Consider the following 1,153,433-nt stretch of genomic DNA (forward strand, 5'->3'; position numbering starts at 1 on the left):
CTCTTCCAACCCCCGATTGGGTCAATTAGTGCCTCTCCCAGGAATTTAAAACAGGGCTTCGGAGGGCCCCGTTTATCTCAGAAGCTGTGGGGAAGCCACGGTTGTCCTCGAGTGCATGGAGTAGCTGAGAAAGACCAGGTCCAGCCAGCCACGGACAGGTGGCTGTGGTCACTGCCTACGCTCTCTCCTGACCTTCCTCCTGGTGTCTGACTGTTGGTTCTGGGCCCTCACAAGGCTCGCTGGCCTTCCCTGTTCTTGGTCTCCCGTATGAGATACTCTTTTCCACATAAACTCACTTGAGTAACTTCCAACTTTCTGAATATATTTTTCATCCAGGAGACATATAGATACACACATATAAGAGAAACAAGTATCAAGAAATAAAATTCACCCGTATTCTGGGTGTACTGTCGAGAGTCTCTGTTGTTGTTTTTTAAATGTTTGTGGCAATATAGAATTTGAAAAGCACTGAGCTAGCCTGAGTGGTTTTCTCTTATTTGTAACCAAGAGCCTCATTTGAGAAATCATGTTAACATCATTAGCGAGTAGACAGGGTGTGGGTGAGGGTATATGCTTCCTATTCGTCAGGAGCTGCCCTTAGATCTGATCCCACCAGGGGTAACAAATAATGTTAATTCCTGTGTTAACTCTGATCAATTGTTAGTGGCTCCCTTGGAGCACTGTGTGGAGCGGGATCTGAAGCTCTATCCAGACTCAGAGGGAGAGGGTGCCACGATCAATCAGGGATATTTGCCAGGCACCAGAGTGGTGGGCATGCCACTTGTTCCAGCATCTCCCAAGGGCCTGGCACAGAGCAGATGCTCATTACATATTTGTTGAATGAATAAATATTTCCCAGCCCTGATCTTCATTGTCTAACCAGGTGAACCTCCCTCTACAATGGTTCACCTGTCCCCATCTAAGTGTCACATCCTAGAATTCACTTTTTCCCAGCAGGAATTCCTAAAGGCTTTCTTCATGAAGACAGGAACTAGCACCACGTGGGCCTTCAGCTTTCTGAGTTCTGCTCCACCTTGACTGTCACCCCAGGTGCTCCCTGCCTTGGTCACCGTCATCAGCCCGGCTCCTGCTCCCGTGCTCTAGGCCTCTCGCCCTTCTCAGAGACCTCTGCTCTGCCCTGTGGCTTCTCCCCTCTTCTTGGCACTCCCAACCTGGGGCTCCTGAGTACAAATGCAATATGTGCACAGATGGGGACGAAAGTTTCTATGGGGTGAGATGTTGGCATCGACACTAATCATGGATTCAGTTCCTGAGAGCTGATAAACTGAGTAGGAAAGCCTGTAAAATGCAGTCTTTTGCAGTTTGCTGAGAAACAAATGAAGTAAGTGTGAAGGATTGTTACACATGAAGTAAGAGCAAAGGATTCCATGGGCCCAGGCACCACGTATGTTGCTTTTAAGCCCAAACAACCTCTCTTTCTATTCTCTGAGACAACTGTGTAGACAAAAGAATGTCAAGGCTCTTGGCTGGCAGTCCAGGACTGAGCTGCTGCCACTGGAATCCTACCACTGGCGGGGATAGGGCCTACTGATTGCCTGAATGCAGGAAAATGTGGCTCATTTTTCTTTAAATCACAGGCATGCTGTTCAGGATGCATACACCACGCGATTCTACCTCCCTGGAGCCCCTTCTCTCTCCCTGACCCCTATGCTCCCCTGGGTGGCATCTAGGCTGGCGTGGGGACAATGACCCAGGTTCTGCGAGGCAAGCTCTCCCATGTGGCCACTTCCACACCCTGCATGGGGCCCTCAGACACAGCAGGCATCTGCCTGGGGCAGACTGGCAGAAATTAATTGCAATTTCCCTGGCTCTGTCCTTGGTGCTTGGAGCCGTTTCCTGGAACAGAGGGGGAGGAAAATATTTCCCCCAAATACCAAGAAGAGTTATTTTGGGCATGAGAGATACAAAATATGAGAAGGACTCCTTTGGCCAACATGGAAACATTCCCCTCAGCCTAATGTCCTCAATTGCTTGAAAAAGAAAGAACCTAAAAGCATCCACTGTTTTTCTGTTGCCTTCTCCCCCTACCGAAGAGAGAAATGGTCAGCTTGGCCATTCTGTTCCCTGGACTTTAGAATGGGAACGACAATGGTTCTGCAGACTAAGGAGATTGGGTCCCTTCTCTCCCACCAGTCCCAGAAGCCTGCTGCTCACCGCAGAACTCTATAGAACAAACACAAGGGAGCTGAGAGAGGTCAATTCCGACAATGGGGCATCATGGAACCTGTGCTCCTGGGGTGGTGCTGTCAAGGGGCTGCCCTCGGCCCCACCTCCCCCGAAGACCACCTTTCCAGCAGAAAGTAGTCATCTTGTCTCTATAAGCTGCCATTCTCACATGACACCCAGGCCGCTCGTCACACTCAGGTCTACTATAACTATATTTAAGGAGTTACTTTTCCAAAGTGCCACCATCTTTAAGCTATAGAACTAGAGTGTAAAGGCGACCATACCCACAGTGAAATCTCACCCGAGCCAGGAGAGAAGGCAGGTTATAGGAGGACCTGGTAGGTCTCATCTGGGGCCCACCTGCCAGGAGTGTGTATTTGGCGATTTTGGCTGGAGAAGTGGTAATGGTGAGAAACGTGAGTAACAGACCTTTCCCATGACTTGTTGTTCTGTCTCCCCAGAGAAACCCTATTTTATACATCATGGAGACGGTCATTTGCACAGCTTTGAGAGCAGAAGTGGTGAGTCCCAGCACAATTTCTCTGGGAGATTTGGGTTCTTCCTGATTCTTATTCTCCCCACCTCTACTCCACCACAGTCCTGAGCCTGGGCCTGGGCCTTGTATGGCCCCTCCAATTCAGAGGTCAGGACTCCTGCTGGAAAAGTATGCCTGATTTCTTATTCACAGAGCAAGGCTATATCTAGTTTTCAGAAACTGAACCTGGTTTCTGTGTCCCCTGACCTTCAACTTTATCTCCCTACCCCCAAATAGGAGCAGGGTACCCTGATCTTTGGTAAAGTGTTGAAAGCAATTTGCAAAGCATCTCAACAGCGAGCTGGCGGCTCTGTCTCCTGGGGCCCTGGCTGGCTCCCTGAGCAAAGATTCCTGCCCCGTGGGCACAGGCACAGCCCAGCCCAGCCCAGCTCAGCCCAGTCCAGTTCCCGGCCCACCAACAGCTTTCCCTCTGGTTAGATAGATCACTGTGCAAAGCTATCACGGTCCAGAATCAAGCCCTCCAGCCTGCCCTTCTCCTGTCTCAGTTTCCCCAAGGGCCCGGGGTGAGGTGGGCAGCTGCGGCCTGCCAGAGCGAGCTGTAGAGAAGGAAAAAGGAGAGTGCTGGGGGCTTACCTCGAAACTGCTCCACCGCAATCGCTGCGGAGCTCCATGCCTGCTCGCCTGTCTTATAGTCTCGCAGGCACAACTTGCGCAACTGCCGGGCAGGCCTGGGCGCACCCAGAGCGCCAGCTCCCGCCCCACCCCGTGGGCAGCGCTGAGCCGGGCAGATGCGGGCTCCGGGCCTCGAGAGAGGGCTTCTGCTGTGCCAGGAGTCACGCGCACACCCTCGGGTATGCCAGCAAGTTTGGGGACCGCTGGCAGGAGCGAGAAATCCTCGAGGTCCCGACAGAAGCTCAGGCATGGCTTCGCACCGGCCTCTCGGGACGGGTGTCTGTGGGGGGGCTTCTGTCAGCTAGTTGGGGCGCGGACCGCACCCTCGCTGGCCCGTGGAGCAGATAGCAAGGCCCGCATAGCCAGCTCTGCCGGGCGCAGGGCTGCGCTACCCCCAACGGGTCTCTGCAGCCAACGCGGTGCTCAGACCCGACGGCCGTGGGCGCCTGGAGAGCCGTGAGCCCAGCGCCCCCACCTGGAATGAAAGGGTTTGCTTTCTTTCCCTCTACCCTGTTGTGGTTCGCCCGGAAGCCAGCTTCCACGGCTCAGGGCAGGTGGTCTTAGGCTGGCATGCCCTGGAGACAGCGTCCCCTGGATATGAGGAGTCTGCCCCAAGGTGCGTTCGCTTTGGAGGCCTGATACTCTGGGTGTGCAGTCCTTCCCCAATCCAGGGTTTCCTGTGTGGAAAGGACAGTGTCCCAGACAGCAATATGTTCCTCAGCCTGTGAGTTGGGTGGTATCATCCCCGGGCTTCAGGGACGAGGATACTGAGGTCCAGGGAAATTAAGTGACTTTCCTCGGAACTCCCAGCTGGTATGGAGTGGCAACCCAGGAATGCAGGGTTCCCAGGAACCCAGATGCCAACAAGTAGATCAGGCCCATTTCGATCACCACAGCAAAAAGCAGCTCTGAAAAGAACCTGTTCAGTTAAGAACCAGCCCATTATATAAGGTGGGGTGGAGGTGGCAGACTCTACAGGGGGCCAAATCCTACCACCCACTGTTTTGGTATGGCCCAAGACCATTTTTAAATAATTTTAAAAAATCAACAGAAGAAAAAGCTAAGACATGAAAAATGTAGGAAATTTACATTTTGGTATCCACAAATAAAGTTTTAAATTTTGTCCAAAGAATTGTGGGAATTTTCCTCTCTTATACTTACATGACAGCCCTGATGTTGCCCCTTGGCCTGCAAAGTCTAAAGTTACTATCTGGCCCTTTAAAAAGAAAGTTTGCCAACCCCTGAACTAGGGAATACATTGGCATTGGCCCCTCTGGGTCTTTATTCCTGCCAGTCCTGTATGGGCACGGGGACTTCCATCCGTTTCCCCCATTCCACTGGGGTCTCTCTCTCTCTCTCTCTCTCTCTCTCTCTCTCTCTCTCTCTCATTGAAGAAGCTTGTCCTGTTCTCCCTTCCAGGCAACTCCCCTCCCTCCAGCTGGCTTGGGGGACCTGTTCCACTTCCTCCCCTAGGTTGTAAGGGGAAGACGGGGGCTGGGCCACCCATTTTTAAAGTCCTGGTACCTTCACAGCGCCAGGCACACATGAGTGCCCAGGAAAAGTTTGCTGAAATGAAGTTTGCTATGCGTCACATAGCTGATTTTGGACATGTGCTATCATTGCACCAGCATTTGGGGATACCTATAGACTCAAGGCCATTGGGGGGTGTAGATTTTCAAAACTTGTGAAAACATCCCTGCGGTGCTGGTGGTGTGTAGGGGACAACGAAAGCCTGATTCACACAGGTCCTCACCAGTCACATTGCACTGGAGATCCCCTGATGTAAACATGCTCCCCAATGGCTATGTATTCATCCAGGATGGCAGGGTCTGTTTTGTTCACTGCTATGACCTCCATTCATAGCCCAGTGCCTCGCACAAAGTATTTCATTTTTAAGATATATTTTTAAGTGGAAATTTCAAACATATGGAAAAGTAGGCAATATATCCATGGTTTAGATTTAACAATTATTAGTTTTCCATATTTGCCTCATTTATTTTTTGGCTATAATATTTTAAAGCACATTACAAACACCATAACATTTTCTCTTCAGTGTGTAGCTCTAAAAAATAAGGAAGCATTTCTACATAACTGCAATATCACACAACAGTAATTCCTTAACATCACGAAAGAGCCAATTTATATATTCAAATTTCCCAAAATATCTCAAAAATGTCTTTTATAGTTGCTTTGTCTGAGCCTCGTTGTTTTGCTTCTAATTAATAACTATTTATTGAAGGAAGGAAGAAAGGAAATTGAGCTATATATCTGTGGAAGTCAGAAAATGTTAGCATTGACTATGATTTATAATTATACTGCTACCAAAAATGTGGGAAACCAACTAAATGTCCAACATAAGAAATTGGTAAGATGATTGAAAAGACATATGAAAGCGATAAGCACACATTTAAAAAAAAATCTGTTGTAAAATAATATTTAATGAGGTAGGAAAATAATGATATTTTATGAACTAAAAAGTCAGATTACAAAATGGTATGTGTTTTCAGATTATAATACATATGTTGACACACACACATTCACACCAAGATATATTGTCACTACAGGAGTGAGATTAGGAATTATTTTTAAGCTCTTTGTGCTTTTCTGCTTTTCAAAAGTGTCTGCAATGGAATTACGTGTTAAAGAGAAATCTTGTACCTCCCACGGAAATGGGGTTTTGTGTTGTTTTTCACATACAGGCGGTAGCACTCACAACAATCAAGTTTTCTTTGTCCCCAACATCTTTGTAACTTGGTTATAAGTAAGGACTTAGCTTATTTGCAGAGACCTTGGCAGCCTCGGGTTAAATGTGGCAGCATCAGTTTTTTTAGGGTCGTGGGGTGGATTTGGACCAGAGTTATTGCAAGAACATCAAGCAGTGCTTGAGACCACATTGTGGACATACATACTGCTCTCTATCCATCACCTATCTTGTTTTGCATTTGGTTGACTAATAAATTATTATTTTATTTTTAAAGAAAATATTATTGTATAATAAAATATTCTATTTTTAAGAAAATTCAGAAGGGACAAAAAGACATAAAAATTCAAGTCTCCACCCCCCTTCTCTTCCTAGATGTAATAGTTGTTACCAGTTTCTGGTGTGTTCGTCCATGGATATTCCTTTTCTAGTCTTCATATATCTATTTTCTTTAAACACACACACACACACACACACACACACACACACACACAAATGATATCATACTAGTCACACTACTGTTCCTGCCCCTTGCCTTTAATTTCTTTTTATTTTGGAAATTTTCAAATCTCCAAAATACATTTAGAAGAAAAAGCGGCATAACAAATCTCCATGCACCCATCATCCAGCTTCAGCCATTATTGAGCTCTTCTTTCACTAACTGTACCTAGAATACAATTTCTTACCAATATACATAGAGCTGTGCCAATCTTTTAAAAGTCAGCTTATTTCACTTTATGGATGCACCACAATCAATCTAACCAGATTGTTACATACATAATGTTGTAATTAGTAAGTTTAAATCTACTTATTTGAGCATTGTGTGACTACTGTGTTTCCCCGAAAATAAGACCTAGCCGGACAATCAGCTCTAATGTGTCTTTTGGAGCAAAAATTAATATAAGACCTGGTCTTATTTTACTGTAATATAAGGCCAAGTCTATAATATAATATAATATAATATAATATAATATAATATAGTATAGTATAGTATAGTATAGTATAGTATAGTATAATATAATATAATAATATAATATAATATAATATAATATAATATAATATAATATAATACAGGGTCTTATTTTACTATAATATAAGACCGGGTCTTATATTAATTTTTGCTCCAAAAGACACATTAGAGCTGATTGTCCGGCTAGGTCTTATTTTCAGGGAAACAGGATATATCTGTGGGAGAAATTCTGATAAATAGAATTGTTGAGTCAGAAGATAGGCACTTTCAAAATAGAAATATACTGCCAAATTACATTCCTTAGAGATTGCGCCAATTACATGCACAGTTGGCTACAAGTGACAGTGACTTAAGCATTAACAGTGCTTAGTTACCCAGAAGCCTGGAGGAAGGCAGGGGCAATACTTGGTGGCATCACTGAGAATCCTCCTCCTTCTGATCTTATTTTCTTCCGTTGTGTACTGTGCTTATTACCTCACAGTTGCAACATGGATGCTATCCCTTCAGTCATCATGTCCTTACACCAGTGCCCAGTAGGAAAGGCAGGGAAGAAGCAAAAGGTTGTGTCTTCTTGAAATTCTGGGTCAAGTTGAGGAAGGGAAGTCAGATTTCCCCTTATTTCTCATTGACCAGAACTGGGACATGTGCCCGCCCCTAGACCAATCACTGGCAAAAATGGAATGTGATTGCCATGACTGATTTAGACCAATCATAATCCTTCCTCTGGGGCTGGGGTAGATCAAGGTAGATGAAGCAAACTCTGTCCTTACCAGAAAGAATTGGGGTTCCGTAAGATTGGAAGAAGGTGAGAAGAAATAGCTCTTTGGTGACATTCCCCAGGAAGGATCCATGTTGGTTATGTAACGTTGTCTTTTCTTTTTCTCCTTTCCTCTCTTGTCTTTTCCTTGTCTCCTTTTCTCCTACCCCCTTTCCTTCCTCCACTTAAACAGAATAATAAAAAATAAACTAAAATTTTTAGGGTGTGTTTTCAAACTCCCATCAGGATGTGTGTAGTTACATCTGAGGAGTGTCAAAAGGTGGTCTTCACAGTCTATTCAATAAATGGTGCTGGGAAATCTGGACAGACATATGCAAAAAAATGAGGCTAGACAACCTCCTCACGCCATATACAAGAATAAATTCAAAATGGGTTAAAGACTTAAATGTAAGATCTGCAATCACAAAACTCCTAGAAGAAAATATAGGAAGTAAGCTTGCAGACATTACCCTTAGTAATATTTTTACTGATATATAGCCTTGGGCAAGGGAAGTAAGAGAAAAAATAAACATGGGATTATATCAAACTAAAAAGTTTTTTTACAACAAAGGAAATCATCAACAAAACAAAAAGGCATCCTACTGAATAGGAGAAGATATTTGTCAATGATACATCTAATAAGGGGTTAATATCCAAAATTTATATATAAAAAAAAACACCAAACCCTCATTCAACTCAACACCAAAAAAACAAACAACCTAGTTAGAAAATGGGCAGAGGACATGAAGAGACATTTTTCTCAATAGCCAACAGACATATGAAAAAATGCTCAATCTCACTAAGCATTAGAGAAATGCAAATAAAAAGCACAATGAGATACCACCTCACTCTGGTCAGAATGGCTATCATCAATAAATCAACAAACAACAAGTGCAGGCGAAGATGTGGAGAAAAGGGAACCCTTGTGCACTATTGGTGGGATTGCAGATTGGTGCAGCCACTATGGAAAACAGTATGGAGGTATCTCAAAAAACTGGAAAGGGAACTACCTTATGACCCAGCAATTCCACTCTTAGGTATCTATCCAGAGAAATCCAAAATACTAATTCGAAAAAATATATGTTTATTGCAGCGCTATTCACAATAGCCAAGACATGGAAACAACCGAAATGCACATCGGTAGACAACTGGATTAAGAAACTGTGGTACATTTATACAATGGAGTATTACACAGCCATAAAGAAGAAAGAAATCTTACCATTTGCAACAACATGGATGGACCTAGAGAACATTATGTTAAGTGAAATAAGTCAGACAGAGAAAGACAAATACCATATGATCTCACTTATATGTGTAATCTAAAGAATAGAATAAATGAGCAAACTAATCAGAAACAGTCTCAGGGATACAGAGAAAAAACTGAGGGTTGCTAGATGAGAGGGGGGTAGGGATGAGGGAGAAGGTGAGGGGATTAGAAAGCACAAATTGGTAACCACAAGATTGCCACGGGGATACAAAAGACAGTTTGGGGAATATAATCAATACATGTTGTAAAGATTTTGTAAGGTATCCGATGGACACTTGTCTTATTAGGGAGACCACTTCTGGGATGGTATAGGTGCCTGACCACTGCAGTGTATACCTGAGGCTGAAGCTGAACAATAATGAATGTCAACTATATAAATATATAGTCACAGGATGTGGAGTACAGCATAGGGAATAGAATCAATGGAATTGTAACAGCTGCATATGATGTCACAGGGTAGTAGATTGGGGGAGGGGGTATCACTTTGTGGAGGTGTAAATGTCTAACTATTACATTGTTTTGTAAACCTGTAACTAATACAAAAAATTAAAAAAAAAAAAGAACATTGGGAAAAAAAAAAGGTGATCTTCATAGCATGCTTCCTCCAGTCAACAGACACAGTCTTACAGATTCAGTGAGCATACGCCAAACTATCCCTAAAACTTAGTGGCTTAAAGCAACAACCATTTATTTAGCTCATAATTCTGTGGGACAGCAGTTTGGGCTGGGTTCAGCTGGGTGGTTCTTCTGCTAGTCTTGGTGGGGCTCCCTCATTGCACAGTCAGCTGGAGGTCAGTGGGGGCCTGTGGCCTGGCTATGTCTGGTGGGTGACTGGCTGTCAGCTGAAATGATGAGGGTAACTGGGTTAGCCCTGGTTAGTTTACCTGGTGACAGTTGCTGGGTTCCCAACTTGCAAGCCCTTTTCAAGTCTCTGCCAATGCATGTTTACTGTTTTCTCCTTGATCAAAGTAAGTCACATGGCCATGCCCAGAGTCACTGTGGGAGAAGATTATAATAAAGAGAGGCATGAACACATTAGAACCGTTACTGCAATTGGTCCATCATAGGAGAGGACACCACTCTGAACTCATGAAAAAAAACTAGTCAATAGTAAGCATCAACATAGGAGGCCAAGCTGTCAAGCAGAGAAGAACACGGGGTGACTAGACAGGGCCACAGGAGAGGGTGTCCTGCACAAGGTCCATGAGAGGGTCCTGAGAGGCCAGGTCAGCTGGCGGTGGGGTCCTCAGGGAGCAAGAGAATAAATTCTTTACAAGGTAAAGTAAAGAGGGGGGACTTTTGAAGGTTTTGACAGAAAATAAGTGCCATTCAAGAAGGGATTCACATGGTCAAATCACCATTTTGGGATATTCAACTAGCAGAGAAACATAGGGAGGATTGCAGCGAAAAACAAAACAATCAAGGAGACAAATTGTAAAAGATTGTTTTTTCACCCATTTGTTCATTCATTTCCTGAATCAAGAAGCATAGAGTGTGGGCATACTGTGTGCTGGGCTCTGTGCTAGACCCTGGAGACACAAAAAAGAAAGTTAGTCCTGGACCTCAGCGATGGTTCAGGAGCAAGAGTGAGGGGCTAGTGGAGAGACAAAGGAAGGAAGACCCAGGAGGCATTTTGAAAAAAAGAATACCTGTCTTGTTAACTGAATGGCCGACCCTAGGAGGAAAAAGCAGTCATAGTTTATGGAAAAAGTCATTCCATAAACTTCCCTGCCTAGAACTCAATGGTCGTGCTGCTGGCTAAGAGAAGACACTGGGAGGTGACTGATGTGGAAAGAAGTGAGAAGGGTGGGACTAAGATACTTGCTGTCAATATGGTTGTTTTGGGTTACACTGTCCAGCAGCTCATTGGGGCTGAAATCCAGGTGACAGACCAAGGATAGAGAAGCGGTTCCAGGCATCATCTTCCAAGACAGGAAAGATGACATCTCATGAAATCAGGCTTGTGGGGACCAGGCGGCTCAGGCCTGTGAAACACTGTGAAATGTGCAAGGTTTTGAGTAGATTAGTGTGTAGTGGAGGGTGTGAAAGAAGAGGGTGGGGATGAAGATTTGCTGGTGTGACGGTCAGAAGGAGCTGTGGGAAAGCCACATGAAATCGAGGGCAGCTTGGAGCTTAGCGGTCTACAGGAGGCTGGGGAAGGAGCCGTGGGAAGAATAGCACAAGAACAGTGACTTCCCCTCCGTTTAGTTATTTAATTGCCCAAATATTATGTTCACTGCAGAAAATTAGAAAACGCCAAGAAGCGAAACCATGAAGAAAGTCATCCCTAATCCTACCACGCTGCGATAACTGCTGGTAACGTGGTTGTGCTGCTTTGCCCAGACTTGGTAACAGCCTCTTACATCCTGGGCTGGAATGTAGCCTGGAAACTCTGAAGAAAGAAATGACAGCCAAGAGGTTAACACCAACAGGCTCACCCTCTGGGCTGCATGCTCTTCTGTCCCCTAATCTCCCCTGTTGGAGTGGAAGGACTTGGGGCACGATCCTTGGTGGAGCTGGACCCCCCCCCCCCAGGTACCTGGGGGCTGAACAGGTCTTTGGGAAGACACTGTGGAGAAGCAGCAAGAAGCCTTCAATCCCACAGTAAGGCTGAGATGTAACATCCCGAGGTTTCCAGAGTCTCCAGCCCAGTATCTGTCCATAACAGAGGTGTTTTACCAGACTGTTTGCTGGAATCACCTGTAGACGCGCCTCACCACAGGATACACCCATTTCTCCTGCAGTCAGAGGAGTAAAGAAGGTGGGCCTCGGGTTCCTAGGCCTCACGTCACCCAGGACGTGCTGTATACCCAGCACTGTACTGGATGCTGTGTGGCACCAAAGAAGTGAAAGGCACAACTCCTACTCTCGAGGAATTCATAGTCTTCCAGGAAAATGCTGGGGAACAACAAAATCACCATGGAAACATGACGGTGACATCAACTGTCTGCCAGAGAGGCTGTGTGGCATGGTGTCTCTGTGGGTTGGCCTTGGGGCCGCACTGACTGGGTTTGAATCCCCGCGGTGCCATTGATTAGTATGTGATTTTGTGTGAGTTACTCACGCTCTCTCTGCCTCAGTTTCCTTATTTGTAATGAGAGCATTACTGTACCACCTCACAGGGTTGTTGTGAGGATAATTTGGGTTATTACAAGTACAGCACTCGGTAGCCACTCGACCAATGTTAATTATTAATTAGAGCAAAGGCATTCAGAGCGCAATGCATGGTGGGGTGAGTCTGGAAGGCTCCTTGAAGAAGGTGTCTGGTCTGTGTGTGCTGAGCAGTCAGGGAAGGAAGGAGTTCAAAGGGGCCTGCTCAGCTGAGTGCAACCAGAAAAGCCACTCGTCCTGTTTTTATGTACCCGTAGGACCCGAATCCTGGCTTGTCCCATCATGGCCTGGAATGGGGCAGAGGAATGGGAAGATCTGTATACTCAGGGCTGAGGCAGGGCGGCCAAGGGCATTTCTCGGTGGCACGTTGCATAACCGGGGTTGCGGCATGGCTGCCTGCATGGCGGAGCAGCGTGACCCAGCCCCCAGGGGCTCTGCAGACCTTCCTGGGCCAGGCCTGCTCCCAGCAGCATGGTTTTCCAGCACCCAGCACCCAGCACCCAGCTCCTGCCCAGGTATGTCTCAGATTTCACTTAAAAAATATATAGTATTTTTTATTCTGACTAGACTGGTAATGAATATTTCTTGTAAAAAAAATCCGAAGAAGAAAATTTAAATTTCTTATGATGCCACTACCCTGAAATAATTAATGCTTTATTTAATATAATCACTTATTTTTTATGCACAACTTTTGTCTCTTCCTGCGTCTGCCTATGGGTGTATGTACTTTTTTTCTATCATAAATAGGGTCAAACAGTACTTACTGTTTTGCAATGTGGTATTTCCAATTGTTTCCAACTTTCTTGTCATGTTATCAAATATTCTTCCATGATGTAATTTATAATGCCGGCATTGTACGATCATGCCATTAATTATTTAACTAATCCCTACGGTTGAAAATTTAGATCATTTTCAATGACTTTTTCTTTTTCTCATAAACAATATTCTTACACATAATCTTGTAGATAAATCTGCAAATATTTATGCTTACTTCCTTCAGATCATTTCTAAAAGCATATTGAAGGCCTGGCTGCCTCTTGCAAAGGCGTCCTGGATAAGACCCCCCAGGGCCCACCTTCCTGCCTGCAAGCCTGAGAAGGCCCAGCTATACCATTTGGAGGAAGCTGGGCAGATACCCGACCAAGCACCTTGGGAAGTCCCTCAAGGTTGAAGGACAGGGGCTGCGACAGGGATTGTGGCAGCAAGTGGAGTGAGCTGACGTGCAGCCGGGAAATTTCGCTTTCCCTTGGAGAGCCAGGTAACCTGGGGAGAACTGGAGGAACCATGTAAATACCTCTCCTCGGAGGAGGTGAGTGACGTGCCTCCAAGAGGAAGAACCTAGAAAGGACAGACTCTTCGGAGCTCAAAAACCTACCTGCTTGTAGCTTTCAGGGAGCCCCGGTTTACCCACGGCGCTGCACTGTGGGCTGTCTGTCCCACCAGACGGAGTGCCCCGAGGGCAGGGCTGTGTCTGTTCATCTCGGCACCCCACACCCAGCCCAGGGACGAGTACATATTTGTTGAACTGACACAACAACCTTCACCCCAATTCACTGTCCCCGCACTTCCTCATTCTGCATTTTTAAGTCTAGGCTGCTGGCATCTTACTGCCCTCATAGTACCTGCACGATGGAGCGTCCTTTCGAGAGGCCACTTGAGCAATAAACACCAAAGGCCTTAATATATGCATCCCTTTCGACCAGTGATTTCACCTCTAGGAATAGCCTAAAGCAATCCAAGACCCCCAGGAACGGCCTGTCTCTCCCATCTGCTTCCCATAGCTTCCTTTTATGCCCCCTTCCCTCAAAGCACTTCATTCACATCCTGGGCTCTTTGGCATCCTTGCCACTGGGGCAAAGGTATTTCCTGCTCCATTACCTTGACTCTGCTTCTCCTCAAAGCACAGTCAATACACCACGTCTTCTAGCAAGCCCTCCCCGACAACCGCTGGACCTTGTTTTGACTGTATGTTTAGTTAGTTACATGCATGACTTACCTGAACCTCCAGACCATGATCTACTTGAGGGCAGGCCGGCAGTCTCTCCACCTGGCAGAAGGCAATGCAAACAACAGCGTGAGAATGTTCGGCAGCTGGGTACAGTAGGGAAAAGGGGGTCCTTTCAATCCCTCTGGACCACCCCCTGCAGCGTGAAGCTGCCTCCTTCTGTCTGCGTGACTGAATCAATTACTGCATCCGGCATGAGCTATAGAATCCCACACCCTCCGTAGGAGCAGCAGCATTTTCAACCCCATTTGTCAGAATCTCCATCTAAAATTCAGTTGAGCAAATTGTCCGGGACCCATGCGATGAGATTTCCGTCTGAGGCTCATTTCCTGAGGCAAGTTGCTACGAATTTATATTGTGATACCAGTGTGATTATTTCTAACAGAAAAGAATTTGTTTCTTCACAATGAGATCTAGTATGCAGGACATTAAATATATACAAAGAGTTCCCCTAAGTCAACTTCAGAGAAGGTTTAATGAACTGAAATTTGAATCAAAAGTGTCAGAGCCCTGAAATGGGGTTTCACGAGATAAGGAGCGGCTGCCACTACACTTCCCAAAGATTGGCAGGATGGCATCCTCTTTTCCTCATGCCCCAAAGCAGCACCTTTTTATTGACAAAACCCGAACTTTTATTGGTCGCACAGTTAATTATTGATCATAAATGTGCACGGGGAGAATGATTGAGATGTTTAAGCCACCCATGCTGTGCAGGGAGGGTGGAGGAAGTCCTCGTGCGTTGACTGCAGTCAACCCTGCAAGGTGGGTAACAACACCATTCCAATGTTGGAAATAAAGTTGAGGCTCAGAGAGATTAATTAACTGGCTCAAAGTAACCCAGCAGAACCCTGATTCTAGTCCTGGTCAGTCTGGCTGAAAAGTCAGGGCTTTCCCCTCTCCAGGGGTCCTCACCCTGGCTGGCCACCAGAGGTGCCCAGGCCTCACCCCAGACTAATAAAATCAGAATTGCTAGCCATCAGAATTGTGCCAGGCATCAGTATTTTTTAAGAGCTCCCCAGGTGTTTAATGAGCAGCCTGGTAGAGAAGGTCTGAGCTGTGCTGCGCTGCCTCTCAGCCATCACGCCGAGTGAGGCTTCTGAACTCACTGGAGGGACCTGATAGAAGGGACACAGGCTCCCACCCCACTCACCTTCGAATCGCCCGGGTGTTTTTAAGACCCAACAGCTGCCCTGGATGCTGCCACAGATGAAGTGAGGCAGAAACTCTGGGGGCCAGATATGCACATTAGCATAAATACTTTTAAAGCTGCCAGGTGATGAAGCGCAGCCAGTGTGGAGAATTAGACCCCAGAGGCTTGAACCAAATGGCCTCTCCAGGCCATGCCCTCAGGCAGCTGATGGCCTCAACCTGACTGGGGCAGAGTCCAGGTGTCTGGGGCCTGTCCTTTGCTGGCTTCTCAGCTAGCTGTGGGGAGGGAGGATGAAGGAGAAAGAGAATTACCATCCAATAATCCAGTATGCAAAGATGTCATTAAATGCTCAAAAACAATTCCTGCTCTCAAGTCAATGAAACGCTTCCCAGCAAATTCGTTAACGAATTTGCTTGACATAATCTGTCTTCAGAAAAAGCAAAGCACTTGAGTCTTTGCTTAGAAAAGTGATGAAAAAAATTGTCACGAACGAGGCTCCCTGTGGGAAAAAAAGGGGACTGGCAGACAGGGAGAAACTGAACCTTCTCGAACCTCTGTACCTCTCCGCTGTGCATCTATTATAGGCGGCCTTTGTATGCAAAGTGGAAAAGAACTGCAGAATAGTTCTATCCTGAAGGGAAACAAAAGAAGTTTAATAATGAAAGCAAGAAAGAGAGCAAGGTGGGGTGCCGGAGGGGCGAACTCTAGCCCTGGGCCAAGAAGGTTCTTAGCTTCACGTAGGAGAGAATTCAAACCTGAACCTATAGAGAGTTTAAAGTGAAAATCAGTTTATTTAGCAGAGAGTGAGTAAGAAAAGGCCACCCCACAGACAGAATGGCGGTCTCTAATCGCTAATGGAAGAGAGACCCCCTCCGCCCTTTCGGGTAGGGTTCACATGTGTATGTGGTTTTTTTCGCCATGGAAAATTTCTTGGTATGAGGAAAGGAGGGAAGAAGCAAGGTACAAGAAGAATAGGGGCAGGTTTATCTCTAACTTTTGTAAGGTACAGCCTGTGGCTAGTTGGTAAGAGGTTTAATTACAGGAATGGTCTTTACAGATGGAATCTCTGCTCAAAAGGCTGCGGATGGCCTGTTCTGTGTGATGGATTAACATCTGCCTAAGTGCTGTACCTTGGGGCACGTAGGAAGCAGGCTTGGAATCCAACCTGCTGGTTCTTTCTTTTGTACAAAAAAACAACAACAAAAAAAGTCCTCATGCCCCTTCCCTATATTATCCAGGGCAGAGAGCTCTCTGAGGAGGGCAGGCTGGGGGCTGGGGGACCCGGGCCAGCTGCTGAGGGCCCCCCAGTTCAGGGTGGAGAAGAGTCTTCTTCCTCCAGGTGACACACAGGCTCCGCGATCCCTGCAGGGTCTGACCTTGGCAGGACCTGAAAATTACCCCCCTGTCCCCCCCACACACACACACTCTGAGGCCTCCCTCCTCTTGAAGGGTCTGGGTAAGGCATTGCCACGTACTCTTTTTAGGAAAGGGTGGGAATAGCTGGGGAAATAGAATTTAAAACAAAATCTTCTCCCAACCCAGCAAATTTCTCCACAGAAGAAGAGAAGGAAAACAGTTTGCTACTGAAAGCATAATAACCCTTTTCTACAGACCAGCAGCTACGACTCACCAGGTAAGAGAAACTGACAACATCATTTGTCATGCATCGTTCATTCTACAGTCACCTGGTTATTGGGGTGGCCATCTGTGTTTGCTAATTGCCTTTATCCAAAGGAAAAACAAACTTCTCATCTCTTTAGGATAACTTGAGCAGAAGTTAGGGTCTCACCCTCCCACAGAAGCAAGGCACGGATGATTACATTTCAAAGAAATGGTTGGGGGTCCTTGAGGAAGACTCACCTGGGGTGTAAAGCTGGCCAGGGGCTTAGTTAGCGTCTGAAAAGATTGACATACATTTCAAAGAGACAGAGAAAGCACTTCCAATGACAAGTTTTCTAAGGTAAAAGCTCTAAGAAGGGAGTGGGATGGGGTGAGGGTGGGGAAGTCTCTCCCGTTATTTTCCACCACAGGGAGAATCAGTCTCTTATTTTTCATTGCGGTCGGCCCTTACAGAACTCCACTTTGGCCCTCAAGTAGTGCCTGCTGGGGAAGGGATGTGAATGTGTGGCTCCTGGGTGGGCATTTGTCCTTGATATGAGACAGTCTGAGGGGTGGAGTAGACTTAGGCTGTATTTGATCTTGCAACCTGGGTTGACGCAGGATGGATGGAGCTCCTTTAAAAGTCTCCATTGCTTGGGGAGTTTTTGAATTTGCCTAGGATGTTAGCAGTGCTGTGTGGTCACTGGAACCAGATGCCCTCACCCCTGGGTCTTCCTGTGCCCTGTGTCACACCCTTCCATCCCTCCCTCACCGCCCCCCCCCCTCGGTGTTGCTCAGCTCCCTGACAGGAGGAAGGGGTTTGGGGACCCTGACCTGGCATAGCTCCTGCCTTCCCTGGCCCTCCCCTGCACAGCTCCTGGCTTCTGCTCCACTCGAATTAGACTCTAACCCACTAGAAGCTACAGCCAATTCTGCGGAAAGTTCAAATCTTCAGGGACTTCATAAATTATCCTTTACAGCTAAGTGTTCTCCAGAAAAATAATTGGAGAGTTGGGGGTGGGGTGCAAAGCACAGCACTGCAGCTGCTGCTTCTTCCTAGACTCCTCGTGCTCATGTTGTGAACAACCCAGCAGATTGTTAGGGTCAGTGCAGGGAGAAAAGACTGGCTGAGGGGGCATTAGGTGGCCCTTGGTGGGTGTGGGGGGGGATGGTGGGGGGAGAGAGACAGTTCTGAGGCACAGGTGCTATGACAGCACTTGTTCTGTGTTTAGCAAATTCTGAGCAAGACCTTGCATTCTCAAGGCAGGCACCCATGTGTGTCTCTGAGCATGTTTTGCTATGTATCCGTGCCTGAGTGTCGCGTGCATGTGCGAGTCCTTGCATGCAGTGCAGACGGAAGAAGTTTCCATGGAGGCCAAGTCCCGCAGTTTCTTCGTCATAGGCAATGTCAGCAGAGAGCGAGGGCCTCTGTAGCTGGGATGATGTGACAGAGCCTGGCCCTCACAGAACCAAGGAGCAGGCTCCACCTGCCCCCCACATCCTCTGGGATGAACCCCTGTCCACTGTTCCTCATGCTCCCGGCACAAAACTTTGCTGCCGGTGGCTGTGAGCCACAGCTCCAAACTCTCTCATACCCCTGTGCCTTTGAACCTGCCGGTCGCTCTGCTGGAACACCCCTCTCCCTGTCCCATTTCTCCATCTGGCTAGATTCTGCTCATCCTTCAGAGAAGTCCCCTCCTGCAGGAATCCCCCACCCCTCTGACATGAGGAAGGAGCCCCTCTCCCGTGCTCCTGCCTCACTCACCCTGGACAGGCCTCTATTACAGCCCTCACCACACCCTCTTAGAATCGCGGGTTTCTTTAGCTGTCGCCCTCTCTAGACTGACAACTCCTTGAGAACAGATTGCATCTTTCATCCCTGGCTTTCTACCCCCAGCACAGTTCTGGGCAGAAAGTGTGCTTGTGAAATGAATGACTGTTGGGTCACAGCACCGCATATCTATCTGCACAGCACTTTCCACTCAGCAGGCACTTTTGCGCGCATTGTTCTCTCCATCCTCCCTGCAGCCCAATGTAGCGGGAGAGGCAGACAGGAGGACCCTGAGGTTAGACTGGCTAACAACTTGCCCACGTCGCCCAGTCACCTAAGTCCCTGCTTCCCAGCCCAGGAGCAGTCGTCACTGTGGGGTCAGGGTCACAGAGCGAAGGTGGTTGTGACTTGGGGTCAGCAGGCTGGGGTTGCGAGCGATGGAGGAGGGGTGAAGAGGGGAGAGAATAGTGTTGTAGAAAGTGGATGGAGAGGAGCGCACATGGATCTGGATTCCTGGTTCCTTTGAGATGCTCCGGGCTTGCTTCCCAACCCCTCTCCACACTCGGGCTCAGGGCTCCCCTCTACTTTTCCCAGGGCAAGTGTATTAATCAGTGTTCTCCAGAAAAACAGCACCAATAGGATACATTAAGGAATTGGCTCATGTGGTTTTAGAGGTTGACAAACCCAGAACCTACAAGGTGGGCTGGCAGGCTGGAGACCCGGAAGGGGGATGATCCTGTTCAAGTTCAAGGACGCCTGCTGGAGAATTCTGTCTCATTCAGGGAAGGACAGGTCTTTTTGTTCTATCGATGTCTTCACCTGATTAGACGAGGACCACCCACATTATAGAGGGCAATCTGTTTTACTCAAAGCCCACTCATTTAAATGTTAACCTCATCTGAAAATACCCTCACAGAAATGCCCAGCGTAAGTAAGATCTGACCAATTATCTGGGCACCGTGGCTCAGCTCAGTAGACATATAAAATTAGCCATCACAAGAAAGGATAGCAGGAATCTGTGAGGGCCTTTTCAGGATGCAGAGACGGGGAGGCAAACTGCTGAGTCCCAAACACTATTCCAACTGTCCCTGCTCCCTTTATAATGAAACAGGAGTAAAATGGGAGGATAGATGGATCAATAGGTAGATAGATGGGCAAATGGAGAGGCAGCTAGGTAGGGGAACAGGGAAAGACAGACACTAGTACTGGCAACTAGCTACTTTTGAGTCTGTATTAGACTGAAATTTTCAAAAATGCAAAACTCGAGAATGACAGAGTAGAAAGATCAACTTATGTAACTTTTAAATTTCCATCTGAGGAAAATGATACTCAGAGAAGAACAGTGACATCCTCAAGGTCCCACATGAGTCACTGCTAGAGGTTCTGTGGCCTCTCGATTGCGTGACACAGGAGTGGGTATGTATAATGTATCCACTGGATCAGACTAGGCTAAACTGCCGGGAAACAACAACTCTGAAATCTCAGGCTTTCCACCTCCCAGGCTCATCGTGTGCTCACGCAGTGTGCCCGACTCAGGGTGGCTGAGCAGCTCTGTTCCACGTCCTGTCCTGACTCCTCCACATGTGACCTCTGCGGCCCCTGAGGGAAGGAGAGAGTCTGCGTGTCAGGGCCAGTTTGCAGGGGCAGCTCTTCCATGCTCAGCTCAGAGCTGCACTTCCTGTCACTTCTGCTGTCAGCCACATGGCCCCCCACTGAGAAGAGGGCTGGCGATGTGGGATATTTAGTGAGAAATAAGTGTTTCTACCACAGGGTACTTTGCCACCTCTTTGTTGGGATCTCAGTGTTTCCTCCTTTTCTAAATCTTTGAGCTAAAGGATATCTCAGAACCCCAAAGATCTCCCTCGGGCTCTTGGAACCTCCAAGGGGTCTGACGTTACATTGCCCAGAATGCCTCCGCCTTCACTTTGAAGTGGCGCGTGTGTGTGCGTGCGCGTACACGGGGACCATTCCTTTCATCGCTTCCATTCCTTTCATCGCTTCCATCTACACAAATGAAGCCCGGGAGCAGGGTCTGCAGAAATCCTGGGTCTCCCTCTGGCTGTACGTCCTCAACTGTTTACTGCTGCTTTTGCTTAAAGCACAGCAGCATCTCCCCAGGGAAATGCCGAGTCTGAGCCCTCTCTCCGTTGTTCACTTATCATTGGGACATTGGCTTTTTGTCTTTTCAGGCTTTTAAATCATGTCCCTTCCAGATTAGAGCTTACTAACAAGTACTGATCAAACATCAGGACAATTACAAGCGCTTTATAGCTTCACATTGCTAGTCCCCCACAGATTGTTTATTTCCTGTGAGGTTGCTTCGAACAAACTGCCACCAGACAGCTGGGCTTGAACTACTTGGTTCCCCAGAGGCATTAGTCACCGAAGCACACTTTTCTAGCGGCATTGGTATTCTTTAAGTAAATCAAAATAAAGAGTTTTATTAAAATAGCCAAGAACAAGGAATTAAAAATATTAATTTGCAATAGGACATGTAGTTGGAGTTAAGATCCAGAGACATGCAAGCACCTAAGTATAAACCAGTATCTTCATTGCCAGCGCTGTTGTTCTTTATTTAGTCTGATCATCCGGGTCCTCCTTAGGCTTGGGGAGAATTGAGTCTGAATCTTTCAGCCGTCTCAGGTGTGTGCCCAATCTGCTCAGATTTGTCAAGAGTCCTGCTCGGTAGCTGTTGTCCAGCCCTGACTGCCTATGTTTAATTAAGAATCTCCTCCTGATTCCTTCCAACTTCTCAGAAGAAGGCTTTCGTTCTTCTGGGTTTGTCTCAGCCTTGCTGCCTCTTGGTCTGCAGAGAGAAAGAGTAAATAATGATAGGAAGCTGTGATGTTTCCAGAAACTTGTGACTTTTTCTGAACCAGCAGGAGCAATTTCCTCCCCTGATTCTATTTCTCAGCCTCAGCTCTTTGCTGAGTTTGTTATTACTAATCTCCATTGGAAGGTCCCTTGGCAACCAGGTCCCTGATAAGGTTAGATTGTAAGCTGGCCTCTCATGTCGCCTGACTCTGCAAAGCCCGCTGTCTTGCAGGTACAAAGCAGGCCATCCCAGAACATGGCCTTCAGTGTACTTTTAAGCAGAGGTGGCACAGAAACGCCAAGTGACTTCTATCTGAGCACCCTGTGTGGTCAGCGCGATCCCAGGGGAAGCAAAAATGGAAAAGGTGCGGAAGGAGCTTTAGTCACTTTAGGGGGAGCCCCTGGGGAGTCAGATAGGAAGCACCATGGTCCAAACGTCACTGAGCTCATTGAGTTTCACTGGGTGAGGCAAACGTCCCTGGGCTCGGACCACCTATAAGTGGGGCCGTTTCCTACAGCTGAAGTCGAGGCTGCAGGTCTACCTCTCCTGGCCGGAGTCAGGGCAGGCGTTGGTTTCTGTTCCCTCCCAGGTCACAAGTGCTCGTGCTCATGGTGGAGACACGAAAGCTGGGAGGAGAGTGTTGGAGTTCAGTGCAACCACAGCGCTGAGCCGACATGGTGAGGAAGACCCGGACATGAGGAAGGCCCACCGCTGCGCTTTACTGCGTTCTGGTGTGTGTGTGTGGGGGCGTCTTTCTGGGGGGTGTTCAGCCTGCCCAATTCCGGGTGTTTGGGAAGGAGTTGGAGAAGCCCTGGGTATGAATGGGGCTCTTCCCCTTGGTAAAGCTGAACCCAGTTGGTTAATACAGTTACCCAATGCCATTCCCATCTAAAGGGTCCAAATTATGTCTCAGTCCCATGGTCACAGCTGCACTGGGGGGAGGGGAACGAAAACTGCTCGGGGGAGGTGTGTAGATAGAAATTGTTAGCTTGCCGAAAGCCAGGCTCACTGTGAAACCTTTATTCATTACCTTATTTCTTAAGACGCACATCTTTTGCAGAGCAAGACGGTCTCATCCTGTTTGGGAACAATCAGGAGAGAGAAGCATTCAACTGGGGGCAGGTCTTGGTGTCAAGAGGGGCTGTCCTCGGAAGATGACTTATTCCCCCACATTACAGGTCACCTGGAGAGGAAAGAACCTGCCTCTCAGGCACCCACCCCACCCACCACTGGTCCCCCCACCCCCACCCCCACCCCCAGCGCAGGCAGATTTGTCTCTGGTCCAGGTTGTACTTGGGCTGCCTTTGCTTCAGGGAGGAGCTAGCTGAGCACTATGCTGTGTACTTATCGTTATAGCCTCTAGTTTCAGCCTCACCAAAGTTCTGTGAGGGAGGGTAGTATTTTTGCCCCCATTTTACAGATGATGACACTGAGGCACAGAAGGGATGAGGATTTACCTACAACGCAACAGCTGGGGGCTGACAGAGCAGAGTTCTCCCCATGTTCAAGCTTAGTCTCCCCACTATGGTGACCTGCCAAGGTTCTGACTCAGTCTACATGGTTCCATCTGTTGGCTTCCCAGTTGGGTGACTGGGGCTATTGAGAAACTTAGGCAGAGTCAACAGGGTCTGTAGAATTGTGGGGAGGTGGTGTCTTATCCTGCAAAACTGATCAATAAACAGACAAAAACAGAAAACAAGCCATCTGCATCGTAAATTGTATTATTTGGCTCGGCCTGTCATAACAGAATAACCACAGACTGGGTGGCTTACATAACAGAAATGGATATTCGCACAATTCTGGAGGCTGGAAGTCTGAGATCAAGGTGCCAGCAGGGTTGGTGTCTGGCGAGAATCACAGATGGGTGCTTTTGCCCCACGTCCTCACATTGCTTGGACTCTGTATGCGCATGTCCCTGGTGTCTCTTCCTCTTCTTGTAAGGACACAAGTCCTGTTGGATTAGGCCCCACCTTTATTACCTTATTTGACTTCAATTACTTCCTTAAAGGCCCTGTCTCCAAATACAGTCGCATTGGGGGTTGGGGCTTCAACCTCTGGGTTTTGAGGGGAGACAATTCAGTCTCAGCATAGATTATTCGAAGCTCTGTGTCCCTCCGACAGCAGCCCCCACGGCATGGGGCACAGTTCGCGGAGTCCCAGGTGTACCTTCTCTGCAGGACTTCGGGGCCGAGGCTGCTCCTGGAAGTCCTGTCAATGAGAGACCCCTGCTCCACTGAGAATTCAGTGACGGCTTTTCACGGAACATTATTACAGATGGCTGCAGTGCTCTAAAACCCAGCATTTACATGGAATTCTCACTTCAGCTGAAGCTTTACATTTATCATCTCAGCACAAGGACTAAAGCCATAGCACCCTGTCTGGTAAAAGTTTCTACCAGTATTACATTTTTCTTTCAGAGTCCTCATTGCTGTCTAAGGTTCCAGAGGGCTATGTGCTTCCCATGTGCAACACTGATTCCTCGGATCCTGGAATAGTATTTTCAATGAAAGGAATGGCTTTGCAAGAAGCCATGCAAACCTTGGTAATGTAGCTTTACACAGACACAGACACACACACACACACACACACACACACGCACACGCACACCCCCCCCCTGATGTGTAGAGTTTGCCAATTTCCACGGTGTAAATATCCCACCATAATAGACTTCAAGCTACCAATGGTTTAAAAGCTGGCTCAGAGTTCCTGAATATTTCACACTTGGTTCTCACGTGCCAGTATGAGTCTGTCCTGCAGACCACTGCTCGTCCGATCATGCTCACGGACGCCATTTAGTAGATTTTAACCTGGATTAGAGATACAATCTGAGGTCCTGATCAAAACTAGGTTGACGGGCCCCTTTTGCACTCAATCCCACAGGCTCATTGCCATTCTCAGCATCCTGTGCACCCTTGAGCACAAATCCAAGTCCCTCTAACACATACTTCTGTTAAACCTTCCTAACCTGAAAGAATCACCCATTTGTGGGAGATATCAGCCGTGCCTCTGGCCATGGGACCTCTCATCGGGAATTGTCAAAACTTACAAGGAAAAGTAAAACATCAATCAAGAGCAAGTCAGGGTCTGATTGATGGCAGGTGTCAAAGCTGCGCAAGCATGCGGTGCTTTGTCTGGAACTGGACATTTCTTTATTGTCCATTCAACAGAGGCTGTGGATGTCTCCACCAGCATCTTCTTCCTGACCTACTACTGATGACAGGGTGGTCATGTTCTCCTTGGGCCCCAAGTGACTGCCTGCACTGCATGTGTGTAAATATGACCAGGGAGCTTCCATCTCTCAGGTGGAATTGAGGAGCTCCATGGGGCAGGCCATCGAATGTTCCCAATTCCAAGTTCATGGCCAAGATGTGGCATTTCAGAGGGAAACAGAGATCTGGTAGTAGACCTTGGAGAAAACTGGGCTTGGAGGTAACATACTCCCCCAAATTAAATATAAGTGGAAATTGCAGCAAGCTTTGGCCCTGGAATGTGCTGGCTTCCAGAGAGGGATTGGTGTGGGGAGAGAGAGATGGGTCCCCTACTGCCTTCTGGGCAGTGTCCCCGCTGCTCTAGCCGGCCAGGCTTGGTGGGGAGGGAGGAAGGTGCGGTGGGGAGCGGGAGGAGGTAAAGTCCCCCCTATGCCAGGCACGTTCTCCTCCTCTCTCCCTTCCTCTGTAGTTGCTCTCCACATTATTCCTGGGTCCCGGTGAGCCAACTGAAGTGGATGTGAGAATACTAATAAGCTGATTCGAGAGGAGACTTTACCTCATGGGACCTTTGGGAAAAACCTCGGCTGGCACTTTGCTTGATAAGATAACAAGCTTCAGTGGAACGAACCCACTCCACTGCCATGTTCGTATTTTATAAGCTGAAGGTGTCAATAATCACTCCTGTAAGTGGAGTCTGCCTTTCCTCCGGCAATAGAAAGACTAAATTATAAATGGTATCCTTGGGCCCTCCTTTCTTTCTAGAGCTTCTCTGAGCTCAGGGAGGGTGGGCTCAGATGGCTTCACATGTCCACTTACCCTTGGGTCTCTGGCCAGTGTATAATGGCATTTGAAACATCAATAATGAATTATCCTTTCTCTTATACTTTTAGGATCTCTGTTTATTCATGGGCCTATTTTAAGGAATAAGTGAAATTAAAATAATTGCAATTGAACATCTACTATGTGCCAAATCCTGTGCTAAGTATTTTATAAATACTGTTTCCAAACCTAATAACAATATCATGAGATAGGAATCATAACTATCATTTTATAGACGAAGAAGTTGAGACCCAGAGAAGTTACAAATTGCCCAAGGTCAGTAACTGTTAAGATTCCAGCCTTGGTCTTTTTGCCTCTAAAGTTCACATTTCCCCACTATGTTACTATGCTATGTAAAACTTTGCATCAGTCAGCACAAAATTAGGTTGTGCTGCAGTAATGAGCGACCCCAAAATCTAAGTGGCTTATAACAACCAAGTTTTCCTTCCTCCTCACATGCGATGTGATATTCACATGCATCACAGTTGACTGGGGGCTCTGCTCCATAGTCCCCCCAAATTCCAGCTCACGATGGAACAGCCACTGGACTGTGGCCAGTCCCCGTGGTGGAGGGAGAGGGAACTCTGGAAGATCCCAAACTAGTGATTACATTCCCTGGTACTGAACTGACACACGTCGCTTCTATTCACAACTCACTGGCCAAAATATTACATGAATTTTCCAAACCACAAAGGGGAGAAAGTAGGATCCCACTGGACAGCTGAGAACAGAAAGTACATGAAGAGTAGCATTCAAACCTGCAACAAGTGTCTGGCATAGGACTTGGCACCTAAGTGCTCAATCAACCCTATTTCCTGCCCCCTCCTCTTCTTCAACTATGAACAAATTATGGTAAAATAATGTTTTTTGGACCAAGAGACAGACATAATGACAGGCCCCTCATGTTGTACCCTGTTCAATACCTTCCTTCATTGGCTTGTGGCTGGATCATAGGAGGTCGGCAGCAGTCCACATTTGGATCAGATTGTTCCAGGGTGTCTGTCATTCATCCTCAGATGCCATGTTGCAGCTGACATTCACACGCATGACTCATGACACCCTCCCATGGGCATCCCCGGTAGGCTCAGGGTTACAGGCAATCCTGCCTGGCGGCTGTAACTCCACCCTTCTTCTGTTCAGGGAGGCACATGGGAATGCAAGTGAGTGACAGGGCATTATAACAGGGATACACTGACTCTGTTCTGATTGATAAAAAGTTCATCAATCATTTGAAATCCTCAATAGCTTGTTATTGATAGTAAATTGCCTATGACACACCTTATAATTGCTCCCGACACGCTGCATGTCCGACATCCCTGTGGAGGAAGAACTGCTGTTCACGATGATGCCAGAGCAGCCAGTTGTGAAATGAAGCATTGTGCCAGTGAGCGGGTGGTTTTATCTCCTCTGTGCCAAAGAATTGATTGGGGAGAACATTTTGTCCGCACTAACTGAACTGGCTAGTGGTCTTGGTGTTGTGTAGACCCAGCCTGGGTATTAAGACTGGGAGCATAGTCTCAGAATGTTAGACTGGAAAGAATCCCCAGAGACACTTTCCATACATTCCTGTCATGTCACGGATGGGGAAACTAAGATACAGGCGGGTTAAACGATGGGCTCAGGGACACGCACCACAGTGGTTAACTATTATGTTAGGAGAAGGGCCAGTGCAGGCTCATCTTTACCCGCAGCATTTTTAACATTTTCTGTCGCTATTTCAGAATCCAGATGCTCAACGGAAGGGCACTGCATACTTTCCAAAAGTAGACAAGAATTTGAGAAACATCCTATGGTGCAAGTGTTTGTTGCTTAAACTTGCTGCTGACTCATTTGCTTGCCACCAGCATGGTCGTGGCACCCCGTCACTTACATTGGCTCTTTTCCCCAACTGGCCCCGTCCTCCCGGCTGGGCTGGGAAAGCAGTGACGCCAGCCCCGCTCGTCCTCGTTGGCTCCGAGTGGGGCTCAGAGGTGAGGTCTCTGTTGGGACACCCTTGGCACGCGGGAGGCCTCCCGTCCTCCAGCCAGAGGTGGGTCACCTGTGGTCCATGAGGTCAGACTGTTCAGGGCCAAAAAGAGATTGTGGAACAAGGAAGTCAAAGGTTTCAGGCTTCATCTTTTTGAGAAAAGACAATCAATCAACGCCTGTTAGCCATACTTAAGGTGTTGGGGGGGAAAACGTCCCATCCAAAAATCGTCCTTGGATCAGAGCCTTCCATCCTCCCACTTGACTGTGAACTGTACTTTTTCATTCACTTTGGGTTCCTGCCTCTAGAAACGTCTTTAGTTTGAGACAGGCAATTTTGTGGTGGTCCTTTTCACGTACCCCCCTTTCTCAAATCTACTTCAGAAGACAGGAAGGCTCCTTGCTTCAGGGCCTAGAAAGGAAGGAACTCAGGGCAATTCTGCATGGTCCTGGGACAGGGTCAATGGCCGAACTCTAGGTTGTCCGCGGTCACTGCCTAGCCTCGGATTTTGGCCGCTCTCCCAACCCTACAGGGCCAGATGCAGGAGGCAGCCCTTGGCATGCACAGAGAGCTCTTAGGCTCAGGGCCCAAAAGTCAGCCCTTTCCCCCAGATGGAGCACGTGGGACAGCCCCCGCCCCCCACCAGCACACCTCTTTCCTTCTCCTACCGGGTTAAGTGGCTTAGAGAAGGGTTTCGAGTTTGGTTGGGTAGGGGAGCTGAGAAGATGGAGCGGGGTGACATTCTGGGACAATTCTTCCCCTAACCCACACTAGAGAAGAGAAGGGGAGGAAAGGGACGAAAGCATGAGAGGGGTTCTGGGGCACACCGGCTACCGCCTGCTTTCCTGGTTTCGATGCACTGTAGAAAAGACATTGTAGAGAGGCTTGTGCTTTCCAGCCTTTCTTCTCGCTGGCTTTGGTACAAAGTCACAGGCATAGACAGGACACAGAGGCACAGACACACAACACACATACCACTCACCTTACGACACACTGGTCATTCCTTCTTGGCCACTAGGTTCAGATTCTGGAAAACCTTACTGGTAGAAGAATTCATTGCTGAAGAATTTAAGGCTTTAAGGGAAAGGAGAGTTAGAAGAAAGGTCAGGAATGAACTGGAGAAAACCCTCAGAACTGGTTTCCATTCAGGAAAGAACACAACCCAAGAGCACACTGAACAAAGGATCCTTTAGTACATATCATACCCACGCTGGTGGAGACGAGACCTGCTTCAGCCAAGCTAGTGAGCAATCTGGCAACGTGTATAGAGCTGGAGACGCACTCTTTCAAGGACGGACAGCCCTACTTCTTGGCTACACGCTCGAGAAACACGTTCAGGGATGTCCACTGCAGTCATTTGTGACAGTGAAAAACTGGGAACAACTTAAACGTCTTCGGTAGATGAATGGATGGATTGTGATCCATTTGTACAATTTCATGTCATTTATCAGTTAAAGTGAATGGCCTGAATCTCTACCCATCGACATCGGTAGATCTCAGAAACACCGTTAGGAGAAAACCAGCAAATTCCAGAGTAACCCCACTTACGTAAATTCAGAAACACCCAAAGCACTGCTGGTATACTTCACAAGTAATTCCTACGTGGTGAAGTATGAACACATGTAGGAGAAGACGATCCATCCATTTCAGGATCGCTGCTGCATTTTGGAGGGAAGAAAGGGGGTACAAAGGGTCTTCCCATGTCTGTAAGGTTTTATTTAAAAATAATCACGATCTGACAAAAATGCGGCACCATGTTGACATTTGCTATTTCTGGCGGTGGGTACAAAGCTTTCGTTATATTACTCCTTGTATGTTTCTGTACGTTGGAAATATTTCAAAATTGGACAAAGGAAAAGAACATTGCCATGGCATTTTGCACACATTTACGTGAGTAGTCACGGGTATGAAACTGATTTTCCATTTTCATCTTGTTCCTGAAAGAAACTTTTCAGGATTTCCCTTCCTTGTAGCTCCAATGAAATGCTTGTAAATGTGTTTTGTTGTTGTTGCAGAAACATCATCGAAAGAAGCATTTTTCTAGCCAGTTAATCTGTGCCTTCCTGATCTCAGGAGTAATTGACTTTGTCTCTCTCATCAAGATACCTGGAAAAACCGAACACCAAGCAGGGTTCACTCAACCCCTCGGCACCTTTTCCCAGCCCTTGGAGCGGACCGTCCAGAGAGCTCCCTGCCAAATGCCTGCTGCCCCCGCTGCCCAGATGGAAGGCCAGGCTCTGGTTTACTTTCTCTCTCCTTTCTTTCCCAAAGTTTCTTTACACAACCCTACTTTTTGGCCACCCAAACGTCTCCCTTTTCTATCCCAACCCTTAGATGTCTTTCTTTCTTATGCCTCCAACACAGGTTCTTAAACTTGCATGTGAATCAGACTCACCTGGAAAGCTTATCAAAACACATTGCTGGGCCCCACCTCTAGAGCTGCGGATTCAAGAGGTCTAGATGGGGCCTGGTGATGAGCTGGAATCCGTTCTCCAAAAGAAAAATAAGCACTGATTTGTAGTGTTTGCCAATTTCCATGATGTAAATATTCCCACCAGGGCTGATTTCAAGCCCCCAACCTGTCAGTAAATGTGGAGTTGGGGTGGGGCTGTGCACAGTTTGCTCCCTCGAGGGGATGTAAACCATCTCAGTACCCCCTTGGCACTGGGACCTGAGAGTGTGCATTTCTAATACTATCTCAGGTGATGCTGAAGCTGCTGGTCCAGGGACCACAACCAGTGTCCTAGAAGGAGGGTGGAGTTGGGAAGGGATTCCTGGATGGTGAGAATGACCCTGCAACCTTGACCTTAAAAATCCCACTTCCTTAAAGGCCCCAGACGGAGACCTCTTGCTCCAACAACAAAGGCAACTTTCCATCCTGGGGACTAGCATGGGCTGTGCTGTAGAGAACCCAAGCCAGCGTCCACCCTCACGTGGTGTGCTCACCCCTCTCCTGAAAGCCCCCCGTCCACAGACCACCAACCATGCTGCTCCCACCTTCTGCTCCTACCTCCCACCTTCCCAGCCCCAGGCCCTGTTTCTGAGGAGCACAGCTCAGCAGGATGGGTACCACACTAACACCTGGGTCTCTCCAAGGAAAGAACCACGTCTGAGGGCATCCCTGGCAGATCAAGGCATAGATGCTGGGAAAGAAAGAAGGGAAGGAAATGGGAAAGGAGAAATGAGAGAAGGAAAGGCTAGAAAGGGAGGGTGGAAGGGAAGAGTGTGTGGAACAGAGAGATAGGGCTCAGCAACTTCCAGGGGACTTAGGCTACCCCCCAGATTAGGCAAAAATGAAAGTACCCATGACAACTGTCTATTCCTCTACGGGTGACATAACAGCTCTCTTCAGAGAGTGCTTTGGGCTCCCACTGTCACTTCCCCAGGCCCAGCCCAGATGAGGCCACCTGTGGGAAGGACAGAGAAGGCTCCGTGGGCTCTGCTGGGATGGGAAAGACCATCTCCCGGGAGGAGACAGGAGTCACTTGTGGCAGCGTGGCCATGTACACCTGTGATATTATCAAGTGGGTATACAGGATCGTATGTCATACAGACTATCATAACTCCAGGGGTGTTTGACATTTCTATTCAAATTGTACTTTGGGGAAACCTATAGGCTTTCACTGCTGGTAATTTCTCCGATTCCTTCCTCCCAGAGCCTGGCATTCCCATCTCAGCCTGCCCCTCCCCCTGCCTGGCAGGCCCACACCTTCCCTGCACCCTCACAGCTCCCGCCCTCAAGCACAGCTGCTGGGGTCAGTCCTCACATGCCTGGGAGGTTGGCCTGGGGGGAGGGGAGCAGCTGGCAGCTGGGAGAAGGAATCCAGCACATTCCACTCATGGCGCACGTGCAGAATCCCAGGGAAGGAAGGAGAGACTAGTACAAGGACACTGCATCTGCTTGGCCCAGCGTGGAGCAGAACACCTGGCTTAGGTGCTGCTGGGGGACGTCAGGGACCTGGAGAGACTCCCCACTTTGCCGTGCACTCTCCCCCTCTCTCCCCTTCCCTTCTAGGCTTCTCTTCACGCTGTCTGTGCCACCTGCCCCTCTCCCAAACAGCCCTCACTCCTCCAACTCGCTGTGCCCCCCTCCCTCTTTCCCCTCTTACTCCTGGGTCCTCATTGACTTGCTTCAACCCTCAGTGCTGACCACAGGAGCTCGGTCTCTCAGCACACCTCCGGTCTGTTTGGGTGGGTCAGGTAGGGGGCGTGGCTGGATTCAGGCAGACGACTCATTGCCCAATGGACACACACACACAAATGCAGAAAGACACAGCCACTCACAGGCAAGCAAGCAGATCCCTCCGCAGAGCCGACACCCTTAGACTTGGAGGCGAGGCCTTTCTTTCTGTAGTGATGACCACCCCTTGTACCGACTGTGACTCGTCTCCATGCTCCTGCAAGGCCAGCATTCTCATCCCGCTTTACAGATGGGGACACGGAAGTGCCGAGGGAAGGACGTTCCTGAGGTCACACAATCCAGGGAGGACGTGAGATTTGAGTCTAGATCTCATTGTTTCTGAAGTGCAGGCTCTTTCCATTAACATCGGAAACAGGAGCCTTTTCTGAGTCATGCCCTCTCCCCGGCCCCCTTTCCTTTCCTGAGAATAGGTCCCTTGGATTTGAACCATTGCAGGGACAAAAGTGAAGGACTAGGGGCAGTCAAATGCCTGGGACATGGACCCAGAGCCTACTCTGAAAGGGGACCTAGACCCAGGAGAGCGGGCTGGGGGGCAGACACCCTCACTGGGGGAAACTGCCCTCTAGCAACATTTCCCTCCCACTTTTTGCCCTTGAGCTCTCTCTAGCGCCTCACCACCATTCCTCTGAGGCTCTGCGCCCCTCAGGACTGTCCCTCACAGAAACTCTGGTTCCGGTAGGAAGATCTGCAGGCTTTGCCCTCCTAAAACAGTGCAGCACACAAATGTCTCAGCACTCGGGAAGTGACCTGTGAATGGAGCGCTTCAGAGGTTGTGGGGTGCACTACCCCACTATGACCACATGATGCCACCCTTGAGCTGCATGCACATACCCCACCAGGACGCCGCTGAGTGCGCAGGTGGCCTAGCAAGGCCAGCTTTGCAGCTGGGTGGTCGGGAGGTCACGGTAGCCGCAGGGGAAGGAGCTCCTGCAGTTAGTCAGCCCTTCAGCCTTTGTCTGTCACCATCCTGCCTCTCCCATTGATGTCTGGCTGCGGCCAGGTGGGGGCTCCATTTACTTCAGATATCTACAGTAATTGCTCCCAGCCCTCTTTCCTGAACCCCCACAGTGAACCCCACCCCACTCAGGATCCCTCAGCACTTTTGAAATCCATGTGGGCCACACACCAGCACCAGCGGCTTCTGCAGGGGCCTTGTTTCTTGCAGGCCGAGGCGCTGGTGTAGCTTGTAACAGGTAACAGGCTTGGGGAGGCCGGACACCTCGCCCCCACCTCGGGCAGCTCAGGCCCAGCTGCCCTCCAGGGCCAGATAAGGAGGGGCGCTGGAGCCTGGCCTATCCTGGGAGGAGAGCAGGGGCCGCTTTCAGTGGTAGAAAAGGAGAGGGAGACCTGTGTGGCCATCCCTGCCCTGCCGTGGCCTTGCTGCAGTTCCAGAAGCCAATTCCAGGCTTGTCCTGGGCAGGGGAAGGCAAGATGCCTGGAGTGACATTCCCGCGAGGAGTGCCACCGGGTGGGAAAGGCAATTCCCCACAAGGAGCCCAGAGGGAGACTGTCTGCAGCTAGAGGACAGGAAGCTGGAAGCCAAGCCGCCAACACAACGCCCAGCACATCTTTAATTGAGCCACTCCTGTTTTCTTCTCACCTTGTGGACCTTCCCACTAGACACTGCACACCAGTAAATGATTAAAAGGCACAGAGAGGTGCAGCGCTTGTCCTAAAGCCACTCAGCAACTCTAAGGGAAAGTCAAGTTGATGGCTCCACTCCTTGCCCGTGGGTGTGGTGTTTGACTCACCTGGAGCCCTCGGGGTGACTCTCCTGTAGAGCAGGCCTCCCGCAGATACTTTTTGGGGTAAGGGCTTCCTGACTACTGTTGAGAGGAACAGCAAGCCCAGACCGCAAAAAGATCCAAAGGAGACAGCAGCCCTCCTTGGGCAGGAGGGTGGGTGCACCCCTCCAGGGCTGGCTTCCAGGGGCCAGGGCCTGGGGAGCGGGGAGGGGAGGAGGGAGCCCAGAGCCCCAGGAAGCAGGCAGGCAGCAGGAATCTAGTGTAACCACTCCCTCCACCCATCACACCACAATTCTTACCCGGTTCTTTTTGGTCCGGTTCTTTCTGGTCCGTTTTGGAGGGCAGGCCGGCAGAGCTGGGAGAACTGTGGTATGTGCACTCCTAGGCAAGGGGCTGTTTGAATCTGCACGTCTCCCCCCTTCGTGGTCCACAGCTCCCTGTTCTCTTTGACTTGGGAGTTTCTTAGTTTCCTGCTGTGCCTGGAGTCCAGTCAGACAGTCTGGTTTTGGGTGGGGTCTTCATGAGGCCTCTGTGCTTGCTGAGCTGGGGAGCTGGGCCCACACGGACCAGACCGCTGTCCTTGGTTCCACAGCTGAGTTGGCACTGGAGACTCTCCCAGTCCCAAAATGTCAAGAGCACCAAGAGGATGTGATTGGATGAGACTTCTGTGGACAGCGCCTTTGAACTTGGAGTCGAGGGCCCCTGGTCTGCTCTGACAATGCCCTCTGTCTGCAGCAGATGCAGTTGTTCTGGTGAAGGCAGGGCTCAAGTGCAAGGTGGGCTTAGCCTGATGAAACCTCTCCTGCTCATGTCAAATGAGCCGCTTCACAAAGGTGGCAGCTAAGCCCCCGTGCCGCAGTGGCCTCCTGCTTCCATAACGAGGCAAGGCAGCAACGCGTCCCAGAAGTCCCTGACTAGCCTGGCCCAGCTTTTACCTGCCTTACCTGGAGGACCCTCCAGAGGCCACAGCCCAGAGAAGTGAAGTAGACTGGTCAATGTGGCAGGTCTGCGGACTCGATGGCAATGCTTGCCGTCCACTGTGGAGCTCAGGATGGGATGGTTTGCCCTGTGATTTTCCTGAATGAGTCCAGCAGGCATCCGGGTCCTGCCAGAGAGAATGGGCCCTCGCTCTTCCCCAACCTCCAACACAGGCTTCTTAGCAAGGGCTGCCGAGAGACAGTGGCCCTGCTCTGTAGGCTGGTCCAGGGAAGAGACCAGAATGTGGGACCTGTAGCCGTAGCTGAGAGTGTGTGGCCACGGGGCAGGCTGCCGTGGAGAGCATAGGGCGGCACACACTCTCGGGATGTCCGTGAGGGAAATGCGTCCATGTTGACCCTACCCGGCTGGGCCTGGGCCTCACAGCAGCTCAGGACCTGAGCTTTCTCTCAGGAGGAAGAGGAGGAAGTCCATTCCTGCCCAGGGAGCAGGCCTCCCTTCCTAAATGCTTGTTCCCAGCCTGGGGAATCTGTACCTGGTGGTGACTCCAGGTGGGGGCAGCTGCATCGGGAAGATGGGCCTGCTGCCTGCTTCACGGTCTTCAGGAGGGGAGGATCACCCACAGCGGCTGCCAGGGTCCTGCTGGGGTCATCCCACCAGGATGGTTCCTTGGGATCTCATGGGACTCCATGCTCACATACCCCTCCTGCCCCTCTTTCCTGGCTGCAGCCTGGGCCAGAACCAGCATGGGGACGACATTGGGGGAAGTGCACTTGGTGGGTTTGTGCTCAGCCACACAGGCCTTGGTGCCTGGTCTCCAAGGCGGGGCTGGTGAGGGCCACCAGGGTGTAAGCTGGGCCCCTCCCCACTGGCACAGGGTCTCCCCCCCACACACACACACCCTCCAACCCCTGTGCTCTCTGTGGCATCAGCATGGCCTGCTCTGCGAAGGCTCCTCCCTCTGATGTCTGCACTCTCTGCAGCCAGCACAGCGCTGTCACTTTTCCTCACAGGCCCCACGGAGTAGGTACTGTTAACATCCTTCTTCCGGGGAGAGAGCTGAGACAACCTAGGCCACCTCCCTTCTCTTGCTTTCTCCCACTCCCTGGCCAGGGGTGTTTCTGTTGCCTTTCACTCTCAGGCCAAGTTCCAGTTCCACCTAAAAGTGGGGACTTGACTTCCCTGCACTTCAGTTTCCTCATCTCTAAGGGGGCATCACATCCGGTGTCTGGGTAAAACAGAAATATCCTGTGCTCCTGCTACCAAGTCTGCACAGCTATACACACCTGCACCCACCCACCTGTACTCACCTGCATCCACCCACCTGTACTCACCTGCACCCACCCACCTGTACCTACCTGCACCCACCCACCTGTGCTCACCTGCACCCACCCACCTGTGCTCACCTGCACCCACCCACCTGTACTCACCTGCACCCACCCACCTGTACTCACCTGCACCCACACACCTGTACTCACCTGCACCCACCAACCTGTGCTCACCTGCACCCACCCACCTGTGCTCACCTGCATCCACCCACCTGTACCCATCTGTACCCACCCACCTGTACCCACCTGCACCCTTGGACCGCTTCCCCTTCTGGTCTGTAGTGAGCAGTCCTGCTCTGATCTAAGGCCCACCCCTCCTCTGTGCCTGGATCCCACCGCTCTGGCCACCTCAGGGACAGAGGCCAGCATGCTCGCGCTCGCTCCTGAATGGTCAGTCCTCCCCTCCCATCATCCCACCCTATTAAGAACCGGGCCCTGGCCACCAAGCTAAAGGGCTCTAGCGGCTGCCCATCTTGCAAGCAAAACTCAAGTCTATTTGCTACTCCACTTGCCCCTGTCCCAGTCTCTCCTGAATCCCCTACAGTCACTTTGGTCCCCAAAACCACTCCTGTCAAGGTCACCACGATATCCATGCTGCTAAGTCCAGTAGTTGGTTCTTAAAACTCATCTCACTCAACCTGTCAGCAGCCGTGGGCACAGGTGGTCACCCTGTGCGCAGGGAAACGCCTCCTTCCCTCGCTGGGCTCCAGGCCCACAGCTCCCCATTGCCCCTCCTCCCCCTGGGCTGTGCCTTCCCTCCCTTGAGGGCTGCATCCCGAGTGCTGGCCCCCCCATCTCGCCGACCCCCCAGTGCCAGAGTGACCCTGATGCAGTCCCGGAGCCTCCTCTCCTTTCCCTCTGCTCTCAGCCCTTCGTGGTCTCATCCAAGTCAATGTGATTCGCCGTCTGCACCTCCATTTCTGGTCTGTCCCAGGTTCTACCTCTAAAAGCCTCGCTGATTCCCACATCCTGAGCCCCCTCCCCCACCAGGATTGGCCCAGCTCTTCTGATCCGGGCCCCTCACCCCTCTGGTAACAAGCTGTGTACTTTGCCGAGCTGCTCATCATCCCAACGTCCCTCCTGGGATTTGGCAAAGCATGACAAACGAGATGGCGCACAGGAAGAGGTCCTCAGCTGCCCTCTCCTGCTGCAGCTCCTGGACCAGGTTCTCAGAAATGCTTTCCTCAGGCTACTCCCTGCTGATGGGAGGGATGAGGGACCCACGTAGCATCTCTGAGGCTGGAGGTCTCTCTGTCCCCCAGCACTTCTGCCTGGCACATTGTCTGCCCTGACAGACCCCTTCATCGTCCAAGCCCAGCCCCAGACCTCTGCTTGTCCCAAGGAGGCTGCCCTCCCTCCCCCAGGATTGTCTCCTCTCCGTCTCCCAGGTGATCTTCACCATCACCCTCCCTCTTTTCCTGTCTGAACAATTCCCCACCCAGTCTCCGTCCGTTCCATCTCCTTCATGGGATTTCCCTTGGATTCCTTAACTCCGTTCCTGAATTCCTACAGTATGTTCCTCTGGACCAGTTTGCCCCCTCAATTGTTTACTTGGCAGATGTTAACTGAGGGCCTGCCACATACCAAGCCCTGTGCCAGGTACTGAGGATGCTGAGACACTGCCCTCCAGGAGCCCCTTCTTAGAAGGGAAGTGTAGACATGGCCCCCTAGACACCCCAAGCCCCTCAGACAAAACGCATCCTACACTAAGCTCATCATCCCCCCCAGGGCGCCCGATCCCCCTCCTGGGACCTCCAATGGCAAAAGCACAAACAAGGACGGGCAAGGAAGGCCTTGATGGGTGTGGAGAAGTGCCGCAGGGGTGCCCAGGAGAGGGAGACTCTTCCAGGCTGGGTGGGGGTGAGAATGGGGGCGCCTTGTGAGAGTTGCACTGGGCAAAGTGGGAGGGATTTGAACTTCTGGGACTGGGAGGCAGAGAGAAAGAATGGCAGAGCAAAGGCTCCACGTGGAAACCTGCTGGGGGTGGGGGCACTGGTTTCTAGGTGCAGGAAGGGGAGAAGTGAGAAATGGTGAGAGTCTACGGCCAAAGCTTGGCCTCTGGTGCCAGGTTGGGTTCCTCCACGGAGCAGTGAGCAACCTCTGAAGGTTTGTGAGCTGGAAAAATTTGTGAATTGACTGTAGGAGGGAGAAGCTGTGGTTGGGTAGGTGGGTGGGGGGAAGTTAGAGGCTTTGCAACAATTCTGATGAGAGTTAATGGGGGGACCTGACCTAGAAAGATGGAAAGAGGGCATGGATGCAGCAAATTTATGAGGGTATAACAGACAGGAGAGAACAGTGCATGGGGTCAGGGAGGCTGGGAGAGGGGCCCTAGAGGGGAGAACAGGGGGAAAGTGAAGCAGTGGGACCACATACAACATGCAGTCCAATTTAATAAACAGATGTGGAAGACTGACCACAGACAGGATTGCTTTCAGCTCGCATGGTGTAGGATTTGATAGTGACCATATGTGAAAGGCTGAAGGGACAGAGGGAGGCAGAAATAGAAGCTGGAGGCTGCGCACTGAGTTGAGACCAAGCAGGAGGAAGGGAGGCACCCATGTGGACACCCTCACTGGCTCCAGGCCTTGTGTGGAGGCCTCCCTGGCCCTGTCCCAGCAGGCCTGGCGGGGTGGAGGGGAGTCACCCGGCCAGCAGGGCTGGGGCTGCGGGACCTCCATTCCAGGAGGGAGCCCAGGCTGTGCAGGGCAGGTTGGACTGGGCGGTAGGCAGGATCCCCTGAGATGCAGTGTTCTGGATGCCCCCGCTCTGGAGCAGGGGAACTCAGGTAAGATCGCAGGCGAGCACCGCCCAGCAGTGGACACCTGGCACAGACAGAGCCCCTGGGTGCCAGTCCCAGCTCTGCCAATTGGCTGGGTGACCTTGAGGGTCTCACTGCCCCTCTAGCAAAGGCCAGCACTCATGCTTTTTACTTGTAAAACAGGAGAGTTTCAGACACACAAAGGAGCGTGCTAACACCTCAGTGGGCGGAACCTCCATCCTTCTCCTGGCTGCTCTGTCCAAGGGGCCACCTCAGGCCCCTCCACTTCCTCACCCCTCATTTTGAATATATCTCAAGTTCAAAGTTCTAAATGCATTTTGAACCCACGCACTTGCTCCTCCCAGTCTACTGCCCCTGCTCTATAGAAGACCCCCCCCCACCCTCACGGGCAAACTTGTACCACAGTAGCCTCCCACCTGGTCACTCTATACCCACTTGGCTCTTTGCAGCCACAATAATTAAAAAAACACGCAAATCTGCTCATGTCCCACCCCTGCTAAAAAAAAAAAAATCCTTAAATGGTTCTTACAACGCTTAAAATTAAATCCACGCGTGACCACCTGCCCCTGCCTAGCTCCCTGGGCTCCTCCAGCGTCAATCTTTCCTGACCTCCTGACACTCCAGCCATCTGGCATTCTTCCAGCTCTGGAACATACCCAGCTCACCTCGGGAACTTTGCCCTTGTTGTCCCCTCCGCCAGGAATGCCACCCTCCCCGCTCCACCTGGATTCCTCCCACTCAGCCTGCAGCAGGGGGCTTCGTTATCACCCCCTCAAAGAGACCTTCCCTGAGCACCCAAGTCAAATCCACTCTGTTAGTCTGTTGCATAGCACCCGGTACATCTTCCCAGCACTTAATCTCCTTTTGCAAATAGGTGTTTATTAGTGTGGCTTTTTTGTTTGCTTGTTTAATGGCTGCCTGTCCCCCTGGACTGTAAATCCATGAGGACAGAAATCTTGTCTGTTTTGTTAGCTGCTGTATACCCAGCAGCCATAGCTAGTGTTCACAGAAGAAAGAGAGGGAGGGAGGGAGAGAGGGAGGAAGGAGCCCATGTTTTCATGTTATCACTGTTACTACTCAGATGACCCCCCCCCCTTCCCAGAGAGCGCAGGAAGCTAGATGGTCTCTTCCACTGTGCATCTAATCTATTCCTGTGTAACAGAACTCATGTGAACATTGGGCAATTTTGCATTGTGACTTCATCACCTGCTGAATCACCTTTGATATCTCTTTCTTCACTTTAGCTTCCGCGTTCTTGATTTGTGACATGTTGTGCCTTGTAATTTTTTCCACTTAGTATTCACATTTTCCTTTTTCATGTTAAAATAGAAATATTACTTATTCAAGTTTTACTCATTAAATTACAGGGCATTCTTTTTTATCAGCTCAGTAATCATATTTTCCGGAGCTACTGTAAGTTTTTATTGTTCTCATAGTTTCATTAACTACAAATTGACACTAAATAGAGTAACAGTTGTTTAACATCTGAATCTTGTTCTTGTTCAGGAAATAATTTAGATAAAAATAACCATTGTATACCCTGAATGGTGTTGTGAATGGAGGTACCACAGTTTATAGAATTTCATTTTATTAATAACTTCAAAGTTTCCTGATTTGTTTCTTTCTGATGCTAACAGAAATCCAACCTCCCACTCCCATCCACCCATCTGAACTCGCTGTATCTGGGAACTTGGATTCCGAGGAGAGGGCCTCAACATCTGAAAGCTGCCGTAATTCCCAGGGGCCCTCCAGGACCTTACCTCAAGGAGAAAGAGCCCTTCCCAAAGGTTAGATATTTATGTTTGCAGGGAGAACTCTCCTCCCATTTAAAGTGGACACCAGGTCTGAAAGCATCACCCTCTGAACTTAGGGGGAGCGAGAAGCAACATGAATGGCACAGCGGGGAGCATACTGCACCCCAGGAGGGGTTCATGGAGTTGTGCTACTGGCCCTGCCTGGAGAGAAGGTCTGGGGCCCAGAACTGTGGGCAAGGGCACGTCCAAGGAGCTGGGAGGCGGTTCTCAGCAAGTACCAGCAGAGCTGGTCCGGAGGGAGCCTGGGGACAGCGAAGCAGAGGCTTTGGGCAGGTTTTCCAGGCCTGTCCGGGGGGCATCCTGGGGCTAGAGGAGGGAGGCCCATGCCTGCCTCACCTTCAGTCTCTGCCTGCCCTACTGTGACCTCATCCTGGGCTCCTGAGAAGTCCTCTGGGGACCAGCACAGCTTTCTGGGCTATGGCTCCTGATTCGGGGGCAGCTGCTGGGCAACAGTGTGCCAGGCCCCGGAAAGTTACCCCCAACCCCCTTCTTCCCACAGTCAAGGAATAAACCTGCCCCTGGTTTTCTCCACTAGCAGTGAGTCAGGCCCCTTGGCTCTGGCACCACCTGGAAGAATGGATGGCAAGTGGTGATCCTGACCCTGCAAAGATCGTATCCAGACTCAGGACCCAAAGCACAGGCCCTGTGAAGCCTGGAAGGAAAGCCAGCCACCACTCCTCCCTGCTCTGCTTCCTTTCCCTCCCTCCCACCTCTTCTGCTCTTTTCCTCCCTCCTTGCTTGTCTTCCCTTGGAGGATCCCTTCTCGAGGCCTCTGTCTTCCTCCTCTGTCCCCACCGTTCTCTGTCTTTCTGCCTGTTGCCCCATCCAATCTGCTTCCTGTGGAAATTTGGTTTTCCTCTTCCTGGGGCAATAAATAAAACCAAGGGAGAAAAAGGCAGGGAGAAAGGTGAAGGGGCAGGTGTGGGCCACCCAATCCCCATCCCAGGCCTACAGGGTGCAGAGACCAGGCAGTCCTGAGAAGGACGGTTGGGTGAGCAAAGCCAGCTACACCCGTCGTTGGCTGAGAGCCACAGCGTGACTGTGGATGAGGGAAAGGACACGGATTCTCCTAAACATGGGTAAGGGAAGTCTATTTGGCTTCATGAGTAATTTTGACCATGGACCTGAGGCAGAGAGGTTAAAAGCTGGTGCTGGACTTTTGCTGTCAGCCATGAGGACGAGACTTACCCTCCTGACTGGAACAACAAAACATATGAAGTGACTGTTTTCAGTCATTGGGTAACAGGCAGCATAGAACTGTGATTATTGAGAGAAAGGAAATATGTGATGTGAGGCCCACATGTACCTCAGATTTCTACCCAGGCACTTTCCAGATGGCAGACATCAGAGTCCTGGGCTGCTGAAGTGACCAAAATGTGAGAGGCAAGATAGCTGTTATGGGCCGAATTGTGTCTCCTCCCCCCACCCCAAATTCACATGTTGAAGCTCTAACCCCCAGTACCTCAGAATGTGACCGGCTGTATTTAGACATAGGCCCTTTAAAGAGGTGATTACATTAAAATAAGCCCATGCAGGTGGCTCCCTAATCCAATCTGACTGGTGTCCTTACAAGAAAAGGAAGTTTGGACACACAGACACCTTGATCTTATACTTCCAGACTCCATAACGATGAGAAATAACGGTGCTGTTAAAGCTGAACGAAGACTGTGGCTTCTCCAAGGGCTCCCATGGGTGCCTGGATGAGTGCTGGGCTACTAGACTCCACAAATGCCCAGCAGAAAAAGGCTGCGGTACAGAGTCACCATTGCAGGGCTTAGAGACAGAGTTCCATTCCAGCCAAAAGGAGGAAGACCTCAGTAAGGCCTCTGAGTATTCAGGAGTGATTTTACGCGTACTAACCATGGCTTTGAGTAAGTGCCATACTCTAAGGCCAAGAAAAAAAAAAAAAAAAACCACAGCAAAGAAGAAAACTAGCCTGCCAGGATCAAAATGACCCACTTGTAATTTAATGTCTACCCAAACTCAGCACTGTTTAAAGGAAGAAAACACAAACTAGACTCCCTATGATGTCTCTTCCATAATGTCCAACACGCAACGACAAAAAAACATTTTAAACATGAGAAGAAGCAGGATAGTATGACCCGTAATCCAGAAAAATAGACCTGCAATAGTTTATTGTAAGCCAATACAAACAGGTCCTTAAATTACAGAAATATTAGAATTAGTAGATAGGAACTTTTAAACAGCTTTCATAAATATGTATGTTTAATGAACAGACGTAGAATTTTCAGCGGAAGAATGAAAACTATAGAAAAGAACCAAATGGAAATTTAAAAACTGAAAGCTAGAAGATCTAAAGCAAAAAATTCACTGGATAAACTTAACACCAGATTGGCGTCTGCAGAAAAAAGGGTCATTGTACTTGAGAATAGATCAATAGAAATTATCCAACCCGAAGACCACAGAGAAAAATGATTTAAAAAAAAAATGAACAGACTCACTGACCCATGGGACAATATCAGGTAATTTAACATAAAAAGCGTAAGAAGGCAAGGGGGTAGAGAATTGAGCAGAAAAGAATATTTTCAGGAATAAAGGCTAAAAATTCCCCAAATTTGGTGAGAAACATCAACCGACCATCTAAGAAGCTACATATTTAAGAGCAATGCCCTGACTGGGGGCTGCGGACGAAGAGGAACTGGGCAGAAGCCAGAGAGGCGGAGAAGGCTGGTAATCTGGGGGTGGGAGACAGAGTGCAATGGACCCCAGGCAGGAAAGTGTGAGGGGAGAAAGGAAGGGGAGGGAGGAGAGGGGTTAGGGAGAGAAGAGGAGGGGCGGAAAAGGGGAAGGGGAGAAGGGGAGGGAGAGGGAGAGGGTCAGCTGTGCCAGCCTGAGTCCAAAATGGTCTCTGAGGAAGGACACAAGCGGCCATGCCGGACCACCGAGAGCAGCTTCAGGGAAATGAACCCTGCAGAGCCCACAGTTGGCTGGCGCTGAGGAGTGGTTGGGAAAGGGGAAAGCTGGAAGGCAATGAGCCATAGGCATTTTATTTTTTCAAAGTTTCCTGGTCAACAGGAAGGGATGAAGACACAGGGTCGCAGCTGAGGAGGGTGGTGGGTGAGGAGACCTGTGGTTTACAGGTTGTGGGAAGCAGGCGGCAGAGGAGGAAATATTTAAAGATAGGAGACAAAGCAAGTAAGATTTTTCAGAGTCCAGTAGGTTTGGGGCCTAAGGCCTCAGGTGAATCCCCTTGAAAATACCAACACATTTTGAGGAGACACAGAGAATGTGGTGAGTGATGCTTCACATGGTGACAAAGGAGGTTGAAGGCGCTCAATTCCGAGAAGATGTGGTACAATCCATGATCCAGTCACATGACAGCTCACATTTACACAGCAGCAGGCACTGTTCCACACACATACATTAGCCCCATGGCTGCCTATGAGAGAATGACTGTTATTTTGCCTGTTGGTACTGATAAAGAAATGGAGCTAAATCACCCAAGCTTCCCCAGCTAGCAAGGGGCAGGGCCAGGATTTGAACCCAGGCAGGGAGGCTGGCTCCCAAGCCTCCCTCTTAGCATTACACTGTGACATCCAGGAAGGAATCTAGCTTGGTCACTGGCGAACTCTGTGGCCTCAGGGAGTTGGATTTGCCTGGAGGAATGCAGTCCCTGCTCTGCCCACCATCCAGCCTTGCTGTGAGAGCAGGGTGGGAACACCCTTTATGCACGAATGCCTAAGGCTTCCTCAGAGCTAACTTGGGGTCCTTATTGATCAGGAGTTTTCCTCAGGAGCAGGGAACCTGCGGAGGCCTCCAGCCTCTGTGTGGGCACCAGGAATGGCAGGGACAGAGGGAGACATCCAGCCGTGAGGCCCTGTGAGGGGAGCCCTTAAGTTGGAACCATCCTGGGTTTGAGGCATCAACCGCTGATGCTCAGAAATGCTAGGAAAGGCAGACAAGAATGGCGAAAGTCTGCTCGAATCACAGAAAGAAAATAATGATTTTGTTATGGATTACCTACTCTGTTCTACACATCAAGCAGAGCACTCCCCTAAACCATCTCATTTGATCCATCTTCAGAAGGCAGCTGTGGAGTAAGTGTAATTATTCCCATTCCGTTGGTGAGGAAGGTAAGGCTCACAGAGGTCAGGAAACTTGCTCGAGGTCATGCAGATGGTGAGCGGCAAGGGTAGGGTTTAAATCCAGATGTTTAACACTAGAGCCCATGTTAGGACTGGTATGACAGTTACAGGATTGGAGGACGGGGTTAGAGGAAGGGAATTGTGAGGTCTAGAGGGGCTTCCCAGACTGAACAGCTGGGGAGAGGCAGGCTGTAGAATGGGGAGGTAAAGGAAACCCCCTTCTGCACTCGGAATGTGACTCTAAAGTGATGGTTCCAAAAAACTGGGCTCATAGACCCCTTTGGGAAGCTGATCAAAGCGAGACTCTCACCTCAGAAAGGATGTCCACATTTTTCCATGATATTAAGGGTTCACCCAAATCAACTGACCCAGGCGGGGGCTGAGCCAAGACCTGGCTCTGCTGGCTGATGCTTTGGCCAGTCCACTCAGAGCCAAGCTCACGCTCATCTGCTTGAAGCCGTGATGACAATCAACATAGTTTGATAAATACATTAGACGCACAGACCAGTTCTCTCTTTATAATGGAGGACTTATTCCCTCAGCTGCTGGGAATGCTGCCATCCTCACAGTTCCCATCGCTCTTCCAGAACTGTGCTTGACTGAAGAGGATCACCTTGCCCAGTCATGTCTCCTTCCCAAGGTAAAGAACATCAGTGAGACTGGGAACAACTCTGAAGGGCTCCCCCCTCCCCAGGTGTTGATCTTGGGAGCACTCCCTAAGACACCGCCCATATGCTGCTGTCCCTCGCAGGGCCAGCTTCTCCAAGAACCTGACCAGTGAGACATGGACTCTCTGCTTTAGTCACAACAGCAACTGACAAGGGTCCCGTAGGCTACAGATTCCCCTTTTTTTTGGCAGGTGAGAAGTCTAAAATTCAGAGAGACGATCACGTGCCCAGGGTCACAAAGCTAACAATATTAGTCAGGATTTGAACCCCATTCATCAGAAGCCAAACTCCATTCTCATTACATCCCTCTTTCATCCGTAAGGTGGGGGCAGCCCCAAAAGAACAGGCCAGGAAGAGGAGGCAGGGCTTGGGCCACAGAGACATGGAGGCAGAACCCCTTGGTGCTAGAAGGGTGCTCCATCCCCGTGCTCCCCGGCTGTGTGGGCCTGTTCAGGGTTGGACACTTTCCCAAGCCACCTGAGGCTGCCTTCAGCAGGGAGGGGACAGATGGAGACCTCTGGGCTCACCTCTGACCAGGCCTCACAGGATGGGGAAGGCAGTGGCTGCAGCTCACACCTTCACCTGAAAGGCCATCTGCTGCCCCTCAGGCCGCCATGGACCTGCGTGTATATCCTAACCGTGGTGCTGTTGGCCAGGCGATCTGAATGGGTCACTCCCCTCCCTGGGCCTCATTCTTCTCCACGGGGCTGGTCTCGGGTTCAATGACAGGGCCCCGGGGTGGGGGTGGGGGTGGGGTGTCTGCATTCTTCTGGCTCCCCATTGCAACTCTTAAAACATGCCTATCCATCCTCTGCAGGGCCTGCTTTCCAGCCACCCCCACGTCCCCCTCCTCAGTGTTGTCACCTTCCAACTCCCTGGACACTCCCTACACTCTCCAAGACTTACATCCTAGCTCGCTGTCTCCCCGTCCACTCGTGGCATCATTTGGAATGACCTCAAGATCCATGTAAAAGGCCTGTTCAACGAGCCAGCCTCGTGGACCTTGGACCTCCTCATCTCATGCCTTTCACCTCTAGCTCCCCTCAGTCTTGGCTCACTCCCAGCTGCCCTGTCCCCTCAAGTCCCCTTTCTACCAGTCTGTCAGGAGCATCTTCACTCCCCTGCCCAGCCAGGCCTGCGTGCCTGACCCCCTGAACCACTCCCGTCAATGCCCAAACAGCCCAAAGTACCGAGCAGGGGCTCAGGTGGCCCTCACCCCCAATCCCAGTGTTTCCCTCGCATCAGAACACACTTCCTATTGTCCCAACATAATGTTCCAGGAGCACAGACTTTTTTTTTTTGTATCTGACAAGAACGTGGCAGAGCATGAAATCAGTGATGGAAGTTATCTGGCTTAAGCCATAGCACATTCTGTTCGGTTAATGACAGGGCAAAAATGGAAAATTTTGCCTTGACGTGGAAATTAAAACAAACTATGAGAGCCATCTTACAGCGGGGCTGGCTGTGTCGTGTGTGTCTTCCCTGCTCATTACCATCACCATTGCCGACACGCGAGACCTGCTCAGCTCCTGCCCCACTGTCTGCTTTCCTCACTCACCCATCAAAGCCCCAGCCCTGCATTGGCCCACTGTTCTCTTCTGTTCCCACAGGGCTCCCAGAAGAAGGCTTGGAGACTGATGCCACAAAAAATCAAGGTCTTTTACCACAGCAGGACCTCAGCATCCCATGACAAGCCTTTGATTTGTCCCCATTCCTCTCAGCAACTCTTCTCAACTTTTACGAGTTGTCTCAAGCCCTCACCCACCAACCCAGGAAGACAACCTTGCTTCCTAGACCTCATGACCTCTGAGGACTCCAACCATAATCCTCTCTTACCTGACCGGTCTCAGCAAGGGCTGACCCCCTTCCTGCTCATGGCCACCTGGCCACTGGTGTACAGACCCCTCCACTGGCACCTTGTTCCGTCAGCGACTCCCCCTTTCTCTTACATCTTCAAGTGCTTCCTTTCTCCTGGCTATGTCCCCAAAGCCTACTCAAAACACTTCCTTAATTCTGAGTCTCTCTAAAGCCTCGGTTCTCTCTTTCCTCTTCTTCCCAGTTAAGCTTTTTGAAAGAGTAATCTGTAGTCTCATACACCAACGCTAATGGGGAAAAAATGAGGTATTACCAATAGGATCCAGTAGAAGAGTAATAAAAGTAATAGTGTAAATGACAAAGGGAAGTTTATTCTAGGAATTTTATGACTGTCAACATTAAGAAATAGACTACTGCAATTTAGCTCATGAATAGATTGAAGGAGAAAATCATATGATCATTTGATAGAGGCCCAAAAAGCATTTGAGAAAAATCTAATATACATTTTTTAAAAACCCTCTTAGAAAACTAGGAATAGAGGGATAATTTCAAAGTGGGATAAAGAACAAATCAAACCAGGAGCTAATGTCATGCTTAAAGATGAAACATGACTCCATAAGTGCACAAGGATGTTCTTGATTAGAGCTATCATAAAATATCATGTGGAAGTAAGTCCAGTCAAAGCAATCATAAAAGAAAAAGAAAAAGTGGTATAATTATTGGAAATGGAAAGTCAAAACCTAATGGACTCTATAGAAAACCTGAAGAGCAAGTGAAAATTATTATGACTAATCAGAGAATTTAATAGGGCAGGTAGTTACAAAAGAAATATTAAAAAAATGCATTAGCTTTTCTATGTAGTGCTAACAACCAGGTAAGAAACTATAATGGGAAAATGGATTACATTCACGGTAACAACCAAAATATAAACTATCAGGGGAGAATCTTAACAAGGAGAATGCAGGACCTCCTTAAGAAAAGCTCTCACATTCTACTGAACAATTCAAATAAATAGAGGGCCATACTTGGTTTCAAGACAAGAATCCTCGATATTATAAAAATGTCAATCTTCCCCAAATTCATCTACACATTTCCCATAATTGCAATCAAAATCTCAGTTGAGTTTTTGAGTTGAAATTGACAAAATAAATCTAACATTAACTGGGATGAATAAATGTGAGGAAATACATAAGAAAAACTTGGAGGAAAAAAGACAGATTTGGAGCTCCCCTGATGCTTATCATATGAAATATGAACAAATATATTTTAAACCTACCATAATTGCAGCAGTAAGGTATTGGTGTCTGACTATGCAGACAGATCAAAGGAACAGAGTAGAAAATCCAGCTGGCATTTCAAGTCAGTGGGAGAAAGAATGTGCTACTCAAGAAATGGTGCTGGGATTTCATGAAGACTATTTTCTGATTGGATTGGATTTCCTGAAACATTGAATATTTCTACATGTCAAAGACACTGTATAGCAAGTATTTACAGATAAAATGATGTGACGTCTGGGATTTGCTTCAAAATAAATGGGGGAAGGTGGTAGGGATATAGATGAAACAAAATTGTTATGTGCTGGTAATGTTTGAAGCTGGGTGATAGATATCCAGAGGTTTATAGTACTATTCTGCCTTCTTTTCTATATGTTTGAAATTTTCCATAATAAAAAACTTTAAACAGCTCATGAATTTAAAATCCAAACTGGGAAACTATTTGCAATATGATACACAAAGATAAATGTTTTTAATATGTAAATTGCTCTTAGAAAGCAATACAAATTTTGACCATTCCAATAGGAAAGTAAGCAAGGTTTATAGATAGGCAATGATTGTATAAAAAGAAACTCAATTCTTCTTTTGTAGATGAGATATATTTTTCAACCTATGAAAATAGTAAAGAGAAAAAGTGATAATGCTTAGGGCAAGTGAAGGTTGGGAAATGGGCCCTCTCATATATGGGATGAAAGGTAAACTGTTTCAACTATTCTAAGAGCAATCTGACCACATATAACAGGGGCCTTCTATATACACTTATGCTTTGACTCAGCAATTCAATTTTTAAAGAATTTTTCTTATACATATACTCAAACAGGTTCACAAATATATTTTATACCTGTGTGTTTATCACATTATTGCTTATAACAGTGAAACATTAGAAATGTCTCAAAGGTTAGTCATTAGAGAACTTCAATGAATTATGATGCATCCACATATTAAAAATGATGATGTAGCTCTATATTTATGATGTGAAAAAAGATGTTGTTGAGTGAGAAAAATCAGAATAAAAATAGTTGTACAAGATAAACTACCATTTCAAAAAAAATGTATCAAGAAAAATATCTGGAAGAATGTATACCAAAATGTTAAGTGATTTTTCTAAGTGACGAGGCTAAAGGTGGTTTTGCTTTCTTTTCAACATCTTTCTATATTTCCAATAGGAAGGATCTTTTTATAAGAAACATATATTACTTTTATAATTAGAAAGACAAAATTAGTTCTACTTTTTTTAAAAAAGAAGGAAAACAAGAAAGAAAGGAAGAGATGAGGGAAGGAAGAAAGGATTCCTGCATCTTGTGTGTTATTCCAAAGATGCTCTATATCTATACAAAATATATGTGCTTTTTAAAAAAAAAAAATGCAAGTGGTAGGTAGCGTGCCCTACACCTTGTTCTGGGCTTGCCTTTCCACTTGACAATTGATCTCAGTTATACCAACTTAGTCTCCCATCAGTGATGGATCTTGCCAATACACTATGCTATTTTTGTGGGTTTTTTTTTACTGAGTTTTGATTGATGAAAAATGACATCTTATTGTGATTTTAATTTGCACTTCCCTCATTACAAGTGAGGTTGAACATCTTTTCATACATGCAAGAGCAAGGGATTTTTCTGTGAACTTTATTCACATCCTTTGCTAATTTTTCAGTTGAATTTTTCTTATTGCTTTGTAGTGGCTCTATATATAGAAAAAAGTGGGCATTTGTCTGCCATATATGTTTGCAATATCTTTTCATAATTTACCATTTGCTGTTTGGTCTTGTTTATTTCTCTGTTATTTTTATATGGTTGATTTAATCAGTCTTGAAGTGTGGCTTCATGAGCAAACAGTGTTCCCCTACTCCAAGATTTTATATATAGATAGATATGTAAATGATATATATAAATAGAATTTATAAATTTATATAATTTATAGATATATTATTTTTATACGTAAATTATATCCACCTACTTATCTATCTATATACACTTTTTAAAATGCTCCATGTTTTCTTCTAGTACTTTTATGGCTTCAGTTTTAACTTTAATATATTTGCTCCATTATTTTGATATAAAGAGTGAACTAGGAATCAACTTTTCCCCCAGATATGTCCCCAGCCCTATTTATTGAATAATTTATCTTTTTCTCTCTGATAGGAAATGTCATTTTATGACATACTAAATTCCCATTTATGGTATACTAAACGTGGGCCTATTTCTGAGCTCTTGATTCTGTTCTATTGATCTGACTAAACACTCTTGGTGTCTCTTCACTTTAATGGTGTTTTCACATGGGATAGAGCTGATCTTGTTTCATGGCTCCTCTTTATGAGAATTTCCTGGCTATTCATGCAGGTTTATTTTCCATATGAGCTTGAGAATAAGCTGGTCTGGTTTCAAGAAAAAAAATTGTCAAGATCTTACCTAAGTATTTAGGTGTAAAGCATAATTTAGGAAGAATGAACGTCTTCATAATACTTAGGGTCAACATTTTCCAATCCAATCTCTATCTGGTGAGTTCAACTATTGTGTCCCTTAACAATGTTTTAAAATTCTTCATATAGACTTTGTCCTTTATTGCTATTACAATTGTGTTTTCCTTCCCATTGCATTTTAAACCTTCTGGTTGTTTTATATAGGAATGCTATTAACTTGCCATATTCTTTTTGCATCAGCAATCCCATAGAATTCTTACTATTTGTATTTTGTTCCATTGATTTTCTTAGGTTTTCAAGTTATGCAATCACATCATTTTACATCAATGATACAATTTTGCTTCCAGTTCTCTAATTTGGTGCCTCATTTCTTTCTCTTATTGAACTGCTTTAGTTAATACTTGCTTTAACTGAGCCTTAGTCTACTGGGATTCATTCTATAGTTTTGTCATCAAGCGAGTTGATGGATTTGATTTGAAATAAATAGAAAAATAATCGACACATAAAATAGGTATTTCACAGAAGAGGAAATAAGAACGGCTCATGCATATCGAAAAAGATGCCCAACCTTATTTAGAGCATTATCAGCCTGTCCTTTAAATACTAAAACCCAGATTTTTGTCCCTGGTCCACTGCTTTTCTCACTGGATGCTTTCTTTGGGCCATCGCCCCTATAGTCCACCACACGCTGATGTCCCCTAAGTCCTTGTCCCAGAGCATTCTATGGAATATTCAGTGGCTTCTTAGACACCCCACTTGGGTTTCCTGCAAGCCCCTCAAATCAACACATTCAAAACTGAACCAATCATCTGGACCACCAAACCTCAGCCCCGTCTTAGCAAGAAGAGCCATCATTTGCCCACTTCTCCCTCGTAAAGCCTCCTCCTTCTTCCTCAACCTGCCCTTCAGTCACATTTACTTTCTAAACATTTGTTTTGATTTGCCTCCCCCTGCCCCCACCCACCGTCCTGGTTCAGGTCCCCATATATTCCTCACCTGGGCTACCGCTGTGGCCTCCTAAAGGGATTTTCCTTCTCCATTCCTCACTCTCTTAGACCCAGCTTCCAGAGTTATTGCTGTCAAGGTGTGCTTCCAAAACACAAATTCAACCATGTCACTGTCCTTCTTAAAATAAATGGCTCTCCATTGCTACCAAGATGAAGTTCAAGGTCCTGATGGCGTCTCTAGGGCTCCTGTTGCCTGGCCCCACCCAGCCTTCCTCAGTTTCCCCACAGCTCATCTTGGACGCTCTGTTCTCTTTACCTGGTGTTTTACTTTCATGGTTTCAGTTTCCCACAGTCAACTGTGGTCCAAAAATATTAAATGGAAAATTCCAGAAATAAACAATTGATCAATTTTAAATTGTGTGCTGTTCTGAGAAGTGTGATGAAATGTCTCACTGTCCCACTTTGGTCTGCCTGGGACATGAATCATCCCTTTGTCCAGCGTCTCTGCACTATATACGTTACCTGCCTGTTAGTCACTCAGTAGCCATCTTGGTTATCAGACGCTCTGTCATAGCTTTACAGAGCTTGTGTACAAGTCACCCTTATTTTACCTAATAATGCCAGATTCACATAACTTGTATTACAGTCTATTGTTACAATTGTTCTACTTTATTATTAGTTATTATTGTTACTCTCTTACTGTGCCTAATACAAATTAAACATTATAATAAATGTCATAGGTATGTATGAGTATGTACAGAAAAAATAGTATATATAGGGCTCGAGACTATCCAAGTTTCAGGCATTCATGGGGGGTCTTGGAACGTATTCCCCTTGGATAAGGGGGGGACTACCTGGTCATTCTAACCACCCCAAACCTCTGGGTCTAGCTTGCGTGCATCTTCACTCAAACATGCTGCTTACCACATTTTTATTTGAGGTTTTGGATGGATAGATATAGAGTGTGTGTTTATCAAACCAATATATGCACATGGTTAAAAAAATCAAATTCTATCAAAAGGCTGATAATGAATAAAAACCAGCCCACGGCCACGTCTCACATCCCGTCTCACTTCCTCACTACCTCTTTCAGCCGTTTCTTCTGGTAGTGCCTTTTATATCTCTACATACATATTTATAAAATCAGTTTTTAATAAAGTCATTTTTTGATTTATCAAATTTATACATCATTTTTACTTCTTCGATAACAGAAGAAGGTTCATTCTATTATATTGCCCACAATCTGTCTCTCCCATTCTGTCACCCTTCTTGGTTAAATAGTGTTTACATGATTGTGACCATGGAAACATGGCCATTGAAGTGTTAATTAGGGTACAAGGATTAAATTTTATTTGTATGTGTAGATTTTTGGTTTTCCAGGCATTTCTGTCTTTATTTTATTTTTGTCACCATCCCCTTTAAATAGTTCTCCAAGCTTGATTCAGAAGCTCTGGCAGTTCAGGTACTTTATTGTGTCTCCCTTCTTTCAGGAGACCCCTGGCCGTGGGTCTTCTGTCCCTGGGCTCAGTGCACAGCTATCAGCCTGGGACTTCTCCCCACTACTCTCCAGATTGGAGTCACTGTTTCTGGATTTTTCTGTCTGTCTTTCTTGGCTTACGCCTTTATTTTGCTGGAGCACAATATTAATTACTTCCTTAAATGGGGTGTGGCATCCTTACTTATCTCAAAAATGTTTTTATTCTACTCTGATGGTTGATGATAATTTATCTGGGTATTGAATTCTGGGTTGAAATTACTTTCCTTCTGAATTTTGAAGGTCTGTTACCTCTGCAATCCAGGGTCTGGTGTTGCCATTCAGAATTCTCATGCCCCTGGAACGTTCAGTTGGATTTTCTCTCTCAACAGTTTTTTGGTTATTCTCTTTGTCCCTGATATATTTTAGGTTGACATGCACTGCTGTGGATCTATTTTTATTGTTTGTCCTGGGATGGACTCAGTGAACTCTGTGAAGACCTCTAAACTTCAGGGTCATGAATTTTCCTGCGTTATTGATGTAATAGCTTCCTCCACTCAATGTTCTCTGTTCTCTCTCTCTGGAACTCCTATTACCCTGTTTCCCTGAAAATAAGACTTAGCCGGACAATCAGCTCTAATGTGTCTTTTGGAGCAAAAATTAATATAAGACATATTATATTATATTATATTGTATTATATTATAATTATATAAGACCCGGTCTTATATTATAGTAAAATAAGACTGGGTCTTATATTAATTTTTGCTCCAAAAGACGCATTAGAGCTGATTGTCCTGCTAGGTCTTATTTTCGGGGAAACACGGTAGTGCAATTTGGACCTACCAAATTGACTCTCTTTTCATTTTTACCGTTTTTTCCATTGGTCTTGTTATTCTGCTTCCTGGGGCATTTTTAAAACTTCATTTTCCAATTCTATTGAATGTTTATGTTCTATTTTCTGGGAGATCTCCTTAATCTTAGTTAGCGTCAATTCTATTGAATGTTTTATTTTGGCAGCCATTTTTAAATTGTTTAAATTTCCGAAGAGCACTCTCTTGTCCTCTGAGTTTTCCATTTTGGTGCTGTCTCCGTGGACATTAATTAGAGGATGTGTTTGTTTTGTTTGAATTTTTTTCTGTTCCTTCCATTATTTCCGTGTCCTTAGGGGTCTTTTTGCTCTCTGTGTTTCCCTCAGTCTCATTACGTTGGAGACTTGCCTTGGGGTGGATTAGCTTTGGCTCTATTCATTCACATATTTAAGAATAAGACACGGAAATGTCATTTGGAAGCTGTGTGTCTGTGGATGGGGTTTTCTCAGTGGCTGAGTTTAGCTTTTGGGTTCTTAGTGGGAGCTGGTTGTTATGTGGGGACCCTTACATGTCTGTTTTCTGGGACCACTCAATTTTCCTGAGAAGAACTACATCTTCAATCTCCTGGTTGGGGGTAGAGTCCTGGCTGTAAATATTTTGTTTGGTCGTAGGGGTCGACTCTTATTTAAGTGGACTTCCAAATAATCTCTATATTCCGGTACCAGGTCTCATTCTTGCCTGCTACCACACCCAGCTCTTTGGGGGCCAGTTCTCAGGGGTGCTCCAGGGGCAAATAAGCCCCTTCTCTCTTACCTCCTCTTCTTTGAACACTAAACTGCTGCTTTCTGCACTCTTCTATCTAGCTATTCCATACTTCAACCAGCTTTTAATTTTCTGGAATTTTGTGGAAACCTCTCATATGCTGATGGCCTCTCCTCATCGTGTGTTAATGTTTTTTAAAGAAAATCCCCTTCCCATAAGTCTAGAGGGGTCCTGGGAGAGAAGGGAGATACAACTATGTTCAAACTGCCATTTCTGGTGACTGTGTTTCCACTGGCTGAGCTCCCAGGGACAACAGCTGTTTCTCAATCATGTCTGTGTCCCCAGAGCTGCACACAGTGAATGGCATAGGTCAGCAGTCTGTAAAATAGCCAATGAATGAAATGGAACCTACTGGTCTCTCTGAATCCCTCATGCTTAGTACAGTACCTCTTGGCCAGGATAACAAAGGGGCACAAAAATCGTGTCACATTCAGGGGGGTGAGGGGCCTGCAGACATTTTGTCTGGAGAAGAGAAGACAACGTGTGGGGGGCAGGGTGGATAGAGGACGTGTATGGGGTTTCTAGCCACCTACAAATATCAGAAAAGAGATATATTTTCAAGCAGAAGGATTGACGCCTTTGATGTGGCCTCAGAGGACATGAATAGGGCTACGAGAGGGTGAAAGATACTCAGTGACAGCTCAGCTCCTTACATGCAATCACTTCACCTCTTAGCTCAGCCAGCTCCCAGGTGATCACACAGACTACTCATAGAGGTAATGAGTTCCCTACCCTGGAAATATTTAAGAAGAGCTGGACACCAGCTATTGGAGCTGCTGTAGAGAGAGTTCAACTAACTGGCTGAGAAATTAGAGCGGATTCTTTTTTTAACTCCTACTAGAGTTAAAACACCTCCTTTTATAATAAAAGTTTGATAACATCCATTTTATTATTATACTGAAATAAAATAATAGAAAGTAAAACCTACTTAAAAACAAACACATTTTGGGGCGGCCGAATGGCTCAGTTGGTTAGAGCGCGAGCTCTCAACAAGGTTGCCGGTTCAATTCCCGCAAAGGATGGTGGGCTGCGCCCCCTACAACTAAAGAGATTGAAAACGGCGACTGGACTTGGAGCTGAGCTGCGCGCTCCACAACTAGATTGAAGGACAACAACTTGGAGCTGATGGGCCCTGGAGAAACACACTGCTCCCCAATATTCCCCAATAAAAAACAAACAAACCAACAAAACCCCCACATTTTTAAAAACAATACAATTCCCTAAGAGATATATAAAAACAAAAATGACAATTATAATATAAGAATATGTGTCTTAACATATAAACGTTCAGCCATGATGACGTCTAATAGAATGAAATAATGAGAAGTTGCACCCATATGTACAAAAAGCGTGAACGCAATGGTACAAATGCAGATTGGTACAGGTATGTTGTGTCAACGACTCAAATTCTGGGGGGAGCTCTGCCTTCAGAGACGTGGTTTTCCAAAGTAACACACAATCTTAATGAAGTTCTGAAGTACGTACAAGTTCTCCTCGATTTATATACAGAAGCGTTCCTAGCAAACTCAACTGTGTTTGTGGGTAAACCTGAGTTCAAAGATAATTATGAGGCGAGACAACCAAGATGGCGCAGTAGGTAAACGCTGTGCTTACCTTCTCTCACAACCACGTCAAAACTACAACCAATCTACAAAACAACCATTATTGAGAATCGCCTAAAGTCAAGCTGAACTTTCAACTAAGGACACGCAGAAGCAGCAACCTCCAGACCGGGGTACCAGCGGGAGGAGAGAGAGAACAAGGAACTGAAAACCTGTTTGAAGAAATAATGACAGAAAACTTCCCTAACCTGGTGAAGGAAATGGATATGCAAGCCCAGGAAGCACAGAGAGTCCCAAACAAGATGAAGCCCAAGAGGCCAACACCAAGACACATCATAATTAAAATGCCAAAGGTTAAAGACAAAGAGAGAATCTTAAAAGCAGCAAGAGAAAAGCAGTTAGTTACCTGCAAGGGAGCCCCCATAAAACTGGCAGCTCATTTCTCAACACAAACTTTGCAGGCAAGAAGGGACTGGCAGGAAATATTCCAAGTAATGAAAAGCAACGACATACAACCAACATTACTCTATCCAGCAAGGTTGTCGTTTAGAATTGAAGGACAGACAAGGTGATTCCCAGACAAGAAAAAGCTGAAGGAGTTCATCACCACCAAACCAGTATTACAAGGAATCACAGAGGGAGTTCTTTAAGATGAGAGGGGGGTTAAGGATGGGTGAAAGGGGAAGGGATTAAGAAGTACAAATTGGGTGTCACACAGTAGTCATGGGGATGTAGGGTATAGAGTAAGGAATATAGTCAATAATATTGGTACTAGATCTATCAGCGTGATAGATGGGAGTGGGGTTGGGGGCAGGGTGAAAAGGTGAAGGCATTAAGAAACACAAATTGATAGTTAATACAGTCTGAGGAATATAATCAACAATGTTGTAAAGATCATGTAAGGTGCCAGATGGGCACTGGACTTATCAAGGGGATCATGTCATAGACTATGTAGATGTCTGACCAATGTGCTGTACATCTGAAGCTGAAGTAGGATAATACTGAATGTCAACTGTAACTAATATATAGGTAGATATAGTCATGGGATGTGGGGTACAACATAGGGAAGATGGTCGATGGTATTGTAACAGCTATATAAGATGTCAGACAGGTAGTAGCTTGGGGGGTGGGTTATCACTTTATGAGGGGTTTAAATGTCTAATTATTACGATGCTTTGTACACATGAAACTAATTTTTTTTTAAAAACCTAAATAAAAAACAAAAACAAAAAAACAAACAAAAAAAGATAATTATGAACAGGTTTCTACTGCTTGAGACATTTGAAAGCCACTGAGATGTGGGATAAACCTTTTCTGTGCAGGACTGTCTTGTGATTGCATGAGGACAGGCATAGTTGTCCTTTACCTACTAAGTGACACTTAGTAGGACACTAGAGGAATACTTAGTAGCATTCCTCTAATCATTGTGACAATAAAAAACGCCTCCCCTTCCATATTTCCAAAATGCCCCCAGGAGTCACTGCTGCTGCGCCACTGGATTAGATGATCGCTAAGGTTCCTTCTAATCCTAGGATCCCCTGATTCCCTCAGGAGCTGGAGATGCAGCAGGAGGGCAGGTAAGTGTGGCATTCCGCCGTCCCTAGAGCCACCTGGACCGGCGGACACAGAGCAGCTCCTGCCTTTGGCATCTGTGGGGGCGTCCTCTTTCCAAATCAATCCGGCTCAAACAAGGTATCCTCAGCCACGTTAGCCCCACCCCCATGAAGGAGGTTCACTGAATGGGTGTGACTGCCCCTGCACTTGAGCTTCCTGAGAAGGGCAAGCAAATCTGACCCTTAAAATGACGGCATCAACAGTGTTCTCCACAGCGCCCTGGAGGCTCTTCCTTACTTGCTCTCAGGCTAACCAATCCAGATCTGAAGGCAACCAGCCACTCTTATTCTTCTCACCTCCTGAGCCACTGTGATTGGAACAACAACGCAGAGCTGTGCAGGGTGCTGGCGCCATAGCAGACGCGGATCTCCTACCTGGCTGGATCCATCTCTTCTCTCCTGCTCTCCAGGACCTCTCGTGTCTCCTGAGGCTGCCCACCACTTCCTCCAAGCTGTCAGCAGATGACGTGCCCCTGGTCAGAGAACCGTAGACAACACTGATGGGAACTACTTTAACACCCCTCTTCTCCCCAAGATGAATTCTCTCTGTTCCGAATCACACCTCCTCCCAGCGCCTCGGAGATCCACTCTGTAGTTGTTTTCTCTTCCTCTGAACCTTTAACCACTTTTAATTCTTTCCTCTCAGCTCAGAAACGGGCTTGTCTTCTCCAACTTAAGCAGGAAACAGAAAGCCCTTTGCCCTACTTCTCTTTCAAATGACCGCTACTTCTCCCCCTCGCTCTTTCCACCAATGCTGGAGATTAATCGACACTTTCTGTGTCCTCTTTCTCAATAACCTTGACCCACTGCAATCTGGGTCCTCTTCCCACCACAACACGGCAACTGCTGGCTCACGAATGACCTAATTATCAAATCCTGTCTGTCTTCATCTAAATTCTCTGTAGCATTTTGCTCTGTGAACTATGCTTTTTCCTGAGGGTTCTTTTCCTGTTTCTGATCCATTCTTTCCAGTCTGCCTTTGCTGGATCCTTCCCACTTCTCCACCTTCTTTCCTTCCTCTCTTTCTTTTCTCCTCCCCCAATCTCGCCTTAAATAGTAGGGCCCCGGTGTCCTATCCCCCTCCTCTTCCTGTCTGTCTCTAAATCACCTCACCCACGATCGTGGCTTCAACAAGCCTTGGATGTTGACTCCTAGATCTATAGTCAGCCTGGAATTCTCTCCTTAGCTCCAGTCCCACACACACACAGCTGCTTCGCAGCCGGACCAAACTTGCTCTGCGTCCCGGGTTCTTTATCCCACTGAATGGTGCCACCTCCACCTGGTTGCCTAGACTGCACACCTGAGAGTCATACTCAACTTCTCCGCTTCTCACCGCTTATGCATCTGCTCCCGAATCCTGTGGCTCGTCTCACAGAACCGTCTCCCAAACCTGGCCGCCCTCTCCATCTCCTCTGCCACGCCCCTCATCATTAAGCCTCTTTCTAAGAGTCCCGTGACCACCAGGTCTCTCTATTCCAGTTCTTCTGCTTAATCTTCTATAGTTCTCTTTGGAAGACTCATCAGAGTCATGACATCCTTCTCCGTCTTACCTGAAGCCTCCATAGGCATCTCATGATCCACAGCTAAAGCGGAGGCTTCTCAGAAGGGCACAGAACACCCTTCCCCACCCTGCCTGCCCACCTCTACAACAGCTGTCCTGAGCCTCTGTAACCCCTGAACACACCTGCCCTGCAAGACGAGCCCTTCCCCCGCAACAGTGATGGACACCATTCCCTGTATACGCTTCTAGAGGTGGTCTTGCCCCTGGGATCTGACAGCTGTGTTCTTGCCTCACCCTTCACCTTATCATCTTTGAATAAGCAGTACTAGCATAATGCGAGCAAACATAATAGCAGTGCTCTGTGATTATTAGTCTAATGACCAAATAAGTGAATGAGCAGATTGATTGATTAAAAAATTATACCCTTGTCTGCCTCTTCATCATATCTTCCCCTCGGTCAAACTTAAACATGCATCCCAATTACCTGGAAACCTTGTTAAAAACGCAGATTCTGATTCAATAGGTCCAGAGCGTGGCCTGAGATTCTGCATTTCCAACACACTCCCAGGTTCTTGATGCTGGAAGACCACACTGGAAGAGCAAGGCCTTATCCCATGCCAATGGTTTCCAAACTTTACTGAATATTAGAATCACCTGGAGAGCTTTAAAAAAATCCCAATGCCCAGGGTGCATTCTATACTAAATCAGAATATCTGGGGGAAAGAGCCTAGCAGCAGTATTTTTAAAGATTCCCAGATGATTCCATGTGCAGTAAAGTTGGGGAACCCCTGCCTAATGCCATCTCTTCTTTCATCAGTAATGATGCTCAACCCTCGTTAAAATCACCTGGGGGAGTTTTAACAACTACTGATGCTTGGGACCCACCCAGATCAATTAAAGCAGAATCTCTGGGGTTTGGACCTATGTGTTTCAAAGCTCCTGGGTGATCCTAATAAAGCAGCCGAGGTTGAGAACTATCATTTTCAGGCTCTGACTCCAAGGAATGGCTGCAGATTTGAAGAATCACGAGTCCAGGGTACAGAGCAGGTGTGACGTCAAACCCCAGGCCTGGATTTTCAGTTACACACTGTATAATCTTGGAGAAGTGAATTTAGCCTCATCACTAAAATGAGGTTGAAAATACATGCCTTCCCTACCCCAATTTTAGTAAAGTCTTCTAGAATGGAATTGGGAAAAGCATTCGCACAGGAGCCTGTCTTCACCTCTCTAATATGAGGTCACCACTTGTGTCCCCACCTATCTATCAAGTTGGCTTCTGAGCCCCATCACGGGGAGAAGTCTGTCATTAATGAGCCCCCAGCTGCAGGCCCAGCTAGGGAGCAGATGGTTCAGGAGCAGCCCAGGCCACCAGAGGGGAAGTCACGAGGAATTGCATTTGTAGGCAGACTGAGAGGTGGAATCAAACACAGCCCCTGCCAAGCAGTCTGGCCCACAGCCTGGATGCTGCACGGTGGGCTGGTCGGCCCCAAGCTGGGACAGGGCACACCCGCTGTGCTCTGCACACACCGCAATGCTGCCACCTGACCCATAGCAAGGAGCCCACGGGTTTGCACCAGATTCCTCTTTTATGAGCAATCTCTGCAAATCTGTGCTGCTGGTGCTGTGGGAAAGGCACAAAATAAACACAAAACACAGCTTCAAATCGTTCCTGCTCGCCCAGCTGCATGAGCTTAGACTCGGTTTCCTTGGCTGCTGTTACTAATATTTTCCATTTTCTTAGCAGCATCTATACATATACAAAGACCCAGGACCAAGCTGGCTCACTGCTGTCCCTGGAGGCAGCACAAACCCAGAGCCTTGAGGCTGGGGGCCGGTTCTGGGTCCTCAGCACCAGGGAAATCCTGAGACATATTTATTTTTGAACACTTTCTGTATTTTTCTGAAATTAAAATGTAACTGGGTATCCTGCATAATTATTTGCTAAATCAGCAACCCTTCAGGAGGCGAAGGAAGGAGTTAAAAGGAGTAGGATGTGCTCCTGGGAGGAGACAGGCCTGGGGTGGGGGGTCTGCCTGGCCTGAGCTGGGTCTGGGCTCTGGGTGTCGGGGCTCTCAGACGGCAAAACTATATAAACTTTTGTGTCCCCAGAGCCTCTTCTGGAAACTCAGCCAGCAAAGCCCAGCCAATTCCTGGAGGCAGGTAAGGAAGTGGCTGGGCTGGGGGCTGGGGGAGGGTCTTGACTCATATTCCCAGCATCCTACTGTCTCATCCCAAGGGAATAAGTCGATACGACTCTCCCCAGCTCTACAAGAACAAAAATGTCCCTGCCACCTGCCTTCAGATGTCTCTACCTGAGTGAAGGAGGCCCTGCATCCCGCACTTAGTCCTTAAGGGTCACAGAGCAGCAGAGCAGAGAGAGCCTTCCACTTCAACCAGCCCCTCCAGTTCCTGCTGAGAAGTCTGAGCCCAGAGAAGCATGAGTTTGCCCAAAGCCACACAGCGAGTGAGGAGCTGGGCTGGGATGCAGGTCTCCTGCCAGTCTGCTTGGCTCATCCCCATGCCCTGTCCCTACCCAGACCATCAGAATAGAAATGCCTATGACTCCATTTGCAGGCCCACTCACCAGCTCCACAATCCAGCGTCAAGAGGAGCCAAAGAGGGCCTTTGGTTCTCTCTAGTTACAACCCAACTAGAAGCAAAGCTGCAGAGAATCTTGTCCTGAAAAGGGAAAAAGAATTTCCCGGGGTATCTGGAGATGGTCAGCTGCCTGGGGCCAGCCCCACTCACTGTGTCTGCTTTGAGACGGTGCCTCATTGAAGGTCAGCATAGAGAGCATGACCCCATGGAGCCAGGAGGTCTGGCACAAAGCCTGATCTGATTGGTTTTGGCTAATTACCCAGCTTCGTTTTTCATCTGTGAAATGTAACTATATCACGAGGTGTTGTGAAGATGACCTGGAATCAGGCACAGGACCTAAGGCATTTTATTTTATTATAAGGCCTAAAATTTCAGGTGCTGCCCTGACGTCTTTGAGTTCCAAAGGCCTAACTGAATTGTCCGGCTCTTTCTAGATCTGCTCCCCACTCAGCCAGAAAGGGTCCCCACTCAGCTAGTTCCTGTAGCTGCACCCCACTGGTCTTCAACCTAATGGGGTTCAACACCCTGCCAGCCCAAGAACTTATTGAAACGAACCAATCAAACTCTCCCACCCTCTTGTCACTACAAAGCCTGTTCTCGCAGCCCCTGCTGGCTCACTCTGTCCCAAGTGCAACTCCTGAGTGCTACCCCCATGGGGTCCTGTACGGCATGTGGTGTCCTCCTCACCCAGGCTGCGAGTGTATGTGACTAATAAACTGCTGCCAATCTCATCTGTCCGTTGTCATGTGTCGTATGTTCAACCATCTAGTGCTGCTTGGGGCAGGGAGCTCTCTTTCACCAACAACGTCAATAGGAAGTGGCCAGAACAGGGAGCTTGGTAAGACAGTGGACAGTGATGCCTGACGGACACTCTACATCTCTCTCCTTCTGGGAGAGAGGTTTATTTCTTCCTAGATGGTGGTGCTGGGCTCCCATGCACAGGGAGAGCCTGAGACCCTGACAACAGACGTCAGCCAGACCGCATTTGGGGACACAGTACTTTGGGGTCTTCTCAGGCTCTTAGGGTCAACAGTCCCCTACCCCCCGGGCACACTGGTCTTCCCTGTATCTTGTCAGACTAACTGCTGGCTGTGAAGGGTCATGGCAGATGTTGCATCTCTGTTTTTATACTATGTAGAGAAACAGCTAGTCCAAGGTCACACAGACAGGAGAGCTAGGACTTGGTCAACCCCTCCCCCCAGCCCACTGTCAGCACCGACCCGGGGACCCACAGCCTCTAAGGAAGCAAAGCCCTGTGTGGTGTTTATTCCCTATGCGGAGGCAACACCCTCCCGGTCTCACCTTTGTGAGGGCTACAGAATTGCACAGGTTGGCCTTGGTAATGAGACACGTGTCCCCTGGGAAGCTCTGCCTGGGGAAGACATCACAGTGACCTTGTCTCAGTCCCCACTGGACCCAGGGGTCCCACTGATGGACAGAGAGGTGATCAGGAGGCTTCTACGTGATTCCTTGCAGGTGGGAATACCCTGAGCTTCTTGGCCCTGAGAGCAAACTTGAGGACTATTTCCATTTAGCTCTCCTGTCCTTTGTCTGGGGGAATGGGAGCAGCTGGCTGGAGCCCTGAGCTGGGGGTGACAGCGGCGTGGCTTTGGCCAGCCTGGAGCTGTTTCTCAAACATGCTTACCTTGGGCACCTTTCTAAAAGCAGTGAGTCCCTGATTTCTGAATGATGGGCCCTGGGCTTCCGTCTAAAGGCAGAGGCTGAGACCCTGGCCAGGAGGCAGTGAAGTTAGCATTGGACCTGTGGTTGGCCTTGCCCATGCCCCAAATTACCCTGGGCATCTCAGGAACCCAGATCATTTAGGAGCTAGCTCCCTTGGCTATCACTGATTTCAGGTGCTAATGGATGCTCAGGCACCCTCAGAACAAGTTCACTCTCAAGCTGTCAGGACCGTCCACACTTCAGCTAATCCCATTATGCAGATGGAGAAAACAAGGCTCCTCAGAAGGACTTGCTTAAACAATCAGCATGGGACTGAAAGGAGAATTTTCCCCCTGGTGCTGGGAATGGGTGCTGAGCCAGGACAGCTCCCTGTTGAGCACCTGACCTGGGGGAGTGGGACCGGAAGCTCTTTTGGCCCATGGTACCTGTGGTCAGGCAAGGACAACTTCCGAGACCTGGGCTCTCCCCCATAAGCAGTGCAATGTCACATGCGGGCTTCCTGCATGATGGGGCCCTCACCTTCCCTGGCTCTCCTCCCCGGGTCCCTGCTCTGCACAATCAGAGGAGAAGCCAGGCTCTACTGAGCAAACAGCCCTCTATCTGCCTGACCTTGGCCAGCCTTCCTGTGAGGCCATAGACAGATGTTACCCAGATGAGCACAGAAGGAGGCCAGGGAGTAAGGGAAGCTTAGAAAGCAGCCAGGAGTGGGGCTAGGCGATGGTAGAAGCTTTACTGCTCCCGGAGGACCAAATTTTGGCTGCAAAGACCCTGGGGGCCACTGTCCTTTAGTGGAAGGCACATCCCCTCGCTGTTCGCATGTTTCGCCCACACCGCTACCTCCTTAAGCAAGTTACACAGAGCTCGGGCATGAAAATTAATTCTTTTGGGAGAACAGCCGTTTTCTGACTCCCCTTGAGACTTGTGAACACTCCAAGGTTATCACAGTATCTGGGCTTTGGCTTCTACCCTGTGAGAAGGAAGTGTCACCAGACTGTGGTGACTGTCTCTCTTTCGCTTATCCCCAGCCTGGGAGCTTTTTCTGTCCTCCCTCTGATATCTCAGCAGCAAGCAGAACAATGGATTTTTCAGTGAAAAAGCCATTTCCTGCTGACTGACAGTGTGTATGCCTCACTCCAGGTGCCAGAGCCTCTGTAAAGAGGCTCTTTCCTCCCCAAGCCCAGACCTCCTCTGGCTCTAAGGGCTCGTAGGACAAAGACAACACCTGGCTCTGCCCCTAGATCAGATATGACAAGTCTGAGAGGAGAATATCTAGGGAGGGACAATGTTCTGATTCCTGGGGAGAGAAAGGGGCCCATGGCCTCCAGCTTGCCGAAGGTTCTACAAGAGTAGGGCAGGATGGAGACAGGTGACCTCTTGGTTTCCTTCACCCACTCCTGAATCAGCTAGGACATCATGCAGACCCTTTCTGCTTTTCCTGGAGGAGCTGGGATGACAGTAAGTTCTAGAGGGGTGTCTGGGACAATATTCCAGCACCATCTCTGGTGCTCTCATCAGCCGAAAGAACCCAGGAGTGGAAAGAGCCACAGATAGATCTACTGTGTCCTGGATTCAATTTGGGGTGGGGTACAGGGTAGGGGCTATCTCAGAGGTCTCTGTGTGACCGTAGCCCAATGAGTCACCACAAAAATTACCTCTGGGGGCCTCTTGGGCAGACCAGGGCACAGTTCCGGTGAGAACTCACGCAGATATTACCCCATCCAGAGCCCAGAAAGCCACGACGTTCACTGAACCCTCTCTGACTGCTGGGGGAGGTAGAGAAGTGGACAGGATTCTTACCCACCCTACTCCCTCCACTACATGAGGCCTGGATTTAGGAAAAGAGGAATGGGCGGGGCTGTGAGGATGCCTGCAAGGGGATATCAGGGGCCACTCACTGCGTTTCTAGAATGCAGAAAATTCTGGACCCCTCCAACGCCTTCTGAAGGCTGGCTTGCCTTTTGGGGAAGGAATCTGGCTTTATTTACTTATTTTAATGAACTGAGATAGAAAGAGGAGATTGTGGCAGGACCTTAGCAGCCTCTGTTCAGAGTCACAACCTCTTTCAGGAAGCCAGGCCCCAACACTGTGACCCCAGCCATTCAGCTTCAGAAATTTCCAAGGCTTGTTTTGCCCCTCCAAGCTCCAGGCCGTCCGACAGAGGTCTGGGATGAAAAGGAAAGGACTGCCCTTGTGTGTGTGTGTTGGGAGTCTGGGTGGGGAGGGTCTAGGATCAGATTCAGGAGTTAGTTAGAAGCCAGAAAGGCTGGGGCATGGGGTGCTCACTCCCAGGCCCGCTGGAGGGGCGGGACAGGCATGGAGCTGTCCGGACCCTAGTGCTGAAAGTGGAGCCGGGGTGCGGCAGAGCTGAGCCTTTGCCCCTGGTGAGAGGGGGCATATGGAAAGGGATTCTCTTCTACTCAAGTTGCAAGGAGGGAAGGGCACAAGTGAGTTGGGGCGAGAAGGCAGGTTGAGCTTTGAGAACTGTGCAGCCCCTGGAAGCTGCGGCCAGCATGGTGAAAGCAGGCCACCACCCAGCTGGGGGTAGGTTGAATCTGGGCCAGCTGTGGGAGACGAGCAAAGCAAAGACCCTGGACCTGGGTTGGTACGCTGGCTACAGGTCAAGGAGGGGTGCATGAGGTGTTCTCGTATGTATGACACTGACACACCCGCACAGCAGACTTCCATGAGTGCACACATACACACTCCATGAGCACATGGGGTAGGCACACATCAAGGACACGCGAGCAGTCCCATACGCACACTCTGAAAACGGGCACCGGTTCCCCGTCCAGGTCGCTGAGGCTCGCACTCCAGCCTCGCATCCCCACAGCCGGTCTGGCCTGGATGTCCCTTCCACTTAGCTTCCCTTCGTCAGATGGCGCCTCAAAGGGAGGCACAGCCAGTAGGAAGCCCCAGTTCTAGTATGCGACCCGCGAAGGTGCCGGAGAGGGGCAGACAGGCAACTCTTATCCTCAAAAAAGGGGTGGGTAGACAGGCAGAGTGGACAAATCTCAGAAACCTCTTCTCCTTTCCCCAAACTCCCAGTCATGGTGCCAGAATACGAGAAGAGTGTGGACAGGGGCGAGTGTCTCCCTCCCCCATGCTGGGGACACCCCGAGAACCTGAGCGTACCTGTGAGTGGGGGGCCCCGCGTGGAGTCCCCTCAGCGATTCCGGACCTGCTGGCTCCTCTGGCTCTCCCTGAATAAAAGTGGGGTGGGTGGGAGTGGGGGTTACCCCGCTTGCCCTCCACGCTGCCTCATATCCGTGGGCAACGGAGAAACTCCGTCCCGGGAGGCGGGAAGTTACCTGGGTCCCGGCGCTGGGAAGGGACGCTCTCTGGTCCTCGGGCCTTGCCGGGGTTCCCGCGCCCCCAGGCCCGCCGCCCCCGCCACCTCGCCTGCGCCCTCCCGCCAGTAGACTGCGCGGAGCCTGAAAGCCGGGAGGCTGCCCGCCCTCCCGGAGAGTCTGCCGCTGACCTGCATTGACGTCATTGCGTCATTAGGTTTCCCCTGGAAACACTGGCGCGCCCAAAATAGTAACATATTAATTCAGGCCGGGGGAGCAGGGAGAGACTGTTTGTAACCCTGCAGCTAACTCAGCGTGCGCCAGCCAGCGCGCAAGGCCCCCACCCCTTCTGAGCGCAGCGCGCTCGCCGACTATTTTGAGAACAAAGGGAGGCAAAATATAGAACCTCGGAGACAGGGTGCGGGGGACGCCGAGACCCTCTCGCCTTGCACGCTCGCACACCCACACACACCCACACATACACACACGTGCGCGCGCTTGTGAACATCACACCTGGGTCTGTCTACCTTCTGGCAGGCGCTCCCTGCATTCGGGCTCTTTCAGGGACCAGATCCTCGGGCACAAGGACAGGTCCAGGTGAGGCCCTTCTGCCCTGCTGGGGTTGAAGGAGGAATCCTCCCCACTTGGACCCCGCTTGGTGGGCAGGCAGGGCGCCCTCCCTCCACGCGCCCATCCCTACCCACCCATGGGAACCCTAACAAGAGGGGCTCCTCTCGCAGGCGGCAGGTGCAGCCCTGTGCTTTCTCCTGCGGCGGTGCCGGATCCCGCTTGTAGGGGAAACCCTGCAGGGATCCAGCCAGCTGCCAGTGGCTGCCCCTGCCCGCGGGGTGGCGGGGTGGCGGGGTGGCGGGGTGGCGGGGTGGGGGATGGTCCAGGCCACACTTCCGTGCCCGCTTACTGTCTGGCATCCAGGGAGAACTGCTTTCGGACAGAAGGACTGGGGGCCAGGGTTTCTGTCACAGACTCCACAATCGTTTGTGCTGGAGAGTGACCGACTTGCCCTCCCGCTCTCTGCGCTCCGCGCAAAGATGGATGTTGCTGAAACGCGAGCACAGGCTTCAGAGGCTCTTTACTCGTTCCCGTCCTGCCTAGCCTGGGTCCTTGACTCGCCTCTCTGAGCGCGAGGAGAACGCTTCTCCGGATCAAACTAGCAAGTGCTTAGCCTTGGGCTGTCGGACGAGGAGCGGAGGTGGCGCTCGAAACTCTGAGCCAAGAGAAGGGCGCTGTGCGGGCTGAGCGGAGCGGCTCCCGCGCGCACGTGAGTGGAAGTGCAGGGAGCAGGGGGTGGGGGTGTCATATGAGAGGGCTCAGCCTTCCCCTTCCTCCCAGAGGCCGCTCAGCAGCCCAGGGAAGGGTACAGAGAGGTCTCACCTTCATCCCGCCCTGGGCTCCTCTCGCCTTTGCTTTCTCTGGCCAGGGAGGGGACGTGCCTGGGATTTGGGAACACGTCTCTGTGAGTGTGCGCAGAGCTCACGGCCGTGACTCGGTTCACACAGCACCCACTCCCGTAGCAAGGAAACAGGATGCTTGTCACACAGGGCCCTGACCACAGGTATTGCCTCTTGGCCTTTGTTCCTGTTAACCAAGCACAGAGGTGATAAGCAAGCAACCACGTGCTGACCTTCCTGGACAAACCCAGCTGTCCCCATCAGGCAGGGAGCAGACCGAAGAGCAGGCTTGGGAGAAGACAAGCCTGTCCTTTCCATGTCTGAGCTGTGTGACCTCTCTGCATGTGCCTTTCCCTCCCTGAGCTGCAGTGGCCTCCTCTGTATAACTGGGTCGTGAAGCCCACTCCACAGGCTGTTGTGAAGATGACAAAAGATGGTCCCTAGAATGTACTAGAGAAATGACATGCCCTAGTCCTGCCCCTGCCCCCCTGTAGGTGGTTCTCTCAGCAGTGAGGGAACCCACACTCCTCCACATATACACACTCCCTAGCGACATCTCTGGAGAACACTGAGGAGATACTGGGGAAACAGTGACAAGTGTCCTAGACCCAAGAGGATGGCATCTGTGCTCGTTTCCTCCACATCACTGGCCTCTGATCTAATGCCTTCAGATTCAAGTTCAGTCCAGTGGTAGAGGTAGTGGGGCCCATGGTCGGGCTCTTCGTCCCTCTGTAGGCTTATTTCCCAACAGGACATGCATCCAGGCTACATGGTCTGGGCTCCCATCACTACAGCTCCTGTCCCACTGAGCCACCAAAATCATCTACCTGCCTGTCTCCTCTCTGGACCATGGCAGGGATCGTGTGGCATTCTGTTCCCCCAGCAACTCCCAGCACCGTGCTTGGCAGAGCAGCTGACATTCACTGTTGGCAAACCAAAGACTGACAGTCCCTCTTTTGGTAACCTCTTGCCCCAGTGCCACTATTGCCACCTATGTCTGCATGTCAATGTCCACGCAGTCCCTGGGTCACGTGTGACTGCTCCACACAGGCCTTCCTGGTCCCCAGTGAGATGAGCTCACGCACCCTTAGTCCCCGGGTCACTTGGAAGAGCTCTCACGGCTTCATCAAGTTCTGCCCTGAATTGCCGTTCTCTGTATAAGTTGTACATCTCCCTGCTGGGTTGTAACTTCTCAGAGCTGCCATAGGGCCTTGCCCATCTCTGTGTGCCCCACATAGCTCTGGCATGCGGCGGATGCTTAGGAGATGTTTCCTGAACTGAACTCTGCAGGTCTGCTCACCATCTCTCAGTCAAGGACCTGGCCTTAGATGGGCAGTGATGCCGACATGATTTCTGTGGACCTGGGCTAAGAGAGACTGTGGCAATGTCAGTCTAGAAATGCCCCTCTCCACTCTGCCCTGGGGGAGCATCCTTCCAAGTGGGCCAAAGTGCAGAGTATGCCTGGCTGCCTGGGAAGATGAGGGAAGGAATAGACCCATCAGGGTCAAAGCCATGATCTGCTCAGTCAGCTGTTTGGCAGGAAAGCCAGCATCTTATAATCAAGGGACAGACCCTGGTCTCATCCTGGCCCACAGCAGCGTCTGTTACTCAATGAACAACAAATAGCTGGAGACTCAGAGCAAGGCAGGGGCTCTGTCCCAGCCAGTAAAAACGTGGCAGCCACCAGTCCCTCCACAGACCGTCTCAGCTAAGCATCCCAGGCCTGTCAGCACAGCGATGTCAGCCTGTGGGTCCCAAGGGGCCTGCTGGGTCCCCTACTGTAACACTCTGTCTTCAACGTGGGGCGTAGAGGACTTCTCTGTGCAGGGAGGGGTCAGTGACACCCCACTTTGCTCCCAAGATGCACCTCCCTATGAGCATGTCTTTATTGCCGCTGCAGGGGCCTTTTGATAACAGAGACTCACTCAACCTGCCGCAGGTCACTGGTTGTGAGGGCACAGGCAGTCAGGATATTCTGGGTACGTTCATACTTGATGGAGGGGGATGCAGGGGGTCCTGGAAGTCTGTTTGGGACCCAGGGGCTCTGTTGGCTGCCTGGCTGTCCTACGGCCCTGAGGCAGCAGAAGCTGCAAGGTTCCAGGCTGGCATGCTGCCTCAAAGTCTGCTCAGCAACTCACTTGTCCCTGCTTCCTTCTGGCTTTCTTCCCACAGCTCCAGTTCAAATGACTAAGGAGAGAATCTGATGATCCAGCTAAGTCCCAGGGTCCCTGGTTAGCCAGAGCCACCTCTACATTCCTGGGACATCCAGAGATCTAGGTCAGACGTCCCCCATTGGCTGGGTCAGCGGGGCTGCAGTGGGAGCCCCTGGGGGTGGGGAATGACCGGAGCTGGAGTGGTCATGGCTCCTCTCAGCAGAGCTACAGGAATGGCAAGTTCCTTGGAAAGATTCCTTTGATGTGTTGAGCACCTTGGCTGGCCTGTCCAATACAAGCATACTCTGGAATTGACCTTGACCTCTCCTTGCAACCCCAGCCTGGGAAGGTCAGGATATTGTTGATTACATGGGCAGCAGGTTCCATTACTGAACTGATCTTCATGCCAGGCCCCCCATGGGGCCCAGAAGGCAGTAGCTGATGTCACTGTGTGACGCTGATGGCAATGGGACCAGAAGAGCAGTGAATGAGGGAGGAGTCCCCAGAGGTGGCTCAGAGTCCCACTCAGCCCCACTTAGTTTGCAAGAACAGGCGCAGTCAGAAGAGACCTGGGATCTCCCACTGAACACAGATCGGCCAGGAGGAGAGCCCCCAGCACCCCTACCACCACGGGAGGCATTGTTCTGAGCCCTACAAAAGCAGTGACTAACCTGGCAACACAATCAAGGAAAAAGAGCCCTGGGCTGGGAATGAGGAGACTGGCTTCTAATCCAAGTATGGCCATTAGGTCACCATGTAACTCAAGACAAGTGAAAGCCCTTTTTTTCATTGCCTGCTTCGTATACTGGTGGAATGATACAACAAGCAGATTTATCAGCACAGACATGGAGACTCTGTCACACCCTTGACTTCAGTGGAAATCGGCCTGCCCAACAGGAGTCTTGTGACCCTTGAACCTGGGGGCAGTAGGTAGGCAGGTAGCAGGATAGGCTGCTCTCAGGGGACCTGGCCTCTGGCGGCCGTAGCCGTCTCCTCCCCAGTAGGCCCTCCAAGTGACAACTTCTTAGTCTCGCTTGTCTGGCAGCCTCCTGTACCAAAAAAGGATGCCACAGCCCCCTAAACTCTTCCTAACAACGCAGGTGGAGACCCACTTATTCAGTCATTCCACAGCTTCAGTTGGTCCAATGCTACTTTTGCTGGAATTGTTCCCCTCTCAGTTCCTGTTCCTTGACCACCAAATTTTATCGCAGGCCTTGCCTAAGCTTTGCTGTCAGCATTTCCCAGTCTGCACGTCTGTCCTGTCTCCTAGAGACGCCATTACCCCTATCATCATCCCGCCAACCTCCAGATCTGCAGCTGAGAGTTCTGGAAAGCCCTCGTCCACCTTCCTCTCGTCCACTGCCTACACTCCTGGCTTCCAGTCCCTGGGAGGGGAGTGCTGAGCCAAGGTTATGACCCAGACGAGCCCTAAGTTCAGGTCTTGCTTCTGATAGAGGCGCAATTGTGCTTTTTGCTCTTGTGGGCAGAGGTGGAGGTAGCTGAGCAGCAAAGGATTAAATGTGGAAAATCTGCCAAGGATCCAGTGGCATAAAGCCAAGAGCTGGTTTCAAACTGAGAGGTACAATAGGTGCCAGCTCAGCTGGTGTGGACAAGTTTTGCAACCAACGTTCAGAAACAGGAGCACTCAGGCCGGCAAAAGCTGGCCAGCTCCACAAAGGGAGGTGACACTTAGATTGAACCCCAAAAGATAGGTAGGACCTGGGGTGTGGAGAGGGCATGAGAGGAAGACAGCTAGGTGGGAGCGTCTGTGTAACCAGGGGTCTCAGCCCCTGTTGCCCCTTAGAATTACCTTGGGAGAAACCTGAGCTCTTCCTAAAGGTGATACAAAGATGCTCAGACCCCATGCCCAAGACATTCAGATTCCACTGGTCTGGAGTGAGGACCAGGCACCGTATTTTTAAATTTTTCATTTGTACTCTGTGATTTATTAACAATTAATTATGTGCCATGCTACTGGAAATTATCTTTAATTTGTAATAATCTGTGATCTAGTTTAAGGGACAACACAGTAGTAGTTTGGAGGCAGCGCTTTCTGTTGGAATCCTCGCTGCCACTCACTGACCAGGCATGACGCCCTGAACTTGCAAGGTTCTCAGTTTTCTCATCTGTAGAATGGCAACAACGGGAGTGCCTACGTTGCATGGGGCGGCCTTGTGGCCGACATGACGTAATGCCTTTGTGTGTTGAGCACTAACACACTGGGCACTGGTCATGTTCGCTGGTTCTAGATGTTTCTATCGTGCAGCTAGGGCAGACGACCTCTGTCATAAAGTGAAGGACAAAATGAGCTGCTTGGGGGGCTCTCCTGGAGATTGGGGGAGATTTGAATCAGAGGGGGGAGAAGCAGTAAAGGTTGGGCTCTGTTACGGAATGGTTTAATGACGGGGTGAAATGTTGGAGGGTCCCTCCAATTAAGCACAACAGGATCCCGGGTTTGGGGTTTGAGGCTAAGGAGTGACATGATGAATGTGAGACCTCAGGAATCTGGGGGTTGTGTAGCCTCGAACAGAAGCAGGGAGATGGAGTCAAGAGCATAGTTTAGGATCAAAACAGGCAGAGGAAATTGAAAAGAGAGGATGAGTGTGAGGTGAAGCGCAAAGGAAGAATCAACAGGATTTAGGACCTTGTTGGACAAAAGAGCTTAGAGGGATTGAGGGGAGAAAAATAAATTTAAGCTTTCAAGTCTAGTGGGACTAAGGAAATAACCCCTGTGTTGGTTAGGATTATATTTAACTCTGAGTATCAGACAATGCAAATCAATAAGGGCTTAAACAAAATAGAAGTGTATTTCTCTACCATTTGCAAGTCCAGAGGTATAAAGTTCAAAGCTGGGAAGGCATCTCTCTCTGTTCCCAGAATCCTTGGAGGACCAGGCTCCTGACAGCTCACTCATCTGCCATTCTCATGGTCTTTATTCCCATGGTACATGCTGGCAGACCTTGGGTTTCAGCATCCATATGGAGAAAGGAATGAAAAACTGGCAAAAGGCAAAGAGCCTCAATGTCTTGCAGGAGAGTCCTTGTGCTGTCACTTATATTCTATTGTCCAAAAATTGGTCTCCTGGCCACACCTAGTTGCAAGGAAGCTAAGAAGTGCTGCCTTTATTTCCTAAGTGGCTTGTACCCAGCTGAAAATTCTACGACATCCCTATGGTAGAAGTGGATTCTGTTTCTGTAAAAAAAGAATTCGGATACTGGAGGAAAGCTAACAGTCTCTACCATTGCCTCATTTCCTTCAGCCGTGAAGTTGAGACACGGAGTCAATTTGGGAAAATATTTAATTTCGAATATATAGAATTTGAAAGAGGGGATAGTAGGGTACAGATTTATGGGCTGTGGTAAGCAGAATTCTAAGATGCCCCAAGATTTCTGACCCCTCTGGAATACACACCCCAAATATATACCCCCCTCCCCACGGATGGGACTTGTGTATATGATGGCAGCTTCTAAGAGAAAATTTAGAGTGGCATGAGGGATGCAAGTCAAACTGTGGGAAGTTACTGAGGAAATGGCTGATGAGAAAGGGGAGGCAGCGTGTACACTGAAAAGCTTTAGCACAGCACACAAAATCCTCCGTGAGCAAGCCACCATCTCCCCCTCCAGACTCTTCTTCTACCAGTCTCTTCAGAGGATGACCCTTAGGCTTCTGATTCAAGAAACTAGGTGGACACAATAGAAAACACTGGCAAAAGCATGAATTTGAGCAAGCCAAGGAGGTTAGTTTGAGTTTGAGGTGTCCATGAGAATACCAAACGGAGAGACCCAGAAATAGCTGGAACATTCAGAGAGATGGGAAGAGACAAATGCTGATGGACTTGAAGGATCGTTTTCCTTTTTTTTTTGGGTAAATGAGCAGTTTGCTGACTCAGCAGGTCTGAACCAGCTCATGGGAAGAAGGGGCGTGTCCCAGCACTGAGCCCGAAGTGCCCCTGCCTTGACCAGGGAGCTGCCACTGTCGTGGGTTGCATGGATGTGTCTGCCCGCCCCATCTCTATAAATAGGTAGAGTTAAGAGAACAGAGGCCCTCTCCACCAAGTGGTTCCAGTTTCATCTTTAGATGTCACCATTAATATCTGTGAAACAGACTCTAGGAAAAAGACTAAAAAAGCGATCTTTATTTAGCCTGGAGAAGAGAGGGAGGGAGAGCTGTGATGTTGCTAGGAATAAACTGCTGCTTTTAGCTTTTTGTCCTCAAGGAGGCCAGAGGAGGTGGACTTGGGATACAGTTACAGCATTTATTCTCAAGGGGGTGGCGAATGGAGATTTTTGCCTCCTCTCACCCCCAACAACCAAGGGACATTTGACAAAGTCTGGAGACATTTTTGGTTATCATAATGGGTGGGGGGTGGGGGGACAGTGCTACTGGCATCTAATGGGTAGAAGCCAGGGATTCTGCTCAATATCCTACAACACATAGGACAGGCTCCTCCCCCACAACAGAAAATTGTCTGGCCCCAAATGTCAATAGTGCCCAGACTGAGAAACTCTGAATTAGAGGAATTTTAGTATTTAATTTCTTTCGAAGCAAAGAACAAATAGTCACTCAGTCAACCTTAAAGAAAAGGGTACTTTATTTGCTTGTTCGTTTAAGGATATACCAGGGTGCCCAAAAATGTATACAAGTGGACACTTTGGTCAGCATTGCTCAAGCAGTAGTTCGCCGTTATCAGAAGTGTCTGGATGCTGATGGTAACCACTCTGAGCCCCTCTTGTCATTGCAGAAGTCAAACGGACTTGTATTCATCTTTTGTTATCGGTATATATCGAGTATTACAATTTTAATAGCTTTTTCCTTTCTTAAAATGTGTGTACATGTTTTTTGCACCCTCTGTATATGGTTGGGAAGTGGGATCAGAACAGGACAACTGTCAAGAATCATAGTGCCTTTGTTTCCCTCTGTTTGCCTGCTCCCGCCTCCTCTCACTGCTGATTGGCCAAAACTTAAATTTCCAAGGGAAGCAGCCTGATATGCTTAGCCAATCACCACTGCTCCTCCAGAGACTCCACACAGGCCAACTTCCTGGGCTCTGGCCAGTCTGTGGATGGAGAATGCCTTTTGGTCAGTGGTCCACCCCCTACTCTCATCCAATTAGAGGCCTCTCTTATACATGGAACAGTCTAGACATCTTCCCCGAATAGGAGACTGTGAGCAGGGCCCTATGAGTCAGAAGGAGATATGGGAATCAAACACACCATGACCGCCATTTATATGGCTGTTTTTTCCGGTTGTGTTTTTGACACACTGTTATCTTTTTCTTGGTGTAGCAAAGGTAGGGGCTGAACACAAAGCTGCGCTGTCCAATGCAGCAGGTCACTAGCCACGTGTGGCCATTCAAATTTAAATTATTAAAATTATTCAGTGAAATAAGTCAGACAGAGAAAGACAAATACCATATGATCTCACTACAGGTGGACTCTAAAGAACAAAATGAATGAAGAAACAAAACAGAAACAGACTCAGATACAGAGAACAAACAGATGGTTACCAGATGGGAGGGGGCTGAGTGAAAAAGGTGAAGGGATTAAGAAGTATAAACTGGTAGTTATAAAACAGTCATGGGGATGTAAAGTACAGCATAGGGAATATAGTCAATAATGTGGTAATAACTATGTACAGTGCCAGGTGGGTACTAGACTTACCCGGGATCACTTCATGAATTCTATAAATGTCTAACCACTATGTTGTACACCTGAAACTAATACAATATTGAATGTCAGCTGTAATTGAAAAATAAATAAATAAATAAACAAATCATTTACAATTTCATAAAGCAAAAAGTCCAGTGCCTCAGACGTATTAGCCACACTTCCGGGGCTCAGTAGCCACATGTAGCTGATGGCTACCATAATGGACAGCGCAGACAGAAAGCATTTCCGTCCATGCAGAAAGTTCTGTTGGACACCACTACTCCCAAGGAAGATTCTGACTGAACTAAAAAGGGTGGGATCTAAATGGAAAACACATTTTAGGGTCTGCCCTAAAGAGAAATCTGAGTCATCTTTTATCAATTCATCCTGACTGTGAGGTGTGTGTGAAATACTGCGTGGAACTGTGCTGGTGACACATGCCTGGGTTTGGTGTGTCCCCCACGGGTTATAAGGCTCTGCTCACAGAAGCGAGAGCTTGGAGAATAATTCCACCTGAGGAGGATTGCTGGAACTCACCCATTCGGAAAGGTGCTATAAATGCTTAAGAGTAAAGACGAGTTGAAACGCTCTGAATAGTGCATCACCAGCTTTTCAAACACCACGACAAAAGGTGACATGCAGAAATGTGCAGCTCAGGTGAACGAGGAAGTGTGAGCAGAGATGTTTGGCTCACTGACATGCCTTGAGGACCTCTGAGGCCTTTTCTGCTCGGCTCCCATTTTTCTTGTCCTCTCCCCTCCGCCCCGGGTCTGATGTGGCCTCTAAAGAGAACAAATTTTCTTCCCCCCAAGTTGTCGTCATTACTGCTGTTCATCAGATACTCCCCACCCTCTGCCCTCCAGGCGCGGGAGAGGATTGTACTTCCTGCCTCTAGTTACTGGGGATGGAGCCCATGGGATTAGTTTTGGCCGGTGCGTGGAAGAGCATTTGAGCTCTCTTTTTGGCACTGCAACCATCAGCCTTCAAGCTGGCAGCTGCTCCACCATCCTGGTTCCCTGAGTGACCACCATGTGCCATGGTCCCTGTCATCCCATGGTGGGGGTGCAATGTGAGCAGGGCATAAAACTGTGTGGTTTTCAGACTCTGAGATTTGGGGATGTTTTTAAATTGTGGCATAACCTAGCCAATCCATCTTGGTCACTGTACTTTTCATATATTCATACCTTCAGGCTGTGCATAACATTACAATTTGCTGCAGTCATTAGCTGAAGTTGTTTCCAGTTACTTAGGAAAAAAAAGTGAGTTGCAACTTTTTATACCAACATTTTGTGCCAATCACCAAACTCGGATGTTTACATGACTAATCTTTCTATGGATTAGGGCTCTTTAGAGTAGAAGAAGAGGCCTCCTTACCTACTGAAAAGGGAAGACATTTCTTCCTTAAACTGGTTAACACGTTGCGTACGGCGGGGTTTAAATCCCTCATACACCTCTGTTCCAGCAGGTTTTTAAAAGAAACTACTTTAAAATGCACTCTTCTCTTTAAAGCGTACATGCTTCTATGTCATTTATTATTTTTCTATGGAATTTTTTAGGATTTACTCACCTATGATGTTAGTAATCCCTCCTGGTGTGATACTGCAGAAAGCAGCTTCCTTTGTTATTAACGAAACACAAATAATTCAATAAAATGTGCAAAGTAAAAAGAGTCAACAGTAAAAACAAGAATTCTCGTTATCCGTCCTTAACGCATGGCTCAGAAAAAAAACGAAGATTCTCGTGATCCGTACGCAACGTGTTAAGTACCAGCTCTCTGAAGAAACCAGCTGTGGTTCCTTACATGATAACCTTACGGCTAACAATTTCTTTGAAAAAGAAACTCAAGTGTCTAATAACAGCAATGGGTCCAAGAAGAAAATAAAACACTGAGAGGAGTTGATAGGAATGACTTCAACCCAGGAGACAGAAGTCACCCGCTAGGGAAATGGACACACAGCTCCTGGAACAAGAAAGGCCTCACATTCATTCATTCATTCATTCACTCATTCATTCATTAGCAAATAATCATTGAACATTTGATATGTGCTCTGCTCCGATGAAGCTTATTTCCTGGTGTGGGGGGGGGGGGTGGTGACAAGAAAATAAACAAGTAGACAAAAGAGCCATGAAAGAAATGAACAGGAATGAGATGGACTAATGAGGGCACGTGTGGATAGGGAAGGCCTTTCTGAAGACGTGACTCTTAAGCTGACACCCAGAGAAAAAGGAGTCAGTCATGCAATGGGCAGAAGAGCGTTCCAGACAGAGGAAGGGCAGTTCCGGAGCCTGACGAGGGAAGGCTTAGTATGTACAATAAATGGTAGGGGAGGGAAGACCATAGACAACATGAATGGGGTGTGATGATGGTGAGAGGAGATGAGTCAGAGAGGCAGGCAGGGGCCTTTGGGCCCGAGTAAGTGCTTTGGGTTTCACTCTGAGAGAACAAGGAAGCCCGTGAGGAGATTGGGAAAGGGATGAGGTTCAGCAAACTTTTTCTGAAGTCCCTGATAGTAAATATTTTATTCTTTGTAGGCCATACAATCTCTGTTGCAACGATTCAGCTCTGTGAAAGCAGCCACAGACAATATATAAACGAATGAGGGTGGCTGAATTCCAGTAACACTGCTTATGGACAATAAAATCTGAATTTTACATTTTCATGTGTCACAAAATATTATTCGTTGGATTTTTTCTGACCACTTAATAATGTAAAAATCATTTTTAGCTTATGGACCATACAAAACTAGGCAGCAGCCCCGATGTGGCCTGTGGGCCCATAGTTGGCCGACCCTTGGTTTGGATCAGTCAGGCTGGATGACCGCTGAAGCAGAGAAACTGTTTCAGTCTTTTATGAAATGATCCATCAGTAAGTGACGAAGGCTTGACTTGGATGGTGACGGTCGTGATCGGAAGGATTCGAGATGCATTTGGGGGGTTGGGGCACAGGATGTGCTGATGTACAAGGTGTGGGGGTGAGAGAAAGACTGGTCAGCAGTTCCCCAGTTGGTTAGATACCTATTAATATCACTCGCTTATCCAGTGTCTGGAGGAAAGCATTTTTGCTCTAATCTAGTGGACACCTGCTATGTGCGAGAAAGTGCATGGTCTCAGTTCCTTTTGCTGCACGTGTGAGAGTTCAGACCCTCTTCCTTTTCTTTGCTGCTCTGGAAGGGTAGGAGGCCTCGGCATTCCCAGAGAGGGAACTATTTTTAGGTTGACTCATGCTCTAGGTTAATGAGCTAGCAAGTGTTATTATGAAATAAAGGAGGCGGGAGGAGTGTTCTGAGGACAGTTTCCTAAAAAGAGGCAGGGCCTTGCCTGAAGAGCTCAGGGGTTACACTTGGCCAAAGACCCCTGCAAGGAGGTTATTTGAAACCCCAGCACCCAATGGAAGCTGAGTCATTGCCTGGGAGCACCTCCTCTTCATTCTAACAGATTTGCCCCCACCTACGTCCAGGAATCCTGTCGCCGTCCTTTCTGCCAGTGTTCAGCTTGGCCTGATGACTGCCAACAGGGGCAATGCTCTGTGCAAGCCACCGTTTGGCTTTCTGCGTTGAGAAACACAGCCCCTCCCCATCCGCCAACATTTTTTTTAAATTTATTGGGGTGACAATTGTTATTAAATTACATAGATTTCAGGTGTACAATTCTGTATTGCATCATCTATAAATTCCATTGTGTGTTCTCCACCCAGAGTCAGTTCTCCTTCCATCACAATATATTTGATCCCCCTTACCCTCATCTCCCACCCCCCAACCACCTTACCCTCTGGTAACCACTAAACTATTGTCTGTGTCTATGAGTTTTTGTTTCTCATTTGTTTGTCTTGTTCTTTTGTTGTTTTTGGTTTATATACCACATATCAGTGAAATCATATGGTTCTTTGCTTTTTCTGTCTGACTTATTTTGCTTAGCATTATACTCTCAAGATCCATCCATGTTGTCACAAATGTTCCTATATCATCTTTTCTTACCGCCGAATAGTATTCCATTGTGTATATATACCACAACTTCTTTATCCATTCATCTATAGAAGGACATTTTGGTTGTTTCCGTGTCTTGGCCACCGTAAACAAAGCTGCAATGAACATTGGAGCACACATGTCTTTATGGATAAATGTTTTCAGATTTTTTGGGTAGATACCCAGGAGAGGGATTGCTGGGTCATATGGTAATTCTATTCATAATTTTTTGAGGAACCTCCACACTGCCTTCCATAACGGCTGCACCAGTCTGCATTCCCACCAACAGTGGATGAGGGTTCCTTTTTCTCCACAGCCTCTCCAACACTTGTTACTATTTGTCTTGTTGATGATAGCCAGTCTGACTGGGGTGAGGTGATATCTCATTGTGGTTTTTATTTGCATTTCTCTGATAATTAATGATGTTGAGCATTTTTTCATATGTCTATTTGCCATTTGTATGTCTTCTTTGGAGAAATGTCTCTCCAGGTCGTCTGCCCATTTTTCAATTGGGTTGTTTGTTTTTTTGTTGTTGAGTTTCATGAGTTCCTTGTATATGTTGGATATTAGCCCCTTATCGGAGGCACTGTTTGCAAAAATCTTCTCCCCGCCAACTTTTTCATGCTACCCAAACCCCAGAAAAGAGCGGTGGGATCCTGAAGTATTAATGGGATGGGATTGGGAGGGGTGGGTATTTGGAGGACTGAACTCAAGGTCTGTAGGGCTGAGTCTGTGATTACTAGCACCTGTGTAAGGTAAGCATTATTACCCCATTTCACAGACGAGAAAACTGAGGCTCAGGCAGCTTAAGTGAGATGCCTGACATGTATATAGCTACTTGGAGGCAGAGTAAGAAATTGAACCCAAGTGGGGCTTACTCAAAAGTCTGGGTTTTTGACAAAAACAGTCAACCCCATTCCTACCCCACTGAGGTGCCAGCACCCACCTCCCCAGCATGGCAGGGGACCAGTGTGTGCTCCACTTGTCAGCAAGACCTCTGCGAAACTGTTGTCAAAGCTTCTTTATCACCAAATCAGCAAATCTGTATTGGGCCTTTAGTCTTATCATGCACTATGCAGTCCACAGGACAGTTTCTATGTAATACTTCCTTGGCTCTTCATAACCTCCCTGAATGGCAAACAGTTAAAGTTTTGAAGTAAAATAATACAAAAAAAAAGTACAAAGATAAAGATGCCTTTGTCTATACTGAGAACCCCAAGAAATAAGTTCTGTGTAACAGTTTGACATTTTTGCTTTGCTGCCTCGCATTTCAAGTTTACGCTTTTAAAAAGCATAGAAATAATATATGAGTACAGTGCCCCTTACCAAAAAACTTTGGGCATAATGAATAAAGCTAACATCTCCCATAACCGCCATCACTGCCCCATCCTAATCCCCTTCCACCACCAGGACAAACACTTTATGAATTTGGTGAGTCCTTCTGATTGTTAAAGATGCATTTGCTGTACAGAATTGTGTCCACGGAAAATACGGAACTTTGTTTTGCGGTTTTTATTTACAGAAACCAGTGTTGTGCTGCACGTATCATTCAGTGCCTCGCTTTCTTAACTCACTATTATTATTTGAGATCTACTCGTGTTGATACATATTGGTCCAACTCATTTCTTCTTTTTTCTTTTCTTTTTTAGCCATGGGAGAAGTTTTAATAACCTCAAAGTGAAGAAGGGCTTTTAAAGTACGAAACAAAACCTAGATGCCATTTTAAAAAGTTGATAAATTCATCTATGTAGAGATAAAAAAAATGTCTGTAAGGCAAGAGCCACCATAAGCAGAGTCAAGTGACAAATGACTATACACAGGTATTTGCATTTCATATCATAGGAAAATGGATAATTTTTTCAGCTTCGTTGACGTGCAATTGACAAAACTGTAATTTAAAGTGTACATCATGGTTTAACGTACGTACACATTGTGAAAGGATTGCTCTCATCTAGTTAATTAACATATCCTTGCCTCACATACTTATCTTTTCTGTGTGTGAGAGAACATTTAAGTTCTACTCTCAGCAAATTTCAATTATGCAACACAGTGTTATCAACTATTGTCACCATGTTTTACATTAGATCTTCAGACCTCCTTATTCATCTTTTAGCTGAAAGTTTGTGCCCTGTTACCAACCTCTCTCTATTTCTCCACCCCCCAGCTCCTGGGAACCACTTTTCTACTCTCCATTTCTATCTTTTTTTTTCAGATTCCACATATATGTGAAATCATATGGTATTTGTCTTTCTCTGTCTGACTTATTTTACTTAGCATAATGCTTTCGAGGTCCATCCATGCTGTTGAAAATGGCTGGGTAACAGGCTATTTATTGTATGAATACACCACATCTCCTTTACTCATTCATCTGTTGATGGACACTTAGGTTGTCTCCTTATCGTGGCTATTGTGAATAATGCTGCAATAAACATGGGAGTGCACATAGTGCTTTGATAACCTGCTTTCATTTCCTTTGGATAAATACCTAGAAGTAGGATTGCTGGATCATATGATAGTTCTATTTGTAATTTTGTGGAGGAAGCTCCATACTGTTTGCCATAGTGGCTGCACCAATTTATATTCCCACCAACTTACATTCCCTCCAACGGTGCACAAGCCTACCCTTTTCTCCACATCCTCACCAATACTAATGTTGTCTTTTTAATGATGGCCATCCTCACAGGTGTGAGGTGATACCCATTGTGGTTTTGATTTGCATTTCCCTGACGACTGGTGGTGTTGAGCACCTTTTCATGAACCTGTTGGCCACTGGTATATCTTCTTTGGAAAAAATGTCTATGTCTGCCCATTTTTTAATTTGATTTTTTTGGCCGTTAAGTTGTATGAGTTCTTTATATGTTTTGGATATTAACCCCTTATCGGATATATGATTTGCAAATATTTCCTCCCATTCTGTAGGTTGCCTTTTTGTTTTGTTGACGGTTTCCTGTGCTGTGCAGAACTCCTCAAGATTTCAAGCCATCAGTCTAGCAAAGACCTAAGGCAGGTATCATAAGATTCCAGCCAATATATTTACACTGCCTACTTCTCCATCCTTCTCTGGTGGGACACTGGGATTACTGCCATATTGAATGCCCTTGCACGGATCTCCCTGCACAGGGGTTTGACCCACCTGATTGTCAACAAAGCCACTGAACCAATTTACACCCAGGCCAGCACTGTGTGAGGCACTATTTCCCATCTTCAGTGACAACCCTCGAAATTGTCAGACTTTAAAATTTTTACTTAGTCTCCCCCATTCACATAATTGTTCAAAACAAAGCAACAACAAAACCACATGCACAAGGAGAAATCTAAAACCCATCCTTTCTCCCCATCTCTCCACAGCCCCTTCACCCAGCCACCACCACCTCATTCCCACCACTGCAAAGACTACCAACAGGTCTTGCCACCTTCTAACCCATCCCCCACACAGCTGTGAGTGCTTTTTAAAAAAATGAAATATTTCAAAAATTGAGATGAGAATAATGTAACACCCATGTACCCATGTGCCCATTTTATCAAATACTCAGCTTTATCACTTTTTAAAATTTTGTTGTATTTACTTCCCATCCGTGTTTTTATACTTTTCCTACAAATTTACGTAGTAACCATAATCATAACCAATCAATAGAATTGTTTTGTATGTTTTGAAACGTTTTATAAACGGCATCAGACAGCATGCATCCTTCTGCAACTTGCTTGATTGGGACGCTGTGATTTTTAAAGGCATCACGTTGATATATGGAGTTCCTGCTCATTTAATCCAACTGCTGCACTGTATTTTGTTATAGCGCTACATCACAATTTAGCCATTCTCCTGTGATTCTGGGTTTTCATTATTACACAGTATGCATTCAGTGAGCATGCCCGTGAATTGTCTCCTTAGACATACGCATAATAACGTCCCCAAGGAATATGCCTGTGAGTAGAATTGTTGGGTATAAGGATATACTCCTCAGCTCTAGATTTTGCCAAAGTTCTCTTAAACTGATTAAACTAGTAGACACTCCCCAAAGTGTAAATATGTATTAATATTAAGTGTTTACTATGTAACAATGTCTTGATGTGTATTTAATGTGCAAATTCCTGATTACTTTTGATAGCAACCAGTTTTTCGGATTAGTTTATTGACCATTTGGTCTTCCATGTCTCTAAAATGACTGTTTGCAACATTTGCCATTTTAAAATATTGTGTCTTTTAAAAAAGATTGATTTGTAAGGCTTTTTAATGTATTCTAGATGCTAACTCATGGTTGCTTATTTGCATTGCAAGTAATTTCTTCAATCTGTGTCTTGTCTTTAACTGTGTTCATTGTATCTTTTGTTGTACAAAAGTTCTACATTTTAATGAGGTCAAATTTATCAATTGTGTTCTATAATTGGGAGGTTTTGTGTCTGGTTTAAGAAATCCTTCCCCTCACTGCAGTGCACACCTGAAGCTGAAGCTGAATAATAATGAATGTCAATTACATATATGTGTGTGTGTGTGTGTGTGTGTGTGTGTGTGTGTGTGTGTGTGTATGTATATATATTCACAGGATGTGGAATACAGCATAAGAAATAGAATCAGTGGAATTGTAACAGCTATATATGATGTCAGAGGGATAATAGATTGGGGGAGGGTTATCACTTTGTGAGGGGTATAAATGTCTAACTACTACATTGTTTTGTACACCTGAAACTAATTAAAAAAAAAATCCTTCCTCTCCCAACTTGAGATTACAAAGATACTCTACTATATTTTCTTTCAAGAATTATAAAATTTTGCTTTTCACTTTAAAGTCTTTAATCCACATAGTATTTCTGTGGTATCTATGAAAATTGATTATTGCATAAAGATAATAATCTGTCCCAGCATCATTTATTAAAAAGTTCTTCTTGTCCCCACACATGTAAAGAAACCTCTCTCATATGCCAAGTTTCCAAATATAAGTGGGTTTATTTTCTGGACTGTAGTCTATTTTAATTCATGGGGCTACTTTTCTGTCCCTGTGCTAATATGACGCTGTCTTAGTTAGTATAACTTTATAATAAAGCTATTGTATATAGGAAGTTCCCTTCAACACTTTTTATTCCTCTTCACAATTTTCATAGCTCTCGCTCTCTTTTTTTTTTTTTTTTCAGTCTTCAACATTAATATTAGAATAAGCTTGTCAAGTAACACAAAAAATTTCATAGGAAATTTCATTTGTACTACATTAGATTTATAGATTAAATTCAGAAGAACTGACATTTTTATGATAGTATCTTCCAACTCATAAATATTACGCTTGAACATTTAAAAATCTCTATTCAGATCTTTTTTTATGTCTTTCAATGATATTTTGTGATTTTTCTCCATAAAGATCTTACATCTTTTGTTAGATTTATTCCAAAGTGTCTTAAAGTTTACTGCAATTGTGAATGACATTTTTCTATTATATTTTTAATTGATTATTACTTGTGTATAGAAATAGTATGGATTTTCCTATGTTGACGTCTTTCAGCAACTTTGCTGACTTCTCTTATTAGTTCTATTTGTTTTTCTGGACATTTTCATGGTAAAGAATTCCTGGCATGTGCACTTCTAGAAGTGGTGGCCTAGATATTCTGAGAAGTCTTGTAGTCACAATCTATCCTGCTCAAAACATGGATCTGGGATTGCAGCAAATAAGTGAAATCTCCCAGGGACCAAGTGAGCTGAAACCAAAGAGTGACATTATAAACATACAGGAAAGATGGGGTTGCCCTGAGTGCAAATGTCCATGAATATAAGTGTAGCAAGATAAACTATGTGAGACTTTTGGACGGTAGCAAGAAGGAACTGAACCCAAACCCCTGCAATAAGCTGGGACCCTCAAAGGGGGTTAAAGCGGCTACAGTCCCAGGTTGGTAGATTCTTGGAATCCAAAAAAAAAAAGCAAATGCAAATCCTCTCTGGTGAAAGTCATCCGCAAGTGAGGCCCAAAGATTTCCACAGATTAATATCTATCAATGTGAACTCACAGTAAAAGAATTTCCAAAGACACAAGAAACACACTCCCATAAGTGAGGGTCAGGAAAAGCAACCTGCGACAGGCTTAGGTCCTTAAGGATATCAGATATTGGAATCATTAGATAGAGGGTATAAAATAATTGTGTAGGGGCTATGTAAGGAAATGAGAGATTAAATCACAAAAATGGGCTAGCAATGAAAGACTGTCAAAATTGGGAAGAACTGACAAACACTGATAAATGTGTAGTATTTATAGAAATGAAAAACATAATTTTAAAGCGAAAAAGTCAGGATGGGATGAATAGCAGATTAGACCCAATTGAAGACATAGTTAAAGAGAGAATTAGAGAACTAGAAGATAAAACTGAAGACATTACCAATAATTCAGTACAGATTAAAACATAGAAATTATAAAAAAGGTTGAGATATGAAATAATCTGGTATATGTCTGATAAGAGTCCAAGAGAAGATGGAATAGAGGCGAATCAAGGAGATAATGGCTGAGAATTTTCTAAAATTGATGAAAGATACCAATCTTCATTTATCCCAAGCAGGATACACTAAAAAGAAAATTCAACACTAATGTGGTAGGCAGAATATTCACGCATTCTTTGACACTTCTCCCTTCAACAGGTGGAGCCAACTCTCCTCCCCTTGTATGTGGGTCTGACTTGACTTCTACATCTCTCATTTTTGTTTTCTATTCCTTTGTCCTTTCCTTCTTCCTTCTTGGGGATTGTCTCAATCTGACTTTCCAATTCACTTCTCAACCTGTAATTACCATACTATTCTGTTGTTTATTTTAACTATTACATTTTCCATATCTAATATTATACTTCATCCATTACATTTTTCATACCCAATGTTGTGTTTCTGCTTAGTTCTTTTTTATGTTTTATTTTGTTTCCTATTTTTAATATCTTCCTTTGTCTTTCTGTTTATGAGGCTAATTAGAACATTTTAGCCCATCTGCTCCAATATTTTTGCTTCTCATGGAATTTGAAACCCGATATGTTATTTTTCTTTTGAAATATTTGTACTCCTCAGTGCTCATTTCCCCAGGGCACTGGATACTCTGTCAGGCACACCAGGCCTTTTTGCTTGTCACTTCAAATTAGCTCTGTGGGGATGGGGATGGGACAGATGATTTAGGGTAGAGAGACCCAGATATCCAAAAACCTCAGTTCTCACCCCAAAGAACAACTTCTTGTGTCAGGGACACACACACACACACACACACACACACACACACACACACACACTCGTCCCTTTCCCCAGGGAAAGCTGCATTAGGGGGTGATACTTTCTAGATCATAATTTACCAGGCCTGGGGGTTTATAGAATGAAGGGTGGGGAATACATAATACTATCCAATAAGAATTAGTCCCTATCTATTTTTCTCAGCTCCACACAAATATAGGGCTTCTAATTTTACTCCCACTAACCCATGGACCAGAGGTCTGACTCACAGCGACTATGCACAAAGCAGGCAGTATTTATCCCAAAGTGATGGCAGAGGAGAAGCAAGAGACAAACTCCAACAGTTTCCAGGGGTTCTTTAGAGCTTTCTTGGTGTTCTCCCTGTGTAGTTCCTTTGGCTTCGACCTCTAGAGAGGGAGCCAGAAGTTGTGCTAGTTCAGCATCTTGGTAAGAAATGGAACTGCATCCTGTACTTATTTCACAGATGCAAACTGTCCCTTGCCTCCGAGGGTATTTATGATAGCTCTATTGTTTGTGTTTGTTTTCTTCTGCTTTTATAGTCTTTTTCTGCTGGCTTGTTTTTTATGTTAGAGGCTTTCTTCAGACATTGATGACCATGGCTTGTCTCTTTCTGACCAAGAGAAAGAAGCCACAAAGCGGTTTGGAAGCTCTGAACCCATGGGAGTGTGGGCGGTGGTGGTGTCAACTCTGAGTTTCCTTGCAGAGTCCTCTGGATGGGCTGTTGAGTGTAGCCCAGTGTCAGTGCCTTTAGGTCTTTCTTCTTGAGAATCTAGTAGGAAAGGTTAGGCAGTTCCAGCATTCGTGAAGCATGTACTAACTTAAGTTCCTCTTCCGTGGGTATAGTCTTTATACCGGGTTTCCTTGGTCCTGAAAATAATCCCCTGGGAGGGGGCAAGGTTCAGCGGTGTGGAATAGGGGCAAGGTTTGAGATCTAGGGTCTAACCACTTTCTTAAAAGCTTTCAACCAATTATCCCTATTTATCCTACCCCAGCACACCAGTCTCAGCAGTGACAAGAGCTGTCAGTTCCTGAGTTCTTCGAGGATGAAGGGGAGCAGGGTAGAATAGGTGGTGCCCCGCCTAACCACTGTCAATTTGGGGGATGGCTTTCTTAGACCTGCTAAGTCAGCAACTTCTTGTCTACCTGCTTCCCAGTTTCTAACGTGTTATTGCTGTTCACTTCTCTTTTTCTCGTTCTTGTAGATTTATGTGTATTTTTTTAAAAAATCCTTTTACCATAGTTTTAGTGCCATATCAGGAGGGAGGAAAATTAGATTCATGGGCTCAATCCATCATCTTTACCGAAAGCCTAAACTTTTTATGTAGAAAATCATTACATCTTCTGCTAAGAACAGTGTTTTCTCTTTTATTCAATTCTTACAGCTTTTTTTCTTTTTCTTTTTCTTTTTTTGTCATTTCACATAGGCCCTCAGGTGCAATGCTGAATACAGATGCAGTAGTCGGAATCTTTGTCTTAGTTGTGACTTTTGTAGGAATGATTCTGAAGTGCCTCCCCTGCTGTGTTTGACATAAGTTTTTGACAGATCCCTCTAACAGTTTAAAGAAGTTTCCTTTTTTTTTATTACACAGGTTTATATATTACTATCAGGGACAGAAAATACCACAAAAAAGCAGCTTATACAAATTAGAAGTTTATTTCTCTGTCAGCAGTCCAACGCTTGGGGTGGTAGCTCCAAAGTCCTTAGGGACCCAGACTCCCTCCATTCTTTCATTTCCACCTTCCATGTGACTTATATCTTACAGTCCTGCTTCTCTAGGTTTAGACAGCTAGTCTGCATTCCAGAAAGTAGGAAAGAGGAAAAGGAAAGGGCATGCCCCCTCCCTTTAAGGACTCATATCAGCAGTTTACACATCATTTCTATTTACATCCCATTGGTCATAACTGATTCTGGGGCCATATCTAATTGAAAGGAAGTCTGGGAGATGTAGTTCTTTATTTTAGACTGTTATGCGCTTGACTAATTTGATGAGTTTTTAGTGTTTCCTATATTTGCAGTAATACTAATACCATTTTTATTTCTTAATATAATTTGTGCATTTTCTCTTATTTCTCATCTAGTTATTTTATTGATTTCCTCTATTATTTGTTTTCTATTTGACAAGTTTCCACTCTTGTTTTTATCATTTCCATTTATTTTTTTGTTTTTCCAGCTCTTTGAAGTAAATGTTTACTTTAATTATTACTACTCTTTCTTTCTTCTTAATAAAATTATTTAAGACTTTAAATTTATCATTAAGTACCATTTTAACTTCATTCCCATATGTTTTGATGTGTAGTATATCATTGTTATTCAGTTTTAAATACTTTGTACTTTCCATTTGATATTCTCTTCAGACCCTAGAAGTTTTCTTCTTGAAAACATGTAAGTTTTCAAAAACACGAAGATTACGTTTGTTGATTTGGCTTGGTTATTTTTACTACATTTTAAAGCATTTTAAAATTTTATTTGCACTGTGGTCAGGGAAAGTGCTCTGCAGGATATCAATTTTTTGTGATTCACTTAAATGACTCTTGTGCTTTTGAAAAGAGTGTATATTTCTCTTTGCTTGGTACAGAGTTCTAAATATAGTTGATGGATCCTCCTTTTAATTTGATGATTTGATCTATCAGTTCCTACAGGAGATATGTTAAAATCCTAGGATTATGGTTTCATTAATTCCTCCTGGTAATTCTCTCAGTTTTTGCTTTATATAGTATATTTAGGCTATGTAGCAAGGTACAAACGTGAATTTTAAATCTTTGTGGATTCTCCCTTTATTGTTATGTGATGTCTGTGATGTCCCCCTTTATCCCTATTAATAGGACTGCATTAAAATCTACTTTGTCTGACATTAGTATTGCAAAATCGATTTTCTTAGGTTAGTATTTTTACAATATATTTTTTCCATGTTTTAAATTTCAATCTTAATATATGGTTTTATGTTAAATGTGTCCACTCTAAGCAACATAGAGCTGGATTTTAAAAAAATTTAATCTAGTGAACTTATTCAGTACATTTAATTTGATTACTGATGTGTTTGAACTTCTTTCTACCCCCTTATTTTGTCATTATGTGTACATTCTTTTCCCCCCCCTCTTTTCTTGCCTTCTCTTAAATTGATTGAGTTTTCTACATGTCTTCTGATGATTTGGAAGTGTTTATGAACTGAATTGTGCCCCATCAAAATTCAAATGTTAATACCCTGCCCCTCACTGTGACTATACTTGGAGATGGGCCATTGAGGAGGTAATTAAGGTTAAAAGAGGTCAGAAGGGTGCGGCCCTAATCCAACAGGCCTTGTAAGAAGAGGAAGAGACACCAGAAATCTCTCTTTCTGCCTGAGCACAGAGGAAAGGCCATTTGAGGACACAGTAACAAAACAGTTGTCTGAAAGCTGAGGAAATATGTGTGGGTCTCACCAGAACCCAACTGTATTGGCACCTTGATCTTGGATTCTCAGGCTCCAGAACTGTGAGAAAATAAATTGCTGGTGTTTCAGACACCCAGTCTGTGGTGTTTTGTTATGGCAGCTGGAGCAGACTAACACAATAAGGATTGCATTTCTGTTCTTTCAGTAATTACGTTTACATTTTTAATATGTATGCTTACCTATAAATTATTCTAGCAGTGTCAAAAATTTAGTATTTCTATTCTCCTTCCAAACATAAGCCCATTAGTTTACTTTAAACCTCCAACTGAACACCACAACTTCCCTATGATTTTATTGTATTTTTAGAGTTTGTTTCACCTCTTTTAAGTCACAAAACTTTCTTTTTAAAGTTGGTAGTTAATTAAATTTACTAACATATTTTATCAATGTCTGTGGTCACCACTGTAAACAGTATCCCGCATCTTCCTTCTGGGTTCATTTCTCGTCTTTCTGAATCACTTTTTCTTGTGGTAAACATCTGTGGGAGGTAAATTCTCTTTGTATGTCTGAAAATACTTTGTCTTTGTTTCTTCATGATAATTGGCTGTGTATAAACTCAGGGCTTTAAAGATACTACTCCATTGTCTTCTGGCAGCTGTTGTTGCTTATGGGAAGTTAGTTGACAGTCTAATGGACATGCTTCTACGTGTAGTTTATCTTTTCTTTATAATAGCTGCTATGGTCTGAGTATTTGGGTGCCCCTAAAATTGATATGTTGAAATTCTAACCCCCACAGGTGATGGTATTTGGAGGTTGGCTTTTGGGAGGTGCTTAACTCATGAGGGCAGAACCCTCATGAGTGGGATTAGTGTCTTTATAAAAGTAAGACCTCAGGCAGATCCCTCGCCCCCTTCCACCATGTAAGGATAGGACAAGAAGTCAGTGACATGGACGAGGGCCCTCACCCAACCATTCTGGCACCCTGATCTCAGACTTCCAGCTTCCAGAACTGTGAGAAATATATTTCTGTTGTATATAAGCCACCCAGTCTGTGGTATAGGGTTACAGCAGCCCGAATAGACTAAGACAATAGCTTTTTTGATTGTCTTGTTATCTTTCAGCTTCTACAGTTTCAGGACAGTGTGTCTTGAGTGTAGACATTTTTATTTACTTTGCTTGAGTGCCCTTGTAATCAAAGAATTCATGTCCTCTTCAATCCAGGAAATTCTCAGCTTTATCTCTCCAAATATTACTTCTCCCTTCTCATCTTCTGAGACTCCTATTGTCATATGTTGGAGCCTCTTTCAACCATTCATGGGTCTCCATTAGCCCTTATTTTAATTTCTTCATCTCTTTGTGCTGCATTCTAGGCTAATTCTTTGTACTATCTTCAAATTCACCAATTGTACCCCTTGTTTCAATTGTGGAATCTATCCTATCACATTTTTAAATGGCTAATATTTTTCTCATTTCCAAGATCTCTACTTCTTGGCTCATTTTTGCTTATTTGAATGTCTTGTTCTTTTTCCAAAAAAAAATTTTTTTTAATTTAATAAAAGTTATTCTTTCAGTCATCTCCTTGAGCTCCCTAAACACATTTATTCAAAAATGTTTGTCAGACTATTCTATAAAACTAATGCCATCTGCAGTGTCTTTTGATTGTAGATTTTTTCTGTCTTAGCATTAGAATTCCTCATGTGTTTTACAATTTCAGTGGGAAGTTCCATTGGTTCAGGGTTGCTTTTCTCTCTTTCTTTCCTTGGCATTTTTTGTTGTAGTCTCTACCTGGCACCCCCAGGACCCCCACCCAGAATAAAATCTTTTAATAAATCATTGCCCCTGCCTTTGTGGGGTTTAAATGTTAATGGGGAAGGATGGACAATAAACAAACAAATCTCTAATATGTCAGGTGGCAATAAGTGCGACGGAAAAAGTAAAGGAGGATATGGGGAGAAAGACTGCAAAGGTGGGGGGACATTTGAGCAGAGACCATTACGCTCCTAGTACGTAGGTAGAAACCAGGCTGCCAGAGTGCTGGAAAGTGGGGTCTGTTCCAAGCGGCTCTCACCCCCAGGAAATAACGTCTGTATAATATTTTGGCATTTTTGTTTTTCTGCCTTGCATTTTATGCTTATTAAAAGTATATAAATAATATATGAATACAGTATCCCTTACCAAAAAAGTTGAGGCATAATGAATAAAGCAATGTCTCCCCTGCCCTCCATCACCACCATATCCTAATGGCCTCCCACCACCAGGAGAAACACTATTACGAATTTGGCTCAGCCCTCCCCTACTCTGTCACCAAACCTCTAGCAACAGACTTCAGTGGAGAAACACGAGCGCTTCAGAGAGTACAGGGAGCAGAAAACCAAGTCCTCCACAGGATTCACTTTAAAATGGAGCAAAGGGTCAGCAGTGGAGCCTGGGTGAGGTGAGGCAGGTGACAAGGGAGCAGCCCTCCTGGGTATGGCTTCCCTGCTGGGACCGTCTGTCTGCAGAGACCAGGAGCTGCTAGCTGGGCTGGGACACAAGAGCTGATGGAGACGGACGAGCTGCTGGGCTCCAGGCAGTGCAGCTGGCTTGGAGCAGGGGAGAGAGGGGAGATGGAAGAGACCATTCCTAGGACTTGAGCAGGGACCCATAGAGCCTGTGGGGAGGGGAGTGGGCAGAAGCTGTAAGAGGTTGGGCCCTGTCAGCTTGGGCCCAGGTAGAATACACCGGCTCCAGTGCGCATGTCCTGAGGCGAGCACTGGTACACAGGGGCACATTCCAGATGAATGACACAGCTACTTCCCTTGAAGGGCTTACATCCACTGGGGAGGAAACAGCGACCTGCTCTACTGTGAAAAAAAATGACTACAGCAGCCCCAGCGGAGGTTAGTCAGGATGTGCCGGTCCGGTTCTAAAGACTTAACAGAGCGTCTCATTTAATCCTCACGGCTACTCTTGTAGCAGGTGCCTTAAGTGATCAGCTTTCTTTCTCAGCGTAACTGGGAAGAAAAAGAGGGTTGGATTAAGTCACTTGTCCCAAATCACCCAGCTGCTTAACTGGGATTTGAACTTGGGTCAGTGGAACTGTAAGCCCTGCGCTTTTATCACGAGAGAGGACGGTATCAGGAGGAGCGGGTTGAGAACTCCTCCTGGAGAAGCGACGCGAAGAGGACAGAGGGGTGTGCAGTCAGTGAGGCTGTTTCTGAGCCAGGAAGGATGGGGACACGTCCTGGGGGAGGAGAGCCCCTGGGCGGGCTTAGCGATAGCCGTGTCCAGGCACGAGCTCATCTTGCCTCTGGCCCTGAGTTGTCCTTCACCTGAAACTGTCCCAGGAAACTGGCCCTGGAGCCTAGAGCTGTGTCTATGAGTGGAAACAAGTGACAGGCCCGTGAGACGGCTGCTGTCCCAGGCCACCCACCCTTCGGTCATTTCTCCTCCAAATGGATGGCAGAAAGCCATCGGGGCATGCTCTGCCCAGGTACTTCCAGCGGGTTTCTTTTAATATGTAAGTACCTGGGGAATGGAACAGGGCGGGATATAACAAGCTAAACCTTGAATTTTTCAGTGTCACCGGGTTGAGAACGCATTCGTTCAATCAACAAAAACTTGTTACGGGCCTGCTGTGCTTCGAGGTACAGTCCATCGTCCTGAGGCGCGTGGTTTGCTGGGGTCGCGCCGCGCGGGGGCACAACCCGGTCGCCTGTGCGATGCTTCCGCAGCCCCGCGCCCCCGCAGACGCTGAGCTCGCGCGCCCCCTGCTGGAGCCCGGCCGCGGCTCACCCCAGGCAGGAGGGGTAAGCTTCCTCCAGAGCCAGGAGTCCTCCCGCCTATATCGCTGCCCAAGGGCCCTTCCCACGCTCTAGCCCCCTCAGCCCACCCAGGAAGGGGGTGGCAAACCCCTTTGCTGCCTGCCAACGGGCCCCTCTTCTTCACGTCCAGCCCTACAGCTCACTCTCTCCCCTGGTCGCTCTATCCTGGTCTCCCCTTGAACTGGTCTCCAAATGGTGCAGGCCGGAGATGGACACAAGAGGCGCATGGTCCACGGCCCCCCCAGACCCCTCCCCACCCCTGACCTGTTTCAGAGTTAACATCTCAGAGGTTCCATGAGGAGCTTGTGCTGCCTCTGAAGACGGGGCTTTTCCAAATATGACCCCAATAGCTTTCAGGGCCCCCCCTCTCTTTCCCACCCCTTCTCCCTCCCCCCCACACACCCTCCCCAGTTACAGAAAAAGGCTTTCCTCCTAGGGGCCCACAAAAATGGAAGAAGAGCGATGACAGACTACACTCGCTGAAAGCATGATCTCTCAGGAAATGGGGCTTATGGGACCGTCATCGGGCCTATAGGACGCACATGAAGTACAACCAAGCCTTGTCAGTCAAACTTTCCTTAGGAGGATGGTTGTTTATGTAGCAGGGATCCCCTTGGTCCCTACCCCGCCCCAGTACCTGTTGCATGCAGGGTTACATGAGGGCCGAGACACCTTCTAAAGCGAATTAACTGGACTGTGTCCATGCCGGGTGCCCAGGCTGGGCAGGGGCAGCTGCGGGGAGACCACACAGTACGCAGGGACTGTGGGGGCCTGTGCACAGATCTCTCTAGGAGAGAAGGAGACCTGGAAGCCAGATCAGCCATGGGTGTGAGCTCCAGAAGGGAGCTGTGTGGCAGCTTGTGCTAGAACTGACCTCGCTTCATCCACATGGGAGTGTGTGAGCCCCGGAGAAAACTAGGGCTTTGGAATGAGTTGTTCACTGCCTCGGTAACTCCTCAGAACCCAAGCCTCCTTGCCCTACCTCAGTGTACCCTCCAGCCAGGGAGCACTCTCCTCCCACCCCCAAAGCCTCCCTGGGTCTATGAGGGGTGATCCCCAGCACCATGGTTGCTGCAGCTCCGCCGGGGGAGCAGCTCTGCATAGCTGTCAGGCCAGCAGCAGCAGAACCCGGCATCACCAGCAGGGACAGTGGAGACAGTGACAGTTGTCTGCATGAAACAGAAGCAGCAGTGACAGAAGCTGTGGCTGAGGGGGTAGGGCTGTGGCTGGATTCAGAGCAAAGACAAAGTGATGGCTAAGGCTGATTTAAACCCAGGAAAGATTCACAAGTGCACACAGGACACTCCTTGGTGAGTCTAGAAATGCCTAGGGAAGGGATCTTTACAAATGATAAAAATTCCTGTGTGAACAGGTGTAAATCCTCCAGTCTTCCACTGATGAGGTTTATGAATAAATAGTCATGTGAACACATTTCACACTTACATTGGTGCTGTTTGGGTCCTTGAAAGTCACATTTTTTAAAAAACACACAAAAAGATTTATTTTGCTTTCTAAGATTCCCTTACTAGTTAAATCTGGTCCAGGATCTAGTGGGACACTGAAATACTAGCAATCTTCAATAAGATGTTAAGGGAATCCGATAAATAGCCCCTCTCTTTTCTGACTAGGTTCTCAAGAAATTGAAAAATAAGATGAGAACAAGGAGATGGAGAAATAAAATGTCACCTTTCTTGCCAACCAAGCCTAAATTGCAGGACGTAGCTCAGTGTGAGAATAAAAAGACTTGCTAACTGGACCCCAGAGGGAGGCCGACTCACCTCCTCATCCTGGGCTGGGGTGACCTCAGGCTCAAAAGGAAAGGTAAATAAAGGGGTGTTGAAAAGCCAGGAGATACACCTATGGAGGCTTCTTTGCGTGGAATGGAAATACCAGGAGTGTGGATGAGTGTTTCTTCTAATCAGGGGGATAATGTCCCATTGTCCTTTTATATGTTTTATATCTTTTATATGTTGCTCCTTCTTTGGAATTTAGAATGCATTTCTTCCATACAAACTGCCCTCCAAAGTCTGTTACCTATAAAGGAATGGGATTCTAGTACCAACTTAAGCTCTGGGCCAGGGGAGAGAACCACGCAGAGGGAAGAGGATAGAAGAAGCTATCCCAGTGTCCTCATTCCAGCCTAAATGCCCAGCTGAGATGCTCTATTTTGTAACATGTTTCCTTTCCACTCCATCAATCCAACTCCTATTACTCAGGATGGGAGTCTTCTACTTGGAGATTAGAGAGAGTCTTACCTGTTAAACAATTTCACATTAGCCAATAGTAACTGGCAAACCGTCCTCCATATATATATATATATATATATATATATATATATATATATATATATGCATATATATGTATAATATATTTAATTTTGAAGCACACAAAATCTTACTAACTCAAATGAATTTCTAATACAATTAGTAAAAATTAGAAAGAGTGAAAAAGTGAAATTCAAGCTGTAAAAAGAAAAGTCCTCTGACAGCATATGAGGAGGGAAAGCAGATGCAGCCCACAAGACTGAGTGTGAAATAGATGAGAACAGGGAAGCCCTGCATTGGAAGAAATTAAAGAAGGCCTAAGTAAATGGTAACACATCTGTATTCATTAATTGAAAGATTTAGTATTGTTACGATGACAATATTCTTCAGATGGTCTACAGATTTAATATAATCTCTATCAAAATCCCAATGGCCTTTTTTTCAGAAATGGAAAAGCTGATCCTAGAACTCACACAGGATTGCAAGAGACCCCAGTGAGCCAAAACAATCTTGGAAAGGAACTAAAAAGTTGGAAGACTCAGACTTCTGATTTTAAAACTTACTGCAAAGCTACAATATTCAAAACTGTGTGGAAATGGCATAAGGGTAGACATATAGACCAATGGATTAGACTTGAGAATCCAGAAATAAACCCATATAGCTATGATCAATTAATTTTTGACAAGGTGCCATGGCTATTCAATGAAGAAATAATAGTTCCTTCAGCAAATGGTACTGGAAGAACTGAAAATCTACATGCAAAAGAATGAAATTTACCCTTACCTCATACTATATATAAAAATTAACTTAAATGGATCAAAGAGCTAAACATAAGAATTAAAACTTTTAAACTCATAGAAAACATAAAGATAAATCTTCATGACCTGGGATTTGGCAATAGTTTATTATGTATGACACCAAAAGTATCAGCAACAACAACAAAGACAGATAAATTGGACTGCATCAAAATTAAAAACTCTTATGGATCAAAGGACACTATCAAGAAAGTGAAAAGAATCCACAGAATGGGAGAAAATGTTTGCAAACCATATATTTGAAAAAGGTCTAATATACAAAATATATAAGAACCCTTATAACTCAACAACAAAAAGACAAATAACCCAATTTAAAAATGGGAAAAGGACTGAAATAGATATTTCTGAGAAGAAGCTATACAAATGGCCAACAAGCATATGAAAAGATGTTCAGGGGCGGCCGGATGGCTCAGTTGGTTAGAGCGCGAGCTCTCAACAACAAGGTTGCCGGTTCAATTTCCGCATGGGATGGTGGGCTGTGCCCCTGCAACTAAAAATTGAAAACGGAGACTGGACTTGGAGCTGAGCTGCGCCCTCCACAACTAGATTGAAGGACAACGACTTGGAGCTGATGGACCCTGGAGAAACACACTGTTCCCCAATATTCCTCAATAAAATTTATCAAAAAAAAAAAAAAAAAGAAAGAAAGAAAAAGATGCTCAACATCATTAGTTAGGGAAATGCAAATTCAAACCACAATGACCACAATGAGAAACCACTTCATGCCTACTAAAATGCCTATAACCAAAACAAAAAACAACAAGTGTTATTGAGGATACGAAGAAATTGGAACCCTATATAATATACAACTGGTGGGAATGTAAAATGGTACAGTCGCTATGGAAAACAATTTGGTGGTACCTCAACTAGTTAAACATAGAACTACCATGTGATTCAGCAATTCTACTCCCACGCATAAATCCAAGAAAACTGAAAACATTTCCACATGAAACCTTGTACATGGATACTCATAGCAGCATTATTTATAATATTCAAAAATAGAAACAATCCAAATTCATCAACTGATGAATGGCTAAACAAAATGTGGCATATCCACACAACGGAATATTATTCATCCATTAAAAAAATGAAGTACTGAGGAGACCCAAAATGGCAGAGAAGATAAACATGGTGCCTGCTTCCTTCCATGAACAAATTAAAATTACAACTAAATTACAGAACAATCAACCTGGAGAACCATCTGAAGTCTGGCTGAACAGAAGTTTTACAACTAAGGATATAAAGAAGCCACACTGAGACTGGTAGGAGGGTGGAGACACAGAACTGGCTAGCCCCAAACCTCCGTGTGGAGGTTGAGAACTGGGAGGGATATCTTAGCCAGGGAGGTTCCCCCAAGAGGAGTGAGGGACTCCAGCCCCACACTGGCCTCCCAGCCCTGAGTACTGTTGCCGGGAAGAGGAGGTCCCACAACACCTGGCTGTGAAAAACAGTGGGGATTCTAACCATCTTGGTGGGATAGAAGGCAACCCAAACCCAGGGCCTCCTGAACAGCCCGGCCTGCACACAGACTCTCTCACTCCCAGGCACTCACCTTGGGCTCCAGCAGAAGGACAGTAACTCCGGAGCATTGCTGGAGACATACGGGGAGCAGACTGAGTTGTGCTGCTTCAGGTCAAGGGCTAGAGGACAGTCACCATTTCCCTGTAAGGAGAGCCTTCTCTTTGCAGACAGCAGTGGGCGCCATCTTTCCTATGTTGAGTCCGCCCCCTACGCTTACGTCCAAATCTGAATCTGATTGGCCTGGTGAGCTCTGCAGCTCCGCCCTGCAACTCCCCCAACAGCGAAGGCACTTTCTCAGCAAGTAGCCAGCCCCACATTCAGTGCACTCTTTCTTGGAAAACTATGGGAGTCCGACAAACTCCAGGCTGGCACAAAATATTCAACATGATGTAAAGCAAGGACGTACAACCAAGATCACTCTACAGAGCAAAGCTATCATTTAGAATTGAAGAACAAAGAGCTTCCCAGACAAGAAGAAGCTAAAGGAATTCATCATCACCAAACCAGCATTACAATGAATCTTAGAGGGACTTCTTTAAGATGAGAAAAAAAAAAAAGATCAAAATTATGAATAATAAAATGGCAATAGCTACATATCTGTCAATAAGTATTTTCAATGTAAATAGATTACATGCTCCAATTAGGAGAGAGGATCTGAATGGATAAGAAAACAAGACCCTTACATATGCTGCCTACAAAAGACTCATTTCAGATCGAAAGACACACACAGACTGAGAGTAAAGGGAAGAAAAAAGATAGTTCAGAAAAATAATGGATATAAAAAAACAAACAAAAAAGCTGGGGTAGCAATACTTACACCAGACAAAATAGACTTGAAAACAAAGGCTATAACAAGAAACAAAGTAGGACCCAGTAATCCCACTTCAGGGTATTTATCTGAAGAAACCCAGACACTACTTCGTGTGTATCCATATGTTCATTGCAGCATTGTTTACAATGGCCAAGATGTGGAGGCAGCCTTGGTGTCTGTCAATGGAAGAATGGATAAAGAGGAGGTGGTACATATATACAATGGAATATTGCTCGGCCAGGGAAGGGAATGGGTTCTTGCCATCAGCGGCGGCATGGATGGACCTGGAGGGTATTGTGCTGAGTGGAGTGTCAGACAGAGAAAGACAGATGCAATGCAATTTCGCTTATACGTGGAATCTAAAGAACAAAATAAATGAACAAAACAAAAACAAACTCGTAGAGACAGACAACATATTAATGGTTGCCAGATGGGAGAGGGATTCCGGGTGAGTGAAAAAGGGAACGGATTAAGAAGTACAAAGTGGTTGTTACACAGTAATCATGGGGCTGTAGGGTACAGCACAAAGAATATAGTCAATAGTATTGTAATAACTATGTAGGGTGTCATATTGGTACCAGATTTGTTGGAATGATAGATGAGGGGTTGTGGGCGGGGTGAAAAAGGTGAAGGGATTACGTACAAACTGATGGTTACAAATTAGTCATGGGGATGTAAAGTAAAGCATAAGGAATCGTGCTAGGTGAGTACTAGACTAGTCAGGGAGATCATTTCTTAAATTATACAAATGTTTAATCACTATGCTGTACACTTGAAATTAATATAAAATATTGAATATCAACTTTAATTGAAAAATTAAAAAGGGGGGAGAAAGGTGAAGGGGAATAAGAGGTCCAAATTTCCAGATATAAAACAAATAAGTCATGGGGATGTAACATACAGCATGGGGAATATAGTCAATAATATTGCGATCCAGTGGTACAGTGTCAGATGGTTGCTGGACTTACGGTGATCACTTCTTTAGGCCTATAAATGTTGAATAATTGTGGTGCACACCTGAAGCTTATATAATATTATATGTTAGCTATATTTTAATAAAAATCTTAAAAAAAAAGAATGAAGTGTTGATACCTGCTACATCGTGGATGAGCCTTGAAAAGATGCTAAGTAAAAGAAGCCAGACACAAAGGCCACATGTTGTATGTTTCCATTTACATGAAATATCCAGAAAAGGCTAATCTACAGAGATAGAAAGCATATTACCATGTTTCCCCCCAAAAAAAGACCTAGCCAGACAATCAGCTTTAATGCATCTTTTGGAGCAAAAATTAATATAAAACCCGATCTTATTTTATTATAAGACAGGGTCTATAATATGATATAATATAATACCGGGTCTTACATTAATTTTTGCTCCAAAAGACGCATTAGAGCTGATTGTCCGGCTAGGTCTTATTTTTGGGAAAATAGGGTAGTGACTGCCAGGAGCTGAGGGGAAAAGAAATGGGAAGTGGATGCTTAATGGTTTGGGGGTTTCCTTTTGAGTAATGAAAATGTTCTGGAACTAGTTAGTGCACACTCTTGTGAATGTATGAACTACCACTGAATTGTACACCAGCATTAGAGAGAATTATTAGAAAGCTGTGGGGCCAACAATTAGAAAGTAGTGTTACCCCAAGAATTAGTAAGCAATCATGGAGATGGCACTGGAAGGAAGGGAACTCTCCATAGTAACCCAAATGGCAAAGTAGTGAACTTTAAACAACTCATAATTCAAGAATCTAGATATAAGGAGAGGTCCTGCCAGAAAAGGAGATAGGAGCACACAAAAAAGTATCAGCAGAAAGTGACTTAGAACAATCTCGTCTGAATGAAACTAACACAGTTCTCTTTGTCAAACTTGTTCAAGGTCTTCACCAGTTTTTAGTAAAATCGATGCCAGGCTTCCAGTTGAAGTCATCAGACACACACTTATCTCTGCCCCACCTGTGTCCTATTGATATGATGAAAGAAATCAAAGAAGACCCAGATACGTGGGGAGACATGTTGTGCTTGTAGATTGGAAGACTAAACACAGTGAAGACGTCAGTTCTCTTCAAATTGATCTACAGGTTTAATGCAATTTCTATCAAAATTCCAGCAAGATACTTGCAGAAACAGACAAGCTTATTCTGAAGTTTGTATGGAAATGCACAAGCCCTAGAAGAGCCAACACAATCTTGAAAAAGAATAATAAAGTGGGAGGAATCTCCCTACCCGATATTAAGTCTTAGTATATGAGATTGGACAATTAAGTTCGCAAACTTGTTTCAACGATGTTGCTAACCTTTTTTGATATCAGAGGGATGATTAATTATGAATTTGTACCAACTGGACAAACAGTTAAGTAAGTTTACTATTTGGAAGTGCTGAAAAGGCTGCGTGAAAAAGTTAGACAGCTCACTGTCTGTGAGGGAGTTTTTATCCAGTAAATAAATAACTGTATTGGAACACCCTCCCTACTCACCTGATCTGGCCCCCAAAGACTTCTTTCTTTACCAAAAGATGAGAGAAATGTTGAAAGGAAAACATTTTTAATGACATTCAGAACATTAGGGTAACATGACAACAGGTCTGATGGCCATTTCAGAAAAAGAGTTCCAAAACTGCTTTGAAGGGTAACTAGGCGCTGGTATCAATGCATAGCTTCCCAAGGGGAGTACTTCGAAGGTGATATTCGTAGTGACCGTAGTGATATTCGGCAATGAGGTATGTAGCACTTTTTCTAGGATGAGTTTGTGAACTTAATTGTCAAGCCCTGTATAGCTAAAGTATTCAATATCATGTAGTATTGCCAAAGGGATACACATATAAATCAATGGAACAGAATAGAGGACCCCCAAATTGACTTCACACAAAGATACCTGGCTGATTTTTGACAAATATGCAGAAACAATTCAATGGAAGGAAGACTGCCTTTTCAACAAATGGTGCTGAAGCAATTGGATGTGCACAGGCCCAAAAAATAAACCTTATACAAAAATTATCTCAAGATGGATCACAGACTTAATTTGTAATGTACAAACTGTAAAACTTTTAGGAAAAGAGTAGGAAAAAAATCTACAGACCTTAGGGCTAGACAAAAATGTTTAGGCTTACCGTCACAAGGAGGAGCCATAAAAAAAACAAAATTGACAAATTGGATTTCTTCAAAATTAAAAACTCTTTGCAAAAGACCCTATTAAATGGATGAAAAGACAAACTACAGATTGGGAGAACATATCTGCAAACCATACATGTGACCCTCCAAAGGGGGCTCTCTCATTCCTGGCATTCCTTTCCTGTCCCCTGTTCAATACACTTTCCATTCTTCTAAAGGAACAGCTCATATTTTCTCTCCTCTCCTCTGATCTCCAACACTTCCTCACTTTCAGCTGGTGGAGTCCTTGCTTCCTGTTTCACTGAGGAAACAATCCACTGGGAGAGGATTTCCACACTCCCACAGGAGCGTCTGCCCAGCCCGTTTCATCCTGTGAGGAGATATCATAATACTCCATTCCCACTTGCACCTCAAACTTTCTTCTGTAATTATCCCCTCTCCTCCACTACATCAAAATTTTCTTCCTACTGGATCCTTCCTATGAGCATACAAATATGCTATAAACACAGTCATTCTGAAAACAAAAAACAAAACAAAACTTCTTTGACCTTCTATCTCATGTCCATTTCTCCAATGTCTTCTGCAGCAAAAATCCTCAAAAGACCAATCTATGGTGGCTTTCTTCACTGACTCTTCTGCATTTATTTTTATTATGAAAAATTAAATGTTCACCTAAGTGACAGAATGGTATAATAAACTCCCATTTTTACCCATTAGAGGTTGACTTGTGTCCTCCCAAAATTCATATGTTGAAGTCCTAACCTCCAGTAGCTCAGAATGTTACCTTGTTTGGAAGTAGGGACTTAAGAGGTAATTACGGTAAAATGAGGTCATTTGAGGTCATAATTCAATATGACCGGTGTACTTATAAGAAGAGGAGATTAGGACACAGACAACAGAATCTGAGGGATGACCATGTGAGGACACAGGGGCCATCTGCAAGCCAAGGACAGAGGCCTGAGAAGAAATCGAACCTGAGGACACCTTGTCCTTGGATTTCTAGCCTCCTGAAAAGTGAGGAAATAAATTTCTGTTGTTTAAGCCTATGGCATTTTGTTATGGCAGCCTGAGCTGTCTGATATAATACCCATCACCCAGATTTAATAATTAGCAAAGGTTTTTCTCTACTTGACTGTCTATCCCCTTTTTCTGAAGTATTTTGAAGCCAATCACAGACCTCATGTTATTTTGCTCCCCTGTCCTTCAGTGTGGGTCTGGGGGGGATAAAAACACATTTTCTTACATAACTACAATGGCTTTTTCACACTTGGAATATTAGCAAGAATTATTTGGTAATATCTACTCTTCAGTTCTTATTCAGATTGCCCTGATTGACTTTAAAATGTCTTTTCTGGTTTGTTGGAATCAGGACTCACACCAGTCTATTAAATCTCTTCTGTCTACATTAGCCCCTCCCCCTAAATTATGCCCTTGGACTTCTCATCTCACTGACACATTGAAAAAAAACCTAGCCGATTGTACCGTACAACAATCCACTTTCTGGGTTTGTCTGTTGGCTTTCTCATTCATGTGGTTTTTTTCGTGTGTCTTGTTTGTTTTGTTTTTCTTTTTGTTTTCAAATACTTCAAACTTAAAGAAAATGTACGGGAACAGCATAAAAGCCTTTCTTTTCCTTGAATTGTGTGAATGTAAGTTGCAGGGATAGTGCCCCATTACCCAAGAATAGTTTAGTGTGCATTTCCTACAAACAAGGATATTCTCCTACAATACTCGAAAAATGAGGAAATTAACACGAGAACATTACCGTCACCTAATCTACACACTCCATACAAGTTTCACTGATCGTCTCAATAATGTCTTTTCTATCCAAAGGGTCCAATCCTACATCACGTGTTTCACTTAGTAGTTGTCATGTCTCCTTCAGTTTAGAATAGTTTCTCAGTCTTTCCTTCCCTGACAATTTTGAAGATTACAGCCCAGTTATTTTGTACAGTGTACAACTCAGATTTGTCTGCTGTTTCCTCATGATGGGATTCAGGTTATGTATTTTGGTGGGAATAATCACGGAAGTGATGCTGCATTCTTCTCCCTGAGTCCCGGCAGGTGGTACATGATTTCAATTTGTCCTATTACTGATGACGTTAACCTTGATTAGTTGACTGCGGTCGTGACTGCCAGGTTTCTCCACTGAAAGCCAGTTTTCCCTAATCAATAAGTATTTTGAAGCTCTGTAATATCCTGCTGCTCTTCAAACTTTCATTCACTAGTTTTAGTATCCACTGATGTTTCCTGGCTGAGTTCATTACTACTATGACGATTGCCAAATTTTCTAATTCTCCCATTCTTTATTTACTAGTTGGCATTCTACTATAAAGAAAAGGTTTCTCTTTCTCTCTCTCTCTCTCTCTCTCTCTCTCTCTCTCTCTCTGTCTCTCTCTGTCTCTTTCTCTCTCGGTATAGGATCATGGATTCCCACTTTATTCACCGAGTTATAATCTATTATTAGTACTTAATTTGATACTCATATAGCCCCAGATTTGACAAATGAGAGTTCATTCAGGCTGGCTTCTGTGTTCCTTTGACATGTTTTGAGCATTTCCTTACTTTCTGGTACAAGATGGTCCAGGCTTATCTTGTATTTCTCTTGCCTCAGCCTTGGGACCAGTCATGTCTCCAAGGAACCCTGGTTCCTTTTAGGGGACAGTCGTATTCAGAAACAAAGATCTGGGCACTCAGTGTGCTCTTTGATTTTGGGTAGTGCTTCTCCTGGGCCCTCTCAGCGGACAGAGTTAGAAAATCTCTCTCTACACAAATTTTGAAAGACATTTTCAAAAATTTAAAAGTTTCTATATCTATATATTAAAAATCATTCGTTCATAACTGATAGGTCTAATTCCAGTCCAAAATCATAGGATTCTTTCTAATCTCCACCTGTTCATATTTATAACTTTTTTTCCTCTGGTGAGAACTCTAAATCCCATTATCCTCAATGTATTTGCTTATTTGATCAATCCTCATATGTAACCGTTTCCTGCTGATGCTATTGTCACAGCCTCACATCCCCAAAGAGGCCCTCGTTACCCCACTCAGGTTCTGACCCCCTGCACCAGGCGGTTCCCCACTCCCACCCATGATACCTACGTGCCCCGGCCCCACCTAATATTATAGCTTTGGACTGAATTATTCAGGAAGGAAGGAGAGAGGGAGGGAGCGAGGGAGGGAGTGAGGAGGATGGATCCATTTATCCTCCAATGTACTCTAATCAGGAAATACTCCCAGGTCGCCAACTATTAATACTTTCCCATGGTCAGTCTCTCATCCTTGTCTTCCTGGCCCTCGCTCAGTATTCGACGCAGCTGTTTACACCCTCCTCATCCTCCCACCTCACCAGCTGTCTCTTCCCAGACTTCCACGCTGGCTGCTCCTCAGCCTCATGACCTCTAGACACTGGAGGGCTCTAGGGCTCATGCTCAGACCTCTTTTCTCTCCTCCCTCATTTTCTAAGCGATTTCTTCCACTCCCAAGACTTTAAATACCATATGCTGAGGCCTTCCAAAGTTCTACCTCAAGCCCCAACCTCTTTTCACTCCGGACTCAAATATCCAATGGCCTGTTCTAATTGCACGTCTCATAAGAAGCCCAAAGTTAACACACCCAAAACCAAGCTCTTAATATTTCCTCTCAAAGTTGGCTCTCGAATTCTATATCTAATCCAACAGCATTCCGGCAGCTGTACCTTCAAAATCTATCTCAAGATCAGTGCTTCTCACATTTTCCCTCTTTCCCCTCCATTCCAGGGCCCCAGACCCTCTGCACTCGTCCCCTAACCGGCCTCCTTGATTCTCCTCTTGCTCCCATTCGCGTCATTCTCTCACACAGCAGCCAGAACGATCCTGGTAAAATGTACATCCCACTTCCAGTTCCCACAATAGAAAATACAAAACCATTTCAGAATGCAAGACTAAATGACAAAGGGCACAAAGGACAATAGACACCATACAAATGAGAAAAGAAATAAAACAGAAATATTGAAAGTGATTTTAAAAGTTAGAGAGAAAATGACAAATGTATAAGGCAGATAAATGCAGTCCAACATCACATAATTATAGTCCCCAGAGGAGACAATAAAAACAATAGAACAGAAAAAAAGTGCTTTAAAATATAATTAAAGAAAAAAATAACTTGAAATAAGACAAGACTTAAATCTATCTATTGAAAGATTTAAATTGACAAATCGACTCAAAACAATTAACTAGGAAACATACCCGAGTGTGTCTCTAAGCATCAGAAGGAGATTCATGACCAGACGTGGTAAATCCTGGACGGAAAGGATCCAGGAACAACTGACTGGGATTTGGTGGAAGATGCCAGGCGTGAATGCACAGGTGCGCACGTACACACACACACACACACACACACACACACACACCACGGTAAGGCAGCAATAATTTAGCTATTTGTCTCAGGGGAAAGACTGAGTGGGAGAGCTTAGGGCCATACCCCAGCCCTACTGGTTGCGAGCAGCAGAGCAGCCACAGCAAGGGAAGACTAGTGACCTAGGAACAGTCTGGCTGATTAAGACACCCCCCCACCTCCATCCTCTCACCACTCACTAGAAACAATTGTACCCCTTCCTCAGGGCAGAAGGCTCACACAAATCTAGAAACATTTGAGGACAGCCACAGTCATTGATTATAAGAACAAACTGAAGAATTTTACCTGAGGAAACGGTTAATAGAGTAGGTAGAAGCGAATTTTGAAATAAATATTGAAAATATCTTCAGAGGGATAAAAGGATATGGCATCCATGCTACCAAAAGTTTATTTTGAAAACTGTTCAATAAGAAAGTATAGAAATTAAAAATATACCACTTGAGGGTAAGAGGGAAGAGCAGAATGGACTCCGTTAAGAGCAAATTAATGAACTGGAAGATGGAGGTGAAGTAGAAATGGAAAGGTGGGCAGTGACTAAATTTAAAAAGTACCAGACCCAGGCAATATTTGAGGTGAGTTCTACCAAACTTTTAGTTTACTAAAGAAGACCCATCTCGTATAAACTTTCCAGAGCACAGACAAAGATGGAAAAGTCTCAGTCTCATTTTCTGAAGCTAAGGTCCCCCTAACCCTACACATAGAGAACACCATAGGCCCCTCCCACTCATAAACACAGAGACAAAAATGTGACTCAGTCAGTGACCAAGTAGGGTTGTTCCAGAAGAATATGCAAGAAAAGAACCGAATAAACAAAAGCTATACCAATTTCATGGGTGGGAAGTTTCCATATGAGTCTTGGACATTTTTTTTCAGTTTCTCCTAGTTCCTTCAGAAAGAGCTGGAGGGGGATCCTTACACACCTTGACCTGACAAGGTGTGTTGTAAGAGGCTACACAACTTCTGGGCATCCTGTGAGAGCTGGCTTTCCTAACCTGTCTTGATTCCTACAGCTCACATCCCTAAATTCTCTCTGCCAAATTTCTCCTGCGTTAATCACTGTGTCTAGGGCCTCATTTGTAAGTATAGGAGCTGGAGGCCCTGCCTGCAGGTTCAGGATTAATATTCTTAGTCCCCTGGTTCCTATTCCACAGTTGTCTGTTCTATACCAAACATCCTAAATCTGTCACAGCTCTTCCCTGCTGCTGCTGCTGCTTCCATAGAGAGGGCGCCCGGCTGGGCTTGGGGGTGGACTGCACGATCTCTGCTGGGCCTGTTCTAGTGCCAGCTTGGAAGGGTCCGGCACCACGGCCACAGGGGCTCATGGCTGCCTGGAGGCCCTAGAGGCCCCAGAAGGCTGGGTGGTGGTTGTGCTGAGTGGCAGCAGGGGCCGCATCTCAGAGGCCCTGTATCCCCTTCACAGCTGTTTCATGCCAGCCAGGAGCACAGGTCACCCAAGCACCCCTGTCCCATCTTTTCCACGGTGCCCTCCCCCACCCCTAGCTCTAGTACCCAAAGAGGAGCAAGGGCCTGGGGAAAGGAAGAGAGCAAACAGGAAAGCAGGCGTGTGGAGAGGAGGGAGGCAGGTGGGTGGGATGCTTCTCCGCTGTGAGCCCCGGGAGGGGTGCACCACTTGTTTCTCTCCAGCTCTGGGTACAGGCCTGACACACCCAACGTGTATTTGTTGACTGATGAAATGAGGGAAGAGGGCACAGAACGCAGGGGTGCTCCACAGAGGGGCACCCCTCACAGAATGAAAGGCACAGGAACAAAAGAAGCTCTGCTCTGCCTCTAGCTCCTAATTCTCCCCATTACTCAGGGAAGTAAACTGAGAACAGGAGGTCTATCCCTGAGTGAGACTCAGAGGCTGGAGATGGCGACCCTCTGGGGGTCATGGTTCTGCCCGTTCCCTGCCTCTCTGAGGGCAGGCTCAGTCATGTGACCATGCAGCTAGCAGACCCTGGCCCTCACCCACCCACCCTCTCACATCTCCCTCTACAGGGCCCCAGGCTGAGCCCCTTGTTTCCTCTTCCCTCTTTGAGCCCATCCCTGGCAGGCTTCATTAACTTCCTGGGTGATGGGAGTTATAAAATGGCAAAATCTGATTAAAAATAATAATGAGAATGCTCGTTAGTGTGTGCCTGAGCCCTTAATGAGGATTAATTAATTAATCAGCCTCCTTGCAGCCTGGGAAGAGGGCAAGGGTTATCTGCACCCTCTTAGAAGTGGAGGGGGCCAGTGAGAGGTGATGGATGCTAAGTGCTGGGGAGAAGGGCTTTGCTTGTCTCACCTTGGACCTTTCTAGCTGCTGAGTCACCAGAAAGGCCTGGGGCTGGACCTGTGAAATCACCCCTCTACTGCGGTGTGTGATTTGGGGAGGTGGCTTCCCCCTCCCTGGGCCACACTTTCCTTATATATAAAATTTAGAGATTGGAATGATTGCGTTGCAGGACTCCTTCCAACACTGGGGACAATCCAGGTGGCCAGAGGGCTGTACCTACTGCCACCTCCCTGGGGAGCAGGGCAGGGTCGAGGTCTTCTTCAGGGAAAGGAGGGTCAGCCCCTGCCCCTGCCCTGCGGTGATACCCTGGCTTGTTAACCTCTCTGGCCCCCTGACACTTTTTTGTTTTTTTCAGTCGTGGCAAAATATACATGACATAAATTTTAACATCTTATGCATTTTTAACTGTATAGTACGGTGGTATTAGGTTATTCACACTATTGTGCCCTCCGTCTCCCAAACATTTGCATCTTGTAAATCTGAGACTGTGTGCACGTGAAACAATAGCTCTCCATTCCCTCTTCCCCCTTCCCTTGGCAACCGCCCGTCTACTCTCTGTCTCTATGAAACTGACTAACCTAAGTACCTCATATGAATGGATCATTCAGCATTTGTCCTTTTGTGTCTGGCTTATTTCACTTAGCATAATGTCTTCAGGTTTATGCACATTGTAAATGCCCTTGATTTTGACTGGGGCTTTTCCCACCTTCTAGGATTCCAGCCCGGGATGGTGGTGGGGGTGCAGATGGGCCTTGCGGCTAATTCTCACACAGAGGCTGCCAGACCTCGTGCCAGGAACTTCTGGAAGATCCAGGATAAAGGGCACAGCCTCCGGGCACGTCAGTTTTTGTCACTGGTAAATATTGTAAAACATTACACATTAAAATAAACATGAATCTATCATGAGAGAATGCAAAAGGCACATGAATTTTTCACTCAAAATGGGTATTTTTTTTTTTTTTTTTTCAGTTTCAAAAACTGCTTGTGGCAGGTTTTTCTTCCACCCTTGGACCCTGGGGATTGGCTGGGAAGCTGAAGGAAACACAGGCTCACAAACCCCTGGCGTTGCCTGGAATCTGGTTGGCTTTGGCCTGAAGTGCTAGGGCGGCCAGGGAGGGAAGGGGCAGTGGGGGGCCTTCAGGTCAGCTGGGCTCCACCACAGCCCAGAAACCCAAGGGCCAAGTGGGTACTCTAAGCCCCACTGCTACCAATCAGCAATACCTCCTCCAGCCCAGGGACTTGGAGCTGAGGGTCGTGTGTCTTGGATTCAAGTCTCACCTTTACGTGGGACCTAATGAAGGCAGGCAGCATGAAGGAAGCAGAGGTAGGCATGGCCAGCTTTGAGCCTCCCCGCAGGACCTCCAACCAGGAGAAGCTGTCAGAAGTAGCAGCCATGGGAGGCCAGGTGGGCGCTGAAGGTCACCCTGCACCGCAGGCCTCTAGGGAGCTGCCAGGAAGCACATTAGAATCCACCCCGGGCCATCTCCTTTGCAGCCAGAATGCTCCACAATAATTTGGCCTGAGAGATGAGTGCCGGAAAGTTGCCCATTTAATTTAATTTATTTCAATTTAATTTTCATTTAAACTAATCTACATTTGCTCCCCCAGCTATCTTTTTTCTGCTCCTGAGGTTGTTAAAGTAATGTAAGTCATGAAGAAAGGAAAAATGGAAAATGTGCAGAGCCCAGAGGAACCCACCCCCAAGCCCGAGATACCTCCCCACCCCGTGCCCTGCCACAAGGGTCCCATGTGTCCTCCCAGAGCCCTCAAGTTCCGACTGAGGGGAGGACAGGGGGTTGCCACCTCTATCCGAACTAGAGCTGCATTTCCCACCCCCTGAGTGAAAACAGTAATAATACTAACGATTTCTGAGCATCTGCTTTGTGCCAAGTCCCCTTAGCTCATTTATTTTCCACCACCCCCGGCTAGGTAGAGTGCATTCTTCTCGTCTCTCAAGGGGGCACCCTGAGGCTCCAAGGCCAAGTTGTTTGGCCAAAGACACGGCCTGTAAATGCAGAGCCTCAGACAGAGGGACTGGCTGTGTGTTCTTGGGCGTGGGAACTTCCCTCTCTGAACCTTGGTGCACAAATTGCAAAATGGGGTGACAATCATCGTTCCTAAAAGGCTTTCACCAGTACACTGGCCTCAAAAAATTAAATAAGTACAAAGAGGTTGTCAGGAAGATGGGACTTCAAATTGGGGAATGTTAGAAAGATTGTTCTTTTTGGATTAAAAGCAACTCCTGCCTTGGACTTGTCTTTGGGACCAGCCTTCCCTTTGTTCTGAAATGAACCCTCTGGGGAGCTGTTTAGTTGTGTGGGGGGAGACAAAGACCTGCTCCCTATTGGGGGGTCAGAGTGGGCGATGTCTGCTGACCTGAAGGCCTAACCCCAAAGTGGAAGCTTGGACGCCGCCGTCTAAGCCTCGCTCTGGTCATACGTGGAAGAACCTGCCCTTGCAGCGGTGAGAGACCTTTTCTAAGAGTGTAAAACCTAGAAGACATCTTTGTTTTTGTCCAAAACTTCAGGGCCAAAACCACTGGTTGCTCCTTCTGCCCAGAACATTTCCCCCCAGATGTTCACATGGTAGGCTCTCTCCTGTACTTCAAGATTTTGCATAAATGTCGTCTTCTCAGGGAGGCCTTCCCTGACCAACCTATTTAAAATTGCAACCCAAGCCCCCTCTCCCCCGTCCTTTCCCTGGTTTAGTACCCGGCCCCATCGCATAGCACTGGGCGCCTCCTAATACACAATCTAATGTATGTATGTAGTGTCTTGTGTGTCTCTCTCACAACAATGTAAGGACCACGAGGGCAGGGATTTTATCTGGTTTACTACTGACTTGCCAGTGCCTAGAATAGCGACTGGACTATAATAGGTGCTCAACAAATGTTGTAGGACTGACTTAAATGGAAGCATTTGCTCACAGGCGATGAGGAGATGAAATGGGAATATGGGGTCCCATGCATTGATCAGGCTCCGGAAGGACACTGGGATGGTCTTGTCAGGACAGGCCCAACAACACCTTCTCAGGTGGCCTTTAAAAGGGCGAGTCCCATAGGAAAGGAGGCAAGTCTGCTCTGAGAATCAGGTTTGTGTTGAGCCAGTCTTGGCTCTGTGTGGCGCATTCTCAGGGTGGCCGTGAGCTGGTCTCTGCCACATGGAGGCGAGCTGTGCTAGTCAGGGAGTCAGCCCACCGAGAGCAGGGGGTCTTGGTCTGTGGGCTCCAAGGGCAGACACTTCTAATGGCACTTGGCAAAACTGTCCCAGGCTTCAGAGGAGGAGCCAAAGGGGAGGGCGTGACCCCTTCCCTAGGCTGGAGTGACGGCCTCAGCCACAGTCTCCAGCAGAAGAGCGCGACTGGAAGGAGAGGCAATAACATGTCAGAAGATGAAATCTGAGCCGGAAGAGCCAGAGAAACCTCCTCCAGAGTGAATGCATGGAATGTGCGTCAGCTGTATTATTTAAGAATATTCAAGTCTGATATAAAACACAGGAGAACCTACTTAGAGAAGCAAACAACTGGTGAACCTGTTAAATATACCGTGTTTCCCCGAAAAGAAGACCTAGCTGGACAATCAGCTCTAATGCATCTTTTGAAGCAAAAATTAATATAAGACCTAGTCTTATTTTACTATAAGACCGGGTCCTATATAACATATAATATAATATAATACAATACAATATAATAATATAATGTAATATAATATAATATATAATACCGGGTCTTATATTAATTTTTGTTCCAAAAGACGCATTAGAGCTGATTGTCTGGCTAGGTCTTATTTTCGGGAAAACACAGTAGATTCAAGTATATAGCATACATGTACGTCGAACAGAGAGACAAAGACTGGGACAAATAAGAGTACTGCCGATAGATAAGGATGAGAAATAGGGACCAAGTATCCATGATACACTGAATATGCACGGGGCACTCACACAGCCAATTTTCACAAGTCACAGATCAACTCCCACGGGCGACACTCCTTCTTGCCCCACTGTCCTATGTCCAAGAAAATTCGTAAGTTCTTCACTTCAAACATCCTAGATGCTAACTTTTATTAAGTCTTACTGTGGACAATGCCTTTGATAATCTAAAGGATTCCCTGTTCACGTTTATGAAAAGACCTGTGTTAGTACCTGTTTTCGCTCACCGAAAGAAATCCGGAGAGGATTTTCGCTTTTATGAAAAAAGGTGAAAAGCGAGAATAACATTTAGCATTTGTTGTGCACGAGCCGTTACAGAGGCAGCTGCACCCCCAGCAGCTAGTGTGGCCCCACCAGGCTCCTTCCCCGGGAGCCACGCTCAGCATCTCAGCATCAAGAGCTTTGAACTGTGTCTGTGAGCATCTGTGCTTTATCTTGATTTATTCTGTGCATCCCTTAGCAAGATGTGTCCTAAGGTGATTACTTCTTTGCTTTGCACCATTTCGGCTTATGAAAGGTTCCAGGGGAATGCTCTATTTTCGGATACCAGGGGCCACCTGTACCAAATGGGTCTGAATCTTTAAACAAAACGAATAGCTGCTCTGCAGGCTAAGTGGTGAGCCCGAGATGCCCGGACCTCTCTGACAGAGCAAGTGTGTTGGCTCTGGGCACCGGCTGTCAGCTGAGCCCCTTTGCTCACGCTGACCTGGTCCTCTGGTCACTAGTCAAAGTAGGCAGAGACCGGACATGTGGACATTGGCTCCCAAGATTCGGTGGTGTGCTGCTTCCACCCTCGGGCACCCACCTATGTTCGTTAAGTTACTCTCTCTCTCCCTTGCTTCTCACTGTGTGCTTTTAATTGAATTAATAAGCCACGTAATTCAAGAATCTTCATCTGGTCTGTGAGCCTTTCTGTCCCATGAATTCTGGGACAGCTGGCCGGGCCGTGCACAGAGGTAATTTCTGACATGACCACGTGACATGGAGTATCTTTGGGACACCCCCAGATGTATCTGGAGGAGAGAGGGCTTTTGGCAGGGGGGCTCAGGTCGTGATATATTGGACATAAAAGGGAGAGCTGCCTCATGTTGTGGACAAACTCTGGTGTGGCAGGCTGCCGTTTTTCAAGTGGCTGTATCACTTCCTCTCATCCCAGAAGCTCTGCTTATCGAACGGGGGAGTCGATGTTCCCTGTTCCTGACCCTGGGTGCACGTTTGTGGCTGGTGAGGCTAAGGATGGTGTGTGACTTCCAAGGTTTCAGCCTCATTGGCTGAAATGAGTTCTTTTGCTGGAAGCCACGCCATCAGTCTGACTGCGCTGAGGCCGCCATGCTGTGAAGAAGCCCAAACTGCCCCACAGGCAGCGGCCGTACAGAAAGGCTACACATGTTCCTGCCGAGATCTCAGCCACAGCCGGACACTGGAGTGAGCGAGCCCCGGAGCCTGCAGTCCCCACGTCCCGGTCTGCTGAGGCCAGGACACACCGACTGAGAAGTGGCAGGAGGCTGTGTCTGGTGTGCCCCTGGTGCTGCTCTGCCTCTCCCTGCCCTAGCCGCCTCTGCCAGCTCAGCACCGCTGGCATGGAAGGAGCAGTCACACCCCGGCAGTGTCCCTTCATGAGTGGCAGCTGGAAGCCCCACTGCAGGAGGGGCTGGTCGGCTCCCCCACTGCAGTCAGTGGCTCTCACCTAGAGCATCACGACACGTGTCCAACACTTGAGCCCTCCCGCGCAGGCTGTGTGCCTCCCCTCGAGGTTGCTGTCAGTTCCATGAGAGCACAGAGCCGGCTGAGTGAGGCAAGGAGAGCCCAGGCCTCTCCTGACTGCAGTCCATTTGCTGTTTCCTATCAATCTGTCTCTCTGGGGTCCTTCTCTTCCCTTCTCTTCAAAATAATCTTTAAAAGAGCAGCTTCCAGCATCATCTCTGGCTAGTCATTTGCTCTCGGTTCCATGTCCATCTCTTGATTTCAGTCTATGTAGTTTGCCTTCATGTATCTCTCCTTTCCCTGTTCTCCACCCCTGCCCCTGCCCCAAGTTATTCTGGGGGATGCGACTGAGCCTCGTACAGAGAAAACAGCTTCATCATGACCCTGGGGGCCTTGCCCCATCTCGATCTTCCCAGTTCTGAGCTAAAGAGTTGTTCAGACAATCCCCAGGATTTACTGAGGAGCTCTGAGGGGCAGAAGCAGTATAAGAGATGGGGTATAAACATGGCCAAGTCCAAATCTGACCTCCCTGTTCACCAGCTGTGTGACCTTGGGCAAGTTACTCAACCTCTCTGTGCTTTAGCCGCCTCATCTGCAAAATGGGGTGTAATGGAACCTGCCTCATAGGGTAAATGAGCAAGTGCATATGACTACAGCAGGACTCAGCACATAGTGAATGCTGTTCTTATTATGCTAGTCTCTGTTATTAGTATGCTGCCAATGGGGTAAGGGGTACAGATGGGGTTAGGGGATCTTGCTTCCCCCTGGAGGGAGCCATGTGCCTGGAATTCTTTCTGGAAGGGGAAGAAGCTGCTCTGCCTTAAATCCACCATAAACAACCTTCCACCTCCTCCACTCTCACCCTCCACTGCATTTCCCATCCAAGTCTTTCTCGGTCATTGTTCTGATCCCCTGGTGAAAGGAACATGGTGGTACGCTGCTTTTCCAGATGGGGCAGTGGCCTGCTCCAGGTTAGCAAGTTCAGTCAGCTCAGGCCTCCGTGCTCCACCCTCCCCACGCAACATTCTTCTAACCCATCTTTCTGCCATTGTCACTCCTTCTGCTGTGGCCAAGTTGGGGCAGGAGTCTGGAGAGCTGTGAGCCCTTCCGTTCAAGCCAGCACCGGACCCAGGAGACACCAGATGCCTAGAAGAGTTGTTTCCTCCCCCGTCCTTTATTTCTGGTTTTGGGGTGCTGGGAGCCCTGGGAAATGGCAGCCCAGGAGAGGGGCTCTCTGATTGGAGACTATTTCCAGCAGAGCCCAGAAGGAGGCTGCTGGTAAGGCCTGGCCCCCTCCTGAGAAGAGCTGGTGAGGGAACAGCTGCTACGGCGGCAGTGAGGCAGTCGCGGCATTCCACACAGGGAAGGTCGTTCAGAGAGGGGTAGCAGCGCGCCCAGGGTGTCCAGGGTGCCCAGTCCCCTTTGCCTCCATTTATCCAAGCTCTTGCCATCTTTCCAGCCCTCTAAATGCTCCCTGAAGGATGCTGGCATCCCTTCCCCGTGAGATCTGCTGCGGGTGGCTTTGAGAGTCCTGTGTGGATGTGATGCTGTGACGTGCTCAGCTATTTCCTGTGTCCCTCTGGCCACCCCAGCCAGACTGGAAGCTTCTGGAAAGCAGGGCCTGTGCTAGATTCTCAGTGCCCACAGTCCCTGCTTCCTTGGGAGGTGGTAGTTATGCGGAGGAGGTGACCTTGGAAACTTCAAGATTCTTAAAGCTGGGGGTCCTGGTGACATGACTCACAAGAGCCAGGAAGAGGAAGTTATCACCTTCGGTGCCACCCGCCACCCCCTGTTGCTGTCGAGCCCCGCCTTCTGAGCTGTGACTTACTTTTTCTCCATGCTCTGCGAGAGGAGCTGGAGCCATGCTCGGTGCTGCAGGAAGACCGCAGAGGCAGCTGCCAGCCCCTCCAAGTTCAAGGGGAACCATGGCAAACAAAAAGAGGAAAACAACCTCCCTCCCGTGGAGCTCCTCTCAGCAGACACAGCACGCTGTGTAGAACAGCGCAGGGAGCAGGCAAGGGGGACCCAGGGAAGGAGGAGCAGAGGCTGAGTGTTCCTAATTAGTCACCATCGTGAACCGCGAACACACGTGGAGCCTCACCGCGTGCCTTGTCTTCATGACAGCCCCACCAGACAGAGCCTTTAGTATCGTCCTCATTTTATAGATGAGGAAAATGAGTCACTCACCCCAGAGAGGCACACACAGCAGCGAGTGGCAGAACGGAACTTGAATCTGGATGGTCTGACTCTATCACCACAGTAAGAGCAACCGCACCCCACACCTACCAGCAGCACTCATCACTCACAAGCCTACGGAATAGCTTCCTGCCAATGCTGCCTGCTCAGTTCCTTTGCCTCACTAGTCTCTCTGGAGCCATTTGTCTCAGTCAGCTCTGAGCATAATCATGCTGTGTAATAAACCACCCTCAAAAATCTCAGTGGCTTGGAACAAAAAAACCACGTGTGCCCTGGGTCTGCAGGTCAACTGCAGGTTGTCTGCATTTATTAGATGTCTGGTCTGTGTTAGGTACTATTGTCAGTCAGGCCATCAGGGTCTAGCCGCCCACCAGGAGCCATCTACAAGACAATAACTGTAATGAGAAATGTAGGTTCTGTGATAGAAGCTGTCCAAAGCGCTAGGGGGTACAAGGGGAGGGACCAATTTTGGCCTGGGATGAATTGGGGATAGAACTAACAATGTGAGCTGGGCTTTGAAAAATTAGTAGGACTGCAAGAGAGAGCAAAGATGGAGAAGCGTGTTCTAGGAAGAGGCAAGTGGCTTTAGTGAAGGCACAGGGGGATGCTGGGATGGCAGTGTTTTGTTTGCTGGACGCAGGATGCACGGGCAGGCTCAGGTGAAGGAACAGGTCAGCCGCAGGTAGGGTAGGGTCAGGCTAACCAGCGTGAGAAGCCCTTGACATTTTTTAAGCTGCAGAACGGACTTATAGAGGGCAGTGGGTTGAAGGCAGGAAGGTGGCTGGAAGACTCTGGCAGTTCTCCAGGTAAGACATGTCGGGAACCAGGGGACTCCTGGACCCTGTGGGTGGGCAGGTGGGAGCTACGTGTCCGTGATCCCAAGGGATAGAAGGGCTCCATGCAGCGTGGGACCAAAGAGCAACCTAAGGAACATTTTTGCGAACCTCATATTCTCTGCTTCCAAGGAGGCATTGTTGCAAAGTGTGTTCCATCTACGGTGGTATATAATGGGCATAAATCCACGTCCTACCTCCTAGCCCCAGGGGATGGTTGCAGAACCCTCACTCACCCAATTCCTTACTAAAATGTTCATTCTTTGTTTGAAACTAAAAAAGCAACTCATTCTTTTAGAGGCACACGTGTACACAGTTTGGACCCTGCTAGAGGCTCTTGGAATAGCCAGCTGGCAGCCCAGTGCCCACCCTGGGGTCTCCTCTGCGTGGGTCACTGACTGTGTTCAATGAGCACCAATGAGGTGAGGGGTCTGCAGGTGCCTCCCTGCCAAGTGCACACAGACGGGCCCCTGGGGTTTCATCTTTGGGCTCCTTAGGTGTCCAGCTCCAACGCGGGTGCTCAGAAAGCATCCTTCACTAGTGACAGCTGGATGTTCAGAGCTGAATCTGTGGCCCTTCCCCTTCTCATCCCTCTGCCCTTGGCCCCCTTACTCCCCACACCTTGGCCACCCCAGCAAGGCCTGAGGTTGTGCAGCAGACACCTTCCTGGAGATGAGAAACCTATGGGGCCAGCCCGGCCGCACAGGGAAGGAAGGGTCCTGCTGCAGCCGAAAGAGGCTGCTTGTTTTTAGCCTGCTTATTGGCTGGGGCTTTGCAGATGGAGACAGGGCTCCTGCTCCACGCTGATGCTGTGATTTCTCCCCACCAGGGCTGGGAATTGATTTATTTTCCAGGCAGCCACCTCAGCATCGCCTCCTGTAGTGACAGGCCCCGGGCAGTTGCTGTGTGTCTATTATTTTTGATTGCCCGTGTGATGGGGCATGAAATCACCACAGGGGAAGTGGGCTCAGCACTGCCCGTGTCTTCCCAGGGCACAGCAGAGGGGCAGCAGCAGGGTGGTGGCTCTCGCACTGCTCAGGGGGTCTCTTGGGGGCCCATAGAGGCTCTCACATGCCTCTGCACTTGACACCCTCTGGCCCCTGGGGGCACTGGGAAAGGCTGGCACTGCAAAGCCAAGGGAAGGCTTCAGAGGAGGGCATGGCACCTGGCTTCAGCCCCGCCTCTGCCCTGGCTGGTGCTTCTGTGGGTCACCCCTTCATGCCCAAGAAGAGCTGAGGCGGCTCGGTGCCTCAGTTTCCCTTTTTTGGCAAAGTCCTGAGGCCCTTGCTCCCTCTAGGGAAAAGTTCCGGGGGCAAACTCCTGCCTCTCTGGTGGCTCCTGGAGCTCCTTGGTTGGCATTAGCACGACTCCAGTGGCTGCCTGCCTGCCCCCCAAGGGTAGCAGAACTCACTCCCCCAAAATGTGACTGTAGGAGTTTGGGACCCAAAATATGCTGCTGGGGTTTACTGAGTTTTTAAACTGTAGGCACTTGAAAAATGGCAAAATCAGGGAAAGGCTTTCTGTGAACTTCCCTCACCCGCCTGAGACAGAGCCTCGCAAAGGAACTCTTGTCATCGATCCCATTCCTGGGAGTTTCACCAGCCAGGGAAGATTGACTCTCACCCAGGACAGGAGACTAGCAGTGACACCACATTCAGACAAGCCTGTCACAACCATCAGACCTCACACCTCTTCTTTTAAGGGCCCATTCATCTTTCCTAACAATGATTTTGTCCCCTTAAGAGGCCTACTGTCCCCCTCCCCTTCCCTGTGAAGCTAGCATTTAAGCCTGAAATCAAAGCCACTTCGGGGAGTTACTCATTTCCCCCAGGTCTCTCTCAGGTACACACAGGTGTACATGTTAATAAACTTGTTTGTTTTTCCTGTTAATTTTTTATTGCAGGAGTCTCAGCGAAGAACTCAGAAGGATGAGGGGATTTTCCTCTCCTACACTGCCTTCGTCAACAGTCTTCTATGTCTCTGTCTCAAATCTCCCTTTCCTTTCTCTACAAGTCATTGGATTGAGGGCCCACCCTGAATCCAGATGAGCTCATTCCCAAATCCTTCCTTAATTTCAGGCATTAATTTGATTACATCTGCAAAGACCCATTTCCAAGAAGGTCGTACTCACAGGTACCAGGGGCTAGGACTTGGGCATATTCTTGGAGGGAAAACTAGTCAATCCCCTGCAGTCAAGTACTGGTAGGGATGTTTCTGATTTCTTTCTCCGAGCGAGCGGCAGTGCGACAAACTCAGAGGGCCTGAGGCTGCTGGAAGGAACCGTTTGCCTGGGAGCTGCTTCTGTGCTGGCCTGCTCACTTATCTCCTGGCCCTGGTGCACATGAGAAGTTTGGCTAATACCTGACTCCTGAGCACAGAGTAAAGGCTTGCAGCAAGCCCTCCTCCTTCCCACTGTCAGAAAAGCCAGAAAAATGGAAGAAATAGGAAGAAAGGGGACTGAGTCAAAGAAAACCAAGCCTTATAGAATATGTGGTCACCTGGGTAGAGAAGGGAGGGAATAAAAGAAGGTGGCACATGCTGAGACCCCCAGGCACAGACTTTCCCCTACCTGGATGAGGAGCTGGAGGGGTCAAGTGTGAGCTGATACCTTGGGACCCCTGGGCAGCTCCAGGCAAAACTCATGCTTGTCTCTACTTCTCCTGCCTTCATGTTGGATACTTTTCAAAATGAGTTGCCTTCTCTGGAGAACCCAGGTCCCCCACTGTAGCTTCCCACCCACCTCGAGTGGTTTCCCTCCATGATCACACACCCCAGAAGCTCATTCCCCTTTTTCCCATCAAATGTAGCAGGCACATGGCTCATTCCCTTAGGCTATTTTTTCTCAGTTTTTTTTCAGGTGATAGGGATCTAATCCTATAAACAAATTCAAATCAACTTGGGAGTTAATGACTGAAACTGTTAATGGCTGCTAACAACAAAATGGGCTGGAGGGGGCATATTTTGCATTTTAGTGGAGAAGAGGCTTTGAGTCGAAAAAGGAATCCCTATGGATATGTTTCAGGAGATTCCGTCAAGATGGCAAAGTAGGTAAATGTTGTGCTTATCTTCTCTCACAGCTGCATCAAAATTACAACTAAACTACAAAACAACCGTCGTTGAGGGTCACCTGAAATCTTGCTGAACCAAAGCCCTACAACTAAGGACATATAGAAGAAGCCACCTCGAGACTGGTAGGAGGGGCAGAGACGCAGAACAAGCTGGTCCAACACCCGCATGTGACCATTAAAAATAAAGAGGGATATTTCGGCTGCAGAGGTCCCCCCCGAAAAAGCAAGGGATCCCAGCGCCACACCAGGCTCCCCTGCCCAGGACTCCAATGCCAGTGAGAGAAGGCCCCATAACTTCTGGTTATGAAAACCAACAGAGATTGTGGCTGACTGGGACAGAGGGTGGCTGGAGTCCCAGGTGCTGCTCTTAAAGGAACTGCGCACGGACTTACCGATGGAATCACTGGCTCTGAGCTCCAGCTTGAGAAGCAGCAGGGACATACGGTGGTGGTGGTGGGGAAACTGAGTTGTCTGGCTTCAGGAGGAGGGCTGGAGGGGCAGCACTCTCCTGGATGGAGGAGCTGGCAGAAGCCGTAGTTCCTTTGTTGGGTCTCCTGCCCCTTCCACGTGTGCCGATGCAGCCAGCTGCCATATCTGAGTCTCCATCAATTGGCTGACCCCATTCATGCACCACACCCTGGTGATTCTGTGACCCTGCCCCACCCAACTTTCAGGCACACCCAAACTGCTTCCAGTGGCTTTTTCGTACAAGCTGCCTGCTTTGGCTCATGCTGCAGACTTTCCTAGGGTCTCTCGAAAGTTTGAAGAACAAAGACAAGCAGCATCTGGCTTGAGCATGACCCGTATCTCTGGGTGAGCAGCCCTGGGCCCAGCACTAGCAACAGCCAGCCTTGGTTCATGGCTTGGCCTCTTGCGTGGCACAGGCATTGGCCATCTGCAGATTGCCTTGTGGCTCCTGCCAAGTGGCCCTAAGTGAAGCACAGGCTGTGGCTGAACTTGACCTGCAGTGGATCCCCACTCAAGTGGCCCTGGGGCTGGCCTGCCCAGTGGCCATCTTCAAAATGAGCTGGAGCCTCACCCAGCTGCCTCCAGGCCAACACCCAAGGGGGATACTGGGCAGGCACCAGAGCTCTGCTGAGGCAGATCCTGCCTTGTAGGGTCAGCCCCTGCACCACAACTCCTCCACTGTAGTTACAGCTAGTTCTTACAGCCAATGAGCTGAGGGTCAATCTCTACCAATGACGTGCAAACAGCAACCAACGCTCAACTACAACCCACAGAAAGGACAAACCCAGAGTGCATGGTTTAGGTGACCAAGAAGACTGTTGCACTGAGCCCCACAACACATCTACTACATAAGGTCACTCTACTAAGACTGGGAGACATAGCAGCCCTACCTAATAGATAGAAATAAGCACAGGGAGGCAGCCAAAGGGGGGAGAAAGAGAAATATGTCCCCCAAAAAGAACAGAACAAAGCTCCAGAAAAAGAACTAAACAAAATGGAGACACGCAATCTACCAGATGCAGAATTCAAAACACTGGATCTAAAGATGCTCAATAATCTCAGGGAGAACTTCAACAAAGAGATAGGAAACATAAAAATGGAGATAGAAAACATAAAAAATAAAAAAAGAACCAGTCAGAAATAAAGAATACAATAATGGAAGTGAAGAATATATTACAGGGAATCAACAGTAGATTAGATGAAGCAGAGGATCGAACCAGTGATTTAGAAGATAAGGTCACAGAAAACACCCAATCAGAACTGCAAAAAGACTCAAAAAAAAAATGAGGAGAGTTTAAGGGGCTTGTGGGACAACATCAAGCATACCAACATTCGCATTATAGGGGTGTCAGAAGGAGAAGAGAGCAAGGAATTGAAAATCTACTTGAAGAAATAATGATGAACACTTACATAACCTGGTGAAGAAAGTGGATATACAAGCCCAGGAAGCACAGAGAGTCCCAAACAAGATAAATCAAAACAGGCCCACACCACGACACATCATAATTAAAATGCCAAAGGTTAAAGACAAAGAGAGAATCTTAAAAGCAGCAAGAGAAAAACAGTTAGTTACCTACAAGGGAGCCCCCATAAGATTGTCAGATGATTTCTCAACAGAAACTTTGCAGGCCAGAAGGGATTGGCAGTAAATATTCAAAGTGATGAACAGCAAGGACCAACAACCAAGATTACTCTACCTAGTGAAGCTATCATTTAGAATCGAAGGACAGATAAAGAGCTTCCCAGACAAGAAAAAGCTAAAGGAGTTCATCACCACCAAACCAGTATTATCATATTACAAGGAATCTTAGAGGGACTACTTTAAGACCAATAAAATAAAATAAAATAAAAATATGAATAATAAAATGGCAATAACTACACGCTTATCAACAATTACTTTCAATGTAAATGTATGAAATGCTCCAATCAAAAGATAGGGGTTCTGAGTCAAAATGGCTATCATCAATAAATCAACAAACAACAAGTGCTGGCGCGATGTGGAGAAAAGGGAACGCTTGTGCACTGTTGGTGGGATTGCAGATTGGTGCAGCCACTATGGAAAACAATACGGAGGTATCTCAAAAATCTGAAAATGGAACTACCTTATGATCCAGCAATTCCACTCCTAGGTATCTATCTGGAAAAATCCAAAACTCTAATTCAAAAAACTTTATGCACCCCTATGTTTATTGCAGCACTATACACAATAGCCAAGACATGGAAACAACCGAAATGCCCATCCGGAGATGACTGGATTAAGAAACTGTAGTACATTTATACAATGGAGTATTACACAGCCATAAAGAAGAATGAAATCTTACCATTTGCAACAACATGGATGGACCTAGAGAACATTATGTTAAGTGAAATAAGTCAGACAGAGAAAGACAAATACCATATGATCTCACATATATGTGGAATCTAAAGAAAAGAATAAATGAATGAACTAATCAGAAACAGTTTCAGAGACATAGAGGAAAAACTGAGGGTTGCTAGATGGGAGGTGGGATAAGGGGAAGGTGAGGGGATATCCCTAGAAAGCACAATCGGTAACCACAAAATTGCCACGGGGATACTAAAGTCATTTTGGGGAATGTAATAAATAATGTGGTAAAGATTTTGTAGGGTATCCGATGGACACTTGTCCCATTAGGGAGACCACCTCAGGGAAGATGTAGATGCCTGATCACTGCACTGACACCTGAAGCTGAAGCCGACAATGAATGTCAACTACAAGTTTATATATGTATATGTGTGTGTGTGTGTGTGTGTCTATATATATAAATATATATATATATATATATATATATATATATATATATATATATATACACACATATATATTATGTATATAGTTACAAGAAGCGGAGTACAGCATTAGGAATAGAGACAGTGGAAATGTAATGGCTGTGTGCGATGTCAGAGGGCTAGTGGATGGGGGAGGGGGGTTGACACAGTGTGAGGGATATAAATGATAAATGTTTAACTATTACTTTGTTTTGTGCACCTGAAACTAATTTAAAAATAAATAAATAAATAAATAAATAAATAAATAAATAAATAAATAAATAAGATAGGGGTTCTGAATGGATAAGAAAAAAAGACGCTTATATATGCTGCCTACAAGAGAATCACTTCAGATCAAATGACACACACAGACTGCAAGTAAAGGGATGGAAAAAGATAGTTCATGAAAAGGGAAACAAACAAACAAACAAAACAACTGGGGTAGCAATACTTATACCAGACAAAATAGACTTTAAAACAAAGACTATAAGAGACAAAAAAGGACCCAGTAAGTCCACTTCTGGGTATTTATCCAAAGAACCCAAAATGCTACTTCGAGGGGACGTATGCATCCATCTGTTCACTGCAGCATCGTTTACAATGGCCAAGATGTGAAGCCCACCTGGGTGTCCCTGAATGGATGAGTGGATAAAGAAGAGGTGGTACATATATACAGTGGAATATTACTCAGTCGTAAAAAAAGAATGACATCTTGCCGTCTGCGACAACATGGATGGACTTAGAGGGTATGGTACTGGGTGGAGTAAGTTAGACAGTGAAAAACAAATGTCATGTGATTTCACTTATAAGTGGAATCTAAAGAACAAAATAAATAAACAAATGAAACAGAAACAAACTCATAGATACAGAGAACATTTTGATGGTTGCCAGATGGGTGGGTGAAAAAGGGGAAGGGATTAAGAAATACAAGTTGCTAGTTATAAAATAGTCATGCGGATGTAAAGCACAGGGAATATAGTCAATAATAGGGTAATAACTATGCATAGTGCCAGGTGGGTACTAGTCAGGGGCATCCCTTCATAAATTATATAAATGTCTAACCACTGTGCTGTTCACCTGAAACATAAAATAATATTGAACGTCCAAAAAAAAAGGAAAGGGAAAGGAATCCCTATGGGGGCTTGTCAGTCCTGCGACAGGCGACAGGCGGTGAGACATAATTTGGGTTTGAGGAGCTCACCCTTAGGGCAGAGAGTAGATCTGGACATGCAAACGGAAGACATCCATCACTGGTACATATTGAAATTATTGGCCAGTCTGGTAATTTGGCAAAAATGTAACAGTACATCAATGACCATGATGCCGTCTGGGCAGCACCCACGGGCCCCCTTGATCCCTGGCTTCTGGTTGGGGGTGGCCATTGAGAGGCAAGCAGTGGGGAGAAGAATGAAGTTGGGTTTTCCTCTGGCTCCTTTCTCCCATCAAAACCTGTCTCATTCCTTAGGCCTTCTTTTCTCAGCTTTTCAGGCCTAGAGGTGGCAACAACACCCTTCTCTTACTAGCCCTGGGGTCCTGCACCATCTCTTGTAGATTTCCCTAAACTCTGCCCATCCACCTTTGTGCATATGCCTTTACTGAAAGGGACGTGTCACCTGTTTCCTGATGGGATCCTGACTGCTGAGAGAGTGTCTGACGTTTTAAAATAATACATAACATATTGGGTTACAGCAAATGATGCTGAAGGAAATTCAGCACTCTGCACCGGAGGACAGCAACCACATCCTCTCCTCTGCCTGTCTCAGTGCCCCAATCACAGACCTTGCCTGGGCTGGGGCCCGCCCTCTGGGGCACACTTACTTTATACCTTCACCCATCTCACTTGCCTTGCTCCCAGATAGAGGCGTCAGGTCAGTGCCAGCCCACCCCAGTCTCCTCCTTTGTGTCCCTTCAGCTCCCTGGGTTTATCTGCCATAGCTTTCATCTGCCTGCCTGCATCATGACGCACAAGATTGTGAGCCATCCAAGCCCGGCATGAGGGCCCAGGTTCCTAGTTTCTTAGTACAGTGCTTCGCCTGTAGCAGACCCTCAGTGACTGTGGAGTGCTTGCTGGCCCTGTGGTCTTTCCTCTAAGCACTGGGATCCTTTCTGGCCCGGTGGAGACAGTGGTCAGCAGCTGGCCCCTCCACTGTCCTGTACCCACGGCCTGTCACATCTTTGGGAAGAAGCTGGAAGATGTCGTTGGGGGATCATGAGAGGATGGAGGGCTGACAATTTAATTGCACGATTATTTCCTCTATACCAATGGTGCTGGGAAGACGAGGCCTGCTGCCTGCAGGATGAATGGTGTGGGGACGGGTGAGTTATATTTTCCCAGATAAAAGCACTGATTGCCTATAAACTCTGATTCTGCCTGATGTAAAAGCCACTTTATTGCACATCCAGAAATTACTACCCGTATAAAAGCACATTATTGTGATGTAAAAATAGATTTTTATATAATTTTTTCATGCTACCACCTTGTAATTCCTCATTTCTAAGCACCCCGAGATTGCACTGAGGTTTATTTTTCTCTTTTAATTGTTTGCCATGACATGCCAATTTATGATGAGATATTCTCCTTGAGATCGGAGCAGGGCCCCGGGCATAAATAACAGCCATCACTTCATGACAGGCAGGGTTCGGGGGCCCTGAAAATGCCATCAAAGAACATCAGGGTCCATGTGAGGCTACAATTTGGAGGGTGTGTGTGTGTGTGGGAGTGTGTGTGTGCAGTTCCCTGTCATTTGAAGCCCCTCTGGAAGGCAGGGAATAGGGAGGGGCTCCATCCCTCACACCTCTCTGGCCCCTGCCTGCTGGAATGAAGCCAAGAAAAACTGGCTCTGGGCTGGGTTTAAGCCCTGCTGGCCTGTCCATGTGGCTCATGGCTCTGTCGCTCCCCTTGTTCCCTCATTGTATGGGGACTCCACCACCCCATAAAGCTGCCCCTGCAGAACTTTGATATTTTCCACATTCAGTCCCTTGGCCTGGGTGCCCTCCCAGATGGACAGGCCCTGGGAGCGCTGGCTTCGGGAGATAAATGACTGCCCGCCTTTGCAGAAAACCCTGGTTTCCCCCTTAGCCAGGCTGCCTCCTCTCTGCGAAGTTGGCAAGACTCTGGGCTCTCCAGAGGCTGTCCTTGTTTGCCAAGGGTCACTTCCCTGTCCTCATGTCTTCGATGGTAGGTGCTGGGAGTGCAGCACCAAGGCAAACCTGGGCAGCGTCTTCAACCTGGGGAGGGGAGCCCTTAGCAGCCATTCACTTCCCTCCTGGCCTGGACCTGGGGCCTCCTCTTCCGCTGCTGCTCCCCTTGTCTGCACTGGACCAAGCAGGAGTGCCGTTTGGGTCTTACCCACCGAGCACCTAAAAGCTAGACAACATCTTCCCGACGGTCAGCGGGTAACACATTGATGCTTGGGTGCGGCTCCTCCATGGTGGGGCTGCGCAGTGGGGTGAGGAATGAATAAACGAAGGAACGTTTAGATCAACGGCTCTCAGACTTTGGCTGCAGCACAATCCCCTGCTGAGCTCCACAGTTTGTTTCAATAGGTCTGAGGTGGGGGCCTGAGCATTTGCATTTTTAACAAGTTCCCAAGCGATGCTGATGCTGCTGATTCTGGAAGCATATTTTTAGAACCACTCAGATTATTTGTGTCTCTGTCACCCTGATGGATGGGAGGGCCTATTAAGAGCTGGGCGTCAGAAGATAGAGAGCGATTGGATGCCTGCGTCACAGTTCCTGGGCCGGGGTGGAGAATGTGGGGGAGAAGCGAGCGCAAGAACAATGATAGGAAATGCCCAGGGGCCCGTGGGAGCGGGACCGGTAGAGGGACCAGGCGACGGCGGGTCTCTCGCTTGGCCACCCCAGGGAGTGGCGGCTTCCCCAGCCGGCGGCTGCTCTCCGGGTCTCTGGGCCCCGGCGTCTCGGAGCCGCGCGGGACAGCAGAGGGGCCGGGCCTCCCGCACCGCGCGCCCAGGTGGCCAAGCGGCCGCCACACTTGATTGGGCGGGGCGGGCCCACTGTTCCGGGCCTGCAAACCCGACGCACCCGCCTCGAGACCCGAGGCCGCGGCCGTTCCCGCCCCCGCCCCCACCCCCGCCGTCGTGCGGGGCGAGGTGTCCAGCCCGGTCTAGCGCCCGGGCACCGCGCTCCTCCACAGCTCCTCCGGGCGCGCGCTCAGAACCACCGCGAACCACTGGCCCGGCGCGCACTGCCCTCTGAATGACACTTCCCTCTCGTTAGCGTGCGCGGGCCGAGGGGGAGCCCCACTTGCGTGGGGACTGGGGGGAGGGGCGGCCGTGGAGAGGCGACAAGGTTGGAACGCGAGCGGTGGCCCCACCCGGACAGGCAGTGAACGAGTTCTGGGACCTTGGCCAAGTCGTTTCCTCACCTCGGTTCTGTTTCTTCATCTGTAAAATGGGGTGATGATGATTTCTGGTTCTGAGGCTCTACGGAATTGTGGTGTGGAAGGCACAGAGAAGCTCCTGCACAAACCAGGCCAGTGATTTCTCTAACCTTTGTGAGCAGCAGATGTCCTCGGGAGAACCGCCACGCATGGCCTCCCTCCAAGGCGGCTTATCACAACAGGGCACAGACTACCAGCTGCAACGGGTCTTGTCCCCCGGCTGCCTCTCGTTTCCCCTGCCACCTCGCCTTAGCCCCTAGGGGGCGCTGACTCCTGAGCATGGGCGTGGGCGCTGGAGCTAGAGTTGGAGTCTCACCTCAGGTTACGACCTTGGACCAGGTTACGACACTGGACCACAGCAAGGAGGCTGTGGGATGTAGGCATGTTATGTGCTTGGCACAGAGCCTGGCACAAGGGAAGAGGTCATTTAGATAATAGGAGCCTGACTAGCCCTAAACTTTGCAAGACTCCGCCCTGCACCCCTCAGCCTAGTGGACCTGGATATAGAATTTTCCAAAAAGAACTAGGGAATAATCAATCTAGGGCAATATATTAATAGGACTTAAGGACTTCTCTTTTTGCTGGCCACCTTGTTCAGACTGAGTCCTGAGGGGACCTGGTGGGAACATGCATGTGTGGGGGAATGTGGAATTCTGAGGGCTGGTCCCATGCAACAAATAGCCTTTGCCTGGGCTGAGCTGCACTTCAGTCATTTGTTTATTCAGAAATCATTTACCAAATATAGACACTGCTGGGGATGGAGACACATGGATTAAAAATACATGGCCTGTCTTCCAGAGGCTAGATGCAAAATGGGGGCAAAAGCCTTCTCTCATAGGGCTCCCCATGAGCGCTTAGTCCAGCGCACACGGACTATTAGCCGTCATTCACGTTGTGGTCACAACGGGGGCATATAGCCTAGAGCGCCTGCACTCCAGCGTGTAGCTCGGTTGGCACCCTCCGGGTTGTCCCGGGCATTCCTAGGGGAGAAAGTCTTAACCAGCCCGCACCCTCAGGTCAGGTTGTCCTGAGAGCCATGCCAGGGTCTGGCTCCTTCCCTCAGATTTCTGTCTCTATGTAGCTTGAATTCTTTTCTTGTCTCAGTATCAGGCCTTGATTGAATTCACTGGCGCCCTCTGGGGGCCAGGCAGCTTCTCTACCTACCTCTTCCTGGTAGGCTCTGAAGGGGGGGTGGGCAGGGCTTGTTCCCCACAGGGTGGTCCTACCCCCTAAGCACCTTCTGGGAGCTTGTTAGAAATGCAGACTCTTGGCCTTGCCCCTAGTGGATCAGAATCTGCTTTTTAGCAAGACCCCCCAGATAAGCCTGTTAAAGTTTGAGAAGCCTGCTTCCGGACCTGCTGACCTGAAAGTGTTGCCGGGACCAGAGGAAAATTGGAGGTTGGTCTTCAGGAAATGCCCAGGGAGCTCAGGTACTTCCCGTTCAGGGCCTCAACTCCTCCTGCTGGTGCAAAACCCCTGTCTCAGCCTTCAGGGGCCTCTCCCACCCCAAGAAAATGGGTCCTGCTGTAGCTGACCAGATTCAAATATCCGCAGATGACACCCACCCAGGGCAGGGGCCTTGTCCGGCTCAGTTGTGGGGCTTCTGTGCTCAGCGCACAGTAGGTACTTAGCTCATGTTTATTACAGGATAACACATTCTTTGCAGTTGGAACACAGTACTAGGTGGGGCACCACGCCTTGGGAGGGCATTTCCTGTCCTCTGTTCAAGCAGAAGCCAATGTTTGCTGCCAAGGACCGGGTCAGAGGATTCCTGAACCTCTCTTCCATAAAACACCCAGACAAGGACAGAAAATATATGGGGCACATACGACACCCCCCCTCCCCCCCACACACACTTGGTAGACATCAATAATTGATTCCAGTCGACTTTCTGGCATGACCTCAGAATCCCTTTTCTACATAGCACCCCAGGGAGCTACTATCCATTGATCAGACATGGCACTATTTGAGATCTTTGCCTCTGGTCTCCGCCTGGAGCTGCCCTCTACAGATGAGGCCAGGCCAGTTCCTACTGACACCTACTGCTCCCACCCTCCCACTGAACTGCCCAGAGTGGGTGTGCTGCCCCCCCCCATAAACAGCCATCCCCAGATGTTCACGGCTGGAGGGGTGAAATCCAGCCCCCATCTGCCTTGCCCACACAGGGTCCTCTCCCTAGGAGACGAGGAGGAGATCACGTAAGTGGCTCGCTGTGGTGGACCTCTGTGTGGTTCTGACGCTCTCATACCCTGTATAACTTTGGATCAGACACTGACCTTTCCTAGTGACCCTGTCAAATGGGAATGTCCACAATGTCTGACCCGAGGTGTTGGTGGCCATGAAGGGGGGTGTCTAGGAAGTACCCACATGTGGATGGTAACCTTTCCTGCCTGGTGTGGTTTCCTCAGCTTGAGCCTGGGGGACTCGGTCTGCACAGCCCTGCTCTGACTTTGCTCCCCTGGAGGAGCCTGAGACCCCGGCTCTCCCCTTTCCCAGCCAGTGAGGAAGCAGGCCCCACTGGGGCCGACAGGCACACGTAACTACCATGGCAGCTCTGCAGTGGGAGAGGGGTGGGGGTGCAGGCACCCTTCTGCTCAGGTGGGAGTTTGGACAACCCAGAACTGCTTTGGTGAAAGGACCTAGTAATGCTGCTGCCAAAGCCAGAGACACAGAGGCCGCCTCCTGCTCGTGAGAGCATTGTGGGGTTCAGGTCAGATGGGAGCCAGGGGTAGCAGGAGGGGCAGGGAGCTGAGGTCACTTGGCTGAGTCCCTGGCTGTCCCCAGTGAGGACCCAGCACTCCCGCTCTGGTTGCAGAGTGGTGGGGGGTGGGTGTCCAGGGCAGGGTGTCCTGGAACTAGGCCGACAGCTGAGCTGGTCAGCCCACGTGTGCTAAGCACCTATCCTGTGCTGAAGATACAGCAGCAAAGTGCTGAGTGCCGACCCCATGGACGAGTGAGGGCACGTGCCCCTACTCAGCCTCTGAGAGGTTGGTTAGCTTGCCCACGGGCACACAGCAAGTAGGAGGCAAGCCTGTCTTCCTTCAGAGCCACGGCCAGAACCGCTCTGCTGTAGTGACTCCTTGAGATGAGTCTTTTCCAAGTTCTCTACCAGCATCAACTCAGACTGACAATTACTAATCTGGTTGACATCTATCTATTGACTCAGTCTCTGAACACTGCCTAAAGCTCAGCAAGAAATTCCTTGAAACCCCAACTCTGAACCACCCGCTGCAGGAGAGACGGGAGAGGGCAGGCAGGGCGCAGCCTGCAGCCGGCAGGAGGCAGGACTGCCCCATCAGTACCCTCTCCTCTACTGGGAAAGCTGAGGCGTGCACACTCCCACCCAGGTGAGCTGAGTGTGCACAGGACATACTGCAAAGCCCACAGAGGTCCCACTTAGATTAACTGCAGCTTTGGCCTCTCCTCCTTCCACGGGCTCTGGCCTGGCCAGCCCTTGGTGGCTGGGGGACAGCACCTAAAATCTGCCTGAGTAGAGGGGGAGCTGGAACTCCTAGGCCCAGGTCCCCAGATGATGCCTACAGATTTGAGGCCGCTTCTCACTGCATCGCATCAATGTCACCCATTCCTGTGGCACCGAGGCTGGGCCCAGGGCATAGAATGACTCCGTCAATCTAGGATGATGGCTCTGCGCTGCCAGTGTGGGAGAAGCCAAAGCCCTCAGGCAGCGGGGAGGCTCCGAGGCCCCCATCCTGCCCAGGGTCCTCCCAGCCCCAGGTTTAGGTGCTCCAGCAACGGCCCTGGCACTGTGTGACCCCCTCACTTCCCCGGGGCTGTTTTGTTGGAAAACGTCTTTTGAAAGACCCTGGTACCAAGAACAGCCAAAACTAAGGTGACAGAGGTAAAAACCGTCCTTGCCTTTGGCAAGAGGGGCCATCAGGGAACCTTGTGGGATGCTGATGTCCTACAGTTTGATCTGAGTGGTTTCAGGGATGACGCTCAGATTTGTAAACATCTATAAGCTGCATACTTCAGATTGGCGTCCCTCACTTTAAGTTGCACCTCAATTTGAAAAGTGATCCAGAGACCGGGAAGTTAAGCATCTTGTTCAGGCCTTGTCAGCTTCCCCAACCCCACTGGCTCTTCCCCAAAGCGGTGGTGGGACCTCAGCTGGTCGGCACCCAGGGCTGGCGAGGACAGGCCTGAGTTTTAGATTTTGGTTCCATGACCATACACTGCACTGGAACCCTGGAGGGCAGCCTTTTTGAGTCCCACCAGCCAGGAGACGGCTTTGCTCACGGTATTCCCTCACCTAGCCCCATTCTTTGGCTGATAAACTGTAGAAGGTATCACCTTGTCCTTGAAACCTTCTAGAACTTTCCCTGGCAAAGGGAAGTGCGCCTACTCAAGGTTTCTCTGACCATAACTCTATCTTACTCCCAAGAAAAATTAAGTATGCTCTCCTTCGGGCTCCCATACGAGCTTATTAATAATATAATAAACATGTATGTACTCACCTCCCAGACCAAGACCTAGAACATTCCCAGTAACTTGCATCTCCCTGACTTCCTTCCTTATCCCACCCCCGGGGTTCCCTGCCCCACCTGGAGGTGACCACTATCCCGACTTCTGTGTTTGTCATGTTTTGTATTTTATTATATAGATCAAAGGTGGCCACGTATTCCAGTTTGCTCAAAAGTGTCAGTTTGTGGTCCAAATATCAAAATATCCCATAAATTATATGATTACTCACATGTATATGTGAGGAAACAATATGTTACTTGGCTTTGAACTTTATTCTAAAGGCATCACATGGTATGAAATCCTCTGAGATGCGCTGTATTGTTCCTAAGAGCTATCTGTGTTGCTGTGTGGCCAAAATTCATTCCTTTCCATTGCCAAATACTATTCTGTTGTGTGGATACACCTTGTGGTGTCTACTGTACCCATTTTTTGCTAGGAACAAAACTGCAATGGCCATTCTTGCACGTGTCTCCTGGTGGGGGGCTCCTGACCACAGAATCAGCAGGGAGATGCTGGATCATGGGGCCCAGTCAACGTGACAAGCTAACGCCACCGCCTATGTCCATACCTCTATTCCAGTCAAGTTCACTAGGTTTTTCCATCACTGGTAACTACTACCCATAGGCTGTCAGCCCCACGAGGCTGGGGCTTATTCCTCACTTTATCCCAGCCCTTAAAACAGTGCCTGGAACTATTAATAGTAGCAAGGAACTCAGTAAATGCTAAGTGCCTGAATGTTGGGGGGCTCTGCATGGCTCAGGGCTGACCCATTCCTTCTGAGTATACCATTCCAAGTGATGCTACTGACAGCAGCGTGAGCAGTGGCATTTTACACGTGCCAGCCTCTGCAACGGAAGTGCTCTGCTTGCTGGAGGGGTCGAACCCCTGCACCCAGGCAAGGGCACCCTGGCCTCCATCAACTGATAGAGCTCACCCCCCAGGCCCACTGAGATGGACACCCACCAAAGTGAAAGCCACGATGTAGAGAAGAAACACAGGTCTGGGGCCAGGGGATCTGTTTTCTATTTCTGGCCCTGCCATTAATAAGCTGGGTGACCTTGGGCAAGTCACTTTGTTTCCTTCCTCATATTGTAAAATGAATTTGGACAGTGATAGCTAATTCTTGAACTTGAGAACTCATCATTATCACCTAGGAAGCTTAAAGTGTGGATTTCCAGATGCCGGCCCCCAGGCACTGAGGTAGTAGGTCTGGAGACACATGCGTATCTACCTGATAAGGAACGAAAAAAGCAATCAGAAATGCTCGCCTATGGTGAAAAAATTAAATAGTACACAGGGAATTAGAATAAGCACTCCCCACCCCCCAGCTGTGCTACCGACGGGCAACCGCTTTTAATCATATTTTAGATCTTCTGGTGGTTACCATCTTATCGCTAAATAATAGGCCAGTGCTTGTTTTATCTTCAAACATTACCCGCTGTCTTCCTGCGAGGATAGCTGAGGGTTTAGCTCACTCACCCCATCCCTACTCCCAATATAGACCTGGCACTATTCCTGGAAGCTGCATTTTAATGGGCACCCCCAGTGATGCTGAGGTCGCCAGCCTGCCAGCCACTCAGAGGCACTGACCTATTAGCGAGTCTTGATAAGAGACACTGAAGTTCCCTCAGACCATCTCTTAGGCCCCTGGTTTCTTCTGCTCGGCTTCCAGAAAACTTGCGGACAGACCCTGTTGCCACCTGTGGGAGCCATGCGGGCAACCACACCACTCCCGGTTTGTGATGGGTGAACTGCCCTGTCATCTTGCTACCCCTTCCCACCTAATGTCACCTTCCGTACCCCAGCTGTATAGTTAGGATGTGATTTCTCCTCTGGGGACTGGCATAACTCTAGCTCTAGCCGATTGCTGGGCATCTGACTTCTTTATAACCAAGGAGTGGTATAAGCCAACGATGGAACATACAGGAACGAGAATGCACAAACTAAAACGCGTGTGACAAGACTGAATCTCACAGACATGCGCAGTGAGAGAAGGCAGCACATGACAATACGTACACACTGCACAACTCACTACACAAAATTTAAAATCAGGCCAAACTGAAAAAACAGAAAACACTGTAAGAATAAAACAAAACAGGCAAAGCTCATCTACTGGGATAGGAGTCAAGGGGGGTTACCTTTCGGGGGTGTTGGTAACTGACGAGGGAGTGTATGAGTTCTATTTTTTGATCTGTATACTGTTGACATGGGTATGCTCGCTTTGTGCAAACCTGAGCTGTAGTCTTATAATTTGTGCACCTGTGTATGTATTTCCTTACAAGTATTTCCAATAAAAAGAGAAGACAAACCAAGCAGCTCTCCTTCCTCCCCCGTAAACAAGCCCTCCCCTAGGGTGGGCCCAGGCAGGCAGGGGAAGCCAGAAATTGGGCGGGGGTCTCTGCGGCATGGGGTGGGGTGGGGGAGGAGGGCTGACACCCAGAGCGTGACCCTGCCCATCAGGACGCATTTCAGGGTTCCAGCATGGCGGCCCAGACGGGAGCAGCCTGCTGGGGCAAGGAAGGGACTGCAAATGAGGCCCAAGCAGGCTCCTAGAGAAGGATGACAAGATACTAGCCAACCAGGACTCGAGTGCATCTTCCTCACCTGCTACTAGCCAAGCTATCTGGGGGCAGAGTGGTATATGGGCCCGCTGCCCACCTCCCCCAGGCTGCTGGCCAACCCAGTGTAAATATTATACTCCTACGCATCTGAAGGACATTAATTATTAAAACACGTGCCACCCAGGGTAGTGCACTGTAATTAGGATCAAATTAAATTAGCATCCTCTTGTAATTAGGACATCAATAACCACTCTTGAGGCACCAGGTCTCTAGCCCCTCCCTGTTGCTTCCCAACATGGGCTAATGGAAGAAAAGGGGTCCCAGGATGTGGAAATAATCAAACCAATAAACAAAGTGGAAGCAGCTGTGGGAGCCTTTCCTCCACTAGCCGTCTTCCATACTGGTCCTGCACACTGGCGGGGAGGAGGGAGACGAGGGCCACCGGGGAGGGGTCTCGGGCGTCAGTCCTTCCCTGGTGGCTAGGTCAAACCCTGGGCTCTGCCACATCAGCCCTCACACTGGGAAACTTCCAGAGCCTGCCCAGAGAGCAGGAGTGCTGCTTTCCTGCCATCTGTTATAACCCCCCAGCTCAGCCCTCCTCCTGTGACATCTTCCCAGTCACGCGGCCCGGGCCTCAGCCCCTTGGCTGGGTACACTGGCCACGGCAGTGGCTTGTTATGGGTATTTCCTTATCTGCTGCCTCCTCTACACCTCGCCTGCACAGCCCAGAGAGCCTGTGGACATGGCCTCGGCATTCACTGGACCCAGCGCTGTGCTGGTGGCTGGCTGGATGCATTATAGGTGCTCAAGCGGAAAGGTGGATGGAGAAGCAGAATCTGTGATCCTGACACCGGGAGCGGATTTTGTTAACTCCCGCAGAGGAAAACCCTGTGGAGAGGCTTTTTGGTGCTACTTGTGCAAGCACTGCCGCTGACTAGCTTCAACTGTGGATGAAGAGAGACTACGCCAGTGCACCTGCACGCTCCCAGTGCCTCCTTAAATTCTGCGCCCTGGCTGCCTGGCTTGCCTCACCCTCGTCCCAGCCCTGCCCAGGACAGACCCCAGGAGCTCAATGACATGGCAGAGAGGAGCACAGGGCTGGGGCCAAAGCCCGACACGCGAGCGGCGGCAGCACCTTCTGGCCTGGCAAGTACCTGACCTTTGTCTAAACCAACCTGGGAAGAGAAAGGAAGTAAGAAGTAGGAAGGTTCAGGCCTCATTTCAATGGAGAACCATGGAGGGTTATCCTTTGGTGCAGATGTAACCAAGGCACCTGTTAAGACAGTGAGATGATTTCAGACCCTTTCCCAAAAAGTGGGTTGGCATCTTGCCCTCCCGCCAGTTGTGTAAAGTGAATTCACATCGACGTGCCTTGTGGCCCTGCCAGGAGGGAGAGAAATGGGTGAGATGGGCATTCTCTTCTCCATGATCAGCGTCCACAAGAGACCATGGTGACTGGGCTTGCCTGCTGGGGGCAGGACGGCTTCTCCAGGAGTGGGGACAGATGGTGAGATTCACACCAATTCATCATCCACACTCCTGCTGACTCTTGGGCCCCACAAGCACTTGTTCTGACCCACCCAGAGGGGCTGCGGGCAGAAACTGCAAGGGCGGAGGGAGTGCAGTGGTCTCTGCAGCTGCGCTGACTCAGCATCTCTCCCCCACCCTCGCCCTCCTCAGTTCTCCTCATTCTTACCTCTCCCTTTGACTAGAGTGCTCCCTGAGTACTGGAAGCATGTGTTCCCCCCTCTAAAGACAGGAGTCCTGGGGAGGACACCACGTGAACCCTGGGCCTGAACAGGTGGCTGTGGGGGCAGAATTGCCAGGAGCCAGAATTTTCTGGGACCCAGGACCCCTGGTTTAGGAATGAGAGCTGGCCAGCCAGGCTCCACCACCTCCAGTGACTTTTCCCAAGACCAAAGGACCGATCTTCCGTGGTAGCTTGGGGCATCACCCCAGATCAGCACATGGGGCTGCCAGGAAGGTGTGCCCTCATGTTTCAGCAGAAAGTGTGTCTGGGAAAGGCAGGGCCACATGGATGAGGCTGGGGGGGGAGCGGGGGTTGGGAGAACAGGCAGATCGCCTGGACACTGTGGATGCCAGGGGCGCCCCCCCACCACACACTGCAGTGGACGCTCGTGCCGTCTCTCCTCCCTCAGGGGCCAGCAGTGGCCTGGGGTTTCTGAGCTCCATGGCCAGCGCTCCCTGGGAGACTGGGGACACCCTGTCAAGTCATACGGAGCCAGAGCTAATAACCTGGAGGGACAGCTCTTCTCGGCTAGTGGCCCTGGCCCCTCTCGGAGCACCCCATCCTCCAGCTCCGTCGTCCAGTGAACACACACTGTGGAGGGAGCGGGGCAGGGACCAGGAGCCTCGCTCTCCACCGCACTGTGCCAGCCGTTCCTCCTGGGAAATCACCTCACTTCCCCGAACGAGTCCCTTCTGGCCCTTGCTGGGGCTCTGGCAGAGCTTGCAGAACTGCTCTCAATTACAAGGGTCCTGGAGGGCAGCCACGTGCAGGGGGTCTGCAGAGATGTGCAGCCTTCTGCACGGTGGTCAGGGTGTCGGGTGACACCCACCAGGCCCAGGAACTGCTTGGAACTTGGAAGAAGGGCCCTGCGCCCGCCGCCTGGCTCGGTTTCCGGGGCCATGGCCAAGCATGTGCATGACGACCCTGGGGGTAATTCAAGTGCCCAGGTCTCCGGCTGGGGCTGCGGGAATCCCAGGCTCTGGGCTCCAGCATGACCGATAAGGGCTGCAGACAGCACGTACTATTTTATTGGGCCTTGAAGCTTTAAATACAGAAAAGGGGCAGATGTGGACACGCTGGCATTTGAGGATGGACGTATCAGAGAAATCACATAATCAACAGCTGGACACAGAGCTGGGCAGAAGGGCAGCCTGGGTCGAGGTGGGGTACCAGTGGGCAGCTGGCCTCGGGGGCCAGGATTGCGCCCTCCATTAGGACAAAGTCTTTCATGTTTCTTCCTGATTTGAGGACAATTTAAAAAAAACCCACAAAAATCCCCATCCAAAAAAAAACCCGAAATCGGCTGGGAGAGACTGGAGGGCAGAGCCGGTCGTCTCACAAGACAACAGCCTGTCGCGTGGGCGCCTCCGGCTCCCCGCACCCCACCCCCCGCCCAGATGGCGCCCTACGGGACATTTCCATACACAGAAGCAAAGCTGGACCCAATCTACGCCCCTGATCTGGGGTCTGGAGCTGAAGCACCTCCCGGCAGAGGAAGAGGTGCTGGCGTGAGCGGTGCTGGGGGCGGGACCCGATTCCCTCCTTAGCGGCTGTAGCCAAACTCATCCGCGTCGTCAGCTCGGAAGTCTCCATAGCGCCACAGGTTCAACTGCGAGAAAACAGAAAACGGCCCGTTGGGAAGATGGGACCCGCTGGAACCCGGAAGACCAAGCCCCCCGCCCCCCCCCCCCCCAGCACCTCCTGCGGCCCCTGAGGCAAGAACTCACCCTGGCGCTCTTGGCTGACTCCTGGGCATTCAGGTACTCTGTGATCTGGAGGGGACGAGAGAAAGGGGGTGGTGAGGCTGGGGGCGGTCACAGCGGGGCAGCCAGTGACCCTGCAAAACGCCCAGGTAGGTGCACGAACTCCCCTGCTCAGTGCATCCCCAGCTGCCTCGGAGCAAGAGACAGTGCAGTCAGGTGGGTCTCTTAGCTGTTTCTTGACTCGGCGCGGCTGTTCCATGGACCTGAGCTGCCCTACCCGCCCCTGTGCACCTGGCCACCCATCCCGCCCCGTCAAGTCTTTGATAAAAGAAAGTATCGCCTTCTTCACGAGGCCGCCAATGGCCCCATTTAAAATTACAACCACGCCTCCCACACACTCCTGATTCCCTTTCCTTCTGTGTTCTCTTCCCATTGTACTTATCGTCTAACATCCGATTTCATTGACTTATTCTATTTATTTTTATTGCTCATCTCCTCATGCTTGAACGTGAGCTCTAATGGGCAGGAATGTTGTGTCTTGTGCACTGAGATATGCAGGCCCTCAATCAATGTTTGTTGAAAGAATGAAAAGATGAATCCATGAACACGTTAGGGATTCATCTCCGGGGTTGGGCCAGGGAATTTTCTAGATACCAGCGGCATTATGGGTAGGTGCATGGAGGGGACACTAAGATCGCTAGTTCTCCTAGGAGCGCGCTCAGGATCCTGGGGCTTGCCAGGGGGAGGACCAGGGGACAAGGCCTCTCCTGCTCAGAGGAGACACCAAATTCCAAGTGAATGATCACCCAGCAGAAGCATCGCTGGAGCCAGAAACCACTGCTACTTGATGTGGGGAGACAGGGAAGGGAAGGCAGCCAGGGGCTGGAAGACAGGAGAGCAGGGGCACGGGGAAGAGGGAACATGGTTTCAACCCTGCCACTCCCCTTCTCCTCTTGCAGAGCAAGTGGGGACGACCTGGGCGCTGCCGCCTTCTAATCCCTTCCTGCTCCAGGAGGCGGTGCTCCAGAGGGGCACGAGCCTGTCACCAGCCCTGTCCCTTGAGGGTGGTGTGTTGTGGAACCTCAGCTGTGGCTCAGTGAGAGGCTGGGAGGACTTGGATGAGTGGGGAGCTGAGTCTCCAGAAGCCGATCCTGAGGGTCCTAGCAAGCTGCTTTGCTAGGTGTCGGGGCCCCACCCTCACAGTCCACCCTGGGAAGCACCCAGCTGTCTTCTCATGGAGGGTAGACTCAGGCCTCAGAAGATTGATCTGGAAGGTCACACATCCCAGCAGCGGTGGAGGCAGGACTCAGGTCCTGCTCGAAGCCCCGGGGGCTTTTCAAACAGGCTGCAGGGGTTTTGTGGCCTCCTTGGCGTTGCCCCCTAGCTCTGGTGGCACTGTGTGCTCCGAGCTGGGTATGGACTTGCATGTGAGAGAGAAGGAAGTGAGAATGGGAGAGAAAGCAAGACAGGCTTTGACCCTTTCCACGCCACCCCTGGGGGTACATGTGAAGGGAAACTTTCCGCTCCAGTTTGCAGCTGCATTCTCAGCCAAACCTGCAGCTAATTAATTTGGGATGTAATTAGCTTTAAAAACAAAAATAAAAAACCGAAATCCATTATCTTTCCCCAGCAGGAACAGGAGGATGGTGGGTTCCCTGTTCCCTCACTGGCTCCTGGTGCAGTCCCCAGCCCACTCTGTGACCACAGCTGGGGGACACACTGGGGTCTGTCCCCACAGCGGGTGCCACCCCCATATCACGTACCACTTTCTGGAACTGTTTCTCCTTGCGCACCTCCACCATGACCAGCCCCTCCTTCACCAGGCCCAGCCCCACGTCCCCCTTGGAATCAGCGAACTGCAGGGTGACGTGGGGGCAGCTGGCGCTGAGGTGCTCCACGTTGAGCAGGCACTGCGTGTTCTGGATGTCCCGCACCACGCTGTCCACGGCGTCTGTTCGAGCGTCCTCCTGGCGCGGGGACACACGCAGGTTAGGGCGGGGTCAGCCTGAGCAGGAGGTGGCCACGTGGGCCCCTGGTCCTGGCCGCAGGTGCCTGCAGCTCGCTCCCCACTAGATTACCCTAACGAGGGAGGAAACAGGCTCTGGACACCAAGTGCCCCTCTCCCTCTGCGCACGTCATCCATCCTTCTACCCTGTGCACGCGCCCATCTGCCCTGTGACCCTGAGGAAAAGTGGCTTTTTCCCACCCCAAACGACCCCTCCCCTCGCTGCCCTGGCCCCCTGGCCGCGCTCCAGCACAGGGACCCCTCGCAGTCCCTTTCCTGCCCTCCGCGTCAGTCGGCTCAGGTTCTCTCAGGCTCCTGTCTCCCCAGCCGACAGACCGACCGCCCCTTGGCCTGTTTCATCATCTTCTCCTACTGTCTCTCCTCCACCCGTCAGCAATTTCGGGAAACGTAGAGAATATCCTGCGGTGCTGATCCCACCCTACCCTTTGCTCCATCGCGCTAGTCAGACGGCGGAGGCCATAGGCGCCCCCTCCTCAGCTGCCTGACCTCCCTGGGGAGCGGGACACTGCAGACCCGCCGGCTCGCCCCTTCTGGAAAGTGGGCGCCCTGCAATCCCGAGCACAGGTTCTCTTCTCTGGAGACACATTCGCCTCGGCTCTTTTTCCTCGGGCTCCTTCCCCTTTCCAGCTCACGTTCCACGTGCCCCACGCCTGTCCGTACCATGGTTTGAACTCCTCACATCCATGATTCTAGGCCTTATTCCGCTTTCCAAACTGAACACTATAAAGCCGCCGGGAGCTCTCATAGCCCCTAATTGGCTGCTTCTCATTCCCTTTACCTTAGTCACCAGCAACATATCCAGGCGTAGAAATGCCTCTCCCCGCCCCTCTCCCCATGGAACTGAGACCTTTCTCCCCAAGCCCCACTTGCATGGCCCTGATTTGGCCAACATTGTTTCTAGCCTGGAATTTCAATTGCAACTGTCTCCCAACCATTCTTTCCAGTTTCCTCCCTTGCATGATGCCACCAGAAGTAACTTTCAAAAACAGATGTGACCATGTCACATTTCTGCTAAAAGTCCTGCCACAATCCCTCCTAACACAAGGAATAAACTCCCGGCCAGGGCGGACAAAGCCTTGGTCCCCAGACGCTGGCTTACGTTTCCCTTCTCACATCCTGCCACTGCCCCCAAAGGCCCTGGGACCCGTCTGCCCGCATGCAGCGTGGCCCACCAGGCCAGCCCACTTCTCAGAACGCAGGCGCTCTAATACGCCCTCCTCTGCGGCACCTCCCCTGAACTTCCCTGGTCACTCCCATTTCCTGAGTCCTGTTGCTAACAAACCACCCGTTTCTGTTTCCATCTTCTCCTGTCAGCCCGTGAGGGCTGCAGGTGTGGCCGAGTCACTAGACAGTCCCCTTCGGAAGGAGGGAAGATGCAGCGACTCACATCTTGGGGCACCTGGATGAAGGCGAAGGCGTACTCCGTGGCTTGAGGCGGCAGCACGCGAGTGCTGAAGGCAGGTGGCAGGGTACCCAGGCGGGCGGAAGGCAGGATCTCTCTCTGCAGAGGACACACCAGGCCAACAGCATCACACACAAGAGGTACCCTCGCTCTTGGGGATAAGTCCCCAGGGCCAGGTCTGGGATGCTAACTCAGGGACGCCCCGCTCGCCCACGACTCGGCTCCACTGAGCCGTGTGCACAGGCTCCTGCAGTAGGTGGGTGGCTGTGACTCAGCTGCTCAACCTTGGGCTTGGTGTTGGCACACTTGGTGGCTCCCATTAAAATAATCAATTTGATAACTAGACTCTAATCGTCGTTTCCATTTCTTCCCACTGTCTTCCCTCTGTGAGATGGGTCCCCGACCGCTTTCCACAGGCCGGGGGGCGCTCCAGTTGGGAGCACACACCACGACGGGCACCCCCGCCTGGTGGGACCTCTTCCTGTGTGTATTCCCAGGTGGTACATGGGGAGCACGTCCAGGTCTGGGCTTTCTGCGGACTGACCCTGACCTCTAGTCCGTGAGGAAAGAGACAAGCACAGCCAGCCACAGACACAGCCCAGGAGAAGCACGGTCCTCCCTGTGGCGTTCTCTCCTGCTTGCTGCTGCCCACACGGAATCCCCTAGGAACTGTCAACGATGTCCTGGCCCAGCCCAAGGGCTTTCCTCCCAGCCACTCGGCCTCCTCGTGACTGTCCCTTCCCAGTAAGCCTTGGTTTGGGGACGTGCTGGAGATCAGTGGATGGGACAGACGCCACGTCGCACCCGAGGACCAGGAGCTAAGGGGTGAAGGGCCTCCTGGGCCCCCTCTCAAGCCAGGTTGGGCAGAAGGGGAGCCTGGGTGTGGCTGGGCACTCATCCTGCACAGGAGACCTATCGGTGCTCACAGGCCGCTGGCCAGAGATGCCAGTGTTGCCTGGTCACTGAGGGGTCGTGGCCTGTCACACACACAGCAGCGCTGCCCACCGATCCATCAGTGAGGTGGCCCAAAGCTCAGAGGGCCCTTCGAGAGGGCAGATGGCCCTGGCCTAGGGGCCGCCCCTGGGGCCCCTCCCTTGCCTACCCCCCACCTCTTGGCCCCGCCCCCCCACTCACGTTGCCGTAGTCAATGTAGAAGACGTGCACTTTGGCAGGAGACTCGACTTTTTCCACTCGGGCCCGGTACCTGCAATGACATCATGGGCAGAGCTCAAGGGACACACCCAGGGGTCTCGATGGCAGGGCTCTTCCCTGCTCAGGGCTCAGAGAGCAACCCATGGGTGTCACAGAGTACAGTTCTCGGATTCTACCAAGGCCCAGCCTCGGGGCACTGTGGTCACCATTTAATGGAGTTAGAGCACAGCTGGGAGCAGAGGGAGGTGGAGGGGAGCGCGTGGAGCAGATTGATGTGTCCTTGGGGCATAAAGCAACAAGACTAATGACTGGATTGATGTCTGCTGTTTAAACCCCGCACACTAAACAGCAGCTGTAATTAGCCGGCAGATCTGTCTGGGAGGCCGCAGCAGGGAACACATCCAAGTCCCTTCGTCACCCTGGGAAGGCCATGGGCCCTACCCTTGGTAGATCACACGTAGCCTACGAGGGCTGCTACTCATGTCTCAGACAGTCGTGGTGCAGGGGACGGGCGGCCTGTCTGGGCTCACTGAGACATTTTTCCTGTGTAGGGTGGCGGTGTGTCGGAGAGCCCCAGCCAGCCAGGGCTCCCCCAACAGAGTGTCCCAGGAGAGGGGAAGAGGCTGGCTGGACTGCAGGAAAATCCTGGGGTGACGCACAGGCCCCGATGGGCAAGGAAGAGGGCCACCCTGGAGAGCTGGCCAAGGTCAACACCACCGCAGCAGAAAGCAGACTGCAGAGGCAAACGCCTGAGGTCTAGCTGGTAGCTCTGCAGGCTGGTGCCCTGAGGACACACGCTCCGGGTCCCAGTGGCTTACCATTCTCCGTCTACAAATTTGGCAATGCAGAATTCTCCCCGACGGGGGGCGTAGGAGCCCTCGATAGGAGGGTGGCTGGCGATATCATTTCGCATGTTCTCCATCAGTTTCTCCAGCTGGGTGCCTTAAGGGGGGAAGAGGGAGCAAGACCAGGGTGTCAGGTTCTGTGGCGCCTCATCTCTGGATGGGCTGGCGAGGCAGGTGAGCCTGGGGGACAGGTAGGCTGTGGAATTCTGTAGAGCACCCGCCCGGCACTGGCTGGCCCCTATCCTGCAGGGAGGTCCTCTTTGGTCCCTGCTCAAGAGGTTTCATGCTGTGTATCTTCAAAAGCACGACAGTGACTTGCTGACACGTCAGGCTTCAGAGGCACAGACAGTCTTCCAATCCCAGATCTCTAATCTACTGCCACGGCCGCGGGAGCCCTTGGGAACGTTCTTTGGTCAAGGAGGAGAAAGAGTGGATGTGGAGCAAGGCCAAGGGTGGGAGCTGGCCAGCCCACACCCTGTTCCTACACGGGGCTGGCCCTGGCAGGGCCACAGGGGGTGACTGACCACAGCCACGCTTTGCAAAGTCTCCCAGGGGCTAAAGTGGAGATGAAGGCTGGGTCCCAGACAGCCCTGGACGAGGAAAGGGTCTCAGAATGTGAGCCCTGAAAGACAGAGAGCGATTCCGAGAGCAGGGCCCAGTCTCAGCATCATCAAACGTGGCCACTCAGACCCCAGTCACCCTGCGAGATAAATGCTGAACGGAACTTCCTGTGCCACCAGGCTGGGTGCCCTCCTCAAACGGGGAGTTGGAGTGTCCCTGCCTTGTTTCACTGACCTCAGGACCCTGCTGCTTGTCTCTTTTTCGCCAGGTTTGGCAACACACAAGGTCTCCTCAGGTTCCTGCCCTAGCCCCTTCCTGCTGCGCCCCCACCCCCACCCTCTAAGTATCAGTCCCCAGTGGCTTCTCCTTTGCGTCCCTCCTGGTCGATTCCAGCTCTGTATCACACCTGCAGTGCCCCCCTCGCTCTCTGAGGTGGCCGTGTGTGTGTGTGGATTCCTCTCTCCATCGTCAGGGCCCAAAGCCACATACACTATAACAGGTGCCTAACACATATCGGCTGTTGGTACACTTGACAGTCAGCCTTATAAATTCCTTGTCTGGGTTTGTTTCTGCCACTACGCGGTCAGCTCCTCAGGGCACAGACCGTAGCTCACTCGGCTGTTGACTCTCACAAGGCCTAGCAGAACCCCCGACATGCGTGGTGCTTAAGAGTTCACGTGCACTGAAGATGAGCTCTGCAGACGCACGTGAGGAGGTAGGTCCACTCCTGGGCCTCTGCATAGGCCACTGCCCAGCATTCACAGCAGGGACTTTCAGGACGCAGCTGCCCTGCCCCCTCCCAGCGGGAAACCCTCTACAATTCTCCCGAAACAACGTTCCTTGCCCAGACAGTAAAATTTCAGGGACTAAGGAGAAGCCTCTACATAAGACTTGGTCTACTTTTGTTTTTATTTATTTTGTGCTCCAAGGCAACAGAAGCAGACTTTGCCTCCTGCAAACAGGCAGAGTCCTCAGGGAGGTCCTTAAAGAGACCTGGTTGGTCATTTACAGCTAATGACAATGTTCTCATCATTTCATCAGCGCCTTCCCGAAGGCAGCCTTCAATGAGAAGGGAGACAGGAGGGGGTGTAAGGCTGCAGAAGAGGGAGGCTGTGTGTGCCCAGGTTTGTTTCCTGGAGCCATCCGAGGACAGGGTTTTGTCTGGAGCCCACCACAACCCTCCAGGCAGCGTGCCATGAAGCGTCTCACTCCCTTCTCCAACATTCTAAGAATACATGGTTTCTCCTTAGTTTTCTTTCTTTATTTTTGGCCTTGGCTACTGCTCACTGCAGCGTCATGGCTTCCTAGAGCTGCTAGAGACAGCCAGGTGGGACCCTGGGCAGGCACAGGAAGCCCTGAGAATGTAGAGGTTACGTAGTCCAAAGCCTCGAACCCTCAAGCTGTCCCCTGGGGACTTCAGGGCCCTGTTCTTATTCCAGGGGCGTCCTCCCCAGCAGGACCCGGAGGCCAGGTGGAACCTCTGTCTGGGAGCTGTGCCCTGGGCAGGGTCTCCGAGTCTCCTTCCTCCAAGCTCCCTGAGGGCCACTCTTGTTGGCTTCGAAGCCCAGGAACAGCTCTCCTTCCTACCTGGACCAACACTGCAGGGCTCCTTCCCGTCACACCACCCAGACCCGGAGGCTGGACCCTCTCGGCTTCACTCCCGAGGCAATGGCTGGCCCAGCTGTCACCAGGATTGCAGCTGACCTAACCTGGAAGGCTCCAGCTCCATCTCTACCCCTCCCCAGCTTTTTTCCCCTCCCACGTAGAGTCAGCCCAGGACTCCAAACAGTCTGTTTTCCTGGGTGAAATGACATTGCCACAAAAGCAGCTGCCTGGGAAATATCATTAGAGAGGAAGTGGCTGAGACAAGGCTGTGGGGCCCTGGGTGGGCCTGGGGGCGGGGCTGCACCTGCCACCTGTGGGGCTGTCGTGAGAGGATCTGGCTCCTTGGCCCCAGAGCGTTTTCCTTTGCCGTCAGCTAAAATGCTTCCGTGTACAGGGTGGCAGGAGAGGAGCGAGGTCAGGGTGAAGGGAGTGGAGGTGGGAAGCTGGGCCGGAGGGCGGCGGTACAGCTGCTGAGAGAGCTGTCCTTATTACCCTCTGTCCTTCAGAAGCCTGATATCTGCCTTGGGGACCCTGGGCACAGGATACACCACTGGAGGGCAGGAAGGAGGAGGAGGATGGAGAGAGAGGGTCCTTCAGAAAGCCTGGCCGGGCATGACTTCCCCTAGAGCGCTGCCTGTTTCCATGGGAACTGACTACCACGCAGGGTAACCTCCAGAAGGAGAAACCCCAGCAGAGACAAGGCAGGCGCCCTCCTCCACCCGCCTTCCCAAGGATGCTGAGGGGAGAGGGGCTGAGCGGCGCCTGCTTCAGCTTCCTAACCACAGACACAACCTGTCCCTCGCTTCTTGACAGCCTCTGAGGGCTACAAATCCTCGTGTGCAGCCCAGCCAGGGGTGTCTGGGAGCAGAACCATGACCTAAGAGTCTCAGAGCACCACCCAGACAAAACTGGTTACCTCACCGGCCCTCAGAGGACCTGCTCAGCCGCACACTCCAGGGCTCACTCGCAGGTCATGAGATGAGAGCAGTGTCCTGGGCCTGGGGGGGGCAGTAGCCGTCAACTATTCCGGGGCGTCCCCTGGAGCCCCCGGGCTGTGTCCTTTCCTCCCTCCCACTAAATGGAGGGGCCCCGGAGGCAGCCCTGCCTGGGGCTGGGCCTGAGCGCTCACCGGTCTCCACGTCCTGTACATAGAAGTGCAGGTCGTCAGTGATCTCGGTGACGAACACCGGCTTGTAGCTGGCCGAGCGCTCCTCCTCCTCCGGCACAGCTGTCACCTCCTCCACTGGCTGCTCCTCATAATGGGCCCAGACCTGTGTGTGGTCAGCAGAGCGGAGGCAGGGATTAGGAAGTGAGGTCAGGAAGGCCACCAGGAAAGGGGCTGTGGGGCAAGTGGGTCAGCCCTGCGGTGAGAGAGTGAGTGTGGGGTTCACCCCAGGGCACTCACACCTCACTGGACCGAGCCCCTGGACTCTCCAACCCTGGGTGGGGGAGGGAAGAGCGCTCTTAAGTTCCTCAGATCCCGGGGGTTCTGGCAGGCATCCGAAGCAACTGGGGGCTTATTAAAAACGCAGGTACCTGGGTCCCACCCCAGGTCTACCAAATTACGATCTGTTACAGCGTCACAGAGAAAGCAAAACAAAACAGCAGGCTCCCTGGCGATTCTCATGTATACCAGAGGGCAAGAGCCTTGGAGACAGCGGTTCTGGGCCCGCGCCCCCCTCCCCTACACCACTCTGTAAGGGCCATTCTGAACTGTCACAGGGCCCCTGGCACTCCTGAGGCTGTACGAGTGACAGCCCTGGGCAGTGGGGGGGGAGGGCTCATCACGGTGAATGAACGCCTCTGCTCAGCGACTTCTCTGTCCTCTTCACCTCAAGCAGGTTGCTGTGACCCCAGCTCAGAAGCTGGGCCACTCCCCTCCACCCTTCCCTCCCCCTTCTTCCCTCAGCCCTGTGCTGTCAGGGCTGCAGCAGCTCAGAAGCTGATTCTACGTGACAGCGCGTCAAGTCCAATCCTGTGGCTGGGAGATTATCCCGGTAGTGAGGCCTGTCAGAGCAGGGAAGGGAGGTGGCTTTCCAGCTGAACAGCAGGAAGGGGAGCGCGGGGAACTGGACCACACACGGGATCCCACAGGCAAACACACATAGGCGCAAGGGGTGATAGAAGTATCAGCCAAAAACGTACATGCTTACTTAGGTGTCAGGCACATTCTAAACAGTCTCCAAGTATTAATTCATTTAAATCCTCACAACAACCCTTTGAGCAGGGATTGACACTACTCCTGCTTTACAGAGGAAACTGAGGCACACGCTTGCTAGAGGTAGTGGAACCAGGATTGGAACGCAGGCAGCCTGGCTCTAGGGCCCGTGCAGGGGCTTTTGGTTTTGACGGGGCCTCACTGAGCAGCGGGAAAAGCTGTAGCCAGGAGGTGTGGGCTCTTGTCCTTTCATTTTGCCCTTTCATTGGCTGTTTGACTTCGGTCAAGCCATATGTCCTCCGTGGGTCTCCTTTCGGTCCCTTGTCAAATAAGGCAGTTGGACCATGTGACCACTCAGCTGACATGCAGGTTCCCGGGAGACTCTGGGAATGCTGGCGTCCCTGAGTCACCTTGGGTCACACCCTCAGAGGCTGTGCTCTGGCCTTTAATGTCTGTCCTTCCACTAGAAGGGGAGGCAAGGGTCCCGAGAACTGGAACAAGCAATAGGGACCTTCCGAGCCCAGAGGGGGTCTGCCAGGGAGCGGCCGAGGGAGGAGGGAGAAACGTCACCCAGGCCTAAACTTCTGCCCCCCACACAGAGCTGTGCCCTCTGCCTTCTGAGGCGGAACCTGTGGGCTCTGGTTTGGGGCTGGGCTCTAACCCATACAGCTCCTGACCCCAACACCTATCCCATCACCATGGCCACTCCCCTTGTCACCAGCACCGAGACACCCCTACTTCCAGCACCCCAGGCCTGGCCGCCACAGGAGAGCAGGCAGGCGGCAGGACCTCAATCCAGTCAGATCAGTGCCTCCCGGGCCGACACCCTTCAGGGCCCACCTGCCTGGATGAGGAAGGGAGTCTCTAGCCTTTGGAAACTCTTGTGAAAGGACCTGTCAGTCAGAGGCCACAGCGCAGACCGCTGAGTACTCTGGGGAAAAGTACAGTTCCTTCTAATTCCAAGGCCTGCATGCTATTGAGGCTGAGGCTGAGGCTTTCCTACTGGGCCCCCTCGCTGCAAGTCCCCCAGGGGAGTGAGTACTCGGGCCCTCTGAGAGAGATCCCTGCAGCTCTGAGGACTGCAGGGCTCCCACCACCTCCGAGAGAAAGACTGGCTCCTGAGTGGGCCCGAGCCTGGGAGCCGCTCTGGGCTCCCACCCTAACCCCACCCTCCTCCTCTCAGCAGAGTTGAGGAATTGGGAACAGACTGACAGGTGAGAGCAGAAACTGCTAATGACTCCTCAAGTAAAAGCGCCTCTGGCGACAGCATCAGGTTTCCTCCTCCGGGAGAGGGGGTGGAGCTTCTCTCCTGGCAGGCTCAGGTGGCAGGGAGCTTGAGGCCACGGATGAGGTACACGAAAGCCTGAGGGATGGCCCTCAGGCCCCTTGCTCCTTCAAGGACGGCAGCAAAGGGGCCAGTCCTACGACAAGGTCCCACAGCTCGCTGGGCGGTAGGTGGGGAATAGTGGGGAGTACACTGCTGCCTCCTGAGGTGAGAAGACACCAGAACCATGCGGTTGCCAAAGGGCAGAAGACGCAGAGCCGCTGCTCAGATAAAGGAGCTTCATTTCTAACAGGGCTGGTTGGGCCCTTTGGATGATGGAGCCTTGGGGAACGAGGCGACCAGCTATTTTCTGGGACGTGGCTGCCGGTGGCCCCTCGGCAAGCTGGTAAATACAGCCTGGCCAGGCGGCTTCTTGGTGGGAAGGAGTCACTGGGACAGGCTTGGTTGCCCACGTGCCCACCCTTAAATAAACATGGGTGTGTTTTGCCCCATACTGACTTATGCTGCTCTTCCGCAGAACTGAGGCAGGGAGAGGACAAACACATTGCAAGACGTGCCACTTTCCCAGAGCCGCCCCAAGCCCTCTTACAGCTCAGATCGCTGACAAGAAAAACCCTAATACCCCCCACCCCGGCCCCCAGAAGGAACAGTAATTGTGCACGTGAAATACCATCAGTGCCTTACGGCTCTGCCCCAGGCTCTCGGTGGAAGGAGGGGCTGGGCTAAGAGGCTGGGCAGGATGGGGTCCGTCTGAGAGCTGTGAATGCTCCTGGCCCCTGGTGCAGACCAGCCTGAGTCAGGCCTGCGTGGCAGGGCTGCTCTGCTCGCAGCCCACCCTAGGCTGCAGCGGTGTGGAGAGCCCGACCCACACTACAGCACGGCAGGGTTTGTGGTCAGTGTGGTGGCAGCTCTCCTGCTTTAAGGCCAGGGCCAGCATGGAGCTCTGCCCTGAGGCGGGGCCCCTCTGTGACCCCTCCGTGGCCCTGGCTACGCACCCACATGGGCAAGAGAAGCACCTCTCTCCTTCCTCATCTGCTGGCCGTGCCAGTTCCTGTCCTGCTCAGGTCCCCTCTATTCTGGGGCTCCTGACCACCCCCTGTGGCTGGGGCTGCCCCAGGGAGGGAGGCCACCAGGACGGCACAGGCTCGGCCAGCTCAGGAGCACGGGCTGTCTCTCCTCTGTCCTCGCCCCCCCCCCCCCCCCGCCCTCCCTCTTCTCTGTACTTCCTCCCTGGGGAATCCCAGGTCCTCTTTCCGGCAGGACATGGGCAATGTGGACTGAGATGCCACAGCCTGGAGGCATTCCTTTCTAAATCCCATTTAATACTGCTGCTCAGAAGGCTCCAGGGGTGGGGCTGGCACGGGGCCAGGATGGTGGAGGCCACTGAACCTGCAATGGGGAAGCCAAGCTTGATAAAAGCCAGCCCATGGCCAATCCAACGCAGTCCAGGGTCCTGTTAGGGCATGAGTGGTGGGGGTTAGGGGGTCAGTCCATGCGGCTGCCACTGGTGGCTCTATCCTTGGTCCTCAGAGCTGCCCAGAATCCCTGAAGGAGGAGGACGAAACTCTGCATCAGCCTCCTGCAGAGGCCCGACCAGCTTTTCCAAGAGGAGAGGAGCCTGAAGGGCATGGGAGGAAGAAGCCCTTTCTCGTGGCTGGGAAAGAGGCACCGTCAGATGGACCTGCTCACAAACGCACACACGTGATCACACTCGTCAAAGACTTCCACACGCTCCTGGTCTCACAGTCTCTCGGTGTTACCTTTCCTCAGCTACCTCACAGGTACCACCATGATCTCTCAATCTCAGATGTGCCTGTCTCTCGACAGCTACAGCAGCCCTCATGGGGTCACAAGTGGGGCATGACTGGGGATCCTGGGGACACCTCAGATATGCAGTTTACTGTCCCGCCTAGCTGGTCACCAAATTCTCATCTCAGTCCAGTCAATTCTGAGGGCTGCTGCAAGGCTGTGCCCATGCATCTCCTGAGAACCAGCCCGGCAGGAAGGGGCTATGCCAGGTTCTCCAAGGATCCCTGAAGAGGATGGCATGTGCAGCAGAAGGACCCAGGAGGCAGGCAGGCCTCACCCTGAGAGCACGGCACTGCATTTTAATCATGCAGCCCGGGTAAGTAATTAATCACTGGTAATTACTCCTCGGCGTCATCACGTGGCACCAGAGGAAAGATGACTTGGGCTCTTTCAGACAAATCCAGTGTCATAAATAGCGATGCCCAATTTAACACGTGGCAAGAGAGCCACCCCTGCATTTCAGGCCAGATTCCCCTCTCTGTCCTCTCCTGGGTCGCTTTGGGGTCTCTCCTCTCAGGACCACTCAGATCTGAAGACGTAATGACTAGGCCCACATGCTGACTAGCAGGGGAACAGGGCCGGCGGCAAAGATGCTTCCAGAACCTGGGCCTCAGAGGCTGGTGCTTGCCACTCTGACCCCCAGCTGCTAACTCTTCAGTGAAGGCCAGCCCTTTGCAGGTGAGGCCCTAGCACCACGTCTCCCCCGTTTCCCTGCAGCCGGCAGAGGACCTGGGGGTGGAAGTCTTAAGTTCAGTGGCCACAAACAGGAAATCCAAGAGGTAGCTCCTTTGCTGTAGGAGCCGAGGCCGCCTGCTTCCCCATCACTCTAGGAAGATAAGGTTTAATGTGAGCAGAACTGGGACAAGCAAAGGTAGAAACTGCCTCAGAGGCTTCACGGTGGCCTGCTCTTCCAAGGCATGGACAGTCCTTTTCACCTGTCCTAGCCTTTTGGGCCACCCCTCCCTAGAGTCCTTTCTCCTCCATTAGTGGGTTGGTCCCCAGCCCTAATCCCCAGGGGAAGCGATGTATTCTCTCTTGGAAGAAAGGTGGGAAGAGAGACAGAGGGAAGACATGGCTGCTCCAGGCTGGAGGAGAACCAGGAGCCTTCTGGGCCCCGAAGCCCCCGACTCTTTTTGGCAGATGCCTGGGCCTTGGCTCTGGGAGGCGAGTGGCAGGCCAGATGGCTTCCCCCTGGGGAAGGAAACGTTTATTCCTGGAACAAATTTATGGCTCAGCACGGCTGTCCCATGAAATCCTCCTCAAGCTTAGGGAAGCTCTGACAAATTGGTGGCTGGCTGATTTATCCTTATTATCAGGGCTGGGCTGTAAGTCTGTGGCAATAGGTTGTGTGTGTGTGGTGGGGGAGTGTCAAGCATGGCTCCCACCACCAAACCCACTGGGTTCCTTAATCGTCCATTTGTTTCCAAAAGCTGCTTTCTGACCCACCCCCCTTGTCTCTTGATGCAGAGTCTGCAGAGAGTGATGGGCTGTAAATCTGCTGTCCTAACAGCTTTATGCGTTTCCTGGGGCCCGCTTCCAAAATGGGCTTCCCTGCAGGGCAATGTGAAAGAAACTCAGAGGAGGGCTGCAGGCTTCCTGGTCCCTCTGAGGGCACTGAAGGAAGGGTCAGAGCTGGCGAAGGAGCCCCTCTCCATCTCCCGCTCCCAGGGGCTCGCGCCCCCAGTCGTTTCATGGCTCCAAGGTCACCTCCCAGACAGCTTTCTGCTCCAGGTCCACCAGAGCAGGCCTGCGGCCCACGTCTGGTCTGGAGCAGGCTTATGGCTGAAGATGCCTTAAGCTGGCAGCCTCGCCCATGGTCGTGGGTGGTTCTCGAAGTGGGGTCAGAGACCATCACCAAGCGGGCCACTCACCCAGCTGGGGGACGACAGAAGCACTTGTGTCCGTGGTGCAGAGGCAGTGGCGTTAGTGTGTAGGGGGAGGGGGAAGGTTGAGGGAAAGCGAGCTGGGGGACAGAGTGGCACCTGGCCCTCCGCTGCCAGGCGCGGTGACACGTACCTTCTCCTTTCTCTGCTTGGCGGCCTCCTCGGCAGACAGAAGGGATTTGTAGTAGGAGCTGCGCTCTGCGGTGAAGTGGACCTTGGAGAGCGCGTGCTCCACCAGCAGCACGGACAGGTTGGAGCCGTCCATGTGGAGCCAGCCGATGAAGTTGCCGGCCTTGTCCATGCTCTCCACCTCCACCTCCACCTGGGGAGCACAGAGACGGGGTGTCAGAATGCAGGGGGTGGCCCTGGGGGTGCAGAGGAGGAGAGGGTGCTGAGGTCCAGGGCTCACAGGCCCTGGGCAACTGCCAGCACGTTCATTCCATGTGACAGGAGCAGCTGGAACTAGGAGAGGGAAGGGATGTGCTAAGCAGAAAGGTGGGGGCTTGAGAGAGCCCCTCTGCTGACCCTGTCAGAACCTTTCACATCCGTTATGTAAGTTGGGTCTTCACTTTTTAGCCTTGCACAGCCCAGAATCATCTTCGATAGATACGTCACTGACAAAACCACTTTGAAAGTCTCTATCCTTAGCTGAAGTGAGGGAGTCCTCATTAGGGGTGTGTGTGTGTGTGTGTGTGTGTGTGTGTGTGTGTGTAGCTGGGGGTCACAAGTGAGATAAGCAGACACTGGGTACACCCCACTCTTCTTCAGAACCCACCCCCAGTCCTGCTAGGAAGACAGGCAGGCCCTGGGGAGAGGGGAGCCGGGGGGTCCTTCCTGGGAGCTGAACAAATTAATTAACGAAGGTAAAGAAAGTGGTTGCATGAGAGTCAGGTGAGGTGAGGAAGGAGGGGGACAGGCGGGCAGGAAGTGCACTACCTCCTGTGGACAGTTAGGGAACAACCTCAGCAGGAGGTCACCCCTGAGGAAGAACCACTGGAAGAGTGTGGTCACTGCCATAAGCCCAGACTTGAGGCCATGTGCTGGGCATGAACCCCAGAACCTTCAGCGATCCCCACAGGGCTCAAGGCCACCTGGGCCTCCCCCGTAAGATGCAGGACCCCAGACCTGGCATTGACTCTGCTCCTGCAAGAGGGTGGCCTCACTGCCACGGCCCTCATCGTGGCTGATCTGTTCCCACCCGAAGGAGGCAATGGCCCAAGAAAAATTACTTCTTCGATTCTCCCAACCTCTTTCTTCCCTGCTAAAGGGGACTATGAAAGCCTTTGCTGCCAACTGTAAAAACTTGTATTAATTTAAATGGCTTCAAGCTCGATTAAGCAATAAAATGAATGTCTAAATACCTGGGAATTCTCTGAAGCCTGAGCTGCAGCCAGTGGCAGCAGCCTAGGGCAGATAGTTGGATGGAGGGGCGAGGGTGGCGGGGAGAGTTGGATGGAGGGGAGCAGCCCGCCCACCTGGCAGAGTTCTGACTCAGCAGGGAGAGATGGTGGGGATATGACTCCCTGGAAGTAGATGGAGGTGGCTTGGGTGTGCAGAGAAGGCAGTGGGGAGCAAAGAAGGGGCAGGGCTGGGAGGCAGGACCTTCGATCCTTCCCATTCTTGGACCCCTCTTCCTACTTGAGGCCCACAGTTAACCCTTCAAAGTGTAAATGCAAGTTCAACGATGCCTGAACTTGGCATGTGGTACAGAGGGGATAGGCAGAGTGTATCGGCGCTAGGAAAAAGGATACTGTATAGATCCAAACCCAACTTAGTATTGTAGGTGGGGAAACTGAGGCACAGAGGAGGGACGTGTAGCTAGTCAGGGGCAGAGCTGAGAGCAGAAAAGACCTGGCCTCACCTCCTTCCCTCTGCCCACCGCCCTCTGTTTCAGGAGCATTCCTTTCTTCATTCAGTCACACTCTGAGCCCCCTTCCTCACTTCCCACTGGCTCAGTGCCAGCTCCCTCCACCATCAAGACCAGGGGACCTTGTCCCTCACTGGTGGAGCCAGGGTGGAAGCGCTGGGACCTGCTATACTGGGTCTACCCAACGCCTGCACCACGGCTGAGGCGTGGCAGGGAGAGATGGTAGGGATATGCACCCAGTGGCAGGGAGACCAGCACCCAGTATTTGTGGCCTCCAAACATTTTCCTCCTTCTAGTTCTGGCAATGAATTTTCTGGGGACCTACATTTGTGGGGAGAAGGCCAAGTGGGCAAAATGGTGCCCTGATAAAAACTGGTGACCCAAGAGCTCCCCAGCTAGTAGGGCAACTGAATTCATCGAGGTGAGTGACGACTTCCTGAAGAGCCTTTGCCACCTCGCGAATAAATGCCCAGGGCTCTGGAGCTTGGGGGAAACTCTGCTGCTGGACCATCGGGTGCCCCCTCCAGTGGGAGGACTAAGAAGAGAGGCAGAGGCTGCCAGGCTGATGGTGCTCAGACGAGAACAGAGATGGGCAACATAATAGGTCAAGAGGTAAAAACTCCCAGGTATAAAATAAATACACCACAGGGATGTAATACACGGCATAGGGAACATAGTCAAAAACATTACAGTAACTTCGTACGGTGACAGGTGGTGACCAGACTTACCATGGTCATCATGTGTAAATGCCGAGTCACTATGTCATACGCCTGAAACATGTCAGCTATGTTTTAGAAAAAGATACATGGGAAGACCATCTCTTATCTTTCGTAACTTGCCAAGTTTTAGCAAACATGCTACGGTCACGAAGCAGCAGGTCCCAGAGGAATTCTGGGAAGCAGGGGGAAGACCAGAGAGGCTGACTGCCTTGAGTTTGGGGCTCATGAGACAACAGGTAGAGTAAGTGGGCTGCTGATGCTGGCTGAGCCACTGGGCTCCTTGTATTTGGGGACTCACGAGAGACCTCCTTACGCCCAGCTGAAAGCAGCAAAGCTGGCAGAGTCCCAGGTCAGCACTGTGCCCAGGCCCATGCCAGTTCCGCATTCCTTGACCTCCTGTCTTGCACTCTGTCAGTAGCCAAGTGTCCTTTTCCTAAAACCGAGGCCGGCTGCCCTGCTTAAGCACAAGGTGCCCTTCCAGGCCCGAGTGGCTCGTGCTGGGCCCATCAGGCTGTGACCAGAACCTGACAGTCACCCTGTTCTCTTTTCTTGGCACCAGATTGGGGTGGACGCAAGAACCTCAGAGATGGGTTGCAAAGTCAACAACAGGGCAGGTGGAGTCCCTGTAAGGTGCTCACACTTAGACCTCACTCCACATGGCCAAGCCCCAATTCACACCTCGTCCTGTGAGGCCACCCGTCAGAGCAGAGCCCGGGCCTCTCAAGGTCTCACAGTAGAGGGAGAACCCAGCGACAGCGACAGCAGCCACACCTGGAGCAGCCAGACTGTCCTGGCAGGTGAGCAGTGACTTCGCACTTACCCAGCCCCTCCCATCCTGCAATCATCCACTGACTTGGGCTTGACAAGTGCCTGGGTCCCGCCAGCTGCAGAGGAAAGAAATCTCTGGCCTAAGGGCGCTGTGCTATGCTGCCCCCGAATCCATCTCGGGTTATAGCGGGAGATAAAGCTGTCGTCCTGGGTCTCTCCTTCTCCTTTTATTATACCTGCCACAACCGCAGTGATTTCTCAAACGAAGGCACTCAGGGGAAGGTGGGCTGGGCTCGGCGGACGGATGGGGCTCGGCTAGCGGCCCTGCTGCTCCGAGGCTCTCGGCTTCTGGTCTCTGTAGCCAAGCCCTGGGCCTGTGTCTCTCCTTCTGCACACGCCCGAGCTGGGATGGGCATATGGAATTCAATTTGAAGGTCCAAGTAGTAACTCTTCCCTAGCTCTGGGCGTTACGGGGAGTGAAGCAGAGGGTTAAGCAGACCACACCCAGCTTGGTATAAGTGTTCACCCTTCATCTTGTTTCTCTCGTATGTTGACTGCCAGGAGTTTGTGGCCCGACGGTAACATCACGTGGGTGCACATCTACACACTCTACTTCTCTGTTCAACTTTAAGACTAAATTTCTGATATTCCCTTAATTAAAAAGTGTAAATACACACTCATAGATATAGATACAGTCGATTCTTGTTCGTGGCACTGATGTTCTTTTGTCACCACGAACATTGAGCCAACGACTCCTGAACCACTGCTCCTAGAGGAAACAGGCTTACGTCCCCGTGAGACCTGCTCACATTTTCCTCATCTAATCAATACATAACCTTTTCCTATAGTGTTTCTGTTTAAAGACACCTTATTTACTATACAGATGATTCATTAACATTGAATGCATGGTCAACAGCACTGAAACTCAGGCCAGAATAAGGCTTGTCTAACGTGTGTATTTTCTCCCTAAGGCTCACCCCAGCTTCCCTGCACTTAGGAAAACTAGACACCCAGAGAACTATTTCCCACAAGTTGCCTCAGACTGAAGGCGGGAGCTAAGGGAGGCTCGTTCTCGTCAAACACCAAGACACCTTCTCTTGTCCAACTATTGCAAGCATCAGGAGGGACACGATTTGTGGAGTGCCACGCACATTGCAAAGGGCTGTACAACACTGCTGCTTGTCTCTACACATCTTGAAGTGTTTCAGGCACCGATCTGGTCTCAATAGCTTCTCTGGAGGCCTCCCACAATGGCACGTGCCATTAGGGAGTTCAGGCCTCGGTGACTTCCATGGGCTGCCAGTGGGCTTCATATGCAGGCAGGCAGGCGTGTGGTGTGTACACGTGTGAGATGATATGGCCTCGGAGGTGTGGGAGTTAGGGGTATGCATGGACACGAGCAGCATCAGCAAGGGACAGGTGGGGGCCAGGGGAGGAGACGCGTCCTGAGGCTGTGAGGAGACAGGTGTGCGGCACTGAAGGTGCCTGGTGGTAAGTCTCCTTACAACACAGCTGGGCGGCCTGGATGCCTCAAGGTCAGGTTTACAGACACTGCAGTGCTGCCTCCCTGTGCACCCCTGCGGCCCACTCATGGGCCAACATCTCCCTTCAGCTGTTGATGCCGATGGAGGGAGTGGGTGGGATTCTGCGGACCTGAGCTAGGCCCTGGGAGCTGAGCTCTCTCAGCTTCAACAGCACCGTCCTGTGAAGGCTGCCCTGACCCAGCCTACACGAAACACTCTCTGAACACGTATGGACTCACCCGCCTTAGGCATCCAGGGGGCAGTACAGAGCACGGAGGTTTAGCGCTTGGTGCCTGAGTTCAAATCCACCTACCACCTGGTGAGTCACTCAACTTCTCAGTGCCCGTTTGTTCCACTGTAAAATCAGAACTGCAATAGTATCAGCCTCAAAGGATTGGTTATGTGGATCTAATGAGCTACTATAAATAAGCTAAGCACTTAGAAGAGTGAAGCACATGGAATGCTTCACCGTAATTATCACTTCCTGGGATGGGCAGTTATTTCGTTTCTCCAACCAGACTGTGTGCTCCCGAGGTTACAACGAAGCTCGCTGTCTTCTCTGAACTCTTCCCCTGGGTGTACTGACTGGGCCGGGGATCTCGGAGTCAGACAGACCTGGGTTCAAATCCTAACTCTAGCCATGAACTTTGGGGCCAGTCACATGACTCCTCCTACCGCTCCTGTTTCCTTAACCACAAAAAGAGAAGGAGGCCGTGGATGAGGCCACGTAAAACTGCTTCCACTTCCTCTCCGCCGATGCCAGCTGGGAAGGTTATTCATTAGCAGCCCCGCCTGGCTGAGCTGGACCCTCTTTGTTCTCCTCCCTTGAAGAGCTTTGAGGTTCTTATACCCACCCTGGGGGGTCTCATATAAAATATAGACTGGGAGGTAAGGCAAGTCGGGCTAATGTGTGACAGTGCCTTTCTGCTCAGCCGAGGGGGGTTTTCCCCACCACAGGGCCAAAGGTGGGGGTGGGAGGGGCGGTGCGACCCAGCCAGCCAGGTCCAGCTGGAGAACAGCTAGACACACGGGACCTGCCTGTCGTGGGCTGGGGCAGCCAGCGGGTCCCGCTGCCTCACAGTGGGACACGTCCTCCTGCTCCCAAGCACATTAATGTGCCACTAATGAAATTGTTCTGGCTTATTTACCAAATTAATACAAACGGCACAGGCTGTTAATTTGCATGTCTCCTAATTACTGAGGAAGGGTTCCCAGGCCCAGGCAATACACACACCTCAGTGCCCACTGGCCTGGCCGCCCTTTCCAATGCCGATGGGTGAGGAGGAAAGAGGCGAACTGGAGCAGCCCCTAGGTGTCCAGGGCTGGGAGCCAATGAGGGAGGGAAGGTGGTGGTGGCCGTGAATGTGGTTCGCTTCCCACAGTCTTTTCCTCGGCCCCTATCCCCCACCCCTCCGAAACTGTTCTTTCCCTTGTCTGGATTCTGTCCAGCTTCTCCACACTGGAACTACTTCAATCAAACAGGCAGAGGGGGTTGAGTCATTCTTCTGCTCTAAGCAGTGAGGCACATTCTCTGCTTGGCCAGAAATGCAGGCCAGAAAGGTGCGGGGGTTTGCTGGAGAAGGGGGTGTAGGAAGGGAGAGAGAACTGAAAGCCAGGCCGAGGCTGATGTTCTTACAGGTACTACTACCCTCCCTCAACTGGTCCTGGCTCTTCAGCCAAACAGCCTTTGGATTCTGAAACAGAGAGAGAGAGAGAGAGAGAGAGAGAGAGAGAGAGAGAGAGAGAGACTTTGGGGGGGAGATTATTTAAAAGCTTAGCTGGAAGACCACAGAGGAAATTCTGACGGCCTTGGGGGTTCATTTAGTTCTTCCTTTCCCGCTCCAGAAGCCAAGGCGAGCCCTAGTGGCTCTAAGTCTGGGCTTTGGCCTTCTTTGGGTCACGGTGAGGTGCGGGGCGGGGAAGGAAGAAGTGAACTGGAGGCCCACTCCACTGAAAGGCTGGCCCAAATAAGGTGGGGGGGACACTGAGGGCAAAAGAATTTTAAAGCGTTGAAAGTGGGGGGCGTGATGGGAGACACACACATAGCAGGGGGCTGCTGTGGCGACTCAGGGCAGCCAACAGGAGGTACAGCACAGAGGGGCTTTACTGGCAGTGGGGGAGGCTGGAGACCCCGCACAGGCACCTGGACCTCTTTAAGTGCCAGGAGGATGGAGGGGAGGCAGAGTCCCACATGCACTGACTCTGTGCTCAGTGCCTGAAGCAGCACGGGGAATTTCTGAGCCATAGCCAGCCTCAGCCCCAGAGCTTGGGAGGCTGTGGAAAGCCTGGAAAACAGCCGTGGGGTATGTGCCCCCAAGGGAGGTGGGGCGCCTCAGGCAGGAGAGGCAATGCCGAGTAGGCAGGAGCTGCAGCTCAGGACACCCCTGCCCTGGGGCATGTGGAAAGGAAGGCTTCCTGCACCGGGGAGGTGGTGCTGGAACGGCTGCAAGTTCCTCGGGAAGGCACAGCAGGAGCGCTCAGGGCTCCGTCTGGGGAGGTGACATCAGGGCCCCCCAGGACAGGGTTCCTAGGCAGAAGTCTCCATCCTTTCCACATGTTGTGGGGCCACAGCCTTGCTTTAAATATCCCCAAAGCCATCAGCAACAAGCATAGCAAGAAGCCGGGAACTGGGAACAAGATAGGAATGAGGATGGGATGGGGATGAGGCACAGAGAAGCCAAGAAAAAGCCTCGCATCCAGGATTCTGCTCTGCCTCTTCGGAGCTAGATGTGTCACTTCCCCTCCGGGCTCTGTTTCTCCACATGTGAATGAGAGTTCAACCAGATTTCTGAGGTTCTCCGTGCTCTGAATTTCCCATGTTGGTGGGAAGTGGTGGTGGCCCTGGCGGTGTACCAATGGGACTGGGTGTTGACGAGAGAGAAGGGCAGGTGGGGAAGCTCGGTCCTTACCAAGCCCTGCAGGAGACCTTGCCGAGAGGGGAAGGTGGGAAATGGGGAGAGAAGAAAATAGGCACTCCAGTCTCTTCCCAACCCAAGCATCCCATCCAGAACTTTCTGCAAGAATGTGAGTAGCGATCCAGAACAAGCAGCGTGCAACAGAGACTGCTCTCCTGCCACGCAGCCGTAGCCATGCCTCGGAGCTGGCGTTTCCAGCATCACCCATGCTGCATGAAGGCGGTAATGTGCTGCCACAGCAGAGCTGTGAACTCGATGAGACACCGCACCTTAACAGAGTAGCCGCTTAGCATGGCCAGCTTGTCCCCTCCGCTCCTGGCCATGCCCAGGCACACCAACGTCTTTCAGAGTTGATGGACATTAACACAAAACAATTAATAACGTACCGCTCTGGAGCGGGCAGGCGTGCCTATGACATGCCTCCTTGGACTCTCTAATGTTGCCAGCCGGCGGCAGCAGGCAGGCGAGAGGCAGGCAGCATGATTCTCCCTCTGCCCCGGAGCAGCCGCTCCAGGCCCCACCAGCACCTCGGCTGCTAATCCCTCATCACCTCCAGACCAGACAGATGACTGTTGCCCAACCTACAGAGCTGACTGTTCTCCAGAAAACCTCTTTTCTGACCTCCATGTGCTGGCCCAAGCCAAAGCCCTGGGAATGCCTGGAAATCAGGCCCAAGTTGGCAGAGGCAAGAGGGGCTGAGAAGCGCCCAGAAATTGAGGGAAGGCCTGAGCCGTGTGTGAGATGAGACGGCTCAGCCAGAAGCTCAGGGCTTCTCTCTCTCCTTGAATGCCTGAGGGATGAGGGGTGGGATGACAGGGTGGGGGTGGGGTGGGGGCAGCTTCTGGTCCTGCCGGAGGCAGAGAGGCAGCCAAGACATCAGCATCCTCCCTCCAAGTCTGCCGGGAAATGCAAACCTGCTGACTCCAGGCCTTTGCAAGCGGTAACACAGTTTACAAACTGACGCAATCTGTTCCTTTGGTGCAGACAATAAGGAAAGCAGGCTGTTCATCTTCCCGGGAAAACCCGGGGCTGGAGGGAGACTTAACTCTCTCTTCCCTGAGGTTCATGCAGGGACTGTGGCTGAATCGGGGAACCCTCATTCTGCCCCTAGCCCTCTCCTTTCCCACGGGTTTCCTGAGCCGGAGGCAGACGAGTGGACCACACCTGCGGGGCCCAGGTCCTGATGTGGAGTAGAGCAGTCCCAGCCAAAAAGAGCCGTGACGACTGCTTTTCACCAGGTGCCGCCAGACAGCATTCCTCCAAGACCAGCCAGAGGACCTCAGGCTGTACCTGAGCCCTGAGCTAGGATGATGAGATGATGGGCCTTTCCTGTCAGGATAAATCAGTGTGTATGACCCATGGAGTAACCGCATGAGGTTATCCGATCTGTGGCCCGGACCGGACGTTGTCCAGTCGGTTCAAGTTTGAATGCCAGTTTCCCCTCTGCAGGGGCTTGTATCCCCTGATCCCAAGGCCTGCTCTGTGCTGCTGACCTCAACTCTCAGGCTTCTTCACTTGACCTGCTGGGGGTTTCTAGGGAGACCCAAAGCTTGCCTTTGAAAAGCACTGATATTGGCATCTATAGTTTCCCTTCCACCATTAACCTGGCTCCGGATTACACCCTCTGCTTCCTCGGGCACCTATTTCTATCAGTTATGAGACAGAAACGTCTATTATCACCAAACCAACTCCCTTTTCCACCAGTGTCTACCTCTTTCTTACGAGTATCTTGCCTATCCTAGAAAATCTTGCTTTGACTTCACATCTCATTCCAGCCGACCTTTCTTTTTACCCAAAGAGTATTCTGTTCAACTCCCTCTTACTTCTCCATCCAATGAGGCTGGTCACTGTAACTACCACTTCAAAGGTCGCTCAAGAACTCTTAATTGCCATTTGAATACTTTATTCTACGATTTCATTATTTTTGACCTTTTCAGTGGTCTGACAAAGCTAAGCACCCACGTTCCCTTTTGAAACTTTCTTTTTAGGCCTCTATGAGCCCCAATCTTGGCTGCTTCTCTCTGCTCTTAGTTTCAATTGTGAATTTTTCCCCAACAACACGCCCCTTGAATATGGATATTCCCCGGGGGGACATTTAAGCGGTAGATGGCCCCCAAATTTCACCGCTCTCTGCATTCCATGACACCACAACTCCTATTTCCAGCCCAGTCCCCTCTTTGGAATCCAGCCCTGCCAGATCAACTTCAAACACGTCTACCTACTACCTTCTCTCTGAAACCCGCTTTCCCACCTGCATTTCTTATCCCAGTCGGTCGGCAGCACGAGAAGCTTAAGAATCACCCTGGACTCCTTTTATATCACCGTCACTCTCCAGGCCACACTGACCTACTTCACAAACGTCTCTTGACGTTGTCCCCTCTTCTTTATCCTCGACGCCGTTCCCTGCGGACTGCAGGTCCCCGCTTTAGGTAATTGTCCCCTCACTGGCATCCGTGCCACCAGCTTCGCTTCTCCCTAATGGCACCTGCACAATGCTGCCGAGTGTGGCTTATCACCGACAGTGTAGGTCGGTGGTTAGATACAGGCCCTGGAGCCACCTCACCTGGGTTCAACTCTTGCTCTAGCACTGAGTGGCTGTGTGACCTTGAGTGGGTAATTTAAGCTCTCTGGGTCTAGGTTTTCCCATTTGTCAAATGAGCATAATAACGGTCCCCACCTCAAAGGGCTTTATTGAAGGAAAAAATGACAGATTCAAGTTAAACACTGAAGAAGAGTCTGGCATATAGCAAGTGCTCAATAAATGACTGTGGCTACTTTGCAAAAAATCCAAATCTGATCACCTTTTCCTTTGCTGAAATCATTTCCTTGTTCTCTGCTGAAGTTCAAATTCCTCAGCACAGTGGACTATGAGCTCCTTACAGCTGGGTTCTTGCTGGTCTCAATTCCTACCATTGTGGCCCCAGTGATTTTGCTCTACTTACACCAAAGCACCTCCAGCTCCACACACATGACGCACGGTCCCAGGCCCCTGTGCGTGTACTTCCTTTGGTTAGAACGCTGCTTTCTATTACTTCACCTATAACTTCCAATCAACCCTCTGTTAAGATTCTACACAGGTGTGATTTCACTTGAACCGTTCCATTGTTTGCTTAGGTAATGCTTTCGCCCACAGCACTTTGCTCCTGTCACCATTAATTACAGTATTATAATAGGCGTTTAGTAATGGTGTCTTATTAATGGCACATGGTAGACAGTCAATAGATAGATAATGAAAGGTAACAGGTCCTCGAGTCTCCAGGTGGCCGGCAGAGGACTTAGAAAAGGAGAAAGTTCCTGGAACAGACACCTGTCTTTGGGGAAATCCTGTGGCAGCAAACTGACTGGGGAAGGCCTGTTTCGAGACCCCTCTAAGGTGACAGAACCCACAGCTGCCTCTGTTAGAGCAGGACTGCTCGCAGGAGCCCCGAGGGGCAGAAAGCGGCTTCGGCCACTGCAGCCAGCACCCAGCCAGCACTGACTCAGAGGTACCCAAGCCTCCTGAGCAGAAGGGGCCGTTGTGCTGCGTTGAATGTAACTGGTGTGAGCAGGATGCCTCTGTGTACCCAGGTCTGAGTGCAGGCAGCAGCTGTGTGTGCCTCCCGCTGGTCTCCACATCTACCAGCCAGGAAGAGGGAAGAGCACAGCAGACGTGAGACAGTTAGAGGGGGAGCTCTGAGGACAGGACAGGCCCCCAGACCACTGTCCAGGGCTAAACGCTCACGCCGGTTTGGAGTGCCGGTCAGGCCCTGGTCGTCTGAAGGAACGTCCGCACACAGGGCTGAGGAAGCCGAGAGGTAAGTCATCTACCGGCACTGGAAGGTCACAGGCCCTTCTAGGAGAACAGGGCAAGCTCTGAGCAAAGGCAATTACCGTTGGGTCTGAGGGGATCTGGGGCTTAGACTGGGAAGCCAGCTTCTGGCTTAGTCACTTCAGAGTCCTCAGAACTGGGCTATGGCCATGGGCACCGCTCACAAGCTGTCAGGATGGGGCAGGAATGTCCTGTGCTGGGGCACAGGGGACACGGAGCTCCTTCTTCTCTTTCACTATCACCTGGTCTCTTTCACTATCACCTGGTCTCTTGGCAAAAGGGACACAGACAACAATCCCTGACGCAGGCCCGAAAAAGACATCAGAGAGAAGAACCTGAACAAATGAAAATTCTACACTTGCAGCTAGGGGCCAGGCAATTTACTTGCTCACTAAACTGAATATAAGCAGCAGCAATTTCAACACATAAACATGGGATGCCCAACCCTGCCCAATAATGTCAGGTCTACTGCACGACACAGCTGAAGGCAGGGGTGACTATGAAGGAGCCCTGTCATTGGGGGGGGGACCCCCTCACCTCTTCCCATTGGGCTGGCCTAGAAGGTACCATCTCCTGCAGGCTCCTCTTAGTAAGCCCCACCCCTCACTCCTGCGGAACCTCCTTTACCTCCATCCTGCCTTCCTTGCCAAGCAGGACACCTGCCACCGCTCCAGCTGTGCACTCGACTCCAGGGAGGGCACCCTTTTCTGATCCCCACGAAGGCAGTGTTGTAGGTCACCTGCGGTCCGGCTCATTCACATGCGGGACAGGCCACAGCAAGTCCCATCCTCTCCTCCCACCCAAGGAGCTTCTCTCTTAGGTCCAGCAGAGGAAAGCTGGGCATTTTGGGGGGTGAAGCAGTTCAGAGCAGGCCTCCACAAGAGGTGCCACTTTGGCAAGGGAATTATTTTGAGCTGAAGGCAGTCAAGGCCCTGTGGGCTCATGAGAAACTTTTACCTCTCCCTTAAGGAATCTAAACGGGGGTCTTGCCCATAATAACAGCTATCACCAGAAATAACTTTCTGACCTATCTATAGGGCAGGGCAAACTAATTACCGAACAGCTGCTCTTGGCGTTTTGCGAATGAGCCTCCTCCACTCAGAAGCCTCAAGGTGCCTTAGCTCAGCCTTAGCGCAGAATGCCATCTGCACCTCAGTTTAACTTTGTCTCTGCACCTTACATGTGAGCGCATGTGGGGTCTCTGACTACCTCGTGTATATGGAGTTCCTGTATGTACGTATATAACTAACTTTGGTTATTTTTGCTAGTTAATCTAATCCGTCTCATTTAGATTTAACTGTTAGACCAGCTGAAAGAAACGAGGAGGGCAGAGGAAAGTTTCTTCCTCTCCTACAGGGGACACTGCCCACATCTGTTGCACATTCCCAAACTGTTTCAAACCCATTATATATAACCCAGTAAGGAGCATAACACACCCTTTGAGATGAGGCCGAGCCCTGTAACCATGGCCTTCAGTTCTAGCAGTGCCGATGGGTGAGGCTGTTCTGTGCTCCCCCTCCCGCCGCATGGGAAAGCTGGATTTTTGCTCAGTACGGCATGATCTCAGGTCCTTCAATAGTGCAAAGAAAAGCCTGTGCGTAAAAGCCTCCCATTATAAGTTCTGAGCATGTGCAGCCGAGATCAGGATAAATGCAGCACAAGAGGCCAAACGGCCTTGTTAAGGACCCTGCTCCACCCCTTCTGTGGGTGACGCTGGGCTTCCTCACTGCTGATTTTTTGTTGCTAATGACCATTAAAATACGGCATCGCTTACACTGTCCACGCAGACCACCCAGTTTATCCACCGTCAGAGTGAAGCTCTCCTGCGCCATTAAGTCCTCTCAAACTCCCAGGCAGAGCTGGGCGACAGTCAGCAGCCCTGCCACAGCTGTCTCTGCCCAGAGAAGGGCTGGAGCAGTGGGCGTGGGCATTTTGATCGCACTGGGACCACATTCCCTCCTCTTCACCCACTGCCCGTGGCACGAGTTCCAGATGCTCGTTTGGGGCCTTGTAATCAGCTCCCAAAAGTTCTCAGAGATGCTGGAGTGAGGTCACAGGCAGGAGAGGGGGAAATATTAATGGCAGCAAAGGATATTATGTAGGATGGGTCAGCAGCTTGGTTGTTGACGCAGCTCTGCCCATCCTCTTGACAGGAGCCAGGGTCCCATTAATCACAATTATTTCTCTTTCTCCCATTTTAACCAAATGTCCCAAATACAATTCAGCTTAATGAGGTCCCAGGAGCTAGTGGGCAGCCCCTGAACCCTACTAGTGGCCCAGGCTGATTTTGCCCCATTATCATTATCAGTAGGGAACAGTGGTCCAATGTTCCCCCAAATGGGGCCCGGTGGCCTCATTCGCCCTGGTCCACCCCCAAATTTGGTTGCAGTAAGCAGAAAGCCACTGACAGCTGCTCTCTGCTCCACGTGCGGAGGGCTCCCCCAAGGTAGACGTGTTCTGGAATGGAGACAGGAAATGAAGATGCTCCATGTCTCCGGCTAAGATTTCCCAGGAGTCACTTAAAAATCCCTTTGACTTTGGAGGACGTGCAGTGAGCCGGACCCTTCCGTAAGCTTGGCTGCCTGTTCAAGGCTCTTCTGATAGAGGACAGCTTGGCCGCAGCTACTGCTGTCACTGCAGCTTCTCCCACCGTGGACTTCTGGGGTCCATTTACGCAATCTGATTTCTTTTAATGCCATTCGAAGGGGCTCTCAATTGCCCGCTGCTTCAGAGCTGCTGCCTGGAGGCAGAGGGCAGGAAAACCGAGTGGGAAGGGCAGGGGCAGCAGAAAGGAAGGGAAAGGCCAGCCCCACCCTCTATCGTAAGCAGGTCCTCACAGGGAGGATGGAAAAGAAAGGGTGAGGGGAGTCTCGGCATCTTGTCACTTCTCAAAGAGAAAGTATATGAGACAGTTCGCGCACCCCCACCTTCCCAACCTCATTTCCTCTAACTCCCCTTCAGAGACCCTCTGCTCTGGCCCAGCCGATCTGCTTGGTGTGTGAGCTGCCCAACCACCTCCTGTAGGCCTGCCAGCCCGAGGCCACGACTCTGCATCAGACTCTGCATCACGGCTATGACAGCCAGACAAGCAGCAGCCCTGCTGTGCCAAGGGAGGTGCAGAGGTGGCGAGGCCCACGCAGATGTCTGCTCATTACTCGGAGAGGAATGCTAAGGCAACCCCCGTCAGGAAGTTTGTGCCCAGGACCACCAGAAGGAAGATCTGTGAAGCTGTTTGCAAGGGGCAACTCCACACGACGTTTGTCTTTCCTGACTCACGCTTCCTAACAAAGAACTCCATCTCTTACTGCTCATGCCCTGTCCTGAGTCAACTTGCTAACCCATGACCTTTAGGTCATGCCCTCCAAATGAGGCTGTTCCCTGCTTCTTTCGAATGCACCCCCCCCCCCCCCCAAGTTCCCACAGCCTATGCACGAACAGCAGGGTTCCAGGAAGACACTGGACTCCTGGGAGGGACTGTGCTTGGCAGGGCCCTTTTGTTTCTGGGCAGCACTTTCCACACGGCTATATTCCTGGTTGCTGTATCTAGAGCTTCGGAACAAAGACAGCTTCTAAGACCAGGCAGGCAGCAGAAAGCGCAGGTTAAAGTTGTAACAGAGTACAGTGTGCCCTGCAAGGGGAGATCTTTGTGGCTCGGCTTTGCATCTCTGGAAAGACACAGCAGCGCCAGAGGAGGACCAGGGATGCCCAGTGGAGCTGATTAAAGAGACGAGAATGTCCAACCCCGATTAGGAGTCTTCAAAACGGGAAGACAAATGCAGAAGGAACTGAGATGTATGAAAATCATTAGGATCTGTACAGAGACCTAGGACTCACTGTAATCAACCAACCAAGACATAGTTAGTTGGCATCTTCGAAGCGGAAAAGCGTTAGGTACTGCAGTAGATCCAAATGGAGAAAAAACAACTGTCTTCAAAGAGCTTAAGACTGATTTGAGAAGACACGATGAAGCCTCATTATGCCAACTAGTGACAAAACGCCATGTAAAACTCATGGTCACTGAGTGGTAGTACAGACAGAGAGTACTGGAGGGGTTCAAAGGACAGGGCCAACTCTGAGAGCTGGAAACGCTTCAGGGAGGGGCTGGGTATTCACAGCTGGGTGAACATCACAGGTGGGGGCAAGGCACACACAATCCAGCATAGGGATGACTTGGGTCGTGCTTTGGGCATAACGCATGATGGGTAGGGTAGGAGCAGGAACGAGGGTAGAACTTCAGGATAGAAAAGGAGGCTGAGGTAGGAGGTGCAAGCAGATATGAGCAAGGCAGAGGGTAAGGGAGTGAATCAATGAATGATTGAATGAATGAATGAACGAATTAATGAGAGCAGATGCCAGGAGGAGGCGTAAGTAGCTCAGAAAATCTCAAGAGGGCTGACCTTGAGGGATGGTGTGATGGGACAAGTTAGGGCCTGGCCCCACTTTGACACAGATCTGACACAGAAAAACCAGGGAGTGGACTCTGGACAGTCTTTGGAAGGTAGGAAGGAAAGAAGGATGGATAAGAACGTACGCAAGATGAACAAAAGTCCTATTACAATCATGATGGTTGGGAGGCAGAAGAGGGAAGAAATGAAAAAGCACAGCGGTAGCTTGTTAATGGACCATGCTGACGAGTCAGGATGCAGAGGGGAGACAAAGGAGTCAGAAAGAGGAGAGAAAGGCCCATGGCCCAGCCTGTATCAGGCTTGGTTAGTAGCGTCCATTTTTACTCCTTCCCTGCGTAAACGATGGGCAACATGCTTTGTGTCCTGCCCTACTTACCCCCACCTTCCTCAATTCCAGAATTTTCTCCTGATTTGGGAGAACTGCACAGTGGGCACCAGTGAGCGCCCTGGAGCCAGACCACCTGGGTTCAAATTTGGACCCTGCCATTTGGAAACCCTGGGAGAGTTATCTTACGTCTATGCTTCAGTTTCTCCAAGCTGTAACATGGGAGTAATACGCGTAAAACTGAATACCTCCCTCAGAAGGGAAACAAGAGATTTAAGTGAGTTATTATACACAAAGCTCTCAGAACGTCTCGCACACAATAGGCACTCAATAAATACTGGCTCTTCTTATTGTGTTAGGCACATGTAGCGAGAACAGAAACATTCTGAAGGTGCCCAGGTCACAGAGTGACCAAACTCTGGCTCCCTAAGAAAAAAAGTACAGGCCTTTGGCCAATACACAGTCCACCTTGCTTGGTCCTAGCCTGAGCCGGGTGCCAGGCCGATGTGACTCGTAGAAGCAGCGGGAGCTTCCCTTGGAGAAAGCAGAGGGTCTGACCTGGAGGTGGTGAGCGCTGGCCCGGCGCCTTGGAAGATGCCGCCTGACCGGCCATCGCCTGGCTCAGCTGGCCCAGCAGAGCTTCACGGCTTTCACACCTAGAGGAACAGGTGGGTCTGCACCTCTCTTCTCATCCCACCACCTCCCATCCCTCTTACACTAACTCCATGGACCCTGCTCTGGGCAGACTGGCTGCGTGTTCCCTAACCAGACACTGAGACGTCTTGTCTCTGTGCCTTTGCACATGGGGCTTGGAGCACAGACCTCCCAATGTCCACCCTTTCTTCCTCCTTAGTAATAGGCCTCCTTTCAGTGCAGGTATCGGTGTGGCCAGCTAGGAAACTCTCCCCCGCCTCCCTGGCCACACCACTGAGAGTCAGCTGGAATTTGGGAGGGGGGGGCTTCTAAGAAAGCATTCGCGATCGTGGAGGCTTCTCCTTTCTTCTGTGTTCCCTGGACCTGGAGAATGGACTCCGTGTGCTAAGAACAGGCGAGCAGGAGGATGAAGGGGCTCGGATCCCTGATGATACTGGCAGTCATCGCATCCGCGGAGGACTGCCTATCTCTGGACTTTCTTTTTATGCGAAAGAAGTAAACTCTAATCTTGTTTAAGCAAATGCCGCGTCTCATCTACATCAGCAGAAGGCAATTTCTAACGGATGCACTGGTGTCTCTCTCCAGAACGCATGTCCCCCTTCTGCCCCTGGCGTGGCCGATGCCCGCATATCCTTCAGAAGCCGGCCTACGCAGGCCTTCCTTCGGGCAGTCTTCTCTGCACCCCGGTTGTGCTGAGTGAACCCTATGAGCTGCAGAGCACGTAGCACCCGCTCTCTGGTTGCTGAGCTCCTGAGCCTGCCAACTCCTTGATGGCAGAAAACATGGCTTACTTGACTTTGAGGACCCAACTCCTAGCAGGGCGCCTGACGCACAGGAAAAGGGTACCATGTTTGTTAAATGAATTGAATGAAAAGAAAACCCAGATGCCAATCACGGGCACTAATCTATTGATTTGTCTTTGCTTTGAAGAATGTTTGATTCAAAGAACATAAAAGGAAGATAATCTCAGAGAAACATGGCTTTTCTTTCTTTCATTACTGATCCAAACAAGTCCCGGGCACTGAGTATCTAGGGCAAAGGCGTGTGTGAGGACCCTGCCAGCCACTGCCCTGGACACGGGCTTAGTCCCCCAGCCAGGCTGGGCAGGGGGTGAAGCGTAAATGTTCCAGGTAACAGGCCGTGCAGAGTCCACCTCCACACCAGAAGGAAGACCAACATTCCTTCTTAGGGACAAGGGACGAGCACTGACGTTTGTTTGCTGAGGGCCTGCTGTGCGGCCACCCTGAGTCAGTCACAGACTGTACTCTGCCTCAGCTAATCCTCACAACCATTTCGTGAAGTGGTTCCTTTTGGTCTCACTTTATGGCGGAGGGAAAGGAGGCCCAGGGAGGAGAAACAACTTACCCAACGTCATCCGGTAAGTGGAGAAGCCAGAAGTTGAACACGGTCCTGCCTACTGGCCAAGCCTGGCTCTCGTCTAACCAGTGGGCAGAACGATTTGCTGACATCCAGGAGACGCGTACACCCAGATGTCTAAGAGTTCTCGAAGCTCTGACCCAGGGAGTGGGAGGCAGGGACTGGGGCATGAAGGCAGGAGAGGGGCCAGAAGTGGACCTAGGAGAGGCGTCTGTCTTCCTGCTGGGCCTAGCTCTCTGCTCTTCGGCCGAGGGGCAATATGTCAGTAAAGAGGAAGAAAGCCATTAGGAAAGCTGCGATTCCCCTCCACACACATTTGCCTGAGCTTGCTCACTCCCGAATGATCCCACATTGAGCTCTCCCTTAGAAGCTTCCGGGTCATTACCCTCAGGGACTCACGCCTCTATTCTCTGTTGGTTGCTCAGCATGAGCCCAGCCCTGGACTTCTCGCCTCCCTGACTGCCTGGGAGAGCCACCAGCTGCAACCCCTCCTCCTGGGCCTGCACAGGGACGTGGGGCGTGGTCAGGCCAGGGCCTCCCCTTGGCGTGAGGCCAGTAGATTTCATTCCGTCCCTGTGGCCCTGACTCTGCAGAGGAATGCCTCAGCAAACGCCCAGACCTCGGAGGCTACAGGAGGTGCTTTTAGATCCCAGTGGGGAGGGCATCAGCCACACGGAGATGACAACAACCAGGGAAACTGGTGGGACAGAGCTCCCAGGGCAGGGGCGCAGCCTGCGAGAAGGCCGAGATGAAAGCTGAGCCAAACTTGGCCAATCAAACCCCTCCGTGTGGATCTGCCTTTCTTATCTTCTCGCCAGGACAAATCCTTCCAGCTTCCCCAACTAAAAACCAAGTTGAAAAGCCCAGAGAACTTATTCAAACTAATTGAAAACCTGGAGAACGTATAGCCGTGGAGATGAGGAAATTTAAAAGTCATAACCATCCTGCAGGCCATAGATCAGGCAGATATTCATCCTATTAAAATAACTCAACACTGCCGATGTACATCTTATTAAACTAAATGGTTAAGAAAGCCTTCCTCCACATCACAGAGACCCTGTGTATGGTTTTTCTGCTCACCTTCCTGGGTACACTCATCAGCCCATTTTGTTTCCTGTGTTGAAACCAGCTTCAGAATTACAAACTGCTGAGCGGCAGCAGAAGTTTTAAATTAAGCATTCATGGGTGTAGGTGAGCTCAGGAAATGATGGTGGGTCGCGACGCAGACAGGCAAGATTTAACGCCTTGTGTGGGGGAAGCGCAGGCTCTTCCAGGAGTCTGGATCAAGCTGGGGAGGGAGGAGCCAGGGAGAAGAGAAGGAAGAGGGCCAGGGAGGAGGAATTTCAAAGCTCTCTGGTCAAAGGGCCAGACACAGGAGTCAAAATGAAAATGTCTGGAGACTTTGAACCACACCTAATGCCAACCTCTGTGCAAGGCATAAATATCTGTGCAGAACAGTGTGTGTGAGGGGGGGACCTTGGAGGACAGTCAGCCTGGCAGGTGACTGTGCCTCTGCTTCCCTTTGGGCACCGACAGGCCCACAACTCCACCTCTTCTAGCTAGTTCTGCGTTACAAGGCACTTACCCAGGTATAGGGCAGCCGAGATCGTAGTATAAAGGCTTGTCCTGAGGTCACCTTGGGGCAGAACTCTTGTCCTTCCCACCCCAGCTGGCCTTAGGAGGTGAAATCGCCTCTCTCTTCCTAGTCCCTGGAGACGGCCCCGAGGCCTGTGGGTGACAGAGCGCTTACCAAGGATGCTCGCGTATGTTGCTGCCGTTGCTACTACAACTGCCCACCATGTGGGTCACTCATTCAGCCCCAGAAAGGAGGCCCAGGGGACTGCAGATGAGTTGCTGACAGTGGCCTTAACGGTGATCAGTACTGTCGGAAGACAGGCGGCAGCAGGCCGAGCCCTCCAGGGTCGTCCCCTTCACCAGCCATTCCCTTTACCTTGGTTTATTTTCTTTTATTGCAGAGCGCTCCTGTGTGTGGGCAATAAAGTTTTGCCTGCTGTACTCCACAAACCTGGGGTAGGGGAGAGCTCGGCTTGCTTGACATCGGGCAGCGTGGGGCCAGGAGGCCCAAGAGGGGGTTGGTTCCCCCAGACACATCCCAAGGGGCACAGTACCAGAGAGAACCAGAGAGAATCCTTCCCCAGTTTGAAAGGCCCTTTGAGGACCAGCAGAAGGAGCCACTCCCAAACCCTGGCTTCTTCCTAGTCTCCCATTCATCCAGGATCTCCATCCTCTGCTTACTGGTTTTGCAACACCCCCACACTCCTTCCCCCCACTTTTCTCAGCTTGCTGTGTTTCCCCCTCTTGCTCCTGGGCTAACCTCTTTCCTCTGACATCCTACCTCTGTCTTTTGATCAATTTTATATTCCACAGTCTCCTAGCTAGTGGGAGGAAAAAATATTACCTTCCAAAGTGACTGGTCCCCGGTAACATATTTCTTTGACTGCTGTGAGTCACTCAGACCCCTGATAGGAGGGCAGGCCAAGGGGAGAGAATTACCTGGCACAGCATCTGACAGAGGTGAGCAACAGGGTAGAGTTCTTTACTTAAGAGCCAGCAGCCTTGAGAAATGGCAGAGTTGGAGTGGCTGAAGGTTAGAGAGGGTCTTCTTGAAGATTCAGGTACAGGCTTGTATGGGATAAAAGAGGCTTCAGGGAGAGGAAAGAGAAACAGCTAGCTGGCTTACTGCCAAGACACAGGGTGACAGAGCTGCTCACAGCCCCAAACGGTTTACAAACACAGAACCTTTGCCAAAATTTACCCATGTCAATTTGCAAGCCTCAAAATCCCATGCGTAGTTGCCTGTCTAATGAGTCTTTCTAAAGAGACCCTTCCCCAATTGTCTACAACACACCTATTTAATCTGGTTGCGCCCTACCCAAAATACATTTGCAAAATTTTAAATTAATTCCTTTTGATTTGTGCACTATTTTACAGCAATCAATTTAAGACCGTATGTGTCAATTCTGTATGCACGAAACCAGCACTGTCCATATAGCTGTCACTAGCTCTAAACTGGGACGCTCCCAAAGGGTAGGGGCTGGGGTGGTCTCGTCACATCATTTTATTGACTGTGATTCTCTGTCCCAAGGGACCATCAATGTAGCACTGAAATCCCAGGAGGAATGATTTTTCAGGGCACACATATAGGGTGGGATATAAGGGTGGCATTCCAGACACAGCCCGTCCGGCCAGGCTTTGGACAAGGAGATGGATCTCGTCTGATTTCTCCTGACGGACGAGCTGTGTTCAGCAAACAGCCTGGCAGGCGGCTGTCACTCCGATGCTGGGCTCTGACAGGCATTGATCAGGCTGCAGCGTGAGCATGCAGCTACACACACAGGCCTCGTCCACATCCCCAATCCTCGGCTCGGAAGACAGTTCTGTGTGGGGCCAGGATGCTGACACCCTCTCAGTGGCAGCTGCCGTGAAGGAGACGGCACCAATGGGAAAAGGAGATGGGAGGAGGCTACTCCAACTCCCCCCGCACCCCCGCCATGGGTGGAAAGACAAGCTGTGGCCATGAGGGGGAGTCTAAAAAGGGAGGAGGGCCAGATCCAGCCTTGACAGACAGGCTGCCAGGACAAGAGAGTGTTCAAGGCACTGAGACAAGCAGATTGGGGCACTAGGCGGAGGCTGGTAGGGCTGACCTGTAACCTGGGAGCTGGGCAGAAGAAAGGGCCACGGGCAGCCGTAGGCTTCCCTCCCGCCCAGCAGCTCTCCAGCGCCTGAGGCTGCCTCAGAAAGCCCAGGGGGATTACAGAACAGCCCGAGGTCATCCTGGCCCCCCACCTCACCCCTCCAGAGGACCAGCTTCTATCCACATGTTCCCTAACAGGGAGCACTCCATACGAACAAGTCAATTCCACCGTTAGAAAAGTCCTCTCTCAAGTTCTTAGACGTTAATTAAAACCCAGCAGCCTGTCCTTCCTTCCACGGGTCTGAGTTTTGCAGTCTGGAGCAGTTTGGAATAAACCGATCCCTTTTTCTTATTTACCAGCAGGTGACACTGGGAAAGTTAGTTCCAAAGGCTGCTTAGAGGATTACGTGAGAAAAGACTCATTGACGAGCGACCAACACGAAACTAGCCAGTCCAAAAAATGTTCCCTGCCACCCTCTATGCAACAGCCGTTCCTATCACTCACGTTCACTGTCCTTTCTTTCCATTCCTCCTGGTTCCCATCATTCCCTGGACCTGGATCCTAGATCCTACACCACCCGGTCCCTTCCGAGGAACGCTCCCCCATTTATCAAGAATTCTCCACAAACGCAATGCTCAGAAACGAAAACAATATCCCCGATGTTGCTTAAGCAGAGCAGAATAATTACCTCCTTCATCTGTACTGTTTTCTCTATTAATGTCATTTTTATCAGTCACTTCACAGGGTTATTAGCAGTTTGTAGTAAACAACCCCCCCCCCCCAACCCCCGGGGTAATTTTCAAATGAATTGCCGTCAAGCTAGGTCACCTTCATCTTGTAATTGTGCAACTGATTTTTTTTGAACTTCAACACAGGATTTGGCATTTGTTACAACTGGTAAATTACATTTCACATGGTAAGTGGCAGCCCATCTCTCTCCATACTTGTAATACATTCGGAAACTTGATTTTCTGTTCTAACAGAACACAGTCTTGTTCATCTCAAATGTGGTAAGTATGCCTTCTGGGCCTCTGCCTAAATCTAGGGAAGGGCAGACAACCTGGGGCAGACCCTTAAACTTGCACGGTGGTTCCAAGATGTCCCATGTGTAAGGATGAGGTGAAGGCCGTAGAGGAGGAAAGCCCTGCGGTGGGAGCCTGTGGGGAGCCCTGGAGGCAGCGCATACAGCAGAACCAGACAAGGACAAGGTCTGAATTCTACCCTCAAGGGAAACTGAGACCCCGCCTCCTTCATATTTACTGTACTGGAGGCTTTTCGGCACGTGAAGCTACTGCCATTTACATGGACAGTGTGGGTTTGGGAACAGACATGGATTTGAGGTAAGTCTACGTTAAAAATGGAGACGAGCTTAGAAATAGCTAGGAAACGATGCTCTTTCTTAGCGTGGGAGCTGCCGGGCTCTGTCCCCTCCCAGAGCCCCTCATCTCGGCAGCTCTGCCTATCTTCTCGGAACAATGGTTCTCTCAAATAATTATAGAAACTCTCTGGGGAAGGCTGGCTGGGTCACAGGTAGACAGCTGTGGGAATGCAAAGAAGGATCTTGGCAGCAGCACAGAAAGTGGATTTGCAGGCGACATGATAAATGGAAGAGGGATTTGGGCCCAAAGACCAGGGGAAAACGGTGTGAGGGAGGCCCAATACTCAGCCAGGAACCTGAGCTCTCTTTACAGACTGCTCCGATGGCAAGACCTCCGGGTAGCTGAGGGTCACGTTGGGTCCCGTCCAACCACCCTGGATTTTCACTCGGCAATAAGCTCCCCCTGTGGGCGGCTCGGCAGCCGTGATCTCAGTGCTATGGTGCAGTAACTGAATTGCTCGAGTCTGTGAAGGCAAAACTTGCAGAGGCTTCCTTGGTAGGAGCTGGCGCTATAAGGGTGGGCTATCTGGGGAAAGGGTGAAGGAGAACGATGAGGTGTGTGTGGGTTCTCGTACTTCTCAGGTCCTGCTGAGGCACACCGACGGACTCAATTTGTGTATAAAGACATAAAAATGGAGTTAAGATTGCTTGAAAACAGTGGTTTTGCAAAAATGCTGTATCTCCATAAGGGCATTCAAACAGAAGAATCCCCCACATGCAAAAAAGAAGGAAAGAGGGCGAACTGGGTAAATCACTTCCTGTTAACTTCTCTTTTACATACATGCCCTTGTGCACATCAGCTCCTGGTTCAGCTTTCTTGTGAAAACCGGATGGGACCAATCACATGGGACCTGAGGCTACCTGCCTGGGGTACAGGGTATCCCTGAGGTCAGCTCTCGATACAGCAGGCAGTGAACTCTGGGAAACCTCACCAGGTATGTGTTTGCCTCCCTGGTATCAGTCAAGCTTTCATTTGATGAACCTATGACATTCGCTCAGAACCCTTTTCACACTGACATCACCTATACCCATTTTACGGATGAGGAAACTGATGGCTAAAGGGTTAAGTGCCTTAGGCCTAAGGTCATATAGCCAGAAAGTGACAGGGGCTGCATCCAAACGCAGGTCTCTGACTCCTAAGTCCACACTGCTAAGTACTGTGCCGTCCGCTGCACTGACCCGTCACTAAGGCTCCAAGCTCCTCAGATCTTCGGGTCTCATCAGTGAGTTCACAGTGGTGTGTGGTTACATCATAGTGGACCCAGGAGGTAAGGGCAGGAAGAGGGGAACTGGTGGGCCGAGGGTCAGGGTGGCACCGGGAGAGAAAGCTGTCCTACTTGGCAGTCCTTGGAGGAACAGGGAAAGCTTGGGGACACGAGCAGTGTGAGAGGAGGGGCCAGGGACCATGGGGGTGGGAGAGAAAAGTCACAGAGCGGCAGCCTGGTTTCCTCTATCCAGAGAGGAAAGAGGAAGCCTCCTGGAGCACGTGGCAGATCCATCGTGGAGCCCTCCACATTAGTGTGAAACTCAGACCCCCATGGAAAGGGAACAATGAAACATCGTGGGCATGGAAATGCCATTGTGCGCCTGTTTGGGTAGCAAAGAGAAAGGGGTGAAGAGCAAAGACTGGGGAGGGAGCAGACTCTCAGCGGTGAAGGTTCTGGCCCCACATGCACCCCGAGACTGACGACAGGGCCAGGATGTCTGAGGCTGCTTATAAGGAGCTCTGAAGGCCCAGCAATCCTGCTAGCCCTCCCCCAACGTCCTTTTCTCTGGTAGACACACAGACAGACAGACCAGTGCCCACGTGAACAGCTGGGAGGAGGAGCTGCACACCACAGAGCCTTCTGCCCACCGACACAAAGTGCACGAAGGCAGAATCGTGCGCCGGAGGTGACACATGGCGGAGTGATGGATATTTTACGGAGGGAGCTGGGGGTCTCCTACGGCGCTACGTCTGGTACACAGACCCTGCATCGCTGCATGTTACCCCTCTCCTAACATAATAGCTTTCTGCTCGCTTGCCCTCAAACAAAATTGGCCCGGGCAGCTCTCTCCTTGCCCGGCCGTGCAGGGGGCCAGGCCACTCCCCCGGAAGCTGCTGTGGCGGCAACACCTTTCTCCCTCCCTCCCATCCCAAGGCTATTACCCAACAGGCTGCGTGTTTCCCCAGTTCACCCCACTCTTTCCAATCAGTGCTAATTGAACCACTTAACTCAAAGACAATAACATTTGTTTCAAACCGTTAAGAAAAGCGTGCAGTTGAGGCGTCCTGCGTGAGGCCTGCTGGGGATGGCAACACACACGCACATGCAAACGTGCCCACAAGGCTCACTTGACATGTAAACATGCACACAACTAAGAGCTCCAGGAGAAATTCTGCAAAAGCCTAGTCAGCAAGTGTCAGCCTGTGTTTCTCAACAGGGTTTCTCCTCAATTAAAAAAAAAAAAAAGAAAGAAAGAATCGCTGCCAGTTCTAAGTCAGGGCCTGGAAGTTGCAGCTGTGGTCGCATCCTCTCCACCCTTGCGTTCTCTGACATCCAGAAAAGAATAGGAAAGAGGTAAGAAGCAGGGGCTGGGGCGAGGAAGAAGTACTCCCCCACATGCTCATGGGGTTTTCCTCCTGGATCCCTGGCCTAGGGATGCCGGAAGCACAGCACTGCATACAGGACAGGACCACAGGGTACAGAGGTGTGACATTCCCGGAAAGAACACCCTTTTCTACAGCTTCAACACAGGCCCTAAAAGGCCCCACGGATGAGAGGAGAGGGCTCAGGAGAAGCAGAGTGACAGGCGAGGACAGGGCACCTGCCCTTGGGGGCCTTGGTGAGGAAGTGAGGGAGGAAGAGCAACAGGAAAGGGGAGAAAGGATGACAGGTGAGGACAGGGAAAGAAGGGCGCAGGAGCCGATGGCGGGAGTGACCCCACACTGGTTTGAACACTGTGGGCCGAAGGATGAGAATGTATTTTTAGAGCGATTTAAGATAATGAGTGGAAATAGCTCAGGGCAGGGGACAGGCCCCTGAGTTCTAATCTTAGCTCTGACTCTACTTTATGCCAGTGTGATTTTAAGGTTAGGCACTTAACTTCTCTGGGTTTGTGTTTCCTTATCTCTAGGTAGGGAACGGGATTAGATTTCTGAGCTTCCCCCTGGCTCTCTCACCCCTCTGAGTCCAACCCTTGGCTCTGTATCCCAAAGCTGCACGCTCAGTCCCACCCTTTCGGTGTGTTTCTCTCCTGGGGAGACCAGGGCCAGAATCACTCTGGTTCAGCCCCATTGTCTGACTTTTAGAGCCTCTGCTTGTCTGCTGAGCCAAGAGGGGCTGCGTCTTCGGCCATGGGGTTCCTAGACTGATGCCTTCCCCCTTCAAGTCCCATCGAGTAACATCGAGCCATATCAGTTAACCAATCTTTGCTGGATCACAGGGAACAGGAGAGATGCTGTTAGAATAGAAATAAGCAAATGCTAGTCTGACCTTTAAAAAGTGGAAAAAAGAACGGAACAAAGGAAAGGAAAGCCGGGAAATTCCATGAAACACAGGCTAAGAAAGTTAAACTTTGTCCTGGACCAAATCCCAGAAGCAGCTGTTGAGACATCGTGAGCTCTTCGAAAGCGGTGATCGTTAAGAGATGACACATGTTCATGAAAAATAAGTCTGACTAACCTCATTTCCTTTGTAGGCGGGGTCGCTAGAGTGTAAGCTGAGGAGTCTACCATAAACCTGCTTTTCCCAAGGGACTGAATTATTGTAGGCGGGTCAATGACAGAGCACAAAATGACAACCACAAACTGAGTTATTCCCTTTGCAACTCCACTGATTAAATTAAGGAGAAAGTCTCATTTATTTCTAATCTGTCTTTAACAAAAAGAGGGCAGCCCTCAGGCTCAGAGCCTTGTAGGCAAATAAGATTTCAGCCAGAATTCGGTATCACTCTTCTGTCTTCTCCGTCTGTATTTTTTAAGGTTTCCTTTTATTTATGGTAAATGATACATTTCCATTAAGGAAGTTTCCTTTAAAATAATTAATTTCAGGAAGAACAGAGTGATTTAAAGAAAAATATTAAGGAAATTGTACTACGGGGGCACTCGAATTTGGCAGCCGCACGTGGATGGTCGAATACCTGAAGTTTGGGAGCCGCTGCTGCAAATTAAATGTAGCTGGAAGCCTGCAGGGAGGCACCGACTGGGTGACACTCGGGTGGCCTAAGCATGTGGCATTCACTGTACAAAGGCCCTTTGTTGCCCACTCATCAGCCACTATTTCCCCTTCTCCCTGCTGGCAGGTCTCCATCATATTCCCTGTGACATCTGTATGTGACTCAGGAAAATGCTGACTGGTCTGTTATTTTTTGTGCCACGACCTCTCTGGTAGTCGAGGGAAACTATGGACCCCTTTCATAGAATAACACATACATGTTTTTTATTGAGGTATAATTGACATACATTGTATGATGTACAACACCATTCAGTATTTGCCGTGTTTCCCCGAAAATAAGACCTAGCCGCACAATCTTATTTTACTATAAAACCTGGTATAATATAATATAATATAATACCGGGTCTTATATTAATTTTTCTCCAAAAGACACATTAGAGTTGATTGTCTGGCTAGATCTTATTTTCGGGGAAACATGGTGTATATGTTGTATATTTTTGAATACAAAAATTAAAATATATAATATTGCAGAGGAACTAATTATACTAAAACACCATTATTAAAATATTTTTTAAAATCCACCCAAATCAATAAGTATATAGTAAATATATGCCCCTCTTTATTAACACGCTAAATAATAGGATCAGGAGGTCTAAAATCTATATCTAATTTCAAGGCAGTGCTAAGAATAAATAGTATTTTGGAATTCTTGCAAACTACTATGATATAATATGAAAACATATGTGATTTGTCTTCAGGATAAAGTCACAGATGCCCTGTGATTTGATGCTTATATTCATATTCAAAGGAAATGCTAAACTTGAGTCAGAGGGCAATAAAAACAAAAATGTAATTTTTTCCTCCATCCAAATTCACAGCGCCTGTGAGTCCCTGGGATTGGTTGATACTGGGGAGGAGAGTCCCTTTCCTAGTCCCAAGTAACAGTTTAGGAGTGCCACCCAAATCTGGAAAGGAAGACGTAAGAGGGAATCAGGTGAGAGACGCGGGGAAAAATTTTTCTGCTTTTAAACAAGAGACGCACAAAATAAGAAACTGTTTCTCCTGCCTTTGGAGAGTGGTGTGTGACATGCAATGCCTGGGGCCATGGTGACCATCCTGCAGCCAAGACAACTGTGGTCACGCTGAGAGACGGCACCACAGAACAGATGGAAAGAACAAAGGCGCCTGATTCTGACCTTGGGACCGTATCTCAGTGAAACCAACCTGCCCCAGAGCTGCCCTATTTTGGGACGTTTTATGTGAGATTTTTAAATCTCCTGCTTGGATGTGCTTTAACTTGTAGCATAAAACATCTGTACAGCCTCAAGTGACCCAGGAACCTTTCCCATAGTTACCCGTGTATTTTTTTTTTTTTTTTTATTAATTAGTTTCAGGTGCACAAGACAAAGCAAAACTTAGACATTTATCATTTATATCCCTCACACTGTGTGAACCCCCCTCCCCCCATCCACTATCCCTCTGTACGTTCCCAAAACCTCTCACCTTCCCCTTATCCCCACCCCCCTGCCCATCTAGCAACCCTCAGTTTTTCCTCCATTTTTCCAAAACTGTTTCTGATTAGTTCATTCACTTATTCTTTTCTTTAGATTCCACATATAAGTGAGATCATATGGTATTTGTCTTTCTCTTTCTGACTTATTTCACTTAACATAATGTTCTCTAGGTCCATCCATGTTGTTGCAAATGGTAAGATTTCTTTCTTCTTACCCGTGTATTTTTTAACCTCTAACAAAACTAGTGACTGGATCCCCCAGTATTTCTGAGTCACAGGCGTTTCTCTGGGGCCCAAGCCCATCTCTCCCTTTTTCAGCCTTGTGGGCTCCTCAGTGTAGAGCAGAGCTGTCTAATGAGAACACGACATGGAGGCCACCGGCACTGCTGATGACAGGAGAGCTCTTAGCAAAAGATGCCCCAGAGCATCCTCTTCGGGCTCTATTCGGGGTACAGCGACTGGGGTGCAAGGAGGAAGCGTTAGGATTCGTGAAAAGTCAACCTAGAAAAGAGGGCACTGGGGTTGCACCATACCGTTTCCCCGAAAATAAGACCGGGTGTTACGTTAATTTTTGCTCCAAAAGATGCATGAGGACTTATGTTCAGGGGATGCCCTGAAAAATCATGGTAGGGCTTATTTTCTGGTTAGGTCTTATTTTCGGGGAAACACGGTAGTTGTGAAGTCAAGAGACAGAAAGTCTAGGTTTCTAGGTTCTCAGGTGATTCTGATCCAACGATCGGGGATGATACCACTCCAATTCTTTACAAGAGATCCATTTTCTTTTTTCCCCCATTAGCCCACGTCTGCTGCTAGTTTCCATTCTATCAATGTACAGATTTCTCAATTCACAGGCATAAATCTGATAGAACGCTTGGAAAAGACATCAAACAGACCCTATAATTATAATCTCTGCTGATCCTATAATTGGGAGCTAAACCTGGGACACAAGTAGATTTGGAAAGTAAGGACTCAAACAGAGACAAATGTACACAATGACTGAAGGAGACCCATCAATACAGACAGAGATACATTCCTTCTGCTCCATAGGAACTACGTGGAAAAAGAAAGCACTGACTAGGAAAAGTCTATTTATACCTCTGAGGATGAGAGCAAAGCCATTTCACGCGTCTTCTCAAAGGCTGTCTTAAATTTGAAGGTTTGGGAGTAAGAGTGAGAGGAGAAATAAAAGGTGGGGAAGGTAGAAAGAAAAGACAAGCCCTTTTCTTTATTCTAAACCCCCTTTTTATTATCTCTTTTGGGGGGAAAAATAATGATTTCTGTAAGTGAGAGCAAGGAAGGAAGAATTTTTAAAATAAGCATGTTGTACATGCACGGGCTCATGTAGAAAATCCCGTGGTAACCAGCTTTGAAGTCACTAGTTGCAGAATTTCTACTCACCTGACCTGCTCTGGGAGACAAAAGTCTCTGTGAATCAGGCAGGGCTGCATTTGTCTGCAAAGCCTTTGTCTTCAGGCGCCTGCCTGTCCCTTTGTGGATGGGATGAATAAGTCTTTCTGTGCTACTCACCAGGGCCGCAAAGGTCCTTGACTGCATTGAGTTGAGAGGTGAGTAACACGCAAACCACAAGTGCTGCTGGCCCAAGGGTGGCCGTGGGCACTGATGATGGGAGGTGGGCCTGGGAAAAACTTTCCTTGAGCTGAATGGAGATATTTCCCTTGGTTTTTATCTCCTCCAAGTGACAACATTGAGTCTATGGACGAATCCCTGAGTGGAGCAACAATTCTGTTCCTTTTGGGGACCAAATGTTCCTCAGTAGATGTTAAATATGGGCCGATGCAGAGACCCTACTCTGCTAGCTTTTGGCCCCAGACATAATCTCTCTTAGGCCCCAGTCCTTAGAGGCTTCTAAAATAAAATGGAAAAAAAAAAAAAGGATTTGGTTACATTGTCCTATTTAATGGACACTCTTTAGAAAGTGTTGCAATTTTAAGTATCGGTACATGATTTATGACGAACTAAATATGGGCAACCGTATGTTTTGATCGTATTTTTGTTCAAAGACTGATTATTTTGATCGTATTCAAAATAATTAGGGCAAACGAGACAGACAGGACATTTTGACCCCAGCAAAGGTGAAGCCAGCAGGAGAAACACAGGAGATCTGAGAGGACAGAACTGGTGTCACCTCTCCCGTGGGCCACCTGACGAGACCAATTTCAGACAAGCTCTCGGCTTCTCTCACAGAGAGACGCAGCCTAACATGGGCCCCAGACGAAGATCCCCTTGCCAGCCAGTGCTTCTGGCCTCTAGGCTCACACGTGAGGCTCGAGAAACTTCTTCTGCACCTACTTCACTCATCTCCTTGCTAGAGAATAGTATTTAATGAGAATGGTCTTGCTCATCGAAGCCAGAGAGTCAAGGTTATGTGTTTAGAAAACTTGTTAATCACAACATTCTTAAAGAGACAGACACACTGAGACTGAGACAGGACCGGGGAGCCAGCACCTCAGGCAGCGCTGGAAGTGGGGCTGGCTGTGGTGGCGCTGAGTTCCTGGCCTCCTAGCAGAGCGGGAGCTCCTCTCGGTTTCCATTTGATAAGGAATTTCACTCTGCAGTTGCCAGAGGTACAGGACCAGAGGGTCTTACTTCTGTCCCTCTTTAGACAACAGGAGCAAAAGATAGCTTCCACTCGTTAGGAAAGCGAAAAGGCTCAGGGAACACAGGGTCCCCTTGGCGGAGAGATGGACCCATCCAGCAAAGCGCTGGACACAGGCTACGTCCTTCTCTCTGAGGTTTCCACTAGAGAGAAGAATTAGAACGGCCCCAGTTTGTTGGTTGATTGGTCTTTTCATATTCGTGTATTTCTTTTTCACGTATTATCTGTTCACATGCATACACATGGCCTTGTCATTTTTTTTTCCAAATTTTGTAAGAGTTTATTTGAGCCAAACTGAGGACATATGCCAGGGAGCAAGCTCTCGAATGCTCTTGGCCTCTTCTAGAATCGATCCTATGGACTGGCACCTGGAGGCAGAAGGCCAGATGCCCGGGAAGGAAGGATGGAGCTGAAATCTCTCCATGTGCCTGGGATCCCAAGATGGTCTCCTCGTGGGAAGGGATCCCCAAGGGCTCGGTGCCAGCTCCAAAGCACCACCAACTTGCTGGGTCAGAGCGGCCAGTTGGGGGTGGAGAGGGAGGGCAGCCCTTGTTCAGCCCATAGACCGCTCGCTTACATAAAGAATCCTTTCAGAGTTATTGGTTGGCAGGACTCCTCAGACTTTTTTTCCCCAGGGCTTGTGCACTGAATACAAATCAAGCAGCCTCACTGGGCTGTCATACAAACTGGCCCCAGTCACCAAGAAAGTGATACAGACTGAGGGCCCCTCTGGCCCAGCGGCCGTGTGCAGGCGTCACGGTGGGAGACTACCAGACCCCCAGCTGGGAGCCCCACAAGAGAGGAGCTTCAGCACCTCATCAGTGTAGCCATTTCAGTTTGGTGTCGTCCAGAGAAACGGTTTAAAGTAGAACAACAGGTTCCCGGAATCATGCTGTTTAGCATTCTGGAGAAGGGGCTTCATGGCCAGGGGTGGTGTTCCGGGGTAAGACAGAATGAGGTTCAAAGCCGTCATGTTACCCTTGTGTAAAAGCAAACAAAGTTACTGTGGGGGCGGAGCCCCAGAGAGTAGTTTCCAGGCTCTCGGCCTCACATAGACAGGTGCTGGCTCAGGTAGTAAATGGCCAACTGTGATTGCATGGCCATCAGCTGTGGCTAGTTGGCCGTCAGCTGTAACCAGTGAGCCATTGGCCACAATATAACTGCTGTGGCTACGCAAGAGAAGGAAAAGGAGAAGAGAAGGAAGAATGGGGCTAGCAAGAAGATGGCGGCTGGGCTGGCAAGTGTGGATGGCGGTTTGCGGACAGTGTGGATCCAGCCTCCAGTGAGAGTATAGTGCCGCCAGAGAGAATAAAGTGGTATGACTCCCCTACCTATGGCTCCATGGGTGTTCCTTTTTGGCCTCACCATATCCTGCGTTCCTGTATGGGGAGCGGGAGCAGAGACCCCGCAGGCCTTCCTGCATGACAGTTACCTATCTGTTCGGGCCAAATCCAGAACCGTGCGCGAGACACACGGTCAGTGAAAGAGAGAGCGCATGAATATGAACAGGCCAACCAACAAACGGGGGAATTCTAACTCTCTCTGAATCTGACGGAGGAGCTGAGGGGCCTCACTCCATTATTTCATGTGTCCCCACCTCAAACTCCTCTAGACATGTGGTTCCCAATGGAAGCATCTGCAGGTAGTCACGTCTGAAAACAAGCACCAAGAGCAGGCGGGAGGCTGTGCAGATCTCACTCCTGAAGAGGCTGGTAACACAATGAAAAAGCAATGCAGCACCCATGACCCAGGGTGTCAGCCAACCCATAGTTGGTCATCCAATGGCTCACGGGGAAGCCAGTGGTGGGAGCTCTGGGTCCGCGGTGCTGCACGCCGCTCCACGTCTAAGGGGAAAGAGCCCGTCTGTTTGCTCAAGGATGGGGTGGGTTGAAGATGGCCACAAGAGCAACTAAGAGACAACATTCAAGCCTCCATTTCCATTAGGGTTCCTCCAAGTCTCCCTGTGAAACTCCCTGGATGAGACAAATCAATCCCCATCGTTAGGCCAGTGCTGGATGATGGACTGGGGCCGTCCCAATTGGAACTAGGAACCCTCTTAGCCAGAGCTGAAGGTGGCTGCATACAATTGAAAGCGATTAACAAGTTATGCAAGGCAGCTGGGTGGCCACAGATGCTGAGCCACAAAGAAACTGAACAGATAAGAAAGCTGGCAGAGAGAAGGCAGTGCCCACATGGCAACACTCTCCAAATGGAGGGGATCAGAACGGCTTGGAGGCCACAGAAGAGGTGCAAAGAGAACCTGCAGGAAAGGACACATCAGGTATCAAGACAAATCGAACAGATTAAAAACATGGATAAAGTTCCAAGCTGAACATACATCTTACATTCAGTCAGAAATCCCCTAGGGTAAGTATAAAAAGTACGTTCCCATCTTGTTCACACTTTCTACACTAAGTTTTTCTCTGAAGCAGAGAGTTAGTCCGTAAGGGGTCCCAGAATATTCCCAGAGAGCCTAAGCCATGTGACTATTTAAAAAAAAAAATAAAAATCTGTGACACAGCCCTGGTTGAGGAAAATGGAGTCCTAACCTGAAGACACACCTTCCCTCGAGGCAAAAAGGCAAGAAAGACAAAGACTGCGCTGGACAAGGACCCAGGGGGCGTGGACTCCCAGTTGGACACACGGCACAGCTGTTTGTTTTGGCTCCCTGAATGTTTTAAGTTAAGAATTTGTTGATGGAATTGTTTGTTCTTTAATCATGCAAAACTTGGGGACGGACAGCTACGAGGTGAGGACCCTGGCCAGAAGCTCTGGGCTCCTCTCGTTGCCCAGCCGGGTGCCCCCCGACTGGGCTACAGCTCAGGCACTCAGTGCGATATTTATAGCTGCGCAGCTCTCCATAAAGCGAGGTAATGGGGCGCCCTTTACTGCTGCTAGTGGTGATTGTCCTAACATTCTTTAATTAGCAAAAAGCGTTGGCACAGCCACTTTCACAGCATTTGATCTTACTGTCCTGGTGTTCCCTATTTCTGGCTCAACAGCCCCCACTCCTTGGGAGAAAATGCGCTTTAGCAGATTTGAAAATGACAGGCATATGCATTCATGAGTACAGGTAAGTTTATCTGTGCACCTACCCTCATTCTTCTGCTCACTCCTCACGTATGCACACTGCCAAGAGCCTGTGAACCTTTATGACACCTCCATAAAACCTTCACTCCTAAATCTGTCAGCAAGGGGCTCGGAAGTCTAAAACCTGAGGCCTGGAGAAACCTCAGGGTCACTGGGCGCCTCCTTAATTCTCAATGTTAAAAAAGAGAAGCTGGCAATTTTTAACCTATCGTCAGAGATTTATAGAGTAGGGCTAGGGCTATCGATACACCGACAGGGAGGACCCAGCTCTTCGTCACACGGGCCAAAGGATAATCCCCTCTCCTCTGACGTAATTAATCCACTGCTAGGATCCAGGTATTGGATCCAAGATGGGAGGGGCCTCTGCTTTCAGGGGGGTGTGCAACACATAAACACAGGTGATGATAAAGAAAAGAAGAAAATCACACTGGGTGATGGGACTGCGACCAATGGGGCTGCTTTGAACAGAGTCGTCATGGAAAGTCTCTCGGAAGGGACCTGCTCAAGAAAGAGCCAACTACCTGAAGATGTGGGGGAAGAACATTCCAGGTAGAGGAGAGAACACAGGCCCTAACGGGGAGAACCGGCTTGAGAGAACTCTAAGAGAAGAGAGACGAGCAGTACAGCTGAAGGGAATGAGGAAGACGGTAAAACATGGGGCTGAGGGTACAGGAAAGGCATGACGGCTTAGGGCCTGGGGTCCTTCATAAGCAATTCTGTTGTTGTTTGAATTATGAAGGAAAGACACTGTAGCATTTTAAACAAATCAATAACATCATCTGATGGAATGTCACAAAGATCACTTTAGTGGCTGTGGAGAATAGATTGTAGAAGGCAAGTGGAAAAATCTGTCTTGAATAGGTTAATTTCTCAGTTTTGAATATATGTTCTGTGGTTCTATGTTAACATAAGGGGAAGCTGGGTTAAAAGGTACACGGGAAATATTTTTTACCTGTAAGTCTAACATTATCTCAAAACTAACTGTTAAAAACAAACAACAGGGGCCGGCCCGGTGGCTCAGGCGGTTAGAGCTCCGTGCTCCTAGCTCCGAAGGCTGCCGGTTCGATTCCCACATGGGCCAGTGGGCTCTCAACCACAAGGTTGCCAGTTCAATCCCTCGAGTCCCGCAGGGAATGCCCCTGCAACTAAGATTGAACACGGCACCTTGAGCTGAGCTGCCTCCCGGATGGCTCAGTTGTTGGTTGGAGCGTGGGCTCTCAACTACAAGGTTGCCGGTTCGACTCCCACAAGGGATGGTGGGCTGTGCCCCCTGCAACTAGAAAACGGCAACTGGACCTGGAGCTGAGCTGCCTCCACAACTAAGATTGAAAGGACAACAACTTGACTTGGAGAAAAGTCCTGGAAGTGCACACTGTTCCCCAATAAAGTCCTGTTCCCCTTCCCCAATAAAATCTTAAAAACAAAACAAAAAACAAACAACAAAAATCACCTTATATCTTGAATGAAGAATTGAAAGGTCTAAATTAGGTGAAATACCAAGAGCAGGTAAGTCCAGGAAAAAAAAACACCAGTAGTGAAAAAAACAGACTCTCTCAACAATCGACTTTGGATAAAATATTTCCTTTCTATACTAGTTTTCATACTAGAAAACATCACCACTATGGTATGATGCCCACTGGTGTGTGTGTGTGCAGGAACACACACGCACACACGCATATACCCTCTTTCTCTCTCTTATGTAACACTGTTTCATAGGACTCAGTGGGGGAAAGAAATACGTGGGCTTCCACCAACCAAAACATGAATTAATTTAGACACACACTGTGTATCTGTGTGTATAACTGCAGGCATGGACCCTAATTAAGGAATGGATTTCTGTTGGAGACACTTGAAAAGCCATTCTTCCTCCTCACTTCACTCCCACATCTGTATCTGCTGGGCTCTGATCTTGAGGTCTTTCCCAATCTCCAATGACCACAAAGCTCAACGTTTCTGTGACTTAGTTCCAGTTGAGCCAAATTTTGTAGCAATCCCAAAAGGTACTTCTAGTATCACTGGGTGTATGTTTGGACGTTCCGAGATCTTTGGGATAAACTCTAGAGGCCATGTGAAGAAAGAGTGAGAAAATTATCAAGAAAAGGAATCAAGAGAACCAAAAAGAAAATTCCGGGGGCAGATTTCTTGAGTTTGTCTGGTCAGCCTCAGTCTGCCCCCTTCTCTTCGCTCATTGGATGTTTCCTAATTGCTGCTGACAGAGGGACGCCCTCCCTTCCCCATGGGAAGACCCAGTGGCCTGACAGCTCACACTAGGATCCTCTATCGCTCAGTAAGCGAAGGTATGTGAATATGCCCTTATTTGGAAAAAAGGTCTTGGCCCATGTAATTAGTTACGGATCTTGGGATGACTCCATCCTGGAATATCAAGGTGGGCCCTCAACCTAATGACAAGTATCCTTATATGTCACAAAGAGGAAGGGGACAGAAGAGGGTAAGTCAACATGACCACGGAGACTGAGACTCAGGCGATGTGGCCATAAGTCAAGGAATGCTGACAGCCACCAGAAACGGGAGGAGGCAAGGAACAGACTCTCCGTCAGGGCCCTTGCGGGGAGTGTGGCTTCGCCAGGTTTTGCATTTTCAGACTCCAGAACTGTGAGGGAATACACTTCTGATGTTTTAAGCCACTAAATATGTGATAATTTGTTAGAAAAGCCTCAAGAAACTAATACAGTCACGTACTAGTGCTGTGATCCTGAGAAAGCTTCTTAAGTTCATCTGCGAAATGCAGAGTCGAATTGTAGCCACCTCACAGGGTTGCTGTGAGGATGAAATGTGTGTAAGGACACTTTGCCAAGTAGCGATCAACTCCCCCAGGAAATGCTGCTTTGACACCACTGTTGTTACTGCGATATACAACGACAATTAAGGGAAGGATAAACCACAAGCGTCGAACGGGCCAGCGCACCTGCAGAGAGGGGCATCCAAGGTTCCTGGCTGGACATAGGTCTGTTTGACTATCCAGGTGACTGTGGCTAGAATGGGCACCAAACTCACTGTTCCAACAGAGGTGGTAGTGGGGGCGCTGGGACAGTTCTCCTTTCACTCAGGCCTGGCAGCCCACGAAGAAACTAAGCCCCCAGAAAACTGGCCTCAGAGAAGAGGGAGAGGCCCTTCCATTCTACAGCTCTTTGCCATTCTTATGAAGCATTTTGTGTTTTCTTTGATTGAGGTTTTAAAAATTGCTCTGGATGGGACCTGCAGGGAGAGTGCTTTTCTGTCCGTTTCCTTCTGCCTTCCTTAAAAAGCAGAATTCTTAGGGTAAAAGAACAGTGGATTCTGAGGGCACTCAGAAGTGTGGATAATTCTAGAACAGCTGTGTTGTCTTGAATCCTCAGGCTCACGGGAGAAAACCCATTCCCTTTATGACTGTGGGGAGTAATGGCGCAACCACAGATCACAGGCAAGAACAATAACCGTATTTTTTGGCAATGGTGACGATCCATTACACAGAAAACAGAAACTTTGTGATCAGTTGACCCTGGAGGGGTATTTGCACCCGTGGGTGAAAGTGAGAAATGCAATCACACACGTTCACTGACTTGGGTAGGAAGAGGTGACTATTTCCACATAGACCATTTCTCCTACTGTTTTATCATTACTAATTCACCAATCAATTGACGTCTTTTCTTCCCTTTGTGTAGGGCAATTCCCATACTATTTTCGGCTCTCTTCCTGTTTCCCAAATCCCCTTTTCTCCTTTGTTCTTCTTCTGTTCTCAGCTCAAATGGCAGCATACAGAGTATAGAAATGCAAAAGGTGCTGGAGTAGGGTTTGGCAGCCAGGCAGGATTGCAAACGGAAACCAGAGTGACCTTCCTGCCCCTGGCGGGCCTACCCTAAGCGGCCCAAAAGACCACTCCAGACAAGAGTGCCCTGCCCAAGGCTGCTCACTCCTCCCAGACCGACCCTATGAGACATTATGGACATCTAGTGGCTGCTCAGGATAACGTCTCAGAACTGCATGTCAGGATGGGGGTGGTCGAGCTCTGGGCTTTCCCAGGAGCCCAGCTATCGAGGCTGGGCCAGGCAGTTTGGGGTCCTCTTAGAGTCAGTGTCCTGGATGACCATTTGTCCCACTTCTTAGTATGGGTCCAAAGCCACGCGTAACGGCAGACTGCACTCAGCTGTATCCCAGTCCAGCGAAGTATAATGACAGCACCTGCGTACAAGACTACAGACAAACGGTATCTGGACATGTCTTCAAGCCCCAGGTTTAAATGCCAGTCAGCCACACACTGTCATCCTGACTGAGGGACTGAGCTCAGAAGGGACAGACTCTGATGTTAATTAGTCATGTGGCTTTAGGTAAGTCACTGCCTGTGTGATTGTCATTAATGATGTTTGTGAAATAGGACGTTGAATCCAGATGCTCTCCCAGGCCCCTTTTAGCGCTAACGTTCTGTGATCTATGAGCCTTTTTCGTAGCTGGGAAAACACTGATCTGCTCTGGCACTGTGGATCACTAGAGTAAACTGAAGGAAGCATTCTCTTCTCAACTTTCTGGCTCATTTCCAAGACTTGGCTACAATCCCAAAGGATCAACCTTCTTCACAGTGCTACATATCTGAGAAGGGGTGGGAACCATGGGCTATGAGAGCTGGAAGGAACATTCCAGTCCTTTTCCTTAATTTTATAAATGAAGAAACCAAGGTTTAGAGCTGTGGTAAGATCTGTCACGTGTCTAATAAGTGGCAGGAAGGGGACTAGGTATCCCAGTCTTCGGAGAGGTACCGAGCTGCTCACACAGGCTGTGCCCAATCACCAGCTGCCTGTCTCCATCGCAGCAGTCTCTCTGTGTGACATCGCAAGTGAAAACATTCTCAAGCCAGAGATTCTTCCTTCTCTCCATCTCCAAGCTTAAGCCTTCCTCTCCTTTTTATTCCTTGGTGGCACCACTCTAAACCAAGGGCTGTGTGGGGCCGCAGACGATGGCTAGGTGGGACTCAGGCTGCAGTGAACTTGCAGTTCAGAAGGGCTGTGCTGCGATGGCCCACAGCCTCCACAGTGAGTTTGTAGCTTCCGGGGTGTTGTTCTCTCAGCCCAGCTGCCCAGCAGAGAACAAGCAGCCCCATGGGCCGCACAGAGCTTGGGCATATTTGCCTTCATCAATCAATCACGAATCTTTACAGGAGACAATCTCATTATTAAGTATTGGTTTGACCCAAGGTAGTTACCCTTCTACTTACCTACCCAGCACAGGGGCAGAAGCTTTCATTTGTTGGGCCTGGAGCTGAACAGATGGGGCCTCAGTTTGCCTATCCTGGCAGAGGAGGGAGGGGCAGCCATACTCCGGTGTGCCATCCTGGCCAGGGTATCCTTTGGCACTACCAGCTGGATGCCCGCTGTGGCAAGAAGAGGAACCTCTCACCAGCAAGTTTCCGATTCTCCACAGATCCCTGTCAGGCTAGGCTTACATTTCCTGGGTCTATAAAGTGGCAGTGCCCTGCTTGAAGCTGATGCTGTGCAAATGGGGCTTTAGTCAAAAAAGCAAAAAGCCACTAAAGAGCCCAGATAGAAGTGATCCTATTAGATTTCAACTTACCTCCATTTCTTTCTCATTTGTTCTCTTGATCAGTCATTGTTAATGAAACAAGTTAAATAAAGGATCTATTTTCCCTTCCCTCCTCTTCCACCCTTGATTCTATTTCTCTCATACACCCTTTCTCCCCACCTTGCCTCTGCCATTTACTCTACGTATGTAGAGTAGGCACATTGGACATTTTTGTTAGTGATGAAAACACAGGCTCAGGGTTTGAAGACTGAATTGAAATGCTGGCTCTGTTGCTTTTTGCATGTGTGACCTTGAGCATATTATTTGCCTGCCTGAGCTCAGTGCTTCCATCTGTAAATGGAGACAACTGTGGTAATTACTTCACTGGGTAAGCGGAGATTAAACAAGCCCTTCCTTCCTTTCTTCCTTCCTCCCTCCCTCCCTGGTATAGTGGAGAGCATGAAAGGTCCCAGTAAATGACTGTTAAAGTGGATGAATGAAACCTGAGTTCTCATCAACTGGGAGAAAATTCTGGGGAATCACTTCCAGGCCCAAGTCCGTAGACACCTGAGCTCTGCCAGGGTTCAAATCCTGGCTCTACACTTACTATGTGACCCCGGGCAACATAATAACTATTAACATTGTTATTTGACAGCAAATGCCTAATAAAAAGGTCTCGGTAAACAATGGGGAATCCAGCTTGCCTACACTGGAACTGTCTCCAGGACTTCAAGAATTCCCTGGCATATTTAAGGAGGCCCAGGTTCCTGGCAGCAGACAATACTGAGACACGGGTGTGGAGAGCTGAGAAATCCAGAACCTCCTGGTTCTTAATCAATAGCCCACTTGCAGGTGATGCGGGTGTAACAAGCAAGCTTGCCCGGGGTGGGGAGAGGGATCTGGAGACAGCCCATGAGAAACAGCAATCCTGAACTGATGCCAAATTCTACCAGACCGGCTTCCCACGGCTTAGCCACAGATGGCCCCACCCCCACGAGGCAGAGAAAGGGGCTGCCTTTTTTGGGGATGGGAAAAGGCTGACCTGGTCCTGTTCTACACTGGCCTGTCGAATACCCCAGGGTCTCCTCTCACCAGAAATAGGATCAGATTGCTGCGCAGTTCTTCTCCAGGAGTCCCAGCGAGAAACAGGAGCTGGTGAAGCTCCAGGGTAGAAAGCTTAAGACCCCCCACCTTCCCATCCTCTGGGGCAGGGAGGCGAATGGGGCGTCATAAGGCTGCGAAGAGTGAGAAGCAGCGGCGCTGCCGCTCTAGGAACGAACGGGTTGTGCCCGGGGTTCTGGGAGTTCACCTCCATGCTTCCTGCCGGTACTTGTGCGGTCCCGGCTCCTCCTCGCACTTGGTCTTTCCTTCCACTGTTTGCCTCCCCCGCAACCCTCATTAAGAAAACTATCATTTAAAGCTCCAGTTAAAGCCGACGAGAGATGGGGAAATGTGCGAGGGAGGGGGCCGGCCGGCCGGAGACAGGCCTCAGTGCAGCAGCGCCGGGCTGTCAGTGCAGCCCCGGCTCCCGGTCCTCTGGTCCCCAGCCACCCCCGCGTCCCCACCGTGCAGCTCCAAACTCCGCGTACGCGGCCGGGCCGTGCGGCCAGGCGCCCCGTCAGCAGTCGGCGGGGGTGAGGATGACGCGGTCCGGGCGGGAGGCCGGCCAACTGCAGCAGCCTCGCCGCGGGCCTCGGCGCCTCCGGGTACCCGGCCCCTGAGCCCACCTCACCCGGTGGCAAAGGGTGCCCCGCACCCGGGTGCGGGGCGGGGGCGGCGCAGTCTCTCCCGCAGCAGCCCCGCGCCCGCTCCAGCCTATCAGCGGCCACCCGCCGGCTCCTCCGACCGACTGGACCAAAATAGCTGCGAACGCCTGCGACTTGCGCGGCCTCTCACTTGACGCTCACTCGGGCTCGCCCGCCCGCCCGCTCGCCGGCCCGCACTCCTCATCTAAGAGGGGGCGGGAGGAAGCGGCCCGGGGGGGGGGGGTAGAGGAAGGAAGGAAGGAAGGGAGGGAGGGAGGGAGGAAGGAAGGGTTCGGGAGGGAGGGAGCACGGAGGGGGAAGTGGGACGGAGGCGAGGAGCGGGGCTGCGAGGCGGCGGCGCTGGAAGGCGCCGGCGTTAACCCCTCGAGGGCAGCGGCGGAGGGGGAGCGGTGTTCGCACATAAGAGCACTGCATCACGCTAATCTTCTCCCCAGAACAGTATGCGTCAGCAGTACATTCACGTTCTGACTGAAGGACAAAAGGATGAGAGAGCAGTCTGCGTGGCTGCTGCCTGCAACACCGCGAGCCCGGCGCGAGGAGGAGACGGTGGGCGCCGAGCGCAGGGGCCCCACTGCTGCCGCCGCCGCCACTAGTAAGCGGGGACCATGTTCCCGGGCTCCGGAGCGTTTCCCGCAGCCGCGACCCCCGCTGCTCGCGCAGCCGCTGCCAGCGCTCGGGCCGCCGCAGCAGTCCGCGGGCAGCGCAGCCACTGAGGGCGCCGGGAGCCGAAGCCCCGAACTCGCTCGCTTTGCACGAAGCCACAGCCGGCGGCGCGCCGGGGGCCCGGCTGCGGCGGGCCACGGTTACGCGCTGCCGGGGGCTGCGGCCGTAGCCGCCGGACCCGCGCCCGCCCCCGGACTCCCCGAAGGGGCCTGCCGTGCGGGCGCGCCCCGGCCGCCGCGCGCTTCTTCCGCCGGCAGACCCGGTCCCGGCGCTGCCTCCACGCCGCTGCCCCTCCGGGGGCTGGACGGATTACCGCTCCTCGCGCTAGCAGACGGCGGACTGGGGAAGGCAGCCCAGATCGCGTGTCTTTAACCCTTAAGGAAAGAAGCGAGAAGAGAAGGGGGTGTGTGTCTGGGGAGGGCGCAGGAGCCGCGACACCGCCTCTTAACTCTCGCAGACCCGCGAGCTAACGACTGCATCAGCCGCCACCGCCGCCGCCGCCGGAGCGGCCGCCACAAGGAGAGCGGACAGCGCGCAGCGGCCGGCGAGCGTGCGGCCTGGGAGGCTTCGGGCGCCCCCTCACTCTCCGCCGGGCGCAGCCCCGGGAGCGGGCTGGGGGCGCCGGAGGCATACTCCGGCGATGAAGCGACTGCCCCCTTGGCTGGTGCGAGCCGGTGCCATGGTCCAAGGACAAAGCTGGGAAGCGCTGGTGGCGCCGCTCCTCGGGCGGAGGGGGGGGCATGCACCTGCATAGCCCGCCGGGCCTTGGCTCTCCCCGGAGCCTCAACTCCGCTGCTCCGCCGTAGCCTGCTCCGGATTTACTAGAAGCCATTTTGTCTCCCCCTCCCCTCCCTTCCCCTCCCCTCTACCCTTCCCGCCCCCTCTACTTCCCCCTTTTGTTAATTACAACTAAGAAGTAAGAATGGGAGCGAGGTGGCCAGCTCCCGGGGAGACCGCTTAAGGACACCACGCCAATTCCTCCCTTCCTTCCTTCCGAGGTAGGTGACAGCGAATAATTGGGTGGGGATGGCTGCAGTGGGGGACAGAAAGTCTCAGCTTTCCCAGGGCTTGTCTTGAAGGGGGTGGCTGGTGGCCGAGGGGCCACTCTTGAGTTTGGCATGATTTTTCCGGCCGATCTGCTCCGTCTCTCTAATCGCCCCCTCCCCACCTCCTTCTCCAGATGGAAAGAGGCGCTCCTAGCTCACTTAAGCCGGGGTAGGGCTGGTTCTCCTTTCCGAGCCAAAATCCCAGGCGATGGTGAATTATGAACGTGCCACACCATGAAGCTCTTGTGGCAGGTAACTGTGCACCACACCTGGAATGCCGTCCTGCTCCCCGTCGTCTACCTCACGGCGCAAGTGTGGATTCTGTGTGCAGCCATCGCTGCTGCCGCCTCGGCTGGGCCCCAGAACTGCCCGTCTGTCTGCTCCTGTAGTAACCAGTTCAGCAAGGTGGTGTGCACACGTCGGGGCCTCTCGGAGGTCCCGCAGGGTATTCCCTCCAACACCCGGTACCTCAACCTCATGGAAAACAATATCCAGATGATCCAGGCTGACACCTTCCGACACCTCCACCACCTGGAGGTCTTGCAGCTGGGCAGGAACTCTATCCGGCAGATCGAGGTAGGGGCCTTTAACGGCCTGGCCAGCCTCAACACCCTGGAGCTGTTTGACAACTGGCTGACAGTCATCCCGAGTGGGGCCTTTGAGTACCTGTCCAAGCTGCGGGAGCTCTGGCTGCGAAACAACCCCATAGAAAGCATCCCCTCTTATGCCTTCAACCGGGTGCCCTCCCTCATGCGCCTGGACCTGGGGGAGCTCAAGAAGCTGGAGTATATCTCTGAGGGGGCTTTTGAGGGACTGTTCAACCTCAAGTACCTGAACCTGGGCATGTGCAACATTAAAGACATGCCCAATCTCACTCCCCTGGTGGGGCTCGAGGAGCTGGAGATGTCGGGGAACCACTTCCCTGAGATCAGGCCTGGCTCCTTCCATGGCCTGAGCTCCCTCAAGAAGCTGTGGGTCATGAACTCACAGGTCAGCTTGATTGAGCGGAATGCTTTTGATGGGCTGGCCTCACTTGTGGAACTCAACTTGGCCCACAATAACCTCTCTTCTTTGCCCCATGACCTCTTCACCCCACTGAGGTACCTGGTGGAGTTGCATCTACACCACAATCCTTGGAACTGTGATTGTGACATTCTGTGGCTAGCCTGGTGGCTTCGGGAGTATATACCCACCAATTCTACCTGCTGTGGCCGCTGTCATGCTCCCCTGCACATGCGAGGCCGCTACCTGGTGGAGGTGGACCAGGCCTCCTTCCAGTGCTCTGCGCCCTTCATCATGGATGCACCTCGGGACCTCAATATCTCTGAGGGTCGGATGGCGGAACTTAAGTGTCGGACTCCCCCTATGTCCTCCGTGAAGTGGTTGCTGCCCAATGGGACAGTGCTTAGCCACGCCTCCCGCCACCCACGGATTTCTGTCCTCAATGATGGCACCTTGAACTTCTCCCATGTGCTGCTCTCAGACACTGGGGTGTACACATGCATGGTGACCAATGTGGCCGGCAACTCCAACGCCTCGGCCTACCTCAACGTGAGCACGGCCGAGCTCAACACTTCCAACTACAGCTTCTTTACCACGGTCACGGTGGAGACCACCGAGGTCTCGCCTGAGGACACCACACGCAAATATAAGCCTGTCCCTACCACGTCCACTGGTTACCAGCCGGCATATACCACCTCCACCACGGTGCTCATCCAGACCACCCGTGTGCCCAAACAGGTGGCAGTACCCGCGACAGACACCAACGACAAGATGCAGACCAGCCTGGATGAAGTCATGAAGACCACCAAGATCATCATTGGCTGCTTTGTGGCTGTGACTCTGCTGGCGGCCGCCATGTTGATTGTCTTCTATAAACTCCGCAAGCGGCACCAACAGAGGAGTACAGTCACCGCCGCCCGGACAGTTGAGATTATCCAGGTGGATGAAGACATCCCAACGGCGGCATCCGCGGCAGCAACTGCAGCTCCGTCCGGTGTATCAGGTGAGGGGGCAGTCGTGCTGCCCACAATTCATGACCATATTAACTACAACACCTACAAACCAGCACATGGGGCCCACTGGACAGAAAACAGCCTGGGGAACTCTCTGCACCCCACAGTCACCACTATCTCTGAACCTTATATAATTCAGACCCATACCAAGGACAAGGTACAGGAAACTCAAATATGACTCCCCACCCCCCCAAAAAAAACTTATAAAATGCAATAGGATGCACAAAAAACAAAAAAAGACAGCAACTTTTGTACAGAGTGGGGAGAGACTTTTTCTTGTATATGCTTATATATTAAATCTATGGGCTGGTAAAAGAAACAGATTATATTAAAATTTAAAAACAAAAAAATCAAAACAAAACTATTTTCTAACTTGTAAGTTCTATTTAAAGGGGGAGTGGGGTTCTTGGGAATGTTGTGGGGTAGAAGCCACAAGTCAGCTTGCTATGCTGCCGGAAGGGATTTCTGGTATAAGATTGAAACTCTAAAATAAAACAAACTAAGACACCAACAAACACCCCCTGAAGAGGTAGGGTGTGGGCTGCTGAGGGGTGGGTGGGTGGTGGGGGTTTGACTGAATCTGACATTTTTTTAGAAGATGCTTCCTAGAATACAGGAATATCCATTTCTATAGACACCTTTCTTAAGCTGAGAGCTGTCTTTGCAGATTTATCTTATTTAAAAAAAAAAAAAAAAGCACCAAGAATTTGTACTGTGCTAACATGTTGAGAGGCAATAATTTTTTTTCTTCTTCAAAGGCGAGGGGCAAGCTAGATCTGTAAATGCATTTTAAACTGGGAAACCACCAAAATTCAAATGAATCCTTAAAGGGGCTGAGTCTTTATGTCTGTTCATGTGCACAAGTCTCCTTTCCTTGGTTTGTGCACTGGCACACGTGTGCCCTGCCTGACAGCGCGCTTCAGGAAGGAGCAGAGAAGGAAGGGAGCTGGCGTAGCTCTCAGTCAAATGCTTTCACACTGCACCAGATTCCTGCAGTTGGGCTTAACCCACTGTGCAAGGCATGTGTCTATTCAGGGTTTCCCATGAGGAGGAGGAGGCCCCTGAAGTGGGTGCGGCAAGAGAGGGGGTGGGCAGGGAGAGCAGGGCAGAGAGAATGTATTCACAGGAGGTCATACGTTAGCATTGTGCCATGTCCACCTGTTGTTCCTGGTACCTGACAAATGATTGTAGACAATGATGACATTTTATGATTTTTTAAAAAATGGCTTTGTTTGTTTTAAGGTGGAGAGGGAGGAGGCTGGGCGTGGGGAGCTTGGGGGAGTGGAAGCTTTTCTCGTGCTTGCGATTTGGTGACTGTTCTAAATGCTGATTCATTAGGGATTATTACAGCGGATGTCAACTGGTTGTGGTGATGGGTGGGGCGGCACGAGTAGAGAAGGCAAAGGAGAGAGAGCAAGGGCACAGGCTCATCTAAAGCAAACGAAGCCTTTCCCCACCAGGATGGGTCATAAAAAAGATGTGAAATCCACAGATAAAACAGAACTGATACACAGGCACAGAGTTAGTTCTGTGTGGAGTCCTGTTGGATGTAGCACAACGGGGGAAGGCTTCCCTCTCCCAGGCCTCCCTCAGGAGGAGGAGGTGGAAGGAAGATAAAGGGTGGGTGTGGGTGGGGAAGGCAGAGATCTCTGTTCTGGTCCATTTCATGTAACTTCTTTCATTTATTATTTTAGCTTTAAAAGGAAATAAAGGGTTCAGATTTGAAAGGGGGTGGGATGGGTGGGGGGAATGCCAACAAAAGAACACTGATTGTAATGTGAGAAAAGTGTATTTTTGTATTTTAATAAATATTGTTCAATTTTTAATTCAATGTTCCCAAAGGGTTAACTTGAGTAAGACCCTGAACCTATAAATTCTTCTGAGCACTGACAAAGTCATTTCTATTAAAAAAAAAAAAAAAAAAAAAAAGAAAGGGAGGGGAGAGGTATACATGGGAGGAGAAAACAATGTTAAATTTATTTAAAGTATGGGAAAATGCTAAAGCTGTCAACAACTTTTCCTTAGCTTAAATAAAAGCACCCCAATTCTAGTGCACCTTCCATGAGCTAAGTGTGTTAGTCCCTGGCTTTGTTGGGGGTAGAACCAAATTCCTTATGCCCTGGAAAAGCAGGGGAAATGGGTCAGCTTCAGCTCCTGGGACCTGGCCAGAAGTTAAATGCCACCTCAGCAGAAGCTGCTGCTCAGGCAGCACCAGCTCTACCCGAGGACCCTGGGGGCCTGGATTTCAGAGGTCTGCAATAATGTTGTTTGGCTTAAACAGGCGGTGTTGCTTCTGTTCTCTGAGTGCGAAACAGTCAAACGTGTCTTGTGGTGGTGGGTGTCTGTCTCCTGATGCTTACCGAGTAATGACGTCCAGGAAGGCTGCATGAACTGGGATCCTGCGTCTCTTCAGCGCTAGTATTTATACTAATGCAGGGAATCGGGACTGAGTGGGTGTGATCTCTCTGGCACTGAACAGGGAGGCAGGCGGCACTTTGCAGCAGTTGGCTGAGAAAAGGCTAAGAAAGGGCCAATTCTTAATCCTCCTGGGTGAATCTCTATCGGCTCTGGGTACCAGTGCTTGCGGCAGCATGCATGCATGGGCACACACCTAGAAACTGCCACTCGTGTTTCTAGGCTCCAAAGAGGCATTCCCTCGGCCTGTCCTTTACCACCCTACCCCCAATACAGAGCGAAAACTGCGGCAGAGTCATGGGTGGGACTTGGCTAAGACCAGTTTTTGAAAAAGCAAGAAATTACCCCCTTCCCTAGTGCCACAGACACGACTCAGGCTGCTTGGAACAGCTTCAGAGGCAACTGTGGAAGTTGCTGCTTCAGAAGCAGAAGATGTGGGGCCGATTTCCTAACATCCCTCCTTTCTGACAGCTCTCTGGGTAGTCAGGGATATGCAGTAGCTCTGGAATAACACAGGCTCTGTGGCTGAACAAAGGTGTGAGGGGAGAGGTAGAGAAATGGGCCTAAAACATTTGTGGGGAAGAGACCTGAGAACAAATGCATTTGTCATGGAGTTGAGCAAACTCAGGTCTTGGAATCTTAGGGAAGAGTGCTTTCCAGAAGGAACTACAAAGGATTTGGGGGAGACTGAGAATATGGTTCCTGAATAGAGGTGTCCTTAGAGCTGCAAAGGTAGTCCCTTTTCTCACTGGGCACCGTTTCAGCTTTCAGAGCAGCCACCTCCTTTGCCGTATGTTTGGGTCTATGTCCTTTGTAGCAGCGACTTGGGCACCGAAAGAGCAGCCTTTAATGCTGTGTTGGTGACTCATCCTAGAGCCTGGCCGGGCTGAAGGTTTTGCTACCTGAGAACGAACATGGGTTGGTGGCTCTTTAGGGGGGTAGTTATAGCAACATGTTAGAGGGAAAGACTGCTGCTGATTATATGGAGTTAGAGAATTTTCATGACAGAGTTTTTTGAAGGCCAGGAAAAATCTAGTTTAATCCCTTCACATTTTACAGTCAAGGAAACCAGGCCCCAGAGAAACTGAAAGATACATTGAAGGCCACAGTGCTTGTTAGTGGAAGAGGGGGGCTGAAACCCAGACCTCGACTCCCAAGCCCAACGTGCTCTCACTCCGGCACTTCCTGGCTGTCAAGAACATACTCCTTTCCTGAGCAATATGCAGTGACAATTGTACCTCCCCACAGACACCTGTGTTCGCTTTTCCTTCCTCTTAGAGCTGCTCCATCTCCTTTAGAACTGGCTCTGCTGCTCTCCAAAGCTTGGCCACCATTCCGACCACAGGGGCCCCTAGGGCCACGTGTGCTAAGGAGCTAGATTCTAAGAACTGCACAAAACGGCTTCCTGATTCCCTGATTCTTAGGTTCAATGGCAGATAGAAACTGCGGGATCCCACAGCAGGTGACGACTGCTGGGGAAAGGGTGAACAGATAAGGCAGGGTGTGCAGTGGGAAAGGGGGCTTGGCCTTCTCCCAGCCTTGGAAGCTTTGCAGAGTAGAAGATTGATGGAGCTGTTAAAGCACCGATCAGATCAAGTTCTCCAGAGCAGAGTGGTTTCTGCTTATTTGGCTCAACAGTGAGACTCTTGGAGGGCTCCTTAACTCCTCTCCTCCCTGTATCCACCCCAGCCCCAGCTCTTTCTGTGACATGCTGTGTTGCCACTGCCATCACCTGCTCCAGGGCCTTTGCTTCAGTGTGACACTGCAGCCTCTGCTCAGGAGGTAGATCAGACAGGCTAGCTTCCAAGGCCCGGAGACATTAGCTTCATCATGGCTGTTTAACATGTATTGAGGCCAGCAACTTGCTGGGTGCTAAGTGGAACAACACAGCAGAGTCACATAAGACAATCCCTGCGGTGGGTGGGGAAGAGGTCCAGAGTCCACGGCCACAGTGGTGGCGCTCTGGCTTCCTTCAGTGGAGATGGGAAGAGACTGGGGAGGAAGAGGGCCGAGGGGACGTCACTCAGCCCGGGCCAGCTACTACCTCAGGGAGCCAGAGCCACAAGTAATGCTCCAACAGTGTACTGCTACACAGAGCAGGGGCTTAAAGCTGGAGGTGCGGTGGGGAGAGGGGGAGAGAGAGACGTTTATATCTAAATACTCATCCTATTTTACCTCCTCTGCTTGCACGCGGCACTCCAAGCCATTGGCTAATGCAGGCACTGTTCATGCCATTTCTACCTCTTGCCTCAGCTAAACTGCAAGGCAGCTTTTGGCTCCAAGCTCCTCTCTTGGTCTCCGTCCATTGAGAAAGGACCCTTCCCCTAAGGGGGAAGCATGGTTTGGGCAGTGGATTAAGGTTGTTTTAGTCTTTGCTTTAAATGAAGTAAATTGCTTCTTGGAGCCAGGGATAAAGGCTTCAGGAACAGATGAGTGAAACATACATATCTGCAAAGCAACATAGCATAGAGCTTGGAAGTACAGATGCTGCAGTCAGCCTTCCTGGGTTGAATCCCAACGCCATCACTTATTAGATGTGGGACTTTGAACAAATACTCAGTTTCTTCATCTGTAAAATGGACACAATATTAGTATCTCCCTCACTACTTTTTAGCCTTTTGTGAGAATTGCAGTTATGTCTGTGTAAGTCACACTTAGAACAGCGCCTGACATCATATTAATGCTATATAGTTGGCATTTATGTCATGATATACGTAAGGGGAGAGGCCAACTGCCCTGCCCCCATCACCATGTCTATTCTTGAACCTCATCCGTGCCCAGAGAGGAAGGATGACTACCCAGAAGCCAGGGACAGGAGGACAGTACCATCTATAAGCCCAGGCACTGTGGGAAAGACAGCTTGTACTTTTCTTCCCAGGAAGACCCTGCCCCGTGCTCTGTTCCCTAATCGAGCTCTGTAGTTGGCCCAAGGCGGTGTTGGTCTATGATATTCTCTTCCCTTGTGGTGAATAAGAAAGGATGGATGTGGTGGTGCAGAAGCTGAGGGCTGGGACAGGATGCACCTACCTGGGAAGCCTACGCTTGCTAGGGTCTTCTCTACCTATCCCTGGATCTCTGTCGGGGCGCCTTGCCAAGGGCAAGGTGGGGAGGGTGGAAGCCCCCGGGGGCAGAAGGCAGCAGAGAGAGGAGGCCTGTGGGGGCTTTAAAGCAGCATTGGCGGGCTCAGAGAAAAGAAAGGCAGGGAGAAAGCACCACAGTTGGAGCTCTATGGCAGATGCACAGGCTAAGGGTCTGCAATGCAGTGAAGGAGGAGAGCCGCGGAGATTCCTCTGCCCTGGCGACCCAGAGGCTGGCTGGACCCTGCATGGGGGGAGACTGTGAGTGTGAAATTCATGGCACAGAACAGAAGAAAAGCAAGGGGATCAACTCTCCAAAAGAAGCCTGACAGAGAGTGCATTTTGAGTTCCTAGCGAGAGGCTAGAATTAGATTTTGGGATGATCACAGGTTTATCCTCTGGAAGATGCCAGCTTTGCTGTCAGCACTTGGGCCAAATCGCCTCCCCACAACAGTCCCATTCCCTGTGCTGGACGCTGTCCACTCCTTGGGGGGAGCAACCTGGCCTCCAGAGCCAGCATCCAACCCCGATGAGCTCACGACGGCTCCCTCATTTCTGTTAAGGCGTAGTCGTGGGGGAAGAGGAGAGGGTGCAACTCACTGTTTACCCACCAAAAGGGTATTATCCCAGAGACGGAGTGTGACACAAACTGTGTTTTCCCATAAAAACAATGACGACTGTGAGTTCAGTGCACGGGGATTCTGGCAGTGAGTCAGAGCGCTCAGGCCTGGGCCGTGGGGACATCCCTGGCAGCAGCTCTCTCGTCAGAGGAAGTCGGCCTTTGAGAGGAGGGCGCTGTGGGCTCTAGCGTCTCCCATCAAGGAGACTTCTGAAGCCACAGTAGGAAGCACTGCGAGGAGAGGCTACTCCCGGGCCACGTGCGGGGCTCGGGGGTCACGTGGCCGTCAGCCTTTCAGGCTCATTCACTGCGTACCCAGGAGCAACCCGAGCGCAGTGGCGGAGGTTTAAATTCATTATTAAGTACCACAGGAACAGTCCTTGCTCCACCTAGTTCCCTAATACCCACCCGGCTCCCTATCCCCCCACTAATCAGAAGCACACTGCCCTTAATTCTCAGATCAGCCCCCTTCCCATCCCCATCTGAGAACAAAGGTCTGCCATGATAGGACCTGATACCCCACCAGAGCCTTCCACGCTATGGACGACTGACGGCTCTCTCTTCCTTCTAACAGTTCTCATGCTGTTCCCGCTTCCAAGGCAAGTCCTGACTCTGGAGTCTCTAACAGTTCCTTTAAGGTCCCAACCCTGCTTTCCCAGAGTGACTTATTCACCTGCTCAGTGAGCCAGCAAGGATGACGGAGAAGGGCTTTCACACTAAGTGTTCCCTGAGCAGAGTTCGTTTCCTGGCCTCGGGCTACTTCTTCTTAGTCTTCAAGGCCCCGGCCTTTTCCCTTTACCTACCCACTCAGCCAGGTTCATTAAGACCATTCAGGCAGCTTCTCCCACTCAGGTTCTACCCTGCAGGTGAACTGAGAGAGTTACCGGAGGCTTTGTGCAGAGGCAGTTCCCTGGATGGTGCAGCAGGGTTTGGAGGAACGCTCAGTGCAGCCCGCACAATAGGCCCAGCAATGGAGCTGAGGCCTCAGATAGTACGTAACAGGCTGTTTCTGCGGCCACCGCTGCAGTGGTTACGAGTTACAATCTATTACCATTGTAAGAAGACTTAATTTCTGGACTTAAAGGAAGTCGGATGATACTTGATCCGATTAGTGTCTGCCTGGGTGAACTGACAGAGGCTTCCTTCTGACACGACAGAATATTCCTCCAACTCATCTCTTTAAGGGGGTGAGTTGGGAAAGTCTGGGATGAGAAAGGAGGGAGGGCCAAGGAAGAGACGGCTGCAGCAACCAGGGAAAGGAAAGACAATTTTTAAATTAGAAATGGGAAGAGGGGACTTGGAGGGATATGGCAAGGCTGAGTATCCCAAGCATGTTTGCACTTCATTTTGTTTTCCTCGTGAGGGAAGTCATTGCAGTTACTGGGTGTGTTGTATAACGTGTGTGAGAAGAAAGGTCCCGAGGCCACAGAGAAATTTGAACACAAAAATAAGTAACTGGCCTATTCCGTGATCTTGTTTCAGCCGGTGTGCCTGCAGGGCAGCTTTCCCTTCTTTCAATCCCTCTTCCACATTCCTGTTTTTAAGTCCTCATCTGCTCTGACCAGTGGTATCATCTCAGCTGAGGGCACGTTCACATCTGCGGTGTGTCCTCAAGGCGGGTTGACCTTGGGATGGCAATGGATACTGAGGACAGAATGACGGTTTATGGCTTCTGACTTCAGGGGTGTGGAGACAGTGAACGGAATTTCCAAGTTAGTTCAGTTGAACCCCCTCATTTATAAGGAAAACGAAGCCCAGGGAGATGTGACTTGGCCAGTGTCACGTGATTTCTGGGCTCTGGGTTCTCACCCCAGCACTTTGACTGAACACCAGCAGGCCCCATCATGACTAACAACTGGGGTGGGGGGTGGGGGGGGCATTCACAGAAACTACAAAGGATTAGTGCCCCCTGGAGTTTGCAGTGTGGTGTAGTCCCTTACAGTTTGTTTCCAAGGAGAGGGAGAGAAGGGGAAGGCCTTTCACGCCAGTACTTTGCGCTGAAAGCTCTGACGGTGCCCACTCATGACTTCATTCAAACAGCCAGAGCTGAGGAATCGGGCAACTTTTTCTTACTCGTCAACCACAAGTGTTCCAGAGGATGTGAGTCCTGACGGCAACCCAAACAGCTAATAAATTAAAAGGAGCCTGTGTTGCTTACACCGCCACCGCCTTCCCCTTCCCTACAAGAGTGAGGAGGTGTAAGGTCTGCACAGGCTTGCAGAAGGTAAATCATGTTAGAGGTCCATTCAAGGTCAAGAGGACCACTGGAGAAGCAGAGAAGACGGAAGCCCTGCTTCCACCTCCCTTGCCTTCCTGCTATTGGGAAAGCTCAGACGGCCCAAGCTGACTCAGGGGCCTGCTCTGAAACGGGGGTCTAAGAAGCTAGGAAACGTCGCAACAAATCCTCTCTTGGGAAACAAAGTGGCCCTGGCTATAATTTTGTCACATACATTTAATTAGACTCTGTCTCCTTCATGATGGTTTCAAGCAAAGTCCCAATAGAAACATTCTAAAAAAAAAGCCGTTTTCAGCCAAGGATCTCTTTTAACCAAGTTAATTTAGCAGAAATTTGCCATCTTGGATTGGGTGGAGTTATCTCTTTTCAACTTCAAAGCTGGGAAGAGAAGGGAGGGAGGGAATGCAGAGAAATAAAGAGGAGGGCGGGGGAAGAGGGGTTCAAGCAAATGAGTTTCCATCTATTAAGAAGCAGTAATTTCTGCTAGCGCCCCTCGAGACCGGTCCCCTCCAATAATGGCCCGACTCTAATGATTCCCTCTCCTAAGCAACAGCCTGTGTTCTGCTGTGTTGAGACGTGCTGTGCCAGAGAAATTCCCTGTCTCTCGGAGGTGCTGCTGTCACTACGCAGGAGAGGTTAGCCAGCCAGGGGGATGTGCTTTTGGTGGGGCGGCAGAAAGCTAACCAAAGAGGCCTGGTCCTCTGACCTAGGACATGAAAGGCTGAGAGACAGGCGAGAAGTTAGTGACAAGATGAAAGGGAAGACACTCTGGATACCAGAGCGTGAAAGCTTAGGGGCCTCCTGAGCAGTGACTGAACTCAGGGCAAGGCAAACGCTGGCTGCCGGGGAGGCAGGGGGAGGTCTTTGGGGGGTGGGGGTGGGTTAAGCTCAGGCAGAGTGGGCAAAAAGTGACGAGAACTTGCAATATGAACATGAAGGGAGGGCAGGGGAATCAATTCCAGGTCCCGAAATAGTAATCATTTCCAGGGCAGAAGTACAGGGGTGTGGGCTAGCACTGAAACTGGGGTGGGAACTATTCCTGAGGCTGTGGTTGTCAGTTGAGGGGTGAGGTCTTCTCATTCTCCCTCTCTCTTCTGCACAGTGGAATCACTGGGGAAAGGGAATATCATGGCACCAGTTTTTGCTGAGGCTGCTGCCAGTAGGCCTTGGGTAGGGGGTGGGGAGTCCCCTTGTTTTGCCCCTGGTGGCTACCCTGAGATGGAGACGGACTGCTTCCAGAGGCTGCCTTGCCAGATGTGCCAGCAGTCAGCCCGGCCAGAGAGCCTGCAGTGCAGACAGATGCCCTGGGCTGTGTTCAGAATGGCGAGACCCTTTATGGTACTGCGGCTCAGCTCTGGGGCAGGGCCAGAGCGGCAGGGTAATGTTCCTCAGCCAGATTCTTTTCCCCCCAAACTTCTTCAAATATGTGGGCCACGGAGGGAGGCAAATTTAATTAAATTACTGTGTTGTGGGCCGCCCTTTCTGGGCAAGGGCTAAAAATGGGCTCATGCTGACATGCAGACCCATCTGTGTACATAGAGCATGCGTTTCTTTGTGCTTGGCTGTCAGCAGCTGGCTGGGGCTGGCAGTGCCCAGCGCTGGACCTGGTGAGCTGGCCCCTTTGCCGCAGCACGGCCGAGTCAACAATAATCCAACCCAGGCCCCATGTGGCTCTGATGACCTTTTCCTTTCTACTTAAAATATGACTGAGTGGCACTCACCCTGCCTCCATCAGTTCATTTCTCCTCAAATGCCTCTTGCTGACACCCAGGACTTCCCATAAGGCGGTGCCCTGTGCGGAGCTAGGAAGGAGGAATGAAGCTGCAGGCAGGTGTGATTCAGAACAGTGCAGGGCAGGTTTTGTTTAGCTTGGCAGGAGGTGGAGGGGTCTCCCTGGTGATTCTCTAGAGTGCTACTTCAGCAGTTCCCCACTGGCAACTCCATGCTGGAGAGAGAACGATTTTCAGGTGCCAGAGTGAAGCTTTCTTTCCCCCCCACCCTTGCACGAAGGCCACCGTGTACACAGAACCTGACATCACACAGAGGCAAGGATGTTCAGTAGCAATAGGAACAATTTAACATGTGGGACGCAACAACCAGAACAAATGCTGGCTGTGCTATACCTGCCAAGCCCGCAAGGTCACACATTCCCACTCGGGCAGTTCAGGCCTCACTGCTCCAGGTTACAAAATACCGGGGGTGGGGTGGGGTGGGGTGGTGGTGGTGGTAAAGATTTTGCCCCCCATGTATCCTGTTTCCCCCAAAATAAGACCTAGCCGGACATTCAGCTCTAATGCATCTTTTGGAGCAAAAATTAATATAAGACCTGGTTTTATTTTACTGTAGTATAAGATCGGGTATAATATAATATAATACAATATAAGCCCCGGTCTTATATTAATTTGTGCTCCAAAAGACGCATTAGAGCTGATTGTCTGGCTGGGTCTCATTTTCAGGGAAACATGGTAACGCTGCTGCTGAAGCTGTAAGAAAGGGCGTCTTCCCTCTGCTGGTGGGAAAGGGGCTGAAGTGGCATCAGCTGTGGTGTGTGGAGTGGGGCGCTGAGGCGCAGGCTCCGTGGTGGGCTTTTCTATGTGGAACTGACACCCAGGGAGAGTCAGCTGGGGAGTCTTTCCTTACTTGTCCCCAGAGAAAAGAGCCCTCCCTCACGTCTAGAACATTATGAATGTGGGAGAGGTAGCCTCGTACTGGGACAACAGGAAACATCTTCCTGGGCGATGAGTGATTGTACATCTGCAGCCCCCCTGCGGCCCGGGGCATCCTGGCATCACAGATGCCGTGAGCAGTGCAGGCAGCTGTGGCAGCCCTCTCTGTGGGTCCCTGGCGAGGCAGCTTTATGGCAGAACCACCCGCGCCCAGTCTCCAAGCCTCAGAACCGCTCATGCTCCGAGGAGCCTGGCAGCGTGGGGAAGGCAGCGTCACCTGGAGCTCTGCTGTCCCCTTGACACGGCTCTGAGCAGTGCCACGGCTGTTCTCTTTTATAACTGGGGCTGGGGTCGTAGGGTATCTGCTACAGGTTTTTGCTGGCTTGGCTTTTTGGATCTAAAGCTGACGGTTACTTCAAGGGTTAAGACAATTACTATCAGTTCGGGTCCTTGGGACCCAACTCAGAACCTGGACGGTGCCGGGGGGTCGCTCTCAGTCTGGCAGTCCTAAATGACTAGAATTTGTGGATCAGAACCAAAAGTAGGCAGGTCACTAAATTGTGGTCAGACAGGAGAAGAGAATGGGTACAGAAGAGTAAGTTTCCTTTGGTTAGGAGGCTAAGCAGCAATGGTAGCAGGAAGAGAAAGCAGCGTATGATGCTAGACAGAAGCCCTGGGGAGAGCAGGGCCAGTCATGAGGAGCACGGAATTGACCCGTCTGGTGATATTTATCATGTGGCTTCAGAGACACAACCAGGTTCCTGGGGACGAGCCTGTGTAACAGATCTCCTTCCTTCCTTACCAAATGGGACAGGAGAGAGTGGAGCCCACTCCTGGGCTCTAGGGAACCATGACGTTTGAGTGGGATAAGGCCCCTAATTCCATTCCATCCACTGGCCTCATGCGCAGTAAGCCAGGAGAGAATTTACCAAGTGATTTGCTTTAAATTACAGGGATAGAAGCAGACCTGTTTCTTTAGTCAGTATGTTACTGGTCCTTGGGTGCCAATAAAAGTGTTTATCATCATCAAGGATTAAAAACAGCCTTATGCTGAAGACACCCAAAGTTGTGGAAAGAATGGATAACGTACCTCAGTTCTGATATTCGCCCATGAAAAGGGTTGGCTTTGGGGGATACATTCCTCCTTGTTTAAGCAGCCCAGGACTAGGACACTTTCCTCCAGTGAAGAAAGTCTTGAAATAAAGCTTTAGTGTGTAACAGCTAACTAGGCCTCAGGGTGAATAATTTGAGTATTGGTATGGCTGCACCAATGGCATTCCAAGAGCTCAGGGTCCCTTAGGGTGACAGATGGCCCACCTGAATGGGCGGAAGCTGCAGAGGTGGATGAGCACACTACGGCCACAGTGTCCCTCCCTGCTGTGGGCGGGCACCGGAGGGTCAGCTGTGGGTCCTGCTCAGGCAGAGCCTGCAGCCGGGACACCCTGATTTCTGTGCCTCGCCTGCAGCTCAGCAGGGAGCTGGCATGGGGAAAGGCAGAGCGAAGCTCTAGGGCTGCTGCGGCATATCTTTTTCATGTACAAGGTCCCCCACGACCCCTCTCACATTTGTTACCCGTCACTTCATTTTTCTTGGAGAGGGACGAGGAGAAGGGGAACGAATTGATTACAATGGTGTACTGCAGGGTACTACCTTTCAGCACCATGAACCGGACTGAGAAGCTCAGGAGCCGTACTTTGAGAAGTTGCCAAATGTGCATTAAAGGGAGGAAAGAGAAGGAAAAGAAGGAAAGGTGACTTCTGACACCTGCTTTCGCCTCTGATTCTCTCTCAGCTCACCCTTGCTCCCAGTGACACTTAGGAAGCAGAGTGGGTGGATCTAGGCTATTTGCAAAAACAGATTAGCTCTGATGCAAGACTGGAAAGTGTTTTCTTCCTGTACAATAGGAACTCAGACCTTGCGTACGGTACCCTCGTCCTATGTGGTTCGGATGCCATATTTTTATCGTGTCACCTGGGTTAACATGCCAGAGCATGCGCTAGGAGGGGTCTTCATGTTAGCCCCCAGTTGACCTGGCCCAGCCCCTTCGTCTCCGGGAAAGCAGGGCAGGAGAAGGATGGGAGTGGCAGCGTCACTGGCTAAGGCTGCGGCCATCTGCACTCCTGTGAATCAAGGTTGGCTCAGACAGAAGGCGCGAGGGAGGAAGTGCAGCTGCTGACGGCTCAGACAGCTTGGACCTGTCCAGGCAAACAAGCCGCTCAAGTGCAAGAACAGCCAGCCAAGTAGGCAGAGCACGAAGAAGGACTTAAAGCTGGAAATATCTGACAAGATCTGGAGGGAGAGTAGGAAGCTGTCTGGGATTTTAACTGGTATCTGGCCTTGCCTCTTCCTGCTGAGGCAGACTCTTCTGCTCCCGCAGGGTGGAATGGGACGCTGCGGGCCTGGTGGGCTGCACCCAGGCGTGCATTCCTTGAGCTGGAATTTAAAAAAAAAATCTTTTTCTTAAACTGCAAACACAGTTCTGGATTGTTCTTCCTCACTAATACCCTCAAGACAAAATCTACCCACTGTCCACAGATACACCTATGCCCCTTCCCATCACCTGCCCAGATGGGCTGTGTGTGTGTGTGGTGGGTGGGGACAGACTGCACCATCAGTCACACAGCCTGGGAGACGTGTCTCAGAATGGGCCCTGGAAGGGGCCACAGGGGCGCCCAGAAGAAGCAAACACATGCTCTGGTCTTCTACCTTCCTTGAGGGGGAGGGAGACAGCACTGGGATGTTTAAGGCGCTATTGTTATAGCTCTTTCTAGCGAAGGCTCTTTGAAACCGTGGTTCTTGGTCCCACGTACATATGGTATTATCAGCATCAAGGAAGCTGTTAAAAAATACCAGTGTTCAGACTCTAGTCTTGGGGGTGGGGCAACCGGACTTCAATATTTTAAAAATATATCCAGTGACTCCAGGGCACACCCAGGGTGACAGACAGCCTCTGCTCTAGTCTAGAGGAAGCAGGAGAAGACGAAGTGGTCCTCGATGGGCTGCTGACAGGCGGGACATCCTGTCACTAACTCCAGAAGCATTTCTGGCAGACGGGTTTGTTGAAGTTGAGCTAGTGACCCAGAGGTTTCGCTCAGGTTCAGGAGGAGTAACTTCCAAGAGAGCTAACCAAGTATCAACTAACTGACTGCCTGGGAAAACAAAGGGAAACCCTTCTACAGACATGTCAGCCTCCTCGGAGGCCCATGAATATCAAATGGGAGAAATGGAGGCACAGAGACGACCATTTATTCCAAAGGAAAGGGGAAAGAGAACCAAATAGCATGTTTCTCTCCTGCTATCAGCAGCCAGAAAACTCCCCTGGACCTAGGCTGCTCTGTGGCCAGTGCAGACAGGGTTCACGGTCACCACAGTTTAGGTTCATAAGCCCAAATGAATGAGACACCGCTTTGGGAAATGCCACGCTTCTGCCACAGCCCAGGGAAGGTCCCTGCCACAGCCCTTCTTGGTCCACTTCATATGCCTGCTTATTTAGAGGCAGTCCAGTGACCGGCAGGCACGGTGCCAGGCACGGGGCACCCACAGAGAGGGAAGACCTTGCCCTTGAGCTCAGTCCAGCAGGGGAAGCAACTGCGATGGATAGTCTAAGAGTGGTGACGGGAGATACATTCTCAGGGAGCATTACAGAGTCAGGGAAAGCTTCCTCTTTCTCCCATCCAGAGTCCCGGGAAGCAGGGAAGAGCAGCCCATGTCTGGGAGTTCTAAATTTTAGTGGTTCGCAGGCAGCCTGTTCTCACGACAGTGGGAGGAAGACACCCCCGTGTGAGTTCTGCATGCAGACCCTGGACAGTGGTAGGACCGATGTGACTCAGCGCCGGGGGAAAGACGCGGGCCCCGGGCCCTCCTGGAGGTGCAGGGGTGACTTCTGCACCTCTCTCCAGCTGGCGTGTGCTGAAGGACTGTCTCGGGGCTTCCTGGTATGGGGAGGAGGGCAGCCATGCTGGCAGCCAATGCTGATGGAAGCCAGCTCTGGGTGACCGTGGGTAGCCCGCAGCCTTCCCTCCACTTCAGCTTCTCCACGCGACACACAGATTCACTTAGTGTTTAAGTCGCAAAGCCCCCTGAACAAAGGAGCCAGCAGCTCGTCCCGGAACAGAGAGGTGCTCACCAGGTCCCGAGCACGGCTGTGGTGAGTAAGTGGAGCATGGAAGCTTCCAGCCCAAGCTCCAAAGCTCTGCTTAGTCTGGCTGCAGCAAGCTGCTGTTTGCCCCGTGAGCTGAGCAGCCGGGGCAGAATACTGTTTGGGAGTTTTAACAGACACCGAGGACACAAAAGAGCCCTCGCAGTTGCACATGGAGCTGCGAGCGCGTGGACTCCTGGGAAGGGAGGGAAGTACGAACTTCAGACTCCTACCTCCCACCCCAGCTTTAGCCAAGTTCCACATGGGATTGTGGAGCACTGAGGGAATCAGGAGTCTCTTGTGGCACGTGTCACAGTGCAGCTGCCTCCTGTGTCCCTGCTGTGGCCAGCGAGGTCCTCAGGGTGCTGTGTGGGAGTGCTGGCAGTGACACGGCAGGGAAACTATAAGGGACAGTAGCCGTCAGGGCTGGCGGATACTGAGGTCGTTCAGGAGAAGTCAAAGATGGTGGAGTTCAGATTCTAGACACGGGCACATGTGGCCGTGGTGTCTGTTCTGCATCTCACCCACCCAAGAGGTCAGCGTACACATGACGTTATCCTGAAAGGGCCGTTTTAGGTCATACAAAGTTCAAAATCAGAGCTGACTTTCTAGGGTGTGGGATCCAAATTCAGTCTTCAAAACCACGGCTTCTCAACCTTAGCTGTACATTAGAATTACCTGGGGAGCTTTAAACATTTTTCTGAAAACATTTTTATTATTAAAAAAAAGTTTGATCTGAAAAATTCGAAAGACTGAAAATAGAGAATAGTTATGAACTCCCACATACGGACCATCCCGGTCGGACAGTTGTCACAATGGTCATATTTGCTTCAGCTGTCCCCCCTTTTCTTTGCTGAAGTATTTCAAAGCATATCCCAGACATGATGTCATCTCACCCTTCCATACTTCAGTATGCAGCTCTAAAAAATACAGCCATTTTCTTACATAACCACAATGCCATTATCACACCTAACACAATCAACAAAATTATTCCTTGTGATCACCTAATAGAACTGGGGAACTTAAAAGCTGGTACTTGCGGAAGCCAGAACGTTTGGAGGGAGGCCCAGTATGTCTCCTAAGTTTTCCACCCCCAGGATTCCATTGTGCAGCCAGGGCCGAGAACCACTGCCCTGCCCAAGCTAGGATCCTGCTACGGGGTCTGAGGCAAGCTCTGTGAATGTCCTCTAGCCCCTGATCACATGGTACACAACAAAAAAGCCAAGGAAAAGGTGACAAGTCACAGATGGGATGAAAAGTAGGAAAACAAAAGCACGAAGAAGTCAGCAAGCCACAGAACCGAATCCCTTTCCAATGCAAGGCTGCCTGATCCTTAGGGGTCAAGGCCCACTCACTGTATCCCCCCGACCCCCCCACCCCCAAAGGTCCGAGGGGCCGGGAAGCAGAGCTGTCCCCAGCTGCTGCTTGGGCCGCTCACGGGCCCTCAGCACCTCACTCCAGGCCAGCCTGCATTATTCCTATTTCTAGCTCTTCTCGCTTCTGTACACGCTGTCTTTCTGGCCTAATATTCTGGCAAACTCTGCGCCTCAGCACCTGGTCTTAGGATTAATTAGGCCTGTGGTGAAGGGGGTGTGCCAAAACTTCTTGGGTGTTGGCAGTAGGGTTTGGGACCGTAGTTTTCAATTTTACTTATTTATTTCATTTAAAATAACTAAACAAAACATCCCGCGAAAAGATGAGTCTGTATCATTACAGCTGAAAATACCTCTACGAGGGAGTCTGCTCTCCAGCTCCCCAGTTACAGATGCCACAGGACCCTTGGTGAGCGTGCGGGGCTGGCAGCTCCATGGGGCGGTGTGGGGGGGGGGGGGCTGGGCAATCCCTGGATCAGACTGGTGACTCCTGGGGGGCGGGGGCTGGCGAACAACCAGCAAGCCAGCATGACTGGGACACATCCAGTAATGAAACCTCCTGCTTTCTTCTGCAATGGGCCAAACTGCCATCTCTGAGGATGACTCAGTCACTGGGGACAGTTCTGGACTCCCTGCGGTTCACACGAGCATGAAAATAACCAGAGGAGCTAAGGCCACCCGCTGTGACTCCGGGTGTGTTTGTGGTGCTGGATAGCCTCCGAGTGTGGCTTAGTGGTCACTAGACACAGGTGAGGCCTGTGGTGGCCTCAGAAAAGGGGTGCTTTAAATGTAGGCCTGACATCTGAAGGGGGAAACAGAGTGGAGGTAGAGGGTTCCGTGGCAGTTCTGGCCTCTGGAAATCTTTTCTAGGTCCTCTGAGCACTGAGGTCATTTAGTCTAGCACACTCATTTTCACGGGGGGAAGTAAAGCCTCAGGGAGGTGAAATGATTTTGTCCACATCACAGATTTAGTCAATGGAGAAGCTAGGACTTAAACGTGGGATTTTTTTGATTGCAAAGTATACCACTTTGTTCCACTATCCAAGGCCACCCCAGTGGCTGGATTCATGCCAAGCATTCAACAAGTGCTGAAAGAGCTAGGGGAAAAGGCATTTTCAGTCCAGGTGCCAAAGGGACCAAAGACAGCCAGGTGAGTGTTCCCTGGATGACCGGGGAATTCTGCAATCCCTGCAGGTTCTGGGGAACTCAAGGGTCAGACTCAGCAACTGAACTCAATGGTCGGTGGGAACAGGGAGGCCATTGCAGACCTGTGACCTGAAGCCGAGCTCCCTTCTTTTCTGCCCAGGAGAGTGGGAAACACCTCGCATGGGGTTGACTCAGGGCTGTCAGGAGAACAGCAGCCAGGATAAGGCCACAGCCGTGCTGTTTGACGCAGGCGTTGGTCGTTTTCATTTCTTGGCATTGTGTGTGACCCTTATAAACAAATTTGGAAGCTTAAGTCAAGAGCATGATAGGATTGGGTGAGAAAAAGTACTGAGGATAAATGCTCAGCGGTGTGGGGGAAGGTACAGATTATTGGTTCAGGAAGAGTGCGAGCTAATCAAATAAGTCCTGAGTGCTTAGTGTGGGCAGGGGCTGTCAGAGGCCCGCGTTGTCCAGTATGACGGCCACTAACCACACGTGGTTATTTAAACTAAAATTCATTAAACTCCATTCAAGATTCTGCACCTCAGTGGCACTAGCCATATTTCAAGTGCTCAATATCTACACGTGGCAAGAGGCTAGTACACCGGACAGCACACACAACGGTTTCTCTCGTCACAGAAAGTCCAGGGGACGGCACTAGCAGATTCTGTCTGGTTGTCTTCTCGTGTTTCTTGCCACAATGAGTAGCTTCTGAGACCCTTCAGGGGAAGAAGTGGATTTGGGGAAGCTAGGGGGTATGATTACTCACTCTTCAGAGACCTAGTAAGCCTGGGAACTCAAAGCAGCTTAGGGCAGCCAGCAGCAGGAAGCCTCCAGGGTTAGCAGGCCCTAACCCCTGTCCCTCCACTCTGACCTTTGCATATTTTATTCCAGTTCTATTTTACGCCGTTTTAACTGATGTGTAATATAGCTTAACTCTGTGTGGTGTTCCAAGCCCCTTAGCAGGGGGCCGCTCATAGGCAGGAGCACAATTAACAGCAACCCCCAGAAAATGATGCCCCGTGTCAAAGCCGTCATTGCACCAGCTATGTGCTTATTATAAGCACTGAGCCCTGACACCTCCCTGTGTTTACGAGGTAGCAGATAAACCCCTGTTTGTGCCTTCCCTACTCTACCACAGCATCAGGACTAAGTATAGCTCTGTGTGTATGTTTAGCTCCATTTAGCTGTGCTTTGGAAAAGGAAGAGAAAAATCTGAGTTAATAAAATTCAATTGCCGGAAAATGTGATTTGTTCCTCCCCCACTTGACAACCCCTTACAAGACAGACAGACATCACTGCTAACAAGATGGGTAACCAGCCTTAGCTACAGGGTGGTGGTGGGGGGAGGCCCCGATGTTAACATGGCCCTGCCTTTTGAGCAGTCTCCTGTGAGAGCAGAGGGAGGTCTAAGAGTCCAGGAGGCTGGCGCCCGGGGGCCACCCTGTGCCCTGGCTGATGTGACCAGAACACAGCACTGGAGTTGGAGTCCTGCCCGAGGAGCTCAAGGGCACTCCCAGCTAGGAAATTTCACCTCTCCCCACTCTCTCAGTAAAAAAAACAAAAACAAAGCAAAACAACATTGAAAGCTGCCTCCCACCCCGAAGAAAAAAGGAAGAAAAAACCCTTCCACTTAAAATAGTCCCCACCTTTTGATTGTTTCTTTCGGGCTCTACTGAAGCTTAGTTTTTGGCATAAAAAGACGGCGGCGTTTCTACGACCACACATCCGGAAAAGCAGTGGACAATTCCAGGTGTGTCAGACACCTGCCCTGCTCCCTCTCTGGCCCGCCTTCTCACCCTGCGTGCAGGGCTCTTTGCGCCCGTCTGGGAAGTAAGTCTCTCTTTACAAAACGCCAGGGCCACAGATGACTTCCTCCTCTGACTTAGCCTCCTGGCCTTTCCGCACTAAAATAATACAACTTAGAGAACGCATGTGTTTACTTCCTTTGTCACACAAACCTCCTCCCTTCTACATGCCACCCTCCAAGTCTCCACTTAGTTGGACGACAGGTGGATGCACAGGTGGTGGTGGCTGTCGTCTGGGAGGCACAGTGTGGGGGGGTACAGGTGAGACCAGTGCTGGGGGGAGTTCAGCTCCCTCACTTTGTGAGGTGCCCAAGTACTAACTTCTTCATGCCTCAGTTTTCTCAGCTACTGTGAACTGTTTGAATTGGACTGTATGTCTGGAGCCCTTACCACTATAAAATGCTCTGATTCCACATTCTGAAGGCTGCATGCTCAGGTCCTTGGAAACTGAATGGGTCATGCTTATTTCTATTTATAATCCACTTTTTATTTCTGCACTCAATGCTCTATGGAGAAATGTAGATTTCTATTCTGAAAATTTTCTAACCAACAAAGGAAAAGCTCTATTTTAGGTTGTTTGACAGGGAAATGTTTCTAAGTAGATTGAGTTCCCAACATTACATTTGCTTTGCCTTCTCCCATCTTTCCTAAAAAAAGAAGTTTCTAGACAATCAGAAATGCGTTCTGTGCTCAGGCCTAGCAGGGCTAAGGCGGCATTGGCTGAAGGAAGAAGGCAGTGCCGGTCTTGGGCCCCAGTGGGGCAGGACTATCTGCCATCTGCTGCACTCGCTCCTCTTCTCCAAATCGGGCCCGGTCTGCAGTTTGCTGCAAATGTTAGGAGCTAAGCCACTAGCACTTCCCACCCATGGCAAGCTTTGTGCTCTGGCTCCTGAGACTATCTGAAAGCAGGGGGCCACTTTTCAGTTTAGGAGAAAAACTCATGCATTCAGTGGAAATAGATCCCCCCTCATCCCCAGTCTGCAGCTTTAGAAGCTTTAGACTGAAAGGGGGGAAGACCTGTCCAACCAAGCTGAGGAAGGTGATGGAACTGTCAGAGACCTCCCGGCCCCATGGATGCAGGCCAGAATGGTTTATTAATGATCCATGGGAAAAGAACAATCATCCTGCTGGCAGCTTCACATGTAATTAACCAGCTTCACAGAGAGCTGGCTGCCTCCTCCAGGTCTGGCATCTGCAGACTGCAGAGCTACCTGACGTAGTGACACTGGGTTTCTAGCGAAATCCCCCTCCTGGGAGAGGAGCATCCAAAATAGGGACCTCCACCCACTGGGCACTCAGGAAACATGAGTGAAGGTGGTGCTCTTCTGGAGGAGCCGGGCTGAGTGCTCAGGATAACACGCAAGACTGCAGGCTCCTTGAGGCCACAGCCAGCTCTGGGAACCGCTAGTTCCACCAGTCACCATTAACTGCCCACTCAGGTAAGTGGCTCCCTCTGCTGGGCACAGAGGTCATGCAGCAGGGGCAGCTTCCACATAACCCTCCAAATGCTGCCTCCTCAGCCCAAACTACACAGACAGGAGTTTCTGGGAAGTGGCTCAGGTGTTTGCGACGACACCCTGCAGCACCGTGGAAGGGCGCGGAGGGCTCCATGGCCTTGCCCGGCATGGTGGACACAGCTGCTTTTGTGCAAGTGAGTGCGCCACAGAACCAGCAACACTCAGACAGTGACCCCCAGAGAGAAAAGAGGCTGGGTCAGCCCAGCTCCGCTTAGGAGTCAGTGCTGATTCCCTTCCAGGAGCACTGGGACTCAAAGACCCTTGGGCGTCCCATCAGGTGAGGGAAGTAGGAAGTATCTGGCGCTTGAAGTGCAGTTTTACAAATGAGCTCTTTAGTGCTCGGCCCCAGAAATGTCATTTGGGGGTGGTGGTGTCTCCATCACATTTCCCAAGTGAGAATCAGAGTGGTTCCTCTGAGGGGGCGTGTGCGCACGTACACACACACACACACACACACACACACACACACACACGTGTCCTGTGCTTGAAGCTTCTAAGAACTATCTCCATTCTTCATCCCCTGGTGGAGACCACCCCTCCTAAGCACATGAACCCGTCCTTAACCCCCTGACTCATGCTCACCCCCAGGCACCCTACGCTCCCTACAGTGAACAAAAGCTCCTACTTGAAGGCTCATGGAGGGAATGACAAACCTTTGCACCTTCAGCAAAAACAGAGCCAGTTCACAGGGCGCATGGGCTTTTCACGTACCACACTCCATTTCTATTCTGTAGAAAAACAGGTAATAAAGGCAGGCTGTGCCCTTTAGGAGAACGGGGGGAGGGAAGTGCGGGGGGGAGGCAGCAACATCCATCAGTGATGCCAGGCTGTCTCTCCTGGAGAGCACAGCGCATGTGGTGAACCCTTCCGATAAAGCCACAGTCAAAGCACAGGCTGCAGTCATTTTCTTGCTCATTACCTGCAGTCTCCTTTCTCACCACCCAGCTCTGATGACAGGAGCCAAACACAGTGGTTCTCTCCCTCTTATTAAAGCAGCCTAGCAACAAGAGTAACCCTAGCTGCAGATCAGCCACGTACGGGTAGAGGGCGAGGGCACTGCTGGCCTGGTAGGAAATGGATAGCTCATGATAAATGAATGGGTACTGCCTGCCGTTTTTATTTGCTGTCACTTTAATCAATAAGGGAAAAGGTGAATTGCTATTGATCTCTGCAACACCTTTTAACGATACTGTACCAATTACAGAAATGCAAGGGGGAGGGTGAAAGAATGAAGGAGGAGGGATGGATGAAAGCGGCCTGGGCAGTGTGAGAATGCTGTGTCCCTGGAGCCAGTCTGCCCGTCACTGGGTGTTAGGCACGCCCGGGTGCACGTATGAATGTGTCCAGGGGAGCCCTTCCTCACACCTTGAAGGGCTGGCCCCGGACAGCAGCGTCAGGGCCTCCCTCTGCACTCACGAGCTGGCTCCCCTCGTCCGGGCAACAGGGCATGGGCAGCCACACGGCTTCCCTGGGTGCAAGGCCAGACGTCTGCATGTCGGATCCCGAGGCCTCATAATTTTTGGAGTTGCCACACTTTAGTGGTGGTTGGCGGGACTATCTCAACAGCGGACTATATAATTCTGGACGGGAAAACAAGAATCTAAAGCTTGGAGGGCAACCTCTAGCTTCACTGTTCTAACGCGACCCCTGGGTCGACTGCCTAAAAAAGCCAGACAGGCAGCAGATAAGGTGCAAATATCTTGCATTCTTCTTGATAATAACAAAGATCATGGCTTCTGCGGTTCCAGCCTGTCCTCTGAAACTCTCTGGGCGGAAGGACGTGCCATGGCGATCAGAGGCTGGGGTCAAAAATGGGAGAGGTCTGATTGGAATCCCGGGACAATGACCACATGCAGACAGGCAAGATGACACACTGGATCTGTAACTCTCTAGTCTTACCCAGAGAATCAGGAAACAGGGCACATTGTTATGACAGATGGGCACAACAGCCCGTAAGAAGAAGACACACATTTAGTTCTGATTCTCAGGGCTTAGTCTGACCTGTTGGCTATGGGAAGACTGAGAGGACCCCTCAGTATGCTGGGACAGCTTCTGTTTCGGATCTACTGCTTATCAGAACCAGAGTCACGTCAAGAAAAAGGTAATGTAACACAGATGCAGGGTAGAAAAAGGGGAAATCAACTCCAGTTTAGCACAATGAGGTAAAGAATGCCCAGCGTCCAGGGCTAGCAGTTCTCCTGTTTCATCAAGGGGTCTGATTATTCAGATGGAGGTGAGACAATAAACTGACCAGAGGACCCATTGCAGGTCACTCAGGGACTTCAGCATGTGTAGGGCTACTTGTCACCTGGGGCCTGGCGACCCTTTCCTGCCTACGTAGGAAGAACTGGAGGGCTCCTCAGGAAGCTCTCCACCACTCTCAGTAATTACCTTTCGGCATCCTCCAGGCGGAACAGGGCCCAACGCTCCCATTTTACAGATGGTGAAACCAAGGCAGACAGTCACGTATCAAACATGAAACAGAATCCAACCTTAAAGACGCGTGTGTGACAACAGGGAGAGCCCTTTGGGATGTTGTGGGCACTCTTGCTTAAATGATTCTCCAGAAACAGAAACTCAGGGTGTAACTGTAATTCTGAAATCAGTGACAATACAGTTTGCCAGTCTCCCCGCCCTCCTCCCACAAATACCTGAAGGGCCAAAACGTAGCGCAAAATAAAACACAAGTTACAAAGCTGCTGATGTGTTTCAAGTGGAAGTGCTGAGATTAGAAGGAGGAAGTGGTTAAGTGCACCCTGGGCGTTTGGAAATGGCCACGTCTGCAGCCCTGTAAGCTGATGAAGGATGAACTCCGGCTGTCTTTGCCAGACAGACAAACAGGTCCGTCCTACCCTCCGGAGGTGGGCAAGACGACTGTGAGAGGGCACACAGATAAGAAGCAACTATTTAGCAAACACGAGTACCCTCCTACAAGGAATCTTCCAATTCCGAAAGTGACCCTATTCTAAAATTACCAAGTGGCAAGTGGCCAGGCCAAAAATCCATATCCAATCAGCGGTAATGGACTATTTGTTGCATTTCCTCATATAAGGGTGCATGCAGCATTGCTATAAAAATCCTGGCTCAGTAGTTCTAGATTTAACTAGAGAGGTAACAGCAGCACAGCACTGCAAGCACTGTAGAGACCTGTGAAGCAAGTGGCACATGCAGCCTCTGGTAGGGAGGGGATGGAGGGACCTGTTGGTCTGATTTGCACGCTCTTCCACCTCTAGCCACACATTTAACAGCAAGATCCTTTTCTGGTAACCATTAAATAGAATCCACTGCATCAGAGAGGGAAAGGGAAAGGGGGAGGCACATGCCGACCCGGAAAGAAAAGGGGCAGCAGTTTCCATCCCACTTCTCATTCCTGGCTCTACGGGTAGCTTTTGTTTTTTGCTGCAGTGACTGTCCCACGGGATTTGTCTTGGGGTCCTTTTCTTGTTCCTTTCAATCCTCCTAAACACCTAGATATTTCTTTCGAGCTCCTGCCTGACGCGCTTCTATCTTCCAACCCTCCAATTTACTACAGATCAAAGATAAACCTACGGCAATCTTAGATTGCTGTGGTCGTGGTAAGGCGGTGTGGGGACAGAAAAGAGCACTGCTCTTTCATCAGAGGTTAAGGATGCCAGGATCTAGAGAACTCACCCCTGGGTCCCTCATTGTAAAGCTGCAGCGACAGTGGGAAATGAGGAAGGTCAGAAGTCCTGTGTAAACAGAGGCAGCATGGAGTGCCCTCGCTATGGGCAGATCATGTCCAAATACCCTGAGGGCGGTTCGAGTGCATGGCCCAGGTACTCGTGCCACTATTTCTTAGCCATCCATGTGATATCTATGGAGTCCTGGCCTCCCCTCTCTTGGGGATGGTTGGTCATATCTGTCCCCAGTTAGGTCTAGAAGAGGCTCTGTGCAGAGGTAGGTGAGGACTCGTGGGCGTTACCTCCTGACCTCTGCTTTTCCACTGCACGTTACACTGCCTAGAAAGCAGTGTTTCTAACGTGTGGGACCTCAAGGAGCAGAGGCACAGAGACCCTGTCTTTTCCTTCGTAGAAGAGACTGACTGCCCTTGATGATACTTAACTCAGACCGAGGATGGCAAACAGGTATCAACACAAGTGCCAGATCCATTCCACTGGCAGTGCCTTCTAGGAGCCCGAAGCCAAAGCAGAGCTGTGACTGAGTGGCAGTGTCTGCCATGGATGTAGGATGGACGGAGGGAGCACGTATGTACTTGCCATCACTGGCTTAGCCGGCTTGGCGGTGGGACAGCCTTGGAGTGGACCAACTACGGTTCTTTGTTGATTCTAATCTGAACGCCACTCCTAATGCACATGCCGATGCCCAACCTACCGCCCTACTCTGGGCACAGGGGTTTGTCCACACCGAAATTCTGATTCTAGATTTTAGCTAAACCCCGAGGAGAACTTTCATTCATAGTAAAAATGACAACGCAAGCTGTTGCTCACTGAGCGTTTACCATCTACTGGGCCTCCAGTGCTGGGTACCTGACATGTACCCATTATTCCCACAGTAATGCATGGAAAAGGTACCCGCGTTATAGGTGAGATCTAGGTTTAAGGGGCCACGGCACTGCACACTCCCAGGGCACCATTCCGAGTGAACTCTGTCATGTACCAAGGTTGCCCTGGATTTAGAGGGGCTCAGGCTCATGGCCGTGGTCACACAGCAAGTGGTGAAGTTGCAGTGAGAACCCAGGTCTGACTCTGCACATGTCACCAACAGTTTTTGTTAAGTGACCAGGAAGGGAAAGATGCCCTTAAATGTTCTGGAAATGGGGCTAAGGATGAGCTTGCCCTTCCTGAACATGAGACACATTGTTCAGACCAGGGTAGGGTAGCTCTGCTATTAATTCCAACGCTTGCCCATAATCTTATTTCATGCACCACAGCATTTCATAACAGACCACTGGTCACTTTCATTTTCAAAATCCATTTAAGTGCAGCTGACCGGAAACGGTCACGGGTGGAGTGGCAAATGGGAAGTTCATCAATATAGCCTGGTTTGGAACACAGAGGCCCTCGTCCGGTCCTTGGCAGTAGACACAGGAGTGGCCATGCTAATGACACAGAGACGGCAGGGGTAAGGCTGGCGCATCGACCAGAACAGTCACTGCTGTGTCCTTGAGGGAGTCACATGGGAAACAGCAGAATGTCTGTATCACCTGGAGAGCAAATGCAATCTACAATCTGCTTACTCTTTGCTGGCAGCTCAGGCGGCCCTGCTACTATATGTTAAGAGCTATGTTCTAGAAAGATATCAGTTGAATTATTAATATGTAATTGCAAGGAGAAATGATTAACCTTCAGGCAGTGGGCATCTCTAGGAATGGTCAGGACACACAGAATGGGGAGGCACGAGGCCTGGAGGCCCCTGAACCTGCCAGCACGAAAGCTCACACTCGAGCCTCCATGGGCCTTAGGGGCCGGTGTGAAGCTCTTCTGAAAACAGAGGGGGCAAGTTTGTATGAGGCCATCTTTTGTGCGGAAGGTATTAATAAATAAGACCTGCCAGTCAGAAGCTATTACTGAAACAGAACTAGTTTCCAAATAAGTCTTCCCGTAGGAAGTGGGCAGACTTCATAATAAAGGATTTCACCTGAAAAATAAAAATTCCGAGCTGCTTTTCTTCAGCCCTTTCTTATTATATTAAGAATATCAGCTCCCCCTACCCACCCTTTTAAAAGAGAACACTTACCAAAGTTTAAGAAGCAGTGAGTATTCAGGGTGATTGAAGAGGTAAGAGAAACCAGGAATTGTTGTTACCAGGGGCACCTAACACATCTAATTAAAATAAATGGCACCCAGCTCTCCTAGTACAACCCTCACCTCTGAGGAGCTCAGCAGTCTCTTCCTTCCTGACAGCATTTCTCCATTTGTTCTGGGTCACAGGCTCTACATGGCTATATAGCAGGTAGACCAGGAGGCTGAATGTGCCTGGCAATAGCTGTTTTCCATGGAGATGGCTCATAAAAAACACTATTTTATGGCAGATAGGCAGACAGTATGGAATACAATAGGTGGCGGGGGTTCTGTTTAGCAGGACTCTGTTTGAAGGATTTTCATGACCTTGTGTTTATAATGATAATCTTATAGTGAATCAGTTAAGTACATTCTCCAATGGTGATCACTGCCCGCTATACTCACTTCCAGGACTCAATTTAGATGAGGTTCAGAGTAAGTACTGTGGACCACTCTCATAGAAAGCTGCAAGAGGATGCCATGTTTGGAACACTGGTGTGGATCAGAACTAAAGACGGAGCAGAAAAGTCCGTGCCAGGGCCTGCCTTGCTTTGCTAAGGCTTCCGCTTATGGAGGAAACTGAATTTGTCAGGTCTGAGGACTACACCTCTTATTTCCCTGCACTGGTAGGAACAGGAAGAAAAACAAATTGAATTGTCAGAGAAAACACGAAAGTCTCTCAAGGAAGAGTTTACAATAGTAGGGACCGATTCCCCAGGGAAAGTAAGAATCCCTCTGCTGAAAAAGATTTTCTTCTCTGGGATAGAATTACATCCTTGAGGCCTTCCTACATGTCCCAAGGAGGCCCGATCCCTTGAGGTCCTAAACTTATTCCACCACACGCTGCCCTGAATCCCAACAGCTAGCCTAGGACGTGAACACCAGCCTCTGGAGGGCAGTGAGGCCAGCAAACCTTGAACAGTCAGCCTGTATGACATAATTGCAGGTAACAGAATCTCGGCCAAGCCAATGAAACGTTAGGCTCAGCAGCTATTTCAGAAGAATGGATGCAATTCTATGCTTGACTGGCTATGAAAGTTCAGAGCAGAAGAGCAGGGCAATAGACACCAGCCTAGCTGAGCCAGCAGCTCTGCAGAGAGGCCTCCTGCTGGAGCCAGCACAGTTGGCACTCATCGGCATGCATTGCACCCATCGGCACCCATCACACCCATTGCACCCATCGCCATCAGCACCCATCGGCATGCATTGCCATCAGCACCCATCGACACCCATCGGCATGTGCTGCTGAGCTTGCTTGGGGAAGCTACTGGTGACTGAGCAGATAGGGGAGACCCAGCAGCAAGGGGAACGGAAAAAACGGGCAATGTGACAGCATCCCCCATTCCTCATTTTAACCTCAGCTCTTCTCACTGTGATGTCATTTGCATTTCGGGCTGGAACGGGATTACAGGGCCCTCCTTCTAGGGCTTTTTAGAGATACCTGGCAAGGGCCAGGAGCCCAGAAATGAAGGGACTGTAAGTGGGCAGCTTACAGCCTGGTATTCTCATGGTGCTTGCAGCTTACACTGACTTGCTTGAAAATAAACGCGTCACCTCACTTCATAGTTTGATCCACAAAAGCAGACGATGGGAAACATACCAGGGAGAAGAGATGAGTAGCCTAAATTAGGACAGTGATGACGGGACACTAATGATTTCTATTTGAACACTGGAATTTTTTTCAAAACACTCACACATTATTATCTCATTACCTTTAAGTATCCTGGCTGGACAGATGGGGAGACCCAGGGAGAGGGTCTCAGGGTCCCATAGTAAGTGCACAGTCACGTCTGGGTAATGGACTTTTTCACTGAGAAGATCTTGAATTAGCAGCTGTATGTCCAGCCTCAATACTCCAAAGTCTGTGTTTGTACCACATACATCCTGAGCTTAGAGAGTTTTCTCAAAGAATTATAAAGAATAACAAAAGAACAGGCTTTCTGCCCACCCTCCGGACTTAGGGCACAGGGCATCAGTTGACTGAGCATCTATCAAGTGTCTCTTATATCTCGTACTAGGCAAAACCACAAGGAGCACAAAGACAGAAGCGAGGTTCCTGTCCTTGAGCTTAGAATCCAGTGGGGAGACCCACAGAGACAGACCCCTTCCACGTCGCTGGTCACTCCCGGTCAGCTGCGTGCAGCGGGTGCTGTGGGGAAACGGCATCTTACCCCCACTGGGGACCCAGGGACGGCTTCCTGGAGAAGGAGGTGTATCTTGACGGACAGGTAGGAATGAGAAGGCAAAAGGGACAGCTGGTATCTATACGGGGTGGAGAGCGTACACCGACCTATGGGATGCGAGAGGTGGAATGGAATGATACATATGGAACCGTGAGTATAAACAAGGTCAGTTCCGATGAGGTACAAGTTATAAAACGAGCAGTGGGTGAGACCTGAAGTTGGAGAGATGGTCAAGGATAAATGTAAACTAAGGAAATTAGACCTTACCCCAGAGGCAGTGGGAAATTAAATATTTCTAAACAAAGTACTTACTTCGATGTGTCTTTTAAGAAAGAGTAAAAGTAGGAATATGGGTGGATGGATATACATGATCAAACTGAAATGAAGCCAGGTCGGTTACAGAGGAATCATTCTGCGAAAAGTCAGGCTCACACAGGTCAATCGGCAGATGATGCAGGAAGCAGGCCGTGACAAGATACAGAGCTGTGACGAGAGTGGAGTGACCACATCTTCCGGGAAGGCATGGCCACAGCCCTGGGTCCCACATGGCCGCATGCATGCTCAGAATCCGACTCTGTGTTTCTCCCTGGAGATGAACTATTCTCAGTCACTGCAGGACCCTCAGGGAAGTCCTTCACAGATTAACTAGTTCCAGATATTTGAGGGCTGAGACATGATAAAATGGGGCCACCTTCTAATAGCAAAAAGCAAAACTGACAAAGCCCGGAGAGAAAAAGTACATGATTTTAAATGCGGACAGTTGGGTTTTGGTGTTTGTCTTACAACAAATTCTATGAATAGAGGCAGGCCACCGTGCAGCTCAGTTTCCTGAACTGTAAAAAGGGGATACTATTTTTCTTATAGGTTTGCTGTGAGGTTAAAATGAAATACTGTATAGGAAAGCACTTTTCCAATAGAAAATGCTATTTAAGTGAAAGTTTGATCACTATTAAGATAAGAGGTCTTTACCGGAGCCCCCTTTAAAGAAAACAGCCTTAAATGGAACACAGACGGAAGACCACTGGTGGGTGATGAACTACCAAGAGCATGTGGGCAGGTGAGAAAAGCTTGGCCCCCACCTAGCCTTTCACCCCTCCTGGGATAGGAGCTGCTTAGAGGGCTGGCCTTACTGCATCCCCTCCTTCCTGGGCAGTGGCGGAGGTGATCCAGAATAGGGTGTCTGTGCAAATAAGTGAAACGTTGCTGGACAGCTGGCTTCCTTCTCCGTCAGGCTGTTATTTGTGGCTCACTCGGCAGGGTTAGCAAGGGGGTGGCACTCAGGGAGAGCGGGAGAGCAGTGTGCCCCGGCCTCACCCGTACCAGACGTCCTTCCCCCTTAGATCACCCTGTGGCTAGAACTATCCTCATCGCTCTGATCCAGAGATACAACTAGGCTACCGTTCCTCCCCCCACGTGTCTCCTGGAGAGGGCAGGGACTACACAGAGAGGCGGGCACAGGACGGGTGAGAGAGCATAGCCCACGGCACTGACAGGGAGACACGGGGAAAGGCAGAGGGCGTGGGGTAGCACAGTTGTAGATCAGCGCTAAACTGCTCAGGCCGGGTTACCTTCTACAGACAAGATGCGGCACACTTGGTGCCGAAACAAAGGACACGTTCCTTTTATTCCAAGTCTTCTTTCTCGGACAAATGCCCCTCCATAAATGCATACCAGTATGCACTGCTGAATCCATATTCCCAGCAATATAAATACACGTTCTTCAAACAGCAACAGCTGCTTGTAATGCTTTTATGTCTCTCTGTTTGTAAATGTAAAAGAGCAGGGGGTGGTGGGAGAGAGAGAATCCAGGACTGTGCCCTGGCCACTGAGCCTGCAGAACGAGCTCCCAGGGGGACAGCCTCTCTTTGATGCCGGCAGGAAGAAGGGAAATAGGTCAGGGCAGCAGCCAGAGTTCTCAGCTCGGGCTGTCCAGCACGAGGACGTCATTTTCCAGGCAGCAGAAAAGGGCAATTTCTGAGATTTGAGAGAGGACAAAGGGGTCACTGAGAACGGCCTTAGAAATGATCACCGAGCCTCTCTAGGGCCTGCCTCTCGCCCCCTGCCCCTCCTGCAGCCTGGAACTGTGAATAGGGTTAAATTGTGGTATTGATCTCTTTTAATACCACCTTCCGAAACCCGTTCTAAAAGGGCAGGTTTTCCTAACAGTGACCCCAGCGGCGTACAGGTAGCAGCTGGTCAGTAAGTGCTGGCCGGCCGGCCTTCTGGCGAGAAGGCGTGGAGAGATCCCAAGCGACTGTTTTACGCACAGGAAGGGCTTCAAAAGGAAGCGGATGGCTTGGATCACTAGATCAGGAATACCACGGCAAGAAAGAATCACTTACCCAGGACCACATGGTAACTGGAGTGTGAAAACCCAGGAGTTGGCACTTTTAAGCCGCTTATCTACCCATTAGCTAATGCCATCTCTCACCACTACTTCTGGGAAGATGCTAGCGACGGGCACGATTCCCCCTCTGGGAAATTACACCAGATCTTCCTGTTCTTGGCAGGGTGGCAGGGAATTGCCTGAAAGAGGCCAGCTGTATGGGGGGTAGGGGGGGACAAGGGGCTGTCACCTAGCACATGCCATTAAAAGGGACACAGCACTCAGAGCTCAGTCACAGCTACAGCAGCGGACACAGTGACCTCACACTGTGTGGCCCAGAAGCGGCCTGGCCTCAGAGGCCGCGGACACACGAGCAAACTCTCATTGTCAGGGTCAGAAGAAGCCATTTTAACCCAACTCTGTACAGCCGGGCTCAGCGAACTTTTTTGATAAAGGGACAGAGAGTACATATTTTAAGCTTTGCAGGCCATACGGCCTGTCCTAACTACTTGGCTCTGCTGTTACAGCACGAGAGCAGCTGCTGACAACACATGGGACAATTAGTGACTGTGTGTCAGTAAAACTTTATTTACAAAAACGGGCAGTGGGCCGGATTTTCCCACCCCTGTTGCACACCAATGAAGTCAGGCTGGAAAGAGCTGTTGAACTTACTGGATTTCCGCTGAGCAGTCAGTGAAGTCTCTGAGAGTGGCTGGGCTGCTCTGGCCGTCCAGGTCACCAGAGGGACTCAGGTAACAGGTGATCGGGGACTGACTGCTGTGCTTCTGGCCCCGATGCAGGCGCGCCAGAACACCCAGCATGACCTGGAATAGTCCTCCCACGCTCCCGACTCAGGGAAAGGAATACAAACCAATGGCTGAGAAGGCCCATATAAAAGATGGGAAAGGAAGAAACACCGTGAAAGGTAGCAGAGGAGACACAGGAAAATAAAACTGAGTGATGGCCAGACATGTCAACAGCCCCATGCTGACTAGCGTCACTGTAAATCACATCTAAGGAAAGCAGGGCTATCGGGTCTCAAGTTAATGTGGGGAGGGGAAGGGACATCTAAAATGTAAAGAAGAGACTTCTCTGAGACGGTGTGGGCTCCACACGAGGATATGGGATAGAAAGACTGTAATTCTCACTTCACGCAAAAGAAAGAGACAGGTGGCAATTCCTGGGTTGGCTGCGCAAAGCCAAGACAACGTACTTCATTCGTAAACAGGGGGCCACTTTTGAGGGCCAGGCACCCCGCATTCCAGCTTCCTGCCCCTCCCTGGCTGAGGGCTGACGTGGGGGCAGTGTCCTTACACGGTCCCCCTCCCACTCCGTATCTTCCTCAAGTCAGTTTACCCTCTCACATGTGGGAGTCCCATGACGGCCAAGCCTCTGTGGGAGCCACAGGGGCCCAGGAGGTGCTGTGGAATCAAGCAATCGGTGTGGTTCTGCTTTTCGATAGGATAATGAAGATTTACAGTGACTGGGAAAAGCATGCAGGGGATAGAGAAATCCTGGCCAAAAGTAAGACAATACAAAGGAAAAGTGTAAGGGCAGGGATAGGGCAGGGTCTAGGAAGACCACATCTTCACAATACCTGGTGATCTGAGCTCAATGTGATTATCGAGGGAATAGGTGAAAGGTACCAAACACCCGTGCCACTGTGGCCATCACAGCAGCGGCTCGGCTACAGAAGAGTTCCTGGAATGGAAGGTGGCACCGTGGAGGCTGCCCTGAAGGTAAGAACGACGTAGGGTGGGAGGCTGCAGTGACACGGTACTTTCTCCCCAGGCTGGGAAGGTCCTCTGCATACAGGAGTACCAGCCAATGCATCAGGTTTTCCAGATCCTTGCGGGGGACAGGGAGGAGGGCAAAGACAAAAGTTCTGCAGGACGACGTAGGGAATAAAAATGAAGGTACTAAATAGGTAGAAGAAAATGAATAAACCTGTAACAAAACACAAACCTCTCTTCATTCCTACCCCATTTAGAAAACAGTTGTCATATACTCTGTAAAGGAAAATGCCCAGAAGAACAGGCTATAGAACTGGTTCCTTTACTCAAAATTCCAAGTTACCCTTAGTTTAGGCCATACTTGTCTTTGGGTAAAGACCTTTCAAAACAGTCAGCCTGAGTAATCATACGAGCAACTAAGAAAATGCAGAAAGGTTCTTTATCAAGAGACCCCCAACTCAGGGCTGCGAAAGCCTGGGACAACTGTAACCAAGAAATATAAACATCAACTTTGCATTAGACTAAGGATTTGCAAACTCACTCACAGGCCTGGGGCATCAAAGAAGATGGAGGAAAATTTGATGTTTTCAACAGTCATCTATCAGCAAATAAACAGACGAAGGTAAGGTCATAGCACCAGGAGAGTAAAAGAGCTTTGGGCCACTCACTCCTTTTAGTGGGCAGTATTCTCTGTGACCCCTGGTGCTTTTGGATATCACCAGCGGGCCAGAAACATGGTCAGGAAGAAAAGTGGCTGGGGAAACAAGAGTTGAAAAAGAAAGGGGAAGAAACTTTAGGAGATGAGACAACAGGGATGACCATGGTGAAAAATGGGAGGCAAAACAGCAATGTGATTTAGATAGTAAATGATGAAGATGGTGTGAACAAATGTCACAGGCAATCAATCCCACGCGGGGGTTTCTTTCCTCTATCCAAGCACAGCAAACAAAAAACATACATCTGTGGCTCCTTCCTCTGTACTGTCTCAGTCATGACCTTGAATGGACTTACCTGCTTTCTCCAACATGAAACTGCTCTGTGGTTCATTATCTAAAGGCCCACACAGAGGAAAACGCGACAATACATGTCCCTTCTACCTAATTGTTGGGCCGCTTCAAAAAGCTGCAACAGCTATTGATAGACAACTGGAGTGTTTGGATTCTTGAAACACTTCTCTGCTAGGGAGCTGTCTTCAACTGACAAAACATTCCAGCTACATCGTGCAGTTACAAAACAAGGGAGAAAGGGAGGCACCTTACACGGCAACATAAGGATTCCTTTTTCACAAACATAAATGCAACTTGCCAAACCCAAACAGAGGGCAATGTGATACTGATGGGACAATGAAGGGGTCCCTTCACTGTACACATGGCCAACGAGCTGACACAACACCCAGGTGGTGTCTCGGAAATGGAACCCGTCCCTCAAATGAAATATTCAGAATGTCTTCTGCCATACCACTTTCTTGCACAAAACGAGAAGGCAAGTGCTAGGGCAATTCCAAAGAGGTGGCCCCCAGTGGCAAACCTACTCGCGTAGTCGGGCGTCAAAGCGGAGACCAGGGCAGTTCTACACCGGCACCCTGGGCTCGCCTGTTCTCCCGTACTCCTCACCTAACACAGCGGCTGGGGACTCAAATCAGAACAGGAGATGCTGACGGTTCTAAATAGGTATTGGTATCACTTGACATCCCAAAGGAGCCCATCTTCAAAGACCCATGAGTGAGATACCCTCTCGGAGCCTAGGATCTTCCAGCTCTGAGCATATTACGGTATTGCAGGAAAGCTGGAGGGGCCCTCAGGAATGACGGTAAAAGAAATGAGGACAAAGGCAGATCTAAAATCCTAAGCCTGAGCCCAGCACGCTCCCCCGTTGTTCCTTTCTTGTGCCCACTTAGTAGGATTAACGGATGGGATTGTCCTGGAAAGAAGACGGGTCTGCTGACCATGACGTGATACAAGTTAGCAGGCAGGTGGGCACTAGAGCACATGAAGCCTAACTCCTACCCATAGGAGCCGGCCCAACAGGCAGAAACAAAAATACAATTAAATTAAGGCAGAAAACCCGCTACAGAAAATGCAATTACTCAAAGATACAAATAAATGTTCAAAGAAAATTGGCCCCTGACAGGGTTAGTCAAGCTTCTAAATCCAGCTGGAGGCAGGCAGCTCAGGCTAATTCATTAAGCAGGAACGCAAGGCTGCGAGCTGGCTGCGTCAGGATCCGGCTCGGCTGGCCCGGTGGTCACCACGCAGCCCAGGACGCCGATGGGGAGGAGCAATTTGGGGGCAGCTGGCCAATGACTCAAGGCTCAAAGAAATAAGATGTGGGCAGACACAGGTGGAGCGTGGATGTGGAAGGCTGAGCACCGGAAGGAGTGACAGACTGATCTCTGACATGGTAGAAACACATCGTTTTTCTCACCCCGCCTCATACAAGAAGCAGCTGGAAGATGTCCTACCTCTCGCTGCAGCACCAGCTCCTTGGTGAAAAGTGTTGCTTCCTCACTGAAGGGCTCTCCCTCCTGCACCAAGCCTGGGAGGTTCCGGGCTCCTCTGGGGCATTCAATGCCTGTGTCAGGAGAAAAGGAGAGTTGATGAAGAAAAGGGGCCACAGGCCGCTGTCCAGCAAGCACGGCCCCGACACTTCTGACGAGGCAGGTGGGCTTTAAATCAGAACGCCAGCACGTCTATAACGCCAGCACGTCTGAGATAAGGCGGAGGTGGAGGTAGGAGGGCGGGAATTCAGTTCGCCCAGGTGGGAAAAACCAACAGTATCAGAGCAGCAACACCAGAGACAGGCTGTCAGCCACGGGAACTGTCAGGAGGGCCCCGTGAGCCCCACGTGAGACGTGCAGGAAATACAGGCACACCCACAGGTGGATGGATCCTTGCCTTGTACTCTCCGCTCCGTCCCGGCCTAGGGCCTCACCGCTTCCATCACTTACACAAATGGCGCTCTCGCCTAATTACACTGCTCGCCCTGCCATGCCGCATCCCGAGGGCCATGGCAGACGACTCCTAGACAGTTTCTCTTTACTACTTGACTTTCACATTGACTTCAAAAGTGTTAACTCAGTGTCATTTTCCTCTTCAAACAAGCTTTCCCCTCTGTCCTCTGGCTACATTTTGGACAATACCATTAGTTTTTCATTCAGAATCAGAGACAGAAAAAGACAGAATATTGATGAACTAGTATCAGGTGTCTGGAGCCAGAGAGACCCGGACTCACATCCTAACTCTATCACTTATTAGCGTCGTGACCTTGGCCAAGTTACTGAACCATTCAAAGCCTCCATTGCCCTATTTGTAAAACAGGTATAATCATGTATCGACTTCATATGCTGGTTGTGTGAACTAAGGGAGATTATGTACATAAAATACTTAGCACAATGCCTGACATATGGAAAGGTTCAATACATTTTAGTTCTTATTATTTCATCATTATTACTCTCAGCAATTACCCATGCTCAGAATCGCACTCATGTTCCACTCCACAGCTGGCCTGTAAGATGCCTGAGGACAGAATCTCATCCCCAACTCTTCTCTGTATCCAGGGACAGTGTTTTATACAAAGTAGGTGCTTACTAACCAACTCAGACTGCTTTTTCTTTCTCTCTTTGATCCAATCATTCACTTTGCAAATATACTTATTGCTAACAATGCTCATTTGTGACAAGACATGAAATACGTCACGTTTTCATGTATAACTCAGACTTATCAATATTTCCCCCCCAAATCATACTGCAGCTGTAATTATGAAGTACAAGTTGAACTTGGCTACAGACGTAGGAAAACGACCACATTATGGGGAGGAAGCATTTAGCGCCGGCGTCTCAGAATTGTTGCTGGTCTCTACTGCTGCAACAAGGCAGAAGTGGGAGGGGCTACCTTTTACACGGCTCAGGTGAATGTGCAAGAGGCAATTGGATGGGGAGGCAAAGAACAGGGCATCTAGGCAACTGCAAACACCTGCTGGGGAGCCGCTGGGAGAACGGGAGGATGGCTGGGACAGAAGGCACATCACTTATGGATGAAGCCAGGTGGCTGCTCGTGGTTCTGGCCACCGCACAGATTCAAGGACAATGCTCAGAAGAAAGGGAATAGTTTATTCCTTGGGTTTTCAGAAGCTCAAGAAGAGAGCTTTCTCTCCAAGCCTCAAGGCCTCACAAAAGGAATACATCCCATCAAACAAAACGCTAGACGGGAGCACAGCCTCAGGACCGGAAGTGCAGCAGGAGAGCAGCTCGAGCTGGTGGCCAGGACCTTCTCCCACCCACGTGAACACGGGGCCGGTGAAGGCCCTACTCAGTGTCCTACAAGTAAGGTCACCAGAGCTGCCTCATTCCCAGCACCTCACTGCACGGGGAAGTGAAACTTCTTTTTGCAAAATAGCAATAAACTTATGGGGTCAAAGAGCCTGAGATTAACCTTGAAGGGAGAGACGTGGCTGGAGTAAAATGGAATGAAAGACGGCCCATGGTTTTCACAGTACCAACAGCCAAAAACACTTTTCATTTCCTATCTGCAGACTAAGCAAGAATAGAATTGTCAAGGAGAAAAACAAACAATTCTGTTGAACCTAACCATAGATAAAGCATTACTGCAGAAACAAGGCCAACTCTAACATAATGCAGCTTGTTTCTGATCCTTAGCAGCCGTTTGGCTGGGACACACCTGGGGTGCTGTTCGTAGGCGTAGAATTGGGATGAACTGGGGTAACTCACTGGAAGGCAGGAATTAGGGGAAAGAACTGTCACTCAAAGAGCACAGGCGATTCCAGTCTCCCTGCTTGAGTAGATGTCCACACTTTATTCCTCTGTCACTTTCTTGGTTTTCTGAAATCTCAAGAGATCCCAGCAGCTCCTTCTGAATCCCGGGGGACCACCAAGTGATTAAATTCAGAAAACAAGATGGCTCCATGAGCCCAGGGAGCCAAACAAGTCAATCTGAAATGTATTCAACATGTCTCTTAGGAGTGAGCCCTCTGGGTCTGTGGTGACTAAAGCCCAACCACTCCCTGTGGACTCGAGGGCAAAGGGAGGCCTGTGTCACATGCTCCTTCGCTTTCCAACTACTGAGCTCCAGCTGGAGGACACGCTGGGACACGGTTTCCCTGCCCGTTTCTAAGTGGAAAAAGGAAACACACCGTGTACGTCAATTCCTCACAGGCAGGTTAGTAAGAGAAACAGAAGAAGAGGGAACAGAAAAGTTGCTTGAGAACAAGAGTATCACGTATGCTTTTATCATTTACTTCCTTCTCTTCTGGGCTCACTCTTACTTCTCTTTGACCTGTTTTCTCCAAAGTCACCCCTTCCCAGTCAAAATCTGTCTCACTGTCGGCTCAGGGTCAGCTACGTATGGCTTAGCTGACACCACTTATTAGGACAGAGAGACATTATATCTTAAAGAAAAGACCCAGTGGGAGCAGGTACCAAAGAGTTACATCAAATCATCAATGCTAGAAGAGCAAGGAGTGAACATTTACTGAGTACAGTCCATATCTCAGTAAAAGTGAACATTTACTGAGTACCCTCCATATCTAAGATTGACAAGGCCCCAGGGCACAGAGCTAGTAAGTGGCCTATCTGAACCTTAGATTGTCAGACACTAAAGCTGTTGGGAAAAGTCCAGTTTGGAGTTGAACAATACTGTAACCAGAGGGCGTTACAACCTACAGTGGGAGCCCTGGTTGGACAGGTAAGCAGTCAGGGAGTCCAGGAACCGCTGGTGTTTAGCCGTACAGCGAAGGGGCGTGTGGCGCCACGCAGAGTCAGACCGGAGCCCAGAGGCAGGTTCCATGCTCTGGGCAGGGGAATTCCTACAAAGGGGACCCAGGCAGGCAGGATACCAAAACAGGCCCTCAGAAACGGAGTGGCGGGGGAGGCAGAATCTATTATCAGACAGGGGTCAAAGTCGGGCCGGAGAGCAGGAAGGGTTTTATGATAATGAATGTCTGAGTGTTAGAAATCTGATGCACCAAGCTAATTAATTCTGCCGATGAAAGATTGTGCAGATGAGTGTTTTACAAACTTTAATTTTTATTATGACCTATACACACATTTACATATGGGTAGATACACTCTATATAACCAAGTTTCCACAAAATAATGGTTCATCCTGACTACAGGTGCTATGCTCTGTCTCTCTTTTGTTCTATTTCATTAAAGAAAAAAACAGATGGTTATGACATTGAATTAATTTAAGACCTTGTGTGGGGCAAGACCCACAGCTTGAAAACGGCTGGTGTAGACGGAGACGCGGCGGCAGCAGGCTGGCAGGGATGGGCAGGCCCCGACGGCCTTCTTAGAGAGTTCAAAGGCTACGCTGAGTGCTGACATATCAGCTTCGGGACTTGATTTGTGTCCCAAGGGGTCAAGGTCAGGGCAGGAAAGATGTTGCCCAGGAACAGGAAACCAAACAAGTGTCAACATTCTACAGCTGGAAAGACAGGTGTCGCAGCTGGAAACCAGGTGAGGACACGTGTCAGCAAGAGCAGTTCTGCGCTGCCCTCCTTCTCAGGGAGCCTGGTCAGCGAGTGAAGCCCGACCGACGCGTAGCACGCTTGCTCAAACCCTGACTGCACACAGGGCTGGGGCCTGTGGTGTACAGCTTTGTTACCAACACAATGGGTGTGAAAAAAAAGAAAAGAACAAGTTAAAGAAAATAGATCAAGGGAAAGAAAGTTGGGTTCCCAGAAAGCGAAGCCGACGCTGCAGTTGCTGAGCTGGGCAGGCGGACACGCAGCGACGGGGAGCCCCCAAGGTGGCAAATATGAAGTGAGTCATCACTGGTGCGATACCCAGAAGCTCCCCAGCCAGGGGACGAAGTGCCCGTGACTCTGCATCGGGACTATTGCCACTAATAAGTGCCTTTTCTGATAACCCACCGCAAGTACCGCCTGCCTGCTGATAAGGACGCGTTAAGTCTGCTGGGCTTCAAACACCACAGGTGCAGGCTACCTGTCAAGTTCCCCCTGACACTTATGAGCCATTCAAAAAACAAAAACATTTAAGACAGTAATAATAAAAAAAAACTCATACCTAAGATAACTCCCAAACATTCTTGAACGCTTTCCTTCCCTACCATGGAGTGTGCCAGAATGAAGTGAGAAACGGTACCCGTGGGAACTTCCCAGCTCACATCCACTAAAGGCAGACACACAAGTGCAAGGCCAGACAATGCCCCATCCTCCTGTCCCACATGGCTCTGACTGCTTTAAAGCCCCACACACCTATCTGCCTACAGGTAAAAACCCGTTATCTTTTCACACCTTTTCTATGCTTTCCGGGATATGATTATTAACCAAGAGTATTCAAAACAAAACAGAACAGAAAGGGGGATTTGCCTGATTCTGTGTGGTTTAGGATGAGATAATTCATCACTCGCTATCAGCACATCAGGGCCAGCTTTCTACTCTGCGTCAGACTAAGTATGAAACCTCTCCAGGCCTAATGGTCTGTTTATAGAATCAGGGAGCTCCCAAGTCTCCCCGGTCGTAAAATCCTACACTTTTGGTTATGCTCTTTTGACAGTCCTAACCCAAGGCATGACTTGTGGAGCACTGGGTGCCTCTTTTTAAATTTAAAATGCTGGGCTACAGAACATTCTATTAAAAAGAAATTATACATTTAGAGACATTGACTAACTAGGTCAATTAACACAAACACTTTGGTCAGTCAGCTTTGGAAAAGAAGTACAAATTCTTGTTAATGATACAATAATGGCCATGTAAGGGAGTCTACAGATGGCTATGGGAGAGTCACGTATCGCTCTATTTTACACTGTATGTTGAGTTTTATGATAACTAAGCCTCTGGGCTCAAAGTGTGTTTGCTTTCTCCTTTATTGGGAATCAAAGGGAAGCGTGGCAGATCTGCCTTCGTCAGAAGTGACAGCTTCCCAATGGTACCTAGGCTGGCCACCTCTGACCAGGCATTAGGCGGAGGACACAAAATGGGTGGGAACTGTAAGCCAATGGAGAGATTAGACACTGGTGCTGATGGCATGTCTGCTGCGCGCTCACTAGCACATCGGACGTTACCAAGCAAGGGCAGAGGCGGCAGGAGACGTCATAACCTTTGCCTTCTGCATACTTAGGATACTTAAAAATGCCACAGTTCACTTCACAGACCTTCCCTTGCACCATTTCACAAATATCTCAGTGCCTCCTCTGGGTGAGGACCTTGGAAGGTGAAAACTCAATGATGAAGACGACTTTGTGCCAATGAAGCTTAATCACCAGCATGAAAACATTATTTTCCTCTACCGTTGTATGTTACTGGTGAGTAGATTCACCCTTCAGTCCTTAGGCTGCAGAATGCTAACAAATAACATGCGATAATTAAGTTATGTTAGGCAGTGCTCAAGCGTCTAGGAGACTGCTGGGAGAACGTACCAGACAAGCCGTTATGGGTCTCACCATGGCACTCCCCTTGCTAAGAAGGGTCAGCCTCAGGCATCTGTGCTCTCCCTTCACAAGTTGGGGATGGAGGTCAGAGCAGAAGGAGGGGAATGACAGGGAGGGAGGGAGGGTGGCTGCTATACCTCATTCAGATACCCAGTCAGGCTGGCGGGGGGGAAAAAGGCTCTATGCAAACAGAAAAGGGAGCTATCAGGTCAGGAGGAGGCTCGAAGTTGAACTGGGCAGTGCCCAAAACAAGTCCCTCAGGAGCTAGAGGGAGGAGGGGACTACCCTGTGTCAACACGGGGGCAGGAACACTGGATCCCCACAGACATGCCCCTGGAACGAGCTCAGGCCCACAATCACATCTGCGGGAGCTGACCCAGCCTTGGAGCCTGTTAGTGTCATGGCTGTCCCACACATCTGCTCTCTCCCCTCACTGCTGCGACGAGCAAGCGTGTGCGAAGAAGAAAACTCCAAATAAAATGAAAGCGACGTTGCTTATTAGGGTGGTGTCTCGTTTTCAGATTTTATTCTTTCTAGCATCCAGCAGCCTGCCTAGCACACAGGGAGGGGCACTGCAGGTCCTCAGCAAATGTTGACTGAATGAATAGTTGTGAGAAGTACTTTTGAAAAAGGAGAAAATAGAGAAGGAAATGGCTTATGAACCAGATCTACAGTCAGGGCTGTAGATCTCATGCAAATATCAAGACAGGGGCCCATAGAATCCCTAGCTACACACACCCCACTTTCCCACAGTTACATAACATGTTAAGAAAGAAGAAGAAAGCACAGCCACATCCATTTAGCCCACTGGTCTCTACATCAGCACACTTGGGAAATGCAGGTGAACTACAGAGAGGAAGTGGCCAACACCGACTGCGATGCTAGCGTGACCCGAGGCTGCAGCGGTGCAAAGAGGTTTAGTTTCCCATGCAACAAAGAAGAACAATCCCCACTTCTGACCCTTCCTTTGGCTCCGGGAAGCTCTGTGGCCACATGGAAATGCAGAAAACTGGAGCACATTTAAAGAGAGCAACAAAAAATGACTCAGGGGTGGGGAGGCCTGCCTTTGAAGGAAAGATAAAAAGGTGCTAAATCTGTACAGCTCAGCTAAGTGGTGACTAAGAGGGTGACACGCCAACAATCTGCAAATATTTGAAAGGTGTAAACACAAAAAGGAGGGAAAACGCTTAGCCCGAAAACAGGGGGTGTAATTATTAGGGGAAAGAAAATCTGGATGAAATATCAGAAAAATTTAGTGTGCGGATGACTGTTGGGTTATAAATAAGTTTCCCAATGGAAATGGAAATGCTATTATTCGATCCTAACGTGGAAAGGTGGCCACAAAGCCTACCCTCTGCTTATGTGAAAGCAGCTGAGACCAGGGAACTGTGATTTTATTTTCTATATTTAGGGAAAGGCTTCTTCAATAATATTCAAATCTAAATACTGCTCCCTGAAACTTCAACACAATTTTTGTTGGTCAAACCACAGAGGAGGCAAAATAGTGGTTCTGGTGGGGGTTTCAGAACAAAACCAAGCTTTGTCAGCCGGCATGTGGGACACGACTGGCTAGCAGATAAAATGGAGCTGAGTACAGAGTGGGGCAGAGACAGCTGCGAAAGGGACAGGAGACCAGCCTGTCTCATCTAGTGGGGTGTCTTCGGCCCTGGTCTCAAAGACCCTATAAAGCTGTAAAATGTTGCAGCTTTCCCAAATGGGAAACGACGAACCATCTCTCTCTCCTTCTTATATACATAGTCTCTGGAGTAAACGTCAAGGACATGGCAGGGCACAGAAAGAACACCAAAATAAGCTTTCTGTCACACTGACTACACTCCAATACTTTGCTGGAATTCCTGCTGCTGCAGCTAGACAGTTTATAATTCACAGACTCTCAGCAGAGATTTTTACCCCTAAATTCAATTAGTCTCATTTTCACACTTCCCCCTGCCACCCTTCCCAACAAAACAAAATAAAATAATAAAAAAAACCCCACTACGCATACAGAGTTACATACTTAAACTCTGTATATAGAGCCCAAGAAAAATACCACATTTAACTATATGCAGGTCAATTAAAAATATTCTTTGGTGTTAACAATAGTTAGATAGCTATTCCATCTCTAAGCACCAAGAACAAAATCCAGAGCTCAAATCACTGGTATAAAATGCACAGGGAGATAGGCCATCTGCCTAAATTTAAGAAAGTGGTTATCACCTGAATACATATGCAAAGCCAAATCAGTTTACATCGTTGGTCCTCAGAAATTTAACACATCTCACACACCAAAAGCTTGCTGTGAGTCCTCTCTCTTATGTTTTAAAACAGAAATAACTTGGAGGTCTCAAGTTGCAAATGTTGTCAATGAATCAGTTAACAATTGAATATCGCAACCATCCCACTTGGGAGCAGCTGGCCTACATTTTCATGGTCCCAAAACGACCCAAAGAGCAAGGCAAACAGTAGACCAGTTGGTTCCTAAGAGTTGGTTCTACATGGGATGAAGCCTCAGTTTGTACTGAAAGGCACAGAAAGAAAACAAGGACTTTGCATTGCCTCAAATGCTTTATTCTCTCCCTCATTCTCAAAGCCACTACTTTGTTACCTCGGGGGAGCTAGCGTCCTGTGGCCAATTTTGGAATATGTCATGGCTAAAGCTCTTTCAGTGATCAGAACAAAGGGATGAAAGAAGAACCAAGGGGTCCTAATTAAAGAGATCAAACTCCTCAGGTAATTGTAGTCAGGAGGCAGCACTGCTCAAGGGGTGAGACTAAAGCTGTTTCTAGTTCATAGTTCCAGTTGTTTAGGGGAAGACGGTAGGTCGTTCTGATTTGGTCATGTTGGAGGTGTTTGTTGCAAGACCTGAAACTGAAATCAGTTGGGAACAGGAGCAATAAGGCCCAGCCTTCAAACGCAATGCAGCTCCCTTTGAAGAAAGAGAAGAGATGGAGGGGAGGCATGTGTGGAAAGGAGGTGCTGTGCTTGGCTTTCAACGTGACCCAAGTTCCTCTGACACGAGTTCTAACAGTGTTACCTAGGAGAAGGGTGGCTTCTCTTTTCTCTTCTCTGGTTGTCGGTGCCTGTTAATGGTAGACCCTCGATCTGCAGTAATTTGAGATAAGGGATATACAGTAGTACCTCGGTTTTCGAACGTCTCCGTTAACGAACATTTCGGTTTACAAGCACCATAAACCCAGAAGTAAATGCTTTGGTTTTCGAACACTCCTCGGAAGTCAAACATGTCACGCGGCTTCCGGTGAGTGCAAGATCCTGAGGCCTAGCTGTCGGCTGTTTTCGGACATTTCAGAACTCGAACAGTCTTCCGGAGCGGATTACGTTAGAAAACCGAGGTACCACTGTACAAGTATGCCAGTAGCTGGTACATAATAGATATTCAGTAATGGTTTGCTAAATGAATGCCAAAGAGGAAAAAAATTAGCAGAGATAGATACAACAAACGTGTTCTAGCAATGTGTCCTATGCTGAGCTCCGAATGCACACTAGTTAACACTTGGTGAGTTCATGAGGAATTCTAGTAACTTAGTTCTCGGATCAAGGCCAGTGAGTGTTAAGGGCTAAATCACCACCATTGTCCAGAGGAGACAGGCAGCCAGGGCTCAGAGGCCTCGTTCTGGCACTCAGTCTAGCCGGGCAGTGTGCAGAACTGGCTTCACCGACTTGATTTATCATTGGCTTTTTAGACACGAAAGAATCATTCCCAAAAGGGAGAAACGCGTTTGCGCTGGCGCAGCAGATAACAATCGGGCCAGCATCAGAATAATCTCTTATAATTCTCCCCACTGCAGAACAAGATCTGAAAACAATGATTTTCAAAGGAAGAAAAAACTCACTGATTATTGAGGCCTTTCCCTCCCCTGGCATCCCAACAGCACGGCAGTAAACAATCCCAGCAGGCAGTCTCTGGGGTGGGCTTGGGGAGGGGGTGGGAGATGGCAGGCTGTCTGCTTCCCAATACACACGTTCATTTTGGGGTTTGCTACAAGCAGCAGCTGCAGTCATATCACCATCAACCAGGAGCACGATGAAACTAGGCACGGGGAAGGACTGTGCTCTCCAAAAACGTTTTCTCTTGGGTTTCTCTTCATTACCCACATCAAAACAGCAACCTCCTATCTTCATTACATAAAAAAAACAAAGTATTTGAGGTCAAAAGCTTGGGCCAACATGGTCCTTCCAATGACAAGAAAGCTCCATGGCTCCAGCTTTTATGTAACACCCTGGCACCATGGAGACAGCACAAGCACAAACCCCAAGTCTGAGCAACGAGGGGGAGTTGGTTTCTATGAGAACCTCAACTTTTGCTTTTTCTGACTTATTTTAAATATGTAACTTTATCTTTGAATCAAACAAAACTTAGATTTATTTTTTCCCCCTTTCATTTTTGGCACCAAAGAATTCCAATCACGGTCTTCTTAATTCCAAGTTAATGGATAAAGAGAAAAATTTGAATCTACTGTCCAGGCTGGTCGAGAATAACTACAGGGTGGGGAGAAAGCCATAGAAAATACCGACTTGGATCTTGCAAGTAAGTACAAGCTTCCAGAAGGTACTCTGGCACACACCTGGCAGCCAAATTTAAAAGCTACTTACTTGCATCAATTTAGAGTGACTTTTTCTAAACCAAGCTGCGCTATTTGAACAAAATGGTTCTGAGATGTGTGGAGTGTACTTCCAAAGTATTGCCTTTCTTGAGCTTTCACTCATAGAAAATAGCTCTGAGCTTCTCCTCCTGAGGCAAGTAAGTGATGAGATCTAACTGTTTGGGGGTGAGCACACTCAGCTAGGGTACGAGACCCAGCTGGGGTCAGGAATACTAGGACCCCAAAACCAAGGAGAATGAATAAAACACCGAGAGCTGAGAAACTCTTAGTAAGAGCCCTTTATATCTCACTAGCTTAACAAACAAACAAACAAATAAAATACATACACACATACATGGGGTGGGGGAGAAAGAATGAACTCTAAAAAGCCAAGGTTCTTTAAGAGCACAGGCTGACCCTGGACATATAAATACATCCTCTCCTGAGGAACAACTTGCATTCCGGGCTGTGGATGAAGCACGGCAGTCTTTTTTTTGTTTTGTTACCGTAATGTAAATGGATGAATAGACAACTTCTGCGGGCTACATTGAGTTCACTGCCTGTTTTTGTACAACCCATGAGCTAAGAATGGTTCTTACATTTTTAGAACGGTTAAAAAAAAAAAAATCAAAAGAATCATACTTTGTGACACGTGAAAATTGTGTGATGTTCAAATTTCAGTTTCTATAAATAAAGTTTTATTGGAACACATCCACGCTCTGTTGTCTATTTGTGACAGAGACAAATATTTAGGCCTACAAAGCCTAACACATTTCCTACTACCCGGCTCACTCCTAACCGCGTCAGGAGAGGCCGGCTGAGGGCACACACGTCTGGGTAACGTCAGCTGCCTCTGTCTTTATTAAAGGAAACTGTCTGAGGCAGCTGACACCAACCACAGGTGGGGGTCCTCAACCTTCCTCTCCTGCACCCTGTTTTAGGAATGAACCCTCTCCTGCACTTGTGATCTTTCCCCTTTATTCCCACGGATTTGGGGCTCCCCATTCAAAACTTACACCCCAGAGGTGCAAACCTTGAAATTTACAGAGTTGCCATCGTGTTCCTCCCATAACGCTTCCCTCCACTCCCTGACAACAGACCTTCGCTCCTATGATTTTTATCCTCAGACTTTATCTTTCTACTTAGACTCTACTTGGAACAGTAACCCCCTCACTGACAAACCTGATAATCTCCTCTCAGTGGGAGCCCGATTAGATCTCTCAATGGCACTCAACACGGAAATTCCTTCCTCCCCCTGCTTCCCTCCACTGGTCCCCGTGTCTCTGGGCTGTTGGTCGTCTCCCGCTGTCGTGCTCAGTTGTCTGGGCCCCTTTCTTTTCACTCTGCAGTGTGCCTTGGAAGGCCCCCCATTTCCATGCTCTCTATCACTGATAAGGCAGAACCCAGACATGTCACCTTCTACTGTCCTCTAAGCTCGAGACCCAAATCTCTTCCTCCCTCGTCTCCTATTCTGGTTTCAGCACTGTCAGCACAGCCTCCCAATCTGAAAACCTCACGGATCTTAAATTTGTCCCTATTTTATCCACGTAACCAAATGACTGCTACATCTTACCAACGCCATTAATTTTATCTCCATAGTTGTTTGGATCGTCCGCTGACTCCTCTCAATATTCTCCATGAGTCAGCTTGTTCAGGCTTCTGACACTTTTAGCCAAGAGCCTTCCAATCTACCTGCGTGCCCTCCGTTTCCTCCTATACTGATTCTTCCCACACACAGCTACCAGATTAATTTCCTAAAGCAAAACAGTCTCCTCCAAACTCTTCTGTGGGTCCCCACAGCTTACCACATAAAATCAGAACTCCACAATCTGACATCCTCGGCCTTTTAAGATCTGGTCCGATTCCTTGGGACCATATAAAACATTCATTACCCACTTGGCAGCCCTTCAAATATTTGAAGACAGTACCACATCTATTTCCTATCATTCTCATGTCTTACTTTCTCCAGGCTAAACATTCCCAGGTACTCACAAGACACGGGTTTTGATTTGCTACCGTTCGACTGTTTTTCCTCGTTCAGCCTACATAACGTGAAGGGTATCTGCAAACTGGGAATACCTCTCTAGATTTAATTAAAAAGGTTTGATGGGGTGCACGGAGCACATGCAATGGGGAACATCCCTTTTCATGGCTTTGCGAGCCACCTTTGGAGGCTTAGGCAGCGATTCGCTGCCTTTGGGTTAAAGGGGGAGGGGTGTGCAGACTGTACACTCGTCCCTCTCCTCTGTGACCAGGCAGAGTTAGACTTTTACTCCAGGCAGGAGGCTGCAGCAAGAGACAGCTCCATTAGTGCGGCAGGAATCCCCGGGCTCAGGGAAAGGGGAGCCCTCAGGGGACCGTGGGGAGAGGCGCAGCTGTCCCCAGGAGGGCCTCCGGCCTCCCCTCCTCAGCACGCATTGCAGCCCACTCCCATTCTCTGCCCCTCAGGAGCAGCCCCAGGCACTGGGGGAGACCCTGGTGTTGTTGTGACAAGCAGTCTATTCATTTCCTTCTCTCATTCACTGGGCTCTCAGGGATAAAAAAGGAACAGCAAATCCAAACCACTGCCTACACTCCACTCTGCAGAGTTCAGGGAAAGATTGTTCTATAAGTGATTCTTGTCCCTGTTTGGGAGACTTGAGGGAAAAGGAAAGGATTCCTGCGTCCTTTACTTTCCACAGATATAATACTGCGGCCATGACTGCTTCAGTCATCATTGTGGCCAGTGGGACAGTGAAAGATGCGGCTTGCACTGAATTGAGGCTTTTTAGCTCCCGTCACACTGTGCCAACAAGGCCCCAAAGCACCATGGTTTGAACTGCGATGCCGGATACAAAGCTTTGGTGGAAATGCGGGAGAGAAGGGAGGACGGTGAGGGAGAAAATAAGGTACCTGACAGACCAGCTTCCTGGTTTTTTGCAGCCAAATGGGAGAGAGATATTATATCAGCCTGTCTCCTCAGGCTGGGCCTGTCTTCAAGGCAGAGGAAAGCGTGCTCATTGGACAACTGTAGGATAGCCCAGGCACAAGTCCCCGGATGAGACGCTTGCCAAAAGGCATGATTTCAGATAAGGGAGGGAGGCGTGAGGACACGCAAGGTACTGTTTAGGGAGGTGGGAGTATAAACTTGCCGAACACTGTTGATGATCAAGCATGTGACCAGATGGTGATTCCTGGTGCTTGCGACAACCCAGGGCTGCGTGTGAGTGTGTGTGTGTGTGTGTGTGTGTGTGTGCGCTCACCTGCTCAAGGAAAGAGGGCAGGGAGGGGAGAGGAGGGAGGCTGACTGAGGAAACTGTGGTGGCCGGCTCAGAGGCTAAACTCACACGTCCTCCTCGCTGATGGCTGGGGACAGTAGCTGTCCTAACAACCCAGACCAGAAACTGACATTTGTGGGAAGAATGATCTGGGCCTGTGCCTACCTACCGAGGGGCACAAACACACTGTGAGTGTCTGAAGTGGCAGAGACCAGAGAGAGAAATAGGTGGTTCCCTCCGCACAGCATACCTGAGAATATAGTTTCATCCAGGGAGGATGGAGAGAGGAGCCACGCTGCCTTCTGCCTCACGCCCTTCACTTCTCTTCCAAAGCCCTAGGCTGTCACCTGGTTCCCTCGTCCCCCCCTGAAAAAGCCCTGATGGCTTGTTTTGCCTTCTCACTGGCTTTTGTCCCTTGTTCACTCTCCATCATATCCCAGCCCCACTCCCTGTGGGGCCGGTCTTGTCTAGTATCATCAGCAGAAGGAAATGTCATTAGCTAAAGCTTTTTAGACTGTGGTTACTGGCTCCTCAGGGGTGCAAGTGGCAGAGAAGCAATCTTTCCCTTTCCCTCCTCTTCCTCTCTCTCTCTCTCCCCTCCCCGTCACCTCACAGTACCCGCGAGCAGTTTCTCCTGAGGTGAGCCCCCCTCCACCCCACATCTTCCTATGATGCCCAGACCAGGGTATATGAATGAGAATTGTGACATTAAATCTAAATTAAAACGAAAATGTCAGGGTGCATTATCCTTGTAGGGAATTTTGGGGATTCTGGGAAGCTGTATACATGGCGGCCGCCTGTTGCACGTAACTCTATTTTGTTTCCATAGTTTTTGTCATTAAAGTAATTGCATGTCCTCTAACGTTATAAAACAAAAGGACAGTCACGGATAGGGAGGGTTCTTTCTTTCTGTGCTCTCTAGCAAGTGTCTGGGTGCCCTATGGCCCAAATGGGTCCCTCCAGGTCAGAGGCAGTTAGATCCCCTGGCACAGGGAGCTCTTCGACTACACAACTTTGGGGAGGGAGGAGAGGGGGGAAGAAGGCCTTTTCTATGTCAGACAGCCATCTTGGGAAGACACCAGCTCCCGAATGACAGAGGGCAGCTGTCAGCAGGAGTGGGGCAGCAAGGAGGCAAATTCCACAGTGTAACAGCCAAGAGAAAAACAAAAACAAGGCAAGTGTTTCATCCAGGGGCTGTCTCCCCTGAGGCACCAAACTAGAAAACCCTGTATTCTGTAAGTCGCCCACCCTTAGCAGACAGCTGCTCATGCTTGAGTCCAGAGCAAAGGTGAATGCTTTGGAAGGGGAGGGCGGGACTTCTCCTAGCCGGCCTGGAACCTCAAGAAGCTCAATCACCTAAATAATGTCAGTATTTTGGGGTTGCCACAAAAGGTGGGCTCACATCTCTGCCAGAATTCATTTGCTCGCCACGGCGAATGAGAGAGCACAGAGCGAACCTGCACGTCCACTTCCAGCCTTCAGGGCAGGCTGGCACCACGCTCCGTTCAAACCGCGGAAGTCACCTTGTGTGGACTGAGACAACTGGCATTTGTAATTTGATGGGCCCTAGCGTCCCTATTTTCCTGTTACCAATGTTCTGGCTGAGCCACCGTAATGTATTATCTTTGTAGATGAGTGATGCGGTTTAAAATACTGCAGGGTTTGGCTGCCATTCCCTCCCCTGGGGTCTCAAAATAACTCCACACAAATTATTTTTGCTGAACACTCGCTCGGGCAGCTCTTCGCTGCCAGAACACGCACCTCTTATGTAAGTGAAGGAGCCACCAGCGTGTTGGAAGAGGAGGGCCTTCCCCGAGAGTGGGTCTGCTTGCTGCCCCCGAGGCTCTGCAGAGCTGGGTTTTAGACCCATCCCTGTCCCCTGACAAAAGGCCAGCAAACAGCACAGCCTGGCCTAAGGAGATCAGGCAGTCAGATCAGGGAAGGTCATCCAATTCTGGGCTGCCTTAGAAACGCGTGCAACAGACACACTTAGGTAGGTCCAAACTAAGCAACCTTGCACAACAGGGCACTTCCCAAACGGGGGTATCTGACTTTCCACACTCATCTTTAACCACTGCCCCTCTTGCACCAGACATCCCAGCCATATTAGACTTCTTGTGTCTGGCATTTTTTTGTAGAGAAGGCCCACAGCTTTCTAAAATGTGTACAAAGGTCGGCGACCACCCCCAAACAGCAAAGAAAGTGAGCTACAGGGTAAAGTGGTGTCTGAGCGACTCAGAACTGAATTCCAGCAAAAGAATCTGTCTGCAAAGGGTGGCATGGGGCTGGGCGGAAGCTCAGTAAAAATCGTTGAAGGAATGAATGAATCTGAGCACAAATTCACTGTTGTTGTGGGCCTGTGAAAATGATCAAGTGGTGACAGCCCACCCGTGGACCTCATCAGGATACTTATTAACAGTGAGGTGAAGACGTTGCAGACCTACTTATATAATAGCCACCAGATGAGAGAACAAACACACAAAAATTCAAATAGGCAAGAATCAGGGGTCAAAGGTAAAATAACCCTGAAAAGGGATAATACCCAAGTGCTCAACAGAAGAGGGGGCGTGGGGAATGGGGGCTGGGGGGGGTGTTGACAAGACACAGTTTAATGCAAATTAAAAACATACGCATTTGACTACAGCTCTGTGACACATAGAACCGAAAGGGAAACTTGGGAAAGAAAAATCACACTGCCTAGCTTTCCTACGTTTCTAGCCTAAAAAAAGAAAGGGAATGACACTGAATACATCGACTCGTACCACTTATGCATTCACAGAATCACAACATCTTACAGCTGAAAAGAACCTTAGAAAATGACCTGCACAAGGTCACATGCCAACTTGGCAACAAGGCACAGATTATCAGCCCCAGCTTTCGATAGGCAGTTGTTCTTCCCGTTGTATCACAGCAGCTCAGGATGAACACACTTCATCTACGCAGCTGCCCCATGCCCACCAGCATCCCGGCTTAGCCCATGGACATCTGCTTTGGGATGTCTTTTCCGGAGTCAACGAATAATCTGATCGGCTAAACTGGACTTTTAAAAAAACACATTAGGAAATAGTTGCTATTATCAGAGCTACGTTTACATATCATTAAGTTTCCTGAAGTACATCAAGAGGTGATTAGAGAGACTGGTCACGAAGAAATTCATGAAATAATAACAGCTACTACAACTCGAGTGCTACTTCTGTCAGGCACTGGATTTAAGTACCATTTAAAAACGTGCGTTATGCTATGCAACACTCAGAGCAGTCTTAATTTACAGATAAAACTAAGGCAAAGGTAGGTTAAGGAACTTGTCCTAGATTAGAGGCTTTATGAATGAAGGGCAGATCCAGAATCGGAGCCTATTCCTGTGGTTGTAAAACCCACACTTGTAATGAATACCCTAAAAGGGTGTATGTATCACAGGATTCCTAAAGCCGGAGTATTCGGGAGACCCTTAAGACAGCTTTGTCCACCTCTCTCATTTCATATGTGAGGGAGGACAGCCAGGATCAGACGCCGAGGGTCGTGTCTCTGAAATGACTGGCTTTTGCCTGCATACCACACTGCTGTGCAAGTTTGCAGGTTCTGCCTGGAAAAACAACTCTGCATTCCCTCCCTCCTTCCCTGGCTAAGGCACTCACAGGGACGGTCTAGAGAAGTGGCCAGTCCACAGTGAGGCTCTTCCTCAGAACGCAGTGGGGGTCCTAACCTACCCACTCACTAGCTACTGAGTTTCTACTACGTCCCAGGTGTCCAATTTCCATGCAAAGAAGCAGTTCCAAGGATGATGCAATGACAGAGGCAGCAGAGATGCCACGTGAACACACAAAGGGTAGAGGAAAACTTCTAGGAAGACAACCTTGGCAGTCAGGCTTCAAGAATAAATAATGCCTGGCCAGAGGAACATGCACCAAGCAAACCTGTGTGTGTGTGTGTGGGGGGGGGGGGGGGCGAAGTTTAGTGATGCTCGCATGTTTACAATGGCGGTGGAAGGGTGCTGCGGCATCTGGGAGGGGAGCGAGAGCAAGGCATACCCAAGTGCCTTGGCAGGGCTTTCGAGCGCCTTCTGAGAACCACAGCCCAGGTCAGACAGATGGGCGCTGGTCCCTAGGACAGCACAGTACCACATCTTTTTCCTACTATACTCGCTTCTAAGTCAGAAAAGAAACTGGCTCAGTAACACACAATGGCTTGCTTTCTCCCAGCAAAGTTTTTTATAATTGCATAGACATCACAGAAGGTAGTAATTATTCAAACTCTCTGTATGTATAACTACTATCTAAACACAGCTTTTTATGTTATCAGATTTCTTTTTAATTAAAATCAGGGATCTACTTGAGAACCATTATCATAGCTTTCTTCCATTCTCTGTCAATATCTAACCATCTAACCTCTGCTTAGAAATTCAAAGGGAGCTGAAAGAGTAAAAAGTGGACTCTTATAATTCATCTGCACTTGACAAAAATCTTTAACTTTATAGTATATATATCATATGTATGTATGTGATCACGCAAGAGAAACTGCAGGTCTCTGTGACACTGAGACAACTTTCGAAACCAAGAGTAGAATGAGTTAAAGAGGGGCTGAGATGTTTGATTGATGGGAGGTCACAATTCATTGGCAGAAGAAAAAAGAACTTGTCTCAGTGGAAGACTGGAATTAAAAGGCTTAAAATATTCTCTTAAAAAAAGAAACATTGTTCTGACATCCAAAGAAGACAAACCAAATTGGTCTCCTCCCCTAGTCCCTGAAAAGGAGACGGGAGGAGGTGGTGGAGTATTAAGTGCCAGTTCCATCCTTAATCAAGCTGTATGACCTTGTCCAAGACACAACTTTTCTGAGTCTCACTCAGTGTTTTTACTTGTCAAATGGCGGTATCAACAGCACTTCCCTACCTCACAGCACTGTAGCCAACAGCCAGGAGGGAAAAGTATGTGAAATCAGTCAGAAAAGTATGTATTAGTACATTTAGAGGACAAATAAGTGTTAGTATATTTAACCATGGTCTAAACCACTGCTTGAAAATGGCCACACTGGTGACGAGATCCCTGTTAGACCTCTTGGAGGTCCTAAAAGTTTTTAGGAATTGCAGTTACCCGGCAAATGCAGAATAACCCGTACTTCAGGTAAAAGCAGACTATAAGAAAAAGTTAATATGGGTAAATACAATTTAGAATACTTTTGATTCTAATGGACATTGGCCAGGAGAGGTGTGACACTAAGGAAAGAAGGGCCTGGATCTCCCCAGGACTCGCTCCTGCCTTTAGTTTGTGAAGCATGAAGAACAGACAACAGCTGGGAATCCAGGAAGGAAGTCAATCAGGCGGCTGTGATTCACGCTCCCGCAACGATGGCAGCAAGGGGCCGTCACACGGAAGCAGCAATTACGTTCCTTACTGATTTCTTCCATTGTGATTGCAGCAATCTTTTTCCCTGCCGCCCCAACCCGCCACTAACTTGTGCATGTGGCATCAGGGTGGCACGGCCGTTCTGTGTGGATGCCACTGCAGGAAGTACTGGCCCCACTGAAAAGGAGACTGCCGACTCCTAATGCAGAAGGAGTTTTCCGTGTGCCCTTAATGTCCACCTTCTGCCTTCTCCAACGCTGCCATCGGCTGACAGACAGATCTCTCCCTCGGGGACTGTGGGAGTGGTTTCTGATGGCAGAGGGTGCTGTGACATTTAGGAGACGGAGCTAAGGCGTGAAAAACCAGCAATCCATGGAAGGTCCAGACAAGGAGGAAAGTGCCACCCAAAATGCCACTACTGCCCCTTGTTGAGAAGATGCACCCATCTTACCTCCCAGCCCCCCAGGCCCATCAGCTACACTCATCCAGGGGAACAGAGTGCTGACCCCTACATGCTTTGCATTTCAGTTTCAAATCTAGCTGCCCCATCTCCTTGTTCAGGTCAGAACATAATGATTTTGTCCTAAGGCTACTGAACAACTTAGAGAAAAATAGATCAAACAGAGTACAACCATCAGAATAAGCTATAAAATAATTGTTGATTTGACTTGAGGTTCTCAGAAGGAAAATGTGCTCCACTCCGAAGTTTGCTATTGACTCCATGAGATCAGTGTCATGTGAACTGATGCTCAAAGGAGCTTTGGCTCTGAGTTCGGAGCAACTTGTTCAAAACAGGTGAATGAAGGTAACCTCAGAACATGTTATGCCAGAGTGCACGTGGGAGAGCTGAAAGCCATGGACGAAGCCCCTGCTTCACCACCATCACAGTCTGTGCCATGACAAGGCTGCTCCATCTCTTTGCGCCTCTGTGCCCCCATCTGTAAGAGGAGACGTCGGAGCGTTTTCAACACTTGCTCCAGGAAGGTTGTCAGAAGCTCCAGGCACGATGTGGATGAAGCATGAACACATGGGCTTGACTGTCGTGACCCACACCGTGACCTAACCTCCAGGACTGACACGTGCCAGCCAGGGCAACGTCAAGAAATAAAACATGCATGTTAAAAACAATAAGCAAACATAGGAAACCTGGGGATCCTTAAAGCTAGATCGAGTACACGGGTCCCGCCTACTGTCTACCAAGCGCTTGTCTACATTTGATAATGATTTCTCTTTACCATTTGGGGGTATCTGTTCTGTAGTTTTATGAATGGATGACACTTCTTGCTAAAGAGATCTGAGACCACAGGAGTCGAAATGCAATAACTCTTTGCACACGTCAAGAGAAATATACACATATGTACAAAGGGGCTGGTTTTGTTCAGCCTGAACTAAGATCACGTATTCTTTAGCAAACACTTCTCTGTTTGATTTGTAGTCAGTCCGCTTACACAGCACTATTTGGGTTTCAAGGCTTAATGTATTTGACTGTATTCATTCCCTTTCCCCATCTTCCTTCCAGCACAGCAATTCCAAGTAGTGAGAGAATCCATCATACTCCTTTATGCAAAGAGTACTTCAGCTTTACGTTAGAACTCTCTGGAATTACTTTTTCTTCTTAATAACGAGAAAAGGCATAAATCATGTGCACCAGTGTAGTTACGCTACCTTTATACTCTCGTAATAATTTCTAAGAGCCATGCACGATTGCAATATGCTCATAGGACCAGATCACTGCAACTCATAGGTTATGTCCCGGGAAAGTCAGGCCAATCAGCTGTCACAGGTGATGGGAAGATGCCCTTCAGTCACCAAAGGGCAACACTGTGGTTGCAGAAGTGTGTTCCTATTTGTTTTCACCTACCGCGGTGAGATATGCCCTTTTTCTTCCAAGTAGGGCTCAAATGGCAAGGCAGAGGACACTGGCGTTTGTGCTGATTTATTTTGGTTGAAGATGGACACATAGGAAATGGCAGAGAAGCCTGTTCCAACCCAGGCAATCTTTCTGCTTTCATAAGCCCATAAAGACACTAAAAATGAAGCATCAGAACAAACAGAAGCTGATGATGTCAATAGAAGAAAATGAGGCTGATTAGACAACTTCACATGGCAAAAGTGGTGTTTCAGTTTTGGTTGTTTTGGTTTTAGGTTTTGCTTTCTTCCCTCCTTTCTGGAAAATGAGTGCTTTTGCACGTGTCTGGTACAGTGGCAAACACTCAATCAAAGAATTGAATTGTATTTGCTTTGCTATCATCCTAAGGTTTCTTCTATTCTCAGGTTTTAGCTTTCTTTGCAAGAAGGTCAAAATGAAGATGCCACACCATATAGCTCCATTTGTTTAAAAAAAAAAAAAGGAAAGAAAAAGCATTTATAAGTAAACACCACCTGTAGTCACTGAATGATAAAAATTACCATTGATTGACGATAACAAGATTATTAGGTAATATGTCAAAACTTCATGCTCCTCAATTACCCATAAGTCATTTAATTCTGCAAAGCAGGTAGGTATATATTTTACATTAGCCACAAATTCAATAACTATGTAGATAAAAAGTTATGGCTGTGAAAAAACTACATGTGCACAGATTTACATGGTCTGAAAGGATAGGGATGAATTTAACGAGTGCGTTCTCTTGCCAGGAAGAAGGAAAGTCCACTTTTTATGGTCTGAGGCACCTCTGCCGGGAACCTGGCAATGCTTCCCCAGTCCATCTGGGAAGGAAAGGACACGTTTGCCCTGAGAAAATCTCCTCCCAAGACCTACCTGCCATCGGGATTCACCTTAGCTTCATCCCAGGATGTGCCTGGGCAGCTGCGAGGCGAATCTGAGTCTCGCGGAAGTTGAACTTTCATTCCAATTTCTCTGTAACCCTGCGATATCTGACAGACTCCCTTAAAGGAACTCAGAGTTTGGCCCTAATATCCCTCCTAAAATATAACTCAGAGAAGATCTGACTACAGAAGGCAACCCCGGTCCATTTTCCCGCATAGATCAACACAGAAGAATCATGGTGAATACAGATTTAATGTCTGTTTTCTCAGCAACCGATGGCTCTGGGCTGTAGAACTTAGCTGAGTGGAATAAGTCACATAACCAGGCTGATTTGACTTCATTATTGATTCTTTATTTAACGTCAGTCAGCTGGGGCCTCAAAAAGAACGTGCTGCTCAGAACGTCTGCATCCCATTCCATTTTCTAGATAACGGTAATAAAACATTTTCTTTCTTCTACCAGAAATTAGTGGTTCAAAATCAGGAGCAGTACCAGCTCCCAAAGTGAGTTTGAAGATACGTGGGGAACACTGCTGCCGGTTGCACTGGCTGGAAGGAGGGGAGCTGCCGATGGCGTTTGTGAGCAAAGACCAGTGATGCTAATCGGGCAGCCCCGTACAACCCACTGTCTGTTGGCGGTAAAGCCCATGTCTCCAGTGTGGCTAAGGAATCTGTAATGAGGATCCATTCTAGAAAGTTGAGAAAAACATGGTGTTTCCACCAGCAATTGTGATACTGGCCGATATTGTCCGGTGGGAATGAGAAAGGGGAAAGTCCCAGAAGCAAAGGCACTGCTGGCCCTAACCTCCCCCCAAGTCAGCTCCAGAGGACAAGTGGGCCACAGCTAGAAGAGCAGAACTGTTTCTGCTTCCCTTTCCACTCTAAGAGAACAGAGAGTAGATGCGGTGAGAATTTAAGGGAGAACATGAGTGAACTCTTCTGTTGGTTGATGTTTGCTAAGTACTCAGGATGAATTGCAAATCCACACTCAACATGACAGCCAACACACCTTTCCAGATCTCCACGTCACAGGGGAACACTGTGGTTATTTGTTAGAACTCATTCATTCAATAAATATTTACCAAGCACCTACTATGTGCCAAGCATAGCTGTACCTGTTGGGAACACATATATCACGGAGGGGTAGAGAGGACACACCTGCAGGCCACAATAAGAACCTGGCTTTGAGTGAAATGGAAAGCCACCGACAGAATGACATCCAGCGATGGATTGCATATGCAGACAGCTACATGTGTAGGAATGTGTATATATCAATGATGGCAAGGTAGTCTGGCTGGCACACTGCAGAGTCCAAGGGCCACTGCCCGCTGATGTCCAGATACTGTTTGTCCCGCTTCCTCCCGGAAGAAAGACAGGGTGTGCGGCAATCACCCCCACCTTCTCCTGAACTCGTGGGCTGCTGCTATTACAACCACTACCATTCTAGGATGGTGTGAAATTAGCCCAATTTAACAACAACAAAGGGCCCCACACAAATGTAGCTTCCAATGGCATATTCATTTTTATTAACTGGTTAATTTAACACAGTCTTAGAACTATAATCAGAGCAGCAACCAGCACACACGCCAGAGTGCTCACGCGCTCTCCATCCTGCCACCCCCCTCCCCTCTCATCTCTGGTCAGATTTCCTATGTGTGCAGAGCACCCAGGTGGCCCAGAAGTCTCTGGTTCTATAATATCTGGTACTCTCTTCCAGAGGCCTCCTGAATGCTGCCTGGGGTTTGCTCAGAAAGCACACTGCCCCTCATCTGTGCTTTCTACACAGGCCGGGGAGGAGGCAGGAGAGGCAACTGCTGCTGAGGGAAAGCCCCCGTTGCCTCTTTCAAAGTGGAGCAGACAGAGTTCACAGAGAAGGAGCAGGCGCTCTAGACACTTAAGAACAGATGAAGACGAGGTAAAACAGTCAGTCTAAGATGATGTGGTTTATTTATCCAGCGGCGTCACACGGAGGTTTGAACCTCTTTGGGAACCTGGACCCTAACTGTACAGGACTCAGTTATTCACACGCCTGCCAACCCTGCCCCTCAAAGGTAAGTGGTTCCGGGCTAGTCCTAGTTCAGGGCCACTAATACGGCCCCATTAATTCCAGGGGTGCTATTTACATAGACAACTGGTCTCAGTCTCCTCACCTGCAAAACAGGGATACACGTTCAAGTGCATTATAGGTTCTTATGTGTATTAAAGCAGGTAATTTACCGCAAAGCATCTAACAGTGTTGGTGATAGTTAGTGCCTAGTAAAGTAATCCATAAGAGTTGACCATTCGTTCAGCCTAAACCCTGGGCGGCAAGGACCAGTGGGAGCCGATTAGGAGGAAGCAGCCAGTGGGGGCCCTGAATCTTGAGTGTGGACTGGCCTGTACTACTGGCCGTCCAGCAGATTCTCCTGGAGCCTGTTGGTTCACCATGTACCCTCATGACCCCTGGCTTTCAACACGATTCCCTGCGCCAGCTGAAGCAGCAGCCAAACACATGCCGATCCCAACCGGTTAAGTGCAGCCATTTTCCCATCACACATTTCTTAGTCTGCGAGTCCTGAGCAATTCTGCTCTGGGAGACCCAGAGCTTGTATTACAGCCATGACTGGCGAGGACAGACCCAAAACCTTGCTGCTGTTTAAAAGGTACACACCTTTTAAACTGAAAAGTGGAATAGAAACAATGGCTTCCCAAAGAACGTGATGTGCAGAAACAACCTTAGGAGCTTATATTCTAGATCCCGCTTTGAACCAACAAGATGGTAGTGGCGGCATCAGAAGAACAAGCCGAGGGAATGAGTTCCAGTTCATCAAGGGCACTCCCCACGATGTGGCCGTCTAGCTGGCTGTCACCCACACAGGACCAGTGACATGGCCACCTAGCTGGCTGTCACCCACACAGGACTAGTGACATGGCCACCTAGTGGGCTGTCACCCACACAGGACCAGTGACATGGCCACCCAGCTGCTGTCACCCACACAGGACCAGTGACATGGCCACCTAGCTGCTATCACCCACGCAGGACCAGTGACATGGCCACCTAGCTGGCTGTCACCCACACAGGACCAGTGACATGGCCACCTAGCTGCTGTCACCCACACAGGACCAGTGACATGGCCACCTAGCTGCTATCACCCACACAGGACCAGTGACATGGCCACCTAGCTGGCTGTCACCCACACAGGACCAGTGACATGGCCACCTAGCTGCTGTCACCCACACAGGACCAGTGACATGGCCACCTAGCTGCTGTCACCCACACAGGACCAGTGACATGGCCACCTAGCTGCTATCACCCACACAGGACCAGTGGCTCAGAAGGGCTGGACTCTACTAGGACAAGTTTCAATCAGGATGCTGAGAACCTTGGCAGCAGAGGACACTCGTCAGTGTGTTACCACTGGTTCCGAACGCGGTCAGTCGGTCCTAACACTGTCACCTGTCTATGCCGCGGCTCAGAAGCAGCAGGGCCAACATGGCAAGGAATCTTTGAAGAAAAACCGTACTTGGGCTTACTTTCTTGGGGAGCTGGGGAAAGGACTATAGGATCATGCATTTTTAATAATTTGCAGTTCCCCTGGCCACAAACAATGACTAGCAGATGGGTAAATGCTAGGCTACGGTTTCCTTGTTTAGGGAAATGGTCCCTATGGCTTACAGACTCACTATGAACGAGGCAATGTGAGGTGCCAGGCTCTATGGTAGTGAGGGAGCATACCGGAATCCCTGCCTTCATGGACCTTGTATTTTGAGTAGAGGAAAAAAAATAAACAAGTAAAGTGTACAGTGTGATAGAAGGTGATGAATGATATGCAGTAAAATAAAGTAAGGAAGAAGAGAGCAAAGTGCGTATGTGAGCACACACATATACACACATCACCAAGGCGCCTGGCCTGGAGTGCTCAGGGCTCAGATGATGAGACGATTCGTCTCAAATTGTGCCTTGCTCTCGCGGTACTCAGCAGTACGCCTGCCACAATCGTGGGCAGACCAGGAGACGGCCCGCAGGACTCGGTACTCAGCAGTAGGCCCGCCACAATTGTGGGTAGACCAGGAGACGGCCCGCAGGACTCGGTACTCAGCAGTACGCCTGCCACAATCGTGGGCAGACCAGGAGACGGCCCGCAGGACTCGGTACTCAGCAGTATGCCTGCCACAATCGTGGGCAGACCAGGAGACGGCCCGCAGGACTCGGTACTCAGCAGTACGCCTGCCACAATCGTGGGCAGACCAGGAGACGGCCCGCAGGACTCGGTACTCAGCAGTAGGCCCGCCACAATGGTGGGCAGACCAGGAGACGGCCCGCAGGACTCAGTACTCAGCAGTAGGCCCGCCACAATGGTGGGCAGACCAGGAGACGGCCCGCAGGACTCTGCTGAAGCTCCAGGCCCTCTATGGAGCTTCTGACCACTCCCTCTCACCTGCACTTCAACAGACGTTCTTCATCCTTGCCTCATTGCCTCCACAATGTAATCAGATTTAACAAGCACACTGTCCTCCCCAACATGGACTTGTCACTCCTGTGGCTGCCATCTGACAAATCCTCCATAGTTCTGTACACAGTGGGGCAATTTGAGCAAGTGGGGGACCTGGGCTCTGGATTTCAGGGAGCACGCACGGTCAGGGAGGGAGGAGACACAGGCAGAGACCTGGCAGGCGATGAATGTATGAAAATCATGCACTGCTCCATTCACTCAGCAAACACGGACCTCATACCTGCCTCATGCCAGGCACTGGGCTAAGGCCTGGGCACACAGACGTGAACAAGGGACACACAGGCTAGTGGGAAAGACACAGGTAATCAGTATGCTAATGCGAGGACTCTGAGAGCACCACTTAAGCCAGGCTCCTGGGCGTGAAGGGTGATGTGGTGATAGAAGGAGCAAAGCCCTGGCTACTCTATGCTGACAGAATAGAATATATAAAACTCTTGAGGCCAGCAGGGCTGGCTGTGGACACTTCAAGTGGCCCAGCTTAGGCAGAGGGCTCAGTGGGGGTGTCGGATGGCGAAGCCATAATGATAAGCAGGGCTCAGGTCGTGGGGGCCACAAATGCCTCACTTTGAAGGCAATGGAACCACTGAGAAGCTATAAGCAGGTAAATGACATGAGCGGACGCGCATGTTTGAAAAGGTCTCTCTGCTACATGGAAGACAGACCAGAAGGGTCATGAGAACAGAAGAAGACTCATTAGGAGACTGGGAGCCTGTCTAGAAAGAAAGATTAGAATGAACAGATTTTATAAACATTATGGACACTGATAATATGCACAAGAAATGGGGTAGGTGCTGGTCTCTAAAGGGCCAGGTCTCAGAAGTTCAAAAGAAGCCCTACATTTCTGCTTAACCACAAATTCCATGGGCAACATAGCAACAGAACTCAGCCTGTCTTTTATCCAGTTCCCTCTCCATTCAGTTTTCTATTTTTAATCTCCTTTAAATTTACCAGTCCTATATTTTAAGGGCAGAGAAACAGACAAGTTAATCCAAATTACTGAGGGCTCTTGCATAAGATCTGGAGATCAAACCAGGTCTTTCTTGGGTCTCAGAGTGGGCAGGGAATATAGGCTGAGAACACGACAGGAAAGAGTCACACGTAAATGTTGGAGACGGTTTGGACGATTAAAGTATAAGTGTTATTCACTCTTAATTTTTCTATTTCTACATATTAATTAGTAACTGTGTATTTCTTTAAAACAAGCAAACAAACAAACAAAAAAACAGAAAGAAAAATAGACCACAAACTTTTCTTTTCAAAATGATACTACACAGTCAAAAAGAGAAGAAAAAAAAAGGAAGGGAGGGCATGCCAGGAAGCAGGTCAAAACATGCCACCCTGAGGAAAGCTTCTTAGGAGCTGTTATTTTCCTCTCTTCTGCTTAACATCCTAGATAATTTTCCACCAGTCTCCCCCGTATGTATAACCATGTGCCACCCTCCCCCACTGAACTGGCAGGGGGTGAAACGGCTTCCCACACTGACTGTCCCAGTGACCAGGCAGGATGAGTTATGGGTGTGCTCTCATCACTCTCTCGAGATAAGGTGCAGCTCTCCACGGGAGATGCAGGCAGATATACATCAGTGCCCCAACCAACAGAGATCAATGTCCTAACTCCAGCCCCTCCCCGTAAATACGTGGCGGCAGGGGCCACCTCAAAGAGCCCACTGTGCCCACAAGAGGCAGGATTTAGCGGGCCTCCTTGCTTGCTCCTATGCTGAAAAGCATTTTTAGGAGGGTGTTAAATAGGCACATTACGCAAGCTCACAGACCCAAAATAAACGAGGCATTCTCCTTATGGGCACATCGCCCACACAGAGAGGCTGAGTGTGTCCTGCTTGAAAAGAAAGGAGGGAGGGACTTCACAGAGCGACCACTCTGGAGCCAGTATCCCTGCTCAGCACAATCCTGCTGCAGATACCAGGGCGCTTGTTCTGAGCACGAGCCCCCGCTGCCTGTCGTCTCATAGAGGCTGACGGTTCCTTGAGTCCATCCTTCCTGGTGTGACACCCTTTATGGTGATGGTAGTGACCCTTTAACCACCTCCCATCATCTGTCCCTGCCTTTGGGTCCAGGCCATCCATTTGGCTTTTTATACAAAGCTCTGTTCACAAATAAGCAACGGGCTCATCTCTCCAAATCGATGAACCCCTCCAGTTCCCCGGAAAGGGATATGTTAAGTATCAATCATGTGTATTATTTTACAATATAATTACTGTGGCGATTAATCCATAAGAAGTGTTGCTCTCCAGATCCTAACTTCTGCCAACACAAACGCAGAGCTCCCGGAGAGTGGTCACACGGATGGAGACTGAGTTTCCAGGGGAAGAGAGACAAAGCTGAAGACCTCAGAGGTTCAAGGATGAGAAGAAGCTCCCCAAGCCTCTCTCAACAAGGGGACCAGCAGAGCCACTGTTTGATCATGGGAAAGAAGAAATGGGGGCAATCTCACCAGAGCAGGTAGCACAATGGCTCTTGCTCTTGTGAGGCTCACGTGTGCGTTGTGGAGACTGAAGTCACGTGTTTCCACAAATCAGATCTTTAGCACTACACCCCATACAAACCCCACCGTTAGCTCCATGAAGGTGGGCTTTTGTCTTGTTCAGGGCTGTGGCCTCAGAACAGTGTACATTCAATGAATATTTGCCAAAGGGAGGGAGGGAAGGAAGACAGGTTCTGCCAGACTCACTCCGTGGAGAAGCACTCACCTAGCTGCGCTCTGCACCTTCTCGTCTGCTTCCATCAGCCAACCCTCTCTGCTCACAATACCAAGAGGTACTTATAAGATAGTGAATTTTCAAAAGTCAATCCAGTTTCCCAAACCTAATCGTCAGTTTTTACAAATTGCCTCACAATAATCTGATTAAAACATAAGTAACAACATTTATTGCTTACGTTTTATTTCCATTCCCCCCTCTTTCCCTATGGTGGAGGAACAGTGAAAAGGCTAAGATGAGAGTAGCAGCAGGAGAGAGCAGAGAAGGAAGTGATAACTGCCAAATTGGAGAAGCAGCCTCTGAATAAATGAAAATTAGCAAGACTTGTTTTCCAACAGCTTCAAATCTAAGTGGAAAGGATTCACGGATGGGATGAGGAAAAATCTGTATTTGATTCAAAGCGCTGAAAACTTTTCCTGGATATTTTGGTTACCATCCTAAAGATTATCACTATGACAATAAATTAAATAAAGGGCAGATTGAGAGAGTTAAGGGAGATTAAATGGGCAATCCCTGTGAAAGCACTGAGCACAGCACTGGTTCACAAGACCCACAAAAGAAATATTAATTTCCTGCCTGCCCATCTTACTTAGTTGAGGAAACAAGGAGAAGGAAAAAAAATAAATAATTAGGGGCAGGAAAATGAAAGTAACTGGGATAAATAACGAGGAAATGTGATTGAAACTACAAGACTGGAAGAGGAATTGTTGAATGAGGAGAGTGTGAGGTTGGTGAAACTGCAGCGAGAAAAACCTCCCCTGGGAGGGAAGAGAGCATCCTAGCATGAGACCCTCTGTGCCACTCAGCAGACCTCCGCGGCTGGGGGTGAGGAACCATGGCAGTGAGGCCAACACCTTATCGTAGACGCTCGCTTCTCTTTTCACTGTATGCTTTTCTTACCTGTGTTACAGTCACCCATCCTAGGAAAAACAGGTCAAGATTATATTAATAAAGATGTTTTACAGGCATCTACGTAAGTAAAAAACGTTCCAATTAATTACTGGCCTCAAAATACTGGGTTTCTTGACACTTTCGGTTTTGATAAGCGACTTCTTAAAACGTGGACTGTGGTACAGTGTCATGTCTAAAATGAGTTAGTAGCGCGGAAAGCTCGAGCAACAGCCATAAAATCTACCATAGCTGCTTTCCTTGGTGGCTGATGGCTCTGCTCAGAAATCCCCAGAGGCTGCAAAGGCCATGGGGTCTGAAAAAAACGAGGAAAGCCAAGAGCTCTTAATTGTCAGCCTAGAGCTAATAGTCTCAGCTAAGTTTGCTGGCTCTGTTCCTGAGCTTGTTCCATCAAAGGGCTGTTGCCTGCCCTTTGAAGATCAGTGTTGATCTCTACTATATATGTATAGTCCTGATCCCTGGAGGCAGAATGTGCTCTTAAGAGACTCTTAGAAACGCATGTTGGTGCCAGAAATACAACTACAGAACAAACATCCATCGAGCATCTTGGAGATGATATCCCATAGAAATGAAGATGGAGAACGTGCGCTACTTTCTTGCTCCTACCTTCCATGGAAGAATGCATGGCGCCAGAGATGAAACTTCCACTTATTCAACACATTCTTTACTGAGTGCCTAGTATGTGCCAGGGACTAGGCACAGGGAACTGACACAGAGACCTGAAACACGACGATTCAGGGAGTTCAGAGTCTACTGGAGAGGGCCTGCATTCCGTAAGAAAGAGAAGGAAGCATGAAGCAGGGAAAGCAGAAAACACTGGGAACGCATGTCACGAAAGGGAAGGGCTTACTCTATCCAGGAGTGAAAGTTCCCGGGAGAAGGGAGAAGCTGAGAACTGAAGGATGAACAGAAACTAGCTACTTCAATGAGGCCAATTGGATTTTGCAACATGCACACCGGAATAAGGCCAAATAAGGCCTAAAGGACCCTCTGCTAGAGAAAGTCGCCTTTTTGTGTCTTCAGTGACACAGGACAACACCTGCGGCCACTTGCTGAAGTTCCCACAGTCACTACCAAGGACGTGATTTGTGAAAGGCCTGTGGTCTCGGGCAAGTTCTGCATCCAATTCAGCCCCACATGTCCGGCTTCCGCTTCTAACCATCACATTCTGTCCCAAACAAATAAACTTAAGGAATTCCTTCTCAGATGCAGAACCTCTATTTTAAGAGTCTGTAACCTCATATACCTCTGAGATTTAATCAGCAACCACCATCGCCACCGCAAACACTGCCTGGGTGCCCTTCACGATGGGCTCACGGCCCCACTTTGCTGCCCCCCCCACACAGAGGCCCTGCGTGCAGGGACCATGGCAGCCAACATCCTTACAGCTCCGCAAGATGAGGCCACAGTGACAGACCAGCCTCGGATGCTCCACAAAGGGCCCCACACCTCTCAACGAGCAAGAGCTAAGACGAGCAGGAGGAAAGGGAGCTAGTTCTAGTTTCACGCATGGGAGAGGAAGCCAAATACAGTGCTGGTTCAAGGGCAGCCCTGCCCTAAAAGCGTCCTAAGGCTGGGCCTCCTCAGACGATGGCACTGAGGTGGGCACAGTTCAGATCAAGCATCAAGTTTGGACTCACAATGGCCACTGAGGGTGTTTGTCCCTGGCTAAGGAGCTTCTCACAGGATGATTTGCTGGTAACACAGTAACAGCACTGAATCCCCACTTATTCATGGGGAAACAGAGTTTCACGTATGTAGCCTGTGGGAGAGCCTAAACTCAGATTAGATGGGGACTGGCTCCGACACCTGCTTTCTGAGCTGAGCTGCTAACACTTTGTGTGGGTACTGTGTATTTCCGAATTTCCAAGTTTGGGGGGAAAAAGGAGGGAAGGAACGTGATCTAGACCATTTCCATGCACAAGTGATCTGCAAATCTGTAGCACAGGCACCAGTTGGAAGCTTGTTAGACGTGCAAGACCTCTGGACCTGCCGAATAAGGTGGAGAAGCACCATGACTGGAGCGATGAGCCTTCAGGCAATACCGGCAAGTGCCAGGGACCAATCGTGACTCGAGGAAAACATTACTGCCCACAGCAACAGGTAGGCAGGACGGTCCTGTTCACATCCTGGTGACTATGGGCTTTGGACAGCTTCTACACCAAACCACAAATCAGGGATTTCTGACCCAGCATTCCATTTTTTTTTTTTTTTTAATTGCAATGAGAGGAGAAGGAATGAGAGGGAAGAGGAGGGATAAGTAAGCACTCTTGATCTTCTATTCAGCATAAAACCAGGCCCTCTAAATAACAAGGAAAGAAAAAACAAAGTGATAGAGCACCAGACACAGCTGGCGATTATTAGTGCTGACAAAGGCTGAGGGAAGCACCTTTTCCTCCTTCAGAGAATGTAACCCACACGTAACCCCGTGCTGGGGCCAAATCTTGAGCAGGGAAGGATCTTGGTTTGGATCAGGAGTTTCTTTCTCAGATGAAGTTCAACACATGTCAAGATGACTCCTGGGCTACTTGTGTCAAGGGCACTTTTCCAAATTTAAGAGTCCACACACGGGCACATGCTGTAGATATGCTTTTTTTTGGCCCCCCAAACAAATCGACAACAACAACAATAAAAGAAACCCATGCAGTTTTTCTGTTCTTACATGCTGCTAGGACAGTGATTCAGTTTTGAATGTAACAGTTAAAGTGGCAAACTTTCTAAAGCGCGTCTCGACTCCTTCCAAACACTGTGAGATTGTAATCCACCTTTGAAACTTGGCCCGTTAAAAGCAATCTTCCTGCTAAGTACTGAACATGAACTACTTTGAAGCTTGATTAAAATACAGGTCAAACTGTTTTACTTCCTTTTGAAGGATTTAGGGAATGCAAACTTCCATGCGGACATACGGCGGAAGGGCTGAATGAGCACAGAGAAGGTACCATTCCGCGTGGTTCAAGAGAGAACGGGTCCATTTATTTGCCAGCTCCCTGTGTTATCATGCCCCCCCTTCAAATCTCTTCACATTTGCACCGTTCATGTAAAATGCGTCAGGGAATGCAAAGTTAAGGTTCTCATAGCAACTGAGAACAATCCCACACCGTACATGAGCATCCCAACCGAATTTCAAACTTATGTATTTCCTGACTTACGTGTTTTAATCTGTAGTTTTAAAAAAATGGGCACGTGAAGAAGGCAAACAAATCCGGAGGTAAAGCCAATGCTTAGCACAATGAATTTATAATCCCACCGAGAAGAGAACTGGGAACAGAAGACAGCTGGGCCATGTGGGGGGCCCAGGTCCGACCTGGGAGGCATCTGAGTAAAGGGCGCACCCCAAACATGCTGGCGAGCCCGTTCAGCACACTTGCTGACTTCTCCACGGTGCTATCCCAGAAGCCCTTGGTCCTCTTCTCATTAGGGCCCTGATTGCTCTTCAGACAACTGAATCGATGGCATTAGCATTAGCCCTTGACTGGCTCACCTTTGAGCTCAGGGTACTTTAAAACTGAGCTGTGCCATCCAGTTGGAGTGTTTATCTGATGAACTGAGGGAAGAGACTGGCTAGCATCTAAGTTGTCATCTCCACTCATACAGATCACATTTACGTCAGGGCAAAAATTCAATCAACTCAATTTACTGATCAGCTGACTTGATTTCAGACTCAATATATAAGAAGAAGGGGAAGTGTTCTTATTAATAAATCACAGCATTGTAGGGCTTGAAAGAATGTCTGCCATCATTTAATATAATCCAATATACGCAGAGCTACACTGTATTGCAGAGTTAACAATATGGGGGAGAACCTACAAGGTACAGTGACCGAGTCAGAGAAGAAGGGGCAGACAGACAGACACCTGGTTAGAGGCCGGACACGAGCAGTGGTTGGGATGAGAAACAAGGTCTTCCAATTTTTGGTCCAGGGAACTTTCTAATACCAACGTTCCCTTAAAATATTTCAAACTCACCTTTGACCTACTTTGTTCCCCTGTAATTAGGCGTCCTATCCCAACTCTACTAAGCTGAATATTTCCTGCTGCACTGAAAGGTCAGTCTCGTTGAAGTTCTCTATAGGATCACGGAAAGAAACGGGGGCAAAATGCTCAACTAAGAAGTAGAAATGTTAGTAACGGGGCATCATTACTGTGACTGTTCCTGCTGTCATAAAATCAAGGCCACTCACGAACAAGTGAAAAAACAGACCGTAGTGAAGTTGGAAGAGACAACAAAGACAAGTATATGTACCCACAGGGTATTCATTTCGGTGAAAATTCAAAAGACAGAGTGGACACAGAAGAGTGAATGCGGTAAGAAGGTGCAAAGTTGAGAGGAAAAAAAGAAGAGTCTTTCTTTTAAAATTCTGTGCCATGAAATGTGAGGCAAGCAGTCAGGGCCCTGGAATGAGCTGTCATGCTTTTTGTCGGCACGTTGGGAAGCACCAGCCTTGAGAGTCTGCTTTCCGTGGGGTCCTGTCGCTTGCAGCAGCTGAGAATTCATTCAGTCCATTTAGAGTTTGTCAAGACATCACTGATATTCTCAGAGCACCTTTCAAAAAGAGAACCCAAACATGCTTGTAGGTATAGATGAAAGAATCATTTTGCTTTAATCCGATCCATTATTTACTGAAATCTGAAAGAAAGTAAGACTATGAAGCCCTGACTGTTTCTAGGGCAGCATGGAAACCTCAGATGGCAATCACGCAGAGAGACTGGAACGGGCTTCCAGACGGGGCTAGAAACTACCTCACTCAAGTGATACTTCCAGCGTCTCTCACCTCTGGAAACATCGGGGCCTGAGGGAGTCCCAGAGCTGCTATGCTGTTATCTCTGGAACCAAAAAGATCCCCTGGCCTGATATTGGCCTGCATGGTGAACAGAGCACATGAAAGCACGGGTTTCCCTGGAAAAGCCAGGATGGACAGTCAACACTGCTGACCTTCCAAACCAGGCAGTATCATACCTGCTGCCAGGGAACAAGTCTGGTAGCCACACCCTTTTTTTTTTTAAAGTGTGTTCTGTATGGAATGAAAAAAATTATTTTATGCTGTTTATAGATGTGAGAAGAAGCAATGTGGCAAAAATCTTCTAATTCTAAAAATACACTGATAGCAAACAGGGCAATGTGTTTACAGTTCAAGAAAGGTAAATGGAAGATCTATGTATGATTCTTGTAACATTCCCGTAAATTTGAAGTTATTCCAAAATAAAAAGTCATAAGAATTATTTTTTGAAAACCCCAACAACTTCTAATGCTTAAAGGTTGGATATCCTGGGACACTTAACAACCATCATCACGATACTCTGAAAGGGGCATCTGACCCAACAATCAGTCCAGTGAATCTTAGCAGGCGTTTCTCAGAGGAAAGCCTGTGAGTCTACAATGTTAACATTTCAGCGCCAGGTTTCTGTGTTCTCTCTCAAAACTCTGCTACTCAAGGTAGTCGGTTTAACTCTTTCGACTCCAAATGAGAAAGGAGGGCTCCTTGGTGGTCAGCAAATACTCGGTCCTTCTAACCGGTTCTCTCGAAGCTATACTTAAGTACCATATCACCAGGAATAGGCTAGTTGCTTGCCCTTTTATTAGTAAAGCAGCTGAATAATTTATAAGGGTTGCATAGGGCCCATTAGAAGTGCCAGAGCAGTAATAACTGGCTCAGGACTTTGCTTATTCAGGGCTAAAGTTTAATTTGTGCATAAGCGCCCCAGCTCATAAACCTATTGCACAGGTCTGACACGCTCTCTTTCACAATCACATGTCCTAGCCGTACTCTCATCTTAGATGTGTTCCTATTGGTGTCATCTGTGGGGCCAAAACCCCAAAATCCAAACTCCGGAACAACTAAAATCTCACAGCCACATCACTGTAATTCCTAAAGAGGGCCACTGCCACTGTCCCTTAAGCTTTGCTCTTGGTCATCCCCAAAGAAAGGCAGCACCTGGCTGATTCTTAGCCACCCCGAGAGCTTGGGCAGACGCATGAATGGAGGGAGAGACAGAGGGGTAGGACCTTGGTAGCAGCACGTTCATGTCCAGTCGGGCGTGCGCTTTAAATGATAGCACATACGACAAGATGAAGAAAACGTGCCCCTCTAGCAAGTTAGTGAACCGCCCCAAGGCTCAGTTTTCTCATCTATGAAATGTGGATGGCAACAGTTTCCCCCGAACAGGGCTGTGGCAAGGATTACATGCGTTAACCCACGGCATACAATAGTCATTAAGTAAAAGCTTTTATTATTAGAGATTCAGACCTGGAAAGAACCCTAGAGAAACCTAATCCGACCCTCTCAGCTATGAACAAACCCAAGGCCCAGAAACACCATGTGACCTTGGGGACAGTTCTAAGCTTTAATCTAGTTTGGTGCTGTTCGCCATGTTAGGGCTGGTGGGGCTCTAGCACTTCCTCCGTGGGAACGGTGCTGTTATTTTGGTTTTTGAATTTTAAAAGAAGCTAAGTGTTAGCCCAGACCAGTGTTCGTTCATTCATTCATTCATTCATTCATTCATTCATTCATTCAAGAACTATCTAGTGAGCGCTGACTGGGTCAAGCGCTATTCTAGGCAGTGGTACAGGGGTTCTGTGGTCACAGGAAAGACATTCTGTTGATGCAAAGAATCAATACAAATGAAATAAACATGCAAACTAGATAATTTCAGAGAGTGGAAAGTGCCACAAAGAAAACAGAAAGGTGACATGCGAGCAATGGTGGAGGCTGGAGCTGGGAGAGGGGCAGTCTCATCACAGAGGATGTTCATGCTGGTTCCTTGGCAGTGTCACCTCTAAGAAGACGGCATTGTAAACCTGGCTTTGGCATATGCATATATAACTACCTGGCTATATGTTGTAAGAAGAAATTATACAAAGAGGAATCAGCAGCACCCTCTCAAAATTTCACTTTTGGGCATTCTTATCAGAAATAAATACTAATGATTAATGACTTTATCAGAACAGACCTCTTCTGGTCTTTGGTCTTACCTCCGCGGCTAGTCTGGTGCAGATGGGCGGCTTAAGGCAAAGGACACCAGGGTTCATGCCACTCTCTTTCAGGTGAATCCACGTTATCTACCCTCTGGAGGTTGGATTTTTAGCCCTTGGCATCTGTACTATGTGCCACAAAATTCCTGCCCCAAGAACCAGTTCAGGGGATCAAAGAGCTATTATTAACGTCTCAGTTTGGGCCAGTTGAGGGAGGGAATGGCGGTGGAGGCAGGCCACTCACCCCTCCATTCAGCAGCCCTCGTCCACAATGGAGCCATTGAGCAGGCGCCACAATAGAGGGCTGAGAAGAAAAGGCCGAGGGAAAGCATACACAGTCCCCTCGCACAGACTCGGTCATTCATCACCAGGCAAGTGCCAATATCTGGGAACAGCGATCTCAATTTCTGCAAATCCTCCAACCTGCAACAGCTGCTAGGGACTCTGGTGGGCGGCTCTGCTGCTTACTCGACTTTCCAATACCAAGGCCTGGCCCGGAGCCAAGTCCACATTACTTAGGTTAGAGACACGCTGGCTACAGAGAGCAGCAACAATGGCCTTCACAGCTTATAAGGCAGCTTACAAAGGGCTCCCATGTATTTCAAAAAGCACTTCAGATAGATGGTGAGAGAAACTATCTGCACAAACGCACTCAAGCAGTTTATTCCTAACGCACTTAATTCAAGGTTTCTGTCGGAAGCCAATGGCATAGTGGAGGAAGATGCAGAGACCCGCAAGAGGGCTGGACGGCCCTGCAGCTGGGGGAGTGCACTGAACCCCATCTCCCCTCCCCTGGAGCACCAGCTCAGCAGGATGGGCAATGACTGGCAGTAATCAGCCCTTCACCTGAGTAACAAGTGTGATGACAAAATGAGAGTCTGCGGGATTCCTTAGCTCTTTAGCAACCTGTCTGTCTCAACTGCTTCCATTAGCACCGTAGCATTTACAAATGCTCCTCAAAGAACACTCTGCGTGCCCTCCAGGTGCCTGCCACCATGCAACCCAAATGCACCGACACCCGACCACACAGGTGATGCTAGTCAAGTGTACGTTGCGTTCTGCCTTACCACTCCGAGGTCTCCAGGGACCCAATCATCTCCTCCATGCTGTCTACGCTTCACTTGCTAGGCATAACTTAGTTTCCAGAGAACAATTTTGCCAGGTAACAGGCACAGAGACCAAAAGAAGCTAAAGACTAGAAGAAAACCGTGAGGCTGAAAGGCCTGTGTTTGATGCTTGGCGCTCATGGAAGCCACCAAAGGGCACAGCAAACAGAGTGCACCAAATACAGACCATCTCCACGGAGGAAAAGAGCACAGAGGGAGGTAACAACTCTTTACCAATTTTGTTGTGCCCATCAACGTTTCAGAAGAACTTCCTGAGTGCTTCTGTTCATGGGAAATGAGCTAACGTAAAGACGTGACGGGGAACCAGCCCTGAACTCTTAGATGCTTCAATGCAAGAGCTCCTCCCAGGACTATGGGCCCCTCCCAGGAGGACAGACCCCTTTGGAGATCGGATGCCGCTGTTTGGAGCAGTTGGTGCAGCTTTCTTGAAAAACTCTGATTTGGCAGATTTCAGACCAAGAAATTATTTGAAAACTAACAGAATCGAAGGAAATATACAGAGCTGTATTAAACGTGAAGCAGGATTTGGAACTGTTCAAGTAATAGTATATTGAGAGGAAAAAGGTTACTCACCCCCCAACACACTTTCCAACAGCTGAGACCTACTGGCTAACTGGAATGAAGAGTGAGAGTGCGTATGGCAGGGTTTACCTGAGGCCAGGCTCACGTCTTCTGTGGGGCACGAAATGGGTCACCATGAGAGTAGTCTTAGAATGTTATTACCAAGTCATTTCTGTTATTCTTGTATGAAAGGCCATGTGTGGCAATGACACACCTCAATGAGATCACGTTCTATACTAACTTCTCTGTACTTGGACCAAGAGCCTCAACTGCGATTCTTTACCTCCTGGTTACTCGAGCAGCTAATTAGCAGAATGACAACTGCATGGGAGAAGACCTTTAGTGAGAAAGGGGGCAAATAAAAATTGCTTATATCTACGGGACAACTTTTGCTTGCTTACCCAGAATGCACACCTACTATTCCCAGCGTGACTTCCCTGGATTTTTCGTGATATGCTTTAAAAGTCAGAACTGACCACGAGGAAGGGTCTCTGTGACAGGCCTCGGAGAACCCAAATTCGAGATCACAGATAAACAGCACAATGACATGAACACAGACATATCAGCCAGAACTCTGTTTTCTGCTCCAGTCGCTGCCAGAAAGCAGCCAAAGACTCCCTTCTGGAGAGCTGGGCACCCCAAAGTCTAGGGGGTCTCTATTCGTAGGGCATTTCTGCCTTGGTTCTTGTGATCTCAGCACTGAAGATACCATGAGCTAAGAGGAATAGTTCCCCTAAGAGGACTTACCTACTGGCATCGTGCCCTTAAGAAGCCCACCTGGGTTTACATCCTACTCTTTAAGCCTGTGCTGTACTGTAGTGCAATCTAAATGTTTCTGGTCAAAAGTAAGCTCTTTGAAGGTATATACGTTTTCTCTTTTTCCCCCCCACACAGCACAAAGAGCTAACAGGGGTTAACCAATAACCACTGACTAATCAATTACGAAAAAAAATAAAGATGTGAGCACAAATACGAGTATCTGTTACCATGTCTTCCCACCAAACCGTGGAGGAGAAAATTCCCTCCTCTCATTAAAGCAGACTGCCTACCAGGCGCACCACGTGACAGGGAAAGATGGCCACTCTGCGTAACAGGCCTGCTCTGATAGGAAGGACTGGTCTGTCATTAGTGCGTCCCAATCAGTAGCACTCAAAAATAGGTCTAAACTTGGAAAAGAATAAAAAAATTCCCTACCCAACAATGAGGATCAAGAGTAAAAAAGAAACAGCAGTTTGGTAAAAAAAAGAGACAAAAATACCTCAGGGCCTGAGAGGAGTTATTTCTGCATTCCCTGCACATACGACATCATTCATGAAGAAAGCAATGGTACAAACAAATATAGCATAAATGTCGTCTGCTCTGGCTGGTAATTTAAAATGCAAATGCTAATGAGCGAACTGCTGTATCAGTGGAGTTAATAACCGCATGCCTAGTACAGGGGCTGCATCCAAAACACAGAGAAGAGACAGACACCATGTTCCAATTTAAAAATAAAAACACCCAAATTAACCCTAGAAAAATCAGTAGCAGATGTACAAGCTGAGGAAAAGGAGGCAGGGCAGGGAAAGGGAACGTCTCTACTCATCGTAGACCAGCCAGTTAATATAAACATCTTCCCACAGAGTGAAGGTAAGCATGGGAGCTACCAGGGTTTATATGGCTCTGCTATTGTAAAGCATGAGAACAATAAGGAAAGACAGTGGGGAATCCAGAAAGCTCCAACAGAAAGTTTCTCCAAAGCCCACTTAGAAGCCTATAAGCCAAACACGCAGGAAGTTGTTATGTCCAGAAATCAAAGGCCAGTGAAGAGAGATGTAGATCTTATTAATTTTATCACAGGTGAAGAGTGGTTAAAAAACCCCTGTGCTTACAAGGTCTTGATTAAGTGGGTAATTTAAACTAATGGGGAAAAGCTCTAATGATGGAAAAATACAACAGAGCATGTGGTTGTACGTCAGATGCCTTCCAAACATGGAAAGAACTTCTGTGACTTGTTCTCGCTCCTGCGGGCTGGGGCTGGCAGCCCGACATCAGAGTCTGGGACCAACCCCATGGCACCGAGACCGAGAGCAACTCCTTGGGCTCCCTCGGAGCCCTTCCGGCGTGGCGGCAGAGGAAGCACTCTGTGGCCAGTGGTGTACCCACTCCTCGAGGGAAAACTTGGTGCCCTCTCAGGCGTCACAGGAGGGGTACACTTGGGCTGTGTTCTAATTCCCATATTAGTGCCAATCATTCAACATTTATATAAAAGCCAGGAAGAGACTGGCAAACCAGTGCATTACTTTGGGGAAGCCTCAGGAGAACTTTCTGAAAGGAATCCAAGGTGAGCAAAGACCTGGGGCTTGGGGCAAAGACACTTTTTCAATGATGAAGAACTATTTCGTTATAAAACGCAGTCATATCTCTGTTTGAAAGGGGGATGTGAGAGGTAGTTCCCATAGCAACCAAGATTAAGCCTCACAGGCAGTATGCACTGTTCACCCCAGGGCTGCCCATTACATGATTTCAAAGCATTTCCCTTTAATTTCAAATTACCACACCATTTACGCTCCCTCTCCAGCACCCAGGTCCTGCCTTCTGCTGTCAGGCAGGTCAAACAGACCCCCCAGAGCAGAGGCTGGATGGCGCTGTGTGCCACCATTACGACTGAATGGTTGCTGGGAAATGCCAATAAGTTGACAAGAGGGCACTGAAACATCGACCCTGAAATATATTTTCCTGTGAAAATCATAAGACCAGGATTAGAACTGAAGCATCTGGGCACAACCAGAGACAGGTGCCGGTCCTGGAAACACTCCAGGAGAACTGCCATCAGACCGCCGGACGCTTCCTGTCCCCTCCCCCGTGCCCGCCAGGTGGAGGGCAGCCTAGGTAACCTTTACCAGTCTCAGAAAGAACCTCCAAGTGAGAGGGGAGGAGAAGGAAAGGAAAAGGAGCCCGTGGGGAAAACCCAGAAGTCTAACCCTTTGAACGACACCACCCTCTCCAGGATAGTTTTCCCTGCTCTCATATATTAAAACGCCAAAGCAGCAAGAGTGAAAAGCAATGGTAAAAGCAGAAGTCGAGGACTTGGGAGGTGAGGATCCTTCTCACTTACCGTTGACCTATCCACCCACAGGCAATCACTGGGCCTATCTAACAGCTGAGGATAAAGCTAAATCTTTTTTCTCTTGGCACAGAAAACCCAACTGAGGTGGTGGGGGCTGAACACCCCAATTAGGAGGCTGTACCATCTCCTCAGCCTTTTTCCACAGAAGGTGGGACCACCTCTAGGATTAGCTCTCTGTCAGCTGCAGGAGCAGCTAGACGGGCAGGCACAGACCTGCCACGTGGGCCTTGCATTGTCCCTCACGTCTAGGTCCCTGCGTCACACCGACACATGCAGGCCGGTCTCATGGAAACAATTAACCAGGAAGCCGGAGAGCAAGAATTCAAGTGTTCTAGCTCCACGGTCCATGACTGCCATTAAACCACGCCGAATACATCTTATGTTTAGTGATGTCTTTACTTATTAGTCTGTCTCAATCAGAAAAACATTTGAAATGGCTACTGAACAAGGACTCTCTGCCTCTTTTACCCTGAAATACTCCATTATGTCCTGGAAGTCTCCTTGGATTCCCACTCCCAGTCCCACTGGTCGCTCGCCTGTGAACCTCCTGCAGTTTGCTGACGCCCTTCCCAGAAGGGTGGTCCTCAGCTGGAATATTACCCTACAGGCCTGCTCTGAACGGGGCTGAGCCAGCACTTCCGGGTTACGGACCAGGACTAGCTTAGCCTTTCTGACAGTATCACAATGTTTACCGTGATTGTTTTGTCAAAGTCTGAGTTGTTTTCATCGGTATGGTGTTCAAGGCATGTTTCTCCTATTCTCACCCGTCTTAAAAGTGTCTTTGTTTTCTTCTTGTCTATGCATTCTTTACTTCAGTAGACACAACTACTTTGCTTGAGGGCTGGACCTCTACCTCATACATTTCTGTGTTCCTAGCATAGCGTCCAGTGGAAATAACGTATTCAATAGCCATGCGACTGAATGAACCACAGCATCCGGAGGCTCATCCTGGGGATGATTCATGGCCGGAAGGTGGGAGATAGTCAGGCTCCAATCACAGACTGGCACTTCCATCCCTGTGACCAATGGGTGACGACGTGGTAGGTGGGCACACTGGGATTTGTGGACAAAGCACTGGACACTGAATGGCAGGACAGCTGAGAAGGAGATTACACACCCATACAAACGCAGGGAGAAAAATGATTGATGAGTCCATCCATTTGTTTCAGGCAACTCTTCCTGAGAACTAATGACACGGGTTAAGTTGTTTTGCCTAGACGAATCACAGCCCGCCTGCCAAAAGAAAATGTTCCCGATCTCCTTGGATCCTCAAATGCCAGCTCCCTTAGTAAGTGTTTTCCATTCTCCAATTAATAATAGTTCTTTCCTCTGTACTCTCATGATGTTGCACATACTTTTCATAACTCCTTTTGATTTTTCCTTGTTCAAGGCTTTCATACGGCTGTCGACAATAGACTAAAGGGTACTCAAGGAAGCAGAAACTATCTTATTAATTTCTGCATCATACATCATCTATCAGACTGCATTTCTTACAGACAGCTTCCAAATCTTGGCCTCATTAAAAAAGGCTTCCTAACCTGTTTACTGTGCTAATGCCCACAAGTAATGCTCTGGCACCTCCTGACAAGAACGTAATTTGTATATGATATCTTAAACAGTGAGGAACTAGAGCAGCCTCAGAAAAGTCTCACGTCAAGCTGCCCGTTTCCAAGTAATGGGACCCCATTGAAAGCAGGGAGGTGGTGGAGACTGATTCAAACTGGGAAGTCCCAAGAGAAAGAATATCCCACTTTACAAATACCCATTAAGTTGCAATTCAATTAAAGCATCAGAAAGGAATTCATAAGTATCAGCAGACCCTGTAATTGCTTAATTAAAGACAGAAGCCCAGCAAACTCCAGCACAATAACAACCTGATTCATTAGCACCTCTGTGATAGCAGAGTGGGATTTCTCACTGAAACACACACTGCCTGTAATTGTGTAATTTGGTTAGGCATTGGCAATCAGTGGGGCCATTCCTGGGGCCAGGAGACGGGGAGCATATCCCTATTTACCTTCCCTCTCCCCACTCATTACAAGTTTTTGGTTTATTGAAACAAGCAGTTGATATTCCTGTTAGGATCCGCAGGAAGACACATGAAGGAGAAAGAAGGAAACGAGGTGCTTCATTCAAAGGCATTCAGGGTGGACGGACACACAGCTGACACCTTTCTTTAGTTCACCATGCACATACCCACCACCACCATTTATCAAATCCCAGACACCGAGAACCTTTTCTCACTGCCTCCCTTGTCATAATGCGGCTCCCAGAGGGGAGCTGTAATCAAAGAACGAGAAAAGAATTGGAAAATGCCAAAGGGCAGTCCGAGGGAAGTCTCATTTTAAGTCTTGTTTCATGTGACTAGATAACTGGTTAATCATAAGTCACCTGCTGTGAACTGCATGCCAGGTAGCTGCCGCCTTTTAGGTTGTCTGTACCGTGAGTTCCCCCTAAGGCGACTGACAGCCACTGCCCCCCTCACAAACCTGCCTCAGTCCCCACCTCCTCCTACATGCCGCTGTCCCACCTTCATAACCCGGAAATGCAAATGGCGTAGGCCCTCTCAGTGAGTTAGCAGAAAACTCCAAATATCTGATGCAGAACTCCTTAGATTACTTTGCCTTAAAACCTCAGATTATTCTCTTCCATTTCAGGCATCTGGTTCACAGGCACTAACCTGGCACTGGCTCTGCTTAGCAAACAGGACAACTTCCTCAGCTGCACCCTCGGCAGGACGCAGATGCCCCAGAGCCAACAAAGTAATTCAAAATAAGGAAATGGAATATAACGGCCACAGCAGTAAGATACACTCCGTGCCGCTGGTGTTAGTAAATAAAAATATGAATCAAGGGCCAAGCGAATTGCCAACATGTGCCTCAGTGTCCCTTTAGACAAGACGCTAAGTAACACATGACACACACGACAAAAGAAAGTAAACTAAAAATAAAGATGGCCGGTAAACTGTTTTGGTTCCAATGGAAGGAAATGTACGGAGTTCTCTCAAAGCTAGATGAGGAAAAAGGACGCTCTTAAACAAATGCAGGCTGCCCGGGGATCTTGGAGTCCTGTTAACGCAGGACAAAAGCTGAACGACTGCCCCCCAGGCTGCCCTAGGTATGCATAGGAGGAGACCACAGCAGCGGGCAGAGGACCTTGAACAGTCAGTTCTGATGGTGTAAGGTCACCTGCTCACCGACCAAACCTAAGCCAGGTGCTCAAAGGACTAAAGGGCAAGAGGCTTCAGGAGGCTGTGACCTGTTAGCTACAGCTGACGGTGCCCAGCCCCACCTGCTATCCCATCTGACCAAACAATCATTCCACGTACAGGGGTGCAGGAACCGTGACAGAGAGGCCAGCTGGCTTGGGCCAAATGCCACTCCCTGTCAAGCTGTGGGGCCGTCTGCCCCAGAAGGCCACATAAAAATGGAAAGTGTCCGCCCCACCTTGAAGTCCAGAGGGCTCTCCAAAAGGCTGGGATTAATGAGAGCAGCACATATGGGACTGTGGAACAATTATCTTGACTTTCCCCTTGAGACTCACAACCCCAGCTCCCTCCTGGCTGCAGAGACAGCATTTCCAGCAGAACGCCATTTTCCCATGGCATGGCGTGCGTCCCACAGAGAGCTGCAAAGCCGTGCCACGACGACCACGGCCCGGGGAACAACCTCACACAATGAACATGGTGCCCGTATCTCATTCACTTTCGGCTTTGTAGGTGGTCTCAAAGGACCAGGGGGCCCTTTCCTCCCTGGGGATACTCGCTCCGCCGGTGTCCTCCAGACATCTCATTCATTCCACCTCATAGAGGTCGCTACTCTGTTAATCATTTCCATGTGTCCTTTCTTAGTTCCTTCTCAGAAATCAGACCGGTAACTCACATGTTCCCTATGATATTTTCTCACTCCATCTTTTTTTATATTCTCTTTTGCCAAGATTTTGTTGAGCTCTACATTCTGTAATTGGTATTATGAAAACAATAGGTATATTGAATAGCTTTTTCAACCACACATGCCTCGTTCTGTTCCAATCTTGAATAAGAATTCCAGTTATGAAAGTACGCAAACGCTGACATCCTTAAAATGTTACCTTGACCCTTTAGCTTTCACTTTTCTGCACTCCTTTTCCATTCTCTTAGATTTTTCTTAAGAGCAGGCTATTTTTAATTCTGTTCCTTATTTCCCACATTTATTCCCCAATCGCCTGTAATCTGCTTGTGGCTGATTCAACTCTGAGGAAACTGCGCTGGCACAGGTCATCTGTGACTAACTGATAAATAAGAAAATCACTTCCATCGTTTTACCTACTTCATCTTTTAAGTAACATCCCACACGCTAATTCCTTGGGATTCCGACGTCCCTCAGCTTCCAGAAGACTAGTCTCTCGGGCTTCTCCTTCTCATCCTCTGCCCACGGACGCATGCTTAGCCTTCCCACCACAGGCTGGACCTTCCCAGGGTGTGTGTTGGTGCTAAGGGGTCCTCCAGGCTCTGGAGCTGCTTTAACCACTGTCTGTACAATGATGGCTCCTCCATGGGAGGAATCTACCCAGGTCCTTCTGCTGACCTGAACATCCCCACGGAGACCTCAAAGAGGCCACGTCTAAAACCAAACCAATGACCTGTTCCTAAAACCTGTCCTTCCCTCTGTGGTGCCCTTGGACATTACCATCTGCCCCATCACTCAAGCCTTGGAGGCTTTACTTTCTCTCCCACACTCTACATTGTCTCCCATCCCTGACCCCCTGAATCCAGTCATTCCCTGAATTACCAAGTCTTCCTCCCAAATACTTTTCAAATCGCTTCTCTTCTCCACTAGCCATCTTGCCTCTTAACTGTTTTCCCAGCCCCCAGCCTCATTTAGTCCAATGTATCCACCAAAGTGAACTTTCTTAACCCAAGAAAGACCAGCTCCTGTCTTTGTTTCCAGCTTCTCCCCAAACCCCGTCACCTCTCTCTTTATGCTCCACCAATACTAAAGGGTTTGTGGTTGCCTGGATACATCAGGATACATCACATCTCTACACCTCTGGACATGCTGTTACCTCTACCTAGAACGTTCCTCTCTACTTCCTCCTCTCCCCTGCCTGCCCCCAACACTCCTCGATATTTGTCCTTCAAAACACAGCTCAGATGTCAGCTCCTCAGGGAGGCATTCCCTGGTCCCCAGCTAACTACCCAGTCACTCCCTCCTCTGTGCTGCCTCTGTGCCTTGTAAATATCTCTGTCATCTCACCTAACGCCCAACACTGCAGTCTGTTTACGTGTCTGTCTCCCTAGAGCTTCCTGAGCCCTGGGACCCAGTCTTACTGGGATGATGCCCAGTTCTCTGCTCCAGGGTCTCAAGGGGAAAAGCCAGTGAGCTTGTCAGTCAAGACGGGATGAGAACAGTGCCTTTCCATGATTTATTTCCACCAATGGAAAACTATGGCTCTATCGTGGAGACTGTGACCCAGTGTGCACATCCTGCACAACTCCGGCCATTCCACACAAGAGTTAAGGGAAGCTCTGGCTATGAATTCACTAAGTCTTTGTGAGCGGAAGGGGAAGGAAACATGTGCAGTGATGATCTACGTTATCGCAGGCTTGTTCTGAACCATTTACTCATCTCATCAAACTCTGCCCCATAATCCTGGAGGCACGATACTCTCTCTCGTTAACCTATGTATAAACTGAGGCTTGAAGAGGGTAAATAATCTCCCTAAGTCACCTGTCTGTACAGAGTAGAGCCACGATTCAAACCGTTCTCTGATGACATTTCAGTGTCTTGTATCCTTGCCAGGTTTCTAAAGAAACCGGAAGATGCATCATATGACTGCATACAGTATGGCAGGAGAAAAATGTGAAAGCTTATATTTTTATCATGTGTTTGCGTCTGTAATCCATCTTTCAGAATGTAAGTTAACTCAGGCAATGCCTTTTGAATTGCTAAGCTCAGAATAATGCCAAGTATACAGAGGAAACGGCTGATGCAGAGTTGAGTGCTCAGAGTGCCTGTGTGTAGGCTTCTGCAGGAAAACTCCAGCCACGACAGGTCTAACGTGTCGAGCCGGCTCCATTCAGGCAGTTTTGAGTTTAGAAGCCAGAACTACAGTGTTTTCTGTCCCCTACAGATCTGTGGCCAAGTTTCCCGGAAAGAAGAATGATACTGTTTCTCTTCCACACCTCTGGGATAAAGCTCCACGCTGCCAAACGGATGCCTTTGTTTTGCAGGTTTACAGCAAAGGATGAAATGAATATACACCTCAAACTCTGTAACAACAAGAATTCACTGCTAAGAAATTTCTCCGCTGTGGAAATGTTAAGAAAAGGGCACAAATGGCTGCCTGCAAGGACTCCCCCACACTGCAATGCTGCCCCTCCGGATACTGCAACTCACGTTGCAAAGACCCAAGCACCGCCCTCCACTGACGTGTGGATTCACTGCAGCCCTTCTCGTCTGCAGCTGCCCCTGAGCTTCATGTCAGGCTTCCATCCGTCCCTTCAGAAAGGCTGAAGAGCTGTGCACGGTCATTCATGTCTTACGTGTGTGCAAGAGCCTCCACCAGAGGTGATGGCCCAGCAGCAGCAGTGAGCTGCATAGTCATGTGTTCAATGAGTGATTTATCTCACATAACAACCCATTTAGTTGGGGCCTGAGGGAGACCCTCATCAAAAGAACAGACTCTCAGTGCCTTCTAGGAGAAGGAGGCAGAGGCAATCTGGCAGCGGACAACAAACATGGCTCCTGTTTCTCCTCCCCCACGGCAAATTCTATTCAAGAATGCAAGACACAAGTGCCGAGGCAACAGGACGGCCTCAGAAGAGGCCGTGTGCGCTGGGAGGGCATAGCGAGTACGTCCTTTGTGAGTGAGTGAAGATTTGTGCGCACAGGGGTGGGTGTTGGAGTAAAATGACACTTTCTCTCCAAGACTACCATTTCTGTGAAGTCCTGACTGGAAATAAATAACTACTATTTGGCAGTGGGGAGGAAATGAAGCAATTTGCTCCCTGAATGCATAAACATAAACTGCTCGAAGAGCAGTTCATACATAGTCTTGCTGGCTTGGGAAATCTTAAGCTGTTAGAAAGGACAGGATAAGAGAGATGTACATTCCGTCTGCAAAGAAAGGAAGGCTTGCCCTAGCACGCCAACCTTAGTGCAACGGAGAAGCACCAAAGATGCCGGAGGCTGGGAAGGTAGTGTCATGTCTGGGGCTCCATAAAAGATTTGGATCCTAACGACATTTGAAAATAATAAAAAAAGAGACAATCGGCACCACCTGGGAACTACGAGGGCCAAGCGGTTCAGCCCTGCCCATGACCCACCCAGCGGGGGGGTAGGGGGTCTTGTCCCCAACAGGAGGTGCCAACTGCGAGAATTCCATCGTTAATATTTTTCTATGTCTGGAATTCCCTTCCGTCAGGCTGTGTGAGGATGCGTGCTACCTTTTATGCAACTCTGCTCCTACGTCCTGGGATGGGAGGCAGATGGGAGCGGGAAGAGGGCCCAGTGTTGGGTCTGTAGTGACACAGGGACCAGATCTAGAAATTTTGTGTTCGAATCTCAATTAGAGAGGAAAGCACCGAGATGGGCTTCAGGTCCTACCCAAAACACGGGGGAAAGGACGTGTGGCCTCCAGCGATGACTTCTGAGATCCCAGAAGAATTTTCAGAGTAACATATAACACGGAAGCCTTACCTGCGAGCAAGAAGGTGATAAGGCAAGTTTCCTTTGGCAAGTAGAGCTTGAGACGAGAACCGCTGAAGACGTATTCCACCACAGCTTCAGAACGGCCTGCCCGCTGGAGAAAGGGCAGGAACTGCTTTGCTTTTTGGGTATCCTAGTGGAAGAAAGAAGAGAATCCTTAGAAAAGTAACAGAATCCAGGCAAATGTTCCTTTCTCTCTGTTTAGGACAGTCTAGCAGACCACAGGAAGCTAGGCAAGTAACCCTATAAAATGAAGACATTTCTAAAATCATGACATAGACAAGATATCCATGTGACTTGCACAGAAGACATATCATTAATCAAAAGTTTTCCAGAACATTCTCATTGGCTCTCTGCCTCCCTCTGTTCAGTTACCAAGCAATCAGTGGACATACAAGTTAAGAAAGTATTTTGAAATGGGAATGTCACTCCTTCTCTGGGGACAAGAAAAAGAGCTCTCCCCTTCTTTCTATGTGAAATTGAGAGGAGACTAATACTAACCTTCTGTGGGGGTCAATTACCCTTTTAAAAAAACGTGACTCCCAGGTTGTGTGACACAGCCCCTAAAACCCTTCCCCAGGAAGCCCAAAGCAGCTCATCTGCAATCTTCAGCAGGTTATGTACGCCGCTTCTCAATGACGAGAAGAACGCAGCTCGCTTTGGGCACCGGTACAGCGAGCCCTGCTCTACGAGCTTTTCAGGGATGAGCTGGGACCTGGGCACGCTGCTCCTGTTCCCAGTCTGGGAAACTGGGAACAGCAGGACGAGCTCCATGGGGGCCAATCCCACATCATGTCAGCATGAATAATTACAGAAATAATAAAAATGTATGCAACCACATAGCACTTTTTAAACTTTTGTCACGCATCCACACAAAGTACACGCATTCTACCCTCGAGCACCAGACTATGGACATTTCGAACCTGAGAGCTCTAAGCCAGAGGAGCTACGAGCCTTCCCACCCCTTCAGTCTCTCAAGCTGCTTAAACAAATGCAAAGTGAGCAAGCATCAAAGTATCACACTGCCGTGTTCGGGGCAGAGTCACTGGATGTCAGAATTGCCGAGGTTTTCAGCCCCGTCAGCAGACCTGTAAACTCCCACGGAGGACGCTTTGCACACCTTGCTGATGCCCGTGACACCAGCACTCCGCCAGGCTCGTCCTTGAGACTCTGCTCCTAGCAACACACCTATTGTATCTAAATTAATGCACAGTAGATAACGAAAATGTAGCAAGCCCTGAGTATTTGCGAGTTTTCACAGCAGCCAAAGGGGTAGGCTGGGATAAAATCAATATTTATAGTAATGAGATTCATCCTTCCCTTCAAACCGATTCTCAGAGGAAAGGAGAGACAGTCGTCCATTCTCTGATTGCACATTGGTAAAAGCTAACGGCACAACGAGCTTCCGTCCAATGATCACTTAACAACACATATTCCACTACACAGACACAGTGGGAAAAGGCCTTTCTGGTGGCTGGCTGACGTCCAGAACAGTCAAGCAAGACAAATGCTCCATGGGAAAGAAAGCGCTACCTGATTACAATCCCTTTGCCGTACTAGTCTAAATCTGGGACGTTATTCATGAGCTGAGCCAGTAAGTCAACAACAATTATCCAATTGATCATTGCAAATCATGAGGCAACTTAATGTCTCTGAACAGAAGGCCTATTCCCCCAAGACTGCCGTAATCTATACTTTTCACAAACAGAGTTTTGCTCATCACTGTCTTTTGGACGTATTCATCTGGGAGAAAAGATGCGTATAGGAATAACGACAGCATACACACACAGGCACGCTCTTAATGTTAGTAACAAAAAGGAAGTTGTAGCAGACTTGTCCTTCTTTGCTAAACAATCACCTACTTCATCAAGAGAGATACAGTTGCGCTTTGACCAACATGGCTTTGAACTGCACGGGTCCACTTACACGTGGATTTTCCCCCATAAATAAGTACAGTATTAAAAAATGTATTTTCTCTCCCTTACGATTATTTTAATAACATTTTTTCTTTAGCCTACTTTATTGTAAGAACACAGTATGTAATACATATATAAAATATGTGTTAATCGACTGTTTATATTGTCAGTAAGTACTCTGGTCAACAGTAGGCTATTAGGGAGTCAAGTGTTATACATAGATTTTCGATTGCATAGGGGGTCAGCACCCAAGCCCTGCGTAGTTCAAGGGTCAACTGTACTTACTCAGACTGATCAAGGAGAAGCAAATGTAATAATAATTTAAAAGCCATGTAATTATAATAACACACATACACACACACACATCAATTGATGTCCCTGACTCCTCCTAAGTCTCAACCTACAACTTAATAGTCCTACTCCAGAAATAACATCTGGGAAGGCAGCAAGGAGAATGGGACATGCCATTGACGATGACAAAGATTAGAAGTGAAAGCCAACTATGACAACTGAAGGCATGACAGCAAATTTTCAAGGCCTACCAGAACTGGCCAGTTTTATTTCCAGAGGCAAAATGGTGAGATAGCACACGGAGCGCCCTCTCCTTGAAGGGAGTGTTCCAAAGCTTGAAGAAGATGATATGCCTACAGACCATCCGTTAAGGGAAGGGACGGAAATTGCATCCAAGTTGATAGGGTTTGGGGAATAAAAAATTTTTATGAAGTCAATCAAATTGAATGTAATCACCAAAAGATGTCAGCTCTTTCAAATCTTAGCCACAGGCAGACAATGGTGTCTGTCTTTCCGTGTCATCTCAATTGCTTCCTTGACATGTTCCAAAAATTCTTGAAACCTTTACTATTTGTTTCAGTGGCTCACATGAAAAGACCAGTAAGGCCAACTGGGCAATTCCTTCCGGTGAAGTAGCCTGGCAGCATTCCCTGCCTATTTAGCTACGGAAATGATTCATGTTAGGAGTTTTGGTTGCATTGAAACGACTTGCCCTTCAAGGAGCTGCTGCAAGTACAGCAATGTGCTCCGTTCTCTTATCCTCATTCCTGCGATGACAGCAAGAGGTAAGTAAGAGAAAACCCGATGATGAGAAACAGTATGACAGGCACCAGGTGAGGCCCTACTGAGGAGTTGAGATGCCAGGTGGATCTTAAGGACGGTAAAGTTGTAAAGTTCCCATGATGTCACTCACATGACATTTTAAACTCTCTTCCAGTAATTCTGAAGGAGGACCTACAGGAGACGGAGTGCAATGAAGGATTTCTTTGTAACTTTAGAACTCCAAAATGTATTTTTAAATATAAAAGTAAAGGCCTCGGATTTAAAGAGATAACACTTATGACAACTTTCATTTCAGGGTAAGACTATTAAATATCAAACATTGCGGCTTCTAAGTCTCGTTGCAGAGACTGTCAGCCCCGGGTTTTCTGTGCTGTGGCTTATTTACAGGTGGCCTGGGAATCTATCTGCCACAGTTAAGTTACTACATTGGCTCAAGGCTTTGAGAATCCAAGTAGATAAATTAGTCATAGTTTTGTTTTTTATACCAATACTTCCCTCCACTGGTGTAAATAATTAAGAAGCAACTGTACTTCTGAGCAGATAAGTCTTTTTTGTTGCACTGGTAGTTTTCACATTACCTGTGCTCCAAAACAAACCATACGGAAGTGTTTTCCTGTACTACTCGAAAAGCTAATTTAAGGATACATTAGCTACATTTAACCTGCTATTGTGGATGGCATCTCTTTAAGGAATGTTTCTGCCTCCTCAATGCACCTTGAAATTGAGAAAGTAATGATGCAACAAATGTGCCTGGGGTGACTTCATTTGAAAGGATGTTAATATCTATACCTCAAACTTATAGGAGCGGGTTTTGAATGACTGACGACTGGCAGGATGGGCCTTTGACCATCGAGAGAGGAGAAGGTTATAAAGACACTTTATGCGTTCCTACTCTGCCCTCCCACCTGGCTTGTCAGGTCACACCTCTTCCAAACGTGGGTACCTGTATCCACACCTGTAAGAGATGCCCCTTCAGTAGTCAGACTGCAACTTATCTCTACAAAGTATCTTGCTTTGTAAGCAAATACATGTTTACAATTATTTAGTACCCAGAACGACCAAGTTTGGGAAAGCGGGAAAGGTGGGGCTGGGGGGAGCGCAGGGGAAGCAGAATGCTTGTAGGGTAGGCACAGGACAGAGAGCCACAGCACCCACAGACAACCAGGCCACTGCCTTGCAGAAGAGCAGAACCTATGTAAATCAATGTTTCATGAATTGTGGGAGCAGAGTTTTAGGCTGTTAGTTTGCACACGGTGTTAGCGAAGTGATTTCCATGATTTTTTTCCCACTGAAAATACCCAATGTAGTCGGCGAGAACACAGTAAAGCCTGGTGAGAAGGGAACGTCACCACACACAAAAAAGCACTGGGAAATGGGAATCAAAGTAAACCTATTAGTTAACAATTAACCACTCAGGATTATCATGTGCACGTCTCAAATGGGAACTGTTAATAATGAAGCTCAGTAATTAGTTCCCATCATCACAATCACTCTTTGATTAACATCATAGGAAAAAGAACTAAAAACAAATACATGTAGAGCTTATTATGGCACCATGGGAATACGCCAACACACTTGAGAAACGGAACTGCAGAGAGGTTCACCAAACCCGACGAAGCTTCCCGGAGGTACAGCCGTGCCCGGGACTGCCCCATCCAGCACACCAGGACGGTTTCTCCCCTTCGGGAGCTGACTACCCTGTCTCTCCGAGGCTGGTCTGAGGCTAAAGGATTCCAGAGTACAGTGCCGCGTAGGTCCTACAAATTTTAATACAGACGGAGCAAAATGTGTGTGCACAAGAGTACAGACACAGAGAAAACACAGAGCGTGGCGATCAGAACTGATAGCTAAGAACGCTGAAACAAACACACTCTCATTTTAGGGTGCACTGTGATAACTCATCGCTATCGTCTTCCATCTTTGCCGGGCTCTCCAGACCAGGAGAGTTATTTCTGCAACTATAAGGAAGACAAATCAGAAGTACACCCTCTACCGAACGGCACAGCTGTCATCCCCCACGCCACACTCTTCCTTCTTTCCACAGCACAGGCACTGCGGCCGGGGATGTTTTAATTCACAAAATGAGGTTATGATTCTCTCTGAGGAATCAGCTGTACAGCATGATAATCTCTTGATATAAATGGGACCCTGGGGGAGACACTTGGAAATCCTCTCCAGCTCCAACAAAAATAAACAAAGCAATAAACCATTTGAAACCAATCTTGCCTGGCTGGTTATCAATGTTTCATGGTGAGGTGTGTGTGAGGGGGGCATAAACTTCAGTGAGATGTGAGTTTAACAGGAATGAGCGAACACACGAGAGAACCCTGAAGAAAAACACCCTGACTGAAAAACAAATAAAATCGTAAGGAAACGAACAAACAAACAAATAAACAAAGCTGCTGAAGCTAGGCCATCAACAATCTTTCATTAAGTGTTGTCTCTAGTTGACAATTTCTCGTGCTGTTTACTTCACTGGCACAGCAGCTCGCTCAGGCCGCCTACATGTCCGAGCGAAGGAGAAACCATGTCTCAGGCTCTGGGCTCCACTCCTGAGAGTGAGTCAGGAGGACAGTCGTAGGAGCGCTGAGTGAGAAGAAAGCCCTGATTCTCGGGAGGCTGGCACCCTCAACACAGAACAGAACCTTCCATTTTCTCTCCTAACTCTACTCCTTTATCAATTATTAAGGCAGGATGCTTGGCTAAGCAAAGTTTCCAAACTTGCACGATAAGGACAGACCGAGGGCAGAAGGAGTTGGCACGGTCTGCTTCCCAAACGGGAAGGAAGCAGGAAGCTGCAGAGCATGTCAGGGCGAGTGCAGGCAGCGTCATGTCCCAAATGCGGAGGGAAACCTTTCTCTGCAGTCAGACTCGAAGAGAACGTCAATCTGCCAACACTTTAAGAAGACGCTTGCGCTCAGGAGCCCTGCAAAGGACAGGCGTCTATAAATGTTTTCATTGGGCTGCTCTTGCTCACCATCTAGTTCCTTTTCACAAGGTACAACACTGAGAAAAGGGAGCAGGACGTGGTGAATGCTAAGAAAAGAGACGACCCTGTGTTTAGGATGAAAATAGGCAAAAAGCAGCCTTCTGACTGACGCTCATGGCAATCCAACTGAAAGACAGATTAGGGACCCCTAGAATACGGCCTAGAATTCATCATACTCACCCCAAAGTGGACATAACCTGCCTCTCCCTCAGCCGGGTGATGGATAAGCAGAGCGCACACCGCACAATGGAATGCTGCTGTGCACGCGGGGAAAAGGACGCATCTCAAGTGCACGATTCCACTGACATGACACCCTGCCAAGGGTTGAACTGCACGGACAGAAAACAGACCAGTGGTTGCCAGGCACTAACGGAAGGGCTGGGGGTGGGCTCCAAGGGGACGGAGGCATTTGGGGGGAAGAGCCTACAGTTGTATGATCTTGACTGTGGTGACCGTTCCACAGGTTCACGGCTCTCAGAGCGCCCATGTTTATCAAAACTCACAGAATTGAACATTAAAAACGATACAGTTTACTGTATAAATTATGCCTATATTTAAAAGATAAACAAAACATTTTAGCCTGGATAAGTAGAATATGCACTATTTTAACGTTCAACTTAAGAACACTTTTTTCCCTAGTCTAATTTGTAAATGTCTCAGAGAGACTAACAAGCTCAAAACTAAGCACTCAGTAAATCATGCTTTAGATAAACTAATCTCATTAGCTGGTCAATGCATTAAAGTCTTTTAAAAATTCAAGCAGGAAATGGTTTAGATGAGAAATCATAGAAAAAAATTTTTGTCATCCATTTCCAAAAGTAAGAAAGTATGATTCTGAGAGGACAGCTAAAGGAAAGCAAGCTGCAGTCCTCAACTGGCTACACAGAGGAAAGCTCTGTTCAAAGAAGAAAAAATGCTACTGAGGACATATGTCTATTGATGTTGCTTGTCTATGAAATAAAATCATGCGATATGGCTGAGTGTGAATAGTATCCAACTCTTAATCAAATGAAAATTCTACACAGGCTCAGAGATTATTCTTTTATTGAATAACTTTCAGTTCCCCAAATTTAACCAGCTGAAATTATGCTGTGCGAACCATTCAATTTAACCTTTAGAAATGAAGTCACTGCACTTTAGTGGGAAAACGGGCATTTTATTATCAACAGGAAATACAATGCCCTTGGCTTATTCTACAAGACTCTTTTCTGTGCTATAAGTTTAACATGGAAAGCACAGAGACGGTATGTGTATGCCTCATATAAAAGGGTAGAAGTAGGTACCTAGTTACAAGAAAGTATCAATATCCAAGCTCGCTCTCTTCTTATAGTCAATCCTTTCTCTAACTCGTTTCAGGTGTGCAGTCCACCTATGCAGTGCTCAGGGAGTCCTTCCTCAGGTCTGCCTATCCACAGAACGATCGGAAAGTTAGGGCTCGGAATTCGTGGGAGGCAGAAAAATTTCCACAAATAAACCCCACCTCTTCCCACCCCCTACTTCATCCGGAAAGGTCCCTTTTCCCATTTCTCCACTCTCTAAATTTCCAACAGATTATTACAATTTTGCCTTCAATTGATACTGAATGTTTATAAAATTGTGGCTTTGTAGATCGTCGCCCTTCCGGGAGCGCCCACCGTCCTGCTGCGGTGGCGTCTGAGGCCTGCTGCACAATCTTTCCACCAAGACCCTGAAGTTCCCTGCACATCCTGTTCTGGATTGTATTTCTAGGTCCATGCCTTCTGCTTTCTGGGTTTACTCCCCTTTCCTTTTTCAAAAAGATCACCTCACCCCTATTTCATGGAGAAAATGTTTTCTCTCTCTGAGGTCAGGTAAATAAATACTTGAATGGCTTTTGTAGTTTTCTTCAGCAGAAAGACTATCCTATGAGTACTTTGGATACAACAGATAAATCCCTTTCATTATCCAGCAGCATAGTTATATACTATGTTTTTGGATACCACTGGCTACTTTAGTTATTAGATGATGAAAACTTGTTTTGTTATGAAACTAAATTGTAACTACTCAAAAACACAGACAAAGGAGACAGTGGTTCAGTATTATCAATTTGTAAGAGAACAGATACATAGAGGAGCTGACTGTACGGAAGGCATACCTTCCAACTATTTTCATGGTACATATTTCTCTAAAAACAGGTGATTTATCCAAATTGTAGACATCTAATTTACAGCAAAGAAATCATTAAGTCGATAAGAAAATATAGGGGGCATTTCTATTTTAAACTGGTAAACACAACCAATGATGGCAGAAACAGACCATTTAAAAACTATGCTGTTCCTTTTCTAAGGATCAAATGATAAATCTTTACAGGAAAGTCAGGTCCCACATGACAACGTTTTGGTCAACGCCAAGCAGCATAGATGACAGTGTTTCCCATAAGATTAAAATGGAACTGAACAATTCCTGTTGCCCGGTGACATTGTGGCCGTCTCAACATTCCTCACGTGTGTGTGGTGCTGATGTAAACACAGCCCTGGGCCGCCAGTCGTGTAAAAGCACAGCACGTACAGTGAGGTACAGCACGCAATGCTCGGTAACGGTGACAAACGACTACTCACTGGTATGTGTATTTACTACACCATGCTTTGTATCATCACGTTGGCGTACTCTCTTTCTACTTATCATAAAGAGAGTTGCCGTAAAACAGTGTGTTGTATTATGCCAGCAGTAGCCTCAGACAACTCGTGCTTACCGTTTTCTTGATTGCACCATTTTCTCTTGCGCTTGATTTAATCTCATGTTTTATAAATTCAGTGTAGCCTAAACGCAGTGATTATAAGTCTACAGTTGTGTGCAGTCACGGCCTAAGCCTTCACATTCACTCATTACTCACTCACAGACGCACTCACAGCAACTTCTAATCCCGCAGGCTCCGTTCATGGTGAGCGTCCTATATAGGTGTACCCCTTTTTATCTTTCATATCGTATTTTTCTATATGTTTAGATATACAACTACTTACCCTGTGTTACCATTGCTTATAATATTCAGTACAGTACCATGCTGTCCAGGTATGTAGCCTGGGAGAAACAGGCTAGATCACATAGCCCAGGTGTGCAGAGGGCTGCACCATCCCGGTTGTGTAAGTGCCTCTGTGATGCTCGCACAACAAAGTGGCCTAATGACACATTTCTCAGCATGCATCCCCATTGGGAAGCAGTGCATGACTGTACCACAATAGACATCTCGAACATTTCTGGGAAAAGGATACAAGACTGGTCTAAAAACATAGCTTCCACACAGTGGGTGACAGTAAGAACATGGAAGAAAGCACATAAAGAGGAGTCTACTGGTCTGGATATCAATCATAAGGTTATGTATAAAAAATAACTAAAAGTTTGAAATACTATTTTTTTCTTTAAAAGTTTTAGATCGAATTTTATCACTTCCAAAATCTCTATAGGCAAGAAGTAAGAATTTCTTACAGACGTAGAAAATGGCTTGGGAGATAATTAAAATAATATGTGCAGAGTAAAGCATTTCAAAGACGGTCTGAGGAAGCACAAGTTTCATTTCATGGGTAAATCGAGAACTCAAGGGCAAGAAAATTAATGTCATGCTAACCTCTGTCCCACCTGAGACAAGAACACAACTTCAGAAAATGAGGAAAGAAAAAATATCAGCAAGCAACCTGTGACATAAAATAAAAAATCCAAATAATTATAAAAGGTTAGGTGACTAAAATAATTTCAACACCCCCTAAAAGTACTATGAAGATTCATTTTTGCCTGCAGTCATATCAATTTAGGTCCAATAAATCCTACATAAAAGTTTCATTATGTCTAATTGCTCTTTTTAAAGCCCTACATTTTTAAAGAGTTAATAAAAATAGATTGTAAAATTTGGAAGAGAATGTTCTAGTTTTTGAGAAATGAAGAAAAATGATAACCATTAAAGTAAAATTTTATTATTAACAAAGACAGAAGGTGGTCAGTGTTTTGAAGAACAACAAATACATCAAACTAAAAGCCTAACATTTTACTCAATAAAGATTTATAGAATGATGATGTTAAAAAAACAAACAAACTGTGTTATCCTTTGGCATATATACCTTATGGAATTGTTCGAAGAAAATAATTACAGACTGTGAATTACCTAAAGGAATCAATGTTGTTTATGAAAGGAAAAAACAATCCAAATAACCTGACTATCCAACAATAGCAAGCTGATTAAAACTGTGTAAAGAATAAAACAGAGAAAGTTCCTTTCATGAAAAAAGCTTGTACCACTTAAAAAAAGAGGGGTGGAGAAAAATGAAAAACAAAATAAAAGGAAACCCACATTTTGGTGAGCAGACGTATTGTTATTGAAAAATTTCGATGGTTTTATTTTCTTCTTTTGGCTTATTTATATTTGATGCGTTTAAAAATAAAACTTTTCACAGAAAATTTGTGGTAAAAAAAGTGTAAGTTTTTGTTTTTACAACAAGAAAATAGATGAACATTTAGTGCTGATTCATCTTTGCACAGATAAACTTACAAATTATTCATATCAGATAACTGTCTCTATAGTTTTCTAGAGTCAAATTCAACATTCTTTAGAGTAAATTAGTTCTTTATAATTGTTCTGTATATTTCGAGACAGATAAATATTATGGACACTGTAGTAAAGTCTGTAAACTGATTTGGAAAACATCCCCACCTGAAACTGGATGTGAAATTTGCTCCATGATTCCTTCAAAAACAGCATCTAAGCACAGTGCTTTACGGCACTGATGACATCAAGTGCAGTAGCCCTTTTCCTAAGGAATGAAAGTTTAACTTAGATAATTACAGTTCAGAGCCAAAAAGAGTGTGGACAATAGGTAGCAAGCAAAACTCATACGTTAACATGATGTAAGTAGAAGAAAAATGTGTTCCTAGTAAAGCAAGCAGCATGAGTTAAAGAGCCCCACGTTTGGGCTCAGAAATTGATTTAATAGAAAGTACCCAGAATTCCATACACATGTGAATGATAGATTTCCAGCATATGATACTATGCTGATGTTAGGCTTGCACCATAACCCTCAGCAAGGACTGCAAAGCGTAAATGTTTCAATCATTTGTTGCCCTATTTCCACTAGCCTCACATTACAGCAATACTGGCCTTGCCTTCGAATCCAAGCACCTTTCCACCTTAGGCCCTTCTGGTACATAGTTTTATCTCTCATCCCTGAACAAGGCCTTCAACTACCTCCTTCTTTAGGCTTCATTTTAAAATCACTTAAAAGACTTTCTCTGACCATGTGGAATAAGCTACGGCCGTGCGTATATACTCTCACAGGACTCTGTCCTGCCATCACAACGGTAATTATATACTGAATTATGTATGCCCTAAGGACTACATTATGTCTCGTTTTAATGTTATAGCCTCAACACCCAGCATTGTGTCTGGCATATAATAAGCTCTCGATACTTATTGTTTGATCACTCATCCACCGACTCAACATGAAAAATGCATTTCAGAAACAAGCCAGATAGCTTGTGTTAAATATGAAGTGAGAGAACAGAGGCGGCAGGTAAAAGAACTCAGCAGAAGGAGGAGTATGACTTGGGACTTGAATAAAGAGCTTGGAATACAAATACGACTGATGACGATGATGGCAGTTGTCATCTATAGAGGACGTCCTATGAGCTTGGCAGAATGCTTGGCGATTTAATACTCATCACCATCATATGAACCACTGATCTCTGCTGAGCTCTTATTATGTCAACTGTTACAAATACTTTGCATGTATTAACTCATTCGATCACACCACAAACCTAATGAGGTAAGTGCCATTATGATTCATTTTACGGAAGGGAAGACTGTGGCTCAGAGGATAAAGAACTTCCTCAAGGAGACAGAGTAAGAAGCAATGGAGCAAGAACTTGAACTTGGGCGATCTGATACCGCAGCCCATGCTACTAACCCTGACTCCATACTGCTATTACAAGTATATTGTAGAAAATAGGCACCCTTTCTGCAGCATGTTTCTACTAGCCTGTCCACTTTAGTTACCACCAGCACAGTTAACCCAGGGTCACCTTTTTTCCAAATAGTATCATACTGCGTTAGGTCATCACCTGGCAAATCAAATCTAAACTAGGCTCTGAAGAGATACGAAAAAGATGCCCCTTTCTCAGTTTAGGACCTAGTAAGGAACACCAGTGCACACATGTCAACTTGAGAACAGTTACCAATCAATAATGCATCAATAAGTGTAACATCATGGTAACAAGTGACCGTGTAAATGCTGAAGAAAGGCCTGATCGGAGGCAGGGAGGATAAAAAGGGCAAACTGCCTGGGAGATGGGAAATGACCTGGAAGAGTCGGCCATCCAAGAAGAAGAAATGCTTCTCCAAAATAGCTACTTAATAATGTAGTCATCGGAACCGAGAACTTGAAATCGTGGAATAGACTGAATGTGATGCAGAAGAAAATCAACAGCCTCTACAGTGGATGAAATATCCGGACATGTTGCAATAACGGACTATCAACAGAACTTAAGTCTTCCCCCAGATTCAAAGCCTGGTAATAGCTTATAGTCTCAGACACCTCCCCAATCTGATGCTGTGTTAAGAATGTTATCATTTCTTCCTGAGAATGCCATTTCCTAAGGAACTGAGGAACAAAGTTATCAGGTAGTTCCAAGTCAGCCCACAGTTCCTATTCAAGGATATTTAGCTGGACATCAACACGGCAAGGAGAGCCCCAAATTCTGTACAACATATTCTGTAGGGAATATGTTGGAAGCGTGCTAAATAAAGCCTTAAAATACGAGTAAGCAGAATGTCTATGTTAGTAAAATGACTTACTTTGAGATGTTTATATAAGCAATAGCCACAGGGCAAAATGAGTTCAATCCAGGACGAAGCAGCGTTATTATCATGGTGAAGTGGAGAGAAAGCCGGGGCTGGGCAGAAATATTTCAAGTTTTATCACATCACTCAGCAGTCAGAGGACAGATGAGATAACCCAGTCATACACCTCAACCTGGGAATCAGGGATTTTATCAACTGCCTTCCAAATACCCTAACATTCGTTCAGCACAGCCTATAACGGGCTCATTTAACTGATTTGAACCCATGAAACAGACTCACAGAACGATATCCACGTGGATTCCGAGAATGGGCAAGAAAAGTGAAGAACAGGAACCAGCCACAGCAGAATCTATGCTGCTAGAGGCAAACCTCGTTGGAATGAGATGACACTTTGTTAAAAACGCTCCTGGATTCCCTCAATTTCCTTTCTCCTTTCTTTTCTTTTCTTTTTTTTTTTTTAACAAAGGCAGAAAGTTTAAAAAAAAATCATTGTATCTCAAGACACTTAAATGAAAGCTGGGACCCTGTTCCTAAGGGGCTGATTTGCATGCATTCCTGTGTGTGAAGTCACAGTTAAGCAAGGAGCCAGAAGGGACTAGAAAAATTTGTGGCAGAAAATTTCCTGGAACACAGCATCCACTCCAGTGACACATCAAGCCTACTGATTGTTTTGGAAAGGTGTTTTATTCTAACAAGCAACAAATAAAGAATTGCTGTCGCCCTTAGTGCTGCCCCTCTGGGCGAGTCACCAGATTATACATGTACTCCGAGTGCTGAAATGCAGAGCTGGACACACTCACCACATGTCAGGACACTGCGCCCTGGCTCCATGGGTCACTCCCTCTACCTCAACCTGCTATGGTGCCTGCATTTTCCCAAACGAAAGCCTGTTGGGCGAACAAAATGGTCGACCAAGTAAGGTCCAGGCATGGAACCAGGCATTGGCGGTTCCATGAAAGACATTCACTTTAGAGCTGTTTATTTTTTAAAGGACTTTCACAACCACGTGACTCTTTATTTCCAGGTATAGAGGAGGCAATAAAACAAAGATTTTCAAAACACATAATTATACAATTTTTTTATTGCCCAATTATAAATGGTTCTGTAATTGCTCCTGTTCCTGCAATTGCTTCCCCTCTTAAACGACACTTTTCAAACAGTTCAAATCCTGACTTCGATGAACACAAACACATGTCAAAATTTTATTTGAGCTAATTAACGAGGGAACCAGAAAGATATTACAGCGGATTCAAAGGAAAATCAGAGCAAACAGAGGCAACAAGGAATGCTGAAAGGAATTTGCTAAAGATGCAAAACTATGGGATCAACTATAGAGTGAAACTGGAACATTTGAAATCATTTCTTTCACAGGGCAGAAGTCCATACGGGGCCACATCTGTACAAACAGGAATCACTTGTATCACAATCAGGCCTTCACAAGCTAAATTCTACCTCCACAGAGGCGAACACGAAGCAGATCCCCACGGAACCAGGTAACCCCAAATGCGTTACTAGCCCGCACCCGACATTCCAGGGAAAGGGCACCCAGTCATCTTCTGGCCAGTTCCAAAGTCTGACAATCTCTCGCAATACCCCCAACTGAATAAAAGAAGTGAGAGACTATGTGTTAAATGTAGTCCCCGACAGTGCAAAACCCTTACAAAACGAACAGAACTCAGTTGAAGAAGTGGATTACATTTGTAAAAGGAGGTGCTTGGACACAATCTCTACTAACTGTGGTAAATGCTGACATATAATCTTTAAAAAATTCCAGCATTTCTTTCCAATATTCACTTGGAAACGTGTTCAACCTTATAACAATAGATTTCTCTCTTATTCCCAAGAAGAGCATAAATGCTTTTGGATTTCTCTAGAAGAGGAATCTCCCTGCACTTCTGAGGAGATTTACAAAGTCAGAAGTGGCCACACAGGACTCTTAGGGTTGAAAGAACCACGGACAAAAGATAATAAAGCAATGCCCTCAACCATTAGGGTGGGCAGCCAAGGGACAGCCACACTTGAGATGGCCTCAACAACATCCACTTTATTTATAGAGGGAGAGGGAGAAAGGAACATGGGAGGTAGAGGGCTCGGGGGAAGATAGGAGAGGGGAGAGGCTGAAAGAAAGGAAAAGGAGAGAGAAATGAAGAAGGAAAGAGCCTGGGAGAAACCTCCAGAGCAGCTGCCACTTTGGAATCACAGGCATCTTGTGCCACAGGGCTGCACTGCATGTGTCTTTGCTATGAAAACACAAGCCAATGAGCTGCACACTGCCCTCCGACTGGAGCTCAAGAACCTTTGGGTGGGGGTAGAGGAAAACCAGAAGAGACAGAGAAATGCCGTAACCTAAACTGGCAAAATCTGGAGCTGCCAAGCTAGGAGACATGCAGCCCAGACACCACAAGGACACACGCTAGCACTAACCATGGCTTCCTGGCCGGAGCCATCATATTTATGGAGCACATGGTGCTTGCTCCAGGGACAAGGTCAGCAGGCAATGAGTGGGCTCTTACAGGCTTCCTTTGGGATTTCCCCAGTGGCGCAAATGCAGAGCCCAGCTGTGGGGGCGATGGTGTGAATGGCGCTCTAAGCAACCCTTCCAGGTCACAGAAACCCACGGGGCAGAACCATGGGCCTTGACCGTGTGTGGTCAGCACAGAAGGGATGTTAGAATGTAATTCAAGGCTAAGGGAGAGTAAGGGAGGGACGTGCTATTAAAGCAAACAAAACAACAAACAAGAAAGAAGCATTTGTGCCATCAAGTTACCAGGGATTAGAAAGCACACACAAAAGTGACTGAAAGGAACGTTAGCATCTAACGAGAATAAGAAGACAAGCTAATCCAGTGGCCAGAAGAGGTATTAGGGAAACTGCAATTGAACACAGACCTAACTTACAAAAAGCCCCTGGTGACTGTGCTGCTTGCACACCTTCTGGGCAAGCTACTTTTTACTTTTTACGTCTCTGTATCCAAAACATCTTTTTAAATTCTTCCATGGACGCCCAACTCCATTGGGAGCTAAAGAAAGATAGCGACTGTAAAGGTCCCCAGCCTCTTGTAGAAAGGGGTGTCAAATACCCCGAGGAAAAGAGGACAGTGCCGTTCAAGTGCAGTTCCTGAAAAACCAGGAACTGAAGGAAGATATCAGGAGACGCTAGAGAAATTTCTACCTATTTACTCATTTATTTTAAAGGAACACTTCCACCCTTCCATGCAAGTTGGAATCCCACTGGTCAACTCTGCAAGTCTTCACTGTGTGACAGAATGGAGTGAGGGGGCCCCTTGCTCCCCAGAGCTGGTCTTTGGATCACGCTAAGCCATGGTTTCAGCACATTCTTATCTGTAATACTACGCACCCCCAATACAATCAGTCATGGATGGAGGTGCTTACAAAAAAGTTAGTATATAACATGAGCAAAGAAAGCAAGTCAAGTGAGCACAGCAGCAATTAACAGAGAAAAACAAGACACAGGGATTCAGTGAAGACAAAACAAGTGAGGAGAGCAGAAGAAACAGCAGTGAAATTCAGACAAGTTGTCAGGACTCCACACAATGGAAAGGCAGGTGGTGTTCAGGACAACCCCATTCCAGCGATCGGTCCCTTTCTGGGGCTTTTAGAAATAGGACTGGAGAGGGCAGGATGCTGGTCCAGGCTCTGTCCTCCCAGAGTGCTCTCAGGAAGAAACCAGCACAACTCTTCATGCACCGGAGAGGAAAGAACAAGCACAACAGGAAACGCAGGGAAAGTGAAACAGGCGCCATGACTCATCGGGTACGACTCACGCACAAATGGAAGAAAGCAGCGTGCAGGGAGGTACAGGGAAAAATCGGTGTGTGCCCGAGGAGGGGGGCGCTCCCTTACCTCGGAACCATAATTGATTTGTCTGATTTACCAGAACAACAGTAAGCCACACACCAGCCCCATTTTATTGCTTGTTTTACACTCTATATCTGCAGGAGATTGTATTTATTACAGAGCAGGCTACAGCAAAAACAATAATAAACCCAAGATAAGCAACAGTCTTATATTCCACTGACACGCGCATTCCAACTTTGTTGTACCTGGTGAGGGAGGGAGTGGAGACAGGATCAGGGAAAATCAGAACCACTAATCATGAAACTGTGGGAGTATGACGCGAACCAGCCACCACAGAACCAGCCTACAAATCTAATCAGATCCAGTGCCAAGTCAGTCAAACCCTTAGTCGGTTTCACATTCACAGGGATATCCTAGCCTGAAGGCGACCGGACAATTAAGAAGGGACAGCAAGGACCACAACTTGCAATACCCCACTTCCTTCACCTTGAAAAATTAGAAATAAAGGAAGGTAGTAACTTCAGGACTCAAACGACCCAGTTAGTGGTATTTTTTTCCTTAATGGTTACCCTGAAAACAGGTGCAGAAGAGCCCAGTTTAACAAAGCACTAGCCAAAAGGTGGGATTCATTCCGTCGGTGTTAAACAGACTCTGCGTACCTTATGGGAAAACACTTGGTTGATACTAAGATCAGGAATTGTCTGCATGAACAGACAAACAAAAAACAAAACCACCTAAAACTGGGAGCCATCCTAACATTTGAAAATCAAAACACTGTACTGAGCTCTCAATATGGGAAGGGACCCAAGAGGCTCAACGGGGACAGCAGAGCACAGAGTTGGAAAGCGTGTCGAGCAGCTAATCGAGGACCAGTCCAGCCTGGGAAAGCTGATGAGTGGCCATGAAAAGGTCTGCTTGTTTCATCCGTGCAGAGGCCAGCACTTCCCTCACCACGGCGGCAGTCAGCCTCTCGCTCCTATGCTTGGATCCCTTACTTTCCCCACGGGGTCTCAGCCCAACAGGCTGTGCACTTGCTAAGTCTCCATACGAGGCACTTAATGCGCTCTGACCCTTACCTGGTGAGATCATTTCTTAAAATGCAAGGGAGGAGATACGGACAACGGACAGAAACTCAACTCTGAAAGCTGGAGACAGCTATAACTAGAACAACTTTACAGGTTCTTTGTCTCACAATCATGATATAACCTCCTTCATACAGCATAGTTTTAAAGGGTGTTTCAGAGACAAAATGTGAGGAACTTATATATGTCTCCTGCCCGACCCACCCCCAAGAACGTATACTGGGGTGGGCAGAGGTGTGGTGCACAAATACCAGCTCACAGTCCATTATTTTGGCAGCACACTGCATATACCATCAACTTAAAAAACCAAGAACTGCATTTATCATGACCTGTAACTAAGAGGGGGGTATCAGTAAAGGGAGGGGAGGGAGGGACACAGTTAATGATCACAAAAAGATTAAGAAACTTTCATGAAACCATTATATGTGTGTATTTCATGGCCTTTATTCTAGGTGGTTTGTCTTCATCCAGCTGTAAGCTGTGTGCCTGCCTGACACCCACCCCGCCCCCCACACCCTCCCCATATCTACCTGTCCCTCAGACAGTCACATGGCCAGCACGCTTCAGGAAGCCGAAAACCCATACGTTTCATTTAAATGACACAAGGGAACCCAACACACACATACATACCATGACACTGTGACGGAAAGAAGGGAAGGTTCGAAGGGGGAGATAAAGCTCCTGTCATAGAGGAGACCAAAAAAAAATAAAAAAAAAATCCCAAAACAAAACCAAACACCCTGCAATCTAAGCTGAACACTCTGTGATGATGGTAGACAAGGTCATTCTGATGTCTACTGAACGGACTAGCTTTTTCACTTTCATTCTTCTACTTGCTCAAGCTTTCCTCTTTTATTTATGTAGTAACTGGAAATTTAAATAGCATTTGTTTTCAAATAACGTCAGAGCAAGCCAATTCTTCAACATCCAGACAGAAAGGAGAATAAAGATATGATCTGGGGGGGCTAAAGATCGGGGGAGGGGCAAAAAACAGGGAGACTATGAAGACAAGTTTCCTAAGACCCGCTGCTATGAAAACCAAACAATGAGGACACCCCATGGCACACGAAGGTAGGAGGCCGCATGAGATTCACAGACAGCAGTAAAAGTCATCACTGGGACACCATTCTGGCAGGTGCACCGGCAAACCCTGCCGAGGACTTCACTTTGCTGCCATGGGAAATTTCCGCAGGACGATGAACTCCACGGGCTCAAACAGAGCACCATCCCCAAGGCTTCTTCAGCTCCCAGAAGGCCCCGACAGGAGCTCTTGGGTGGGCATATCCGGCCCCAGCGTAGGAATCACCATCGTGTTTTCCAGAACAGGTATTTATAACTCAACAGGCCCTGAACATTGCACTGTTAACGAGGAGCAGATACAACGGGGTCTTCTGCGGCTCAAAGGCCATTATCAACTGGTTTCTGGGCTTCCCAGGACTTTTAGCTACAAAGCATGCGTATGGATGTACCGTACCCACTAAAGAGAGGTACAACTCTTTGACAGAAGTCCAATTAATGCAGGTAACACTGTTTCACCTGTAACCTGTGGTGACTGGTTACAGAATCCCACTGCTTCGTATGAACAGGGTGCCACTACACCTAGGCAAGGTGAGCTGGCCGGACACTTTTACAATGCAGTCACAAGGTACAACAGGCAAGGCATGAACCAGGCTCGCAAGACAAGGTAACAGCAATGGAACTCTGATTCATCACCACTGTTGGCTGGCCCGGGCTCTAGCAGCCTCTGTTTACAGTTGCGTTGACTTTTTGGTGCCCAAGGCAAGCTTCCTGAGTGAGTGTCTAAGCTAAGATTTACTAGCTCTTCCTCCACCACTACCCCTGGGCTACATGGTCCTCCCTACATGGCACCTGATCCCTCTCTCTAATTAGTAGTGACTCTGGGAGTTGAAATGGATGGTGTGTCCCAGGAAAAGAGGGGGCTGATTTTATTTCTCCTCACAGCAGTTGCTGCTACCTGATTTTGCTATTCTCTCCCTTTCCCACCTGCACGCATGGACTTTATCGATTCTATTCACTGTCTTAGTCACAGTGCTTAGAGCAGCTCTAAGCACAGGTGCTGAAATACCTGTAGAGTAAGCGAATCAACCCTCTCAGCTAACAAAGGTGTCTATTCAGTCAAGACATCCTATGTGTGCAAGGGCAGAGTCCTAATGACTGAACAGTCATGTGGACAGTCTTTTGGGAGCTCCAAAGCGTCTGCGTCTGCCATTCTTCTGCAGCACCTAACCCGTTAGCTCAAAGGGTGTGCACACATTTCTCCCACTGAGAGGCAACCGCAGGCAAAAGAAGTCATAAGGAAAATGCAATACTTAAACTTGTCCTAAAACCTATAGTTGCCCTTTTTCTACTAAGACGTTCCAGTCATAGTGAGAATTAAACAGGGATTTTTAAAAAAGGTCATCTTATTTTAGTACAACTGGAAAGAAATATCTTCTGAGTCACAATAATTAAAACTGAAAAAGCAACACGGTTAACAGTTCAGGTGACAAGAAAGAGGGTTTTAAGCCCTAGTTTGAATTCTGCTTTTCCAGGACATAAAACAGAATCTCTATGGATACATAAGCGACAGCCCTAGAAAAATTCACATTCAGTGCCTGACAACAAACGAGCCACAGCAAACACATAAGCTGGAGTTCTTTGGTGAATCAGCGCCAAGCTTTTGGCGCCTCCCAGTCACACAGCTCTATTCAGGGACACGACTCACCCCAGATATGTCTGCGACACGGTGGATAGGCACTTCCTTCTTGCTGTGCAATCCTTTGCCGTTCTTAATAGCTCTGTAAAGGGAACAAAAAAAAGAAACCAATTAAAATACAAATCACACAGGGTAGGAGGGGTGGGAAAACAGCGTGAGAAGGGAGGTGGTTCAGATGGGGGTCTGTCCCTACATACATCACACCGCACATGCCGAGCAGCCAGTCTCTACAAAGTATTTGGTGGAGGGGAATATACTCTTCTCCCAAATCCAGTTACTAGGATTTGGCTGCTAGTTTCGGCTAACACTGTACCCTGTAATCAGAGAACCCCCAGAACTTGTTTCCAAATTAGGAGCATTGTTCCAGGCACAAAAGAAGGATCAGTTGGGAGAGCACACTCCTGAGAAACAAGGTAATAATGTTTCTCTCTCTGTTTAAATACACGAAACATTTTAAATGCAAAATATGTAGCTAGTGTTCCAATTCTAATGGAAATAAGTTCCTCCCAGGTAAAAAAGATAAGTTGCCCTGAATGAAGCAATATTGTACGGAAAAGTCAGCAGGGGGGAAAATTAGCAAAGGCTACATAACTGATATTAAACCTCATTTTCAATCAGTCTCAGGTTGTAATAACAATGGATTTAGCAGGGGACGCTGGGACTCTGTCACACGGACCACTGGTTGGTTTGCTCCAACGTCCCACCGATTTTCTTCTCATTCTGTAAGTGGTAACTCCAGGGACAGAAGCCGAGCACCACTGAGCACGATCCCCAGCTGACACTGAAGGAGCAGGGAATGAAAGCTGGAGGGCAGATCAATAAGTCACCACACCGTCAGGTACGACTCCTGCAGACCCAAGCAGGGAACACTTCTGAATTTAGAGAGCGAGACACAGAGATTCAGGGAGGGGTGTACCCAACTCTGTGGACCAGCCTTTAAGAGTTTCTTGATTCCAGAGAGAGTGAAGAGAAAACAGCCCAGACCAGGGTCGGTATGTCGCACGCTCACACGAGCCACCAACCTCATCTACCTTCTTCCCACTTGGCCCTCACGCAGCGACCAGCCGTGGAGGACACTGCTCTGCAGGGCTTCCTTCCAGGCCCAACTTTCCACATCAGACTCACATACACCAAAGAAGGTGGGGTTGCTCAGTGCCATGTGGAACAGCCGTATTTCTTACATACTTCGGCTGTCGTCATCCACCTCTCACCCCTTCTTCCAGCCAAGGGGATCTGCACCTCACTCAACTGACTGTAAATGCCTTCTGTACACACGAAACAAACAAACAAATGCTTTCCTCACCATCTCGTTTCCATTCCCTGATGAGGGTGAGAAATGGAGGCACAGCATTAACAACAACCATCTTCCTATACTCACTCGGATCTAAATTGCGAACTGGAAGTACATCCAAGGTCCTTGACTCCCGTGGTTCCTTCTGAACTTGAATCAAGGACTTCCGCTTTAGCAACTGCAAATGGGTCAGAATTTTTCCTTCTACAGTTGAGTCCAGAGATTTATGCTCAGGGAGCCTGTTAATGGTCACAGACCAGGGCTGATTCTCAAGGTTTGCTGCTGGCCCTTTGGGATCTGCAGCCAGGGGAAGAGCACTAGAGAGGGTGGTTTGTATGGGAAAACACTGGCTGGAAGGAAGGAAGCCAACCCCCCAGCCAGCTCTTCCACCTGCCGAAGCCCTGCTTACCTCCTTGGCCACCAACAGGCTTGCCCTCTCCCCGTGCAGACTGGGACGAGTGAAGCCCCCGTGAGGTCAGCTCCCAGCCCTTGACTGAAACGCACCTACCTTCAAGGCGAAGCCCACTGAGCTTTCTGCAGCCTTATCTGCTTCTAACAACAAGGAAAACTAAAATAAATGGGCCTGCCCTATACACAGACGGGTTCGCGTGAGGGCACTGCTGAACTTGGGGCCTTTCCGGGGGGCTGGAGAGCATCTCATATACTATGAGGAAGAAACAACCGAGCTTAAGTAGTAAGTTAGAAAACCGGTTCTCGAGGCAAAGGCAGTGAGGTGATAAATTACAACTCTGCTTTCTTCCTGTGACCCCAAAGTGGCTTTGTGCCCTAAGCAGAAATCCGGGACTTAACCAAGATTAAGCATGCTACTCAAGGGGGGAAAATAATACCCCAAATTGGAAAATATTGATAATAATGTGCCTAAGACAAAAAACAAAACAAATAAACCAGAATTATTTAAAAAAACAAACAAACAAAACCCCTTGTAATAGCTATGAACAATGTCAGAGGGGTAGTAGACGGGGTGGGTTGGGGGTGGGAGGGGACATCACTTTGTGAGGGGTGTAAAGGTCTAATCATTATGGTGTTTTGTACACCTGAAACTAATAGTAAAAAACAAAAATGTTATGCTCTACCTTGTTCTTAAAAGGGTATTATCAGATACATTCAGGCATTAATTTTGGAAGAAAATCTTCAAAGACTTAATCTTTTCATATGTAAGATATGATTGCTAAATTTAGATCAATTTCAGGAACATTCAAGAGGCAGCAAGAAAGTAGAATTGTAGCATCATACATAAGCTGAGAAACAGTTCTCATTGCCAGTGGAGGCCCACCTGAAAGTTAGTGATTTGTGAACACGTACAAGTAATGCCCACGGAGGAAGACGGTAAAGTGCAGGGGTCACTGGCCCCAGGCTGCCAAGAATGAGGGCTCTCTGAGGAAGACGCGCAGTGGGATAGAATTCAGCTTGGGTCTCTTTCCCTGTGCCCGGGTTGCTTCAGTTCCTGTTCCCGTACTGCTGCAGCAATGACCGAGGGTGAGCCATCCCCAGAAAACCTCCCTCAGCTGGACACAAGGCTAATAACGCCACAGCAAGAGCCTCTCCTAAAGACAGAATCTGGAGGAAGTGCCCAGTGCAGAAATTTATGCATGCGTCTTAAAGAGGAAAGGAGCAACGCCAAGAGTGGCAGGCTTGCCATAGTTCTTTGCCAAAGGGAATATAATACACATCTGTCTTCTAGAACGATGAGGCCACAGGACAGGACTGCCTACCAGTCGTGTGTGTGTGGTAAATAAAGGGGAACTCCAGGTTCTGCTGCCTGGTCACTAGTTCTCAGTGACCCCCCCCCCCCCCCCCGGTGCATGGCATATAACCCAGTTTCTCGGGGATAGGTTTGGGGAGCTCTGTCTTTGAAACACGGGAGGGTCGTTAGGTAGCAGGTGTGCCTCCACTCATCACCTGCGGCACAGAGCAAACACGGGCACCCCTCCCCATACCCCTGGCTCTGCAGGCTGCAACCACAGCTCTGCATCCCTTTTTATTAGGCAAGCAATGAAATTCCTGACTTCTAAACTTCTCCTGCTGTGTCTGCTTAATAGCTGCTTTCTCACAAAGGAAGGCTGGTACTCGGGCCAGCGAGGAGAAAGGAAGCAGTGGGGCAGAACACAGCCTGCTCCACTCAAAAGCTTTCTTCTCCAAGAAACAGCAGTACAAAGATGGCATAGACCAGCGGTGTCATAATGGACAGAAATCACCACCAGCCAGGACAAGCGGGTATACATACATCCACACACATACAAAGGGGGAACAGTCAGAAGAGGATGAAAACTCAGCTTTCTAGGTTGCTTCTAGAAGCTTCTAGAAGATACAGTGTGGGACAGAGTCCCGTTCCTATCACTGGAAAAAAAAGTAGTTTCTTGAAACAGCAAAATTTGAAATTCTCACACATGAGGTGCTACCGCCTCCCCACAAGATGAGAGAACCATCAACTGTTAAAGAAAGATTACCTCCACGGCCTCAGCAGAACAGGAGTAGAATCTCGGCACTCTTTAGGCCATAAAATAGAGTTTGCTCTTAGGTTTGGGGGTCCCTTACTCAGAAACATCTGTGGACCAATCCTCTCCAAGGCACCACTGATATCTAACAGTTCACTTTGTGCCAACAAACAGGCAAAATCTTAACTTCAGTTCAATGATGGTAGATTGTTATTCTGAACAGATACTTTTGTGAGATTACAAAGAAAGTCTAAGGCTCTATGGTTAGATCCCACCTAATCCCAACCGTGAGCTAGTTGTCACATCAGGAATTCTTAACCTGGCGGCGTAAGCGAGCTTCACACTTTAAGATGCTGGGACTATGTATGAACTACCCCGAAATGAGACTATTATACTATAGGTGAATTTTCTGGGGAATAGGAGGTTTCAACAGCTTCACAAAAAGCACAACTTTCATACGTACAAGAGATTTAAAGAAAACAAAGTGACGGAAAGCAGAAACGGCACACGCTAGAGAGTAAACAGGGGAACAATGCAGTGAGGGAGGCTGCGGAGCTGAGAAGTACCAGGAACTCCTGAATCCCTAACTTCCCGTAAACGATGCTTTCTTGGTCACTAGGAACCCAAATGTCCCTTAACTCTGCTTCTGGCTTCACTGCCTCCATCCAATACTTTCTTCCTTCTCAACTGTACTCACCTGGCCCTTCTGTAACCTTACTGGGCCATATCCTCACCAATTGACTCCAAGATAACACCAGGAATATTTTAACTAAATTCACTCAATCCATTTTGATCTGCACACCACTCTGATTCAATGCACGACACCGCCGCAGCACAACTTCTCTGCACACACCTATTTCATCATTTACTCCCCTACTTACACCCCAAACAAAGACCAGCAGCCTGTGACATCAAGTGGAAATCATCATGCTTGGCTTTCTTGGGCCTCTACCATGTAGCCCCAGTGTATATCTCCACACGATTTCCATATCCAAGCACAAGCAAACTCCTTCTAATCCGATTAGGCCCATTTTCTCCACGTCTCTACATGCAAGTTATTCACTATGTGTGCCCTTCGAGGTCCCAACTATATAATGAAAAGAGTTATAACGTGTCTGTAGCAACAACCTCACCAGTCATAAAACAGATATCACGCCAGGAATTCTTCACCTGGAGTCCTAGGTAAGCTGCAGTGTGTACGCTGGGAGAGCCTACAAATGACTCTGAAATGGCGGTGGAATTATGTAAATATGTACATGGGGGAGGCAGGCTCAGTTCTGCACGTAATTATAAACTGCAATATATTACTTTCAAAGTACATCATGTGTTCATCTTTATTTCTATAGCTAGAATTCAGGCCCTTTGAGGGTTAGGATTCTGTCCTTAATATTTGCTATTGTATTAAACACAGAGCTATGTTCACATATCAAACACAGAGCTGTGTTCACATAGTTATATAAACGCAGGGCCATCTAGTTCAATTATTGTGTGCCTAGTAAAGCTGAACAAATGACTGGTGACTGACTAATGCAGACACTGAAAACATTTCACATTGGAGACGGGGACAGACGACGCCCAGGTGACCGTTGGGGGGAGTGCGTCTGGGGGCTCCCCTGGATGCACTCGCACCATCTATGCTCCAGCTCTCAGGCATATTGGTTTTACTGCTTGGAATGGAACAGGGCAGGACCGCTGACAGCCTGGCCTCTGACCAGAAGCACAGGTGCATCCAGAGCGGAAGCATCACGTCCCCCCACCGCCTACCCCCCGGCACGTCTCCCAGAACTAGAGACAACGGGCAACAATCTGAACACAGCGAGTAGGAGCAAAGCTCTGACAAGAAAGCAGCACCAAGTGTCAGGATTGTATGAAACTCCTACTAGGCAATACAGGATAAATAACTACAGAGAAAGGAAACTAATTCCACAGAAAAGGCTAAAAAGCAGAACAAAGAGTGAATACCCGGCTGAACTTCTAACGCGCCTGTGTTTCAGGTCACACCGATGAATACAGTGATTCAGCATGAACCCGACACAGATATCAAGGAAACACAGCCGCAATAAACAGTACCTCTGGCCTCTCTACTGGCTCCTCGGCAGCTGCAGGAAGCAACAGGGTCCCGACACTCAGAAAATAAGACACAGAGCAGCACAGGTGCAGAATGGTAGGTGGGGCGCCCGCTAAGATTATGAGGCTGCATTTTCAATGAAATCCACATTACTGATAAGAAAGAGAAAAGATGGAGTGTACACAGACTGCAAATGAGGAAATTGAGCCCTACGGTCAAGGGGAGGTGGGCCGACTAATGACTCAGTAGGTCGTATTATGAGGCAGTGAAGCAGGTAACAAAGAACTCTAGGACATCATTTCATCTAAAATTAATATAAGCAGAAACGAAGACACATGCTATTTTGCCAGGTACGACAACAGCTCTGCAGTGCGTAGGTAAGAGAGTGGAGGAAAAACCGTGAGCTCTGTGGCAGAGAACCACCAGAGAAGAGGCACCCAGTGCTACACTGACGGGAAACACAAGCAAACCAACTCCACCATTCCAAAGGACTGTTGGAGCTGCGTAGAAATGGTGAGCCTCGGTCTAAAGTCTTCTGGAGAGGACAAAGCCGCACAAAGGTGAGACTAGACGCAATGATAGCCCAAAAGTGCCTCAACAACATTGGTTTCATAGTTTCTCATGTCTTGATCACAAGGTGATAAATGGACGTCAGAAAAAAAATTTGGTGTAACAATGATCCATAATTCTATTCTAAGATAAAAGCATCATTAACATAACTTCAAAGAACTTCATATACACACACCCGCCCACTTACACTTTAACAAAATTGTGGGAAAAGTTTTGCAGTCTCTTGCCCCGCCCCCAGAGATAATAACTAAATGAACACTTCCTTACGTTAAATGTTTTACATCATTTTTAATAGCTGCACATAAATCCATCATATGGATGCAAGTTCCATAATTTAATCGATTGCCTCTTGCTTGATATTTATGTGAATATAATATTTCTAGTATGATAAACAATGCCATGAGGAATAACAAACTGTTGGGTGCCTCGCTAATTATTCCTTAGGATAAATTCATGGACGTGTAACTCCTGTGTCATAGGGTGATAAAGCTCTATTGTTTTCCATTTCCAGACAGACAACACGCCTCACCTCACGGATGCTACGTGTGGATAACCCTTTGGTTTCGGTGCTCCCTCCCCATGCATCCCACATACCCACTTCCTTCTCCACTCTTACAACTGTATTTGCAAGTATTTACTTGCTTATCCAAATCCCCACTAGACCCTATGTTTTTGTATCCTCAATGCACCTGATAACGTATTTGTTACTGTAACACAACCAAATCAGAGGAAATTTTACTGTGTCCTGACTGAGTGAAAAGCAGCAGACTTACTATTTGGAAAATGGTTTTTCCAATGTGAGCTACATTTACTGGGACCTGCTGGAAAAGATTCATTGCCATCCACTAGAGATTTGGCTCTCTGAACTTGATGCAGAGGCAAAAGGAATGGGAAGTAATCCATCTCAACGTCTGGGCCCAAAGCTAGAGTGGGGAGTCAGGGGTAGCTTACGATAAAACAGAAATGCATGAGGAAGTTTACACGAAAAGTAGATGCAAAAAAGCCTGCAAATGAAAGAAAGCTATGAAGTGGATTTCCCCATCACCAGCAGCTATAAAATTCTGTGTGTGGATGTATCAGTGATTAATTATTCGAACCTATAGTCCTCCTGAGAGATTCCAAGGCTCGGAGCAAAAGTAGGAGGGAGACTGAGCCCTCTGACCCACTTCACATTGCAGACGAACCAACTCAAGCAAGCACAGCAACCCTCAAGATGATTTCACATTAAATTAGCCAAGAGCTGGTGAAGGCTACTCAGGATTTGAATCAAGGAATGCAGAGCGTGAGGAAGGGGATGGAGGGATGGAGACAAGAGTCAAAGGGAATAAAGAGCTGTCCAACTGGCTCGGAGGGGAACAAGGACGGCTGTGACCACGAGAAGGCGCTACCAGGCAGAGCATCCGGGGCCAGTCCATCCCATCCCTACTTCTCTACCTACAACCATGACTATCATCCCAATTGCAATAGATTATTAACGTGCCATAAAAGGACACATATTTTGATGTGTTTCACAGTGACCAGGAATTGTTTAGGGCACCGGTTCTGAAATTTCAGTGTTCACAGGGTTGCCTGAAGGACGTGTTAAGAGAGACTAATGGGACTCAACTTCAGGGTTTCTGGTTCAATAGGTACGGGGTGGGGGGAGGCTTGGGGAGACCTAAGAAGTCGCATTTCTAACAGCTTCCCACGTGACAATAATGTGGCTGGTCTGAGGATCACACTTTCAGAACGACCGGCTTACAGAGTCAAGTTATAAGACATTCAGGGTCACGGGTCAAGTGTTATCACTTACTGTTACAGATTATTTTAGATTGAAATTATATTCCCGGTATGATCATCTTCAAATGCATTTCAAAATACAGATGGAAACCTCCAATATTTAGGAGTTGTCTGAATGGAGCATGAGCCAGTGAGATGAAAGAACAGTGAGATGGCAGAGAATGCTCCAGACAGGTAAATGGTGGTAGCTGAACTGGGGAGGGGGGTGTAACTAACAAACGAAATTATCTACGAAGGTTACTCTAGAACAACTTCCTCTGAAGGAATATAATATAACCAGTGCAGATGAATGAATGATTATAGAAACAGACTGGGCAAGGAGGTCGATTTCTTACTACGAGTTCATTATGTGACCATAACCTGGCAGAACCACCCAGAGCTTTGTATACAAAACAGAAGAAAAACTCAGTGGGTTCCAAATTGACCCAAACCCCTCACACTAGTCATCCAGATAAGTCTCACAGCTTGAGTACTCTCAGAAGGAACTGGGGGTAGGGAGGGAAGAGAAGGGTAGGAGGAAGAGTGAACAGATCCTCTTAATATCCTGAAGGAGAAAACTATTTGGAAATGGAAACATTATCCAGCTCTCCAGAAGTGGCCATTTGTGCTGCCTTAAATGCAGATTGATTACTGCTATTTGGATGTTGAGTGCATCATCTTTTCTGAAGAAAGGAAAAAGCTAAATTTCCCCACATTCAGCTGTATCGTCAAATCACTTCCCCACACCAGCTATTCTAATGCATTTTCCTGTTATCGCATCCACTTGCAATAGCTGTTCCAACGTTCTCCCCAACAGTGACAGCCCCCCCCCCACACACACACGTTCTGTATCCCTCTTGACTGTGACACCTAGCTTCAAGCCGAGAATGTAGTGGGCTGTACTTTCATGGTTAAAGGAGAAATAAAGCCATTGTGATATTGAGAGGAACAGGCTCCTTCCTCTCGCTGGCTTCCACCCTGTCTGGGCAGGAGTAAAGAGGCAGCAGGCAACTCGCCTGACTCCAGCTTCCTACGAAGCGAGGACTGAAAACCCACCCGTACCCTGGTGGTACAGGAATCTACGATTCAACAGAGAGGAGAAAAACTTCTAATCAAAGCTCTGTTTTTAACAATATTCAGTAGGATCTAGTTTTATACAAAAAGAAATTTCAATTGTTGGGGTCATTAGATTGACAGTGAGAAATCTTGGTTTACTTAAAGCTGTGTGTCATTAAACTACTGAGAAGATAAGAACAGAGGCTGAATAGAGGAGATGAATTTCAGGGAGATGGTCTCACGGGAAAATTTAACAGAAATGAGAGACGGGATAAAGCAGATGTAAGGCAGGCAGTGTTAATAATGCAGGAGACAAGGGGAGGGGCTAAGAGAACAGGTAAGGAAAGAGGGAAAACAGCAATATCTAGAGGCACTATCTATTAAAGTTATTTAACGTCTGTCCCTGCAAGACGGCATGCTTTGTGAGGCTGCATCTATTACCTTTTTTCCTCCCCACTATTATCCCCAGTGCCCAGGCCCCAGGATAGACTCAAGAAAATGAGAATCAAAAGAAGAAATGAATACAAAGCCATTACATGCAAGATAAACTAGCTTTGAAAAACTGGTCCCAGTAGAGGCCTGATTTGTTTTCTTAGAGAACTGGTTAACTCGTGTAATCTATACACTGTGATAGGATATATTAGTTTTAAAATTTCAAAACACACAAATTCAATACCGATTTTTTTCACTGAATTGGTATGGAGATGAAACCTGCTTTTTATTAAGATACTTAACAAATCAGAACTGTGTTACAGCACTGAGCTCTTCCACTTAAGAATCCTCAAGTCAGAGGTTTTAACTTAGCAGTAGAAAGTGCTGGTGAGGAATCTTCACATTTCATTCACGATCAGAACTGTAAATGCCAGTTAAATTAAAAGTACAGAGAGGGAGGACACTATAAAAAAGGTTTTGTGCTTTTTAAAGCACAACTTATTTTTTTTTTTCATTTATTGAAATTTTGTGGGACGAATGTCTATAAATCAGAAAAAAAGTGGAGGGGCTGTGGCTGAAGAATGGGAGGCAAGGTCACCCCTTTTCCCAGTAAGACTGAGAGCACCTCAGTGCAAAGGCGACATGTATTTACAAGTCACTGCCACAAATGCATGGAAACTGGTAAGCCGACCGCAGCCCCGGAAATTGCATCACCAAGAGAGATTCTTACTTAAAACAATTTCCCTCCTAATGATATTGATATTGGCCAGGAAAGAGTTACCAACAGGTTTATAGTCTTTTGCTCAAAGTCTGTGATGGAAACGCCAGCACCGATTTCCTACACGTTCAGGCAGAGAGCCGTCTACAACAGGGAGGGCACCGTCAGACACACGGAGTGGAAAGCAAGCCGCCTTTGGTAGGGTTTTAATCAAGGACTGGTGTGGACGCACGGGGTCTGGAGATTGGAGATGAAAAAGGCAGCGAGGCAGGACCCCTAGTTGGTGCTTTTGTTTTTAAAGAAAGGGGATGCTGCAAGCTTTGCTCAATCAGAAAACTGACTCCCCATCGGGGCTGGGGAGAGAAGGCAGCGAGGCAGAGCTGGGACAGGGGCAGGCTCATGCTCGGCTCTCAAAGATGGGGGACAACACCAGTTTTCTTAATCTGCAGTGGGCTGGGCAAGAAATAGAATACACATGAAAAGATGGGAGCGAGCCTGTCCTTTTCTTTTCTCCCAAGATAACCCTAACCTCATTATGTATGTCCAGAATGAATCTAAATTCATTTAAATCTGCTCAGACACTAGACTGTTCAATACAATTGCTTTCCCAGTCAATCTGGGGCATCACTTTCTTTTCTGACTGGATATATCCTATCTTGATGTCACAAAATTTTAAAATTAAGAGGTGTCTTAAAGGAATAAAGCCCCAACTTCTGAACTAACGTAACTTCTGTGTTTTCCTGCCACGGGCCACAGAGTCTGACTGTTTCTAGGAAACCTTAAAATATTGCATTTTTAAAGAAAGGTATTGGTGGCTTTAGAAAAATGCATACAGATAACGTCCTTCAGCTATGGGTGGCCAAGGAACACAGGCGCACAGCCAGGCTTTGATCTGATTCCCGGCATCGCCAGCTTGTCTTCAATGTCCATAAGAAGCTCAACAAAAGCTCCCTTGAAAGACCTCTGCAATGCTGAGGAAATGCACATGCTAGCCTGTTTAGAGTCAAACTGGATGTGTTACACCAAATATACAGGAGATAGTAGACGAGGTCTGACAATTAAGTTCGCGAACTCATCCAAGAGAAAGTGCTCCATACCTCATTGCTGAATATCACTAGGGTCACCTACGAGGTACTCCTCTTGGGAAGCTATGCACTGATGACAGCGCCTAGTCCACCCTTCAAGGCAATTTTGGAACTGTTTTCCTGGAATGGCCATCAGAGCTGTCGTTGTATTACCCTTGATGTCCTGAATGTCATCAAAATGCCTTCCTTTCAGTATTTCCTTTACCTTCGGGTAAATAAAGAAGTCATTGGGGGCCAGATCAGGGGAGTAGAGAGAGTGTTCCAATACAGTTATTTGTTTACTGGCTAAAAACTCCCTTTGCTTTTGTTCATCAGTGAGCTTCTTCGGGACTATTTTTGCACAGAACCTTTCTCATGCCAAGATTTTCAGTTAAGATTTTCCTAACTATTTTTCTATCAATGTTTACTTGGTCTGCTATGCTTCTCACAGATGACGATTTTGACGCACAATTTGAGGAATTTTGCAATGTTTTTGTCCGTTCTGCTTGTTGCTGGCCGTCCTGACCTCTCTTCATCAGTGACGTGTTCTCTCCCCTCAGAAAGACATTTAATGCACTTGTACACTGCCGTTTTCTTCATGGCATTATTACCATAAACTTGGACTAACATGTCCCTGATTTCACTTCCACTCTTGCCCAGTTTAACAAGAAATTTAATGTTTGTTTGTTGTTTTAATTCAAGCTCAAACATTCTCACGATGGCACATAAAAACACGCAACAACAATGAACGCCACTCAGCAAGACACCGCCACACGTCGACACGAACACAGCTGTGAGACACTGACATACCAAGGGCATGAAACCTTACCGAGTGGTTTGTATAGTGCTGCCAATGGAAGCGCATGGTGGGAAGTTTGTGAACGTAATTGTCAGACCTCCTATGAGAGATTTGGTAACACCTCAGAAAATAAGTAGGGTCCCAATAATGAATCGCTATCTTGGAAATGCCCCAGAAGGAAAGAGAGATTCTCTGAAGGAGTTAAAAATCTCACCTTAAGTTTAGACCACTTGTCAAGGCAAGGAATGTAGCAGGCCAGCTGACTGAGAAATACTGAAGTGAAACAAGAATGGGAAATGTTGGAAAGTCAATATGGAGAAAGAAAAATGAGGATGGTGCAGAAGCGATGTGTCACACTCCCAAAAGAGCCCATATGATGTCTCTAAAAAAGAGAACCAAGTTCAGGAGTGTCACCAAGAAGTGTGGACCAGCTGCTCCTAAGTTCTTTTTACTAAAAATATGAAGGACGCACTCTGGAGTTTCAGAACCCTGGACAGAAACCAAGGGCTGTGCAGTGGAGCCCAGGAGAGAAACAAGGCCTGAGTGTCCACACAGAAATGCCAACTTTATCTTGCCAGGACACAAGGTAATAAGGGAGGAGGCAGCTGATGATACACGACTGAACTAGAAAGGAAAGTCTGCGTGTTGGGAATCGGGGGTTTATTTCTGCTTTAAACAAAAGCGATGTAGCTTCCTCTGGCCGTGCTATGTATCTGCGGCATAATGGGGGTTTCCCAAACTCTGACAGGCGTCTCCATGAGGGAGCCTGGAAGGGTCAGCAAGTTGAACAGACCGCTGAGGTGGTTCGCGCTTGTTCCTGGCACGCAGGCGGATGTGCCTGAAAGCAGTAGGCGAGCTGCACATTGGTATGCCTCTTCCTCTTCAGTCTCACCTGGTCTCCCGATGGGTGCAGAACGTACCACTCCCTAAGCTCCCATCAGATGATGAGAGAGAGGCTGGCAGATCATACCCCCCTTGCAGAGGAATCAGCAGCTGCAGAGCCCTGAGAAAGCTCATCAGAGGGCAGGCAGCTCCGCTAACCCGAGATGTCAGACGAGTTAACAGGCTGCCCTTTCCCAAAAGGTTGCACTATTGCCCTGAAAGGATTAATGGCCCAGCAATGCTCTGGAAAGCAAAGTCAGTGGGGGAACACGTGTACCACTGCCCATATCACGAGTGACAACCAGAGAGGAAAACAGGTATCCAGGGGTCAGGAACCAAGAAATCTGTTGGAATCAACACCCTGGGGTGGGGGTGGGGGGTAGGGACTGAAGAGACCACTGGCCTTGCAATGTTATCTTCAACCACTTATTATTTATACCGAACGAGCTCCAGGATGAATGACTGAGATGAACACAGCAGATGTTGTTAATTCGGCCTTTGCTAAAGCATTAGACACAGTAACTCAAGAAATTTTACTTGGGAAATTAATTCAAATTGGCTCGGTTCAGTATGCAATCACTGAAGATTAAAAATTGGCTGAAGGACGATAAACAAAAGACAGCAAGTCACAGTCCACGCAGTGAGAGACTTGGGGTCAACACCAAAGCCATCTTGTCCAGGGGCTCTGTTCAGGGCCCAGGACGAGTAAACAACTTCTAATGAGATCAGCAGAGGACACTATGCTGGGAGGTAGAGGAGGCCCATTGGCGGGGGCAGAGAATTACAAGGCCGAGTTCAACGGGAAAAAATATCGCTCATCCATTAGGGGAAAACAAGGCTAAACTCCGGTAATAGTCCATAGGCCGGCAAGACACGGGGCAGCAGAAGCATGTGAATGGGGCCTTGACATGCTGTACCGTGACCGCAGCGAGGAAGAACGCTAAGTAACTTGAGGAACGCTCCGAGCTGAAGGCAAACCAAAATAAAGCAGTGTCAGAACATAGGTGGTCTCCAGGGGAGGACGGGGTACAAAAAGGGGGGGTACATTTAGCACTGGAAATATGTTTTCATGACTACAAAACCACCATTCCTATCTGGCAGCTGTTCCGGGCTGTCTCAGAGCTTAATTCCTTTCGCTGGGGGTTAGCTTCTAGAAGATGGCACTGGGCCACTGTCCTGGGGCCTGTTGAAGGAAAACGCACTCACACTGCCTGCTGGCCATCTCTCCTAAATCTTTGGGAAGTCTGTATGCCTTATGGCCATGTCTCCCAGGCCTGGGGAAGTAAGTAGTCAATTTCTCTCTTTTTACTCAACCTGCAGCAGTGCAATGACCCCAAACCAGTTTTCCCACCATCAGTCTGAAAACAATGGCTCCACACAATTATGTGCAGACAGTTCACTGCTTTAGCAGGCGAGCATCTTGTTCCACTCCTTCAGCTCAAAACGAGTACTAGACTACAGAGGCTGTTTTCTTCTGAAACCCTACAACTTCAGAACTTTCACTCTGTGCATACTCATTAAACATTAGAGCCCATCACAGTAGCTACTTCCAACAGCCTAATAAGAGCTTGTTGCGGCCTCACTTCCCACAGCAGCTATGCAAATGGTTTTCATGCTTACCTGCCAGTCAGAATTAAATATTCACTAGTAGCAGAGTGAACACAGGGAGGAAAATAGGACTCTAGATTCCGTTGCATTGCTAAGTGCTCCTGCTACTCTAGGAAAGTCTAACCTATGTTTCAAGTGACCCCCATGCTCAGCACTGACCCCTCCCGCTTCCCATCTTAAGTGCACTCTAATCACTGTCCATTTCCTAGAGGAGCTAGGTTATCAAATAGTATTTAAGAGATGGGTGGCCACATTTCCCACCGTGGGTTCTCTCGGCCCAGTTGGCTTGGTGATAGCATAGTCAGGGGGAGAAAAATGAGGAAATAAGGATTAAGAGAAACACCAATTAGGGATTCTCTACCATATTCTTTTATACCGGCCAGTAACGTGCCCTAAACTCTTTGTGTCCAAGAATCAGGTCCTAGACAGCAGGGCCTATTAGGAAAGCCCACAGGAAAGAATCCCCAAAGCTCTAGCAACCTGACAGACTGAGTTCTCTGCTGCCATTCTGTGTGACAGTCTACACAGGCGCTATCCATCAGGACGTGACATGGTGTGAGAGGTAAATGGCACATATCAGGGCAACGCTCTGGGCCAAAGAGCCAGAGAAGTGATCTCGATGACAAAGTCTGAAATACAGATAACGATGTGCCCAGACCCATCCCTCCCTTAATTACAGGGCAGAACCTGGCAATCACCAAATGTCTAAAACTGAACAAGTCCTCAGTCGCAGAAAAATGGCTGAGTGAGGCAAGCGCCTGCAACCACTTTAAAACAATGGCCATATCTGTGTTGGGACGAAGCGGTCTGCTGAGCTATCCAAGTCAGTTCTGCAATAGTAGCTCAGTTCTTGCTGTTTCCTGGGAAATCTAGGAATCACTCAGCTACCAGCACCACCCAGTGACAGCCGTCTCTGTGAGTAAGAGCCTTGAGGAATGTCACCGGTAAGAAATATTGCCGAGCCGTGCGCATGTCCTTGGGGCAACCAGCCACAGGGATGAAGGACAAAAGGAAAATGTCACAGGGCTTCTCAAATGCTCTCCTGCCAGCTGTCAGAAGTGTGAAAGCAAAACTCATTCCCTAATAAATGTTTTCATTTCCTTTGTACATGACACAAGGTCCAGAGGTGATAAATGGGCGGGGTTGGGGAGCAGAGGCATCAGGAGGTAGGAACCAGAGGCAAATGTCCTACGTACACAGGCGCTTCACCGTGAGTCCCAGGAATGACGCTGCCAGCACGGAGTGTAAGAGTGTCTAACGGAGAACTTTCTCATCTATGATTCAGCTTATAAAATCCACGCACAGAGATCCTATCTAACATACACAGATTACGCAGATTTAAAAAACAAAGGCCCACGTGCACTTAATTAAGGTTAGACAGCAAGTTCGGAGTGTGCTGCTTTTCTTTTTATGGAGGAAAAAAACTGGGATGAAAGGACACAGGTTTCCTTGGCGTCTGAGTTCCCATCACATTCTGCGCAGGGCTATGCAGGACTGAGCCAGAACAAAGTGGGGCCGTGGGTCCCCACGTGTCCCCTGTATCATTCATCTCACCTGGCCTCTGCGGCAAGCAGCTCGTCGTAATGAGAGGATCTTTGATCGTCGTCCTGCCGGTACCTGATCACCGTGGCCAGGCCCTTGCTGACAAGGGCCTCAGCAATGTTTCTGCAACAGAGAAGACAGGTCAGTGAGCACCGGAGGTGCACATGGGGCTCAGTCAACAGTATAATAACACTTAGCACCTGGAGGTCTTAACGTGTCCTGGCAGAGGGGGGAGCAGCCGAGGATGTCAAGACCAATGAGAGGCAAAGCTAAAAAATCGAAAGAAAACGTGGAATAACAAAGTTCCCCAGCTCAGCATTTTTCTGGTTAGTACCGTCAGATGCTATATCAATCCATATGTAAAAACTAGCAGAAAATATCTGTAAGAAGCCCACATTCAGCCAGGCTATTTACGGAGTGTAATAAACAAGCCACTACCCTCAAGAAAAGTCTGCTCTAAAACATCAGGCACACAGATAATAAAAAAATAAAAGAATCACATAAAAGCATGACCTAAATTTCTCCAAATCTCCTTTCTAGCCTATACTATCACTAGAAAATGTCTCGTTCCAGTTTGGCAATGTTAGAAACGGGTTTAACGTCACACTTGGCGTGTTTCTCTCCTCATCAGAAGTCCTGACCGCGGCTTTCCCACCCAATAGGGTTGGGAGGAGGTAAGGCAACGAATGAAGGGGGGAGGAGGGGAAGAGGGGGTATTGTGGTGGACTGAAAGTTCTTCATGACAAATGGCACAAGATCGAGGCACCAAGAACATCAAATCTGAAACGACCAGCTTTGGAGCACAGTGCTTCTAGGACCACAGAATATTCGGCTTAGAATCCTGCTGAAGTCAATTCTCAAATGTGTTGAATCTTCTCTTCACCAGAATAAGAAAGAGGGTGCCAGTATAAGTGACCTATATTTACTAACTGGAGGAGAGCACATAGGAAACGACTCTCGGATGACAGAGGAAGCACACTCGCGTGGTTCCTTCCCATCCCGGAAAGGGACCTGGATATGAAGCAATCAAACTGCAAAAACAAATTTTCAAAAATTACCTGTAGCAAGTACTGGAAATCAAGAGGCATGATATTACTGGGGAAGAGTGGTGCTTATGTGTTCCTTTGTGTCTGTCATAATTACACCAAAGGCCCCCCTCAAACCATGTGGTTAGCTACCCTGTTGGGAGGGGCTATTCTAAATAATAGGCTACTGTACCATATGTTATGATTAGTGTTGTCTGGAAATGTAGTTAACTCTTAACACACTGGTGTTCTTAGCAACTCAGACTTTGGAAACACTGGGAGCTAAACTAACTAGTCTACATGTGCGCTTAACCCTTTTGCTGCGACAGTCGGATATATCCGAGTGAATACTTCCATAAATTTTTATACATAAAAATAATGTCATTTATATACAAAGCAGCTCAAATTGTTATTAAATGCATAAAATATCAACTCTTTGTTTTTTTGTGGATTTCTGACACTTTTTTGGGGGAAAAACCCCAAAAAACTTGAAATCAACGCAGTGAAAGAGTTAAGCTACTTAAGGGTTCTCTTTGTCAAAACCCAGGGACTTACTTTTTTAAACGGAGAAGCAAAAGGACAATACGTGCGGTAGGGAAAGGAGGAAAGGACGGCGTGTGTGGCTGGTCCCCCCTCATTATGTGCCCCTCCGCTGCCTGTTTATCTACTGCCAGCACGATATTAATATCTCCAAACTGCCTCGGAATTAGCACTTCTCAAAATCCACCTCCCACAAAGAGGCTGCTTTGCTGGCCACCCTGTCTCCTGAGTCACCGCACACGCGTGCTGGCAAACGCTGTCATTATCACCGAGTTGGGTTTGGCAGCGTGGTGGATGCCAACAGCCCCAAGTCGGCAGCTGTAGACAGTGCTGTATGGTGAGAATTTAACGGAGGGTGTCACCATGAACCCCCAACAGGGCAGGAGAGAGCCTCTACCCACCGAGGAGCCAGAGAGAGGACGGGGGGACAACTGCACTGTGACAAGCTAAAATGCCTTAGCGATTTGAAATGCCAGAGAACAAAGACGTATTTGTTATTGCATTTTGAATTACTGCGCATTGACATTTTATAGTCGATACATGGGGTCTGGAGGAGAAAGCTGGAATGACAAAGCAGGCAAGGAAAAATTCACACAAACAAGCTTTTATATGAAATGCTAGACAGTCTCAGGCAAAACAGCACAAATGTTTCATGATCCATTCCCGTTAATGCCGCTCAAATCAAGTCACAGAGGTAGCGCACACCTGCGTGGCTGGCAGAGACCCACGGGCTCAGTCCTTCCCTGTCCCTTCCAGTTGCTGCCCTCTGCTTGCTGTCAGCAAATGTCCAGGAACCAGGTAAGGCCTCGAGCTCCCAACTCCACATCCTGCCCACTGCCTTCCTCTCCTTTCTCTCGGAAGCTTAGAGTGTAGGTCATAAATCTCTTCGCTTCCTATCCCTAACTACTAACTCTAGACTTCCTCTGGAGGAACAGTTGTGTGGAGACTAAAAACACATGAAATAATAACAACAGTCATTACTGGGCATGTACGTTGAACCAGGCAAATGAATCACATCATAGGGATTTCCTTCTTGGTGTGTGTTCTCCTGAGACAACTTACTCACTGTCTATCTTCTGCTGGAAATTATGAGGTCTGAGAGGGTCAGGGCCACCTGTCGTGTCCTGTACCCCAGTGCCTGGCACCACACTTGGCATAAAGTAAACAGCAAACACTTTCTGGATGAAACCATTTAGCTTATTTAGGATACATAACTTTTTCAATGCGGTAAAAATCACAGCACGTTCTTATAATTCTGTTTTAATACAGCCTGAAAATTTTGAGATGCTCTCTGAACTATCAGAAAAACACCTAATCATTTTGGAAATACAGCACTGGAACATTATTTATTGTCCTAAGCATATATTAGCCAAGCTCGACAGGAATAGAATGAAGGACAAAAGCTTTCTACATATGCTTTTGTCTTTCTCCTCCCCATTGTCTAAGACTTGGATTTAAAGAGAATGAAAGGGAGAGAGGGGAAAATGGAATTAGCCTACATCCATGTACTTGACTCTCTCATTCATTTCCTCTGGCTGCTCATGAAGGTCAGAAGAGGGTCCCCCTGGCCAAAGATGGCTCAGAAACGAACACTGGTGTGCGGATCAGTTGCTCAGCAAGAAAAGAGGACACTGAATTATGTGCCATGACATTATGCTGCTTTAGACAAATTTATAAGTTCTGCTTTCTTGAGAGTATCAGTAATTCTACTCCAATTACACGTGTCTGGCTTGAATGGATAATTCACAATAAGCATACAAAGAGGGAACTAACAGCCTTGGAAGTCTAATGGGAAGTCATCTCTCTCTGTATCAGCTGGAAACACAAAGAGAATTAGTGCTGGGGTTGAACTGCTTCTCTGAAGTAAAAAGATAAATTTAAGTTCTATTAAAAGTGAACAGTTTCCATTAGACGTGATCAGCTGGTCCTGATATAAGCACAACCAACACAGATCTCACACACAGGCCTTCTCAAAAGATCTCTGGTAGCTGAAATCTTCCCTCCCACTCGATTCCACAGCAAGCAGGGTGTTTCATAAGCTCATACTTTCCAATTGTAAGGTACCTTTGACACCATGGGGTCCTAATATTCTGCCAACATGGAAAAAAGGTGTTCTGTGCCCGTACATGAGGAAACGATTCTTTAACTAGATTTCATTTACAGTAGATAATTGACCACATTTTTGTCAGGCTTCCCCATCCTTCATCTCTCTACCCCAAGACTGGAAGTAACAAACAATATAATGATAGGTCAGATAATTGTCTAAAATTACCTAGATCACTTCACAGTGTGTGTATGTAATTTTGGAACAATCTAAACTTACAGAAACGTTGCATATACTGCACGAAGAACAGGCCCGCCATCTTGGAACCGTTTGAGAGTAAGTAACCGACCTGCTGTACCATCACCCCAGATACTTCAGTGTGCCTTTCCTACAAACCAGGACAGTTTCTATGCAATCAAAAACAATCACTAGAACCAGGATATCAACATGGACAGTTCCTACCGTGTTTTCCCCAAAATAAGACCCAGCGGGACAATCAGCTCTAATGGGTCTTTTGGAGCAAAAATTAATATAAGACCTAATGTAATACCGTACGTAGGAACAAAAGGATCTAGTTCATAGCCGGGTGCTGCATTTAGTTGTCACGTCTCCTTAGTCTGGAACACTTCCTCAGTCTTTCTTAGAATGCCATGGCCATGACACGTTGGAAGAGTCCAGGCCGGTTATTTTGGTGTGTCTGGTGTTCCACTGTGACCAGATACGAGCTATGCATCTCTGGCAGGAGCACCACAGAGGAGATGCTGTACTGTTCCCCTAGCCTCTTATGAAGCGACGTAAGTTGCCTAACGAAGTTCACTTTGATCACTTGAGCAGGGTATGTCTACCAGGCTTCTCCATTGTAAACTTGCTCTTTTCCTCTTTATAATTAATAGGTGTTTTGTGAGGAGACACTTTGAACTATATAATTTTTAGCCCTCAAACTCTCAAGTTATTCATCTATTTATTTGGATTGGTATAAACTCCTGGAATCTCATTTTATTCAAAGGCTTACGATCCACTACTATCTTTACTTATTTTGATGCTGAAATTGCTCCCACTTTGCCCAGTGGGAGCCTGGTCAAGCTGGCTTCTGTGTTCTATGGACAGGTCCCCCACCATTTTTTGAGCACTTCCTGCTTTCTGGTATGACACGTTCCCGGCTTATCTTGTGCTGTTTTCTGCAGCTCTGAAACCAGCCATTTATCTAAGTAGCTCACATTTACATCATGATTTCTATACATTTATTTCTATGTCTATAACTATTGAAAACCATGTGTGGCAGTCATAAAAATGTGCCTCTTGGATCTCTGACTGCAGGAAGCATAATTGAGTGACAGTCCTAGCTGCTGTGCTCGGAAATCCATCACTGTTTCAGCCAAGGATATGCTTCCCACCAGCTGCTCCTAGCCGGTGACTGAGCACAGCAGAGGTACGAAGGCAGGCCTATTGCTGAGACTTGGGTCTCCTCTCATGGGCAACTGTGGCTCAAGGACTCCTTGTCAGCTTTGCGGAAACTCTGAGAACTGCCCCATAGCTTAGACTTGTCCAGTTCGATCTTCCTTTTTTCCCTCCCTCCCTTGTCCACAGGGCTAATGCCTGCAGTGCAGTCCAATGGTTCTCCCAGCCTCCAGAGCCTTAAGAAGAGTTTTCCCTAATTAATCTCTTGCATGTTTAGTCCCATCTTGGCATCAGCTTCTTAGAAAACCTGAACCAACTTAGCATGAGTTCACACAGATACCTACAATCCCGATCCAACACTACAATGGTTCATTTCAGTTTTCTTCCTCTCCATATTCATCCCTCCCTCCTCTGATTGTGCGAAACCTAGATTCCATTATTCGTAATATTTTTACTTATAAGAAAAACCTTCCCTACATACACATACATTCACTCACTCATACATTCTGTGACTTCCATGATTTGGTGCCTAACAATAGAGCTAATTTAAAGGGAATATACTACTTAATAAAATAGAACCTGGGTTAAATGGATAAGTATTTCAAAAAGGTGGTCATAGGGCATAATTCTCTCTCTCTCTCTCTCTCTCTCTCTCTCTCTCTCTCTCTCTCTCTCTCACACACACACACACACACACACACACACACACCCTCCCTTTCATTCTCCATCAAAAAGAGAACAACAGATAACTCCCAATGGCTCTGGCTTATAGATCTCTATCTAGCTATTTGAGCTTAACATTTTCCACTTAAAAACCATCTACATTTTATCAGTCACTGAGGTGTCCATGGAGAGTATAAAAGCAGAATATTTTCCTTAAGGCAAACAACACATGGGTATGTATTCAGAATAAAGCAAGCCCACAAAGAAATACCTCTACAGTATACTCTACTCAAGGCTAAAGGAAAGTGTTGAAAGATAATTAATTGCTTAATTAATTTCTAACAGTCACAGTATCCATAGCAGTGGCCCGTATCTCACATATGTGCATGCACACGCACGCACACACACGTGTGTGCACATACACACTCCCCACACAATTTCTTTACACTGATGTCAAGGCCCTGTGGTCGAATTTCATAAACTGGGCACAAAATGCACCGCGTGGCCATTCACTATGAGAGACCACGGATCCAACAAGACCCCGGGCATGCAGCCTGGGCCTCTGTCACCCATGCCCCTCCAATGTCTTTTGCTGGAAAACTGCTTCCACTTCCCTTCCACACTGGCTGTCCCTTCTCCACAAGGACAGGCTTTCTCACAAGTACTGGGATGGAGAGCCCCAGCTACCGGGATCCAATATAGATTTCTAACATACCAGATGGCTCCTCTCACGTCTCCTTAGCTATACAGAGATGCCCTGCTGTGGGGCTGGACCACAGGGAAGCTTCAGGATGCAACAACTTTCTTTGCAACTGGGTTAGAGACAAGCAAGGAAGGAGAGGTCACCACGGGATTCAATAAGGAGGTAGAAAGCAAGATGGGAAAACTGTTTTCTTCAGGATAGTAGGTCCACTTTTACTCATACCGTGTTTCCCTGAAAATAAGGCCTAGCCTGACAATCAGCCCTAATGCGTCTTTTGGAGCAAAAATTAATATAAGACCCAGTCTTATTTTAATATAATATAGGACCGGGTCTCATATAATATAGTTAACATAACATAACATAACATAACATAACATAACATAACATAACATAACATAACATAATATAACACCGGGTCTTATATTAATTTTTGCTCCAAAAGATGCATTAGAGCTGATTGTCTGGCTAGGTCTTATTTTCGGGGAAATACGGTACATATGAAAAATTTGGGCTTTCCACTCTAAAAGATGCTAAAAAAGTGGGGAAAATGGTTAACAGGTAACAGCCCCCAAAGCCTTTCTTCTCTACAAGTTCACAGGAAGCTCTTTAATATCCACGCTCTTTGAGGCGGGAACCTGACAATTCAGGCTTGAGACAGACTTGGCTTTTTTAGGCTGAGAAAATAAGCTTGTAAAAGACAAGAGTGAAATTCTAGGTGAGATGGAGCTGTAGACAATGGGCAATAAACAAATATCTTTTATTAAGTTACTGTTTTTCAACCAGGCCTCAAACTGGGAAAAATCCTACAGAGCAATAGGTAGCTGCTTTCAAATGCTTGTATGATAATGTCTCCAAGGGGTCGCACGTGACCTTTCCTACCCAGGGGCTTTTATGCTCTCATCTCCAGTGATTGAATTCTCATGAATCTGGAGCAATGATTTTCCCATTTTTTTCTTAAAACGCATCCAGGAGGTGCTTCCCACATAAGCAAGCAGCACATGTAGACTGGAGATTTTGTTTTAGAAGCATCAGTAATTAGAAATATCAGAGGTGGCGTAACGTCCTTGATAGATTTACCAAATCTCTCTCCTACTGTCTTCCCTATTTTCTCACTTCTCCCTTGAACTCACGTAAAATTCTAAGAATAACTTAAAATCAATTATTTGGATCTTTTTACTCTTATCTTATTCTTTATCTCTTTAACAAGTCTTGTTGCCAGGATAGTCACCAGCGGATCTGAACAGTGGCTAGAGACTTTCCCAGAATGCATGGCAGATTGAAAACAAAGAGGAGATTCAAATGCCTTGATGTGCCTAGTTAGATTTTATAAACTAGGATGAAATTAGGGGGAGAATCAATGATTAGCTAGGACACATAGAGTCTTAGGGCAGAAAACCCCTGCTCCAGGCTCTGAGAGCCAAAGGGAACTGGTTTTGACAACCCACCAGCCCAGCTGTGGTTATACTGAACGGAAGACCTAGCATGACCCCAGAAAGCCAGACTCAAAAACGGGCAAGTGTGGAATGGAACTGACCTGAATAGCCTTAGAAGTAAACCAAGCAAAAAAGGCACTCTTCTGAACAAAACTTTCCAATAAGTTTCCCTTCATATTTAGTGAGCATTCAATATATGTACAGGTTCTAAACACACTGTTCAGCTGATGAGAGCATTTTCTATGGACTGTAGTTGAAATATGAAAATCAACTCTTGGGAACAACAGACTCTATCTTCTCTTTGTATATCAGTGAATCCTAATTCTTCTTCCTCATGGGCAGGGGAATGTGAAAAGGAAACAATAAAGACTGATATGGACTTACTCCAATCTTAAGAGCCGAAAAGGATTCACGGGTAGTAACCAAAGGAGACCCGTAAATCAGACTGGTAGAAATGAAGAAAGGAAGACGGGAGGGAGGAAGGAATGAAAGGGAAGAGAGGGGAAAGAGGAGAGGAAACGACAGAAAGTCATTCCATGAAAAAATTACTGCTTTGTCGAAAGATAAATCCTTGATTCCCACAGCACATGTCCATCCAAAGTTCATTATAAATAACGGGCTTACTTCTGAGCACCGACAAAAGCCTCTCTAGCTTCAGAGCCCATGTCCCACCGAGCACCAACAGCACTCTTCAGTTTGGGAAGAAAAGAAATAAAACCAAAGATATCTAGGGAACAGGGTTTGAAAAGATGTCACTTCATACTCAACCGGCCAATTCTCTATTCCCAGGTAGCGCTGGGCCATATCATACCTATGACCTTATTTCCCCTCGTTCCTATGTGAGGGCATACCTACCACCCTTGGTCTTCTGAAAGAAAAACTAACAGACAGGAATATAAGACAGAAATATAGAGTAGCCCCCACCTTTAACTGCAGGGCATAGGTTCCAAGACACCCCACCCCACCCCCCGTGGATACCTGAAACCACAGAGAGTCCCAAACCCTATAGGTACTATTTTCTTCCCATACATGCAGACCTATGATAATGTTTAATCTATAAATGAGGCACAGTAAGTGGTTAGCAACAATAACTAGTGAGAACATGATTATGACGACATACTGTAATAGAAGTTACGTGAATGTGGTCACTCATCTCAGGGGGCCCGTGCTGAAATCTTGCTCTAGTTGCAGTGCTTTCTGGTGCATCAATGAGCACCTATTTTGCTGTTCCTGTCTTCCACCTGCAAATGTAATGACTCTTCCGTCTAAACCGAGAACTTATGTACCGTGGCCATTGATTTTTGCAGTGGTCGGTGTAATGGCAAAACTAACATGAGTTTCTTTTTCCTTCTTCACACTTTCAGAGTTAGAAGATTCGTTCTTACGGTTGCTCTTAGTTGGCACCTCACCATATAATTTGTTTGACTTTATTAACTGGAGAACTTTCACCTTTTCATTTGTAGGAAGCACTTTACAACTTCTGTTTGGCCTACTGGAATTTCCAGCATCACTACTCTCTTGCACTTTGGGGCCATTCAGTAAAATAAAGGTTACTTGAACACAGGCACTGTGATACTGCAGCAGTGGACGTGATAACCGCGGTGGCCAGTGAGTGACTAACCGGCAGGCAGGGAGCATGTACAGCGTGGAGACGCTGGACAAAGGGATGGTTCACATCCCAGGCACGAGGGAGCGGCACAGCGTGAGATTTTATCACACATCTCAGAACAGCGCCCAATTTAACACAAGAATTGTTTATTTCTGGAATTTTCCATGTAACATTTCGGTCCATGGTTGACGGTGCGTAACTGAAACCACGGCAAGTGGAACTGCAAATAAGGGAAGGCTACTATACTTGGAAGCAGCAGAATTAAACACCTAACTCATTTCATAACTCTGGCTAATGGAGAGAACAGTGTGGAAAATATAGGTCAAAGTGATTTAGAAAAGGAGGGAAAGAGGCTTAACAGCAAATAGCTCTATCAAATAGTTATGCTTACTAAATAGACAATTTTATTCTGCCCCCAGGATATGTTCAGTACTGTAACCTTATTGCCACCTCTTATATGATACTTCCATTTATTCAGCAATATCATGGTTATGGCTTTATACAAAGAAAACTGTGGTACTGTACTCCGTTATGCCAGCTCCTCTCTGAGTACAGGGCACTTCCAAGTCAGCAAAATATCGGAGGGAGTTAGGACAATGAGAAAACTTGGCTCTATGTATAAGGGGCACGTTAAATGTCAGTTAATGCAACAAAACATATAAGGGGCCTATTAAATGCAACAAAACAATGCCACCCTCAAATATCTAATATTTTCCCCAATCTCCAATCCTCAATGTAAGACAGAAGAAAAACAGCGAAGGAAAAAAATGTCTGTTTCATAGACAAGCTGCATAGACTTATCTGATTCTCCCTTATCCAACTGGACGGAACGGGGGTGGGGTATGTACTCAAAATGACACTCCCTCTGTTAGACAAACAACTTCTTTCCCAGAAGAAGACAAACGGATCCTTCAAAAACAATGAAAATAATCAATAAGTACTGGATCCAGCTTGAAGGAAAGTGTCTAACAAATACGCACTTTCAATCCAGCCAAACTGGTCCACTCATTGCTAAGTAAACACACCAGGCAGTTACAGCCCCAGCTATCTGCAGGACATGTGCATTTGTATGATTCATCGTCATGTAAAACTCAGCGTTTCAAAAATAAAACTCCCTTCCCTAGAATAAGCTTTTCTGCAGCCTACCAAATCAGCTCATTCTCCTAACGTCTCGTTAGGACCATCACACTGCCGGCCACCCAGGCCTGATGACGCTCTCATTCCCAGGTCAAATTAGTTGTCAGAATTTTGCACTCAAATCTCCAGTGTTTCTCCCCTGAATGCTTCCTATTCTAGTCTGTCTCTCTACCCCACTTGTGGCTCCCACTACCTCTCACCTGGACTCCTTCCTGCAGCCTCCCTTACCTGCTTTTCCTGCAGTGCTGACCAACCCCAGTGTAATTCTCTTAAAGCAGAGGTCTTGCAAGTAGCCCTCGTTCTCAAATCCACCACAATCACAGAAACCTTGTTAGGAATTTTCCATTGTGGAGACAACGTTAAGTTATCACATATGAAACGATGACGATGGAGGAGAAGGAGCAGAAAAGGGGGAGACGGAGGTGGGAAAGGGGGATGCAGAGTGAGAGAAAGGAGGAGGGGGAGGAGAGAATTAGGGTTAGAAGAAAACGGATTGGGGAGAAGTGAAGGGAGATGAACATTTTTTGAGCACTGTTCTAAATGCTTTGCATTTATTAAACCATGTAATGGTCAGGTGAGGTGGGAATTGTTATCACCCCTATTTTACAGATGAGAACCTTGAGGCACGGAAAGGTTACAAAGCTTGTAAGTGACAGAGTTATACAGCCAACAGGAAAGGCTATGCATAAACTTGGCACTTCAGTGATGAAATGCATCTTGCTAACAATCCGGTCCAACCCTAAGTTACAAACATCTAATGACAGAACTATTATTTCTTTGATTTTCACTCAAAAGAAAATTTCAGATTTAATGAACATCTACTGAGCGCCAACTACAGCACAGGCACGTTAACACACACTGAACTAATCCTTCTAACAATACATAGGTTGTAAGCATATGGTATTTCTATATACTTACAGAAAGAGTAAACAGTTTCAGACTTGCCACAAATAATCCTGTTATAAGTGGGGCAGCCACAATTAGAAGACAGACTTTAAAAATAAAAATTCTAAATCCATTTTTCTTTCAACTAAACAGTGCCACAAATTACAGGGTGACAGACCATAAAGGCATTCTACACTGGAGTCCCCGTAGCCCCTCTAACTCTATTCCATTAAGTGCCTTTCAATCTTGTGCTTCCGTCCGGCCTCAGCTACCAGCCCAGCCTTGCGTTCTCGGCCTCGCTATGCCTCTGGCTGCATCACTCGTTTGGCACTTACCTTTTACTGCTGTAAATTATTATCTTCCTTTGTGTACATAGCTTGTCTTCCCAACTAGATCATATTCCCTACTGATCCAAAAAGAGCCAAACACTTAGTAGGCACTCAATAAATATTTATTGGCTAGCCGACTGATTTCACTCTCTGAGTTCCCAGGGGGTTCTGTGGGCTGTTGGATGAAAACAAAGTAATAATGGACTGAGTCACAGAATTTTTGAGCAGAAAGAGTCCACAGAGATAAACTAATCCAAAATCCTCCATATACAGATGATGACAGACCTAGAGAGAAACCTTGTAGAAAATGTAGAAAATTTTTACAGTTGTCATCCAAATAAACAGAGTGACACCTTCACAATGGGCAGCGAAGAGACTTCTGATTCTCACCCTATGTCCCTTTATCATCCTTTTAAGATTCTATAAAATAGGAATGAATGTATTCTGCACATGAATTATCCAACATGCCATTAATACATTAAAAATTAGCTCATTAAACATAATCTATCCATATCATAATTTTGATCACTCGAATACTAATAATGCTTTCTAAGATATATATATTAAACATTTAATTATAATAATTTGTTGGCCTTCTGAGGATTCAGGGCTTGTTTTCAGGGGAGGAAGGTGGGTGATGACTTTTTTCTCTCTATATTCTAACACAAGGTAGAAATGCTCATTGTAGACATAAGTACATTTTCTTCATCCCTGATTTTCTCTGCTCCTCTTTCCCTAGAGAGATTAACATTTTACAAAAGAGCAGTGTGAGGAGCGTGGATAGAAGTGTGAGGTGAAACCACCCTCAAACACCTCTCCCTCAGTAATAGTGAAGGGAATGAATTGCATCTGTGTAGTCAGTCAGTGACTTACTCACTGGGGGGGGGGGCTCTTTCCCCAACCATCACCTCCAACTTCTCAATGAAGTCACCGACCTAGGAGACAGGTCCCGTGACAAAAAGTTGATTGCAGTCATTCCATACTTTTGTGCATAATCTAGTCTTTACACATGTGTTTGCAAACCAAATATTTGCATGTTAAACAGTGGATGTAAGGGGCAACTGCCAGCACTGTTTCTACACAGGGTAATACCCCACGGTTGGAGCCCACACCATGGAATATGAGAATCACCAGGTGCACACCCTTGCCCTGTCCCTGGCAGCCAGTGTACAGACACTCTGCCAATTAAATGCTCCTGCCTCAGGAGTGATGAAGCAGACAGGAGGCGGTCAGAATTCATTTACAGTGGAGTCTTGCCCCAGGGGAAGTACTGTGTAGGTGGTGATGGTGGCAATGCCTAAGTAAAGACAGTGATTCTGCTTCCTGCTTCTCGGCCCTTTGCAGCTGCCCTGGTCCCCATCTGTTCTCCAAGTCTGACACTCCAGCCTCAGGTCAATTCTCTCGTCTACTTAGAACTTCTCAATCTAGCTTCCTCTTCTTTAGGACAGGCAGACTTGTTGTTGTCCAAAATCACCCTAATGGACTTAACTGACTCTTACATTATGAGATTGCATGCTTAAGAGTTTTTCTGGGGGAAAAAAAGTTACTAAGGATGGGTTATATAGGTCACAGTTTCCTCTAAACCAGGAAACCGGGGAGCCTATGCACAGGGTGAGAGGTAGAGACCACAGTAAGGCTTCCAGAAGTCTGTAGGCTCAGCAAAGGCCATAGAGAGGGAGTTCTCTTTTCAGAGTCCCACTGTGTCACCCAAATGCCACCCCCCCATCACGGATCCAGGCAGGGGGCAGGGCTGTCCTTAGTCTTCAACCTTTTGCTGAGGTACTTGGAGCAGAGTAAGGGGCAACGACTCCATCTTGCCCAGTCACCTCACTGCTGGCTGCGTAAGGAGTGACAGTAGGACCTCTACCTAAGCACGTGATGCTCAGTGAGGTTCCCAAAACAACCTATAACCCAACAGCTCCAGCCAGCTATGAAAAAGGACTACCGGAGAAGATGGGCAGTGAGATAAGGATGGCTTTGAGAATTCTGCCACTGGGCGAAGAATAAAAGCCAGTTTAGGAATATCCATGAACATACTCAAGTATGGAACATATGAAAGGTAAATATCTTCAAGTCAAGAAAGCATGTGTTTATGTTTTTACAAAGATTCTACTGTCGGATTCAGGTGTCAGGATCAATTATATAAGAATGAATGAACAAGGTAAGTGTGAAGTAGATTTATTGTCAGTGAAAGAGATACTATATCCTCCTAGTTATTTCATTTGAATTTCTAAACAAAAAAGATGCCCCAACGACACTCATTTCCTGAATGGAAAGAACAAATCAGAGGCAATAAACTGCTTATCAGTTACAATTTCATATCTTTGGGGACCAAAAACATATTCAATTCTAGTTTACTTTATTTATTTTGTTTGTTTTTCAAAATGCACACAAGAGGAAACCAACTTTCTTCAAAAAAACAAAACAAAACAAAAAACATTCACAGTGTAGCAGAGTTATTTTTAAAAGGAGGGTCTAATACAAGACATCATCTCCTATCAATACTTTAGTTGGGAAAAAAAAATCTTCACCTAAATTATAAAACGTGAGTGAAAAGACAAAATACAGTAAAACAGGAAAGTTAAGAATAAATGCTGATCAATTCTCCCTCAACAAAAGAGAGAAGCGACACACAGCATTTATATTTATTCTTCAACAGTGAAAGCCACTTCACGTTGCCCACTTCCTCCAGCCCTTGGTGGCCAGAGAGAGCAATTATGAGCTCACTTCATAAAGAACTCATGGCACAGAGCAGTCATTCAGGACAGAGGGTCTGAGTCCTTACCCAGCTCTCCGGCTGCTTAAACCCTCGTAAAGGCGCTAAGCCTGTATCCGTTTCTGAATCGGTAAAATGCGGGGGCAGATCTAAATGTGCTACAAAATAGGTTCCAGCTCTGATGTACTCTCATATTTAAAATGAGCTAGCACTTACTGATCAGTAGCCATGCATATTCGAGATACCTTCCCCTTTCTATCCATATCTTTATACAGCACTAGATGATAGTATCTGAGGCCGTCTAGATTATGTATCATTTCAATCAGTATTAAACACACCTCCGGGTTTACACACATCTCCGGCTGTGATCTGTGGAGCAGCAGGCACATGACTCCAGTCCCCCACGAGGGACTGCGAGGGCCCTAAGCTCTCTGCACACTCACGGGTGGTACAGGGTGGGAGGAGTTTACGAGAAAATATTTATTCTCCTCAACTCCTTAATAACGTGCACCATTTCTCCCCTTCCTTCCTTCCTTCCTTCCTTCCTTCCTTCCTTCCTTCCTTCCTTCCTTCCTTCCTTCCTTCCCTTCCTTCCTTCCTTCCTTCTTTCCCTCCCTCCCTCCTTCTTTCTAAGGAGGGCGCAGCTCACAGTGGCCCATGTGGGAATCGAACCGGCGACTTTGGTGTTATCAGCACCACGCTCTAACCAATTGAGCTAAATGGCCACCCCAACGTCCACCATTTCTTTAAGATATGATGCATTACCCAAATGCTCTGGAATATAAACAACAGGATGGAGGAGTAAGCAAATAAAAGATATGTAAGATATTTTCTACCAGGAAAACAAACGGTCAAACTTTTCGATTCTTCACGGGCTAGTTCCTTCTACTTTGGCTAAGGAACTTCATTCAATGACAAGAAACTGACTTACGTCATTAGTAGAAACATGTTTAACGGGCTGATTAAAAGTAGAATTGACATTTAACAGGAATTGATTACATTTCTTATCACTCTGTGGTGCACTCGATTATGTAAACTAGGACGTTTACTTCTGCATGTATCTTCTCACGGAAAGTAGTGAAAAATCAGACTCACTTTCATATTTACATAGTTTTCCAAATACTGTTTGACCTACCAAGCTTATACTCAAGAAATATAAGTAGCAGCAATATGTCAAGAAAACAATTATGAGATGTTTCTTGAGTAGTCCTTGCGAGACTAGAGAAGATTACTGCACAGTAAGTATAAACAAAAGAGGTGGTACTGCATTACTACAGAGGGAAAATCGGAAAGACTTCATTCATTATAATCACAGAGTTTAGAGCTGAAAAGATCTTATTGTTCTACTCCAATTCCCTCAGCTTACAAATGGCTGATCTGAGATTCAGAGTCATTAAAAACTATTTAGTGACTGACCTGGAATAGAACTCGGGTCTCAAGTAATAAAAGAGGCATCCTCCCCCCCATGACAGCCTGCGTCCACTTTCCGTATACAGACTGGAAAAACTATTCATACACGCAACACCGCAGATGGCTCTCAAGGGCATAATGCTAAATGGAAAAAGTCAACCTCAAAGGATCACACACTGTACAATTCCATTAATATAATGCTCTTGAAATGACAAAATTATAGAGATAGAAAGCAGATTAGTGGTTGTTAAAGATGATGAGAGGGGAAAGGCATGAGGGAGAGCTGTGATGACTGAACAGTTTTCCATCTTCATTGTGGCAGTGGTTACCTGAATCTACACATGTGATTAAATGGCACAGAGCTGTATGCACACACTGTACCAATGCCACATTCCTGGTTTGGATACTGTACTGTAATTATGTACGATATAACCATGGGGGGGGGGGCAAAGGCACACGAGGTGGACCTCTCTGTATTACCCTATGTGGCCCCGTACGCGCCTTGCTGCCCTCATCCCTCCCCGGCCCCCACCTCCGCTCCTGCAGCTCCAGCCAGAACGCTCTTTCTATCTCGGCACGCTTGTGCCATTGGACCTCTGCCACTGGTGTTCCCTTTGCCTTTGAACCACTTGCTCCTTCACCTCATTCAGCTCTTGGTCCTGTCACCTTATCACCGAGGTCCCCTGACTCCCGTACTGAGAATTTCCATCCTCCTAACTCTGGAATACTTGCCTGTACTTCCTTACCTTTATTTTCTCTATAGCACTTTGATTGTCTACATATTTTCTTTGTTTCTTTATTTTTTTTTTTGCTACTATTGTTATTAAAATGTAAGCTCCACAGAAAACCAGATTTCTCTCTACAGTGTTAAATGCTTTATCCCCAGTGCCCAGGTCAGTACCTGGCACAGCATGTTCTCAGTAAAGAATCTGAATAGACAAAAGAACAGACACCAGTGTAGAGAAGTAAAACGCACCTGTGATCATGTGGCTTAAGAAAAGGTGCTGTTAGGGATTATACATAAATGAAGTTAGTTTCATTTGGATTGGCAATCATGAGACCTTGCTTTCAATTCTGGCTTTAATTAAATGAAACTTGAGAAAAGACACATTTACCTTTTAAGCCGTATTTTTCTGTTTATCATACCAAGGGGATTAAACTGAAGAACCTCTAGGGTCCCAGACAAAGCTAACGTGCTAAGTGATTCCACAGGCACAGGGCGCTCACACTTCAGGTCTAACTCAGACGAGCCTAGAAATGAGATAAACCATGGGAAGCCATGGAAGGTATTTCAGCAGCTGTTAATTCAGAGATCCTCTCTGTGGCAAAAACTGTATTATGCACTGGGGATGAGAGAGAGAGAAAAAGCGCGCCCGCGAGACAGAGAGAGAGAGAGAGAGAGAGAGAGAGAGAGAGAGAGAGAGAGACTGATTTGTGACCCAGTGTTGTAAGTGCTGAGGAAACACACACATGTGCCATGAGGCTCCTGCTTGGACAGGGTACCTAAGGTAAAGCTTCTGTAAGATGTGAAATACTCAAGGATGAGTAGGAGCTCGCTAGCTAGGGAAAATGTATGTTCCAGGAAGAGAGAGTAGACTGACTTCAAGAATAATGAGATTCAATTGTATTTTACAGAAATGACAGAGGAGAGCCAGGCAGTGTTAAACATAAACACGGAGAGGTAGGCCAGGGCCAGATCCTAAGTTTGCATGAATCCTAAAGGCTGTGGGACGATTAAGGAAGACTTTTAAGCAGGAGAATAATAATCAGATTTGTATTTCGGAAAGTGAATTGCAGCAGTCGTGTGAAAAATGGATCAGAAGAGAGCAAGACTACAAACAGGAAGGTCAGTAGGGAGACTGACAGCATATATCAGGCAGTGAGAAGAGAAAGGCTGGAATAAATCTGAGATAATCTGGTGTGAAGAGTGAGAGAGGAGGAGGTAAAGATGACACTTGGACTTGTGGAATAAAAGACTTAGTAAATGATGGCACCATCAATCAAGATGGGATCATTTGAGGAAAGGAATCGCTTTTAAAGGGGAGTTCATGAGCTCAGTTTTAGCCCTACTGGGTTTTGGTATCTAAGAAGCAATGCAAGTGAGGGGTTGGACATACTGGTGGGGAGTCTGGTAGGAAGGACTGGGCTAGAGACCCAGACTCGGGAATCAGCATCTACATGAAAACTGAAGCAACGGGATGAATGAGGTCACCCATGGAGACTGAGCAGAGGTAAGAAGAAGGACAGGACAGAAGCACAGATATTTAAGAAGCACTGAGAAGCTGATGAGGAGAAATCAGAGTGGTCTAAGGAAATCCAGTCAAGTATGGTGTGCTAAAAAGGGGAAAAAAACATTTTGAAAGAGATTGTGGTGGACACACAATGGAATTTACAGATGATGTAATACAGAATTGTACACCTGAAATCTATGTAATTTTACTAACAATTGTCACCCCAATAAATTAAAAAATAAAGAAAGAAAAAGAAAAAGAAAGAGATTGTGGTAAGTTTTAAATACTGCGGACACACCAAGTCCATGTAGGGACTGAGAAATGCCCTTGAGGGGAAGCACTGGTCTTCCAGGTTAGCTCAGTGTCAGCGACGTGGAGGGGCTCAAAGCCAGATGGGAAAGGCATGAATAGCAAGTGGACACAGAATTACAATTTCTTTGAACTCTTCTAATTAACTTGGCCATTGAAGAGAGGGCAAGGAGAAATGCACGTACAATAAGAGAGAGGATTTAAAAACGAAGGATCATTTTAAGAGTTCAGTGAAAAGGGGATAACTGATGGCACAAAATCCCCAGGAGACCAAAAGAAAGAGAATTCAGAGCATGTATGTAGAAAAACGTTTGGAAAGAAAGAGGGTGGAATCTTCCAGAGATAGGAAGGCAGGAGGTAAGAAAGAAAGCAGGAGGAAGACAAGTTTTGGGGCTGAGAGAACAAGAAGTTAAAGGCATTTTCCTGATAAGTAAACCCATATTTTCTCCATAAAGTAGGGGATGAGACTGTCTGCTGAGATTGAGCGGAGAGGGAAGAGAGTGAGGAGTGAGGGTGGGGCTTGATTGAAGATGATAGTGAAAATCTTAAATAGCTGTTGTGGTGCTGAAGGAACAGCATGAAAATAGCATTTATGGAAAATTAATCCAGCTGCATTATGCAGGGAGAAATGGAGGTGGGAAAACCTGCAGTTGCAAAAGGCACATCTAGAAGGTTACTGAAGTAATTAGGCTCTGAATTGTTGAGTCCATGGAGGAAAGTGATGGCAAAGGTAATAGGGAAGAATTGATAAGGGAATTCTTTAACAAATAGACAACTAACCTACCACACCTCTCCAACTAAGCTGCTTCCGCCCAAGACCCCAAGTGTCACCAAGGCAGGACCAGGCGTCCTCACTTATTTCAGCTCCTGATGGGAACTAAAGCTATGGACAGCTTGCCCCCGACTTTTAGGCTTCCTGCTCCAAAATGCTGGTACTGCTTCTTGAACCATGTTACCGACGCTTTAGGCCTCCATGGTCATGCCTGTTTAAAGCACACCTGGAAAGATATAACCTGTACGAGCCATAACTAATCCTGATGGCGGTCCAGTCAACCTGACCTCAGTCTGGATTTTCGGCTTCTCTCTAAACTCACTATGTCACAGACTGATAATGAAAAAGGAATAGAATCAGTCGAGAAGATTGTCATCTACTGAGGTCTACAAAGGTTGGTCCACCCCATTGCCTGGGGTGCTTTTTAATAAGCTACACAGGTAATTCTGGGGCAATTGGAGCGGGAAAGCCGGTTTTTTAAATCAGCATTAGTGTTAAACTTGTTGGCTTTGAAATGAGAGTAGGACATAAATATGGAAATGGAAAGCAGGTATGTGGTAAGTTGGGAATAGGGCGAAGCAAAGAGGAATCAAAAGGTGATGATAATCACCGGCACATAGAGAACAGGGGAAGCTATGAATTAACAAAATATCAAAGGGAAATCATTTAGAGAGGAAAATATGGCAGGATCAAGACTGACCCTTAGAGAAGATAAAGCCGAAGAACTTAATTGTATCTTTTTTGAAAAGAAATATTATATCAAACGCAAGAGGACATCCACCTTCCTGCTCCTCATTCTGTCTCTGAAGTTCTTTCTAAAGATGGACAATCCACAATATTTTTCATATCTGTATGGAATCTGTTCTCTGAAGAAATACACAATCAGTCATACTTGGAGCCGCACTTACCTAACCTACATCCGATCTTCATCTTCCTACATTAACCAAATGGAGAGAAACCACCCCAAATTCTTCATAGATAGGAGCAAAGAGGTCCAGTAACTTAGAAGGGGCCATGGCCAAGAATGTGTAAACTACAGACACATTCAAGAAACCCAACATATGTGCAGATGTCCTCAGAGGACACACTCATGTAGTTGCCAGAAGCATTTCTCTCTCCACGGAATTCCTGCCTGACTGTTGATCGGGGTGCGAGCTAATCTCCCCCATGGTGGATGGTGCCGCTGAGATGCAGAACTCTCCACCATCTGTTACCTAGAATTAGCATAATGACAGATTATCTAATCCCTTGCATTTAATAGATACAAATGGTACTCTGACAACACCTGCTCAGTCATACCCTCACTCATGTGGTCTAGCCCCACCCCATAAACATCGGTCTTTCCACCCTGCTGGTGACGGATCTGTTCTGGAATTTACCACCAGTCTTGCTGAAGAGTCCAGGTGCTTCATCATGAGAAGCTTTCCTAACTCATTTTATTTCAGAGCTGGAATGCAGCTGTTACTGCAGACGCATCTGAAAAGGGGCATGCTGAACAAAAAGAAAAACCGTCTCTAGGAGACCAGCAAAATACTAAGCAGGGCAGTGTCCTCTTAAACGAGATCAGGGTGGAAATTTCAACAGGGTAAGATTATGTCAGTACTGATCTGGTGAGAACGACAAAAGGGAGAAAGGCAAAACAAAGAAATCAGAAAATTAAATGGGTGGCAAGTAATAAAATTCTAACAAGTAAGACTGCTGTTTTACAGCACTGGGTAGCAAGATGTAGGCAGCATTAAACCAAAAATGAGAATCGGATACCCAGAAAATCGAGAACATGCTCATAGGATCCAATAACCAGAAGAGCACAATCAATAAGTGGATGGATGGCTGCCTGTGGCAGCGCACAAAGGAAGTGAGCTGTTCTATCACCCGTCACCAGCACAGAGACAGTTCAATTAGAAGGAAGTGAAAAGCCATCAGATTGTATTGAAAACAATTTCCAAAGTCAGCCGTTTCCTCATAAACTGAGCTTTTGGTAGGGATCAAATGAGAAAACATTATAAGAAAATATATCTGCATAGAAAGCGACACCAAGTTTCCTGGGGGAGAAAAAGGAGGGGGGAGTTTCTTGTTCATCGTGAATAAATTAACTTTTTGGATATAAGTGAAACCAGCAAATATTTATTTATAACACTATTAATCTAGAAGTATTGTTTAAACCACTACATTTCAGAAATATTTTTCTCAAACTACACTCTGTACAAGTGTATTCAATCAGAATGTACATCATCATTAGAGCTACCCTTTTCCAAGATAGTTTTCTCTTCTCCATCTTAAAATGTGTAGACATAGCTCTTTTAGAGTCTATATATGATGCTGTCATCAGCAATACTTTCCTTAAGTCACAGGGTTCATTTTCATAGCACACGGACACCTGGTTTGATCACTTGTTTTATAGGTATTTATTCATATCTCCACAGCATAAGTCCCTTAGGACAGGGGTTACAAACTCATTGACTACATTTATAAGTAATGTTTTACAGGAACACAGTTACATCCAATTGTTTGCATAGTCTCTGGCTGCTTGAGCACTGCAAGGGCAGAGTTGAATAATTGCAACACGGACCATATGGCTTTCAAAACTGAAATAGTTCCTCTCTGGTCCTACACAGAAAAGGTGTGCAATTCCCACGTTTTACGTGAGCTTTAAAAGGTCACTAACGGGGCCGGCCCGGTGGCTCAGGCGGTTGGAGCTCCAGGCTCCTAACTCCAAAGGCTGCCGGTTTGATTCCCACATGGGCCAGAGGGCTCTCAACCACAAGGTTGCCAGTTCAACTCCTCAAGTCCCGCAAGGGATGGTGGGCAGTGCCCCCTGCAACTAAGATTGAACACGGCACCTTGAGCTGAGCTGCCGCTGAGCTCCCGGGTGGCTCAGCTGGTTGGAGTGGGTCCTCTCAACCACAAGGTTGCCGGTTCAACTCCCGCAAGGGATGGTGGGCTGTGCCCTCTGCAACTAGAAACGGCAACTGGACCTGGAGCTGAGCTGCACCCTACACAAATAAGACTGAAAGAACAACTTGAAGCTGAACGGCACCCTCCACAACTAAGATTGAAAGGACAACAACTTGACTTGGAAAAAAGGCCTGGAAGTACACACTGTTCCCCAATAAAGTCCTGTTCCCCTTAAAAAAAAAAAAAAAGTCACTCACTTCCTATCACACCCAGCACTTACAGTTAGGGGGTCACACTCACTAGAATAATTGTTACATTTCTGTAAAAAATGTTGGCTGTTTATTGATTCTGCCATGTGACCTTTGTATCACATTGACTGAGGTTGGATCGGTTTAACTGATGTGTTCGAAATCCACCAACCAAGGAAGCATTATAACACAACAGACGCTGTGAAGACTCAAAGTAGGAGGGGACTTCCTTTCCCCTGAGCAGTTTTTATTGGGGGTGGGGGTGGGGGGAGAACCTGGCATTTATCTCAGGGCATTACCACTCTGGCCACAAGAGTCTACAGTAAATAATCTAGCCCCTCTCTTCAAAAGAACACACTCGCAATGCTTCTAGTAAGAGTAAGGAAAGCAACCAACGCTGTCATCTCTGCTTCCAACAGCAGCAGCAGGTACAGAGAGAAGCTGCGTGGGACCCTGGACTTGCTGTGCAATGACTGTTGCTTCCTAAGGCTGTTGTGAGACAAAAGCATGACTACACTTAATTCTGCCGCACACGTCGTAAGCACACACGTGCTGGTGACCACTCTTCTTGTTGGTTTCCATCGTCGTGAGCACCGGCCTAGCTGGGTGCCTCCTCCTGGACTGTCACTTTGTTTAGAAAACGAGGGAGGTGGATCAGATTGTCTTGAACAGGTCTTCTTACTACAACATTCTGTGATTTTATTAAAAGTAGACACTGAAGTACATGTTCTCAAAGAAATCATCTTTTAGGACATAGCTGAAAACGTGAGCCTGACTTCCCAAGTCCAGAGCTCTGTCCAGTGGACAAGGCTGCCAGTGCGACTCCCCCTTCACACCCCAGCTGTGCCGGGAACAGGTCACCGAGCTGATAAAGACATTGTGTTCACCTCTGCAGCCGTACTGCGTGGCCCAGGAGGGCGTCCATCCATCCATCTGCAGCTCTCAGTCATATAACAGTGGTGCGGAGTCAAAGGTCATGGCTCCGGAAACAGTCCAGTGTTATCCCATACGCACGAAATCCAAGTTTTCATCATTGCCAATGCTGAAAGGCCAATGAGTGTTAAATCCCAAAGGACCAGGATTAATGAAGGAGTCATTAAAAACCCAGCATTAAATCACGTCGGAAGCCCATGCTGAGAGTGATGTCTGCGATACATTACAAGGCTGATGAGAAAGAAACAAGTTCCAATTTAGAAATGAATTACCTGACTGTTTGAAAAAAACTGGTTAGATGGCCATCAGCAATTTTGTTATTAGAGGGGGAAAAAGAGTGAGAGACATATAAATTATGTCATGAATGGGAAATTATCATTCTGAAATCACGGGGAACAAAATTGAGGAGCGAATAACTTCCTAAAGACATAATAAGAGGGAGAAGGGAGTCTGGACACCATGGCCAGATATTACTGGTTGTTTTGTTTTGTTTAAAAAGAGTTGGGGGGAGGGGGGGAGCTGTTAACACTTACGCTCAGGAAACAAGTTTAATCTAGAAAAGTTTCAGAATGTTCCCAGTCTGATTACAGTCCCACTATCCCTGCCAGATTCGAGTGAACTCATTCTTCAGCTCATGTTTTTTGGAGCGGCCATAAATAAGGAAGCATACTTTCTAGGAAAAGACTACTCAGCTATTAAACTAGAAGGTAAACCGTAGAGAGGCCTGGATAAGGTCCTAACCTTAATGAACTATCTTCTAACACACAATGAGCAACGTCTTATTGCTGCACGTAACCTATCCGTGTGGGAAACAAAAGCCTTCAACAAATGCTCTCAAGATAAAGTAAGGTGAAAACCAAGGAGCTGGCACAAGTGGGCAAGGCCATATAACCCCTCCACACACTCCAATTTTCCTGAGTTTCTAAACGGGAAAACACAGCCCCTAGAGACGTGTACTTACTTTTTAAGGTTCTATCCTGGGACAGTGCACTAGTTAGACAAATAAGTGCCACCAGGTAGATGCTTGGGCAGAAAGAATCCCTTTCCAGGCACTGATTCTCAACCACACCCTCTCGACATGCAAAGCTCATTAATGCGGGACAAGGTATGGAAAATAGTTCCAGTTCTAATGATCCAGACAAAAATAGGAATACTTCTTGTTCTTGACTCTCCTCTCTCTGCCAACCCACTTTTGTTGAAGGCTTTTGTAAGAACAAGACTGACATCTCTCTCTGTCTGAAAACAAATCTTGAAAGGTTCTCTAAGAGCCAGTAATATAACTCAAATTTTTATGTGTTATAATCAGGGGTGATATTCAAAATATTTAACATTATGACACTGGCTAGTTTCTTGTACTTGGATATACTAACTGAATATAAGCCCCGGTTGTAAATAGAAAGGTATGAAAGAAAACAGCCAGGGTCATAAATATCTAGAAGGGCATCAACATAAAACAGCAAATGACTTGAGGATATTTAGTTTGGACTAAAGGCAGCCAAATATTCATAATTACGCCTCAGTCGTCAAAACACATATTATTAATTTCAGATGCATCAGTCTACACCCAAAAAAAAGACCACAATAAACTCTAGAGCTTCTTAGGTATTTAATTATTGGCTTGAGTCTTTAATACACTCACAATTGGCATTTATTGAGTCTAACAAATGGATATATTATACTTGAACTTCTTTGCTTCTCAAAAGTTATTTAAAAGATACAGTTTTGGCTAGTCCCCAACAACAACCCCAACAACAAAAGACACTGCTATCTTTTATTGCCTAAGAATTCCTTTTAAAGGAGAAAATTTTAATAACTGTAATACGACAGTTGCCAAGCAGACAAAATCTGTAAATTTGATAATTACAGATAGAGGTAAAAGGAATATGAGGGGTCTAAATTCCAAGCTGTCTTCAACACTGTACATGGTTCTCTCAGGTAAACAATTTAACTCACGATCATGTCACTGGCTAATGGCAATGACGCCACTGAGTCAACTGGTAGTAACCACGACCGTTTGGGTAAAATCTGACTGCAAATCCACAGACTTCTAAGTAAACCTAATGTTTATGGTCAAGAGTCTAGGGAGGTCAAGAGTCCAAGTAAACCTAATGTTTATGGTCAAGGGCTACACAAAGGAAAAATCCATGGCCAGACTTTCAAGCCAATGGGAAACTTCCGGCTTCATTCCTGCTCCTTCTTTCACCCCTAAACACACCCCGATGTACAGTTCCCTGTGATAAGGACCTGAGAACAGATTGAAAGAAATTTTAGATTACTAAGAAGAGACACATTAAGGAAAACTAATATTAGTGGTGCTGTTTATGTCACTTTCTCCTTCAAAAGAGCCAGAGGAGGGCCTTAGGAAAAGAGAGTGAATGACTTGTCAAGGTCACGCTATAAGCTGGAGGCAGGGCTAGAAATAGCCATCACCCTGGCGCCCCTACGTGGGTCTGCCCTTCTGTAGCAGAGTTGGCAAAGGGGAAAACAGTGGAGGTGAAAGGCTATGATGTTTAGGGACCAAAAGTGATTTGAGAAAAAATATACTTATCAAATAGTTTCTAATTCTCCTATCTAGAGATATAGTCTGTCTCTACTTATCAGAGAACAGAGGAGAATATTGGTTTTGGGGCCTCCTGTTTCCTCCAGACTTCCTTTCATACTGCTTATTAATATTGGCTGCACATCGAAACCACCACTCAAAACTCCAAATGCCAGGCCAATAACACCGGAATCCCTAGGGGTGAAGATCAGGATTTTTAAAACAACAAACACCAGTACCTGCATTTTAAATAGGAGGCACCATTACTATTTTGTAAGCGCCCTCGGTGGGTTTATCACATGGTTTTATGACAACTGCCCACACAGAAGAGTCCAATTAACATAAGAACCCGGCATTTCCCCAAAGACCAAGAACTTAAGAATTGTGTGTAGAAAATAAACCAAACTTTGGAATTTGGTTCAGGATCCGCAAATTATTACCAATTGGTTCTATTTCAGTCGCGGGAAGACTAGTGATCAGTTGTGGGAGCGCCCAGAGAGAGGACGCCTCATCTTTGCCTCTTCAGGATAGAACTGCCACGTTGCATTGCTGCATTTTCTAGGCAGCTGTGATAACAAGAGCCACCTCCAAAATGTAGGCCTCACTTGGGGAGGGGGAGTTCTCCGCCTCTCAGGGGAATAAGGGACAAATAAGCAAACTCGTGGCCATTATGACAAAGCCAGGCCTACGTATCCAGTTTATTATTAGTCTGACATTAAACACCACTTCAAAACAAAACAAAACACCCACCCACACAAGCACACACCCCAAGACAGAAAATTATATAATGGCATCTGGAATGATCTGCTTTGACAGTGACAGTAGAACCAGCCAAATCGGAGCGGTCTGGTAAAGACCCAAACGGGGACGGGGTAGGCCAGAGAGTCATTTTCACATCCTCAGTAGTTCATGCAAATGCTGACATACGTGAACCATGCTTGGTTTAGAGGACGGGCAAAATAATACTCTAGATTCTGGAAGGCTGTCATTCTGCTCTGAGAAATTCTGAGCCACTGTTAACTGGAAGGATAAAGCATGTTCTTTTACCAAGTCCAATCATTCTAGATAAGTTAGAAGAAAATTGTCTTGGCACAGGTTGCCTCTTAGGGTGGAAGCACAGGTAAGTTTTCTCACATGGGTTGGAGAGGAGAAAGGGGCCCAGTAAGAATTCCGCTGTCCATCTCATTCTGGTGTACGGGCCACAACCCAGCCAGCTGGCACCACAGGAATGTGGCGAGTTGTGTTTTTGTTCCCCAGAGTCCATTAGCAACTGGACCAAGCCCAGTGCCGGTACGGCTAAGGGCTAGGATGTGGCAGCCACTTCAGGATTTCACTGCATAAACCAAGTATAGAACCTTTTCATGTGAAAACTCTAGAAATGAGTCTCCACTTATACACTAAGTTAAAACAAAAATGTGTCTGGTGGTCCACATTTTTTCCTAAGAATTAGAAGCCATATTTTTCACTCAGCGATTCTTAGCTCTCGTATAAGCAATAAATGAGCCCAGCAAAAAGGCCAAGGGTTTTGAAATTTCTTATTCAAAAAATAAGGAATTATTTTTTGAATAAGAAAAAAATATTCAAAAAATGTTAAACTACTACCATGCAAGCTGGGCCCTAAGCCCACGGAGCGTTTTGTTTTGTTTTTTAATTAACCTTTCGGGAGGTCGGGGTTATTTTGGTTCCTGGCTTTGAAATACAGTAAGCCGCTACACAGCTTTTGTGTCAATTCTCACTCGATGGTCTGATCTCTCCATAGCCACAAGCTGTACGGTGACACAGAAGGAACACAGCTTCAGAGGGAGGTTTCTGAGAAAGTGGTGACAAGAATAAATGCTTTGCATAGTTGCTTCCTAGTTTAAAAACGAGGAAAAAAGTGATTTTTTCAGTCAACATCAAGATAATTCTTTGGTGGGGAAGGAAGAAAGATGGGGTAAGACTTGCCCTTGTTACTGAGTTGATAGGTGATGGTTTATAATTCACAATTTTAACACAATAGAAGCTCAAATTAAGCCAAAAGCCTGCGGAATCACAGCTGCTATGTCCCCAGATGTATCAGAAAGCCACAAGGCTCCATGTAAAACCCAAACCGGAAACCCGACAGAAGGTAGCCTCAGGTTTCCTTCGCCTTCTATGAAGCTCATACTATTGAACATTTCTGCATTATTCCAATCATACTGACCTTTAGAGCCAAAAAGTTTCTAAATCCCTCCAAGTTCCACTTGTAAACATTTTTATTGATGGCACAAAAATTCACAAAGGCATCATAGCAGAAAGGGTCGTTCTAGAAGTTCCACAGAATATGATTTCCAGTGAAATTTCTAAGGTGGGGGATACAAGAGCCCTTGTTAGAACACCCAGTAGCCCTAACTTTGTAGTGTTTCAGACACAGAGATAGAAGGAGACAGGCTGGGCTCACCAGTTAGAGCAAGTATACCCGTGTACGCTCCTTGCTGCCCACCTCTTGGTTTGAAAGATATTATTCAAGAAATTTCTTTTATTAAAGGATAAACTGTGTGCCTATTCAGTGGTAAATATGAGCTAAACTTCTTGAAACACTAAAAATTACTCATCATCATCTATTATTTCTACCTTTATTTAAGTACTTATCAATCATTACTGTGTTAAGTTAATACAGTATACATTCAATATTTAGTGGAAAAACGGATGCAATTTAGCCATCATGACAATTTAAAAAGTGAGGAGAGAGATAAATCCAAACCAAAGTGCCTGCTGTGGAACAATAAAAATGAACTACTACCATGCAAGCTGAGCCCTAATCCCACGGAGCATTTTGTTTTGTTTTTTAATTAACCTTTGGGCATTTCCTACATCTTATTTAAGTTAATACTCAGAACATTCTGTGAGGTAGCAGTATTATCACAGGATGAGTTTGGCCAGGGGCTAGCATGAAAAGTTGAGACTGGAATATAAAAACATTCAAGAAAAATTCTTTAAACAGGGAAAAGTTTGAGCAAAAAAAAAGGACAGAAGACCACTAGATCTGAAATTAGGTCAGTGGGGACCAGTCCAGTGCACAGGCTTAGCGTAGGGCTGATTTAAGTTCTTGATTATATTTTAGAAATGATGCTAAACATTCAAAATGCACAGGACATTTAATCTTTACAACAGCTCTATATAAGGAGTGGAAGTATTATTTCTTACACAAGAAAACACCAAGGCCCAAAAATGCACAGCTATCTAGGAGCAGAGCTGGCATTTTCCCTCAGGTCTGCGGGCCTCGAAAACCTCTTTTTGAAAAATAGCCACAGAATCTTAAAATCCAACAATAACATGCCTTCGACTTCATCTCAACACCATGCCAAGTGGTCAGTTTTCCCCTTCCTAAATTCTTAACAAATGCCCAGTTCTCAAAAGGAATGCCCCAAATAACAGTTATTATATTAGCGTGACTAAACAATGGGTAACTCCTCCACCTTATTTTCCAAACTTTTGAAAATGTTACTACAATTTTTATTCATTTTTTAAAAATCCACTCAGTATGAACTGGAGCAAATTCCTGTTAAGGGACATCATGACTGGGAAATAGAAAAATCTATACAAACTTCAACCCTATTTCCCTTACCACTTTGTACTGGCCACAGGAACAGCAAAGAGAAAGCGGCTGAGAAATGGCATAAAAAAGACACAGAATGTTTGCTTATTGGTAACCACATCAAATGTCCCCTCTCCTTTATCACATCAGTTGTACTATCCAAAGGGATAAAAAATGCTGGCAGAGGTCAGAAGGGCAGGCTGAGAGCTTACATGCACATGACATCCTTTACAAGGTCCCACTGAAATGACAGGAAAGACAGACATGGACAGGAACAAAGGCCTAATGGTGTCAGAAAACAAGAAAGTGTGTGACCAGCATCTCAGAAAGTCTGCACAAATCCTGTAAGACAGGGAGCAGAGGGGATAAAACTGGGGGAGAACCAGGGGGCACCTCAAGGGCCTTTATTGACAAATACAAAGCACCACAGTGAGTGGGCTTTGGGGACATCATCTGCCCACTTACCCAGGACCAGCATTCAGAAGGGCTGGGCCAGCCAGCCTCGCCTCTGTTCCTACGATGCCCACAGCGTGGCTGAGAGCAGAGGGGTTTGACCCTTGGCGAAAACTCAAGAAATAGTCTCCCAACAAGTACAGACATTTCTTCTACCACTTACTTTGCATGTGTGTTCCTAAATAGTTCACATTCCACAAAACCACCCAAAACCCCTAAACAAACGGCGGCTTGAGAGAAGAGCAGGGTTATGGGTAGACCACTTAAATCCTATGGAACTTTCTAGACTAAGCACCAGCAAAAACAACCCAAGGGGCACACGCAGTTAAATCCCTACCTGCAGAGTAGCACACTTCCTCCTCCTTCTAGATGAGTTACTAGAGGGCTTTGTTTCCAACCAAGACCATTTTAATGGAAACATAAAATCCGATCCAGGGGGAGCCTTATTCATGAACACACTGGTGTAAACCAGAGGAGTGTCTTCACAGCTGTTCCAACAACATCTCGCGGTTGCTACTGGGCTCAACACAGCACAAAGCACAAAGGTTCTCGAAGCCACTGTCATAGTCATGACTTCAATGGAAGGAAGTTATTGCGATAGATTTCTCATCTTCACATTTTCAGATTTTTCTTTTAAAAGTCGTTATATATTACTAGAGCCCTCCCGTTAAATGTTAGAAAGCTTATCCTTTATTGTTTCTCTAATGTATTTGGGAACGTCCCTTACAAACCAACAAGAGTTCAACTTTAGACCAATGCGATTCGCCAAATTACCAATATCATAGGAGATGGTAAATCACTTCAAAGAAACACTTGTTATAGTAGAACAGAGGGCAGGTGATTTATCTGGGGAAGGACCTTAGATGGAGTTTGTGGCCTAAAAGGAAAGCAGAGGCACAGAGTTTGAGACAGAACTGGCTGAGCACATCACAGACACCACCCCAGTGAGATACACTAAAGCTTTCTACCAGCCGAGGAAAGCCGCCTTTGCCTTGGCAATTTTAGTCGGGTCTGAAATTTGCCTGCTTCCTGCATGTTCCAGTCCAGACACTTTCAGGCAGCGTGTAAGAAGGCTGCCTGCTACTTCCTGCTCACTGATTCCCTTTCATGGCCCAGACATCGCAGGGAAACAGATGTATACACTGCAGAGGGAGGAACAACCATGCCAACTCCAACCAGTTCCTCCCTTCAGAAATAGAGATCAAGGTGCACAAAATCCTCGAGAACTTATGAATGAAAAGAAACAAAATAAAGAACAATTAGTCATGGGGGAAACAGATAATTCAATAGAAGAGGGTTTTTATTTTTATTTTTAAATAACATTCGCAGAGATAGCAGAGAAAATATTGTATTCATAGACTAAGAACAGGATTCTATTAGAACAGAACACTTAAGGAACAAAGAATTTCACCCTGAGCGCAGAAACAACAACAACCAAACACAAAATCAAATGGGCTAGAGTAACAGAATAGGCCCTTTATAAATTTCATGGGGGCACAGATAATTTCAGTTTTAGAACTAACTACCAATGTATTTCTGATGCCTAACACAGCGCTCAGTTCATACCAGACATTCTATAAATACTTCATAAATGAACGAACGTAAGTAAATGAATGAGTGAGATGAATAAATAAAGAGACGGGGAGTGAATGAAAATGAGTTAATATGCATGGCTGGCTGGCTGGCTAAGCAAGCAGGAAAGTCATGTTGAAGACGTCTCCTTGAATAGAGAGGAAAAATGCAATGGAGGTCTTTAAAAAATGGGAGAAAAGCTATAACGATATGAATCATATGATACAATACACTGATAAAATTTCCAGTCAGAGGCAAAAGAGAAAGAAAATAATTCAAGTAGCAACAACGGAATCTCCTTGAGTTGAAGACACTGAATTCAGATTAAAAAAGCCAACTGAGTATGCAAAAAACAGACATCTAGAAATACTTTAATAAAATTTCAGAAAGCCAAAAATAAATAGAGAATTTCAAGACCCAGAAAACTTTCAGGGTCAAAGTTTTACCATCCAATGCATGGGGGAAAATATCAAGGTTCTTCACCAAATGAAAGGAAATATCACAAAAAGAATGATTTGAGATTCAAGTGGCAGCTACATAGGGGGAAGTACAAAAAGGAAAAAGATACGCAGGGAGAATTAATTTAACATTTCTTTGAATGTTTAATGACATAGGATTTCCTTTTCTATAGGTCTAATCACACTACCATACTTCTTGGGCCAGCAGTAACACACAATTTTAACTGCTATAGGGGTGGGGGAGTTTCAATTTTTAGGATCAACCCAAAAACAAAGCTGAGAAGACAATTACAGTGACAGGAGAGAAATGCAATAAACGCTATAAACCTTAATAGAAAAAGAATACACATTTTTTAAAAGGAGGGAGGAGTAAGAAGGAAGGGTAAGCATATAATTTCCTAAGCTTTTGGGATGGGAAAGCACATAAATATGCTAGAAAGTTAATCAGAAACAGTAACTGAACATTATAAAGTTTGCTATTGTTAAACTAAAATAATATAACAAGATTAGGGGTTACAGGGTGGAAATATAGTGCAAATACTAAAAAAAAATCATCTTTTACATAAGGAAGTAAATAGACACTGCTTAAAGCTAAAATTTGAAAAGCAGTAGTGTTAATTTATAACGTTCTAGGGATAACCATCCAACAAAGGGAAAAGCAGACACTGTTGGGAAGTTAGCGTATATGCCTCTGCCGGGTGAGGCAGGAGAAGGTGAACAGTTCATCAGTTTACCAGGAGACCCCGGAGCAGGATGGGAACCAGAGTGAACTGTCGGATTCACAGAGCTCTACCAACTCCGATGACCCAGAAGCTGTCATGTGAGCAGCAAAAGGACAGATGGGCTTCAGTGGGTAGTCACTTGAGCATTTCATTTTGTCTAATGACAGGTTAAGTTACTGACTCATAGAAAAAAAAAAATACAAGAGGGATTATCTTTCATTTATATTTTAACCTGTTCCTGAGGGGTGAAGTCTCTAAAAGTATCTGGAAAAACCTGAATAGAAAATAATCTTTTTAGGCAGTGTTTAAATAAAGTCACTTGTGTTTCTTAAAGCAAAAAAAACTGCATGAACACGGTTCTGTGGGAAGCAAAGCCAATGAATACCCCATAGGACTCTTGAGGCCTCAGCAACCAGAGCCAAGAAATACCAAGAAATGTCTGTTGCTTTGTTCACTGCTATATTCCCAGTGCCTGGCACATAGTAGGTGATCAACAAATATTTGTTGAAAGAACAAACTGATAAATGTCTTGTTCTTAGCAGACAGCCATAGAAGCAACAACCTGTCCCTTATCTGGGCCTGGTCCCTCACTGAGCGACCGCGAGGGCCCACGGAAATCGGAATGGACAGCATTTCTACTTTTTCAAACAGGGCCTCCAACTGAGATTATTCTGAACACACTTAACTGTATCTCTAAACATTCCAGAATGTTCCTCTCTTATGATGAGCTCCCCTTATTTGGAGAAAAGCCTTATTTTCTCCCAGACTCTCCTCATTATACTTCGGGAAATTGATGAGAGACAGCTTCCCAAGGATCAGCTCAGAGAATATTAAGCCTTAGTCCACTGCCTGACATTCCACTCAATTGATATTGGGGGAAAACAACAACAAAAACGAATAAAGACAAGGGAAAGAGCACACATTGCTCAGCAAAAGATTCTGCTGATTCGTGTGACCCAAGGATTCCGTTGTGGAAAGCTGCACTGAACTTCCATATAGACATGATGCTAATACGATAACACAAAACCAAGAGGTCTGTGAAGAAATAAAAAATGGCAGCAGGAGATTTCCATAGGCAGCCACAAAACATGTGAGTAAAAGAGGGCTCTGTCTGAAACTAGACAGTGTTTTCCTGACTCTCACCTGAACCCTTGCAAAAGCCTTCTGAGCGCGCTTTATGGGACCAGTCTCTTCAAATGATCACTATGTGCTTCAGCTGCCAGGACATAGGTGCAGTTATTCACCTATTTCTTTCCAAAGTATTTAAACTAAATGCCACAAGAGTCGCCCAATAGCCTCAGAATGGTGGACAGGTGTACTTCCACTACCCAACATAGCAGAAGTCACACAATTATATAAATCAAGCAGCCTGTGACTTCTAGAAAATCTAAGGTGCTCTTTTTAGAAGTGGGAGGTGGTTAGGTGTTTATGATATAAGGGGAGGAAAAAAACCTTATTCTGCTGTTTTGGTGTTCTTGTATCTTCAAAGCAGAAAAAGGTTGGGAAGAAACCCCACCAAGTGTGATGAAATGTAGGCAATAAATGTGTGGAGAAAAGGGTTGGTTGCCACCCAGCTCCCGCCTCCTGGCCCAGCCAACAGACATTCATGCCGTCTGCGTACTTCCTCAGGAGCCGGAAGAGTCCTTTCAGGATGGCGTGGCCTCTGAGTAAGGACACTAGGCCAGAAAATAGGGTTTCAAGAGGCCACTTTCTTCCTATGTTTAGCTTAATCAGACATTAGTATGTTTTATGATTTGACAACTCAGAGATAGGAGGTTTGGCCTGACAGTGAAAGTCTTAAAGCTGGGGAACTGAGGCCCGAAAAGCTGGGGATTGTATGACACGTCTGCCTCCAACGGCTGAGAAAAACCAAACTGGGATTATATAAAAGGATGTTCTAGAAGGATGAGACCTAATCTCACGCTTCAGTCACTCATAGAACAGCTGGGGAAAGAAGCATTGCTGCAAACTGGAACCACTGAAAAAGAAAAAAGACAGCAAGCTCCATCTGTGGACAATCCCAAGAGATGCAGAGGGAGTTCATAAAGACGGCTTTGAGTCTGCTGGATGCGAGTCCTTAGAACAAAAAGGGAACTAAGATGTCCCAAGCCCAACACAGCTTCGTCACCATCTCTGCCACCAAGGCCACACTCACAGGGCATCAAGGGGGACGGCAGTGGCTTTGGAAGGATCATGTGGGAGGAGCCAAGACTTGCAAGGCAGGGAGGCAGGAGACTGAAAAAAATGTTTCAAAAAGCACTACTGCAAAAAACAAGTCACCTCTCAAAAAATGTGAGCTCGTGCAGAAAATAAACAAGCATCATCCACTGTTCCCATTCCATAGTTCCATCTCTGTGCCGTTCACTTTCCCAAAATGGGCCATGTCTGTTGTCTCCCATTGTTGTGAAATACTTTACCTAATGGGACACACTGGGAAAAATACCTTCGTGACACTTTATCTAATGGGTATGTGACAATTTTCCAGGAATGGGGGAGTGGGGTGGTGTCAATTATGAGTACGTATGTGTGAGGCTGGACCCTGAGTTATATTTTTTAGGTGGCCCTTTATAAATGTGAACAAATTTTCTTTTAACACCTTTCTTTGAAAACGTGATATGCAGAAAAGACATGAGCAGTCAGTTAATAGATTATATGGGTTTGCCAAATTGGAGCTCAAAGTAATTGGGAAGTCCAGCAAAAGTAAAGGTCACCCAAAAAAATCTCACTCTTCAAAGAAGGCTCTGGCAATAACAAAAAGAATGAGATTTTAATCACTGAAGCTAATTACACAGAAGACTAAATCACAAGAAGAGTTATTTAAGTGTCTTAATACAATAAAAAGTAATTAACAGGAAGCGCCATCTTGACAGCTTCTGTCACAAACTGGGCCTAAAAGGATCAGCTAATTCCCAACTCGGGAGCCAGAGAATGAGAAACAACTCACTTTGAGCTTTTTATTTTTTATCTAAACTGTTTTGATTAGCAGATAACAACTCTTGCCGACTCCACAGTGAAGTTAATCAAGGAAAAACATTTTAATCTATGAGAGGAATGATGCACCTTGTTTTCATTGATTCCCCAGAGGGCAAGAGACGTGGAGTTGAAGACTGTCACAGCAGAAGGGCCTCCCTCCCCGCGATCCTGTAACTCAGCTCCCTCCCACACATCAAGAGGACAAACAGAACAATCAGGCTGAACCCTAACGAGGACACACACAACTCACACGCGTGGGCATGGGAAATACATGTAAAAATCTGCTCTGAAATAACCCTGTAGGAGACTCTATCTCGTCTGTCTCTTCTTTCTCATGCCCCTGGAATTAGCGGCTTGAGGGGGGAAGCTCTTCCCGAGTCAGAGAATCCCAGTCGATCTCTTGAATAACAGGAAAGCCACTAGTTGCGATGTGTAAGTGTCTAATCCTACAGATGACAGCCGACATCATTTAGATGGCATTGTTCCTTAATTCTACGGCATTTCTACAAGCATAGACAAAGCCTGTCTTGGAAAGAGGCGATGCATTACTACAGAAGCTCTCCTAGCTAACCTTCCCTTAACTGCCTGCACTTCCTGGGTCTCTGAAAACCTACTGGTTAACGCCACTTAGAGCGACTGAGGGCCACTCTGATACACCTGTGCACTTCTATCCCAACCTGTTGTAGCATGTGTTTCGGTCCCCAGATCTATTCATACTGGTTGTGCTTGTTATTTTAATTATGTACTTCATTATATGTTACATTAGTAATTGAAATGAGTACAAAAAGAAAGTGTGTTTACGAAAACAGTGGAATACTTTTAAAAGGCTGAAATGGAGAAATAGATTTAAAATGGCTACAAAATAAATATGAGTGAGACAAGTATAACAGACAAGGGGGACGCAGCAGATCACAAAAATCTAGGGTTCCATAATTAGTGCTTTTAAGTCCTCTTTCCAAAGAGGAAGTTATGCAATTCACCAGAATATCAAATAGTTGATCCATCTGTCCATACATCAAAGATTTGGAAATGCATGTACATTTTTGTGTTTAAAATAAAATTAAAACATCTAAAATAAAAAAAGTTAAATCCCCTTCTCTAGCCAATCTTTTCAAATAACTAAGCATTCAAGTCAGACAGAATGCTTTTAGTATACCTTAATTCTCAATATCAGCTGAGTATTTGGACATTTTTATTAATACCTCAATTTTTCTACAATATTATTTGACATTGTTTAAGTATAGAATATTCAGGAAAAAACAGCAAAAAAAAAAAACAAAAAAAAACAAGTCAAAGGAAAATAAAGAAAAGCTACGAGTAAGACTGGAATACAAAAAGCATGTTTCCAGATTCACTCTCTAGAGATGCACTGTCTTTGGTACCTTCCAATACTTAAACAAAAGAGGAAAACTATCAGAAACAAGTTTTCCAATACTGATCAGATAAAAACAAACCTGTAACACAGAAGAGACATTTAAGGACGCCCTGTTATGCTTCATAAAGGGACACTCTGCAATACAGTAAACAAATCATTCACAAATTTATTGAACTCCTACCATACACTGAATACTGAGACTACATCAGGAAATAAAAGACACAAATCACTACCTTCAAGGAGCTTATTGTCTAGTGAGGACTGGTCTCAAGAATATCACTAAATCCTGTATCTCTCCCAATTGTAGCACAGCCGAGTCTAGTTTAGTAGAAACAAATCTATGAAGGAAGTCTGTACTTCCCGGGTACCCTGCCAGGCTGGTCTTATTCAAGGTTAATACTTTGGTAAATCGTAAAAAACTGTTTCTTACAATCCAATGACAAGAACCAGGAAGTAGAAATTCAAGGTTATCATCTCTGGCATGAACCCACAGTTCAGATACATAATATTGTTAATTCAGACCAATCAACTTCCATTGTTAACTGACCAAATTCATAAAAAGGTTGACACCTTCTTACCAGGACTTGAGAATCTGAGTAAAACCTTGGCTGGAACAGAGTCACCTGACCTCTACAGCAAGGCAGGCTAGCCTTTCTGGGTGACAAGGCTAGCCACGTCTGGGTGACAGCCAAGATCAATGAAGTTGAAACCTCAAGGTTTCATGGCACGGGACATGACCATAACCTCCTATTCTGGAAACAGTTTTACACCAGCTATCTCAAATTCCCTTTGCAAATAATCCCTATAGAACACTCCCAGAATATCTCATTGTAAGCAGTGTAAATTTACTTTTAAAATATACCTCAGAGGTAACTAAATGAAAAAAAAAAAAAAATCCACTCTAAAAGTTTGTTTCGGTAAACACGGGTGGAAGACATCTGCCAAAAACAAAAGCAGTGTGTTTTTACAGTAGTGATTTGTTTTTACCAGTAATGGGAATGACCAAAATATTTCCTTTCTCCCATTTCAAAAAGATTATCTGATTTGTCAAGAAGCTGCTTCAAACAAAACAAGACGCCTGTGGTGGTGTTAAGGTAATGACATCAAGAGCCCAGATTAAGTTTCTCTTGGCAAAAACGAAGTCTCCGATCGTTATGTGAACAGCGACAACATTAATATAGGGCTGGTAACAGGGGCTGAAAATACTTATTTCCAGATGTGACCACAAGAAGGAGGGGAAAAGGCTCCTGTCCGGTTGGAGAGCTTCTGGAAGATAAATCAGCTACAAGATTCTCTTCTGCAGCTTAGAGATGTTTCTCCCAAAGGGCTTCATTGTACTTTCAATAAGACAATCCCTGTTTTGATGAGAAACCTATACTTTTCTTCCCCTCCACCAGGCCCCCTTAAAAGAAAAGAAAAATACCAGTTTGGTAACAAACAGCATTTAAGATTGTTAAATAGAGAAGGAAACAATTACCATGCTGGTAGATTTTACGCAGAGTAAGAACTGCTACTGGGACTGACTGACTATTAATATTTATGGTAGAAGCATGGCCCAGTAGGTTTCTTCCATCTCCCATCAGATACCTCCCTTAGAGGACTGTTCATCCATCAAGCTCTCAAGAGACTTTGGAATATAAGCAGGAAACAGCCCGCACTCTAGAAGAGGAAGACCCTGGCATCTACTGACTGCATACACCAACACAAAGAAAATGTCTAACTAACCTCTCTCGTCCTTCCCTACTTTTTTACATTTTTGGTCTACAATTAAACTTCCTAAACTATTATGCGGGAAATCTTTCAGACTACTTTCGGATAGTACCTAGGGCCTGACTAACACTCAGTAAATGGCATTATTAATAGTAATCACGCGTGCCATAGTACACAGAGCCCAATACATCTTAAATAACAATAATGAAGTATATGATTAGCTAATGAGTGATTATAAACTCCTTTGCAAACATAAAGTGCTACGCAGGCACATACCAATCATAAATCATTGTGTTAAGAGCAACAGAAAGCCAATCAGGGTGAAAGGAAGGAAGGAAGGAGAGACTTGAATGAGGAGAGAACTCTTAGGCGCAGCTAAGCACTCACATTCCTCCAATGGTGACAGTGGCACAGGTACGCTCGGAAAAGGCAGGCACCGTCTCTGTGGCTGGGCTGGCTGGTCTGATGTAGTCCACAGTCACATTGACCTGAAAATAAAGAATCAAGGGAGTTCAAGTTGGGAGTTGGCAACATAGTGCGCTAGCAGCCACTCACGCTGGCACAGCTGTGAAAGCTCACCTTGCTCACAGTTCCATTTTCTGGATCTAAGATTTCAAACAACTGAAAGATAGCTGAGCCACACACCACTTGAAAATATCTGCACAAAAGCCACATCTGATAGGGGACAGTTCTTGGGTATACCAAGAACTCTTAAATATCAAGAATAAGAAAACGAACCCAATTTAAAAATGGATAAAAGACCTGGACAACTCACCAAAAAAGACTTACAGATGGCAAATAAATCACACGAAAAGATGCTCCACATCGTATGTCGTGGGGGAAATGCACATTAACACTACACACCTATTAGAATGGGCCAAATCCAGAACACTGATAACAAATGTTGGTGGACACGTGGGGCAGGAATTGTTTAGTGAGAATGCAAAATAGTACAGCCACTTTGAGACAGGATGGTGGCTTCATACAAAAAAATATACTTTCGCCATATGTTCCCAAGTTGAAAACCAACGTCCTCACAAAAACCTGTACACAGATGTTTACGGCAGCTTGGAATATCATTGCCCAAACTGGGAAGCAACCAACACGTCCTTAGGGATGGTGATGGATAAATACACTGTGGATCATGAAGTCAAAGGGATACTATTCAGCGCTAAAACACAATGAGCTATCAGCCATGAACAGACATGGAGGAGTCTGAATGCATGTTACAAAGAGAAAGAAGCAAGTCAAAAAGCTGTGTATTGTGTAATTCCGACCATGCTATTCTGGAAAAGCAAAACTATGAAGGAAGTGAAAAGATCAGCCATTCTAGGGACTCGGGGGACAGACAGGGATGAGCAGGTGGAGCACAGAGGATGTCTAAGGCAGTAAACCTACTCTGTGAGACTACGATGGAGGATACACGTTCTTATGTTTGTCCAAACCCATAGAGGGCACACGGCGAGAGAGAACCCTAATGTAAACTGACGATGTGTCAGTGTAGGTGCATCAATTACAACGAATGTATCGCTCTGGGGGGGGTGGGGGGTGCTGCTAGTAGGGAAGAAGCACATGGCGGGGGGAGGGGGGAGGAATATGGGAACGCGGTACTTTCTGCTCAATTCTGCTGTGAACCTAAAGCTGCTCTACAAAAAAAAAAAAAAAGTTTATTAAAAAAAAGAAAAGATGAGTGATGCCAAATGAGAGACAAATGGCTGAATATTTAAGGCCCCACAGAAATTGTACTTGATAGAGCAGAGGTTTGCAATGTTCCTGCAGGACTCCGACACATGATGGTAAAGCAGGTCTTTAACCTTCAGGCGCCTTTGAAAACCAGCTTTTAAAAAATGTGAGATGCCTCTAAGAAAAATTGCATGTAATTTCAGTCTGCCATAAATTCTCAAGGACCAAGTGAGGAACTATCAAGAAGAGCAAACAAGGGGACAATCACAAACATGCTAGGGACAGGTTTCACACGATGTGAATCAAAATGACACAGCTAACCACACACCCAATCCAGCAAAGCTACAGTTAGGACGTTTTGGAAAAAAACAACCCAGGACAGCATGGACCAGAAGAACCCTTAGGGTCTGAGTTAAGAAAGGATGTGTATACAAACAGGTTAGGAAGTTAGGAGCCTAAAACAGGAAAGCTGGTTAGTGCCTGTATACACTAAATATATGGGTTACGGACATACTGAGCAACGCCTTTTCTTTATGATAAACATGCTTCTGTCTCCACAGAAACACGTATGTGCCATTACTTAGCCAACATACAGGGTCTGTCCTATAGAATCACAGTAGGTGCTTGGTTTGGGTCATGGCCCAGGTTTACATAGCTGCACTGAAGACACACAGTGGCTGAGCCGTCTGAAGCCACCCCCATAGTCCAAAAGTCTAGGATCCAGTTTCCTAACCGCGTCTTTAGTTCCCGTCAATCAGCTTAGAGACAGCCCACATCACCAGCATCAAGTCCAGCCACACCGCTGACGAACACCATTGAAATCCTTTCAAATTCTCTGTTCCTCAAAAACTCATTTTAAAATGAATATGGAAATTCTGAAAAGGACAGCTGCCTCCAAATTCTGTCAGATCACTCACTTGAACACTCCATCCAATCACGTTTTCAGAGCATCGGCCGTATCAGAGAGAAAGCCAATTAAGAGCTGAAGGTAAGAAGTAGTGACATAATACAATAACACTACTACATAATACAAGAAAAGCAGGAAAGCTAAAGGCGAATCCTAGAGTCAGGAGTCTGCACTGAAATGACTGCTTGGGCTTATCCATGTGTCTAACGCTAAGGAGATTGGTAAACAGGAGGAATGTGATCAGACTGGAGTGGGGTGGCGTTGACCTGGTACCTCCAACAAAGTGGTGTCAGTGGTTTCCCTGTGTGCAGCCAGCCAGAGCTAATACAGGCCCAAGACAGAGCAAGAACCGAGGGCTACACAGGGAGGCATGGCTGACTCCACCCCCAGGGAGGGGGGATGCTCTCACCACGCTGTCCATGTCCGTGCACCCGGCCATCTCCTCTACACCTAACGGACAGAAGCAGGAAGGGGGCTGGGAGCACACCTGGATACCTGCTGAAGTTGTGGCAAAACCACACAGGAAATCGGCAGGTCACACAAGCAAAACCCCAAGGGCGCCCACACTCAGGAATGTGAAGTAACTCAAGGCCACGTTTAAAAAGGCCATAGCCATGGGTGCGGTCCAATTTGGAGCATTGGGTAGGAAGTCAAAAAATATGTGCATATGAGGGGAGAGGTCCACATATCTTTGTGGAGTCACTCAATCCATCTAACAAGCTGAAGCCCTGAATTCTCCCACCAGGGGAGAAAAATTCACCCTGCTTAAAAATAAACGAAGTGCATCTCAAGGTTCCCTTGTGTGTACCAGTGCCACCCTCCTCCTCAGCACACAAGAGTGGATAGCAGCTCTTCAGTGCCAAATAAATCACACAGAGCGACATTAGCTCTCCACACAGAGGGAGCGCCAATCCATCAAGAAGGCCACTTGAGGAGCCGTGGGGGCGGGGACAATGATAACAAACAAAAATGAACACCTGAGCATCTGAGCATCTCATCTTCCAGTCCAGAGGCCAAAAGACATGCGATCCCAAAAAAGTCTCTCAGGGAGATCAACGGGAAGACCAAACAAACCAAACCAAACCAAAACAAACAACAAAAAACACTTTAATCTTCAATCACCAAGAGAACCAAAGGCTACACTGATCTGCCAATTAATTTTTTCCTCTATCTAGAGAAAGAGAACTGAAAGTAAGTAAGAGATTAAAGAGCTCACTGGGGAGGCAACATTATTTAAAAAAAAACACACAAAAAAACCTCAAATACAAAGGAGGCCCTGAGAACAGCCCACAGCCAAGACACACACTTGCAGACTGTGATGACAAATCAGGAATTAAAGTCAACATGTGATTAGCACGCATGTCCCTCTCCTGCAGATTCTGAGATCTGTTCCCGTACCTTGGAGTTTTTCCATCTCTCGATACTCATCACTGATTTGTCAGTCACATGAAAAACAACCACAGTTTAAACAGTTTCAATGAAAACAACTGCAGATATCAGCAATGTCGTCATCTGAATAAATGGTAACCTGAATTCTGCGCTTGTGGGTAAGTACATACGGAATGGCATGAGTTAAAGAGGAGTAATGGGTTAACACAGATGTGGTCCTCATTTTTCAAGCAAAGATACCTCTGGAATGTTTGGTATACAAGTAGGAATTTTCCAGGTATGTGACACAAAGGTGGGGCCCAATCCCTCTTTAAAGCAATGACCAAAATCGAGGAGCCATGGGCTCTCGCTTGGCCCCACCTGTCACTTGCTTACAAATGAGTCACAAACACCTTTGTTCTCTTGGAAAATGAGAGCACTAGACTACAGCTTCAGAGTTGCACTGAACTCTAGAACTCTAAAAGATAATTTAGCCAAGCATGGTTTACTAGACAGCGTTTTCTTGGACCTTTGTGATTCCTATTTTACATTTACTCCAATAAACTGGAACACACAGATTGTATGCTCCAGGAGAAGGGAGACCATGTCTTTTATTTACTGAAACTATTGTCACAGCCTGTACATGTAGAAGCGCATATAGGAAATATATTTCATGAATGGATGTGTGTAATCGGGAACCTTTTCCGACATAAAATTTTGAAGCACACTTTTGAAATGAGGGCATTAGGCATTTTGAGGACACTTTTGTCAAGCTGCTGATCATTCTGCTGTTTTATATAAGAAAAATATATTAATTTAAAGTAGGGGGCGGGGAGGAGTATTTTGAAATTGGGATAAAGAGTTAATTGAAGCCATTTCTATAACAGATTAAGCAAGGAAAATATATATAATTTCCCACATTGTTTCTCAAAGAGGTTCTCAAATAAAAGAAAGGGTAGCAGGCAATCTAATTCATCTTTGGTCCATTAGACTGTGGAGTTTTCCTTGAAAGCAATTTCAAGGACCCTTCAGAGGAACTAAGATGAGAATTTAGAACCTAATTTATGCCTCAATCTCTTATAAAGACTGGAAGCAGTTTAGTACAACAGAAGAGTTTTGGGCCACACATAAGGAATTCCAAAGATCTATGGCTGTTATTCATTACAACTAACTAATCACTAGAAAAGTGTCAAACCACCAAAGAACTTCATAGACTTTATGATGCTGATGATAATGAAATGACAAAATCGCAACTACCTATGCATAAAAGATAAGGTAGGGAGAAAAACAATTGCATATCACAACACTTCCAGGCCGAAGCCTGAGTTTAGTTTTAATATAACTAGGGCTGTTATGTGAAGCTATTTTGCATAATTGCCCTATGGTCCCACCCACTATTTCACATGGCCAATCATAAATTCACGAAGAGCTGTAATAAATACCCTGCCTCTCAAATAAGCTCTTATATGACCTGTCACTCTCAAGACAGAATTTCCAGGTTGTTATGGAAAGCCTCTATGCACCCCAGACGTAGAAAAGACAACATCATCAGGGCAAGTCCAGCTAATGTAGCCAGGAGATAAAAGTAAGTAGAATAAAGTATTTCCCACAGCATAGATAAGGACATGAACTCTGCATTTGAGCTGTGTGAACTTACCTTCCCTATGCTTCAGTTTAACATGGACACCTTTGCCTATCTCGCTGTTATAAGAAGAAATGCATTAATACACATGAGGCACTTATTTAGAGCTGGGCCTGACTCACAGTAAGCTCTATGAGTCAGTTATTTTTAGATAAACATATACTGATTTTCTTAGAGGACAGCCTGGCACAAAGTAAGTGCTAAATAAGTATCCACAAGATAAATAAATCAATGATGCATACATACACATATGCATAAATAAGATGCATGTTGATTTAAATCATTAGACTACCGAAATCATAAGGCAGAAAGACTCAATTAAATATTTTTCTCCTTAAGGAGTTACAGCAAACAAGAATATATACCTCATACATATTCATCCCAACTTGGAGATAAATAGGGCTTATTTTAAGGAATGATTTGCTAGTATTTATTTACACATTTTGCAGGTACCAGTTATTGGAGATTTTATTTACTGAATATAATTGAAGCAGAAGGTAGGGAATTATCTCAATTAATAGGTTAACTAGAGATATTTTTGGAGGATACTCCTTGCCTTACAAAATTCAGAAGCTAATGAACAAAGAGAGACCTAGTTTCCATTTGCTTTGGATGTAACAGGACGTTCCATAACACTCCTCCATATTGATGTATTCTTGATCTTTTTTCCCTGCTAAAAAGCACATTAAGTAATTATTCTAAGAATATAAGTTATCTTTTTTTTTTTTTAATTTGAAACATGTTTTGATCACCCATTCATCTACAACAGGACGAGCTTCAAAACAAATTGCTAAGGAGCCCGCTGGTCCCACTTCCGGGCACGGCCTGGGCGTCCCTCCCACCTGAGCAAGGGGCCCTGAAGGTGCTCAGCAGAGAGGGCGCCAGCTGACAGCAACGTACACACCTGTACATCTTCTAGTAGCGACATTAAGAGAGGACAAAGAAACAGATCGAGTTATTTTTAATCATATTTCCAAATACCCCAAACAGTATCATATCAACATGTGACCAACATTAAAAAAGGATTACTCTACTTCTTTCTTTCATATGCAGTCTTCGCAATCTGGTGTGTGTTTTGCAGGTACAGCAGGGCTCCGTTTGGACCCGCCCCATTTCAAACGCCGCACGGCCACTGAAGGTGACGGTCCTAGCAGACTGCACATGCCTAGAGTATCTGTCATGGCACAGGAGTCTTAGCCTCGTTCCTCGCATCGGATCCTAGCTTCTGTGGTCCTGACTTTCTCTCTTTTCTCCTGTGAACTCGCAGTATCTTCTGTTTTGTGAATCCCTATAAACACTCCTAAGCTATATATGCAAAAACACAGTAGGAGAAACCAGGTATAAAAAAATAAAACGTTTATCCTTCATTTTCTTTTAAAAATCCATTACCTGACTAGACTAGAAAGATAAGCCATTTACGTTTTTTCAGTTCCAAAAAAGAATTTTGGGTGTGAGAACAAATTTGTACAAAGGGAAAAAAAAAAAAAAAAAAAAAAAAAACTCCTCTAACTTATAACTACCATTATAAAGTATACTCTGTTCAATAGCTTGATAAAGATACTTTACAGGGACTTCTACCAATTCAATGGCTATATTTTACTTATTGTTGATTTGCTAATACAACTCTAGAATTCTTTACCTTAGAGTCTGAAATGTAATGGATGGATGGTGACTATCTGGTTTTGGTAGTTACGAATAATGCTTCTGCTGAGTACTGATGTTATTAGAAAGAAAATGAGCCATTGGTAGATGTGCACTATGTATTTGTATAACCACAGACCAAAGCTGAAATGTATATGGTCCATTTGCACATTTTTGAGCTCTGATATCTCTTAAAACAACTTTTACAGATTAACTGACAAAAACTACACTGCAAAGATAAGGAGACAGAAACCAGTCTCCCTCCCTACCTCTCCAATCCAGCCTAGATATAGTCTTGTAACGCCCACTTCCAAATCATTGTAATTAGGTGCTAAGGCTGGCTGTTTATTCACATGTATTTATGTTGCTTTCTCCCATCTACAATCACCCTTCCAAACTCCCACGCGGAGTCGCAGAGTCAGAACTATTTTGAGCACATTTCATTTTCATCAATGGAATGTTAACCTATTGTGCTTACAAACCTCTAGAAGCACAGAGTCAGGGAGCTTTCTTATCTGATGCATTTCTGGCAAAATTAAACCTTTAACCCTCCAACTCTCCTGCTGGAGGGGCAGATGCCTTTATCTGCTGTGAGGGGAAAGGCAAAACCCAGCTTAATGCAGGGCCCCTGCAGACACTGCGAAGCACCAGCCGACATTAGGCATTCATTAAAGTAGACATCATTGTTCCCCAAAAAAACATTCAGTTTGGTAAATATTTAATTAGAAGCATACACTGGCCTGAGACCTATAAATGTATGTGAAGCTGTTTTATATAAGGGGCCATCTGAGGTTGGCAAAGATTTCTAAAAGTAATGGTAACAAAATGGAAACAAACATAACATTAAAATGGACTGAAAATTTACTACACAGTTTATTATATAAACTAAAGAATAGGCACACATAAATCATTAGGGAAATATAGTTTGACAACTGAAAATATTTCCAGTAAACCTGATGAGGATTATAGAGGAAAACAGAGACCACCATTGGAAATAATCTTGCAGCTGCAGGCATTTTCATGAATCCTCTTAATTGTTAAGTCCTCATAAACCTATAAATATATCTAAAAAAATGTAATCTGTGTTTGTGCTAATGCTCTGACCAATAGCTTACTCATTACTCTATCATGGTATCACTCGTCCAATACTAATTTTAATGCAACACTGTCTGTCCCTAAAAAAGAATGCCGGTGGCCCCCAAAGGACTACTGGAAACTACCTCCTGTGTCCCCTGCATGTTTCTTACTCCTCATGAGGATGGAAGTGGAATATGGGTCTTTTTTTCTCCTCTATACAAGTGTCACTCACAGTCATCTGTGTCCAAAATTTCCAAGGTCAGCAGCAGTCAGGGGAAATTAAATCACTTTGTCCAGAACGCTCCCTGGAGGAGGTCCAGGCACACAAGCAGCACAAATATTGAGATACTTCTGCTTTTTTTTGTAGAACACATACAATGTCACCCGGTCTTTGAAACAACAGCAGTAATAAAACTAAGATGCGAGCCTCAGGGATAGGAAGAAAGGGGATTTGCTTAACGACAAGAATTATTACTGGAGGGGGAAAAAAGGATATTATTAAGACATGGATAAAAACAAAAGGTTACATTACATTTTCTCTGCAAATATATGCCAATCTATGAAGGAAATGTCTCCACTCGCCAAAAGGCCAAACTGGGAAATCTAAGCAATAAAAGTGGGGGCTACAGTATTTACCTTGCCAAGAGTTCCAATAAATTCTATTGTGCTGGGGGTTAGGTATTACTTGGGTGTGCAAAGCCATGCTGCATTCAGAGCACACCCATTTCTCCTACATGCCCATGAACTGGTGTTCAGAAATCAGTCAAACAAGTAAATGAAAGGCTACACTTAGAATGGTGAATTGCACTAAAAGAAGTGTGTCAGGACCTCCAAGGAGCATTATGAAGGAAAAATATAATGATTCTTCAGGAATGCTTGCCAATGGCACAAAGAAATAGAGCCCAAGGATACAGCTGTTCTGTTATATAAAATATTCCGCGTTTTGTTGCTAAGAAAAGATTCCAAGATAGTCAGGTGTTAACATCACAGGCTTTTCTTCCTTGACACGCACCGGACTCTGCCTGTATTTCACACAGAAGATAGAGAACTACTAAATGAAACGGAAGTTCCTTGATCAAAGGCACAGCAGGCGTACAGCATTAACACTGAAGGTCAACGTCTGAAACTACACACAGACACTGATCAAAGGCCAACCTGAACTGCATCTGTGTCCACCTCCAAATCTAGGTCTCCTGACTTGTAGCCACTGTTTTAAAAAGGAGGATACATGCACACAGACAACTCTCCAGGCCACAAACACAAATACACATTCAGGAACTGGGTGATGAGCAGTGAATGGTAAACCTAGGTCAAATGCTGCGTTTGCCATCTCAAACAGCCCAAATTCATGAAGTACGCTGGCTCTAGGCAGCTATATAGATAAAGAGGCCTTCTTCCAAATTCACACATCTCCAGTTTCCACTGCTAACTTATCCTGGACAAGAAGCAAAATTATTGCTCAGGTTCTTCAAAAAACTAAAAATTACCATATGCGGTCTGACAATTAAGTTCGTGAACTCATCCTAGAAAAAGTGCTACATCACTACAGTCACCTTCAAAGTTCTCCCCTTGGGAAGCTACGTGCCAGCGCCTACTCCACCCTTCAAAGCAGTTTTGGAACTCTTTTTCTGGAATGGCCATCAGAGCTGTCGTCGTATTACCCTTGATGTCCTGAATGTCATCAAAACGTCTTCCTTTCAATACTTCCTTTCTCTTTGGGTAAAGAAAGAAGTTATTGGGGGCCAGATCAGGTGAGTAGGGAGGGTGTTCCAATACAGTTATTTGTTTACTGACTGAAAGCTCCCTCACAGACAGTGCCGTGTGAGCTGGTGCATTGTCGTGATGCAAGAGCCATGAATTGTTGCTGAAAAGGTCAGGTTGTCTAACTTTTTCACGCAGCCTTTCCAGCACTTCCTAATAGTACACTTGGTTCACTGTTTGTCCAGTTGGTATAAATTCATAATGAATAATCCCTTAAATACCTAAAAAGGTTAGCAACATCACTGTAGCAAGTTCGCGAACTTAATTGTTCATCTGACCTTGTAAGATCCAGCAATTCTACTTTTGAGAATATTCAATCCAAAAGAATTGAAAACAGGGTCTCAGGGATATTTTTACCCCATGTTCATAGCAGCATTATTCCCAATACCAAAAGATGGAAGCAACTCAAATGTCCATCCATGGATAAAAGGATAAACAAAATGTGGTATATACATACAATGGAATAATATTCAGCCATAAAATGAAAGGAAATTCTGACACACGCTATGACTTGGATGGACCTCGAGGACCTGTTGTTAAGTGCAACAGCCCAGCCACAAAAAAGAAATACTGTATAATTCCAACGAAATGAGGTTATCTAGAGTAGTCACCCTCGAAGAAACAAAGTACAATGGTGGTTGCCAGGGGCTGGAGGGAGGAGGGAATGGGCAATAGATGTTCAATGAGCAGAGTTTTGGTTTTGCACGATGAGAAAGTTCTGGAGATTGGCTGCACAGCAATGTGAATATACTTAACACTATTGAACTGCACACTTAAAAATGGCTGATATGGTAAATTTTATTTCGCCACAATTGAGAAAGAAAGGGCGCACTGAGGCTATTCTACCTACACAAGACAGTTACTCCATAAGGCAGTAACTTAGCAGCATGAGCCAGGCAGAAGCCAGACAACTCTTATCTCAAGCCCAGCCAACTCCAGAATCTGTTTAAGAAATTCAAGAGGATACTTCCATCACAGTCCCTGAAAAATAGATGGCTACCCAAAGGAAACAATAATTAGAATACATGTCCAATAACCCATTAAAAAAGGAGAACTCGGAGGCAGGACAAATTATTCCACCTTTTCCGGGATATGAAATATCTCTGTCTATTTTCCTACTTCCTGAAAAGAAGAGCTAACTCCGGCAACGTGTCTAGGTACCACAAGCTAACTAAAGGCATGGGCTTCAGCATTCCTCAGGAGCAGTCATAGAGTGGGACAGAGCATTCTATAGCTCATTGACTTCCCATGAAATTGTCAAATAATGGTGGCTGTCTTGTGCTCTGACATTCCCTCTCCTATGAAGAATAGACCTCTCCTGGAATCTGTCACATGCAGAGCTACACACTTGGGGAAACTTCATTGCATCCCACCATAATTTCCCCACCTCTGTCTAGTTTTCCACTTGAATGTAACGACTGTTGTCCATGCTTTTGTCTAATGAACTTCCATGTTCATGTGTTTCTTGACATAGTATTTTTCACTGTTGGCAGGAACCTAAATTGGTACATCTTTGGAGGTCAAACTGGCAACTGTGGTAACATTTAATACGCGGGTGTCCTTTGATTCAATAATTCCACATCTAGGAACTTAGTCGATAGAAACAAAGATGTACGTACAAGCTCTCTGTCCTTCGCATTCTTGGTTGTTTAACATAAATGCATAATTACAAGTTGTGACCTAACTCTCACACTAGCCCATGAGTTCCAAGCTGGCAGTGATTGTGGCTATTTTGTTCTACTAGTGCATTACCAGCACTTCTCAATATGCTGTAGCTGTGAAAACCCAGGGCGAGCTATACATTCTGCTATGGAAACATGCCCTAATAAAAGAAGCAAACTACAGGGTACTTTCCACTTTTCACTATCACCATACATTTCTGGGATTAAAAATTTTTAATTACATTTGGAAGAGGAAAACATAAGATTAAGTTTTTTAAAAAAATAAATGGTATTGGAATAAAAGATACAAAAATATGCCTTTATTAAACAACAGCAACAACAAATAACACCCCACAACTGGCCTGCTCACCACCAGACTTCCGTGTTGACTATTTCCTCACACGAGGCCCCAGGCTGAGGCCAGAGTCGCCACTCAGTGGTGTCTGCCAACCAAGAAGAAGTCTGCAGGGCAGGCGAGCCACCGTGGAGGACACACTCATGGGGGCTTCCGGGGGCCCAGCGGTGTAGTGTGTCCATGGCAGGCGGGCATCATTATCTGCGAATCAACTGCCAATCTCACTGCGAGCTGATAACGGTGCTGCTGCCACCACCTGCCTGCCGTATGTTTTCTCCACTTGTCACGTAACAAGGAACTGCACTTGGCGGGCTGATCACTGACAAGTCTGACACCACTGGTTGCTGTTTGTTAGACCTAGCTGCAGCTCTCCATAGAGCTGAGGAATAGTGAATGAAGGGTAGGAAACAATCCTTTGCCCAACGACCAGACACTGAACCCCAGCATTTTGCGGCAGACTAGCCTGCCATTCTCCGTGTAGTCCTGAGACCAAGGGCTCAGGTCTGAAAGGCTGTGCCCCATCCCCAATTCATGCCCTGGATCCTGTTTCCTGCTAGCAGAGTGGACGAGGGGCACACATTTCGTAGTCCGACAAACTGAACTCCTCTGTCTCCCCCAAATCATCAGGCTCCCGAAATCATCCCAGTACAGTCAATAAATTTGACGTCAACCCAAGGGGTTTCCTTTTTCCGTCTAGTGTAATGCACAGATTAGTGAAAGTATGACACCGTGAGTCAAGGACTGGTGATGATGCAACACGCTCACAGCAGCAGATAATCTGGAGAATGAAGTAAGGAAACATTTGTTTTCCGTACCAGTAAGCTGCTTCCACAGCCCCTTTTAGTAGAACTGGGACTCATACATTCATGTCTGTATATACCAGAGAATCTCAAAATATAAGGCGTATAATCTACACCTAGTCAACAAACTGGAAACTAATTTCCAAAAAAAGAGGGCGAGCAGCAGATTTTTCAAAGAAGAGTTCCAATAAAAGAAAGTGAACACACAAACAGGACTGGAATCAATCAAGCACGTTAACCAAAAGTCTCCTACGCCCATTAATACTGAAAAGTAAAGGTGATTATCCAACAGCACTTGCCACTGGACAAATACATGCTTCCCCTAAGGAGGGAACTCCTCTCATATATTTCAGCTGCAACCTGCCTCCATCCTTACTCTCACCCACCACTTAACTCATTGGATAAAAGGCCACTCCACACATTCCGGGTGACCAGTTAGCTCAGTTGGTTAGAGCATGGTGCTGGTAGCACCAAGGTTGCTGGTTAGATCCCTGCATGAGCCACTGTGAGCTGCACCCTCCTTAAAAGAAAAAAGAAAAAAGAAAAAAAAAAAGCCACCCATTCTGCTGCTAATCTGCCAACATGCAGATGTACCTTTCCATCTTTGAGATAAAATTTTCTACAGTACAATTCATCATTTACCCATTTTAAAGTATACCAGTTTAATGGGTTTTAGTATATTCACAATGCTGTGTAACCGTCACTATTATCTAACTTCAGATCACTTTCATTACCCAAAAGGGAGTCCTTTACCCACTAAGCACCCTGGCCCTCCTTCCCCCAGCAGCTGCCAACCACCAGTCCACTTACTGTTTTTTGGGATTTGCCTGTTGCGGACATTTCATGTAAATAGAAACAAAAATAAGTGGTCTTTTGTTTCTCACTTCTTTCACATGGTATTGGGCTTTCCAGGTTCATCCAGGTTGTTCCATGTCAGTACTTCATTTCCTTTTATGGCAGAACATACATACTGCAGATTTACTTTTGAGACTGCAGCCATAATAAGAGAAAGTGCATTGAGAACCACTTTAATAAGATATTATAATGATAAAAATACTCTTATTTTTTATAATGAGAGAATGTGCCTTGAGAATCAGCTGAGAGAGCAATGAACGGCATATGCAGAAGAGCTGTCATTAACAAACACAACTAAGGCGTCAGAGTCAAATTCCATTAAAGAAAAAACCCGCTCTCTAACAGAGAGGAAAAGATCTTTCAGTGCCTAATTCTCAGGGGATGGTCCATATAATCCATCAATCAACCAGCCACTTCAAAGGAAAGCAAACTTCCTCACAGCAGGTCATTTGTTCAGGACACTATTTAGGATGGCAAAATGACACAGATATAAGCTATGGAAAGGTTCTTCCAAATAAAATAATCGCTATAGGCTGTACCCTCTCACCGAGGGCTTCTGCTTCCAAGTTTCCTTGCACACACTCACTCAAAGTGAACTTGATGGTAATTCAGGTTTCAAGGATTCTCTTATCATCATTACTTAGCCTGTTTGAATATAACCTTGGTATACACAGCAATGTATCTCTCCCTGATGTGTCACACGTGTGGTAATTTCTATGGGATGCTCTTGACCCAATTCCTCTCCTGCCTCCACCTCTAAGAGTCCAAGGTGGAAAAACTGATGGTAAATTCTTCTATAGCATATTTGTAAAGCAATAAACAGAAAGACCCAATGAGCTGCCCTCCATAATTCAGCATGGAAAGAATTGTTATTCTTGTGCTATTAAAGTCTCTATGTCTTTTAGCACATGAAATGGTATCTCAAGAATAGAAAAGTTGGTTTACTCATTAGATAACTTTTAGAGCTATAAATTTATTAATCTGATCATTGAAAGACCAGCTTAAGAAGATAGTGATATTTACACTAGAAGGCTCAGCAACCGAGGTTTCTGACTACAGGCAAGAGTTTATTGTAATACTGGCTAAGAACTTCACGCAAACTATGCTACAACGAGACTTTCAAACAACCTCAAAAAAATGGTCTAAAATCCACTCACTTAAAGGATACATTTCAGAACAACCAGTAGGTATAGAAAATAGAAATCAAACTTACTGTGTTAGAAAAAGAGCAAGGAAAATGCCATCCCTATGTATCCAACAGAACAGTAATATATATAAATATATTAAAGAACAACAAAGAAGTTTCAGGTAAATTGCGTGCTGAAATAGAAAGGATGGGTCCATAATATATTGTCTCTGTATTTTCTTGTAAAAGATAAGCCAAGATTCATAGGTATGTTTAGATTAAATAAAGTGATGCACTTATAAATAGAACCCACATAAGAAATGGTTATAATTGACAGGTTATCAATTGAAATGCTGCATCATACCGAATACAATGAGTGTTTTGTTACTGACATCTGATAAAATTCCTGTCAGTAAACAATAAACATAGCAATTAAATCAACAAAATAGTCAGTGATAAGTATGGGGTTCAAAAGTCTAGAGAAACATCCCATAGTTGTTAGGAAATTGTAGGTAGGTCATAGTACAATTAAGTTTGAGAACTTTCCACAGTGTAAGCACATGTTATAGAAATTCTGATCTGGAGCAAATAGGGAGAACAGAGAGGAATTAACTGGTATTGATCTAACAATAAAAGCAACTCCCAAACTTGAAAAGAATAAATATAACCAATTTTCAATAATCCCACAATGTATTAGTAATCAATCTTTATCTGTGAGATGTATGTTTTTGAAATATGGTAGTGTGGTTTTATGAAATTTAAGAACAAAAGTAGTAAGGTTTAGAATTAGAAAATTAAAATCTCAGGAAACATAAAAGGTTGACCTTTTAAAACGAGATAAAATATTTAAGGATTTAAGGAGGGGAAAGCTACTACAATTTTTAAATGACGAAGCCCAGTCTAAAAAAGTACTCAGAACTATCAATTAATAGACGTAAAAAACCTTTTTTTGTCCTTAATGCTTCTCAACTTTAGACCCTCCTAGATCGAGAAGTCTGATTTTCTACACTCAGTGAATCTGGTTGATTCTATCATACAGTATGTCTATTTATTAAGACATAAAATAAAACCACACTACCATATTTCAAAAAAATTAAGATGAACACAGATTCGTAAAATAATCATCATGGAATCAAATGACATAGCCATTGAAATTATTAAATTAAAAGTTCATCTATCATGAATGGTGTAGATGCTTGACCACTGCACTGTATACCTGAAGCTGAATAATATTGTATGTCAACTATAATTTTATATATATATAGTCACAGGATGTGGAGTACAGCATAGGGAATAGAGTCAATGGAATTGTAACAGATATATACGATGTCAGAGGGGCAATAGTTGGCGGAAAGGGGGTTATCACTTTGTGAGGGGTGAAATATATAACTATTACATTGTTTTGTAGACCTGAAACTAATAATAAAAAAAAAAGAAAAAAAAGTTCATTTAATAATGTGGAAAAATATTCAGGTTACACTGTCAATTGAAAAAATAGGGACACACAGATTGATTCAAGTATAAGCATATTCTCTTATTAATATAAGAGAATACCCTAAAATGTTAATGCTAACAGTGATTTGAATTACTTTTATTTTTTCATTTATACTTTCCAGACTTACTATAATGAACATATATTGCTATATAACCAGGGAAAAAATAACCACAGAAGGAAAACAAAAGATCACCATGGTTAAGGTGTGATCTAAGCTAACATTAGCGACATTCCTAAAAAGCAGTAACATGTGACAGGAGGGAAGACTAGGGTCCCTGGCTCTAATTCTCCAGAAGGCTTGTAATCAACTGACAAATTCTTACTCAGTGCTTGCATGTTCCTACTTCCTTACTTGCAAAAAATTTCTCTCCAAAAAATAACTTGCAAATCCCTGGTAACTGTGTACAACATTCCAAAAAAACAGATTTTAAAAATTTGACAAATACACAACTTGATATACAAGTCAATGGAGTTTTTCACAAAGAAGAAAGGTGATAATTAAAGGTTTACAAAGCTTTCCAACATCAAGAACTAAGGCAATGGGATGGTAAACAGTAGCCAGATAGATAGAACTACCTAAATGAAGACACTCCACTGCTCAGTTATTTTTTGAAAGCAAGCTTACGAAAAATAAAATCAAAATGACAATGTATAAGGAGATTTGTATCTGTGGGAATTCCAAAGGAATCCCATCTTTTCCCAGCACTGGGAATGCTACTCCTACTAGAGTGATGACGAGAACCGATGAAGCAATTAACACAACGAAAATGGACAAAGATTAGAATTTACATTCTAGGCTACATAGCCAAAGCAAATCCTAAACCGAAACTGCTTTAGTCCTTCAAAGAAACAGGCTTATGAAGTTTCAGGTAACATGAAGGTAAAATCATAGAGGTGGCCTTGAACATTTCCACTTGTCCTGCTCCGATGGTCAAGGAGAGAAATAGATTTAAGTACATCAGGGAACTTAGTTTAGGTGTTTACAAAACCTTACTGCTTTCATAAAAATGAGAATTTCTATAACTGCCTTTCTATGAAGAATTCAGAGAACTGGTAGATAATTTTTCTGAAACAAGAAATGATAATAATGCTGAGGATGTATATAAAACCTGACCTTTTACTTCAATCAAAACTTTGGTTCATATGCACTTAATTGTAAAAAAAAAAAAAAAAAAAGAACCATTTAGAATCAGTGGAAATTTAATGGCAACACCGTGGGAAAATGACAAAATGACAATATTATAATATAATCTTGTCGCTGCATCACAGCTTGCCTACATTTCTTTCTTTCTCTCTCTCTTTTTTTTAAGATTTTACTGGGGAAGGGGAACAGGACTTTATTGGGGAACAGTGTGTACTTCCAGGACTTTTTTTTTTTTTCCAAGTCAAGTTGTTGTCCTTTCAATCTTAGTTGTGGAGGGTGCCGTTCAGCTTCAAGTTGTTGTCCTTTCAGTCTTAGTTGTGGAGGGTGAAGCTCAGCTCCAGGTCCGGTTGCCGTTGCTAGTTGCAGGGGGCGCAGCCCACCATCCCTTGCAGGAGTTGAACCAGCAACCTTGTGGTTGAGAGGACACGCTCCAACCAACTGAGCCAACTGGGAGCTCAGCGGCAGCTCAGCTCAAGGTGCCGTGTTCAATCTTAGTTGCAGGGGGCGCAGCCCACCATCCCTTGCGGGACTCGAGGAATTGAACTGGCAACCTTGTGGTTGAGAGCCCACTGGCCCATGTGGGAATCGAACCGGCAGCCTTTGGAGTTAAGAGCACGGAGCTCCAACCACCTGAGCCACTGGGCCGGCCCTACATTTCTTAATAAAGTAGTGTTTCCACTTCATTTTGTTTTCAATATACCACATGTTTAGTACTGGGTAAATCCTTAATTGCTTAAGTACTGACTATGATATGAGCAACCAAGAATCATCACTCTGTAATACAAATCATAACAAATCTCTCACCTGAAGTATCAGGGGAAGTAAGTAGTTTAAACAAAATATGCTACCTATGGGATTAAAAATAAACCCACTTCACAGTATTACCTCAAATTTAATGAATATCTGCATTCATTAACAACTCTTCGCTTTAACAATCTAGCTTTTAAAAGTAAATGCATCAAATTGGCAAATAAATATTTTTAAATCCTGGATTAATTAATTGAGGATTCACTTGGGGAGTTGAAAAGCAGCATATCCAACATTTATTCTATCTGACGATCAAACAGCTACTGTGTCCCCGAAAATAAAACCTAACCGGAAAATAAGCCCTAGCATGATTTTTCAGGATGACATCCCCTGAACATAAACCCTAATGCATCTTTTGGAGCAAAAATTAATATAAGGCCCAGTCTTATTTTTGGGGACACATGATATGTATGGATAGGTAAATTCAGGGGTCAGCGACACTTCAATTTTGAGCTTCAAGTTTAAGACTATACAGTCACACACACACACACACACACACACACACACACACACACACACACACACACACAGTTACTGGAAGGGGCATACTTTCCCCTTTACTTAGCTTCCTCTGGGCCATAGTAAATTAAGTTCTCATCAGAGCTCCTGCCAGTTCCCATGGGAACTCTAGCAGGCTGTGAAAAATGTACTAAGAATCTCAGAAAAGAAGGAAACAGGATGTTAAGAGTTCTCTCCAAACTTTCTCTTCCCTAGGGCCACCCCCACTTTCTCTCTGATTCAGGTGGATCCAAGTCAGGGCCATGAGCACCTGGGGATCAAAACAGCTTTCTTAAGAAGGTCAAGCAATAGACTGTAATCTTGGAAGATTGGTTTTGAAGGGAACAGCACCCAAGGAAAAGAAAATGCTGGCCACCTTTCTCCTTCTTAAGAATTCACTCTGGGGGCCGGCCCGGTGGCTCAGGCGGTTAGAGCTCTATGCTCCTAACTCCAAAGGCTGCCGGTTCGATTCCCACATGGGCCAGTGGGCTCTCAACCACAAGGTTGCCAGTTCAACTCCTCGAGTCCCACAAGGGATGGTGGACTCCGCCCCCTGCAACTAAGATTAAACATGGCATCTTGAGCTGAGCTGCCTCCCAGATGACTCAGTTGGTTGGAGAACGGGCTCTCAACCACAAGGTTTCCAGTTCAATTCCTCGACTCCCGGAAGGGATGGTGGGCTGTGCCCCCTGCAACTAGAAACGGCAACTGGACCTGGAGCTGAGCTGTGGCCTCGACAAGTAAGACTGAAAGGACAACAACTTGAAGCTGAATGGCACCCTCCACAACTAAGATTGAAAGGACAACAACTTGACTTGGAAAAAAGGCCTGGAAGTACACACTGTTCCCCAATAAAGTCCTGTTCCCCTTCCCCAATAAAATAAAAAAACTAAAAAAAAAAGAAACTGGAAAAACTTGTGGCCAGAAACGTGACTTGAATTGCTAAAAACAAAAACAAAAAAACAAACAAAAAGAATTCACTCTGTATTCCTACCTCTCCCTCTTGTTCCCTTTTCACTTCCTTTTCTCTCTCCCTCCACCTTCTATCAGGACATGGAACAGAACTAGCTCTTTTTATTTGTCATAATATATACTGCTCCCTGTTCTTCATTTTCCTAAGCCCTGACTCAGTAGTTTGCAATTATCGATTGAGCTCTTAGGTTATGCAGGGCATTGAACGAAGCACTTCACATCTATTACCTCATTTAATGCTCATGACAGGCCTGAGGTAAGTAATGCTTCCTGGAGTTGCAAACCCATGTCTATTTGGGTCCAAAGCCCTTATGCTAAACCACTACGAACAGCCAACAATAGGACATTGATTAAACATTCACTTGATATTAAATGATAAAAGTACCTCATGTAGAAGTCTATTTGATGACACAGGGAAACCATCACAGTGAAGGGTACAAAACAGAAAAGTACCATATAATGACTAGCTAAGTTGAAAATTATGCAAATGCCCAAATGCGTAAAAAGACCGGAATAATAGAGACTCAAGTATCAACAGATGCTATCCCTGGATGGTAGTTCCTTTTAACTTCTCTCTGTCTCTCTCTCTTTTTTTTTTAAATATTTTTTCGAATGAATAAGTGTTGCTTTTGTGACTCATAAAATTGGCAGTAAGTGTTACTTATAACAATAGCAAAGCAAAATACAATTCATAACAAGGACAGAATGGACAGTATCATCAATATTTGCACAATTCATAATTATATTTCCAAGTAGGAAAATTATGGCCACAGAGAAAACTAGGCTAAAATTTTGCAGGAAAATTATAAGCTTTCCCGAAATTGTGCAGATCAACAGTGCCAACGCTTTAGTAGTTTTAAGCCCATAAAAATGAAATACAAACGCAAATATACTATTTTTGGCTATATATACAAAAATTTAACTGTATTTATGATGCTAGCATTTATGTAAAAAGGGCGAAGAATATCCACCCACTCACAAACACATTTGCCTATATAGGCCTAAAATATCTCTGGAAAGATTCACAAGGAAATGGTAATACTGTTTGTTTCTGAGGAGGTAAACTGAGGGATTGGGGAGACGGGAGCTCTTCAGCTGTACACCCTTTCTTAACATTTGAAGTTTGAACTAAGTGAATGTATTATCTACTCAAAATCAATAAAATAAAAAGTAAACACCACACCAAAAAAAAAAAAAAAAGTGAAGAGAAAAATAAAACAATGTTATTGGTTTCCTAGTAAATAAAAATATCTAAAAGATAAAACTAATTTAAGTGTCTGCCTATTTCATACCATGGTTTGTCAAAAATATCCTATGTTTCCCAAGTGACTTCAAAGTCTGTTTCACCAAATGAAACAATCAACAGCACTTAGTTTCTTGATTTGACTTTGAAAATCCTTAGGCGGAAATAAAAAAAGAATCACTGCTTTATCCATATATGTGCTTTCTAAAAATGATATCTACATCTATTTTTTAGCGAAGTAAAGAACATGCTATGTTATGTATGAAAAAAGAACCATTTTAAAATTGTCTTCCTGGCTGTTTAAAAATTAAATTTAAAAAATCCGGTAAGGAGAACTATCTTTGTAAAGAGCAATCTCTAAGAAAAGGAAGGCAAGAGGACCCAAAGACATCAAGGCTGCACTATTACTCGTTCGCCTGGACCCACAGGGCCTGGATGATGACATGGAGTCAAGAGGAGAAAATCAAATCCGAATGTGAATTCCAGGAAGGTAGGCCGAAAAACACACTTCCCACAGACGTGTCATCCAAACAGTTATTCCTTCCTTAGTGGATACAGTGACCAAACACCCAACATGGCACTCATGCTTGCGGCAGCGTCAAGAGGACATGTCATTAGCGCCCCAGCACGGCCTCCTATGTCCTGGCCCATCCACTGGAAACCCTCAGGGAAGGGAAATCCAGACTAAAGGGGGGATGACTGACAGTTTCTTCCCCATCCATGCCTTCCCTTTTCCAAAAACAGCAGGAAGTGACAGTTAACGCAGGTAGAGTTTACAATGTCCCCCAGTGTCATCTAGCCTGGAAAATTGTGTGTTCATCCAGGAGGACCCACGCCCAAGAAAAAACTGAAAACATCAAGCAGACAAAGTGGACCGTGTTCAGAAAGAAGCTAATGCTGTGTCGACCCTGGTACTGAACCAACTTTCCTGCTGCTGGGAGGAAGAACAGCAACAAGAAAAAATGACATTTAGCAAATCACTTTTTTCCTCTTAAGGCCAGAAAGGTCCCAGGGATCCGCTGCAATGGCCAAGTCAGACAGTATAGCAGATGGGGACTGTGTGTCGGAAACGAGAGCTACGACAAGCTTAGAATTTGGAAGGTGTTCACGTGGAAGGTCTAAGCACCTTGGAGGAGGGGGACAGAAAATGGAAGGCAGAGGGATGGGAGGGGAAAGGCAGGTTACAGTGAGAGGGAGGAAGAGAGACAACAAGGAGGATAAAGACAGAAGGAAACGAAGAGGGGGTCTGTGTCTGTAGGAAGGGATATAAGAGACTATCAACACCACTTTCACTCTCAGAACAGTGAGAGCAACATAAAAAATCGGCCAGAGTTAGTGATCGCATCACCATTGTCCCTTCAGAGAACTATAATTAGGGACCACCAAACCGGAAATACTGAAGAGCGGCAACATGACTCAGCTTTGTCCTTCATCTTCAAAACCTCTCACATGCTGGAACTGCACGCTGCTTCTCTTCTGTGCAGCTGGCACACCATCGGCAATGAGGGAAACTGGTGGGAAATGTGAAAAGGCGCCGGGCCGATGTCAAGGAGTCAATCATGCTGATGGATTTGGTTTCTAAAGCCATTATTTCAGAATTGAGTGAACTGATGAATGATGGAGGGAAGCAAACACCAGCCCGCAAATGGAAGGACAGCATTTGAAGACAGACACAGGTCCTAGCAAAGGGAGAAGCGTTTACCTCGCCCCAGTGGTGAGCTGGACTGTTAACCCCAACCATACCAATTTAAATATTTCAGATAAAAAGGTGTAAAAGATGCTTTGACCACAGCTCAATAACGTAAGTACAAGTGGAAAAAGAACGAGTTCACTCTTCCTGGGTCCCCCTTGGGGTGGGAGGAGGCTAGTGGGTAAAAGATAATTAGAGCGCTCCACAGAGGGGGTGGAGATTTATATTCTAGCTCCTGCAACAACCAGGCCACGCACATTCAGTGCTCGGAGTAATTAAAAAGATTCACCCAGTGATCACGGGTGGCGGGGAGGGGTCTCTCACACTCATAGACACCCCTCAAACTGTCATTTTGTCTACCCTAGGTATTCACACGTATTGATATTTAAGAAAACAAATCTTTGGTGCGAAGAGATTAACCTTTCAGGACTGAAAAAGGTCAAGCAGGTCCCTCTGTGCCAACAGAGCAAAAACCTTCACTCCAGGGTTCCGGACAGATTTTTGGAGACTGTTAGTCCACTCCCCCTTACAGATAAGGAAGCTAAGGACTAAAGTAAAAGGACGCATCCCAGGTCATGGAGGCAGATGAAAAACCAGGACCGCAGGCACGTCAGATCCGGGGGGCCAGATTTTCTTCACTTCCACCCCATCCTGTGAGGTGGGGCCGGTGTCAGGGGACGGAAATTGGCCTGTCCCTTTATGAGGGCTCTCCCCAGGCTCAACAGACTACACATTCATCAGCAAATGTTATTACCTCAGAGTCCGATTAGAGATACCGGGATGACTAATTGACCTTTCTGGACTCTTTAGTAAGATCATCTTTTTAGAGGCTAGAAAATATATTCCTTTATATTTTACAAATGAAGAAAATAAGACACACAGAAAGAAATGAATGTGTCCCTGGTGTAAGCATTTGAACATTTACAACCTCCAGCTGCGTGTCTTCCTGCCTCTGGAGTCACAGAAATGCCCCCACCTCTTTGCCTCTTCAGCAGTGTGGGCTGACACACTGCGGACAACACTGCATCTGAGGTGTGCATTTCTATTTCCGTCCTGAGGAAATGAAACACTTCCATACTTTCTGCCCTGCCCAAAAGTTAGTCCCAATGCAGGGTCGGCTTCGAGGCCCTCCCTATACTAGCACAGCTGAAGGAACCGCGGCTGCCAAAGTACAACGACCATTTTACAAATAAACAGAGGCTTCATGAACACACAGCCCATACACTTGGGATTCTATCTCTCCGCTCTTAAGATTCGACTAGAAAAGTAAACAAGCCTCCCCACCTCTCCAACTGCATGTGGTACCATTTCACCAAAAAGTGGTCACGTAATAATTTCTAATCGGTGCCCAGGTCACTTCTGTGATTTTCTGCTTTCCTTTTTCCCATTCCTTACGTTACCTTCCCTTTTCTTTCTTTCTTTCAGTTTTAAACAAAGGCAAGTCGGGGGTTTGCGGGTGGCGGAAAGTCCAATGCTTCAGCGCCTGTCCTTTGTCAGGGCTGTGCTATGCATCAGTCTAGCCGGACAGGCTCTGAGGCGCTGGGCTGTCAGGCTACCAGTACCCCATACAATGCAGACAGGGCAAAACGGAACAAGTCACTGACTGATTTCCTCCCAATTCATTTGGACTATTACTGAAGAATGGGGACATTATGAACCCCAAGTCAGGGGGCTGGGAACAGAGGGGAGCAGTCAGGATCCATCAAGCGTCTGTCACTTAGAGCTTTAAAATAATCATGAAGGATTCAAGTCCACAAATTTTACCTTATTGCCGACTAGTTGAGTAAATCCCCCTGTCAAATCATTTTTAAGGAGAACAAATTACAAATGCTGCACATTCTCGATTATGAAAAAAAGACAGAAACATCCCCAAACCAGGCCTCTAGGGCTACAGAGCAACGGTTCAGGCTGCCTCACTGAAGACATCAGACAGCCTGACGAGGGGCCGGCGACACGAGGCAGGCCGCACGCCACCGCCGGTCAGGAGGAGCAAGAGGTTAATCAGCGTAACTCATATACAGAAATTTAAAGAAAACCATTTATTGTAGCTATTCTGAAGGCCTTGTTTTGTGTTCCAGTCAGATAGTGCAATGGCTCAAGTCTCGTTGAGGTGGGGCTCGAAGTCTCCATGAGCACGAGGAGATGTAAGACGCCAGGTGACGAGGAAAACATCTCCGAAGCTTAGAGCTCCAGGATGAGCTCACCACATCCCTTCTCTCTGTCCGCATAGCCCGAAGCATTACGTAAGACCTTCTAAGTACAGGACAATCCCAGCTCTTCTGTAAAGACTCACTGGGGATCCTGACCTGACATCAGAAACAGCGAGCGGAAGAAAAGGTAAGACAGGCTCTTTGCCCTTTCAGGGTACGGGAGGGAGGCCAGCCCTGGGAAGCTTGCTACTACAGAAATGGGTGCAACAGTCGACGAGGTCAGAGGGCCCCAGACTTTACATGGGGAGACGGAAGACAGGATAGCTGTTAAGACTCCTACAGAAAAAAGTGGGAGGGCAAGACGCTGTGAAAGGGCTTGGCAGGTAGTGGAATGGTGCAAAGTTCTTCATGACACATAATATGGAGGGCGGAGTAGGAAGTTAGAGTGGAAAGGGAAGCATTTCCTTAAATGACATTGGTATTTTGTCTACAATGGCCTTTCCTTTCCCTTTCCGTGCAGTGAAGGAGTTAGCCTGGTTCTGCAGGCATCGGGGTATCAGCACAGCCTGTGAGGTGACCATGACAGCGCATACAAAAAGCAGTTCTGACAGCAGTGTGAACGATGGCACAGACGGAAGGGCAGGGCAGCTACTAGAGAAAGGCGGAGTCGCAATAACTGAAAGGTGAGATAAGGAGCCGCAGACTAAAAGTCACTGGAAACACTGTGAAAAGGAAGATTCGGAAAAGCTAACGGACAGAATCAGGCGAACCTGGGATGGGAGGTGGCTGATCCTACAGCTCAGAACAAGGGGTGAGTGATGACACTGTATGCGATCAACACCCAAGGCAGCCATGGCAGTTTGCCTGCAAAGAAGGCAATCATGTGGAAGCCACAACCTGCATGTGGGACAGAACAGAGGTGAGCTACCTACAGGAGACTGTGGGCGTCCAGTCGTCCGCAGCCAGAAACAGATCTGTAGGCAGAGAAAGCAATTAGGAGTGGAACTATTCGTATGTACGAGTCAGTACAGTAGATGAAGCCAGTAAGTGCACAAGGTCACACAGCAGGTGAGACCTCTCCTTAACTCTGAGAGATGACACTGATGGGTACAATGCACATTAATAAGAATCCAGTACTGCTCAGAGATAACTGCTATTTCCCCAGTTATTCAAATCTGTTCTTATTCAACTTCATACATTTTGATGTAATCTTACCTCAGTTAGCCTGTAAGCAACTTATGAGAGAGATTTTCTTCATATTTCACCTCCAAACAGGTACCTGACAACCATATGAGAATAGGGGTTTGCAATGCCCATCTCCAAAGCCTCGAACAAGGTATGGCACAGAGTAGTTGCTCTAAAAACTTTTGTTAAATAATAATATCGAATTGATTTCACTAGGGTACCACCTCGGGCCTCCTAACGTATCAGGCGATTGGGCGTGATCAAAGCACTGGGGACTGAGTCCTCAACCGCTGTGTACAGAGGAGGACGGCCTGCTCATCAGCTCAGCCCAGCCCAGCCCAAACACTTATTGAAACCAGAAGAGGTGAGAAGGCAAACTTGCAGGGAAAAAAAAGTATCTTGTCTAAAAAAGCCAGACTGAAGACAAAACCTGGAATTCCGATAGTTCCAGAAGAACATTCACGCACAGCTCCACACTGCGGGCGGTCTAAGCAGGCAAACATTAGCCTGAGTGCCCAGAACGCACGCTGGTGCTAAGTATTCCTAACGTGGTCTTCACCACCCTTGAATGGGATGAGCCTGGTTCATCAACAACCACTGCCCAAGGAACGATTTCTCCCAGGGTGTGCCGTATTTCAAAATGCTGCTAATTATCCAAGTAGAAGTGAAGGAGGCCCTCTGACTATGCCAACCTTCTTTAGAGGACATCAGCACCCATCCTTTAAGGTACAAAGTCAGAAATGGGAACTCGAGCCAAGAGTCAAATAGCCAGATAGATGAAGCAACCAACCTACTTTCCTACTGTACCCTTTCCTGGGGCGGCTGTAACAAAGTACCACAAACTGATTAATTTCAAACAACAGAAATTTACTCTGATGTTTTGAAGATTCGAGTTTGAAATCAAGGTGTTGGCAAGGCCGTGCTCCCTCTGAAGGCTCCAGGGAAGAACCCTTCCTCTGTTTGTCTCTGGGTCCCGTTGTCTTCTCATGAGGGCACCAGTCTTTGGGTTTGAGCCCATCCTAATCTAGTATGATCTCATTTTAACGAATTACATCTGTAAAGACCTTACTTATTTCCAAGTAAGGTCACATTTTGAGATACCAACAGGACAGGAAATCTGAGGGGACACTATGCAGCCCCCCCCCCCCCCATCATCATGAAAACAGCAGGAAGACTGTCTAAGCCAGCAGTCCGTGTGGGACAGAATTGCAGCACTTCAGGAAAACCTATACATTTGCCAGAGAAAAGATAACTAGCAAGTGAAAGCAAGAAGGCAGCTCCAGGTATTAATAAAATAACCTGATTCAGAGAAAAACAAAAAACCTCACTGAGATTTTAAACACATTAGATTAAGGACCTCAGAGTTTTTAAGCTTACGACTGTATGACAGCAGTTACGAAGATGTGGCCCTAAAACACCACTTCTGTCATCCAGCTGTAAAGAGCTGATGGACCTTCCACCTTAGAACCAACCGGCACTTATGCATATACCCTTCTTATACACACATATTATTTACACCCTTGGGAAAGAAATACTCAAGCAGCCAGAAGTACTGGCCTAAGTTTCTAAGCATAACAAAAACAGAGGTCACCCAGAAAGAATCCCTAAAAAGCTGGTGCTTAAAAAACTGAACTCACTACTTCTGAATATGTGTATTTTCTTATTAGAAAAGTTATCTAGACCCTTATAAGAAGATGAAACTACTGGGGAGAACAACTGAGCACCTCTATACACAGTCTCATGCACACCCTTCTATCATCTAAGATATTCCATACAGTCATTGAGCACATGCTGAAAAGAATCTATTCTCTGCAAACCAAGAGGTATAGGAAGTAGAAAGAGTTGCAATGCAGCACATTTTATAGGATTTTGGGTACATACGGGTTATTTTTAAAGTGGAAAAAAAGCCTGTCCTCTCCCTATCCCCAAACACAGCTGAGCTGATTCAGCACAAATCTCCCCCTAAAATAAAATCCCAGTTTGCAAAGAGTAAGCATGGAAAGTTCCAGCCCCAAGGACGACATTTCAGAAACCTAGCTGAAAAGACCACGAGTGGGTGGCTTAAGACAAGGTGACCACAAATCATGTAATCAATGTTAAGAACTTCCACCAGTAAACTATGAGCAACATGGGAGTCCAGGGAAGAAAGCCATTAATAAGCAAAGTAACATAAGAGCATTACCCAGACATGAGAATCTCAAGGATTCTGGTAGCTAATAAATCATTTCCCACAGGTGAGCAGACAGAAGAAATTTCCAGGAATTTAGTTGAATGTTCTAGTTCCTTCCATTTAACTTGGAGATGCTTTCTGAAGAGGATATTACAACATACATCATAAAAATACCATACTTCACCCAAGAGCTATGTGCTCAGCTCAACATCCTGGTACTCTCCAAAGCCGCAGAGGTACTTTTCACAATCCGCGGATTAAAAAAACAAGAACTCATTATCAAAAAGAGCATGTAGGTGGCAGCAGGTAGAAAGCTATCCTGCTGAGAACAACAGAGTTGCTGGAAACTTGCAACTCTACAGTCATTTCTGTTCATTACCTCCACCAGACAAGAGCTAATGAGTCAGGGACTGTTCCCCAACCCAAAGGGTAAAGGGCATATCTAACATGATCCTTGGTCTCCAAGCATCCTGACATTCTCCCAGGATGTCTAAGTGGGAGAAATTGTACTAGAAAAAGGCATGGTCAGAAATTACAAACCCTTCATCACTCGTCTGATTTGGTGAACATCTTCAGTCATTTATTCAAAAAATTTACAGCCACCTTGACGGTAACAGCTGGCACCGAGAAGGCAGGGACAGGCAACCTCGTATAAACCTGTCAATTTAAATCACGATGCATTCACAACCTTAGGGCCTGTTTTGATCATTAGTGGAAGGGACTTTTCCATAGCGTGAGTGAATCAAATTAATATGAAGTGAAAAATGTGGAGATGACAAAGGAAATGTTTATAAAACCCAAAAGAAAATCCATCAGAGGTAATTAAGAACAAGAATCCCCAGACTGCCAGCTTCATACTTAATGCCGCTGATTAAGAAACATGTTGCAAAAGACAGAATTTACAAGTGTTTTTAAGGAAAAGGGCAGCCCTATTAAGTAGCCAGAAGAAGAGTGAAGAAGTGCTCAAGGAAGCACCATGCCCTTGAGGGGTTCTCAGGGGCCGAAGGAAAAACTGCCGCTGGTAGGGACGTCGCTGCTGGTACCTTCAGAGATCTGTGCTCCCACAGGGGAACAAGCACTGAGATTTGTGCCGCACCCTCTCCCTGGCTCTGGGCCAAGACAAAAAATCAACTTGTCCTTTTTCTCCCAGAAGTCTCATCTACGCCAAGAGATTGAAAAGAAGGGGAAATCAAGCTTCCGCATGGCCTTAGCCAGGGTACCTATGACCTCACGGTGTTTGTGTAACTAGAACATGTAATCTGACACTGCTTTCTCTGAAGAACAATTTGATGAAATGTCACTTCACAGGGACATCTCAAAGACTAATGAGATAACGTCTAGAGGGCTGGAAGCATTCAGGGGCTGATCTACGGGGCTATTACTACCTGCGGCTACCTGCAGACGAGGATGGTGCAGCGGGACCGCCAGAACCTGCTGCGGGAAGTTATGTGTTCCACACAGAACCGACATTATTCCAGACAGAACCCTCGGCTGGCTATCTATACATGATTCTGCACACATCACGACAGGGAGGCAGGCCTGGCGAGAAGGTCTCTAATGTAGCACCGCAATGAAAAGCACAGACATTTGGGGAAAATATTTAATTTCTATGAGCTTCAGTTTCTTTACCTGTAAAAATGGGAATGACACGTACATCTTGCAGGGTGGAGGTAAAAATAAAGGTGAAAACATTCAGTGATTCCCATGGAGAAACTCAGTAAATGACAGCCCTAACCGCGTGAAGCTGGCCCCGGAATGAGCCTGATCTAAAGGGCCTTAAGAAGGCTGTCTGGTTCACAGTACAAACTGGAAAAGCATGAAAATCATCCAGTGGTATTTACCAAATTACAAGTGAGCCTCATCTTTGAGAGCTGACTTATAGACATTCAGGATATTTTATCCCAAGGAAATGAGACTTAACAGTAGTTGGGTTACCAATCTGATCCATAAAGCGCATCACCCCAAAATAGAGAGAATGTCATTTACATGTAACATCAGCCATTTCGGATTCACATGGGAGTCCTGAAATGAAGAGGCATTCTCAGTGCAGTCCTCGCACATATGGCCAACCACAGGCAAATCAGGTGGGTCCTACTTCTCCCTCCCTTTATGTATTCTTATCTGGTCCATAGCCATCGGCCCAATGTCTCCCTTTCCCCCTAAATTATGTTAGAAATGTACTGAGCACCTACTGTGCACCATAAACTGTGTGTACTGGGCCCTGGAGTGATGAGCAAAACAGATGTGGGCTCTAATCGGCCTAATATAATAAATCTAATGAGAGAGATATTAACACAATCTTTCAAATGCATTACGATGTGAAAATTGATGTACAGATTAAATTATTGGAAGGAGGGTTGTTCAGGGAGAACCTCTCCCAGAAGGTCCCATTGACCTTGAATCCAAAGGATAAGTGAAAGATAAATAGGGGAGGGAAAATGAGGACAAAGAGGGCACCCGAAACGAAAGAAACTGCACGTGTAAAAGCCCTGAAGTGAAAGGGAGCACAGTGCATTGCAGAAACCGAGGAAAGCCAGACAGGTGGCCAGGAGGTGGGTGAGAAAAGGCGTGAGGGGTTCCATCTGAGAAGCAGGCTGGAACCAGGTTATCATGGGCCTTGCTGGCCACAGGAAGCAACAGGAAGCCAACAGTCTAGGTGAAGGAGGAGCATGATGTCATTGTCATTTGCGAAGCCCCCTTTAGCTTTAGTAGCAAGTGCAGAATGGAGTAAAAAGGCTATACAGGAGGCCGGGTGAGAGGAGATGTAAGACAAGGCAGCAGCAATATGATGCAAAGAAGAGGAAACATTCCTGCATACACCCAGCAGGAGGCGGTGAGAGAGATGGGAATGTGAGGGGCAAAGGAAGAGGGCGTGTCAAATATGTCTCCTAAGCAAAGGGTAGTGGCGTGCCTCCCAGAACACTAAGGAGACCAGATTTTCTGACAGAGTATCAGGAGTTCACTTCTGAACATGCTGGATTTATAAGTCTGGCACACGTGGAGATCATTCTCATCCATCCCAAAAAGCTCCATGCCCCCGTCAGTATAGATCTTAAGAAAGATAGGTTTCGAAAAGAGAACAACAATCTACAGCAAGAGGAATTTGAATTAACTTCCTAAATTATTTATAGTCCCATAATTTCCCAAATGTCCGCATTTATCAAGAAAAATGCCCAATTTTAAGTGCCTAAAGAGTCAGCCTCGTTCACAGGACAAATTTCAATGGCATGAAAACCATACAAGGTCAGCTGTTTACAAATAAGCCTCATTCCCAAATTTTGCTTATGCAATAAAAACAGTGGTTAAAAAAGAAAAATTAAGGCGTAGACATGTATTTTGGGCAGAGGTTGCTGGAGAGAGGAGAGCCAGAGCAGAAGCTTCAGAGCTCTGTGGCGTCAGGCAATTCCATGGCTTCCACCATGTTGGACCCTCCAATTGTCTAAACCAGGCCTGACTTTGACCACAGTGGTTCCCATGGTGATAACTACAATGATGTCATTTGTAAATGCTCTATTACACAGTTTAGAAATACTGAAATTCTACCTTCGAGGTTCTGAGATAGTTGGGGAAAATTCCCACTGAAGATCCCAGTTATTATTACCTCACTCCACAGAGTAAGAAAAATGACAAGTACCCAAACTGGCTTTCCATGGGATGACTTCTTTAAGCATTAAGAAAAAATTATGTCCACACAGAAAGAAACTGCTCCTGCAGTAAGAAAAGAACTGCAGCCCTGTTTTGTTTTGTTCTGTTTTCAGGAAGGCATCAATCTCACCATCTTATATACACCTAGGATATCATTCTGGAAAACTAAGAGATGTTAAAATTACCATGGATTCCATTTCTACACTGTACTAGGGCCATGAAGAACCCAGAAGAAATTAGCAAAACAGTTCTTCACCATGCATATTCCTTAGTCAAGGTTTCAGTGAAAGCACAGATGGCAGATGGTAAACAGGGGGTGGGAGGGCGTTCCACCAGGCAGTATAGCAGTTCCAACAGCTTCTGAAACACTTCCAGGACACACTCGTATCCTACCTCTCCTTCAAACCAGAGAAAACACACACTCACTCTAGCACAAGCAGATACTCATTTTGTGGCGGCTAGAACCCTGAGTGAGGCCACATCTAACCAAGTCCCACTCATCTGTAAAATGGGTTGATGCCAAGTCAGTTGCACACTGATTCACATCTCTAGACCCCAGGGCCAGTAAAAATATCCTAAGTAAAAAAGTAACGGTATGCTGGATTCTATATGAAAGCGAAAGCAGCATTATACAACAAAACAAAACATATCTCACTGGCATCTAGAAGGACTAGCATCATCCCAGATTCTCATAACAACCCCATGAGAGAGGAAAGGCAAATTTCACAAGTGAGAAAACCAAGGCTCAGGGAAGTGCGTAGTTACTCCAATTAAGGCGTTTAGCCAGAATTAGATCTTGGGAGTGAATCAAAATGCATTTCCATGACTGAAATGCAGGCCATTGAATCTAACACAGTGCCTTAGCCGTTTACCTTCAAACTTTCCTCTCTGCATTCCAGAAACTACTCAAAATTGTCATATTATAGACTCTGGACGGAGAAGACGATTCTACCTCCATTCTTCAGCTCAAGCTGTGTCAGGCCGCCCTCATCAGCTGTCGTGCACACAGGCTCCCTCTCGGTGCCTCGTAAGCGCCATGTGCCGTGCCCAGCAGCTGCACAGGTCTGAAGGGAATGGGCAGGGATGCGAGGGGACGTGCTAGCCTCCCCGGAGGTGGCAACCGCCCTGCCTGCCCCCAGCCTCCAGAGCACATGAGTGTTTGCTGTCGCCAACGGATGGGCCCAGAAGACAGCCAAGTGGTTTCAGGTGGTGAGTCAGGAAAAGCAGTTTGTATCAGGAATGTTCCAGCCCAGCAGAGCTGAGTTGCAGCCTGGTCCCTACGCAGGGATACAGTATTCATCATTTATACAATGTCACCATGGGGGACAAAACTTGGGCTCCACACAAATACAATCCAATCAGCTCGGAGGCAGAGGAATCAGTAAACGAGGCTTCTCCCACCAAGAAGGAACCTAACTGCTTAAGAACTGCCACCATATCTGACACTTGAGGTCAGTCCTGTTACCGGAGACAGAGGACTTTCCAACGGCCTGGGGTTTGAGAGCCGAACCCTGGGCTCACCCCGTACGGCCGCCCAGCAGCTGCTGCAATAAACTGTGATCTACGCTCCCTGAGATGAAAGAGAACGAGGGAAGGGCAATCTTCAAATAAACCAGGTCGATGCTGTAACATGCCACACAACTGGCTGCTCGTGAATCAAATATGCGCTGCCACTCTTTTCAATGTGATTTTGGATGGATTCCAATACAAATCCACACGCGTGAAGGAATTCCTTATTTGTCTCTATGCAATTGTTCATGAGCCAGTAAATAAGTGGTAGGGTATCAAGTTGGTGAAACAGAGATGTTGGACATTAGATCAGATAACAGGAGCCCCAGACATTGAAAAGAGGCGTAAAGCCATCATTCGCACTCCACTTCATGAATGAATACAGCATTCTGTCAGGGTTTTTACGATGACAAATGAGCCTGTTCTTTGAAGGAACCTGAGGAGATTTAATACTCGTTTCAGGAAATCCAGTTTGCTTTCTCTATCTCAAAATTAGCAATTTCAACTTATGCCCAACTTCAAAATCGCTGGCTATAATTTATCATTCCAGTGACTATGGTACATAATAAAATTGGTTATATTTATATTTATTATACACTGCTTGGCACTAGTTCAAAAGCCAGAGCCTTAGCAAACCGGCCACATCGCCAATAGTTTTAAAATCTGTATTTAGGTGAAGAATGCTGAATATGCCTTCGAGGTGTTGAGGCCACGTATAGAGCAAATATGGCCTTATCTTTCTGAAGCGACAATAAAAAATGGCCCAAAACACTGGCCCACTGAATCAAGGTAAGGATACGATGACCAAAGTCCCTGCCTGAATAGATTTCCCTCAATCACCAAAGGAAATATCCATTTATTTCCTTTGATTATCTAGGACACAAAGACCTGCCCGGGATACTTGTGGTGGGGAGGCCAGGGAAACTCACAGCAGCTCCCCAGCACAGCAGGTTCTGTAGCTGCTCATAGAATATTCTGATCTACGAGCACAAGGAAAGGGACCGAGGGTCCGTGAGCCGCTGTGCTGGCCTGAAAGTCAGTGAGCTCCCAGCAGGATCCCCGGAACAGCCAGGACACCACCTCTCCCTCACCTCAAACGCATGCTCTATACCAGGGGAGTCCCTCTTATCCTCCACAACCAACCTATCCCTCAGAAGTCGGGGAGGCAGAAACAGCGTTCGTCTTCCCGCACCAGCAAATCCCACTGCACCGACATTTAGTGGAGGTGGCCTGGGCGAACAAGAGAGCCAAGTGGTGGAGCTCAGGGCAATCTGCAGTTATTAAAACTGGAACGGAGCCTGGACCCTGGAGAGAGCCTGTCGGGAGGGCGCTGGCAATCGCACTGTGGTCAGGGCCCCAATTTTAAAGCTCTCCCACGGGACACCACTTCCTGATACACAGACACGCAGCCCTACACAGCAAGGTCATTCCATTTGACGTGGTGGAGGAGTGTCATCTACTGGTCTGAGATTCCATCGCAAGGGCCCAGCTTAAAATAATCCCCACCCACTTGCGAATATGTTTCTGTCACCACTTACCTTTTTCCCAATAAGCTTCTTTCGAAGAAATTCCCGGGCTTCAAACATGTAGGGAATGTCATACAGGGGGCGTAGTTTCTTGTTCTTATCCTAAAAACAAAATAAAACAGAACATCAGGAATGGGGGGGAAAAACAAAAACTACCCATGAACACAGCCAATAACAGCACAAGATAATAGAATGCATTGAAATAGTCTCCGTACCTCCCGGTAGCACAAAAATTAAATACATGCCAGATATATGGTAAATTATTAATATTTGGATGAAATGCTTTACAGGGAATAAGATTATCTTGTTCACGTGACAGGTTCAAAAATAAGCAATGGAATGTAATTATCCAAACTGGAAACATCAATGCTCATCAATACTGTGGTACAGAAGAAACTCAGGAGGAACAGGGCCCTTCAAATATTTATAGATATACTATAAACCTAATTCTACTATTAGGTAAGCCTTCAGTAAGCACCTACCAACTATTAGCCACACACAAAGCACTCTGTAAATATATGTTATAATCACAGATTCAAAATTCTTGTAACTTAACAGAATAGAAGAAAGCCTACAGATATGAAATAGCAACAGAAAACAATTTTGAATACGTGCTAAATTGTGTGATACACACTAGGCACTAAGTGCTGTAAGAGTTCAGGAAAGTGGAAAGAAAGAAGTGATCAGGAAAGGTTTCATTGACAAGGTGAGACTTCACGTGAGCTTGCAGAATAGGAAAACACTAGGAAGAAAATCAGAGTTGAAAAAAAAAAAAAAGAACAACAAAGAAAGAGGCAGGAATAAATAGCATTTCAACATACACAGGCAAATATAAACACACACAATACCTTCATCACCTCATGGGCCCAGAACAGGTTGCTGCTCTGAGCAGTGTGACTGAGAACATGGAAGAGGGTGTAGATGAAGGTGACGGAACCGTGAATGGATAGGAACTTAAAGAGATATAAGAACCACGGTTAAGACATGAATTAACAGGAACTGACATGGAAATGGATGACAGAGGGAATATAAGAGGATTGCAATATTCTAGGTCATGGTGACAGGCATCCGAAGTGAAGGGAAGTTGGCCTGTAACTGCGAGTGTGGAGGCTTAGGGCCCGTGCACAAGGGTTAGAGCCCATGATGGCTAGATCGGTTCGTAGAATCACGTACTGCGTCTCTCCCACCAGCTCCCAAGTCCCATGAGAACAGAGATCCTACCCATTTCTGTTGTTCTCTGTGACCCCAAGTACAGTACCTCCCTCTAGAACATATTCAATAAATACTCGGATGAACTAATGACAACAGAAATATGCAGAATGGTACACAAAGACCTGGTATGCTAGAAGAACAGGACTAAGTGTACAGACTTGGGAATGAATCTCCAGGACCCAGATAATAGTTGAAAAAAATTCAATGAAAGAAGAGCAGCAAGGACGACGTGCAAACGGAGATGCAGGGCTGTGGTGAGCCCACCTTGGCTCTGCCATCTGTTACACAGCGGACAGAACAAGGTATCTCTGTACAATCCACTCTGTATTCAAAGAAGTATGTAAATCAATTGTTTTCTTAAATAGCCAACCACTCTCAAATAAGGAACCTTTCTCATTTTAATGCTCCATATTTAAAACTAATCCTAATGAAAATGTTGAGGTCAAGGGAACTGAAATACTAAATGTCTCTTCCTGGACCCTAACTGAGCCTTGGTGTCCAGGACATATCGTTTAAACACTTCAATTCACTGATGTCACCAAGATAACGTGTAAATCTCTTATCAGAATGTAGATAATTGTTTGAGGTTCACTGTTATCATCCACCTGTCTCTTACTTCCTCTGGTTTAAAACAATAAAAGGCAGTAGCGTCATTCCAGTGCCCTTCTAGGAAATTAAGGCACCTTCAGAAACGAAGGTGAGTCTCTAGGTAGTCCTCACAGATGGTGTGTGGCGACCCACATACTCTGAACAGGAACCAATGGGATGACCCAGCTCAATCAAGGTCCACAGGTGTCGTGATCACTGTCTAATAAGTAAGGTATGGCCCTAAACATGGAAATCTTTACTAATACAACACGGAAGTTTTCTTATAGGAAATAACAACTACCATGGGGCAGTGTAGAGTTGCCTGGCTAGAGGGTACAGGACTATGGGTATATTACAAACTTCCAGGCAGCCAAATGAGAATAGTGGATCACTACTGAGGTGCTAAGTATAATAAAAAAATCCGTTGAATGCTGCTGCCGAGGACCATCTAAGAGAAAGGCAGGGATCTTCAATATGCGAAGCAGCGCATCAAACATTAACAACACTGTGTGACAAGTATCAACTTGTTCAGTGAAGTCAGTCAGGTGTGAGCTACAGTTGAGAGAAGGTGTGTTTTAAAGTGTGCCGTGAATCATGGGTCACAAACAATGCATTAACATGAAATGGGAAAACGGTTTCATTCTCCATCATCATCCGCTGAATCACATATCACTTCTGGTATATGGCAATTTCTGTCAAATAAAAACATGACGGTGTGTCCTCATCCACCTTATTCACCGGATCTGGCACCGTGCGACTTCTGTCTGTTCCCCAAAGTCAAAATGATTCAGGACATCGAGGCAGCCACAACAGCATAACTAAAGACACTCACGAAAGAGGACTTCCAGAACTGCTTCAGAAAGTGGCAAAAACAATGGGATAAGTGTGTTTGAAGGAAGGGGAAGCATTTTGAGGGTGATTAATGGCAATGTGTCTTTTACTGCAATAAGTTTTTTTAAATTTACACATTTACCGTTATTTTCTGATCACACCTCGTATAAGTCATAGAACAGAGTTTATGATGACATTCAATGATACGGTAAGACTATCTGCTGGACAGAAGATGCTTAGGTGCCAGTAATGAACAAGATTTTAATAAACACAACATCAATGGTTATCGGCATCGAGCCTCAGGAATAAAGAAGTGCCAATGTGTTCATATTCACCAAACAACAGAGGACAGTCTATTTACAGAGAGTAGTTGTGTGATTACACAAGTCTAAGTGAACATTTTAAAAAAATGAATTGAACAAAATATCGACATTTACCTTACATAACCTTATGACTTGTCACAGAATCTGAACATCAGAACCTCACCCCACTTATCCTGAAACACCAGCAGTATAAGGGACTGTCGCTTGACTGAAATTCCAAAACAATAAATGAAAGGTAAGAAATGCAGCTCCCACAAGCACTCAAATGCAGATCATGGGATGAGATCCATCAAAATGTGTGAAAATGGCTGGCTGAACAAGAACCCTTTCCTTAAGACGCTTAACAGGGCTGGGCCAAACCAAAATATCCTCAAAAGAATGAAAGAAAACAACTAGTATACCAACAAACACCCCAATAAAAAACACTGCCGCATCGGTCTGATTACACGTCTCTTGGGAAGCTAGGAAAGAACTAACAGCACAAGCAGAAAACAAGAGATCACCAAGTGAAAACAGAATGGTTTCGTTACTCTCACCCTTCAGAGCTAGTAGCTATTGACATCTGCAAACATCTTACAAGAGAGATATTAGAAGTCCCCAAGAAACTACAAAATAAAAGCAATTCCTCCAAATTACCAGGTACATAAAAGCCTCTGAAATCTCTAAGAGGCAATTGAAGTATGGAATGTATTCTGAGAAAACAGGACTTAGCTAAATCTTGCCTGCTAAAAAGAACTGTCTAGCTTAGATTCTAATTTACATGAAAATATTTTTTAGAAAATAAAAATAGAAAAGAATGCCTGCTTCATCTGGTGGGTGGACAATACACAAACCAATATGTGCTGCCATCACTGTGCATCCTGAGAAATGACACTGTCTGTTAAGCCTTGCAATGACTCACACCAGAGATAACTTCAGTCATCAGTAGCTCTCAGGGCTTGGGAGGGAGGCCCAACACCCACATCTCAGCCTCTAAACAAGCTTAGCATTTTTATAGGAAGATACTTTTGGCTGCTTGCCAAAATGAGGTCTGTCGCCAGCACTCATTTGCAGGGACTGGAAGGGACCTCCAATCAAGGCCTTATTCTCAACCCCTGTTCGGGCCTAATTTTATCCAGCCCATGCTGTAGCCAAAAGACTGTACGCAAATTAGCTAATGACCTTGGGATACTGCAAGATGCCTTAAGCAAGGCCGAATAAACACAAACTATGAGAAAAGGAGATTGATAAATGTGGCTCCACTAAAATTAAAAAAAACCTCTTTACTGAGAAGACTTCACGAACAAAGGGACAGGCCAAAGCACAGACTCTTCCTGACTGATGAGGGACGAGGATAAAGGAATGGCAGCACCGAGGAGAGGGAAACGCGCGGCAGAGCCACAGCTGCAGTCGTCTCAGTGAGGCCTGCCCCGATCACATCACATTCTAGCAAAGACTCAAAGGTGGTTGAGATGTAATCATCTGGAGGAAGGCAGAGACAACGGCCGATGCCATGGCCTGAGTTAGGAGCATGCCCGGTGAATGCAAGGGTCAGCAAAGACACCAACTGCAGGGACAGTGGAGTATACGCGGGGACAGCAAGAGGAAACAATGGCACAGAGCTGACTTAACAGCTGAAAGAACTGGCCACTGTGTTGAGCTCTGACACTGCAGCAAGGAAAGGGCAGAGCAAAGGGAGACCAATTATGAGCCTATGATAATAATCTGGGAAGGAAATGATGGCAGATTGCATCAAGGAGGCAGCGGTGAGGGAAATAAGATGTCGGAATCTGGATATATTTTGCAAGTAGACAGAATGTGAGGTGTGAAAGAAAGGGAGGTGTCAAAGGTGACTCCAAGGTTTCTTTTTCTGAGCAAGTAGAGATACAGGTGGGGTCATCAAGTGAGAGCGGGGAAGACCACAGGTAGAGCAGACCAGAGGAAGTGGAGGAGAATTGGAAGGGCAGGTGTGGACAGGCTAAACTTCTAAAGTGGAGATGGTGCGTGGGCAGCTGGATAGACAATTGTGGGGCTTGGAGGAAAGGTCCGAATTGGTGATATGCACCTGGGAGGTGATGGCAATAGGTGGTATTTAAAGCTAAGAGACTGAAAAGGACCGCGCCCTGAGTTTTGAGGCATGATAACGTGCTAGGAAAAGAAGTAGAAATCTGCCAAAGGAGACTGAGAAGGAAGGAGCAGTCAGTGAGCTGAGCAGGAGGAAACTACCCGAGTGTGATGTCCCAGAAGCCAAGGAAACAAAGTGCACTGAGAAGGGAGGAACGGCCAACAGTGTCAAACGACGCAACGCACATGAGGTGAGGACCAAGATGTTTATGCCGGATTAAGCTAAGTCTGGGCACCAGGAACTTGACAAGAATAATTTTGGGGGAGCAGTAGGGACAAATGCCTGACTGGAAGTAGAAATAGGACTGGGAAGAGAAGAAGTGGAGAAAGCAAGTACGTACGCGTACAACGCTTTCCAAACTTGTGCCACAAAGGAGGACGAAAAGGTGATGAGGCAGCTGGCAAAGGAAGCAGCGTGAAGAGCAGGTGCTTCGGATGTTGATTTTAGATGGGACAGTCACAGTGACAATGCAGGACAGAGGAGAGAACTGCTGAGGCACGTCCTTCAGCAGGCAAGGAGGCAACGCTGTACCTACTATGTTTCCCCGAAAATAAGACCTACCCCGAAAATAAGCCCCAGTTAAGATCCTGTCAGACGGACGCATTTAGTACGTTATGACGAGGTTCCAGAAGATGACATGACTTTATTTGAATAAATGTAGATTGTTGTACATGAAAAAATAAGACATCCCCTGAAAATACGCCCTACTGCGTCTTTTGGAGCAAACATTAATATAAGACCTGGTCTTATTTTCGAGGAAACACGGTAAGAGCACCCTTCGTTTAGCTCAGGTGTGTGCATGCAGACTGTTAGGTGGGTAGATGTGGCAGTTCCCTTCTGACTACTTCTCATTATTCAGTAAAGGAAGGAAGAACTAGAAAAAATTGGTGAAAGGTATGAACAGGCATTTCACAAAAGAACTCCAACTGGACCTTAAGTGTATGAAAACAATATAACTTTATTAACTATCAGGGAAATGTAAAAGGAGACACTATAGGACGGCCATTATATTGGCAAAATTTTTAAAGATGAGACTATGGGGAAACGGGAGTACCCTTCACCACTGAGGGGGGTATAAAATGGTTCAACTACTGTGGCATCTCGACATGGAGCTACTTGGCACTGTTTGGTGAAAGTGTAAGATCTCTGCATCCCTATAATTAGGAAATTCCACTTACAGGTAGATTTATACCCTAGAAAAGACTAACATGTGCAAGACAAGCCTACCAACGTTCATGGTAACAGTTTATGGCAGAGTCAGACAGGAACGCTACAGAGCAGTTAAGCTGAATTAGAGCAACACGACAAATGAACAAACTTGAAAAATAGTACTGAGCAGAAAAACAAGTTGTAGACTCATCCAGTAAAATACCATTTAAATATAGACTAAAAACAGACGTAAGCCAACATTCTTCATAGACCTACATAAGCAGCAAAAGTATAACAATGTTATAAAATATAGAATGAGATACGAGGGATAATGGTTCCTGACGCAGGATGGGAAGTGGCGAGGGGGAAAGCAACGGGGGTGAGGATGAGTACACGGGGACTTTCAAATTTATCGGTAAGGTTTTATCTCTTTGAAAGAAGAGGATTTGAAGCAAATATGCTGTCATACCAAGGCTGAAAAGAGAATGTCTGTCATGTTATTGTATAACATTGGATTTTTTCTTAAAGCCAGAAACATTTAGGGAGAAGAAAACCACCAACACTGGACAACCCTTTAAATTTTAAAATACTTTATTCCTCTTTGCAGCAGAATAACTGGCCATTCTTTTCCTTATAAGAAATGCATTAAATTCCTTTTTGTCCTCCAAAAAAATTTAACAAAATATTGTTTCATAGATATATATTTCCATGAGGCAGAAGGGAATAATTTAACTACAAACGTGCTCTCAAATAACCAGAGTCAAAAAAACAAGTTTGAGTTTTGTTTTTAAACGGAGACTTGAATTAGAACATATTAAAGTAGCCACGTAGAATTACATACTCTATGAAGATCTTTTATTTTAACTTTAATTTTTGTAAGAGTTTATTTAATTTGAAAACAGCGGCCTTAAATGACACATTGGACCAGTTGGATTTAATTGATATTTTCAGAGCATTTCACCCCAAAGCTGCAGAATACATGTTCTTCTCAAGCACACATGGAACATTTTCCAAGATAGACCACATGTTAGGCCACAAAACAAGTCTCAATAAATTTAAGAAAATTGAAATCATACCAAGTGTCTTCTCTGACCACGGTGCTATGAAATTAGAAATCAACTACAGGAAAAAAATTGGAAGACACACAAATACATGGAGGCTGAATAACATGTTACTAAATAATGAATGGGTCAACAAAGAGATCAAGGAAGAAATCAAAAGATATCTCGAGACAAATGAAAATGAAAACACAACGACCCAAAATCTATGAGATGCAGCAAAAACAGTCCTAAGAGGGAAATTTATAGCAATGCAGGCCTGCCTAAAGAAACAAGAAAAAATCACAAATCAACAATTTATCTTCACACTTAAGGGATCTGGAAAAATAACAGCAAAATAAGCCCAAAGGGAGTACAAGGAAGGAGATAATAAAGATCAGAGCAGAAATAAATGAAATAGACACCAAAAAAAAAAAAAAAAAAGAAAAAGAAATCAATGAATCCAAGAGCTGGTTTTTTGAGGAGATAAACAAAATCAACAAACCTTTAGCCAGACTCATAAAAAAAAAGTGAGAGGACCCAAATTAATAAAATCAGAAATGAAAGAGAAGTGATAACAGGCACCACAGAAATACAAAAAAATTTAAGAAATTATTATGAGCAACTATATGCCAACAAATTAGAAAATCTGGAAGAAATGGACAATTTTCTAGAAGCATACAACCTTCTAAGGTTAATTCAAGAAGAAATGAAAAACCTGAATAGACTGATTACTACCAGGAAAATTTAATCAGTAATCAACAAGCTCTCAACAAACAAAAGCTCTGGCCCAGATGGTTTTACAGCAGAATTTTACAAAACATTCAAAAAAGGATTATCACCTATTCTCCTCAAACTATCCCAAAAAACCCAGAAGGAGGGAAGGCTCCCAAACACTTTTTATGAGGCCACTATCACCCTGATCCCAAAATCAAATAAAGACATTACAAAAAAAGAAAACTATAGGCCGATATCCCTAATGAATATAGATGCAAAAATCCTCAACAAAATATTAGCAAACAGAATTCAGCAATACATTAAAAACATCATACACCATGATCAAGTGGGATTCATTCCTGGTATGCAAGGGTGGTTCAACATCCGCAAATCAATTAATATGATACACCACATTAATAAAATAAAAAATAAAAATCATATGATCATATCAATAGATGCAGAAAAAGGACTTGACAAAATCCATCAGCCATTTATGATAAAAACCCTTAAGAAAGTGGGAATAGAGGGGCCATATCTCAACATAATAAAGGCCATATATGACAAACCCACAGCTAACATCATACTCAATGGGGAAAAGCTAAAACCATTCCCCTTAAGATCAGGAACAAGGCAAGGTTACCACTTTCTCCACTTCTATTCAACATAGTGCTGGAAGTTCTAGCCACAGCAAGCAGACAAGAAAAAGAAATAAAAGGCAACCAAATTGGTAAGGAGGAAGTAACATTGTCATTATATGCAGATGTCATGACACTATATATAGAGAACCCCAAAGACTCCACCAAAAAACTATTAGAACTGATAAATGAATTTAGTAAAGTAGCAGGATACAAAATTGATATTCAGAAATCAGTTGCATTTGTATATATCAATAATAAAATATCAGAAGGAGAAATTAAGGAAACAGTCCCATTTACAATTGCTTCAAAGACTATAAAATACCTAGGAGTAAATTTAACCAAAGAAGTAAAACACCTGTACTCAGAAAATTATAAGACACTGAAGAGAGAAATTAAAGAACGTATAAATAGATGGAAACACATACCATTCTCATGGATAGGAAGAATTAATATCGTTAAAATGTTCATACTGCCTAAGGCAATATACAGATTCAACGCAATTCCTATCAAACTTCCAAGGACGTTTTTCACAGAAATAGAACATATAATCCTAAAATTTATAAGGGACCATAAAAGACCCCGGATAGCCTCAGCAATCTTGAGAAATAAGAACAAAGTGTGAGGTATCATGATATCTGACATCAAATTGTACTACAAGGCTATAGTAATCAAAACAGTATGGTACTGGCATAAAACAGACACATAGATCAATGGAACAGAATAGAGAGCCCAGAATGGAAGCAATAATTTACGTTGGGGTAAAGACAGTCAGTCTATTCAATAAATGGTGCTGGGAAACCTGGATAGACACATGCAAAAAAATGAAGCTGGACCACCTCCTTACACCATATACAAGAATAAATTCAAAATGGATTAAAGACTTAAATGTAACATCGGAAACCGTAAAATTCCTAGAATATAAGAAGAAAGTTTACTGACATTACCCGAAGTAAGGTTTTTATTGATATATCCCCTCGGGCAAGGGAAGTAAGAGAAAAAATAAACATATGGGAATATATCAAACTAAAAAGTTTTTTCACAGCCCATCAATAAAACAAAAAGGGAGCCTACTGAATGGGAGAAGATATTTGTCAATGATATATCTGATAAGGGATTAATATCCAAAATTTATTTAAAAACTCAGTCAACTCAACACCAAAAAAACAATCCAATTAAAAAATGGGCAGAGGACATGAAGAGACATTTTTCTAAAGAGGACATACAAATGGCAAACAGACATATGAAAAAATGCTCTACCTCACTAATCATTAGAGAAATGCAAATAAAAACCACAATGAGACACCACCTCACTCTGGTCAGAATGGCTATCATCAATAAATCAACAAACAACAAGTGCTAACGAGGATGTGGAAAAAAGGGAGCCCTCGTGCACTGTTGGTAGGATTGCAGATTGGTGCAACCACTATGGAAAACAGTATGGAGGTATCTCAAAAAATTGCAAATGGAACTACCTTATGATCCAGCAATTCCACTCCTAGGTATCTACCCAGAGAATTCCAAAATGCTAATTTGAAAAAAATCTATGCACCCCTATATTTATTGCAGTGCTTTTCACAATAGCCAAGACTTGGAAACAACCGAAATGCCCATCCGTAGATTAAGATTGGATTAAGAAACTGTAGTACACTTATACAATGGAGTATCACACAGCCATATAAAGAAGAACGAAATCTCACCATTTGTAACAATATGGATGGACCTAGAGAACATTATGCTAAGTGAAATATGTCAGACAGAAAAAGACAAATACCATATGATCTCACTTATATGTGGAATCTAAAGAAAAGAATAAATGAATGAACTAATCAGAAACAGTTTCAGAGACATAGAGGAAAAACTGAGGGATGCTAGATGGGAGAGGGAGATGGGGATAAGGGGAAGGTGAGGGGATTAGAAAGCACAATTGGTAAACACAAGATTGCCACGGGGATACAAAAGTCAATTTGGAGAATATAATCAATAATGTTGTAAAGATTTTGTAGGGTATCCCCGATGGACACTTGTCTCATTAGGGAGACCACCTCAGGGAAGATGTAGATGCCTGACCACTGCACTGACACCTGAAGCTGAAGCTGAATAATAATGAATGTCAACTATAAATATAAATATATATACACATATATATAGTCACAGGAAGCGGAGTACAGCATAAGGAATAGAGACAGTGGAAACATAATGGCTGTGTGCGATGTCAGAGGGGTAGTAGATTGAGGGAGGGGGGTTATCACTTTGTGAGGGGTATAAATGATAAATGTCTGACTATTACAGTGTTTTATACATATGATGCTAATAAAATAAAAAAAAGTTTATTTAAGCCAACTGACGACAATGCCGGGAAACAAGATCTCAAATGCTCCTAACTCTATGAAGATCTTAAAACAGACTGTTGAATTAAATTAAGAACAACAGACATGATCAGATTAAAATGGATAAAATTTCAAACAGTAAATAATGGGCCAGTCCCAGTTGTCCTGCCACACATGCCATTTTAATAAACAAAGGCTGCAATTTCCATTTGAATTATAGACTTAAAAATAGGCACATTACCACATGCCCTAGGAATATTTACAGTCAAGGACCTTTCCATTCTCTTGGCAGCCAGGAAACAAAATCCGTAGGGGTAGCCACTATTTTACGATCCTTAACACACACAGCAGCACATTTTTGTAAAAGGAAGGTTGACAACTAGAAAGCTCCAGTCAACAGCTGGGAAAGGGTTCAAAATTGTAACCACCTTGGCCAAATGGAAAACATCTTACAGCACTATACCTAAAGGACCATGAACAGGAGATTCATATATCCAAACATCTCCCCAAGCGTTGTCTCTTTATTTCCCAATTAGCTCTAGTTCATTTTCCCAACAACTATAAAAAACAAAACAAAACACCTCTTAATGGTCAATAGGGTTTATTAGAAGAAACGTGGTCTGGGGGAGTCCCAAATTCACAACAGGGCAAGAGTTCATACATATTTCCAGGAAGCAAAGGAGGAATGGCAAACAATAAAAACTGCAATCAAAATGAAAATCAAAATTTAAAAAACACTGACACCTGATGATAAAAATTCACAGGTGTGAGAATGGAAGGGGGCTGGACTTACAGCCCCATGATTATGTAAGAAGTGGGTTTCATTGCTTTTATAGGACATTCAAATTTCTCAATTTTTCTGACAATCCTATTTGCTCCTGCTGATCCCGTGTTTAGGGAATCTAATAACACGTGAAAAACACTGAAATTTAAGGTATGATAATAATTGTTATTATTAATGATAGGGTTCAAGCTGAAGGGGGGTTAGAAAATGGCAGAAGCAGGAAGGGCATTTTGACTTTCCTCCCACCGTCTTCCCCTTCATGTAAGAGATGCCCTCCCTGTATCTGGAGGAAAGAACCACCCTTATTTCCAAAGGAAAAGGGACATCGTAAAGAATCCAAACAGACAGGCCTTGCTAAACTTCCCCCGTTGACGACACCTCCCTCAGACTCTCTGACCTCTGTGATGTCTTATTTCTCCGCAGCTGCCCACTCTCCATCAGACCTTAAAAATATTCAGATCTGTTCATTTGAGTCTCGATTTCCTTATGAAGGTTCCCATGTCCCATAAAACATAGATGAAATACATGTGTATGCTTTTCTGCTGATAACCTGTCTTTGCCTGTTTAATTTTCAGACCCAGACAGGGATGCTATGAAGCCAGGAAAACTTTCCTCCCTTACAACAACCATCCGCTCAAGCTAGTCTTAACGCAGACAGCAATGCTACCTGAATGGCTGCAAGGATTATGGTCCCCATTCTATGACAAGGAAAGTGAGGATTAAAGGCTAAGTGATGGGCCTTGTGTCACGCAACAAGTGGTGGTAGAGCAGGGACTTTGATTCCAGCCTTCCTGGAGGTCCAGGGTCATGGCTGGTGAGCCACACACTGCCCCTGCTTGGCTTGTTACTGCCGAGAGGCAGGCAGCCCCCGTCAGGGGCTGTCAGGTAGTCTGTGCCTAAGCATCACCTGGGAGTCTGTAAACATGCAGACTGCCAGGCCCACACCAGATATTCTAACTCAGGAGGGCTGGTGTGGCTTCCACAATTCTGCATTCTTAGTAAGTGGCATGGAGGGCTGCGGCGGCCTTTTGAGAAATGCTGCCGGGCACCATGAGCTCCTGGCCCCACTGAAACCAACGGAAATAGAAAAAGGGGAGTTCAAAGGTGTGAAAAGTCAGAAAGCAACAATGAGCGCGATTAATGTCAAAATGGTTTTAAAAAAATTAGTAAGTAAGGAACAACTGAGGGATTCCGGTTCGTCTTTGCATATGTAGCTGAAGGTAATTCAAAATAAGCCTGAACTTCACTTTGACACGGATAAGACACCTTGAACCAGTCTAGTAATGGTGGCAAACAAGATTTCCAAATATACTTGAAGCCCAACTACAGGAAAACTGAATGTGGGGTCTGAGAATCAAGAGAGAAGCCAACCTGCCTGCACCGGGGAACAGCAGGATGAGCCAGACCCCTGCCCCTGTCCAGACACCCAGGGCTTGCTCTAGCCCTGCCTGGACTAGCCATGGTGACAGCAAAAAAGAAGAGGAAGTGGCAAGTCCAAGAAACAACACTGCTGACAGTTGTCTCCTGGCAAGGTGCCAGGAGGAGCAGCGTTTCACCGGTGTCCAAGGAGGGAAAGGAGCCACGCCACTTTGGGCCGCCTTGTGTCCTTGAAGGGATTCACCCGTCATCTGCAGTGCACAGCATACGATTATGTTCCACAGGAATTCTCGTCCCCAAATTAAAGTCCCATTTTCAAGACCATGGGGCGGGGGGGAGGGGAGCGTTGTCTCTGGAAACTGCTCTCCTACTCAGTTACATTAGCCAACCAAGAGCATTTTCAGAAGCACATGCTATTTACTGCTCAGATGCAATAAGGATGGGGGACAGAAAAAGGGGGAGAAGAAAGAATCCAGACATCAATTTCCCCCACCCCAACAGTTTGTCAAGACTTAAGGATTTAAAGACTTAATACTTCGAAGGCTCTAACGGCTCCAAAACCATTATCCACGTAGCCAACTGCATGGGGTCCCTTCACAAACGCAGGCATAGGTGTCAGCGTGGAACACAAGGTCAGCACTACCTCTTACTGACAGGAAGGCCACAGCAAGTGAAAGCTCACAAGTGCGCTATGGCTCACTGCTGCCTACCAGCAGAATACACGCCCGTGCTCTAAACGATGATTCTCGCCCCAGAAGGCCCTGGTCCTGGCTTGCCTCAGTTTGCTCCGAAGAATCAGCCATTTAAGAATCACCTGGCATTATACAGAGGGTGCAAAAAAACATCGTATACACATTTTAAGAAAGAAAAAAACTATTAAAATTGTAATACTCAAATATACCGATAACATGACTACAATCATGTTTGACTCTGCAATTACAACAGGTGCTCAAAGTGGTTACCACCAGCGTCCAAATACTTCTGATTACGGCGAACTACTGCTTGAGCAATGTTGACCCAAGTGTCCACTTGTACACATTTTTTTGGCACCCCCGGCGTATGACTTTGCTGTGAAAACTAGGCAAAATTATTTCAAAGCCCTGGGGAAAAAAATCAGAAAAGGGCAAAATATATTGGTACTAATTAAGGGAACTCTAAGTTCACATTGAAGGAATATTTCAGGTAATATAAATGCCAAGGGAAAACCGACTACACTTTGAGTGTTACTAAGAAGCAAAGCTACGCATTTGAGTTGAGTTTTACAACATCTAACATGGATGTTAACAAGAGCTAAAATGTCAGGAGACAGAACACATGAGCCAAAGTTAGCACTAATCACTTCCTGCCTTGTATTACTGTAATTTAATTACTTCAGATAGGTCTTATCTTTCCTACCAGACTATAGGAGGGAAGATCTGAGAGAAAAAAGATCGGTAGAATACTTAGAAAGTACCTAGCATAGTGCCATATTCCTAGAAAATACTAACACAGAGAGAATGAGGAATACAAAAAGACCTGTCTGAAAGATATTTTTAAAAGTCAAAATACACTTACAGTGACTGGGGAAATAAATGGAACTGGTTAGTAAACATCAAAGTGAATCAAAACAAAGGTGGGGAGAGAACATGACTGTGGGCTCATACCATTGCTAGCAATCATCAAATGAACGCCACTTGTATAGCACAAGTTGAATGTGAACTCTTTCTAGTGAGCCTACCTCTAGCTACTGTTATCAGATATGATTCCATATTTACACCAAAGGTAAGTATGTTACTGAAAAATGATGAAAAGATTCTAGACTAGGCAACTCACTGTAAAACCTAGGCTCTTTGTAAGCAGTGACACAAAAGTAGTACTGTTGGTAGTTTCACTGTGTAATGTTAGAAAAAAACCCAAATTGACAAAATCCGAACGATCAGTGCGTTCTCTTTTGACCTGGCTAAGACTTCAAAGCAATCGTCTGCTCTCTCCACAAGTGTGACATAATAAATCTGATTACTTACGATCTTTGAAAAAATACATCCTCAGCCTATCATTAGCTACCAGTTACCAGACATCCTTATAGAGCACATATAAGACTATACAGAGTTTACGTAAAGCTGAGCTGTTAATTAAAAAAATACCAAGTGTGACAGTTCAACACTAAAATAAGTGATGACCTACAGTAGAAAAGTGGGTGATTTCCTAATGTGCCATCAAAAGTACCAGCATTCCCTGAAACACTCATAAATTTGAGATCAAACTAAGCATAAGCAAGGGCATTTGCTGGGGCAGTATTTTTTGTGGTTATGATGGAAGAACAGAAGAAAAGGGGAGTGAGAGATTGTAGTTCTTCTTGTGTTCTGGAAAGGCTAGTCTGCAACACTACTAACAGGTGTAAAGTTTTGTCCAGCGAACGCACTCTTCTCATGCCATTCAGACGAGCAAATGGAGCTGAGAAGAAATAAAAAATAATACCCCTCTTTTAGGACTTCTTTGTACCGAACTAATAGCTTTGAAGATAGATTACGAACGAATCAATGTTAGCATGGGAACTCCCTTCATTGGAAAGGACACACAAAAATCTACAAATAAGAAACCAGAGTTTAAATGTGGAGAGGGAAAAAAAAAATGGAGCCGGGAGAAAGAATCTGCAAGGACGAAAGTAGGCCTGGAGGTCTGCGGGGAAATGGAAACCAGCAGGGACCCGTGTATCACAAGAGGCTCTGCCCTTCCACAACTTCTTTCCTTTTCACTGGAAGCTCGTAATTAACCAGTTGGCCCCAGATCATGGTTTCTAGTAATGGAGAAATCTTCTCCCACATTTCTTACCCCTTATCCCCAGGCGAAAAACAGAGAGCTGCTGCCCTCAGAAGAGACAAGCCCGTTACTTAAAGTACAGGCTACCAGCCAGATGAAACCCATCCAGCAGGGTGATGTGCCACAGGCCCTCCCACAGTTCTAGAAGAGGAGGAAGGAACAGGAGGAAAAGAAAATAAATCTCTTACAATGGGAAACCAATTTTCTCTGTAACACATAGCAGGAGCGGGTGAACCCATTCAGAAGATAATATCGTTCTGTTAGAGAAATGCTTCTTTGTGAATTCCTTCCCTTCCTCGCCATATTAAAAAATAATCATTATTATTAAAGTTTCTTCCTGGAACAACACAGAAGGGAAAATGATGGTGGATATTACACCATTATTTAGCTGGTGCCAGTGGAACCTTCAATTGAGCCAGATTTCCAGTCAAATTTGTGCAATAGATTGCAGTGCATTTCCAAAACCGCGACTGAATTATGTAAGTGCACGGCAGAAAGGTCTCCCTTCAGACGCTGAGTTTCTGCCTTGCCAGTTGCATCACTCCAAGGTCTAAATCAGGCTGCCACGTCTAGTGTTACATATTTTATTCACCAAATTCAAAGTACGCTCAGCCTGTGTTTAAGTGTTCAATCAAACGAGGCCTGTACCTTTTCAGGACAGGTATCATTCTAACCCTACAGAACAAAGATGACGCTTTTACGGCAGAGTCTATGTTGTCATTCATCAGAAAACTACAACACTTATCACCCACGGCTACCAGGGAGAAATATGGGCAAGGAGAGACCAGCGCACTGAACACCACAGCCATTCATTCAGGTCCCACACCCAGCTGGCAAGGCATCTTTATTACATATACATACTATGCCTTGTCCTGCGGCAGGAAGGGACCGTGAGAAGTCTGGAGCTGGACCTGCTGCAGGCTGCTCCTGGGAAACAGACCGTCCCTTTGCCTGATCTGAAATAAACAGACTCAAGAATGTCTTGGGGTTACTTTGTACCAGTTGTGTGCACCTAGTAGCAAGCAGGCAAGTAACCAGATTCATCGAACAGGCCGGCGAGTGGGGTCAGAGGACCTGAGTAGGGAGCTTCTTACTCTGAGGCAGCGGCTGCCATCCACAGCTGTGTGGGTCCTGGGGAATGACAGGAGACCTGAGACTGGTGCCTGCGTCTGTGACAGTGCAGGTTTAGCTCCTGTGCTGTGCAATGTCACTCTAAGGCCCCTTGTTTTTCTAGCCATAAAAGAAAACTTGAATTGTGCCTGTTTAACAACATTCCTATGTCAATCACGTCACTATCCCATTGAGACAACCACACTTACCTTTCCTATTGGGACCTCCCGACTAACTCCCGTAACACAAAGGGTTGGCTCCACTCCAGATTTCTACAACACTTCATTAACAAAATAAGCAAAATAAACTGACTACTTGAGTGCCTACTATGGGCTTAGAATTTTAAACATATTATTTCTAATCCCTATACCAACCAATAAAGCTGGAATTATTAGCTTTACTCAACTGAGAAGTTAACTGCCCAGAGAAAAAAGCATGCCCAAGATAACGTATGTCAGGGCAAAAACTCCCCAGAAAGATGTGTCTGCCCGAGAGCCCACATTAGTTCCTATTATCTGCCTCAGTACCACCAAGGTAGCAAGAAGTGACAGATTGCCCACTGGCTTTCCACTCACATCTGGCTCCACACAGTTCCCCACAGACCTGACACGCAATACTTGTCACCAAAGCCACCAGCTCCTGAGAAGCTCATCGAGATGAAGTAATTTGGACACAGTATCTGTGCCAGTTGTGAAGCTACTGTCACTCAGTTTCCAACCTAACCTTTTCAAAATTCCAGTTTGTGAGGCTGGGGTGGGAGAAGTGCCAGCCACGTTTCTGCTTTGCCAGCTGGTTCCCTGTTAGGCTCTGCCAATCGGGGACGTTAGAGGGAGAACGGACAGGAAGAAGAAGGGACGCACTCTTTCCTATGCCTGTCAGCCCCTCCAGGCACCCGGCACTGCTCCCTCCCAGCGGTGACGGTACGTTCCAGTAGCAACCACTGATTCCAGCTGGCATTTCCCCAACACTCCCGGAAAAAGTCTCCTCACACTTACTTCCTCAGATTCTCCAGAACCAATTACCTGGGAGGTCTGGGTCTCAGCTCCAGAAAATTACTCCTCCAAGCTTAGAGAACACACACGTCAGCTCAACAGAAGGCTGAGCCCTACTTCCAATGGATCCACCCTCCAGTTCGCTTCCTCACTCAGGGAGATGATAGTTAAAACCTCCACGTGACCCTTACGGTTCTCTTTTGGGCTTTTCAGTATTTCCATACCTGATTAATAATTCCATAACATTAAGTTGTCTCTGTTAAAATAGCTGGTGTGGTTTCTTTCTCCTGACACAATGGCCAAAGCACCCTATATAACTGTCTATATAATTGGACAAAGAAATCTGCAACTTCCAGACAGTCCAACTCTCTTGATAACCAACACTCTCTTTAGAGAATACTGCCTCTTACCTGACCTGTTCCAGACTGTCCACCTGGCCAGTCCCCATATAGCAGGACCACCTACAATGTAAAACTGGACACAGAAAACCCAAGAAAAAGGGTAGGAGTGCTCCTGAAGAGTTTCCACAGTTAAAACAGGTGATGGAGAGAAATGCTAGAAAAACTTAACAACTGGTAACACAAGCACCACACTAGAGTAAACAGAAGAATTTTAAGCCAATATGTGTCTAATGCATGAAGTCTACAAAATGTAAAGTTAAACATTAAGAGAACAATGTACCCTAAGTTTTTTCCTACCTGATACATCATCTTGTGATCTTAAAGCCCTACCAAAGGCAGGCTACATTCATGGTTTCTTAAGTTGGGATCATGGTAAAGATGGAAAAGTAAAACCCTAAAATGCATTAAGGTGGTTACTACATTGCATAAAGAGGGGCGTAAATACAGTGAGGGCGAGACGGGAGGGCCAAGCTTACCGGACACCTAGAACATCAACAAAATGTTATTTTTCTCCCCTAGCAAGACGGAAAAATGAGAAAAATAACACCAGATTTGCTACCCACATATCTTGTCATGCAATGTTACTAAATGGAGTCTGGAAACTTCTCTTAAGCCAGCTGTCAAAAAAAATTTGGAGCTCAGTGGTTACCTTGGACTTGGAGGTCAGGGAGTGAGGATTGTTTAATGGGTAAAGAGCTTCAGTTCTACAAGATGAAAAAGTTCTGGAGATCTGTTTCACAACACCGAATATACGTAACACTTAAAAACTGGTTAAGATTGTGAAGTTTGCATGTGTGTTTTTTCCATAAAAGGGGGGGAGGGCTCATTCAACATAATATTCTGATTTCTTTAATCTGGGAGAAGCACCAGCATGCTATCAACTTCCAATGCAAGTTCACATGGGGATTTTCAGAGAGGAACCCTGGTCTTTGGTTGGCTGCAAGAGACTACTTAGTCATTGTTTACGGATATCATCCAACAGGCTAGCTCAGCTCCGGTCCCAACAGCTATATTCCCAACTGTTTCCTTCCTCAACAAGACCCATGCCTGAATCTTCTACTCCTCTTTTTATGCTATTTCCTATGGCTGGACATGACCACTGCCTCGGTGCTAAGAGCTTTGCTTACTTAAACGACAAACGTTCCACAAGGCCAAGGGCAAATGCCACCCACCCCTCTCAGGAAACTCTTCTGTGAGCTGTCTAATCAAATATCCTCTCTTCTCTCAAAGCCCATGGGACCCAAGTCAGTATATATGCTTCTTACATCCCACAGGCAATTAGAAGCTATTTGAGGTTAAAAACAGCATCTTTACCTTTGTAAATCCCACTGTACTTATTTAATCCTCAAAACGATTCAACAGAGTAAGCAAATATTATATTTTTACAGATGAAGGAAAAGAGGCTCGGTGAAATCTAGGCTCGAGGTCACACTAGGAGAAAACAGCAGGGGCAAAAGTTGAGCTCGAACGTAACTGATTCCAAAATCCACGGCCACTGAATTCTACCACAAGGCATCTAAGGATCCCACGCTGTCCCGCCAATCACTCAGCGCAAAGAAGAGCCCTTTTCCTTCTTCCAAGCACTAAGCGCTTTGTCCTACAAGAGTAGAGTTCCTATGCAAAAAGAAACTGGAAACCCAAGTCGGTCTGCGCGCTCCCCACGAAGCAGCCCCCTGGGAGATGTGCACAAGGTGACCTTGTCACCCAGAGCCCCAGCTCAGCCTCACCACTAGGTGACAAGAATGCTGGTGGCTCCTAACAAAGGTTGCTGAATGCAAGAAAACTACTCAGGGTCACAGCTAATGAGAAGCCAGAAGAACATCTTGCCACTTAGCTACAGAATGTTTACCTAATAAATCTTACAGATTTGAATACAACCCAAGACCGAGAGGTTATAGGGGAAAAAAACAAACAAAAAAACTCAGAAACACCAGCTTAAAAAAAAAAAAAAATCCACACTGTCACCTCCATACTCCCGAAAAGAAGGTATAGCCCTTACATTTTTTTTTAACCACTACTAATCAGAAACAAAATAAAAAGCTTTAAGTAAAAATAAAACAAAGAAACCACCTAATATTTCCTTCTGAATGGTTTAATGGTAACGTATGGCCACTGATATTACGAAGGAAACGCCTCTTTTTACCTTGATTTAGCTTTATTGATCTAATTTTAATCAAGGACAAGTGTACAGCAAAGGCGGGCAGATCAGCAATCCAGATGAAATGGGGAAACGAGAAAAACATTCTAACTTGGCAAATGGATCAGCTTGATAACAAAAGAACTACCGTGGCCACATACCAAGGCGTTGGAGAAAAGCAATCTGCATGATTTTTTAGTGCAGTACACTGTATTTCCACAAAGGCAGACACTGTCTTTTACGGGGTGCGGGTGCTGCCCAGCACACTGAACCCACAAATACTCGGGTTAGAATTAAGTATGGAAACAATACCATGATGTAGGAGATTCACTGTCATGTGAGAACTGGAGAACCCCTTAATTCAGCTGTAAAAAAATGTTATTTGTCTCACACTAGTTAGGAACTGACGTTTACTCAGACAAGGATGGGCTCAAGTTTATACAAGTACAATTTATGAATTTTTAAAAAGGGTTTGCCAATTGATTTGAGTGTAACTAAGGGTTATGTTTAAGCTTCTTAACTGAATTAATATACTGACAATTGACAGAACTATAAATCTACCTTTCACAGTGACTCACCACAGATTGTTTCTTGGCAGCAATGCACTAGCCTAACTTATAGACGCCAGTAGAGAGCTGGCGAGAGAAACAAAGGGATGGACTGATGGGAGGGGAGGAGTGGTCTCAGCTAGTGAGAAGTCATTCTGAGACAAACTACATTTAAAAACACACTATCATGGGCCAGTTGCTGGAGAAAATTATCCCTGTTCTCAAATGAGAAAACTTCAAAGGAGACGTCTGATATACAGACCACAAAATTATGGGATTGGGGAAATACACACGGTACAATATAAGTTCAACAGAGAGATGGAAGTGCCTAAAATCTTGAAAAGGTCAGACATGTTTCATGAGGAGATGATCATTTTAGCTGAGTCTTGGACGACCAATTGCTATAAAATGTGCAAAAGCGCACCTTCCCATCTGGGGAAGAAGAAGTGGGCAGCTAAAACTCTAAGGAAAGGGAGAGGGGAAAGAGGCATCTAAGGATCCCACGCATCTAAGAAGCATCTAAGGATCCCAGGCATCTAAGGAACATCGAAGACCCAGTGTAAGAAGACAACACGTCCAAAGCAAGAGAAGGGTCAACACGTCCAAAGCAAGAGAAGGGTCAACACGTCCAAAGCAAGAGAAGGGTCAACACGTCCAAAGCAGTCACAATAGGGACTGAGGTGGCGGTAACCTCAGCAAGAGCCATTTTGAACCAATTTTAGTGGGTTGTTGAACAGCTGATAAAATAAACATAGGTGACTGGTGTACACTAATCTTCCAGGAAAGAGTGGTAGGCAAAAGAAGTACTGAAGTCAAGGGAAGATTGGATTTTGTTCTAAAAGCAGTAAGTGAAAATCAGTGCTATTGAGCAGTTTAATAAATTAAAGGGAGAGGGAGGGACAGAGGTTGACATAATTTTTGTAAATATTGGAAGATTTGATTATGAATGATTCATAAATATTTTACTTCCTGACCTGCTAATTATAAATTGTATGATCTGAGAACTATGCATTTATCCCCGACAGGAACTTAAACTTATTCATCTCTGTAGCCCCCAGCACCTAGTATCGAATCCGACATACGGTGCACGCTCAATTAATGTTTGTTGAATAAAATTACTTAATCTCTCTGGGCTTCAATTTCTTCCTCTGTTTTAAAAAAAAAAAGTGTATGGATCTAAATGATATTCCTTCTAGCTCTAAATGCCCATCAGTCTGTAAATGTCACACAAAGTGGGTCAATTCCCTACGATTCCTTGAAAATGTGCCATGTTGTAACAATCCCATTCAAGCTAGGGCAGTGAGAACATCAAAGCTGCATCCGTCTGTCTAATAATGAGACTACATGGTATTCTTGAGATCAGCCTTTGAGGTGGAAATATCTTCATTGAATCGGGTCACAGAAGGAAAGAGAAGCTAGAGCTCTTCAGAAAATGTTGTGATGAGTGTATTCTTTTACCCTCCCCTCCCCACCCGGCAACGTAATTGTCAGTCTGCACAGATATGGGTACTACTTGGAAACCTTAAAAATGTAAAAGGAACCTTTAAAGTTCATTTTTAAAAATTCAAAGGCAATAAATCTGCAATTGTGTAAATGTCTAATGTCTTCTAGGCCTAAGCTGTTTAAGTTTTAATCCAAATTGGGAGCTAAGGAGGCAGGAAACGAAGAACAGAGAGAAAAGAAACAGCCAAATTTCAAAAGTAAGACGTTAAAACATTAACATTAATCAACAGTTTCTCAAAGCACTCAAATGAATAAACAATTTCTATTATCAAGAAAGCCACATATCCTTAAACATCAGAAGGCAACTATGTCCTATATTACTGTGAAAATACAGAGATGCCAGGTGCAGAGAAGCAGGGTCTGACGAGACAGTGACATGAAAATGTGCCAGTCAGACCCACCACCACCACCACCGACAACCCGAGTACCTCCACTGGCCCCTTAAATCTTTCCAGCCTTCTCTGGACCTTCTATACAGTCTGCAAAATCAGAACTTAAATATAAAATAATAGGACCCCATCCACCCGGATTTTGAACAGATGGGGCAGATAAATTCATCTAGTCTAATCTACAGGATGTATTTCAAATTGCAGGTTTTAGCAATACACTTGTTTTTGCTGGGATCATTTTCAAAGAACATAGAATTAATCCCCAAATGGCGATGTGTTCATATTTGGTGAATATATATCACTTTCCTGTCTATTTTCTATACGGATTCACTAACATTGAGTTGATCAATCCAAATTGAAATCAAGTAGCACTGTTTAAAATTTATAGCAGGAAAACAACTGAAAAAATATCATGATTATTTTGTGCTATAAAAGAATTCTTCTCTCTACATAGGAGCCAGGTACAAAGGGTCTAGGGATGAAGAAAACAATGATGGCTCTGCTTCTCTTCTTTTTTTTAAATTTATTATTTTTTTTAAATTTATTGGGGTTCTGCTTCTCTTTCATCCCATTTGTTCAACAGCTTTATACCATGTTCAATGATAGCACATTATCCCTCTCATTCCACACTGAGGTTGTAACTTAAGAATTACGAGCGGCAGGGGCAGAGGAGTAAGTAGAAAGTGTTGCAATGAGCAGATGGACACATGGCAATGACGGGAAGCTTACGCTGTGTACCAGAGGCGTCCTCACAAAGTTATGGTGGAGAAATACAGGCAAATATGCAAATTTGGGGGCCTATCATAAAGGGGCTTCTTATTCAGACAACCCATATGGGTTATGTATATAATATCACATCCACTGAATCATTCCCAAATTCCTTGTACTTTAACTCGTATGCTCACACTTTTCTAAGAAAAAATAAACAAGCCACTAAGAAACGTACAGCAAAGGACGAAAGTAAAACCAAAAACAGATCAAAGGAAAAGCAGAAACAAGAGATTCACAGTCCTTGTACTGAGGAGGGGGCTGTCACCCCAAATCCAGATCTCCATGCTTTAGCTCTTGTGCAAGCCCCACTTCTACAAACCAGCAAGGTGTGCGGTGAACAAAGGGCGGAAGGAGAAACTGTTCCAAATGAGATTTTAAGCGAGCCATGCTCAGCAACCCGAGCGATTTCATTTACTTATCTAACTGAACAATGTATTTTGTCCAAGGGGCCATTAAAAAGACGTTGTGTGTTCCTAAAATTCAGTGGTCAATTTGAAATAAAATTCAACATCAAACGATATGGGTATGAAACAGACCATCCTTTACAGCTGCAGATTTACCAAAGTTAGCCTCAAAATGTTAAGTTGCAATGTAGCAAAACCTTGGGCCTTGAAGTATAACCAAAGAGGAAAAACATTAGAGAAGGAAAAAAACAAATGGTGTCTACAAATCACACGAAACTGGTGTGCTCCGGGCTCCAGGCAGCGTCCTGAAAATGTCCCTCTCATTTTCTTAGACATCTTTCCTAATGCAAGTAGATGTGAAGGAGGAAACCAAAATTGTTTTATTTTCTTCTGTACATGCTTAGAAAGCAAAAGGCACGGAAAGGTCCTGGAACTGAATAAACATGCTGCGTAGCTTGGGCTATTAAGGCAGCCAGACCTTCTGTAATCTCAGTACCAGTACAACTTAAATTCAATGATCTGGGCCAAGAGTCAGATAATAGAAAAATTTAAGTATCCAATCCATATTGTCCTTAAACACCATCCTGTCAGCCACCATTAAACACCATTTTGCTACCCTGGAAAATTGGTATTTCATATCAAGGAAGTACACAATGGGTCACTCTGGGGAAGCATTCAAGGCTTTGGACACACATTTGAGATTTTGCAAATAAACATTAAAAATCAATTCAACAGCAAGGATGCTAACTAAATTTCATGACTATCGAACATCTAGCAATTACAGTCACCCAGAAAGATACTGAATTGTTAAATTGCTTTTAGGCCAAAAGGCTTAGATGGCTTGAGTTCCCCAGTGGCCACCACGAATAATATTTCTTAAAGAATGTCAGCTCACCCCTAATAAACTTGTGTAAAGAATTTTCTTTCTTTCCTCTTTGAATAGCATGCATCAGAATTCATAAGATGAATCAATACCATTTCTCTGTAATGGGGAAACCACTCACAAAACTCAAGTAGTCATTAAACAATCTTAAAGGAAGGCTCTGAGTCTCACCCTTTTTCTCTGTGCTGTTCATCCTCCAATTAATTTCTACTCTGACTAACTCTTCCCCGACTTCCACTGGTCAATTAAAATCCTTCCTTGAAGCCAGCACCCTCTTCGTGATTACCAAGTTTCTTCAGTTCTTTCTGCTCTCACACCACTCAGACCTTTCTCTAGAACCCACTCCCTTCCAATGTTCTATATTTCCACAAACAGAACCATTTTTTCCTTGCTCGTTCACAACCTCCCATTTCTAGCCTCTCTGCCAGTTTCACTACCACCCGAGAGGTTCACAAGTGTGCGGACGAGGGACCAGCCTGTGGCGAGGTGGTTCCTAGTTTTCACAAAAGGGAAGACGCGAGAACGATGTGGCGAGTCTGGGCTTGAATAAATTTACTGTAAATTATTCCAGATTGAAGGACTCTTCATTATTCTTAAATTATACATGTATGCATATATATTTAAACTTTTGGGGAATTAGATGTTCATTCTTTTAAGAAATAATGCTGTCAGTCAGAAGTAGGAGAGGCACTTTCCTCAAGTTTTCAAACTTGAAGGATGAGTTAGTTTCCCAGATGAGCCCCTGGAAGGAGTGGAGAGTTCAGAAAGGAGGAGATGCTGGATAAGGGACAGCTTGCCAAGGGCCTAGCGGTACCTGCCAGGTAGAGATGTTAACGTGTGTAACAGAGAAACGAAGAAAACTTTTTGGGAAGGGGAGTGACATGATTTGAATTTGACAGAGACGAAACGAGCAGCAGTGTGAAACATAGATTAGAGAGAGTGACATTTGAAACAGGGAGACAAAAGTTTGTGCAATAAATGAGAAAGGATAAAGCCTTCAACTGTGTGTGTGTGTGTGTGTGTGTGTGTGTGTGTGTAAGAATTCTGAGATAATATTCTGAAGCTTAAGTCAGTTAATATACACACATATAAAGCACCTGAGTCACCAGAATATGATCTACAATTTTTCCACTTCACTTTATTTATACCTAAGAATACCCATCTACATCCACTTGCATTAAGCCATAACATACCTAAGAACCAAAGGTTTCAATTTAACATGATTCCATATCGGCACAACAAAAACATCAAAATTAGGTCATCGGTGCATGTTCCCACCTTAATGAACACTAATAATCCAAATCCAAACTACAGCATTTTATAACATAACTAAAGCCACAAGCAAACCGGAGAAAATTTAAGAAATCTTCAAGGAAGAGCATAAAAAAGATCTGGGTACAGTAGGTGCTCAATAAATACTTGAAGAGAAACCTGTCTCAGGAAATGCCACCTGAAGGAAACGGGTAATGAGGCTCAGGCTCAAGTCCAAGAACAGACAGTCTCTAACTTAAAAGGCTGACTTACAATTTTTCAGCTTTATGATGGTGCAAAAGCTGTATGTATTCAGGAGACACTGTACTTTGAATTTTGATCTTTTCCCAGCTGGCAACATGTGGTACGATACTCGTGGTGCTGGGCATTGTAACGCAGGCTTTGTGTGAGACGATGGTGCCCAACTATGAGCTAGTGTAACTGTTCTGAGCGCGTTTCAAGTAGGCGAGGCTAAGCTGTGATGTTTGATAGGTGTATGCAATGCATTTTCAACTTCACAATATATTTTCAGCTCACGATGGGTTGACTGGGACGGAACTCCATCGTCAGTCAAGGAGCATCTGTACAGCTGCTACGAGGGTCCCCAGGAACACGCATGGATGCTTGGCCTATCGCTCCCTTCAGTTTTGGCAGCCTCAATTATCAACGTGTTAAGAGCACCCAGCCTCTCTAATACTAAGTACAAGCACATAAAAGCTAAAATCGGAAGGAAATTCGTCCCCCATCACACCAAACAACTGTGCTCTATCACAGAGCTGCTGTTCGTCTGTTAACATAAATACTCATCAGAGGAACACCAGACATTCTGCTAATCACTGTCTGCTGACCAGTATCTTGTCAATGACTCGGGAGGGGAAGCCTGCTCCTTTGGGTAAGCGTTGCTTATGTCTAGCAAAGCTTCAAAAATCTAAAAAGGCGGAAATAGATAGAATAAAGCGATTAAAGAGGTTCGGTAACAGCTGTCAGGCTTCACTTCTGGAAGCGCGTGCACAATCTGGTTCAGCGTCTGCTGGGAACGGTAACCACAGCTCTTCACATCCAAATGAAAAAGGGGGCTGCACTGCAAAGTGCCTAGTGCTCGCCTTGGAAGGCGAAGTGGTAACTACCCTTTAAAGGAGACAGGACCAGAATTACCATCCTTCCCCATCTTTCTATGAGCAGATACTTACCACAAGTCCCCCCACGCCTGCAGCCGCCTGGCTGAATGAAGCACAGAGGAAATCACTGGCCATGTACGTGACGCTACTACCCCAATGAGTCCCCTTCCTATTGAACAACAGGAAAACCTAAAGCCACGAAAAGGAAGATAATGGCCTCTGGTGCTGGGCACTTCTAGTCCTTGGCATTTCCACAACAAACGGCAGGTGAAAAACTCAGTCCAGGCCACTGAATGTGTCGCTGGCATGACTCAGAGGTGGGGCAGACTCTGCCCTACAACGGCACAGAACGGGCAGACGTGCCAGGGTGCCCAACCCACAGTCACACACAGAGGCCTGGTGTGCACAGGAGCAGGGTTCCGAGTGGGGTTTTAGTTACCTTTTCTACCTTCCCTACAACCTTAAACACCTAATAGGCTGATTGAATGATGACTCTCTTGCCAAATTAAAACTCATTACTTTGTACAGTAGCCACTTAAGTTCTGTTTTCAGCAAACTAACCTGTATCTGCCCCCAAAGGATTGTAAACTACGACAGAATGATGAAGTTTAAATAGGAAAATAAGCTCTCTGAGTGGCTTAAAAATGACTTAACCTCAGAGGAATTGCACATCTCATCTGAAGAACGGTAACTTCTTGGAGTCCCTGGCAAGACAATGCAGGCCAGGGTCAGAATGTGGGGCCCCACGACTGCTTGGCAAACTCATATACACGTATCACAGAAACCACTCTCCTGATGAAGACCTTCTTAAATTAACTTCCCTTTTCCCCACTGCAAAACAATCCTCCATGGTAATCATCCTCAACAACCATAAAGAAGGTCAGTGTGTTTAAATCAAATCTCCCTGCACCGGGAGAGGCAATCAGGAAACAACAGGAAACCCGACAGGTAAGTAAGGTATTGGACTAAGAACAGTGACTGAGGAGCCTGCCAGGCAGGGCAGGACACTGTTCTCTGTCTCCTTTATAAAAGCGACACAGCCTCACATAGGATCACACGCGCTGTGGCTTGGTCACTACAGTATCTGAAAGTAACTGGTCACCAGGTAACGGTTTCGTGGGAACTTGTCTTAAGCTGAAAAAGGGAATCTGGATTGGGTGCTGCAAATGACTCCCTAAGTCCAGTATCTTGGATATCCCCTCTATGAAATGATGATTGTGAATAATCCAAGTGATCATTTTCATGTATTTTGTGCGATTACAAATCTGAACGTGCTCTGGCACAGTTTCATTATTATTGGAATGACATTTCACTATGATTGCTTTTACTGTTAATTATTAATAAGAGAAGGGAAAGCTCTATCAAATACATATGCATCTGGCTAATTTGCTCTCAGGCTAGCCCAAAGTCATTCCTGGGATAAAAAGCAGGACTTAAAAATCAAACCATGAAATAAGGTTCCGACCCTGATTTCTATTCTAAATGAAAAATCAAAAAGAGCAAAAAGATTTTCTTCTTCCTTTCTTAATTCCTAAGGAGCCAAAAATGCTGCTATTATCTCCGTCCCTGCAACTTGGCCTAAGTAGAGGGAGTTATAATTATAAAGGAAATTCAGTATCATAGGCAAGAAACCAGTTTACATTTTTCTTGCTAAAGTCTACAGTTCAATTATCTCAATTAGCATAATGAAGACGAGGGGGAAAGGGCTGGGTCACTGTGACACGGTGTGCGCAAGCCTCAACAGGGACCAGCTATCTCGCTTGTAATGAATGTATGAAAAAAAATTAGTGCAAAGGCATTATCCCGATGATGAATTAATCGGTCTCACCATTTTCATGAATTATTAACCCTAGAATCACAGGGTGTGTGGGTTGGGTGGGCACTTCAAAGTCTAGAGCTAGTCTCCTGCGTCCTGTCAAATCCCCTCCACCACGTTCCCACCGCAAGGCTATTTAGCCACGTGCAAATGCCTTCAATGAAAGGAAACGGTAACGTCCTAGGGCCATTCACTCTCTCACTGAACACTTTTCTTAGAAAGTTCTCTGCTCCTATTAAGCTGAGATATGTTTCCTTATAACTGGTCCTAGTTTTCCTCTTTGATGTCCAACAGAACAAACCTAGTAAACTTTCTCACTGACTGGCGACATTACAGTTTCTCTGCATCACAATCTACAACAGAGGTCATAAAGCTCGTGTTTTCTGTTTCTCAGTAGGAAGCTAAATGCTCCCCGAATCATAAAAAACTCACTTTCAGCCACAGGACAGCTCGGACTACTGAATCCCAAGGCACCTGAAAACCCCGTTCTTCATGGACTAGAGTGCCTGTTGCTCTGACCTTCTAAAATGACCAAATTGGATAAAAAGGGATCTCAAACTAAGGATTTCTTCTTCTTGTTGTCTAATCTGCCGGTTAAGGTACTGAAACAATTCTAGCAAAAGAGATAAGAAAGGCTGATAGTGTTATATAATGATTAGTGAGTTAAACCCTAAATAAAACAAAGACTACTGGGATAGGCTTTCATTATGTCAAGAAGAAAAATTACAAAGGAAACCATCTTTGAAGAGGCAGGTGATTCTAAATACAAATGTGAGATGTCAAAGACCACAGAAATACAAAAGTGCCAAAATTCTTTCCACTGGGATTCATGTTGTTGTCTTGGACAAGTTAGTCTCACTTGGGCCCCAAGTAAAATTTTTAATATCAGGAGATTGGACCCATGCACTTTTTTTAAATTACAGTTTATTGGGATGACAATGGTTAGTAAAGTTACATAGGTTTCAGGTGTACAATTCTGTAATACATCATCTATATATCACGTTGTGTGTTCACCACCCAGAGTCAGTTCTCCTCCCATCACCGTATATTTGACCCTGTTTACCCTCATCTATGGCCTCCCTCCCCCTACCCTCTGGTAACCACTAAGCTATTGTCTGTGTCTATGAGTTTTGTTTCTTTATCTGTTTGTCTTGTTCCTTTGTTGTTTTCAGTTTTATACCCCACATATCAGTGAAATTCTGTGGTTCTCGATGGACCCATGCACTATGAAAGACTAAAAATTTTGATACTCCATTATCCTCACTTGTGAAAGGAATTCTGACTCAGGGACCCATCCTACTGCTTCCTCCAAAGAATACGATCCTACTCGCCGTAAGATGAAACAATCTTCTTACTGTTTCACATCTTGGCTAGATTTCACCTGTAGAAGCTACCACACTTGAAAGTGTGATCTGAGAGTAACTATAAAACACGAGAAACAAAAACTACTATAAAATGATTCAGCCCCAGGCTGAGTTTGGCTGGAGCACGAGCTCTGAAAGACAGGGTTGCCAGTTCGATTCCCACATGGGATGGTGGGCTGCGCCCCCTGCAGCTAAAGATTGAGGACCGTGGCTGGACTTGGAGCTGAGCTGCGCCCTCCACAACTAGACTGAAAGACAACTCCCTGGAGAGACACACTGTCCCCCAATAAAATTTATATATATATTAAACAAAAAGATTCAGCCCCTTTACTGGGGATTTTGAGGTGTGTATTACATACTGTTGAGAGGCTCTGACTCCTAGCGACTCCATAGATGAGTTAACGTCCCATCCTCAGCAGCCCTGCTCAGTTCCCGTAGACTCACCCCTATGGCTTCTTTTATGGAGTCAATGCATCTTATACTTGGTCTTCCTCTTTTCCTGTTGCCTTCTGTTTTTCCCAGCATCGGTGTCTTTTCTAAAGACCCCTGCCCTCTCTCATGATGTGCACAAAGTAAGACAGCGTCGGTTTGGTCATTTTTGCCACCAGTGATGTTTCAGGCTTGATGTGCTCTAGGACCCAGCTGTTGGTCTTTCTGATGGTCCAGGGTATCTGTAGAGCTCTGCTCCAGCACCGTATTTCAAATGAATCATTTTGTTCCCTATCAGCCTTCTTCACTGTATAACCTCTGCATCCGTTTATAGTGATGGGGATTACGAGGGTGTGGATGATCTTAGCCTTGGTCGCTAATGACACATCTTTGCTCCTAAGGATCTTTCCTGATTCTTCCATCGCTGCCCTTCCGAGTCTCAGCCTTCTTTTGATTTCTTGGCTGCGGTCTCCATTGGCGTTGATGATGAATCAAGGTAATCAAAATCTTACCTTATAATTTCAATGTGTTTGTTGTCTGTGTTCAAGCTGTGTGTTTCTTCTGTCATCATGATTTTTATCTCCTTGATGCTCCAATGCAGTCCTGCTTTGGCACTTCCTTCTTTCTCTTTCCTTAGAAGTCATTTCAAATCACTGCTACGTTCTGACAGTAAGATGGTGTCATCTGCATATCTTAAGTTATCGCTATTTCTTGCACTAATTTTCACTCCTCCTTCCTGAGTCTAGCCCAGTTTTTTACATGACGTGTTCTGCATACAGATGAAACAAATAGGGAGTTACAGTGCACCCTGGTCTGACACCTTTGCCTGTAGGAAACCATTCTGTCTCTCCATATGCTGCCCTGACAGTGGCTTCCTGTCCACAATGCAGGTTATGTGTCAGGACAATAAAGTGCTACAAGGCCCATTTCTCTCGGAGCAGCCCATAGCTTTTCATGATCCTCACGGTCAATGGCTTTACTGCATTCTACAAAACATAGATTAACCTTCCTCTGAAATTCCCTGGGGCACTCCAGTATCCAACAAATGTTTGCAATTAGATCTCGAGTGCCTCTTCCATTTATGAATCTAGCATTTTTAAGTAACTGCCAGCAATCCCTGCACTTCCATTGCTTCGAGGCAGGAACATCTTTATCCACTCAAATAAAACAAGTGTTCGTGACCTGCAAGGAGCCATGGTGCATATGCTGGGGATACGAACATGAATCAAATATGACATCTACCTTCAAAGGAGCTAAAAGTCAAGTAACAGAAATGAGCCACGTGCCTACAAAGCAAAACAGAAAACGGTACCACAAAACCACATTTGGATAAAGTGTTTCTGACACAAAGGAGCTGAGGCAGCTTCATGGAGATGGTCCTCTGTCTGAATGTGGAAGAGCGGGCAACGTCTGTATACACATAAGGATAAAGAATATTTCAGGCTGGGGGCAGATTAGGAAAAGTGTAAAGAAAGCACGAAGCATGTATGGAAAACCACAATCCCATCTGTCGAAGCTGTGCCGTACCACTAAGGGGGTGCAGCACTGCCATCCTGGATAGGTCACACCTTGGGCAGGCAGGACAGTCCCCTCCAGCACTTTTGCCCCCACCCACTACTAAAAACGCTCCCCAGTGACATACACACAAAAAATCCATACACATGTCCAACCTCGCCCTGCCGTAAGAACCACTCTAAAAGCAAACAGTATATAGAGAATATTGTAGCAAAAACAACCTGGAAGCTTAGGCCACGCATCACGGGACCTCAGACGTTTGGCCCCTTTCTTTAGGGAAGGGGAAGCTTTTTAAAAGTGATAAAGAGAGTGGCAGAATCAGAGGCATATTTCAGAAAGACTAATCTAGCAGCCATATGTAGAACTGAATTGGGGGAAGGGGGTAAGAGACCTGGATATAAGGCCAGTTAGGAGGCTGCTACAGTGGTAGCGAAAAGATATCATCAGAAGCAGACTATTCAGAAGGTGTTCTGTTCAACAGCACATTATCCGAACCAACTTTAAATGGCTCCAACCTCCATGTTGTCCCCAGCTTCATGATTTACTCCAGTGTAATATGTCACTACCGTTCATGTCAGAGAAAGAACAGATTTTTTTATGTGCTGCAGCAACCCACCCCCACGGTGCAAAGCTGAGCTAAGGAAATTGTGTATGCAAGTTTGCAGGTGGGTACCTTGCCTTATTACACATGGACTAATTAGGAAGCACATTATTTGTTCAGGCATTAGCATAACAAATCAACTTAAAATGACACTTGAGAGTAGGCCATTCAAAATGAAAGCCAAGAACATCAGTACATATAAGCCTTTCAACGGGAAAAAAAACCCATCAGACCTAAGGGAAGCAGTCAGCCCTCTCAACTACGTGAGGTGGATGTACACTACATGAGAGCCAGACTCTTTTCAGGCACCTTATTTAGGGATCCAAAGTGAGAATGAGCTATTAAATAAGCATGACTGACAACAATACTTATTAAGTAACTACAAGTACCTACTGTGCGAATGCCTAATAGCCACAGGCAATATGTGAGACTCATTTAATATTCACAAAGCTTAAGATGTCAACAACATCCTCACCTTACAGATAAGGACCAGAACTCAAGGATGTTCAATCTCATCCGAGGCCAGTCACTTACTAAGTCATAGAAACAGACTTGAAACCCACGTCAATCTGACTGCAATCGCTCTGCTTTCTACAACATTCAATTCAGAAATTACTATACCAGTGGCAAGGCAAGTAATTTGAAGACACATGTAAATGGGACTGGCAAGAAGGTGGACAAATATATCCAGTTAGGTTCAAAAAACCCTACATGGAGGGTAAGAACAGAATGTAACGTCGAGTGCAAACCTCCAAGAAAGCCCAACAGAGCCGCTGGACAGCACCAGTGGCTGCGAGGGCAAGTGGGTACCACATTCTAGCAAGACCTTTGCAGGTACAGATAATGGACAGCAAAAGCAGTGCCTCTGTCCTCTCATGAAATGTATGGAGGCTCCTTATGTGCTCTCTACAGTCAGAAAGTCTATGCCGTAGTACAAAAATCTCACAACTCAACCGATTTTCTTTTGCAAGCTGCCCAATATTCAAGGCTTTTCCTTTCAACACCGTGAAATACATTCTAGTCTGGAATATACTGTGGGTATCTGTTTTTGAAATCAAGAAAGTCACGACCAATATTATCCACTATAATAGCGATCCTTTTCCCTGCTGCCCATTCCCAACTGTCCCCAAATACGGACAACCTAACTTCCTCTTCCATTTATCCAGGGAGCGAGCAGAAGAAGAAGTCGCCCAAGACTGTGCTACAAGGCTAAAAGAATCTCGGTTCCAAAGAGGCTTCCCCTACGAAATCTTCCCTTAAGTCGAACCTTATCAACTCTGCCCGAGAGGTTGTGGCAACTCTAGAATACTACTTTCTGTATAATGTTGACAAAGCCACAGAACAACAAAATACATTTTTCCTAAATCCAATCCCCTCTGCCATATGAAGGCCCCACTTCCTCTTCGTGGAGATTTGTTCCCAGTCACTGTGGGGAGGTAGGGAGGTAGAAGGTGCAGTGAGAACCTTGTTCATAAGACAAAGCTGCCTTTCCCCTTACGCTGCCTCACTGGACGTCACACCTTAACTTTAGTTAGAAAATTCACTATTTGTGAACAAGGACGAAAGGGGCCCTACTGGCTAAAAATCAGGAGGCGAGCATGCAGGAGACGACAGAAGAAATGATCACAATTCTGGGGGTGACAACAGAAGAGGAATGTGCTTTCCCTGAACCCGCAGATCCCAAAGGGTAAAAGGCCATCACAACATTCTTAAACTAATCTGTCCCTGGGCAGAAATTTCTGTTCTGAGCTCGAGTTAAATGGAGCCTCATTTGCATAAGCACTAGCCTTGCCTGGAGAAGGGAACACCAAACACCCCAACATCCTCATTCCTGTGGTGAAGCCGTACATGCCTTGAACCCCTGGTTTTAAGAAATCCCCCGTTTCATACCACACCCCCCACACACACACCTGGATGTGTAAATGGCACAGTATCTGTACCCGCACACACAAAAAATGTATCTCACCTTAATTTCTTCACTACATTCATACAAACAGGTAATAATACCACGTTAGCACAATTTATTTAACATTTAATAAGCCTTTGATACACTATTCCCAAGGAAGTTCCGAAGACTATGAGAAGATTTATTTCCTGGATAATTGGAATATTTTATAAAACTATTCTCATTTTGCCCAGGAAACTGCATACTGTGTGGTCTGGCCACCAGGACCCAAAACTTCACCAAACACACACTTCTAATTCAAAGCATTATTGCCACATGTATTTCCCATCTTCTTAAAACAAACAAAGAAAGGACAAAACCCATTACATCTTAAATGGAACAAGAAAACAAATAAACTATAAATCAACTTCTGTTTCAATAGATAAAGTTGAAACATTAAAAATCAGGAGGAAAACTGGCAGATCTTTTTATTAGAGCAATTTCCAGAGCTATATTGGGTGTTCAAGGTCAATCCAAACAAATAATTACTCAGATTCTACCATGTTTTGCCTTAGAACGGGACAGGAGCCAGTAAGACAAAGACTTTATGCTAATTTGGTCAAAAGTTGTACAATATAAATTCATGTGCTGATTAGAAAGTGGAGTTAGAAACACATATCTGTTTGTCATGTAGACCAGTAAGTTTCTATTACACGCATATAGACCAGTAAATTTCTGTTAGATGATACAGATTATAGTCTGTCTAACAATGTTCGGTTTCCTATGAGAAAATATTTCTAGTCTCAAAGGAAAAGCAAACCGGTATGTGAACATTTATACCACGTCATTCAGGTTCAACAGCATCTTGTTCATACTTCAATTCAGTGAGGTAAGGAGAGTCCTACTGCTTTAGTCACGATACCTGGGCTTTGTGACAACCGTGAACTTTTTTTTGACTGTTTTTTACCTTGAACAAATGTAGTTTTCTAGCTATTCATCCTTCTGCTTTGTAATTCTACACTGCAGTCCCAGACTCAAGACAGGGCATGATGTTAGAGAAGACATTAATTTTTATTGCTGCCTCTTACTAGCGGCATTATTTGGGGGAAGTTTACCAACCAATCTGTGCCTCAGTTTCCTCTTCTGTAACTAGAAAGAACACATCTTTCAGTCACATACTGTTGACAGCATTAAATCTGTAATATATGTCAAGTACTTAGAAGCAGTGCCTGGCACCCGAGGAGCCATCGACAAATGTTTGCTACTGTTAATCCAAACCTAAAGCTACTTGTGAATTCTAAGGGACAGCAGCTAGCAACTAGATAAATTAACAATGGAAGCAACACTCGGGGCATTCCAGCCATACCTTTCACACCTCGAGGAATAGCTACTACTGTCCATGTTAAAGCCTATTTTCATTTGCAAAAATTATTAAACTTCTGCACTAAAAACAGCACAAATGTTTTGTCACCGGAGAGTTCCTGATGTTCAGGGGACTTCCAGAATATCTGTGCCACTGTTTCAAAGCAGTAGCTTGTTGAATTTGAAAAATCAGGGTTTCAACAAGCAGTTTTAAAGGGATGATTTGAGCTGCGCTGGAATGAGTTGGGCTACCAATCACTCGTCTATCCAGAGAGCTGGTTTCTAAAAAGAACTTCACTTGTTTCCCTAGGCATTGCAGTAACCTTCCAGATTATACCACATAATTAAGCATTAAACAAATAAATGGGGGAGAGAATGGAGAAAGACTTAAGAAAGATTCAATCCCAGCTGTGGAAAGGCAATAAATATATGACATAAAATGATCAATGTTCTAGAATAACAAAATAAAGTTTAACAAAATGTATTAAAATAATAAAATATCCATAAATAGAAAAAGAAAGGGTGAAACCCATCTGAAAGTCACAGAAGAAAGATACAAATATACAGCCAATAAATTTTCTACTTTAAAAGTAATCAAAGAAGATGAATGGTTTATAGAAAGGGAAATAAAATGTGATAAATTACATGCGAGATACACATCCTTAATAGCAATATTACATGCAAATGAAAACAATTCTAAGATCCTATTAGTGTAGAAAATTAACAAAAATAGTGACAAAAACAAAACTGGGTTACATGTGGAAAAGTTTAAATATTTATGGATGCAGTCTGAAAATTAGCTTATATACCCTTTGACCTATTGACCCACTTTGAAGATATAGCTCTAAAATAAATAATCCTAAATAGGAAAAAAAAAGTACATGTGTAATTCTATTAGGAAAACCTGAAACCTAGAGCAAGGGAAAATTTAAGAAATAGTTTATTAGCATACTGGAATATATAGGTGTGTATGTTTAACATTAAAAGTGCCATAATTAAAGAAAAGTGTGGCACTTCCATTTCTAACCAAGATGGAGACCAATTCTCCTCTCCTGCCTAAAACAACCAAAACAAAATAAAACAAACAAACAAACAAAAAAACACGAAAAAAACAAACACAAAAATGTTTGAAAGATGTTTTTCAAGATGCTAAGTAACAGGCAACAAAGGACAGTGATCCCTAAGAGACAGGACATAAATAAGCCCTCCAAGTGCTCCCAGCTTACTGCCTGAAGAGTGTCTAGGGTCTGGGGAGCCCACGGTGGCTAGAGTTCACGGCACACAGTACCAGGGAGAAGAGAGCAGTGTAGAGAGAGAACCTCTGAGATCCACACAGGGGTCCCCCCAGAGCAGAACGGGAATGTGCTGCAACCATCAAGCACCGGGGCCAAAGAACCTTGGGAAAGCATGAGAAGGAACAGTGCCGACCCCTCCTGTAACGGTCCAACCTTCCACTCCAGGGCACTTACCCGGGACAAAAAATATATACTCATACAAAGGGGTGTACACAAACGTTCACAGAAGCTTTATAGGTAAACAGCCCCAAATTGGAAGCAACTGGAAACCACCCAGATGACCACCAACAGGGAAATGGATAAACAATCCATGGCATATCCATCCGGTGGAATACTACTTAGCCACAAAAAGGAGTGAACTACTGACATACACTGTAACAGGGAGAATCTCTAAATAATTACGTTGAAATGAAAGATTAAAAAGAGTACATACTGTATGATCCCATTTATATAAACTTCTAGAAAATGCAAATTAATCTATAGTGATGAAAAGAACATCAGTGGTTGGGGGATGTGCGGAAAGGGAAGAACGGAAGAGATATAAAGGACACAAAGAAACTTTGGGGGGTAATGAATGTGCTCGTTAGGTGGATTGTAGTGATGGTTTTGGGGGTATATGCATTTTTCATAATTTACTAAATTGTACCCTTTAAATATGTGCAATTTTCCTGCATATCCATTATGTTCCAATAAAGCTGTTTGTAAAAATAGAAAAAAAGTGGTTGCATGAACAGTTTTAAGTATCAGAATTCAAACGTAGCACGTACATTAATTAGCACAATCATCGGAAGTTTAGAGAGATCTGCATAAATACTAGTTTGCTAAGGTCTTTGGAGTTTTTAAAAGAATTTACCCCCATTGAGTTTATTTAATCTAAAGGGTCATTCTTACGCTCTAGAAACAAGAGCTGAAAAACCGTTTGCTCCGAAATCATATGAAAAGGCCACATGAAAGAACTAGAGACCACGCGACTCGTAAGACGCCGCTATCTCTGCTCTACATTCATTACTCAAGTAAGTCTCGCCAGTGCCAATCTGAGAGGATACAGCTGGAATAACAAGATGCTTGGACAACAGCTGCATCGGAAGAGCTGTAAGCAGAGAAACTAGAGAAATGTTTCCTAATTTCACCAGGGCAGTCAGGCTGCTCCCAGGAGTGAAGCATGAAGGCAAACCTTGTACATAGGAGAGACAACAAGGAAATGAGCCCAGTCTCACAATTTCCAGAAACGTCAGTTCTTTTACGATAGATGGAAGATTCAGAGCAACATTTTGAAAATCCATATGAACGTGCCTTACCAGAAATGGGATGTTCACTGGAACACTGTGTGTGGGGTTTTGTCTTTTTAAAGAAAAGAAGTCATTCTTAATCACGACATGTAGAATGTAAAAAGGCGTGGGGGTGGGGAGCAGGTGTTAGTTTCCTAGGGCCACCATAAAAATGACCACACACTGATGGCTTAAAACAACACAAACGTATTGTCTCACAGTTCAGAGCCTGAAGTCCAAAATCAAGGTGCTGACTGGGCCGAGCTCGCTCTGAAGGGTCTAGGGAAGACCCCTTCCTTGCCTCTGCCTGGTCACTGCAGTTGCAGTAACCCTTGGCAACACTTGGCTTGCAGCTGCGTCACTCCAATCCCTGCTGTCATCACGCAGCCTATGGCTCCTGTGTGTCTGTGTCCCACCCTCCTCTATGACGGTACCAGTCACTGCACTGGGGGCCCAGCCTAATCAGGCATGACCTCATCTTAACTTGATTACATCTGCAAAGACCCTACTTCCAAACAATGTCATATTCACAAGTGTTAAAACTTGAACGTATCTTTTTGGGGGGTCACAATTCAATCCACAATAGGGGGCAAATATCTAACACAGTAAAATTCTCATCAAGGAGACAGGAATGAGGGAGAGTGAGATTTCAGTTACTGTAGCAAGAAAGATCTTTATTTTTAAATACACATCGTGGCCATTTCACATTGACTGAAAAACCTCAAAATGCCTATGACAATGCAAAAATCAGTTAGCTTGGTTTTTTTTTTCTGATTTCAAAATTAGTTCACAATAAAGCATCCCTAGCCATTATTTATCAGTCAAAGGAAGTTACAGATGGAATAAGAATTTTCATTCTCAAATATTCTGCTTCAATTTGGGGGGCTGAGACACTACTTTTCTAACCAGGAAAGAAAAAAATAAATGAAACTTTTTTTAAAAATCAGAAGTGAATTTGCTTCTAAGAGGGTATTAATCTTGTTCTTTGAAGCCATCATCATCATAAAGTGCTTTGTAATCTTATGTTCAATACAATGTGTTTGTATACACACTCATTTCCACACACACACACAACACTACTGTTGGAACGTACTCAGTCCTGGGTGAAGTGTCTCACGTGTACCGAGCAAATCAGCTGAGCATAATTCAGAACACTAAAAAATGTGATTCTCATTGCCTAGATTTTCAAATGTAAAAAAAAAAAAAAAAAGTTTCATGGCTAAATAGTGAACTGTACTTATTAACTGGAAGTAAGTGACTGGACCTATTATTATATCACTAAGGAAAACACTGAAGACTAAGACATAAATCGTCTGAGATTCAAATGACCTCTCAGAGATGGACAGACGACTGAGGGTTCATTCTTCTATTAAAGTAAATGTCTCTGGTTCATCTGATTTGCTTACCAGACAGTGCCTGGAGACATCTGTTTAGTATATGACTTAGTAATTTAAGAAACGGAAACTGCATGTTTCATAATTTATCTCCAGGCAGCATGTAAACAACAGCGTCAGAATGGCCTTCTAACATGCCCTTTTTGTATTTGTCAGCATTGTGGCAGCACAGATGAGAAACTGGGGCTTTTTATATATATATATATATTTTTTTTTTTTTTGATGAATTCTGATAATGAGTAAAATATGGTTAATGTTTTAGGAGTGGATCTAGACTTGGTAATAAATAGCCATCAGATCTAACACAGTCCATTTCTTCCAATTCTAAAAATTACCATATATATTTTAAATGTGGTGTAATGTTTTGTTTCTTTCCCTTATGTGTGTGTGTATAATAAAGAGGCATTTCTCTACAATTGAGGGCACAAAGCCTACAGGAAAGATTCTGCAAGCATAGAAATATATCCTTTAAAAATGGGTGAGGAAATACTAAACCTTTGCTCACATGGAAAAGGACCATTCATCTGAGGTCCTTAAATTTAATTTTGACTAGTGAGAAAAGACACATCCTCTCAGTCTCCTTCAGGTCTAAGGCTCTAAGATTCAAGGGTACAGCTACTGCTCTTTCTTTATCTTGGTGAAGGTAAACAGCATTAAATCTAAATGAGTTTTCACTGAAATATGTGCTCCACTCCCCTCCTCTAACGTCCGTCTGCATTATTACATTTGTGAAGGCTATGCTTTCAATGCATTTAAAACAGATAGCATCTTTCCCATCATATACAGTTCTCAAATGTTACATAAACTCTGAAGTGTTACATAAATTATCCAATGGGCATAAATGCACCAATGATGGACAGTGAATAACACATCTTTGTAAATAAATGGCCAGGCCAGAACCAAGGGAAGTGAGGTGCTCCAAATCTACCCAGCAATTTACAGAGTCAGAAGAAATACAGATGCCACAGTGAGGGTTAGAACCAAATAATGACACAGACTAGAGTCACCGTATTGAATCAAATCGACGATGCCACTTATAAGATGTAGTATTATTTTATGTGTCACTGCAAATAAAGCTGTCAGAGGTGACCAAGTGTCACCCTGAAATGAGAGATGTTGACGTGTGGGGCATGGGGAGGGATATACCTTTTAAGAATCAAGGAAATGCGGTATATTTCCAACAAAGTCAAGAAGGCAGGACATATTTCATAAATGCAAAGCTTTCTTTTTCATCTATCACAGTTGAAAAATCTTATTAGCAAATACTACTTTATAGGTATTCCCACCCCTTACTTTCATTAGGTATCACTCACGTCAGGTATCATCCCTCTACCTGCAAGTGGACCTCCGATAGTTAAGAGTGTACGTGCCGACCACAAGAAGCCCAGCCAAACAGCACCCACCCACATCACTTACACCCATCAAGGAAAAATAAAGAAACGTAAATTCGGTCCCTTGAGAAACCAATAGTACGTGTAGGCCAAGCATTAGCCTGTGCCCCCCCCCCCCCCCCAGCCGACGGTTTTCTTTGCATTAACTCAGGGTGAATAATGATCAGACGGCAATTGGTAGATACACAGCCCCCAGCTCTGTGTGATGTATGATCCTGTGACAACACGATTAGGAAGAACCATTTCTCTTACACCAAAATACTGAGTCCAGATGTCAACCTGGTGCCTGGAAAAGATGCTGCACAGTGACAGCTGTTTGATGCTTCCATGCTGAATAGCTGCATTCTGACCAGACACACGCTTTAACCAAATGAGGTATCAGTGCATTCATAAAGAAAACATTACCAAAAAACAAAACAACCCTCTGGCCACCGAAATTAAAAATAAGCACACGCTCTTGCTTTTTCTATCTGCTTAAGTCATAATAAATAAGGGGCAGTTTTGCAGAAAGATGATAAAGGGACTACTGCATTTTATGTAATTAAGCAATAAGCATATAGAAGCAATTAAGTGTATAGCATGAAATAGCAATAAGCGTTCAGCACAACACAAATTACTCAACACATTCATTTCACCACACTTTTTTTTAATTGAAAGAGCTGGTGACCTAGATAAAGCACTGAATTGAAAATCAAGAGAATTTAAAGAGTAAGATGTAGCGGTTACAAGTACAGCCTTTGGGCCAGGCCTGGATTCTATTCCCAAGGGTTCTACTTACCAGCTGTTTGACCTTGCATAAGTAACTTAACCTTTCCACGCCTCCGTTTCCTGACATGCAAAATAAAGATAATAAAACCTTCACCTCAAGGGGATTTGGCTTTGTGTGCAATCAATTAGTGCAGGAAAACTCTTACCCAGTGCCTGGCACAGGGTAAATATGCAAAAGAGTATGTGCTATAGACCATTGGCACCAGTTACAGCAGTCAAGCTGTGCACTTCCCAACCTTCAAACAACCTTCTTGCTCTGAATTTCACTGGTATTTTGGGTTTTGTGCCTCTCCTCAAACATTTTTATTCTACCCTGCATTATACTTATTTGTAGTTAATCTTGACTCACCCCTCCCCCCATCTATTTTCGGAGATATCTTTGTACCCCCTCAATCACTAATATGGTACTGGAAAATATTTCATTTCTACGAGCTGCTAGAGGACTAATTGGGCAATGAATTAATGAAGCATATATGGACATAATCCTGTGGGTTCACGACTGGAGATTCATCGCCTGGCATCCTGCACTCTGGTGAAGGTGAGTGGCACGAAGCTGGAAGGCCAGGCAGGCCGAGAGGTCCCAAAGCATTTCCATTTCCCGGCATTCGGAAGGATGCCGCTACATAAATGCTTCCACTCAAAGGAGACAACAATGTGCTTCTGTGGAATTCTGCCAGCTCGATCCATAAATACCCTTATCAGGAAGACTCAAAAACGATCCAATTCATTACAGGCTCAGAGTTTAAAAACCGAGAGAGGCTCAGGCCACGCACAGTCGAGTAGTAGGCTACAAAAGGGCCCTGTTCCAGCTAATACAGCTGCCTCAGTAATAAAAAAGGCAGCGAGAAGATACAAGAAAATGATACATACATATGGAATTCCATATAAAAATAGATGTTTTCAACGGCACTCAAAACCTGCAACTTACAGGCCTAGAAGCACTGGTCTTGATGTCTAAAGGGGAAGGAATAATAAACACAGCCACAGAATTAATTGCAGTCTAGGCACCATCGGAAACCTAATTTCTACAAAGTTCAGTCTCTTCACCTTTATTCAGTATATAGCCAAAAAAAAACCCAAAAAACAAGCCAAAAATACACATACACACACACACACAAAACAAAACAAAAAAAAAAACCCACACACACATTTTTTTGTTTTAAGTCTGCCAACATAACACAAGGAAAAGACAGTTGGAAGAACCCTACTGAGGAACAAGGTACATGGAATAAACAGACCTGGACAAGGAATATACAATGGTCAGAATACACCTAACAAAAGAGACACCAGAGAGGGACTGCCAGAAAAAGAAGTAACCAGAATTCATTGGACTTTTTGCTCCAGAGACACCAAAACAGCCCTCAGAATTCAGCAATAACCAGTCATCTATGTACGAAGTCACCCTGTAATGGCACAAAGAAGCCAACCGAGCTGGACGAGCACGTTGACATCCTGCCCTGGGTGACGAACAGCACGTGCCTGCCTGGACAGACGGACGCTGAGCTGCAGACACACAGCCCAGGCGTCTGGCTGGTCACCAGCCTGAGAAACCAGAGTTTAGTGGTTCAGCACTGCCATTTCTTAAGCGCACTCCACCGACGGCTCGGGGTTTCTAGAAACAAACCCAAACCCTCCCTCGTGACCACTGTTAATTGTGGGTCTACAGCTGACACATTTTCACTGCAGTACCAAGACCTTGTTTAGTCTCAATTCAATCTCATGATACCTCTGGGAGTCTTCGGAGATGTGCTTCTCCAGGGGCAGTTCCTTATCAATTCCAGAGGCGGATGAAAACAAAGAATGTGCCTCACACACATAACGCACTTACTGGAATCAAACTATTCTCTCAGAGAGAAAGCCTGGGGGTGGAGTGGGGACTTAAATATTGTCAGTTGTCTATCCATTCCTGTTTCCTCCCAGTTCCACTCAGAGGAAGGCCTCCATTCTGAACTGTTCCTGGCCCTAGACAATATATCTGACCATCCTGAAGCACTTCTGTTTGTGCAAAATGACAATAAAGTGACTTTTCAAGGGGAACTGTCACTACACACAATTATTATCTCATACTCTGACCTTAGCCTCTAGCCCCCAGTAAGATAAACTCCACTGTAATTTGTCATTCTGATATTTAAATAAAAAAACCACAACTCGCCTCGATTTGATGGACTAAAGAGAATATGAACACCACCCACACAAGTATAAAACCAGAGAAAAATGGCTCTTCCAACCACAAGAATCCTCAAAGACAAGGGTTATCTCCTGCAAATCTTTAGTCAGTTTTATCCTTTCATTTAAAAATAACCCTCAAATATCAAGATTGTAAAACACTCTTTGTTCTGTAATAGTCCCCCAATGATTCCATTCAGATGGCTACACTGACAAGGCTACACTCATAGGACAAGAGACGATGGGCTGCACATCAAGAGGTCCCGGGTTCAAATCTAGATACCCCCTCAAGTGGAAGGAAGGAAAGAAGGGAGGGAGGGAGTGGGGGACGAAGGGAAAGATGGAGTGGGGGAAGGAAGGAGGGAGTGGGGGAGGGGGGTAAAGGAAAGAAGGGAGGAGGGAGGGGGTAGAGAGGGAGGGAGGGAGGGAGGAAGGAAGGAAGGAAGGGTTACTTGCATCTCTAATGCCTTCATACTCAGACTAGAGGCACGTTCTACCTCAAACTTTGTTACGAGGGAAAAGTAATACAAAACAAATACCTAGGTCCTTTGAGAATGAGCAATGACCAAGGTAGAAAAATAGACCATGAAAGGACAGACTTTTATTAACATCACAGAGAACACAAACATTGACCCTAAGAAGCAAAGAGGGTGACAGATCTGTCATGAGGTGCTGAGAGATAAAGAGGGCAGCCCATCTCTGACCACTGTTCTAGTTCAATACAGATCCCAAGTTATACCATAGCATATTCACTTATTCAGCCCACTTTTATCAGAAAATCGTCTGCCATGTTCTGTCCCTTGGGGCTATCTATGGAATACAGGTGAAGAGACTGAACTCTCTAGAAATTAGATGGTGCCCAGGCGTAGACTGCAATTAATTCTGTGACTGTTTATTATTCCTTCCCCTTTACACATCAAAACCAGTGCTCCTAGGGTTGCAGGTTTTGAATGAAATTAAAAACATAAATACTGATGAACCATAGATGTTTAACTTTACTCTGACCTAGGAATGCACCCAGATTACAGAATTAAAGGAAACAAATATTAACCCCTGTTGATTCCTTAGAATGAGAGAAAAAAAGGAAGTGGATGGCATTAAGAATTCTATATGACACTATCATCCCGAAATTGTGTCTTCTTGATCTCCAACATTGATCAGCAAAGACAGCTAATAGATTTGTTAAAATCATTATTAGAACCTAAGAGTTACTAGACCCTCATTAGCAGAGTCCAATTACAGAGAGAAAACCAAGCTATTGTAGCTGAACACGCCAGTGGAAAAAACAGCGCCTTCTTAATCACTTTCATTATCAAAACAGACTCCCTGCTGGAGCCTTTTAATTGGAAGTCTACCATTTTAAAGACATTTGCATTTTATCAAACTATATTGACAGGAGTAACAGAACAAGCTTCTAGCTCCTAGCTTCACATCTCCCAAGTATGTGATAACATCTGTAGTCGTCCACGGGAAGGGACCAGGAAGGCCAAACAGGAAGCTGGCTGGGCCCCTAGCACACAAGCATCTGGATGGAAACCTCACCAACCTGGGAACCAGCCTTTCTTCCTTTCATCTCTATGTTAAAAGGGGGAAAGGAGGGGAATAGCTTCACTCCTAGTTTCTATCTATAAAATGTTCCAAAGATAAAGGGATGCTTTTTACTAACAAATGAACAGAATTCAGAAGCATTATTGATGTGTGTGCAGAGATGAATAGTTTTGGATGCTAGACGTTTTGTACCCAAGATATATGTCTCTCCATCTCTCTCACACACTCTCTAAACATGTAGGATGCCACAGTGTTATTGCCATGAGCCATAGTTTGTTATTTATTGAGGCTATAAAAGTACACCGCACTTTACAAACCATAGAACATAGGCACTAGAGCCTGGAGGAACTCAGCCGAAATGAGACATGGACAGAGTGGGGAGGAAAGCAGGCAAATATTTAGTTGCACCAAGTTCCTGGCAAGAATAATTTTAGGAGGCAGTAAGAAAGGGGCTATTAAGCTGTGATTCACACAAACCAGAGGAGCATTCACACAAACCAGAATCAACTCATCAGTAATCCAAAGCCTTAACTCTTGAAGGCAAAGTGTCGATGTCATCATAGCAATTCGATGGCAATTTCCACCTTTGGCTTTAAATACAAATCGGGTTTTCTAATCATATGATACTAAGTTCGTTCATCCAAGTAATGTTAAAATGTGAATACTGAATAAACACCCAGATGCTTAGGAAAGAAGGAAAGAAAAGCGGATCAAAAAGTGACCGTATAATGCAGCTGGGAGAGCCGCAAACCCACATTATATTAAGTTTGGCCACTGCAGGTGATGGTGACACAACTCTCATCAACTAAGGTGGCTGTCAAGTCCTTTATCCTCCTAGACAAAGGATGGATTTGAACTCCTAAAAGGTCCACAAAGGAAGAATTCCCGAGAGACACAGAACTAAAACACAACAAATTCTCTCCATTGAGAAAACACATAGAAAGTTGTGTTCCCAGACATTTACAAGGTACCCCCCCAACTCAACGAGCCACAGCTCAGAAAATCTCCAGCCTCCAACTGTTTACAGTTTAAGTTGATCCTTAGTTTTCGTGCTCTCTGCACTTCCCAGAGATTCAGCCAAATGGGCAGACACATGTTATTGGTATTGAGTTTTATCAATTACAAAAGTCCTGACTTTGTCACACCATTTCATGACGGATCATTGTTATTCCCATTTTGCAGGGAGCTCAAGGGACCTTCTCAAATACACAGTAGGTGTCTGGGAAAGACATCAGCCAGGTCAGCAGAATACCAATCACAAACACATTCCTGATGACCTCCATTTTAACGTAACACCGTAAGTGGTCAAAACTAGCCAGCTTCGTTTTTCTAAATGCAAATCAAAAGTGCTAAATAGTTGACTATTAAATTGAAATTAGAAATAACCTGGCGAATCTCTCAAGCTCTGAGCTCACCGAGGGTACACACAACAAAAAGGTTCTCGGTGCTATTTTTCTATAATATAAACTACTGGACAGTCCAGTGTCTGCACTGTGTGTTCTTAGATAGCACTGGTAGGCGATATTGAATAGAGTCACCTAGCTGATTTTGATGGCCTTTCCATAAATTTCTCTGTACGCTCCCGAAGAGCATGATAACCAATTCGTTGCAAAATCAGGCTTTACTCTCCTCCCAGTCGTCAACAGCGACACCAGCCTCTTCTCTATTCAAGGGGGAAGCCGTCTGCAATGGTTCTGCCCGGTTTCCTCTGGAACTTCAGCTTCAACTGCCTGGTTTCTGAACCCTCAGCACTGGGAGCAATTTACCTCGATCGACTTCGCCAGTCACTGTTGCAATTTAGCTAAGACATTTCCCAGGGGCCCATTAGGAAAGGTTCCAATTTGAAAACCTCACATCTGATCCTACAAACCAGTCCTGGAAACACCATTTGGTACCAACTTCCGAATTATTTTTTTTTTCTGATCCCAAATCCTTCACTTTGGTACAGAAATGCAAAAAGAAATGTTAAAAAGGCAGGATTTCTGAAAATTAGTTCAAATGTACAAACATGAAAGGGCATGCTGATAAAAGCTGCAGCCTGCTACATGCATGGTCACGGTTCTGGTTTGGTTTGGTTTGGTTATTCGACGGCCCACCAAGCAAACAAAAGATGGCAGCCCAGGGCAGAAGCAGCCCTTGGTAGCATTTGCAATACAGCAACATCAGAAACCTAATGAAAATGTGCAGTGCCTTCCAGAGTTAAGAAGTTCCTTTCATGCGGTTCCTTCCATGAAAAGCCAAATTGCCCTAGTAAAGTACTTCACACGCACATGCATTGCACCTACTCAATGGAGCTAACCAAAAGAAATGTGAAAATACACATTAGGTAGGAATGGGCAGGAGGGTGGGTGAGAGCTCTTCTAGCAAAAGAAATACTTCTTAAATATCAACAGATGAAAAAGTCAGTTGCAACCTTCAGATTGCTGTTGTGAAAGCCCATAATATTCAGACTGGAATTAACTGCTGCCCCATAAATAATTGCATCATTACTTGAAGTTAGACTTAATAGGCCTTCACAATGTATTTCAGTAGGTCTCAGTCAATGCTTTCCTAGAATACTGGTGATTCTGAAACAATGTATAAAAAGTGTCATCATCACTTAAAAACAATGTTACCAAAAATTAAGTTAGTCAACAGAATAGTCTCAGTTTGCGATTTTTGCCCCTAAGTTTTTCTTTAATAAAAAAGAACATTTGCAGTCAAATGTCAAATGAAAATAAATCAATGTACCAGTGTCAAAATATAATATTACTATTATACTATTATATTACTATTACTAGAATGCATATTTTGGTCACACATACACTTGATTTTACATAACTGTCGTATAATGCACTTTCTACCTGGAGAATTATCCTGAATTAAAATGACAGCATTAAACATTTTTATGTACCATGAGTTCTGGGAGTCTTGCCACCTGAACATGTCTGGGAGCCAACACTATTATTTATCAAACTTAATGGTGGCAGAGTCCCAAGTGTTCAGAAAAACAGCTTATATTCCATACTAAACAAGGGACCCACAAGATAAACGTACAATTCTAGATGCAGTATTTCTGTTCTCTGACAACAGACGTAGGCTAAGATTTCCAGGGATTTCTTATCTTGCCTAAGTATAAAGAGCATATGTGCTCTTTCAGCCTAGTTCTTTCATCTAAGTTTCAACTGTGAGTGAACAAAATAAGTGGACTGTCAGAGAGAGATTGATTTACAGATGGTACCTTTTCTTTATCAACAGTACCACCCACGATCTATACAGCACACATACTTCCAGTCAAGATTTCTACAGGGTTCAGGTGGTATAGTCAATGTGCCTCACAAGAGCACCTGGGAAATACCACTGATTGACAGCGGCAGGTCTCAAAATATAGACCAGACTCCTCCTCCCTGCTCTTCTCTTTTCCTCCCTTTCCAACTACTTATGAGTGAGGCTAGACTTGCTTCCAATTTTTCAACCAATGTAACATTACAAAACAGGAAAAATGCAGAAGGCAGATACAAGATTCCAGCCACACCCAGATTTGCAAAAAGAAAAATAAATAACATGTCACTCACGCTTTAAGTTATTTTTCATAAAAATGGATTTATGGTAACATAAAACAGGCTTACTGTTATTTTTTAAAGACCAAATATTTTAAATGCCTGTTTTCATTTCTAATACAGTATGCACCAATAGATATAATTAATCTACATTAACACAAGTTCTTTGGGACCTCAATAATTTTTAGTAATACGCAGGAGTCCTTAAACCAAAAAGTTTGAGAACCACTCTTTTAGAGGAACTTAAGAGATAAACTATAGTTACTGACAGCGTAAGAGAGGCCGAATGCCAGAAAGCCTTAGTATGAAGGTTCCTCATCGAAAATCTTCTTTTAAATAGGAGACAATATAGACATATGGACAAATAATAATAATAACACAGACAAATCTGGTACAAAGCAAACCCTAAGGGAAATAAGGAAAAAAACTCACTCTTCTCTTTACCGAAACACAATTGTTTAACCCTGGTCTAAAACCACTTCCCTTCCAGTCTTACTCTCTGCTCGTGTTTTTGTACAATTATAACTGTAGTACAAACAGAATGATCTTTGCCGTTTTGATCACTTAACATTGTACCCTAAACAACAACCTTCCCTGTAAACACATAATCTTTCTAATTTTGATAGACCCAAAGTTGGAAGGCGTGGGTATACATAAGTAAAAATTCAGCAAACCGTACACAGAAGAATTCTACACTGCACTCAACGAATTCGATTTTTAAAAATCTTAATGGACTATTGTAATTCCAGCCTTTATTTATTGCAGTCCCCATTTCTGGCTATTTAGACTATTTCTACACTTTGTGAGATTGTGCTGCAGTGAACATCTTCAGGTACAAAGCTTGGCTCTTCCTTTAGGTCCTTTTCCTAACCAGAGCTTTCAGAGGGTGACCACACTGATAAAGGTTACGTCCATTTGAGGAAGCCTCCCGCCCATCCTTTCGCCAGTTTGACTGCTTGGTCCCAACAGGTAAGAATACAATGCCATTATATATCCAATTTTCTTTCACAGTCATGCTTTGAAACTAAAATGAACAGAAATTTACAAACGGGAGTTCAATTTGGAAGGTGGTAATGCGCGAGGTGAGACCTTCTTCGGATGTGACTGAGCATCCTGTGTCAGGCCTCCCTGGGGCTCAGTCGCAGCTGGAAACAGGAAGCCGAGGCCAAGTCTTCTCGGCCAGACTGGCTGCCTGACCCATTTGAGTTACTGTTGTGCGCGCAGTTGTGTCTCCCCTAATTCATATCCTGCACCTCAGGATGTGACTGTATGTGGAGACAGGACCTTTTACGGAGTGATTCTGTTACAGTGAGGGCGGTAGGGTGGGCCCTCATCTCATCGGAAAGGTGTCCTTATTAGAAGGAGACGTTTGGCCAGAAAGACACCATGGTCACACATGTACAGAGGGTGACGAGTATGTGAAGAGGAATCAGAGGGCAATGCCCTGCAAGCCAAGGACAGAGGCCTGAGAAGAAACCAAGCCCAGCCACACCTGGATGTTGGACCTCTAGCCTCCAGAACTGTGAGAAAATAAATTCCTGGTGTTGAAGCCATTCAGTCTGTGCTAGTTTGCTAAGCCATTCAGTCTGTGCTAGTTTGCTAGGGCTTCCATTACAATGGAACACAGTTACCAATCTGACCCGAGGACATTTCCGTGTGCTTCCCGATCTAGTCCAAACCCTATAGATAATGAAACCAAGTTCTGTGAGCTTAGAGTTTTCTCACCTGTAACCGAAAAAAAACAAGTAAACAGGTCAAGGGAGAAAATCTAGATCTCTTTTCTCACACCAAAGCTCTGGCCACAGTATTACAAGAACACGTATAAATGAGTCCCAGATACTTCTGAGCATCAATAGCAAAGACCTACAATTTAATCTTAAATCAATTAATTTCTGGAACACAACTCCTGAGGATGCTCAATAACAGCCAGGGCTTTTGAACAACAACGTATCAAGGGGCAATCCCCTGGCCAACACTATAGCAATTATACCTGCTGTACAAAAAACAAAAAAACAAAAAGAAAGTGCTTTCAAAGAGAAACTGAAACAATAATTTTAAAAGACACAAGGGCTTTGAACAAATAAGAGGAAGCATGGAGCTAATTTTAACAGCTTTCAAGGAAAAATGGGTGTTAAGAATGAGGTCAAATGACCCATAAGACAAGATAGATGCTAGTTTTGAACTGTGGATAAAGAAATTTCATCAAAACTAGAACTTTCAGGGCCGGCCCGGTGGCTCAGGCGGTTGGAGCTCTGTGTTCCTAATGCTGAAGGCTGCCAGTTCGATTCCCAGATGGGCCAGTGGGCTCACAACCTCAAGGTTGCCGGGTTCGACTCCCACAAGGGATGGTGGGCTGTGCCCCATGCAACTAACGGCAACTGGACCTGGAGATGAACTGCGCCCTCTATAACTAAGATTGAAAGGACGACAACTTGACTTGGGTAAAGGCCTGGAAGTACACGCTGTTCCCCAATAAAGTCCTGTTTCCCTTCCCCAATAAAATCTTTAAAAAAAAAAAACCAAATGAAAAAAAACTAGAGCTTTCAGGTCTCAAAGCTTATGGAAGGGATGGAAGAACAGTTTGAAGATGACTAAGTGTTTATTTTAAATGTCTATGTCTCTATGTCTTCTATCCTCAGCATATTAAGTATTTTTTTGGTTTAGCTTTCCTCCCTTAGTTGACACTTTCGCAGTTAATCGAGGAAGTACGCCAACATACCAGATGAGATGGTAGCCATAGCTTTCCTACTTGAAATTCAAAAATAATCCATAAAACTACAGCTAGTCAAATGATCACCATGGACATGCGTTAGTTATTAACCCTCAGGTCTAGGAATCTGCTTTTTAAAGAAATTTACATATAAATGTTAAAAGCACTTTCCTCCCCAAAACCTTCACCCTTCAACAATAAAAATAAATTTGTTTGTGTTTGAGAATGTTTAACGCAGTTGAAGAAAAGTTAAATTGTAATTAGAGGCAGGCAAATGTTCAAAATTGTTCAGCATGCTAATCTTATACTTGATGACCAAAATGGTAGTGGTAGGTGGCCTAGAAAACCATATGGAGAATATGATGAAAACAGTGATTTCCAGAAGTCCTAGTTAAGGTATATATGGAGAGCAATAAACCACTTGAAATCTATTTTTGAAATCTTTTTATACTTTTTAAATGGGCTCTAAAAATTATTGTGCTATAAATTCCGATGGCGTAAAATTTGTTCAGAATACAGTGTGCAGTTTTAATGCAGTTTCTAGTTCAAGTCCATATTGTTACAATACCAGCAATCAGTAAACACCCGGACAGATGGTAGGGTCTCAGTGCTTGAGGGTATGAAGAAACAACTCAACTAAGCAAAGGGGGAGCTGTTAGACAAAAAGCTAGATACAGAGATAATTAGGTAAAAGTTTGCAGAGGCTTGCTTGTCCCTTAATAGCAAGCAAGCATCATAAAGCATAGCATAGAGATGCTGTACAGACACTTACAAAGTCACACATTAACCTCCTGACTAGTTGTCTTGTTGTCACCTATGCACACAGATGAGTGTCCTAGGCAGAGCTAGGAAAGTTTAAAATTAACAGTGTCAAAGTCAAATAAATACTTTCCCCTTAATTAGCTACCAACAGGTGTTTAGATTTCTCCACAAAGTAAAAAAAAAACATAGGAATGTTTGTTAAATGTCTCCACTGCATTATCTTCTTCAACCTGATTTACTACACAACAACCAAGAAATGTCTTCACTATAATGCCCATTTCACAGATTCAGAAACAGATTTAAATTTCATAATCCTTCCAATGTCTCAGAACTAGTGGGAGGCTGGTTTCAGACACAGGCTAGCCCAATCCTTTCATGTGCATTCCTTTTTCATTCATTATTAGGTCTCTCAAGTAATAAGTAAGCAGGACAGATTAATGAAACTAAAGTCAAAAGAGCTCAAATCCATCCACATTCATCTGTCCTGTGACCCAACCAACACCATTCTCAGGTATAAATCAGGAGAAATAAATATGCATGCCCACCAAAAGACGTATACAAGAATGATCATTAGCATCTTTACCATAATAGATGCAAGCTGGAAACAATCTTCATTGTCCATTAATAAGAGGATGGATAAACAAAGTGTAGCTTATTCATACAATGGAATATTACAAATAAAAGAACCACTATTTTTGATACAAGTAGCAGCATGGATAAATCTCACAAAAATACTGTTGCATGAAAAAAGCCAGATAAGAAAGGGTACCCAATGTATGATTCCATTTAATGAAGCTCAAAAATAGGCACAATTAATCAATGATATATGAGGTCTGACAATTAAGTTCGGGAACTTGTTGCAATGACGTTGCTAACCTTTTTTGATATCAGAGGGATTATTCATTACGAATTTGTACCAACTGGACAAACAGTTAACCAAGGTTACTATTTGGAAGTGCTGAAAAGGCTGCGTGAAAAAGTTAAATGAAAACGACCTGAACTTTTCACCAACAATTCATGGCTCTTGCATCACGACAATGCACCAGCTCACACGGCACTGTCTGTGAGGGAGTTTTTAGCCAGTAAACAAATAACTGTATTGGAACACCCTCCCTACTCACCTGGTCTGGCCCCCAATGACTTCTTCCTTTAGCCGAAGAAAAAGGAAATATTGAAAGGAACACATTTTGATGACATTCAGGCCATCAAGGGTAATACGATGACAGCTCTGATGGCCATTCCAGAAAAAGAGTTCCAAAATTCCTTTGAAGAGTGGACTAGGCGTTGGCATTGGTACATAGCTTCCCAAGGGGAGTACTTCGAAGGTGACCGTAGTGATTTTCAGCAGTGAGGTATGTAGCATTTTTTCTAGGGTGAATTCACACCCTGTCCGACCTCACAGAGATCAGAATAGTGGTTACTCCAAGGCACACACACAAAATACTGTCTTGGAATGGGCACTTTGTGGGATGCTAAGCTATTCTATGTTGATTTGGGTGGTAGATACCTGGGTATTTACATACCTAAAAATTCACCAAGGTGTACTTCAGATAACTGCTCCTAATACACATTACTAGATGTTTAATTTCAACAAAAAAGTTTCTTTAAGAAAAGCTTTCAGAAAGTAGCAAAGATAGGCAGAGTAACACCATTTACATTTAAACAAAAAATAATTTTTATTAGTATTGGGAGTAGAATCTGGAAACTCCTTGAAATGTGCACCACTATAAAAATGCATTGTTATTTCTGGTAGCAGCTGGCAATTCTGCCTCTTTAAAATGAAGCTGTGTCTCTAATTTGTGTGGGGGCAGGTGTAGGAGTTGGGAAAGCCCAGAATCTATGCTGCCATCGTCCCTGGGAGTGGATGAACCTTGGAGGGCAAGAATCTTAAAGGAACGGCTCAAGCAGAGGCTGAAGATAAGAAGAACTGAAGACACGCAGGAAGTTACAAGGAGCAGGGGAAGGACACTGGAAGAACTGGAGGCTCTGCCTGCATTCTGGGAACACAGCTTCTGCTTCAGAAGAATGAAGACAGAATGGGAAACATACCAACAACTATTCCTTAGTTTACGATTTTTTTTTTAATTATACAAAACACGCTTCCAGAACTCACCTGCAGTCACCCCCCTCCACACACACACACACACCCCCTAATCTGCTTTAAAAACACATACAGGTCTGAGGTATATAAGCTGCTACTAAAGCAGCTGCTGTGAGGAAGGTACCAAGGAGAGGAAAGGAGGGCTCTCGGGCAGCAACATCACAACTGCTGGGGTACAAATAGTGAATGATCCCAAAACACGACATATAAAGGCAAGGCAAGTAAGGCAGAAGCCTCAATCCCATCACGTGCTGTTTTAGATTTACTAAGCTTTTCAGTGACTTTTTTTATGCCAGTGCCCTGAATTCTTGCTTGCCTGCCGCATTCACTTGGCACAGTTTACCGCCTGCACTGTTTGAATGTCTGCATGTGGGAAGGCTATACAAGTGACAGGAGCCAGCGACGCGGCTACATTCTTGCTCCATTCCTTACCCAGTGTCCTGACAGGAGCAACCCACTGTTCTTGTCTCTGAAGCTGTGAAATATAATCCCTCCTGTGCAATTATCCCAATACCTATGTCCTCTTACGGATTCTGAAACCGCCGGGTCCATATGTTGGATCATTTTCTATGCTGGGAACACCTCTCAGAGCCCAGAACGGATTACACAGAGTTCATAGGAAACTTCTCTCCTATTTACCTGGACTAACCTAGCTTCTTTTGGATGATGAATTCTTTTCATAAACATAGTTAATCAATTCTAGTCAACAATCCAAGATTCAGCTACCACAAATTGTCAAGTTCATATGCAAGAACATGAGAATTTTTTGCATGTGACTTTAAAGGCAAGGGAAGTAAAAGCTAAAATAAATGAATGGAATGATATCAAACTTAAAAGCTTCTGCACAGCAAAAGAAACCATGGACAAAATAGAGAGGCAACCAACCAAATGGGAGAAGATTTTTGCAAATTAATACCTCCAATAAGGGGCTAATATGCAAAATACATAAGGAACTCATATAATTCATCAACAAAAAAACAAACAACCCAATTGAAAAATGGGCAGAGGACCTGAAGAGACATTTCTCCAAAGAGGACATACAGATGGCCAATAGACATATGAAAAAATGTCCAACATCACTAATCATCAGAGAAATGCAAATAAAACCACAATGAGATATCAACTCACCCCAATTAGAATGGCTATCATCAACAAGACAAATAATAGCAAGTATTGGAGAGGTTGTAGAGAAAAAGGAACCCTTATACACTGTTGGTGGGAATGCAGACTGGTGCGGCCGCTATGGAAGGCAGTGTGGAGGTTCCTCAAAAAATTGAGAATAGGATTACCGTATGACCCAGCAATCCCTCTCCTGGGTATCTGAAAACATTTATACATAAAGACACGTGTGCTCCAATGTTCACTGCAGCTTTATTTACAGTGGCCAAGACATGGAAACAACCAAAGTGTCCTTTGATAGATGAATGAATGGATAAAGAAGATGTGGTATATATACACAATGGAATACTATTCTGCCATAAGATGAAATAGTACCATTTGTGACAATATGGATGGATCTTGAGATTATTATACTAAGCGAAATAAGTCACACAGAAAAAGTCAAGAACCATATGATTTCACTGATACGTGGTATATAAAACTGAAAACAACAAAAGAACAAGACAAATGAAGAAACAAAAACTCACAGACACAGACAATAGTTTAGTGGTTACCAGAGGGTAAGGGGGGAGCGGGGTGGTAGAAGAGGGTAAGGGGTATCAGATATATGGTGATGGAAAGAGAACTGACTCTGGGTGGTAAACACACAATGGGATTTATAGATGATGTATTATAGAATTGTACACCTGAAATCTATGTAACTTTACTAATAATTGTCACCCCAATAAACTTTAATTTAAAAAAAAAGAACATGAGAATTTGAAATTAAAAAACCGCGGGTCAGAGGGCATAAAAATGTAATTCATCGCCTCATAGGCCCCAGCACACTCCCAACTGAAGACCCAAACTCTAGACGGATTTAAGACAAAAGCTCCTGTACTGTAACTGGTTTGTGAAAACCAAGTTTATCTACTGCCCACTGGCATTTATCAGCTCTAATACTTCAAAGGCTAATGCAACGGCTCATTTCATGAGTTCCATAAATCCCTGAACATTCCTAAGTAGTTTTCAATTCAAATCCAAATACCACCTTACTGAGGGAAAAAGGAAATATCAAGAACATTGTTTATTAAAAAAAAAGTTTATTCTCATTACCAAATCGCAGACACACAGGTGTGCAGGGTAGAATAACTCCTGTATGTGTGTGTGTAATACTTCTACATTTATACAGCACTGCAATCCCATTTGCAGCAGGCTTAAATTAATAAAATTGTTTGTCTTGTCAGCTTGTGTTACACGTTGTACAAACTTGTTAGATAATCAGCAGAGGCATGACAATTCATTATCCTACAGGGAGCCAGTCTGAAACCAGCAGCTTCCGCTTTCAGACAGAACCAGCACGTCAAATGAAAGCAGCATTTGCTGGCTGCACACTCTGAAGGGCGCAGACAACAGCAAACTCTGCATTACATCCGACTGCTCACCGGTAGGGAGAGATTTTGTATGTCACTCCCACACACCAAACACCTATGGCAGCCCGGCGTCGGCAGGGCTGTATTTTGACAAGTCTCTGAAACAAGACAGATTGAACTTTTTCTTTTTCTGCTCCTCAGATTGGCTGGCAAGGGTAAAAGATGTGGTCAGTGGGTTTGAACATCAGCACTTGGCTCTTATCAAACTGCCAAGTGTTACTCTTTGCCGGCAAAGATGGGGGAAGGGAGGAGGAAAAGCAAACCCTTCCTAAACTGCAGAACTTCCTTCTGGTTCAGCGCAGTCAGATGCCTCCGCACCAACTACAGCTGCACAGAGGCAGGCTCGTAAGGCAGCTGTCACTCCATGGGCTACAGGAGGACAAGATGTTACTCCCCCCGGGCTCCATGCTACCCAATATAGGCAGTGCTGCACCGAACCAAGTCAGCAAGCATGTACTCAGTCATTTCAGGTAACAGGAAGTAGATGTCAGTTACAAAATATACTTCTTGGCGTCATTTACCCAAAATACAAATTGGTGGCAGATGGAAGACTGTATTCCAATTGCTTTTGTAGGTTACAGAGCTCAACCCTACAACTCGGCCCCAGAGCTAAGTACAGCTATGCAAAGCAGGGGAAGTGCGTGGACCCAAGGGGATTTATTCAGGTCTAAAGGAAAGTAAGCTTTTGGAAAAGTGAAAAGGCTAATAAAAATAAGACCCACAACTTAAACACTATTGTCCCTCGGGGTTTTCATGCTTACAGTTACTGATCCATCAGACCAGTCAAATTTTTGCAGGCCAGAAGTAGTTTTCAACTTTTCTGCCCAGAGTACATGAGTATGGGTTCTCCATTTGGGCCTAGATAAATCTGGATATCGATCAAGTCTGCAGTATTGTTTCAAAACACTGTCTGTCTCTCTCTTAGACGGATGACAATCTCCCACCTCACTGTGTGGTTACGATCTGGTGGTGAGGTTTATAAAGAGCGCCTCTGAGGAAGGATTGATGGATTCCACATGCCCGTCCTGGTGAATCTGGGAGTGGCCTCTGAAATCAGAATGGGGCAGCTCTTGGTTGCCATGTCTCTTCTCCCTCCACTATAATATTGGTAAGACCCCAGATCATGAATGATCCATCAGCCTCCTGAGTCCCAAAGGGAAGACAACATGAGGCAGAGCCATAGCCTACCTTTGAGCGAGAAACAAACTGCTACGGTTAAAAGCTACTGAGCTTTTGTTACCACAACAGAATTTAGCTGAAGTGGACTAAATAAAGGCTACGGGAAATTTGGTCCCAGCAAGCATGCTGCTGCTACAGTGAAAAGCAAAAAAAAAAAAAAAAAAAAAATATTTCGAATCAGAGAGGCAGAATAGGATCTTCCAAAGAACGATGGCTCACTTTAGGAAAAGTAAAATTCTTTTATTCTACTTGACTCTTCAACCTGAACCCTATTGCCACTCAAGAAAATAATCTATACAATTACAACGGTGAAATCATTTTCTATTCTTAAAACAGAAAATACTGTGGTACCAAATGACATCATACCCAGAGTCTAGTGTCTGTTTTATCTTTCTCTGCTTCCTATCTTGCTGTAAGGCTGCAAGATCCAATTCACTTCTAATTGATAATCTACTTTGGGCTACATGTGAATAAAATATGAATAAATAGGTTCTGAGTGCTCAAAGGGGCTCCACTGAAAGCTAATTTTTAGGAAGATGTCTATTTCGGCGCTTCCAGAGACAGAATTTTACTTTCTTACTGTGATCTGGATAGGTGAGGTAATCATTTTAGCAAGAATCAATTGTTACAAAATTGTGTTAGCTATGCAGGGTTCAGGAGATCAGGTATAATAAGAGCTGAGGCACATTTCAGTGTCAAAAAAAATTCTTCAGCATCCTAAGAAGGCGGGACACAGCGAATAGCATCTTAATGAACATAATAATGGCAGAAGGAAAACCCGCAGACCAGACTGCTCCACCTTACTTTGTTTACACATTCTGGATTTTCCGCTAGATAATCAAAAGACTGATCAAAAATGAGGTGCAGTATGCATCTAGGCACCCGAGGAGTCTTTCTTGTCCTACCCTCACCGCAGGCCGGTTACACAACTAATCATAATAGAATAAACAAAGATTTGGTTGGGGGCTGGAGGTTCAGGGGCCAAGGAGTAAGGGAGAAGAGACGTTTTCAATTTAAAAACGTTTAAGAAAAATCAACATCTCGGTTTTCATGGCTAACACACGTACACACGACATCTGGCTCCCAGGGTCCAAATCTCCAGCAGGTCTGCTGTACACTACCTCTGCTCTTTGAGAGATTCAAATTCATTGTTTCCTATTATTATTATGGCTGTTAGCAAAAATTTCCACTCACATCACCGTCCCAAAAGCACAAAGTAGTCTGTGAAGAATCTAAAACACACTGTTCTGAACCCAAGTGTCTTTTACACCAAACTCTGGAGTTGAGACACTTGGTAGGGATTCATCAGCCATGAGCAGGCACTGAGCTTTCGGCCTCTGCAGCCCTAAAGGCGGACACTGTTTGTCCTTAAAAAGGCTGGAGTGAGTTAAGATCACTAGGTCAATACCATGTTTGTCTCCAAGCCGCCAAACCACACAAACAAGAGTTCAGGAAAAAAACCAAAGACACACAGCGCCTGATCAGTGCTAAGCCAGCTGTCTTTGAAGAGACACTCCTGAGACAGCAATGGAAGGACAGGAGGCCAAGTGCCCAGCACCTCAGACCACGGGGCTGGCAAACCAACGTCCGCCTGCCAGCCAAACCTCACCTGTCACCTGACTCAGAAACCACGTGGGAGGGCAAAATGAAAACCACTTTCACTTTACATGGAGACCAGCATGACCAGTACAATTCCTGCTGGAACACACTGTCCAGCTCCTATTAGGAAGACAATAGCCTGGGATCCTGATAAATGGGAGATGATGAGAAGGGGCGAGGCCGAAATGCTCCATCTCACAACACGGCTGGCTTAGCTGGATCCCCGCCAACACCCGGCCCCATCGATCAGATATTCACAGAGCAGCTCGCAGACAGGAAGGGGAGCGGAGCAAGCGCCGGCCTTCCAGTCGATGCTGCTTGCGATTCAGGCAACAGCTGCACCCTGGGTAACGATCCCGCGAGCAGTCAGCTGGGAAGCGCAGGGCCTCGTCCTCACTGCAAACCCGCACACGCTATTTGGACAGCCAATTGCCCATGACAGGCCAGCGTCCAGGGGGTGCTCAGGAACCAGGCAAAGCAATAGGGTCATTTGTTCATAACAATAATCCTGGAAAACGGCAAGGGCAGCCCTTCTTTTCCAAATCCCGCCTTAGCCAAGGATTTGCCAGAGCAGGGATATTGCTGTGAGTCACTCAGAACCCCACACCATTATCTTCCAGACAAACGAGGGCACTGAGGCCAGTCTCTGTAGCAAGAATGTCCCTAGGCCAAATGAAGGCTATAAGGTTCTTGGCGCCAAGTTCCTCTTATTTTTTAATCAGTAAATGAGTGTGCCTGGGAAAACCTTGTCCATTCTAACCCATCCCTCAAATCATAACTCATATATACAAAACCAGGCAAAAAGCTGAAGTGGGACAGAGGGTGTGACGTGGGCAGTGCCAAGCTGCTAGGCGTCCACTCCACAGCTAACTCCTAAGCCATGCACACCATTGCACTGTGCGAGCGAACCAAGTCTGACCATCCATAACCGGAAGTCTGGGTAGGCTTTTGCTCCTTTCAACAAGAGAAGGGAAACTGACTAGGCTTTGACAAAAAATGCTGCCACACACAGAAAACACCAACACCACTTAAAATGGCGTTGTTTGTTAGGGTTAGGGTTAAGCACCTGGAATGGTCTACCTCATCAGAGCCATTGGTAAGAGGAAAATTCTGCCAACGTACGTATTACCATTACATATACCCCAGAATGAAGACTAACTTACAGGCAAGGGAAGAAGAGTAGAGTCCAGAGACACTAGTACAAATTCATCTTTTTAAAGAAATTTCCTACATTGTGCTTTTGACTTTCTACCTGTCTCTGCTTTGGGGGACAAAGGGGTAGGTGGTGGCGGTGATGTCCTTTCCTTGTGAAAATTCTACAGGTCTAGAATCTCTTACAACTGTAAACTCCAAAAAGCTCTGAAAACCAAAAGATGGTTTTGGTAACACATGTGGTAATAAAACTTAACCTAATTCAAACTTACTTGCTGCAAACCCTCACCTGAACAGGTGTGAGGTTCAAGTCTCTATCCCATTTAGTGTGAGCGTTCGTATTTCACTACAGATATAGTAACGTGTTTTATTATGGGGTGGTATGTAATTAATATACCATACCTGTACCATATAACCTTTCTAAAACCCCAAAACTTCCAAATTTGGACACATCTGATCCTAAGGATTTCTGACATGGGACTGCAGGCCTAATCTTCTTTATTACTCCCACCAGTGGCCAGCTCGGAAATCTTCCCACTCATGGGAGCCAGCACATCGAGTGGGCTGCCTCCAAATCCCCTAACCCAGCCCTGAAGACGGCAGGGCTTACTCTGTGACCCGTCTGCAGCACGTGCAACCCTTTACTGGATAACAAGAAACCTCTATGCAGACAAATCAATAATTTTTGTTGCCACACAACATTTTGTCTAGCTATGTCTCATGGATTTCTAACTCCCTGCTTGAACATTCCCCCCTGTAGGTGCTGCCAACTTGTCTGAAGCTGAACTTCTGTGTGGTTACCCAGTCTCCCCAAACCAGCTCCACTTCTACAGATCGATTTTTACATTAAACTCTTACCTCTTAGATAAAAATCTTAACTTTCCATTGACAAACACACATCCACCAATCTACAACTTCACCATTCCCTTCCAAACATTCTTGCGTGACTCTCCACACCACCCACGTAGGCCTTGTACCTTTCACTCACCAACCCTCCCAGTCCTGCTAAAACGCCATTTCTTCTCCTAAACCAACCTGTTCCACCCCATCTTGAAACACTTTCTCCCTCCTCTTAATAACTAGAGCAATTTCTAACAATCACCTCATAGAGTCTCAAGAAATTATTTTCTACTGATGTAGAAATGTTTTATAAGACACATTTCTTTTTAAAACTTTGTGTGTGTTTAAGATTACTGCTCAATTAGATAATTTAGAGGGAGAAGATTTACCTAAACTTTCTCTTCTCACTAGGTGCTCAGCTTAATTCTTACACGTACTAGGGTATCTTTTTAAAACTTTTTAAATGGATTTTAAAATCACTTCTGCCATATATTAGAGTTAACAGACTTCACGGCTACCAATTCAGACAAACAACTGCCAGCATTCACCTGGCTGCTGTGGTCACAATCATCCTGGCTGCTGTGGTCCCCAAGGGGACGGCAGTGCTCTGGAATCATCGTATCGTGCACACCTGCTTCGCTCACAGGGTACATTCTAAGAAAAGGTGCAAAGACCTGGTCAGAGCAATTATATCACCAAGTATTATGGTCTGTTTGCATGGGCTCAGAAGGCAGGAGACATGATGTCAACATGGAGATACAGGAGACCAGGACAGAAAAGGAAAAGAAAAATCGTAGGGACAGTCCAGCCAAGGTAGAATGGCTCTCCTAAGTGCCAGGTTCTCACTTCAATATCCTATTTTCATGCAAGCCTGTGTTTCCACTGGGCCAGAAATAAGGTCAAAGACATAGGCTACCATAACACTGACTTGGACAGTTGGTAACCAAACACATAAGAAAGATTTTTTAAAAAGACCAAGTTGTTTCCTAATCCAAAACAATCAAACACACATGGAGGGTGGGGGATAACTATATATGGGCCATCACACAAAAATCTATTAATTCCACAATCATCATGATACACTGTTCTCCCCTGTTATCTACAACACAGTTTCTTCCTACATTAGTCAAATAAAAGGCAAAGAAAGAAGGGAAAGCCCAGGTAAGTGACAATACAACATGGCGACATTGACAATGGAAAGGCACAAGTCACCTTTAGCTAAAGCTTAGCTGCTAAAAATTATTATAGTGACATGCCCTAAAAAATTAGTCCTCGTAAGAAAACACCAGCTGCGGGCCTTACAAGCAAGAGTCATTCCCTCAAACCACTAACATTCACTATTGTCAAATATGTCAGCCAGGTTCTGGTAACTGCTGTCAGGTGGGAAAAAATTTATTCCAAAGGATTTTCCAAGCTGAACTCTGAAGTTCTGGGATGATCTGATTGCAATTTCCCTCCAAGACTACAGCTAAAAGAACCATGTGCATCCAGAACGAAATCTCCCAGACCGTCCCTCAATACCCAATGCCGATTCCTTGGAACATCCTGCGAGCCTGGAATGCAAACAATGAATTATGGTAACTGGCCATGTTGGTGATCTACACGAGTGAAAAACAGGAGCAAAACTTATTCCAAGTCTATGATTCCTCTGAGAGACAAGGGCAGGAACTGCCACAGGCAATTCTGCGGTGAACGGAGTCCTTTCTATAGCAGCATGTGCTATCTATATCCAAATTTATATCCAAAGCAGAGGATATAGGGCCTTTGACAATTCATTTAATGATAGGGCACGCCAGCATGGCTGTAATTTTCAAAGAAACAGAGATGTTTGTCACTTTGAAGAACTTGACCACCTGGAAAGGAGCCCCGCAAATCATATTTCCCTTCATTTCCTTATATGAAATCTAACTCTGCCACTCATTCAAGCTACATCCCCCATATACACAGACAAACAAAAGCCACCTCACGTGTACTGAATGCAAAGTCATTCATAAAGTGTTTATTCAAATATTCCAACGTCAATTTTTACATTACTTTAATACCAAAGAATGGCTCAGTTGGTTAGAGCGTGGTGCTCATAACACCAAGGTCACCGGTTCGAGTCCCACGTGGGCCAGTGAGCTGCGCCCTCCACAACTAGACCGAAAAACAACGACTTGACATGGAGCTGATGGGTCCTGGAAAAACACACTGTTCCCCAATATTCCTCAATTTAAAAAAAAAAAGAAAAGAAAAAAAGAATGTGCTGGCAGAGAAGTACAGAGTACGTACTATGTCTCCAAGTCCAACTGACTGTCTGCATAGTCAGACGTTACTAGCACAAGCTGACTGACTCAGTGGCTAAGACTGAGGATTAGCGGTCTTTCTTAGCTATTTCTGCAACTCTCTGACCACGGGCTCGAAGTGGGCAGTCACTGCTATGGACTGAAGGTGAAGACACGCTGGACATCAGTAAAGCCCCGGAAGCCAGGGCACAAGTAGGTATTGTGTTTCACTCCCAAAGCCAGGAAGCAGTTGTCCAGCGTAAAACACCACCACACTCAGAGGATAAATGTTCACACGGTGAATGGAACAGTACGAAAAGGCCAGCCACACAGAGCAATCAGAACCATGAGCCAGTGAAACGAGGCCCAGAAAACTGGGGAGGAGGAAACTGTCACTCTGCCAGCAGGATGTCTGTGTTTCTACTCTTCCCTTCCATCTCTCATACGCTCCTCTGATGAGTCTGTGACATTATAGATTTTTCACTTACGCATTCATTGGTTCCTATACTCACTCCCACCTCAAATCACAATCCCTAGTGTTTGAGGCACAACAACCCCTTCTTGTTGGAAATAAACCTAAGACCACAAAGGCTCAAAAGCTAACTCAGCAGATAAGAAAGAGCTGAATAAAATGTGTAAGAAAATTAAAGGAAGACCTATTCCTGATTCTGTAAGACAGTGATATGGCCAAAAGTCTACATTTTAAAGAAGTTATTTCTAAAAGTCCAATGCATCATAATGGCAAGGAGAGACTACGAATGAAGCAAAGAATAGGATTTCTAAAGATGCCCAGATGCTCTGCCATGGCCACTCCCTTCAGGCACTCCCTACCGTTTCCCCACAGGTGCTATGAGTAACACACAACAACCACACACACAGGTGTGCCCACAATCACAGCCTCTGCAGCAGATGAGAGTGCAGTACTCCAAAACGGCCTCAAAGCCTTCTCAGTAACTGAGTATGTGCTATGAGACCAGACAGACAGGAGACCCCTTGGTCTGATACCTCCCCTCAAACAGTCAGACCCTTCAATGGCTCAAGCCATCCAGGCCTATCATTGATAGTCAGCATTCTATCAGACAGTACAAGGTTTCATGAGCTGGAAGGGTTATCACAGACTTAACTATGTCTGTGATGGAGCCACTTAGTGAGCAAAAGAAGTTAAAATCACTTTTAGGTAAGTTTGTGGCAGCATTTGGAAGGAGAGAAGACTGTGCATCAATCGTAACCTTACAGGTTGACAAAGATACTTAATCCGAACTTAATTTACGCTTGTGCTAATGAAGTTTCTAAAGCTGTCTCCCTGCATTTCCGAGTCACTGACGGCATGCTACAATAGGCACGCTACTCAGAGATTCTGGTAACCAAAACATTAATAGTAAAATTCTGAAAATAAGATATAGCAACAAGAAAAAAGCCAAATCTACAGGACATATTAAATCCTTTGTTTCCATCCTTTTCCCAAATCTTCACAGTTGAGAGGGCACTTTCTACTTATCAAGGATGTTTAAAAAAGTAATAGTGCTAGTTTTATATAGTTTGAGGTTCTTGAAATTAATCTTCCTAAATATCAGTTTATGAATGTAACTGAAGTTTTAAAACAAGAAATGCTGCTCAGAATTACAGAATGTGTAAGATACAAAGGAGACAACACATAGAAAAAAATCAGTTGCATGTGTAGTCATCCTAGAATTTACTCCAAGCGGCCACCTAAGCATTCAGGGAAGTCACACATACGTTTTTTATAAGCAGAGTATTTATGATCTCTCCAAACTCTTTCTTCCAATATTTATTTTGCACTCTTTAAGAAATCATTTTTCTTTCTGCACCTATACGTCTGAATTTATAGGAAAGGGAGCAAAATTAAAAGTCATCATCTGACAAAGGACTTCTTCAAATACATTATTTTCTTGAGCACAAAAAAGGGAAGAGATGCTCACACACAGGTGATTCCTTTGAAAGAAGACATACGACAGCAAAGGGGAAATGGGCATATCACCATTTACATATTCACATGGGAACCGGAATGGTCCAGTTCAAAATGTTTCTTGTGCAGGACAGGCCAAGAGACACAGAAAAAAGTGCCCTATCAGGCAATGACGTTTACGCCATGCCCCCTGTACACGCTGCAACTCTAACCTTGGCCGTGTAGGAACATACCAGAGTAAAAACTGACTTAATTAGCATTGCAACACAGAGTACACGGACTTTTAAAAATATCATAACTTCAATACACAAAGAGAAGACAACACAAGTAGAGAATGTCTTTAAGGCCATTACAAAGAACAAATGAATTAAAAGAACATGGAAGAAATGAGCGCGAAATGAGCCTAAGTATATTAGCATACCTTCAATATCTATTAATTATAAGTATAGATTTTCCCTAAATCAGTGTTAATTGCAAAAGGAATATTCATGATCAATTTGCTAAATAAACAGATGTTTGACTAAACTTACAACTAATCACCATCATGAAAGATCTATCATCATCTACTATCATTAAAAATCACCACATACAAACTTAATTTAAAAGGGGTTTTTAGGGCGACTCTAGGTTCTTCATTAGAACCAGCATCATTACACATTTGAAAAATATTTGTAGCTATGTGCAACTCACATGCCTGTTGATAAAAGACAGGCACAAAGCCTGGAAAATGAAAGAGGACCTTAATATCAGGTGAGAATGCTACCACTTAAAGCCACCATAATTTCCTCGGCCAATTTCAATAAGAAAATTACTCCAAATTACAGTATGCTCAAGCTGTGAAATAATCCAAGAATGATAAGGCTACATGATTTAAATCAAAAACATCCCCTTTAAAAAAAAGAAAAAGTCAATATTACTTTCTTCCAAAGAGCCAGACACCGTAAATCATGAACCTCCTCTTGAGAAACAAGGTGGCCATTTCAAGCTCACGGTCAACATTTGAACCTTCGGACTGAACACAAACCGTTCTCTTTAAAATACGGCTCTGGTGCTTTTTACAAAAGGAGCAGGTTAAAAAGATGACAGTGAGGACAGAGGAAACGAGAGAAGGGAAGAGAGGGTGCTGACCTTTAAATGGAGAGCCACCGAAAGGCCAGAAAGTCAAACCAGTGCCCTCCTTCCTGAGGCATCAGAGTGAGAGTAAATGCTTGCTGACATTCAGTAGCACGAGCAGGGCTGGTGAGGAGTGGCCTTCACTAATGCCTAGGTAAAAAGCAGAGCTTCGAGAGAAAACACCTCGCAGACGATGGTTCTTGCTCACTGCAAAGGCACCTCTTCACATGGAAACCATCCCACCAACAAGCAACACTGTGCAGGTTGGTGTGGGGCTATTGACCAACTCACAATTCAGCTCCATCCCTAGCTTCAAGCTCTCCACCAATCTTTCGGATCTAGCTTCTTCCCTTTTCTTTTCCTCGAGAGGAAAGTTAAACAGTTGCGTGGATATGAGGTTTGGCTCCTGCAACATTGGATTTGACTGAAGGATTTAAACAAGAAAGAGAGAGAGAGAGATTCCTGAAGAAAGAATAAAATTGGGGGGGGGGGGGACGTGTTTTTCTTCCACAGCCCTGCCCAGTGACAGTCTCTAAATGGCCTGTGGCTGGGTGTTTACCTCACGGGGGTCCAAGCAGGAAGACCGCCAGAATCCAAGCGGTAAAGAACAGCAAGTTAAACGTGCCTTCTCTCTCCTTTGAATCCCCACAGCACCAGGTTGCATCCCTCCCGGCATGTAGCATATGCTGCCTTGGCCAATTTCAATAAGGAAATTACTCAAAATTACAATACACTCAAGCTGTGATTAATCCAAGAATGATAGGTATACATGATTTAAATAAAAAACGCCCCCCCCTTAAAAAAAACAGTCAATATTACTTTCTTCCAAGAGCCACAAACCATAAATCATGAACCTCCTCCAGAGAAACAAGGTGGCCATTTCAAGCTCACAAAGTTATCATTCCCACTACCAGACTGAATTTCTGACAGTAGAGGTTTCATCTTCCGTAACTTTGTAGCCCTCCTCATCCCCAACACAATACAACATTCAGGGCTAAGAAACCACCTGAAGAACTATACTGCTAGAAAATGACTAGACACTGAAAACGTTCCTATGACCCATGCTTTGTGGAGCATTTTCATACAAGAAAAAAAATACATGGTGCTTGCCACATACCCCCTGCCAACCCGGATACCTTCTGTTCTTTTAAGTATGGCAGACAGGAGTTAACATAAACTTCTTGCTACATGTTTACAAAAAAAAAAAAAAAGGATTGCAGGAAAAACAGACGAGTGGGATTCAGTGGACCTGGAAGGAGAACTGTCCTAAGAAGTCCTCCAGGGAGGTTTCTCACCTCTTCAGATGATAAATACTGAGTTACTACCCCTAGTGACCCTCAGGGAGAGTGACAGTTCCAGAAGCTCCAAGCTGCTGAAAATGACACTAATTCTACCCTATGGTGACACCACAATGGAGCATAGAAAAATACCCTTTAATTTGATGCAATTTAAATATCAGCCAAAGACACATCTTGGTAGAACACGTCCTCTGGTCTCACTGGGTCCACCTTGGGTCGGTCCAGCTCTGACGCCCACTTTCACACACTAATCCTCACAGTACAGCCTTCTTCTTCAAAGTCTACCCGCTGCCAGCCACCAGCTGCCCATCAAGAAGATGACGACTTCTTGATTAGAAGAATATCATTCTGAAGTTCTTGCAGGACTTATCCTCTGGCTAAAGAAAAACGAGGTGGTAAACCTTTGCTCAGATTACCAGAACAGCAATCTGGGAACCTGTCCAACATTATAGGTGTAACGGTCAAGTTGAGAACAAACTGGCAGAGTCCAGCAATTTCAGGGTATTAGATTTAACAATAAGGAATCCCGTACCTGACTCCAGGGAAACACTATGGGGATTTAATCAGAAGACTATTAAAGAGATCTGAGCTCCCCCAAAAGAATGCTAAATAGGCACAGTGCTATCATTTATTGGAAGCAAAACTCAAAAGTAGAGGAATCTACTGTGTTCCACTCTAACGTGAGGATTTTAAAAGTCACCTGCAGAAGAGAAATGATTAGGTCTCTCTCTCATGAGCCATAGAAAGAGTGAGCAAGAGAGATCAAGGGCTGGCCAAAAGGCACACCCCCACGAGACGCTTGAACATAGCGGTGGGCAATCCAGTTGGAGAATCAGACTCAGCTGTGCTACAGCGATGCCTGAGCTCCCCTCCCAGGCACTGAACAATTGTTCTGGTTGAGGCCTGGGCGTTGGGATGATTTGGTTGTTTTTTTAAAAACTCCACGGGTAATTTTAAGGTAATGCTCTAACAACAAACAATGTTAAAAAAAAAACAACAAAAAGAAACAGGAAAACAAAAAATAAACAGGTAAAGGACAAAAGGAAAAGGGCATTTCAAGGAGACATCTTGTAAAGGAACAAGTCAAAAAAGGCCACATTCAATATTTAAGATTTGTGTTAATTTTTATCTCTTGAGAAAGTTAATTATATATAAGACAAGTCTGGATGAAACACCCACCTAAGTATCTGTATAGGTTACGGGCATTCCTAAGAGAGAATGAAAGCTTCCCAGATAAGTGGCATATTCAGGCCACATTACAGTTTTTAAGGCAACCACTGGCCCAAACCACAGGACAGAAAAGAAAACTCAGACACTATTACTGTTAATGACTCTCATACCAATTCTAACATGTGGGGGAAGGGCGGGGGGAGGGTGTCCCCACACCACAGAGCAATTCTCCAGCACCACCTGGGTGTCCTACAATTTAAGTCAATTCTGACACTATCTACCTGGAGATGGCATCAGTCCTCCAAGACGGTCTCGCCCCCATCAGATGCCAATCGCAAGTCTGGGTTGTTACCTGTGCTTCTGACCATATGGTTATAGATTGGAGGTTCCAACAATCCCCTCTTCAGGTTCAATTAACTTGCTGGAGCAGCTTGCAGAACTCAGAGAAATAGTTTCTCACTAGATTACCGGTTTATTACAAAAGGGTAAAACTCAGGAATAGCCAGATGGAAGAGATGCACAGAGCAAGGGATGGGGAAAAGGTGTGAAGCTTCCATGCCCTCTCCAAGGGCGCCATTCTCCCGTCTCTACCTGTTCACCAAGGTGGAAGCTCTCTGAACCCAGGCTTTTGGGGTTCTTATGGAGGCTTCATTACACAGGCCTGATTTATCGAAATGTTGGCAATTGGTGGTTGGTTCAACCTCCAGACCTTCTCTCCTCTCCCCTCCCCAGACTGAAAGGTCCAATCCTCAACTCACAAGTTTAGTTCTCCTGGCAACTAGCCCCAATCTCATGAATTGCTTTCCAAAAGTCATTCATTAACATAACAAAATACACCTTTATCCTCTCATCAAGTAGGAAATTCCAAAGGTTTTAGGAGTCCTGTGCCAAAAACAGGAATGAAGACCAAATACATATTTCTTATTATAAATCACAATATCACAACTATGATAATGATTCTCTCTGCCTACCTCCAGGAGACAGAATATGTAATAACACCTTATCAGAGAAGAGTGTTCCAGAAGGGAAATATTTCAACTCGTCATTTAAGAAATGAGTGGTTATGACATCTTTATGATGGAATAACTGAAAATTCCCCAAAGTGTAAAAGAATATGATTACTTCAAACAATTCTTAAGGCAAGCTTAACAAGATTTACATCTACAAGATTTTATTTGAGTTAGATGCCATCACTTAATCACAAGACCGCCACCCAGAATTCACTGTACCAGATCTACCACAGCCCGCAGGACACAAGAAATGGTGGTTCTCAACTCTAGCTGCCCATCAGAAGCATCTGAGGAGTTCTGAGGGAGAGGGAGAGGGAGGGGAGGGAAAAGGAAAGGGGAGGGAAGGGAGAAGGAGAGGGAGAGGAAGCGGGGAGAAGCAGGGCTATCTGGGACCCACACTTATAAATTGTGATTCAGTAGACCTGGGGCATGTAGGTTTCAAGACATCCCTAGGCGATTCTGATGTGCAAGCAAGGGTTGAGGACCTCTGCATTAAAGGCACGGACACTTAACATTTTCACTCTGCAATGCTCTGCTGATTGAGCCATGTTGCCACTGAGGCAGACCTGAAGCAAGCAATAATCGGTTCTGCTCCGCGACACACAGATGAGTTACTGGGACTCTTTAGGGCTGTAATTTAGTGGCGTTGAGACACCGATGAGTTCATGGCTTTGTTTCTCATTAATCTATTATTGTGTTCCAAGTTGTGTGTGCTTTTCATTCCATGATTCCAAATCAACACATAAAAAATAAATGTTGAAAAAAATACCCAGCTACGTTTTTTTTGTTAGCCTTTTGCATTCAAAGATGCTTGATGAATATGATACCCCCAACACACACACACACACACACACACACACACACACACGCGCGCGCGCGCACGCGTCCATTACAAACAAATGCAGCCAGTTACCCTTGGAGCAAGGGACAGACAGAAACCTGTTTTGCCTGGAACCTTAAAAACACTTGAAATCTGTGTTTGCCGGCAACAGTGAGAATTCAATCATGGAAAGCGACCTGAGCACAGGCTCACCAAGGATGGATCTGCCGGGACGATGCGAAGTGCTTGATGCTGGCAGGTAAGAAGGGGTGGGGAGCACATGCAATTGGGCAGCGTTTGAAGTGCACCTCCCCACTCAGAGGCTCTCTTCCGACCCATCTCTTACCACCAGGATTTTAGGACTTGGACCCCAAGATCCGTTCTCTAATTCCAGGCGACATCTCAGCACCATCCTCATCAGCAACTACCTGACTGCCCAGACAGGTATTTAAGGCTTTTGGAACACCTTGGCCAGCAAACTCATCACGGCTGAAACCCTCAGAGCTCAGCCAGAAAGGCTCCAGTCCACACGGGGGCGTGGTGTGTTCCTTTAAATTGGCAACAGTGACTTTAACAGCTACTGGTCACCAGTGCTCCTGTATGTTAACCAAACAGAACCGCTCTGGGTACATTCACTGGGGTTACTTCTTTGTCACTGTGAAAGCACACGGGCGTGGCAATGCAGAAGTCACTCACTGACAGATCAGCACGCTGCTGAAACACATCAATCCCGCAGGCTGCACTCCCGAAGCTGCCGCAGGAGCCTCTGCGTCCCCATTAAAGTGTCTCACAACGTCCCAGCCAGGACAGAAAGGAGCAGTGGTCCCGGGAGGAGGAAGATTTACCGTCCACCCTTCGCTTTATTTCAGCAGCAGCAAGTTCAGCTGCTGGAGGAGGAAGCCATCCTGGTGACAAAACACGCAGGCCGGGATCACAGCCTGCTTCTCAATAACACAAACAGGTAAGGAACTGGGCAATTAGAGAGCGTGCTGCCAGCGAGACTACACGGCAGCCCCTCGGGAAACAGGTTCCTGCGGTGAGAATTCCTCCCTTAACTCTGTGCTCCAGCAAAATGCACCGAGAGCGACCCCAGACCGAACAGGCCTTTTCCTACTTCCTACTTCAAGGCAAGTTTTTCTCTTTTGAAAATGAAGGCAGACCAACTATAAAAACTGGAAATAATTTATATATACCAAAATCGGTGGAAACTTGTTAAATAAATTATGGAACATCCACATTCTTAATAACTGCACAGCAGTTAAACACCATGTTTTACAAAATTACGGAGAGGCCAAGGGAAATGCTCAGTTACGAAACACGAACAGAGAGAGGCAGGTAAAGGCCGTGAGATATTAACTGGTGATGTTGCCTCTGGACAGTGAGGTTTAAGTAATTTATTTATATTTTCTTCTTTAAATTTTCCAAAATTTATAAAATGAATACATTTCATTTATAATATAATAAAGAAAACAATGTCGAGGGTAGAGAATGGATGTGAAGATGAAACCAGAAGCCTAGGCCATCTATCCAATGGGGTTAATGTATGCAAAGAATGAATGAAAATTAAAGTGATAATTAAGTACCTCGAAGCAGGTGCTCTCAGGGCTTGGAAACCTGTACAAAAATGACTAGAATTGAGGATTTTTATTAAAAAGGGAGAACATTGTACACCTGAAACTAATAATATTGTACACCAATTATACTGAAATAAAGAAATTTTAAAAGAAGGCAGGTAGACAATACTGTATCTTCATAGTGTTGCCCTGATGATTCTAAACAATAAGATTATTGCCAGGAACACTTGATACAGGATGCAAGACTATTAAGGAGATATGATTCACCCACTTTTCTGATGTTAAACACCATTAGAAATATAAATTAAAACCCCTCTTGATATAAATTAGAGTGCCTCCAAAACGGCTATAGGAACTATTTCGACTTGCAAAGCACAGTGAAATAAGAAAGCCGTGCTACCAGAACAAAGCCAGCTGCTGCAGCTTCCAGTGGATGGCAGAAATTCTGACACACGGGAGCTCAGAGAAGTTCCCCCGGCCCTGCATGAGGGAGGTCACAGCCCTGCCCGGCTGAAAGCCTCTGTGGCACATGTGGCGACAAGTAAAACAGATCAGGTACAGTCCTGGTTCCTCCACTTCCAGAGGGGCCTTGAGCAAGTTCCCGAATCTTCCCAGGCCTCTGTTTCCTCATCTGTCTAACGGGGGTGGGGGGCAAAGCACATGCCCAGCATCTCACACTCTGCCTGGGCCACACGGGCATCCAGGGCCACCCCAGCCTCCCTCACCCTCCGGCAACCTCCTTTACTCCGATTCTGTAAATGATACACCAATTTCCTCCACAAGAAAGACGACGCCTTGCCCCTCAGAATATTCGGGTCTGTTTGGCAGAGGCCTTTGCGTCATAAATTAATAAATCCACAAAACTGACTTTTAAATCACATCTTTGGTTAACTGGTTTATGCAAATACACTCACAGTCTACTAGACAGCACCTCTCAGCCTGGAAAGCTCAGAGCTGAGCCCTAAGAAAAAGCTGGGCTGCGCAGAAGACCTTGTACAAAGCCTCAAAAAATGGACAAGCTTTCCTCATGGGTCTTAATACAGAGTCGTCACCCAACACTGAACCTACACAAAGCACTTCCGTGTGCCTGTCACGATTCAGAAGTCACTTCAGGATTTTGCTGTGCTGTACCCTGGACCGCAGCAGCAATGTCAGTGGCTGCTCTGTATGTGCCATAAAGCTCCTGTATTTTCCCGAGCCTTTGAGGGCTGCTTGCACATGCCGAAGGCAAGTGCAGTCTTTATGCTCACCCTTTTCTCCGCCTTAGCAAGTTCAGCTAATATAACGGCACAGGAGGTGTGAACCCAGATCTAACAAGGCACCACTTCATAAACCTTTTCACTTCTTACCATGAAGTGAAATTCACCCTGAAACCATTTACAGGCCCCACCTAAACTAAACATCGGCTCAAACAGCATGTTATAAACCGTAAGAAATTCCACTGTCCCCTAGAGAACTCTGTTCTCTAGAGCAGATACATTTCTTCAGGCAGAAATCTCGTATCTCCTTTCCCTGGTATCATCAGATGTTCTAAGCTAAGAAGGGATGTGACTGGTTAGCAGCTGGTTCTGAGACCCAGGCGGGTGGAGGAGGGGGGGAGGGGGGAGAAAAAGGGCCTAAGGAAACAGCAGAGATATCACTGTGTCTAAGTCTGGCTCAGGAAAGAAAACGGTATTGTCCAAGACCCAAATCCTGGACAGACAGCCTCCAGAAAGCCCCATTTTCCCACTGCTAGAAGCAACAGTCTAGAACAGCAGTTCTCAAGCTGCAGTGCAAAAGCAGCACCTCGCAATCGTGAAAAATGAACATTCCAGGCTCCAACCCCAGGTAACACTTAAACTGCACTGTAAGAAAAACTGACTGGGTTTGCACTGTGAGAGTCAACAGGTCATATGCCTTTACATCTGAGCTTGGGCTTAGAGGGAGGGCAGGAAGGAAAACCACGAAGAGAACGGCAGTGGCAGACCCCTATACACACTGCAAGTCTGCTGTTCAATCTAAAGATACGACATCAACAGGGACCCACTTCATCTTCGTCGTCAGAGCAGCTCTGTGCGAACCAGAGGCCGGAGCTCATTTGTAACAAATGAGAAGCCATGATGTTGGCAGCCATATTTGCAGTGAATCTAACAGTTACCAATGAAATGATTTGTCCTTGTAGAGCTTCCCATCAGGGAACCCCTCAGAACTATAACTAGGGACATCATTTTCCTAGCAGGGAGGGGGACAGAGGTAGACGTGAGATGTACCAAGGTCAAACAAACAGCAGCCAGAAATAGCAATGAGTCCCTACTCGCCGGCTCTTGAACTCCAAGTCACCTCAGTGTCAGCACGATGCTCTGAGACAGACGAGCATGAAGATGGGCGAGTCAAAGCCTGCTCCCTTGCATTTTATGTCCTCAAGTCCCCTGCTGCATTAAGTTCAGCTACCTCTACCACCACGGCGGGCTTCCCATCCCCCCTGGGATGTTGCAGGGGGGCAGGAAAGGCATAGTGAGGGCCCAGGTGGACTTAAGGTGCAGGGAGAAAAAGGAAACTATGCCTAACTTCTTAGTTGTTCACTCGTTCTTACTCATCCTGACCATCACCGTGGTAATAATGAGAACCACATGAGGGAGAGGGAAGAGAAAGGGAAGGTGTCAAGACGGCAGTGAAAGACTGAACAAGCAACTTGGGAAAGTTTCTTGAAGCTGCAATTGTCTGAGGCCTGCTTTCTCCCACAGACACCACAGAAGTGAGCCTTGCAGTCTCTAAAGAATTAAGAATTTTGAAACCTTCTACCACTAATTACAAACACCAAGGTTGAAGCCTGGCATCAAATGACAAAAGATTTTTCTCCTTGACCAAACTCAACTCAGGCCCCCTGAGCTCTCTTCTCAACGAGGTCCTGTCTTTCGGGGACCGGCTTCACCTCTGCACTGCCCAGTTTTAGCAAGAATCCTGCCAAGTACGTTCGGCCAAATCCCCTACGCTCGGATCTTACTGGGTTCCTCATCCCTGACCTTCCCCAACTCCCACCCTGTCCTTGATTATAAATTCCCACTTTTCCTTGCTGCTTCTGGAATTGAACCCGATGTCTCTACCCTGCTGCAAACCCCCACTGCAGCGGTCTCTACACCTATCACCTCGGTCCTGAACCAAGCCTGTCCTACTGGACTTTAACACAAACAAGCCAGGAGGAGGGAACCCTACCCCACAGGACACTGCACAGGCTCCAGCACTCATTGAAAGGCAGGCTCTACTGCAGTCGGAGCGGTGCCTTCTTCAAACCAACATCTACCAGCAATAGATTTAGAGCTCTGACCAATTAAGATATCAATTTACGTAAACTCTGGGAGTAGAAGGATATTGACCTGGCTTAAATTGTGCAAATGTAGTTTCCTAGAAAATAAAACTGTATCTACTAACCAGCTTAAATGTGGATATCCAAGAAAACTCGAGCAATCCATTTATTTGTTGTCAGTGTTTTAAGTGGTGAACTCAGGTGAAAGATGCCACTCTCCCTAGCTGAACCCAAAGCAAGGCAGCAAAAGGGCAATCGTGAACTTGAACGATGCTAAACATTCATTTGCACGCTCATGCAGCATCCAAAACATAGCACACAGAGAAGTGAAGGGCAACACCCAAGATGAAGAGGACACATGGGTCGCCACAAGATCCTTTGCAAGGTCTGCAGGAACGAGTAACAGAATGACCAAACTGCGTGGCCAGGAGTGACCTCACCGTTTAAAACAAAGTTTACAAACTCCCTCTCGGTACCCCAGGAGGGAGGGCAGTAGTAGCGGGAAATGAGAGGTGCCACGGTGGGTATCGGGAGGTAATTGAAAAGAATCCAGATGAAAACTAAAAGAACAGAAGCAGAAACCCACAGTCTCACCACTCGGATACTTGCAGAAATATTTCCAACTCAAAGCACAAAAGAACAGGCACGAGCTTGTATTAAAACTGCCAAGAACCCTGAGGTGGGGACGATAACGTGCTTGGGGGGAAAGGAGCAGAATCAGGCCCTGAGTACCCAAAGCCGCCAGCTCTGGGGTGGCGCAGGAACAAGGTGGGAGCACGTCCCACTTGAGCACATTCGATTATAGACAGACAGACAAGGCAGAGATATTAAACACTATCAGCTTCTGCCCTTGGAATCCATTTCTTGCTGGGTGATGAGGGTGAGCGATGAAAGGCTGTAGGATTTTATTACATTGAATTTTCAGTGTGTCAGGTTCCATCAACTATCTCAGGTACCCTGGGACTAATCTGTATCTTTTAGGATGGAGACATATCTCTGTAACGGAGCTCCAATGACTATTCTCTACCTGCCATGTTTTATGGATATCTAATAATACCAGTGGGCCCAAATGCTGTTACAAACTGAAGCAGCTGAACGGCTTCTCAACTGAGAGGCATACATTTCCCTAACTCTGCTTTTACAGAGTCCAAACACCTCCAGAATAACTATAACTTGGTATGCAAACAGGAGTGTCTAGACTGAAAGAACCATTCACTCCTCTGAGAGAAGAGGATTGGGATGGGGGGAGGGAAGACGGGGTGAAGCCACAAAAGCATTCAGAGCCAGGAGGCGGGCCCCACAGAGCAATCTTCGAAGATGAGACAAAGCCTGGATCGAACGGCAGGGTGGAACCCTGGATGTTTTCCTGAAGAAAATGCTGAGCTGTTCCTTTACTACACACTGAAAGGACTAGCAAAGGGCTGGGTCAACTTCTTTCTCCTTTATAAGAAATAAATAAAATAAGCTATTTTGAGTGAAAGCTGGAGTGAGGAGTCTTCCCTTGTCTTAAGTACAAACTGGTCTAATGATCCTGTCCGTCCCAATGGCCAAACCAACAAATGGTGCTGTCTGCCAATTCTGCTGCTCACTCACAGCAGCGGCGCGAGGTAAGAAGGAAAGAGGGTCCAATAAGAGTAGGGCGAACAGTACAGTCTGCACCCCCGTCCACAGGGACCAGCCTCCAGCCAGGGCCCGAGGGAGCAGCAGGCTGGAAAGGACGCCCTGGGCACGCAGCACACTGGCAGCCCCGCCACGGAGATCCACCTACAGCTTCTGCATGGCACTGTTTCTAAAACCAGCCCCTCCAGCTGGATAAGCAGATGCTAAAGGCAGCTCCATATGAGCAAAAATGTGGCTTTCTCTTCATTCCACAACACCTTACAAAGACAACAGCACATATAAAAGTCAAACTTTGCCCCCCTTCTCCCCCTCCGGCCTCCCTAGTCATGAGGAGGAAAGTGTCCTGCCAGAGGCAGAACGGGAGACTCAGAAAGTCAAGTGTTGCTGTAGTCCGTCCCTCCCCCAGCCCCAAATGAACAGAGAGCCAAGACAACCAATGACAATGGCATGAGACATTATACACCGAACATGTGAGTATCCACTATGCATATGTGCTGGGGAGTGGGCTCACCACAGATCTGAAGAAAGGACAGGTCTACCCGACCCAGAAAATCAAACTGAGTAGGGAAGGGGGCGAAAACAGAAAAAGGCACTTGAAGGGAGAAACTGGGAACTGCAGGCATCCATGACGTGGGTTACCATCCACCACCCGCAGGACAGCAGAAGCAATCAAATTCCGGGGACCAATGTCTCAACACAAAGATGGAGACGTCCACATAAAGGGGATTTTTCTGCTTAGCCTCATGGAGGGCCCAATACGGTGCAACAAGGATGAAGGCGGCTACCACGACTGGCTTCTAACATAGAAAAAAAAAATAAGGCTCACAAAGTCTCCAGAACCTCTTCACAGCTAAACCGAGCAGAGATCCTCCTGTGACTCAGCAATATGCCAAGGCGGCCACCAACACAACCCCAACCCAGGCAAAGGCATCTGCAACCCCAAACAGACTGGGGGTATAGTGGACCATGAGATTATGGCCGAGGGAATGTGAGCGACCCATCAACTGGCCGCAGATTTCCACAGGAGGGCTGAAATGAAAAGTAACATCAAAAATATGCCTAAGCAATAGGCCCGTCATTTGCAAGATTAAAAGCAAGCATGTGCGTCCTTCAGCTTCCCCTTCTAGCGTGCGCTCTGAAAAGCTTTTTCCAAAACAGTGATATGGACTGATGCTGCTTCATCCCTAATCTGTCACCCAGTCTAAGGTTCCCCCCTGTGACCACAACACACACTTACTTGTCAGGGTTAGAGAGTTCGTCTCTAAAATTATAAATGCCTTACTTAATACAAGTAATTTCCCACATCCACAGGGCTGTGATATATGAGGAACTTAAATCTTTGGGCTTTGAACTGAACAAAATTTTCCCAGTACAAAGCTAATTAGCCCACCAAGAAATGAAACCTATAGCCCTGGTCTGCAGAAGTGCAGGGCACTGGATGATTGCACTCAACTTGCCTGGAATATAAATGTTATGCAAAAAACAGGCAATTTATCTACGCACAGTGTAGGTAGCTCTGCAATCAGTATCTCATAAATAAAGAGAGAAAGATGAAGGAAAAGCGCCCTAATTGATTTTAAAATTAGTTCCAAGCAAAGAAATAATCTGACAACCAACAAGGTCGACAACAGTAAAAATACATATAGCCCTTGGGGAAAACGTGCACCTAAAAACTTCAATGAATCAAGATACCTGAAATGCTATGAAAGGAGATTTTTTTGGGAAAGCCTGAATAAGATTAGAGGTGTTAAAAGAATGTCAATTGGGGACCGATCTGCAAAAGCACTTAAAATGCTGTAATTAACCCCTCTGGTAGACTGAACCCAATCTGCGCTGTGCTAATGGAATACCATTATGAGGAAACCACCATCCAGAGGCAGGGCTAGTCAACCCAACAGCAGCAACCAGACAAGCTAGGAGTGGGAAAAAGGAAGTGTCTACAAAAAACGAAGTCATGGGTGACCTGGCCATCAAAGCAAGTCATCCAATCTGGAAATAGGAAAAGCAGGAGTGCCAAAACACCCTCCTTGCGACACCAGTACACTGCCTCGAGTAGGAAGGGCTATCGGCAGCAGTCAAGGAAATTAGCAGGAGATCGGAAGGTGGTAAAAATGACGCCACTCAAAAGCACTATATGGATTCGGTTTTAAGCCTCAGCAGGCATTTTGATTTAAACATTTATTAACTGCCTGCTGTCTTCACAGCACTCTGCACGATTCTGAAGCAGGGGCTATGATGCTGAGAAAACCATGCCAGTCCTGCTCTCAGAGTTTAGGCTTCACAAGGGAAAGCAGACCCAGACATCAATCAATAGTACAGGAGGATAGAGATGGGAAATACTTTGTGTGTGTGGAAACCTCGGGCCCAAAGGAACCTTCAAGAACCAGGGTTACCTGAGGACAGAGGGTTACCTGAGCACAGCAACTCCGTTAGATGGGCACAGGCAGTAAGTACGATGGCGCTGCGAGTGCTGGAAACAACAGCGAGTTACTGCAGCTCAGGCAAGAAATACAAACACACCCGCAACAAGGAAGATTGAGGTGAACTGAAAACAGAGAACTGGGGAAAGGCGATGATTAAATGAAGAGAGGACAGAGAACAAAAGAGATTGATGGCGAGAGGTAAATAAATGCACAGGTTCAGGAAGGATCAATGCCCAAGACCCCGGAGGAGATGCTAAAATCCCACAGAAATTATCTGGAGGGGACAGGCAAGATCGTGGTAAAGAGGATGCATTAACTAAAGGAAACAAAAGAGAACACGGTTTGTAGCAGGGAGAAGAAAGTAAGTGAAAGGGAAACAGGGTAGGTTCTTGCTGTCTTCTCCAGTCATAATTCACCTAAGATCAGTGGAATGCACGTTTTAGGAAACTGCTATCTATCCAGACACCAAACGCCTTCATCTCACCACTGGGAGTCAGGCCTGCCCCCGTGACCTCTCCAGCCCAGGAGCAGGTTGTACCTAGATATGGCAGGATATATATATACATCCTGGAATCTTAAAAAGATGAGCTAAGACCCACCCATAGTCTCCTAATAATTTTTTCCAGTCCTCTAACAGAAGAGGTTTCGAGTGTTCTTCTCAAAAATGCCCAGATCAAACAAACCCAGAACGTGCAGAATGCCTCTGCCAGGGCTCTGGTGCATTCTCCGGCTTTTGATCACACTGCTGCAGTCCCCAGATCTCTCCACTGGAAACCGGTGAAAGGCTATATCCATTTCAAAGAGCTGTTGCTTTTCTCCAAGGTCCTCAATGCCACGCTGGAGTCTCTCTCTAATTTGCTATTTGCCTTATGCTCCCGTCACAAGTACGAGAACACAGTCGGTGGGTTTATCGGTTGGCCCCGCTTCACTTAGGGACTGCAGCCCCACAGCTTTCTGCTGGTGTGCATCTAAGTGGCAGCGTCATTTGCTTTAGGGTCCAGAGGGACCAGTCATCTTGCTTTCAGAAATCTAAACTGGAGGGAATAGGTTGAGAACTGCTTTTAATCGTGTCTAAATGGCAAAGCACCCTGGGGCCCTGTGCAACGAGTTATCAGCACCTGAAATTGCCCTGCCTCTGACAAAAAGCCGGTAAGAATCCCAGGACATCACTCATAATGTGCCTACCTGCAGCTCCCTCTACCATCAACTGCTTATACAGGAGACTCAGTGGAGTCAGGCCTGGGAAACGTCCCCCACCCCCAAAAAAAGGCAGCAAGGACACTGGGAGATTAGGCAGATTGCAGCTTAAACAAGCCCAATCCTTTGATGCCCAAGTCTGAATATTTAGAGGCCCTGCTGTGAAGGAACATTTATGTGGTAAATAAGCCCACAGGGAAGGGGCTGAAAGACAGGATGATGGACGTGAGTACAAGGCGAACAGGACTAGGAAAGAGAAGAAGAAAGGCTCCGCTTCAGGTCTCCACACTTCCCAGAGGCCTACGCTGAAGGTGTGCATGTGTGTCAGAGAGAGAGAGACAGACACAGAAAGACAGACAGAAGCTAAGGAAAGCAGTCTGAGGGAAAAGGCCCTGCAACAGAAAGCAAACTTTCTACACTTAACCCCTGGGGGTGGGTAAATTACGGGCCTGTTTTCAAGGGAAACTTCAGCTCCTATCTGTCTGCCCACTACAATAGCACTGCATGAGCAGATTCTGGTGGGGAGTAAGTCAGGCCTTCACTGGATGCCCAGGGGGTGTCGTGCCTTTGTCATCAACGCTGCAAAGTGTGACACAAAGCCCACAGCAGCCCTGGGCAACAGAGCACTAGGTTTTCCAGCTTCGCATCAAAGCCACTTGCTCTCTAGGAAGCCCTGAGATTGCACAACGTGTGATTTCCTTTAAGTCAGCAGCTCAGAAACCCATACAGAGCCTTCCTCCAAGACCTAGCCCTTGTTTCTTTGTGGCAAACAACTGGGTAAAAACCAACTATCCAGTCGGCAGTCCATATCCATAGGTTCTACCTCCGTAGATTCAACCAACCACAGATCAAAAACATTCAAGAAAAGAGAATACTATGTTTTGCTGGCATGTACTATGTAGTTAGGACTACAATGGCTGCATCTTTTACTGAACACGTACAGACTTTTTTTCTTATCATTATTCCATAAACAACACAGTATAACAACCACTTCTGTAGCGCTCACATTGCAGTGGGTATAAGTGGGTATAAGTAACCTAGAGACGACTTAAAGTGCACGAGCGCATGTGCGTAGGTCACGTGCAAATACCACACCATTTCCTACAAGGGGCTTGAGCGTCCACGGATTTGGGTATCCGTGGGGGCTCCTGGAAGCAATCCCCCTCGGATCCCGAGGATGAATGGACCACAGAAGGACCATACCATCAGCCCTTTACAGGAGTTAACATCTCCAAAGAGTGGACAGTGGACTGTACCCAGAATAATCCAGGACGGTGCCACACACACAGAGCCAGCACGTCCCACTTCCAACTGCAATCTTTCTGACAGAACTACTGCACACATTGCTTTTAACTCTCCTGTCACACTTTGAAGCAACACATAGAGCTCTAACCAAACTCTAGAAGCATGAGTTCTGGGGTAGCATTGGAAAGCAGCTGCCTAGGGTGAAAACACTTCCTTTGATCACACTATTTGGCCAGAGCCCTTCCTCTGGCTGCAATTAGGAAGTAACCAAAAGTGGGAAGTGGAAGTATACAGATGACCTTGGGCAAAACCTTCTTGCCTCCACGTATAATTTAAGAGAAATGAACTTGTCTCTGTACACAAAGAAGGAAAATCTAATCTGCTCTACTATGCCCACAACATACATATTAATAGGTGGCTCAGAAGATCTGTCTCAGTGGATGACAGGTTATTAGAGTTTTTTGGGTTTGGGGAAGATAAACCTTGAAGGGCCACCCCACTGGGCAGTCACCGGGAAGCGTGCAGGGCAGTTCAGCCCACAGCAGGAGTCCTGCAGCCGTCTGCCGGCCAAGAGGAAGCTCCTGCAAAGACCCACCCTCCTTACCTCCTCCTCCACTTCCTCAACCTGAGCCTTCTCCCACTTTCTTCTTTGGTTTAGAAGGAGCCCCAATACCACACGGGGTCAGGTTAGCCCCTTCTCCATTTCGAAGCCACTGACCCCCAGGAAGCGCCCAGAAAACAGACGGAAGGCAATCCCCTCCGTGTTTTATTCAGGCTCCACAGTCCACCCACGGCCTCCGAATAATCCTCAAGCACTCTGTTCCTGCAACGCCACGACCACCCGCAGTGCCTAACCACACCCAGACATGTTGGGGGTGGGGGGGGGCTCTCCGCCCTGTTCTAACCAGGACGGCCACACATTCCTCTGCACCTCGTGCCCTGCTCAGGGCACCTGGCCAAGGGGACAGGGCTGAATGGGAGCTGAAATCCAGCCTCCCTTCTGTTTGCCAGCCATGTGCCCTGCCATGAGGCTGGCGATCCTCACTGGGATCCCCATGTGATTTTCATTCCTGCAACCATATTGTAAACCTCTGGTAACTTGAAGATTAGGCATAGAGCAGAATCTTCCACCCAGTATAAGAGTTCTGTGGAATTCTTTAAGTAGAAAGAACTCTGAATTCTCGGGTATAAGAGACTGCGGGAGCTACAGGCACGCACGCGCGCCGGTCAGCGCACCACGTGCCCCGGGTCCTTGCTCAGTTGAGACTTAACCAGAAGAAACACCAGAACTCCCTGTTGCAGGTGCGTTTCCACCTGGCATGACCTTCTCTTAGAAACGCAAGTTACTTTCGTGTTTTGTAGATGCAAGCCACCAACACTGAAGTACTCAGATCCAAATGGACCATTCCCTGGTTTAAAATTCTTCCAGACAAAATCTAAATGCATGACACACGTTTTCAAGACGTGGCCCCTGCCTCACTCCCAAGCCCATTTCTTACTACTCTCTGTCATTAGCTGTCCTCTCCCTTCCAGTCATACTAAATTATCTGCGGTCCGTCACATGCCCCATATTCTCTCTCTACACGAGCATTCTGAGATGTTCGCAGCACAAGCATGATCGGGCGCTGCCTGTATGTTGTACCCCAGAGGCTCTGTATCCCTCACGCACGTCCACGAGGCCATCCGTTCCCTGTTCCCAAACTCGCCCAATTCTTGTCATTACTGCTATCTCAGTCAGAAATTATGTTCTCACCACTTTTTATCTAGCTAACTCCAAATCACCCTTCAGGCCTTAAATGTCACTTCCTCAAAGAAGCCCTCCCAGATTATGCATCCTCATATATTCTAAACTTTTCTTTCATAACACACATGAAATTACTTGTATACTTCCCCTGCTAGACTTGAGCATTCCATGAGGGTTTGGTTTATTCCCTCGCGGCCTCCCCAGCATGGTACCTGGTACAAAGTGGCCCCCAGGAAACATTTATCAGTAAAGACGACCCCATTCGTTTGAAGTTCTAAACCTGGGCTGTCCACTGCAGTAACCACAACCCACACGTTGCTATTGAGCCCTAGAAATACGCTAGAACGTACTGAGATGTGTTCCACATGGGAAATTGATATCAAGTTTCAAAGACTTAGCAAAAAAACTTTTTCAAATTAAGTAAAATGTTATTTTTGTTGATTCATCAGAAGTTTGAAACGATACTGTTTGGGATATATTAAACAAAATGCATTACAATTAATTTTTTACTATACCTATGAGACAACTTAAAACAACAAGTACAGCTCCCATGTGGGGCTTGCATGATAAATCTATTGAACAATGTGGGTCTCGTGCCTTTTCTGTCTGTGAACTCCTCATCCAGGAAGACGCACACTCGCTGCTTCTGGGAAGGCTTCCCTAGCACCCACGGCACCTGGGTTCTGCACGGCACCCTCCATCATTGTGCTCAGGTATATTACAGTAACTCACTTCACTTATTTCCTATGTGAGCCCTCATCAAAATCTTCCACAGGAACGTAATGTACAAATAGGAGAAATCATTACTCATTTCACTCAGAAGCCCTATGTTGTAGACTCTTAGAGCGAAGCCTTGCGTACAACTTTCTTAAAATGGAGTTAAGACCTCAGGAGTCAACGGAAGTTTAAAAAGAATGAGAAGAGAGATAATATGCCTCGGGGTAAAGAACAAGGTATTTGATAAACAGGATCCTGTGTAAACAAGGACACATATTCCACCATCTTCCTATCATCCACTAAGCTGAAGGGAAATCCACCCGTTACCCCCTGAGGAGTTCCCAAAGGATCCTGGAAAAAGTGAAAATCCTCAGTAATAGTTCAGTTGTTACTCCAGAAAGCCTGCTGTCATCCTACCTAAGACATAACACTCCCACCCCCTAAAAACTGCTTAAAATTCAGCTACAGAGTCTACATTAACATAATGCTTTTGGCTGATGATGTAGGCACAAAAATTAACGTTCAAGAATTTCAAAGTTGTGGTTGCTGTGGGAACCTTAATTCCAACTGCACGGCACAGATGTAGAATTGTGGACTACTCCCAATACTGATAAAATTGGAGATGTATGTTTTGTGCAATGAGGCAGAGCTACAGTTACTGAGAGAACCTTACTTTGGCATTTCTAGGCTTTCACGAATTTAAATTCTCAGCCTTACCACAATACTGTTTGCTGGATTAAATTGCCTCCTCTGTGGGGGAAAAGGGGAGAAAATGAACTGATTGGCCAGACATTCAAAGAACCCATCCTGTGTGTGTTTCTTATGCATGATCTGATTCGAAAGACAATCATGGTATTTTTATTTTACTCTTATGGGTTGTCTGTAAACTCTCATGCAAATGAGAACAGGGCATAAATTTCAATTTGCGACTGCACCCAAGACATATGTGCAGGCAAAACATCAGAAAAGCAAATTTCATGTCTTTAGAACTACAAGGACCAATTTAAAAAGTAGATAGCACGAACTTCAACCCCACTGTTTAATTTCTGCAAACTGTCCAAATACTTGACTATGTCACTGGACCTGACCGAGGATCCAGTTCTATGACCAGTTAACACACTTACATTCTTTAGTTATCAGAGAGCAAAAACAGGAGTTGGAAAGGTGTCTGTAACAAGATATAACCAACCAAACAAAAAAGTTCAACCTCAATCTCTATCACCAACCTCTCATAACTCATAACGATGGAGAAAATTTGAAACAAAACTGCCTGCAGACTACCAACACTTACAGTTTTCATTCTAAGTATCATTTCTCAAAATTGATATACTGAAATCATACACATTGGTTAGTCAAGCACCTGTGCTGCCAGGAGATCCACAGTGTAACTAATAATTACAGTTACCACTTGTAAACGATGAACAGCTGACCCTAGAGAATGGACATATAGATAAAGGTACAGATATAGATCGATATAGTTTGATATAGATAGAACTATATCTATATCTATAGCTATAGCTATATATCAAGATTATTTTCTTCGTAGAGCAAAAACATATGGAACTACCAAATCAAAATGACCAGTAGAAATGGGCCTTTCCCCCATGCATGTGAGACATGGACTTTCTCCTCTCCTTATTCTCAGAGAAATAAGATCTCCTTAAGAAATAAAACTCATCTACCACCTCCCATATCCCAACCCTAACTTCTCTCAAGCTCTCCAGGGAGGAATGCCAGCTGTGCCCATCCAAAATGGAGTACAGCCGTGAGGGTGTATCAGGAGAAATTGAGGCGTGCCCACTCATCATAACAGATAGGCTGCAAATATTAGGAAATAATACTTTGGAGATGTAAAATACTTGTCCTTTAGCTTTCTCAGTCATATGTGCCATATTTAACTAATTTAATTGTCCAGCTCCTTCCCTTCGGTTTTTGAAGAGAGGCTCCCCTGCTTCCCTGTTCTCTCACCTGAGTGTTTTCTCCCTCCAGCCTCGGTGGTCGGATGCTGGACAGATGGATGGTCTTGTAGTCGCCCGAGTTCAGCTTCACGACAATAGCATCAGCATTGAGCACCTGCATGACCTGTGGGAGAAGGCAAAAATGCTCACACCTGCTCTGACAGCCCGGATCGCGTAACACACATGCTAAGGAACAAGGCCCACCCAATCGCAGGGAGAAAAATGAGCCATAACCATTTGGGGCAGATCCAATATGATCCTTCTCGAGGCAACAATGTTGGAAAAACTACGCTCTACTTACCAGTCCCCAAAGACCTGATTATGATTTTTCAATGAGTAGAGTCTGGATCGCTCATAAAGACGGTCAATCTTTTTTATCTTTTGCCCTGACCAAGATATGTGATTAACTACAAAACTTATGATCTAGAAATCCAGTCTCTGTAGGTCACTGAACATTTTCCTGGAAACAGGCTCTAAAGTAAAATCAAAATCCCCATCTCAAAGTGAACCGAGGAAAAGAGGCAAGGGCTGGATTAGAAGGTACCAGCGCTAGATGACAAAGAACCAAAATAGGATGTCCAATAGAGAGCAGAAAAATCAAAGGCAAGTGAAGGGCAAACAGAATTGTCATCTCAGCATGCAAAAGGAGATGTTAATCTCCCAGCCAGGAACATTAAATTGCTAAGATTTTACTTCAACTACTCTGAAAGCCACCTTTTCAAAGCACTACTATGGGCATCTTTGTTTTAGAACCCCAACTCAGTGCCATTGAACCCCACTCTCAGCTGAAAATCATTAACTTCCAGTTTGGAGTAACTTACAAGGATGTGTATTCAAAGGGCAGAAGCACAACTCCTCCTCTGTGGAGGTGATCAGAACACCCCACTAAGGGGCCCAGGATTCCACTGAAACCAGGCTAGGTCCTCGTCAGGGTGATAACCAGAACCCATAGTTCAGCCAACAGTCTGCAATTCACCCAATTATATTCGGAGCCTGTTGTTACATGGTTGTTTCTTTTTCTTTTTCTTTTTAATTTGCAAGCAACATTTTGCTACAAGGTAGCTATCATCTACAGAATCAAAACCAACTCTTCTAGGCTTCAGTCAGGCCCCATAGGATTAACAGGCAGCCAAACAAACCACAGGGTCAGCTCCCACAGGAAGGGTAGACTCCCAAAATTTCCCTCCTCTTTTATGCGTGAAACAAAAGGAGCTAGACTCTCCTATGCTATGGATAAAAGAGCCCTCGTTAACTATTCCCTGGAAGGCTTCAGATCTTTGAGAACAAATATATCCATTTACTTGCGGACTCCTCCAAAAATGGCTACCTTCTACCGTTTTCCAAAGAATCGGCCAACCACACACCAAAATGAGTGATTTAAGGGCCAATCTGGAGAAACAGCACAAAGCAAAAACAATTGAGAAATATAACACAATAGGCTAAATAGCAAGAGGAAAGTGCCATCAAACAGAATGGATCTAAAAAGCAAGATGATAGTTGGAATCGAACTGAAAGTCCACAGAGGACTGACTATGGTTGGTAGATGGGGGACATCTCTGGGTTTTACCACCATTAGTAATGGAAGCCATGGAAACCAGAAAGCCAGGCCAGCAACCAAAAAAGTAATGAAAGTCTGAGAGGCAACTGGGTAGATTAGGAGGAGGGGGAGATTTTCAATTAAATTTCTAGGTGTAACATTGGTTGATAACATTATATAAGATATCTATATATACTTAAAACTCCCAAAGTCTAGTTTCCTTCTGTTACAATATATTTCACCCCCTTTACCCTCTTTGTCCTCCCCTACCCTCTTTCTAATTTTCCACTATACATAAAATTAACAGCAAAAAGCTAGTCTCAAATAACCACAGCCATTCTGCTATAACCTTTCTGGCAGACCTGAGAATCACAAAGGCTAAACACTGAAATCCAAACAGCCAGAACCCAAAACTCCCCTGGCCAGAAAAACATGGTAAAGTCCAAGAGTAATCAAAAGAGTGGTCTGTGGTCACACCAGGACAACGTCAAGGTCAGGCCTGGTTACTGAGGTAAATGGGTTTGGTTACCAAAGGGCATAGGACCCTCAAAATCAAAGAGCCCCTTATGTCAGCCAATCACAAAAACATGTCCATGAGTGTAGAACTTAAAAACAGCCCTGAAGATATAAGCAAATACAGATTCAGTAACAATGAAAACGCAGGCATCTTATTCCCTTTACCATCTAGACACTAACGCTAAAAATGCCCATCGTGGGTCGGCCCGGTGGCTCAGGCGGTTAGATCTCCATGCTCCTAACTCCGCAGGCTGCCGGTTCGATTCCCACATGGGCCAGTGGGCTCTCAACCACAAGGCTGCAGGTTCGACTCCCTCAAGGGATGATGATGCTGCGCCCCCTGCAACTAACAACAACTGGACCTGGAGTTGAGCTGTGCCCTCCACAACTAAGACTGAAAGGACAACAACTTGACTTGGGGAAAAAAAGTCCTGGAAGTACACACTCTTCCCCTTCTCCAATAAAAAATCTTAAAAAAGAAAAAAAAAATGCCCATCGTAATAGAATCTCCCTCTCATTACCTAAAGATACCAACAGTGGCCTGGACAACTGATGAACACAGATCAAAGATGGTTTCCCTGCCCTTTAAAATGCCACGTAAAAGAATTAGAAATTGGACGACAGACCATTCCAAGGGCAAGGTATCCATGATACATGCTATTATTCTGCTATCCCCCCCTTCAAACCAAAGAGAAGGAAAAGTTCCACAGAGCCACATCAAGCAAAACAGCTAGTAAAGCAAATCAATACCACTCCTCCCTCGGAAGGACGGGACCACTGCCCGAAGGATAATGGGCTAACCATCGGGCATCTCAAATGCACACACATCACAGTAGTTTCTAAGTCTCAGTGATGGACAGAACTACATATTTCTCTCATCCCGATATTAGCTTATTACATTGTCAATTGCTGAAAACAGGGAAATTCCTATAATCAAGACATGAGAAATAGCTAGACACTCTCCATTCCCCAGTCACGCTCAGAGAGGACTGAAACCAGGGAAATATCATAGTGCTCACACCTTCACCCCCTGATTACAGAACGTGAAGATCTAAGCACACCCCTGTGACAAGTCACTGGTATTCGTCACTCCCTGTAATGCGTTCGCAGCAGCAGCAGCAGCAGCAGCGGCGGCGGCGAATGGATTCTTGGAGCTGTAAATTTCAGGCCTCGGCAGCAGCCTCTGCTCAGTACCTCCCTGATTAGAAACCTCCTCTTCAAGAACTGCACAGCCTGATGCTGCCAACTAACGAGGTTTGGCTTTCTGGTGAAGGGGTGTGTGGTGAGTGCATATGTGTGTGTCCGTGTGTGTGTATTTAAGGGGGATTTATGACTTTTTATTCCTCTGTAAATTGTGTCATTACTGTCCGAGCATAAGCAGCTCCGGAGCTGAGAAATGGAAATGGCAATAAAATAGTGGTTCTAGGCACGTACTGTGCAGTAAGTAAAATGCAGAGTGGGTTACTACCCAAAGCCTGCTCATCGGCACGGTTACAGCACCACATTTATAACCGCGATATTTCGTATGGTGTTTTTCATCAGGATATTTCTAAGTAGGCCCACATCGCTCACTTTCTCTACGAGCCACAGATTCCTACTCAATCCACCCCCACACACACCCACCATACCACACACTCCAGGAATTCACCCAAGGCACAGGAGCAGAAATCTACACTGAAAAAAGTCACTAGCTGGACTCGAAACACATGCCATAAATCCACTTCCCTCCCTATCTCCTACAGCCCAATTGTGAAAGGAAAAATGAGTGGTTTAATGATGACGAGTGTAGGCTGAGGGCTGCCACAAGTCAAGAGAAGTGCAGAGTGCCGTCAGGGGCAGGGGACATCCATCCCCATCCCTGGCCTTCTGCCATACTCCCCATCTGCAGAGTCCATCCACAGTGCCCACTGGGTGGCGAAGGGCGGCTGCTGTTCAGCTTCTAAAAACCCTGCCGTGCATATAAAATGAACCAGAAGATCCTACAACAGCCTCCTGAGCTACAGAGACCCTCCGAATAGCTCTCCAGACACAACTACCAGTACTCCCACAGCTAACTTATCAGTACCAGATAGAAACAAGAGGACCAGCAGGCTTCTACGGGAGTGTCTTTGATGGGCCCACTGGGCACGGGCCACCAAGCATCCTCTCTATTCTCTGAACACACGCCTTCCAGCTGTTTCTCCTGCTCCCTAAGGTTGTATGCTATGCGTATTCTCCCCCAAGCTAATCCTGCGAACACTACCGAAGCAACACCAAAGTAGGTGAAATAAGGAACATACCACAACTACTACAACAACGGCCTGGAGTCGCTACATAGTGCATTCCCCACCCCCTAGAAAAATACAGCTGGCACCCTGCGACCTCCACAAAATACTAAGCACAACAATTCCCTGATACAAATACCTCCGGGCACCTAAGCATGATCAAACAGACTGGACACTGTAATAGGTACTTCAAAGGAAGCCAGACAGCAGACAAATTCCCATAGAAGGGCATCCTACAAAACACCCAACCAGTGCTCCTCAAAACTGTCAAGGTCATCAAAAGCAAAGAAAGTCTGAGAAACGGCCATAGCCAAGAGGAGCCTGATGAAACATGACAACTAAATTTAGCGTGCTGTTGTGGGTAAGATTCTGGAACACAAAAGAGACACCAGAGAAAAACTAAACAAATCTGACTAAAGTGTGGGATTTAGTTGACAGCAACGTGTCAATATTGGTACATTACTTATAATCAATGTGCCATAGTCATGTGAGGTAATAACAGGGGAAACTGGGACGGGGAGGCTGTCATGTGGGAACTCTGTGTGCTATCTGCCCATTTTTCTATAAACCTGAAACTGTTCTAAAAAACAAAGTCGCAATTTAGAAAGCCAGGTAAGCAATGGTTTTTACAAATCTTTTCTAATTCAATCATTTTCTTATCAGCAAACAGTAGCTGACTTAAACTACAAACCAAATCTTGATCTCTTTGGTGCAACAGAGGCCACCTTCCTAGCCAGACCCTCCCCGAAACTTTCATCTGAAAGCCCGATGACAAAAGTCAAGGAAGCAACTAGTATTTTTCTGTTCTCTCCACATCACCAACTGGGACTATAATGGAAAAGTCTCGATAATGCCAAAAATATTAAGAAGTATCCCTGCTGAAAAACCATCTCAGAGAAACATGATAATGAACAAAGCTAAGACTGGAAGCACAGCAAAAAATAATCAGCCAAACCAAGGAAGTACTACACTCCACGGTGTCCAGGCTGCTTATATAACCTGACCTCCTAAACTGGACACGGCCACCTATACCAGAGTTAACTACTTAGGGTAATCTCCCAGACAGAGCCCTAGAGGGTAAGCTCCTTGAAAGCAGAAACCACTTCCTGTTCTTTTGAATATTCTCAAAGCACCTCTTTCAGGGCTCGGTTTGTTTAAGCAATCAGTTGGTACAGAGAACCTAGTTCCAGGCTTCCAACCAGGCAGGGCGGTGAGAAGACTCCGCCTCCTGCGGACATGCTGCCACTGCTCACCTCCCCACCCCCCCAGTGTTATTTGGGGGCCCAAGCATCCAGCAGCAGGGACAGGGAAGCCAAGCCACGTGCTCAGGAGACCATATGGCTACAAACAGCACAGATCAGCGAAAACGCCACAGGGAAGGCAGGCAGGAAACTGGCAAGCCACAACAGGCCCGAAAGTCTCAAGCAGGCTCAGCTAATCACTGTGAAGGGAACATGCTTCTCCGCTAACCTAGAGAGACAAGGAGAGCCCTCCCTTGCATTTCCTTCCTTTAGGAAGGGAAGCTGCCCAAACCGAGAATGGACAACAGTCTTTCAGCAGGCCACACGGACCGGACCGAGCAAACAGACGTGAGACTCTTGGCATCAGTTCCAGAAGTCATCTGTAGTGTCCCAGAGGCACCCAATTAAAGAGTTCACAGGTCACCTTTTGTGGGATTTTCAGGCGACTTAGCTGTTGCCTGTGCAATTCGTTACTAGGAGACAGGGTGACTGCTGAAGAGAGAACCACTATTTGTTCAGGCCTTATAGTCCTTCAGCAAAAACCTGTAGGACTGTCAGACTGTGTTCATGAAGGCCCAGGGCATCTGAGGACCTTTTTAGGTTTCCTTGGCATTAACAGACGTTTTAAATCAGGTAAAACAACTACAAAACTGCAGTTGGGTTTCAGGTTATGAAAAGAAGCACGGATCATTTTTTCCTTTTAAATTTAACGCTGATTGCACATGTTCTACAACAGGGGATGACAAACTATGGTCCAAGGGCCATCCAACCCACTGCCTACTGTTGTAAATAAAGTTTTATTGGAACACAGCCATGCGCATTCACTCACATATTGTCTATAGCTGTTTATTAGCTATGGTGGCAGAGTTGAGTAGTTGCAACAGATACTATATGCCCCAGAGCCTAAAATATTTATTACATGGCCCTTTGAGGAAAAGTTGGCCAATCTCTGTTCTACACCATATTAGAAAAGGAACACACATAGGGGTGTATACGCTGGTTAACACTGCTGGAGAGCTCTTTGGCAAATATGCTCCAAAACATTCCAAAGGAAGTAATTACCATTTACATAGCAATTTATTCCATTTTTTAAATAATGGAAAAATTATAAACTATATGAATATCAACCTGTTGGGGATTGGTTAAATAAATGGAGAACATTATGAACAAACTAAAGCAAGAACAAACATTTACTTTTTGGTTCCCTCCTTAACCACCTCTAAACAAAATAAAGGAATTTATTTTATTTTTTTTTGCCATAAACCCAAAAAGACAAAGATTAATGGGAGAAAAGAATACAGCAATAAAACTTTGGAAGCTAGAAAGCAGATGTATGAGTGGTAAGAGTCTCCACAGACTCACAAAAGCTAAATCCTGAGCTAGTGGTGAGAAAACACAATAACCAATCTGATTTATACTGCAGACTTCCCTCAACCATCAAGACTAAGAAAATGCCAAATCGGTAGTCTCAGGTGGGAATGAAAATGAGACCAAAAACTAGGATTGGTTTATAACTTATATAAGAATCACCTGGGTTTCCAGATGTATACACTAAATCCCACACATAAATTTACTGCTTCTAACCCAGTGTTCAATACCTCATACTTAAATAAGACAAACAACCAAGGATCACCAGAGAGCTGAGGAAAGCCTCTAAGATAAAAAATAAGGGACCAAAATAACCAAAGAGAATTGAAAACAGCTTGGAGAACACAGACTATGCAGGGAAAAGAAAATTTTCAAAAGATTATAATAAATTCAAGAAAGCTAATAGATGTTTTCATCTCTGAAACAAGTACTAGATGTTATTTTGTTTTAAAAAAATAGTAGTAAGAAAAACATTCAGAGAAAAAAAGCTCTTAGAAATGAAAATACAGTATCATAAGTGAAATAACAGAAGGGCTATGAAGAAATCTAGAAATTAACAAAAGACAAAGAGATGGAAAATGAGAGGAAAAAAATTAGAAGACAAGTCCACAAAGTCAAACATCCCAATAGGAGTTCTAGAAAATAGAGAGCAGAGAAACTACATGGAAATCAACAACGAAACAGTTGAAATTCCCAGACATAAAGGATTAAAAATTAAAGCATAATATGTCCACACCTGGATAAAACAAAGTGCAGCATTATGAAATTTCAGGATAAAAAAGAATTTGCTAAGAGCTTGCAGAAAGAAAAATTATATAAAAATGAGGAATCAGAACGGTTTAAAACCTCTAAAAAACAAGAAAAAATGCCAATAGCTAAATGACAGTGGAGCAATGCCTTCACAATTCTGAACAAAAATAACGTCTAACAAAATTCTATACCCAGCTATACTATCAATCAAGTGTAATTATTAAAAAGACATGAAAGGTCTCAAAATATTTACCTACCAAGCACTCTTTTCCGAAGAAGCTAGAGAATCTGTGCCACCAAAATAAAATAGTAAATCATAAAGCAGCAGCCATGGGACCCGGCAAACATAGTTACAACCCAGAGATAAGGCACACAAAACCACAAGAAAATGGTGAAGAAATCCAAACATGACAGCTCTATAACAGGGAAAAAGAAGAACTAGTCTAGATTGGTACAGGTGACAAGACTCCTGGAAAGTACTGTTGAAAAAGATAAAGTTAACAGACTGAATCACTGTCTCATGAGAAAATTTAGACAGGTAGAGTGTCTAAATTAATTAGGGTTAAATTAATCCATATGTAAAAAATATATACATCAATTCAAAAAATTATTAACTCCAGGTAAAACAAAAAACTGTGCAGGAAATGAAAAGTACTCATAATATGTTATATGGCTCAATGGTGATTAGCCTTTACAAACTAAACTTTGAATATTAACCAAACCAGAATTATTATATAGTCCTATTGGAAGGATTGGGTAATATGTGAATATGTGCACATGAGTGAAAAAACTACACCCTCATCTTCCAAGGTGTGAAGGAAAGGGGTTATTATGCTTAAAATTGAAAAACGTAGAACAATATAAACATTTTATTCAAAGATATGGATTAGCAATTGTTAAAAATGGCTGTCTGAAGGGAGAGGGAAAACGGACTAGTTCATTTCTTAATAAGCCCTTTAAATGTTTATATATTAAAAATAAAAACTTAACAAACTTAAAAATTATATACAAAAGAATAAAGAGCAGTACTACTTGAAAGTAGGTACCAGTCTGCAATGAGATAAGGAGCTTGTATCAGAACATAAATCAGCTATATCACTGAGAACACTGCTGACGCTTTTTCTGTAGCAAGCTTTTCTTGATGAAAGAAGCAATGCCTTGATTTACATTCTGGCTCAAGCTCCTTATATCATATCAAGGCACTTTGAGTAGGACTGGTATAGATCAAGGTTCAGCAAACTTTTCTGTGAAGGGCTAGGGAGCAAATATTTTAGGCTTTGCAGGCCGTATCTCTCACAACTACTCACCTCTGCCACAGTATCATGAAAACCGCTATGGACAATATAGAAATGAACAGACGTGGCTATGTTCCAATTTATTCATGACACTGAAATTGGATTTCATGTAATTTTCATGTGCCATAAAACATTTTTTTCTATGTAAAACCCATTCTTAGCTCACAGACTATACACAAACAAGATTTGACCCACCAGCCACAGTTTGCCAACCCCTGTAATGGGCAGTATGAGCAACTTTGTCTAGAAAGAGAAAAGGCTATGTCATAGTAGTTCCATGTAATAAAGTGTTTTTTCTTCTCCTTTCTATGCTTTTTTGCTTTAAAAACAAAAAGAATGCTGAAGAATTTCAAAAATCAGAAAGTTTTAAAACCGTGTACCTACCTACAAATACATTTTTCTCCCTACTCTCTAAGCAGGCCTATACCAAATGACCTAATTTATGTTTAAGATACTCCGGGAGAATGGTTATTCCTCATAATCCTCAAAAGGTTTTTGGAAGCAATCCTCTATTCTGGCATTGGTATGAATAAAACTTCATAATGAGAATACCCTCAACCTGTTTTAAAACTAAACAGAAAAGACGGAAAACAAAAACCAGATCCTGAGATTCTGGATTTTAAAAATGCAGGAAATGTTCCTAGAGCAAGCTCTCCCTTTTCTAGTTACTAATAAAGTCATTTTTAAGATAAAAGAAAAAAAGAAAAAAAAAAAAGATAAAGATAAAAGCAAAGCTACGAACTCAATCATCGCATCTTTTGAATTTCTTTCTTCAGCAAAGGCCCCAAACCCTCAGAATCTAGATTTCTCTACAAACTTGGTTTCAACCGAGGAGGGGCTGGCAAGGACAGTACAGAGTAATGGGACCCTCCCAAGCCTCGTCTGCATCACTAACGCCACAGAGCCTCCAAGTGATGCTGGTGAAAATGGAAGGCCCGCCTTCCTTGTTGAGTGAAGGATCCTCCTTTCCGGGTGGAGCTACAGTCCTCCAACAGACCAGATTACAGGAAACAGAAGTACAACCGAGGAAGTTCTAATCGGGTGGAACAGCTACGTCCAAGTTTCTTTCCAAGTTAGCACAGCCCTCACACAGAAAGGAAGCGGGGATCCATTCCGGTCTGTGTCAGACTGGGGAGATGCACAGGGGAGTATCCAACCAGGGACTATTTCCAGTGATGGCCACTAAAAGGCGCAGTGATACTAGGTAAACTGACCACTGTCTGGAGACGACCTCCTAACGACAAGAGGGACAGCGGCTACTTGAGCACTCTGCTTCGGGCAAAACACACACACACACACACACACACACACACACACACACACACCACACAGACACACACACACAAGAAATTTGGGCAACTCTTTGGACTGTTAAAATTTTACCATTATAAGATAAAGGAGTATCTTTATCCAGGATTTTCCAGGCTGATGGCGCCACCTAGTGTCTGTCCATCTTCAACTGTTAGGTGACATTTCAGAAGACCAACTCGCAATACAGGGATATGAATAATTTAACCACTTTTAGCCCATGAAGACAAATCTTCCAGCATTTCTTGTCGAATATAAAAATAGGTTGAAAAAATAAAAAATAAAAATAAAAATAGGTTGAAAAACAATACAGCACTTTGGGAAAGTAAGGAGAACAGGTCTACTTCTCAAGGTACCAAACCCTATAACTAAGAAAAAACACTTTTATAGCACTGCTAAAACCAAACAATCTATTTATTCAGTGGCTCTAGTTCTTGTCAAAGAAATCTATCCCAGGGCACAGCAATGCAAAGCTCTCAGAAAACAACGTCACATTAGGAAAAATTCAAAACCGCAAGAGTCCCAAAACAGAAAGAAGAGAAACTTAAGGTCATATATATACAGTTCAGCATAGGAAACCTAAGACAATGCCATTTGATAAGCAGACAAAACAAAAAAACAAAAACAAAAACAACCCTAAAATATGAGTTATTTCAAGGTGACAATGTCCACACTTTAACCCATGAACTTCTAAGGAAGTTATACAAACTTACAAAAAGAGATATTGAACTTCTCATCGTGTGAATCCCCTACAATAAACACACATGCATGCAAACACACACCCCCCACCCCACCCCCACCCCGGCTTGCCTTCAAATAGAAATGCTTCGGCTCTTGATTGTCAGTCGCCTGACAACCTTCACTGGGCCTCCCAAGATGCAGAGAACGACTCACCTTGGCAACAAACTGCTTGTCCTTTTGCTCCAAGTTAGCAGTGGGAGCCACATAGTCTCTCCACATTCTCAGCCTGCGTTCCTTGGCAAACCTGACAACAAAGCAAGGATGCAAATCATTCAGACAGACTAGATCAGCGAAGCAAATCCGCCATCACCCTGGGAGCAAACAGTACAGCATCAATCCTCCCCTACCTCACAGACAAGGCACCCAGGAGAAAGACCACCAGTTCAACCAGAACAAAATGTGACAGCCACAAGAGAAAGTGTATAAGCAACTATAACGATCCACGATCCACGAGGCATATACGCTATAAACCCACGGCTGGGAGGCTGGGACTAGGTGGGCAATTTTTTGAGCCTGGACAGAACAAGTCTGCCTTGATAATTAGCTCTGTGGCTTATCAAGTATCTCCTGAGTGACGAACTGGACAAAGTGGCACTGGAACGCAAACACAGAGCAAGTGCTCTTTTAAATGGGAAGAATACATACACTAAACATAGAGCGTATTTTTTTAAAACATAGGCCTGCTTCAATTTCCATTTGAATATTGAACAGGTTATCAGCTACCCAAATTGTACACGGAGAACAAAAACAAAATTGTCACTGTGGTGCACCAAAAGAGTTAAGAAAAACGGACAAAACTCCAATAGAAGTTAACTGACAAAAGTTTAAAAATCAGGTTAGCAGAAATTTTGTAAAGTACTAAGCCCAGTAGATATGTTTTTGAGTCAGACTAACAGAAGTAAATGAAATATGTGCAAAGATTGAAAAAAGAAAATCAATGAACAGCTATCTCAAGTATTTACAAACAAGCACTGCATGTGCAGGGGAAAGGAACTACTAATTCTGAAAACAGTACTGCAAACTTTTAAAAAAGAAGAACTAAAATGAGAGAAAGACAAAGCTGTGTGTAGTAGTTGTGCAATACACGAAGTACTTCAGTAGGAATTGACCAACAACGCAAGCAAGCTGAATAGAGCATGCAGAACAGCAAATAATCACATTATCAAAATATGGTTGCATTCTTTGGTCTAAACCTGTTTCATAATGATGAGCACGCTCTGAAAAATCCATACCATCTCCTATAGATGTTACAAAACATGTAGATACCGCTGTCATTGTACTCACTTTCTTCAGACAGAGGCGGGAACTTAAAGAATGCAATCAACCAAAATAATAATTTAGAATAATGGACTTACAGGATTTTCTGAACAACAACAAACAATGAGTATCACAGAACAATCAGAGGCATGTGGAACACTTGATAAGAGTACTGTACCTTTTGAATTTAACTGTGGAACATAAAGACTGACACAACTTTTATATAATCATTGTATTTTTCTTTGAAAAGTTCGGTTCAGTTTATTATATAGCGTCAAGCAGATTTACAACTATTACACTTATCATCCTGCTGACAGAAGGCCAAAATTTAAGAGGCATATCTTTCTTCAATAAAGCTAGGTTTTCATGATCTTCAATGCAAGATATCAAAATTACACAGCAAAGAAACACATCATGTTCTATTCCAGACACACACCCTGCTTCCTGTTGTACAGCTTGTTGCAAATGGGAATTTAGTTGGGATAATGCTTTGAGTGATCCATTTCTCATAGAAATTACTCTTGAGTAAAATCTGACAAAGAGTTTTCTTTATACTGTCTTCTTTATCCAAAACATGTAGAAAAAACAGCCTCCGTATCCATTATAATCATTATATTTTTCTTAATCAGACAGTCTACCTTTGTCAGACATGCCATATCAAATACCCCATATTAAAATCTACCATTACAAATAGTTGCAAGTATTTCTGCTTACAGGTATAGAAGGATGTAAAAGACCTAAGAAATGGGACGAAGACTACAGTCATTAAATTCATGTTGTTGCACATCTCTTAGCTCTGTGCCTCAAAGGCAAAATACCACATTATCAAGACAAGACCATTATAATTTTATGATTCTGAAATAAGCCACACAATAAGCCACAAGAGTGAAACATTGTCATCAGTGGTGGGTGGTCTTCTGCCTAAATGCATCCTGGGATGTGGGGGCTGGGACTTTCCCATCTCCATTCACTTGCTCTTGCTACTTGTTTCGTTTTCTCCCACTTACCCCATCAAATGAAAGGGGTTCACCTATACCTGGAAATACTTGACCTTGACACTTGAAATCACCACCAATTTTTGGAATATCCACTATCATTTTTTCTGGAAATCGGTTATTTCTACATCTGCTTTAACCATAAGGCACCTAACCAAAAACATGACAACAGCACCTCACAGTTGCATTAGAATTTAGAACTAAAACATACTTTTAAATAAATTAGGGCATTACGCCTCACAATAGCACTGATAGTCCTGTTTTGGGCCATTAGGCTCTGTCTTTCCAACATACTCCTGGCTCCAGCCTGCCTGTTTGGGAGTAACTGGTAAGAGATTTCATCATCCTCAATGAGACTCAAGTTTACTTCATCTCAAATGCCTAAAACCCCCAATTTAAGTGAGAAATGAGGCTTGGAAAAAAAAATGACCTGGAAACATGAAAAAAGCAAATCAAGTAAAGAACGATGTCTGAATGAAAGTCTAGGTCCTTACTGGACAGCCCCGAATTTGACTGAACCTCGAGACTTACAAGTAAGCCACTCTTCTGGGATCCTAGCCTCTTGGAATTTCCCGAATCCTTTACTGAAATAAAACAGACACTGACATAGATGGGTGAGAGAAGATCACTAGATTTCTTCCCCTAAAGATCTTTCACAAGAGCCTTGGCTGGAAGGCTTCCCTGAAAAACCTTACCTCTCAGCTGCCCTCAGCTTTTCTGCACCCCGAGTGTACACTGCAATCGACCAGTCCACACAGCGTGCAAAACCTTCCTTCAGGAGGAGCTCTGTGATGTTGCCATTCTGAAAAACAAGGCACACAAGAAGGCAGGCAGAGATTAGATTCTATGGCAAGAGAATCCATTTCTCTAGAACTCTGATGCAATTAACACAGCCACAAGCTGGTCTGTAGTTTATTAAAAAAAAAAAAAAGGCAGCAGAGCCATTTCTTTCATTAAGAAACCAGCCGTAAGACGAGAGACACCACTCTGGACTCTTCTCAACACCCTTGGCTTCATACCCTCACAACACAGCACAGTAGCTCTCACTTAATAGGAATAGGATAAATGTTAGTGGCATTGAATGGAATTGACTTTTCAATAGCTTTTCTTGTGGGCAGAGGAGGATGTTAATCTTTAGTGGAGATTACACCTTATTATTTCCTTCCTGAAGATCAGCACTTAGTCCCCCTTTCATAAGGGGAAAGCTGAAGAACGAGCTGAGTAAGGGAATAACTTAAGCTACATTTTACCCAGTGAATTACAATTCACATTCTGCTGTGACACAGAGCCATCTGGCAGGGCACGGGCAGACAGTTAGCACTCCAGAAGAATCAGACGTGACCTTGGCACACTGCAAACCAAGCCTCCCAGCCTTCCCCAACCGCCATAATGGAAGAATTCTCTAGCCAAAAAATAACAGTTGTTTACTCTGTATTGGATATAGGTTGTAATAATGAAAATCCATTTAAACTCCCGTATTAAAAACCAAGGTCATTTCCAGTGGGAAATGACCAAAGTATACACTGTAGGGTACAACTCCTGATAGTCAAAACATAAAGAACCTATTTCCTGCTCAAAAGCAGAGTTAGGAGTAAACTGGATAAGACCTGGCATTCACAAAATAATTTCTCCATAGAAAGATTTCTTCATCACAGTTCCACCAGTCAGTCTCCTATTACGTAATTTCCAGATCTATGTACAAACTCACCAATCCTATTCCGTAAGTCTCAGTGCCATTTCTAACCAATGTAGCAACCTCCCACTTTCCTATGCACAAGACCTCTAGGACCAACACTTGGGAAAATCAGTGCTAAAAATTCCTCTTCCCTTTAAACCCTGTAACATTTGAGATTTATTTTCTAAAAGTGAGAAGTTGCAAAGATTTGTCCAATTCTATCAGATAACTGATATCTCCCTTGAAAATGTCTCAAAAATCAGATGATAATCCTTCCAAGATATTTAAATGGCTCTTACATAGAGAAAGAAGAGAAGCAAAGGATAGCTTGTCAAACCCCAAATGGGCCCCCAACCCCACATAGCCCAGTGTGCAGGGCACACTCACTGGATGAAGGATGGTACCCAGAATGTTCTGGTTGTGGCAGCTCTCCAAAATGATCTGAACATCCCTCTGAAGCAGTCGAGACTCGGTGAAAAATTTGGCTTCTGCAGCAAAAGGCTCTGGTGTTTCACTGCCATCTGCTTCTCGTCGAAAAGTTGGGCACTATAGCAAAGGCAAATGGGTGAGTGATGCAGCTTAGATATGCAGCTTAGATAATGCAGCTTAGTAATGCAGCTTAGTGATGCAGCTTAGAGATGCAGCTCGACCCACTCCCACCAGGCTGCACCATCCAAAAAGCACAAACATACACTGGGGAAAGTCTCAGATCAGGTCTTCTAAACCTTCTGAAAGTATATTGGTAAAAAGTAACTGGAAATAGCCTCATCATCTGAGACTTCTTGGTAAGGCAAATAACACTCATGTTGTCACAGGGAGAACAATTTTGCCATGAAAAGATTGACAGCGCCTAACTTTAAATGCCTGGTATTTGTGTCATCAAAATGGATATTTTACACATTAAGACAAGCCATACTCAGCACACTTCAAAGGCATCCCGTCCCCCCTTTCCGGGTTTCAACAATCTCTGCACAGCCCACTCCAAACAGACCCTGCGCACTTCAAACATTACAAAATCGTACTTGATCTAGTGAGAAGTGTCCCACTGCCAAGTTTAAAGTACTGTAGCCAATGTGCATGGCCCATGCCAGAAGGAACAGTGGGTCTGAGGTCCCCAAGCAGAAAAGCCCACCTGGGAGTGACCACGTCACAAGCCGAACCCCACCCGCAGCCCCGCGGATGGTCTGACCTTGATCCCCGACAGCATGACGGTAACCAGGTAGTAGTCAGGGAGGAGCAGGGCCCTGACCACACTGCCATCTCGCACGTGCTCGATGATAGCTGCACAACAGAACGAACAGCCTCAGCCAGTAGCAAAACTCACGCCAGGAATCAACAATGCCTAATCCTCCTGCACGGGACGCAGTTCCTCTCCCCCCAGCCCCTCAGGAAAGCCTCCCTCTGAGAAGTGATGAAGGGCTGGCAGGTCACCAGTGTTCACACAGCACAGTCTTCCATGAACTTCTCCTGGGGAACAGAGACTGGGGCGACTTCTACGCCTTTTGAACCTCTGGGACCTCATGGCTCATACCTAAAACTCTGTTATCAGTAAGGTAAGTTGCTCACCTTAGTACCAGGTGCCCAGCAAATAATAATTCATAACAAGTCAGGATTGGTCATCATTTTATTTTACTGAGTCAGTGTTAACAAGGTCTCAAAGTAGGGCCAGAACTATATGGTGTGTGTGTGTGTAGATGGTACTTAAGTGGCCATCTTTTAGAAAACAGGAAAATCCTCAATGTGCAAAGAGACCAGCAATTTACCACCCTATGCCAGCAAAGGACTAACCTCTCCAGACTACATCTGATGGGACCCACGTGAACTGGATTCAAGTTCCCTTCCCAAATACCACGTGATGGTCTACACTTTACAATTCCCCGTGGATACTAAATAAGCAGGAGAGGTTCCATGACCAAGAAGCTCACGGGCAGAAGGCAGCCTGAGGCCACGTGTCTGTGCCCGCCAGCCTCACCGTTGACGGGCTTCTGGTGGTGTGAATCCACAAAGTGCCGTGGGTTCTCAATGGTGTACTTGAGGTCCCGGACAGTGTGAGAACCGTTCCCCTCACTCCACATCCCTTTCTTAGCAGCCTTCGCTTGCTCCTCACATTCCGAAAGCCGGTTCTGCTCAGGACTGGGAAGGGAAAAATCAACGTGCATGGTTAGTGAGTGAGTTCACAACAGAAATCTCGGGCTCGTCTTTGACGCTGGGTTTCTTCAGCATCTTCCCTCTTTGAAGAGACCAAAGCATTTGTTGCAGATCAATCACTTCAGATGCAAGCCTACAACCAGAAAACCATCATGAGTGCAACTTCTCGATTCCAGATTTGTTCCCTCAAACAACAGATTCAGTCTTAAGAGCATTTAACGAGGACCCAAGAACACCCATCTCAGTGTTGCCACTAGCAGTGATTACAAGAGAATGAGTTGGTGGCCCAGAGGGAAGCAGCTCTGGAGGGTACAGCTTCATTTAACTACCTGATTCTGGAACTGGAATCCAGGCAGAGCTCAGCAGGACACAGTGCAGGGAAGGTGACTGAGAACCACCCTTGCTCCCTGTCGTCTACAGACCAGGGCTGGGGAATGCAGTGCAAATACTGTTTGTTATTGCAGATAATGTCACCCCAAAATTACTTACGCATTCAATAAGGCCAGCTAAGGAAAAGCAATTTGAAAACGTTAGACTCCTTCTTCATCAGGCAGGAAACCAAACTGCATACAAGAGTAGCCAGCAAGTTAGCAGATAAACAAAACCAAAAAAACCACTAGAAATGCCTCTGCTCTTCTCTCACACACACATATCTGAGCCAAGAACTGAGCAGTGAGCCACATGGCCTCTCCACAATCTCAATACCTGGTGCCATCAATGGCTACGTGCATACATTGAATCTCCCACCTTGACAGGTAGGGACGAGTAAGTGAGGATCCCTGCCCTACAATTTCTCAAACCACAAGTCTTCAGTAACTCTCTTCCCCACTCCCCACAACAAAAGACAATCACATCCTCAGGAATCCGAAATAGCCAGAATCCGATGGGGAAATGCAGCTTCAGAGATAGAAGCAAACATAGAAACTGAGAAAAGGGGGCTTTAAGATAACTTTGGAGAAAAAAAGGACTGAGAGACCAGGGGAGATTACTTCATTGAGATGGTATGATACTGCCATGGGCTTTCTAAAACTTCCTCATTCTGGTTGCAAACTGGATTCCTAAAACACAGCACAATGGTTATCATGCCAGCAACTGTCCTTAAGATACAACTCAAGGACATGCTTCTAAAAACACCACCTAAGATACATGTCTTAATTCAACCAATTCCCACATGCTCACACCCCAGTTACAGGCTCCAGCAAATGAGTCTGAAGTCGGACAAGCAGATGGTGAGTGAGGGTCCCCGAGTCTATGAAAGCAGGAGACACACAAAATGTGTTTTTGCCTTTGCTCACCCCCAGTATTGGTACCGCCCGTGCAAATATTTATCCAAAGCCTTTTCTAAGCTATATTAGTTGCTATAATATAACAAGGATTAATGATTTAAACAGCATCTTTAGCCTCCAAATTACTGATGTCGCATATCACTTTTCAGAGACTAAAGTGTTAATTAAAGCCAGCTGCAATCCATCCTGCTGAGCACCAGGACTGGTGAACTTGAACATGATACATGGGCTATAAAGCCTACATACCTAACACTTATTTCTAGGAAGTTCACACTGCCATTAGCTAAACACATCCATTTTTACCTACTACTTATTAAGTATCTACAGAGCAATAGACCAAAACTGACTCACAGGCTTTGGGGAGAGAGAAATTTTCCCTGACTTTAGAGCAGAACCATTGAGACCTTGTCGGTTTTGCTAGATTCCAAGCAGCAGATTTTGCTTTGAATTCTATTTAGTCATTCCATTTTATTTTTCACTGCACTATTACTTGTACATGATATATTGTATATCTATTTGTGTTGGTTTATTATCTGTCTCCGCCACTGAAATGTCAGCAGAAGCTAAGCTTCTTTGTTCACTGCACTATTCTCAGTGCCGAGAACACAGCCTGGCACATAGTAAGTGCTCAATGAATCTTCTGGGATGGAAAGATAACTACTCTGGAACTGTTTATCATGTTTCCCCGAAAATAAGACCTAACCAGAAACTAAGCCCTAGCACGACTTTTCAGGATGATATCCCCTGAACATAAGCCCTAATGCACCTTTTGGAGCAAAAATTAATGTAAGACCAGTCTTATTTTCAGGGAAACACAGTATCTAAGGTTTAAGACAGAGCCTGTTGACTCCTAGGAAGAACAGAGCTGCCTTGTCTCCAAGCCTGTTCTTAAACGAGTTACATACATCAAAGCCAGAGACCAGCAGAAGCTACCCATTTAATGTCAGGGGACAAGGACGAAAATGCAGCAAAGCCAATACAGAGCTGACCCGACCTCCCTTGAGCGACCCCAGCTCTCACAGCGGAGCAGAAGGAGGTCAGAGGGTCAGAAGAGTAATGAAGACTTACTTATTGGCTCTCATGCCTTCTCTGCGGGTGGCCAAGCCCTCTGCAACCAGAGACTCTGCAATGTTTTCCCCATTGGTATCTGAGAAGGAAAAAAGGGAATTAAACACAAGATTCAAGTCTGCCTCCAATGGCAACAGAGCTCGAACGGAGCCCCCTTTCACCCTTAGCTCTTCGAGGAGAGTGTGGTGCCAGAGAATTGGACAAAGCAGCAATGTCCAAAAACTCAAGTGTTGGGTTTTTCAGAAAACCTCTTTGCCCAAAATGTCTAGGCTCTAAGACCCAAAGGTCTATAAATCTTTTTCTCAAGACTTTGTTTCTAATTTTCTTGTGTATCTCCCGGGCCAGAGGCAATCTCAGAAACTACTGGAGACTGACAAGAAAACCAGACACATGTGGCAGCCCAGGAGAGCGTAAAGAGCGCTGACCTGAGCGGAGAAGCCCGGAACAGAATACTAAGTCTCCTCTTACAGCTTAGACGAGACCTCTCAGCATCTTCATTTACTCACCTATAAAATGGGAACAGACCTGCCTGGTGGCTTCTTGTGAGGATTAAACAACGTCTGCAAATCTCCAAGGACACAGGAATGAGAAACACAGCACACAATCACAGAGACAGATTTGTTTAGGATTGTCTGTCACATTTTATACCAGCAAGTCCAATTCCTCTCAGGATGCTCTATTCTCTGCTCCAACAGGACCCAAGACAAGCTACACCGTTTGAAAAAGACTTTCTCCTGCTCTCACAGAGACCCGGGGGACAGTGTCTAGATATCTAATCTCTCACACAGCAGCCTTCAGAGCAGGCAACAAAAATGAAGCTAAATGTAAAACCCACCCTGATGAAGCTTTACCTGGACACTTGAAACATTAATTGCAGTTCCATGCTATCGAAAAAGCTTTTAGGTTCTGTATATTCCCTTAAATCTCTGCTTGTCAGCCAAAACGATAAAGGAAGACACCTATGAGGGAATCACTGCAGAAAAATCTTTCGTATGGTAGAGAACAAATTCCTAGATAAACTGAAACACAGCAGTCTAGCTGAGAGGTAAGTCAGCACCGAAAAAAATTGTCAGGTTTCTATTCGGTACACTACACAACGACTTCTGCAAGCAATAACAAGTAGACACACCACCCACAAACCCACACTAAATGCCTTGCCATCAGCATGCCCAAATTTCTGCAGAGGCAAATTATAAGCCTCTTTCCTTACCAAGAAAAATAAAGATGAATGACGTTTACACAAAGGACGCTCTGGTTCTGAGACTGAGCGTGGATCACAAGAACCTTTCCACTGAGGTCACTGCTGAGGCCAGACACACACAGCTAAGTGGTATTAGCAAATACTAAATATTACACTGGTTCTTTCAAAGCAACAGGAACCCCAAAGAATGGAAAGTCAAAAGGAAGGATTCAACAATTAAGGGAAAAGTTGAGCAGTAAGGGGCCAAGAGGCCAGGGGGTGAAAAGAAGGAAGTGGGGGTACAAACAAGGTGAGTGGCCATAATACCAGCCAACCAACAGCACCCGGTGGCTCTCAGACATTTCCTTGGCACACAGCACTTTGACAGTGGCCGTTGGCAGGCCTGATTCTAAAAACTGAGTTCTGATTGCGCCTTCTAAGGCAGAAAAATACATTTCTCTGGGCCAGCCACCCAAAGAAAGCAACAAAATGTGGTGGACAGAATACTGAAAACAGGGAATTTGTACAGCAAGCATCTGATTCTTGCTTATTACTTTCAAGTTATGAATTTGATCAATTCACAATTGGGGATGGCCCTAAGAACAGATGGGTAACTATTATTCTCTCCTAAAGTCTGAAGACTAATCCTCTTTTGTTAATATGCTGCATGTAGGTCAACCACAATTTCTCAAATTCTACCCTTCTCCCCCGTCATAAAAAGAGTAAATAGGGTAAATATTTGAATACTAATTAATGATCTAAGCGACTGTTTCCTTTCACTAGAATTGGCATTAGAGTTGGTTAAAGTATCTGAGTGAAAATATTAAACCTGAAGCCTCCTAAGTCTTTAAAACTGAAAGATGTAGGTGATTTCAGTCGTTCTTTCACTACATGCTTATTGATCACATCCTATGTGCCAGGTTTTATTCTAAACATGTTACTGCTAAATTACATCCAGTCTGTAATTTGGGTCAGTTTAAAACAATAAACTTTTAAAAAATAACTTTAAAGATCATTTTAAGTGTCAGAGTCTCTTAACAAAACAATCTAGGGCAGCTGGTTAGCTCAGTGGGTTAGAGCGCGATGCTCGTAACACCAGGGTGGCTGGTTCAATCCCCACATGGGCCACTGTGAGCTGCGCCCTCCACACAAGATTGAAACAACTACTTGACTTGGAGCTGATGGGTCCTGGACAAACACACTTAAAATAAATTTAAAATTTTTTTTTAAAAATAAAATAAATAAATAAATAATTTGACCATTTTTGTTGAAGACCAATGTTATTTAAAAGAACTCTTAGATATGGGCTCTTTATAGAGCTACCTGTGCCTGCAGCTATCTGTAGTCCAGTGAGGTCTCTTCTGGAAAAATAGAAGACTGACTAGCTGAAATAAAATTGGAATTTTTTTAGGTAATGAAATCTTTGAACAACTGCATTTTGAAGACAGTGCACTTCCACTTATCTTATATTCTTCTAACCAGTAACCATCCAACAATAAGGCTTAAGTGTTTTTCTTTCCTATTGTGTTATTTGAATTATGGGTGAAAGGCAAATCTGTCTATTTCTCTTTTTGAAAAGATGCTATGTATTTCTATAACTTCCCATTCTATCAAGAAGCAGATAGCCATTTGTCTGGGAAGCTGGCAAAGGTGGTGTTTCTCTATCGGGTAAATTAGACAAGATGCCTCCAAGGTCACAGCCAACTTGCTTTTCTAAGACCTCTACAACTAAAATCAGAACCTACAAATAGAATCACAGGAGGATGTTGTTAGCCTTGCCATTCTACTTGCTTACTTCCAACACTAACCACCCAAGTCAAACAAACTATCTAAAGCAGCTCAGCTGGAAGGTTATCAAAGAATCACAGGAAACTTGAACAAATTTTTCTGTTCCCCAAATACTTCCAGATGAACACAACTGTTTTATGCTTTATGGAGAACATTCTACTAAGTCTTTCAATGTCCTATTTCTGTTCAAACTCTATCCCACGAGCTTACTCTCCCTCTACTTAATCCAAAAGACCAGAACACCTAATATCCCATGAGCCATCTGGCCCAGCTAAACAACCGGCATGTGTGCACACATAAATGTATTTACTGAGTACACACTCTGTGCCAGAGCTAGGTTCTTTACATATATTATCTTTTTAACCTTACAAATAAAGTAACCTTTTTAAGGGGTAAGTAAGGGTCCACGAGGGGAGAGCGCCAGGATTCTAACCAACAGGCACACAACTCCAAGGGCTCCATCGTTTCCATTCAATCACAAAACATGTGGCTTGCAAAAAAACCACAAGCCCTAAACAAATCTTCCTTTCCTAAAGGGAGTCCCCATGATGGGAAGAAAAACCACAAATAGATAAAGGAAACAGAAGATACAATCGGAAATCTATAGCAATTCAATTAGCACTATGACCTAGAAACACAGCTGTTGAGTTCCACAGGCTGAGGGCCTAACTATGGGGAATAACGCTGTGCCGTACAACATACACCTAAGCCATGCCAGGAGAGCAGGCCCAGGAGGAAAGAAGGAAACGCAAGAGTGGCACGTGCCTCTACGCCTGCATGCCCAAAGCACTTCCACCTGCGTCAGCAGCCAACTGTCCTCCAGCCCCCACCACCCGCGCTCACACTGGCCTTCCACCAGATGGAAACTGACCTCTGAAGGAACTTTAGACTCAGAGAGAAACGCATCCTTTCCTCCTTGCTACTCACCTTTTCCAAGGTAGATCATGCCATACTCTCGCCCCTGGGGAGTCTTGTTTTCTATCGTGAAACAGACTTCCTTCCCAATCAGCTTCTTCCGAAGAAACTCTCGAGCAGGAAATGCCCAGGGCTGAAACACAGAGCAAATGCGTCACAGGAGAGCTGCCGAGTTCCCCACCACAATCAGCATTCAGGGTCATTCCTTTAGGACCCTGGCCCTGTACCAGGCCCCGAGGAGAACACAGAAATGAAAGGCACACAACGCAGATCACACACTTAGGGAGCTCATGAAAAAGCAGGTCTAGGGGCTGGTTTCATGAGCACACAGGCCCTAAAATCAGGCCTCGTGGTTTGCCAGATGCTGGCGGTAGTACTTTTTTCCCCCATCACCATCTATTCAGAGCTACAGCTTACTTCGTGAATAATAATTGCCAATAATTTTATAGCACTTACCAGGTGCCAGCCACTACTCTAAATGCTTTATATTTATTAACCCACTCCCGAGTGGGAAGTCCAGGCTCCCGAAACTTGCCTAGCCAAAGGGAACTCATTAACCACCTCCATTTCTTTGCCTCTTTCCAATTTACAAAGCACTTTCACTGACTATTATTAAACCAGCCTGAAACCTCGAGTTCAAGGCACTGTGGAGTAAGGATACAGTTCTGGTGCTGTTACTGCAGTGAGCCCCGTACTCAGGTAAGAGCCTCGCTGATGTCCTGTCCTCCACCTGGTTAAAGAACAGCCAACAGAGTGGAGAAGGGCAAGACGTATTCTCCCCAAGTGTCCTCTTCTCGTACTGCTCTAGTCTGCAACTACACCAGGGGGACCCTATACAGGTCCCAGAATCTTCGGGAAGACACAAGTAACAGGCCGTGGGAAGGGGTCACTTCGACACTGGCACAGGGAGTCAGCCACACAGCCACACAATGTGAAGCAGAGTCTCCAGTGACCTCAAGATACCGGGCAAAGGGATGGTTTTGCCATCCCCAGACCACCACTCCTAGGATGGTACAGACAAAGCTAGACGTCACCTCTGAAGCAGGCAGTCCTGTCACCGTCGGTCCACCACAGTCACTTGGATTTACAGTCTGGACCTAGCTCAGTGCCCCAAGTTCCCTTGGAAAAGAAATGAGGAAGGAGGGATAAGAGTTCAAGGAGTATATGATAAGCAGGAGCGCATGTGCAGAAAAAATGCAAAGTATAAACGGGAAAGGGGTGTCCAATGGGCATACACTGCTTATTACAATCTCGTGGCGCCACACACCATGAAGGCACAACAGCACGCCCATGGCCTGAAAAGGAACCCTCTGCTGACGACCTTTTCAGCCCATGAAGATGACTCTATGGGGTTATCCAACAAACTTTTCTAGAAGGAAAACATCCATACGACTTTCCAGAAACCAGAAGCCAAGCAATGTACTGGGCTGTGTTCACAGAACCAGTCCGGTTGTATAACACGAATTGTGGATGGTTCTGGGAGAACTGATCCTGAGTAAGTGCTCTCGGACACACAAACACAAGCTCAAACCCTCTCACCTACTGCTCTCTCCTCAAGGCACCAACGAGCAGAGTCAACAAATCAATGGCAACAGAGCTCACCACATTTTTATGGCCCTTGCCCTACTCCTAAAAAATGAAAACGGATACTTATCACCAAAGTCTAATGATTGATAAATGAACCCAACTATCAAACAAGCACAGAAACTCTACTGAATCAGGTAACACAGGCTCCTATGATTTTTATTAACTTAGTGATCTCTAAAAACACCCAACTATAGATCTAATGTTTAGGATTTAATCCTGCGTGCCACACTACTATCTAACATTCAGTAACACACTGCCTTCCTAAACACTTGGGAAAGTTCTGGTAAGACAAGTACTCCTAAAGGAAGCCAAGACTTTGGTAAAAATTCACTTATCAAGGGTCAGTTCACAAGGAAATATCTAGCCGCTGTGGGAAAACCTCCAATTATCTACCAGCAAGGCAGAATTACTAGAAGCTTTTAAAGCCTTCTGAAGGAGTACTCTTCTCTGAGGACCTTAATTTTACAGCTGGTCAGTCACTGGGCCATAAGAGAAAGTCACACTGGAAGTCTTGAAGAGGACATACACCTAATCCTATTTTTTTTTAAAAATCTAGTTTCTGTCATCTTCCTTTCTTAAACTCACCTTCCCAAGTTGTATCCCACCAAGAGTTGGGCAAATTCATTCACTGGATAAGATATTACATGAAGAGAGGCACCTGGGAGACTCAGGAAAGGGACTGATGCCTTCCTGCCTCACAAGGGCAGCGGAGAACTCTGGGAGAGACTGTGTACAAACATCCACACCGACGGCGACCAGCAGGCCCCCTGAGGGAGAGCGAGGGCTATTCCAACAGAGCCTCTCAGGAAACTGCTGAAAGCACTCATCAAACAAGGTCCAGCATGGCCGAACAGGAAGACTGACTACTCAAATGACGTCCCAGAGTGCCATCTAAGAAGCAAATGGCCCTTAAGTAGCTGGGACGCAAAAGTCCCTCTTCCCTTTAGAACTGCCTCTTCCCAACAGTAGCAGAGCTAGCAGCTTGCTCTCTGCTCCCAGACCCAAGCGAGGTTCTGATGTCTACCATGATGAACAGAATTTTTAATTCCAATCTTTTCTTTGGACCAGATAGACTCCAGAATTACTGGAACAAGATGAAACCACACAGCAATGTATGAGTAAAACCGTAGTGCTAACTACTTTTGTGCCTGGCCCAATGTTCAATACCACTGGTCCCTCTTTCTCTTCTCATCATTCCACTTCATCACCTGTATATGCAACTAATCCCTCTGTACCCCCACCGCCCCACCACCCCAATTCTCAAAAGCTCCACTGAACACAGGACTGTGACATTCATTTCTATATTTCTCATGAAACCAGCAGAGCTTCGCACGTAACGGGAGCTCAGTGACTCCATGGGAAATAAACATATAATTCCACAGTGCCCACCAGTGCAGGATCTAGGCTGTCTGGAGTAGCTGGGCAATGCTGGGGATTATAGCCTGCGACAGGGCAGCGTCGGCTGGGGACACACCATGGGGATGCTTCTATTGCCACAGGATTTAGGAGACAGCTGAGTTTCTGTGGAAGAAGCTATCGGGAGGGAAGGCAGAGAATAAGTAAGTGAATGACATTTGGGACAGTGAAACAGGGGAAGCAAATGAACACTAATGTCCCTGACTCTATTTAAATATGAAAAGACCTGACCATATGCTCACAAACAATGCTGTGACCAACGGAAAGCCAGAGAGAAAGGGTAGTGCCACATTGCAAAACCCACTGATCCCCAAAGCAGAGATGCTCAGCTTCTCCTCATTATTCACGTCAGTGTTTATTCACTGCATACCTGCTACGCGTCAGGCACTGACTAGGCATCAGATGAGAGCAAAGGTCCCTCCTCTCGAGGAGCTTACGCTCTAGTAGAGCAAGACACATACATATGGAATGAAAATGTTATGAATGCTATGACAGCACGAAAATGGAACGATGAAAGGAGATGTCAGACGTGACTTCTCAGGAGGCAGACTCTTCAGAGGCAGGTGCCCAGGGCACAGGTGGAGAAGGGGCTCCTAACGGAGTGAGCAGCCTGGGCTAAGACACCAGCAGGCGGGACTCAAGAGGCTCTGAGAAGATCCGAGTTCTTCAGCTTGGCTGGAACTTAGCCTCCCAGAGCGGGGTCAGTAAGAGAAGACTACAAGGCAACTACAAATGGGCTTCAACCCCAGACTATGGCATTTAGATGCATCACAGAGGAAAGGAGGAACTCCAGAAGTGTCTGGGAAGGACACTGAGCAAGGCACTCAACAAAACTATGTTTCAAAAAGATGTGGGAGCATATAGAGAAAGGAGTAGAAGGAAGGAGACTGAAGGCAGAGACTATTATTGCACGATTCCAAGCACACCATCAGACCTGAACAAAGGACCACAGGAGTAGTATTGAAGTTTCAAGGTTGGAGTAGAGAGGTTTTAAGGAGGCAGAATCTCCAGGTCTCGATAAAGGCCTGGGAGTTGGGGGCGGGGGAAGGGGCTGAAATAAGAGCAAGGGAAATCAGGTTTCTGATGTGGGTTACCAGTTGACATCACTGACGTGAGCCAGAGCAGCTTCAAGGGCCTGGTACAGGGAAACCCAGATCACAGCAGGACAAGGAGAGACTGGATTATTAGGACAGAGAACTAGTGACTACGGCTGAGAAAGAGTGAAATCTACAGCTATCGATCAAATACTTCATGTCACAGGGACGTATGAAGAGTTACCAGGAGAAACGTAGTGAGACTGAGTTGCTCTGCAAGAAACAAAAAGCATTAGATTGTATAAATACATGAAACTTTAACGAGAAGTGGCATCAGATTACATGGTATGCTTTCAGCTGGGATAGTTCTGGTAAGATTTTATTATACTGTTACGTAGGATACAGTTAAGATATTTTAGAACAAGCTCCAACCGGCCTTGTGTTTCTCTGCCCTAGATTCTCATCCACAAAACAGGAAATTAAAACCCTTCCTTCCTAGAGCTACACTGCTTCTTCCTTCTGGGGAAATGAACTTGCTCAGCTCTAGCCTGCCAGGGTTAACACTCTTCTCCTCTCAGAAGCGGTCAAGCTGTTACATGACACACAAATGAAAGGAGAAGAACTATTCAAAATGTTGGTCAAGGAAAGCACTTTGCGCCCAAAATTTGAAAAGTGCTGAGGTTTACTCTTTGGTGTCTGGTCTAACAGTACTAGCAGTATTTGTAGCAGTAGAAATTAACAAATAACACTCGTGATTACCGCAAGTAAGATTAAGTACTTTGTAAAGCACGTAGGCATGTGCTAAGCCCTTCACAATTATTCCCAATACTTGTGCTCACTGAGGGAGGACCAATGAAAAAGAACTGATTTTGATCTATTTCGTCATTATCTCAAGAATCTGATTGCTGCTGAAAGCGGAATTTGGGGTGATTTTTCTCTATTTTCTATAACACTGCTTCACTGTCTTCTCAATTCAAACAAACTACCCTTCATTACAGATGGAAAAAACTGAACGCTTTCCTTAAGTAAGAGATCCCCGTGGCTGCTTTTTCGTCTTCACTTCTGTCTCAGGGAACAGAGGAAAGCTGAGGTTCCAGCTTGCTCAACAACCATCAAGCTGGGGCAAAGCACAAATCATTAGGATCCAGAAATTTCGTTTCTGATGGCCAAAGCACAGCTAAAGGAGAGACGAGAGCTCATGTTTCAAACTATAGGACTCAGCAGCTGCCTGAAGAGGCAGGACCGGAAGGAGTCCGAGGCAGACCACAGAGAAGGCCAGGAGGCAGGACGTCAGAGGTGGGGGACGGGGTCGGAGGGATGGTGGAGAGAGAGCCCAGCAGCTTCTCAAATTGCCGTAATGCAACGGTTCTTGACTACTGTTGGGCCACAGCTTGCCCGGAGAAACTGTTAAAAGCTCCCTCCCTTAAACGCATGTTTACATACAGCTGTGCAAACAACTGCATGGGATTCCAACACCGTAATGGGTACGTGGATCCCAGATTAAGAACCTGTAATGAAGCACAGGCTTAGAATGTGTAGTCTGCTACCTCAGGAAAGTGAGAGTGGCTGCTTGTACAGCCAGTAAATATCCCTGGAAGGAGACGTACGGCAATAGTAACATCAGCAGTCCTTGGGGAGAAGGACTAGATTTTTCACTGAACATCCTTCTGAATTTTGAATGTACGCGGAGATTCAAGCATAAATTAATAAAAGAGCTCTGCCATAACCAATGCCAACTTCAAATGACCGACACTACCCTGGAAATGTTCTAACCTGTTCCAGGAGGAGTGAAAACGCTGACAAGCCTGAAGAGGCTCTGAGCCTAGGAAAGGGGATAAGGAAGCGCCCCGAGACGGGGGTACCGCCCAGGAGTGGACGTACAAACGACGCGAGACCCTGTGGGAACGTCCAACATCACCAGTCATATCATTTCGAAACACTCACAAGATCCAGAAAAGAAAGAGTAGACCAGCTTCGTGGCACTCGAGGAGCAGATTGGGCTGTAACCTGGGTCCACAGCCTCAGGGAGGCCTCCAGAAACACCTACCTCATCAGGGGTATCTTTTGCATCCGGTTGTGTTGCAGCTGCCCGGCGGGCGAGGTTTCCAGCTCGAATGTTGCTGAGGTTGATCTGTCTCTCGGGAGGAGGCCCACCGCGAGGCTGCCCTCGGACAATGATGGCACATCCTGAGAGAACCTGAGTGTGGGAGGGAGACAGGAGAGGAAGTTAGCAGTCTAGAGATGATGCACCATAACGTGGATTGTTCAGTACTGAATCCCGACATCTGAAACGGTAGATGCCACCTTGTAGGCAGTGACTACATGAAAGGGGTTGTTTTTCATTTTACCAGAGAAAGACCCACTGAAAACCTTGGGCTAGACTATGAAATGATCGACCCAGAAACATAAGTAGGAATTAATCAAATGAGAAAAAAGTCATAAAATCAACTGGGTGAACAGCACGTGAGAGTGGAGGTTAATAACCTTTGTAATCTCATCCCAGCAATCACCACTCCCTGGGTTCTTTTCAATTATTAGGAAGGCAGTGTCTCCAACCACACATTCCACTCCAGGGCAGACGCCAGCAATGGAAGGCCTAAGGAAAGGGGAAACTGGAGGAAGAAGTCCCTGCACACGCCCTGGAAAGAGCTGCGTAAGAGCAGGGCAGCCAGAGTCCAGTGCTCAGTCTGAGCTAAGAGAGAAAACAGAAGGAATCTAGAAAACCCATGCTCTCGGTGAGTGAAACAGAAGAATCTACGGAGCACCTCAAGATTCCCAAACACAGTAGCTCCTTTCCTCTCTCTAATCAAAGGCTCCAGGTGTAGAACCCACATGCAAATGTGCAAAGAGCTCTGAAGCTCACGGGTACTGAACTTTTAAACATCTGCAGGGGAGAAGATGGATTTCAAGTGGAAGAAGAGAAGGAAGGGCGTAAAGAAAAAATGACAAACATCACCAAGCTCTTCAAGTTGTCTTTGCTCAGTGAGGCACGATTTAATGAGCAGGTGGGCCGAGCCTGGCTTCACCAGACCCGAAAGACTCAATTCCATGTTTCAAACAAGAAAAGCTAATAGTACTTGGAAATTTTAAGAAATGTACCTATTACTGCCTGTTACTAAATTTGAATAAACTTCTGCAAAGAGAAAAAAACACAGAAAACAAAAAAAGCTGCTGACAAGTTAGTAGATAGAAGGTAGCAAGTTGCTGTCAAGATAGAGCCCTGAGGTAGACAAGACCCTGGAGTTCTGTTGAGAAAGAACTGTTCTTGAAAAGGAAGCTGAATCAAAGAAGAAAGGCGGGAGTATGCAGGGAAGCCACTTCTATACACGCCTGCTGAGCTGACAATCCTCCTTCACCTCTCCATCTTAACTAACACGGTAAGTTGCGAGACATGAATATACATATGGAAGTGCATTTAAACATATGTGCATGTTAAAGAATAAAACAACTGGGTCACCCCCACCCAAGTGAAGAACTAAAACACAGCCAGAACCTTGGGTTCCCTCTGTGCCCCCACCTGCCACCATCATCCTGACCAATGTGACAATCCCTCTCTTGGTTTCTGTACAGTTTTGCCAGCTAAGTATACATCGCTACGCAACATGGTTTCGTTTCACCTACTTCTGAACTCTACATAAACTAAGTCTCCTGCATGTACCCATCACTGACTTGCTTCTTTTGCTCATTGGGTTTGAGGAAGGTTTTTGGTAAAAATCATTCATGTTGATGTAAAACCCTAGTTCATGCACTTTCACAGTCATATGTTCCTTTGTATGAATCTACCACAATTCACTTACCCATTCTACCACCTTTTTTCAGAAACTGTCCAACAAATACACACATTCCAGTTTTTTAAAAATAGTGCTCTGGTTAATGTCTCAGTAACCCAATACCTTCAGCACACAGACCTTGATCTAAATAAACGCCCTCTCCCTGGCTACACCATGACACACATAATAAAAGACTGTCTTCCTTACCAGTTATGAGTCATGCTCTTCATTTTTATCCTTTCTGATCAACTGTGACCAGCAATTAAACCGTACAGCTTCCAACCCAACAGCCTTGCTAACAGCCTCTCCCAAGAACGCACGCCCTGGGCAACGTCCCAGAGAACTGACACTCTGAAAAGACAAGCTCGCAAACAAAGCGAAGCCAGGAAAGAACAGGTATAGGAGGGAAGAGGGTGCTTGATGATCCTGCAAAGAGAAGGGCCAAAGGAAGAAAATGAGCTTGGATCTGATTCAGTGATAGTTAATTCTTCACGAACAGCAGAAACAAGAACAACACATTGTAGAATACCTGCCTGCACTTGAACCATTCATGCACAGGTTCCAAACAGGGCTAAGGAGAGCCCAGCTCCAGATAGCCGAAAAACAAGGGTGTCTGTCTCCAATGCCTGCTCCCTCAGTTGTAGTGAAGTCTTCACAAAACTAAGGCACTGCTGGGACAGCTAGTACCTCTCTTGGTAAGCCCAGTTGGGACAGCTACAGCCCCTTTCCAAGAAAACTCACCTTAGCTGATCAAGGTAAACTCTGATAAGTAAGCACTGACCCAGGCTAGGAAACAATCCTTATTTCTCAAGTCTGACAACGGCCACTTGAAAGCTTGAGAACAGAATGACTGATGAGAGGAGCCCCTCATTTCCCCCTAAATATCAGAAAGGTGTTACCTCGAATGGCTCTACCTAGTATACTACGTCCCTGGGGGACAATGGGTCTGTAACTATTATCCTGGCTCCATTAAGGGCTTTGGCAAACAACCTGCACACAGGAATTTTGCAAAGCTTCCTTTGACACCCTCCCCCCTCTCCCAATGCTTTCCTAAAAACTGTCACCAGAACTTCTTTACATGATTGCACCAAATAACACCATTCAGACAATACTCAAGGCTCAAATGAATACTGGAGGTGACTTTTACTTTATCAGCTGTTCTATACCCTTCATACTACTGAACATACAAAATCGAGCAGCAGTCACCAATTCAACTTCCTGAGCAACAAGAATAGTCACTCATGTGGCAGATACTGCGATTCCTATTCCCCCAGGAGGAAAGAATGGACGCATGTCCCTCTTTCCTCTGCAGCTTTCTCCCTCTCATTTGGCCGTAGCCTTGGCAGAGAGTAGGAAGAGACTGTCTGCAGACTGCTACAGAAGGAGGAGAGGCCTGTCTATAAGGGAAGAACAAGTTTGCTTCCTACTATTTATAGGAACTGCAATAGTTCAGAAACACACTCCCTTCTGTTTTCTCCATTTCATCTTCCAGGTACTGTTAAGTAACCTCTACCTGCTCTGCCTGTCAACAGTTCTTTACTCAAGTTCTTCCTCCAAAAAGTTTTAATGACCTTCTCTTATCAAAGGTTCCCCACCAAGTAAAACCAAGAAGAAATTGCTTCTGGGGGTAAAAAAATGCTTAAAACGTCTTTAAGTAAAATATGAAAAAGAACAAGTGTCTATATATCAAACTTAACTTATGTCGCATATGGCAAAACAAGTCATTTTTCCTCTGTGAAAGACCTAAGTTGATTATTTTCGTAGTTTTATTCAGTGATTGATTCATTTATCATTTATTAATTCAACAAAAATTTGTTGAGTGCCTACTATGTGCCAGGCATTGTTCTAGGCAAGTGGCAGCCTTCAGTGAAATAAAGCAGACATTCCAGTGGGCAAGAGAAACAATTAACGTACAGGTAAAATATATCGTTTGTTTATCAGAATTTTAATTTCAGGAGAATATGAAGATTGAGAAGAAATTGTCACGGGTAATTGTTCTGCCAAAGCTGTACTGATTCATGTTGCAAACTTGATGTGGTAATTAGCCTTAATTGCTAATTTATAGGGCATAGAAAGCAAGTCATATGGTAACTGCTTTATCCAATTATATTAATAAAATGACATATTCTAGAAAACCGGTCTTAGCTCTACCTGACACAGCAGGAGGTTTATGAAAACAGCTATCACAATGAGTCAGTTTGACTCAAGCCATGGATTAGACATTCTCAGCCTTGTCAATACAGGTTGCAGAGGGACACAGCATGATTCAGAGGACCTGGCTTCAGGACACAAGTCCGATGGTGACAAACGCGGAAACAAGCCAGCTGAGAAGGAAATGGGGACTCAAACTGTTCAAACCCACTTATAGGTTTACTAGGAGACTTACCTACAGTGAAACACGTCATGGGCGGCCACTAAAATGTTGCCCAGCAACAGGAACACCACAGCAGAACTTCACTAGATCCTGATAAATGATGTGGTGTGTTTAATTATTAAAACTCCAGACCACAGAAATCAGAAGACAGAATAATTCTTACACAAAAACCTAGCCACACTATACTTAGGGCAAAGAAAGTGAGGTACAGAAATCCATAAGCATGTCAATAAAGCCAGTATTTTTATCACAGCCCAAGAGGAAAAATAATCTTGTCCTGAAAATGGAATCGTATTAGCTGGGATCATCTTATTTGCTCTGCAAGGACGACTGGTTTAACAGGTACATCAACCTGTTAAGATGTAACAGGTATATCTTAGCAATATCTGCCAATATGAAGACCCAATATAAAGAATGAGTACAGTCATCTAATGAACACTGAAATGTCACAAAAAGGCCCAAAGTAAACCCACACATTTATAGTCAGTTGAATTTCAACAGGGGTGCCAAGATAATTCAATGAGGAAAGAATAATCTTTTCATCAAAAATTGGAAACTTGGTATCCCTGTGCAAAAGAACGAAGTTAATTTTTGGATATGGTGTGAGGTAGAGGCGAACTCAGAAAGGCTCAGAGACCTAAATGTGAGAGTTAAAACTCTGTGAAGAAAACATAGGTGTAAATCTTTGTGAGCACAGATGAGGCAATGATTTCTATATGACTCCATCATAGGAAGTACAGGCAACCAAAAAAGATAAATTGGACCTCATCAAAATTAAAGACATTGTGCTTCAATGGACACTCCCTTTCAAGAAAATGAAAAGACAAGAGCATATATCGAAGAGTCTAGTATTTAATATTTAAAGAACTACTAAAACTCAACAATTAAAAGACAACCCAACTGAAAAATGGACAGAGGATTTGAAAAGACATTTATCCAAAAAAGATATACGAATGGCCAACAGCACATGAAAACCCGTTCCTCATCATTCACTAGTCAGAGGGAAATGCAAATCAAAGCCCCATGACGTGCCACTTTACAGTCCCTAGGACGCCTATGGTCAGTAAGACAGACGGTAACAAGCATTGGCAAGGAGGTGGAGCAACTGGAAGCCTCATACATGGCTGGTGACACTGTCACTTTGGAAAACAGTTGGTTACCTTATCACCCAGCAATTCTATTCTTGGGTATATACCCAAGAAAAATATAACATCATGTCCACCCAAAATCTGAGACACAAATATTTATTGCAACACTGTTCATAATCACCAAAGAGTGAAAACAATCCAAATGTCCATCAAGTGATGTGTAGATAAATAAAATGTGATATATTCACACAACAGAATTACTCAGAAATTAAAAAGAAATGAAGTCCTGACTGATGCTCCAACATGGGTAAACCTTGAAAACATTATGCTAAGTGAAAGAAGCCAGACAGAAAAAGCCACACGCTGAGTGATTCCATGTATCTGAACAGTCCAGAACAGACAAATCCATAGAGACAGAAAATAGATTAGTGGTTCCCAAAGGCTGAAGGGAGGGGAGAATAAGAAGTGACTGTTAATGGGTACGGGCTTTCTTTTTCTTTTGCATATCAATCAAAATATTCTGGAATTAGACAGTGGTGATAGTTGTGTGAATACAGTAAAAAACACTGAAATGTATACTTTAAGAGGGTGATTTTTATGGTATGTGAATTTACTTCAATTTTTAAAAATTTTAAGATCTAATATAGAAGTACAAATACATGGGGACATAAAAAGGTATATTTCACTAAAGAGGATTTCCATATCTTGCAGGAAGATTAGATGCTTTGCTGAACAACACGAAAAAAATTTTTTTTAAAAGGTAGCCGACTCAGAACCACAAGTCAGGCATGGTGATTCACCACAGGAAAGGAGGTTACTGTAAACTTTCATGTCCTCTCGAAATAACAAGATAGAAGTCACAGGAAGGAAGCAGAACTTCAGTGAGATCTACACAACTCTTAAAAGGATGAAACTAATACAAGCGTTTTCTGAGAAACAATACGCAAGTAGAATGAAATCCTTTCCCTGTGTGGCACCTAAGAGAACCAAGAAAGTCCTTGGGCTGAAAGGTCCCTAGTATCATCTGGAAGCCAGCGACTGCCACAAGCCCAAGGCTGCACGTTTGGGGTTGTCAGAGTGACAAAGCAGCAGACCAGGGACTCTTCTCTGGACAAGGTGTGTTCTCTTCCTAAAACTACCATCAGGGGTTGGGGAAGCTGTTGTGGATAAGGGTAGGAATGGTTCAGTACATACACTTTCATGACGCAAAAAAGTTCTAAAGAAACAGAATTAAGGGTAACTAAAAAGAAACTAAAATGGAGAAAATTTCAGAAAGCATTATCAGGAAAAAGCTTCCTAGCAGAGCTGTTGCCTCCACAAGAAGAATCATCTCTTGAAAATTAAAAAGTCATTGAGACAAAGTGCAAACAATCCCAGAAGGACCTAAGCTGTGTGGTCTAGGAAGTCTTCCCCAGAATACTCGCCAACATGGCCAGCCTCTTTCCTTCTCTGGCAAGAGCAAGAGGCAAAACTAAATCGGCGGGCCAGGTCTTCAAACGCACTCACTGGCAGCCCATAGCCTCTCGGCACAGCACGTCACTTGGGTGCTCTCGCACTTTCAGCAGAGTCCAGCTCAAGTGGCTGCTCCCAGGCCAGCTGTGCCACATGGGGCGTCAGTTGGGAAATCGGGGAGTTTACATCTCAGGGGAGCTGGAACGATCATGTAGAGAGAAGGCAGCTACAGACAGCATCTAATCTGAGCCCTATCATTTGACAGATGAAAAAATCTGCAAGCACCACAGGTAGAGGGACTTTTCCTTAAAATAAGAATGTTGATGGCAGAGCAAGGACTCACGAGACGTGAAGTCCCCCGTTCCTGAGTCCCGCTGTGCCATATGCAGAAACAAGCATTTGGGGAGCTGATGCCTGTTGAAACGGTATCTGAGGCTACCTACTGATTAAATCTTGTTCCCAATTAAAAATCTCCATTTCTGTGTGCCAGCAGAGCAGGTGTCAGAGACTAAATCGCTAAGCAAGTAAAGCTTCCGCGAGCTGGCTACCCTAAATGAAGCCAACATTTATTAAACACTACCATATGCAAGGCAAAGAGAGACTTAAGAGTCCAATATTACAAAAAAAAACACCCAAAAAGGAGACACAAAGGAAGAAAATTTCAGAAGTAAAAAAAAAGGATTGAGAAACTACAGCCCACTGGTCAAATCCGCCTTCCTTCCTGTCATATACGACCCATAAGCTAAAAATGGTTTTTACATGTTTAAATGACTGAAAAAAAATCAAAAGAAGGATTATTATGTTACATATAAAAAGAACACGAAATTAAATTTCAATGCCTGTACATAAAATTTGATTGGCACGCGGCCAAGCTCATTCATTTACATAATCGTCTATGGCTGCTTTCACAAAGGAATGGCCATGTTGATTAGCTGTGACAGAGACCAACATAGTCTGCAAAGCCTCAAATATGTGCTCCCCGGCCCTTTACAGAATTGGTTTGCAAACCCATGACATACAAAACATTATGAGAAAGGAGTGAGATCTAGACTAGTTTTATGGTAGTCTAAACAGCAAGTGCAGAGCAGAAATAAATTCTAGACCTCCACTTCAAGTCACACAAACCACTCATTTTTATCATCAGAGAAGGGGCAGTGGCATGTGGCATTAAGAATTGAGACCCAGAATCAAATCAATGTCAGTGGTGACCTTAAGTGGCTCTATTAGCGTCAGTTTCCTTAGCTACAAAATAAATACAGACGAATATCCATGAGAGTTGTTATGAAACCTAAACCAGAGAATAAAGCACAGACGCTGGCCCTAAGACCCAATAAATATAGCCAATTTTAGTTTTAAGGAAGGGCTCAAAGTGTGGTCTGAAGACTGAAAGAGTATGTACAATACAAAAAGATGGATATTTGGGCTGGCCCGGTGGCTCAGGCGGTTGGAGCTCCGTGCTCCTAACGTGGAGGTCGCCAGTTCGATTCCCACATGGGCATGGGCCAGTGAGCTGCGCCCTCTACAGCTAAGATTGTGAACGACAGTGTTCCCTGGAGCGTGAGCTGCTGTGAGCTGCTGCAGGCTGCTGAGTGCCGCCATGAGCAGTCAGCGGCCAGCATGAGTGGCCGGCAGCTGGCGAGAGCTGCTGTGAGCAGCAGACCAACGACTGGAGATTGCCTCAGCCGGGGGGAGCGCAAGGCTCATAATACGAGCATGGGGCAGGGAGCTGTGTCCTACACAGCTAGACTGAGAAACAACAGCTTGAACTGGAGTGGGGGGGGGAGGGAGAAGATGAACATTTGCTCTGAGGGCATAAAAGTAAATATCAAAATCATGGAAAGTCTTCCACCACCAAATTCAGCCAAAAAGAATTAAATAAATAATCTACAATCTAGTTTCCCCACTAAGGTATCTACTCTCTAGGAAACTGGATTGAAGTGCTTGTCAGATATCTGTATCATATTTTACGTCTGTACTGAACTTCATACTTGACAAAGTTTCTTGGCCATCAGCCTCAGATGACGATGAAATCTGAAACTGGACAGTCTTGAACGCCAACTCAAGGGAAAATTATTCCACACGTTGTGATGGTCCCTCATCCGTGACTGAGGGCAATATACCATCTTCTGTTCTTACGATTATTAAGTGAAATGCCTCACAGTACCTGACACTCAGCAGGTACTCACGAAATGTGAAGGGCACACTGCTTTCTCTCCCCTTCGCTCCCTGCTCACCAACCCCCTCCACCCTCCTCACAAAGCTCTCAGGAAGCAGGGCAGGCACTGTTGGCCTCACTCAACAGCTGAGAAAACTGGCACAGTCAGATGATGGCATCGGGGCTAAAACACAGGTTTTCCCAGTGCACTTTCTAACTCCAAATATATGATATGAAAACCATGAGTCAAAAAACTGGTGGCGTTCATAAAAGAACACCAAGGCTATAACTTAGCACTACACAAATAAAGCTGTGAAGGAACTGACTCAGTCTCCTGGAAGCCAGGACCAGGACTGTCCCCAGGACGAAGTCCTCTCCAGAGCCACGTCCTCACTGTCACACGCTGAGCTCTGCTATGGTTGAGTCACAGTTACTCAGAAATAAGAGAACTCAGGAAAAACTATATGGCAGGCAAGTGTGAAGCGTCATTGCAGAGAAATCCATTCCAGCTGTCAAAAGAAAATTTTTCAGAGTGAGCAACAGTCACGTGTGAAATTATCAAAGGAAGACAAAAAAAACTGACTCCAGAACATAAAAAAAGGTTATCACTAAAGATCTGACTACAGGACTTTGCCCCCTCTCCCAAGTGGTTAGCGTCAATTACTCAAACTATTAAAAGGTAAAGGAAAATTACTGCTGTGATTAGGGCTTTGGGTTGGAGATTTCACTGTTTAAGCTTTAAATGGCCCCCAGGGGTAGTTCTGAAGGGTTCCTACTGGTAGGCACAGAGAAAGCTGTGGTGATGTGTCTTACGGTGAAAATGTGAGTTAGACAAGTTTCGTTCTGGCAGGAATTATACATAGTCTACTGATCACAAGGTCAATGTTAATGAATCAACAATATATATTAAAGTGTCTTTAAACAGAAGCACACGTACGATGCCTGACCATTGCGCTATACACCTGAAGCTGAAGTTGAGTAATATTGAATGTCAACTATAATTAAATATATATATATATATATATAGTCACAGGATGTGGAGTACAGCATAGGGAATAGAGTCAATGGAATTGTAACAGCTGTATACGATGTCAGAGGGGTAGTAGATTGGGGGGTGGTTATCACTTTGTGGAAGGTATAAATGTTTATTACATTGTTTTGTACACCTGAAACTAAAAAAATAATTTAAAAATAAGATAAAATTAATGATTTAAAAAAAAAAGCCAGAAGCGCACATAGAAGGTTATGTATTATCTCTTCAAAATGCTGTGCCCAGAGGCTCACAGGAACCTAACCCTGTAATTCTCAGAGAAGCAATGGTTCAGTTTCACTAATTAGGTGCTTGCAACACAACCACTGTGAATAACGCCGGTGTGTAACAAAGAGAGAGGAGCACATGGTAATTGGCGACTCTGGGTGAAGGGGACACAGGCGTTTTTTGTAAATATTCTTGCCAACTTCTCTGTAAGTTTGAAATTATTTCAAAATAAAGTTAAAGAACTTTTTAAGGTGCTAAACATACTACTGGCTGCTTTAGAGCCTCAAACAACAAAACAAACCACCAGAACTAGATCTCACCGGTGGTTCTCAAAGTTTGTCCGTCTCCCCACCGTGCACACAAAACGAAGAAAATGAATGTCAAATTATTATTGTGTTGCGAAGAATGTATTTTTCGATGTGATCCATTCACTACTCCATGTTCTTCCAAATGAAATAAAATGCTAGACTCTTTCAAATCACAGAATTTAAATCTGAGCACAGTTCACAAAGGCTACAACTCAAACCAAGAAGAGGGAGATTCCCTCTTCTTTCCTATGCTAGTTACCTGGTAGGGATTTTAAATATGTAATCTAATTAGGTTTTATACTCAGAAAGGTCAGAAACCCCTTAATGTCTCCAAAGTCTTGATAAACTGGTGAAAGTTCAGAGTCGTAGTATTTGAGAACATTCTGTAAGAGGCAAGAGCACCATACAGATCTTTGGTTTAAGTGAAACTTTTGGAATCTTGGCTGTAATCTTTTTACCCCTAGGAATTGGCTTTCTTTATTATCAAAGAGGAATCAGATAATTAAAACCATGCCTAAGCACTAATCTAGAAGCAGAAGGAAAGATGTTTGGGGCATTGTCAAGAGAAATTCCCTTTCTTAATTTGCAAGAAACGCACTTTGTCCAGCTTTCTCTAATGCAACAATTTTCTTCAGCGTCACTTCTGTCTCCCCTAGAAGTTCATGCTATTTCTGAGGACATTTCTTCAGCACACGTCCTTCCTCGGTCCTTATTATGAATGGCGCATTCCCCTTATCTCATTGAGTTTACAATTTTATTTTCATTCGTCCTTACCAAATCCTAAGACTGCCTCCCCTGCACCCCCGCCCACCCCACACACACCTCCCTTGGCCTTCCCCACCATGCAGGCTGTCGGGATTACAATACAAGGGCAACAGAGTAGTATTTTCAGCCAACATGTGGAAGGGACAGAAAGAATAGAGTCCCTACTGCTAATGACCTAGAGTTTGAAAGCACTGGACAGTTATATCACCGCAGTCACCATGGCTACAGTTGGCAGTGGGGGGTAGGGGTGGGGACAGCTGACCCAGTTGAATCCCATCATCTTTCAAATGAAACAAAAGAATCAAATTGGAGAAGGATGCACAGAAAGCCTCTGAAGGCAATTACAGACCAGCAACCACCCGAGAGCTTGCTAAAAATGCAGCCTCTCACACCCAACCTGGACCTACTGAGTCAGAATCTGCATTTTTAACAAGGTCCTCAGGTGACATTTCTTGTCTGCACAATAAAGTTATTAATTCCCTGCCTCTTTATTCTCCCCCCTACCCACCCGGTCAGACACATATGTTCTCCAGCAAATTCGGCTTCAACTATGTGTGCAAAGAGGCTTCCGGGTCCCTAGCCTAGGTGAGACCGCCCTGCTATGTGTGTTCGCTGACCACCCTGTGGAAATCGTCACACCGAACAGCATGCTGGACTGTTTATTTTAAGTTCTCCTCTCCATGCTGCAAACTCGGTCAGGGCGAGGACCAGGTCTATCTTTTTATCCACAGCAGCCCGGGAGCCCACAATAAGACCAAGGACAAAGTAGGCATTCAATACGTATTTGTCAAATAAATAAATGCCCTTACTGTCTATCAAACAGCGCTAGATTCTGCAGAGAGGAGACAGAGACAATTGAGACACACTCCTCGTGTTTAGGCAGCTGGCAGCTTGGAGGACTTCTGGTGAAGCTAACAAGAGCCAGGCTCTTAAGAGCATGGGTTGCACTCTCAGCTGCTTTTCCTATTTCTCTGCCAAGTGACAACAGGTAGCCCAAGTGTTCTCCAATGCTTTCCATCCCTCCGCACGACCTACCAGCAAGCGTGTCCTCTCCCAGTCCTTCTCTCGCCTAGGAGTTTCCATATTCCCAGGGTTCAACACCTTGTCCGGCCTTCTCTAATGCAACCACTTTCTTCGCCATCATTTCCGTCTCCTCTACGAAGTCCATGTTGTTTCTGGGAACATTTCTTCAGCACACGTCCCTCACCAGTCCTCTTATTATGAGATGGCACATTTCCCTGGTTACCTCCTTCAAGGATAGCTTACCTAATTCATTTCTAACCACCCAATTGATTACTTTCCGTGAGCGGTCAAGTCTATTCTATTCTCAACAGAAACCACCCAAATCTATATGCCAGGCCATATTCGAGAATTTGCCAATTAACTGTTCAATACTCAATGGTCTTCCCATTTTTTCTCAGTCACTTACTACTGTGTTTTCCCGAAAATAAGACCTAGCCAGACAATCAGCTTTAATGTGTCTTTTGGAGCAAAAATTAATATAAGACCCGGTATTATATTATATTAGACCCACTCTTATATTATAGCAAAATAAGACCAGGTCTTATATTAATTTTTGCTCCAAAAGATGTATTACAGCTGATTGTCTCGCTAGGTTTTATTTTCAGGGAAACGGTATATCCCCCAAAGGGGTTCTCCATGTCTGAGCAAATGCTGTCATTTCTTTTGATTTTATTCTCCATGATTCTCATATTTATTCTTGTTTAATAGACGAGAATCCCTTATTAGATTTACATCCCAAAGCCTACATTCAAATACCAAAGTAACAAAAACAAATCTGAATGCCTAAACTAATAGCAATAAGAGAGTATATTATTTCTTTTTATCTTCAGGGAACAAGCTCACAGAGAAATATAAGTGGCCAGGCAAAGACCACACTGTGACATGAAGGCAGGTGCTGGGTGGAGAAGGCAAAAGCAAGCTGCAGTCCCATCAAGCCAGGTCACAAGGGTCTCTGACAGGCGCCTAAGTCAGGCACCACCCCCACGCCCTGCCAACCAGCCCCCAGGAGGAGTGCAGTGCCGCCACTTTTTAGTTCTAGACTCTAGGGCTTGGATGGAAGCGTCTATTCCAAGCACTGTGTGTGCCCAAAGTATTACAGATGTGTTCTTGTGCCTTTCCTGAGTAGAATTAACAATTCCAATTCTCCATGTTTTCTACATCCCACATTGTGACAGTCTTTCTCAAACAGTGGTGGACTGGAGTTCTAGTCCATAGATGTAGTTTAGGAACTACCAGAAATCTTTAAAAAGTCACTGATTAAAAAAACAAAAAACAAGTCACTGATTGTTTTCTTAAACACTTCAAAATATACATTTCTAGGGCAGCTGGCCTAAGCCTATTTTGTGGTGTCAAATAACTGAGGCAGTTTTTCTGTTCACACATTTTGTATACATGCCCACTCTGTGTTTCAGAACCCCTACACCTGGGCATGTACGTGAGAGGAAGGGTGAAGAGCTTATTTCTCTTGAAAACATGTTCTGGCACAGCAGATATAGGCAGCAACTCCCCAAAGATATGGGTCTTCTTCTCTGTTAAGGAAACCCAGGAAAAGTATGCCTGATGGCAAACAGACCTCCTTCTCCCTTTAGGGGCAAATGGAGGTGAAGCAGGGGTCGCCAAGGCAGGGTGGCAGTCGGAGACTGCTCCGCTGGAGCCACCCAGTTAATGGGCTCTGTATGCCCAGCGCCACCCCCACACCTCCCCCCAAAGTCTAACTCCTTCCTCCTCCCCAACTCCCATGCTCAGAGGAAGGGGAGAAGTGCAGCCACAATTCCTGATGCAGGGAGGAGACAGCAGCTATCGCTAGCCACAAGGGCTGTAGCTGCTGCAGTCTCTCATTTCTCCTCTCCCAGCACTGCCATCAGTGTCCCTGAGCCAAGTGCACAAAATACCAAATCGTGATCCAATGATAAAAAGGGGGTCAGAGGCCTGTATATCAGATACAGCTAGATCAAAGCATGACAGAGGTCTTGAAAGATCCTAGAGAAGATTGTTCATTCACTATTTCTCAGGTTTGCTTCCGTAGTCAGGAGCATTTCTTTAGAACTTACAGCAATAGGGGAGGTAGGATATTGAGCATAACACTCAATATTATTCAGATTGAATCATCTCTCAGGAATATCTAATACATTTATTTTGGATTATATTCAGGACTGACTGTAGACCTTGAGGAAGTAATTTAGTTTCTATACTACCCATGAAAAGCATTAAAGTTCCAGTTTTATTTTCCAAACTTGTTTGGAACTTTCCCTAATTAAAACACTGATAGTCAAATTTATTTTTTTAGATGAAATTTATTTTAATATATATCATAATATGTTATCATTTTAACATGTAACCAATATAAAAATTATTGAGGTATTTTACATTATTCTTTTAATATTAAGTCCTCAACATCAGGTATGTATTTTACACTTACTGCACATCTCAGTTGGGACTGGCCACATTTCAAGTGCTCAGGAGCCACCTGTGACCCACGACTCCCTACTGGATAGCGTAGGTCTCTAGGACGGTATAGAGAAGGAAGAGACCAGGAGACGACATCAGTCAGGAGTGGACTGTAATCGCTCAGGGGAGAAGTAATGAGGGACTGAATTTGGGTAGTGGTGGTGGGAACAAAGAAAAGATGATTCCAAGAATCACTGCAGAAGTAAAATCAATAGCATCTGAACATGAACTTGACAATGGGGTTAAGGGAGAGGGAGAAGTTAACGCTGATCCTCGCGGCTCCAAGACCCGGATGGGGGGGTGGGGGGTGGAATCAGCAGGATTAGAAACGCAGCAGGAACAGCTGACTTAGGAGACACTTGGTTGGTGGGTGCAGTTTTGAAGTTGTCTGGAGTACATCTAGGTGAAAAAGGCCAGCAGGCTCTCAAGATGCAAGAGCTCTAGAGACAGAGGATGGGTACTAAAAGTTAGATCAGGGAGTCCTTACACAGGAGACACTGAAATATGGGTGACATCTCAGAGACAGGGAGCTTTAGGGGATGGAGAAAGGATCCAAAGATCACAAATCTCACCTACACTAGAAGATGGAGGGGGAGAGAGAGGAGATGGAGGGGGAGCACTCGAAGGAGTCACAGGAGAAGTGGGAAAGCCCCGTGTCCACGGTGGAGGGGATCAGATTCTGCAGAGAGAACAGGGACGGTGAGCACCAAGGCCTGGGAGGGGTTTTCACCTGACAGTGTAATTTCGCTGTCAAAATAAAAAGTACAAATCACAAATCTACCATAAATATCGCAGGGTCTTTGATTGCTAAGTTACCATACCATCCCAGGAGTCTCCTTATCGTTAAAATCCTAGAGAGACTGTGATGAAGGAATAATTACAAAGCAATTGGTCATTCCTGCCCCCATGATATGCTGGTGCCCTGCCCACCCTACCCTCCATCGTAACACACAGATCTGCACACTTCCTTAAGAAGTTCAACAGAAGGCTATTTGGCCACGATCTAGAACTTGCTGTGATAGCTTCACCCCAAGTACTGCCCAGAAAATACTGCTCTTCCATTTTTATTAAAAATACCCATAATACTATACTTGTCCTACGTGGATCCAGCTCTGTGATTCCCCTCACCTTTTTTTTTTGGTGGTGGGGGCAGGGCGCTCTCTCCAACGAATAACAAACTAAATGAACTTTTTTTTAACATATAAAGCATACAAATTTCAAATGAAAGTTTATGGGCCGCTCAGGTGCAAGGAGGCATCTTTACAATTAGCCTTGTGCCATCAACCACTTTCAAAAATCAATTTTCTGAGTTCCTGTTCCTCAGACCATCTGAGTCCCAAGCTTATCCTTCTCTCTGCATTGGCTTTCAGCTTCTCCTGTTGATAATCAAAGAAACACATTTTCTTCTGACAAGAGAGTAAGAGGTACTTTCATTCAGATCACCCATACAGGACCTGGAGAAGTAAACGGAACGAAGCAGTCCAGCCAGCAGCCCTCCACTGCCTGGCTATATATTCTTCTACAGCTAGAATCGCAATGACTAACACAGGGGCAGGGCAGGGTTAACGGGGAGCTGGGCCTGTGCCACACAGAGAGCCTGCGGGAGGTCTCAGGAGAGTCTAAAGCTCTCACTAGAGAGGAGTTTAACAAGATAACTAGGCTTTTAAGTAATAGAGGCAGCCTCCTGGCCTCTGGACTGTGAAAGGGCTCACCTGCCAAGAGTAATAACACAAGCAATTACTGCACACAAAATAATAGACCTCAACGGGATTCCAGGAACTGGGTCCTCTCCTCTCCCACACAGACAGAAAGGAGGAAAAAGGGAGGAAAAAAGGACGCACTACTTTTCATGAAGACCTGTGAGAGTCCTAGCAGGTAAGCAGATAAATTACACTTAACATGATTCACTGTTTGGAGCTGTTGCCAAAAACAAAAATACCCCTTGGTATTCAAGGCTGTAATACAATGGAATTTCCCTCCTGGAACAGAACTCATAAGGTTTAAAAGTTCACTAACATCCTATTAGTGTATTCCAGAGACCGGAAACAAAACTTAGAAGCCTCATTTCCTGTTCACTTCTCTCCTGCAAACTTCCAATAACACTCAGTCACTTTAGGCAAGTTGCCTTCACCTTGCACGCTGAGTCAGGAGCTCACAGCTGCTTTGGAGAGCACGCGTATTCCCACTGTGCGTCCCCATTTCCCCTGCCTTTTACTCTCATCCACTCATTCCTTTGCCTGTGTCAAGACCTGTCACTGTCACCATCTCCCCAGAAAAGTTTTAAAACAAAAACTGACCTGAAAAATATAACATCGGATTTTCCCAACCCATTCATTCTCCAAGAAAACCATCAGTATTTAAATTCATAAGTTCCCTTTTCCACCATAAAATGAAGCTACTAGCCTCAAGTTAACAGCCTCACTCAGAATCAGGCATGCAGCGTGGGGTCTCAAGCCTGAGCCTAGGCGCCCTACTCTCCACAGAAGGCGTTCTTCTCAACCACCAGGCCCGCCTCCCCCCAGGCCATCCTAGTAGCTAAACCTACAGAACCATCCACCTTCTGTTTACATTGGTCTGTGAACTGCGCCACCCCACACTTTTCCCCAGTCCTGACTGTTCTTAACTAAATCAGTAAATATACATTTTATCACTCAAATCACCACACTTTTCAGTGAAAAGAGGGTGTTACTGATAATTATGCTGAGACAACAAGTGTAAACCACAACAGCCCTGGCAGACTGGGATCACCCATACTTACAAAGGTGCCATGGCCAGGTAGGGGGCTGTTCCTTGCAAAGAACCAATTTAGGAAGTGTGATCAAACAATACGGTGAATGTTTAAATTTAAAAAATTTATAACAGTAAAAGGCACATTGCCATTAATACCTCTCAAAATACTCCGCCTCGTTTCAAACACACTTGTCCCATCGTTCTTGCCACTTTCTGAAGCAGTTCTGGACGTCCTCTTTCGTGAGTGTCTTTACTTGCTCTGTCGTGGCTGCCTTGATGTCCTGAATCATTTTCACTCTGGGGAAGAGCCAGAAGTTGCACAGTACCAGATCTGGTAAATAAGGTGGCTGAGGACACACTGTAATGTTTTTGACAGAAATTGCCATGTGCCAGAAGCAGTGTGTGACATGGAGCGTTGTCATGATGGAGGATGATTTATGACACACTTTAAAACACACCTTCTCTGAACCGTAGCTCACACCCGACTGTCTGCACCGAACAAGTTGAAACTTGTCACACACTGTTACTAAGGTTCCACGCACCGCTGCCCGTATTGAAGATCCCTGCCTTTCTGTTGGTTGGCACTCGGCAGCAGCATTCACCGTATTTTGTGATCACAATGGAAAGGCTCCATGTCACACATTACCTCTGATATACAGCAATTTCTGTCAAATAAAACTGTTACAGTGTGTCCGCATCTACCTTATTCACTGGATCTGACACCGTGCAACTTCTGGCTCTTCCCCAAAGTCAAAATGACCATGAAAGGTAAACGTTCTGAATTGATTCAGGACATCGAGGCAGCCATAATAGCGCAACTCACAAAAGAGGACTTCCAGAACTGCTTCAGAAAGTGGCAAGAACGATGGGATAAGTGTGTTCGAAGTGAGGGGAATATTTTGAGGGGGCTTAATGGCAATGTGTCTTTAACTGTAATAAATTTGTTTTTATTTAAATATTCACTGTATTTTTTGATCACACCTTATATGCTGGTCCTACATGTTGTTCTTCTCTGAGAGTCTGGGTTTGGAGAGTTGGCAGAGACCAGAAAACCCCCAAACAAATTTGGATTACCCACTCCTCCTTGGGGTAAAGAAAATAAAAAATGTTTTACCTTGTAGTGAAAAATCTATTCTAAATATATCAACTTCAAGTTTTAATGAGATTTTTTTCTTTTTTAGCGAGGGAGGCAGTGATGAGGGTTTTGGAGGAGAATGATGAAATCCAGGCCTGGCCTAAAGTATCAGAGGCTAGAGGGCTGCTGGGAGGATGGGGGCAGGAGCCAAAGGGAACCAGCACTTGGCTGCTGTAGTTTTGCCTCACTAGCCACACCTGTGCCACTAAACAACATCTAGTACTCACACACAACTAATCTTTTCCACACGTTACCTAAATTAGTTTAATCCTTCCTGATCAATAGTTCAATGGCTGATACTCTGAGTTCAGAAGAGTTCCGCATTTGCCAGTGCACACATTTCTGCCACATCAGGGGTTCCCAGACTTTTAAATTTCACAGACCAGTGAAGTTTCCCCTCCCCGCCAAAAATAGGGACTGACATGTTATCCACTTTTTTATTTTGCCAAGGCCATTCAAGAAAACAAATGCCATCACATTAATTATAAAATAAAGGATGTTTTAGGGAAAAAAGTAGGAACGTAACCTCAAAACTAAAACCAGTCCTTTAAACTGAACAACTTTAACATCCCCACAAAAGCCAGGTGTCTTTATGCCCCTCATTTGGCCTCAGCCAGTTCCATTTGCATCCCCATCTGCCTCGTGGACAGACCGGAAACGGCTGGAATACTAATACCAGCTAACAGTTACTGAACACGGCGTGTGCAGACACTGCTGAGGGTTTTACGTGCGTTCCCTCACTCAGTCGGCAATACCCACGGAGGTGAGTGCGGTCGTGTCCATGTACAGGCAAAGCTGGAACCTGGAGGGGTAAGACTTCTTGCCCACGGTTATGTGGCTAGTCATCAGGGAAGCTAATGAACTGAACCACGGCCACCCCGGAAAAACCAGTTCAGTTCTGCCTCGAGACACAAGTTCCCTCTCTGTTTCCCAAAGTGTGGTAGGCTTGTTTAAAAAACGAACACATAAACAAATAAACCCTGCTTTAAGTGCTTTATGAACCCTGTATGTACCAGCATTTAATATTTACACATACATAAGAACTGTTCCCTTTACAATTCTTTCAACCCTTCCTATTAAGAAAAAGTTTCAGTTTAGTGGCAGGAAGCCTTTAGCACGTCTCCACCACTTGTTAAACTTCCTTCAGAGCTCTCTGAAAAACATTGTGGCATTTTTTAAAAGGTCCTTTCTCATTATGGCAAGTAGCACTGGATTTTCCATTTTCAATAGTGAAATTGTTTCCTTTTTAAATATTTCAATTTAAAAAATAGCTGACTGTCCAAAAGATTTTCAAACTAAATAAAAGTTGAGGTAGTGTTCAGATATGCTAAAACCAATGGTGGGCACACACACACCTGAAGCCTGGGAAACCTTAAGTAACCTACTTCCGGGGATGGAGTCAGCATTTAACTGAAAGGCTGCAAACATAACTGAGGGGAGAACAGAGTTAAGCAGGCCTCCCCCCGCCAGCTAGTAACGCAGTCCGAGAAGATAGAAGGTGGCGCCAGCGACGTCCATCCTGAAGATGGTGTTTGTGAATGCCCTTATGGAAGCCCCTTTGGCTGTACGTGGCCTTTGTCTCTGTGAGGTATAAAGGGCCCAGCCATGTTAGGGGATTGGGACGGAGACCAGGCTGACGCAGAGGCACGGCGGAGACCCTGGGCTGTGCTGGATGTGCTGTGTGTGCTGTGTGGCTGACTGTAACCAACAACGGGCCTCTGGGGCCCGTGCCCAAAGGCGCTGCTGTGGGCTGCTGAGAAGCAGTCTGCTGCGAGTTATGAGGCTGCTACAGGTTGTAACCCGAGAACGTCCAGCTGTGCACAGCAGTAAAAACTCCTGGCTGCATCCAGGAGACCTGTGAATAAAGTATGTCTACTTTGCCTTCAGCTCCACGCATCTTCTTCCAGCAACCCGAGACTCAGACACCTCACCCCAGGATACCATCCACTCAGACGTTGACCTGACAATGACTCCCTCGGTTCAGTCTTTCCAAACAACTCTAAACATGACAGTTTCCCCATGCAAGATGCAGTCACGCCTACCACCCCCTATCACCCTCACCTTCTCCTCCAAGAAGAAAAAATATATGTGCCGGCCCTTAGGAACAAAAGTCAAACCTCTCCCATGACCTTGCCTCTCAGGTCCTCACGTCATCTGTAGCTGGGTAGTTAGCCGCACACTTCCTTAGCCATGAAGCTCTCTGCAGCCTGGAGAGCAGATGAGGCCAAAGCCCAAGGGAGCATCCTCGACCTTTAAGTACTAAGACGTGAAAACACCTGGGGGTCCTCAGGCAATTAAAAAGGAGTTATTTAATGATCCCCAGGTGTTGAGCCCTGTCCTATACTAAAGAAACAAAGCGGTTTTCGAGGATACTCAGATCAGGGAAATAAGCCTACCACAAGTGAAATTAAGTGAAGTGATTAGTGAGTAGAGATGTGAAGCTGTATTTTGTCCTAAATTTTATCTAAGATGATACTTATAAGAAACAAACAGGTGAAGTGAAAGTAAAGCCTCCCTACAGCCACCAAAAACATTAAGTAATTATTAAAAGGTACCAGTGACCACACTTCTAGCAATCTGTCTCATGGAAATGTCAACATAAAAATGCAAAGATGTAGAGAAGGAAGGTCCATGACGGTGGATTAGGTAAACGATATGCCTCCTGCACCCCAGGATTACACCAAACTTACAAATAAATTACAGAACAATCAACATCAAGAACCATCTGCAGACCAGCTGAACAGAACCCCTATAACTAAGGCTATAAAGAGGAGGCCACATCGAGACTGGAAGGAGGGGCAAAGACACGAAACGCGCTGACTCCAAACCCACAGGTAGTGACTGAACACCAGGACGGACACTGTGGGGACAGAGCCCCAGAAAGCAGTTTCCAGGCTCGCGGCCTCACATAGACAGGTGCTGGCTCAGGTAGTAAATGGCCATCAGTGTGATTGGATGGCCATCAGCTGTGGCTAGTTGGCCGTCAGCTGTAACCAGTGAGCCATTGGCCACTAATATAACTGCTGTGGCTACGCTAGCAAAAAGAGAAAAAAAGTGGGGGCTAGCAAGAAGATGGTGGCTGAGCCTGCAAGCAGTGCAATGAGGGTTGAGAATTGTGTGGCTCCTGTTTCCTGTTTCTCCAACCCAGCCACCAGCGAGAATATAGTGGTGACTCCCCTACCTATGGCTCTGTGGGTGTTCCTTTTTGGCCTCACCATATCCTGCGTTATGTGGGGAGCGGGAGCAGAGACCCCGCCGGACTCCCTGCACGACAGACACCTCAGTGGCAGAGGTCCCCCCAGAAGAAGGCGGAGTCCCAGCCCCACACTGGGCTCCCCAGCCCACGGGTCCTGTGCCGGGAAGAGGAGTTCCCATGGCATCTGGCAGTGAAAATCACCGAGGTCTCTATCTGCCATTCCTGGTAGGGCGGAAGGCAGCTGGAAACCCACACGCGCTCTTGTAGAGCTGACACAAGGACTCACTCATTTGCGGTCACTCACCTACTCTGTGGTGGAGGGGCAGCAGCGAGGGAGGCCCAGAGACATGCAAGGAAGGACTGAGTTGTGTGGCTTCAGCTCGAGAGCTGGAGGGACAGGAGCCATTGTTATCCCTGTGTGGAGCCTGACACACGTGTGGCCCACAGGAGGGCGCCATCTTTTCAGTGTCAAGCCTTCCCCCAAAGGGCCAAGTCTAGGACTGCACTGGTCTGGTGGAATCGCACGTGAGCACTGCCTTGGTGACACCTTGAGTCCCTGCCCCCCACACAGCTGGTGCTGCACCACCCAGGAAACACTTGACTGCTGGGCTGCTGGACCTGCCCCACAGGCTGCAAAAGCTTGTTTGCAACAGGCAGACGGCCTGTGGCAGCTGGGGAAATGTTTGCTGGCAGGCGGTAACCCAAGCCCTGTGCTGCAGCATCTCCTGGGCAGCTCTTGGGAACCTGCAGGCCTGAGACGAATGGTGGCCGGCCTGGCCATGAGGTTTTCAGGGAATTTCTGCAAGGTGGTCGCGGGCCCAGCGCCTGTGCGGGAGCTGATACTACACAGACTTTGTAGAAACCATCAACGACACCCCTGAGCTCCTTGAAACCCCACCCCGCCCACCTAGGGCTGCATTGCCAGGGACACTCTAGGCACCTGGGTGGCTGGCCCTGCCCCACAAGCCACAGAGGCCTTTTAAAGCAGTAGAGGGTCTGCGACAGCCCAGGGAAATTTTGGTGGTGGACAGTGACCCAAAACCTGTGCCACAGCCACTCTTGGGCAGCTCTCAGGAATTTGAAAGCCTGAGACAAGCGGTGGCTAACTGCAGTGTCCTAAGGGCGTTTTGCGAACTGGTCACAGGCCAGACATTGCTTTCAGACAAGCAGTGGTGTTCTCAGGGCACTGTGCAAAGTGGTCCCAGACCAGGCACTGGTGGAAGAACTGAATTGCCATTAACTTTGTAAAAACCACCAACCACGTCTCGGGACTCCCTGGATCTCCACCCACCCAGCTAGTGCAACACCACCGAGGGCACTCTCAACACCAGGTCAGCCAGCCCGGACCCACACCTAAGGAGGCTCTTTCAATGGCTGGGCCTTACAGGCAGCTGGCGGGTGGCGACAGACCTAGGGGTTCCTGAGCCTTTTGTTAGGCTGCCTCAAACCCACTGTAGGTGGCAGCCAGTCTCAGTTCACAGCGAGGCCACCCCCACAGGCCTCCAGGTCCAGCACAGGCAGCAGCCAACCACATATAGCTTTGTGGCTTTTACCAGGTAGTCCTGGGCCAGTCACAGGCAAAGCTGAAATCAGCCTGCATAGGAGCCCCTACTAAGAGTCACCAAAACAATACATCCAGAGGCCAGCTTCAGACCACACCAGAGCACTGCCTGGTTAGCCCCACAAGCAGCGTACCCAAAGTGGGGTCTACACAGGCACAAGAGCCCACGGGGGTGAAACCTCCTCTGAGGGGTCAGCTCACACACTGTGGACATCGCCAATCCCCAGTCAATCAGCCTAGGGGTCAATCCCACCCACTGATGTGCCAAAAGCAATCAAGGCTCAACTACAACAGGAGAACACACACAACACTCTCAAGGGACACACGCACAGGAGATCAGGGAGATTGCGCCATTGGACCACACAGGACACATACTACATAAGGCCACCCCGCAAAGACTGAGAGACATAGGAGATCTACCTAATACATAGGAAGCAACACAGAGTGACAGCCAGAATTAGGAAACAAAACAACATGTCCCAAATAAAAGAACAGGAGAAACCTCCAGAAATAGAACTAAATGAAGTGGAGGCAACCAACCTACCAGAGACAGAGTTTAAAACGCTGATTATAAGGATGCTTAAGGAACTCAGTGAGAATTTCAACAAAGGGACAGCAAGCACAAAGAAGGACACAGAAACCATCAAAAAGAACCAGTCATAAAGAATACAATAACGGAAATGAAGAATACACTGAAAGGAAGCAACAGCAGGTTAGACGAAGCAGAGGATCGAATCAGTGACTTAGAAGACAAGGTAGCAGAATGCACCCAATTGGAACAACATAAAGAAAAAAGAATAAAAAACAATGAACATAGTTTAAGGAACCTGTGGGACAACATCAAGCGTAACAACACTTGCATCCTAGGGGTACCAGAAGGAGAAGAGAGGGCAAGGGATTGAGAACCTATTTAAAGAAATGATGACGGAAAACTTCCCTAACCTGGTGAAGGAAATAGACATACAAGCCCAGGAAGTGCAGAGAATCCCAAACAAGATGGACTCAAAGAGGCCCACACCAAGACTCATCATAATTAAAATGGCAAAAGTTAAAGACAAAGAAAGAATCCTAAAAGCAGCAAGAGAAAGACAATTAGTTACTCACAAGGGAGCTCCCATAAGACTATCAGCTGATTTCTCAACAGAAACTATGCAGGCCAGAAGAGAGGGGCAGGAAATCTTCAAAGTGATGAAAAACAAGGGCGTACAACCAAAAAAAAAGCTGGGGTAGGTAACAATACTTATATCGGACAAAACAGACTTTAAAACAAAGACTGTAATAACAGACAAAGAAGGACACTACATAATGATAAAGGGATCAATCCAGCAAGAGGACATCACCCTAGGGAACATCTACACACCCAAGGCAGGAGCACCTAAATATATAAAACAGATATTGACTGACCTAAAGGCAGAGACCAACAGTAACACAATCATTCATAGTAGGGGACTTTTACACCCCACTGACACCAATGGACAGATCTTCCACTCAGAAAATCAACATGGAAACAGCAGCCTTACAGGATACACTAGACCAAATGGATTTAATTGATTATTTTTAGATCATTTCACCCCAAAGCAGAATACAATGGTACCTCAGTTTTCGAACATAATCTGTTTTGGAAGACTGTTCGAGTTCTGAAATGTTGGAAAACAGCCGTTACCTAGGCCTCAGGATATTGCATTCAGTGGAACCCACATGACATGTTCGACTTCCGAGTAGTGTTTGAAAACCAAAGCATTTACTTCCAGGTTTACGGCATTTGTAAACTGAAATGTTCGTCAAAGGAGATATTTGAAAACCGAGATACTACTGTATACATTTTATGCCACAAACAAGTCTCAATACATTTAAGAAGATTGAAATCATATTAAGTGTCTTCACTGACCATAGTGGTATGACACTAGAAATCAATTAAAAGAAAAAAAACTGAAAACACACAAACACATGGAGACTAAATAACATGCTACTAAATAATGAACGGGTCAACACTGAGATCAAGGAAGAAATGAAATGACACCTTGAGACAAACGAAAGAGAAAACACAATGACCCAAAATCTATAGGACACAGTGAAAGCAATCCTATGAGGGAAATTCACAGCAATGCAGGCCTACCTAAAGAAACAGGAAAAATCTCAAATCAACAGTCTAACTTTACAACTAAGGGAGCTGGAAAAAGAACAGCAAAAAAAGCCCAAAGTGAGTACAAGGAAGGAAATTATAATAAAGATCAGAGTGGAAATAAATGAAACAGAGACTAAAAAAAAAGCAATACAAAAGATCAATGAAACCAAGAGCTGGTTTTTTTAAAGAACAGACAAAATTGACAAACCTTCAACCACGCTTATCAAGAAAAAAAGAGAGGACACAATAAAATCTGAAATGAAACAGGAGAAGTGACTACTGACACCACAGAAATACAAAAAAAATTTAAGAAAATATCATGAGCAACTATATGCCAACAAATTGGAAAATCTGGAAGAAATGTATAAATTCCTAGAAGCATACAATATTGCAAGGTTGAATCAAGAAGAAATAGAAAATCTGAACAGACCAATTATTACCAACAAAATTGAATCAGTAATCAACAAGCTCCCAACAAAAGTCCCAGACCAGATGGCTTCAGAGGTGAATTTTACCAAGCATTCAAAAAAGAATTAACTCCTATTCTCCTTAAACTATTCGAAAAAATCCAGGAGATAAGGCTCCCCAGCTCATTTTATGAGGCCACCATTACCCTAATTCCAAAACCAGAAAAACACATTACAAAAAGAGAAAACTATAGGCCAATATCCCTAATGAACATAGATGTAAAAATCTTCAACAAAATATTAGCAAACCGAATTCAGCAATAGATTAAAAAGATCATACACCACGATCGAGTGGAATTCATTCCTGGTATGCAAGTTTGGTTCAATACATGCATATCAATTAACGTGATACACACAAACAAAACAAAAAATGAAAATCATAAAGTCGTATCAATAGATGCAGAAAAAGTATTTGACAAAATCCAGCATGCATTTATAATAAAAATTCTCAGCAAAGTGGGAACAGAGGGAACATATCGCAACATAATAAAGGCCATACATGACAAACCCACACCTAACATCATACTCAATGGAGAAAAGTCAAAAGCATTCCCCTTAAGATCAGGAACAAGACAAGGATGCCCACTTTCACCACTTTTACTCAACATAGTACTGGAAGTTCTAGCCAGAGCAATCAGATAAAAAAAAAAAACAAATAAAAGGCATCCATATGGGAAAGGAAGAAGTAAAACTGTCATTATTTGCAGATGACATGATATTATATAGAGAACCTTGAAGATTCCACCAAAAAACTTTTAGAACTGATAAATGAATTTAGTAAAGTATCAGGATACAAAATCAATATTCAGAAATCAATTGCATTTTTACACACCAATAATTGATTAGCAGAAAGAGGAATTAAGAAAACAATCCCATTTACAATTGCATCAAAAAAAAAAAAAAGACTCAAGAATAAATTTAACCAGGACGTAAAAGACCTGGACTCAGAAAATTATAAGACATTGAAGAGAGATAAATGGAAACATATACCATGCTCGAGGATAGGAAGAAAATAGTTAAAATGTCCACACTACCCAAAGCAATCTATAGATTCAACACAATCCCTACCAAAATACCAATGGCATTTTTCACAAAACTAGAACAAATAATCCTAAAATTTATATGGAACCATAAAAGACCCCAAATAGACACGGCAATGCTGAGAAATAAGAACAAAGCTAAAGGTATCACACAACCTTATATCAAATCATACTACAAAGCTACAGTAATCAAAACAGCATGGAATTGGCATAAAACAGACATAATATATCAAGGGAAAATAATAGAGAGCCCAGAAATATATCCATGCCAGTATGGTCATTTAATCCTTGACAAAGGAAGCAAGAATTTACAACTGTAAAGACAGTCTACTTAATAAATGGTGCTGGGAAAACTGGACAGATACATGCAAAAAAATGAAAGTGGACCATTTTCTTACAACACATACAGGCAAAAGCTTAAAATGGATTGAAGACTTAAATGTAAGACCCAAAACCATAAAACTCCTAGAAGAAAATATAGGAAGTAAACTCTCAGACATTACCTGTAGTCATATTTTTACTGATACATCTCCTCGGACAAGAGACACAAAAGAAAAAAATATACAAATGGAATTACATCAAACTAAAAAGTTTTTGCACACCAGAGGAAACCATCAACCAAACAAAAATACATCCTACTAAATGGGAGAAGGTATTTGCCAATGATACATCTGATAAAGGGTTAATATCCAAAGTTTATAAAATCCTCATACAACTCAACACCAAAAAAACAAACAACCCAACTTAAAAATGGGCAGTGAACATGAATAGACATTTCTCCAGAGGACATACAGATGGCCAATAGACATAAGAAGAAAAAATGCTCAACATCACTAATCATTAGAAAAATGCAAATTAAAACCACAGTGAGATACCACCTCACTCTGGTCAGAATGGCTATCATCAATAAATCAACAAACAATAAGTGCTGGCAAGGATGTGGAGTAAAGGGAACCTTGGTGCACTACTGGTGAAATTGCAAATTGATGCAGCCACTATGGAAAACAACATGGGGGTTCCTCAAAAATTAAAAATAGAACTACCTTATGACCTAGCAACTCCACTCCTGGGTATTTATACCAAGAATTTCAAAACACTAATTCAAAAAAATATATAAGCACCCTTAGGTTCATCGCAGCGCTATTCAAAATAGCCAAGATACGGAACACATGAAATCCCCATCAATAGACGATTAGATAAAGAAATTGTGGTACATTTATACAATGGAGTATTACTCTGCCATAAAAAAGAATGAAATCTTACTATTTGCAACAACACTGAATGGACCTACAGGACATTATGCTAAGTGAAATAAGTCTGACTGAGAAAGACAAATACCATATAATCTCACTTATATGTAGAATCTAAAGAACAGAAAAAAACGAGCAAACAGAAATAGACTCAGATCCAGAGAACAAACTGATGGTTGCTAGATGGGAGCGGGGTTAGGGGATGGATGAGAAGGTGAAGGGATTAGAAAGTACAAATTGATATTCACAAAATAGTCAGAGGGATGTGAAATACAATATGGGGAATATAATCAATAATGTTGTAAAGACTACTATGTAGGGTGTCAGATGGGTACTGGACTTATCAGGGGGATCACTTCATAGATTATATAAATGCCTAACCACTGTGCTGTACACCTCAAACTAATATTGAATGTCAACTATTTTACACACACACACACACACACAGTTCCAAAAAAATGTATACATATTCTAAGAAAGGAAAAAAACTATTAAAATTTTAATACTCAATATATACCAATAACAAAAGATGAATACAAGTCATGTATGACTTCTGCAATTACAAGAGGTGCTCCAAGTGGTTACCATCAGCGTCCGGACACTTCTGATTACGGTGGACAACTGCTTGAGTAAAGCTGACCAAAGTGTCCACTAGTATCGCTATGCATGCCATTTCAATTTCTTCCCGAAGTGCCGCCAGTGTAGCTGGTTTTCTACGGTACACCACATCCTTTAAGGTCCCCCATAGGTAGAAGTCAAGGGGTGTTAAGTCAGGAGAACATTCTCGAATTTCAGATACCACTTTTAAATGGTCTTGCACTCCTCGAATGACAACGGTGCTTCCACCATGTTCTTTGACTGTCCTGCCTGTCGCATGGTTACGCTAGCATTCATTTGATTGATGCCATCTTTTGAGTGAAGGTCATACTATACATTGCTACCATAATTCAATTCAACTTCAAAAAGTAATACATAGATAACATCTCTTAAAATGTGTATACATTTTTTGGCATATATGTGTGTGTGCATGTGTGTTTATATATATACACACACGCACACACACAGAGGGTGTCAAGAAACGTATACACATTAAGAAAGGAAAAAATTGTATTGAAAGTGTAATACTCAATATATACTGATAACAAAAGATGAATACAAGTCATATATATACATGTTATTGGCACCCACAGTTATATGGTATGACCAAACAATACAGTGATTGTCTGAAATAAGAAAAATTTATTACAGTAAAAGATATATTGCCAGGCCAGCCCAGTGGTTCAGGAGGCTGGAGCTCCATGCTCCTGACGCCAAAGGCTGCCAGTTCGATTCCCACCTGGGCCAGTGGGCTCTCAACCACATGGGATGATTCCTCAACTCCCGCAATGGTGGGCTCTGCCTCCTGCAACTAAGATTGAACAGGCACCTTGAGCTGAGCTGCCGCTCAGCTCCCGGATGGCTCAGTTGGGTGGAGCGTGTCCTCTCAACCACAATGTTGCCAGTTCGACTCCCACAAGGGATGGTTGGCTGTGCGCCCTGCAACTAGCAACGGCAACTGGACCTGGAGCTGAGCTGCGCCCTCTACAACTAAGATTGAAAAGACAACAACTTGACTTGGAAATTCCAAGTCCTGGAAATACACACTGTTCCCCAATTAAAGTCCTGGTTCCCCTTCCCCAATAAAATATATATATATATATATATATATATATATATATATATATATATATATATATATATATATATACTTAAAAAAAGATATATTGCCATTAATCACCTTCAAAATACTCCCCCTCATTTCAAACACACTTATCCCACCATTCTTGCCACTTTCTGAAGCAGTTCTGGAAGTCCTCTTTCGTGAGTGTGTTTAGTTGCTCTGTCGTGGCTGCCTCGATGTCCTGAATCATTTTGACTTTGGGGAAGAGCCAGAAGTCGCATGGAGCCAGATCTGGTAAATAAGGCTGATGAGGACACACCGTGATGTTTTTATTTGACAGAAATTGCCGTGTGCCAGAAGTGATGCGTGACACGGAGCGTTGTCATGATGGAGGATGATTTACGGCACACTTTAAAACACACCTTCTCTCAACTGTAGCTCACACCCGACTGACCGCACTGAAAATGTTGAAACTTGTCACACACACTGTTACTAAGGTTCCACGCGCCGCTGCCTGTATTGAAGGGTCTGCTTTTCTGGCAGCAGCATTTACTGTATTTTCAACAGAAAGTCTCCATGTCACATGTTGCTTCTGGTATATGTCGATTTCTGTCAATTAGAAACATTATGGTGTGTTCTCATCCACCTTATTCACCCAATCTGGCACCGTGTGACACTTGGCTCTTCCCCAAAGTCAAAATGACCATGAAAGGTAAACGTTTTGAATCGATACCCAAATCACGGACTACTACTCAACCATTAAGGAATGAGGTAGACCTATAATTATAATATAGTCATGACAATGAATTAAAAAAAGAAAACTGCAGGACACATGTAGTATGACCCCACTTCTATTTGGTAAAAAAAAAAGAGGAAGGGTGCATATATTTGCGTGAAAAAGTTTTAGAAGCACATTTACTTAGGGGAATGAGAATGAATGGTAGAAACCTGAAGGGTAAGGAGGGCTGAGGGAAGAGAGACGGTTGTATTTAACTTTACATACTTCTATACTGTTTCAAATTTTATAAGTATGAAGTCCAAAATTTAATTATCAATAATTATTAATACTGAATAGCATTCATTTTGAAGGAATTCAAGGATAAACTAGAAAACTGCCTGTCAAAATGAGGAAAGGCCACCAAGGGAACGTTTGTATATGCCCTCAAATCATACGAGCTTCGAAGAGTTGATAATTACAAGAAAAAATTTATTTCAATATTGGATAAGCTAGTGGAAAAAAAAGTCAAGACTAAGACCAGCAAGGAGGTCATTTGGGGTTTTACTGTGGCTGCTGTTTTTGTTCTTGTTAAGAATGCGGCTTATAAACGAGAAACAGGATGGCTACAGACAGTTAAAGCTAAAGGTCCAAATGTAGGACTTCTAAGGATTACAGAAGCAGAAAGTGAGGATATTTGTGCATAACACTGACGACTTCCACAGTAACAATGTGCCAAGTTATCTGTGCCAAATTATAGGAAGATCTTGGGAATCTATGCAAATAGAAAGAAATGTGGCAGATGAGTGTTAAAACGAGCATATGGCCTAAATCAGGCGTATAAAACAACAGTTTCTCAGCTGTCAGTTATGACCCAGGAATGGGATCTCAGAGTCACTGTAAATGGACCCTGAGGACGTCAACCGAATATTGAGCTACAGATTAAAAGCAATGCAAAGTGTCCTTGGAGCCATCAAGACAAGTGCTAAAAACAGAAAGAGACAAACTACTATCCTCCCCTCATATAAAATTATGGTGCACCTGCCCCAACAAACATACACTTCTTGTCATTTGTATCCTGCCCCTTCAACAACATACCGTACAGGAGTTTAAAAAAAAAAAAGACAAAAAAAAGACCAGTGGGTCTCAAATGCCAGCCGCTGGATCAATCCGACACCAACCCTTTCAGAACCACCGGGAATTTTTTTAAACTACAGATTCCCAGGCCACACTCACAGAGACTCAGTGCCTCTACAAGGCCTTCTGTGTGGTCTTGATGCAATGACACGTTTGGGAAATCTGAACTCCTCCTCTCTCTGTAATCTACCTCCAGAAAGGATTTAAGAGGACTTACAATAAAAAAGTAAACCCAAGAGAAAAGAAACCACGTGAGGAACTACCAAAAATAGAAAAGATGGTTCCTATACTGAACATTAAATGGAAGTGGAGAAGATCAGCAAAAGGCCATTAGATGACCTGAAGTGTGAGAAGCAGAGCTCAGAACTCTATCAGGCCCACACTCCTACCAGAGCCCCCAGCCAAGAGCAAGGCCAGCACAGACATTCCCCATGAGCTACAGGCACCCAGAGTGCCCCTTCTCGTCCCTTCCTATCTCAAATCAAGACCTACTGCTCCAGGTGAGGGTGTTCTGGAGAAGAGGTGAGATGGTGAATCATGCCCACTGCCCCCTCACTCCTCTGGGTCTCCAACAACCACTCCCATTAGTCTAGCCTGACACCACGACTGCAGCCAGGAGCCTGCCTGGCTCACTTCTATCCACACTCTCCACCCACTGCACCACCTGATTCACTTAAGTCTTCCACACTCGAAAACTGTATTTCAGTTAATTCACCTTCTCCAAAAAAAGCAAGCAGTGGAACGGAAAACATGCTTCACGCAGGATAAACAGTCATTCAAAGTGAAGCGCACCGGAAGGTACGAGATTTCCCAGCTTTGACTCATCATGCCTAAAAGACACGTAACACAGGCTTTCTTATTCAATCACAGCCACTCGGAAGGAGCTTAAGACGATGAGTCCAATCGCCTCAGTTAAAATAAGTCTCACTAGTGGACTCTTACCCCAATCGCCCAGATGGAGAACAGCGGCATCCAGACTAGAACTTGTCTCCCCTGAATCCCAGGCCAATGATCTCTTCTCTGCCAGGTTGCTTCCCAGGGACAACGATAATATATTAGATTTATTAATTCAAGCTCAGATTGCCTAAATCTCATTTCTTATTACACACGAAGTTGATGTTATAAGACCATCCCAAGCAAACTACTTCCCACTTAAAGCACCTCAAAATGTGTTACGGCATAGAGAGGGGATGGTACATTAAGTCACTCCTCATAAGCATATAAATGGGAAAAATGTGCCAAGCCCGGTTTGTATCAAAGACTGAACGTTTCAAAAATGCTATCTAAATTCTCACTAGGTTTATCATTTTCCCTATAAGTTGCTTAATTTCCTTAAAAAAGTCAACTGAAACCACTGCTCTTTTTTGCCTAAACATCAGAACTAAGTGAGAAAAACATAACATTAATTTATCATATTGAGTCACACTGAAAATAAGTGAAATCCCACAACATTCCATCTGCATCAAATGTTCACAACCTGTGATTCTGCATTGATTTCCGCTGTAAAAACAAAAAGCATATGTCAGTCTCCCAAGAGAGGAAGCAGCACCAGATCCTGGGTGTGTATCCATCTCCCAACAAGAAATGAGGAAGCTACTTAAGCCCAGTAGGAGTTGAATCCCTTTCCTTCCTTCGTTGTCCCTGATACAGCGAACAATGTCCTCCAGCATTTAGCTACACACTTGCTTGGAGACATGGTGTGTACCGCGCCCCCTGGCAGCACCACAGGACAGGGTGGGGAGCTAGCCCACGCTGAGAAGGGAGTGCAGAGGCCTCAGTCCTCCTTACGTGGATTCAAAAACCTGGCCAATTTTGACTTTTGAACTTATAAATGGAAACTAAAATTTTCATTTATTTCCCCAATCTCACTCTCCAAGGAAACGGGCACAGACTCACCAAACCACATGCCCCCTTTTACTAGGTCGTGATCACTACCGGCCTCGGAGTCCCCACTCATGGCAATTAGAATCATGCTGTGCACGAGCTAGTTCCTTCCTAACCTCTGAAGCAGCTACTCTGTTTTTCACCACCACTGGTGAAAGCTTGGCTAAAGAAGACTAGGTGAAGAGTTGCCAGGGCAGCCAGTTGGCTCAGTTGGTTAGAGTGCGGTGCTTTTAACAAGGTCGCCTGTTCGATCCCCACATGGGCCACTGTGAGCTGTGCCTTCCACAACTAGATTGAAACAACTACTTGACTTGGAGCTGACGGGTCCTGGAAAAACACACTTGAAATAAATAAATTTTTTTTAAAAAAAGAGTTGCCAGAGGCCAAAATAAATTCCATGCAATAATAAAACGCTAACAGAAGTATGAACACTGACAAGTTCTAGATGCTACTCACTGAGCCTGGTCTTAGCATTTATCTTTTCATCCAGGTCCCCTCCACTGGAAGACAGGTATAGGTTTCCCCTGCTGTCCGAATGTAGTGTTTCTATGAAACCTTTCATAAACCGATATGAAAAAATTTTTGAGCATTCCCAGACCCAAAATTCAACGCACACACAATGTATTTTGTTCCCCAGGATCAAAATGTTTAATTATGTCCAGTTTTACACTAAGCATGACACCATTACAAGGTCTCTTAGGCTTTTCTGATACCTTAGGACACATCTTGCTAACAGATGCACAAAATCAATTAAGATAAAGCACAAATGCTCACAGACACAGTTCAAAGCTCTTGATGCTGAGATGCTGAGCGTGGCTCCCGGGGAAGGAGCCTGGTGGGGCCACACTAGCTGCTGGGGGTGCAGCTGCCTCTGTAACGGCTCATGCACAACAAATGCTAAATGCTATTCTCGCTTTTCACCTTTTTTCCTAAAAGGGAAAATCGTCTTTGGATTTCTTTCGGTGAGCGAAAACAGACAGGTCTTTCATAAAAGCAAAGTGGCCTAACACGAACATGCAGAAAGCGGGGGATACCTATAGTGACTTTGGAATATACAGGACTGGGTGATGGGAAGTCAAAAAACTCTTAGTCTTGGCCCTGTAAGAAGCATGAACGTGACCAAAAGCAGGTATGTTTCTACCACTCTTCCACTGTTGATAGTTTTTCGGTGGACTTCATGTCAGCTAATCTCACCAGGGTACCGAACAATAACCACCCCCACTGCCTTCTGCCTTCCATCACCCTGAAACACATATATTAATACTGAGGTTAAGCCCATTTACGTGGAACATTGAACTTTAAGAAATTCAAGAGCTACTGTAAAAATACTGAAGATAATCATCAATGGAGACCCTAGCGCCTTTGCACTGGCAATTCCATCTGCCGGGAACACACTTCCCGAATGGTTGGTTCTTTAAGGTCCTTCAGGTCTCAGGGCAAATAAGAGGAAAAGACTTTCCTACACACCCTTTCTAAAGCAGCCACCCCCCCTTCCTTACTCCCAACCACTCTGCCCCATTCCCCTATCTTCTATTATAATGCTTCTTTCTTATTTACTTGTTTACTATCTGTCTCTTCCATGAACCAGAAGGGCCAGACTCTGATCTACGTTTTCACCACTGTTTCTCCAATACTCAGAGCTGGACACAGCAGATGATGAAAAAATATGTATTCAAGAAAGAAAGGGAACATGATTGCTCATCAATCTATATCATTAGTTAGTACCTGGCAGGAGCCACTGTTAGCATAACCTGACCAGATGGATGCTTCCTTTTCACACAGAAAGAAAATGACAGAATGCCTTTAAGATGTAGTAAAAACTCCAGTGCTCCTTTACTTACAACCTTGATTGAAAGTTACCGTGTTCACCTGCTGGGAAGTAGGCAATTTTATTACTGCAGGGAAAAGTTTTACATCATACTCTACCTACTTCTTTTGCAAATAGCTCTATAAAATAGTGTTATTCAGCTACCGTGTAGAATAAGGGTACTTTAAGTAACTTAAAGTTTTTTTTTCCCTGTCTGCATGAGGTAAGTGCACGTACGAAGGAAGTCAACAGACTACTCTCTGTCCCCACTACACTCTGGAAAGACACATACTTCTCAGTTCAGAAACTTCAGGGACGTTTAACTAAAATCTAAATTATAAGTAGCATTTCATACACGGGAGAAATTTCCAGTAAGCTACGCAGCAGGAAGTCTACATCCCACTTTACAACAACCCAGCAGCACAGTTCCTGTCCAAGGACAAAATTATGGCCATCTCCTCCCTCCTTCAGGTGCCCCTCTGCTTGGTCACCTAATGAGAGAATCATGGGTTCTCAGCCTAAAACCAAAGACTGGCAGAAGGATTTCTTTCCCCTTTGGAGGCAATTAAATGAGTGGGGTGAAATAAGAACTGGGATTTGGCCTGTCCTCCCTCAGGCCTTCCACACCATAAGCAGGGCAAGATATGCTGCTTCCATGGCTGTTTCCTTCTGATAAGCACAGAAGATTCAAGAACTGGGGCCAATTCATTCTGCTGCTGCGAAAGCAGCCTATGGGCTCCAGATTGAAAAGACATACAAACTTAGCAAGTTACCATGTTTCCCCGAAAATAAGACCTAGCCAGACAATCAGCTCTAATGCGTCTTCTGGAGCAAAAATTAATATGACCTGGTATTATATTATATTATACCCAGTATTATATTATATATATTATATTATATTATATTATACCCGGTATTATATTAAACCCGGTCTTATAGTAAAATAAGCCCGGGTCTTATATTAATTTGTGCTCCAAAAGACGCATTAGAGCTGATTGTCTGGCTAGGTCCCATTTTCAGGGAAACATGGTAGATGGGAAAGTAAGAGTGAAAAGACATAGAATAAAGCTCTATCCCCCAAAGAAAGCAATTCAATAAAACCAGAGCAAATGGCCATCTTTATGTAGATGCGAAGTGTGGTGACTGAATTTTATACTAAGTACTCCAAGACTTCTCCAACCTCATCTACTTAACATGTGCTGACAACATTCTGTTGCAGCAAAAGAAGGTCTAGCAAATTATTCAAAGAAACCCAGAGTTAGAATCCTTCAGAGTTTTAAAAAAAACAGTATCTGACTTGACAGACACTTACTTTTCCAGGTTGTATTTTGTCTGCCCACATACTTGCTAATCTCATCCCCATTCAGAAAACATAAATCCACCTTCAGTTTTTCCATCATTCTTACCACCTTTTCTGTAACAGAACGGTTCCAAAAATGCTTGTGTCAACTTACTGCCCACTTCCTCCTTAAACATTCCACAACCAACTCTGTCTTTGCTTCCACTCAAAAGCAGACAGCCTCTACCATCGCCATCATTTAAAAAAAACTGGTTTTCAAATGCAAAGATTTTTTTACAACTCGATTCCCAAGTTCATTCTTCTTTAATGTTAAAAAAAGTAACGCAGGACTTACAAAGATTGCAAGGTAGAGACCAAAAGAAATTTGCACCTTCCATGGCCCTATAGCCTGCCTGTTCTTTTGCCAGAAAAGAGAAAGGACTATTCCTCTTCACTGCAGCAAACCACAACCCTAGACCATTTCAGACCTTGAGCTCTGCCTGAGTTCAGACAAATCCAGAATGCTCACACTGAAAAGCATGCCTCCGGTTAGTTAGTGTTCCAGTTTCTGCTCCTCTCCCCAGAAGCACAAAAGCAGTGATTACTGTCTTCCTATTCATCAAACTATTTCCTTCTCACTTTCCTCTGTCATAGAGCTCCGTCTTCCTTTGGAGAGTTCTTACGAAGCAGTTCCTAGTACCACAGGAAACGATTACTCTCCAGGAAAATACAACTTTGCTTAGCAAAAGAGCTCCACACAGAGCAATTTGCCAGTGGTCGATTTTTCATTCCAGACAAGCTTCTAAGCCTGACACAAATCTGTCTGTGCACAGCTCTGCAGTTCACCCCACTTCCCTCCCCTAATCTCTGCCTGGAACTCACCCATACCCCCTGCAGTTTGGTCACCAACAGTAGTATAGACTACTCAATCATTTAATTTTAAAATCCTCTTCCCAGACTCAAAGGTGTCTTCCACACCACACTCCTATGCACGTCTAGGACGACCACAAGCACCAAACGAAGGCCCTCACCACAACAGCAGTTCCCGGACAGGCAGGAATAACATCTAACCTTTCCTCAGCTCAATTACAGTCAGCTTCACTTTCCTGCAATTTTGCGGCCACACATCACCGGCCCCGCCCTCCTGGTTATAAAAGCGTGTCCTGGAGTCAGAGGCTTCACAGTGTGATGCTGAAGAGCATGTGCCCGGCAGACAGGCCTGGGTTCAAGTCCCAGCTCTGCCTCTTATTGCCTGCCCTTGGGTAAACTATTTATTCTTTCTAAAGCTCAGATTACAGAGCTGTAAAATGTAGCCGGTGATCCTATCTACTTGATAGGTATGATACATGAGCTGATATAAGCAGACTACTCAACACAAGACACGACCCTTAATAAGCAAGTGATTGTTGATGTTCAATATCCATGGGGGTAATCCATGGGCAAGCAGGGACACCGCATAGTATTTAGATGCCCTGGAAACCTCCAGCATTGGGAGAAGCAAAAATATGTTCAGCATCATTCCATTCCCACTTCCCAAATGAGAGGGGCCTTAGCAAAGGAAAACTCAGCAAGATCCACTCAGTGTTGTCTATCCAACCACCAGACAACCAAGCCACGCATCGCTCCTATGGTGACGGGAAAGATCAGTGCTACTGAAACAGGGGCCACTTCAGGATCAGCCTTTCATGGGCTGGGCCAATATTCTAAAAGGGGAAAATATGTGGACCTTGGGAAGTCCCTTCTCATTCAGTTTCTGATAAATTCTGACTCTTCATTTATGTATTGGAAAAAAAAAAGAGGAAAAAGCAATATTGAAAACCCTAAGGATCTCAGCTGGTGGCAGAATATTACCTAAGACATGAATACCTGAGAATTGGGGGGTGAGGGGAATCTTGAAATCTAATTTATACACACACAAGCTGAAGAACATTTTAATCCTGTGAAAGACAATGAGCCAAGAAAATAGGAAGTTTTTTAAACTTTCTACAACAGCATAAAACTGTGGAGCTCTGGGAGAAACTGTCATAAAGGACATTTGCTGTTCCAGATGGAAAAGTCAGAACTGCAGTCTGAAATAAAATATGGAAGTTTGTGGTCTTCACAAGCAGAAAATCTGGTAACAACCAAGAAATGTCTGGTTCCCAGATCTGGGAGGATTAGGGGGAGGACAAAAGAGGAGACACATGATAAAGAGAACTTATACTACAAAACTATCATGGAGCTGGGGGTAAATTTTTTAAATGAACTTTGCAGGGTTTTGAATTCAAAATTCAATGTAGGGAGTGAGGGGATATAAAATCAGACAGACTCTATAGTGTTAGAGACGAAGGCTGGGAATCAGAACACTTGGGCTCTAGTCTTGGCTCCAACCCAAACCACCATGTGACCTTAGGCAAGTCACTGCAAGGGGTCCGGGGGACAATAATGATCGCTAAGATTCCTACCGGCCTAACATTTTAAGGGTCAAAAGGAGAGTGTAGTACAAATATCGGGAGCTCTCAGGATTACAGACTTCACACAGAGGTGGAGAGGAAAAGACGGGAAATGAGGGCCAGAGAGCGAGGAAACTTGGAGTAAGTAACTGAGCGTCGGTGGAAACAGCAAAGCTTCAAGATGGCCAAGCACTCCTAGGAAGAGTGGATGTCAGGATCTCGAAAAACTGCAAACTGCTCAGCAAATGTCAAAATGGACAGAAGGATGGGGGGACCGGGAGGAAAGAGGGCAGATATCAACGAATTATCTCCGTTAATCAATCAATAGTCGGTCTGTCCTGGTAAACAGCCAGGAGATCCGAGTGGCGCGACCACGGAAATCAATGTGACCCCTGGTGCCAGGGTGTCCGGGAGGCACAATTAAGGGGAGTCCGTGTCGGATTCCTTTAAGGGAGGAGACTCCGAGAATGGGTGAAAAGTGAAGGGGGCAGAGAAAAGGGGATCTGGGAGACTCTGCAAGCTGGCGGGAGGGGAAGAGGAGCCAGCGCCAGACTCCCGCCCGGAGGCGGGTGGCGGGGTCGGTATCTGGGGCCCCGTTCTCACCATCTTGACAATGCCCCGCTGCACGGTGGGGACCGCGGGTCCCCCGGAGGAGCCGCCGCTCTGCGCGGAGGAGGCCATGTGTAGAGATGGAAAGACAGCGAGTTAAGCGGCGGGCCGGCTTGGAGGTGTCAATGTGGGTGTCGGTGTTGGTGAGAGCGCCCCGCGGCGAGAACCGGGCGGACGACGGGCTGCGGGCGATGGACTGGACAGACGCGCCGGGCGCTCACAAGAGCAGCAGCGGGACTGGGAGCGAAAAGGGAGACGCGATCTCCGCCGCCGCCACACGTTCTACTCGCCGCGCAAGCGTGCCAGAGCGCCACCGCCCTCCGGCCAATTAGCGCCCAGAGCCTGCCGGACCTCAAGCCAATAGGCACCCTGCTTGCGAAGCCCCGCCCTTTGGTCCCCAAACGGGTGGCGAGCTCCAGGAAGCGCTGAAAACGCTGATTTGCGGTGACGGGCTAAGTCTGGGGCGGGACTTCCGGGGCAGCCTAGTAGGTAGTGTCGGGAGGTGTAGTGAGAAGGAAAGGACACGTCAGCATCTGGCCGAAGGGCGCGGGAGGCCATGGGAGCCCCAGGGGTAGGGCCAGCCTCGCCCACTGGCCTGACCCCGCCCATTGAGCCCCGCCCCGCGGGTCGCCGGGGAACCCACGTGGACGCCCGCGTTCCAGGAGGGCGCCTCCGGATGGGGAACCAGAAGCGTGAGAGGCCAAATCCTGGAGGGATGTCGGTACTGGCTGCACACCGGCTTCCGACATTTTACCTCAGCTGAAAGTATGGGGAGAACTTGGAAAAGTCTGAGCATCGTGAAACCTCCGGTCGATGTTGCCCCTGACACGGAACGCGGCCGCGCTTCCTCCCTGTACCCCGGAGTACAGCTCGCCCGCATTTGGGTCGCCGGTGTCTAGCATATTCTGTTCATCCATTGATGATTGTTGATGGAAGGAGTAACTCTCCTTTAGGGCGTGACATGCCCTGTACGCTGAGAATGACCCCGGTTGTCCGGGCTCTTCCCGCGCTGGGGAAGTCCCGCGCTCGCTACCTGCTCTCCCGAGCCGGCAGGAGGCAGGCCTCTGGCCCAGTGTGTGCAGCCTCACTGCCTTCAGCCGCCCTTTCCCAGCCCCTCTAGCCCGAGTCTCTTGAATGAAGAGATGGCGGAGGGCGGGAGTGTCACGAGCGACGAGTCAGGGGGACTAAGCCCCGAGAGACTCTCAGACCCCCAGGATCTACCTGGCACTGACTGCGGCCTCCGCTGCAGCCGTGGCACGAGCAAAGGACAGAGCACACAATCTCTTAAATATCTTGTAATATGCTTATTTCTCAACCATCAATCATCAACGCACCACACAGTAAAGCACAAAATAATACAATAATTGGGTAAAATAGAGTAACGAACCTGTCCCAAAGTCAATCAGAGTCCTGGCGGAGCGAGGAAGGGTGGCTGGTCATCACTTTGCCATATTCTGTTCATCACAAGAGTCCTGCCCACACTCAAGGACGGGACTACAGGGGGCATGAATACCAGGAAGGGAATCATCGGAGACCATCACACACAGTTCCCGAAGTAGAATTCAAAGTGCCTGGACCTCACTAACCTTTTTATCTACTCCCTTCTGCTGGGAATTTCTTCTGTTTCCTCAGTCACTTTGATCTCCCAACTCCATTGGGTCTGGGTTGTTGGTTTAATTAAGACTTGACTTTGTTAGAGCTGTTTTAGGTTCACAGCAATGTTGAAGGGAAGGTACAGAGATTTCCCCTATTCTCCCTGCCCACAAACGCACGCACAGCTTTCCCATTATCCACGTCCCCCCACCAGAGTGGTACATTGGTTACAGTTGACGAACTTACATTCACACATCATAATCACCCAAAGTCCATAGTTTACATTAGAGTTCACTCTTGGTGTTGTATATATATGTTCTCTGGGTTTGTACAAATGTATATCTCCCACACTCTCAAATAGTGATAGAGCCTCCTACTTCAGAGAGATAACAAAAGCCATCAAGTATTCCCTCTGTTTCCCACCACCAAATCTACAAACTTATCTTCCTTCTCATTCCTCTTCTTCTCCCTTATTTTTTTTATTTATTTTTTTAGCTTTTGTGTTTTTTTTTGGGGGGGAGGGAGATGAACAGGACTTTTATTGGGAAACAGTGTGTACTTCCAGGACTTTTTCCAAGTCAAGTTGTTGTCCTTTCAATCTTAGTTGTGGAGGGTGCTGTTCAGCTTCAAGTTGTTGTCCTTTCAGCCTTAGTTGTGAAGGGCGCAGCTCAGCTCCAGGTCCAGTTGCCGTTGCTAGTTGCAGGGGGCACAGCCCACCATCCCTTGTGGGAGTCAAACTGGCAACCTTGTGGTTGAGAGGACGCACTCCAACCAACTGAGCCATCAGGGAGCTCAGCAGCCGCTCAGCTCAAGGTGCCTGTTCAATCTTAGTTGCAGGGGGCAGAGCCCACCATCCCTTGTGGGAGTTAAGGAGTGGAACTGGCAAACTTGTGGTTGAGAGCCCTGTGCTCCAACCAGCTGAGCCATCTGGCACTGGCCCATGTGGGAATTGAACCGGCAGCCTTCGGCATTAGGAGCCCAGAGCTCCAACCGCCTGAGCCACCGCGCTGGCCCCTTCTCCTTTATTACAGAGAAAAATTTTCCTCCTACTGCTTAGGCTAAACTCTCCATCTGTGTTGTGGACCCACATCCTCCACCTTCTCAAGGACTCTCATAATAGATAATTCCTTCTCCTGTTTATATAGCCTCTCAGTTTATCCTGGATTCTTCTCATTAGCATTTAAACATTATCAAATTTCTTGCATAAAAATAACTTAATTAAATAAATCTTTCCATTTATTTACTCCACATCCCCCTCCAGATAGCTCTCCCCACTTCACAAGCAAATCAATCCTCTTGGTGAAATTCTTTGTTGCTTCCACACCCTCTCCCCGCCCCCTTCAGTCCTCAGGCCACTACACTCTGACTATTGCTGAGACTGTTTATAGAAACTGTTTTCTCCAAGGTCACACATGACTGCCTTGTGACTCCATTCAATGGACACTTCTCACACTTCACTTTGCTTAGCTCTCCATAGCATCTGACATATTTGCTCTTTGAAATGTCTTTTTCCTTCCCATACTTCTTGTATTCCTCCCATCTTTCTAGTGGCTGTTCCTCATCTCCATTGTGAATGATTCTTCTTTCGCCTGTCCCTTAATATTGATGTTCCTTTGGGCTCTTCTCAAAGCATCTCCTTTTCTCATTTGAAACATTCTTCCTAAGACATCTTATCCATTCCCATGACTGCATGCTAACGAGTCCCAAATACATAGTGCCTATTAAAATCTCTCTCTTGAGTTCCAGGCATATATATCCAGTGATATACAAGATACCTTCCCATGGCCGTCACCTTGGAAATTCAAATTCAACATGTTTCACAAGGAACTTATCTTTCCTCCCCAACCTGCTTTACCCTAGTACGTGTCTCAGCTCAAATAATGACACTAAAACCTACCTAGTTGCAAGCCAGAAATCTGGGGATCATTGGTGACTCTCCGTCCTCTTCATTCCCCAATTCTTAGTCAGTCTCCGAAATCTGATGGATCTACAGCAGCAAAGTCAAGCACACAGGCCCTGGAACGAGACTGCCTGGGTTTACATTCCAACACTGTACAACCTTGAATACGTTATGTAGTGTCTCTGTTCCATGCATTGCTCATCTGTAAAATAAAAGTTTCATATGTTAAAGGCCACACCCCTATATTTGGAGACAGGGCCTTTATGGAGGTGATTAAGGTCCAATGACGTCGTAAGAGTGGGACCCTAATCTGATAAGATTGGTGTCTTTATAAGAAGAGGAAGAGGGACCATATATCTCTTCTCTCTCTCTCCACGTACACAGAGGAAAGGCTATGTGAGGACAAAGCAAAAAGATGGTATCTGCGAGCCAGAAAGAGAAGCCTCATTAGAAACCAACTCTGGTACCCTGATCTTGGACTTCTATCCTCCATAAGTTTCTGTTTTCTAGGACACCCAGTATCTTTTTTTGTTTAATTGGGGAACAATGTGTTTTTTCTGGACCCATCAGCTCCAAGTCAAGTCATTGTTTTCAATCTAGTTGTGGGGGGTGGGGCGCAACTCACTGGCCCATATGGGAATCGAACTGGTGATCTTGGTATTATAAGCACTGTGCTCTAACCAACTGAGCCAACCGGACGCCCCCGGCATCTTTTTATCGCAGTCTGAGTTGACAAATACAGTGTTTCACTGTATGTTCATAAAAGAAAGGCCTCACAAACCCAAGCTGTCTGGATCAGCCCTGTCCAAGAGAACTTTCTGCACCGATGGAATGTTTTATATAAACTTCGTCCAACACAGTAGCCTCAGCAACATGTGACTAATGAGCACTTGAAGTGTGGCTAGTACAACTGAGGAACTGAATTTTTAATAGTGTTTCATTTTAATGAAATTAAGTTTAAATAACCACAAGAGGATAATGACTAATGCATTACACAACACTGGTCTAGGTGATTAAACTTGAATCTTGCTGTCATATCTGATACCGTAGTATTCTATGCAGGTTTTTAAATTATACCTATATGCCTCATGTAGTCCAAATTTGTTTAAAATGTATGATGGCATAAGGTATCATGTTTTAAAAATCTTAAGAAACAACAAAAAAACATTTATAACATTAAAAGTGGAATTCAAATTCTGTTTTAAAAAACAATTTATCCGTGCTTGTGACTTAGACATTATTTCTCAAATTTCACAGCAGAACAAAATTCATATCAATGCACTATTCCTAATCTGCCGTATCTATAGTCAGTCAATGCAAAGGATTCATTTATATAACTATATGATTTGGGTAATGGTTACAAAACTTAGTTAATGGATCAGCTTTGTACCCTGTGCTGTTGTCATTTAATAGCAAGACCAACCTTCATTCTGTTCTCCTGAAAGCCATTAATTAATGTCTCTGGCTTCTCCGTAGCCTTAGATAATTATATATTGATTTGCTCCTGCTACAGCCATCAGCTATAACCACTGTTGGGTTGGTTTTGTCACGTTGGACCCTGCCGGCCATACTCAAGTCTCTAGGAAAAAAGGCATAAGGAAATCTCCCGCCAATGGGGCCACCTTTATCACAGGGTGTTCTGAATCTCTTGTCTCCTGTCTGCAAACTGAGATGATCACGCTAAGACGGAACCTGAGGATTCCTTTCTCTCTAGCCCCTGAAGTCAGTGGCTAGCAAACTCAGAGTTAGGAACATTTCAGCAAGTAATAGCAACCTAGATTACCTATGGGATAAACATATGCGTTTTCTTTCACAGCCCAAGACATTGGAGATATTTGTTTACAGGCTCAAGCATCGCAGGGCAGGCATCTCTGAAATTCTCTTGACTTTTCCCTTGTAGTTGCAAAATAGTGGCTTCAGCTTTAGACATTTTAGGAAGAAGGAAGAAGAAGAGGAAAAAACAGTACAGGAAATATTGGCCCATTTTTATCAGGAAAGCAGTAGCCTTCCCAGAAGTCCTGAGCACTGGGCCCTTCCTTTGCATCTGGTTCCATTCTGTCCTTCCTAGAACTCTGGCCTATTTCTAAACCTCATTCCTTTTCTCCAGGAAAATCCTGTCTCCTCATTCTCTCCAGACTAAACAACCAAAAAGCAGTCACCCTGTGTTTCATCTCTGCTGCCTCCAGGCTAGAGCCCCCATTACCACTTCTTCTCCCAAAGGCCTTGCTTCCATGGTAACGTGGCCTTCCTCAGCGTCTCCGCCTTCTCCTACCTGTAGGCTGGAGGACAGAACCTAGTGTTACAATGCCCTGTGTTACTCACTGTGGCTCCAGCAGCTCTGGCCACACTAGACAATTCACCTAAATACACTCAAGGTTTCCTGTCCCTGAGTTTTTGCTCTCCCAATTCCCTCCACTTGGAATGACCTTCAATTCAGTTCCGATACAGATTTTTCCATAAAATCTTCTGAGATAGCTGCAATCAGTGGTGACTTCTCCCTCCTCTGTATCCCCAGACCCTCTGGTTTATACCTTTCCGATGCTGTGTACGACACTCTCCCTGTGTCACAGTTGTTTGTGTAATGGTTGAACTAGCCTGTGAACTGTTTGACAATGAGCTCCTGAGTCTTGTTAATTTTTGTGTTTCCTATAGGCCTGGCACTGCCTTGTAAAGAATCATCACTCAATAAGTGTGTTTTGAGTTAAATTGAAGTATTCAGTATGTTCGAATGACTGAGATGACTTATTCACCTTCTCTTTTCTTTCCATATAGCCAGCACATATCCTTTGTGTTTTCCAGAAATTGAAACTGAGAATTTTGGGGGGTTTTAGGGTGGACATTAGAAATTACAGTGGGGCCAATTATCCTTGGACAGGTCCAGATAGAGGATAGTTCGTCTGAAACATGACTTTCATTTAACTCCTGCCAACAATTATCTGTGTTTCCCCTCTTCTTGAACCCTGGCAACCACACATACCTTAACTTCTGCTTCCCCCTTATATTAGATAGGGTGGGCCAGCTGTAGAAACAAAAGAACCAACAATTATTTAGTGTCTTAAATAACAGAGAGGTGTGTTTCTCTCTCACATAACAGCCCAGGATGGGGACTCACCTCATGTAATCATCCAAACACCCAGGCTGGTGGCAGCTCTTTCACCCATCGGCAGGAATTCTAACAGAACAGCCCTCCTTTAGTCAAGAGCTAAAGAGGGATCACATAATGATGCAGACACATTTTGAGGGAGAGAAGAAAGACGTTGAAATGGTCACATTGGACATTCTCAGTCTTCCACATACAGTAGGAGGACTCAGGATACAGAAGACAGGATGAGTCCCTGTAGAAACAGTGGCCCATGATTGAAGATGAGGCTCTTTCCAGGGTGGGCAGGGGCCTGGAATAGCCAGGAGCTAAGGCCAAACTAAGGCCGCGATTCTGCAGTGGGGCGGTATGGTCCTGACCCCGACGCTGTCAGAGCTGAGGGGCCCGAGCAACAAAGGGGAAGCAAGGCAAGAGGTCAGGACCTGGGTGAGCAGTGACAGTGGGGGAAGCAGAGACAAGGTGAGGACTGGGAAATGGAATGTGTGGGGATGGGGGTGCCAGAGTGAAATGGCCAGAGTCCAGGCAGACAGGTCATTTGCTGGGAGTGACAGGGCAGGGGTGGAACTGAAGCAAGAGGCCAGGGTCCAGGTGGCAGGCAGCTTGAAGGGGCACACAGTCTGGTCAAGAGAGACTTCAGGTTGATCCATGCATTTTTTTCAGGCGCACTTTTCTGAATCTCCACCAGCTTAATTCACCCAAAGGAGAGCTACTAGGTTGGTGCAAAAGTAATTGTGGTTTTTGCAATTATTTTTAACCTTTTAAACCGCAATTACTTTTGCACCAACCTAATATTTCAGGGGGAAGAACACTCTATTTCAGCTACATCACATACACACCACAGAGATATTTTGAGTCAGAAAAATAATCTCTCTTTCTTCTTCGCCCATGTCTTTGTTTCATGTGTTCGAGAGTGGCACAAATTCCAGGAAGAAATGATTTTATGAAAAGGCAAGATAATTCTAAAATTATACCACAACCTATTGTTCAGTGGAGAGCAGTTAACAGAGTTTGCTTTCTTAAGAGTGCTTCAGAGGATAGGTTGTTGCTTTATGTTGCAATTGAAACAGGCTAAACAACCTTAGAGTTATGTGATGTTTACAGGTTTTTTTCAAAGAAAAGCTCTTTCCTATCCAGGGCCTTTGAACTCTTTCCTTCTGCCTGCAGCTCTGTTCCCGCAACAAGGAACAAAATGGACAAAAACAAGGAGTGAAGATGGCCACAGAAATATCTCTCAACACACCTGCTTTTTTTTTTCTTTTCTTTTCTTTTTTTTTCTTTTTTTCTTTTTTTTTTTTTTTACAAAGTGACCTTCCCTTAAGAGGTAGAATCTATGTCCCCTTCCCTTGAATCCAGATGGGTCTTTGCTCTGCCTCGGCCAATAGAGTTCAGCAAAATCGACTTCTTAAGTCACTTCATAAATATGCCCTATACTTCACCTTGTTCTTTGGAGATCCTTGTACTTGGAACCCAGCCACCACACTGTGATAAAACCCAAGCTACTGCATGGAGAGCCTGCATTCAGGTGTTTGGGCCGGCAGGCCCAGCTGAATTCCTGGCCAATAGCCGATATCAACAGCCAGATGTATGAGTGAAAAAGCCTTTTGATGATTCCAGCCCCTCATTATTGAGTCACAGCCTTTGAGTCTTGCAGCCGAGGTCACAGACATTGCGGAGCTGAGACAAGCAATTTCCTTTCTCTGAACTCCTGACCCATAGAATCCACGAGCATAACAAAATGCTGATAGTTTTATGCCTCTACGCTTAGAGTGCTTTAATACACAGCGGTAGTGTCTGGAACTGCGTTGTATCCAGTTTTTCAGCTATTATAAATAAACATTCGGAGCATGCATTTCTTTGGGGGAAATGCATAGGGGTCATAGGTTATGAATATCTTTAACTTTGGCAGATAATGCCAAACCGTTTCCAAAGTGGTTGTACCAATTTCTACGCCCTTCCGCAGTACATGTGACGTCTAGTTGTTCCACACCCTCACCAATATTTGATGCTGTCGGTCTTTTTTAATTCCAGCCATTTTGAGTGAATATATCTCATTCTTGTCTTAATTTGCATTTCTCTGATTTTTAATAAGGTTGACCAGTTAAAAATATGTGCATCCAGCATTTGGTCACAAAGATATTCTCCTATATTGTTTCTAGGAGCTTTATTAGTTGGCCTTTCATATTAATAGCAACAATTCCAGAATGTACTGTGATGTCATTTCAGTTTACTTCCCTCAAGTCATATTTTGGGATTGTAACCATTTGGATGCTATCCTAACCCAAAATGAGGTAGGAGAGGAAGAGAGGAACTAACTCTGGAATAGTCTCCTCCTCCCAGAACTTAGAAATTCTGAAATGGAAAACAAGTAATAAAATCAAAATTCTAAGGCCTTAGAAGAGTAAAACTCTTTATTCTTCAAGCAGTTTAATCCAACTCCATCATTTGGGACCCAACCTCCGCAGAAGAGGTTACCCAGTCATTCTGTTCTCTCCATCTCAGGCCTCTCCTCCTTTCTCCTTGTAAAAGCCAAAGAAGCATGACTTTGGCCACTCCCATCTGGCCCTTGTGGCCAGGACAGGGTTACAGTTAAAAGGCACTGACATCCTTGTATTTGAGACTAAACCTGGGTGACCAGAACTTAGGGAACACATTTTTCTTAATCACCTTACCAGCTGGAAAGGCACCTTCGCGCTTCCGAGCACCCGCAGCTGCCATGTCTTTCCGAAGTCCTGATCTTCTTCGCCCCTCTGAGCTGGTGCTGACTCCCCTGCCAATTACACTGCTGAAGGGAGCCTGGGTTACGGACAATTACGTATCAGGCCGCGTCCCTACTGCACGCAGAGCCCTGAGCAGGCTGCAGGGGGAGCCCACGTACAGACCCCGCGGGCCGCCAGGTCCCAGGTGACTGAGCCTTGTGGCTGAGGTCAAGCAGCTTTCCTTTCAAGCACAGTTTGGTTGGAACAATTATTACTGTACATTAAATTACGAGAAACATAAATATCAGTAAGTGAAAGAACTCCAAGTACAAGGGGTTCTTTCTTGTACTGAAGAGAAACGCCGGAGTAGGGAGTGGAGCAAGTCAGGGCTGCAGTGCAACGTCTAAATGCTGGAGAGCAGAAGAGAAGAGAATCAGGGAGTAAGCAGAGGCTTTCCCTCAACAACAGGGTTGCTCTGTCTTCCAGGAGACAGAGAAAGAGAGGGAGAGAGAGAGAGAGAGAGAGAGAGAGGGAGAGAGAGAGAGAGAGAGAGAGAGAGAGAGGTGGAGAGAGAGAAGGCTAAAATTGTTGATTCTGGTTATTGGAGACTTGAGAGTGGAAGAACAGTTTGATGGAGAACCAAGAAGGGGGCCTGAGGACCAGTAAAGAGAATGAGGTGAGCTGAGAATTGGTGATGAAGGAGGTGCCAGCTGGGCTGATAATGAACCTGGGACAATGGACCATTCACAGTCTGGCTATTATGTTTGATGGTGCCAAGCCAGAGACAATAATGAGACTTCATTTATAATTATCTATTTTACATAGCTTGCTCTCTGGGTACTGGGTGACTTCTGTTGTGCTGAGCAGGTGTTGCTTTGAGGGCCCTTATGGGTGCAGTAAAGATAAATAGCTCTGGATTCCTGGGACGGAAGTAAGATCTTTATCCTTAGGGAGGGAATTTTCTCGCCCATTGCCTTTGGGTCTTGCTGAGCAGTGGAAAGTTACCCAAGCTGGAGCACTGAGCTTTCCTATGTAGGACCTGTTACAGACTTATTTTTAGTGATGGCTGGATTAAATTAATACAGTCCCCTCTCTCTCTAACCTAGGCCAGGCCAAGACCCCATAATGTTTAGAAAGTGTACAGACAAAGGCCTTGGATCATCCCTGACTTATACTCTTCATCCCCTTCCTTTTAAAAACAGCAAAGTTTTGATATGTTTCAAAGGCAACAGAAAGATAGTCGCTCAACTCTCAGGAGAGGTAATTCTAGGTCAGAGAAGGAATCTCATGTAATAGGCGTAATCAGCCCAGAGGTCAGGAGGGTCAACTGAAGAGCAGAGAGACAGGAAAGACAGGAGCGCAGCCCTAGGACAGCAGGGATGGCGCTGGAAATCTACACTAGAAGCCCTGAACTCAATCGATAGATAATAGTGTTACCTATGGGCACGTACTAGTAGTAACGACAACAATAATATAACACTTATATAGAATGTTCTTTGCATATATTAACTTGTGTAATACAACAATCCTTATCAGGCAGGTACTACTATAGTCCCATTTTTTTCAGGTGAAAAACTGAAGCACAGAAAGTTTAAAAATGTAAACCTCAAAAAAAAAAAAAAAAAAAAAAAAAAAAAAAGGTAAGCTCTAGGAAGGCCAGTATTGTCTTTTTTATTCACTACCGTTATCCCAATGTCTGGCACATAGTAGGTGTGTCGTGCGGGGAGGCCTGCGGGGTCTCTGCTCCCGCTCCCCATACAAGAACGCAGGACATGGTGAGGCCAAAAAGGAACACCCACGGAGCCATAGGAGTCATACCACTCTATTCTCACTGGCGACTGGGTTGGAGAAACAGGAAACAGGAGCCACACAATTGTCAACCCTCATTGCTCCACTTGCAGGCTCAGCCACCATCTTCTTGCTAGCCCCCATTCATCTCTTTTTTTTTTTTTCCTCTCTTCGCTAGCACAGCCACAGCAGTTATATTAGTGGCCAATGGCTCACTGGTTACAGCTGACTGCCAACTAGCCACAGCTGATGGCCACGCAATCACAGTTGATGGCCATTTACTACCTGAGCCAGCACCTGTCTATGTGAGGCTGAGAGCCTGGAAACTACTTTCTGGTGTTCTGCCCCCACAAGGTGTTCAGTAATTATTTGTGAAATGAGTAGCTAACTGGGCCAAGATCATGCGGATAGCATGGCAGGGCTGGGGTAAGAACTGAGGTTTGAGGGCCCTAAAGGTCCTGCTGTTAATTCCTGAGTCACACTGTCTTAGATGCTGTTATAGGTGGTGAGCTTTGCGTGTCTCTCAGCCTCAGTGACCTCTGCTTGGTCAGCCCTGCCCTCACTGGCTACCCGAGGGAACACTTCCAAACTCCTTTTACGAGACCAATATTACCCTAATACCAAAAGAGATAAAGACATTACAAGAAAGAAAAACTAAAGGCCAATATGTCTCATGAACATAGAGGAAAAAAATCCTCAATAAAATGTTACAAACTGAATCCAGCAATGTGTAAAAAGAATTATACACCTTGACCAAGTGCACGTATTCCAGGTATGCAAAGCTGGCTCACCAATGAACAACCAATCAATGTCATCTATCACATCAACTGGCTAAAGAAGAAAAAAAAACCCTCATATCAATTGATGTAGAGAAAGCATTTAAGAAAATCCAATCCCCATTTATGATAAAAAAAAAACTCTCAGCAAACTAGGAATAGAAGGGAACTATTCCTGCGCGCACGCACGCGCGCACACACACACACACACACACCAACTTGATAAAGAACATCTACAAAACCTACAGCTTAGGTTCTTTAATTGTAAAAAATGAGGGATGTTGAAAATAGGGGAGGCTCTACATGTGTGGGGGCAAGGAGCGTATGGGAAATCTCTGTACCTTCCTCCCCATTTTGCTGTGAACCTAAAACTGCTCTAAAAAATAAAGTCTATGGGTATGTTAATGTCTCTTTACCTATAAGACCTAAGACGTTATTCATAGAGAAATAATTGATGAACTGGATTTCCTTGCAGTTAAAAACTTCTCTTCTAAAGACCAGATCAAGAGAATTAGAAGACAAGCCACAAACTGGGAGAAAATATTTGCAAAAGACTCGTCTGATAAAGGACTGTTGTCCAAAATATACAGAGAACTCTTAAAATTCAACAAGAAAACAAACAACAAGATTACAAAACGGGTCAAAGACTTTGACAGACACCTCCCCAAAGAAGATGCACCGATGGCAAATTAGCATATGACATGATGCTCCGACTCACGTGTCATCAGGGCAATGGAATATTATTTTGTACTAAAAAGAGAGGCGCTACCAAGCCATGAAAAGACATGAAGGAAGCTTAAATGCATATTAATAAGTGAAAGAAACCCATCTGAAAAGGCTATATACTGTGTGATTCTATTATATGACATTCTGGAAGAGGCAAAACTATAGTGGTGGTAAAAAGATTTGTGGTTGCCAGGGGTTTGGGGCAAGGGAGGAAGGTTGAATAGGTGAAGCACTGGGGATTTCTTAGGGTGGTAAAACTGTTCTGTATAATACTGTATTTGTGGATATATAACATTATGCATTTATCAAAACCTATAGAACTTTACAAAGATTCACGAGTGACTCTTAATGTATGCAAATGTTTAAAAATTATGTAGAGGTCAGGGGTTCCTAAGATGAAATGTAGAACGTGATTGTATTACAAATGCATGAAACAACTTCAGTGAAGGGGGAGGGGGAAGGTGCTGACTCAAGTAACTTTGGAAATGAGTGGGGTCTGTAAGAGTAAAGGTAAAATAAATGGTACATACGTATGGTACAGAGTGTACAGATAAGCAAGGGGGGACACTAGAATGATCCATGTAATAATGGATTCGAGTTGGAGACATCAGTATGAACTCATGTTAGTTTAATACAGATACAAATGGTTATACATACAGGACTATGGTAGAAATGTCTATATACGTGGGTTAGCACACACACATGCACACACATATATTTCTTTGCTCTGAGAGAACCTAGATGCACTGACACCCCAGTAACAACAAGCATACTTAGGGCCCAGATCTTTGTTTCTCATACCATTCTCCCACAAAAGGTACAAGGGCTCCTCAGAGAAATGGCTGATATTAGGAAAGGTGGCACATCTTGCAGTGCCAGAAAGTAAGAAAGTGCGTACACACATACACACACACACACCAAAAATCAAACTCCGCACTAATGAGAGTAAGCCAACAGGACACAGGAGTCCACTCCCAATGGCCAAAGCTGGAACAATTTGAAATCAAAAGAAACAAAATACTATATTGGGTTATAATCCAAAAAGTAAAATAAGCATCCATAATTTCCTACTGATGTAAATTATTGAAAAAATAAATGGGAGACAAGAGAGAAATCTCCTGGGCAGGAGAAATCCAAATGATTTCTGTAGATATCCTGCCCTCAAGCAGGTAAAGCACAGCTCCCACTCCTTAAGTCTGAGCTGTGCATGAGGATTTCCTTCAGAAAAGGGTGGGAAATCCAACACACACGACCTCAGTGAGGTGATCCTGGTCAACTTCCACAGAGATAAGCCAGGTTGACAGTACGTGATGAAACGGCACTTTACACCCCACCCGAATCCTTTTTTGGGTCTTCTTCCCCCAAATCTGTGAGCCCAGTCTAGTCATGAGAAAAACATCAGACAATCCACTTGAGGGATGTTATACAAAACACCTGACTCCCCAAAATGTTCAAAGTTATCAAAAACAAGGGAAGTCTGAGAAACTGTCACAGCCCAGAGGAGCCTAAGAAGACATAACTAAATGTAATGTGGTGTCCTGGAGGGGATCCTGGGCCCGAAAGGGGACGTTAGGGGGAAACTGAGGAAATCTGAATAAAGTGTGTGGACTTTAGTTAATAATAACATCTCAATATTGGTTTATTAATTATAACAAACATACAATGTAAGATATAAATAATAGGTGAAACTGGGTGTAGGGTGTATGGGAACTCTGGATTACCTTTGATATTTCTCTTAAATCTAAGACTGTCCTAAACAACAAGGTTTATTAAATAAAGCGTATTTTCAAGGAAGCACTTCTATCTGCTCCCCCAGATCCTCCACAAAGCGAGGTCGGGGGTAGGGAAGCGTTGGGGCGCGCAGAACAGGCAGTCCCCAGGGAACAGACTGAACTTTAGGTTTCAGTGACGAGGTGGGTGTAAAACCCCAGGCAGGATGCACACAGCACCTTCCCCACACTGGCAGGGCTGGTGCGCACGCAGACCCAAGGTGGCACTCTCCACAGGTGGCTCACAGAGCATCGTCTGACCGCCCTGGTCAGCTGCGGACAGAGGCACACAGCGCCCGTCCTGACGGCTCTGGGCTGGGCTCTTCCCAGCCTGCCCTTCACCTGCCCATGGGTTTCTCCTCTTGGCCTCCGTGGGCCCTTGGCTGTAAGCCCTGAGCTCTGTAGTTCTGCTGGGGTTTGTCCATGGGAGCGCAGACTCATCATCCCACCAGCAAAGAGAAACGTGGGCAGCGATGAGCTCAGAGGTTAGGGCCTCATGGGGAAAAAGAGGGGAAAGGGGAGCTTTTCCTGTGCCCCCAGTCAAAGCCACAGGTAGGAGGACGTGGTCTTCTCTCCCTTCCAGGGGAGTTCAGAGGGAGGGAGCTGGGTAGCCAGAATTCTAAAAGCTGAGCACAAAAGCGCGGGGGATTTGCTGGTGACCGAGCAGGGTCTGAGCTGGGAGAGGAGGGTGACCGCATAAAACTCTGGGAGTGGAGGGGTTGCAACTTCAGCACCAAGTTTAGGGATATCCAGGGACCTTGAGGATTCCCCATATTTTTGTAGCAAGGAAACTGCTATGACTTTAAACTGGAAGGCACGTGCTGCCCAAGAGTGGGTTTGGAGACGGGGGCGTGGTGCGCTCTGGAAAGTAGAGGGCTGCGTGAGATGGGGTCTCGATGGGGAGAGGCAGGATGGGAGCCAGAACGCACAGCCTGCTAGGAGGCACCACAGGGAAGGGTAGAAACAGCCTGGGACTGGTGTCACCTTCCCCAGGGAGTCCAAAAGTCCGAGGGAGGGTGTCAGACCGAAGCTGGCGGGTCCCTGTGCTGGCTGCGCCCTGCCCTCTCCAGCTTTACGCATGGGCTTGTCTTGTCTTTTGAGGAGGGCTGGGAAACTCCAGCCGTCTCTCCTGAAGACAGATCTTTTCCCACAGCCAAGAGGCTTTATACTAGAGGCTCCCAAGGGCAGAAGAAGCCAGTAGTCAGGGCTCTACGTTAGGGTGAAGGACCAGCTGGGATGGCCATGGCTGCCCCAGAGAGGGGCGCACAGCCTGGCTGGCGGGCAGCAAGACCTCTGAGTTAATGTATAATTGTGAGCAGATGGCGGGGGCTGGCGGCAGCCTGGGGCCTGGGCCCAGCTAATGAGGGACAATTAGCCCCAAACCCAGTGGGGGCGGTTGAGAGAATCAGACGGTGAAGGTAGATATTTGCTCCTCAAACAGTCTGGCGCACTGAGCAGAGGGCTGAGTGCTGAGACTTTGGGCTGGCTAGGCCCCCCTGCCAGGGCCCTTTCTCTCTTTTCCCTCCCCCCATCACCTCTGGGTCGAAAGCCTCTGTTTGTTCAGACCCAAGAGTGCGTTGTAAAGGCGGGGGGAGAGGGTAGTTTATGGGGGAAATCCCTGCCACCACCATCTGCCAGGGCCTGTCCCTTCTCCCCCTGACACCCCTCTCTCCACCCTCATGCAGCTGTCTATGGGCATAGCGGGTCAGCACACGGAGCCTTGCACCCTCAGATGCAGGGGTCGATGGGGGTGGATGAGATGAAGCAGGAAAGGGGAGCTAAGATCAGGTTACCATAGGCTTCCTTGGGATCCCCTCTCACCCAGGCATGGCTCAGTGGAGCGACCAGCGGTCCCAAGTGCCCTGGGATTAAATGGACTGGCAGGCACTAGGGGACGTGCTGTCCTGTCCTGCTCATGGTGCTGAACCACCGCTGTGGTCTCCCCTGGCCCCAAGGCTCTGCACCAGCCTGAGCAGGTTGGAGGAGCAGAGGAGTACCCGCTGGGTAAAGTAGAAAGCCCATTTCCTTGCTTTGCTTGGAGAGCAAGAGTTCCCAGCCCCAGGATCAAGCTGAACATGCAACACACACCTCCACTTCCTCCCAAACCAAAGCACTTACCAGTGAAATCCATTCTCCCCACTCCGGGTCTAGTCTTCTTGCCCCACAGCCTGCCTACTTCCATCCTGACTTTTGGGAGGCTTTCACAGAATCCAAGGTATGGTATGGACCCAAAGGGTTTTCCACGTTGGCTCCTTCACAAGGGACCTGCCCAAGGCCATGATGGCAACGAAGTTTCTATGCACTGGGGACGATGTTTCGCTACCAGCATCCCACTTTACAAGAACCACTGGTACTGGTGCCTCCACCCGATCAACGATCCAGAAAACCTACGGTGTCCTCTGTGGGAGCAGGAGGGTCATTCATAACGTAGACTCTAAAAGCACCAAATCCTCAGTGGAATGGAGCCTGGTAACACCTAGAGAAGGCAGAAGGCAAACCAGGCTGCACACCTCCTCATAAACGCCCCACCTGCGTCCTAACTCCCTTCAGAGGCTCGTTCCCACCGCCCCCACTGCTCTCAGTATTATGAAGTCCAGGATCCATGATTCCTGGGTAAGAATTCACACCTGGTGTCACCTCCATCAAGGAGCCAATTGGAGAATTGGTGAGGACCCTGTGGAGAGAATTGGTGCTACGTGACGCCAACCCTTCTAAATGCACCCTAATTCTCTCAGATTTAGGAGTCAACTTAGCCAGTGTTTGGGTCTCCGTCTCTATAGACATTAATCTTTTATAATAATACACAGAACCCAGTAGTTGACCCCCAGACCCAGGCATGTGCCTTCTGGCTGGGAAGCTGCGTCTGTGGTTCTGGAGGTAACTTTGGCGCCCAAGGCTGTGTATTTGAAGCCTTGGACACACAGTCTGCAATTCCCCACCTTCTATAATCACCATTCCCTCCAGGAGTACTGGCCCCTGCACGGGTGCGCTCAGAGCCCGGGGCCTTCGTGAGACTGGCTCTGTACCTGATTTAGGTGGCAGGTGGACACAAGGTGGGCTCTGAGGACTTCCCCTGGGAGGACACAGTGGGTCACTGGCTGTGGTTTGCCCTGCCTCAGGGCTGGTGTCAGTCAGCTCCATGCACACCTCCCTCCTCCTCTCTCCTCTGATCATGGCCTGTGACATCACTGGCTGCTCCCAGAAGGCTGCCCTCTGCTCCTGAGCACAGCCTCTCTGTAGCTCTGGACCCCCAGGCAGGACTGACACAGGAACAGAGTGGAGGCTGTTACCAGGACCAGACCACCAGCACCCCTGGAACCTGCAGGGGTCTTGGGAGCCCACGAAGGAGCCGGAGACCCTCCCACTGAAGCTCCCTCCTCATCGCCTCCACACAGGTAGCTCTCCTGCAGGCTCATTGTCTGCTCTGCCTCCCATGCTGTCTCCACGTCTGTGTGGCCAAACCAACTTCTTTCCTCCTGTCTTTGCAGCACCCACCCACCTGCCCCTTCAAGCCCCTATCCTGCTTTCCCATCTTGCGAGCACCACTTCTTTGATCAAACAAGTTAATATGAGTGTTGGGATATGTGGTGTGGCTCCTGGCACTGGAGCTTGTTTGTGAGTTGGGGCGTGATGATTTTAGGTTTGGAAATGATTTAGGTGTACGTACTGAACCTCTGAGCTCTCGTCACCTAGGGGAAGATGCAGGGTTTGGCTGATATTCTGAGCTCCCACCCCCTTATCTTGGCAAAGCCCCTCACGTTCCCAGCTTGGCTCTCCTCTCTCCATTGCTTTGGTGGCAATTACAGGAACATGACGCAGGGATGAGGGCAGAGAAAAGAGCTGGACCAGTTTCTGGTGAGGAACTGGCTTCTAAACCTCCTTGGACTTAACTCTCTGGGTGGTCCTTGGCTTGTGTGAACCCCAGTCTGTACCTCAGTGTTCTTTTTGGAAAAACTTCTGCCTTCCTTCCTGACTTTCTGTAAAGATGAGAGCTTGAAGGGGGATGTGTCTCCACCCAGAGAGGAGTGGGTGAAAGCCAGTTCAGCTACTGAATTTCAAAAGTAGCTCTGGATTCCATACTAGCTGTGAGCTCATTGTTATTTCACAGGTGCCAGGCTCCTCTCCGGGATGCACTGTAATCTCTTGGAAGGCAAACACCTTGTCCCTTTGCTTTTTACCCCCTTCGTCCTGAACAACTGGCAATATGTCCGTGATTAATACCTTATTCAGGAAATAATTGCAGATTAGTTAACTGAACCAAGATGGCGTGGTTATCATAGGAAAGTTCTATGCCTAAGCTATTCTCTGCAGTGAACGCCAGCCCTGCCAGGGTTCCAGGCATGGAAGGAGGAGACTTGCACTCCCGAAAGACACGGTGGTCAGTGACTTGTGTGCTCAGACACTCTCTCGTGCTCACAATGGCTTCTCTGTGGGTCAGCAGACAGCTCTCTCCTGCCTCTGACTCCCTCCCCCCCACATGCCTTCTACGAATGTTACTTGAGTGAGTGAGTGAGTGCTCCCAGAGAGTTGGTCTCTCAAAGTGAAGCTTTCCTGAGCGATCTAGAACTGTCCAGAATTAACAGGAACCAACAATCCCAGCAGGTCAGAAACTGTCAAGAGATGTGTCATTTAGAAGCCAGGATCTCAGGCTCATTTATCTCTACTTCCGATATGTGGGGTCAGAGCCTCAATGCCCGGGACAGAGCTGAGCCCCATGTTTCCCAGCGCTTCCTGGAGAGTTGAAGAAGCAGGAGCAAGACCTTCCCTTAAAGTGCTCTGCAGAAAGCTTTCTGGCTGGTGGTTTGGGGAAGCTAACCTCAGCAGCTACCCAGGAGTGAAGGCAGAGCCTTGAACTTGGTCAGACCAGGGCAACTGGGGTCTTTGGTCACTGGTGCCCTTTTCTGGCTGGACAGAATATCCTAAGTTTTGGGTTTCGACCCTATTGAGCCTGAGCTGAGGAGGCAGGAGCCCAAGTGTGTCACGTGGGGCTGAGAAGGCTGTGGAGGGACAGAGGTGACACTTGTCCGTTTGGAAAAGGGACATGAGCATGTGGAAGCACCATCCTTTTCTACCTCCTGACCCCTTGTAATGGACGTTTGAGAAATGGGAGCCCTCCCACCCTCTCAGGCCCTATGAAGACACCCGGAAAGATCCAGTCCTCTGCTAGTCCTGTGATGTTTTAGTTCATCACAGAAAGATTTAAGAAGATTTGAATTTTCTTAACCAACCTGCTAGCAAATTTTAGAAACCTGACCCTCTATCCCCAAAACACTACATCCCAAGACCATTTTAAGCAAGAGACCAAATACACCCCGATTATTGCAGGCCCAGCCCCACGACCGGACGACCGAGGAGGGAGCTACCAGGAGGAACTGCCCACCCCAGGCTTCTTAGTTCCTGCCCTTCCGAGAGGGGGCTCAGCATGCCACAGGACGGTAAGAGACCTGGGGCCTGGGAGAGTGAGGAAAAACAGGATGGTGTCAGGACGGAGGGAAACTCGCAGGGCTTTGCTTCCATCCACATGGTTGACCAGTGTTCTGGGGAAGCTTCGTCCAGTCACCCTCCCTGCTCTACTCTGCTTACCTTAGATGACAAGGGTCAGTACATGTGCTTGCAGAGCACAGACTCACCCAGGAGACAGCTACCAAAGACACTGGCATGTTTGGGGGACCCTGGGAGCAGAAGGGGAGCAGTCCCTTTGGGGGCAGGACTTTATGGTGGGAGGCCAGGCTGGAGGGGTCTGAGTAAGTCTCTCCCAGGAGGCTCCTTCCTGTCACAGGTGGGCCGGGCAGAGGGGGAATATGCTGTGTGGAGGCCTCCTTCTCATGCGCAGGAATCAACAGTATGAACCAGCTGGGGGGCCTCTTTGTGAATGGCCGGCCCCTGCCCCTGGACACCCGGCAGCAGATTGTGCGGCTGGCAATCAGCGGGATGCGGCCGTGTGACATCTCACGCAGCCTTAAGGTAGTGTGCTGGGACCTTCACCTGGTGACGGGGACAAGAAGCAGGGAGAAGGGACCTTTCTTAAGGCAAGTCTGGGGCTGCTGCAGACTCTGAGGGCCGTGGGGGCTTGGGCTACTTCCTACAAGACCCTCTTGGAGGCTGGGATGGGAAACTCAGGTTGGACTTTCAACTCTGTGACCTGGTCCAGTAGGTCTCACTTTGCCTTGTAGCCTCCTGTGTTCCCAGGGACACTCACCCTCTGCCCACCGTGCCATACCTGTCCCTAATTCTCACCTGACCCAGGTATCTAATGGCTGTGTGAGCAAGATCCTAGGGCGTTACTACCGCACAGGTGTCTTGGAGCCCAAGGGGATTGGGGGAAGCAAGCCACGTCTGGCCACACCTCCTGTGGTAGCTCGAATTGCCCAGCTGAAGGGTGAGTGCCCGGCCCTCTTTGCCTGGGAGATCCAGCGCCAGCTCTGTGCTGAAGGGCTTTGTACCCAGGACAAGACTCCCAGTGTAAGTACCCGCCCCTCCCTGACCAGGGCTGGCAAACAGGTTCTCTGGGGAGAAGATCCCTACTTACTTGGTAATGGGGTCATCTCAGGCCAGGGGCAGGGCTCCCAGCCTCTCTTCTGACATATAAGTTTCTCTCCTGAAAAGTAGTGGTGGTGAGATAGGTGAGAAGAAGAAAGCATGGCGGGGAGAGGGGGCTGCCCTTAGGAGCTATGTGCGGGGCAGGACAGGAGGAGAGAAAGGATACTGGGGAAACATCCTTAGGCTGCAACCCTGGGACTGGGCATCATCTCCCCACTCAACACCCGGACACTCCCAGGTCTCCTCCATCAACCGAGTCCTGAGGGCGCTACAGGAGGACCAGAGACTGCCCTGGGCACAGCTCAGGTCACCAGGTGGGTCTTGGAACCAGACCTCAGCATTTTACAGTTCTCAAAGCCCTTTCTTGTTCTGTCATGGATTGCCTGCATAACAAGACAATAGGATGGCCTGGCAGGCATCTTATTCTGTCCTGGCTGAAGAAAAGGACGCCCAGAGAAGGGACGTGAGGTACCCAAGGTCACCAGCTAGTTGCTGGCAGGTCCTGGAACAGAACCAGGTCACCTAGCCCCGATATTCACACGATCTTCCACAACCCTCTCTGCCTCATGCACAGCTTCCCAGAGTACCCTTTGTGTTCTGTGGGATCACACGGACCTGGGCCAAGCGTGCTGCTGTTTCCCCCCCAAACACCAAGTATGGACCCAACCATGGCGTTGAGTGTCCCTCCCACCGTGTGCTCCTATAACGACCTCCTAGTAACTGAATGTGCCACCAGAGCAGCTCTGCTCTTAGACCCATGCTGTCCCCTGTCCACAACGCCAGGGCCTCAGGGACCCCATCTGACCAGACAACTCATCATCACAAACCACCACAAAGCCATTGTCTCCCTTTGCAGCTGTTTTAGCTCCAGTTCCTCGCAATCCCCACAGTGGCTCTGAGGCTCCCCGGGGTCCCTACCCAGGGACTGGCCACCGGAATCGGACTATCTTCTCCCCAGGCCAAGCTGAGGCGTTGGAGAAAGGTGCTGGGGCCGGGGCCGAGGTGCTCAGGGTGAGGCATGGAGGCAATGGCCCTCAGGCCTGTGGGCAAAGATTGAGAGGTGGAGGCTATGGATGTCCCTGCTTTGGGGAGGAGGGTAGTGTAGGGTTGTAGCGGGTGGCGAGTGGGGCCTGAGGGGGAGACTCATAGCTTGCTCCTCTCCCCCTGCCCTTGCTATGAGCCTCAATCTCTGCAGAGTTCCAGCGTGGGAAGTATCCTGACTCAGTGGCCCGTGGAAAGCTGGCTGCTTCCACCTCTCTGCCCGAGGACACAGTGAGGGTGAGTGAGCTTTGCCACACAGTGTGCGCAAACCACGAGGACAGAGTCTGTGCCAGGAAGGCTTTGGGTTCTGGTGAGGTGAAGAAGGGGGCAAGGTGTGGAAACAAATTTGTTTGGAGCAGAATTAGAGACAAGACCCTCCTTCTGCTGATTTTTCTCTTCTCCTCTCCACTCCATGCCATTGAGTTGAGGAAGGGGCCAGAGAGCAAAGGCCAGAGCAGGAAAGGGAAGATCTCAGGTCTGAGGAAGAGTCTGCACTCTGAGCCCAGCCCAGGACCAAGTGGTGAGAGCAGTAGGTGCCAGGTAGTGGGGGGCACAGCCAGTAACTTTGTTTCTGCCCTTCCTCAGGTCTGGTTTTCCAACCGAAGAGCCAAATGGCGCCGACAAGAGAAGCTGAAGTGGGAAACTCAGCTTCCAGGTGATTTCTCTATCCGTCCGTCCGTCCATCTGTCCATCCATCCATCCACCCCCCCATTAAATATTTAATTGGCACCTCCCATGAGCCATGCCCTGTGTGAAATGCTAGGCACACACAGTCCCTGCTCTTCAGGGATGCACTGTCCTCAGTTTACCATCCCTGGGATTTAACCCTCTTCCCCAGTCTCCCAAGCCTCTCTCTGCCTTGCGGAGGAGGGCAGTGTAGAGTCGTAGCATCCATCTTCTCTTACCCCTTTCCTAGAACCTCTTTGCCTCTCACCACCAAGTCCCCTTTCCATGGACCCCAGTTCTTCCCTCTGAGTGGATCCACCCTCACCTTGTAGGTACTTCCCAAGGTGTGATTGTATCGAGTGCTTCCTCAGGGACCGTGTCTGCACAGGTATCCAGGAATCCAGGAAGAGAGAGGGGAGTTTGTGAAGGGGGATGACTGAGGGCTCACTGCTTCTCCCATTCCCAGGGAAAGCCTGAGCTACATTTCACAGCTCTCCCGGGCCCCCACAGGGCACACTTCCAGAACGTGCCACCCTCATAGTCTACTATGTGAATGGCACCCTCTGGAGCTGTACAGATACAGCCAGGGGGTGGGCGCGCGGCATGGGCAGCCCTGGGGTCCCAGTCCTGCTAAACGGGAAGCATTACTGGCATCTCAGGGTATCCTCTTGCTTTTCCTGGCAGTCCCCTACCAGTGTGCCCACTGCAGCCCTGCCTGCCCTGGAATCTTTGGGTGCTTCCCGCTATCAGCTGTGTTGGGGGACAGCACCCGACAGGTGTCTAAGTGACACCCCACCCCAAGCCTGTCTCAAGCCCTGCTTGGGTAAGAATCAGGCTAGGCCTCACTCTTGCAGGTGTGGGGAGGGCTAGCTGATTCCTTAATCCACAGGAGGGCATGGGTCTCCAGTCAAGGTCACCAAAGGAAACTTGATACAGCCTTCCTTCTTCCTTACATGGCCCACGAAGTTGGGGAGACTAGTACCCCTTGAGTCTATAGTACCACTGACAGCCATAGCAGGAAAAGGGTTTGGGGTTGGGATTTGAGCGTATCCATTCAGGGTAGAGAACTGATGTCCGTGTGTCTCCCCAGTGACTTTGGGGGCGGGGTGGCAGCACCAAGCCCACGCTCACCCTCTCTGTCCCCGCAGGCTACCTGCCCCCCACAGCCGAGCTCCCTGGACTCAGTTCTGCTCTGCCATCCTTGCCCTTCCTGTCACTGCCCCCGCCGCCAGTCTTGGTGCCCCTCCGTCCTTGCTCTGGCCTGGCTCCCCACTACTGACAGGCCTGCGATGAGAGAGGAAGGCCGGAGTGGACAGGAGGCGGAGTGGGCAGGCTCTCACACTGGCCTCCTTCCTCTGCCCTCATCTGTGGGCCTTGCCCGGCCCTGCCCTGCTGCCCCTCCTGCTCATCGCCTGATTTGAGGGGCTGGAGAAGCTGTGCCCACACATTCTCACCGTGGCCTTACAAGGCCTCCACTTGGCACTAATAAAAACATTTTAAAATTAGTAGTAGTTCCTGCTGTCCATCATGTTTACCCCACGAGCACTCATACTCCCACCTTTACCTTATATCTAACAGTTATACACAGTTTGCCCTTCTATCTTGTCTGTCTATCTATCTATCTATCTATCTATCTATCTATCTATCTATCTATCTATCTATCTAATCTATGTATCCATCTGGTCTATTTATCTATGTATGTATGTATCTATCATCTACCTAAATGTATTTATGTGTCTATGTAACTATGCACGTATGTAATTATGTATCTATGTATGTATGTGTATATGTATCTATCTCAGTGTTTGGGTGCTCATACGCGCACACTCCCCCCCCGCCATAGTGTATCATAGCACGTCACCCATGTCCTCCAGCAGGTGTCTCTGAAAAATAAGAAACTTTTCTTACATTACTACATCTAAAATCTACAAGCATTCCTTAATTTAAAAAAGTAGACATTAATTTCTTAATTGCATATGTATTTTTTGCCTAGTAGCAGAAAGGAAATGCCATTTTCCATATTCTGCTTGTCCCTTTATACATGCTCCTGGGCCATGTTTGCTTGCTGCTTCTTGGCAGTAAGTTCCAAATCTATTCAATTTTGTCCCCTGCAGAGAAATCTCTAGGCTTATCCCTAGAAACCTTGGGATATAGGGGAAGATGATTATGGGGAAAGGGAGTGAAGGAAGGAGTATTTGAAATGGGGGTTGGGCTGAGCCTGCCAAATTCTTTCCCTTTTGAAGATCAGGGGTGGAATGATGATGGTGCAAAATAGTAGTGGGGAGGGGCATGTTTTTCACTCCCACCTGGGACAGGTACTGGTTCGGAAATTGTCCTATAAGAAGTTTGTTGATCATCAAACACTCTAGAACTATGCTGTGCAATAAGTAGCTACCAACCACATGTGGCTGTTTGAATGTAATTCAAAGTAAATGAGTAATTCATCTCCTCACTCACACTAGCCATATATCAAATGCCCAACAGTTACATGTGGCCTGTGGCTACTGCATTGGACGGTAAACATTTCCATCAGCACAGGAACTCCTATGGGACAGAGCAGCTCTAGAAACTCTAAGGAGAAGAGAGCACACCCTGCCCCGACCTGCCCTCTCTACCCTCAGGCTGGAGGCCCTGCTGGACAGACTGCCCAGGGAAACGGGTGAGACCGTGCGGGCTGACAATCTGTACAGCACAGTCCAAGAAGAAACCATTCACTTCAGTGATAGGACTGACATCAGCCATGGAAGGAGCTGTCAGCTGAGCCCTCACGGCTGAACACAGTCAACTGGCGGTCAGACAGGCATTGTGGGGGCGTGAGAGACAAAGCACATGCGTGTACGTGCGTGTGTGTTTCCCCATGTCATGCACGTCCACACATCTCAGCATGTACATTATTTATGGAATGCTGAGGAAGAGGTCCCGCATCAAATGAACTCCAAGGTCCTCTCTCTCTGAAAAATGTATTCTACTCCATCTGTGACCTGTTCTTGATCTTCTCTAGGAAAGGAGGTGCCCTGGTCTCTAGTGTTCTCGACGTTCACTTATTGGATTAAAATATTTACAAAATTCTTTTATAGCTCTTGAGGAGAAACACACGTACAAAACCTTGAGGTCATTTTCCTCTATTCAAATGGAATCTCTCTCACCTCCTGGTTTCAGCTTTTCTTCTCAACGGCCTTAAACACCAGCCACTCATTATAACACAGGCACAATTTTCCCAAAGTGGGGTTGAGGCATCAGTGTTGGTATCTTTCAGCAGGAGTGCAGATGCTGCTTTAAATAATAATGAGTCAGAAATGAGAAAATGATTCCCTTTTCAACTCCTTCTCAATTCCGATTGTATCAAAGAGAAAGTCTTCATTTTGGTCCTGGTCTTCAAACCTCTGTAACAATTGTTAATGTGTTTTAACAGAGGGAAGGGGAGCCTGGGGCTCTGAGCCTTGGGCAGGGAAGGGAAAATCTAACTAGAATTGGTAACATCACTTTGTTTTCATTGTATTTATTTTTTATGGCCACTTCCTGGCAAGGGATTCTGGTCTTTCGTTTTATGGTAGCATTTTTTATTTAAAATACTCTTTTCTAGGTTTTAAGCCAGCCCTGTCCATTGTTCTTGTGCATTTAGGTTAACACGCCTTTGAAATACCCCTTGAAGAGAGCACATAATATCGTTAACTATTCTGTAAATCAACCCCTGCCTTGCTTTCTCTAATCTTCCTTACATTCCCTCCTTCATTTCAAACTCATAAAAGAAGCTGCAAAACTGTTTTTCTCTAGAGCATTTGAGATCTTTTTGCTCCCCAGCATATGTTGTCAAGTTTGGCTCAAATAAACTGATAAAAAAATTTTAAAAATCCTTTTTAAATAAATGTACTTAAGAATCTATGTCAATAAAAACATTAATAGGGCAGATGGCAAATCGATAAATATCAAAGTTAGGAACACAGTACAAGACTGACAGTCACTTTGGAAGCTCTGTTTTGATGGAAAGAGTAGTGGACTTTAGCGTCCTTTCTGAAGAATTGAGTGAGACGTCCCAGTCCTTTTTGGCAAATCCCTCCAGCTCCCTATGAAAGCTGGGCAATGATGGGGAAAGTGCCTGTTGTGCCCCACGGACTGGATCGAAGGTAATAATAAGGTAGGATGATTGGTAAACTTCATGGGGTGTTGGGATGGTGGTGAGGGGGTAGGCTATACAGGCATATTGGGTTATTACCATTACCCAGTGCCCGTAGGATTAATAATCCCTCCTTCTTTCTAAACCAAAAGGACATTTAGTCATACCTGGATTCTGAATCCTTTGGGGTAAGGCTGACTCTTCATGGGATCACTGGGAAAAGTCTAGTGGTTCTGGTGGGGACGGAGAGGATCAATGGAAGAACTGATTACCGTTTGGTCTCCCCTCTTCTGGCTAGAACTTGGAGCAGCCTGGGACCTCAGTCTCACCGCCCCCGCCCCCATCCAGACCCCTACTATGTACTGAGTCAGATGCACACCAGGGTTTTGGGGGTGGCCTTTTGTGATGTATTATTGCTCGAAACAGGTGTTTTGCAAAACTGGGTAGGAAAAGTTGTGTAACATAATTCTTCTCATGGATCTTGACTCTGGAGTTCCTGTTCCATTCAGTGTAGTAGTTTCTCTTGGAGGTATTGGATTTCCGTAGTTGGCATCCCATTGGTCTGGGGAGGGAAGGGGAAACAGAAACCTTCAGTCAGTCATTTGCTGGTCTCTGGCTTTTAGGAAAAAACTTGGTAAGACCCTGGGGGAAGAGAGAGAATAAAGTGATTTGTTCTATTCTTAATGAGGTGAGTGATCATATAGACATATGAAGTTAATTTATAGGAAAAGGCAGCAGAAATTATTTTTAAAAGTCAAATTAATGGTACAAAAATATTATCAGAGTTTGTAGGGAGAATGCAGTCAACAGGTAAAATTTACTAAGAATTCAAAGTGGGTTGGGAAAGACCTCTGATAGAGTGACAATGTACTGGTGCCAGCCTGTTTACTAAGCATTTTGTAATCATTATCTCATGTGACAATAATCCTATAAGGTAAATACTATATTCCCATTTTATCCATGAGAAACAGACTTTGAGAGGTTCATTTGCCCAAGGTCAAACAAGTTTAACTGAATCTAATTAGAACCCAGTTCTGTGTCCAGAAATGAGCTCTTAACCACTACAATACACTGTCTAGAATTAGGGTTTCCAGGTGGGAATTCCTGCCCGTTCTCAGGAATTTTTTTCACTTTTTCTTCCCCGAATCCCGAGATATAAACTGTTTTTTGTTCTCCATGATGAATCGTTTCCACAAAGTGGCGGCTGATACTACCAACCTCCTGGGTTCATGGAGCTGATTTTCCTCATTTCCCGACCAACTTTTCTTGGGATTCAGGAACAGAAAAGCGAAAAAAATTTCTGAGAACGGGTGGGAATTCCCGCCTGGAAACCCTAACTAGAATGTCAGGCTTAGAAGGAGCGTGAGAAGTCCTTCATGAAATAGATCAGAAAACGGGCCCAGTGGGATTTCATTTTATTTTCTCCCAGTTTGGCCATAGTAAAGGGTTTGTGTAGAAAATTAGTAGAAAATGGAGGAGAGGAGTGAACACATATTGGGGGTCTATAACTAGGTTCACGCTGTCATTTAACCTTCACACAACCTTATGAGGTAGATATCATTCCCATTTTCAGATAAGGAAACCAAGGCCTATAAATGTTAACACAATTTCTCTAAGGCTACAGAGCTAGTAAGGACCAAACCTTACTAGCTCTTGGGACCACAGGTCTATATGATATCAAAACCAAACTCTTTCTGCAACAATCTCATGACTTTTCAAGTCAGGAAAGGGAGGTAGATTGTGAAGGGGCAGGTCTAAGAGCGCTGAGGTGTCTGCCCGAGAGCTGTGAACAGGGAATGACGGCATGGAGGCAGCATTTGAGGAAAGCCAACTTAGTACGGAGAACGGATGAGGTAGGGCTGGCTCCTGGGACCGGGAGCGCTGCTGGGGTCCATCATTGCAGAGCAGACTTTTGATGAAAAGCCTGGAAGCACTGGTGGTGACGGTGATTTAGGAGCAAGCATTCCGTTGGCGGTATTAATGAAGTTGCCAAGAATGTTTGTGAAGGGAACGAAAGGGAGGAAGGAGAGATGGTGCTGGGGTCTTGAGCCTGAGTGTCTGAGAGGATGGCAATGCCCTAGACGGCCACGGGGACAGCAGGAAGTTACCTTTGAAGGGGAGGATGAGGAGGCTGATTTTGAAGGGATGGCAGGATGAAGTCAACTGTCAATCAGGAAGGAAATGAGGTTAGAGTCCAGGAGAAGGTTAAGGCTACAGATAAATATCTGGGAGCCATCAGCACCCCAGGGATTGAGGGGGTAAGGATAGAGGTTCATAGGGTAGCAACATGTCTTCAAAGTCACTCTTCCTGAAGAATGAGGCACAAGTCTGCATCTTAATGAAGAGAGACAGATACTTAGATACACCTCCTCCTGTCCCCTGCAGGCTTGCTTGTGTCAGTGTGGCATAACAGTGAGAAATCTAGACCTGACTGCTCCTCTCTCTAGCATGCCTAGGGTTAGAGGCCCTGAGAGGAAAGGCATAGATGTGGAATAAATGTCTGGAGCTGATCAGGTTGTGGGACAGAAGTCAGCCCAGGGTACGTCCTGGTCTTACTCTCACATGCCTCCCACCCACCTCCCTTCTCCTCTTGCCCCTCAGCTCCTGCTCCCCCACGCCAGGCCCTTAGCCACTGCACCTTACCTAAAATTCCCAAATACACTCCTTGGTAATGTCCTCGCTGTCTGCCAACAGGGTGCCGCTTCGGTCGGATCGCATGTAGAAGCCATTGGGTGCTAGCACTGTAAGCAGGTTGCTCCCCTGAAGCTCGATGCAGAAGTTGAGGGCGAACTTTCCCCAAGGGCGGAAGGTGCCAAAGGATGTGATTGACCAGAAGGCTCCACCCTGTACTGGGGAGGGAAGAGCTCGGGTCCGTGGAGTACTCGGAAGGGGTGTCCTCCAGCGGCGCAGCTCTGAGGAGGCTCCCGGGAGACATGCCACCCCCCGGCTGCCTTAGCCTGCCCATGTTGGCAGATTCCCTCCATGGAAATGCAGGAGGGCTGGTTTCTGCTCCGCCAACCCACTCTGGGGGCCGTGAAGCGTGAAAACAAACAGAAACTCTGCTTTTCCTTTTCTCATGAACAAACCCTGAGTGTCAGGCCCTGATGTCTGAGCCGGGGCTGAGGCACCGCTCGACGTGAACTGAGGGGTGAGGGTGATTACTCACCCCGGAAGTGATAGATGCCCTGGCGGCAGGGCAGCAGGTGGATGCACTCGGGCTGATCCATGTTGCACTGCATGAGGTCGTGTTCCGATGAGCTGCCCACATACCCGTACCGACCTCGCAACACGAGGAAGGGGCGGTTGGCTAACAGAATCCCAAATTCCTCATTTGGGCCTGAAAAACATGGAAGGAGTTATCTGGGTGGGTTGCCTCTAGATGCTTCTGCAGATGGAAGCAGGTAGGGAGGCACTAATTGCAGACGGGTGTTGTCACTATTTTAACATTCAGTGAGCACCTACTGTGTGCCAGGTCTCATGCTAGGTACTCGTGGAATGTTGGTGAATGCACTTAGAAATTTTAACATTCTTCCTTCCTTTGAGATGTATGAATCTATTTAACCTTCATGATATTCCTGTGAGGCAGGCAGGTGGGACATCACCTCCATAGATAATGGAGACAATGAAACCAGGCTCAAGGAGGTGTTCTGCCCAAGTGATGACAAAAATTCAGTGACTCCCCAAGTCTACAGACCCAAACCTTCTGACCCCAACTCCAGTGCTCGGTCTAGCATAGCCCAGCTCCCCCTGAAAGCATCTTAGACTTGGAATAAGCTGGCTGGCGGGCTGCTTGGCTCACCTGGAACAGTGGCATTGGCCATTAGCAGGCTGTTTGGTGCAATGCCCAAGAAGCGCCCGCTGGGAGACTGCAGGATGATCCTGCCGCAGTTCCAGTGCACCCGGAAGACGGTGTCAGGCTCCAGCGGGTGCCCATCAGCCATCACTGTCCTATGGCGCCTCTGGAGAAGATGTTGGGAAAAGCAAAGGGAAGCAAGGAATGAAAATCTCACCTTTCTCCCCATCATTTTTATTCCTAGACCCTCTTTCCCACATATCACCAGTAGCCTTTTTCACTCTCCCAGGGTATGCTCACGCTTTCAGATCCTTTTTGGAAAACATGGTGTGGCCTCAGTTCTTCCACTTCCCCAGTCTGTACTGTATCCCAGAGCCCAATATAAAAAAGGAACCTGGATACCCCATATGCAGAGAAATAAAACAGCCCAGATGCCAAAATTTCAAAATGAATCATAGACATAAAAGTGAAAGCTAAACTATAAAACATCTAGAAGAAAACATAGGAGAAATTCTTTGCAACTTTGGGACAGGTAATAATTTCTTGGGATAAGAAAGCACTAACTATTTGCAAAATGGAAAAATTGAATTTCATAAAAAAATTGGACTTCATTAAAACCTGTTGCTGAAAATACACTATTGAGCAAATGAGAAAGCAAGCCACAGACTGGGAAGGAACATTTACAAAACATATATTAGGCAAAGGACTTGACCTGAGAACATATAAAGAACTATTATGACTTAATAATAAGACAAACAACCCAATAACAAATGGGCAAAAAATGTGAACACACATCTCACAGGGAAAATATATAAATGGCCAACAAGCACGTGAAAAGATGCTCATACATTATTAATTACAAGGGAAATGCAAAATAAAGCCACAATAAAATGCCACTACACATTCATCAGAGTGGCTAAAATTATTATAAAAAGACAGGCAATTCCAAGGGCTGATGAGGGTGTGGAGCTATTAGAACTCTCATACGTGACTGACGAGAACGTAAAGTGGTGTAGTCATTTTAGAAATCTGCTTGACATTTTCTTAAAAAGTAAACACACGTTTATCCTATGACCCAGTAGTTGCAATCCTAGGTGTTTGCCCAAGATAATTGAAAACATAGGACCACAAAAACACTCGTACATGAACGTTCATAGCAACTTTATTCATAATAGCGCAAACTGGTAACAACAACTCAAGTGTTTCTCAACAAGTGAATGGATAAACAAATTACGTTTGTGTTTGTGAATAATATGATGAAATACTGCTCAGCAAGGAAGAGGAATGAACTGCTGATACATGAAACATCATAGATGAATTCAAACACATAATACTGAGTGAACTAAGCATACATACTGTAATATTGTATGATTCTATTTATATGAAATTCTGGAGTAGGGAAATGGAATCCACAGTGACAAACTACCTGTCAGTGGTAGTGGGGAGGGCAAAGGGAGAAGGGAACTGACTGGAAAGTGGCAAGAGGGAATTTCTGTGGTGATGGAAATATTCTCTAACTTGTGAAATGGTTGTGGCATGGTTGCACGGGCATATACATTTGTCAAAACTTACTGAACTGTACACTTAAAATGGATGCATTTTATTGTATGTAAATTATGTCTCCATAAAGTTGAATTTTTAAAAAAGAGGCCCCATTGGATGAAAATAGGCCCACTGGGCGAAAACGAATGTTTGACAAGAGTTCACTTAACAATCTGGTCATCTGACTTGAAGAAGAGAAAGAGTGTCTAGAGAGGGAGAATTCAGGGCTTAAGGGTTGTCTTGCTCAGAAAGCCAAGACCTTACCTGGGCTAGGTAGCAGCCATTGGTTGAACGAAGCTGCAAGGTGTGGCTCTCCTTGTCACTTTCAAACTGGAACAGTGACATTGGGGTTAAGTGCTCAAAGGCAGCATGCACCTCAACATCTGCAGAGGGAGAACAAGAACGTGTCATAAGAAGCCTGAGTCTCGTCTCACCCTGTCTCAGCCCCTCCTCCAGGCTTTATGCTGGGGTTCCCTCTGCTTTCCCTCCTCAGCCCTCATTACCTTCTGCTGGAGAAAACCCAGACCATTTCCCCCTAAAGCCCATGCCCCTGCTTTATCGCCCTTTCCCATGGCACAGAGAAGCTCTTGGGACCCCAAGATCTTCCTGAAAAGCAGCTTCAAAGATCCTCACTGGTCCCTCTTTTTCATCAGCCAGCTCTCCCCCACTCCGTGGCTGCGTTGGACTCTGCACTTGCCGTAGATGAGGGAGAGGAACTTCCGAGACTTGGACCTGAGGCTGACCCAGGTCGGACAGCGCTGTAGGATGAACCACTCCTCGCCCCTGTGGGGACTGGAGCCCAGGCCGAGGAGCAGGCGTGAGCCCTGTGCATACAGCATGCCTCCTTCTCCATCACTGAGGGCCACGAGACCTCCAGGCCGCACTTGCATGTGAAAAGCTGTCTGTGTTGAGGGTTGGGAGACCAGCCGGTCTAAGTGGGACAAGAAGAAGTGGGTAGAGGTCTCCAGGTGGTAGCATCCATTTTCGAAATGCAACAGGAAGCCACATTCCTCCAGGCAGGGAACTGGTGCGTCCACCCAGACTCGACACGTGGTGGGGTCAGCCCTGGCATAGCACTGGTTGAAGGGACTGTAGAGGATCACGTGGGCATGCAGGGCTGGCCGGGGGGTCCACATGTGGTAAGCTGAGAGGACCCGGGAGTTGCAGAACACATCCTCACCATCAGACTCCAGGTAACGACCGCTGATTATGCACTGGAGGGTCCACTTGCCATTTCGGTGGAAACGGAGTAGGAAGCATCCATGGTGGCTGGTCCTCGGGCGGCCATAGCACAGACTGCCATCTGCCTCACACAGAAGGTAGAGGCCCTGCAAGCTCCTTAGTCGTACCACAGCCTGTGTGTCATGCTCATTGCTCACCAGGATCTCCCAGGTCTGGAGGCATTGGGAGGGAGGAGAGGGAAATCAGTGCTTCCAAGTGACTAGACCAAGCAGTCCTACGACCATCACCCCAGCACTTTCACTGAGACCAACCGACTTCCCGTCCACGTCAGTCTCCTTGCTGATGGCTCCTCTACTCTCTCACGCAACAGTCATCAAAAGATCTCAGGGTACCTCGAGCACTGGAACCACAGGGATTCTCAGGGTCCCAACAGAAGTTCTAGATGCCCACCTCCTCCAGCTAACAGAAGGTGAACCCCCCTCTCTCTCTTCCTTGACAACTTCCTTTAATACCTAATTTCCCAAGAAATGTTTTGGTTTAAGTCTTACTTCTCTCTTCCTCACTGTTGCCCCTGGATAGCACACTCAGCCAACACTTCCACCCCCAAAGGCCACCTCCCCAACATGACAGGAGAAAAGCAAGACCTCTTATAAGCAGGCCTGGGCTCCAAGGATGAGGTTGGGAGCCCAGACAGTTGAAATGCAATTGTTTGCTTCAGCTGTGATCAGCCGTTATAGAAGACCTTGTTACTGCCTTACTAGTATGTAGTACCATTCCGGATGTGCCGACATCCTTTCCTAAGATAAGAACCGACTCTCCTTAGGGCTTCTAGAGTACCCCATTCTCAAACTATAACCTGGACAGAGACATAGGCCTTGCGATAACGCCACTGCTCCAACTTCCCCTGGATGCCCGCAATTCCGCCTTCTAGCCTGGGCTCTCCACCTCTCCTCTTTGTGACGACAGAAGCACTCTGTGCTGGAGTGGAGGGTAGGTGGCAGCCAGAGCAAGCCCAAATAGCAAGGCCAGGGCTGGGGCTTCACCTCCTGGGAGAGGTTTAGAGAGGGGGAGATGGAGCAATGGAGACCATGAGCCAGAGCCTGGCGTAGAAGGGTCTTGTCCTGGCAATGGCAGAGGTTAGAAAAGACATTAGGTAGAGAGTGCACCCCCCACTCCCACCATACACACAGCTTAGTTAGCCCGGGAAACATGGTCCCAGTACAGGTGTGCTTTGTTACCTGTCTCCGGCCCAAACCCTTGGCATCTGCAGTGACGGTGCTTTTATACGGCTCGTAAGTGAGGTAGGCTCCTGCCCAGCTAATGAGCCCGACCCTTAGGTCCTCCGGCTTGGGGTGCCGCGGTGTCCACTCCACCTCATCCATGGGGCCGGCAGCACTGCTGATGACTCCGTCCGGCCCAGCCTTCCCCCCCGCGGTGAGGTTCCACAGGCCATAGGGACTGGAATCAGGCCCAAGTACCCACCAGGCCCAAGATGTTCCCAGGGGGACTTTCCAGGTAGAGACTGGCCTAGGGCCCAGCACCTCTGTGACCCGGAGGGCATTGTGACTGTGAGGGGTGCCTCTCACCCCGTGGGGAAAGGGCACTGGGCCAGCAGCATCAATCCATGGCCCAGAGGAAGTGGGTCCAGGTCTCCTGTATGAGCCTCCCCACCCCACCCCAGGCACCCAGGTGGGCTGACCTGACTGAGCATCAGAGGTTTAGCCGGTGCCAGTGACCACCTGTGACTTCAGGCAAGTCCCTCCCCTTCTCCACCTCTGTTTCTCCTTTCAATCACAGGATAGAAATCAACCCCTTTTCTCCCAGGAAGTGGGTGTTGCCTGGCTCTCTTGGGGCTCAAGTGTTTTTGGAGTTCATGATATCCAAGAAAAAGCTATTGATCTTTATGGCCCTTGGGAGGATAAAGCCACAGTCTCAGAAGGTACTTTTCAGGGCGGGTGAGGAAACCCTGGCTGGATAACCAGCAAGGATCAAATTTCCCATATTAATCAAGAAGGACTGGCTCAGTGGCAGCGTGGAATATGGTCCAGGTGGGGCGAGTCCTGTGCACCCTTGTCCTAACCCCCAGCGGCACCCCTGCTGCAGTCAGAGCTGCCTCTCAGGATACCAGCCCAGGCCGGTCTGTTGGCCATTAGCCTCCAGACTCACTTCCTACAAAGCTCATGGAGAAAACCAGCCCACGACCTGGAGAAACTGACATGAAAAAAGGGAGAAAGGCAAAAAGAAATAATGGTGTTGATGGTGGGTTTCAAGCTTTGCAGGGATGCAAAGGGAATGGGCGGTGAACCACGCTCGGAGAATTGCCCACAGACTGGTTCCTATTCCCTGTGGCAGGATCTTCCCAGGTAGGAAGTCCCAGTGATGCCCAATGAGGGACTGTAATCCCCGGTTTTATAAAACAAGCCTAAGCGACAGAATCACCTGGGTGATTTTAAAGATGCATATTCTTGGGCCTCAGACCAGTCCCGATGAATTTTTTCTCAAGTGTGCCTCAGGAACCGTATTTTGAATGAATATTCTCTCGCCCCCAAATTTTAATGTGCATCGTAATCACTAAGGACCACGGCTACTTAGGAGGTAAATAAGAATGGGGGTTAAGTAGTTTACAGAAGCATGAAGGTAGATCCTGTTACCCTCAGCAAAGGCCCCTTGAAATTGGGGAAGGAATGGGATTCCCTACACTGGAACCCCTGTGATACTTCCAGCCTCAAGGATCAGGAGGGAGAAGCTAAGCTAGACGAAGGCAGCAGTGTGTGTGTATCCTTGGGGAGCGGGGGGTTGGCCCTGCAGCCTCAGCTGCTTTGAGCCTCCCCCATATTGTCTCTTTGCACCCAATAACCCAGCGCCCCACTTCTAGGCTACAGACAACACCGTGTACAAACCACAGCAAATTTATTACTCAATATCCAGTGCCATATCATAGCACCACCTGGAGCCCTCACCTTCCCTCCCCACCTAGCCCAAGGGTACACCCAAAATGGAAAAAACAAAAGTGAACCCAGATCCCTGCTCCTCCTCTGGAAGAAGGGGCCCCGGCCCTGGAAGTCCCTTCCACAGGTCCCAGCAGGCAGGAGAGTAGACCCCTCCGTGCCCAGAGAGCAAGGCTCCAGGCTCCAGCGACAGAGAGAACATGCAGGCAGGAGGGGCAGGAGCAGAGACCTGCGTCTGTGGGAGGAGGAGCAGGAGGGAGGAGCGCTGCCTGAGGAGTCCGGGAGTCTGGGCATCCCGGGGATGCACGCGGGGGCTTCCGGGCAGCAGGGGCTGGCCCCTGCTTGCTTAGCGCTTTGACAGCTCATGGGACAGCCAGTCCAGCCCATCATACAGGCCTGTGCCTTGGGTGGCACAGGTGGCCTGGACGTACCACTGTGGGGCAAAAGAAAGAAAGAGGTCAGTAGCAGGGAACAAAAAGGGGGGGGTGCCTTTACTTCCTGCCCCCGCCTGTGGCTCCCTTGGGAGAGGCAAGGCCCTCACCGTGCGGCTTCGCAAGTGCTGCAGGCCCAGTTTGTCGGTCAGCTCGCTCACTGGCATGGCGTTGGGCATGTCCTGCTTGTTGGCAAACACCAGCAGCACCGCATCCCGCAGCTCGTCCTCCTGCAGCTGAGAGAGGCCAAGGGAGTAGAATCTGGGGTCGTTTGGGGTCTCCAGGCTCCCTCTTTCCCACTGTGTAGAGGAGCCCCCTTTCCACCTTCTAGCATATTTGTGGGGAAAATATAACATTGTGTAGTCTCCTGCTGAACACAAGACATAGTTATAAGTCAGCTGGAGACCATCTTGGCGTTAAGTCCAGAAACGACCTTTTTCTAATTTGTTCTAGTACTTGTTCTAGTCAAAATGACAAAATTTCCCAATGGAAAAACAAGAAGGTATGATGATGTTTATCTCCACCACATATAACTTCCCTTTCCCCAACTTCTCAGACTCAGATGTGAAGACATGAGAATTCAAAGAAAAATTCAATCCTATACTTTTTACCTGACCCAAAGTCACAACAGGGTGAGATTCTCCATGTACCTGTCTCCACCAAGAGAACTGTACATTCAAGGCCCATGAGGCATTTCCTGACATTCACGCCAGCACGGCGACCTCTGTTTCCAAACTAAGGGCTCAGTTCCCAGGGCCCTGGGGGCTCACCATTTTCTGGAGTTCATCAGCAGATTCTTGGACCCGCTCTCGGTCATTACTGTCCACCACGAAGATGAGGCCCTGGGTGGGAAGGAAGGAAGGAAGGAAGGAAGGAAGGAAGGAAGGAGGAGCAATCACTCCCACCTGGGACATACCCGAGTCTGGCTTTCTCTCTTTAAATGTGTCTAACCCCCTCTCATCTAGTAAACTTCCACGAAGGCTCTGCAGACATCCTGGCACAAACTGGTGACACCCTGCAAAGGATTCATACAGCTTGTGCCCTCAGACAAGCAGTCTAGTTAGAAGATATGCATGGGAACAGGGAGACATGTGATGAGAGCTAAATCAGCCTGGACCCAGAACCCTGCTTCTCAGAAGATGCCAAAGGTGGCTGAGTCTCAGAAGACAAAGGCCAGTTCTGAAGGAAGAATAGAGGCTTACCCTACAAAAGGGGGGTTAGAAAAGGGTAAGGCTTTTTCCTGCCTTAGGGGGCCCAGCCTAGGCCAACAATTTTCCTAATGCTATCACCTCCTCCCCTGGAGTTGGGGAGACACCCTTGCCCCCCACCTGAGTGTTCTGGAAGTAGTGCCGCCACAGAGGTCGAATCTTGTCCTGGCCTCCTACGTCCCAGACTGTGAAACAGATGTTCTTGTATTCCACTGTTTCCACATTGAAGCCTGAAGATAATTGGAAAAAAATATGAGGAAAAAGTCGTGATAGGAAGGAACTCACTACAGTGCATTCAGCAGGGACACAAATCAGAAGGTAATGAGCGAGGTCTAAGGGAAGAGAAGTCCAGAAGACTAGCAGTCAGCTGGCAGGGCGGGGCTAGGTCACATCCACCCCTCCTCGACACCATCCAGCAGGTAAAGATAATGTGACCCACTTCTCAGGTAGCTGTATCTGGTGTCAGGTCCCAGCACGGAGATGCACAATGAGGAGTAGACCCTGAGGTCGCCGCCACGCTCCCGCTCCTCCCAGTCTCACCTCCTCTGACTCACCTATGGTGGGGATGGTGGTGACAATCTCCCCCAACTTCAATTTGTACAGGATTGTGGTCTTGCCAGCTGCATCCAAGCCAACTGCAAAGAAGAGGGGCATAGGGCTGGAGATGGGAGCGAGGGAGCCCCCTAGAGACCAGGGAAGGGGAGAGGCCAGGACAGCTGACGGTGACAGGGGCGGAGAGCCCGAGAGCTTCCAGGTGCGCGCTGTTATCTACCTTCCGGGCCTTAAGGGCAGGCCGGGTGGTGAGCGCCAACTCCTGCCCCTGAAGCGGGCGAGGACTGGGGGTGCAAGGGGTACAGGAGGAGGGCCGCGCTCCTTTTAAAAGTGGCCTCCAAGGGCGGAATCCTCCCTTCTTACCATCCGGGCTGGGGCGGAGGGAGCGTCACCCCACCCAGGCCCGCAGCTCCCGGTTTCAGGCCCCGGGAGCGTCGCTGCAGACTGTGACCCGCCCGAGAGCAGTGGCCCCAGGGGTTTAGAAGGTGGGTGACTCAGAGTCAGAAAGCGGGGTGAGCTGGCCTGGAGGGACGCGGGGGCGGGAGGGCTGCGCGGGGGCCGGTGCTCCCGTCCGGGCCGCGCGCTTGATCTGCCTCACCCATAAGGATCCGCATCTGCTTCTTCCCGAAGATCCGCGAAAAGAGCGCGGACACGGTGAGGCCCATGGCGGGGCCCGGGGAGGGGGCACGGACACGGACACCTGGTGCAGGCTGGAACCGGCCGGCCGCGGGGGGATGGGGCGCAGCAGCAGTGGGAGGTGCCGCCACCGCCTCCGCGCGTCGCGGCCCGCCCTACGTCATAGCGGGCCCGCCCCCATCCGCGCTCCGCTCCTAGCTCCGCCCCCTGCCCCGCCCCGCGGCTCGGGCTCCGGGAGAAGCCGAAGCTGAGCGAATCTCCGCAGCCTGGCTGGGTCCCGCGCCGGTTTTAAAGAGGGAAAGGGCCAGGGTCTCTCCCTGTTTCTAGCACGCCTGTCACATCTGTGGCTGTCGCACCGGCAGTTAGAGGGGGGCGGAGGAAAGCCTTCGGTGCTCCGCAGCGGCCGCCACCCCCATCTTCCGTGGCCCGCCGCAGGGCTTTGGTTTGTTGCGTCCAGCTCACTCTGGTCTCCGGTTTAGTTCTTTCTAACTGGCAGCGTCGACTGTGTGCACCACCGTCTTAGAGGTGCGTAAGCTCCGTGCAGTCGTCTTAAGACCTCCCTTTTGCCCCCTCAGCTCCCATTGAGGGAGGGGCTTTGAGCATAGTAGGTGGTTCAGGGACCGTGGAATCGCGAGAGGGCTGTACCGGGTGTGCATAGAAGCAGTGCTTTTCACTCTGGACCCAGGCAGCCTGTCTGAAGTCCTTCCTCACTTTGCCACAGACCTGGCAGCCTGGATTATTAATGCACACCTATCCAGGATGTGAGGATGTTGTTGCCTCCTTAGGCCCGAAGAGCTTCTCCAGTAATTTCCCCATTCATCTTAGCGTTGGAGGGGAAATAGCCAGATTGGAATTCATTTAAATATCTTCTATGGCAAAAACTGCATCATGCCAGGCTTATGCTTAACAAATGCTTGTGAGGTTGAACTGGACTGATAGGTTGCTCAGTGGAGTGTGGACAGGTGTTTTGCCTGTTCTGGATCCCAGTTGCTTATGGACTGGACATGGTGAGGTGAGCTGGGAAGCAGAGAACCTTCATTCACTGAGTCAACAAATATTGAATGCCTACTGTATGCCATTGTTCCAGGCCTCAGTTCAAATCTCAGTTCTGTCTTTTTTTGAGGGCTTGCCTTCAACAGTCCTCACAATCTGTCATTTTCTTATCTATAAAAGGAGACTGATATTTGTCCTATCTCATGAAGTAAAGATTAAAATGATGAGATACTGTATTTGAATGTTTTGTATAAAACAGCTGGATGTTTCCTGGGCCACTAAGAAACTGGGTGTGAACAGAGCTCCAGGGCCTGCCCCATCTAGATCTGCAAGTCTGTAAAGAGAACAGACTTCGGGCATCAGGTCTGAGTGCATGACTTTACTCTTCAATCACACTTGCATTCCTAGGATGGCTTTTACAAGGTCGAAGAATACATTTAAAAGAGTCCCAATATAATAACACAACTAGTGATGAACAAGTCAGGTCAGTTCTACATCTTCAGCTCTTTTATTAGCCTCTTTCTGTCCATCACTGTTGTCACCGCCGTATTTCACTACCATCTCCACGACTGCAATAGTCTCCTCACAGTTCTGCTGCCCCTTGGTATTGCCACCCTGTCATACAAGTCTTGATGATACCACTCTTGTGATTAAAATCCTTTAGTGTCTTTTTATCATATAAGATAAAATCTAATGCCTTAATTTGGGTCCCCACCTCTCCTATGCCAGCCCGTCTGTTGCCACCTCCTTCACATACCCTAAACTACTGCCTCGAGATGCTTCTCAATGCTTTCCAGGTGAGCCAGATTCCCGATGCGACAGGAGTCCTTGTACTCTTTTCCCTCTGCCTGGAATGCTTGTTTCCCTGATCTCTGGTTAGATGGGTAGTCACTACTCATCCTTCACATCCCAAAGTATTTTCTCCGAGAGCCTTCTCTGCCTCCCCTAGACAGGACATCCTCCACTTAACTTCTGTATCACTGAATATACTTATGCATAGCGGTACGATGGCAGGACTTGTGTTTGCATGCCTGGTTCTTCACTAGATGGGAACTCCGTGAGGGCAGGACCTTGTCTCCTCGTAGTGATCACCTGGCACAGCATTTGGTATGTTGAGAGTTGGATTGATCTGAATAGCACCCCTAAACTTAGTAGCTGTGTGACCTTGGGCATGTTACTTACCTCTCTGTGCTTCATGTTTCCATATCTGTAAAACAGTGCTGATAATACCCACTGAGCAGAAGTATTGTAATGACTACATAGCAAAACTCTTGCAAAGCTCCTGGAATATAGTTGGCACTAAGGACAGACGTCCTGGCCATACGGATGCCCTTTACAAACATTTGTTGCATTAACTCAGCAGAACTCAGGAATGGTGCTAATAATTATTATACTATACGCCTTCCAGGTGCCAAACACTGTACTAGAAAGGGTTGCAGTGTTCGTGGTTTGAATGAGAGTCTTGATTGTTGCTCTTTAGGGACAAAGGTACTGAGCCCCCAAATAGTGGGGACGCGTTGCGAGCTGTTCAGTAAGGACACAGTGCGACGTCGCCCCGTCCCTCGCTGATCGTGGCCTGAAGGCAAGCTCGGGCGAACCTCACGAAATCAACGTCACTCGCGTCCTTAGCTCGGCTTGTTCTGCTCTTCCAGGAGAGGGAAAGCCCCGCCAGGTTCCCAACAGGCCGCGGCCGAGCGCTCCCAGGCTGCGGTGGCCACGCGCTCCTCCGGCCACTGGGGCGGAGCCTGCGGCGTCTTGCTGTCGTCATTTCCAGCGGACCCGGAAGCGCCCGTGTTGGGCCGCTGTAGTTCGGAAGTGGTGATGGGGCTGCGCTCCGCTTACACCCCTGGCGGACAGTGGGCCGACGTCCTGCAGGGGCTGCCGTGGCCGGGGCAGGCGGGAGCGCGGAGCAGCTTCTGGGACAGGGCGGGGGCGCCCTGGCTGTGTGCTCCTCTCTTGCCCAGGTCGCCCCGCCTCTAGGTGGGAACCGCCCCCGCCTTCCGTACCCGGACCCGGTGGCGCTTCTGCCCCGCCGCCCCGCCTCCCCGCGTCGGTCTCGGACTACTGGGAGCAGCGGGTGTGCGGCCGCGGGGACCACAACGCCCGCCAGTGTCCCCGCGACCCTCTCCCGGGCTGCCCCAACGCTGACGACGTGGAACGGCGCGTTCTGAATCCTCATGGAGAAGTTTGGAATGAATTTCGGGGGTGGCCCCAGCAAAAAGGACCTGCTGGAGACCATTGAGACGCAGAAGAAGCAGCTCTTCCAGTACCAGGCACGTCTCAAGGATGTGGTTCGCGCCTATAAAAGCCTACTGAAAGAGAAAGAGGCGCTAGAGGCCAGCATCAAGGTGCTGTCAGTATCCCAGGAGGCGGATGTGGGCCTGGCAGATGGCCCGCCTCCAGGCCTCACCTGTCCTGACAACGTGGATGACCGATGTTCCATTCACAGCGAGGATAGCACTGGGACCGCCACTAGCTTGGATACTGTCGCCAGTCTCACTAGCACCAAGGGTGAGTTTGGGGTAGAAGATGACCGACTGGCCCGTGGACCACCACCTGCAAAGTCGGAAGAGGCCAGCGGGTCGGAGAGTGGTGTTAGCAGTAGCAGTGGGGATGGACCGTCTGCAGCTGGGGAGGTGGACAAACGATTGCATCAGCTGAAGACTCAGTTGGCTACTTTGACCAGCGCTTTGGCTACAGTCACCCAGGAGAAGTCCCGCATGGAAGCTTCTTACCTGGCTGACAAGAAAAAGATGAAACAGGACTTAGAGGATGCCAGTAAAAAGGCAGAGGAGGAGAGGGGCCGTCTGGAGGGAGAATTGAAGGGGCTGCAGGAGCAGATAGCCGAAACCAAAGCCCGACTTATCACACAGCAGCACGACCGGGCCCAGGAGCAGAGTGACCATGCCTTGATGCTGCGCGAGCTTCAGAAACTGCTGCAGGAGGAGAGGACGCAGCGCCAAGACTTGGAGCTTCGGTTGGAAGAGACCCGAGAAGCCCTGGCGGGGCGGGCATACGCAGCTGGTCAAATGGAAGGGTTTGAACTGCAGACCAGACAGCTGACCCGGGAGGTGGAGGAGCTCAAAGGTCAGCTGCAGGCTCTTCAGGAGGAGAAGAATCAGCCAGACCCCCGGCTGCAGCAGCTGCAGGAAGAGGCTGCCTGCCTTAAGAGCCATTTCCAGGCTCAGTTGCAGCAGGAAATGAGAAAGGTAATTATCTTCATCTCCTTCAAAAAGTCATTTAAGCCTGAAGTGGGAAATAATTTTTTTCCTCCTTTGATAGATCTGAGTGGCTGCACTGTCAATTCTGATGCTATTCAAAACGTTTTATTGGTGAGTTGGAAATTCTGTTCTATGTGGTGTTGACAGTATCCACAGAGCACGTTTCCAACAGGATGTAGAGTTTCTAAGTGTAGGCTGGGTTGGAGCCAGACGGATCTAGCATTGGCGTCTTACCCACTGTGCTCTGTGAAGCAGTACTGAGGCAGACACGCAGTGAAAAGGTCGTGTGTCTGACTGTAGCTATATGCCTGTGTGTAGGTAGTGGTATATCCCTATAGGTAGGATGGCTGACGGGGGAAAAGGGAGTTTTCTCAGAAGAAATGACCTTTTGTAACTGCTTTCAGCCAAGATTTTGCCAGCTCTGGAAAGGTATTCTATTTTATAGTGCTTCCATTCCATGTGGAGAGAGGTCCAACTCAGTTGTGATTTTCCAGGAATATTGGAAGAGGAAGAGAATGTCATATGATTCCTTAATAAGATTTGGGGAAACACATGATAAATGAAGATAGCACTCTTTATATGTGAGTTCGGTGTATGATAGGAGACAATGGAAGTGCTAAACCAGAATAGGAGCAGATATGCAGAGGTTCTTAATTGTCTGGTATAACATGTGTCTGTGAGCAGAACCCAAGCAGATTACAGGACCTTTTGTTAGCTCCCAGATCAACCAAAAAACCCCCAGTTCCCATTCTTGCCAGGCCATCCCATTCGGTGCCTCTTTTGCTCTCCTCTCTTGTGCTCTCAAAGTTCGCCATAGCGCTTTGTGGCGTTTCTGGATGCATTTCCATCTGTTTCCTTGTTTTACAGACAGCCCTCGCAGAGGATCAACGACGTCAGCAATCTCAGCTGGAAGAGCAGAGGGTGGCAGCCCTGGAGAACCAAATATCTGAGGTGTCGGAACTGCTGGGCACGTATGAGAAAGCCAAGCAGAAGGACCAGCTGGCCATCCAGAAGCTGAAAGAGCGCATCATGCAGCTGGACCTGGAGAACAAGACGCTGGCTCTCGCAGCCTCCAGCCGGTCCCCTCTAGACAGCCATGGAGAGGAGTCCAGTCTGGACGTCAATGTCCTGAAGGACAAGATGGAGAAGCTGAAGAGGCTACTGCAGGTGGCGACCCGGAAAAGCCAGGTGACCTTGGATGTGGAGAAGCTCTGCGACCTGGAGATAACGCCCAGCTCCGAGGCCGCTGATGGGGAGAAGGCGACTGCGCTCTACTACCAACAGGAGCTAAAACAGCTGAAGGAAGAGTTTGAGAGGTACAAGGTGAGGGCCCAGGTCGTCCTCAAGAGCAAGAACAGCAAAGACGGTAACCTGGCCAAGGAGCTGGAGGAAGCCCAGGAACAGCTTGCAGAGCTCAAGGAGAAGTATATTTCCCTGCGTCTGTCCTGCGAGGAGCTTGAGCGCCAACACCAGCAGGAGGCCGAGGCCTGGAAGCAGGAGCTGGCCCGGCTACAGCATCACCACCGGCAGGAGCTGGAGCGGAGCCAGCTGGAATTCAGGGACCGCACGCTGAAACTGGAGGAGGAGCTGCACAGGCAGCGGGACCGGGCGCTGGCCGTGCTGGCCGAGAAGGACCTGGAGCTGGAGCAACTGCGCTCTGTGGCCTTGTCCTCCGGGCTGCCGGGACGCAGAAGCCCTGTGGGTGGCGGAGGTCCTGGGGACCCGGCCGACATCACTTCCTCGGAGAGCCTGACCCAAGCCCTGCAACTAGCTGCGGCCAACGAGCCTACTTTCTTCCTGTACGCCGAGCAGTTGGCCCGCAAGGAGGTGGAGATCACGTTGCTGAGGAAACAGAAACACAGGCTGGAGGTCGAGGTCCGTCAGCTGCAGGAGCGGCTGCTGGAGGAGGGGGAGCGGCATCGTGAGGAGGTCGGGGTCCTGCAGAGCCACATTGAAAAGAACTTCAGGGACCAGAGCCGGGAGGGAGCCAACCTCGAGTACCTCAAAAACATCATCTACCGCTTCCTGACCTTGCCCGACAGCCTGGGCCGCCAGCAGACGCTCACAGCCATCCTGACTATCTTGCATTTCAGTCCCGAGGAGAAACAAGTAATAATGCGGCTCCCACCCAGCGGGAGCTGGTGGCCTTCTGGCAAGAGATGATGCTATTTTCACTGACTGGAAATTTCTGTGCCTCTTCTGTGGGAAGGAACAGGCTCTGGTTTCTACTGCCTCTTCTCTTAACCTTTTCTTTCTTCACTGTGTTGAACTGGCAGGAGTCTTCAACGTAGGGTGGGATTTTCCGCCAAATGCCATTAACACCGCTTTACCCCTTGGGCCCTAGAGACACTGGAAGAGTTGGGACAACATCTTCTGGTGGTGTGTGTGTGTGGGGGGGGGAGAGGCAGGAAGAGGTTGGGATTGAGAGGCGCAAAAGTTGGGGAAGTGGTGAAAGTCTTTAAAAATAAGACTTCTCTGTTTTAATATTATGCTCCTAGTGCAGAGCTAGGAGTAAATGTGACTCCAAAGGGAGTTCAGTTAATTTCTAAACACGCACAAGGACCAGCTGTTTTCTCCATCAGCACAATCTGAGTCTGGTCCACTGCCGCCCCAATTCTCTGGGGACACACATCCAGGCTGAAGAGGGACCAGGAGGTTTGAAATAGTGACAGCTTGCCCACTAGTCCAAAGGGCCAAGGAATAGGGAGTTCACCCTGGAACTGGGAAGCTTGGTTCAGTTAGGGCTGGTACGACTTAACCGGTCTGGACAAAACGCTCCACTTGTGCCCATTGTAGAGAGAGCCCTGAGCACCAGTTCAATCTGAGGGATTTCCTGAGTGACCTGCTTTTGGTCTGGTAGGGTTGTCATAGACCCTTCCTGCTTGTCCCTGCCTTAACCTGCCTGCCTAAGGTTGGCCTGACATTGTGCGGGAATGACTTTGCTATCTTCAGTGTTGAACTTCCACTGCAAAAAAAAATTCTAGCTTCTTACAGAGAGGGGTCTTATCCGGAAGCTGTGGTCCTGCCTGGATGCAAGGAGTTAGTTCAGAGATACAGAGGGCAGAGGGGGAAGACCGACTGCAGAGGATTCCAGAAGATTGCTGTGATCCTCGTAGGAAAAGTGGCGGGAGTTCAGCCAAGGCTGGGCCAGGGTGCTTGCTGCTCCGTGGACAGCGTTCTGGCTAAATGTCCAGGTCCCTGCAGCCAGGGTGTTCATGGGTGACTGTTACCCGGGTATTTTGCCCACTCCCTTGAGGAGGTAATTGCGTTTCAGCCCAGAGTCCTCGTCTTCCCCACTTGTGTTACTATAACTTCTCCTCCTCCCACGGAGTTTCTTACATTTGGTGTTGCATAAGTAGATACATTCTGCCCTTAAGGAAAGGAGGACACAGACTTCTAAGTCAGGTTCAAACAGTAGCTATGCGTTCCTTGCCCCCATCTGCTCTTGCTGGTCTTTGGAGCTTAAAGACCAATGCTTTGCCACTCACTGAACGAATACGTTTTTTTTTTTTTTCTGTTATTTCATCATAGAGATCTGGTTTGTGAGGGTTTGGGGTGCAGAAAACTTTGATTAAATGTTCTGATTGGGAGGCTGGGCAACCTGGACTATCTACAAACAGTGAGTGGACTTAATGGAACAGAAGTGATGTGTTCAAATGATAATACCATAAACCATGGAATCATTAAACCTGAACAACTTGACCTGTGTGCTTTTGAATGGTACACACACACACACACACATGCAAACAATGCGACTATAAATGGTAAGTTCAAAGGATGGAAATAATATATTAATCCATGAGCTTGAATCTAGGGAGGAATGCCTCAATGCTTAAACAGTCTCAATTACAACGCACATTTTTTAGCCTACAATTATGTGTGTATGTGTATGTTTGTGTGTAGGCAGCTACACTGGAAAAAGATGTTTCACAGATTTAGTGAGTGGGCTTGAAACTTCCATAATTACTTGTAAAACTTTAGAAGTAATCTCTTTATGAATGCTTTGCTCTGCTTCCAGTCCGGATTCATGGTATCCTAGAAAAGTTTCTCAGTACATCAATAACTAAATCATCATCTCTTCATTTTCTTACCTGATCCCCTTACATATAGGATATATACTTGTTGTTTCTAGGTGGTTTTAGACAGAATACAAAGATCCATAATCACAGTTGCTTTCCTGGGACTAACAATTCTTGTGCTTTTTACTTTTGAGAAGATTCCATATGAGCAAAGAAGCAAGTCAATTTCTGATTAAATATCGATTTACATAAGGCTCTGAATGCTCCCCACTGAAAAAGTCTTGGACCCTCCCAACCCTTAAGGTCACAGGTTCCTTGTCGCTCCACTCCTTTCCCCCAAATACAATTTTCAGTTACTTGATTGCTTTGCACTCTCGGAAAGGGAGAGAAAGAGAAAGAGTGGAGATCAGCTTCAGTCAGAGGAAAATACACTTTCCACAGGCCCTGGCCCCAGAATGTCAGACAGTGTATGAGGTATGTCAATAAGGTAATGAGACTGCACCTTCCTTGTTTAACTTGTACCACATAAGTCAGGAGGCTCACGGGAGAAGAGATGGGGGGAGAAAACGGCAGGAAGGCAAGTTGACAACGGTAAGGGCTTTCTGCTTTGGTTCCCTCTCTCTCCTGTTGGGTACCTCTGACCTGGGGAATAAAGGTCCATTCATCGTGCCCTTGATGCTGTTAAGTCTCCATCTGTTACCTAGAACCCCAAGGTTCTCGGCTTTGTGCTGCGGAACTGCTCTTACAGGGTTGTTTTGCTAACTCTTGTGAAGTGTGCCAGAACCATGTTGAGCCATTTATGCCCATTACATCTTTTACTCCTCGCATTTTACAGATGAGGAGGCAGAGGCTGAGATGGTAAGTTTGCCCAAGATCGTGTAACTAATATAGATCTGAGCCAGGTCTGATTAACCTGAAAGCCTGCTTAATCTAGATGTGCTCCTGTCTCCGGGACCTGGGAGTGCCTGGCCTGTCTCCATAGGTGATTTCTAGGGACGGAGAGAGTGATCTCTAGACTGAACTGGGCTGGTTCACATGGAGAGAGTGTCTCTAGCTATAAAATGCCATCTAGCAAAGTTGCTGCACTATCTAGAGGAACAGGCAACATTAGTTCTTCCTAAGAGCCCTGAAGCTGCTCTGTGCCCCAGGTTCTAGATGACTGCTAATTTTAGAACTTGGATCATTCTAACAAAATAAAAGGAGGGCTGTGGACTAGCTCTTGTTAAGCTCCTGTTACAGTGTGTTCCAACTATAACCTCTAGGTAAGCTGGGGAAACAGCGCTGGGAATGGGAAATAGAGCCCTACTGAGTGGTCACTTTACCCAACCTTCAGCCACCTTTCCAACTTCCCCTTCGCTCTTCCACTGCTGCCCCCAAGTAGCCTGATTATTGATGATTTTGGGAGCAAGAAACTAGATTCAGGCATTCTGGATTGAAATCTCAGTTCAATATCCTGCCAGCTGTGTGACCTTGACGCATGCCTTCCTCTCTCTGAACTTAATTTTCTTATAACGGGGATAATAATACCTTTTTCAGGGTTGTATCCTCAAGATTAAAGAAAGATGCCTAAAGAACCAGCAGAGCACCTAAAGCAAGGTGGGGGCTAAACTGCGTTTCTTTTTTTTCCCCAAGAATTTTTTCCAATAAGTGGGAGAACTGGAAGTCAGACTGAGCTCTTCTGGATCTACGTCCCGTGCTTCTTAATCACAGATGTCGCTGTAAACAAAAGGAATAACGGCTGTATTTTAAGTGCCTATTACGAAGCGAACGGCTAGCATTTCCCCTGCATGATGTTACTGATTCCCACAGCAGTGTTGTGAAGCAGGTCTGTTTTGCAAATGAGGAAATGGAGGCTTGGCAAGATGAATTGCCCAAGGCCCAGAGTCAGTGATAGCAGAACCCGAATTCAAACGTGTTTCTGTGAACCAGTGGTCCAGGTTCTTTCTGCTCTCTAAGCTGTCTTCCAGCAGAGGGCAACGTGGAATACCGAAAATGCGTGGCTCCCTGGAACTGGAGGGGGCCGTGTTTCTGGCACAGGCTGGGGAAGAAAGGGCACTTGTCCAGGTAGTGCTTGCTTTAGTGGCACCTGACTTCCTTATAATGTCCCAGAAGCTTCATTCTTTCCTAGCAGCACAGCTCTTTCACACCGAAAATTTGAAATGGACTCTTCCGTTAACAAGTCAGTTTTATGTTTGAGTAGAGACCCTTGTTTTGCCTGGGACCCAGACCTCCTGGATGACCTACAGATCAGTGTTTCTGACAAACCCACAGTGGAAGGGAGCCCAGAAAAGCAAAGGCTACTTGGAGGCCCATGACCCTCATAAGGAAGCAAGCCCTGTTCCTTGACTTTGGCCGTGAGAGCCTCTCTGGCTCAGTGCACATTCATCCATCCCTCTGGGCCTGCCACCGAGGGACTAAGTATTCTCTTTCATATCGGAGAGAATGAAGACTGATATGACTTTACACGAATATGAGTGTTTAAATGTAGATTACACATTAACTTTTAATTACCAGAGGCCGTGCTGTCCACATGGTCAGAAGTTTTGGGAGTTAGTATTTAGCGGAGGGTCCATTGCCTTTCCCTTAGTTTACCAGCTATCAGATGTCCGAAAATGAAGCCGCAGTTTAGGGAATTTCACAGGCCCTGTGAGGGACGTCCTGCCCTGGTGTCCTGTATACTCCGCGGGGATATCTGCCCGACCTGCAGCCTTAGTCAGCTGCGTGAGATCTGAAAGAGCCTGCAGGCCAAGCGTGTTTGTGCTGGTTTTGAATACCTGCAGTAACACTTGGTCAGTGTACATTTTCCAGTGTAGGATCCTTAGGCACATTGTTTCTTCTACCTTTAAAGTGCCCCCCATCCCTGCCAGCCCCATCGCAACCCTCTGCGGTATGATCCTGTCCTTTCAGACTCAGTTGGACTGTCACTTCCTCTGTGCTGATTTTTTTGCTCCCCAGGGATGCACGGGTACTTTCTTCTCTGAAATCCTTCAGCACTTTTTTTCATACTGACCTTGGGCACAGTGATTTCTTGTCCTTTCATTTTTGAATTTACTTCTCTGCTCTTTGACTACTTTATACATCCCTCAAGGTCATGCCCCATTTATCCTTGTGCTGTCAGGACTTTTCATAACCTGGCACATACTCAGTGCTCCATAAATAGCTGAATGAATGAGCAAGAGACTGAAAATACTGATCTCGTACAATTCTATGATATAATCCTCCATCTGCTTTCCAATTTGTCAATTAGCGTAACCTCCTTTATGGGATTTTCCCTCTAGTATAGGACCCTGTCTAGGATCACGTACTGCATTTACTCGTCATCTCTCTTTAGGCTCCTGTAATCTGCCACAGTTCCTCACCTTCTTATGGTCTTTTATGACAGGGACAATCTTTCTTTTAAGAATATAGCCCTCCCCCCTTTTTAGTAGAAGGTTTCTCATTTTGAGTTTGTCTGGTGTTTCTTCGTGATTGGTTTCCGGTTATGCAGTCCCTGCCAGAATACAAGGGCATGAGCTTATCAGGACATCACCTCGGGGGGCAAATTAGATCCATTTGCCCCTCACTGGTGACATTAATTTTGATACGTAGACAAGGTGTCTGATTTTTTCACTGTACAGAGTAGGATGGGCCAGAGGGATGATTTCCTGGCAGAGGTTCTTTGTGTCAGGGTTGCCTCCAGGGCTCAGAGGAGGGTGGAGGCTGGGCAGGGAGGGAGAGCCAGTGAAGAGTGAATGAACCCTTGGGGAAAGGAGCCTGCGGGTTCTGAGGGTTCCCTTTGCCTACAGTGGTAGGTCTGCCTGATCACCAGACTCCAGGTCATTTTCTAGAAGCCCAATAGTGGAAACTTTCAATTAACTTAATGGCTTTGAACTCTTTCCGTCAGTGCTAAATATGATGGCAGAATGCCTCAAAACATACAGGAGACTTAGGAAAGTGGGCTTTTTGTTTCTAGCACCCTGGGACCCAAGTTCTTTCAAAGAGTAAGATTAAAGAAAAAAGGCTGAGAACAACACCCGAAAGCGAGAAAAACAAGATGCTAGTTCTGTCATTATCTGTCTCTGGGACATTCCTGGTGACTCATTGTTTCTTATCTGTCAAAAAGGGGAGTGAAAAAAAAAGGGGAATGAGGCATTTACATTAGTTTTTCAAAGTTATTGTGATGATCGAATCAAACAATATATTGAAAGTTCTTGGAAAAGTGTAAAGTACTATAAAAAGTAATTACTATTAATGTCTGACATCATATATCCTAGCTAACATAACACAATGATAGAATAACTATATGTTGGGGAACTGTCACGTAACCCTCACTTGGCTCCCCCATCACCCTGTTTTCCTTAGATGTAGATTCATACTTTCAAAAGGATGAAGGGGGGGAAGTATTAGTATGTGTATTGATTTTCTTTTGCTGCCATAACAAATTACCACGAACTGAGTGACTTGAACACAACACAAATTTATTATCTTACAGTCTGGAGGTCAGAAGTCTGAAAGGGGTCTCACTGGGCTAAAATCAAGGTGTCCGCAGGGCTGTGTTCCATTCTGGAGGCCAGAGGGGAGAGTCTGTTTCCTTGCCTTTTCTAGCTTCTAGAAGCTGCCTGCATTCCTTTTCTCATGGTCTCCTTTCTCCATCTTCAAAGCCAGCGATGTTACATCTCTCTGTGCCTCTCTGCAGAGTCACACCTTCCTCTCTCTTTCACTCTGAAGGACCCTTGTGATTGCATTAGATAATCCAGAATAATCTCCACGTACATAATCCAGGATAACCTCCCTATTTTAAGGTCAGCTAACTAGCAACTTTAATTCCCTTTTGCCATGCAACCCAATAGGTTCTAGAGATCAGGTTTGTGAGCATCTGTAGGGGGATATTATTCTGCCTACCACAGTATGTATTTTGTAAATATTCTATCCGGAAAGAACTTTGGCAAAAGCCAAAACGGAAAATCAAAATTCTTCCTTACTTCTTGGTAACAAAGGTTTATGGTGCTACTGGGTAATTCCTAACAATATTCTTTTTCATGGGAAAGCAGCAACACCTAGTGTCTCTCCATATAATTTCAACAGAACATATAAAGTGTCCTGTAATTAAAAAGGTAGAATAGAAGATGCAGCTCAGTGATCGATGGTAGAGAAGGAAATTCTCACTCATCACAGAGGGTGAAGGCTGGTGATTCTCTGCATGTTCTTTAGACTCAGTGTAAGCCCCCACATCTGTGCACATAAACAGAAGTTATTTTAGTTCATTCTATTTGGGGGCGTGGCACCATCCTGGACTCTGTGATAGATGCAGGAATATAAGAACACGATCACCATCCTCAAGTTGCTTCCAGTCTGACTGGGCAGACGAAAAACACCTGGCAATTAAAGGCTATGTAACCACTGAGAAAACACTAAAGATTAATGGTCAAAGGTACTGGTTATAATTAGGCTCCGTTGTACATACATCCAAACCCAAAAGAACTCTGGCTTAAACAGCGGGAGAGTTTATTTCTTGCACACGTGAAAAAATTGGTGAAGCCACAGTCCTCAAAAAGTTAAACATAGGGTTATCCTATGACCCAGAAGTTCTACTCATAGGTATATATCCAAGAGAATTGAAAACATACTTTCATACACAAGCTTGTACACTAACGTTCATAATAGCATCAAAAACCAAATGGTGGAAACCTATGTCCATCAACTAATACATGGATAATGAAAAGTGGTATATTATCCCACATTTTCCACATTATTCCACATATGTGTATAATACGGTGGCATATTATTCAACCATAAAAGTACTGTTACATGCTACAACATGGCAAAACCCAGAAAACATTATGCTAAGTGAAAGAAACCAGAGACGAAAGGCAACCTATTGTATGAATCCATTTACACGAAGTGTTTAGAGCAGGTAAGCCTTACAGACAGAAAGCAGATTTGTAGTTGCTAGGAGCTGGCAAGTGTGGGGGCTGAGAATGGGAGTGACTGCTAATGAGTACGGGGTGTATTTTGGGGTGAGGAAAATGTTCTGGAATCAGATAGTGTTGATGGTTGAACAGCTTCGGGACTATACTAAAAACCATTGAATTATACACTTTAAATGGGTGAATCATTTTATATGTGAATTTTATCTCAGTAAAGTTGCTAAAACATACTAGGAAAATCGAGGCAAAAATGGGTGATGAATAATTAGAGAACAAGAAGAAGAGATTGGAAAAATACTTCCTATTAGTTTTTTGTCCCCTGACCCCCCACCGCCGTTCCTTCTCCAGGCCTCAGAGTGGTCACCCCTTTCTTTCCCGTGTATTAGGTCTTCTTCCTCTTCCCATCCCGAGTGAGAGTCAGCAGAAGGTTGACTGTGAGGCTGTGAGGCTGGCCTGGCCCCAGACGAGGAGAGCGATGGTGGCTCTGATCCCCATGGAGAGAAATGGAGCACGTGCTGACGGAAGTAGATGATGGAATAGAGTTCATGCCCTTTGACTCCTGAGGGTGTCCCCACTTGAGAGGTACCTCTGGTCCTGGGAAACAATGTCCTTGGGAGTCCCTAGCCTTGGTGGCACTAAGCGAGGGGAGGGGCTCGCTGAGCCTGGTACATCCCTGTGGCCTGCCACACAGTTTCCCCATCTGTTTGGAGAATGAAGATCTCTTGGGGCGGATTGCCCGATGGTGCCTTTGTCCGTACTCTTCACAGGGGATGTGACCTTGCAGTGTTGTGTCTGCTCGCCTGGCTGGCTTTGCTCTGGGGCCTCAGGCCAGTGACACTCTGTCCAGTTCCATTGTGGGCAGGTCCTCATCAACACCCTTTCCAATGTGTCCTTTGCAGCCATGTGGCTTTTTTCTTGATCTGTCTCCTCTTCCTCTTCTTGTATGGTACATACCAAGGGACTTTTTCTTTTCTTCTTCTTCTTTTTAAATAGTATAAGTCAACATTTAAAAAAAACAAAACAAAAAACACTTTTATTTGTTTAAGTGTGTTTTTCCAGGACCCATCAGCTCCAAGTCAAGTAGTTGTTTCAATCTTCTTGTTTCAATCTAGGCGCAGCTCACAGTGGCCCATGTGGGGATCGAACCTGCAGCTTTGTGGTTAAGAGCACCGTGCTCTAACCAACTGAGCTAACTGCCTGCCCCAAGGGACTTTTCCTTACAGGACAAGGTACCACGCTCACACCACTGTAAGAAGTATTTCACTTGTCCTGATAGAACTTTATCAACTGTGCAGATTGGATCAGGCTCCATGTATTACCTTGAGTGACTCATGTCTTCCCTCTTACCTTCCTCCCCATGCTCATGGGTTCCTAGGTAGCCCAGAGAGACATAAAAGTTGAGTCTGAGAGGGCATAGCCATTGTAAAACATAGTGTCCCAACTGTCACAGCCAGGAGAAGTGGAAGGAGACTTGATGACTAAATGTAATATCCATGATGGGTTCCGGGGACAGAAAAACGACATTCAGTAAATACTAAGAAAATATGAATAAAGTATAGACTTTAGTTAATAGTAATGCATCAGTATTGGTTCATTAATTATAACAAATGTGCCATACTAATGTAAGATGCTCATCATAGGAAAAACAGTTTGGAGTATATAGGAACTCTCTGTATTGTTTTTGAAAATTTTCTATGCATCTAAGATTCTCTAAAATTAAAACTTTGTTAAATACCCCAAAATAGAGTGTTCCCACCCCCATTAGTACATTCAGCTCTGGCCTGGCTGGGTCATTTGAAAAAAGAGTGTCATCCAATATGTCTCCTTTGAAGGGTAGTTACCAGATCCCTGTATCATCAGGGCAGTAAATGGAACTTTTCCATTACTGTCTATAAAAGATAGAGTTTTAAAGTCCTGGGTGAGTGGATAGGAAAGTGAGAGCATGGAACACAAGTGAACAGCCTGGTCCTAGAGTGAGTAAGGACTTCAAGGACAATGAGTGACAATGAATGACCTTGTGGTCATCCTGTGCCATGTCCAAAGGCCGTTAGGGAAGGATCAATCTGTGAAGGGAGTTGAGGTTAAGTTTTGTATCTGGGGCGGAACCAAAAGTCAGGATCTGAAAGTGTAGCCAGCCTTGAGAATTTCGTCTGAGAATGAACAGGAGCTGAGGGTGTCTACACCATACAACTGGGTCAGTCAGGAGTGGATTCAGGGCCCTGGGTTCTCTGATTGTGTGCACAATGTGCCAGCACACTTCTCATGACAGACTGTTGAAGGTAGATGGACAGTCTGGTCAGACACGATGCCTCTGGAACTCTGCCTTCAGGCCAGGGTGAGCCCTTTAAAGGCTCTTAACTGGATGGAAAAGTAGTCTTTTCCTGTCTCTACCCTCTACGTTGCAGCTAGGTTCTGCCCTTCCTCTCTGCAATGACACCCTCCCGGTCTAGCTCTTGGTGAGCTCCAGCAGGCTGATGAGCCTAGAACCTCCTGTCTGACCTATGGTCCTGAGTCTTGTGCTTTATGGCCCTCACACTTCCATCCCCACCCCCTCCCTGCTCATATTAACTACCTCGGGTTAGAGTCCAGGCCAGCAAACACCGCCATGAACTCATAAGAATGATCAAAAGTCTACAATAGTCCAACGGCCATTTTTCTTTAAACTTAAAATGTTTATGGATCCAGAAGTGGGTTGGGGAGTTGAGAAGAGGGATGAGAACCCCATATAATAATATTTATTTGCAGATGTTGCTGATGATATTAAGTCCTGACACTAGAAGCTCAGGAATGTACTGAAGATATTTGGGGGGTAGCACTGGGTATTCCCCCAGCATATGAATGCTCAGTTGGTTTTTGAGACATCGAGTAATGATTAGAAGTGTCCCCCTAAGCAGCTCTGGGCTCAGCTCTGGCACTCTTGTCTTAATTAGATAGGTTTTGACTCATTATTTAGTTACCCATTTGTCCTTAACAGAGGGTTTTAGTTGTTTTATGCATTAGAAGGAGAAAGCTCACAAAAGTCATCCCCTTACAGAAGAGATATGACAGGAAAGATCATTAACTCTATCTTACTGTACAAGACCCAGCAGTAATTAAGAATTTACATAAACAGCACAGCTTAAATTATTTAGTCGGCAATCCCCAATAACAACACCTGCAGTGTGGTATACTTTATTCTTCATAAAAGTGATTCATTTGCGATATAACCTAATCATCATCAAAATGTAATTCCCACAACAACATTTGTTATTACTAGCTTGTAAAAGATCACATTAAAGGCACAATTTTGACATATCACATTGTACTGCAGCACAAAAGCCAAACTGAGTGTTTCCTCCACTAGAGGGCTGGTACCCACGCTGTTTCTGGAAGTCCTTCCCCGGGAGGCAGGCAACGTGGATGGAGTTGGGCAGAACCTAATTTTCAGTATGTTCTTATCTTGTTCACTATCTGGATGAATTCTAGGAATAAATCCTGCAGAAGCTAATTTTTTCAGGAGAGGAGTGATTCTAGAAAGATAATTGAGGTTCATATGAGAGATTTTGGGGGATTTAAAAACTTCCATTTAGCAAACAACTCAACTTAAATATTTATTGGGTTCTTTGGATATGTGAGAATGTGGGCCAGTTACTAGAGACAGACATAGTGAGACATGGCACTGGCCTCTAGGAGCTTCTTTCTAAGCCCAGATCATTAGCCACTGATGTCCAGTTTCCCAGGCACTTGGTTAGGCATGGTCATGGCCCTTGCTTTGACCTATAGGAACTCTTGTGTAATTCTTTTAGTTCCCTGTAAGCGGTCAGTGAGTTTTCTTTTTAACTCCATCATATCTAGCCCATCCTGCCTATTACAGAAAGTAAGTTGGACTTTCCACCACTCCTGCCGATGGGCCATCAATGAAATGACAGATGCAAAGGCACAGCGGTTGGCATGAAATAGGCCTCAGTGAAGGGTATTTTATCTTTTCCCTTTCAAACTTTCATGAAAAATGTGAATTCTTATTTCTTGAAAGAAAGCTGAATCTATGTGTATTTTTACTATAGCAATGTCTAGAAATTTTTCACACAGAGATTTTTTTCATTTGAGGGTTATGTAATGGCAGGGATGGTTTTATAGTTATCATATGTGACAGAGTCTGCTAATTGTCTCCCAATATTTATTCTCTTCTTCTTCCTTGGTAGTAGCATCTCAATATTTAGGTAGGCCTATTGTGCCTCAAACTAAAAAACATTTGCCAGGTTCCCTTGCAGCTATGCAAAACCACGTGACTACTAGACAATAAGATATTAAAAGGAAGTGTTGTGTGGGATTTCCGTAAAGCCTCTTCTTAAGGGGCAGAGTAGCCCTGTTTTTCACTTTGATCCTTCTGCTGCCTGGGATGGAGATGAAGTGGCTGAAGCTCTGGCAGCCTTTCTTGGACCATGAGGATGAGGTTCCCATACTAGGGATGGTGGAGAGTAAGCGGGAAGGTCCTTGGGTCCTTGGTCACTTAGTGAAAGGCCATATACCATGTTTCCCTGAAAATAAGACCGGGTCTTTATATTAGGATTTGCTCCAAAAGACACAGTAAGGTTTATGTTCAGGGGATGGCATCCTGAAAAATCACGTTAGGGCTTATTTTCCATTAGGTCTTGTTTTCAGGGCAACATGGTAGCTCATGGACTGTCTACTTCTGGATTTCTTCCAGGTGAAAGACAATAAATTTCTAATTTGTGTAAGCCACTGGCTCTTTTAAATTTTAATTTAATTAATTAATTTTTTAATTGTGGTAAAAAATACCACAAATTTACCACCTTAACTATTTTTAAGTGTACAGTTCAGTAGTATTAACTATATTCACATAAACTACTGTTGTTTTCAGTTTTTTATTTATATGAAGTCAAATTTAATCACCACTAAAACATAGTAGAAGCTCTTTTAACTGACCTCCAATGAACTAACTTATTAAATTAACAACACTCTCTGTTTCTACAGTAACGTGGATTAGTCACTGCCCATCTCCTGGCTACTAGACTATTCTCTCCGACAGTAGTTCTCAAACTAGCACATGCATCAGAATCGACGGCAGGGCTTGTTAGAACAGAAATTTCTGGACTCCACTCTCTTCGTTTCTGATTTAGTAGGTCTGGAGTGGGGCCTGAGAATTTTGCATGTCCAGCCAGTTCCCAGGGGATGCTGATGCTGCTGGTTTGGGACCAAAGTTCGAGAACCACTGATGTAAATAAGTAAGGACACCACCGTCTTCTGTCCCTGTTGGTGGACTTGAATGTTACCAGGAATCAACTGTGTTTGTCCTCAAACCTGCTTATATGTATTTTCCTTGGTTGCCCTTATAATTGTAATGATGTAACCCTGTTTAAATGTCAGCCTGTTTATATGTAATGTCTTTGTGATTGTAACATAATTAAACATTATATAAACCTATGGAAAAGTCGTTGAAAAGGAATTGTTACCATGAAACTAAGCTGAGTGCTTTGGAATGAGTTCATATTCCAAATGATATGGAATCACTAAAATAATGCTACCAAGTTATGTTTGGTGGGGCAACTGCTAAACATAAGAAAAAAAGTTTATAAAAATGTAAAGGACTTATGCATTCAAGTTGCTTTAAAAGGGTCTTTAAATTATTGTTTTACTTTAAACAAATCAAGTCTATAAATTGCAAATAATATGTGTGGCTGTGATTTAGTCAATAAAGACAAAATAGGACTCCAATGGATCCAGTCTAAAAAAAATACCTGTGGAAAAATGGCAAACAAATGCATCCTTAAACGTATTAATGAAAATAACGTTCTAAAGTAAAACAAAACATTTAAATCAAAATAAAATGTTTAAAGTATGATTCCTTCCTTGCTTTCCAGTTAACTGATGGTCATAGCCTGGGTTACCCAAAATGCAGAGACTATGGGAAGGGCGTAAGTGATATTACTTTCATTAGGAATGCACTCCAAGCAGGAGCGAGGCCAGGAGGACGTAGAGCTAATATGAAAATGCCCAATGAAGGTGCCTGCACTTGGAATTGAGTGTGACTAACTTCTCAATCTTACAGAACCGTTTTCCAAGAGGCTATACAAGCGACTGCTTTTCAGGACAGCATGTCTGGAGTAAGGAGGGAGAAGAATTTACTTGTTGTCTCCCATCTCCCATTGGTTAAAAGTGCTCCATAGGGTGTGAATTCTCTTATACTCCCAGTGAGGCACGCCTGGGTGCCAGGGCGGGCTTCTTGGGCTGGTAAGGGACTGAGCTCAGAAGGGGGCCCAGCTCTTGGGGTTTAGTGCTCTGTAGTCACTGCCTTGAAATTCTTAATAATTTTATTTCTGCATTTGTGTTTTATAAGTGAGGTATGCACTGGGGGCTTGGAACATTTGTTAGCAAGTGGTCTCTTTTCCCTGCTTCCCTGGGGTGGATGGGTCCTCAGCAGCCTGCTTCTCCTTCCTGCTGCTACCCTTTGCCCCGTGGGGACCTGGATTCGTGCATTGGGTAGAGCTGGGTGGGGAATAAGTGCTGTGTGCACTGAGTCATGGTCAAGGTCCTGGACTTGGGAGGGTCTGCACTCACCCAGGGAGAATCTCTATGCCCGAGGGAGAGCAGCATTAAGTAACAAGTAAAATGTACCAGGACAGGTCAAGGCAGCCACTGTGGGAGAAAGAAAAAAGCTTTTTTCCTGCTTTTTGAACAAGCAACCACCCAGTTTCACTTCTGCTGGGCCCTGCAAACTATGCAGCTGGCCCTGATGGGCACTGTGGGTCTGTGCATCATACCTCGGTGCCAGGAAGGATGCCTTGGGGGGGGGTAGGTGCAGCATGGACATAGGGCAAAGTACTACCAAGTTCTCTCTGCCTAAAGTGGGTCAGAGACCACAGGGAGGAGGTCACTGCCGCTGCAGCCCCGCCCGGAATAACTGGCCAGAGGCCTTGAGGGCAGGTGAGACCCAGGAGACCCAGACTGGCACATAAGAGGTGCGGATACAGTTGTTCCCTTGCATCTCTCAAATCACCTCTGCCCTTCCCGCTATATCTGGCTCTCGCACTATAATAACATGTGGCCTTCCTTTGTGTGAAGTGAAAAGGTCTTTAAGTCTTTCCTGAGAAAGGAGGTGCAAGTTCAGTAATTCACAGTCACCTTCAAGATGGTAGCCAACCATCATTTCTGAAAAGATTTAAGGCAGGAGAGGAAAATGAACTGAGGTCCCCAATGCTATAGCTCATTCCTTGGCAGTAATAGATATTCATCATCTCACTTCTCCGCCACTCATTCTAGATTTCTCTCTCCCATGGCCAACACGTTGCCTGGTCTGGGTTTCTTCACAGGTAGAGTGACCTAGACCTTCATCCTTGAGGGATCTGAATACTTAGTTGCCTCACCTCGTTCAGGTACTGGTTGCTCAGTTTTCCATCCGTTGTTATCACTGGGCATGGAAGCAACCAGAGATACCCCAGTGAGCCCCTGGGTTTCAGACACACTCGTCTTGGCCCCATTCTGTAGCTTGGATCCTTGCTTTTTATGGCAATTAGAAATAAACTTATGTATTTGCCTGTTTATCTACTGGGATGAGGAGATGAAAGTGACCAAGTCAGAGTTGAGGCTTCAAGGTTACTCCCATGTTTCCCTGAAAATAAGACTGGCTATTATATTTATTTTTGCTCCAAAAGGCGCCTTAGGGCTTATGTTCAGGGGATGTCATCCTGAAAAATCATGCTAGGGCTTGTTTTCTGGTTAGGTCTTATTTTTGCGGAAACATGGTAGAACTCTACTGTGTTCCTTGGTAGAAGCAGCCTCACTTAGGACCAGAATTTCTAACACAGCAGAGCCTGAAGCTAAAGGACTGGGAAGCACAAATTCTGTGAGTGAGTCACTGGGAGTGATGGTGATAAGGGTTAATCCTACTTCTACCCATTGGCTCTTGGTCTTGGGTATTCTAGATATTGGAGACACAGAACCGCGTACTGCCTATTGGTTCAATGCCTGTACCATGTGCTGGAGTAAAGCATGATAATTCCATGACACTGCATGATAACAGGCCATTACGCTGTCTACTAGCCTGAATGTTTCAGGGTGATGAGGCACGTGATAAGACAGTGGAGTCTGGTCATGTGCCCATCGTCACACTGCCTCTGCTGCAAAATGGGTCCTTTGGACCAAGGCGATATTTGTGTGATATAATAGCAACAGAATGGACATTGCAGACCTTAGATGGTGGTGCTGTTGGAGGCATTGTGGAGAGGAAAGGAAAACCTTGTCTAAAGCCTACTGGAAAGAACCACTACTGTTCCATGTCAGGCGGGAGGAAATAGAAGTGTAATTCCTGGAGCAATACTGCCACGTTAGTGTCTCAACGTCAGTCTCTGCTGTTGGCAGATTGGCCATTCAGCAGTGGTAGTAGCTACATCAATGTCGTGAGGGGTAATTTATGCTTTTTAGCCCATCCATAGTGTGGTAGCAAGGATGGAAGTGATGGTGTAGCATGGATCTATTGCACAAGCAATAGCAAGAAGGACTGGCTCATGTCCATAAGACAAGTCACCCTGTCCATCTGGTTGGCGAGATCCTTATGTGGGAGGGACGCTGTCTAGCAGGGACACATAAGACGTGAAGATCTAAACACTTCGTGTCTACTTCCATAGATTCATCCACATACTTTTTCCTCAGTCTTCTTTATTTCCAGTATTCTAATCTTGTTCCCATCAGGACTTGACCAGACAGTGAAGCCACTGTCCAGAATCTCAGTATATCTATACTTCAGACCACTCCATGGGGAGGAGATTATCCAGTAATCCAGCTCAGAGCTCTGCCTACAGGGAGAATCTCCCTTCATTGCTTTCCTTTATGTCCGCTCCTGAGTAATGTAGCTGCAGTCTTTTCTTTTCGAAGTTTTGTTTTATTTTATTTCTTTGTCTTCTTTTGTTTTGGTTTTGCATTAAAATGTTGTTACTGACCCATCTATGAACCAGGCCTGGAATAGTTCTTGGCACAAAGCAGGCACTCAATAAATATTTCTTGACTGAAGTCATGGGCACTGATACTTGTAGTGGAAGTATTTATAACTAAAACAAGACTTCCTCTTTACAAATACGAAATGCCTAAGAGATATGTTTGTCAAATAAGTTTCAAAAATACCATCCTGTTTTCCCATTTGACTGAAGAAAACACAGAGACTGTTTCTAGAAGACTAACAGTTTGGGCCTAATGGCCAGATATGTAAAACAGGCTTTCTTACGGAGGATTCAGATTTGGGGGTCAATTGGTGCAGCTATCTGCCAGAAACCTCATGGCTAATTTAAAATTGACCACATTAAAGTTAATTTATGGGTAGCAGAGAGATGCCAAGAGTAGCAGGTAAAGAGAAAACTTCCCCATTCCCATCCTGTTCTAGTGGAGCTATTCTGTTACATAGAAAGCACATAAGAAATTTATTTTGGAACCGTTCTATTACTATTAACTGCATTCTTCAGAGGAACACGCTTGTCACTCTTTGATGTTACTTCTGGGTTGGCCCTTAGAAATCACCTAGTTTACCTTTATTACTTTACAGATGAGGAAAGGCCTGGAGTGGGAAAGTGAGTAGCCCGGGGTCATTCTGTAAGTTAGAGGCAGAGCCAGGACCAAACTTCAGATCACCTAACAAAGAGACTTGTACAACACACCACGACACCTTTCCCCCCCTTATTTCCCTGCCCCTCTAAAAAAAAAAAAGCGAAACAAAACTCAAAGGATTTGCCTCAAACAATGTTCTCATGACTCCTCGTGGGACTGAATCCTGACAGTTGTAACAGGGAAGGCACTCATCCTCTTCTCTTATTTTTCTTGGAATATTCATGACTCATCAGCAAATGAATATTGACCGTCAAAGGGAAGTAATTGTATTTTCAATGAGGGCTCCAGTGACATCTACATAAAAAGTCACAGGAAACATTCCCATTCAATTAGTTAACAGTCCACTGAAATTCCGCTGGAACCAAATGACAGTGGATAGGTTTTCTCACAGTGCCATAGTTTGTCTCAATAAATTGATAGATGTAGTTGTCTTTTCCCTGTTCTTTATAGGTTTAGGTTTGCAGAATTTCAGAAACTTGAACAGATCTCCAAAAACCAGAACCATTTTTCTTCAGACTGCGTCGCTGTCCTTAACAGTTAGCACGGTCAGGGAAAGGCTCCAAATAATTTGTTTAGAAGACTTGGGGGGCAACTGAATGTTTCTCTTCACTGCAAACAATTCGAATTTATATTCCCTCTGCTGTATCTGTGTTCACCATTTCCTTCTTTCCTTGTCTTCCTGACTTCTGGGGTGGGAGGTGGGGCAACATTTCCAATGTGACGAGTTTTTTTTTTAAATGCATATTTGTTTTTTCTAGATAATTCTCAGGATGATGATGAGGATTTGGTTGTTGGGGGTGGGGCACACCTATGTGCGATTTGAGTAACTTATTAGCCCTGTGCATGTTTAGCGAAGCACGTGACCAAGAACTTCAGGACCCGTGTTTTATGGTAAGTGTGCCCTTTCTAAACATTATATGTGATGTGATTAGAGCAGCATGACGTTCTTTTGTGTCCAGGGTGGGTTAGGGGAACAACAGACAGCCCAGGACGTTGAGTGCATCCCTCCTGAAGCAAAAGATTGAAACAGCCGGCTGAAATCATCACCCGCACTTGCTCCTGCAAATGACTTTTCTATGTGTTGCAGCTGTCTGTGCTTTCAGCACCCTCCTGGCCCGGCTGGGTCCCTGAAGAGGCAATTGCACATCTTGCCGCACTCGTCCTGTAGCCCTACCTTTGTGCAGCTGTTTACCGAGGAGTAAAATGTTCTCAGCGCACAAAAGCAGCCGCTGAAGGGAACAGCTACCCGCCCGGGGAGGGAGCTGGCGGCTGCAGCGTCGGCTGCACCATCTCCAGTGGAAACGGACGCTGCTAACCCTACCTAGGAAACTAAATGGAACGTCCCTAAGAAACCCAAACTCCAGCTTGGCTCACCCCAGCTTTCTCCCCCACCTCCAGACCCCCAGGTGAGACTAAAACAAACCCACAAACCCCACGACCGACCCACAGCTAGTCAGCCTGCCTGTGGAAAGTGGGCTTGCAGCCTGTTTATAATCCCGGAGTTCCCCTCCCCCCGACTTGTACTTAGCATGTTTTGTTTTGTGCAAAGAAATGCTGTCACCACCGTTTTCTTTCGTTTTCCAGCAATTTATTTTCTTGTGGTAACTTCAAACATTTCCTCGGGGGATGGGGTGAAAAGAAGTCAGACATAAATGTTTACAAGTGCGAAGTGCTTTGGCTTGCTTGATGCAGTGTTTGAGATTTCAGAAATGCCTACGGCTCCCCAGGTTACCCATGCCAGGCTTCAAGCTGCCTCCTAAGAATGGTGGTGGAGAGCCCAGGGTTACGAATGTGGTGCTGCCATTTGTGGGGGTCTGTTTCCGCATTTATATTTAAATATATTTCCCTCCAAGAATTTTTAATTGGAGATGTCGCCTTGAGGTGCTCAAACAAATCAGAGAAGGCGCCAAACCTAGTTATTTCGCTTCGTAACCAAGCTTTATTTCAGCGCGTTCTTTCCCCTGAGGTTCTTGCCCCAAGCGATCTGTAAAGCGAACCCACTCTGATACAATTTGAAAAGTGCATTTTGTACTTGGCTCTTTCTTTGATCGAATTAATCTGGGCTTTTTTGTAGTTCTAAATGAGGCCTATGGGCTGACAATGTAGCTGTTTAAAGGGGATTTTAGGGGATAATAGCCAATGCAAATAGTGGTCAAGAGAATGGCAACTTGGTTTTGCACTTTCAATCACATAATAACAGCAAAGAAAGCTTTTAAAATGAATTGAAATTTTGTGGCATGCCATCTGGGATTATTTGGGGGAAACAGTTCTGAATACTGCAGTTGGGCCAAAGAATGGTGGTAGGGTCTGCTCTTAAGCTGACATGTTTCAGATGGCATCCTTATGCTAACTGGTGCGAAGTTGGCTAGCATTTTTTTTTTTTTTTGATTTTATTATTTTCTTTCTCTTGGATTATCTGCAAAAATTCTCTTTGATTGCTGGTATTTGGGTCTGAAAAACTTTTCTATTGTTGAAGACTTCAATTCAACCCCTTGCAGCTGCTGATCCGGTCATTGTTCCACTCGTTATGTGTACGCGTCTCAGATGAATGTAGCCAAGCCTTTTAGTGCCTTAATAGGTGTCTACATAAAGGTCATTTATTCGGCCGTACTTGTTTTAACAAAAGTTTATACACAAACAACAACCACAGCTAAAACATTCACATTCATCAATTTCCTCCTGATGCCGAATGCAAAAACTGCCTCAAGCCATGGCCTGAGCGCGAAAAATGTGTTCTGTGTGTGTATGATGTAAAGAAGAAAATAGGTCAGCACTTCTATCCAGGGCAAAGCGTAATTGTTTCAACACTGTTTCTAGCGGAGAGAGCTCTCCCAGTCTGTGTTTCCGTGTCTATGTAGCAATGTTACATTGAGGGCTGAGAGGCCCTTAGCATGGAGTAAGTTGAGGGTTTAGCTCTTCCCTTGATGTTCAGCTGGTTGGGGAGCTGTTCTCCATGTACTTCTGATGGGTGTCAGCTATTGCCTCTGCAGGAAAGGGTGCGTAGGTAATGCCAGAATCTGGAGAAAATATGCATAAAGAGGTACAATTGGTATCTAGAATTTGCAAAAAATAAATCTTTTCCTCACAGGTATAAGTTTCCCGGTTATACAAAACAAAAGACAGCACAGCCACTCCTTTCCTTCTGCAAACCCCATAGCAGGCTGCTTTTAGGATGAAGTAAATGGAGAAAATAATAGCCACCAATTGCAAACGCTGGTGAGGATGTTGACATGCTCACTATACCACTGGGGGCTGGCGGGAGGCAAGCAGGAGTGTCTGAGGGATCTTAGTGCTGTCCTTTGGTGCTGTGAGGGGATCGCCCAGCACAGTGGACGTCATATGGGAATTACAAAACTCTGGCCACGTGGGGGAGGGTGCGGGGCAGCCCACCTACCCTGTGTCCCTGAGCAAACCCCCAAGAGCTTGCCTCAGCCGCAGGGTAATTCAGAGACAGGAGTGCATTCTTCCATCCATCTCAGGATGGTGCTCACTACCAGTTTGTGGCCTTGTTTTCTTCCAGAACCTTCAGGAAGTAAAAATAAACACGCTCTTTGGTATCTCTAGATTATTCTCCTCTGCTGTGGGTTTGCCGGTTCATTAATCTTTCAAGCTCAAGGCTTACACTTGAGAAGTTAAGAATTCAAGTCCTTAGATGACGTGGGGGGGGGTGGTGGTTGTGAAGGTCGCAAAGCTCTGGGATTTGGCCTCTGGGTGTGGCTCTACCCCCTCCCCCAACCTAACTGAGGGTCTCTTCCCTTCAAACACTGTCCCAGGCCGAGGCCCCTCCTAGTGGAACCAGCTGATTCTTTCCCACAACTTCTCAGCCATCAGACAGGGTGCGTCTCAAACTTTAATGAGCCCGTGAATGACTTGCGATCTTGTTAAAATGCACATTCTGATTCTGCTGTTCTGCGGCAGGCCTGAAAATCTGCATTTCTAACAAGCTCCCTGGAGATGCCGCTGCTGCCAGGAGCTCTAGATTCTAATTTACCTGGAGATGTGTTACAGCTCTCACTGTCCCAGAGCCGAAGAATCTATATGTAAAGTGATGGGAATAAAAATGCCCATTGATGCAGTCAGGGATTTCTTGACTTTTCAGCTCCAGTAACTTTTTGGGAGACTGGGAAGGGCTTGGGGCAGTTGAGTTTTAGGCAGTTGAGTTTTAAACCGCTTATTTTGCGGTTTATCTTGATTCTTCAGTTCCAAGCAGAAGAGACAAAGTAAATGGTACTTGGTCCCAATCTTTGATTATTTCTGTATTTGTCACTCATTTTTAAAATGACCAAATATATGTATATCAGATGCCTACTAGATGCAGGCACTGAGTTAGCTGCTGTGGGTACCATGGTGGCAGACAGAGCTCATCTTTGTTCTCAAGCAGTTTACCTCCTAGGGCAGAGGGTCTCAATCCTGGCTGTTCATGGGAATTACTGGGGGAGTCTTTTCAACTAAGAAATGTCTGGGCCCCATGTCCAGTCTCCCAGAGTCACATTTAATTGGTCTGGGAGGGGCCCAGTCATCAGCATTTTGAAAGCACTCCTCGGGAGTCTGGTGTGCAGTGAGGACTGAGCACTCCTGGCCCAAAGGGTTGAACTAGATGTGGGTGGGAGCTGTGAGAACTGCGGCCTCAGGTACAGACTCCAGCCCAAAGCTCGGGAAGGGCAGTGGGATGACCAGGTAAGTGGAATTCTCCTTCCCGGCCAGCCTGCTTTTCCAGGGCATGGTACCCATCATCGTGAGAGAAGCAATGGTGATTCCACGTGTGCCAGTCAGAACGTGGTAACATCATAACTACTTGTGTGTCTGTCACATCATGTCCTGATTCGGGGTCATAGGATGTGGTCTCCCTGATACCAGGCCCCCTGCTATGCCGTTGAGGCTGCTGTGGAGCAAAAAAGGGACAGGATTCTGTTGGTTCTCGTTAGGGTGACCAACTGTCCCGGTTTGTCTGGGACGCAGGGGTTTCCCAGGATGCGGGGCTTTCAAAGCTAAAACCAGGAAAATGCTGCACAAACCTGAAGGAGTTGGTCACCCTCATCCTAGTGCAGTGACTCTTGCTGCAGGGTTCTTAAAGTTGACACAAGTAGCAGGATTCGTAAAAGGAAAATTGGAGAAATTGGACCTCACCAAATTAAAAACTTTCGCTTTTGTGAACGACTCTGTGAAGAGCATGAGAAGATAAGCTACAGACTTGGAAAAAAATATTTGCAAACCACCTAGATTCTTTACAAGAATTTTCAAAACTCAACAGTAAAAACCAAACAGTGCAGTTAGAGAACAGGCAGAGAACATGGGCAGACATGTCACGGAAGAGAATATACAGATGGCAAAGAAGCACATGAAAAGATGTCCAACGTCAGTAGCCATTAGAAATATGCAAGGGGCTCATTTTATGTTGGTCATGCTACAACGGCACCCTACTGGAGCCCTACCTCTAGAATCATAGAAATAATAACAACTGACTCCTGTATAGTAAGTATTTTCCATCCACCAGATGCTGTTCTAAGTGTTTTACAGATGTCGACTCATTTAACCCTCCTTACAACCCACGAGATATGCACTATTCCTATCCCCATTTTTCAATGAGAAAACTGAGGCACAGCAAAAGTTAAATTGCCCAAGGTCATATAGCTTAGCAGAACAAAAGTTCAAACCCAGTTCATCTGGCTCTGGAGTTCATTCCCTTTCAAAAAAGGATGCAAATGTATAGACCTTATAATAAGTCATTTATATGAATGCCAAATATTTTTATTTTATTTTTAAATTAGTTTCAGGTGTACAAAGCAGCGTACTAGTTAATATTTTTATTTTACTATGCCCCCAAGTTTTTAGAATTTGTTTTGGTTCTCTTTTTGTGAATCAATTTATCTATTAAGTGTCTATATCACAAAGCCTGTGGACCTACATACAATATTCCAGTTCAACAAAATGGTAAATCATGGTAGGGTATGTTAATTGTGGAGTCTCACAGATGGCGAAACAAAATCAAGATGGAATAATGTACTTCTCAATGTCATCGTGTTTGTCAACTGTTTTGATGAGGCCTGCATAATATACCAGTTACTGGTGCTGTGGAATAATTTATTGAATGGTATCATTTTCATTGATTCAAAGTTATGGTTCATCATAATGTGTCACTTGTTTGTCTTCATGGTTTGTTATTTCCCATGGGTACCTTTGAAGATGAAGGACAAGCTTACTGTAGAAGCCCTAGTAAGTTTTAGAGAAATTATCTGAAGTTTGTATCTGCTCTCCCTCTCCCCAGTTTAGCAAATTTACTGCAGATTGGCTGACCTAGGCACACCAGAATTTTTTTTTATTTTATGGTATGTTCACAGGCTTAGAGGGATTGTTTTAATCATAGGGTGCTGTTTCTTAATGCAGTATGTATTCATTTAAAAATGAAATGAGACCAATTCAGTCTAAGGGATTTTTTTCTTGCAGGAATTTGTTGTTATTACTGAGACTCTCCTTTAGTATTACTTCTGTTTCTCTATTTTCTGAAAAAACCAGTGGCTGCACTAAAGGTTAAGTTGTATGATTTCCCCCTTTCCTTTACTCTCAACTTAGACTGCTGGGCTAGCTCAGCGGGTGAACTAATGGCTGGTGATTAACTTTTAGATAAACTACTGCTTGAATCAAAGGGAAGACACCTTGAGAACCAGAAGTCAGTCTGTCAAAACAGTTGGTGGAGACGTCCCTGTAATTTTGTCATTTTGCAAATGATCCCAATAATGTTTGCTTGACAATCTAAGAAATAGCATCTCAAACATGCAGGCCTCCAAATTAGTAGGAAAAAACCCCCCAGCCATCATCAAAGTGTCGTCTCTCTGACTCAGAACATAAGGAGCAGAGAGAACAGAATGTGTCACTGTGGCTTACCAGAGACGTACACTTGCATATTCATCCATTTTGTGACCCGCCCAAGCAATCTTAAGTATAAGAAAGTCATGGAAAGATTCTAACCAGATACGGAAAAAAATGTTTGTGTGTTCAGGAACAACTTAACGGCCATATCCAACCTTACTGAACACTATTGTTTCTGAGAAATCAGACAACTGGAAGAAGATGGAAGAAAGCATTTGAGTACATCCTGTTGTCATGGAAGTGTTTGTACAGAATGACAAGAAGACTTCAAATTCTTATGATTTTAAGCTCTAGGTCAAGTCAACTTAAGCTATAATTCTGTGTTTTTTGATATTTTTATTACATATACTATTTAAATTGTAATTCTATTAGATATCTCAGAATTTTAGAACTGGAAGGGGTCTTTGAGCTAATACCAGCTGCAATTATAAGTGCTTACTTCCCATTAGGGACCCGAATAAATGCTATGTATATTGTCTCATTCTCTACAGTCTGTGATTTGGGTGTAATTATCTGCACTTTATAATGAGGATAAACAAGGCCTGGCAAGGCTAAGTAACATGACCAAAGTCCCCAACTGGTAGAGCTGCATTAAAAGAGTAACAACACCGAGTGTAATGTGTATTCTTCACGTTAGGTTCTACCTCTCTTGGGTGAATACTTTAGGAAAGAAAATGGAGATCAAGAGAAGCAAATTTACCTAAAGTAAGATCAACACAGGGCTGATTTTCTGAATGAATTAAATAAAGAAAAGAAGGGGAAGGCCCAGGGTAAAGCTCTGGTGTTCTGGAATGGAACTCTGTCCCCTCCAGGTCTTAGACACCCCAGATTTCCATCTCCGGAGACTCCTTCACTGATCAGAGCACAAAGCACTTCCTCGCAATAAGCACTCACAAAGAAATAGCAGCTTATTGAGATACAGCGTACATATCATAATGTCCACCCTTTTGAAGTATACAATTCAGTGGTTTTAGTATGTTCACAGAACAGGACAACCATCACCACTATTTAATGTCAGAATGTTTGAATCACTCCAAAAGGAAATCTCACTGCCCATTCCCAGCTTCCCCGGACTCTGGCAACTTCTAATCTGCTTTTTGTCTCTATGGATTTGCCTGTTTTGCACTTCTCATGCAAATGGAATCATATAATATGTGGCCTTTTGTGTCTGGCTTCTTTCACTTAGCATACTGTTCTCAAAGTCCATCCATGTTGTAATAGGAATCAGTTGCTTTTTATGGCTGAATAATATTCCATTGTGTGAATATACCACATTTTGTTTATTCCTTCATCAGTCGATGGACATATGGGTTGTTTCCACTTTTTGGTTATTGTGAATAATGCTGCTATGAACATTTATGTACAAAGTTTGTGTGGATGTATGTTTTTACATTTTAGGGGTTGTTTTAAGGGGTGGAGTTGTTAGGTCATAGGTTAACTCTATGGTTGACTTGGAGGGATGCCAAACTATTTCCCAAAGTGGCTGCACCATTTTACATTCCTACCAGCAATGTTGAGAGTTCCAATTTTTCTACATCTTGTCAACACTTGTTATTATCTCTCTGCTTTATTGTAGCCATCCTAGTGGGTGTGAAGTGGTATTTCACAGTGGATTTGTATTTCCTTAAGACTAATGATGTTGGACATCTTTTCATGTGCTTATTGGTCATTTGTGTATCTTCTTTGGAGAAATAGCTATTGAAATCCTTTGCCCATTTTTAATTGGCTTGTTATAAGAGTTCTTTATAGATTCTGCATGCTAGGCCCTTATCAGATATATAATTTGCAAATATTTGTCCTAATCTATGGGTTGTCTTTTCACTTTCTTGATAGTAGTGTCCTTTGAAGCACAAAGTGTTTAATACTCACGAAGTTCAATTTATCTATTTTCTTCTTTTGTCACTTTTGTGTGTGTGTGTGTGTGTGTGTGTGTGCGCGTGCGCGCGCGCGATATCTAAGAAACCATTGCCTAATCCAAGTTACAAAGAATTACTCCTGTGCTTCCTTCTAAGAGTTTTGTAGCTTTAGTTCTTACCAGTTATAGTAAGAACTGTAATTTTAGGTTACAGTTAATTAATATTACAGTTAAAAATTAATATTCCATTTTAATTTTTTGTATAAAGTATGAAGTAATAAACATTTTTAAATGCATATTTATGGGAGTTAATCAAGTTGGCAGTTATCACTGATTACTAAACTGATGTATTTAGAACAGTATAGTCCATTACTTGAAATTATGTTAATCTATTAATCTGATTATGAAGAAATATTAGAATTTTGGCTCCAAATTTAAGATTGATTCTAGCCCTGTCTTTTCTAACTTTAATTTTCTTAACACAAATAATAGGAAAATGTTATATGATTCCTTGATTTACATCTGTTAAGCCATTATACGAGGGAGGGGAAACCATTTTCTGTTAGGGATTTTGCTAACTCCCAGGGGGAAAAAAGCAATTCATGAGCCACAGCAATAAAATGTAACTTTAATGCTTATTTTAAAGAAAGAAATAAGATGATAAAAAGAGTGCATGACTCTGGTTGTTGCATTTGGAACAGGCAACTGGAAGTACTATCGAAGCCCTTAAGAACTGAATATTTAAGCATGCTTAGTTCTATATGGTGGCCCCCGCTGAGGAAGAGAAAAAAGATAAGTGAATTGGGAGGGAAGATGAGGGCAGTGAAGACAGATGACTCGTCAGGGAAGCCACACCAGGTACCTCGTGTGGCCTGGCAGTTCACATGGGGTGTGAGCAATAGGGAAGGGGACAAAGTGGGACACAGGGGCAAAGACCCACCCAGATGAATGGCACTCAGTTACGAACCTGTCAAACTTCCTGTACTGTTCCAGATACAAAGGTAGGTAGAATAAAAGAGGAAAGAAAGAGACTAAATAGGAATTATTCACAGCCATGAAGAGGAAACCAGGTTTCATGAAGTCGTAAACATTTAGGGAGATGGAGAATAAGTCATTTTAAAGGGGAGGAGGAGTCACTTTATATAACTGAAAGCTCAACAAAAGATGTCCCATGTTGGGACTACCACTTTGGGTACAATGACATTCAGAGCCTGATTCAGCTTCACAACCACCTTCTATATCCTGGGGGGTCTGTGTCCTGCATCATAGCTAGACCACAGCGCGGAAGATAGAATTTCTTCTAGTGAGTTCATAGGCATCACTTTGTATATTATGCTGCTTATTTGATATATTTCATGCAGCCTTAGCACGCCAGGAACTTATTAGGATCAAATATAAATAAATCTTTTTTTTTTGGCTTTCAAGGAAATTGCTGCTACTATAATGCAGGTCAGTAGGCACAAGAGTCTAGGTCTTCAGCACAGCACGAAACATGGACTATTATTATTGCAAACTCGAATTCAGGTTGTAAATTTACTAGAATTCAGTTGTACTGAACTGACATGAGCTACAGGCTCGACAACTTGATGAAAGGGTTTGAGATCATTAAAACAAAATGTTGATAAATAGCCCGCAACGTGAGACTCTGTCAGTGTGCAACAAGTTTTTAATTTAAGAACGTCACATTCTTTTGTACGAAGTCCTTCAATAATATTAATTTTCAAGAACATTAAATTCTGTCTAGTGTACTGAAGCTGCTAATTATAATGTGTAGAAACAGCGGAATAACCAGGGTAGTGCCAATTACTCTGTCACTCATGGGGAATCAGTTATTTTTGGGCAGCGCAATATATATCTGATGCCTGCACAGAAACTGATAACGGACAACACATAAATGAGAAACAATTTTCAATGGCATGGCAAGGCCTGTCTTAAAGCTTTATAACACATTTACTTGAGAGCTAGGCTCTGTCTCTTTGAGGAGTTTGGAAGCGAATGGTTTGAAGAGATTGGGTCCTGGGCTGGCCTATACGTCAGCATTCCAGGAATACTGGTGGCACAACTCCATGGGCTTAAGGTAACCCATGACAAGTGGCAGACCAAATGTGTGATGCGCGGAGCATCCAGAATGGGTGGGTTCCAGAGGTGATTGTGGTGTCTGTATGAGGGATGGGTATTGCAGCTCCAGGATTCCCTGCAACTCCCCAGCAGCCTCCCTGTGAAACTGGGAGAGGCTTCTCTGAGTGGATTGCCCCTGGTGCTTCTTCCTCTGGAATATTCTAGCATGCTCACCAAACCCCTTGCCTTGTGGAAGGCCGCAGGAGTGAGCCTTTCAGATGTCTCAAGTATAGCCCCCTTCCTCTGTGATGGGCTCTTTCAAGAACGGACGCTCAAGAAGAAGCTGATAAAATTCAGAAACAGCAAGAAGACCACTTGAGAGGGTTGTTGTTAGAATTAAATGAGATGTTTATAGAGCACTTACTATGTCCCAGGCACTGGTTTGATACATGAAATTATTATTATTATTACTATTCATTGTTATTAATGATAATCATACATTAGAACTAATTGCTTATTTCATGTTCTGACAATCTATTGCCCCTTTATGGAAAACTATAGTCACAGAGGAGGTAAGAGATACTTTTCTTTGTAAACACTGTGTTTCTCTTCAGATTTAGGTGTAATTTTCATTAAAATCCCTCAAATTGAAGTATGTGAGAAAAAAAAGATTGGACCCAGAGGCATTTCAGAAGACACTAGGTAAAGTCTTATACACAGCAAGTTATTGGATTCAGAGAGTGGCATTTATTGAGCATTCACCGAGGAGTTCTAAATGAGAGCGGAGTGTAACACGGCATGGGAGGTGGAAAAGAATACATGCCTGACACAAAGGATTTATCACAAAACGCAAGCAGAGGGCTTGGACAAGGCACATAAAACAACGCGATAACTGGATGTTAGAATAATCAGTCGTGGAGGAAGTCAGAGAAAAATTCACAGAGGTTGAGCTATTAAGCAAGTTGAAAGAGGGGAGGGCTTTGGTAGGAAGAAACGGGAGCATGTGAGGGAAGGGTCAGCATGACGACTGGAAGGAGGGCTCGTCAGCCCTTGGTGAAGGTGTGTGTGAGTGTGTTTGAGTGAGTGTGTGTGTGTGTGTGTCTGAGTGTGTGTGTGCTCGCATTGGGATAAGAGGGAGAAGGGCATTAGGTAATGAAAACCAAGAGAGGAGAGTAGGAGCTAGGGAATAATTGGGAAGAAAGGATTCTAGTCATTTTTATTGCATACTAGGCACTGTGCTACATGACGGGTCACTGTGACAAGCAGAGCCAGCCTCTCTGCCTTCATGGAGCTTATGATCTACAGGGGGATAAAGGCAAGACTAAAGGCACAGAGATCAGCTCAAAGTCACCTGCAGTAACCTGGAGGAGAAATGTGATGGCCTGAACTAGGGAGTGTCAGCGAGTGCTATAGATACTGTAACAGATAACTCAGAATTCTCCGTGGCTTGACACAATAAGTTTGTTTCATGCCGTGTCACCGTCCACTACGGGTATTTCTGGTAGACAGTCTTCCAAGTGCTCATTCAGAGAGGTGGGTTCCTTCTATCTCATGGCCCCATTGTCCTCTGAGACCAAGAATCCACTCCATTCAGCTGGTGGATGAGGAAAGAGTCTTGGCAACATGCATCTGCTCCATAAGTGTTATACTAAGCAGTACAAGTAACACCGGCTTACATTCCATGGGCAAGAACTAATTATACGCCCTTTACTCACTCCAGATGCTAGGGGCTTAGGAACATAGTTTCTGTCCAGAGAGCTGTTTTCCTGTCACAATTCCACACTATAGAAGAGGAGCACAAATATTGGGTGGTCAGGTGGTGTCTGCTACCGTTGGTTGGTGAGGCATGAATGAAATAGAGAGTAACGCAGGAGCGGACTCAGGCAAATGAATTACGCTTTTGTGATTGACTGAGTATGATACCTGAAGGACAGGTAGGAATTGTGGATGGCTTCCAGGTTTTTGGCTTGGACAACAAAGTCAGTGGTCTCTTTGCCGAGATAAAGAACACAGGAAAGGGAGGTAGGTTGTATTAGAGAAGGGAAAGAATAGAAATTTAATTTTGGGTATGTAGAATTTCAAGTACCTGGGATATCTAAGAGCAGATGACCAATTATTATGTGGATCTGAAGTTGAGGGGAGAGGTCTAGGTTGGAGAGGGGAAGTGGGGGTCATCAGGACATGGGTGGTAATTGGTGCTGTGGAAGAGGACGAGCGTTCTGTTGTCTTTGTCCAGTAAGAAGCAGTGGGATCAGGGACCAGGATTCCTGCTGCAGAAATGGTTAGGGAATGTTGCGGGGGAGAAGAGAGAGAAGCCAGCCGTGGAACCACATCCAGCTGTGATGAAGGAGCTGGGAGGACAGCACTGCATTTGATAGAAATAGAGGAGTAGGGCAGGGGTGATGATTCAGAAGGGGGGGCAGTAGCTCAGTGTTTGTAATGCTAAAGCTACAGCTATTGATAGGGTGTAAAATTATAGCATTAAAGTAGGGACTTTGCAGGTCATCGCTCTTATTCTAAGTCATTGAAACCTCAGGAGATCCAGGAGAGGAAAGGTCAGGGAGTTCTTATTCAATGGCATATGAAACCATGTACTTACAGTCGCCTGGATACCGCATGGGAGAAGAGGCCTCCCAGGACAGCACAGGGAGGATCCTCTACCCTCCATGGGTAGTGGGTAGAGGAAGAGAAAGGAGTGTAGGGTCACAGACAGGAGAAGAACACAGTGGAGGTCAAGAAAAGAGGGTTCAAAAGGAGAGTCAAGGAGGAGAGACTCATTAGCAGGGTGAATGGTAGGACGCTTCTGTATGGAGGACAGGACTTGTGTGGATAAACGTGTCCATGTAAATCTTCCTCATAACTAACATTCCAATATTGTGTCAGTAGAATGACAGTTCTTATTTATGTAGCTGGTGCTTGGAATCATGGGGCTGTTGCCTACATGGGGGTCTGATTTTTGTTTTAGAAAAGAAGTAGAATGGCATTAAGTCTCGTTTCATAACAGTTGAAGGCTAACACGAGAAACCACCATGAATGTGAGTTTGCAGTCTATTCGGAATGAAGGGTGTAACAACCCTTCAATGGAGTGCTGTACAAAGCAAGGCCAGTAAGAGATTTGGTGTAGAAGTAAGTGCTCTGCAGCTGATGAGAAAGGAGGGACTAGACGAAGCCTCAGTGTGCTTGTAGCCAACAGATGTCAGTGTTGTGATGTGATACACTGCGGAGTTGGGGATTCTCCTCTCATGCCACACTTCAGACTCTGATTTAATGTATGAGTATTGTCTCTCCCCGGTAAAAAAAAAAAATGCCAGGAAAAGTACATTATAAGGAAAGCTTTTCTTCATACAGAGAACTGTTTCTCACACCCTGGCAGCTTCATCTGATTGTGAGAATGGACAAGAGTTGGTGTCGTCTCAGTGCATCTTTGCAGCAAAGTGCAAAATGATAGCATGCATCTGATGATGCATATCTTGGCACGAGCAGGAGAAATACACAATGAGGAAGGATACATTAGCTGCATGTTGGCACAGATCTTTTTTTTTGACAGTCACTGACTCTGAAGATTGTCGTATTTATTCTTTCATCAAGCTCCGCTGTATTCTTTGAAAAATTATGATCATAGAACATAGTATGCTCAGTCCTTCTCACATGATGCCTTCATGTGTCAGAGGCTGAGGTCCGGCTGTTTTGTAGGGTCCAGGCAATCCCGAGAGATTAAAAGTGGGGAAACCGGGGATTCCTTCTTGTTCTTTGGAGAGCCTGAAACTGTGACCCAAAGCACATGTTGTTAGAGGCGGAACAGAGCTATATATCTTACCAGGCTGCTGCTGTTTCGACCATTACTCAAAGTGGTGGTCCAGTCGAATGGGGAGAAGCTTGCAGACTGAATTCTTTTTGGCCTAGTCTAATTTCTTTTTTCTCTGTGGATGGGACAGAGTCACTGACAGTGTAAGCAGCTGTTTGGTGAAAGCACAGGTAAGGAGAGGGGATGATACAGCGGTCAAGGTCAAGGGAAGACAAACTATACTCCTGACCATGACAGCTGCCTAGCCATCTTGTATTCTCAAGTCTATTCAGGTATTTGGTCTTTTTTGTTGTCTGGGTCCCTGGATATGACCAACTGCTCTTTTGAGCAACATTCTGTCTGAAAGGAAGGAAACGTGGTACTAGAGAAAATCATCCTGATTTCTAGGACTCAGTTTTCTAGTTACAATAGCGAGGTAATATTGACTTCTCAGCAGCTGGAAGGAGTGATATTGTGATTTATAATAGGAAATATGTATTTGGTGTTCTTTGCAGTTTCTTGCACAGGGCGCCTAAAAAACCCTTGGAATTTCCTAAGTGATGAGACCACAAACGTGCCTTCTGTTATATTAATGAAGTAACTTTTGGAAAGTACCTAAGGGTGGAGGCTGGTAGCCAGGACTGCCAACCGTGTGATTAGAGGGTTGAAACTTCCAGTCTCATCCCCTGACCTCTGGGGAAGGGAGGGAAGCTAGACATTGAGTTCAATCACCAGTGGCCAATCATTTACTCTGTCATATCCAGGTAATGAAGCCTCCGTAAACACCCAAAAGGACCAGTTTCAGAGAGTTTCCAGGTTGGTGAACATGTGGAGATTTGGGGAGAATGACAAGCCTGGACTGGGCATGGACGCCCCGTGCCTCTTCCCAGGGAACCTTGTTCTATGCATCTCTTCCATCTGGCTGTTCCTGAGTTCTATCCTTTTATAAGAAATTGGTGACCTAGTGGGTAAACAGGTTTCCTGAGTTCTGGGAGCTGCTCTAGGAAGTCAATGAAACCTATGGAGGGGGTCATGGGAACCTCTGCTTTGTCAGAAGTACCGTAACAACCAGGACTGGTGACTGGAGGCTAAAACACAAGGAGGGTCTTGCAGGAACCTCCAATCTGTAGCCAGTTGGTCAGTAGCAAAGGTAACAACATGGGCGTCTGAAGTGGAAGGAGAGCAGGAAGCATCTTGTAGGACCGAACCTTAAACCTGTGGAATCTGATGTAGATAGTGCCATAATTGAGTTGAATTGTAGAACATCCAGCTGGTGGTCTCAGAATTGCTTGTTCTCCCCTCCACCCCACCCCCAGCGCAGCACACTGGCACATTGCGATTGGGTCCAGGAACCTAAAAGAGAAGGATTTGCATTTGGTAGTGGCTAAACCTGCTGACTATGAAATTGCTTCAGGTAATAGTAGGATGCAACCTTAGGATATACGGAAGCTGATTCTATTAGCACACAAGGGGAGGATCTTAATGACACCATCGTGCCTTCTGAGGTATTTTCCTGGATGTGGCTTCGTTACACTGTGTCATGCTCACTGTTCATGGCTGAAGCTGAGATCGAAACCAGAAATCTGTCAGCTGGATGCTGAGGGTAGATCTTAAATTTACAATTGCATATATTTGGCATTGGGCATTTTGCTGGGATAACACCAGGAAGTCAGACGTGGAGGAAGAAGTGCCCAAACTCTGATTATGACTCAGAAGCCCAAACCCAAAGACACAAAGTGAAAGGCCAGCTGGGAGTGGCAAAGCTACCAATGGTGCTCTATTCCCTTCTGAGCGCTACTACCGTGTTTCCCCACAAATAAGACTGGGTCTTATATTCATTTTTCCTCCCAAAGACGCATTAGGGCTTATGTTCAGGGGATGTCTTCCTGAAAAATCATGCTAGGGCTTATTTTCCGTTAGGTCTTATTTTCGGGGAAACACGATAGCCAGCAACTGGGATGGGGTTGTTCGGGGAAGCAGTTGTGGAAGAATCAAGGTTTGCATATCATGAAGCTAAGCGGTCGATTTGGGGAAAGAACTGACGACCTTTTGCTCTTGTGTTCTCGAGGGTCATGACCAGGTTTGGGTCCCAGTGGGTGGCTGTTATGGCTGCCTGAGCACCATAGGCATTGAATTCAACCCACAAACTTTCTGTTGATTTAAACAATGACCAGGATTACGATTTGGGCAGAAAATGTGGGGGGTGAGTAGGAATTCCAGCCTAAGGGAACAGCGTGAGGAAAGGGGACCCTTGAAAGGCATGACCTGTGTGGATAAGGCAGGTTGTCTAGCTGAGCAAGGTGCATGAAAGGACAAAGGAGAAGACAAGGCTCCAAGGGTGCTTTGGGGTTAGGTCTCAGAGAGCCTTGAAACTGATGCTAAGGAATCTAGGCACAAGTGATGCCATTTTGGGTCTGGGGTTTTCTCTTTATCAAAACCTAAATTATGTCTTCTAAGTTCCAAAAAAATCAAGCTACAAATGAAATGTGGAAACACAATCTGTTACTACTTGGAGGTACCCTGAATGCAATTTAATTAAAGAGATTAGTTTGTATCATAGGAATTTGGGAGCATGGGCATCGAGAGAGGAAGGGAGAGAGCAAAGTGGCTTTTTAGTGTGAAGCATAAAGAGATTTCCAGAAATTAGTCATTTGGCTGTCAACAGACCGTCCCATTCACGCCATCACAAGGAAGGATGCTCCTTCGTCATGCAATGGTCTACACTCTATGGTTTCTCCGCTTAGATCTGTGGATCTCGTCTGTGTGCAATCACAGTATATACCCTGATGGTGATAAAATAACACAGATGGTACTACCGTGTTTCCCCGAAAATAAGACCTACCCTGAAAATAAGCCCCAGTTAAGATCATCAGCCAGACTGACACATTTAGTACGTTATGACGATGTTCCAGAAGAAGATGACATGACTTTATTTGAATAAATGTAGATTGTTGTACATGAAAAAATAAGACATCCCCTGAAAATATGCCCTAAGCCATCTTTTGGAGCAAAAATTAATATAAGACCCAGTCTTATTTTTGGGGAAATATGGTATAAGATCCACTCTTATTTTGGGGGAAATATGGTATGTACTGGAGTGATAAGTGACATTTATTGAGTGCTTCCTCTGTGAACATATTAACTCATTTAATTATCACTATGACCCTTTTAGGTATTAGATATCAATCTATTTCTCAGCTGAGGAACCTGAGTCATAGAGAACTTAAGGACACATAAATCATAAATAGTGAAACTTGGATTTGACCCAGTTAATCTTATTTTAGAGCCTGAGGCCTTAATTACCATCCTACTAGAGGTAGTAGATGTGAAGAGCTTAGTTGAGTAGGACATTCAGAAATGTATACATGATAAAAATAAAAGCAAATATTTAGAGTATTGCATCATAGCTGACTTAAGAATAGTTTTTCTCTATGACTAAAAAATTGACTTACCAGTCTATAACTACATATTTGTAATAGACACAAAAACAGTTCTATTAAACATTTAATAGTATTTGGTTGTATGAGGGGCACAAAATGCCTATTAAAGAGGAAGATATTATTTTAGTATGCCGATCATAATAATTGCATTTTTTAAAAAATAATTGCATTTTTAAGTACAATTTTATTGAGATAGTTGTAGAATCACATGCAGTTGCAAGAAATAATACAGAGACATCTCGTCTACCATGTACTCACTTCACCACAGTGGTAGCATCTTATAAATCTATCCCAACCAAGATATTAACATTGATACAATTTATCGTTCTTACTTCCTCTTTTATTTATTTATTTATTTATTTATTTATTTATTTATTTATTTTGTGTATGTGTGTGTGTTTGGTTGTACATGGTTTTATCACAGGTGTGGGTTTATGTATCTACCCCTACAGTCAAGACCCTGAACAATTCCATTGCAAGGCCCTTTGTGTTGCCCTTTTATAATCACATCCTTCTTTCCCTCTCACCACGCCTTCTGTCCCTGATCTGTTCTCCATTTCTATAATATTGCTATTTCAAGAATGACAGATGGACTCATACAGTCTGTAACCTTTTGGGATTGGCTTTGTTCCCTTGCCATAATTCTCTTGAGACTCATCCAAGTTGTTTTGTGTATCAATATTTCATTGCTTTGTATTGCTGAATAGTGTTGTGTGGTATGGATGTACCCCTGTTTGTTTAACCCACCTGTAGAAGGACATCTGGACTGTTTCCAGTTTTGGGCTGTTACAAATCAGGCTGCTGTGACCATTTGGGTACAGGTTTTTGTGGGACTATAAGCTGTTCATTTTTGGGGGATAAACACCCAAGAAGCAATAATGATGTCATATGGTAATGGTATGTTTAATTTTATAAGAAGTTGCTTGTATTAGTTTTTTTTTTTAATCATTGCTGCAAATTTAGTGGCTTAAGACAACACAAATGAATTATAGTTCTGGAGTTTAGAAGTCTGAAATGAGTTTTATAGGGTTAGCAGGGTTGATTCCTTCTGGATACTCCAGAGGAAGATCTATTCCTTGCCTCCACCAACTTTAGAGGCTGATGGGGGTCCCTTTCTCCATGTTTAAGGCCAGCTTTGTAGCATCTTTTCTCTGACATCCTGCCTTCCTCTTCTAAGAACGTTTGTGATTACATTACACCCACTAGGTAATCTAGGATAATCTCCCCATCTCAAGAGTTTTATTTAATCACACCTGCCAAGGATCTTTTGTCATATAAGGTAACATTTTCAAAGGTCCTGAAGATTAGGACATGGCCCCTTTTGGGGACCATCCTTTAGCCTGTCGCACTGCTAAAATATTTTCCAGGATGAGTATGCCTTTTTGTTTCCAGCAGTAATGTGTGATGATGCTTTATTTTTCTGCATCCTTACCAGCATGTGATGTTGCCACTATTTTTCATTGTAGCCATTCTGATGGGTGTGTAGTGACATCTCATTGTGGTTGGTTTTAATTTGTATTTTCCTGATGGCTAATGATGTTGAACATCTTTCCATGTGCTTATTTGCCGCCTGTATATCCTTTTCAATGAAATGTCTGTTCATATCTTTTGCCTGTTTTCTAATGGATTGTTAGTTCTTTTTTTAATTGTTGAATTCAGAAGATTTTAATATTTTTAAGATACTAGCCTTTTGTTGGATCTGTGGTTTGCAAATATTTTTTCCAGTCTGTAGCTTGCTTTTCATCCTATTTACGTGATCTTTGGAAAAGCAAAAGTTCTCAATTTGATGAAATCCAATTTATGAAGTTTTCCTTTTATGGAGTATGTTTTTTGTGTGTGTCAAATCTAAAACCTGACCCCTATCCCTAGACTCAAAGTTTTTCTCTTTTTTTTTGTTTCAAAAACATTTATAGTTTTATGTTTTACATTTAAGTCCATGATACATTTTGAGTTAATTTGTGTAGAAGAAATAAATGTTTTTAATAGAAAAATGGGTGATTTGAGAGTCTTTTGGCTCCTGAAGTTTATATTCATGATGTCACTAGTTTAATAAGACTATCAATTGATGCTAAAATAGACATATCCTTTGCAGATAAACTGTAATGCTTCTGATTCCCCAGGGCATAGCCCTGGTTTCTTTTTCACGTGTACATCAAAAAACGAATGCCAAACTTTGTAGTGCTTTTCTGAAGGAAAATAATTTAAAAAATTCTATGACATTCTGCTTGCTTGATTTTGCTACTGGTTTGAGTAATTTTAACTGATGCCTTATTAGAAAAAGAGCTCTGTGAACTGTTTTACTTTTCTCAGTATGGATTGTTTCATTGCCTGTTCTTCTAGTTTTGGAAGTGGGAAGTGTCCTTTCCAGTGCTTAAGCATCTAATTAAGTTCCATGCTATTTTGTTGGACTTTGGCTGGAGTGTACAGCTGAGGCAAATAGTAGAGTGAATTTTGGGGAAGGACGAGGCATAAATTTGTAAAAGCTGAAAACCAGAATCTTGAAAGATGGGACAAACACATGAGGGTTATGAATATTATTGCTGAATGGTAATAAGGAAGCAGTGGAGGGTCTTTCACTGTACCCTAGGTTATATACTAAAGAAGAAAATGTAAACTCGTATCACGCTCTGAAATATTCAGGAGTGTTCACTGTCATCAGTACAGATAAATCCTTATTCTGGCAATTTTATATTACAAATTTCATGATGGATTTCATACTCTGCATATGGAAAGAACAAATTCAATAGAATATAATGTATGCACTGTGAGTTTCAAAAAGTCAGTATGGAAAGTGAAGTGGCTTTTGTAATAAATATAGCCACTGGATTCGTAAAGATAATTATGGAGTAATTCTACCCTCGGCCTTGAAGACAGATTCCACTGAAATCGCTGAAATTACACACATGGATCAAAGATAGAATGTTGATAAACTTTCACATGTCAAATTAAATCAGCTCACAAACTAGTTACTACATGTGCTAGAAGAGTTATTTTAAAATATAGAATCAGATCTTTATACTAGTGCAAAAATTATTTGCTTTAAAGAAAATATTTTATGCATGTTATTTTGTTGTCAAAAATGAGATAAAATAGTGTGACTGTTATTACTGCATCCATATCTTGAAAATGATAAATGCATAATTCCAAGGACCTTGGTGATGCATCTGGTCTCCACAATAATAGCTTAATTGTAGATCACCAAATGAAGGGGATAAGCCTCCCAAAATAAAGATAGCACTATTATAATTAGTTTTCTCCTCACAGAGAAGAGGGAAGTGAATATATCAATGGAAGGCAGAAACTTTTGGTCTTCTTGGGCTGACAGTACAGTCTCCTCTTGGAGACTTATAACCTACTTGGGCTCAATTCATATGCTTCTTGTTTCTCATTCTCAGCATCAGAGACTGTGGAAATGACAATGACATGCAGACTCCTCCCCTACATGTTAGCTCCCTAACGCTATATGACCAGATCATACCTTCTCAAATATCCTATTTAAGACTTGAAGCTAGAACTGAAGAGGACCAATGTAAAATATTAAGAGTCCCTGCTTTTGTCTTTTAGGATCACCTGATCATATTTTCCAACCTTGCCTGGGTCTCTTTTGCTTATAGACAAATCTGTGTTGGTACACCCTTATTTTATTTTGATATAGCTTATGCAAACAGTGGTGTGGATGAAATGAGCCCAAGTTCCTGCTCAATGACCAAGTGTGACAGATGTTCCCTTTAGCCTGAAAGGGCCCTTCTTGAGGGCCATATACTTTCCTGGATTTACTTGGCCATATGATTGAGGGCTGTTTGCCTTCTCCAATCCCTCCATGTAGAAGTAATAGCTTCCTTCTGTGAATGTCCTCAGCACTCTGATTCTGTCTCAGAGAATTTCTAACTCTTTACCTTGCTATAGTAATTACCTAGGCACCAGTCATATCTCTCAATAGACTGGAAGCCTCTAGAGGGCTCAGGTGGTGTCACAGCTACTGTTGTGGTTTCCCATGGCACCTGGTTGGGGCCTGGAACAGACTGGGCATGGGCACAGTGCACAGGTTGTGTTAATGTTTTCCACATATTCTGAAACCTGAGCGAGCTGTGTTATAATACCTAGCTGAGCTATATGTGCTATAACATTTAACGACAAAGCTTTCGTTGGTGTGGATTAGCGCTTTCAGATCAGTGGGTCTGCCATTCTTATGAGCACATTTTCTGCATTTTTGTCTTCACAGAGAGAAGTGGCTATCTCTTCTCTTTGCTCCGTTTTTATCTCCTAGGACGCGAAACATGCTTGTACATCATGCACTTCTAGCTAATCACTAGACTTGAAGTGATTAATTTGTGACTAACCATCAGCGACCTTAAATTTAGTAGAAAATGTGTAAAATTCATGCCCTGAATTTGTTTTTAGGGAGCCACTGGGGTAGTTTCCTGGAAAAAAGAAAATCACAATCTTTTTATTTATTTATTTATTTTTATTTTAGGGAATTTAAAAAACCGTTTATTTGAGCCCAGCTGACGAGATATGTCTGGAAGCAGGATCTCAAATGCTCCCCAGAAAATTGGTGTTAATCCTCTTATTATTAATACTAGATGATCCTAAGGACACACGTTATATATAGTGAGCCTGAAGAAAGAGCGTGATATTCTTACAGAGAAATTGTCTTACGTAAAAGAAGGCCTCTAGTTTTCATGCAGAAGTATTGTATAAATCCAAAGTACAATTATTATTTTATGTTTTTAATTATTATTAAAAGTGGGTTTATAAAGCCAGGAAGATATATGTTTTCTAAGAAAACAGGAAACAAATTTGGTTTTACTAGTCATACCTAGTAGAAAGCTATTAATTTTCTTCCAAGAATAAAATAGGATTGCAAGTAGGTGTTTAAAAAAGTGCATTAAAATGGCAATGTGCACATAATTTAAATGAGCTAAGGGCTGCTAATTATTCTGGCATGTGTTCAGTTACTTTTGTACTATTTCTCCTCTAATGTAAACAAGAGAAATCCTCTTAATTGTCACAATTAGCTTTTAGTAGGTATTGCTTTTTTCTATTTTCTGCTGTTCTTTTGTACAGTTTGTATATTTAAGAACTAGTCACAAATATATGATTATTTAGAATAATTTTAAAAAAGCAATGCACTATTACTTATATTTTGCAGCTCTTAAAATCAAATTAAAGAGCTAATTAAGCTATTCATTTACTAGAGCGGAAAATAATTCTGCAATGTGTATCTGGAGGAATAAATGGCTTCATGTGCATCTAAATGAGGAAAAAGTGGGCTGAGACGTACGCATGTGTATAGGGGGTGCACATAGCAAGATGCGTAATAAAGAAGGCAGGTCTTTCACTGGAGTGGACTTGATCATTATTTTTCAGAAATGGCCTTGATTTGTAGGCATGACTAACTATTCTTCACTGCTCTGGGCCTTCAGTGTAGGACTGAATACCGAGGCCGTATTCTGAAGGCATTTTATCACACATTTACAATATTTAAATGAGTTAATTAAGTTTATTAGAACATGTTCCTGCTTCTACCAGCAGGAGGATGAAATACTCAGCTAGTTCCTGGGTAAAGTATACATAGTGATGAGTAACAGGATGTTAGACTGAATATCTTCCCCTGAGTTTTGCCTGAAACACCAATATGAATGAGAGTGAAAATTTTGAGAGCCGTGTCCACGTGGCAGTAGATCGAGGATATGAAGAGGGTCAGGGAGACGAGAGGATCAGTGAGGAGGACATCGGGAGAGAACTGTGTGATAATCCCACTGCTTCCCTCCACACAGGAGAAGATACTTTCTTCTTTGTCTCAGGATTCCATGGCACTATCTGGAGAGTTTTACTGTGTGTGGGCTGGAGTCTGATTCTGATGTTGAAAGTCTAGAGGACAAGAGAAGGGCTGACTAACCACTCTGTGGCAGACATTGGGGGCAGTTAGCATCGAGGGATATATATATGTTTTGTTTTGTTTTTGTTTTTGTTTTTTGCAAAGCCTGTCTCATTGTTTCAAAGAGACTAGAGGTGGGCACTTGGGAAAAAGAGTGAGTGTGGTTTCTCTTAGAGCCTGCCATCTGCAAGGGCTGAGAAGGTCTCAGCAGACAGAATCTGGTTATGTACCACTGGTGTACAAAGACTAAGGGGGGTAGGGACTATGAATGACCACTCCAGTTACAAATGCAGCCACCTGGGCCTAGTAGTTACAAGAGAAAGAGGTCCACTGATGGTAAGTTCTGAAGAGCTCATTCACCTTCAGATCAGGAGGATATCAGTTCAGGTAAGAACCTTTGTCCTGCTCCTCTTCTCCATCTTCCTGCTTTGACCCTGAGGACATCAAAACATCAGCTGGGGTTAAGGACGAGGAAGGAGGAGAGAGGAAAGAGGAAGCGCAAGGCCCTGACTTAGGGAAGAAACCAAGCAGCCCCTCTTTCTCATTGTAGGATTTCAGCCTGAAGCACAAGCAGGCTGGGAGAGCAGTCGATGTACTGCTAAGTCAAGCCCAGAGTTATAATTATTGTACAGAATTGAACATTCTAGTTTCTGAATCAAGACTGTTTTCATCCAGGCATAGGGAAACGTGATTCCTGCTAAGTAAAGCCTAATGGAAGAGTGGGAGGCGAAAATAAAGTTGTGTTTTGATTACATTAGGATATAGATGTGCTTGAGTAACATCATCATTTCAAATGCAGTGCTAGGTTTGTAGGAAATGAGGGAAATGTCCAATGGTGTAAAAGAAAAAAAGTAGTTTGTTGAAATTTGAGCAGTTGGCCATTGCCATAAGGAATCTAAGCTTTGTGCCCAGTGTAAGGCGAGTGAAGGGAACCTGAGACTTCTGTGTTACTTTAGACCCTGGAAGGGGGATAAGGCAGCTCTGTGTGTAGCATTCCTTGGCCCCCAGCAGAAGAAAGGGAAAATCTGCTCTGGAGGTCGGCAGCCTTAACAGGCCCTCAGGATTCCCACAGATTAAGATCTACCAAATATAAACTCACAATCTAAGATCACCAAAATGACAAGAAAAGACCTCTGTCTCACCGTGAGGAGAGTCAGCAGAAACAATAAGCGAAAGATTTAGAGCCCTACTGAATTCAGATTTTGGAATTATCAGATGTAGATTATCCAATGATTATGTATAAAATGTTTAAAGAAATAGCTGGTGGCTCACAGAAATAAGAAAGCAATGAGGAACACCCCAAAATAAGCAGGAAGATTTGAAAAGAAAATCAATAGGAATTTCAAAATGGAAAAATATCATTGTTGAAATTTTTAACACGAATGAGCTGGTTAAATATCAGATTAAACAATTGAAGAGAGAATTATTGATAGATAGATGGAAAGAAATTACCCAGAATGCAGCACAGAAAGACAAGGAAATGGAAAATATGAAAGAGCTTATCACCAATAGCTCCTCGATAAAGGAACTCCTAAAGCAAATGTTTTGGTGTCAAAACCCCTTTATATTCTTAAAAATTATTGAGGACCCCAAAGAGCTTTTGTATATGTGGGTTATATCTGTTGATATTTACCATATTAGAAGTTAAAACAAATTTTAAGAAATTTATTAATTCATTAAATAACAAAATAATAAACCTAGTTGATGTTATCGTAAATAACAGGTTTTAAGAAAAGTAGCCTATTTTCTAAAACAAAAATATTACTGAGAAATTGTTTTGCATTTTTGAAAATCTCTTTATTGTCTAGATGAATAGAAGACAGCTAGATTCTCATATCTGCTTCTGCAGTCATTCTGTTGCTATTTGTTATCTGTTGCTATTTGTTATATGCTATTTTGGTTGAAATGTATGAAGGCAGTCTGGCCTCACACACATGTGTAGCTGGAAAAGGGATAAGTATTTTAGTAGCGTTTTCAGACAATGTTAGAGATTATTTTTAATACTACATCAAAATTCAACAAATGGTAGTTTCCTAATGGCTAATTTCAATGTTGAAATTGAAAGCCATCTCAATAAACTTTTTATGTTCTGTTACGTTAAAATTCATTCACCTATCTTAAGCTTTAAATAGATCTTTTACCGAAGTGTGATTTTGTGACATCATGGACCAGTGATTTGTAAAATACTGGTTCATTGAGTAATGCAGGTCCTCCAAAATTGATGCAAAAAATCACACTCATTAACATCACTGCTAATCTCGTTAGAAAAGTCCATGTACTGAGAAGCTGTCAAGCGCATGGTGGGAAATATAAATTTTCTAACATTCTAATTTTTGCTTGAAAACTTGAATTTTCTCATTGGCAATGAATTTTGTCAGTTGTTTGCCTTGAAGTAACAGTCTTACTTCATTCAATTTTGAGAAAATGTCTGCCACTTATCCAAGTCTGAATAGCCATAGTTCACGTGTCAGTCATTCTTTTAAATAAAGATGGTGTTCCATGAAAAAACTGGTTACGTCAGCGTGAAACTCAATCACACAAGTGTTTTTCCTTGAGACTACCATCATGCTTTGGTATTCAGCAGAAGTGCGTTTTGTGCTTCCCATTTGGTGACAGAGAATATTAAAAAAGACGTTGCTTAAGGGTCAAGATTTAATAAAATAATGTCTTTTTTTGTTTGTTTCTTCGTTTTCTGCTTCACCAAACACACTGTTAAGTGAAGTTGGCAACTTACTGTGAGTGGTGACTGTGAAGAACACAATGATTCCTGGCATAGGTGGATGCCACTGTCTGGATGTGTGCTAAGTACCAGCACCTTTACCTACCATTGCTTTTGCACCATCAGCGTATGTGCCACTGCAGTGAAAAAGTCAACAGCTTAGTATTTTTATGAAAGTAGTTTTGACCTTGTGGACCCCTAGAAGGGTATTGGGGCTCTTTCGGTCCATAAATCACACTTTGTGACTGCTATTCTAAAGAAATGGGAAAAATATCTCCAGAAATAAATTCTAAAATAGAAAAAGGTCTGGTGAGCAAAGAAACTTGTAATCTAATGTACCTTATCTATATAAAATAATGTTTTATTTGTGGGAATCCAAGTATTAGAGTTAAATTATAGGCAACAGTAACATATAAATTGGGAGAGGTGAAAATGTCATGAAAATTGGGAAGGGTGTTTAGGAAGGAGCATTATGGTATTGAATAACTTTACAATTTCACTTAAATATGAAGGAAAAAATTTAAGGATGGAGAATGTCCAATTAAACATTATAGATTGAGCTTATACATTTATTTGCAGTCCTTAATCACAAGCATGACAAGAAATGGATGTTTTTAAAAAATATATAAACCTATAGGAACAAATGAGATAATAGCAACCAAATTTAGGAGGGTAGAAAGCAGGGGGATAAGTAGTACCCGTTTTAGACAACCTGGGAAAGCTGAGTTCCAAGCTTCATGAGGAGTGAGCAGTAACAATAAAAATGATTTAGATTCCTAAGGACTTCAGAGTTACCAGATGAAGAATATAAACTGATTGTGTACGAAAATGCTTAAAGAAATAACATGTGTACTCACATAAAAAGGTAAGCAACAAGAACCTATCAGAAATGCAATGGTACCTGGAAGAAATAAATGGTGTCTTGTGATCCAGATGGAGAAAGCTGTGGAGCAATTTATTTATGCTGAGGAATCAACAAAAGGTTCAAGAGGTATTTCTTGGTGTCATTAGGTACTTCTTGGAGGTAGAGGTAAGGTGAAGCTACAAGGAGGAGTGGTTGAAAGCCTCCAGCTTTCCTTCGCCACCCTGAAGATTACCTATGGATAGGGTACTTCATTTCCGGGCTAGGAAGTGCCAGGCACAGTTGGGAGTGGAGTATAGTTAAACTTTATATACTGAAGTGTAGGTACTGAATGTGTGCAAAACAGGCGTCCCTATCTAAAAGTCAAATAACTATATTATGAAGATTGAAGGATGGTGTACAGCAGTCCCCCCTTTACTGCTGGGGGATACATTCCAATAAGCCTGAAACTGTGGATAGTACGAAACCCTATATACAGTCCTCCTTGCATATCTGAGTTTTCTTAATCATCTGTGCTCGGTCTTGATTATCTGTGTTGTTGGGGAAGGAGATGGCAGATGTCTGTGTCATAGATGTAGAGACATAGAGGCACAGATAATTTTCCAAACGTGTTTTAGTCATCAGAATCAATCTCCATCCCCTAAGCACCATCAAAATTTTATGAGTTGTTCACACCACACAATACACTATTTTAAACTCCTGCCTTTCTTTTCTCCTACCTACTTTTTGTATAATTAATAGCCAAATGACCAAAAACTGGGCAGTAGTGGGGAGGAGGTGGAGAACCAGGATTCCAGGTGATAGGCTGGCCTCAGGGTAGGAAGTGAAGGAGATCTCAGTGTTACAACGTCACTGACGTGTACGACGGACATGTTTAGATAATGAAGTAATTTTGTAATGCTATGGTTCCACTTCTGACTTAGTGTAAAGTTTCTTTCTGAAACTGTGTGGTCCTAGTGAATGTCAAGGCCCAGCTGGCTGAAAATCAGCACACATTTTATAAGTGGCCTTTTGTGGATTGTACTTTGGTGGTTGTAGTTTTCTCATCTGACCGAGAACTCCGAGATGGAGCCAGAGAATTACATGGATGACAGAGAGCAAGGCTATTAAAGAACACTTGTGATTAGAGTTAGAACTCTACTCTGAAGAAATTCCGTTTCAAGAAGGGACTGCTTTTACTGAGAATGTTATATGACACTGGAAGTGTAGGAAATGGGCTCTGGCAAGTTAAAATGGGGAAAAGGAGAGTGGAGGACATGTTCACAAGAAGTAGAGTGCTGAAAGCCACATTTTTGAGAACATAATGGTGGAAATCTCTGCCATAGCTGTCCAATTCCATGAAATCTAGAATCTTTCCCTAAGACCTAGAATGGAGAATGCCACCAGCCCCATCACATTTGATCAGTTTGATGATGTGAACAGAATGGTAAAGGTTTAGGTGTTCAGAGCGTCATCTGAGTTTCCCCACAGGTATAATCGATGACAAAGGGCTGCCAGTCTCTCTAGAGTTCCAGCCTGGAGAATAATACAACTTGTGTGATACTTCCTTGTATTTGAGATTTCTACACCTGGGAAGCAGTTGCTCAGCGAGTTATGGTTCAGTTCAGGCTGAGATAATGTTTGATTCAAAACTTGAGCTAACTTTTAATGAGAATTGAATTTCTTACGGTTAAAGGGAGAAACATAAACCATGGAATAAGTGGTGAAATTTAACAGAGCTGTGAGTATGCAAATAAATCTTTATGGAAGTCATTGAAGTATTTTAAATTCCTTCCCGTATCCCTTTATGAACCCTTTCCGTGCTCCTCAGCCTCTTCCCACATCATTAATTTACAAGCCCCACAAAGTGCATGGTAGTGGTCATACAATGCACTGGTGATGGACCACACTTTTGCTGTCTTGAAGAATTCATCCACTCATTGGTTTACGCACCAGCTCACATGGATAAATTGCATTTCTTTATCTCTTGCCCTAATATAGTCTCTGCAGACCAAGGATTCTGGATTTCTAAAGAACATTTCTGCGGGCTTAACATTCTGTTAAACAGGTTGGTTTACCTTTTTCCATCAAAGTAAATGGTATCAACAGGGTTCCCAGGGCTTCAGACTCATCCCATTATGATGCTTTTAATTGACTATATGTCTTCCTCCTATTCCTCATCTAGAACTATACTGCCTACTACGCGCCCATGTGGTTATTTAAATTTAATTTTGTGTGAATTAAAATGAATACAATTAAAATCAGTTTTCCAGTCACACCAGCCACATTTCACGTGTCCCATAGCCACATGTGGCTAGTGGCTACTGAGCTCAACAGGGAGACAAAGAACATTGCCATCATTGGATGGAATTTTTTTGGACAATGATGATCTAAGACATTTCTTGTATTCATCTTGAGCTTTTAATTTTTTTGGATTCTTTTTTCTTTCTGCTGTTCCAATTGGGAATTTCCTGCTACCTTGTCTTCCAAATCGCTGCTTTGATCTAGTCTGCTGGTGATTCCTTCTAGTGCATTTTTCATTTCCATTATTAAATTCTTCACTTCTGACCGGTTCTTTTTTATGGTTTCTATGTCCTTTTTTAATGCTTGCTATCTCTTCGTTCTCACTAAGTTCCTTGAGTAGCCTTATAACTATTGTTTCGAACTCTATCTGGTAGGTTGCTTACCTCCATTTCATTTAGTTCTTTTTTTGGAGTTTTCTCCTGTTCTTTCTCTTGGGACATATTTCTTTGTTTCCTCATTTTGACTGCCTCTGTGTTTTGTTTTTTTCAGTTTTTTTTTTGTTTGTTTTGTTTTTTGTTTTTTTTTATGTATGAGGTAGATCTGCTATGTGTCCCAGTCTTGGCCAGGTGGACTTATATAGTAGGTGCCCTGTGGGGCCCTGGCACAGTCTTGCTGGTCACCTGCTCCGGGTGCTCCAAAAGTGTCCCTTGTGTGTGTTGTGCGTACCCTCCTGTTATAGTTGAGCCTTGCTTGCTATTGGCACTTCAGTGAGTGGGATTGACCCTCTGTGGTTTGGCCACATCCACAGGTTATAGGCTACTGTGCAAGGGGCTTACCCCAATGAATGGGATTCACCCCAGTCGGCTTTGGTGCCTGTTGAGACTGCCCTTCGTATATGTCACTTGTGGGGCTAATTGGGTGGTGCCTTGTTGTCTTCTGAAGACTTCCTCCAAGTATGTTGGTTCTGGGACCTCTTGGGAGGGGCTCCAATGGAGGCCCAGGTCACCCACTACCTGTGACCTACTGGGGACTAGCTGGTAAGAGCTACAAAGTGATCCACAGTTGTTTGCTGCCTATGCTAAACCCTGGAGGCAGGTGGGAGATGCCATGTTGCAAACCGAGGATGTCTGCCACCAGTACTGGGCCTGGGGTAGCTCTGCAAAAAGCCAGGACACCCTAAAGTCTGTTGCCACCTGCCAGCTCCCTTTAGGTTCAGCCACTGATAGAGCCTTGTGTGGTATGCAAGTTGGGTGAGGCAGAGTCTCAGGGAGTCACTAGAGTGGGAAGAGTTGTGGTCACCAGGTAAATGTAGACTCTGGTTTGGTACTAGTGCTGACCCTGGAGCTACTCAGCAAAAATCTGAGAGCACACTGAGGCCAGTTGCCAACTGCCTCCGGCCTACTGGACTCTGATAGTTTTCTAAGAAAGAGTGCATCTCTGGCCAGGCTGGCTGCTTTCAGAGAAAGTGCCTCTGTCATTGGGGTAGTTGGGTGGGGTGGGTTCCCAATGAGTCAGCAGAGTGGAGTAGCAAAGCTCACCAGCTCAATCAGATTCAGATTTGGCTGTGGTGGGGGCAGGTTCAACACAAGAAAGATGGCACCCATCTGCTGGCTGCATGGAAAGAGGGCCCCTCACAGGGAAAATGGCAACTGTTTCCAGCCCTTGCCTCATAGCCACACACCTCAAATCTGCCCCCTGTATGCCTCCAGTGCCCCCTGAGTCACCATCCCTCTGCTGGAGCCCAAGGTGAATGCCTGTGAGTGAGAGAGTCTGAGGCCGGGCCATTTAAGCCATCTATCCCACCCACATTGTCAGAACCCTCACCGTTTTTCACAGCCAAATATTGTGAGGGCTCCTCTTTCCGATACTGTTATTCCAGGTTGTTGTGAAATCTGGTGTGGAGCTGGGGTCCCTTGCTCCTCTGGGGGAACTTTCTCGGCCTGCCAAGATATCCTTCCTAATTCTCAACTGCCGCCAGAGGTTTGGGGCCCATTCCGTGTCTCTGCCTCTCCTACCAGTCTTGACGTGACTTCTTTTTTTATATTTTTAGTTATAGGACTTCTGTTTGGCTAGACTTCAGATGGTTCTCCAGGTTGATTGTTCTATAATTTAGTTGTAATTTTAGTGTATTTATGGAAGGACGCAGGCAGTGTTTAGTCCTCCATCTTGGATCTCCCCCCCACCATGAATTTTTTGTATTTGTTAAAATGGAGAAAATCTTGATATTTTCTCCTTAGTTAATGAGATTTCCTAATGTTGAATTATCCTTGCATTCCTGCAATAAGCCTTGTTTGGTCATCTTGTATTTTTCTTTTAATATACTGCTGTATTTGATTTACTAAAGTTTGAGTTAGGATTTTTGCATGTACAATTTTGAACAATATTGTCAACAGTCTTATTTTGTGTGCAATTTCTGTCCAATTTTAGTAACATGATTACGTTTAATATGTAAAATGAAGTGGGAAATTTTTCTACTTTTTCTATGCTTTATCTGGAATTGTTTGTCTAAAATAGAAATCATATTTTTTTCCTTAAATTTTTTCTAGAACTCCCTTGTAAAACAATATGGATCATCTTGACGCCTTTTCAGGGATAGGTTTATAAATATATTTTTGTTTTCTCCAACAGTTATTGATCTCTTTTCTTATCCTAAAAGGTATTTGTATTCTCTCTCTCTCATTTTCTGTTTCCTTAATTAGGTATGATAAAAGTTTGTCTGCCTTATTGGTCTTTTCAAAATTTGAGCCTATCTGATTTTTGTTTTCCATCGTGTTAATTTTTCTACTTGTCTTCATTAATTGCTTACTTCTACTTTCTTTGGGCTTATTTTGTTCTTGAGTGGATAAGTCTTAGTGAGAGGCAAAGCCTGCCTTCTCTATAAAGCTGAAAATGTTGGTTTCTCTTGTAGCTTGGACACAGACACACAATCTGGGCTCCAATCATAGGTATGTTACCCTGGTTTTTAATTGAGAGTTAGTAATGCACGGAAGTGACAGTAGTGGCATTTATGGCAAGACCAAATTCTTGGGACAGTAGTGATAGGACCACCAGAGGAAGTCTCAGCATCCATGGCTGTCAGGGTCAGTGGTGAAAGATGCAACTTCTGGCACCTTGTGGTGGCAATAGCATTGTCCCTCCAGATTGGTTCAATGACACTATGGGGGGCATTAGTCTAAGTGCACAGTTTTGAGCCTAGTTCTACTGCCATGGCAGTGATTCTGTGAGCAAACCAATGTCCTGTCAATAAGTTAGTTTTCTGCCTAAGTCAGCCAGAGTTAATTTCTATTGCTTCCAACTAAGAATCTTGACTGAATACACGTGTCATTGTCTTTCCTTTCTAAATAGCATTTCTAAATAACAAACAAACAGACAAATAGTGTTTCTAAATAACATTTTGATTTCCTCTTTATTCAAAGAGTTATTTAGAAGAATGTTTAAAAATATTTCCTAGTTAATAAACATTTTGGTTCTTCCTTTGTTGTTAATTTCTCTTTTTTTACAGTGTGGTCAGTTAATGTGGCTTGTAATATTTCTGATTTTTGGAATTTATTGAAATTTTACCTGTGATCTCATATATGTCACATCTTGTCAGTGATCCAAGAGTGTATTTTTCATTTGTGAGTATGAAGTCCTACTCTGAATGTAGCCATTTATAGATTTGTCAATCTTACCTTATAGTTCTAAGAGTTTTCAGTCTTTATGATTGTGCTTTTTTTGCCCTAAAATGTTCTTTTTCTGTTTACTGTTTTTTAACCTTGAATCCTTTTGTTTAACATCAATATTGTTACATTTCCTTTTTGTTAGCAATTGTATATTTTTCAGACCTCTGTTTTTAACTTTACTTCATAATTTCCTTTCTATTTTTCATTTTCCTTCCTTCCCCCCCACTCACTCCTTTCTTCCTTCCTTCCTTCCTTCCTTCCTTCCTTTCTTCCTTCCTTCCCTTCTTCCTTCCTTTCCTTCCTTCCCTTCCCTTTCCTTCCGTCCTTCCTTCCTTCCTTCCTTCCTTCCTTCCTTCCTTCCTTCCTTCCTTTCATCTTCTTTTCTGACTTCCTTCCTCTACACTATGTGCAAATCTCTGTCTTTTAAAGGGAGAATTTATCATATTTGTATTTATTATGATTATTAATATGGCTGGTTATATTCCTGCTACTTTATTTTTTATTTATCATTATATCTTGGTGTTTTTTCCTTTTGGATCTTGTGTTGGATTTATTGTATTTTCTTCATTTAATTTTTATTTCTCTTTTCCTAATCATTATCCTTTACATTTTTATCCCATATATTTAAACTTAAAATTTGACTTCACACTCTCAAGCAGCATTGTGCAATAGAAATTTCTGTGATGATGAAAATGTCTTATATCTCTAATACTATCCAGTATAATAACCACTAGCTATATATGGCTACTGAGTACTTGAAATAAGGCTAGTGTGACTATGGAGCTGAAGTTTTAATTTTATTTAATTTTAATTAATAGAAATTTAAATAGCCACATGTAGCCAGTGAATACCACTGTATTAGTTCACTAGGGCTGCCATAACAGAATACCACAGACAGGGTGGCTTAAACAACAGAAATATATTTTCTCATAGTTCTCGAGGTTGGAAATCCAAGATGAAGGTGTTGCTAGGTTTGGTTTCTCCTGAGGCTTTTGGTTTCTCTCTCCTTGGCTTGCAGGTGACTGTCTCCTCACTGTGTTCTCACATGGTGTTTCCTCTGTGTGTGCATTCCTGGTGTCCCTTTTGTGTCCACGTGTCTTCTTCTTATAAGGACACCAGTCAAATTGGATTAGGACCACCTCAACAGCTTCATTTTAACTTAATCATCTCTTTGTCTCCAAATACAATCACATTTTGAGGTACTGAGGGTTAAGGCTTCAATATATGAATTTCATAGGGACACAATTTAGCGGATAACAGCCATATTGGATAGTGCAGGCCCAGGGTTAGTCTGTATTTATTTCTTCTTCTCCAGATACACTGCTACTCACCATAGGACACTTTGATTTTTCTCCTCCCCATCCTACACCGCCATCTGCCACATGGTAATCATCTGGGATTCTACTTCCAATTTTCTCTTGCTTTCTGCATTAGCAGTTATTAGAATTAACTAGAAAATTTACATTCCTTTTTTTATCGTTGTTGTTTTCTTGTATACCATGTATTTCTCTTTCTTTAACTCGTTTATCTTGTTGCCACAATATTGCCCTCAAGTAATTCTTTCCAAGAGGCGCTTGAGGGCCAGGTATAGCGTTCTGAGTTCAACATTAATTTCTCTTAATAATTTGAAGGCATTATTTACACTGCTGGTGTCCCCCTGAGATCCCCTTTAGCAGGCTACAGCACCCATCCCTCAACTGCCAACAATGTTGGCTACTAACAGCTCACTCCTGACCCCTTACCTGGAGAATGGCCCTTTACTCTTTCACTTCCCCTGGGGGCAGCCTCTAGACAATTGCTGCCTGCTGGGGAAGACAAAAGGCCTCATAGCCTCCAGGTGGGACTAATTCTGTGGGGAATATTTATGCTCCACAGCTTGCCAAGGATTCAAGCTTCTGAAGCCAGACTCTTGCTGACAACACATTTTAGTTTAATTCTTTCCCCAGCCTTATTCTGTTTCTCTTATTCTCTCTCCCTAGAGTACTCCCTTAATTGATCATGTGCGTCCAAATCCTTGTCTCAGGCTCTGCTTCTGTGGAATCTGGTCCAAGACACATTGTTTCAGTATTTTCTATTGTCCTGTGCCCTCACGCTTAGCCCAGGACCCAATGGGAATTAGACCTTCAATAAATGTTCACGGAATATGCAAGTGAAGTCATCTTCTTGGACAGCATGCTGATCACATTATACTTTCTTTCTGAACCTACTTCTAATTATGAAGTTAAAATTCTTGATTTTGGCTTTAAAGTCTTATTCCAGTGGTTTATTCGGATTAAGCCCGTCTGACTTTATTTATTAGTCTAGTCCGATTTTTTTTTTTTACTGCTTTTATGATCCCAAACATATATTATTTTATACCTGAATTATGCAGTCTTACATTGCTTGCACATTGTGTTATGTGTCTTATTTCCTCAACTGGAACACAATTTTATGGACTTTATGTTTCTCCATATCACTTAGGACCTAGCACTTTTCTAGATATAGTATTCAATTAATAATTACATAATGTTTATATGACAACTTAGTTTAAAGGGATGTATTTGAACACAGATTTTCTCTTGGAAAATACCGTTTTCTTTTTCTATTACTTCTGGATCATTTAATCCCTTTTTAGAAACTCTATTTGCATAGCAAGAGATTATCACAAAAGAAAGAGGATAGTATGGTCTTTACTTTGAATAACCAGAAAGAGAAGGATTATGGAAAGAAAACTTGTGATTGCAAAATTATAAATAAAATGAGTGACTCAAGCAGAGGGAAACAATTAGTGCAAAGAAGGATAAATCATTTCTAACAGCGTTTATAATATTATTGTACTTCAAGATGATTAAAACAGCCAACAGAATCCAGAGGCTCAAACATTAGTAATGTGATAAACTTCAGAAGCTGAAGGCAGAAAGCATTAGGTCAGTCGCAGGGGTCCTGCAGACTCCAAAGCGGTACCCTCTATTTAATCAGTGAGGGCAGTGGCACAGAACCTACGCTCTTTAATGATTTGCAGCATCATCAAGTCTCCAATAAACTTGTACTGGAGAGTTGCCTGAGATGACTTTTTCTTTAATTTGCAAAAAGTGTTCAATATCCAAGTAGTGCCAAGTTGAATTTGGCCCACAAAGAGGAGAGAAAAATAATGCAATACAAAACAGATTTCTCGAGAACCTAAAGAAAATTCAGGACAAACTCCAGTGGCTGGAATTCAGTGGAGATTTCTTTGGCTTTACGTGGCAAGATATTTTAAAATATGTGAAGTGGATGTTGCCATCAACCAGACTCTCTGTCGTCACTGAGGGTGCTCACTTGTTCTTGAAGTGAAGAATTTGTGGTGGGAATAAAGGACTGCTGGAGAGCTGAGACCACCCCTGTTGTTCAATACTCATCCAGTCTTGGGGGTGCAGAGATTCAAAAGAGCAAGCAATGTGGTGAAAGGCACAGAACATGCTACACGGCCAGCTCCGGGCTCTCTGGGGCGTGGTGACTTCAACAGAGAAGTAGGAGATGAAATAGGACGATGATCTCTCAGGATCACTCAGTTCAGCAACGTCACAGTTCTAAATAAAAACCAAAGCTATTATTCTCTATTTTGCCAGTTGGAATTTCTTTCTTAACCTAACTCTTCTTTGTGTCAAATATGGTTCTTTATATATTCTGGATACTAGTCCTTTGGTGGTTATATATGGTGCAAATATTTTCTCCTACTCTGTGGCTTGTCTTTTCATTTTTTTATGGGGTCTTTTGATAAATACAAGTTCTTATTGAATGTAATGTAACATCAGTTTTTACTATTACCGTTTGTTTTCTTATGTTGAAACACTTCTCTACGCTATGGTCACAAATAGAGTCTCCTTTAAAAAAAAAAGTTTATTGGGGAATATTGGAGAACAGTGTGTTTCTCCAGGGCCCATCAGCTCCAAGTCATTGTCCTTCAATCTAGTTGTGGAGGGCGCAGCTCAGCTCCAAGTCCTGTCTCCCTTCTCAATCTTAGTTGCAGGGGGCGCAGCCCACCATCCCATGCAGAAATTGAACCAGCAACCTTCTTGTTGAGAGTTCGCGCTCTAACCAACTGAGCCATCCAACCGCCACAAATAGAGTCTCCTTTATTTTTTAAGATTTTATGATTTTTTCCCTATTACAGTTAGATCTTTAATTCATCTGGAATTGATTCTTATCTATGATGTGATATAGGAGTACAATTTAATTTTTTTTCACTTGAGTACCTAACCATCCGAGCACCATTTATTTAAAATCTAATAGCCTTTTCCTAATGAATCTGCCATGCTACGCCTCTGAATTATAAATGATCCATATGTGAATGTATCCTTTTCTAGACTCCCTCATTTGTTCTATTTGACTGTTTCTTTACAAACACCCCATTATCTTATTTCCTATAGCTTCATAATAAGTCAATATCTATCAGAGCAAGCTTTTCTATTCCTTTTTTTTTGAAGATAATTTTTTTTTTAAAAATTTATTTTAAGTGTGTTTTTCCAGGACCCATCAGCTCCAAGTCAAGTAGGTATTTCAATTTAGTTGTGGACGGTACAGCTCACAGTGGCCCATGCGGGGATCAAACCAGCAGCCTTGTTAAGAGCACCTCACTCTTACCAACTGAGCTAACTGGCCTCCCCTCCTATTTTTTTTTAAGTCATGAATGTATGTTAAATTTTATCAAATGCCATATTCTATACCTACTGAGATGATCACATTGTTTTCTTTACTCTGTTCATATAATGAATTATACCCATTGATTTTTCTAATGTTAAAATAACTTTTCTTCCTGGGATAGTCTAACTTTGTTATCATATAAGTTACCTAATGCAGTAAAACAACTGACTCCAAATCTCAATGGCACACAGCAATGAGCATTTATTACCAGGAGTATTAGGTCAGCTGGGTTTTGGCTGATCTAGGATGGGTGGCTTTGTTTCATGCTGTGGCAGTTGGGGCAGCTCATAATCTCACTGAGGCTTGTGATTGGGTTGGGGCAACTGTGCTGTACCTACCCCTCACCCCTCTCGAATCAGCGGACTAGACAGTGCACATGCTTCTCATTATCAGGAAATTAACACTGAATCCAGTGCTACTACCTAACTTAGGGACTTTAATGAAATATCACCATTCGTCTCACTAATATCCTAAATGGCAAAGAAGGAAAAAAAATGTTCTGGTCCAGGATCCCATTCAGGACCACACAGTGCATTTTCTTGTCATATTTCTTTAGTCCCTTTGACCAGAAACATTTCCTCACTCTTTGTTTCATGTTCTTCGTATTTATGAAGGGTACAGACCATTTCTTTTGTAAATATCTTTGTATTTTGTATTTTAAAATAATGGTCTATAAGTGGGTTTTGTTTATTATTTTAATCCAATTGGAAAATATATTTTTTGCATTGGGCACTTAACTTATTTACATTTATTGTTATAGTTAGCAATATATTTGGATTTACTTCGACCATCTTTACATGGGTTGTCTCTTTTTCTACCTTTTCTGTCACTTTTCTCTTTTCCCTTGTATTCTTTTGAATCAAGTATTTGTTTTTCCTATCCTGTTTTCTTCTTTTACTATAGACTTTGTTTCTATTTTTTACTTGTAAACCTAGATATTTTAACACACATATTTGGCTTATCAAATCCTAAAGTTAATCATATCATCACCGTCTTCTCTAGTAATACATTTTTCTTAAAACATTTTAATTACCCACTCCGGAAACATATTATTTTTTATACATTTTAAGTTTATTTTGTTTTTGTTTTAATCCCACAAGACAATATTTTATTATTTTATAAAATTAATGTTTGTTTAGTTTTATCCACGTATTTGCTACTTTTTTCACTGATTATTTCTTTCTGCATCTTGGATCTTCTATCTGGGATTGCCTTCCTTCAGCATAAAATATATCCTTTAGAATTTCTCTTATTGAGTGTCTGTTGGTAGCAGCCTGTAAGTATAATTTTATTAGAAAGTATCTTCCTTTGTCTTCTTTTTGAAAAATATTTTTACAATGTGTACAATTCTACACTGTCAGCTATTTGTTTCTCAGCCCTTTGAAAATATTGTTCCACAGTCTTCTGTCATTATTGCTGTCTTTGTCCTTCATCTGGAGGTCCTTCTTAGCCTAATCTGTCTTTTGCCTCTGGTTCCTTTAAAGATATTTTCCTTGTCTTTGTTATTCTGTAGTTTCTCTGTGATATGTCTAGGCATGCATTTCTTTTTATTAGCTAGCTTGGGATTCATTAGGTTTCCTCAATTTGTGGCAAGTACCCATCATTTCTGAAAAATTCTCAATCATCAATCCAATTATTCTTTTTTCAATTCTTTATCTCTCTTTTCCTTTTAAAGCTTTGATTTGACATATCTCTTGGTCTCTCTTTCATAATTTCTATTCTGATCTCTCTATGCTGCCTTCTGGATGATTTCTTTGGATCTGTTGTCTCATTTCACACTTTAGCTTTTCCTAGCCTGAGTTTTTAATTTTTTATTGTATTTTTATTTCTATAAGTTATATTTGTTTTTTAAATGTCGGCTTCATTATTTCTACAGTGTCTTTGTCTTTCCTTATATTTTAAATTACTCAAATCTATTTAGACATAAGCCTTTTAGACTTTTTCTTTTCTGTGACCTCATATTTCTGGGAATTTTTTTATGTGAATTATTTGAGACTCTGACAAAGCTAATACTCCAGAGAGGATTTGAATTTGTTTCTTCTAGTAACCTGGAGGAGCTCCCAGCCCAGGATAACTCTAAACTGACTTCTTAGCTTGTAATCTGTTGGACCTCTCAGGTAGTGTGAATTTGGCCTGCACAACTACAAGAAGGCTCTCTTATAGTTAAGAATTTTGGAGAAAAGTCTCACTTTCTCCAAGGCTAAATTTCTGGATAGGTAATTTTGCTTTCAGTTCCTTGAGTGGCAGGAGTTTTTCCTAGTTCATGCTTATACTGGAAGTGTGGCCTTTTGTAGTCTCATCGTATTGAAGGGGGATCTCTATTAAACCTCCCACCTTGAGTGAATCCTGGGCTTTGTGTTCTCTACTCTGTGACTTTATTGGATCACAAAAACCAAAGAGCCAGTTCATTCAGTTTGGCGAGTGTTCCCCCAGGCATGAGGTGGCTTCATTTCTGTGATTACCTCTCTGGGTTCCTACTTTCCCTGAGTTCTCCTTACCAAATAGCCAGATATTGATTATTAACAATATTTTTAATGACTTTTATCTATGGTCTTTATGGTTTTTTATCTTTGTTTTTTTAGGAGGACCAAGCAGGTTACTTTGTTAACCACACTGTCGGAAATAGAAATCCAGATATCAATTTAAAACTATATTGGGGAAAACTTTCCTAATACTGAATAAGTGGATAGCATTGATGATCAAAAATAAGATGTATGACAATGTTTTATTTTTTTTAATGGTTATTCTTTTTTTTCTTTTTTTTATTAGTTTCAGGTGCATAAGACAAAGCAAAACTTAGACGTTTATCATTTATATCCCTCACACCGTGTGAACCTCCCTCCCCCCATCCACTATCCCTCTGTACGTTCCCCAAATTAATTTTCAAACCCCCATGACCATCTTGTGGTTACCGACTATTTTTCAAAACCTCTCACCTTCCCTTTAATGGTTGTTCTTTCTTTCTTTCTTTTAACAGGACTTTATTGGGGAACAGTGTGTGTACTTTCAGGACTTTTTTCCAAGTCAAGTTGTTGTCCTTTCAGTCTTAGTTGTGGAGGGCGCAGCTCAGCTCCAGGTCCAGTTGCCGGTTGCTAGTTGCAGGGGGAGCAGCCCACCATTCCTTGTGGGGGTCGAACCGGCAACCTTGTGGTTGAGAGGACACGCTCCAAACAACTGAGCCATCCGGGAGCCCAGCGGCAGCTCAGCTCAAGGTGCCATGTTCAATCTTAGTTGCAGGGGGCGGAGCCCACCATCCCTTGCGGGACTCCAGGAGTTGAACCGGCAACCTTGTGGTTGAGATTCCACTGGCCCATGTGGGAATCGAACTGGCAGCTTTCGGAATTAGGAGCACGGAGCTCTAACCGCCTGAGCCACCGGGCCGGCCCGACAATAGTTTTTTTTTATAGAAAGCTAATAACAAGTACAGGCAGTAATAATATTGTAAATACATAAGTAAACTAGTAAAGCAGTATTTGATCAGGACTTTAATGAAAACATATCTGTTAGATTTTATGAGTTAATACATTATGTTAACGATTGTGTAATAGAAAGAACTAGGGTTTTGTGGGAGTGAAATATCGTATTTTCCTGCCTTCCACTCTCAAAAGACCCTCTAACATCCTGAATGCTGGCCTGGCAATCAAGGTTCTTCAAAATAAGAGCTAATTTTGCGTTATCTCTCTACTCCTCCACTTGTAGAGACAGGTACACTGAGCTCCACCCAGATTTCATCACCAGTGGACCCTGACCAGGCTCTTTGCTTTGCCACCTCAGTCTTTGCACTTGTCCTTTCTCCTTCTCCCACCGAAGCCTTGAGTATTTTTGCAAGTAACGTGATTTTTGGCATATAACAAATCTTTTCTATCTCTATTTCTATTTTGAGGTGTATTTAGAAAGCATCCTTTTATTTAGAAAGCAACCGCACTCTGATCACCCTGATAAGACAAGATATGATCTCTTTGCCACCCAAGGCCTTTTAAACTTCTCTTAAAGCTCTTCTATTGTGTCTTGCATTATCATTTTGCTTTTTTCTTACCTTCTTTGTTAGAATGCAAACTTCCTGGATGCAGAGACTCTTATTCATAAGTGTGTTCCCCCACACATGACCCAAACGGTGTCAAATACACGTGGTATAGGTATACGAAAGCACCAGACATAATCTAATCAAAAACATCTATTTAATTGAATGAAATAGACTGGCTCGACCACGGAGCTCCTCTTTCAGTGTTAGTGCACGTGAAATTATATATGGATATAATAAAATGGTCGGGGAAAAAAATGTGTGGCTTGTATGTAAACAGGATTTGGAAACCTTGTACCATGCAGAAGAAACGGAATCATTATTTACGAAGTAGGTGGGAATAAAAAATAAATGATTTTTTTATTATTATTAACCTTGTGCGTAAGTCTTGGTAAGTGGATTTAAGTTAAATTTTGCAGGATTATCGTCATGAATGAGAATTAGAGGAATTCTTTTAGGATATAATTAAGCATGGGCTAAATGCAAATTGCATAGCGTGAAGTCCCCCAAGAGTAGCTTAAATTTAACATGACAATTTTTCAAAATATTATTTTCATGTGTAAGGATCCTGGAATAGGTGCAATCTTTTTTTTCGTTTTTTTTTTGTTTTGTTTTGTTTTGTCTTGTTTTGCAAGCAGCATACCTTTATTTCTGCTCCCTGTTAGGTCTTTTGTGTTTTCAAATGCATCTGCCTCACTAGCAGCTTGTGGCTGGGTGGAGAGGAATTGCCACTGCTACATCACAGCGGGTCTGCCTTTTTATACTCTTCACCGGATATACAGAACGTTATATTCACACAGCACTTTTAACTTCAAAGCATGTTTTCATTTTTTTTTTATGCTTGCAACTCTGTGGAGTAGGAAGTGTGATTTTTTTCCTACCCACCTTTTACAGGCGAGAACAATGAGCCACAGAGAGGTTAAATGATGGGTTAAAAGCAGTCACCCTTCCCCACCAGCCCACGCTGCTTGCCTTTCCTGAGTGAAAGTATGTGAGCACACAAGTTCTACCGGAGCAAACACGAGGCAGGTGACCCCTGTGTGATTGCTCACTCCACTGTGTGGACAGAGGGCTGCAGGAAAATGAATTTGTTCCAAGAAAGCTTGTTTATGTATTCACATGTTTTATCTACTCTGTCGTTCAAACCCTGTAGATCAGCCAGTTTTCATAATGACCTCATATCATCAACACTAGGAGTTATTCACCAAATGATTTGGAGATCAGTTCATTTAATTTATGCCAGATGCTTTCTTACTGTTTTATCACCATCTGCAAAATAACATTCAGATGTGAAAATTTTAATTTTAAGATTAAGTTTTTGGCTCCCAAGCCCAAAACTCGAAAGACTGGTTAACTTGCCTTTTGCTAATAGCAAAGTAAGTACATTTCCAGCCAAGAAGCAGAGATGTATTTTGAATCATTTGCTTCATCCAGAACTAAATCCACAAATTAGCCCAATGAGCATGATAATGTTATTCAAAAATTTGTGGAAGAAATGAAGGATAAACCTGTTCACATCTTCTTACTCTTTTGGTAATCCATGTACAAACTGCTCAAAAGATGAGATCTTTCATGATACATTCATCAGAGCCTTATTTACCCCAAGATTTCCATTTAAAATTGTACTCAGTTTTGTGGCACATTTTCCATTTTGTCATTTAAATCCATTTCATTCTTCAGTTTTGCATTAAAGAATTAATATAACTATAATGTCCTGTATGAATAAGAGCTTTGATTCCCAAACCTGTTTTTCACTAATGAATTTCTCTTTCTCCTTAAATAATTCTTATTGTTTTCCTCCAGACCAGGTAAACTTGTTTCCCTTTTTCTCCATTATGATGACCTAACTGAAGGCCACAGATCAGAATATTCACTTTGCATATAAAGTAGACCTTACCTCTTAATGCTTCCACTAGCTATAATTAAGTGATTTAATTATAATTAAATCACTAAAATAATTCCTGACCTTAGTTTTTGCAGGATGAAAGTAACAAGTGAGGTCACCAGCAGGCCAAGAGGGAGCTGGGAGAACTCTTATCCTTAATAAAGGAAAGCTGGAAGTTGGTGACTAGGTCAGCAAATGAGATTTGGGGAAGAACAGGGTCACCAATGACCCTTTACTAGTTGAACGGAGGTTGTATATGTGCAGCTTAGTGTAGTATAGAGTGTTGAACTTGGGGACAGCCTAGAATTCTAGGTTCTCTTCTGCTGCTTTTTAGCTCTAAGACCTTGAATAAATTACCTAATCTCTCTGAACTTTACAATTTATAAACTAGGGATAATAGTATCTTCTAGGGCAATTTTGAGTATCAGTTATCTGTTGCTAAGTAACAAATGATCTCAAAACTTGGTGGCTTAAAACACAATGATTTATTTGCTTACAGTGTTGGATGGGTTCAGCTGAACAGTTCTTCTATTGGTCTTTCTTGGGGTCACTTATGCAGCTTCAGTGATCTGGAGTTTTGACTGGAGCTGAATGATCCCAAATGGCCTCCTCCTCACAGGGCGGTGAGCTGGGAGTATCAGCGGAGTGCCTCAGGTCTCTGCATGGCTGCTTCAGCAGCAGAGTTCAGGTTTCTTGCATGGCAATGGCAGTCATTCCAAGGAGGCAAGTCCCAATCTGCAAGCACTTATCAAGTCTCTGCTTGTGTCACATTTGCTAAATGTCTTTTTGGCCAGAGCAAGTCACGTGATCAAGCCCAGGGTCCACGAGGGAGGGAGCTATGCCACAGTGTAGAGGCTCGGTGTGAGACAATTAGTGTAACCGTCTGCACATTCTGTCAGTCAAATGTGACAATGCATGGGAAATTATTTTTTTAAAGTGTTAAACCAATGTAAATTTTTTGTGGTGTGTTTGTGTGTATGAGTGGTGTTGGCGGTGGAGGGGAGAAGATAGGGGAACCTTAATAGATATTGAATTTACAGTCCTGAAAATAATTATTTAGACTTCCTTATTAAATTGAAAATATTTCAGGTGGGCTCAGAGGTGTAGCATTCTGGAACCTGGGTAATGTGATCAGTATGTGAAGCTTGGAGAAATGGACTCAGCTACAGAGAATTGGCAGTCCAAGGCTCAGTGTTTCAAAGATATATTAATTATATATAGATATAGATAGATAGATAGATAGATAGATAGATAGATAGATATCTGGAGGTCCATTCTGAGTGTCACTTGAAAGTCAGAAGGATAAAGGTTAATGTCCTGAGAACTTTCCACACATCCTGACTGTGGATGGAGACAGTGAGCATGAGGATTCATCTAATATAGTCTGGTTGGAATTAGGAAGAAACCATCCCTATAACCAAAGGGGATTATGGGAAGAGCAGGGGGCCTAGGAGGCAGGCACCAAGGCAAGTGCCTATTTATTTAGACTAGACAAAAATACACACAGAGAGAGGGTAAACAGCATATCAATTTGTGAGTGCTGTGACTCAGGGCAGAGTAAGATAGATGCTTAGAGTTTGTGTGTCCTTAAAGTTGGCCCTTAAAGAATCTTGGGATGCAGAGCAATGATGTGGCAGCTCAGCAACCACTGGGTCCTGAGCCCCTGAGCCCCAGCTATAAAGACAGGCCTGACAGTGGGGCTGGAGCTTTTAAACTTCCTAAGTCAGGACCAGCTCTGGAACTGAAGAGAAAACAGACATCAGTGGACCCAGAGGGAAAGCTCCAGCAGCTGACACAGATGCCCTGTGGGACAGTGGGTGTCACACGTCAGTGAGCACAGGAATTTCCTGCTTAAAAGTGCACATCCCTGGACTCACTCCAAAGAGTGTGACTCAGTACATCTGGCGTGGTGCCCGGGAATTTGCATTTCCAGGAAACTGCTTCCTGCTGATAAGCTAACCTGTGCTGCCCAAGATAGTACACATGTGACTATTTAAATTTAAGTTAGTTACAATGAAATAAAATTTGATTACTCCTCTATTAGCCACATTTGAAGTGCCCAATAGCCACATGTAGTAGCTAATGACTACTGCATTGAACAGCGCCCAATTAGAACATTACCATCATGACACAAAGTACAACTGGATGGCTCTCGTTAAGCCATCTACTCCATGGTTCCTTTTCTTTGGACCACATCTGATTTTGCTAGGACTTCCTGGTTTCGTGCCCCATCCCAAGTCCATAATCACATTTCCTACTTCCCAGAGGAGTAACTCTAGGGAGCACGATGGTTCAGGACCATGGACAACAGCACACACAGCTGTCCCTCTCCTCGAATAGTTTGAGTCACTCTGTACTTAATTAAATCTAATCAGGCGAGGCGCCAAGAATGAGTGGCTAAAGTAAGGAATTCAAGCCGTGTTGAAGAAGAGACTGACCTATACTGAAACCTTCAGTCCGTCATCCCATAGCTCAATGGTAGTGACTTTGGCTTCTGGTCACATTGGCTCTTCACAAGAAGTAGGGGGAAGGGAGCCTTGAGCAGCTATTTAGAAAGTACTGCTAATAAGCAGCATACGTGCTGATGTAGAGCAGTGAGGGAGGAGACAAGCACAGGAACAGTCAAGCAGCATTAAATTCTGGGCTGCCACCTACTTGTGGTGTAACTATAGGAATATACCTTCACCTCTATGAGTCTTGATTTTCCAATATTAAAGCGCCTATAATAATATTAATGTTACCAAATGGAAAAATACATGCAATGTGTGTAGTGTAAGGCCTAGCATATAGTAGTCATTCAATAAATATTAGTTCTATTTACCTTCTTGGTAAGTTGAACTTTATACTTTCTAGTGTGGCAGTTCCCCACTTACGGTATAAAGTCTCTGCTTTCCGGTAGCTGTGTCTAAATTTAGGGATAGAGATGAGTTTCTGTTTAGACCTTTTACTCATTTAAAAAAAATGGGTTGTTGATATTCTTATTGTTGACCTATGAGAGTTCTTTTCATTCTAGACAAAAGTTCCATATCAACTATGGGTTTTATGAATATTTTTTCCAAGCCTGTGGTTTACCTTTTCATTTTCCTAACAGTGGTTTTTGAAGAGCAAAAGTTTTTAATTTTGATGAACTCCGATTCATCAATTGTTTTTTTCTTTTAGAATCTGTGTTTCTATGTCCTACTAAAAATTTATTTACCTAACCCAAGGTCACTAAGATTTTCTCCTACATTTTCTTCCAGAGGTTTTATAGTTTTAGCTCTTATATTTAACTCTATGATCCATTTTGAGTTAATTTTTATATGTGATGTGAGTTAAAAGTTCAGATTCATTTTAGTTTTTCATATAGATATTCAATTTTTACAGCATCATTTATGAAAAGGTTATCATTTCCCTGTTTAATCGTCTTGGTGCATTTGATGAAACTCAATTGACCATGTATGTGTGAATCTATTTCTGGACACTCCATTCTCTTTCATTGTCTGTCTTTATGTTTATCTTTACTGTCTATATTTTCATCTGTATGTCTATCTTTAGTCTATACTATACTATCTTGATTAATCTAGCTTTATGGTGAAATGTGTGAATTTCTATGAAACATCTTGCTGGCATTTTTATTGGAATTGCATTGAATCTAAAGATCAATTTGGGAGCAATGACAAGTAGATTGGAGCAGCCATGTTGACGACTGTCATCAACTTGCTGCTGTAATTCTCTTTTAAAATGAAAGACAGAATAACTGGGTGAGTCTGTCCAGATTTCATATCTGTACTTGGTATATCTTGACAAAGTGCTAAGTGAGCCTCCAGCTTTCCTTAATAAGACAGGGTGGATGTCTTCCCAAAAGTTTTTAAGGGCCACTGTCAAATTTGGGTGTATGCAAATGTTATTCAATCATGAATCCTACAAATATTGATTAAGGGCATAGTATGTGTATGTGCCAAGCACTGCTCTAGGTGCTGGGGTTATATAGCACTTAACAAAGCAGACAAATATCTCTGCTTCGAAAGAGCCTAATTAACTTCTAGTCTTGTGGAGAACCATCCGTGTATAGGATTAATTAAAAGTAGAACCTTAAACATTATTCTATCTCTTGATCTAGTACTATTTCTTCTAAGAATTTATCCAAAGAAAATAATCAGGGATGTTGTCAAAAATTTATGTAAAAATGTTCATTGCAGCATTGATGATGACAAACTCTAGAAAAAAAACTTACATCCTTTATGATAGGGAAGTAATTAAATCACTGGTGATATATACCTTTGATGAAATATTATGTAATCATTAAAAATTTAAATTTTAGAAGACTATAAGACCACAGGATAGATAACTTAAAATACTCAATCATTTCTAATAACATTGAACCAAGTTACGTCTACCAGCAGTGTTAGAGTATCCATCTAACTTTACCTTACTATAGTGAGTGCTTTGAAAAAGCAGAATGTGGTATAATCCTAAGTGTATGTGTGTGTGTGTGTGTGTGTGTGTGTGTGTGTGTGTGTGTGTGTGTGTGTAATATATAATTATTGAATAAAACCAGTTTGGATGGTACAAGTGGTATCTCATTTTAATTTGCAATTCTTTGATTACTAGTGACAGAATATTTGTACATCTGTTTAGGCTATTTTTGTTATTTCTTTTGTGAATTATTTTTCTTCAGTTTGACTTGTTGAGAAGGCACCTGGTTAGTGAGGTTTTTATTCTTTTACTGAGAAATCTATTTAATTGTGCTACAATGTGCTTTATAACAGATATCTTAAAATTTGGAGTTTTCCTTGTGTTTTCTGGGGAAGTCAGTAACTTAATACTACTTTAAATGTGAAAAAGCTCACGCCTAACTAACTGAAGCAGTAAGTGTTCATTCTTTCCCCATAATTTTTTGCTGTTTAAAAAGCTTATTAGGTAGTGCATAACTTATGTTGTTGATTTTGCTTATCGTTTTAGATATTTTAAAATATCTATTTCTTGCTTATTTGAGCACTACATATTTCAGTGCTCTACCCTTCCTGTTTTTGGAAACGTCTGCTTCTATAACTTTTGACATTAAATTTTCCATTTGAGAAATAAAAAATAAAACTAATAAACTAGGGCCAAAAGAAAATTGTTAAATGTACACTCTAGAAATGGAAAGCATTCACCATCTGTCACTGAATTGCTTTACTAATATAAAATGACAAGCTGCAGAAACATTATATCACTGTGTTCAAGCAAATACAAAGAGGTGGGAGATAGTCTGACACATTTAGAAGACAGGAGAGATGGCTTGCAGGGAGAAGGGGTTGATATTAAAGAAAGGTGAGGAAAAGCTGGGTGGACAGGGTGGGACCTGATCATAGGAGTTTGAAATTATTTCTGTAGATAACTGGTGGCAATGAAAGATACAAGTTTAGAATAACGAGAATAATATAAAAATATCTTGTTGGTAGTCTTAAATCTATTCATAGCCAGGCTGTGAATGAAGGGTCCTTATTTTAGTATTTGAGGTACTCCTTTCCCTCTAGACCATGTATGTTTGCTCCATTGAGTTTGACCAAAGCAAACAGAATGATCCAACCATCACTCATTTAAGCAAAGGGAGACTTAATACTTTTAACAACAAGGATGCCTGTCACAGCCAAAAGTATTAGAGGCCAGCAAAGATGGGTTCTAGTTTGTGGTGGCTTCAGTGGACTGTCAATGTCTGGACCTTTATCACTCCAGTCTTGCAATAGCTGCACCATCCTTGATGGACTAGCATCCATTCTCAGTGTTCATCCACAGAAGATTTCGGAAGCACCCCTCTCTCTGATGGTGTGGTGACAAAGGTCTACACCCTTACCCCAGTGACTCTGAGTTTCTTGGGAAAAATTAGCGTCTATAAAACTGAAGACTCTCGCTTAAAGTAATAAAAGAATTGAAACATGTGTGATTGTCCCTTGAAAGGCAAGCAAGAAGGGACCACTGAAGTCTGCTCTTGGCTGTAGTTTAGGCAGCAGAGAAAGGTCTAGGGTGGGCTATTCCTTTGCTGTATGGATTAGCAACTCTGTGAATAGGAGGGAGATAAGATAGTCAAGATTCAAGACTAGAGGGAGTGAGAGTGATCTAACTGTGCTTGGCCGAGATATTCCTTTAATATTTCATTGGACTGAAAAACCAGGGCAATTTCCCTGGTTTCAAAAGGCACACTTAAACAAGATGGGATATACTCCGAGAAAGATAAAAATTTGAGTGTATGTGAATGTTATTCAAGTATTCATTCACCAAGTATTCATTAAGGTCATACTCTGTTCCAGGTACTGCTTTATATTGCAGGATGAAACAAAACAGGTAAAAACCACTGCTTTATTGAAAGCCTATATTCCAGGCTCTATATTTATTAAAAGACTTGCATAGAACCACAAGTACATAGGATGAGGTAAAAGGAAAGCGAGAGAGAGAGAAAAAAGAAAACAGTGGGTAAAAACTTTTGTGCTTCAGTAGACACCATCAAGAAGTGAAAAGATAACCCACAGAATGGGAAAAAATACTTGCAAGTCATATGTCTACTATCAAATATCTAGAGGAAAGAATATGTGAGAAACAACAATAAAACGGCAAATACCACAATTGAAAATAGGCAAAGAATATAAATAAACATTGTCTCAAAGAAGACACACACAACCAACAAACACATGAAAAGATGCTCAATGTCACTAACCATCAGGAAAATGCAAATCAAAAGCACTGTGACATGCCACTAGGACGGCTATGATCAATAAGACAGACGATAACAAGCATCGGCAAGGATGTGGAAAAATTGAAACCCTCATATATCGCTGGTGGGAATTTAAAATGGTATAACTACTGTGGGAAGCAGTCTGTCAGTTTTCTCAAAACATAGAATTACCATATGACCCAGCAATTCCACTCCTAGGTATATATCCAAGAGACATGAAGATATATGTCCATACAGACACTGGTACGCAGATGTTTACAGCAGCATTATTCATAAAATCCAAAAGTAGAAACAACCAAATGTCTATCGACTGATGAATGGGCGGGTAAAATGTGGTAAATCCCTATAAGGGGATTCCCCCCTCCCCCCCCAGTGCAAAGGAATGAGGTACTGACCCATGCTACAACATGGATGAACCTGGAAAACATTATGCTAAGTGAAAAAAATCAGACACAAAAGACCATATATTGTATGATTCTATTTATATGAAATTTCCTTAGCAGCAAATTCATAGAGACAGAAAGTGTATTAGTGGTTACCTAGGGGTGGGGGGCGAGGGGGGGGCGAGGTGCTGTTGGGGGAAAATAAAAATGATTGCTAATGGGTTTGGGGTTTCTTTTCGTTGCCATGAAAATGTTCTAAAATTGTGGTGATGGTTGTACAATCCTGTGATTATACTAACAACTATTGAATTATACATTATATATTATATATGTATATATATGTATCTATATATGTATGTATATATGGAGTGAAATCTATGCTTAGAAAGGGTGGTGGGTGAATGTGTCAGACTCAGCTCTGCGTGACTGGCAGCTACAAAAGCGAAACAGTTCTGGAAAGGAAGTCCCCATCCTGTTTGATTAGTGGGTATGGCAGCTCCATGTCCGCTCTGCAGCCCTAAGACGGAAGATCTGTCCTCCATTTCTCTAAGATAGATCAGCCTTGGCAGTCTGGACAGGGCCATTTGTGGACCACACTGATCTGACTTCTCCTCCCCGTTAGATGGATGAGTTCCCCGCTGGGGTCTGGGAAATTCTTTCTTACCTGAGTGACAGAAACCCTGGAGAGGATGCTGGTGAAGAGGGGGGTTAGAAGAAGCAGGCAGTGGACCATGGATGGGAGCAGAGAAGAGTGCCTCCAGTTTCCTTTCGCTAAAGGGAGACATTCGAGAGAGAAGAGATCATCTTTGGCCTCTTGTAGCGAATATTTAAGCATAAATTATAAGTTTGCTTTCAAGAGCCAACTTGTAATTTATGCTTAAATATTCTGTCAAACAACATACTTTATTATATGCTTTTCAAGTGAAATAAATGTCAAGTTGCTTTTCAAGTCCTTGCCAAATTCATGCACTTAAATAACTTTTTATATTTTTAAAAAAATTACAGTGATTCAAGAAGCCCCCTAAAATTATTATGTAGTGGATATTAATAAACACCATAAGAAAGCAAAAGAAAAGTGGAAACAATTCAAAATGAGTTTGATATTCTGAAATAAAGCCAACATCTATTAGGGATGAAGCACTTTTTCATGCAGTTGGTTTGAGATGGTAACAAAGTGTATAGACTCTTGATTGCTCTTCATCCAAAGGATGTGCTTCAGTTCAGCGTCCTCTCCTGGTTGCCACTCGCACCTCTGTACTTTTCTGCCTATACTATTCCAGTTCATACCTCTTCCTGTGTAGACGACATATGATGTGATGGGCTGTTCATATTTGTGGGGTAGGTTTTGCTTATACTTTTAATCAGCATGAATTCTGTAACCACTACAGCTCCCGGCATTTGCTTTTGCACAGCACGTCAGTAGTTCCCCAAGTTCACTGCACCTTGACTTCTCCTGACTGATGCTGGGCTCCCACTTGTAGATGTGTGGTTTAATATGTATGGGATTCCCCAGAGGCTCCCCATGGGCAGCGAAATTTGGGCACAACGGCACTATACCATTATTTAGGACTCTTAGCATAAGCCACTCCCTGAGTGAAAGGAAAGCATTAACCCCTGCGAGTCTCTGGTCCAAGGAGACTATATTGATTAAATTGAACAGTAGCATATAAAGGCAAGAAGTATAAGAGACGTTCCAATGACATCATTTAAATAATTTTCACTACAATTTTTTTTTTCAGTTCCTAATTTTATGTAATACCATTATTCTTAGCTGCGGGCTAAATGCCGTCTCTTTCCTTTTGGCATTAATATAGTTTTTGTATCTTTCTCTTTGTACTGTGTCATCTTTTTGCAAGTTATGAATGTTAACTTTCTTGCTCTTTTTTTTGATGACTGAATCCCTCACGACTCCTATTTATATGCTTTGCTAGACTGACTGTTCACTGGTTTCTTGTGTCCCCAATTTGCACATTCCATGGGACTAGATGGTCCCAGCAAGCCAGAAGCAGTGGCGGTCTTGCCCAGACACTCCGCCCAAATCAGCACTCATGTCACTGGAAACGAATCTCTAATTTCTTTTCCATAATCATTCCACGATCTCTTCCCTTTTCTCCACTGCTGTTCCTGCTTGCCCTTTGTTGCTTTCTAGGCTTCTCTGTTACTGAATAACATGGAGAAAAGAATTTCCCCAGAGGTTTTGCATTGAATTTTTTCAAGATTTAAAAAATGCCCTTGTTTACTAATGAACTGCTGGTCATTTTGATCAACTGGGTTGGCTTGTTCTTGTAGCCCTCCCCATGGCTTGCCAAGATACTGTTTGAAATATGACTTAATGTGCCTTGAACTTCCTTTTGGAAGCTATTAATATACGTAATAACGTCAGAACCAAAACAACAATAGCCCCACATCACAATTGCCTTAAATGGTTAGGCTTAAGGGTTTTTAATTTTTCACACACAACTCTGTCTAAGGCCTACATCTCTTTTACTCACCTTTTTTGATTATAAAAATAATATGTGATAATTAAGAAAAAATTTGAAATTACAGAGTAACATTTTTTAAATTGAGAGGGAAATCACCTGTAATTATGCTGACATAACTACTGTCAGTATTTCGGTATATTTCTTCTTAGTCTTTTTTCTATATATATATATATATATATTTTCAAGCTTTTATAATAAAAATTTTAGACATATAGAAAAAATGAAATACTAGCATAAGGACTAACCATATTCTTACTCCTTAGATTCAACAGTTATTAGGATTTGCAATAAATGATTCATCTTTCTCTGTTGCTTCTGTCTCTGTCTATCTCTGCCTCTATCTCTTTTTTGGGAGAGTGAACCATGCTTCTTTACTTTCCAAAAAACAAGACATTCTCTTATATAACAATAGCATTAGCAACAAAATTAACAACTCTCAAATATAACCTATAACTGAGTCAGTTTTTAAAATTTGCTCCATTTCCCCCAAATGTCTGTTATAATTGCTTTTCTTCTTCCAACCGGGATACGATCAAGAATGGCCATTGGGTTGTCATGTTTCTTTACGCTCTTTTCATGACATTGCCTTTTGAAGGGACTAGTTTTATAGAATGTCCCATGTTTTGGTGGGTGATTGTTTCTTCAAGATGACATTTAACTTGTTCTATTCCTTGTGTTTCCTATAAACTGGAAGTTAGATCTAAGGCATTGGTTAGATTTACACTAACATTTTTGGCAAGACTGTTTCATGGGTGATGTGGTGTAGTTCATATAAGTTCATGTCAAGAAGAATATGATATCAGGTTGTCTCACTAGGAGTGATGCTGTTTGCTCCCCTCATTAAAGTGGTGTAGCCACTTCCCTCCATTTTCCCCCCTCCATTTTGATTGGTGAGTAATGCGTGATGTGAAATGTTGACATTTTCAAATATCTAGTCCGTCATCCTCTTTTCATCTAATGGTTTCAGCATCCACTGAGATTCTTGCCTAAATTAATTATTTCATTGCGGGGGGGTGGGGTGGGCATGTTGCAAAATAGTGATTTTATAGTTCTATTCTTTCTACATCTGTGAGCTGGAATTATTCTGTAGAGAAGAGCTTTCCCTCATTAACTTTCTGTCCTCCTATAGAGCCTGGGTAAATGCTTAATAATTTCCTTTTATTTACTAATTTTCAGAGTAAATAAGTAGTATAATATTTCTTTTTTTTTTAAAGGCACAAAGTTGAGGTCAGAATGCATATATCCAGTTCCTGTACTTCTTTCTTGTTAGTATACTATTATACTAGAGTTAGCAGTTTCTCACACTTCTAATGATTTGTAAATATCTCTCCCTTAATGAATACATATAATTTTTCTTATAGTTGTATCAAAATTATTTTCTATGAAATATTGATTGTTTCCATTATTCATGGTCATGAATATGTTTTGGAATAGTTTGTACCTGAATTTTTTCTTAAATTTTGAGTTATTTCCTTAGGATAAAGTCTGTTTTCTTAAAACCCCTATGAAGCATGTAGCTACCATGTTTCCCCGAAAATAAGACTGGGTCTTATATTAATTTTTGCTCCAAAACACGCATTAGCGCTTATATTCAAGGGATGTCATCCTGAAAAATCATGCTACTGGTTAGGGCTTATTTTCCGGTTAGGTCTTATTTTGGGGAAACATGGTAGGTAGAGCACATCGGTCAATGACTGGCTCACGTGTATAAAATGGACCTTAATTAAATACTGACTGCCCCCCTTTCAGACCCAATGCTCTTCTACTCGTAGTGCTGTAGTTTGCCTCATGCTACAGTGTGTTTTACTTCACTTTTAATATCTATTTTCTCTTTCTCAATTATCTTATAAATGCTTTGAGGTCAAATATTGTGCTTTATTTCTCTGTGTAGCCTTAGCACTGTGCATTATGTTTTTCACTCGTCATAGACACTGAGGAAAATGTTGGTTGATGATGGTGATGTTATGATATTTTGCCTTATTGTGGCAAATCTAGTACCCTTAAAGTCATTAGGACTGTATGTGATTTGGGGGCTTATGTCTAATGGAAGGCTCACTGAGGTCTGTTCCTCCTATTAGAAGGGCCCATCGTTTGGTGTGTGAAGCGTGATTGGGAAGATTGTGGAGGGTCTGCTGATGTGTTTCCTAAATTACGCCCATGTCCTGGATAAGATGCTGTGAGCCTTGGTGCTGATGCTGGTTTATTTTAACACACAAGCTACTGTATCTTCTGAGGTATGCTGCTGAGAGGTCTCAGGTGGGGACCAGTTAGTGACGAATGTGGCTGAGTGTCCCTGTCCGTAGTGGGGCCGTGTCTACTCCTGGGAAGATTTCATTGGCAGATGAGTCTGCACAAAAGGAGTGAACATTTATCTTGGGGTTAGCCATGTTAGGGGAGAGAAAACCTTTATTACCTACAATGATTATTATTTATTTGGTATTGCTAGACATCAACAATGCCCCCCAAAACCAACGCACATTCAATAGCTTATTTTCATGAAATGACAGCTTATCAGTGGTAAAACTTGTTCTTTAAGGATTCTTTGGTTTTATTTCAGTTGGAGTAAAGTCCGTAATTAATTCATCCTTCTTACTCATAATCTATCAAATAATCTCTCTTGGTTGTACTTCACATATATTCTTTTCAAAACAAGTTCTTAGTTAAAAAATTTATTTTTTTAGTTTGAAACATTTTATATTTAGGAATGTTTAGACGTGGAAGTATGACTTATTTTTTGAACTAACACAGGCAGATAGACAGAATTATTCTTTTCTGTGTGCAAACTATATCTCTGTTGCATAGACCACTGAATAAACTGTGAAATGCATGACCACATTTTTCTTTTTCATTGTTTTAAAATGAGAGAGAAATTCTTTAATAGAGTTTACCTATATTGAGGACAGGAATCATGTTTTAATAAAATTGACTCTTTAGAAATCAATACAGTGCATAGCTGGTGCTCAATAAATTTTGCTTGAGTCAAAAATGAGTTTTCCTCTGTTGCTATTGGTAAGGCCTAACAAAGAACAAATAGAGTAGTTCCACTTGTCTCTGAATGACACAAAACCCTTTGCAGTTCTAGTAATACTTCCTTTTATCTTAAAATAAAGAAGATATTTCTTTTGGGCCAGCTAAGTGGATATTGCCATTTTTCTTCTCAAGGTGTTTTTCACAATACACTCACCCCATAGAAAAAACACATAAAAATTAATGAGTTAAACCACCTTCAGTGCTTTATAAGCATTAGTCCCATTCCCCATCATAACATCCTTATAAAATAAGTATTATTGTCTTCTGCCTACAGCTTGGTAAATTCAGGGACCATGTCTGTAGTGAAAGTGTTGAATCATTTAATGTCATAAGAGTTTTCTCATTCTTATATTAGGTATACAGCATCCAGAACTATTCTTTTGATAGAATACTATTGTTCATCATTATTAATTGTAGTTGGTACAAAATAATTTCTTAATTTTGGGAAATATCAAAAAGATATTTACAAATGAGAATAGAATGTAAATGAAGTATCCTCTAATGGACAAAGGTTTTTCATTAGCAGAGCAAAACATAGTGAAATAAGAGAGACTAACCACTAAACTGCAATCCTTCCTGTGTTTGTACTTAACCAACAACCACCTGTCAATGTCAGACCTATTTTAAATTTCCATTCTAGTGGCCTAGAACTATTACTTTTGTTCCCATTCTGTAGTTACCCTAAGACTCAGATCTTCCTACACATATGTTCCCGTCTGACTTTTCAAGCTCCTAGAAATTGTTCTGGGACTGTGTCTTTCTTCCATTTCACAAAGTCCATCTGTTCTTACTTTCCAGCACTCCGTTTGTCCCCATGAATCTAAGTGACGCTATATATACCTGACTGCACACCTGCATAGCCACTCCTCTATTTTCATCCCTGTCTCAGAATCGCTATCTACCGGTAGCTTCAAACTGGCTTGAGGGCAGGATATGCCACTCCTTTCTGGGGGGAAACTGTATGGGTTGAACAGAAGATTGAAGTGCTAAGGGAGTGTTTAGATTTTGTTTCCTTCTAGGATATTTTTCACCAGTAGCCTGCAACCCCACCTTAGAAACTCTTTCAATGGAGAAACTCTCCCAGGGCCTGGTTAAAAACCTCCCCAACCAAACCACACGAAAAAGATGGTAAGCTGAAAAAAGGCATGCAGTATGGTGAAGGGTCTGTATGTGGCAGAGAAAATGTGACAAGGACAAGTTCTAGGCTCAATTCTGAAGGCAAATTTTAATTCATTGTAATGGCGGTGTGCGATGTCAGAGGGGTAGTGGATGGGGGGGTTGTCACTGTGTGAGGGATATAAATGATAAATGTCTAACTATTGCATTGCTGTGTGCACCTGCAACTAATAAAAAATGTTAAAATTTTTTTAAAAATTCATTTTACTTATACTCTTTCCATGTCCTTCTTTAGTTACTTCATGCTACCTGGCACACTTGAGTGAGGACAGGAAACAATCAAAGTAATTACTCTAAAATGTCATGGTCTCACTATTACATTATTTATTCCTATAACCCTGTGATATAGTTAATATTGATTCTGTTTTACAACTGAAAAAAAGTGGAATTCAATGAAGTTAAGTTATTCATAGAACCAATAAGTGGCAGAAATTGGACTTTGTCCAGGACTTTGAACTCGAACTCTGTGCTTCCTTTACCAAACCATAACACAAAGACAATAGCACAGCATATAGGAGATGACAAAAATCAGCATAAGGAAAAAGACCATATTTAGGATTTTGAAAAGTTAGTCTAACAACATCACATAGAGAGTCATTATCTGGGTAGGAAACAGTAGAGAAATAGAATGCCAAACTTTCTCCTAGCTCAGTAGACTGGTACACGTCAACCCTATAAAAGGCTATGCTACATTAATTTCAGAAATGACAACTACAGCAATAATAAGAATAGAAGCCCCTAAAATTCACAGGAAGTACCTAAAGGATATCTAAATGAAAAACATTTAAAAATGAAAACAATAGATCTACGTTAAGGGAAACACATCTTAAGGAATCAAAGTGGGGAACATAAAAAATTTCAATCTCAGTGGCTGCAATACAGAGTGAATAGCTAAAGTGTGAATCCCTTTTCATTACAGTATAACTGCCAATCAACCAGAGAGTAACAGCCCACGGACCTGAGGACCATCAAGAATGACTAGAGGTTTTGTATAGTGACTCCATGTATTGTAAAGAGAATTTCTCTGTAGATTCCAAAGCATATTTGTTAGGGTTGGAAGCATTTCAACATTTTTTAAAAACTTTGTTTCGATTAAACTAAATCTATTTGCCCTTCTTTCCTAGAATAATTCTTGTTTAATTCCCATGTAATATAGTCCATCCATCTGTGACACGTTAGAAGGAAAAGAAGAAAAGTAATGGGGGAAAAAGTCTCTGTTCAATCTTGTTTATTGAAAATGCATTCTATGTCAATTTGTATAAAAAAAATCTTTCTTCACCTATAAATAGTGGATCTGGTTACAGTCATATGAATGATGGATTTCTCTTGGGTTTAGTGGAAACTCCTATGCTTATCTAACCTCACCTTAATATTTTCAAGGAGCAATTATTAATACAAATATATAATGACAAGAATAAAATTCATCCATAATTCCTCTTCCCAGAGAAAACCACTGTTAACATCATGGTATATTTCTTATTTGGATTTTAAACTGCTGATGGAATCAGAAGGATATTTTCATAGAAATGGCCCTTTATTTTTTTTTTATGGAATGAAAAATCTAAACTGAAAAAAACTAAAATGCCAATTATTTGTAATTATACGATTACTCAATCAGGAGATTATTCTGTCTCCATGCTCACAGATTCTAGGTTTGACAGGTACCCAAGAGAACCATAGGCAGAGATCACTTCAATAGGTAGTATTGAGTCTTTGACAGAATGATTTCATAATTGGTTTGGATCATTCTGACACCTTTCCCTTTTAAGTCATTTACTTATTAAAGACTTTGGAGTTTAATATTTCAAGACTTGATCAAAAATGAAAAAATATTAATTATAGAGCAGTGGTTCTAAAACATACGTATGCAGCAGAATGGCCTGGAGGGCTTATTAAAACACTTTGCTGAGTTTCTGATTCAACACTGTGTCTGGGGCAGGTCTGGAGACTTTGCCTGTCTAACAAGCACCACCCCAGGTGCTGATGGTGCTACTGGTTTGGGGACCACACTTTGAGAACCACAGATATCATGCCCACTTACATGAACTCAGACTAGAAGAGGCAATTTCCCCTAATCGTGCCCCAAATAGTTTCACGCTTACAAGTTAGCATCTTCCATTGCAGCTATTTCATGCAACAGTGACGAGCCCTAGGTTTTATTTAGGATTTTTAAAGTGAAATTTTGTAGTCTGATTTTAAGGAGAATGTCAGGAACATGCTCGAGTATTAAAGACTTCACCTAAACAAAGCTCTGTAGGCCTAAGAGAGGAAAAGCAATTCCTTCAAAAGAAAACCTCCTAAATGCCAGAATTTCCTATGTATGTGCAGAGTGTCTATAAAAGCACTTAGGGTGTGTGCCAGCTTATGAATCTGTACGGATGGTGAAAACTTCACTTTCTCACATTCTAAACCCCTGCTGTTTGAGTTTTCCTTTTCAAACCCTAAACCTATCAGCATCGTCTCTTGCCCACGATCAATCTCCAGCCACTCTCACAGATGTTTCTAGTCCAGGAGCCTCACACATTTCCTAACATACTCAAATCCTCTGATGCTTTATAAAACATTTGCAGAGCATGAGATAGAAATAAGCGTTCCAGTGGGTCTCAGAATTTTGCCAGGTAACCACACACCAGCACGTGAACTCTATAAAGCTTTGTATTTCAAAATGTCTTGATAGTGATTGAGTCAGGATACTGGTTTGGGAGTCAGGTGACCTCCATTTCATCTCTAGCTCTGCTGTGACTCGGTTGTTAACTTCAGGCAAATCGTTTAACTCCTTCCCCTGTAGTGTCCAAGACTTCAGGACTTTGGTGTGAAGCAGACCTGGGTTTGAATCCCAGTTTCTGGTGCTCACTGGTTCTGGGAATCTGTAAAAATGGGGAAAATAACAATTACACAGAGCAGGGTTGATGTAAATGTCAGAATATGTCTGCCCCACACAGCAGGCACTCAATGCTACCATTTATTATTACTATACATAAAATGATAAGGTTGGACTGGAGAATTGGTGCTTGGGCACTTTCCAGCTCTACAATGCTGTGATTTTAAGTGAAATATATCGTTGAAAACAATGATAGCTGTATTAATTAGTCTGCTAGAGTTGCCATGACAAAATATCGCAGACTGGGTGGCTTAAGCAACGGAAATTTATTTTCTCACACTTCTGGAGACCACAAGTCCAAGATAAGATGTCACAGGGTTGGTTTCTTTTGACACTTCTTTCTTTGTCTTGTAGATAGATGGCTGTCTTCTCCCTGTGTCTTCACATGGTTGTTTCCTCTGTGTGTTTGTGTCCAAATTTCCTATTCTTATAAGGAATCAGTCTTATTAGATTAGGGCCCACCCTAATAACCTTATTTTAACTTAATTACCCCTTGAAAGACACTACCTCCAAATTCAGCCACATTTTGAGTTGTCAGGGGGTGAAGACTTTAACATATAGATTTTAAGGGGACATAATTCAGCCATAACAGTGGCTGAGCATGCAATTTGGGCCTTTTTCCCCCTACTGGGTTTGATGAAGAATTGTGATGAATTTATCCTTAATTTTGGGTTTTCAGTTTCTGTTTTGGTAAGTCATTTCATGGTAAACCATTGGCTAGCCAAAAACAAAAACCCAAAGAAACCCAAAATACCACTACCATCAACCACCAAAACCCAGAAAAAAAGCAGTGGCATTGATTTAAAACAAAATAATTCTTGAATGACCATTTGACGTTAGAACATATGTTTTAAATGCTAACAGATTTCCCTAATCATATCTTGTTTTCTAAGAATTACTGACATGACTCCACATGAGCTGGCTTTTTCAGTGGTGTTCATATTGGTTGTGACTTCCTTTTTGGTATGGATGAATGTCTCAGAACTGATGTCCTCACTGTCTGCTAATGAATACTGATCGTTCACAAATTAAATACATAGTACCAAGAAATAATTTTCACATTCCATGTTTTCTGCTATGTGGGCATCCATTAACCAACAATTAATGCCCTCATGGGCAGTTACCTGGCAAAGCTCTGAGATCCAGTGGACCTCTTGTTTCTGCCTCATGCTCTTAATTCATGACATGCTAAAGATTGTCCAACCAGTAAATGTATTTAAGATGTATTTAAACATAGTCTATTGCCATTGGAGTTGGAAAGAATACATCAGCTTGCCTTGTCTCGGGAGCTGTTTCATCAAAGAAGTTCTTCTAGGTGTGAAAGAGATCGCGTTCGAGTGCCAAGCTTAGTGTTTGGGATGTACTGGGTGCTCAATGAATATCAATTTGTTATGAATTCTATCAAAGTCTCAATTCATTGTGGGTGTAAATATGAACTAATGTTACTATCTCAAGTTAAGCTCTGCTTCTAGGTGATGGGCTCCTTTGAGACATTGCTGTGCATTTCCACAATTTTGAAGACACAGTTATTAGAACAGTTTCTCAACCACATTTTAAGACCTAGTACTATTCACTTCCAAATATTAAACTCGTACTTGGTTCAAATCTCTATCCATACCCCTGTCCAGATCTTTGGTACTGGGAGTAATGGTGGTGCTGGTGGTAGGTGTGGGGGTGGGGGTGATGGTAGTGGCGATGATGATGGAGATGGTGGGAGGGGTGGTGGTAAAGGGAATGGCGGTGGTGGTTGTTGGTGGTGATGATACTAGGAACTGGAGCTGTGGTTTGTGGCCTGGCTGACTGGAGTGGGAAGAGAATACACAATGGACACTATCGAGGCAACTTTCCTCACCTCTACCTTCTCACTGCTTCCCCTGTGGTGCTGGAACGAGAGTCAAGTACGAAAGCGAGAGGCAGTGGTCTCCTTATAGAATGGCTCATAGAAAAGTAGCAATTACTCCTCTGTTGATTATGATTGGTGCTTATACATTTGCATTTTGTAGTAGTAGCAAATATTGATTCTCTTTGAGGTGTATTGGTTGATTCTTTGAAGGGTGCTAATAGGGGCCTCCTCTTTGCATGAGAGATCTGGCTTGGACTCCACTGCTGCCTTGGCCACAGCCCCTGCCATAGGTTGTCCACTTCACACGGGGTCCTGTCAACTGTTGGGTGATTCTTCATTGCAGTAAAAGCAAGATGGTTCAGGTTCAGACTCCTTCAGTAGGGTCATCTCAACTCACAGACACTCAAGCATCCTTGTGCCTTGAAACAGTGAAAATGCAGGTTGCCTCTCCCAGACAAACTTTCTCTCAGATCTGTCACATTCTCTGAGGCACCATCAGGCACTTGGCTAACCCAGCCCTTGATATACTCTTAGACAAGATTCTAATCTCTATCCCCTGGGTTGGTTGAGGGAGAGAGTTTGGGGATCCTCCGTCTTTCTGATTGCCTTCCTTTGGCTTTCTGAAGGTAAAGGACGAGTATAGCTTCATTTCAAGAAAACTGTAGCCTTCCGAATTGTGACCTCTTCTCGTCCAGTTTTTCCCTTCTCAGTTCTCCCAGAATGGCAGCTCTTCTCAAGCCCCATGGGATGGTAGCTTGCCCTCAACAGCTGTGGCTTTGACTCATAACGTGGGGATTTTCTGGACCTCTTTTCTCAGCTCTGGGTCTTAGTTGCCAATTCTGTTACTCAGAACCTGAAACTACACTATTGCTTTAGCTTTGTTCCTCTAAGCAGAAATAGAAAATGAAAAGGTTGGATTACATGGTCTTGAACTATGGTCATCTAACTATGACATATGAAAGTCACTTGGTAAAGAAGGGGGACTACATCTCAAGAAATTTTGCTGGAGCATTACCTAATGCATTTGTAGTAAATAAAATGCTAGATTTAAATAAAATACTAGATTTTATTTACTACGAATGCATTAAGTAATGCTCCAGACACCATCAGAGTAGGTGACTACTTAAAGAACAGTTCTTCATTTGCTTTGTTCTGTAGGCTGAGATTTATGTAGTCTCTCATCTTCATAGAATATTGTAGGGAGAGTATTATCAGTTCTATCCATTCTGTGGATGAAGGTATGGAAGTTCAGAGAAGTTAAGTGGTTGTTCAAATTAAGCAAACTTCGGAAGTAACAGCGTCAGGACTTGAACATGAATATTCTTATTCCAACATTTGTGTTATGTTTTACAGTTTACAAAATACATTTACTGAATGTGTTACAGATAGTCTAAGCTGTGGACCCAAAACAGAGGGACCCACGCTGGGCCCAATACAACTGAAGTTTATTTCTCACATAACAGCCCTGGGCAGTTGTTCAGGTCAGTGGGTGACTCTCCTCCACGACGTCATACAGGCTCCTTTCATCTGTGATCCTGTTATCTCCTGGCAGAGTTTTTTTTTTGCTTGTTTGTTTTAAAGTCAGGTTTATTTAGGTATAATTTACATATAGTGAAATTCTCCCTTTTTAGGTTTACGGTTCAATGAGTTTTGATAAATATATACTGTATAGTTGAGTACAACCACCATTGCATTTGAGATATACATTTCCCTCATTCCAAAAAGTACCCTTGGGTCTTTCTTTGAAGTCAATATCCTTCTCTCCCTAACTGGTTTCTGTTCCTATCAGTTTGCCTTCTCCAGTATGTCATATAGATGGAATCACATAGTAAATAGCCTTTTGTCTCTAGATTTTTTTCTCCTTAGCACTATCCTACGAGGGGCCCTAATGTTTTGTGTCATGGGCCACTTAGGCAGTGTGGCTGAGCCTCTAGCCTTTCTTCTTGGAATAATGTTTACAAATGCATAAAATAAAATATTTAAGATTCCACAATAAATGTTGAAATATGGTTATTAAAGTATTAAAAGAGCTAATTTGTGATGTGCTACACATACTTTTATTAATGCATTAAATAATAAAATCTAGCAGTGGGTCTAATTACTGTCATGTCAAAGTAGTGATGAGTACACACTGCATTTTGAGATGTCTGCAACAACTGTAATAAAATACGACAATATTGGTGATCTTTTTGTTGGTAAAAGGGTCAGTTATTGCTCACAGTACTGTACTTTGTTGCCTACATTAATAAGGAAAGGAAATGCAACATTTCAAATAGAGATTAGTGAAAATAAAGATTGAAAGTTTTTCCTCATCTAAATCACAGACTCCTTGAGTTCTATCCATAGATCCCTTGGGGCCCCATATACCCCAGGTTAAGAATTCCTGTTTCTAGGGTCTCATCATTTACAATGAGCCTGCAGAATGGGAAGGGCATAGAGAAGCAGCTTTGGGAGATTTTTCTGGGCTCGGCCTGGGAGGGGCATATGTCACATCTGCTCACATTCTGTTGTAGAGAACTTAGTCATATGGCTCCACCTATCTGTAAGAAAGACAAGGAAACATAATGTAGCTGTGTACCCAAAGATGGAGTGAATGAATTTTGGTGGCTAGCTTGTAGTCTCTGCCACAACTAGCCTTATGTAATATAAGTCTTAGAGGACATCACCTTTTATGATAGCATCATAAGTGACAGAAGCATGGTTTTGAAAAGTTTAATGATATTATCATTTAATTAGTAAGTTAGAAACTCAGGACACAAATCTGGATTTTCTTATTTCACATCCTGTACTGTTTGCAGTATATCTTGGTGTCCTTATGATGACATGTGATTGAAGGACCAATACAAAGATCTTGTAGGAAAATACTCTCTTTTCTATGGAGCCACTGTGCTTGGGGTTTAATGCTCTGTGGCTACTGTCTTAAAACAATAATGTTGTCTTTGAAGTTGTGTTTTATAAGTGAAGTCTGATAGGACAATGGAGTGTTTGCTGGGGACTTGGAGCCTTGGCTCCCATGCAGTGCCACTTGCCACTGTCCTCCTTTCCCCCACCGCCCCTCTGCAGGTTCTTGGCTGCTTGCTCTCTGCCCCCTGGTGCCCTGGGCTCACCTTGCTTCCTCCTCCCCTCTCTCGCCCCATTGCCATTGCCACCCTCTCCTTGGCCCAGCAACCAGGTCGCCTCAGCAGAGGAATCTACATTCTGTTGGCCCTGCTGCCCTTGGTGGCAGCCTGGGTTCAGATGCAAGGAGGGTCAGAGTCAGCACCGCCACCCGTTCGTCAGGTGACTCTGAGGGGCCCTCTTGAACATCCCCAATCCTGGCACTGAGTGTGCACTGGCGTGGAGATTATGATCCTTTGGGGGTTGCCTGTCCCTTGTGGGTGGGGTCTTGCGTTTTGATTTTGCACTGGATCCTGCAAATTATGTAGCTATCCCTGTCTGAAAATCCCAACGAAAGCCATTATGCTGAATTATACGGCAGAGGCATCCGCCGTTGTGTCAGAAGTTCTTTGTTCTTTTTTTGTTAACACAGATTTACCTAGAAGGGATGGAAAGACCCTTTGTCTCTCACTACCCCATTGCCCTGGGTAAAATTCATTAGTTTTGCAAATTATAATAAAAGATTTAGAGTCTGATGGGGAGAAAATCCAGAACAGACTTCGGCTGGTAAATTCCTAATAATAAATCCTGAGTGGCAGAGGCAGAATGAACCAAACAGCAAGGCTGGCAGGCCCAGGCAGAATGTCTTCAGGACCCCAGGGGATCCTGGCCAGGAAAGGCATTTGCACATGGTGAAGAGTCTGAGAAAGACTGTGCAAGGGGAGGGAGCAGCGTAAGGAAGAGAAAGGAGTAGCCAAAAAAGCAACTCTCCTTTACTTCATCACTTTGCTTAGGTGGAGTTTTGCTTTGAAGATTCTTAAACTTGAGAAAAATGGCAGCAGGAAGCCGAGGTGTGGTATGTATCAGCAACGTTCTATATGATCACATCTAAAACTAATAATTTCTTGACACTTTTAAATATGGCTGATAAATTTGCATCGTTTCCATGACGAATCGCTGTATCTCTATTGCTACTGTCTCATGAAAAACACTCAGAGCGACTTATGGGCACTTAGAATGGTCCAACACTTCTGGTATGTTTCTTCCTTAAAATCAAGAAGAAACTTAAGCAGGAGGACTTAGAAATTGAAAGTAGAAGTCATGGTTGCCATACCACTACTCAAAACCACGAGTTTACTTCCTTTCCCACAGCTATAATTTCATAGGCAAAGCATAATTGCTTTAAGCAAACAGGTAAATGTTATGGGTTGAATTGTGCCCCCTGCCCCCAATTCATATGTTGAAGTCCTAACCCCTAGTACCTCAGAATGCGTAATTTGGAAATAGGGTTGTTGTGGAGTAATTGGTTAAGATGAAGTCACACTGGAGCGGGGTGGGTCCCTAATTCAATATGACTGATATTCTATGAAAAGGGGAAATTTAGACACCGAGACACGCACGCAGGGAGACGCATGTGAAGATTGTTATGCTTCCACGAGACAAAGAACTACCCGAAGCTGGGAGAAAGGCTTGAAACAGAGCCTTGCCTAGCGCCTTCGGAAGGCACAGTCCTGCTCACATCTCCATCTTATACCTCCAGTCTCCTGAACTATGAGACGATAAACTTCCGTTGTTAAAGCCACTGAGTTTGTGGTATTTGTATTGGCAGCCTTAGAAAATTAATACGGTAAGCACAGGATTGCTGAATCTATACGGTAAGAAGTCATATTTCATAGATTCTTCATTTTATTAAGAAGTGACTTGTCAAACAACAGAAAAGTGACAAAACACATGTGTTATTAAGGTACACTGAGTAAACCATCAATTTCAATCAACTAACCAGCCAGTAAATGAACCAAAAAATCTTAAATTTTTAAAAATTACATTTCTTTTTCCCCCCAAAAAAGACAGAAATTCATTTTTTAATTCACTGTCTGAGTTCCAGGCTGCTCCACGCAATCGTGGCTTTCTTCTCAAGCATAACCTCTAGGACACGGTCCTCAATAATTGAGTTGACTATGCCTGAAAGGACATCTTTTTAGCCCGAGGGGAGGCAAAAACAAAGCAGACTCACCATCTGAAAGTCTCTGCCTAGGAATGATAAGGCACATATCTCTACTCAAGGGCAGCTGGGGGATACAGTGCAGTTGAGCAACTAATTAAATTACATTTCTTAATGAGTCACAGAACCCTCTGTCTGAAAGGGACAAGGAAAGCCAGTACATCCAGTCTTCTCTCTGTTTATTTTCAATGGATAGATATATTTTTGCTATTGAATATTTCCCATAGAAGGAGTCCATGATCCTTCACAGGAATGTCTTCTTCTTGGCCATCTTGACTTAGATATTCCATCCTATACAATTTATATCCACCTCCTCCCCCAAATAATTTGAGGCAATGGATGAATCTTTCCTTCTTCTTACCAGTCTGTTATGCCATGGCCATACTTGTAGCTGGATCGGTAATACAGTGTTCATTAAACAATTCACATGGACCAATAGGACTCTTGTTGCTACAATACCATGTGATAATTATAGGAGATGTCTTGATATTGGGTCTAATTCAACTTCATTAAATCACATATGAAAACTAAAATAAAATGGGAGGATTCAGACTGAGAAAGCAATAATGCATAAAGCCCCCATATTTTCCTGTTCATGCGGCAGCAACTGGACTCCCATTCCAAGACCTGCCTTTATTAGCTAGAAGCTGTAAAGACTCAGACCACAGCTGAGCAACTATTTTAGTTAAAGATAATCGATGCATAAAATTATAACATAAGGGAGGAATTAGATTATTAAGATCATTAAACCACTCCCCAATTATATGTTTCACGTCTCCATAAATTATACTATTATGCAATTAGTCTCTTAATGTCCCAGATGACTTTTAGTGGTAAAGGATTAATTTAATGATACCTGACACCATAAGGGAGCATGGGGGAATCCTGGCCGCATTTGCATTGGATTTCAGAGAAAACCAGAAAGGCTGTTGAGTTTCTCTTGAGTCAATGCTTGAACCTCTCACAGTCAATTACCTGCATGGCAGCTAGAGTTTGCAGAACCCAAACACGATTATGTGACTCTCTCCCCTGCTTCAAACATTTATTGTTAACAATAATTAAAATAACAGATTTTAAGTTGTCCCTTAAATCATGAGTTGTATCATCTTCCACATTTGAAGCTGAGCCTTGAGGCTTACGGCTCTGGGGCTGAGAGGGAAGCTATCTAACATCTTTAATCTTGAAATCAGGCTTGGGTGAGCGATTATTATGTAATTCCTTTAGTGTATCGAGAACCAAACCTACTCACTTGAGATCATAGTGTAGAGCAGATACCCCCTCCTCCTAGATAGCCAGGCCGTGAAGCTTGCTGTCCTGTAGTGGATGAGGATATGACCTAGAGCCATGGTTCTCAGCCCTCTCAGATCCCATGTTCCATTTTCATAGCTAATGTTTTGTAATGCCTTCTATATTATCCTGAAATGAAAGTCATAGGTAATATAAATTATCTCCACATATAATTCCAGAAAATCAATGTAATGACCTAAACCTAATATAAAGGAGAAATAAAGGGGAAGTCATTTATTATAAAATAATAAGTTTTTCAATGTGTAAATGCCTGGGTATGTCTAGACTAAAAGATATTATGAAGGGGTGAGATGCTTGGGTCTGGTTATAACAAAAAAGTTTGAATTTAGGAGAAGTGAAAAACTCATTGTACAAGAAATACAGGAAAATGAAAGACCAAACTAGAATTAGGAATGTAATAATAGATCAGACTTATTTGTATATGATAAGCGAAAGAGAAATAAGGATAATGGAAGTGTGGATAACAGCCAGGACAAATTACAGGCAGTGAAATAGAGAAAACGAGTAAGTATAAATTCATACAAATGAGTTTGGTCTTATTTGTTAGTACAGTGTAGAATAATTCCCTTTATTATGACATCAGTCAGGCAATGATACAGTAACACACACACACACACACACACACACACACACACACACACACATCTCCTGTCTTAAAATCCCACTGCTTCCAATCTTTGGTATTTATAAAGACCTTGGGTACTGTATTCTTATAGGCAAAGGGGAAGAAGGCAGATTGGAGAATAACACCGCTATAGGTAGAGGCTTCCAAGAGGATTCTTTGATCCTGTCTCCAGAATCAAAGTAAGATTGAAAAACAACAGACCATTACAAATTATTTAATTTTAATATTTAATTTTTACAGCATGGATAACACTGTAAAAATTTTAATGTTACACAACATTAAAATGTTAGAAATACCATAAAATATTTAAAAACAACCCTGATAGTTAACATTCAGTGAGATCCCTGTTTCTAACTCTGAAAAGAATCTCAAATTCCTTTAGATTCATATTTGCATGTCACAGCAACAAATGCAGACCGATGTAGAAAGGCATGTTGCACCAGCATTTCAGACACCGTGAGGGCACTGCCACTGCTGATGTGTTCTGGAATAATGGACAAATCTTGCTAAGCTTCCAAATAGAACAGGTGTAATGGACACTCAATTTACATGGCAGTTGCATTCCTTGAATTCACTGTATATTAAAACCATGCAAAAATACTTCATGATTATATATAAACTGGAGTTAGATTCTAGGATCAGATAATTATAAGCAAATTTTTTCATCTTAATGAAAGTCTAGTGGGACATTAAAAAGTCAGGTATGATATTTCTCAAGGGAAGAACATATAAATGGCCAATAAACACATGAAAAGATGCTCAACGTTATTTGCTGTCAGGGAAATGCAAATCAAAACCACGATGAAATACCACTTGACCCTAACTAGGATGGTTATAATAAACAGCACAGACAACAACTGTTAGCAAGGATGTGGAGAGATCGGAACCTTCATTCACTGCTGATAGGATTGTAAAGTGGTACAGCTACTTTGAAAAAAACAGTTTGCATTTCCTCAAAAAGTTAAACAGGTACCATATAACTCAGCAATTACACTCCTAGGCATATACTCAAGAGAAATAAAAATGTATATCCACACGAAAACTTGTATATGAATGTTCTGGCAGCACTATTTATAATAGCCCAAAGTGGGAACAACCCAAATGTCCATCAGCTGATAAATAGGTAAATAAAATGTGGTCTATCCACACAACGGGATATTATTTGGCAATGAAAAGAAATGAAGTACTGATACATTCTACAACATAGATAAACCTTGAAAACATTATGCTAAGTGAAAGAAGTCAGACACAAAAGACCACCTATTGTAGATGTCCAATTATACAAAATATTCAGAATAGACAAATCCAGAGACAGAAAGGAGATTGGTGGTTGTCGAAGGATAGGGGATTGAGGTGAATGGGGGTGATTATAATGGGTACAGGATTTCTTTTGGGGGTGATGAAATGTTCTAAGATTGACTGTAGTCATGGTTGCCCACCTCTGAATATGTACTAAAAACCATGGAATACTACTTTAAATGGGCGAATTTCATAGTATGTGAATTTTATCTCAATAAAGCTGTTAATGTAAAAAAGTCAGGCAGCACGTTGCACAGGGTGAGGCATCTGGTATCCTCAGTCTTGTTCAACTAAATGCCAGTTGCACCTCCCAATAATCGTGACAACTAGTAATATCTCCACAGAGTTCTGAAACATCCCCTCGTGAGAATCACTGATCTGTGGCAGAAGTGAAAATAAAGTCTCCCCGTTTGGTGGACTAGACGGGTAGAGACAGAAATGAGCGGGAAGACTTTTGGACAAATTCTCGTCTCTTTATTCTGAGGTCCTGAAACTGGAGGGGAGATGAGACACGCTGGCCTCACCCACTGTGGGCAAGTATATTTGACAAGTTGGAATGAATTATTCCTCCACTCATTAGTTGAAATCCTGGGAGGAAGCTGCAGCACAGGGAGTCTCTCACCCAGCTGGGGGAGTGCATGCCGTAATTAAAAGTGTGCCATGCTGTGCTCAGTCAGAGACAGGTTTAATTTGCATTCGTGATTCTTCCTCAGTTCCCATGTGGCCAGGATGCTGGGTATAGAGCTGGCTGATGTGCTGGGGACAGTCTGCCAGGAACTAGATGGAGTTTGTAGCAAACACACAGATGCCAGCATGATCCCAGGGGAGGCTGAGCAGGGTCCAAGGGGCACCTCTGAGCTCTGACTAAGCAGAATGAAGAACAAGCCAGAAGTTCTTCCGGAGATGTTAATGGTGAAAACTAGCAGAACATTCGTATGACCCAGGTAATGCCACTCCTATGTCCTACCCAAGGGATATTAAAATATATGTCCACACAAAGACTTGCATGCAAATGTTCATGGCAACCTATTCATAAGAGCCCCCAAAATGGAAACAACTCAGATGTCCATCAGGTAATAAATGGATAAATAAAATGTGGTGCATCCATACAATGGCATACTTAGCAATCAAAAGACATGAAGTCCTGAAACCTGCTACAACGTGGATGAACCTTAAGAACGTTATGCTAAGTGATGAGTCAGGCACAAAAGGCTGCTACCATGTTTCCCCGAAAATAAGACCTAGCCCGACAATCAGCTCTAATGCGTCTTTTGGAGTCAAAATTAATATAAGACCCAGTATTATATTATATTATACTGGGTCTTAGAGTAAAATAAGACCGGGTCGTATATTAATTTTGGCTCTAAAAGACGCATTAGAGCTGATTGTCTGGCTAGGTCTTATTTTGGGGGAAACATGGTAGCATACGATTTCATTCACATGAAGCATCCAGAATAGTCAAATCCATAGAAATAGAAAGTAGATTAGTGGTGTCCAGAGACTGGGAGGAGAGGGGAATAAAGAGTTACTGCTAAGGGGTACGGGATTTCTTTTGGGGATGGTGAAGAGGTTCTGAAATTATACAGTGGTGATAGTTACACAGCTCTATAAATAGACTAAAACCCACTGAATTGTTCATTCTAACAGAGTGAATTTATTATATCAGTTATATAATACCAGTGTTATCTCAATTTAAAAACATGTACACACACGCATTGTACACACACATATAACAATGACACCATGTTTTGTGTCCTCATATGAGTGTAGTGATGAAATCTGTAATCTTGCTACCCACTCTGATGCTTTTACTTTGCTCTTAAGTTAAAGGACCTCTATGAATGGCCCAGAAAAGTCATTCCTACCTCATTTCACATCTTGTCCCCCGTGCAAAGTCACACTAGCCCTCATTCTTCTGTATGGACTTTGCACTTTTCAGATCCTGTACCTGGAACACTTTTTCAACCTTACTTCATCTGGGTAATTCTTTGTCACTTCTTTAGCAAGGCTTTCCTGACCTCCCCCCCCCCCCAACAAGGTTCAATCCCTCTATTATACCCTCTCGTAGCACCATAGCTCTTACATACCTTCTATCATATTATGCTTATCACTTTTGCATTTTAATGGGTGATTTTTGGATTAATAGCTGTCTTTTCAATTAGACTGTAAACTCCTTAAGGGGTAGTATGATCATGTCTGGTTTTGCTTATATCTGTGTATCTTAGAACATGTCTGACACACAGTATCTGATCTATTTCCAGGGATCAGCAAATATTACTGAATCAAGTTAATGAGTGAATCACTTTCTCTTTTGTCCTTGTTGTGCCACTTCTGAGTTTACTTCCACTTCTGCCCATTTGTTCATTCATTCATTCAAAAATGTTCATTGCGTGCCACCTCTGGGCCAGACTCATGGAATGAAGAGTTGCGTGTGACTCATGAAATGATGGCTGGTTTAATCATCTATGATTATGAAGCCAGGAGTAGTTTTATCTACAGAAAATTCTGAATAGGCCTGCAAGAATATAGGAATTTAGCTCCTCATAATGCGGTAGGAACTTAAGTCTTCACCGACTCTGCCTTCGGAATTTTCACTATATTATTCTTGGTAATGTTAGTCACTAAATCATATAACTTGATCCTGAAAGTTTCTTCTAGCTCCTAACCTAATCCTACTACCAAACTCCCAGCTCAACTGTAAAATTAATTTTGCAGCACATCAAACTATGGTGGTCTGTAAGAACTAGGCATACTAACCGAAAGTTTTCAACCGCTTATCTCGACTACTACCTATCTGAAAACTGCAAAAAGTCAGCTAAATAATTTTCATAAACGATTTTCAGTTATTCAAGTTATTGTGTTCTTTTAATGAATTGTCATTTTAAACCCCTGAACCCATTTCTTATGAATTCATGGCATGATAAATGTCAAAAAAACACACACAAAAACAAACAAACAAAAAAACAACCAAAACCTCTGTACTGTTAAAAAAAAGAGAGAAAAAAGAAAAGAAACTAGTGAGTAAAATTCTAACTTTGAATTAGGAGGGGCAAGAAAAGTCTGATTTGCTAGTGCTTGGCTCATGTGAGAAAAGTTTGTTCCGAGTTACTGTATTTCCTACTATATATAGAGTTCAGAGGTATGGACGTTTGGTTCAATTACCAGTCATTTTTGCATGATGTCAAGGTTGGAAATAACTTCACAGTCCTCTTTTTAAAATTCAAACTTCCATCTATCGTTTGAATCCCCTTTTACAATATTTCTGCCAAGGACCCAACCAAAGGGGGAACTTAGCAACTCCGGGGCAATCCATTCCGTTTTAGGACAGTGTGGTTAGAAAATTCTTATTCTATTGCATTGAAATTGGCCTTCCTGTGCTTCTTACACCCAGCAAGGATGGGTCTATAGAACACATATACTTCCTCTTCTGTCCAACACCCTCATGTGTATTTGATGTCTTCCCGGCTAGGCCAAATGTCCCCACTTTGTATGAACACTCCATGTAAGACATGATTCCAAGTCTCTTCTCTTTCCTGGTCCCTCTCCCAGCAAATGTGCCTCTGTTTGTTTCTATCTCTTTTAAAGTGTAGTGTCCAGACAGAACGCAGTATTTTAGGTAGTTTATGTGCAACAACTATGCTCCTGACAAATACTGGGTTTGTAGGTAGCCAGGAGTGTCCCAGATATGTTTTCTTGGGAGTATAGGGACCATTCCTATGAATCTGCAAGAACCTTTTTGTCTCTCTCACAATTATCAGAGTTAGAGCATTTTAGATTGGGGGAAAATGATTCTTTCCTAGGTCACATAAAAAACAATGGGAGAGAGTGTGTATCTACTTTGATCTCCATGCTCAGAGAACATATGAAGGTTAATACAAAACTGTTTAATGTTTAATGTTTTTGCCTTGCTTATAAGTGAGATAATAAATGTAAGGGGCCTAGCCTGGTGTCTGGTTCAGAATAGTGATTCAACGAATCTTAGTTAACTTTCCTTTTTCTCTTGCCAATTCTCTTTATATTAATATTTTTTCTTGGAATTTCCCCCTCTTTTTAACACAGGGATGACATAGGGATGAACACGTAGACTATAAAATATTTCTGGAGACTCCTTTTTAATTTCCAGAAGACATGAGTTCTTTGTTTTCTTTAAGTCAAATCTGAAGGGACACTTAGATGAGATGCAAATGTCTCAGATGTTTTCCAAATAAAATATAGCACTTAGGTTGAACAATCTTTAGACATCCATTTTATTAATCTAGTTGACTTGTTCATGATTTTGATCTTCATTCATTTGGCTGGATGGTGTATTTAAAATGAGCTTCCAAACACTAGAGAGACAAGAATTTAAAAACAAGAGGTTTCAATTAGATCCTCTCTCACCTTACTGTATTATAGTTCTCAGTTTCACTAGTAATTAAGAAAAGAGAACTAACATCAATGGGGGAATTTTTGAATATCCTATAGCACTTGTTCTTTTTAAAAAAAAAATTCTGAGAAATGTAAAGTAGCTTTGTTCCCATAAATGAAACTGCCATTCCTGACAGTGTTGGCATACTGTCACTTCTAGCAGTAAGATGATTAGAAACCCACGGAACTTTGACTCACTTTTTTACCAAGCCATTTATTTTAGAAAAGAGAGTGACACTAGAGTTAGGTACTCCCCACAAAGTATTAAGAAGAAAGAGTCATACTATGGCACTGAACCCAAACCTCATAGACACAGACAACAGTTTAGTGGTTACCAGAGGGTAAGGTGGTGGCGGGAGGATAGAAGACGGTCAAGGGGATCCAATATATGGTGATGGAAGGAGATCTGACTCTCAGTGGTGAGCCCACAATATGATATATAGATGATGTAATACAGAATTGTATACCTGAAACCTATGTAATTTTATTAACCATTGTCACCCCAATAAATTTAATAAAAAAAAGAAATCAGTGATATTAACTCTGGCATGTAGGTGTCACTAGATGATTTAGTACTGCCTAGCAAAACAGGTCTTGCCAAGAATCTTGATGCTCTGGATATTGTGGGGCCTTCTCCTAACTAAAAACTATTCTGCTGAGTAGAGAGAGTAATTTCCTGATGCTTTTTCAAAATTTTCACCAAATCTAACTCTTTCCTTATTATAAGAACACTTACAAGTCTGAAATTGCTTTTTAAACATGGTGTCTGCTGACTGTCAATATCTGATGAAACACCCACCAAGCTTCCTGACTTTATATAAAATACCTTCTACCTTCAGAAACTCTAATTCTAGAGATTTCTCAGATTCAAGAAATACAACTTTTATTTGAAAAAATTAGAAAGTTTGAATGGGAAAAATTGATGTCAACTTAAGTCTAAAAATGTGATCATTTTGTAAAAATTATTTTAGAACTTATTTAAAATCTCAGATAAATATAATAAGTGCAAACACCAGACATTTGCTTAAAATGTTCCATTCATATAGTATTTGTTTTTGTAGGTTATAGTCTGGTGTGTTGTAATCTATGTGATCAACTAGAATTAAGACCTGAGGCCCATGGATTGATTTTAAAATTTCGACTCAGTTTTCATTAGACAAAACCAAAGGTGTACATTTCTTCTGTACTTTGTCATTGGAGATGAGTCATCATCTCACTTTTCCAGAGAAGGTTTCCAATTTGGTATTTTAGCTCAAGATGCTAATGAAGTTAGAGTTACATAAAAGAACTAACTTCATTTTGTTCCACAGTCTTGAACTGTAGTTTTGTTCTCAGTCTTGCAAACCTTCTTGGCTGTTAAGGAGAAGCAGTTGGGAAAATGAATGAAAAACTCAGAATGCCTTTTGATGATATGATTATCACATGTAATGACTACCTGTTCAAATTGAATCATGTAGCATTTACAAGTTATAGCTCACGATGAATTAGCCTGCTAATATATAACAGTAGATAATCTATTAGTTAGTTATCCTGAAGAAATAGGTCTTGGGGGGTGGCCGGTTTGGTCAGTGGTTAGAGTGCAGCGCTGGTTCTATTTCCACATGGAGCAGTGAGCTGCGCCCTCCACAGCTAGCTAGATTGAGAACAACGACATGACATGGAGCTGGTGGGTCCTGGAAAAACATGCTGTTCCCCAATAAAAAATTAAAAAAAAAAAAAGAAAGAAATAGGTCTTAGTAACATAATGTTTATTTGGAAAAAACAACACATTATTGTTCATCATCTATTATATCTCTTCTCTTATTCAAGTGAGTTGAAAAACGAATGCTGCAAACATCCTCGCCCCCCACCCCACTGCTGTTGTTGTGTGTAAGACCGTATAAATCCATGGTTTCAGTTATCTTTCTTGTTCCTGGCTTATGTAATTATCATGAAATAATACACTTTTTTACATGCCACCATTATTAGATTAGAATCTCTTCAACAATTAGACTAGAAACTCTAGGAGGGTAGAATTTCCTAAATTATTTATGGATGTATTCCTATGACTTAGTGCATAGGCACTAAGGAAATTTTTGTTGACTAATAGAAAGAAATCTTGTCTTACTCATCTGTGCATTCTATTTGGCGTGATGTTTGGAATATAACAGATACTCAGTAAATGTTGGTTGAATGGATTTACTGATAATAAATTAGCACCCAGGGTAATTACAAACTTCTTTTTCTAACTTCATATCTTATAAGAGCAAACCAAAATACAGTTTCCAGTTACATAATTAATCATAGTTACTAATTATATTCTAGTCAATTAACTTTTACTCTTGCCTTGATAATTTCTAAAACCTAAGTAGGATTATTAAGAACAGTAGTTAAAAGGAGTCTATAATAAAACCATTGTTATCTTCTTACAAGTTACTTATTCATAACAAAAAGAAAAAAGGTAACTATTCATTGGAGAAACTAACCCCTTAAACCAGTGTGTATGTATGTATGTGTGTACACACACATACACACACACACACACACACACACACACAGACACACACAGTGGGTTATTATTTAGCCATAAGAAGAAGGAAATCTTGCCATTTGCCACAACATAATACCTTGAGGGTATTATACTAAGTCAAAGAGAGAAAGATAAATACCATATGATCTTATATGTGAAATCTTAAAAAAACAAAAACAAAAACAAATACCAAATAAAACCTCATAGATACAGAGAGCATATTGGTGGTTGCCAGAAGTGGAAGGTGGGAGGCTGGGTGAAGTGGGTGAATAGTATCGAAAGATACAAACTTGCAGTTGTAAAATAAGTAAATCCCGAGGATATAATGTATAGCATGGTGACTACAGTTAATAATACTGTATTTTATATTTGAAAGTTGCTGAGAGTAGATCTTAAAAATTATCCCCCCCACACAAAATTTGTAACTATGTATGATGATGGATATTAACTAGACTTATTGTGGTAATCATTTTGCGATATATACAAATATTGAAATATTATGTTTTGTACCTGAAACTAATATAATGTTATATGTCAATTATACCTCAATAAAAAAAAGATTAATGTCAGACATTACATGTCTCTGGATGTCATACCCTGAGAAAGACACCACATCACTTATGTTCTATTCCATTCAAAAAATGTAAAACATCAATCTAATCACGCCGAAACATTGACTCATTCTATAAAACAACTGGCCTGTATCAATTTCATTGTCATGAAAGACAAAGAAAGGTTGAAGAATGGTTCCAGGTTAAATGAAAGTAAAGAGACATAACAAGTAAATGCAGTATGTGATTCTGGAGCAAAAAGGGAAAAATTCATAAAAGACATCATCAGGATAACTGATGAGATTATAATATAGACTATAGGTTAAACAAAAAAAATGTATAGATGTTAAATTTCCTGAATTTGATAACACTATTGTGCTTATGTAGGTTAATAATATCCTTGCTTTTAGAAAATACATACTGAAGTAATTAGGAAGAAAGGGGCTTGATGTATGCAACCTACTCTCAGTGGTTCAAAAAAATCATTTATGTATATGGTTTGAGAGAGAGAGAGAGAGAATGCAAATATGACAAAATGTGAAAATTTGGTGAATCTGGGTAAAGAAGTATTGGAATTATTTGTATTCTTGCAATTTATTTTTAAATTTGAAATTATTTTAAAATTACAAGTTAAAGAAAACCAACCAAACAAAAAACCACCCCTCATAAAAACAAAAATAAAATCATAATGAAGGTTTTCCATAATGAATGGTTAGTGGTTTCAAGTGTCCAGCTATAGCATATATTCTACGGCATTACTAATTCTATACAATAGTGCTTCCTTTAATTGTCCTTACATGGTTGTTCTCTACACTGAAAATGGATGTCCTATGAGGCCAAGGGCCTAACTAAACCGAACTACTAAAATTGATTTTCCCCACCAAACTTTTCCTTACGTTTATTGCAAAGAATGAATGTTGTAAATATTTCTTCTTTAGCCCAGTTGAAATGAAAATTCATTCATCTAAGCCCATCCAGTAACTTTTAATGCTTGCCTATTATGTGTCAGGTAGATGATAGCAAAACGAAGAGGAATAAGGTACGGTTTGTTTATTGATGAATTCAGACTAATGGGAGAGTCAGACATTTAATCAGAATGGTGCACTACAGGTGCAGGAAGATGGAGCAATTATTTGTCCGTGGGAACTAGTTTCACAGAAGTGACATCTGAAGTAGGTCTTGAAGGAGAGTAAGAGTTTCCCAGGTGAAGGGGAAGAATATTTCCGTGCATGAGGAATAGCATGTACAAAGGTACTTTCTAACTTAATGCTGGATGTAGTTCAGAGGCATTAAAACCTAAATCAGCTACTTGAAAAAATACTTTTATTGTGAAATGTTATACGCATTCATAAAAGTGCATAAAACATAACTATCAGCTTATTGAATTACTACAAAGCAAATAAGAATGCAACGATCGTTGAGGTCAAGATGCATAAAATGGCCAGCAACCCCCAAATTGGCACCCCCCCACCCAATGTACTTCCCAGCCCTCTCGTTCCCTCAAAGGTAACCACTATCCTATTAGTTGCTTTAACAAATGGATGCAACCACACAACCAACACCTCTATCATCTTTCTCCAAAATTCCCTGTCTCATACTCTCTCCCCACCCAGTTTAACGACTGTTTTGTTTGTAGGTTTCTGCAAAGTGTGAGAAATTGTGTGTTTGAAGCATAGTGTTGTAAAGTTATGGGAGAGACAGGTATCATTATAAGTGTTTGTTCTCATCATGCCCTGTATGGTGTTCCAGGTCCTGCTGGGTGCTTTATTCATTAACTGACTTCTCACAACACCGAAAGTAGCGTGTAGCAGAGGAAACTGAGGCTCAAGAGAGCTTCTTGCTTAGAGACACAAAACTCATGGGTGATGAAGACAGGACTAACATCTAGATTCATCGGACTACAAAGCACATGCTCTTTGTGCTAATGCTTCTTCTTACGATTTGACTTTTTCACGTAGAAAATTGGCAGTCAACAGGGATTTTAAATTGGGGAGTAATATTAGATTTGTTTGGACTATAATTTTGTTGATGGTGTGGAATAATGGAGTGAGGGAGATTGATGGTAGGGAGACCAGGGGAGTAGTAATTGCAATGGTTCAGAGACGAGGTTTTGTTCTAGAAGACTGATGGTGCATGTGGAGAGAGAAAACTATATCCTAGGCCTTTCTGAGGTATAACCAATTGTTTATGGTGATAGGTTAGGTGGGGATAAGTGAGATGAGAAATCTTGTACACGAATAACTCGTATTACTTTGCATCTTTGCGTATGTTCCTCTCTATGACTCCAAAGCTTCTACCTTAATAGCCTGAATGGATAACAACTGTTGATGAGATTTTGGAAGAGGAAGGACAGATTTGGTGAGAAGATAAGTCCAGTTATGGTCCTGCTAATTATGAAATGCCTGGGGAAATTCAGATGCTCTGTCTCATGGGCAGTTACAAACAGAGCTTAGAGGCTCCAGGGGCAGGTAATAAAATGTTAGGAATAATCAAAATATATGTAACTTGAGGGACAGGACCTGCATTCAGACAGATCTACACTTAAATCTTAGCTTAGATGTAAGTATCTTTCCCTCTATTTGTAAAATGGGATAATATCTAACCCAGAATCTTTGTAAGGATTCAGTGAAAAACTAAGAAGCACTTAGCACATTGTCTGAGTTCAACGAGTGACAAAATTATCATTAGCAATTGTTATCAGGTTACAATACAGATTTACTTACAAATTCCACCAAATAAAAAGTATTTTTTAAATGGAATTCACTTAAATCTTAGAAATGAGTTTGAATGGAAGATCTGTAAGGTATGACGTGGTGCCCACACGGCAGCCTGGCATATGCAGTGTCACCTGGCCAGCAAGGCCGAAGTGTGCCTTTAGCGCCAGGAATGGAAGGCACAAGTCCACGTCAGGGGTTTAGTACTAGGAGGCAACTTAGCTCCAGGTTACCAACCCAGGTGCAACTACTCTCTACTCTCCTAAAAACAAGCATTTTGGGAAACATTATCTTTTTTTCATATTATGTTGCTTGCACAACATCAGGTGTTAAGTTCCACATAGTTGAAAATAGATCAACAGTTTAGTATTTGTCCTTCTAAATCAGTTTTCCATGACCTTTTCTAACCTCCCAGCCTTTATTGTGGCCTGTAATTTGATTTGTACAGTCATGAATTTATTTGTGTTGTACAATGCCATGTTATAATCAAAGGTAGCAAAATCTGGACCAGAGTGTATAGGTCCTATGGGAACGATAATTGCTTCTACTTGATGTTAGGTTTTTATGCTGTTTTAGTGGGATCTGTTTAGAGCAGATGGGAAATCTTAACGAAAGCAATAAAATGAGAAAGAAGTCTAGGGATAAAAGTTAAGGAATCACAAAAGTTTATCTACACAAGGCCATCAAATTGATCCAATTAGTCAGTTTAAAGAATAGGTTGGACTAGCGTTTCCTTGTCTTGCTGTTCTCAAAGGCATCATCAAGCATTCAAGAAGTCAGCAGCTTTAATTAGCTAGTATCGTTCTTGAATTATATATTGTAATAAACTGTATGCAAAGATCATCACAGTAATTCTCCCATTCTTATATGCGTATCCCTTTGAAATGTCACGTTGCTCCTCCTCCCATCAAAAAAGGGAATCTATTTCCCCAATTCTTGAACCTGTGCTGGCCTTTTGCTTAACTTTGACTAATAGAACGTGGTGGACGTGATGTCATTCATGTAAGTTCTGCTTCAAAAGGTCTGCTTCAAAAGCAGCTTCCATTTTGTACCCACTTGGCATGCTGCCCCCATATAGAGAAGCCCATGCTTACCTTGTGGACAAGGTTACAAGGAGAGAGGTTCCAGTGCCAAGGTCAACACCAACTGCCAGTCATGAGTGCTCCCAGTCAAACTGCCAGATGATTGTGGCAGCTACATGCATGATACCTGGCAAGGCCAGTCCAAATCACTGATCTATAGACTTGAGAGCACATCAAAGGCTTTAAGGAACTAATTCTAGGGTGGTTTGTTATGCAGCAATGTGTGTGTTCTGCCTTGAAGATGAGAGAATAATTCCGTGTTTCCCCGAAAATAAGACCTAGCTGGACCATCAACTCTAATGCGTCTTTTGGAGCAAAAATTAAGACCCAGTATTATATTATAGACCCAGGTATAATACAATATAATACGGTTATAAACTGTAACACGGTTTTTAACTGTACAAGGGTCTTAGGTTCATTATTAGGATGTAGTTTCAGACTATAAGGCTCAAAAAAGTCCCTTAGGGCTGGCCGGGTGACTCAGGTGGTTGGAACTCCGTGCTCCTAATGCCAAGGTCACAAGTTCGATTCCCTCATGGGCCAATGAGCTGCGCCCTCTACAGCTAAGACTATGAATAACAGCTCTCCCTGGAGCTGGGCTGCTGTGGGCTACTGTGTGCTGCCATGAGCGGCTGGTGGTGTGTGAGCCGGTGGTGTGTGAGCGGCCGGCAGCCTGTGAGAGGTGCCGTGAGTTGTCGTGAGCAGCCGACCAATGACCGAGGACCGACTGCCTCAGCCTGGGGTGGGTGGGGGGAGCGTAAGTCTCATAATACCAGCATGGGCCAGGGAGCTGTGTCCTACACAACTAGACTGAGAAACAACGGCTTGATCCGGAGTGGGGTGGGGAGACGGAAGAAAGGAAAAAAAAAAAGTCTCTTAAAGCTGTTATGATAAGTCATCTATATTGCTGCAGTCAAAAATGGAAGGGAAGACAGATCATTTTTTTCTGGGAAGTTTTGTACCCAGTGTCTTCAGAGATAGCGGGGATATTCTAGATGGTGTTCCAAGTCTCTCTAAACTCTAGAGCCCTGTGAAATTCCAATTAAATTCTTGGGATTTTAGCAACTCCATCTCCACTTCATGAACTTGTACATAGCATTTTAATACCTTTCACAACTAACAGGATCTACTGGCTCCTCTTTCACTTGCAATATGATTGAAAACAGCTCTGGATGGTATAGTGTAGAAAACACTGCAAAGGCAATATAGCATAATGACAAGGTTGTGAGTTCCAAAGCCATACTACTTGGATTCAAATGCTGACTCAGTTGTTATCAGCTGTAACTTTGATGAGTTATCTTTGCCTCAGACTCCCCACCTGTAGAATAACAAAATCTTATTGAACTGTTGATAAGAATGAGTTAACATTTGAGCTTAAAACATATTAATTATTCAATATATGTCAGATACTAATATTGGTATGTTCTAGAAGGGAATAATCTAGGTCCTAGACAGGGTTCTGTTACTGTGTGACCTTTGGCAAATCACTTAACTTCTCTGGGTTTCAGTTTCGTCATCTATAAAGTAAGGCTCACCAGATAATTTCCATGGTTTCCTTTCATCTTTAAAATTCTGTGGTTCAGTGTTCAATATTTGTTTTACCCATTAAGCACATTTCAATCTTGTCTCTAATTTTTCAGATTGTCTAAAACTTATTTGAATAGCAAGCAATTTTGAGGACCCTCTAGTTAGGACCACTTTGAAAGTATAAATAACACTGCATTTACTGAGAAAACTAAACTTTTGTACTCACATCTGGTCAGCAAACATTTATAACTCACATATCTGAAGCAATACCCTTTCAGGTTTACGGAAACATAAAATTGTACATTCATTTTAAAACCTGTGATAAATAGGCGTATTAAACAAAAGTTAGGAAAAGAGCCTCCAAAAATGAAGAAAATATTTCACCTCAAATTTTACTATAGATCTTGTTAAATAAAAATCACCTATAATTCCACTAAGGTATAACATTAAACATTGTTTTTTTTGCTTAAGCATCTTGCATACAATTGAATGTTATACAAAATGTTATACATTTTGGCTGCATAGCAGACATCTTCATATGGATGTATCATCATTTATCTTGATTTATAAATTGTGGTGTTTCCTTACGTTTTAGTTTGATGTTGTGTGATGCTCTTGACAATGGGACAGAAAAAACCTGATCATAATACTAAATGACTGGTGTGTATTATGTGGAAATTTTTAAAAGTTCGTAATTTTTCTATCCTTTTCTTGTTACCCCCACAATCAGGCTGCTACACTCCCCTAAGATCTATGCAAAGGCTTCATTCAATATTTTACAATAACAAATTTATTAATTACTAGGCCTACTAAAAACTTTCCTTTGGATTCTGAAAATGGATTTTAGTCATTCATTTCCTCTTCCAAAACGCACAGTGAGCCTACCTAACTAAACTTTGCTTTTTCAGGACCCCCAAAACTGGCAACTTAGACAACTTCCAAAGTTTTCAGTGGAGCTTGGTGGTGGGGTATAAACAAAGCGGATGGGCTTTTTCTCCCTTCAAATCTCCCGGCACATATGTGCTTCTTGAAGATTTCCGTTCTAGGAGTTGGGCTGATGGTGGAGGAGGTGGCTCTCCCGTCTTCAAAAAGTGGAACATGGGTTTGCTGAATTTGACAGACGACAGCGATCTTCCATCTTCGGGGATTTTCCAAGCAGGATGCAGGCGCAGAAGAGGGATGGAAAGTGCGTACTGCCCACGTGACCTAACTTCACTTTCGGGTTCCAAAGCGAAGCGCTGCTGGAATCAATACCACCGCTAGATTGTTTTCCTCCCACGGACCTGATAAAAAAACCCCTAAGGTCTGAGGCACACTACGGAAATTGTTGGGTGAAAAAAAAACAAAAAACAAGGTCGTTTACCATTTGTAAGTGCGCCCACCACCTTTTCGGAAATCAGCACCTCTCACGGCTTACACGTTCTCCAAGCCTCTCCCAACAGTTCTTTACCAACGTTCCCTGTTTCAGTCCCATTGAAAAGAAAAAAGCGATAGCAACAGTTTGGTGGCGGAGGAGCCCGTCTCCAGGGCGCGAAAGCCGCGCTGGGGCCTCACTGCTCTCGGCGCGCGCGGCGCAGGGCTTCGGCTCTCCATCTGCCGGCGGGAGGACGCGCGGGCGAGTGGCCTGCTCGACAGCCCGGCCGCGGCCCCGGCACCACCCGCCACCGCGCCCTCCCCCTGCCGGGCCGCCGCTGGTCGCCTCCCCACTGGCAGGGGCGCCGGGCCGGGCGCATGCGCGCGGCGCTCCCGGGCGTGCCGGCCACACTCCCCCCACCCACTCCGAGAGCTTGTCACTTCCTGCCCTCGCCCCATCTCCGTCCGGGGTCAGTCAGTCGCTCGCTGTCGCTGCCGGAGAGTCTCTGCTTCCCCCTTCCTACCCGCTCCGCGGCGGTAGCGCAGGCTCTTCTGGGAGGGGGAGACAGAGAAAGAGAGGGACTGACTTAATAAAGTTTCCTGAAACAACAACTACTACCAAAAAAGGCCCAAGGAGGGGGGAGACCCCCGTTCTTCTTCGCCCCTCTCCAAAAGCCTGAGGGACCGTTGCAGGTGGAGCGGCGCTGGGGGGAGCCGGGCTTCGGCGGCAGCCGTTGCCCGGGTGAGGGGCACCTCTGGTCCAGCCCGCTCCGGTTCCGGCTTCTTCGGTGGCGGCGGCGGCTGCTGCGGGGCGGTTCCTCCTGTCAACTGCCCGCACCCGCGCGCCGCCCGCTCGCCGGCTCCACAGCGCAGAGGGACGCCGTGAGCCGCCGCAGCCGTCGCCTCGGGTCGCGGAGGGACGTGGTGAGCTGTGGCGCTTCCGCGTCAGCGTCGGCGGGGACTCTTTGGGAGCGCGTCGGGCCGGAACCCCAGTTCCCTTCGCGTGGTCCGCGGAGGCCGCGCCAGGTGGGGCCCGAAGCCGCCTCCCACGCCAGGCTGTCCCTGCGGCCGCCCGGCCTTCCTTCCTTCCGCCTGCCCGCCGGCCCGCCCTAGGAGTTAAGTAAGTTGGGCGCACTTGGTTGTGGGGACAGGGGCTCCGCCGGGGAGACCCCAACGCACGTGCGTAGCGGGGGGGGGCGTGGGCCGGTCGCCGGGAGAGGCATCGCGGTCGCTCTGGGCACCTCGCCCCCACCCGGCCGCCCCGCGTGCCCCCGCGCCGGCCGTGCCCGCCGCGCTCCGCGCCTCCGTCTCCGCGCGCGCCCGCCCGGGACGGCGAGGCCGCCGCCGACCGCCCAGCCGGCCAGGCCGTCGTCGTGCGCTGTGCGCCGCGACTGCGTTTCCGGGTAGGGCGATGAACCTGTGCGCGAGTTGGGGTTGGAGGAGCTTAGTGCGTGTTTGTTTTTTCTGTTCCAGAAGAAGGTGCGGGTCGGTGGAGGGACAGCGGAGGGCGGGTGGAGGGGACAGAGCTGGAAAATGAACCCAGAGCCTCCCCAGGAAGTTCAGGGTGAGTGACGGGTTTGTGCTTCTTTCAACAGCCAAGCCGCAATGAAGAGCTTCTTACAGTAAAAGGAAAGTAGGTCGCGCCCACTGAAAATGCCTTTGAGGGACAAATACTGTCAGACTGACCACCATCATCACGGATGCTGTGAGCCAGGTACGCGTACCCCTTCCTTCTCCAGTTACTTTGCCCTCCCGTCAGAACCACTCCACCTTCAGTTTGCTTCTGCCGTAGTTTTCTTTTACTCCTGCCCAAGAAATCAGTCTTAAGTAAGCAGGCTATAATTTTCCCAGCATCAAACCGGTTATAAAGCTACATCGCTTGTACAAATAAGAGGTCTCCCCTGCCTGATCCCTTAGAAAAAGTACAGGTGTCACCTTAAATCTTTTCCACAAGATCTATCACCTACTCTCTTCTCTTTAAAGGCAGTCTGCTGTTGGTAGTATCCCCCCATGTTCTGTAAGTATTTAAAACTGAAGAGAAAGGAAAAAAATAGTAGAATGCTAGCATTTAGCTTCGTGAAAGTTGTTTCATTTAAACTTGAAAAACTTAAAAGTCTGTTTGGTGTTTTTATCAGAGGATAACACTTTAAAGCCTAAAATGAGTGTAGTTTGGACTGAAAAAAGTTCGTGGAACTCAGCTTATTGGGAGAATCAGGTTTTGCCAAGTGCAACCTTTAAAAAAATTTCTTGGCCAGAACATACTGTATTTCAACATAAAGAACATCTGATTATTTAGGTAGAATACATAAGTATTTTCAGCAAATTTATGCAGTGGAACTTTTAAAAGTAGAATTTATGAAATGAAAATGTTGCTCTTTGGAGTCTCATGAAGACTATTAGAAAACTTTCATTTGATGAATGTGATACACAAACCATTGATAGTTTTTCTACTTAGAGGTTTGAGGTGCGTTGTCACAAACAGAGGAACAACTTAAAAGGGAGTTACTGAACATACTACCACTAAACCGAATAAAGGCTGCTCTCGTTAAAGGCAGCTGTTACCATTATTTTTGACCTAAAAGTTATTAGCACTTTTGTTGGAGTATTTTTAACTGCAGTTAGTAGTATACTAATGTACTCAGTTTTATCATAGAGTTCATTTTAAGGATTCTTTTCCTTAATGGGAAAAATTGGCAATGGTAAAGGGGAAGAACTTCCATTTTCAGAAAACTTTGGTACACATGAGAATAAAATTTGTACTATGACCCTATCCCCACTGATTTGCTGAAAAATCAGTAATTCACCTGTGCTTATAAAACAGGTAGTTCCGGGATGGGAGCCAGTTTCTGTTCAACTGTCCCTGTACCTATCTGACTTTCAGCACGCTTTCACACTGCATATTTTGTATATTTGAAGTGAAGATAAACGCACTTGTCTCACCACATGTTGAATGGAATTTGCTAGTTTTGAAATAGAAGGCTGTGAAGGCCTTTCATACCTGTGTTCCACTGGCTTTTTATTTCAGTTTATTTCTGAAAACACTTCAGGTTATTTTGGTTGAATTAATTAATGAAATCTCATTTAGGAAGAAGTTTATTCATTTCTTTGACAAATTGTTATTGAGCACCTGTTTGGTGCTAGGCACTGTCCAAGGCAATTGGGATATAAGTGGTGAACAAAACAGGGAAGGTCATTCCCTCATAGAACTTTTGAGTGGAAAGAGATAGACATAAATAACTTGTGACCATACCTTTTTTAGTGTATTATGTAGAGACTTTATTGTCTTTTTACAGACGTTTTCTAGAGTTGAACTTTTTAATATGCATTGGAACTTTCTTGATTCTTTTTTCTCTCCCCTTAACAAGAAATCAGATAAGTTGCAATAATTAAAACATTTCAACTTTATTTTACCATAAACTTTCCATGCAGTTTATTTTTCAGACTATCAGGTCAAAAGTAGTTATTGTTTCTTTGCTTTCTTAGCTATAATTGAATACTTTTTGAGCATTTAGTTCAGTGGAAAGGTAGAAGTTTGTAACTTACAGGGTAGTTAATTGTCATTATTTCAGAGGAAGGTAGGTGCTGAGTGAGGATGGTTTCAGTACTGAGAGGAATATATTACAATAGAAGAAAATGATCAGATGTTTGAGAAATTCTTTGAATGGGTTCTTCTGAGAGGTCTGTCCTGGTTTGCAGTATGAATAGTGGGTGAGTTCCTTGGCTGAGAGCAGTGTTTCCCTGAGGAGGCCTTGATAGGATGGGTCAGTTTGTGCCAGTGTATGTGAAGTATTTTCTTAGTTATGTTTTCAGAATGTTTTTTATTATAGAAGTTTTCAAACATTCTACAGTAGAGAGAATGGTATAAAGGAACCTACAACTCCCGTCAGTTATCAATACATGGGCAGTCTCTTTTTATCTCTATTCTCCCCTCCCCATGATTACTCTCCTCCCCACCCTCTATATGTAAGCAAACCCCAGACATCGTAAGTAAAAGGATCTTTTAAGGGGCTTTTTGAAAGGTAGGAGGCACTCTTACAAAAATAAATATTTTATTCTGGAATTGTGTTAACTTGTTTTGTGTTTGTGTTTTATTCTGGAATTGTGTTAAAAGAAACGTTAAAATTCTGAGGGTTTGGGTTTTTTTGGTTGGAGGGAGATGCTGTTTTTTTTTGTTTTCCCCCTAAATGGCCATGTAACCTGTTGGAAGTGATATGTCAGAAGAAACTTTATAAAATATTAATACATAATGTTTTTTAATGTATGTTTTCAAATGAAGGAAAAACAGTTTCTTAAATGGGAACTACACAGACGTGTCTACCAAGTGGCTGTGTCCATGCGTAACTAAACCTGGGGTTATTTTGAATGGTATCTCAGGAGGTACATGTGTTCTGGTGGTAGCAGTGATGGGTAACAAAATTTAGCGCTTGCTTTAAAATCAGATGTCATGTGGAAGTAAAATTTGGTGTATTACAGAAACTTTTCTGGAGAATGGACCTAAATGAGGAAGGGGGCTCTAAGTTTCCATTGTTTTCCTTTATTCCCTCCCTTAATCATTACTGTTTTTGCATTCTCCCTTTCTAGAATTCTTGCCACTTACAGGGCCAAACCTTGAAGCTTTTAGTTTTTTACAGTTGTACAATTTCCATCCTTTTTTGTTGTAGTTATATTTTTTAAACAGTTACCAGTTTTAATGTACAAATACTGGAAAGAAATTCATTTAATCCGAATAAATGGTGTAACCAATCTATTTACAAACTTTTGCTATTGTTTCTATAAGGGGTTGAATTTTATTACTTCTCTTAGATTTTGGAAAAGATTTCAGTTTTTAGTGTCAGGAAAGCAATTGATTTGTACATGACGGTGATGGAGATGGTGATGGTGGTGATGGTGATGGCGATAGAACATTTATTGAGCACTTACTATGTTCTGGGCTCTGTTTTAACCAGTTAACCTGCATTAGCTAATTTAATCCTCACACAGTCCTGTGATTTAGGTATTTTTGTTATCCCTATTTTAGAGAAAAGAGACATCAGAGATTTTAATTTGCCCTAGTTGGCAGAAAAGGAATTTCAGCGCAGTCAGTCCAGGTCTGGAATCGTAATCACTGCAGTTAGTACCAATGTCAGATGTTATCAGAATGAGTTGTGTTTGTGTGTATGTTCTGAATTTATTTAAAATACCTCTAAAGTATCTCTTAAAATTAGGTGAATTTTGCTTAATGAAGTGACGTGGTCCTGAAACATAGTTCCTCTTATTTGTGTATACTGAGCACAAGTCTTGAAGCCTTAAAGAATCTAAGGCTGTGTCTATATACATAGCACAGGCTTTAGCCAAACCTTTATCAGAAAGCTCAGTGCTATCCAAGCCCAGGCTGTGAAGCAGTAGCCGCACACATTACTGAAGTAAGCTTCCTTATCTCCCCACACTGAGCAGGTGATCCTGGGTTAAGATGGTAATAGTCGAGAAGAACGTTATAGTCTATTGAAACAAGAGGTAATTAAAGTGGCCGGTTTTCTCCACCATAGCCATCTCTATTTGATATCTGATGGAAAACTCAGTTTTCCTTTCACTTACCTTGTTTCATATCACCATTATCTAATTGATTGCATATTTGTTCTGCTAATCTGATAATTTTGGAAAGCAGGGATGATCTAGACCTCTGTATAGGAAAATGAAAATTTTCATTTTTAAAAAAGAAATATTTTTACTTATGAAAATACGTTCTTTCTCAAATGCACGCTTCTAAAAACCAAGGCTCTGAAGTACTAGTGAAGTGTAAGGGAGGCAGAAAGTGAAAATCACCCTTGTAAATCCACCCTGACAGAACCTTTGTTAAGTTTTGTTATCCCACCAGACTTTTTGTGTTTATATTAGCATTTATACATATACACAAATATACGTTAAATTTATGCCTGTCTGTATCTACTGAAATATATTAATTTATATTAATATAAAAGATCATATTCTTAATCTATTATTGACGTCTTTTGTTGTCAGTACATGTAGATCTAACTCATGCTTTCTAACAGCCATCAGAGATTCCATTGTATGGATATTTCATAGCTCATTTAGTCTGGCTCCTTTTGAGAGACTTTTAAGTTTGAAATTTTTCTCAATTATTTACAGTGCTGCAGAGTGCTGCAGTGAACATTCTTGTACATCTGTCATTGTGCACTCCACCAGTTCTTCCTTTAGGCAGTGGTTTTTGAGTTCCCTTATGATTGCCCAGAGAGCTGTAGTAGATTGTCCAGAGGGTTTTGGAATGGTTTATGAGGTACGGCTATGCCATCATTGCCCTTGAGTTTTGGTTAAATATAGAGGTTTCTCTTCAAGCGGAATACAAAGGCAAACATGACACGTAGTATGTACTAAATAATACCAGAATAGGAAGATCTTTGTCTTTAAACCTATTTTCTAGTCTTAAGTAGCCGTATTTTAGCCTTGAATTGAGAATGATTTTAGTTATTTCTTTTCCCATTATTTCATTTTGCTTTACAACGATGATGGTGAAACATATACAAGTGTACTTGTCATTTACATGATTGTAGCAAGCCATTATTTTTCTTCAAGAGTAAATGATTTAAATAACCCTTTTTTGTGGGGATTGGGGTGGGTATTTGTCTTTCATGTAGTTTATATCCTGGAACCCGGAGATGCTCCTTTGTTACAGCAACCACTACAGACATCCAAATCTGGTATTCAGCAAATAATTGAATGCTTTCGATCAGGTATGAATGTTTTAGGATGTATTTTTCAATCTTCACATAGTAGTTAAAAACTATCTAGAAATCCTTAGAAATAATTTTTGAAAATTAAAATGTGTACGTTGATTTTTTAATAGAATATTTTTAATGTCATATTTTTTAAAAAGTGGATGAATAAATATTAACTTGATCTAAAAATTCTTTTTCAGTACTATATATTATACATTAATTTAAAAATAAACTTAATATGGTTAAAGTAACATGTGGTATATTTGTTGATAAAGTGCCTCTTCCTATTAAAGATTCATTGTTATTTTTTGACATGCTTTATAAACTCTCAGAGGGCATTAGTAAATTATACTGGGTCTTTATAAGCTTTGGCGTAGTAGATTATTTACTCAGAATGTTGGAGATGTCACTTGTTCTAGATTAATTACTTTATCATCTCTGTGACTCACCTTCTGCCTAACCCTGGAGTTTCTGGAATTTAAATATCTTTAATAGAGTACAAGATAGAAAAAACTTATTCCAGCCCTGATATCTGCAGATAAATTTATTTAGTTTTTCTATTAGGTTTTATAATAATTATATATATAAGTGTATCTGTGCAGTTGCAATCCAATGCTTTAAAATAGGTGTTGCTTGCTACATATAAATGTTTGAGAACTGTTAGAACTCCTGTGCTGTCAGTAAGATCTTAAGTTGCTGTGATTCTTATGATCCATTTGTCCACCTCTTAGATTTGGCTTCTCTGACATTTCAGACTATTGAGTCAAATATGAACAAGCAAACATGACTGATGGATACTTAAAGAATTAGAATATCTTTTATTATTTTAAAGCTTACTATCTTAATGAAAAATTTCTGAGATTCAAAGGAAAAGATAATTTATATGCACCACGTGTTTTGTATTGATGAGAAATTTTTTGAGGTGCTTGTTTTTAAAACATTGTAAAGGGAAATAGCATATATTTGGTTTACTTTAGTATTCCAAGAAAAAAATTGTACCTTAATCTAAAGGATTTTTCCTGACTCTCTAAGATCCATTTCTTAGACTTTTCATCTATAGTTCTCATGGCATTGCTTTTATGTATTATTTAATTCAAGAAGTATTTAGTGTTTACCCTATGCCTGTGCTCATGTTGGTTGGTGGCATAATCTGTTTTGCTTTTTAAAAATTCATAATTTGAAATTAATCTTATTTTCTGCTTCAGTATATTATAGTGTTTATTTGTTTAAGAAGTTAGAATTGATCCATTCATAAATGCTTTCTTACAAAAAGTACTTTTTCGACAAGATCCTATACTCAAAATTTGTATTTTTTTAACTTTGAAAGATTAATATTTAAAAATGAAATGATTTGTTTCCTTATACTGTGGTCATAATCTGTTTTCTATGTTTGCCATTTTTTTATTAGCTAAAGTAAAGAGACTGTGAAATGGGTAATACGTTCTTTTTTAAATGTCCCCAGCAAATTTGCCTTCTGAGTTATTTTTTATTTAGGCAAATTCTGAAAATACTAAAATTTTAATTCTTTAAGTACCAATAATTTAAATTAAAGATCATTTAGAAATGTACTGATTGGTACAGAGAAACTAATCTTAGATTAAAATTGATTTATTTTACTTCATGAATGTATCTTATAACTAAGGAATTTTAATTTCCTCAAGATAGTAATAATCTCTTACATATATGGATAATCTAAAGTCTACTAAGGTAGCTCTTAGTTAACACTGAGGTATTCAAGCTGTGGCTAGCTGAAATCTTGGGAGGATGGGGTTGAGGTTTGGGACCATATGCCTTAGGAACTGAGATTGCTTCCCACTCGGAGACTCCTGGAAGTTCCTCCTAGGCCCCACTCTACTCCCAAGCCTGCCTTCAACAACTCATCTCTTTGTAGGCTCTTTCCATTACAGCGAGGTCACACACGTATAAAGAGCTCTCTTGGTTGTTATGCATCTGACAGATATCTGCAGGTAGAACTTTGAAGTCCATGCTTTTGTTCTTGTTGACCTATAGAGGCAAAGTCAGGTAGGGCAATAGTAATGTGTTAGGATATCTACCTTTGTCTTCCAGCTCAGATAGTTGTCTTCAGCTACTGTATCATTCCTGTTTAAGTGACTCACCTTCTCCTGCCTACACTGGGCTCTATGACCTGGTTTTAATTCCTACCCAAGCTGGAAGTTCATGAAAGGCTGAGGAAGGAGTTGACTCATTGTTTAGGTCCACCAACGCCATGTGTGCTGTAATGACTGCTTGACCAGTTTTGATCATTCTCTTTGCCTCACACAGCTTTTGTTTTGGCCTGTTTTCCTGTCTTTAAATTACAAATTCTGCTTGACCTCTGATATTTTTATTTCTTTCTGCTTGACTTGTAAGTTAATTTGAATAGATTTTTCTTTTTTGGAATAAGTGATGTGTGCTTGTGGTTTTTAAGAAATAAAGAAGTACAAAAAGAGATACAAAAATACAAAAATAACTCTCTTTGCTCAGGCAACCACTGTTATATGATTTGTATCTTCTTCCAGAGACCTTCCTTCTATACATATAGAAGCATATATCATATGTCTCTTAATTTCTTCCCAATACAAATGGTAGTAGCCGACTCTGCGTACTGTTATGTATGTTTGCTTTATTAATAGTACATTCCACTCTTGTTTGGAATTTTTCCATAGATAGATGTTTCTTTTTTTTTTTTTTTTTTTGGGTAGAAAACTGCCTGTTTTGCCAGACCTACAGATTTTCTACTCTGAAATCCCTGATGGTTGGGTGACTTGAGACATGCCTTTTGCACTGAATCCCTGACTTCTGGGCCTACCTTTACTGTGCCAGCCCTTTGTTGGAGCCTTGGCTTGGCTCTGTTAGTCCTTCTAGGAGCACATCTGTGACTCAGTGTCTTCAAATTTCCCTCCTATCCATTCACACTTTTATTTTAGCTTCCTTTCTTCCTGACTTTTCTCGCCAAACTGAAACAAAATTTTAAATAGCAAAATTTTAAGTAACAAAAGCAGTTTATTAAAATGGATTTAATTGGGCTTAATATTCATTCTTAGTCTTCTGGTAGAGATAGAGGAGTTATGGATTTCCCTAAGGGTAGAAACAGAAAAAATGGGAGGAAAGAGAAGGATAGTCATTTTTGTCTGGTATTCAAAACTAGTCTTTAATATGAAATTGACATCTTTTTTTGAATTCTTGAAATATGTAATATTATAAAAAGAGACAACATGTAATATTACAGAAAAAAGATTCTACCTGTAGAATGCACGACTACTATGTACAACGAACAGCATTTTTATTTTATTTTAGGGAGGAATAAATTGTAGTGAAAATGAGAATTGGCTTTGTGTTTGTTACTGTCATTATCTTCCTAAATTTAGATCTGGTCATTGAACTCCTTAGAAGTTTTTTTTTGTTTTTGTTTTTTAAACTGCTTAAAGCAACTTTAACGTCAATTAGTATAAGCCATGACTGGGTGATGATGTCTCATTTCTGACTCTGTAAGCAAAAGGTTAGGATGGAATTATGATTTATCAGAGATACATAAGAAGAGAGTACCATATTGCTATATGATGGATTTTTTGTTTGTTTCTTACATAGCAATTGTAGGCAATTTAAAATAGGACTAGATATTTCCTGGATGAGTAAGAAAAATTTAGATTTATTTGATTTGTTCTTAAATTCATCTTCAAAGCATGTCATTTGGGGCTGTTTTTAGAAGAGCAGACATTTATATTAGTCTGGGAATTTCTCAAAGGTACATATCGTCCCCTTCACTTTCATGTCTCCAGTGAATAACATTGTACCTGGTATTTAATAGATGTTCAATAAATATTTGTTAAACTAAACTCAAATATTCACTAAGTAAGCAATAAAGTAATTTTATTCCTCTTATAAATTTATGTTCCATGATTAACCTAGTAATTTGTTTTCACCAACCCTTGTAGGTGGTGGTTTTAAGATAACAATCTTAATATTCTTAAGTTTTTCTACTTTTTACCTTTACATAAAGGGATGATCAGTTAGAAATTTCTTTCGTACTTGCCTTGGAACTCAGGCAGTTTGACAGGAGTTAAAGCTTTGCCTGCAGTGGTGGGATGATATTGTGGTTAAATAGTCGTCCTGAAGAAGACTGAGCTCATGTGTGAGTCAATAATAGTAAAGCAAGAAGTGGACCGTTTAAAAATGATGACTGCCACACCTTACAATGGTCATTAACCAACATATCAGTATATTTAAGGAAAAAAAAAAGAAAGCTTGTTTTTGTCTAGCATGGAAGAGTTGATATTATGTCATGTAAAGTGACAGCCCTCCAACCTAATGTAAATACTGATTCTTTTTGGAAAAAATCTTTTAAGCATTTTTGTCAATGCATACAGTATATTTGGTATTAAGGAATAGCACAAGATAAACCTTTGATGAGGTTTGACTTATTTTTATTGAACACCTGTTATGTGTGAGAATCTGAAATATTAACTAATTAGTTAATTTCTAGGCATCAAAAACCTTACCCTTTATAGAGGGCTGTTTTTTTGAAAAATACTGATATGTAATCAGTGTGTAGTGACTTCTAAGATAATTTAAGGTAAGAAAGTGACAGGAAAAGGAATAATTGGGAGTAAGGCAGCATGGCTGTCTTCAGGATCAAGAGCTGTGGAAGAGCTATGTTGCTGACCAGGTGTCTCAGGTGACAAAGTTTTAGCTGTTGACAGAGGCTGTCTAATTGTTAGCAAGTAAACAGTCAGAAAATGGTAGCTGATTACAATAAAGTTATTTTGTCCCCTTGGGGAAAAAAACAAAACCTTAAATGGCTACTGAAACTAACTTAGGGAAAAACTGTCACTATCTGTATTTGTGGAATGAGTGACATCTTATTTTTCTCATTTGTAAAATGTGTAAATAGAATTAGAAAATCTTTCAGGTCCCTTTTTTGACCTCCCAGTCACCTTTACGTAGACTAGAAAAACATCTTATTTATAGAGGTTTTCTTAAACATAGAGAAAGCTCTTCAATATGTCATTTAAAAAATGTCAATTAGGCATGGGCCTGAGGGCTGGGAATATAGTGGTGAGCGTTAAACGATAACTTCTCTGTTCTTTTAGAGCTTCCAGTTTAATGGGGATACAGAAAAGTAATTAATTACGAGATAGTAGGATAATACAGGTGTGTAGGATGCTATGGGAATATAGATGAAGAATTCTTAACAAAAAAATAGGAGGGGTCAGAGAAGGCTTCCTGGAGGAAGTGACATCTAACCTGGGATCTGAAGGATCACAGCAGATGAACCAGACTAGGGAAATGGGAGAATGTTATAAGCAGAGAGAAGAGAAAAAACAGGTGAAGACCTTAAAAGTGACAGAGAAATAGAATTTGGTGAATCCATGGATCTGAAGTACACTTGTTATGCCCAGATCAACACAACCGTGTATGTGTACCTTTTGTGTAGGTGGAGTGGGGGTGAGGGAGTGTTTGTGATCGATAATTAAGAGTGACTAGTCAAGGTTAGAGCTAAATACTTTTTAATGTTTATTGGGCACACTACTGAATATAACTAACTCTATAACTAGTAATGTATATATAAGAATTAATATATATATTTTTCATGGTTGATTGAGAGAACCTGGTAAACAAAGGGATATGTCTGATTTAGGGATGCAGTCTTACATTTTTACAAGTAACTGTTTTATGTGTAACCTCACTGTATTACTCATTTAATTCTTCAGTTGAATTCTTTCGTTTTTGTTTATTTTTTTTCAGTTTCACGTGTACAAAGCAATGTAATAGTTAAGACATTTAAACCCTTCATAAAGTGATAACCCATCCCCCAAGCTACTAACCTTCAGTTGAATTCTTAGGTTAACCTAGTTCAGGTTATTTCTGTTTCCCTCTGTAGTTCTTTCTGACTATCTGTAAAGGCAGAATTGAATCTTTAGTGTAGGTCTTGCAGGTCTTTTAATTCAAGTGTGCAAATATTTCCTATGTTTTCTTCCTACTGGTACTACACTCAACTATACTTCCTGAGAACTTCATGTAGATCAGTTATAGAGGTTTTCATTTAAAGTATTTTTACCATCAGTCTACCTCTCCTAGTCTGTCAATCACTTATGAGGTTAACTGTGAACTATGAGCAGTTTATTGCCAATATATTTTGTAATGTGAATTGGACTGCACAAATAATGTGTGTATGTACGCATGTATATATGTGCATAATTTACTTTTATATAAAGAGTAATACCCAGGCTGTCTTCTGAATTTTTTAAAAATTATGTTTTCTGATTTTGTGTTAATACAGTCTAGTGGAGTAAATATTGATTTGGATTTAGGGAATGGTGGAAATTATTTCGTTATACATATTTTTTCCCCAGTAGAAACCTAGATGTATAACTTAACTTTGGGGGGGATTTAGGTTCATATTTTCTTTCATAATTCTCTAAGATAGGTTTGGTATAGTTTGTTCATTTTACAAGATGGATAAACCAAAGTGCAAAGATTATATAGCTCTTTAAGGTCACACAGCTATCAGAATTGGAATCTCTAAAGACTTAGTAAAGTTCTAATAATCTGGTAATCAGTCTTTTTGCAGTAGAATTTTGAGGGCTGGCCTGTATTCAAAATGGTGATAAAATATACAATGGTAATTAATAAAAAAATTCAACGTAAACAGATTGCAAAAGATTGAATTAGAAATGCTTAACTCTTATGGACTCTCTAGTATTAATTATACTACTAAGATTGTGTTTACTCTCCAGTAGTCCCAAGCTAAATACATAGTCAGATGCTTGTTGAGTCATGGAACGAACACTTTGCATCTAGCTAGTCTTAAAGATATTTTTCAGGATGCTTTATTTTTCCTGTTTAATTTGAGTGAATATTATTATCATTTGTTTTTATTTGATGAAACTGAAGGCGCTCCTTAATTAGGAAAGTGCTTCATATTAATTTTGTGATTTTACCAGTGGCAAAGACCTATAGGAATCAGTGACAAAAGACCTTTTCCCAGTTGTGTATTTTTTCCTGTGGATGTTTTTATTTCAAAGATCAGATGCTTGTTGCCATTTATTTTTTCTTTGCCTTTTGATCTTTTGTTATAGTGCTCAGGTTCCCTAGATCACTGGCATTTTTTCAACGAATATTTATTGAGCATTATTAGAGCTGAGCACTTTATACTTATAAATAAGACAGACTTGGTGTTGGCTACTTTGGAGTTCATAATCTAGTGGAGAAGACAGACTTTAAACTAGTTACTATGTCAGTATTTAATTAATTGCAATTGGGGTTTGAGGGAGAAAGGTTTTGAATAAATTTATGTTGATAACAAGAGGCCTAAGCAAAATTCAAAATTATGGACAACTACTGTCACAGTAAATGACCATAATCCTGTGTTGGCCCAGAACCTGAAATAATTTGAGCTGAATTTAAAAAGGAAAGTCACAGACAAACCTGTGTCAGTTTTGACCTTCTTTAAGGAATCGGGGGAAAATGTATTACAAAACTCTGTGTTCACGTCCTAATGCAGAAAGAGCTGGAAGAACCAGCCAAAAACTTTGGCAGAAAATGGGAGGGAATGGGAACATTTAGTTCTTCTGTCCCACTCCAGATCCATAGAATTAGAATCTCTAGCGGTGGATCACATACATCTTTATTCCCAGGTTATTGTGATGACCAAACAGATGTTTGAACCACTATTAGGCTATCCCAAGAATTGATTGGCTGTTGCATTAGAAAAAGAGCATCAATTTTAGCTCCCCTAATATCTAAATGATAGTAGGATTTTTGCATAGAACTTAGTTTATAACTTAATCCTGAATACATGGTAGTAGAAATTGGCACTGACTGTATATTTTGTTTTTAAAGAATAAAACTGCACTTTTGGGTTGTCAACAGTGGTTGCCCAGTTTAAAGTACATATTAAAGTTACCTTTTGTGTGAAGTTTTCTTTTCTTTTTTCCCTCAGGAACTAAACAACTTAAGCATATTTTATTAAAAGATGTGGACACTATTTTTGAATGTAAATTATGCCGCAGTCTCTTCAGAGGATTACCAAATTTAATTACCCATAAAAAATTCTATTGCCCACCAAGTCTCCAGATGGATGACAGTAAGTTTTATTTACGTATTCAGTTATGCATTTTACAATTAAGTATTTTTATACTATAACTATATGTTTGTGTTAAATTATGGATATCTAGTTATGGATAATTTAATAATAGAGAATAAAATTAAATACTTGACTCAATGTTGTATTCAGTTTCTTAGGAAGGTACTTACATGTATGTGCTCTTCATTTGGGTTTTCCTAAAGATATATGAGGTTAGATTTATGAATATATCTGTTTGTATTAAAATACTGAATATTGTTTTTGAGTGTTCATATGGATCATATAGGTTATATTCAGGATTTTTGTAAGTTAAATTAATGCCTGAAGGGTGGTATTGATATTTTTCCTCTTTACGTCTTTAACAACTTGTCACCAGATATGACTTAGATTTTTGCTTAGATTCCCCTTAAGTAAATGAGATTGTTGAGAGCAGAGTAAAGAATGAGTAAATGAGTTGATTTCTTGGAAATGGTAGAGAACATTAAAAAATATTTACTGATCTTTCTAATGTTCTCTGGGTCTTGATTTGAAGGTCAGTTTTGTTCTCAGTGAAATTTAAATTAGTCTTTTTATCAGAAGTTAGATTGTATTATGGGCTAACTTGAGATCTGAAATAGGTAAAGGTAGATAGTAGGCTAATAAAGTCTTTGTTGAATTAAATGTTTGTTGAATTAAATGTATTGCCCCTCTATGATTAAGTTAGCAATATGTATAATGGTGTTATTTTCTTCCTTTAAAAAAACTAATGTAATTTCCTTAAAATATTTTAATAAGTAATAGGTTACTTTCATTATTCTTATTCAGGGTTTTAACTCTTGTGGACTTACTATAGAACTTATTTTGTCCGTTTGATACTATGGTTGCATTATGGATTTTGTGTGTTTTTAAGTTAACCTTTGGGATGGGAATGAATGCAAATTTAGTTATCCTAAGTCCTGCATTAATCATTAGCATGAAACCGATTTAAAACATGATACAGGACATAGATGAAATGAAAATTCCATATGTGTCTGGAAATTTCCTATTGCTATAGAATCTACCATACTTCGTTTTATCATTGAGATGTAAATGAAAAGCCAGTCTATAAAGATTAGTTTCAAATCTAACTTTTTAATTAAGTACTATTAGAAAAGAAGTTAATTTTTTGGTAGTTACGTGTTACTTTTTAGTGTGGAGTTGACTTGTAGCAGGAAATAGATAAACGGATTTGCTGGATTATTGTGCACTCTTTTTGCCAATACTCACTCCAGAAAAACTTTGTGAAGGAAAGTGTTATCTTTCTTAAAGACACTACTTTTTAAAAAGGAAGATGAGTAGATGAGAAGAGCTATAACAAATCATTTCTTACTTTCTAAATAGATAGCAGATTTGATGCTGCGTTTCTACCTAGAATTTAGAGTTGTATCTGGAAACACAACCAGTGTTAAAATAGGAATATTTAGTTACCTATAGAGTTGTAATTGTTGCACAAGTAAATAAAACTAGCTCTATTTTCAGAATAAATCTGTAATTTTTAATCATTTGTTTTAATAGAATTGTGTCATGTTAAGGAGACTCGTAATAGGACCAAGTTTAGCAAATACTTATGTATCATGTCATTCATGTTTATATATTTTCCTACAAATTTTCTTTTACATTTCCATAAGTATGTCTCCATACAATTAGACTAGGTAATTTATTGTGAATTAGGTTAATAGGAATACTGCTATGTTTTCTAAAAAAAAAAAAAAGTTTTTATATATAGTAACATTCTTTATGATGTTTTCTCCGTCTTGGGTTATGAGAACTCTGATTTGCCTTTGGTAGCCTAAATATTTTAGATTAAAACTAAGAAATACTTTATGATTTAAGACATCCATAGGCTCATCTATTTTATATTAAGGGCACTTAGAAGTGGAAATAGGTCTTCAGTTGCATCTATTTCTCAAAATTTGCGTACCCTAATGAGGTTTTAAATTAAAGCAAGTTTTAGTTTAATACTAGTTTCTGTCTTCATAAAATACTGAAAAGAGAATGCTGTTGTAAATAGAAAGATGAACCAGAAACATAACAAATTTTAAGATAAGCGTTCATAATACATTAAAAAACATTAGAGGGCTAGAGAAGACCAATTATTTCAGATTAAAATGTTGTTTTTTCCTTAACAGACCTTCCTGATGTAAATGATAAACAAAGCCAAGCCATAAACGATCTACTAGAAGCCATATATCCAAGTGTGGACAAGCGAGAATATATTATTAAGCTAGAACCCATAGAAACTAATCAGAATGCAGTGTTTCAATATATTTCAAGGACTGATAATCCTACTGAAGTCACAGAGTCAAGCAGTACTCCAGAACAAAGTGAAGTTCAAATACAGGAAACCAGCACTGAACAGTCTAAAACAGTACCAGTAACAGATACAGAAGTGGAAACGGTAGAGCCCCCTCCTGTTGAGATTGTTGCAGATGAAGTTGCACCTACATCTGATGAACAACCTCAGGAATCACAGGCTGACTTGGAAACTTCTGACAATTCTGATTTTGGTCACCAGTTGATATGCTGTCTTTGTAGAAAAGAATTCAATTCCAGACGAGGTGTTCGTCGTCACATTCGAAAAGTACATAAGAAAAAGATGGAAGAACTAAAAAAGTACATTGAAACACGAAAGAATCCAAACCAATCCTCTAAAGGACGCAGTAAGAATGTTCTAGTTCCATTAAGTAGGAGTTGTCCAGTATGTTGTAAATCATTTGCTACAAAAGCGAATGTAAGAAGGCATTTTGATGAAGTTCATAGAGGACTAAGGAGGGATTCAATTACTCCTGATATAGCAACAAAGCCTGGGCAACCTTTGTTCCTGGATTCTGTTCCTCCTAAAAAATCTTTTAAGACTCGAAAACAAAAGTCGTCTTCAAAGGCTGAATACAATTTAACTGCATGCAAATGCCTCCTTTGCAAGAGGAAATATAGTTCACAAATAATGCTTAAAAGACATATGCAAATTGTCCACAAGATAACTCTTTCTGGAACAAACTCTAAAAGAGAGAAAGGCCCTAATAATACTGCCAACAGTTCAGAAATAAAAGTTAAAGTTGAACCAGCAGATTCTGTAGAATCTTCACCCCCTTCCATTACCCTTTCTCCACAGAATGAATTAAAGGGAACAAATCATTCAAATGAAAAAAAGAACACACCGGCAGCACAGAAAAATAAAGTTAAACAAGACTCTGAAAGCCCTAAATCAACTAGTCCGTCTGCTGCAGGTGGCCAGCAAAAAACCAGGAAACCAAAACTTTCAGCTGGCTTTGACTTTAAGCAACTTTACTGTAAACTTTGTAAACGTCAGTTTACTTCCAAACAGAACTTGACTAAACACATTGAGTTGCACACAGATGGGAATAACATTTATGTTAAATTCTACAAGTGTCCTCTTTGCACTTACGAAACTCGTCGGAAGCGTGATGTGATACGACATATAACTGTGGTTCATAAAAAGTCATCCCGCTATCTTGGGAAAATAACAGCCAGTTTGGAGATCAGAGCTATAAAAAAGCCCATTGATTTTGTTCTAAATAAAGTGGCTAAAAGAGGCCCTTCGAGGGATGAAGCAAAACACAGTGATTCAAAACATGATGGCACTTCTAACTCTCCCAGTAAAAAGTATGAAGTAGCTGACGTTGGTATTGAAGTAAAAGTCACAAAAAACTTTTCTCTTCACAGATGCAATAAATGTGGAAAGGCATTTGCCAAAAAGACTTATCTTGAACATCATAAGAAAACTCATAAGGCAAATGCTTCCAATTCACCTGAAGGAAACAAAACCAAAGGCCGAAGTACAAGATCTAAGGCTCTTGTCTGGTGAGGAACAGTTACAGAGTTTTGCTTTTTTCCCCCCATCGAACTAAAAAAATCATTTGACCTTAATTTATAGCTGGTTCCATTTTAACACATGTTTGCTTCCATATATCTTATGGCAGTGGGAACTGCAAGAGTAATGTGCATATTGCATTTATCTCTTCAGTGACCTTTATTCCAGTGGCTTGGGAACAAAAGTTAACTTCAGAACTTCCACAGGACAATGCAATATAGTTACAGGTAGATGGCACAGGGTCAGTGCTTTCCTCTCACTGTTGTAAAATACACATTTATATTGGCTTATGTTTACAATAGAAGACTTCTGTTTAACTAACTTTGCACAGGTTTAATTTGATTCAGTGACTTAGTCTACTAATTAATGCGTTGTAGGAAAGTTAAATATATTAGAATGAATTTGTGAAGGAGATAATTATAGGAAAAAAGTCTTTTGAGGCACTGTAATTATTGTAAAAATTAATCTGTGACGGCTAAATAAAGTGCTGCACTCAGAAAAAAAAAATCCCCAAAATGAATTTAGAGCGATTAACATTTATTATTTACTTTTAACATAGTGCTTCTAGGCAAAGGGGAAACTTGACAAACAAAAGTTTGGAATTTTTTATGTTTTCCTTCTTGGGAGTATGTGTCAGTTTTTTAGTTTTGATCAATGGAAATAGTGATTACTTAGGTAATCACTTTTATTTCCTCTTATTTCTCCCTTTTTGTTTAAATACACTTTTTGGTGATAATTTCAACATAGTTAATATTATTAAATAGGGATTTTCTTGTTTTTTTGGTTTATTTTGGTGTGTGTGGTTGTGCGTTGCAAAAAAAGTAAAATCCCTATCGGGAAGAAAGAAAAAATACTACTTTTTTTTTTTTATAAGATTTTGGAACAAATGTGGACTTTTAAAATGCAATATAAAATAAGGAGTAGACTCCCTAGACTTGTTTTTGCAAGTCTCTATGTGTTTTTAAAGTTTACCTTCAGTACCTGTGTCCCTTGTGTTAAGGCAGTTAATATATTTAATTAGTATTAAATTAGTTTTGGATTCAGGTTCTAAAGCAGTATAGTTTGAGTGCTGAGTAGGTTAAATATTGTGGTTTGATTATCACACTTTTTTTTTATTTGTGTGGAAAACTTGAGATGAAACCGTTCTTTAGAAGTCATTTACTATTGTATAATTTTAAAAACAAGGTTTTATTGGTAAACTCAAAAGTGTTCATTTATTCCCATTTCTCCTCAGATAACTTCAAGTGATGTACGAAAAGGTTTGGAGTTCATTTTTGTGGAAAGACTTTAAATTGGTGTTAGAACCACTAAACGTCTTCAAATGGTACTATGAGGAAAAAAAAAAAGAAAAACATTTTCATAAATATTCGACTGTAACTGCTGTTTTCTGACTAAAATAATAACCATCTAACCACTTGTTTCAAAGGCACTGCCTTTCCCAGCACTTTCAAGTACCTGTGACATTATATATTGTCATCACAGTCCATCAGCTAACCATCCTTGACCTTGTGCATTTGGTCTACAGTTTCTATAAAAATGTTGCAAATTTTGTTTTCCAAACAATTTGTTGATTAAAGTGATCAACAACCTGAAGAAAATATCACCACTGGTGATTTTTAATTGACAAGACTTTATATCTTAATGATTTTAGGTTTGTTCCATTTTATTTGGCAAAATTTTTATCTGAATTGTATAGATATATGATTTCCTAGTGAGTGTATGTTAGGAGTAAAAGACAAATTAGTATCAATACATTATATATATTTAGCCTACTAAATATTTGTAATTATTTTTAAATCCATTTATTTCTAACTTGTTCTCCAGCACTTAAATGTTTCAAAGTTTCATTCTAAAATATATACTACAGGAAAGTTCTAGTTCATTTTTGTCCATGGATCATTACATTTTTCATTTGTAAACATCTGAGGTTTTTATGAAAATTAAACATTCCCCTATTTTTCTTTAAATTTTATACAAAGCACTTTAATGATAGAGGCAACTTAACTTTTCAGTTTCTATTGTTTTTTAAAGACCACACATTTACTAATGTTATATGAAGGTAGTAAGTAGCTTATTGATATTTTTATGGATGCAGACAATCCATGCACAACCACTTCTTATGATACTAGTTTATTTCTTTAAATATTGCTAAAAAAGGAAGATAGGGGTGTAAACCCTGACTTTTTTCCCTCCCAAGTAAAGTCTTAAATGACCACTTTAGATAATATTTGATTCCTACTGTAAAATTTGGAAAATAATGAATTCTTGTCCATTTTTATAATCAAGATTTTAGGAAAAACAGAAGTACATCTATCTTTATGAAATTTTGGACAGGTTTTTGTGTATCAATATTTTGTACTTTTTAGGGAATATTTTATTTTTTAGTAATTTTTGTCAAATTATAATTTTAAAAGGTACAGCAGAGACTATACCGTGTTTTTATATAGGTTCACACCTGTACTTAGGAGGGACCCTGTCCATCTATACTACTTTTTGTACAAAATTTAAAAATGTTGAAGATCCACAAGGTCATAGTAAAATGCTTCTATAGCTAGAAAAACATTTACCCTTCCCAGTGCTTTGCACTAAAATATACTGTGAAAGGAAACTAGAAAGACTGTAACTGTTGCTGGAAATGTTCTATATTGAATGTACATGCTCTTGTTGGAAAATGTACTTTATGTGATGGAAATAAACCAGACTCGGAGTTATTTCAGCTAAATGTGCTGAACCAAGGTGCATTGGTTGAAACTTAAATGTTTTATTATCAAATTTAAATTTATTCAGTGACCTGAGCAGCTACACTTGAATTTTATCCTGATAGTTTTATTTTTAAGAATTAGAGTGATAATTTCTCTTTAATTTAAAAACAGATTTACTTTTCCACATATGGAAAACTTGTACTTATAGGTCTAACTTTAATGATTAATAGTGTAATATATTTAGGGAACTAAATGTGTAGGTGGTATTTCATTTATAAACCATCTTCATTAGTTGCACATTATTAAACCTGTATGTTTGACTTTTGTAAGGTGTTATCTTTTATGCATTCCTACACACAAGACATATTCCAAAGATACTTTCCAGACTTAAATACCTATAACCAGTGAAAAGATGTAAGGATTCCTAAAAAGCTCGGGCTAGCTCTTCGCTACAGCTTCTCATCTGTATGCAGCCTTTTCCTCTCTGCTTTATTTGTTCAGTACTATCGGGAAGAAAGAGAAATAGCCTGATGTTGGTAGAGGGGAGCCCCACTGCTGGAATTTCCTACTCACCTGTTTACACGTCTGCTCTGTCATAACTCCAGGGCCACAGAACAGAAATTTAGAAGGAGGAATAGGGAGTTCAAAGACTGTCAAAAATTATTATGTGGGTCATTGAGAAAAAATTAGCACTATGTCAGGACTGGGGTAAATTAGAAGGGCCTAGAGAGATTAGGAATATTTTATCATAATAGTCAAAGAATGGATCATGGAGACGCAGAAGTTAGACGCTGAACTGGGACCAGTTTAGAAAGGTAGAAGGAACAAGTAAGAAGTGACTAGAAATTGTTTGTTCTTATTTCTTTCTGGTCTTCATTCTTAACTTTTTAGTTTTACTTTGATTCTTGAGTGCCGTCATCTCAGAGGCTGAGGCTTGAGGGTCTTAAGAAGAGGCCCAGGAGATTTGTGTCAGAAGCTTTTCTGCATGTAGGCTATATAAGCTGATATTAATAGCACTGGTTGTTGTTGGGAGGAATAGTTAAGCAGGTAAAACCTTCAGAAACTGCTCATGTTAAGACTGACCCCTGGTTGGAGGATTATGTCCTGTGCTGCTATTTGATCACTTCAGAGTTTTTCTGTAGAATTCAACTCCTCTTCTTTCCTGAAGACACCTTCCATTCCTATGTGAGGTGGAAGAGGAGAAGCAATAAAAGGTGTGGCTTGCACTTCAACTTCCTAAGTGTAGGTAGTGTAAGTGGAGCTGGAGGAGGTATAGCTGACACTGGGTGTGCTCAGTAGAATATGCAGCTGTACCTTGAAAGCACAGTGACCACTTTGGGGGTGGTGTTCACATCTCTTATTTTTCTTCTTTACGCCCTACTTCAAGAAGAAAATCTTAAAGAATATATATGTGTATGTTCTTGAAGAATATATAAATTACCCATCCTTAAGTTTTAGCCTAGTTTTGCATATAAGAGGTAGGTTTTGACACCAATTGCTTGTATTGTTTAAAAAGTACCTTCACATTTTTGGGGAATATGTGTTTCTTATATTGCTTTATGGTCAATAAATAGGCTCTTCTACTTAATTTAAAGAGCCTATGGATGCAGTAGTGGGGAGTTCTGTGTCTTTGCTAAGGCTTGAGCATGTGGGTCTAGAAAGAGGAGTTTCCCAGTAGCTGTTATGGCAACTAGGAATGGAGATGGAGAGGCACAAGTGGCTATCATTTCCTGTCGTGAAATTGCAAAAGATCTCTTTCAGATAGCATGACCACTGAAGATGAGACAGAAATGCTTCTAAAACTATAGATGAGGTTTCCTGCAGGGGCCTACGGAAGTAATCTAGATCCTTAGGAGTTACTTTCTAATGGGATCCATAGATAAAACCAGGATTACGATTTAGCCATGGCGCTCATAGTTGATCTGAAGCTGAGCTCTAAGATGTGCAGCGTGATACCGGCTGTGGGATACACAAAACCCTTCTGTGCTCTATGCTGTTCTTTTCCTCTTCTGACTTGAGCTAATGGAAACCTCATGATTGAAAAGGAGAAAGGATCAGCAATCTTAAGAACTGCTATTAGTTGTTTGGTTTCTAAGTCATGAGGCACGTGGTAGAATGCAGAGTAAAACATGTTTCACTCAAACTCACAATTGTTTTGGCTTTTCTAACTTTCCAAATTTAGTTCTCCTCCCGTATAACTTATTTCTGCATCCTTTTCCTCTGACCTCTGTTCTGAGCTTCCAGCTCTTTCCTATTTTGTCTTCTGGATAATAGACAGAGACCATCAGTATCGATATAGCTAAAATGTTTTAGCTAAATGGTAAGAGGGTGGAAAGTCAGCTCATTTGTTCCTGAATCTTAATACTCTGCCTTCTGTTTGTTAGGTTTATTATTTATTTCTAAGCTTCTCCTCTGCATACATTCACCACTACCGCAGAACAAGCCGAGGGGAACGTGGGAACATCTGGTTGGGAAAAGGCCCAAAGTTGGAGGTTTTGCTGTTTGTGCCCATTCAGCAGAATTAATTTGCTTGATTGTATTTTTGAAGTCAGGGACTATGTCTTGATAATTCTGTTTAGTGCCGAGCACATTTTGATGTATACCCAGGCACTTTAAATAAATGTTTGATAATGACATAAAGTAAGTAGTAGCCTTTTCCATCTCCACACTGTGCTGTCATATACTTTGAGACTTTGGGTCTAAATTTCATAAACTTTTATTATCTCAATATTGATAGCTTTCACATTTTAGAAAATGCCACCAGTACTAAAATGAGAGTTTATGATAAAGAGAATTCTTAGTATTAGCTAATAATTATGAACATTCACGGAATACTTACTGTATGCCAAGTACTCTGTAATCTTTTACATGCATAATCCACCAACAGCCCTAGGAAGTAAGAACCGTTACTTCATTACCCCCATTTTATAGAACAGAAAATTAAAGTTTAGAGAAGGTAGGTGATTTACTCAAGTTCACATAGCTAGTAAATTACAGATTGAGACCTGACACTAGGTCTTACTACAAAGCATGTACCCTTGATCAATGCTCCTTACATTTGCACATTTTACCATTTGCAAAGTACATTCATTGCATCATTGACAGCTTAGTGTAATAATCAGGGGCTAGATTAGTTGGTGAAATTTTTGAATCCACAAATTATTTTCTGTGTGACCTTGTGCAAGTTACTTAAACATTCTGTGCCCTAATTACGTATAAAATGGAGATATTTCTTACCTCATAGGTTGTTCTAAGGATAAAGTGAAACCTACATGTAAAACTCTCAGAATAGTGCCTTGTGTGTTACAATAAATGTTAGATACGATTACTGTAAGTAATTTTCATAGCGTATCCAAATGTGGAAATTTTTTATGACCTCTAAGTTGAGATGAAAATGTGTGCATTAAAAGAGAACTTTGAGAACACATCCTATTTTAGCTGCTGCTTTTGTATTTAATTAGGACAATGAAGATAACCAACTATATTATTTGCTACAAACTATTCTAATCAGATATTACTAGTTTATCCTTCTTACTCAAATTTTTCATTGATCTTGAAAAAGGTACTAGGTAGTTGTAAGCACATTCATTGTAAGTTAGGCTTTGTTTTTATGCTTACTCCCAAGAGTAAGCCATCTGTCTTAAAATTCTCATTAGTATGTGTCCTGTCACAGAAATATTTTATTTTTGATCGTGTACAAAAGACTGACATGAAGTAAATATTAACAGCTGAAGTAGTTGTATAAAACAAAAGTAGATTTGCAGTACTATTTGAAAGAAAGCAATTTTGGAAAGAGTGGATTCTTCAGGACAGCACGATTTGGGCTAAGTCAGGAATTTCTTTGGTGAGTGTGTCATGAAGAGATAAGAAATGGCAGTTTTCAACAGTCTTGCCAATGATACACGTGGCCATTCTCCAGATTTCAGCTGAGGCCCAAAGACTGTTCAGTTATCTGCTGAGAGGCTTTATCCACACACCTGACTATTCTTGACCTGGTTTTTATAACAATAAGATGATGATTTTAGAAATGTTAGTGTTTAGGGACTGGTATAATTTGTCCCTCGGTTTGGATGAACTTTCATATCCTGAACTTCAGATAAAGTGCTGGGGTACCAGCACCTGGGTTGTGTGGCTTCTTAATGATTCTGATACTCAAATGCTTGCGTCAGGTATCTGGGGCATATTCCTGGCACACAAAATATCATAACATTTAAGCAATAGACTGATGTGGTTGAAAAAACAGCCAAACAAAACTAAACAGAAAAGCCCACTTTGAATGCTTGAGCAATAATAACTTGCAATGTATTTGGCTGTCCTGTTCTATATAATCTGGTAATGCTTTCAATACAAGAGTGTGTAATGATGTTATATTCAGAGGAAAAATTATTCCACCAAAATGAACCTTAAGTGCATAGAACTCTTACTACAACTCAGGTTTTGAATATTGGTTTTTAAGCCCTTCTATCTGTGGGATTATCCTGAAAATAAATTAGCTCTGAGAAATGGAACTGTGGGTTTTAATCAAACTTTCTAAGCTGTGCAAAATTATTTTTTTTTAAAAGCTGAGACTCTTTTGGGTAGATCAGTGCTTTGGTAGACCTGACCCCCCACGTACCTGATAGTTGAGACTGGTAGCTTTTTTTTCAGATGGGAAAAAAAGCAAGGAATACTTTTCTTCTATGAAAAAATAGCGAAACACCAGGAACATTGTGTGCACAAGTGACTGAATTATATATATATAAATATAAAAATAAGGCTTTCCTAAGTGAATCACAGTTGCAAGCACAGTTTTACTTGGTTGGTAGCTAGTAAGGAGAGATTTATTAGAAGGCTTTATATGGGGAAATAAGGGAGATAGAAGTGGCCAGGCCTTATGGGAATCTTGGAGTAATTGTGCAAACTGGATTCACCATGTAGATTTCAAGCAGGTGTTACAGAAATGAAAAAAGTACATTTTAATGTAGTTTCCGTAAATTTTTGACATGCAAGTTGTTAGGGTTAAGCTTCTGTGGGAGAGTGACCATGTCATTTTCATGCCTTTTGATCCTTCGATAATTGTGTGAGTTCCTTGGCATTCAGACTGGGCATTTGTCAGTGTTGGAGACTTTCTGAGCATCGTTCTCCTTTCCTTTGAATAGGTAGACTTTGGGGAGATAAGATAGACTAATGGGGCTGTCTGTGGTAAAGACAGGCAAGAACACAGTGAAATTTAGAAATAATTTTTAATATATATGTTAAATTTATGATATTTATATCCTCAAGTTAAACTTTTTCCAAAACATTTTCATAATTTTCCAGTTTGTCCCTTTTTGCCTGGCCAACTTGACTATATAGTCAACTATTGTTTCTTGTGATTGTAAGAGAACAAAATCACGTATTTGTCATGAAATTCGGGCACAGATTTATGCATACACAAGAGGAATAAACTTCTAAGAGATGGTTTTGTTGCCTATAAATGCCCAGGATCTCTTTTTAATCTCTTAAGTGCACACTTGTAATGATATGAATGATTAATTTTTAAGGTTTAAGGTAGTTCGTTGAAGGCCCTTCTTCCTAGAACAGTTAACTAGGACCAAGTAATGCAGTATTTTCAAACCACAGGCGCTACAAGATGAAAGTAAGACCCAGAATGCTTGGATTACTAGCCCTCCAACTTGCCATGTCGTCTAATTGCAGGTGTGTGAGTGGACGTGCGCCCATCTACCCATATATATAAATACAGTGCTGAGCTTTTTTTTTTTTTTCTTGTGGTTGCAAGCACAGTTTTACTTGGTCAGTAGCTAGTAAAGAGAGGTTTATTAGAACCGCTGGGATAGGACCAACAGAGAGCACCTATCCCAAGGTTTATTAGAAGGCTTTACCTGGGGAAATAAGGCAGATAGAAGTGGCCAGGTCTTACGGGAATCTAGGAGTAATTGTCGGGCTCCACCATGTAGATTTCAATGAGGTGTTACAGAAACGAAACAAAATCAGTGCAACTCTATAGTGATTGGGTGTTGCTTTCGTAGCAGAAGTATTGCTTCTTGCTGCTACTGGCCCTTCTTAGACTCTGCTTCTACTTTTTTTCTTTTGAATTATCTCATTCTATATCTTCTCAATATGATTATAACTGCCTCATTACTTCTGCTGCCTGCCTCTCTGTGTCTGTCAGCTGCTTTCCCTCTTCATAGAGCTTGAGTTCAGAGCCGTGCAAGAGAAGGTCTGATTGGTTCAGTTAGGTTGGGCAGATCTCCCATGTCTGGCCTCTTCATAGATTGCTGGCCTCAGGTCACTCTTTGTTGATTGGCTGCTCTTGCGACAGGTGCTCTGTTGGCCCTATCCTAGGTGATATGGTGGCAGAGCCTGGTATAAAACACGGCCCTGGACCCAGGAAAAGGGACCTTTTGATGGGAATCTTTTAAAAGAGAGCTCTGGATAGTCTTAAAGTGTAATAATCTTTTCAGTACCAAGGCTTCTTCCATTTTAAAGGTGACAGAATTAAAAGTAATGTGGGCTTGACTGTTAATGTCAGTGTGGCCCCAACAGTCCTTTCCATATTGAGGAAATGTGGGAGCGAGTTTTCTGATTCGCCCTTCCTTTCCTGGACTGCCTGATGCTGTTTCCATCTATGGCTTTGCAGATTCATAGGCAGCCTGAAGTTTTCACTCAGAAACAGCCATTGCGTTTCCTGTAATGGCGTAGTAGGCCTTTCTGTCATTGCTGCTATTTCCCAGACACCCACTATTATGCCGCACAATTTGAGTTGGTGATTTAGCGAATCCTTCTTCAAATATTGCTTCTGCTTTTCTACTTGTACTTTCCACATCTAGGCTTACTGTGCAATAGCTGCTTTATATCCCCTCATTCATTCCTTCAACGACAGACACTATTGAGTCCATCATGTGCCTGGCACCATTCCACTCTTGTGGGGAAGCAGAAGCATCCATGGTTAACGCGTAGATTTTTAAGAACCAGACATGTGTGTTCAAGTTCTGGCTCCTTTACTTAAAAGCCATGTAGTTTGGGCAAGTAATACTTTTTCGAAGCTTTACTTTCTCTTGTCTGTAAAATGATAATTAGAAACTATAGGTAGGTTTGTTGTGGGAATTTAGAAAAGTTTAATAATTGATAATATATAAAATACTTAGCACGATGCCTGGCTCAAGTAAGAGCTCAAGAAGTATGCATTGTTGCAGTGGTCACTAAAATTGCTATTAATTGGCTGCTGAGATATTTTCTAGCACTTAGTTTCTGGTTATCTTGCTTTGCCATTTGATGTTTGTTGCCTTTTTGTTGGCATTAATCCGACTGTTTAATGAAAAGTCAGATGTAACATCTGTGATAAAGCCAAGATACGCAGCAGTTTATTAAGTTAGAACCTATTATTTTATGGGTCTTTAATATGCGGCCATTTTTGGCAGTACCTTTTGCTAACATTTGAAGGATTGAACTTTTTGATACAGCTTTGCTTCTTTGTGATTAATGTCTTACAGAACATGTATCGTTTTGGGTAACAAAACTGAGCAGCTTTTTTTTTTTTTCTGGTGGTTGTAGACATTAGACTATGGGTACATGAACATATTCTGAATTTACAAGCAAGAATTATGTCTTCTCTTGTATCACTAATGTCTCAGAGTGTACCTGGCATATAACAGGTGTTAAGAGAATGTAGAAGGAAGGAAAGAAGGCAGGCAGGGCTATTATATCAATTATCTTCAGGCTTTATTTAGGGTTTTATCATTAGTCCTAAATATGTCTTTGCTTTTAAACTTCTTTTCCCATTTCCTCATCATCTAATCCATTTCGCTTCTTTGCCTATAACCTCTTCCTTCTCGTTACTGATGGCTTCTGTTGCCTGCCTTCTTTGTGTGAGCCTCCTAGTTTCTGCCATCGCTACTAAGGGTGACAGATTCGAACTCACAGGAGCTCTGTATTGACTGTATACCCTGATAAATCATCCATAATCAATTATGCACTGTATGGACGTACACTTGGTGATTTTGTTTTTGATAATTCTTCTGAAGATTTATCTTTGTTTAATTCATGCCTATTGAATTTTGTGAAGTGCAGGTCACATCTCACTTCATATTCTACTTGCAGATCTAAACAAAGTGAGCATACAATTGTTGATTGCCTCTTCTGGCATTTGCATAATCTTAGGAATTGGAATTGATTGGTTATTTCATTTACCCAGTTCTCATGTTGCCTATTTCAAAACTTTTACTCTGCCCTCAAAGCCTCCAGTGCTATTTTTGCTTCCTTGATAAGAGGTAGCCTTGCCTATATTATTGCAAAAGGTGGAGCACGTTTTTTAAGGCTCCCCTTCCACTTCAAGATTATTTTTTGTCTTCTGTTCCTTCTTTGGTTCTTGGGAGGAAGAAGAGTACTTGTTTTCCAACTCCAACACGTCTACCCTTGCCAGCCTTCTTCCCTGAACCTTCCTCCAGCAACCCTGCTCTCTTTTCCCTTCCTATCCTCTGTCTTCCTTTTCACAAGTTTCTCCCTCTCAGCCTACAAACATGTTCACATTCCTTTTAGCCAAAAAGTAAACTATCCCTCCATATTGTCTTCACTCTAGTTACCGCCATCTGTTCCTCCCTCCTTTCACTGTCAAACTTCCCTGTGCTCTCATGTTGCTCTGTTTTAGCACTCGTTTCACTATAACTGTAACTGTCTATTTCCTTGGCTTCCTTCTCCACGAGACTGTAAGCTCCTAGGAGATCTGTGTCTTGATCGCCTTGATTCCCCAGGGCCTAGGATAGTCCTCAGACATAGCAGGCCCTCAGTGAATATTTGCTGAATGAATGAACAATGTAGAGCCACGCCTAGACCACTCACTTGTGAACCGTCTGTGGTTGTTTTCTACCCCGGCATTTCTACTGAAAGTTCACGTCAAGGGCGTCAGCGACCACATAAATGCTAAATCTGGTGGCGTCTCCCTTTTCATCATGTTTGACCTCTCTACAACCATTAATACAAACTTACCTGTCCCAGATTTCCATGGTCACTTACAACTGGGTCACCTTAGGCCAGTCTCAGCATGGTATTAGATCCAAAAGAAATAGACAAGCCTCCACATTCTTAGGAAAATCATGAACTTCTTTACTATTTACAGAAATCTTACATAAAGTTCAGCAAACTTCACACAAGTTCTTTACCCATTTCCCTTCCCAAATCCTCGTACCGCTTGGCAGCTTCCCCCAAACTCTCTTCTGTAACATTTCCCCCAAAACCTATAAACTTTCTACCAAAACTGTCCACTTTTCCCATCATCTAGGCCTCCTTTTCTTCCAAGTGTAGCTCTACTCTTTGCAATTTAAATCACTTTAGCTTTTAGGCTTCCTCCAGATTTTTATCTTTCACTTATTTTTTTATCCATTATCCTGTTTAGCATTTCAAAAGTCTGGGAGCGTTCTTTTGGCTTTGTCTGGTTGGTCCTTGCCAACTTTCTCTGCATGACTTTAATCAACCTTAAAACCATACATCAGACCTTGTCTCCTCCAGTTTGCATTTCCTGAACTCCTAGGTTCAGTTGGTTTTCCCCCTTGTGTGTTCCTCTAGTGCCCCCTCTATAACTGTATTGAAATGACCTGTGTGTGTCTCACTCCTGGGCTAAGCATCCCTAAGGTTAGGGCCCGTCTGTTACTTAGACTCCCGACGTCTAACATTGCACCTGGAACATGGTGGATGCTGGTATTCCCTGAGCTGATGCTCCTCTGAGCTCTCATCCTTCCTCTCTTGCCACTGGCTTTTATTTTGTTACTAGGTTTTTAAATATGGATCAAAGTTTCCTTAGTCCCTTTTCTTTATACTCTCTGAGTGGTTTGTCCACTCCTAAATCATCACTCATCATTCTGTGAAGATGACCCCAGACCTATTTTCTAGTCTGCCTATTCTGATGATAAGACCATTTGTTTTTAAAGCTGCACGTCAGACATCGCTGCATGGATGTTTCTCCAGTATCTTAAATGCTACAGAAACTCAGTAAACCAAACTTATCTTCCCTTTAAACTTGTTTCTCCTTTATGTGTCCCCTGTCTCAATTGTTCACACTCCTACCCTCCCAGTTTTACCTACGCTGATTAGAATCCGAGGAAATACCTTGACTGCTTTCTCTTGCACGCTCCCTAATCAGCGATCAATGCCTGTCCATCCTGCCCTTGAATGTTTTTCCCATTTGCCATCTCCACCTTAGTAGTTTAGTTTGGACTCTTATCTCTTACTTGCACTGTTGCAGTAGTCTCTTAACTGACCTCCTTTCTAATCTATTCCAAGCTGCTGTCAGAACTATCTTCCTGAAACAGATCTGTTGTTACTGTATGTTTGTCGCTTTTGTTCATCACTTGACTAACTTTCTCATTCTCAGGTCTCATTTTAAATGTCATTTCTGAATAAAGATAATCTGAAGTATGGCTCCCTTGTAGTTCTGTTTCCTGTTCCTTTCTTGATTGTCATCTAATACAGTTTGTAATTACGCTTATATGTGCACTGGTTTGTTTAATGTGTCTTCCCACTGGAGAAATTTATATAAGAGACTAGGGAGAAGAAAAGAAAAGACTGGGAAGAATTATGTAGACCCTGTACCTACCATAATGCTCAGGACATAGTAATGTTTAAAAAATACTTGTTGATTGAGTGGATGGTTGATGGGTAGCTCATCAGTGTGGGCAGGCAGGAGAGCGACAGCAGAAAAGTTACAGGCTCCTAGAGTCTCCCTCCATTCTCGGGGTCCTTGGTTTGTGCTCTAGCCTTTCGGAAATAGTATTGTGCTTCTCCCTTCCGCCTTTGCATTTGTTTCCCTGAGGATGGGAGTCAACCATTACTGCACAGCACTCATACTAATGCTGATTTCGCGGCCCTTGGTGGTGACAGCTAGGTTTGTTTACCTGTGAAATTGATGCATCGGTAGTAGTGCCTTAGGCATGCAGCCAAACAGGTATTTGCTAGGTTGTGTCAACCCAGATTCCTTTTTAGCCTCTTGAATGATGCAGGCCTTTGTACCATATGTTAATTAAAGTGTTTATTACTTGTAGAACCAGTTGTGTTTGAAATGAGGTATCGATTTGCCTTCTAAAGATTAAAGATTTAATTTTAACAAACTTTTATTGACTAGAAGACGAAATAAATTGTTAAAAATATTATCCAGGGGCAGATTAGTAATAATAAGCGAATGAAACTATTTTCCCCTGTGGAGCCTGCTCAGGTGTCAAAAGTCCAAGAAGTTGATGAGTATTCTTCAGATTTTACTTCTTCCCTTCACTTGCTTCGTCCATTCAGTAGACATGAGCTCCTACTTTCTGGGAGACACTGAATTAGATGCTGGAGTTACAGAGAGAAGAAACACAGATCCTCCTCTCAGGTTCTGGGGAAGAGGGACACATTATAAGGATGCACAGTGTAAGTGGAACATTAAGGCACACCGAGGGCTCAGCGAAGGCTTTTCCGAATTCCTAAATTCATTTTTGCGTTGAGTTTGAGTGAGTTAGGCAGAAAATCTTTCCAGGTAGGTACAGAGACATGAGACCTCATGTAGACCAAGGGCAGGAATATGAGAGATGACAGTGGCCAAATCAAGAAAGATCTCATATACCAAGTAAGTAATTTGAATCATATTTTCAAGACTAGAAGTAGCTGCTTAGGGTTTTAAGCAAGGACGTCTGACAGCACTGAGGAGGCTGAGTTGGCGTGGAGGGAGAGGGTAATACTTGTGGTGGGGAAATCAAATAGAAACCAGTTTCAGAAATCTAAGACGTGATAAGGGCCTCCACTTAGGTAATGGCAATGAGACTATGCAGATGAAGACAGATTCTCTGGTTATTTCAGAAGTGGAATTGTCAATGGAGAGGAAGAAGGAACCTAGTATGATTCCCAGGTTTGGGCAGGTGGGTGGTACCGCTTTAAGGTAGGAACCATGGGAGAAGGGAACACTTTTCCAGGGGGGAAATGTTGAGTTCAAGTTTAGATGTGTTGAGTTTGAAGTGCCTTTGGGACATCTAATGGGAGATGCTTAGTCGGGGCAGCAGCTGCAGACTGGCGGCCAGGAGAGAGATTGTCCGGGGGCTGGAGGGTTAGGAGTCATTAGTGTACACGTGGTTGAGAAAGCTGTAAGTTTCGAAGAAATCACCAGGAAGAATAAATGCAGGTACCATATCCTACTACTAACATTCTTTTAGTTTATTATGTAATTTAGGTCAGTGTTTTCCTATTACAGTTTTCCATTTGGGAAATGATGTTTGGCCAACACTGGTTCTGTCTCTCTGTCCTTCCCCATCCCATTCACCCCCTCCACCCACCATCACGTATAAAAGCTGTCATATAACATGTATTTGATATTACTCTAAGAAATGCTGGATAATTAAATCGTAACAGTATTAGACACTGTGAACTAATCTATGTCATAGTTGGAGGGCTTTTAAAAAATCTGTAAGACCTGTTTAAAAAGATTATTTCTTTAAAAAGGAAATATTTTCAAAAATAAAATAATCTATTGGTATTCTTGGGCTGAACAAGATTTGTTGAGTCCTATAGCTTTGATCTGCCCAGGAATTGTTTGTGATTTAGTCCCTAAGCCTCTGACCAAGGAAGAAACTTTCTGAAATGTAAGGGCACGCCATCTGGGTAAACTAATAGAATCTGACATAATCCATATGATAAACTTAATATCCATAGCCAGGTTCTATGGGGAAAAAATAAGCTATTAAACATTGAATAGATGATTGAAATATATTAATTCTACCTTGGCAAGCTGCACTTTTTGGACTGTTGTGTATTTAAAATAACACTTAATAAAAACAAGGTCCTGCACTGTCCCATGTGTCCCTGCGGTCCTCACTGGTTTCTCCCAATTTCTTTTCGCGTCCGTTTTGAAGGGAGAACCAGCAATAAAACCTTGGACTTTGCCATCTAGATAACCACTAGAGTTCAAGTGAAGATTTTTGTCAACCTTAGAACTGAAATGAAGCAGCCTGTGTATCCTGCCCAGGTCGGTGGATACTTAGGAAGGTATGCAGAAAGACTTTTAAGAAGTCAGCCCTGTTTGGGCTTGGAACCGATGATTCAATGCTGAAAGCATAGCTCTGCATCCATTTGAGATATCCAACTTTTGATTAACTTAAAATCTGCCTTTGAAGGGAAGATATTCCCACTAGAAGAGGATATGATAAAACAACAGTTTATTATAATCTTATAATCTATAGTAAAATGAGGGGGAAAAAAACCTTTCAAGTTTTCTGTTTTAATGATTTGTTTTTCTTGTGTTTTGAATTTTAAACTAATCAATAAATCTAATTTCCGTGTTAGCATAAACCTAATACCCGTGTCAAAATAACACAAAACACATTGCTGCAGCACAGAATCATTTTAAACCATAAAACTTTAATACTTGTTTCAAAGCTTCCTTTTAAAATAAATTTGTTTTTAAACATTGATTTTTTTTTTTCCTGGCAAGCCTCTACATACCCATTCTAACCTCAGTAAATCACTAAGAGATTATTGAATAAAGGTAATGTGTATTTAGGCTTTTGAAGGATTGTAACACAAATGAACAGTGGAATAGAATTTTAGAATAATGTACTTTCTGAATTGACTTCATTTGCTTAATAACCTTCTTTATATTCTCACCCTATGCCAACATTTTATATATAAATTTTGTTTAGGAATTCATTTTAAAGTTTATCAGTATGGTACCAATAAAACACACACACACACACATACACATTGCATATTTTGCCCAAAGTTTATAGGTGGTTATACATTATTCCTTTAGCTTTACAAGATCACTAGATCACTGAAAGAGAGAGGATATTTTTTGTTGTTTTGACATTTTTTTCATACAGTGAAATCCATAGCACCCTATTTCATTAACCAGATCCAGTTCACAAACTTAATCAATGGAAAAGTAAAACTGGCAGCTCTTGATTTCCTGGTTTTGTGTATTTTTGGGTGGAGCTGACTCCTGAGTATGAAGGTCGTGCTAGGAAATAATAGAGGTACGTGTAAGAAAATACTGGAAGAAGGTTGCCAAACATCCTGTATGTCTGATTTTCTCATACCTCAGAGCCCTACCCTGTTAAAAGATGCATATTGGTCTTGTATTTGAGCCTGTTAAGTCACTTTTGATATATTTCTAGCATGTCATCCCTCCGTTGTTAGTATTATATGAAGAAAATTTGCAACCCACTATTTGAAAAATATTTCTAACATTTTTTTTTGCCAAGTTACTCTTTAAACTCAAAGTATGACTAAAACTAAATTTATCATGCTACTACCAGAACTGACTCCCCTAGCTGACTTTATTGTGTCCGTGCTAGCACTGTCATTTTGCTTATCACACAGGTTTCAAAGTCCGGTTTCTTCTGTGAATCTGTTCTTGATAGTTCCAACCCATGGCGACCTCTTCCTTTGATGACCTCACAACATTTACCTTATCATTTATATTTCCCTTTCATCTTTTGTGTTATTGCATTACTATTTAATTACAGTGTCCCCATGATTAGACTCTAACCCCACTGAGACCCTAGACTAACCGTTTTACTCTACAGCATGTAGGGTTATGGTCGAGGGGGTCCCAGGCTTGCCCCTGTTCTCTGTTCTCCAACTGTCAGTTTTGGTTTCTTTTTTTTCAGTGTCCTCTTCATGTCCTCATGTCCTACTTTTACTGGTCTAAACATTCAATTGCTCTACTTTTGGCTCCTGTGGTTCTGTTAGTATCTTGTGTTTATAAAGATTATGGATGATTTTAGGAGATTCTGGGCAAATTTTATGGGACTGGAGAGGTGCTTTCTTAGCTTTTTCCTATCAGGATTCATTTTTAAACTGTACCACAAAAATTCTTCCTGTCTATAATCACTTTTAATAATATTTATTCATTTATCAAAATATGTTTTGAGAGTCTATATCTGAGAAGCAATAGTTTGTATATAGAAAAAGGAGGATTAACCAGACATTTACTTTTGATACAGAACAAAAAGAAGGTAAACATTGTCAAGTTCACGAACACAAATTTTCTTCCCAGACTCTTGCTTACTATGCTGGTTTTATAGACTGATGGGAACAGAGCAGGTAGAAATGTAAATAATTATATCATGTTATAGAAGTCACGGCAAAGTAAGGCTTATGTTATTTTATTTGGGCACCTAGCATTTTGTATACACCTTCTTCTGAACCATGGTTCTGCTGAATTGTAGATGGGGACCTAGAGATTTAGTATAACCTCATTTTAAAATGGAGAAAATTGAGGTAAGTGATTGCCTAAGATCACACATACAGTTAATGAAGAAGTCAGGAATAGAGGCCAGCTTTTTCTTAAAAGATCATTTTAGTAGGTGATGACACGTACATATAAGAAAATGAAACAGTGCACAGAGGTGTACTGTGAAAGGTAAGTTTCTTCCTGCCCCATCTCTCAGTTCTCTCATGCTCTTCCCCAGAGTCAAGAAATTACCAGTTTCTTGGGCTTTCAAGAGCTGTAATTTATATGTATGTATCTCTCCATATTAATATACACATTTCCCTTCATGCAAATGGTAGCATATTGAACACACTTTTCTGTTCCTTCCTTTTTTCCCCCCACATTTTAACAATATGTCTGAAAATTGTAGAACCCAGATATTTTTATTCCTTGGTCCATGAACTTTCCATTTTTTACTATATTGCCTATCATTTAGATACCCAGTTTTTGTTAATGTCAATGGACAAAGTGTTAAATTATTCTTTGTTTCTAGCATATCGTACTGAGTATCTAATGTAGTATTTCACATTTTTTTTCAGAAAGAGATCGTGGTCATTTATTTTATGGTAAATGTTGAAGTTAAAAAATAGCAAGTGAGGTTATATAATAATTACTGCTAGTTACCAAAAATAGCTGATTAGGATTTTTCTTTTTCCATTTGAGGAAGAAATGGCAGGTGAAGTTTTCAGGGAAATGATTTACCTTTAGAGTTGTGTAAAAATCTGTGTGGTAGGTACAAAACAGTTTAATATCATTGCCAGTGAAAAGCCATCATGTTATAAATATCAAACCACAAATGTTTATTTTCTGAATTTTAAAATCTGCAACCTCAAATCACAGAAATAACTTTTCATTTGTTTCTTGAAACAGTTTCTTGAAATAGTTTCTTGAAACTATGTTTTTTAATCTTTTTGATAGGACTCATAATCTGTATAAAAATATAACCTTAATTTTGATCATTCTGGGTTTATTTTGGCCAACTTATCTATCAATGCCATTATTGCTTTATTTTTCAGAGGTGAATGGGGCCTATCAAAATAGCTTGATTTTAGATCTTTTGGACCAAACTGTATCACAAAAGACAAATCATTAAAAAAAAATGTGTCCCATGCCAAATGTCCATGATAGGATTCATAGAGGTTACTTATATTTGGACTAAATCATTTAATTAGTAATCCAGCATTCTCCCTAAAGATGGCAGTACATCTCAGTGTATTATTTATGGAGTAATTCTCTTTGAAAATAGTATTAATTGCAACTCCATTATTGACTGAAAAAAGTTAATCAGATTAAAAATATATTTTCATAATACTGTCACAATAGTTAAAAATCAGTGGTAGAACAAGTAAGATTATATCCTTGCAGGTCGTAGCATTAGTGCAGCTTCGACATTGGGTCCTCTTGGTTCTGATTGCATTCTGACTTTGGAATTCTTGATGTAAGATCGTGCACTAAAGTCTTGTCAAGAATTGTGATAAATCATGTTAGGACCTTGCTGTATTTATAGGTCTTTCTTCTGTGGGGATGTTATCAGAAAACAAACTGACAAAACGCTCCAAACGTGGGAAAAAAACAACCCTAAGAACAACTGCATATTGTATATATTTGAGGACATGGGAAATGTTTTGATATTTATTCTTTAGTAAAAGTTTATATGAACTTTTTTGTTTAGGTGACTAATTTTTTAATAAGTGAAACAAGTACTTGTTTATGCCATTAAAAAAAACACCTTCAGCCTTCTCTGCTATAAAAACTAAGTTCTGAATTCACAAGGTGGTGCTCTGGAGCATGGAGAAACAACACTGTATTTTCCTCCTTTCCCATCATTTGCATTTCTTTTTAAATGGTTCCTTTGAGCATGTGTGAAATCACATGGTATAATTTGAAAACGGTGAACAGCAAGACAGAAAGGGCAGGCTAACCTCCCTGCCAGGCCGCACAGGTAACTTTGACATGGCCACGACTTTCTAAGGCTGGCCAGATGGTTGGTTCTCTAGCAAGGTGACGAGCCTATACTGGTGTATAAATACCACAATGCTAGTTTTTAAAATTTGCAGTGAGAAGTATCGGGCACACTCGCTTCTCATGTTTATGGTTCAACGTATTTTTCTCTCAGTGGGCAGATCTACATGGAAAACTAAATATTGTAGTCATGCGGTTGCTTGATGAGCATTGAGTTAGCACTCTCTGCCCAGTATCAGCAAGCGCTGGTAGTGTGATACATTCAACTTTCCCATAGGAATATACTTGCCACTCAGACCAGATCGTTTGCAATTTTCGGAGCATCTTTTCTTCTAGGCCAGGGTGCAGACACGGCCAGCTTTTCCTTCCTTGATGTCTTTTCTTGTAGAGTTACTATAGACTATCTCCTTTAGTATGTTTTTTCCTACTCGAGTTTAATAAAATTGCACTAATGTATGTGAAACACTTAGCTTAATGCCTGGCATATCAGTAAATAAATGATAATATAAATATAACTGGTGTTGAATTCAGGTCACTTTGATACTTATAATGTCAAGACAATATTTTGGACCATTTCTTTAGATGACTAATCTGTCTCATCTTTTACATTTTTTAGTTTTTAAGTCTTTATTTAATTCTTTTAACTCCTTAATATAATTTATCCTTAATGTTGAATCCACGAACTACTTAGGACAATCCCTTTTGGCTCTGCATGATTTTGCTACTATTTTTTTTTTTGAGATTTTGATTTTTTCAAAATTTTAGTTTCTTCAAAATACCCCATTCCCCACAGTTCCCCCATCTGTAATGTGATTCTTTTGGCAGAGGTGACCTTCAAGTTACTGCTCAGCACTAGGGGGAAAAAAAAAAAAAAAAAAAAATATATATATATATATATATATATATACACATAAATATATATATATTTTTAAATATATTTTTATATATATATATTTAAAAATATATATATTTTTATTCCCTGGTCCATATATATATATCTATAATGTCAGTTGTAGTCCTTTCCATCTAATCATGCTTACCTTCATTTCGAGCTCTGCTTAATTTCTCTCTCATAGAATGTAAAGTTATTTTGCAAATGGTAACAGTATCTGAATCTGAATCTCTAGAACAGTAGGATGGGCATGGAATTGACAGGCAATCAATGATTGAAAACCACAGGGGTGGAGGTTTAATGATGGTACATTCAGCAGTCAACAGTGACATTACAGATCTTGCAAATACACATTGACAAATCAAAACTTTTTCTGTGAAAATGAGTACAGAAAGGAATAATTGAGATGAGTCAGTTGGTCACTCCAGCAATAATAAGCCTTGTCAGCCTTCTCTCCATGCATGTGGGGATGAGTTAGTCTTTTAAGAGTTGCAAAATAGATTTGTGAAAACAGTGGGAAAATTGCCACAGCTCTTTCTGGTGTTTGTAAAAATACAGATTATCGTGCATTTTTGAAGCTGGTGGTCTCAGAGTCACACTTTGAGGACAGTCATAGATAGTAAACATTGTGGGGGTTAAGAAAATGGATAGATTCTTTCAGATTGCAGTAACCAGGGAAAGCTTATCACAATGGCTTTTGGTCTGGGACTTGAGGGATGGCCAGCATTTGATGAGAGAAGGGAGAAGGTATTTTTATTGATGGGTGAAATGCCAAGAATGAAAGCATCGGATGGGAAATAATAGTGTATGTTGGGGGAGTGGAGACTCAAGTAGTTTGGTGTAAAGGTTCCTAAGTATGGTCCATGAGAGAGAACTGAGGCAGTGCTTCTGTCCAATGATATCATTCCAGAAAAAAATGAGCGCTCTACTGTTTCTGTTCAGCAACTGGATACGACTTGATGCCTCTCACTGCACCAAGCTTCATGTTTTCGTGTGCTCTCTGATGTTACCAAAGAATTTCATTTTACAAAACGTATTCATTTTAGGACACATTTTGGAAACTGTAAAGAGTGTCAGCATCTTCAAAATTCTCTCCTCTCTAAAAAACATTCACATGGAAGAAAACAATGATTGCTCCCTGAAAGCAGATGTGCGCCTATGTCAGGCACGTATGATTTTCCTGCTTTGACGAGGACAGGAAAGCCACACATCATTGTGCCTTATTACTTTCCATAGCAGCTGTCACCAGCTTTCCCAGAGGTATTGCCAAGAAATCTGAACAGAATCTGATGTTTTTCTCTACCAGATAGAAATTTACCGCCTTTCCAGAAGTCTTAATTGAACTTGAAGGCAAAGGAAATAATGTTAGTTAAACTTGAAAGTCTTGAAGGAGGTTAGTGTTCCAGTACACAGGCTACCTTAACCTGGCAGGCACAGCATGACATGGAATTCCACTTTGGTTCTATGGACCTCTTTGAGCCAAGGATTTGGTCATTTGTTGCCATGGAGAAAAAAAATTGCACTTGATTATCAAAGATGATGTATGTGTTGATATGTCAAAGACCATGTCACAGTTTCAACTCACTAAGCCAAATCTCATTGAAATTTACTACTGAGCAGTTAGAATTTTCTTAATTAATTTTTTTCAGGAAGCCACCCTTTTTCTTTCATCAGAAATAATGCGAAGGAGGCATAATCCTTTGTAAGTAATATTTTTTATACATTGCGTATGTTCAGGAGCTCCATTTCCAGTGATGAAATCTGTGGTGTATGCCATGCTTTGCATGTTTCTGCAGTTCAGAGTCCACGTCTTTCATCAGCGTCTCAAACTGGTCCTTGACTTCCCTGAAAGGTTAAGCACTAGTGAGTTAGCTTGTGTGAAGACACTGACGTGCTCTGGATGAATTTGAGCAAAGGAATGACAGGAAATTAGCTCACCTGAAGAATATGGGAAAGAAAGCCTTGGCAGGACTACTGGGTGGTTTAGGAATTCAGCCCCAGGGTCTGCGTTATCCTGATGATCTGAAGGTAATTTTCTAGATAGAGCTTCTCAAAGGTAGGAACCTCACGAGATATAGATATATATACATATACATTTATATATATATATGTATATATGTACATATATACATATATATGTAGTTCTTAGTGTCTAAGCACAGTGTTTTAAACATAATGGGCACTCAAAAATGTTGAATGTTGAATTAAATTGAAATATGGACGATGAAAGTTGGACTATAGCACCAAAAATAAATGCTCTTCTGTCTTATCTGTATTTATTCCTGTTAAGTCATTTTGTGATAAACAGATTTTTGAAGAGGGAATGCTTCATAAAAGCTTATATAACCTTTTTGTTTAGGAGCAGTTGGTTAACAAACTTTTGGCCTCTTAGGATTTGTCCTCTTTGTAAATTTTATTTCTGGTATTTTCTTAAACTATAGGTATGCTTTTAGACATGATAATTTTATCCAGTATCTTTAGAGGGAAGGAAACTTGCAGGTTGGTGTGGTTGATTAGGTAATCAGCTGTTTAAGCAACATTTCAATCAACATCTAAGCTTAGATTTGCTCATCATTAAATAAAACCAACCTGACAATTCTGAAATCACTTTGGGTTAAAATATCATTGTAACTTATAATGGCTCTTCTATCAGTTTAATAACAAAGCCCTGGAACCATGCCCCAATGTCATATTAGTATAATTTTATTGTCATCCTTACATATTTTCCTGGAAAAAGATTTAGCAAGACAGATTCCCTAGGTATAATAACTGCAAAAAATTTACATTTGCTATGATCGAAAGACCAAGATGTTGTTTAAACTCTAGTTCATTGTTTAGATTCTAGTTCATTGTTTAGACTCTAGTTCAATTATTTTCAGTTTTGCTCCCACATCATTCTTTCAAGTTAAAGACAAAAGTATTGAATACATTGTTAAAACATTGGTATTATCTAAATTATTTGTTCCAAATGGTAATTTTATGGTAATTTTTCTTCTGTTTTTAGCACACTTTGTGTTCCCAAATGTGTGGAGATTACAAATCAAATTAGGTTTGTTAGAAGCCCAGAAAGCTTTCTTTTTTTCTGAAGTAGAAATGTTTAATAGAGTAAAATAAGGTAAAACGTTACAAAAGACTGGTTTTGATTACCGATGTAATGTTTAAGGAATAAACTGCTCTGTAATATGGTGATTTATTTAGAACCTTTGAGGAAGATAAACTTCTGTAGACCATTCATTAATTCTTAAAATCTTCGGATGTGCACCACTTTGTTACACAATATAAAATAGTTTTTTCCATAAATTTGAAGTGGGAGAAAGTTAGAATGGGTAATAAGACTGGAGTAAAATTCCTTTCATTTAATTAACTTGGATTTTTATTATAAATATAGAATATGCTTATTGTACACAATTTGGGAAATATATAAATAAAGATCACCTGCAGCCTCATCACCTGGAGATAACCAGTTAACATTTTGGAGTGTTTCTATTGAATACATGTGTGGTGTGTTGTGTTGATACACAGGTATACACATAAGGGTACACACACCCACACACTACAAATAGGGATGAAACTGATTTTTTTAAAAAAAATTTCATCTAGTATATTTTCCCATATATGGGAAAATTCACCCATATATGTATATATGTATAGTCACTCATATATGATTAGGTGGTATTTCTCAGCATTATTTTAGTAGCAGGTTTGTATCCATTATGAGAAAAGGACTGACCTAACCAACCCCTTATTGTTGGATATAGGATACTTCCAGTTTTTATTTTTTTGACTTTGTTTTTGTGCTATTATAGACATTGCTCTGAATACCCTGTATGAAAATTTTGTATGTCTTCATAATTATTACTTAATGGAAAGTTCTAAAACTGGAATTTCTGGGTCAGAGAGTGTTAAAAAAAGTCAGGGTTTTGATGCTGTTTCCTAAATTGCTAAAGCATGTTGTATGAGACTTCCACTGGATGCCGTTTTCCTCCGACCCACACAGGTTTGCACCTCCTGTGTCCGTGGGACAGACCACCTGTCGGGCGCAAATGGCATCGCGCTGAGTTTGGGTTTGCAGCACTTGGCATAACCGGGAAGCGCGTTTGCCCCGTTTCTAACCGGCGTGTCTTTGTCTTTCTCCCTGGGGACCGCTGCCGCCCGCGCGGGCCGAAGCCTCGGGAAGCCGTCGCCCCGCAGCGCCGCCGCCCTGCGCCCGGCCGCCCCGGGGAGCCGCTGCCCGCCCGCGGCCGCCGTCACCACGCGCCAGGCCGCCGCCAACTGCCGCGCCAAGCTCCGCGGGGGCGCCGCCCGGGAGCGCCAGCACGCCGCCCGCGGCCTCCGGAAGCCCGCGCCCCCGTGAGCGCCGCCGCACCCGCGCCGCGCCGCGCACCTCGGGCGCTTCTCCCCGGCGCGCCCTCCAGACCCTCCCAGAGCGATCGGAAGACCACGGTGGTCAGCGAACTCCCGGTGTCCGCAGCGACTCGCGGAGCCCCTTGTTTTAACTGGACCGGTTTCCCGCAGAACTGGAGGAGCGCGTGCCTTAGGGCCGGCGGGCGGGAGGACGGCCTCCGTGCCGGCTGCTGCTCGCCAAGCGCTGCTTCCTCGTCCGTCCTGCCGACACCCGGGCTTCTGAGAATCTTGCCACCGGACAATACCATCCTCTTTCCCTCTCCACGTGATTTATCAACTACCTAGTCGATTTCTTTAGTTATTAGTTCTTCAAAGACTAGCGCCCACTTTAGGCTTCGTCACCTCAAATCCTATCAGCCAGCTAACTGCCCCCCCCCCCCATCTGCCAGAAGATTGTTTTAATAAGTGTACAAATCCCAGTGACTATGGAGCGACTGACACAATCTGGAGTTGTGTGGTGCATTTCTGTGCTTGAACTTGAACTCCAACATCCAGCCCCCTCCTCGTAGTTCATCTCCGATGACCATTTCTTCCCTTTGGAATCAGTCCTTGCTCCCACGGTTCTAGACTGCCATCCCAGGGCGTCCACTATGCACTGGGTTTGCGCTGAGGCCCCACTTCTCCCAGGCTGTTTCCAGTCAGACAGCTCAGTGAGGGTATTAGTGGTGACCCATTCGTGTGAGACGCTGGACTCGCCTAACGAGCAACTTCGGCGTGGGGACTCTTCAGCAGCCTGGCTGAAACTTCCTTAGAACTGTGCTGCATGCAGTCTGAGGCTCTTCTCGCCCAATCCCTGTCTCCTTTCATAGGTGTCAGACGTGCATTATGGTGTGAAGCCCTCCTCCATCCTGCTTCTGATTCCTCCCCTTTACCCTTCACTGATGTTTCCCTCAATAAAACTCTTGCAAGTTGAACCCTGCCTTGGTGTCTGCTTCGCGGAGGACCTGACCTAACACATTATCAAACATTCCACTCTGATCATCACCATCCTATCCTTCTGGATCCCTTGTTCCCTGATAGCTAATTCAGTAACCTCATTTCCCCCTGTTTATCAACCCCTTGTTGAACTCCCTTCCTCGTCTAGCCTAGATCCATACCCTGGTTCACGATTATAATCATCCTCCTTGAAATACAATGCTTTCAGCAGCCTTGAACCTCAATTTCTTCCAATTTACTTTCCTGGTAAAATCCCAACTCTGGATGAACCTTACCATTTGCCTTCTCTGGGCCTGACTGGGATAACTGAGCATTTTCTTCAAGAAAATCACACAACACAACCAACTAGTTTTACTTTCAGTCTGTTATCTCAAATTTCAAATGGGTGCTATTGTTCGTACTGCGGCTCTCAGTTTCCCACTTCTGAAACTACTATTTTTACCTTTTCATCTCCAAGTTTTCTGATCCCCTCCTCCCAGTTTACTTCAAATTTTCCTTGGAAAAAAGAAGATATTACATACAAACTTTCTCATCTTTCCACCACAAGACCCGCCAACCCCCCACCCAGCTGCCTTGGTAACCATCTTCTTGTGACTATGGAGGAAGTTTTAAAGGCCAGCTCCTCTTTCACTCTGGATCCCAACCCTCTTGCCTTTTCACGGACTTCTCTTCTTAGGCTTTCCCCTTTCTCTCTTCTGCATCATCAATCTCTGTCTCAAATGGATCATTCTCATCAGATTGCAGATGTGCTTCAGTGTCCCCAACCTTAACCAAACCTTTCCTTGTGCACATTTCTTCCATCTACGTATGAGCCATTTCTCAGCCCTCCTTCATAACCGTACTTCTTTATAGAGTTATCCTTATATATTGTCTTCATTTTCGAATCATCTTCTATTCACTTTTCAATCCACAATCTGACTTCCCCATCACCACTGAAAGTGTCATTGTTAAGGTCGCCAGTCACTTCCTCATTACCCTATCCAAAAGGGTACTTTCCTGTCCTCACCTGACCACTCTCTCCTTCTTTAAATGTTCTCTCTTCATATTCAAAACACGATTCTCTCCTGGATTTCTTCTTCACTGATCAGTCCTCAGTCTTATGCTCCATCTCCTATACCTAACTGAAAAGTTGAGGTCTCACCTCCATTTGGAGCCCTCTTTTCTTTCTACGTTCTTTCCCAGGACGAGCTTATCACTTTCCATGGATTTAAGTCTTTATGCGAATGAGTTTCAAATTTACGTTTCCCACGTTGCCCTTTCCTTTAAGTGCTGGACTCAAATGTCTAATTGCTTGCTCAATATCTTCCTTTGGATGACTCAGATCTCTCATACTTAATCTGTCCAAAGTCTAATTCCTCATTCTCACCCCAAACCTGTTTCCATTCCCCCAATGATAGGAAACAGCACCACCCGTCCAACCAATTGCTCCAGCCAGAAACCCAAGCATCATCCTTGATTCTTTTCATGACCTTTCCCCTACATCAAATAAACCAGCATAATCTATCAGTTTTATCCTCAAAATCTATCTTTAATCTGTCTGCTTCTTTCCATTTTCAATGCCATCACTTAATCCTGATCAATATTTTTTCCTCACTTGATTGTAGTGACTGCCAGTCCTACCTGGTCTCTGCTCCAACCCATGACCCACTTCTTGATAGAATGGCAACAGAGAGCTTACTCAGAAATTGAATTGAGTCAAGTGCTGCTCATAGATACAATCTAAACTCCTGTGTCTCACAGAGCCTTGCAAAATCTGACCCTCACCTATCTCTCCAGCCCCATCTGTACACCTTTGTGTATTGCTCACTCTAAAGCAGCTACACTGGTTCCTCCAACATGCTTGAGATCTTCACCTCAGGGGCTTAGTAAATGCTGTTATCTCTGCATAAGCTGTCTTCTTATCTACCCTCTTCCTCATGGCACCCTTGTCTTTTAGATAAGAGCTGAAATACTTCTTGAGATAGGCCTGCCCTGAGCATTGCTTGAAAGTAGTCCTTGTTTCCCTTCTCCCGTTTGCTATCTCAGTTCTTTACTCAAATCCCTTATCTCAATTTGTAACTTTATTTATTTGTTTAATTACGTGTGTGTTTGCCACACTGGAATGAATGAGGGAAGAGACTATGTGTGAATGTCTAGATTCTTCAACATTGTATTCCCAGCCCCTAGAACAATACTTGGCACAAATAGGTGCACAATAAATATCTGTTGAAATAACAAATAAACACATTTGCTAATTTTTCTTTTGGGAGTTCACTTTTTATTGATTTGTAAAAGCTCTTTATATATTAAAACCACTAATGATTTGTTTATTCTATATGCTGCAGACATTTTCCCCCTTGTCATATATTTACCAATTTAATTCATGATGTCTTTGATATACGGAAATATTACATTTTTCATTTAGATAAATCTATCTTTTCTTTCATGATTTCTGCATTTGGTGATATGTTGTAAAAAGTCTTCTCCATCTCAATGTTATATAAATATTTGTTTATGTTTTCTTTAAAAATTTTCTTTTAGATTTAAATCTTTACTCCAAATGAAATTTATTTTTGATATAGATGTGATTAAGGACCTAAATATTTATTTAGCTGTTGCATCATCATTGATTGAAAACTCTCTTCCACTGTTTTGAAAGTACCACATTTATTAAATATTAAATATTTACATATACTTGGAATGTTTCTGAATTTATTATTTGTTTTTTGGTATCCTTCTCTATTCCTGAACCATGCTGTCATTTTATATTGTCATTTTGTAATTTATTTTATTGTGTGATTAACTTTTTAATGGGGTAAACATTACTCTTCTTTTTCAAAAAGATTTTCAGCTATATTTGTGCACTTATTCTTCCAGATAAACTTTAATTATATTTTGGTCAAGTTTCAAAATAAATTCCATTGGCATTTTGTTTAAAATTGCTTTAACAGTATAGATAATTGGGGGAGAATTGCCATCTTTGTAATATTAATTTTCCCATTCAGGAACTATCACGTCAAGTTTATTGAAGGCTTCTTCTATATTCCTCAGATATTTTGTAAGTCCTGCCTATTTCTTATTAATAATAATGTTATGTAGTTTATATCTTTGTTGGGATTATTTAACTTGACCCTTCTTGCAGGGTCAAGTTATTGATTTTTGTATTTGGTAAATTTTCTGAACTCTTTCATTAATCCTACTAGTTGATTCTCTTCTAAATAGACAATCATTTGAAGTGTAATTAATGATAATTTTCTCTCTTTACAATTTTTATACCTCACATATTAAATAAATCATAGTATTAATTTTGGTATTATTCCTGACTTTTTAGGAATGCCATTAATATTTCACCAGCTCTAGATGTTAGCTGTTGGATTAAAATAGAGGTCTTTATCAGGTGAAGAAAGTGGTTTCCTGGTTTAAGTATGCTAAACATTTTATTGGAAGCTGTTGAATTATATTAAACATATTCTGGGGAACTAGAAATTATTATATGGTTATACTCTCTTGACCTATTATTACAATAAATTATATTAATTGATTTTTCAATATTGAATTATTTTTGCATAAGATGCGTCCTGTGTCATCATGGTGTTTTTTTTCCTCTTGCAGTATAATAGTGTTGAATTTAACTTCTTACATTTTATTTAGGATAATTCATGAATAAGATTGTACTGTAGTTTTACATTTCTTAATTCTATAATTCTATCTTTATCAGATTCTGAAAATGTTCTGTGCTCCAGATTAGTGTAGAGTACAGGAATTGCCTACTCTGAAGTTTTGGAGGAACTGACCCATAGTGCTGTTTAGGCTCCAAGCTTTATTTCAGGGTAGATGAATGAAAGATAAATCTCTGAAAACATTAAAATTTTCTTCTATGATTTTGGGCTAGACAGGTTAACTACTAATTCTTCAATATCAATTAAAAAAAATAATATTTTAAAAAGGAAACCATGCATTTTAATAGAATTTTAAAGTTTATTAATAGATATCTATATATAACTAAAGTATTTTCTCTATATTCATAGTTATAACTCCTTTCTTATTTCTGATCTTTCTAGCTGCATTTTTCCTTCTTTTATTAGACTTGCTAGTCTTTTAAAGGAACCAACACTTAGCTGTTTTATAAAGTATACTTTTTTCTATTTTCAATATTATTAATATAACTTTTACAACTTATTAATTCCTTCTTTATTTTTTCTTAAGTTTATTTTGTTGTTTCCTGGATGTTTCTTTGTAATTGATGACTTAGTTCATTTATTTTTATTTCTTATTTAATAATAGGACATGTAAGGCTATAAATTTACCTCTGAGCACAGCTTTCACTGCATCTTAAAAGTTTTGGTATGTAGTCTCTTAATTGTTGCTATTTTAAAATAATGGATTATAATTGCTGTTTTTATTTCATTTTTGACTTGTGTTATTTAAGATAGTGTTGTAAGGTTTTTGTTACTGTGAATTGTTTCCTTTTTAATAAAGAATAAATTTATTAGTATTTATGTTGCTATTTTAATAAAGAGCTAATTGTGTTTGAAAAAAGTAAAGTTACCTGTGAAATGGTCTTATCTGAAGTTATATGCAGGCATTATCTAGAGTTCCTTGTTACAAGAGCCTACCAATAGCATCAACTAGTGGTGACTATACTAATTACAATGGGATTGGCATACCACTAATAGCAGTAATTTACTGGAATTGTGATTCCTATATAATACCCTAGTTACTCATGTAGAAGACAAGAAAGAGCTTTAAAAATGTTTATTGCATCAAAAATCCTCAGGTAATAGAGAACTTAAATGAGCATCTAATAATTAGAGAAACTCATTATCAAAGTTTATGAACTCAGGAAGGATTTGAAAATTGTGAACATGGACTTTGTCACAAAATTTTAGCATTAGAACAGTTTCTCTTTTAGACTTGGAGACAGTAGTTTTAAAAATGTTTAATTTTATAATTACAAATGTAATTGATGTACATAAATAAAGTAAAAATTACCTCTAACTTTATCATCCAGAAAAAAATCCATAACCTTTTGTTGTATTTCCTTCTAGGACTGTTTCTGTACATTTGTCTTTGTTTCTTTTTAATAGAATTGGGCTCATATTCTTTTGCACCCTGGTTTTGTTTTTTTCACTTATTTGTGAGCATTGCCCTAATACATAAGGAAGTAGAGATCTTTGCGAATTGATGTTTTTCAGTATTATTAACATTAGCATTGGGCTCTTTCTGCTGTGGTTTCTAAGCCCAGAGTGCTTGCTCTTTTTTAATAAAACTTCAGGAAACACAGATTTGGTTTATTAGCTTAGCAGCATCCTGATGGCCCTTTTGCTTGGCTTCTACACATCAGTACAGTGGTACCTCGGTTTTTGAACGTCTCCATTGATGAACATTTCGGTTTACAAATGCTGTAAATTTTATGGATCTATGGTATCATTAGATGGTAAAATTCGTGCTAAATTTGCAGTTTTAGGGGTTGATTTTAAAGGTCTGGAATGGATTAATCCATCCTGCATTACTTTCTATGGTGAAACTGTGCCTCAGTTTTTATATGTTTCAGAACTTGAACGGTCCTCTGGAACGGATTATGTTAGAAAACCGAGGTACCACAGTATTATGTAGTTCAAATTGGTATTGGTAGTATAACTTTCAATTGATTTAACGTGTAGAATAAATTGGTTTTCTGGTGCCTCTTATTATTCTACACTGAAAAGTTGGTCCTGGCATGGCCTGAGGATCTGACCTCAGGATTGCCCTCAGACTCTGGTATGAGAGACCCCTGCTATGGGTCCTATGCTTTATAGGGCCCCACTCTGGGCCTTTTTTGGTCACTCTTGCTGTGCCAGGATGAAGAGTCTGGGAGCCAAGGGAACATGCCCACTTAGATCCTGAGCCTTCTTATGTAGACTACATTCTGGGTGCCTGGGACCCCAAATTCTCAATCCAAACAGCCTTGCCTTCTGGAGCTTCTTCAGGTCCATTTTATTGTGCCATCAGTTGAGCCTTCCTAGGTCCAAAGGGTGGTCAGAAGATGGCTATTTGCAGGAGTGTGGACAGGCTTCCTCCCCCTTTCCTGGCTCAGTGCTCCTACCTCTCTCCTAGCTTGCCCAACCTCTTTTGTTTGGGAGAAAGCTGCCCCTCCAGCCCTCATTTTGAAGCCAAACAACTCAGTTCCTCCTGTATGTCCCTGGCCCTTTTCAAGCTGCTACCCCAGCACTGGAGCTGAGTCTGTGAGTCTGTCAGCAGTAAGTCTGTGTGTGGGCCCTTTATGTGGAACGCTGGAGACTCCAACAGTCATTCGGCTTACTCAGCCACAATCCCCACTGTTTTTCACAGCCAGAAGTTATGGGGACTTCTCTTTCTGGCACTGGAAGCCTGGGCTGGGGAACTTGCTGTGGGGCTGGGTCCCCTCGCTCCTCAGGGGGGACCTCTGCAGCAGAGATAGCCCTCCCATTTGTTAACTGGTGCACCGTGGGTGTGGGGCCTGCCTGACCTATGTCTCTGCCCCTCATACCAGTCTCCATATGTCTTCTTCTGTATGTCCTCCGTTGTAGGACTTCTGCCCTTATCAGTAACAGAGAGGCAGGAGAGCCAGAGAAGAGGTGATGACAGAAGCAGAGGTTGGAATAATCCACCAAGGAAGGTGAACAGCCTCTGGAAGCTGGAAAATGCAAGAAATTGATTCTCCTCTAGAACCACCAGAAGGAACACAGCCCGGCTGATACCTAGAATTTATCCGATTGACAGTTCTGACCTCCAGAATGGTAAGATAGTACATCTGCATTGTAAGCCACTAAGCTTGGGGTACTTTGTTACAGCAGTAGTAGGAAACAAACAAGCAAGAGCCAGACCTCAGCTCATTGTAGCCCCAAATTTGTAGGAACACACGGTGACTGGGTGGTCTTTTTAAAGTCCCTGTACTTTGACTTGTCATAAGTCAGATTTCAATTTCATTTTTAAACAGCACGGTGCTTGGATGCTTGGCATAACTCCCTCTTAAGCGGTTTCATTGCTTGTTTGTGGTGGGGAAAAGCAAAGCTTTGATTTGAACTGGCAGTGCTTAATAACCAGTTTATTAATTTTGAGCTGAATGAAAAATATTCCCCAAATTACAAACCATAAATTTGCAGTTTTCCTTTAATGTCATTCTTTAAGAGTGTTCACTGTTTTCTAAGTAAAAGGAATATGCAATCAGCAATTTATCAAATCAGCTTTGATAATTTTCTCTGACACTTTTCTTTCATCCAAATACTATAAAGTGCTTTATAGAAATTAGATTTCCTACAAATAATACAATTAATCTTCCTTTGCAGATGTTTGCCTGTAGCATTAGCAGAAATCTGAAAATGATATAAGCAAACCCAAGTTTCTTAGGATTAAAACAACACTTAAAAGCAGTTTGCTGTTGTTTCACTCACCTGACTTTCATGAGTCTGTGATATATGATTATTTATCATTGTGCGTAATTAATCAAACCCAATCAAATGGCTTAATGCTAATTTTCTGAAAACACTTCAGCTATATTACAGTTCTGTTTTTCAAGTCAGTAGAAATTCTGTATTGAATAAACGTAGGCTGAGGTTCAGAAAGGAAAAACAGTAAGGGCAAGACTTAAAGTTCACAGCCCTCAGAAATGTTCCTATTCATACTTCATAATGTGGATATTTGCTGACCATTGAAAATGTAAGACAGCACATTAAATTCAATAGAATGTCAGAAATTGTTTCTCTTGATTAATTACCCAGGAAATACCTCGAAGTAATTGGGTGATCATCCTCCTGCAAATACTATTTCCAGTAGTTGCTCACGTCAGCATTATGTCATATACATAAAAATCAAAGAGACCAAATGAAGAACTAGGGATATGTAACCTGAGAAAATCCATTATAAAAGGACTGATTTTCTGGCTGAAGCAGATGCTTTAACATAATCAAACTTACAAAATGTCACGCTTTCTTTAAAATTTTTTCTTTTAGTCCTCTGGGTTCTCAGGTAAGTTGAAAAGATGATAAAGGAACTAAAAAGAGGAGAAACGATTTGCTTTTGAGCTGTCACTATTGTGGGTCCCCTATCAAAGACACTCAGTTCATTTTGATGGAATAAGTTAATAGAAATGAATGAAGAGAACTGAATTGAAACATAAATGGAAAGAAAGTGTAGTTTAATAGGAAAAGCAAAAGATTGGGACATGGTCTGACATCTAATAGTTTTGGCCTGCAGACACTAGTTTTATCGTTTGATGCTGACTTCTTGATTATAAATAAAGTGGAACCTGTGGAACTCATTTACCTCAGTGTCCTTGGAAAACATGTTAATCAGAGTAAAACACTGACAAAAATGAGATCTGCAAAGTCCAACTACATTACATGCTATGGTTAAAGATGAAAATATGTGGATGGTTGGGAAAAACAGAAAGGAAACCTTGAATTCGTCAGTTAGGGCACTGTTTATACTTCTGTTTTCAAGACTAAGCTTTAATTTGTTTTAGGTAAGATTTTTTTTCCCCTTTAGTTACTTGGAAACCTGGAGTAACTGATAATATATTTGCATATATACTAGTAGGTTTGAATTTCATGTCTTTGTATGACAGAAATGAAAATCATCAGTACTTTTCCAGGCTGCCACCAGAAATCACATTTCAAGTAGTCCTGTAAGTTAAAAAATTCTCAATAGAAGAAAAAAACATAATTCTAGTTAAGGCCCACTATTATTCCCAGCAATGTACACTGGTATTAGTCTTTAAGCTTCAATCAATATTAAATTTATTCCCATTTTAGCTGTATAATAGAAAAGAGAAAATTTTCAAGGTAATTTTTCACTTATGTGTAAAACTGATCCCAGAAATGACAGCCGAATGCACTCTTGTCAGAGAGTGTAGGCTCAGAGGAGGTATGCCCTGGTACTTCCTAAAATCAGGATCATTCCTTACCATTGTTCATCCATTTCAGGATGAGATTTTTTTTTTTTTTTTTTTTTATCACCCTGACCTTGGTGGCAGTAGTGATGTAGTGACATTGACATTGCAGCACAAACATGCTCATGGCTTTTCATACAGTCCTTTCCTCAATCAAGTGATGTACATTGTTGGTACTACATGTTGAGTTTAATTTAAACAAAAGGCATTTAAAACTGTCTTGAAAAACCTTTTCCTTTGTAGTATTGCAAAGCCTGCAGGTCTGTATGAGGCCATGAAAAGGAAGGACAGGGTTTGTTAAAGTTGTCAAGAGATACAATGTGAACTTGAGAAGGAGGAGGGCAAAGTGTGATCCTCATGCTTAGGGCACTTGGTGATCCAGGCTACGAAGGAATCCGTCACCCAAACGCAGGATGACAGTTTGTGGTTCCAGCCAAGGTTTGTGGTACTCTGCCAGCTTGCTTGTGCCTGAATAAAAGTGGACATGGTAGTTTGTGCAGCTTCTGGTCACGCTCTCAAGCATGTGTGGGTTGCTTTCTAAGCCATGCCAGGGCAGAGGGCACTTCTATGGACGAGGCTACGTGCAGTGCAGGTGACTAGGGAGGAAGGCAGTGGGCAAAGCCGATGGTCAGCCTGCTGCCTCTGTGTGCTGTTCAGATGCGGGCCTTGCCAGATGCCTTCAGGAACAAAGTTTTTGAGACTCTGAGGGAACTGAGGATTTGGGGTGTCCCACCCCTCCCAGGTCCCAAGTGATTCCCTGGTTACGATTCAGAAGGCAATAATTCCACGCATATATGTGGTCGACATATGACGGGGTGTATGCTTATAAGAAATAATTATTTCAAAGCTTAAGGAGAAACATCGCTCCAGGCTTGATGGAAGAGGTATTAGAAAGCTCTTGCTGCTACACTGGAGAATCCAGGCTATCACAAGAAATTTAGAGTTTAAAAGAAAAGGTAGAAGAGTTCTAAAATCTGTCTTGTCTAGAAGAAAGACCAGGTTGCTCAGAAAGCGGCCAGCTTCCTCAGAGCTCAGGAATAGCCTTAAACCAACCACAACAATCTCAATTCTCCGTGAAGATTGATTGTTGTTTTTCTGTTTTTTTTTTTTTTTTTTTTTTTTTTTTGGTTGTTGTTAAGCCAATAAATTTACTGGTAAAAACAGTCTTCAAAAATATTACTGTATGATTCCGCATTGAAAAGTTAAGATGTACAAAGAAAGGCACAGAAATAGAGCAACAGGGCATATATTTGATGTTAGTAAATCAGATGCTGATTGTTGGAGGAATAACTGTAAAACTATGAAAGCAAAACCAAGCCATCCCTGGCAGGCAGGTGAAGCGGTGGCATGTTTCTTCCTGAGACATGTGCAAAAGCACTCCCTACTGCAGGTCAAGCAAAACCCCCGAAGGCACAACTTGTCACATCCCTTGGAATAGGTGATCGAATTTTAAAGCAATGAGAGAAGCTGGTGTGCTTAGTGATGCCAGATGCGGGTCTATCGTTAAGGCACCAAATGTGCCTTTATCAGAAATTTCCTGCTACCTTTGAGGAGAAACTCCTTAACTTCCAGCAACATGTGATTTTGTGTGTTCAATTTGTGTGTGAACACAAATCAAGATGTGATTTTGTGTGTTCAATTTGTTGAGGGAGAAAACTTGAACTCCGAGTTTAAAGTGGCAATGTAAACCCAGGTGTGCCTTGAACTTATACTGTTCATACAAAGGTGCTAGAAAAGACCTAGACCAGGTGAGCACAGGTTACTTGACATCTGTCTCTAGGTGTACCAAGAATTCTTTTAATAAGTACAAAATAAAAATTGCAAATGACAAGAAAGCGGTGTTAGTATTTCTGAAGCAGTACACAAAAGAGTGGCATCTTAGGCTCTGTGACATTTACTAGATTTCTGGAACCCTGAGTCTAGCACAGCATTAGGCCCCCTCGAGGGGCCCAGTAAGGGGTTATTGGCGGACGGGCAGAGGAGTGGCACAGTGGTGCAGGGAACTGGATGTGTGTCGCGTGGGCACTCAGGTGGGTTACCTGTGGTCTATGGATTCCTGTTAAGCTTTGAGTCTGCTCTAGTAATTTCACATACTAACCAAAGAGGACTTGAGTGTGTGATGGGAGGAGACTTAGTTATGCAGAAGAAAAGACAGGCGGTAGCTCCAAGCGTGCAATCTTTTTCTGTCCTAGCACCAGCGCTGGGAGGTGGTCCAGTGGAGAAGTTAAAACCGTGGGCTCTGGAGTCAGGCAAGTAAAGGTGACTCGATGTGCAGCCTTGATGGAGTTCCTGAGTCTGAGCTGCTTCATCTGTGAAATGATAATAAAGAATGTCTATACAACGGCATCCGTACAGTGTGGTTAGCGCAGCATCTGACACATAATACGTGCCCAATGAATGCTATTACGAGCATTAAAGATGGAGGAATTATTGTTTCCCCCTCTAACTTCTGGGAAAGGAAAATGGGTGGGAAATGATGTGAATAAATGTTAGCCACCAGAATGGCTACAACTCTAAAAACCGGCAACACTGAAGGTTGATGAGTGTACAGAGCAGCCAGACACTAATGTTCATTGTTGCTGGGAATGTACAGTGGTACAGTGACTTTGGAAAAAACCTGGCAATTTCTCATAAAATTAAACATACAGCTACCAGATGGCCCAGACATTTCACTCCTAGGTGTTTACCTAGGGGAAATGAGTATGGCGACCCAAAGACTTGTATACGTATATTCATATTAGCTTTGTTCATAATAGCTGCATACTGGAAACATCTGAGCTATTCTTCAGGAGGACAGTGGACAGACTACAGGGCTTTGGCTTAGACAGCTATGTGCATTTGTCAACATACAGCACATGAATTAAAATCTGTGCATTTCACTGTGTGAGTATGTACATTTTAGAGCAAAAAGGGAGATGAGCTGTAAACAAATATTGAACTCTAGTTGATGGGACGCCTGCTGAGCTGTTTGGGGGCAAGCTGTACCGATGTCTGCAACTTACTTTAAAGTGCAGCAGATATAACAGCCTGATGGGTGGGTAGAGGGATGGAGAGAGGGTTCTATGTGTTACAATGAACATGCAGTAAAATGTGAATTTAAGTGGGAGTATGCAGGTGTGCAGTGCACAATAATTTCAACTTTTCTATGTGTTTGAACAGTTTTATAATAAAATGATGGGAAAATATGGTGTATTTACACTTGTGCAGTGGGCCTGTTGCTCTTCCTGGAGTTGGGACATCCGCACGCTCGTCCTCCCAGTAAGCCCCCTACGCTTCAGCTTTCCTTCTTCCCACCTAGTTTGTTTGCTTCAGGTCTGTGCTTGCAGGGTTCGGTGTCGGGATATTTCCTATGCCCTCTACAGCCCTTGAACTCTCTGGATGTTTTGGGTCCTCAGCAGTTCCTCGGGCCACTCAAATTCCCGTTTGCTGTCCATCTCACCTGTGTTTCCTCGAGTCCCCTGAATTCCCCCCGTGCTGCCCGGCACACGGTGGTTCTGCCCCCACAGCCCACAGGCATAGCCTAAGAGGGCAGGTGGAGGGAAGGATCAACTCCCCGGTTGGTTGGGCCACCCCATACCACCTCTCCAGGAATGCGTGTAGGTGTGTGCTTGACAGTATTATGCACGGTGGCATCTGTTTTTTGACTCTAGGAATCGGAATATGAGACGGTTCCACAAAGGAGAGGGGCTGTTACATTGGCTTTGCACAGTGTAAAGGACACCGAGCTGAAGAGAGGAGACCTGATTTCTCGCCCTGCTCTTTCTTCCATTAACTCTCGCTGTACAACATGGCAGGAATCATTTGCACTCTAGGCGTTAGCCCCTTAACCTCTGGAACGAGGAACTGGATTAGAGACCATGTACAGACTGCTTCAGTCCTAAAATTCTGAGTCCAGTTGCTTAGATCAATGCCTGGGTTCAAACCCTGCCTCACTGCTTCTTCATTATGGGACCTTAGACAAGTCACTTACATATTTTGAAGCCTTAGTTTTCTTATCTGTAAAATGGGAATAATAATAACAATAATTATTTATCTCTTAGAGATTTCCTTAAGGATTAAATTAAATAATGTATGTAAAGACCTTGTAGGTTCTGGCACATAGTAAACCCTCCAATGTTAGCTGCAATCACTATCACTCCTATTGTCATTACTTCTATGCTCATCCTCCAACTTGGGGGTGAACTGGAAAGCTGCCATGAGTACATTTAGCTGCAAAAGTCCTCCAATGCCTTCACGTTTCATTTTCTCTCCTGGAGAGAAATGTATTGTTATGTTTTTCAATTTAAATAAAGTTAACTTAAATATTTTTTTCTGATTTAGATTTGCTAGCTATATTTGCAGTAACTTTAGGGGGTGTGCTCTTTCTTTTTTTTTAAGTCACATTGATTTTTCAGAAAGGATATCATATTAAAAATAATGATTCATTTTAATTTCATATTCTCTTCATGAGCTTTCATATTCTAAAGGCAAAAATCTTCATATTCTTTCTTCTGCGAATCATGAGGATTAAACTGAAAAATCAATTCTTCCTAAGAAAGGAGAAAATGAACTATTATTAAGAAGTAACGAATAGTCTGAGGATGATGTGGGAAGATCAATGGAACCATTGGAGATAGTTTCTTACTTGGGTATTTTTTGCTAAAAACTAAACCATCACCTCAGGCTGTTGATGATGAATTTCCATTCCCATCAGAATCAATCCGAAGACATATAGGCAAGTACCCATCAGCCTCAGCTCTCAGGATCTCTGCCTTGTATTTTTCACTCTTAAAAACAGAACTAAACGACTGAGAATATTAATCCAGTTAGATACATGCAATTAAAAAACAATTCTAGTGAATGACATGAACTGCTTTTAGCTATCCGATAGTCTATGCTAATTAGAAACATTTAACTAGAACTTTTAGGAGCCAGTGAGCACAATTTTAGCTCAATAGATGAATTATATTTGTAGCATAAATAATAATACGTTTTCCAGAATGCTGGGGACCTAGAGTCACGAGTGAAGATAATAGCGGTATTTGATCAGAAGTCCCTGCTCTATATAACCTTTGTCTTGAAGCAATCTTCCATCTCTTCAAGGAACTTGTTGGAAATATGGGCACAGAAGACAGAAGTCTGCCAATGTTCACTTGTTATAACTTTGGCGCCAAACCTTAATCCTTGTAGCACAGGGTTCCATTGGCTGCCACAAGAGACAGCTGGGCATCTAGTACCAAGACAGGCTGAAAGATGACTCTTTCTCTTAAGCTCATTTCCAAGTCTCAGACCTCACCACCAAGGCAAGAAAAGGCCAGTTTAGAGCAAGCTAGCCACTGGGTCTCTAGTAGGCCTTGTCAGGATGGCACAGAAGTTCCCTGGCTGGGAGGTAGGCTGTGTTTGAACTTGGGAAATACTCAGACCATAAGTTTCCCCCAGCACACTAGATCTACTAGTTGAGAGTAAAGAAAGCATGGGGGTGGGGTGGAGATAAATATGGTACCCAAGAACCCTGCGGCTGTAGCTAGGCCACTGGTAAAGAGTTTTAAAATTTATTTAACACAAAGTTTAAATATGAAATTAGTGTGGTTTAGAGATGGGCTCTAAACTTGTTAGCTGTAAGACCTTATTAACCTGTCTATGCTTCATTTGTTCATCTATAGATTGGGACTAATAACAGTAGTTGTCTCAGGGTTGTAAGCATTAAATGAGCTAATTTATATAGAGGCATTATAGCAGTCCCTGGCATAAGTAAATGCTCAATCTCAATAAGTGTTAGCAATTACAGTTATTATTAAACAGTCCCACAGGGCATCATGACGCTAGATTATGTGAAAGAAGAAAGGTGATAGGAAAGGCTCTGAATTGTGTTAAAGCCACTGCTTGGGCAGAGCAAGGAGTTAAACTACTCATTTTCAGAAAGAATCTACATTTTGCAGTTGTGCAGCTTAAATACAAGCCTGTAAAATGAAACATTTCATATTTTATTCCTCAAGTTAAAGAATACACACTATAGATGCCGTACCTTACCCAAACCACGCTCACCTTGGAAGAGGACATTCAATGAGTAAGAACTTAGTGCTTCCACCATTAAGATCTACAGGGTTAAACTGTCCTGATGGAGCAGCTCTGCCTTGAACTCTGGCCCCTCCCTCACTGTCACTTTGGACACAAATGGTTGGCAACAGGTGCTGTGTCGTCTGCTGCAGACTCGGACCACAACTTATTCCAATTTCCTAAACAACCATGTGTGATCAGATTTTTCTAAGAAACGTACCACTATTTCCTCTCTGAGAACAGACAGGGTGAAAGAAGTGGGGAAAGTGCACAGGTAAAAAGCAAAAGTCTGAAGTTTTACAAGGTTAAATGTCCCTCTTGGGGCGGACTATGGAATTCGAATTCCTCGCCTGCGGCTGAAAGAGGCGAGAGGTGCGGAGAGGGAGACACCTGAGAATACGTAATGATTGTTTCGTTTGTGGCAAGCATGATATTCACATAGTTAGAAAATTCAAGTGGTAAAGAGAAATATAGTGGTTTTTAGAAAAAAAAAAATCAATAGGGGAAAGGTAATCTTGCCAATTCAAGGTAACTCAATCACTGTGAAACGGAGTTGCCCTTCCTCTCTTTCCTCCCCTTCTCCCTGGCTTATCGATTTCTTCATCCAATATTTAGTAGTTGGAAATCTACTGTAAGGAAGATTTATTTATTTGTTTGCTTGTTTGTTTATTTATTTATTTATATCACTATGGACTCTTGGATTCTTATTTTCGTCCATGAATCCTAATTCATTATGATCCTTTTTTGTTCTTGTTGCTCAAATTGGCTCATATTTGACTTTTGGGACCCCCTTCAAGTTGGCTACCACCATATTTGAAGTCGTTCCTCTCTGAAACTGAAATACTACAACTATTTGCTCAAATCCTGGAAAGATACAAATCCAGAAACTTCTGGAGGTTCATTCTGGCCCGTCTTAGAAAGAAGCTGGCTCTGGCCTCTGAGACAGCTCCACAGAGGGGTTGAATATCCCAGAGGTTGAACTCAGGGGCGTCCCCCTTTCTAACAAGGCCATCTCATCTACCATGAAGTTCCCATTGTTTCATAGGTGTCTAGATCTTTCCTGACTCCTTTCAATGCTTCAGTGGCACAGGATTGTTTTTTGGTGCACTTCCCGAGGCATGTCTGTCTACGCACGACCCAAAACCACCTCACCGTGGGCTCTCAAGAGGATGGAGCTCATACCCCTGCTGTTTCATTGCCTGTAAGTTTTTCCTACAAAATTTATTTAAACACTCATTTTGTTCTTACATCATGTGGTGTCCATGCCTGTTTTCACGACAGATCCCCTGAAGCAGCCCTGTCATTTAGATATATTCATGTAATGATTTTAAAGACTGTTGAAAGTTGCCTTATGATCAAATGAATTATTATAATTATCTCACTAAGCTTAAGCTGCGAAAGTTTTAACAATATTATATGCAACATTCTATATTGATTTACAGTATTTCTACATTTTAAAGGCATAAAAATGAACTACTACTCAAGCATAAGATTATGAAAGACTGAAAAATGGGTGAAAGTGACAGTAAGTCCACAATTAATCTAAGTACAATGAACAATAAAGAATTACCCCATCCAAATGAAGTTTTGGGGAATTTTCAGTTAGATTATTTCAGGCATGGGCTATTAAGAAGCAAATATCAGTACAAATTTGACAGTTTTTTATGGCATGCTTTAGGCAAGATGTTTTGTTCAATGTAATTGCTTTTAATTTTTCGATGTGTCTATAGTAGGACCACTTTTTCAAAAAATATATTTTTAAGAATTGAGAAGTAAGGATTACTCACAATATTCTTATAATGTTTCTGTGTTTCCCTGAAAATAAGACCTAGCAGGACCATCAGTTCTAATGCGTCTTTTGGAGCAAAAATTAATATAAGACCCGATCTTATTTTATTATAATATAAGACAGGTCTTATATATAATATAAGTAATATAATATAATATAATATAATATAATATAATATAATATAATATAATATAATATAATATAATATAATACCGGGTCTTATATTAATTTTTGCTCCAAAACACATGTTAGAGCTCGTGGTCCAGCTAGGTCTTTTTTTCGAGGAAACACAGTATAAGAATATTTATATTGTGTAAACACTTCTTTAATTTTTCAAATGCCTTATAGGCCCTAATAGATATGTCGTATTATGTTAGAGGCATTCCATGATAAAGGAGCTTGAGACTCTTGGCATTTAAAAGGGGCCAGATATTTTGTAAGGTGAAAGGAAACAAAGAGATATGCTAACAGGGAAAAGAGGAGAAGAAGAGAAGACATTTCCAGGAGGAAAATCTAACATCTATTCAGGGTCAAAATCGTATTTGGTTTTGTCAGGGCTGAAAGTGGAGGTCGTAGTCTGGATTTTTGGTTCAACAGTGCCGTACAGGCAGCGGTATAGCCTGGTTGTCGTTGAGTGAAGGCAGACGTGAGGTTAGGTCTACTTCTACACTCACGAGCTGTGTGACCTTAGACAAGTTCCCAAACTTTCATGACGCTTATGGAAAATGGCAATGTCTATAGTACCAAATCGGATCACCGCTCAAATAGCTTGGCACAGTGAGTAAGTCATAAAACCTGCCCCCGTAAGTGAGAGCTATCACCATTATCTGAGACCAAACAATCGGGCAGTCATTTCATTATGCACTTAATATCAGTCTGAGGCTATTGGAGTAAAGGTGAGGCCAATGAAAATGATCAATAGTTTTGTGGTTTTACAGAAACGTGGAACAGGCTCCATTTACATACATAAATGAATCTGAGATTTTAAAAGCTGCCTGCCCAGGGCATTCTGGGATCCTGCCTCTCCTATAACATAATTAACTCAGTTGTAACCACTGAGCTGAATCTGTGGATTCATTAGTGCCTGAGAAGCTGACATTTGAAACACGTGTCTGGAGACAATCAGAAGGCGGAAGGACGTTGTATTGAGGTAGAGTTACCTTTTCTCGCATAAAGTTTGGCCACTTGAAGTTCAAATGACTGTGGACTGATTCAAAATGCTTGGTGGTGTCATTTAGCTGTTTCTTAATAAGGCTTTTGAAGACTTGACTTTAAGCTGTAACTTTAGAGCCAAACAGATGCTTTCAGGGACTCAGTCTGAGTAATGCCCCCTGCAGTCTGGGTTGTAACTCATCAAATATTGCTCTAGTGGCCTGGAAGAGGCAACATATTTCTGCCTATGCACAGGGGATGCACTTGAATGCCAGAGGGTCGGGTTCCGTAACCAAAAACATATTTAGAGCTTAAAGTCAAAATCCCAATGGAAAGTCTATGATTTAAATACGTTTCTAGAGGGTCCTCTTCAGATTGGCTACCCATCAGCTCCCACGGTCTTGATGCCATTTGTGCTTAGAACAAAGCTCTTGTGAGAACAGAATTATTTAATGTTCATTTTTTTGGGGAAAACCACTAACATCGTTGCTCTAGTAGTATTGATGACAGCTGAGTCCTGACGATGAGTTTTTGTGAAGATGGCTATCTCACCCCTGTTTTAGTGTAGTTTTGCATTTTTCCATGAGTTGCCTCAACTCATTAGTTTAGCAGGTTATTGCCTCAACTAGTGTTTAGCTGCGCTCATGATTCCTCGGAATATTGAAAGCATGGGGCAGGCATAACCAGGCTAGCCACCTTGTCATCTTCTCCCCACAAAATGCTGAGACTAGTAGTTCAATTGAGAGGAATACTAACTTTTTAACTCACACTGTTTTCATTATACGTACGTATATGCTGGATAACAGGGATCAGGGTTACTGCCTCAGGGGAGAGACAGGTGCAGAAGACTAATTCTTGACTTTGAACCTCCACTAGTTCAATAGTTCCTTGATATCTGGGGCAGAGGCAAGGACTTAAGTTGCAAAAGTCCAGGTTTGTGAAAGAGAAAAAGTATTTTGAGTTCTGGGAGGCTAAGAGACTGAAAGATTCAGAGCACAAAGTTCATAGAATAGACAATAGCTTTGGACAGACAGCACAAGGGTGACAGCTAGTTCTCCTAAAAGGCTAGGTGGAAGATGCTGGTACGGTCCTAGGAGAAGGGATTCCCATTCCAGCCTCCATCATGGATTAGCAACAATAACACTACCCAACACATCTAATGTTTACTATGTGCCAAGCATTATTCTAAGTGCATTACATATTTTAATTCATTTACCCTCTCAACACCCTTATGAGATCCCATTTTGCAGGTGAGGAAACTGAGGCACAGAGGGGCAAGTGATGGGCCCCAAATCACATAGTAAGTGGCCGAGCCCGTGTTTGCACTCACTTGGTTGGCAGTTATCAAGCTCTGGGCGAGGATGACAGAACACTCATCTTGGTTTGGCAGGTTCCAAGAGCAGGGACGATCTGTGCCTTGCTCCAGCATGAAGCCTGAGTGTGCACCAACCTTCCTGGGCACATTGGAACAGTAGTAAAGCAGAGATGGCAGCCTGGCCAGTCTAGGCAAGAAGGGATCTGACAGTTTTGAGTCTCCTGCAGCCCAGAGGAGAGCCCACAAAATATTCATTGTCCGTGAGAGGGTTGTGGACATAGCTGAGAGAGGTTGTGATGAGGGTTCACTGTTAGCAAGAGCAGCATAGAAAAGCCAGAGGCCATAGTGGACCCATGCACAAGGGCAGGGGACGCTATGGAGATAGAGACCAATGACCATAGACCCTCATCAGATGCCTGTGGAGGGGCTGCCTCACTCCCCAATGCCACGCCACACGCACACCCACCGAACTTCGCTGCCATCTCAAGAGAATGAAAGGAAAAGGGTGAAACCCTGAATTTATCTGATTTTATCCATAAAATGATTGAAGAATCACTAATTTGAGTTAAATCATGGAGGTAAATTGTCCCACTACAGAAAGGATTGAGAGCTTGAGATACAAGTTCAATTCTCGGAAAGGTAAAGGTTATAGTGCTGTACCCCTGATGATTCGCTTGTAAAAACTGTGTTTAGTACGTAACTACGGAAATCATACAACTTCAACACAGGAAGCCCCCTTATGAACTTTCTGTCACGTTTTCAAATAGAAAGTGCTCAGTCTTGGGCCTGGTTTCATGAGATGGACTCTCGATCCCTTGCTTCACATTTCTAGCACAGCACAACTCCTTGAGAAGCAATTTCCATTCAGTTGCATTTACTTTTCCACAGTTGAAAGCAGTTAAGGGAAATGAAGGACATTTTGTGCCAGTGTTGTGTTGGTACCGATACCAAATTATTTCTGGATTAGAAACACAGTGGTCTGTGTTGTGGTGGTAAAAGTCCTTTACACCCCATCTATGGATGAGGCTAATGTGTCAGTTTATAGACCTTGTACTCCCTGGAGTGCCTTGTAAATCTGTTGAGTTGTTCCCAAGTGCTCTATTTTGCATTTGGATCCCTGAGAGAGCTAGAAAATCAAATGAATAAACACACATGCATGCAAAGAGGTACCTGGTTAATTATGCATCACAGGAAGTAGACATGCTCCATTTATTTTTTGCTTTTTTCATAAGCTTTTTTTTTCTTTTCTGGTTGAATTTTTTTCAGAGAAACAAAAGGGACTTCTATTAGTACCTCAGTAAGAATTTAGTGGCCTTGAAAGACATTTACATGGCCAAAGGGGGGTCTGGGATGGGCTCCTAAACAAAGAACAACCAGGTCCATATTGTTGCTATAGCCATCTCATATTGATTGAGAATCATCAGTGCAAATAGCTCTGTTATAAGTTTCACATATAATTATGTCTTAGTTTTCTTGCTAGTAAATAAGCATGTTTTAAGTTTTTTTCTGTCCAAATGCTCTTCATTGAACTTCCTTGCATCCTCCTTTGCTAAATCAGCCGGCTGCCCGGGAGCCAGGAGAGGCTCCAAGTTGTTCCATGATTCTCTCCTTCAATTTCTTCCTCCTTGCTAAAATGGAGCTATCTGCCACAGACACGTCACAGAGATGTTAGGGTAATTTGCGAGTTATTACCTGAAAAGTACTTTAAGTATCTTAGGAGAAAAGAATCATAAAATGTAGACCAGCATTACTTTCACACTGCCCACTAGGAGAGATTCTACTACCTACCAGGTCTTCCCAGGAACATCTACTTAGGACAGGAAGTTATCCACTTAGGACAGGATGTGGTGATTCACAGGTCTTTGAACGTACTGTTCTTACACTTTTTTAACTGTCTCTTCACCCTAGTGCATGGAGCTGCAGGCCCCGGAGGTACAGTCCCTCAGCCTGTAACATAATCTCAGTGTTCCAGTTCTTTTGTCTGTCAATTTAGGAAATGTAATTCACAGGATTGCCACACGGAGTAAGTAACCAGGGCAATCGCAAAGCCCTTGGACAATAAAAAGTGATACATGTAAGTGAAGAATAATACTCAAGCACATGCATTATGAATGCAGAGATATGGGTATTTGTCAGTTCAGCCCTTTATTTGCAGGAAGTGAGTGTGTTGGCTGAACTAAAGCCGTCCACAGCTTTTAAGATGACAGCTGTGAGATACTTAAAAACATATGCTCCTCCACATTTTGTCTGCTTGACACTGCCAGATTGAAGGTTACAATGAGTTTTAAAGAATTTTCATGGTATTGCATATTTTGAAGCCTTTTTCATAAAGAACACAATTACTCACAGTCTATATTACCAAGCCACATGTTTGCCATGCCTTTCATGGAAAATCTACCCAAAGAACAGTGTGTCCAGTGGGTGAACAGAGGTTCTTGGACACGTTAAGACTCCTTCAGTCTACAGCAGGGGCTACTGTCATCCCAGACCAGCAACAGGCCCAAAAAAGGAGCACAAACCTGAGCCTTGTCAGTTAGGTAGGCCCTGGCTCGTTTTCAATTCTTTTACGGTGTTATAAGCACAACAATATTTTCTCATTCTTTTTCTTAAGACTTGGGGGCACACATTGTATGCGTTCTGGAGAGCTAGTCGATGTCTGAATGTTACAGTTGCTGTGCAAATCCTGACGAGTACAGCACCATTGATGAAGAGCAGGCACACACAGGTGTTTCTTCTCGTTTGCACTTTCCAAATTCCTCTCAAGTAAAGCCTGACATCAGCGAGGAAGATGTTTTTATTTCCTGACTGTGAGTTAGGAGTAAGTCTGACACATGATCGGAGTTCTAGAAGAGTTATTTATTCATTTTTGGTTAGTATTAGATGGAGACTCCCTGACGGTAGATTATGGGGAGCCAAAGACTTCTCTGGAAGGGCCCGGCCATTCCTGCCAGGGTGGTCCTTGTTGGAGAGCTATAACCCTGAGCCTAGGAAGGGTGTTACTACTCATTGTCATGGCAACACCAAGCCCACAGGGAATGAAGGGACTGAAATGGCAAGTGAGGAGGCAGAAGGGCACCAAAGATCTTGTAGGGTATCCGATGGACACTTGTCCCATTAGGGAAACCACCTCAGGGATGATGTAGATGCCCGATCACTCCACTGTACACCTGAAGCTGAAGCTGAACAATAATGAATATCAACTACAACTTTATATATATAGTTACAAGAAGGGGAGTACAGCATTAGGAACAGAGACAGTGGAAATGTAATGGCTGTGTGCGATGTCAGAGGGGTAGAAGATGGTTATCACTGTGTGAGGGATATAAATTATAAATGTCTAACTATTACACTGTTTTGTACACCTGAAACTAAAAAAAAAAAGGTGTGATCAAATGTGAGGATGGGGAGAAGAAGACCCTGGAGAACGGGTGCCAAGATAGGGAGGAGGAGGAGGTACAGAGTAGGAGTGGTTCCCTTAAAGAAATAGGCATCAAAACCATTAGAAACGTGGTGGAAGAGGGAGATGGAGATGGCAGTAGGGGAAAGTAAAAAGTAAAGTAAAAGAGAGACCTTTCCTGGAGTGGAGAAAAACAATATGCCATGAGCTATGGAATATGATGAACCTCTGTTCTGAGGTGCAACCAAGAAGACAGACAAAACAACCTCAAGAATGTGGGACCCCGGCCCCTGAGTCCATTGTATGTGCAGCTAGGAGTGTCTCCCATGAATGGGATTTAGCATCTGGACGCCCCTGATACACGTGAGGAGGAAGCAAGCTCTCTTGGACGGGGTCTTACATGCCACTTCTAAGATAAGACGGCCCTTTTCATCACTCCACACCAGTTTCCTCCGGGAAGAAAACATAAATGCTATGCATAATGCATATGGCTGGGCAGAGACAGGTATTGAAGTGGGGAGACAGTTGAACTAAGAGAAGGCAGAGTGGAGGTTCGGCCACACTCAGTATTGGAGGCTCCACCCAGCCAGGTGAGACTATTGTCACAATTATCTGCATGTAGATGGAGAATCACGGGATTCCATCATTCTCCTGTCTTTCTGCTTCTTCTTCATTTATCTCCATTCACCCCCATGTCCAGGTGGGCCTGCAGGTGCCCCTTCTTTGGTCCCCTACATTTTTTGAAGGTCAGGGAAACCAGGAAAAAGTCTCTGGCTGACAGATTGGGCCATCTCCTCACTAGACTGCAGCAAGGAAGGTCTGTGTCTCTTCTGCTCAGGCCCAGGCTTTGCGGGGGGGTGGAGAGTCTCACACCGTCCAGGGCAGCCCCACACGCAGTTCTAGAACTCGGGTTTCTGAGAAAAACGGAGAGGACATTTGCCTTTCAGGTCTTCATCAACACCTTACGCAAAGGTGGTGGCTGCCACCGAGTCCAAAACACCTTGATGAGATCTGGCGGGTCCAAGTAATATTTCAGAGAGTATGTGGGAACTACTTAAATAAACTTCTCTGGCATGTAAAACAAGCTCATTTAAGGAATGTCAATAGGCCAATTATTCTTAGCCCTTTATAGAAAGACTCCCAAGGGCGGATATCTATTTGACAGCATTTTGTTGGGTTATTGCCTTTACTTAATGGTAAGAAAACAAAATTTTTCCCAAAAACATCTTAGAATTTTCACTGTGCTTCCTTCAGTAAGAGCAAAACTGTATATCTTAGCATCCACAGAAATATGTAGTTGTCTGAGCAATATCCCATGTCGTTTAATCTTACAACCACACCTTTTGATGATGAGAAACGGGGCTTCCGAGGGCTTTGCCCAGGGTCACAGCCAGCAGGGAGCAGAGCAGGATCAGAAGCTTTCAAGTCTCTTTCATGGCTCTTTGGTGCCACATAAACTTAGAGTGAACTTGAACAAGTGAATGTAAAGTCTGTCAGCTCTTCCCAGGTTCCTGGAGTCATCACAAGCACAAATTGTGGCAGTTTTAGCCCCTTCATAGGTCTTCCTTTTTCTTTGGGAAAAACCCCAACATCTTTCTCTATCTTTTCTCCTCTCTGATTTTTTTCTTTTTCCTGTGAGAATTTTGAGAGATTTTTATAATTTTGTTCTTGAGTTATTAGGCTATTTAAAAAGTGACAGTGATATCTTAGCATAAGTATTCCTGCAAGTGAGAAAAATCTATCCTACAAGTTGTTTTCAGATATAGTAAAGATTTTAGGTATATTACATTCAAGAATTAATAGAACCTATGCAATGCTATCTGTGGTAGACATTTTATTAAGGAGTTGTTTTTATTTTGCAGTTTTCTTTTCATATCTTTTTAGGCATCATGTATTTTCACAGGCTTTCAAAGCACATTTTCAGTTTTCTCATCCATAAATTAGATATAGTATCACCTGCCTCATAAGGTTGTTATGAAGACTAAATCTATTTCAGTTGATAAACTTAAAGTTCTCAGAATAATACCTAGCACATGACACTCAATAATGATTAGTTATTATTATTATTGTTATTCCTATTGGGCAAGAGCTTTCATTATACACCTCACGACAGAACAAATTTGTAGGGAATTAGTAATTTGACAATTTGAGTCCTAATATAACCCATGACTATTACTAGTTTATGCTGAACACCCAATATAGCTCTTAAGAAATGATACAGTTTAAGAGAAGAGACTGTATGAGGTAATTACAGTCAATTATAGTAAGAATGTTAAGGGGAATGTTCTAGTGAGAGGTGAGCATCAGCTCTTTCCAGTAGAATAGAATCGAGTAAGATGATTAAGAGCTTGGATGTCCTTTTTAAAATCTTGGCTTCGAGCTCACTCTCTGTGTGATCTTGGGTGAGTTATTTGAGCCCTCGAAGCATCCATTCCTTGATCCATAAAATGGAGATACATTAGTGCGTATGTCAAGGGTTGGGGGAGGACTAAACGAGATGGTGCTAAAGGGCTTGGCCTAGAGCCTGGCACAGAGTGATGGTCAAAATGTTGGAGTTATGATTGTGAGCTCAGGGCAGGAGTCCAAACAGAGACTGGTCACTTCTTCAGTCCAAATAGCCCTAATGTCCATTTACCCTCTTTATAGCTCCCATATGCCAATATTGTACAACCCTTTAAAATCCTTGACCACAGTTGATAAAAAATTTACTTTTCACTCCTTTTTTTCTGAGATTCCAATGCCACCCCCAAAGGGTGAACCTCCGTTTGAGAATCACTGTGTATCGTGCATATTTCTTCCAGCCTAGAGAATGTTGGCAAACATTGGTTTGCTTTCTATAGTTTCTGTTTTGAAACACACACACACACGCTCACATTTATATATGAAAGTGATATATATATATATATATATATATATATATATATATATATATATACATATATATTTAGTTTCTGTAATATAAAAATATAATATTGGAAAATTCTTAAAAACTCTATAGTTCCATTTTCTGATTCCTCTATCCAGTTTGTCTGAAACATAGCTTACTCGTTTAGTAGGAGTGCAAATGATACTATTCACATCAGTTGGCCATAGGTTGGGAAAAAAACCCCAAGTTTTCCAAGGCAATTCACTAATTGTGTGTGCAAAAAAAATTCATATTTCAATGCATAACTAATAATGTCACAAGTCACTCATTTGAATACTTTTGTCAAAAGTAATCTATTTTCTTTTAAGAGAAATATACCTGCGCTTAATCATTAGATTTCTATTAAATAATTTTTTTCCTTGTGTTAATAGTCTGCTTTTAGTTCAACCCCAGCTTCTTTTATTTAAATGTGAAATTTGTGAGTCAAATATGGCAAACAGTATAAAATGAAAAATTATCTTTAATTCTTTACTTTAAAGTTTTATTCATTTGCATAATAGGCTTCATGGTGGGAAAGTATTGACTTTAAGTCAATTAATTTAGAAACGATTCCTGTTTCTAAGACAAAGCACTGGTCCTACCCTGTTCTATGGTTCATCACTTTTAAGCATGAGTGAGCCACAAAGAAATTTTGTAAGAAATGAAAATCTGAAAATGGGGGTAAAAGAAGCAGGTAGATATCTGTACTGGGTAGAGATAGATATACCACCCCTGGGAAGACAGTAGGACAGGTAAAAGCAAGTGTTCAGGAAAGGAAGAAAGGGATAAGTCATGGCTTCATGCAGTTGAGTGCGTACAATATAAAAGAATATTAGTGTTAGAAGCCCAAACAGCATAATTAGATCTGAATCACATAGGACATTGAGATTTCTAACCCATATCAATAATTCCAGGAAATGATCAAAGGTTAAAAGTGGGTCATTGATTCCAAGAAGCCCTCTGTGCTTAAAATTCATTTTCACACTGATGTTCAATATAAAAATACCCACAGCTCAACACAGGTGTGTCCCCATTCAATAGCCTGGCATTTATCCGTTCCATGGGACAAATTTTATTTTATTGCACCATTACACTTTATTCAGGCAATATTAGCAAGTACAATGGCCTGTAAAGAAAAATTAACTTTCAATAAAGATATCAGGAGTGAGGTAAAATATGGAAAGTTAATACTCTGGCTACTAGGGTCCCTAAAATGTACCACAAAGTCCTAGTAGTAACATTTCTTTGAAATATGTGGTGCTCCATGATAGAAAGGATACCATCTTACCCTTGCAAGCTGTTTCCAAATCTGGTGTAGATTAAATGCCTGCCCATTTCCTTCATGCACAGATCTAACATTGTATCATCTCTCATTTAACTGTGCAGAATTGAGCACATGCATAATTTATAAAATCTTTCACTTAGAATGTCAAGTGGCCTGAGGTGTGTATATCTAGGGTTGAATTTTCCTGTCTTGCGCAGATATAATGGCTTGTGACTAAAGGTCTAGGGCTATCGCTTTTTCTTCAGAACACAGGTTTGCACCTAAATGTCAAATGTCAGAGTAGGGTGGGACTTGGCCTGATATCCAGGTAGGGCTGGCGGTGACGCTTAGGTATTAGGTTGAGAGTGTGTGCACAAGTATACATACACCCTCACACACACATACACACAACACTCACACTCATCTCCAGAGATACCATGTTTAAAGATGGTTATGCAAATGTGAGAGAGTCCGTGGGCAAACTTTGTCCTGTTTTAAAGTTCTATTATAAAAAACAATCACTCTAAACCCAAGCAGAATCTATTCCTCTTGAAAAGGACTCATCTATTAACATTTTTTGGACTTCAGCGAACACCTTAGAATATATGATGGAATATGATGGAAGGGCATCATCTGTAAGGAGAGGTTAGGAATCATGATTCTCATGCTCACATCACTCCTCTGTTCAAAATCCTGTAACTACTCTGCCTTTCACCCCGAGTAGAAGCCAAAGTCATCATGGCGGCTGCAAAGGCCCGCCCCTTTCACTCCCCCATTGTCGCAGGGCCTTCGCACCCGCTGTTCCCTCTTGGAAAGTTCGTCCTCTGGCTCCCTCCCTCCCGTCCATCAAGTCTGCTCAAATCTCACTTTCTCAAAGAAGCCCGCCTTCACCTGCTCCCCCACACCTGCTACCCCAATCTCAATGACCCTGCCCTTACTTTTTCTTTTCTTTCCATTAAATTTAGCATTTCTACCCTCTGCTATAATTTACTTTTTATTTTATTTACTGTTTACCATTTAGCTCCTTTTCCTAAAACGGATCTTTCTAAAAGATTCCTGTCCTCAGGCTGCATGAGGACAGGGATCTTTTTTCTCCTATGGGTCCCAAGGGCCTGAGGGAATGCTAGGTGCACAGTTGGTGCTTAGGAAATATTTGTTGAATGCCTGATTGAACAACCACATTGCAGAAATGATTCTGAGTCTTCTTCACCGTCCCTAGTGCGATGATTCCTGTTTTGTAGACGAGGAATCTGGAGATCAGAGAGATTGAGTATCTTGTCCAAATAAAAGAAGTTACCAAGAGCCAGGGACAGGATTCATGACAGGTCTGCCTGCCACCGAAACCAGTGTGCTTTCTTTAATGCCAACATCACGTCCTCTAAAATGGGATTATACTTGATAAAAACAGACTGAATTGTGGTTTGTCATGCTAGGATGAAGGCGACTGCATACAAACAAAGGGAAGTTTGTGGATTTTTTGTAATTCTAGCCTTGAACATGACCTTTTGAGGTTCTGAGGTCTGGGGGAAGGGGGTATGGAATTTGAAGATCAGAGAGGTGAGTCCAGAAAGCTGAATTACAACATTCTTGAATTTACATGTAAAACAAACTAACCTAGAACAGAAGGAGAAAGACTAAGTAGACGTTGGTCAAAAGGATGGATATAGTAAGCAGTGTGACCTTCAGTTTGTTTTTTATTTCTAGCTTCCTGTTCACCTAACATCTCTTACGATAGTGTCTCTCAAGCTTGAGTGTGCTTAGACACTTCCTGGGGATTACATTAAATACCGATTCATAGGCTGCACTCCAGACTTAGTTTAATAAATCTGTGGACCTGGAAATCTGCATTCTCAACCAGCTCTCCTGTGGTTTCGAAGCAGCTGACCTAGAGATCACAGCCAGAAATCTGTCCCTAAGGTAAGTGAAAAAAAAAAAAAAAAAAAAAAAAAAGACTTTAGAGACTTATTGAGTCCCTAAAATATTCAATATTTCAGTTTTAATCTCTTCCTCTAAAAAATGGAGGATTCTGTCATATGAAGACATTCACGTTGGTTTAACTGCTCCCTTAAGGAGCCTTCGCCATTTGGCTGGTTGGTGACTGACAGTTACTGACAGGGGTGGTGATTGGAACACACAGTTCTTGGGTGCAAACATGCCTTCTGAAAATATTCATTGACTTGCAATGCGAGTGCTCCGCAAACTCTCTTGAAGAGCTCTCTATAAATGAAATGTAACGGTTATCCTCACGACTGTCATTAAGTTTAAATGTTAATGTCTTCAGCATCTATATCCCTAGGCTGCTCTCCCAAGTTCCACAACTTATGAAGAATCTAGAGAGGCAGGAGCATTGAATCAATGCCTTTCACTGTATAGAAAAATCCTTCTTTTTTTTTTCTTGAAATCTTTTTGTTGTCACCATGTAGTTGGGAGCTGTGCCTCAACATAGACGTAATTAAAACGAAGCCTAATCAATGAGTTTGCTAACAGTGTTTATGGGAAAATTCTGGTAAAAGCCCCACACATGCATTTGTGCTGCAGGTCAGGGTATGGCTGACTGCCTGTTTCAGGTAGAACCTCATGGGTTACGTTTTGGAATTATATTACTTTAGCCCAGGCTGAGATCCTCAGTTTTTATACGTTATGAAATTAAATTTGTCACTTCATGAAGCTTAACTTGTCTTGGGGTTGATTAAATCAAGCCAGATTCATAGGATGTTTTATGAATAAATAGGAATTCCAGTTTCCTCAATTGCACAGGAAGGACCACGTCCCTTAGATGGTGGGATGATGGGTTTGTTCTTGGAGGCTACGGCTGTGGTTGGTGAGCAGAGAGTTAGAGGGAGGAAAGAGGGTGTCACTGAAATGATATTTGATTTAGGTTAATATTAATTCCTAAGTGAGCTTTCTCCAGCTTAGGAATGAATATTTTTGTCTAACTAAATCCTGATTATCGATATTTAGGTACTTTCTTCCTCCGAGCTGAAGTTACAAATATTTATTTTGATGACCCTGCTGTTTTTGACCCTTTATCAGTTCCCCCAAACTTTTATTATTACAGTGTCACTTCTTAAAACACTTAACAATTTATCTTAGTGCTACATTTTAGTGAGTTACTTTCTGACCTCTAATTTTATTGGCAAACTCTTTCTAAATTAAGCCAACACATGACTTCATAAGGGACCTCCTCTTGAGGGTCTGAGTGGATTGTGTCTTACCTAAGGTCATGTAGCCTGTTAGTGGTAGAATCTAGACTAAATTCCAGCCCTCTGACTACTAATTATGGACTCTTCTATGTAATTCACACTGCCTCATGTTCTTACGGTTAACTGGAGATATGGGGACAGTTTTTCAGCTGTGGGAATGAGTAAACAACTAGCTCACCTGGGAAGATGACCTTCCATCACGATCTCTTTAACACAGCATTCTAACCAAACTAACCAGTCCATATGGGTTCTCCCAGATTACCAATACTGTTTGTTTTCATTATGAGACGAATGAGGGAGAAATACTTGCTGTGTGTAGACCTCAATCTAATTACTACTGCTAGAGAACTTTGTCTAAGCATTACCAAAATTCTCATTGCCTCCATTTTCTTGAAATTTTCAAGTATTAGTAATTACCTTGGGTTTTAAAAGTATTTCCTCTTTCGGTCTTGGAAAAGCATTGGCCCATTAAAGCCATATTTTTACTGCAGATATAGACTTTTCAAGTTTAGTCTCCTTCAAACAGAAAGGGAACCATTAAATTTCTTTTTTAGAAAAACTGGTAAAAAACTGTGCAATAGCTTTTTATGTCCTTATAATTTGAAAACAATTGATTTTTTTCAAAAGGTCATTTTCCCATATTTCCTAGTACAGAGACAATATAAAAAAGGTACTTAATATTAATATTGTGGAATGAATGAATAAATATTTACTTTGGTCATCAAAAAGATGTATATAAAGTAACGTAAAGATATTTGTTACTTATCACTCCTTTGGTAGCACTGGATGAAGATAATAAGACTGTCACAGATGAGAAGCCAGACATCAAAGGACTAGCCAAGTAGCTGGTTACATTGCAGAGCCTGAGAACCAGGTACAACTGTAGACGTTTTAGTTTCTAAATCACCTAATGTTTCCCTAATGATGTGTCATGAAGATCATTGATAATTTTGGTAAAAAGAAAATCATGACTCTCATGCATATGTAAAATGAACATTTGTCAAAGATTTTATTCAACTCATTCATTATGAGGGAACCAGTATGATGTTATAACTTGTTCAAAGAAAATTTGAGTAGCTGGGCTTTTGTAGGCAATACTAAGATAAGAGTGAAGGGTTAGATACAAAACTGGTTAATATCCAACAGAGCCATAAACCATAACCTCTCTGGTTATCTATTCCACCAAACAAAAATCTGCACATTAACCTCTGCCCCTACAGAGTTGTAAATTGGTCCAGAGAACAAAAAGCCAAGCCCAGCACTGCACTGAAAAGTGTTCCTAGTAATCTCTTTTTGCCTATTTCCAAGATAATTTTCGGATACCTGGTATGCCAAGATTTCTTACCATCACCACTCTCTTACCATCACCACTCTCTCCCCTTTCTGTCTCCAATAAATATATGTACATATATACATATACATACGTATACATATATATATATATATATATTTATGCATTTATTAGAAGGAAATATGTGTGTGTGTGTGTGTGTGTGTGTATATATATATATATATATATATATATATATATATATATATATATTTCCTTCTAATTGACACTCTACTTGTTTTATCTTGGGTGAAAGTGAATTGTGGCATTTAACCTGACTGCCCTTCTAGTCCCATTGACACTCTCTTTTCTTTCATCTATCCAACCATCCATTTATTCATCCATCCATTCATCCTTCCATCTATCTATTTTCCTATCTCATTTTTTATTAATTTATTCTCACATTTATTCAGCAAGCATTGGCTGAACTCTGATTACAGGTAAGGCATCTGTTAAGAAATGTGGAGAATACATCCTTAAGATATCAGACCTATGTCTTCTCTGAAAATAAGTTTATAAACTAGTTCGTGAGACAAGACATCCATAAAATTATATTACAGGTGTTATTTTGTTTGCCAAGAGTAAAACAACAATATTGCAATTCAAAGATTTCTTTCTAATGCCAAGATTCTCAAACCCTCCCGTATGAATTATCAATAGAAACATTTATCACTCTGATAGCAGTATCCTAATGAAGATAGTTTGATCTGGAAATCTTTAATTTTGCCTACTGAACTATATGTTGATTCAATTAAACAAAAAGAGCAAAGCCAGAAGTATCACACTCCCTGACTTCAAAGCATTATGGTCGCAGAATATGTTTGGTATGATATCGGTTTCCTTAAATTTATTGGTGAGGCTAGTTTTGTGTCCCAACATCTGGTGTTCTGGGATGAAAGGCTCCATAAATGTCGATTATATCCATTTGGTCTGTGTCATTTAAGGCTGATATTTCCTTATTGATTTTCTGTTTGGTTGATCTATCCATAGCTGTCAATGGGGTATTTAGGTCCCCTACTATAACTGTGTTTTTGTCAGTTTCTCCCTTTAGTTCTGTTATTAGTTGCTTTATATATTTTGCTGCTCTTTGGTTGGGTGTATATATATTGATAAGTGTTGTGTGTTCATGATGTATTGTCCCCTTTATCACTATAAAATGTCCATCTTTGTCTCTTGTTACCTTTTGTATCTTGAAACGTTTTTTCCCCAAATATAAGTATGAATATACCTGCTTTTTTCTGAATGCCATTTGCTTGGAGTATCATTTTTCCACCCTTTCACTTTGAGTTTATATTTGCTCTTGCAGCTGAGATATGTTTCCTGAAGGCAGAATATGGTTGCATTTTGTTTTTTGATCCGATCTGCTACTCTGTGCCTTTTTACTGGTGAGTTCAGTCCATTTACATTTAGGGTGATTATTGATGAGGATTTCCTATAGTCATTTTATCTTTTTTTTTCTTTTTCTCTTTTTTGGCAGCTTTGTGTCTCCATTTTTTCTTTCCCCTTGTGTTTCTGTCTGTTATTTTAGTTTGGTGGTATTTTATGATATTTTCTTTTGTTTCCTCTTCTTTTATGTTATGTGTCTCAGTTCTAGATTTGTTTGTGTGTGGTTACTATTAGGTTTATGCAAAAGAACATTTCATATATACAGTAGTCCTTTTTCTGTTGAACACATCTTATCTGCATTCCTCTTTGCAAATTCAGACATGTCTTTGCAAAAGAAAACATTAATTTTATGTGATTGTTGCCACAAATAATCTCTTTTTATGCTCTGAGATCATTTCCAAATTGCAGTAACTATTGTCTTCTTTTTAAAATGTCTTTATCTCCTTTAAACTTTATGTTATATTTAAGTGTATAATACCCTATTCTGAATAAGAGTTGCAATTTCTTTCTTTTGTCTGTTTGTTAGTCATCTTATCATAGTTTTGTAACCTTTCGTGTTTTTGTTTCAGGCAAAATAACCCCCTTCAGTATTTCCTGTAATACAGGTCTTGTGGTAGTAAATTCCCTCAGCTTCTGTATGTCTGGAAAAGTCTTTATTTCACCTTCATATCTAAAGGATAACTTTTTTGGATATATTATTCTTGGCTAGTAATTTCTCTTTCAATAATTTGAATATTTGATTCCACTCTCTCTTCTCTTGTAGGGTTTCTGCTTTAAAAATTTGATGATAATCGAATGGGATTTCCTTAATAGGTTCCCATCTTTTTTTTCCCCGTGGCTGCCTTGAGAATTCTTTCTTTGTCATTAATTTTTGACAGTTTTAATATAATGTCACTTGGAGAGGCCTTTTTGGATTGAGATAATCTGTTTGCTTCTTGGATTTGAGGATCCAGCTCTTTTCATTGGTTTTGGAAGTTCTTGCCCACTATTTGAATAGGATTTCTTTGTCCTGCTCCCTCTCTTCTCCTTCTGGTATACCCATTATTCTTATATTGCTCTTTCTGCTGGAGTCAGATAGTTCTCATGGAGCTCTTTCATTTTTTTTTCTCTCCCCATTTTCTATCTACTTCCATCTGTGTCATTTCTCAATTTCTATCTTCGATACCACTAGTTCTTTCTTCCATCTGTTTAACTCTATTTCGTAAGCTCACTAGTTCATTCTTCATATTTTTTATTGAGTTCTTCAGCTCCAGAATTTCTATTTGGTTTCTTTTTAAAGTTTCAATGTCTTTGGTAAAGTACTCCTTTTGTTCATTGATTTCATTTCTGAGTTCATTAAGCGGTGTATCTGAGTTTCTTTTTATTTCATTGAGGTTTTTTTTTCAGAATTGCAATCTTGAATTCTCTGTCATTTAAATCACATATTTCCAAGTCTTTAAGTTTATCTTCTGGAGGTTTCTCATTTTCTTTCTGAGCTGCCTTATTACCTAGGTTATTCATGTTATTTGATGGATTATTTATCTGCCTAGGCAGTTATGGGAGTGAAATCTGGTTTTTAAAAAAGTGGCACTTCTCTATTTAGCCGGTTAAGAAGAGGTTTTTCTTTTGTTTTCCAATAGGTGGTGCCAAAGTTCAAGTTTTCATTTTCTCTTGCACTGCTCCAGCTTCTTGGATCTCTGTGGGGCAGTGGAAAATGCCTTGTATGCCCTGAGGTGGGCGTCTCCTCTATGACCAGGTCACCGCTGGCTCAGGGCACCACCCCCATTGGGAAATGTGGTGGGTGATGGGGTTCTGAGCCTGTGAGGTCCCAGGGCTGCCCCCTGCAACCAGATGCTGCTGGCGGTGCGGCACTGCCCAAGGTATTCCAGGTGCCCCTGCTGGGATCAGCTGCGATGGGTGGGGTTGGGGTGGGGTGGGCTGGGAGAGGCCATATCCTGCATTTGTGGCTTTGTTCTCCTCCCAGTAATGGCGATCACCAGACCTTAGCTGCTACATCTTTGTATCGCAACCCTTGTCACTGAGATTAGCTGCACTGTGCACCTGACACTCAAGGAGGAATACTTCTGCCTCTCCAGTTCTCAGGACTGCAGATAGTGTGCTCTGTAACGCAACACTCACTGCTACAGCTTCTTCTGGGGCCAGCTGCTAGCTCTGGGAGGGTCAGGGTAGGTGCACAGGCTCCATGGCTTTGTTTTTTGCCTGGACCACAGCTGCTGCACTTCTGTATTCCATCTCTGACCTGCTCGCTGGGTTCAGCCACAGTATGTGCTGATGACTCAGGCAGGAGTGCTTATTCTATGTCTCTGTTCCTCGGGACTGCAGAGAGTGTACACTGCAACCTGATTCGTCCCCTCTCCTGAAACCTGTAGTGAGCTCTGGGCTGCGTCTATGGCACCCATTTCTGCTCTTCTCCCCCCTCGCCCCATTTGCTCTGATTCATCCACCTTCAGATGTTTCAGTGTGCGCACCTCTCAGACATATTTGTGTGTTGAGCAGGGAATCCTTTCTTGAATGATAGTTGTTCAACTTGTTGTAACTTCAAGGGGAGAGACTAGGGGACCTCTCACACTGCCATGCTTCTGATGTCTCAGTCTTTTCTTGAGAGTAGATTTTGATTGGAATAGAGAATGTGAGAGCATTTGAGCACCCAAGGGATGAAAAGAGAGACTTCCCTTGGAAAAATAGAATGAAGAAAATGGATGACAGAATTCCAGTCATTCTTAAGAATGTGTAGGAGGTTTGTAGGAATTGGTTTTAAGTTATTATTTTGAGAGAAGATGATTGGTTAGTTATTTGTTGGTTGGCTGACTGGTTAAGGTGAGAAAGAAAGGAACAGAAGGGAAAGAAGGACATTACAGAAATTCAGCCATACCTTCCTATAGTTATCTGGGCCCTGACGGGGGGGGTGTTAGTAGGGCAGATGGAGGAAACAAGTTCTAGAAATTCAAAGGATCTCATTGTCTTATAAATGGGCACCAGCTTAAACATGCCACAGAGGTTGCTAAGTAAGTCACTTAGGAGCAATCCTTGAGGAGCTAGGTAGTTTAACCTTAGCTGAGGGCAAAATCTGGGAAATTATATTTCTTTGTCTACCAAATTAACACATGACTGCTTTCAGCTCTGGAATATTTGGATTGATACGATTCAGTAATCTGAATAGTTTTCATTAATGAAGAAATAGGCTGCATATGTTAAGCATTAAGGGTTTGCAGTAAAATGTTTATAATTTTACTCCTGGTATAGAGGGTGCAAGGGACAGGGAGGAGGAAGGCTGGGGACTAAGGTCAGGATAGCTTGGGAAGATGAACGTTAGCAATCTTGGTAGTTTGTCGGCGTTATCCAGGATTAATCCTATTCTCAGGGAGGAGTCTAGGTTGTCATAGTCTCCATACCTTTTATTTATATGTCTTGAAAATAAGATTGACTATAGAAAGCCATAGCCAGGATAATGCTGTGCTCAAGAGTAGGTAACGCTTAATACACGCTTTTGGAAAATGTAAATAAATTACAATTGTTACTTTGTTTATCTGTCTCCTTTATTTCAATATATTTGTGGTTAAGACTTTTGGTCAAGTAAACTTAAATACCCGGTAAACATTAGAGCATGATTTAGTAGAAAACAATTTATCACCTTAATTTGAAAAGTACGTTGCATAAGACAATCTACAAACACAGGGAAATAAATCTATAATAGTATAAACATATATACATATATACACATCTAATAATGTAAACTTAAACACTCCTTAGTAGAGTTTTGGGGTGGTGTGCAAAGGACTGGGCCAGCAACAGCAGGCCAATCTTCTACTTTCATCTCTTCCTCTGACCCACAAGGGAACTCTGGGCAAGTCTGTGTCCTGTTCTGGGCATCACTTTCCTCACCATGATTTGAAGGGTTTGGAAGCGATCATCTCAACATTTTTTTTTCTAGCTCAGCGATTATAGGTTTGGCCAAAATTTAAGTTCTTTAGCAACAATGCTCCTCTATTTTGGTGACTTTAATTCTGTCCATTCCGAAGCATCTTTCTGGCTTCCCTTCCTGCCTTATCTCCCTCTCTGTTTCCTTTGTCCTTTTTTTTTTCCTTACACTGTTGTCTCTTCTGAAAGCCCAGGTGGGTGTTCTCATCGATAGAGGGAAGTTTCGAATTTCTTCTCCCAACACTTATAAAAACTTTCATAAAAGGAAACTTCATACATTATACGTTTAATTTTAGCTTCAGAGATGAATGTGTGAGAATGTATTTGTCTAAAAACAATTCTTAAGAAGGAGCCACACCGGCAAAATGGCTGGTCTTGTCGGATGGTAAAATGGCACCATCCACGCTGCTGGTTGGGCACAGTGGTGCTCTGAAGGCATGCTAGTATTGTCTGTCCATTTCACAGGGAGTTTACAAATTCCTCCCTATTAATTTGGACTTGGACACAGTGAACTATTTAATGTCTCTGTGGTAGGTCACCGGATGTGCCTGAAATGTTTACTTACTTGGGGGGCTGTTTTGGCCTGGAATGGGGAAGGGTGAGGCTCCCTCTTACTTGTGGCAGCTGGGGCACCATCCAGTGACATTCAGTTACCTCTAGGCATTTCCCTAGTCAAGATACTGCTGTGACACAGTCCTTCTTACGCTGTGACAATGACTGGATCACACCTCAGAGTGTAGCAGCTGGAGGCCTTACACATGCTGTTAAAAAAATATCAGAATTGAGGTGAAAGTTTTAATTTTAGGCTTTTAAGAGCTGGGCTTAAAAATTTTTTTTTCCAAAGGCTGAGATCAAATTGTTGCTGATCATCTTTTGTATTTTTTTACTGCCACCCATAAAGCTCTTTAACGTCATTCACCAGGCTGTAGCAATACATTTGTAGTACAGGTTACTAAAACCAGTTTAACATAAGTCTGTCTTTGTACTGACTTTATATGGTAAGAAATCTTCAAGCCACAGGTCACATGCAAAGATTTTTAACTTAGTTCAGATTTGTCAGGTCATGCTAATTTCCAATTGGAAACTTGGACTTTCTTTTTAAATGACCGTTTCATCAAGGAAGAATTTACTAACAAGTGTTCTATTTTATAGCCAAGCATAATATATAGAAACTCAACCCTACCGTTATAGGAAGGATATGAAAACTTTTTCTATCGGGGGTCAGAGAAGGGGAAAAAAATCTATTGAAGGTACCACAAATTAAAAATAACAAAACATAATAAGGGTTTTAAACAAAAAACCCATCTGTTTAAGGTTTTTAACTGAGAACAGAAAATGGGAAATTCTGTTCTGGAAGTACACCGTACAATAAATATTCTTCTGTTCTGCTTCAGGAATGAGGACTGAAAGAAAGGGAGAAAGAAAGATGGGAAGAAAGGAAAGCAGACAGTGAAAGGATGGAGTTAGGAGGTAAAGGTAGAGAAGGAAAGGAGCGAATGAGCAGATCCAGGACGTAGGGATGGACACTTTCCACGGGCCAGTCTAATACCCCTCCCAGTTCTGAGCAACCATTAACATGTCCTTGGGAAAAATTACTCCTTCTTCATCTCTTGTTTAATTTCTCACTTTTCATATCCCCTTCTCTGGGCCTGGCCCCGCCCACCAGCTACTGTTCTTGTGACAGTTTTCTCCCCTGACCTTCCCAGACTTGCCCTGGTCTCACCGAGCCCCCGAGCTGTGGGGCAGCCCTCCCCATCTGCAGCCCTGCGTGTTCCCACCCGGCTCCACACCCATCTCTACCACTTACCTTCCCACTCAAAAAACTGCACCCAGAACTCGCCCCTGGAAATCCTCCTGGATTTTGCTTCTCTAACTCAGGAAAGTGGACCGGGGACTCCTCCCTCATTTCTAATTGGAGGCAACACTCAGATGGCGAGAGTCTTCCTCAGACCCTTCATTTCCCCTCCTCTGTCTCCTTCCCTGTTTGATTCCTTTTCTGCTTCTCTCCCTCCCTTCTCTCAGCTTGAAATAGGAAAGAAAATTAAGAGGTGCAATAACTCTTCCAAACAAAGATCACATTTTTCACTCTTGTTCCCTCCAATTAAATCACCACTAAGTATCTGAAGATGGGAGAAGTGAGAAGATAAAGAGGAAAAAAAGAAGAAAGGGGAAAATAAGAATACTGTCAGGCATGGGCAGGAGAAATCCTTTAGTGCTTTGCAACCATCAAGAAGGAAAATAACAAAATTAAAGCCTGTTAAAAAGCAGTGGATTCCCACTGTTGTTTCTCTACCTCCCAAATTTATATTTTTCTCTTTAAATGCAACAATATATTAGCACTTTGTCAATTGAGGAGCGCTTTATAAATGGTAGATGCTGTTCCTTGTTTAACAACTGCTCTGAGTGCCTGATGGAGCTATAGACAGACATATTTAAAGCTCTATAGCCCCCCCGCTCCCCCCACACCCCTGTAATAGGATCTTCAGGGCAACAACTGAAGACCTACCTGTGGGAGGCAAAATTCTCAGATGGCCCCCAAGGATCCCCGCTTCCTGGAATTCATACCCTTGTGTAATTGCCCCCTTTCCCTTGAGTGGAAATTGAACCTAGTGACTCACTTCTGCTGAATAGAATATGGCAAACTGATGGGATGTCACTTCCAAGACTGGGTTACAGAAGACTATGACTTCCATCCTTTGTGCTGGCTTTCCCTTCTGCTTTCCCTCTCACTTGTTCACTCTGATGAAGTCAGTTGTCATCATGTTAGCTGCATTATAGAGAGGTCAGGTGGCAAGGAACTAGGGGCGGCCTCTGCCCAACAGCCAGCAAGGAACTGAAGCTGTCTGTTCACTATCCCGCCAGGAACTAAATCCTGCCAACACCACTAAGTAAGTTTGGAAGCAGATCCTGTCCCAGTCAAGTCTTGAGATGAGGCCCCAGCCAACACTTGGCAGTTTTGTGAGAGAATCTGAGCTGGAGACCTAGGGAAATCAGGTCTGGATTCCTGACCAATAGAAATTTTGAGATAGTAAATGTGTGCTGTTTAAAGCTGCTAAGTTTTGGGGTGATTTGCTACATAGCAGTAAATACCTAGTACACTGCCTTTTAAGTTAACTTCCAAGAGTCCTTTTGGTATCCCAATATACCTAGGTGGGATTCATGATTTGCTTATTGTAAGCCACATTTTGCACCTAGAAAATAATGTTTTAGTAATATTCGTTAGAACTGCCTCGGAAGGGAAAGCTGTGATTCCCACAAGCACAAGAATATTCTCATTATTTCTTCTCTACCATTCTTCCTAGACCAGCTTGGTTCTATCCTCTAAAAACCTTCCCAAATTCCACAGCACCCTCTTCTGACCTATATAATTTAGCTGTGGGTTGTTTATTTTCCTGCATTTTCTCTATATTATTACACATTTGTCCGGTTGGACTATATTATCTTATGATGTATGACTGTGACTTTATTTAGTTCCCTGGGCCATGAAGGTAATCATGAGTCACGTGGTCACTAATCTTGGAAAGAATCAAATGGCTTCTCTGGACTCATTATTGATCCCATGATCATCTGAGGACTTCTGTTGGGTTATTACAACCTGGTCAACTGATGACAAGCAGCAAAACCAGCCAAAATAGCCTGTCACTGGAAGGCTCATGAAGCTAATGCTCATTTTTGCCATCAAGATTATCACAAGAAGTGTTTGTTATGAATGCAAACCCGTAGGAAATGTAATACAAATTGTTTTCTGGACAATAGACACAGTAATGGGCATGTGGCTGTTTGATTTTTTCTAACGTCAACCGTCAAGTAACTCACGATTACTTAGTATGTGTCCAGGGACCCAAAATGAAGTCACTGCTGCTACGCCATAAGACGGTATAGTCCAGCCGGACAGACGTGCAATACGGGAGACAACGTAAGACTATAGACAACCAACCACTGAGTTGTAGAGGTCGTAGTAAGGTGCTCTAGGAGTTTGGGAAGGTTTTTGGGAAAAAGAGGACTGAGCTGGTCTGGGAAGGATGGGTAGCGAAGAGACAATGAATGTGTTGCAGTGCTAGGAAACAATTTCCATCTCCCAGGTGGTTCCAAAGAATATTTCTTTGGCCCTTGAAAGAGGTCATATAAGAAAAAGTGAAAAGCAATTCTTCTGTCATCAGTGCAGTGCCCTTGGCCTGGAGATGTCGCTGGTCCCAGTGAGTGGCTCTTCGGGGAGGAGGCAAACACCACAATTATGTGGAGTTGTTGCATTGTCTTTTCCTTCCTTTGGGCCAGGTTATGCCAGCGGTCGGGAGGATTGTGCTTGGGAAGGATGTGAACATGCCCCTGTGTGTCTGGGTGCGTAAATGTTGCTAAGAACGGCCACGTGGATGTGGTAGGCTGGAACTGCTGGAAAATTAACCACCTGGGAGCAGGTCCTACCAACAACTGACAGCAGTGGGTGCACAGATTTCTCGACTTCCTCATACCTAGGTTGAAGCAGCACTGTGCTGTGTGTTCTAGCCTTCCAGAGTTCTCCAGTGGAATTAAGCTCTGGGCGCCCAGACTGGCAGCGGGCTCGGTAAGGTACCCTTTATTGGCCAACTTATCCACCCGACTACTGGGGCTCCCTTCAGCTCTGAGATACACCACCTGCCCTTGAATGCTTGCCTCAGCTCGTACTTCTGGGGGAACCCAAAGTACACTGTGCATGTAGGGATGCATGTAGTACACTGTGCCACATGTACCCTCTCAGGAAACCCCTTCCACGGCTCCTGCTCAGAGGTGGGAGCTGATTGCGGAGGTGAACAGCACAGTGCTGCTGGCAACCGCACAGGCTCTGTCTGTCAGACCCTCATGCTTGATCTGCTGCCAGTAGCCAGGACGTTAATAAACTGAGCAAAACCCACACGGTACACTTATCACCACTTGCAGGTAGTCTAGCAAGAAAAATATGGTCTTCGTTTCTAAAACAAACAAATCCCATTCCCACTTTGCCCTGTCAGCTTTGCTCCATGTGGGAGCTTCACGCTGTCAATACTTCTCCTGGGTGAGTAGCCTGCAAAGGTTCCGAGTCTGAATGATTACCCCAAAGCAGGAATTGTGGCATAAATTTCCATGTGTGCAATACACATAACAGCTTGCGTTAAATGGACCCTAAACATATGGCATTGTTTTCTGTATTTTCTAACACATGGGCAGTTTCTCGTATCTTAAATCAACTGAATATGAGAAGATTATAGGCAAATCTTCTTGGAGGCTTAGCCACCGGGAAATAGATTTGGTTTGCTTAAATATTTGGGGTGGGATAGATGATGAGGTCCGAAAGGTATCCAAAGACACCTTTCATATTGTCACGTGGTAGCCCAAGGCAAGACCAGGGCATGACTCTGGAATCAGCTGCTCTCTGGACCTGGGCTCAGACCCTCTTCTCTGACACAGGCTGCAGCAGAAGGCAAGCAGAGCCATGGAAAGTGAGCTTGATGAATAGGGGTTGAACAGCTGAGTGCCTTTTTCGCGTGTTACTGACAGGGACCAATGAGTCGTGGAGACCATCTCTCTTCCTGTGCCCCAATGTTGCTTTCATTTTGGATGGATTGTAACCTGTGTATAAGCTTATGTCACTCGCTTAGGGGCCACCAGATAAAGTCCTTAGAAACACTCCAGAACATATAGAATGGATCTGTTTTCTACTGACCAGATTCCATGTAGGAGTGGGGTGAGGCCCCATTCTGAGTTTCAAGACATCAGATTGTATTTTCCCTAAGAGACATCGATTTTACTCACTTCTCAGACGGCTGTACCAAAAAAGGTAGCATTATGCCTGTAGAACACCAGTTCTCTGCAGGGAATGATCAACAAGGAAAGGAAAAAAGCAGCTCATTAGGCATTTCTGCCCTGAGCAGCTCACTTAACCTTGTCAGGCTTCCCAAACCACAGCCCGCTGTGCTGTCCTTATTACTGAAATGGGCCCACCAGTTTCAGGGTGCTGCCCTCCTTGCTCGTTCTGGGGCAACAACTCTACTGGGCCCACAGTTGGCCTGTATGGGACCCTGACGACCATGGTGTGGTCAGAAGCTTTATGGGCTTCGGGTATTTTTGGGCTTGCTCTGCCTGCTCCCTCCTTCATGCCCCCCCAGTATTGTAATGCACACATAGTTAAGGGTTTAGAGAGGGACATTCATACACGGTGTTACCTATGATATCTCTTCTGAGACAGGCATCACCAATCTGCAGGTGGGGCTGGGGTGGGGTGGGCTGTCTACTATAGAAACCAGGCTGCTGAGCTTCCTTCTGGGGAAAAGGAGGGAGCCCTTCCAGTTGGTAAGAAATTCCCCAAACTTCATGTGCCAATAAGTGACCAACGAGCCCCCAACCCGAGCCCCCTTTCTGTGCCAGTTAGGGGTTCTTCCCTGCACCTTCCCTGCTCCATGCTGCGCTCCCCACTGGTCACCCCTTTCAAGGCTGTGAATTGAGCTTCCCTATATAGAAACTGAGGACAGGGCACCCAGGCCCACCCCATTTTATCTCTCCAAACCCCTCATTCTCCCTCCAGGTTGTTGTGGCCAGAAAACAATGATTCTATAGCCCCTTATGTAGAGGAGAAGGGAAAGAAAAAGGAAGAGGTCTCCTGGGCTGGAAACATGTAACGTTTTCTAAGTGACAAAGAGTGGCTTTATGAAACCAGGAAAGAGACAGCTGTTTCCTCAATGGAAACTTCATGCAGTAATACCAGCCTTGGGAAAAGCAACAAGCCAGGGAGGAAGTGTGTGTGGGGTGTGGAAGATGGGCAGCCCTGATTTTTGGCTTTAGCACTTTCCAGCTGTGTCTCTAAGTCCCTTTCCTTCTTCATCTGTATTGAACTTAATTTTGATCACCTCACAGAGCTGTTGTGAGAATTAAAGAAGCCCAAACAGGAGAAGCAATATACAGGATAATGCGAGATACCTATCAAGATGCTTAGGGAGTTGGCGTTCATTGCAGAGATGCCGAATGGGGGAGAGGACCTGCCTTGCATAGGGCCTGTCCTCCCTCCTCCATCCTCTGTGTCCTGCCGGCTGTCCCTGTCCCTCAGTGCTCCCACCGCATCTGGGCTCACCCGGCGCCAGCTGCAGTTGCGCGCGGCCGCCTCTAGATGGAACTTTCTCACCAACAGAAGGCCGGGCCGCCGCTGCCCGCGCGCGGGGCGACCAGGGCGCTCCCTCCGCCTGTCGCCGCTGCAGGTGCAGGGCGCCGGGGCGGTAACTCGTGGGGAGGGCCGCGGGACTGTGCACGTCAGCCCGGCGAGTTTCCATGAGCTCGAGGCGAAGGGAATCCCGAGGTTTCCCTCAGAAACCCAGCAGCCACGCGGCGCGGTCACCAGGAGTTCCTGCGGGTGTCCGCGGCTCCTTGAATCAGCTCAATAAAATGACCGTCACTGTGACCGCCCGCGGCCCCCTCAGTGCTGTGCCCGCAGCAGGGCTGTGTCGTGTCCACCACGCGCTTCGGCGGCTCGGTGGAGGGCACCCCCGAGATCCCCCGGGGCGAGGGTGCGGGAGACTGTCGCCCAAGCTGCGGGGCAGGACGAATGGCGGAGCAGCCGCGCGGCTGGAGGCAAACTTTGCAGGGGGACCGCGCGGCCGGCCGATTCTACTTTGAGCATCCCCGAAAAGAGAGCGTGTGGCGGGACACTTGCCATCTACCATGTATTCTTACAGGGACCCTTTTCGGAGCTGTGCTCGGGAACCAGGAGCCCCGGCTTGCGGTCCCCGACTCCGTGCTCCGGGTGGGTGGCGGTCGCGCGGCGCCTGCCCGCGTGGGTCCCGCGCTGGGCAGGCAGTCGGAGCTGCTTAGCTCCTTTCCAGCCGTATGCCTCCTTCTATCCACCCCCTCCCCGCCTCTCTCCCCCTTCCCCGCCGCCTTTGGGTCCTCCCTTTTCTGTTGGGGGCGGGATGCTAGGGGTGATTTTAAAAATCAGAACTGTTGACATTTCTGGTCCCCGCGCGGGTGAGGGCTGAGGCGATGATGCGCGGAGGGGAATCCGCCGAGCGTCCCTCTCTGCGCCCGCGCCCGCGCCGGGGCAGCTCAGTGACAGCGACATCCAGGGGCTCCTGCCCCACGGGGTTCCTCCTTCCGTTTCCAGAGGTGACTGGTTGGCGCGAAGCGATTGGCGACTCCGGGCGCGATCCCGGCCGCGGCTCCCCGCGCCGCGCCGGGTGAATGGCCGCGGGCGGAGGATCGGGAGGCGCCGGGCGCAGACCAATCGCGGCCGCCGGTGGGAGTATTTGTTATTCACATGGAAGAGACTTGGCGCCGGCAGGGCCAGCTCAGCCCCCTCAGCCCCGAGACCAGCCACAAGTGCGGCTGCGGCGCTCGCCTCACGCGGCGGCGGCGGCGGCGGCGGCGCTGACATGGAGCTGCGGTGTCCCCGCCGGCTTCCTCACCGCGCCCTCTGCGGGGAGCAGGGTAAGACTCGCTGAGCGCAGACCCAGGAAGAGAGGAGAGCCAGTGCCGAACCGCAGGAAGAAGCCCCCGCCCCAACTCCCCCCAAACGCCGTGTTGGAGGAAAAGGGGACCTCCCCCCACCCCCCCGCCCCGTATTGGATTCCCCTTTCCGTTTTCTTCTCCCAAACCGTTCAGTGTAGAGCCAACCAGGTGCACCGTTCCTTCTCGGATCACTTTAGTGATTTGCTTTTCCTGGGCACGGTCCATGGCCTTGCACCCCCGGAGTCTGGGAGAGAACTGGCAGGCGGAGGGGACGGGAATGGGGGGCGAGGGAGAGCGGGCACCAGGGGGCGAGGGGCTGGCCGGGCATTGGCGCTTGATTGGGTGTCTGTTGATTTTACGTGGCAAAGAACAAGGCAGCCACCCCTCTTGTCTTCCCATGATTACATTCCAGTGAAGAGGTTCAGAAAAGAGGGAGGCTTAGCTCGGGACTGCCAAGTCTTGGAGATGTGATCCCCCAAAAGTTTAGCCGGCGAATGGGAGCCTGAAGGGCGAGGGAAGGGGGCTGGCGCCCAGGTCGCTCTGCGGGCGCGCGGCGGCGGATTTCCAGGCGCCCTCCCTCGGCTGGCCTGCCCTGGGTGACCTCCCGGACCTGCCCTGGCGGAATCCGGACTTGCCCGCCGAGATGACGAGGTACCTCCGTTCTGCGAATCTAACTAACGGGAGGGATTTCTGAAGTTAGAGATGCGTTGGGGTAACCCCCGTCTTCCTGAGCGTGGGGCTGGGCGATGCATGTCTGACCAGGACCTGGGAAGATGGGGGTCGCGGCAGAAGCCCGGCGGCTGGGGCGTCCTCGAGACCCCGCATCCCCGCACCGCGTACGCCTGCCTGGAGTTTGCGTTCTCGGAGTTGGCGCGGCGAGGCTGGGATTTCCGCGCCCCCCCTTTTGTGGCTTTCGGGAAAACACTGGAGTTCCGTGTCCTGTTGGGGGCGGGGGGAGGGGAGGAGGAATGATCCCGAGTATCTTGAGTTTAAGAAGCAAAGGCAAATGCGCCCAACAGCTCCTCCCAAGCACCTGCGGCCAGTCTGGCCCCAGTTTCGCGCGGACCCGCGCGGGGCGTGGGCGCTTCGGGCGGCCAGGTGCGGTGGGGCGGAGGCTGGATCCCCGCGCGCTCCTGGGGCGGCGCAGGCAGATCCCGGCGGCGCGGGAGAGGCGAGAGCCACCAGGTACTTCTCCCAAGGCCCAGGTCTCTCCTCGAACCCGGGTTCATCAGCTGAAGGAACCCAGAAGAAAAAGGAAGATGCGGTGGAGAAGAGGGGAGGGGGCCGGGGTGAGTGGCTGCGGGCTGAGACAGCGGTAGAGGGAGAGAACCCTCTGAGCCGCACGGGGAGCCAGCCCATCTGCTCTGCCAAATAGCTCGGAGACCCTTGAGGTTCGTACAGTTGGCGAAAATATAATAGAATCACACACACACACACCAAAACCCGTCTGTCTGACGCGCTCCCTTAGTGCAAATGAAAGGCAGAGGGACGTGCGAGTCACTCAACTGCGCAAGACGGCACCCTCACGCTTCCTTGAAGATTGTTTTCCCCGGGGCCCAAACTGCAGAGCTTGGGGTCAGATGTCTGCGGCCGGGGATGGCTGGAGTGAAAATAGACCTGTTCACCAGCTGCAGAAACCCAAACCTCTCAGTTCTCGCCCTGGGAGGGAATGCCGTGTTTGCCATTTGGGGTGATCCTTTCCCACAGACCTGACGGCGTGGGAGTCTCTCTCGCGAACACTCAAGAGTATACTACTGTCTCCACCACTTACCCCGATTGAATACCAATTCTGCCAAAGGACAGAACTGGAAATCAGGGTTGGTAATGGAGATACAAGAAAAATAAAAAACGGGACAAATGCATTCCGATGATAGCGTGTATTTTGCTTGAAAGAAAAAAATAAAAAGAGAAAAAGAGCCACCAGCAGGTAGATCTTGGATAAACACTTGACTGTAATTTCTATTTTCCGTTATGAAATTGTTTGTCAATAATTGCAAATGGCTACAGAAACCACTTTAGCGTACCTTAGCCACTTGCTTGTGAATAATGTCTTGAAAGATCTCTGGAGGAGACAGAATAGCCTGTCAGAAACTCATTGCCTGGTGTTTGAAAATGTGTGGTTTGATAATTTTGAAGAGAAAAGCCATATTCATCAGGGAAAATGAAGTAAGAGTTTTAAATGTAGTTTTTCCATTTCAGAGTCAACTATAGGTTGTATCATACCTGAGATAAAGACAGAGAATTCTTGCTTTAAAATCTGGGACTTGGGGAGAAATAGCTGAGGGGAAGCTCTCTAGGAGAGGATTTTACCCAGAATAAAGAAAAAAGATGCTGAGAACACAGCTGTATTGTGTTATTTAGGCTTGATTTGTTCTATTTGGTTTGTGTTAGCTAGTTTTGCCTGGCCATGCAAATTATGACTACTTGAATAATTCTAAAAACATCTAAATCCAAAAGGAATAGATACAAGGCAGAGTTGAGCTTCAATGAGTTCAGGAGAAAGTTAGAGGTCTGGAGAGATGTGCTCTATTCAAAGTTGGCTGGGTAGGTTGGAGCTGCTATAGGGCTCGTTTAATCAGTATTTACGTAGCAAACAACTAGCTGATATTCATGTTGACAATCCAATGCGAATCTTTGTGTAAGAATGTTCCATTGTCTTCAGGGCACGAGGCACTGTACACACACACTCCTGGTAGCAATGATGATTTGCCTTCCAAGTTTCTTACCGTCTCCCTCCTGTAGTTAGAATGCCCAACATGAAGAGATCCTTGCTTTAGTCTGGGAAGTGGAGTTGCTCTGTTCCAATGTCTTAAACAGAAGATGCTGCCTATATTTATCTCTTAACTGGACTCAGCTAAGACCTGGCCCATCTCCAAGCCTGTTGAATAGGCTGGCTTTCGAAGGGTCAGGAAACTGTCTCTGTTTTCTTGTCCAACTTGACTGGACATTACCAGACTCACACATGCACTTTGCTGAGGAGAAACCGTCACTAGCATTGTTTGAGGTGAGGATGTGAACAGAGAGCCAACTGGGACATATCGTTTCCATCCTAAGAGCGGGGTTTTCTGTCTGCTAGGAATTTATATCCCTTTCTTCCCCTTCCCCTCCCTCCTTCCCTCCCTCCTTCCCTCCCTCCTTCCCTCCCTCCCTCCCTCCCTCCCTCCCTCCCTCCCTCCCTCCCTCCCTCCCTCCCTCCCTTCTTTGCTTCCCTCCCTCTCTCTTCTTTCTTTTCTTTTCTTTTCTCTTTTCTTTTCTTTTCTTTTCTTTTCTTTTCTTTTCTTTTCTTTTCTTTTCTTTTCTTTTCTTTTCTTTCTTCTCTCACTCTTTCTTGGCTCAGAGAGGTGTTTTCTTTGATTTTCATACCTACTTGGTGCTTTGACAAGTGGTGACTAACTCACTGACTAAGGACCTTGAATGTGATGCATTCTGATGCTAGGACCTGCCTTCTGAGTGGTGGACCCTGTTGGAGTGATTTAAGGGGCACTGCTGAGAGGCTCCTGATAATTCCCTTCTTTGGCTTATTACATTGCCAGTCTTTACCATTATTAGAGAGCTTTCTTTGGTAAAGAAATTATGGATCTCCTGGAAATTATCTTATAAATGCAGATGTTCCAACTGGGAGACGACAGTAATGTATCTTCTGGTTTTGATACCTGTTAATGAATCTACTCGCTCCTTGGGGAGGGCCAAGGTAAGGAGAGAACCAGGTCTTAAGATTATGACCTGTAGGACACATCAGTACTGAGGCAGGGAGGACAGCCCGGTCTGGGGGTTGGGGGTGGGGGGGGTGGGGAGGGAGCAGGTGAGCAGAAGTAGGAAGATGCAGGAGACGCCCACAAAGGGTATGTGGAGATTATTGAGCACCTGTGTTCCCAGTTTCATACTTTTCCAGATGAGGTTATACCTAAAGATAGAAATCTGCTGGTTGTTTATTGGCTAACTTTTCCAGTGGTAATGACCCTTAGTTGTAGAAGCTCTGTATTATATCCTGCATACAACTTAGGAAGGTTTCCGATTGTCCTCTTTTCACTGCAGAAGAATATCTTGTCACCACTTCCTGCAGAATAGCCTCTTGGATGTTCCAAGTGTTCATGATATTCAGCACCCAGGTCAGATATTACGCTTCCATTGACTTTTCCTCGGTGTCCTTCCCAGTTTTCCTTCGATATCCTTCTATTTCTGGGACACATGACTTGTTAAGATCTGATCAGCCCTGAGTGGGAAAGGAAAGTGTTTTTTTTTCTCTTCAGGTCTTCTAAGCACAGTACTCCAGCAAAATATTTGCGTTCTGGGATTGGTTGTTAAACTAATAATACCCGTGTACATTCTTATAATACTGGCAGTTTATAAAGTACCTTTGCATGCATTATATCATTTCATTTCACAATCGGGAGAGGTGGCCAGAAATCATTCCTCAGTTTAGAAACAAAGAAACTGAGCCCAGGCTAAGTGACCTGCCCAATGTCATATAGTGAGTACTGGTGGAAGTGAGATTAGAATCAGGGACTTCTCAGACCCCAGGCGGCCACACTCAGAGTCCCTGTTATCTGATCAGGGTTAGCTCGATAGCTATCATGTTGTCCTGCTCCCAAGGGATGTGGAATCAGGGAAAGAATGTAGTAGTAGCAGCCGTTCCACATCTGAATTCTGGCTCAATATTTTCGACATATTCGTATAAGATTTCTGTGTTTCGGTTTCTTGTATCTCAAACAGGGGCCGTGATATCAACCTCATAGGTGTATTTTGCAAAGGAAATGAGATAACATGTGTGAGGTTCTAGGTAAACTGTAGGCAGTCAATGAACGTCAGATTTACCCCCGTCCCTCTTATATAATTCATACTAAAAAAGTAGCTTCTCATTACTTTAAGTTTGGTCTGTTTATGCAATAGCAGTGTTATTGAAAAAAAATTGGGCAAATTGAATTCCACTAAATCAGATTGCATTTTAAATGCACAGGGGATTTAGCTATTTAAAGGAAATCTGTAGTGAATTCTTTTGCGATGCACATAATCACTTTCTAATTTATCTGTTTAGTCAGTTGAACTTCTCATGTATCAGATTTTCTTAATATGGGGCTTTCTTGTACAGAATAGCTTTCCTCATCTCTCACTCATGGGAAAAAGTCCCTCAGCTTACAAATAAAATTAGTTATTGTGTTCATTTGGCAAAGCTCGGCTCTAGTGTTTGAGCATAATCTCATATTCCCTTATTATTCAATAATAGAATCTCAGAACGGGAAGCTGGAAGGTACCTTAGACATCACATGGCCCATCTCGTTTCTCAGATGAGGAGATGGAAGCACACAGAGGTAAAGTGACATGGTCAGTGTCGCCAAGCAGTGGCCAGCAGACAAGGATCCAATTCCAGGCCTCCATTGCCAGGGGAAGGCTCTGTCTGACCTACCCTCACTCTGTTCCCAGCAAGATTCCAGGCCAGACACACATGTTTCCAAATAGGAGATAATAGGCGACTATGATGCATTTTCTAAAACAACCCGAAACAGCGGCAAGTAGGAGCACTTTCAAGGGAAAACTGCTGGGTTTGCAATTTTGTGAATTGGTGACAATATTCAGCTTAACCTTTTTGTTAAAGAACTGAATGGAATCCAGCACAGGGATGCTGTTTGGCCTTTTTATAGGAAAAATAAAAATGACAATTTTTGGCTAATGGTATTCTTCAGTGAGGATTTTACCATGTCATATCTTTTATTTTTTTAAATTAAAGTTTATTGGGGTGACCAAAAACAACAAAAGCACAAGACACACGAATGAGAAACAAAAACTATGTCACGTCTTACAAGCACTTGCCACGGGCATGACAGACCCTGATAGATCCTATGTTGGTGGGTTTGTTCTCATTGACATCAGGATGGCAAGGAAACTTGACGTGAAGTAGAGGTGTTTGGACAAACTGTATTTAAGATTCTCCACCCTTTGAGAGATTCAGAGATCACGCTGCTCTGGAAATGCCCCCAGGTTGTCCCCTCTTAATTAGTACATTCATTTTCTTAAAGAGCTGACCATTGAAGATGGACACAGTTCTGAAAGATTTCAGTGCAGGCGCAGTGCTGGCACCCTCACGTGCGCTGCCACCGCCAGTCTCTGCAGCGCTGGGGCCTTGCTCAGAGGACAGGACCCACCTTGGGGCCCGAGGACTTGGACTGTCGTGCCACTTACTAGCTTGGGGCCTGGGGCCTTGCTCAACCTTTCTGAGCCTCCCTTTCTTATTTATACAAGAGCTAATAATCCGTGTATGAAAATTCAATAAGATACATTGAATTTCATTACAACTCAATGTAAGGCATTTGAGACTTTGGTACAGAGAAGGTGCGTAGGAAATAAAAAGGAGCAGAATTCAGGGCCATGACCCCTGGAGGAGCTATCCTTGTCACTGGACTTTCAGGAAAGAGCTAGAACACTGTCAGGGAGCCACAGACTCAAGTTCCAGTGTGTGTGTGTGTGTGTGTGTGTGGGGGCCTGTCTGTGTGTGGTGTGTGTGGGGTGTCTGCTCTCCAGCAGACCTAGGCCAGCAAGACTGTTAGGTGCTAATGATAGATGCTGTGTCATTTACTTAGGACGGGCTGGGAGGGAGTGAAGCGGAAGGGCTTCCCCGGCTCAGGCTAATGGTTAGGCCTTCTCCAAGGTTGCAGAGCCCCTCCTGTGGGCTCAGAAACACTTCACAGCCTCTGCTCCCCTCAGAGGTCGATCTCAGGAGTGCAGCAGACCTCTCACCTCTGTGAAGAAGTCCCTCAGCACAAGTGAGGTTTGTACCAAACCCCAGAGGAAACAGGTCAGTTTGAGAGAAAAACTCTTCTAGTTCAAATCAAGCACAGAAGGGGAAGTGGAGCTACTGGGTTCTGTAGACCCCAAAAGTCATTATTTCTTTAAAACTCATCGACTCCAGCTGGAGTCGATGAGTTTAGATTAAAGCTCCCAAGAATTTCATGCCAGCAAGAGGAAGCAATGTAAGATTATACAATGAAACCGAATTTATGTAGTTTTCTACACACTTTCAAATATATTTTCCTTAGAATTTAAAAGGGAAACAACCTTCTGGCTGTCAAGTCTGTGATTTGTATGACACTGTATCAGATTTTGAAACAACCTCAATATTTCAATATTTTATAAGTAGCTCTGATTTTAATTTTAAAGTGACAGAATTCAGTGACAACCTCACCAACTGGGCAAACATGGAGAAAGTCGCTCTGCTTTAATGGAAAATGAGTTGCAGACTAGATCAGTGATGGTAGTTCCTGTTTACTGAGCTCTTACCCTGTGCCAGGTACGTGTGTACTGTGTGGCAGGTTCTGTCACCCCTTCACAGGCAAGAAAACCAAGCTTTAGGGAGATGATTGGCCACTAGTTGTATGTTGCAAAGGAAGGACCTTAAGCAAAAATTCAAGTGAGCTGTCCAAGAAAGAATAACCAAAATGAACCTCTCGTTTTTTATTTAAGGGCGTCCATCCACTAAACACAACTATTTCCTGCCTCACTGCTATTCAACCCCCAACCTTCCCTTAACTTAAAGCTCTAAACAGACCCTTGAGATGCTAAACAGACTAAAAATTATTGCAAACTTGAATACTTTGAAAAGAACCTCAATTTTATTCTAGCACTGTACAGCAAGTAGGTAAGGATGCTTTGCTATTAACAGATGGGCTGTCTTTATGTTGTCTATAATTGAAAACTGTTTGTTCTCTGTAGTGTTTTAAATACTTGGGAGGCGGGTCTGTGAAATGAAGAAAGGCTGGTCTTTGGAGAACAACAGGTCCCCTTCCTTTCCCCCATACACAGGCCTCCTTCATGTATCTGTTTATTTTGTGCTCTGTCAGAATGGTTATGCGATGGGTCAGCCTAGCCATTGGACCTGGATTGAAGTTCCGAATTGGTGGTCAGAGTTAATGAGGTTTGACTGTCTCATAACTGGTCTTTCCTGTGAAACTGTAAAACACACTCCTACTTTCCTTAATAGGTGGTCGGTGTAATTTATGATCCATTTCTTAGATGGTTTCATCCAGAAAGTCAAGTTGACTTTCTAAGTGTTTCCTTTTGCAGCATGCCTGAGGTTAGGCTGTTGTTGAATCACAGATTTTTTTTCTGAAGGAGAAGCAGCTGCCAGGAGAACTGAGTGTAAGGGAATATCACTCAAATGGTGAGAAAAGTCAGAAAAGGACTAAGTATCTTGCGCCAGGAGAGAGGAAATCTAGGACCTAGACTGTGCCAGGAAGCAAGCACTGCTTGTCATAGGCAGAATGGAACTATCTCAGCAGAGCCGGCCATTGGCTGCGTCTCTGAGTATCGTCCAGGTGAATACTCAGAAATCTAGGGCAGTGGGCTGTGACAAGTCCCCTGTTCTAATCTGAAAGTGAAAAATGTGCAGCTTCCTCTGAAGGCTCTTGGACATATGTTCAGTTGTCCTCCAGGGAGGCACCATCCTTTCCTTTGGGATGGGGAGGATGGGATGAAAATTTCGTGAACTGGAAATTGAACAAGTGAATGGAAAATAAACGCAGATGTTGGTTGGCTAGGGCAGAGGAAGATTGTCCAAATTTCAGGTTTCAAATCCATAGCATATATATATGTATATGTGTGTGTGTATATACATATATATACACATACACACATAAATATATGTTAGAAATCAGCATTCGATTAACCATCCTGCCCAAATATGTTGGTGCTGTTGATTTTCTTAATTGTATGTGCGTTTCAAATATGAGATTCCCTTATGTTAAGTCAGTTCTTGGTTTCCGTTAAGTCTTCTCAAAAGCCCTTTGAAAGACTCTCATAGAATTCTTTAAGAGCGAAGGTCCTAGAATGAACTTTTTTTCTATAGATGTGCTTGTAGACGTTTTCACTCTAGGTTATTTCCAGTCTTGATGAAATAACTGTTTTCCCCACTGAGTCAGACAAAATTAAGAAGCTCTTCAATTGATCTCCAGCTCTGATTTGCTGCTAGTGATTGTAGGATCCAGGAGTGTTTACTTCAGAACTGTAAGCCTACCCATGGCTTCCACCCCAACAAATTTAATAGGAAATGCTGACAATGGCAATAGGAATATCTTCACACACAACCCTCCCTGTGTGTTTCATTTTTAAGTCTTTGTTTTGTTATCAGACAACAATAAGACAATTTTTATGAAGTAGCTGACATGCTATGTAAAATCTTTTCACAAGCTATGAAACTTAGACATTTTGGGCTCCTTGGGTGGATTTCTTGCTTTTGTGTGTGTTTTTTTGTTGTGATTGAATAATCGCTTTTTCCCACTGGGGAATCTGAGGCACCAAAAAATGTCATTAACAGATGACTGGCTTGTTGAATACATCACAGAAAATAACCTTTCATTATTATGATTTTATGGACAAAATTTCAATGCTAAATTCAGACAGCTGTAAAAAGTAAAAACAGGTTTGAAAAGAAATAATGCCATCAATCACAGGATTTTTACCTTCATGGGAATTTGATTTATTGAAATAAACTGGTAAATAAAAATACTTTCTGGCTTGGGAGAATCAACCTCATTTCTGATACTTTTCTGTTTTCCTTGCTCCAAAAGTGTCATCAATCTCTCTGTTTGGACGCTGTGCAGCCAGGTGTTCAGAATCAGAGGGGGACAAAAAGAATTAGCTTCTTGCTGAACAGAGGAAATTAAAAAAAAAAAAAAAAAAGTTGGTGTCAACAGGGCTTAAAAATGTAGACCCATTGAACTGAACCTTTTTTTCCCTTCCTCCTGCCTCCAGGAATAATTCTGCATCAGGGCTGACTTCAAGGATGTGATTTGTTGACCTCACCCCAACATCAGAACCTCAGCTGTTATTCTAATTTCTGCACCATTCCAGGCAAGTTGACTGTATATGGAAATAAAATTGAACCTTAAGGGTCTGATGGACGTTCACTGTGACATTCAAATCAAGAAAACTAGCTGAAACCCACAGAGCCTTTTCCCCATGGGCCCTGATGGTAGCCTCCAGAAGTCGCAGCCTCAGGTGGTCCTCCTGCTTCTGTGGCAAGAATAAACTTTGGGTCTTGGATCGCAACACCACCTGTGGAGAAAATGGTACACGAGGGAAAGCGATCAGCTTCCTGCCCTTGTTTCTTCCTCCTGACCGCCAAGTTCTACTGGATCCTCACAATGATGCAAAGAACTCACAGCCAGGAGTATGCCCACTCCATACGCGTGGACGGGGACATCATTTTGGGGGGTCTTTTCCCTGTCCATGCCAAGGGAGAGAGAGGGGTGCCTTGTGGGGAGCTCAAGAAGGAAAAGGGGATCCACAGACTGGAGGCCATGCTTTATGCAATTGACCAGATTAATAAGGACCCTGATCTCCTCTCCAATATCACGCTGGGTGTCCGGATCCTTGACACGTGCTCCAGGGACACCTACGCTCTGGAGCAGTCGCTGACATTCGTGCAAGCCTTGATCGAGAAGGACGCTTCCGACGTGAAGTGTGCCAACGGAGATCCGCCCATTTTCACCAAACCTGACAAGATTTCTGGAGTCATAGGTGCTGCAGCAAGCTCTGTGTCCATCATGGTCGCTAACATTTTAAGACTTTTTAAGGTAGGTAAAGGCATCGTCTTTCAGACCATTGCGAAAGGATAATACATTGTTCTGACTCCAACTGCAGGTTTAGGAAGAAAGTGAAAATGGTCAAGATGCTCATAGAGTTACCAGGTTCCTCATCTAGAGGAAATCTGTGTCTGGGTTTCTACATGTGTTTGTTTAGTTCCATTATTTGCAATTAATTGCATTAATTGCGACGTTTCCCCCCCTGAACAAATAGAAAGGTGATCATTTCTGTGACATGTGGAGGGCTCAATATCTTGGACTAGCCTCTTTACTGAGGCTCATTTTAAATCAAAGCAAGTACGTTTAGAGTAGAATAAACTCCTCACCCATTTATCATATAAAACACCTCTATGGTATTCGAGGTATAAGATAATTTAGTTGGTGAAACTTCTTTAAAGTGGAATGCTCTGTTATGACAAAAGCTCCTGTGTGAAGACACAGTATTTATTACTAATATGTAGATGAGAGTGACACTCCGGGATATAAGATGGCCATAAAATTGTCAGATTTATTATAGCTACAATAGAGCAGAACCTCATTCAGACTGCTCTGATGCAGACTTGGAATAATTATATGTAATTCTTCTTGAGTTAAAAGTTCAAGTTTATAGGATAACTCAAGACTTTTTGATTTAGATTTCTACTCAGATGATCTATTACCTGTAAACTGCATTTACATATTGAATAAAAATGGCAAAATACAACATTAACACTTTGAAAGTATGAAGTGCCATAAAAAACAGTTATCATAACTCACCATCTTTCCTTAACTTTCTCATTTTATTTATTAATATCCATTACGTAGTCTTTCGTAATGACATACTTTTTTTTTTTTTTTTTTTTAGTTTTTATTTATTTATTTATTTTTTAAATTAGTTTCAGGTGCACAAGACAAAGCAAAACTTAGACGTTTGACATACTTTTTTTTTAATTGACAATACTTTTCACTCTGATTTCTTACTCAACTCAATGGGACATGACTTTTCCAACGTTTTCTGAATTAATGAGGCTTCGTTTTATATTATAAGAAAATGTACTTAGGCATATTAGATTTTAAAATATTAAAAGAATATGGAGAAGTTGGACAGGTGACAGATCTAGTGATAAAATCAAAGTGATAGAAAATTTGCTTCACAAAAAAGAAAAGGAATCGAATCAATGTTTTTCTGGTTCGGATGATATCTTGGGGGACCATCTAGTCTGGTTCACTTCATATGCTGGAATCCTCTCTGTAACCGACCCTCAGCCCCACCCCCACCCCCAAGTGGCTGTCCAGCTTCTGTGTGAATTCCCTTCGTTTATAAGCGACAGTGCTAAGAGGCAGTGTAATGACTATTTTCAGATTGATGACATTTTCTCGAATGAGGATGCTGCTGAGCAGAGGGGGTGTGTCTAAGGAGCACCAAACAGGCACAGACAGGCTTCAGGGAATTCCAGAGACATTGAGCAGGACGTCAGGAAGAGCCTCGTGGCAGTGAGAAGGACACAAGGTTGAAACAGGCAGCCAAGGGGGCGCTAATTCTCTGTTGCTGGAAACTTTCAAGGGAAACAGGAAAGTTGTTCATCATTTTTCTTATGCTAGCTGACCTCCTGCTTGGAGGCAAGATGCAGAACCAGGATTCTATAGGTTTTTTTCCCACATCCTGGGACCTAGGATTTCTCTTAGTAGTGTCAATTCTGAACCGCATGGCATTTTCTGGTCGGGGCGATGTCCAACTCCAACCACTTTCCCAACCCTCTCTCCTCCCTTCCCCTCTCCTCCCCTCCCCTCCTCTCCGACTTGATCTCCCTCCCTGCCTTCTCCAAAACATCTCTTTTCTGTTCTTAACTCAGCAACTGTGGCCCAACAACACCCACTTTTAGAGACGAGGAGAACCTTCACGAGGATCTTCTCCTTTCCTTCTCTTATCTCCCCCTTATACATTGATTCTGGTTCCCATCAACCCCACTGTCTCCCTCCTGTAGCCTGGTGCCCACCGACGGTAGGCAAGGATTTGAGGAGTGGGATGGAAGTGACAAATGCTTACTTGAGGTTCTCATAGCTTGTTTACATTAATTTTGCCACAGAATTGGCTTATCTGTGAAATGGGAATATTAACATTCTGTTAGGTTGTTGGATGGATTTAATGAGAAAATGCAGGTGAAGGGTTCCACCAAGACCTGGCCATGTCCTTTGCCCCCTTAACCTGCCCATAGGAACCTGGGAGCCTTTTTAGGCAACGTGAAGAGTGGGGTTTGTTTTTATACATTCTGGACCTGGCTTCTTTTTGCCCCATTCTTCCCTCACTGACCGGCCAATTCTCTCCTTACTCTCTTGGGTGATTCTGGATGGACCTTATCTAACCAGGTGGGAGAATTACCACTGACTCTTTGGACAGAGTCCAATGCTCCAGGCTAACTCCTGGGACAGTGGCCGGCACAGAAAGGGGCTGCTCTTGCCACCCTGAACCAAAACACAAGGGATGGGTGACTTTTAGCTCGGAGGGGGTGCTGGTTATGGTGGATGTCCTGACTAAGATCAGCCCCGTCATGGAGTGAGCATTTACTATATGGAAGCAAATGGACTTATTGACCAACATACCGGCACTTGAAAAAATTGTGTCTTTCAAAAGTAAGTGAAGGGATATGGGTGCTCAGCCATCTTCCAGCTGAACCTGGAACCACATGCACGTGAATCTGTGATAATTACAGCTTATTGTTGTGCTACTTTAATTTACTTTGATGATTTCTACGACACCTCCAGCCAGCACTTCACAAGGATATTAATTGTGATATTATTATGGTCACTCTCGGAATAGAAAATGTTTCATTTTATGTAAGAATGTATCCTATTTAAACACCTATGTCAGGACTGACGTGAAATAGTAGAATAGTTATCAAAGGAATAATTAGCACATTAATGCACTAGGGATTCGCTTATAGTTCTGTTTTGAAAAATAATACTGAGAGTAAGACAAATTCTATGACTTGAGTAAAGGTGAAACTTCAGGACAGTTTTATGGAGCTTGGGTCCCCCCAGGACAGTGTAAGACCCACAGGATCTAAAAAGGTGCATGGATATAAATATATTGCCACTTACTCCTGAATTCATGGAGTTAATGAAGGTAGAGCATCTTGGTTTGAAAACATACAAAATATTAACCTTGACCATTGGGGTGTAGGTAAGGTCTTGATTAATGAATTTATTTACTGTCCTGCTCAACAATAAACATTAGTTGGGGATTTTAGAATGTGGCTGGGACCTGTTTAAAACTGTATTGCAAATGGGCTGAAATCAGAAGTAATTTTCACATTTCTCATTTCTCTTTTCTTTGGACAATCCTGGTAAAGCCATGTAGTATCTGCCTGGGCTAAGGACACAAAGTCTTCCAGGACTCCCCATCTTCCTCGTCCTTCAATCTTGCCCCTCCCGTGCCCCTCACCTGTCCTTATATGCTTCTGTGTTCTCCTAATTGGATCCTGGTTTCAGGGAAGGCGCTGTGTTATCAGTCATCTGCCTATACTATGCCTGTGTTTAAGTCAGAGCAGGCTTGCATTTTCTGCAGGGTCACTAACTGTGGAATGCAGTGACTCGTCTTTGTAAAGGGGATGCAGGCATCAGTGTGTGGGGGGGTTCATGTAGCTACCCAGAGACTGCACCTCCCTGGGGGCAGCCTCCTCCTTCCGGGAGTACAGCTGGCCCTGCTCATCTCTAGAGGGGAGGGGTGTTGTCCTACCTTTGTTTCTCTTCTTATCAAAGCTCAGAGGCAAATGAAAAAATTCAGCCCCTGTAACTTCAGAGGAGACTTGTACAGGAGGCTGGAGCCTGACACCACCTGACACCACCGGCCCTGAAGTCTGGGCCCCTGGGACACTGAATGCTCTCCTCATGTCTCGGATGGGTTGAGTGCCTGCCTCCCAACTCCCTCCCTGGGAATCATTTTTACTGACTGAACTGCCTCAAATTTCTTAGGTGTGTTGGGAGTGAAAACAAGTTGGAGAGTTACAGAACAAGACTTTAATGATCTGAAGTTTTTAGAAGCGCTATTATGTCTTAACACAGACAGACAGACAGACAGACAGACAGACAGACAGACAGACAGACATACACACACACACACACACACACACTTCATATGTGGGTTAACATGGGTTAGAATGGTCACCTAAGTGATAGTTTAATCCTTATCGCAAGTTAATGGTTTTAGGTAATAGTAGTATCAAACAGGATAATGTGACATGCCAGTCCAGAAAAGCAAACCCAGAACTGGTCCATCCTATATAAAGGTGACCATGCCAGCTCGGTGGCTTCTGTATTGCAGAGATTGAAGGAAAGAGGGGTCCAGCTCTCACCGAGACATTGTGTAGTTTGAAAATAATTAAAGAAGAATAAGAGGGCCTTTTGGAAATATTGACTGGGAAGCCCATAATTTCCATGTTTTATAAAGCAGTTTCAACGAATATGTATATGTTTTATAAAGAGCTCTGATTTTCCCTCCTTTTCTAGAACATTTCCACCCCTCGCCTTTAAATTAGAGCAAATCAAAACACTAACCTATGTCTTACTTTGAGCAAAGATGGAACATTCTGAGTTAAAAATAGCACAGTGATGCTGGTAATACACAGTAGTGTCCCATAGATGCACTGGGGTTATAAAAGGCCAGTGTCAGATATAATTTCTCTCTCATGTGTGTCCAGTTAACTTTACCTAGAGAGTTAACTTTCTACTCTTGACGGATAGGGGTTACTGTGTTTCCCTGAAAGTGAGACCTAACTGGAAAATAAGCCCTGGCATGATTTTTCAGGATAACATCCCCTGAACATAAGCCCTAATGCATCTTTTGGAGCAAAACTTAATATAAGATCTGGTCTTATTTTCGGGGAAACACGGTAGATAGTCTGTAGTGAATACTTCCCAAAGCAATCAAATGAGACATTTAAAGAGAAATCCACCTGTGGGTGGGCTAGGTAATTTCTTCCCATGTGGAAGAGTCCTGGTGATAAATGGCTACACTTGACCTTCGTGTTAAGTAAATGAAGTCCTGTGAGGCGTCCTGTTACCCTAGAAGTCTTTCCCACCCACCTATGTTTATGAAGATATATTTTCTTCCAAGAGACTGTACTAAGTGTAGCAACCACTTCCATAAGGCCAAGAGTTTTGTGAGTTATGTATTGCATACAGTGGGCTTTATTAACTGTAAACTCTGAAAAGCTAAATCTGCCATTTCCGGGCTCATCTAATTAGATGGACCCATAAATAAGCCCAGTCAATAAACTTAGCAGGAGGTAATATTTGATGTTAAATCTTATTTGATGGTAAATAGATGATAGAAAATGGAAAGATAGACTCCTTCACTCCATCCTTTGCTACTGTAGCAAGCTCTAATTTATTTGTAACGAGCCCACTCACCTCATATGAGAGATGCTGGGTATTCTTTCTTAGAATTGCCGTAAGTGGGAGTATTAGGGGAAATGGGCACTGCCCATGGTTATCAGCACTTAAACTCACAGCCATTTTATATATATATATATAAATGTTTGATTTGGGAATGTGACTCCCCTTCCTAAAACTCTAATGGCTAACATTTCCTCCAGGATGAAGGCCATCCACCTGTACTTTGGGAAATCTTTTCTCACTTCTCTTGACAGAGTAAGTAAGTTTGTTAATGTTTCAAAACTCCACGAGAGCAGAATGATATCCCTAATATCCATGAGGGCTTGTGTATCTTGTTTGTTGTTTTATTTCCAGCACTTAGCATGGACCTGTCTGGAAACCCAATAAATGTTTGCTAAATGAATGAATGAATGAATGAATGAATGAATCGTGTCGCTCAATCCCCTCCATACTCCTTCCCTTACCCCAACCCAAATATTGGAAATAATAGGTATTGGGTAGATAGGATAGAAATTGGTGTATTTTGCTTTTATACTCTTTGAGAAAAGGGAACGGAAGGAGGGAGAAGAGGAGAAAGAAGGAGATATGGTGTATTGCTGGAGTTCCTGTTTTCATGTTGTTTCCAGATTTCTTTTTTTAAACCAATTCACAGTTTCTCTAAACAGGTTTTTAAATTTAAAAATTAAATAAGTAAAAGACATGAGCACATTTTCATTTTGGAAGGTTTAAGCAATGAATAAATAAATAGTGTAAAGTGGAAAGAAACCACATCCAAACACACATATCTATTAACAAAATTATGCACACACAATTTAATAATAGCTATGTGTCTTACGACTTTCATTTCCATGTAATAATATATCTGGGAGAAATTTCCACATTGGTTACGACAAGTCTACCCCAGTGATTCTCAATCCTGGCTGCAGATTAGAATCACCTGGATGGCTTTTAAAAAAAATATGGACGCCCAAACCCTGCCCAAGACCAATGGAACTGGGTGAGAGCCCTGGCATTGGTATGTTTTTAAATGATCACCAGGTGATTTTGATATTTGTCCAGGAGTGAGAACTACAAAACCTTTTTTAAGCAGTTGCTTGGTTTTTAATATATGAATAGACCTTAATTTATTTAATAAATCCCTTACTGATGGCTTACTTCCCTTTCAGTTCTTAAGATCATTTATCATTTGCAAAAAGTGGAAGTGGTGCCAGAGGCTTATTCGAACACTATTAGCTCTAGAGTGAATTTTGGTTTCGTACAGCCCCTTTTTTGACCAGCAAAGGGACTCAATTAATGAATCACCACAAACACCTTACTACATGGTTGACTCACACTACACACCTCACAGGCCATGGCTCTTCATGACATGTAGTAACTTAGAATCAGGGCAGTGATCGTATGCTCAGACCGCTAAAGGAGCATTGTGGCTCTCGTTGGGCGGAGCAGATTTTTAACTTGGTTAATTTAAGTTGAATCTTTCTTACTTTTTCCCCACTAGTCTTTAAAGGTCTCAAATCCTACAGTGAATACTGGAGACATCCCGATAGCTTACCTTGTGATTAATGCCTATCTTTTGGGTGTTTTTAAATAATGAGGTTGTTTTAAAAGTAGTGAGGAGTCTTTCCAAGAGAACGGCTTGTGACTGGATGCTATAGATATTTTATTTAAGAAGTTGTCTGAAAACCTTTATAGAACAAATCAGGAGATAGGTAGATAAAGAAGTAAATTCGCATAAGAAAAATCCTGGGGGCGGCCGGTTAGCTCAGTTGGTTAGAGCGCGGTGCTCTTAACAACAAGGTGGCCGGTTCGATCCCCACATGGGCCACTGTGAGCTACGTCCTCCACAACTAGATTGAAACAATTACTTAACTTGTAGCTGATGTGTCCTGGACAAAAATACACACTTAAAATAAAAAAAATAAAAATAAAAAAATGAAGAAAAGTCCTGTGCTCTTCTTTCTACTTATTCACCCTAAAGATTGCAGTGGTTTTATGAGGTCTGACAATCAAGTTCGTGAACTTGTTACAATGATGTTGCTAACCTTTTTTGATATCAGAGGGCTTATTCATTATGAATTTGCACCAATAGGACAAACAGTTAATGAAGTTTCCTATTTGGAAGCGCTGAAAAGGCTGCGTGAAAAAGTTAAATGACCTGAACTTTTCAGCAACAATTCATGGCTCTTGCATCACGACAATGCACCAGCTCACATGGCACTGTCTGTGAGGGAGTTTTTAGCCAGTAAACAAATAACTGTATTGGAACACCTTCCCTACTCACCTGATCTGACTCCCAATGACTTCTTCCTTTACCTGAACATAAAGGAAGACCTTTGATGACATTCAGGACATCAAGGGTAATACGATGACAGCTCTGATGGCCATTCCAGAAAAAGAGTTCCAAAATTGCTTTGAAGGGTGGACTAGGCGCTGGTATTGGTGCACAGCTTCCCAAGGGGAGCACTTTGAAGGTGACTATAGTGATAGTCAGCAATGAGGTATGTAGCACTTTCTCTAGGATGAGTTCGTGAACATAATTGTCCGACCTCGTATTTGGTTTCAGGACAGTTTGCTTCCCAGAGTCTTCTGAAGGTGCTTTTTGCAACCAAAAGTTGTACCATCCTGGGAAGATTTACAATCTGCGGGCGGCCCCCTGGCTCCCACCCAGTAGTTATTAAACTTTAGTGTATATCAAAATCTCCCAGAGGGCTTGTTAAAACCCAGCTTGCTGAGCCTACCTTCTGAGTTTCTGGGTTGGGGTCTGAGTCTTTGCATTTCCAGCAGTTCCCAGAGGCTGATGTTATTCAGAACACACTTTGAGAACCACTGCTCCATACACATCACTTGCTGGCTGACTTAGCAAGTCAAAGGACACAAAACAAAAATGAGATTGAACAAGGTTCTGTCTGGCAGCAGCCTTTTTTCTTTTGACTCAGGCCTGGTTGGATTTCTGTTTGTATTGGTCATAATCACAGCAGCTGCTGTATGGATCTATTTTTAATTGTGTGCTCTTTTGGAAGTTGTGTTTCTTATTAAATAATGCATAGCTCAGGAGTAATGGTCAGTGCAATGGTTACTTGAATATAGTTTCTAAAGCAGAGTCACTCAGATGACCACTTTTACTCATTTTCACTACCTGTGACAGTACAGCAGACTGATTTAAGAAACTTAGACTGTAAGATACACATTAACTGGGAATTGAGAACAGTAAGAGACGACAGAGGCTATGATTTGTCTCAGCTACCAGCAATTTGTCTTCAGAAACCATGACAGCTACCTCCTGATTTCCATTATGCAATGGGATTGCAAATAACATTCCACAGCAGTCTTAATCAATAGAGGGTCACAAGAGGCCCTTCTCTCCCCGCAGTGGGGAAAGAGGGCCCATTTACCCATTTAATTGACAGAACACACTCTCTGGCAAAAGAGAGACATCTCTTTTAGCTGTAGTTAGGGATTTTCCCTATCTTCAGGCACTCTTAATATCATGAAAATATACATGTAATCTCTGTATTTTAAATACGTAATGAGCACCAGCCTGGTGGGGAGGCAAGGGGTCCAGGTATAGCTTTGTCCAAAGCCACCTTTATCTGTTTCCAGAAGGCGGCCAATCTCTGCTGCTTACCCATTAGGCCCACCAAGGTAATCCAGTGTGTTCTCATTGTTGGCCATTAGTCTCTTTCCCAGACAATCCCAGCTCCCTCGGTACTTGAGGCGGCTGGGTTCCCTGGCATAATTTAGCTCCAGATCTATTGGACTGCCCCAGCTTTGGAAGAGTCACAGGTCTGTCTCTGGGTCCCCCCAGTGCCACACTGGTCTCCCTTAGGATGTGAGGATGGCGACGTATTCTTGCTCCAGCATCTCACCCTTGCTTCCTTTCACGTGGGTGGGTTGTGAACTCTAGCTTTGCTTAGTGCACGTGCTATTTCTTACACTTTAAGTGCACATTGTGACAATTTCATATATTAGAGTTGTCAAAGTGATTTATCGTCTCAGCTCTGAGAATGCTTGCATTTGTAATGTTTATAGAACAAATGGCATATCATACTTAAGCAGATTGGTTGTATAGATACTTGTGGCCTATAGATATTTATCATCAGGCGCTGTCTATTCAAATTATAGGTTATTATATTGTACTTACCCAGTGGTGCTCAAACTCTTTTGAGTGAAACAGATTAATATGAATTCTATGAAATAGGTCAGGCTCTGTAGTCAGATTTGCTTTCAAATTCTTATGCAACGCTTATTAGCTGTATTACCTTAATCAAGCTAGTTAATCTCTCTAAATCTTAGCTTTCTTATCTGTAAAGAGTAGATAATAATAGTACTTCCTTCGTAAGGTTTAAAGTAAAGACAAATAAGATAGGAGTGTAGAATCCTAAGCAGGATTCTACACGTACGGTTAACACCATAAATGATGGCTCTGATGATGAGAACGAGGGGGATGATGCACGTCTACCATCAATAGGATATTCATTTCGAGTTATGCTTCTCCTCGCATTTCTCAGCCATTCATACCGACTTGCCTTAGTTTGTGAACAGTGGCAGGTTAGCATTAAAGGTGTAGTCGTGGACCAAGAAATAGCACAATTGACAGGTCCGGATAGGCTCTGGCATTGAGCAAGGGTGTCTTGTCCGCCTGAAGGCCAAATAGGAGACTGGATCTCACCAGTCCTGTGCTCCCGCCAACTGAGCTAAGGAAGTCGGGTTTGGAAGTCTCCCAAACCCAGGTGGTAGGTGGGCAGAGTCAGTTTTATTTAATGAACAGAAACCATGGGGAAGATTGGATGACCCAAAGATAAGCTGTGCTACGGTCTAATATTGTTCCAGTACCCAAACAAAAGTGTCACTTGGGTTCAGTTTTGGAAAAAACACACACAAATTCTGGCTCTTTTGGAATCTTTCCTAGTACCCCCAATTTGATGGTATAAAAGGTGAAGCTGTGGTTGAGGATAGCGGCTAACTAACCCCAAGTGTAGATGGCAGCCTGTGAGTCTGTCTTTTGGGTTGGAATTCCTCCTGCAACTTTTATTTTATTTTATTTTATTTTTTTTTGCCGTGTTTGGTACAAGGACCCGACATAGACAGAAACCCAGGCCCACTCTGGACAAAGAATACTACCCTTTTATTGCAGGAATAATTTTTCTTTCTCCCAGTGATGGACTGTATAACACATATCTATTACTTTCTGATACAGACATCAGAAATGTCAACAACAAAAGAATTTAGAGGTGCTTTCTTTAGAAGTCACATTCACTTTTGGACAACCAGAAAAATAGTGGAACTAAATATATTCAAGTTTGACTCACACTATGACCTGTCTTGCTCCACCTGTTTATAATATGAATCATTCAGGTCAACACATATCCATTATGCCCTGGTAAATTTCCATGTTAATCAAACATGGATAATGTGCTCAAATGTAAAAGGACTTCACAGAGAAAGAGAAACAATATTTTCATAATGTGGAATTCTGTGGTTTCATTAGGAAGCACAGACTCCTATCGGAGTGTTGTGAGATACTGCTGAATAGTTTTTGGTACAGTTCTTTAAATTCAGTAAATGCTAAATCTGTATTTTTTCCCCCACTAAGAGAAGCAGAATAAGATGAAGAAATACCAGCATATTATCCAATTATTTGCCTTCTTTACTTAACAGGTGAAACAGGTAATAATCAATCAATCCCCCAGCAGGTATTTATTCACCATTCTGTAAGTGTATCCATCGTGTTTGGCACTCTAGGGGATAACTATGAAAGAAGTAGAAGATTCTAAGCCTTCATGTTGCTTAGAACCTAATTGGGGAGAAGCCACTAACACATATAAAACAACAATGAATAATATAAAACAATGTAATAAGGCCCGTAGTGTGGTACCAGCGTTGAGAAGAAAGGCCAACTGCACCTGAGGAAGCTGCGGCTCTCAGCGAAGGCTGGGTGTGGAATTGTGGGATTGGCCTGGGTCTAGCGGGTTGGGTAGGAGTGTAAAAACCGATTGGCCAGGCGAAAAGGGCTCTTCTCGGCATGGGGGAACCCCTGAACCTTTGACCTGAGGCCCGGTCCCGTTCAGCTATGTGAAAATGGAAGTAAGTGAAAACTTCATTCCTTCCTCATAGTCTCTCTCTCTCCCATGACAAAACTTCAAAGGGTTACTTTAAGAGTCTCCTAGGAGGATTCAAAATGAGGAAGGTTGGAGGGCCCTGTCCCCAGCTCCCATTGAACACAAAACTTGAGGCCTCAGTTCAAGTCCAAGTAGTGGGTAAGAATGTCCAGAGGGCAGAATGCTATACCTTCTTAATCTGGGTGGGAATAGATAAAGGAGCTGAATTACTGTGGGATTCAAGGAAGGAGCTGGAGGACCCAGCAGAAGCCCTGCCCTCACTCCCCATTCTTTCACTTTGCAAATCCATGTAGCTTAAGATCAAAGAAAAAAAATGTTCGTTTGCCACATGCATATCTTGACTGTTTATACCGTTCTCATTAAGCATGGATACACAATTAATTGCTGTGAGAGAAATTAAACGCTTTCTCAGTGAATCGATTTTACTTGCCTCATTCCAATAAGGAAAGCCACGGTCCTTGCAGGGCTCACAATTTGTTCTTTCTGTCTTCTTGACCCTCGAAAAACTGGGAGTAAGCATATATGCACTTTCCCTGTTTCACAAAGTGGCCATAGATGTCGGTAAGGTAAAAATTTGGAGATTTTACAATATTCTAAGCGTTAAGTGTTTTGAGTGATTTGGAAATAGGTTCTGTATTGAAAATGGCATAAGTGATTATTTTTGTTCTTAATACTGTGGTACTTTTAACCTGTAATATCTACTCTTGTGACCCCAGCAATTTAACTGGGAGCTTGATATGTTTTGTTGTCTTTGAAACCACTGGGATGAAATTTTAAATCCTTGGATTTTTTTTCCCTTCTGCCTGGGAAAGAAGATACTAGAAATTCCATTTTTCAGGTTGACTTCCTTTATTTCATCTGTTGTCACGCAGCTAAAATACCTAGTGAGTTTCGCATGTGTATAAACTAATATTACAGATGACGCCTTGCTGAAAATACAATAGATTAAGAGGAGAAGATGTAGAATATTTTTCCCACAATTTCCTTCTCCCATGAAAATGGAGCAACCCAGCCCCACTCCTTAACTGAATGCCCCATCTGTCACACTGTCCTGAGAATGGTGCGGGATCAGGGATCTGTATGCAAAGCAAGGTAGGTTTAAGCACATGTTGGGAGAACTGGGAATTAAAGCATCGGACTTATATTTACCCTGAAGTATTTCTGTGAATTAGGAGGACCTGAAATAAAACCCTGTATTTTTGGACTGTAATTACAGGTAAATTTCACCCTCTATTGATCAGTATTAGGTGTAGCATGTGATAGAAAAAAATTAGATATTAAATCAGTGATCTAAAATACTGTAGTGGTCCAAGGTGGATGAATAAATATTATTTTAACACCTTGTTTTAAAAATTTCATGATGTTTAAACTAATAGCATTAATATTTCATTCTAGTGACATGCTACAAGTTTAGGATTTGAAGTAAAATAAATGTAACTCCTATACACAATGCTGATCACACCTACGTGATGAGAATTACTCTTAAATAATCTATGTCCAGTTTGAAAATAGTTCTTACGAGGAAAAGTATGCAGTTCTGCATTGTGCTTTTTTTTTATATAACTCAAGTTCAGTAGCAGAGTTCCATTGCTTTTAAATATCATACACACTAATGGACATTAAAAAATGTTTTGGGAAGCTTGGCACAACACAGTGACTTTTTAAAAAAGTTGTTTTTCCTCTTTTTCCCAATACTTGACATTATGGAAACTTAGAGATGGAAAGGATTTTTGAGATCTTCTGTGATAACCTTTCATCCAAAGCAGAATCTAATCTACTAAGACCTTTGATATACAGGGATTCGGTGCCGCTGTTTGTTCCTCTTAACTGTGTTAAACATGTCTCCACTCAATCCCCGTCTAGAGTTACAGTGTTCTTCCAGGCAAGAAACATGTCTTACTCATCTATATGTCCCTGAGAGTACCTGGCATGGTCCTTGGCACATAGTAGGTGCCAAATGAATACATCCAGAATCCATTCATTTAAACACTGTCAGTGTGGGATGCTAATAATCTCACAAACTGGTCCACTCCATTTTATAATGGCATTAAGTTTTTTTTTCTCTATTTGGACCTGAAATCTTCCTCCTTCTTGAATAGTTTTAGGAGGGCCGGCCCGGTGGCTCAGGTGGTTGGAGCACTGTTCTCCTAATGCTGAGGTCGCCATGGGCTGCTGTGTGCAGCCATGGGCTACCATGTGCTGCCAGGAGTGGCCGGTGGCCAGTGTGAATGGCCGGTGGCCAGTGTGAGTGGCCGGCAGCCATTGTGAGTGTCCAGCAGCTGACAACTCTGGTGACTAAGTGCCTCAGTCGGGGGGAGCGCAAAGCTCATAATACCACCAGCATGGGCCAGGGAGCTGTGTCCTACACAGCTAGACTGAGAAACAACGGCTTGAATTGGAGTGTGGTGGGGGGGAGGCAGAAGGAAGAGGGAGGGAAGATTACAGCATCATAGATGCAGCAGTGGTATCTAATAATAAAAAAAAAAGTTTTAGGAATGGCTTTAATTCCAAAAAGGATGGGGAAGCCCACCCAGCCAGTTGAACCAGAGGAAGCAATCCTGGTGCTCAAAGGGGAGCAGACGTCATGGTCTATTGGCCTTGCCTGTGTCTTCTGGTGCATTTCTTTCTCATGAGACTGTCCTTTAAATGTTTGAAGAGCCCAGTTGTTCCCAAGTCTTGAGTTCTCCAGGCTAAAAGTTCTATTGGATTTCCTGTGCCTAATAGTAACAGTACAAGAGCTAATGTTTACTGACACAAGTCCATCAGAGAGGTATGGTTTTCAGATGAGGAAATGAGGCTTATTTACGGTGTCTTAAACGACTGACTTAGTCAGTGGCCAAGCTTATTCAAACCTTGGTCTGATAGATGCAAAAGCCCCTGCTTTCCACCGGTGCTTTGTACATCCTTTCATACAGTATGATTTCAAATCCTTTCTGTTATGGTTTCCTTCTCCTGAACAGATTTGCGCTGTTAAAGTCTGTTCTAAGTAAACCAAACTTTCCTTGCCATTCTAAAAGATTGCCTTTGAGCAGGAAAGTTAATGTAGAGAGCTTCACCCTGTAAGCATCACACTCTCATTGTGGAAGCGGCCACAATGGCAGTTGGACTGGCCAGCACGTCCTTGATACAAGGATCGAATCAGGCGGCTCCTGACCACATGTGCTTCTCTGGAGTGGCCACATGGCTCCTGGGAAATGTTGGGAAACGTGTATTCCTTTAGAATCGTTGATGGGAGCTTTCTATATATAATATTATTCCAGCTGTTTTTTGAGGAGGATACTGGATGGGAAGAATTTATATTATTACAGATGGCTGGAGCAGCTTAAGTATCAGGAATTTTTCCATGGAAGGGCTAATGTATCCAAAATTATTCTTTGAAGTGCATGGCAGGATGTGGTGAAACTCCTTAGGTTTCATGAAAACACTGCACTATCAAAATAAATACATGTAGTTTGCACCTACTCCTTTCCCAAACGAAAATATGATGCACGATAGCCTTTCCTCAACACGTGGGATCAAGTTCTAGATCAAGTGGAGTTGTGATAAAATGAGCGTATTGATAATAAGGGTTTTTCTTTTTTTTAAAAAATTGAAGTATAGTTGACATAGAATGTTATATTAGTTTCAGGTGTACAAAATAGTGATTCAACATTTATATACCTTTTGAAATGAACGCCACGATAAGTTTAGTAACCATCTGTCCCCACACAAAGTTATTGCACTGTGTTCCCTATGCTGTACATTACATCCTCGTGATTTATTTCATTTATAACTGGAAGTTTGTACCTCTTAATCCCCTTCACTATTTTGCCAATCCAATCCTCCCATCTCACTCCCCTCTGGCAACCATCAGTTTGTTTTTGATGTCTCTGTTTTGTTTGTTCATTTGTTTTGTTTTTTTAGATTCCACATATAAGTGGAATTGTATGGTATTTGTTTTTCTTTGCCTTATTTCACTTAGCATAATACCCTGTAGGTCCATCCAGGTTGTTGCAAATGGCAAGATTTCATTCCATTTTTATGGCTGAGTAATATTCCATTGAGAGAGAGAGAAAGAGAGAATTTATACCACATATTCTTTATTCATTCATCTATTGATGGACACTTAGGTTGTTTCCATGTCTTGGCTATTGTAAATAGTGTTGTAATGAACATAGGGATGCATGTATTTTTTTGAATTAGTGTTTTTGATTTCTTTGAATAAATACCCAGAAGTGGAATTGCTGGGTCATGAAGTAGTTCTATTTTTAATATTTTGAGGCACTTCCATACTGTTTTCCATAGTGGCTGCACCAGTTTGCAATGAGGGTTCCCTTTTTTTCTAATTCTGGTCAACACTTGTTGTTTATTATCTTTTTGATAATAACCAATCTGACAGGTGTGAGGTAATAATCTCATTGTGGCTTTGATTTGCATTTCCCTGATGATTAGTGATGTTGAGCATCTTTTCATGTTTCTGTTAACCATCTGTTTGTCTTCTTTGGAGAAATGTCTATTTAGATTCTCTGCCCATTTTTTAATTGGATTGTTCATTGTTTTTGATATTGAGTTATATGAGTTCTTTATATATTTTGTATATTAACCCCTATTGCATATATCCTTTGCAAATATCTTCTCCCATTCATTAGGTTGCCTTTTCATTTGTTGATGGCTTCCTTTGCTGTACAAAAGCTTTTTAGTCTGATGTAGTCCCATTTGTTTATTTTTGCTTTTGTTACCCTTGCCTGAGGAGACTGAGTAAAAAAAAAAAAAAAATGTTGCTAAGCCTGAGGAAAAAGAGTTTACTGTCTGTGTTTTCTTTTAGAAATTTTATGATTTTAGGCCTTACGTTTAAGTCTTTAATCCATTTTGAGTTTATTTATGTAGATGGTGAAAGAAAGTGGTCCAGTTTCATTTTCTTTCATGGAGCTGTCCAGTTTTCCCAACACCATTTATTGAAAACACTGTCTTTTCCCCATTGTCTATTCTTGCCTCCTTTGTTAGAAATTGATTGACCATATAAGCTCTCTATTCTGTTCCATTGATATATGTGTCTCTTTTTGTGCCAGTACCATACTGTTTTGATTCCTGTCGCCTTGTAGTATGTAGTTTGAAGTCGGGAAGCATGATACATTCAGTTTTGTTTTCCTTTTCGAGATTGCTTTGGCTATTTGGGATCTTTTGTGGCTCCATACAAATTTTAGAATTGTTTGTTCTAATTCTGTGAAAAACGCCACTAGGATTTTGGTAGGTATTTCACTGAATGTGTAGATTACTCTGGGTAATATGGACATTAAAACAGTAGTCTTCCAACATGAGCATGGTACATCTTTCCATTTATTTGTGTCATCTTCAAATTTCTTTTCATTTGTATCTTGTAGTTTTCGGAGTACAGGTCTTTTGACTGCTTGGTTAAATTTATTCCTAGGTGTTTTATTCTTTTTGTAGCAATTGTAAATGGGATTGTTTTCTTAATTTCTCTTTCTGATAGTTTGTTATTAGTGCATAGAAATGTAACAGATTTCTGTATATTAATTTTGTATCCTGCAACTTTAATGAATTTTATTAGTTCTAATAGTTTTTTGGTGGAGTCTTTAGGGCTTTCTGTTTATAGTATCATGTCATCTGCAAATAGTGAGAGTTTTACTTCTTCTTGTTCAATTTGAATGCCTTTTATTTCTTTTTCTTGCCTGATTTCTGTGCCTAGGACTTCCAATACTAACTATGGCTGGGACTTCCAATACTATGTTGAATAAAAGTGGTGAGAATGAAAATCCTTGTCTTGTTCCTCATCTTAGAGGAAAAGTTTTCAGCTTTTTACTGTTGAGTATGATGTTAGCTGTGGGTTCATCATACAAGGCCTTTATTACATGGAGGTATTCTCCCTCTATACTTGCTTTGTTGAGAGTTTTTATCGTAAGTGGATGTTGAATTTTGTCAAATGCTTTTTCTGCATCTATTGAGATGGTTGTATGATTTTTATTCTTGGGTTTGTTAATGTGGTGTAGCATATTGATTAATTTGCAGATATTGAACCATCCTTTTGCCCCTGGAATAAATCCCACTGATTGTGGTGTATGATCCTTATAACATATTGTTGAATTTGGTTTGCTGATTTTTTTTTTTGGTAAGATTTTTGCATCTGTATTTATCAGGGATATTGGCCAGTAATTTTCTTTCTTTTGTAGTGTCTTTGTCTGGTTTTGGTATCAGAGCCTTGTAGAATAAGCTTTGAGGCTTTCCCTCCTCTTCAATTTTTTTTGACATAGTTTGAGAGGATAGGTGTTAACTCCTCTTTAAATGTTTGGTAGAATTTATTTACCTGTGAAGCCATATGGTACTGTACTTTTGTTTGTTGGGAATTTTTTGATTACTGATTCAATTTCATTACTAGTTATTTGTCTGTTCTGATTTTCTGTTTCTTCCTAATTTAGTGTTGGAAGATTGCATGTTTCTAGGATTTTATCCGTTTCTCTTAGGTTGTCCAATTTATTGGCTTGTACTTGTTCTTAGTAATTGCTTATGATTCTTTGTATTTCTGTGGTGTTGGCCTTACCTTCTCCTCTTTCATTGCTGATTGTATTTATTTGAGTTCTTTCTCTTTTTTCTTGATGAGTCTGGCTAAAGGTTTATCAATTTTGTTTATCTGTTCAAAGAACCAGGTCTTAATTTCATTGATCTTTTCTGTTTTTTTTTTTTTGGTGTGTCTTTAATCCATTTATTTCTGCTCTGATCTTCATTACTTCCTTTCTTAGACTAACTTTGGGCTTTGTTTGTTCTTATTTTTCTAATTTCTTTAGGTGTAAAGTTAGATTGTTTATTTGAGCTTTCTCTTATTTCTTGAGGTAGGCCTGTATTGCTATAAACTTCTCTCTTATAAGTGCTTTTGCTGTGTCCCATAGATTTTTGGAATGTTGTGTTTTCATTGTCATTTGTCTCAAGGTATTTTTTATTTCTTGTTTGATTTCTCTGTTGACCCCTTGGTGGTTTAGCAGCATGTTGTTTGGCCTTCATGTATTTGTATTTTTTCTCGTTTTCTTAAAATTGATTTCTAGTTTTATACCAGGTGGTTGGAAAAGATGCTTGATATGATCTGAATCTTCTTAAATTTCTTGAGGCTTGTTTTGTGGCCTAACGTGATCTATCCTGGAAAATGTTCCATTTGCACTTGAAAATAAGTGTATTCTGCTTTTTTTGGACAGAATGTTCTGTACTCTGTCATGTGCCACATACCGAAGTGTTGGTCAGCCATAGACCACATATAAGAGGGTGGTCCCATAAGATTAAAATGGAGCTGAAAAATTCCCATCACACAGTGATGTTGTAGCCTTTGTAATGTTGTAGTGTAACACGTTAGTCTTGTGTTTGCGGTGACGCTGATGTAAACGATTGACCGTACTGCCTGTCATATAAAAGTCTAGCACATACAAGTATGTACAGTACGTAATACTTGATAATGATAATGAGTATGGTGCTGGCTTATGTATTTACTATACTATGCCTTTTCTCATTATTTTAGAGTGTACTCTTTCTGCTTAATTACAAAAGTGTGCTGGAGAGCAACATGTTGTGTAACGCCGGCAGCAGCCTCATACCTCTTGTGTTTACAGCGTCTCTTGATGGTGTCATTTTCTCTTGTGCTAGATTTAACCTTGTTTTGTTTCGTTCATCACAGCCCCTAAGCATACAAAATCCACTGCTGATGTCGCCAGTAAGAGGCCATGTTGAGTGATTGACCTAAAAATGGAATTAAAAATGATTAAGGACTACAAATGTGGAAAATTAGTGATGTTATTGCTTGGCAGTCAGGCGTGTCCCATTCCACCAAAGCCATGATCTTGAAGAACAAGAACGAAGTAACAAACACTGTTAAAGGGTCTGCTTCATTGCAGGCAGTGAGACTAACAAAATTCGACAAGGGCCTCTATCGGACATGGAGAAACTTCTAATGACCTGATGGCTCACCAGACACAGGAGTGTATTCCTGTCGGCACCATGATGATTGTGGCCAGAGCAAATAGTTTGTTTTTTGCCCATTCTCCCTTTGTGAGCCTGCTTTATTATTCTACCCTAAAGCTTCTTCAACCTAAGCTAGAATGTATTTTGGTATACCTATATTTTAAAAACACTTCTGATCTTTTGAGAGTGCCTCTAGGTTTTCCTATTAGATAAACAGCTTTTTTTACCTTTTGTTTCCGTGGTAATGGATTCCAGGACTACTGTAGAAAACCACTAGCTTTTTGTGCCAGTGGCAAGTTGGAGCAGGATGGACTAACACAATAGACATCCTACCTGTAAGAGGAGAGCAAGCCCGATGGAAATACTCTAGAACCACGGTCATGAGATGATGTGAGCATTTTTTATTTTTACTGCAATCAGCAGAATTTGGAAAGTGAGTCCCACATTGCAGGCAAACGGCTTGGGAGTATTAGCATGAAATTTAGTGTTCACTAATCAGCTCAAGGTAGAAAGAACCAAAGTAACTTGAGGCATTAATTGCAAATTTAACAGTACATGAGAAGCCATGGAACCTCGTTGAGGAATTTTCAGCAAACTTCCCAAATTTCTACAAGTGCCAGTTCTGCTCTTGAGAAGATGGAGGAGGATGGAGGTAGAGGAGGGCCTTTCTTGAGATGTTTGCCTTTTGGTGAAAGGAAGATTGTTTCCAAAAACTCACGGGAATCTACCTGGTATGTCTGCAAATATACCTTTTAGGAATCTAGGCTACAGAGCCAAACTCAATAGAAAAATCTATTAGAGTTGGCCAAAGACAGGGTAAATATAAAAAGCAGAGATTTCCTGGGGAATATAGAACTGCTTTTATCAAAAGCCTTAGGTTTCTGAGTATGTGGAAGGAGCAGAAGTAATCTGATTTTTTTGGGTTAACCCTGACTCTGCCCCTAGAGCCCTGCTCTTTGTTATCTCATAAGGGAGCAGAACAAGAGGAAAGAGAAAAGGCAGAAGGAAGGAAAGAGAACAGAGAGTGGAGAGGAAGATTGGAGGTGTGTGCCTAGTTGATTGTGCTTGTTTGAAAGGAGAGAATGAATTAAATTCCTCTTTTTTCCTAATGTGAATTTTAATATTTAAAATTACCAATGCCATTTTTGAGGCTATTAAGATGCTTTTATGTTGAACTGATTAAAATTACATTTGGAATAATGAATGACATGCAATGTATAAATACCCTCCCTAGACACCTTTTTGCTTTTCTTTTTTTAAACATAACAATTACATAAACAACTGTAATGGAAAGTTTTCAGAAGCATTTTTCTAAGAGACAGGTTTGGGGGGCCAGAAACACAGGGCCAGCAGGTTGTATGCAATGGTTTGCTATGAGATTGGGGGCTCCCCACATTCCTGAAAGGATTTAGGACTCCTGCCTCTAATAAAATTATAGGGAGGTGGAACTACTCTGGAACTCATTATCCATTTTTTCCTTAATATTTCTAAGACTGAAGATGCCTGTTGAAATAATCTTTATATCTGGTAGGAATTGTTTACCAGGCTGACTGATTTGGAACCCAGCTCATTTCTTTAGCATTTGGGACACGGCTCCAAATGATGACACTTGCTGCTTCCCCTTGCTCCAGGTGCATCAGACCTTCATCAGAGCCCTCTTCGTTCTATTTCCCCAGCAGTATAGACTGCACAGAGAGTGGAGCTTTGGGCCTTTGTAATTGGAACATAAATGTATAATCCTCCCCCTTGGAGGGAGCCTCCACCAAGCTGAAGGTTAGCTGAGACCCAAGCCTTGACAAGGAACCCCTTTTGGTGCTGGCAGGTCAGCCTGCTGGTTTTGAAAAGAGCCTTCCGTGACTACTAGTACAAACATTCACCAACCCACGGGAACACCCCAGGCAAAGCTCTGTGGAATTGCCTGGAGCGCTTCTCCGGCTGGCCCCACCCCAAATGCATACCTGAGAAGCAGATGGACAGTGCTCCCTTGTGAAAAGGGTCTAGTAAGCTCTGGAGTGATGCTGGCATGTGAGGTGGACATTCCTCCACCTGCCCCCTACCCTTTCAGTCTCTCCTTTGCTTTTTTCTGCTTTCTGTGGATTGCTTGAACATTTCATAGAATTCCATTTTGATTTATCTATTGTGTTTTAGAGTATATCTCTATAGCTTTTTTAGTGGTTGCTCTAGATACTGAATTTATCTATACATAATTAATCACAGTCTACTTACTGGTGTTGACATTTAACCAGTTCCATTGAAATGTAGAAACTTAACCCCCATCACCCTCCCCTTTCAATGGCTGTTTTAAATATTTCCTCTGCATACCTTGAGAAGCACAATAGACAGTGTTGTGGTTTCTGCTTTAATCAGAAGCCATATTTAGAAAACTAAAGAGAAGGGATAAAATCTGTTGTTACTTATTTTTTTTTTTTTTTTTTGCTTTTTGTTCTTCTTTCTTGATGTTCCAAGATTCCTTCTGTTATCTTTTCCTTTCTGCTTAGAGAGTTTCCTTAAGCCATTCTTTTAAGGTAGGTCTGTTAGCAATAGATTCTCTTAGTTTCCCTTCATGTGAGAATGTCATTCCTGAAGAATATTTTCTCTGGACATAAAATCCTGGGTTGACAGTTCTTTCATTGCTTGAAAAATATTGCACCACTTCCTTCTGGCCTTCTTGATTTCTTATGAGAAATCCTCTATCTTTCAATCTGTTTTTCTCCTATAGTTAATGCATCGTTTCTCTCTGGCTACTTTCAAGATTTTGTCTTCGTCTTTAGTTCTCACAAATGTGACTATGATGTGTCTTGGTGTGAATTTCTGGGTTTATCCTGTTTGGTGGTTACTGAGATTCTCAAATCTATCTTTTACCAAGTGTGGGAAGTTTTCAGCTGTTACTTCTTTGAATACTTTTTCAGCTCCACCCTTTATTCCCCTCTCCTTCTGGGAGTCAGATGACCTAAGTTTTTTCTTCCTTTTTTGGAAGAATTTTATGGTTTTATTAAAACACAATTTGCACACAAGCTGTCTATTCATTTTCTTTACTGTGCAGCCAGGCACTGGGATTGGTGACTCTGATGGCCAGCTGGGCTGCTCTTTCCACAATGGCTTTGTGGTTCTTTGAGGAGACATTGTGAGCAATCTCAGCACAGTAAGATTTGTTGCACAGCTACAGCACTTCCAGCTCCTTGACATCGTGGACCAGAAACTTCCAAAAGCCACTGGCCTCATGTGCTTTGTTTTCTTTTTACTCCCATCACCAGTGTTGGGCGTTAAGATCTGGCCCTTGAGTCTTCTGTGCACCTTCACTGTCAGTGCCTCTGGGTTTCCGCCACTTACGCTTAATTTTGACATATTGGTCTGACTGGTGCTGGATAAACTTCTAGGTCCTCTTTTTGATGATCTTGGGCTTCACAAGTGGTCTGAGGGCAGCCATGATACCGAATAAAAGATGAATGCCACCTCTGTAGGCATCACAGAGGAAGAGCGACTGAAGTTTTTTAAATAATCTTTTGTTGTGATTCCATAGGTCTCTGAGGCTCTGTTATTTTTTTCCTAGTCTACTTTGTATTATTTTGGTTGGGTGTTTTCTATTTTTCTATCCTCAAATTCATTGATTCTGTGCTCTGTCCTCTCCATTCTGCTGTTGAACCCATCCATTGAGTTGTTCTTTTTAAAAAATTTTAGTTGGGGTATATTTCACTTCCAAAATTTCCACTTGGTTCTGTTTTGTATCTTCCCTTTCTTTGCTGAGAATTCCTACTTTGCCAGGTCTTTGTGGGTTTTCATTTGTTTCAAGAGCGTTTATAATTGCTCATTGAAGCTGGCTGTGAGAAGGAGGGGTGCTTTGACACTGCTCCCATCTGGCCTCCAATAACACTCCTGGCGACTGGCTCTGCTGAGCGGTGCTGGTGAAGCCCTGACTTCCGCTGGCCTCCTCCAACACCATCTCAGCAGGAACTGCACCACGCAGAGATAAAAGTCCAGACTTCTTTGAAACCATCCTGGTGGGGGTATTGGGAAAGCTCATTACAGTCCAGGCTCCCCACCAAGGACTTTGCTGTTGGGATAGGGGGTGGGACCCCTGTTTTTTTCTGCAGTGTTTGACTGGAGCAGAATGGTCACAATCTAAAAGTTTTCTTTTCTATCTAAAAGGAGTTAGGTTGCCCTTGTCTTGGTTCTTTGGCTAGAAGGAGGAGTTTTTGTTTTCTGTCTATGCTTGTTGGCATTTCCATATTGCTGACTCCTTCAGTTTCTAGTCTGGAATGTAAGCGAACAAAAGAAAATCTGGGAACTCACCACCATGTCCTTCCTTGGGTCCTGAGGTCTTTAACCTTCTTGACTTCTCTCTCCCTTTCCAAGTCTTCTTGTGTCTGTTTAGACATAGAATGTCCATGGTTTTTAGCTACCCGTAAGGGAGGAATAGGGACCAATATGTTTACTCCCTCTTCCTGTCAAAGCCCCTTTTGGTCCTTATCTTTATCTGCACTAGACACCCTTCATGTTGCTTCACTCTCTCAAGGTCAGAGAACATGAGGGGGTTTCAGGAACATCCAATGACTGTAGGAATCTTAGCTTGGGCCAGGAATTGCTTCAGAGTCTAGCCAGTCCTAAGCACTGGGGCCGTGGCAGGGACAGTGAGCTGAAGTGGCCCGGTCACATGCTTTGTAATTAGATGGACCTGGGTTCAAACACGTTTCCACCATGTGATTGTTACATAACACTGATATGTCATCTAATCTCTTCGTTTGTATCTGTTATGAGAATGAGAAGGGGTAACTTTCTGGTGCCTGGCACATAGGAAATGCTGTAAAATAATAGCTGTTATTGTTATAAAGCAGGTTATAAATTCTCCAGATATGTCATCAATAATCTGACCTTTGTCAGGAAAGAAACAAACCCAGTGAGGGTGTTGTTTTATGTAAGCAAGTCATAGTTAAATAATAAGTCCCAGAAATGGTGTTTTCCTGTCCAAATACCACATCTAGATAAGAACATCAGTTAGAACATGGAACAAGCTCTAAGGAAGCAAGATACAGTCAAGCAACGGCGGCTTGTTGTTAATATTAATGCTATGATGAGACCCTGTTCTCTGCTTAAAAGACTTCATGCTGCAAGAACCAAATCAAGGGACCTTGGGGGAGTTTCTGTGCTCGTCAAGGAGAACTGGAGGAATGAGTCACTGATAGTATTTTAGGCAACGTTCTCCTGCTGATAACCTCAGCTTGATCGTTCACTGACTTCAGAATATGTTTTCAGCTCCTAACTACAAGTCAGGTGAGAGCTACAAGGGCGGGAAGGAGGGACTTGGTGCTTTTCCCAGGAGGAAGGGTGGACATCTCACCTCGAAGGGGCAAGGAGGCTATTCCTGGTTATCTGAGGCACTGGACTTATGCTGATGGGCTCTGGATGAAGATAATCTATGGGGGCCTTTCGACCATTGTGGGGGCTGAGCCAATATGCAGCTTGGAACACTCAGGAAGAAGCACAGCTTTAGGTCAGGTTCCCGAGACAGGGGATTCTTACACAAGTGATTTACTAAAGGGAGTTCTCAGGAGAAAGGCTGTGGTTTCGGGTAAAGTCTAGTGTCGGCCTGATCCTGGGTGATGATCTGTAGTGTCCATTGCATCAGAGCCTGTTCTGTCTTGAGTCAAGGAAGTGAGGGTTTTGTATCCTTGCATCAGTCAGTCCTTAGCTAGGGACAGCCTACCCCTAAATCAGGGATAATTCTCAGGCACCTTTGGGCAATGTGGCTCTATCCCCCAAGGGCAATTCTCTGGAGAAGGGTAGAGGTGAGAAGTTAGCAGTGGCTCTATCAGTAGCTGGAAGAGGGATCTCTGGGAATATGGGCAGGGCTCAACCAGGCCTCTAGCCCCAGGCTTTGTCAGTGACACCAGGTGAAAACCATTGGCCTGGGTAACAGAAGGCCTGGCTTCTGCCTAATTTGCAATGTGACCTTGAGCAAGTCATTCAACCTCTCTGTCTTACATGGAAAAAGAGGATTGGCACAGATGGACTCAAGGCCTGGTTGACTCAGGTGAGTTGACTGAGGACATTGGATTTAGTATGACCCACTTCCTGGTCTTTGGACCATGGGGACCTTCAAGAAGAGCAAAGGAGGCAACTGCAAGGTTATTGTCACAAGGTCTGAAACACGGGGAGGCCTCCTTGGCAGCCTGTAAGGGAGGAGCCTTCCTTACTTCAGGGCTGGGGACTAGAATTAGACCTGCACAGGCCTCGGGCCAGGGACAGAGGGCTGTGTGGCTTTGTGACCAACGGGACAGCAAGGAAGTCCGTAAGAGGGACTTAGCCTAGAGAGCAGATTCTGGGAAGGACAAACGGTCCTTGCTCCTTGTCTGAGTGGTTGCAATGAGAATCTGGTCTAGTTTGAAGTTTGCGTAAATGTGTTCAGTATCTGGACTTCAGCTCCTGAATTCTGCAAACAATGTTCTTGCTTTTAATTCTATCTATCTAATAAGAGCCCATTGGGAAATTGATTGCATTATTAGTAATATTTTGCAATATTCTTTGGCTCATTATTGCAGCTTATGCTCTGTTCAGGTGAAAAGGCAGATGTTTCTGTATTTTCATACCTGCCCATATGCAGGAACTGGACAGCTGTAGGGAGTAGTGCGAGCAGTTGAAATCAAGAGGATGGAGTAAAAACCTCAGTCATGTCAGTCCTTGGACTCTCTCAGGATAGCGGAGCTCGTCCCTCTAAGGCAGAACGTTTCTTTCTCTAGGATAGAAGTTTCTAATGAGAATATTTTGTTGTTGTATGACATAAGTGGTTGATATTTTGCTTAGTTAGGCCAAGCATTTACTGTCTGGAGTTGGATGTTGCTGAGAAGTTATCAGGCTTGATTAATTTATTAATAAAAAGGCGTGATTCTTAGGGGACCAGTATCTTTTCCCCATTTTTCAAAGGGCTCTGCATCTAACAAGCCTTCAGTCCCTTTTGGAGGGAGGAAGGTCTCAGCTTGGTACAGAAAAAGGCAGCCCTACCAGAGAGCGGGCGGCCTGTTTGTGTGGGTCCTGCCATGTTCGGGGTTTGCTGAGTGGATTGACTTTTTCAAAGGAGGGGTCAGTTTGCCGCGTGGTCAGCAGTTACGTGGTCTGCTGGGACTTGTGCACCTCGGATGTGTCCTCTGGGTGGAGCTTTTGGGATCGCCATGGAACTTCACAGGCACACCACCAGTTTTGCGCGAGGACAGTGTGGTGATGACGCCTTTTCTGCTGACTCCCTTTTCTCTGGGCGCTTGAAATATCCATGGTCAGAAAGACTGGCTTATTTAAAATCCTATGCATAACTATAAAAGAGTTTCATTTAGAAAGAAAAATTAATAATTTTAAGTACCTTCATCATAGATTTTGTAAAAACATGGTGTACGGAATAATTTTTGCCATGGAAGACTAAAGTCTTCACTGTATTCTATATTTCAGTCTCGCAGTAGCTGCCATTCTAAGGATGAAGGTTTCTTCTTTGGCTGAGATGTCACCCGGACAGATATCACCCTTTGCTACTAATGATGATTGATGGTAGTCCAAAAAAGTCGCTCTATGTCAAGAGGGCACTTGGAAGACAGGTTATAAAGAGCAGTTCTCACCGTCTGAAAGTGTTTGTTATCACTCATGCTTTGATGCAGCAACACATTGCAGTTCGTAGCATAATGAGAGTCAGGTTTCAGAAGTTACCGCTGCAACCAACTCTTACTTGCCCAACTATAAAGACAAACTATTTTGAGGATTAAAGGATGGAATCCCTTTGTGCTTTGTTGAAGCAGAACTGAAAGGTTCATAATGACAGACAGAACCATTAGGAGGCATGAAAGAAAAACAAGCAGCAAGGCTGAAAGTGTTCTGTGCTAGAAAGGCGTTGACGCCCTTTGAACATTTAAGTTCAAATAATGTGCATTCCTTTATCTCCGAAGATCACACTACTGACCCACTGTCAGTGAGGCATGTGCTTTGGGTTGTTTTCCAGCAGAACAGATAGCTTTTTTTTTTTCAGATCTGTCTTCTCAGGCTTGCCAGAGATGTCCTCTGGGACCAGTGACAAGCCCTGAGGAGCCGAAAGGCTGGATTGTAAGAAAGGGGAGGCTGGATTCGAATGACTAACGCCTGAGTATTTGTAAGGTGCCAGATTCCCTTCTAAACACTTTCTATGAATCACCTCAATTATTTTTCACAACCAACCACCCAATGAATTAGGAACGCTGATTACTCCCACGTTATCAAAAGAACTTACCCAAGGGCACACAGCTAGTAAATGGTGCAGCTGGGATTTGAACTCATGGAGGGTGATGCCAGGGCGACAACTCTTAGGCACCAGGTCCAGCTACCATCTAGTTAGCAGTTGGGAACATGGACTCTGGAGTCAGAGAAACGTGGACTCAAATCCTGACGCCCCCAACTGACTGCTATGTGAGCTTGGGTGAGTTATGTAACAGTGTTGGGGCAAGAAAGGAAGTCAATCAGAGAAGCCTGACACAGATCAAGGCATATAGAAGCCCCAATAAATACTAGTCACTATGACTGTTAGTGTTTTGTTTTTGTCACAGAACAGAGTGAAGCTAAGAGACTGTGGTTCTCTACTTGATGATGCATAAGAAAGAATTATCTGGGCATTCTTAACAGTGAAGATTTCTGGGCCCCACAAATAAGAGAATCTAATCCAGTTGGGCCTGGGGAAGTGGTGGCTGGTTGGACCAGGGACTTGAGTTTTTAACAAGGACTTCATGTGGTATGGAAAGGGTGGTCTGCAGATCCCATGCTGAATGGACTCCGGCACTGTGCGCAAAGCTTTAGATTGTACCAAAATCCAGAGTTGCATTTCATAACTAATTTAAGCAGTGAGCCATAATCAAGCAGTGGCATGGAACACATGTTCTGTAGACTCTCTCTTAATCATTAAAAAACAAAAAAGTAAACCGGCAAAAAAAAAAAAAAAAAGAAAATTAACCATCAAAAATCATTGATGTTTCATGCTTCAGTATCGGCCATTTTAGGATGTGTGCTGGAGCAAACACAGGAGTAACTGACAGACTTTTAGGGCTGGAAGGGATCTTAGGATCGTTGAGTCACATCCTGGTTCTACAGGTGCTGAAAATGAGGACTGGAGGGGTGAAAGAACGTGCTTAAAAAGCACACAATTAGTTGGCTGCAAAGTCCACAATGTGGCTTTGATGTTAGATACCCTGGTGACCTCCAGACGAAGGGCAGTACTTTAACCCTTTGGGAAGTTCTATAGTCTGAATTTGGGGTGACAGCATAAAGGGAGGAGGAATTTCTCACTTGCCGGCTGCTCATGTGCTCTTTTTCTGTCCAGATGCTTTTCTCTGCCATGTCTAGCCAGTCACTTCCTGCTCATTCTTTAGGGTCTTTTGTAAATTGCCTTTACAGTTTCTCTGTTACCCACACTTGCTCCCAACAGAGTTCATCGCTCCCTCTTTAACCACTATGGAACCTTATGGCACACGCTGCACTTAACTGAAACTTTTTTGCTACTTATTTCCTGGGGTGCAATTAGGTGGCACAAGTGGAGGCCACTCTCCTATTTTTCACATTTATAGACATCATTGACCATTTATGCATTTATTCTCATATGTTAAGGGAGCACCTACTATATATACCAGGTTCATTTAGGGGATACAGAGAAAAGCAGAGTGTGGGTTTAATAAATGAGAAAACACATGAAAAACTAGGTAATGTAAAATGCTGATATGCATTATGCAGAAAAAGGAGAAGAGAGTGACGCGATGGATAAATGATATGGTGGTGGGCCTCCTTTTGACTGGGGGTCAGGGAAGGGTCTCCTCAAAGCATTTCTAATTTGAACAGAGACCCAGATAATGAGACATAAGATCCAGATGAAGATCTGAGAAGAGAGTATTCTAGATGAAAGGAAGAGTATGTGCAAACGAGAATGAACTAGGCATCTTTGAAGAACAGAAGGAAACCAGTGTGGAGAGAATGGAGTGAACAAGAAGAAGAGCTGTGTTGGATGAAGACTGGGAAACAGGCAGGGCTACAGCTCTTAGGGCCTTGGAGGAGTTTGGATTATAATTTAGTGGTAATGGGAAGCTATGAGAGGTGCTTAAGCAGGAACATGGCGTGGTAAAACTCACATTTTTAACATCAATGGTATCTACCGAACATTGCCTGTGTTCATATTCTTAACACGATATGTACCTATAGATCCATTTGCACTTAAAGAAAACAAATCTTTTAGGAATTCTTGCTAAACTCTTTGAGGGCATGTTTTAATTCCTTTTACATGTCTAGCACTTTGTGCTGTTGTGCCTGGCAAAGAGTAGGTTTTTTTTTTTTTTTGAGTAAATAGTTTCTGAATTATTTTATCCTTTGGAATAAAGAACTGGTAAGGTTCTCTATGTTGGGTGACTTTTATTTTTTCACCAAGTCCATTAAATGGTAAGTGTAGCATATTGTGAAAATTAATTGGTTGACATCCCAGATTATCTCAGTTCACTTCAAACAGTTTTCAGTTCTATAAAATTCAGGTACAGTTAAGCTGGGAGGTAGCAGAGTGGGGCCTCTTCAAAGCCCCTGAAGTTACAGCTATATTGTCTCACTAGCCTTTAAGCATCAGAGAGGGAAGGCCTGGTGGACTTTTACCTCTGGTATCATGAAAGACGGAATATTTTGAGAAACTCTTCTAATCATACACACAGAAATGCTGGCTATCATGCAACAATGTGTCGCTAAGCTCATTAAATTTTAAAGTAAATCCACAGGAGCAAAAAAATATAGAGAGAACTGACATCAGGGCAGTGAGGGGGCGCCTAAGCTATGGCCTGACTCGGGCGGCGGTGTCTGAAGATAATGGAAACTTGGAGCCTTGGTTTTACTGCTATACAACTGGGGGTGAGTGGGGGAGGGTTGTGAAATAGGAGAAAAGGTCTTGAGAACTACAAGGTGGGGAATCAAGACTAAGAGCTCACACAAAGCAGGAGTCTTAAAGATCTGTACCCTCAGTGAAAAGATGGAGAAGAAAAACCTGGCAAAGAAAGGTGCTATGAAAAGTTATTTGCTCCAGCCTTAGCTGGGATGCAGGCATGAAAAGAGTTTCTCTTGAGAATTCTGACCTTATGAAGGTTTTGGGTTTAAACTTATATTATCCACATATGCTGTCCAGGAAACCTCAAGAAAAAGAATTGGGTTAAGATGATTCTAGTGTGAGAGAGACTCAGAATGTCTGGCAAAGTCAGATGAGAATTCTCTTTGGTGGAATGTACCCAGAGCCAAGGGTTTCTAGGATCCCCACAGATTGAAATTAACCACATATAAATTCACAATGAAACTTAACCAATTATACACAGTACACAGCCCATAAATCAAAACAAAGAATTGCAGAATTAGACTTCCCAAGGCCTTTACTGTAAAAGCAACCTGAATTAGAATAGAAACTGAAATGAAATTCTGGCAATAAAGAATAGTATATGTGAAATTAGAAACCCTAAGAGAGAAAAAAAACATTTAACCACTAAATATTTTTTTTTGAAAATCCTTTTGACACATAAGGATTTTGAATTTTTAATATTGTAAAAGTCTTACACATAGAAAAGTGTAAAAATCATACGTTTATACCCTGATGAATTTTCACAAATTAAATGTGCCGTGTGACTAGTGTTCAGCTCGAGAAAAAGAACATTATCAGATCTCAGAAGTCCTTCATGTACTCTTCCAGGTAATCTTCCCACTGCAAGAGTAACCACTGTCTTAAATTTTTTTTATTTTTATTTTAAAGATCCAAGTCCATTTGCCGTTGCTAGAGTAACCACTGTCTTAAATTTTTTTTATTTTTATTTTAAAGATCCAAGTCCATTTGCCGTTGCTAGCCCACCATCCCTTGTGGGAGTCGAACCGGCAACCTTGTGGTTGAGAGGATGTGCTCCAACCAACTGAGCCATCTGGGAGCTCAGCGGCAGCTCAGCTCAAGGTGCCGTGTTCAACCTTAGTTGCAGGGGGAGGAGCCCACCATCCCTTGCGGGACTCCAGGAGTTGAACTGGCAACCTTGTGGTTGAGAGTCCACTGGCCCATGTGGGAATTGAACCGGCAGCCTTCAGACTTAGGAGCATGGAGCTCTAACCGCCTGAGCCACCGGGCCGGCCCCTAAATTCTAATATCATTGTTAGTTTACCTGTTTTCTTTTTAAAACATTTCATAAATCAATTTATATAGTATATGCATTTTTGTATATGTCCTTTGACTCCCAATATAGGAAAATAATAAAAAACATGAAATTCACTTATATTTTTCTATATATAGTTGTAGCTTGCTTCTTGCTATTGCATATAGTATTCTATTGTGTAAATATACCACAATCTATTTATCCATCCTACTACTGATTGGCATTTGGGTAATTTCCAATTTTGGGCCATTATCTATCTATTTCTGTTTGTTTATACCTAGGAGTGGAATGCATAGAGTATGCAGGTGTTTATCATTGGTAGAAACTGTAACAGTTTCCAACCTTTTTCTCACCTAGGTGAAATCTAGGGAATTCAACTAATAAAGCCATATTCACAATGTCAAAACAAATGTACAAAACCTTGTGGAATGGATGGATTAACAACAGATTAGACCCAGCAAAAAAAGAATCAGTGATTTGGAAGATAAATATGAGAAATTACCCAGGATGCAGCACAGAAAGAGAAAAGAATTGAAAAAGAGAGAGATTAAGATACATAAAGGATAAAATTAGAAGATTCCACTTACATCTAATTGAAAAAGGCTCTGTGGAATTGAGTCAGAGAAAGAGAGCCTAAAAGCATCTAACTTAACGTCCTTCAATAGAAATATAATGTGAGTCACACACATAGAAAATTTCAATTTCTAGTGTATATGTGTTACTGAATCCTATATGTATCCAAAACATTGTAATTTCAACAGGTAATGTAAAAATTATTGAGATATTTTATATTTTTTTCATACTGTATCTTCAAAATCTGGTGTGTAATTTTACACTTACAGAACATCTCAATTTAGACTAGTCACATCTCAGGGGCTCAATAGGCACACGTAGGTAGTGACTACGCTATTAGACAGTGCAGATCTAACTACTAAGGGTGTATAGGGAAGAAAAGGCCCCTCAATGTCTGGAGAAGTGAGCCGGTTGAAGCAGAGGGCTGTGTTGTGAGGGTGGCAGGAATGTGGGTTAGTGTAACACCAGTGCTGGCATCAGGCTTTATGTTTATGCACATTTATATACCTCTGTACACTTGTTATACCCTTCGACATCCAGTAAATTGCCGAATTACAGCTGTTGAGTAGTTCAGAGCAACCGTAAACAATAGCTTAGAACAAGAAGAGAAATCTATCGTATCTGTTGAATTTACAGAGGGGACTGGGAAACGCAGAATTTAATGATTCTCATGCAAATTTGACCAGAAGCCTGACGTGAGCGTGGCTGACATTTACATCAAAGTTCACCGTGTGTATTAATAGCAGCAGGCAGGTTGGACGTGGCTTTCGTTTCTTTGGCTCTCATGATATGAAAACTTGAAAATGAATACAAGTAGGTTGTTACCTTGGTTTTTGTCTCAGTTAAAAGAGAGCACCATACCCTCGTGTGCTCATACCACGCAAAAGCTATAGCATCAGTCTCTGAATCAAACACCTTATGAACTTGACCCAGATAATGTCAGACTTCCTGGGAAATTCTATGGTGGGTAAGATACGGGACTCTAGTCAGTTAGGTCACAGTTGCCACCGACTTCAAAAGCAATGAAGCAAAGTGCTTGGAACCTCTGTCTAGCCTCTGCTATTTGAAAAGTAGTAATAAAATTGAAAATGCATTTTTGTCCTTCAAAACACCTCTAAAATGCTGTATTTATTCGTGTAATGATAACACCTTTTATGCTAGCTCTGCCAGTCCAGAAATAGGGGTGGGACTATTATGCAAGGGAGACCATTATGTAAGGTTGTGATTTTTATGATGGAAAGAAGTCCTTCTTTTCCCCATAGTCTAAGTATGAGACTGGCGTAGCCAAATAAATGCTGCCATTGTGTTTGATTATGGGGCTAGTAGTGAAATGATTAGGTTAATCCAAATGTCCCAAATACTGGAGTATAGTGTTCTAGGATGTTTCACCGTACTGACTTTGAGATACGCTTTATATTAGCTTTCAGAGGTTTATGAAACAGTCTGTCTAATGTAGAACCTATAGTAAGTTGACCACCTTAGACAGTATGTGAAAGCATATCCATCAGATGTTGAGCCTTTTATTTGTGCCTGTTATCTATGAAACCAGGGAGCTTTTCATAGCCAATGCCAGTTTCCTCCTGGCGTCATGCGGTTGACTTTCCCGGTGATGCTGAGTATCATCCAGGGGAAAGTGTCCTAGGAGTTGGAGTGTCTGATTGTGTGACTAGGGGGAAGTCACTGATCACTTTACGTTTGGGTACTTTTGCAATTAGAGATTCCTCACAGCCATTAGGATTGGAAGAAGTCTTAGGGGTCATTTATTCTCACCTCATACCGAAATTATTAGAACTCTCTAAAGCATCTGTGATAAATGACATCTAGCTTTGTCTTGAACACTGGACCAGAGGTTGCGCCCCTGACAACGCAGGACTCCATTGCTTCTTATTATTTCACAGGGTTAGAACATTCTCCTTTGCATCGGGCCAAAACCTTTTTAGCCAATTGCCAACTTATAAGAGACTTGGGAGGTAAAACGTCATAAATGTGAAAATATTTTTCAAACAAAGTAAAAAGATAGTCTGTAAATCTATTATCACAATATTTCCAGATGTGGACCTCCATGAATGGGTCTGGTCTAGTTTCTAATACCTAACTTCTTGCTCTTCTTTCCACAACTCCCCAGACTAAAAGAATCAACATTTTTGTGGTATGGCTTCATAATCCAGGCTTTGAGCTACTGTGGCTTTATCTTGAGTAGGGAAAATAATTCTGCCTCTCTAGATTAAGCAGGAGCCCTCAGTTTTTAAAAAGCTGGTTTCATTCTTATCCTCAGAGTCGGACATTCCAACTCATAACAGGGTTAGGCATGCTCCCACTTAGAGTGAAGGGCTTGCTTGCCTGGACTCCAGAGCCTTCTCTGGGATGGAGATAATGCAAGAATTCCATGTGTGGGGATGCAGTCGCTCCCTGTGGATTCTACAACTACAGTGTGTCTCTGACTTGTTGCCCTGTTTCTGTAGGATAGTCACTCACCATTCAGCTAGTATTTGTTGAGCGTTGATGGTAGTGCTTAGCACTGTCTTTCTTGGGGAGCCCTAAATATCCTCTTGAATGTGATGTGTCATGGCGAGAAGACCCTCAGTGAAGACGAGGCTATTCCAATGAAGATGGAGCTCGTCCAGGCTAGTGGCAGAGGTCCGGATGACCCGGACCTCCAGGGATTTCCCTTTGGGTGAGTTCGAATCCCCAAAGGACTTCACTCCCCAAGACCCCCAACCCCCTGCACACTGGTATTAGTCCCTACAAGAGCCTTTGTGGAGGATGCTGGAATCCCCTTGATCACTGTACTCCGACTACCCTGGAAACTCTGAATCCAGCTCTCAAGGTTTGGGCTTTACCTGGGAGGGAGGAATGTGGCAAATGGAGCAGCAGAGCCAGGCAGACTCTGCAGAATTCTCAGGGTTTCTGTTACCTCAGTGTTCCTCTTTCACTGAACACTCAACAGCTGAAATCTTGGCTGGGCTTCCTACTGGACAGCATATTCTTGACTTTGGCGGGGTTTTAATGAGCTTCCTTTCTGACTTAGCATTTGGCCCTGGTCCTAGGGTAATTTCTTCCCAACAGCTGCTGTGAGTCCTGCTCCTCCTCAAATGAAGTTTCCAGGTGAATTTACTTCCTCAGCATTCTCAGAGTGCAAACTGAATGTGCAGTGTTTTGTTCTAGGTGCTAAATCTTTTTGGGGCAGAGAGCGCAGAGAAGCCTGAACTATATTTAAATGAACCCAGTAAGTCCCTAAGCTCACGGTTGGCTGCCCCTTGGTTTCTCGCAGCAGCCTAGCAGCTCCAAGAAGCACCTCTATTTTAAGTATTTCTATCCCCTGATGTTGACACACACCATTAGACATTTCAGGGTAAAACTTCTGTGGGAAATAGAATTGGGAACTCGGTATCCCCAAGGAAAAAACCTCAAATAACAGGAAAAAGAAAAGACATTCAGGCAGCCCACCAGCTGGAACACTCAATGTCGCTCTCTAATGAAATGACGGAAAACAAGGGACTGCTGTGATTACCGGCAAAGTGAGGAGAGGAGCGGCTGTAATAAGGGACCATGTCAGATGTACAAAAATCAAGTGGCTAGAGGCCTTGAGACTGGCAGGTCTATGAGTTTTGAGGTGAACAAGCAAAGTGATAATTATAAAAGCTTTGTAATGATTTATTTATGGGTGTGCCTCCCGAGGGGATCCTAGGTTCTGTGAGGCTGGAGGCACAGCAGAGACTGGCTCTGGAGTCTCAGTGTGGGGTACAAATCCTCCCTACTTGTTGTCCAAGTTACACAGCATGTTGCTGCCTTAGTTTCGTCATTGATGTAACAGCCATTGCAATAGCACTTTCCTCACAGGGGCGTGGTGTGGATTATTAATGGCAGGCCAAGTACTCAGCATGGTGGCTGGTACTTCTTACGTGTTAGGTGTTATTATTAATTGTTAATTATTATCATCATCATCATAGTTTCCATAGCCCAGAGTGGTACTTGGCTCACAGCTGACAGCCAATAAATGTTGAATAAATAAGTGAGCATTTATGATTAGTATTTTAATAAAAGTTTCATCTTTATTTAATTTTTTCCCTCCCCTGCTGATTAATATTATGTGATATCCTATTAAAACATAGAGAACTTTGGAGTAAGCATACTGAAAATAATGAAGGACCAAAAGCGTAGATAGTAAATACAAATATTCTCTCTTAAATCAAAGTATAATAAGCATTTCATGAATAAAAATATATACCCTTCAATACGCTTCATTTTGCAAAAGGTATAAATTAGTGTTGAATTAGTTGTATTTCTCTCCAGCTCTGCTTCTCGTTCTATGTTTAATGAAAAATGGCAGCTTTTTCTCCAACATCTAAGCCAGAAATCTGGGTATCATCACTGTCTCCTCGTTTTCCCTCATTCCCCACACCCATTCATGTTCATGGACATACAAGCCATGTCTGTTTCATCTCCTGGTTAGCTTCTGAATGTGTCCTTCCTGTCTATTCTGTCTCTGCTCCAATTTCCTTAGTCCAGCTACTGTCATCTCTTATCCAAATTAATGTCATAGAACCCTGACTCATCATTAAAGAAAAGTCTTCTGGGAATGTCCAAAGCAACCAAAGTTTGAAGTGCCTGTTGGCCAGCTCGCCAGTGTCCATGCACATTGTATTTCTGAAAGATTTAAGCAGCTTGGATTTCTATGGGTCTGCAGAACGTGGGAGGTATTGCTTTCTCTCCTACTGAATTATGTACACAAAGACTGCTGCTGAAACTAGTTGGACATGCATTTGTGGTACATGTTAAGTTTTTCTGAAGTTCACTGTTATCGTAGAGCCATATTAATTCCAAGGAAAAAAAACTTCTCAGGATTACAGAAGATCTAGCTGTGGAAAAATTTGCAAAGATGGGAAAATTATTTTTATGTGTATTAGGAAAACATAATTTATTTAATCTAAATTTAGTTAGCAAAGCCCAGAGGTATCTTGAGGCTGCCCTCCGTAGGGCAGTTGATACTCAGGTAAAGCCATGCAGGACTATAGAATCAATCTCTTAGAATTCAGAGGCTAAAAGTTTCTATATTGTTTAGGAAAACCCATGTTAAATGGATTAATAGTCACAATCAGCAGTTCTAAGAGAGGACTTTACTACATTTGGACAACATTATTGAGAGCCATACCTGAATGGTGAAGGAAGCCAGCTTTGCCACGTTGGTGGGGCAGCATGACTGCCACTCACCACGAGGTCCAATTCTTTAACTCTGTAGGTCAAGGTCGAGGTCGAGGAAGATGCTAGATAGCATCCAGTGATTGGGTGGAGAAATGTGTTTGTCAGGAAATCAAATCGAGTGGTTTAAAGACTGATTCTGGTGTCTTTGATGCCAATGGCTCTTTGTTTCCTTGTCTATCCATATCTGACAAGACTTCCTAACGGAATCCCGCATGGATTGTGGCTTTTAGAATATCAGTCTTTCAGAACATCTCTCCTGTGAGGATATAGCTATGAGAGAAGATTATCATAAACACTTCTGTTCCTGACAGAAAAACAGGGGCGTGTTTTGTGCGTGGGTGCCTGGAGAGGGGTGGGGGAAAGATGAGAATAAAGGGGAATATATGGAGTCTAGCTGGAGAGAAGTAAAGGTCAGTAGAGAAGGGAGGAGTGTGTGTGAAAGGCCATGTGAAAAGTTTGGGCGGGAAAGAGTTGTAGGACCCAGGGGACCAAATATAACCTGAACAACGGGTGAGGTCCATCTTCCTCTCCTCACCTGCCATAGACCCCAGGGAAGAGCTGTCACCCTGGATGCTGCTAGTGCCCCCTGCTGGGCACACTGGAGAGCTGCAGGCAGCCGTGGAGAGGGTCGCTCCAGAAAGACCGTGATCTTGGTGGTGGCCTTGGGACGTGACATATCAGTGAGCCATATCTGTTACCTGGCTCACGAGGAGAAGTCTAGGAAAACGGCCAGAGTGGAGGAACATAAGTGGTCAGTTAGTTTGTGCTCATTGAATGTGAAGTGACATCTGGTAGAACCCCCCAAATAATTGAGGGAGACTTCAAAGGAAGCCTGAGCCCTAGTAATTCAGGCATTAATGGAAATGTGACTGCATTTGTATTCATGGGCTGGTGAGACTGGCAATATTTGGAATATATACAGTGCCTGAATGCTAAAATGCTATGATTATGTTCTATTTAATAGCATTCACACATGTGAGACAAAAAATTACTTAGCACTAATTTACAAATGAATCACACAGTTTTTAGCCCAGGAAGGAACTTTAGGAATAATCTGCTTCAACCCCCACATTTACAAATTCAAGTCAGAGCGCAAAAGAGAGGAAGTGACTAAACTCTATGATGCTGGATATGTTCGCAGCAGAGGTTGGATTGTATCTGCAGCTCCTGGGACCTAGGCTTAACCATTTTGGAACAAAAAGGAAGAGGAAGGGGTGACATAGAAAATAATTTTTTTGTAAAACATACCAAGTATGACTTGATTTCACATCAAAGTAGAGTCCAAGAAATTACATTTTAACAATAGTTAAGTACCAAAACATTAGTAGTTCTCTATAGTTCTCTGAATAATAGTGTGTACTTAAAAAAAAAAGTTTCTGAAATTTCAGTTCTGTGATTAGATATCCACGTAACTGTGTCTTTGATTACTTTGTTTTCGGCATCTCCTCTATGATAGGTTTTATTATGTGAGAAATTTAGTGGTAGTTTCGTTGCGGGCCTGGAACAGAGGCGTCTAACACGCCAGCTCGCTCTCATCTCAGCTTCGCTCTGGCTGTTTCCTCTACCTTAAATACTCGTCCTCTAAATCATCTCCTCATCTTTTACGTCTCAGCTCATGAGTCACCTCTCCTGAGAGACTGTCACTCATCATCGTTCCCTCCTCAGGCTGGTCTATCCTAGTGGCTCTCAACTGAGGGTGATTGTCCCCGAGGAACATTTACCAATGTCAGGAGCCATTTATGACTGTCATGACTGGGGCAGCGGGGTCCTAGGGGTAGAGGCCAGTGCTGATGCTAAATATCCTATAATGCACGAAATAGCTCCCCGCAACAAAGAATTATCTGGGTGAAAAATCTGAAAACATTTATCCATAAAGACATGTGTGCTCCAATGTTCATTGCAGCTTTGTTTACGGTGGCCAAGACATGGAAACAACCAAAATGTCCTTCGATAGATGAATGGATAAAGAAGTTGTGGTATAGCTACACAATGGAATACTATTCGGCGGTAAGAAAAGATGATATAGGAACATTTGTGACAACATGGTTGGATCTTGAGAGTGTAATGCTGAGTGAAATAAGTCAGACAGAAAAAGCAGAGAACCATATGATTTCACTGATATGTGGTATATAAACCAAAAACAACAAAAGAACAAGACAAACAAATGAGAAACAGAAACTCATAGACACAGACAATAGTTTAGTGGTTACCAGAGGGTAAGGGGGGTGGGGGGTGGGAGATGAGGGTAAGGGGGGTCAAATATATAGTGATGGAAGGAGAACTGACTCTGGGTGGTGAACACACAATGGGATCTATAGATGATGTAATACAGAATTGTATACCTGAAATCTATGTAATTTTACTAACAATTGTCACCCCAATAAATTAAAAAAAAAAAAAAAGAATTATCTGGGTGAAAATGTCTATAGTACCACCCCTTGAATACAAGCTCTCCAAGGCCAGGAACTGGGTTTTGTTCTTTGTTATGCAAAGTCTAGGAAAGTACTTGGCATATAGTAGGTGCTCCATAAATATGAGTGAAATTGATTGAAAGACTCTGTCTCTACTACTGGAAAAATAACGTACAAGGCCAGCTGTACTGTGTGGTGTGGCCTTCTCACTGATGAGACAAAGCCTCACTGAGGAGGCAAAAGTACTGGGTACAATACAACGGCTTTTTTTTCTTTTTGGTCCCGTACAATCAGGATCAGCCCAGTTTTGTCTTTCAGAAAACGAACAAGTGAAAACCGGCGAAGGTTATTGAAAAGGAGTGGGTCCTGCCTGTGTGACAGCTGTCAGTGTAATCCGGCAGCTCCTGTAACAGTGGTTCTCTAGGCTCAGACGGCAAAGGGGCATGGAAATGAAGCCATTTGTACATAAGCTACATTTGGAAAAGAGTAACAACTTATTGATTCAGGCTGGTCAGGAAGGCCATGTTTCTTCTCCATGTCTTTTCATTCCTCGTGTGGGTTGAATTGAGAACACAAATTCTACTCAAACATATTAACAACCTTCTAGTGTAAGCCATTGGTCATGAAGAAATAAAAATAATTATTTGAAGCTCTCCAGAAGACTGGAGTTTCAAGCTGGTTTATTTTACCTGATATATTATATAAAAAATAAAGAGCAACGTGCATTTAATACCAAATCGGAGATGCCTCAGTACAGTTTTCTCAATAGAACTGAAAAATACATTAGTGAGCACGTCTAACGAGCAAATGTGATCAGGAGTGTCATGGAAATAAAGACTGGAAAGGGCCTTAACAGCTTTAAAATTCACAGATGGCAAATCAAGTAAAAGATCTGTTCATCACCCTCCGAACACTGTAAAATGCACATCTGAGGGCGAGGAAGTTTCTAATGGCAACGGCTGCACTTTTGGAAACCTCTGTGGGACCCTAGGCTCTCTGACATGAAGGTCTTCTCGTGTCTTGCTGCAGAAGGGGGAGCAGCTTTCCTGATCACACCGCTTCTGTACGATCAAACTGTGAAGCCATTGTGCTTGGTCAGGAGGGTGTGAAGGCAAAGACTAGCGCGTCAGACATGTATAACAACACACTGGAGATTGTTGGGCCGTGTACCATGTTTCATAAAGACTTGAATAAACAGCTTGATGTAGAATATTACAGACTAGTGAAAGCTGCTTACTAAGGGTTTATGTCCACAGTTCAGTGAATATTATGTACATTAATTGCACGACTTGGCTACCAGATTCTTTTATGCCATGAAAACATGAATGAATGAACTCCACAGTCAGTTAGAACTCCAATACATTTTGACCGTGGCTCACATTTAGCATATGTTATATTTTAAAAACATTCAGCTTAGTCCCTCTTTATCTGAATTCTATACATTTAAGTAATTTTATAAAAATAAAAATGAAAAAATTCTACAATTAGGACATTCCTTTTCTAGTTATGAAGAGTTTTTCCTTTCTTTGTCCTTCTGTTTCTCTTCTGCCTGCCCTACTCTCCTTTCCTTTCTTCCTAAAATCAACTCATGCACTGTTTCACCCTTTTAAATCCCAAATTTAATCACCTGCTTTCTTAAATATTTGTTATCTAATACAAAAATGTAGAAGTATATTTGATAATATTTACCTAGTCATAAAATAAATGTAATTTCATTTATAACAAGGAGCTCTATTAGATGCCCAGAGGTAATATGGACCAAACCATGTCTCCTGAAACATAATTTATGGTGAAAACCTGACATGTAGCAGTTGGCCTCTAAGACAAGTCTTAGGTCTGTCTTCTAAGTGAATGTGAGGAAATCGTCTCAATAGTATAGACTCAAAAGCTCTGGCTTTATTGAGCTAAAAAGACAAATATATTCTGAAGACGAGGAGTCTTGATTGTAGGTCTCTTAATCAGCATTAGGTCAGAAGGATCTCAAAAGAAGAGAATGGCTGATTAATTTTTAAGAAGGCTGGGATGAAACAGGGCATACTTGAAGAGGTTCACGATCTTATATCAGTGAAGGAGTGAACATTTTATTGTGCGGAGGCAGGCTTCAGAGTTACGTGAACTTGAGTCCAAATTCTGCTCATCTGATTTACTAGGTCCTGAATGACTAACTACTTCAACTTCTCGAAGTCTATAGATTGGCAAAATGGGGATTGGTAATACATCCTTTGTAGGATTATTATAGGGAATAGGAATATGTACAGAAAGTACTTTCTTTTTTGGTACCTAGTAGGCATTAATAGGTGGTTGCTATTTGCAATATTTATTTGTAAGCAAGTAAAGTGGAGTGCATTAAGAATTTGGTAAGTCCTGTTTTTGTAGTCTTGTTTATGAGAAAGAACTGATGATTAATATATACACACAAAACATACATGCACAAGCACGTAGAGATACACACATTCTCTGCCAGAGTTTGTTTCTGGGGTATCAGGTCCAAGATAGCGTCTTTCAACAATGGATTTTGGATGTTGCTTTAACTTGAAAATGAAGATTACTAAAAGATCTTTGGATTTTAATCCTGCTGTAAGTAGAAATTAAATCTGACATTATCTACATGTAAGAGCTCCCAAAATATTGATTATTTTTGGAAATCCACCAAAGAAGTTGGGATGAAGTCTGAGTTGGGGCAAAGATTTGAGCTTCTGGTTAGTCAATTCCATCCATTTACTAAACAGGTAAACAAACTGACAGAGACCAGAAAAGGTGGGGGCGGGGGAGTCTAATGAAACTCGACAGAGAGGTTTTCATAATGGAATTCTCCTTTTTAAAATTAAAATCATGTTGGGTGTCTTGACCATGACCACTTAACGGATCTCAAAGTTCTCTTTTACCTCCCAAACCATTTGGGGCTATTATGTAGGCTGCAGAAGGCAGGGAAATTAGACAAGTGTTGCCTAATTCTATTGTCTTCTCCATATAACCCCCAAATCAAGTATAGGGCCTTCCCTGGTCTCTGGGGAACATTGGCTGAGTCAATGTGTAGTTGAATATAGGGGATGGCAGCTGACTTGCATTGATACTTTCTGTGAGAATTGAACCACACACCCCAAACATCTCAATTACTGCTCAATTTTAACTCCCTGTAGAAGACCAAAGAAATGCACAGGCTTTGGTAAGCTTTCAATCTGTGTAGTCTTTCCATGCTTCCCCAAGCTCAGGCTCACAGCCTGTGATTTGTTGGTACCAAAGCTGTTTCTTTCTCTTCTCTAAGAAAAATGTACACATGGTGTGTCACCTCAATAAACTTTAATTATGAAAAAAAAAAAAGAAAAAAAGAAAAATGTACACATAGTAGATAATACTTCTACATGTAACTTAAACTACTCTTGGTAATTTTACCTACATATACAAAATAGGAAAGCTGAAGTTAAATATTCTAAAAACCAATAGTGTAATGAACTGAATGGCATTTCGTCTGAAGCCTCTTTTTTTTTTGTGTTTGTTTTTCCGCTCAGAGGATCTTTCAGCTTAAAATAGGCACCCGCCCTGCTGTCATTGTGTTCCCCTGGCTAATTTAGATCCTGTGCAGTGCTTAGACTTGGGAAAACAGGGGACTAGTTTGTATTTTTCTAAATGGAGGCACAATTTGCATCGTTTTTTTAACAATAGGCAGCAGGCTGTCAGACAAGGTTGCTGAAAGATGGAGGGATGGTTTGAGGACAGAGTAGAATGAAATCCTATCCTCATGTGCCTCTGTTCTCTCAGAAGGTGGCACAATATTTTAAAAGCCACGGCCTGGAACTGCCTGTGGTTGTCATCTTGAAGGGTAGATCAACATCCAAACCAGCAGAATCTGACTTTTGTCACATGTAATCTTTGCTAAGAGATTGGCTCTCATGTTATGTAGAGATATATACATCTGTAAAAGAAAAGGACTGTCTATTAGCAATGTTTTCATAGTACTTTGTCACTTTTGTAAACTTGCAATAGGATGGACTTGATCATGACATATGTTTTCATTTTATGTGAAAGCAATTTTAATTTCTACTTAATAAGCATTGAATATGTTGTCTATTAGCAATCATCTTTACACGGGTTGAGTTGAAAATCCATCAGAGAATATGAAATGAAACATAGCATACTTCTTTAGCACTGGACCGTATAAGCCAGAGGTCAAATCCTAGAATAGGATAATAGACCAAAAAAACTCCACATAGTGTCTCAATGAGAAAAACAATTAACAACAATAGCTAACATTTATTAAGGGCTTACTATATACCTATGCGCCGGGTGCAATACTCTCATATTACAGATGAAGAGACCAAAGGATTAACTTGTCCAAGGTCATAAAGCAAGTCAAGGTCAGAGGTGATATTTGAACCTATGTATATTGAACTGCCGCTCTAAAGCCCACATTCTTCCCTATTATCCTTTACTGCTGTAATTATACACTGAGGAAGTTGAGGCAGAGGAAAATGAATTATGTTACTAAAAGCACAGGACTTATTACTTACAGAGCTTGGGTAGGACCTACATCTTTGGATTGACAGTCCTTTGAGGAACTCTGAGCTTGTAGGTCGACTGGTGGTGAAAGCTGGTCTTACTCTTCCCTGGATGCCCTCTCAGCCCTGTGGGGGCTGCTCATCTTGGAGATGGGGGCTCACGTGGCTTGCTCACACTTCAAGTGTAATTCACGTTATGACAGGGATGAGATGTTAAAGCTTTTGGGATTTTTATTAAGTGGTATTCTTTCTTTGTTTCTGTTTTCTGATACTTGCATCGATGATGGAAATGTTTCCTGAAAACATATGGCAAAAAGAGCTTTTCAGATGCGCTGGGCTGTGGATTTTAGCGATGTAGAAGCTTATAGAAACAGCTTCCTAAACTATGAGTGTATCCCCCTCACCTCCCCATCTTCTCTGCAAGACTGTAGTATTTGAGAACGTGGTTATGACCATAGGTTCCAAATCGCTGTGTTTTTCTTTTGTTTTTTTTTGTTTTAATTTTTATTGGAGAATATTGGGAAACAGTGTGTCTCTCTAGGGCCCATCAGCTCCAAGTCGCTGGACCTCAATCTAGTTGTGGAGGGCGCAACTCAGCTCCAAGTCCAGTCACTGTTTTCTATCTTTAGCTGCAGTGGGCAGAGCCCACCATCCCATATGGGAATTGAACCGGCAACCCTGTTGTTGAGAGCTCGTGCTCTAACCACCTGAACCATCTGGCCACCACTCCGGAAGCTCAGCTGCAGCTCGTTGTCTTCAATCTAGTTGTGGAGGGTGCAGCTCACTGGCCCATGTGGGAGTCGAACTGGGGAGAGCTCGCACTCTAACCAACTGAACCATCCGACCACCCTCCAAATCTCTGTTCTTAACCCAAAGTATTAACAATTGCTCAGGAAAAGCTACTGCTGTACTCTTTAAGCCTCAGGAAGACTGGGGACTTCTTGAAATGCCCTGGAAGTGTGGCTTCAAATGAGAGTTGACATGGGGACTTACTTCATCTCACATTCACTTTGAAGTTTTGTCCTGTGGTGCTAACCCACTTAGGGATCCCACTCTTTTAAGGGGAAGCTGGTTTTGATAGAATTGGGTCTTTCGACAAAGGATATGAAAAATTCAAGCTTTACTGAGCCTGAAACACTGAACTGGGTCATTAGTGCAAATTCTTCCTCTCCCATCAATTAACTTAACACTTTTGAATGGACATTGATGAGAGTTATGGCTTTTATAGGCACATTTATGTTTGAAAGTTGTATACACGATGACATTGCATTATTTTTGTGAGAAGAAAAATATTAAAAACAAAATGTTGAAAATATTAAAAACATAAAAAACAAATTTGTGTTATGCATTCACTTTGAGTAAGGCTCAGTGTTAGCCATTTAGGGGCATAATTGAACATTCTGACATGGCTGTATCCTTATGAAATGTATAACCTATTAGGGAAACAGTGAATATTTACATAAGTCATATAGTAGATATGTGAGGTCTGACAGTTTAGTTTGCGAACTTGTTGCAATGACGTTGCTAACCTTTTTTGATATCAGAGGGATTATTCATTATGAATTTGTACCAACTGGACAAACAGTGAACCAAGTTTACTATTTGGAAGTGCTGAAAAGGCTGAGTGAAAAAGTTAAATGAAAACGACCTGAACTTTTCGCCAACAATTCATGGCTCTTGCATCAGGACAATGCACCAGCTCACAGGGCACTGTCTGTGAGGGAGTTTTTAGCCAGTAAACAAATAACTGTATTGAAACACTCTCCCTACTCATCTGATCTGGCCCCCTGATTACTTCTTTCTTTACTTGAAGAAAAAGGAAATGTTGAAAGGAAGACATTTTGATGACATTCAGGACATCAAGGATAATACAACGACAGCTCTGATGGCCATTCCAGAAAAAGAGTTCCAAAATTGCTTTGAAGGGTGGACTAGGCGCTAGCATCAGTGCACAGCTTCCCAAGGGCAGTACTTCCAAGGTGACCGTAGTGATATTGAGCAATGAGGTATGCAGCACTTTCTCTAGGATGAATTCGCGAATTTAATTGTCAGACCTCGTATGATGGTAGAGAAAATTAAAAGCTGTAATTTCTCTAAAGGGAGAGCACTGACTTTGGATCAGAGTACTCAGAGAGGGTTACATGTGGGAAATGACTTAGACCTTAAAATATGGGTAAAATTTTTGGTGTGAGAGGCTTGAAGGGGGGAAGCAGAAGATATATTCAGGGAATAGGTCAGTCTGGACAGAGTAGGAGCAGCATGATGAGTGTTCTGCGGGATTTGGGAGTGAAACTGAGAAGCGTGTAGTTGTCTGTGCTCCTGCCTGACACCTCTTCTCCAACACAGGTTTTGGGAAACTTCAAGTATAGTTAGACATCGTGTTTTAATAACATGAAGAATGTGAGGAAGGCAGCCCAGTCCATCCGCATACTTATTCAGACCATGACCTTCATTTTCAGCAGTTCCAGGGGTTCTTCTTATGCTGTACAGCATATAATTTCTTCTTGGCTTGGTGTCAAATATTTTTTATGTCTCTCAGACTTCCTTTCCTTTGTAAGCCCTGATGGGCTCCCTGAAACTGGTGAGAAGGCACAAACCTAGTGGGTGAAAGCTGATATGTCGTAAATTAGCATAGAGGAGCTCACGGAGCTTTGTTTGGAACGTTCTGGACTCTGAGACCATGGTTTGCACTATCTCCCAGAAACAGATTTTATGGTTCAGCTCCCTGGAGAAGCCATCCCCCCAACACTCCTGCCTTGGGAATTTGAAAAAACTGCAAATGGACTAAATTTTAAATGAAGCTTTAGCACCTATAACACACTTTGGTTAGCTATTCAAAATAATGATGCACAATTTGGTAGCATAAAACATATGTTCCTCTCTTATGCATTTGTCCTATTTACTTCCTCCACGTTTTTATTTGAAAAGGTACTGCACAAACATTCTGTGCCCCAGGTAGTATTTCCTAATCAGAATATTCTGTAGATCTGTTCATGTTGAATTTACTTGTGGTGTGACAATACATTAATGGTAGCAGTCGTTAAACCCTATTTTACAAGAAAGGGGGAGAAACGTGTTTCATCAGTTTGCGACCACAAATGGAAACATACATGCAAAACCGTGAGTTTTAATAAATGTGACACAAGTTAACAGAGCATGGAAGACAGAAGAATGGAAAATGGTGTCTCTAAATCAAGTTAATGTGGTAACAACCCCAAACAAAGAACAGATTGGGCTTCTTGAGCAAAACACACTAAAGAAACAAAGGTTGTAGGAAATTGTTCAGAGTATATTCTTCATCAAATTGCAGAGGAGATTATCTGACAGACTTAAGTGCAAAGTCAGTTATGAGAAATTTGTCCTCTTGGTAGCTAATGTTGAGAATATTATTTATATGAACAGGCAAAATAGGCTGGCAGTCTGCAAGCAATTATCTAAGTTTAATGGATGTGGTTCTGCCTATAAATCTGGGTAATGATGGCATATCTCTTATGGGACTACATTAACTGATGGGTTACCATAATCGTATTGAATCAAGGGAATGTCCACTTGAAGATTAAGGCATCAGAGTGATAGCTACTAGCTGATAGATAGACAGGCAAAAAGGCCCTGGTCTTCAACAACTAGAGAAACTTTCCAATTAACTAGAAAAGAATGTGATTTGAACACTGACTCTTTTTGTATTCATTATATTCTCCAGAACTATTTAATTGCTAGAGGGTTAAGGATGTGAAATTAAAGTAGTCTCTTTTTCATATGATAAAAACAATGTAGGTAGTTAAACTGTCAAATGCATTGAACCCAGAAATAGGGATTCTGATTTCTACAGAGATGTCATTTCATTTTAATCTTCTTTCCATCTGAAGCTTCTTCTGATATTGTAGAGTGATTTAGTCTTGTCCTGATGTAAATGAGTGGATATTTCCAAAATACTATAAACTTACCTAATTGAATCAGATGAGAAATACAAATCTAGGAATCAGATACCTTTTTTTTGGGCGTTTGTTTTTGTAAACTGTTCAATGAAAGTATTTATTAAATTTAAAATATTTAAATACATTTCTAATTTATTCATGATCTTTGTTATATCAGATGGGCTATTTCAGTTCTTCCTCTCTCCAAAAAAAAATTAGAAAAATTTACTATTGTCAAAGACGTACAAAAATGTTTAAAGCTTTTATTAGCCCATAAAAATGTTTTACCGGGCCACTTGAATAAAGAATATCCATAGAGGAAAGAAATCAATTCATCCTCAGCATAAATGTTACTCACCCCAACTAATACTTAACTAATTATAATAACACTAAGACGAGTGTGAAAAAAATAATGTCTGAACTAGATATTTATTAGAAAAAATAAGCATCTTCTTTCAGATTGGTTTCCTAGTTTAGTATGTGTAAATATGCCTGGGTTCTATTTTTATAATTAAAAATACCATGATTTTTATTTTTATGTGACTGTGCTTGTGGTCAATTGCATCAGCGGCTTCAGCTTTTCATCTCTCCCTGTACTATTTCCTTTGCCATTTATCCTTACAGTCTATTTCCACTGAGAGCAAGACGTAATTCCCCTTCCCTGGTTTCAGCCATGTGGCCAGCTTTGGCCAATAAAATGAGACAGAGGTGAGACCTAAACTCTGAGCTTAGGTCTCAAGAGTCCTTGTGTATTTCTGAGGGCACCCTTCTCCTTCGTTGTCATGAGCCCATGCCTGAAATAGCCTGCTGGAGGATAAGAGACACAAGAAACAGAGCTGAGTAATCCCAGTTGTCCCAGCCAAGGCCAGCTGGTATCACCAATATCCAGTGACCACAGACATGTGAGCAAGCTTAGCCAACACTAGCAGAGCCATGTAGCCAAGCCCCCGCTGACCCACACATAAACATGAACGTTTACCGCTAAAGGCTATGCGGTTTTTGGGGCTGTTTGGTATGCACGACAATTATGGCAATAGAGAGCTGATATATCACATATGCTGATCTACCTTCAGAGGTCAGAACATGTTGACTGGTATTTTCCCAGCAGTAGCCACTAGTTGCTCTAAGCTGGTTGCTCTCTTTCTAAAAGTTTTCCTAGTAGTGACATTCAAGAGGGGGTGATGAGCAGTTGAGGTCACGGAAAGGGGTCAAACCTGTAAGGCTCAGTGGCTCATTAACCAGATAGAGACGTAGTCTATGACCTTGATTTCATCTGCCGTTACCAATTTTACCTCCTTCCCTTCTTGCCTCTATTTTTCCTTTTGCCTTTATTGTTCAGCAAATATTAAATAAACATACATTTAATGTCTCCCATATGTCAGTGATTGCGGGGCCACACAGACTAAACTAAGGGAGGAATTGCAAAGAGCACTTTCTTTGAACCCATTAAGAAATCATTCAGGTAAGACATCAACTTGGGGGGTGTTTGCTTAATATTTAGGTATGTGGTTCTTACAGGAGGAGAAAGAAAAAGCAATAAGCTAGACCTGCTACACAGGGAAAATGAGACAGAATTCTGCAGATCCTCTATCAAATAGGAAAAAATGATGCCCCACCCCCCTGGCCCGTTCTAAATAAAGCCACTTCTCTGCACTGGAGATGAATCATTGCATTCATGATAAGGCACTTGAGAATTATTGCTGTTTATGGAAAGCATCACCAGCAGCAGGGCTGAAGTATACTCACGGTGAAAACACAAAGACATTTACAGTGAGGGATGGAAAATTGCTCCAACCTGCTTAGGTCTGCAGGTCTCCCTGACAGGCCCAGTGAACTGGTGTTAGGTAGGAGGGCAGGACATTCCACCACTGGAAACACATCACTGAGGGTAGAAGTTTGACTGCAATCCAAATTCCTCTAAAGGCGCTTTGGAAGCTTCTAACTTTTATGGCAGTTTTGGATTTACAATGTAATATAAACACTGGGGCTATGGAAACCAGAAGAAAATCACGGTTATTTTCACTGCTTTGGAGACTCAGTGTTTCTATTATCATTTAAAACAAGAGCCAAGCCACGGGGATGGCAGCATAGCATACTGATGGGAGAACTGTTGTCAACTTCACCCTGGTGAATTGATGAGGGGCTCTGCCAGGTCAAGGTGAGTGAGTGTCCTTGGACTGGTCTGGACGGTTTCGATTGGACTCCCTGGATCAAGTGAATTCTTTGATTTATTAACAAACTTTGCTTGCTATTTGATGCACACTGTACCAGGCTTGACTGGAAGTGCCTTTGAAAGGTTGGTCAGAGAGATTAAACATGGCAATGACAGCAAGTTAAAACAAAATGATGTCAGCTGTCGTATTTGTACAAACCAACAATCTCATTATGTAGCAAATAATAAAGCACAGATGGGAGTCAATTCACTGAAAATGGCTCCTTAGGGGTGAGTGTTGGGCCTTCTTACAATGCTTGAGATGGAACTGACTTAGCTGAAACTATGTGACGAGGGCTCCAGATGGGCACAAACATTGACACAGGATGGGGGTGGAAAGTGCCCTGGAGCTCATGTAGCCCCTCATCCTGGAAATCTTAACAGAGCTAAGACCTTCCTGTTTGGTGTCTTATTCATATCTTTATTTTTATTTTTTTAATGAAAATTTATTGGGGTGACAATGGTCTATAAAGTTACATAGATTTCAGGTGTACAATTCTGTAATATATCATCCATGTATCACATTGTGTGTTCGCCACCCAGAGTCAGTTCTCCTTCCATCACCATATATTTGACCCTGTTTACTCTCATCTAACATCCCCCTCCCTCCTTACCCTCTGGTAACCAGTAAACTATTGTCTGTGTCTATGAGTTTTTGTTTCTTCATTTGTTTGTCTTGTTCCTTTGTTGCTTTCAGTTTTATATCTCACATATCAATGAAATCATATTTATTCATAGCTTTAAATAATAACTTTTCACTGTTACTATTTAACAGGGAGTATCATTTAGAACCGAAGTACCTTTGGTCTGCCACTTACTAGTTGTATGACTTAGGCCATTTTATTAATCTCTGAGTCTCAGTTTTCTCATCTACTAGATGGGATTGTCAATAGTGCTTCGTCATAGGGTTGTTACGAGGATACAGTAAGCCCTGCTTAAATACCCCATGTAGAAGTGCTCAGAAATGGTAACTGGTATTACGTGCCAAGGTGTATTCCTAGAACCCAGCACTGTGCTCTTCTCATTGAAGACACCTGGTAAATGTTGTTAGATGTGTATGTGAAGAATGGCTAACGCCCAGGGACCAAACACACAGAGGATTATTGCATGAGATCGGATGAGTTCAGTGGAGGAATAATAAAATCAAAGCTAAAAGAGCCTGTTGCTTAGTTTTCTTCTGTTATCATTTTACAGATGAGACAGCAGGTCTGAGTACAGTCAGGTTCATCTGAGCCATTTGGACGTGGCAGACAGGAGAAAGAGACAAAGATATCGTATTGGAGCAAAACTGGGCTTGAGTGTAGAGGTGAAAGGAGTCAGGGAAGTGAGAGCAGATGTGGGCTCCAAGGTCTGTGGAGAGAGACCTGATAGAGAAGGGGCTGGGAAGGAGGGGCATGCCCGAGAGTCACGCAGAGGAAGGTCCAGGGATTCACGATTCAGAAGAGAAAAGATAACACCAAATGCAGATTTATGACAAGGGAGTTGGTGCCAGTTAAGGGCCATTAGCTGATGGCTTTGGAGGTCATCTGGGTACACTACTGTTTGCTATCTGTATGCAAAACCCTAAATGTAATGTCCTGACTTAACAGGTTAGAGACTCACTTTGATTTTACAGACAGATGTGCAGTTCCTCTTTGAAATTGAATGAAAGACAAAACCAAAAAACCTACTCCTGCTTGCTTTGACACGACCATTCTTTAAAAAATAAAACGTCTCTCAAAAGAGTTGGTCCTGGTAATGGAAAAATACAGGCTTGTATGTATAACATCTCAAGGTACATTATGTTGGGGTTATTGTAACCTAGATGTTTTGACATTAAATGATGTTAGTTTAAACAGCTTGTACTTGAAGTACATCTTGGAAGATAGTTCTGAGTTCATTAATAAACGCTGATTATGTCCATATTGTGTATTCTCAACTGAGGTAGGAGATCAACAGGTGTTTATTGAGCAGTGGGCTAGACCTGGGAGTGGAAAGATGATGCAAATTGCCCTCCTGATCTCATTCTCTGACTGAAAAGACAGATGTATCGGAAGGGTTCAGTGAAGTGTGCAACGCTTGTATTTTGATATCTGTCGGTTGTGCACAACTGTGGAAGCCAACTGCGGGGGCTTGGTTGTCATAACTCCAACTGTCCGACCTCTAGGATTCCTGGACTTCTCAGATCCCTCACTTCACCATGCTCTTCCCAGATGTGGCCCCCACCGTCCTAGGATAATTCTGTGCTAGGTATAAAGACCAAGGAGAACAAAGAGAAAGTCATAACCAACTCTGGGGCTTAAGAGCTCCACAAAAGAGGTAAACCCTATTTATACATCTTTTGTGTAAGAGCTATTTCATTAAACCTAAAAAGTCCTTGTCAGCAAATTAAGGTATTTCATAGTCTCTTTGTGTGTATATGTTTTATACCTGTGTCAATCAGGGTCTAGGCAGGTAACAGAGGGGGAGAGAGAAACAAAAAGGGACTGTTTCGAAGATGTGGACAGGGTAAGAGGAGCCAATAAGAGATGGTGCAAAGCCATAGACTGGTATCACTGCCATAACTGAAGGCACTGGTGAGGGCCTATAGGAGAGGGTGGTCAGCCAGGGGCTGTGGCCTTTGGTACACAAATGTGGCCACTGTCCACCCACAGCTCAACAGAGGGGAGCTAAGGAAATACCTACTCTTGTGTTACTCTCCTTCTAGCTTCCGACCTCCTGCCACGTGGCCTATGGGAATCCATAGTGAAGGCACCCATGAATGTAGATCAATGAAGACTATAAAGGTCAGACCCCTCAGGGAGGGTGAAGAAGGTGGATAGTGTATCTGAAGAGGCAATGGAGAGTATCTGGCATGAAAACTGTTACATCTCGTGGTTTGAAGCTTCATATGTGGCCATGTCTAATTAAACCATGGAGTCATTTCCCTCCAAGGCAATAATAATTCAACATATTTCTGATTTATAACTTATCCAATTCATTTTTCTTGCCTGGATATCTCTCCTGGTTATCTCTTTAGCCATGGTCTGTAGAATTTCCATGTCTCTGTTCCCCACATCACTTCCTTCCCTTGTCTGCCCTAGAGCTCTTTTTTGTTTCATGCTGTTACAGCAAGTATAAATATATACACAAGGCATTTTATTTAGTCCCCCCCCCCCTTAAGGCTCCAATCAATGCACATTATTAATTAAGCCTTAAAATACCCCAGTGAGATAGATAGTAATGCATACACAATAAGAAATATAACAAGAGATAGAAATTTATTGAGATGATTAATTGGGTAGAAATTTTCATGTGTGCAGGGGTGAAAGATTAAAAGATCCACACCACATTATTGACATACATCTTTGCTGTTGACGAACTATTCTTAGAGTTGACGAACCTGCTTGAACCCAGTGCATGGGTGGCCACTTGGGTAGTGGAATGAGATGGGGTACAGCTCAGGTACTAATATTGTTCAAGAGACCTTGCTATGTTTGGGGTACCAAGAAGGAAGGGGTCCAGGATCCCTGGCAATGTAGTGTCTAAGGAATAGGCAGTCCCAACAGGAATCTATATGAACAATGTGCTGTGGCTATTTTAACCTTTTACTCCTGCACAATGGAAAGGTGAGGAAAAGAAGGGAAAGCATCTCGTTTCTCCTTGGCCCTGGACACCCTCCTTTCTAACACCCTCCCATTCTGTGTTGTTGCTATCAGCTATGGAAACCAGCGTTAAGGAATCACCAGTGAGAATCACCACTTTGGGTCACAATTTTGTGTTTCGAAGTTCCTCTCCTGCATCTCAGAGTTAATAATAATTCGAACGTAATTAACAGTTAACTATGAATCCCTCGCCATCATAGAAATAGCGTCCTGAAGAAATAGGACAGAAACACATAATTGGGAGGGAAGGGCAGGTAAGTGGAGATGCTGGGCGTGGTGATGGTAGACTGGATTAGGTGGTATGTTCGGGGAAACTGGGCAGCCAGCAAACAGCATGAGGGTGCTGGATGCTTCGAGGTAGGCAGGGTTGTTATTCCAAAGTTAAACTCAATTTCCTATTCAATGTGCCTTAGGTAGTCCCTGATTTTTATTATATTTTGCTTTTTTGCTATAAAGTTCAATGGGTTTTGACAAATTCATGCTGTCTTGTATCCACAAATATCACACAGAATAGTTTTACCACCCTAAAAAATCCACTGCCCTTCACCTATTCAATGCCCCTTCCCTGAGCTCCAAAGCCCCCGATAATCACAGATCTTTTCATTGTTTATATTTAAAGTAGGTTTCTTGTTGGCAAAATATAACTGAATCTTGTCTTTTTAATCACTCTGACACTTCCTGTCTTTTACTTTGTGTATTTAAACCGCCCACATTTAAAGGGATAACTGATATAGTTGTATTACTATCTGCCATGTTTATAACTTGTTTTCTAGGCATTGCTCTTTTCCCATTTTTTTTTTTCTGGTTTCTCTAGTTTTAATTGCCTTTAGTGTGGTTTCATTGTATTTCTTCTCTTAGCAATTATACTTCTTAAAATTATTTTTTTTCAGTGGTGCTCTAGAGTTTGCAATATATACTTTAAACTAATCTGTGTCCACTTTCTAATAACACTATAGCACTGCACGTGTACTGCAGGCACTGTAATTATAACAGTATTGCTAATTCCGTCTTCCTCTCCATCATGATATTGCTGTCATTCTTTCACTGACCATATATTACAATCACCCAATACATTGTTACTGTTACTTTAAGTAACCATTTGTCTTTAAATCAATTAAGAAAAAAGAAATGATTTTGTTTTAATTCATTGTTCTTTCTCTGTTGCTTTCCTTTATTTATATAAATTTGAATTTCTGACCCATATTATTTTTCTTCTCCCTAAATAAATTTTTTATTTTTTTATTTTTATTTTTAATTTTTTTTTATACATTTCTGTAGTACAGGTCTGCATGTGGTGAATGACCACAGTTTTTGTTTGAGAAAATCTTTTTCTTTTAATATTTTTTTAATGTTTCATTGTATATTGTATACATACAATATTATATTAGTTTCAGGTGTACAGCATAATGATTAGACATTTATATAACTTAAAAATGATCCCCCCGATAAATCTAGTACCCATTTGACACCATGCATAGTTATTACAATATTATTGACTATATTCCTTATGCTATAATTTACATCCTCATGACCATTTTGTAACTATCAATCTGTACTTCCCCTTTTTCACTCATCCCCCCAACCCCTCTCTCTTCTGGCAACCATCAGTTTGTTCTCTGTATCTATGAGTTTGTTTCTATTTTGTTTGTTAATTTTGTTCTTTAGATTCCACATGTAAGTGAAATCATGTGGCATTTGTCTATCTCTGCTTGATTTACTCCACTCAGCACAATGCCCTCTAGGTCCATCCATGTTGTCCCAGATGGCAAGATTTCATTCTTTCATAGCTGAGTAATATTCCATTGTATATATGTACTACCTCTTCTTTATGCATTCATTCATTGATGGACACCCAGGTTGCCTCCACATTTTTGCTATTGTAAAAAAAAGCTGCAATGAATGTATGGATGCACAGGTTCCTTCAAAATAGTGTTTTGTGTTTCTTTGGATAAATCCCCAGAAGTAGGATTAGTGGGTGCTTCTTTGTCTCTTGTTATAACCTTTGTTTTAAAGTCTATTTTGTCTGGTATAAGTGTTGCTACCCCAGATTTTTGTTTTTTGGTTTCCATTTTCATGAATGGAAATTCCATCTCTTTAGTTTCTGTCTGTGTGTGTCTTCCTATTTGAAACGAGTCTCTTATAGGTAATATATATAAGGGTCTTGTTTTCTTGTCTATTCAGCCACCCTATTTCTTTTGATTGGAGCATTTAATCCATTTACATTTAAAGTAATTATTGATGGATATGTAGCTATTGCCATTTTAGTATTCATATTTTTGGTTCTTCTTTTCCTCCTCCTCTTTCTACTTCTTCTAGCAGTCCCTTGAACGTTTTTTGCAATACTAATTCAGTGGTGAAGACTCTTTTAGCTTTTTCTTGTCTGGGGAGCTCTTTATCTGCCCTTCAATTTTAAATGATAGCTTGTCTGGGTAGAGTTATCTTGGCTAAAGGACCTTGCTTTTCATCACTTTGAATATTTTGTAGCTGTCTCTTCTGGCCTGCAAAGTTTCTGTTGAGAAATCAACTGATAGTTTTATGAGAGCTCCCTTGAAGGTAACTAACTGCTTTTCTCTTGCTGCTTTTAAGATTCTTTGTCTCGAAACTTTGGCATTTTAATTATAATGTGTCTTGATGTGGGCCTCTTTGGGGCTTGTATGTCTATTTCTTTTGCCAGATTAGAGAAGTTTTCTGTCATTATTTCTTCAAATAGGTTTTTAATTCCTTGTTCTCCCTCTTCTTTTGGTACCTCTATGAGGAAATGTTGGTACACTTGATGTTGTCTGCCCAGAGAATCCTTATATTATTCTATTTTCTTTTTTTGGATTTTTTTTCTTTTTACTGTTCTATTTTCTGACACCTTATCTTCCAAATCACTGATTCTATCCTCTGCTTCATCTAATCTACTATTGATTCCCTCTAATATATTGTTCATTTCAGTTATGGTAGTCTTCATTTCTGACTGGCTCTTTTTTATGTTTTGTATCTCCACTTTTATGTTTCCTATCTCTTTGTTGAAGTTCTCACTGAGATCATTGAGCATCCTTATAACTAGTGTTTTGAACTGTGCATCTGGTAGACTGCTAGTCTCCATTTAGTTTTGGTCTTTTTCTGGAGCATTGTTCTGTGTTTTCATTTGAGACATGTTTCTTTGTCTCTCCATTTTGGCTGCTTGCTGTGTTTGTTTCTATGTATTAAGTAGAGCTACTATGTCTTGGTCTTAGTAGAGGGGTCTTATGTCTCAGGTGTTCTGTGGGGCCCAGTGGCGCAGTCTCTCTTGTTACCTGACTTGGGTGCTCCACATGTGTCTCTTGTGAGGTTTGTGTGCCCTCCTTTTGTATTTGAGTCTTGGTTGCTGTTTGCATGTCAGTGAGCGGGATTGACCCTTGGGCTGAATGGTTGTGTGGACTGACCATTAGTACAATAGAGGAAATGTTGTGTCTGGGCTGACCCTTTGGAGCAGGATGCACTTTAGCAGGTCTCTGGTGTCTGCCCAGTCTGCCCTCTGGGTGTGTCATTTGCACAGGTAGCCAGGTATTGCTCTGGTGTGGAATGTAGCTAGCCAATGCGTATGACTGCCCTAGGCCTCCTGGGAGGTGACCCACTGCATCTGGGACTCCAGTAGCCAAGTTCAGCTGCAGCCTGGGCCCTGCCCCATGCCACCTGGCATGAGACACAAAGCAATCCATAGATGACCACCACCCACTCTGGGCTTCGAGGTGCCTGGGAGAGGCTCAGCCTCGAATTGAGCCCAGCTCCTGCTAGTGCCTGGCTTTGGGCTGCTCAGCAAGCGGTACAGGGCATATCAAGGCCAGATTCTGCTTGTTTGGGGTTTGTGAACCTTTGAGAGATTTTAGGAAAGTTCACAGCACAAAAAAAATCAGGCTCTTTGAATGGAAAAGTCACTGCAAGTGGCTTGGGTGGGTCTGCAAAGTAGGTGGTGCAGTGTCTCAGGGAATCACCAGGGTAGGGTGAATGGTGTTAACCAGGTAGATGCAAACTCAGATATGGTGGCCTCCTGTGTCTGCACCCTGGAATGGGGCGAGGGCTCAACAAAGGAATAGTGGCTTCTGCCAGGTTCTTGTGTCCTGAAGAAAGTTGCCAGTCTAGCCCTCTCCTTGAAGCCAGACAATTTAGTTCCTTCCTGTAAGTTCCTGGTACTTTTTGAACTGCTGCCCCAGCACTGGAGCTCAGAGTGAGTGTGACTGTGAGTGAGTAAGTCCATGCACAGACCCTTTCAGAGGAGTGCCTGGGACTGCAGCCACCCTGCATCTCACTCTGCTGGTTTTCCTGGCCAAAAGTCTTTGGGACTTCTTTTCCCAGCACCATAACCCTGGTTTGGGGAGCCTGGTGTGGGGTTAGATGTCTTTGCTTCTCAGGGGGAACCCTGCAGACAAGATATTCCCCATAATTTTTAACCAACACATGAGAGTGTGGAAGCAGCCTGTTCTGCATCTCAACCCCTCTTATCAGTCTCCATGTGACTTCTTCTGTATGTCCTTAGTTATAGGACTACTGATCAGTTTGACTGCAACTGATTTTCAATATGGTTGTTCTATAGTTTACTTGTAATTTTGATATGGTCACCAGTGGAGGCCAGCACAGCGTTTGCCTACTCTTCCTACTTGACCATGTCTGAGAACGTCTTTGTTTCTCCTTCACTTTTGAAGGATAATTTTTCTGGATATAGAATTCTAGGTTGGTAATTTTTGTCTTCCAACACTTTAAATATATAATTCTACTTCTTATTGCTTGCATAGTTTCTAATGCAAAATATTCTGTATTTCCTAATTTTGTTTCTCTCTAGATAAATTTTTTTCCCCCTAGCTTTTAAAAGATGTTCTCATTGTATTTGGTTTTCTACAGTTTGAATATGATGTACCTAGATGTAGAATTTTTTGGTGTTTATTCTGCTTAGTGTTCTCTGAACCTAATGGATCTGTGGTTTAGTGTCTGTCATTAATTTTGGAAAATTCTCAGCCACTATTATTTCAGATGTGTTTTCGGCACCACTCTCTTTTTTCTCCTTTTGGTATTCCAATTACGTGTATGTTTGTATATTTCACCTTTTGAAATTGTTCCACAGTTCTTGGATATTATGTTTTTTTTCTTCTCTTTGCATATCATTTTGGGAAGTTTCTGTTGACATATCTTCATCCTCACTGATTCTTTCCTTGACCATGTCCCATCTACTGATGATGCCATCCCATTCATTTCTGTTACAGTGTTTATGATTTCTAACATTCTCTTTTGATTTTTTCTCAGTTTCCATTGCTTTGCTTACATTCCCCATTTGTTCTTACATGTTGTCTAATTTTTTTCATTATAACTCAAGATATTAATCATAATTATTTTAAATTCCTTTGTGATCATTCCAAAATCTGTTCTATATCTGAATCTGGTTCTGATGCTTGCTTTGTGTCTTCAGACTGGTTTCTTTTCTTGTCTTTTAGCATGTCTTGTAATTTTTTGGTGAAAGCTAAACATGGGATATTAGGTAATAGGAACTGAGATAAATAGACCTTTAGTGTGAGGCTTTATGTCACTCTGGCTAGGAACTGGGCTCTTTTTAATGTTTTCTGTGGATATAGGTGTTAGATATATTGAAAAGAAAATTCCATCCTGGTAGGTGGATCAAGAAAGACATCTGGAAGCATTTTGGGTAGTTTTGTAAGGTGGATAAGGTTTTGACATGTGGAATTAGGATTAGATAATCTGGACCTAAAATATAACAGAGGTCAAGAATTTAAAAGGGGGGAGATTAGAATACCCCCAAATGATCCTGTTTGTCTAAAGTTAGGCAGAGTAGGGTAGTACTGTGTTTCCCCCAAAATAAGACCTAACCAGAAAATAAGCCCTAGAATGATTTTTCTGGATGACATCCCCTGAACATAAGCCCTAATGTGTCTTTTGGAGCAAACCTTAATATAAGACCTGGTCTTATCCTGGGAGAAACACGGTAGTGGTAGTTATGGCTAGAGTCAAAGTAAAATGAGGGTTTAATTTATAAAAGGTCTTGGAAAACAGGCTAAGGAATCTCTATGTTGTACCCTTGCCTCTTTGAACATTTACAAATGGGAACTTATACCTGGGTAGTTGAAATGGCAAAAATCTGGGGTTTGGGGTTGGGCTAATGGTGGTGTCACCAATGAAAACTGGAGGGAGCTCCATTGCCCACTAGGCAATTGTTAAGATGCACAAAGTAGCCACTGCTTTTTCTTCTTTCTTAAGGAATTTTTTACATCATACTGTTTTTTTTTGCAATAGGCCTGTATTTCTGATTTTAAAATGGAAATTATGAAAATCAGATTTTTTTCCTTTTTAGTAGTATGTAGAAATTCATAATGCAGTTAGCACTATAGGAATACCTCATCCTTTGGAAAATTTGAGTAGGAATGGAGATGAGCTGGAGAGGGTGTTCTAGAATTTAAGTGCTGATTGTGATGACACAGGGTGCCCTCAGGAGATATCCTCAGGAAGGTTGCCTCCATTTTCTGTTTCTTAGTGAGGTTTTAGGCTTTCAGGGGCTTGTGGTCTTACTTGACAGTGTTCTTCTTCCCTTTCCAAATTTGCATCTCCTTTTGTGCTCTTTCCTCTCTGCTTTAATAAAGGAATAGGACGCTAGCCAGTTACATGGTAGTGTAAATATATTGATTTATTTCCCCCCGAGTGTATTACTTTTATGTGTTAAGAGTCAACTCTTATTGTATAATCTTTGCCCCATGTTAATGATGTTAAGTCATCAGTGTTTGGGTGGGAAAACTTTGTGGGTGACGGAGTCAAGCTTCCCAGTGTCCTTACATTGTATCAAGTAGGGGAGTTGCCATTCCCTTCTCATTAGACTCAGTGGGGTAGAAGCTGTCAAGAGTGAAAAAAGGCTAATATATTGCACACAATGCAAAACTCTCTGTTGCCCATAGCTGATTGTCCTAAGGGAAACAAGGCATTTGTAATACAAGCATTCAAATCTGGGCTTCTGAAGTATAGGTTGACACACTGGGAAATTACCAGCTCAGAAGTGTAAGCACTGGCAAGATACTTGGTGTTAGGAAACATCAGAAAAAGTTTTAGACAGCCTTTTCTACATTGTTAGGAAATAATATTTCTTATATTTGTTCAATCCTGACCTCAAATTCAACTTTCAGTGGGAAGTGTGTGTAAAAATTGGTATTCACCTTGAAGCTTTTCATCTTGCTTCTGACAGTGCTACTCTTGAAGGAGACTTCAAAAAAAAAAAAAAAATAGTTGAGAAGTTAAAAGTCTTCCATAAATACAAAGAAATATTAAGAAATTTTACAGAAAAAAGATCTCAGCAGAATAAATGTAATAATAGGGTTTTTAAAAAAAGTTCGGGGACCAGCATGACAAATTAGCCTACTAAGAGGCATACTTTACTTACCTCCCTGGGAGGTGGTGGGGGGTGGCGGGAGGGTGACAGTCAAGGGCAAGGAAGGGCACACCCTAATTCTCACCTCCTTCACGTCTTTGATCAAAAGTCATCTTCCCAATCACCACACTATTTAAAACTATAACCTTCTGGCACGCCTGGGCCCCCTAACATGCTGCATTATTATTTTCTCCATAGCTTATCGCCTTCTAATATACTACATTATTTACCTATTCATTATGTTTGTTATTTGTGTTTTTCCATTACAATATAAGCTCTCAGGGACATGAAATTTATCCCAGATGTATTCTTTGTGCCTAGATCAGTGCTTGGCACAAGGCTGGATGCTCACTAGCTATTTATTGAATGTACAAACTTATGGATACATGAGAATGAATGCATATCTTGATTGCCATTTTCTCTCTTTTCTATCTCTTCCTAGGAGTTATTTTTTTTTCTAGCTGTCTTAGAATCTGCCATCTTAGGCCAGTTCACAATTTTGATGCAAAGTTGTGTTAGAATTGAGACTCAGACAAAGGTTAGAAAGTCATAAAGAATCTAAAAAACAAAAAAAACCCAGAAAGCCAATGGTATACACAGCATATTTGCATTCAGAGCACACCCTTTTTTTGACCCTCTTCTCCTCTATGTGACAAAATTATCTTCAAAATTATTTCATATAAAATGAAATGTATAGGGCTGGCCCGGTGGCTCAGGCGGTTGGAGCTCCGTGCTCCTGACTCCGAAGGCTGCCGGTTCGATTCCCACATGGGCCATTGGGCTCCCAACCACAAGGTTGCCAGTTCAACTCCTCGAGTCCCCCAAGGGATAGTGGGCTCTGCCCCCTGCAACTAAGATTGAACACAGCACCTTGAGCTGAGCTGCCTCCTGGATGGCTCAGTTGGTTGGAGCGCGGGCTCTCAACCACAAGGTTGCCAGTTCGACTCCCGCAAGGGATGGTGGGCTGCGCCCCCTGCAACTAAAATTGAACACAGCACCTCAAGCTGAGCTGCCTCCCAGATGGCTCAGTTGGTTGGAGCACATCCTCTCAACCACAAGGTTGCCGGTTCAACTCCCGCAAGGGATGGTGGGTTGCGCCCCCTGCAACTAGCAACAGGCAACTGGACCGGGAGCTGAGCTGCGCCCTCCACAACTAAGATTGAAAGGACAACAACTTGACTTGGAAAAAAGTCCTGGGAGTACACACTGTTCCCCAATAAAGTCCTGTTAAAAATAAAAGAAATGTATAATAATAATGGCCATAAAAGAAATGCAGATGGTAGAAATATTTTTATGGGACTTCATACATATAATTATGCCCCATAATAAGAGAAAAAAAATTTATTTACAAAAAAGGAGAAAAGTAATGGATTGGTATGTTTTAATTATATTAATATAAATTTTTGAAGAAAGGGTAAAAACGTATTCATTGGTCCATAACAATAATGAGTAATTTTGGAGTTTAATATCAGTCAAGTGATAAATAAGGATAATTGAAAAAATTAAGTTTCAGTTTTAAAGCTATGTAACTGGGAGTTATCTAAATTACCTCACTTATAGACTATAATGCATATTAAAAGATGAGGAGTAAAAATGTGCTGATTTAAAGTTTGCATACATAGTATTAAAACCCAACAGTAACCACAGCAATTGTTAGAATATATATATATATATATATATATATATATATATATATATAGAGAGAGAGAGAGAGAGAGAGAGAGAGAGCGAGAGAGCCAAAAAATACACATTTTAATAAAAATACTGTATTAAAATTGTAATAATATATACTGATAACAAAAGATGAATACGAGTCATGTGTATACTTTTTTTGGAACCCCCGGTGTGTGTGTATGTGTGTGTGTGTGTGTGTGTGTGTGTATGTATGTATATATATGTGTGTATGTGTATATATATATATATATATATATATATATATACACATACACACTTTTTTTCCCCCAGGGAGGAGTATTTTACCACTTACCTTATTTAAAATTGCTGGTACCTGTTGATAATAAAAAAGCAGACCATTTTTAGTCAATTTAATTATTGTTCTAAAATTTTCTATAGACACCTCCCCTTTTTGCCTTCATCCCTAGTTGTCCCCCTTTTCCCACCTTTGGCCTGGCCCTAAAACATAGGACCTTTTTTGAAACCTTCAGATTTTAAAAGGGTATTTCAGAAGTAATGATTTTCTTCTTTTAGTAAAGTAGACTTGCAATTTCATTCAACTCTCGCCTGCAGATTATAAATTTTAAGCCAAATACAAAAGGAGAAAAAAAAATCCTTTCCTTTGATCAGGGTAAAGTATTGTCTGCAAGGTTAACATGTGTCACACCAGAGGCCACTTGAAGGTGAACCAACATAAATTTCAACATGCCATTTAAGAAGAATTATAACAATCTTTTAAAAAAATTAGGACAATTCAGGATATTTTTATGAGGGAAATCTGTATGTAAGGATGTGAAAGAACAAAAGGCTGGACCTCTTGGGATATTTTCTACACTGTGGTATTTTAACTTGTGAGATAACAAAACTGTTTTTTTTTATTATTACTGCAAAGAAAGCAGTATTTTCTCTCCTATTAATTTTTTTTTTCATATTTAGAACATTGTGTTGCTTATGCTTGAGTGCCACCTGCACAGACGGTGTTACCGCCTCCTTTCCCACTCGCTACCTGGGGACGTTTTGGGCATGAACCAATCTTTGGTCGGTGGCTCGATCACGTATGTGGGACATGCAACAATATGAAAACCAGGCCAATTTTGTGTGGCCCTCACGTATCACAACTTCAGAAATCAATAACATTAATCCGAGTTGTTGAGTTCCTGGCTAAGAAATGCTCTAAATTTGTATGATCTTAGGTGAATGCCTTAGGAGTTGATCTTAAGAATTTAATTTTTGAGCTTTTCTATTCTTGACTGACTTTGGGCCCTGTGTGTGAAGAAGAAGGGGAATGAAATCACAGCAAAGGAGCAGGAGGTAAAGAAGAATATTCATATAAACAAGATATTTGTCTGTGGTTATTGCTTCATGGAGCGAAAGAGCCCAGGGGCTCAGTATTCAACTGTCCACTGTTGTTTTATATATATATATATATATATATATATATATATATATATATATATATATATATATATATATATATATATATTAGAAGTACATTATCATTTAAAAAATTCATTCCATTAACCAACTCATAAAGTGACAATTTTCATTGCCAGATTTTTTTCCCTTGGTGGAAATAAGCATCATATTTACCTTCGTGAATCTCCTGAAATTTTCTAACACAAATCCTTATTTTATTAATTCTCAGATTCTGAAATTGTCAGAAAAATGATGGTAAGTCTCTCAGATGATGTTACCTCTTCTCACCCACATCTTACGTTTTTTGAATCCTCTGCTCCCACCAGTGTAGCCTCCCACGTCCCTCTCCCTCCAAGCACACACCTCCCCTGGGGTGCACAGCTTCTTTTGGAATCTCTGCTCCCTTTGGCTATAGATAGGGATGAAGAGAATAAAGAAGAGAGAATAAAAAGGTGGAAGAAGATGAAAGAATTCAATGACAGTAATTGGGATATAAAAGGAAAACAGGTGAACAGTACTGTGTTTCCCCAAAAATAATACCTAGCTGGACCATTAGCTCTAATGCATCTTTTGGAGCAAAAATTAATATAAGACCCGGTCTTGTTTTACTATAATATAAGACCAGGCCTTATAATATAATATAATATAATTAATATAATATAATATAATATAATATAATATAATATAATACCGGGTCTTATATTAATTTTTGTTCCAAAAGATGCATTACAGCGATGGTCCGGCTAGGTCTTATTTTCAGGGAAACAAGATAGCATGAAAGCAGTTAAAAGGCGTAATTCAGACTGAAGGCAATTTCTTAGCAACAATTAAAGGTGAAGAAATTAAAAGGCTAAGTCTGTGAAATAGCAAGAGAAGAATCTGTCAACAGGATGAAAAAGTTGTGATGACAAATCCCTGTGTTTGAAAAATTAGGTCAGTGTGAAAAAGACAATATGGGAAGTTAATAACATTTAATAAGGCAATGAAATACAGCTTGGGAATGGATTCTAGGTTTATAATGTGAATTTGTCCATTGATGAATCTACCAATCCAGGCAGGTATTCGAAATTATCATTATTACTTAGCTAGAAAACACAGAGTTCCAAATATTTACAGTCTTTTGATATTTATCTATGAGTTTTTTCCTTAGGCAGTGAAACTGGTTTAAAAAATAGTTTCAATATGTGACTTTTCATTGAAATATCACCTTCTTAGAAAGGCCATTCTGGATCACCTTATCTAAAAATAGGCTCTTCCATCAGTTTTACCCTGTTTTAGTCTCTTAACACTGTTGGAAACCCTAATATTTATCAGTTTTTGTGTTTATTATTATCTGTCTCTGCTGTAAATAGAAAGCTCCATGAGGGCAGGGGCTTAATTTTGTTTATTGTTGTATCTTCGGTCTACACAGACACACACACATACACACACACACACACGCACACACACACACAGAAAAAACCAGACACATAGTGGAACCTCAATGCACATTTCTTGAATAAACGAAAATAACAGTAGTTTATACACAATAGCCAAGACCTGGAAACAACCGAAATGCCCGTCAGTAGATGACTGGATTAAGAAACTGTGGTATATTTATACAATGGAGTATTACGCAGCCATAAAGAAGAAAGAAATCTTACCATTTGCAACAACATGGATGGACCTAGAGAACATTATGTTAAGTGAAATAAGTCAGAAAGAGAAAGACAAATACCATATGATCTCACTTATATGCGGAATCTAAAGAAAAGAATAAGTGAATGAACTAATCAGAGACAGTTTTGGAAACATGGAGGAAAAACAGAGGGTTGCTAGAAGGGCGGGGGGATGGGGATAAGGGGAAGGTGAGAGGTTTTGAAAAATAGTCGGTAACCACAAGATGGTCATGGGGGTTTGAAAATTAATTTGGGGAATGTACAGAGGGATAGTGGATGGGGGAGGGGGGTTCACACAGTGTGAGGGATATAAATGATAAACGTCTAAGTTTTGCTTTGTCTTGTGCACCTGAAACTAATAAAAAAAAAAAAAAGAAAATAACAGTAGTTAACATTCATTGAATAGACTTCCTTAACATTCACACAAATCTGAATAAGTACCAACTGTTAGAACTTCATTTTACAGATGACAAAACTGAGGCATTGAGAGGTTAAGTACTTCCCCAAAGAAACCCAGAGGAGAGATAGCAATCCCTAGGAAGGGAAGTTCAGTTTGAGCCAGTATGATCAAGACAGTCTTCATTTATTTTTAAATAATTTTTTATTTTGCAATTACAGTATACATACAATATTATATTAGTTTTAGGTGTGCAACATAGTGATTAGACATTTATATAACTTGCAAAGTGATCGCACTGATAAATCTAGTGCCCATCTGATACCATACATACATAGTTATTATAATATTATTGACCATATTCCTTACGCTATATTTTACATCCCCATGACTATTTTGTAACAAACAATTTGTACTTCTTAATCCCTTCCCCCTTTTCATCCAGCCCAACCCCCCTCCCCTCTGGCAACCATCGAAAGGTTCTGTATCTATGAGTTTGTTTCTGTTTTTGTTTGTTTATTTATTTTGTTGTTTAGGTTCTATATGTAAGTGAAATTATATGGCACTCATCCTTCTCTGTCTGACTTACTCAGCACAATACCCTTTAGGTGCATCCATGTTGTTGCAGATGGCAAGATTTCATTCTTTATTATGGCTGAGTAATATTCCATAGTATATATGTACCACCTCTTTTTTATCCATACATTCATTGATGGACAGTTAGGTTGCCTCCATATGTTGGCTATTGTGAACAATGCTACAATGAACATACGGATGCACATATCCCTTCGAGGTAGTGTTTTGGGTTTCTTTGGATAAATACCCAGAAGTAGGATTACTAGGTCCTTCTTTGTCTCTTGTTATTGCCTTTGTTTTAAAGTCTATTTTGTCTGGCATAAGTATTGCTACCCCAGATTTTTGTTTATCTGTTTCCATTATCATGAACTATCTTTTTCCATCCCTTTACTTTCAGGCTGTGTGTATCTTTCTACCTGAAGTAAGTATCTTGTAGGCAGCATAGGTAAGGATCTTGTTTTCTTATCCATTCAGCCACCCTATATCTTTTGATTGGAACATTTAATGCATTTACATTTAAAGTACTTGTTAATAGATATATAGCAATTGCCATTTTATTATTCATATTTTTTATCTTTTTTTTTGGTCTTCTTTTTAAAGAAGTTTGCAATACTAGTTTGGTGGTGATGAGCTCCTTTAGCTTTTTCTTGTCTAGGAAGCTCTTTATCTGCACTTCGATTCTAAATGATCGCTTGGCTGGGTAGAGTCAGCTTGGCTGTAGGTCCTTGCTTTTCATCACTTTGATATTTCATGCCAATCCCTTCTGGCTTGTAAAGTTTCTGTAGCAAAATCAGCTGACAGTCTTATGGGAGCCCCTTTGTAGGTAACTAACTGCTTTTCTCTTGCCACTTTTAAAATTCTTTCTTTGTCTTTAACTTTTGGCATTTTAATTATGATGTGTCTTGGTGTGGGCCTGTTTGGGGCTTGTATGTCTATTTCTTTTGCCAGGTTAGAGAAGTTGTCTGTCATTATTTCTTCAAATAGGTTTTTAATTCCTTGCTCTCTCTCTTCTTCTGGTACCCCTGTGAGGTAAATGTTGGTACACTTGAAGTTGACTGCCCAGAGGCTGCTTAATTATCCTTATTTATGTATTTATTTATTCATTCTTTTTTCTTTTTGCTGTTCTGATTGTTTTCTGCTACCTTATCTTACAAATCACTAATTCTATCCTCTGTTTCACCTAATCTACTGTTGATTCTCTCTAATGTATCGTTCATTTCAGTTATGGTATTCTTCATTTCTGACTGGCTCTTTTTTATGCTTTATGTCTCCATTTTTATGTTTCCTATCTCTTTGTTGAAGTTCTCACTGAGATCATTGAGCATCCTTATAACTAGTGTTTTAAACTGTGCCTCTGGTAGATTGCTAGTCTCCATTTATTTTCAGTCTTTTTCTGGAGCTTAGTTCTGTGTTTTCATTTGGGACATGTTTCTTTGTCTCTCCATTTTGGCTGCTCACTGTGTTTGTTTCTATGTATTAAGTAGAGTTTCTATGTCTTGGTCTTAGTAGAGGGGTCTTATGTAGTAGGTGTGCTGTGGGGCCCAGTGGCACAGTCTCCCTGGTCACCTGAGCCCCGTGCTCCAGGGCTGTCCCTTGTGAGGTTTGTGTGTGCCCTCCTGTTGTAGTTGAGCCTTGGTTGCTGTTTGCACATCAGTGAGAGGGATTTACCATCATGTTTTCGGTTTGAGTACTGGCTAAAACTATATTGGACGAACTGTTGTGCAGGGGCTGATCCTATGGAACAGGATTCACTTTAGCAGGGTTTTAGTGCCTGCCCACTCTGCCCTTTGGGTGTGTGGTCCATGTAGGCAGTCAGTTGGTGCTCCCATGTGGTCCAAAGCCAACCAGTGGGTATGCCAGCTTTGGGGCCTCCTGGGAAGTGCCCCACCACAGGCCAAGTTCAGTTGCATCCTGGCCCTATCTGGTGCCAGCTGGCATGAGCCACAAAGACATCCATAGATGTCTACTACACATGCTGGGGTTGGAGGTGCCTGGGGGTGACTCAGCCTTGAACTGAGGCCGGCTGGTGCCAGTGCTGAGCTTGAGGCTGCTTAGCAAGAGGTGCAGGGCATGCTGAGGACAGATGCGACTTATTTTGTGTTTTTGAACCTTTGAAAGACTTTAGGAAAGTTCGTAGCATGAGCCAAGAGAGACCCTTTTTTATGGAAAAGCCACGGGAAGTGGCTTGTGTGGGCCTACAAAGTTGGGTGGGGTGAGGTCCCAGGGAATCACCAGGGAGGGGCCAATGGTGTTAGCAAGGTTGATGGAGACTCACATATGATGCCTGCCTGCATTTGCACGACGCTGGGAGTGGGCAGAGCTCAACAAAGGAACAGTAACTTCTGCCCACACTTTTGTCTGGAAGAAAGTGGCCCCTCCTGCTTTCACCCTGTAGCCAGACAATTCAGTTCCTCCCTGTATGTACCTGGTGCCTTTCGACTTGTCTCAGTACTGGAGTTCAGAGTCAGTGAGTTCATCAGCAGTAAGTTCTTGTGTGGGCCCTTTAAGTAGAATACCTGGGATTCTAGCAGCCCTTTGTCTCACTCAGCCACAATATTCTCTTGTTTCCACAGCCAGAACTTGTGGCGACTTATCTCCCTGCCCTGAAACCCTGGGTGGGTGGGGAGCCTGTTTGGGGCTAGGACCACTTTAGTCCTCAGTGGGTCCTCTGCAACTGAGATATCCCTCCTAATTTTTAACCACCATATATGGGTACGAGAACCAGCTCCCTCTGCGTCACCCGTCTACCATTCTTGACCCGTTTTACGGTAATTTAGTAGTAATTTTGATGAGGTCATGAGAGAAGGCCAGCACAGCATTTCCTTACTTCACCATGTTGATTGGAAATCTCAAGGCAGTCTTTAAAGAAGTGTTTAAAAGAGCTGAATTTTCAGGAGGATGAATTTTGCAGTGGAGAAGAGAAGGGCAGAAAACTATGTTAGTATGAGGAAAACCATATCTAAGATGGTTATAAAAAAAAGTTTTCCATAAAGATTTGTAAAAAGGTACATTGTGATATAAGATTGGAGAGTGCATGAAGGCCAGCTGGAGATTAAAAGTAAATAAATTACTCAATTAAAATAACTAAAAATAAAATTTCTCACATTACATAGATCTTTTCTGGGTCAGATAGAATTATTCTCCTAATTAAGGTGAATTTGTGAGGTTTGTCTGTCTATTCCTAGTTTAAAAAGGACCCAAAACACATTATTTGGAACCTTTGCTTTTTAGGGATAGTTCCAGGCAAAATTATATAATAGGCCATGTTCATCTTGCTGATGTTCTCTACTCATTTCTCCTCTATTCCTGTATCAGTCCAGGTTACCAAAGGGAACACATAGCATAACCAAATGGGGTGATTAAAAAGTTTCTTTCCATTAAAAAAAGTTTTTATGGTGGAAAAATTTAAACATGTATAAAAATAAAGATTATAAAGAAGACTGTGCACCTATTTGCCAATCTCTTAGCTTCAATGATGGTCAACTCATGGCCAAACATGCTTCATGCAAATATCATTTGTCCCTAAATATTTCAGGATGTAGCTCTCAAAGATGACGTCCACTTTAAAAAATAATCACAATGTTTTTTTCACCTAAGTCCACATATACTTCTATAAGAGCATGACTTATACTAAAGAGTTAATGAAAACAAATCACAATATCATTATCACACTCAAAGAAATGAATAATTCTGAGGAAAGTTGTGGTTGAAGCGCAGATGTATAAAGGGTTAAGCTTTGAGGGAATCCAACAAGCATTGGTGAAGCACCCAAGGGTAGTGGGAAGCTCCCTTCCCCCTTCCCCTCCATCTCTAGCCTTGAAGTGCTTACTGAAACCCATGGAGACCTGTAGCTATAGGCGAGGTCCGCCTGGCAGGAACTGTGGCTGTGGGCAGAGAAACACAGAAACTGCCAACCCAGCAGGGAGAGAATGGGGGCTATAAATATCCAATTTTACGCTGCATCTACCTTCTCATTGCTGGCAAGTCCTTTCTATTGACTAAACTCAACAGGAAGCCAGAGGGCAAAGGCAGGCTGGTATGGTTCACAGAAGTTAGCCTCTGAGGCACATATCAGGATGAGAAAGACAGAGAGTGGAACTGGAGCTGCAATTCATTCCCACTTAGTGTTACCCACTCCCTCTATGCCACAGACCTTCTTCTAAGGATGCTTTTGAGGCTCGTCTTTATCGCACTGTACCCTAGACCCTGGTCTGTCATCTTGGACCTTACCCACCACCCATATAACTAAAGAAAATAATCTGCACTCTCAACATTGATACACCTGTGGGATTAGATATGTTGGTAAAGAAAGTCCTTTCCCTTCCAAAAGCATTCCTATTTTCAGCTGGTCTTGATGCTATAAAACTGGAGCTATATTTCAATATAGCAGCCTCAGGCATTGATAAATCAAGGCAGAAGGAAGCGATTCTAACCGCTTTTTGAACTTGCATTGCTTTGCTGTGTCCCAATTAGGTTTAAAATATTTAGATGAGAAAAAGTAGTTCTGGTCCATTAAAGAAAAGCCTCCAGTAAGAGGCAGTTTGGAATTTGCTGTTGGAAGTGGGCAGGGGTTATAAAATATAGTCTAGTTAAATAAATCCTTTTATTATTAACTCCCTAGTAAGACAGGAGGGAGAAACCTGAAGAATGGTTAATCTAGCAAGAAAGAGAATAGGAATTACTTCCCGTTAATACTTGGTTACCCAGGCAACTATTCCCTGACTGGAAGAAAGCCATCTGGAAGTCTTGATTAGATGGAAGAAAGAGACATCTAGTCTTTTTTTTCTGTATCTCTCCTGGTCGGGGAGAAAAGGGACCAAGAAGTAGGTGACAGGACAACGCAAGTGGGGACAACCCCTGAATGGAGGTGTTAGTGGGATGGGTGGTGGCTGAGGGAGGATGGCTGCCTTTTCATTGGCACCTCCTGTAGGAGCTGAGATGGGGGTCCCAAAAAGGCTCAGAGTCCCCTGAGGCCTTCCAAGCAGCAAAACCCATCTGGAGCTCCTGCTTCTTATCGCCTGAAACACTTCAGGACCCCAGCGTATCTTAATTCTGGGAGAAAACCAGAGATCTGGAACCATAGAATTTTTACAATATAAAGGAATCTTATCGATGATACAAATGATCAAAGTCCAACACTTGTATAGTTGAAGAAACAGACCAGGAGGATTAAGGGAGCTGTCAATAATTACGCAACTAAGGCTGGTATGTGAGGGCTGAGTGATATTGCATTTCACCTACTCTAAGATATACTATACATTTGAATGTCCCTGTGACCAGAACTGTCCGACAGTTGATGTGATAAGAAGGTACTGAGTTACAGTTTATGGGGTAACATGTTTTTCTTTCATCATGGCACCTAAAATATGGTGCATCGTTTAATCAGTGATCCATTGAAAGATGGCGAACAGTGGCAAACAGTGACAGAAGAGTACATTATTCTGCTGTGTTCCCTTTAAATTTTGCTCATCATTATAATTCTTGTTTATTCATGTCTTATCAAGGTTATTTAAGTCATTAGCAGGTGTTTTTTTTTTTTTTTTTTTTTAGAAAAAGTACATTCAAATAAAGGACTATATGTTTTCTTTCAGATAGTAGCTCTTCATGTTTGGAATAAGTCTATTATTTCTGCCTGAGCAGCACACACGTAACCCACACACATGCACACACACCTACACATGGACAGACATGCATCTGATTAGTAACCCAATTCTCACTTCAGCCCCCTTTAATTGCTGCCCAGACTCTAGATGACTGAAACTGGATGTCAGGGCTTGCTGGTGATTGCGGTAATGGGAGAGTCCCTCGGAAAAGTGTGGGGTGGGAGGGAAAAGCTAGGACCAGAAGACAGACTCCATTTCCACCAACTACTCTAGGATCGTCCTGGATCCCGATGTCTCACAGATCAGTTTCCTCCTTTGTTCTTATCGTTTTTGTCTAAATCTTGATATTTCCTTCCTCTGTTCTTTCTTTTCTCTTCTCCTCTCGAAGGTCAAAGTATGAAATGGGTTGGATTTATTTGATGAAGATGGGAACCTTATGGGAACCTCAGGTTTATGAGTCTGAAAAATCAGTGTGGTGAGCTAAACCCCAGTCACATTTCTTGCTGTCAGTATTTTTTAAAGAAAAAAGATTTTTCTTTTATACGAAAATTCAAGTTCATTATAAAGACTAAGCAAATCAGAAACGTGCAGAGAAGAAAGTAAAAGCAATGACCTCAGTCCCCTCCTCCAGAAACAGCCACCGTATTTGATTGTCTTTGCCCCTTTATATGACAACTGCTTTCTCCTAAGAAAAGACAGCTCAGGCTTTGCTTTTTCTTTGGGTTGGATCCACTTTACAAATTCGTGGCAGGGACCAGGCAGGCTCAGCCGAGATGGACGCACTTGTTAGATTGTCTGGTTGCCACTCTCAACTCTGAGCACGGTGCTGCTAAATGTCTGGTCGGGAGGTGACCTCCATTCCCAAGAGGGGGGCCTCACATGCTTCTGATCCTTCCCCAATTCATCCTGTGGTTCAGAGGCTTCTCTTTTGCCAGAGAACTGCACACATTTCTCTCCCAACAGCCTCTCTATAGCTCCCGGGGGAAGGCGGTGGGGTGTGGGGGTGGGGAGGGGGAAGCAGCCCACTAAGCTTGCCTCTCTCTAGATTTATTATTGATGTGAGTGCTCAAGATTTCGCAGCTCTCCAGTGTAGCTTGTGAGGGCCACGTGGGAGTGTGTGTGTGTGTGAGTGTGTGACTGAATCTCCTTACACAGTGATATTTTGCTCCCCTCCTAAATCTTTTTCTTTTCTCACTATCCTCTGAGGTAACCGCCTTAGGCTGTAGACTTTTCTTTGTTTGCCATGTGTTGATCAATTTTTGCTTTACTTCTTTTTTTTTTTTTTTAACTAGTTTTTGTTTCATTACGTTTGGGTAGAGGGAAATGACATGAGCTAGTTTATTCTGTCATTCAAAGCAGGACGTTTGATTGGCAGGTTTCTATGCTCAGTTCAGTGTGAGTTCGGAAAAGTCACTAACAACCCTTCTCCAGCCAGAATGAGCTACAAGTATCTGAGAATAGATAATGTTGGCTGGGGTTTTATCTAGGCAGGAAGTGCACAAATGCTACTTCTTTGCTATAGTATTAGATTAGTGTTTTCTTGGAAGAGGTGCATGTTAATAGGATTTAAAATACCATTTTTTAGTTTTCTCATGCTTAGCCAATGCTTTTATAAAATAGGTCTATTAAATATGTTCTTTTACATTCCATTAGAGTATTTGTTCTTTAGTTTAGCTTTGCTTTCCAAATGTGGAAATAAAGTTAATCTTTAGAATCATTTTTTATTTGCAAAAATAACAAAGTAATATGCTTCAGCCTTTCAAGCATGTTTTATTGCCCTGAAGGGCAGTATCTGTCCTTCAGGGGGAATCCAACATTTGGATTATTTTGTTTAAATTTTAGAATTCTCTAATTTAATGACAGGCAAGCCTTTTTCTTTGATCTATTTCCCATTTAAATAACATTAACCCTTATCAAAACAAAACAATATGAAGATCTATGGCCCTATTGTCAGGTACAGTTGGGGGGAAAAAGCCTGAGGCAAAATGACTACAATCTGATTTACTAAATCGGGAGTATGTTAGGAGATACATGCAGATTAATAATTACCAAAATAATTTTTCTATGGTCACTTTTCAATCCCATCCTTTCCTCCCACCCCCAGACTTAAACGGTTTTCTACCCTCATGTATCCATCCTGGCGTGTTTGACAACTGTGTTAAAATCATGCCAGAAGCTTTTATAGAATTGCTCCAACAATGTCATGCATTTGAAGTTACTGGTGGGTTTGTCTGAAAGCTTTGCCTGTATTTCTTTTCTCCCCATAGCCTATGTAACAACTAATTAGGTCATCTTTAAAAATAGATGCTGGTGGCTAAACTCAGCATACACTCAGACACTGTTTCCTTTCCATTAATTTTCTGTGTTCACAAGTGCTTTATCTTGCATCTTATTATCAAACGGTGGCTAAAAGACTTAACATAGCTGAGTAATTTTAGACAAGAGAACCTGTATATAGATCAGATCTGTTATTATTAGTCCACAAAACAGTGACCTGAAGAATACCCAGGGGAACCGGAAGCAAAGGTTTCATTTTCTTTCTCTGTGGCTTGCTCCAGCTAAGCAGCTATGTGTACTTGTTCCCAATTTAGTATCTTCTCTTGCCAAACCTGAATGCAGGAAAGCATGTGTCGCGTTGTTTCCCTATCACCTTTCTGTTGTGAAGTATGCTTTATGGCATGTTTGGGGACCAAGAGGACTTGTTTGGAGTGTTTGGTATACTGGCACTCCAGTTTGGTTAGGGCCCTGGGGGAAGGTTGCTACACAGATAGAGAAAGAGACAGAAGGAACACCAACTAGCTGTGTATTACCACCACCTGCCACTAGGGGAACAGTGACAAAACCAGGAGGGTACCTTCAGCTGTCTTTTGGGTGTGGATGGGATGTCCTGACTCCATCCAAATGTCTGGACAGCCACTGGATTCCTGAGTTTGCTCTGGGTTCCAATGACAAGAAGGGGAACAACAATGAGGGTGTCGTATGTCTGAGCTGGAAAAGACAATCTGTGACTAGCCTTTCCGAGGCCAGTTCTGAGGACCATCCTATGGCCCCTCCAGTTTCTCAGGCTCTTATCCCTGACCTGGCCTCAATGTCATACTCTCTTGAGATGGGGTAAGGGCATCTCTGAAAATAGCAGTTTCGGGGCTACTAGACCTGACAACATCTGCTTCTGTACAAGCTCTTTAGTTGCTATCTTCCTTTTTTTCTTTTTCCTATCTAGTCTCATAAATGCCAATTACTCATTACTTTCAGCCTCCAATCATCCGTAATGGTGGTGTTTGTTTGTTTTAATCAGATCTCAGGTACAGAGAGTTAAGTTAATTATTTTCCTTAGTTCATAGTTCATCAGCATCATTGATTGGTGCGAACACCTCTTCTTGTTTTATTTTCTTTCTCTTTCATCTTCCTGGATCATTGCAACAATTCCCTTCCCTCCCTTAGCATTCACTCCGGGGCCTTTGATGTGTGCTTTAAATGTATGGTGTCTTAAATATGTGTGTGTCCTTGTGAAGTCTGTGGTGTTGTTTTGCATGTGAATGTGCTTTTAATTTTCATCAGTGATATTGTACTAACACTCTTACTGTGTCTTCTACTTTTATCACTCAGCTGTATCATGCAGTTGTGTGTATCGTTAATGTTTCGTTAGGCTGCAGTTATGGCCAATCCCCTACATTTCAATGTCAGCAACAGCATAGGTTTTCTTATTCATGCCACATGCTTGTAGTGGGTGGGCTGTGTCTCGGTTCAAAATTACAGTAGTTATTAGACCTTCCATTAAATATTGTTATGTAACATGAATAAAGGAGAACATATATTACTGGCCAAAGCCAGATCCTACCTTGTGTCATCCTGGTGGCTTTAAGGAGGGGAGGTTGATGGTGTGCCTCAGAATAGAGAGTTCATAGCACTAAACCTTGGACTTGAGCTTCACATTTGCTCCCCCTCACTAACAGTCTGTGAGTGAACCTCTCTCTGTGCTTCTGCCTCGGAGCCTTCTCTCTACATCTTTTTTAGCTGGGTTGTCTAGTCCTACGTCAAGGCTGTGTAGGTGCCAGGCAGGTGAAGGGACCACTCAGGGTTGGGCTAATCAGCCTGCATCTGTTTTTAGCTTCTTGCAACACCAGCCAGACCCCAGCTCCGCCCTGAAGTTATCCCATGTTGCTGCAGGGCGGTAAGGGGCAAGTAAAGTTCTACAGAGTGAAAAGCACACACTTCTGCACACTACCAACCTACCTGCTCGTGCCTCTTCCATACTGGCTGCCATTTTTCTTCCCCACTTAGCTATTACCAATCTTTTTCTTCCCCGAGTTTCTTCATAGTCTTTACATTAGGTCTTTAAAGTCATACACTTTTCTTTTCCTTTGTGGCTTCTCTAGGGTTGGGTGAGGGGAAGAATTCAAGAGCTCTTGCATGCTGAAAGAAAAAAACTTTCATGGTTACACATAATAGTTATTGTATAGGAACAGTTATTTCAAAGATTCCTGAAATGTGTGTGCCAGTGTATGATTTTGTCAGTGAGAGGAGAAGGATCTTAGTAAATGGTTATTTTTTTCTCAGAAATTCCTCTTATGACACAGCAACCCTATAAACATAAATAACCCCTGCTGGAATTAGCCACTTCCTGTAACCATGGGCACTGGTGGTTACTGAACATCTGTCAGTTATCACAAGTGCCCACCCCCAAGTCCCTGGTTACCTACCACTCCCCTCTCCTGTGCTGAGACACAAGCTCTGCCTTTAATTGTTCCCCAATTATCAAGCTAAGAGATCCCTTCATTTTCTTCCAAGTCGGGAGATCCCACATTGAGGTAAAATGCGCATAAGAAAGAAGACTAATTTCATTGTCTTTCTCTACTTCCTTAAATATTCCTGACATGTGCTTCCAGCCGTTTGTATGCAGTTTGATAAACAATATGTTTATTGAGTGAAAATTTTGAGGACTCTACATGGTGAAATTTGTGAATAAAACTTTTGTGAACCAAACTTGCCATTTGGTTTTAGGTAATATCTTTCTGCTTTTTCCCCCTTTAACAGGGGACATATGGCTTAGCATACTAAATGCGTGCATGTGGTAACTCAGTTTTTCCTTCCCCAAGTACAGATGGTTTAGAAAGACATTCAGCTTGTGGCAGGGGTACAACTCTTTTTTGACCTGCCTCATGTACTTGTTGAATGAAGTAACTATTTTGGAAGATATTTTAAATGACTGTTGACAGTTAAGTTATAGAGGATGAACCCAAGAAAGAAAGGCATCCTGTTTCAAAAAAGTAAATTTCCCCAGACAACCGAGCTGTGATTTTAGAATATGAAAGCACCAGAAATGCCATCCTGGGTTCAATCAGCCCAAACTGGACATATCCTGCTCAGTGTTAGAGCTAAGGTACAGATGACATTTTGGGGAGAGGGGGGAGAAGGGGGGTGCACCCTACTGATAAGGTAAATAGCTATGATTTCTACTCAGTGACATGTTGGAACCGTCATCTTACATTATAGCTAAGTCCTTCTTGGAACCTGCTTATATTCTCAAGTCTGTACCAATTCTCAGAATGAAGAGTTTCATGTTGGCCACCTGCTGTGTGAAGTGATGCTCCCTTTTATTTATTCTAAAGCCACCTTCTTCTGGCTTCAAGGGGTGCCTCTAATTCTAATATTTCCGAATTTGGAGCATGAGCAGAATCTTATTTCCATAACCCTCATGTCTTTGGTAATATTTGAAGCATCTTTAAATTGATATCCAACTTCTGGCTTCTAGGTTGTTTGAATTGAAAAATAACTGATAGAACAAAGTAAAGAAATCAGTACTCATGTAAAATACTTTTATGTTTCAGGAATTTATTCAAAACCCAATAGTATATTTATAGGATGAGGTCCTAAAATCAGTGTAAGAAGAAAAAAGATTTTTTACTGCATGGGTTGGAGAAAGGAAATTTCAAAGTGAAGTTATACCTCAGACGTAGCCATTTGTTCGCAAGGTAGATGAGTGGTAAAACGCTGTTCAACAAACATGCGCTGAGTGTCACTATGTGCCAGTCACCTTTCAAGCCACTGGGGGGAAGGTCAAATCTAATGTGGTTTTCTTCATGCCTACGCGTCTGTTCCAGGACTGAGAAGAGGTGGGCTCCAGCACTCGGGGAAAGACAGGCTTTGTAGAGGAGGTGGCACCTGATAGCGGGGAGTAGGCGTTTATAACAGATGGGATCGGGAGAGAGAGGCCTTCCAGTGGGAGGGGACATCCCGACATCCCGTACACAGCTGGGAACTTAAAACAACATGTGGCGTCTTACACCAGGAATACTTTGGAATAGCTGGAATGTGATGTGCTAGTTTGGCAGCCATAAGAAGAAGCTGGAAGGTCTGTAGGTGGGAGCAGCAGCTGGATCCTGAGAAAGAGAGCTCAGCATGCTCTGTTCCTTCCCTGAGTGCCAGGGAAGAGTGCTCTTCCTAAAACTAGAAAGCTGGACTAGGAGAATGATGAGTTCCTTCAAAGCTTTTCTCTACATTCCAGCGTAATTTTCCCAGAGAACCAGGTCGTGGGGTGACGCTGTGGATTCCCTTGATCCTGTTTCTGGAACCCTGCTGCCCTCAAGGTGGCACTCAGCAGGGGTGGCTGGGCATCCAGCTAATCTTCACACTCCTGCTCCCCAGGCCCCCTGCACTTGAACCTCTTCTCACCTGGCCTTTCCTCTACCACTGACTGACCTTGAATGTAAAGTCCAGGCCTCGGGTTTTCCTCCGCGCATGCATTGGACTTCACTAACAAATCAACTGTACTTTGAAAACTTCCAAAAGAAAATCTAGTAATTAAAGTTTGTTTATGCTCAGACAGTTCAGACATTTGTCGTATCTAATTGACTTCAAATGACATTTATGAAGAACTACTTTGTGCCAGGAGCTGTGCTAGGTGCTGGTGACTGTAAATCAACTAAGGCCTTTAGGAGTCCAGTCGAGCAGGAGAAACGGGCAGAAGTGGGTTGAGAAGTCTGAGACTCATATTCACCAACTTCAAATGGCCGGACAACCCTTTGTGTCCCATTTAACTGGCTCTGCAACAGCCAGCGTGACTCTTTCAAATCACCACTCTCCCCACATCCCATCTCTCAACAAAGGACTTTCTATTACTTCACAGAGAAAATAGAAGAGGTCTGCCCAAGGCCTTCTCAATGTCAACCAAGCCTTTAAACCAGCCTACAGTCCAAACCACCTTTCCCCTTTCCCTCGTGTTATGGAGGCAAAAGTGTCCCCACTATGAAAGTTCCAGCTGTGGTTTGGATTTGACCTTCTCCCACATTCTCATAGTCCTTCTGCTATAGGTGTTTAGAAAATGAATTTTTCTCCCTCTTTTACTGGGTTTCTCACTGCCAGGGACCCCAGGATTGGACTTGCACTAACTTTGCATGGCACTTAGGTTAACAGTGACTTCTTGGCTGCAAGGAGTACTTATGATGGCCATGACATGTGCCTTTTCCCATGGACTATAAATAAAATGAGCCTCACATGTCATTAATGAACTCTTCCTTTCAATATCCCAAATGATCCAAATGCTAAAGATACAGTATTTCACAGCAGGTGGTGCAACCTTTTATGTAATATCCCTTTGAGTAAGTGGACTATGGTCTTGTGATGAATGTAACCTGATGTTCACATTGAGGAAACGGGAGGTGTTGAAGTCCTTAAGAAACCCAAGGTCTTTAAGGAGATTTTTGTGATTCATGCTAAAAAGGTTGACTAATTCGTTATTCTACAAATGGAATACCTACAAGTCAATTTTTGACTGACAAAGGGTTCCACATTGTTAAGAACATAAGTATCGTATAGCATTTGAACTCCAGTTCTATAAAACATGTCTGAAAAATAATTTAATTTATGTTTTTCCTCTTTGGAAAATTTCTTCAGGGATCTTTTGTTTTCTTCAAGTGTCATCAGCTGTGCAAGTGTCTCATAATACCTCCATTCATTTATAAAAAGAGCTCAAAAATAAACTTGCAGAGGAAAAAGCCACCTAAGGATACTTTAGGCCGACCTTCCCCTGGGATCAATAATTGATTACTGTGAGTTTGAATGTGGAGATAAATGCAGTCGGATTAGAATATACGTGGATCCCAATGGAATTTGCAAGCTTGCTCAAATCTTTCGTAACAGAATCAAGTTGTTAATCAGATTGGGAGAATAACTGTTATAGGTACTCAATCATGATCATTTCCTGATTTTAGGGTAAACTGTATCCAGTGTTGTCGTCTCACTTTCCTACTTTTACCCTCTCGGCCCTATCTTGTCACTTTTGCCCGTCAATTGTCACCATCACCGTCACCACAACCACTACCATCACCTTTGTCATAACTGGGATTTCTACACTGTGGCAAGTGCTTTCCCTCCATTTTATCTTAGCCTTGGACCAGCCCTGCAAGGAGAGTATTATGCTTGTTTAACAAATGGGGAAAACGAGGTTCATGGAGGTTGATGAACGTGTGCAAGTTTCCTCAGTGAGTGTTAAAACCCACGTTGGACCTTGGGCCCAAATGACTGAAATATTTCCGTTGTTCCCCTCCTGTGGCTTCCATGGGTCCCACTGGTCTAATCTGTTCCTGTAGTTTCTACACTATATGTATTTGTTCCCTTTTTCCCTAAGGTGATGGGAAGTCAGGAGAGATAGCACTTTCCCTATTTTCAAGATTAAAAATAAACATGAAAATTCAACAATTAGCAAGTGAGACATAGTAAGAATAATTTCACAGTAGACTAGGAACATCTGATACTAAAATATTATTTTTGATTTGCAGAATTAAAAGGCTTTGGAATGCAAAGGAGAAACCGATAAACCTTCAGAAATTAAAATAGAATCTGTGCGTAATACTGCCAGGAGAAGAACAGGGTAGCGTCTAACTTTCTAAAGACCCCTCAAGGTCCACTATCCTTTCTTCCGGTTTCTTATCTGTAAACTAAATGGAAGCAGCTTTTCTCCTACGTGCTTCCTAGGCTTCTTATCACACAGAAGAGTCGTTTCCCTGAGATTCTCTATAAATACACAAGCTCAGATTTTGAAACCACTCTAAGTGTATTTCTGAAAAGCCCAATAGACAGCTATAAACTCGGAGATTCAACGCATATGGGATGACAGTGAGGGGAAGGGCAGAAGTTGCCATGTGACAGAACACCTTTCAGAAGATCAGCCGACGTGTTTACTGTTGAACATATTGTTGGTAACCTAACCTCAGTTTCATGTGGCTTTTCACAACTCCCTGTAATTAGGTTTTAGGTGCTTTTTTCTTTTATAACACAAGCAGATTCTTTGAAGGGATAAGTTACTTCCCACCGGATGCTGCTCATGGGGAGTTTTCTGGATGTACTTGGTCTGCATACTCAGAGGTGACCAGACCCTTTGGTGATTGAGTTCATTGTAAGAGTGTGTAATATATAACTTTCCTTAGGCAGGCCAAGGCTGGGAGACGAGTCTGGGGTCGCAAAGACTCCAAGGACACAAGCAGACCCCCCAGCCAGGCTGAGAGACCTTCAGAATATAGAGTCTCTGTGCTGCCCTAATGAGACCTGACTTCCCACAGAGTCCTTCTGTACAAGGAACCAGGTGGCCACACACTTAGCCATGCCAGCATATGCTATTCCCCAAGGAAGGAAAAGTGCTTCATTTTTGCTAAACCCTGATGTTGTTCATTGTAATGTATAGCACATACCAACAGGGAAAGGAAAACAAAAACAAAAACAAACACCTTTTGAAGACAGCATTTCATAATGCCAGGTCCTTAAGCTCCTTGGGATGGCGATCTTGTTTTTGAGGTGAGATCTACTTATTTCAGACATGAGCGTGTAGTGATATCTGGAGGGCTTCCTCATTTGTGGACTTCATGAAGCCAACAAAGGGTTAATTTGTAACGACGGAGTCCCCACTATGTCATGAAAACCCCGGGCACTTCACTCACCTGTAGTAGAAGGAGACAGTGAAGCACAGGGTAAATTCAGGCCTGGGAGCCAGGCTGCTTATGAACCCTGTGTCATCACTTTCACTGGTGTGTCTCGGGTGACTTTCACAGTTTTTCGGTTTTTTTAGTTCTCCCATCTGTGAAATGAGATAATAACACTTATTATAGTTGTGGTCGAATGAGGTGACATAGGTGGAGTGCTTAGTCTAGTTTCTGGCACACTAGTGTGAGGCTTCCAAGAGCCAGTGGGCTGTGATTGAAATTTCCAGTTGTTTCCCATTCAGACCCGGGACAGCCTGCACCTTTGTCTTCTTTTCTGGTCTGGTTCTGGTGACTCCCAGCCTCTGCTGGGCGCTCTTGGGTATCCATCCTGGGTGCTCTGGGACCTGCCTACCTTTGTGGCCCCTGCTACTGAAAGGCCTCCAGTGTTGAGTACCAATTCTTTATCAGTTGTTTTCTACAAGGTGATTCGTCCTTTCTCATCTGAGCCCTCTGTTCTAGGTCTGTCTTCTTTCCTGTTTTACTGAGGCAATGAGAAGAAAATTTGAAATTTGTCTGGTGGGATAGTTGTTTTCGAATTGATAGGTTTGATTGGGCAAAAATAGAGACATCTGTGTTGACTGCTCTGTTGCAGCCAGTGAAGAGATATTCTTTGTCGATTTTTTTCATGCCTGGTATGGGAAAGTCAGTGCTTCTCAAACTTTATTGTTCATACTACTCACTCGAAGAATCTTGTTAAAATGTAGATTCCGATTCCGTGGGTCTGGGTTGGGGCGTGAGACTCTGCATCTCAACAGGTTTCTAGGGGATCCTTGTTCACGGACCACAGTTTGAGTAGCAAGTGGATGGGCCACATAACTGTGTTGAAGAGTTGAGTTCCAAGATGGGCAGACGTAGACACACCACAAACTTTGGACAATGAAGTTCGCGAACTTAATTGTCCGACAGTGTGTGTCTCAGAGCAACAGAGCTTTCTGTGCTCCTTTATACTAATTTTCATTTGCTTAACTGCTTTCTAAAGCAACATGTGAGGCACCAATAATATGCAAGCCCTTGACGTTCTTTCTCTGAGTAAATAACATATATATAGGGTAAAGTCCTGACACATAAGTGAGTAAGGGTTCAGGAAGGAATAAAAAGAGAAAGTAAAATTGCATTGTGTGAATTAATTCAGAAGAGGTATTTTGAGCTCAGCTTGAAAGATGTGGCAAATGTAGATTGGAGGATATTGGAAATATGGTAAATCAGTGCTCTTATAAGGGGCAGAGGGGGCACTGAACCCCTAGAGACAGTCAAAGAAAGGTGGGGGAGGGAGGACTTGCCCAAAGCTGACACCAAGAATGAACGGCTGCTCATCTGCAGTAAATAAAGGAGTAGCCAGCCAAGCTTGCATGGAGGCTTCTGAGAGAGTTTAACAATAGGTATTAGGAAACAAGATCTCTTCATAGCACGCCCTCTGGTAGTGGGGCCTCATCCACAGCAGTAGGAAGGCAGCACCTCACTCTCTGCACTTCCGCCCACCACTTCAACTTCCAGCTTTGTCTGGTGGGGGAGGGGACAGCCTTCAGATCTCTCGGGAAACATTGATTAACCCTGAGGGTGTCTGTGTGCTGCCCAGCTTCCACTCACTGGTCCTCCATTCGTACATTCTATATTGTTGAACTGAGTGCCTCGTATGTTTGAACCTCATGCTAAGGGTGTCCTAATTGTGTGTTCCCAATTAAATAGCAACAATAGCAATAGCATAGAGACAGATGCTTTCCCCATGCCTGTTAAAGACCTTCTTACATTGCAGGTAGACCATAGTGTTAGGTGATTGGTTTCTGTTCCAGTTTTATTTCTCCAAATACCCACCTTTTAAAGCTGGGGATCCTTTGAGTTGAAGAGCAGCCAGGGGCCTTCTTTCAGGACGTGGAATTTTCTCTCAAGAGATGTGGGAACTGCAGAAGTGGGGTGGGGTAGAGAGTTACTATACGATAAGTGACTCCAAAATTATAATGGACTTTTGAATAACTGGAGGTGAATAGAAGGATGTTTTTGGAAGAGAGGGGATCACTAGCCCTAGCTGTGTCCTATTGGAATTGATGCTTCTCTCTGGTGAAATATCTGTATAATTGAATTCGAATATTCACTTCTAATCCTGTTGATGAAAAGATAGGGATTTCAAGGAGATGCTGTTCTGATCATCACATCCCTTCAGAGTTCTCAGCGAGAAAAAAATGCTTTCACATCCAAAAGCTGGGATTTTTTTCTCCCTCATCTCTCTTCATTGGTCCCTCAGTCGGTGGATGTGTCTGTCTCCTTGTTCTTTTGTCTCCCTGAGTCATGAGACCCCCATTCTTTTATCGGAGGCTCACATTTGCCCTGGAGAACATTTGTAAGTCTTGTCAAGCCGTATCTCTTGGAACTGAGTTGTCTTCCAAGGATTTCCCCTCAAGAAACTGGGGAGTGCCTCAAATGGCTCCAGCATTCTCCTTCAGGGACACAGTACCCCACACCGCTGGCTGTCCTCTGAGAGCTATGGATAACTCATAATTAAAAAAAACAATTAAAGCAGAGCAGATTAAGCAGTAGATCAATAGCTTTTTAACTTCAGGTATCACTTATTAAATAGAGTGCTTGTCTCCTGTTCACGCTCCTTGATGCTGGCTGAGGGCCCATCCTGGTACCCTCAGAGCATCGTCTGCCACCAGATGCTCTTTTTGCTCGCTCTCTATCAGAGACCAAAAATGTTTTTCAAGGTGAATTTATCTTACAGCTACTGCTCCTTTAAAAGTAGGGTTGCCAGATAAAATACAGGACACCAAGTTAAGTTTGAATTTCAGGTAAATCATGAAGAATTGTTTAATATAAATATGTTCCATGCAATCAATATGGGACAAAAACAAACAAAAATCTATTTATCTATCTATCTATCTATCTATCTATCTATCTATGCTAAATCTGGCAACCTTGAGAGCAGGGCTTATTCTGGTTTTCTAGACAATTCAATGTCTGTTAATATTTTTGGCATCATTTTCCATATTATCACTGCACTCTGCTTCAACGTGTTGAATGGCTTATAATTATTATCAAAAATAAAATGAGTTAAATCCAATTTTGCTTTGATAAATTAATAGTGCCACTTGGCACAATTAGCAACCCCCAGTGTGTTGCAAAACTAGGGACAGGTGTCACTGACCTATGGCAATAGGAAAGCTGGATATCATGGAATTGTGTTGCTAAGCTTGGCAAAATGGTTTATCTCTATTTAACAACCAAATGTGAATCTTGAACTATAGAATACAGCTGTAAGTACATCAGTACTATGTTTTGGCCCAGGACATAAACAGATGCTCTGAAACATGTAATTATTCCATGACTATACTGTTGCTTGTGTACCATAGGAAAAGAATACAGTTTACAACTCCGAGAACCTTTACTTGGAAACTTACTATGGACATAACAGTATGACTATGTAAATACTTAAAAAGGAGATTGTCTGATCATGGGTAGTTTGAGGTCTCTGTTTTATCAAGGAGAAATATTACAATCAGATTTCGCAATGACTTCCATCAGGCTATTTACAGTTGAGAAAATTAATTAAAATGTCATCTGTTTCATTATTATTTGTTATTCTTAATTAAAATGTTAATTGAGTACATTTGTATGTGCAACATATTTAATGTGTTGAGTCTTTGACAAAGGCAATAACACCGTTTTTTACCTTCTACATTCAAATGCTTAATTGTTCACAAATATTTTGGAAAAAAGACAAATATGTGGAAACCACCTAGGAGCATCGTTGGAAAGGTCATTTTTCTGTTAGGGCTGTAGATAGTAGCAGATCTGTAGGAAATCATCATTTTAAGCAGCAGAAAGAAAATGTACCAGAAGTATGCTTTTTGGTCTTGTATTTGCATATGAGAAAAAGGGACAAAAATTAACCAGCTGTAAAATGTCCATTCAGGATGACATTTTCAAGTACAGAGATTGATTATGAGGAGATGCACTTTAAACATATTCTTGCCTCGCTCCCAGAACAGGCGAAAGGATGGTGAGAAACCTTACGCTTGACCTTTTCATCTGACAAACATTTGAGACTGTTCTTTAAAACAACATAAAGACCTATGTTGCAACATGGGTTTGAATTTTCTTTTAACAATGGTTACGATTTCTCTTTTCCCTGCAAACCTATGGTACTCACCCCTGTTCAGTAAATAAACGTGCTGGTTGTGTTTTGCAAAGCGAAGATATCTCATATACATCAGCATAAACACAAAATGGGTTCCTTTCCAAATAATTTATGAAGGGTAATGTTTTCCAAGAGCAGCATGAGTTTGGCAGTGGCATCGCTGTGCCCTGAGCAGCAGCTGAAACAATGAGGGAATGAGGGACAGATGATGTGGAATGGATATCATTCTCTGCCTTTACAGAGCTCAGAGTTTAATGATTTCTTCTTCCCCTCCCCCACCCCAGAACTTACTCTTTGGTTTCTTTCCTTGATGCATTCTAAGACTTTTCACGCTCAGTGGAATGAGATGAGCTACTGCTTCTTAGAAAAGCCATAATCATAAGGATGACAAATACATAGTGTTTAGGTAGGGCTCCCGTTGTTCTAAGTGCATTACTGATAATACCTCATTTAATCCTTAAGACAATCCTCTACCTAAGCACTATTATTATTCCCATTCTACAGATGAGCAAACTGAGTCACGGCTTTCCCAAGGCCATACAATTAATAAGCAGTGAGACTGAGAGTTGAGACCAGACATTCTGGACTAGTCTGTCCTCTTATCCTCCTACTATCCTTATGGATAATAAGAGGGTCTTGCGCAAGAAATATCGAAATGTTTTGAGCAACCAGATACTTAAACTTATTGCAGCAAAGGTAGGACAAAGTACTTGTGCTTACACTTTATTTCTAAACTTAATGGGTTATTTATAGTCTTCCTCAATGACCACTAAAGTATTGAAGAGTGATTAAGAGCAACCAAGGGGAAGCACAGGCTTGTGAAGTAAGTTTTCTAAGAGTTAATCATTTTTCATACGTAATGAGTCTTCCGCCCTTAAGGGACATAGGATCAGTAATTTTGTAGCGCTACATGGTGTTTGTTAAAATTTCAGCTCTGCCCCTTTATGAGTCAAATGGTCACGGACCATTTATTTAACCTCCATAAGCGTTAGTGTCTTCTTTAACAAAGTGCAGATAATTCCTCCCTCACAGGACCATTGTGAAGATGAAAGACAAAGCACATAGTACAATGTTGGGCTCATCCTGGAGACCCACTAAATGGGAGCTACATCTGCTACAAATTAAATAAGCAAATCATTATGTGGAGAACTATTGAATTGGACGTTAGTTAATACCTATTAGGATATCTCTGACGAGAGTTAGGAAGTATATGTGTAGAACTGTTGTTTAACTGGCCTAAGAGAATAGGCTATTATAATTTCAATGGTTTGCCTATTACTAGTAGTGAATATTTATTAAAAATTAAAATGAAACTTCTCCATGTGTTACACTACCAGGGAGTAGCCAACAACCAACAAGAGCGTGTTTGCTTTGCTGTTTTCCTTCCCTTTTAACAACTTTATCTACTAGAACTGGCACAAAGAGACAACGCTAAAGGAGAAGATGCAAAATAGAGCAAAGAGAGGATGGCTTGACCTTGAAAGCAGGCTTGGAAGGGGAGAGAGGGAATGACTTGGGTTATTCTTTCCACTTCACCCCTGTTCAGGGCTCTCCAATGTAACAGGGTGATTACTGGGTGATCCTGTGCTTGACTGAGTGCTGGAGACAACGCTTGGCCATCTCTGTTCTATAGACAGTGGCTTCCAAACTTAAAAAAAAAAAATCTATGACACACTAGGAAATACATTTCACATTTCTATCTAGTCTACTAGTATGTAATATCATGAGTGCAGGGATTTTTATCTGCTGTAGTCACAGATGTATCTAAGTGTATGGAAAAGTACGTAGTGCATAATAGGTGCTCAATAAATAGTTGAATGGCTATGTCTCTATCAATCATCTATGTATCTATCATTTCTATCTAGGATATGTATCTATCATTTATCTATCTAGGAAAAAAGTTTCATGGAACATTTTTACACTTACTATTTGCTTGCAGTACATTCTGAAATTTTCTATTCCATTCCATAAAAAGAAAAATAATTGCAGTCAAGACCTAGTAAATTAATTTTAGTACATTCACTGGGGAGAGAACTGTAAGAGGTCATTCTTTCTAGTTCACTGGGTTATGATCTGCAATTTGAAAAGCACTGCTTATCACTGGGAACAGTTGGCTTTGTGTGTAAATTGGCTTGTGTCGTTGAGACTTATCTTTCTTGCTGTCACAATACCTCATTTAGCCTGCATATTTCCCCAGTCACTGCCTTGGCTTGGGTACTCACCCTGACCATGCTGTAGGCTGGTAGCAAAAGTCAAGTAGTATTGAGGGTTCTCGCCCAACTTCCGGGCAGCTCTGAAAGTATTTGCTCTACTCTAATGGGTCTTGTTTTTGTGAAACCGCCATGCGATTACTAATTGTTGGGTAGTGCTATAGCCTAGCCAGTGTCTACGTGTGATTCCAACCGTTTGGATGTAACTTTCCATTATGGAAGCAGAGGGTTGGAAAGAGTGACCTGTGACGTTTCCCTCCACAGTGAGCATACTTTTAGCCCATGAAAATGCTGACATTGAAATTAATTGCTTGGTGGATTTTGACACTTTCCAAGTCTTTATATTTATTTCTGTTTTTTTTTTCTGAGTTACCTGTGCTTACATTTTACACTCACTGGGGTTATGAAGAAGGAAGGAGATGAAGCAGAGACATTGATGCAGTTAAGTGTTTTGATAGGAGTGAGAATTGCAGAAGTCTTTCATTTCCTGAGAAAATATGTGGGAGTAAAAAGGATAATGTATTCAAATGTTACATTCATTGTGAAACTCAAGATCCTGTTCCTGTTAGGTTTCTAATCGTCCCCCCTTTTTGGATGACCTAACTAAAAAAGCAGTATTCTGGCTTCAGGTTTAAGTAAAATTGGGGCAAACTATCCAGAAGGACTAATTGGATATTAATTCTGGTGTCCACTCTAGGTCTGAGTGACAGCCTAGCTAAGGTAACTAACATCATGACCAAAAACCTGGCTCTGGAAACCCCCCCAATTGAGTGGGTGAGGCTGGTACTGGGGAGGGGGCCAGGGTTGCAGAATGAGACTGACAGATGGAAGAGGGCATCCTGAGGGGTGGATCAAAGCACAGGTGGTAGCAGCTCAATGCAGCCATTGACCTGTTGTAGGTGTGGAAAGGTCTAATGAGCATGTGTTGGCTGGCTGTGGAAGCTCAGTGATGGCCAACGCCAAAGCAGGCGATACTTGGAATTGCGAGGAGCAGGCAAAATAATATTGGGCTAACAATTCTATCAGCATGCAGCCAGTCACAAGTTCTGAGTCAGAACTGGTCAGAATAATTCAGGGTCCTGATCCTAGAACGTCATGGCTTCTCAGACTGATTATAAAGCACAGGAACAAGGCAGAACTTAAACTGTCAACATCAAGTGTTAAGTGGAAACCTTGTTTCCTGTTCATGGCTCATGCCTGTGTTTTGGTTTTGTTTTTTAATGAAATTTTATCGGGGTGACAATGGTTAGTAAAGTTACATAGGTTTCAGGTGTGCAATTCTGTAATATGTCATCTATATATCACATTGTGTGTTCACCACCCAGAGTCAGTTCTCCTTCCATCACCATATATTTGATCCCTTTTACCCTCATCTACCACCCCCCTCCTCCCTCCCCTCTGGTAACCACTAAACTATTGTCCGTATCTATGAGTTTTTGGTCACAAGGATGCGGTTTAATGACAAACAGCAGGAGAAACAGGACACTGATTCTGAGGACATTAGTGCTTCCAAATCAAGATCAATCCTTGACAGAAGAGGTTGGAGGTTAGTCTAAAGCTGGGTAGAATTTGAGGGTTCCAGGTGTTTGGTACAGGAAGATGGAGAGATGGAAACCAGGCAGGGCCTGGCACTTCATCCGAGGACATTGAAGAAAGGCAGCACGCTTGATGTCTGAATAAGTCAGAACCACAGAGACTCATAGTAATGAGGAATAGGAAGTGCCTTTTAAAAAGCTGCATTGTAGTACAGAAGTATTACATTGGCTTTTCAAAGACCACTGACATGGGCCATACTGAGCAACGAGAGCCTTGATTCTCAGCTAGCGATGACTTGCTCTCCAGCAACCTTTGGTAGTGCCTGGAGACATTTTTTGATTTTCACAACTTGGGAGGGAGTTTGCTATTGACATTTAATGCTGCTGCTAAATATCCTACAATGCACAGGACAGCCCTTCACAACAAAGAATTATCCAGTCCCAAATGTCACTACTGCCGAGACTGAGAAACCTGAAATAAAGTAAGACGATTACTACGTAGACTTGACTGTTGAACTTTTAGGAGCAATGCAATGTATTTCTGGGTGCACATAAGTTAGTTCTGACTTTGTTGTTGGTGACCATGAACCTCCCAGAGAGTGAATACAACTAGGAGTATATTTTCCTTGAGGTGCAGAGCCACCCAACCAGCAGGCAGAGTGGGGCTGGCTGAGGTGGCATTTGAACGTTTATCAACGGGCCTGCGAGGGAACCTGTGCTTCCAGTGTGAGTGGAGAGCTGTCCCCAGCTGTATCCTGGCATCTATGGGATTTTGTGTAGGATGTTTTCTAGGGGTCACTCAACCTTTCCAGCCACTTTGACTTTTGCCCTCATTGTAACTTCGATGGTAAGAGCCTAAAGTTAAGGACTTATGTCCTTTTTTCCAACAGACTTCTGGCCAGTGTCCCAGTCTTGGTCTGCTCTGACACGGGCTTTCCACGAGCTACAGAGATCTAGAGCAGACAAGGGAAAATAATAATGATGAAGCACTTGGAAGAGAAGGTGCTGACGAAGGGTTGATAATTATCTCCCGACGGTCTGGTAACTTTAAAACAAGTGACTGATTTCACAGCTGAAACTTAAAATCGTTGTTCTGGAGTCAGTGACTATTTTGAAGAACATATCCAGAATTATTTCTCAATCAATAAGTCTATTTAGACTTGATTATTGGGCAGTTTGTTCACTACTATTTCCTTTCTGATATTGTTACTTTCACGGTTGGCTCCATTATTCAAGATGGGGTACCACAGCGATATGTCTGTTGTGAGTTACGATGAGCAGTAAAGCTTGCGTGGTGCTCTGATGTCCTTAGGTTACATTTTATAACCTTTCTCCTGTGGAAGGAAGGAAATGCGCCCCTCAATAGGTTTGTGAGACATTCAAGGGGACTGACAAACTTAACATCCAAACTGTAGTGTCGCAGTTCATGGGAACTGTTTCTGGATAACTCACAATCAAGAAACTATGTGAAGTACACCTGAAACTAATAAAAAAAAAAAAAGAAAAAAAAGAAACTATGTGAACACGTTACTTTCCCACTGTCCACCAAATCGGAGCTGATGGGCTGCAAGCCAGACAGCCACGTAGTTAGTTTTGGGCTCGGGTCAGACATACCGAAGCTGAAATCCTAGCTCTTCTCTTTAAGATCTCTAAAACCTTGGCCATGTTGCTTAACATTTCTGTGCCTCAGTTTCCTTATTGTGAAATGGGGGCAGTTGTGAAATTAAATAATACACGTGGCTCATTTGACAGTGTGCCGGTGTCAGTAAGGACAAATTAATGTTAATTATTTTATCATTGCTGTTACTGTTAATTGCATGGAACCATCCATACTCCCCATTCTGATTTTTCTCATTGTGAAAGATGGAGCGTGTGAGCTGAGAGTTGGGTTTCAGGTAGATGGGGCTGTTGGACACTCTTCAGTGCCCTCCCCACTACAGATAGATGTTTTGCCTTTTTCCTTCAGCGTTTCTTTCCAATTGCCTTGATGTATGTGTTACACATAACATTTTAAAATTTATGGTGACGTAGTTCAAAATCTGAGATAAATGCTTTATTCACACAAATATTAGTTACTATGAAATGGAAATATTGTGACTCCATTCAGAGTTGTGCTTAAACACTAAGTCATTGAAATCCTGACCCTGAGATTCGTGACTGGAAGTCTTCAGCATGTTTATAAAAATGAGAAGCGATGAAGGAAAGCTGCCTGGCTGGGCTCCATCTTGAAGGGCTTGCACAGAGGTACTCAACCTTGAGTGCACATCAGGGTCACCTGGAGGCTTGGGAAACTCAGGCTCTGCGCCCCCTGCAGGGAACATGCAGTTCCTGCAGGTTGCTAACCGACTTGACTCTCAGATAGTTTATAGGAAGTGTCAAGCTTCTGGGTATGCAGGCCTAGTTATACAAAATTAAACAACAAACAAACAAAAACTCATAGACACAGACAGTAGTATAGTGGTTACCAGAGGGAAAGGAGGGAGGGGGGATAGATAAGGGTAAACAGGATCAAATATATGGTGATGAAAGGAGAACTGACTCTGGGTGGTGAATACACAATGCAATATATAGATGATGTATTACAGAATTGTACACTTGAAACCTGTATAACTTTACTAACTAATGTCACCCCAATAAATGTAATAATAAAATAACATAAATAGAAATTGAATTCTATTAAAAACAGAAGGAAAAAACCAAAGAGAAAAATTTTTCTAAAGGAGAATGTGTGTGACTGGGGGTCAGGGTTGGATTACATGCCTTATTTGTTTGGAAAAGGTAAATTGAAGAAAGGGCTTTGCATCTCTGGACTAAAAGGATTATAAAGATTCAAATTAATGATTGTCTTCTGTGCTACCTGTTTGGGTCACCCATTGTGGAGAGGAGACTGGAGGAGCTGCCTGTATTTCTAATTGGGATTAGGCCTCCAATTTGGAGGACAGAGAGAAAGGTGAAATATGGAAACAATCTGATTTGTGCCCAGTAGGCTGCTGTAATCTTGGCAAATTGTTAAAAATTAGGATCTCATTTTTAAAAAGGATGTGAGCTTGGAAGACTAATACAAACTCTAGTCTTTAACTTTCCTTTGGGTTTACAATCTGCAAACAATATTTTGTTTTTTTTAAAACAAAGAATTGTAAGTGGGGAATCTTGCCAGTAGGCAGAAATTAATTATTATTATTATATTTAAATTTCCTTTTTTTTAAAAAACTTTTATTTATTTTAAATGTGTTTTTCCAGGACCCGTCAGCTCCAAGTCAAGTAGTTGTTTCAATCTAGTTGTGGAGGGCACAGCTCACAGTGGCCCATGTGGGGATTGAACCAGCAACCTTGTTGTCAAGAGCACCGCGCTCTAACCAACTGAGCTAACCAGCTGCCCCCTTCAATTTTTACCAAGGAAAATTTATTGTATTTTGAATAAAAAAAGAAGCTCACCTGATATTCAGGACCCACAATTCTGTGTTTTTTTTTTAAATAACAAAACAAATTAAATTTTTGTAAAGGTACCCATATGAACCCAAAGATGGCAAAACTATGGGGGAATTTGAAATTTCATACTTTAAATAGAAAAACAACAGCTGATGGTCACAGCTACACAAATTTCCACCTACGTAAGTTTAACAAAAACAGAGGGAGAAAAATTAATAGGTTAGGAATGAACACTCTATTTTATGTTTGACTTACTTGATAAAATATGTTAACCTATAGGAGAAGCCAACTGCTAGCACCAAATATAGTAGCAGTTGATTGGTTGCTACTGTACGCCAGGCATTATGTTAGCCCTGGAGGTTATAGAATTGACTTTAGCACAGATCCTACCTGTAGTGGCCCGTAGTGCAGGGAAGCAGGGAGAACATGAGCAGGTAATACTTATATAATGTGGGAAATGGGGCTGTGGAGATGCCCAGGCGTCATTATGCGTGTATGGCTGCAATTCAGAGTGCCTAGCCTGTAGTGTTGTGCTGGAGACTTGTCATATATGGTGCATGCACACACACGTGTGTGTGTGTGTGTATGTGTGTGAACTCTGACTACCTCTGCAGTTCTACTTTTATCCCCATTTTACACACATTGGAATCAAATGACCAGAGAGATTGTCCAAGTTGTCCAAGTTGTCCAAGATCCCGTCGTTTTTTATCAAAACTGAGATTTGAACTTGGAGTTCTGAATGAACTTGAAAACTTGGCATTATAATGCTATGTTTTTTAACCATCGGATCAAATTCGTGCAAGCCTTCTGTCAAGCTAATATGCAATTATTCATTTTTCCAGGTAGATCTGGAAACCTCCTTAGATTGCAAATATTTTAGAAATTGCTCACGTGTGATGAGGAATCTTCTCAGCAGTGAAATATTAAAAAGGAGAGCTGGAACTCACAGCACTCTCAACTTGAGCTTTACTGTGTAGTACACACTTCTCTGTAGGAAGCAATGTGACCGTCCGTTACTTTCTCAAATACAGATATATCCGCCATGTTAAATGTACAATAAATTTGCTCTTCATAAAAATGTCCACTGCCTCTGCACATACGTGTTTATAGAAACAGTGAATTGAATCTCAGAACTACACAGCAGAAGTTGACACATTTTTCTCAGTCCCTGATAAGTTTTGTAGCTGATCTCAGACATTAGGATTTGGAAGATTTGAATAAAAAATATATCCCTTTAGTGGAAAGAGAGAGAAGCGTCTGCTCTGCCACAACCTATGAAATTTATGTTTTAAATATCTTCCCAATTTTATGTTATAAAGGTTTTGTTAGGTTGTGCTTTATAGCACACAGTTGAATGCTATTATTATGGATGCTAGCTTTCTTCCTGGAGGTAGAATGAATACAACATAATCCATTCTGCCATAACATGAGCTATTAGAAGTGATGCTTCTGGCTATTAGGGGTAAATCATATCTGTGGAATGAATTAAGAGTTGGGCTGTTTGCAGTATATTGAATTTGCCCATTTCACAACTGCATTCATTAAATCCAAATTTGATGAGAGCTGTTCATATTAAATTTGATAACCCTAATCTAGCAATTCACACAGATTATAACGCTCCTTTGAAAATTCTATGACATTTGTGTTATTTTTGTCCTTTAATAGCTAAGTCATTTAAAATTAGGCACCCGTACCTAACTATATATATTGGTGGAAGTACTTCATAATTTATGACTCTGAATTAGTTCAGAGTTCACTGTTCTAGTCTGATTCTATCATTATGCTTTGACATTGAAGAATCTAAGATTCGTGAATAATCTTAGGTTTTCAATGGAATTCACAAACTTTTGAAGGATTCCTACGATGTGCATAGCACTGGGCCAGAGACAGTTTGAGGAGGAAAAAGAACTAATCCTCACTCTAGAAATTACTGTCTATTGAGATAGTAACAGGCAAGAATTCTGTACTGGCTTTTTTTCCCTATTATTTATAAGACTGGGGCAATCGCTTTGGGGCTAGCCAGGTGGAGAAAATGATGTATTATATTTAAATTCTCCTTGGGAATAAGTACAATTCTAGATGCTTTGTATATAGAGTGGCTTTGCCCAACGACTTCTAAAAGTCTTATACCGGGTTTGTTTTTTTAAAAAATAAATGACCCATCAATTCATTATCTCCCAACTCTGACTTCTCATCTGTTCCTCTGAACATCAGAACAAAGTTGCTTCTGGAGAGAAAGGTGAGAAAAAACTCAGTTGGAATTAGTTAAAAGTCTTTATAATGAATATTTAAAAATTTAGTTTCATTATTTTCAAACATCTGCAATAGTTCAAACAATGCCTAAAAGGAATTGCTTGGAATATTTCACTGATTTCTGTGGACCTGCTTTAATGAATAGCTAAAAAAATCGATTTATAATTAGTTTTATACAATATTCACATGTATTTATATGGAAATGGGTATGCTTAGAATCCTCAAAATAGTTTTTCTTCTTTTGAGTGGGTTAAATACTGTTTCTAAAAATGTTTCCATCCTATTAATTTACTGAGTAAACTTCCCTTTTAAAAATGGATGATAAAAACATAAACTCAACCCAACATTTTCTGTAATCTGAATCAGTGATTTTCTAAATGCTAATAATTGATGAGTTAAATATAAAAATCCACTTACCTATTAAATTTTTTATCATGTTAAATTTTTTCCATTAGCCATACATTTAATATTTTTTAAAAGATGATTTCTGAAGTTTGCAGAAATGTCAGCCTGTTACAAGGTCTTTATGAAAAGCTAGCTGAAATTTGGATAAACTCTTCACTTAGCTGAAATATTTTCTATGTTTTGCCTACATTTTATAGCTAAGAACATAAAGATTTTTTTTCATATGAAGAAAATGTTTATTAGTTAACACACCAGAAAATATCCTGAGCATTGCTCTGACAATTATAATGTTTCAAAATACTGTGGTAGTAAGATGAACAATATTGCATTTTATTTTTTAATTTTTCTTCTTTAAAATTGTTTTGACCTTCTTGTAATTCAAAAACTATTTTGCCTGCATTTAGCTTTGGTAGCAAAATGTTTAATTAATTCTTGAAATAATCCCACTTGGCTCTCACACTTCCTTTATTGAATTCATAGCAGGTTTTAGGGCTAAGTCAGGCCCACTGAAATTTATGTAATGGTAATTTATCAAGTTTAGGTGGTATTTCATGGAGGTGAGATCTGTAGCGAGATGTGACTATGTTTTAAATTGATCTTCGAGGTGTCGAACCACTCTGTCTATTGCAACATTTAAAATATTTTCTCACCCATTTTTTTCTCAGTAATTTCTGTCAGTTTTTTCCCCTCAAGATTGGAAACTCTGAGTACAAACGTACTTAATGATAAATTTGTGATTTACCTGCAAGTTAAATCATTGATAGAGGACTGTATGATAATAAAATGAAATGCTAATAATAGCAGCTAATGCCCAGTTGGTACTGGCTCTGTATTAAACACTTTACACGTATCATTTCATTTACTCTTCATAGTTAAAGGTACATTTGGATGGAGACGCTAAGGGATAACCCTATGAAGATGAATGGAGATAACATCCAAGTCACATAAATAATATGAGGTGGAAATAAGATATAAACCCAGATTTGCCTGGTGCCAAAATCTATGTGCTTAATGGTCACGTCTACCTCAAGAAAACTACTTTCCTTGGCCAGCGCGCACCGTTAGGGAGTCCTATGTCCTAATAAATAACCTGGTATAGACTGCAAAATGGCTTCAATTCTCTGCAGCATTAGAAGGTAATGCTTACTTTTTGACTATCTGGTTAGTCATTAACTTACACATCAAAGAAAATTAGGAATAGCACAAAAAGAGTAAGAACAAAATGTCAGTTTATTTGATTTTTTAAAAAGTTGGCAGAGATTTATGGAGTTAATTAAATTTTTTAAATATCTCAGCTACTACTCTAAGGATCTTCCTTAGGGAATGTGGGTCTGGGGACAAACGCCGTATGTCTTGCTTTCTCTGGTGAACGTCCAGGACTCATCTTGTCAATCCGTCCACTGCAGTCAGAGAGAGTTTCCCAGAGGCCTCAGACCCCATCCTTCCTCAGGGCTTGTGCACAGCTCTTTCCTGCACTCAGCACCCTCTTCCTCTGGTGCTTACAAAGAAAGGCTCCCTGTCCTAAATCTCAGCCTAAACGCCAACTCCTTTGAAAGCCCCTCTCTTCACCCCCAACTGCAGTGAGACTCCTCGTATTGTTTCTCCCACACCCTCTTTATTTCCTGTGTCAGGTTTTCATTAGCTGTTGTCAGTTTGTTCTCATTATCTCCCACCAAAGGGTGGGGTGGGGGCCTCTTTCCCTCATCATATGAAGTGCAGCCTTGCTTGTCCCCTTTGAAACTGAACAAGGGACTCACAACTTCACCTCTGAGAAGCAGCTGTGTCCCTGGCCTCTTCTTTTAATGAGGCAGGACCCCAATCCAAACTCCAGGCCTCGGATTTGCTGTCTCCCAGAGAAGGCTGTTTGTACGTTGCCATAGATAATGAAGACTGGTCTGTGGTGCATAATAGATTCTATTTTTTTTTTTTTTTCTCCAAGAGTACAGAATTCAAAATAAATAACATGTTTTAAAGTACGGTTCTTTATTTTGAAAAATGTTATTATTAGAGTTAAAAATTAAGTTCACACTGTGCAGATTAATCTTTTGCATTTAAGAGTTCAGAGATGCATGGGTTTAGAGAGGAACACATCGCGAAATATAAATAGCAGATGCCAGGAAACAAGGGATAAAAGGAAGAAATGTTAAATTACAACAGTAATATGGCAAGAAGTAGTAGACTTTTGACAAAGCTCCTTCCACCACAAAACCACCACGGAGGTGACCAATCAATTCCATTTTAAAATCCTGGATTGAAAAGACACAGAGACGAGAATTAGGTAAATTGATTGCCTAAACGTACATAAAGCACATCATTATTTTAAGAATACGATATAAGAAGAAAATTAGGAATTTGGGGTGGTGAGATGCCTTAAACTAGGTTTCCTCTGAAACCTAGATGTTTCTGCAGTTGTTACTTGGTCTGTCTCCCCGAAGGTCAAAGGCTAACGGTTTAGTGACATTTTCACGTTATGACAATTTTGGTAAATACTGTCACTGTTACATTACTGCAATGAAAGGAGCTTTCAGATAATCACAGATCACTTTGGTAAGAATGAATGGTAAACCTTGTGCTTGGTGGGCAGGTTTCGGGCCCTTTAGAGACAGGGTATAAACAAATAACTCAGCTTGAAGGTCTTGACAATTAGACTTTCCTCCAAATAGCCCTACTGACTTTATAATATGATACTCAAACCTCATGATTTTTAGTTCAAGGAACGTTTTACTGTCATCTCAGAACAGGAAATATGAATTTTTAAAAGTTGTCTAGGTGATGCTGATAATTAGACAACTTTGGGAAATACTTCTTAAGATTCATACCCAACTCTTCCAGACTAACTTTGGGCATCACTGAGTGAGTAGCTACGAATTATTCTTAAGAACTCTTATCTTTTTAAAAAAACTATTATGCTTTTCGGAGGGCTTCAGGTTACTGATTCAATTTCCTTACTGGTGATCAGTCTATTTAGAAAGATGATTGGATAAAGAAGTTGTGGTATATATACACAATGGAATCCTATTTGGCCATAAGAAAAGATGAAATAGTACCATTTGCGACAACATGGATGGATCTTGAGATTATAATGCTAAGTGAAATAAGTCAGACAGAAAAACTAGAGAACCATACTTCACTGATATGTGGTATATAAAACTGAAAACAACAAAAGAACAAGGCAAACAAATGAAGAAACAAAAACTCACAGACATAGACAATAGTTTAGTGGTTACCAGAGGGTAAGGGGGGAGGGGGGTGGTAGATGAGGGTAAAGGGGGTCAAATATATGGTGATGGAAGGAGAACTGACTCTGGGTGGTGAACACACAATGTGATATATATACATATATATATATATAGACACACATATATATGATGTATAACAGATTATATACCTGTGTGTGTGTGTCTATATATATATATATATATATATATATATATATATATATATATATATATATGATGTAATACAGAATTATATACCTGAAATCTATGTAACCTTACTAACAATTGTCACCCTAATAAACTTTAATTAAAATAAAACATAAAACAAAAACTATTATGCTTTTCAACTCTGAACAAAATTAATGCAATTCCTTAATATTACCTAAAACCCATCAATGTTCAAATTGCCCAAATTGTCTCAAAAATGTCTTTCACAATTGGTTTGTTTGAATCTGTATCTAAACGAGGCCCACATATTCCATTTGGTCGATATGTCCCTTAAGTCTTTCATCTTTTTTTATATCATTGATTTGTTGGAGACCCTGTGTCATTTCTACTATAGAGTATTCCATTTTGGATTGGACTGATTGCTTTCTCATGTGTTACTTAATTTGATGCTCTATCCTTGTATGTAATGTAAACTGGTAATTTGATAGAGAGGCTTTATTAGATTCAGATTCAATTCGTTTTTGGATTATTATATTTTCAATGTGTTTGAATTCATTGCAGTCATTATTCTTTGTGATGAAAATTGTCCCATCTTAGGTCAGTGGGAACTCCTTCATACTGGCTGCCACGTCCTTGGACCCAACCCTATTAGTTGTTGATAATGTCTTTGATTTCTGGCACAACATGTGCCAGGTTCACCTTGTTATTTATCTAGAACCAGAGATTCCTAGAAGGAGCCTTGCTTTATTTCAGTGGGGAATGGTATTTAGAGACCATGATCTGAATACTAGGAGAGCTCATTGCTACTGCGTTGTTATTGCGTTTAGCCTTTCCAGGAGATAGAGTTAGGAAATTCATAGTCAAAAATAAATCATGAGTGTAGACTAATGTTTATAGTTCAGGTTTAAGGTTATAGAATTTTTACTTAATTTGCTTGGTTTTATACTTTAAAAATAAAGATTTTATCCCTTATGTCTCATGCTGGCAATTTCAAGGCTTTTGCCCTAACCTTCATAGTTGCGCCGGCCCTTGGTCGCTCTGATTTTATCTGCATGCTTTGCCCATCCTCTTGTTTGCCCTGCATTATGGGAGGTTGATCCCTGCAGTTTGCATTTCCCTGGCTCCCTTGTCAGTTAGCTTCCAGTTGCTGTTTGTCAATGAGGGGCACTGGTAGGAGACTGGTATACAAGGTCAGGTCAGACAATTAAATTCACGAACTCATCCTAGAAAAAGTGTTGCATACCTCATTGCTGAATATCACTATGGTCACCTTCGAAGTACTCCCTTTGGGAAGCTGTGCACCAATGCTAGCCCCTAGTCCACCCTTCAAAGCAATTTTGGAACTCTTCTTCTGGAATGGCCATCAGAGCTGTCGTCGTATTACTCTTGATGTCCTGAATGTTATCAAAATGTCTTCCTTTCAATATTTTCTTTATCTTTGGGTAAAGAAAGAAGGTATTGGGGGCCAGATCAGGTGAGTAGGGAGGCTGTTCCAATACAGTTATTTGTTTACTGGCTAAAAACTCCCTCACAGACAGTGCCGTGTGAGCTGGTGCATTGTCGTGATGCAAGAGCCATGAATTGTCGGTGAAAAGTTCAGGTCGTCTAACTTTTTCACGCAGCCTTTTCAGCACTTCCAAATAGTAAACTTGGTTAACTGTTTGTCCAGTTGGTACAAATTCATAATGAATAATCCCTCTGGTATCAAAAAAAAGTTTAGCAACATTATCACAACCAGTTCACATACCTTATTATGGGAAGGAGAGAGATTTCAAATTATTTCTTCCCTTCCACCTCTGACTGAGAATACTCTGGCCATGTCTCCTCTGAAGCCTCTGCTCCCACTGTACTGTGGTGCCATAGTTTCAGGTTTCATGGGTGACACTGACCACTGGCTCTAGTTATACCACCTTCTCACTCTCTCCCTGGCTTGGGCACTAATAAATGCAGAATCAATCATTTCCATGATGGCGACGCCCAAACGTGTTTACTGCCTTTCAGCCTACTTTGATTTGGTTTCTCCACAGGACATTCCAGATGGTTTCCTCTTGGTGCTAATCTCTGAGTTTTCTCACTGTCCTCTGGGTTTTCACCAATCCTGTCACCTGTGTAACCAGTTCCCTGTATTGTACCCTTTCTATTTTAAATACTCAAGTGGTTTCTATTACTTGGTTAGATTCTCATATATTAGTGTTGTTTAATAATTTAGAATTTTATTTTACCAACAGAATACTGTGGGTTTTTGATTGCTTGGAGTTTGCAAACTGAATCCTGACTGTTTCTATTATCATTATCACAAGTCATTTATTAACCACCATGCTGTGGGTACCATTTCATATATTGATGCTTTTCCTTTTTAATCATAACTGTTAGCCTTTGTCTAATTATATTTCCCCTCTGGCTTCTGAATCTGCCATTCCCGGTTCAGGCGATTGTGACAGCCTCCTTAGTGTTTGCAACAACTTCACTACTTTCTCCCCACCTCTAGTCCCTAAAGTCTCCAGTCTGTTTTAATATATGCTGCCAGATTTATTTTTATACCATAAAACACAGCTCTGAAAATGTCACACCATCACTCAGAAAGAAAATCTTCTGTGACCTCCCCATCACCTGCCAAATTAAGCACACACTCTTTGGGCTGGTCAGAAAATACCCCAAACTTACGTGTGTGTGAGTCTCTCATCATACAAACCATACTTCAGACTATCGATCCATTGTCATGGAAGGTCCTTTGAAGTAAGAGGGATATTCCTGACTTTGCCATCTGGAATATCTTGTGGAGAAACCAAGTCAACAAGTCAAATTAGGCTTATAGGCAGTAAACAAATTTGGGTGTCACCATTATAGAATTGATGCCTTTTGCCTTTGTTAGATGGAATTTTTCTAAAAAGAACTTTCCCTCATGTAATATTTTTTCCTCTGAAATACTGAAAATGCAAGTTAAATGTTAGACTTTTTCCCTGTTTATTATCAATTTTCAGTGTCCCTATTTGGGGCTCAAGCAACTTCTAATGCTGACCAATGAATTTTTGAGTATTATTATGAATTCATGTATCATTATATATTTTATATATTTACAGTCATTTTAGTCATTATTCTTGATGCACATTGTCCCATCCCAGGTAATGAGTCCATCTCTTTTAGATTTTAAAACAAATTACAATGAATAAGCCCTTAGAATGACATTCACCTTTTATAGCTTGTTTATTCTACTCTGAGTTCTGGGTCCCTCTCGACTCATTTTAGAGACAAAATGTCAGTGATTAAAGGAGCTACTTACTCTCAGAGAAGGTCATTGTTGCTACTTTATTTTATTGTCACTGTGGGCTCCCTTGGTCTTACTTTGTTCTTTGTTGTAGGCTATATTCATTCATTTGTTCATGTTTGTTGAACCTTTAAATAAAAGGTACTGGGGATACTGTGGTGAATAAGAAGGACAGGGCTACTGTTCTTGTGAAGCTTAAATTCTACAGGAGATACAGACATTGAACGATAAACTACACAAATAGTAATACAATTCCAACAGAAGTAGGTACTATGGAGAAGAAACCCAGCTTGATATGAGTCACTGTGTGGAGTGCTCTGACCTGCTGGGGGAAGGGGGTGGGAAGGCTTTCCTGAGGAAGGGATGTCTGAGCAGAGATCTAAAGGATGAGCCAGGATTTAGGTGAAGTGGGTATGTGCAGGTATTTGAGTATAACACTCACAAGTGAGAAGCCTTAAAGAAGAGAAGCAACAGTAACTTTCAGGACTGAAAGAAAGGCCACTGTGGCTGTGTGTGGAGACCTACAAGATGACTGAAATAGGTGGGAGAAGCATGCAGGGACCAGTCCATTTGGGCTGCTATAACAAAAATACCCTAAACTGAGTGGTTTATAAACAACAAATACTTAGTTTGCACCGTGTTGGAGGCTGAGAAGTCCCAAATCACAGCACTGGCAGATTTAGTGTCTGGTGAGGACCTGCTTCTTAGATGGCAACTTCACATGGCGGAAGGGATGCACTAGCTCTCTGGGGTCTCTTTCATAATTGCAATCCTGAGGGCTCTGCTGTTATAATCTCACCACTTCCTAATGGCCCCAGCACCTCATACCATCACCTTGGGGTTAGGATTTCAACAAATGAAATTTGGGGGGACACAAGTATTCAGACCATAGCAAAGTCCAACTTACCAATTTGTTTTTAAATGGACTATGCTTTTTGTGTTCTTTCTAAATATCTTTGTTTAACCCAATTCTGTAAAGACTTTCTCTTGTTTTCTTCTAGTAGTTTTATAGTTTTATCATTTATGTTTAAGTCTATTATCCACTTGAAGTGAACTTTTATGGGCAGTGTGAGAGTCAAGGTTCATATTTTTTCCCCCATATCGATTTTTAGTTGTTCTACCACCATGTGTTAAGATTATGCTTTCTCCTTTAGGTTTGGCACCTTTGTAGAAACTCAACCTACTATCTCTGGACTTGGTATTTTATTCCATTCATCTATATGTTTATTTTTATGTCAGTGCTTCACTTTGTTAATTATTATAGTTTTATAACAAGTCTTGAAATCAGAAAATGAGTTCTCCAAGTATGTTCTTATTTTTTAAAATTATTTTAACTTTTGTAGATCCTTTGCAATTCCATATAAATTTCAGAATCAGCTTGTCAACCTCTACCAAAAAAGCCTCCTAGGACTTTGATTAGGATTACATTAAATCCCTAGATCATTTTGGGGGATAATTGATATTACGACAATATTGAGTTTTCTGATCAATGAACACATTATGTGTCTTCATTTACTATATCTTCTTTAAAATTTCCCAGCAATATTTGTGGTTTTCAGCATACACATTTTGTACATATTTTGTTACATATACCCTATGCATTTAATGTTTTTCAATGCTATCATAAATGGTATTTTAAATTTTTCATTTTTCAATGTTTGTTGATAAATTTATCCATTCATTTTCTTAGCTTTGTTGTAGATTTTTAAGGATTTCTTTGTAGGTGATTATGTGGTCTTTAAGTAAACACAGGTTTTACTTCTTCCTTTCCAAACTGTTGTGCTATCTCTCTATTATCATCTATCTATCTATCTATCTATCTATCTATCTATCTATCTATCTATCTATCTATCTATCTATCTATCATCTATCTCTCTCTCTCTCTCTAGTCTTTGTTTGCCCTATTATAATGGCTAGACTCTAGCATAATGTTGAATGACAGTGGTGAGATAGACATCTTTGCCTTATATACAATCTTAGGGGGAAAACATTGAACTCAGCACTAGGTGTGACGTTAGACGTATGTTTCCAATACACATCCTTTATTATGTTGAGGAGGTTCCTATTTAGTCATCATTTGCTGAGTTTATTATTTATCTATTTAATCATGTATTTTTTAATATCATGAATAGGTGTTGGATTTTAAAAAGTGCTTTTTCTACATCAATTGAGATGATTATATGGTTTTGTTTATCCTGTTAATAAGATGAATTGATTGCATTCCTGGGATAAACCCTGTTGGCCACTGTTTATCATTCTTTTTATATATTTTTGGATTTGATTTGCTAATATTTTGCTAAGGAATTTTGTATTGATATTTTAAAAGAATATTATATAGTAGTTTTAATTTTCTTGATGTCTTTGGTTATGGTATCAAGGTAATGCTGTCCTCATAAAATGAGTGCCTCTCTCTACATTTTTTGAAAGAGTTTGTGGAGACTTATTTTATTTCTTCCTTAAATGTTTAAAAGAATCTGCCAATAAAGCCATCTGGGTCTGAGTAGAAGAGGTGAGATAGATATCTTTGTCTTATACACACTTTAAGGGAAAAGCTTTCTTTATGGCAAAGTTTTTCAATTATAAATTCAATTTCCTCATTATATATTGTCCTATTCAAATTTTGTATTGAATTAAAAAAATAATTTGTGTCCTTAATTTATGAATTTGTCCATTTCATCTAAATTGTTGAATTTATTGGTATTGAGATTATTCATAATATTTATTTATTATTCTTATTAAATCGGTGGGATCTATAATGATGTCCTCTAAGTCATTCCTGATATTGGTAATTGATATTTCTTTTTTTTTTCTTGATCAGTATTGCTGAGTTTATCAATTTTATTGGGCTTTAAAAGAAAATAGGTTTTAATTTCATTGATTGTCTTTATTGTTTTATTTCTATTTTCATACCCAAAGATATAATTTCTACTCATATCTTTGTTATATCTTTCCTTCTTCTTACTTTGATTGTAATTTTCTCTTCTTTTCTGTAGCAACTTAAGACCAAAACTTAGTTAATTGATTTGAGGCCTTTATTTTATTTTATTTTCTAATGTAAGCACTTAAAACTATACATTCTTCTTAGAACTGCTATATCTGCACCCCAAAATTATCATCTGTTGTATTATCAGTTTTATTTAATTCAAGTTTTTTAGATGTCTTCTTTGACCCATTTATTCTTTTAAGTGTATATTTAAATATCTAATTATTTGAGGGATTTACCAGATGTCTGCCAGGTATTGATTTCTAATTTAATATCGTTGTGGGCAGACAGCAGACTTGATATGATGTCCATTCTTTAAAATTTTTTTAAACATGTTTTGTGGCCCAGCATATGGTCTCTTAGTGAATATTTCATGTGCATTTCAAAAGAATATGTAGTCCGCTGTTGCGGGCAGAATGTTTTATAAACGTGAATTAAATGAACTTGTTTGATAGTCTTGTTCAAATCTTCCATATTCGAACTGATTTTCTATCCTCTTGTTCTATCAATTCCTGAAAGAGGAGTTATAAAATCTCCAATTATAATTGGAGATTTATACGCTTTTTCTTTGAAGTCTATCAAGTTTTGCTTCATGTATTTTGATATTCTATACTTAGTTTCATATACGTGTAGGATTCTGTTTTTTTTTTTAATGTTTCTATCATTATGAAAAGTCTGTCTTTGTTTCAGAAAGTATTTCTTGTTCTGAAGTCTTCTTTGTCTAGTTATAGCTATTTTAGCTTATGATGAGCGTTTCTAAGGTATATATTTTTATGTTTTTACTTTTAATCTCTCCGTATTTTTATAGTAAAGTGAGTTTCCTTTTTTCAGCTTTATTGGGGTATAATTGACAAATAAAATTGTAATAGAAAGTGTGCAATGTACTTAGTACTTAGCAACAGGGTCAAGGAGAAACCTATGCAGAATCCGGAGCTCTTTCTCTGCATAGCTTCCTCTTCTCTGGTTCTTTGACCTTCCAAGTACTGTCACTTCAGCTCCTTTGAACTCTGTTTTCTCAGTTCAGTGGCACACCTCGCTCTGCTTGACGTGTCCCTTCCTATTGTGCAATCCAGAAAGTGCTTCCAGACACAAAGCCAGGACAATCCTAGGGCTCAATGCATTTGTTTCCTTTTCTCAGAAATCACAGTCCTGAACTGCCTACTGTTTAAACATAGTTATTTTATATATTTTGTCCAGGGTTCTAGTTGTTTACAGTGTGTGTGGAAGGGTGCATTTGGTCTCAGTTATTTCATCACGGCCAGAAGTGTGAGTCTGTGTATTCTGTTTTGATCATATTGAATTTAAGGTAAGTGTGAAAATTCTAACTGGAGGTCCATTATCCAGTTGGTGTTAGATTTGTGTTTTAGAGAAGAAATTTGGGTTGAAGAGATAAGTTTGGGCGTTGTGGTAATGTGGATGGTAATCAAAGTCATAAGGATGGTTGGATATTATCACCTTGTGAGAATGGAACCCTGTGAAGAAAACTGGGCCTCACTTTTAAATTCTAGGCAGAGAGAAATGAACTAGAGGAGATGACAAAGAAGGGACACCTAGAGAGACAGGAGAAAACCAGGAGAGCATGTTGCAGAAGCCAGGGAAAGTATTGTCTGAGCTTCCGCACATTGGCTCAAGCGAAATGAGGCCTGAAATCTGGCCTTTGGATTTTGTGATATGAAAAGTTTTAGTGACCTTGCCCAGAATCATTTCAGCAGAGCCTCGGGACAGAAGCCATATTGAATGCTGAGGACAGAGTGGGAGGTAAGAGGGTAAGGGTAAGTTTACAAACGGAGAGGGTAAGTTTAGATAATTTGAAGGGTTTAGTTGTAAAGTGGAGGCAAAAGTTAACTTGAGAGCTGTAGCTGGATGAGAGTTTCAGAAGTGGTTTTATTTCTTTTCTTTTTAAAAAATGTCTTTTTTTTTTTTTTTAATAGGCTTGCATATATAGAAATGCTGGTGGGAAGGACCTGTTTGAGAGTACGAGGTTAATGATTTGAGAGAGTGGTGATGATCTTTAGTGTCAAGACTAGAAAGGCTGCGGTGTGTGCAAGTTGAGGCTTGACAGAAAAATCGATGTATTTTGTTGTAACTGAAGGAAGGAAGAGAGAATGGGTGCCCAGGAAGTCAGGTTTGTCTGCTTTGTGGTGGGAAATTGACAGTGATCCTTAACTGATGGCATCTATTTCTTATGGGGATTATAAAGATGCTTTCTACAAAATGCTTGAAAAATACTTGACCTGTTGTGGGAGGAGGTGATTGAGAAAGCGTGGCTACCAGCTGACCCCAGAACTGGACTTGGCAACCCCGGGCTCCTCAGGCCACCCCTGTGCCTGGAATGTACCTCCTCCCCACCGTTTCCACAGAGGGAGCCGTCTTCAAGGACATAGCCTTGAGAAAGCAATGTGTTGTGGAGACCATCTGGATGATATACGTGACTGAACCCAGTTAAGGCCTCTGCATAGCTTTTAAGGTTCGGCGGGCATGTGTGGTTTTGCAATTGCCCAAGATAAGCCTTTGTGAATAAGTTCTCTTGCGTATTGAAACTGCCACTTACCAATCTGGAGTGGTCTGCCTCGGTTTGGTCTCTCCCTGCCTTCTGCGTATGGGGCCCGGTTTCAGATTATACTCAGGAAGCTCCCCAGGACGTTGTGAGCTAATACCCATATTGCCATAAATCTGAGGAAGTTTTAAAGACAATTTGATACTGTTTAATCAGAAACCACAGGCAGAATAATGCCATTAAGTTTGTGTCGTCCCAGACATGTTGGATTGTAACATCTGTCTGGTGATAGTCACGAGACTACAGCAGTCCAGAATGATGATTGGCAGACGAAGAGGTCGGTGGTGGCCCCTTAGCAAGAATGGGAGGCTGGAAAGACAGCAGAGGTTTCCTGCTTATTCCATCTCCTGCTAAAGGCTTCTGCTTCTCTCTCCTTTCAGGTTGCTGTTCCTGTTTCTGATGTTCATTCCTCAAGCCCCACTCCTGTCTCCATTCATCCTCTTCGCTTCCATCTCTAGCCTTATTTCTTTAGTCCTGGTTTCTCACCTGGTATTTAACCTTCTCACTCTTCTGGGACCCTCTCCTGAAAATAGTCTCTTCATTACTTATCAAAAATCTTCTTTTGTGTTTTTCAGCATTTCCAATTCCTCCTCTTCTTGTGTGTTTGTCCTCCTGTTATATTTTTTTCTTATCTTCCTTGAATCCCACTGTTGTCCCGCTCTCTATTTGTTTACGAAAGAAAAAGTCTACATTTTCAGTATTATCGGTCCCAATTTAAGGTAGATTATATTCTTAAATGCCATCTTGAACTGCTTTAAATTTTCTCAAAATTTTTCCCTTAGAATTAAAAAATTAAAGGGCGTCTAAAGAGCGATGCCTCTCATCAAGTTTGAGGTTCAAATAGCATTTTTTTTTTTTTTTAAATACAGAAATGCCTGAAAGGTTTTTTGTTTTGTTTTCTTGTTTGAAAAAGAGGGCCCAATATTTACATACAGTCTCTGGCAAACCATTATGAAAACATTTACATATTTAGACTATTTAGAAAATTAGAGAGAATTGGAAAGACAATAAATGTCTTCATATATCTAAGTTATGGTCTATGAAAAAGGAGTTAGCTCTTCATAAAAAAAGTGAAGTATATTTTCACTTAAGCACCAAAAAATGTGGGAAGCTTTTGAGAAGCAGTTTTACCAGGTCGTCTGCAGATATTAAAAGTCAGAAATCCTGAGTTATTTTACTGTCACTAGTGGCAGTTAATCAACGGCATATATGGGTCACCTACTATGTATTAATACACAGTATTTTCCTGGTGTCTGCTAAAGAATAACAGTGGATCGCAAAGTCAGTTCTCAAGCCGACCCCCTGATAGGGAGTAGGCATAAGGAATGAGTTTGCTCTTTAAAACTCAAGTGCAAGATTTCTTTTTTCTTCTACATCAGATAACTTGGCGTTGAGCCTCACTGACCAGAGCGTCGAGAAATTCACTTGTTCCCAGTGCTACAGAGATGTTCATTATAGAGATGCTCCTTGTAACCCCCAGAGGCTATTAAAAGGAGGTGACTCCATTTCTTCCATGGCAAACACAGGAAAGGGGCTTCTTTCCTACAGTTTCCAGGCACCAAAAGGGAGCAACATGATCTCCACCTTCCCCATGCCCTAATGGAGCACTATGCTCTCTCCATTTCTATTTCCACATCCTCCTCCTCCTCAAACCTTGGGTGCTCATTCTTCTCTAGATAATTCGTCAGTACAGTGCCTGTAGGTTGAGGCTTTAGCACAGGAGGTCTGTTCATTCTCTAGGGTACACAGGCTTGATACGTTTTGGGGAGGGTCCCCCCCACAAAAAAGGAAAAGGAAAAGAATTCTTTCGTGGGTCTCCAAAAGCAACAAGAATCAGATAAACATGAATATCACTAAATTATCTTGCACATGAATGCTGTGAGAAATATATTGAGGACGAGGTACATTGGATTTTATATTTGATATTCAATCATTTGATATTCAAGCAGCCTTTGTCAAATTTTTATGTTTCAAAAAGTCATATGTTAGTTCCAAATAAGTAAGAAACATATTTAAAAACTTCTTACTGACTCAACATTGGGTGTGATGTATTCACTAATCACACACCATGACACTGAAAATAAACTTCATGTCAGCATCGGATGCAACAATTAAAATGTAATACACTTGGTGGGATTGCAGATTCGTGCAGCACTATGGAAATCAGTATGGAGGTATCTCAAAAAACTGGAAATGCAACTACCTTATGCCCCAGCAATTCCACTCTTAGGTGTCTATCCAGAGAAATCCAAGATGCTAATTAGAAAAAATATATGCACCCCTATGTTTATTGCAGCACTATTCACAATAGCCAAGGCATGGAAACAACCAAAATACCCATCAGTAGATGACTGGATTAAGAAATTGTGGTACTTTTATACCATGGAGTATTACGCAGCCATAAAGAAGAATGAAATCTTGCCATTTGCAATGATATGGATGGACTGACCTAGGGAACATTATGTTAAGTGAAGTAAGTCAGATGGAGAAAGACAAATACCATGTGATCTCATTTATATGTGGAATCTAAAGCATAGAATAAATGAGCAAACTAATAAGAAACCGTTTCAGAGACATAGAAAAAAAACTGAGGGTTGCTAGATGAGAGGCAGGTGGGGAGAAGGGAGAAGGTGAGGGGACTAGAAAGCACAAATTACTAACCACAAGATTGCCACGGGGCTACAAAAGACAGTTTGGGGAATATAATCAATAATTGTGGAAAGATTTTGTAGGGTATCCGATGGACACTTGTCTTATTAGGGAGACCACTTCATGGACGGTGTAGATGTCTGACCACTGCAGTGTATACCTGAAGCTGAAGCTGAATAATACTGAATGTCAACTGTAATTTAATATATGTATATATATAGTCACAGGATGTGGAGTACAGCACAGGGAATAGAGTCAAAGGAATTGTAACAGCTACATACGATGTCAGAGGGATAGTAGATTGGGAGAGGGGGGTTATCACTTTGTGAGGGGTATGAATGTCTATTCCATTGTTTTGTACACCTGAAACTAATAAAAAAAGAAAGAAAACACAATACACTTAAAATATAATTATAAATTTTGAGTAGTGGAATACTTTTGAAAAGAAATGTCCAGCTATCAGGAGATGTTGTTTACCTCAGGGGACGTGACCCTCATGCTCAAGTCAACAACAGTATCACCAAGTGACCTTGGAGGATCTGCATCTCCTCATGATGACAACCTGCAGAAGTACCAAAATCAGCCTTGCAACGAGTGCATTTAAATTCTTTGAGCATGTCTTTCCATTTCTTTGTGTCTTCTTCAATTTCTTTAGAAAATATCTTAGAGTTTTCAGTGTCTTAGAGTCTTTCCCATACCTGGTTAAGTTTATTCCTAGGTATTTTATTCTTTTTTGTTGCAATTGCAAAAGGGATTGTGTTTTTATTTCTTTTTCTGAGATTTCATTGTTAGTATACAGGAATGCAATGGATTTTTGCACATTGATTTTGTAGCTGGGCACTTGACTGTATTTGTTTATTGTTTCTAGTAGCTTTTTGGTGGAGTCTTTAGGGTTTTCTATATATAGCATCATGTCATCTGCAAAAAGTGATGATTTAACTTCTTCATTCCCACTTCGGATGCCTTTTATTTCTTTCTCTTGGCTGATTGCAATAAATTTTAATTAAAAAAATTATTTGAGCATGATATGGAAATCTTTCAAAAGAAAATACAGGGCTCGTGAATACACATTCAACGCTTGAGACCACAGCGGTGCTTCTCCAGTTTCACTGTGCTCCCAAACCACCTGGAGAACTTGTTAAAATGAAGATTCTCATTCAGTAGGTGTGAAGTGGGGCCTGAGGTTCTGCCTTTCTAAGGAGCTCTCAGGTGCTGCTCATGCGGTGGGTTTGCTGGGAACACTAAGCAGCAAGGTTGTAGAGAAAACTTCATTACTACAGAAACGCTTGTCAATGCTGGTAAATTGATCTTTTGCAATGCGAATGTATCCTGCATACTGAAGCACGTGGGTAATTTCTTTCCTCTTAAGGAACCGTGCACCCAAAATTTAATTTTTAAAAAGTCTGCGTTTATGGTGGTTAACCTGACCAATGAAGGATATAGGGAAGACGAGGGCCAGACAAGGTAGACCAAAGTCACGCATTGTAGGCCGTAGGAGAACATAGTACTGCGTAATTGTTATCCACAGTGAAATGTGTAGGACTTACTTAAATTTGGAGCCAGGCTGATTGGCTCCTTGTGATTTGAGGCCCTTGGTGTGTCAGTTGGCCTCTGGTTTATGCTGAGGAAGATATGACAAGTTCTGGACATGTTCTGAGATAGCTGTTGGACACTCCGGTGGATATTTCAATACATGGGATATGGGTCTGGAGCTCAGTAAATTGATTTAGACTGGATGTATAGAATTGGAGTGGGTGTGAAATGAAAAGAAAAGAGAGCCTGGGCCATATCCTAACGAGTACTAACATTTAAAGAAAAGAACAGGAATAAAAGCCAATGAAGGCGATAGAGATTTGCAAGGAAAATTGGGCGAGTGAGTCTTCATAGAAGCCAAGTAAGAGTATTGGCATCTAGTAGGTACTTAACAAATGCTTGTTGAAATGAAAAACAAAAACTAACAAACAAAAAATAAATGAACAGGAAACCATGAATTGGGCTCATGAGCACCTTGTATCAAGACCACTGAATCCATCACTTTTCCGAAGCATATTTTTTTATGTTTGTTTCTATCAAATGCTGTCCCCTCTGCCTGGAATAGCTTTCAGTCTCCGTCTACCTGACCTCTGCCTCTGCTACCCACCCTGTTGTGTTTGCACATGTGCTCTCTGGCCTTTGAACCTTGATTATCCATCCTCTTTTGCTCCTGGCTGCCCTGGTGGACCTGGGTGATTGCTGCCTACCCTGCCTGAGTCCTACATGTGCCAACCTTGTCTCTGGCACTTTTGCTGGTACCCACCTGGGCTAGGGACTATAGCAATTGATAGAAACCAAAGGAGGGAGATTATATTTGCTGATAGTAGATCTTAGTGTTTCCTTTTTACTATGATATCATATGTGGTCATACGAGTTGGTGTGTTCACGCTTGAGCTGAACTATGTATGACCTGTGACCCTGAGGGGGTGTGTATGTGACCGGAAGAAGTAGGAACAGGGAACTGTGGTTTCTCCAGGAACTTGAGCACTCATGAAAGACAAAGCTACTGAAGAATGAACATTTTAAAATGACCCTGAGGTAGCGGAGGGTAGAGGTGTTTGAGAGATAAGTGGAGAGTCAGACTGCCTGGGTTTAAATCCCATTCTGCCATTTACAAACTATTCAGCCTCGGGAAAGTTACTGAACTTCTCCAGATCTCAGTTTTCTCATCCATAAAATGGAGCTAGAGCACTCAGCATAGTTCCTGGCTAATTCAGCCTGTTGAATAAATGTTGGCAAAACCAACCAAATACCTGTACACAAGTATAGGTCTGCATGCATACACACATGTCCATGCAGTGTTTCATATGTTAGGTGTGCAGATGGGATATGGGGCATAAAAGGGGTTTATTAAGAACAGTGAGCTAGTCTCCTCAAAAAAAGATTGTGGATGGTGCAGAGATGGGCAGAAAGGGTTAATCAGTCCCCTTTGGGGAAACTTAACGTACTGCTGTTTGGACACTATGATGAGGAGATGGTGTTTGCCAGAGGAACATGTGCTTGGCGTGTTTCCAGTTCGTAATAATGGAAACTGAGTCACTTACATTCTTTCATCTACTTTTCATATTATCCATTGATACTCATTTATGGAATCAGCTATTTGGTCTTGGACGTGGATCTTTTTTTTTTTTTTGGTTCCTGTGTAAAGGAGCTTTAATTAAGACCTTTAGCCGCATATGTACCCTCTTCTAACATGCTGAGTTCATCAACTTAGACAACATAAAGGAAATGAAAATGTCCAGTGGTATTTGGTATTCAGAATCAGTACCTGAATGCCAGCTGGGGAATAAATTATCAGTCGAAGACCAAGATGTCAATGAATGTAGATAATCACCAAAAATCCAAGAAATTGTCAACTGGGAGCCTTATTTGCACAGTCTTTATCAGCATTCTTTCTATTTTCAGCATTCAAACCATGCATGATTGAGTGGCAAAATAGCACTCAGCTTAAGTTTTGTTGACTTCAATTCATTGGTTATAATTGTTAACTTTATTTTTTAATGTTCTAGTACTGACATGCTTGGGGGGAAACATTGAACCACGGTGGTGATTACACAGCAAGGAAATCAGCAGAAGAGGAAAATTAAATGCTAGGTGATGGTTTGAAGTCAGCAGTGATGGGAATGAGTGGGTGGGAGAGTTAAATTTTTAAGTGATTTAGCAAATGATGCTAAGAAAGTGCCATAGCATCATTTTGGGTTTTTGAATATAACAAATGGTAATTGATCATATTTTTGTACTCAAGTAAAAAAAAAAAATTCAAACTCTTTATATATAATTTTGACTGTCCTAAGCAACTCATTGCAAAGTTTTTCCTATGTTTTGTTTAGAAGAATACTTAGAGATAGATTTCATTTTGAAATCCCAAGCTGCTTGAAAACTTTCTCGAGAAGGTATCAAAGAAATATCTTTTATTCCGGCATGCAGTGGAATCCTGGCAGTAGTAGTTAGAAATAATGAAATCGGGGAATGACATTCTCCTTGTCTCTCTGGGGTGCTGGGTCACTGAGCAGAGTTTTCAGAGGTGGACAGATCCATTTATTTCTCTTTCCTCCTTGTGAGAGGTGCCGAAAATGTATATTATCTTGTAAAAAAAAAAAAAAAAAGAAAAAAAAGGCCAGATTATTTTTCTCCTGGGTTAGTTCTAACCTGCTTTTCATGTCTTTTGAAATCCTATCCTGAAGCCTTCACTGCCTGAGTAAAAATGAAGTTTCTTTTTACTTTTCAATCAATTGTTTTTTATTTTCGTAAGGAAACAAATAGTAAAGTGTGTAAGTAATATAAACTATACATTTATGTTTTTCCTGGGCTCTTGCCTCAAAATGGTTTCTATGGGCTTAGTTTCTGCTGGATTCATTCTTTTTTTTTTTCATCCTCCATCTATCCATTCATTTGTTCATTCATTCCTGATCCTTAGCACCTATGACAACATAATGCAGTTTCCTGATGATAATTGCATAGTTATTTTGTTAAATAGTTCTGATATGAGAACTCAAATTATGCATGTACGGTACTACTGTGTGTAAAAAGCACAGGAAATGGTAGTCTTAGGTTTTAATATTATTCAGCTTGTGGCAAGTTTTTTTTTTTTTTTAATTAAATTTATTGGGGTGACAATTGTTAGTAAAATTACATAGATTTCAGGTGTACAATTCTGTATTACATCATCTATAAATCCCATTGTGTGTTCATCACCCAGAGTCAGTTCTTCCATCACCATATATTCGATCCCCCTTACCCTCACCTCCCCCCCCACCCCCCTTAAAAATTAAGTACCTGTCGGTCAACCACCCCTCCTCGTCGCTTCTATAAATTGGGTGGTTTACACATCGGAAGGAAGCCTGACAGAAGAGGCAATCTATGTCTGGTGTTCAGTGTTCATTCCCTTTTGCCATCTTTTTTCATGCGTCAGCTTAATGTCATTTCTGCAGGGAAGTCTTCCCAGGGCCCCCAGAACAGATGAGTTAGGCCATTATTCTTTGCAACCTATATTTCTCTTTCACAGCACTCATTACACTTGCTCTTAAATGTTTATTTGGGTGATTGTTTATTTAATGCCTGTCTGTTCCATCTGACCATAGGCTCCGTGCGGGTGGGAAGACCATATGTTGTTTGCTGCCCTATCCCCAGAGCCTGTCATGGTGTCTGGCACATAGTGGGGGCTAATTTGTTGAATGAATTAATCCAAAAGTAACCTTTAAAAAAATGTAAGTTTCATTTGACCACTAATCAGAAAAAGTGTGTGTATTGAATTAACCTTTTTAATTTGGGTGTGATATTGCTTATGTCCTAGTTATAATTTTCAAGACATCGCAGAGTACTGAAATGTATGAAAAGAAGAAAAGATAGTGTTCACTTTTTTAAAATAAGGAAAAATGGAAGCTCAGGAGAAGCCAAAAACTAGAGAAACTATAAAACTAGTTGAAATATTAAAGACCCTTCCTTAAAAAGTAAAGGTTTTAATCAAACATATGGTGATGGAAGGAGAACTGACTCTGGGTGGTGAACACACAATGGGATTTATAGATGATGTAATACAGAATTGTACACCTGAAATCTATGTAATTTTACTAACAATTGTCACCCCAATAAATTAAAAAAAAAAAGTAAAGGTTTTAAATTCAACTTGCTATTAGAACTTATTTTCAGGGTAGTTAGGCTTAAACATTCCCACATTACTAGTGACTTGATCAATTATAACAAGTCTTTCCCTTCAGAGCTGCTGTGCTTTCTCATTGTAAAATGTAATTAGCAGATATAAAAAAGGTTTATTAATCTTATTTGGTATACTTGTACTTAAGGTTCTTTATATGTAAATTATTTCATGGTCTCAGATTACTTGTCTTTCCTTTTAAATAAACAGGTCAGAAGTCAAGTGTCATTACCAATTTGATTAAAATCATTACTTCTTTTTTAAACAGGATGTTAGTTTTCTTCCTCCTCCCCCCCCCCCCCAAATTCCATTAGTTGGCCGAGTTGCAACATTGGAATTTTCAGTAGCCAGACCAAAATATCTTAGTGTAGATGTTCTGCCAAAAGTATTTGAGAGCATCGTTATAAAAAATTAGTATATCACAGGAAACTGGAAACCTGCACAGCCATTCATAAGTGTATTTAAAGTGTCAAATGATTGATGATAAATGAGACCCGGGATGGATGGTATCTGCTTGCCCCTCACATCTACCTTCTGTCTTTTGTCTTCTGTTTGCTGCCCTGGGAGGCAACTGTCCAGACAATATCAAGAGGTCCTGTTGCCCCTTGGTTTCCAGTGAGTTTGGTCAAGGGGAGAGCCAGCAGGGAGGGAGGAGAGGTCAGTATATAATTTTTTTCGATCCATCCCTGTGGAGTTGCCAGGGGCTGGCTGTGTCCCCCCAGGGAGGTCACTGCTTCTCCCAAGATGACTTCTGTTCATGACTCCTTTTGGCTTCAGTCACTTTTCCCTCCTCTGCCCTCCTTTGACTTTTACTGGATTAGGGCTTTCTACTGCCATTCCCTAAATAGTGCCCCTGCCTTGAAAATAGTCACTTTATGAACACTCCTTGAGTTACCCTAATTTGAGTGTGCCATTTTCCTGACTCATACAATATCCTGGAAAGAGTGGTGAGAAATGTACCCTTTTACAATTCAGAAGAATATCTAAATGGATTATCTGAAACCCCAAAATGACTATATAAGTGTAATATGTGTGTATGATTTCAAGCATACATATGGACAAAAATGCACTATTTATGTTTTGAAGTGTGTCTTCAATGCCTTGATATTCTTCATATTTGCTGCTGAAATTTCACATTCACCATCAGTAAGCGGCAAGCCATCTTTGATTTATTTATCTAGTTATGAGAATGAACTGATCTTATCTCTCCTCTCTGTGGTTGACTTTGTTATTAATGTCGTGTATTTGTGAAGAGGAAGGTTCTGGTGAGGGGTATATTCTGCATCCTGGCCCATCATGGAATTACACCTTCTAAACCTAAACCTTAAATCTTCTAACATCATGCTATACCCAGCTATGGTAACCAACCCGAGGCCCTTTCAGGTGAGCATGTAGAGTTAGCTTACTGTGGATGAGCTGATGGTGGGAAGCACAATAAAAATATAGCACAATAAAATCTTCTCCTTCCTTCCTTCCTTCCTCCCTTCCTTCCTCCCTCCCCCTCCCCCTCCCCTCCCCCTCCCCCTCCCCTCCCCTCCCCCTCCCCTCCCCTCCCCTCCCCCTCCCCCTCCCCCTCCCCTCCCCCTCCCCCTCCCCCTCCCCTCCCCCTCCCCCTCCCCCTCCCCCTCCCCCTCCCCTCCCCCTCCCCCTCCCCCTCCCCCTCCCCCTCCCCCTCCCCCTCCCCCTCCCCCTCCCCCTCTCCCTCTCCCTCTCCTAATCCCTTTCTCTCTCCATGGCCTCCACAATTTCCCATCTCAATTGGCCTCTATCCTTTTCTTTTGCTAAGCTCCACCATGTATCAAAACACAAAAGTTTGTAATCTTCTCTAAATCAACTGCGGGAATTCAACTGAGAGGAAAGACAGGGACTGAACTTCACATTTGTCACTAAGTTTTCAAATCAGGATGCCTACTTTCTGTCCACTGTGCGGGTCCACTGTACTGAGCAGGTCTTGGTTTGGGAGGAGAGGAGTATTTCTTCATGTTTTTGGAAGCAAACTCAGGATAGCCTCACTCTTCTTTATTATCCTGTTCTTTGGCTCTACATTTTCTTCCTCCTTTTGCCTCTCCTTATTCCATTTTCTTGAAGCTGAGAGGAGCATGACAGCTCAGGGCAGTGTGTGGAGGGGAGGGTCCTTGCTGGACATTGAGTTCTAGCCCTCACTCCTTATTTTTATCTAATTTCTGATTATATACTCATGTTTTGCCACAAGCAACTAGTCGCTTTAATACCAGAGAGCAGTGAAGTCTGAAAAGACAAAGTTAGTGGCTGTAATCATTATGCTTTCTGGGCCTGATTCTGCAGCAACAACAAATCCATCCCCAGGCCAGGTGGCAGGAAGCGAGCGCAGTGGTGGCTGCTGTTGCGAAGGCCAGCATCACTGAAGGAGTGTTCAGGCAAGCACTACCCCCTGGGGAAAGAGCACAGCTTCAGGCTGATCATTCGCCAGAGAAAACCAATGATGCTATTGAACAGCACAAAGATCAGATCGCACCCCACCAACCTCCGCCAGTAAGTTCGACAGTCAATGGACAAGGTTGTTTGTGAAGATAAAAAAGAGCAAAAATCTTTTCTGGCAGGAATTGCTGGAAATGTGTGCCTCAGATCTTAAACTGACTTCGGTCTGCAAACGAGTATAGGAGTTTCTTGCCGGATGACTTCAATTTACTGTGATTCTGAGGGCCTTCCTCTGAGCTGTGCTTGAAGTGGCTCATTGCTCAGCAGGGGTGGCTTGGCTTCCTAGGGATCTTGGGCAAAGCAGAAACTGGGGGAAATGGATGCAAAATTCATGCCATTTTGAGCAAACACAGAAAGTTTCAAGCTCACCACAGTGTTTTGATGTGCAAACAGCGGGGGGCCTTAAGAAGGCAGGTGGAGTGGAATTGTAACCTTCTTGGAACCTGAAAGCGTATGTATGGTGTCTAAAGGTCCCTTAGCCCCTTCGCATATTAGTTACACCCCATATCATCCTCCCAGTCATGTGCCTTCAGACTCAGTGATGGCAACAGGAAGAGACACAGACCGTGTGAGGGAGATATAAGAAATTTCAGCCCTGTCTAGCCTATCCATCCTGTAGAGAAAGATGAGCAAGAAGGGACAAATAATTAAAGAATCTGTGACTTTGGTCCTTGATTGGAAATGTCATCTTTAGTCTTCTTTAATGACAGACTGCAGTCCATGAGCTGTCAAAGTATTTGCCAAGATGGTTATAAAGTTTTCATGACCATTTTCAGCATTGCAAGAAGCTGCGTGGCAATTGTTTGCTTCCCTATGATGTGTCTGCGTGGATGTGTCTGAAATGGTACTTAGTTGATTTGGACTGGAATTCTATGTCCTAAGCTTGGTGACAACAGATACCTCATGCTGATCAGACGCTTTAGCTCGAGGGGAGTAAGAGGTGGAGCTCTAGGTAGGAAATACATATTCTGGAACTCCCCAAGAGGGCTGAGGTGGGGGCAGGAATCTGTTCTGTGGGCTGCCCTGAAAATGGAGTGGGAGAAGGGGAAGGGTTTTTTCATCAAAAACAATTATCCCCAAAGTGGAGGCTAAAGCAAATGCTTAAGGAAGGTATGGTGGTGAGTATTTTGAATTGTGCAATTAATTGTCTCAATTGTCTGCTTTACTTGGGTGATGGAAATAAGGTCTTTTTTTAAGCACACGTCATGTTCTTCTGATACTTCAGCACAAGGAAAGTAAGAAATGAAAAAAAGCAAATGGGCAGGTGTTTTCAAATGATGCAGTTTGATGTCCTAAAGTACTGAAAGAGAAAAGAAAAAAAGTCATGTAAGGACAGTGGCAGAGAAAGCTGGAAGGGAAAGTGGATGGAGAAGGCATAGGAGGCCAGGGCAGGGTTGAGGGTAGGGGAAGAAGGCAGTGGACGTCCCTTCTACAGAGACCTGGAAGAGAGGGTATGTTAATAGGCTCTGGCACACTCAGAGGGAAGAGAGGTTAACAGAAGGGCTATTTATAAGGTGTGGGCAGAGTGAAAGGAAACAGTGCAGGAGGGGGAATACGCAGGAACTAGTAGCAGTGGCAAGACCTGAAGGGACAAGGGTAGAGAATGGTCAGTAGAACCTGGCGAGAGCTTTAGCTCTGGATGAGGGTTTAGGTAGAGAAACATAGAGTTGGGGGGGAAGGAGATAGGGAAATCAATACTTTTGACTTTTGTCTCTGCCGGCTCTCCCATTTCTTACTGGTGTCCCATTGCCCAAACTCAACTGAAAGCCTGAGGCTTGAGACCCAGGTCTATCATTATGGTGCAACCTTCCAGGACATGCAGCAGGAGAGAGAAGGATTGAGAGGGGCAGATGGAGAAGAGCCTGCATGGTGTTTTGGTGGGATGTAGGGAAGAGACTGTACCAAACTCTTGCCCCAGCGTAATTAATTCATTGCCTCTAGGCAGTTGCTGAGCACTTGCTCTGTTAGGTGCTGGGGACACCAAGGAAATCAATAGAGACTTTGCCCCTGAGAGTCTCATAAGCCAGCATGTTGTCGTGGTTCTAATGTCAGAAGATGGAAACTATGAGAGTGAGGAGCAACACACAACAGCTTGGCCTGGGAGTTAATGAAAGTGTCCCGGGGAGCAAGTGACTTTTGAGCTGGGTATTACATTTGTGCAAGTGGGGGAGAGAAAGGAGTCTCTCTACACAGGGATTGGCATGGGTGGGGGTGCAGACACTGGCAGGGTAAGGCAGGGAAGACATGAGGATGGGACAGAGGGTGACATCAGGGCTTCAGGAGCCAGCCTGAAGAGTTTGGATATTATTCTTTGGATGGGCAAGTGGGAATTACCAGAGGCTTAAAAAGGATGTTACTTCTTACACAGGATGGGAGAGCTGATGTGGAATGCTTTTCCTAATATCTTCTTTTCTTCGTATGTTCTCCTCATTTTCCCTCTTATTTTCCTCTCTACTTCTATTTCCTACCCACCACCTTTTTTTTTTTTTTTTAATTTGTTGTTGTTGTTTCTGATAGATGGAACCTCCAGGGTGAAGGGATTAATTAGGATGGATTTAGTGTAGGGAAAAGAAAAAGAAACATTCCAAGTTTTAAAGCAATTCCCACTTCAGTTGTCAGTAGGGGTTTAATTTGAGGACAGTGGAAATATTGGGGATGCTGGCACAGAAATTAAAATGCTTAATGAGCCAATGCTTAGTGGTCGAACACAATAAAATGAAAATGAGATGTGACTTCATGACAACTTGAAAAATTGTCTTGAAGTGCTGTCTGTATACCCTGATGTCTAGCATTGTAGACTGCACTACAGCAAATGTTGAGCAAATGAAAATACAAATACGTACTCTCACAGTACTTTTCCACAAGTTGATAGGCAAAGAGAAAACTCTTCAAGAGTTTGGGGAGAAGTCCTTTACCTAATTATTAAAACAACCATTCCCCCTCTGCACTTTTATTTTGTACACCCTTTACACCTGTTTAATTAATCCTAAACATAATGCTGACTGTTAATTAAACAGCCGTGGAAGTGACTGACTGAAGGTAGTAATTTGAGATAATTAGTTTTGGTTTCAAACACTCAACTTTCACACTTTGTGCTCATTTTCAGAAAGGGGTGGCTCATTATTATAGGCAGGGTGTGTAAGGCATTTTACTGCTGGACTCTGAGTAGCCCTTCAGCAACTGGACTCTGAATGATTCTCAGTGAGAGGATTATTATATATCTGAATAGGACAAGGAAGTGTGCTATAGCATGTACTACCGAGTGCTCCCCTGCACACACACGGGTACACACACAGACACACACACAGACAGACACACACATACACACAGACACACACACAGACAGACAGACACACACATACACACAGACACACACACAGACAGACACACACAGACACACGCATACACACAGACACACATATACACACACATGCACACACACACTTATACACACAGACACACATACACACACATACACACAGAGACACACACAGACACAGACACAGAGACACATACACATGCACATACACACACACACACACACACAGACACACACACACATACACAGACACACCCACATTCCCACAGGCACAGAATTCTTTCCAAAGTGAAGGTCAAGCTGCTGAATCTCTTTCATTGGAACATAGAAACGCACATGCTCTTGATCTTTGGGAAGATTTTACCTACTAAGGGGTAGATCACACTGAGTCCTCCCTTGTCTCTTTCCCAGGTCCCTTGGAAGCGAGAAAGAAAAGGTGAAAAGGCCAAGATGTGGTGTGTGGTTGAAAATTGGAGGGTGTCCTTGATGACTAGTCATATACGACAAAGGCACAAAACCTAATCAAGGGAACAGCCTGCCAAGAGATGGCTGTTGTACTTGGCAGAGAAAGTAAAGGGGCAGGGAGGAGGCAGGTCAGACTGGTTTTCATGGATCCACAATGATAACAAGCTAGTTAACACATTACCCCTAGGGGAACAGGACTGGGAAGTACTGGGGGTTAAATAGGCTAAATCATTGTTATAGCCAATATAGAGAGATACAGGTTATACAGAAGCTGAATGGATCCTGCAGCACCCTGGAGAGCTCCAAGCACTTTCCTCTACTTCTGTTCCCCGGGTGACTGACACTTATAGCTTGGGAAGTTCATTGTCACTTCATTAGCCACCAGTATGGAGTAGGACTCTCTAGACCCAAGAAAGTTTATCCAGATGTAGAGGGCTTTTCGAAGATATCAAGAGGAGAGTTAAAGCCTTAAGCTGGATTTGGAATCATTTGGCCAGGGGGTGGTGGGTGACGGTTGGATGCCAGAGGGTGTAGCCCTGTTTGGGGAGATGGAACTGCAGACTCTTTGACACCAGAGCACTGACATTAGCTGCAGGATCTGAGGGAGAGCAAAGTTAATGTTTTATGTAGAAGGCAAACTTGCATTTTATTTATTTATTTATTTATTTATTTATTTATTTATTTTTTCCAAGTCAAGTTGTTGTCCTTTCAATCTTAGTTGTGGAGGGTGCCGTTCAGCTTCAAGTTGTCCTTTCAGTCTTAGTTGTGGAGGGCACAGCTCAGCTCCAGGTCCAGTTGCCGTTTTCTAGTTGCAGGGGGCACAGCCCACCATCCCTTGTGGGAGTCAAACCGGCAACCTTGTACTTGAGAGGACACGCTCCAACTGCTCCAACCAACTGAGCCATCCGGGAGGCAGCTCAGCTCAAGGTGCCGTGTTCAATCTCAGTTGCAGGGGGCAGAGCCCACCGTCCCTTGCGGGATTCGAGGAATTGAACTGGCAACCTTGTGGTTGAGAGCCCACTGGCCCATGTGGGAATCGAACCAGCAGCCTTCGGAGTTAGGAGCACGGAGCTCTAACCACCTGAGCCACCCGGCCGGCCGTATAGCTCAGTGGTAGAGCATTTGACTACAAACTTGCATTTTTAACAAAGCACCCTGAGTTAGTGCATCTTGTCATTTTGACCTATGAACTTTCACACCACAGCCTGGGAGCAGAGGCGTGATGAGACGCATAGCTGCATAGCTCACCCTCCCAAGTTGCCCTTCTCCTTTCACTCTTTATACTTTCCTTGAGTAACCGCTTGCCCTCCTGTGGCTTTAACTACTACTTCCATTATGCATACCCCCACCTTTCTTTACCTCCAGTAACGAAGACCCTCGTAAACTCCAGATCTCTCAATATTATTGCCCATTGTTTAGTTGCTTTCATTCATCTCACAGGAACCTCAAAAGAAGCAAATCAAAGTTAATCTTATCATTTTTGTCTGACAAGCCTCCTCTTCTTTTCTCTATCTTGGTAAATAGCAAACATCACCTACCCAGTTACCAGAGCCATAGAACTGAGAGTCACCCTGCCTTTTTCCTCATCCACTGCACCTTTTCTCGTCTTTCAGATACTTACTGGTTCTACACCCTCCCTTTCCCCCTTCATCATCTAGTTTCTGTCTGGCTTTGCTGTTTTATTTCCTGACACACCTCCCTTGGCATCCTACATTCCTGTCGTCTGAAATGCTGCAATTCCTGGAATCTATCACACCCTTTCCTGACTCGATGCTTTGGGCGTGCAGTTCCCAGTGGCAGAAATGTCCTTTCCTGCCTTGTTTGCCAGATTTCCTGCATGTCCTGTGCCCTGTGTAGCCTTTATGTCTTTCTGCTGTACTCTTTTAGCAACCACGTGTTCTTTTGTCATAGCACTTTTCACTGGGAGAGTAACAGTTTTAGAATGTTATATTTTAAAAGTGTTTTTAGGGGGAAATTCGTGGCATGTAGTTAATTTGTTACTCAGTTTGAATTTATTTAGGAGAAATGACATAGGAGTCCTAGTTTTGAAAACCTTCTAGTAATTCACAGTCCTTATGTCAGAAAACAGTCTCTTTTCCCAAAGAAATTATGGTATGGATTCCTGTTTTGTGGTGGCTTTTTTTTTTTTTTTGGTGGGTGGGCCAGGCAGTTGAAAAGATATTTTTGTTAGAAGATACATGGTTGGCTATTCCCAAATCTGTGTGTGGTACTCAGTGATTATATTAATAATCAATGAATAGATTTGCAAAACTGTATGTTTAAAATACTTTACCAAGAATATAATCCTAAAACTGAAATGGTATCAAGTGTAAAAAAAATCTCATCTCAAAGTCTCTGTTCATTATTGTATAGCCTTTATGTCCTAAAGCCAAAGACAATTTCAGAGATGACCTTTCTGATGCATGTATATACTATACCTTCAATTTTGCACCAGCACTTACCATGCACAGAATAAAACAGCAACAGCAACAAAAAGCACAATTATTTTTCTTTGGTTTCAGAAACCATGGAACCTGAAGCAACACTGCATATTTTCTTGCTGTTTAGAAATGTGCTTTGAAAGAAAGTGAGCCCACAGACCATTATAAAACACTTCCTAATTAAACCGGTAGTCATCAAACCTTATTTTGGTTTCAGGTTGCTCTGTCATCTCGGTTTCTGTGATAGCTTGTTCAGTCTCTTGTGACAATCCATCATTCCACATGATTCCTCCCAGGTTGAAATGACATGTCATTTGTTTTGCAGATACCTCAAATCAGCTATGCATCCACAGCCCCAGAGCTAAGTGACAACACCAGGTATGACTTCTTCTCTCGTGTGGTCCCGCCCGACTCCTACCAAGCTCAAGCCATGGTGGACATTGTGACGGAACTGGGGTGGAACTATGTGTCAACACTGGCTTCTGAGGGCAACTATGGAGAGAGTGGCGTGGAGGCCTTCACTCAGATCTCGAGGGAGATTGGTAAGCATGGGTTTGTCACATGCTTGTATTTTGAGGCGATGGGCTGAGCGAGTCTGAGCATGCCCAAGCACGCTCTGATCTGTATGGGATAATTAGAGCCCTACAGATGCACGGCCGAGGCTGTCTGCTCGAGGGGGAAGCTGGGTTTATTATAAATGATTTTGTTGTTCATGGTCTACCAAGGTGACCCTTTGGTGCTAATTTAGGAAATAGAGCTCCTGACTCAGGCGAACATTTTTTAAAGATGTCTGTTTTGACGAGGGAGTTTGCTGGCACATTAGAGTCACTGTAAATTTGAATAAATGACATACTTTTTGATTGTTCTAGATGGAAGTTTACATTAGCAAGTCATTAAATTAAAAAAAAGGCACTGGAATTTAACATCCAACACTAGAGGGATTAAGACTGGTAATCGTTTTAAAACAATACTGAAGTAGCCCCCAAGGCTATGCGTAAGCAATATTGTTATTGTCATATTTGACTTTTTGCATTTTTATTTTTACCTTAAACTCTGAAGCTTACAATGAAATGAAGGGCAAGATGTGAAAACTTGGTTATAATAAGTTGCTGATGAGCTCCGTTCTGGGCTTTTTTAAAGGTGCTTAGACAAATCTCTATAGGTATGTAACCACGTGTATGTTTACTTATGAGGTTGTACATCCATTCCACTATGTAGGAAAAAAAAACCCAACAGAACAAAACAAAAAACAACTTGGGAGGACAAATCTTAATGCTGATTGGCCAACAACATGACTTTGTGGATGAAAGGATACATTACTGTTACTTAACAAATACTATAACTCTTATTAAGAATTACTGAATAAAATTTACATTTTTTTCTGTAAGACTAATAATATTTTTGTGGAAAAACTGAAGTACCCATTGGCTGTTTCTGAGTAATTTTGACCTCGAAGGAAGAACTGATGTTGATAATTTATTGTCTTTCCTGGAGACTTCAACTCAGGAAAAGATCTTGGGGAGTGATTTGGGCTTATCCATAATTAGCAAGGACAAGGAGGTATTGAATAAGTTATTGGAATGAGGTGTTCTCGAAAAAGATTAGCAGATGCTTGGGATCTGTTTTGCACATAACAGGGCATGGAAATTTATTATACGTAATACGTAGTATGTTTAACATTTGTTCCAATGCTGTGCTTTCGCATAAAAGATGGAAAAGGCCGGGCCTTGTTGGACAGATTGGGTTAATTGATTTAATTGGACAACTATTTACACCTGTTGTAAGTGTCCATGCTACCATAATCATTGCTCTTTGGAATTTAAAATTATATCACTATTGCTATAAAAATGATTCAAAACACTCAATTGAACTTTAAAGGCTGGCAAATTATATTACCTTCTCGGATAAGAATCCCAAGTTTATCCTTAGAGGAAATGCCCACTCGAAAATAGTAGCTTCTGGAAGCAGCGTCAATACATTATTTAAGCAGCTGATGTCAGTTCTCACCAGAATGACAATTCAACAAAAGAAGGAAACTAATAGAGTATCTATTGAAATGATAAGTTTTCTGTAGTGATCCTATACATTCTTCAACTGCTGGATATATTTTTGTGACATGAAACAGATGGCTATGAAAAATTCAATACAGGACAATTTGCCAGTCGTTGCAGAATCTGATAAAATGCATTGTTCTAAAAGTTAAGTGAGATACCACTTTTATTCTTTTGATTAAAATAAGAAATATTTAGTTTCACTATTGGGGGAAGCGTTGCTATACTTTGGTAATACTGTCACATAAAATGATTCAGATAGTGCCATTCAATATTCCTGTTTCTATCTTAGTCATCAGTATGGGAGAAAATAATTTTAGTGCCGTGTGTATGCCCCTGATTAGAGCAACATGTTTCTTCTGTGTTGATCTTTCAGTATTCTATGACTTGATTGGCTGTCCATTCTATTTCCGTTCTTACTTATCTGGGGGAATGGAGGCAGGCTGCATTGTCAATTAATATGCAGAATACTGAAAAGGCCAAATTAGTACCACACTAGAGTATGCCATGGAATATATTACATATCAAAATCATTCCTCATTTTAATGACAAAGATTTTATCTAGAACAAAAATAGCTGAAAATTAAACCTTTTACATGACAATGATGTTAATGGGAATGGCGAATGGTAGCAACTTAACCCATTCTGAAGTGAACTGATGACTAACACGAATTCATTAGTTCTGGAACGTGCTTCTCTTACCATGACACTGATGGCATCCCTGTCACCCTGTTAGTAGTGTGTTTTAAAAAAAATCTTAGTGTCTTGACTGAGGGATGTATGCATTCATTTCCTGGAGTGTTTGCCTATTATTAATAATGAAATTATGGATTTTCCCATCTCCTATAAATTTTCCTGTAATCTGTTCTGAATTTCCCTCTTTAGCAACATTGATTGCTAAGATACTTCCGGGTACATTGAGACTTCCTATGTTTTATCTCTGATTCAGACAGATCATAAGGGAATGATAGTGAAATGAAAACCTGTTTAGCAATAAATTGCTTGTATGGTTTGATTAGAACATTTTTCATTTGAACAAAGTCTGAGACATGGGGCAGTATCCTTCCTGAATCTTAGAGAACAAAGTTTAGGAGTAAATGGCAGTCGTGAACAGAGACATCGGTGATGGCTTTTCTCTAGTCAAGATCCTTCTGGGGGAGAGAGGGGCAGGAGTTATTTGATAAAATAAAGACAAATAGCTCCTCAATATCCTAGCTGTTATAGTCTCATCCCAAGGCATCCTTTACTGTAGGATTTTTACTGGACAAGGCAAAAAATATATTTGAGATCAGCAAATAGCACAATTTGACTGAATAATAGTTTGTGTAATGAGGTATGAGCACCAAAATAAGAAGGCTTGACATGGACACATAATAGAGTATTCCACCTGATAATTTTATCCTTTATTTGCCAGACAGTAAAGGAAACTGCTGAGGAGAGAGGGATCTATCAGGATATGTATTTAAGAGTGTACAAATCAGAAGAGGAAGATGGGGAGACTGGTTGAGAGGCCATTGCAATATCAATCTCACCAGATATAGGGCAGTAATAGTAGAAATGGAAGAGGGAACAGACTTGAGAGACATTTTCAAGGTAGAATGTATGGAACTCAGCAACCGCTTGGAAGCAGAGCTCAAGGATTAGAAAACAAGTAAAGTTGAACTTAAAATTCTGAACCTGGGCAATTGGGAGAATGCAAGTGCCACGAATAGGAAAGAGACAGTAAAATGGAAAGGTTGGTTTGGGGTGGGCAGCATAGTTTAGTTATAAACACAATAAATCATAGGTACCAGTACAAGTCTTTGTGAAGAAGAGCAGCAAAGAACATTGGTCTAGAGCCAAGGCAGGAACTGAGATTAGATCTAAAGCTCATTCTTACAAAATTGATAATTGAGGTGGGAAAGGTCATTGCTGAGGTAGAATATGTTGAAGGGGGCTGAAGATAGGCCCATGGGGTAAATTTTTACATAAATGTATGGAACAACAAGCACTAGTGAGGACGTGGAGAAAAGGAAACCCTTGTACACTGTTGGTAGGAGTTTAAAATGGTACAGTTGTTTTGGAAAATAATAGAGGTTCCTCAAAAATTAAAAACTATCATATGATCCAGCAATCCCTCTTCTTGGTATATATCCAAAGAAAAAGAAGTCAGTATCTTGAAGCGATATCTGCTCTCCCATGTTCATGGCAGCATTATGCGCAATAGCCAAGATATTGAGAAAACCTAAGCATCCATTGATGGATGAGTGAATAAAGAAAATTCATATATAACGGAATATTGTATATTTCAAAAGAAGGAAATCCTGCCATCTGTGACAGCACAGATGAATCTGGAGGACATTATGCTAAGGGAAATAAGCCTGCCATAGGAAGACAAATACTTATACGTGGGACCTGAAAGTTGAACTCATAAAAGCAGAATAGAATGGTGGTTTCCAAGGGTTGTGGGGGTGGGGGAGAAATGGGGAGACATTGGACAAAGGGTACAAACTTTCAGTTATTCAGGATGAATAAATTCCAGAGATATAATGTACAGACTGTTAACAATAGTTGACAATACTGTGTGGTCTACTTGAAATTTGCTAAGAGTTGATCGTAAGTGTTCTCACCACACACACACACACACACACACACACACACACACACAACTATGTGAGGTGATGGATATGTGAACTTGATTGTGGTAATCGTTCTACAATGTATATGTACATCAAAACACTATGTTATACACCTTAAATACATACAAGTTTTACTTGTCAACTATACCCCAATAAAGCTGCAAAAAATAAAATTGGTATAAATGAAAAAAAAAAAAAAAAAAGGTCTGGGAATAATGGCCTAGACTTAGTAATGGAAAGCTAAGAGCATGGCAGAAGGTTCTCGTGATTGTTTTGTGGCCATGGGAGGTCCTTGGGCTCCTTTGAAGAAGATTCCCGTGATGGGAGATGGCAGGAGTTCTTGAGGAGAAACTCAGGGATATTGAGCATATTTTCATAAGAGAAGAGGAACTTCTATGAAAGGGCATAACTGCACAGGTGTGAGGTACAGTGACAGAGAATCAAGGACTGTCCTTGAGAGGGGAATGTTAGTCCCTAGGGCTGCCATAACAAAATACTGCGAACTGGATGGCTTGACAATGAGGGAAATGTATGTCTGATAGTGCTGGAGGCGTGAAAATCAAAGAATCGGCAGGGCCATGCTGCTTCTATACACTATAGGGGAGCATCCTTCCTTGGCCCTTGTAGCTTCTGGTGTTTGCTAGTAATCCCGTGTTCATTGTAGACACATCGCTCTAATCTCTGCCTTTATCATCACGTGGCAATCTTCTCCCTCCTGTGTATTCTCTTCTTATAAGGACCAGTCATATTGGATTAAAGGCCCATCCTGCTCTACAATGATCACATCTTAGCTATTATATCTATGATGATCCTATTTCCATATAAAGACACATTTTGAGGTATCTGAGGGTATCAATATATCTTGTTGGGAGACACAGTTTAATGCCCATTGACACGGGCAGTACTGATGAAGGGGGGACTTAGGGAGGTGATTTCCAATGACAGGGATGGGAGGGGGACCAGGAGAACAACAAAGTTAGCAATAAGGAGGAGAGGGGTGCTAAGTAGATAGAAGTTGGTGAATGGAGAAGCCCAGAATATCACCAGTTCATGAGTTCCTTCGGAGTGTTACAGAGTTCTATTCTCCCAGTCCTGACGACTTGGGTAGATGGGGTCAGCTACTGTATGCGTCAGAGTTCCAGACTGGGATAGGTGGTGGGATCCTAGTGTCCCATTTTCCCAGGATCCTGTAGTCAAGAACTTCTCAGTAGGATCGCAGTGGGTACTTTCTACACCATGGTGTTCAAGCTCCCTGCTTTGTGTCATTCCAAGATGCTGCTCTTTTCCATGACACCTGGAAAATTATGGCAATCCAGGAGGTCCTTTCTGTCCTAATATATTTTTACTTCTCCCTTGGGTCTCTTTTGGTTTGAGGGGAGGAAATAGCTTAGTTGCCACTGGTTATTAAGACTTACCCATCACCTGTGTTCTACACCCTCAGTTGTTAGGACCATCGTCCTCTATTTCTGTCTTGTTTTAATTATCTGGTCTGATGTTTTCATTGATAGTCTAATAAAGAGGTTGAGGATATAGGCTCATGCTTTTCCATCAGAAGCTCTGGGGCTTGTAGCTTGCGACTTAAGAAATGACTTCTGTGAGTCTTCTGATAGGTTCTTTCACGTCTTTGTCTCCCTCTGTTATATTATTTTAAAAAAGAAGACAGGATAATAAATGTTAAAGCCACCACTATCATTATAAGGGGCAGGGAAGCTGAAATGTGATCTTCGAAGATAACATGAATTTGTGAAAGCATTGTATCTTTTCACGGCGGATTTACACAGTGTGGCAATACACCTCCTTTAGTCACTTGTCGTGTTTGTGAATGGCTTCTTGGAAATGACAGGCCTGAAAGTCATCATTGCACACATTATAGGGGGCAGAATAGACCTGATTCTGTCAAATCTTCTACCATATGTGACCCCACCCTCACCCCCAATGTGCAAATGCTGGCAGCTTCTGGCTATTGTCTGACACATGTTCAGAACCGTAAAATCTCAGAGTTGGAAGGGACCACAGAGGTCGTTGGTTTGGCACAATCTGTTTGAAATGTTAATGCAGTACACCAATTTAATTAATTATTTTTTGGGGATATAAAATGACTGACCCTTGCCAGAACATGTAATAGTGATTTAGTTTTGGTGAGGGTCAAATAATGACGTAAGGGACATTTTATTCCTATTATACAATTGAAAAGTACCCACTGACCATAGTTTTAAACTATCTCAGTACAGTTTTCAAAGAAGCATTTTTTTTTTCTCTTGGATTATAAACAGGAACCAACTTTCTGTTAACTGAAATGGATTCATTTCAAGATTAAAACAAAGTATTTTCAATGACACAAAGGAAAGAATACATAAAGAGCAGCTTTTTCCCTCAGATGTTCAGTACTCGGGAAAAATGATTTCTAGCAGGCAGAAATCAATTTGACAGAAGTATTAATGTTGTAAAATACTACGAATGAAAGGAAACATTTTAATTCAATTGAAAATTTTACTTTATATTTCTACAGCTGAGTTCCATTGATAACACCACATTTCAAGTTGTGAATCATATTTAATTAATATTAACACTAGGTAATTGACAAGAATAACTTCAAAGGAAGGCTGAGGAAATTGCAAATTGCCACTGCAGGTGCAACCACCTTGTAGAGGCTTTATAGGGATCCAAAGAAAGTGTATATGATTTTAACAATTACTGCAGAAAATGATCAAATAGAGTGTCATTTCAAAGCTGTTCTTCACTCTGCCCTTTCTTAATATTTAGGGCTTAGGACGTGCTAAATAGCAACGGCCCCTGTTAATGTGAAATAACAAATGGCATTAAGTAAGTGTTTTCAAACCTAGGATTCTAATGCTGTAGTTAAGTGTTTAGTAAACAACGCCAATTGGACGCAACAGAACCTACCTTGGAGCCAAGAACTTCTCTGAAATCTCTCTTCTTCAGTTACGAGATTTCGTCTGAAGATCAATTTCTTTGTCTGTTAAACGGGAGCCCTCTGCTCAGGGGTCATCAAATGATAGAATACTTGTGAATGTTCTTCCTAAACTCTAATGTGCTGTTTGATATCGGGTACGACTAATGAAAGGAATGGGGCGAATTTGGGTTTTTTTCCCCAACGTGTGGCAAAGCTGTATATTATTATGAGGGTGATAGATGCTCTGCCTGGTGTGTGGGAGAAATAGCTGGAGGGCTTGGCTGGACTTGTTGATGACCTTATTCTCAGTCATGTTCTGCCGGAAAGGTCAGAGAGGAGGATTTTGAGTGGCTCCTGACCACCTGCCCTTTCACTTCTCCTTACTGGTTCTCCACAACTACCATAGTAGGTCTTCTACCCTAAATCTTATTCCTGTCACCCTTGGTTGTCAAAATTACTAATCCTGGCACCTGACGGCTGTCTTTGCTTGGGTCTGATCATGCAGTTGCCATGTAAAAGGTTGGGAATCAGGACCAGCTTGGGGTATCTTGCCTTGTCTGTGGTGACGTGCTTCCAAAAGTCCCTGAGCTGTGGCACCACTTGTCACTCTGGTTGTAATGCCGATTTCTCTGTAGATGTCTTCCACCACAATGTGATTTTTTCAATGGAAGGAACCTCCCCCTGCCCCCAAACACACTGCGCAGCAGAGTGCCTGGCAGATAACGGGCTTCATGACTTTCTGTGGAATGGCCATGGTCACCAGATTTCTGGTTGTGTGGGTTTGTGAGCCTAGGGGTCAGGCTTGCTCAGGTTCTGGGGACCGAAAGGAAGAGATATTTTTGACAATGGCTTATGCATTTTCTTTGCTAATGTGTAATCTCTATGGGAAACTTCAGGGGCTTCCATGCTGTTAAAACACTTAGAATCCAAATTTATTTATTTATGTATTTATTTATTTATTTATTTAATTTATTGATTATTGACAAATACCAAAGCCTGTAGGTACGTACCAGCCCTAATACCCCAGGCCAACTAGTGCTGGGAAGTGGGTCAGAGCTCCTCACCAGCTGGGCATACGTGCTAGATAATGTCATGTCCTAGCTGAGACCTTGGGTGAATTGTTTAATGTTGTTGTGCTCCAATTTCCTCCTCTGTAGAATGGGGATAACAATTGTATAAAATATTGGACAGAATCATATGTGACAATGTATGGCTCATGGTAAATGCTCAACAACTACTGACTCAGTGCTGTGTTCGGAGCCCTTCCTCACCAGGGGGCGACTCAGGAGTGGTCTTATTGCCCTGAGTCTGTGTCTAGTTTGCTCAATGAGGACGGAGTCCAGTTTGCTCAAAGGCCACCAGAACTGTCAATTCCTGAAACTGGCTTTGTACCTCCTAGCAATGACCAATCCTAGTATGCTTTTTCTTAGTACGATTAATCTACTACAAAGAATAGCGCTGGCACCTAGTTGAATGCCTGAATTAATTAAATACTAGTCAGCGTTGGTGCACCCAATCTGCTTGTTCCTCTTCCTTTCTCAACCTTTTAATTATTAATTGATTCAGCCAGCATTTATTGTGCACCCCCATGTATCCGGTCACACGTGTGCTGGGCTTTCAGGATACAGAGATGCACTGTGGCCTCTGCTTCCCAGTGGGTCACTGTGCATCAGAGGACGCAGAGATGCAAACAAATGATTACAGAGGGGTGTGACCGTTGCCTCAGTGAGGCATCATTTAGAGGCCCAAGAACGCAGTGCCTCAGAGAGGGCGTCCTGCGGTGCATGGAACAGGAAGACCTGGCATAAGGCAGTGGAGGGCGGAGTGTGTGGGCCTCAAGCTCACAGGCAAGTGCACCCTGTGATGTGGGTGAAACTATGTTAGGTAACTTAACTTCGACAGGCACATTGATTTTTGAGAAAAGGAGGCAGCACCAAAATTGAATATGGAATGTGATGCCAACTCTGTAGTGTTGTGTATGTTTGTGAAATGTGTAATATGTGTGAGATACACACACACACACACACACACACACTCATATATAGTTTTTGACAATTCTGTTTCCTTGATCTACTGATAACTGTTCAGATGTATCCACCCATAGACAGTCGGTGTGTGATTTGCCCTATAGCTTTAGCCCCTGTTCTCCCTGATGGCTCCCACCTGGCTTCACCCATGCCCTTGGCAGCAGTTTCAGTTTTGTTCAGTGTCTGAGTCTCAGCCAGGGCCAGTAGTTTGTCCCCAACTTCAGCCCTCAAGTTTCTGGGGTTCGGAATGACTTTGCCATGATAGAATGTGTACCTGGTGGTCCGAGGCTGAGCCAGAGCCCCTTTATTGCTCACTACAGACTTAGAGTGTTGTCCCACGCCTGACTCACACTGTTGATCCCTAGGGATGGGGTTCTGACTCAGACTCTGGCCTCTCCTTGGTCAACTCCTTCACCTGATTGGTGGGGACGCCTGGTCCTCTGCCTCTACTCTCGTAGCTGCTAAGGTCTGACTATGCATGAAGCCACCGAGCTGAGTCTTGCCTATCTGCTGGGCCCCTAGTGTGTGCTGGGGTCCTGACCCTGTCTTAGAAGCTTGTTGTCTTTACATTTCTCATGTCCTTTTAGTGTCAGATGTTTAGAACAAGGGAGTTCAGCCTCAGGTGATTCTTTGAGTTTTTCTCTCAGAGATTCCCATGCAAATACTCAGAAAGGGCCAGGATCTGCCATATCAATGGTATGGCCCCTGTTCGGAGTCATTTTTTTCCTGCTACCTAATTCTCATTGCCAAGTGGATTAGTCTCCAAGGGCTGCCATAACAAAGTACAACAAACTGGGTGGCTTAAACAACATAAATCTATTGTGTCATGATTCTGGAGGCTAGAAGACCAACATCAAGGTGTCGGCAGGGTTGGTTCCTTGTGAGGGCTGTAAAGAAGAATCTGTTCCATGCCTCTCCCCAGCTTCTGGTGGTTTGCTGGCAATATTGGGTGTTCCTTGACTTGTAGAAGCATCAAGCTCATCTCTGCCTTCATCTTCACATGGCATTCTCCCTGTTGTGCGTGTGTGTGTGTGTGTGTGTGTGTGTGTGTGTATCCAAATTTCCCCTTTTTAATAGGATCCACTCTAATCCAATACAATCTCATATAAGATGAATATGACATCATCTTAATTAATCACATCTGTAAGGAGCCTTAATTACATCTGCAATGAAAATAAGACAACATTCTAAAGTACTGGGAGTTAGGATTTCAATATATGAATTTTGGGGGGATGGAATTTAGCCCATAAGACCAACCATAATGGCTAGATTGAGCGCTGATCTATGGAGTTCTTTCTGAAAGGAACCTACATTTGTCCTGGCTCTTGAGATGGATTTCAGGCTTTGGGTTACCCAGTTTCTCCCGAGGGCTTAGCTTCTGTCACTGGGCTGGCCAGCCCTGCTTCCCCTTCTCTCTGCCAGCTGGTCTGTGCACACCTCACATCTGAATGCCTGAGTCATGATAAGAGTGTGCTTCTCCTGTGCCTCGCCCAAAAGAAATTGCATTCTTTTATTTCCCTTCCCAAAGTCATTTCCTTCTTAAAGCCATTCTGTTTGGAAACTCCAGCACTAGATGAAAGCTTTAAGGTGCAATCTGTACTTTACTGTGTTGATAGAAGAACATTATATAAAAACACCCTTTTGCAGAAATGAAGCAACATCAGAATCCTTTTATGCCATTTTTGCAGGCTCTGAAAGAGTTGGCTTGAGAATTAGGAGTGTGTTTTCCCAGTTTGCTTCATATCTTATCAACTGAGCAATAATTATGGTTTCCTTGAAAATAAATGGCTCAAGAAGAATACAGTCAGAAAGCTATATAAGATGAAAATAGTTTATTGAAAAAGTGCCAATTATTTCAAGGGTCACGTCCCTCGGCAAAACTGTGCCACAGTCTTTGTTCTTTATCATCTGCATGTTTGACAGATCCAGGGCTTCTTTCTTGGCTGCTTTCAATGTTACCTGATGAGAGGCTTTTCATGATTCATTGGGGGCCCCACAGGGCAAGGCAGGGGAAAGGAGAGAAAGTGCAACTCAAGTCAGCACATTTTGTTTCTTGTTAACAGCTCTGGGAAGAGGTTTTCTTGGGAAACAAATTTTAAGTAATGATTTAAACATATCTTCTGGCAGTTGTAGCAGAAAAAAAACAATGCCTCTTGTAACAGCTCAGATACACTTCAAAGGCAGTGGTCCTCGGCCTTGAGACTCTGGGCCCACATTTCCATCATGCATCATGGCGGACATGCATATAAAGGGCTAGTAAGGGAAAGAGCCGTGCGCAGAGTACACTGCTAGCCTTTGGTGTTTGATGTCATGGAGGGCAACCACTGTGTCCACTGCAAAATGACGCTCAATGCTATTGCCAGAAGGAATCCTGTGTTAGATGGAATTGTTTGTGGGAGATCATATGACATTTCATTCAACACGTATTTGAGCACCTACCATGTGTTGGGGCCTCTTTCTAGGAGAGTAGGAATAAGGTGCTGGATGAGTCAGACTTGATTCCTGCCCTTGTAGGATTTCCAGTCGAGTTTACTTTCTTTACATCTCTTATATCCTTTCAGTCTCCTGTCTCTGGGCTATAGGAAGTCAACCTAAACCCACAGTGTGAGATGCTTTGAACTGACTGTCCATGAAAATGCCGAGAGAGGGCCTGAATCTATCCCATCAACAACTTGACCCTTTGGGTGTTGTGGAGATGCCAGAGTTCTGCTGAGGTTCCCCAGGCATGTTGGGGGTAAGGGACACATATGTGAAGGCAGACGTACATGTATGCATGTGTGTGCGGGCACAAACAGAGGGACAGACCTGGATGGTGAAAGCCCACCTGCACTTCCGGTGGGGCCAAGCTGAGTTCAGGGCCAGAGCTGTGCTAGGCCTGACTAATAGGGTGGATGCAAAATCAGAAAGTAGGTAAATATGCTGAAGGTATTACTCTTCTTTCTACTGGCTTTGCGTGTTCCCGGTATACAAGTATACATCATTCATGACTGCAAGATGTCCTGAAGGTATAGGGCTTCTGATATTGAGACTCATGACGTCAGGCCCTGGGCAGCTTGTTTATCATGACTCATATGACAAATGAGTAGAGCCCAGATGAAGTTCCAAGAACTATGCTAGATGCTGGGAATGCCAAGGTCTTGATCTCTGGCCTCAAGGGGCTTTGATTTGAGTGAGGAGACTGATTTGAAAAGAAACCAAATAAACAAGTTAATAATTATAAATGTTAGCTAACAAGTATAAATCATGTCTTATTAAGACAGAAACAAGGGAGTGTTTACGGTTTATTTGTGAGACGACGGGGAAGCCAGGGAGACTAGAATCTGGTAAGGGAGAGGGTGACAGCCTATGGGATTGAGAGCAGTCAGAGGCATGACTGACTAGTTTCAGAGGCCATGGCATGAAGGGTCGATTTTATTCTCAAGCAACAGAAAGCCTTGGAAGGGGTTTGATTTGGAGAGTGGCATGGTACAATTGAGATTTTAAGGAGATCACATGTGCAGAAACTGGACGGTAGGGGCAAGGTGGAAGCAGAAGGTGAGTAAGAAATTTATTGCCCCTTAAGGCCTGGGGCTGGCTTGGATCAGAATGGGGGTGAAGGGGGAGGTCTGTGACCTGATGTAGGTTTTTAGATTCTTAGACAAGAATCTAAGTCACAAGCCTGGGAGAATGAGGGGATTTGGTACTACAAGAATCTAAGCCACTGAAACCAATCTCCAATCAGACACGTTGGCTGACAACAGGGTATGTCCTAGAGCCCTTAGACTGGGACAGGTCTGTTCCAGATGACTATGTGGCTCCCCAAAAAGGATGATTCAGGGGCGGGCCATCAAGTGAATTGTTTCCTGGTAAAATTTCACTCCAATGAGTGCTTCAGTGACAAAGAGCTAAAAAGATAAGTGTCCCCAGGTTGTTGTGACTTTTCCTTTTTTAAACAAAATCCATTCAGAGATCTTTTTCCTGGGATCTAGGAGGCCCTGAAATTTAGAGTGTTCTTGTTCGTAGTTCTAAACATTTTCCTCTTAACTCATATTTCTTGTTGCTTTTTTACTGTCTTGTGTTACTGATTCATTTCAAGGCTCACTAATCATTATGTTGTTTTCCGAACCGCATTTTTGTCCTGGATCCACATAGCCAAGGATCATAGATATGGGTGATTTGTCACTGTGGTCTCTAAAAACTAGGTTTATTGCATCATTCATTAAAGGACATAAAATTATAATCTGACGTAACTACTTTTGATTTGTAAATTCCACACGCACTATGTTCTATTAAATGTGAATGTATCTTACCAAAGTCTCAATAAAGCTTCAATAGCAGATGGAGGTTCTTTTGGGTCTCTCTCTCTCTCTCTCTCTCTCTCTCTCTCTCTCTCTCTCTCTCTCTCTCCCTCCTTCTCTTTCGCTCTCACTCTCACTCTCTTTGCCTTATTTTCTCCAAATCCAAGATTGTCCTTAGATAATTCATTGAAAGGAGGAACCTAATATTTATTATTGCTTATTACTTTACATGTATCATCTTATTGAATTTTCACTATGTCATAAGGCATATATCGTTCCTATTTTACAGATGGGAAAAATCAAGCCTCAAACAAAGTATGCAAGAGCCTAAGATAGCCTAATTAGCAAGTGGTAGCATGCGATAGAAACCCAGGGTTCTCTGACTGCCAAGTTCATGTTCTTTTTACCACATCTTGCTACTTCCCTTTTGAGGTTGCAGACTTTGGTTTCTGCCATCATGTGTCCCATCCTTGCCTGGCCAAGCACAGAGGACCAAGAGACAATGCCCTTTACATTTTGTACCTTTCCGTGCCTCTTTTCTCACTCATCGCACTCTGTGCTGTACCTGCTGGGTGACCTGCACAGTTTCTAATGTACCTGTGTGGATCCTCTGCCATCTTCTGGAATTGCTGCATCCTGGTATCTGTCTGGAACTATTTTCATTTTTCAAGACCCAGCATTAATGATACCTCCTTCCTGGATTCCCTGAAGTAGCAGTAGTTGAGCTCTTTTCTGTGATTGCAACCCTTTGTACATACCTTTAGTGAAGAAAGAATTTACTTCACTGTCTCAGTCAGGACTCAAACTTAAGCCAATGAGGGAATTTGGGGTTCGGAAACTTAAGAAGTCTAGGGGTACATCGGACTTCAGGTAGGTTGAGTTCCACATTTTGAAAGGAAGTCAACAGGATTGGGTCCTGTTCCAGCTCTGGGCTTGGCTTTCCTGTGTGTTGGCTTTATCCTCAGGTCTCTTCCCCATGGTGGGAAGAGAGCCCCCAGCAGCTGTGGGCCCACACACTGCCAGTTTAGCAACTGCACGAGTGTCCTGGGATTGCCTTAACAAATTACCCCACACTGTGTGACTTAAAACAACAGAAATGTATGCTCTCATAGTCATGGAGCCAGAAACCCGCAATCAGTGTATTGGCTCTGAGGGATAAACTGTTCCAGGCCTCTCTCCTAGCTTTTGGTGGCTGCCAGCCGTTTTTGGCATTCCTTGGCTTGTGGCTGCATAACTAATTTCTCCATTGTTACATCGGCTTCCTCTCTGGGTGTCTGTGTCTTCTTTTTCTGTCTCTTATCAAGGCACACTCTAGAGCCATCCTAATCCAGAAGGATCTTATCCTGAGCTCCCTCCCTTAATGATATCTGTAAAGACCCCTATTTCAGGTAAGGTGACATTCTGAGGTTCTGATGGACATAACTTCCGGGGGGAATCCCATCCAAGCCACTGTACTAGTGTTAGTTAGTTCCAAGCAGACGTCTGAGCTCGGCCTCACCCTGTTGGGTTACAATCCATTCCTGAAGCCACCACTATGGTCTAGGGAAAGCGTTGTTCATTGTGCCCACACATGGGTCACCTTGGAGCTGGGGCCAGGAAGGCAGGGTCGACCCCACTTGAAACACATGTTCAAGGCTACAGGGAGGGGTCACCCCTTAGAGCTAAACTGAGGTGTTGTTCTTGATCAAGAGGGAAAGGCTGCCAGGCAGGTGGGCTACACAGGTGTCCTGCACACGCTGTGTGGTGTTGGTCTGCTGACATCTCTGCCTCCTACCTAGACCATGGCCTTCTCAGGGGGAGCAGCCACCGGCTCTTATTCATCAGTGCCTGCGACATCCTGGAGCTCTATGAACATGTATGAAATTAAGTCACAGGAGCAAAAATTTCCCCGACAATAGGATTGAAATGGAACCATGAATGATGATACTTGTAAAAAACATTATGTGGAGGTATTCTCCTGTACTTTGAGAAGGATCTTCATTCTGTCTGGCCTCTCCCAGCCCTAGTGTATTGGAAACCAAAGGACTGAACCCAGGGGTTTCATGCTTGTTGACATGAGCCGTGTCAACCTACCCAACAGTTATCTGTGATGAGATGTACACGGCCACCACCACTGGTGGAGTCCAGTCTGTGAAAATAGCTCAAATTGCACAGCGACCAAAGAGCGGCCCTAATAGAACTTCTCAGCCATGGGCGAGGTCTCATCAACAGCAATCCGAGGAGCCCAGGTCAGAAGGAAAGAACTAGAGCCTTTTGTTTGGCTGTAATAAACGTGGCCCAATCCTCTAGTTTAAAAGCAGCTATGTGAATTCTTATGGTTTCTAAATCAATGCCTTTTTGATTTCTCTATTAAAAAAATGGAATTCTCTGTGGGACCGTCAGGAAGCGTGGAAGCCTTCTGTGTTCTCTGAGTCTTGAAGGGAGGAAAGCACTGTGGGAAAGCCCTATTATTGAGAGCTGATTGAAAACATGTAAATGTAATTGTCTCGTTGGGTATAGTCTGGTGTATCCCTTCTTTATTTTAAAATTACAATTCTTTTATTTTAAGGAACTTCTTTAATTAAGCAACTTCTTTATTTTGCTTCTTTCCACCGCTTCTTCACATGTGATGATATAGCTTCTCCATACCCCGCTCTGGAGGATTTCTTGGCCTCATACTCTTAGTCCGCTAGTCACTTCTAAATATATGAAGTCTTATTTCAGTTATGAAAATGTCCAGTCCAATGGAGTCAAACTTTGAGATTTAGCCAGACTCAAATTTTCTCCCCTGCCATAGTTTGGGGCTGCTTTCAGCTGGAACTCTGGAATGGAGAAGGGGTGGGGCCTGCGGCTACCTGCCCCCTGCTGCCTGGTCCTGCTTTAACATCTCACAGCAGTTGAGGAGGCAGTGGGAGAGGTATTTCTAATGTGGCATGGCTACAGTACCTGTCCTCCATTAAGGGTGTCTTCTCCTTGCTGTCCGATTTATTTTTTCCTTGGAGAAACTTTGGTTTTCTCCCTGGCTCTTGGCATTGGGCCCTCCATGTGGGCTGACATATGCTTTGGGTCTTGATCTCAGCAGTATGAACTTGTGAGTTCAGCTTTTCTCTCCCTCGCTTGTAAACAAAAAGCTGGAGGTAGGACTTGATTAATGAAGGTGGAACAGGAGCAGAACTCGGGTTGCTTTGATTGATGCTGTAACAGGCGGTGTCTCTCAGTCACGCTGCATAAGATGTGGTGCAGGCTGGCTGTCAGCACGGCACTGTGACAGGCACAGAGGGGGGACAGCAAAATGGGTGTGCTATGACTGTAAGACTCCAAGGGCTCAGAGCCAGAATGAGAGAAAATAGTGGCTGGAGAGAGGGTCAGGCCATGAGCTGTGTAAATGCAGAGGGTGAAGTGACGGGCTTCAACCGGGGACATTGCAGGAGGGGAAGCACTGGGCTAGGTACGGAAGGAAGAAGAGATCCACGTAGATGGAGAGCAAACAGATGTTAGCATTTCAAACACTGTGTGCTTCGCAGAGTTAAAGACGTTCATTAATAAACACGTGAGATTGCTTTGGAATTCTTTTTCTTTTTTTGGTTTAGAATTCTTAATTATAAAAATAAAAATAAGTCTGCTTCTTCTGGCATGCGTGCCTTTGTTTTCCTTTACCTCAATTTTATGTTCAAGATGGACCTGCTGCATCGACAGCATTTATGTTTCTGAGTTTCCAACATTCTTGATATGCATTATTTTATCTCATACCTTTACCACGTTCATGGTGACAAAGAGTTTTTACTCTGTTCTCACCCTGAAACATTCTGAATGTCATTGGAACTGTGGTGTTTCCTTCACTCGCATTCCGTAGCAGTGATTTCTAAACAGGTACCAGGATGGGTGGGTAAATTAGTGAAGGGGCAAAAACACTTCTTAATATCCTCAGGGTTGGCCGTGTTGATTGGGGCCTGGAATCCCTGTCTCCCTCAACACATCTTACCTCCTGTAGGTGTGACACAATTGCGTTATGGCTTTATTTTAATTTATTTTAATGACTTGTAGAATCTAAAGTTTATTACAACCTCATGTCCCCCAGGTTGTTGATGGTTTGTGTTCACCAGAACTGTAAAGCCAATCTCTCTAATGAAGGTGACTTGTGGTTTCATGTATTGGTTACTATAATGAACATGGGTTAGAGTATACTTGAAGTTTCTTAGTCTACTCCCACCAGTCAAGCACTCAAGTTCATAGCTGCTGGAAATAGCAAGACAACTACAGTTCAGCCTATCTCCTTAAAAGGATTCACCCCCTAATCTGTTTTGTGTCCGAAGATTCCAGTGTTTGCAAGTATCTTGAAGAGCAGCTCAGTCTAGCTCTGTCCTTTTTTCACGATTCTAGCAATCATTTCTCCCTTGGTTACCGATCTTCTTAGAGGGTGGGAAACACATTTTTAACCCTTGAAAGACAAAAGAATATATTCCTTCTCAAGGAAAAGTGGGGCTACTTGCTATTTCTACATCTCTTCAGTGATTTTTAAGCCCTGTATTACATTATGAGACGATAGGCAGTTTTTTTTTTCCACTAAGTGAGAAGGGAAAACCACAGATGTTATTTCTAGAGGGTCATATTTCTGCTACGGTCTCCAATACACTTATAAAGTACCTGGTCTCATGTGTCCAGGTTCTATATTGTTAGGTGTTTAGGTTACTCAAATGCCCAGCACATAGCACTGTCTCCTGGGGATTTACATCCAAGAGAGGGCGTTACGTACTGTGGTTGGTTAATTCTACATCGAGACTCTAGGATGGCAGGTATGAAAGTATTTTGCCCCGAGAGTTCAGGAAACACTTTCACCAAATGTTGATGTTTGAACTGATTTGGGTAGAAAGGGGGCTGGCATTTGAGGTAGAGGGAAACAACATTTGCAAAAGTTTAGAACCAAGAAAGGATATGGCAATTTTAAGGGAATGCAAATGTTTTTGTAAGGCAGATAAAAAGAGTATGGGGGCTTATGAGGGTGTGGATGATAAGAGATGAGACTCCAAAATCAATGAGGACAGGATTGTGAAGGGCCTTTTCAGCAAACTAAGGCAATACGTCTATTGATGGATTTAAAATAGGGCAGCAACGTGACTAGATTTGTGTTTTAGGAAGACCCCTCCGACAGGTGGTTGAAAGGTGGACAGAGACACTCAATTCATCTGCAGGCAGCAAGATGAGTTACTAGGTTATTGCAATAGTCCAGGAAACAAGTGACAAGGCTTTAAATAAAGCTGTGGTAGCGAGAATGGAGGTGAGGTGACAAATAGGAACACTGTTGGGAAGTAGAATCAATAGGGCTTTGCAAGCAACTGGATGTAGAGTGAGGGAGAAGGAAAATTCAGGGATAACTCTCAGAGTTCTGGCTTGGACACCTGTGTGGACAATTCTGTTATTAACCAAACTGAGAAAAACAAAAGGAAACGTTTTAGAGTGAACTAATGATTTTAAAAAATATTACTGAGTACCTTGCTCGGTTAAGTTCACAGGTATCATCGTCAATTTTATGTGTCCCCTTGGCTGGGTCATGGAACCCAGAGATATGGTCAATCATTGTGGATATCTCTGTGAGGATATTTTTGGAATGAGATTAACATTTAAATCAGTGGACTTGGAATAAAGCAGATTGCTCTCCCTAATGTGGGTGGGCCTCATCCAATCAGTTGAAGACCTAAATAGAACAAACGATTAGCCTCCCCCAAGCAAGAAGGAATTCTGCAGCAGACAGTCTTTCACCTGCACGATTGGCAGTTCTTCCCTGGGTCTCCAGCCTGCTGGTCTACCATGCAGATTCTGGACTTGCCAGCTTCCATAATCGCATGAGCCAATTTCTTAAAAGAAATCTCTTTCGATATATACACATCCTACTGGTTCTGTTTCTTTGGAGAACCCTGACTAATACAACAGGCTTTGGGGCCAGGCTGCCATTGGTCTAGCAATTGTGCAGTGATTAAAACTACGTAATGACATTAGGCAAGTGATTTCTCCAAGCCTCGCTTGCTTCATCTGTCACCTGAGGATAATAATGGTCTTCACCTCTAGGGTTTTTGTGATGATGAAAAGAGACAATCCATGTAAAATGTTAGGCTCAGGGTCTAGCATGCAATAAGCTCTTAAGAAATGTTCGCCATTATTTTAACCAGGAAAACATTAACACTAGAAATCATTTCCTGGTGTTAATGACTAGCAACAGCTCAGATTGTTACCTTCCCCAGGAGGGATTTATGTGATAAGAAGGATCAGAGTTTTCCATTAGAAGAATTAGCCTCTTAGCTTCATGCTTTGCACATTGAACTGACAGGTAAATATTTGTTGAATTCTTTCCCAGTACCAGTGAGTGGGATCAGAGAACAACAGCAGGTTAGAAAGGGAGAAACTGAGGCCCAGACAGATGAATGGCTTAGTAAAGATCAGAGAGTGAGTTAGTGGGAAATCGAGTACCAGGACTCAGGTGTCCTGGCTCCTGTCTAGTGCCCGTTCTATTGCAGCAACGGGTCTACCCTGAAACCACACCATGTGGCCGTTCGCCAGGTTATCAAGCCATCCTGCGCAGAGTGGAGTATATTCTATACCCTTCTTTGTGTAGCAAAGTGCAGGATAGTCATCTGGTGGCCAGTTTGGTAAAATCCTTAAAGGACTCATTCCTGAATGGACCAAAATGTGTAAAGGCTTATTATTATTATTATTATTATTATTATTATCACTACATAAAAATATTTTCATGATTATCATCTTATATGAATACAGAACAAAAGAAGACAAAGAGTTACATATTTTGTTCTTTTTTTCTGGTCAAGCTCTCGCACATGCAGGGTGTGATTGGCGTGAGCTCACCGACTCTTTGTTCATTTCCTCCTTAACCCCCTGCCACCTGACCTCTTCTCTACTCATCCCAGTGAAATATCTTGCTTTGAGGTTATCTCTCAGAGGTCAATGCCAAAACCTTTCCCAGCCCTCTTCCCTCTTGACCCCTCTCCATCATCCGCTGCTGCTGATCCCCTCTTCTTCTGGAAGCTGTCTCCTCTAGCAGCTGGCAGAGCTCCTGCTTCTGTTTCCCTTTTGGCACCTTTACCTCCACCCACCCTAGTGGTAAATACTTCTGAAGGATGTGTTCTTGGCCAGCTCATTCAAGCTTTCACTTTCAACTATCTTCTGCATGCTGATGACTCCCCAAATGATATCTAAGTCCTGATGTCTCATCCGAGCTCCAGACTCACACTCCCTCCCTCCTATTCATCCTCCCTTCCTTTCTCTCTCCTTCTTCCCATTCTGGGCCAGGCATGGGACGAGGGGTCACATATGAAAGCCACCTCTTTTGCTTTCAGAGCCCAGGTCAGTGGGGGAAGAGACAGACGTTGGCTCACACAATCACAGCAATCCTAACAACTGGAAAAGTGCAGCTGAAAATGTGTCAATGATTCTATGAGAACACAAGTAAAGTTAGATTATTAATGTTTAATTCTCTCTGGGTAAGAGTGACGGCAGGGTGGGTTGGTTCCATGAGGTCCATATGAGCTGAGTTGTGAAGAATAGAAGGGGTTAGCCACGTAAAAAGGAGTCCAGGGACCTTTCTGCTCCACTGAACAGGGAATGGAAAGCAGGTGTTTGCAGTGGCAAGTTGTTCAGTGTGACTGGGGTTCAGGCTACATGGAGGTCGGGATAGAGGCTGGAGGCGGTTGGGCTAAATGAGAGAGAATAGACTGGGAATATGGCAAAGGCTAGAGCAACAAGGCCTGTGGTATTCTAGGGCTTTTCTTATAATCTCTCAGACTGAAGTGAGCTTTTATTTCAAATATTTCTGTTCACCATATTAAATTTCAGCTAATGAGGGGATACCTAGCGGTGGGTGTTTTGTTTACAGAATGAGTTCATTTCTGGTACAGGGAGGAAAGTTTGCTGTTGATAGCAAGCCTTGAATCCAATCCAAACCTGGCTTAAACAGTAAGTGCATTTTTCTTCCTACATACCAAGAACGCTGAAGGTATGTCATTTCCAGGGTTGGTTATGTCAGTGTCCCATGGAGGCAGTGAGGATTTAGCTTCTTTCCATTTTTCTGCTCTTCTGTCATTAGTGTGTGGTCTTTCTCTTCATCCTTCTGCCCTCGTTGTCTCATTGTAGTAGGTTCAGATATCACATGTAGATGGCAATATCTATAGAGAAAGGGACATTTCTCTTTATGGGTATCTCCACTTTTTTTTTTTTTTCAATCTCCACTTTTTGAGGAGCACAAATAAACCTTTCCCAGAAACCTACATAAGACCTCCCATCACGTCTTGGTGAGAATTCTGTCACATGCCTATTTCTAAATCAATGCTCGGGTAGGAAAGTAGAAACACAACGGTAGAGGTTGACCTTGCATTCATAATGGTGGCAGAATTGCTACCACAGTGACAAAAAATTGATTTGGGGTGAGGAGGGGTTTAGTTACTATACTGCTATTATAATATCACACACTTAGTGGCTTAAAAACAACACACATTTATTATCTTATGGCTCTGGATGCCAGAAGCTCACAGTGTCTTGCTGGGTGATAAGGTTTGGGCAGCGCTGTGTTCATTCTGGAGGCTCCAGAATTCTGGAGGAATCCATCTGCTTGCCTTTTTCCCTCTTCTAGAGGCTGTCTGCTACCTTTGCTCGTTGTCCCCTCTTTCCATTTTCAAAGCCATCAATGACTGATTGAGTCTTTCCATGATGCCCTCTCTTTCTTTCTGCTCTTCTGCCTCCTTTTTTTCCCATTTAAGGACTTTTGTGATTACATTGGGTCCACCAGGATAATCCAGAATAATCTCCCATCTCAAAATCAGCAGAATAACAACCTCAGTTCTATCTGCAACCTTTATCCCCCTTTGCCATGTAATCTAATATATTCACAGGTTCTGGAGATGAGGATGTGGAAATGTTTGGGGGACCGTTCTTCTGTGTATCACAGGGACAAAAGAATCTTAGATGCTACAATGGTTTGTTGTCCTCCAAAGCGGCACAGTAGATGAACAGATGTATATCCATGGTATTAAAATTTCATGGGAAAGGGGTTGGGGAGTATTTGAGGAAGAAGATGTCTACAAAAGGCTCTGTAGAGGGGTAGTGAGGGACAGAAGGTTGAGAACTACTGAATTAGATGAACTAAACCAAGGTTCACCAAGGGGCTTAGAAATAGCCCCTGTGCCCTGAGGCTGATGGCCAGCTCTCTGTGAACAATCCACTAGCAAGGAGGAAGGGGAATAGTTGGGCCTACTAGTAAGCAGGATCTGCTCCAGGAAAGTAGTTGGAAGCTGGAGCAAGAGAAAGGGTCATCAGTAACTGGGTAATGGCAGAGAGCCATCAACTTTGGCAGGGATGGAGTCATGCAAACTCCCAATGATTTCTGCCACCATTTGCTCTTTATCTCCGCTGATTTTTATTGTTTTTATTTTATCTTTCAATAAACAAAATGATGTAGTATTTATCGTCAGAAGGCATCGAAGTCTGATTGTCACTGACTTTTAAAAAATATATAAATAAACTTGCATCATCTTTCAGTTGTGCTTCTATCTGTCATGGTTGGATAACTTGAAGTAATAATATTTGGAAAGTGAGATCAAAATAGTTGATTAGAAATGTTATCATGAAAGTTCATATTTGTTTTATGTACGCTCTTCTTTATATGTAGGCACCATTTTTATTTTCTTTTTCACTGATCAAATCGCTTATCTGGAAGTTAACCATTTGAAATTTCATTACTTCATGAACTGCTCACACAGCTTTGGAAAATGACTGATAATTGCAAAATAATTGTACCACTTATTATTACTCAGTCAAGCAAAATGGGCATTTGTATGTGCTTTAGCAATATTTAGATAGGCTGTTATACCTCTTCCTTTAAAATAGTCCTGATTGCGAGCTGTGATACCATCACTGAAAATTGGAATGGTAACAGTCTCTTCTAGTTGATATCCCCTGTTAACAATGTGTGCTTACAATAGTTGTGCTCAGTCATCTTTGGATCTCTTCGCTTAGAGGATCAGTGTGTGGTCTTTTCAACGAAGGCCATACCTGGCACCATCATCTAGCCATTCCCATGGCGTGTGTGCCTTCTCTCTCTGACAGGAATTATGATTTTCTTCTGCTGTCAACAGAGTCTCCACATTCTGCCAGGCTTAGTACCGAGCTTGGGGGAGTTGCTCTGTGGACATTGAACTCAATTTCACAAACACTATTAAATGCCTATTCTATGCCAGGCTCTGTGTTGGGGGTGGCCAGAAGGGGATGACCAATGCTGCTAAGCATCTGTGGTCTACGAAGATGGATGAATGATATAATGGTGGTGTGTAAAAATGCCATGAAAGCACAGAGGGAGGAATGGAAAGAGGCATCAGGGAAGGCTACAAGAGGAGGTGACATTTGATCTGAATCTTGTTAGTGCAACTGAAATAAGAACATGCTATTTTAGACTATAGCGAGTTCTAAGGAGGGTGGAAGGAATTCAGGTAAGCTTACAACTGCATTGGGAATAAAACTGGCTATAGCCAAGTTCTTCTAGCTAAGGAGTTCTCAACCCTCAGGACTCTCAATGCCAGGACACTTTGGGCATAATTCATTGTTGTGGGAGCCTGTCCTGTGCATTGTGGGATGTTTAGCAGCATCCCTGATCTGTACCTACTAGATGCCAGTGGCACCCCCTCACTTGTGACAATCAAAAATGGCTTCAGCCATTGTCAAATGTCCCTTGGGGGTCAAATTCACCTCCAGTTGGGAATCATTGTTCTAAGCAATGGAATAAGAATACAGAGTCCCGAGCCATGCAAAAAGGAGGAGAATGGGAGGACAAAAGAATGGTATTGTAAAGAAGGTACAAAGGGGTCAGGGAAATGGTAAAAGCTTAGGCTACCAAGGAGGGTTGCCTGGCCAGTAAAAAATTCCTGGAGGAAGAAACTTTAAGAAAACCAGACATGTGACTGGCCAGTTTGAAGTGGTTTGCATTGCTTAATGTGATGGCCGCACGCAGTTTCTCGTATACATGGTAGTCTCGTGTGGGGGGTTTTGTTTTTGAAAAGGGTTTGACGTCCACATACAGTGTAGAACAGGCAATATCACATCCCCTCCCCACTCTCATAACTAAGCCATTACTAGAACTATTTGTTAGGAAAGAACCTAGAACCATAGGTGACCGTAAGGCTGGAAACTGCTCTGGAAATCCATGCATGTATGCAGGGAGAAAAATGGAGATTTAGGCTAATACCGTTGAACTCTCAAGGTGGGTGGAGCACCTCTGTCTGAGATCTGTGTTGTATGGGAGAATATGCCAGTTCAAGGAATGTCAACTTCTGAAAAGCATTTTACCTGGCAGAACCCCGAGGGCTAGAATGAGCACATGGACACCCCCAAGACCTCTGCATGCTCTTATTCCAGCACAGGTTCCTTGCTCAACACAGACACACACAAATGCACGCACATGTACTCACTCCATTCAAGGTCAGGACTGGGAAGAGTGGGATGGCCAGAGAACGATTCAGAATAATAGAGGCTGTCTAAAGGGGAGAACAGCATACACATGCAATGTGTGGACAGTGGTTGGAGCACTGGCCAGGGAATCAGGAGACTGGGCTTCTGGCCTGGTTCACCCTCCAATTCTCCATGCTACCCTAGGAATTATTTCAGCTCTCTGGACTTTATTTTCTTGCTCTTTAAAGACTTTGGTTGGACGAAGTTGTCTAGCCATCGACCTCTCCTGCTCTAACATCTTATGAGTCCGTGAGAAATCTAAGGCATCAGTGATGTGACTCCTGTTGTCCACTTGAGTGGATATTTGTTTCTAGTGCCTCAGCCAGGCCAGCTCATTGAATGTCAAACCCAAGTGTGGGATGAGCACGATGGCCAACCATGAAGCAAAGGGTCCTTCCTTTTGCAGCCTGAGGCTTCAATCAGCCACCAGAACCCTGCAGGGTCCCTAATAGATCTTAGTCTTCAGGGACTCCTTAAGGGCATTAAAATCTGGATGCTGTCACCAGGGGAAACAGGAGGAACAGAAGAATGGAAACTGCTTCCACAGCAGGAGCTAAGCCTCCTGTGCTGGGTGGCCCAGAAGCTTCCTAAAGCAGCTGCTGCCTCATCTCAACCTTCTGGACTCTCTGTTCTTTCTGTTTCCCTGGGCTTCAAACTGCAGCTCTTTTAGTATTTATTCACCGTTGATAATGAGGCCTCAAAACTGACCTTCTCTTGAGTCCCTGTTTACCGTGCTTTCAAGATAGGTCTGAATATGGAACAGAAGTAGAGGGTTTCTCTTCCTGTTGTGCATTAAAACATTGGAAGTCTATTTGTATTCAGAGCACAGGGGAGTTTTTGGGCAGTGAAACTACTCTGCATAATAGTTTAATGGTGGATGCATGTCATTATATTAGGTTGGTGCAAAAGTAATTGCGTTTTAAAAGTTAAAAATAATTGCAACCATTTGTCCAAACCCATAGAAGGTGCAGCACCAAGAGTGAACCCCAATGTAAACTATGAACTTTGGGTGATGACATGTCCATGTAGGTTCATGCACTGTAACAAATGGACCCCCCTGGTGGGGGGTCCTGATAGTGGGGGAGGCTGTGCAGGCTGAGGGGGCGGCAGGGGGATATGGGAAATCTTTGTACCTTCTGCTCAATTTTGCTGTGAGCCTAAAATTGCTCCAAGAAAATAAAGTTCATTCTAAAGAAGTCTATTTACCTCTTTTTTTGGTTTCTCTCATCTTTTCCATCCCTCTTTGGGGCTCTGAGCTGTCGTAATGAATCTTTTACCATACTATGGGAAGTTGTTTACCAATTTCTGCTTTTAATGCAGCTGTCAGATACTCAAACTGTCTGTTAACCAATCTGGCTTTCTACCAACCACCTTTTCCAAGCTTCTGTTTCTTAAATACAATGTTTTTGATGAGACTAAGCACATCAAACAGTCTTTTAACACTTCTAAAGCATGGTATTTACCACCGTACTATTCAATTCAGTAAATGTCTTAGCACTTTCTCTGTGTGAGGATTCTGCCAGGTGCTGTTGGGTTGTATGAAATGAATAAGGTACTCTGCTATCCTTTTCAATTTGAACCCCAGGGGGAGCTTGGGAAGTAGGTGGGGCTGAATTGGTTATTTTTCTCTACTATTTTAGGATCTTTGTGGACACTGGCCCAACCAGTTGGTCAGTGCTGGCTATTTACATACCTTTCCCTTTGTCCCCCAATAATGGGAAGGATCCCCTTGGTGACTGCCTCAAAAACAGGACAGGACTATGTTCAGAAACTAGATTCAACAAATTCCTGGCAGACTGTGTAGGTCAATGCTACCCTCCTCCACTTTACTCCATTCAATCACCAAGAAGGTAGTAGATTTATCTCATGGACAATGAGATAAATAACCCAATTTGTTTCTGATTTCTCTGTTGTTATCATACCATTTTCCTCATTGCTTTCCAACAAAAACAATACATGAATGGCAGTTATGAAGTAAATACATGGTTGTAGATCTACCAATTTTATTTTCATAAATTAACTTCATTTTACTAAATTACTAGTACAGCCACACTTTCTGCATGATAGTCCATTAGCTATGTCCTTGTGGGGAATATCTAATGCTAATGGACTTAAGGCTTAACTTCAAGTGATGCTATGTTTTACTGTGGAAAGCAGTATTTGTTAGGAGTTCACAATCCAAGCTGGGCAACCTACAGATAGAATTTAAAGCCTCATCTGGTGAAAATGGAAGATGCTGAGTGCCACCATTTTGTCTCCCACCTCTAGGATTAGGTCTTTACTAGGAGCCTGACTGTGAGCAGCATTTCCCACCCCAGAAATCATTAGGAAACTAAAATAAGCCAGAAACCATTAGGAAAATAAAATAAGCCTCCATACAAAATGGGTAGGAGTCCCTATATTTGCTGTGGCTATCTGAGTGTAGTAAATAACTCCTGTGGTGCTGCGAGCGAAATGAATGTCAAGAATATACAAAGGGTGGGGCTGTCCTTCTGTTGGAACATCTCACCTGGGAGAGTGTTTGTAAATGGGACACTAATGGGCACCTGAACAGGATCTAAAATTCCAGAATTTGCGGTCAAGAGATCAAGGTGTAGTCCTCACAGAGCCTGACCAGACAGTGACCTAGATAGCTTGACCTAGAGAATGGATTCCAAACTGTGGCAGGGTTGATGGTGCTGATGTTTGAGGAAGAAGGTGCCTACAGAAGATGGGATTAGTGTAAGTTTAAAAGGAGGGAGGATAGGGTATGGACGGCAGTTATTGTGTATCCAATACTATTAAGAGCGAGGGCCAGGAGACGGGATGGAATCTTATGGCCTCAGGGGCAAGGCAGCTTGCTTTATAATATCTCCAGAAGCATGTCTCAAAATCGTCTTCTCATTTCAAAAGCTCGTGAAGTGTGTGAGCGTTGGTTAGTGTCATCCAGTTCCCAGGTGTTTAACAAAGTTGCTGGATGTACAAAACGGAGGATCATCACCCAGAACAGGGCAAGTGGGGACATCCCAGAATCTCTGTCCCTAGAGGAGGAACAAGGCTCAATCCCTTCCAGTACACACATCTGTGACCCTCTGCTGTCCTTGTCCTTTGCCTATATTGCACAATTTCATGCTCAGATGTGATGTGTGAATGAGAATTGGAAATGTAAAAAAAGGAACTAAGTGGAATTACATTTTCATAAATGGCAAAAAGGCTGAGTTTTACATTGAAGTCTCAAGAGTTTCCCCCACCCCACTAATGGTGCTTGTAGCCTGGATTATAATTAATCAGAATACTATTTTATTGCTATCTTCTATTACTTAAAAAATTCAATATTGTTTAGAATATCAGATTAATTCAGCATACCATTGTATTGCCATCTGGCTTATCAATAGCAACTACTTCCGTTTCCAAGGGTTATTAAACCAAACACATTACAACAATTTGTACATGAAACATTCTGGCATTATTAAAACTTCTCTAATCGTGAAAACACAGGTTAAATTAAAGCATACTTCTTTGGTTACCTAAGATTTTATTAATGTTGCAATCTTATCTGCAGAAAACTTTTCAAGGACAAAAATTTGTTACAGAAACTTCAGATTATTTAAGAGCTAGTGACTCATACTTGACAGGATTTTCTTCCTAGTTAGAGACGCACAGTCTTATCATCTGCATAAAAAATGTGGGAGGGAGACTGATCTGCTCAAGAATCTGGGTTGGGACTTTCCTCGGGTCCAGGGGGGGCTGCCCCCTCCCCATGAGCGCCTGGTAGCTCATAAAGTTTGAACTGAAAATGCTTCCGTGTTTTTTTCTACTAAAACCAATCTTTGCTGGGTCAGCTTCAGTTTATCATAGACTTTGCGAAAATCAAGCTATCCAGCCTATGTGATCAGACAAAATAAGGGCCCTTGCCCCATACGTCCACCTCTCCTGAAAGACTAAGTGGAAACTTATAAGCCAACGACACCCTCTGAACCCCTTTGAAAAGTTCATCTTATCAAAACCCATTCCCATCATAAGCATCCTGAATAGTCATGTCTGGGGTGTCACTGATGGGATGCAGACCATCCCTCTCTGTGCTTCTTCATCCTGCCCCCTTTGGAGTCATGGCCCATTGCTTCCTTCTTCCGGTTTATGTGGTCACACTGACCCGGAATCATTTGGGCTTACCCTGAAGGCCTTTTGTGTGGCTGACACTCGTCAGCTGTTAAGTGATTTCTCCCCTAATAGGTCCCTATAGTCCCTAGAAGTTTTGATCCTTGCAAAGGTCTGCTCAGTGGCCTGGAATGCAGTGATATTTATTCCTGCCTTCGGTGTAGAAAGAGGCTGCCTTCCTCCAGCTATAGCTGTGATGAATGAGTGGCTTCTCTCTCCTTATTCCCCCTTCACCTTCCCGCCTCTCCTCTAGGAGCTATCTCCACAGAATACTACTTTTTGAAGCAAGAAGAAGAAGAAGATAAAAGGAAAGCATGGCTTATTTGCAAGCCACTGGTAGGCTAGTTTCACCTTCCCTCGTCCCCTGCCAAAATAAAAGAAGGGAACTAGAGGAGCATCTGACCTTATCTCCCACTTCTTCAAGATGAGCCTAAAAATAACATTTGAGATTTATCATGTAGGCTGGAAAAAAACCTAAGCTTTCTACCCTAAATTGTACTTTTTACCTCTCTATGAACATTCTTTGTGTTTTGTTGTTTTTAAGGTAGCATTGTATTTTCATTTATTCATTCATCATTCTTGCCAAATTAATAATTATTTGTTGGGTGCCTAAGATATGTGTGTTGTTGAGCCAGATGCTATGGAATAAATATAATAAGAGGGTTCAGTATTTGGTTACTGATAGGACAGGCAAGAAACACACATACCATCCTTATGAGACAGTGCAAGGAAGTATATAATTCAGTTCAAGAACAAATGATACAGACGCCAGTACTAAAGAGTTTCAGAGAAAAGGAGATCGATGTAATCTGGAATGGGTGGGAAAAAGAAATCCACAGACACAGTGAGACCTTGGAGAACCTTAAAATTCAGGCTCAGAGATGACACTTTATTCTATGGATAATGGGAAACTTTTTGGAAATATGTGAGATGAGAGGGTCTATTGGATAGATGTAAATTGTTCAGGGTGATATTTGAGTGAACCAGGGATTGAGCAGATAAGATGGGCAGGGAGGCATGAATACATTAAACAGACTTGGGGCAGCTAGGCGAAAGCCCTGGAAACAGAGCATAAGCCTCACAATGTCGCAATGGGTGGAATGGCAGCACTGAAGACAGCTTGAGCAAGAGCTCAGTGATCAAAGGGAATGGAGAGACATCAATGAGCTCAGGAGATATTTATCAGCAATATCACTGGTATTCCATACACAGCAAAGTTGGGCACGTGGGAGCAGAAAGGGAAAATCCAGGTACAGAAAGACAAGTATTTCTATTTTTACCATATGAGTAGTTATTTTCAGTTGGGGGGTCTGAAATTCAGTTTAAAATATTTTGAACAGCGGGGAGGCCAACGTGATTTCTTTCTGCCAAAAGAAAAGAAGTATACAAAAGGTCAACCATGAATCTCAACTGTGTCACTATATTTCAAATCTATGAATTTGATTTACATTAAGAGACAACATGTTCTTTTGAGCTACAGTGTTTCCCATTATCTCTGAACTGACACCTACAAATAAGAAGAGGGATAGGAAAGATGTCTGAGTTGCCAGGCAGGGTTATTTTCACCGAGTTTTTGATCTGTTCTAACTAATGAAGGCACCATCAGGGGCTAATAGAGCAGGCTTGTGGGTGATGCAGAGAACGTAACTCTAAATGGTCTTAAATTAATATCTGTTCACCTTCTTGATTGACATTGGCTGAGCCTAATGTTATCAACGCACAAGGAGGCAGGATGAGGTGCTCTTAAATAGTATCTGAAGTTTGTAAGAAAGAAGTTCAGTTTTAAACTCATTAAGGGATACTCTGAATATTCTAGGATACCAAATTAACCATTAAAAGCCTTTGAAAGTTGAGTTGAAAACAGGAACATGTTTTTCAAGTCTTTTGAGATTCAGTTTTTGAAGTGAATAAAACTCAGAGCTTTTTAGTTTTTTTTCCCCCAGACATGATGAAAGGACATTTGCTTAAACTACTTACATCAAGTCTAAGAAGTTAGTTTGGAAAAAGAACTTTGGCAGTGATGTTCTTTTCTGGAGGACAGTAAGCATGATCCAGAGTCTGAAGGTCCTAGAAAGTGCAGTACAGAGTCTGGTATGTGGGCAGTTTGAAGGGTAAAACCAAGGTACCTGTTAGGATACATCATTTAGTGTGATCAGACTCTTAGGATGAAGCTGACTTGTTCAATAACAGCTTAGTTAGAATTATACTGTTACTGCAAAGGAGAAAAAGTCCCTTTCTTCTTTTATACAGTTGAGGAGCTTAAAAGTATGGGCTTTGAAGTGAGATAGACACAGGTTCAAGTCTTATCTCTGTTATAACCAGCTTTGGGATTTTGGGCTATTTTCTAAGTCTTAGTTTCTTCATCTGTAATATGGGGATAACAGTAGTCCTTACAGCACAGAGAATTATTGTGAGTTTTGAACCAATTAACCAATTTATCATATGTATGATGAATTAATATATATGTATTATATGTATATATCTATCTATATATCTATATCTATATCTATCACCTATCTACCTGTCTATCTATCTATCTATCTATCTATCTATCTATCTATCTATCTATCTATCTATACCAGGGTGCCGAAAAATGTACACATTTTAAGAGATGTTATCTATGTATTGCTTTTCAAAGTTGAATTGAATTACGGTAGCAATGTGTAGTATGACGTTCGCTCAAAACATGGTGTCAATCAAATGAATGCCAGCATCATTCATTGTATTACAATTTTAATACAGTTTTTTCTTTCTTAAAATGTATATACATTGTTTTGGCACCCTTGATTCATAACATTAAAATTAGGAAAGATAGTCTCTGTGCTAGCTCCCTTAGTCTAACAAGCTCCTATGATGCATCCTGGTTTATAGTGACTTGTAAAGTCTTTACATGGACAAGGTATTGGAAGAATTATTAAATGTATTGACTTTTGTACATTATTACCAAAAGAACTCCTGATTTCTGTCATTTTTATTATTGCTCAAAAAAGATGGTAAACTCTGTCATCTTCTACTTGATGCTTATGTTGGTGATATAAGTGAAAAGCAACTGGGGAGGGTTTTAAGTGTAGTATTTACCCTTCTACTGGAAAATCATGATTTTCCTTAGAGGACAATCAAATCCAGTGAGGTGCTGAGAATGGAGCCTATACCTAAGTCTCCTTGTGTAGAAATGAGCTTGCTTGCAGGTACAACGCACACATAGCGGATAGATTAATTGATTGTCTAAGTGCATTTTAGAACTTTTCAAGTACAAATATCAGGTTGTCTCTACCAGACATCCATTTGTTCTGATAAACGTACTTTAAAACAACATTTAGATTTTGAAGGCTAAGGTTAATGTAAAAGACAAAAAAAATGAACTGAATTAGTTCCCATCATGCTGCTGCTGAGATCGGAAATAAGTGGTGGTAATGAACATTTTTTTCCAAATTGGAGAGTGACCTATTTGTTCATTTTCAGACAGGGTATTGGCAGGGAAAGGAAAATAACTAACATTTGTTGAACATCTATTAGTGTCAGGGGTAGCATTCTACATTTGTTATCCTGTGTACTTCTCACAAAAATCCTGCTAATTGTGAGTTACCCTGCCCATTTTGCAGATGGGAAAAGTCTGTCTCAGAGAGGTTACAAAACATGCCAAGATCCTACATTTAACAACGGAATATAGATGCTCCTTATCATGGCACCATGATGCCGTTTGATTGTGAAGGAACATCGTCGTCTCCTTTAGTGAAATAAATCAGTGCATGGAGTAGCACTAATGTTGAGTTCTGAGAGAGGAACCTTCTGGTGGGAAGAGATGAATGTTGATAGTTCTACTTTTCCACTTCTCTCATCTGATTACTCTGATTGTACGACCACTGCCCAGGTAGTGAGTCATATTCCCAGGTGTCTGTGTTTATAAAACAAACAAACGAAAAAACCCAAAACAACAAAAAAGGGAGTTCCAAAGCACGAGGGTGAGGGTTCTTAATACGGGTTATAATGTAACAATGCTTACTGGCTGCCTGTGGAGAGAGTGGTAAAGAACTTCGGTTGCCTTCCAATGAAAAGTGCTTCAGTATAACAGAAACTCAATCTGAGTACTAAGTTTATGTGTCTTTAATAACATGCAGAGACCTTTCCCTCACAAAAGCAGGGAAGCCCTATAAGTCTGATGCAAGCCTTAGGCCCTTAGGCCAGTGTTGCAGGGGGTGCTGTATTCTGTCCACACTAGTATAGAATGGTGCATCTCGGTTTAAATGAAAGCAAGAAAACAGCTGACCCATCAGGCTAGCGAGGACGGCAGAGGAGCTAGGCATGGAGAACAGAGCTTCTGGATACGTCCTTCCCATATTGCTCCAAGCTCTGTTGTGGGCCCATCTGTGCCCCAACTGCAGACTCAGCCTGTCTCCTGCTCTGAGGCTAATCTTGTCCTCAATTGGGAGTTGGTAAAAAGCTTTAGTTTAATCCTCCTGTGACATTGCATCGAGGCCTCTAGTCCCACTCCGACCTTGAGTTCTGGCTCTGGTAATGCAGCTTTTGTCCCATTCCCAGGAGCGAGGCCTCCTCCACATATGCCCCAGTTCTAGTTGGAGGTTTTTCTTTCATCCGGAATCTAAGGAATGCAAACTGGTGTGTCTGGGACTGTCCGGATTTTAGCACTGAATGTCCCATGTCCTGGAAACCTCAGTCCCAGGCATCCTGAAGGGTCAGGCACCCTCTAAGCCCCCATGTAGACAATATGCCTAGAGTCCCTTTAGCACTAGGCCTAGTGCTCTTACTGTTTCTTTTGAAGTTTGAAACCTCAGACTAAATTGCTAGAATACACTGTAGTTATTGCTGAAAGTGTTCATAAATTGAATTTGGAATTCTGGCTGAGAGTCCCCCTAAAGAATGTGATTTTGACTAGCAAACCACCTACGTCTTGATGTAAAGTACGACCTAGGGAATATAGTCAAATATTCTAATAACTATGTATAGTGCCAGGTGGGTACTAGACTGGTGAGGATGACCATTTCATAAAGCATATAAATGTTTAATCACTGTGTTGTATACCTGAAACTAATATAATGTTGTATGTCAACTATAATTGAAAAATTGAAACAAAAAACAAACAACAAATAAACAACCCAAAAAATCCAGCCATGTCGTTTGAGCACAAATTCTAAGTGATTAAAACTTCAGTTCATAAAAGAGTTCTGTTACTACCAGGTATTTTGGGAAGTTATCCTCGTTTAATTTGAGGGGGTGAAAGGGGTTAGGAAAACTCAAGATTGACCATATTAGGGTGTTTTATTTAGTGGGAAAGCATTCTGCTCTGTTGTTTGTTTTCACTAGTCTAAAGGGATCAGGCACATTCAGTTACCTAAATATGTACAATTATAAATCATATTTCCCCTTGTTCCCCCTAAATCACAAACCACTTTTGCTGGAGCTTTGTCTAAAAGCATGTTTTACATGGATCCTTGGAGTGTTGTTACTTGTAAGTAAAAAAAAAATATGTAATAATTGAGATGAAAATAAATATCATTGTCACAAAATGATTTATGTAACTAGTAAGGAAGGGACCTGCCATACTACTCTAAATTGGATTGAGTTTACTTTTGCTATAAAAGAAATGTCAGTTTTATCTAATGACACTTTTAATTGCTTGCATCTAGTGCAGGATAATATCCTTTGAAACAAAGGGGAGACATTTAAGCATAATGAGGAAATCTCAAGAGCAGATTATAGAGGTAAAGCATTGCTTTTCATCATAGGCAGTCTTGGTTAGAGAAAGAGAGAGACAGAGACAAACCTAATAAAGAATATTCCAGATAACTCTTCAAATCAAGCTAAATATTGAATGGGCAAAATGAACTCTCACAAAATTAGCTTCCAGTGAGGCAAGTCTCCTTTAAGAATTTGAAAGAAAGAGTAATTCTTGATTGGGTAGAATTCTGTTTGCTGTTTACATGACCTGTCACATGGCAGGAATCACTGTAAACAGAATAAATACAGCAGTTGTTACAACCAGATGCGTGGTTCCTTAGCTACAGAGATGATGGATGTACATGGCAGAAATGCTTGCATGTGATTTGGTTCATGAGAAAGTGCGCATTTGTGCCCCGGAAATGGTAGCTTATGGTGCTCCTCTAGCGGGAGCTCACGGGAGAACCCTTGGTCACCAGTGGGAGGTGGCCAAGAGAGGGGAGCTGAGCCATAGCATGGCTGGCTGTTGCAGCTGTGTGAGAAGCACTGAGCCTGCTTTAAAAAGCCCATTGACATCAGTATTTTTCACACCACAAAAGAATCTTGGTGCAGAAGACAGAGCATGATTTTTGGGGGGACAATCTCAGCGCTACCACTTAACAGCGAAGCAGCTTTAGGCAAATCACTTCCTCTCTCTGTGTTTTGTTGTCTTCACCCATAAAATAGGTCGGGTTAATAATACCTCTCCTGCAGGGTTGTTTTGAGCATCAGATGAGATAATATCTGAGAAAGTACTTTATAAACTTTTAAATGCTACACAAAGGTTAACTATTTTCCCATAATGCATATATTTAGGTATTCCATGCATCACAATGTTATCTCCAAAAGCTAAGACCTGATATAAGTTAGTCTGCGACACAGATATTAGTCCCCTCGTTGGGTAGAAGCATTATAAAAGGTTAGCACTAGATTAAGTAATAGATCTATTGCTCTACTAAATTATTCATGATTATGTATTCAGTCAATGATCAGTTTGATTGAAATAATCGTCAGGTGTTCTGAGGGCTGCGGAGAAGAAGCTGATGAACGACATAAGTCTTCTCCAGCGCGATGACTTTGCTGCTACTCAATGTTAAGAAAACCCAATTAATGGAATCTCTGTGAAAAGTGTCATCAACCTACAGTCTGGAGTGTTAAAGGAATTATCCCTTTTTTGAAGTAATTTATCTTTTAACAAATCAAAGCTTTTCAATAAAAGTTTCAGAGTGGTGAATGATTTGAACCATTTTCTAAAGATTAGCTTTGAGTAAAACAGAGAAAAAGCCATTTGTTTTTCACAGGGAAAGACATATTAATTTTTCTGTTGTTGTTTTTAAATGAATGAATGAATGGGTTTGGTTCATTTTGGCCAGGAATTTTAATTGCTGTTGAAAAGATTTCTGTTGAGCCTCTTTTTGGGAAATAGGTGTCCTCCATCTCGCTCCCAAACTTCTTCTGTGGGCTCTTGAACCGTGGTAGTGACAGTCAACATGAGAATCCTACGTGGGTACCGAGTGCCATCTCAAACTGCTCACATCTAAAATGAAACTAATTTCCTCCTCCACCATTTCCGCCACCACAACCACCTGACATCCCCATTTCTGTTAGTAGTCCAACATACTTCCCATCTCCCATGCTAAAATTCTTTAGCGTTATATTTGTCTTTCAATATGTTCTGACTTTTAGACTGCTGAAAATGTCTCTGGTTGGATGCTCACTCCCCCACATCCCCTGCACCAGCCTAACCCTAGTTCGCATGCTTGCAGTATCATGGCGGCTCTGACTCCAACAGCTGGCTTCCTCCAGTTGCTTGTGGATCTTTCCATGATACCACCTTCATTACACCATTATGTCTTGTGTAACTAGCAATGGCTCTGTACTGCGCGCTGCATCAAGCCCAACTCCCCTCTTGGTGCAGCTTTTTTTGTCATCTATGTCTCACCAGGATTGCTAGGACTCTGCTCCTGCATACTGGGTTTGGCCAGTTTAGCCACTGCCTGCTCCCCCTTGCAGCTCTGATTATCTAAACTACGCAGGATTGGCTTTCCCCTACATGGGAAAGGCCAGAGGCAGCGAGGCGTGAAAGTGTTTAGAAAACAGATGTTCACCAACCCCCAAGTTCAATTTGTGCTTCTCTCTTCAGTTCATCATAGTCTGGGACTCTCTCCCCATTGTGAAAAAGCAAGTACATCCTGTATGCAAGTGCAGTAGGCCATTTGCATTCCCTCCAATATTGGCATCTGCAGCCCTGGGTCTCTGGGAGGGACCAGGGGACAGCCAGGATAGCATTGATAACGTCTGTGTCATTAGTAAGAGTAGCAGAGAAATGGCAGCAAACACCCCAGATAGTAGAGTAGGATCTGGGGGACACAGCAGAACTTGGGATGTCCACAGCATTAGCAGGAGGAAGAGGGTGTGAGGAGATGAAAATGGTGGTGGGCTTGAGTGTTCCACCAGAGGGGTCCCAAAGCCAGAGAATATTAATCAAATTGGTAACTGGATCTGTGCCTACTCACCTAGAAATCACAGGGAAATGACAGCAAGTTCGGTTAATTTTAAAATAACAGTGCTCAGGTCATAGAAGCATTTAAAATATTAATATATCTATTGTTAACAAATGATGAGCTATCAGATGAATTCAAACAGCTGAATTTTGTTGTTTGTATTGGTTAATAGTCATGCTTCAAGATCATTAAAGATGTGACTGAGTTAAATAACATGTAAAGTACCAAGCACAATTTCCAGTAGCTAGCACGTCCTTAAAAATGGACTTCCCTTTCCCTGAATTCAATAATTTAAAGAAAATTATTCACATAGGTAAATACAAGTTGAAATCTCCCTGTAGGCTGTTTTGCTCTAGTCCATGGGAATCTGAAAAGTTCTCAAGAAGTAGAAAAAATGATACGGGGGTAGGAAGAGTGAGTACAGGTGTTTAATCATATCTGTTAGACCTGTCTCAGCTGCAGGTGTAGAATATGCATCTCAATGTAGGTACAGACCATGGAGGCAGGCTCCATACGAACACTTCTAGCCTTACTCCCAGGCTCAATCTATCACTACAGAACGGAGGCATACTTCACAAGTGAGTCCCAATTTGAGAAAGCTAGTATGTGGAACTCTGAATTTATAAAACAGGCAAGTTATGGGGGGTTATTCTACTCCCAAAGTTTCTTTGTTCCAAAAGATATAAGCCAAGTGAAAAATATTTGCCACATGCATTTGTTGCATAAAATGAATTCTATCTAGATGAAAAGTACATTAATAGCCACCTGAATAAATCTGCAAAAACAAGGAATTTTTGGTATTTGTATTCTTGTTTTCCTTTTGGATTTGGAATTTTTAGAAAAGATGTACCTAAAATTCTTAAGGAAATAAGTCTTAAGAAGTTCTATAGTTGCTGACTTGCAAAAGAATAGTATATCTAGCTTAGAAATGACATTTTAGAAACTTGTTTAAAAACTTGGCTCTCAGTATCATGTAATTCTCAGAAGATGGAGGCAAGTCTTTTGGGGCTAAAATTTCCTTGAGTTTTATTCTCTTGTCATGTCTAGTTTTTACATACCTCTTGAGGATTATGGTAGCAGTAGAAAATACTCACCAGTGGCTTTGATACAGGAACCAATGTCAGAATATATAACCACTTACCATTGACTCGGCTGTGCTGTTTCTTCATATATATATATATATATATATATATATATATATTCTTTAATGTATTCCTTAATGCCTACTTAAAAAAGGTGAGTCATCAGCAGGGATTTTTCTAATCCATCTTTATGTACATACCAGAGAAGAAGTTACCAAGATCTTTGTGGCTAGTCAAATGTTTTCAAGAAAACACAAGTGACTTTGATCTCCAATTTGTATTTGGTTATGACAAGAGAATGACATATTTAACCTCATGGATAGAAAACTCTCCTAAAAAATAACTCCATGCATTGATGTATTTAAGGGTCATCTAAAAGCTGTTCGTAATTTTGATGAAGGATTATGGAAATGTTAGTGTGGGAGTCAGTACCCTTCAAAATAGCATTTACGTGAACCAATCATTTTGAGAAAAAATATCTACAAAACAATGAATTCGTCTTATACTTTGGGGTCTCCTATATACCTGGTTTTTAAATTTTGAATCTGGAACTTTTTTCTTCTCTACCTATTCCTTTCTCAAGATTCAAAAGCATGTTACCTCCCTTGCAGGATCCCTGTGGCAACTCCCGATATTCCTTTCCTTTTCTGAGTCTCCAGAACACTCTCACCATCATTAGCGCCTGTAGCAGATTGTCTTGAAATCTATTGCTCACCTGTCTCCCTTACTGCTCTGTGAGCTCCGAAAGTGACACTGTTTCTTCTGCTTGACCTGAGCCCTTATACTTAGAACAGTGCCGGGCACACCGTGACTGAGATAATAACAGAGAGGTCATACACTGACAGTATGTATAAACTGCATGTTATGTTTCATGAACCGTTAACTATATCTTTTCGTTTGGAAGAGTGTCTATAAATTCAGATAATTCAGTCCAAACATCATTTGGATAACGTTTGCATATGTCTCATCTAAATGCCCCATGTTTATAGTGGTTGCTAACATGGTGACTGTTTGTCATCAAGGTTGTTGTGATGGCAAAACGTCCGCTGTCACAGCTATCAACACTCCATCCAACCTTATATAAATGTTTCTAGTCAAAACTATTGACTGCATCTGCCCCCTGCCCTCTCATTATTTGCTATTTCAGAATGTGGGGGAGGAGGAAAAAAGAATTGGAGGAAAGTAGATGGTGAGGGCAAGAAATGAGGAGTCAAAGAATTAGGTTTCTTGTTTCACCAGCCCAAACGCTATCCTATAATATGACCTGGGGGTTAAAAAAAAGAAAAGAAAAAGAGAGAGAGAGAGAGAAAGACTAACCTATGTGAATATTTATCTCTAACATGGGATACAGGTGTTATTAGCTGTGGGCAAAGCACGTAACAACCCATGAAAACCATCCCATAAACTCTCCCCTGTACTTTTTAAACACCCCTAACTCTGAGATCCAGGAAGCTTTAGGAGACCAGGAATGATTGTGAAGCCGGCTGTGCTCACCTACAGACCAGGAAGAGCTGACAGGAGCAAAGCCAATTGTATAATCTCTCTCGCCCTTCCTGGGGCCAGGCTGAGGGAATGCTGATGAATTTAATTTGATGATATTATGCCATGATATTGTGTCAATATGCGATGATGTGTGTGATGGCACAGCGTCATCACATGGTGGCGCAACATCACGACGTAAGACGTCACAACGCCAATTAAGGACGTGACTCCAGGAGGGTTTTAAAATTGAGCAACACATCTGCAGCTATTTGACTAAGGGCCTGAGATGTAAAGTAGTGAGGCAGCTGAACTGTGAATTATAGATTAGAAAATGTTTCTTTGCATGAATTATGACTCTTTTTAAATTTGTATATGAAATAATAACCCTGTTCTTACAAGGCAGGTTTCAAAATCAAAACGTAATTTCGTTTAATAGATCGCTCCTATCACAGGTTGTCCCTGTATGAGTTTTCTTTTGTCTGTGGAATATGAGCTGGTGGTAAATTTAAATATATTTTCAGAATGAGATTAAGAAAATATAATCTACTCTTAATTTACATATTTGTTAAAAATTATTTAGCACTTCATAGAGCTCCAGGTAAAGTGATTTATGACTGAAATTATATTGTAACTAATATCTTTTGTAGGCATACATTTCATAATAATAATCTTGCACTGAGATTCTAATAATATAAAAATATTAAAAAGGAGAAATGAATTGCAAACTATGGTTTACTGTGTGTGTGTGTGTGTGTGTATGTGTGTGTGTGTTATATCTTGGGCAAGCTTTTATCATTTTGTACCTTAGTTCTACAATTTAAAAAAATGAGGATAATACTTTTTTTCCCCTGAATTTTAAAAGAATATTGTATGGACAAATTACATACTGTGTGTGAATATTCTTTGAGCTCTTTGGAACAAATGTTGTTATATAAATCGAGGGTACAATATTAAATACCTCCTCAGAAGTACGTAGCCTCTATTTATAAACTTGAAATCAAATAGGGAAAAAATTGTTAAGTTAAAACTAAGATGCATTTCATATTTGATTCTTCATTTTGACTTTTTTCCTGATTATTTCATTTCTAGATTTATGTGTTCAGAAATGAACTAGATTCTGAAGTCAAGAAGATAGTGATATACGTAAGATCTTATTTGTAATACTTAAAGTTTTGGTAATTTTCTCTCTGGATTTAAGGTATATATTTTTCACCAGTGAAAGGAACTTTAGAATCCACCTCAAAGAGAATATAGTTTGAGCAAAAGTTCAAAATTCCTTCATTCACATGTAGCTTTGACAGTTCACAATCCAGAGAATACTGAGGAAACCTAAAGTGCTGTGAGGGTTCTTTGCTATTTCTAATTTTCCATAGTGAAGTGAAGAGACTGTTTGTTTTCTTCAAATTCACACTTGCTTTATCACTTCTGTAACTTCAGTAAAGATGCACCAAAATTTCATGCCTTCTGAAAGTGATACATTACTTTTTGATGGAGTTTGAAATGGTGGCTGATTGCTTTTGAATACTCGAGCTCTACTGGTTGGCAGCTCACATCTGGTGCAGAGAAAAACAATTAGCAAATTTGTGAATTAGCTTTGGTTTACACATTAAACAAGCAAAGTAATTCTTTATAACTTTAACCAACAGGCTGTGTCTTGATTACAGGATATTGTTGCTCATTAATAAATGGAGATATTTTTGGATTTTGCCAGTGTGTGTGCATTTCATTTGCTTGCCTTTCGTATCTCTATACCGTTATGTACCAGACTCCAATGCCACCTACATAATCTGTAAGACCCAGTGTTCAAAAAGTATTAAGACTTTCAAGACATTGACAGTAGAACATTAAATCAAGTGTGCAACCATTCTGAGTGCAGGGCCATTTTAAGTGCAAGGTCCTGTGCGACTGCGTCAGTCGCATGTCATGCATGTGGCCTTGCCAGTTACACATTTAACAGCATTGGATTCTATGTGCTGACTCACAGTTTTTATAATTTATGGTCAATTTGTGTGATCTCTAGCTTTTGTTGGATCCTTTAAGGTAAGTTTTGGACTTCTCGTAATACTCATTTTTATCTCTCTCTAGATCAAATTTACGTTGTTTTGGTTGGTAATTATCTATTGTCATTTCTTGCTTTTCTGTAATTAAGAAGAACTCAAAAGCAATGTATCATCAAAAAAGTCCCTTAAATAACTTGAATTCATGGAACCTATTTTAAACTTGGGAAATGCCCAGTTCCCATGAAAGCTGGATTTCTTAACATTTAAAAAATAACTATTATTTTCAAGTTTGTCACAGTGTTCAGAATGAGTGCTGCCAATAAGTACTTATAACTGTTAAGTCCTACCTGACGTGGGGTAAAGAATGGATCATTAAGAAACCAGAAAGATTTATTTGTACAGAAATCATAAGCTAATTATTTTTAATGGTGTGTTTTCTTGACTTTATATATAAAGCCAAGTTTTCTCCCAGAATCTTGTTTGCACTAACAATTTACTTCGCAAACAGTTTTTGGCTGTACAGATGGCAAACTTTGATCCTATTTCTCTCTGAATTATTACAAATTTCAAATAGTAGAATATGAACTGATGAGGCTTTTCTGGTTATTCCACCTTAATAAGAATCTTATTTTTTTAATTTTTATTTTTTTAGTGCGTGTGTATATGTGTGCATGTTTGAGGAGTGGGTGGGTCAGCAGATGTAACTTCAAACCATATTTTGCTGAGACCATTAGTAACACGAGTAAGTCTTTAACGTCACCTTTCTTTTAGGCAACTTGTAGATTGTGAATGAATTTTTCTTCAGGTTTGCAAAAGACCTCAAAGTTCATTGAGACACACTCCCACTGATGTGTTCATCCGCTAGACAATATCCCACCAACAGATTATTTAGTCTATTATCTGTCTGTCTAGTGTGTGGGAACTTGCAATCTCATACCATGAATTTCCTTGTTATGCTAAGTTGCAGTCTACTTTCTTGGAGTCTGTTGATTCTAATTTAACCTCTGTAGGTCCTTCACAGTCAAACTTCTTTGAAAATATTAAAAGATAGTTATATCCTTCTAGAGTCTTCTTTCCTCCAGACTAAACATTCCTCTTTCTAAAAATTTTATTATTATTTTTTAATGTCTCTTCATCAGACATGGGACCCTTCCAGTGTGAGTGCCTAGTTTGCCTACATCTTTAAGTTTCAACACCCCTTTGTCTATGTTATTGAAGTTCAATACTGAAAACTACATGCAACATGGAAGTAAGTTACCAGTGCTGAGAAGAGCAGGTCTATGAGATACTGATTTCTGTTTTTGCAGAAATTTCTTATTTGTATTATTGCTAGAGGTAGCACCCCCACTGTTGATTCATATTGAATTTACTGTCAGCCAAAGTCCTATGTCTCTGTAAAGGTAGCTGAAAAACCATTTTTTTAAAAAAAATTCGGTACTTAAGTTTGTTTTTTTGGATCATAAACTTATCTCTGTTAAATTTCAATTTATTTGACTGTGACTCATCTCTTCACCCTGTCTATTTTGATTTATATAATCCATTATCCCACCCAATTTTTTTGTCATCGTCACATGTTAGGGCCTTGCCATCTTCTTTCTAAGCCATTGATAATATTTGGGACCAGAAAAAGGTCAAGAACAGAGAACCCTATGGCACAGTTCTTGATCCAGTTTGAGATTCTTCTCTTAATCACTAACCTTTTGAGTACAGATGTCCAACTAATCACTAGTGGGGCTAACGTCCAGTTTACATTTCTCCATCTTTTCCATTTGGGTAGGAAAGACCTGGTCAGATGTTTGATTGTAATCCAGTGCGCTTTACTGACTGCATTTTCTTTCTTTCTTTCTTTCTTTCTTTCTTTCTTTCTTTCTTTCTTTCTTTCTTTCTTTCTTTCTTTCTTTCTTTCTTTCTTTCTTTCTTTCTTTCTTTCTTTCCTTCCTTCCTTCCTTCCTTCCTTCCTTCCTTCCTTCCTTCCTTCCTTCCTTCCTTCCTTCCTTTCGTCTCTCTCTCTCTCCTTCTCTCTCTCTCTCTCCCTCTCTCTCTCTCTCTCTCTCTCTCTTTCTCTCTCTCTCTCTCTCTCTTTCTTTATTAGTTTCAGGTGCACAAAACAATGTAATGGTTAGACATTTATCATTTATATTTCTCACACCGTGACAACCCCCTACCCCCATCCACTACCCCTCTGATATCGCACACAGCCATTACATTTCCACTGTCTCTATTCCTAATGCTCTGACTGCAGTTTCTGACCATATTAATTGTCCCCTCAAAGAAAGTTATGGAGCTGATGTACATAACGTAATTTACTGAGAAGTTTGGTGAAGATAAAATAGGTACCACTGATAATTTACAACGTACAGGTAATAAAAGTCAACTGTGTTTATCTAAGTGAGAGTAAGGTCTGTGATCCCACTGACTTATTCTCATTCTAGGCACCATTAGTTTAGCTTTGTTTTCTAGTCACCAGAGAGGCACATCATCATGGCAATGGATAATCGAAAATGTCACAGGAGTACTTAAGTAATAAATAAAAAGATGCAGGTAATGTTGAATGGAGGCTATAAGTGGTTAGAGTGATACATGAAGGTGAAGCTCTTAAACAGTTTATTTACAAAGCATGTGTCTATCTTTTTGGCTATTAATGTTGTCACTGAGATGTACCAAACAGACTTAGAAACCTGATGGCATTTAAGAGTATGGTGATTCATACCAGGTAAGAAGTATGTGCTTCTCAGAGTTGTTTTGAAAGATTAAATGAGTAATTGTCATAAGTACTTAGCATAGTCCCTGACATAGGATGAACTTAATAATTAATCCTCTTAACTTATGCAGCAAACATTAACTGTATGCTATTGTATACTGGATGCAGGGAATTTTTTTTTGCATGATAACTGAGAAGCTATGTGTATTTTTCCCTTTTGGTTTTATATATGCATATATAAAAATAAATAAGTAAATATGTATATACACAACACTACATTGAATCTAGCTAGAGTCTGCATGTCTCATTAATGAATTTATTATTTTTTTTCAACTAAAAAGTTGAAAACTTAGACGGAGACTGTATTACAAAGCCAGAACAATTGGTTTCTTTAGTTATTCCATAGAACCAATGGATTTCAGAAATTGGAGGGATCCTATAAATAACAAAGTCCGATTTGTACATATTGTGTATTAGGAATCTGACACCAGGAGATGATTTCATGAAGACCACTTAGTATGTCTTAAAGCTAAAACCAGATTTGCTTGCTTTTGACTCGTAATCCTAGTTAGTCAACATAAGTTATGTTTCCTAGCATATCACACTGAACAAACTCCTCAAAAGGGGGTGGGCACCCTCAAACTTATCACAAACCACACAGTGGAAAATGCCATCCTAACCTGGCTTGCTGATTTGAATATGCAGATTAGTGAAATGTAAAAAGATGTGACAAATCTTGGTGGTGGCCATACTTTTTTGTGCAGTTGAAATATTTTTGTAGTAAATAATACACTCGTCAAAATCTGTCACCCGTTGTAGGCGTAGCTCATCAATATTATGATGTTTATATCAAGATGACTGATCACATTCAAAGGATAAACAAACAAACAAACAAACCTATTTGGAAAGGGAATTGCTCATATAAGATATAATTTGAGGGAAGCTGAAAAGAATCAATGGAAAATGAAAAGCTAGGTTACTTCCTGGAAAGAGTCAGTGAGTTAGTCGTGTTGAGTCATATCTGATGTGGACATAAGGGATAAGAGGTGGAGGTGATGCCTGAAGAATAGCGACAAACTGGTGCACGTTGCTGTGATGCTGATTCTCTTCCACTTGGTGAAATCCATTGCTTAGAGATAAGATTCTCCTTCCAGGAAAGGTTGCTTACAAATTCAAGGTCATTTTCTAAATTCTCCACAGCTTTTCTTTATGCCAAATTTCTTTGGTTTTATTTTTGTTCTTTCTGCCTTAAAATATATCTGAGAACACAGGTTCTATGATTCCTGCTTTGTGATATGTTGTTAGACTCCCCCCGAGTTGCCGGAGCCCCTGAACAAGGGGCATTTAGGGAGTACAGCTGGATGAGGACCGACAGCTGAGGAGGCCACAGCCTATCCATGGAGAGGAAAAAGGCAAGAGGTAGGGCATTTTTCTAACAGCACCAAAATAGGTCCAAGAGGGTGAAAGAAGCAGCAGGAGTTCAGAGATCACTGAATTCAACCTCCTCGATTTTGCAAATGAGGAAACTAAGGCCCAGAAAGAGAAAATAATCAGCCTAGTGCCAAAGAACTATTGCCAGAGTTTGCCTTAAAGCTTGGGTAATGTGACAGAGGAGTCCAGCTGATGTTCTTCTTATCAAAAATTTCTAATGAAATATTTCAAGTATATAAAAAAGTATAAAAAGTAATATAAGAAACGCCAGTGTACCATCTCCCCATGTCAAATCTTAATTTATCGCTATATTTTCTTTAGTTTTTTTAAGAAATAAAATTGGTGAAGCCTATTGGTACACACCCGTCATCCCCTTTCCTCTTACCATCTTTCTTCAGGGCTAACTATAGCTCCGTTCCCTACGTATAGCTTTATAATTTTACCACTTGTAAACATGCCACAAACATGCCCCATATTGGTCAGCATGCTATAAACATTATCAAATTGTATGTATTCTTCTACAGCCTGTTGTTTTTTTTTCTCAATATGTCTTTGAGATTTCTCTGTGTTGAATCATATAGTTTCAAGTAATTCATTTTAACTGTAAATGGAATTCCAATGTACAAACACACCACAGTTTATCCATTCTCCTCTGTGGATAGGTGTTCTGGTGAATCCTGATTTTTCATTATTAGAGACAAAACCACAGTGAACATTTATATATATTTTCTCTTGCACTGGGGTGAGTTCCTCGAGGCTAGAGTCTCCCTGCTGGAGGGCTGTGAAAGGGTTATAGTGAGCTGCTCGAGCCAGCGCTACGGAACTGGGTCTAGGGCACCCAGAGCCTCTGGGATGGTGACTTCAGGCCACTACCAGTCTCATCATGGTGTACCGTACAAATACCATCACTTTCTATTTTTGCCGAGATACTTAAATGTCAGGAAACACAGTCATAAGGTAATGGTTCTCAAACATTGTCATGTATCAGAATCACCCGGAGGGCTTGTGGAAAAGATTGCTGGGCCCCACCTCCAGAATTTCTAATTTAGTAGGTCTAGAGTGGGACCCATGTATTGTAGTCTAACAAAATTCCAAAGGGTGCTAATGCTCCTGGTCTAGAAACCACATTTGAGAGCCACTCGAGTATATATTTAAGAATTGACTAAGAAGTCATAAGAAGCCCCAGTTGATTATTCAAGTGCCTTTGTATTATTGTAAAATACTTTATCGTAATTAGCATGTCATGTAATCTAGAGTATAATTTAAAAAATAGAACTATGATTCTTTAGTCCAATAGCTTGGTGTTTGCAAGCTATTGTGTGAACGAAAGATGGAGAGCATTGAATCATGCTCAGAAATAGCTTCCCCAGAATTGTAAATTCCGCATTCCTTTTTGAGTGTTTGGAACCAGGAAGAGGGCTTCAAAAAGGTAATTGAATGGGAAAAGCAGTCTTCCCTTTCTTCCCCTTGTTACATTTGTGATGTAATCGATAGGTATATCACCCATTCACCAAGAAAGGAAAACAAAAAGGGAACTGTTCCAGTTAGAACAGGGTCAGCCTTCGGCAAAGTTGTAATCAGAATGTTCTTCCATGGGTACCTTCTTTGGGTCAGTGGTGTCTGTTGTGCCCCATTCTGGTTCCAGTTCCTGCCATTGCACCCCATCAGTGCTCAGCCTTCTCTGGAAAGCTCTGCTGTTAGAACTTTTCTCCCTCTTCCTCCTGCCCTTCTCAAAAGGCATCTGTGTCTCAACCTTGTAGAGGGAGACCCTTCAGCAAGAAGAAACCAATGAAATAAACTCTTTTGCAATCAAGAATTTAACCTGGTATGGAGAAGTGGTGCTGAAATGGACTAATACTCCTGCCTCCACCTTCAAACACTCTTCAAATGGGGTCAGACCTGGTGTGAAGCTGCACTTCCTCCATGTTCCCCATCTTAGTGAATGACCTTTACATCCTCCAGTCAGAAAAATGAGGGCTCATCATTGGCTCCCACTTCTCACTCGTCCCCACCCCTCAGTCCCTATTGATTGAATCTGTTCACCTTCATCCACCCCACTGCATTCAGCTCCATCCGCATCCTGCCCTTCTCCTCAGGATGACTTTGACAGCTGCCTAAGTGCTCTCTGTTCTGTTCCCTTCTGATCCATTCTTCACATAGTAGCCAGACCGACCTTTCAAAAATGAGAACAGGATATGTCACTCCACTGCTAAAAATCGCCCCTCGCGGCTTCTCTCTGCTCTTAGAGTTAAATCCAAACCTTTTAGCCCCAAATGACCTGCTCTCCATCAGGCACACCAGACTTCTCTCTTTTCCCCCAAGGCATTGGATGCACTCCTGTATCAAGCCCTTTGCACAGGTTCTTCTCTTTACTTGAAAAGTTCTTTCATCCTCTACTTCTTCGCTCTTCTTCTTGGTAACTTGTGTCATCCTTCAAGTCGAGCTGAGACATCACTTACACAGGACAGGCTTCTCTGACCATCCCCTCCTTACCACACTGGGTGTGGTCCCCTGTATTGAGCAGCCCTGCACCCTCCCTCCTCCTTCATGGTGCTCCTAATATTTCTAATTATGTATTTATTGTTTGGTTTCCTTATTGGGCTATAAGCTTAATGAGGGCAGGAGTCCTCAGGGCAGGAGGCCTGGGGCAGTGCCTAGGGGCCATAAATACAATAAATGCCTATGGCTGATTGGCTTAAATTCTTGACTGAGTTTCCATATACTGACTATATACACACACATATATATTTAAATTTCTCAGCATCGTTTACCTATACAACTGAATCAATGTGCCTGGTTTAAAAACTCAACACCAATAGACTATAGATAAAATTTATATGACCTATTTTTATGCTGTTTTTGTTTTATGTCGAGCGGCTGGAGCCACCTAATTTGTCACCAGAGAGTAAGTAGACATTTCATTAGCAACTCCTTCTATATGACTATCTCTCCTACCAGTAATATTACAGAAGATGACATTTCCAGTGTGCAGGATGGGATTTCCACTTGGGAATGCACCTATCAGTCAGCAGATTTTTAAAGAAGACTCAACACTCAAGTGACGTGAATTTTAAAGAATATAATCTGAGACCTTCGAGGAGAGTAGGAACATAACGTTGAACTCCTAATTTCTAGGGTTAAAGTAAGTAAATTGGTAGGTCCTTAGGTTTGTTTGAAGCAAACCTAATATTTGAGTCTAGGTTTAATTTTTTTTTTTGTGATTCAAGAACAAAATCCACGAGTCTGGACCTATAGCATCCACATAGTTTTTATTAAAAAGAAATATGATGTATCCAAAAATCTATGAAATCTATAAAACAGATAAATAATCTAAAATCATGAAACTCTTGAAATAATTAGAATTGCACCTACTGACTAACAGTTACCCATGAAGCACTTCGACACAGTGAGATCCAAGTTGGCCTGACTCCAGACACCACCCTCTGATCTTGGACACACTGGTTTGAACCTGTTCTGCTTTATAGTAGCTGAGCAGCCTGGCAACTGATCCTTCTGTAGCCTTTGTTTCCTCATCCATAAAAGGACATCCTGGTAATCTCTGTCTTATCCAGCTGGTGGCGGACGAAACAACCTAACTTCTGCGGAGTTGCAATGGCCTTGAAGCTCCTGTGACCTGTCCTCCCCACAATAGCCAGGGTGATTAAAAAAAAAAAAAATCTGCTAAATCACTCAACTCTTCTGCTCAAAATGGTTCAGCAGCTTCTCGTTTTCATCAGAGTGAAGCCTACGAGGATCTGACCCCTCTAATCTCTCTGATCTCACCTTCTAATTTTCTGTTTCATCTGTCCCAGCTACACTGGCCTCCTTGCCACTCCCTGAACACACCAGGGCCACCCCTGTCATGGGCCTTTGGGCTCCCCCACTTACCTCCTTCCAGTCTTTGCTCAGATGTCACCTCAGTGAGACCTGCTGGCCGCCCTGTACGACACGGTACTCCTGATCCCTCCGCAATCCCCTTTACCCTCCTCTGTATGCTCTTTCTCCATCACTTACTATTTGCTCTACTTTTTACTTTTTGTTTCCCTCCATTAAATTAGAAGCTTCATGAGAGCAGGAATCATTGTTTGGTTCACAGATGTAGTTCAAGCACCTAGAATAGTACCTGGGGTTTTAGTGCTCAGTACACATTTGTTGTGTGAATGAATTTTAAATGAAGTAATTTAATATAGTACCTGGCACATATTAGATACTGAAAAAATACTGACCAGCTTTCCTTTTGATTTAATCAGAGGAAGAGATTTTTGCATTGCTATTTTAAAAATATAGAACAGAGAGAGAGAGAGAGAGAGAGAGAGAGAGAGAGAGAGAGAGAGAGAGAGAATAAGAGAAGAGAAGAGAAAGGGAACTAGGAAAGGAGGAAGGAGAAAGAAGAGGAAAGAGAACCACAGACATGAGAAAAGGTAGAAAGAACTGAGATTTGGAAGGTAGAAAAGATAGTTTTAAAAGGGTCTTTGGCCTGCTTCCCTGCTTATAGTGTAAAATTGTAAGAGGGATTTAATGCTATGTATATCAGGATGGGCAGATTCCTTCTGCAAAGGACCAGCTGATAAGTATTTCAGGCTCTGTTGGCCATTTGGTCTCTGTCAACTACTCAACTCTGCCACTACAATTTGATAGCAACCATGGAAATATGTGAGCAAATGGGCGTGGCTGTGTTCCCATAAGCTTTTTTTTTTTAATTTTAATTTTTCTATCAAACAGATCGTGTAACCTGTCGTTTGCTGACTCCTGGCCCAATGTATATTGCTGCTGAATGTTCACTGAAAACTTCAACGTAGGGATTAAATGAAGAAAAATCTAAGTAGAATATCTAACAAAATGGCAATACACATCTTTTTTTTTAAATTAAAGTTTATTGGGGTGACAGTAAAGTTACAAAGATTTCAGGTGTACAATTCTGTAATACATCATCTATATATCAAATCTTAAAGGTGAAACTTTAGGACATATCTTTGAAAGAGAATAAGACAGGAGTGTTCCTAGGTCCTGCTCCACCTATGATACTGTTAGTCTTGGAGAATCCAGTAAGACAAGAAAGAGAAATATTTATAGGTATAAGGAAGAAGAAGGAAAAAACAGTTTCTCTTTATTTGTAGATTATATCATTATTAAAAACAAAATCTAAGGTAATCTACAGACTATTTGAACTAACACAAAAGTTTGCAAGACTGCTAGATAGAAAAACAATATGTGCAAATTAATAATATTTTTATAATAAAAGCTAACATTTGTATTTAGTTACTATGTGCTGGGTGCTTTGCATATGTTAATTTATTTACCTCTGGCAACTACCTTATGAGGTAGCACTGTTATTATTCCCATTAGATTTTGTGAAAATCGAGTCACAGAGAGATTAAAGAATTTGTGCATGGTGACAGACAGTATCTGATGAAATTGGGGTCAACTGACTCCAGAATTGGTGATATTGCTTCTCTTCCTCTTATATACCAGACATAGCCTATTAAAATGTAATAGAAAAAAAACACTTTTCTTGGTATCAACTAAAACCATATGGTCCTTATGAATAAATGGAAGAAAAATCTGTAAGACTATTCTGGAGAAAATATAAACATTACTGGGAGATAGAGAAGAAGCACTTAATTATTAGTGAGATAATACTATGCTTATATAAATTCATATATTGGGTATTTCAGTACTGCAATGTGTTATAGTGGGTGTGTGAGAGAGAGAGAGAGAGCATGCGTGAATGTGTGGGACTTGACAGACTCTAAAACTCATATGCTAACGTGACGCTGTAAGACTAGCCAGACAATTCTGAAATAAACAAGCAAAAAAGCAAAACACAAGGATTTGCCCATATATTGATTTATAAAAAGGTTTTAGTACATGGCACAGTTGGGAATTTGGAGTTAGCACTGACCTAGACAAATAGATCAAACAGAGCAGGATTAGTAGCTTGCGAAGGTGCTCACACACACATGGGAGCTTGGAATCTGATGGAGGTGGGATTGCTAGCGGTACAGAAAGAAAGAACTCTTCATTGGATTTTTGTTGTTGTTAAAAAATAAAATTAGGTCACTACCTTACACCACTTATAAAAATAAATTTAAGATGGAGTAGAGACAAATGTGAAAAAGAAAACTTTTATAACTGTATATAGGAAATAGAGTTATTAGATAGATAGATAGATAGATAGATAGATAGATAGATAGATAGGCAGACAGACAGATGAGGATATCTTCATGACATCAGGTAAGGAAAAACTAATGGATTGTACTACATGAAATTAGAAATCTTCTGAATGACTAAAGACCCTAAAACAAAGCTAGGCCACATCCTAGTAGAAGATACGGGCATACATAGCAAATCAAAGACTCCTGCAAGTTATTTTTTAAAGGCAAGTAATAGTCAAATAGATAAAATGGGCAATGAATATAAATAGTTCCACATAGAAGAGGAAATCCAGAGTTGGCGATGTAGGAAGACACGCTCAATCATACTAGTGAGTAATCAGGAACATGTAAATTAATAGGAAACTGACATGCCCGTTTTACTCTTATCTGACTGTAAAAAGAAAAATAAATTGATAATGGCAAGTGTTAATGAGCAAGTGAGAAAGCAGTGAGAGTGAAAGGTGGTAAATAAGCCTCTTTGGAGAGTAACTCGATAACGTGCAGTGGAATTTAAAGTACACACATCCCATGACCTAATAATTCTGCTTTAGGTAAATGCCTTGCAGGGACTTTTGCACAAGTATACAAGGATTTCATGCAATATTGTTTGCAACATCAAAAAAATTAGAAGTAACCCAAGGAAGCCTTAGTACAGAAATGAACAAATACATCCCGAAGGATGCGTAAAGTAGAATATTTTAGAAGTTAAATAATTAACTGAATTTATATTACTCATTCAACAAATATGTCTTAAGCATCTACTATATGGCAGGCACTGTTTATGTGCTCAGGATATATTGTTGAAAAAAGCAGGAAAAATCCCTGTGTTTCTTTTATAATCTAATGATAAGAAGACAATATATTATAAACAAAACAAATGAATAAATTTAATAGCATGTTCAAAGTTGATAAGTGCCATGGAACAGAAGAATCAACAGTAATAGATTTTGAAGTCATACACTTGAGTTGATAAAAGAAGATTTCAGGAAATGAAACAAAAACCTAAAACAGTACTCTATAATATTTGTAGGTACAGATAAATGTAGTAAAATATGAAAATATAATTGAAAATTGGCACCTGATTCATGGCATAATGGCTGACTCTGAAAAGAGAGACAGGGAAATGGAGTTTAGGAAATGTAAACTTTTTTTTTTTTTAGCTTTCTTTTTATTAGTTTCAGGGACACAAAACAAAGTAATACTTAGACATTTACCATTTATATCCCTCACACAGTGTCAACCCCCCTCCCCCATCCACTATCCCTCTGACATCGCACACAGCCATTACATTTCCACTGTCTCTATTCCTAATGCTGTACTCCGCTTCTTGTAAGTTTATACATATATACATATATATACATATATATGTGTGTATATATATATATATATATATATATATATATATATGTATATATATGTATATATATAAACTTGTAGTTGACATTCATTATTGTTCAGTTTCAGCTTCAGGTGTACCGTGCAGTGGTCAGGCACCTACACCATCCCTGAGGTGGTCTCCCTAATGAGACAAGTGTCCATCGGATACCCTACAAAAATCTTTACAACATTATTGATTACATTCCCCAAATTGACTGTCATATCCTCATGGCCATGGTTACTGACTGTGCTTTCTAATCCCCTCACATTTCCCCTTATCCCCACCCCACCTCCCATCTAGCAACCCTCAATTTTTCCTCTATGTCTCTAAGACTGTTTCTGATTAGTTCATTCATTTATTCTTTTCTTTAGATTCCACATACAAGTGAGATCATATGGTATTTGTCTTTCTCTGTCTGACTTATTTCACTTAACATAATGTTCTCTAGGTCCATCCATGTTGTTGCAAATGGTTAATAATTCATTCTTCTTTATGGCTGCGTAATACTCCATTGTATAAAAGTACCATAGTTTCTTAATCCAGTCATCTACTGATGGGTATTTCGGTTGTTTCCATGCCTTGGCTATTGTGAATAGAGCTGCAATAAACATAAGGATGCATAAATTTTTTTGAATTAGAGTTTTGGATTTCTCTGGATAGACACCTAGGAGTGGAATTGCTGGGTCATAAGGTAGTTCCATTTTCAGATTTTTGAGATACCTCCATACAGTGGAAATATAAACTTTTTCATCTATTAAGTTTTTTTAAAGTGAAAAATCTGAAGGAAATGTGACAAGCTGTCATTTGTCAGTTTTGGATGGTGGGGACATAGGTGTTGCTGTATTTTCCTTTGTACTTTAATGTCTGTTAAAATAAATGATTGAATAAGAAAATGCCCAACCCACAGAAGCGATCTAAGTAAACATTAGTCACTGCTGCTATCATTGAGATAGTGTTTCTGTTTAATTCTCTGCCCACACCAGCCTTTAACAGCCCTCAGCCTGCCTGGCTCTCGTCCTGGCTGGACTTGTGCACGGAGTGAGCTCTGCTGCCCCAGCTGACATGGAGGGAGGTGGCGTTCTGAGCCAAACTTTGTTACTTAAATTCCATGATGGTTGCTTGAATTTTAGCTAAACTCTAGTTCTGAAGAGTACCTACTGAGAGATGCATACTTTAGGTAAATTGCTAGTAAAAGATATGCTTTAATTACTTTTGATATATAAATTGTAGTAGGACTTCTAAATAGACTCCATATGAAGTCCCACGTGGAGTGGTGAATGTGTTTTTTTAAGCTTGGTTACTGCAGGGCCAGGCACCTTCGCCATCCAGATTGATCTTCCTTCCTTTCGGTGGCAGGTGGAGTTGGCAGGAGGCTGGGCTGCCCCCTGTACACTGGGAACAGGACAAGTGTAGCTCTTGAGCTTGCTTCTGCTTCAGAGAGTGTCTGTGCGTGTGTGGTGTCTGTGTGTGTGTGGTGTGTGTGTGTGTGTGCGTGTGTGTGTGGTGTCTGTGCGTGTGGTGTGTGTGTGCGTGTGTGTGGTGTGTGTGTCTGTGTGTGTGTGGTGTGTCTGTGTGTGTGCGTGTGTGTGGTGTGTGTGTCTGTGTGTGTGCGTGTGTGTGTCTGTGTGTGCGTGTGTGTGTGTGCGTGTGTGCGCGTGTGTGTGTGCGTGTGTGTGGTGTGTGTGTCTGTGTGTGTGCGTGTGTGTGTGTGTGTGTGCGCGCGCACCTGTGCATGTGAGAGCCTGGTCCTCCAGGGGCCGGTTTCAGAAGAGAGTTAATGATCTGGGAGCAGGCGCCCTCCTGTGCACCTGCTGCGGGCAGTGTCTGGAGCTCTGAGTGTCCTCTCCCCACAGGTGCCAGCTCTGGCGTCATCACAGCAAGGGCTTAGGCATGGCTGGAGAACGTTAGATCCTAACTAGCATTAAAAAATATAAATTCGACATGACACGTGATAAGGATAGAGAAAAGAATTTAAGCTTGTCCTTGGTGTTCTCTTACTGCCCTTTCAGGACCCTGCACCCACTTGGCCGCTGTTCTTCCAGAACCCCAGTGCCTCACCATGCCCCTGCATCTCCTTCAGGCGACTCCAGAGCCACCTATTTGTAATGAATTTCATCTTTAAAATTATTTCCTTGTTCCTGTCTCATAACCTTGCACCGTCCTACTTCATCTCAATCAAAACCGTTGCCCCACTGTGTCTTTGCACCTGCCATTTCTCTGCTCTTCTGTCTGGATGGAGTACGCTTCCTGCTTTCCCGTGTTCCACTTGGCCAGGCGCGAGTGTTAACCTGTAGTGATCCCATTACTTGCCCTGCGGCCACTTCTCTGTCTTTTCTCTGGAAGCTCTTTATACATAACCTCTCTTACCACATCTTACACATTGTACTATAATTGCTTTTTGATACATTTAACTTCTTCAATAGCAGAGAATACATTTTATTAATTTGTGTTCCCCCAGCACATAGCCTAATTCCTGATCATGGGCCCTGAATGAATGAATGAACAAAAACTCCATTTTGTCAGCATCAGGAAGACACTGGTAAATTCTGAACAGAGTTGATACTGGTTTGGAGAACCTGTATGTCCTATAGTTCAGCCCTCTGTCCCTAAATACTACCCTTTCCTGGCATTATAAGAGGCAGTAAAATGAAACGCCTCAACCTCGTCCCTCCTGCACATGCACTCCTGCCCTAAAACCTGCTGCTCCCAGCCCACTGTCTGTGCCCCACTTTGTTTTCCCACTTTCGGGGTTGGCTCTGGATTCTGGAGACTTCAGAAGAAGCTCACGGCAACTTTCTGCTCTGGGTAATTTACCCCCTACTTATCTGACCACTGCCATGCTAATTACAGTCATTTACAGGAACTACTTCCATTTATTATTAATCACTATGAAACCCTATAATTCAATATGTGTGCTGTTATTTATTCCTCTCACATGAACTGAACATCTACCCTCTGCCACAGTGCTGGGTTTTGGAGATGCAAGGATTGAATTTACATGTCAGATTAACTTGGTTACATTTTGGTTTTGATTTGAATCTCACAAATCCTCTCTTCGTGCATGCTTGTTTTTTATGTTCTATTCTTCACGTAGTATGTTAAATAGTTTATACCTTAAAAAACAACAGGCATTTTGATTCTCCATCCACAAGAAAGAAGGCTGGTTTGAAACATGTGGGGCTGAGTGAGCCTGTGAGATCTTGGGGCCAAACCCCCAACATTACCTTTGATATTCCCATCCAGGGTCAGCCAAGCAAGACTGTACCACCCTTAGCACCTGCTTTGGAAGTTCCTCAGCAGTCATCGCAAAGTTTATTTACATTATTAATTTGGGTGGCTAGCCTGTCTTTTCACAAGGAACAGAGAGGTAACTTGCAGGACAGTTATCTTCCATGTGGCCAGAATTCGTCAGCCAATGGGGTCTAACTCCATTAGTTTTTACTCTGCTGAGCGTGGAACAATACTTGTGTCTGAGGGAAAATGAGAACATTCTGTAGCATCACATGGTAACCAAATTGAAAAACTGGTTCATTCAATGGAAATTTCCATGGGCATTTGTATTGTCTGAATGTAAAGTTCTTCCTGGATTGTCTAGAGTCATGGAGGCCTCCCAGTGTGGACAGCCACGAGAATGCACTTCTCAGATTTCCAGACGTGGGGAGTGTGATAAACTGATCATTCCAGGTTCTGTGCTCTGAAATCCATCACCAAAGCTGCCCATGAGCAATTTCAGCCAGTGACTGAGCATGGCAGGGGTACAGAGGCAGCCCATTCCAGGGAGATGTAGGACTCTATGGCCTTGCCAAAATTGCCTTAGGCCTGCATCACAGTCTTAGACTTCCATCCCTCCGCTTTCTCCTTCACTCAGGTCAGACCAGCTTTGTGGGGTCCCAGCTGCCACCAGCTCCTTCCTCTTTCCCTCTCATTGGAGTTTCCTGGAATGTATTAGTTTGATACAGCTGCCATAGCAAATCCTACAGACCAGGTGGCTTTAACAAAGGTAATTCATTTTCCTACAATTCTGGTGGCTAGCAGTCCCAGATCAAGATGGAGGCAGGGTTGCTTTTCTCTGAAGCCTGTCTCCTTGGCTGGGAGATGGCTCTCTTCTCCCCTGTGTCTTCTTGTGGTCTTCCCTCTGTCTGAATCTTCATTTCCATTTCTCATGAGGACACCAGGCCTACTGTATTAGGGGCCACCCCAGTGACCTCATTTTAACTTAGACACCCTGTAACCTGTTTAAAATCCTTAAAGACCATATTGCCATGTGTAGTTATGTTCTGAGGTCCTGGGTGTTAGGACTTCCACATAGGAATTTATGGGCAATTCAGCCCATAACACCTAAAAAAATGTCTCTCATGTTTAATTCTATCTGGGTGTTTGCTCTTTGGAGGACATGGACCAACATACCCAGCCCCCCTGACTGGTCTCCAGAATTCAGATCGCAATGCAGTAAGTTTGCTAAGCCCCTGGGCACTGGTGCCAGTGGGGTGTCTCCTTGCCCACTAGCTGTTCTGGTGACTTCCTGCAATCTTTAACTCGGACTTTCAAACATTTCACTTGCTTTCACCATATATAGTATAATACATTTTGCTAGGGTTATCATGATTATATGAGTTTACTAGCAACAACTGTCATTAATTTTAGTTGTTATCTGATCAAGTATGATCATTACTTTAGTAGATTCAAACCAAGAAGTTGAAGAAATACCTCTCGTCAACCTGCTACTCCATTTACGCAAGGAATATAAAGGTTGGTTGTGTTATGCACTGTTGGTGACTTTATTGTGACACTTTTACAGTAAATTATTTTTATTACTTAAGCTTTATAGGCGACTTTATGACTTCTGGATATTTCCCGGGCTTTTTTTCGTAAGCTAACTGTCACGATATGAATATATATTTCTGTAGGTAAATAAATAAAAATAATGCTTTGAATTTCTTATTTATAAGAGTTCATTCAAAGATTGTCTTATTTCATTATGATGTAGTAGGTATATTAATATGAAATAAAGAGTTCTTTAAAATCTTGAATATCTTCTATGTTACAGGAAACAGTTTTCTGCCTTAGCTGGAATGCCCTTCCACCAAATGCATATCCGAGATTTTCTTAAAGGCTAAGTTCAAACCCCACTTTCTTCATTTTTATTTTGGCCCTTGCAAACCCTCCTCCACCTAGTTTTTTGCAAACCGTATGTACTGTAATCTTCTTTTATATTGTCTTTGATTTTTCTCTAGGAGTTTCAGATATGTATGCGAACTCTGGTCCTCATAACAAGACTATTAATTTCTAGGCATCTCTTGCCACATTATTTAGATGATAAGGGAAAAACAAAAGGAGTATAAGTTCCTGTCCATGTTTCCCTTAATGTTTGAAATTGTGAGCAGCAAATCAGGAGGCCCAACTGACCTAAAAGGAAGCAACTTTTAGCATACAATTCATATGCAATTTACAACAAAATCAATGACATATAAGTCTATAGCTATACTAGTTATTTTACATATGGTAATTAGTCACAAACGGTAAATATATTTCATACGTAACTGTAATTGCCATTTCTTTTACACATTCAAACCATGGTTTAGTTTTTCTTCTCTTTATTAAATCTTAGTGTATATTAAAAGCATCAGAGTTGGCATTTTTTTGCTGATACTACATATAGTGTAATTTTAAACACACACACACACACACACACACACACACACACACACACAGCTGGAATTCAGCATCTGTCTAGCCATGGTTCCTTGGGATCCTTGGGCTCTGCAGGGATGAGGTATCTTCTGTTTTGGTCCCTGCTTCAGCAAGCTCCTCCGTCTGCCTCTCTGTCCCCTCACTTACATAGCCTTGTTCACTTCTGTCCACCACTGAAATTGTGAGGCAGCAAAACTTTGGGGTTCGGGGCCTGAGATGGTGGACCCAGCCAAAACTCATACTTCGAGAAAAAGGATGAGATTGTTAAGATGCAGTTGTGGCATGCGAGAGGGCAAGGAGATAGCAAGACAGCCTGGAGGAACCAACATGTCCCAGTCTTTTGGCAAAGAGGGAAGAAACAGGTGGGCGGTGGGGGGCCCCATAGCATGGGAGGGCTGGGCCTCCGCCTTGGTGACAGGGACTCAGGAAACTCAGTGAGTCCCCGTTCTTCTGGGCTGCCAGCACATCCTGGGAGGTGATTCCAGAAGCCTTGTGCCTTCACCCGAGCAAGGGTCTGTTCTCCGCAATCTGTAGACCAGGGTCCAGCTTCAGAGATTAAAGAGCCCCTGGATATGTGCTCAAAGATTTTGGATTTGTGGGGAGGGATGTACATTTTTCTGGAGAGAAGATCTATCACTTTAACAAAGGGATCTCTGACTCAACAAATGGTTAGGAAACATTTCAGCATTGTGTAAAATGTCTTTGTAAAATCTGTGTTTGAGCTGATGGTGTTAGGGAAGGCGGGGAGGGCATGAAAGCATTAATAGTGGGGACAGGGGAAGGCTGAGAGAAGTAGAGGGATAGGCACGGTTCCATCGCCTCTCTGGTGGTTTATCTTCCTGTTTATCTACTTTAAATTGAAAGCAGGGGACAACGGAAAGGAAAAGTACATGTGAGTCATTAAATAGAATCAGGAACAAGATTAAGGTGCCTCTAAGACGTGTTTGCTTGCTTAGGGTAAGTCACAAATTCAGCTCTAACCAAAAAGGGAAACCTGATTAGTTAAAAATGCCATAGGGTCCATTAGAAAAGGTAGAACAATGGCTTTGGAAAAGTAATTGGTACCAAGACCAGACAGGGCTCTCTTTCCCAAGAATCTTAATGAAGGGGACTCTGCAATTTAACAAGCAGTGTCCTTACAACATCCTAACCGTGGACCCATAGTCGAATCTCACAGAGTTGGCTACCTGGCAAGTTGCCACGTGGCTCAGTCAGTAATAGAGCCAACTCTGTAGCTTTATCATGGTCCAATACTATTAGGGTGAACTGCCCAGTTCTCCTGGGCAGGAGATTTCCCAGTGTGTTGAGAGTATATGTGCTTTAAGCAGTCCTGCCAGATAAAGGATTCCTTCCACCTAGTTGATGAAACATAGTTTGCATTAAGATTGTACAGTTATGTTAAGAATCACATGCCTTAATAATAATGCTGGGGAAAGGGTAAACATCTTAGAAACGCTGATGAGCCTTTGTTAGAATATGTGCCCCCCCTTTTACTCACAGGGTCCGAAAGAGATTTACTATTTGTGTCATCATAAGTAAGTCCCTTAACGTCTCTAGACTTCCTTTTCCAATATGTTAGATGTAAGTATTAGAGCTGCCCTTATAGCAATTGAGTGAAATAAAGTTATAGAATGCTGGACAACTGTTATTGTTTATTATCTAATTGGTCACACACACAAAAACTGCTGGGCACAGCTTAACAGATGCATTGGTCTAAATCTCAAAGAGTTTAATAATCTTTGTGGCAGGTGATACAAAGTATATACTGATGAATAACAGAGCAAGCCGACGGTTTGTAAGTGAATGCTCAGATATCGAGGGTAAACAGTAGAAGAAGTCAGAAGGGGATATATCTGTCATATTGTCAGGGAATGCTTCCTGCAAGGTGTGGCATATGGAAGTGGACGAGGGAAAGGCTGGAGTGGAGATGGCAGAGTGGAGAAGCCGGCTGATAGATAGGCAGGGACAGCCGTGTAGAGACTAGAAAATGCACGGCACCTTTGGGGAAGCACTTAATGTTTTCCTAGGGCCCTCTAGACAGGACCACACAATGAAACATTTAGGGATTAAGAAATAAGGCAGGACCGGCCGGGTGGCTCAAGTGGTTAGAGCTCCATGCTCCTAACTCCGAAGGCTGCTGGTTCGATTCCCACATGGGCCAGTGGGCTCTCAACCACAAGGTTGCCGGTTCGACTCCCTCAAGGGATGGTGGGCTGCACCCCCTGCAACTAGAAAACGGCAACTGGACCTGGAGCTGAGCTGCGCCCTCCACAACTTGAAGCTGAATGGCACCCTCCACAACTAAGATTGAAAGGACAACAACTTGACTTGGAAAAAAGGCCTGGAAATACACACTGTTCCCCAATAAAGTCCTGTTCCCCAATAAAATCTTTAAAAAAAAAAAAGAAATATGGCAAATTCCTATCACACCACAAAGGAAGCTTGCCAATAAGCATGCCATCAACCGATTCCCCACATGCTACAGACCCCGACACTGAGCAAGGTGCTGAAGGTCGACGATGGATAGGAAGCCGCCCCTGCTCTTTGAGGAGCTCAGCATTGAGTGAGGGAGATAGAACTGTGCATAGGTAATTACCCTGCAGAATGTAGAAATGGGAAGTGAGTGCTGTGGGTGACTGCTCCAAGTGGCCGAAGGGGATTCTGGGAGAGCAGACAGGGTCCAGCGAAGTGACCAGTCAATCAAATAAGCCAGTCAATCACTCAGTTCACGTAGGCAAACAGCATGGGCTTGAGTAAATGTTTCAGTAAGTTGACTGGTTGCTCGAGTGCATCAACCTAATCAAGAGTTTGCCGGCCTCATATAGACAGAGCCTTAACAAGGCAAATGCTGTTATAATCCCTTGCCTTTGAAATGATTTGATGGGACTTTCCAGGGAATCGGGGCTCCAGGTGATGTCTAGGCTTTTTTGGCTTTCTTCCCCATGGTGAGAAGAGAATTGGTTGTTATGGAATATCATTCACTGTCTGAAATACAGCTCTGCAAATATTTCCAATATTGACATTATTTGTACGGTTTAAAAAGATATATTTGAAATCTCTTTTAAGGCTAAAGTCCTTTGCTTAACCATTCACTAGGAACTGATCTAAACCAAGCTGCTGGAGTTTATGACCATAACCACTTTCCTGGGTTCTGCTTTTAATGCTCTGCAGATTTTTTTCCATGCCCACCCTCACCAAGCACTTTTAAAGTGATTTGAGTAAAAGCTCAGAGTTTTATGGGCTTTCTACAGTAGTGCTATTTTTAAGATGGAAAGCAGGATCTTTAGTTCTTTTCTTTTCCAAAAAATACAATTTTGTGTCCATGATCCACTCTACATCAGTGTCAAGGTTATGTGAGGGACAGAGTGATTGCAATTTTGCTTTTATCTCCTGGAGCTTGTGCCATACCGGACACAAGGAAAGCACCGGATTTGTGGAAGGTCAGAGATGTACCTCTGTGACGTAGACTGTGTAACCAATTTTGTGATCTCACTCTGCAGCGTCCTGGTCTGAACTTGAGTAGCGATAAGCACAACTATAAACCTCGCCATTTAGGGCTTGGCGTGGAGAGGAAAAGGAGGAGCCAGGAGGAGCAAGGAGGATAAGGTCAGGATAGCAGAGCGACTGTTGGTTGATGGTGCAGTGAAAGAGGACTTTACCCCTTCATTTTTTTGGTGGGAAATGTGCCTGTAGTAGGTTCAGATAATAATGTCTAATATGGACATCTCACTGTCATTGCAATCACGTTATCTATTCACGGACCATAAACTCAAATGCCGATAGAGGTGGGGCCAGGTTACATAAATATATCACATCAGGCCAGGTGTGACATAGTAGGGACTAGTATTGCCTGTGGAAAACTGGAGACACAGACACTTGTGTGGACCAGTGAAGGTTTGTCTGCAGGCTGATTTTGGCCACCAAGCATTACCAGTTTGCAACTCCTGAATTTAAAGTTTATGAGAAGAAAATATATTTCCATGTAACTGATGAAGAGATGTGCAAATTAATTATGCAGCAGTGTCCCTGTGTAGTTTGCCTTCTGTGTTCACCTCCAATTTGATGAATGGAATGAGGAAACGATGGATAGGGACGTCCCATCTTGGAGATTCAGAATTTTCATTCTCTTTGAAAACTATTCCATTAGACGATGGCAATGAATCTTCCAAACTTTAAGTTTTGTGGTGTGTCTTATGGTCAGCAAAATTTGTGGTGCACAGTTAGTGCTTATGGGGAAATAATTGAATAGATTAAAAGCAATATATTTACATGTGATTTTAGCTTTAATTATTAATGGAGGGTATTCTTCTTTTTCCCCCATCATAATTGTTTTTTTGGAGGGCATTCTTTTTAATGTATGCATCCAGCATTTATATGACAGAGGATTGTTCTGTGGGTCATCAGTACTATACCATATATATGCATTATACATATATGTAATACATATAATACATACACACACATACACTATATAATCTATGAAATCTGACAATTAAGTTCGCTAACTCATCCTGGAAAAAGTGCTACATACCTCATTGCTGAATATCACTATGGTCACCTTGAAGTACTCACCTTGGGAAGCTATGCACCGACACCAGCGCCTAGTCCACCCTTCAAAGCAATTTTGGAATTCTTCTGGAATGGCCATCAGAGCTGTTATATCCTTGATGTCCTGAATGTCATCAAAATGTCTTCCTTTCAATATTTCCTTTATCTTTGGGTAAAGAAAGAAGTCATTGGGGGCCAGATCAGGTGACTAGGGAGGGTCTTCCAATACAGTTGTTTGTTTACTGGCTAAAAACTCCCTCACAGACAGTGCCGTGTGAGCTGGTGCATTGTCGTGATGCAAGAGCCATGAATTAATGGTGAAAAGTTCAGGTCGTCTTACTTTTTCATGCAGCCTTTTTGGCACTTCCAAATAATAAACTTATTTAACTAAACTTAGTTGACTTAGTTGTCTAGTTGGTACAAGTTCATAATGAATAATCCCTCTGATATCCAAAAAGGTTAGCAACATTGTTGCAACAAGTTCGTGAACTTAATTGTCTGACCTTGTATATATGAATATACTCTATAGCATTTATGACTTGTTCAACCTTGAACAAACTGCTTAACCTCTTTAATCTTAAGTTTCCTCATCTATAAAGTGGAGTTTTTGTAAGACTCAAAAGAAATGGTGCAAGTAAAATAACCAGGTATGTCCATGGTTCAATAAATGTTCGTATCGCTATGATTACAATTATAATTAATATTGTTAGAGAGATAGGTATTAAAATCTGATACGAGGACTACAGAATATATTTGGAGTAAGTCTCAAGGATGATATAAAGCTTAAAATGAACCTTGGGAAAAACTGGAAGAAAAAGATTTAAGATTTTTAGATTAGAGACGATAAGGTTGAAGAAAGTGAATATTGCTTTTCATTTTGATAAAAGTATATGTTACTCATTTCTATAGGTTAAAAGAATTAGAAATTGACATAAAATATATTTTTGTAATTTTTGGCTGGGGAAGACACCGCAAAAAAAGTCCAAAAGCGAACAACAGACTAGGAAACAAAAATCACAACACGTATACCAAACAGAGGTTTACACTGAATTAAAATAAAACATCTGACAGATAAAAGCATGATAATATGTTGATAATGCACATGTGAAAAAATGCTTAACTTCACTATGGTCAAGAAAATATAATTAACACAAGATGTCACATTGGCAAAAAACAAGAAAAGAAAGTAATTTCTAGATAGAAACCCACTGATTAAGGATATTTAGAATGGTCTTCGAGAAAAGTTTTAGATAAAAGCTCTCCAGGCTGTCCAGCCAAAGATCTTTCCCAATTCAGCATCCAGTAGAAATAAAACAAAAACAGCAAAAAGAGAAAAATCAAAATTTAAAAATAGAAAACTCTTACCCTCTTTATCTTATAAGAAAAAAAACAAACACCCCACAGACGCCTTCTCACATTGCTTCTCATCCCTAAATCTGGATGCCATCCAGACTGGGAAAAGTGGAGTTCTGAGAAGTTAACAGATAATTTGAAGGCTACACTGTCTTTTTACATTTTCTTACATTTCCTATGTTCATGCATAGTTAAAGATTTGGGCTCTTTACCTCCAGTGGGAATTAAGATTGGTATTGATTTTTTTTCTTTAAGTACCCCAAATAGAGGCAGTAAATGGGCCTTTACAAAGTACAGAGCTTCCATTGTCTTTAAGGAGCACAGCTAGAAAGATGGTGAGAACAGTCTTCTTTGGTGGCCGACTGCAGAGCTCAGGTGTCCAGAGAGGGTGCCCTGGGTGGGTAATGAAGAGAGGTGGAGCCCTGCCCTTTTGGAAATGCTGCTAGACGCCAGTTGACCACAGATGAAAAGGAGCTGAATGTGATCGGTTGCTGGGCAGGAGTCCTGCGGGAATCACTGATGCACGATGAGGGGAGAAGCCAAAGCAGAGAGAGAGAGAGACCTGTCTGAGCATGTGTGAGGATTTAGTTCCTGGGCTGAGCACAGTGGTGTCAGGAGAGCTCAGAAAGAATAAACTGCAGCTCTGAGAAATGCTGGCCCATAAAATATCCCTTTAAAAATTTAAATTTGAAAAAAGTAATCATGAAAGAAAAGGCTCACTACTTGGATATGATGATATTATTGGGTAGATTGTGGAGAAAAAGAAGAAAACGCAAATAATAATTTTCTTCTACTTCATCATTTCTAGCAGAGCAAATAATCTTAAAATTGGGAAAGGGTGGAACAAGCAATATAAATAATGTAAACAATGGTGAATTCCTGCTGTGGACTGAACTGTATCCCTCCGAGATCCGTCAGTGGAAGCCCTAACTCTCAGTGCGATGATATTTGGAGAGAAGGCCTTTGGAGATAATCACGTCTTCAAGTGTAGATGAGGTCACGAGGGTGGGGCCCTCATGATGGGATTCGTGCCCTTCTAAGAAGAGACACTGGAGCGGCTGCTGTGGCTCTTTCCGTCTTTGCCATGTGGACACAGTGAGAAGATGGCCACATGCAAGGTAGGAAGAGGGCTCTCCCCAGAAGGCAGCCATGCTGGCACCGTGTGCTGGGACTTGCAGCCTCCAAAGCTCTGAGAAAATAAATGTCTGTTGTTTAAGCCACCCAGCCTGTGGTGTTTTGTCATAACAGCCAGAGGTGACAAATACAGTCCCTAAGATAGATGAGGATATAATAGAGGAAGGTCTAGCCACTGTCAGTGCTCTTGGCTCAGACAGAACTTCCTAAATACTAAAGAAATGTGAAGATTTAGCCCTGGAAACTGTGGGGTTCTGTGGACATTTATGGAGTTTACGAGGAGTCTGAAAGTAGACAGATACGCAGATTTTCAAACAGGTGCGAAGGCTCTCCGAAGATCAGGAGAACACTATTGATACTAATCAGGGTAGTTTTTAATAATCTAGAAAATAACTATGTTTTTCAGTGAGGAAAGTAACCTAACAACATATATATCATACTAACTCAAACAGACCTATGAGGACAGGGTGATTTAATCGATAAATTATGGGACTGTTGTACATGTATTTTTATTTCACCAGAGCATTTCTTTGTCTTTTTATTTATTTAAATATTTATTTATTTATTTATTATTTTTTTTATTAGTTTCAGGTGTACAAAACAATGTATTTTTTAAAAGCTCCAGAGTTTTGTAACAAGAGAGAAAGAGATTAGAATGTGGGCTGCCTGAGGGCAACATTAGGTAGATTTAGGTGGATTTGCAGTTGGGTGAGCAGCCATATTCAAAAAGTGCCAATCAAAATAGAGGTTTCCAAGAACACCCTAGGGCTCTGAACTGGCTTCATTCTCTGCAAGTTTTTGGAAAAAAAAAAAAGAAATTGTGGCTTAAACGAAGACAGAAAACATGTTTGTCAAATTTGCAGGTAATGACAAATTTAACATCTCAATATGGTCTCAAGATTTTGAAAACCTCTGGAGACTGGAACGAAAGGACAAAAATAAAAGGAGCTAAATAGAAGTTTTGGCACTTATGTTTGAAAAAAGGCACTTAAACCAGTGTGGGAGGGGAAGGTCTGACTTGGCAGGAGTCCATAGAAAGAAAATCTGAGGTTTGTTGACCACACATTTAATGTGAGCCAGTTATGTGGTTCCTCTGCTGAAAAATTAACCCCACACAATGAATGCCCCGATCCTAATGCAAGTGTAAGCTGCATTAACAGAAGAGGAGTGTCCAGTTCTCCGGAAGAGATTGTCCACTGCTCTTGTCTGGTTAGACCACATCATAAAAGTAATATTAATGTCTAAGGAAGGGCAGCCAAGATGGTCAGTGGGTCTGGAAACAACGTGACCTAAGAAGGAAAGGGGTTAGGGTCATCATCTCTATCTGGGAACCTTTAAAAGGGATGCCATGTAGGAAAAAAAAAAAAGTTATTCTGTTGTTGTATTGGGCAGAAATACAATAAAATGGATGTATGTTTTAGCTAATTAAAAATAAGATTCTTTTGATTTTTGAACCACTAGGGCCATTCAGCACATTATGAGTTTCATTATGATGTAGTTAATTCCTTATATTAAAAAAGTTCAAATCTTTAATGAGCACCTATTAGGTGTCAAATACTTTTCTAGGTGCTGGTGGTAGACGAAGATGGTTGAGATTAAGAAAGGAATGAGCTGAGATTGACAGAGAATAAATCAATACTCCGCAATGGTATTTTCCCCCTTAGTCCTGGAATTGGGGCTTGGACTCAAAGCTGGGGACCTGAAGAACTATGTACCCCTCTAAGTTCAGGGTGTTGCTATAGACCCACTCTCATCAGTCAATATAAGGAAAAGACTGAGAAGGATGGAGAGTCAGCCTTTTGAGGAGTGTATATTCAGAGCCTGGCTATTCCTTTCCCTCCTCATGAGGGAGAGGAGAGGGGCCCTTTTCCCTCCTTGGAGCTAAGGGAGCAGGGCTCTGAGTGCACCAGTATTGGGATGTGGCCAGAATGATGGGCTAGCATCTCATTCCCTCGTAGAATGTGCAGTAGGCATTCTTTGATGCTGCCATTACGTAGAGTGGGAGAAGAGGCTTGGCGAGTGTTATTGGAGCCCGCAATAAGGCTCCACCCCCACCTCTCACTAAAGAGAATAAAGACTGAGTGTTGGATGTGTTCCCCTGAAGATTGGGGGAAACGTGTCTCAGGTACATCCTGGATGTCCGCTGACAGAACCCAGGACAGGGGTGTGGATGGTATGCCTGGGAAGATAGGCTCGTCCTTACACCATCCTGGTTACTGGCAGCCCTCAAAGGGGGGACTCCAGTGGGTAGTGTGGCTCCACTTGTAGGCATTTGGGGAGTAGCCCAGTTCAGGAGCTGGGCCAAGTCTTGGGGCTCTTCACTTGGGAAAGGCAGTGTCATGGCTGCTCCACTGGAAAGGTAGGGGTGCTTCCCTCAGAAAACCCACTCCTCATCTAAGCAAATGTCTTAGAGCCATCTAGAATCAGAATAAGATGCAGAAAACCTTTTACCACCAATGCATGTCCAGGCACATCAAAAGATTGTTTCCGATGATAGTGGGAGAGGTCGTACATGTTGGGGCGGAGGGCAGGGGTATATGGGAACTCGTTGTACTTTCTGCTCAATTTTGCTATGAACCTAAAACTGCTCTAAAAATACTAAAGTCTATTAAACAATGATAACTTATCTGACAAGGAGGATCCCGCCGTCTCAGAGTTGTCTAGAATTGATATGATTGTAATTGTTCAAATAAAGCAGCTCTAGCTGTTTGTACTGAGAGCAAGCCAAGCTCCTTTGTTTTTCAGAATTATAAAGATTTAGCTAAACAGAGACAATAGAATTTGCTTCTGGCCAGCTATCTTGGGGACTGTCTTCGGACGGGATATTGATTGCCAGTGAGTTGGACATGACTTGCAAGGGAAGAAGGAACTGAATGTCAAAGATGTATGAGAGTCCAAGAAATGTTTAGACATATGCCTGCCACAGCATCTGGCTCATACTGAGCACCTAACACACGAGTGCTTGTCTGAGCGAATGAAAACGTGAACTAGACAACTAAAAAAGAGGCAGCTCTTGATCTAAAACAGCACACAATGGATCACACTCTGGTGGCGAGAAGGATGGGGAAAATGAGAGAGAGAGAGAGAGAGAGAGAGAGAGAGAGAGAGAGAGAGAGAGAGAGTCTTCTTCTTCTTCTTCTTTCTCTTCCTTTGTGAAGCTTTTCTCCTGGGTGTGGTGGGTGAAACTGAGGTTATCTGAGAGTCCAGTGTGTGAGCGGAGAAGAGGAGGAAGTTTAAAGAGAGGAAGGAAAGGCAAAGTGTCTAAAAGAGTGGATTTCACTCCATTCCCTACCTTACGATCCTAAGGTCTGGCCTGTGATGGGGAAAAGGCAGAGCGTACGTATGAATGAGCTTTGAGGTGGGTATTTGAAAATGAAGAGGGCCACGTTTTAAATACCAAAGTGACACTGCTCTCAGCCACAAGTGACTGAAATGCTGTGGAGTTTGGCCAGGGTGCCATGTGGAATCTGTGTCGTCTCGAGAAAGGAAGTTGACATAGTACTGTTAGGGGCAGTGTTTCATATTTATGTCCCAATAGGCGGAGATTTCCCCACAAATGGATTACATAAATAAAAACGCCCTAGGCAGAAGTGAAAGAAATAAAACGGAATGGGGCACAGAGTATGAGGGAGGAGGCAGGGGGGTGGTGAGAGGGAGAGGTTTTCTAGGCAAGGGTATGAGTGAGGTCGCCCTGAGGAGCAGGCTGTGAGCTAAAGTCTTCGTGAAAGGAAGGAGGACAAGAGGAACATCGGCAGACGCTCAGGCCCTGAGGTGGGAACAGGCTTGGCCAAGGCAAGGAACATAAATAAAAGCGGCCAGTGTGACCGGAAGGAGGGAAGACAGGGCATAAGCCGAGGTCAGGGATTGGTTCTGGGGAGGCCTCGTAGGTTACAGGATGAAGTTGGATTTTATTCCCGGGGTGAAGATCAGACGTTGGAGGGTTCAGTCAGGAGAGAGACGTGATCTGATACATATGTTGGATGTGGATCTGATATATATGAGTGGTATGTGGAGAATTGAGAAAATGAGAGCAAGAGTGGAAACGAAGACCAATTAAACAGTGGCTAGCTCTGTTTTCTCAGTTAAAATAGACAAAAAATAGTAAATTCAATGATTGTTTTCATCATTAATGATACATAAAGAAAAGCCCCAGACAATAGTGGAAACTCTTACTGGCTAACACTGAACAGGTCATTTTCTCTCTCCCTCAGTTTATAGCACTTGTAAAATAATTGCTATTAAAATATTAGTAGCTGCCATGAGTGCTTATTGTATGCCACACCCTGTCTTAGGCGTGTTCTTTAATTTTACCTTATTTAATCTTCATTAAGAATATGCACCAGAAATGCTGTAGAAGAGGTGGCACCTGTTAATAACCAAATATGCGACTTGACAAGCTATCAATTTAGTCAAGCAAATGATTAGCCATGCAGTGATTTAAAACCAATTTCATATTTGACTAAATTCCATCTTTTCTAAAAACGACTTTATTTACAGGCTTAGCCTTGGAGAGAAGACTTTCATATCAAAAGAAACACTTGAAATATTCTTCTCTAGATGCAGAGATATTTTGAAGTCACAGGCATTGGCAGTCACATACATCCTAGAAAAATTACCAAATCCTTTTCTAAAATGCCCTTCAGATAGTATGGCTTTTAATATTCTGAAATTTTATAACATATACAAAAATCACATTGGAATCCACTATTTATGGAGGGCCCCACTTTAATGAGCAAACAAAACTCCTTGGAGCTGTGCAAATAATAAATGAGAGATGACCATGGATTTAAAATTGGAAATTTTCATCAGCCAAGGAGATTTTTTTTTTTTGGTCTGTCTCCTTGAATTCAATTTTACAGTTTTTATTTGATGAAATGATCAAAGCCTTTTACTTCTCAGCTAACATCGCTTTGAAATGTAAAATTAATAGTTTAAAACTTGAAGGCGAAATAATCATGGTCTTTGGGGTCAGAATATCAGCAGTTGTTGTGAATATTTGGAAAGAGAACTTCCTCTTTAAAAACCAGTGTTGAGGTTTGGAAATCAACCTCCCTCTTTTCTGTACAGATGGAAAGTATTCTCAGTGTTTGTCCCTTTTTGCATAGATACCGTGTGTTTCCACCAACAGCGTGGGGGTTGTTGGCACTCACCGATAATGAAGACTAAAATATATTTTGCTATCATAAGAAACTATAAATAATAGATGAATAAACAAAGTTCATAAACTTTAAATTTCATTCTAAATAAAGAAAAAGCATCCATGATAGAAGCGGAGAAAATCTGTTATGAAGAAAATAGCTACTGAAAGCATAAAGGAAGAAGTATTCATTCTAAGTATTCAAGAGGAAATGTACCTACAAGTGGAAGTGCGTGGCTACTCACAAATGGTAGCCCGCAGAGTAAGGGACACAGGTGGGTTTCTAGAAGGTCAGTTCATATTTTTATATTTAATATATTATTACCATGAATTAAGGGCCTACATCGTGGCAGGCTTTTTGCAAGAGACTTAAAAATGTGTTATCATAATGCAGATATCATTATTCCCATTTTGTAGATCAGAAGATTGAGGCTTAGAGACATTAAGTGGGAGAGTTAGGTCTTAAACTCAGATCACTATACTACACTGTATTTCAGGTGCTGTAGAAGCTTTAACATTTAGGTGATTGGTGAAATAAAATCTATAGGAACGTGTGTTTAATGAGATTCTCACATTAAAATCAATTAGATTCTATTGACTAGTTAAGAAATTCTCAGCTGCTGATGTTTTTCTTTCCTGGTTCATGTGTTTCTCCCTAGAAGAAACAATCATGGAAACTGGGTTTGCTCTGTTATTATTTTGCCAGAGGCTAAATCCTTTTCTCTACCTCCATCCCCACCTCCCCTCATGCCTCTTCATTTCTCTTCTCCTGCCAAGAGTGGCTGAGGAGAACAATCTGTGATGGTTTGGGTTGGGAAAAGAATCATTCTAGTTATTTAAATTAAAAAAAAATATTTTGGTTATATTAGAAATTGACATTTGTAGTAGAAGCTCTATCGTATACTTTAACCAGTTCTTCAGTTTTTAATGAATTAAAGTTTGGATTAATTTTTCGAACATCTAGAAGATTCTTATAAGCTACAGTGGAACTTTTCTTGAAGAACTGCTGTTCCCAAGATTACTTAGAATTCAGATATTTACCAGGCAGTGACTTATGCAACCATAATAAAATGTATGCTAAAAAACAAAAGGGACACCATCAATGCAGAGAAATGTAATAAATGCTATTATTTTAAGAACATCCAAATGCAGCTTTAACTATGAATTTCTATCATGTTTGGGCTGTGAGCCAGGTAGTTCCTAGACAGAGAAGGTAGAACTGATAAGTGCGAGTTTAATATTGTTGCCAATTATTAATTTCCTAAAACATAAGACTTAGGTTTGGGTGACATACTGTTTTGTCATCATTTAAGTCAATTGAATTATGGAAACAAATTCAGCTGGACTAGAACGAAACAAAATTTCAAAATATCCTCCAAAAGCCAGAGAGATAACAATTGCTCATATCTTTTCATTGTGTTTTGTAGTAGTCTTCCTAGTCGGAATCTAATCTTGGAATGTATTTACCACCTTAAAAACTGGTTGAATTTAGTCCAACAAACATAATAACGGGAATTTAGTAACTGTGTGGCCAAATGAATCTATTTTCTAAAAATGGTTTTGTGTGTCTAGCTGAGGTCCCTGTGTTCAAACATCATGACAGGTAGCAGATTTCCTAATGATATTATTGATGGATGTTGCCTTTTTCTAAATAAAGTCGACTTAGGAATATTTACTTTGGGTATAATTTTACAGGGTTAGAAGACCCACCACTTTGATTCATTGATTAAACCGTCCAAAAACTGGATTGATTCACTTTTTCCTTTTATTGCACCTACAGCTCTAGTGACTAAATTGATCAGTTATATGTAAATGACTTGCTGGAAGTTAGTAGCATTTAGTTGCTACCTTTATTAGCAGAAAAAAAAAAAGTTACCAAGGAGAGAAAATAGTTTAACAATTTAAGTTTGGGCTTATTATATTTCTTAGATGTTTATGTGTGTTAAAAACAAAACAAAAACCCTCCCCTCAGTTCTCTGGCTTCAGATTCTTAAAGGAAGAAGTTGGTAAAGTATTGGGCCTCCAAGCCTCACAGTGAGGGCACAGTTTTGGTGGGAAATGTTATGACTATGCCACTCTCCAGTGTGGAAGCCAAGACTCCAATCTCTCTGTTTCTCTTTGTCTTTCTCTCTCTCCCTCTCTTCTTGAAATCATAACTGCTGTATTTGCAGTACTTGTGAATGTAAGTGCGTGTAAGTGGCTTTCTCCTATAGCAGCCTTTTGAAAAATGTGAAGATATTATTCCTTGTAAGCATTTAGAACTGAAGTTGAAAGACTAGAAAGTGTTGGCAGTTGTACATCACACAATTGCTTATCTCTTTTTCAATAATGTACTCTTCAGCACCGTGTCCATTACCTTAAGAAGCTCTGTGGAATTGCCCTTTCTTCCACTTAGAAAGAGAGCTTTAATTTCCTTCCTGTGTTACTCTGAATGGTAACTGGACTTTGAGAGTCTTGTTTCCTGATTTATGATGATGATTAGGGCAACAGAGGAATAATACAAATTTGGCCACTCTCACATAAAATAAAATGAAACATCCCTGAATAATTACAAGGCAATAATGATGGTTCTCCTCTCCTTCCCCAACCCCCCTCCCACCTTCCTAGGAGAGAATCAAAGAGACAACCTATTTGTATCCACAAATGAATTGACATTTTTGCGACTGGCCAAGGAAATGTTAACATTTCTTACGGGAAATGTTCCCGTAAGAAAAAAATGTCAGTATCCATAAATATTACTGCTGTTTTATCGCTAGGGTCCTAATTATAAATGTTTTGCTCTCACTGTCCCTTGCCTGCCGGATTTCCCTAAAAGGAGTGAAATAGTCAGAGATGGCTCATCAGGTGCCTGATGCTTGCTGAAGGGCTCTGCCATGCTCTCCTAGGGAGATATTTGCTGCAGCTCTGTGCTGGTTCAGAGTGAGGGAGGCAGGGAGACAGAAGCTGTGGGGCACACAGCTGTGGACGTAAGGAAGGGTCACAGGGTGATAAGCAGATGGTGACACACATCCCTCATCCTTAACCTTCTCTGCTGAGGGCTCTGCCCAGGCACATTCCCCACCCCACGTCTATAGGACAAGGAGGGTGAATCCTCAACATTCTTTTATGTGATTTGTACTTTGTGATTACAGAATACTAACAGCCTTTTGAAAACAGAAACAGCCCTTAAAATATTCTTTGGTCTGCATAATGTTCCAATAACGGACCCAATTGATTTTTACCACCCTCGGTGTGTTTATTATCTTTGCTTTGGAATTTAAGTAAAAACCCTCTCTTCACGGTGCACTTAATCAGGTGGGGATCTATCCTGTAGGAACAGATTTTACTAGCTCTTGCGTCTCTTTTCCTTTAATGAAACTTTTCCAAATGCAATTCAGTATAGGAATGCTAAAACGGAGAGGAGACAATGTTTGCCGAGAGCTTACAGCAGAGTAAGCCTCTGTGTTCACTTTGTTTGTAAAGGATCTCATTTAATACACATGTAGGTATTCAGAAAACCAAAGCTCAGACAGATTGGGTAACTTGCTTCAGGTGACACAGTCGCAAGTGATAGAGATACAATTCAAATTCTAAGGTGTTTGGCTTCAAAGCTGCGTCAGACTTGAGACACTTTACAGGGAAAATCATGCTACAGTGGACAGCACTCTAGAATGTACCATGTAATGGTTCTTGGTCAAGCTACCCAGAGCTGACTTTATACACCCTTCACATGGGAGTGTCGTGACTGACCAATGTGTATAATTAGGGAAAGGAAAATGTTGGAAACCTACTTATACTTTAATAGCAAAAAAAAAGTGCTGATCTCCTGCCAAATTGACATCCATTTTTGGAAGTTGAGACTCTAAGATACTCCTTTATATGCTACTTATGGTAAATAATTCCATTAAAATGTCCACCACCTGCTACAGCACATGGCAGAGTTTTCAGAATACTTCCATTACTTCCTCAGATGGTCTTGATTAATGTTCAACAATGGAAAATGTTTTATTGTTTTTAAGAAAATGTTATGATGTGACAACTACATGTCTTTAAATATACTGGTTTTCAGGGGTTTAAAGCTCAACAGCTTCTGGGGATAACTTTTACAGTTCCAAAGCATTACCCAAAATAAGGTAGCACTTGTTTTATGGTATAGCTTGATTATGCCGTGTATTTGTGGCAATAATGGTGTCTGTATTGTAAAAAGAGACTGGAAATGGCTTTTGATTCCTTTTCTCTCCATGTCATGTTTACTTTGATGACTTTTAACAATGACAACTCTCCCTCCCTCCCCACTACCACCCTGTATCAATTAGGGAGTATATTTGACTGCAAGTAACAAGAACTGGTCTATGTTGGTTTAACCAAACAGGAGTTAGCTTTTCTCACCTAACAAAAAGCCCATAAGTACAAAGTTTGGAATTGGTGCAGTGGCTCCAGGATGTCATCAAAATTCCAGGTGCCCTCTATTTTTCAGTTCTGTAATCCTTAGTATGTGGCTTTTCTTCTTATGGTTGCCTCACCTTACAAGATGGCTGCTTCACTACCAGCCTCACAGCATCATTCCAGGTAGGAAAAAGAAAACCAGGTGTCAAGCAGGAAGCAGCTGTGCTACTATCAGGAAAGCAAAACTTTCCAGAAATCCCCAGCAGCATTCTGCTTGTGTCTTATCAATCAGAATTATCACAAAGTCACCTGTAGCTGCAAGGCAGGCTGGCAAAATTAGTATTTATAGCTGGGTTCATTTCAACCCGAAAAAACTTAAGGTTCTGCTTAGCAAGGCCGAATGGGTGGATGGATATTGGATAAACACTTAGCAGTGTCCATTCCAACACAATCTTAACCCTGTGCTGCCTACTTATACTTGGCTTTGAGACTGGGATGGAAAGTGCAGGAGGAAAGAAAAGGAGGCCTCTTAAGGGTTACTACATGCCTCTATTGCTACATGCTAGGTGTTTCACCTTTCTCTTCCTTAGTGTTGCGATATCTTTGCTCCCTCTGACTTTATCAATTTCCTTTCCCGTCCTTCTTTCCTTCCTTCCTTCTTCCTCCCTCCCTCCCTCCCTTCCTTTTTTATTACTCATTTGCTAGGTATTGTCATTTTCTCAGGGTAACCTTCTCTGACACGTCAAATAAGATGAGGCAGTTAGGTCCCTTTTATATATACTCCTAGGACCTGAACTTTTTTTTTTCTTCTTTTTTGATCATTTATCACAATTGTCCTTACTTGTGTATGTGTGTGTGGGGTGACAGTTTTGTTATTTGTCTGATGTCTTGGTTTCTTCTTCACCAGACTGTAAACTCCATGAGGGCAGAGGACATGTTTCCCTAGGGAAATAACCAGGTGCATATGAAAATGGCCTCTTTAGGTGCAAATAAACATGGCCTCTCTAGGTGCAAATAAACATGGCCTCTTTAGGTGCAAACAAACACTCAAGTGTCTAGCACAGTGTCTAAGACAGAGTAGATCTGCAATAAATATTTGTTGAATAAATTAATAATGAATGAATATATTTTGAGGCTCTTCTCTCACCTGCTGTTTTTCCTTTTTTTTAATGCATTCTTTTTTTGTCCTCAAATGACAGTGCATTCTTTAAGTACTGTCATTCATCTTCACTTATTCATTTATGTTTCTTTTTCTCTGTCCCTACCACTCTCTGAATTATTCTTCCTCTCTCTCACATGGGTGTGATCTTTACTTGCAACTCTACATTTCTCCCCCTACCCCCTGCCCCCGTTCTTTTACTCATGTTTCAGTATCTCACATCCAATTGTCTACTCCTTTTTAACTGGGATGCCTCTCTATTACCTCACACCCAACAATTTCCAAATGACACATAAGAAATGTCCAAAACCATAGAGAATTTTTATGTGTTTGAGTCAAACTGATGACAATTGCCAGGCAGCAAAACCTCAATGAATTGAGAAAATGCTCTGGAGAATGGCAGTTTTGCAGTTTATATATTACATTAGAATCAAAGGGGAAGATGTAAGGAGGGTTACATGGAATCCATGGGTGGTAGATTAGGGGTGGAAAAAACAAAGCGGGGAAATCTCTGGGATTGGATAAAAAGTAAAGCAGAGAGACAGGTACTTATTTTACACTGGTGGGTACAGGATAGTTAATAGTTAACACTTACAGCACACAGATATGGTATGTGGGGCACAAGATAACAATTCAGTGGTCTAATGCTCTAGTGAGGTGTGTGTGCCCTGAGAAGTCTGGAAAAGCAGATTACCCTGACATTTCAAAGGTGTCTTGTCTTAGATGCTAAGAGACAATAGACAGGCTCACTTAAGGTAAAGATGGACCTTTGTCAAAGAAGCTACAGGCCCAGGATGTGACTACCCACGATGACCTGCTTTTAGGAATTTTTATGTTCAGACCATCCTATGTGGTTACTTCAGTCTCTAGCTTGTAGGGCCTGCCATGAGGGGCTCCCCTGAGCTTGTCAGGTTTAGTGTGTGGCCCCTTTTGCATCCACTTTCCTCTTTTGGTTATAAATCAATCTGAGGGATATGTTAATGACCAATTCTTGGTTGGATAATGTGGTCCCATGGTGCTAGGAAGGCTGATTCCTAGGAAGTCTCAGTGTCATCATTTGTCTTGCTGAACTGGTGGACCTCTGGGGATGAGGCAAGACTGGAAACTTGGATGAAAGTCAAGGCTGAATTTTTCTCAAAAGGGAAAGGCAGTCAGGTCTTATGGGCCCTTGTTAAGCAAAAAGACCTCTGTATCATTTCTAAACTGCAAGCTATCATGATCCAAGTTTTGCTGTCTGTCTCACTTTTCTGTAGTTTGCATCTAATATAACATCTACTTATAGTGTGAGGGCACACCATACACCTCTTTGGTTTTCACAGTCTGACCATGAGATGGGTTCCCATTTGCTGGTACTATTATTATTATTATTAATTATTATTATTATTTTAATATGGCTCATCTACTTCCCATTGGAAGCATTCAAGTTCATCATTACAATAGGCATCTGTAACTTTAAGGTTTAATCAGGGCCAAGGCTGGAAGAACACAATGGTATAAATTACAATTACCATCTAAAAATTTCCAGAGGCTAGGAGGACAGTAAGAGTTTCATAACTAAATTTCTTGTGACTTAGTGCCATGATAGAGGCCCATTTTTTTTTTTTTTTTTATAGCCACTCCAACTTCCATCTGAATTAATATAATTACTAGTCTTTGTTGGGTTGAGGGGTAAGCACGTTCCCATGATTGGGTTCTGGTGTTTATACATCAAATTTCCTTCTCCTTGAATCTTCTACAGCTTCCCTTGTTCTTCGCAGTTTGTCTCTTTTTACTAATTCAGAAAATAAGCAACTTTTTTGGGCAAACTACTTCCTTGTAACTTCTCTCAAACCCACGTATCCCTTTCCTTCCTTCTGCAATAACATTCCTCCTAAATCTCAAAAGAGAAACCGTAAGAAGAGTATTATTGATAATACAAAAGTTATCTTATGTACCTTCAGCAATTATTAACAGTTGGGCTATATAAGAACAAGGTTTGAGAAAAGCCCAAAGAACAAGTGTAAATATAATTATGACTAATATTGTTAGCAGACCGATAAAGACAAACAAATGTTTTTTTTTAAGTTCGACATCAGTTTGTAGGTGACAGGCCTTCTTGGTCTTGGGATAACTATCCACCTCTGATGCTGGTGGCTTCTCATCCTTGAGGAGTCTTTGATGCCGCTGATAAGGTCCCTCTCAATGAGGCTGGAGAGTCTTTAATTGACGTCTTTTTCTATGGACAAAATCTCCTGGTTGTAAGTTGTGGTCTTTGAAGTTTTTGTTTCCTGGGAACACACCGTGAAATGAATCAGTTAGTAATTTATCAATTTCTTTAAGCTGGTTAATAAGTCCTAATAATAATGGAGACTGTCTCCTTTTAATAAGGTTGGTTCATGTATTTCTTCATTCAGGTGCATAGGGTGACCAGCGAGTATTTAATGAGGAAAAAGTTCATGTTTACCAAAAGGAGTAGATCTCAGGTTAAGGAGCACTCTAGGGAGAGCTTTTGGCCAAGGGAGATCAAAAGCTTTTGAAAATTTACCTAGTTGAGCTTTTTTTTTTTTTTTTTTTTTTTTTTTTTTTTTTTTTTTTAAGATTTTTGTTAAAATATAGCTAACACAATATTAGAGTTTCAGGTATACATCAAAGTTATTCAAAAATACCCATCTAGCACTATACAAAGTCATACCACATTATTGATTTTATTCCCTATGCTAAAGAAGTGACCTAGTTGAGTTTTAATTGCACCATTTTTATGTTTTACCAATCCAGAGGGCTAGGCCAATAAGCACAACGAAAATGCTATATAGAATAGGCCAAATATTACAAATGGATTGCATTGTTTGCCCAGTGAAATAAGTCCCTCAGTCATTATGTAACTCGGAGGGAATTCCCCAATTGGGGATTATTTTTTTCCAATACTAATTTACCTACCATTTAGGCAGTTCCTCTCCTGCAAGGGAATGCCTCAACCCAGTGAGAAAACTTACAAATGATAACTAACACATCTTTATATCCTTGAGATGCTAGCATTTGGATCAAATCCAATTACTATACCTCAAATGGACCTAAAGGAAGTGGGAAATGTCCTTGGGACCCATGGAGTGATTTTTCCAGGGTTATATTTTGGACAAATAGAACTTCTGCTATACACTTTATGTAGGAGAAGGTTTCCAGTAATGTTGTTTACTCCATGAAATCGTCTTTTCAGGACCTCAGTGTGTTAGCTCATGTACATGTTGAAGTAGGTGATTGAGCCCGTATATGTAAGATTGGTTTCTGACTGGGTCCAAGCCACATCTGTTTGTCTGGGTCAAAGGTTCCCCCTTTTTGTTGCCATATCCTCTTTTCTTCTTCTGCAGCTGTCCATTGGAACTGTAAAAGAGAGTCTTTTATTACTTTAATAGGGAGAAGAAACAATCTCGGGGCTGGATAATTCGGCTGCTTGTTATACATGCTTGTCTAGCTGCAGCATCCGCTCAATTATTTCCTTTTGCTTCCATGGTGGCAGCTTTAGAATGACCTGAAATTTTGATAATTGCCAATTGTTTCAGTTGCTGTATGACATCTAACCATTCTGCAACCTGTTTCCCATTCTTTATGAGTTGCCCTGAGGAAGTTAAGAAGCCTCGCTGTTTCCACAACATTTCGGAAGTTGTGAGCTACCCCAAAGGTGTAACCACTATCAGTGTAAATATTGGCTGTTTGATCTTTGGCCAATTGACAAGCTTGAGTTAAAGCAATTAATCCAGCTTGTTGGGCAGATCTTATTCAGGTAAACAAGAACCTTCAATTTTGTCCACCATGGAAGTCATTGCATATCCAGCTCGGTAAATTCCCTGTTCATCTTTCAGATATGATCCATCTATAAACCAAATTAAATCAGCATTAGCAATAGGAATTTTCCGTAAATCATTCCTAGGAATAAGCAATGGTCAGTAAGCAAAACATAACCATGAAGGTCTTCATCCTGCAAAGAAGGTAGCGAAGTTGCTGGGTTAAGACTGTTACATTGCGTTAAAGTAATATCAGGTACAGAAAGCAAGAGTACTTCGTGAGAAGCCAGTCGTTGAGTGTGACGAGAATTCAGTGGCAATTCAGCAGAATCAGGAACATAAATAAAGGAGAGCCCAAACTGTTTCTTCTGTTTGTTTGCACAAAACGGCTGTAGCAGAGATGGCTGGCTACTAAGTGTAGTTGCTGAAAGACTATAATATCCTGCAGGTCTATGTTGATTTCTATGTTTTAGAGTTAAAACTCCTAAAGCATTTTCTTCATTTTCATGTATAAGAAGAAATAAAGTGTATAACTAAAGTGTCCCAGAGCGGGAGCTTGAGGTAATACTTCTCGAGAGCTCTTTAGCTTGTCTCCCTTCTGGGTTCCATTGAATTGGATCAGGTCGATCTGATTTTAATAAGACTTATAGAGGCTGGGCCATGAATGAAAATTTGCAACCCAATTGTGACAGTATCCAGTCAGACTCAGGAACCCTCTAAGCTGTTTTTTGTTTGTTTGTTTGCTTGTTTTTGGAAGAGAAAAAGATACGATTCGTCTATATCTTTCTGGGTTAATTGGTAGCCCATCTTGAGATGCCAAGTGGAAACTTGTCCTTGGAGACCCTGTGTCCCTTTATGGCTAGCTGCTGTGCTAGGAAATTTGTGTCCCCTTGGGAGTCTAATATGTCCTAGAGCATAAAAGTAAATCATCCACATATTAGAATTTCTGAAAAATTCAACAATATTCAAATCAGCTTTTAGTATCTGAGAGAAATAAGTGGGACTCTCCATATATCCCTGGGAAGTTACTGTCCAAGTAAACAGCGATTTTCCCAGGTAAAAGCAAAGAGGCATTTCCTGTCTTTTTTTCACAGGAATGCTAAAAAAGGCACTACATAAATCTATGACTGAAAAATATTGGCAGTCCACAGGAATGGCTGATAATAAGGTATATGGATTTGGAACCACAGGATGTCTTTCTTTATAGCTCTGAGATTCTGTTCAAATTTCCATCCTTTTCCATTTGGTTTCTTTACTGGAAGGATCGGAGAATTACAGGGGCTCGTGTATGGAATTATAAGACCCTAATTTAAGTAATATTGTATAAAGGGCTTAATTCCAGCTAGTGCATCAGGTTTTAAAGGATATTGGTAAATATTAAGTAGAGGCAAAGTATTGTCAATAGTTATTTTAATAAGAGTGGCTGACTTAGTCCTGTCAATATTTGTGCAGGAAAAGGCCCAAAGTTCCTTTGGGACATCCTATGACAAACATTCAGTCAATTTCAAGATTAGTTTCATTTTGTGGAGATTCCCTTAAAAATCATTATTTTTCCAATTGGTTCAGTATCTGATTGATTTAGTTCTAAATACATTTTGCCCTCTGGGAAAAGGATATGTGGGCATCATTGCTTTTAAGAAATTCTCGCTCTATCAGGTGAATTGGGGCAGATTAGACTAGTAAAAATATGTGTTGCCCCATAATGTTCCCTGGCTGGAAAGAACAGGTTCTGACTTAAATTGATTGATTAGATGTCCCTACCATTCATACAGAATCTTAGTCTGAGGGAGAGGGCAACTTAATTGGGTAGGGTTAAGAAAGATAAAGTAGCCCCAGTATCTACAAGAGCCTTTAGGGGTAATTACCATAAATTACCCCTTTATGGTAATTTCAATTTCTCCTAAAGTATTAGTAAGGAGAAGGGGAAACACCCTCTGAGAGTCCTGAGAGCAACTCTATGCTTGCTACTGTTTCTTTTCTTTTTCTAAATCCCTTTTTAATTTTCTACGATCCTTCTTAAGGTGACCTGACTTTTGACAATAAAGCAGACTCCTCTACCAGAGTTTCCTCATCAAAGCTTATTTAGTAATTCTGTTGTTTTGCTCTCAGAAAATAGTAGGTGTATTAATTGGAATGGGTCAGAATAGCAAGGATCAGATGTTCTAACAGTTAAATCAAATTCCTTTATGAACCTGTTAGGGTCTTGGAGAGGGTCGGGGAATCTTTAGTTCGATTCCTTAATTGTGTCCTAGTGTAAGGAGAATGGATTATGGCTGGTTCTCCTTGTCCTGAGACTGGCTTTTCTCTAAAGAAGGGCTGCCACGATTTCTTTGTCTTGTTTTTTATTTTTTTATTGTATCCTGGTCTGGGTTTCTATTCTGAGTCTCCTCTAGGTCAGTGGAGAGCTGCAGTGGAGGAGGTGTAGAGGAGAGAGAAAGAAGAGGAAAGGAGAGTAAGTCCAGACAGTGAAGTAAAGGGTACACTGGGGCCGTTGGAGAAGAGGGAAAAGTAGGGTGTTGGCATTGAGCAGCTTTGGAAACCTTCTTTAGTTCAGAGGCAGCCTCTAAAATATTCTTATTAATCTCCTGGAGAGAAGAAAGTCTGTCTGTCATTCGTTTCAGAGGCTTCTATGTACGAATTGGGGTAAGTTTCTCATTCATTCGGGCTGATTTTAGAGCTGGCTTTTTGTAGCCCACTGTGGTGCACACCGAAAAAATTAATCTAGGTGACGAAAGAGCTCCATTTCAGCCATCTTAAGTTGATATCACTTCTAGTTAGATCTTTCCATGTCTGTAAGTACTTGCAAGTAAAGACTCCCTAGGAACTTTACATCTGCAGGAGTATGAATGGGACTGGGGTCTGGGGGCTTGTTGGCCTTGGAGGCTAATTTAAAATTTCTTTTGACATCTGTAGAGTCTGAACACATTTCTAGGGTTATTGTGAAGTGGGTTGAAGTGTGCTGCTTATGTGTTGAGCCCCAAACGGCTGTCACCTCCTGACTCATTCCAACTCTCTTAGGTGTCTCCATTTTTATCCCCATCTGTTTAGTACAACCAACTGTGAGGACTCTGAGTGCTAGGAAGCCAGAATCTATGTGCGTATCCCCGGACGAATCAATTATTTAATTACAGTTGTGTGGGAATTCCCTATGGGGCTCTGCTTGTCTTGAGAGGTAGTCTCTGACCCTCCACATAGATTCTTTAGTAACCTAAGGATGCCAGAAATTTGAGCTGAAGGGAGTAAATGTCCCTTATCTGTGGAGCTGAACAAGTTCAGACTCATTTATCCAGCAAGAGGTTTTATTCAGACTCGCAGTAAGCAATTCCAATTGAAAATTGGAGATTAAAAACCAATCACCCATATTTTATTTTCTCCTGTCCCTGAGTTATCTCAACCCTTATCCTTAGCCTGGGTTATCTCAACCCTTAACTTTTAGTGCCACCTCGAGGGATTGGATAAAAAGTAAAATGGAAAGACACATATTTCTTTTACGTTGGTGGGTACAGGATAGTTAATAGTTAATATTTACAGCACATAGAGATGGCATGTGGGGAACAAGAGACTAATGAGGAGTTCACTGGTCTCATGCTCTGGTGCTTGCATTTGTGCCTTGAGGGGTCTGGAAAAGCAGATTACTCTGACATTTCAAAGCTATGTTGTCTTAGATGCAAAAAAACTATAGACAGGCTCACAGAAGGTAAAGATGGATCTTTGCCAAGGAAGCTGCAGACCAAGGATGTGACTACCCTCTGTGATCCGCTTTTAGTTATGAATTTTTATGTTCAGACCATCCTATGCGGTTAATTTCAGTCTCTGAGTTTGTGGGGCCTGCCATGCGGGCCTCCCCGGAGCTTGTCAGGTTTAGTGTGTGGCCCCTTTTTTGTCCACACACTCATCAGCAGTTCCCGTCTCAATGTTCTAGTCTCCAAAAGTGATGACACCTTCTTTTCGTTACTTAAGCTTGAAATCTTGGTGCCATTTGTGGCACCATTTATTTACACCATGAAGCTGCTGTTTTCTTTCCCTTGACACATAGCGCTAGATATTCTCCATTCTCATGGTTGACACCCTAGTAAGTTTGTGGGTGGTGGCACACGTGAGATAGCAAGCTCCAAGGTGAAGGAGTCAATGGCCCAACTGCTTTCTCTCAAGCCTGCGGCAGAGCAGAGGGTTCTGCCATTTCACACCACAATGCCCTCATTTGGTGCTCGTGACGCATTCATGACCTGTTGGATAACCTGGGATTATTCTATAGTAAAATCCCAGAGGATTAGCTACGTAAAATAGTGGTACATTTCCTGATGGTCTGCATGGACAACTTTTGCGGTATTGATGAAAAGATCACAAAATGGTATTAAAAAACTGCAGAAGTATAGTTTCACTAATAAAGGGTTTTGTAAAGACAGATTAAATGTTCCCACTCAATCAATTTCATAATGCAGAAATTAGTGGAAATTTATTGGAATTAATAGGTATGAAATTTAGAAAAGATAGCACAATTGCTTCACAGATTATCTCATTAATCAAGATGTGTATTTTTCTTTTATAGAAAAATTGTGGATAGATTGGATGAGTAAATGAATGCAGCAGTGTCTCTATGATGCCAAATGATTGGTTGAAAAGTGAACATTTTTGATAAACTTTCTATTTAGCATTTGCAGTCTACAACTCATTATTTGTTGGAAAAAAACAACAACCCTAGTGTTTGGAAACATTATAAGCAAACAAAGCCATATTTTAAAATGAAACTTTTTAAAGCATTTTGTAAAAGGATAATTTCTGCGTGGTTTTAGGCTAATTATACATAGAGTTTTAAAGAAATTCAGGAAACACCTTCCACTCTATCCGAGTTATTTCCTGTAGAGAATGTACGTTTCTTCGGGATTTTTTGTTTTTGTTTTTGTCTTTTTGGATTGAGAAAGAGCAATGGTTTATGACATAGTTCATTTTTTAGTTCACTGCATTTGTCAGATTGAATTTCATCTGTCACATGTTGTTCTTTAGGATGTGTTCTTTTGATAGATTGATGTTTAGAAATATAGGGAATAGTGGTTCAGAAGCACAACTGGTATCAATAAAAGGCTCATGTCACCCTCAATTTCCCTGACTTTGTACCTTGTGCCTTGCTTTGTCATTCAAGGATCTTCTTGATTATGGGGGTTATATACAGAGAAATTGTGTCCTATATGAATCCATGAAGAATTTGTTTCCTTTCAAATTTATTTCAGCTAATTCTGGTTCTCTCAATGTCTCTAGCACTGGGATGTGTGAGTTAAGGCCGTGTTTAGATTCCTGCCATGGGGAGGAGTTGGGTTCCAAAAGGAGGGCAGGGACCAAGATTCTAGTCCCCTTTATTGGTGGGTCTATTTCATTTGTTACTTGTAGAGAGTTTTCTCCTCTGGACATTTTCATGTCTTTTCCAATAGGATAGAGTAAATATTATTTGTGTTTTCATCCATCACAATAGAAAAGCTACTGTCAAGGAGAAATGTGAGGCTTGAGAACTAGGACAGTGCTAAGTCAAAAATTTAAGCTTGTTTGTATGACAAAAACAGTGAGGAAAAGGCATGCAAGAGATAAAAAAAATGTGTGCTTAAATCTTTGTTGGGGTGTTTCATCTTCATGGATGTCTCAAAACAAGTGGTTATAATGTAAAACTGTTTAATTTTTTCCATTTTTGGTAGTTAAGTTTTTTATATCCAACCAAACTTCTATACCTTGATATATGTCACTATAGTGAAATAGGAAAATTAGCTCTATGAAAAAAAATACAGCAGCAACTAATACTGAAGCTCTAGTAAAGCATTCTGTTTATAAGGACATTTCTTTTTCTCTACCATGTTTATGGAGGTGGGAAATCCAAGGGCAAGAGTGGACAGCAGCCAACACCATATTTTTAATGTAATATGGTATTGAGCAGAATTACAATCAGTCGAAGTTCAAATGATGGCTGTTGTTGAACAGCTTGTATCTTATGGTTTGAGGTCAAAGATGAGTAAAGAAAATGGTTTTGAAATTATAGGGGCCATTTGTAGGTTGCTTACCTAGTCTCCACCTCCTTTCTTTCCTCTTCCCACGCCGACCTCTAATTTCCCAAACATCCAGCTCTAGCAAATCAGCATGTCCTCACCCTCTGGCCACAGGAATTGGTCTCAGGGTGATCATGTGACCTGATAAGAGACGTGTTGGAGGGTCAGAAAGACTACACCTCTCTCTTTCTTGGATCTTTCTCTCCTCCTTCCATCCCATCTTGGATATGCATGAAGTATTATGCTTCTTTCTTGCAACTGATCAATGGACTTTTAATCACAAGAAGGCCTGTTGTAAGGTGAAGTTGAAACCTTAACTTGTGGAAAGTTACCTCATAGCTGATTTAAAACCATTTCATTTAAAGATAGGTGGTAAAACTAATTTATCTACAATTTCTTTTTTTTTACTATTTAAAAAGACTTTAATCCAAAATTTAAATGTGATGCTTTTAAAATCAATAATAGTAGCATCTATCAGAGGCGGAATCACTATTTACAGATTGAAGATGGCAGAGAAGGGAAACAAAAGAAAATCACTGAGGCCATTGATAAGACAGTAAACTAACTAGGCCTCTTATTTCCACACTTTCTGTGAAGTAAACAATAAAGGTAAAGATCCCTGTGGTTTAGACCACTTTTGATCAAAAATTATTTTCCCTGTGACTGAATTCTTACTATGTGCTAGGCATTGCATTAGATAATTTATATGCCTTAGTTCATTTAATGTGGAAAACCACATTATGAGTTAAAAACTACCATCTCCATTTACAGATGAGGAAACTGAGGCACCAAGAGTTTAAGTTACTTGCACAAAGCACACAGCTAGCAAGTGGTAGGGTCAGAATTCATCCCAAAGACCAGGCTTCTAATCTAGTCATCGTGGTTAGACCGTAAATTTGGGGAAGCCTATTCTGATGCTCACGCAGGTCTTTATTCTGCGTGAGCTCTTTGAGGACAATTTTGCAGATGCAACTTTTGAGACTTTAGAGGAGTTAAAGTCGTGGTTATGTTTGTATAGTAAATGGGGTGAAGAAGGCAGAGGTGGTGTGGTAGGAAATAACTGGGCTCTGTGAACACAATTCACTCCACAGTCTTTAAGGTCAGGGGGCTCTTTTACCTGCTTTGCTTCCCAGTATTCCTACGCATCCTGCCCTTCCATCTTTGACCTCGTCATCATCAAATACCGTGTTCTGGGAACCCGGATGTTGCCTTGTTTGATTAGACTCACTCCACTCTGTGAGGACTCATCCTTTACGTTTCCATAACTCAACAAGCATCTTCTCATCTGGGATCTTATCTGGGCCTTTCAACCACCCTATGAGATGGGCTGTTGTACTCGTTTTCCTTTATGTCTTAGGGGCTTAGATGTCACTCTGCTTTAACTTAATTTGCATGCACAAGTATGTTGCCTGAGAAGTGATTTTTGGTTCTATCTTATAAATGTTGCTGAACTTGCAGCTGGATTATAAGCTCCATGAAGAGAAGAATTGGTTATGAGTTAGATGTGTTTGGCTTTCCTTCAACAATGCCTCCTGTTGGTACACAGTGGTTTCTCAGGAAAAGAAAAAAATAAATAAATAACGCATTAAATTAATATCTGGCACTGATTTTCCAGAGTTGATTGTTAAATATTCAAGAATTGTGTTAGCTGGTTATTATGCTGTTGGTAGTTTGAAATCTATGGTGGGATTATTTACACGATGAAAATTGGCAAAAGCTACACATCAAGGCTCCCCTCCATCCACTCCCACCCTCAGAGCCAATTTACCAGGACACCCCCATTTATAGTCTTTCTTTTGGTCCACAGGCAACTGCCTTTAGATCTCCTTTGGGACTTAGCTAATAGCCATGGCCCAAGTGTGTACCAGGGCAAAAGGTGGAGGAGAGGTCACTGTGTCAGTCTCTGTGTGTCTGCTGTCCTGAGATGCTGAGCAGAGGATGACAGTTTATATTCATGGTAGAAAACCAGACTAAAGAAAACTGTCAGATGAATCTTGATTGGGAAGCCCAAAATAGGCATCATCAAAAGTCTGCCCCCTTCCCTGCTCCATCCCGGGATTCCCTTCCTCCTCCATCCTTGATTGAACCAGCAAACCGGTCCAGTTATGCTTATAGGGATCTCTGAGACAGAGGATGATTAAGATCACAGGTAAAATAATGTTTGATCAAAAGTGGTCTAAACCACAGGGATCTTTATCTTTATTGTTTACTTCACAGAAAGTGTGGAAATAAGGGGCCTAGTTAGTTCACTGTTTTATCAACGACCTCAGTGATTTTCTTTTGTTTTCCTTCTCTGCCATCTTCAATCTGTGGATAGTGCTTCTGCTTCTGGCTGCAAGAAGGCTGTGTTAGATCTCTATACTAGGAAAGTAATACACTACCGAAACCCCCAAGAATATCCTAGATTTGTGATAGCCCCTTTTTTCTTTTTTCTGAAGCAATAACGTTCTTTTACCTTAAATAAAGTGTTTAAGGAATAGGGGCAATGGCACGTCTTGTGCAATATTGAAGTAGCTTTATAGTAAAAATAATTTTGAGGTATTCATTTCCAATTATCAGGAAACTCCAGTGATTCTATGTGATGAGAAGTTAATTAAGCAAGCTATCAACCCAAGACCATCACAGAAGCTATAGTAAGAACTAAAGGGAAAACACTGCAAGAAGAATAAACAAAAGCTTCCATTATAACATCCAAGGCAGTAAAATGCTATTTAAGTGGAATTGAATACCCAAATGGCTTCAATTATGGAATATTGCAAAAATTTTCACATTAAGAGAAAATATAACAATATTTTTATTTCTATGGGAAGGAAAATTAGATGAAGCTGCCACAGGAGACAAATGTCTAAAATCATAACAAGTCCTGTGCTAAAGGACTTGTTCTTTGTTTCCCATCACTAGCACAGTACCTGGCGTACCATGCCAGTGTTGAATGGAAGACAAGATAGGAAAGGATGCAGATAGTAGAACTGTGGGACCAGGTGCAGCTTGGCCATGGTAGAAGGAGCCCACATGCCAATTATTTGAAGTGAGGGAGATAGGCGTCAGATGAAATTGGGGGTTTGCTAATATTTGGACCCGCATTTCCCTCATTTGCTGCAGGGGGGACAGATTGGCCCCATAATCTGATGAAATTACTGTGAAGGTCAGAGGACTTCAGGGCTGGGTCACTCAACCCACGTTTCCACCAGGGCCAGCTTTCTGGATCAATCTTTTTGACACCAAATGTTATTTCTCCTTCCATACTATTGGTCAAAATTAATTAATGAAACGATGAAAGTTGATTCACTAGTGACAGACATTTTGTAACCCTTTTGGGAATAGGTGGGCAGTCATTACAATGGTGAGGCTGGATTAGAGAACAGCCATACCATTTAGGCCAGTTGCATCATCAACTTACAATGCGTTGGGAAGGCATTCCATGCCAAGATGGCACAGAAAGGACCGTCACACAGAATTTAGAGTATGAAGAAAGCCTTGTCATCTTTCTTCAAGATTTTCATTTTTTAAAACAGCGATGTATGAATACATATGGTAGGAAACTTTTCTTTTTTGGAAATCTGCCTTCATCAGAAATGAAAATCTCCTTTAGACATTGAACATCAAAACACATTTTCATATTAAAAAACTACCACCCTTTCCTAAAACACCATGGATTTTGTCTTTTTCTGAAGGCGAAGTCCCCATAGGCTCCAGATACAGAATAAAGAGGGAGAGAAGAAGAATATAAACACAAGGAGTTCAATAAGTGTGATATTCCAGCTTCACAACTTAATTCATCCTAAGTGAGAGGTACAAATCTAGTAAAAAACGGAAGCACCATATTTCTGAAGGATAGCAGCTTTATTCCAAAAATTTTAATTTATATAATTAACTCCCAAGTCATGCTTTGCATATGGGTTTTCAAATTAAATGCATATGTTCAAGTTAGTACTGTGGTTTTATTTCACTGAATTTTAAGTCCTTTCCTTTCTGGGGCAATATCACCACTTTCACAATGAATATGAGAGACCAAGTCTGCAGAATTTTATAAAAGTTGTTGTGGGTTTAAGATGGTGCTGTTTTGGATTCCATGCATTTATTATTGACTTTTATAGAGTCTGACACTCAAAGGAAATGTGTCTTAAAATATTACCTCTGACTGAATAATACATTGACTTTTTTTTTTTTTTAAGGCAATGTGTGAGAAAATGAAATAGTATCTAGGACAATAAGAGAAACTGAAGGGCAGTAATAAGTCATAATGAACTAGATGGTAATCTCTTTGAGTTCAGGATCCTTCCTAATAATTGTTTCCCTTTACTGTCTTCTTTTTCCTCTGTTTGCCTCCTGCTCTTCCTCCGTGTATCTTCCTGCCTCTCCTTTTCTCTTTCTTTCATGACATCCTATATAACAAGTGGCTTTAACTATCATAGCAACTAAAAAGAATATCTTCTGAGTAATGAGTGGACACATAAACCTTTTTGTTCCTCCCCCAATCTGGCTCACCATGCCGGATAGACGAGTGATTGATAAGCATTTGTTGAATGAAATTTTTGAATTAGACTTTTCGCTCTAATGGATTCAGTTATATAACCTTCAAGCTTGTACTCTATTGAGCAGAAAGCTATGAAAATATTGCTGAGTAAAAGTTTTGATGGACCCACTTTAATAAATAAAGAGGAGTCCTTTAGAATTAATACGGTGGTATACAAATAAATACTGGGAATGGGAATGAAATTAATTTGTTCATCCAAGTAGATGGTTTGCTTCATATATAATTTTTTAATGGGTGGTTTTATATATATATATATTTGTAACATCTAGCCATTTTCACCACTTTTATGATTTTTTTTAGATATACTTGCTTACCACCTGTACAGTTATTACTCAATATTTTCTTTAAATTGATTCACTTTGCAATCTAAATTTATTTAAAGAGAAAACTTTATATTAGCACTGTGGATAGAAAACCAGCATCCTCCACTGAAAACAGAAGGCAACTATAAAAATAAATGTAATGTGATGAAACTGACTTTATTAAATTTTGGCCAGTTTCTGTTGCCTGGAGAAAGACTGAGCCTGAGATAAGTTTTCTTAAGAAGAGAGTTTGTCAAATGTTAGAGAAATGTTAAAAACATACAGACACGGCCTTTGTCTCTGGCTGTGTTATAAGAATTGAAAAAGAATCTAAAGAAGAATCTCTACACTGAGTCTAATACAAACTTGAACAAAGGAAAAAAATCTTAATTTTTCACAATTCCAAATTTGTGGAGCTATAATTTGTGAAATTTTAGTGTTCCATGATTTTCTGATAAAGTAAAAACATTGTCTTCATTTTTAATTTCATTTAAAATATTTAACACATACAATATTAAGAATATAATTAGAGAGAAGTTTCTGTTTTCCTTATTTCCTCCCCAATGGGTTATATAAACAATGTTTAGGTTTTCTAAGTACCATATACTGAGTCAGGTTGTACTTTCTATATCATTAGTGCTTCATAAGGAATGTCATTCTCAGTATTGCCCATGAAGTTATGATATATGAGTGAGTACAATTTTGTTAACAGTTTAGTGACTTATGGAACTAACCTAGCAGAGAATAGGTCTAAATGATTAAAATTCTAAATTAACGTTATGGATACTGAGTTAGAGAAGTGTGAATGTTAGTTTTGTAACTTTTGAAATACTTTATTCTTTGCTTTGGACTGGTTATCTCAACATTGATAAGGATCATTTTAGGTCATATCTAAAGCAAAATCAGCTTTACACTCTTGATTGAAAGAATTGATTTCTTAACAGGTAAAGTAATAGTCTGTCAATTCAGTCAAACCCCTGGTGATCAGTCCCTTTAATCAAACTCAAAATGATTTTGTGCACAGATGGAAAAGAAAACTTGTAAGTTCTGCATCATTGGTCTCCACTGCAACTTCAGGCAAAGCTATGTGACTCAAACTTAGCCTGGAAAATTTAAACAAGAAAAAAGGCAAATGAAAGATATGATTTAGAAATTTCAGATATACGTGTAGTGGTGACATGTGTTATGTAATGCTTTTTAATGAGACTTTCATAACTGATACCTCCCACTGATATAGGTAGAAATATATTTGAAAGATTGAAAAGTCAGAGCAGTTGACTTTTCAACTGCTTCTTTTGTTTGTTTTTGGATAAGCAATGGATGCACTCTTTACTTATGCTACATGGAAGGAAATCTACAGTGACATGGAAAATACTTCAATGACTAATGACTGATGCTTCATAACAACTGGGAACAGAGGCGATTTTTAAAGTGGACTTAGAATTTTTAAAAATTGTTTTTATACTACTAATTGATTTAAAAAATTAAGTTAAATCAAGCAGAAATGCTATTACAAGACAAAAGCAAGGTTTACGTAAATGTTTTACTTTTAATAGTTAATCTGAACAAACACTGAGAGATTAAATTTCCCCCCATGAAATGCAAATAGTTTTAAATAATTTAGAAAACAGCACATACTTTTCAGAAATACATTGCAGACAATTTAGTACCCAGGTTTTGAGGCACAAGGAAGAATTTTAATAGTGCTGCGTTTATAAGCATGAATTTGCTTCAAAATGTAGACATTTGACATTTTGGCCTGTTTAGCCTCTTCCTTCATATTCTATGGCTGAAAGTTTTTAAGGTTTTCTAGAGGGAAGCTCATTATTTGAATCAGATGCTAAGAAGAGCAGGATGAGGGTTACAATTATTATACAATTCTTCCTCTGCGTCACCTAATGTTAAACGGTTATATTCAATCCTATGTAGATATTTGAACCTACATGAGGAATTCCAGAGAGAAGCCATTTACACTTTGTATTATACAATCAAATACATCTTTAAAACCTCTGCCTGAAAGATAAAAATGAAGAGGACTAGGAGGGACTGTACCTCTTAGTTTGTCTTTCTTATCTTTGTTTGTTTCATTGTCTTTATACTTTCAGATAAAATCCACAGAGACCATTGATCCCGACAAGCAGTGTGGGTGGTGATCTTCAGACACTGGGTGTCCATTATAAACGTAAAAGAGTTTGGTGAAATGACTCCTTTCTTTGGTATAAGTACATGTTTTATGGCAACATAGACGTCTGGCAATGAACCTTGTTAAATCTGTGGAAGCTCCTGGAAATTAGGGACTTTATCAGTAGCTCTGTTATAATGAATTCTAGATGGCGGCATCTTTGACTTCTGAATACTATAATCTTGTTGGAGTTACTTAAGCAATAGCTATGTGTGTGGATTTATGTTAAGGAGATACTTGATAACGTAGTTTAAGACAGTTTCATTTGGAGTCTTTATAAAAACCATGAAAAAGCTTTTCCTAACTATGATTATAAGAAAATTATCTTGGCCTTGAACTTCCTAAGAATGCAAAAAAGTTATTCTCTTTTATTAAGATGTGAATCCTTATCATATTGCCCTATAGTAATCTGAAAGAATTCACTAGTGATAAAACACTGCTGGAAGCCAAAAGTTAATAGTAAAATTAATGAAAAAAGTTATTAATATAAAATAAAGCAAAGTGACTGGGAGATAAAGGAGTCTTCCCTAATGTATAACTGTTTTCTTATGGGAGAATTAACATTTTTTAAGAAATTGAGCATAAAATGTCACTAGAAACCTTTATGTTTTTACCACCTGTATTGAGATAAAATCTCTCCTGCAGTCATGAGTGATCAATATATTCCACATTTTTAAAAAGGTGTGAGTGGTAATTAAACAAAAATGACAAATTTTCTCATAACTGAAAACTACTGCTATATCTACCACACAAAGTCACAATGTGTATTAATTTCATATACAAATAGTTCTGAGATCATTTGGGGAAAATGATAGTCCTGAAAAGAAGAGGATGAAGAGTTTGTAGCTCTCCCTCTTTGCTAGAGGGAGAAGTTGGAATTGTTTCGCTGAGATAGAATCTTGGGCAGGATGGGATCTACCTACACTAACGATCCCAGTGTGCACTCTACTCTAGCTGACAGGCTTAAGCTGGCTGAGTACAACCCAGGTCTGTTACTTAGAAAGAAGGAAAGAATTGACATCTCCACAGGGAGAAAGTTGATTGCAGAGCTCCTTAGGAGGCAACAAACAGAGGTTATTGTATTAGTCAGGATACTCCAGAGAATCAGAATAGAATGCTTATCTATCTATGTATCTATGTATCTATGTATCTAGGTATGTATGTATGTATGTATGTATGTATGTATGTATGTATGTATCATCTATCTATCTATCTATCTATCTATCTATCTATCTATCTATCTATCTATCTATCATCTATCTATCTGTCTATGTATGTAGAGATTTATTATAGAGAATTGGCTCCCACAGTGATTATGGAAACTAATTAGTCCCAAGATCTGTAGTCTGAGAGCCAGGAGAGTTGAGGGTATAAATCCCAGTCTGTGTCTGAAAGCAGGATAAGCTGAAGATTGTCAGGTAGGGAGCAAACTTTCTCTTGCTCAGCCTTTTGTTCTGTTCAGGCCCTCAGGACACTGAAAGATGCCTGCCCACATTGGGGAGGGCAATCTTCTTTACTCCGTCTATCAATTCAAATGTTAATTTAATTCAGAATCGCCTTCATAGTCAGACCCAGAATAATGTTTAAATATTTGGTCACCCTGTGACCCAGTCAAATTGACACATAAAATTAACCACTGCATTTATTTAAAACTGTCATGAAAAGTTTTAGTGCCTATAAATTGCTGGAACTCTCTGTCAAAAGTGGGGAGGGAGAAAAGTTGGGGAGGCTGAATTGATAGCATATAGAAACAGCTACATTTTGGGCACTGTTGCATCTTTCCATAACATGATAGCAGTATGCTTGCTCTCATGGGGGTGTTCTAGAGCTCACAGAGGCCGTGATGTGGGTCATGTGTACATGCAGACAGCTACCAGGTAGCATGAATATGGTGAGGGGAAAGGACATTAGAAAATAGGAAAGTGGTTCAAAAATTTCCAGGTTGAGCACTGCCTACATTGAAATTTCACCTGGTTTAAGCTGTCCCCACATAGAAGACTGAGTAATTGTCACTTAACACTGTAAACAGAGTTCTGAGTCAGGCAGATGTTTCAGTAGGCAAAAGACCATTCATTCATTCATTCATTCATTCATTCATTCATTCATTCATTCATGAAGTAGCTCTTAAGCACTTGGGGCTGGTACTAGTTTCAGTAAATACAGCAGAGTTCCTACCTGAAGGATTACATTCTAGTGGAGAAGACAGCCAATAAACAGATGAAGAGACAAATAGTGAAGTATATGCATTTCAGGCTTTGTCAAGGTTGTGAAGAAAAGAAAGCACCATAAAGAAACAGAGCAATAGGAAGATGGGGTGGGGCTGTTTTACATAGACTGGTCAGACAAGATCTGTTTCTATTGATGATGTTGGAGAAGATATTTGAATGATGTAAGCAGTCCATTGATGTGAAGATGTTAGGGGAGAGAATTCCAGGAAACAGTGTGTGTACATGACCTGAGAGAGACGGAAATTTTGTGCGTCTGTGGAGGTAAGAAGGAGGCGTGGTTGGAATGGAGTGAGCAGGAGATGAAGTCCAAGTGGTAGGTTAAGCCCAGGTCACGTGGAAACCTGTGGGCCATGGGAAGAGCTAAATTCTATCAAAAGTCAACTGATGTATATTATAGTTTTCATCAGGGGAATGATACAATCTAATCCATGTTTTTAAAAGTTTAATTTGATCATTTAAGGGAGAACAGAGTGAAGGGAGGCAAGAATGGAAGCAGGGAGACGAGTTACTAGTCTAATACAGTTGTCTAGATGTGAGACGATATAGTTTGGACAAGGTGATGGCATTGGAGGTGATGATACATGTTGGATTTGCAACATTTTGAAGGTAAAGCCCACAGGATTAGCTAATGGTTTAGATCAGGGTTGAGGAAAAGGGATAATTAAAGCTCTTTGATAATTAAAATTATAAGTAATCCAAAGTTCCACTTAGATTTTTGGTCTGAAAAACAAAAAATGGGGGTGATTGGGGAAGGTTCCAGTGTATTGAAGATTGAAATGAAGAGTTTTTCTTTGGCCATTAGTTTAAGAGGCCTAGTAGACATCCTAGTGGAGATGTTAAATAGACCGTAGCAGGATATTGAGAGTTGTGTGCTCATGGCACAAGTGGGAGCTTGGAAACAGAATACAAAGATTAGAACATGGAATGTAGAGACAATAAAATACCTATATGGTTTGGGAATGATAAGCATATTGGTGATTATATAATACCACGGAACTAGATGAGACTACCTAGGAAGAAATAAACTTAACGAAAAGAAGAGAACCAAAGAATAAACTCTGGAGAGTGCTAATACCGAGGGGAAGAGGAGCCACCAATGAAACTGAGGAAAAAAAAAAAGCCAAAGAATTAAAAGGAAAACCAGTAGAGCATTCTTCACTGGAAACCAAGGGAAGTAAGTATTGAAGAATAAAGCTATTAGACATTAAGTCAACACATTTGAGAGGTTCAGTAATTTGGAGACAGATGTGGCAAGATGGAGGTTGTTAACGACCTTGATTTGAGCAGCTCCATGGGAGAGGTGGAGTTGATTAAAGAGTCAATGTGACCAAATGGAAATACTCTTTCCCAAAGGAGCAGCAGAGAAATGGGCAGAAGCTGAAAGGGAAATAGGATCAAGGAAGTTTGCTTTGTTTGTTTGCTTTTCAAGATGAGAGATTTTTTATAGCATGTTTCCATGCTAATGGAAATGATCCAGTTGAGAGGAGCAAGTTGAGGAGGGAGCAGTAAAGAAGGGAAAGAATTCCAGTAGCAAAATTCTGAGTAGGTGAGAAGGGATGACAGCCAGTGCATTGTGGGAGTTTGCTTTAAATGGACCAGGGACAGGTCCTTCTGTCAGGAGGAAAGACAGAGTGGATGGCTCAAATGCAACGAGGTTAGAAGATTTGGTGATGGGAAAACAAGGAAGATTTTTTTCGGGTTGTTTTTAGTTTTTCAGTGAAATAGGAGTCAAGCCATCAGCCCAGAGTGAGAGGCAGAGGGAGGAGGGAGTATTGAGTATTTGAGGTGAGAAGAAAACATGTAAAATAGATTTTTAGAAGAGTGGAAATATGAATTTACTATGGAAGCATGGAAGGATCCTGGGTGGTGATGAGGTCTTTCTTGAGATTTGTGGTCTGAAATTTATTTTAAGAAAATAAATAATTTTCTGAAAATTCTTTCTTCAATGTTTACACAAAATTAGATAACTCAGGTGAATGTTTTTTTCCAGCCACTTTGCTGCTGCTGGAGTGCAAGTGAGGAGTACATAGAAAGTTGGATTTTAACAGAGTTTGGGTTTTGCTCAGTGAGCACAGTAGAGAGAAAGGGAATAAAGAAAGATCTGAGTTACTAAAAATAGTGCCTGGCATAGTGGTGGAGAGGTTTACAGTGAGCCTGTTGTTAAAACCCTACATGAAATGCAAGTGAGTGATTAGGAAGTTAGTAGATAATTATAAGAAATTCATTGCAAATAGAGTTCCGTTGGGCAGAGTCACTTAGATCTGCAGCTTAGTGGAGATTATGTCTGATCAAGATAGTTCATGGTCAGCCTTGGGATTTGAAATAATATCATCACAACCATCAATTAGCTCACAATTTTTTCATTTTTATTTTTAGTATTTCCACACATTATCTGGATAAAAGAGAAAGCATAGCCTATGTCTTCAAGGAATTGACAATTCTACTGGAGATCTGGTAGGAAAGATAATTAGATGTAGAAAATGACCCACCATTGTTTTGTGAGTTGAGTCTGTTTAAGTGAGAAAGCAACAGGCACACCAAGTTGTCTCCGCTCTTGTAAAACAGAATGTAAATATTTATGGAATACAGACCTCTTTTCTTCAGTAGCACAGTTGGGTCTCTACAAATATGGAGTTCTCTTTTAGATACTTCAAATTAGAGACAAATATCAGGCAAAATTACTGACAATAAAAACTCTAATATATCAAGTATAAGGAGATATTCCCAAGACTTCACATAATGCGATTTGTGATCAACACAAAATGAATGATTTTTCTCTTTTTTGCTTCCTCCTCCTCCTCATACTTCTTTTGCTTCTTTTTTTGTGATGAATAGATAACTAGGAAAATGATAAAATAGTATCTTGGCAAATCAATAGTCCCTTTCCTTCCTCCCTCCCTTCTTTCCTTCTTTGTTTCCTTCCTTCCATTTTCCTTTCTTTATATTAATAACTATTGCTTTTGTAAAAGTAACATATGTTCATTATAAATACATAAGCAACAGAGGAAAGTACAAAGAAAGATGTACTCAAATTCTACCTTCTAGAGGTAATCATAATTTTGATGATTATCATTCTAGAAATCTCTCAATGCTTATATGTATAGATAGAATAGATGGTGAGAACTGAAAACTAAGTTGTTTTCCTTCATCCTCAAAGTTGGAGGACAAAAATGTAACCAAATCTCTTTCTTGTACATGATTGCTTTTTATCAATTTTTTTTTTTTTTGGAACTGCATATGTCCTTTCAATCTATTGACTTATTTTTTCCCTTAATATTAGAGAAACTTCATTGTGCTATATCTTTGGACACTTTTTCTGTTGCATTTATTATGTTATCTACCTTTTCTGCCTTCTATCTATGTTACTTTTCTTATGATTATTTTAGTTTCTGTATGTTTTCTCTGCATTCACTGTGATTTTTCTCAAATGTTTTCTATAGTAATTCAATTTTACACCTTGTCTATTCAGTTCTTTTATCTTACTAATTTATTTTTTATTTTATTTTATTTATTGAGTTTGTTTAATTAAATTCATAGTCACATAGTTTATTTTATAGAATAAAGCACTCATACCGTGTTTCCCCAAAAATAAGATCTAGCTGGACAATCAGCTCTAATGTATCTTGTGGAGCAAAAATTAATATAAGACCTGGTCTTACTTTACTATAATATATGACCAGATCTTATATAATATAATATAATGTAACATAATGTAACATAACATAACTTAATATAATATAATACCAGGTCTCATTTTCCAGGAAACACCGTAGTGAATTTTTAAAAAACTCTCTTAAAAGTCAAGAGCCACCAATAAAAAGAGTTGCTCTTATTTTATCATAATTGCAATTACTGATTGGATTCACCTAGTTTGAATACCTTTTCCTCATAACGCCTATGGTTATAAAGTTCTTCAAAGGATTTACTGAAAATGGTATCATCATTGCCGTACCCTGTAAAATAAACTGTTTAAATTGAACCAAATTGTTCATTAATTTAGGCATATATAAAGAAAAATCTAAAAGTAAATGACATACTGATATAACTGTTGGGGGAGGTCATCAAGAAGCTGTGACCCCGGTTTGACCCTCGAGCTGGTCCCGGGCCATTGGCGTCTCCTCCTTCTCTCCCCTGTGCTTGGAAGGTGTGCTCCACTTGCCTTCCTGCACTAGCAGCTGTCCAGGGACACACAGTTATGATGAGATTCACTGGACTGGGTACATGACTGAAACCAGTTCAGGCCCTCTGTGTACGTAACTGAATCCACTTAAGTCTTCTATGTAATCTTTGAAGATTCTGGCGGGCAGGTATGGAAAACTATTCGTTATGCGGCTAAAACAAGCCTCACAGGGAAGTTTCCTTGCTTCTTAAACCTACCACCTACCAATCTGGAGTGGTCTGCCACTTTCTTCAGTCTCTCCCTGCCCTCTGTGCATGGGGGAGAGTTTCAGCCTACACCCAGGATCTCCCGGGAGTTTTCAAACTAACAGGAACTCCTGTTGTTCTGTGAGTAACTGTCAACTCCACTCGTGAAATCATTGGCGACGCCCTTAACCATGAGAGGCTAAGAAGGCATCCCTCGGGCTGGTGGTGGCCGATCCTTTCTCTGTCATCCTCCCAGTTCTCTTCCATTTACTATTCCTCTCAGCAGCCCATGTGTGTTTATGCTGGATTGGTCATTTTCAAGACCAAAACCAGATATAATTGTGGAAAATTGCTAGTCTGCTTACCCTTGTTTAAAATTTAGACTTTGACATATTAATCAACTCAGTTTGTAGTGTAGTTGTCTGTTCCATTTGACACTACACAGTTACACATAATATAGATCACCCCCAAGAGTTGTAGTATTCTTACAAGGCAGAAGTTGCAAAATTTCTTGGCACAAATTGTCTTCCCTTTCTTCCACTGTTATGGAAGAGGTTTTATAGATTTTTCTCATGTGGGTGGGAAGGGACGAATTCCCCATCTGGATACCACCTGTAAGAGTTCACACCTTTTCTCAGAAGAAATTTAATCTGTAGAAGCAAGCTATTTCAAGTGTTGTATTTTTTTTTTTTAAAGCAATCTGTGTTGCCATTCTCTAGGAGTCAAATGGAAAGATTCTTTATGAGTTGTTTTCCTAGGATGTTGCTGTTTATAGAATCAATGTCACTTGTATCTAAAATTTGTTTAACAGAAGCAAGGTCAACAATGAGTTATATATTGCCCCATGCAAAAATAATCATGGTACATTTTCATGAGGGACAGCTTGAAAAAAGTATATTGTAACTAAATTGACTTTGATTATGTATAATATTTGATTATTATCTAGCTTGCTTGTCTACTCACTCCAACTTCATTGGAGGACTAAAGAGTAAGTGTCTCTGTAAGGGTCTCTGGCAGAGTAATGAAACAGTGAAGCCATTAGAACAGTGTTTCTCAAACTATGTTTGACATCTATGTGAGCCAGGTGTTAAAATGCATATCTTTGAATCCTAATTCCAGGCCCGTCATAGACCTCTGAAGATTTGGGTTATGAAATATGAATGTTTGAGGACTATATGAGTATTGATATTAGTATTAGAAGCTGCCTGAACTTTTATTAAGAAATTTAGGAAAGCTACAGAATGAATTTTTATCTGCACAATGAAGAATACATAAGCCATCACTTTAGTTATGCTTTCAATGTTTTAAAATCATTTCTAGTTGAAAACTAGGGATTTTGAAAAAATTCCTAAGGGACTATCTTGGAGGTGGGAGATTGAGAATTAGAGAGCTTTTTTGGTGAGGGAGGCAATGGAAATGACAAAAATGCACAAACATCTTATTATCACTCACAGATAAAATAGTTTACTAAAAAATTCACCTTCTGGAGAGCTGGTTGTGACAAAAGTTTCCTGAGTCCTATCTCAAGTACCCACTGCCAAAAGCAGCTCTCTTTCTCTAGGGGGAAGATGCTGTGTAATTTTTGTCCTGGCTCTCGAGCTGTTTACCTGGGATATGTACACTGACGGCAGAAAATAGTGTGGACATTTCCCCTCTGGGCATGATGGCAAGATGGCCCCTGGTGCCGCCCTTGACTCTGAATTCTGTCCTCAAACTGTTTGTTTTTGTGTGTGGCTATTATGAGTAAATCTGCTATGGTTGGTTATTCATAAATCTGCATATAATTTAATTATTCTTGGGATTGTTGGATCATATGACAGTTACGTGTTTAACTTTATAAGAACCAATCTGTTTTACAAAGTTGTCGCATCATTTTACTTTCCTATCAGCATTGTATGAGATTTCCATTTGCTCTAGCTTAAAAACTTTTTATTTTTAGCTATTCTAATGGGTGTGTAATGGTACCTTAATGTGCATTTTCCAGTTGACTAATGTGGTTGTGAATTTTTTTTTTTTTTAATGTACTTAGTGGCCATTTGTATCTTTTCTTTTATAAAGCGTTTGTTCAAATCTTTTGACAATTTTTTAAATGGGTTTTTGTCTTCTTGTTTAGTTGTAGGTTATTAAGTTCTAGATATAAGTCCTGGTATCCACAAACACATACCAATTCATATACATATGAATTCATATACAAATATAACATTTCTTCCCAGATTCTCCCAGTTTATGTCTTATCTTTTCATTTTCTTAATGGAACTTGTGAAAATCAGATTTTAATTTGGGTGAAGTTTATCAATTTTGGGTTTTTGCTAAGTGGTTTCCTTTTAGGAGACTCATAGGTTTAGTTTTTACATTTAAGTCTGTGATCCATTTTAAGTTAATTTTATGTGTGATGTGAGGAAAGGTCAAATTTTATTTATTTGTGTGCATATATAGATATACTACCCCATTTATTGAAAAGACTCCTCTCCCTATTGAATTACCTTGGCACTTTGTCAAAAATTAATTGATAAAATATGAACCTAATTCTTGGCACTCTATTCACTCCCATTGATCTATATATCTACACTTACACCAATACCACACTGTTTAGATTATTGAAACATTATAATGAGTCTTCAGATCAGGCATGTGTCTTCCAACTTAGTTTTTTTTTTTTTTTTCAAAATGATTTTGGCAATTCCAGGTCCTTTACATTTTCATGTATATTTTATAATTAACTTCTAGATTTCTAGTCAACTGTAACTAAAAAAATAAATAAATAAATTTAAAAATAAAATGACTATAAAAGAACATTAGGATTATAAAAATGCTGAAAAAAATCTATAAAAGAAAACATTGAAACATTTTTCTTTAGAGATTAAAAAAGAAAATTATCTCAATTTTCAAAGTGGGTAACATTCAAGGACAATTTGTAGCAATCATGATGACTCTGTTAAGGTTAGATTGCACAGATGGAAGAAAGGGCACATTTCAACTCTAAATAGTGAGCTATCAAGGAATAAAATGGGGTGTCTTAGAAAGAGCTGAGGGAAGAAAAGAGAAGTGGTTCTATATTATCTGTAAGGTTTCTTTCAACTTTAAAGATTCTGTTATTCTAAGATATGTGGAAATAGATTTTTATTCAACATTTAAAAAGTGTTTTTAGATAGTGGTGCTAAACAATAATTTTCATATTAGAATGATGCTTTGTAATTTACAAATTTTTTGATGTGCATTATCAGGTCTCACCATAGCCATGAGAGCTCAGTGTATAAATGAACAGACTGAGACCTACAGAGATTGATCTGTGGTCCTAGGAGACACATTTGTAGGAGTCAGGGCACAAGTACAAGTGGAGGTCCACATACCTTATGACTGAATACTTAAAAGTTATAAATCAAACAATGAACAGTTAAATGTGTCCCAGCCTCCTACCTTGGAAACTATATCTTCAAACCACAACATCAAAAAATATATTTTTTTATGACTAAAAGTTGGCAAAATATAAAAGATGACTGAATTTAATTATTATTAATAATTACTATTGCAGGTCTGAATGTTTTGTGGATCGGCCTATGACATTTAAAAATACATTTATAATTCATAAGTTATATATTTATTCCACAAAATGTTTTCTATAATTTATTTTAATAAAGGTATAATTACGCTGTTACCAATATTTTCACATGATTTAGATTCTATTGAACATAATGATTTATAATTTTAAAAAATGTAATCATATTCAAAGCACATACATTTTAATGTACTTTGATAAAGTGCAAATTAATATAATGTAAAAAATTAAAAATATTTTCATATATAAAAAAGCTAGATTTCTATGAAAAAGTTTTCTAGAATATTTTTGTAAACAAAGTTTTATTTATTATGGTGAAACATATAGAATGAAGGTTAACATTTTAACCATTTTTAAATATGGTTAGTGACATTAATTACATTCCCAATGTAATGGTTTTGCAACCGTCGCTACTATTTCCAAAAATATACATCACTGCAAACAGAAATTCTGTATCCACTAACCAGGAACACCCAGTTTTCTCATCCTGTGGTAATCTCTAATCTTTCTGTCTTTATGTATTTCATATAAGAGAAATCATACAATATTTGTCTTTTGTGCCTGGCTTATATCACTTAATGTTTTCAAGGTTCATTTATGTTGTAGCATGTATCAGAACTTCATTCCTTTTCATGGCTCAATAGTATTCTATGGTATGTATATACCACATTTTGTTTATCCATTCATCTTCTAATGGATAGTTGGGTTGTTTCTACCTTTTCACTATTGTTAATTATGCTGCAGTAAACAATGGCATACAAATATCCTTTTGAGTACCTGTTTTTAATTACTTTGGGTATATATTCAGGAGTGGAATTGCTGGACTATATAGGCCTGCTGGGATTTTATTTGGGATTGTGCTGAATTTGTAGGACAATTTGGAGTGAATTGATATCTTAACAATATTGTCTTCTGATCCATGAACATGGTATGTCTTTGTCTTAGCTTGGGCTGCCATAACAAAATGTCATAGACTGGGTGATGTAAAAATTGGAAGTTAATCTTTTCATAGTTCTACAGTCTGGGAAGTCCAAGATCGAGGTGCCAGCAAAGTAAATTTTGTACTGAGGCTTCTTCTTTCTTGACTTGTAGGTGACCGCCATCTTGCTGTTGTGCTCACATGATCTCTTCTGTGTACGTGTGTGTGTGTGTGTGTGTGTGTGGAGAGAGAGAGAGAGAGAGAGAGAGAGAGAGAGAGAGAAAGAGAGAGAGAGAGAGAGAGAGAGAAATAACCTCTTTGTGTGTCTTCTTACAGGGGCACTAATCTCATCACGAGGGCCCCATCCACATGATCTCATCTAAACCCGATTACCTTCAAAAGGCCCCACCTCCAAATACTATCACACTGGGAGATAAGGCTTCTACACCTGAGTTTTACCAAGACTCAGTTCAGTACACAGCAATCTCCTTATCTAAGTTCACTTTAATTTTTCTCAGTAATATTTTGTTCTAAGTGTATTACCTGTGTACACATCTTGTTAAATTTATTTCTTAGTATTTTGGGTTTTTTTGATACTATTGTAAATGCATTTTTTGTTTAATTTCCAATTGTATATAAAAATACAAATGATTTTTGTTTATTGATCTTGAATCTTGTAACTGTGCTCAATTAACTCATTAGTTCTGGTAACTTTTGTTTTTTTGGTTGTTGTTGTGGATTCTTAAGATTTTTCACATCCCCAATCAAGTTGTCTGTGAATAAAGACAGTTTTATTTCTTCCTTTCCTAGCTGTACAGCTTGTATTTTCTGTTCCTCCCTTGCTTTATTGTACTAGCTGGGACATTCTGTACAATGTTCAAAGGAAGTGATGTGAGCAGACTTTCTTGGTTTTTCCCAGTCTTATGGAAAGAACATACAGTCTTTCACCATTAAGTGTGATATTAGCTGTGGGACATCTTATTTGCATTTTTATATCTGTAACTGGTATGATCAATTTATTGGCTACACAGGCCTTTTCTTTACCCAGATTCCATAATCAGTGATTATGGTAGCTTCAGGCCTTTTACATCTGTTTTACTTAGACAAGTTCTTACTTATTTATTATACATATTAAGCTGCTATATAATATTTGATTTTCCAGGTCCCATGGCTAAAAATAATTAAAAAAATATTGATATAACATTATGCTATTGACTTTTATTGAAGCTCAAAGCAGCCACTGAACCTCATTGATGAAAATACTGTGTATTATGAAACTCAATTGTCCTTGAAGAAGGGCCCAGAAGATACATTCCTACTGGAATTTAGTACCAAGTCCACACTTACAAACTTAGAATTAATTTACAAAAGTATTATAGATCTGCTCTATAAAGTAATGAGGATTACTTAATCAAATGTATTTCCATTTTTGTCTTAGTTTCATGACAGCTCAAAGCTAAATTTTATGCATAATCACAACAATGATAATTTTTATATTTACATCCTCTTTTGTAGTGCTTTGGTATGTTTTGATTTATTTTAACAATCTTTATTTATGTCTTTTATTGTAGGTCAACTCAAATCCTATTAGAAAGGATTTAGAAGTATAAGTAATTATCTCTTTTTGAATGAATAAAAACGCTATTTCATAAAAGGACCTACCTTTTAAATATTTAATTGGAATAAATACCTACCTTTAATAGGCTTAATGGAAGCTATAAATGGAAAGTCTCTAGGCTTGGGAACAGTCCTTTATTGGTCTTGCAAGATGAGCTTCCAAAGAGAAATAACTGGAGTGATGATCTTGTTGAAATGAAGCTAAAATGCTTATGACTAAAACAAAACAAAACCCAAGCCAAAAACCTGCTGTTTTCTTCAATGTTCCAAGAGAAATGGTGGAATGTCCTGAAAATAACCTAATAAATGAAACACTAAAGATTCACAATCCCTCGGGTTTCTGAGTGAGGCGGTGAGAGAAAGTTTCGGGGTTTCTATAAGCTGTTTCAGTCTATCTTTGTGCTTGAGGAAATAGTATGTGTTTAGTGACAATAATTAGAACAATATAAACATTTAAATTATAGTAATTATTAGTTGATATTTGTACCACCTAATTTAATCACACATGCGTATATTTGTGCATTTTAGTGCTAATTGTAGATGTCCTGACCTTAAAGGTATATAGAGTGAGAGTTATTTGATAAGTAATTGAATTCTCAAACACTCTAAATATTTAATTTTTTGTATGTAATTATTTGGGAGGGGGGGTGAAGAAGCAACATTTGCTTTTAAAATATTCCTAAATGTTTATATTTAGTATTAAAGTGTGTCTTCAATGTTTGAGAGTAATACTATATGCCAAGCTCAATGTGAATTACTTTACATGCATTATCTCGTATTTCTTACAATGGTTCACAGCAATCCTACAGTAGCAATTGCATTGATGCCTGTTTTACAGATGAGAAACTGAAGTTTAGATATGTTTAGTAACTTGCCCACGGCCACACAGTTAGTACAAGGCAGCACCGTGATTTAAACCATGATTGTCTTAACCAGCGTCACAGTTGGAAGGCATTTGGCTGTAACAGTAGCTTCCACCAACAAAGCTATCTGAAGGTAAAGGGTTGCTTGCTTTGGCTTAGTTGTTCAATAATGCTATTTTATCTTCTGTTGCACTGTCCACAACAAGTGGGCTTTTCATTTTCATGCTTTTTTCTTCATGGTTGCAAAATACACAATGCAGATCTAGGCATTTTACGTTCAAGACTGGAAGAAGGGGAAGTGGCAGTGCCAGCCAGAACTGTGTCACATGGGGACCCCTTGCTGCAAGAGAAGCTAGGAAAGTAACCATTACTGTTTGTAACCACAGAAGAAGGTGGCTGGGGCCAGGGAATGGCTATTTGGCCAAACAAGTGTCTGACACAATCATATTACATAATGCCACTGCTGCCAGTTTAGCACTAGTAGAATAGGATTATGTATACATGTTAAAGGTGGTGATTGAGATAGAGAGAATGAAGGAGAATATTTCACCTCTCTTAGAAACTCTAATTCAATTTTCTAGCAGAGGCCTTTGGGTTGCTTTTCTCTGCCTCCCATCCCCCATTTTTTTGCAATACTATATTATCTTTCTCAAACGTGCCCCTGGAATGGATTCAATAGTGTGTATCCTGTCAGGGTGTGAGGATGACAAGGAAGGACAGGAACCTCTAGCTCTAGCTTTCAGTTGGGAGACAATGCAAACATGTATTACAGTAGAATGGGTACAGGATAGCATGACTGGACGTGCAGACATCATATTACAGTACAATCAAAGTTATAAAAAGGAGATAAGCTTGAATAATCATGCATTGAAGCTGGTAACCAAGAAGCAGAGCTATTTATTATTTTGTTAGCTTCTAGCTTAATAATCAGAATAGCCTAAAAGATGAAATAATAGTAAAACACAAAAACAAAGCAATCAGTGATGAAAAGTTAAGAGAATTAAAGAAGTCTCACAGAAATTAACAGTTGCTAGTAAAGTTATAGCTTGTCTTGGTTAAATCATCTAGTTAGTTGCAAATTAATTTGTCTTAAGAACCTCAATATGATGTCTGCATTGAGGAAAGGTTAATATTATAAGGGTAATGGCCAAATGGCCATCTGCATATCTGGTACCCCTGGAAATTTTTATAAATGGCATATATTTATCTGTGTTTAAGAGCAGTTATGTGGGGTCATTCTTTCATTCACTCAAAGAACCATATATCGAAGCACACTCTGTGTAGGAAACACATCCAGCTACAGAAGTCATGGTACTTACCTTCAGGAGCTAATGATCTAGGAGGGTGTTGGTCTTCCAGTGCCCATTCAGCTATCTCCTCTAATGGACTCATGGTCGACCCGATCTAAGTGCCAAAGCCAATTGAACTATCTCAGTGAATTGACTGATCAAATTAGGCAAAAAATGCAAAATGAATAGTTAATCAGAACACTCAAACTACATGTATAAGCTGATACATACTTATGTATGTTCCTGCCATTCAAGATAAAATATAGGATTATTTATGTCAACTAAAACTCTGCTCTTCTTTTTCATGCATACAAAGAAGTCACTATCTAATGCTGTTACATTCAACAAAAATCTTGGCATTACTAACCCAATTAGAAAATATGGTTTTATTGCCAGGAAAAATGATTCATATAAGTTCACCCGATAGAGTACCTAGCACATAATAGGTACATAATTAACAATATGATGAGTGAATGTTGGCTGAATGAAAGCAAATAAATCATTTCTCTGTAGAACTCTATTTTCCAAGAGTTTTCTGACAAATTTTTCTACTTATAAAGAAGTAGACATTTTAGAAAAGTTATAGTTTATGTTGGTTAATAAGTCTAGTTAGGTTCAAATTATTATGGCTTAAGAGTTTCTATAGCAATTTTTGGACACACTTAAAGTGGTACATGAAAGTCTTCCTGTGGTGTATCTAAATCCTTTGTTAAACTGACAAGTTGTTTTGATGTCCTTTTCACAAAATGACATAACGTCGTTTCTCGGGGAGAGCAATGTGCTCGCTGGCAATTGTTTGCTTGCTGCCAGATTTCAAAGGAGGTGTTTTGTTACAGTTGCCTGGTATATGTTCCTTGACTTTTAGCTTGAAATGCTCACTGCAGCTGTGCTGGCTCTTCTTCAGACAAGGACTTTTAGTGTCTTTAAGTCCAACCCCCACCCCCAATTTTGAAAGCTCTGTGCCAAGACGGGAGTGGACCATTCATCCACTTACTTTTCTGCAGCATCATTTCCTTAAAATCAGAAGCCTACTTCCATACACTTGCTAATTTAAAAATTGGGCTGGGTGCCTACACCCATGGGTAAGAGAAGATATTTATTATAGGTGTCATACTTTGATAAGAAATCAGTGTAACTCTGTGGCTGCTGGATGATTTTTAACAATGCTTTACCTGTACAGGTATAGTGTGTTGGAGATGCAACTGTGGGAAGGCATACTCCCTGCTCTCAAGTAACTTAGTGTTTAATAGGCAGTAATCGTGGTAGGTGCCACCACAGGAGAAGGCACAGAGCTGGATGGTGCATAGCAGGGGGGGCACCTGAGCCATAGGGTGTGGGCTCAGAGAGACCTTGGGTTTCTGTGTGGGAGCAGCCACAAAGCCATTTCAGATAGCAATGGGAAATGCTTTTTTTTTTTTTTTTTTTTTTTTTAATTATAAGCTGTAACCTCCTTATATAGAAATTAGATTCCAAATATGGAAATAATTTTGAATACTGACAGGCAGCCAAGCAGAGTGCTTCGGAGCTCAGACTCTGGAGCCAGATTTCTAGGTTCAAATTCTGAATGTTTTATTTACTAGCTCTAGGGATTTGGGCAACACACTGAACGCCTTTTGGGCTGCAGTTTCCCCATTTGTAAAACAAGGATAATGACACTACCTAACTTACAACATTGCAATGAAGTAGAGCAGAATTAACAGTTATAAAATGTTTAGAACAGTGCCTGGCATAGGAAGTGCTATATAAGTGTTTGTTAAATAAATACTGCATACAAATATAGAAGCATTTAAGCACAATTAAGTATCTGCTAGTGACCTGTGACATAACTTATGTCTTTTGTTCTTTTCCAAGTCAATGAAGATCATTCTAGTGACCTAAAGCTCCTGTCAAATGGTACTAAGAAAAGGGTTAATCAGTGATTGGTTAGGATCTAGTCTCATCTAATAGAGTTGTTTATGTATAGTAATGTATATTATGTTGTGTGTACATGTTTATATATTAATAATTTTGAACATATGTCAAGGGATCTGAGTGAAAGTCTATGTAGTTTCTCAGAGTCTCGTAGATTCATGGTAATAGAAACAGTAATTATTATGAAAAAAATATTGCACATTTGGACGTTAGTAACTTTAAGCATCAATTAACTTGTATAATTGTAATAAGGATATAACTACGAGAATTAATTCAACTGCAATAAAATATGACAGAAAGATAAGAAAATCTTCTTTTCCCTTGATTGCTAGGGCAGGTAAGGATAATAACAAATGAGACTTGAATTTTCTTTTCTATAATGAACCCTCGTGAGAAAGGAGATAGGTATTTTTGAAAAAGTAACTAGAATATTTTAATAAGGAGTCTTTCATTAGTTCTGCCTCAGTACCTAATGAAGTCAAAGCGCAATTTTGTTGCTCTTTGGACAATTAAAATACATGGAAGATAAATATTGAGTTTGAGAACACAATAAAGGATGAGTTTGTGATTTTTAGTTTTTAGCATCCTGAACGCTGGCAAAATTACTAGTCACTACTGGATCCTCTGACCGGATGCCGAGCTGGTTTTCGTTTGTAGATGTTGATCCAAAAGTTGTCTGAAGAAAGTCATTCTAACGCAAGTTGTTGGGCTTCGGACGCCATGGAAAAAGACAGTGTAGGCTAGACAATAGGAATGGTACATAAAATTGGCCAGAATATGCTAAAATAGTTTTCTGTACTTCTTAAAACTCCCATTTGTGTCAGTGAACTCAGTAAATTACCTTTATAAGCTTGTTTCTCTCTCTCTCTCTCTCTCTTGCTCTCTCTCTCTCTGTGTTGTGAAAGAAGAATTTGGTGGAAACTGTGGGAGGAAGATGATTAGAAACACTTTAAGTAGATAAAATGAGGAGATATATGTAGGTACATAATATGTCATAAGAGCCAAGAGGTACATCAGCCTGAAAAATTTAAAGTCATTTTCAGAGACAAAACAGGTTATAAGTCTTACTCCTAAATGAAACAGTCACTTTAATAACAGAATTATTCAGTATTAGCCTTATCTCCCAAAACAATAAGTTCATTAAACAGAAACTTGATTCTGCAGCTCACAGGGTACCAGGACGGGTTTTTGGGTAGGGTAATGACAGGCTACTTTTTTTTTTCTTATTCGTACAGCATTTATTTGTCTTTCCTCTGTTGAACCCTGAGCCAACCACTTTTCCCAGGCTGCTTGGAGAGGTACGGGGAAAGGGACATAACAGGTCAGATGAGATGTGGAAGAAAGAGCTATGAGAGGTGGAGATGGCTCCTGTGCGTGGCAGACAGGATGAGAAAGGCCACTGTCAGGTCAAAGACCTCCAGGGTCTCCAGAGGGCAAAGCCCAGCACGGCTCAGGAGAAGAGCTGTGGCTTCAGAGAAGGGTTCCTGGCATAAGCAATGCGGAGGCTCCAAACTCAGTCCTAACCCCCGGTCAGAACTGGCCATCCCTACTGTGGCAGCCCCCGCCCCAATGAACTTGGCTGCTGTGTCTATATCCCTCGAAATGGCACTGGTTTGGAAGCTGCTGCTAGGGCTCAGTGAGGTCAGGGGATACGAGGCTGCCAAGCTGCTGAAGTTCTTATCTGTCAGTGTATCTGGTGGGTCGCTTCAGTCACTGCAGAGAGTGGTTGGCCCAGAGCTGAGAGGTGGAAGGGGGAGAGGCAGATATACACTCTCAGGAGGTGGCGAGCCATGGCCAGAAAGCTGCTTCCAGTGCAGAGAAGACAGACAGGGGTGATGACAGACCATTTTAAGATTAATCGTGACTTAGTGTGCGTGATCGATTGCAAGGAAGGGAAATTGAGACATTAAATCTTTCTGGGAGGTTGCTTTAGTAATTCACGTATGAGTAGTGACAGTCTGGATTGTATATCCACTGAGAATGGAAGAAAGACATTAGTTTAAGAGACATCTTGAAGCTCTAACGACAAGGCTAAGAAACTGGGAGTGGGGTCTTCCAAGAGGTAGTATGGAGTAGTTTGTTGTACTGTTTGGGAATATAAGTAGTTAGAAGGAGTCACACCCAAACATGTGATAATTGAAATATAAAGCTTGGAGAACGCTTTAAGAAAGAACCAAGGACACAGGCAAGGATTAAGCAGTGGGTAGGAATTCTGAAGAGAAGAAGACTGAAAAGAACCCTAGACTCAAATAAATCCTAAAACCATCAGTGTTGCCACCGGAAGAATGTCATGCAGACCCATTGCCCTGGGGCTGTGGTCACTTGAATGAAACCAACTCTAGTCATTAGGAGGCTAACGGGGAGATTGAATCTTACATCTGAGATAGTCTTTCTCCATTAGCTCTTTACCTGTTGGTTTTTCCCTTAGAACTAAGTTTCACGAGAGCACGTACCGTGTCTGTTTTGTTCATGGTTTTATATCCGGCAGCTAGAAAAGGAATTGATAAGTGTTTGTTGAATGAATAAATGAGCGTCTGCACACTCTGAGTTGCACACTCTGATATTTAGCAGGAGATAGAGTCTCATCAACTCCAAGAACAATGTTTGCCCAAGTCAAGAATAATGTCACCCCAAGTCAAAATGGGATCCTGGAGCAATCCTCCAGTAGAGAAGGATGAAAATGTTCTCCACGCCAGCCGCTGGCCATCTGTGGCTACGGACCTCTGAAATGAGGCTAGTACAACTGAGGAAGAGAACTTTAAAAATTATTTCATTTAAATTAACTTAAAATGAAATTGAACTAGCCGCTCGTGGCTGGCGCCTACTGCATGGTACAGCACAGATGTGTAGGGAGACTTCTCCAGTTAGGAAAGCCTGGCCGCTCTGGGCAGATTCGATCAGGGCCTGGAATTGGAGTGGGACTTGGGGAAAGGAATTAAGCGTCAGCTGCTAGGGTTGTTTTTATTCATCCTTTGCCCAAGGGACAGGAGGAGTCTGCCACGCTCCCATGAGGTGCAGGTGACCTAGACAGGGAAGGAGACCACTGAGGGACCTGGGGCCCAAACCCTAGTTAGTGATAAAGTTGTGTTTACGCTGAGCGTTTTGATGAACATACATGTTAGGGAACACTCTGGGCCTGGTAAACGCCCCTAAAAGAATTCACGGCTCAGGGATTCTGCTCACCTTTCTTTGTACCATGGTAAATAATCATTGCATCTGATCATTCAAAGATGGATGAGGCACCTATGATAAACTCAAAATAAACACTTGGACACCCAGGAACTCACAAAATGGAAAAGCAACATCTTTGAATATTAAAGTACTGCAGGTGAAAGATACTTAGATACTTGTTTTTATTAGTTTCAGGTGCACAAGACAAAGCAATACTTAGACATTTATCATTTATATCCCGCACACTGTGTGATCTCCCCTCCCCCCATCCACTATCCCTCTGACATCGCAAAGATATTTTAAAAGACTTATTAAATTAGAGAAATATTTATCAGACTTATTATGTTTATTTAGTTTCTGTTAGATTTTGGAATGCTCTACTGGGGTTTGCTTTAGCAGATTTACCTGGTTAGTTATAGCTTGTGTAGGCAAATAGTCAAATTATTCTGATTTCCTTGAGTTTTCTGTGACTGGGCTGTGGTAGAAGGAGGGAATTGTGTAGGAGTGTGTGAAATAGGCCTCACATTCAGAATTCACCCAGTGATAATACCTATCAATATCGTGTATTGAACCGTGTGTAGGAGCCGATGTTTGGCATGTTTCAGGCGACTTTGGGGAATAGTCTCTATTGAAGAAAGGAAAGTACGCTTCAGATCCATTCACATAATTTATGAAAGTGAATAGGGATTTCTCACAAAGGAAGAATGCTGGACAGACTATTATATTTCACAAGATAAAGCACGCTATGTGTAAATTCCCCAAATCAGCCAGGATAGCAGCGGACAAAGAGATATTAATACCTTCCTAGGGAATGAGATTAGCTTTCTAAGGAGTAAACGGGCAAGAAAATAAAGGATTCTCTTAGGATTGCCTAAAGACTTGGTTCACCTCCCTGAAGCTAACCATTCGTTTTCGTTGTTTTTATGAGAGTATCTTTTGCAAGAATCTAATTTGTACCACAGGAAAATGTCTGAATATTGAAATCTTGAGGTTGGGCGGGACTTCCAGAGATGATCTAGTCCTACCATCTATTTTATGCTTTAATTAGTTTTGAAAAAACCTAGTCAAGGATCTCCTAGTCAGGACTCCAACGTCTGGACAGAGTGGTCAGTAGCTGCCAAGCTGAGCCATTCCATCCTTGGGGAACGGAGACACTGGGATACTCTTACAGAATCTCCTTCTGCTCCTCAGCCTTCCATTCATTCGTGCTACTTGTAACTATCGGTTCAAACAACACCACCTCCAATTCTTTTTCTATTAAAGTTCCTAGGATATTTGAACATGATTATTAGATCTCCAAGGCTAAATAAGCCTGTTTCTTTCAAAAATGTCTTGGATGTTATTGATTTGAGCGTTTGTGCAGGTCAGCTGAGTGTACCCAGCTTGCCATACTTGTCCTGCAAGGGTGGTCTGGGCCGCACAGAGACAAGGGCGTCTCCTTTCTCCTCCTTCTTTTCCTTCTTTCTTTTTCTGTCCCCTTCCTTCCCTTCCCCTCCTCTCTCATTGATTCTACACTACCTTTATTCATTTGTTCAACAAACATTCTGTTCACTGTTGCTTCATATTAACCTTTCTATAGAATAAGTTGCATGGATTGCTAGCTACTAAGCTGTTGCTACTGTCTGTTCTGTACAAAACAGCTGTCCCTTCGGACTCAATCACCTCATTTTAAATTGATTGCTATTACCTTTCATCTCATTAGATTTAACCGTCGTTTCTAATCGGTCAGCTTCCTTTTCAATCCCGATTCGGTCATCCAATATGGTCACTCTCCCTCCTACAAATTTTATGATGTCCTCTCTAATATTTTCATCCAGCACATTGAGTAAAATGTTGAAACAGATGGATCCCAGGAAAGAATCCTTTTACGATGCTGGAAACGTAGAACCAGGTTGATGTTCCATTAATTAGCACCCTCTGGGTGCTAAACAGTTTCAAGAGCTGTTTGTTACAAATTTGCCTTACTACTCAGGCACTCAGCTTCTGCATATTCCATTTTGGCCACAGGTTAAGTTGAAAGATCTAAAGGTCTCTCTGAAGGTGATGTGTGTTAGGTCTCTACATTTTCTGTAATCCTAGGAATTATACCAGAGAAGGAAAGGTCATTTGACTGTTACTCTTTCCTCCTGAAATTGTTGTGTCATCCTGTCTTTAGCGTATTTCTTCTTAAACAAGCAATACTGTTTGATTCCCTAAGAGACACAGAAGACTGAGAGAAGAATATTGGAAAAGCCGAACATTCAGATAATTATTAGAAATGGCAATGGCATTTTATAGGATTGCAAAACATAATATCAAAATGCTTTGACGTATCAAGTGAGATCTATTAGTTTCTAATCAGCAGAGGACTTGAAATAATTGATGTTTCTGTTAAAACAAATCAGAATCTCCAAACCGTTGCTAATGCTTATCTCTTAAGGTTTCCCTTTTGGCTTACAAAGACTAAAAATATTGAAAGACGTCCCATACACCAATGTGATAAAATTTTGGAAGTTTATACACAAAAATAGATAAGGTGCACGAAGAATCTCTCAATGAAGATAAACCCTTGGGGAAAAGTGTGTGCCAATAAGTTATTTGGATGTTGCTGTGGTGGATGGAATTGAAGAATTGCAAGACCAGTCATTATCTTCTTATGTGGAAGATAGTGGTTGCATTCATGGTGCAACTAAACCTTTTAAGACAGATCAATTAAAAAAAATGCTGTCCTCTATATTTATAGTAAAACTGGAATTAATTTCCTATAAAGATCTTGCTGCTTCCTCCTCAATGGTTTCTATGACCAGTGTGACTGCGTCTAAGCTGTCCTTATTCTAGTGACAACATTTTATATTAAATTATGTTCTACATGTTCAGTCATTTAAATTAGGTAGACATTTTTGTTGAGTTTTATGATATCTTGTATTTCCCATTCTGCAATTAGAAGTGTGAAAATTTAAGAACATCACAGTTTAAAAAATATTATGGCAAATATTGAATGTACAACTATAGAAAGGAATTTAATATGAGCCAGGACCAACAGAGATTTCCAAGGTACAAAAAAATATTTGGGGAAGTATAGATTTCATTGACTTTGTGTGTATGTGTGTGTGGTACCAATGCAGTAAGAAAATGACAAAAGCATTCATACTCATGCACTTTTCAATTTTAATAATGATTGCACTGGTTTACCACTATTTGGACCTTTATACTCCCTGACTTACACATCTTATCTTTGCCCATCTGGATTGAGTCCTAACTAGAAGACTATTAGTTGTTGGCGAGCCCATTCATTGTAGGAGGGGCTGGGTAATCACAAGATAATCACGTTAAAGTGAAATTTTCATGGTTAAAAATTTGCAAATAGAACTATGATTTTACTTTAACATTTCATTAGAGATGTACATTCTTAGAATTTTCAGAAGTTAAGATGAATATTATTTTATTTTCTTGTTATAATTAGTTTCTGTGCATAGAGAGTACCAGAGGCCATTTACTGGAGTTATTAAAAATTCTTATCTCCCAAGTAAAAATGTCAGAAAATATTGCCATGTTCCATGGTGCATTACAGAACACGTGTATTTCCTATGGGTGAGGGCATTCGTGTGAAGTTGAGGGAGGTCATATGCTACTCATGTCTTCATCCAAGATTCCCAGAGTGAAGGGAAATCGCAATAGCCATAAACTTGATAGACTAATCAGATTATACCAAATCAGCTCTTTATGTTTTACAACACTTTAAAAACTACAATTTAAAAATCATGATGGAAAGTGAAAACCTATTATGGCCAAGTTCTGGTAATATGTGTGACCTCTACCGTCCTCCCTTCTCCCCTGAAAGTAAGCCATGGTTTGCTTCCCTTAAAGGTGTTCCCCAGTACTCCTCAAATCTCAGGATTGGAATTCATGTTTAGATAAGAAAAAGCTATCTTGGCCTGACACCTTCCTGCTGACTCCGTTAGGCTCTCCTGTGATCTGACTAGCTCTATCAATGGACTGATTTGTTCTCATCATGTGGGTAACTGCATTCAGTGGGAAAGCCTCCTCCAAGATGAGAGGGTGAATGCTGCTATCAAAACAAATGGGAATGTTTTTCTTTCAGTAACAGCCTATGGAATCATATGGTGGGTTATGACATTGGGCTATGTTACAGTGCTAAGGATGGGCTTCCGACCTGCCGGCTCTCCCAACTTCAAGGCTCCTGAACTTGGAGGTCAGCTTGCAGTTGTCACATTGACTAAGTGAGTGTTTCTCAACCAGAACTGCATATCACAATAACCTGGGAAGCAAGCCCAAATTCACATCAGTACCCATTGTATTTTATCGATTCCAGGATGCACATTTCTTCCCAGTTTCTCATTTCGGAAATGCGAATGTACGTTCCATTAGTTTAATCATGGTATAATTGCAGAATTTTCTTTCTTATCAGTAAAATAATAGTGCATCTCATAATCAGCGGCATCTTAGTGTCAACTAAATAGGGACTATATCAGAATCTGTGAGAGTGGGGGTGTCTTATTGTATGAATTTTGCAAAAGCTCTCCAAGTGAATCTTATGAACACTGCTGATGATAAATACTTTGAACTAGCTCTTGGCATATTTTCCCAATTAACAATACAATAAAATGCTGCCATGCATTGACTTTTCCCTATGCCAGGAATGGGGCTAAGCACTTTCCATGTTTTTTGTCTCATTTAATGCTCACAACAAGCCTATTGGATAGATATTATTATCCCCAGTATGTGGATTAAAAAATTCAGGCTTAGAGACATGAAATAACCTGCCCAAGACCACATAGATATTAGTGGAAGAGCCAGGATATGAACCCAGGTGGGTTTGATGCCAGTGGCTCTTAAAGTGTAGTCTGCCGACTAGTAGCATCAGCATCCTCTAGGGACATAGTAGAAATGCAAGTTTTAGGAGCCTACCCCAGATCTAAGGAATGAGAAACTCTGGAAGCAGGACTCAGTAATGTGTTTTAGCAAGCACCCCAGGTTATTCTGATGCATCCTAAAGTTTGAGAACCACTGTTATATAGCATAGACACCTCCTACAATAGGAATATAGGAGGCATTGCTAATCAAGATCAGGACTAATAAAGTTTATTTACTAGCTGGCCGGCTCGAATTGTAATCCTAAAATAATGCTATATTCGCAAGGTTGACTAAGCTTTTAGTTGCTTAATAACAAATAAAATTGCATTTGCTCAAATGTGCTTTAATTATGGTTCCCAGTAGGCAGAACTATGGTAACAAAATATTCTAGCCTCTAATGTTTTTTGCATAATGAGCACCGTCAAAACATTTAGCGTGAATGGGATTACAATTCCCCATATAAAATGGGAAAGCTCTAGAAGAAGCCTTTCTTTGGTCTGACATCCTCTTGTCCTCAGTCTTAGTCTAATCCTATTATTTCCTTTTTTAAAAAAAAATACAGAATGCAGTATCTTTGGCCCTGAGAGGAAAGGACGAACTGATAAAGTCCCTATTAGTATTATCTTGGGTTGATAGATTGGCTCAGTCTACCATTTGTAATACAGATAGAAATAAACAGTTTCTGAACAAAAGCTGATTAAAGAATTTAGTGGAAAAAACAAAGAACTTGCTTGCTTAATGGAAAAAAAAAAATTGACTGACATTAAGGAATTAAGCATCCCAAAAGGATAAATAAATTTGATTCCAGGAAGAAAAGGCAGTTTAAAAAATAATACACCAAAGTGACAGAGTGTAGAAATGCCTGGGAATATGATTATGTCTACCCAACATCAGTACAGCTACTTGAAAAGCACAACATTCACATAGTAATTTTTTGGCTCTGGATGATGCAAAATAAACAATTTGATTTTCCTCTTTCCACTAAATGGACTGGCTCTTGAATACATGATTGGACCCACAGTTCTGTATCATCACTAGCATTTCCCAGACGACTGAACTAAGTGGATGTCGTATTGTGTTGTTTTACTAGATATGTATGAGGATGAAGATAGTCATAATTGGAAAACAAGAAAGCAAAGAACTTGGAGGTTGGGAGTGGAGCTTTTAGAATCATGAACAGTCCTCGGCCTAGAAGATACGGTGTTTGGCTGCAGTCACCTACAGGCCCTGTCTCCACCTCCACAGGCTTATACACACTTATTAGCACTGATTGGTGCCTTATAAATAGGGCAAAAGGGCCTTGTTTTATATCTTGAAATGCTCCCTTTTTAATATCACTTTCTAACTTTTCTCTGATTTGTGACTTGAATCTCAAAATGGGCCCTGATTTACACCTATGAGCTGTTTCCTTCTGGGTCTTTCTGCCTTAAATGAATCTCTGGACTTCGGTCCCATATATCCTGACCCTGGAGCTGCCTACCATGGGCTTCAGCAACGGGAGCCCAGACTTCTGGTCCCAGCCTTGAACATGCCTGCCACATGCTGCTTGGGCTGCCCTTGGAAATTAGCCTCCTTCATAGGCTTATGGGGGAGAAGGAACTGGTTAAGTATGCTGATTGTTAGTTTGGGCAACTCTATAGACAAAACCATTGGTTTGGGTTTCAAAGCGTGGCTTTTGCTTGGCCTTGCAGTAGCACTCAGTCTATCTAAGCAATTTGTCATTCTTATAACGAGGATACAGAGGAAGACCCACAAGTGGTAAATGGATTGGGAAGTCATTGCAACTCGATGGAGTTAAAGGAAAAGACGATGACTGACATAGAAATGCTTTATTGACCATGGCTTCACAATTTCTTTTCATTCCTAGAACATTTACATAATTCTGAGTTGCTAATAGATAAAGCTTACACAATGGCATTATACCATGATGACGACACATATTATATCTAGTGGATATCAAAAGTGGTAGTTTCTCCAAGACCAACATACTATGTCTATAAGACATTTTTGTAAGCTGATGTCATAAAACACGTTTACATCTGCATACGTATCTTGTGCATTTAAAGGTGCACATTTCACTATGCATGAATATTTATATATTCACACACATGAATTGGGATTTATTATAAATGCTGAATATGGAATTGTAAAGACATGGATGGTTAAGGCAGTTTCCTGAAGACCTACACTTGCTTGATTGTGATTTATTAGTTTAAACTTAACCAGTTGTATATTAATTAATAGTATTGTTCTCTTTGAAGAGAGGACTATTATTGAAAGCTTATTGGGACTACATATGCATTTTGGATCTATTTAAGAATTGCCAGATTGGATTAAAGCAATAATATATGAAATCTCGCAAGTGTCTAAAAATGAAGGCTGCTTTCTGTTTTGTGTGATTGAACATTTTAAGATGCTTTTGGGCATTTTAAGGGATACATTCATTTAGGGGGGCAAAAGGAAGAAATGATTTTCAAGAAAGACAAAAATGAAGAAAAAAGGCCCATATAATGTACCTGAGATTGCTATATTTTTTTCCCCCAAGGTGGGTAGATTTAAGAGCTTGGCAGATAACCTTAGCTTATGGAGTTTTTATTCTGACATAGGTTACTATTATCCATTGAATTTACAGAATTATCTGTATTATTCATATATATGTATTCATACTGTGTTTCCACAAAAATGAGACCTGGCCAGACAATCAGCTCTAATGCATCTTTTGGAGCAAAAATTAATATAAGACCCAGTATTATATTATGTTATATTATATTACATTACATTACATTATATTATATTATTAAAGACCCAGTCTTATAGTAAAATAAGACTGGGTCTTATAGTAAAATAAGACTGGGTCTTATATTAATTTTTGCTCCAAAAGATGCATTAGAACTAATTGTCTTATTTTCAGGGAAACATGGTACATATATATAATCATAATATATATGTATATAATATATATATGAGGTGTGATCAAACAATATGGTGAATGTTTAAATAAAAAAAGTTATTACAGTAAAAGACACTGCCATTAATCCTCCTCAAAATACTCCCCCTCACTTCAACCACACCTATCCCATTATTCTTCCCACTTTCTGAAGCAGTACTGGAAACCCTCTTTCGTGAGTGTCTTTAGTTGCACTGTAGTGGCTGCCTCAATGTTCTGAATTATTTTGACTTTGGGGAAGAGCCAAATGTTGCACGGTGCCAGATCCAGAAATTGCCACATACCCGAAGTGATGTGTGACACAGAGCGTTGTCATGATGGAGGATGATTTACAGTACACTTTAAAACACACCTCTCAACTGTAGCTCATACCCGACTGACTGCACTGAATAAGTTGAAACTTGTCACACACTGTTACTAAGGTTGGACATATTGCTTTTAGTATTGAAGATCCCTGCCTTTCCATTGGATGGTCCCTGGCAGCGGCATTCACCATATTTTGTGATCACAATGGAAAGGCTCCATGTCACATATCACTTCTGGTATGTGGCAATTTCTGTCAAATAAAAACATTACAGTGTGTCCTCATCCACCTTTTTAACTGGATCTGGCACCATGTGACTTCTGGATATTCTGCAAAGTCCAAATTACCACGAAAGGTAAACATTTTGAATTCATTCAGGACATCGAGGCAGCCACGACAGTGCAACTAAGGACATTCACGAAAGAGGACTTACAGAACTGCTTCAGAAAGTGGCAAGAGCAATGGGATAAGTGTGTTCAAAGTGAGGCGAGGGGGAGTATTTTGAGGGGGACTAATTGCAATGTGTGTTTTACTGTAATAATTTTTTTTTAAGTTTAAACATTCACTGTATTTTATGATCATACCTTGTATGATATATATGGTGAATGTTTAACTAAAAAAATTGTTACAGTAAAAGACATTGCCATTAACCCATCTATCTATCTATCTATCTATCTATCTATCTATCTATCTATCTATCTATAAATCTATATATCTGTATATATATATGAAACCCATCTCACCCATGGCCCCAGTGTAAGATACACTTATGGTCCAGGCATTCTGTGTCTCAAGGTGAATTAGTCCAACAGCAGATGTAATGTGAGGAAATCTCATGGAGCAGGGCTTTGCTCTGTAAGTCCTTATTTTTTCTGCCCTGGGAAGATCAGGGGTGGTAGGGTTGGGCCCTAGGAGTGATACTAAAACATACAGTGCACATCCAGCAGCCCCAGCCTGTGAACATTGGGCGATTTACCCCTCTCCCCCATGCTTTGTCTGCCCCTTGACACGTGTTCTTCAGAGCGTCTTCAGGTCAGAGCCACATTGGTCTATCTCTCCCAAAGGCAATTCTATTTCTCATTGACTTATTTTTCCTGAAGATTTAGGGAGAGTCTTGGGCAGTGCATTATTATTTCTGTTGGTCTCGGTTAGCTTTGCTTTACTTAGGAAGACATGTTTAGTAAATCAAAAGTCTTCTGGTTGAGTCATCTGACCAGCACAGCAGTATCTCCAATTATTTTGCTATTAGAACAAAACACATTCACTCTCTAAACCCTCAGTGTAGAAATCATGATATATATGTTTCTCTCTTTCAAGGAGGGAGGTAATCATATTATTTTGTAGAAAAATTTCCAGTGCAGAAGCTGATATCATCTGTTGATTCGACTTTCCTTTTAAGGTGATATAATTACAAACCACTTTAAGAAATATCTGTACACCCTTACTGAGTGCATACAGTTTTTCTTTTATTCTTGTGGAAATATATTTTGGATTTTGCTTTGGCTCCACGAAGTGCCATTTTCTTGGTTTTAATCTAACTTGAACAATATTTTTGAGTACTTACCTTGTGCCACACTTTGTGCTGGGGTCGGAGAGAGGAAGATGAGCAGACATGAAGATCACTGTTTTGTGCTTATTTGTTTAAGGCATAAGAAGAATGAGAAGCTGTTCACATTGTACCAGGCAACACAATGGGAGGAGAGGCGGGGGAGGGGCAGGGGGAGGGAGTCAGGGACTGCTTCCTGAGGGAGGAGCATTCTGAGCTCATTTGTGAGCAAATAAGGGAATTAAAAGGCGGTATTAGTCAGAAAAAGAAATTTAGGGAGGGTGCTGGAAGAATGTTCTTATTTTACAACTAAGGTAGGATATATGATAGAAAACGTACTCAAAAATTTATCATGCTATGAATCCTACTTGACAGAAGAACAGATTTAAGAATTTGTGCTATTATCACAAAAATACATGTGTGGGATAAGCCTGAATTACTATGCTTTTCCTTAAAAAATATGATGGGATCACTTTAACAATGTTTTAATAATACGGTAAACTAACTGAGATTTAAAAACTTACATTTGTGACTGTGTCAGTTATTTTTATTTATTTAGATAATGTATTAAGAATTCAAAATGTTCTGTTAGTTTTCTTTTCCTTTGCAAACCTTCCCCCACCCCCATCACCCATATTGAGCAAAAGCAAATTCTGGCCCAATGTCTATCAGCGATTATAAAATCTGACTTAGTTAAGTGCTGATTAAGGAGGTTTTTACGGTATCAACTAAAATGCCTTTTGCTTAGGTCACTGAAAACCTCCTAAGTGCCCCCTTCGAATAAATACTCTCCACTCCTGATCTGGCAGCAATAATAACCTCTGCCGGCCTGTGCATGAGCAGTTGCCCTTTATCAGTTTTTGTTCTTCTTTTCCTCTCTGCTAGCCTGTTGTATTTTGTTCACATTTCTATTTGAGTAGTTGTCACAGCACTGTATGTACTTGTGATGTCTCTCTGTCTCTGTCTCCCCTCTCTGTCTCTCCCTGCCTCTGTCGGTGTGTGTGTCTCTCTCTTTCTCTCTCTCTCGTTATGAGCCCCTTGATGTTATTTATTGCTGCCTCCCCTGACATTTAAATGAACCAATGACTATGTCCATGTGTTTGTTAACTTTCTCCGTATGTTTTTGGTAAGTGACTGTCAACTTTGGCTGCTCATTGGGATCACCTGGAATCTTTAACAAATATTGATGTTTGGGTCTTGCTCCCAGAAATTCTGAGTTCATCAGTCTGGGGGGTGGCCTGAGCGCAAGATTTTTAAAAGCTCTCCAGGTCACTCCAATGTGCAGTGAGGCTGAGAATAGGTGATGTAGATCCAGCACTCAGCACAGTTGGCTTTCAGCGCTTCAACTGTGGCTCGTCTGAATTGAATGTAAATATATACACCAAGTTTCAAATATTTAATACAAAGAAATGTAAAATTTGTCAATCATTTTTATATGATTACATATTGAAATGATAATATTTTAGATATGTTGGGTTAAATGAAATTCATTTAATTTATATTAACACTTTAATCCATTATAAAAATAAAATCAACTTTGCTGGTTTCATTTTACCTTTTTTAACGTGGCTGCTAGAAAATTTTTAATTGCATATGTGACTTGGCGTCATACTTCTATTGAGCAGTGCTGAGCTAGGTGATGTCTAGAATGGAAGGGGCAGAGATGTTTAATTAATAAAATAAATCCTTAATAAATGCTTGCTGGAAAACTAAATTGATAGTGTTCATGTTTTGTACAAATATTTCTTCTGTATAGCTATTTATATTTATTTAAAATAACAATAACTCATATTCAATTAATATTTATTGATTACATGAGTTGTAGAAGTTACTGTGCTGAAAGAGAAATAATACTCAAGATGTAAGCAGAAATAAACCAGTGACTATATGGTATCAGATATTGGGGAGGGGGTTTGTCACTGTGTGAGGGATATAAATGATAAATGTCTAACTATTACATTGTTTTGTGCACCTGAAACTAATAAAAAATGTTAAAAATAAAATAAAATAGTTAACCCCCTTCCCCACACACACACAAAGAAAAAAGAAAAAGAAAATGAAATAGTCACTTGAAACTGCTCCAGATAAGGGGGAATAGATACTTTGAAGTGCTATTTTTGTCATTACAATTGCATTATAGGGCAAGTAAAAATATTCTTCCTAAACTAGATTTGATCTGTAATAATAATAAAACAAAAACAAAAACAAAAACAAAACATCTGAGTGGGTTATTTGGTTTGCATGCAGAAGAGATGAATATGTTATTTACATAAAGGTACATAATATATATTTACAAAGGTGGAAAAGTGATCTCAGGAAGAGAAGTGAAGGTCAAAGGTGTCTACGGTTTTCATGAGTAGAGAGATGGCTATAGACATGAAGACATGAGACAATGAAACCATCTTGAATACTGAGCTGTAAACTCAGTTTGTGGGGAGCGTACACAGGAGTAACTTGACCTGTATGGGCAAGCCACTGGGCAGTGCAAATACGTGGGTGGCAGGAGGCAAACGTTTACTGCAGGCTTTGCTGATTGGATTATCGTGGTGGGCAACATTTGCAATAACCACAGGTATTCAAAGGAAATGATGTTAAGTGTTTTGAGCAAGCTCCTATTGAAGAGGATTGGTTAAAACTGGAAATCCTAACTGTGAATTATTAAGAGACACAGTGTCCATAAATCAATTTAGGTGCATTATATTTTAGCCCATGGCCAGTATTCATTTAAACTTGAACTACTGCACGTTCTACTCACAGGAGTACAAATCTAAAGTTTAGGCAACTTGAACTTACTCTATAGTGTTCGTCTTTTGTTGAACTACAATGAAATACTTTTTTCGATTTGGTTTCTGATAAGCTTAAAGGAAAATACATTTGTATTCAGCAAATTCCTTGTGCTATAATCATATTTTTGTTTTGCTTCTCAACATCTTGACATAACGAAGCAGTGTGGGGGCATTTTGAAAGTTGGGCTTTGGCATATGAAGACCTGGTTTGAGTGCTGTCTTGCTCACTTGCTGTTTGACCTTGGCCAAGTTACTTAACCTACCCATGCCTCAATTTTCTTGGCCCTAATACCCACCTTGCAGGGCTGTGTAGGGGAGGAAATGTGAAATGTATTGTCTAACACATGGTAAGTCTGTATAAATATTGTTATTATTACAAGATTGAAAAGCATTTTGAGCAGGGCAGCTTTTGTGTAGTCAAAAGCTATAATTAAAATTAGTATTTTATATGTGAAGAATATTATTACTCTCCCCCGAGAGTAATATTATTCTCCCTGAGTTTGGAAGGTAGAAAAGCGGGCTATAGCACAGAAAGGTTGGGGAGGGGAGAGAGAGGACATATGGTGTCAGCAGGAAAGATTTCCCATTAATCGTTGGAGCCATTGAGGAGTTAAATCTGCTTTGTGGTAGGAGGAGGGATACTTAAGGGGAGTATTTAAGATGAGAATGGATGAGTGTGGAGGTAGCAGAGCTGGGTGGTCCTCCTCTGATCACGGAGCAGGGGTCAGCTGTGCTTGACCAGCAGCTGTCCAAGTAAAAAGGGTGTGTGGACTGAAGCGCCTCCCCTGGCCCTCCTACAAGCCTGGGAACAAGTACTTTTCTTTAGGATCCTGGGACTCGATTTATGTGCTGCCTGATATGTAGTTGGTGAGCAGAACGTCACCTTGGGATTTGCAGAATTGGTGACATATCAGGAAGCACCTGCTGTGTCGTGTTCAGAGGCAAGAGCAGAGCCAGCACCAGCCTGAATAAGCAGAGCCAGGCACATAGTAGGAATGCCTTAGTTATGGACAGGATCCGAATGAATGCACACATCCTACACTTAACGGCCCCCGTGAGTATCTGGAGCGGGGACAATTCGAGCTTTATTCCAGACAAATAAGAATCTTGTTATATTCCCTTATACATGGTGACGGTATAAGAGAGGAAAAGAGAATGGCAATCAATAATAAATTAAGCAAAGGGTATTAACTTCCAAAAGACAAGCTCTTTAAATGCCTCTCAAAATTCTGCATTTGCCTGTTTTACAAAATGCTTTGATCAATGAAATGCAGTAAGTGAGGAGTTTCACACTTAGTGATTCTTTCTCCAAAGCCTATTTAGAATGAACCAGAAAAATCTTTCACTTTTTCCCCCTTAAGCTTAACCTTTTTACATAGAGAAAGGATTTCTGTTATCTTCATTTAAAGTAAGACTTAGATAACTAAGATCAATTGAGTTTTGAGAGCTATATACTCGTCCTTTAGCTATGATAATATGGTCAGAACCATCTTTATGAAAATGAGCGAAGAGAATTTGTTTGATGTGTGAATATTTGCAAGAGAAGAACTGGCTCCAGTTCTAGGCGTCACATTTGTTTATGTGTCAGTCATTCATAAGGATGAAGGAGAAGTATCTCCCGGAGCTGGGGATGCTCTTTGTTGCATTTTAAGTGTTGCTAAACCATTTAACAGGGTGATTTGGGGTATCACTCAGTTCATAGAGAAAGTGGGAGTAGCAGGAAAAGAACAAAATTCAATGGAATAGTTTTCAAAATAAGGAAGAGTTTGGAGTTTAAAATTTATCTGCCTGGAAGTGATATAGTCCAATGCCATTCAATTCTGTTCCTTTCTCGTATGTACCTGACATATATTATGCACAAATAATTTTTCTGGGTCTAGAACAAAGCCAAATATAAGTCCCAGTCTAAGGCTCAAACATTTTCTTGGATCTACCCAACATATATTAAGATGATTGCCTATACTTCTCCCCTGATAACTTTCTTCTCTGAATATATAACTTCATAAACTATAAAGTATTTCATTTTCAATTCTAGGGTCAACATTCAAAGAATAGTGTTGTCTTTGGGCCAGAATAATGTTATTAATTACTTTACTAATTTTTTAAATTCGTGTGCTAATAAAACATTGTCTACTTTTTGATAACTAAAGCTATGTTATGGTCTCGTCATTTTTTCAAAAGCCAAAGCATCACAATTGTTTTGTAGGGGGTGTATTTTTCATTTATTAAATGTTTTTTGCTTGAGTCTTTGAAGAAGGCAGAATGAAATAGCATTGTATTCGTAGATTTGTCTTCATTTGTAAAGACTTCTGCTAACTGTGACATCATCTGATTCTGTTTTGATAACAAAGATGATGCATCTTTGCAGCAGACTTTTTTCTTTTTTTTTTTTTCTCACCACCAGTTGCCAGGATCTTGTCAGAGAAGGAAAATTGGAAGATTGATTGGTGTCCTTTTCTTATTTATTGATTGACTTGAGTTTCTGGCTGACTGATGTATGTGTAGCCTAAGGTACCATGGATTATGTGTGTGAGAAGAAATAATAAAAAGTTCAATAGTATAAATAATAAAGACTACCATTTTTTAAATGCTTACAGTTTGCTAGGCCCTGTGATAAGTACTTTATACACATTACCTCTTTTAATCTTCAGAACAATTGGATCTTATAGATGAAGAAACTCTTTAGAGAGGATAATTTATTCAATGTCATACAGCTAATAAGTGATAAAGTTGATTTCAACCTAAATCTATCTGACTTCACAACTCAGACCAGATAGTTTTTGATCAAATTATGATTTATGATCATGTAAAATTGAAAATATTTGAATCAGGCCTTTTACTAGGCATCATGCAGGATGTGGAGACCAGAAGAAGTTTAGAGTTAGAGTCCCTTAGAGAAAAAGTGACAAGTACACAAATAATGAAGTAATTATTCTAAACAAGTTTTACAGGTAAACTTTAGTTTTTTTTTCCTTTGTTTGCTGGAACTCTCTGAGTCTTTCAACCCAGAAAGTAGCCTCTTTCCCTCCGAAATTTGGGTTTCATGTCCATTGGTTCTCAAAGTGGAATATAATGAAGATAGTAACTTCCTATTACTTTCACTCAATTCCAGGACAATGTTGTCATCTCTCAAATAAGGAATAAAAAATAGTCTTTAACTGAATGGTTTCCTTTATTTCTCAAGTTCACTTTTGCTGAATACTGCCTCTGCGTACTCTATCTTTCCCTATCTTCTAGGCACAGCTTTGGTTTGGAGACTTTCCATCTATGGTCTGGTCAACCGTAGTTTTTCTTCTGCCAACAAATGGCACCACGTTCTGTAGTCTGTCCTCACTGACTCTCATGATGCTGTTTGACTCTCAATTAGAGATCAACCAAGGCAGTCCTTACAGTTCTGTGGATGCACAAGACCCTATAAATGAGAACTAACAGCCTCTACTTTCCTTCAAAGTCTTTTTCCAAAGTTACTCTTACAAGTTCACTGGCCTCATCTCCTTTTGTCTCCCAGCTTTCTCCTAACATTTGCCCACATTTAATTTCACCATGTTTTGGGAACTTGATAAGGAGTCAATAAAGTAAATTTCAAGTCTAAGCATATTCTCCATGCTGGTCATGCATTTCCTCACAGGAATGATGACATTGGGCAACTTTACTGAATATACTTATTCGTGAAATAAACTGGGTCATGGGTTGACTATTTGTTATTTTAGAACACTAGAGGGGGTTGGGGGACATGGAGAGAAAACCCTTCATCCAATAGACATGGCTCTTTTCCATGTAGATTTTTCTTTAAGGAAAAAGGTCCCATGATTATCTAATTCTTTCAGGGGAGTGGAGGGGACTCTTCTTTTATAGGTTTTCTACTTTTTTTTTTTCAGTTAACATTTTTTTTTTGGTCTTAAATTTATGTTTTTATTTAAGTAGAGCTGAATATAATCTTCTATTGGTTATATTGGTTGCAGGTGTACAATATAGTGATTTGGCATTATTATTCCTTACAATGTGATCACCCCACTAATTCTAGTAGTCGTCTGTCACCGTGTCAACTTATCCCGATGTTATTGACTGTTTCAGTGTTACTTTTGTTCAGCTTTCTGAGAGCTTCCTTATCTTCCGGGTGCAAGCTCCCTCGGTATCAATGCAGTAGTCAAACCCCTGTTCTAGGCACCAGACTCATCTGTGGAATCTTTAAAAACTGTCCACACAATGGTCCCACTCCCATGTTTCTGTTTCTGTGATTTGTTACCCCGGGATGAGAAAGATGCATGGGCTCATTAAACGGGCTTCCATTGCATAGACTATTTTTCTTTTCCCAGATCTATCCTCATGACTCATTTTCACAGTAATAGTAGGCTCTGTCTTGGGTGAAGAATTCCATTATGAGAGCAACGAAAAGATAAACTTTGCAAGTTGAGTTAGGCCTAAGAACAAACTTTGCTCCTAGTATATTCTATGGTGAATTCTGACAAGATACATCTCTCCTCATCGCAAGTTATTGATCCCTTCCTGTCACGTGCTTGTTCTTTTGCCCTGTTCACACTCCTGCCAGGTTAATAACAAACATATTAGAAAGTAATAAATCAAGTTGTAGCCTCTTCAGTGATATTTTCATTTCAAAAGGGAATGTTGAAGATGACCCTAATGGGAATTAGCACTTAATCACCCAGTACTAACTGTCAGACACTATTTATTCTTAGTGGTATTATATACTCGTACACTATTATTTTTAATTGAACAGCAAACTATGAGGTAGTCATTATTAGTTGCCTTTTACAGAAGAAAATGATGCTCAAAGAGATCAAATATGTAATAGTAAGTAATAGGGTGGGACCCATGTAACACCACAATCCATTGTCTTTTCTCTCATCATATTTTCTGCTGAGGACTCTCAAACCTCAAAGGTGATTATCTATGCATCCTTCTTCCTTTTTTTCTCAAAATAAAATAAAATAAAATACCCTAATTTTATAGTGATAAACTTAGATTTATGTTTAGGTAGTTGATAATATACCAAAATGGACTGAATTTGGTCCTCTGTGCTGAGCAGGTCACACATACATGTGCAGAGGCTGCCATTTTAATGTACTCAGCCTTCAACTTGACCGCTTCAAGTTCTATTATTATTATTATTATTATTATTATAAATGGGAATGTGATGACTAGAACAGAGTTCCTATAATCATTGAGGAAATCCTCCACAACAAACATCGGTGTGTACTCATGAAGTTGATAAAGTTGTCAGACTGGTTTCTTATTAAGGAAATTAGGGGGAAAAATGGAAAACCTTATAGAAATCCATATATTCTTTAGAGGCTGCACAATTAAGCAGCAATGTAATGCAGAAAGAATTTTCTTAAAATGTTGGAATGTGGAGTTGATGTGATTGAGTAGGGAAAGAGACCCACTGGGATTTGTTAACAGGAAGACAGACTTGAATTGACAGGAATAATTAATCTCTGGAGGCCAGATAAAGCAAAAGAACTCATTTGGGTCTGTGGAACACCCTCAAATACCTATGAATACTAATTATAAAGAAAATGAATCATTTATGCTGATCCTAGCTCCTGGGAAAGAGGGAATGGTCTTAGAAACTGCTGGTGTAACTGGAGACTCGGAGCTCTTTTTATTTCCTTATTTTTGTACCCCTCCAGTCAGCAGAAAGAATGAATTGATAGTGATTCAAACAATTTCCATGGAGGACCTCTCTGCAGTTCTGGTTTTTGCATCCAGCCAAGAGGAAAATGTTATTTTACAGTCTTTGTATTCGTGTTGATGGGTTCTTAGGAGACTTCTTGAGGAAATGAAGGTGGAAGAGGAAGATAGGACACTTCTCTAAGAGAAGCGCTTAATATTGGCTATTATCCGAGCATAGGTAATCTTGGAAAGGGACTGTAAACCAGCCTCCAGACAGAAATATTTTACTAGAGGTCACTGTCAATTCGCTCTCTCTCTCTTTTTAAAAGAGCTAGTAATAAGTGTGTTTTTAATTTACATAAGTATATACTTTTCCTTCATTTTTTTGTTTGGGCTTATCTCAGTTGTTTCACTCCAATTCTTTTACCTTTTATTCTGAATTAAAATGAAATGTATAAATTATTGCAAGCACATTCTGTAAGCTTTCCTCATTCTGAAGCCTGATGGTAATTATTATTAAGGGATTACAGGAAAATCTTGCAGTGTAATTTAGGGATTTTCCATTTATTCACAGACTCTTCTTCTCCCTCTCCCTTGCTTAGCAAAGACGTTTTCTATCTTCCTGATAAAACCTAAACTTTGCTTATTGACTTGTTTGCTCTTCCAACAAATATTTTATTCAATACAGACACAGTAATAATAATTATAATAATAAAAGCAAGCGTTTATTGGATACATAGTATATGCCAGATACTGTGTGTGCTAAGTACTGTGTAGGTTATTTGATTTACTCAAAACAAGCCTATGAGGAAGTTACTATTATTATTATTCTGTTTTACATATGAAGAAATAGACACATTAAAGAAATTGCTTGAGTATCAAATCAGTGAGGAAGTGATGGATCTATAAAAAAATCTAGGCCTGGATATTAAATTATAGGATGACATCCATTTCTCAGAAAGGGGAGGGGAGTTGCCAGATAAAATACAAGACGCCCTATCAAATTTGAATCCCAGATAAACAATGAATAATTTTTAGGGTAGTATGTCTCAAATCTTGCAGGGGGCATGGGCATCCTATATTTTTATTTTCTAGACGTGGCAACACTTGGAACACGACTTTACAGAATCATTTTTGAGCTGGAAAGTTTATTTGAGGCCATGTAGCTCCAGTAGCTTAGTATACAGGTGAGGAAAGGCTAAGGGGTCAATGTTTTCATGTTCCCTTGACTGGTAACAAAGCAAGCTTTAGGCCTTTGCCAAGCTGCGTTGCCTAATTCCTCAGCAGTTTTTCATTTGACTACCAAGTGAAAGTTCCTTGTTATTTCTAAGGGTGTTTATCTTGTGCCTATTTTCTGAATTGTTGTCTGGAAAGCTAAGCTTTGCAAACACTCTACCAATAACAACACAAGGAAAAGCGGAGGGAAGGAAGGAGGAAGCAACAAATATAAGTTACGAAATATAAGCTCCTGTGTGCTGGCAACACACATCATTCTTTGCACATGGCATCTCCTTTGGTAGGAAAAAGCGGCATGAGTATAATGGCATATGTTAAATATCTACTTGTCTTAGTCAAGTTTCGTCTTAGACTTTGGCCGGGGGGTCCAATTTGAATGACAACTTGGTGTCATCAGAGAACGAAGAAATACGAATGCATTTTATAAAGTAGTCATCCTTTTAGCAGATAGTAAATTAAAATGTTGTCTCATCCACTGGAGTTCAATATTGGGTCATTTTCTCCAAAGAAGAGAGAGGTATTAATTAGGCTGTTGCTTCGAGGCTTCATTATGTATGCTCCATTCCCTTTGCTGTTGTAACAAACAGTTCCTGGGCACTTGGGCCCTGACTGATTAACTTGTAGAGCTGCCTCTCGATAGCTCTTCTTCTGACAGACGCTGTTAAATAAGGGAGAATGGGATCAAGGAGTAGAAAAAGAAAAAGAAAAAAAACAAACCAAAAACTTGGCTCTCTTTGTGACGTGATAATGCAAATAAACGCAACACCTGATCATCAAAAGTAAAACCACTGTCTGAATTGTCCATCTTAGCCAGAAGCTTCCTTTAGACTGAAAATCATACATGCACTAGAGGATTTTCGCCTCTGGATTTGTAAACAGCTAAGAGATGACAAAAAGTTTCCTGAGGTCCTCATCTTTGGGAACCACGCCTCTCTGCCAAAACCGGAAAATTAAGATTGATTAACACTTGAGAAATAAAAACTCATAAATGTGTTTAATACAAGGGACAGAATTGATACAGATTCTTAAGTTGTAATTGTCAAATAGTGGGAATTTTTCACCAAATGTAGTTTTCCTGGTATTATTTTCACACCAGAGTGCTTTCCCACCCCGGTTTGATCTTTCCCCTTAAAAGAGATTTACTTCTTCAAAAGCATTTTCAATTCTGTTGGAGTAAACACAATATCTTGTTTTTTCACTTTTGACTTTGAACTGTTCTTAAACTTACAAAAAATTCTCAAAACTAGTACAGATAGTGTCCATATATAGTCACCGTAACCTCCCCCGGTTAAAACCTTACTTAACTGTGACACAACTATGAAAACCAAGAAATTAACATTGGTATGATACCAATAACTAAAGACCTTATTCAAATTTCACCTTTTTTTTTTCCCCGTTAATGCCTTATTATTGTTTTTGTTGTTTCTCTGGCATTCTATTCAGGATCCTACGTTGCATTTTGTTGTTATTTCTCCTTACTCTCTAACCTTTATTACCTTGACATTTTTGAAGATATAGGTCAGTTATTTTGCCATATGTGCCTCGGTTTGGGTTTGTCTGGTGTTTTGCCATGATTGGGTTAAAGTTATGCAGCTCTGGCAAGGATACTACGGAAATGGTGAGTTCTTCTCTTCTCAGGGCATCATATCATGGAGTTCATGATGTCAACATGTTTCATTACTGGTTGAGTTGACCTTCGTCACTTGGTTAAGACATTTTCTGCTGGGTTTCTTCGCTTGACAGTTACTGTCTTTTCTCTTGGTGTTAACAGATATCTTGGGGAAAATATCTTGAGGGAATTTTTCACCAAATAGAGTTAAGTTTACTGGTTAAATCCGGATTCTCTTCAAACGTGTGCACACTGATTTTAGCACACATCCGTGGATCGCAATTCTGTAACAATTGTTACTATGGTATTTGCTTACTGGTGATTTTATATTTTTCTCTTTCCTTCAACATTTTTTAAACTAGAATTCTATAGCAAGGAAGAGTTACCTTTCTCTCCAATCTGTCTAGATCATCGAGCATTTATATCCATGAGTATGGACTCGTGGATATTTATTTGATTCTATGGGTAGTAATCCAATATTAACATTATGTAATTTCTTGTTCAATTTGTTCCAGCTTTGGCTATTAGGAGCTTCTTTGGATCAGTGCTCTCTTGATAAGCCCTTATCTTTTTTCCTTTAGCATTTTTTAATTTTTTACTTTACACTATATTTCAGGCTCATATGTATTTTCCCTGCTGTAGCACTGGACTCAACCACTTCTCCATGTTTCCTTTGGTTGGAGAATGGTGTTTAGAAACTGAGATCTTGGTGCTAGGTCTACTAACTGAGGCAAACAGAGCTTGGAAATGATATGCATGTAAGCCAGCATGCATATTATGCTCATCTGTATTTCTCTCTCTCTCTCTCTCTCTCTCTCTCTCTATATATATATATATATATATATATATATATAGATAGATAGATAGATAGATAGATATCTATCTATCTATCTATCTATATATATATATATATATATATAGAGAGAGAAGGATATATATATATATATATATAAAGCCATACATACTGTTACTTCAGGATTCATTTTTGTTTCCCGCTTTCTTCCTTTGTAACTTCTTTCTCCTATAGTGAGAAATCCAGTTCTTGTTTTGCATAATATATTTACTTATTTAGTTTAATTCTCATGTATACATAAGTAGTTTCGAAATTGCATACCCAAAGTACTTTCTGAATTGCATTCAGAACCCATACCCCTGTAAGAAACACATTTACTAACTAAATTATAGTATTTTATACAGTTCTTTTTGTCTTTAGCTTTATAGCCTCCAGTCAAGATACAGTTTACACAGTTTTTTTAGGTTAGTTTTATTATTCCCCACCCTCTTCAGTATGGTTTTGTGATTCTTTTGTTATAGAGTTAAGTTTACTGGTTAAATTTTGTATTTTATTTTGGTATCCCCCTGCTCCTCATCCAAGTTAGTTTTAATTGTTTATTTTTTAGGAGTATGTGAAAAATACCAAAAATACAAACCTTAACTGTGGTTCTAAGAGCCAGAGCTTTACAGAATGTACCCAGAGAAGTGTCACCTTTCCCGTGTCCCTTCCAGCCTATATCTAATCTCCCCTTCATTCCAGCCCTTTCATGCCCACCCCCTATACATAACCAATCTCTTTAGTTTCTGGTTAATCCTTCTTATATTTCCTTTTGCACGAATGGGCAATCATACATATATTTTTATATATGTTGTATATATACTTTCTTGGCAATCAGTTCTTTCTTACACAAAGGGTACCATGCTATAGACACTATTTTACACTTTGTCTTTTTTGCTCAACAGTAAATCCTGGAAAGCACTCCGTATTAATTCACAGAGCTCTCCCTCAATATTTTTTGCAGCTGCACTATACGCCGTTGTATAGCTGTATCACAGTATCTTCCTCGTGTACCACTTTCCGTAGGATCTATGCATGCCACTTAACATCTAGGGAAGTTTAATATTATAACAACAAGAAGAGAGCGTGGAAAGCTTTAAAAAGCTTAAAAACGGAGCAAATTGGGCAAAGTTGGTAAATGTACCTGCTGCATTTATATCAATCCAAGTGGAGCAAGCAGAAGTCAATCATAGTAATTCACTAGCTGAGCATTATCGGAGATAATAAGTCTTGGCACTCCTCTGGGACTCTGTTAACACTTGAACGTGGTAACTAAGAGCAGTCACTGCCATTACTGGTTTGGACCATCGAAAGGTTTGGACTTTTGCAACTTACTAGTGGTATGAATCTGAGCAAGTTATTTAACATCCTCATGCCTCATTTGATCTTATCTGTAGAATAGAAATAATAAAGGCGTCTGCCTCCCAGGGTTAATAAACCATGGGAAACAGTACAGTGTATGGAACATGACAAGCCCCAAACCAGGAATAATAATCGTTATTGTGTTGCCAATTGCTCTTGCATATTATACTAAAGAGAATACGTAAAAAGAAAATGAATATTATCTCTAATTTTACTAACCAGAGAAAACCACTGCTAATATCTTAGTGTAAATCCTTTCAAATAAATTTTTCATGTTTATGCACACAATGTATATCTTTTGACTACACACACACACACACACACACACAAATGGTATCATATTCCACATACTTGCATCATTCATTTAAATTTTTATTGTGAATATTTCCATAGTATTATTCTTTCCACCAGAAGTCTTGACCAGATCATTTGGCCATTTCAGTCTCAGTTATGATCAATCAAATGAGAAATAAAATTGAATAAGCAGATGGACAAACTAACCAAAAAAAAAAAAAAAAAAAAGCTCAGTAAAGCTGGGTGTTTGAATTGCCTGGGTCCTCAACTCAACCAATCATATATTTTTGTAAATGTGCCATTTGCCAAGTACTTACCTAGAAAAGATATAGTTAAATCCAAGGGATTAATTCCTTGCTTTTAAAATTTTTGTTTGCGATGTCCATGTTAATGTATTACAAAGTGAGGAAATTAACCTCAACTTCAAACCCATGTCTTTGATCTAAAATGCTTGACAGAAGCCTTTGGGCTTCCCCTAAGGCTGCAGTTCTAAAGGAGGTACTTCCATCATGACAGCCGTTTGTAAAAGTCATAAGTAAATTTTCAGACTTTTGAAGAAGAATTATTTAAGTTTATGGTCTTTTAAATGGCCCCTTCCTCTTCTTTCTAGACAAAAGTCGAAGCTCCTCTTCTTGGCATGATCTGTTCCTGCCTATTTCTTCTTTCATGTTTCCTGACATTCCCAACCTGCATTCTAGGTTCAAGCTTATCCAGCTGCTTACAAGTACGTGTGTGTGTGTGTGTGTGTGTGTGTGTGTGTGTGTGTGTTTCAAATGCCTTTGCATATGCTGGGTTCTCTGCCTGTTCCAACATGCCTGGTAGGCCTTGCAATCTCCCTGTTTTTCAACATGCCCCTCAATTGTCTCTTCATTCCTCCTCTGGGTTCTCAAAGGGCCCCATGAATACCTCTGCCTTGGCATATGTGTTAGGGTTTGGCAGTGTTCCCTTCTCTTTTACCTCCCCTGGGTTGTGAGCTCCATGCGGGTAATGAGTTGGTCTCAGTGCCCTTTGTTCTTAGTGCCTAGCAGAATGCCTGGTAAGTTTCCATAAATCTTGCTTAAATGGATTATGGATGGGCCAAGAATTAAAAAAACTAAAATTAGAACTTGCCCTGTCCATCAAGACACTATATGGCATTTGGTAAATGACAGGACTTTTTAGGGCCTCCTTTGCCTCATCTGTGAGATGAAGATGTTGACCATAATCCATGGCTTTTCCTTGGTGGACATACCTACAATTTAGCCAGTTTAACAATGAGGGGTTAAGGAGCTTCTGATGGCAACTACTTGTGAGCTTGCTTTTGGCAGACATCTTCATTTCAATCCAAGTCTTTCAAGTGAGTGATTTGGACTGGAGAAAGGAAACCTAAGTCTGGACATTAAAGTGGAAGGAAAAGGTGGTTTTTATGATAGAAAGCCTTGTTTCTTTGTCCTAGGGTCACAGAATGTTCAGATTGGGAGGAATCTAAGAGATAAGTCATCCAGCCTCTTCATCTTATACAAAAATTAAAAAATAAATAAATAAGTAAAAGGACCTGGAGAGTGTAAGTAAGTTGCTCAAAGTCACAGCACTAGTTTGCAGCAGAACGAAGCCTGTGGATTACCAGTTTATAACCTCCTGCCACACCAAGCACTTGATGTATGTAACTAAATCAAGAAGGGGAATTACATTGTCTGCTAAGATGTGCTTCTGTGTCACAGTTGATTTAGTTTGGAGCAGACGTAATGAAATGCTAGACACTTTTGGTTTCTTTGTGTGTATATTGACTGGGAACTCTACTGTCAAATGCAGCATGTTTTTATGAACAATGTGTGTTGTTCATTGTCTTTTTTCCTCCTCATTGGTTTAAGAAGGCTCACGAAGGGTACATGAAGGCACATGACACCATGCTAGAAGATTCCATGCTGAAAGATCCCACTTGAGTGTAGGCTTCTGGGGCTCCCCATTAATGGAAGATGAAGTAAACATCTTCTAAATAAGAAACTGAACAGTGTGTGGACCAAATAGACCGAGTTCTGATGTCAGACCCTAATGGTGATATTCGTAATAGAGGCTTGAGTTGTTATGCGTTGTGTATAGATATGAAGGTCACCTTTGTTTCAATGCATGGACCTTGTTCTACTCTTAAAAATTTCATATGTGGTGAATGTGTGTATGAGCTCTTAAGGCATAACAAAGCCACTCCAAAAACTCAGTGGTGGAAAACAATAAACATTTATCATTTCTCATGAGTTTATGTCTTATGGGTATATATCCTCCTTTGACAATATGTATAGCTCTCAATAGACTTTGTATATACATTTACTTAAAAATTGATTATGAAATACTTCAAAAATACAGGAAACACAGAAAAATAAAAAGTCTATACACCCATCTCCCTGATTGAGTAATATAATATTTATAATGTAATTGCATCACATCCCTGTTTTCTAAAGGGAACGAAATAAAATACTACAAGTAGAAAATACCGACATTTATTTATTAATTGTTCCTTGTTTATGAACATTTAACTTTCATTTTTTTACTGTTACAAACATTTCTACAGGGAACATAATTACCTAGACGTGCAATTGTGGGGTTTTAGGGCATCTTCCCATTTACAAGATGTTGCCAATTTGCTCCCCAAAAGGTTGGCACCAGGTTCCCCTTCCACCAGCAGTAAATGGCAGTTTCCTCATACTTAACCCACCATTGGTATCAAATTTTTAAATATTTGTCATCCTGATTATTATTTAAATTGAGCGATTTCTCGTATACCTATTGGAATTTGAGGTCTTATTTTTGGTGAAATATCAATATGTATAAGGTGTGACAAGTAAGCGAACTTGTTGCAACGATGTCACTAACCTTTTTTGATATCAGAGGGATTATTCATTATGAATCTGTACCAACTGGACAAACAGTTAACCAAGTTTACTTTTTGGAAGTGCTGAAAAGGCTGCATGAAAAAGTTAGATGAAAAGGACCTGAACTTTTCGCTCACAATTCATGGCTCTTGCATCACGACAATGCACCAGCTCACATGGCACTGTCTCTGAGGGAGTTTTTAGCCAGTAAACAAATAACTATATTGGAACATTCTCCCTACTCACCTGATCTGGCCCCCCAGTGACTTCTTTATTTACCCAAAGCGAAAGGAAGTATTGAAAGGAAAACATTTTGATGGCATTCAGGACATCAAGAGTAATATGACAACAGCTCTGATGGCCATTCCAGAAAAAGAGTTCCAAAACTGCTTTGAAGGGTGGACTAGGGGCTGGCGTCGGTGCATAGCTTCCCAAGGGGAGCACTTTGAAGGAGACCATAGTGATATTCAGCAATGAGGTATGGAGCACTTTCCAGGATGAGTTCGCGAACTTAATTGTCATACCTCCTATCTTTAGTTCATTTTTCTATGGGATATTTTTTCTTTTTCTTATTGATTTTTGCAAGTGCTTTATATATTCTTGATACTAACTCTGTATTTTATGTATATTCACTTATCCTTTTTCAGTCTGTGGTTTGTCTTTTAGGTTTGTTTATGTTGTCTTTGGGTAACAAGGACATACAGAATTTGGCTAATTTTTTTTTTCTATTTCTTGGGACAGTTTGAATTTAAGATGGTAATGGCAAGAATGACTTCTAAGTTTCTTTTTACTGTTTAACATTTTAATACTTTACGTCTACTTAGGGTAGGGACTAAGCTTTGTTTCAGGCTCCCTGGGTGGAGTGAGGTTTTTCCTGTCCTGTCTTTATAGCCTGGGCAGCCCTGTGGGACAGATACTCAGTTCTACTTCTTCTCTGGGCCAAGTCCAAGATCAGGATTCGAGGCCTGGCCTTGGAAGCCCATATGCTCATAGTACACCTTTGGGTTACCACAGTTCAGCTCCATCTCACATCCCTGACTTTGACTTTCCTGTTTGTTTATGACACCTGAGAATCTTATATCTTTCCTTCAAGTTCAGAGTACATTATGATGTTTATTTTGGTTGTGTTTGGTTCAATATTCCATGTGTTTGTGGTCAGAAGAAGGTTTGTGTCAGCTTAGTGTGTCATGGTGCTGGGTATTCTCTGGGGAAGTTTCACAGCCACATTCATGATTCTGATGGTACTACTGTGTCTCTTGGGTATAATACTTACCTAATAACCTTATTTTTATTTGCATGCTAATAGTACTTAGCCCAGGAAGGTGGTCAGCTGAGTTATCTGGAAAGATACAGAAAGAATTAATGTACATTTTCTGCTTAAACGTTTTATATTTACACTTTCACCAACCTTACTGATGAAATGAGTCCTTTAGAAAGGAAAATATTAGGACTATGCCTTCCTTAGACAGGGAAAACTCTTTTGGCAAATATTTGACAAACGTCTAAATCAATCCAGACACGAATGTAAATTTGTCTATTTACTCTCTGTTGAGCTCATGGGTGACTCACCCTCCTTGTAGCACTTCTGTGAACGTGACTCTATAAGTTTTCTTTCAGCTGCCTCGCTGCTTTTTGCCTGAGAGACCTCAACTAGAGAGGGAAAAATGGATAATATCTCACCTTAGATTACCCCACAACTACTCCACTGTGCTCAAGTCAAGTGGAGTCTAGGGCCATGATTTAATGTATTTGAGATGGAGAAGGCTGCCCACAAGTCCCCAGACATCCACTCACTTGTGTAAATGGTTTGTAAGCCATGTGCCAAACTTTTGCCAATAGCTGTATAATTCTGATTGTCGCCTTACAGCAGGGATCTGAGAGTTGAGTAGCTATTACTTCCTTGACTCCCATCAGCTTGCAGCTTCCTATGTGAAGCAGCACACCTATCTCTCTAGCTTCAGCTGCAGTGACTTCTCTTGCCCAGTGTCCACAAGATTAGACCCCTGCCTTGTGTCCCACAGACCCTCGCTGCCTGGTCTGGGAAATGGAAACAGAGCATCACGTGACTCTGAGCTCAGCACTCATCCAAACTTACTTCCAATCTCTCCTTAGTGATTGTGAATGAGACTGATCTCCAGATTCCTGAAAATGTGTGGTGATCTTACTACTATTTGTCAGTTTGTTTAAACCTTCCTGACCATCTGGTCTGCTGGGGTCCGCGATTTCTGTGCACATACCAACCTGAGAAACTCTCGAGTCTTGCTACTTAAAGTGAGGGTCAGGGACCCATCCACCTTGGCGTCCCTTGCGAGCTTATTACAAACGCAGAATCTCAGGTCCCACACCAGACCTACTGAATCAGAAATGATTTTAATCAGATTCCAAAGTGATTCATGTGCACTGCTCCCCTTGACTGAATTTCAGTTCAGTAGTAGGTGTCATTATCAGCTAGGCTCTTTGCTTTTTTCAAAATATACACCCCCCTAAATGACACGGCAAGCCCCCTTCACCTGCCCAGTTAGAGTGTTTGATGCTCAGGGCTCACGAATCACTTGGGCACATTAGAGAAAGAAACCAGTGAGGACCAATGAATCCTATCTTGGCGGTGCCTGCATCTGACCTTGAGCATAAACTGGGTTTCACAATGTGTGCTCACACCTCCCCAACCTGGTTGTCCTGGGCACTTGAACCAGCACATTCCCATACTCATGGTCAGCACCCTCTCTCCCCCCCCCCTCACCCCCCCCCCCACACACACACACTGGGTGACAACAGCACAGACCAAAACATTTGGCTTATTGTCACGGAGCAGAGCAAACACACCCCCATGGTCCAAGGACCTTGGCCTTGTTAGCTCTGACCTACAAACTGAGCTTGTTACTGCAAAGTTCCTCGTCAGGTAATGAGTGCTTAAGCACCTACTGCTTCCAATTATAGTGAACTATTGGCAATATGGTCTCAGCCTTCCAGCAACTTTTGCGGTCTGAAATGGGAAAATGACACAAGGATGGAAGGACAAAAGACATGCAGAACGAAAAAAATAATAGCACACAGGCCTGCAAGGTGCTTATCTTGACCGTATGGGGATCCTGATACATTATCAGGAAATGCTGGGTTTTTAAAAATAGACACATTCTCGATATAGCAATGAGGGATCTCCATACGGTTATCTTTAGTTGGGAATGCGGACGTTTGGAGATTTGTGGCTTTACGTAATCAAGCCATCCAGAAACTAGTTTTCCACTTACAATTTTTTTTTTTTTTCGTTTAGAGAAATTGCCTCCTCAATTTCACTACCTAGAAAACAATTCATGCATTGAACAGGCTTCACTAATTCTGTCAAAGTTTTACTCAAATCCAGATAAGGAAAAATATTGCCAATGTGCATTTTAATTATAAATCAAATTTCAATTTTAAAAAAAGAGGAATGCTTTCATTTATCCTTCGTATTTAGAAAAAAAGTATTTATGCTCATCTGATGTAAGAGTGGAGGGACTTACCAACAGATTTCCTTTCTAAAGAAATATTTCCAGGTCGATGCAATTTTCATGTTCAATATTGATTATTTGTAAATCTAACAAACTTTGGAGTTTGTAGCTTTTACCATCACTGTTGCATTTGAATGTTTTTGCTATTTTTCTGAACATGAAAATTAACTACTTTAAAAGTTCTATGAACTTATCCTGCTGATCATATGGATTCAAATAAATATTAATTAAGACTGTTCCCTGAAGCCCTTCCTAGGAAGGGTTTTAATTTGTCTGCTTTGGTTTTAGCAGAATTCTGTTTTAGAAAGTGAGGGAAGAATTGCTCCCACTCAGGGTGAGGAGATCTACTGGAAATATTGTGTGGTCTTTGGCCCAGGGTTTCCTGAGCCCATGACGGACGCTGTGCGGGGCCCTGCAAAAGCCCCCTGGGGGAGGCGGGCATGGAGACTGTTCTCCAAGAGCTTGGGAGTTCGTACGGGAGACAAACCTGATGTGAGCCATTTTAATCCATGGTTGGAAATGACTGTCGTGGGAGATATAAAAAGAGCAGTGGCCGTTCAGAGAAGGAAACAGGAGTGAGGGGCGATAGAAAGCTCAGTGGAGCAGAGACAAATGGACTCGGTTTGGATGGATACGTGCAATTTGAACATGGATCCCATTCCTGTCTAAAAACCTGCTGTGGAGATGATGAACTAAACTGTGTAAAAGCAGGCTTCATTACCATTGCCTTTGTTTCAAGGTAGATGCAAACAGCCTGAAGACGGGCCAAGCCAACCAATAATGACATACAAAGCCACCCTTTCAACCACCTAATCTGCAATGATTGCACAGTGGGCACCGGCTTTAGCCTGGGCTCGTAGCCGGGACAGCCAGCCAAGAAGCCAACAATCCTACAGGACAAAGTTGAAAACATCCCCAAAGAAAAAGGGAAAACAAACAAACAAACAAACAAAAAAACCCAAAGGACAACCATAGAAGACAGGCAAGACTTTACAAGGGGATATTGCAGCACAGTCAGGAGTCCTGGAATCAGACTGTTTATGTGAGGCGACGCAGTAGAACACTTCAGTTGGAGTTCTTCTTTAATTTCTTTTTTGATTTACAGAGGTTCAAGGGCTCTTGTCTGCATGGTCACAAGAAAGATGATGGGTTTTGGTCTTAGTACTGTCCCCACTGAGCAGGGTGACCTGCTTACATGCTCCCCTAGGGCCTGAGTGACGAAGGGCAGCAGCACTGCCCGTTTCACGAAGTGCCCAGAGGTGCCCCCTCGATGTATGAGGATGGTTCTGAGGTCTGTGGCATTAGGGAATGGAAGGAAGTGAACCGTGAAGCGACTCAGCTCTGCAGCTGAGAAAAATCAGCTTAGAAAATTGGGTCAGATGGGGTGGTGACTAAAATCAGGAACCTGCAAGACGAAACACTATAAACACGTTAGCCTGGGCAAAATGGATTGTTTTAAAGGAAAGATGAAGCAATGGATTAGAAGAAGCACTGCTAAATCCCTTCTGCCCAGAGAGAAACGGGATGAGGGATTTGAATTGCAGGTGGGGGAAGAAAGATCCTATTTTAATCCAGAAAAGAAAAGCCTCATTTTCCCTACAGCTTCAAGCATATTTTTCAGTTTCGGGTTCCTCTCTACTTTATGGCAGAAAGAGAGCCGGCCTCACTCCATCCCGGACGTTGGGTTAGTCGATGACACTAATTGTCCCAATCAGCTCCCTGAAGGCTAGGAGGGCATTTTCTTTGCAAACTTAATTTTAGTTGTGTGAAATCATTAAGTCTTGGAGGATGCTGGGTGACACACACCGCTGTAATTATTTTTTAGCCATGTCTGCAGTGGTCAGCAGAGGTAGATAGAATGTGACACTAATAAGAAACAACATTGTGGATACAATCACGTGAAGCATATAGCTTCACAGCAGGGAGAATCTATGTTTCCCCAACGCGTTCCATCCCTGGACAACAGGCTTGCAAAAATAATGGTTTGGCATGGATGGGGATAGGGAGAGAACATACTTCAGTGGTCACTGTGACCCATTAGCGTGATGAGGAAAATGGCACAAAGTACGTGCCCTACAACCAGTGGGTCTCACATTCACGTGAGGGTTTCACTGTCTGATGATATAGACAGTATTTTACCACAAAGAAAGTTTCTGTTGTGCGTCACCTGAATGCTTCCTGTATGCCAGGCATTGTAATAAGGATCTTGTGTATATAATTTAACAGTCGTAGCAATCCATGAGGTGGATATTATTGTCTCCATGTTACAGATGAGGAAACCTAGTTTCCAAGATGCCTGGTAACTTGCCCAATATCACACAATGAGGAAATGACAATTCAAAGACCCGGTGTTCCTTGTACAGTTGGGCACAGCATGGGGAAATAGAAGTTGGCTTCTCAGGGTTAGAAGTTGTTTTTAAGAAAACCTGTGAGTCTGATGTTTTAATCAGTACATTTATTTCATTACATTAACCATGCCCTTCCTGCTAGGGTATAAGCTCACTTGGTAAATAAATAAATTCCCTGTCGGATTGCTGCCTCCCCTTGAAACCCCGGACATTCAACATTTTGTGGCTCAGCATCCTGAGAAAGAAGTTAGTCTCATAGAAAGCCTGCAGGTTCAGAGGCCTGGCTTCTAATAGTGACCTTTTCCCAATCGGATGGTAATGATTTTAGACAGCATTCATTGAAATCTTGCTATGATGTGGGTCTTGCCTTCAGTGTTTGGTTCATCGTGCCATTTAATCCACAGGAAACTGAAACACAGGCAACCAAGGCATAGAGAGTCTAGGTAAGAGTTCAAGGTCAGACAGCTTGAAATTGGGGAGTTAGGATGCATAACTAGTCCATCTGTCTTCAGGACCAGAGCTCTTAACCACTAGCATTTACTGCCTCTCTTCCCTTTCTGGGGCTTTTTTTTATTGAATAGATCAAGAGACCTTCTATTTTTACCTCTAAACTATTGAAATAAAAAAATAAATGACCATTTTATAATTCATTTTATTTTGTTAAGATAAAATGTTTTCAGGCCGAATGTGGTTTTAGTTATTTACATGCATTTTCTTAGCGGTGCTTCGATAAGGGCTACTGGATTTCAAAGCACTCACTACATCTTAGGACCACCTCTTCTTTTTAAAGTGACAGTTTCTATTTCCTCACTTTTAGCTCAAGTGTGTGGATATACAAATGTATTTTGTACTCAAATCACTTTGATTCCCAATTTCCCCCCATATTAATTAGGGTACAGGCATAACTGCTATAAACATGAGACTGCACAGTATAGTGCCACAAACAATGCAGACATTATTTCAGAAGGCACTTCAGGGAGAGTAGGAGGCTCGACTCCAGGAGGTCACCCAGAGACTCAGGTTCTTTCTGTCCTTGCTCTGCGCTGCTAGGGGCGGTTCCCATCTGTGTGCTCAGCAGAGGCTCACACCATCACATCTGCATTCCAGCTCAAGGGAAGAGGGGAGACAGAGAGAGAGACAACGTTGAGAACAAGTAATTTTCCTTATAAACATGTACTCCACTGGTCCAAATCCACATCCCGTGGACCAAAATCTAGCACTGCAGTCATTCATGCGTAGTCAGCTGCAGGAAAGGCTGGGAGTGCAGGCTTTGTCTGGGGGAGCTCAAAACTCTGTGCCTGCTGCTAAGAGAACTGACACTGGAGGTGATGCCTGGTCTCTCCCTTGTAGCTCCCAAGTATCCTGTCGCATTTGTCATCACACATGGAGGACATACTGCCTTACTTCCCAAAGGAGACAAACCGAAGTCCACTTAATTACTGCACCCAGCTCAGAGCTCAGGCTCTCTGGGATGGGTCCAGCTTCCCTCTCAGCTCATCTGTGGGTCTGATGACCTCTGCACATAGAGGTGGCTCATCTGCTTCAAAACCCTCAGTTGGAAAGCAGGGGGGAGTGGTGCGAGAACTGGAAGCCCCCAGCTGAGTGCTTCCAGAGAAAGTAGGTAGCAGTGATCACAGTCTGCTGGGTAAGAACTGCTTGGTGGTCTTTGGTAAACCTTGGCCACCATACACTTACCATCTGGCAGTAACATCTTTGTCCCTTGTTCTCGGTGGCCCCCATCTTTTGTGGCCACATCTGTGGTGAGTGTTCTCTTATTGGAGGTGCCCTCTTTTTACAGGCTGCTTGTTACTGGTACAGGTTTGGGGACCTGAAAATTGGTTTAGTGATTAAATACCCACAGGCTTCATCAACTAGGTTTAGTTTTCTTTGGCAATGCAAGTTCCTCAAAAATTCCCGTCTGTCCCACATGAAAGTAACGTTTAGCTATCGTTCTTCAGCTTGAAGAGTCCACCTTTTTATTTACTGGCTTCAGTGCCCATCCCACAACTCTCTCTCTCTCTCTCTCTCTCTCTCTCTCTCTCTCTCTCTCTCTCTCTCTCTCTTTAAGAGCTTCTACCTTGAGGTCATCTGAAGCAATGGACTGGAATGGAAAAGCTATACCTATGCCCTCTGCATCTTTGCAGCTGGGCTGGCTCCCATTGTGTGGCCTGGGACAATGCCCCATAGCAAATTCTCGAAGTGGGCTCTGAGTGACAATCTTGTCTTCTACTGCTTGGAGAAGAGACACCCTTGGCCTTACAAGGAGGGGTCACTAGTTTTGCAGCCTGCAATATCTGTGTCCTCACCACCTGCCACCTGGTCACGACATCACTACCACATATGTTCAGTTTGGGTACAGCAATACCCCACAAGAAAGGGAGCAACTCTTTATTAGGTTACAAGCTAAGCTGCTGTAACAAAGAGACCCAAAATATACTGGCTTAAACAAGGTAGGAATTTCTTTCTTTGTCACTTACTGGTCTTGATGTAGGCAGGTGGTCCAGGATGGGTCAGCATTTCTCTACAACATTGGCTAGAGACCCCATTCCTTCTGTTTGTCACCTCTATCTGGTCCCAAGGCACTGTCTTCAGCTACAGCACTGAGGCTGGCACACACCATCATGCCCACCTTCCAGACAGTAGGAGGTGGAAAAGTGGTTGGTAACTCATATCTTTATGAAAAGATGAACTGGACGTTACATGCGTTCTTCCCAGTGACACTTCCTTAGCCGAAGCCTGTAGCCACACCTGGATGCAAAGGAGGCTGGGGCATCAGGGAGGGAGACATAATAGTCTCTAGTGGAGCAGCCACTCATTAGTTCTTTTTTTTTTTCTGGATTTTTTTCGTTTTTAAGGATTCTGCCCCCTTGAATACATTCACATGCCATGCATAAAATGAAATATACTTAAAAAAATGTTTTAGCTTTGTTGTGGTATAAATGACATACAAAATTATAAGATATTTAAAGTGTACATCATGGCAATTTATTTGATATATGTATACATTGTGAAAGCATTGCTCCATCTAGTTAATAGTTATTATAATGAACATATCCATCACTTCATATATTCCCTCTCTCTCTCTCTTTGGTGAAAACATTTAAGTTCTACTTTCTTAGCAAATTTCAATTGTACAACACGGTGCTATCAACTATATAAAATGAAATGTACTCAAAGTCCCTATTTTGGTGCCACTGCCCAGAATTAAAGCTCTCCTCCATTATGTAAGTGAATTGAGAGTTCCTTTTTGTCTTAAATGCTTGCCTCCAGGGTGTGTAAAAATGGGAGCATAATTAGAAACCTGAGGCTAAGGGGGATGTGAATGAGATTAAATAAAATTCAGGGGATTCTACAATTAGAAGGAAGAGGGAAGAGTGTATCTTGGGAGTCCGAGAGTCTCAACCACAATCCTGCTGACTAATTACAAAATGAGGTTAAAATGTGACCAGATTTCTGACATGCTCGTAGGAACTTTCTCCTTCATAAGAAGCCTTATCCATCATGGAAAATGATGGGAAACATCAATGTCTCCCTGGTCTTGTTCATTCAGCTCTCGCCCTGTGTTCAATACTATGTGGATTGAATGTTAAGAAAAAAATAGTGCAGGGCAAGGGATTAACTTTTCATTTCAAATATCCATATTTGTTGAGTTCCCTTCACCCAACCACATTGTAATTCCATGACAGAAACTTATTTGTGTCTGGAAAGTTGCAGTCATAACTAATTATAAGCAGCATGATTTCAATGTTTTTTGTCTTTTTTTTTTAAGACAGACCAATGGATTTTAATGTAATTATAAAATGTTTATTGATATGGTTTCAGATTCAATATAGCCACTAACCTTTAAGAAACTACTGCTTTTCAAGTTTTGATGTAGTCTCAAAGGGGAATATGCATGGTCGTCTGAGATTATTATTATAATACTCCTCCCTCTTCAAGCTATTTGAGAGAGGCCAACATTTTTTTCATATTATTCATTCAATATAACATTAAAAATTTTTTTCGGGCCGGCCCGGTGGCTCAGGTGGTTGGAGCTCCGTGCTCCTAACTATGAAGGCTGCTGGTTCGATTCCCTCATGGGCCAGTGGGCTCTCAACCACAAGGTTGCCCGTTCAATCCCTCCAGTCTCGCAAGGGATGGTGGGCTCTGCCCCCTGCAACTAAGATTGAATACGGCACCTTGAGCTGTGCTGCCTCCCAGATGGTTCAGTTGGTTGGAGCGCATCCTCTCAACCACAAGGTTGCCAGTTCGATTCCTCGACTCCCGCAAGGGATGGTGGGCAGTGCCCCCTGCAACCAAGATTGAACACGGCACCTTGAGCTGAGCTGCCGCTGAGCTCCCGGATGCCTCAGTTGGTTGGAATGCATCCTCTCAACCACAAGGCTGCCGGTTTGACTCCCGCAAGGGATGGTGGGCTGTGCCCCCTGCAACTAGAAAACGGCAACTGGACCTGGAGCTGAGCTGCGCCCTCCACAACTAAGACTGAAAGGACAACAACTTGAAGCTGAACGGCACCCTCCACAACCGGGATTGGGGGGACAACAACTTGACTTGGAAAAAAAAAAAGAAAAAGGCCTGGAAGTACACACTGTTCCCCAATAAAGTCCTGTTCCCCGTCCCCAATAAAATCCTAAAAAACAAAACAAAACAAAAAAAACCCAAAAAACCCAATGCAACTTAAAAAAAAAAATTTTTTTCAGCTACAGTTGACATACAATATTATTAGTTTCAGATGTGCAACATAGTGATTAGGCATTTATATACTTTGTGAAGTGATCACCTCAATAAGTCTAGTACCCATCTCAGATCATACAGTTATTACAACATTATTGACTATATTCCTTATGCTGTATTTTACTTCCTGTGACTTTTTTTTTTTTTAATTTTAAGACTGCCTCAACCAAGAAGCTTTTAGAAAACAAATTACTGAGTACCACTTGATACTTAATGAATCAGAATTTCAGGAATGCGTGCGTGTATGTGTGTGTGTGTGTGTGTGGGGGGGGTATTTGATGTTCTCAAGTTGATTCTCATAGAACTGCTTGCAATGCATGGAAATCACTAAACTAGAGTGCCTGTAAAAAAGAAAAACATCTATATATTTGCAAAACATACCCTTGGTTGTAGATCCTTATTTCTAAATCTTTTCCAGTGAAGCCTCCTTCTTTAGCACAAACTCCTGGGTAGCTTAAAATGATCTACCTCAAGCATGATTCTTCTTTGTAGTTTCATGTTTTGCTTTAAGAATGAATGCATATCTTGCATTCTACGGCACATCATTTAAATGATTTAAATTACTACAGGGAAAATGTTCTTCTCCCTCTGTCTCAGATCTTCAAGTAAAACTTCATTTGCAGGAAAATAAGCCATGTGTATCCTGTGGCTTTGCACAATCTTTTGCCACATGGTTCCAAACCTCCATGGAGTCAAAGAATATTCCAATTTAAGAAACACATAATTTTTAGACAAAGAAATTGAGCTCTAATTGTGGGATTTGAGTTACAGGATTATTTTTACCCCTTATTTTATTTTATTTTTTTGCTTTTCCAGCTTTATTGAGGCATAATTGACAAATAAAAATTAAAAAAAATATATATATATACTTAATGCATACAACTCCATTTTGATATACATATATAGTGAAATAATTACCACGACCAAGCTAATTAACAGATCTATCACCTCACATAGTTTTACCATTTTCTGTCTCTCTCTTTTTGTGTGTGGTGAGAACATTTCAGATCTACCCTCGGCAAATGTCAAGCATACAGTACAGTATTATTAACTGTAGTCACAGTGCTGTATATTAGATATCCAGAACCTATTTATCTTGTGTAAATGAAACTTTGTATCCTTTGACCAACAGCTTCCCATTTCTCCCTCCCCCGGCCCCCGGCAACCACCATTCTGCTCTCTTTCTAGATGAGTTTGACTATTTTAGATTCCACACATAATTGAGATCTGACAGTATGTATTTATCTTTCTGTGGCTGGCTTACTTCACTTAGCATGATGTCTTCCAGGTCTATCCATGTTGTGATAGAATAATATTCCTTTTGTGTGTGTGTGTGTGTGTGTGTGTGTGTGTGTGTGTGTGTGTATGTGTGTGTGTCTTTGTTCATTTATCCCCTGATAAATAATTAGTTGTTTCCATATCTTGGCTCTTATGAAGGGTAAGCGTCTTTCAGAAGCATAGGGGTCATACCATGGAAAAGATGACTCATAAGTGTAGTCTAAACAATTGTTCTAATTTCTTCCCATGTCTTGTTTGACCCATGTAAGTGTAGTTGCCTCTCTTCTGACTCTAACTGCAGGCACAAAGGACCTGAGGACCTGAGATTTCTTTCCCTGACGCTCAAGAGTAACCTCTTGAGAGTAACCATTTGAAGATACATTTTATTTATTTACCTTTCAATTATTTTTGTATTGCTACTTTCCCTGGCCTAGAGATTACTGGTATGTTCATTTTGACTCTGTGGTTTAACCTCTGTGGGTACCATTATTAAAATTGATTTTAAAAAGTCACAAGCATGCTGTGGAGACCCATCACTAAACACTTTTATGAATGATTTAAAGCCAAGCTAAATAATTACATTTTGTGACTGAAAGACTCTGAGTTGATGAGTTAAAGGTATTGAACATTCTTTTTGCCTTTCTGAAATATATACTAGAATGATGAACTTTCATTTACATTTATAACATAGAGAGCATTTTGATAGCACAGTTGAGAACTCGGGGAGATTTTGTCTCTACGTACATTTGTTTAAATTTGCCTTTTTGAGTATTAGGAAAGTACCTGGTTAAATTTAAGCATGACCATCACAAGCAGTTGTCCAGGGCATACAAAAGGAATGACGTCTTTCTCCTAGTGCCTGGAGAACAAGGGGACAGAGTAAATGGGTATCAACATATATATCAAGAGCTTAATGAGAAACAAATTATGGAGACATTATTTATTCGTTAATCCCATGTATATTGACTAAGCTCCTCTTATCTTCCAAACACTGTGCTATGTCCCAGAGAAGTGGTGGTGGATGAAACAGACAAGGTCCCTACTCTCATGGATCCACTGGGGGTGACTCCATATTTACTGGAGTTATTACATGCCAGACATCATTTCTGCCACCTTCATGCATGCTAACTCTTAATCTTTACAATAACTATTATGAGGCATGGAATATATGTATTTACAACTAGTCAATGGTGGAACCAAGATTTGAGCTCTAGCCATTATCTCTGTAGCACAGAGTTTTGGCTTCCACACGTAACCAACGAATACATACATCCAGGTTTATCAATCTGTGAACTCTGAGAAGTGCAGGATGCTAACTGGAAGCAGTAAGAGATGCGGGTTCAGAGAAGAGCACATGAAGAATGGCTAAATGCGCCAGCCACGTATGAACAGAAGAGACAGTGGGCCATTTGAAAGAACCTGGTGTGTTGAGCTCTGCTTTCACTTGGCTAGATAACCTCTTGCCTGAGTCGCCCTTCACATTTGTAGGATTGTATACAACTGAATAGAAACCTCTACTTTCTTTCATTTAAAAGCTTTTGAAGTCTGACTCTTTTAAGATGTTTGCTTGAAAAAAGTTAGGGAAGTCTGTTTCCATTAATTGCATCCTGCTGGGGGCTAATCCATGTTGCAATTGTATTGGTGTCCAGGTGCAATTCTGCCAGCTTTGTCCTTGCAATGAGAGGACGGGTGTTTCTAAAAAGTCACAGGACATAGTTCCTTAGAGAAAGAATCTTGGGCTTTTTACAATCCAAATCATCCTCATCCTGATTCTAGCCCTTTTCTGGGTAGAGAAAGGGGTTCCCGGAACCCTGCCATACCTCTTGACTTACTGCTTTTTCATGTTGGACAACTGCAGAACTTGAATTCTTTCTATACTTCATCTCATAGCATCTAGTCTTAGTCACACATTTGAGGGATCCATCTCTACCTCTCCTTTCTGTCTCCCTAACTTAATACAGATTCATTTCTGATCGTCCTTTTGAATTTTCTTCATTAGTTATAGCCTGATAACATTCACTCCTTCCAGGACATAGGGCATTCTCATTCTTTTTTTTCAATACATTATAATTTTAAAGACCTATAGCTCTTTAAGAAAGTCTTCTTTGATTAACTCAGCTCATTAAACTTTATTCCAAGTCTCTAGGTATTTTTTGTGTGTTATTTACATGCTAGCCTTTGAAGCTAACAGCACTGTCTTAGGCGCGTGTTTGTTTATGTTCCCAGGTGACATTGTGTCAAGTTGAGCACTGCACCTTTCCTTTATAAGTCTTCCTTAGCGTCCTGAGTGTTGACCATCTGTCAATTCTCAAAAAGATTTGCTAAATAACGAATACTGTGTTCATTCTTTTTCCGTTGACTGAGGTTTGCTTTGTATGGTACCAACCTTGAGTTTAGTTTTTCAGCAAAAAAAAAAGACCCCTTTATTTGGTATTAGCTAAAGACAAACAGTGTGTTCATCGATTGGCTTTCTTACCTTCCAATCTGTAGTGTTGACATTGGCTAGTATTCGTCTTTACATGCTTTGGTTTTCTACCACCCTTAACACCAAGTCCAAATGCTACAATGAACATGACCTGTTCCTAAGGAAAGACCCACAACAAAGCTAGACCAAGCGAGGCAGCTGACCTACCAATGGACGAACACAACAGTGCTTCAGAGATGCTGAGGAAAATAGAAAAATCCTTTGTGGCTATTTGTTGGATATGCTAGAAAGATTCCTATATTGGGAGGGTTGACCCTAGATAACCCTGAAGTTTCTTTTTAACTAAGATTCTATTTTGAAATTTAGAGGAGAAATGAAAGAAAAGGATTAAAAGGAATGTTAGCAAAGTGAGTGTAAAAATGATTTTACATTTGTAATGTGTTGTGAGAAGGTCAATAGTTATTTTCTGTTGAGTTAGATGCTAAGTGCTATGCAATGCTTTCAGAGCAACCATGATAAATTATTAAGTATTTGTAATTTATTACACACATCAGGGAATAATATATTGCAATGTGAGCTGATGTCACTGAACAGGGCTGGCTGAAGCATTTGTCCAGATATTGTACACGATTGTCTGAAAAGCAATGGACTCATTAGTAACTCAGATTGTTGCCAGAGACTGTTTTCCTTCTTAGGCGTTTTTCTGTTTCAAATGAGAAAATGAAGAATTGTGAAGATGTATTTACATTATTCAAGTGTCCTGGTGAGACTTCTGCCCTCTGAAATTATTAAGATAATCACCGGTCTTTTCCAAGCGTAAAAAATGAAAGACAGAACTTGGCCCCTTCTATTTAAAAACCAATATTTTATGATTTCTTAATAAATATATATTTGGGCTTTTGACTTATCAGTTTTCTATGGCTAACAAGAAATGCTATTAGATTATTCTTTGTTAACCTAGTTACAAGCTACATTTTTAATCCTGCTCCGTATACTTTTACAAGAATAATTCACACTAAGCATTCAAACACATGCCTCAGGTAAGGATTAATTTGTAAAACCCCTTGCAATGAGTGTTTTTCATAGCATCTTCACAATCTGAGTGTTTTCTTCCACCAATTCAAAATACATCATTGGATTTGTTATTTGGAGGAGAATAAAAAACATGCCTGTATTTTCCTTCCTAGTAATTAAAGGAGCCCTTGTCATATGCTATAACTTGTTAGCTCTGTAACACCTTGAAAATCTTTATTTTATATCCATCTTGAAAATTATTTTTTTTGGTAATCATTCTCTATTTTAACTAATGCTTTTCTTATTAGCTATTCTAAATATCACCTCCATTCCAATGTGTTCAACATCAGCTCTCCTTACAGACAAATTATTTCACTGCTATTGAGAGCTTTCCATAAAACTTTCAAAGCTGCTATCCAGCTACACGAAGCAGTGAGCTGGCTGGAGAGAGGGGGAAGGAGAGGTGAGGGGTATATGAGTAACAGATGGAAGGGGACAGTGGAAGCTTGGAAAAGCAGAGAAAGTTCACACAAAGGCCAGGGTGGAACCAAGACGCAGATTGTGAATACAAAGTACACTCCAGGAGCAAGTTGGGAAGTAGGGGACATTGAAGAATCCTGACTATGAATGTCATCTCTAGTGCTATGTTCATATGGACGCATTTAATCATTCGTAGGAACCATCAGCTCATAGTCTCCGCTATACTTTGGAACCTGTTAGAAGGAAAAGTGATCATGAAAACAAAACAGAATAACAAAATAGAATAGGCTGATAGAACGAAGGAATTCGGTTATGAGGAGGAAGTGACAACGTGGTTGAAGACCTGCTCTTATCACTTGTTTAATCCTCTCCTTTGTCTGGGACCTTGTCCCACATTTCAAGAGGCAAAGACGTACCAGAAGAAAGACTCAGTCAAGACCAGAGCAGTGAGTCCTTCCCTAAGAGGTTTGTCTGTGCATTTGAGGGACTGCTAGTCCCTTGGTTAATTGCTCACTCATACTGAGCAATTGGCTGTGGAAGCCAGGCACCGCCCTCGGTTTTGCATGTGTTAACTTCTATCGACCTACGAGGTCGGACAAGTAAGATCGCGAACTTGTTGCGACAATGTCGCTAACCTTTTTTGATATCAGAGGGATTATTCATTATAAATTTGTACCAACTGGACAAACAGTTAACCAAGTTTACTCTTTGAAAGTGCTGAAAAGGCTGCATGAAAAAGTTAGACGACCTGAACTTTTTGCCAGTAATTCATGGCTCTTGCATTGCATCACGACAATACACCAGCTCACATGGCACTGTCTGTGAGGGAGTTTTTAACCAGTAAACAAATAGCTGTATTGGAACACCCTCCCTACTCACCTGATCTGGCCCCCAATGACATCTTTCTATACCCGAAGATAAAGGAAATATTGAAAGGAAGACATTTTTATGACATTCAGGACATCAAGGGTAATGTGACGACAGCTGTGATGGCCATTCCAGAAAAAAGAGTTCCAAAATTGCTTTGAAGGGTGGACTAGGCACTAGCATCAGTGCATAGCTTCCCAAGGGGAGTACTTCGAAGTTGACCTTAGTGATACTCAGCAATGAGGTATGGAACACTTTTTCTAGGATGACTTCGCTAACTTAGTTGTCAGACCTCGTATGAGGTCAATACTAGTACTGTTCCCATTAAGATGAGGAGAAAAGTGAGGCAAAGAAAAGTTAAGTAATTTGACTAAGGTCACACAGCTAGTAAGTGAGAACTGGGCTGGGTATTGAGCACGGGTAGTCTGGCTCCAGAGTCTGCGTTCTTACTTGCTCACTATCGTGTCCTGGCTATCAGCATGGCTCACTTACAATCTCCGCTCTGCAGGAAACATGTTGTAATTAGGTGAAGGCACCGGGCTCTGAGGCCTTTCTTATTGCCTCTGTCGATGCAGGTTCTACATTCACCGTCAGCTCCTATACTCTTGCTCAATAAAACACATGAAAGTACGTTATAAATTGTAACGGCCAAGAAAAGTATTATTTCATTCTCTCTCAAACAGGTATACTTGCCTCTTAAGCCCTCTTCCTACTTAAATTTAAAAGTTTTCTTATTTTTTTAAAGCTTGTAGAGATATAGACTTCTGCTCTGCCCACAAGGGCACTAGCCACGTGTGGCTATTTAAATTTAAATGAAAATCAGGTCCAATGAAAATCACAGTTCCTCAGCCACACAGTAGCCACATTTCACATGCTCAGTGGCCACATGCTGCTAGTGGCTACTGATTGGACAGACCACGTCTGTGATTGCATAAGGTTCTACTGGGCAGCACTAAGCGGATGACAAGAGGTAGTATTCCCTTTCAAATGCTGCAACCTAGTAATTAAATCACTAGTATTGGCCTGTCTTATTTTCTCACCATTGTCTTCATGCTTATAGAATAAATAGGATGTGATGTCCTTTCCTCCCATTCCTCTTGCTGACTTACGTCTTCCTGTACTTGACACAAATACACTTGGTCATATTCCTTTTTGTCTCCCTATCTCTTGCTTCAGCTCAGTCTTCCATACTGAATATGTGTGAAAGCAGCTGCCACAGCCCATTAAATGCGTCAGCACCTCTGCCCCCGGCAGCCTCCTTCAGACTGTCTTTTCTGACCTGCAGAAGGGCTCTGAGACAGACGGGTCGGACCCGAGGCTCTGCATCACCCCCAGATTCAATTTGGCCTTAAAGACATTCACACTTCATTTTTTTCCCCTACTATGTATTTTTCTATTATTAGGGCAACCCTCACATTTAACGTACACTCAGTATTCTATTTAGTAAATCATCCAAGAGGACCGATGTCATGTATCTTTCAGGCCACCGACCACTTGAACACTGCTTCGCACGTTTCGGCAGAACATTTGCCCAGTCATATGTAACAGAAATGTGATAATAGCTCTCTAGTTTTTAAAGGTCGCAACAAACAGGATGGGCGATCGCAGTTAGGAATTATCATTGGAAGTTGCTGAGAGCAGACTGGACCGCTCATTCATTCATTTATACTCCAACAGGCATTTATTCACCACCATGGAGAGCTCGCAGAGTGAAAGGCACATCTCTCACCTTAAAGAGCCAAAGAGGCTAGTTGTGAAGATCAACAGCTCAATAGGCCTCCGCAGTACAGTGGGATAAATGCGGTTTCTAATCTCTGTTGATGGAATTATGGAGAAGCCCAAACACTGGAGGATGTGAAGTTAGGAAAGGCTTCTGGAGGAGTGGACCCGTGAGATGAGTCGGGCAGGACAATGGCTGCCCAGGTGAAGGCTTGTAAGAGCCATTTGTGGGTGTGCAATGGGTGTGGGGTTAATGGCGAGAGATGAAACTAGAGGCTGAGCTAGATTGTGAAGAGCCTCGTATGCGAGGCCGCAAAGTTCAGATTTTGTTGTGGAAAAAAAAAAGACTCACTATTGAAATATTTAAGGAGAGGAGTAACAATCACCATCTCAGCTTAATAATTTAGACCACACACGCTGCCAACCATTGAACTAGAGGCAGAAATGCTGCAGAAAAGGTTACTGTAACCCAGGTGAGGGCCAAGAAGGGCTTGAACGAAGCTATGCAGGGGAAAGAAGAGTGGGCAGACTTTAGAGGGATTTGGGGTGTGAAACAGCAGAACTCAGTAACACATTGAATGAGGACAATTAAGCACAGTGATGAGTCCAGGGTAATTGCCAGGTTCCCATCAAAGAAAAGGCCGCAAAAATTCCTCCATGGGTGAAAGACTAGGTTAAATTATAGCTATCGTCCTTTACAGATCTATGGGTCATAATATAAAATTTTATTAACTTTCAGAACTCCTGGCAGCTTCCTCTAATTATCATGAAATATATAATAAAGCCAACACCGTACATCTAACAGACTATGGCATGATATCCTTTTTCAGATATTAGCATTAGCAAAACATTAAACATATAATATTCCATACTGGCAAGGCTGCTGTCTAATCACATATTCCTGGTCACCGTATAAGTTGGTATAAATCTTTTGGAAAAGAATTTGGTGGTATGTACCAAAACGTGTAAAGCATATATAAGGATGTGTATCTTGCCATGAGGTTATATCAAGGCTATTCTTCAAAAGAAGAAAAGAGCGATCTCAGGGCAGTGTGTATTGCAGTGGTATTTAGACCTGTGGGATACTGGTCATGACCTAGAAGTTCAAGAACAAGAAGAATAAGTAAAACTGGTTATATCAAGTCCATACAAGATTGGGTAGCTAAGACCTTCATGACATTCAGGACTGTATAGGAACTAATTTGTGCCAAGACTTAATCTACACCTTGCTCAAAATCCAGTGCTCTTTCTGCTGCTTCTCTTGAAATTACATGGAAGAATCCTAACGATACAATGCTCAGTGGAAAACCAAACACAAAAAGTATATGCACGTTGGTAATAACTAATAATTATGGGTTAATGTGGATAAAGACTGAAATCGTAAAAAATGTTAATGCTAGGGTGGTAAAATTATGGGCAATATGCTTTTCCATCTTTTTCTTCAGATGTTCTTTATGTGTCTTGTGCTATGATGGCACATTGATATTTTATAAAAGTAAAAAAAAAAAGAACGAAACAGTTTTCTTTTGGTTTCAGAATTGTATTGTTTAGGTCTTCAGCTTTTCCACACAAGACTGCTTGTTATTATCCTTCCTAATTTGGAAGTGAGATATTTAATAATAGAACACATGTGCAACAATTCTAGTACTGCTTTCTAAAAATTCATTCAGCGCACATTTCACAGAAGCCCACCTACACTTTTTGAGCTATTTAGTTTTTCACAGTTTTATGCCCATGTCGTGCTCTAGCACCCATGCAAAAATAAATCGAATGCTAACCATTCCACAGGAAAAATAGAAGAAACATAAGCTATGAGCTCTAAAAATGACAAAGCAAGTATTATTTTGGATGTCTTTCACGCTTACTAATCATAAATGGAAAACAGGAAGAAAAAGTTTCTGTATTTGACGTCTTGCTGCTGAAGTTATTAAGAATCTCCTTTTCATCCAGATGCTGTCACGTCTTCCCTTTCCTTCTTCTCTCTCCTCTTTGCCCATGTTTTTCCTTTTCTCACACAAATTGTGATCTTGCCTGCCTGAGTCCCACAGGCATTTGCTGGAGACTTATTTTCCTGGAGTACTGTGAAGTAGCAGTTTTTTGGCTATGGATTTGGTCCTTATAAAAAAAGGCATTGACCTCTTTCTCCCTCTTTTACCTCCTTAAACTAATCACATCAATTGTAAACTCTGAGAGGCTCCCACATTCGTTAAGTTCCTTTGTATGATGCTATGTCCAATTAGAGCCTAATAAGAATCTGGTTCTTACTGACACCATCAAAATCTAAGATTTGTGAACTTTTTTCTAAAAAAAAAGGAAAAAAGTCACACAGATGCCATTTCAACAGGGAGAAAAAAAGGAAAGAGGTGATATCATCCTTTTGAGGGTAATGGATATGAGTTGGTGGAGGGTGAGAAAACCTGTTACTGGAAGACAGTGTAACAACCTGATGTCACATAAATCATTATACCTGGGACACCCATGACAGAGATTATACCGTAGAATCCCTGTTGTACAGTGACCTAATGCAGGAAAACAAATGAACACTTTTTGAGTTACATGATTATTCCCAATTTTAAGCCCAAATAGTGGTGGTACAAAATCCATGAGATTTAAAATGAATTATTTGGTATTTGGTATTAAAATGAAGGAATGTGTTCTGAATATAATACCTTTTATTTCTTTCACTGCTTGGATCCCATATTCTCTGAAAATCAGTGTCTCGTGTCCTACCCTTCATGCCTGATTTGCCACGAGACTTTTCTCCCCAGTACTGATGTTTCATTCTTCTTTCTCCTGTGTACGTGCTAGGTGCCAGGGGCCTCTTCCTTTACCACGTAGTCTAAAGGTTTTTGTTGTGGTTGTTGGAAAATAAATCACTGCAAATCTTTTCCAGAGAACTGTGAGGTACAAATTAATTCCCAGGGCTTCATGTACAACATATATTTAAAAATACATGTAGATATATTCGCATCACAGGTTATTGAAATCTGTGATTTATATCCCACCTAGGATTCATCAAGTTCCAATTCTGGACAAATTTAACTGAAATATTGCCAAGAAGCTCCTGTATACCTTCTCATATCTTCCTGAAAGCCCTTGCCAGGGCTTCAAACTCTGTCTGGAGGGGTTTAGATGACACCACTGGTATATTTCCCACTCCCACCCCCTTCTCTTATGAAATACTGTTGAACACCTACCGAAGTTTCTATAAACTCCTGTACCTGATAGCTAGACCACTAGAGTAGCCGCTACCAACACACAAAGCTGCAAATACCACTTCTGGGTCCACCTGTGTTCTCTGCCCTGCAGCCACTTACCTGTAGAGCGTCATTTTTTCGTGGACCTTGAAATGCTCTAATAAGATTACCTGGGAGACAAGTATCTCCTTATTCACACATGAACTCTTATTATTGTTTTTTAATAGTAAAAACAAGCATGGTGTTAAATTGTAAATAGTATCCAGATAAGGTGTCAGTTGTGGTCTTATTTAAGGCATAAGTCTTTTATGTCATAAAACCAATCACTGATATATTTGAGAAGAATCTTTGGAGTTTGAGAATGAAACAACTTATGGACAGGTGAGCGATGACCTAAATGAAAGCTGATATTTGAAGCCCTGACAAATGGATTATCATGTTGATTTTATTAATTATTATTTTTGTCAAAATACATTATTGGGTGGGTTTGGTCCTAAGAAGACTAAACAAGCATCTGTTAGGCCACTAAAAAACCAAATAAAATCCCCAATTAGATAAGATAATACAGGCACAGGTTTAAGGAGACAGAAACATTTTTAAGAGAAACCCAGTGACAGAAGATGCTTCTCTTAGCAGATAGGTTTAAAATCATCTTGCCATCTTTAAACCTTGTTTATAATTCCTACTTTATGACTTCAGAAAGCAGAGCCCCAAACATGTATTTTATCTAAGTGACATCATATGTAGTGCAACTAAGCTTAACAGAAAACAGTAGTCACCCACCCATTCCTCCCACTTTTGAATCTTGATCCCCTAAAACATTTGTTTTCAACCCCTTTAGTTGTTTTTTTTTTCTATTTATTGCCACATTTGCGCATAACTTGTTTATGCTGCTATCTTGATTTTTATCTTTCATTTTTATTCTCTTCCTACTATGGAGGATGATGGCTTAACTCCCCACCACACCCAAATTGTGCATGTGTGTGTACATGGACACACACACACACACACACACACACACACACACACACGTCTCTCATCCCAGGTGGATTGTATCACAGTTTTGGTTCCATTAATGCTCAGTGTTTGTATTATCACGACTGCGCACACGATGTCACAGTTCATCTAGCTAGAGTGCCAAAATAGCTCATCTCTTGTTCTACAACATTTTATTTTGCCTGGAAATAATAATTCCTTGCTTTGTCATATGCTTGGCTTTTCTTTGTATCTCTTATGAATTCATCCTCAAACTCTGACAGAACAGTACGTATTCTTTCAGTACATTCAAACTCATCAAACAGCCCATCAATTCTGTTTCTTTGTCTTCTTGGAGAAACTTCTGGAGTTTTCCATCTTCCCGCTGTAATTCGGTCTGGAGGATCTATAGACCAGTTGCATAGATGTTAATTCTGACTTCCCGTCATCATCACTTTGAGAAATCTCTGTAACTTTCCTGTGTTGGATTACCTGTTACCTGGGTTCATAGCCTTTTTTTGTTGTTGTTGTTTCCTTTCTTGTTTGGATGGTGTACAGTCTTCAGAATCTTCTTTAAAAAGGTGCATGGGAGGTAAATGTTATTTTAGATTTCTGCATGTCCAAAATATGCTTTATTCTACCCACACACTTGATTTATAACTTGGCTGGTTTTATGTGTGTCTAGATGAAACTCATCTTTCCTCATTATTTTGAAGGTGTTGCTGTATTTTCTTCTAACTAGCATTGTTGCCACTGAGAATCTTGAAGTCATGCCGAGCCCTAATCTTATTTTCTGCAATCTATTTTCACCCTCAAGTGTTTTAATTTGTGCGGACGTTCCGTCACGTGGGTCTTTCCCCATCTTATTCCTTCTCTTTTCTTTTTGCTGGGGATTTGATAGGTATTTTCAAATTAAAAACTCAGTGCTCCTCAGTTCTCAGTAATATTTGCTTATTTCTTTGTTAATGACATCCTTTTATTTATTTATTTATTTATTTGAGACTTCAGAATTTGAATGCTAAACCTCCTGAATGAATCCTCTCATTTTCATGATGACTTTTCATTGGTTGTACTTTCTCAACTTTCTCATATTCTTAATCTATTGAAATATTTCTATTTCCCTTACTCTTTTTTAATTTCCAGGAGCTCTTTTTTGTTCTTGGAAAGTTCCTGTGTTTATAGCCTCCTGTTCTTGTTTCATGGACACAATGTCTAATCTCTGAGGAAATTAATATTTTTGAGTCACTTTCACCTTATGTCTTGTTTCTCTCTCCTGCGAGTTCACCTCTTCTGTTTGGTGTGACATTGAGAATGGGGTCCTGCGGTGCTGTTTGGAATCGTAAGTCAAGTGGCAAAGGTTCACTGACTGGTGGCCCTACGTAAAATGGGCAGGTAGACATGGCTATTTTGTTGGGAGACATCCATATATGAGTGTCAGGATGTCACTACCCTGTAGCCAGTTCTCCAGAGAAAAATCTTCCAATTACCTGCCTGGGAGAGAAAGTTAGGCTGCTGGATACTGGGTAATAAAAGGGAAGGGGGGCCAGGGGCTCCCCACTCCACATGCAAGCTTTCACTATATAGAAACTTACTCGGTCCTCAGCTGTATCTAGTGTCCTCGAGTTCATCATCTAGAGAAAGTGACCCTCTGATTTTCTGTGCGGATGGACTGCAGTCTGAGGAAGGGACTTGCAAAGATGTTCACCTAATTCTACTATATTTTCATCCCCACCTTCTGGAGTTTCTGGAGCATCCATTTCCAGGTCCTTCCCGGGGCTGGTTTCTGTTGGCATTAGACTCATCCCCACACCTGGGAGGCTTTTGTTTCAGTGTTTTCTACTCTGGTAAGTCAACTATGACTTGGTCATCATCTGCTTTTTAGCTTTTAAAACATTGAAGGCATTTCTTTCCTGTTTTCCCTATTTTATACTCAATAATTTAGTGGCTAGTGGAAGAAGCAGAGATAAACAAAGGTGTTCTATTTTTCATGCTTCAGCAGATTCCAGGCCATACAACAGTTCTTTTTTGCTTCTGCTGTCCTGTGAGTGAGTTGTAGAAAAACCGGACAGACGTAATTGGAAGGATGCTGTATCATGTGACCTGTCACTATTTTCTGGTTTTTGAAAGGGGAAAGGGTAGAGTAAAAGATGAGAAAAGGAAGAAACGGGGAGTGGAGAAGAATAAAGAAATACAAGAGGGAAATTAAACGATGAGAGAGGGAGGCTATTATTGAATAGTGGAATGAAAATTATGAATGTACAAATGAACATGGAGATGTCTCATCTTATTCATGACTATGCTTAACCCTTGCTCTCGTTTTATTTTTATGGACCTGACAAGAAGTTGTGGTGCTTTGACAAACTGGTGTCCAGATCCCACGCACCTGACTGAGGCTTTAACACTTATAAAAATTAGTTTTCAAGTTTCCCAGTCACACTCTGACTCATGAAGCCATGCTTCATAATTCTGCATTGAACAAGCTTTCTTGTGTCTCCTCTCATTCTTCTATTGCAGGCTTTAAAAAATGATTTATTATATTTTACATGATGTTCTATTCCCATATTAGAACTTACATAATTCACAGCACTCCTGGAGGCAGTGTATGAGGTATATTCATAGAAACACAAAATGTTGAAATTCAAAGGTCTCTTGACATCATCCTATCAAGTACCCTTTTTACAAATGAGGAAACCAATAGTCAGAGAGGCTAAGTGTCTGCTCAGGGTCATACAGAGAGAAGACGGGCAGGATTCAATGTAGGGATAAGAAAATTATATCATATCACAAACAAACTTGTTGTTATAATGATAGAACCAGTGCTTCTGGCATACTATTTATATTTCATGATTTTTTTTTTCACAAGCCAAGCTGCTTTTCATTTTATAGACATTCACATGCTATATATGGTTAAGATATAATGCATTTATAAAGAGAATGAGTTTTATCTAGGAGTCACTGCATGAACAGAAATTGTAGAAATTATATCCCAGAAATTTATGAGGTAACAAATTATCTTTTTTGTCATTCGCAGTTCTGATTGGTTTTCATTTTTGTGCTTGGAAGATGTTGGGGCTATTGAAAGCTTAATGTTCTTTTCCAGAAACCCCTTAGATAAACAATATAATATAATGCAAAATGTTATAACACACCTGCCAAATTTTCAATAACACTGAGGATGTAGAAATTTCTTGATTTCTGTGAAGGAGTATTTGATGGTGAATACTTAAATGGTACAATTTTGCCCTGACTTAAACATTTTCAGTTTACAGTAATAGGAGTAATAAACAAACAAACAAACAAACAAAAACAAAAACTATTCTCTCAAGTTCTGACATATTTTAACACTGAGATAAATAATGCCCCATATATAGCTGTTTGATTAGTTGTGCTTAAAGTTTATTGAATGCAATTGAAATCTTTGGTTCTTTTCTTAGGATTGATGCTTTGCTATTTCCCCTTCATGCGACCATTTTAGTATATGTGCTGCCGAAGCGAGCCCGATGCGGCCATTTTAAAGGTTATTTAATTGTTTTTCCCTCTGTGTTCCTTCCACCCCAAGGTGAGATGTTTGCTTCTTATTGTGGAAAAGTGAAATTAAATCCCCCTTTGTATGTAAATGCAGAGTGTTTATTATATCATATTTAAATCATTAATGATAATCCCATTTTCATGGGAAACACTGACCATGACTGCTGTCTGATGGTATCCATTCGAAATAGATTTTGCTGGCTTCTGGCTGGCTAAAGCAATCATAAGCTCACGTCCAGAATGCTTTCTGACTTGTTCATGTCAGTGCAAATCAATGTGCCACCTCCTTTTCATGCTTCTCTGACCATGTATTCCCAGGTCACTGGCAGGGGCCGGTGAATCTTGTTCACACTTACTTGACTCCATTCTCTTGGTCTCTTGTTCCGAGGCTTCCCTGTAGTATAGCATTTCTCACATCAAATTGTAATAGTTATTTACATGTTGTATTACTTACTCTGAGTGCCTCAAGACCAGGGACTGTGTCTACTTATTCATTTTGTGACTCCAGATTCCACCAGAGGACTCTGCCTGTAGTAAGAGCTCAGTTAATGCTCTGTGAGTGATGGTGGGTGGGCCTGGGTTGATGGGCAAGAGAAGCCCATCAAGAGGACACTCTTTTGAGAACATGTTAATGAATGAAATTTTTGCCCAAAAGGGAACCAGACCAGAAAGCATTTTTCTAAATTATTCAGTCCTGATAGTATAAAACTTCGGAGTTCACATTTTGATTATATTACCTCACCTGTTGGTGCTATGTTTACACATATTGAGAAGATTTAATGACCAAGAAGACTATTGTGGAGAGACAGTAGCAAAATACAATGAGTATGTCTGGCTATTAGGATGAGGTTCATGAGGTCTGTACTTAAGGTGCTCAGAATCGCTAATCATTAGGGAAATGCAAATTAGAACTACAGTGAGATATCACTTCACATCTGTAAGGATGGCAATTATCAAAAACAAACCAAACAAACAAACATAAAAAACCCAAAACAACAAAATAAAGCAAGTGTTGGCAAGGATGTGGGGAAATTTGAGCATTTGTACACTGTTAGTGGGAATGTAAAATTGTACAACCATTAGGGAAAACAATGTGAAGTTTCATCAAAAAAATTCAAAATAGGACAACCATATAATCTAGCAATCTCATGTCTGGGTACTTATCCAAAAGAGTTGAAATCAGAATCTTGAAGAGATGTCTGCACTCCCATGTTCATTGCAGCATCATTCACAAAAGCCAAGAGATGAAAACAGCCCAAATATCCATCCTCAGATAAATGGATTAAAAGATGTGGAATGTACCGCAATGGAATGTTACTCAGCCTTAAAAAAGAAGGAAATCCTACTATTTGGGCCAACACAGACTAACCCGGAGAACATAGCGCTATGCTCAGTGAAATGAGCCACTCTGAGAAGGATAAACATTGTCTGATTCTACTTATATGACCTATGTAAAATATGTAGCCAAACTCATAGAAGCAAAGAGTAGAGTTGTGGTTGCCAGAGGCTGGGAACGGGGGAAATGGGGAGTTGTTATTCAATGGGTATAGTTTCAGTTATGCCAGATGATCTACAGATCTGCTGACAACACATTGTCTATAGTTAACAGCACAATATTATGCACTCAAAAATATGTTAAGAGGGTAGGTCTCATGGTAAGTGTTTTCACACACACACACACACACACACACACACACACACACACACGAGACACAAGGTAACTTTTCGAGATGATAGATACATTGACTACCTTGATTTTGGTGATAGTATCATAGGTGTATGTGTATGTCCAAACTCATCAAATTGTGTACTTCAAACATATGCAGTTCTTTTCCATATCAATTACATTTTAAAAACACTGTTAAAATTTATTTTTAAAGAGTCATTTAAATAATTACAATGTAAGATGATCTGCTATCAAAAACATGTCTTCTCACTCTCTTTTCAGTTTTATTTGAATCAAAGAAGCTAAATATATAACTGTATTTTTAACCTTTTTATATCTCGGACACATGATCACATCCTGCTGTGGAATAATGTTGCATTACTTAAAGAGATACTACAAGTATTTCCATTCGCTTAAAGGCTGAATTTTTAAATGCTTTTGGTGCCTATTGTTTTTCTTTGAAGACACCTTTGCTCTACAGTTATTTAGCTAAAACCATAATGATCTTTAAAACCATAATGATCTTCTTCCTTAAATTGAGAATGCCAGCCTGCTTCGAGTGTCTGTTGAAAACGCTGCTTTGAGCAAAGACCACTGATTGAAATCCAGTATATATATCACAGAATTCAGATAATGTTGAGAAGTAGAAGAAGATGTTCCTTGTGCGCTGGCTAGAAGAATGCTCTTGGTTTGCAAGCTTAGATAGTTGCTGTTGAGATACTTTTGAGACGGTCCTAGTTGCAGAAGTATTGAAAATGACTTGGTTATGTACACAAATAACAAGAGATGCATTTTCTCCCAAATGATGGTATTTTTAATCCATGGATGTGCTTATTATCTTGTTAGATCATTCCACTCTGGCATGAAATAGGAGCTTCTTGTTCATTCTCTTATTCATCAGACATCTAGGGAATGCCCACGGGTGTCAGGCTTCACTGGACTCTAGAGACAGGGTGGGATGTGAGTTCTCTGAAGTCAGGGCCTTTCTCTACGTTGTTCACTGCTGTATGCTCTGTGTCTGAAAAACACGTGACATGCAGTCCGTGGTCAATAGATACTTGTTGAATGCAAAAGGGTGGATGCCTCAAATATACTCCCTCCCTTTCACTAATTGAATGGGTGTGTAATTCTTTAATCAATTCCTAATCTGTAATGGAATTACTCATTTCTAATCTGTAACTATAGTGGGTTTAATTCCAAGTCCAATACTAATTTCGTTTTTTCTCATCCAGAATGGGTAAGAAATTTAAATAGTGCCCCCTTTGATTCCAATAATCTTTGGTGTAATAGTTTTTCTAGGCAATAGGCTGGAAAATATAAATTGGGCATTTGAGCATTTACAGGGAATGTGTTTTAGCTTTTGAAACCTTCTTGCCATGTTGTTGGTCCCAGTATCTGGTAATCTACTTTGAAATGGCAAGACAAAACAAAGCAAAAATCCCCAGACACTCCAAAAATAGTACTCAGAAATGAATCCCAATAAATCCAAATACACACCACACATTTGTAAAACTTATTTTAAGTGCTCCTTTTCCAAATCTTCCGAACTGCACATTTGCTCTTTTGACCCTACAGAGAATCCATGTTTTGCCGAGCTCCAAAGATACTTATGGTCTGGATGGTCTGCTCTCTAGTCTTCGTTTTCTCTACTCTTGTTCCTTTTTCTTTCTTTCCCCTGTCATTTTTTTTCCCTCACTCTCCCCCTTTTCCTGGTTTCCTTCTTCTTCTTTTTTTCTTCTTGATTTCTTTCTTTCTCTGAATCTTTCCCACATACTATACTAATGTCTCCTTAGATCTTTTCTGTTTTCAGGAGTGGGAAGAAGCAACGCATCAGAAGTTTAGCTCTAGCTTGTGGCAGGCACAAGTTTTCCTTCTGACTGTGGCACTTTCTGCAGTTAACACCCTCATTGACTGGAATCTCTAGTAAGAGTTATTATTCTGTGTCCATTTGGGGAATGAAATTTGAGGTGTCTAGAAATAATGTTATAGGTGGATATTGCTTAAAGTGAGTTACTATATCTATTTGGGGTTTGTTGATTTTTATTTTAAGTAATTTACAACTAATGTGTTTTCTGAGGGAAAAAAAATAATCTGTTAAGTACTTATTTAATCCTTTCACAATCTAGCATTTTCTCAGTCTTTAGATGAGAAACAGAGAAGTCACATAACTTACCCAGAGCCACACAGCCAATAAGGGAAGGGCCAGGATGTTGCACCCCAGAGAGATTTTGTAACCACCATACCACTGCTTTTCTGAGCAGACTTTTGGATCTGTGATGGTCTGTGGCTAAGTTAGAAAGCCTGGTATGCACAGACCCTGAGCCTTTGAGCCTATCACAGCCCAGTTTGTCTCCAGAGCATCAACATCTGAGAGTACCCATGGAAACCAGCAGGAGAGGGGCTCTCTGTGTCGTCCTCTTCCAGTAGTGGTGATAAAAGTGAACTGGCGTCTTAAGATGCTTAACCATAGAGCTGGGAGGACTATGGGTATAGTTGGGCCCCTTGTTAATTCTCTAATCTTGACTTCCTGTTGAACTTTGTGGTAACTTTTTAGGAGAGGGATGTGAATAAAGGGGGAAGCCATGTTGGTCTGGGGAGTGTTTTCCACGTGGGCAGCCGGTTGGGACACCAGCCAGCGAGTGTGCATATACACACTCCTTAGTGGCTTTGTCTCTTTTTTCTTTTCTTGAATAAACCGTTCTTTTGGTGGATTTTCTGGAGAGTTATTTTTTGCCGTCGACAGTACGTTGTCTCTATTGTTGCTATGGGACAGTAGGGGAGTTGCATTTGTCTCACGCTTCTTCTATGAGCTTCATCGCCTCATTTCAGTGCTTTTCAGAGTCACTTTAAGAGGCCACATGGCTTTTGATAGAGGACAAAGCATAAAATGTTAGAGAGAGAGAGAGAGAGAGAGAGAGAGAGAGAGAGAGAGAGAGAGAGAGAGAGACAGAGAATGAGCACAGATTTCAGTGCAATTTTGCTCTTTTAATCTATGTTGTTAAAGATAACACTTTTTCTTTACTGTGATGTGCAAGATAAATCTCTCACAAGTGCGCTTTAAGCTGACAAACATACACTTTCATCATGTTATGCACTTTCCTGCTAAGTCCCAGTTGGACACTGAATAAGGAAGTGAAAAGACTGTTACAGGAGGCGCGATTACACTTATTTGAACCTTAGAACAAATTTTACTCAGCTATCACTAAAGGACCAATTACATTAGGCCAGATTGTTATATTTTACTTATGCTTCCAGAAAGATGGAAAGAAACGATGCCAAAGGTAATCAGGGTGGAAAGTTGTGATATTGTGATTTATAAGAAATATGTGTGTACTGTATTTGGTCTTTGTTTCTGACACTGAGCTCCTAAAAGCCTTTGGAATTTCCAAAGTGTTTAAAGTGTCTTTTGTCATACTAATGAGGTGACTTGGGGGGTGGGGAAAGCCCTTAGCTGACCTAGGAATGGGGGCTGGTTGCCAGGAGAACTCTACTTGTGATTAGAAGGTTAGAACTTTCCGTCCAACCTCCCAGTAGCTGGGGAGAGATGAAGGGCTAGCGATTAAGTTCAATGGGCAATAGCCAGTGAATTAATCAGTCATGCTGGTGTAATAATCCTCCATAAAAACACAAAAGGACAGGGTTCTAAGAGCTTCCACGTTGGTGAACATGTGTAGATTTGGGAGGACTGGTGCACTTGGAGAGGACATGAAAGTCCCATGCCCTTTCCCTGTGCCTTGCCCTATCCACCTCTTCCATCTGGCTGTTCCTGAGTTGTATACTTTTAAAATAAACTGATAATCTAGTGAATAAACGGGTTTCCTAAGCTCTGTTGGCTGTCCTAGCAAATTAATCAAACCCAAACAGGGGGTCTTGGTGAGGACAGAAAAAGGCCCGCAGGTTAAGCCTGACAAGGTCAGGAGCCTGAAAATAACCACATAAGATGATGTGAACATAAAAAATTCATAACTAAGGTGGGCCATGGCAGGAAGTCACGTCTTTAACCTGAAGCTTTCTGCATACAGTCAATCTTCACCTTAAGTGAGCCTGTATATTGTCTTTTTGCACTTAAGATGACATCCTTGGAATGTCAGTAATTCCTTTTTTCCAGACCAGAGCAGGAAAGTACAGAATCCCTCATTATTATTCTTGTTGCCTGACTAATGTCTCCATGTGAACTATTAACTGTCCTGTACCCACCTATGTGAAAGAAGTACCTGTCTCTCCAATTTACTTTTATCCAATCCCAGAGAGTCCCACCCCCCTCCCCGCTTTGCTTTCTCCCATCTCCTTAATCTACCACCAATGAATTTCATGTAACCTTCCTCCTTTGATTCTATGTCTAAAATAAGCTGCAAACCACCATTTTGTGGAGCATTTTCTCAATCCATTATTTTGCTTCCTGGCAATTTTTGTCAGTTTGACTCAAATAAACTCAGAAGCTTTCTCTTAGGCTGGATGCTTTTTGTTGACATCGGGAACCTCTGATTTAAAGCCAGTTGGTCAGAAGTTCAGATAACAACCTGGATTTGCAATTGGCACCTGAACTGTGTAGGGGTGTAGTCTTGTAGAACTGAACCCTTAACTTGTGGAATCTGACCCTATATTCTGGTAGTGTCAGAAATGAGTTGATTTGTAGGACACCCAGTTGGTGTCCAGAGAATTGCTTGATGGTGGGGGGAAAACCTTTGCCTCCACCCCCAATTTGGAATTGGGATCTGGACACTTTAAGAGTTTATGTGTTTGTATTGTCTTTAAGGGAAAAAAAATAAAACACCCAAAAATGTTTATTTGGGTTTGCTCATTGCTATTATCTGAAGGTGAATTCATAAGAAATAAATAATAGTTGATGGGGTATATCACATTTTTATTATGTAAAAAATGGTCAGTTATAGGCAATTTCTTATGATCAATCAAACATTTTGACCAATCATTTTTTAACCAATAGGTTAGTCATTCTCTTTAATGATTGATAAAATGCTAATTTTGTTTATTTGTTTATACACCAAAACCAAAGTCTGTCATGCAGATCTAACAAGTTATTCAACCAGAGACTTAATCTGATTTATTTAGAGCTTAACTTGACCAAAACTGTGAACCAGCCTCAGAGAATGGTAATAATCATGTTTAAATAAAAATCACATTTAATATTCTATACATAGTTTTGTAAGTAATTTCATTCCTAATAATTTAATCCTCCTTAATTTCTATCACAGTCGGAACTTGGTGCTTTGACATTGTTTCTTCTTTTATTTTTTCCCTTGGATATTATTAATAGAAATTTTGTTCTTAAAAATAAGCAACAAGTAAACACCTGATTCTTTATCCTTTCAGATTGTTTTAACAAAACTTCTCTATTGAAATACCAGCGAGTTTTATGATCCTAGTTCTCTTTGAGCTGGCTACAATTCTAATTTTGTACTGTTTCTACTTCTTTTCTCTGTGCAGTAAGTGCTCTTTGAAGAGGGGTTTTGCAATTAAACAATAACATTTTATTAATTATTTGACTTATACTGTCATTTCAGAGATACATCTTCATTTCTCTAAAAAATTTTAATTTGTGTGTATGGTCAGTCTCCCTTGGGATCCCCATTAGTGAAGGAGCCATGGCTCTGTCCCCAGAGACTGCTCTCTAGCCCCTTGAAGGGTTGTCAGGCTGCAGACAGCTGCCCTGCCCAATGTCTCTGTTCCCCTCCCAGGATGGTCCACATCCAAGGACTGACTGATGTGGAGGTGTGATGGCCTGGCCTTCCTGACTTAATTCAGAATAACTCTGGAGGCCATTCTAGCCTCAGAGCTTTCTGCGGCATTGGGAGTTTGTCTTGGGTCCACAGCCAGCTGGACGTCTCCTTTGCCCAGTCCTGCTTCATTCCTTGGCCCTCCATAGGGTGGATGCCAAGGGCATATACACATTTCAGACTCCTTCTAAGGGTCTGCTGCCTGGGGAGCCCAACCTGCAAGAGTCTTGTCTCAGACTTTAGATGCTAACCAATTGATAAGGTACAGGCGGGCTTTTAAATGAAACAAAACATGTTTTTATTTCCACAACAGCTTTGCTTCTTAATAGTTGGCACCATTCATAGTTTAATAGTTTTTACCCTTCGTTTATTCTTTTAAAGAGTAAATTCTACTTTTCAACTCAGCTCTTTGAAATACTTATGGACTCCTTTTGAAAGGAGGCTTGGATCCTCAGGGTAGGAATTGGGGCATCGAGGAGAATGTAAGTAACTTTTAACATTGTCTCCCATTGAGAGTCCCCTGATCACATTGTGATGACCAGTAATAGGTGAAATTTAATCATTTATTGGCATGGACAGTGGGCAAGTATTAAGTCTCAGAAATTAGTGTATTTGATAATATTATACAAACAATGATGAAGGATTAAGAACATAAGTTGTTGACAATCCCATGTTTCAGATTTGAATATCAACTATCTCCTATCTCAGGTTATGGTGATGATGCTTATCTGGTTATTATTATTATTATTAGCAATAATAATAATTATATACTTCATTTGTATAGGACGCTATCATTTTACCCCCTTTAATTAGATTCTGTTGACATCCTGGGTAGTAGTTATTATGAACCTGTCATAGAGGTAAATAAACTAAGAGATGAGATACTTGTTCAAGGTCATACAGGATCCACCATCAGGTTTTCTGGCTGCAAGTCTGTTTTCTTTCTCATTCCAACATCTTTCTGCAAACCAAACTAGCAAACCGACACATACAAATGAACCTTCCGTCTCTCAGAAAAGAGACATCTGGACATTCACCCAATGAGTCTTGGCTTTCTAAAGAGATAAAATTATGAATGGAATTGTTTACTAATTTGTTCTTATGTCTCATTGACATAAGAGCAAATTATTGTACCACCTTACAGATGAATAAACTAAAGCCAAGGTGATGCTCTAATTCATAGCATCCTGGTAAAAACTATTTTGGGAGACAGCCCATTTCAATGCCAACTTCCTCTGAATTACAAACGGTCCAAATTTTTTAAAATTTCTTTTATTCCATTTATTTTTAAACGCATATTTATATGCATCTTTTGTTTCCCTACTTGACTGAAAGGAGTTTGAAGGCAGGACTGCCCCACGACTATTTTTCCATACCAGCATTCAATATTACAGGTCTTGTGTGTAGCAACAAATATTGGTTGAAGTCTCTGTGTATCACACAGTGATAGGTGTCGTGTATGGTGGTAAATGTAACAGACAGGGTTCAGTAGTCAAGGAACTCATACGCTAGGGTGAAAATAATTTTTTTAAATACAATTATTATGGTTGCTGTGGTGCAAAGGTGAAGGGGACAACTAGACACCTCGGGAAAGTCTCCTGAGGACATGCATTTACAGGGGCAATTGGAAAGTTGTTCGTTTTTACTTTTATTTTTGTTTTTTAGTAGGAAGCTTTATTTTTGATTTTTTGGCATCGCACTTTGTAACTAACTTAAGATGTAATTTATTGATCTTGTTATTTTTATTTTTTATTGAGGGTGAACTGGTTATATAGTGAAGAAGTTTAAGTCAATTCTATAATCTGCGTGACTTCTAAGTGTCGTAATTAAGTTCTTAATAGTCAATAAAAGAACTATATTTATGGAGCTATCAATTAGACTTACAAGGGGTGAGCTGCTAGATTTTTAAAATGAGTCTTTAAATTTTCTTATCTTATCTATCAATTATTTGTATCCATTTAACATTAAGCAACAGGTTTAGTCAATCATTGATGGGAAAATATGATGGAAAAGTCTAGATTCGGAGTCAGACAGATCTGGCTTTGAACCTGGGTTCCAGCCTCTTGCTAGCTTTTGATACCCCTGTTTCTGAGTTTCTGCATCAGAAATATGGGGATAATACCAACGTTAAAGTGCTGATGTTAGGACTAGTGAGGTGCCATAGAGCAAATGAGACTGGAAGGGGCAATCTCATGTGTTGTATACTTACACTTAAAATGTTCAGTTGAACAAATGACCTTTTAATTATCATTAAATAATCCAAAGGAAAACATTTACACAGGCAAGGAAGTCAGGAAATTCTAGAGAGCGGCCAATTGTACCTTCCTCCATTCAACATTCTTTTCCTAAGTGCTAAGCTTTAAAAATGACTTCTTGCAGAACTGAGCACACCTGAAGAACAGAAAAGTTAGTGTCCCTGGAATTGTACACAATCAGTACTTTTTCAGAGTGAGATACGGGAAAATAGATGCAATTCTATTTTAGATGCATTCTTCAAGGGAGGGCCACTCCTCTTTTTCCTACTCACCCCAAGAGTCTAAATCAAGTTAGCGTCTCTTTAAAAATTAAAACAGTATATAATGAACATTGTAGGAAAATGTACCTTGATTAAGCCTGAATGTTTGACGAAATGTCACTGGCATTTTAACCAAACTCTAACAGTATATAAGGACTTCTTCCTATGAAGTATAGGACTGTTTTACGGGATGATGTCATGTGTTACTGTATTTTAATATGTCTTATGCTGTTATCTTTCATCATTAGGTAATTTTACATCCTTATCTGGCTTTTCTTATGTGTGCATCTTGTCATTGAATTATATTATAAGATTGCTGAGGACGCACAATCTTTGAAGGTCGGTAGCTCCTGAAACATAGTAGACTATGAGTGCTTATGAATGGACTAACTGTCTGGCTTTTTGACAGATGTGAAGATAGAAAGTGTGAATGAGTTTCGGGGCTAAGAAAAGAATCCTAATCTGCTAACGCCAATCACTTGAGAAGCAATACAGTTCATGATTTAATAAAATATCTGTAAAGCATCAAATAGCAAAATGCCATGTGAGGCAAATTCTCCATTAGAACTTGTTTAGCCAAAGTAAATTAATTATGCAGTCCCTCTTTCCTGGAAAATACAAATTGGCCAGGCTGACAAAATTGGGTGAGGAAGAGGAATAAAAAAAATATGAAATGGATTTAGACTCTAAAAATCCAACCTTACTAGCAATTTTTTACAAGCAAAAATGTTCAGTAGATTCTGAATGAATGAATAAATCAATGAATTCAGACTAAACCCTAAGTCTGGATTGTCTGTTTGCCTCATCTGAAATAGTCATAATAAAAATTTTTCAGCCTTTGTTTTTTCTGGCTATGGAGTCAATAGTGATCTCTGAATGATACTTAGGATATGGCATGTCTTTAATGGGATGCTTAAGTAATCACAGCGATTTAATTAAGAGGGCAGTCATATTTTAAAACAGCTATTGTTCCCTAGAGAGTGTTACAGTTGGGTTTTACATTTCTACAGTTACCTAATGCTTCCACTCACCACAGTTTTTGTTTGTTTGTTTGTTTTGTTTTGTTTTGTTTTATCTGTTTGATTTTTAAAGACATTATACATGGTTTTCAACTTACCTCTGAACTTTGTCCCAAAATTTTCCTCCTCAACATGTGTGGTCACTTCTTTCCATTCTCATTCATTGCCCCCTCTCTCCAAAACAGAAATGTTCAGTAGATTCTGAATGAATGAATGAATGAATGAATGAATGAATGAATTGATTCAGACTAAACCCTATGTCTGAATTGCCTGTTTGCCTCATCTGAAATAGTCATAATAAAAATTTCCAGGCTCCATCATTCATCGTTTCTTGTTGTTGATTGAAATATCCCCTCTGATCTCTTCACTACCAGCACTTCATCTACCTACTGTATCACCACCTGACAAAATTGTAATTACATTTCCCTTCTCTCTCCTTAGCTCCAGACCCACTTTTTCAGTTTGATGATCCACGGGTACTTCAAAAACAACCTCTTCTGAATCAAAATCATGCTTGTCTCCTCTGTATACCTGCTCACCCTCCTGTATTTCTTACTTGTTTAATGGTGGCCTCACAGAAACTGGTCACAAAGGCCAAAACCTTAGCGTCAGGCTTAGTGGCTTCTCACTACTCCCTACTTAGATCAAATCAGTACAACCTAAATACCGGGGGTGCCAAAAAAATGCATCCACATTTTAAGCGATATTATCTATGTATTACTTTTCAAAGTTGAATTGAATTACATAGCAATATGGAGTAAGATGTTCGCTCAAAAGATGGCGTTAATCAAATGAATGCCAGCGTCATTCATTGTCTTACGATTTTGATACAGTTTTTTCCTTTCTTAAAATGTGTATACATTTCTTTTGGCACCCTCTGTATATACGATTTCTATCTGCCAATGATACTTCAATAAGGCTGGGAAAAAGGTTCAGTGCCCCATGGATTCTAACACAGAAATTCTAACAGCTCCATCGGCTCTAGCTCAGCACCATAGCACTATGTTTCCCCACGGCCTATCCCCATGATCTCTTAACTGAGATCATTGCTTCCTGGTCTTTTCCACTCCAGGTTGCCTTCTACGGCCGCAATCCTCGGCCATTGTTCTTCCATAAAATGCAGCGTTCATAGACGAGACATATTCATATGGGTTATGAAACATTTAGTGAGGAACGTAAGCATTTTAATTATTCATAGTCTTCCACAGGCCCTGCCCAGCCATGCATCATCTGGCCCCTGTTTGCCTCTTCTTTGTCACACTTCTCCCCATTGTTCATTAACTCCACTGGCTCTTCCCTGTCCTTTCCCATGTTCTCTCCTGTTCTCTCTTCTTTTTGACCTCAACTAAGTGATACCACTTTAAAAAGGCTTTTCCTGAACACGCCTCAATCTCAGTTAAGTTCCCTTGCTCTTCCTCATAGGACCTGCCATAATTTATAATTATAAACTTTTTTTTTTTTTTTTTTTGTATTAAGCCTGGTTCACTCACCACATTTCTGAACTCTGTGAAGGCAGAGACCGTGTCTATTTTATTCACCATTGTATCTCACAGCTACCACACAAAGTCTGGCAGACTGTGGGCACTCAATATATATTTACTGAAGGAATGAATCAATTATCCCAACTGTTAGTGGCATATTAGTAGGCAAGCTAACTACAGGCTCAGTCTGTGGGTTACAGGCAATTTCCATCCTCAAAGAGCATATTGTAAGGTTAGTAAGCGTATTGCTATCATGGGGATAATTCTGACTGTGTTCTAACTTAGAGAAAAAGAAACCTTCAGTACTCTAGCCCTGTTAGTCATACATTATTGCCACACCTGTCACAAGACACTGGACACCCATTGTCTGGCTGTTAGATATTTCTTCTTTGTTTGGTTACCTGAGATTTCTTTCTAAAGCATAAAGCTCATCCTGTGATTCTCCTGCTTAGGAACTTTCAGTGGGTTCCCTTTGTTGTCAAGATCAAGTTCAAATTATTTGGCATGTCTAACATAGTCATTCTCAACCTGGGCCTGACCATTCTTTCCAACTCCAAACCCAGACAGTCTCTGCTATGAGCCATGATCAAGCAAGGGTCTTTCACACCTTGGTCTCTTTCAGAAGTGTCCCACTTTTGTCCCCACATGGCGGTGTATCTTCCCTTTAAAATCCATCTTTTTCAACCTTTTGAGTTACAACTTCCTCTGTGCTCCCATAGTATGGTATATTCTCTTAATTCTAAACTTTATCACATATTCCATGATGATTTATTGGAAGGCCTATCTTTCAGACTGGATGGTTACTTCTTGGATTAGACTGTACATTCCCAGGGTCCAGCCCAATGAGTAGCATATAATGGCATCCAGTAACTTGGGCGACTGAACGCATTGCTAATTGTTTGGAAGTAAAAATGCCTTTGCCTACTGAAGCAATGGTACAAAGGGTGATTGAATTCTCAGCTGACTCAAAAAGCCTGTTTAAACCATAATAGAACTGAAACATATTGCTGATATTACTTTTTTTTCTCTAGTATTAGCACATGTTATTTCTCTGCTCTATTGAAACTGAGAAATCTCTTTATTCTTCTTTATCCCAGCCCAGTGGCAGAAACCTTTTCTAAACTTTTCTCTTTGGTCTTTCATTGTCTTAGAAGGAGGGGCTAAAAGAAGAATTCTTTTTTTTTTTTTTTTTTCTGTGATAGTGGGATGGGATTTCTGCTGTTTTGATTTTCATGGTGGAGACATATGTCAACAGAGGGTTTGCATCTTTGGTACTTGCCTACGTCTCAAATAATCTTGAACACCGCTTGTCTGATAACATGTCATTAGGCTAATGCATAAGCACTTCCTGTAATACTATGAACTCTAAGATGAAATGAACTTTAATGGAGGTCTACTAATAAATAAAAGGAGTAAAAGGACCTTCCTATTTAGTAGGTGCTCTCACATATAAGGCTTACTCATGCTTTTTATTAATCTAGGCTTTTGTCCTTTGTTTATGTTAAATGAATCAAAACAGCCCTTCTTCTTTGTTTGACTCTCATCACAGATTTTGTACACGTTGGTTTTCTTATAGACATCCACAAAAATAATCTTTAAACTTGGGAAAAATAAACCCCTGTGTAGGAGTAAGTAATTGATGTAATTTATTTGCTACATATATTAGAATGCAAACAAACATGATTGCTTTTAATAGATGAGAATGACAGATGTTTCGTGAAACAATATGCTGTATCGAAGCATGTGTTTTTATATATAGTAGCTAACCTCATTAAGTTTGTTAATTAAATAAATGCCCTTTCTGAATCCCTTTTTCTTTCCTTCTTTTCACAAAAACAGGTGGTGTTTGTATTGCTCAGTCACAGAAAATCCCACGTGAACCGAGACCTGGAGAATTTGAAAAAATTATCAGACGCCTGCTGGAAACACCTAATGCTCGGGCAGTGATTATGTTTGCCAATGAAGATGACATCAGGTACTGGTTACTTTTCTTCCTTATGTAGGATCAGATTTGTGGCTCACATCCTTTTTTTCTAACATATTTCATGTTCAGTGTAAAATCTTGTGAGACTTCACAGGAATCTCAGCCTTCTCATGTAATTGCCGACTGCCTTCTGCTGCACGGAGACACCATAGCCTTGCAGTTTCGAAGTCTGGAATGTCTATAGAGTCAAACCTGGGCCTGAAAGAAATGAGACAAATAAGGATGACAGCCAGAATGAAGTGAATGAGGTTAAGGAGAAGGCTAATTAACAGGTGCTGGAGTTAAAGTCGCCAATATACTTCCTTTAGGAGATGATAAAACTCAGGCAGTTAGAATGATTGACTAATTGCTTAACGGTGACCTACTGAGTGCATATAACTTGAGATAGCTGTCTCATAACAGTCATACTTGTTGTGTTTCTTGATAAATGTGGTATGTTTTATTTCTTTTTATTCCTATAGGAGGATATTAGAAGCAGCAAAAAAATTAAACCAAAGTGGGCATTTTCTCTGGATCGGCTCAGATAGCTGGGGATCCAAAATAGCACCCGTTTATCAGCAGGAGGAGATTGCTGAAGGGGCTGTGACAATTTTGCCCAAAAGAGCATCAATTGATGGTAAGGATGCACCACAGACAAATTGTTTCATTCCAATTAAATCAAAACCCAAAGGCGTAACCAGAGTAGCAGCATATGATGAAATGCACCCATTATTGATGACTCAGGAGAGAAGTTTTAGCTCTGATAGCAGAATTGCCAAGAGAGTAACTATTTAACCCAGCATACATGTATTTTTTTATTAGAAAAGAGTGCCTGTTAGATTTTTTCTTTATGAAACGGAAGTATGGTTGGCCTTCGATATTTCCGTGAGGTTGGCCATTTGCTTGATGTTGTCCTCTAAGTTTGCATATTTCCATGGATATATATGATGGTTACTGTACTGTGGGGTAAGAATGCTCGCTTCATAGAAAATGAAGACATGATGCCGGACTGACCCTATGGACAAAATAAACACAACAGCAAATATGAGGAGCATCTCTGAAAGGCACTCTGTCTCCCAAATAACTTTGCCAATGGTCTTGACAGTGATTGAAACTCCCACCTTTCCCATTATTCTTTTGAGTAAGGCATTATTTCCAGGTGGTCTCCCTTCAATGAGGTTGTTACCTGAGCAGGCTGACACTTTAGCCCATTACCCAGGACTCCAGAAGATTACATTAGTACTGATTCGTTAATTGAATTAGCTGAAAATGGAACATATAGGACAGATAAATTCTAAGGTGGGTAGGAGCACAGAAACCTGGAACATTAACCCCTGCTAGGATTGAGAGAGAGAGAGAGAGAGAGAAAGAGAGAGAGAGAGAGAGAGAGAGAGAGAAATGAGAAAAGTCTGAGCTGGTTCTGAATATCCAGCATGAGGTTACCGGACACTGCCATTTGGAGACATAGAGGAGAGGGAGAGGTTGTGACAATGACACCAATAAAAGGCTTTCCTGTTATGCTCATCCCTAGAGCCAGGTGCCTGAATGGTGAATGGTGGGGTGGAGATATTATTCACTGAGGCCCCTTGGCTTTTGTCATAAGGGAAGCTTTTGGCTGTCCCCATTTGTGTGTGTGTATATATTTTCCATGCAATGATCGCAATATAATTTAATATCCATTCACAAGCTCTGACAGTATTTGGTTTTGATTTTGAAAGAATATTAAAATCATACCTTTCTTCTTTATAATAGGGTTTGATCGATACTTTAGAAGCCGAACTCTTGCTAACAACCGAAGAAATGTGTGGTTTGCAGAATTTTGGGAGGAGAATTTTGGATGCAAATTAGGATCCCATGGAAAAAGGAACAGTCATATCAAGAAATGCACAGGTAGCCACTTAAATGTTTTCCTTGGTGCGTTTGTTTTATTGCCTGAGGCAGGAAGTTTTTCTCTATGGATAATCGTGAGGGTATTTTCTGGTTTCTTGTGTCTCTTTCTACAGTTTCTCAGTAGGTCTGGGCATACACTGATTGTGCAGCAAACTCAGGTGTATTCCTTGGTTCTTAGAGTTAACCAACAAGTATTTATTGGACATGTGCCACGTACCCAACAAGGGGGTATTTCAATTCTATTAAAAAGACATATTTTTTGAGATTCTACTTTGGGAAAGTACTTTGTTAGGGTTGGCGGGTTATAGACAAATAAGTAAGATGTGATATTGCTCTCCAGGAGCTTAAAATGTAATGAAGATAATAGATCATAATAAATTGCTACAGACAGTGCTTTTTTTTTTTTAACTATTTCAATCTGTGTCCCCTATAAAACTGTTCTCCCCTATATCCTGCATAGCACTAGCAGCTCTGATTTTCAATGATTTATTTTCTGTATCTTGTGCTTAAAAATAATAGCACAAGATTTAATAATATTAAATAATAGCACAGCATTTAATGATATTAAATGTTTTCTTATTTTGAATGTAAGAATGAAGCATTTTTTATTTGCAGATAACATGATTGGATACCTAGAAAAATCTTTGGTGTTTAAAAAATTATTTAGAACTAAGTAGTAAATTTACAAGTTTGCAGCTACAAGGTCAATATAAACATCTTTTTTAGAAATTCATTTTATATATATTATATTAGAAACTAGTGCATGGAAAATGAAATTTAAAGGATATTGATCATACTATGATCAGAAAAACAAAAACATTAGGAATGATTTTAACAAAGATGTATAAATCCTCTACATTCATTACGACAAATCTGGAATGAGCATTTTATAACCATATACACCTCCCTCTCCAGGCCCATATTTTGATACATCGTCTTTTCCCTCTACTCACTTCCTTTGGAAATAGCTGTCCAAATAAAAGATATAATATGATAAATGCTAGAGCAGACATATAAGCAAATCGAGGATGGGGATTGAAAATAGGTGCCGGAGTGTGGAGGGGTCTGACTTCAGGCTTCCTGTGTGCCAGGCCCTGTTCCAGGAGCTGGGGGTGAGGAAGGGGGACAAAGTCTGTTCTCACAGAGCTTATACTCGATTGTCAGGGACAGACACTAAATAAGTAAATGTATAAAGAAACAGAGACTTTCAGATGCTGAGGCACGCTTGCGGGAAATACAGCCGAGTACTGTGAAAGGGTGAGTAGGTGGTATTGGCAGGGAGGGCGGCAATTAGATTGTGTGGTCAGAGAACGGCAAGGAGGTGACAATTTGAGATGAGATTTGAATGGCAAGAAGGTGTCAGCCATGTGAAGATATGAGGGCAGCCCCTTCCAGGATCTAGGGCAAGTCTCTTTTGTTCAAGGTACAGAAAACAAAGTTCAGGGAGGCTGCAGAGAGTGAGAGTGAGGCAGGGAGTGAGAGGGAGCGTGAGGGCAGACAGGCTAAAGAAATACTTAGGCTGGGGTCAGGTTATGCAAGGTCTTCAAGTTCTTCCTAGAAGCTCCAAACCTGAGGAGTTTGGGCTTTATTTCACCTGTCAGGTAGAATTACTTGAGGCTTTTTATCCTGGGCGTTGCTCAGATGCCTGTTTCAAAGACGATTCCTCTGGCAGAATCGTCAGGAGGGTTGGAGATCAGGGGAGAGAAAGGAGAAAGGCCAGGTCTGGCTCATCCAGGAATTCTGGTATTGGGCCATTACAGTCTAAATAAGGACCCGTGAGTTAGGGGCAGATCTCAGAGGACGGAAGTCCAGTAGGTAGTGTTTACAGTACATGGTGAGTAATTAACACTGTGGGTGGGGGTAAGTGATGGAAGTTCTGAATATCAAATCTCTACCAGTGAGGTCCAGGAAAATGGTGATACACTTACTTAACTGAGAAGAACAGGTTTGGAGGGACTAACTTGAATTTGGTTTTGAGGCAGCCCCACGAAACTGCCCAGCAGGTGGCAGCATAAGGTCTGGGACCCCACAGAGCATTCAGCACTAAATACAGATTGGGGAATGGCAGCTGGAGACCAGGAAGTTCGAGACAAGGGCAGAGGTGCAGATGCCATAGGGGACTGAGCAGAGAGGAGGGAGGACCACTGAAGACTCTACGGGAGAAGCCAGGAAAGGAAACTGAGCAAAGTGAGTCTGGGAAGCAAGTTAATGTCTTCCCAGTCTCCAGGAGAGAAGATGGGCTACATTTATGTAGTTTCTGAGAGGTGTGACTGAGGCATAGGAAACCTGATAGAGAGATGCAAATTGTGAGACAGACCCAGAATAGAGGAAATGGAAGACAGAATACCTTTTCAAGAAGTTTGGCAGAAAAAGAAAGTAGCCGTAGTAGGTGAACTTGAGAAAGAGGTGGCAGGGCTTGTGGGAGTTTTCTTTAGAAAGAGCACGTTTAAGCATGTTTTCAGACAAACCTAGTATTTAGAAGGAATTACTGGAGAAAGAGAAATTAAATGTGGAGTAGGATTTTCGACAGAAACTTTAAAGACAGGCATGAAAACTGTTACCTTTAAATAATGTGATTAAATTGAGGGGGGAAAAGATAGAACCAAACACATACATAAGTAAAGGGGGGAAACCCTATGATTCAATGCTAAATTTGGACAAAGACACGAAGGAAGTTCAGAAAATGTATGGCTAAGTTCAAGTTATAAAGTTCATAGCTTCGTGGAGAAGGTGAGTGCTTGATACAAAGAAAGATTTCAGAAAGAGCATCCAAGATGAGGGCAGAGGTGGATGAGCAGATGTGTGAAGAACAGTGCAGAGGTCTGGCTTATTGGAGGGGAGGGTGCTTGTTAAGGAATAAGGGGAAATCAAGGTGCCAGTTTAATAGGATTTGAAAGGAGAGTTTATGCACCGAGTACCCTCTATGTTTTTCATTCAGATATATTTTACACTGTACTTCATTCTGAATTCTGAATTTGATTATGTACTCATTCATATCCTGTTATTGTTTAGACTCTATTAATGAAAATCTACCAGTTAATAAAATGGATGAACAAAATTTTTATTTACATATACGTTATATGTGATAAAATTGGTAAGAAATTAGTTATTCACTAATCACATAACTTTTCAACAGACTGTTTTCAGAATAACCAGTTTCTCCAAACTCATATTTTCCCAAAATGTTGATGTGCATAGATTTCCTTTTAGCATCTGTGGATGGTGTGTACTGGATACTTGTTTCAGGTATAAATACAGAATGGGGTTGTAAGTAGACTCCTGACATGGTGCCATATCTGCTTTAGATTCCTTTGATTTATGTGGGTGTTGCTAACATTGTAACCATTTGTCCAGTTAGAACTATGTCTATTGCAATGGAAATGGTGTTGACTCCAAGTGCTAGTGCAAGCACACTGTTAGGCAACACGGGCAATAAACAGATTTGCATGCAAATTGCATTGTGGGTGATACTGAAATAACTTGCCTGTGGGTAGAAAATAAATAAATAATACAACATCCTAAAAAACAACAACAACAACAACAAAACAGTAACACATGAACATTTCCAGATGGTGAGAGAAGATACTTGCATCCCAAATTACCATTAACATCCAATTTTCATCTTTGTTTTGGGGGAGGAGAGAAGGTGATACATAGCCCGTTAATGGTCAAATGTACTTAAGAGGAAATATCAACAGGATATTCATGAGCAGAAGTGTCCAGGGTGTGAAAATTATTTATACTTCCAATTCCACCTAACTCAGAAGTGAATTTGTACAGATGTGCGAGTTTCAATATTTGGCTTTACAAGGTTCACGTTTTAACCATGCACAATGAGTCCAAAAGTTAGGGAACTCTGTGAAAGTGGCAAATCTATAAGGCCCATTTTGCTGCATTTAGAGCATCATTTGTGAGTTATGTTTTTAGTACAATTTTACCTTGAGCAATGGTAATCTGGGAACGTAATTATCTGCTTCCGTTGGGGGTGATATGGGCAATGATGTATTTACGTGCATAAGAGAGTACTTCCCAGCAGGGTAGGGCTTCTGTCACGTCAATTTTCAGGAGCTAGAATGTCTTCAAGGAGACTCCTCTTCCTAAAATTCAATTCACTCAGCAGAGTTTTCTGAGATGATTTTCCTTCCCAGACTTTCAGGGAAGCTTTGAAAAAGATGCGATACTACTGTTAACTTTGATATGCTGGCCAAATTCCAAAGTGAAGTAATTCCTACCATCCACTTAGCTATTTATGAAGTTATTATTGCTTCTGAGAGCTGCTGAGTTCTGAAAACTACTGCTACTTAATCCTACTTAAAATTCCCTTTGTCTCCTCAAGAAGAAAAAAGATTCTTTTATACTTGTTATCAGTGGTGATGGGTGTTATTTTATAGACATTTCTCTGACTTCTCCTTTTTTGCCCTCCCTTGGTCTACTTTCAGCCTTAATACCTTTCCAGTCCTCCAAACAGATACCCATATCTGTGGGTCTTCATCATCTCTCCCTGTCTCCGCAGATTTTCCACACACCTATTTCCCTACTCAGGCCTCTGCCTGACCTCCTCTTCCACTGTTCCCCTTCACCTCATTTTTTCTGTTTTCCACCTCTCGGATCAGTTCCTTACCTGACACTGTTTAGTTCAGGAAGATTGTCTCTGGCAGTGGGGGAGAATTTCTTTTGAGGTCTCACTGAACTTTTTTAATGGCTGCCATTCTGATTTGTTGTCTTTTACGAGCCCCAGTAGTGAACATTGCAGGGACCTGAGTATGTGCAGTGGAACTGCTCATCAAAGTCAGGGTCCCTCTGAGTCACATTGTGCCTTGGCTTTCGTGGCTCCATCATGAATTGTGACTAGCCCTGCCCTTATCAAAACAACATCCCTTGACCAACCCAATAAATTTAATCGGTTCCATATAATATCTTAAAACCTTCCTTTTGCTCCATCCATCCATCCATCCATCCATCCATCCATCCATCCATCCATCCATCATTCATTCACTTGTTTATTCATCTGGATAGCCTGCCTTGTGCCAGACCCTGTGCTACAAATATAGAGACAAAGAACAAACCACCCTTGCCCTCAAGTTGCTCACACAGACATATGCACTGTTACTGAATTTCAAGAGTTTTCCTTGTCTGTTGGGTTTCAATCCTCAGCAAAGGGCACCGCTGCTCAGCTTGCACATGCCTGACACTCAGATGCTAAATTGTGGTGAGCAGATGCTACTTGAAATGGCCTAGTGACTCTTATTTATGATGATAGAAATAATGGTAATGGAAAAAGCAATGGCAGAAATATGTTTCTTCTCTCAGACAAGCAGTTCTGTCAGGGAACCAAATAACAGGCTCAATAATTAGCTTCCTGAAAGATCTGTAAGTTTATCTTCTAGTGCCAGAGTAACTAGGTAACTTTTCAGGCATAACTACCTCTCAATAGTCCTCTTATTTGCTTTGGGAAGCTATGAAAGGTGGAAGCTTTCACCCATTCACCCAGGACTCCTGGAGACCAAATGAGTGAATTGGGTAGTTAGTGAGGGGGATGGATTTACAGAATTGAATTTCGTGATTCAGAATGAAAGGAAACCAAGATAACGTCTCCTGTGTTAAAAATTTTAACATTTGCCTTTTGCCTGGAGTAAATGTCTGTTGGGGACAGTGTCCTTACATTAGCACCATGAGGTGGCCATTAGCTCACGTGCTTCTGTTCTTAGTGGAGAACAGAAGTAAAATAACAGAAATTCCAGAATGACTTATTTATGCCACTTCTGAGATTCCATATTGAATTTCAATAAATGCATCCACGATGACAATACAGACATTGATTTCAGACATACGAGATTTCAGAAATTTAGAACAGGCATTGATTTCAGACATACTAGATTTCAGAAATTCAGAGCTGGAGTGTAAAGTCAAGATCATCCTTTCATATCCTAGATGAAAAAAACTGGATCCCAGAGAAATTAAGTGAATTGTTGAAAAAAATCACACAGTCTCAGAGCTGCAACTAGAATCCTGGTCTGTTTTATTTAAATTTGTCCTTGACTTTTATATACTTAATTTATTTTATTATTTACTTATTTCAGAGTTTCTACTATGTAGTTGAATGTATATTTTTTCTTTATGATATTTTATGTAGGACAGCAATACATTATGGGATTTTAAAATTGCAAGCTATAAAGTGAAATAAAAATAACATATTGGTTGTTAGCTAATCTTATAGAAAACAGTAAATATTTTAATATTCATATTCATTTTCTTTATTTTCAATGATGTATGTAGTATTTGCAAGTGGGTCCTGAACAGAATAAACTTTTTCATCCAGTTTCCTGGCCCCCTGTCTTTTATAAAAATAGACCTAAGACTATATTTAAAAAGAAAAGAAAAGAGAAGAAAAGAAACTCTCAACTGTAAGCTTCTGTAACTCTAAGTCCAGTGGCACTAAATTATAGCCCTTCACTTTGCTGAATTAGTTAGTTTGCTCATTTATTCATTCCTTTATGGAAAAAACAGACTTACCTATTTTAAAGCAGTGAGGGAAGCACTATAATGTATAATAGCACTTCTAGAACTTTAGTGTGTACACAAATCACCTGAGCACCTGGTTAAAATGCAAATTTTGATTTTGTAGTTCTGGCGGGAGGCGTTCTGCATTTCCAGCCAGTCCCAGGTGATATGGATGCTGATGGGCTCTGGGCCACACTTTGCGTAACAGTGTATGATAGAGTTAGTTTGTAGAGATAGTAACAGCGTCTGACGTTTAATTAGCAGAATAAATATTTAACCGTGCTAACAATTACGGATAAACCCAAGGTATCCTATAGAGGATTATCTAAATAAGGCTTTACATTGTCAAATGTAAAAACTTACAATCAAAATCCTGTGTTATACATACAATCTAAGCAGATCAGTAAAGTAGATGAAGCTGCAATAGTGTGTGTGTGTGTGTGTGTGTGTGTGTGTGTGTGTTTGTGCTTGCGCACATGCACGCCTGCCTGTCTTTTCATTAGGAAATTGAAAGTGGGAAGCTTAATTACTAAATTTAAAGAAATGTACACAGATGCACCTATATCTCTAAAATTTGCAAAGTAGATCGCAAAGTTTGCCATGTCAGTATCTGAAATATTCTGAAAACTTAAAAATGCTGCACTGTCAGTCATAAACACACATAAAGTAAAGGCGTTGCAAAGGTCCGTAGAGACTATTTTGCTCAATTCTTTCATTTTGCAGAAAAGAAAATTAAGGCCCGTCTGGCCTAAGTGAGTTGTGTAGAACCACCTACCTACCTGATGGTGATGATGAGACTGAAATCTTGTTTGGCACTTGATTCCTTCCTCCATCCTTTGCTGCTCTGAAGGCTTTTCCCAGGGAGGGATTGGGTTGCACTGACACATTCCACTAATTTTTCCTGGTCTCGTTGCCGGAATGCTTTTCCAATGGCCATCTAGAGTCAACTCTTCCCTCTCTGTGAAGCTCCCTGACTACTAAAGGGGTCAGATTGATGCTCTCAGTCTGAGAAGCACTATTATGGGTGGAATTGTAGAAGCATGAGGAAGTACCCTCTAGTTAGCACGAACGTCAAGGGTACACAAAGTCTCACATTTTTCAGGCAGTGACTTAAAACAGAGGAAACACCCATTTTTACAGAACAAAATGAATTTAGGAGTCTAGGAATCCCTTCTTGCAAAACATGGAAGGGATGCTGGCATTAGCTCGGTTGGTTGGGATTCACACATATTTGGATGAACGTGGTCTCTGGAATATTATATTGAAGGACTCAGAAATGGAAAAGGGAATATAGGTAATCAACTGACCATTAAGCACTTTTGAGAACCAATTATTTGAAAATTCACAATCAGACTTGGGCCAGGAAGATGAAGGAAGAGGTAGAAAAGTACAGAAACATTAGAAGAAACTGTCTTTCCCTCAATGCTTATTAAACTTCAAGAGAGGGAACCAATTCATTAAAACAAAACAAAGAAAGAGAGAATATACAGGTGGCTCAACATTAGGAAAAAGTGATATCCCTCCCCTCTAAAAGAGTACAAACTAATTATATGCAAGGGGCTAATTATTTGCATTGCAAAAAGAATATTTATTTTTTAAGAAGCTTTAATCTTGGGATTCCTTTAAACCCATGGGATTTGAAGGAATCCGTGGCGACCATGACTTGATGAAATAAAAGAGATTTACCACAAACTTTTAGGAACACATCCAAACAAAAAGAACTATCTAGCTGAACAAAGGACTGAGTACTTTAGGGCAAAGAAGCTGTAAAATGAAGTGCGACCAGGGTTTACTAAAGAAAACTGAGCAAACCTCCTGTAGAGTCTTATTTTTTGGTCCTTGTGCCATTTAGTGAAACTCTACATCTTGCTAAACCTCTTCAGTCTCTCTCCTCAAAGAGCTTATATTTTATGAAAAAGAAAATAGAAAAATGAAGTGATTGGTCTGTAAGTTTCTAGTATGCCAGACTTAGAATATGTTTGTGTTATATATTTGTTAAATTAGTTATTTGGTCAAAAATGATGGCAAAATCGTCCTCTTGCTCTCCGTTCCAGTCGTGGAGATATGATGCACGCGGCCTAATTTGGTGTGCATTGCACAGGTATTTTGATGGATGGAATGGTATTTTTAATGAAAGAAATAGCTCAGGACAGATGGCTATATTCTAAGGGACTTTACTATAATTTAAGAATAAAATTAATTCTTCTGGTAGTTTATCCATTTTAAAATTTTTGACTGCCCTGCTAATAATATAGAGATGACAGTGTGAGTCCAGAAACACATATAGGCCGGTGTCCGTCCATCGGAATTCTTGCTTTCCTGATTATAAATGCCATGACTGTATCATTGTGTTTTAAAGAAATTATGTTTATATTTTTAGGTGTGTGTGTGGCAGGGGGGAAATACTACATGTCCATATGACCTCTAAGGTAACAGAATAATGAAAAGTTAGAAAATATGATAGAAAATATCACTTAAAAATGTGTTCATTCATTCAATTTAAACATGTGTATTTGTTTGGTAGCCTATCATTGGTTTTCTTTCCCAACCAGAACACAAACTTCATGAGGGCAGAGACTTTGTTTTGTTCTCTGCTGCATCCCAGTGCCTAGGATGACATTTGGCGCAAATCAACTTCCTTAAGATGAATGAATGAATGAATTCAATTCAGCTTGTTTATTACTTACTCTTTGTCAGGCTCTGTCTCTTAGATGTCAGGGTCATGTTGGCGAACAAAGCAGCCATAGTCCCTGCCCTCATGGGGCTTACAGTTTACTTGAGAAGATGAACATTGAGTCATATCCCTGAAAAGAAATGTGTTCTGGTTAGTGAATGGGAGTGTAGATCAGGGTGACCCAATGTAATGTAGAAGAGTGGTGTCATTTAAGTTGAGACTAAAACATGAGCAGAATTTAGACAAGATGAAGCGGTGGTCAGTAGGATTATTTCAAACAGAGGGAAGCACAAAGGCCAGTTGACAAGAGAAAGGATAGCAGTTTGAGGATGTTGAACACGTTCAGTATGGTGGTGGTAGAGAGCAGGGTGGGAGAATAGTAAGACAGGAGGATAGGGACCTAGCCGAAGGGCAGATCATGTCAGATTTTATGTGCCTCTTGAGGGAGTTGAAATTTGTTTTGAAAGGCAATAAACAGGCACTAAAATGTTTTAAGCAGACCAGTGGCATAATTGGATTTCCATTTCAGCAGGCTTATTCTCGCTGTAGCATAACACTGGCAGGGCATGAAGAGAGACCAATTAGATAGATAGATACACAGTAATTCCTTCCAGGTTATGATGGCTGTACTACATTGGGAATGGAGAAAAGTGGGCAGATATGGAAGATATATAAGTAGTTGCTTATGTGAGTCTGAAGCTGAGAAAAGAGGTCTTGCTGTAGAGACAAAGTTGGGACTCACTAGTCTGTAAATGAGGCAGGGTGAGATAGACCCAGAAAGTATGTGAAGAACAAATTGCAGAGGGCCTGAGTCAGAAGTTAAGGAACTCAACCTTTAGGGAATGTGTTGAAGGGGAGGACACTGGAATTCCAGTTTTGCTGGGAATTGTCCTCAGTATTCACAGATGGACCCCCTGAGGACATATCTGTGATCTACAGCCTTAATTCCTTCCCCAGTGTCTCTTCAGCTACGACTGATTGGTTTAAGGTTGGGTGCTTGATCCGAGCTGGATCATGAGTCCTTTCAAGGCATATTGAAACGTGGAACTGAAAGAGACAGATCGGTCTCTCTTGGGAGTTTGGGGTGAGGCTGTGAGATGGGAGGCTGAGGAGATTGTCAAGTTCTTCACCATGAGGAGAGAGTTGGCCTGGAAACATGATATTGACATGTAGACAGAACAGAGCTGACAAATGGGAAGAGTTCTGACTGTGATCAGACTTTTTAACTATGCCTTTCCTGCAGGTATGTGAGAAGATCAAGATGCTTCTGATTAAGTTTTCTCATCCTTAGGCAGCAACCTAGTGTCCAGACTAACATATGACAGTGATACCGGGGAAGATTAGATATGCTATGCATAAAGCTCATGGCCTTCTACATAGAGAGTATGGCAGGTACTGTTGCCAACAGCAATTTCTCTTTCTTCTAGGTCAGCACATCCAATAGCACTTTCTATGATGAGGACAAATTTTCCATATCTGCATTGCTCAATGGGGTAGCCACTAGCCATGCAACTATTGGTCACTTGAAATGTGGCTAGTGAACTGAGAAACTGAATTTTAAATGTGATTTAATTTTAATTAGTGTACATTTAAATATGAAGGGTGATGGGTGGCTAGTGGCTATCGTATTGGACAGCAGAAGTCTAGGCTGACAGACCTACAGGACAATACTTCTGTTTTAGGGTATACCCTATGCAACTCAGTAGATTCTGATTGGTTTGACCCAGTTATGGAGGTCCTATCATACTTGTCAGCTTTGGTTGAAAAGGTAACTTGTAATGCAGTTCTGGTGAAGGAGATAGATGAGAAAATCTTCCAGGACTCTTCAGGGAGTGGAAGGTGGGTGGGGAGTTCTTCTGGTTATTACTGTGTCTGCAATTGGTGGCTGGAACTGCTGCAGGAAAAGCCTGCAATAGAAAAGTAGAAGGAATCTCAGTCTCTGCTAACTTCTTTGAACCTCTGATTTAACCAGCCCTGGAATGCCCCTCCATTCTTGAGCTATGAGATAATAATAAATCCTCTTAGTTTTAAAGCCATTTCACATTGAGTTTTCTATTATTTGCCGCTGACGACATTCTAAATAGTACAATGTATTATCAATAGGTGGAAATTATTTGTTTAACGTGACATGAACATGCCCCATTTTAAAAAGATATAAAAAAATTAAAAATTCTAAAATAAATCAGGGGGTTAATATTTGCAATGCAGAGAAATTGTTTATATTAAGTGGATTCACCACAGGTTTCTTAAATGCTGACTTCCCTGTCAGTGAATATAAAATGTGATTTGATTTATTAAAATTAAACAGATGTACAGCTTTTCAGCAATAATTCACTGAGACATATTTCCATATAAGCTGCAGAATTATAAAGCACACATATTAGAGAATGTGCCTTAATTTATCAAAATAATTCACCTCTGGGCTCCTACAAAAATACTGTTTTACAGATGATGGGGATGAGCTGATTACCACCCAGACAAATGATAATTTAGCTAAGCATTTTTCTTTGCAGTGTAAGTGAAAACCTGTTCAAAGTGCTTGCAAGTTTATCAACTAAATGATAAGACCTAAAAGGAACCGGGTGTTTCTATTATGTTTCCTGTGTCTAGTACAATTCTCAGCCTCACTGTGTAGACGTTCAAACAGTGCATCTTAACTGTGTGATCTTGGGCAAGTGAGTTAACCTCTAAGAATTCTTTCTGAATGCTAATTTTTCCTATGTCTAGATTTTGGGGGTGATGGTTGTGGTTCTTATGGTATACCTGTCTTTCATACAGGCTATTCACTTTGCTTTGGTTATCCCTATGTTACCAAAATGCTCTATGGCTAAAATATTGAGCTTACATATAGAACTTGTATTATTTTTACAAATGGTGCTTATTTCTTTATGCACCTTTCCACTATGTCCCAACAGTGAACCGACTTGAAATGTGGCTATCTATTGAAAAAGGAGTTAGTATTCTCACTAATAGGTGATGTCATTCTACCCCGTGTTACTTTCCATTAAACCACTGACCTATACAGAACCTTGTAGCTTTAGGTTTATTTGCTTACAGCACTGTGGTCAAATGGTTAGATTTGTAGATTTGCATTTGGAAAAATGATTAATATCTTTCATTAAGGACATTAAAATGCTGGTTTGAATTTCCCTTTCATTTGTGGTTCAGGGACCACTGAAGCTTTCCCTAGCCCTGCTGTGGGAGGTGGGAATGTGCTGTGTATCTGTCTCCGACCCAGATCTTTCCAGAAAGAAGATAGGCAATGTGAGCAAAGCAGTTAGATGGGAAAAGAATTCAGTTCTTTGCCAAGACAGATCCAAGTTTCCAAATACGCTGATTCAGCAGACCACAGCGAGACGGTCTAAAACTGAAGGGCTCAGAAATCCATCAGAACATGTGATAATTTAACTAAAATTCAAATCCTATTAGCCAATAGAAAATCAGAGGGCCTTAGAGAAAGAAGGAAACATAGAGGTCATCATGTCCAATGTTTTGCTGAGCTTCCCCTATCAGACTGATGTAAAATGAGGACAGGGAGGGTACAGAAACATTTTGGTTTTACTGATTCAGTAGAACTCATGAAGCCTTTTATTGATGCAAAATGAGGCTCTCTCATTGACTCTAAATAGGCTTATTAGCAGCATACAGAGGGATTTCCACTGCTATCGTCTCTTTGTCCCCAGGCAGAGTTGAAGGCATAGGTCTGAAGCAGCAGATAACCATGGGAGTGAAAAGTACCAGCAGACCCGAGCACAGAGAATGGGCTGTCTGCCAGCTTTGGGTTTAGCACTCTGAGGAGTGTCGTTTGTCTGAGCTACACTTATGAAACAGAAGCCCTCTTTTGTGTATGTGTACCCATGAAAGGGAGCAGCGGTGTGTGGTTGATTCAAAGTAGCAGAAAAACAAATAATTCATATTGCTTTAAGATGCCCACCTACCCCCTCTTGTATAGGAGTGTTAGTTTCCATTTTAATACATGGCCAACGTTCTGGGAATTCTGGCTCAATGCTTCCCACGGGGGTTTCATTAACTGGTATGAAGGTGTAATCCAGTCTAGTCCAGAAAACTGTTTAGCTTTGTCTCCCTGCTGAAAGACAATGTCCATGTTAACTGATTTTGTGTGGGATCAGTCTGAATGCACCCATCATCCTGACTGACACAAAGTCCCTCTTCAGTGTGCCGTGCTCACTGCGTGACTCCCAGTCTTCTCCCAGGGGACAGGTTTGAGTAGATGTTTAAATGAGCTTATAAGACAAATGATTACGAGGGTAGGCAAGCAACTTGTTCTTCCAATTCTTAATAACTTCGGTGTGTATTCGGGGTAAGTGTAGGAAGAGTTGAGAAGAATGTGAACAAAAGACTTGGGTAACCATTGGCCATGCAGTTGTTGATGATGGTGATGGTGATAATTGTGATGATGATGATGGTGGTGGTGATGATAGTATAAATAAGCAGAGAGTAAGATTTGTCAAAAGAAGGGCAAACTCACACAGTACCTCACCACGAGCTCCCACTTCTCCCTCTCAAAGACAGACTCACATAACGTGCTTGACCACTGGTGACTTTTTAACTACACAGGAGTTCCAGTACCCTTACAATGATCCCATGGCCAGGGCACTTTTCTCCTTGATAGTTCTCTGGGTAGCTTCGTACTATCTCTAACACAGCAAGTGTAATTTGACAGTAGATTTACTTTAAGGAAATCTCCAGGAAAATACTGTGTGCATTTGTAAACTACACACAATCTCATTATTCAATCTGTCCTTACAGCATCTTGTAAGTTGGCTATAGGTTTCACTTCCCAGATTTCAGATATCTATCTCCAAGCAGTTCTTGTTCATCTGATTCTAGTTCTGGAAAAAGCAGTCTCTCCTCATTTGATTTTCAGGTGCATCTCATTCTCCCTGCAGGTCTGAGACTGAAAACTTCTTTTGGAGACACCCAGATGGACCATATCTTTGCCCAGTTGGCTCTCGTCATCTGTGTCTCTTGAATGAGTCTACCTTGTCTGGACACATTTGCAGAAGAATGCTTCTCTGTCCTTTCAAAATGCAGCCTTTCCTTCTTTTGGCCATTTTCTCTGCTGCTCTAATACAGTCGTTTACTGTCACTCAGAATAAACACTACATAAACATCTAAGGTTTAACTTCACATTTTAAATATTTTATTATCTGGGAAACTGGCGACATACAAACTACAGTACCTTAGGGATGGGGTGTTACTCAAGAAAATCTCCATACATATGTATTTTGGATAACAGAATTTTGACTCTATTAGAATAACAAACTATGTTTTTTTCCCCGGAAAAATATATATTCAGTGAGTTTTCATTTCTATTAGTATGCTATTAATCTGTAGGCATTAATGGATTCACACAGCCTGCTGAGAAATGAATGAAGCCTGTTTACCCTATGGGATTTCTCATTCACTCCTTCTCTTCTTGTCTTCTTGGCACCACTGTTGACATCTCATTATGGGAGGCTTTGCAAATTTTTTGTTGATTATTACACATTTAGGGACTTGTGTAGTAGTGGATCTCTGGTCAAATTATTTTGAAAGTGTAATACAAAATGCACAGGAGAAAATGTGTAATACAAAATGCACAGGAGAAAATGTACAGAATTAGGCAAGCTTTTTTTGTGTGTGTGAAAAATGCAATCTACAGAAAGAGTAAGAGGTATACAATGTGTTTGGGATTTTGCTGCTCTGTTTTCTTCAGTCCTTGCCTTACACATTTAACTCATTGATCTCAAGATGTGTTAATGGGTATGACAAGCATTTATGCGTATGTAATTCCTGGCAGTAATGGGGGAAAATTCAGGTTAAATTGTGTGGTTTATGTTCGCGTGTGGTTTATGTCTGTGTGTTATATAACACCTGCTTTGGCTTTATGACCGAGTCCTTATTTTGGAACAAGCCAACTTAAGTAAAGTAGAGCATCATTGTACCTGCCCAGTTACCTGGGTTACTTTGTGGGTTATAAAGTGTGAATGAAAATTACACAGTTATAATCACTCCATGTTATTTATAAGGCAGCTTGACAGAAATAATACAGTGACAAGTGCCAAAAAGAATAAGAAAATGCAGCTTCCTGCCCTTGAGGTGCTTATGTTTCCGAGGTGAAAAACAAGCTTGCCTTTGAATTCCGGTAAGAACCTTTATTATGATGACAAATAGGGTTACCTCATTTTATTTCTGGAAAGTTACATTTGGAAGGTAACAGATAGCTAGAAATGCCTCCGTCCCCCACTTCCTGAGGATTTAAAACCATTCTTGAATTAGTCAATGTACTCAAAAATTAAAAATTGAATCACATTTGTTGTATGAAATCTCTAAACCTAATTTCTCTATTAAGGCTATTTTAAGTTGACTCTTCATTTCTTAAATGTCCCACGATTTCCTGCTACAGAAAATAACAATAGATTCACCTGCTAGTGTGAAAGAACTGGGCTCTTTATCCAGCTCTCTATTTCCCAGATCTACCAAAGACATTCAAGTACTGAAAAAGACGGATCTGGCTACGGTACCCCTCAGACTATTCTAAGGTACAGAGGATGGGAAGGAGCGGGTTGAGGTTGCGGGGTGATCTTGGATTGGTTTTGTACTCCTCTCGATGCTGATAGCTATCTCGTCAGGAACTTCTATTTTTAGAAGTTAGGGTTCAGTTTACGGTTGGATGTGTGCTTCTCAACTCTAGAAAGTTCTGAGTTCATCCAGTCCTTCCCTTGACTTATTTACTGAGGCTCTTAAACTACACAGCATGTCACTCTGGCAGTAAGCTGGGGGATGGGGCCGGGGTTCCCTGTAGGGTCCCCACAGAACCAGCGATGGTGTAGCAACCACCACACATGGCTCAGGACCAAGGCTGAGCTGCTGAGGTTTGAAGATGATGTTGGATGATGTGGGGTTTGTGTCAGAGTGTTGGTTCGTCTCATGACGTGTTGAGCTCACTTTCAGCAAAGCCAGCTGAATAGCAGAGTTGGCTTTGGAAGCAGAGGTAAATAGGTAGCGGCTGCTCATAGGACAGGATTTGGGGATGTCCAGGACGTTCTGTTCTTGGAAATGCTTCCCTTACCTGTTTGCTGATAAGAGACACTTCAGGAATTGGATACCTCCCTGAGTAGGTCAGGTCTTGTTGTTATATCCCCATAGAGCTCGATCCTCACTTTTACATAATAACTCAACGGGATCATTTCATTGATGTTTATCCCCTGTTAAATTGAAAGCTCCACCTTTGTGTCCACTGTGCCTGCCACTTAGAAGACACTGGGTAAATATGTGTTGAATGGACCTAAAAATACTTCTGTGGTATGCGATGCATTCATTAAGTTTATAATATAATGAAAAACAGTTCTGCCCAACAGAACATCATCTCCTTTGTCCTTGTATGTCATTTCTAGTGGCTAAATTGACTTTGAGGGTGAGAGATTGGGTTGTGACTCAGTATGTGCACAAACTAACAAATACTGTGCTCAGTTGTCTTCTTTCTTTCTTTCTTTCTTTCTTTCTTTCTTTCTTTCTTTCTTTCTTTCTTTCTTTCTTTCTTTCTTTCTGTTTTTTTGTCAGAGGATAAGGATGATAAAAGACAAAGAAAGTGAAAGGTTTGTTAAGCTACTGAATCCAGTTGTTGGTTGAAAAGAAGTACTTGGGTTGTTTACATTTTGTTTAGTCATGAAATTCCTATATAAGTATTTCTATCTTTGATGAAACTTTATGCAATTGATCTGACTGCTCGATTCTCTTTCCCTTGATTTTCTTTATTTAATCAGCTGGTGAATGGCATTCAGTTTTTGGTTGTGGAAAATGTTCCCATGTCTCCATCTTGTAAGGAAATGTTCCTATATAGCTCAGTCATTTTGAACACAGTTTTTTGTTTTTAATTTATAGTACTAGTAAATGATTTATATCATACTGTTACTAGTATTCATGAGGATGATGATTTTTAACTAAATTCTGGGGAGTTAGAAGAAAAAAAATTACAGCTCATTTTATTGCTCTGTGAGTTCTCATGACAGATATACTTAAATACTATTATTCACCCTTAATCTTTTCTTACTAAACTATCTGTATTATCTCTAGTCTGATTTTCATTTTTCACTGAAAGTACATATTTTTATGTAACTACTTTTTCAGAAAATATAGTTGAAAACTCTCCATCTCTCTATTGATTATCTATCTATCTATCTATCTATCTATCTATCTATCTATCTATCTATCTATCTACTATTATATCTTATTTATCTATCTCTAAATCAAATTTTTTGATACATAGCCAACAAATGGGTGTGGAATACATCAACAATATAACTAGATATGAGCCCGTCTTGGTTAAAGGATTTATTTTATCTCTGTGACTTGGATTCTTCAACTTGGCATTATTCTGGCTGAGTCCTTCTTTTACCTGGCATTAGAGTTTTGAATATACATTTAGCTGTTTCAGATCCAGAAATGCAGCCTCATCGGAACACAGGTCTGCAGTTCATAAAATCATAGTCTTATGCTTCTTGATACATACAACAATAGCTTTTTTATCGAGTTGAAAGAAATAGTAGAGATTATTTATTCTGTATCCTTTTTTTTTTACAGATTAAAAACGAGAATTGATTGGAATAAGTAGCTTGTTTAAGAGTCAGAGAAAGGAACCAGGACGTGAAATCCTATATATTCTCGTTGTCTTATAGTGAATCGCTCTTAATGTGATTTACTAGTCAGAATGATTTGTGCAGACCATTCTATTTGTCTTTCTGGCATAAAAGTAAAAGAAAGCCCAGTTTGTTTTACTTTCTTCTTCACATTTGCACGAGTGAAGTGAGGCTCAATATTGTGTTGTAAATTTAGAATGCTTATCTAGTCTACAACAGTCAAGATGAAGGAGGGCTTTGACTCACCTGTCTAATACAAACACCGACATTTGCTGTGTATTTATTTGTCTGTGAAGCTTCTTGAGTGTTGTTGCGGTATTTTGGATTGAGGCCAATCAGAAATGACCCTTGAGTTCTGATTCTATCCAGCCAGTCTCTCCTTGACGGAGGTGAGTATGTGGGCATGAAACATAGTTTTTATTCCTGTGACTGACTCACATTAGAAATAGCTACCTGAGGCTGGCTTTCTATTCTATTTTGATCTAATTATTTTATAGACATAGCCTCTATGACCTTTGAGGACTGCCCTGGGGCACAGGGAAATTACAAATGCCATTGAGTTTGGATAGTGTCTCGGTAATGAGGATACTATTGTATATACTTAGGGATAGATGCTTTTTCTCTGTGGGATGCCTGAGTAGGAAATTTTTATGACCCTGAATGTAGCCACAACATCGAAACATAAAGAGAGTCTCGTACTACGGAAATTCCCCTGAAATTGAACTCTGAAGTATCAAACTGTTCCCAGTACAGACACTTGACCTCCTAAATATAAAGCCTTGATCTATCTATCTATCTATCTATCTATCTATCTATCTATCTATCTATCTATCTATCATTTACCACCTGTCATTTATCTCTCTATTGATTCATTTATTTTTGCTCTCATAGCAGAGATAAGTGTAGAATCTCATTCCTTTCCAGTGAACATGACATTCAATTTTTATAAATATTCTCTCAGCTTTTAAGTTCCTTTTTCTAGGTGAGTCAAATTGCCCACAGATTTTTATAGGCTATCTTTAGTATTCTTGTTTCTTATGATTTAAAATATTCAAATGTTAATATTTTTGTAATGAGAAGTTCAAAAAGAGCAGAATGCCCTCTTCCTAACATCCTTAGTGATACAGAAATAACAGCTAGAATACGTTTCCACATTTTCTTTCACCTTTTTTTTTTTTTTTAATCAAGGAGATTGAATTAGAGACATAAAGCAAAATAAGCAAAAACCCGAAGCTATAAATTTCTGGGTTAGTCCAAATACATAAAGTATTAAAAAATGTCAGCTACAAAGCTAGATGCAAACTGACAGGGAGAAAAAAAAATCTGTTTGTGTACTCAAAGCCCCAAAACAAAAGCAAAATTAAAATCTGTGCTGACCCTTCTCCCTTGGGGCTGCAGATGTCACTGCTGTTCAGGGCACCGTCTGTTACTGAGTGGAAGGAAGATAAATGGCATCCAAATCACTAGTGTAGAATAAAATAGTTTGCCTGCCAAGTCCGAAAGATGTCGTGCCATATATTTTAAGGCAAGGGGATGGGGAATAGAGGTGAGCTACAAAGGTGACCACTCACACTCATTGATTCTTATCTTTGATGATTCATTTAAAAAAATTATGAGATGTTGTATAAGAAGGCATATACAGAGGGTGCCAAAAAATGTATATACATTTTAAGAAAGGAAAACTATTAAAATTGTAATACTCAACATATACCGATAACAAAAGATGAATACAAGTCACGATTGACTTTTGCAATTACAAGAAGTGCTCAAAGTGGTTACCATCAGCGTAATTTTAATACACTTTTTCCCTTTCTTAAAATGTGTGTAAATATTTTTGGCACCCTCTGGTATATATTTCTGCATATGTGTGTGTGTATATATATATATACATATATATATATGTATATATATATATATATACACCTTTGTAGCTCACCTCTATTAAATATATGGCACGACATCTTTATATATATATGTATATATATGTATCTATATACACATATATGTACATATATATATATACACACATATATATATATATATATATATATATATATGTACACCAGGGGTGCCAAAAAAATGTATACAATTGGACACTTTGGTCAGCTTTGCTCAAGCAGTAGTTCGCCGTAATCAGAAGTGTCTGAACGCTGATGGTAACCACTTGGAGCACTTCTTGTAATTGCAGAAGTCAAATGTGACTTGTATTTATCGTTTGTTATTGGTATATATTAAGTATTACAATTTTAATAGTTTTTTTCCTTTCTTAAGATGTGTATACATTTTTTTGGCACCGTGTGTGTGTGTATAAAATTTTCACTTAGTCAAAAACAATATTACCATTTATTTAGTGTTTTTTGTGCTAGATATTTTATATACATTTTTAATTTATATGAACACATTCAGAACAATTCTATAAACTGAGTGCTGTATTATCCTTATATTGAAGATAAAGACACTGAGCCTCTAAGTAAAGTTGCTCCGAGTGACACATGGCTGCGATGTCAGTGTAATCTTATAGCTGTTTTCTCACCCAAATGCAGGTGGTTTCAGAAACTGCCACCCTTCCGAAGGCTAGGACTTGGCTGGGGATTGTCCAAGTTGTTCTCCACCTGCCATCCCGGCAACCATTCTTCACCTTTCTGTGTCCTCCCTGGGCCTTGGGAAGCTGACCTTTTGATTGTCCAACCAGGACTCCTTTCCCCTCTGTCTTCATCTTGGGCTTAGCCAATGGGACACATTAACAAGATACTGGAGGGTTAGAAGAGAAAGAGGTCGGGATACTTGTAGTCCATATCCCACTGTGGTCATGTCCCCGGCTGTGGTGGTGTCCTTTCAGGCTATCACTGCCTCCAGGCTGCCCTCGTCCATGCCTGCAGCTTTAACTGGGCTCCCGTGGAAATGCTACCCCTCCTCCTGGTCTCCTCATCTCTACCAAAAGGTTTACCTTCTCATTTTTGCTAGTCTCTAGATGCTTCTACCATCTTGTTCATTCCTTAACTCTGTCTATAATTTGGTAAATAACTCCTTTATTAAAATGTCTTCATTTAAACCATCTGGGATGAATTCTGTGTCCTTCTGGGACCCTAACTGATACAGAGACTGATAATACACCCACATGGAACTATGTCAAAGATAATTTGCAAAGCAGGTTCAAAGGCTCTAAATTAGGATGATTATACTATTATAGCATGCTGAAAATCACAGATAAGAAAATAAGTTTATTTCGTAGAGAACATGGCTGAAGTTTCTGTTTTTTTTTCTTTTGTTGTTGTTGTTTTCTGTTGTTTTTTTTTAAATTAATGGAGAATCTGCCTCAGGATGATGTGAGAGGCTAGGATGGTGAGGGGGCGAAGACTTTAAGTGTCTGTTTAGACCAGGCTTTAGAGAACTGTGATAGGTTGTGAGCTTGTGATAAATACTGTGTTGGCTAAGATTTTTCTAGCAACTATTTGTAGGAAGAGTGAAAGTTGGAAGAAAGGTTGACAGCAACCAGATTCACATAATGGCTGCAGGTATGGAAAACAAGGAATGAAACCCATCAGAAAAAAAAAAAAAAAAAATCACTACTACTTGAATTTGCATTCTTGCCCATGGGATGTGTTTTCAAGTGGTGTAAACTCTTCGCATGAGGAGGACCCATATGCCTTGATGTAACATCAGATCAAATTGCAGAAGTTAAATTTGGAATTAAGGCAATATTTGGTTATAGTGATCACCAGTCCTGTTTGCATCGCTTGGACTTTATGTGGAAGCACTTACAGTCCTAAGAGGCTAATTTCAGTTCAATCTATTTATTTAACAGTATCTGAGAGCCTTGATTTTCTGTTTCCAGATGATCAGGCTCCTCAACTTGAAATCCAAGGGCATTACAGACTTCAAGCAAATTGCTTGTGCGTGAACACTGTTGAACTTGGGAAGAGTAATCCTATAAAAGCCCCATCAGTGCTGAAACATTTTCCTAATTTTCTATTTCTCTTGAATGTTTATTTGCAAATGTTCTGTCATGGTGGGGAGATAAATGAGCTGATGTATATGGAGTCTCCTCTACCCATTCCTTGGTTTATTTATTTATCTAATAAATGTTTTAGTGTTTAAGTATATGAGAAAATTAACAAAATATTGAAGAAAATATAGTATGGCTTTTTCCTCTGTTATGTAATGGGTGTAAAATTAATTCCTAGAATCTCACAGTTTGTCAACAAATATGATAATGCATGTTGTGATATATTGGTTTGCCTTGAGAAGGAAAACGTAATTATAGCCATAAAACACTTAAGAAAATTCTGGAAAATAAGAGTAATAGAATTATTTTTTTTCAAACATTTTCTAAGTGCATTTTAAATCGCTTTCCTGAAGGAGCGAGAAAGAGAGGGGAAAAAATGCAGATATAACTACAGAGCAGGTCCATGCATATTATTCGTGGATTTAAAAATAATCATGCATATTCATAGCTAAATTGCTAATTAACATTCCCAGAATTTTGTTTAATATAAGCAAGTTAGTTTAATGGGGTTAGGGCAGAAACAATATGATAAAGGTCTAAATATGTGGCTATTTAACCAGCACAGAAAATGACTAAACTGCCTCTCCCCTTCCCACAGACATAAACAATTAAGCCTCATCGTCATGTTTTTTAAAGAATAAAAAGGGCAAGTAGAAAACAGTCTGTTGAGATGAAGCACTTTGAGTGTTGATTATCGATGGGTTTTGAACCCTCAGGGGATTTGAAAGAAAAGCTGATGGAACTTGGAGGCGGAAAGCCTGGACTGAAGTTCCGTCCCTATCACGAAACAGCAATGAGAACTTCCGAAGGCCTCTGAACTCTCAGCCTCTGGGAAATGGAGATAACGTTTCCTGCAGGGCTGCCTCAGAGTTGTTGGAGAAATTATATGGAAATAAATTATGGCTGTCAACAAGTTTTAGGAACTGTAAATTACCTTATACATATAAGGCATTAGTCACGTATTCGCTCATTCACCAATGGAGTTGTACCCCGTATGACAAGGCATGTGGGGTGGGCATTAATTACTGTGCCAAATGAGATGCAGGAAGCAGTGTGTCCCTGTGATTAAGGGTATGAGCTTTGACATTAGACCCACCTGGAATGATTCAGGGCTCACCACTGCAACTCTGGACACTCGCCTTCCTTCTTGAAACCTTCATTTGGCCAATCACATCATCATCTTCAACCTCAGTTTATTTAACAATGTGGTAAAACACCCTAGTTATGAGGATCTGAGAAACGTCAAGCTCTTAGCTTAGCACATTGAAAACACTCATTGACAGCTGGCAAATATCAACTCTTCAGACACTTTAGTCTCTAGTCAGGGAGAGCAGAAATTCATCCTGGTAATGACAGAACAAAGCAACATGGGTAAGAGTGATATAAAGAACTTTGGGAGTTCAGAGTTGAGCTGCCATGCTTTCAGCCAGAGCGATCAGTAGAGATCTTAGGTAAGTATTTACAACGAATCTTGAAGAAAGGGTCAGATTTTTGATAGGCAGAAATATGATTGATGGACAGCATTCCAGGTAGAGGGAATCAAATGGGCTAAAGTTTAGAGTTTAGAGGTGAGAAAGTCAAGTAGTGTAACTGTCTAAATTAGCTCTGCCCAACAGGACTTTCTGTCATGATGGAAATGCTCTATAAATGTGTTGTACAGTATGGTAAGCTCACCACAGATGGATATTGAGCACTTGACATGTAGATAGTGTGACTAAGGAATTGAATTTTTAATTTCATTTAACTTAAAAGCCACAGCTGACTATTGCTGGTCTAGACCATAGGCTACATGGAGGGGAGTTTTGTGTGATAAGACCAGAACATCTTTCCACATTTGGAAGAACTTAACTGCTACACCAACATGTTTAGGTTTCAAAATGGAACCACACATACCTAGGAGAAGCAAAAGACTGAATTAGCAAAGGAGACCCAAAAGTAGCAAAGAGAGAAGTAGGAAAAGCAGGAAGCCAGCAAGGAATGTGTGTTGAAGAAAAGCTTGCCCGGAACTCTTAGTTCAGAGGCCAAGATGAGCCCCTAAAGTTCATTAGATTTGGCAATTCAAGGATTATTAGTGATTGTTAAAAGAAAAGTTTCCATTGAGTGGTGGAGTTGAAAAGATTATTGCAAGAATTAAAGAGGGAGGTATGTTGAGTGGGTGACAACATGGAGTAGTCTTCTCTCTTTGAACAAGTTTGTGTTCCTAGAGTTAAAGAATAAAACATTACACACTAAGTTAGTTTCAGCAAGGACTGTATAATCACCAGGTAAGTGGAATTCTTGCAGGCAAACCAGGTAGTTTCAATGCCAGGTGTGAAATTACAGTGGTTTAGATAACATTTTGAAGCAATTCTGCAAATAACTACTCTGAGTCATGACACTTTTAGGCCACATTGAAAACACTGGCTGAAAGAATACAAATAATGTTGAAATCATAACCTAGCCCCTTGCTGAGTTTATATTCTGAGCTAAGAATAGATTATCTTTATATCCTTATTTTTATATGATGAAATACTGTTATTGTTTTCTTTTGACATACACAGCACAGAGAGGCACCAGATAAAGGGAAGTAAAGGTCCCCAATGGTACCTCAAAGAAAGGTAACCCAAGGACAGAGATATTTTGTACAAAGACATAGATTTTCTTATCTCTCATGGTGAAATGACTAGAGTAATTCTCCCATTTCCTCATTCATCCTTATGAAATCACTTGGAATATTTGATAAATGTACAAAACCTTTCGCCCAAATCCAAACTGGTCAATATAAATCTCCAGGGGAGCTGCATTTTTAGTTAGCACCCAAGTGATTCTTAAGATCAGGCACTTTGGGGGAAATACCCTTCTATTTTATTTATTCACCTTCTCAGCAAACATCAGCTGAGCATTTTCGATATTCCAGGCACTCAGCTAGATCCTGGGACACAAAGATGAATAAGATATAGTCTCTGGTCTCAAGATATTGTTCTGGTTGGGGGAGATAGTAAATGTCATTATAGACTAAATGGTTTGGTGGATGTTGCAAAGAAAGCACAGAGGAGGAGCAGATCAGCCTGGGAAAGGTCGTGGAAAGCTCTACTTGGGGGAGATCAAGTATGAGTAGGGTGTCAAAGAAGAAGTCAAGCAAATGAGAGAAGGAAAGAGAAGTATTCTACTGAGAGGAAATGTCACATTGAAAGAAAGAGGAGAGAATGTTGGTTCTGGGAATAGTACTGAATTCAATATGGCTGGAAAACAGGTTTTCCATGAGAAAGTGGGCCAGTGTGGCTGGAGACAAAGGCATTGGTCAGAGCACAAAAAGCGTTTCTAATTATTCTCAAGGTGATGGGAAGTCATTAAAGGGAGATGTAGGGTTGATGAGATTGGAGATAGAAAGACCTATTTAAAGCTTAATACAATCATTCAGGTGAGAGGTGATGGTGTCTGACTGACGGCAATATCCATAGAGGGAGTATGGAAAGAACATTTTTGAGAAATAGTTGGTGATTTATTATGTATGACATAACCAGCCAACAGGTTACCTGATTCTTTTATTTAGGTTGTCTTAGTGATATGAATTGGATTGCTGAACAATTGATTGTGTAGATGGCCCACATGATGTATTTTGGACATGATGGGGAACATATAATTACTTATTCATAGCTATAGTAACTGCTTAAATTAGAATGCTATTGGACAAGATTTTTCAATATTATCTCATTGGTGCACGACTCTATCAACTCAGGATTTATATAGGTTTTCACAGTTGCCTCTGCAGTTATCTCAAACGTTTTGATTTTATGTAGATGAGGAACTGTATATTGCTTATTACCTATTTAATTCTCCTAGTATTTTGGCCCTTTAATACTTTATCCTGTTTGTTTTTCCCTCTATTGTTACTTATAGTTGTAATACAATTTTAAAACTTATTTTGTATCTTTTCTTGAGCCATTCCAAATTTAAATTAATGTACAGAATATGCAGATTTCCAAAATATAAGTGAACTAACAGAATTATTTTTGAGATTTTTTTTTGATAGTCACTAAAACATTTTAATATACCTTGAGTTATGAAACTAAGTTTGAAGAGTGCTGGTTTATAGTGATAATATCTGTGGCAACCCAGGAAAACAAGGCACTGGACATTTTTAATAGAATCCTAATACATGACATCCAATTATCGACAAATAGAATATAAAGCATAACATAATGCTTGGCTACCTTATAATTTACAGACACATTTTACAAGTTGGAATTATTTAAGGATTCATAGCATTTGTGTAAAGTGTAGTTTGTGTAGTTGTTAACACATTTTAATATTGTTTCTATTGTGGAAAATCCTATACTATGAAGGGTTTAATGGTTAAAGTGGTCACAGGTATTTCTATGTTTATGCGATTTGCATTCATAAGAGGGAAGTGGTTAACACAGAAGGAGCATTGGTCTTGAGAAGCTAACACCAGGGAATTTTGAGGGAAACAGAAGTGGTTTCGGATTCTGACTCTTCCACTACATACACCTGGATGGACAGGTTCATATTCCTGAGCTTTTCTTCTCTCATTTGTCATGTGGGGTATTAATGCTTACCTTACAGGGTAAGGAGTAAATAAAATACTGCAAGTAAAACAGTCACCATGGTGGTTGACTCGTAGTATGTCTAGTATAAAGGTAATAGCAGTTACAGACAATAAGGAATCAACATTCTAGTTGCTGCTTAGCTACGAATTCATGATGATGTTTAACAAGTCACATTTCTCTCAGGGTGTGAGTCTCCTTTTCAGTTAAATGAAGCAGGTGGATTAAATGAGTTCTAAGTTTGATGATTGGGCTTAGGATTCGATGACTAATATGAGTCACATCTAAATTTTTGTCAGAAAATGTATCATTGAAAGTTTTATTTTACCATGAGTCATGCATTCCTGTAGGAGCATCGAGAATATATTTAATTTAAACAGATTTAGAAATTTCAGGAATGGTGGCCTGTTGATTTTGAAAGCATACTAGCAACCCGATAAAAAATTCCATGAGGCAGTGAGAGGTGAAACTCAAGGAAGAGGTCAGATCTTTAAAACACATGGGAATTTAACAATACAAATGATATTTGAGGAGTGAAAGTTACTGAGACTTCTTTAGAAACAAACAAAAAATGTACACTGGAAAATTTCATATATTTATTTATTCATTTTCCAGCAATCATAATAGGGGTAAACCATTAAGAAATTGATGCTCAAGTAAGACTGTTTATTATTAATTGCAACACTTACAACATAATGACTTAGAAGGGATATAAAATTTTGAAAACAATTTAAACTGCCACATATTTCTATCATGATAATTAGCAATGTTTGACATATTCGGAATAGGCAAGGCCAGATATTTTTGAGAACATGGATAAATTTTGTATGTCTCAGTTAGGTAGGTTCCTGTATGGAAAGCCTGGATATAGACTACTGCTTAGGGCAAAACACAGCTCTGGAAAGGAAGTCAGAAACTGAGAGATTCACAATTTTGCCTTATTTACCCTCAGCTTTATCTAGTTAGTTTGAATTAATGATAGGTCTCTGCTTATGTGTTTATATGTGCGCTCAGTCCTAGGGAGGCTGAAGTGTATAGTGTATTGGTTAGGTGATTGACTTTGGAGCTAGACTTCATAGGTTCAAGTCCTAGCTCTATAACTCTGGGAAAATTATTTCACTCTCAGAATGTTAGTGACCCCGGAAGGAAATGGAGATAATAATTAATAGTTGATGTGCCAGTGCACTGTGCAGACAAAATTTGCATTGAAAAGTTCTCTTCAATGAGAAATACCAAAGGTGAAACAATACCGATATATGAGGTCAGACAATTAAGTTCACAAACTCATCCTAGAGAAAGTGCTACACACCTCATTGCTGAACATCACTACAGTCACCTTCAAAGTACTCCTCTTGGGAAACTATGCACCGGTGCCAGAACCAAGTCCACACTTCAAAGCAATTTTGGAACTCTTTTTCTGGAATGGCCATCGGAGCTGTTGTTGTATTACCCTTTATGTCCTGAATGTCATCAAAATGTCTTCCTTTCAATATTTCCTTTATCTTTGGGTAAAGAAAGAAGTCACTGGGGGCCAGATCAGGTGAGTAGGGAGGGTGTTCCAATACAGTTATTTACTGGCTGAAAACTCCCTCACAGACAGTGCCATGTGAGCTGGTGCATTGTTGTGATGCAAGAGCCATGAATTACTGGCAAAAAGTTCAGGTCGTCTAACTTTTTCATGCAGCCTTTTCAGCACTTCAAATAGTAAGCTTGGTTAACTGTTTGTCCAGTTGGTACACATTCATAATGAATAATCCCTCTGATATCAAAATTTTTTTAGCAACATTGTTGCAACACATTGGAGAACTCAGTATGTCAGAATAGGAAGAATGCATCTATAAAACTGTAACGTGTGTGTATACATGTGCGCAGGTGTATGCAGGTGTGTGTGTGTGTGTGTGTGTGTGTGTGTGTGTGTGTGTTTTAAAGTGTAGTGGAGTGTCTAAATATCTAGCATAATATGGGCCATTTGGTAGATTATTTTTCTTACTGTAAAACAAATTTTATGGTATTGTATTATGAGAATTTTGTAATTGTGTTTAAAGAATAAAAGGAATTTCACAAAAGTTGTCTTAGTTTTTCTCCCTCTGAAAATTCTGACATATGCCTGATGGATATAGATTTTGATTTTAAAAATTAAAGAGGGGCTCAAATGAGTTTAGTTATTTTCTTCAATGATGAAATGCTCCCCGGAGGTGGACTGAGGGGAGTAATAAATCTTTGATGCATCTGTGTAATATATGCAGTGCACTGCTGAGAATATCTGGTTTTGAGGTTTTGGTGGCAGTAAACCAACTGCAGGGGAATCTGGATATTCTAGTACAGTTCTGACCTTAAATGTTTTATCCACTGAAGAGTATCAATGCACAGTTTCAAGAATGTTAGCATGGTCTTAAAAGAAGGTGAGGTTTGTTTTTTTCTTTCCATACGGCTTTAATTCCATTGTACTAAACGGGTTAAACCACTAGTATCACTTTAATGCTAAAACAGAGGACTCTTTAGAGTTCTGCTAATTGGGGGTGGGACCTGAACAGCATCTTAGCAGTTAAGAGTTAATGCTCCTAACATTTCTTTCTGTAAATGGCCTCCATGGAAGATAGAACAGGTCTGGAATGAAGAAACAATGGGATGGGAATGGCTTTCTTCCTTCATGATCCTAACTGTGTGATCTCCTGCTTCCCCAACCTGGCATTTCAGAAGGAAGAGGAAAAAGGGGAAAAGATAGGAAAGTAGGAAAGAAAAGGTGGGGCAGAACAACCCTGAGAGGAGTTTGCTCGTCTTCAAAACTAAAGACAGAGTTGAAGTTCCCCGAGAACAGCAGAGCCCTTTCCCTTCCTCCGTCCTGTGCAAACACAAAGCCAGGAGCAGAAGCACATTTTCATGCCAAGTCATAGACCAAGCACCGAGGTCGCTTAAAAACATACACCATTTACTCTGCAAGTGTCTTTTGCTGTGAGCTGACAATGTTGGAAAACGCGTCATGCAAAGGATAAAATATGGATAATTTGGACCCGTGAACATAAAACATGTTCTGAATCGTATGTATTAGAAAGATTTTAGTTTATCATGATCAAGCACAAACTTGTCTCTTCTTTGTAACACCTCTTTTATTTAACGTGTCTAGTGTTTAATAAGTGGCCATAATGCTTATGGATAAATTTAATTTCACTTATACAAGTCATTTCAGAAGGCAGTCTTTCCTGTAAATTTTAGCACAAAATGTACAAAATAGTTCACGCACTGCACTTTTGTCATACACTTTCAACCTCTTTAACATCTAGAAAGACTATTGGTTATAATATTAGGCCTCATTTGTCCATTATATGCACAGTAAGGTAAAGCACAGTTCACAGGACGTAGAGGACAGTGGTTCATCTTGTCTTGTGACAAAGCTGCCTCAGGGATCCCCATGCACTCCCTCCTCCCTTGTGGCCTGACGCTGCACACACAGTATGTAACGCTCCAAGAGGTGGGTTCCATCTCCAAAAGATAAATTTCATATGAATTTTAACAAAAGAATATTTACGAAATGTGTCATTTTACTCTCTCCTTTAGACATACATCAGCCACTTTCTAGAAGGATTAGAGATTTCAAAACAGTACTTAGCATTGTTAACTGTCTACCCAGTTGTGAAGAATCAAATGCACATAACAGAATGACGGGCGTGATATGACCATGCCTCCTCAGCGTGACCAGTTTGGCACAGTGAACCATCAAATTCTCCTCATGGCCTTTGGTTCCATCGCCTCTAACCTACCGAACAAACGTGGACTCACATGGCTTCTGGCCTCTCTTCTAGCGGTGGTCTAAAAATTCCATCTCCAAAAGTCAATTGCAGTAGACATTTCCTAAGATTTCTTTTTCCGTCTTCTTTCAAAAGGGCATTTTCAAGATGTGGGATTTTCTATTGTACATCGGAAATTCTTTCCATCTAGAGGGCCCAGTTATAGTGAAAAAAGACAAAAATTAATCAGCTTTATGGAGGTGTACTTGACAACTAAAATTGTAAGATATTTGAAGCACATCGTGATTTGATATACCTGTGCCTTGAGAAAGGACTTCCCCCATCGAGTCAACACATCCATCATCTCATTAAGTTCTACTCTCTGAGCAAATTTCAATTATACAAGACAGTGTTTTCTTTTAAAAAGATGGGGGAAACTTGAGAGCAGCCGTTTCATATTATATTTACAGACATTGTATAAATGGCAAGTAAATCTTCCCAAAGGGTGGTGGGCACTCCCCATTGGCCCAGCGTGGAATGCTGTTCTACCATTTCTCTCTTCCCAATGTCAAGATCTGAAGGAATAAAGATTCCAACCAACTCTTCTGTTCTCTGCTCCTTCCAGGATAAGAGGTGTAAAAGGCTGGCATCTTGTTCACTAGGGACATAACGGTAACCCCAGGTCCAGGATCTGTGTGGCTCAGTGGCCTGGGGCAGATGGGGCAGCGCTGCAGTCCACACTGAGCTGCCACTTCTGGCATCAGAGGCGCTTCGCAGCCCACCTGTGTTCCTGCGGCCGCCTTTTTTAACTTCTGGGCCTCAGCGGCTGGCTGCCCGCAGAGCAGGGGCTGAAGGCAGGAGAGGCCATGGACTCCTTAAGGATAACGTCACAGGTGGGAAAGGGGTCATTGCTGCCTCAGAGCCTGGGCCTGGCCTCCCTGGTGCCCTCAGCTCACCAGAGGCCTAGAGGGCCTGCCTGGCCTGAGGCTGTAGGCAGCGCTCCACTAGTTACCACACTTTTTGCTGGAACTCCTTTATTTTCATATTTCATTTTTTTTCTCTGATTAACACTTTAAGATCGGTAAGTATCCTGAGGTCCTGATTATATATATTTTTTCTGTTGCAAACTGTTACTAAGATTGAAATACTTTATAAATACTATTAAATATGTTGTTGATTACTTCTCTAGAATGCCATTTAAGATGATGTCCCTGGGTCACAAACTGCATTCTTTTTAATACAGGTGGATGATAATATTTTGTCCCCATTTCTTGTCCTTGATTCTCTGTTCCCTCAGTTTCCATGTCCTACCCCCTCTTTTTCTCTGGCTCTCCTGTCTTCTCTTTCACCCTGTTAGCATTCTTACCATCCTTTGTTCCCATTGACCCTTTTGACAGGGTCTTTTTTTCTTTTTTCTTTTCTCACTTCTCCCTTGAATCTCTCTTATTTTCTGATATTGCAATATATAGAGAAGTGCAGAGAAGAACTACTTACTAGGATTTGCCATATTATAAAGCATTTCTCTTTTGCCAGTGATTCATTACGTGAAAATATTGATATCAAGTTCCAGAAATTCATAAAAGTCTCCAGTCAATACATCTAAATTTCAGATAAACCTCCAGTGGTTTTTGGTAAGCAAATGATCAATTTATTACTTTTCTTCGTTTCTTGTACATCACAGTCATGAGAGTTTGGAATAAGTCTGCATCAGGACACTGTAAAAAGTCAGCCTATATAAAAGAGTTTTTTTATTTCCTTAGAATCATTATACTAGTGATTCAAGTTGGTTAAAGTCACTGAATGTTTAGTGCTGGTGCTTCAGTACTTGCTCCTTATATCAAAGTAAAACAATGATGGCTCCTTACAATTCTGTTAACTATGAAAAAATATACACACCAGGAAATATGTGAAAGAATCACCATCTCTGCACTAAGGTTTCATAATCCCATGCTTTTTAGAGAGATCAAAATATCAGGGAGGCTGGTATCTCATATCATCTAATATTGCTGTGATAACAATTATACATAATGACCCCAAATCAAGTCATTTACTTGTCAGATCTTTAAAGCTTAGAGAAGACCTCTCCCAGCGGTAGCCACTTTGAAAAATACTGTGTTTATAGCATATAAAAAATGTAATTCGAAATGATCAAAGACTTAAATGTAAACTTGAAATCAATAAAACTCTAAAGCAGGAGTTCCAGAAGGAAAGAATAGAAAGAAGAAGAGGCAATAGCCAAATAGATAACAATAGAGAATAATCCAGATACGTAGAACAAAATGGGTCCTGAGACTGAAGGAAGAGCCAGGCCCACTTACACACATCACAGCGAATCTGTGAAATGCAAAGACCAAAGGAAGTCTTTAAAGATACCAAGGAGAAAAGACGTATTATCCAAGATGGTACAGCAATAAAACTAATAGCAGAGTTGTAATTAGTCAAATAGATGCCAGAAGACATCAGAAAAATATTTTTTAAATGTTGAGAAAAAAATAACAATAGTTTTATACTCAAACTGTCATTTAAGGGTAAGGGGAAATGGAAATGTTTTATGTTACATTAAAAAAAAATGAGAGTTTTCCTCTAATAGACTCTGAAGGAACTACGAGCTTTAAAAGGAGGAAACTGATTTTAGAAATAAGCAATAGGATGTAAGATGCAATAATTTTTCAAAAAGTGCCCAGCACTGGTTTTAAAGAAAGTGGAGATAAAGTTCTAGACAACAATTATGTGTTTGAAGGGCTGGAATTAAGCCTTCCTAAATGCCTGTGTTATTCAGAAGAAATGTAAAAATATTATCTTGACATGTCATTAAGTAATTGTTCATATTAAAAATTTAGGTTAATGATTAAAATAATAAATGTACAATTGTTAGCCTAGAAATCACTAGTAACAAAAAAAAAGGATATACTGTACTGAAAAGCTGATCAATCTGAGGGAGGGAGAAAAGGAGAAAAAATAGAAACAACCAAAAGGATGATAAATGTGTAATAACAAAATAAATTGGTAGAAATAGGTATCTAATAATATATCATTACAGCAAAATTCAACCATTGAAACAGAAAATTGGGTAAAATGTAAAATCCAGCTAAAAAGCAGTGTATTACACATACACATATGTATGTGTATGCATACGTGTATATATATATCATAGAATAAAAAATGAAAAGCAATATACCAGGAAAATTTGAACAAAAGGAATAAAGAAAAGTGATATAGCAAATTAATATCAGAAAAAACAATTATTCTAAAATATTAGAAGAGATTATGAGAAATATAAAGTAATAAAAAAATAATGCGTCCAAAGATAAGACAGTTATGAGCTGAAATAAACTTAAAAAGCAAAAAACACAGTAAGATAATATTAACAAAACCATGATCCAAATGGGAGCTGTTAACACATTTCTCAGAAATTAATAAATTAATTAAACCAAAGTATTCAGAAAGGATATAGAAGATCTGAATAACTCAATTAACAAGATTGATCTGACAATTGTGTACACAACTGCACGCTCAACAGAAGTAAACATCTCTTCTCTTTAAGGACCCTGGTTCAAGGGAGTTTGTTGTGGAGGTTATAAGTATAGACTCTGAAGTTTCACTAAGTTGGAGTCAGCGCTGCCATGTAGTAGCTGTGCTACCTGGTTAAGTTACTTTATCTGCTATGGCTTAGGTTCCTCATTTGTAGATTATAAGTGATAATAGTCCCTAGGACTTCTTGTGAGTTCTAACAAGTTATAACGTGTAAACTGTTTAGAGTAGTGCCTAACATAGTGAATATTGGACTAATTAGCGTTGGTAGTGTCATTATACACAGCTGCAAAAAAAGGAGAACAAAATTCCATGAAATCAATTTAATAAAATTAGGTGCTACCTATCAAAAAAGCAGCCTAAACTCTCCTGGACAGCTGGAAATGGGAAAAATAGGCTTCTAAACAATTTATGAGTTAATGAAGAAAGTAAAATAGATATCATACAATATTTATAATTGAATGATAGTGAATATAGTAAATATATAATAACAGATTCAATATAATAATCACTTAAAGGGAAATTTCTAATAATAAATACCAGGGGTGCCAAAAAAATGTATACAAACAAGTGGACACTTTGGTCAACATTGCTCAAGCAGTAGTTCGCCGTAATCAGAAGTGTCTAGACGCTGGTGGTAACCACTTTGAGCACCTGTTGTAATTGCAGAAGTCAAACGTGACTTGTGTTCATCTTTTGTTATTGGTATATATTGAGTATTACAATTTTAATACAGTTTTCCTTTCTTAAAATGTGTATACATTTTTTGGGCACCTTCTGTATATACATTAGAAAATAAGTCATGTGAAAAATAAATGAGTGAGGGGTCAACATTAGCCAAATCTTGAAAGCATGCCTGTGACTGAAAAAATAAAAGTTGGAATAATACAAACAGTCCCCAACTTACGATGGTTGGACTTATACTATTTTGACTTTATGATGGTGAGCAAGTGATGCACGTTAAGCAGAAACCGTACTTTGAATCTTGACCTTTTCTTGGGCTGTGACATGCTGTAGATACTGTCTCACGATGCTGGGCAGTGGCAGCGAGCCCTCAGCTCCCAGTCAGCTACGTGATCAGGAAGGTAAACAACTGATACTCTACAATATACTGTGTTGCCAGCATTTGCTGGATATTGTGTTCAAGCAACCTTTAAGGTAGGCCAAGCTAAGCTATGATGTTTGGTAACTTCGGTATTCAATGCATTTTTAATTTGTGATGTTTTCAATGTATGAAGAGATTATCGGGACGTACTTCATTGTACATCGAGGAGAACCTGCAGTTACATTCTTTATGAATAGAAACATATGAGGGAAAATGAAAATATGGATGGGGAAGGATATACAACTTCAATACTGGAGTTAAGCTGAGGAGGAAGAAAGGGAATTTTAAATGCTTCCTGGTGGGTATGCGAGTATTTCCTATGATCTCTATGTATTTTTGCATGTCAGAAATATTTCAGACTAACAAAGTCCCACTCAGTATGGTATCCTTATGAGCTGCTGAGATCAAACAACCAAAAGACAGGCCTGGGCATGGCTGAAGGCCACAGAGGAAAATTCACCAACAAAAGATTTGTAATAATTGTTACAGTCACAAACCATAGAACAATCTTAACATATTCGTCATAGCAAATGGGTTCTTTATTATTTATAAGTCTTTTCAGTTATATACCGATTGTCACAGGTCATGAAAACTAAAAATGATTTCGGTTTTAGAAAAGCAAGAGGATATCAATAGGTAAAAATACACACTTAAAAAAGCGACATTGCACAGATGTATTTTTAAAAGTGCAGTATTTTCCTAGTGTTCCCAATGTAAGATATTTTTTTTGGCCAGTAAATGTATTATGTAGGATGGAGTGGAATATTTGAATTTAATACGCTTGTAATTCCCATAAATAAATCTGTTGTAGTTTAAAAGAATTGGAGAATTGTAGTTAATGTCTACAAATGGGGTAAAATACTAGCACATTTCTAATGAGGTTATGTGTATGCTTTTATTATACCACTATTTATTCTGTGCTTATTTTAATTTGTAATCATTTCTCCATAATTGATAACATAATTTTACAAATATATCTGCATTGCAAGTATCTTAGTTGAGGCAATCATCCTTTAAATAAAATTGTTATCAAAAACATGTTTCTTAAGAATGAATACATTCTTATGCATACATGTAAGTAATTATATTTCACAGTAGTACTACTGAGTCTATTAGCTGCTCTCATAGCTGATTTTTGTTTAAGAAACTTAGTTTAAGAGCAAGGAAGCCCGTGTAGCTCGGATCCAGTGATCAAAGTGAGCATAACAAGATGAAGACAGAGTTAAAGGAAACATCCAGATCGTTAGTTAAGTGAGAGAATGAATGTGCCATTTAAAAAATATGGATATATTTTGTGACATAGAGAACATGAGTTTATAATCTGGATACGAATCTAGGCTCTATCATGGATTTCTTACATGAAAGTTTCTGGACCTCATTTGTCTTTAGTTGTTCGATCTGCAATAAAGGGGCTTATTGACCTCACAGGTTTGTTTTGAGAAGCAAAGGGAGTAATCCATGGAAGGTGTATCATATAGCGCTGGACACATATTCATGTCCAATGAATGTTAGTATTCCTTTTTTTCCATTGTTGTCCCCAATTTACTTATTCTTTCTCTTCAATTTGTAAGACCTTCATAAGTTGGGGACTGTTTGTAAGGGCGACGGAGAAGTCCAAGTTGCTTAAGAAAGAATTATAAGCAAAACCAACAATGACCCAAGATTTATAATGGGAGAAAAATGGAATCTTGTTATTCACATAATAAATAGAAGATTTATTTATTTAGAACCCAGTCTTGAGAGTGCATAATAGATAAGCTTCAGGAGGCCTGTGTATCACTCGAATTGTATGTAAATTTTTTGCATTTGTCAATTTTTTTCCAGCCATTTCCATCCTGACTTGTGTCAGGCTCTCAAAGTACCCATGACTCTTAAAATACTACTATGCACACGAGTGGAGTATCCTTTATAAAATAAAGGGCATGCTTTTGAGGATTATCTGTGATATCTTTCATGTTGGAGTAAACTAAGGATTCAACTTCAAAGACTAATTGTAGCTACAAGAAAAAAAATCCGTTTCTCTCCACCTTCTTCACCATTAAAGTGCAAATAGCCTGGGGAAAGTATGACCTAATCTTGGTCAATCAATCTTCAGTCTGAGTTAATTCACTGGGAGTGTGAAGTGGCTTGACAAAAAGGCTTATGAAGTGGAACTGGTTTCACCTTGTCAAATTTGATGGGGGCAAGCCCAGCTTTCATTCATTGATTCATTTAGTAAATTTTAATTTTAAACCCACTATATGCCAGAATCTATGCTAGGCACTGGAGCTGCTGTGGTGAACCAGAGAGAGATGTAAGCAAAACCAACAAGATTTTAAGTCACAATGGCAGGGAGGTTGGTGGCAAGTGGAAGTGTGTTGGGAGAAGTGGGAGTGCCATGGTGAAAACCAACTGAGCTGCTGTGGAGGAGGCAATGTATAATGTGGCAGTCGGGGAAGGCCTCTTTCTAAGGAGGGACATTAATCTATTGCTAAGCAAAGAACAGTGAAAGGCACCTAAGGCAGAGGACATGGCCGAGGGCTTGGGTAAGTGGGAAAGTGTATGGTATGTTCAAAGAACAGAAAGAAGCCAGCGTGGCTTAAGCATCCTGAGTGACAGGGAAACAGGTAAGATGTAAGGATGAGAGGTATGAGTAGGCAAGAGTTAAATCATTCAAATACTTATGCACCACGATTAGAAATTTGGGTTTTGCTTTAAGAGTAATAGGGATGGATTGAAGAATTCGGAGTAGAGGCCTGACCTGACTGAAGTGTTGAAACTATGACTCCACAGCCAACAGTAGAGCAGGGACACCCCCCCATCCAAACCACCAAGATATGTCAGTTCTATCACCACCAAATGCATAACAGATCCAACCTCTTCTTTGGTCATGGGGGCTGAGGGAAAGAGTTAATTACCACAGTTTTGGCTTTAATAACTAGGTGAGTGGGAATATCATTTTCTTCAATAGAAAAAGCTCAGATTTCAGTGTGTGGAGGGTAGGAAAATTTGTTTTGAACATATTAATTTGTAGGTACCTACTAAACCTCCATGTAATGCTAGAGTTGTATATAGGAGGCTAAAGAGTAGAGGAAATGTGTGGCCTGAAGATGAAAGTTGAGAATCAACAGTATACAATGTTATTTTTTTAAATTAAAATTTATTGGGGTGACAATGGTTAGTAAAATTACATAGGTTTCAAGTGCACAATTCTGTAATACATCATTTATATATCACATTGTGTGTTCACTCCAGAGTCAATTTTCCTTCCATCACCGTGTATTTGACCCCATTTACCCTCTTTTACTATCCTTCCTCCCCCCTTACCGTCTGGTAACCACTAAGCTGTTGTCTGTGCCTGTGAGTTTTTGTTTCTTTATTTGTTTGTCTTGTTCCTTTGTTATTTTCAGTTTTATATCCCACATATCAGTAAAGTCATATGGTTCTCGACTTTTTCTGTCTGACTTATTTCTCTTAGCATAAGAATCTCAAGATCCATCTATGTTGTTGCAAATGGCACTATTTCATCTTTTCTTATGGCTGAGTAATATTCTGTTGTGTATATATACCACAACTTCTTTATCCAATCATCTATCAAAAGACACATTGATTGTTTCCATGTGTTGGCCACCGTAAAGAAAGCTGCAGCTTTATAAATTGACATTTAAACCACGGGATTAATAAGGCAGAGAAGCAAAGAGGACCTGGGTGCTACCTCTGCCCTGATGAGTCTTGCTCTGATGGAGCACGTAGATATGATGCTGTAGGTAGAAGTGGGTGGAGGGTCAAGCCTAGGAGCCTTTTTTATTTTGTTATGTTTTGTTTTGTTTTTTGTTTTTATTTAAGATGAGCGCTATCAGAACATTTTTGTATGCGACTGGAAATGATCCATTTTTAGGGAGTAAATGATGGTGGTGAGAGAAAATGGTTTATTGTAATTGTCAGAATTAAGGTATTTCCTTTATTGATGGGTCACACATTGTAGTTCTTTTTTTTTTGGTTTTTGATTTTTTGTTTTTTTCCTGCTGAGTATTTGAAAAACCCAACATCTTCACTCCCTTTATCTGGGTAACTAAGTGGAAAATGGTTGCTTATAAATGCAGCTGCCATCTCTGCCTGCAGAATCACAGGCACTAGTGCTATTTGGTTCAGAGGCTTTATAAAGCTTAGACAGATTTCTCTAGGCACCAATAAGAAGCAAAGGTACCATCCCATGTTGTAATGGTAGTCTACAGAATTTTTCTGTTTGTGTTTCTCCCTTGTCCCTTCATCTAGAAAAGGCATTGTTTCTCTTTAGTGAGTAATTAGGTAAATTTTCATGATCCTTTGAGTAAAGAGCTCTGCTCACAAAAAGAAAGTTTATTTTGCTTTTGTCACAGTCAAGGGACCATGTAAATACAAAGAATTTGCTTATATCATTAAGACCTGTGCCTCAGGAATCTAGTGGCAAAAGAGGGGAAGAAAAACATTTATTCCCCAAATATCATAGACAAGACTTGAGTTAATTAACCTAACCGAGAAGACTACCTCTGACAGGGTGGAATAAAAGAATGTGTGGGTCTTATAGTGGATAGTAGGTCATGTTTGATGGGTGTTCTCCAGAACAAGAATTACACAGCAGTGTGGAACTTGACAACTTCTCCCTGCTCTAAGGGCTTCGACATTTTGTCATTGGCTCGTTTAGATGGCAACTGAGCATTGTTGTGAATATCTGCTCCCATTTCCAAATCTTTGCATAGTGAAGTCACCCCCAAATGAGTTAGCTAAAATGTTTCCAGGTTCATCTACATCATGGAGCTAGGCACTATGAATTTATTCATTGGTCTTACTGACCTGTACACTTAGTTGTGTAAAGGAAGATATCAGCACATAACAGAACTCACCCCTGAAGCTACCCCAGACAAGATTAGGAGAATAACAACTAAATGCAAATGAAAGGCAAATGGAAATAGCACTGTTTTCCCTACAAGTTCTAATCACTTGAGACCAAAGTCCATATTTAAACTCATCTATTCAGATCCCTCAGAATGAATTGCTAAAAAAATAATGTGGAATGTTATTTTGGTTATTTGATTTTTTAATTTACAAGCATTCCCTGTAGATATCACAGTGATGGCAAATTTATGGAGTGCTAATAAAAAGAAGTACTGGCTGGAAATAGTTTAAAATATGATATTCCTTAAAGTAATTACTCAAACTGGTAAGGTCCATAGCTGTAACATTTTGTATATTAGCCTGATATTTCATTAATTATTTGAGTTAAGTTAAAAAAAAAAAAAAGCTGAGGGGGAAATTACTTTTGAAAAAAAGGAGATTTTAGTGATACTTGGGAACAAATGAAAAAAGCTGGAGAAAGTCCATGCTTCTTAATCATTAAGGGCATTTTAAACATTCTCCTTTAAAGAAAGACTTTCTCCTCTTGGTCTGAAATGTTTTAGATTTCTTGAGGTCAGGGTCTGCATCTTTAATTCAATTAAAAATACTTATTAAATATCTTTGGCATGCATTAACGTATTTCCCCTATAATACGACCTAGTCAGACAATCAGCTCTAATGCGTCTTTTGGAGCAAAAATTAATATAAGACCCGGTCTTATTATATTATATAACATAATATAAAAATATAAGACCGGGTCTTTATCATATCATATCATATCATATCATATCATATCATATCATATCATATCATATCATACCAGGTCTTATATTATTTTTTGCTCCAAAAGATGCATTAGAGCTGATTGTCTGGCTGGGTCTTATTTTCAGGGAAACACGGTATTAAAGATGCAAATCGCTATCATTATTCTTAAGGAATATTCACTTATAAATTAGCCCTAATGCAAGGTAGAGAGGTGATGGTCCAAGACAAGTCCAACTAGTTGCAGAGGCACCGAGGAGAAATAAATTATTTTTGGTTTAATGAGTAGATTTCCTATAAGAAACAGCACGTAATAAATGAAGGAAGGGTAGCATTTGCATGCCGTAGATTAATAGAAGAGCATTCCTGAGAGATTAAACCAGTAGTTTTCAAAGTGTGACCCCAGGAGCAGTCGCCTTAGCAGCACCCGGAGATTTGTTAGAAATGTGAGCGAAATGTGAGCTCTTGAGCTCTGCCCCAGACCTACCGACTCAGACATTCTGGGAGTGCTTCCAGTGATCTGTGTTGTAACAAGGCTTCCAGATGATTCTGATGCTAAAACTGTGAACCCCTGGATGAAACTATTCAAGGGAAAGTACGAAGGTAGGAAAGACAAAGCCATTTCAGGGATGGGACATATGTTTATTCTTCTGGGCTTTTATGGTAAAAGAGGAGCAATAGGGAAAGAAAAAGGAAGGTTGCTAGAACCTGGATTAGGGATAATTCGTGTTATGCTTTGGAGTTTTGGCTTTATTCCATTGGCAGAGGGGAACCATGGAAGGCTGACGAATAGGAGAGTGACCTCAAACCTGAATTCAAGGACTCTTCTGGCAGCAGAGTATAGGATGGAGAAGAGAGTACAAATGGCCAGACCATTTAGCAGGTTATTGCAATTGTCCAGGTAGAAATCGATTATGGTGAGAACTAGCGTGACGACAGGAACAGAAAGAAAGGGACTCCCAGGGGGACCTGTTTTAACACTTTTCCCAATGGAGAAGAAAGAGGAGAGGGAAGGAAGTAAAATAGAAATTTAGTAAAGACAGTAAAGGGAACAGATTTGAGTGGGTAGCATTAATCTGGTTTGGGAAACTTTAAGTTATCCTTGCAGGTACTGAGGTAGAGGTGGCTGGGGCAGTTGAAAATGAATCTAGACCTGTACTAGCTAAGAAGACCACATACATATGGCTGTTCAACACCTGGAATGTGGCTGATTCAAAGTGAGATGTGCAGTAAGTATAAAATACACACTGAATTTTGAAGACTTAGCATAAAAATGTAAACTCTCTGAATGATTTGAACACTATTCTTTGAAATGATAATATTCTGGATATGTCTAGTTACATAAAATACATTATTAAAATTAATTTTATCTTGTGTCTTTACTTTTAGTGATGTGGCTACTAGAAAATTTAAAGTGATATGTTTTTTCTCATTATAATTCTATCGGACAGTTGGTGTACAGTTTTGGTGAGAGGTTTCATTGAAAGAGTATATATTTGGGGGTACTTTACCCTAACTCTATAATATACTTGAAAGTATCGGATAAGAGGACACCCCAAAGGAAGATAATTTAGAGGGCAATGAAGGGAAGCAATGAAGAGAACCTTAGCGAACTCTGTCAGTTAGAGAGAAGTAAGCAGACGAGGGGCAGAGAAGTTCATAGCTTCATCTCCCACATTTATGATTGTTATGTTTCTGTAAATATTTGTTGAAGGAATAAGTTCAAGGCTAAGTGAATGAATTAATGAATGGTTACTTACTTCAAGTGGACTCTTCATGCTGCTCTGCAATCATACTTCGTTTCCCTAAGGACCTCATTTACTTTCATTCTTCCAGACCACTATTTCCTGTCCTTCTCTTTAAGCCTCTAACCTCATTCTGAGCTGTCAGCTGATGATCTCACTGCTCATTTCACTGAGAACTAGAAGGAGTGTCTTGCCCATGCTCTGCCCCACTCACCTCAGGGGCCTGCATACCTGCCTGGCCATCTCCTTTCTGTTTCCTGAGGAGAAACGAGCACTCCATGCTTCTGCTTAGCCAACGCTTCTGCTTGTGCAGTGGATCCCAGCCCCACTTACCCAAGGTCATGGTCCCAGAAGTTCTTTCTCTCTTGCCTCGTAATTTCCCCCATCTTTACTTGATGGTGGCAGTCAGTATGGAAATATCACTATTTCTCCCATCTTAAAAAAAACAAAGCAAAACAAAACCTTCTCTTGATCCCACTTCACCCTTCAGTTATTACCCCAACCTTTTTTTTTCTTCTCTTCACATCAAAATATCTTGAAAGAGTTGGTTATAAATGCTGCTTCCAATTTCACATGCTGAACCCTTACCCCCAACATAATTTGTTTGGAGATAGGGCTTTTGAGAGATAATTTAAGGTTAAGTGAGGTAATAAGAGTGGGGTCCTAATCGGATAGGATTGGTGACCTTTTAAGAAGAGGAAGAGACAGAGAGATCTTTCTCTGTCTCCTTGAATGCACTGAGGAAAGGCCATCTCAGCACAGAGTGAGAAAGAGGCTGTCTGCGAGCCAGGAAGAGCGTTCTCCCCAGAACCTGACACTGCTGGCACCCTGACCTCAGGCTTCCAGACTCCAGAGGTGTGAGAAAACACATTTCTGGTGTTTAAACCACCAGTGTATGGTATTTTGTTATGACAGTCTGAGCAGACTAATACAGCAAGTGACTTAACCCTTTGCCTCTTCATCAGAACAGGGATAATAATAATAATAATAATAATAATAATACCTAAATCGCAAGAGTGATTGTGAGGACTAACCGACCATGCACGTAAAGGCTTGGAAATTAAAAGAAAGGAGCTTGAGTCACAATATCACCGTCCCAATTTTTATATGATTGCAGAACAGATCTGGTTACATATACCTGATCCTATGGATCAGAAGAATCTCCTAGAATGCTTTTGAAAAATATATGTTCCTGGACCGCACAGTACACCTAAAGAATTAGCATCTCTCTGATGGGGCCCAGGAATCCAGAATTCCAGGTGATCTCCCAGTACACTTAAGGGTGCTGCCTTAAAGGGAAGGTATGCTGATCAGGGTCTCAATGTTGTTCTACAGATGCTTCGTGCCAGATTAAAGGAATTTATGTTAGTACATGCCAGTCGACAAGATAAACAGAAGTCTTATTCTGAAAGCTGTTATCAGAGCCTGTCTTAGCTGGTAATCTGCGCGCAAATACTCTGGATGTACCACAAAGGACAGTGGCTGAGTGCTGGTCGTAAAATTAATTAAGATAATATCACAAGATTGCTGTGTAATTTTGCCTTTCTACCCAATTTAAGTATCACTTGGGTTCAATAATATATGAGAACGTAGTGTGTTCGAGAACATGAAACGGAGTTACTGTTTGTGATTCTTTATCTGTGCTGTCTTGAGTAAGTAAGGGCTAGGTGATGTTGACTTTTGGTGGGCATGTAAAATGGCTGAACAGAAGGAAGACATCAGTGGTATTCTGTCCCCAACTCACAGAAATATTGACTTCTTTTTTAGGGATACTGAGTCTCATCTTAATGATTAAATCTTTAAAAAGAATGCCAAATACCTAGCAAATGGTAATTACCATGCCTAATCCACCTCCTCACATCTTCCTGCAAGACAATATTTACTCTGGGTTATGTGTTTGCCAGAACAATCATAGCCCAGCTTTAGCTGGTGGGTGTTCAGCTGCATTCGCGCCATGCGTTTTTACAAGATGTTATGAAGCCCCAGCTAAAATTAAAAAAGCTTTGTCAATGGTTAAAAATGTCTCACTAGGAATGTATTAGCATTTTCACTTGGATCTCAGTTTACCTTCTATTTTTATTCCAATTAATTTTAGCTCCCTTCTCCCTTCCTTTACTAATATATTCAGTATCACAAGCCATATGTGATAGTGCGTTTTGCTACTTTATAGCCCCATTTAGTTTATCTAATGGATTTATTTCCTTACTGAGCTTCTACTATGTACCAGACACCATACTAGTTACTGAAGTCCAGCTCTGCCAAAACTGTCATTAAACAAAACAGGAGTGGGCTGATAGTATTCCAAAGAATACATGGAGTGCATTTGCTATGAACTTGACAGGGTAATGTTAAGTATTATGCGTTACAGGAAGTTATCTTCTTTTATAATATATCTGTAAGTTCTGGTATCCTTTTGGTCATTCTTGAACAACTCTTCACAAACTTAAATGCTTTTATTTTTCTCTTCCAAGTCCCCCATGCATTTTTCATAATTGTATCCATTTCCTATTGCTGCTATAACAAGTCACCACAAACTTAATGTCTTAAAGCAACACAAATGCATTATTTTACAGTGCTGGAGGTCATGAGTCTGAAATGGGTCTCACGGGTCTAAAACCATCGTGTCAGCAGGACTGCATTCCTTTCTGGAGGCTTCAAGGGAGAATCTGTCGTCTTGCTTCTTCCAGCTTCTGGAGGCAGCTGGCATTCCTGGGCTCATGCCCCACCTTTCATCTTCAAAGCCAGCAA

The 1,153,433-nt window shown here is 43.0% G+C and overlaps 9 protein-coding genes, 3 long non-coding RNA genes, 1 other non-coding gene and 2 pseudogenes across 32 annotated transcripts in view; 8 read left to right on the forward strand and 7 right to left on the reverse strand.

Annotated features, from left to right (window-relative positions):
* LEP (leptin) overlaps window positions 1–3,725 on the reverse strand; it is a 9,299-nt gene extending 5,574 nt beyond the window's left edge. Inside the window, exon 1 of one of the 2 annotated variants that reach the window (XM_019757141.3) lies at window positions 3,317–3,720. The gene's annotated coding sequence lies outside the window, so the exon portion shown is untranslated. Of the gene's footprint in view, window positions 1–3,316 lie in introns of both variants that reach the window. The other variant, XM_074316183.2, reaches the window with a different exon arrangement.
* Window positions 3,726–12,267: 8,542 nt separating this feature from the next.
* On the forward strand, window positions 12,268–22,700 carry LOC141567625 (uncharacterized). Of its 2 annotated transcripts, none has more exons than XR_012490462.2 (5): window positions 12,268–12,676; window positions 13,162–13,419; window positions 16,859–16,949; window positions 22,091–22,232; window positions 22,562–22,700. It is a non-coding gene; the product is annotated as an uncharacterized LOC141567625 (long non-coding RNA). The 2 variants fall into 2 exon arrangements; XR_012490461.2 differs by having other exon boundaries at window positions 22,545–22,679.
* Window positions 21,099–67,036, reverse strand: LOC109461152 (uncharacterized). 12 transcript variants are annotated; one of them, XR_016021950.1, is made up of 9 exons: window positions 66,899–67,036; window positions 66,723–66,790; window positions 58,184–58,281; window positions 33,741–35,107; window positions 28,478–31,959; window positions 27,400–27,587; window positions 26,808–26,845; window positions 22,532–26,661; window positions 21,099–21,492 (listed from the first exon to the last, which is right to left on the reverse strand). It is a non-coding gene; the product is annotated as an uncharacterized LOC109461152 (transcript). The 12 variants fall into 12 exon arrangements; XR_016021945.1 differs by having other exon boundaries at window positions 22,532–27,587; window positions 28,478–28,569; window positions 31,780–31,959; XR_016021943.1 differs by having other exon boundaries at window positions 22,532–27,587; window positions 28,478–29,985; window positions 31,780–31,959.
* Window positions 67,037–67,086: 50 nt separating this feature from the next.
* On the forward strand, window positions 67,087–85,027 carry LOC141567624 (uncharacterized). The gene is made up of 3 exons (XR_012490447.2): window positions 67,087–67,474; window positions 67,991–68,156; window positions 82,969–85,027. It is a non-coding gene; the product is annotated as an uncharacterized LOC141567624 (long non-coding RNA).
* A 53,762-nt stretch (window positions 85,028–138,789) lies between these two features.
* Window positions 138,790–552,413, reverse strand: SND1 (staphylococcal nuclease and tudor domain containing 1). Its single transcript, XM_074315643.2, has 24 exons — window positions 552,124–552,413; window positions 512,509–512,658; window positions 506,437–506,557; window positions 502,542–502,620; window positions 500,012–500,172; window positions 499,229–499,320; window positions 498,427–498,585; window positions 497,060–497,166; window positions 494,266–494,356; window positions 483,103–483,216; window positions 395,134–395,223; window positions 360,599–360,699; window positions 321,586–321,696; window positions 305,339–305,411; window positions 284,927–285,068; window positions 235,447–235,556; window positions 154,346–154,534; window positions 148,207–148,348; window positions 144,885–145,008; window positions 144,049–144,118; window positions 142,900–143,013; window positions 141,250–141,453; window positions 139,511–139,555; window positions 138,790–139,392 (listed from the first exon to the last, which is right to left on the reverse strand). The coding sequence occupies exons 1-24, from the start codon at window positions 552,199–552,201 to the stop codon at window positions 139,327–139,329; spliced, it is 2,733 nt and encodes a 910-aa protein (XP_074171744.1). The 5' UTR covers window positions 552,202–552,413; the 3' UTR covers window positions 138,790–139,326.
* On the forward strand, window positions 197,435–200,350 carry LRRC4 (leucine rich repeat containing 4). The gene is made up of 2 exons (XM_019757136.3): window positions 197,435–197,923; window positions 198,106–200,350. Exon 2 carries the CDS (start codon window positions 198,206–198,208, stop codon window positions 200,162–200,164), a length of 1,959 nt encoding a protein of 652 aa, XP_019612695.1. The 5' UTR covers window positions 197,435–197,923; window positions 198,106–198,205; the 3' UTR covers window positions 200,165–200,350.
* Window positions 552,414–572,318: 19,905 nt separating the features above from the next.
* Window positions 572,319–576,017, forward strand: PAX4 (paired box 4). The gene is given in 10 exon segments (XM_088800408.1): window positions 572,319–572,441; window positions 572,724–572,939; window positions 573,256–573,331; window positions 573,874–573,999; window positions 574,213–574,295; window positions 574,644–574,713; window positions 575,057–575,112; window positions 575,409–575,551; window positions 575,878–575,944; window positions 575,946–576,017. Coding segments are annotated over 10 exon segments (1,029 nt in total). The 5' UTR covers window positions 572,319–572,321.
* Window positions 576,018–579,342: 3,325 nt separating this feature from the next.
* On the reverse strand, window positions 579,343–588,146 carry FSCN3 (fascin actin-bundling protein 3). Its single transcript, XM_019757135.3, has 8 exons — window positions 586,594–588,146; window positions 584,871–585,567; window positions 584,438–584,556; window positions 582,638–582,797; window positions 582,005–582,175; window positions 581,482–581,687; window positions 580,947–581,001; window positions 579,343–579,400 (listed from the first exon to the last, which is right to left on the reverse strand). The coding sequence occupies exons 1-6, from the start codon at window positions 586,735–586,737 to the stop codon at window positions 581,482–581,484; spliced, it is 1,497 nt and encodes a 498-aa protein (XP_019612694.3). The 5' UTR covers window positions 586,738–588,146; the 3' UTR covers window positions 579,343–579,400; window positions 580,947–581,001.
* A 102-nt stretch (window positions 588,147–588,248) lies between these two features.
* Window positions 588,249–591,269, reverse strand: ARF5 (ARF GTPase 5). The gene is made up of 6 exons (XM_019757139.3): window positions 591,093–591,269; window positions 590,497–590,577; window positions 590,063–590,172; window positions 589,505–589,576; window positions 588,845–588,970; window positions 588,249–588,736 (listed from the first exon to the last, which is right to left on the reverse strand). The coding sequence occupies exons 1-6, from the start codon at window positions 591,157–591,159 to the stop codon at window positions 588,650–588,652; spliced, it is 543 nt and encodes a 180-aa protein (XP_019612698.1). The 5' UTR covers window positions 591,160–591,269; the 3' UTR covers window positions 588,249–588,649.
* On the forward strand, window positions 590,328–611,111 carry LOC109461151 (uncharacterized). Its single transcript, XR_012490463.2, has 2 exons — window positions 590,328–590,979; window positions 605,656–611,111. It is a non-coding gene; the product is annotated as an uncharacterized LOC109461151 (long non-coding RNA).
* Window positions 593,238–599,046, forward strand: GCC1 (GRIP and coiled-coil domain containing 1). Its single transcript, XM_019757138.3, has 2 exons — window positions 593,238–595,332; window positions 596,212–599,046. Exons 1-2 carry the CDS (start codon window positions 594,301–594,303, stop codon window positions 597,505–597,507), a joined length of 2,328 nt encoding a protein of 775 aa, XP_019612697.1. The 5' UTR covers window positions 593,238–594,300; the 3' UTR covers window positions 597,508–599,046.
* Window positions 611,112–700,721: 89,610 nt separating the features above from the next.
* ZNF800 (zinc finger protein 800) lies at window positions 700,722–744,473 on the forward strand. Of its 4 annotated transcripts, none has more exons than XM_074315644.2 (6): window positions 700,722–700,862; window positions 701,338–701,456; window positions 706,375–706,470; window positions 714,398–714,541; window positions 716,689–718,381; window positions 743,323–744,473. In XM_074315644.2, the coding sequence occupies exons 2-6, from the start codon at window positions 701,396–701,398 to the stop codon at window positions 743,507–743,509; spliced, it is 2,181 nt and encodes a 726-aa protein (XP_074171745.1). In that variant the 5' UTR covers window positions 700,722–700,862; window positions 701,338–701,395; the 3' UTR covers window positions 743,510–744,473. The 4 variants fall into 4 exon arrangements, with proteins under 4 accessions (XP_074171745.1, XP_019604609.1, XP_019604610.1 ...); XM_019749050.3 differs by lacking the exon at window positions 743,323–744,473 and adding an exon at window positions 740,805–743,315; XM_019749051.3 differs by lacking the exon at window positions 743,323–744,473 and adding an exon at window positions 719,626–721,418.
* Window positions 744,474–789,153: 44,680 nt separating this feature from the next.
* Window positions 789,154–1,153,433, forward strand: part of GRM8 (glutamate metabotropic receptor 8) — a 681,950-nt gene continuing 317,670 nt past the window's right edge. Inside the window, exons 1-6 of one of the 4 annotated variants that reach the window (XM_074315645.2) lie at window positions 789,154–789,501; window positions 799,264–800,087; window positions 926,280–926,496; window positions 1,106,580–1,106,715; window positions 1,107,186–1,107,340; window positions 1,108,456–1,108,593. In XM_074315645.2, the coding sequence (XP_074171746.1) occupies window positions 799,578–800,087; window positions 926,280–926,496; window positions 1,106,580–1,106,715; window positions 1,107,186–1,107,340; window positions 1,108,456–1,108,593 (1,156 nt within the window). In that variant the 5' untranslated portion in view covers window positions 789,154–789,501; window positions 799,264–799,577. Of the gene's footprint in view, window positions 789,502–789,921; window positions 790,174–799,263; window positions 800,088–926,279; window positions 926,497–1,106,579; window positions 1,106,716–1,107,185; window positions 1,107,341–1,108,455; window positions 1,108,594–1,153,433 lie in introns of those variants that run through there. The other 3 variants (XM_019749052.3, XM_019749054.3, XM_019749053.3) reach the window with 3 other exon arrangements.
* On the reverse strand, window positions 822,546–822,953 carry LOC109456641 (large ribosomal subunit protein eL32 pseudogene; annotated as a pseudogene).
* LOC141567654 (ATP synthase F(0) complex subunit C2, mitochondrial-like) lies at window positions 1,038,197–1,039,248 on the reverse strand (annotated as a pseudogene).

Source organism: Rhinolophus sinicus, chromosome 8 (assembly GCF_057876585.1).
Source record: "Rhinolophus sinicus isolate RSI-liver-muscle chromosome 8, RSI-T2T, whole genome shotgun sequence".
Taxonomy (NCBI): Eukaryota; Metazoa; Chordata; class Mammalia; order Chiroptera; family Rhinolophidae; genus Rhinolophus; species Rhinolophus sinicus.

Excerpts from the sequence above, each read along its gene's own strand:
- ZNF800 (XM_074315644.2), top strand. The coding sequence starts at position 701,396 with ATGCCTTTGAGGGACAAATACTGTCAGACTGACCACCATCATCACGGA. Across the intron at positions 701,457-706,374 it reads TCACGGATGCTGTGAGCCAG|TTTATATCCTGGAACCCGGA; the intron begins GTACGCGTACCC and ends TCTTTCATGTAG. Across the intron at positions 706,471-714,397 it reads AATTGAATGCTTTCGATCAG|GAACTAAACAACTTAAGCAT; the intron begins GTATGAATGTTT and ends TTTTTCCCTCAG.
- LRRC4 (XM_019757136.3), top strand. The coding sequence starts at position 198,206 with ATGAAGCTCTTGTGGCAGGTAACTGTGCACCACACCTGGAATGCCGTC.
- SND1 (XM_074315643.2), bottom strand. The coding sequence starts at position 552,201 with ATGGCCTCCTCCGCGCAGAGCGGCGGCTCCTCCGGGGGACCCGCGGTC. Across the intron at positions 498,586-499,228 it reads TCATGCTGTCGGGGATCAAG|TGCCCAACTTTTCGACGAGA; the intron begins GTCAGACCATCC and ends CCTTTGCTATAG. Across the intron at positions 141,454-142,899 it reads TCATCCAGGTGCCCCAAGAT|GAGGACGCTCGAACAGACGC; the intron begins GTGAGTCGCTGC and ends TCCCCGCGCCAG.
- ARF5 (XM_019757139.3), bottom strand. The coding sequence starts at position 591,159 with ATGGGCCTCACCGTGTCCGCGCTCTTTTCGCGGATCTTCGGGAAGAAG. Across the intron at positions 590,173-590,496 it reads CACCACCATCCCCACCATAG|GCTTCAATGTGGAAACAGTG; the intron begins GTGAGTCAGAGG and ends AATTATCTTCAG. Across the intron at positions 589,577-590,062 it reads ACTACTTCCAGAACACTCAG|GGCCTCATCTTCGTGGTGGA; the intron begins GTGGGGGGCAAG and ends CTTCCCACCCAG.
- FSCN3 (XM_019757135.3), bottom strand. The coding sequence starts at position 586,737 with ATGGATGAGGTGGAGTGGACACCGCGGCACCCCAAGCCGGAGGACCTA. Across the intron at positions 582,176-582,637 it reads GGCCAATGCCACTGTTCCAG|GCCCAAATGAGGAATTTGGG; the intron begins GTGAGCCAAGCA and ends CATGTTTTTCAG. Across the intron at positions 581,688-582,004 it reads GGGCATCTATCACTTCCGGG|TACAGGGTGGAGCCTTCTGG; the intron begins GTGAGTAATCAC and ends TTCCCTCCCCAG.
- GCC1 (XM_019757138.3), top strand. The coding sequence starts at position 594,301 with ATGGAGAAGTTTGGAATGAATTTCGGGGGTGGCCCCAGCAAAAAGGAC. Across the intron at positions 595,333-596,211 it reads TGCAGCAGGAAATGAGAAAG|ACAGCCCTCGCAGAGGATCA; the intron begins GTAATTATCTTC and ends CTTGTTTTACAG.